The following is a 1,129,315-nucleotide window of genomic DNA, read 5'->3' on the forward strand; positions in this document are numbered from 1 at the left end:
GGGTTTAAGGTTTCTTTTGAAAATGATACTTGCACAATCTCCAAAGAAGGGAAGCAGCTTGTTAAAGTTGCAAAGGGGCAGAATGATCTCTTCATTCTTAAAACGCCTCTGGAGGGTGAGGGGAAGGTTAAGAGGGCACAAGCCCTGCGTGCTACAGTTCCCACTCATGTTTCATGTGCGTGTGCTTGGCACAGGAAGACAGCTCATAGTTCTCTTGAAGAACTTCAGGTGTTACAGGAGTGTACCAAAGGCTGTAAAATTCAGGAATGTGGGAGAGCCATAAGTTGTAAGGCTTGCAGAAAGGCAAAGATAAAAGGGTGCAGTTACCCCAGGGTGGAGAGGGTAACCACAAAACCTTTTGAACTTGTGCACATAGATCTGTTGGGTCCCATGAAGGAACCAAGTCTGGGAGGGGCCAGGTTTCTGCTGACGATGCAGGATAGTTTTTCGCAGAACTCCTGGACTCATGCTCTCAAATCCAAGGAAGATGCAGCACAGCTGATTAAAAGTTGGATTGAGGAGGTGGAACTAAGGTTCTCCACCAAAGTGCAAGCAGTCACTAGTGACAGAGGTGCAAAGTTTACTGGGTCTGCTTTGCAGAAGTTCTTTCACCAGAGAGGGATACGTCACAAGGTGACTTCTCCTCAAGAGAGGGGGGTGGCAGAGCTCAGGAGTGAGGCTCTGGTTAAGGCTGCACAGGTGATGCTGTCAGACTCTGGGTTACCTCCAAGTTTTTGGATGGAGGCAGTCAAGTATGTGAGCTTCACCTGGAATCGGATCTACAATTCAGTGGTAGGTGACACACCTTATTTCTTGTTGCACGGCAGGAAACCCCAGATTCACTTTCTGCGTTCTTTTGGGTCTGTTGCATCTGTGCCGGTGCCTGAGGCTTTGCGAGGGCCAGGTGAACCCAAGTTCCAGAAAATGATCGTCTGTGGGTATGAGCCGGTTTCTAAAGCATGGAGGTTTGCGTACCCATCAGGTGATCAGAGTAAGCTGCTGATCAGTAAACATGCTGAATTCTATGAGCAGGATGAAAGGTCAAAGACTCCTGCAAAGCGTGATGTTCTCAGAATGTCTTTCTGATTCAGAGCAGGAAGGTTCTGATGAGGAGGAAGGAGAGGCTGAGTCTGCTGATGACGATCAGCTCACTGACCAAAGTCAGGAACAGGATGGGGCATCTCCACAAGTTGTAAAAAGAGAGCCCAAGAGTGAGCCTAGTTCTCCTGTTAGTGTAATGCAAAGGATTCGAAGACGCTTTAAGTCAGAGGGGGAATCCCGTGATGCAGAGGACACACCTGCTGGCCGCAGTGAGTCAGAGGAAATACCTGAGTTTGTGCCCAGGCGGTCCAGTCGCACAACGAAGGGTATTCCACCTGAGAGGTATCAGGCCACAGGTGCGTGGGTAGGTTTCGCACAGTGCGAATCTGAGAGTTGTGAGGATGTTCCACAGATGCCTGACAGGAACGCCAGGAGAGGGCGCAAGGCATTGGGGAAGGGATTGATCTCACAGAGGTCTGTAAAGGTAAACACCCAGGTCACCTCAGGAATGGAGGGAAGAGGGGGTGTTAGTGTTTTCAGAACTCACAGGGTTAAAGAGTTCTGTGTGACGTCCCTCAATTCCTGTCGCGTGACTCTGAAAGAGGGAGGAGTTGTTCCTCACTGTTCCGTCTCTGCTTCCGAGAGAGACGGTGGCCATGGCTGAAAGCAGCCCAGGAGAATCTAAGAAATGCTGAGTTGTAAATATTCTGCTGCAATAAAGGACTGATAAATAAATAAACACACTAACGCTTCGTGTGTTTGCATGGATCTGAAGCAACAGCCTTTCCGCTGTGTTTTACTCTGCAAGGCGAAACCGGAGAGACGCAGATCGGCACAGCTTGGTGTGAGGAGCGTGCCGGACCGCTATAAACTGCAGCTAATTGGGGTCGTAAACCAATTAGTTAAGCTTAAACATCTAACAAAGATTAGGCCAAGAATTTATTTCCTTGGACAGAGTGAAGAAAAGAGGAGTGGTGATCTATGCAAAGGAGAGCCTGTCACCAAAATTTGTATTCAAAGATGAGCAAGGAAGAATTTTGGCAATTGAGATACAATATCAAGGAGAGAAGCTTTTAATACTAGGAATTTATGCACCGAATGAGGGGAAATCAGAATTTTACAAGAAGTTGCATGAGAGTATGCTGGATTATCTGGACTATGACAACATCATAATGATGGGCGATATGAATGGGGTGGTATCAACCAACATGGACAAGTCACAAAGCCAAAATGTTACAAAAGATGGCAGACTACCTAAGACTTTCTTTGAACTGACTGACAATATGGACTTGATTGACATTTGGAGGACAAAGAACCCCTTGGGAAGAGAGGGAACATTCTTTTCTGAAGCCCAACTGACATGGACAAGAATTGACCAAATATGGATATCTAGAGGTCTGGCACCTAAGATCAGAAAGGTGGAAATCTGCCCAAAGACCTGCTCCGACCATAATGCAGTAAAGATGGATATGAGACTACTACCAGCTGGCTCCTTCAGATGGAAGATGAATGACAATTTGTTTCAAGATTAGGAGATTACTAAGAAGGCCCAAAAAGCTTTGAAAGATTATTTCGAGATAAATTTGAACACGACGGTGGAAAAAAGAATTATCTGGGACGCAAGCAAGGCTGTGATGAGGGGGTTCTTGATACAACAGAATGCTGTTAAGAAAAGGACACAAAATGAGAAAAAAGACATTATTTTGGAGAAAATCAAAGAATGTGAGAAGAAATTAAGATCAAAACCGAAGTCACAGCCGATTCTGAGAGAAATTAAACTTTATCAAGCACAATATTCCAAATTGATAAACCAGGAAATAGAGTGGAAAGTTAAACTAATGAAACAAAGAACATTTGAATCGGCAAATAAATGTGGGAAACTGCTAGCATGGCAGTTGAAGAAGAGACAAAAAATGAACACAGTTACAAACTTAGAGATTGAAGGAAGAAACATACAGAACCCTACGGAGATTAGAAAGTGTATTTCAAACAACTGTATACTCAAGGGCCGCAAGATGAGGCTGAGATAGAACAATTTTTGATAAAGAATGGACTACCAAAATTGTCACAAGAAAACAGATCAATCCTGAACTGCAAAATAACACGACAAGAGATTGAACAAGCCATTCAGAACATGCAATTGGGCAAATCTCCAGGGCCAGATGGGCTTACCTCCAAGTATTATAAGACATTGAAAGACTATTTGATACAACCACTGATGGAGGTAGGCAACAAAATTTTGGAGGGGAAGAAGGCGCCGGAATCGTGGAAAGAGGCTTTCATCACATTGATACCCAAACTGGAAACGGAAAAGACACAACTCAAGAATTATCGTCCCATCTCCCTTTTAAATGTGGATTACAAAATATTTGCAGACATTTTAGCAAGTAGATTTAAAAAAGTTCTAAATGAAGTAATTCATAAGGACCAGGCAGGCTTTCTCTCAGGTAGACATTTGTTTGCTAATACTAGGAATATTATCGACATTTTGGAACTCTTGCAAACAAACATTAATACAAGAGCTGTGTTAATTTTTATAGATGCGGAGAAGGCCTTTGACAATATTTCCTGGAAATTCATGAAGAAAAACTTGGAAGGGATGGGAGTGGGACGGGGATTCGAAAATGGGATAGATGCAATCTATTCAGAACAAAAGGCCAAATTGATAGTCAACAATGTGGTTACAGAAGAGTTTAAAATTGAAAAAGGGACACGACAAGGCTGCCCTATTTCCCCATTGTTATTTATTTAGGTCCTGGAGGTGCTCTTGAATATGATTAGAGGAGACCAGTTGGTTGAAGGAATCTGGGTCGGAGCGAAACAGTACAAACTTAAAGCTTTTGCAGATGACTTGGTTTTGACTTTACAGGAGCCAGAATCTAGTACGAAAAGAGTATTACAATTGATTCAAGAGTTTGGTCGGGTGGCGGGATTTAAATTAAATAAACAAAAAACTAAGGTATTGGAAAAAAACTTGACAGCTACAGAGTCAGAAAGGTTTCAGAAAGAGACAGAGTTAAACGTGGTTAAAAAAGTAAAATACCTAGGGGTAAACATAACAGCAAAAAATTTGAGTCTATTTAAGGACAACTATGAGAAATGCTGGTCAGAAATGAAGAGAGACTTAGAAAGTTGGACAAGATTGAAACTTTCCTTGTTAGGCCGAATCGCTGCTATTAAGATGAATGTATTGCCAAAAATGCTGTTTTTGTTTCAAACTTTGCAGATTGTGGACAAAACAGAGTGCTTTCGGAAGTGGCAGAGAGATATTTCTAAATTTGTCTGGCAGGGCAAAAAGCCCAGAATTAAGTTTAAGATATTAACTGACGCGAAAGAAAGAGGGGGCTTTGCCCTGCCAGACTTAAGGTTGTACTATGAATCAGCAGCTTTCTGCTGGCTAAAAGATTGGCTGCTTCTCGAAAACACTGATGTATTAGATTTGGAAGGTTTTAATAATGCTTTTGGTTGGCATGCATATTTATGGTATGACAAGGTCAAGATTAATAAGACTTTCAAGAACCATATTGTCAGAAAAGCAGTGTTTAATGTCTGGACAAAATACAAAGACTTACTGGAAAATAAAACTCCAAGGTGGCTTTCACCATTGGAAGCTAAGGCCCGGAAAAGACTCAGTATGGAGGCCAAATGGCCGAAGTATTGGGAAATACTAGAAAAAGATGGTGATAACTGGAAATTGCAGAGTCAGGAGAAAATGAAAGACAAAGTGTGAGATTGGTTACACTACGCTCAGATAAAAGAAGTTTTTAAACTTGACAAAAAGTTAGGATTCCAGGTGGAAAAATCGAAGTTAGAAACGGAACTGTTAGAGCCTAAGACTAAGGTACTTTCAAGAATGTATAACTTGCTGTTAAAATGGAACACGCAAGATGAAACGGTCAAATCGGCCATGATAAAGTGGGCACAGGACATTGGATATAACATCATGTTTGAGGACTGGGAGAGGTTGTGGAATACTGGGCTGGATTTTACTGCATGTAATGCTTTGAAAGAAAATGTTATGAAAATGATATATAGATGGTATATGACCCCAGTCAAACTTGCAAAAATATACCACTTGTCTGATAATAAATGTTGGAAATGTAAAGAAAATGAAGGAACATTCTTTCACCTCTGGTGGACCTGCCCTAGAGTGAAGGCTTTCTGAGAAATGATATATAATGAGCTGAAAAAGGTATTTAAGTATACTGTGATGGGATAATGAGCTGCTTGTGCTTAAAAGGGTTGGTCCCTCAGAGTTTGCTCAGCGTAGCAAAGCTCTGCCTTGAGCGGAGCCCTTTGGCATGGCTCCGTCAGTCGCTGTTAGAATCCGACAGTGGGCGTCTGCGGAAACGTTTCCAACATAAAAGCTGTTTAACGGAAACGCGTCTCCTGGATTCTCTGCGTGACAGTTTCCGGCGAGGGGTGGGGGTCCCTAAAGGGGGCCTTGATATCTCCTCACTGTTCTCACTGGAAGTATCCCAGAGCCTCCCCTCCGACTCCCTTTCCCTTGGAGCTCCTGCTCCCCCCCTACTGGTTCCCTCTTCTGCTGCAGAGTCTCTCCTATTCTCCTGGAGCCTTTCCACCACCTGTTCTTCCGATGGCAGTTCCCTGACATCCACCTCCCCCCCAGGGCCCCCTTCACCCCCTCCCGCCTCCTCTCCTACTGGCGGTGAGGATGGAAAGCCCCGGAAGGAACTCTCCTCATCATCAGAGGATTCAAACACTTCTAGCCACGGCTTTCCGTCTCTTTCCCCGTCTTCCTCTTCTTCGTCGGAGTCTGCTTCCTCCTCCACCCCTGACTCTGGGAACCCTTCAAACTCCCCTTCCTCATCGGTGGTCCCAAAGTGTTCCCTCCTAAATCGTGCCACTGGCTGCGGTTTTCTTGGGAAACGCCGATGAAACGTTTCTATTAAAATCTCGTCATTGACTTCCTCTGCCGGTACCCATGTGTTTTCTGACTCTTCCTCCCCCTCCCATTCTACCAAGTATTCCACCTGATCCCCCTTCCACCTGGAATCAATTATTCCTGCCACGTCCATGTTGCGTTCTCTCTCTTCTATGACGGGTGTTTGGGTGACCTCCCTCTCATGTTCCCCCCACTCACGTCCCTCTCGGTACGGCGACAGTAATGACCTGTGAAATACTGGGTGCAATTTCATGTGACTGGGCAATCTGAGTTTGAATGCTACTGGGTTGACCTGTTGTATGACCTCAAAGGGTCCCAACCGTTTGGGTCTCAATTTCTTACACCCTCCCTTGAACGGCAGTCCTTGGGTGGATAGCCACACCCGGTTACCCACCCTTATGGTTTCACCTTCCCTCCTATTTCTGTCTGCTTTGCTCCTTTGGCTTTCTCTAAGTTGAGTTGGAGCTGACGGTGGATCGCTTCCATCTCTTCAACAAAATGTTCCGCCGCTGGTACACTCCACCTCTCCCCTCCTTCTCCTGGAAATGCCCGAGGATGACATCCATAATTTGCCAGAAAGGGACTCATCCCTGTGGACACGTTCTCCGCGTTGTTGTAGGCAAATTCTGCCAGAGGTAACTTATCTACCCAATCATTTTCTCTGTCCTTTACATAACACCTCAGGTATTGTTGCAAAACCCCGTTTGCCCTCTCTGCCTGCCCATTTGTTTCTGGGTGTCTGGCGGTGGAAAAACTTACCTCCACGTGCAGCAAGCTCATTAGCTTCCTCCAGAACCTGGAAGTAAATTGTTTCCCTCTGTCGCTGACCACCCTCAAGGGGGCGCCATGCAACCTGAAAATATGCTTTACAAACAACTTTGCGGTTTCTTCCGCTGTGACTGCATGTGAACAGGCTATAAAATGGCACATCTTAGTTAATAGATCCACCACCACCATGACAGCTGTTTTTCCTTTGGAGTTTGGCAGATCTGTCATAAAATCTATGGATACCATCTCCCATGGTCTTTCTGGTGTGGGTAAGGGTTCTAATAGCCCCGCTGGTGCCAGCCTCTCTCCTTTTGCTCTCTGGCACCTGTCGCATCCCCGGACATACTCCCGCACGTCTTCCCTCACCTTGGGCCACCAAAACTCCCTGGTAACCAACCACATGGTTTTGTGCTGCCCGAAGTGCCCCGCCGTGGTGCTGTCGTGTAACTGTCTGAGCACTCGGCCTCTTAGTTCCCCATCTGGTATGTAGAGTGCCCCTTTGTAATACAACTTTCCGTTCTTTTCCTCAAAACCCCCTGTGTTCTCCCCTGTTCCCCTGAGTTCCCTGAGCTTTTCTTGGGCGCATTCATCGTTCTCGGTACCCTCCACCAGTTCTCTTTGCCCCACCAATGCCGCCCCACAAACCCAGTGGTCCTCGGGGATGATATGTCTTTCCTCCGCCGCTCCCTCCCCCTCCAAGTACTCAGGTTTTCGGGAGAGAGCGTCCACCCTGATGTTCTCTGGCCCTGGCACGTAGCGAATTTCAAAATTGAACTTGGAGAACTCTTGCGCCCATCTTACTTGTCTCTGGTTCAGTACTCGGGCTGTTCTCCAGTATTCTAGATTTTTGTGGTCTGTCCGCACTTGAACCTTGTTGTCAGGGGCTCAGGAGCAGAGGCACAGGAGAGGGAGGAAATGGAGAGCGAGGGGGAGGAATCCGAGGGGAGCGTAGGCGGTGACAGTGGTCAGAGGGATTCCATGAGCCTCTCCAGCGAATCGGAAGATTCACAGAAGGGAGCGCCGATGGCCAGGGCAAGGGGGGTGCCAAGGGGGAAACCCCAGAAGGAAGGGGCCAGCGGGGACTCCCAAAGCAGCAGCTGGAAATCAGGACCAGCTTCCCCACCAGAGCGCAGTGGGGGGGAGGAGTCCCAGGCATCGGGAACAGTGTTCTCACCACCAGCGAGAGGAGATGAGTCAGGATTGACCACGCCTCCATCGGAGAGCGGGGAAACGGTCAAGAGGAAAGTTACCTGCTGGGCGCGCGCGCCAAGTTCAAATGTACAGGCGAGCGGCACAGCAGGTAGCCCGGATAGGGAGCCAGGTCCTAAAGCCCGCCGGAAGGAGGGGCAAGACTCAGGGGGGTCAGCGTCAGAAGAGTCCAGAAAGGAGGAAACCCCAGGGGGCAGAAGGACCCAGAGGAGGAAAGAACAACGGAAGAGGTGGAGTAAGGCTAGAGTCTTAAACTGGTGTCTAGGAGGCGGAGACTCAGATGGAGCTTCGCCGGTCTAAGTTCTAAGACGTAGAGTTGCACGCTGCGGTTTGGAAATGGAAACTAATCTTCAAGAAAGACTTTTATACGTTATTACTGACTAGCGTTGGTCCTCTGTGAGCTGGGACCTAGAGGCAACTCGGACACTTGTGCTGCGCCCCAATCAACAGGTGTCGCCATCTCCGGAACGCTTCATGGATGGCGAGTAATTCTCTGTCGTGCACTGTATAGTTCCTCTCGGATTTGTTCAACTTCCGCGAGAAGAAGGCACACGGTTTCCATTCTGACGTATCCTTTCCCGGCTGTAGGAGCACTGCACCCACCGCTCTGTCTGACGCGTCAGTCTCCACTCTCATTGGCTGCTGCAGATCCACGTGTAAGAGTTGTTCTTCTGAAGCAAACGCCTTCTTTAACCTTTCAAACGCTCGCTGCGCTTCTTCCGTCCAGACAAATTTCTTCTTACTGCTGAGACAATCCGTGATGGGGGCCGTTAAGTGGGAAAAGTTCTTGATGAACTTCCGATAGAAGTTTCCGAAACCCAAGAACCTTTGCACGTCTTTCTTAGTTTTCGGTGGTTTCCATTCCAGTACCGCTTGAACCTTGCTAGGATCCATGGCCAGCCCCTTGTCTGACAACCGGTACCCCAGGAATTCCACCTCTCTGGTGTGAAACTGACACTTCTCCAGTTTCACCCACAGCTGGTTTTCTTGCAGTTTGCTCAGTACCTCTCGTACATCTCAACATGCTGCTCATCATTCTCTGAGTACACTAGTACGTCATCTAAGAACGCTGCGCAGTTCTTGTAAAGCAATGGTCCTAGGACGTGATTCATGAACGATTGAAAAACGGCCGACCCCCCCTGGAGGCCGAAGGGCATAACGAGGTATTCAAAGGCCCCCAAAGGGGTGAACATAGTGGTTTTCCACTCGTCTCCCTTTCTCATACGTATCAGGTTGTACGCCCCCCTTAGGTCCAGCTTGGTAAAAATTTTCCCTTTCCTCACCCGGGTCAGAATGTCATCGATTCTGGGCATGGGGAAAGCCACTGGTTCGGACACGGCATTTAGGGCCCTGAAGTCTACGACCAATCTCGGTTTATCTGTATTTTTTTTGTCCACAAAAAACACTGGGCTACCCCCCACCGCTCGTGACTCCCTGATGAACCCTCGCTTGAGGTTCTTGTCTATAAACTCCCTTAACTCCTGCATCTCCCTGTCTGACATTGCATACAGCTTGCCCACTGGCAATTGTGCTCCTGGGAGTAAGTTGATTTGACAGTCAAAGGGTCTGTGCGGGGGTAGTTTATCTGCTTCCCTTTCGCTGAAGACATTAGCCAAGTCGGCGTATTGTCGTGGTACCCTCCCTTGGTCTGTTACTTCCATCCTTGCTAGCGTGGCTTGGGTGCCTACTTGGCTCTCCCTCTCCGTGCAATGTGCCAGGCAATGCGCTGACCCAAAGGAAACCACCCTCTGGTGCCATCCCACTAGCGGATCATGCAGCGCTAGCCAGCTCATTCCCAAAATAATGGGCGCTCCTCCCAAGGTGGCTATATTAAACCCTATCAGTTCTGTGTGCCTTGCCACCTTCATTATCATGGGGACAGTCTGCTGGTTAACTTCTCCTCCCAACAACGCCCTCCCATCAATCGTGGTCACCTGCAGAGGGTTATTTAAGGGGATAGTCTGTATCTGGTGTTCGGCTGCAAACTCCTTACTCATAAAGTTGCAGGAGCTGCCTGAGTCCAATAGCGCCTTCACCTTTAGTGGGTGTCCGTTTGCCAGCTCTAGCAACACCTCTATTACAAGAGCTGGTCTTGGTGGTTCCGGCGTGGGCACATTCACTGTTCCTTGGCCTGGCTGCTGTGCCCCGATGGTGGCAGCCAGGCGTTGGCTTTTACTTGCTCCTTAGCTCCCTCCGCCTCCTCCCCAACAGCTCCCGCCATCCCTTGCCATTCCTTTCTTTGCGGACAAACTCTGGCAAAGTGACCTGGCTGTTGGCAGAGAAAACATTTCTTGGCGCCTTTTCCCTCCTTCTTCCGCCCTTCACTGGGGTTTGAAACTGCGCGCGTGCGCTGTTCCAATTTCCATCGGCTCTGCTGGTGGGGAAGGCTGCTCTGGAATCTCTGGAATGCGGAAATCCCTCCAACGCTCCCCTTTCCCTTCCCGCTTCTCCAAGGCTCTGGCCTCCTGGCGTGCTCCTATGGCCAGCGCGGATTTAGTCAGCTGGTCCATAGACTCCGCCCTGGGCGCCCGGGAAAGTTCGTCTTTCACTGCCGATGATAGTCCTTCTTCGAACAGCATTTGTATCGGTTTCGCTGACAAATCCCAACTTAATTTATGGATCAACATGATGAACTCAGTCCAGTACTCACGGACAGATCGGTTCCCTTGTTTACACGCCATTAACTGTCTGCACGCCACTCCCTGCTCAATCTCGCTGGAGAACATCAAATCCATGGCGCGAAAAAACTTCCTTGTGTCCTTTAGGACCTCATTATTGGCTGCCATTAGGGGTCTCACCCAGTGTTTCGCCCCCCCTTCGAGATGGCCAATCACAAACGCTACCCTCGATTCCTCATCAGGAAAATCATCAAACTGCAGATTGAGGGCATATTGCATCTCTGTCCTAAAGGCTTGATAGTTCCTGGGATCACCCCCAAACTTCTGCACCAGTCCTGGCACCTTCCTCGAGAGTTGGGTGGCTTTTCCCTTTTCTGCATCGTGAGCCCTCCTCTCCTCAAGCCTAGCCGTTTGCAGAGCTAACTGGACCTCCAACATCCTGTACCTTTCTTCCAGGCTTGGACCGGCTGCAGCTGCTCCCCCTTCTCCGGCTCCGGCTGGGTTGCTCATGATGCCTCTCCTTGCACAAGCTGCTTTCAGAGACTGTCGGATTGCTGTGATGGGATAATGAGCTGCTTGTGCTTAAAAGGGTTGGTCCCTCAGAGTTTGCTCAGCGTAGCAAAGCTCTGCCTTGAGCGGAGCCCTTTGGCATGGCTCCGTCAGTCGCTGTTAGAATCCGACAGTGGGCGTCTGCGGAAACGTTTCCAACATAAAAGCTGTTTAACGGAAACGCGTCTCCTGGATTCTCTGCGTGACAGTTTCCGGCGAGGGGTGGGGGTCCCTAAAGGGGGCCTTGATATCTCCTCACTGTTCTCACTGGAAGTATCCCAGAGCCTCCCCTCCGACTCCCTTTCCCTTGGAGCTCCTGCTCCCCCCCTACTGGTTCCCTCTTCTGCTGCAGAGTCTCTCCTATTCTCCTGGAGCCTTTCCACCACCTGTTCTTCCGATGGCAGTTCCCTGACATATACCTTCCCTAAGAAACCAGAGGCCTTCCTTCTGGGTATTGTCGGCCAGAAGGTGTTAAAGAAGGACCGAACATTTTTTATGTATGCAACAACAGCAGCAAGGATACTTGTCGCTAAGCATTGGAAAACCCAAGATTTACCCACACTGGAAGAATGGCAGATGCAACTGATAGACTATATGGAACTGGCTGAGATGACTGGCAGAATCCGAGACCTGGGAGAAGAGACAGTGGAAGAAGATTGGAAGAAATTCAAGATTTATCTACAAAAGTATTGTAAATTGTATGAATGTTAAGAAGGATGCTAGAATATAAACAACTTGGCACCGATAAGCTAGATGAAGTGAAATATGAAGATAAGCTAAATTTAAGAAAAGACAAATTTTTGGATAATTTTCAGGTTATATTTGAACTTTTAAGATCTGAATAAAGGATATCTAAAACTAGAGATACAATATTGAAAATCAGATAATAAGAATAGAAACAAGGGGATAAATTTGCTGGATAAAAATTTATAGTCAGGTACGCAGGAGCGGGAGATGCGAGGGAGTCCAAAGAAGTTAAGAAAATTATGTTAAGAGATGTGTTATATTGTATTGTTTATTGGCATTGTAATTAAAAAAAAACCTGTTAATAAATATTATTTTTTAAAAAAAGAATCTCAGTAGGTTGGTAAGTTTAAAAGTAGAGAAGTTAAAAGGAAAAATTACTTCCCTGGGTGGCAGTCAACGCTAATTACAGTCCTGTTATCTGCGGAGCTCCGAAGCCTGCTTGCTAAGCCGTCGCCATCTTGGGTCTTATTTCGACCAAGATGGTAATATTTTAGTACACCAGTCACAGAAAATCGCTGATGTGTTAACCAAACTAAACCTGATGGATGCTATAATAATAATAATAATAATAATAATAATAATAATAATAATAATAATAATAATTTTTTATTCAAAATCCTTTATTAGGCATAGCACACCACACATTGACAAACAACATATACAAACTGTATAAAATACGGGTACAGCAAACACAATTTATCCTAGTCCTATTCTTAACTCCCAGAAATTAATCAATGTGCATGAATAATATAATACAATTTAATATAAATTAATAATACAACACAGCAACGTCACCTACCATTAAAAACCACTAAGTCTCTTTGTCATGGCCCATTCTTTCATCATGGACAGCTCTTAAAAATTCGGCCACTATTAAAGTAATTTGATCATCGCTGTCCGCCAGCATGTCCTGGATAGTTGGTTGAGTACAAATCTGTTTATTGAATTTTAGGGCCTCATATAATTGTATTCTGGCATAACTGCCAAAATCACAGGAGAAGAATATATGCTCTAGAGTATCGAGTTCCTTTTTCCTGCATTGGCAGAGACGCTCAGATTCTGGGATAGCTAAATATCTTCCTCTCACTACCACCGAGGGAAACATGTTAAATCTGGCCAACATAAACAGCCTACGCGATTCATGATTCTTCAGATTTGTCATGTATCCCTTTTGGAAATCTCTACACAAAGGGAGATTTAAGTGAATGGGAGAGCAGGTGCTGTGCTTTGCAACCTCAAGCATGGCGAGAACACTTTTTTCTGTGAGAGTCTTCCTAATAATTTCCCATGTATCTTTGGGATCAGAGATTTCAAAGTCAGTTAGAATGAGCCCTATAGAATCCAGTTTTCTCCTACATATCAGTGATAGATTGTAGATTGCACTATCACTTAAAAGATCGTAAAGTAGAGAATTAGGGGATAGGGCTCTATAATGGAGGAAGATCCAATATTTCAAGGTCCTCAGCCATGCTCTAACTGATAAAGGCAATATTCCCAGCTCACAACATATTGTTTCATATTTTACTGAGTTTGCAAGTCCTAATAATGACCTCAGAAGGGAAGTGTGAAATTTATCCAACCTCTTGAGGTCACCTGAAATCCACACTGGTGTGCCGTAAAGAAGTTGGGCACAAAGTTTCATATCAATCACTTGCAATACAGCTGGGATGAATCTGTTTCCTACTGGAGAAAAAAATATAGGATTTTATATGGTGGGCTGTCACTTTGGCCTTAGCTATAGCAGCACATATATGTGTATTCCAATTCATATTATTTTTGAATGTGATTCCCAGATAATTGAAGTGCTTAACTTCCTGTATTAGATGTCCATTAATTATACATCCTTTTGGGTTCCCTCTCTTTCTGAATTGCATAATCTTTGTCTTATCATAATTAATTTTGAGATTATTAAGAGAGCAGTAGTTTGAGAAACTCTTAAATAATTTTTTTTAAACCCAAAACAGAGAGTGAAATAATTACAGCATCATCTGCATAAAGTAGTAGAGAGAGTGGGCAATTGTTTAAATAAGGAGTATGAGTGGTTGCGTTTTGAAGGAATAATGGTAGGTCAGATAAAAAAAGATTAAATAGGGTAGGGGCCAAGATACAGCCTTGCCTAACTCCACGATTATTCAGAATAGGTCCTGCAAGTCTACCATCTTTTGATGCTTTAACATATATTTGGTTATTAGAATGTAAACTTTGAATCAGTGTAAGTAAATATGGGTCAATACCAAGGTGTTCTAGTTTAGTCCATAGTTTGTGGCGGTCGACCGAATCAAAGGCACTTTTTAAATCCACAAATGCCACAAAGAGTTTTCGTTTATTTCTCATGACATATTTATCCACAAGATGACTCAACACTAGACACTGGTCAAGAGTTGACGAGCCTGCCTTAAAACCAGCCTGCTCTTTACCAGGTAGACCTTTTGTCAGCATCCATTCTTCCAATTTAATAAGCAGAGATTTGGCATAGATTTTGCTTATACATGGTAGCAAACTTATAGGCCTGTAATTCTCTTGGCAATTCCTATCACCTTTTTTAAAGATCGGTACCACTATTGAGTTGTTCCATGACTTAGGTACAAGGGCTGATTGATAGATAGAATTAAAAAGCGGCACAAGTTTAATGGCCCACCATTCTATATCTAATCTCAACAGGTCTATTGGGATGCCATCCATACCCGGTGATTTCCCTTGCTTAAACAAAAAGATTATCCTTTTCATCTCCTCAACAGTAATTTGAAATTGTGTGGTTTTTGCCAAAGAAACTTTAACATTTTCCTTTTTACAAACTTGGTGATCATAAAAAACAGCAGTAAAATGTGAAATCCAAACCTCATCGCTTATATTAGGGAGCTCAGTGGTATCTTTTATTGAGAGGAGTGACCAAAAAGTTTTAGTATCTTTAATTTCTAATGCAGTAACAATTTTAGACCATTTGGCTAGTGCAAACTCAGATTTTTTTTCCAGGAGCATGTTCTTAAAAGCATTTTTCATTTCAAAATAAGTCTTCCAGAGACCTTGAAAGTTGGTAATATAGGCTTCTTTTAGACAAGTTCTAAGTTCTTTCTTATAGTTAATACAATCTTTATCGAACCAGTTATACTTATTTAAAGGTTTGTTGCTGGGCTGAGAGTCTAAAAAAGAAGAAAATAATTCCTGGATAGTCTTGTAGTAACAATCATTATCCTCCAAGGGCAACAAATTTTGGTTAGCCACAAGTTCCGGAAGAACTGGGTTATTTTCAAATACTGCTAATAGATCCTCCCTATTTTTATCACTTATATAAATTCTTTTGGCATAAATAGTCTTATCAATACTAATAGGAGGTCTAATATCATTATTTCTAGGATTCCTGTACATCTCTAAAACTATTGGGAAATGGTCACTCTCTGAGCGAGGTACAACTGTAAAAGAGGCAATTTCATTTAACATTTCAACGGAAACTAGAGAATAGTCGATTACGCTCCTACCCCTTTTGGAGCTAAAAGTAAAATTTCCTGGAATATCCGGCCACAATGAGCCATTCAAAAATGAGAGGTTCAATTCTAAAACCAATTGTAGAAGTTTTCCTCCCGCTTTATTAATAACGATGTCCTTAGAATTCCTCCCTATTCTCAATGGAAGAGGGGCATCTTCAGCTAGATTTGAGCCATAGCGTTTATAGAGAGCTGTATTGTCTGATCCAATTCGAGCATTGGTGTCTCCCATTACAATCAGGGGAATATTTGGAGATTTACTACGTATTAAATAGAACTCTTCAGAGACTAAATTCCAACCATAATCTGGTCTGATTTCCAACTCTATGGGAGGAAAATATATATTTAGAAGAAAAATTTCCCTGTATACAACGGTAAGTGATAACAGTTGTGCATACTGTCCAATATTTCTGGTATAATTAATTTTAAGGTTAGAAGACTGTTTAATACCACAGATCAAACCAGCTTTAGGGCGACCTTTTGTTGACATTTTAGTAGCAGGTAAATTATAGGTAATAAAATTAGGAATATTTAAAGGTTTAAGAGACCAGGTTTCCTGCAGAAGTATTATATCATAAGGTTGAAGAAAATTTATAAAATCAGGATCAGCTAGTTTACTTCAAAGTCCAGCTACATTCCAGGACATAATAGAAAGAGTTTGGAGAGAACTTTGATTTAAGGGTGCTAGTGAGGTATGCGTGGTGCATTCCGAATGTCACACCAAGTTCCTCTGGTTCTTACTATTATCCCTTTCAGCGGGATCATATAGTTCAGGTGGTAATTCAATGATATTTAAAGATGTATTCAGAATGCTCACATTTGAGGAGGGTGGAATGCTAGGGTTGCAACCTGGAGCACCCATGCTGGGCACTTTATTTGGGGAGCCCAATTCAGTCTCATTTAATTCTCTCATTTTATCCCAAGCTAATGTAGTGACCAGGTTTGCCTCTGGGATGGATTGCATGCGAGCTGGGTTATGGGAGGGGCGTTTCAGCTCCAGGATCTGAGAGGATGGATTCATCTCCGCAGCAACCACTAGACCTGGGGTAACGGAGGGTTTCTCGGCCCATAAGTCCAGCTCGTGACGATAGAGGCATGAAGCCTGATCTGAGACATACTCAGATATGTTTTGATTATGTAATCCCGATTGGTCCTTCGTCAGATTTGTCAAGCAAGAGCGAAGGTTATTCAGTCTATAAAGTATTTTGTTCTGAGTTTCTTGGGGTAGTGCGCAGTAGGAGTAAATTAAATTATTTTCAAAACTTTCGAACCCATTACCTTGGCTCGCCTCATAAAAAGTCCCGGGCGAGTCTGGTCTTTGAAGATCATTAATAAGTAACTCTGGGTGGTGATTAGGCGAGTCCTCAGTGTCTTTTATATCAATTAAAGTGTGGTGTTCAGCCATTTGATGAGGTGTTACAGTCGAGGTCGCAGGACTGGTGAATAGTGGGATAGGAGAGGCCTCATTTTTAAAGTACCTTGATATTTTTACACCACTTGTTTTCAGGTGTTCTCTCTGTTTATATATCAGTTTTGCCATTCTCCGATCATGGAATGTAACCACCGCCCTGGCAAGCAAGCCATCAAAATATAGATATTCCACTTGGTCCAGCTCCGAGGGATTACTCAAAGTACCTGGCATATATGCCTTAATGAAGTTCAGTAAATGGACTTTGCGATCCCCTTGAGATAAAAATCCTGGAGGCTTAGGATAGCTTGAGAAAACAAGCTTGTTTTGGAGCAACACCAGCTTCCAGTTCTTATTTGTTGGAATGCTCTCCTTATTTGATTTGGAGTTGTCTATAGTTAAAACGTAGGACCATGGATCTTGGGGCAACAAATCTTGCTTCGAGCTTGGGGGTGGAGTAAGCATTGAAGGTTTTAGACAATCCAGAGCTTTGTCATCACAACCGTTTGGGGGCAAGTCCTGTTTAACTGACTTCTTGGCTGAAGACTTCACCAGGTTCCCTCTAATCCCAGAGGCTGTTGTGCTCTCTAGTAGGTTAAAAAGCTTTTTAAAAACCATTTTTTTATAATGCACTATCTTAAAATTTTTTATGTTTTTACTTTTTTTAACATTTTTTACAACTATGGATCTCCTTTTACAAGCATTAGCTCTGCAGGCTTTCTTACCCTTCCTTAAAGGGCCACTCCTGCAGAGGGTGGAGGCGAGGCTATGATTACTTTCCGGTTCTGCAGGCATTCCGATGGGTTTTCTCCAAAGAGTTTTACAGGAGTCAGCCATGATGGTAAGAATTTTTGTGCAAATGTCCAAGTAGGACTTTATGGATTCAATGTCCTCAGTAAGGAGCACTAGCCATTTGATGATTGAGAGACCCTCTTCATATGTCTCCTGGGAATGAGGATAAGAGTCTTTCGAAGGCTTAATATTTCCCGAGGTCAGTTCCGAAATTTGTTTTAACATTAGTTCCTCCAATTTTTGATCTAACGATGGTTCGGGGGGAGCTTGGGATTTGGCTTTCAGTTTCGGGAATACTTCATCGGCTGTATTGAGGATATTTTGTGTTGGTTCCATTATATTCAGGCTTTTATCACTACTTTTGGTACACTCCTTTCTTTGCATAACCAGTCCTTCACTATTGCTGTAAGAGAGATTGGTAGGAGAGAGTTGACTTTCTCTTCCCTTCTGGTTCTCGTTCTCATTCATTTCAGTTGTTTCCTCATTTGTTCCACATTTTGCTCTGTTTGTATAGAAGCGCGTGATTTTTGTTTGTGCTTTCTTTGGAGTGGCTCTTTTAAAGGTGGGTCTTACAGCCTTCAAAGAAAAACCTGAGGTTTTGCAGCCACTCCTGGTCGTCACCATTGTTTCTTTAAAGTTGTAAATTATATCTTCATTGTTGTGGATTATTTTGATGTAATAAATACGCTACAAAGCATTGACTGAGTTAAATATACATGAGGTAGTTGTAAAAGAGGAGAAAGACAACGCGGTGGAGAAGCAGAGGTGAGTTTGCTTCTTCAACTGCTGCAAAATGAATACCGCAGAGGCTCTGGTACTCCCCCAGTAATAATCAGGAAGTTTAAAAGGATTTTAAAATATATATATATATATATCTTCTTTCAGGGTCTCAATACCTTAAAACTTGAGTTAAAAACTTAATTGAACTAAACTAATATCATTAGCTCCGTTGCAGGACTCTCCGCAAGGCAGTTTTGGGTAAAGGGAGAGGTTCCAAGGCCTTCTCAGGCCCTTATCAGGTAAGCGATTTTTTCTCTCCTCCCAAGGATTTCTCTCTCTAATAATAATAATAATAATAATAATAATAATAATAATAATAATAATTATTTATTGTTTGTACCCCGCCCATCTGGCTGGGCCTCCCCGGCCACTCTGGACGGCTTCCATAGAAACCAAAAATACACTAAAATATCACAGATTAGAAACGTCCCTGAACAGGGCTGCCTTAAGATGTCTTCTGAATGTCAGGTAGTTATTTATCGCTTTGACATCTGATGGGAGTGCGTTCCACAGGGCAGGCGCCACTACCGAGAAGGCCCTCTGCCTGGTTCCCTGTAGCTTTGCTTCTCGCAATGAGGGAACCGCCAGAAGGCCCTCGGCGCTGGACCTCAGCGTCCGGGCAGAACGATGGGGGTGGAGACGCTCCTTCAGGTATACTGGGCCGAGGCCGTTTAGGGCTTTAAAGGTCAGCACCAGCACTTTGAATTGTGCTCGGAAACGTACTGGGAGCCAATGTAGGTCTTTCAAGACCGGTGTTATGTGGTCTCGGCGGCCGCCCCCAGTCACCAGTCTAGCTGCCACATTCTGGATTAGTTGTAGTTTCCGAGTCGCCTTCAAAGGTAGCCCCACGTAGAGCGCATTGCAGTAGTCCAAGCGGGAGATAACTAGAGCATGCACCACTCTGGCGAGACAGTCTGCGGGCAGGTAGGGTCTCAGCCTGCGTACCAGGTGAAGTTGGTAGACAGCTGCCCTGGATACAGAATTGACCTGCGCCTCCATGGACAGCTGTGAGTCCAAAATGACTCCCAGGCTGCGCACCTGGTCCTTCAGGGGCACAGTTACCCTATTCAGGACCAGAGAGTCCTCCACACCAGCCTGCCCCCTGTCCCCCAAAAACAGTACTTCTGTCTTGTCAGGATTCAACTTCAATCCATTAGCCACCATCCATCCTCCAACCGCCTCCAGGCACTCACACAGGACCTTCACCGCCTACACTGGTTCTGATTTGAAAGAGAGGTAGAGCTGGGTATCATCTGCATATTGATGGACACCCAGTCCAAACCCCCTGATGATCTCTCCCAGCGGCTTCATATAGATGTTAAAAAGCATGGGGGAGAGGACGGAACCCTGAGGCACCCCACAAGTGAGGGCCCAGGGGTCTGAACACTCATCCCCCCCCACCACTTTATGAACACGGCCCAGGAGGAAGGAGCGGAACCACTGTATAACTGTGCCCCCAGCTCCCAGCCCCTCTAGACGGTCCAGAAGGATGTTATGGTTGATTGTATCAAAGGCCGCTGAGAGATCCAGCAGAACCAGGGAACAACTCTCACCTTTGTCCCTAGCTCGCCGGAGATCATCAACCAGCGCGACCAAGGCAGTTTCAGTCCCATGATGAGGCCTGAATCCCGATTGGAAGGGATCCAAATGGTCCGCATCCTCCAGGCGTGCCTGGAGTTGTTCAGCAACCACGCGCTCAATCACCTTGCCCAAGAATGGAAGATTTGAGACTGGGCGATAGTTGGCCATACTGGCCGGGTCTAAAGATGTTTTTTTAAGAAGCGGTTTAATGACTGCCTCTTTCAGCGGGTCTGGGAATGTTCCCTCACAGAGGGAAGCATTCACCACCCCGCAGAGCCCATCGCCCAGCCCTTCCCGGCTTGCTTTTATTAGCCAGGATGGGCAAGGATCAAGAAGACAGGTGGTTGGTTTCACGCGTCCAAGCAGCCTGTCCACATCCTCGGGGGTAACGCATTGAAATTGATTCCATGCAACTTGACCAGACAGGGCTCTAGCACTCTCCCGCCCCAGCCCTGCTCCCACAGTGGTGTCTAGCTCCTTCCGAATATGAGTGATTTTATCTGCAAAAAACTTTGCAAAATCGTTGCAGGAGATCTTGGGGTCTTTACAAGGCCCCGGTGGTACAGGTGGTTCCGTTAAATTGCGAACCACCTGAAAGAGTCTCCTGCTACTATTTTCTGCAGATGCAATAGAGGTGGTGAAGAAAGTCTTCTTCGCCGTCGCTATCGCCACTTGGTAGGCTCGACGTTGAGCTCTAACCTGTGTCCGGTCAGATTCGGAGTGAGTTTTCTGCCACCGACGCTCTAGCCGTCTCAGCGATTGTTTCATCGCCCTCAGCTCCGAAGAAAACCATGGGGCTGTCCGGGCTCCATGCAATTGATACCCCTGGTTACCTCCGCATTCCAGCAGGCCACCAGGGAATCAGCTGAAAGGCCATCAACATTGGATAAAGCATTCCCTACCACGCTCTGGAAACCATTTGGATCCATTAAGTGGCGGGGGCGGACCATCCGAGTTGGTCCCACCTCCCTGCAGAGAGGAAGGGTCGCGGAGAAGTCCAGTTGCACCAGGAAGTGAGCTGACCATGGCACTTCTTTTGTTTCACTTTTACTTAGTGTCAGATCACCCACATCACTAGAGGTGAACACCAGGTCGTAGGCATGTCCATGACTATGAGTTGGGCCAAACTTATTCAGGGACAGCCCCATGGAGGCCATGCTTTCCACGAAGTCCCGAGCGGCCCCTTGTAAGGTCGTGTCGGCATGGATATTAAAATCCCCTAGGACAACCAAACTAGGTGTCTCCAGGAGAAAATCCGCCACGACCTGAAGCAGCTCGGACAGGGAATCCTTGGTGCAGCGGGGAGGTCGGTACACCAAAAGGAATCCGGAGGCGGCGCGAACTTCCGGAGGCGGCGCGAACGGCAATGGCGGTCCCCTTCTTCTTGTGAAGGGGAAGCTCCGCAGAAACGGGTCGTCCGCTACGGCGAAGCGGAGACCCTTGCTGGAAAACCGCAGGCAGCGGAAGCCTGTGGCCGTGGGGCTCAGCGGGCACCATTAGCACACCCCAAAATCGTAAAGGGACCTCGTAAGGGGTACTGGAGCATGACAGGGGTTGGCGCGGTGCTGTGAGTCGATCGCTCTTTCTGCGGGGTGAAGCCGCAAAGCTGTTGTCGGTGAGCGCTGACCTTTTTCCTGGGACTATTGGGCTAAGAAAACAACTACCCGTGAGTAGGTGAAGCTTAATGAAACTGCGTTTAATTGGACTTAAAGTTTGAAATTTGGCACTGAAACGGGAGGCGCAACCAGGAAGTCCGTCTCCCGGCTCTGTTTAAGACTTCAAAGCAACGACGTTTAAGCCTAATGCCTTGGAGATCGTGTTTTAAAAGCCTAAATTTTAACATCCAAAAGAAGATCCCCCCTCAAGAAAATTGAGGGGGAAAGGGATAAATTTGACTCTTGCCTCTTTATTTGTGGATCTATACAAAGAACTGTTGAATCCCCAGTAATCGGGCTGCCAAGTCGTCAGAACTGACAGGCTGTTTTGAACTGTTATATTGTAACTCGCACTCTATGGGGACATTGTATCTTTATTAGGGTTACTCTGCAAAAGTTAAAGATTTTGGAAGGTCTACTGGAGATTTGTTACTGTATAAACTTTTAAGGGACACTTTGAAAACTAAGAAAGATTTTATAAACTGTGGCTTTAAGGACAAACATAGTGTCCCTCTAGTGGAGTATTGAAACTGCGCAACTACTGGGGGATTTTTCCATCTCTGGATTTGGGGATTTTCCATGAGAAGAACTGACCGTGGGATTGACCTTGACTCATAGACAGAAGTGGGATGAGTAGAATAACAAGATCAAATAAAGCCAAAACACAGCAGCCTAGCATAATTTCTCAGTTACGCAGATCATCTGTTCCCAGTCTTCCTGTGGCACAAGAGGAAGACATAGATCAAACTAGGCCTGAAGGAATGGCCTCAGGAGGGGACTTTACTTCTGTGCTAAATAAAATCTATGAAAAATTGGATGGCCTAAGTAAGCAAGTGACTGAACAATCAACTAAAATTGACCAAAATACAGCCAGTATTAATAATTTAACTCAGCAAGTGAGCTCAAACGCACAAACTATTGGGAAACTTTTGGAAGAAACTGCGTCGAATCGGAAGACAGCTGAGGAGGCCAAAGAGAATGTAGAGGCTGTGCAACAGGAAATAAAGCCGATGCGTAAACAAATTGGGGAACATCAGGACTTTCTGTCTATGATAGAACTGAAGAATAAGGAGAACAATTTGAGAATTAGGTCAGTCCCAGAACTTGAAAAAGAGAATTTAAGTGAGTATCTTACACAGGAATTTAAAGAATTTTGGGCCTTGGAAGAGGACAAGGACTTTAAGATAGTAAGTGCGTTTAGACTTGGTAAGGGAGGGAGGAAAATCAGGTCGAGAGACTGTTTGATCTCCCTCAGATCGAAGGAAGAGAGAGACAAGATATTGAGTGCGCACTTCTAGAAAACTTTGGAGATCCAAGATTCAAGAGTGGAAATTTATAAGGACATCCCCAAACATCTGCTTGAACTTAGAGCTAACTATGGAGATTTAGTGGCACTGCTGAGAAGCAATAAAGTTGTTTTTAGATGGGAATTCCCCCAGGGGGTATCTTTTTCATATAAAGGGAAAAAAGTTAAAATAAGATCAGTTGAAGACAAGAAAATTTTTTTGAGTGACCACGGAGGAGACCTTCAAAAAGAGGTTGAGGAAGAATTGAGAGCCTTAAGATCTGGAGTATTGGGCTCAATACTACCACCTTTGGGATCTGACCAACCAGGGAAAGCGATACCACCGTCAAAGGAGGAAGAACTTTTGGGAGCAGTAGGAGAGAAATAGAAGAACAGCATCATGTCTCTGCAACTATTAAGTTGGAATATTTGTGGTCTAAATTCCCCGGAGAAAAGGAGGAAAGTTTTTCATTTATTAAAAAAGGAACAATTGGACCTAATTTGCCTACAGGAAACACATGTGATTAGGCTTCATAGGAAAGTTTTGATTAATAAAAGATTGGGCCAGGAGTTTATCGCATCGGATAAGGTTAAAAAGAGAGGAGTGGTCATTTATGCAAAAGAAAGCCTATCACCAAAATTTATTTTTAAAGATGAACAAGGAAGAATCTTGGCAATTGAAATTCAAACTCAAGGAGAAAAAATTTTTATTTTAGGAATTTATGCACCAAACGAGGGGAAATCGGAGTTTTACAAGAAGTTGCATGAGACAGTGTTGGACTACATGGACTATAATAACATCATCATGATGGGAGATATGAATGGAGTGGTATCCACGAACATGGACAAGGCACAGAAACAGACTGTAACAAAAGAGGGCAGACTACCAAAAACTTTTTTCGAAGTGACTGACAATATGGACTTAATTGACATATGGAGAACCAAAAACCCCTTGGAAAGAGAAGGAACATTCTTTTCTGAAGCCAAATTGACATGGACTAGAATTGACCAGATATGGATAACTAGAGCACTGGCACCTAAGATAAAAAAGGTGGAAATCTGCCCAAGAACTTGCTCCGACCATAATGCTGTAAAGATGGAAATGAAACTAACACCAACCGGTTCCTTTAGATGGAAGATGAATGACACCTTATTATGGGACCAAGAGATTATCAAGAAGGCCCAAAAGACACTGGGAGACTATTTCGAAGTAAATTTGAGAACTATGGTGGAAAAAAGAGTAATCTGGGACACAAGTAAAGCGGTCATGAGAGGGTTTTTAATTCAACAGAATGCTATAAAAAAGAGGACTCAAAATGAAAAAAAGGATAAAATTTTGGAAAAAATAAAAGAAGGGGAGAAGAAATTAAGGTCGAAACCCAATTCTAAGGAGATTTTGAGGGAAATTAAACTATACCAAGTACAATATATGAAATTGATAAATCAAGAAGTAGAATGGAAAATAAAACAGATGAGGCAAAAGACATTTGAATCGGCAAATAAATGTGGGAAACTGCTAGCTTGGCAGTTGAAAAAAAGACAGAAGTTAAATACTATTACAAACCTCGAGATAGAAGGGAAAAACATTCAGAATCCTGTGGAGATTAGAAGGTGTTTCCAGAGATACTTTAAACAACTTTACACACAAGGGCCACAGAAAGAGACTGATATAGACCAATTTTTAAGATCCAACGGATTACAAAAAATATCTCAAGAAAAAAAGACAATTTTGAATTATACAATTACAGAACAGGAGATTGAGGGTGCCATTCAGAACATGCAGTTGGGCAAGTCTCCAGGGCCGGACGGGCTAACCTCCAAGTATTATAAAACCTTGAAAGACTATTTAATTCAACCATTAAAGGAGGTTTGTAACGAAATCATGGAGGGGAAGAAGGCGCCGGAGTCGTGGAAAGAAGCTTTTATTGCACTTATACCGAAATCTGAGTCTGAAAAGACACAACTTAAGAACTACCGCCCCATATCCCTTCTAAATGTGGATTACAAAATTTTTGCTGATATTTTAGCTAACAGACTAAAAAAAGTATTAGTAGAAGAGATTCATAAGGACCAGGCAGGCTTTCGCTCAGGTAGACACTTGCCTGATAATACAAGGAATATAATTGATATTTTGGAAATATTACAAGTGAATATCAACACAAAAGCTGCCTTAATTTTTATTGATGTGGAGAAGGCCTTTGATAATATTTCTTGGAACTTTATGAAGAAAAATCTTAAGGGAATGGGGGTGGGACAAGGGTTTGAAAATGGTATAAGTGCAATTTATTCAGAACAAAAAGCTAAATTGATTGTTAATAATGTGGTGACTGAAGAATTTAAGATAGAAAAAGGAACACGACAGGGTTGCCCTATCGCTCCATTACTATTTATTTCGGTCCTGGAGGTGCTGCTGAATATGATTAGAAGGGACCGTTTGATTAAACGAATTCAGGTCGGAGCCAAAGAATATAAATTGAAGGCTTTTGCAGATGACCTAGTTTTGACACTACAGGAGCCAGAATCTAGTACGAAAAGGGTATTAGAACTGATTCAAGAATTTGGTCAGGTGGCTGGATTTAAATTGAACAAGTCAAAAACCAAGGTTTTAGAGAAAAATTTAACACAGACTGAAAAAGAAAGGTTTCAGAATGAGACTGGTCTGACTTTAGTTAAGAAAGTGAAATATTTGGGGATTAATATGACAGCTAAAAATTTGAATTTATTTAAAGACAACTATGAGAAATGTTGGTCAGAAGTTAAAAAAGATTTAGAAATATGGTCCAAACTGAAGCTTTCCTTGTTGGGTCGAATTGCAGTTATAAAGATGAATGTATTGCCAAAAATGTTATTTTTGTTTCAAACTTTGCAGATTGTGGACAAGATGGATTGTTTCAAGAGGTGGCAGAGAGATATCTCTAGATTTGTCTGGCAGGGCAAAAAGCCCAGAATAAAATTTAAAATATTAACTGATGTGAAGGAAAGAGGGGGGTTTGCCCTGCCAGACTTTAAACTTTACTATGAATCAGCAGCTTTCTGCTGGTTGAAAGACTGGCTGCTTCTTGAGAACACTGACATTTTGGATTTGGAAGGTTTTAATAATGCTTTTGGATGGCATGCATATTTGTGGTACGACAAGGTTAAAGCACATAAAGCTTTCAAACACCATATTGTCAGGAAAGCATTATTTAATGTCTGGATAAGGTACAAAGATTTACTGGAAAGCAAGACCCCAAGGTGGTTGTCACCCATGGAGGCAAAGGCTCTGAAAAGACTCAATATGGAGGCCAAATGGCCGAAATATTGGGAGATATTAGAACAAGAAGGAGATAAATTGAAACTGCAGAGTTTTGAGAAATTAAAAGATAAAGTGTGAGATTGGCTTCATTACTATCAAATAAGAGAGGCCTATAATATGGATAAAAAACTGGGCTTCCAGGTGGAAAAATCGAAATTGGAAACAGAATTGTTAGAACCTAAAACTAAGATTCTTTCAAGAATGTATAACTTGCTGTTGAAATGGAATACTCAGGATGAAATAGTTAAATCAGCTATGATAAAATGGGCACAGGACATTGGTCATAACATTATGTTTGCTGACTGGGAAAAGTTGTGGACCACCGGTATGAAGTTTACGGCATGTAATGCCTTAAGAGAGAATATTATGAAAATGATTTATAGGTGGTACATGACCCCAGTCAAGCTTGCTAAAATTTATCACCTGCCTGATAACAAATGTTGGAAATGTAAAGAAACTGAGGGCACATTCTTTCACCTTTGGTGGACGTGCCCGAAGATTAAGGCTTTTTGGGAGATGATATATAATGAACTGAAAAAGGTATTTAAATATACCTTCCTTAAGAAACCAGAGGCCTTTCTCTTGGGCATAGTCGGCCAATTGGTGTTAAAGAAAGATAGAACGTTTTTTATGTATGCGACAACAGCAGCAAGAATACTCATCGCAAAGTACTGGAAGACACAAGATTTGCCCACCTTGGAAGAATGGCAGATGCCAGTATAGAATACATGGAATTGGCAGAAATGAGTGGCAGAATCCGAGACCTGGGAGAAGAAGTGATGGAAGAGGACTGGAAGAAGTTTAAGAACTATCTGCAGAAACACTGCAAAGCTTGTGAATGCTAAAATGATGTTGGATATTCTCAGAGCTGCCTCTAGGTCCCAGCTCACAGAGGACCAACGCCAGGCTGATGTTATGTACAAAAGTCTTTATTGAAGTTTAATTTCCATTTCAAAGCCAGAGCGTGCAGCCCTACGTCTAAGCTCTAGATCGGCGAAGTCCCGTCTGAGTCTCCGCCCCTTCCACACCAGTTTAAGATCCTAGCCCTGCTCCACCTCCTGCGCTGCTCTCTTCTCCTCTGGGTCCTCCTGCCCTCTGGGGCATTGCCCTTTCTGGACTCTTCTGACGCTGAGTCGCTTAGCTCCTCCCCCTGCCTCCGGCGTGCTTTAGGACCCGGTTCCCAATCCTCACTCTCTGCTGTCCCGCGCTCCTGTACATTTGAACTTGCTTCTCGCGCCAACCCAGTGACCTTTCTCCTAACCGTTACACTACTTCTATCACTGCTTCCCTCTTCCGTGACACTGGCTGGATCTGACCTCCCTTCCATTGTCCGACTCTCCGAGGGAGGCGTGGTAGGCTCTGCCTCGTCTCCTCTCCCTGGTGGGGAAAGCACTGGCCCCGATGCCTGGGACTCTTCCCCCCCACTCTGCTCTGGTGGGGAAGCTGGTCCTGATTTCCAACTACTGCTCTGGGAGTCCCTGCTGCCCCCTTGCTCCTGGGGCGTTCCCCTTGGGACCCCCCTGCCCCTGGCCACTGGCGCTCCCCTCTGTGAATCTTCCAATTCGCTGGAGAGGCTCATGGAATCCCTCGGACCACTGTCCCCTCCTACGCTCCCTTCGGATTCCTCCCCCTCGCTCTCCATCTCCCATCTTCCCTGTGCCTCAGCGCCTGAGCCCCTGACAGATATGAAAATAATATGGCATTAGTGATACAGTGTTAAAAAGTATGTAAAAACGTAATTGAAAAAGGGTGAAAGAATAAGGTTATATTATGTTAAAAGTAAACAATATGTTAAAGGTGTTTAATCATAAGAAGGAAAGATCAGAGACATAATAGAAGTGATTATAATAATTAGAAATGAGTTTTGAAGGAGGGTAAGGATTTGCTGTATCTGATTGGACAAAGAGGAACACAAAAAAGGGAGGCGTGAGGAAGTCAGGAAAGAAAGTTTTGTAAACATGAATTTAAAATTTGGAGATTTTATTTTTAAATTTCTTTTTTCTTTTTTTATGTATACTGGTAACTACTTTTGTTGTTTTGTATTGTTTTGATGTTTTTTCTTTTTCTGGAAATATATATATATATATATATATATATATATATGAATCCTGTACTGCCCCTATTGCCCAACTTCCAGAACATGCACTCAGAAAACTGGATCTTCCCAGTAGGACGCCCGGTGCAAGCTAGTGACTTCCGAAAAATCACTGCAACCCCCCCTCCCCGCCCACATGACCTGGGTTGCTGTGCGTAAGAGAAACCTGGTGGGCAAGCAGTGGCAAGGACAGGCCCATCTGCTTCCTCTAACCAGGTCTCTGTCACACATGCCAGGTCAAATCCTCCATTCACAATCAGGTCGTGGATGGCAGTGGTTTTATTCATCATTGACCTGGCATTACACAGCAACACCTTCAGGTCATGTGGGTTTCCCCTGTTGATTCCAGTATCCATCCGGTCAAGGCCAGACCCGGAGGCAGGGATAGTCTTCAAACAACGACTAAACCTGCCTCCTCAGTAATGACATGGTCTGTTCTTAGCGTAACTCCGCCTCCTGCCCATGATCACCGAGATCGGATGTCCCAGTGCTTCCCCCCCTGTGGAACTTGTCCCAGTCATCGTGTTGGCTGGGGCCCCACTCCCAGGCAGCCCTGATCCCGCCCCTTAAAAAAAACCCACAAACTATACAGAACCAATAAAACAACAAAAAAAGGAACAGAACAATTATACTAAAATTAATCCCCAACCAAATATCCATCCCACCCACCCACCCCCAACAAATGAAAAAAGGAAAAAAAGAAATAAAAATTTAAATTGCTACCGACTGCTTGAGGACATTTTAAAGCACATTAACCACCTGGAACAGGGAAGCAATGGCAGAGCACTTCCCACACTTCCCCAAAAGTTTGTTCCAAATAAGGGCCTGGGCCACACCCCCTGGGCCAGTTGGAAAAGGCCCTGGAAGGGAGCAGGCCCTACAGTCCTCCCCACAGCCGATGGTCCGAGGCCTCACCGCAGCAGGAGTCCCTTTATAGCTGGGAGAGAGGGCCTGGGCCACGCCCCCTGGGCCAGTTGGAAAAGGCCTTGGAAGGGAGCAGGCCCTGCAGTCCTCCCCACAGCCGATGGTCCGAGGCCTCACCACAGCAGGAGTCCCTTTATAGCTGGGAGAGAGGGCCTGGGCCACGCCCCCTGGGCCAGTTGGAAAAGGCCCTAGAAGGGAGCAGGCCCTGCATTCCTCCCCACAGCCGATGGCTAACCCTGTAGGCACACCAATGACAACAGGTTATCAGGTAGATGATACTGAAGAAGCATTTTCTGACACTACACTATACAGAAGTGTGCTAGGCAAACTAAACTTCATTGCCAGATTTTCAAGACCGGACATTACAGTTAGCATGAATTTGCTAAGCAGACACGTCAACAATCCTACTGTTAAGGATTGGAAAGCTCTCAAACGCATAGCAAGCTATTTGAAAGGCACTATGCGCTACAGACGGAGATTTAACAAACAGAAGTCTGGTGGTCTTGAGATATTTGCTGATGCGAGTTTTGGAAGTGACACTACAGACAGGAAAAGCATGTCTGGAGTTTGCTATATGTACAACCAGGGTCTATTTGATTGGTCGTGCAAGAAGCAAACAAGAGTAGGCACAGAGACAGGTAGTTACTAAGGATGGTAGACTACCAAAAACTTTTTTCGATATGACTGACAATATGGATTTAGTTGACATCTGGAGAATGAAGAACCCCTTGGGGAAAAAGGGAACTTTCTTCTCTGAGGCCAAAATGACATGGACAAGAATTGACCAAATTTGGGTAACTAGAGGGCTGGCTCCGAAGACTAGAAAGGTGGAAATTTGCCCTAAAACTTGCTCCGACCACAATGCTGTGAAGATGGAAATGAAACTAACACCAATTGGCTCCTTCAGATGGAGGATGAATGACACTTTGGTTAGGAACGAAGAAGTGACTAAGAAGGCCCTAAAAACCTTGAGAGACTATTTTGAGATAAATATGAATACCACTGTTGATAAAAGAGTAATTTGGGACGCAAGCAAAGCGGTTATGAGAGGATTTCTGATACAACAGAATGCAATTAAAAGAGAGCTCAAAATGAGAAAAAAGACAAGATTTTGGAGAAAATGAAGGAGAGAAGAAACTGAAAGAGATAAAGTTATATCAAGTACAATATATGAAGATGATGAATCAGGAAATAGAATGGAAAATTAAACAGATGAGACAAAAGACGTTTGAATCGGCAAATAAATGCGGAAAACTGCTGGCTTGGCAAATGAAAAAAAGACAAAAACTTAATACTATTACAAACTTGGAAGTGGAAGGAAAGAATATACAGAATCCAGTGGAGATCAGAAAGTGCTTCCAAAGGTACTTTAAACAATTATATACACAGGAGACGCAGAAAGAAATGGACATTGATCGATTTTTGAAAACAAAAGGATTACAAAAAATCTCTCAAGAAAATAAGCTAATGTTGAATTACAAAATAACGGAGCAGGAGGTAGAAGGGGCCATCCAAAACATGCAACTGGGCAAATCTCCAGGACCGGATGGTTTGACTTCAAGATATTATAGATCCTTGAAAGAATGGTTAGTACAACCCTTAAAGGAAGTCTGTAATGAAATATTGGAAGGGAAAAAGGCACCAGAGTCGTGGAAGGAAGCTTATATTACACTTATACTGAAAACAGAATCTGAGAAGACACAGCTTAAGAACTACCGCCCCATATTTTTGCTTAATGTGGATTATAAAATTTTTGCAGATATTTTGGCTAAAAGACTAAAAAAGGTATTACTAGAAGAAATACATAAAGATCAAGCGGGCTTTCTCCCGGGTAGACACTTGTCTGACAATACGAGGAACATAATTAACATTTTAGAAAAACTACAAGTGAACATTAATACCAAAGCAGTTTTGATATTTGTGGACGCGGAGAAAGCCTTTGACAATATTTCTTGGAGTTTCATGAAGAAGAATCTACAGGGGATGGGGGTTGGTCAAGGTTTTGGGAACGGTATAGGTGCAATTTACTCAGAACAAAAGGCTAAATTAATTGTGAATAATGTAGTGACGGAAGAATTTGAGATAGAGAAAGGAACACGACAAGGTTGCCCAATCTCTCCATTGCTTTTTATATCGGTCCTGGAGGTTCTTTTAAACATGATTAGAAGGGACCAATTGGTTAAAGGTATACAAGTCGGAGCTAAACAGTACAAATTGAAAGCATTTGCTGATGATTTGGTATTGACATTACAGGAGCCAGAATCTAGTACTAAAAGAGTATTGGAACTGATCAAAGAATTTGGACAAGTAGTGGGATTTAAGTTGAATAAGATGAAAACTAAGGTTTTAGAGAAAAATCTAACAGTGACTGAGAGAGAGAGGTTTCAGAAGGAGACAGGATTAACACTGGTTAAGAAAATGAAATACCTAGGGGTAAATATGACTGCCAAGAACGTGAATTTATTTAAGGATAATTATGAGAAATGTTGGATGGAAGTGAAAAAGGATCTAGAAATATGGTCAAATCTGAAGCTATCATTGCTAGGCCGAATTGCTGTGATAAAAATGAATGTATTGCCTAGGATGCTGTTTTTGTTTCAAACATTGCAAATTTTGGATAAAATGGATTGTTTCAAGAAGTGGCAGAGAGATATTTCTAGATTTGTCTGGCAGGGCAAGAAGCCCCGAATAAAATTTAAGATATTAACTGATGATAAAGAAAGAGGTGGATTTGCCCTGCCAGACTTAAAACTTTATTATGAATCAGTCGCTTTTTTGCTGGCTGAGAGAATGGCTACTTCTTGAAAACACTGACGTGCTGGATTTAGAAAGTTTTAACAACGTATTTGGGTGGTGTGATGGGATGATGAGCTGCTTGTGCGTAAAAGCTTAGTCCCTCAGAGCTTGGGCATGGTTCTCAAAACTCTGTCTTAAGCGGAGCCCCTTAAACATGACTCCCTTAATCGCTGGCAGAATCCGACAGTGGGCGTTTGCGGAATCTGCTCCAACATAAAAGTTCCTTAACGGAAACGCGTCTTCGGGATTCTCGGCGCGACAGTTTCCGGCGAGGAGTGGGTGTACCTATGGGAGGTCCTGAGACTTCTCCACTGTTTTCACTAGAAGTCTCTCAGAGCCCTCCCTCCGACTCACTTTCTCTCTGCGCTCCTTCCCTCCCCCTGCTGGTACCTTCCTCTGCTGCCGAGTCTCTCTTAGCGTCCGAGAGCCCTTCCACCGCCTGCCTTTCTGATGGCAGTTCCCTGACATCCACCTCCCCTCCAGGGCCCCCTTCACCCCCTCCCGCCCCCTCATCTACAGGCGGTGAGGACGGAAACCCCCGGAAAGAACCTCCCTCATCGTCAGAGGACTCGAACACTTCTCTCCACTGACTCCCGTCTCTTCTTCCCGAGTACTCCTCCTCATCGGAGTCTATTCCCTCTTCCAGCCCTGATTCTGGGAACCCTTCGAACTCCTCTTCCTCATCGGTGGTGCCGAAGTGTTCCCTCCCGAACCGTGTCACCGGCTGAGGTTTCCTTGGGAACCGTTGATGAAACGTTTCTATTAAAACCTCGTCATTGACCTCTTCTGCCGGTACCCATGTGTTCTCTGACTCCGGTTCTCCTTCCCATTCTACCAAATACTCCACCTGATTCCCCTTCCACCTGGAATCGATGATTTCTGCCACATGATGGTTGCGTTCCCTTTCTTCTATGACTGGTGTTTGAGTAACCTCCCTCTCACGTCCCCCCCACTCCCGCCCCTCTCGGTACGGCGACAGTAAGGACCTGTGAAATACTGGGTGCAGTTTCATATGGTTGGGGAACCTGAGTTTGAATGCCACTGGGTTGACCTGTTGTATCACCTCAAATGGTCCCAGCCGTTTGGGTTTCAATTTCTTACACCCGCCCTTGAACGGCAGCCCTTGGGTGGATAACCACACCCGGTCCCCCACCCTTATGGTTTCACCTTCCCTCCTATTTCTGTCTGCTTGCTTCTTGTATTCTTCTTTGGCCCTTTCTAAATTAAGTTGGAGCTGCCGGTGGATCGCTTCCATCTCTTCTACAAAGTGTTCCGCTGCCGGGACACTCCATCTTTCCCCTCCTTCTCCTGGAAATGCCCTGGGATGACACCCATAATTTGCCAGGAAGGGACTCATCCCTGTGGACACATGCTCCGCGTTGTTGTAGGCAAATTCTGCCAGAGCCAACTTATCTACCCAATCATTTTCTCTGTCATTAACATAACACCTCAGGTATTGTTGTAGAATACCGTTTGCCCTTTCCGCCTGCCCATTTGTTTCTGGGTGTCGGGCAGTCGAAAAATTGACCTCTACGTGCAGTAAGCTCATGAGCTTCCTCCAGAACCTGGAAGTAAATTGTTTCCCTCGGTCTGAGACCACCCTCAAGGGGGTGCCATGCAACCTAAAAATATGTTTTACAAACAACCTGGCGGTTTCTTCCGCTGTGACCGCACGCGAGCAGGCTATAAAGTGGCACATCTTGGTTAATAGGTCTACCACCACCATGACAGCTGTTTTCCCCTTGGATTTTGGCAGATCCGTCATAAAATCTATGGATACTGCCTCCCATGGCCTTTCTGGTGTGGGTAAGGGTTCCAGTAGCCCCGCCGGTGCCAGCCTCTCCCCTTTTGCCCGCTGGCAGCGGTCGCACCCCCTTACATATTCCCGTACGTCTTCCCTCACCTTGGGCCACCAAAACTCCCTGGTAACCAACCACATGGTTTTGTGTTGCCCGAAGTGCCCCGCTGTGGGGCTGTCGTGCAATTGTTTGAGTACCCGGCCCCTCAGTTCTCCTTCGGGTATGTACAGTGCCCCCTTGTAATACAACGCTCCGTTCCTTTCCTCAAAACCCCCTGTGTTCTCTCCACCTCCCCGGAGTCCTCTGAGCTTATCTTGGGCGTATTCATCGTTCTCGGTTCCCTCTACCAGTTCTCTCGGCCCCACCAATGCCGCCCCACACACCCAGTGGTCCTCGGGGATGATATGTCTCTCCTCTGGCGCTCCCTCCCCCTCTAAATACTCTGGTTTTCGAGAGAGAGCGTCCGCTCTGACATTCTCCGGCCCTGGCACGTAGCAAATTTCAAAATGGAATTTGGAGAACTCATGGGCCCATCTCACTTGTCTCTGGTTCAGTACTCGGGCAGTTCTCCAGTATTCTAGATTTTTGTGGTCGGTGCACACTTGGACCTTGTGCTGCGCTCCAATCAGCAAGTGTCGCCATCTCCGGAACGCCTCATGAATGGCGAGTAGTTCTCGTCATACACGGTGTAGTTCCTCTCGGACTTGTTCAGTTTCCGCGAGAAGAAGGCACACGGTCTCCATTCCGACGTATCCTTTCCCGGCGGAAGAAGCACCGCCCCCACTGCGCGGTCTGATGCATCTGTTTCTACTCTCATCGGTTGTTGCAGATCCACGTGCAAAAGTTGTTCTTCCGACGCGAACGCCTTCTTTAACCTTTCGAACGCTCGCTGCGCCTCTTCCGTCCAGACAAATTTCTTCTTGCTGCTGAGACAATCAGTGATGGGCGCCGTTAAGTGGGCGAAGTTCTTGATGAACTTCCGGTAAAAGTTCCCGAACCCCAGGAACCTTTGCACGTCCTTCTTTGTCCTCGGTGTCTTCCATTCCAGTACCGCTTGAACTTTGCTGGGATCCATGGCCAATCCCTTGTCTGACAAACGGTACCCCAGGAATTCCACCTCTCTGGTATGAAACTGACACTTCTCCAGTTTCACCCACAGCTGGTTTGCTTGCAGTCTGCTCAGTACCTCTCTTACGTCCCGCACATGATGCTCCTCATTCTCTGAGTACACCAATACGTCATCTAAAAATGCCACACAGTTTTTGTAAAGTAAAGGTCCCAGGACGTGATTCATGAATGATTGAAAACAGGCTGAGCCCCCCTGTAGACCAAAGGGCATAACGAGGTACTCAAAGGCCCCCAAGGGGGTGAACATGGTAGTTTTCCATTCGTCTCCCTTTCCCATTCGTATCAGGTTATACGCCCCCCTCAGGTCCAGTTTGGTAAAAATTTTCCCCTTCCTCACTCGGGTCAAAATGTCATCGATTCTGGGCATGGGGAAGGTCACGGGTTCTGACACTGCATTTACGGCCCGGTAATCCACTACCAATCTGGGTTTATCCGTGTCTTTTTTGTCCACAAAGAACACTGGACTACCCCCCACCGCTCGTGACTCCCTGATGAAACCTCGTTTGAGGTTCTTGTCAATGAACTCCCTTAACTCCTGCATCTCCCTGTCGGACATGGCGTACAGCTTGCCCACTGGCAGCTGGGCTCCTGGGAGTAGGTTAATTTAACAGTCAAAGGGCCTATGCGGGGGCAGTTTATCTGCTTCTCTTTCGCTGAAGACGTTACCCAGGTCGGCGTATTGTCGTGGTACCTTCCCTTTATCTGCTACTTCCATCCCTGCTAGGGTGGCCTTGGCTCCTCCCTGAGCCTCTCCTCCCTTGCAGTGTGCTAGGCAATGTGCTGACCCAAAGGAAACTACCCGCTGGTGCCATCCCACTAGCGGATCATGCAGCGCTAGCCAGCTCATTCCCAATATGATGGGCGCTCCTCCCAGGGTGGCCACATTAAACGCTATCACCTCCGTGTGTCTTGCCACCTTCATTATCATGGGGACAGTTTGTTGGTTAACTTCTCCACCCAACAGTTCCCTCCCATCAATCGTTGTCACCTGCAAAGGGTTACTTAAAGGGATAGTCTGTATCTGGTGTTCAGCTGCAAACTCCTTGCTCATAAAATTGCAGGAGCTGCCTGAGTCCAATAGCGCCTTTATCTTTAGCGGATGTCCGTTTGGTAGCTCTAGCACCACCTCTACTACAAGCGCTGGTCTTGGGGTTCAGGCTTGGGCACATTCACTGATCTTTGGCCTGGCTGCTGTGCCCCGATGCTGGCAACCAGGCGTTGGCTTTTACCTGCTCCTTAACCCCCTCTTCTTCACCCCCAACAGCTCCCGCCATTCCTTGCCATCCCTTCCTTTGAGGGCAGACTCTGGCAAAGTGACCTGGCTGTTGGCAGAGGAAACATTTCTTGGCGCTCTTTCCCTCCTTCTTCCGCCCTTCGTTGGTGTTTGAAACTCCGCGCGCGCGCGCTGTTCCAATCTCCATCGGTTCCACTGGCGGGGAATGCTGCTCTGGCATCTCTGGAATGCGGAACTCACTCCAACGTTCCCCTTTCCCTTCCCGCTTCTCCAAGCCTCTCGCCTCCTGGCGCGCTCCTATGGCAAGCGCGGATTTAGTCAGCTGGTCCATAGACTCCGCCCTGGGCGCGCGGGAAAGTTCATCCTTCACCGCCGAGGATAAACCTTCTTCGAACAGCATTTGTATCGGGTCCGCAGACAGGTCCCACCCCAATTTATGGATCAGCATGGTAAACTCTGTCCAGTACTCTCGGACGGATCGGTTCCCCTGTTTACACGCCATCAACTGTCTGCGCACCACCCCTTGCTCAATCTCGCTGGAAAACATCAGGTCCATGGCGCGAAAAAACTTTCTCGAGTCTTTTAGAGCGTCATTATTCACTGCCATCAGGGGCCTCACCCAGTCTTTCGCCCCCCCCTTCGAGATGCCCAATGACAAACGCCACTCTCGATTCCTCATCGGGAAAGTCATCAAACTGCAGATTGAGGGCGTATTGCATCTCTGTCCTAAAGGCTTGATAATTTCTGGGATCACCCCCAAACTTCTGCACCAACCCTGGCACCTTCCTTGCGAGTGGGGTGGTTTTTCCCTTGTGTGCATCCTGAGCCCGCCTCTCTTCGAGTCTCGCCGTTTGCAGCGCTAGCTGGAGCTCCAACACCCTGTACCTTTCTTCCAGGCTTGGACCCGCTCCAGCTCCTCCTGCATCTCCGGCTCCGGTTGGGTTGCTCATGATGCCTCTCTTTGCACAAGCGGCTTTCAGGGACTGTTGGATTGCTGTGATGGGATGATGAGCTGCTTGTGCGTAAAAGCTTAGTCCCTCAGAGCTTGGGCATGGTTCTCAAAACTCTGTCTTAAGCGGAGCCCCTTAAACATGACTCCCTTAATCGCTGGCAGAATCCGACAGTGGGCGTTTGCGGAATCTGCTCCAACATAAAAGTTCCTTAACGGAAATGCGTCTTCGGGATTCTCGGCGTGACAGTTTCCGGCGAGGAGTGGGTATACCTATGGGGGGTCCTGAGACTTCTCCACTGTTTTCACTAGAAGTCTCTCGGAGCCCTCCCTCCGACTCACTTTCTCTCTGCGCTCCTTCCCTCCCCCTGCTGGTACCTTCCTCTGCTGCCGAGTCTCTCTTAGCATCCGAGAGCCCTTCCACCGCCTGCCTTTCCGATGGCAGTTCCCTGACAGGTGGCATGCATATTTGTGGTATGATAAGGTCAAAGCACATAAAGCGTTTAAAAACCATATTGTCAGAAAAGCATTGTTTAATGTCTGGTCAAGATATAAGGACTTGCTTGAAAATAAAACCCCAAGGTGGTTGTCACCAATGGAAGCGAAGGCTCAGAAAAAGGTCAATATGGAGGCCAACTGGCCGAAATATTGGGAAATTTTGGAACGAGAGGGAGACAGATTAAAACTGCAGAGTTTTGAAAAGCTAAAAAATAGAGTGCGAGACTGGCTCCATTATTATCAGATAATGGAGGCATATAATTTGGACAAAAAAATTGGCTTCCAGGTGGAAAAATCAAAATTGGAAACAGAACTGCTAGATCCTAAAATTAAGAATTTGTCAAGAATGTATAACTTGCTGTTGAAATGGAACACTCAGGATGAAACGGTGAAATCAGCTATGATTAAATGGGCACAAGATGTTGGACATAATATTATGATGGCTGACTGGGAACAGTTATGGACCACAGGTATGAAGTTCACGGCATGTAATGCCTTAAGAGAAAATATAATGAAAATGATCTACAGGTGGTACATGACGCCAGTCAAGCTTGCAAAAATTTATCATTTGCCCGAAAATAAATGTTGGAAATGCAAAGAGACCGAAGGTACATTCTTTCACCTTTGGTGGATGTGCCCAAGGATTAAGACTTTCTGGGAGATGATCTATAATGAAATGAAAAAGGTATTTAAATATACCTTTCTGAAGAAAGCAGAGGCCTTTCTGCTGGGCATGGTCGGCCAATTGGTGTCAAAAAAGGATAGAACTTTCTTTATGTATGCTACAACAGCAGCAAGAATACTTATTGCAAAGTACTGGAAGACACAAGATCTACCCACCCGGGAAGAATGGAAGATGAAGGTGATGGACTACATGGAACTGGCGGAAATGACTGGCAGAATCCGAGACCAGGGAGAAGAGTCGGTGGAGGAGGTTGGAAGAAATTTAAAGACTATTTACAGAAACATTGTAAAATTAATGAATGTTAGAAGGATGTTGGAATGAAGTTATGTGGTTTTAGCAGAAATGTTATAAGGGTTTAGGAAAAAATAAACTGTTAATTGGTGAAAGGAGGGAAAGTAAAGTTACATCATATTGAGATAAATTACGGAACAAAAATTGGAAAAGATGGAAAGGATTTGCTGAAATAGTTAACCGAATTAGAATACAGTGGTGCCTCGCAAGACGAAATTAATTCGTTCCGCGAGTTTTTTTGTCTAGCGAATTTTTCGTCTTGCGAAGCACAAAATCCCATAGGAATGCATTGAAAATCAATTAATGTGTTCCTATGGTCAAGAAAAGTCCAAACAAAGCCAAATTTGGTACAAAAAGAGTTTATTAACTGCTCTTTAAAGTCACACATACTGTAAAGAGCATTTCAAAAATTGAAGGAACAATAAATTAAGTTTCTAAACATGACAGAAAAACATTTAAAAATCAACAAAGTGTACAGTACATTTTCTAAGACTCTGGGGGACCACTCGAAGAAGATTCCTCTTCCACTCTTTGCTTCTTGCTCAAGAACCTGTCCATGGTCTGCTGCTTCATCCGCCTTTTCAGCACCTCCCTGAAAGGCGACATGACCGTCGTATCAAAAGTGTTCGCAAGGTCATGTGCCACGTGCTTGTTAGGGTGGTGCCGCTCTGCAAAAGCCTGCACATCCTTCCACTTCAGGCAAATGTCCCTCAGTTCTTTGGAGGACAGCCGTTCCTCAGTTGCTTCCTCCTCTTCCAGCGAGGCTCGCTCCTGCGCAGCTTCTGCCCGCAGTTCGACCAGCTCCTGGGTGGTCGGCTCGTGGTTGTGCTCCTCCACCAGCTCGCAGACGTCCTCCTCTGTGACCTCCAGTCCCATGGTCCTCCCCAAGGCAACAATGTCCTGCACCACTGTTGACTCTGGTGCATCAGAGTCACTTTGTGCCACACAGTCCGGCCACAGGCTGCGCCAAGCGCAATTCAAATTTCTCTGGCTGATCCCGTTCCAGGCCGTGGTGATCATCTTCAAGTAGGTGACGATGTTGAAGTGGTCCTTCCAGAATTCCCGCAGGGTGATGGTGGTGCAATCAGTCACCTCGAAGCATCGCCTGAAAAACTCCTTGGTGTAGAGTTTTTTGAAATTGGTGATGACCTGCTAATCCATCGGCTGGAGAAGTGGCGTGGTGTTAGGCGGCAGGAACATGATGTTGATGAAGCTGAACTCCTCCAACAAGTCCACCTCAAGGCCTTTAGGATGAGCAGGGGCATTGTCCATCAGAAGCAAAGCCTTCAGCGGCAGGTCATTGTCCAGCAGGTACTGTTTGACAGCAGGGCCAAAAGCAAGATTGACCCAGTCCACAAACAGCACACGTGTGACCCAAGCCTTACTGTTGGATCGCCACATGACACTCAGCTGCTCCTTGTCGACCTTGTGTCTCTTGAAGGCCCGTGGGTTCTCCGAGTGGTACACCAGCAGGAGCTTGATCTTCAGGTCGCCGCTTGCGTTGGCACAGAAGAGCAGGATCAGACGGTCCTTCATGGGCTTGTGGCCAGGCAACTTGGCCTCCTGTGTGATGAAAGTCCTTTTGGGCATCCTCTTCCAAAACAGCCCGGTCTCGTCGCAGTTGAAGACCTGCTGTGGAACGTAGCCCTCCGTCTTCACAACCTCCAGGAACTCCGCTGCAAACTCTTCAGCCGCAGGAACATCAGAACTGGCAGCCTCTCCATGCCTGACCATGCTGTGGATTCCAGATCTTGTCTTGAACCGGTCAAACCAACCTCTGCTTGCCTTGAAGACTTCTGGCTCGCCTGAGGTTCCTGGCTGTTCCCGGACGAGGTCTGCGTGCAAGGCCTTGGCCTTCTCACAAATGACGGCCTCAGTCACTGTGTCCCCTGCACGCTGCTTCTCTTCTAACCAGATGAGCAGCAACTTCTCGACCTCCTCCAGAACAGCTGGGCGGTTCTTCATGATCCTGGTGACTCCCTTGGCTGCATCAGTCGCAAGGATCTTCTCCCTCATCTTCAGGATGGTCCCGATGGTCGATGGATTCCTCCCGTACTCCCTGGCGAGGTCTGTCACACGCATTCCGCTGTCGTGCTTCCGGATGATCTCCTTCTTCATTTCCAGCGTCACCTTCTCCTTCTTCCTCTCGCCGGCCTCTGCAGCAGCAGTCCTCTTGGGTCCCATGGCAGCACAGCTCCTACCTTCGTAAACTCACACACACACACAAAAAAAATCAGTGCTGTGCTTCAAATCCAAAAAATTCAAAAGCACCCAGCCACCCACCACACAGAAATTCAAACCCAGAACCAAGTCCTTGAATCCCAAACACCCCAACCCAAAATCCAAACCCCCCCCAAAAAAGTTTTAAAAGTTTAACTTACCAAATGGATGCAAAAGAAGTTCTGGAAAAGCTTCAACAATCAATCACCGAAGTCTTCAGAAACCTCAAATGGCTGCAAAAGAAGTTTTGGAAAAGCTTCAAAAATCACCAAAGTCTTCAAAAACCTCAACTGTTCCCCCAGCCACCCACCCACCACACAGAAATTGCAAACCCATCCCCAACTGTTGCAAACCCCTCCCCAACTGCTCCCCAGCCCCTCCCCAACTGCTGCAAACCCCTCCCCAACTGTTCCCTAAACCACCCAGCACACAGAAATTCAAACCCATTTTTTTAAAAAAAAAAACAGCAGAGTGGCCCAATGGTCACAGAAAATCATAAAAATTCAAAAAAAAAAAAAAAAACAACAACCCCACAAGCTCCCAGATTCCTGCAAACCCCTCCCCAACTGTTTCCCCAGCCACCCAGCACACAGAAATTCAAACTCAGAATTATTATTTTTTTAAAAAAAAAAAACATGGCCCAATGGTCACAGAAAAACAGAAAAATGCAGGAAAAAGCCCCCACAAGCTCCCAGATTCTTGCAAACCCCTCCCCAACTGTTCCCCCAGCCACCCAGCACACAGAAATTCAAACTCAGAATTTTTTTTTAAAAAAAACAACAACATGGCCCAATGGTCACAGAAAATCATAAAAATGCAGGAAAAAACCCCACAAGCTCCCAGATTCCTGCAAAAACCTCCCCAACTGTTCCCCCAGCCACCCAGCACACAGAAATTCAAACTCAGAAATTTTTTTAAGAAAAAACAACATGGCCCAATGGTCACAAAAAATCATAAAAGTGCAGAAAAAAACCCCACAAGCTCCCAGATTCTTGCAAAAAAAAACCCCAACACCAAGTCCTTGAATCCCAAACACCCCAACCCAAAATCCAAAAACCACAAAAAAAGTTTTAAAAGTTTAACTTACCAAATGGATGCAAAAGAAATTTTGGAAAAGCTTCAAAATCAGCAACGTCTGAAAAAAGGCTACCAAACTGCGTGCTAACAGTTGCTCCTCAAAGTCAAGTCGCAACTGCAGCTCTTCAAGCAAAGCACCCTTGGTTTTAACGGTTTTAAGACAAAGGAAACAAAGTCGCAAGACGTTTTCGTCTTGCGAAGCAAGCCCATAGGGAAATTCGTCTTGCGAAGCAACTCGAAAACGGAAAACTCTTTCGTCTAGCGAGTTTTCCGTCTTGTGAGGCGTTCGTCTTGCGGGGCACCACTGTACAAAAAAGGGAGGTGTGAGGAGGTCAAGGAAACAAGCAAATGAAAGATAAGTTATGGGAAGATTAGTTGTGGTTTTTTTCCCCTTTTTTCCTTATTGTGATGTGTTGTTTTGTTTTTGTTTAATATGGTGTTTTTACTTTTGCTTTTTGTAACCCTTAAAATTTTTAATAAATATTATTTTTTTAAAAAAAGAAGCAAACAAGAGTAAGCTTAAGTTCTTGTGAAGCTGAACTGAATGTACTGTCTTATTCACTTGTGGATTGTGAATGGTTGTTACAATTGTGTAAAGACATGAGAATTCCTGTCAAATGTCCAATCCAGGTTTATCAGGACAACAAAGCATGTTTGGCTTTGCTGACTTCTGAAGGTTGTAAGCAAAGCACGAAGCACTTGCAATTGAAGCTGCAACATGCTAGAGAATGTGTTCAGAAAGGACTCGTAATTGTGTCCTACATGCCAGGTAATGAAATTCCTGCTGATTTATTATCCAAGGTTGTTCCGAAGTATCAACACTGTACCTATGTACAGAAACTGGGTTTGTACTGAGATTGTACTGACACACTGCCCAGTGGTGTTCATAGAAAGGGGGAGGATGTTAGTTTCTGTTTGCCACTGAGCAGCTGCTTGGAGTCACAGGACTATGTTTACATTCCAGAGACCTTCCAGGCTGTTGGAAGTCTCATGGGAGACGGGATGTGATGTTAGTGGTTTCCTGTTTCCTTTGTTCCTTTGTTTTCTGTTGCTCTCTGCTCTCACAGGGAGAGGATGTATTTTTCTGTCTGCGTAGTAAGAAATAAAGCATAACGATGTAGCCATAAATCTCATCACTTCCGCATGCTGTTTTGGATTCTCTGCTGAATGGGGGAACATGCCTTGGAGCCTCATCAAAGGCTCAGGTCGTTATTCATCGGGAGGGCAATTCCGGAAGATGAGCTTTATCAGCTTGGCCGAGCAGAGATCCCGACAGGTAAGATGCCCCTGAGCATATGCAATGAGTTTTTTTCCCTTGGAGGGGAAATGACAACTTTCCATTGAGGGCACTGTGCCCTTTCACCAGCACTGAATTTGTGGCTCCCTGAGCCACCATTGGAGAAAGTGTTGGATGTGAGCTGAAGTCTTACTTCTCTCATAGACTCTAGCTTATGGCCTTGGTCATGTCATCCTAGTTTGGTTCCCCATCTATAAAATGGGAAGAGCAGTGTCCAACCTTGCAGTATCGTTGTGAGGGCAAGCCTGTGGCTAAATCAAAGTACCCCTTTCTATTGAACCCATGTCATCACTACACAGTGCTTTTTAACATCCATGCCGACACGACCTTACAAGGGGCCGCTCGGGACTTCGTGGAAAGCATGGCCTCCATGGGGCTGTTCCTGAATAAGTTTGGCCCAACTCATAGCCGCGGACATGCCTTAGACTTGGTGTTTACCTCTACGGATTTTGGTGATCTGACACTAACTAAAAGCGAAACAAAAGAAGTGCCATGGTCAGATCACTTCCTGGTGCAACTGGACTTCTCCGCAACCCTTCCCCTCTGCAGGGAGGTGGGACCGATTCGGATGGTCCGCCCCCGCCACTTAATGGATCCAATTGGCTTCCAGAGAGTGGTAGGGGATGTTTTATCCCAAGTTGATGGCCTTTCAGCTGATTCCCTGGTGGCACGCTGGAATGCGGAGTTAACCAGGGCTATTTACTGTCTGGCTCCGAAGCGCCCTCTCCGATTGCATGGAGCCTGGACAGCCCCGTGGTTTTCCCCGGAGCTGAGGGTGATGAAACAATTGTTGAGACGGCTAGAGTGCCAGTGGCAGAAAACTCATTCTGAATCAGACCGGACAGGGGCTAGAGCTCAGCGTCGAGCCTACCAAGTGGCAATGGCGACGGTGAAGAGGACCTTCTTTGCCGCCTCCATTGCATCTGCAGAAAACAGCAGCAGGAGACTTTTTCAGGTGGTTCGCAATCTATCGGAACCACCTGCACTACCGGGGCGTGGTAGGGACCCCAAGATCTCCTGCAATGCTTTTGCAAAGTTTTTTGCAGATAAAATCGCTCAGATTCAGAAGGAGGTAGACTCCACCGTGGGAGCAGGGTGAGGGCGGGAGAGTGCTAGAGTTCTGTCTAGTCCTGTTACATGGGATCAATTCCAATCTGTTACCTCTGAGGATGTGGACAGGCTGCTTGGATAAGTGAAACTGACCACCTGTCTCCTTGATCCTTGCCCATCCTGGCTGATAAAAGCGAGCCGGGAAGGGCTGGGCGATGGGCTCTGCGCGGTGGTGAATGCTTCCCTGTGTGAGGGAGCCTTCCCAGACCCGCTGAAAGAGGTGGTCATCAAACCGCTTCTTAAAAAAACATCTTTAGACCCGGCCAATTTGGCCAACTATCGCCCAGTCTCAAATCTACCATTCTTGGGCAAGGTGATTGAGCGGATGTTTGCCGAACAACTCCAAGCACGCCTGGAGGATGTGGACCATTTGGATCCCTTCCAATCGGGATTCATGCCTCACCATGGGACTGAAACTGCCTTGGTCGCGCTGGTTGATGATCTCCGGCGGGCTAGGGACAAAGGTGAGAGCTGTTTCCTAGTTCTGCTGGATCTCTCAGTGGCCTTTGACACCATCAACCATAACATCCTTCTGGACCGTCTAGAGGGGCTGGGAGCTGGGGGCACTGTTATACTGTGGTTCCGCTCCTTTCTCCTGGGCCGTGTCCAGAAAGTGGTGTTGGGTGATGAGTGTTCAGACCCCTGGGCTCACACTTGTGGGGTGCCTCAGGGTTCTGTCCTCTCCCCCATGCTTTTTAATATCTATATGAAGCTGCTGGGAGAGATCATCAGGAGGTTTGGACTGGGTATTCATCAGTATGCAGATGACACCCAGCTCTACCTCTCCTTTAAATCAGAACCAGTGAAGGCAGTGAAGGTCCTGTGTGAGTGCCTGGAGGCGGTTGGAGGATGGATGGCGGCTAACAGATTGAGGTTGAATCCTGACAAGACAGAAGTACTGTTTTTGGGGGACAGGGGGTGGGTGGGTGTGGGGGATTCCCTGCTCCTGAATGGGGTAACTGTGCCCCTGGAGGACCAGGTGCAGAGCCTGGGAGTCATTTTGGACTCACAGCTGTCCATGGAGGCGCAGGTTAACTCTGTGTCCAGAGCAGCTGCCTACCAGCTCCACCTGGTATGCAGGCTAAGACCCTACCTGCCCGCGGACTGTCTCGCCAGAGTGGTGCATGCTCTAGTTATCTCCCGCTTGGACTACTGCAACGTGCTCTACGTGGGGCTACCTTTGAACGTGACCCGGAAACTGCAATTAATCCAGAATGAGGCAGCTAGCAAATGGCCGAAATATTGGGAAATTTTGGAACAAGAGGGAGATAAATTGAAATTGCAGAGCTTTGAAAAACTAAAAGACAAAGTGCGAGATTGGCTTCACTATTATCAAATAATGGAGGCATACAAATTGGACAAGAAAATTGGCTTCCAGGTGGAAAAATCAAAATTGGAAACAGGACTGTTAGATCCCAAAACTAAGACTCTGTCAAGAATGTATAACTTGCTGTTGAAATGGAACACTCAGGACGAAATGGTGAAATCTGCTATGATAAAATGGGCACAAGGTGTGGGACACAACATTATGCTGGCTGACTGGGAACAGTTATGGACCACAGGTATGAAATTTACGGCATGTAATGCCTTAAGAGAGAATATAATGAAAATGATATACAGGTGGTACATGACACCAGTCAAGCTTGCAAAAATACAGTGGTGCCTCGCAAGACGAAATTAATTCGTTCTGCAAGTTTTTTCTTCTTGCGAGTTTTTCGTCTTGCGAAGCACGGTTTCCCATAGGAATGCATTGAAAATCAATTAATGCGTTCCTATGAAGACCGCTTGCCAGGCTGGCGGTGCGGAGAAGGGCTTTTCTCCCCACCGCAAGCCTTCAGAACAGGTACGGGAACAGAGGGGAAGGCGCGCAGCGCTTCTCTTCTGTTCCCGGGGCTTGCGGTGGGAGGAGGGTTTTTCCTCCCCACGCCAACATTCAGAACAGCATTCTGAAAGTTGGCGGTGGGAAGGAAAACCCTCCTCCCACCGCAAGTCTTCAGGACAGCCATCCGAAGGCTGGCGGCGGGAGGAGGTCTCTCCGCCCCACCTCCAGCCTTCGGAGCAGCCATCCCAAGGCTGGCGGCGGGAGGAGGTCTCTCCACCCCGCCGCCAGCCTTCGGAGCAGCCATCCGAAAGCTGGCGGCGGGAGGAGGTCTCTCCGCCCCACCGCCAGCCTTCGGAGCAGCCATCCCAAGGCTGGCGGCGGGAGGAGGTCTCTCCGCCCCACTGCCAGCCTTCGGAGCAGCCTTCCCAAGGCTGCCGGTGGGGCGGAGAGACCTCCTCCCGCCGCCAGCCTTCGGAGCAGCCTTCCCAAGGCTGGCGGCGGGAGGGGGTTTCTCCGCCCCACCGCCAGCCTTCGGAGCAGCCTTCCCAAGGCTGCCGGTGGGGCGGAGAGACCTCCTCCCGCCGCCAGCCTTCGGAGCAGCCTTCCCAAGGCTGGCGGCGGGAGGGGGTTTCTCCGCCCCACCGCCAGCCTTCGGAGGAGGTCCAAGGACAGTGGGGAAGACGCGCTGCGCTTCCCCGCTGTCCCGGAGATTTCCCTATGGGCTTTCGTCTTGCGAAGGAAGCCCATAGGGAAATTCGTTTTGCGAAGCGCCTCCAAAACGGAAAACCCTTTCGTCTAGCGGGTTTTCCGTCTTGCGAGGCGTTCGTCTTGCGGGGCACCACTGTATATCATTTGCCCGATAATAAATGATGGAAATGTAAAGAAACTGAAGGTACACCTTTGGTGGACGTGCCCAAGGATTAAGGCTTTCTGGGAGATGATCTATAATGAAATGAAAAAGGTATTTAAATATACCTTCCTGAAGAAACCAGAGGCCTTTCTCCTGGGCATGGTCGGCCAATTGGTGTCAAAAAAGGATAGAATTTTTTGTATGTATGCCACAACAGCAGCAAGAATACTCATCGCAAAGTATTGGAAGACACAAGATCTACCCACCCGGGAAGAATGGCAGATGAAGGTGATGGAGTACCTGGAGCTGGCGGAAATGACTGGCAGAATCCGAGACCTGGGAGAAGAGTCGGTAGAAGAAGATTGGAAGAAATGTAAAGACTATTTACAAAAATATTGTAAAATTAAGGAATGTTAGAAGGATATTGGAATGAGGTTATGTGGTTTTAGCAGTAATGTTATAAAGGAGTATTTAAAGATGGATTGTTAATAGGTGAGAATGTAAAGTTATAATATATTAAGATAAATTATTAAGATAAAAGCAAAAATGGAAAGGATTTGCTGAAACAACTAATTGAACTAGAATACAAAAAAGGGAGGTGCGAGGAGGTCAGGGAAACAAGTAAATTAAAGTCAAGACATGGAAAGGTTGATTTGTTTTTAATTGTTTTTACTTTTTTGTATTTTGAATTTTTTTGCTTCTTTTTTCTTTTTTTTCTTTTTTCTTCTTTTATTCTTGTAACTTTTTCGAAACTTTAATAAATATTATATATATAAAAAAAAAACCAGAATGCGGCAGCTAGACTGGTGACTGGGAGTGGCCGCCTGGACCACATAACACCGGTTCTGAGAGATCTGCATTGGCTCCCAGTATGTTTCCAAGCACGATTCAAAGTGCTGGTGCTGACCTTTAAAGCCCTAAACGGCCTCGGTCCTGTATACCTGAAGGAGCGTCTCCACCCCCATTGTTCAGCCCGGACACTGAGATCCAGCGCCAAGGGCCTTCTGGCGGTTCCCTCATTGCGAGAAGTGAGGCTACAGGGAACCAGACAGAGGGCCTTCTCGGTAGTGGCGCCCGCCCTGTGGAACGCCCTCCCACCAGATGTCAAATACATAAACAACTACCTGACATTCAGAAGATATCTTAAGGCAGCCCTGTTCAGGGAAGTTTTTAATATGTAACGCTGTATTGTTTTTAACACTTGATTGGGAGCCGCCCAGAGTGGCTGGGGAAACTCAGCCAGATGGGTGGGGTATTAATAATAATAATAATAATAATAATAATAATAATATAAAATAATAATTTAAAAGGTGCCAGTATTCACCATGAAGTTGTTACAGTAAGTGCTACACTTTTATCATTTTGTGGGAAAGGTGCCAGCACTGCATACCCTTGAGTACCCTCAGAAAAAAGCACTGCTGCTACACCTTAACAGTGATGCAGATCGGTGGTCTTTTTCAGCCTATTTGCTCAGTATCATATCTACTGAGCTCAGGACATGAAAAATTACCACAATCCAATACAACTGATCATAAATATTACATTACAATATGAATATTATATAGGCAGGTTACAAAAATTAAAATAAGTACGATTCATAATAAAACAGACGGAACAAGAAGCTAGACAAAAAAAGTAAAAAATTTAATGTATTACCGTATTTTTCCATGTATAAGATGAGGCAACGCCCCCTAAAAAAGGCTTAACAACTCTGGGCAATTTCCCTCCATTTCCTCATTTTTGAGTCCCCCAAAATAGGAGTCTTGGTAAGAATACTTGGTGGTGGTGGGTTGGTGTTATACATGGTATATGTTGTGTCCGGCACACTTTCCTGTGTTCCATTCAGCTTTCTGGACTTGTAGCAGAACGTGCACAGCGCTAGCCGTTTGGTGCGTAAGCTTGCAGAAAACAGAGTCCACACGCTGTTGTTCTAAACTAACAGCTTTATTGTATTTACAGCGTAACAGCAAAAATAAACAGACCATCCATGGGACTTCCGGGTTAGCGCGATCTGGAAATGGCGGATTCCCTCCGAGCTGCGGAGGGAATCGGCTTCATCGAGGACGGGTCTTGCCGCGCCGGCGACGCGGGGACCCTTAGAAACCGCAGGCGCTGAAGCCTGCGGACGGGAAGACTCGGTGGGCGCCTTAAGCACCCCCCCTGACCCTCGAAAAAGGGTACGGAGGGCGGTGTGGCGCTGAGAGTCGATCGACACCTCGGTGGAGCGGAGCCGCGAGCCACGACCGGAGAGCGCTGACTTTCTCCCTGGAAATTTGGACTGAAAGAATTAACCCGTGAGTAAATGGAATTTGGCTTTAAGAAATTTTTCCTTTGAATTGGAGACGATCGGAGGGTGTGCTAAAAGGGAGTCCGCACCCCCCCTAACTACGGACAATTTTAAAGCAAAGCTCAGAGAACTAAGGCGGAAAAGATACACTTATACATTATAAAAGAAACTTCTTCCACGATTTAACAAAGGAAGTGTTGTGCTGGAGAGTGAGGAGAAAACCTTTTTTTTTCTCTTTTTTTTCTTTTTTTTTTGCGAAACCCCCCCTCCCCCCGGGACCAGGGAGAATCCCGTGTTTAAGTCTGGTGCAGAAAAACAAGCTGTCAAAAGAACTGTTAAATGGACAGATTGAAAATTTGTTAACTGATATCTCTCTGAACTAAAAGTTAAATTGTAACAAAGTGGTTGGAGACTCGATAGAAAGAAATAAAAAAGATTTGGACTGTTGGAAAAAGTTTACAAAGTAACCAGAATCCCTCTAGGGGGATTCCAAAGCTACTACAATGGCGGCAGATGGAAAACTACAGGCAGAGATAAACAGGATGTTTTATCTTGTGGGAATACTGCAAGAGCAGAGTCTGAGTATGAACAAACAATTAATGACCTTGACTTCAGGAACAAGCAACTCTGCTGAAAGCATGAAGGATTTGACAGGAAAGGAATCTGCAGCCGAAACAGAAAAGATACATCAAGAATTGGAGGAAAGAGAGCAAGGAGAGGAGAAAGAACAATTGAAATATACCAACAAAAAGTCCATAATGGTGGAACGCAAGGGAAAAGACTATTGGATTATCTGGATTACAACACTGCAAAAGATGTTAAGGATGAAGGAGGGGGCCCCTGAAGTATCTGCAACACAGGAACTTGAAGGATATAAGAAATATGATTGGGGCTATCCTTTTGATTATGAAAGACTGGTTGACCTTTGGCAACAGTTCCTATCAAGCATCTATGAGGGAAGAAAAATTGGAGTGATGGAGAATGGATTCTTTCGAGATTCGAGGACCGATATAAGAGACTTCCAACAGAATCGACGGAGAGGAACTGAAAGGGACTTAAAGGCTCTCGACGTGAGGAATCCGGGCTGAAAATGATGGTTGATTTTTATTTGAAAAGGGATCAGAACCTGGGAAGGGGGGAGGGGGAAATATCTTTATTATTGCTATTTAGTTACAGAAGGGTAAGAACGATGATAAATTTTGGGTTGGGTGAATAGGGTCTATATTTAAAAATGGGAAATCGAGGGAAGGGAATCTACGCCGACCTTAGGGAAAAATTTAAATGTTTATAAGAACTGGGGACAAGAGAAATCGGGCTAATTATGAAGAGATATATTTAAAAATATCAATTATAGGTTAAGAAGAAGAAACTAAAATTTGCTGAACGAATTATGGGAATAGGGATGTATGAAGAGGGGGTGGGGGGGAGTCCGGGGAACAAGGTTAAGAAAATAAGGTGTTGTGATGATATTTGTTTTGTTTTTGTTGTAACTTTTGTGTCTGTGTTTTGTAACGTGTGTTTGTCTCTAAAAAATGTGAAAACCCAATAAAAATTATTATTAAAAATAAACAGACCATCCTTTTTTAAAAAAAATAATATTTATTACTTTTAAACCTTACAAACAAGAAGAAAAAGAAAAGGAGAAAAAAAGAAAAAAAAAACAAAAGAAAAAAAATACAATACAATATATAAACAATACACCACACAACATTAATGCATTAAACTAAACAAAACAGAACAAAAACAATTTAAAAACATACATCATACCATTTCAATGCCTTATCTTTCATTCCCTTGTTTCATCGACTTCCTCTCACCTCCCTTTTTGTATTCCACTTCTATTAATTGTTTCAGCAAATCCTTTCCATCTTTCACTATTTTCTGTCATATAAATATCTTAACTTATTTTAACCTTATTTTCCATTAAGACTATAATACTTATAAACTTTTTCCAATCTTCTTCCACCGTCTCTTCTCCCTGGTCTTTGATTCTGCCAGTCATTTCCGTCAATTCCATATAGTCCATCAACCTGGTGCTCTTCTGTCCGAGGCTCTTAACTCTTTTCCAGGTCCCTTCTGCAAGTCTTCTTCGCATTTATACATACACTTTACTTTGTCTTCTGCTGATCTTGTTCTTAATTTCCTTTCTTTAATGCTGAAGAGTAGGTCACGAGGGAGCTCCAACCTAACAATGTTTTTATTCCTTCTCGACATGTCATCCACATCTCTGTGGTTAAAACTAAAATCCAAAAGATATTTCAGGACGTGTTTCAAAGTCCCTCCAAATCTGCAGGTCCCCACAACTCCAATTTCCTCCTGACCCAGGTCCAGATCCCAAAGGTCAGCAAATCCCTGCATGAGGTGATCTATCCAACTTTCCTTCTCCACTCCAAGCAGGGTTCCAATCTGACTTTCTCTGAATTCAATCATAGAGGGCAACAACTTGTAATCATCAAGTTGCCTCTGCAAGGCTGGGGCTCTCTCCCTCTCCACTTGTATTACTTTAGGTTCAACAACCACAACTTTCTCCCTCGCTTTCTCCACCATTTGGCATGTCAAAGTAGATTCCTGTATCAGTTCCTGAATAGTTTCTGTGCAGATGTTCACTTTTTGTCCCAAATTAGTCGCTTTTTTGTCCCAAAATATCAATTTTAATATTCATCACGTCCATCTTTTTATGGAGCTGTTCCAATGACTCATTTATCTTGCATAGTGCAATCACTAAGGCTTCTTCTATCAACATTCTCAAGCAATCCAAGGTCAATCTCATGGTTTTCTCTTGCAGCTGGAGATTCCACCAGCCCAACTCTTGTAACAATTTCAAAGGCTCCCTCTAGAGGGAAACAATTTCTGTTTGTATCAATCCTTTTAAGCACAGTTCAAGCAGTAAAATTAGTTTCAATTTTCAGCTACTTTCGCTCCTTTTTAAACGCAGAAGGAGACAATGAAAACAATGTATTTCTCTTATTTAACTAACTGTCACAGTCAACGAACTTTCCCAAAAATGTCAGTCTTACTAGCAGTCCATTTCCAGGTTCAGAGCGGTGGTGATCCAACTTTCTTCACTCTCTCCTGCAGGCTTACGTGATCCAAAATTTCCCCCCTCTTCTCCTGCCTCCAAGGGGGGTTTAATGATTTTAGCCGTTGGAAGTTTAATCCTTTACATAGGACTTTCCAAGACTTTAGCTTGCAAATTCTTTGCTTCAATCTATTTACAAAAGGGGAAGGCGGACTTCCTGTTTAAAACCTCCCCGTTTCGGTGCCAAATTAAGACGTTTAAAAATCCAATTTTCCGTTCTACTCACGGGTAGTTGTTTAGAATCAAATTGTCCACAGGAAAAAGTCAGCGCTCTCCGGCAACAGCAATGCGGCTTCACTCCGTGAAAGAAGCAGTCAATTCGAAGCACCGTGCCGCTCACCCCACATCGCTCCGGATACCCGAAACCGGGTCTCCCCGCGAGTAGGGGAGGCGCAAAAGGTGCCAGCCGAATCCCACGTTCACAGGCTTCTCCCGCCTGCGATTTTTAATGGGTCTCCGCCTTCGCTGTGGCGACCAGACCCTAAATTCCACGGAGCAAGTTCCTCCCGATCAGAGGAACTCCGCCATTGCCGGAGGCGCTAACCCGGAAGTCCAATAAACAGACCATCCGACACAGCAGACATCGTGTCTTGCTTGCTCGGCAGCAAAGCGAAAGTCAGATAGACAAAGAAACATTTCCCCGGAAGTGGAGATAGTTCCACCCAGCAGGCAGGGCGATGGATTCTGAGCTGTTAACCCTGTAAGCTCTGATTCCCCATCACACCCCTGCACTGCTGGGGGCTCATAAGTTTCATCACTTACCCCAAACACAGACCTTTACAGAACTCACCATGACGCTGGAAGCTCAAAGGTTTCTTGAACCCATCTGCCATGTTCTTCTGGCTTGGACAGTACTGCAACTTCACCAAGCCTAACTGGATACTCTGACACACATTCTGGAAATGGATGTCTAGGTGTTTGGTTCTGGCCTTAAACTGCCCAGACTCTGCCAACTTCAGACAGGGTTGATTGTCCTCCCACCCCGTGACCGGCAAACAACAATCCCCGCAGATTTCCTGAACCAAACAAACATAGAACTCCAATTCCTGACAAAGCTCAGACAGCGCACTGAATTCAGCTTCAGTAGAGGAAAGAGCAACAAGACTTTGCTTCCAGGACTTCCACCCAACCAGAGAGTCCCCAAACTTAATTACCATCCCAGACACAGACTTCCTGTCATCCAGATTCGCCCAATCACTGCCTGTCCAGGACGTCAGGTTGATGTCACCCTTAGCTGACAGCTTGAGACAGAAATCCTTGGTATCCTATAGGTAACTCAGCACCCTCTTGATACCATTCCAGGCACTCACACTCGGGTTTGTAGCTTCCCTGCTGAGCAGATTGGTAGCAAAAGCTATGTCAGGTCTGCTCCACAGGGACAGATACAACAGACTACCCAGAGCTGATTGAAAGAGCTCCGCATTTTCGAACTTGTTCTACTTGCTGACTGTCTTTCACGTAGCTTGTCTCAATGGGTGTCCTGACCCGTGCACATTCAGACATTCTGAACTTCTCTTTTTTAAAAAAAATAATAATATTTATCGCTTTTTAAAAAGGAAAAAGAGAGAAAAGAGAAAAAAAAGAACAAGAACAAGAAAAAATAAAACAATACAATACAATATATAAACCATACAAAACACAACCTCAACACATCACCCAACACAATAAACAAAACAAAACAAAACAAAAACAATTTTAAAAACATACATCATACCTTTTCCATATTCTAATTTTCATTCCCTTATATCATCGACCTCCTCTCACCTCCCTCTTTGTATTCCACTTCCATTAATTGTTTTAGTAATAATAATAATAATAATAATAATAATAATAATAATAATAATAATTTATTATTTATACCCCGCCCATCTGGCTGGGCCTCCCCAGCCACTCTGGGCGGCTTCCATAGAAACCAAAAATACAGTAAAATCACACGTTAAAAACTTCCCTGAACAGGGCTGCCTTAAGATGTCTTCTGAATGTCAGGCAGTTGTTTATCGCTTTGACATCTGCTGGAAGGGCAGGCGCCACTACCGAGAAGGCCCTCTGCCTGGTTCCCTGCAGCTTTGCTTCTCGCAATGAGGGAACCGCCAGAAGGCCCTCGGCGCTGGACCTCAGCGTCCGGGCAGAATGATGGGGGTGGAGACGCTCTTTCAGGTATACTGGACCGAGGCCGTTTAGGGCTTTAAAGGTCAGCACCAACACTTTGAATTGTGCTCGGAAACGTACTGGGAGCCAATGTAGGTCTTTCAAGACCGGTGTTATATGGTCTCGGCCGCCCCCAGTCACCAGTCTAGCTGCCGCATTCTGGATTAGTTGTAGTTTCTAAGTCACCTTCAAAGGTAGCCCCACGTAGAGTGCATTGCAGTAGTCCAAGCAGGAGATAAACAGAGCATGCACCACTCTGGCGAGACAGTCCGCAGGCAGATAGGGTCTCAGCCTACGTACCAGATGGAGCTGGTAAACAGCTGCCCTGGACACAGATTTGACCTGTGCCTCCATGGACAGCTGTGAGTCCAAAATGACTCCCAGGCTGCGCACCTGGTACTTCAGGGGCACAGTTACCCCATTCAGGAGCAGGGAGTCCTCCACACCTGCCCGCCTCCTGTCCCCCAAAAACAGTACTTCTGTCTTGTCAGGATTCAACCTCAATCTGTTAGCCGCCATCCATCCTCCAACCGCTTCCAGACACTCACACAGGACCTTCACTGCCTTCACTGGTTCTGATTTAAAAGAGAGGTAGAGCTGGGTATCATCTGCATACTGATGAACACCCAGCCCAAACCTCCTGATGATCTCTCCCAGCGGCTGCATGTAAATGTTGAAAAGCATGGGGGAGAGGACAGAACCCTGAGGCACCCCACAAGTGAGAGCCCAGGGGTCTGAACACTCATCCCCCCCCACCACTTTCTGAACACAGCCCAGGAGGAAGGAGCGGAACCACTGTATGACAGTGCCCCCAGCTCCCAGCCCCTCAAGACGGTCCAGAAGGATGTTATGGTTGATGGTATCAAACGGCGCTGAGAGATCCAGCAGAACTAGGAAACAGCTCTCACCTTTGTCCCTAGCCCGCCGGAGATCATCAACCAGTGCGACCAAGGCAGTTTCAGTCCCATGATGAGGCCTGAATCCCGACTGGAAGGGATCCAAATGGTCCGCTTCTTCCAGGTGTGCCTGGAGTTGTTCGGCAACTGCTCGCTCAATCACCTTGCCCAAGAATGGAAGATTTGAGACTGGGCGATAGTTGGCCATCGTGGCCGCATCTAAAGATGGTTTTTTAAGAAGTGGTTTAATAACCACCTCTTTCAGCGGGTCTGGGAAGGCTCCCTCACGGAGGGAAGCACTCACCACCCCATGAAGCCCATCGTCCAGTCCTTCCCGGCTAGCTTTTATAAGCCAGGATGGGCAAGGATCCAGGAGACAGGTGGTTGGTTTCACTCGTCCAAGCAGCCTGTCCACATCCTCGGAGGTAACAGATTGGAATTGATCCCACTCTAGCACTCTCCCGCCCCAGCCCTGCTCCCACGGTGGAGTCTACTTCTTCCCGAATCTGAGCGATTTTATCTGCAAAAAACTTTGCAAAATCATTGCAGGAGAACATGTGGCCCATACTGGGCCCTGATGTTGCAGGTGGTTCCACTAAATTGTGAACCACCTGAAAAAGTCTCCTGCTGCTGTTTTCTGCAGATGCAATAGAGGCGGTGAAGAAATTCTTCTTCGCCGTCGCTATCACCACTTGGTAGGCTCGACGTTGAGTTCTAACCTGTGTCCGGTCAGATTCGGAATGAGTTATCCGCCACTGGCGCTCTAGCCGTCTCAACGATTGTTTCCTTGCCCTCAGATCCGGGGAAAACCACGGGGCTGTCCGGGCTCCATGCAATCGGAGAGGGTGCTTCGGAGCCAAACAGTCAATAGCCCTGGTTAGCTCCACATTCCAGCGAGCCACCAGGGAATCAGCTGAAAGGCCATCAACATGGGATAAAGCATCCCCTACCACTCTCTGGAAACCATTTGGATCCATTAAGTGGCAGGGGCGGACCATCCGAATTGGTCCCACCTCCCTGCAGAGGTGATGGGTCGCAGAGAAGTCCAGTTGCACCAGGAAGTGATCAGACCATGGCACTTCTTTCGTTTCGCTTTTACTTAGTGTCAGATCACCAACATCCATAGAGGTAAACACCAGGTCCAAGGCATGTGCGCGGCTATGGGTTGGGCCAGACTTATTCAGGGACAGCCCCATGTAGGCCATGCTTTCCACGAAGTCCTGAGCGGCCCCTTGTAAGGTCGTGTCGGCATGGATATTAAAATCCCCTAGGACAACCAAACTAGGTGTCTCCAGGAGAAAATCCGCCACGACCTGAAGCAGCTCGGACAGGGAATCCTTGGTGCAGCGGGGAGGTCGGTACACCAAAAGGAATCCTGTACTGCCCCCATTGCCCAACTTCCAGAACATGCACTCGGAAAACTGGGTCTTCCCAATAGGATGCCTGGTGCAAACTAATGACTTCCTAAAAATCACTGCAACCCCCCCTCCCCGCCCACATGACCTGGGTTGCTGTGCGTAAGAGAAACCTGGTGTGATGGCCTGGGATTCCGATTCAGAGGCTGAACCAGAGGAATCAGCACAGGAGTCCCCGCCTCCAGGGCCGGCTGAACTGGGGCAGGGCCTTGATTCTGAAGCGCCTGCACCTGTGCCGGATCCTCAGGAGCAGGCACCAGGTGATTCCACTCTGGCTCCAGAGGTGGTTGAGGACTCAGTGCCTGCAGGTGAGTCTCCCCTGGGCCCAGTAACCCTTTAGCCTCTCCTGAACTGCAGAGGCTCAGGGCAGAGAGGCGAAGGGAACTGGTTTCTCCCAGGAGGAGTGCTCGCCTAAAGGCCAAGAGAGGCGGGTCTCCTAGGGGCCGGGACCGCCCCTGGCCTCAGAACAGATAAAGGCCAGTCGGCCCGGTCCCAGGGTGTGGGAGCAACGTCGTTGTTGAGTACCTGTTCCAGACCTGATCCAGACCTGACTCTCCAGTGCTCCTGTCCCCGCCCGGCTCCCTGCTTCGGACCTCGCCCCGCTCCCTGTGGACTGATTCCAGGCTAGTGACCCAGGACCGGACTTTGACTACGCCAACGGTAACCTTCCCCCCGGGATCAGCACACCTGGTGGACAAGCAGCGGCAAGGACAGGCCCATCTTCTTCATCCAACCAAGTCTCTGTTACACATGCCAGGTCAAGTCCTCCATCCATGATCAAGTCATGGATGGCAGTGGTCTTATGAATCATTGACCTGGCATTGCACAGCAGCACCTTCAGGTCATGTGGGTATCCCTTGCTTATTCTAGTATCCATCCGGTCAGGACCAGACCCGGAGGCAGGAATAGTCCTCAGACAATGACTAAACCTGCCTCCTCTGTAATGACATGGTCTAGTCTTAGCGTAACTCCTCCTCCTACCCATGATCACTGAGATCGGTTGTCCCAGTGCATCCCCTCCACTGTGGAACATGCCCCAGCCATTTTGTGGGCTGGGGCCCACTCCCCGGCAGCCCTGACCCCTCCCCCTAAGAACAAAATAACACCTTAAACAAACAAACAAAACCAATAAAACAATACAAACAAAAAATTGTAAAAAATACAAAAACATCAAAATAAAAAAAATCCCCAAGCCCAACCATACATCCATCCCACCCCCACCCCCCACATACAAAAAATCCAAAAGATTTTTTTAAAAAACATTTTAAAAACACTCTGTGCCCCTCCGGCAGTAACAGCAACTGTCCTAGTGAGGCCTGTCAGGCCCTGCCCTGGGCCAGGTGGTAAGTGGCAAGAGCAGGGCCCTCAGGCACTCACTCAGGGGAGTCCTCCCGGGCAGCAGGCAGCAAGCAGTCCTTGTGAGGCTTCAGGCCCCGCCCCAGGCCAGATGGTAAGTGGCAGGAAGGAGCAGGGCCCTCAGGCACTCACTCAGGGGAGTCCTCCTGGGCAGCAGGCAGCAAACAGCAAGCAGTCCCTGTGAGGCTTCAGGCCCCGCCCCAGGCCAGATGGTAAGTGGCAAGAGCAGGGCCCTCAGGCACTCACTCAGGGGAGTCCTCCCGGGCAGCAGGCAGCAAGTAGCAAGCAGTCCTTGTGAGGCTTCAGGCCCCGCCCCAGGCCAGATGGTAAGTGGCAGGAAGGAGCAGGGCCCTCAAGCACTCACTCAGGGGAGTCCTCCCGGGCAGCAGGCAGCAAGCAGCAAGCAGTCCCTGTGAGGCTTCAGGCCCCGCCCCAGGCCAGATGGTTAGCAATTCCTTTCCATCTTTCTCCATTTTCTATGATATAAATGTCTTAACATATTTTTAATATTATTTCCATTAAAATTAGTATACTTATTTAAACTTAACTATTTATATCATTTCTACTAAGGCCATAAAAATTCATTCCAACATTTTCCTGTCACTCATTAATTTTACAATATTTCTATATATAGACTTTAAGTCTTCCAATCTTCTTCCACCATCTTCTCTCCCTGGTCTCGGGCTCTGACAGACACTTCCGTCCACTCCATACAGTCCATCAACCTGGAGATCTTATGTCTGAGGCTCTTAACTCTTTTCCACGTCCCTTCTGCAGTTCTTCTTCATATTATTTGATGCTAAAGAGCAGATCTCGAGGAAACTCCAATCCAACGACACCTCCACTCCCTCTCGACAGGTCAGCCAAATTTCCACAATTAAAGCTAGGATCCATAAAGTATTTCAGGGCATGTTTCAAAATTCCTCCAACTCTAAAGGCCCCCCGAGCTCCAATCTCCTCCTGACCCAAATCCATATTCCAAAAGTCAGTTAATCCCTGCATAGAGGGATCTTTCCAACTTTCCTTTTCCAGTCCAGGCCAGGCTCCGATCTTCAGAGTCTGACTTTTTCTAGTTTCAATCATAAAGGGCCTCAACTTATAGTCTTCGATTTGCCTCTGTAAGACTAAGGCTCCCCCTTGTATTGCTTTAGGTTTGACCACAGCAACTTTCTCCTTCTCCTTTTCAGCAATTTGTCCTGCTAAAATAGATTCCTGTGTCAAATCCTGAGTAATTTCTGTATTGGTGCTCACTTTTGGTCCCAAAATGTCAGTTTTAGTAATAACATCCATTTTTTAATGAAGCTGTTCCAGCAAATAGTTTATCTTGCAAAATGCAGTTACTAAGGCTTCTCCTGTCGACATTCTCGAATGTCCAAGGTCAATCTCTAGTTCCCACACTTCTTATCAAGCAGCTGGAGATTTCCCAGCTCCACTCTTGTAACAGTTTCAAAAGCTCCCTCTAGAGGGAAACAGTCTCCACTTGTATCAATCCTTTCAATGAAAGTTCAAAAAGTGAAGTTGGTTTCAATTTTCAGTTACTTTTCCTCCCTTTTAAACGCAGAAGCGGACAATGGAAACAATATATTTCTCTTATTCAACCGACTGTCAACATCCGTTCTTTTCGCTGTCAATGAACTCTCCCAAAACGTCAATCACTGTCAGTCTGTTCCCAGGTTCAGAGCAGTGGCAATTTAATTCTAATCACTCTCTCCTTCAGGATACACGGTCCAAAATTTCCCCCCTCTTCTCCTGCTTCCAAGGGGGGTCTAATAATTTCAATCGATGGAAGTTTAATCCTTTACATAAGGACTTCCGGTCCAGCGCGACACCGACTCAGGCGGGGATTTCTTCACTGCGGAGAATCCCGAGCTTCTCGGAGGAAAAAGGGGTTCCGCAGGGCGCAGCGGTCCCCTGAAAAGTATCTGGAGGGTGTGCAGATACACTGGTTCCCGTGGAGCCGAAATCGTGGACCCCCCGGACGTCAGGTAACTCCGTTTTATCGGAGCGAAGAGTACGACGGGGGGAGAAGCGGGCTGAGGGAAGCCATAGCTCCCTTCGAGAAAGCGAAGCCCCGAGCCTGAGGGGGAAGTGCCGGATTCTCAGAAAAAGCAAATTCGAGTCTAAACAAGGAGGATATAATTTCGGAGTGAATATTAAGAGATTTCGAAGAAAAAGGAGGCTAAAAAGAGAGCTCAACTTTTATCTGAAATCATGGCGGACGCAGAGATCTAGGCAAAGCAGTGGAAAACGTGAGTGTCGCTAGCGGTCGAACTCTTCTCCCCTTGGAAACTTTCCAGAGCGCTTGAAACAAAGTAACTGATAAAAGAGGAAAGTAGAGGGGAGCAATAAGTTACTATATTGCGATTAGCCTGTATATATGTTTCTGATTTCCCCAGCCCCCATACAACGGGAGGCAAAAAAAGGTCGATAGTTTCACTTTTAAAAGCTCTGCGCAACGAAAGAATCTATCGGGTCAGAGACTCCATTACTCTTTTTGGTTGCTACGTGCCAGGAGGAAGAAGGAGGAAGAAGGAGGAGAAAGGGACTTTCTGTTTGGCACGGCACTACTATTTAAACTAAACCCAAATAACTTTAAACTTTAAAACAACCTGGTCACCGGTTTAAAGAAGATCTCACTCTGTGAAGCGGGGAAGCTTCTATTTTGCTTAGTGTCTTCCCTACTTCTTTTTGCAGTTCTTTTTTCTTCCTTTTTTCTTTTTTCTTTTTGTGTGTGTGTGTGTCCTCTGGACTCTCCCTACCGACTGCAACCTCCTGGTGGTTGGAAGGAAAATTACAACTTGATTTCTCTTTTTTCTTTTCTTTTTCTATCTGATTTTGGCTGGTTTCTTTGAGCGGACTTGTCATTGAGGTGGGATCCCTGACTGCCGGGAAGAAATTTAATTGGGATTTAACCTATCGGTGTTTAACCTCCGGAACACCCCATTAGCCCGAACTCTTAAGGGAATTAGCCCAATTGAGGGCAGGAAGACCAAAAAGGATTAAAATCTTAAGAAGGTGGATATATGCAATACGATATGGATTAGCCTAAATGGTGGCAGGAAGATTTAAGACCGAGTATTGATTGGACTGGTACTCTGGATTTTGGATTTGGAACTCGATCATTAACAATTTTAACCAGTGGATTAGCCCAAGTGGGGGCAAGAAGAAGGAACATTGATTAGGGAGACTGGTTAATGGACATAACTATATTGGGGCAAAAATAGACTTAAAAGTATAACTGACTAAAGAACTTAAGGGGCACTGGGGATTGTTTCTGGGGAGATTAATTTGATTCTTTGGTTGAAAGGGGGATAAATAATCGGTATATATAGAAGAGGGTTATTGATATACAGAAGAGGGTTATTGATATACAGGGCTACTGATCAAATTGGATGAAATGTCACACACACAGAAAAAAAGTGGTGAAGGGGGGACTCCGGGAGATAGAAAGGGATCCAAACAAGAAACAGATTTTAGAGCGGAAATGAACACCGTGTGGGACGCAAGCAAGGCGGTGATGAGAGGCTTTTTTATACAGCAGAATTCGATCAAGAAGAAAAATCGAGAGAAGGAAAAGAAAGAAATTTTAAAACAAATTATGGAAAACGAACAAAACCTAATCAGGAAACCAAACAATGAAAGAATTAAGCAAAGTATCAAGGTTTTACAAACTCAATTTGCAATGATGATTAACAAGGAGGTGGAATGGAACATAAAAAAACTGAGACAAAAGAATTTCGAATTCGCAAACAAGTCAGGAAAATGGCTTGCCTGGCAGACTAAGAAAAGGAAGGAGCAAAATACAATAAATAAAATTGAAGTGGGAGGAATGGAGATAACTAACCCCAAAGATATTAGGAAAGGATTCTTGGAATATTACAGACAATTATATAAAAAGAAAGAAAAGAATAATATGAGGAAAATAGAAAGATATTTAAAAGAGAAAGAGGTGCGAAAGATCCCGACAGAAGCACAAGAAAGGCTGAACACCCCGATAGACATAGAGGAAATAAGAGTGACGATAAAAAAACTGAAAAATGGAAAGGCCCCAGGACCAGACGGCTTTACAGCAAGATATTACAAAGAATTGGGAATATCCCTGTTGATACCATTGAAAGAAGTAATGAATAACATATTAAAGGAGAAAGAAATTCCAGAGACATGGAAGGAAGCACTTATAACCTTTATTCCAAAAGAAGATGCGGACTTAACCCAAGTAAAGAATTATAGACCAATTTCATTATTAAATACGGACTACAAAATTTTCACAGGAATTATAGCAGAAAGATTAAAAAAGGTTTTACAAGGAATTATCCACGACGACCAAGCGGGTTTCCTCCCAAGCAGACAGATGAGAGACAATGTGAGAAATGTAATAAATATTTTAGAATATCTGTCTGCAAGAAATGAGAAACAAGCAATGCTGATGTTCGTGGACGCTGAAAAAGCATTTGACAATGTCGCATGGGATTTCATGTTGAAAAATATTGAACAGAGAGAAATGGGAAGTCACTTCTTCAATGGAATTAAAGCAATATATACGGAGCAAAAAGCGAAGCTGATAGTGAATAATGCGATAACAGAAGAAATAAAGATTTCTAAGGGTACCAGACAGGGATGCCCATTGTCACCACTACTATTCATTCTGGTCCTGGAGGTGCTATTGGACTCAATAAGGAAAAAGGAAAGTATAAAGGGGGTGTCAGTAGGCCAAAATCAATACAAAGTTAAAGCCTTTGCTGACGACCTAGTCTTGATGATAGAAGATCCGCTGGAGACGGTAGCTGAGATACTGAAGGAAATTGAAACATTTGGAGAGGTGGCAGGTTTCATAATAAACAGGAAAAAAACTAAAATTATAGTTAAAAACATGGAAAAAGCAACAATGGAGGCACTGCAGCAACAAATTGGTATTGAAATTGTCAAAAAGGTCAAATATCTGGGAATATGGCTAACTCCAAAAAATATTGATCTGTTCCAAAACAATTATATCCCGGTGTGGAATGGAATTAAGAAGGATCTGGAAGTATGGAATAGATTAAAACTATCCTTCTGGGGTAGAATCTCAATGATTAAGATGTTAGTGCTACCAAAGATGTTGTTTTTATTCCAGATGTTACCAATATTAAAAGGAGTGGCGATTTTTAAGGAATGGCAAAGGACGATTTCCAGATACATATGGCAGGGCAAAAAGCCGAGAATTAAGTATAAATTACTAACAGATGCAAAGGAAAGGGGAGGCTTTGCCCTGCCAGATCTGAAGTTATACTACGAAGCATCGTGTCTTTGCTGGTTAAAAGAATGGATTAAACTCAAAAATACAAAACTCCTAGACCTGGAAGGATTCGACAACAGATTTGGGTGGCACGCGTATCTTTGGAAAGAAAAGAAGAAGGGATATAAAACTTTTGAAAACCACATCTTCCGGAAATCGTTATGGGAAGTTTGGGACAGATACAAAAATATATTGGAAGGGGGGGTGCCACATTGGCTATCCCCGTTAGAGGTCATGGGGGTCAAAAAAGAAAATATGAGAAGCGATTGGATTACCTATGGAGATTTGGTGGAGAAAGAAGGAGGAAAGTGGAGATTAAAACCATACGAACAAGTCAAAGAATATGTCTTTGATTGGCTGCATTACCATCAAATAAATGAAATGTTTAAAAAGGATGTGAAAGAAAAGGGGTATAAAGAAAAAGATTCGAGATACCAAACAGAGATAGTGAATAACGACTCCAAAACAATTTCTAAAATGTATAAAATTTTGTTAGAATGGCACACAATAGATGAGGAGGTGAAAGTAGTTATGATTCAATGGGCCAAAGATTTAGGATACAACATAGACCTCGGTGATTGGCAGAAAATATGGAATGAAAACTTGAAATTTACGGCATGTGTCACATTAAAAGAAAACGTAATGAAGATGGTTTACAGGTGGTATATGACACCAGCAAAATTAGCAAAGATGTACAAAACCTGTAATAAATGTTGGAGGTGTAAGGAGAAGGAAGGTACATTTATGCACATGTGGTGGGACTGTAAAAAAGTAAGGGGGTTCTGGGAGATGATACACAATGAACTAAAGAAAATGCTAAAATATAGCTTTGTTAAGAAACCAGAACTCTTTCTGCTGGGAATAACAAGAACGGATATAAGTAGGAGAGACTGTAAACTGTTTCAATATGCTATCATCGCAGCAAGGATATTGTTGGCCCAGAGGTGGAAACAAGAAGAGGTTCCGACTTTGGAGGAATGGAGGTTAAAACTAACAGACTACGCAGAGTTAGACAAATTAACAGGGAAAATTAGATACCAAAAAGACCAGAAATTCATTGAGGACTGGGGGAAATTTACAGAGTATTTGAAAAACATATGTGAGGATAGCACAACGCTAGCGTGTTTCAAAGAAGCTTTGTGAAAATAGAAGGAGTATTGCCAAAAGGCAAGCAAGGATAGAAATATAACATTTAATGGCAATATTTAATGAAGGAATGTGAGGAGAGGATTTGAACTACGAAAGATTGTCAGAGAAGTTGAGGGAGGTCCAAACAAGGCAAAATATGTGATATATAAATGGATTGGTTTATTGTTTTTTATGGAAAAATTTCAATAAAAATTTATTTAAAAAAAAAAAATCCTTTACATAAGGCTTTCCAAGACCTTAACTTGTAAGCTCTTTGCTTCAGTCTATTTACAAAAGGGGAAGGCGGACTTCCTGTTTTGAACCTTCCCCGTTCGATGTCAAATTAAGGTATTTAAATGAAAGAAGCAGTCGATTCAAAGCACCGCACCGCTCACACCACGTTGCTCCGGATCCCCAAAACAGGGTTTCCCCGCGAGTAGGGGAGGTGCAAAGGGTGCCAGCCGAATCCCAAGTTCACAGGCTTCTTCCGCCTGTGATTTCAGTGGGTCTCCGCCTTCGCCATGGCGGTTCAGACCCTACTTTTCACGGAGCAAGTTCCTCCCGTTCGGAGGAGCTCCGCCATTGCCGGAGGCGCTAACCCGGAAGTCCTCAGACATTCTGAACTTCTCAAGCAACTGCTCAATCTTGCCTTTCTGACTGAGGAAGAAGCTCCCGTCTTCAGACCTCCCTATCTGCACCCCTAGGTAAACTTTCACTGAACCTAGGTTCTTGAATTGGAACCTTCTTCCAAGCTTTGTGGCAAAGCCTTGAACCTGCTTCTCTGTTCTTGCCATGTAAATTATATCGTCCACAAAAATCAAGACCAGTTCTTGTGACTCCCCTGACCCATTCAGGTACAGGCAGCTGTCAGCAAGACTCCTCTTGAAACCTAAACTCTCTAAGGCTTCATTCCAACACAAGTTCCAATTCCTGGCCGACTGTTTCAGACCATAAATGGGCTTGTGAAGTTCCCACACTGAATCTGGCCTATTGCCCTCAAACCCTGGAGGAGGAAGCATGTACAGATCCTCCTGGAGGTGTGAGTTTAAGTAGGCTACATCCACATCAAAGTGATGCACCAGCAAACCTCTTTGTGCAGCAATGGCTAAGAGCATGCACAGAGTTTCACTACGGGAAGTAGGAGCATACACCTCGGTGTAATGCAACCCTTTCCGCTGCATGAACCCTCTGGCTACTAGCCTAGCCTTGTACTGTGGTTCTCCAGTTGCTGTGGGTTTAAGACAATAAACTCAGCGGCTGCTCACGGCCTGCTTGCCAGCTGGCAGCATCATGATGGAGAACACACCTAGAGACTCCATTGCCTCTTCCTGGCTTCTGCTTCAGTCAGTTTCTGAACATCCTCAAAACTCTCAGGTTCACACTGAGCTACACCAACCCACACATTTGTGACCTCAAAACTGTCAGGTGGTATACCTTTAGAGGCATGAGTTGAATGCCTTAGCGCAACTTCAGGTACTCCCTCTGACCCACTAGGGCCAGCTAGATCATCCTTGGTGTCAGAGAGCTCCCCCTCTGATTTGCTGCACCTCCTGGACTTCTCAACTGGACTTGTGGGTGAGGACGGTGCACTTTTTTGCTCTTACTTGATAGCTTTAGGAGATGCCCTTGGCTGTTCCTGCTCTGGGTCTGGACTCTGTGCCTCAGCAGCAGGATAAGTTTCCAGCTCTCCCTCATCAGCAGAGTCAAGCAGACTCTCTGAAAGAACATCAGGGTTCCCATGTATGTGTGTCCACCCACTCTGCTCACAGAACTCAGCACTCCTGATGACTAGAACCCTGGACTGATTGCCTTCTGGATTGGCAAAGCTCTACCCCTTGGTTCCTGGTTCATACCCATAGAAGATCATCTTTCGGAACCTGGTTCCCCCCTTTCTGCGTTTGGCCTTTGGCACAAGGACCCAAGCCTCACAGCCAAATACAAGGAAGAAATGCACCTTGGGCTTCTTACTGTGCAGCAGAAAATAGGGTGTGTCCCCTATAACAGAACTGTACGAATGGTTCAGAGTGAACAAAGCGGCCCGCCATGCTTCCCCCCAAAACCTCTGGGGGAGCCCAGCATAAAAAAGCATCGCTTCCGTCATCTCCTGAAGCATTCTGTTCCTGCGTTCTGCAATTCCGTTCTCCTGGGGACTGTGTGCGACAGTCAGCCTGTGGCATATCCCTTTCTGGCAGAAGAAACTCTGCAGCGCAGAGTATATTGCACCTATACCATTTTCAAAGCCTTGGCCTACCCCCATCCCCTGTAGGTTCTTTTTCATTCAAAGCTAAATTAATTGTAAATAATGTGGTGACGGAAGAATTTAAGATAGAAAAAGGGACACGACAGGGGTGCCCAATCTCCCCATTGCTTTTTATATCGGCCCTGGAGGTTCTGCTGAATATGATTCGAAGGGACCGGTTGGTTGAAGGTATACAGGTTGGAGCTAAACAGTACAAATTGAGAGCGTTTGCAGATGACTTAGTATTGACGCTACAGGAGCCAGAATCTAGTACAAAATGGGTTTTAGAACTAATTCAAGAATTTGGTCAAGTGGCAGGATTTAAATTAAACAAGTTAAAAACTAAGGTTTTAGAGAAAAATTTGACATTAATTGAAATAGAGAGATTTCAGAATGAGACAGGTTTGACTGTGGTTAAGAAAGTGAAATATCTGGGGATTAATATGACAGCTAAAAATGGGAACTTATTTAAAGATAATTATGAAAAATGTTGGACGGAAGTGAAAAAAGATTTAGAAATTTGGTCAAATTTGAAGCTTTCCTTGTTGGGTCGAATTGGAGTTATAAAGATGAATGTATTGCCTAGAATGTTGTTTTTTTTCAAACATTGCAAATTGCGGACAAGATGGACTGTTTCAAGAAGTGGCAGAAAGATATTTCTAGATTTGTCTGGCAGGGCAAGAAGCCCAGAATAAAATTTAAGATATTTAATCCATCTTTTAGATTTAGGGGAGCTAGTCTCAAACGTTTGTTTGGGGAGAACTAGGGTTTTTTGGGGGGGAGTTATTTGTCCTGTCTGCACGCTTCTTATGATGGAGGACCGCTGTAGCCACCCCCAACGACACGTTCTCAAGATGGAGAGTGAGGGAACAGCTGCAGTCGCCTGCGGTTCCTGCGCAATGTTTGCCATCTTGCCAAAGGTTGCAGGCAGCTTTACCTGCAGCAATTGCATGTTGGTTGCCCTCTTAAAAGACAAAGTCCAACAACTGGAGGAACGTGTAGCTACGCTCCAAAGAATTAGAGAGCTGGAGCTCTTTTTGGAAGCAACAGAGCACACCGTCTCCACCAAAGAGGACTCCCCTGAGAAGGAGGCTAGTTCACCAACACAGGAGCCAGATATGGAGAAACGTGACTTAAAGAAGTAGGAGGCCCAGGGTTCGCTCTGATTGTTTAGAAATACACAATCGCTTTGAGGTTCTCTCCCCTAGCATGGAAGACGAAGAGCAGACTCCATTTGAGGATCTCTCCCTCATTACAGTCGATCAGGTATATGAAGACGAGCAGCAAAGTCAGTCCTCAGGGAATCTGCAGGCGACCTTGGAACGGACAGCTCACAGAAGAACCCCGACCAAACCTAAGAGGAGGCGTGTAGTGGTGATAGGGGATTCCCTACTGAGGGGAACAGAAGCAGTGATCTGTGGGCCTGACAAGATGTCTCGGGAAGTGTGCTGTCTCCCCGGGGCTAAGATCCAAGATGTAACTGAACGCCTGCAAGGAATCATAAAACCCACTGACAAATACCCCTTCCTCTTGGTTCATGTGGGAACCAATGACACTGCAAGCAATAGCCTCCAGAAGATCAAAAGAGACTATGAGGCTCTGGGCAGGAAATTGAAGCAATTAAATGCACAAATTGTCATCTCATCTGTCCTCCCAGTTGAACGACGTGGCCCAGGGAGAGAGGGAAAAATAGTGGAAGTGAACAGCTGGCTTTGCAAATGGTGTAAACAGGGACGGTTTGGATTCTTAGATCATGGACTGCAGTTTCTTGAAGATGGACTTCTGGCAAACGATGGGCTGCACCTCACAATGGTTGGGAGGAATGTTTTTGCCAAAAATCTCAGAAACCTCATCAGGAGGGCTTTAAACTGACTAATGTGGGGGAGGGAGACAGTGCTCCTGAAGGTAGGAGTCTATCAATTGATGAAGATGATCATCCAAATGTCATAGACCAAATGGAGCAAACAGCACGCAGACCTAGTGGTGGGAGGAAAAAATCCTTAAATAAGAGACACAGGGGAATGATTAATGGACTTCAATGTCTGTACACTAATGCGCAAAGCATGGGAAATAAACAAGATGAGCTTGAGCTCTTGGTACAGCAAACTAAATATGACATAATAGGCATCACTGAAACCTGGTGGGATAAGTCCCACGACTGGAATGTAATAATGGAGGGATACAATCTATTTCAGAGAAACAGACTAGACAAGAAAGGAGGAGGAGTGGCGTTATATGTCAGGGATGTGTATACCTGTGAAGAGATCCAAGATTTAGAACCTCAAAGCCAAAGTGAGAGCATTTGGGTCAAAATTAAGGGAGAGAAGAATAACAGTGACCTCATTGTGGGAGTTTACTATAGATCCCCAAGCCAAACGGAGGACATAGATGATGCCTTCCTGGAACAGATGGCCAAGCATGCAAAAGGAAGGGAGATAGTAGTAATGGGGGACTTCAATTACCCGGATATTTGCTGGATGTCAAACTCAGCCAAGAGCATAAGGTCAAACAGATTCCTCACTGGCCTTGCAGACAACTTCGTTGTCCAGAAAGTGGGAGAAGCAACAAGAGGAACAGCCATTTTAGATCTGGTCCTAACCAATGTTGATGACCTGGTTAGTGGGGTAGAAGTGGAAGGATCATTAGGCACGAGTGATCATGCTCTTCTGAAGTTTACTATACAGCGGAAAGGAGCAGCCAAGCATACTAGGACTCAATTTCTTGACTTTAAGAAAGCCGACTTCATAAAACTTAGGGAAGTGCTGGGTGAGATCCCATGGACAGTAATACTAAAAGGAAAGGGAGTTCATGATGGCTGGGAGTTTGTTAAGAGGGAGATAGTAAAAGCACAACTTCAGGCAATACCAATGAGACGGAAACATGGAAGGTGCCTAAAGAAGCCAGGGTGGCTATCTAAAGAACTTTTAACTGAGTTAAGATTAAAAACGGATGTGTACAAAAAATGGAAAAGGGGGGAAACCACCAAAGAGGAATTCAAACAAATAGCCAGCACGTGTAGACACAAAGTCAGAAAAGCTAAAGCACAGAATGAACTCAGGCTTGCTAGAGAGGTTAAAAGCAACAAAAAAGGCTTTTATGGGTATGTTTGTAGCAAAAGGAAGAACAAAGAAACAGTGGGGTCACTCAGAGGAGAAGATGGTGAAATGCAAACAGGGGACACAGAAAGGGCTGAACTCCTCAATGCCTTCTTTGCCTCAGCCTTCTCCGATAAAGAAAACAATGCCCGACCTGAAGAATTTGGAGCAAATGATTCAGCAGAGGAAACACAGCCCAGAATAACTAAGGAGATAGTACAAGAATACTTGGCTAGTTTAGATGTATTCAAGTCTCCAGGGCCAGATGAACTGCATCCAAGAGTATTAAAAGAACTGGCAGATGTGATCTCAGAGCCACTGGCAGTCATCTTTGAGAATTCCTGGAGAACAGGCGAAGTCCCGGCAGACTGGAGGAGGGCAAATGTTGTCCCTATTTTCAAAAAGGGGGAAAGAGAGGACCCAAATAATTACCGCCCAGTCAGTCTGACATCAATACCAGGGAAGATTCTGGAGCAGATCATTAAGCAAACAGTCTGTGAGCACCTAGAAAGGAATACTGTGAAAAACGGAGAAAAACGGAGAAAAACGGAGAAAAACGGAGAAACGGAGTTCAGAACCGAAATTTTAAAAATGTTTGCAGAAATAAAACAAAGTGAGAAAAATTTGGAGACAAAATTAGAAAAAGTTGATAGTAAAATTGGAAAAATGGATTAAAAGATTGATGAGACAGTCAGTGAATTGAAAGGACAGATGAAGGAGGTATCAAAAAGAGTAGATGAAGGGTTAAAAAGAACAAAGCAAGAAATGAAGGAGATGAAACGGGAGGAGGAAAAGATGAAGAATGAGATGGTAGATTTAAACAAAGCTCAAGAAGAAATAAAAGACTCTATCGCCATGAATGAACTACGACAGAGGGAAGTAAATCTGAGACTGAGACAAGTTCCGGAAATACAAAATGAAAACATAAGAGAGAAGTTAATAAAAGAACTTGCACAGTGGCTGGAACTAGCTGAAGAAGAAGTTGCAAAAACGGTACAGAATGCATTTAGAATGAAAATTAGGACAAGTAAAACAAAGAAATTTCCGGGTGATTGTTTGATCACATTCAGAGACAGAGAGATGAGAAATTTGATTCTACAAAGAAATAGAGAGAAGAGATTATACATAGATGGAAACTACATAATTATTTTTAAAGACATACCAATAAGACTGTTGAAACGAAGAGAAGCTTACAAACCACTGGTGCAAACTCTTAAGAAGAACAAGATCGATTTCAGATGGGAATTCCCGGAAGGAGTCTCGTTTTTCTACAAAGGTGTAAAAAGAAGATTGACAAGCCCCGAGGAAATAGGGAAATTTACGAGAAGATATAAAGAACTACAGGCAGGCGAGGAAGAGAGCAAGGGAGCAGAGGGAGGAGCGTCAGAATCAGGAGAAGAAGAGGAACAAAATGGGAAAAAATTGGAAGAAGAAGAAGACGAAGAAGAAGAAGAAGAAGAGGAAGAAGAAGTAGACAGATTGTAAAGTAATAAATTAAATTTATTCAATTTGGAAGAAGAATGGCGTTAAAACTATGGAATTGGAACATTAATGGGATGAATGATAAGAAGAAAAGGAATAAAATTGAACAATTTCTGAAAAAGAAAAAATTGGACATTATATGTTTACAGGAAACTCATGTGGCAAAGATACACAGGAAAATTCTGATTAACAAAAGATTAGGGAACGAATTTATATCTTCGGACAAAGAGAAAAAAAGAGGTGTTGTTTTATACATTAAAAACAAAATTGAATCCCATCAACTTTTCAAAGATGAAGAAGGGAGAATTATTGCTGCCCAAATCAATTGGCAAGGTGAAAAATTGATAATTGTCGGGATCTATGCACCAAATGGAAATAAGACTGATTTTTATAGATCACTGGAGGAAAAATTGTTCGAGTACATGGATCAAAAGATCATAATAATGGGAGATATGAATGGAGTTGTTTCATTGGAAATGGATAGACTAAGAGAAGTAAAAAACAATGAAGGGAAATTGCCTAAGACATTTTTCACGATGACGAAGAATTGTAATTTGATAGACATCTGGAGACTCAGACACCCATTGGAGAAGCAATTCACATATTACTCAGAACCGAATCAGTCAATGTCAAGAATAGATCAAATATGGTTATCGAATGAATTGACTCCAAGAATCCAAAAAATTGAAATCCAAACAAAAATGATTTCGGATCACAATCCGATAGAAATGGAATTAAAAGGATTTGAAGAAAAAACTTTTAGGTGGAGACTGAATGATAATTTGTGGGATGATCAGAAGATAGTTGAAAAATCACAAAAGAAATTATCTGAATATTTTATGGACAATGTCAATAAAGGTACGAAAATGAGCATTGTTTGGGACGCAAGCAAAGCAGTAATGAGAGGTTTTCTTATTCAGCAAAACTCATTGAAGAAAAACAATAAGGAAAAAAGGACAAAAGAGATCTTACGACAGATTATGGAGAATGAACAAAAACTGATTAAAAAACCTAATAATGTGAAGATAAAGCAGGAAATAAAGATTCTCCAAGCACAATTTGCAATTTGCAACAAAGAAGTGGAGTGGAACATCAAAAGACTAAGACAAAAAAACTTTGAGTTTGCAAATAAATCAGGAAAATGGCTTGCGTGGCAACTTAAAAAGAGAAAGGAACAGAGTACGATCAACAAAATTAAAATAAATGGAGAAGATACAGTCGATCCAAAAGAAATAAGGAAAGGATTCTTTGACTTTTATAAGCAACTATATAAAAACAAGGAAAGGAACAATAAAAAGAAAATAGAAAGATATCTGTCAGGGCTCCCTCTAGGTCCCAGCTCACAGAGGACCAACGCCAGGCTGATATTATGTACAAAAGTCTTTATTGAAGTATAATTTCCATTTTAAAGCCAGAGCGTGCAACCCTACGTCTAGACTCTAGACAGGCGAAGTCCCCTCTGAGTCACTGCCCCTTCCGCACCAGTTTAAGATCCTAGCCCGGCTCCACCTCCTGCGCTGTTCCTTCCTCCTCTGGGTCCTTCTGCCCCCTGGGGTTTCCTCCCTCCTGGACTGTTCTGATGCTGACCCCCCTGATTCTTGCCCTTCCTTCCGGCAGGCTTTGGGACCTGGCTCCCTATCCGGGCTACCTGCTGTGCCGCTCGCCTGTACATTTGAACTTGGCGCGCGCGCCCAGCCGGTGACTTTCCTCTTGACCGTTTCCCCGCTCTCCGATGGAGGCGTGGCCAATCCTGACTCATCTCCTCCCTCTGGTGGTGGGAAGACTGGTCCTGATGCCTGGGACTCCTCCCCCCCACTACGCTCTGGTGGGGACGCTGGTCCTGATTTCCAACTGCTGCTCAGGGAGTCCCCGCTGGCCCCTTCCTTCTGGGGTTTCCCCCTTGGCACCCCCCTTGCCCTGGCCATCGGCGCTCCTCTCTGTGAATCTTCCGATTCGCTGGAGAGACTCGTGGACTCTCTCTGACCACTGTCACTGCCTACACCCCCCTCGTATTCCTCCTCCTCACTCTCCATTTGCTCCTTCTCCTGTGTCTCTGCTCCTGAACCCCTGACAATATCTAAAAGACAAAATGGTGCAGAAGATCCCGACAGACCAAAAAGCCCAACTAAATGCCCCAATAGAGAAAGAAGAAGTAAAAGAAGTGATAAAGGAGTTGAAGTGAGGGAAAGCCCCAGGACCAGACGGGTTTACATCCAGTTACTATAAAGAGATGAAAGAGGTGCTGATGACCCCGCTGACTGAAGTCATGAATAACATTTTGAAAGGAAGAGACATTCCAGAAACATGGAAAGAAGCATATATCACACTAATCCCAAAAGAAGATTCGGATTTAACTCAAGTGAAAAACTACAGGCCTATCTCATTATTGAACACGGATTATAAGATTTTTGCTGGAGTTTTAGCGAAGAGACTGAAAAAGATATTAACAAGATTTATATACAAAGATCAAGTAGGCTTCCTACCAGGCAGACAAATGAGAGATAATATAAGAAATGTAATAAATGTCATAGAATATCTGTCTGATAGGTGCGATAAACAAGCAATCTTAATGTTTGTGGATGCAGAAAAGGCCTTTGATAATGTGATTTGGGAGTTTATGCTGAAAAATTTAGAATATATGGAAGTGGGACAAGAATTTTTCAATGGCATAAAGGCAATCTATACTGAGCAGAGAGCAAAATTGATTGTAAATAATGTGATTACCGAAGATATAAAAATATCTAAAGGAACAAGACAAGGCTGCCCACTATCGCCATTGTTATTTATAACGGTTCTGGAAGTCTTACTAAATGCAATTAGACTTAACAAGAAAATAAAAGGGGTAACAGTAGGGCTAAATGAGTATAAAGTTAAAGCCTTCGCTGATGATTTGGTAATGACTATGGAAGAGCCAATAGAAAGCATAAAGGAAGTATTAGAAGAGATGGAACAATTTGGAAAGGTGGCGGGATTCAGACTGAACAAGCAAAAGACGAAAGTGATTGCAAAAAACATGGAACAGAATATGATTGAACTAATGCAGCAACAAACTGAGATAGAGGTGGCAAAAAAAGTTAAATATTTGGGAATTTGGTTAACACCTAAGAATATAGATTTGTATCAAAATAATTATACCCCGGTTTGGAAGGGAATCAAGAAAGAGCTGGAGGTGTGGGCCAGAATGAAATTACCATTTTGGGGAAGAATATCCACGATAAAAATGATGGTGCTACCAAAGATGTTATTTTTGTTTCAGACTATACCCATATTAAAGGGTATAGGAATCTTTAAGGAATGGCAAAAAGTGATCTCAAGGTACATCTGGCAGGGAAAGAAGCCTAGAATAAAATTTAAGTTATTGACAGATGCTAAAGAAAGAGGAGGTTTCGCCCTGCCAGATATGAAACTGTATTATGAGGCAGCATGTTTATGCTGGATAAAAGAATGGATAAAATTAGAAAACAATGAACTACTCGATCTAGAAGGTTTTGATAACAGATTTGGATGGCATGCGTATCTTTGGTGTGATAAAAAGAGGGTTCACAAAGGATTTGGGAATCACATCTTCAGGGGTTCTTTAATAGAGGTATGGGAAAGATACAAAAATATATTGGAACCCAAAATTCTGCACTGGTTGTCTCCGTTAGAGGTAATGTGTGTTAAAAAAACTAACATGAGGAAAAAATGGGGTACGTATGGTGAATTGGTGATTAATGAAGGAGGGAAATGGAAATTGAAGCCATATGAACAAGTAAAAATGCTTATGTATGACTGGCTGCATTATCGTCAGGTAAATGAAATATTTAAAAAAGATTTGAAGGAAAAAGGCTATGTGGAAAAGGAATCAATTTTCCAAAAAGATATAATAAACAATGAGTATAAAACTCTGTCAAAAATGTATAGGATATTGCTGGAATGGCACACTAAAGATGAAGAGGTTAAATCGGTAATGATACAATGGGCAAAGGATTTTGGGTATAATATTCAATTCGATGAATGGGAAAAACTGTGGAAAGAGAATATGAAATTTACAGCATGTATGTTATTGAAAGAGAATGTAATGAAAATGTTTTATAGATGGTACATGACTCCTGTAAAATTAGCGAAGATGTATAAGGTTGATAACAAATGCTGGAAATGCAAAGATAAAGAAGGGACGTTCTTTCACCAGTGGTGGGAATGTAAGAAAGTTAAAAGCTTTTGGGAAATGATTTATAATGAGATGAAAAAAATATTAAGATATACTTTTGTGAAAAAACCAGAAGCTTTTCTTTTAGGTATTGTAGGAAAGGACATAAGAAGAAAGGACTATAAGCTTTTCCAATACGCAGCAACAGCAGCCAGAATCCTGTTGGCCCAAAAGTGGAAACAAGAGGAGATACCGATGATAGAAGAATGGAGATTAAAATTGATAGACTATGCCGAACTGGACAAATTAACTGGGAAAATTAGATATACTAAAGACCAAAAGTTCATCGAGGACTGGGGAAAATTGGTGGATTATCTGAAAAACATTTGTGGTATAAACACAACGTTAGTGGGATTTCAAGAGGCACTGTAAAAATACAAATAAGTATTGTTTATTAAAAAAAATGGGAATAAGGAGGAATAATGGCAATATGGAAAAAGGGAATGTGTACTAAAGGTATAAGTACGAATGATCTCAGAGGCGCTGAAGGAAGTTCAAAACAGGTATAATATGTTGTATTCGATATAAAATGTATAACTGGATGAAAACTAATAAATTTATTTACAAAAAAGAAAGAAAAAAAATAGAAAGGAATACTGTGATCACCAATAGTCAGCATGGATTTCTGAAAAATAAGTCATGTCAGACTAACCTGATCTCGTTTTTTGACAGAATTACAAGCCTGGTAGATGAAGGGAACGCAGTGGATGTAGCCTACCTTGATTTCAGCAAGGCATTTGACAAGGTGCCCCATGATATTCTTGTAAAGAAGCTGGTAAAATGCGGACTTGACTATGCTACCACTCAGTGGATTTGTAACTGGCTGACTGACCGAACCCAAAGGGTGCTCATCAATGGTTCCTCTTCATCCTGGAGAAGAGTGACTAGTGGGGTGCCACAGGGTTCTGTCTTGGGCCCGGTCTTATTCAACATCTTTATCAACGACTTGGATGATGGACTCAAGGGCATCCTGATCAAATTTGCAGATGACACCAAACTGGGAGGGGTGGCTAACACCCCAGAAGACAGGATCACACTTCAAAACGACCTTGACAGATTAGAGAACTGGGCCAAAACAAACAAGATGAATTTTAAAAGGGAGAAATGTAAAGTATTGCACTTGGGCAAAAAAAAATGAGAGGCACAAATACAAGATGGGTGACACCTGGCTTGAGAGCAGTACATGTGAAAAGGATCTAGGAGTCTTGGTTGACCACAAACTTGACATGAGCCAACAGTGTGACGCAGCAGCTTAAAAAGCCAATGCAATTCTGGGCTGCATCAATAGGAGTATAGCATCTAGATCAAGGGAAGTAATAGTGCCACTCTGGTCAGACCTCACCTGGAGTACTGTGTCCAGTTCTGGGCACCACAGTTCAAGAAGGACACTGAGAAACTGGAACGTGTCCAGAGGAGGGCAACCAAAATGGTCAAAGGCCTGGAAACGATGCCTTATGAGGAACGGCTAAGGGAGCTGGGCATGTTTAGCCTGGAGAAGAGGAGGTTAAGGGGTGATATGATAGCCATGTTCAAACATATAAAAGGATGTCACATAGAGGAGGGAGAAAGGTTGTTTTCTGCTGCTCCAGAGAAGCGGACACGGAGCAATGGTTCCAAACTACAAGAAAGAAGATTCCACCTAAACGTTAGGAAGTGCTTCCTGTCAGGGAACTGCCATCGGAGCTCAGGGTGGTGGAGAGGCTCTCGGATGCTGGGAGACCCTCGGATGCTGAGGAGGGAACCAGCCGGGGAAGAGGGAGGGCTTCCGCTGAAGAAGGAGGGGAGGAGGAGACAGCGTCGGAGGTAAGGCTCAGAGACGCTTCCAGCGAGACCAGCGGTGAGAGCTCAGGACCTCCCCTTGGAACGCCCACTCTGCGCAGAAAGCTGTCGCGCAGGGAATCAAGGAGGAGACTTTCTGTCAAAGAACTTTTATGTTGGAGGAAGTTCAGGAAACGCCCACTGACGGATTCTGCCAGTGATTAAGGCAGCCACGAACTTATGGCTGTCCGGTTAGGGAGAGTTTGAAACCAACTACGCAACTGGGAGCGTTTTGGCACTTACGCACAAGCAACCCCGTATCCCATTACAGCAATCCGTCAGTCTTTGACGTTGTTTGTGCGAAGAAAGGGCACCATGAGCAACGCCGAGGGAGCCGGGGAAGGTCCAACTCTGGAGGAGAGAAACAGAGATTTGGAACACCAGCTGGCTCTGTTAGCAGCGCGGCTCGATGAAAGGCGAGCTCAGGATGCACAGGGGAAACCCACCCCCATTGCAAGGAAGGTACCGGGACTGGTGCATAAATTCGGGGGTGAGCCAAGGGACTACCAGGCCTTTAAGACAGAGGTGCAGTATGCACTGAACCTGCAGTATGATGACTTTGTGGACGAGGGGGCGAGAGTAGCCTTTGTGATCGGACACCTGGGGGGGGGCAGAGAATGGGTTAGACCCCTGATGGCATCGGATAATGACGCCTTGAAAGACTTGAGGAAATTTTTTTTGGCCATGGACTTGATGTTTTCCAGCCAGATTGAGCAGGGCTTTGTACGCAGGCAGTTGATGGCATGCAAACAGGGGAATCAATCAGTCCGAGAGTACTGGGCGCGTTTTACCATGATCATACACTGGCTGGGGTGGGATCTGACTTTGGACCCGATTCAGATGCTATTCGAGGAAGGCCTAGCCCCTGCAGTGAAAGACGAACTTTCCCGCGCGCCCCGTCCGCAGTCGATGGATCAGCTGACCAAGGCGGTACTTGCGATTGGCGCGCGACAGGAAGCAAGGGCTCTAGAGAAGCGGGAAGGCAGAGGAGAGCGTTGGAATGATTTCCGCATTCCTGAGATGCCAGAACAGTCTTCCCAGCCAGTGGAGCCAATGGAGATCGGAGGCGTGCGCACGCGTGGGGCTTCAAATTCAAACGAAGGGCGGAAGAAGGAGGGGAAAGCCGCCAAAAAGTGTTTCCTCTGCCAACAGCCAGGACATTTTGCCAGGGTCTGCCCTCAAAGAAAGGCTTGGCAAGGAATGGTGGGGGCTGTTGGGAGTGAAGAGGAGGGGGTTAAGGAGCAGGTAAAAGCCAACGCCTGGCTGCCGACGACAAGGCACAGCAGCCAGGCCAATGACCAGTGAATGTGCCCAAGCCTGAGCCCCCCCCGAGCAGCCATCGCCATAGAGGTGGTGCTAGAGCTACCCAACGGACATCCACTTACGATAAAAGCTCTGTTAGACTCAGGCAGCTCTTGCAACTTCATGAGCAAGGAATTTGCGTCAGAGCACCAGCTGCAGACTTTACCCCTAAGTAGCCCTTTGCAAGTCACCACGAATGATGGGAGGGAACTCCTGGGGGGAGAAGTAACCCAACAGACGGTCCCCATGAGAATGAGGGTGGCCAGGCACACGGAAGTCATTGCCTTTCACGTAGCCACCCTGGCGGGACCACCCATCATACTGGGAATGAGCTGGCTGGTGCTACATGATCCGTTAGTGGGATGGCACCAGCGGACGGTCTCTTTCGGGTCAGCTCACTGCTTGGAACATTGTCATGGGGGGGGGGAACCCGAGGATGGCAATGACCAGTGTGGCAGGGCTGGCGGTGGGGGAAAAAGGGGAGATACCACCGCAATACGCCGACCTGCGTGACGTCTTCAGTGAGAAGGAAGCAGATAGACTGCCCCCTCATAGGCCCTTTGACTGTCAAATCAACCTACTCCTGGGAGCTCAGCTGCCAATGGGCAAACTGTACGCCATGTCGGACAGGGAGATGCAGGAGTTGAGGGAATTTATAGACAAGAACCTAAAGAGAGGTTTCATAAGGGAGTCGAGGGCGGTGGGGGGCAGTCCGGTGTTTTTCGTAGACAAAAAGGACACTAATAAGCCCAGGCTGGTAGTGGATTTCAGGGCCATTAACTCTGTGTCAGAACCAGTAGCCTTCCCCATGCCCAGGGTTGACGACATTTTGACCAGGGTTAGGAAGGGAAAGATTTTCACCAAGCTGGACCTAAGGGGGGCGTACAACCTAATCAGAATGAGGGAGGGGGATGAATGGAAAACCACCATGTTTACCCCCCTGGGGGCCTTCGAGTACCTCGTTATGCCTTTTGGATTACAAGGGGGTTCAGCGTGTTTCCAATCCTTCATGCATCACGTTCTAGGACCCTTGCTGTACAAGAACTGTGTAGCCTTCTTAGATGACGTGTTGATCTACTCAGAGGACGAGGAGCAGCATGTCAGAGATGTCCGGGAAGTGCTAAGCAGGCTACAGGCGAACCAGCTGTGGGTCAAACTGGAGAAGTGCCAGTTCCATACAAGAGAGGTGGAATTCCTGGGGTACCGGTTGTCCGACAAGGGATTATCCATGGATCCGGGCAAGGTACAAGCGGTACTGGAATGGAAGACACCCAAGACCAGGAAGGACGTGCAGAGATTCCTGGGGTTTGGAAATTTCTATCGGAAGTTCATCAAAAACTTTGCCCACTTAACTGCACCCATCACCGATTGCCTCAGTAGCAAGAAGAAGTTCGTATGGACGGAAGAGGCGCAGCAATCGTTTGACAGACTAAAGAAGGCGACGAGTACGCCCAAAACAAGCTCAGAGAGCTCAGGGGAGCAGGGGGAAACCCGGGGGGTTTTGAGGAAAAAAATGGGGCGCTGTATTACAGGGGGGCGTTGTATATACCAGAAGGGGAATTGAGGAGTAGAGTACTCAAACAATTACACGACAGCCTCACGGCGGGACATTTTGGTCAACACTGTTGTGTCATTACTGTTGTGTTACCTCAAAGGGTCCCAGTCGTTCCCTTGGGACTCTTGCAAGGCTTCCCACGCTTGGTCCCAGCCAATATCTGGTTGCTACAGGAGATGGCCTTGAAGCCTTCCAGAGCTTCCACTGGACAGTCCCTCACTAAGTGGGAACTAGAGCTGCATCTGTAACATTGTCTGGAGGAAAAAGCTTTCACTGTTTCTTCGCTTCTCCCTGCATCCCCATTCCTGGGTGCAGCACAGCCTGGGCCTGCTCGCCCTCCAGCTTTCTGCCTCCTCTGCTCCTCATCACAAAGTTGGCCCACAATATAGTCCCGATCAAGCTGCACCATCGGCATCGTTTCCAGGGTTAGAACTAAATTCTCATAGCTCTTGTCCAAAGAACTCAGCAGAATGTAGACCTTAAGCTCCTCAGAGAGAGGCACATTCAGCTGTTGGAGCCTATTGAAAGTGGCCAGCATCTGCGTGATGTGGTCTCTCACAGACCCCCCCCCCCTTAGCCAGCCTCATCTCAAAAAGACTCCGCATGACGTGAATTTTGGCTCCAGCCATTGTACATAGGTGCGCACGTTCCAGAGCCTCCCACACTGCTTTGGACATCGTCAATCCATCAACATGAGGCAATTGGGAAGAGTCTAGGGCAAGCACTATATGAGCCATTGCTCTCTGGTCCCTCCTTACTGCGGAAGCAGCCGCCACTCTTGCTGCCTGGTCTGCCCCTGCAGCTGCTGGCATGGGCTCATTATGCGTACAGTCCCAAAGCGCCTTGCCTATAAGCCAGTACTTTACTCTTCATGATCAGTCCTCCCAGTTGTGCCCATTAAGTCTCTCAAAAGGGACAGTGAAGTGAAGGAAAGTTTTGTTTCTGCAGATCACCCTAGAATGTTCAGTTCACCATGAGTTCATGAAAACATTGCATTCTGACTTGTTCTTAGTCTGACCTGTTCTTAGTGCTCGGTTGACCACATTTACGGATGAATGCTGTATATTAATCACCGAGTAATTGTTTAAGTCTTGCTATATCAATCACTAGTTATAATTTAATAAGGAGGCTTTCACGCCTGTCCAATTCTGTGTTCCCTTTCCCACCCTTTAATCTATTGATGATTAATGTCTATATGTAACCTTTGCTTTGTACTTGTGTTAACCAATCAGCAACAAGTACATATGTGGCAATGCTATAATATTCAATAAAAGAGACTCCCCAAGACGTGCTCGGGAGATGCCTCCCATATGACACCCACCACTCGTCTGTCGTTTATTTCAACCCAACAGTGAAGGTTTCCTGAGCCTCTGCCATCTTCCCTCGGGGCTAAGCCTTACTCACACTTTCTGCCAGCCGGTTCCTTTGAAGATGCCTCTTCCAGCAGGCTCTTTCCTTCACCAGCGAGTTCAGCCACCTCTGCTCTATGCACACAGCAGCAGGCAGGATCTCAAAGCTGGACTGCAACTCTGCAGCTCTTCACACACACAGTACAAACGTGGCTGCTTCCATAACCTGTTGTGTCCGGCACACTTCCCTGTGTTCCATTCAGCTTTCTGGACTTGTAGCAGAGCGTGCACAGCACTAGCCGTTTGGTGCGTAAGCTTGCAGAAAATAGAGTCCACACGCTGTTGTTCTAAACTAACAGCTTTATTGTATTTACAGCGAAACAGCAAAAATAAACAGACCATCCGACACTGCAAACATCGTGTCTTGCTTGCTCGGCAGCAAAGCGAAAGTCAGACAGACAAAGAAAGACATCTCCGGAAGTGGAGATAGCTCCACCCAGCAGGCAGGGCGATGGATTCTGAGCTGTTAACCCTGTAAGCTCTGATTCCCCATCACAGTATATACCATATTGACCTGAAAATAAGCCACACTTTCCCCCAAAATTTTGGCTGTGAAAAGTTAAAATGCGGCTAAAATTTGCGACCTTACAAAAATTGGCTTTTACTATATCACTGCTGAAACAGACATATGGTAAAATGGAACAAAAATGTTTTATTGCCAATTTGCGAGCTTGAGACTGTTGTGATGAAGTGAAGGCACGAGACAGGTGTTGATCATCAGGTGAGCTGTGCGGAAGCAAGCTGCCAGCTAAGCCCGCAGAGGCTCCTTTTATTGACACAATATGAAAAACCAGGCAGATACATTTTGGACTGTGACCCTTACACATCTTCCAGTCCCGAGATCGAGGGGTGGTACAGGTTATTTTGGCACCTGTTTCCACCACGTCACTTTCCCCTTGCGCAATGTTTACTCGAAGGTGACAAAGGTCACAGACAGGGCACGGCAGACTACTAAGACTGCAAAAGGTTAGACGTAGGGCAAAATGTTCAGACAGCTCTGGCTTTATCTGTGAGGGGGAGCGTGCTCCGCACCCCAAGGTCACACTTTCAGGCAGCTGAGGCTGCCCACGGGCGGGGAGTGTGCTACCCAACCCAGCGATCATTCCTACATCTCCCCTTTTCTATCTATCTGAGCGTAGGTCCCGAGTCTGCCCGTGCGCTGTGTGTCAAGCTGGGCATACTCCGAATTGGAGGAGTACATAATGCCAGGAGCAAGGCATCAAAGCCAAATGTGATTGGAAGCAGAGAGGGCTATGACACGGGGACCAGAGCGAATTTTGCAGAGTTGTAAAATGGAGGGAATGCATTGCATACAACAACAACAACAACAGCAGCAAATTAGGCAGGCTGTAAACATGATGGCATAGGCAAAGATCTGTTTGAGCCATACGAGGTTGGGAAGCCAACTGGTGAGCCAGTTCCACAGTCCATCAAAGCCTTTATCACGGGTAATATGCGCAGTGAGGTTTGCCAGTTCTCTTAGGTGTCTGCCAATGGAGTGGCTATTGTCAGTCAGATTGAAACAGCACATGTGTTGGATGGTTTCACAACCTAAGTTATGCTTTAACAGAAGGTAATCAATAGAGGCACGATTATCAAGAATAGCAGAATGCAGTTCCTGTTGTTGTTGTTTTTTATAGAATATTTATTAAAGTTTTCCAAAAATAATACAATGTGAAATAAAAAGAAGAAAAAAATAACATAAATACAAAAATATAAAAATACAAAAATAATTAAAAACAGATAGAATTTCCATTACTTATTTTCTTGTAACTTGTTTTCCAGACCTCCTCATACCTCCCTTTCTTGTATTCCAATTCAAATTGTTAGTTCAGCAAATCCTCACCATTTAGTTTTTACTTATTTCTAAACCTTATTTTTCATATCTCTTAAGCATTACAGCTTAATTTCTGTCCAACATCGTTCTAACATTCATTAATTTTGCAATATTTCTGTAAATAGTCTTTAAACTTCTTCCAGTCTTCTTCCGCCGACTCTTTTCCCTGGTCCGCAGTTCCTGTTGTTCAGCATTAAGTAAAGCAATAGCTCAAGAAGTGGCATTAATTGTCTTTGCAGCATAGCAGGCTAAGGCAGATAACATTTGCGCGTTGTACACTGAAAGACCGGGCACTCCTACCAAGGAGGCAGCAAGAGACATATATTCAGCTTTGTTCAACAGGTGTACATTAGCATCGCATTGCTCCATCAGACGGACGGCTCTGGGAAAACGCGAGCGTGGTGCTTTGGGTTAAAACAAGAGCAAGACGACTGAGGCAGCATCCAGTGCCATCGCTCATATTTGCTGCTATGTAATTAAAAGTACGGCTCCCACAAGAGAAGAACCAGCCTTGGGGCAGCATGATGTGAGCGTAATTGAAGGTAACATTCACTGTCTTCTTGCAATTCAGCTTTGGCCCTTGCTGGGCTAGGCAGCCATGAGGCACCTTATCAACTGAACAATTAACAAAGGTTACACAGGTGGCATTGCAGCACCGGCTGGATAAGGGGTGTAGAGAGAAAAAGCAGAAGCAGGAAGGGTCTTTGCAATTGCTCCCCAGTGTGCCATGGAGGGATAGGCGACTGTCAAATTCTCATAAATGTGTGGACTAGTATCTTTGCCTACCCTCTCTGGGTGATGACACACTGGGATAAGACAAGTTCCTAGAAGCTCTCCAGCCTTAACTGAATTACTGAGGCAGAAGTGAGAGACATTGACTTCCGGTTGGTCGCCCTGTAATGGCAGACGGGAGCTCTTTTGGCTGAAAGAGCCCCAGCACACTGAAGCAAGGGGAGGCCGCAAGAGCGACACGGTCCCTCGGGAAAAACCTCAGATCGAGCGTTCTGAGGACCTGGTGATCTGGTGGGTGCCTTTTGGTGACTCCCCCACTCCCCGGTAAGCTTGTAAAGAGCCCTGAGAGCAAGTGGGGTTGGAGACGCGGCACAGCGGAAACGATTGCTTCCTTCACAGTGCGAAGCTCCGAGTCTGGCAATCATGAGCGGCCAATTCCTAAAAAAAAAAAAAGGACTAAAAATTCGGAACTGTGAGTAAAGGACAAAGCTTAAATTTTACGCATATTGGGAGAGAAAGGGATTTAAAAACGGAGGTCGATCCCTTTCGCCGAACTAAAGGAGAGTCGGTAACCGAGGACCAAAGCCCTAAGAGAGAAAAGACTGTTTTAAAGTTTGCAAGTTAAGTTTAAAGCCCCCCTTCTGCAGGAGGAAGGGGGGGAATTATTTGAAGTTTTAAAAACCCTGCGAGACTGTGTATTAACACTAAGAAGCTCCTTCATTTTGTAGCGGACCTCCCGGTAGGGAAAGACTAGACCCCATTGTGATGTCACAATGGAAGAGAAAACATTCAACTTTTGTTTCCATTGACTATGTTATATTGTATCCTGCTGCTGTCTGGACTTGTTTTAAATTTTAATTTTAAATTTAAATTTATTTCTTCAGACAAAGTGAAAAAAAGAGGAATGGTTTTCTATGTTAAAGAAAAATGGAATCCAAAATTGATCTTTAAAGATGAGGAGGGAAGATACATTGCAGTGGAAATTACAGCACAAGGAGAAAAATATTTGTTATTGGGAATCTATGCACCCAATGATGGCAAAGCAGAAACAAGTCTTCTGGAACATTTGGATTATAAATTAATTTTAATTGTAGATTTGAATGGAGTAGAATCAAAACACTCGATTCAAAACACCGCGCCGCTCACCCCACGTCATTTCGAAGCCCCCCAAAAGGGGTTTCCCTGCGGGTAGGCCCTGGTGTCAGCCGAATCCCACGTTCCCAGGCTTCCTCTGCCTGGGATTTTTGAAGGGTCTCCGCCTTCGTCGCGGCGGCAAGACCCGATTTTCACGGAGCGGGTTCCTCTAAGTCAGAGGAACTCCGCCATTGCCGATGGCGCTAACCTGGAAGTCTCTTTTAACCCGGAAGTCTCTTTAACCCGGAAGTCTGTTGGAGAGAAAGACAGATTTCTGCAAAAGTACTCGGTGGAACTTGGATTGGAAAGCCCACAGGTGACAGGGGCAGGAGCAGCGACCCCCTAATTTATCATCATGGCTTTGAGAATTTATTCTTGGAATGTTAATAGCTTAAATTCTCCACAGAAAAGGAGGCAGGTTTACCATGTTTTGGCAAAGCAGAATTTGGAAGTAATTTGTTTACAAGAAACACATATTACAAGATTACATAGAAAATTTTTATCAAATAAGAAACTTGGTCAATAATTTATTTCTTCAGACAAAGTGAAAAAAAGAGGAATGGTTTTCTATGTTAAAGAAAAATGGAATCCAAAATTGATCTTTAAAGATGAGGAGGGAAGATACATTGCAGTGGAAATTACAGCACAAGGAGAAAAATATTTGTTACTGGGAATCTATGCACCCAATGATGGCAAAGCAGAAACAAGTCTTCTGGAACATTTGGATTATAAATTAATTTTAATTGTAGATTTGAATGGAGTAGAACTCAGAGACAAAAAATACTGAATGCTGGCAGATTACCTAAGACTTTCTTCGAAATAACTGATAAATTTGATCTGTCAGATATATGGAGAGTTAGAAATCCAACTGAAAAAGCCTTCACATTTTATTCAGATGCAAACCAATCATTTTCGATAATTGATTATTTATGGATATCCAGGGACTTGGTTACTAAAGTATTGAAAACGGAAATTTGTCCTAAAACTTGCTCAGATCATAACACAGTTTTTATGGAAATGAAAATATTTCTACAGGGATCCTTCAGATGGAGAATGAATGATGATTTATTGAGGAATGACCAAATTGTAAATAAAGCCCAAAAAGCCCTAAAGAACTATTTTGAAATTAATATGAACCAGGGAGTGGTAACAAGGGTTATTTGGGACGCCAGTAAAGCAGTAATGAGGGGATTCCACATTCAACAAAATTCAATCAGGAGAAAGATTCAGAATGAGAAAAAAGATAAAATTTTGGAACAACTAAAAGATAAAGAGAAGATCCTTAGAGGTAACCCAAAGAATTTGCAGAAACAAAAGGAAATCAAAGCTCTACAGATTCAATATTCACAGATTATTTATCAAGAAATAGAATGGAAAATAAGGAGGATGAGACAAGGGAACTTTGAATCTGCAAATAAACGTGGGAAACTTTTAGCTTGGCAATTAAAAAAGAGGCAAAAACAAAGCACTGTCACAAGTATCGTTGCAGAAGGAAAGTCTGTGGAGAACCCTGTGGACATAAGATGTTTTCAGAAATACTATAAACAACTGTATAAAAAGAATAAAGATGATTTTGCTAAAATTGAGCAATTTATTAGAACTAATGGTTTGCAGAAGATTCCCAATGGTAAAAGGATCCTACTAAATGGACTAATTACAAGACAGGAGGTGGAAAATGCAATAAACTTAATGCAACTTGGCAAGGCCCCAGGACCAGATGGTTTATCAGCAAAATATTACAAGACACTGAAGGACTGGCTTATTCAGCCACTGCTAGAAGTTTGCAACAAGATTATAGGAGGGGGTAGAGCACCTGAAACCTGGAAGGAAGCTTATATTACTCTGATTCCAAAACAAGACCAAGATAGATCTAATGTAAAAATTATAGACCAATCTCTCTACTTAATGTGGATTACAAAATTTTTGCTAATATATTGGCCAACAGGCTGAAGAAGGTTATGTCAGAATATATCCATAAGAACCAGGCAGGTTTTCTGCCTGGAAGACATATAAAAGATAATATTAGGAATATAGTAGATATTTTGGAAACGTTGGAAGCAAGAAAAAATTGTAAAGCAATGTTAATGTTTCTTGATGTGGAGAAGGCCTTTGACAATGTATCTTGGAGTTTTATGATACATAATTTAGAAAGTATTGGGGTGGATCAAGAATTTTTAAATGCGATCTATCATTTCCAGATCTATCATGAACAAAAAGCTAAAATTATAGTAAACAATGTGGTATTGGAGGAAATTAGAATTGAGAAGGGTACCAGGCAAGGGTGCCCACTTTCCCCTCTGCTGCTTATCTCGGTATTTGAGGTCTTGTTAAGTATGATAAGGAAAGATGAACAAATTAAAGGTATTGTAATAGGATCCAAACAGTACAAATTAAAAGCCTTTGCAAATGACTTGGTGTTGACACTACAAGACCCAGACTCCAGTGCAGTGAAAGTTTGGACAGGTAGCAGGATTTAAGCTAAATAAGAGCAAAACCGAAGTATTAGAGAAAAATGTGGATAACGAGGAAAGGAAATTATTACAAGAAAATATGGGCTTACTTTTTGTGAAAAAAGTTAAATACCTGGGGTTAACTTGTCGGTGAAAAAATTGAATTTATATAAAGATAATTATGAGAAATTACGGAGGAAGAAGAAGAAGAAGAAGAGTTTGGATTTGATATCCCGCTTTATCACTACCCTAAGGCGTCTCAAAGTGGCTAACATTCTCCTTTCCCTTCCTCCCCCACAACAAACACTCTGTGAGGTGAGTGGGGCTGAGAGACTTCAGAGAAGTGTGACTGGCCCAAGGTCACCCAGCAACTGCATGTGGAGGAGCGGAGACGCGAACCCGGTTCCCCAGATTGCAAGATTACCACTCTTAACCACTACACCACACTGGCTCTCATTTCATTCACTGGAATGAAATTAAGAGAGACTTAGAGAGTTGGTCAAATTTAAAATTATCATTAATGTGCTGGATTTCTGTGGTTAAGATGAATGTATTGCCAAAGATGTTGTTTTTGTTTTAAGCCCTTCCAATTATTGACAATGTGAAATGTTTTAAAGAATGGCAGAAAGTTCTATCTAGATTTATCTGGCAGGGGAAAAAACCCAGAATTAAGTATAAATTACTAATGGATTCAAAAGATAGAGGGGGATTCTCCTTGCCAGATTTGAAGATCTGTTTTGAAGCAGCAGCTCTCTGCTGGATTAAGGAATGGATACAACTAGAGGATGCCGATGTTTTAGATTTGGAGGGATTTGACAATGTGTTTGGATGGCATGCATATTTATGGTATGACAAGGTAAAGGCCCATAACGGTTTTAAAAACCATGTAATTAGGAAATCTCTATATAATGTTTGGATGAAATACAAAGAACTTTTAGATAGGAAAACACCCAGATGGCTTTCGCCAGTGGAGGCAAAGGCCCAGAAAAAATTAAATATGGAGACCAAGTGGTTGAGATATGCAGACCTGTTATTGGAAGATAAAGAAGGATTTAAATTAAAACCATTTGATCAAATTAAAGATAAAATAGATTGGCTACATTAACACCAGATTAATGAATTGTATAAATTAGATAAGAAAAATGGTTTTGCTTTGGAAAAAACTAAGTTGGAAACGGAGTTGTTGGACTCTAAAGTTAAAAATCTGTCTAAAATGTATAATTTATTGTTGGAATGGCATACAAAGGATGAGCAAGTTAAATCAGTGGTGATAGATTGGGCAAGAGATGTGGGACACAACATAATGTTTGAAGACTGGGAAAGGTTGTGGAGGAAGGGGGTCAAGTTCACTGCATGTACGGTGTTAAAGGAAAATATTATGAAAATGATGTATAGATGGTACTTAACACCAGTAAAATTGTCAAAGATATAATAACTTCCGCAGGAGCCTTTGCTCCTCTCAGCAAGTCAAACAGTGGCTGCAACTGTGCGGTGGATAATTTATAATATGGTCTGATCCAGTTAATGTGTCCTAGAATCTGCTGTAAGCTTGCCAGTGTTAGTGGCTGAGGAAATTCCAACTAAGGGCGAACAGGGGGAGAATAGGTAGAGAGGATTTTGTGTCCTAGATACAAATAAGGATACTGGTGTTGGACTTTTTCAGGTGCAATTAATAATCCACTGTGCCCTAGGATCTGGGAAAGACCCTCTATATGTGATTCTGCCCCAACCTTTCCCCCAATAAGCAAATCATCTGTGAAATGATAGACCAACAGCTCAGGGTATTTGTCCTGGAAAGGTTGCAGGGCTTGATCTACAAACTACTGGCACAAGGTTGGACTGTTAAACATACCCTGTGGCAGTACCTTCCACTGATATATTTTTGCTGGGCATTGTTTAGCACAGGAATGGTGAAAGCAAACTTTTCCCTGTCAGTGCTGGCTAGCAGTATGGTGAAAAAACAATCTTTTAAATCTACAATGCACAACTGATATGAGGAAGGGATCAAGTTGGGATTAGGCAAGCCAAATTGCAGAGGACCCATAGGTTGTATGCATTGATTGATGCTCCTAAGGTCGTGCAGAAGCCTCCAATGGCCAGAGCGTTTTTTAATGACGAAAACTGGAGAATTCCAAGCACTAACGGAGACCTCTATATGCTGGGAAGCAAGTTGCTCCACCACCAGGGCATGCAAAATTTCTAATTTCTCCACTGATAGCGGCCACTGCTCAGCCCAGACAGGTTCAGATGTTAGCCACCTTAAAGGCAGCACTGTGGGTGGGTGGGTGTGGGTGGGTGTCAGACATTAATTTCAAGTGTTGCGTCCAATTTTTGCAACAAATCTCTGCCCCAGATGTTCAAATGCACAGGGAGTACAAAAGGACGTATAGTTGCAATTTTGCAACCGTCTTGTGTACGTACTGTGACACAAGACAAGCTCTGTCACCCTGGCTGGCTTCCCCCCACGCCCCAAAGCTCCTTGTTAAGAGCGGTTGTTGGCCAGGTGGGTGGCCACTCTGCTGCAGAGATCACCGTAACATCTGCACCCGTATCCAAAAGCCCTGAAAAGCAATTCCATTCAGGGTCAGCTCTAGCTTGGGCTTTTCTTGCATGATAGGTATTGCCAGAGCAACCAAGGGAGAATCAGGGAGGATGGAGTTAATCTCTCCCTCAGCGCAGCATGTGTTTGCTGCGGCAGACGCAGCAACAGGAAGTAAAACTAGCTGTGCCACAGCCTGTCCTTTAGACAGAGACTGAGGAAGCCAAGTCCAGATTTGCACATTAAGAGCTTCTCTGCACTCAGCTTCAATCAGATCAGGAATCACAAAAAATCCCTGCTTCCCTGCCTGGGACTTTGGGAGAATTAAACCCACTGTCCCTGCAGGTAAGGGTCCTTTGACTTGAGTGGGGACATTATGGACTTCTCCTGGCAAATGGAACACTGTGTCTTTCTGCACAACCAGATCCAGCCCTGCCCTGTCTTTGGAGGCAGCTGGGGGACTGCCTGCACAGGAAACACCCCCTTTTTGTCCTGGGCTTGGCGACAGCCCAATTGGAAGTTTCCCGGGCTTCGGCACTGACTTGCCCAGTGGTACCCCTTGTTGCAAATGGGGCATTTCTTTGAAAGGCGCACAGCTGTGTGCTTTGAGGACCTACATTCTCTCTGGAAATGTCCAAATTTTCCACATTTGAAACAGGCTTTATTGGTCTTATCTGGGGGGCACAGGGCAGTGGCTAAAACAGTAGCCTTATGGGCCTGTGTGCCAATATATTGACAAGCTCTTAACATGTGTAGCAGGAGACCCCCCCCCCTTCATTACATCGTAATGCACAAGCACCACACACACACCTCCCACCTTCCCCAGCCTGGAGATGCCCCTTCTAGAGGGGCATCCCCTAAAAGAAGAAAAGAAAGCCTTCCGTAAATAAGGAAGCGCTAGCTTGACAGAACCCCTTATTTTCATGTATTTTCCCTTAACATTCCACCTCGCCCTATCTTTATTATGGGTAGACGGGCCACCTGAACTCCAGGTCAATTGGCTGCCGCTTCAGCCAATCAGCGTTACCGAACAGCGCCCCTTGTGGCAGCCACGCAGGTACTGCAGGCAGCGGGTGCTCGCTTCTCCGTCTTTGACAGCTCTCAATACAAAGTTTCCGAGTTCAATTGACCGTGACTGATTTAATCAAAATGTTGCAAGCCGCTTCCGGAAGGCAAAGGTGCTTTGAACCTCAAGGACAGTATTCTTCATAAATTCACCATAAATCAGCCGTACATCGGATTTTCACCGGACCACTTTTATTTTGCTTCATATTACAAGGACTATCAAAGGGGGGTGGCCTGATACTAGTCAGCCATAATCCCTTGACCGAGCAGTCACGTACTCTGCGACCCTTCCCAGTGGGCATGACAACCTTGATAGTCATCTTGATGGGCTCAGATGAAAGACTATCAAGGACACAACAACCTGCATACATTAGTGTATTCTGCACAGACTCTGACAAAAGGACCGTGACCGGATTCCCCTCAGGGGGCAGGAAACTGCGCCTTACCCTTTGTTTCCTGAAGATGACTCATGTGGGGGAAGAGAAGGGGCTCCGGCCAGGTGTCAGGGTACTCAGATTACCTGCGTAGCCACTCCTCGACCCCTCCTATTTTTAATGTAGTCATGATGTAAATATGATGTATTTCTAGGGGTGTAATTTAGGGGATTAGGAGCTAATAAAAGTTGGGGTCTTCTTTTGTTCGGGGCTTCCATCTTGCTTCACCTTGTGGGCGGTGGGAGTCCTGTCGCGACAGTCTTTTTCAATAAAGACCAAGCCTACAGGCTGCTGATTTGCTTCAAAGTTGCTCTGTTGGTGTCTTGATTTGTCCAAGGGAGCCCTCGGATTTTCTGGTAACAGTTTTGGCGACCGTGCTCAGGGACACTTGGTTCTCCTGTAAAGGTGAGAGGGGAGATAGAGGGGATCGGGCGCCACTGGGCAACCTTAGCCTGGGGATCCCTTTTTCCTCTCCCTGCCTCCTCTTTGCAGGCGGTAATCAACCGTCACCAAAAAGCCCAACCAGGGGAAGCAAAGGCGAGGTCAAGCCGGCTAAAGAGAAAGGATCCCGGGATCCACGAGGGACATCTACGAACGTGAGTATGGTTTGAAAATAAATACATTGGGAGGGGGGGTGGAAAGTAACGTTCCCACGACAGCTAGACCTTTTCTTCCTTCTATATCTGACGTTGCCTCTCGGAGTCGACCAGGAACGTCCTAAACTTTCTCTTTTCTCCCCCGTTTTCAGTCTCGGAGTTTGGCTGGGGAAAGCGCGGAACTTTGTTATTTCTCTGACGTCCTCCCTCGGAGTCGTCCGGAGGCGTCCCTACAAATCTCTCACTCTCTACCCCTACCCTGTTTATGCAAACGAAGCCGCCCCTCCTGCTCGGCGACCCTTGTTGGGGATGACCCGTGTACGTGAGAACGCAAGGTCGTTTGCTTCCTTTCAAAACCTTGTTTTCTCGGACCCCGATCTGGCACTGCACAGGCGTCCAGTAGGGAGCCCGAACTTAGTCTAAAGGCTAGGCAGGAGGCTGTCGTGGATGGTAGAGAGGGAGGTTCACATATTGGGGCCCCACACTAGGGTTAGTCTTATAAGCAGCGCTGAGGTAATTCCGGATCCGTGGGTTTTTTTCCGGGCAGAGAGACCCGTGGTTTGTTTTCTGGGCAGTGGGACCCGTGGTTTGCTTTCCGGGCAGAGGGACCCATGGTTTGTTTTCCGGGCAGAGGGTCCCGTGGTTTGTTTTCCAGGCTCGTGCCTGTGGTTTTCTGAAAGTAATTTGTGGTTTACTGATAGGTAGGAATTGTATTAGTCAAGGATATTCCGAGTACTGAAAGAATATTTTTTCCTGTCCCCTCTTTCTTTTCCTTCTGCCCCTTTCCCCTGTGTGTCTGTCCATTCTTTCTGTCTTTTAGCGTACTTCGTTAGCGAAAAACCCAATAACACATACGAGAGAAAATGGGAGCCCACGCTTCCAAACATTCAGATTGGACTCCTCCAGGCGACAAGGCTTCCGTGAAGCCTTTCCTCCCTAGAGAGGACTCTGATACCCCTCTTCAATTCGTTCTCTTAAACTGGAAAGAGCTGAGAGGGAGGAAGGGACTCTCAAAGTCTAAACTGAGGGATCTCTGCAACATCTCGTGGGTCACTTTCACCCACCATCTGGAGCCGGCCTCTCAATGGCCACCTCACGGTTCCTTTAATCTTGTGAGAATGCAAGCACTTAAATCTTATCTAGCCGATGAGAAGCCCCGACAACTGTACTATCTCAATGCCTTCGTTGAAGCCCGTGAATTGTTCCAGCGGCAACAAGCCCAAATTGTTCGGCAAATGGCTGTTTTAAAAACAACCAGACCTCCCCCATATGATGAAATTAGAGCCCAGGAGGAGCAATTGGATAGGACCCTCGTCCCTTTCTATTATCCCGAACCACGAGCCCCCCAACAGCCAGGATCTGGGGCAGGAGACAGAACAGGAGCCGGGGGGCGCGGGACCCGGGGAAGACGTAGCAAATCCAACCACCGCTGCCCCCTCCCAGAGCGCATCAATTGTATCGCCGCTCAACCCTTCCCCGAGTGCGTCCGACACAAGAGAAGACCAAGTAGATTTGGATATAGGACCCTTACTCAACGGGCAACTTCTTAATGGAGGAAGAGAGGGACCCGTCTCCAGTAGAACTCGGAATAGGGATAACCTACAAAACGGAGAGATAGAGGGCGCTTTTCCTCTAAGGGCATTACCTATACCCCCGGTCAGGGCAGGAGACCCACCCCGCATGGTCTTCACACACCAACACTTCCTTACTTCGGATTTAATGAACTGGTCCGACAAAATGGCCTCCCTTCGGGACGACCCTGACAAATGTCATCGCCAAGTAGCCACCATCTTCTCCACCCATAACCCCACGTGGGCGGATGTACATATGCTACTTGGGGCCCTCTTTAACGAGGCAGAAAAAAGGGAGATACTGGCAAAAGCAGGGGAAGCTTTAGCTCGGGAAGGCTATCAACCAAACCGACCCGCTTCAATGGCCCCACTGACCGCCCAGATGTTACTTAATGACCCTGACTGGGACTACAACACTGATAACGGCATATGGGGCTTAAAGATTTTTAAGAAAGCCATCCTAGATGGCATCAAAGCTGCGGGACAGTGAACCGTGAACTGGACCAAAGTCCAAGCCGTCCTTCAAGGACCTGATGAACACCCGTCTGACTACTATTCGAGGCTAGTCTCTGCTATCAAAACCTGGGGTGGGATAGATCCGGAGAGCCTGCAACACGAGGTGATAGTGTTGTTGATAAGCAGTAGTCCCGTGCACAGCGGAAGGATGAGGAGTACGTGCTACATACTGTATATTGCTTTATTTACACTTCAAAGCTGGTATGTTACAGAAAAAACATCTTGCCTCTGCCAGAGCAGAGAAAACATTCTCTCTCCTCTAAAGCACGCACTGAACTGCAAAGAACAGTGAAAAACAGGAAACCAGTGTACGTCACATCCAGTCTCCCTTTCCCATGGGAAAACCCAACAGTACGCTGACTGTGGAATGTAAACATTGTCTTGTGACAAGCATTTCGCTGCACAGTGAAGAGAGCAGAAACCAACATCCTCCCCCTTTCTGTGAACATCACTGGGCAGCGTGTTCGTACAATATCAGTACAAACCCAACTTCTGCACATAGGTACAGTGTTGATCCTTTGATACAATCTTGGACAATACATCAGCAGGAATTTCATTACCTGGCATATAGGACACCGTTACGAGTCCCTTTTGAATACGTTCCCTAGCATGTTGCAACTTCAATTGCAAGTGCTTCGTGCTTTGCTTACAACCTTCAGAATTCAGCAAAGCCAAACATGCTTTGTTGTCCTGGTAAACCTGGATTGGACATTTGACAGGAATTTTCATGTCTTTGCACAATTGTAACAACCATTCACAATCTTTAAGTGAATAAGACAGTGCATTCAGTTCAGCTTCACAAGTAATTTCATTCCTGGAACTACTGGAACTAGGTCCCATGTTTTGTTCCTTTCCAAGGAATCAAGCTCAGCCTTCATTGCATTTAACCATGGCTCAGCTTCCTTTGAATCCAAATCCTGGATTTCTTGGAAACTTGAAGGTTCAAATACCTTCTTGGAGCTTTTAACAGCTGTTACTGCTATCTTAGCAAACTCATCAGCAAATCTCTTTGGAGGTCTGCCTTTTGTGGCTCTTTGTGACCTGCGAATTAGCCGTAGGTCTTCAACACTTTCCTCTTCCTTCTTAGGAGAAAAGTGGCCTATTGTGAACAATGGTTCCTCCAGTTCTTGATCAGAGCTTTCAGAGGGTCGCATAGAGGCTTTCGCACTCTTGAAATCCTCTGAATCACCCGATTCAGTTTCAGACTCAGAATCAGAACCTTCATCAGTGGGTGTGGGTTGTTGTGGTTGCTTTTGACTATCCTCAGTCTCATCACTGTCATCAGGATAACATTGGAAAATTCCCACATTCTCCCCCCACTTGGCATTGTACTCAACACTTCTTGTGAGCTTAATTGCCTTTGAGTCAGTCATCATTATTCTGTAAGAACCTTTCTGATAACCTAGAAAGATACCATGCAATCCACGCTTGTCTAACTTGGAGTTTTGTGGTGAGTGAACCCACATGTCAGAACCAAAAATTTTCATGTGTTTGATGTATGGCTTCTTGCCAAACATCTTCTCATACGGGGTACAACCAATCGCTGAAGATAACCTGCGATTATAACTGTAAGTGAAACATGAGAGAGCTTCGGCCCAATAACTCTCTGGAAGATTAGCATCATGCAGCAAGGTTTTTAACCCTTGAAGCAATGTTTGATTTGCTCGTTCCGCAAGTCCATTCTGCCATGGCGAGCGAGGACTAGACAAATCGTGTTGAATTCCTTTCTCAGTCAGAAAAGCTTCAAACTGCTGAGAAGTGAATTCTCCCCCGCGATCACTGAAAAGAGTCTTTACCTTCTTACCATGCACATTTTCCAACCAAGCACAGAATTCCTTGAACCTAGGAAAAGCCTCTGATTTCTGCTTGAGATTGTACACATAAATATACCTGGAAAATGCATCAATGAGAACCATGAAGTACCTGTTTCCTCCCAAAGAGGGCGCTAGTGGTCCAACCAAATCAGCATGAACAATTTGGTATGGTTCTGTAGCTTGCCTACTAGACACCTTACCTTTCGCAGCCATTTTCACCTTGTTTGCTGCGCATGCCTTGCACTTCATGTGGTACCTGCAGGGTTTAATAGTCATACCTTCAACCAAGGCAGGCATCTTAGATACTGCCTCAAAATGCAAATGACCAAATTTTCGATGAAAATCGTGAATACATTCTGCATGCAAACTTTTGTTAGTACCTGCAATGCAACAAGTGTCATCCTGCACAATATCATCATAATACAAAACATACAAACGATCAACATATTCAGCATACAATACATAATCATTTTTCTTTGTGATGTTACACCTTTTGTTCTTAAAGGAAACATCAATATTCCGCTCATTCAGCTGTCCAACGCTGAGCAGATTATGTTTGGCATCCGGCACATAAAGCACATTCTGTATCGATAAGTCCAAACTGTGAAGAACAACAGTTCCGTAGCCTTTACTGGGGATTGTGTGGTCATCTGCCTGGTGAATCGCACCTTCCTGCGGTGTAAAAGACACAAACAGTCGCTTATCGTTGCACATGTGGTGCGTTGCCGCTGAATCAACCACGAAGAAAGATCTAGACGTCTTCTGGACCTCTGCATCTTTTGGAGTGAAGCGTGAGACCATTGCCTTGTGCTGCGTTGTCCTGGACACTGGACCTTTGCCTCTGCCTCGGCCTCTTCCACGTGATGAGCTTCCACTGCGCTGCTCTGTCTTGGCCCTGGGATATTTGCATTCCCTTTTCATATGGCCTAGACGTCCACACGAGTAGCATTTCACTGCCTTCAAAGCTTTGGCGCCATCTGGTGGTTCCACTGCACTATGGGATGACGTCTGTGAAGTCTCCCACTTGCCCATGCAGCTAGCACCCCGCCGATCTGCTTCATTCAGAATCACGGCAGTAACATAGTCCACTGTCAGCTGAGCAGTAGGCTGTACAGCAATCTGAGTCGCAACAGACTCCCAACCTGAACCCAAAGATTGTAGTATCATAAAGGAATACACAGCCTCTGGAAAGTTGAGTCCTCTCTGTTGCAGCTCATGTCTCAGATTCTGCATCTCCATCAGATGTATACGCACATCTCCACCTTCAGCAAGAGCCATATTATGCAGCTTGTTAAAGTAAAACATAGTGGATCCAGCTTCTGTCCTCAAGTGAGCCTCTCTCAAAGCGTCCCAAATTTGTCTGGCTGAGGTCTTATCACGCAATAGACAGAGCTCTTCTGGGGATACTATCAATGTAAGAGTTCCCCTTGCTTTGGAATCTTTAGCTTCCCATGCATCTGTAACTGGAGCTGGGGGGGTGTCTGTAATAACTTCAAACAGACCCTCTTTCCGCAGAATAGCCTCTGCATAGAGAACCCAGTCCGCATAGTTATTATTATTGAGCTTAGGAATTCCACAAGCATCCTGAAGGGCCATCATGACTCTGGCATTAGCCTTCTGTGTCATCTCTGCTGCTTTAAATCAGGCTGCTTTATACAAGCTGTGTCTGTGCTGCTTCATTCCAAAGGCAAGTTCAAAACAGCCCCTGCCTGTGAGCCTGTGCCACTCTGCTTAACTGCAGCTGCTTCAAACCTCATTCCAAAGGCAAGTTCAAAAGGAAAATTCTAAAGTGCTTTCTCTCTGCTGCCATAAATAGTGCTGCTTCACTATTTTCTGCAGCTGCTTTCCTCCAAGAGCACTTTTAAAAGTTACTTTCGATTTCCCCAGCCCGGCAAAACTGCCTTAAAAGTTCAAAGTCCAGCCATATAGCCATTAAATAGAAGCTGGCAGGCTGCCCGGAGCAGTAGCACATACCTCATCAATCATCTTGACGCGCAGAGCAGATTCCGTTCCGATCTGTCCCCCTGCATTCCGATCCTTTGCCGGCACTCCGATTCGACTTCTGGAGCCCATTCTTAAGATGACTGCGTTTTTCTGGGCCCGGAACCAAATGTTGTTTATAAGCAGTAGTCCCGTGCACAGCGGAAGGATGAGGAGTACGTGCTACATACTGTATATTGCTTTATTTACACTTCAAAGCTGGTATGTTACAGAAAAAACATCTTGCCTCTGCCAGAGCAGAGAAAACATCCTCTCTCCTCTGTTTCGCTGCACAGTGAAGAGAGCAGAAACCAACAGATAGTCAAAGGATTTTTCAAAGATCAAGCTACGGCCGACATACGGAAAGCATTAAATGCACACCTGGGGTACGATGGAAAAACCATAAATGAAATCCTTTCCATCGCAAAGTCCGTTTTCAACTCAAGGGACGAACGGAAAAGAAAAGACCAAAAGCCCGATCCCCCACGGGTGTTAGCCTATGCGGCTGGGGTTCCTAGCTTCAAAGAAAAATTCAAGTCCCTCTTGGTTATGGGGAACCGAATCAACATCTGTTGGACTCCTAAAGTCTGCAACCCCAGTAAAAGTAAACTATAGGAAAGACCTACCATTTCCTTGCACCAAGCAATACCCCTTACCCCTGGAAGCAATCGAAGGACTCACTCCTATGATCGATGAATTCCTGAAAATGGGAGTTCTAGTTCCCTGTGCTTCGCCATGTAACACCCCCTCCTTCCTGTCAAGAAGCCTAATACAAACCCTGTCAAATGGCGCTTGGTGCAAGACCTTCGACTTGTCAATTCCTTCGTTATCCCCAGACACGCTGTAGTCGCCAACCCCCACCACCTTTTGAGCACCATCCCGGAGGGAACTGTAGTTTACTCCGTCATAGACTTGTGTTCGGCCTTCTTTAGTATTCCTGTAGACCCAGAGAGCCAATTCCTTTTTGCTTTCACCTGGCAAACCGGTCAATTAACGTGGACTCGGTTACCCCAAGGATACGTGGAATCCCCGGCGATTTTCTCTTCCATATTACATCAAGACCTATTAGATGTGGACCTTCCGGGAGGTTCCGCTCTCAGACTTTACGTAGACGACATTTTACTTTGTGGGCGGGATTTGGAATCCTGCAAATCAGACACTATAGCCCTCCTGACGATACTGGCACATAAGGGACACAAAGTATCCCCCAAAAAGATACAGTACTGCCAAAAGGAAGTGAAATATCTTGGCCACATCCTGGGGGAAGGTACCCGTGCCCTCACCACAGATAGAATCGAGGCCATAACCAAGCTACCCCTTCCCAAAACAAAAAGGCAGCTCAGGGGTTTCATTGGGATGAGTGGATTTTGCCGGGCATGGATTCCCCGCTATGGAGAATTCACCCGCCCCCTTACCGCAATGACCCACGACAATGCCCCAGACCAACTACAATGGACTGCAGAAGCGCTTGAAGCCTTCGAATCAATCAAACGGGAGTTGAGGTCTTCACCCGCCCTCAGACTCCCGGACTATAGGCTACCTTTCTCTTTATTCGTTCATGAAAACAAGGGGGTAGCCTCTGGCGTCCTTACACAGCCTTTTCAGGGAAGGAACAGACCCATCGCTTACTACAGCCTTCAGCTGAACACCACTGTAATGGGGAATGTGGGGTGCCTTAGAGCGGTGGCCGCTGCAGCACTACTCCTAGAAAAGGCGCAAGAGACCGTTTTGGGACATGAACTAACTGTAAATGTTCCCCACGCCGTAGCCACCATTCTTAGTTTACAAGGGTGCCAACACTTCACAATACAGAGGCTGGATAGTCTTCCTGTTCCGGTATGATGGCGACCTGCACTCTACTAATGTGAGCCCGTTGATTTTATCTTTTTACTCTCTCTTACCCCTTTTAAAGACTATTTTAAAGACTATCTTACTCCTTTTAAAGACTCCTTTTAAAGACTATTTTAATGAACATTGAGCTCAGATAAATTTAAGCACCTCACCGCGAAGAGTTTACAGGAAGATTCATGGGCTGTTCCCACCACAAGTTTGGAGGCACAGACGGAGCATAATTTAGTGTTATGCCGATACCCTTTGGCACACTACTCTTCCTTGAATAGGATACTTTCAAGGAAAATACTCCCTCGACTCTTTGAAAAACCTAGGGAAGATAGAAGAGCGAGGTAAAGGGAGAGATGACTCAGCAATTCGACAGCCCTGCTGAAGCGAGGAGGGGGGTTGGAAAACGCTGCAGAGAATCTGAGGACTTAGAGGAAATGGCATGTTTGCCCCTCACCAAGCAAACCAAAATCAGCGAATTCTTTCATGGAAAAACAAAGGATACTTTTAATATTCCAACCTCGAATAGCTTCTCTCCATTAGCAGAGATAATAGATGAGGAAACTACACCGAAGGAACTTTCCGCTAAACAACCCACTAACCCCTTTAACAACACCATCACGAGACCAAAAGGTCCCAAAAAGGTTCCAACTATGCCCATTCAGGCGGAAGACTGCATCAGAGAACAAGAAAACCATCTCTCTGAATTACTACTTGAACACTCTACCACGTTAGATCTAGTGGCTAAAACCGTGGACTATATCTTCAAATACATAAGAGACATCAAAGGCTCCTTAGAGAAGATCATATCCTTTGTATCCCCAAAAGTTAATGTCAGCCCCATAGACGCTTCACCGGAGGATACGACCGAACCAACTCTCAGAGTACCTGCCCTACTGCACTCAACTTCGCAGACTGGCTGCAAATTTGAAAATGAACAAACTATGGAAGATCTACACACCACATCTTCCTACAATCTTTCACTACAAGCCACTAGACTCTGTTTAATTATCCTCCCCTTCAAAGGTCAGGTTGTTAACTGGTCGTCTATACATGTTGCAAGAAGGCATCTAGCTGAGCTTTTGGGCGTAAATCCCCTTTCCATCGATCTGAAATCCACTGTCCACATTTACAGCAAGCCACACAGGCAGAGGATACTGCTCACCTTCAAATCTAAAAAGTTTCCAACTTATATGATGTCTCTACGAAGCTCCCTGACTAATTTTGGAATTTTTATTACAAGAGTTTTTATCAACACTAAGATTTGCCCTCTTATACCCTACTTTCCAGCTAAAAGGAAAGCAATTAAAACTGAGGGCACCCCACCTACTATGAGCTCTACCTCTCCACCCTCAGACTTAATTAGTTGGACAGAGACCCCCATGCCCCTCCTGTCAAAGGCTACTCATCTAGAGAATTCGATGGAGCAGGAGTTACTTGTTTCCTTCTCCCATCTCCCAAAAGCCGAACAAACAGAGATAACGGAAAGACTAGATGAGTTATTACTCTATCTTCGCAACTCTGAAGACCTAGCGCCCACAAAAGAGGCAAATACTCCACCTAACTTGGAGCGAAAAATGGAATATGAATCTCCTCAGGTCACATCAGAACACACACCCCTAATCTGCCCAACTGAAATCCACGCCGAAATCTCTGTGGCGCCCCTAATCACATTACCGGAGACTTCACCACCCAATGGTTGCATCTTCCACGACTCCGGGAAAGTCCTAGATGCTATTGAAGAAACAAAATGACTCTCACCTCTATTACTATCCTGGAACGTTGCTGGGTGGCAATCGAAAACAATGGACAAAGACGTTCTAACCTACATATCACAGTTCAAGATCATCCTGCTCCAAGAAACCTGGATGCAAAATCCTTTTGATCTACACAATTATTTTGCTTTCCACTCCTGTGCCTCAATCGGCACAAAAGGCGGAAGACCGGTGGGTGGTCTGAGCACCTTCGTATCGACAGACCTAGGAACCCACCCTACCCAATTGAAAATCGATAAAAAATGGATTTTGGCTGTCAAAATATTCTCTTCCCACTTTAAGATCATATGCATCAATGTTTATATCCACCCACTTATGAAACAAACTGATCTTAAAAACATCTGGAACGAACTGGAAGACTGCATTCTCCTTGTCTCAAATAAGTTTCCCTCTGCCTCCTTAATTATTGGTGGGGACTTTAATGCAAGGTTAGGCCATTCAGACGAACAGCTAATCAACGAAAGTGGAATGGGTCCCCTAAATGCTAATGATGAACATTGGCCTCTATTTAGACGTCATTCACTTGACCCAGTCACCAACTTTGCTGGTACATGTCTTTTTCTAATGGCACTTAGATTAAACCTCGTCATTTTAAACGGCCTCTCCTCGGGAGACTGCCCTGGCCAATTTACTTATTGGTCAGGCTTAAGACATTCTGTTATTGACTACATTCTTGTCTCCCAAGAACTCTTTGATGAACATATTGAATTTACCGTAGATATAAGAACCGAAAGTGACCATTTACCCCTAAATCTTAAAAGGACTGAATTTTGGGAACCCTCTAGATGTGGGCTCGCCCCACAGACATCTGTTCCTAATGTTTTACAACAAATAGGCAGATCCAGAATTAAATGGTCCCCTTATGTTAATAACAACTTTAGCATTTGGACACAATCAATGGAAGGTCAACTCCTCTGGGCTGATCTGACCTCCAACGATATTGAAGAGACCTCCCCAATTGACCATTATAATACACTAATCCGAAAACTCCAACCGTTATTGTCAAGACTCAGGAGATCTAGCCACAATGAATTCCCTACCAACAAGAAATGGTTTGACCGCGAATGCACCCAGGCAAAACTTATACTCAGGGAATGCTTTAAGGTCTTCCAGCAAAATCCTAACCCTACTACTAAATTAGAGTTACAACTTAAAAAAAAGAACTACAAAGAGTTACTAAAAACCAAAAAAAGAACCGCAGACTCTCTCATCTGGCAGGCCCTCATAAAAGCATCAATAGAAAAAGACAATACCAGCTTCTGGAAAATTATCTCCAGTCAAACCAAAGCTCCTAACGAGGGCACAATAATCCCTGCAAATTTATGGGAAGAGCACTATAAAGTGCTGTTTAGGGAACATCGACCTCCTGCGCTACTTAACATCCCTTTAGATAATGATACCCCATGGCCCCCAACTTCTGAAACTGAAATCACTTCGTTAATTCTACAAATGAAATCTGGCAAAGCCCCAGGAAGTGATTTCATTGTTGCTGAACTTCTGAAAGCGCAAATAAACTGGTGGGCCCCGGTTCTTGCAAATCTATTCTCATATATAGATAAGACAACCGAAATCCCTAAAGATTGGGGACTGGCTATAATTGTTCCTATATTTAAAAAGGGCAACCCCTCTGATCCATCTAATTATAGACCAATTAGTCTTCTGAATGTGATCTGCAAACTTTATACAAAACACCTATGCCTAAAATTGTGTGAATGGTTAGACCATAATGATTTGCTAGAAATTGAACAAGCAGGATTTACATCTGGACGTTCCACCATTGATCACTGCTTAGTGTTAGATTATTTTGTTTATAAGTATGTGAAACATTGGAAAAAGTCATTGTATGCGGCCTTTGTTGACCTAAAGGCAGCATTTGATTCTGTATCCAGGGGTAGGCTCTGGGCCAAATTGGCCAATATGGGTATTAACAGAAGGTTATTACTTCTGATGATCAAGCTTCATGAGAACAATACCCTCCAGATAAGAGTCGCACAGGACGGCAGACTCTCTAGAGAAATCCCAGTCCATAGAGGAGTCAGACAAGGATGTCTATTAGCCCCATTTTTATTTAACATCTATGTTAACTCCCTGGTCACATGTTGCCGTGAAACCGAAACCCATCCCCCCGTGTTCTCTAACGGCAGAAAAGTACCAGTTTTAATGTATGCGGATGACGCTGTTCTTCTCTCTCAAACCAAAGTGGGCTTGAAACGTGCCTTAGGAAAGTTCAGTGACCAATGTAACACTGAGCTGTTAACAATTAACTTTGCCAAAACCAAAATTGTACATTTTAACCGCTCCTTCAGGAAAGATAATTGGAGCGTAAAGGGAAACGCCATTGAACAGACTAAGATCTTCCAATACCTAGGCATTACTTTCTCTTATAATGCCAAATTGTCAACACACCTGACCACATCAGCTATATCAGCAGGAAGAAGTGCAAATGCCATCCTTAGATTATTCAGAAGGAAAGGAGCTGGCTTCCTCCCGATGGCCCTTAAAGTTTTCCAGGCAAAATCGTTAGCCCAACTCCTGTATGGCTCTCAAATTAGCCCTTCTACCAACCTTAAGACCCTTGAAACAGTACAATCAAAATTCTTAAGATCATTATTTGCTACCCCAAAGTGTACACCTAATGCAGTCTTAAGGCAAGAGGCAGGACTGCCCAGAGTGGAATTAAAAGTCTGGGAGCAAGCAATATCCCTCTGGTTGAAAATCCATTACAACCCTAAGGGACTGTTACCTTACTTCCTGGCTGCAGTTCCCTATCCTCCTTGGCTTATGCAAATAACTAACAAGATCAAACAAATTGGCCTAAACCCTGAAAATCTTCTTATTGGAACTCTGAACAAGGCTAAAGTAATCATCACTCAGAGACTCTACGATGTTGAATTACAACAAGAAGACGCCCTACTCCCGGAGACGTATAGATCTTTAAAAGCTTGGTCTAATTTTTCAGCTGCCCCTTACTTAACTAACATCACTAACGAAGCTTATAGATGGGCTTTCTCCAGAGCCCGCTTTGAGACAATGCCCTCAGCAGTGCTGTACGGCAAATTTACGCGGGTACCAATGCATGCGCGTCTCTGCCCCTGTATGTCTAATAAGGTAGAATCTGTCACTCACATCCTTCTATTTTGCGAATTCTATAGTGAAGAACGAGCTCAACTTATTTTGCCGCTTTTATCAAAATTTATACCCCTTCAACATTATTTGGAATCCTCCCCCGAAATTCTACGAAAATACCTTCTGGAAGATTCCTCAAGCTCAATATCATATGAGGTGGCCAAATTTTGCACTTTAGCAATCAGGAAGCGTAAATCTCTTTTGTTGAACGGCACACTGCGAAGCTCCCTTGCGTAATAATTTTCTTTTTCTTTTCTTTTTTTTTTTCTTCTTGATGCTGTTGTTGATTTCCCTTTGTATGATCTTGTGGTGTTCTGTGTCACTGGCTTTTGCCGCAATAAAACTTGACTTGAATACAGAGGCTGAACAGGTACGAAGCAATCCTCCTCAGTCTGTCCAATGTCACCATCAAAAGAGTAAACTCTCTCAACCCTGCAACTCTCTTATCCCTTCCTGACAATGGCACCCCACATCACGACTGTTCCCAAGTGGTTCGCCACGCCGAAAAACCACGAGAGGACCTTGACTATCTCCCCTTAACCAACCCCGACCTTATATTGTACACTGACGGGAGCTCAAAGATTGTGGGAGGGGAACGGAAAAGTGGATATGCAGTTGTTAGCGACACCGACATCCTAGAAGCACGTCCTGTCCATGCTAAGTACAGCGCACAGGCTGCCAAACTTATTGCCTTGATCCGAGCCTGCGAATTAGGAGCAGGACAAAAAAATCACCATCTACACAGATTCAAAGTATTGCTTTGGGTTGGTTCATGCCACTGGACAGATCTGGCTGCAGAGAGGTTTTCTGACCGCTGCAGGCACTCAAATAGCCCACGCACCCCTAGTACAACGTCTTATGGATTCCATACATCTTCCCGAGGCAATAGCGGTAGTCCATTGTAAAGCCCATACCAAGGGGAAAGACCCAGTTTCAATAGGGAACCGCTGTGTCGATCGAGTAGCGCAAGAAGGAGCCCTCCAACCCCTGTCTGCAGACAATGAATTCCAGGGACCTCAGGTTCCTTCGGATGTGGACTTTGAACTAAAGTACAAAACCGCGACCCCAGAAGAGATAAAGGGATGGGAAGAGCAGGGAGCTCTCTCTAAAAATGGCATTTGGTACCTTCCTGACAAGAGACTCATAATGCCCAGACTCTGGGTACCCAAGCACATAAGGATCTTGCATCAGTGTACCCACTGGGGAAGGGACAAGCTCATAGACTCAGTACAACGCTGTTGGTATGCCCCAGGACTGGCTCTTGCCGCAAAAGCAGCAGTAAAGAATTGTCACACCTGTCAAACCTTTAATCCAAAACATAGCGCCAGATGTCCACCAGGAGCCAGGCCATGGGCTTTCGTCCCCTTCGAAAGTCTTCAAGTCGATTTTATAGACCTGCCCTCTTGCCAGGGCTACAAGCATGCCCTTGTCATTATTGATCAATTGACCGGATGGGTAGAGTGCCTCCCGACTCGCCGAACTACTGCCCAAATAGTTGCAAAAATTCTACTACATGAAATAATACCACGTTTTGGGGTTCCGAGACACATAGACAGCGACAGGTCACACTTCACCTCCGACATGGTCCAACAAATCGCCAAAGCTCTAGGGGTCAAATGGAAGTTACACACCCCATACCACCCCCCTTCCTCAGGGCAGGTTGAGAGAATGAACCAGCAGCTAAAGTCTCAGCTAGGAAAACTCTGCAGGGACTCTGGAATCAGGTGGGTCAATGCCCTCCCCTTGGTCTTACATAATCTCAGAGCATGCCCCCGTGGGAACCTGAATTTATCTCCTTATGAACTACTTTTTGGGAGACCCTCCCCCGTATATAACACACAATTTCCCCCATCAGAATTAGAAGTAGGCAAATCTGAATTGACCAAATATATAATGCAGCTCCAGAAGCAACTCATTGTTCTCCACAGATACGCGGCCGCGAGTCAAAACATACCTCTCGACGAGAACATCCATCCGTTCCAACCAGGAGACTGGGTACTGGCAAAAACTGACCAGAAGGTACCTCTACAGCCCACCTGGGAAGGACCCTACCAGGTACTTCTCACTACCCCCACCTCCGTCAAAGTAGCAGAGAAGTCGGCCTGGCTGCATCATACCCGCTGCAAACCCGCTTCTCCACCTGATTCTACCACCGACAACACACCCTACTCTACTCCTCCCCAACCGGCAGAAGACGACACCGACATAGAGGTAGCCCTACAGACAGGACCAGATCGGGGCGCGCATCGAGCCCTACAGACCGGACCAGATCGGGGCACAGACCGGGCCCAACAGACCGGACCTGCTTCAACATCACCGCCGATCCATTGGACCTCCGAAATCATCCCAACGACGGACAACCGGGAGCAACCACCGATCCGCCTCCGACTACGTAAGACATCACAACACGCCGTTTGACAGCTCGACTTTGACAGCTCAACTTTAACAGCTCGGCTTTTGACAGCTCGGCTCTTGACAGCTCGGCTTTTGACAGCTCGGCTGTCAAAATTAGCCTTAGGTCTTCAACACTCTCCTCTTCCTTCTTAGGAGAAAAGTGACCTATAGTGAACAATGGTTCGTCCAATTCTTGATCAGAGCTTTCAGAGGGTCGCATAGAGGCTTTCGCACTCTTGAAATCCTCTGAATCACCCGACTCAGTCTCGGACTCAGAATCAGGACCTTCATCAGTGGGTGTGGGTTGTTGCGGCAGCTGTGGCTGTTGCTGCTGCTTTTGCTGTTGCCTATCCTCAGTCTCATCACTGTCATCAGGATAACATTGGAAAATTCCCACATTCTCCCCCCACTTGGCATTGTACTCAACACTTCTTGTGAGCCTAATTGTCTTAGAGTCAGTCATCATTATTCTGTAAGAACCTTTCTGATAACCTAGAAAGATACCATGCAATCCACGCTTGCCTAACTTGGAGCTTTGTGGTGTGTGAACCCACATGTCAGAACCAAAAATTCTCATGTGTTTGATGTAAGGCTTCTTGCCAAACATCTTCTCATAGGGGGTACAACCAATCGCTGAAGATAACCTGCGATTATAACTGTAAACAAAACAAGAGAGAGATTCGGCCCAATAACTCTCTGGAAGATTTGCATCATGCAGCAAGGTTTTTAACCCTTGAAGCAATGTTTGGCTTGCCCTCTCGCAAAGTCCATTCTGCCATGGCGAGCGAGGACTAGACAAATCGTGTTGAATTCCTTTCTCAGTCAGAAAAGCTTCAAACTGCTGAGAAGTGAATTCCCCCCCGCGATCAGAGAAAAGAGTCTTTATCTTCTTACCATGCACATTTTCCAACCAAGCACAGAATTCCTTGAACTTTGGAAAAGCCTCTGATTTCTGCTTGAGATTGTACACATAAATATACCTGGAAAATGCATCAATGAGAACCATGAAGTACCTGTTTCCACCCAAAGAGGGCGATAGTGGACCAGCCAAATCAGCATGTACAACCTGGTATGGTTCTGTAGCTTGCCTACTAGACACCTTACCTTTCGCAGCCATTTTCGCCTTGTTTGCTGCGCATGCCTTGCACTTCATGTGGTACCTGCAGGGTTTAATAGTCATACCTTCAACCAAGGCAGGCATTTTAGATACTGCCTCAAAATGTAAATGACCAAATTTCCTGTGAAAATCATGAATACATCCTGCATGCAATCCTTTGTTAGAACCTGCAATGCAACAAGTTTCATCCTGCACAACATCATCATAATACAAAACAAACAAACGATCAACATATTCAGCATGCAATACATAATTGTTTTTCTTTGTGATGGTGCACTTCTTGTTCTTGAAGGAAACGTCAATTTTCCGTTCATTCAGCTGCGCAACACTGAGTAGATTGTGTGTGGCATCTGGAACGTAGAGCACATCTTGTATCGATAAGTCCAAACTGTGAAGAACAACAGTTCTGTAGCCTTGACTGGAGATCGTGTGGTCATCCGCCTGGTGAATCGCATCTTCCTGCGGTGTAAAAGACACGAACAGTCGCTTATCGTTGCATAAATGTCTCGTGGCTCCCGAATCCACGACGAAGAAAGATCTAGATGTCTTCTGGACCTTTGCAACCTTTGGAGTGAAGCGTGAGACCATTGCCTTGTGCTGCGTTGTCCTGGACACCGGACCTTTGCCTTTTCCACGCGATGAGCTTTCGGTGCGCTGCTCTGTCTTGGCCCTGGGAAATCTGCATTCCCTCTTCATATGGCCTAGACGTCCACACGAGTAGCATTTCACTGCCTTCAAAGCTTTGGCGCCATCTGTTGGTTCCACTGCATTCTGGGATGACGTCTGTGAAGACTCCCCCTTACCCATGCAGCTAGCACCCCTGCGGTCTGCTTCATTCAGAATCACGGCAGTAACATGGGCTACTGTGAGCTGAGCAGTTGGCTGAACAGCAATCTGAGTGGCAACAGACTCCCAACTTGAACCCAAAGAATGTAGTATCATGAAGGAATACACAGCCTCTGGAAAGGTGAGTCCTCTCTGTTGCAGCTCATGTCTCAGATTCTGCATCTCCATCAGATGTGTACGCACATCTGCACCTTCAGCAAGTGCCATATCATGCAGCTTGGCATAGTAGAACAAAGAAGCACCAGCTTCTGTCCTCAAATGAGCCTCTCTCAAAGTGTCCCAAATTTCTCTGGCTGAGGTCTTATCACGCAACAGACAGAGTTCTTCTGGGGAGACTATCAATGTAAGAGTTCCCCTTGCTTTGGAATCCTTAGCTGCCCATTCATCTGATATTGGAGCTGGGGGGTTGTCTGAAATAACTGTAAACAGACCTTCTTTTCGCAGAAGAGCCTCTGCGTAGAGCACCCAGTTCGCATAATTCTTCTTATTGAGCTTTGGAATCCCAAAAGCATCCCGAAGGGCCGCCATGACTCTGGCATTAGCCTTCTGCGTCATTAAATCAAGCTGCTTTAAATCAAGCTGCGTCTGTGTTTACTGCAGCTTCATTCCAAAAGCACTTTCAAAAGCACTTTTTTTCCAAGCCTCTGCCGAGCAGATGGCTTTAAAAGTTCAAAGTCCAGCCTTGAAGCCATTAATTAGGAGCTGGCAGGCTGCCCGGAGCATGAGCACATACCTCTCATCAATCTTCTTGACGCACAGATAACGTCCGATCCGTCCCTCTGCCTCTGCTGGCATTCCGATCCTCTGGTTCTTTGTTCCTTTGCCAGCAGCCATTCTTCAGTCTGATTGCGTTTTTCTGGGCCCGGAACCAAAAATGTGAGGTTTTGACCAGCTTCGGCCCATCTGAAGCTGAAGCTGATACAGGCTCGTCTTATCTGGAGCCCAAGCAGAGCGTCATCACACACACAGCGGAAGGATAAGCAGTATGTGCCACATTCTTAACTTTATTTACACTTCTATGCTGAGAGAATACAAACATGCATCTTGCCTCTGCGAGTGCAGAGAAGCAACTCCTCTCGGAAACAAAGAACACCAAGAAAACAGTGAAAAACAGGAAACCAGTGAACGTCACATCCAGTCTCCCATTCCCGTGGGAACCCAACAGTAACTCTGACTGTGGAATGCAAAACAAAGCCTTGTGACTGCATTTGCTGCTCAGTGAGGGAAATAGAAACCAACACTGATACTAGTCAGCCATAATCCCTTGACCGAGCAGTCACGTACTCTGCGACCCTTCCCAGTGGGCACGACAACCTTGATAGTCATCTTGATGGGCTCAGACGAAAGACTATCAAGGACACAACAACCTGCATACATTAGTGTATTCCACACAGACTCTGACAAAAGGACCGTGACCGGATTCCCCTCAGGGGGCAGGAAACTGCGCCTTACCCTTTGTTTCCTGAAGATGACTCATGTGGGGGAAGAGAAGGGGCTCCGGCCAGGTGTCAGGGTACTCAGATTACCTGCGTAGCCACTCCTCGACCCCTCCTATTTTTAATGTAGTCATGATGTAAATATGATGTATTTCTAGGGGTGTAACTTAGGGGATTAGGAGCTAATAAAAGTTGGGGTCTTCTTTTGTTCGGGGCTTCCATCTTGCTTCACCTTGTGGGCGGTGGGAGTCCTGTCACGACAGTCTTTTTCAATAAAGACCAAGCCTACAGGCTGCTGATTTGCTTCAAAGTTGCTCTGGTTGGTGTCTTGATTTGTCCAAGGGAGCCCTCAGATTTTCCGGTAACACATGTCAGACAGGTTTAAGTCATTGGACGCTTGGGCTGCCCACAGTGCTTGTTTGCAATCTGCGTTTGCATGCTCCACTGCCATCTTAAGTAAGATATCATTGGCAGCGTCAGGGTTGTCAATTTGCATTGAGATGGCCTCCTGTAATCTATTTGTGAAATCCAGAAAGGAGTCAGATGCGCCTTGTCTGATACTAGCAAAGCTCTTTGAGGGCCTGCCAGATTCAGGAACTTTCTTAAAGGCTTGGTATATGACTGTATGACTTGTTGGTGTTGGGAGGGAGAAGGCTGGGGAAAGGGAAACTGTAAGGAAGTTGGGAGGGGAAAATTCCTCACGGTGGGATAGAGCTGTTACTTGCAGGTGTGACCTTGAACAACTTGAACAGTACTGGGAACCAAATGATAAGACATGGAGGGAACAACAACGAGGAGGGGGGCAGTGGCTGCTGCTGCTGCGGCTGCTAGAAGGGATAGTGGACAAAAAGAGATGGGAGATAAGGTGTAGACAGATCTCATTGCTCTGCAACTTTCTGAATTCAGGAAAGAAAGGATTCAATCAATGCAAGATTTTACTCAACAGATTCGCAGTGATATGGAAAAATCTAATCAAACATTGATTGAACAAGTGCATAAGGACATTGAAAATTCTAATAGAGTTTTGAAAGAGCAATTTGGGATACTGGGAGACAAGGTTAACAAACTGGAAACTAAGGTAGATAAACTGGAAAAAGACAGAGAGGAGGTAGGAAAATTGAGAAAGGAACAAAAAGAGATGACGGAAACTGTGGAAGGGGTTCAAGGGAAACAGAATGAATTGGAGGATCAGATCCTCCTTCCGCAGTTGAGGGAAAGAGACAGGACACTACGCATAAGGGGATTTCCAGAATCTGACACACAGCCTAACCTGGAAACATATGTTTTACAGACAATCTCAGAGTGGATGGGAGAAAGCAAAGATTGGTTGGACGGGCTTTCTGAGAGCTGTTTTAGAATTAGGTCATGCAAAAATCAAGAACAAAGGCAGCCAGGAGATATTTTATTAATGTTAAAAAGGTAAAGGTACCCCTGCCCGTACGGGCCAGTCGTGTCCGACTCTGGGGTTGCGCACCCATCTCGCTTAAGAGGCCGGGGGCCAGCGCTGTCCGAAGACACTTCCGGGTCACGTGGCCAGTGTAACAAGCTGCATCTGGTGAGCCAGCGCAGCACACGGAAACGCCGTTTACCTTCCTGCTAGTAAGCGGTCCCTATTTATCTACTTGCACCCGGGGGTGCTTTCGAACTGTTGTAATCTTCAAGCCTAGTCAGAGGAATTTGCCATTCTCCAGGCACTCAGCTTAGATTACTTGTTGACCTCCCTGTCAGCGACTCCTGGCAGGAGACAGGCGGGGTCTCTATCGGCGATCCTCCTCAAACGTGAGAAGAACACACCACTCTTCCCTCCTCCCTGTCTTCCCCAGGAGGGGGAAAGAGACAGACAGAAATGTATTTACATGCCTTTATTTCTGTCTATGCAGCAGTACAGAGAAACATGTCTGCACTCTCCAAACACCAACAGCAGAGAGAGAAACTCCACCCCTGTACTTCCAGTACATGTCAGGTGACACTCTGAGCTAACATCCGGTGCTCAGTACAGTGAATAGACTGTCCCTTTGCTCCCACGGTACAGTCCCAAACATCAACATCCTGTTTGGCTTTCCTTTTTTTTTTTATATAAATATTTATTAGAGTTTTTGAATACAAATGCACCGATAATAAACAATCTTACTTCCATCACAACATAGTTTCATCAATTCTTTGGACTCCCTCGCGTCTCCCGCTCCCATTTACATCGTTAAAAGGTTTTTCCAAGCAAATTATCAACTTGTTTACGATCATATATCCACTCATTTAAGTATAATCTAGCAATTCTCCATAAAATGTATGTTTTCTTTAATCTCACTTATCAGCAAATTCAAAATCTAATTTAGTGGTGGCCAATTTTTTATAATCTAGCATCCTTCTTAACATTCAACCAAATTACAATGTTTTTGTAAATACAACTTAAATTTCTTCCAGTCTTCCTCAATCCTCTCTTCTCCCAGGTCTCGGATTCTGCCAGTCATCTCGGCCAGTTGCATATAGTCCATCAGCTGCATCTGCCACTCTTCCAGTGTGGGTAGATCTTGAGTTTTCCAGTTTTTTGCGATGAGTATCCTTGCTGCCGTTGTTGCATACATAAAAAATGTTCGTTCCTTCTTTAGCACCTTCTGGCCGACAATACCCAAAAGGAAGGCCTCTGGTTTCTTGGTGAAGGTATACTTAAATACCTTTTTCAGCTCATTATATATCATTTCCCAGAAGGCCTTCACCTTAGGGCATGTCCACCAGAGGTGAAAGAATGTTCCTTCATTTTCTTTACATTTCCAACATTTATTATCAGACGAATGGTATATTTTGGCAAGTTTAACTGGGGTCATGTACCATCTATATATCATTTTCATTACATTTTCCTTCAGAGCATTACATGCAGTGCAGTTCAGCCCAGTGGTCCATAACCTTTCCCAGTCCTCAAACATAATGTTATGCCCAATGTCCTGTGCCCACTTTATCATAGCCGATTTAACCATTTCGTCTTGTGTGTTCCATTTTAACAGCAAGTTATACATTCTAGATAGTACCTTAGTCTTTGGTTCTAACAATTCTGTTTCTAACTTCGATTTCTCCACCTGGAACCCTAACTTTTTGTCATTTTTAAAAACTTCTTTAATCTGAGCATAATGTAACCAGTCTCGCACTTTGTCCTTCATTTTCTCCAAACTCTGCAATTTCCAATTGTCTCCGTCTTTTTCTAATATTTCCCAATATTTTGGCCATTTGGCCTCCATATTGGGTCTTTTTCGGGCCTTAGCTTCCAGAGGTGAAAGCCACCTTGGAGTTTTATTTTCCAATAAGTCTTTGTATTTTGTCCAGACATTAAACACTGCTTTCCTGACAATATGGTTCTTAAAGGCCTTATTGATCTTAACCTTGTCATACCATAAGTATGCATGCCAACCAAAAGCATTGTTAAAACCTTCCAGGTCCAGTACGTCAGTGTCTTCGAGAAGTAGCCAGTCTTTTAGCCAACAGAAAGCTGCGGCTTCATAGTACAACTTTAAGTCTGGCAGGGCAAAGCCCCCTCTTTCTTTCGCGTCTGTTAATATCTTAAACTTAATTCTGGGCTTTTTGCCCTGCCAGACAAATTTAGATATATCTTTCTGCCACTTCCGGAAGCACTCCGTCTTGTCCACAATCTGTAGTGTTTGAAACAAAAACAACATTTTTGGCAATACATTCATCTTAATAGCAGCAATTCGGCCTAACAAAGAAAGCTTCAGTTTTGTCCAACTGTCCAAGTGTCTCTTAATTTCAGACCAACATTTTTCATAATTATCCTTAAATAGACTCAGATTTTTTGCTGTTATGTTTACCCCTAGGTACTTTACTTTTTTAACAACAGTTAGTTCTGTTTCTCTCTGAAACCGTTCTGACTCTGTATCTGTCAAATTTTTTCCCAACACCTTGGTTTTCTGTTTGTTTAATTTAAATCCCGCCACCCGACCAAAGTCCTGAATCAATTGTAATACTCTTTTCGTACTAGATTCTGGCTCCTGCAGGGTCAAAACTAGGTCATCTGCAAAAGCTTTAAGTTTGTATTGTTTTGCTCCGACCTGAATCCCTTCCACCAACCGGTCCCCTCTGATCATGTTCAAGAGCACCTCCAGAACCGAAATAAATAACAGAGGGGAAATCGGGCAGCCTTGTCGTGTTCCTTTTTCAATTTTGAACTCTTCTGTAACCACATTGTTAACTATCAATTTGGCCTTTTGTTCTGAATATATTGCATCAATCCCATTCTCAAACCCTCGTCCCACTCCCATTTCTTTTAAATTTCCCTTCATAAATTTCCAAGAAATATTATCAAAGGCCTTCTCCGCATCTATAAAAATTAGCACTGCTTTTGTGTTTATATCTGTTTGCAAAAGTTCCAGAATGTCAATAATGTTCCTTGTATTAGAAAACATGTGTCTACCTGGGAGAAAGCCTGCTTGGTCTTTATGGATTACCTCGTTTAAAACTCTTTTAAATCTGCTTGCCAAAACATCTGCAAATATTTTGTAATCCACATTTAAAAGGGAAATGGGACGATAGTTCTTGAGTTGTGTCTTTTCAGTTTCCAGTTTTGGTATCAATGTGATAAAAGCTTCCTTCCACGATTCCGGCGCCCTCTTCCCCTCCATAATTTCGTTGCAGACCTCCATCATTGGTTGGATCAGGTAGTCTTTTAATGTCTTATAATACTTGGAGGTCAGGCCGTCTGGCCCTGGAGATTTGCCCAATTGCATGTTCTGAATGGCTTGTTCAATCTCTTCTCGTGTTATTTTGTTGTTCAGGATTGACCTGTTTTTTTGTGACAATTTTGTTAGTCCATTTCTTTCCAAAAATTGTTTAATCTCAACCTCGTCTTGCGGCCCTTGAGTATATAATTTTTTGAAATATCTCTGGAAGCACTTTCTGATTTCCATGGGGTTCTGAATATTTCTTCCTTCGATTTCTAGATTTGTAACTGTATTTAATTTTTGTCTCTTCTTCAGCTGCCACACAAGCAGTTTCCCACATTTATTCGCCGATTCAAAAGTTTTTTGTTTCATTAATTTAATTTTCCACTCTATTTCCTGGTTTATCAGTTTAGAATATTGTGCTTGGTAGAGTTTAATTTCTCTCAGAATCGGCTGTGACTTCGGATTTGATCTTAACTTCTTCTCCAGTTCTTTGATTTTCTGCAGAATCTTGTCTTTCCTTTCATTTTGTATCCTTTTCTTTACAGCGTTCTGTTGTATCAAGAACCCCCTCATCACAGCTTTGCTTGCGTCCCAGATAGTTCTTTTTTCCACCGTAGTGCTCATGTTTATCTCAAAGTAATCCTTCAAAACTTTTTGGGCCTTCTTAATAATCTCCTGATCTCTAAACAAATTGTCATTCATCTTCCATCTAAAGGAACCGGTTGGCAGTAGTGTCATATCCATCTTCAGTGCATTATGGTCGGAGCAGGTCTTTGGGCAGATTTCCACTTTTCTAACCTTGGGTGCCAGACCTCTAGTTATCCATATTTGGTCGATTCTTGTCCAAGTCAGCTGGGCTTCAGAGAAGAATGTTCCCTCTCTTCCCAGGGGGTTCTTGGTTCTCCAAATGTCAATCCAGTCCATATTGTCTGTCATTTCAAAAAAAGTCTTTGGTAGTCTGCCGTCTTTTGTAACATTTTGGTTTTGTGACTTATCCATGTTAGTCGATACGACCCCATTCATATCTCCCATCATAATGATGTTGTTGTAGTCCAGATAATCCAACATAATCTCATGCAACTTCTTGTAAAATTCCGATTTCCCGTCATTTGGTGCATTAATTCCTAATATCAGAATCTTTTCTCCTTGATGTTGTATCTCAATTGCTAGAATTCTTCCATGTTCATCTTTGAATAAAAATTTAGGTGACAGGCTCTCTTTTGCATATATCACCACCCCTCGCTTCTTTACTCTGTCCGAAGATATAAATTCTTGGCCAAGTCTTTTGTTTATTAACACCTTTCTATGGAGCCTAGTCACATGTGTTTCTTGTAAGCAAATAATGTCCAGTTGTTCTTTTTTTAATATATGAAAAATTTTCCTCCTTTTTTCCGGGATGTTACAACCATTAATATTCCAACTCAAAAGTTGCAGAGACATCCTGAATAAATCTGGTTATTTTTCAGGGGGTGGTACCTTATTCACTGGATCTTCAGGATCCAAGGGTGCGGGTACCTCTGGTGTTTCAGGCCCTGGAAGTAGATCAATTCCCTTGTGAAGGTCCTCTCCGTGTGCGTTCAGAAATTTATCTCTATCTTCCAATGTTCTGATTTTAATCTTCTTCCCTCTAAAGGTAAAAGATAATCCTTGGGGGAATTCCCACCTAAAGACGATTGAATTGTTCCTTAACAATCTTGTCAGCTCCAAATAGTTAGATCTGAGATCCAACAGTTGTTTAGGAATGTCCTTGTAAATCTCAATTCTTTTGTCCAAGATGTCCAGTGACTTTCCGTAGTGTAGGCCCAGAATCTTGTCCCTTTCCTCCTTTGACCTCAATATTATCAAACAGTCTCTGGGCTTCTCTTTCTTTATAAGTCTTCCAAGTCTAAAAGCTGATACAATTTTAAAGTCCTTTTCCTCTAAGTTCCAAAATTTGGAAAATTCTTTAGTCAAAAACTCAGCTAGGTTGCCTTCTTCCACTTCTGGTATCGCCCTTATCCTTAAATTACTCTCACGGTTCCGCAGTTCTATCCTGTTTGGCTTTCCAGCCAGCTGCAGCTCGCTGCATTGCTCCTTTTTCGTAACACGAACTGCTAGGTTGGCAGGCGCTGGGACCGAGCAACGGGAGTGCACCCCGCCGCGGGGATTCGAACCACCAACCTGACAATCGGAAAGTCCTAGGTGCTGAGGTTTTACCCACAGCGCCACCCGCGTCCCTTTATTAACGTTAGTATCTAAAAAAATGAAGGGTGCAATTCTTCAAAACAGTTTTGAAAAAAATATTGTGGTTGCCGGACAGAAAGTGGATATTTTTAGAGAGATTCCATTGAAATTGAGACTTAGAAGGTCAAATTACAGGTTCTTAACAACAGCACTCAGGAGAGTTGACATCAGGTACATTCCAGAGGGAATCTCCTTCACATTCTTGAAAAAGAGGTTTAGGTTAACATCAGTATCCCAAGCAAGAGTTTTTTGACAAACACAGGGAGACTTAGAACCCAAACATGATGGGGGGGGGATCCCCTAGCGGAACAAAAAAAGGCTCTGGAGCAGTTAGCACTGGAAAGTGCAACACCAGAAAAAAACAGATATTGTAACTGACTGACAATGGCCAATCTTAAAATTTTGAGCTGGAACGGGAATGGTTTGAACTGTAAAGCTGAACGTAATCAGATTCAACATGTAATAGCCAAACAAAAGTTAGATATAATTTGCCTTCAAGAGACACATATTGCCAAAAAACATAATAGGGTCCTAATTAACAAAAAATTAGGTATGGACTTCATCTAATCAGATAAAACAAAAAAGAGAGGAGTAGTCTTTTACATTAATCCTGCACTTGAGCCCAAATTGATTCAAAAGGACGAGAAAGGTAGAATCTTAATAATACAGATTAAAATTCAGGGAGAGAAAGTGATTCTGGTTGATATTTATGCACCCAATGATAAAAAAGCAATTAAAAAAAAAATAGAAACAGAACTACTCCAATTTGCAGATCAGAAGTTGATACTGATGGGAGACTTAAATGGAGTTCTTTCTTTAGATAAAGACAGAACAGCTAGGAAAAAGGAGACGAAAGAAGACTTTTTTTTACATGACTCAAAATTTAAATATGATAGATATATGGAAAACAAAGCATATGTTTGATAAAGGGTTCACTTACTACAGTCATGTTCACGACAGCAGTACAAGAATAGATTCCCTATGGATCTCAAAAGAATTGGAGATAAGAGTTTAAAAAATTGAAATCAACCCCAGAACTTTCTCAGATAATAATTCCTTGATTATGGAATTACAAAAAGGAAGTCAAATTTCCTTCAGATGGAGACTAAATGATGACTTACTTGATCAAAAATTTATGGAAAAAACCAAAAAGGTCCTGACTGACTATTTTGAAATAAATAGTCAAGGACAGACAAAATTACAGATAATGTGGGATGCAAGTAAGGCAGTAATGAGAGGACTCTTTATACAACAAAACTCATATAAAAGGAATTTGAGAGAGAAAAAGAGAAAGGATATTCTAGCAGAAATTACAGGAAAGGAGAAACAGCTGCCAAACAAAGCAAATAAAGAGGCAGTGAAACAGGTAATTAAAACTTTACAAACTCAATACTCAATGATAGTCAATGAGGAAATCAGCTGGAAAATAAAAAGAGTGAAACAAAAATATTTTGAGCATGCAAACAAACCAGGGAAATTGCTAGCCTGGCAGTTAAAAAAAAGCGAACAAAGGAACTCCATAAACAAAATTAATCTAAATGGGAAGATCACAGACAAATTGAAAGAAATAAGAGTAGGATTTGTAAAATATTTTTCAGATCTGTATAGGCAAGGGAAAGAAAAAACTTTTAAGATAGAAGAGTGTGAGATATTGCTCAGGGTAAAGGTCCGGCAGGCTTCCAATGCTCATATCTCTGCTTCCTTCGGAACTCTGAGCACAGCAGAGTAAACACAGTGTATTTAGCCTTTTAGCCTTCTGCCCTCTGTGCTTGCCTTTAGTGTGCATAAATCAAGAGTCCAGTCAGCTTCTTTAATCTATAAGCATTTATTTACAGCAGTATAATCATCACCCAGTGTCCGGTAAAAAGCACATCTCCATTCCGTACAAAAACGAAACCAGAATAACAGAACAAAGAAAACAGATTCTGGATGTCTTACATAGGATCTCTCCACCCCCTCAGAAGGCAGGTTGTACAAACTGAGCTCTTTAACCCTGTAAGCTCAGGTTCACCTCACAAACAGTACATCAGAAACAGTAAGTTATCACATATAAAAGATGAACAAAGGAAGATACTTAATACTCAGATAAAGACTCTCCTCCCTGGAAGAGAGGGGAGTGGTTGTGGGCGGGAGCCCGAGCTCCACCTCCTGGCCGGGGGCCGTAGCCCCCGCCCCTCCTCACCTGGCTGGTGCCCACGCCCACCGGAGGCAGCCAACCAGGTGTCTCCGGGGGGCGTGTTTAGCAGCTTAATGCTGCGGGGCCAGCTCCGCCTCCTCCTCAGTCGTCGTCGTCCCGCAGCGAGTCAGGAGGGTCGTCACGTCCGTCTGCCCAGCTACGGAGACCACGTGGATCCAAACTTGAAGAGGACCTTTTGCAGAGAAGTCTACCCCTATCTTTCTGTTTGTCTGCTGCTTTCCTCTTTACTATTGTTTCATCTACGTGGGATAGGTGTTCCATTACAGCCTGTTGCGTTGCGTGAGTCTTTTATTTCCTGGGGGGTTCCTTTCTGACCCCTGCTGCTCCACTGCTAAGCACGGCGCTTGAAGCAGCCTGACTTTTAATACTTCACTGTCTGTCTTTTATGCATTTTACTTTCCCTGGTACTTATTTTGCCTTTGCCTTCATTGGAATCTATAAGCAAACGATTGGGTGTTTCTCCCTGCCTCCAATCCGGCACCGGTGCTAGCGAATTGATTTCCCTCCACTCCTCCGACATCAAGTCGGACACTCTGTGTGTTTGTGTGTGTGGTGTGAGTGGCTCCAGCAACGCTGCGCTGCTCAGGGGGAATTCCGGGGACTTACTGTGTGTTTTACGGGGGTGACTGCTAAGCCGTTCAACGTTAGTTCTGCTGGTGCGGTGCTGTTTGTGTGTGTGTTTATTGCTCACGTGGTCAGCAGAGGTACTTTGTAATTTCCTCATCCCTACCAAGCGTGTTGCTGTGTTTTAGTATTTTGACTGCTTTTAAACAGCTGATTGTGAACGGTCTCCGCTGCTCCCTCTGTTTGTGGACATTTATTTGCCTGCCCCCTTTGTTTCTCCCCCTCTCTCCCCCTCTTTGTTGACATTTTGCTTTCTGCCTCCTTTGTTTGTCTCCCTCTCTCCACGTGTTTCTCCCCCTCATTGTGGACATTTTGTTTGCCTGCCTCCTTTGTTTGTCTCCTTCTCTCCACGTATTTGTTTTTTAGAATTTAAAATTGTTCAAATCCAACTTTGCCCCGGGTTCTCATTTCCCCCTCCAGAAACAGTAAGTTATCACATATAAAAGATGGACAAAGGAAGATACTTAATACTCAGATAACAGCCAAGAATTGCTAGAGGCAATAAAAAATTCCAAAAGTGGCAAGTCAACAGGCCCGGATGGACTTATAGCAAAGTTAAATGAACAATTATTGAACCCATTGAAAGATGTCATGAATGAAATACTGAATACAGGCGAAATCCCGGAAACTTGGAAAGAGGCTTACATTACAGTAATTCCAAAACAAGATGCAGACTTACTGCAAATTAAAAACTATAGGTCTATCTCTCTTTTAAACAATTATTATAAATTGTTTGCAAACATACTAGCTAACAGATTAAAAAAATATACTGAATGAGTATATACACCAAGATCAGGCAGGATTCCTTTCAGGTAGACAAATGAAGGAGAATATAAGGAATATTTTGAATATAATAGAATACCTGGAGGTTAAAAACAAAAAGAAAGTGGCAATGATGTTTATAGATGCTGGAAAAGCCTTTGACAATGTCTCTTGGAAATTCATAACAAAGCTGTTAGACGTAATTAAATGTGGACCCAAATTTTTAAAAGGAATATCAGCAATTTATTCAGAGCAAAAAGCAAAATTAATTATAAATCAGGTAATAATGGACAAGTGTAAGATACAAAAGGGAACCAGACAAGGATGTCCATTCTCACCACTGTTGTTCATCCTGGTACTGGAAGTGCTTGCAAAAAACATAAGAGAAGATAAAGAGATTACAGGTGTAAAAACAGGGAAAGGTGAATTTAAATTAAAAGCATATGCTGATGATTTATTGATAACAGTGGAAGACCCAAAAATCTCACTCCCCAAAGTAATAGAAAAGTTTCAGAAATTTGGGGAAGTGGCAGGATTCAAGCTAAACAGGAATAAAACTAAATTATTAGTTAAAAATTTGAAGGAAGAGGAGAAAAAAATAATACAAGAAGATATTGAGATAGAAGCCCATAAAAAGGTAAAATAGGGATATGGCTAACATCAAAGAATATAAGTTTATATAAAAACAATGATGAGGAATGAGGCCAGGGAGAGGCTAGTGCTGCAGCAAAAGGCTGCTGAACACGCCCCCTCTGTGGCACCTGGTTGGATGGCCACAGGAGGGGGCGTGAGCACCAGCCAGGTGAGCTGGAGGCAGGGGGCAAATGCCCCCCTGCTGGGCGGTGCTCGGGCTCCCGCCCACAACCACTCCCCTCTCTTTCAGGGAGGAGAGTCTTTATTAGTTAAAAATTTGAAGGAAGAGGAGAAAAAAATAATACAAGAAGATATTGAGATAGAAGCCCATAAAAAGGTAAAATAGGGATATGGCTAACATCAAAGAATATAAGTTTATATAAAAACAATTATGAAAAAATTTGGCTTGAGGTTAAAAGGAATCTAGAAATTTGGAGTAGAATGAATCTCTCATTGTTAGGGAAAATAGCAGCGATTAAAATGAATGTGCTGCCAAAAATGTTATTCCTGTTCCAGTCAATTCCAGTAATCCTGAAGGATGAATGTTTAAAAAAATGGCAGAATGAGATTTCTAAATTCATCGGGGGGGGGGGGGCAAAAGGCCAAGGATAAAATACAAAATACTTACAGAAATAAAAGATAGAGGCGGGTTTGCCCTCCCAGACCTTAAACTATACTATGAAGCTGCTTGTTTGGTATGGATCAGGGAATAGATGAAACTGGAGAAACAGGAAGCATTAGAATTGGAAGGACATGATAATAGATGTGGGTGGCACGCATATTTATGGTATGAGAAAGGGAAGATACACAGAAGTTTTTATAATCATATAATTAGGAAATCATTAGTGAGAGTATGGGAGAGATATAAAGATCTATTAGAACAAAAGACCCCCTTGGTGGCTTTCACCACATGAAGCTTTACTGCTCAAACCACATGGAAAGAAAGGAAAGTGGCTCACATATGCTGATTTGTTAAAAGACCAAGATGGAAAATGGAAATTTAAGGGATTAATTTTCTATATTAACATTGATACTTTGATTGATATTTTTTTCTGTTTCTTTTCCCTTTTCTTTCTGCTCATATATATATATGCTGAAAGGTCTAAATTGTTCTCAAGGTTGATATTATTTTGTTATTAGTCTGCTTTAAATTGTGAAGTTTTAAGATTTTTCCCCCCTGTCTTTAATTTTTCTTACATGAGAGTTTAAAGATACCTGGTGCGTGCTCTGTTGGCTAGGTTCTTTTTTTCTTTTTGGGGGTTGGTTAAATTTAAAAAAGAGGTGAAAATATTTTGGAATTATAATTTGATTTTTATGTTGAATTTAAATTTATAAAATTTTGTGTTGAGTTTAAATTAGAAAGTTGACTCTCCCCTCTTTATATTTTATAATTGAGGGAAGAATTTTAAAAGTGGTTAAAAATGTCACATCTACAGAAGAAAAGCGAAGGGGCAACACCGGGGGAAAGAAGGGGTTCGAGACAGGAACCAGACTGGAAAATAGATATAGCTAAAATGCTTGCAGAATTGAGGACAGAGATAAAAACAGATATAAAGAGCAGTGAGAAAAATATTAAGAACAAAATAGGCCAAATTGAGACTAAATTAGTGCAAGTGGATAAAAAAATGGATGCTACGGTGAATGAATTAAAAGAGCAGATGAAAGGGATTTCTAAAAGAATGCAGAATCAGGAGGAAGGAATGAAGAGAATGAAATTAGAAATGAGAGAGTCACGAAAGGAGGAGGAAAAAATAAGAGCGGAAGTATCTGAGGTGAATAAGACGCAAGAGGAGTTGTGGGACGCGGTTTCGATGAATGAACTTCGACAAAGAGAAACGAATTTGAGGTTCAGGTCTGTGCCAGAGGTTCAAGGTGAGAAAATTAAAGAAAAGCTGACGACAGAGATTGCTCAATGGCTAGATATGAAAATTGAAGATGTGGAAAAAATGATTCAAAATGCCTTTAGGATTAAAACAAAGACAACCAGAGTGAAGAAATTCCCAGGAGACTGTTTAATTGTTTTCAAGGACAGAGAATTTAGAAATTTAATTTTGCAAAAAAATAGAGAAAAACATTTAATTATAGATGGGAGTTCCATAATCATTTTTAAAGATGTGCCTTTAAAACTTTTGAAAAAACAAGATCAATATAAAGAGATGGTACAAGTTTTGAGAAAGAATGATATGGAATTTAGATGGGAGTTTCCAGAAGGCGTCGCATTTACCTATAAAGGAAAGAGGCACAGACTGACAAAACCAGATGAAGTCGACAAATTTCTTAGAAGATACAAGGGGCTGACCAGAGAAGGATCAGAACTAGAAGCTGCAGGAGCAGATGGTGGTGAAGGAGAAGCCATGGACCAGGAGGAAGAAGAGCAAAGAAGTAGGAAAGATAAAAGAAAAGACAGGAGAGAAAAAAAGGAAGAAGAAGAAGAAGAAGAAGAAGAAGAAGAAGAAGAAGAAGAAGAAGAGGAAGAAGAAACAGAAGAAGAGCAAGAGGAAGAGGAGAAATAAAAAGTTAATAAAAAGAATATTTAATTGATTGACATCATGGCATTGAAATTATGGACTTGGAACGTTAATGGAATGAACGATATTTTTTAAAAAAAGGAATAAAGTGCAACAATATTTAAAGCAAAAGAATTTGGACATAATCTGTTTACAAGAGACTCACGTGAAAAAAGTACACAGGAAAATTTTGGTTAACAAAAAATTAGGAAACGAGTTTATTTCATCAGACAAAAGTAAGAAAAGAGGGGTGGTCTTATATGTTAAAAATAAATTAGAAGCACAACAATTGTTTAAGGATGAAGAGGGTCGAATCATCGCAGTTCAAATTAATTAGCAGGGTGGACCCCAAGGTGGCTATCACCTATGGAGGCTAAGGCTTTGAAAAAACTCAATATGGAGGCCAAGTGGCCGAAATATTGGGAGATACTAGAACAGGATTGAGACACATTGAGATTGCAGAGTTTTGAGAAATTAAAAGATAAAGTGTGAGATTGGTTACACTACCATCAAATTAGAGAGGCCTTTAACTTGGATAAAAAAATAGGCTTCCAGGTGGAAAAATCGAAATTAGAAACAGAATTGTTAGAACCTAAAACTAAGATACTTTCGAGAATGTACAACTTGCTGCTAAAATGGAATACTCAGGATGAAACAGTTAAATCAGCTATGATTAAATGGGCACAGGACATTGGTCATAACATTATGTTTGCTGACTGGGAAAAGTTGTGGACCATTGATATGAAGTTTACGGCATGTAATGCCTTAAGAGAAAATATTATGAAAATGATCTATAGATGGTACATGACCCCAGTCAAGCTTGCAAAAATTTATCACCTGCCTGACAACAAATGCTGGAAATGTAAAGAAACTGAGGGAACATTCTTTCACCTTTGGTGGACATGCCCAAAGGTTAAGGCCTTCTGGGAAATGATCTATAATGAACTAAAAAAGGTATTTAAGTTTACCTTTCCTAAGAAACCAGAGGCCTTCCTTTTGGGCATTGTCGGCCAATTGGTGCCAAAGAAAGACAGAACATTCTTTATGTATGCAACAACTGCAGCAAGAATACTCATCGCAAAGTATTGGAAGACACAAGATTTGCCCACCCTGGAAGAATGGCAGATGCAAATGATCGACTATATGGAACTGGCAGAAATGACTGGCAGAATCCAAGACCTGGGAGAAGAGTCGGTGGAAGAGGACTGGAAGAAGTTCAAAGAATATCTCCAAAAACACTGTAAAATGTTTGAATGTTAAAATGATGTTGGATATAAAGAGAATAGGGCATCAGTGACATGGTAAAAAGAAATATGTAAAAATGTTTTGAAGAAAAAAGGGGTAAGACCAGAGTATTATTATGTCGAGACTAAACAAATGATATAAAGGATTAAGTTATAAAGAACATGTGATAAATGGTTTTAAAAGGAAAGGAAACCAAAGGCATAATAGGTTGAAATGTATAATATTGAATAAGACTGGAAAGAGGGTAGGGAATTGCTGAATTTGATTGTGTAAAGGGGAACACAGAAAAGGGAGATGTGAGGAAGTCAGGAAAGAGGGTTATAAAGATAGTAAGTAAGAAATAATCTTTTCTTTGTTTTTTTGTTTTTTCTTTTTTTATTATCTCTCCTTTTTGACTTTATATTATTTTTAAACTGTGTTGTTTTTGATTGTCTTTTCTTTTTGTTTTTCCTGATTGTGATTTTTGTTTTTTTGTGCAAAACCTTAATAAATAATTCTAAAAAAAACCAAAACAAATTAATTAGCAGGGTGAAAAATTGATAATAGTTGGAATATATGCACCAAATGGAAGCAAAGCAGAATTCTTTAAGGACCTAGAAGAGAAACTATTTGAATATATGGATCAAAAAGTTATAATAATGGGTGACTTCAATGGAGTGGTGTCTATGGAAATGGACAGACTAAGAAACAAAGGTAAAACAAAAGAAGGGAAATTACCAAAATCTTTTTTTGACATGGTTGAGAATTGCAACTTGATAGACATCTGGAGATTGAGACACCCATTAGAGAAACAATTTACCTTTCATTCAGAAGTAAATCAATCAATGTCAAGAATTGACCAAATTTGGATATCTAATGAATTAATTTCAAGATTTACAAAAATTGAGATCCAACCTAAGGTTTTATCTGACCACAACGCCATCCAAGGTATTTTGAAAGGGCATGAAGAAAAATCATTCAGGTGGAGAATAAATGAGAATCTCTTTGATGACCAGAAGATTGTGGAAAGAGCACAGAAATGCTTAACTGACTATTTTGTGAACAATATAAATAAGGAAACAAAAATTAATATGGTTTGGGATGCTAGTAAAGCGGTCATGAGAGGTTTCTTCATTCAGCAAAATGCAATAAAAAACAGATTGAGAGAAAGAGGGAAAAAAGAAATCTTAAGACAAATAATGGAGAATGACCGCTCCCCACTTAAAACGGGGGGCGCCCTTTGCATGGATGCGTGCAGCCCCTAGATCTGGAGCGGCCCCAACAGCATAGGCTTGGCTTTGCCTCCCCCCAGGTGGGATACCTGGAGGTCTCCGCCTACCTCAGACAGTTCTCCAATCCCACCTGGGGGAAGTGTTGCCAAGGAGACCAGGCCAGGTAGGGGAGGGATTACCTGCCCACACAATAGAGGGAGGATCTTACCTGGGAATCCTCACTTGGCTCCAGAGCTTCTCCTACCCTACCCACCCTCAGTTAATGTCTTATTTTGCAGGTTAACTTTTCTTCACAGGTTTTGCAGGTTAATTTTCTTCACAGGTATGCGGGCGCTGCTACGTTAAGGTCGCTGTTAAAGGGCCGGAAAGGAATTTCCCTGCATTGGCAGGTTTCGCCTTTCCCGTAGCAAAACGTCACAACTTTGGCGGTATCAGGCCTTGGGCGGAATCCTTTAGTCCATCTTCCTCTTTGCGGCGGCGATACCAGGGTTCCCCGTTAAAGGGGTTTTTTGAAGGGAGGCTTTGGCCGTACGCCGAAAGGTCGTCATTGCTCTCCCCTGCAGCGGCCTAACGGGGGCGGCTATCTCTGCTTGAACATATGTTCTCCAGAGCCGGCCCATCCCCCCCCACACACACACTGGATAACCCTGATGCTCCCTAGGTCCCCGGCTGGGGACTGGGGAGGGAGAACGCCCAATGCCTGAGCCAAGGTCTACCCACATTTGAAATTTAATAAAGTTGTGGCCAATTTAATCCCATAGCACGTTGTCTTGAGTCGTTATTCCACATGAAAAAAAATTGATCAACAGACCTAAGGATGAAAAAGTTAAGCAAAGTATAAAATTACTTCAAACACAATTCACTATGATAATCAATAAAGAAGTAGAGTGGAATATAAAAAGAATGAAACAAAAGAATTTTGAATTTGCAAATAAATCCGGAAAATGGCTGGCGTGGCAACTTAAAAAAAGAAAAGAACAAAATATAATTAAAAAGATTAAAGTAGAAGACCAAGACATTGAGAATCGGAAAGGAATAAGGAAAGGATTTGTGGACTTCTATAGAGATCTATATAAAAGAAAAGAGAAATCTAAGATAAAGATGATAGAAGATTGTTTAAAGAAGAAAGGGGTGCAAAAGATCCCAGTGACAAATAAAAATAAATTGAATGAACCAGTTGGAATAGAAGAAGTTAAAACGGCTATAAAAGAATCAAAAAGTGGGAAGACTCCGGGACCGGATGAATTTGGTGCAAGATACTACAAAGAAATGAACGACATCTTACTTGTACCTTTGGTAGAAGTTATGAACAACATTTTGAAAGAAGGACAAATACCAGAGACATGGAAAGAAGCATATATAACATTAATTCCCAAGCAGGATTCAGATTTGACTCAAGTTAAGAATTATAGGCCAATTTCGCTATTGAATAATGACTATAAAATATTCGGTAACATCTTGGCAAATAGAATGAAAAAGGCATTAAAGGAATTGATACACAAGGACCAAACAGGATTCCTGCCAGGGAGGCAGATGAAAGACAATATAATAAATATAATAAATATAATAGAATATCTGACTAATAAGAAAGATAAGCAAGCGATGTTGATATTCGTTGATGCAGAAAAGGCATTTGATAATATTTCTTGGGAATTTATGTTAAAGAATCTGGAATTTATGGAGCTGGTTCATTCATTTGTAAATGGGGTAAAGGCAATATATTCTGAACAAAGAGCAAAACTAATTGTTAATAATGTACTGACAGATGATATTGCTATAACCAAGGGTACAAGACAAGGGTGTCCCTTATCACCATTAAAAAAATTCCTTCCAGTAGCACCTTAAAGACCAACTGAGTTAGTTCTAGGTATGAGCTTTCGTGTGCATGCACACTTCTTCAGATACCATATCTGTATCTGAAGAAGTGTGCATGCACACGAAAGCTCATACCTAGAACTAACTCAGTTGGTCTTTAAGGTGCTACTGGAAGGAATTTTTTTATTTTGTTTTGACCATGGCAGACCAACACGGCTACCTATCTGTAACCTTATCACCATTGTTATTCATATCGGTCCTGGAAGTCTTGTTGAGAGCGGTAAGAAGTAACGATTTGATAAAAGGTGTGACAGTTGGTTGCAAGGAATATAAGGTAAAAGCCTTTGCTGATGATTTGGTTATAACAATAGAAGACCCTATTAAAAGTATTAGCGAAGTGTTAGAAGAGATAGAGCAATTTGGACAAGTTGCCGGATTCAAATTAAATAAGAGTAAAACGAAAATAATGGTTAAAAATATGGACCAAGAGATAATAGAAAGAATTCAGCAACAAACAGATATGGAAGTGGTTAAGAAAGTTAAATACCTTGGGATTATATTAACTCCCAAGTGTATTGATCTTTTTCAAAATAATTAGGTACCAGTTTGGAATAAAATTAGGAAGGACCTGGAAGTGTGGGGAAGAATGAAATTGTCATTTTGGGGAAGAATGGCAACGGTAAAAATGAATGTGCTACCAAAAATGCTGTTTTTATTTCAATCAATACCAATAATTAAAGGTGTTACGATATTTAAAGAATGGCAAAGAGTATTATCAAGATATGTCTGGCAGGGTAAGAAGCCTAGAATAAAATTTAAGATTTTAACCGATGCAAAAGATAGAGGAGGCTTTGCCCTGCCAGACCTAAAGTTATATTTTGAGGCTGCATGTCTTTGCTGGGTGAAAGAATGGATAAAGTTGGAAAATTCAGAACTTTTGGATCTAGAAGGATATGATAATAGATTTGGTTGGCACGCATATTTATGGTATGAGAAAAAAAGAGTGCATAAAGGTTTTGAAAATCACATTTTCCGAGGTCCGCAGATTGAAGTATGGAATAGGTACAAAAATTTATTAGAGTTTAAAACTCCATATTGGCTGTCGCCATTGGAGGTAATGAGTGTTAAGAAGATCAATATGACGGGGAGCTGGATTACATATGAGAGTTTAATCATAAAAGAAGGAAATAAATGGAAATTGAAGCCATATGATGAAGTTAAAGAATATGTGTTTGATTGGTTACACTACTTCCAACTGAATGCGATGTTTAAAAAAGAGATGCTGGAAAGAGGTTTTCAAGATGAAAAATCTAGATTTCAAAAAGAAATTGTGAATAATGATGTTAAAATTTTATCAAAAATGTATAAATTACTACTTGAGTGGCATACTAAGGATGAAGAGGTTAAAGTTGCAATGATTCAGTGGGCCAAAGACTTTGGTTATAATATTCAATTTGATGATTGGATAAGATTGTGGAAAGAAGGAATGAAATTTACTGCATGTACTACAATAAAAGAAAATGTTATGAAAATGTTATATAGATGGTATGTTACACCAGTAAAACTTGGAAAGATGTATAAAATGAGTAATAAATGTTGGAAATGTCAGGAGAAAGAAGGAACATTCTATCATATGTGGTGGGAATGTAAAAAAATGAAAGGTTTCTGGGAAATGATTTATAATGAATTGAAAAAAATGTTGAAATATACTTTTGTTAAAAAACCAGAAACTTTTCTCTTAGGAATACTAGGAAATGACATAAAATAGAAGGATGAGAAGTTTTTCTTATATGCAGTAACAGCGGTAAGAATTTCGGTGGCACAAAAACGGAAACAGGAAGAAATCCCAACGAAAGAAGAATGGAGAATGAAGTTGATGGAATACGTAGAATTAGACAAGCTAACGGGAAGAATTCGGAACCAGCAAGACCAGAGATTTACCGAGGACTGGAATAAATTTACAGAGTATATTAAGAATATATGTGAAGGTCAATTAACATTTGTAGGTTTTCAAGAAGCTCTGTGATAATAATGAAAAGAAATATTGTTTTATAATAATTGTTAAGATTAATTTGGTTAAAAAAAACCAAAACAATATAGATGCAAGAAATGTGAATAATTGTGAAAACATGAAAATTTCCAAATAGACTGAAGGAAGTCTGAAAGTGGAAAGATTAGATTTGGATGTATAATTCAAATGGAATGTTTTGTTTTTTTCTTTATTATTTATTGTTAAATTTGAAAATTTTATAAATATTTTTTTTTTTAAAAGGAAAATGGAAATTAATAGAATATGAAGAAATAAAAGACCATTTTCAGAGTTGGTTACATTACTGACAACTACATGAAACATACAAAGAAGACAATAAGAAAGGATTTAGCTATACAACATCCAGATTCCAAAAAGTAGTAGAAGGGAAAGTAAAATTGCTGAAAGGTGCATACAGTATTTTGTTAGAATGGGAGGCAAAAGATGAAGAGGTGGAATCAGTTATGATTAAATGGGCACAAGATATAGGTCATAACATTATGTTGGAAGATTGGGAAAGGTTGTGGAAAACTGATCTGAAATTCACAGATTGTTCCTTATTGAAATAAAACTATATGAAAATGATGCATAGATGGTATATAACACCAGTACAATTAGGGAAAATGTACAAAACCAGTTCAAAACTGTGTTGGAAATGTAAAGAAAAAGAGGGGACTTTTAATCATATGTGGTGGGATTGTAGCAAAAAAATTTTTAAAAAGGGAAATGATATATAATGAGTTGAAGAGAATGTTCCATTTAACATTTGTGGGAAAGCCTGAAGCTTTCTTGTTAGGGATTGTGGGAAAAGACCTGCCAAAGAAACTAAAAAACATTTTCATGTATGCGACAATGGCGACAAGAGTCTTAATAGCACAAGAATGGAAGAATGAGGAAATCCCGACTAAAGAACCGTGGCAAGAAAAATTGATGGACTATGCAGAACTGGCAAAACTGACACACAAACTTCATGACAAGAATAACTGTGACTTTAAAGATGAGTGGGAACCATTTACGAAATACTTGAAGAAACAACAAAATGAACTGGACTCCTTGGCAGGTTTTGAATAAACATTCACAAACTCTTTATTGATAATATATAGATAGATAAATTGAGGATTTTTACAATTTTACAACATGCAGATAAAATTATGTGTTGAGAAATCAGAGAGAGGAGCTGAGGGAACTCTCGGGGGGTGGGGGGTGGGTTTTCTTTTTTCCTTTTAAGGGGGGAGGGGAGGGGGGAAATGGGGGGGGAATAATGTGGACGATGTATTTTTGTTAAAATTGTTATGTTGGAATTCTTAATAAAAACACTAAAAAGAAAAAGAAAAGAAGCCAGGCTCAGCGGAGCTGTTGCTGATACCCTTGGCAGGACGGAAGGAACAGATGGAGGGTTGATAAGAGAAAGTACAGGCTGAACTTCTGCGGGGGCGAAACACTGAATAGCGTCTCTGCAGAGGTGCCATGTATGAAGCACCTGCACCGAAGCTCGTGGCTCTGAATGCAGGGTCTGCCCTATTTTCTCCCAGTCCCTGAACCGGAGAGACCCACTCTCTGAGTACCAGGGACACTGTGCATCGATTTCTTGCAAGAGAGCATTAAGTGCCTTGCAGGAACAAGGATGCCGTGCTTTTAAAAGGAAATACTGAAGATCTTTATGATGTTGCAACTGTTAGGCAGAAAGGGAACTCTGTTAGGATATAGTTTCCATTCCACCTTAAATGGTCAGGCATGATTGTTGTGTGTCACATGCTTGTTTACTTCCTGCTCACTGGGAGTTTCCGTTTTGTATACAGCTGTTGTTCTGGCTGTTTTCCTGGACACGGATGCAAGCAGTCATGTTTTTCCTTTGTTCTGATCAACGTTGAATAAAGCTGTAAATATGCTCTTCTGTCTGAATCTTCCATTGCGGAGACTGCTGAAAAGGGCGTGCATGAGTCTTGGAATGTCTCTAAGGCTTGTGTCGCTAATTGATGCTGTTTCCATGGGAGACCGGTGATCGTCCGGAGATGACGATTGGGGCCTGCCTGATGGCCTCTGTCTCCCTGGCAGTATCCCAACAGGTTTCGGGCCCAGATTCACGGTGCTTACAGGAGAGTAAGACTGCTGAAGACTGCGAGAGGTATGTGGGGAAAAGCAAGACTTTTCTGTGCCGCAGCAGAGGCTTTGAAGTCCAGCAGACTAATTAGGCTGGCAGGGAAGAGCCAGCAGGCCTCGTAATTTATGACCTGCCGAAGATAAGGAGCTTTTGAAGAGGAAAAGGCTCAAGGCTGAAGTAAAGAGCTGAAATGGAGCTTTTACAAGCCTCAGATGGGGTTCCATACCCAAAGCTTAATGGCCACAACTATCAGACCTGGGCAAGGTACTGTGAGAGCCTGTTGAGACAGTTTGGAGTGTGGCACACTGTGTATGAAGCCCCTCCAGTTCCTCTGACAGATAGATGGAGGGCCGATGAGTCAAGGGCCATAGACGTGATCGTCTTGTCCGTCTCTCTGGAGGAAATTGTAACACTGGCTGGCAACACGAGCCTGCATTTGCTCTATAGGACGCACACACATTTCCCCTTAATTTTTGGAGGGGAAAAAGTGCGTCCTATAGAGTGAAAAATATGGTAGCTTTGACCTTCTGGGACCACGTACTGATCAAAAAGGTTCAGATACCAAAGCACACAGTGAAACAGACTTAGTCAAAGTAAAAAAAGAGACCAGCATCTTAGCAACATGTTCTTTTTATGATAGTGTCCTACGTGTTTGGAAATGGGAGACTAGCCAGACTGCCACTTTGTCCTGAACATTGTGTCAGTGCTAATTAAAGTTGTGGTATGCCTGCCTTTTTCAGTAGCAGGCCTTTTTAGTACTAGGGTTTGAAAGACAGATATAGATTTTTGGTAGGAAGGCCCTGATGGAGTTCCTATCACCTCTTCTATATCAGATTTCCAGCTTTATTCCTGGGAGTCTTTCATCGCTCTGAGAGCTTTGAAGACTCCTCAGACACTTCAGGGATGTGTTCTCTCCCTTCTCCATCCATTTTATTCCTTGCTGCAGAAATAAGATTATTATGTTGAAGCAAATGCTGTAAAAAAGAAGAACATGATAACATGGATAACATATAATGCTTTATTGTTGGAAGAGGACGGCCAAATTAAATTTAGAAAATATGAGGAGATAAAAGACAAGCTTTCTGGTTGGTTGGAATACCATCAAATATACGAAATATTTAAACAAGATAAAAAGATTGGATTTGATAATCAGCCCTCTAAACTCGAAACAGAATTAATAAATAATAAAATCAGGGTAATTTCAAGAATATATCGACTGCTCCTGGAATGGGAAGTTAAGGAGGAGGAGGTTAAGGCAACAATGATTAGATGGGCACAGGACATTGGACGTCCAATAATGATGTCCGAATGGGAAGAGCTTTGGAGAGCAAATATGAAATTTACGGCGTATTATAACATTAAAGAAAATATGTTAAAGATGCAGCACAGATGGTATCTCACCCCCTCAAGACTATCAAAGATGTATAAAAATTTAGCGAATATTTGTTGGAGGTGTGGTGGGAGTAATGGGGACATGTATCATATGTGGTGGACATGTAGGAAGATCAAAGTGTTCTGGGGCTTAATTTACAAGGAGTTGAAAAAAATGTTTGGAATAACTTTTTTTAAAAGACCAGAGGCATTTCTGTTAAGCATTGTTGGCAGGGACATCCCGAAGGCATTTAGGGAGGTATTCTTATATGCAACGGCCGCAGCTCGGACTTTGGTGGCAAAAGGGTGGAAGGAAAAAGAAGTCCTGACAATAATGGACTGGCATTACAAGCTACAAGAATTTGCTGAAATGGCACAGTTAACAAATACCCTGAGAGGCAATTCAAAACAAAAAATTATGAAAAAGTGGGATAGATGTAAAACATATGTTCAAAAATACAGTAAAGTTTCGCTATCTATGCTAGCATTTGATTGACGTTGGAATGAGACTGAGTTGAGAAATAAGACTAAGAGCACATATTGATATAGGAATGTATTAGATAATATGTAAAGAAATATACAATAATAAGAGTACATTCATTTGTAAAAAAACAATATACAATAGGAAAGACAGGAAGTCTAGTGTGTTGGTATATATATGATTTTTCAAAAAAAATGTTGTTGTTGTTGTTTTATTTGTTCTTTCTTCGTTTTTCATTTTCTTTCTAGGTATATAACATTTGTATATAATTTTTGTATACATGTTGGAAATTATATTATAGTAAGTCCTGTAATGTAATATGACAATGTTTACCGATGTAAGATAATAATGTTAATAAATAAAATGCAAAAAAAGGAAAAAAGATTATTACACTGATGAAGTTCTCTTATTCCACTGTATATTCTACAGACAGCAGTTCCTCTTAGTATGGGGTTAATGTAGGGTTTCCATATTTCAAAAAGTGAGAATCCACACAGAAAAGTTGTTGAGTTTTCTTTGGGCCAAAGTTGTTGAGCTATTTTTAAGGGAAATGACCAAAAACAACACTGCCAACCTGGGTTGCCATACGTCTGATTTTCCAGTGTGTTTAAGCGATTTCCACCTGGACACCGTTTCCGATGGCCAATTACTGTCTATGTCTAGGAAATTCCGCATGTATGGCAACCCTAGTTAAGGTCTCTCTCCCTATGTGATCAAGGAGATCTGAGGATGAGCAAAAAAAGTTATGCTACCAGCTATTCTCTCCTATTTTTCCAGTGAAGTAAACTTGCCTTGCTATCTATTATGCAGCAAGGAAAACTATTCCATACTACTTTGCCCCTCTTGGGGTAAACACATCCAGGCTACTTTTCTCTCGACACCAGCTGAAAATAAGTGGCAGCATGTGTGTGTCTCTTATTTTGCCTCATTGTTCAGTGTAGGAATGAAAATCACGACAGACGAGTAGTGGGTGTCACGAGAGGCGTCTGCCGGGAAAGTCCCGGGAACTCTCTTTTATTGAATATTACAAACATTGCCACAGGTGTGCTTGTGGCTGATTGGTTGATACAAACACAAAGAAACTTAATGCTGATTGGTTAACATACATACAAGGCGGGAATTACATGTGAGGGGTGGGAATTACATGTGAGCATTAATCACCGGTAGATTAAAGGCTGGGAAACGAGGTTGGGACTAGACAAGCATGAAACCTCCTAATTAATAATAACTAAAGATTAATATGGCATAAAACAATTACTAATGATTGATCATAACATGAAAGAATACAATAATCAAGTTCTATAGATATGGTCGACTATGCATGGAGAACAAGTCACCATGAACTTAAGGTGAACTGAGCGATGAGAGAATGTCTTGATGTTTGGAACAGGTTCGTACAGTGTGTGCAGAAACAGAGAGAAGATTATAAGCAAGACTTCCCAGAATGCAAGAGAAAAGAAGCAATGCTTCCCATAGCAAGACTTCCCATAAAGCCACAGTTATGTGTAGAAAGAGATGCAATGCTTCCCTATAATGCAACAGTTATGTGCAGAGGGAAAACATATGTGCAGAAGGAAAACTTCCCTTTATCTCCCCCTTTCTTTTCTTTTTTGCGAGGCGTTCTGGGTAAATAAGGCAAAAATATTTCGGGATTAGTGGTGTGCCAGCGAATGCCCAAAATAAGTTCGCCAGGGAGGATGGGACAAAAAATACTACGAGATACGTGGTTTGCCAACGCATGCTCGAAATAAATCTGCCCATTTCTCCCCTTTGGTTTACTGTTGGTGTTGCCATTTCGCAAGATAAGCAGCAAGGATTTTATTGGGTGGCTGAGGGGGAGAGAGAAGCCGAGAGAAAAGACTTATGAGGCCAGGAATGCATTGGAGGAAGCAGCAAAACAAAATTAATATACATATAATAACAATGGCATATTGAAAAAGACTACGAAGCCAAGTAAAGTTTGGCAGCCAAGCGGTAAGCCACTGGGTGAAAGAATCCCAGAGGCCGGAGAATTCAACATCTTGTTTAATGTGGTGTGTAAGATTTTGCAAATGGGAGATTTGTTTTTGGATGGCCTTAGAATTGTCTGTGATATTAAAGCAGCACATGTTTTCCACTTGTTCGCATCCGTAATGATGGAGCATCAACAGATAATCGACAGCAGCGCGATTCTGCAGGAGGCCATGCCGGAGTTCACTCTGCTCCTTATTCAAAAGATGAAGGGCTTGTGAAGTAAAATTCAAAGCTTTTGCTGCGGAGCAAGCTAAAGAGTTAATATTTCTGCTATTCCGGACAGCCAATCCAGGGACTCCTAAGAGAGAGACAGCTAAAGAAATATATTCAGATCTGCTAGGGAGAGAGACGGAATCATCGCAATCGTTATTCAATTCTATAGCGCGTCGATATCGAGATCGGGATAAATGATGCTTTTTGGGTAAAATGATGGACAAATGGCTTAAACAGCAGGGTGTACCATGGCTAATGTTTGCTGGAATATAATTAAACGTATAGCCAGGACACGACCAGAACCAGCCTTCAGGCAGCTCTGTGTATTTATATACATAGGAAATATTTACATAATTAGAGCAATTAAAATTATCCTTACCCATCTCCACACAGTTGGTTTTTGTGCAATTGACCATACGGGCACAAGTAACATTAAAAGAAGCCACGTACGGGGTTGACAGATCAATGGCCAAAGATGGGCGGCGCCGCACTTGGTTACCCCAGTTATGGTAACCGGAATAACCGAGGGTGCGGAGAGAATCATTTTGGGGTAGGGATGAATAAAACCAGGTGTCATTTTGTATATCAAAGGGATCGTGACAAACAGGGATAAGGCAAGAACCAAGGATTTCGCCGATGGATACTTGCTGGGTGAGGCAGAAAGAAGAAACATTAAGGGTTTTTGCAAAAGATTCCCACACATTTATTGGTGTGGAATCACCGCCGTTAGGAGCGGAGGCTGAGAGGGGCAAAAACAAAACACTAAAAATGAGCACTATCATGGAATTTATGTTAAGGCATGTTATGAGACACAAGAACAAATTAGCAGGGTTTGCTTCCAACTGCTGTTCCCTTCGGAACTGTTCAGCTTGAAGTGAGAGTGATTTTATTTGGCCCCACGTCACTGGTCCATTACGGTTTCCCCGCTTGCGAGTCCTGGGGGGAGCGGGCGTCGCATCCTGGGTGATCTGCAGCTGACCGTCGAACTGCGGTATTGGATTCTGCAGAGCCTGTTGCCAAGCCATGATGGAGGCGGACGCAGCGTGCGGGAACCCAGCGAGCACCCTGTGGAGTAGAAACTGCAGCATAACCCTTTCCCCACGTCGGGGTCACCAGATGTAGGAATGAAAATCACGACAGACGAGTAGTGGGTGTCACGAGAGGCGTCTGCCGGGAAAGTCCCGGGAACTCTCCTTTATTGAATATTACAAACATTGCCACAGGTGTGCTTGTGGCTGATTGGTTGATACAAACACAAAGAAACTTAATGCTGATTGGTTAACATACATACAAGGCGGGAATTACATGTGAGGGGTGGGAATTACATGTGAGCATTAATCACCGGTAGATTAAAGGCTGGGAAACGAGGTTGGGACTAGACAAGCATGAAACCTCCTAATTAATAATAACTAAAGATTAATATGGCATAAAACAATTACTAATGATTGATCATAACATGAAAGAATACAATAATCAAGTTCTATAGATATGGTCGACTATGCATGGAGAACAAGTCACCATGAACTTAAGGTGAACTGAGCGATGAGAGAATGTCTTGATGTTTGGAACAGGTTCGTACAGTGTGTGCAGAAACAGAGAGAAGATTATAAGCAAGACTTCCCAGAATGCAAGAGAAAAGAAGCAATGCTTCCCATAGCAAGACTTCCCATAAAGCCACATTTATGTGTAGAAAGAGATGCAATGCTTCCCTATAATGCAACAGTTATGTGCAGAGGGAAAACATATGTGCAGAAGGAAAACTTCCCTTTAGTTCAGTAGCCATCTAAATGGAGAACTCTTCTCAGTTAAGAACTTGAGGAGGAGGGAGGGGAAATTCTAAAATACAGAGCAGCACTTGTTTCATGCTTCTATTGTCTACCTCCCCCTCACAGGAAAGGCAAAGTATCACTCTGGCTTTATGCTTCATGTTTGGTTGAATATGTTACTGGGAACACATAAGCTAAGGGGAAAAGGGATGCAAGTTACTCATGCATTTCCATATCACAGAAGTGAACAACACCAGCAACAATCAGTGCTAAGAGTGGGGTACTTGCCTGAAACCCTGATATGGCCCTTGCAAGTTCCTCAATGCCGCATAAATTCATGCTGAAGGAGACTTATAATTTGAGACACTACAATGTAGGGTATTTATGTATAAATATGCACATCAGTATTGTAAACAAAATAAAAAATATTTTTGATCTTTTTAAAATAAAGTGTTATGTCTTTTGTTGGTTACAACCTTCCAATTGTTCATTGTTTTAGTCTTTGGGTGTAGGACCTAAGTTACTGTGAGTGTTGGGGATATGTTTGTATTGTTGCTTGCCACCACATGATGCCTTAAAAGGTAAAGGGACCCCTGACCATTAGGTCCAGTCGCGGACAGCTCTGGGGCTGTGGCGCTCATCTCGCTTTATTGGCAGAGGGAGCCGGCGTACAGCTTCTGGGTCATGTGGCCAGCATGACTAAGCCACTTCTGGCAAACCAGAGTCAAATTAATGCTATAATTTTTATTTTATACATTTACATATTGTCTTTATTCCATTATAAAACCCAAGGTGGCATACTTATTTCCACTCCTTCAGGCCCTCACCAAAGTCTTGTGTGCTTTCAGACAATGTCTCATGTGAGGCATTAGCCTGCAAACTAGTTCCTTGCTGCTGCAGAAGCAGACTGGCCCTTTCCTCCCTAATGGAGCATAACAGTAATAATGGACTCCCAAGAATTATTTTCAGGAACACTGCTTCTAGAGCAGGATTATCCCATTGTTAAGTAGATTGTGTCACTTCAATCAATTCAGTGGTCAGGAAGACATACCTTGAAGGGCTTTCCTGAATAGGCAGCTTACCTAGTTGAAAGTTTATTGCCTGCTATGCAGCAAAACAAAGGTTTAGAGCCTATACAGCCATTTTGTGCAGAGAAAGAGAATGAGCCTCCACATTTTATAAACTATTTAAACAAAAAGATGATCAGTGTTTCCTGCCTGCTTCCTCAGCCTCTTTAATATCTATCCATGATAGGAGGCCTAGATTCACAAGCTATACATGCCAACTTCCAAACAATCCAGTAAAATTGTTCCATTGAGTAGCATTTCCAAAAACATAACGAAAACGAAAACCACCAGCACTTGGGACTTGCATAAATTCTTCCTGCTCTGCTTACATGACTGCGTCCACAAGATTTGGTATGTGTGTTGTCAGGGATGATTGGTGAGTGCTAGCAGAGATAAGAGTCTGGGAATCCAGCCATATTTACAAGATTTATTGGTTTCTTCTTGCTATTACAAAGAGCTCTGAGAGTCAGCCTGCATCATGGTGAGTCAGTTGCAGAGTCTGAATCAGCTTTCGATTTCTTCCAGCATATCCACTTCCTGAACCCAACCCCCTTCCTTCCTCTGTTACGAGAGTGGCTGGGCCCCGGAAGTGGCTCCCCCCCTCTGATTCATTGCTTCCTGACAGCCCTTTGTCACCCTCCTCGTCCGAGGAAGTACAACTGCTAAGTAACGGAGGCTTAACTCTGTAAGTCCCCATTCTCTCCCCCTTCTCTGCCTCCAATTCCCTGACATCCACCCCCTCCCCAAAGGCCCCCCTCTCCTCCTCAGGATAGACAGCTGTTCCCGTTTCACCCATATCAGGAGTCGCAGGAGGGAAACCTAGGGAAATGTCATCCTCATCTTCTGTATCCTCAAAAACATCCCTCCAGGACTCCCACAAACCAACAGTTTCCCGGCGATCCTTGAGATGTCCTTTTTCTCGGGCCGTTTCCACCGACTTCCGATGGTGGGAAGTCCTCTTCATCATCCGTCGGCCCAAACACCTGTTTAAAGAACTTACCAGGGGTTTTTGGTTTGCCAGGAAATAAATCGTGGAACTCCTCCACCAGATACTCCTCAGTGATGCAACCTTCCGGAACCCATGTGTTTTCTGAACTGGGTGCCCCTTCCCAAGCCACTAGATATTCTAGTTGCTCCCCGTTCCAACGAGAGTCCAGTATTTCAGTCACCTCGTTGCATTGCTCCCTTTCCTCTATTTCGGGTGGTGGAACCTCCCCTTCCCCTCTACCCTGCCGGATGCCCCCTTCCCTGTAGGGTGACAGCAGTGACCTGTGGAAGATGGGATGAATCCTCATGCTCTCAGGCAGCCTTAACTTAAATGCCACTGGATTGATCTGCTGTAGGACCTCAAAAGGCCCCACCCGTCTGGGCTTGAGTTTCTTGCACCCCCCTTTCCAGGGCAACCCTTGCGTCGACAACCACACTCTGTCCCCAACCCGGATGACCTCCCCTGGTGTCCTATGCTGGTCTGCCTCCCTTTTGTATACTTCTTTGGCCCTTTCCAAGTTCAACTGGAGCTGTTGGTGAATCGCCTCCATTTCCTCCGCAAACTGTTCTGCGGCAGGCACACTCCACAACTCCTCCCCCCTTCCCGGGAAAGCCCTAGGGTGACACCTGTGATTGGCGAAGAAAGGAGTCATCCCTGTGGATACGTTCTCCGTGTTATTGTAAGCAAACTCCGCCAGTGCTAATTTGTCCACCCAGTCATTCTGTCTCTGACTGACATAACACCGCAAATACTGTTGCAAGACAGCATTTGCTCTCTCCGCCTGCCCATTGGTTTCGGGGTGCCTCGCTGTCATGAAGCTCACCTCTACTTGCAGCAAACTCATGAGCTTGCGCCAAAACCGTGAGGTGAATTGGGTCCCCCTGTCTGAAATCACCTTAGAAGGGACTCCATGCAACCTAAACACATGCTCTACAAACAGCTTGGCTGTTTCCTCCGCCGTCACTGCATGTGAGCATGCCACAAAATGACACATCTTGGTTAGGAGATCCACCACCACCATGACTGCTGTTTTCCCCTTAGACCTGGGCAGGTCAGTGATGAAATCTACCGATACCACCTCCCATGGCCTCCCTGGTGTGGGCAAAGGCTCCAATAACCCTGCTGGAGCAGCCCTCTCCCCTTTGGGCCTCTGGCAGGTGTCACACCCTCTTACATATTCCCTCACGTCCTCCCTCACTTTAGGCCACCAAAATTCCCTAGTAACCAACAACATGGTTTTGTGTTGCCCAAAATGACCTGCCGTGGAGCTGTCGTGAAGTTGCTTGAGGACTCTGGCCCTTAGGGATTCACCTGGAATATACAATGCCCCCCCGATAGAACAGAAGCCCCCCCCTTTTTCCTCAAAACCTCCCTCAGCTCCCCCTTATTCCTTAGCTCGTCCATCTTCCGCCGTGCAAAGGCATCATCTCTGATCAATTGCATCAGTTCATCGTCCTTCACCAATGCCCCCCCCACAAGTCCACCTTTTCTGGGGAAACATGAGCCTGGCTACAGGAGGTCCTTCTTCCGCCAGGTACTCTGGTTTGCGAGATAGCGCATCTGCCCTCACGTTCTACTCCCCTGGCACATACTGAATCCTAAAGTTGAAGTTGGCAAAAAACTCCGCCCAGCGTATCTGCCTTTGGCACAGCACACGTGCTGTGCGCCAGTACTCCAGGTTCTTGTGATCCGTGCACACCTGTATCTGGTGCCTCGCACCAATTAAGAAGTGTCTCCATTGCTTGAACGCAGCCACAATAGCAAGCAATTCTTTGTCGTAAATACTGTAGTTTGGCTCCGACTTCTTCAGCTTCCGGGAGAAAAAGGCACACAGCTGCCAATCCCCCTTGCCATCTTGCTGTATCAGTACCGCTCCGATGGCCCGGTCAGACACGTCATTTTCCACCCGCAGCGGCAGGTCGGGGTTGACGTGCAGTAGCTGCTCCTCGAATGCAATAACCTTCTTAAGCCTCTCAAATCCCTCTTGCACCGCTTCAGTCCACATAAACTTCTTCTTCCCACTAAGGCAGTCCGTTATGGGCACCGTCAACTGCGCAAAGTTTTTGATGAACTTCCTGTAGAAGTTGCTGAAACCCAGGAATCATTGAACATCCTTCCTGGTCTTTGGGCTTTTCCATTCCACCACAGCCTTCACCTTCTCAGGATCCATCACCAGACCCTTATCCGACAACCTGTAGCCCAGGAACTCGACATCCTTCGTGTGGAACTGGCACTTCTCCAGCTTCACCCACAGGCGATGCTCCTTTAGCTTGCTCAGGACTTCACACACATCCTTCACGTGCTGCCTTTCGTTGTCAGAAAATACCAGAATATCATCCAAAAAACCAACGCAGTTACGATACAGCAGCGGCCCCAGCACGTGGTGCATGAAAGCCTGGAAGCACGGGCTTCCACATTGAAAGCCGAAAGGCATGACAAGATATTTGAACGCCCCCAGCGGGGTAAACATGGTGGTTTTCCACTCGTTGCCCTCTCGCACCCTGATGAGATTCTACGTCCCCCGGAGGTCCAGCTTAGTAAAAAATTTCCCCTTCCGCACTCTCGCCAAAACGTCATCGATTCTCGGCATGGGGAAGGCCACGGGTTACGTCAAGGAGTTGAGAATTCTGAAATCCACTACAAGTCTCTTCTCCCTCGTAGCTTTCTTGTCCACAAAGAACACCAGGCTGCCACCCACAGCTTTGGATTCCCTGATGAATCCCCTTTTTAAGTTTTTGTCGATAAAGTCTTTCAACTCCCGCATCTCTTGATCAGACATGGAATACTGCTTCCCCACTGGCAGCTTGGCCCCCGGGGCCAGGTTAATCTGGCAATCGTATGGCCGGTGCGGCGGTAAAGTGTTGGCCTCCCTCTCATTGAACACTTCCTCCAAGTCTCCGTATTGCGGAGGGATTCCGCCTTTCCTTCCCATGTATGTTGCCGCCATCTTGGCCCCCCTGACTCAAGGTTCCCCTACTCCCAGGCAATTCTCCAAACAGTGTGCCGACCCGTAAGTCAGGGACCGCTGGTGCCAGGAAACCACCGGATCATGTAAGGCCAACCAACTCATACCCAGAATAATGGGCGGACCAGCCATCGTGGGTACGTGGAAAGCGATGGTCTTGGAGTGTGTGGAAATCTGCATCCTCATGGGAGGAGTCTGATGCGTCACTTCCCCTCCCAAAAGTTCCCTTCCATCAATAGTGGTCACTTGCAGAGGAAAATCCAAAGGCCGAAGGTGCAATTGGTGCTGCGCAGCAAAATCCCTGCTGAAGAAATTGGCAGTGGCTCCTGAGTCCACTAGAGCGTGGACCTCCATCGCGTGGCCATTTGGGAGCTCCAGCAACACCCTCACCACTATGCCCGGTTTGGAGTGCTCTGGTCAGGGCTCTTCGCTGCTGCTGCTGCCTGGCTGTTGCTCCGGTTCACCACCAGCCAGGCCCTCCCGTTTCCCTGCATCTGGGGCACTTCCTCTTCTCCCTGTGGCATAGCCCCCACCATTCCCTGCCAGTTACGACGCTCCGGACACACTCTGGCAAAGAGTCCTGGCTTCTGGCATAAAAAACATTTCTTGGCCGCCTGCCAGTCCTTTCCCTCCTTCTTGCTCGGCAGTTGGGCCTTTGAATGTTCCTGCGCGTGGGCTGAGCCAATTTCCATGGGCTCTGGCTGACTCTGACCTTCAGTAGCCTCTGCCGGCATCTCAAGAATGCAATCTCCATGGAAACGCCGCCCTCTGCTCTGCCTTCTCTCCAGCAAATGGGCTTCCTGTCTGAGACCCACTGCTAAAGCAGCCTTGGTTAGCGCGTCCATATCTTGGGGTTGAGGCCCTCTGGCAAGCTCATCTTTCACTTCAGAATTCAGCCCGGCCTTAAACAGAGCCTGCACTGGTTCTGAACTCAAATCCCACCCCAGCTTGTGGACCAGCATTGCGAACTGGGACCAGTAACTGCGCACAAATTGCCTTGCTTCAAAGCCAAGAGCTCCTGCTGAGTCATATCAACTTGACTCTCATGTGTAAACATGATGCCCATTGCCTCAAAGAACTTTGTCAAGTCCCAAAGAGCATCGTTATTAGCTGCTATCAGTGGCCTGACCCAATCTCTAGCCGGGCCCGATAAGTGGCTAATTAGAAAAGCAACTTTCTGCGCATCGTTAGCAAAATAAGCCCCCTGCAGTTCTAGGGCATATTTCTGTTGGTTTGCAAGCCCCCTGCACAGAGGCTGGCCCCTCTCACTGTCCTCGGAGTTTGCTTACCGGTAACCTCCTCTGGCTGACTTCCAGACAGACCAGGGAGATTTTGATAGGCGACATTTTCCCAAGAGTGGGTAAAATGCAGGGGAAAGAAAATAAGTCAGAAATCTATTTACATGATGTTTATTTCTGACATTACAGCACTAGAGAAAAACACATCCTTTCAGTTCAGTTCTTCCAGCAAGTCTGACAAACTTCCTGAACATGCGCAGTCAGAAGGTTTCAAGTTACACTCTTCACAAAGACTTATCCAGCCTGTGAACGTCCTGGGAAATTCTTCTTTCCCACAGATAGCCGCATCATGTGATGTCAACAATCTGGCTGTCTGCAGCAGTGATGTTTCCATATACTGACATCCTCCCCCATATGAATCATCGTTAGCTGCGGACAAAGCTTGATCCAGAGAAGAAAACAAACAGTTGTTATACATATAACAATCCCCTGTTGTTTCAGTTCCACCCTTGGAACTACCCGCCACTGGTTTCACCAATGTACCTCTCTGGTTGTCTGTTTTCCAAGGAATGAGTGCATCTGCATTACCTTGGTTAGGGAATGTTGTGTTATGCTTAGCAACTCCCTGTTGTGTCTTTGTCTCTGACTTAGACATACCCTTAACCTGGCTTGAGTTGTCAACAATAGTAATACATGCAACAGCTGAACTAGCAAACTCTTGAGAATACCTCTTTGGTGGTACGCCCTTTGTTATTCTCTCAGACCTGCGTATGAGGTGCTGATCCTCCTTGCTGACTGGTTCAGTCTCAGGATTTTTCGGAGAACCAGTTCCAATAGTAAACAGTGGTTCATCCTTAACTTGTGAAGATCTAGCTTTTGTGTGTGAACCTTTCTCAATGACTGTGTCAACAGAACTCTCTGAGCTTTCTGTGTCACTTTCAGTACCACTATAATCAGAATAATCAAATTCATCATCTGAATCATCAGCAGTGGGAAATGTGTGAAAAATTACTCTCTCCTGTCCAGGAGCACTCTCTAGAAATTTTGTGAGAATCACCTGACCAGATTCAGACAAAATTACTCTGTAGAGACCCTTTTCATAACCCACAAAAATGCCTCTGGCATTCTTCACCCCATCTGGAGTTTCAGTTCGGATTTGAGATCCAAAAACCTTAAAATGTGCTAGAGAAGGTTTTCTGTGGAACAGCCTCTCAAAAGGAGAACATTCCATACCTTTTGAAACCTTTCTCACCCAAGTGTAACAAAAACATGATAAAGATTCAGCCCAATACTCATGTGGCAAGTGTGAACTCAGCAATTGTGCCTTCATGCCATTTTGCAACTCTCTGTTCACTTTTACACAGACAGTTTTGTTCCATGCAGCCTCTGAAGCAACAACCTTGTGCTCTATCCCTTGCTTCTCCAGGAAATCCTGAAAATCCTGTGAAAGAAAAATTGGCTTTTCATCTGTGAAAAGAAAATCAATTTTAGCATCATGAACATTCTTAACCTTATCACAAAACTCCTTAAACCTTTCTAAGGTTTCTCTGGGACTCTGCAAAATGTAAATCCATACATAATGAGAAAAATGATCAACAAATACAAGATAGTATTTTGCATTGCCTCTAGATGGTACTAAAGGACCAATCACATCAGCATACACTCGCTGAAAAACACTGTTAATTTTTGTTGCCTTTCCTCTCGTGTCTTCTTTCGTTTTTTTTAATGATATTTATTAGAAGTTTCAAAAATTACAGAGAAAGAAAAAAGAAAAAAGCAACAACAACAAAAGAAAATTTTCAAAGCATATATAACAATACTTAAAAGAGGGAAAAAAGAAAAAAAAACATAAAAATCAATACAACAATAACAATAAAAACACAGTATTCCATATCTTTATCTTTCATTAACTTGTTTCATCGACCTCCTCACACCTCCCTTTTTGTATTCTAGTTTAGTTATTTATTTCAGCAAATTCTTTCCATCCTTCTCAATTTTTTTAAAATAGTTTGTCTTAACAGTCTAACCTATTAATTAACTCAGCAAATCCTTTCCATCTTTCACTATATTCTGTCATTCAGTTTACCTTAGTTTATTTTAACCTTATCTTCCCAAAAATACCTTAAGACTTAAAACTTAATATTTATTTATACATAATTCCTTATAACATTTCTGCTAAAGCCAAATATTTTCATTCCAACATTTTTCCTAATACTCATTAATTTTACACTAATTTGCAAAATAAATTTTTAAAAGTTTTCTTCCAATCTTCCTCCAGCGTCTCTTCTTCCTGGTCTCGGGTTATGTCAGCCCTTACTGTCCATTCCATCTAGTCCATCAACCTGGTAATCTTATATCCGAGGCTCTTAAGTCTTTTCCATGTCCCTTCTGCAGGTCTTCTTCTTGTTTGTACTTGCACTTTACCTTGTCTTTTGTAGATCTCTTTCTTAATTTCTTTCCTTTCTCATTGAGGAGTAGGTCTTGGGGATGTTCCAACTCAAAAATATCTCCATCTCTCCTCAGCAGATCGGCCCATTCCCCACAGTCCCATTCCCCACAGTCAACAGTGTAGTCCAGAAAATATTTAAAAGCATGTTTCAAAGTCCCTCCAAACTTAAGGGGCGCCACAACTCCAGACCCCCCCTGGCCCACTTCGAATTCAGCCTTCGACAACAATAGCTTATGCTCCTGTAGGGCCTCGGGCCTCTCCATTTGTGTTACTTGAGGTTCAACAGCAGCCTCCTCCATTATCTTCTGCGTTTGCACTTGCTCTATCAAAACAGATTCCTGAGTTGGCTCCTGGGTGGTTTCTGTATACATATTCACTGTTTGTCCAAAGTTTCTGACTGCAACAGTCATCAAATCCATCTTCTCATGCATCTCCTCCAACAAAGCGCTTGTCTTGCAAAAAGCAAGCACCAAAACTTCTTCCAAACACATTTTTGTTCAAGGTCACAGTCTGGTCCCACGATCCTAATCTCCACAGCTGTAAAATCCCCAGAACGACTCCAGCAAGAATTTAACAAGCTCCCTCTAGAGGAGGCAATTTCTATTTGTATCCATCTTTTAAAAGCAGATCCAACAAAGAAAAATTACTTTCATTTTTCGGATTTTTTGTTTCTTTTAAATGCAAAAGGCAACATTGGAATCAATTTGTTTCTCTTCTTCAACTAACTGTCAAAAGATGTTCCATTCACAGTCAATGAACTTCACCAAAAATCTCCGTCTCTGACACCCCGTTCCCAGGTTTGAGATGGTGGAAATTTATCTTTCTTTACTCTCTCTCCTGCAGGCTTGAACAGTCAAATTTCCCCTCTTTACTCCTGCTTCCAAGAGGGGTTTAGATGATCAAAACAGGAGGAATTTAAAACCTTTATGTACAACTTTCCAGACTTTGGCTTGCACGATTTTTGCTTCAGACTATTTACAAAAGCGGAAGGCGGACTTCCTGTTTAGGACCTTCCCGCTGAGTGCCAAATTAAAGTGTTTCTTAGCCCAATTTTCCGTTCTACTCACGGGTACTTGTTTAGAGTCCAATTGTCCCCAGGAAAAAGTCAGCGCTCTCCGGCAACGGCTGTGCGGCTTCACTCCGTAAAAATAGCGGTCGATTCAAAACACCACGCCGCTCACCCCACGTTGCTTCAGGTCCCCGAAAAAGGGGTTTCCTTGCGTGTAGGGGGGGCACTCCTGGTGTCAGCCAAATCTCACGTTCCCAGGCTTCCTCCGCCTGGGATTATTAAAGGGTCTCTGCCTTCGCCGCGGCGGCAAGACCCAATTTTCGCGGAGCGGGTTCCTCTGGATCAGAGGAATTCCGCCATTGCCGATGGCGCTAACCTGGAAGTCCTCTCCTCTCGTGTCTTCTTTCGAGATACCTGCAAGAGAAAGCATTTTAGATTCACATGCTGTACACATTTTATAATCACTTTCATCAAATGTCAACAGATATAGTCCGTCTTTCTCTCTTGCAGAAAGATACAGCTCTCCATCTTTGTAGATTTTGCAGCTTTCCTCATCATACGATAACACCAGTTTCTTCTTAGTGATTTGAGATACACTCAACAGATTGTACTTTAAATCAGGAACAAAATAAACATTGTTTATAGTCAAGTTCAGGCTTTCTAGATACACAGTTCCGATCCCGGTTGCTTCCATTTCCTGACCATTGGCCAGTTTCACAGTGAAGCGTTGCTTCTCAAACGTAGAAAACAGTTCTCGGCGTGACGTCATGTGTTGCGTGCATCCTGTGTCTACAATAAATGAGTTCTCCACGGATGATGTGGCCTTTAGTGACATCAAAGCCATATCTGGTTTTGCCTGGGACTGGGTACGACCTTTGCTTGACGCCTCAGGCTTTACAGAGCTCCCTCTAGCTCCTTTCTCCTGACGTGGTGTCTCCTGACGAACAGCATTCTGAGCTACAGCTTTCTCCTCTGTAGCAATTGTAGTGGGGGTGCTTGATTTCTGAGCTTCACTCCCCCCATCAGCAACAGCCATTGCAGCAATGCTAGGATCATCAACAGCAACAGCACCAGCAGCAACAGCAACAGTCCCTTCACTTCCCTGTTGTGGCTCAAAGCTCCTCCCAGCTTTCAATGAGCTCTCAAGAATTTGGCTAGCTTCATCTTGGCTCTCCCCCTTTGGCGCAACCAACTCTCGGTCCTTGCTTCCCACCCCAGCTTCACAAGCTTTGTGGAGTGACTCCCAAGCGACCCTTGGTTCTTGTGCACCCTTTAGGACTGGCGCAAGATGAGCGTCCACATTTTCCGCCAAAATTCTCAGGACACGCTGCTTCAATTCATTTTGAATTGCAGCCTTCTTCCCCTGTGCTTGCACAGCAACAGGCTGTGGAGTTTGGACTAAGTCCCATAATTGCTCTCCCACCAGCAAGAATTCTATTGCAAATGACCATTCTAGCCAGTTTTGGCTATTCAGTTTCTGAGAGAACAGAGCCATCTTTAATCCAAACTGCAGCTTCAGCTACAAGCTGGAAAATCCAAAAGTCTATTGGGCTGTTTACAAGCTGCTTGCACCTGGCAGTCAGCCCAGCTGCCTGGAATTTTCCCTTCCACAGAGTCTGTAAACAATAAGCCTTCACTGCAATCCAACAGCTATCAGCTTGGAAAGTCCCTTTTCCAACAGTTTGTTTACAACAAGCGTCGCTGAAAAACACCCAGCCTTGCTTTCGTTTCTGAAGCTTCTTTTCTCTCTTTTCTCTTTAAGCTAACCAGCTCATAAATTTAGCTCAAAAAGTACTCACGTCTTGTCGTTTAGCAACAGAACTTCTTATCAACTCTGGAATGCGAAGTATTTGGCTTCTCTCCGCTCTGTTTTATCCAAAACAGGAGCTTTTTTCTCAGGGAACCGAAGACTTTTCAATTCGCGTTCACCATCCAGCCATAATGTCCTCGGAGCTTGCTTACCGGTAACCTCCTCTGGCTGACATCCAGACAGACCAGGGAGATTTTGATAGGCGACGTTTTCCCAAGAGTGGGTAAAATGCACAACCCCTCTCTCCTGCTTTCGCAGGGGAAAGAAAATAAGTCAGAAATCTATTTACATGATGTTTATTTCTGACATTACAGCACTAGAGAAAAACACATCCTTTCAGTTCAGTTCTTCCAGCAAGTCTGACAAACTTCCTGAACATATGCAGTCGGAAGGTTTCAAGTTACACACTTCACAAAGACTTATCCAGCCTGGGAAATTCTTCTTTCCCACAGATAGCCGCATCATGTGATGTCAACAATCTGGCTGTCTGCAGCAGTGATGTTTCCATATACTGACATCTTCATCTCCGTTTTAAATCCCAAATATTCTTGAGGATCCCCGTTAAATTTACCCACCAGCGTAGGCATTTTTCTTCCCAGCAGGTCCCCTCTCGCTTCTCTTTGATGCGCTCGACTCTCCTCCAATCTGACACGCAGTTCCTCTGCCCGAGCCTCCAGACCGGCGTTGCGTTGCTGTAAATCAGCCAGTTGCTTCTCCATTGCTCTTATCTGCTCTCTCCTACTAGCACCCGGCATATGAGTCTCTGCAAGCTGTCAGGGATGACTGGTGAGTGCTAGCAGAGATAAGAGTCCGGGAATCCAACCATATTTACAAGATTTATTGGTTTCTTCTTGCTATTTACAAAGAGCTCTGAGAGTCAGCCTGCATCATGGTGAGTCAGTTGCAGAGACTGAATCAGCTTTCGATTTCTTCCAGCATATCCACTTCCTGAACCCAACCCCCTTCTTTCCTCTGTTACGAGAGTGGCTGGGCCCCGGAAGTGGCTCCCCCCTCTCTGATTCATTGCTTCCTGACAGCCGTTTGTCACCCTCCTCGTCCAAGGAAGTACAGCTGCTAAGTAACGGAGGCTTAACTCTGTAAGTCCCCATTCTCTCCCCCTTCTCTGTCTCCAATTCCCTGACATGTGTGATGTATCCCTTATAGTTTTACAACACAGCAGCTGGCAAAATTGTGGTGCTCCTCTGGCTTTCTACATTCCTTGCTTGCTCACCCAGCCCTCTGAGATGACTCAAGCATCAATGAAAAGAAAGCAGGAACTTCTTGAAGATACCCCAGAGTTTCTACTTAGTTCCAATCCTTTGGCGTCTTGCTCCTTTTAAGAGCTGAAAAGTTTTGCGAAGAGTGAATATTTCGTGTTTTTAAAAAACTTTTCTTAATTTTTTTGTTGCTTAATAAATGTGTGGAAGTCACACCAGCTTTCCTTCCACTTGCAACGCCACCCTAGCGCACAAAGTTCTTGGGAAAGAGCTGAAAGAGTTTGCCTTCCTGGGTCGGCTCGAAGCCATACTTCTCCAGCTGCTGCAGGCTGAAGGTACAGGCCTTGACGTCCTTCTCAATCTTGGAGGCGACCATCTGTTGGAAGAGGGCACGGGCCGTGAGGGGCTGCTCACTGCTGGCGGGGGCCCGGTAGGAAACGTAAGGCCTCAGCTTGAAGCCGCTCAGGTCCGGCACCACCAGGCATGGCACCTTCTCCGGCACCAGCTTAAACTTCTGGCTGCACGTTAGGTAGCCCAAGGGGTGTGCACCGCAGCTCTTGTAGAAACTGTGCGGGCCCCGCTTGCTCATCCAGGCGGCCGTGCGGTCTGTGCCATGCACCAGGCCCCGCGTCACTTCGCTCAACAGCCCCATGAATAGATAGGTGGGTGCTTGCTAAGGAGAAATGAAAGGACCTGAGCCTCGTTGATCTCTGACCTACTTTACCTCACAGCACTACTCCCCCTTCTCTCAGGCACACAGTGCCGCTTGTTCTCATTGGCTAATAAGCGCATAGCCAATCGCTGTCTTCCATATTTTCATTTCACTAATTAGAGGATTGGAGGGGAGGTCCAATTCTCTGACAGATTATTGGAGGGGAGGCTCGGGACCAATCAGAGTCATAATTTACTTAAAAGGGTCTCGGTCTGGAGGTTTCTAGGAGGGAGGGGACGCACAAGGATTATAACCTTAAGGATGATCGCCATTTTGATTGGCCAATGTGACTGCTCTACTTGGGCTGATGGGAAATGTAGTCCAAAAAAAGTCAGAGAGTGCACAAGCTTGGGAAAGGTAACTGTAGTATGAAACCTTCTAGACGGAAATGACGTTAAAACCACCAAACGGAAGTAACCCCTCCTGACCTCCCCTGTGAACTTTGCCCCTTGACACCACCCCCACCTGCAGGGTTCTCTCCTCAGGGAAAAGAACCGTTAGCACCTCTTCCCCTTACCCCCCACCTTTCCATTCTCCCCTCCCCGGAGGCTGCCTTGGCATCTGCTCCTCCCCTCCGCAGGTACGTGGCCTCCTCCCTCAGCGTGGCGCCCTTGTAAGGGCTTCGTTTCCCTTCTCGGGCTTCCTCCCACCCTCTGCACCTGCACAGCTTTAAAGGGCACCCTTGAGAGAGCGGAGAGGCCAGCCGTCATTGAGATTGTGGTAGTTGCTATTTAGGAGCATTGGACCAGGGAAAATCTGCGTTCAAATCCTCACTCAGCTGTAGCCGCTCAATTGGGTGTCCTTTGGCCAGTCGTTCTCTTTTAGCCTACCTCACAGTGTTGTTGTGGGGATAAAGTGTGCATGTGTTTGTTGGCTGAAAGGTGAGGGGAGATCACTAGTCATGGAAGTTATGTTTTTGTTGCTCCATTTATATCCTGCTTATTTCACAAGATTTGTTTGTAGTAAAATGAATGAGGCAATATTATTATCAGTTAAAACATTTAAAATGACTGTTTAAAAGCATTGAAAAGATAATTGAAAACCATGGTAAGTTAAAAGGCAGATATCATTCCCTTCCTTTCAAGGAGTCCATGGTGACAGACACATCAATTAAAAGTTATAAAAACAGTTAAAAATATTCTCTGAACTAGTGATGTTTGGGTTGCTATGAATAACATCATTCAGCCATAGGCATTTTTGCACATTTTTTAAACTCCTCCTGAAAGTTAGCTACAGTACAAGGGAGACAGAAGCACCTCACCAGAGAGGGCATTCCACAAATAGGGAACTGCCACAGAGAAGGCCCTGCTATGGATCAATGCCAACCAGGCAGTCCCCAGTGGCAGTATAGTATACCTACAACTTATGCACATTTAACTTGTGCACATTCAGCTTTACATGTGTGGCAAAAAATTTTTTTTAATAGGGCATGGTGTTCCGCGAAAAATGACTTTGGCAATCCTGCCTGCCATTGAACCCAATTTACAATTTTGGCTTTAGGCGAGATCGCTGGAACTAACTCCTATGTAAGATGCGGGCTTACTATACTACTGTATACAGTTTTCAGATTAAGAGACTTAATGCAAGTTACTGAATTGCTACTTAATGCAAGTTAATGAAGAGAAGCAGGAAAGGAAATTGCCTTCAGGTCCTGCTTTAAGATTTTCCTGGAGGCAAGCGCCCTAACTTAGTGCTATAAGAATAATAATATGCTGTTAAGAAATACAGATTTGTTGGATTTGGAAGGTTATGACAATAGATTTGGTTGGCACGCATATCTATGGTATAATAAAACAAAAATCCATAAAGGATTTGGTAATCACATATTTTGAAGATCTTTATATGAAGTATTGGACAGGTATAAAAACTTATTAGAACGTAAAAGACCATGGTGGTTATCTCCATTAGAAGCTATGAGTGTGAAAAAGATAAATATGAGTAAAAATTGGGTTACCTATGAGAAATTGTTGGGGGGGGAGGAAATAAATGGAAAATGAAATCATATGAAGAAGTTAAAGAATATGTAAATGATTGGTTGCACTATCACCAATTCAATGAAATATATAAAGAGGCTTTAAAGGAAAAAGGATTTGATGATAAAAAAAATCAAAATTTGAAATAGAAATATTAAACAATGAATGTAAAACAATGTCTAAAATGTATAAAATACTGTTGGAATGGCATTTGAAAGATGAGGAAGTGAAATCGGTAATGATACATTGGGCAAAAGACTTTGGATATAATATACAGCTTGAAGAATGGGAAAGGTTGTGGAATGAAAGGATAAAATTTACAGCCTGTAATGCTCTGAAAGAGAATATGATGAAAATGATGTATAGATGGTATATTACACCAGTAAAATTAGCTAAAATGTATAAGACAAATAATAAATGTTGGAAATGTAAAGAAAAAGAAGGAACATTTTATCATATGTGGTGGGAATGTAAAAAAGTAAAGAACTTCTGGGAAATGATATATAATGAGATGAAAAAGATGTTGAAATATACATTCTTAAAAAAACCAGAAGCATTTTTACTTGGTATTATAGGTCAGGACATTAATAGGCAAGATGTTAAATTGTTTTTATATGCAACAACTGCGGCAAGAGTATTGTTAGCCCAGAAATGTAAACAAGAAGAAATTCTGACGAAAGAAGAATGGCAGACGAAATTAATGGACTATGCAGAATTGGACAAAATGACAGGAAGGATTCGAAACCTGCGGGACCAGAGATTTACAGAAGATTGGAAGAAGTATATGAATTATTTGAAGAGCAACTGTAATCAACAAATTACGCTAGTAGGACTACAAGAAGTTTTGTAAGGAGAAATATACGAAGTGTTACAAAGTAGAAAATGATAGAGATATTGTTTATGAGTTTGAAATGTAATAAGGAAGATAAGAAATGCATACTGAGAGATTAGATTGGAAAATTTTCAGACAGGATTGATGGAAGTCAAAAATTTGATTAAGATGTAAAAGTATGTTTAATTACTGTTGAAAATTATATGTTTAAAAAACTAATAAAAATTATATATTAAAATATAATAATAATAATAATAATAATAATAATAATAATAATAATAATAATAATTATTTATATCCCACCCTCCCCAGCCAAAGCTGGGCTCAGAGAATGTGTGTTATATCCAATATTGCTTCTGTTCAGAATAGGTTCATTGAAATTGATGGGCATGACTAATGTAAGCATATTGATTTCAGTGGGTTCACTCTGAGTGGCTAGTTACAACCTTGTTGTTTGGTAGCAGAAGGTCTTAGGTTCAATCCTTGGAATTTCCAGTTAGACTGAGAAGGTCTTTGGTCTGAAACTCCAGAGATCTGTTGCCACTTAGTGTAGACACTACTGAGCTGGGTGGACAGATGGCCTGACCTGGTGTAAGGAAGTTTTTCATGTCTCTGTGGACTTTAGATCTTAGGTCCTTAAAGGGTGGCTCTATCAGCTGCCATTAGCCATGATTGCTAAATAAACCTCCATGTTTCATGATGGTCTAACATGGAGTAGTTCAACTCAGAGTACTTGATCCTGGGGGCATAAAACTGGGGAGAATATTGCATTCAATCCTTGCTTGTGAACGTCATTGAAAGCATTTGTATGGTCTCTGTTAGAAGAAAGCTGGTGCTCTAGTTGAAATTTGGATCTCATACAGCCAGAAAGTTGTCACTTCCCAGGAAGATCTTGTTTATTTCTATAACACTGCTTAATATACCAATTCCTTTGCAATTATATCACTTATCCTGAGGCACCCACACTTGGCTGCCCATTCACCATTGTGAGAGCATAGAGAGTAACCCCTGTCTTCCATTCTCACATTTGAATACTGTCCAGAGGCATTTCTGCTGTCTAGGTGTCTTAGAGCAGGGATAGGGAACCTGTGGCTCTCCAGATGTTGTTAAACTCTTAACTCCCACTAGCCCCTATCAGTATGGCCAGTGGTCAGGGATGATGTGGGCAATAGGCCCAACATCATTGGAGGGCCACAGCTTCCCCATCCCTTGCTTATTGGTTCCACTGTTGATATCCCTGTTTTGGTTCTTGTTCCCCTCTTGCTTCCACCCACCTTTCAGATGGTCCTATTTTTTTTGCTCTTGTATTTTAATATATCAAATGACCCGTGTTTCATCTGTTAGGGACTACTTTTGTTTACACTGAAAATGCTCCCCCTATGCTGTATGAGCCTACTTCTGATGTGTATCACATATGAACCTAAAACTGAAGATTGCTTTCTAACTGTCCTGGTGTGATGGCCACAATGTCTTGCCATCCAGGAAAGTGGAACTCATAACTTTGCTTACTGATGGTTTGCTTACTCATGTTACTCAAACAACTGTACTTGCCCCTTTAGCGCTCTTTGGAATTGTCTTTGAGAATGCCTCTGACTGACCAATCTCTTACCTTTTTCATATTCCTCCTCAAAACCCACTTCTGTGAAGAATTTGGTATTTACCTGCTAGTTCTCATACTATGCCTTATGCCTGCTAAACCTAAGTGCATGTAACTTCAATATTTGCTTATTCTTCCCTTGTACTGTATACATGCAACTGGAATAATTGCCTATTCTTCCCTGGTTCAACGCTGCTTCCATTTCCCCCTCCCCCCTGCCTCTGTTGTCTCCTTTGTGTGGCTTTACAGATTTGTAAGCCCTTTAATTTAATAAAGTGCCATGCAGAGAGGTGATATTGTATGATAATAAAACATACAAATGGTGTGAGTGTGTTTTCTGAGTGTTATCTTTTAGATCCAACTTACTGCTTGAGGAATATTTGATTTCTAAATAAACATCCTGATAAAATATTGAGGCTTTTCTCCCTCCCCCAACTACTTGCTGTTTGCCATCTTTTAGATGAACTTGAAGCTGTTCACTCTGTTCACTCTATACACATTGAGGGTTAGTGTGTGTATTTATCATGCTAATTTGTACCAAGTCTTTGGGTGGTTCTAAAATAGCTATTTAGATCTTGTCCCAGGTCTCCATGCTGGAAGGGAAGGAGAGAACATCTGAAACTCGCCAACCTCCTTGTTCCAGAATCCAATCACTTCCTCATTTTTGATGAGGCATCCTTGGTATAGAGCATAGCATAATAATAATACCACAGTGACTGTTCTAAACTCCAAGCCAGCTGAGTACCAGCCATCATTATTTTTTTTTCATCCTGGCTCCAGCATGAGAGGGGAACAACATCATTTAAGGCAGATGATTTCCTTCTCTCCCTCCCTAACACAACATTAAGGCAACTATGAAAGCATTAGCACAGGGTCTGATTTTCCAACTACAGTCACACCTCGTTACATCTGTTTCATGTTACGTTCTTTCAGGATACGTCCTGCGGCGACCCGGAAGTACCGGAAAGGGTTACTTCCGGGTTTCGCCACTTGTGCATGTGCAGACGCGCAAAATGATGTCATGCGCATGCGCATAAGCGGCGAATCACAGCCCTCATGTGCGCAGACACACCGCTGTGGGTTGCGCTCTTTTCATGTTGCGAACGGGCCTCCGGAACAGATCCCGTTCACTACCAGAGGTACCACTGTACTTGGATTCTTTTACTCTCAGGGAATGGCTCTAGTTCTCTTTAACTAGAGAGCTCAGCCAACATGTGCTTTGTAAACTCTCATTTAGACACATCTCTGGGGAATGGGGAGCTGATGCCTTCAATCTGTGTTATACCCTTGGTGTTCTTGTCCTTTAGGTCAACTCCTCAAGTTTAGACCTAAGAACACAAGTTCTTCATTTCGTACAAGATCAAATGCAGACTACTATGGTAACGTTTGAGCCTGTGTGTTTGTTTAATTTGGATTGAAGGAATGGGTTTCTGTTCAGTCAGTTTGAAACTGACCCAAAATCCCCATTTTTCCTAAAATGCATTAACTTGAGCTCTTGAGTCAATGCATAAACAGAAAGCCAGCTGTATAAACAAGTCCTCAAAGCCCTCTCCCTTATCAGTCCGTGACGGCAATGAGTGGCCATGCCAGTTCCAGTAGAGCAGGGATGGCGCGTCTGGGTCTTATCTTACATCCTGACCACAAAAGATGGACAGACCTTGTCAAGTCTGACAAGAGACCCGGGAACAGTGCCTTAGAACGTTCTTAGAGTTGGTGACCTCCTGCCCCAAGATAAGAGTATAGGAAGAGGAACAACGTTTTATGGTCAAGAGTGCCGGAACAGGAATAACTGTTTATGGTCATGGATGTCAACTTACGTGTATAAGCTGACGTGCTTGAATTCCTGGGGTGTCATTTGACCTCGGTGTCATTTGACTTCCTTCCTCCCTCCCGGGAGCAACGCAAACCCCAGCAGTCGGTAAAGTCTAATAAGGCTACAGGATGCTTCTGAAAGGCACCAAAGAGCTTAACTGGGTCTTGATCTGGCTTCAGGTTTCTTTTATGCACCAACACTTTGAATTGTGCTCGGAAACATACTGGAAGCCAATGCAGATCTCTCAGGACCAGTGTTATGTGGTCCCGGCGGCCACTCCCAGTCACAGTCTAGCTGCCGCATTCTGGATTAATTGCAGTTTCCGGGTCACTTTCAAAGGTAGCCCCACGTAGAGCGCATTGCAGTAGTCCAAGCGGGAGATAACTAGAGCATGCACCACTCTGGCGAGACAGTCTGCGGGCAGGTAGGGTCTTAGCCTGCGTACCAGGTGGAGCTGGTAGACAGCCGCCTTGGACACAGAATTAACCTGCGCCTCCATGGACAGCTGTGAGTCCAAAATGACTCCCAGGCTGCGCACCTGGTCCTTCAGGGGCATAGTTACCCCATTCAGGACCAGGGAATCCCCCACACCTGCCCGCCCCCTGTCCCCCCAAAACAGTACTTCTGTCTTGTCAGGATTCAACCTCAATCTGTTAGCCCCCATGCTTTCTTTTATGCAGTGTCTTGCACTCCCCATTTTTCGTGCCATCTTACGTGTGAAGGTAGCTATGTTGCTTTTGTGTCTCCTCAGTGATGTAGTGGTGGCTGGTGCCCATTGGTACTGGTAGAGCAGAAGGCAAGGAACCCAATAGTAGGTAGAACCAGAGCCAATGAGACACAGAGCCAACCAATTCTAGTTTTGTCCTCCTCCTCCTGAATCGGTTCTAAAAGGGCAACACTGAGACTTAGGAGGATGAGATAGCTGACAGGCAGTGCCATCCCCTGGACTGGTTGTAAGTAAGAAGGCAGGGCACGTGAGGGCTGTCTGGGCAGACTGAGGTTCATGAGGCTGTGCCTCATTTGTGTCGGAACCTGCGTTCAACCGAGCTCCTCCAGAATCGCCCTCCGACGTGATTAACGACCTGAGCCTCTGATAAGGCTCCAAGCACGTTCCCATTCAGCAGAGTTTCAAAGCAGCAGAAGTGATGAGATTTATGAGCTACATCGCAAGGTTTTATTTTCTAGCGACACAGACAGAAAAGAAACACATCCCCTCTCTGTGAAAGCAGAGAGCAACTGAACAACAAAGGAACAGGAAACCAGTAACATCACATCTGTCTCCCGTGAGACTTCCAACAGTATGGAATCTCTGGAATGTAAACAGAGTCTTGTGACTCCAAGCACTGCACAGTGGCAACACACAGAAACCAACAATTTGCTTTAATGGACCAGCCTTTACTATGGTGTATCCTATACAGGTGTATCAAGACAACAGGTCCTGTTTGGCTTTTCTAGCCTCAGAGAGTTGCAAGCAAAGAACCAAATACTTGCAGATTAAGTTACATCGTGCAAGGGAGTCCAGAAAGGACTCATTCAGGTGTCCTACATGCCAGGAAACAAAATTCCTGCAGATCTGTTGTCTAAGGTTGTTAACAGAGAACAACTTAAGGTTTATGTACAGCGGTTGCAGTTGGGTTGAAATACTGCGACACAGGTGACACAGGTTACACGGAAAGGGGGAGGATGTTAGAATATTCCTTTCTACCTTTAGGAACAGGCATAACTGTTGTGCGTCACATGCCTATTTACACTCCAGCACAGCTTGCTGGGAACTTCCGTTTGTGTATAGCTATGGCTTTTAGCTGTTCTTGCTTTGGAAGTGAAGGAGAGAAGATATGTTTCCTTTGTCCTAACATATTCTGAATAAACTGCTTGTAAATATGCTCACACAGCCTCTCCCTGCCCTTCTGTTGCAAAGCGTTTTACTCTGCTGGCTTGCGTGCTCAGATTCTGAAGGCATCTGAAGCTCGGGTCGCAGTTTCATGCTGATCCAAGGACTGGAGATTGCCTGGCACACCGGCTAGTGGGCTGGGGCCAGCTGGGGGCCTGCCAATTGCCCCCGGTTCCTTGGCTGCATCCCAACAGTGCCATCCCCTGGACTGGTTGTAAGAAGGCAGGACACGTGAGGGCTGTCTGGGCAGACTGAGGTTCATGAGGCTGTGTCTCATTTGCTCTAATGGACCAGCCTTTACTATGGTAACCTAATCAGATGTTCTTTTGTGGGAAAACTGAGGAGTGTTATAACTTACTCTTTTTTTGTGGCCCACATTGTAACTGGGCTTGGTGGCCAACTCAAAATGTTTAAGTCATGACATTCTACCAAGAGGAGGCTTATGTGTGGCCTTCAAGCTGGGGCTTTCAAAATGTAGCACAGGGTCAGGGACAGTCCCCTGAATCACATTCAGAACTAACCTAAGAAAATTGCTGGATCACACCAAAGGCCCATCTAGGTCAGGATTCTATTCTCATGGTGTTCAGATGCCTGTGGGAAGCCCGCAAGCAGCGTATGGGTAGCAGTGCCCTCCTGCTGCAGTGTACCCCAATCATAAATATTTAGAGGCATACTGCTTCTGATCATGGTGGTGACACACAACCATCATGGCTAGTAGCCATTTCTAGCCTTATTCTTCATAAATATGTGTAATCATAAGAACATTACATGAGTCTGCAGCCGAAATAGGCCATTGGTCTGTCTAGTCCAACATCCTGTTCTTCCAGTGGCCAGCCAGATGCCTGTGGGGAATCCCACAAGCAGGACCTGAGGAAAAGAGCAATCTCCCCTTCTGCAGTTTCTAGCAAGTAGTGTGCAGAAGCATACTGCCTCTTACTGTGGAGGCAAAACATACCCATCATGGCTAGTAGCCATTGATAGAATTATCCTCCATGAATTTGTCCAATCCTCTTTTAAAGACATCCAAGTTTGTGGCCTTTGCCACCTCCAGCAGGAGCACATTTCATAGTTTAATTATACATTGCACGAAGAAGTACTTTCTTGTATCTGCCCTGAATGTCCTAACATTCATCTTTATTGAATGTCCATGAGTTATAGTGTTATGAGAGGAGAAAAAAATTCTCTGTCCCCTCTTAAAGCTATCTCAAATTGGCATCTTGTGGTTATGAAGGCCATAATTTCACACTGTGTGAAGAAGTGCTTCTTATTTTCTGTCCTGAGTAAACCAACATCCCTGCCCTGCCCTCCAGTTCCAAAGCTGAGGAGGATGGCTGAAACTTGTCACACTCACCAAAGCACAACAGCACAGTCAATTCTGACAGTCAGTTATGATATGGTATTTAGAGGGGAACCACAAAATCCTAATAAAGTTACAATGTCTCCAAGAAGTGTGAGTTACAATATGACAGTTCAAAGCAGCCTGACAGTTCTAGCAACTTGGCAGCCCGATTGCCGGGGGTTCAGAAATTTTTGTAAATCCACAAATGAAGAGGCAAAAATCAGGTTTATCCCCTTTCCCCTCAATTTACTTGAGAGGGAATCTTCTGTTTGATGTTGAGATTTAAGTCTTTAAGTTCACAAACTCCAAAGCATTAGATTTGAACGTTGTTGCTTTGAAACCTTAAACAGAGCCGGGAGGCAGACTTCCTGGTTGCGCCTCCCGCTTCAGTGCCAAATTCAAGCTCTATTTTCCAATTAATCACAGGTTCGTTAAACTTCACCTACTCACGGGTAGTTGTTTTCTTAGCCGAATAGTCCCAGGAAAAAGGTCAGCGCTCACCGACAGCAGCTTCGCGGCTTCACCCCACAGAAAGAGCGATCGACTCACAGCACCGCGCCACCCCCGTCACGCTCCGGAACCCCTTACGAGGTCCCTTCGCAATTTGGGGGGGGGGCGCTGATGGTGCCCGCTGAGTCCCACGGCCACAGGCTTCCACTGCCTGCGGTTTTTCAACGAGGGTCTCCGCTTCGCCGTAGCGGACGACCCTGTTTCTGCGGAGCTTCCCCTTCACAGAAGGAAGGAGACCGCCATTGCCGTTCGTGCCGCCCCCGGAAGTCTGAAGAATTAATGCTTTTGAATTATGGTGCTGGAGGAGACACTTGAGAGTCCCATGGACTGCAAGAAGATCAAACCTATCCATTCTTAAGGAAATCAGCCCTGAGTGCTCACTGGAAGGACAGATCGTGAAGCTGAGGCTCCAATACTTTGGCCACCTCATGAGAAGAGAAGACTCCCTGGAAAAGACCCTGATGTTGGGAAAGATGGAGGGCACAAGGAGAAGGGGACGACAGAGGACAAGATGGTTGGATAGTGTTCTCGAAGCTACCAGCATGAGTTTGAGCAAACTGGGGGAGGCAGTGAAAGACAGAAGTGCCTGGCGTGCTCTGGTCCATGGGGTTACGAAGAGACGGACACGACTAAACGACTAAACAACAACAACAAAGGACCCTTTTTACGCCATTCCAGGCCACCACACTGGGTTTCGCAGCCTCTCTGCTCAGGAGATTAACAGCAAAGGCTATATCGGGTCTGCTCCATTGTGAGAGATATAGCAGACTCCCCAGAGCAGATTGAAACACCTCCCGGTTCTCGAACTGTGGCTTTACCTCAGACTGGCTGTCTTTCAGAAAACATGTTTCCATTGGTGTTCTGACACCTTTGCAGTCTGCCATCTTGAACTTTTGCAGTAATTGCTCTATCTTTGCTCTCTGTTTTAGCAAAAAACAGCCATCTTTGTCCCTGTGAATCTGCACCCCAAGGTACAAGCTCACAGGACCTAACTCCTTGAGCTTGAAGTGCTGCTTCAGCTTCCTTGCAAACTCCTGCACCTGTTTACCTGCCCTGGAAACAAATACAGTGTTGTCAACAAAGATAAGAGCCAGTTCCTGCTTCTGGCCTGACCCCTTCAGGTACAGGCAGCTGTCTGCAAGACTCTTCTGAAACCCTAGCTTCCCCAGAGCTTCATTGAGACATAAATTCCAATTTCTGGCTGATTGCTTCAAGCCATAAATGGAACAGTGCAGTCTCCATGCCAGACCTGGTTTGTCGCCCTCAAACCCTGGTGGAGGTAACATGTAGATCTCCTCCTGCAGCAGTGAGTTTAAATAGGCAACATCAATGTCAAAATGAGCGACTTCAGAACCTCTCTGCGCTGCTATCGCCAAAAGCAATCGCATGGTCTCATTTCTGGCTGTGGGCACGTACACCTGGGAATAGTGTAGCCCTGGTCGCTGGCTGAAGCCTCTTGCCACCAATCTACCTTTATATTGTGGCTCTCCACCTGCAGTGGGTTTCAACCTGTAGACCCAGCGACAACTCACTGCCTGCTGGACAGCTGGCAGAGTTGTGAGGGTGAAGACTCCTAGAGACGTCATGGCACTAAGCTCCTTTTCCATGGCTTGCTGCCACTTGCCGGATTCTGCCTGAGGTAACTTCTGAACCTCAGCAAAGCTTTCTGGTTCACACTGAGCAAAACCACCCCACACATTCTGTTGGGATTTCGGTTCCCACCAGCTGCCAAGCTGCCAGGAAACAGCAAGAGCTGTTTACATCAGATGTCTCACAGCATGAGAAAGGAAGTGTGAGTCAGTTCTCAGACTGTCTTCAGCGTAACCGGGGTGAAGTTACGTTCGTCCCTTCCACTCCTGGACTGGAGCAGTGTTGAGTCATAGTACTCACAAGCTGGGCTGATCGGGACGACCAGCCACGTGTGTTGTTCTGTATGCAGTTTAATAAAGTAGATGAATTCTACGAACTGCCTTTTCTTCTGATGTTTTACTCAGGAGAAATTAGTGTGCTTTTCTCATAAGAGAGAAGTCGCTTAATTATCGGTCTCTCTGGACTGAAGGAGGATTCCTGGACAGCAGCCAGAGGATGACCACCAGACTAATCACCCCGGAGTGCGTTGGGATGCTGGCAGTGCTCCCGGGCAGGCGATAACCCAACACATTCGTGACCGTGAAACGATCAGGTGGTTTACCCTTCATGGTCCGCTTAGACTGTCTTGGTCCCAGGCCGGACTCCCCCTCTGACCCAGATGTGCTGGACTCTGCCTGTGAGTCCCTGGCATCTGGTGAACCACTAAGTGACTTGCTGCACCTGCGTTGCGCTCCTGGACTGCGCCTGTCTGTGAGACACAAGGGAGAGCTTCCGCGCCTGCGCCAACTAGGCCAAGCCTGCGGAGATGAGGGTACACTCCTGGGTTCTGACTTCACCTCTCTCTTTGGAATTGCCCCATCTGGCACTGCCCCCTGGTGGTGGTTGGCAGCTCGGCCCGGACCACCAGCAGGTGCACCGCCATCAGCTCCACCAGCAGGTGCAATTGGTTGATCCCCTGAACCAAGACCTCTAAGCAAATCTGTGAGCACTTCAGGGTTTCCGTGAATCCTGTCCCAACCAGCCTGCTCACAAAATTCAGCGTTCCTGCTGATTACCACCCATGAGCAATCTCCACTTGGATACGCAAACCTCCAGGCTTTTGACCCTGGCTCGTATCCACAGAAAATCATTTTGCGCGATCTAGGGCCACCTTTCCTGCGCTGCTGTTTGGGAATTAATGCCCAAGCCTCCGTCCCAAAGGTACGAAAGTAGTGCACCCCAAAGGTACGAAAGTAGTAGGTTTCCTTCCATGGAGCATGAAATAGGGCGTGTTCCCAACCACTGAGTTATACGTCCTGTTCAACGTGAACGACACTGCCTTCACAGCCTCGGCCCAATAGCATTTGGGCAGCCCTGAATCGAACAGAAGAGCCTCCATGGCCTCTTGCAGGGTTCGATTCCTGCGATCTGCAACTCCATTTTGTTGGGGGGAATAAGGCGCAGACTTCCTGTGCTTAATACCCTTCGCACGGAAGAAGTTTTGCAGACTAAAGGCCATAAACTCCGACCCTCAGTCTGTCTGAAACGCTTTGACACAGGTGTCAAACTCCAGTTCTACTGCCACCACCCACTCTTTGATCTCCTTGGCTGCTTGCCCTTTATCTCGGAGTGTAATAATCCATCCCACCCTTGAGAAATCATCCGTCAGACACAGAATGTATCTGGAATTACCCAAGCTAGCCACTGGCATCAGACCACAAAGATCCGCATGCACGAGCTCAAAGGCTTTCTTGGTCACTCTTTCAGACCTCAGGTAATTGGTCGTGTGCACTTTGGCTTTTTTACAAGCTCTACATTCAAGAAACTTAGAGCACTCCTTCATTTTACAGCCCTCAGTGCACTCTACCTGTTTGCGCACGTATCTCCAGTTTGCATGCGAAAATCTTCTATGCCATAAGTGCATATACTGGTCATGAGTGGGGACGTTGGCACACTTTGTCTGTGCTTCCTCAGAAGCGTCATCACCTGTTTCAAGTATGTACAGCCCACCGTGGCCTCGTACCTGTACTAACTGCTCTCCATCTTTGGAAATGGTGCATACCTGGTTCCCAAACTGCACCTGAAAACCAGCATTGTCAAGAGCATAAACAGAAAGTAACCCACATTTCATACCATCAAGTACATACACATCAATATCAGCTTTCAAACAAGGCATAAACACAACACCAGCTTTTGAAATAGCTCTCTTGGTTGTATCAGCCAATGTGACTGTTTTCCCATCTGGAATCTGCCAGCAGTTTCATAACTAGCCACCAGGTGGAGCTAGATGCCTGCTGGCCCCACTGTCAATGATCCAATGCTGTTTGCCATTGGCTGCAGCCTGGCCAACGAAAGCATACGTAGCAGCCTTTTGATGTGTTGCTGGCTCTCCACCTCTGTCCCCTCTCACCAGGCCTCTCCTCCCACGACGTGTTCTGCCTTTGATCTCTCGGTTGCTATTGGAGATGACCCTGAGGCAATTTCTCTGCAGATGTTGGTCTGAGTTGCAAATGTAGCACCTCCTCGCTGCAAAAGCTTGCACCGAGCTCTCAGCGTCTTCTGCACTCCCACTCCTGGGCACAAAGCAACCCCCTTCGCAGCCCTTCCTTTCTCTCTCAGCCTTTTATCTTGCTCATCCTGCAGCCTACCCAACACGTATTCCAGGTCAAGCTCCTGAGCTGGAATAGCTTCCAACGTGAGAGAAAGAGTCTGATAGCTAGAGTCTAAAGAACTCAGCAATATGAAGACTTTTTGCTGCTCAGTAAAGGGAATTTGTAGTTGCCTCAAACGGTTGAACAACGCCAGCATCTGTGAAATATGCTCTCTGACACAGCCTCTGGGTTGCAACCGTAAATCAAATAGCGGTCTGGTGACGTGAATCCGGGCCCCAGCCGTGTCCTGCTGATGCACACGCTGCAGGGCACCCCAGACCTCGTGAGCGTAGGTGGCATGGTCAATGTAAACCATCTGGGCTTCATCTATGGCCATGACTAAGTGAGTAACGGCTCTCTGGTGGATATGTTGCAGCAGCAGATTGGTATAGAAGCAGTCAAAAAAGTTAAATATTTAGGAATATGGTTAACATCAAAGAATATAGATTTATTTCAAAATAATTATACACTGGTGTGGAATGGAATTAAGAGAGATCTGGAAGTATGGGGAAGGATGAAACTATCCCTTTGGGGTAGGATTTCTGTTATTAAAATGAATGTGCTATCAAATATGTTATTTCAATCAATTCCAATAATCAAGGGGGCAGCAATTTTTAAGGAATGGCAGAAAATAATTTCAAGATATATCTGGCAGGGGTAGAAACCAAGAATTCAATTTAAATTGTTAACAGATGTTAAAGAAAGAGGGGGCTTCGCCTTGCCAGACTTGAAATAGTACTACGAAGCGTCTTGCCTCTGTTGGTTGAAGGAATGGGTGTTGTTAGAAAATACAGATTTGTTGGGTTTAGAAGGTTTTGATAATAGGTTTGGTTGGCATGCATATTTATGGTATAACAAAAGTCCATAAAGGATTTGGTAACCATATATTCTGAAGATCTCTGTTTGAAATATGGGATAGGTATAAAAACCTATTAGAACGTAAAACACCATGGTGGTTGTCCCCTTTAGAAGCAATGAGTGTGAAAAAGAGAAATATGAGTAAAAACTGGGTTACATATGAAAAATTAGTACAAGAGGAAGGAAATAAATGGAAAATGAAACCTTATGAAGAGGTAAAAGAATATGTAAATGATTGGCTGCACTATCGCCAAGTCAATGAAATGTTTAAACAAGATTTAAAGGAAAATGGATTTGATCATAACAAATCAAAATTTGAAATTGAGGTATTGAATAATAATTGTAAAAGATTGTCTAAAATGTATAAATTGCTGTTGGAATGGCATTTGAAAGATGAAGAAGTAAAGTAGGTTATGATACATTGGGCCAAGGATTTTGGGTATAATATACAGTTAAAAGATTGGGAAAAACTATGGAAAGAAGGATTAAAATTTACAGCATGCAATGCCTTGAAAGAAAATGTGATGAAAATGATGTACAGATGGTATATTACACCAGTGAAATTAGCTAAAATGTATAAAACAAGTAATAAATGTTGGAAATGTAAAGAAAAAGAAGGATCTTTTTATCACATGTGGTGGGAATGTAAGAAAGTGAAATGATATATAATGAGATGAAAAAGATGTTGAAATATACATCTATTTAAAAACCAGAAGCATTTTTACTTGGCATTATAGGGGAGGATATTAACAGATAGGATAGTAAATTGTTTTTATATGCAACAACGGCAGCAAGAGTATTATTGGCACAGAAATGGAAACAAGAAGAACTACTGACAAAAGAAGAATGGCAGATGAAATTAATGGACTATGCAGAATTAGATGACAGGAAGGATTTGAAACCTGCAGGACCAGAGATTCTCAGAGGACTGGAGTAAATATTTGAACTATTTGAAAAGCAATTGTAATAAACAGATTACGCTAGTAGGACTGCAAGAAGTTTTGTAAGGAGGACTATGCAAAATATTGCAGACAAGATTATGAAGAGAATTGTTAGTTAAGGATTATTAAAAGTAATAAGGAAATTAATGAAATGTACCGTATTTTTCCCTCTATAACACGCAGATTTTTTCTCCTAAAAAGGAAGGGGAAATGTCTGTGCGTGTTATAGAGCGAATGTGTGGTCCCTGGAGCCGAAAAATCAGGCAAAAATCAGGCAAAAAATCAAATCGCGGCGCTGCACGGAGAAGCGAAACCTGAAAAGAGGAAGTGGCTGCTTTCCTGCATTCTGCCTCAGGGTCTTACTGCCCACCCTCCTCTGTTTCGTTGCTGTGTTTGCTGAAACGGAACAAAGAGCAGGGAAAGCCCCTCCCCTCCAGGCAAGCAGAGGGGAATTCCTCTCTGTGCTGCTGGGGGAGAGGGAGAGAGAGGGGGGAAGGGAGAGAGAGGGGGGAGGGGGAGGGAGAGAGAGGGGGGAGGGAGAGAGAGAGGGGGAGGGAGGGAGGGAGGGAGGGAGGGAGGGAGAGAGGGGGAGGGAGGGAGGGAGGGAGGGAGGGAGGGAGGGAGAGAGAGAGAGAGAGAGAGAGAGAGAGAGAGAGAGAGATGGCTGGCTTGGGTGGGGGGAAACTTTTGCCTTTCTTTCCTCCCTCCCGTTAAATCCCTCTCCTGCATTCTTAGCCAGCTGCTTCTCTGCACACCCCTCTCATGTCCCTTCTTTGTTTTTCCTTCGCTCCCCACTTAAAATGTGGTTACAAAGCATGGATCCAAAGGGATCCTCAGGATCTTTGCATTGGGTCACCCCAAATTCACCATCAGATCACATAGCATGTCCATGGCTACAGCCTGCACCAAAAAAATCACGCACCCACTGTTGCCTGGGGCTGCAATGGTGCAAAAATGTGGTTACAAAGCATGGATCCACAGGGATTCTCAGGATCTTTGCATTGGGTCACCCCAAATTCACCATCAGATCACATAGCATGTCCATGGCTACAGCCTGCAACAAAAAAATCACGCACCCACTGTTGCCTGGGGCTGCAATGGTGCAAAAATGTGGTTACAAAGCATGGATCCACAGGGATTCTCAGGATCTTTGCATTGGGTCACCCCAAATTCACCATCAGATCACATAGCATGTCCATGGCTACAGCCTGCACCAAAAAAATCACGCACCCACTGTTGCCTGGGGCTGCAGTGGTGCAAAAACGTGGTTACAAAGCATGGATCCAAAGGGATCCTCAGGATCTTTGCATTGGGTCACCCCAAATTCACCATCAGATCACATAGCATGTCCATGGCTACAGCCTGCACCCAAAAAATCACGCACCCACTGTTGCCTGGGGCTGCAGTGGTGCAAAAACGTGGTTACAAAGCATGGATCCAAAGGGATCCTCAGGATCTTTGCATTGGGTCACCCCAAATTCACCATCAGATCACATAGCATGTCCATGGCTACAGCCTGAACCAAAAAAATCACGCACCCACTGTTGCCTGGGGCTGCAATGGTGCAAAAACGTGGTTACAAAGCATGGATCCACAGGAATTCTCAGGATTTTTGCATTGGGTCACCCCAAATTCACCATCAGATCACATGTCTGTGGCCATAGCATGAAGCCCAAAAATGATACATCCACTGTTTCATTCAGAATGTTTTTTTCCTTGTTTTCCTCCTCTAAAAACGATGTGCGTGTTATGGTCAGGTGCGTGTTATAGAGCGAAAAATACGGTAGATTAAGTGATAAAGATTGAAAAACCTTCAGATGCGGTTGATGGACGTCCAAAACATTGTATAAGATAAGAAAATATGTTATATGATTTTTGGGAATGATATGTAAAAATCAATAATAATAATAATAATAATAATAATAATAATAATAATAAAGAAAGAAATAAAGAAATTCCGCATCTCGCCCAGTGGCTTGAAGTTTGGATAGGCAGGCCTCAAATTGTGTTGAATGGTCTCTTTAAATTTGAAGGTTCATTATTGTTCCACAAGATGTGTATGTCTTTAAGGGCCAGAGAAAATAACGAGACCCAGTTTTACAGCTGTGAAACAGTATAGAAGGTGCTGCTAAGTTGCATTAATTAAGCTGTGTCAGCAATTGGGTATAGTATATAAAGAGCAGCACCTAGCTCTCTTAGTACCCTGGGGAATGGGTCGTGCTTGTTGATATATTTAGTGTAAAAGAAGTTTTTGTTTTTGTTATTAAAACCTTGATAAAGTTATTTTTGAGTTCCTTGTAATGCGTGGTCTCCCCAGCAAGCTTTCTGCAGTGCAACTAAACTGCAAATAGCCAACAAATTGTTGTACCTTCTCTTCTAGCTGTACCTTCTATTCCAGACAGGCAACCAGCTCGCACTTGTTGCAGGTATAGTTTTTCACATTCTCAGGCAGGAAGACACAGGTATTGCAGGTGACTGCAGCAGCTCCCTCACCCTCTGTGTCTCTTGGTCCTACATGCATCGTGAGACAGCACTCTAGACCATGGGTAGTCAAACTAAGGCCCGGGGGCCGGATCCGGTCCAATCGCCTTCTAAATCAGCATGTTTTTACAGTTGGGATATGAGTGGGTGAGGCCACTGATAGTAGCCGGTAACGATGCACTCCGGGACTTGGCAAAGTTCTATCAGGCGATGGACGCCATGTTTACAAATGAGAGTCAAGTTGATATGACTCAGCAGGAACTCTTGGCTTTGAAGCAAGGCAATTTGACTGTGTGCAGTTACTGGTCTCAGTTCGCAATGCTGGTCCACAAGCTGGGTTGGGATTTGAGTTCCGAACCAGTGCAGGCCCTGTTTAAGGCCGGGCTAAATTCTGACGTGAAAGATGAGCTTGCCAGAGGGCCCCGGCCCAAAGATATGGACGCATTAACTAAGGCTGCCTTAGCGGTGGGCCTCAGGCAGGAAGCCCGTTTGCTGGAGAGGAGGCAGAGCATAGGGGAGCGTTTCCATGGCAATCACATTCTTGAGATGCCGGCAGGGGCTACTCAAGGTCAGAGTCAGCAAGAGCCCATGGAGATCGACTCAGCCTGCGCGCGGGAACATTCAAAAGCCCAACTGCAGAGCAGAAAGGAGGGAAAGGACTGGCAGGTGGCCAAGAGGTGTTTTTTGTGCCAGAAACCAGGACACTTTGCCAGAGTGTGTCCGGAGTGTCGTAACTGGCAGGGAATGGTGGGGGCCACTCCACAGGGAGAAGAGGAAGTGCCCCAGGTGCAGGGAAATGGGAAGGCCTGGCTGGTGGTGAACTGGGGTAGCAGCCAGGCGGCAGCAGCAGCGAAGAGACCCGACCAGGCCACCCCAAACCAGGCATAGTGGTGAGGGTGCTGCTGGAGCTCCCAAATGGCCACGCAATGGAGGTCCACACCCTAGTGGACTCAGGGGCCAGTGTGAACTTCTTCAGCAGGGACTTTGCTGCGCAGCACCAGTTGCATCTTCGGCCTCTGGATTTTCCTCTGCAAGTGACCACTATTGATGGAAGGGAACTTTTGGGAGGGGAAGTGACGCATCAGACTCCTCCCATGAGGATGAGGATTTCCACGCACTCTGAGACCATCGCCTTTCACGTAGCCACCTTGGTGGGGCCACCGATTATTCTGGGAATTAGTTGGTTGGCCTTGCACAACCCGGTGGTTTCATGGCACCAGTGGTCCCTGACTTTCGGGTCCGCGCACTGTTTGGAGAACTGCCTGGGAGTAGGGGAACCTCGGGAAAGGAGGGCCAACGTGTCTGGGAAAGAAAGCTGGAATCCCTCCACAATACCGAGACTTGGAGGAAGTGTTCGGACTTCCGGGTTAGCGCCTCTGGCAATGGCGGAATTCCTCTGATCAGGAGGAATTTACTCCGTGGAAACAGGGTCTGGCCGCCACGGCGAAGGTGGAGACCCACTAAAAATCACAGGCGGGAGAAGCCTGTGAACCTGGGATTTGGCTGGCACCTTTTGCGCCTCCCCTACTCGTGGGGAGATCCAGTTTCGGGGAGCCGGAGCGACGTGGGGTGAGCAGCGCGGTGCTTCGAATTGATTGCTTCTTTCACGGAGTGAAGCCGCATTGCTGTTGCTGGAGAGCGCTGACTTTTTCCTGTGGACAATTCGATTTTAAACAACTACCCGTGAGTAGAACAGAAAATTGGATCTATAAATGTCTTAATTTGGCACCGAAACGGGAAGGTTTCAAACAGGAAGTCCGCCTTCCCCTTTTGTAAATAGATTGAAGCAAAGACATTGCAGGCTAAGGTCTTGGAAAGTCTTCTGCAAAGGATTAAACTTCCATCGATTAAAACTATTAAACCCCCCTTGGAAGTAGGAGAAGAGGGGGGAAATTTTGGATCGCGCAAGCCTGCAGGAGAGAGTGATGAAAATTAAATCACCACTGCTCTGAACCTGGAAAGGGGCTGCCAGTAAGATTGACGTTTTGAAGTTCATTGGCTGTGAATAGAACGTATCTTGACAGTTAGCTAAATAAGAGAAATATATTGTTTCCATTGTCCTCTTCTGCCTTTAAAAAGGAGGAAAAGTAACTGAAAATTGAAACTATATTTACTGTTTGAACTGTGCTTAAAAGGATTGACACAAATAGAAACTGTTTCCCTCTAGAGGGAGCCTTTGAAACTGTTATAAGAGCTGAGCTAGGGGAACCAGCTGCAAGATAAGAGACTGTGAGAATCAGGGATTGACCTTGGACTATTTGAGAATGTCGACAGAAGAAGCTTTAGTGATTGCATTATGCAAGATAAGTCACTCGTTGGAACAACTCCACAAGAAGACAGATGTTATGACTACTAAAATTGATAACTTGGGACAAAAAGTGACTAATTTGGGACAAAAAGTGAACATCAATACAGAAATTATTCAGGATCTGATACAGGAATCTACTTTGACAGGGCAAATTGTCGAGAAGGTGAAGGAGAAAGTTGTTGTTCTTGAACCTAAAGTAATACAAGTGGGAGCCCCAGCCTTACAGAGGCAAATTGAGGACTATAAGTTGAGGCCTTTTATGATTGAATTTAGAAAAAGTCAGATTTTGAGGATCGGAGCCCTGCCTGGACTGGAGAAGGAAAGCTGGATAGATCCCTTCATGCAGGGATTTACTGACCTTTGGGATTTGGACTTGGGTCGTGAGGAGATTGGAGCTGTGGGGACCTTTGGATTTGGAGGAATTTTGAAACATGTCCTGAAATACCTTATGGATTTTAGATTTAACCATGGAGATTTGGCTGACCTGTCGAGAAGGAATAAAAGCATTGCTAGGTTGGAGCTTCCCCGAGATCTGCTCTTCAGCATCAAAGGAAGGAAAATAAGAACAAGATCAGTAGAAGACAAAGTAAAGTGCATGTATAAATATGAAGAAGACCTGCAGAAGGGACTTGGAAAAGAGTTAAGAGCTTCGGACAGAAGATCACCAGGTTGATGGACTATATGGAATTGACGAATGACTGGCAGTATCCGAGACCAGGGAGAAGAAATGGTGGAAGAAGATTGGAAAAAGTTTAAAGTTTATTTTTAGAAATAGAAATATTGTAAAATTACTGAGTGTTAGAAAAATGTTGGAATGAAATCTTATGGCTTTAGTAGAAATGTTATAAGGAGTTAAGCATAAATAAGCATTATAGTATTAATGGAAAATAAGGGTAAAAATAAGTTAAGATATTTATATGACAGAAAATAGAGAAAATAGAGAAAGATGGAAATCATAGAATCATAGAGTTGGAAGAGACCACAAGGGCCATCGAGTCCAACCCAAGGAATTGCTGAAACAATTAATAGAAGTGGAATACAAAAAGGGAGGTGAGAGGAGGTCGATGAAACAAGGGTATGAAAGATAGAGTACTGAAATGGTATGATGTATGTTTTTAAATTGTTATTGTTTTGTTTTGTTTAGGTCAATGTGTCAGTGTTGTGTTTTGTATTGTTTATATATTGCATTGTATTTTTTCCCCTTTCTTGTTTTTTTAAAAAGTAATAAATATTATTTAAAAAAAAACAACAGGAGGAAGTGTTCAGTGAGAGAGAAGCCAACACGTTACCACTGTACCGGCCTTACGATTGCCAGATTACCGTAACTTGGTCCCAAATGATGCAGATGTGTTCTGAGAGCTCTGTGTAAATAGGAGAATGGAACTAATAAATCCTGTAAATCTGGCTGATTTCCCGGACTCTTATCTCTTCTAGCACCCACCAATCATCCCCTGACATGGGTGGTTCCCTAGATCAGATGGATGGGAGGTTACCTGCTCTTGATGGAGTGGGTACGTAGCTTAGGGGTAGTTCTGTGTCATTTGTTGTCACTTGAGGCTCAGGTTGAGGCATCTAATCATAAGCCTGCATTTTTATCAAAGCTTCTATATGTTTAATCAGGGCTTGCATTTTAAAATAAGCTTAAAGATTTTCAAATGTTTCATGCCAGGCAAAAGACCAGCTGCCTAAAAGGCCTTGGCAATGTTTTTCCTCCTAGGAAAGGGGCCCCCTGATTTATAGCAGAAAACAATTCTCAAAGTCGTAAAAAAAAAGGAAATTACAGGCTGAGAGCGAGGACACTGATCCTACATGTTACAGAAGATAAAAAAAGCAGAGATAAACACAATTAGGAATGGGTAAAATAACACCATGGGCCTCCCATTAAAACTTGAGCCGTATTTTCCTAAGGCCAGGAGCAATGGAGAAGCATCTAGCTGGCTGTGAAAGGAGGGGTGTAAACTGAAGAGGCTTCTTTTGAAGCTGTTTTTTTACTGAGTTCCTTTTTTACTTTACAAAGGCCTTATTCCTTTTAAAAGGCTACCTATGATAATGTATGAAATATATTAGCTTAAATATATTGGCTTAAATGTAATTATGCAAAGGATTTAAGAAATGCTAGATTCTTATTTCATAGAGTCATATTGCAATAGGAGACCAGAGGGGCAAATGAGCCCAGCCTCCTGCCAGACAGGAGACGCCATCGAGCACTCCTGATATATAGTTGTCAGGCCTTTTTGTTTAGAAACCATCAAATGAAGGAGATCTTTCAATGTTGATGTGAACTCAAGATCCTTGACATCTGTTGAAGATAAAAATTTAAGATTAACCATTTGTTTTGGAAGGCAATAGGGCAAGGAGGGCAAGAGGTGAGCTGGTAATTAAGATTCCATGTTGAGACACATGTAAGATATATTACTACTTATTTGTCATTTATAGATGTAACAATATATAGCTCTTTGTGTTCCATAAAAGGGCGAGGAAATGGGTGTATCTCTTGTGATTGGTTCTAGCAAACAGCCAATAGGAATTTCAACCAGGCTGATTGGACAGAGGCAGCCACAGGAGGAGCAAGGGGGCTGGATTAAGGAAATATAAGTGCTGGCCAGAATGGCAGGAGGCCAGGCCAGAGCTTGGTAACCATATACCACTGAGTCTCTCATTTATTTGTCTGACAAATAAATTATTATTTTAATTTCTCTATTGCTGCGTTGAATATTTCATTCCAGCTAAGCGTTAACCACAAGCAGGGCGCTACATTTTATGGTGCCCCCGTGACTCGGATAAGTGGTCTGCTGGAACGCAGCCCCTTCGCCCTACTGGGCAGGGTACAAGAGAGAGGATCTCTAAACTGCTTACCCAAGCGCGCACTGGTAAATTTTTCCAGGGGAACGCAGAAGTCTCGTCTGTCTCATACCCTGCTCACTGGCGGCGACGGACCGGGGGGAAACAGGGAACCAACCAAGGGTAAGTGCACAAAGGGATTTTTGGCCCTCCAATTAATTGGGAGGAAGAGAAGTCTTGATCAAACTTCTGCGTCTCAGTAAAGGGGAACTGAGTACGCTAGGTGGTTGGGTACATCAGATGTTGGTCTGGTGGAGGAAAAGGGAAAAATTGGGAGGTAGAGTGTGGTGAAGTATCCAGCGCATTGTATGTGTGAGAAAGTACAGAGCAATCTGTAGCTGACCTGAGTGTGGAGTGGGTAGTACTTCGGTTCCCAGTGAGGCGACTCCATCTGGGCAAGAAACCCCACAAAGCGCGTCTGTGAGTGACTGAGTGGATACTTCACAGGGCCATACAATGGGAGTTGGGGGTTCAAAGGGGGGAAATACACCTCTTGATTGTATGTTAAATAATTTTAAGAAAGCCTTCTCAGGGGCATATGGAGTCAAAATGACACCAGAGCGCTTGAGAACGTTATGTGAACTAGAATGGCAAAAACAAAATACTGGATGGCCATCTCAGGGAACCTTTGATATAAATTTAGTAAACAAACTTTGGACTGATATCGCCAAAGAAACTGGAGGGTGCCCAGAACAATTTTCATATATAGATTCCTGGCTGAGCACATTAAATAAAAATCCTTCATGGATAAGGAAATGCAAAGTCAAACGATGTAAATTATTGGCTGTAAAAGCCGAAGCTAGGAAAGGAATCTTGCCAAATAAACTCAAACCCATTTTTGAAGGGCCAGAGGAAGAGGTGCTTCCACCTCCACCCTATGCTCCACATCGAAGGGAGCCTAATCCAAACACTCCACCAGTTGTAACCCCAAGGCAAGAAAGTGGAATGAATAATGGGGGTGGAGTCACAGAGCTTGATTCCTTGATAGATTATGATAAATATCTTCAGGAGGCATTGGAGTCCTATAATAAAGCCCAAGCAGAAGTGGTTATTCCACCTGTGACTCCTAATAGACCTCCATCTACAGTCTCCTTTAGTGGAACAACTGATTGCCCACCCCAAACCCCTGTACATCCAAGTCCTAGAGAAATATTACAGAAGTTACAGGGAGACCTTGATCGGTCAGCAAGCAATACAGCCAGGCGTATAAAGCTGCTAAAAGAACGCCTTGGGACAAATACCATCCCCTATGATTTGAGGCCCCTAGAGCAAAGTGAAGAGAAAGGTCACGTAGTAGCCCCTCTTAGAAGAGTATTTGATGCACTTGAGGAGCCTGCGCTGGTTAATGGGCAACCCGGACCACGGCCACCTCGAACTTCGACCCTGCAATATATTCCATTCACGACTACGGATCTGATGAATTGGAAAACACACACCCCATCTTTCGCAGAAAAACCTCAGGCTATGATGGACTTGGTGACTTCAATAGTAAATACTCATAGTCCTACTTGGACAGATTGTCGCCAGCTCCTAAATACTCTTTTCACCACTGAGGAAAGGAGAGACATAATTGAAAAGGCACAGATATATTTGCGTGAGCAGGCCAGAGTGGGAAATATTTTTAATATTGATCGTCATCTTCAGGACAACTTTCCCTTGGAAGATCCTAATTGGGATCCAAACAATGCAATTCACCTGGCCAGACTTACCACCTACCGCCAGACACTTGTGCAAGGTATCCGCAGGGCATGCCAGAAGCCCACTAATATGTCTAAAGTCTCAGAAGTAGAACAGAAACCAAATGAGAGTCCGGGAGACTTTTTAGAGAGGCTGCAGGAAGCCTATCGTATATGGACTCCTTTTGACCCTGAAGCCCCTGAAAACAGCAGAATGATTACTGCTACATTTGTGGCCCAGTGCGCTTCTGACATTCGTAAGAAAATTCAGAAATCAGAAGGATGGGAAGGGATGCTGATGAGCCAAATTATGGCCATTGCACACCGAGTTTATCGGAATAGGGATGAGGCTGAGAAACAAGAGAAGAAGAAGTGGCAGAAGGAAAAGATGGTGATGCTAGCCACAGCAGTGAAGCAAGACTACCGCCCCTTAAATGGAGGGAGAGGGCGAGGAAGGAATCCACCACTGGGAAGGAATCAATGTGCGAATTGCAAGAAGGAGGGTCACTGGAAGCGGGAGTGTCCTGAACCCTTGAGGTTGGAAGAAGTACGCCCAGGCCCAGGCCCAGGCCCAGGCTCCGGCCCAAGAAACCAGGGACGGGGACGGGGAATGATCCGAGATGGAAGATATCAGAGACCTGGACAGGGACGGAGTAGAGACAATTTCATTGGACTGGCAGAAGAGGATTTTACTCAAGACTAGGAACGACCGGACTCCATAAAGTTAGGCTTCCAGGAGCCCACGGTCACGATTCAATTAGGGAGCCATTTAATAGACTTTATGATTGATACTGGGGCTGAATACTCAGTACTCCCAGAACTATTGCAGAAAAAGGCATCCAAAAGTGTAGTCATTAAAAGTGCCACTGGACAGTCAGCCAAGAGGTCTTTCCTCCAACCTTTGGAATGCCAGATTGGGGGACATCGTTTAACCCATCAGTTTTTGTATATACCTGAGTGTCCAATACCTCTATTAGGCAGAGATATGCTGTCCAAATTGCAGGCCCAAATCACCTTCACTCCTCGAGGTCCAGAAATGAAACTGCCATCAAAAGCAGCAGGAATAATTACCCTCTCAGTACCTAAGGAACAATCATGGCGCCTAATGTCAGCCTTGCAAGTCCAACCCACATTGGATACAGAATTAAACAAGCTCCTCCGAACTCTACAGGTGCCACCAGGAGTATGGGCCGAAAATAGCCCACCAGGAATGGCTAAGAATATAGCTCCAATTGTAGTAACCCTAAAACCTATGGCTACCCCTGTATCTGTAAAGCAATATCCCTTACCCCGGCGAGCAGCGGAGGGCATCCAGAAACATTTGGACCGCCTATTAAAATATGGTCTGCTTAAGCCCTGCCAATCAGAATGGAATACACCCCTTTTGCCTGTTCGGAAACCTGGGACAGATGAATACAGGCCAGTACAGGACTTGAGGCTCGTAAACCAGGCTATCGAGACCTTGCACCCAAATGTACCAAACCCATATACCTTGCTGAGTTTGATCCCACCAGAAGCAACATTTTTTACGGTATTGGACTTGAAAGATGCATTCTTCTGTTGACGGCTGGCACCACAGAGCCAACCTATATTTGCCTTCCAGTGGGAAGACCCTTTGACAGGAACAAAAGGCCAGCTAACCTGGACAAGATTGCCCCAGGGATTTAAAAATTCCCCAACTTTATTTGGCACTGCCTTGGCGAAGGATCTAACAAGTTACCCCTCAATACCGGGAGAAAAGGTGGTTCTGCAATATGTGGATGATCTTATACTAGCGGCAAAGGATTTTGATACCTGTAAAGAAGGGACAGAAGAACTGCTCCACTTGCTCTGGGAAGCTGGCTACCGAGTTTCCCAGAAAAAGGCACAGATATGTTTAGAAAAGGTCAAATATTTGGGCTTTGACATCTCACACCAACAACGAGCATTGAGACCAGAGAGGAAAGAAGCTATTTGCCTTATCAAGGAACCTACCACAAGAAAACAACTTAGAGGATTCCTGGGAACAGCAGGGTTTTGTAGACTATGGATACCTGATTTCAGCAGTCTGGCCAAGCCCTTACATGAAAGCACTCGAGGTGCAGAAAAGGACCCATTTGTATGGGGACCTGAGCAGAAACAAGCCTTTTTAGTTATCAAACAACGACTTATGGAGGCCCCAGCCCTTGGATTGCCTAATTCGGAAAAACCCTTTCAGCTGTATGTACATGAACAGAATGGGATTGCAGCGGCAGTCCTGACCCAGAGATTAGGAAGTTGGAACCGTCCAGTAGCTTATTTGTCTAAACAATTGGACTCAGTAGCAAAAGGATGGCCTCCATGCCTAAGGGCAGTAGCGGCCACTGCAAGCCTTGTCAAAGAAGCTGATAAATTTACCTTCGGCCAGACGATGTATGTGAATGTACCTCATGCTGTTCTGACACTCATGGAATATAAGGGTAGTTATTGGCTAACGAACCCAAGGATGGCTAGATACCAAGGCCTATTGTGTGAAAATCCCAGGATTCATCTACGAGTAGTGAATATGCTCAGTCCAGCGACTTTGCTGCCCCTACCAGAGGTAGATGATGAAGAATCACATGATTGTCTCCAAATAATGGATGAAGTTTATTCCAGTAGACCTGATCTGAAAGATGAACCATTGAAAAATCCAGATGTTGTATATTATACTGATGGTAGCAGTTACCTGCATGAAGGTGCCAGACGAGCAGGATATGCTGTGGTCACCAATGAGGAAGTTGTGGAAGCTGAAGCTTTGCCTGCTGGCACCTCAGCACAAAAAGCTGAACTTATAGGTTTAACTAGAGCTCTGCAATTGGCAGCCGGATGTAAGGCAAACATTTATACTGATTCTAAATATGCCTTCTTAACCCTGCATGCACATGGAGCTCTATGGAAAGAAAGAGGTCTAATCGGAGCCCACGGGAAGGCCTTGAAATATGGACCTGAAGTAGAAATCCTGTTGGAAGCAGTATGGGCTCCAGAACAGATTGCTGTAATGCACTGCAAAGGTCATGGACGAGGAAGGGATCCAATAACCAGAGGAAATCGTGCTGCTGACAAAGCAGCCCGAGAGGCAGCCCAAAAGCCTGTGGGAGGATTTATAGCAGCCCTCATACCAGAGGTAGTTCCAGAAGAAGTTAAACCTCACTATACCCCAGAAGAGAGGAAGTGGGCTGAACAGGAAGGAGCGGTTGTGAAGGACGGTTGGATGATCCTGCCGGACAATAGGATTTATGTACCTCATCATCTAGCAGGCACAATTGTAAGAAATTATCATGAATCTACTCACCTTGGCGGTACTGCAACCAGAGAGAGTCTCAGTCGGAAGTTGTATATTATTAATCTATCACAATTAGCAACTTGTATTTCACAGAAATGTGTTCTTTGTGCTAAAAACAATCCCAGGCAGGGACCGGTACAACCTCCTGGAATTCAGCATGTGGGATATGTCCCCATGGAAAGCCTAATTGTGGACTTCACAGAGCTGGTCCCTTCTAAGGGATTCAAGTATCTCCTTGTGTTTGTAGATGGGTTGAAGCTTTTCCCACCCGAACTGAAAAGGCATGAGAGGTAACTAAGAGACTCCTCACTGAATTGATCCCGAGGTTTGGATTACCTAGATGCATTGGAAGTGATAATGGGCCAGCGTTCATTGATCAAGTAGTACAAGAAGTATGTCGAGTTCTACAAGTGAAATGGAGACTGCATGCAGCATATAGGCCTCAGAGTTCAGGGAAAACTGAAAGAATGAATCGGACTCTGAAAACCCAATTGGCAAAATTAACCCAGGAAACGGGATTGGGATGGGTAGATGTGTTACCCATAACACTGTTTCGTGTTCGGTGTGCACCCACAAAAAGACTTAAGTTGTCACCTTTTGAGCTCCTGTATGGGAGGGCAGATATGTGGGCAAACCCTATGCTGAACGAGTCTGCCCATGTGGTCTGAAAGAGGTGGAAACGGCTTCACATGTGTTGCTACACTGCGACCTCTATGGGGATATCAGGTCACTGTTTATTTCCCCTATCGTTCAGAAATTTCCAGGTCGATCTGAATCTCAGCGGCTGAAAATCCTACTAGGAGACAAAAACCCAGAAGTAACACTGAAAGTGGCCAAATTTTCTGCGGCTGCGATCAAGCGGAGGGCATTAGCTGTAAAAAAGTAAAAGACTTGACCCCCGGACAAGCCCACTCTTTTTTAAGTTTACACATATATTGCAGCGCGTGTGTGCGTGTGTGTGTGTGTGTGTGCATATGTGCATTGCTTTTATGTATAATTTTTAAATTGACACCATTACTCCCCTTGTAAACTACCGTTGTATTTTGTTTTTCTTCTGGTCTATGACCGTAATAAATTACTTTCAACTTTCAACTTTCAACTTTCAACTCCTGTATGGGAGGCCGCCCTCCTTTGTTCAGGATATTCCAGCTGACCTTAAACAAATAGGAGACCATGTGACACAGGAACAAGTGCAATCTCTCTCCCGTGTTTTTGTTTCTCTTAACAGGTGGGCCCTCGAGCGCACGCCGTGCAGCATTGCCGAGCCGATTCATCAGTTCCAGGCTGGCGATAGCGTATGGGTGAAAGAGTGGAAACGCGATCCACTTGCACCTAAGTGGCGTGGACCTTACACCGTCTTGCTCTCTACTCCAACAGCGGTGAAGGTAGCTGAGGTGACCCCCTAGATTCATCACTCTCGTTTGAAGAAGTCTGAAGGCAGTTGGACGTGCAAAGGTGACCCCTCTAATCCTTTAAAACTGACTCTCTCCAAAAACCCCTGTATCTAGCCCTACCGGGAACGGGCTAGGTCACGGGCAACATTTAGACGACCGGCCTGCTTCAGCCACAACCTGGAAGCTGGCTGACCTGCGCACGCCTGAAGCTTGAGGAGCGTCTGAACCAGCGACTGTGAACGGGAAGATTCTCTTATACAATTGATTGACTGCCCCCTTGTGGAACAATTATAAGGGATATTACTCATTGGGGATCCTCGGGATATATGTTTTGGTCTTGGTGGTTCCCCATTTCTGTCACTGGGGGAATTATATTGGGGCTAATATTTATTTGCTATCACAATAAGGTAATCTTTTGTGGAAGGAATGCATATGCTAGGCATCAACATGATTTTATTATTAATCCTGATCCCTTGGGAAGGGTCCTTGAATCTGACCAAATTTGCTAAATATGGATTCCGCCATGACCACAATATGTGGGTAGGCTTAGCTGAGATGGTAGCCAATGTTGCAAATAGGACTAATTGCCTTGTTTGCTCTCTTGGGCCAGGTGATTCAGAGGGAGGTATGCCCTTATTACCAATACCATTAAGTGCCATTGGTATGGTAAGCGAAATGCCACACCAAACAGAAGTACAGAATTTCCCCGGATGGAACTCAACTAAACCAATACGAGTTATACCTGTGCAAGGGGAAATCTGTGTGCATAAATCATCAGATGCAGCTGATCCTACCATGATAGGCTCCTCCCATTGCCACTATACTTGGGATTATATTAAGAATAGTCAAACCTGGGCAAACGGTACTACCTATCGAACTCGGAATACCTTGCCCTGTGCACCTCCTTTTATTCATGCATGGAAAGTGGTATGGAACATAACTGTGACAGAAAAAGGCAATCTAACATACTGCACTGTGAACTCTCTACCCCTTTTGATATTTCGCCTTTTGCACTCCACGTACCAAAAACCTCAGACCCGATGGTTGTGGTGGATATGTGGAGAATGGGCATACAAGAAACTCCCTTCCAAATGGAGTGGGACTTGTTTCTTGGGATGGGTATTACCACCAATGTGGATTATGCCCACTAGTTCGGCCAAGCGTACACGAAGAAACGCTGATATTTCTCATATAGCAGGAGGAAGTACTCAAAGTTGGAGCGATACTGATGATTGGCCACCAGAGCGCATTATAGCCTATTATGATCCTGCCTCCTGGAATCCTGGTGAGCTCATACAAGGGGCACGGGATCCTATTTATAATCTAAACAGAATAATTCGATTGCAAGCAGTAGTGGAACTTGTAACCAATGCAACGGCCCAGAGTTTGAGACTTATTGCACAACAGTTGGATGAAAGTAGAGCCGCCATTTTGCAGCTGAAAATGGGAATGGATTATGTACTCGCCAGGCAGGGAGGCCTATGTGGAGTCTTGAACTTGACAGGGAATGCCTGTTGCTTTAACATTTCTGATAATGGTGAGGCAATCCGTGTGTTGGCCACAAAGATGGAGAATATAGCACATGTCCCAGTACAAACATGGGAAGGATGGGATATGGGATGGCTCACCAATTGGTTACCTAATGTTTCAGGACTCAAAGGGATACTATTGTCTTGCTTGTTTTTCTTGACAGTAGTAGTAATGGTTTTATGTATGATGCCATGTATCATTTCGTGTTTTAGAAGTACAATTAGCAAGATGGTTTCAAATGAAACTTTACCTCATATCATGGCCCTATACAGAGCTTTACCTCAGGAATATGATGAAGGTCAAGCTATCAAGGACACTTGGGATGAAGGTCCTTGAGCTTGAAAGGGGGAATGAGGCATCTAATCATAAGCCTGCATTTTTATCAAAGCTTCTATATGTTTAATCAGGGCTTGCATTTTAAAATAAGCTTAAAGATTTTCAAATGTTTCATGCCAGGCAAAAGACCAGCTGCCTAAAAGGCCTTGGCAATGTTTTTCCTCCTAGGAAAGGGGCCCCCTGATTTATAGCAGAAAACAATTCTCAAAGTCGTAAAAAAAAAGGAAATTACAGGCTGAGAGCGAGGACACTGATCCTACATGTTACAGAAGATAAAAAAAGCAGAGATAAACACAATTAGGAATGGGTAAAATAACACCATGGGCCTCCCATTAAAACTTGAGCCGTATTTTCCTAAGGCCAGGAGCAATGGAGAAGCATCTAGCTGGCTGTGAAAGGAGGGGTGTAAACTGAAGAGGCTTCTTTTGAAGCTGTTTTTTTACTGAGTTCCTTTTTTACTTTACAAAGGCCTTATTCCTTTTAAAAGGCTACCTATGATAATGTATGAAATATATTAGCTTAAATATATTGGCTTAAATGTAATTATGCAAAGGATTTAAGAAATGCTAGATTCTTATTTCATAGAGTCATATTGCAATAGGAGACCAGAGGGGCAAATGAGCCCAGCCTCCTGCCAGACAGGAGACGCCATCGAGCACTCCTGATATATAGTTGTCAGGCCTTTTTGTTTAGAAACCATCAAATGAAGGAGATCTTTCAATGTTGATGTGAACTCAAGATCCTTGACATCTGTTGAAGATAAAAATTTAAGATTAACCATTTGTTTTGGAAGGCAATAGGGCAAGGAGGGCAAGAGGTGAGCTGGTAATTAAGATTCCATGTTGAGACACATGTAAGATATATTACTACTTATTTGTCATTTATAGATGTAACAATATATAGCTCTTTGTGTTCCATAAAAGGGCGAGGAAATGGGTGTATCTCTTGTGATTGGTTCTAGCAAACAGCCAATAGGAATTTCAACCAGGCTGATTGGACAGAGGCAGCCACAGGAGGAGCAAGGGGGCTGGATTAAGGAAATATAAGTGCTGGCCAGAATGGCAGGAGGCCAGGCCAGAGCTTGGTAACCATATACCACTGAGTCTCTCATTTATTTGTCTGACAAATAAATTATTATTTTAATTTCTCTATTGCTGCGTTGAATATTTCATTCCAGCTAAGCGTTAACCACAAGCAGGGCGCTACAAGGTGGCCTCAGTGGTGTGGAGTGCCTTCCATCAACTTCAACTGGTGGTCCAGCTGCACCACAATCTGGACAGGGATAGCCTAACTATCATATATGCTCTGGTAACTCCTAGGTTAGATTACTGCAGTATGTTATACTTAAGTCTACCTCTGAAGACAGTTTGGAAACTTCAGCTACTGCAGAATTTGGTGCACAGGTTGCTCACTGGGGCAAGACAGTTTGAGCATATTACACTGATTCTGGTCCAGCTGCACCGGCTGCCAATTAGTTTCCAGTCCCTATTAAAACTACAGTGGCACCTCAGGTTACAAATGCTTTGGGTTACAAACACTTTGGGTTACAAACTCCTCTAACCCAGAAGTAGTACCTTGGGTTGAGAACTTTGCCCCAGGATCAGAATGGAAATTGTGCGCCGGTGGTGTGGTGGCAGCGGTAGGCCCCATTAGTGAAAGGCACGTCAGGTTAAGAATGGTTTCAGGTTAAAATGTTAGAAGGATGTTGGAATGAAGTTATGTGGTTTTAGCAGAAATGATATAAAAGATTAAGTAAAAATGGATAGTTAATTGGTGAAAGAAGAGAGTGTAAAATTACAGTATGTTAAGATAAATTATTGGGATAAAAACAAAGATGGAAAGGATTTGCTGAAATATCTAATTGAACTAGAATACAAAAAAGGGAGGTGTGAGGAGGTCAAGGAAATAAGCAAATGGAAAATAAGTTATGGGAAGGTTTGATTTGTTTTTTTTCCTTTTCTTTTTTCTTTTTTTTCTTAATTGTTTGTATTTTTCTGGGTTTTTTTTGTTTTTTTGTTTTTTTTGCTTGTCTGTATACATGGTCTTGTTTTTTTCTTGCTTAATCTAGTGGGGGTTTTTTGTAATTTTTAAAACTGGAATAAATATTATTTTATTTAAAAAAAAGAATGGTTTCAGGTTAAGAACGGACCTCCGGAACGAATTAAGTTTGTAATCCGAGGTACCACTGTACTGGTTTTGACCCATAACGCCCAAAGCGGCTTGTGACTGCAGTACTTCAAGGACTGCTTTTCCCCCATATAAACTGTCCCAGACCCTGCAATCACCACCAGTGGCCCTTCTTTGTGTGCTTCTTCCACAAGAGTTCTAGGGGGTGGCAACATGAGAATGGGCCTTTTCTGCTGTGTCTCCCCGTTTGTGGGATGCTCTCCCCAGGGAAGCTCGCCTGGCACCTTCATTGCATATATTTAGGTGCCAGGCAAAAATGTTTCTCTTTGGCTAATTAGCAGTCTGTGACTTAAAAAATGTGTTTCTGGGAGCGGGTTTACGGTTTTGTTTTGTTATGTTATGTATTTTGTAATCTTATTTTGTGTTTTTCTGTTGTGAACCGCCCTGAGATCTTCAGATGAAGTATACAAATTATTAATGTTAATTGATGATGATGATACCAGTTGCTGAAAATTGCAGGAGGGGAGAGTGCTCTTGTGCTCAAATCCTGCTTGCCGGTTTTTGCACAGGCATTTGGTTGGCCTCTGTGAGAGCAGGATGCTGGACTCAATGAACCATTGGCCAGATCAAGCAGGCTGGGCTTATGTTCTTATGCATCAATAAGGAGGAGGGCAGCCAAGACGAAGCCTACAGGTACTACAGAAGAGGCTTATACACAGGATGGTTTCTCCCTCCCCTTCATAGCTGTCAACTTTTCCCTTTTCTTGCGAGGAATCCTATTCGGAATAAGGGAATTCCCCTTTAAAAAAAGGGAAACGTTGACAGCTATGCTCCCCTTTTCCATTGGTATCGTCCAGAATCTTTCGGTGTACGTCACTGCCCACTCTTAAGTGTGATCACTTTCAGCTTCTCTCTAGTGGTATTGCCCTGATCTGGCTCAATCTAGCGCAGCCTCTTGTCTATTACCAAAGACCCCTCCCTCGCAACGGCAGTGGTGCGGTCTGGAACTGCCCAGCAGCCTCCACCATTGTTAAGACGCGTTGTTTGATCGCCCTGCCGTCAGCCCCGCGCCTTTGTTGAAGTGTTAGAAGGTGTTACAGCTCAGGGAGCCTCTCGGAACCTGCCACTGCCTTTTGTGCCCCGCGCCCCACCTTCCCTGGGGGCCGGTGTGCATGAGTGTTTTAACATCGCGAGCTCGCGATGTCCACGCCCGCCCGGAGGCGCCTCATGCGGGACTTCAAAAGGTAAGCGCTGAGTCGGGACCCCCCTTCCCAGAGGCTAACGAGGAAAGCAAGTAAGGAAGAGGTGAGGTGATCCAACATGGCGCTAATAAAGGTAGCGTAGTGACAGAGTTGTGTTACTTGCACAAGGCAGGCAGTGGCGCCCATGCATGGAGAGTTACGTCGTTTGCCCTGATTGGGTGGACGGTGATACTCTCTCCCGCCACTGAATTGGGTGTCTCTTTTTTCCCGTCCCTCCCTCCCAAAACAGGCTTCAGGAGGACCCTCCAGCCGGAGTCAGTGGGGCTCCCTCGGAGAACAACATAATGGTGTGGAACGCGGTCATATTTGGGTGAGTAGGCAGGCCTGGATCGCCTGTTCTTCCTTTTCCAAATAAATCCGAAAAAGAGGTTTAAAACTCTATGTAATCTCATTGTCCAGATCTCCGTTTCTCTCAGAATAATAATCAGCAATCCTTATCGCGCATCTTGGGGGGGGGGGGGTGTCTGCCAGTGTGTGCTCTTCTTACTATTATTATTCTTATTTCACTTATATCATGCTGTTCCTTCTAGGAGCACAAAATGAAAATGCCTGTTCCCATTCAGTGTTTTTCATAAAGTTAGGTATATATGTATCTTTCTATGCTTTCCAGGAGTGCAGAATGATATGTCTTTGATACATGTATTTATTATAGTAATATTATTACAGTAGAAAACTGCTTGTATTTTGGGAAGAAAAAGAAAGACACAAGTGTAATAATTATAATTGTAGCTGCATCTCGCTCCTCTCCTGTTTCTAAGATGTTCATAGTAGGGTCTATGTGCTATTAAAATTATTGCTTTAATGATTATAATTAGTTTTGCTCATCCTCTGAGGTCATGTAGTTTTGTAGGGATGACTGTTTGTAACAGCTATTGTTCTTAATTGTATTTTCCTCTTTGTCCAGTGATGGCAGAAGGTGTTTTTTTTAAATAAATAAAAAATCTCAACAGTGTTATAAAGTCATATATCCAGGCAGAGAGGGTTGTGTTTCTGTGTGAGTTTACAAAAACTAGAGCTGGTGCTGGACAAAATTTATTTTAATTCCAATAAGCAGCCTCTGGTGTGTTGTACATTTTTTAAAAAATCTCTTGCTGTAAGGCAGGAATCGCCAACCTTTTTGGGCCTATGGACACATGTGCAAACAGGTGAAACTGCTGTGGGCACCACACACCCATCATGACCTATTCTGTTTAGTACAACAGAATGCTTTTTTCCAAGTCTAATTTCAGCTGGAAAGAGAGGACCATGTGGGCTCCAGGAAAGGCTTCTGCAGGCATATACTGTATTTTTTGCACCATAGGACGCACCAGACAATAGGATGCACCTTGTTTTAGAGGGGGGAGAACAAGAAAAAAAAAATTCTCCCCCTCTCTGCCCAGCGCCCCTTCAGCGAAGCGGCAGGAGGCGCTGCGCAGAGAGGGGGAGAATTCCCCCCTCTTGTTTTCCCCCTCAGGCGGCTTACCTTGGATGCCTGGAGAGCGAGAGGGGTCGGTGCGCACCGACCCCTCTCGCTCTCCAGGCTTCAGGTTCCTTTTGACTTGCTCTTTGGGGCTGGCGGGGGGAAGCCCACCACCAGCCCCAAAGAGCAGGTCGGGGAGCAGCGGAAAGGCGCGCAGAGGCTGCTGCCATAGTCACGCGTCACCTCTCCAGCTGGGAGAGGGTAAGCGGGGCTTCTTTAGCCCCGCGCGCGCTCTACCGGCTGGACAGGTGGGGCGCGGCTAAAGAGGCTCCTGCCATAGCCGCGCGTCACCTCTCCAGCCGGGAGAGGGTCGTGGGGCTATGGCGTCTTCGCTCCATAGGACGCACACACATTTCACCTTCATTTTTGAAGGGGAAAAAGTGCGTCCTATAGAGCGAAAAATACGGTATGTGTGCTTGTTGTGGGCACCATGTTGCAACCCCTGGTGTAAGGAGTTTGAGAAGGTACATATGGCAGTCATTCCACTTCTCCCCCGATTATCCTTGCAACAGACATGTAGGTAGATTAGCCAGTGAAGGTGTGCAAACATTGTTACTGGTGGTGACCAGGATTTTTAATTTTGTTGACCAGTAAAAAAAACCATCCAGTATACTCCATTAGGAGTAACAGACTTCTTTAAAAAAGCTGATAGCAATGCAGGGGCACATTACTCCAGGCTTCATCTGTACATTGGAGCATTGGTTTTCAACCAGTGTGCCGTGACACCCTGGGGTGACTTGAGGAACATCCTTTCATTAACTTGCAGCCCATATCTTCCTGCATATTCTCTCTCTCTCTCTCTCTCTCTCTCTGAGGAACATTGAAGGGAGCCGGCAGCTTTAAGTTGCAGCACGTTATCTTCCCAAAATAAAACAACAGCAAAAAAAGTGAGGAAGCACTTCTTAAAATCTTCCTTCCCACAAAAAAATAAATCCTTCCCAGCTTCAGTAACTAACAATGCCTTAGTTTTACACAGAGGGCATGAGAAATGCAAGAGACTAGCAAAATAGCTTGATGGTGTGTGTGCCTGGATGTATGTGTGCTCTATAAGGAGGGGTATAAAAACAACCCTGAAAATGAGTGTATTCTGTGTTTCTCTCTCCTCCTACCCCCAGCATCCCTTTCCCCTCTTCTGCTCTACTTTGTTCCCCAGGCAACCTCCCTCCTCCTTATCAGTCACCCAGCTTTATGGGGTGACTGATCTTTTGCTGCAGTGGTGGCTGTCAGACCAGCAGACTGCAGTCAGTCAGGGGTAGATGCTAGGCACAAATGGTGCCCCTGGACATCTCCATCCACTTGCAAAAGGCTGCTTGGCAGTCACATTTTGCGACTAGCTCAACGATAATTTTGAACCCTGATCAAGCATTAGCTTCAGAGTGGTCTGCAAATGTGGCGAAAAACCAGAATCCACTGAATATTATGTCCTGTTAGACAGGGGAGGAAGTTTATTTATATATATATCATTTTTTATTTGATTTTCCAAAATAGAGGAAAGAAGAAAAAGAGAAAGAAAGAAAAGGAATAAGCTTACATCAAAAGATCATACAAATTCCACATATCAAGATTACTCTGAATCTCCTGACTTCCCCCCATCCCATCCATGGGTCCTCTTCTATTTTCAACTGCATATCAATACTTCTCCATTTTTTTATCTTCCTAGGTTATCTGTACTTTCTATTACATTACAAGTGTATTTAGAATCTTGTCTTCTTGGTTTCTGAGCTTCCCAGTTAATTTTGCCATTTCGGCATAGTCCATCAACTTGATTTGCCATTCTTCTTTGGTCAGGGTTGTCTCTTCCTTCCATCTCTGGGCTAGCAAGATCTGAGCTAGCAAGATCTAGCAAGATGTTGTAGCATACATGAACAGTTTCCTCTGATCTTTGGGGATCTCGGTACCTATAATTCCTAGTAAAAAAGCTTCTGGCTTTTTAGGGAAAGTTATTTTAAACATTTTTTCATTTCATTATATATCATTTCCCAGAATTTTTTGATTACATTACAGTTCCACCACATATGATAAAAGTTACCTTCTATTTCTTTACATTTCCAGCACATATTGGTACTTGTTCTATACATTTTTGCTAATTTTACTGGGGTTAAGTACCACCAATACATCATTTTCATATAGTTTTTTTTCAATGAGGAACACGCCATAAATTCAGATGTGTTTTCCACAGCCTCTCCCAATCTGTCATTTTTATATTATGTCCCACATCCTTCGCCCATTGTATCATCACAGATTTGACCTGTTCATCCTTTGTGTTCCCTTCCAGGAGCAAATTATACATTTTTGACAATAATTTAAAGTTATTTTCTAAGATCTCTCTTTGAAATCTTGATCATTCATAACTAAAACCATTCTTTTTATCCATTAAAAAAACATTTAATTGTTGGTATTGTAACCAGTCTATTACCAGTTCTCTCACCTCATCAAAATCTTTTAATTTTACCTGGTAGGTTTTCTACCTCGGTTAACAGCTCTCTGTATGTTGGCTAGTTAGTCCTCATATTCACTTTCTTCACAGATATTGCTTCTAACGGGGAAAGCCACCACAGTGTTTTTTGTTCTAATAGATCTTTATACTTCTTTATACTTTATACTTTTTATACTACTTTATACTTTGTATACTTCTTTATACTTTATACTTTAAAAATTTATTTTCTTAGTATATGATTCTGAAATCCTTTATGTACTTTTACTTTATCATACCATAAATATGCATGCCATCCAAATCTATTATGTCCTTCTAGATCTAACATATATCTGTTTTTCAATATTATCCATTCCCGGATCCAGCAGATGCAAGATGCCTCATAGTATAATCTCAAATCTGGCAGGGCAAAACCTTCTCTCTCATATCTGATAATAATTTATATTTTATTCTTGGTTTCTTCCCTTGCCAGATGAATCTAGAAATATATATTTGCCATTCTTTGAAGCATCCAGTACTGCTTATCACCGGGATTGATTGAAATAACATTCTTGACAATACATTCATTTTAATCATTGAAATTCTCCCCCATAACGATAAATTCATTCTCCCCAAATTCTAAATTCTAAATTCTAAATTTCTAAATACACAAATAATAAACAATCTTACTTCCAACACAACGTAATTTCATCAATTCTTTGGACTCCCTCACGTCTCCCGCTCCCATTTACATTGTTAAAAGGTTATTCCAAGCAAATTATCAACTTGTTTACGGTCTTATATCCACTCATTTAAATATAATCTAGCAATTCTCCAAAAAATTTATGTTTTCTTTAATCTCACTTATCATCGAGTTCAAATCTAGTTTAGTGGTGGCCAATTTTTTATAATCTAGCATCCTTCTTAACATTCAACCAAGTTACAATGTTTTTGTAAATACATCTTAAATTTCTTCCAATCTTCATCAATCCTCTCTTCTCCCAGGTCTCGGATTCTGCCAGTCATCTCGGCCAGTTGCATATAGTCCATCAGTTGCACCTGCCACTCTTCCAGTGTGGGTAGATCTTGAGTTTTCCAGTTTTTAGCAATGAGTATCCTTGCTGCCGTTGTTGCATACATAAAAAATGTTCGATCCTTCTTTAGCACCTTCTGGCCGACAATACCCAGGAGGAAGGCCTCTGGTTTCTTAGTAAAGGTATACTTAAATACCTTTTTCAGTTCATTATATATCATTTCCCAGAAGGCCTTCACCCTAGGGCATGTCCACCAGAGGTGAAAGAATGTTCCTTCATTTTCTTTACATTTCCAACATTTATTATCAGACGAATGGTATATTTTGGCAAGTTTAACTGGGGTCATGTACCATCTATATATCATTTTCATTACATTTTCCTTCAGAGCATTACATGCGGTGAAGTTCAACCCAGTGGTCCATAACCTTTCCCAGTCCTCAAACATGATGTTGTGCCCAATGTCCTGTGCCCACTTTATCATAGCCGATTTAACCATTTCGTCTTGTGTGTTCCATTTTAACAGCAAGTTATACATTCTAGATAGTACCTTAGTCTTTGGTTCTAACAATTCTGTTTCTAATTTCGATTTCTCCACCTGGAACCCTAACTTTTTGTCATTTTTAAAAACTTCTTTAATCTGAGCGTAATGTAACCAGTCTCGCACTTTATCCTTCATTTTCTCCAAACTCTGCAATTTCCAATTGTCTCCACAGATATTTTACTTTTTAATGTATATTTAAATCCATTATCTGTTGTAACTCCTTTTTGTATTGCTCCATCACATTTTTCAATAAAACCTTAGTCTTATTTTATTCAGTTTGAAACCTGACACCTGTCCAAAGTCCTGAATTTTTTCCAATACCTTTGGTAATGAGTTTTTTGGGTCCTCTACCGTAATCACAAAGTCATCAGCAAATGCTTTTAATTCATATGCTTTATTTCCTACAGTTATTCCTCTAATTGTTTCATCTGTGCTTATCTTCCTCACCAGGACCTCTAGCACTAAAATAAACAATAATAGTGACAGGGAACAGCCTTGTCTTGTCCCCTTTAATATCTTACATTTTTCTGTTGTAACATTATTCACAATTAACGTTGCTTGTTGATCGGAGTATATTGCATCAATACCTCTCTCAAAGGTCTCCTCAAAATTCATCTTTTATATTACCATCTCATTTCTAACTTCCAGGTGTGCTCTATAACATCAATTATATTCCTTATATTATCCTTCATCTGGTGTCCTGGTAGGAAACCAGCTTGATCATGATGGATTATTTCTGTCAAGACTCCTTTCAATCTATTGGCCAAGATGTTTGCAAATAATTTATAATCATCGTTTAATAGAGAGATCGGTCTATAGCTTTTAACCAAAAGTAAGTCTGCGTCTTAGGACGCGGGTGGCACCGTGGGTAAAACCTCAGTGCCTAGGATTTGCCGATCGTATGGTCGGCGGTTCGAATCCCCGCGGCGGGGTGAGCTCCCGTCTTTCGGTCCCAGCTCCTGCCCACCTAGCAGTTCGAAAGCACCCCTAAGTGCAAGTAGATACAGTGGTGCCTCGCAAGACAAAAAGAATCCGTTCCACGATTCTCTTCGTATAGCGGTTTTTTCATCTTGCAAAGCAAGCCCATTGACAGCTTAGCGGATTAGCGCTATTAGCGGTCTAGCGGCTTTTAGCGATCAGCTGTTAAGCGGCTTATCAGCGGAACAGCTGATAAGCGGCTTAGCGGCTTAGGAAAGGGGGGGGAGCGGAAAAACCCCGCGGGAACTCGCAAGATTTTTTCGTCTTGCGAAGCAACCCCATAGAGAAATTCGTTTAGCGAAGCGCCTCCAAAACGGAAAACCCTTTCGTCTAGCGGGTTTTCCGTCTTGCGGGGCACCACTGTAAATAGGTACCGCTTTATAGCGGGAAGGTAAACGGCATTTCCGTGTGCTGCGCTGGTGCTGGCTCGCCAGAGCAGCTTCGTCACGCTGGCCACGTGACCTGGACAGCGCTGGCCCCCGGCCTCTTAAGTGAGATGGGCGCACAATGCTAGAGTCGGACACGACTGGCCCGTACGGGCAGGGGTACCTACCTTTAAGTCTGCGTCTTGCTTTGGGATTAAGGTAATGAATGCCTCTGTCCAGGCCTCTGGTACTTTACTGTTCTTTAAAGTTTCATTCATAACATCTTTCAGTGGCTGCACCAGAGAGTTCTGGAGTTGTTTTTTTAATATTTAGCTGTCAGGCCATTGGGTCCTGGTGTTTCAGGGGAGGAAGTTTCTTAGTTGAGTATATGTCCAGTCACCTGTGAACAATAATGGCTGTCTTCAAATATCTCAAGGGGTGTCACATTGAAGAGGGAGCAAGCTCGTTTTCTGCCGCTTCAGAGGCTAGGACCCAAACCAATGCATTAAAATGCAAAGAAATGAGATTCTGACTAAACATCATGAAGAACTTTCTGGTGGTAAGAGCTGTTTGACAGTGAAACGGTCTCCCTCAGAAGGTGGTGAACTCTCCTTCACTAGAAATTTTAAAGCAGAGGTTGGATAGCCGTATGTCAGGGATGCTTTAGTTGAGATTCCTGTGTTGCCGGGGGTTGGATTAAATGACCCTTGGGAGTACCTTTCTGTGTGACAAATTGGTTGTCATCAGACCAGAGCCATGCAGCACCATCATGCTGCTGCCTTTATTTTTAAAATAACAGCAAAACTGGGGCAGTGAGCAGTGTGCAGTTTGCTTAGCACTGCTGTTTTAATTACACAATGCTATGGAGTATTTGGGGGTGGTATCCCCACCATTTGACCCAGATGGCATCTGGGTTGAGAGCAGGATTAGAGGTGGCAGCAGCACAGGAGCAGGTGACTGCTTGGTAGAAGTTATTTACATAAGTAAAACTACCCACATGTAGAAATTGTGAAATTTCTAAAACTTTTGGTTTTTTTCTCCCGAAACTCTTAAAGCTTGCTCACTCTGACCCCCATTTCTGTGTTGGGCATGGGTCAAAATTCAACTATACAGTGGAACCTTGCCTGTCAAATGCTTTGGAAGTAAAATGTTTCGGCTTTCGAATGCCAACAACCCGGAAATGAATGCTTCCATTTTCGAACGTGCCTCGGAAATCGAACAGCTTCTGAGGCACGTTTCTCCATTTTCCCCCCATGGATTTTGCTGACCACCCATTGCGCCTCGATTGTTGAACGTTTTGGAAGTAGAACGGTCTTTCAGAATGGATTACGTTTGGCAACTGAGGTACCACTGTATGTCATTCTGTAAAGGCTGACTGCCAGTTCAACAGTAAACTAACTTTGGCAAACAACATGTGAGGTGCTGATATGCTTTCTCTTCTTTCAGGCCTGAGGGAACCCCATTTGAAGATGGTAAGTATTAAAACAAAACTAAAAAATGTTTTCAGTGAACAGAAGGTGGATGTAATCCATATATTAACGACTCCCAGGATTCCATGGATCAGCTGTCCTTGCTCTCTCTTGGCTAAAACACAGCCAGCTGCAGTTAAGCATTTTGCCTTGTAAGTGGTGACTAGGCTTACTGTGTAAATAGTGCCCTTTACTTAAGAACCTATTTGAATTTCTTCTTATAAACGAAGTCTGCTTAAGGTAACAGTGTATCATACGTGTTCAGAGGCAATATATCTTTGATCACCGGTTATCAAGGATGGCTATCTCCATAAATAGAGAGTGTTTCAAATACATGGTCCCTTTTCTCTTTCCTTTGGATAAAAACACTGGTTCATTCCCTCCCATTTTGACAATTGTAGTCTTCTCCTCAATCCCCTTTCTAGCACTTTGCTGTCAACTTCATTCACCTCCCTGGTTGTTCTGATCATGTGGTCTATCTATACATTGTTCAAAACCAGTTTGAAGCCCACATCGCAATAACAGTTTCATTATATTTGACCCAGCAATATATTGTGAACAGCCTTCAAAACTCCAGGTAGCAGTACAATTGCAAGCAATTTGAGAAGTCCTGTCCCTGTGTATGGTGATTACTGGTTGCTGCTTTCCAAATACTGTTTTGCCTCCCCCAAGTGAGATGGGCTGGCTGCTTCCTTCCAAGCAGCAGGAAGGTCAGGTGTAGGACTGGGTGATAACTAGTTTTCAATATTGTGGTATATCACTGGCAACTGCTACTACTTAAGGTTCTGAAACGGATAAATGATGATTTTATCAATCACCTAATGGTCACTTTCAGCAGCAGGCAAGCCAAAATGCATCCAAATGAGACACTTGGGTTTGGGCTTCACTACCAAACGGTGGTATTCAGGACAATCCAAAGTACGGTGATGAGTCATAGTGAATACAAATAATCTGGGACTGCCAGCAGGCCTGCTAGGCAGCAGAAGCGGCAGCCACCTGGCAGCAGTGGCGCAATAATCAGCAGCCTATGAAGCCTTGCCACGGCAGTGGGCGGTGGTAGCAGAAGCCTGCGAGGCCTTGTGGTGGCCTGCAAGGCCTTGCGGCAGTGGCAAAAGCAATGATGGGCTGCAAGGCCTTGTAATTGTGGTGGCAGTGGCAGCGGCCTGTGAGCTTCCTAGAGGCATCTGGCTGGCCCACTGTTGTCAGTGGAATAGCAGACTATGTAATAATTGAATCTCCTATACCTAGGGAATTCCGTGAAACTGCTGGAGCATCTGCACAACAGGTACAGGGGAAGTTTCAATCTGTGAACAAGATAATTAGGCCTTGCCTCTTTCAATTGCAGGAACTTTCAAGCTTACCATAGAATTCACAGAAGAATATCCAAACAAGCCACCTACTGTTAGATTTGTTTCTAAGATGTTTCATCCAAATGGTATGTACCATCTAAAATGGAGTGGTTTGTGTCTTTAACTACAGCAATAGTCATGGAAATGGACTGGATACTGATGATTTAAGGGAATTGCAGTCATATAAATATATGCTAAATGTTGCTGAGAATCCATTCTACATGGCCTTTTAAATTTCTAGCAGAATAGGGTGATTTCCCCAGTGACTCCCCTGATCACTGAGGTGTAGAATCCTTTAATTTTAAAGGCAAGAGGAAAACTTCTAAATGAAACCAAATCTACTTAGTAGCAGTACTAGTTCGTTGTTTGGGTTCTTATAATCCTAGATCTCGTCTGCTTCTGATATTTTGGTTGTATGACTTCTGATGGAACCCTATAGTAAACAAACTTTTCTTGTCACTAGCCAAGTGTAACCAATTAGATTTCTAGTACTCCTATAGATGCTAATGCTTTTGTATATGAGTTTTTAATAGCTTTATTTTCAGTGGATTTTCTCATCCTACATTTATATCCTCTCCTCTCCCCACTTTATGAAGAATTCTAAAGCCTATATTGCAAAGTTCACATTAGACTTGCATTAGACTTGCATAGATCTTAGAAAGGAAATGTGTTCCTGGTGCTTAATCCTTGCTTGAAATACCATGCTGTGAACATCTTCATAAACATAGTTGTGAGGTCAGAAAGGAGGATGTGTTGGTGGAGCAAGGTGCAGTTTACAGATTCAGTTCACCAGGGGCCTGTTTCATAACTTGTGGAAATCAGATGAGGAACAAGCTTCAGACACTTACTCTGTGTGTGACTTTAGTTAGTTATTCAATAAATGCTGACAATGAACTGTGAGTGACAACCTGGCAAGAGAAACTTGCAGGGCACTGGCTCTTGTTATGAAACCCATTAATTTCCTTTTGTAGTCTATGCAGATGGTAGTATATGTCTGGATATTCTTCAGAACCGTTGGAGTCCTACCTATGATGTATCATCCATCTTAACATCCATACAGGTAACATCAGGGATTTAGTTTCTGTAATAACCATGAAAGCAGAAACACAACTATCTGGTGAACTATCTACCATGTGATTCCATCATCATTATTTAAGACCCATCCTTTTATTTCTGTTAATTATAAAATGCAATAGTATAACTACAGGGGGTTGGACTAGATGATCCTCATGGTCCCTTCCAACTCTACAATTCTATGATTGTGATTCTATAAATGTACATACAATGTGGGTAAAATACAAAATAACTGAAACACTACTGACTAAACAACTGGGAAGGGCCTAAAGTGTTAAAAGCACTTCAAAGAAGACTCCCCCCCAATTGAATTAGTGATACATTGCATCCCCACTCTGTGACTTGCCCAAAAAGATTAACAAAATGGCTTCACAAACTGAAGCAGCTATACATTTCAGAAGCACTGCATCACTACATTTTTCTAGTGGTGATGATTACCTTTTGCGTATTTGGTGTAGCAGAAGCATATTCTTACAGTCTTGGGAGTGTGCTTTCTCCTCCCCTTCCTTTTTGCACTTTTGAAAATGTTCAGAAGTCATCCACCTTCAAACTGTCGCTTGAAGCCCATGCAAGATGTCTGCTGGTAGGGTGTTCACAAGGCCAAAAGCCTTGGACGGTTCTCTAATGGACTGTTCTCCCATCAGAACTGATTCTGAGCATAGTTATGTAGGCTTAAAGGAGTGGCTCATTGCACACATTAAGCTTTGCTGTTGGAACAAAGATAATTGTTAATTGTGTAACTTGTACATGTGGAGAGTGCATGTCATTGTGTTAAAAACAATGGGATAGGTGCAGGCTAAGCAGGGGACCTGAAATATCCAAAAAACGTTCCTAATATACATGGTACATCTGTCAAGTTTTGATATGTTGAATTAACCATTTTGCTTGCTTTGTTTGAAACCTCATTATGAAGCCTGATCCATCTTTTTCTTCTCAAAACAGTCTTTACTGGATGAGCCTAATCCAAACAGTCCTGCAAACAGCCAGGCAGCTCAGCTATACCAAGAGAATAAGCGGGAATATGAAAAACGGGTTTCTGCAATAGTAGAGCAGAGTTGGTGTGACTGTTGACCCTGGATGATGCGTATGTATGAAGTGTCTGAGTTGTTCTCCTGCATTTACTCATCACTGCATTTACTTTAAAAAGCAAAATAGCTGTTGTGCTGTTGCCACTCAACCTTACTGAAGCTTCTTTCTCCTTGGACAACAGAAAGCAACCCCTCCCCCATGAGGTCAAATGTACTGTACTTGGGTTACTTGTAAAAGACTTAATAAGGCTGAATTCCACTTTCTGTGATCTACCACCTCATATTAGGGCAGTATTGTGCATTTCTCTAGTGCAGGACATCCAACTCCCAATAGACTGCAATCTGCTCACATTATAAAAAAATCTGTCAGTGATCTACTCATTGTCGTAAAAAGACTAGCAGTTATCTACCCATAATTGTTGAACTTTTTTCAGGAAGCCAAAGTTGTGGTTGGGGTTGTTGTTTTTTTGCTTTTTTTGCTTCTTTTTAAGGAGATCGCTGAGGGGCCAGAGATCTGCCAGGAACACCCCACGATCTACCTGTTGGACATGCCTGCTCTATTCTACACTAATATTTTAATTGTAATTGTGTTATACACAATGTAGCTAGATTTTTTAAAAAGAATGTTTATCTACAATATACATTTTTAACTGTGACTCAAGTGCTGATCTGTCTAGGCTGGTCATTTAACTGCTTGTATCAACTTCAATGCATCTGTAAGTACTGTGTGAAGAACTAACTTTTCCCTACTGTTTTCTCATTCTTCCTTTTTTCTGTTCAGCAATGTGATGAAAGCATTTCAAATTGCAAAATGGGCTATTATTTTAAGCTCATCAGAGGTGAGGGAAGGAGGTGACAGTTTGCTCTGTGGGTCATGTGCAAAGTGATTTATCATTGTAGTGTGGCAACATATCTAAGGAAGTGCTAGGTATCCTTTCTTTTAAGAATATCCGAACTGCTTAGTAGTTTTCAAGGCTTTTTGAAGATTGCTAGGGACGCGGGTGGCGCTGTGGGTAAAACCTCAGCGCCTAGGACCTGCCGATCGTCAGGTTGGCGGTTCAAATCCCCACGGTGGGGTGCGCTCCCGTTGCTCGGTCCCAGCGCCTGCCAACCTAGCAGTTCGAAAGCACCCCCGGGTGCAAGTAGATAAATAGAGACCGCTTACTAGCGGGAAGGTAAACGGCGTTTCCATGTGCTGCGCTGGCTCGCCAGATGCAGCATGTCACGCTGGCCACGTGACCCGGAAGTGTCTTCGGACAGCGCTGGCCTCCGGCCTCTTAAGCGAGATGGGCGCGCAACCCCAGAGTCGGACATGACTGGCCTGTACGGGCAGGGGTACCTTTACCTTTACCTATGGGACAGGGGTTGACAATAACTTTGTGGCGCGCAAAGAATGAGAGAAAAATCAAAGTGCTTGTTTCCCTTTCTACAGGTGAAACTCGGAAAATTATAATATCGTGGAAAAGTTCATTTATTTCAGTAATTCAACTTAAAAGGTGAAACTAATACAGTGGTACCTCGGGTTACATACGCTTCAGGTTACAGACTCTGCTAACCCTGAAATAGTACCTCAGGTTAAGAACTTTGCTTCAGGATGAGAACAGAAATCGTGCGATGGCAGCAGTGGGAGGCCCCATTAGCTAAAGTGATGCTTCAGGTTAAGAACAGGTTCAGGTTAAGAACAGACCTCCAGAATGAATGTAACCAGTATGTAACCAGTATTAAGTATGTAACCAGAGGTACCACAGAGGAAGATGAGAGACATGAGACTGAGCAATGTAGAAGAGCTGAAGGCTGCTACTGAAGCATCCTGGTCTTCCATAACACCTCAGCAGTGCCACAGGCTGATAGCATCCATGCCACGCCGCATTGAGGCAGTAATTGATGCAAAAGGGGCCCAAACCAAGTACTGAGTACATATGCATGCTTCTACTTCTCAGAGGTCCAATATTGCTCTATTTGCAATCCTTGTTTTGCTGATTTCATTTAATAATCTAATTTTCTGAGATGGTTAATTTGAGGTTTTCATCAGCTGTACGCCATAATGTCACAATTATAACAAATAAAGGCTTGACAGATCTCACTTTGCATGTCATGAGTCTATCTCATATATTAGTTTCACCTTTTAAGTTGAATTACTGAAATAAAAGAACTTTTCCAAGATATTATAATTTTCCGAGTTTCACCTGTATAACTAATCCTTCTGTCTCTTACTAGAGAAAATAAGATGCTACTGCTTTGCTTTCTGTTTTAAAAAAACAGTAAGGAGGTCACAAGTGCTATTACTGCATTTTTCAATCTCTCACCTCCCTTATCAAGTTGTTCAACCTTTGGAAAAGCAGTTTTGTAAGCTCAGTTTCTACATTTTAGATACTTTAAGCAGCAGTGTCAGAGGAGACTGATCAATGTGTTTGTCTGCTCTTCCAGTGTCTTCTGTGTATATATTAATTCAACTTCACACAATTAACCCACATACAAAACATTTTACAATTACTTGTAAATAAATGTATAATCTTAAAGTGCTTATTGTCGAAGGCGGCAAAATACCTATCACTATTTTTATTCTGGTAAATGTTCTGGAAATAATAATGCTGCTGCTAGTTGCCCTTCTTCAAGCTGGCTTCACCTGCTTGGGGAGCTTATATTATAGAAACAGTCTGAAGCAGCTTACCTTCCATATGCAATTGAAATTATTCAACCCCCATTGCAAATCAGGTTTATTTGCAAACAGCTGAAAGTCTGTAAATTTTGATATGAGCAAATAGCTCAACACAACGGATGCTTCAAGTGGTTTCCCCAAATTCAGCTGAAATTGCAACTTATATGGCAGGCATAGGCAAACTCGGCTCTCCAGATGTTTAGGGACTACAACTCCCATCATCCCTAGCTAACAGGACCAGTGGTCAGGGATGATGAGAATTGTAGTCCCAAAACGTCTGGAGGGCCGAGTTTGCCTATGCCTGTTATATGGGCTTCTCCAGCCTCACTATTATTGAATCCCCTAAATAGAATCCCTCACAACAGCATGAATACAACAGGTGTTGTCTCAAGCACACCTGATGCAACTAATTAAGGGCTTTATTAGTTGCACCAGGTGTGCTTGAGCTGCAACACATGAAATACCAGAGCTGGCCTAGGGGGTTGTGGAGTGTCAAATTTGGCTGCAAGTTAGAAATATGGCCATAGCTGTCAACTTTTCCCTTTTCTTGTGAGGAATTCTATTCGGAATAAGGGAATTTCCCTTTAAAAAAGGGAAACGTTGCCAGCTATGAATATGGTTAAGTCAAGAGAATGGTCCAAGAAGGTCAGAGAAGAGATCATTGGCCTTCACAAACAAAGAGCAGGATACAAAACAATAGTGAAGGTGCTGAATGTTCCTAGAGACACTGTTGGAAGCATAGTTTGGAGGTTCAAAGTTAAAGGAACAGTGGTCACACTACTTAGATGGGGCAGAAAAAGGAAGCTATCTGCGACAGCAACCAGATTTCTGAGATGGTAGGCTGGGAAAAACCCTCAGTGACTACAAAAGAGCTGCAGCAAGACTTGGTGGCAGCAGGCACTGAGGTTTCAGTGAGCACAGTAAAGCTCATAGTAAATGCAGGGGGTTTCCATGCCAGAACTCCCAAGATGTACACAATACTGACCCAAAAGCACAAGAAAGGTTGGCTCCAATATGTTCAAAATCATATACATAAGCCACAAAAGTTTTGGGATTCTGTTCTGTGGAGCAATGAAACAAAATTGGAACTTTTTGGCCCCATGGATCAGCACTATGTCTGGAGGAAGAGGAATGAAACATACGCTGAAAAGAACACACTGCCTACAGTGAAGCATGGTGGTGACTCGATGACGCTCTGGGGCTGCTTTCCATCCTCTGGCACTGGAAACTTGCAGCGTGTGGAAGACAGGATGGATTCACTGAAGTATTGGAATAGCCTAGGAGGAAACGGGTGTGTGTGTGATCCATTGGAGCAGGCAAATACAACATTCCTTGTTTCCCTAGAGTGGACACAGACAGGGGGTGTTATTCCAGCCAAGGTAGAATTTCTTGTTACACCTGGTCTGGAATATCCTTCCACCTGCATGTGACCAGGTAGGTGGATGTGACCCTTGCAGACTCTACAAAGGGGCCAGTCATGCAGCCATCCCTCCTCTCTTTTGCCACTCTCTTCCATTTTGGCCACTGCTCCTGATGCTGTCTGCTGGCTCTGTGCCAGCAGCACATCGGCCCATCCTTACAAGGATGTAAGCCACACTGTATCTGTAACTACAAGCTAAAGGCTGCCTTCAGGGATCATACTGTGAACTGAACGTGAGTAAACTACATTACTCATAAGGAAAAGATTTGTGTCTTTTATTTCTTTTTAAGAGGGAACAAAGGGGTCTTACCAGGAATATACTCCAATCTGGGCATGCCAAATTGGATTGCTTAACTAGATTCAAATGAATCTGCAAACTAGCTTTCTGCCGTGTGAAGGTGAATGAGCTCTGAGATATCTATCTATCTATCTATCTATCTATCTATCTATCTATCTATCTATATCACTCACTAGCATGAGTGAGGAAGGATAATATTTAATCAATATATCCTCTCCTACTGTCCACAACATTCCCACAGAAATGTCATGCCATCTGTGAGTAAGCTGAAGTTTAGGCGTCTTTGGATTTTCCAACAAGACAGTGATCCCAAGCATACCTCAAATTTCACCAAGGGTGGGTTGCAGAAGTAGTCCTGGAAGGTTCTATAGCGGCCATCACAGTCACCTGACTTGAACCCCATAGAAAAAATCTGGTGGGATCTGAAGAAGGTGGTTGCAGCACACAAACCCAAGAATATTAGAGTCCAACAGGATCTCTGCCTTACATGGTATCTTACGAGCGAAATTCATGACACTCCTCTCACAAGTGGTGCCCTGCATGCTACTGAGCAAACAAAAGTGAAAAATCCAATGAGCTCTATAAGGCTTTAGTAAGTGTCTCTTGCTTCTTAACCAGATACAAGGTTAAGTAGGGTGGTTGTCCCCTGTTGCAGTTCATTAATGGTCACTGGAGTACTCCTTCCATGCATCTGGTTCTTAATTGCTGAACGCATTCTATGCCACCTTCAGCAGTTCCTTAGGGCTGTACATTTCCCAGCTTCCTCTGTAAATGCTGCAGTAACTTTTTACATTGGCAACTGACAAGCAAAACTGTGTATGCATGTGTGCAGCGGGAACTAGATTTTGGACTAGATGACCCAGGGGGTCCCTTCGAACTCTACAATTCTATGATTGAAATGGTTCTTCTGACTAAATTGGGCAGTAGATTTAATCTCTTGGTACAAATATCAGAATAGGCATTCCACTTTCCCTCAACTATCATTGGGGGTGGGATGGATGCCTCTTCTTGGATAGCACCTGCAATGATCTTTGTGCATAAGCTAAAATTATTTTTATGCATATACAAAAGTTATGCAGGCTTATTAGTAAACCAGCTTATTGTTCTTGGCTATGGAAGTTAGTAGGACCAGTAGTCTGGGATGACAGGAATTGTAGTCCAAAAGCAGCTGGAGACCCAAGTTTGGGAAACCCTGGGAATAGAGGGTTGGAAGAGGTAGTAGTTTCTTAGATCCTTAACAAGCCTACATGTTCCTTAAGGGCTCGTGCTGCTGAAGGGAAGGGCCTTTTCCACAAAGCCTAGTTTTGGAGTGAGAAAAAAGGGAAATTAAAATTTCTCACACACACATACACACCACATGCTACTGTAGCAAGGCAGAACCTTTTACTTGTTGCTCTCCACATGATATACAAGCACATGTACACAAAAGATGCAGAAGAAGAAAATGAGTATTGGGAGGCTACATATAGAAACAAGCGAATCAGCCCCCAGAGTTGTTTTTTTTTAGTACTTCACTGATCAATAGCAGTAGAAGAAAACCACTCCTCCGGATTTCATGTTAGTGTCAAAAGGTGATGGAAAATGCCTTAATTTATTCAATGACTTCATCAGTTTTGGAAAGCAGAAGCCTAACCACTTCAAGGTAAAACCCCAAATCCTGCAAGTTCTGCAACACACACACACTAAAAAATAAATTCCATGCCAAAGAATTACAGATCCTAGATCTTCTTATGACAGGGTAGAGAACCTGTGGCTTTGCACCTGATGTTGCAGGTCTACAACTCTCATCACCTGTTAAACATGCTGGCTAGAACTCATGGGAACTGAAGTTCAACAACATCTGGAGGACACTGGGCTTCCTGTCCTCTATAATATGAAATACAAAAATTAAAACAAGCTTGTCTATCTTTGCATAATCCTGATAATACAGAGGTGTGACATACTCCCTCAACCCCCTCCCACAAAAATGTGGCATCAGAGCTATCTTTATAGACTTGTAGGTTAAAAATCACAGCTGTTGTGGCACAGTTGAACATATTTAAGGCCCACTGATTTCAGTGGGAGCATTATGTCAGTGCTATAGCTCTTTTAAAATTAACAGGACTCTGGCACACTCCTCCACCCCTGCCCAAGTGGAGAACTTTGGATTATGCCTTTGAATATATTTTTTAAAGAAAAATCTGACTCTGGCTTTGCTGATTTCACCTCCCATTCCAGCTTCTTCAGGGCTTATATCAGGGATGGAGAACCTGTGGGCCTCCAAATGATGATGGACTTCCAATTCCCATCAGCCCAATATGACCAATGGCCAGGGGACTACATCTGGAGGATCACAGCTTCTTCATCTCTGGCTTTTAGGGCACAAATGCAGAACACACAACCTTAGGTAAACCAATCACCAAACACTAGTTACTTTGACAATGATCTGAAAAGGTCCCCCACCCTGTTCTTTCCACAATATAACCCAACATTTTAAATACAAAACATGCCATTCTGTACATGTCCACAAATAAATAAATGTATTATTAATAGCAACTTTACATATAGGTTTCTTCATATTGCCACCTTTCAGTTTTTCAACTTTATTTTTTTTAAGGCAAAATAAAGAGGGGAATCATGCTTTTGTTTTTTTTGTTTTTTATTCACTTTACCACACCAACCAAAAGACAAATATCCATATACATCAACACAAAGCAAAAAGAAAAAGAAATATATATATATATATATATATATATATATCTCAAATAATAGTCTCAAAACAGTAAAATAAAAATGGTCTTTTTCTACAGTCCACTCCTTACTTCAGTTACTCACCATTGGCTTGCTGCCGAAACAGAACAAGATATTATTAAAATTTATTAAATTTTAATCTATCTTAGGTCATACATCATACTTGAAACTGCTACTGATATTATTCAAATGCTGTGACAGAGTTTAAACTACAATAATTATTTTTCAAATAGATTTTAAAGACTTCCTATTTTGAAACAAATACCTTGTTTGGTTTGGTTTGTATTTTATCAAACAAGCTATCTAATTCCACAAATTCAGCCAGTTTCTAAATCCATTCAAACCTTGAAGGAAATTTATCACTCTTCCAGTTTGCCTCAATAAGAACTCTTGATGTGACCGTGGCATATAGAAAAGCCCTCTTACCTTTTTGGGAATGTCCAAATCTGTAATTCCCAAAAGGCTGGCTTCTGGTTTTTTATTAAAGGATATTTTAAACATTTTTTTCCAATTCTAAATGGATATCCTCCCAAAACACCTTAATTTCCTTGCACTGCCACCACATATGAAACAGAGTACCTGGCTTTTCTTTACACCTCCAGCAGTTGCTTGGGACACTTTTATACATTTTGGAATGTTTCCAAGGGGTTAAATACCATCGGTGTTTCATTTTTAGGAAATTCTCTCTCAAAGAGTAGTAAGCTGTGAATTTCCAATTTGTTTTCCACAATTTTTCCCATTGCGTCATGATTATTGTGTACCCAAAGTCTTGCGATAACCATAGCCAGTGTGACCTCCTCCTCGACTTCCCAGTCAAGGAGGAGTTGGTATACTTTCCAAAGTGTTTTAATTTTGGAATTCACCAAATCAGATTCAAATCTGGAAATCTCTGTGGCAAAACCCTTCAGTTTACCGGTTTTAAATGTCTCAAATAATTGGTGGTATTGAAACCAATCAGATATGTATTCCCTTATTTCCTCGAAATTTTTTAGCTTCAATTGGTTATCTTCTTCCTTTATGAGTACTTTATATGTTGGCTAAGCTCCCTGGGTATTTTTTCTCTTCACTGCACACACCTCTATTAGTGAGATCCACCAGGGGACTTTGGGCTCTAACAAGTTCTTATATTTCTCCCAGACAGTACATAACGATTTCCTGTCAATATGATTCGATTTTTTTTAAAAATGAACTTTAGCTTTCCCATACGCCAAGTATGCCATCCCCATCAATTATCAAAACCCTCCAGGTCTAAGAGGTCCAGGTCTTGCAACGTACACCACTCTTTTAAGCAGGTAAAGCAGGCTGCTACATAATATAATTTCAGGTCGAGCAGGGAGAAGCCTCCTCTGTCTTTTATATCAATTAGAATTAAATGTTTAATTCTGGGTCTTTTCCCTTGCCATAAAAATTTAGAAATCTGTTTTTGCCAATTCTTGAGACAGTCTGCTCCACCCAGTATCGGAATCATTTGGAATAAAAATATTAGTTTGGGGTGCACATTCATCTTTATAACGGAAATCCTACCCAGAAATGAAAGTTTCAACCTGCTCCAAATCTCAAGATTCCTTTTGATCTCTGACCAAGTTTTCATATAATTGTCCTGGAATAAATTTATATTTTGGGGGGCAATCCAAATACCTAAATACTTTGCTTTATTGCATATCTTCAGGCCCAATGTTTTTTCTAAGTCTTCCTTTTCCTGTGTTTGTACATTTTTAACCAACAGTTTTGTTTTAATGGTATTCAATTTAAATCCTGCCACTTGTCCGAAATTCTTAATCAGTTCTAACACACTTGTCAAACTTTCTTTAGGATTTTCAGTCATAATAAGTAGGTTGTCGGCAAAAGCCTTTAGTTTGTATGCTTTATTCCCCAGTGTAATACCTTTAACAAGCTGCTCTTCTCGTATCGGAATATTCAGAACCTCCATCACTAGGATAAATATCAGTGGTGACAATGGACATCCTTGCCAAGTTCCCTTACTTATTTTACACTCATCCGTGATTTTACCATTGATCATTATTTTAGCCAATGGTTCCGAATAAATGACATTTATAAATGACATTTATTCCTTTGCAAAGATTTTTGCCAAGTTCGTTTGCCAAGTTCGATTTCTTGTATTAAATTTTTCATAAACTGCCAAGAAACATGGTCAAATGCCTTTTTGGCATCGACCAGCATAATAGCAGCAGGTTTATCAATTTTATAAACAAGGTACTGTATTCTAAAGCATTGATCACACATCTGAGATTGGTTTGCATATAACGTCCTGGGAGGAACCCAGTTTGATCTTTGTGGATTATTTCTTTCAGAACTGTTTTTAGCCTGTTTGCAATGGTGTCAGCAAAAATCTTATAATCATTATTTAACAAGGCATTAGGTCTATAATTTGAGGGATCAGTTCCTTGTTTGTGGATGAGGATGATAAAACTTTCTTTCCACGAGTTCGGTAGCCTTCCGTTTATGAAAATATCATTCATTATGTCTTTCATAGGTAAGAATAGTGATTCCTCTAATTTTTTAAATAATAGATAGTTGATCTTTGGATTGCTTGCTGCACCTCCAGAGCAGTTATTGGGGAATTCAATGTAGAGATTTTCTCCTTGGGGATTATGAGTAATTTGCTTTTATTCAAATAATAGGTCATTTTTTCAATTTTCTCCAGTCCTTCTTTATATAACTTTTTTTATAAAAATTGGCAAAGTGCCTACTAATTTCCTTCGGGTCTTGGATCCACATTTCATCAATTTTAATTTTATTAATAATTCTTTCGTCCTGTTTCTTTTTTAATTGCCAGGCCAGAAGTCTGCCTGGATTATTCGCAAATTCGAAATTTCTTTTTTCCTTTTAATCATTTTTATTAAGTTTCCATTTTATATAAATATAACATACTCAAACCTATCCATTCTGAAGGAAATCAGCCCTGAGTGCTCACTGGAAGGACAGATCATGAAGCTGAGGCTCCAATACTTTGGCCACCTCATGAGAAGAGAAGACTCCCTGGAAAAGACCCTGATGTTGGGAAAGATGGAGGGCACAAGGAGAAGGGGACATCAGAGGATGAGATGGTTAGACACTGTTCTCGAAGCTACCAGCATGAATTTGACCAAACTGCGGGAGGCAGCGAAAGACAGGAGTGCCTGGCGTGCTCTGGTCCATGGGGTCGTGAAGAGTCGGACACGACTAAACGATGACGATGAACATACTCAAATTTTTCACATTATATTCTGCTCTCACTAACACACGACTCCCCTCCCTCCCAGTCCATGATTACCTTAAATTATCTTTTTTAATTGCTGTAGTGGAAAAGCGGAAAACAATTGTATTTTGAGGAGCTAGGTGGCATGTCCCTTTCCCTTTAACACATGCAGTCCGGACTAGATACCCTGCTGCAATGGACTGGGAGGAACAGATGCCCCCATGGCAAACAATTGATGAAGCAGTAGAGCAGTTGCGAGGGATGGTTATGCAGACTGGACTTTACTTGCAAGGGTTTGCAGGGCCGGATGTTCAGCGTTTTACCGCAGGAATGAGAGCACGTGTAATGAAGGGTGCCGCTCCCCACATGCGAGGTCCCGTTAGTACTGCTTGGACCGGCACAGGGGGTAGCAGTGGGGGAGGTAGTTGTGTTGTTAAGTCAACTAGGAGAGATCCACAGGGAAAGTGTCACCAAGCCCCAGGCACATGCGGCAAGAGAGGGGGAGAAGTTTCAACAAGTCAAGAGTAGGCAAGACAAGAAGCCGGCTAGTAAGATAACATGGGGGCAAATGTTCATGGAGCTTCTCAAGGCAGGAGTGCCTAAAGTAGACATTGATGGTATTGCAACAACGAAGATATATAAGATGTGGAAGCAGAGGTGTGCTGATGGTCACAGGGAGATAGACAGCAATCCTCAAGTAAGGGGAGCCGTCCCACCAGAGGAGACATTTTATCCCTCTTGGAAGGAGGCCCAGGGGTGGGAGATACCACAGCCCATGGATTAGGGGGGTGGCAAAACTCTGGAGGTAAGGCTAATAAAGACAGCCATCCTTGGAGATCAGCGCCCTCATATACCTCTGACCATATATTGGTCTTGAACAAATGTGCAGAATGTAATGGCCCTCATGGATACTGGGGCCAAGGTAACCCTGATACATGGCAACCCCGATAAGCATCAGGGGGCCACAGTTTATATCAATGCTTATGGGGATGGGTAAGAGCGTACCACTCAGGTGGCAGTATGTCTAGCTTTGGGAAAGTCTAGACCCTTTGGGGCAAATGTGTTAGTCTCTCATGTACCTGAATATATCATTGGAATAGATTTATTGAACGGGAGAGAATTTCAAACCCCATGGGGTCAGTTCTCTTTTGGGATTCGGGCCATAATGCTGGGAAGGGCAAAGTGGACCCTATTAAAAGTACCACCACCTTGAAAAGTGGTATATGTAAAGCAATATCGACTTCGGGGGGAGGCATAAAGAGATATCGCAAACCATTCAGGGATTGCTGGAAGTGGGAGTTCTAAGACCAGTGGTCTCCCCTTTTAATTCTCCAGTACGGCCACTGAAGAAGCCAGATGGCACGTGGAGAATGACAGTTGATTATCGGCAATTGAATAAGCATGCCCCGCCACTGGCTGTAGCTGTGCCAGACATAGTGACCTTATTGGAACAAATAGAGAAAAATGCTGGTGCTTTGAGCCAGGGGGCCACCAGGTGGCGCATTGGAAGATGGCCGACAATAACATCTCTCCGACCCACACGAGGTAATTAAGAGGCTGCTATGGGAAGTATGCAGTCTTCCCAACCCCCCAAGGAGATGGGGGGGACTGCCTTGCCAGCGGTGTCCATAATGCACCCCCGGAATCGAAAGAAGGCACGAGCCCTCGGTGAAGTCGGCTCTTCCTGACGCTGTCTCCAATTAGCACGTGCTGGTTCGCTTTAGCTCGGAAATATAATTGGAAACATAATTGGAAAGAAGCTAAAGCACATACATCAAGCAAAGTTCGGGAGATAAGACTGCTGATTAATGGATCTCTGTGATCGGAGAGACGGATGGGACAAATAAATCAAGTGATGAACCACCATTAAGAGATTGGTATGTTTGGAGTGAAACGGAGGGGGGTGGAGGAAAAAACTTTTATTTTCTTTGCCTTATGTGAGTATTAATAACCCTCCACCCCAGAAAGAAGATTGTTGCATGTTATTAATCACAAGCAGGAATTTAAGAACTGTGTGGAGTGAATTATTGATTAAAAGAGAGGATCGGTAAACATCGGAGTACGGAGGAAAATTTTATGACGCAGCTCTAAATGGCGTCTCGCTAAAACAGGCTTGTCTAAGAAAGATGGGGGGAGGAGGACCAGGATCATCGGAATGCGAATGATGATTGGAATGTGATCTAACCTGGCAGAGCCCTCTGTGATATATTTAGCAAGCCTGGGAAAATTAAAGGACAGACCGAGGATAAATTCTTTACGGAAGTGTGGAATGGCATCTGTCCCTATGTGATATGATTTTTGGAAGTGTAAAGCCCACACAGAGGATGTTTGTTTCCAACCCGCTTGTGAAGATTATCAGAGATCGCAAAGAAAGGAATATATGATAACAACAACAAGATGAAGAAAGTAATAAAGAGACTATCTGGACAGAACTGGATAGAACTGTCTAATTAAAGCAGCAATATAAGAGATGCTTGGACCCGTTCAGAGCTTGAAGTATGGGTACCCCCAACAAAATTTAAAAATCTGGCTGCATAATTTGGAATTAATGTGATTTGGAAATAATGTGATTTGATTGACCTGTTAATAAAAATTATTTAAGATAGAAAAATGCTGGCACCTGGTATGCCGTAATTGATCTGGCTAATGCATTCTTCTCAATAGCAATTGCCCCTGAGTCCTAGGATCAATTTGCATTCACCTGGGAAGGCAGGCAGTACACCTTCCAGGTTTTACCACAAGGGTACATGCACAGTCCCACCCTATGCCATGGGGTGGTGCCTAGGGACTTAAAGGAAGTTATACTGAACTCTACCTTGTTTATGGCCCATTACATTGATGATATTATGCTATCAGGACCTACAGAAGAGGAGGTTCAGCAGGGCCTAGCCATTTTAAGTGACCACATGAAAGCCCGAGGGTGGGAAATTAACCCCGGAAAGATCCAGGGACCAGCACGACAGGTGCAGTTCATAGGAGTGATCTGGGCAGGACCTATGCAGCATATTCCTGAGAAAACCCTCAATGTAATTGCCACTTTGCAGGCTCCACGCTCCAAATAGGAGGCTCAATGGCTGGTGGGGTTTTTGGAGGCAGCATATCCCCCATTTGGCACAGATATTGGGGCCAATTTACAATGTGACAAGGAAAAAGGCCCAGTTTGAATGGGGGGAGCTGCAAGGGAAAGCCTTAGCTGAAGCCAAAGCCGCAGTAGCGACTGCCATGCCATTCAGACCCTATGAAAAAGGGCAACCTTTTGAATTGCAAGTGTCAACAGATAAGGAAATTGCTGTCTGGAGTTTATGGCAAAGGGGGCCAGAAAGGGAAGCAGATTCCTCTAGGGTTCTGGTCAAGGAAATTGCCCACTGCATCATACACTCCATTTGAAAAACAGCTTCTTGCCTGTTACTGGGCCTTGGTAGACACTGAGCGCTTAACTGGGCAAGACCCAGTAATGTTAAGACCTGCCATTCCAATCATGGCATGGGTTCAGGATGAATCTGTTAGTCCGAGAGTAGGACGGGCTCAGCAGTCCTCAATTGTTAAGTGGAAATGGTACATTGCCAACAGAGCAAGGGTAGGGCCTCAGGGAGTCAGTGCACTGCAGGAGCAGGTGCTAGCACTGACACCTACAGGGGAGGAGGTGCAAGAGAATTCTGTGGTCAAATTGGATAAAGTCCATTTCCTGGATACCAAGGAAATGAGAGAGTGTGGTGCGCTGCAGCCATCAATCCTAAGAGAATCCCCAGCAATGGAGGCGCCCCCATAAAAATTAAGCAGCTAACACCTACCCACACGTTAAAGGGGTGGGGGAAGGTATTTGAGCAAGCTGAATTTGAACAGTCATCCTCTGTGTGCTGGACTTTGCAGCGAATGAGCTCACAAGGAGAATTCTTACCAGTAACCCACCTCAAGGTATGGAAGGTTCAGCCATACGGTAAGCTACCCCTCCGGGCAATGCCTGATAGTGCAGGAGCAGATCTCATCACGCCTGAGGAAGTAGTGGTACCAGCTGGAGGGCAGGTAACAGTATCCTTAGGCATAGGGATTGCAGTGCCTCCTGGTATGTATGGGCGAATTGCACCGCGGTTGGAGCTGGCCCTCAAGGGCATCCAGATACTAGGAGGGGTGGTGGATACTGGTTACCAAGATGAAATAAAAGTACTACTGCATAATATTGGTGTGCAAGATGTGATTCTCCCCACAGGACAGAAAATAGCTCAACTTATCTGTGAAAAATAAGGATACCAACTATCCAGGGAGTAGCCGGTCCAAACCAGCCTACAAACAAAGGTAGCAAAGAGTCTGAATCAACAGATTCAGATTTCATGGCAGGACAAAAAGTATGGGTGGTGTATCCCAACCGGTCTGACCAACCAGGGGAAATAATTGGTAGGGGCCCAAGGGCCACCTATTGGGTGCTGCTATCCCAAGCCAGCGCTCCAATTTGTTTGGATTATGCTAAACTGAAGCAAAGAGAATGATAAAACTCATTTTCAGAGTTACCTTAAATGTTTATTAGTTAGTATTAATTTTGTTTCTTTCATTTAGGATCTCTTAAGTATCCCACACGAACATGCACAAGCCTGCCTTTAATGATGAGCAACTGATCTTCTCCCAAAGACAATGGCTCCCAGGCACCCAGGACAAGCGCATGAACAGAACGGGGCAAGGGATAAGAACGATGTCCAGAAGAAGTGGAACACTGTCACCCAAATGAAACCAAGGATGTAAAGGAAATGGAACATGCCATGGGGTGGAATGTAGTGGAAATGTGGAAGACAACTGTATTTTGAGGGGTTAGGTGGCATGTCCCTTTCCCTTTAACATCCCCAGTTGGATTCTTGTGTTTCACACACCTGTCAGGAGTTTATTGGGTTCTTCTGTGTTGCAAGTGCTGGCTGGATGCCGGCTGCAGGTAGTGGGAGACTCTCAGCCGCTCTGTATTAATGCCAGGTGCACTTGATTACATCAAGGCAGACTATAAAAGCCATAGGTGGTGGTGGTGGGGGCAGTGAGCTTCTGCCCAGATCAAAGGACCTGATGCTGGGAGACCGACGGTCGGGGTCTTTCTCTTGCTGCTCTACCTGGGGGCTCCGGGAAGCTGAAGAGGAGATTGGGTGGCCCCTGTCGGGTATGTTTTATGTTTTGCTTTGTATGTTTGTTTGTTTGTTAATAAAACTGTTTTGGTTCCCCTTCCACCTCCTCATTCCTTTTGTCCTGATATTCTTTGAAAGAACTGCTGCATTTGGCAGCACAATTGCTTTTCATATTTCCCCTCTTTACTCTCTATTCAATTCTGATAATCACAAAATGTTTATTGTAAATCGGTGCTTTCTATAAACTATAGTCCTATCAGTGTTGTTAGATGTTCACAGTTATCTTTCCAATACTCTACGAACTTATTGCAGTCTTTGTGAAACGTTTTGTCCCACTGGTTTTGGATTTTCCCAGTCAATTTCGCCAACTCAGCATATTCCAACATCTTTGTCTACCAGTCCTGGATCGTTGGTAAGTCCTGTTGTTTCCATATTTTTAAATCTGGCAGTAAAAATCCACCTCTCTCCTTAAGATCTGTAAGTAATTTATATTTAATTCTAGGCTTTTTCCCTTGCCAGATAAACTTTGAAAGCACTTTCTGTCAATCTTTAAATTGTCTCAGTCCGCTGGTCACTGGGATTGTTTGAAACAAAAATAGCATCTTGGGTACAACATTCATCTTCATTGCGGATATTCTGCCCCAAAGGGACAGTTTCATCCTTGCCCACACCTCTAAGTCTCTTTTAATCTCATTCCATGTCGGTATGTAATTATCCTTATATAAATTAATAGCTTCTGCTGACATCCAAATTCCTAAATACTTCACCTTCTTTACAATTGTTATTCCTGTCTTACTTTGCAGTTCTACAGTCTTTTCTTTATCCAAATTCTTAACTATCATTTTCGTTTTGGCTTTATTCAATTTGAAGCCTGCTAACTGTCCAAATTCACCAATCATTTCTAAAACTTCTAGTGGTTCCTCTACTGTCAGTACCAAGTCATCTGCAAAGGCTTTAAGTTTGTATTCCTTAGTTCCAACTCTTATACCTGTTATTTTTCCACACATTTTTATCCTCCTTGTTAGGATCTCTAGGACTGTAGTAAACAATAAAGGTGACAACGGACACCCCTGCCTAGTTCCATTGGTTGTGTAAATATTATCTGTCAAGACATTATTCACTATTAGTCTTGCTCTTTGCTCAGTGTAAATAGCTTGTATGCCTTTAAGGAAGGAGTCGCCCATATTCATCGATTCCAAATTTTTTATCATAAATATCCAAGAAATATTATCAAATGCTTTTTTCTGCATCAGTAAATACTAACCCAGCTTGTTCATCATTCCTGGCCTCAAGATATTCCAGAATATCTATTATATTTCTTACATTGTCCTTCATCTGCCGGCCAGGAAGAAAACCAGCCTGGTCTTCATAAATCACATCCATCAAAATATATTTTAATCTATTTGCAAGGTTACTAGTAAAAAGTTTGTAATCATTGTTTAATAAGGATATAGGTCTGTAATTTTTGACTTGTCAATGATCTGTGTCTTGTTTTGGAATCAGTATGATATATGCCTCCTTCCAGGATTCAGGAACTTTACCATTTATCAATATATTATTCATTACTTCCTTTAAAGGGGTTGTCAATAGTTCTGTTAAAGCTTTATAATATTTTGCTGTAAATCTGTCAGGTCCCAGAGCTTTTCCAATTTTCAGTTGCTTTATAGCCATCTGTACTTCTGCATTGGTTACCAAGCAATTCAACTGTTCTTTCTTTTCTTTCAGAATCTTCTGCAGTCCATTTCTCCCAAGGTACTCTATTTTCTCTTTACTAAATTTCTCTGCTTTATATAAATTTTTATATTTTTTTGGAAATTCTTCCTGATCTCTCTGATTTTCTATTAATTTCTCCTCAATTTAGTTATTGTATTTTGCTTTACTCTTTTTTTAATTGCCACGCTAGTAGTTTACCAGGTTTATTGGCAAATTCAAAATTCCTTTGTTTTAGAAATTTTATCTTCCATTCAACTTCTTGATTTATCATTATTGAAAATTGGGCTTGCAACATTTTTATATTCTGCTTAACTTTATTCCCAGTTCTTTTTTGCTAACTACTTTCCACTTTCCATAATTTGTTTTAAAATCTCCTTTCTTCTTCTCTCTTATATTCCTTTTAAAAACATTTTGTTGTATTAGGAAGCTTCTCATAGCCTCTTTACACAGTATTCAAGTCCGTACCTTTACTTAAATTTATCTCAAAGTAATCTGCAAGTGCTTTCAGGGCCTTCTTTGTAACCTCCTGATCTAGGAAGCCGTCATTCATTCTGCACCTGAAGGAAGTTTCCTCAATACCTTTCAACTCCCAAATTATTGAATTATGAGCTGAGAGAGTTCTTGGAAGAACTTCAACTTTCATAACTCTTGGTGTCAAGTCCTTGGAAGTCCACATATAATCAATTCTTCCTGAACTTTAATTTGGTTCTGTAAAGTGAGTGAATTGCTTTTCTAATGGGTGCTTCAACCTCCATATATCAATCAAATCATAATTTTCTGCTAACATAAAGAATGAGTTGGGTAATCTCCCTTGATTTGTATCCCTTTTCATTTCCGTCCTGTCCATTTCCATTGAGACCACCCCGTTAAAATCACCCATCAATATAATTTTTTGGTCCATATGTTCAAATAAATTCTCCTCTAATGATTTATAAAATTCTGATTTCCCTTCATTAGGTGCATAGATTCCTACTACAATCAACTTCTCATCCTGCAATGTGACCTGTACCGCAATTATCCTCCCGTCCTCATTCTTGAAGATTTGCTGCGGATCATAATTATCCCTTATATACAAAACTACACCTCTACTTTTATTAACATCTGATGAAATAAATTCTTTACCCAATCTCTTATTTGTCAGAATTCTTCTGTTTCCTTGCAACATGAGTTTCCTGTAAACAAATTATATCTAAATTTTGCTTTAATACATGTTCAGTTTTATTTCTTTTCACTTTATTATTTAGTCCATTCACATTCCATGTTAAAATTTTCAGCCCCATTGTGATGTTGCTTAAATTTAAAATAATTTTTAATTTTTATGATTCTTCTTTTTCTTCATCCAAATCTTTTTCTTCTTCCTCTCCCAGTGCTAGTGTTTCGTTCTGCTTTTCCCCAAGCTCCTTTGCATACTTCCTCCAAAATTTTGCAATGTCCTGTGGGTTTTTCATTTTGAATTTCTTGTCTTTATAAAAGGAGATCCCCTCCTTTTGTTCTTCCTTAGAACATCAACCAAGTCCTTGTAAGCTTGGTGTTTATTCCTAAATCTTTGGGGGACTTCTTTATAAATTATGATAATCCTTTAATCTATGCAGAGTTTTTTCTCTTGATTTGTCCTTAGAATTAAATCTTCCATTTGTCTAGAATTGGAAAAAAAATAGACAGTCTCCTGAGATTTCTCCCCCCCCCCTTTAGTCGATTTCATTTTAATTCTAAATATTTTATCAATTGTAAATGCCACAATTTCATTTCATTTTTTACCATTTTGCAATTTCAATGATTAATCTGCTTTTACTATCTTCCCCCTCCTGTTCCGGCACGCCTCTGAATCTCAAATTCAATTCCTTTTGCTTCATTTCAAGCATAGCAAGAGTGTCCAAGATCTCTTCATGCAGTTTTGTCAACTCTGCTACTTCTTGTTTGGTTTTGTCCTTATCTCTCCTTGATTTCTTTCTGAACTTTTAAAACTGAGTCATCCAAAGACTGTGTCTTGGTCCTCACTTCATTTACTTGTCCTTTTAATTCTGCAATAAAAAGGTAAAGGGACCCCTGACCATTAGGTCCAGTTGTGACCGACTCTGGGGTTTCGGCGCTCATCTTGCTTTATTGGACGAAGAAGCCGGCGTACAGCTTCCGGGTCATGTGGCCAGCATGACTAAGCCGCTTCTGGCGAACCAGAGCAGCGCACAGAAACGCTGTTTACCTTCCCGCTGGAGCGGTACCTATTTATCTACTTGCACTTTGACATGCCTTCAAATTGATAATACGACTGGACCTAATGGTCAGGGCTACCTTTACCTTTAAGCACTTTGTTGGATAAAAAAACCTATTAAGACCGCTTTACTCACATCCCTAACCGTTTTTATATCCGTTCCTTGATTTAAATTAAATTTAAAATATTCTTCTAAAGTTTGCTTAGCCTTCTGTACTATCTTTTCATCGTTCAGCATGCTCTCATTAAGTCACCATCTTTTAGTTCTTTCCTCCTCTTCTTTAAACTTAGCCCATACTGGGTTGTGATCTGAGATTGTTCTTGGGTGGATTTCAACTTTTATAATATTACACAATAATTCTTTAGAAGCCCAGATTGCGTTTATTCTTCTATCTGATTTCTGGGAATCCGAGTAATGAGTAAACTCTTTCTCTATTGGATGTTTAAACCTCCAGGTATCTTTCAAATTCAGGAGGTCTATTAAATGAAAGAAGGAGGCTTGGAGTTTATCTTGTCTCAATGGTTTTTTCCTTTGCTGTTCTGTCCATGCCCGGATTGACTACTCCATTGAAGTCACCTAGTAAAATGATTTTGTCCCAAAGGTATTCTACTGCTTTTTCTTCCAGAGAGTGATCAAATTCCGCTTTCCTTTCTTTTGGTGCATATATTCTAATAACAGTTATTTTTTCAGTTTTGATCTTTACCTCAACAATCACTATTCTACCTTCTTCATCGTTATAAAGCAGTTTAGGTTCCAACTGCAGTCTTACATAGATCACCACCCCTCTTCCTTATTTGATGAAATAAAATCTAGTCCTAATCTTTTATTGATTAATACTCTTTTATGTTTTTTCGCAACATGAGTCTCTTGGAGGCACATAAAATCATATGTTTGCTTTACCAAAATATGTTCTACCTTATTCCTGTTTGATTTTTCATTTAGGACATTCACGTTCCAAGTAATAATTTTAAGATCCATACTTTATTTCCAACCAATAATACAGCAATTTAAAAAGAAAATATCAACGCAACCAAAATTTCTCAATATACACCAGAAACTTTTACTTAATTTCTGAGCTGGATTCCCAGATTAGCTTCTGTTTGCTGTGGCCATTGACTCCGATTCCTCTGGCTCCCCCCCCCCCCCAAGTTGTCTCTTTCCTCCAAGCTCTCTCTTCTAGTGCTGACATGCACTTTCTTCATTTACCTTTGAAGAAAAAGGAGATGCCTTCGGGGTACTACCATCTATAGTCCACTGCCTTTGCTTTCAAGGCCTCAGCTAGAGGTTTATAATTGTCTCTTTTTATCAATCAATTTGGGATAATTTTGTGAATAATAATGTTGTTTCCTTCAATATTTAGTTTCATCTTGTTACTAGTTTGAAGAACTTTATTTCTAAAGTCCATAGAATTAAAGGAAACTAAATAATCTGGCGGCCAGTTGTTCACTTTGGCTACACTTGACTTGACTCTAAAGGTTTTTTCTATTTTTGGTATTACTTCTGATTCCTCCAGTTCTAACCATGCTGCTAGTTCTTTAGGAAATTTTTGTTCAATTATTTCCTCTGCATTCTCCGGTAAACCTCTAAATCTCAGTGTATTCTCTCTCTGCATCTGCAGCATTGCTATGGAATCCAAAGTTGTTTCCTGGATTGCCCTCAAGTCTGCTGGTTCTTTCTTTATTTTATCACATTCCCTTTTTATCTCAGTTTTCATTCTGTATTTTTTTTTTGTGAGCTTCATCTAAATTTTGTGTTTTTCCCTTAAGGTCCTGCACTGTTTTGGTTAATTCAGAGTTTTTTTGAATCAAATTTTTCACCTGGGTTGATAGTTTTGTGATTTTCATCAATTTTGACCCCCCCCCCCATCGAGACAAGGTTTCTTCTGTCATTGTTGCATTCTCATTTACATTGTTTTTTAAATCTTGGCTTCAATATTACCAGATCAATGAACTATTTAAGTTGGACAAGAAAAATGGTTTTGCAAAGGAAAAAAACAAACTGGAAACGCAGTTGTTAGATACTAATGTTAAAAATCTGTCTAAAATGTATAATTTATTGTTGGAGTGGCATACAAAGGATGAACAAGTGAAATCTGTGATGACAGATTGGGCAAGGGTTTTTGGCCATAATATAATGATGGAAGATTAGGAAAAGTTGTGGAAGAAGGGGGTCAAGTTCACTGCATGTACCGTGTTCAAAGAAAATATTATGATGCATAGATGGTAACCCCAGGAAAATTAGCAAAGATTTATCAAATGAATGATAATTTATGTTGGAAATGTAAAGAAAAAGAAGGTACCTTTTACCATATGTGGTGGACGTGCCCAAAGGTGAAAGACTTCTGGGGAAAGATATATAATGAATTGAAAAAAATGTTGAAATATACATTTATTAAGAAACCAGAAGCCTTTCTACTTGGGATAATAGGAATGGAAATGCCAAAAAAAGATGTTATATTGTTTTTCTATGCCACAACTGCAGCGAGAATTTTAGTAGCCGAAAACTGGAAATCACAAGAAATACCTACGGTGGAAGATTGGCAGATGAAAATGTTGGACTTTCTGGAGCTGGCAGACCTTACTGGAAGAATCCGCGATCAGAGGGAGGAGAAATATCAAGAAGATTGGAAGAAATTTAAGGATTATTTAGCTAAATATAATTTTATAAGTAGACATATTTGCAAGTATTAAATTGTCTTAGGATTAAGAGATATGGAATTGTATAATATTACGGTTTGAGTGATGTATGGAAGTGAGAGCTGGACCATAAAGAAGGCTGATCGCCGAAGAATTGATGCTTTTGAATTATGGTGCTGGAGGAGACACTTGAGAGTCCCATGGACTGCAAGAAGATCAAACCTATCCATTCTTAAGGAAATTAGCCCTGAGTGCTCACTGGAAGGACTGATCGTGAAGCTGAGGCTCCAATACTTTGGCCACCTCATGAGAAGAGAAGACTCCCTGGAAAAGACCCTGATGTTTGGAAAGATGGAGGGCACAAGGAGAAGGGGACGACAGAGGACGAGATGGTTGGATAGTGTCTTCGAAGCTACAAACATGAGTCTGACCAAACTGCGGGAGGCAGTGGAAGACAGAAGTGCCTGGCGTGCTCTGGTCCATGGGGTCACGAAGAGTCGGACACGACTAAACGACTAGACAACAACATGGTTTGAGAACATGATGAAAAGTAAGGAAGTTAGTAATCTGAACTAGTTAATTATATTAGAAAATGTATATTGGAAAATTGCTAAAATGAGTCTTAATGAAAATCAGTCAGGAAGGCTCTGAGGAAGTCACCTAACAATGGATATTAGGTTAGATTTGGACTGGAAGACATTTTCTATGTTTGTTTGTTTTCTATATGTTTTGCCCTTTTGTGTTATGTTGTATTTGTCAAAAATTGGGAAAATTAATTTAAAAAATTGAAAAAACACCATTGTTTTTTAAATCTTGAATATCTTAAGCCTAAAATTAATTCTAATATCTAGCGTCGAGTCCAGATCATTGGCAGAACGTCTCCTAATTTGAGATGCTGAAACTACTGAAGGGCCAGGATGTGAAGGCTTTTTATTATTCATTACTATTAATTTCCCCTAATGATTCAAAATAGATTACCCCGATTCACTAATTAACCTTAAAAATTGATTACACCCTGGGTTTCAATTGATTTCCACCATTTTTCAATAAAAAACACACCATCAACCCTCTCTAATAATTCAAATTAATACCAATCTTACAATCACTGATTCTGTCTTAATTTAAACATTAGTACCAATTCTAGGCTTCGATTAAATACATTTTAGTAACTCCATAAGATGACTTTCATTCAAATATATAGAATAACACGCACTCAGTAGGAAACACACCCTCTCTCTCTCTCTCTCTCTCACACACACACACACACACACACACACACGAATAGAAGGAGGAAGAAGAAAGAAAGAAAGAAAGAAAGAAAGAAAGAAAGAAAGAAAGAAAGAAGAGAAGGAGGAGGGGAAAGGGGAATTATAATAAATAGAATAAGCTGAGTGGAGGCAAGTGGGGAATGTGGTTGAGAGTGAGGAGTATGTAAGGGTAAAAGAGTAATAGACAGCAGAGGAGCACGTTCAGTTTGAAAAAGCACAGTGTAGTACTCTTGAGCAGCCACTGGGTGTCACTCTTCCAATAAGCTCAGTCTTAGATGTCGGTGAGGTGCAGATTTTTGTTCGATAGATGTCGCCCTTGGAAAATCACTCACTTGTCTACGTTTTCAATTTAAGCTTTCAGTGTCTCTTGATCCAGTTCATTTCCGTTTCGCGATGCAAAAAAGATGTCGGACTGCATGAGTCAGCAAATACACAATCAGTCCAGCCTAAACTTCACAGTGACCAACAAGAGGAAACTGGGAATAGGGACTGCCTTGCACAGTAACTCTTGAGAAGGGTGGATAGATGTTTGGCAAATTCCGGCTTTATAAGCCACTCCACCACTCAGCCGTCAGTGTATCTTTGTGCAACCACCACAGGCTGCAAACAACTTCTTATTTTTTGTTGCCTGGTGGATGGAATCCTGACCTTACCTCTTCTTAGTTGCTTTGTCCCCTTTTTTCCTAGTCAGCTACCAAGGATATATAAAAATGAAACAAAATTATATATGTTCTGCGGAGTCTCTCTGCTTCTTGCTGGTCTCTTTTTTCCCCTTGTTGGGAATGTCTCTTTCTTTATCTCTTTTTGTTTCAGTTTGTTCCTCTCTGCATCTCTGTCGCACCGCTAATATTTATATAAATTCATAAAGTGTTCATAGCATCAGTATAATAAGGCACAAATAATTTGGGTTTTTTAATGGAGTAGACGTCCTTCATCTCAAATCATTCCGTTGTAGCTCATTGTCAAATAAAAAAAAAATTCCGGAAAGCCTTCATTTCTTCTAAGCACATTGTACTGCATAAATTCCTTTATTAATCACTAGGTAGCAAATTCATTGATTGTGTAGGCTAATCAGTTAGGTGTGCTTCAGTCTGTCGGAAGTAAAGCCTCTTACATACCCGCGTACTTGGGCTTTTCGGCAGCAGAGGATCACTGGATCTAGTGCCCGAGAAGTTCTCCCTCTCCCTGCCATTCAAGGGTCCTCTTCTCTGCACCACAGCAATTCCATTTCATCTCGGGATCCCCTTCCAAGACTTTGGGGTTCCCGTAGCCTTGGTCCCCCCCTTCTTAGCTCCGCTACCAAATGTGTTCTCCCCCAGTGCGGGAGAGTGGAGGAGATGCATCGGTTCGTGAGTAGCGATCAACCGGAAGTTCTCATGCTTTTGTTTTTAAATGGTGTATGAACTTTCCTTCTGACTTGATTTTCTGCCATTACCACAAGCCATTTCCAATAAATTGCATAAAACAGGTAAACTGTACTAAAGTTATCCAGATTGCACTACATATATTTGGAAAGAACTATGATTTTAAAAGTTAAAGTATTTAAAATAAAGCTTAAAAACTAAATGAGCAAGTAAAATAGTTTATAATCATTTTTCACATAATATGCAGCCTTTGCTGTGTTTAATGGAGAATTCAGCCTCAGTTTGGACATCCTCAGAAGAAACGGATGGCCCTTAGGGCTTATTTCTCCTGTGGCATAATGAGTTCATAATGTCCAACTTGGCCATCTTGCTTTAGCTGGTCTAGCAATTCTTCTTTGCGCCTCTTTCGGCTAACCACCAGGTATCTATCACGACCCTGGCCATGGGATTTGCTCTTAAGACCATATTTTTGGGCGATCTGATGTATCTGTTTGCGTTCATCATTGGTCAATTCTGTCGAGAAAGTCAGATCAATTTTACTGTCTGAGAAGGCATAATTCTGGATGATCTGTTCAATATCTTTCTTTGTGATTTTCAACTCCCTTTCAATGTCCAGCCCAAGCCCTTCCCTTTTGAACTGTTCCTTCACAGCAATCGGCTCCCGGATCCCTTCTCCACTTTTGCCCAAGCCGCCACCCGTCCAGCCCATTTTCCTTAAAATCTGATTCCCAATGTTATCTTCCTTGATCTGCTGCTTCAATGCTTCTTCTGCTGATCGCCCACAGATCTCATTCCTTGAGATTACATCTTCAATAGTGCCTTTTTTCAGGTTGTTGACAACTGTTGGCTGGGTTTTCTTCAGGATTTTGACAGCCTCTTCAGCTGCAACATGCTTGACAGTCTTCTTGACTCCAATTGATTCAGCTATTAATTCATTTTCCAGCAATACCTTGCACTTCCACCGCATCCCTGTCATCCTTTCAAAGACGTACTCCACAGTCATCTTGTTGAACTGAGCTGTGTCATTCAGCGTGCACACAGGGTTCATGGAGTTCTCATATACAACAAGGTCCTTCAGATCCTTCTTCTTGGCAGAATCTCGGGCAGCCTCACCAACTTTCTGAACATGGACTGCTTTGGTGACCCCAGCATTGGACTGGGTCTTCTGGAGAATTTTCAGTGCCTCGTCTGCCGCAGCATGCTTGCTGGTTTTCTTTGTGCCATACCCTTCAGCTAAAAAGTGGTCCTGTAGATAGACACTGCAGTGCCACAAGCGGTTTGGCATCAGGACATATTTGTATTCAATGGTCATTTTGTTAAAGGAAGCTGAATTGTTCAGAATCCCAATGGCATCACTGGCGTTTTCTGTGAGAACAAAGTTAGTCCAATGTTTGGCTGAACTGGGACCCTGCTGTATGTTGGTGGTTGGCTGCCCAGGTGTGCATTCTTTCATGGCAGCAATAAAGTCATCTAGCTGCTTGAGAGCTGGCGGGAATTCAAGGGGAGATGTGCCACTCTCACACAGCACTAAATCCTCCTGGGTGGTGTTCTTGAACTTCCGCTGGGCAACTTTAACCTCCACGGGCTTTTGCAGCAGCATCACTGCTAGTTCCGTTGCTCGGTCCCTGGATCCGTTTTTGCTGCCAGCATACCCTGTGGTCAGATACACATTCTGGCACCTCACCTCACAAGCAAAGCCATCTTTTAGGAGCTTCTTGTTTTTGGGAAAATCCCCAGGGGAAAGATCTTTCAAGGGAGAATAAGTATACTCAGGGTTTGTCTTGCAAGCCTGTATGGACCGTGTCAAGAGGTAAGTGTAGTTAATTTTGTCTGTCCCACTGCTAACATCAAAGCTAGCAAGACTCTTGTGGACTGCCATTACAAGTTTGTTAATGAAACACTGCTTGGCTGTTAGAACTGACTTGGGAAACATTTCAGAGGTGGCCTGGAGAAGAGAAGCCCCCACCGAAACCGCTGCAACACCACTACCAGAAGAGTCTTTGCTTTTAGAAACTACTTTGGCTTGTGTCTGGCTAGCCTGGCTACTTCCATAACCTAAACTCATTGAACTGGAACAATGAGTGCCCCCATCCAGCATGTTGAAGCTGCTGAAAACCCGATCGGCATAGTTTTGTATTTGCTGGGTTGTGATGTTCTCACTGGCCACCTGCACTTGGTTCTCTGAAGGTGGCTCCATTCCTCCATCTTGAGTGTTGCTAGCTACAAAGTGTATGGGTTCAAAACGAGGCCTGACCCAGAATTTCGGAGGCTGCTTTCTCAGAGGTTCAACACCTATGCAATGCAAGAAGTTAAAAGATAATTTTTAATAGAAAAAAATTTAAAAACATTGGTGAAATATAGCTTTTCTCTGCAGGCATGAGGACTTGTAACTTTGTTTTCCCCCCCAATGTTCGTTTCCCCCTTAATAATACTTGTACAATTTAAAGTTGACAGAAGCACATCTTGTTTGTTACTCAAAAGAAAGTGAAGTCAGACACACCATTTATTGATGAGAGGTGGAATAATGTCACCAACGTGACTGGCATCCAAACATCCCACCACTTTCAACCCTACGATGAAAATCATATACAGTGGTGCCTCGCAAGACGAAATTAATCCGTTCGTCGAGTCTCTTCGTCTAGCGGTTTTTTCGTCTTGCGAAGCAAGCCCATTGACGGCTTAGCGGCTTAGCGCTATTAGCGGCTTTTAGCGGCTTAGAAAAAGGGGGGGAGGGGAAAAAACCCGCAGGAACTCGTAAGACATTTTCGTCTTGCGAAGCAAGCCCATAGGGAAATTCGTTTTGCGAAGCGCCTCCAAAACGGAAAACCCTTTCGTCTAGCGGGTTTTCCGTCTTGCGGGGCACCACTGTACTGGTTAGAAAAACAGCAAATGCTGAAGTGCCACAAATTAGCATCACACTTAACGAGACATCTAGGACTAATGAACATATGTACAGTGACCCTTCTGAAGATGGTAGTTCATCAAATGATGATCCAAGGCCACCAGAATAACTGCTTCCATTCACACTAAGTTTAAAATAAATGTAATAATAAAAAAATTCCTCACTCGTTAGCTTACATCAGACAATATTTTATGGTTCATATTTTTGTCAGTGTTTAATGCAACTTTTACTCAGTTTTTGTTTAATTATAACTTATCTCTTGTTTTACAATGAATATTGATTGCTTGAGTAATAATAAAAGGTGAAAACTGGTATATTGCTTGTCATATCCGTTACGTAACAGTGCCACATCTGTTATAGAAAACTCAAGCATTTTTTAAATTATTAGAAATCATTTCCTTTGCAAACAGTTCACATTGAAATTTTTATCTGCTGTATGAAAAAAATTACACTTACCTGTACTTACCTGAGATTTTTAATAAAGCATCAACAAAACACATAAGTTCAAATCATGTCACATCCATTACAAGCATGACTGCAGATAGAAAACTTGTTCATAAAATTGAATAAAAATTTGCAGAAGTGTAAATGAGATACTAAACTCATTTCCTCTAAACAGCCTTGGCCCAGTATACCTGAAGGAGTGCCTCCACCCCCATTGTTCAGCCTGGACACTGAGGTCCTCCTCCATGTGTCTTCTGCTGGTTCCCTCACTGCAAGAAGCAAAGTAACAGGGAACAGGGAACCAGGCAGAGGGCCTTCTCGATAGTGGCACCCTCCCTGTGGAACACCCTCTCTTCAGATGTCAAATAAGTAAAGAACTACATTAACTTTTAGAAGACATCTGAAGGCAGCCCTGTATTAGGAAGTTTTTAATGTTTGATGTTTTAGTATGTTTTTATATATGCTGTAATGTATATGTATGTTCCCACCCATTGTGGAGAAGGCACACGAAGAAAAGCCTCAGATTGCAGGGTCCGGGTAGGTTCATATGGGGAGAGGCAGTCCTTGAGATATTGACGTCCTGAACCTTTTAAGACTTTATAAGTCAAAACCAGCACTTTAAATGGGTTTGACTGCAGTGTAATGCTTGGTTACACACTGGCTAGGCAGCCAGGCAGCCATTCTGTTTGCTCAGGGCTGCTTGCTGCCTGCCCATAACACTTACTCAGAAGTAAGATCCATTAATGTGAATAGGACTTACTCCAAATTAAGTGGGCTTAGGACAGCAGCAAACAATTGCTGCCTATATTAAGTTCTGAAGGTAGTAAAAAGTTTTCAGATTTATTTTCTGTACATTTGATTTCTTTTTAAATTTTTTTATTGTTAAAATAGTTCATTAATACACATATATTACAGATATACAAGCATACAAACATACATTTCATACAATCCTTAAAAGTGTTCAAACATACTTACACTCAATCCCACCAATAATTCCTTTTCCCACCACCATCCCTTACCCCTCACCCCACCTTTGTGTTAGACTTCCAATCTACTCAATTGCAATTTCTTTCCACTTCTATTACTTTCTTTCACACACCTTTAGCCTAATTTCATACTTCTTTTTCTATTACACATTGCTATCCATCTTATTCAGTATTTCAAACAGAACTTGTTTATTCTAATAGGAGTTCTGATTTTTCGATATGGTTTTGCAAGTATCTTTTAAACACCTTCCAGTCCCTATCTATCTTCTCTTTTGAGAACCTTCCAATTTCTCCCATTGTTTTGGATATATTGTAGTACTCCAATAATTTGGCAAGCCACTCTATTTTTGTCCGTACAATACCACTTTTCCAGTTTTTCGCAATCAATAGCCTTGCGGCTACTGTTGCATATAAATATAAGGTCTTGTCTTCTTCCTTTAGGCTTCCTGGTACTATTCCCAATAGAAAACCTTCTGGTGTTTTCCTAAATGAATATCTAAACATTTTTTTCATTTCGTTATATATTATTTCCCAAAATTGTTTGATGTTTAAACAATTCCACCATATATGTATCATAGTTCCTTTTCCAGTGTTGCATCGCCAGCAGACATCGCTACAATTTTTATTCATTTTTGTTATTCTTTCAGGTGTTAAATACCATCTATGTTGTATTTTGAGGTAATTTTCTTTCAGTATATAACACATAGTGAATTTCATATCTTCTTTCCACAATTTTTCCCATTGTTCAAACATAATATTTTTCCCAATATCTTGCGCCCATTTAATCATTGATGCTTTAACCAATTCATCCTTTGTTTCCCACTCTAAGATCAGATTATACAATTTAGATATATTTTTTTATTTTTCTTGTATTAAATATTTATCGAATTTTGATATTTCTTTTTCAAATCCTAACTTTTTATCTTTTGCTAATCTATACTTAATTTGAATATATTGGAACCAATCACTAATATGAGCTTTAATTTCTGTATAATCCTTTAATTCCAATTCTCCGTTTTCTTCCTTTAATACAGTTTTATAGGTAACCCAATTTTCTTTCATATTTAATTTTTTCACCGCGACAATTTCTGCTGGCGATGCCCACCAGGGAGTTTTCGGTTCTAGGAGTCTTTTATGTTTCTCCCATATTTTATATATAGACTTTCTGACTATATGCCCTAGGAAGCCTTTATGTACTTTGACTTTTTCATCTATTAGATAGGCATTGCATCCAAATCTCGTCTCTACTCCCTCTAAATCCAATACATCCGAGTCATCTAATTTGATCCATTCTTTTAGCCAGGTCAGACCCACCGCATCATGATATAACTCCATGTCTGGGAGACCAAATCCTCCTCTCTCCTTCTTATCTATCATTATTTTGTGTTTTATTCTTGGCTTTTTCCCTGACCATACGAATTTAGCCAATCTCTTTTCCAGTTATTAAAACATTTATCTCCTCCTAGTATTGGGATACTTTGAAATAAAAACATCATCCTTGGTAATATGTTCATCTTTATTACCGATATTTTCCCTAGTAAGGAAAGATTTAATTTTCCTCATACTTGCAAGTCATTTTTTATTTCATTCCATGTTGTAATGGGGTTTGGGGTTGCTTGTGCGTAAGGCGCAAACTGCTCCAAGCTGAGTAGTTTGGTTAAAACTTTCCCCTGGCTGGACAGTCAGCACTCCGTGACTGTCTCAATCACTGGCAGAATCCGTCAGTGGGCGTTTCCTGAATTTCTTCCAACATAAAAGTTCTTTGACACCAAGTCGCCGCCTAGCTTCTCTGCGCGGAAGCTTTCTGCGCAGAGTGGGCGTCCCAAGAGGAGGTCCTGTGCTCTCCCCGCTGGCTTCACTGGAAGAGGCCTGGAGCCTTCTCTCCGAAGCTCCCTCAGCCTCCCCTTTCTCCCTGGCATCACGTCTATTTCCTTCCCCAGCGGACGCTCCCTCTCTCTCCTTGCTGGTTCCCTCTCCAGCGTCATTAAAGAGCCTTACCACCACCCTTGGCTCCGATGGCAGTTCCCTGACACATGTTTTCCCATAGTTCTCATTACTTAAATCTAGTGTTTGTTGTTAAATTTATTCCAAGATACCTTATTTTCTTTTTAATTTCCAATCCTGTAATTTCTTGTAATTTCACTTTATCTTTTTCTTCCATATTTTTCACTAGTATTTTGGTTTTCCCATAGTTTAATTTGAATCCTGCTAATCTGCCATATTCGTTTATGCATTCCAATATTCTAGGTGTACATTGTAGGGGATTTTCTATTGTGATCATAACATCATCTTAACTTGTATCTTTTTTCACCAACCGCTATTCCTCTTATTTGGTTGTCCTGCCTTATTTTCTTTAATAGAACCTCTAATACTATTATAAATAACATTGGGGATAGGGGGCATCCTTGTCTTGTACCTTTAAAGATGTTGATTTCTTCTCCAAACTCTCCATTAATTATAATTTTTGCTTTCTGTTGGTCATATATTGCATTTATACCTTTTTGGAATTTTTCACCTAGACACAATTCTTTTAATAGTTTTTTCATAAATTCCCATGAGATTTTATCGAAAGCCTTCTCCGCATCAATTGAAATCAGGGCTGCTTGTTTATCTCTTCTTACTTGTAGATTTCCATTATGTCTATTATATTTCTAATATTATCCTTTATCTGTCTACCTTCCACAAATCCAGCCTGATTTTTATGTACTATTTTTCCTATAATTTTTTTCAACCTGTTAGCCAATAATCCTGCGTAAATTTTATAATCCGAATTTAACAATGAAATGGGTCTATAATTTGAGACAGATTCCAAATCCGTGCCTTGTTTTGGCAGGAGCGTTATATACGCTTGAGTCCAAGAGTCTGGAATATTCCCCTTCTCTACTGCTTCCTCTATTACTTCTTTTAGTGGGTCGATTAATTCATTTAACATTTCTTTGTAGTATTCTGCTGGTATGCCATCTGGACCTGGGGATTACCCTATTTTTAATTTTTGAATTGATTCCTTAATTTCTACGGTTGATATTGGTTCATTTAATAATTTATGGTCTTCTTCTGCTATCTCTATTAATTTATTTTTCTTTATATATTCCTCTATTTCTTCTATTGGCACTTCATCTTTTTGATATAATTTTTTGTAATATTTTTCAAATTCTTTTTTAATTTCTGTCATATCCCTTATTGTCCTCTCTTCTACTTTTATTTTATTTATTAATTTTTCATTTCTTTGTTTCTTTAATTGCCAGGCAAGGATCTTGCCTGGTTTATTTGCCCATTCAAAATTTTTATATTTCCAAAATTTGATTTGTTGTTCTACCTCCTGTTCTATAATATTATTATATTCTACTCTCAGTAATTTAATTTCTTGATTTAATCTCTATTTTTGCTTGCATAGGCCAATTTTTCCTTCCTTTTAATTTCTTCTAAAAGCTCCCTTTTCTTTTTTTTCTTTATTCTTATATGTTATTGAGTTTTGTTGTATGAAATATCCCCTAACAACTGCCTTCCCAGCATCCCACACTGTTTTAACATCTGTCCCTTTCCTCCAATTGTTTTCAAAATATTCTTTCATCAACTTTCTGGCTCCTTGTATTACTTTTTCATTTTTTAATAAGAAAACATTCATTCTCCACCTTTTCCCCCTTTCTCCTCTTTTCCTTTAAGAGTTAATGATACTGGATTGTGATCTGTAAGTGTTTTTGGTAATATTTTGGCATTCTCTGCTTCAATTGTCATATCCTTAGTAATCCATATACTGTCGATTCGACTATACAAATTGTTTGGTTTTGAGAAATATGTGAACTCCTTTTCGACAGGATATTTATATCTCCATATATCCACTAAATCAAAAATCTTTACCATTTCCATAAAGCTTTTTGGCAACTTCCCTTCATTCCCCCCCCCCTTCTTCTGCGATCTATCCAATTCTGGTTCCATTACTCCATTTAAATCCCCTAACACAATAATTCTCATATCTATATATTCCATTAATAATGATCTTACTTTAACATAGAATTCTGATTTTCTTTTATTTGATCCATAGATTCCCGCTACCACAATTGGTTCCCCCTCTAGTGATATTTTGACTATTACAATCCTCCCCTCTTTATCTTCATATAACAATTCTGGTTCATATTTGCTTTTAACATACATTCCAACCCCCCCTCTTTTTTCTTACATCAGATGCGATGAATTCTTCCCCTAACTTTGGTTTAACCAATAGTCTTTTATGCTTAGTATTGATGTGGGTTTCTTGTAAACAAACAAGGTCCCACTTCTGCCTCTCCAAGATAACAATTTAAATTTCATTCTATATTAGTTAAAAAATTATAAAGTTAGTGGAAAGAGTTTAAATTATCTGCAGTGGTAAAGGAGAAGGGTTTTGTAATAGTTATTGGTCTGATTCTTTACCACTGGCGTAGTTCTTTATCCTTCCACCCTTTGCTGAGCTCTTTCTTCTTCTTCCGCCTCATCCGATAGCTCTCCCTTTCTTCCTTCCTCATTTCTTCCTTCGCTTTTCCCGCCTCCTAATTCTCCTCGATACTTCCTCCAAAACATATCTGCTTCCTCAAATGTCTCAAATCGTCTTCTTTTTCCTTTGAAGTTGAAGGAAATCCCCACTGGGTATTCCCATCTGAAGGATATTGATTTGGCCCTTAGTGCTTTTGTTAGAAATTGGAATTGCTGTCTCTTTTTTAACAGCCTAGGTGGGACTTCTTGTAAAATTATTATTTCCTTTCCATCTATGGTTAATTTGTTCTTACTCTTTACTTGGAGGATCTTATCTTTCATCCAATTCGATGTGAATACAATGATGCAGTCTGCCAGCCATTTGTTCATTTTTGCTTTTCTTGAGTTCACTCTGAAGATTTTCTCTGTTTGTTCTATTATGTCTTTTTCCTGTAGATGTATACACTTTGCTAAAGTTTCAGTCATCTTCTTCCAAATATCCTCCTTCTCCTCTTCTGGAACATTTCTGAATCTCAAGGTCTTCTCTTTAATCTGCATCTGTATCATTGCTAGCGCATCACCAGTAGCTTCCTGGACTGCTTTTTGTTCCTCCATCTCCTTTTTCAATTTGTCCATTTCTCTTCTTTGTTCCCTTTGTTCTTTGCTAATTTTCTTCACCATCTCATCCATTTGTTGATTCTTATTCTTAATTTCTTGTACTTTCTTATCTGTCTCCTTCTAAGACTTCTGTTAATTTTTCCTTTATTTCTTCATTTTCTTTTTCATTTTTTTCCATTGTGTTTTCTAATTTTTCTAATTTCCCATCAATTGTATTGATTTTTTTCTTCCAGCTCTTTTTTCAATCCTCCCACGTCCAATTTCAAACTAATAATAAGCTCCCTCAAATCCATTTCTTCAAGGCCTGAGTTTCTTCTTAATTGTTGCTGTTGACTTCCAGTTCCAGTCTGTTTTTTAATTGCATGAGGCATTTTGCGTTCTCATTTTCAACCACCAGATGTCCTTCTATTGCTCCAATTTTCCTTTATTACTGCTTTTCCTACTTTGTCCACTGGGTGTCACTGTGTTCTTATTTACTCAACTTGCCAGCTTCTGCCCTCCTTTAAGCCTCTCTTTCACTATTTTGTCTTCGTCACTTCCTCCTTCTTGATGATTACTCAGCGTCTTCAGACCTTCGACGCCATCTTATCTTATCTGTGAAATTCCCCTCCTTTCCCCCACAGCGTTCCTTATTCCTTTGTCCTTATCTTTCCTTCAAGGACATTCAGTTTCAAAGCAGCTGCTCTACTCCACCCAGCTCCAACAACAGGCAGCCTGCACCACTTTGCACTTTGTAGTAAGTCCGTTTCAGATAGTGTGCTTTTCAAATAGTTTAATTGCAATCTGAGTGATTTCTTTACACTCTCTCCATATTTTTTTCCGTTCTTCTGTCTTCCCTTTACTTTTGTGGTAGCATTACTTCTCCTCCGCTATTTTTACTCTTTATCTTGTTTTGGGTTGTTTTGGCTTTACTCACTCCGTGAGGGATTTCCCCCCCTGAGTTCCCTTTTCCCCCCTTGTCTTATTTCCTTTTAGGTTTTGTTACTGCTGCTACCATTTTACGTTTATTTTAATAGAGATTTTACCATCTTGTCGCTGCTTCAGTGATGTGAGGCTCTTCACTGGTCTGTTTGACGTTCTTCTCTGTGCCTGGATTCCCCCCCCCCCACCTCAGCCGTTTTTTCTTCAGCGAGGGGTGCCGGGACTCCAAAGAGACACTGCCGAAGTTCCTTTGACTTGAGCTTCCTTCCAAGCCTTTTCAGGGGCCGTAGCCAAACGTTGCCCCTCACAGTACCGGTGTATGCTCCGACCTGCTTACTGCAGTCAGAGCTCACACTGTTGCAGCTGTGGTAAAAGCGGAAGTCCCCTCCTGTACATTTGATTTCAAGTAAGTTAACACAATGAGAGGGCAGAAAAAGGAAAACAACTAGGAAAGGGAGAGTAGACTTAGCTTCCCAGCGATGGAGACCCTTAATTAATTTCAATTAAATGAATACTCAGATCCTATGGATGACTACTCAGAAGGTCCATTTATTTTAATGGGACTTACGCTCACGTAAGCACACACAGGACTGCAACTTTAACATTTCTGTGTTGATTTGGAATGAAAATCAGTTTTATTTAGTTTCTTTTTTTAAAAGATTTGTAACGTGGCAAGACTTTGTAAACGAAAATAAAAAAATAGCACTTTTTGTTTTGGAACTACAACTACTGCATATTGCAAACCACCCTGTGAATCTCTGATGAAGGGCAGTATAGAAATTTAATTAACAACAACTACTACTACAACAACTGCAAGACAGGTGATGGAGGACAAAAAGTGCAAGAAGGTAGACATAGAAAAAGGCACCAGCAGGTGACAGAGAAAGGAAGGATGTGATAAAAATTATGGAAAACAAGAAAGTGGCAAAGTCTTTTTTGGTAACAAAGTACAAACATAATTGGTGATGAAGACTTGCTGTCTTGGTCAGTATCAACCACAGGCTTCACTGAAGAGAGAAAAGCCAGAAATCAGAGAGAGGATATAAGGTTCAAAAGTTTGTGCGTTGCGTGGTGAGATGCTAGCATGATTAAGTGAAAATCTGAGAGTGGGTCCCAGGTTCCTGGTTGGGAGTCAGAGGTGGGTCTTGGGTCTGGACTGGTTGAAGATCACTGTGCTAGTGCAACTGTTGCATTGGATTCCTATGTTGCATAGCATTAAAACTCACCTGTCTGCTAGCACAAGAGGATGCAGAACATTAGATACAACCCTTTATATTTTCATACATGACATTGCCTATTACTGTGACATACAATAATCATCATTAAAGAACCAACTCTGCTGCAAATGAGGGGAAATGGAAGTACTCACTGTAAGATGGAGAGTTGTCCAGCAGGGAATATGGCCTTTTGGTAGCCTTGGCATCAGGCACTAATTCAAATGATGGCATCTTGCCAATGTCAATCCCTTCGGCCATATGGAGAATTTTCTCCATAACTTTGGGGCCATACCTGCATTTAAGTGAAGGAAGGTTCGAGTAATAAATCATCATTACAAAACTCTCCTTACTGCTCTACTCCGACCTCTAGCTACTTAAGTGGGTGCCCTGTCATACCAAGAGTTGTGTGGGTACAACACCTTCCCACACCTTTTCCCAGTTGGAATGAAATATAATGTGAAATCCAAAAACACAGGAAACTGCCTTATTCAGAGTCAGCCCACAGGTCCACCTAGCTCAGTACTGTCCATACTTGGGATAGTCAATGTGGTGCCCTCCAGATGCTGTTGGACTCCAGCTGGCTGGGACTCCTTGGAATTGTAGTCCAGCAACATCTGAAGGTTGACCGGCTGGGAAAGTCTGCCCTTGGCAAAAGAAGGGGAGCCATTACACTAAGAAGGGGAACCTTACACTAAATGCAAACAACATCCAGAATATCCAGATATGCTGGCATAGGTCCTGCCTTTGGCGCACATGTGTGCCGAAGAAACATGTGTCTGCACTGTCATTAATGCTTTACAGAACAATCCAAACTACAGGAAGCCAACCAGAGTAAATTATGCTGGTGCAAATTTTGGTGGAAATCCAAACTCCATACAGAAGCAGGGCTACTGCCAGCTGAGCTCACTCAAGTCTAGCAGCGGGCAAATGACCCTTTAAAATAATTTGATTGAAGGGGAAAACTTGCTCAGAGTTCCCTAGGACCCAAATCTCCCTATCACAAGGCAGGGTCAGTCTGGAGAGAGTGGGGTGGCCCCTTTCCTAGGGAGGATCTGTGATTTGGACCTTCCTTGACCAGCCAGTGGGAGGGACAATCCAAGTCTAAGTGACTGCCCTCCAGGATCCCCAGGGAAGTTTGATTCACCACTACCCTTTTTGCTAGTGTAAGTACCACTGGGTTGTGAGGTCACATAACTGAGCTGAATGGGATTTGGAATAATAATAATAATAATTTATTATTTATACCCCGCCCATCTGGCTGGGCCTCCCCAGCCACTCTGGGCGGCTTCCATAGAAACCAAAAATACACTAAAATATCACACGTTAAAAACTTCCCTGAACAGGGCTGCCTTAAGATGTCTTCTGAATGTCAGGTAGTTGTTTATCGCTTTGACATCTCGTGGGAGGGCATTCCACAGGGCGGGCGCCACTACCGAGAAGGCCCTCTGCCTGGTTCCCTGTAGCTTTGCTTCTCACAATGAGGGAACCGCCAGAAGGCCCTCGGCGCTGGACCTCAGCGTCCGGGCAGAACGATGGGGGTGGAGACGCTCCTTCAGGTATACTGGACCGAGGCCGTTTAGGGCTTTAAAGGTCAGCACCAACACTTTAAATTGTGCTCGGAAACGTACTGGGAGCCAATGTAGGTCTTTCAAGACCGGTGTTATATGGTCTCGGCGGCCACCCCCAGTCACCAGTCTAGCTGCCGCATTCTGGATTAGTTGTAGTTTCCGAGTCACCTTCAAAGGTAACCCCACGTAGAGTGCATTGCAGTAGTCCAAGCGGGAGATAACCAGAGCATGCACCACTCTGGCAAGACAGTCCGCAGGCAGATAGGGTCTCAGCCTACGTACCAGATGGAGCTGGTAAACAGCTGCCCTGGACACAGATTTGACCTGCGCCTCCATGGACAGCTGTGAGTCCAAAATGACTCCCAGGCTGCGCACCTGGTCCTTCAGGGACACAGTTACCCCATTCAGGACCAGGGAATCCTCCACACCTGCCCACCTCCTGTCCCCCCAAAACAGTGCTTCTGTCTTGTCAGGATTCAGCCTCAATCTGTTAGCCGCCATCCATCCTCCAACCACCTCCAGACACTCACACAGGACCTTCACCGCCTTCACTGGTTCTGATTTAAAAGAGAGGTAGAGCTGGGTATCATCCGCATACTGATGAACACCCAGCCCAAACCTCCTGATGATCTCTCCCAGCGGCTGCATGTAAATGTTGAAAAGCATGGGGGAGAGGACAGAACCCTGAGGCACCCCACAAGTGAGAGCCCAGGGGTCTGAACACTCATCCCCCACCACCACTTTCTGAACACGGCCCAGGAGGAAGGAGCAGAACCACTGTATGACAGTGCCCCCAGCTCCCAGCCCCTCAAGACGGTCCAGAAGGATGTTATGGTCGATGGTATCAAACGCCGCTGAGAGATCCAGCAGAACCAGGGAACAACTCTCACCTTTGTCCCTAGCTCGCCGGAGATCATCAACCAGCGCAACCAAGGCAGTTTCAGTCCCATGATGAGGCCTGAATCCCGACTGGAAGGGATCCAAATGGTCCGCTTCTTCCAGGCGTGCCTGAGTTGTTCAGCAACCACTCGCTCAATCACCTTGCCCAAGAATGGAATATTTGAGACTGGGCGATAGTTGGCCATCGTGGCCGCGTCTAAAGATGGTTTTTTAAGAAGTGGTTTAATAACCGCCTCTTTCAGCGGGTCTGGGAAGGCTCCCTCATGGAGGGAAGCTTTCACGACCCCATGAAGCCCATCGCCCAGTCCTTCCCGGCTAGCTTTTATAAGCCAGGATGGGCAAGGATCCAGGAGACAGGTGGTTGGCTTCACTCATCCAAGCAGCCTGTCCAAATCCTCGGAGGTAACAGATTGGAATTGATCCCACGCAACTTGACTAGACAGGTCTCTAGCACTCTCCCACCCCGGCCCTGCTCCCACGGTGGAGTCTACTTCTTCCCGAATCTGAGCGATTTTATCTGCAAAAAACTTTGCAAAATCATTGCAGGAGAACATGTGGCCCGTACTGGGCCCCGACGTTGCAGGTGGTTCCGCTAAATTGTGAACCACCTGAAAAAGTCTCCTGCTGCTGTTTTCTGCAGATGCAATAGAGGCGGTGAAGAAATTCTTCTTCGCTGTCGCTATTGCCACTTGGTAGGCTCGACGTTGAGCTCTAACCTGTGTCCGGTCAGATTCGGAATGAGTTATCCACCACCGGCGCTCTAGCCGTCTCAACGATTGTTTCATTGCCCTCAGATCCGTGGAAAACCACGGGGCTGTCCGGGCTCCATGCAATCGGAGAGGGCGCTTCGGAGCCAAACAGTCAATAGCCCTGGTTAACTCCACATTCCAGCGGGCCACCAGGGAATCAACTGAAAGGCCATCAACATGGGATAAAGCATCCCCTACCACTCTCTGGAAACCATTTGGATCCATTAAGTGGCGGGGGCGCTGCGCAGAGAGAGAGAGAAGGCGCAGCGCCCCTTAAGCAACGCGTCTGTCCTGGCTTCTGCTTTAGCCCTGCGCAGCCTCTTTGGGCAGGGGGAGCCTTCATCCCGCTGCCCTGAAGAGGCTTGGCGCGGTTACCCCAGAAGCCAGAACAGCCACACGGTATCCCGGAAGCCAGATCCCTCTTGCTGTTCTGGCTTCTGGGGTTCAGAATAATTTTTTCTTGTTTTCCGTCTCCCAAAACTAGGTGCGCCCTATGGTCCGGTGCGCCCTATGGTGCGAAAAATACGGTATTTTGGGGAAACATCTATAATGAGTTTTAAAAAATGTTTTAGTATACTTTCCCCAAAAAAACCCAGAAGCGTTCTTGTTGGGTATAATAGGAAGGGAAATACCAAAAATAGACCAGAGGCTATTTATGTATGACATTACGGCAGCCAGAACTTTATTAGCCCAAAAGTGGAAACAGCAAGAACTACCAGCGGTAGAGGAATGGCAGACAAAGATGATGGACTATGCAGAATTAGCAAAGCTGAAGGGGAAAATCCGAAACCAGAGCGACTAAACGTTCCAGAGAGAATGAAGTAAATTCATTCAATACATAAAAACACTAGCAGGACTGCAATAAATCTTGCAATGTTTATTAGAAGAATTTTTTTACATTTGATTAAAGTTTAAAAATATATTAAACTTTAATCAAATGTAAAAAAAAATGGAAAACATGGCGACGAAGGTAGCAGCCTAGTTAACCTTGTCTGCTTTTAGATAAAGTTTTAAGTAGTTTTAAGTAGTTTTTCAAACCCTTTGGGGGTTTATCTTTTAATTCTAATGAGTTAGTGGCTGCGTTATCTCCTCAACACTGCCTTCGCTTTTCTTAGCATTAGCATTAGCGTTTTATTGTTTTATTGTTTTATCACCGGACTCGAGCTTTAGCCTTGCTGCCTTGCCGCACCCCCTGCTGTACTTTGGTGCTGTGGAGCTGAGTAATCTCTTGAAACGAGTGAGAGGGGAAGGAAAAGAGGCCTGGCCTGACTCCCCTGTCGTGAAGGGACTCCGTCACTGAGAAAGGAAAAACTCAAGCGGCGCCAGTCCTCCTGCCTCCCCGGGGAGAGAGAGAGAGAGAGAGAGGGGGGAAGACCCCCGCCTCTCCACCCTCACCGCCTCGGGCCGCGGCTTCACGGAACACCCCCCCCCCCCGCACTGAAATAATTAAAGAAAAGAAGAAGAAGAAGAAGAAGAAGAAACCCAGCGAGGAAGAAGAGCCTTGACGCCGGAGCTGTGCGATCTTTGCGGGAGCGGACACCATTTTGTGGCTAGCGGCTGCCTGACTTGCTGCATGCGGAGGAGAGGTGGGCAGCCAAAAGGGGAACCTGTTGGGCACCGCGATCGGGAAGTCGCCCAGCTGCGGCACTTCTTCGCCCTGGAATTGGGGGTTGCAGCAGCGTCCCTGGGAATCGGATCGTGCGCGGCAGCGGCAGCCTTGGGAAGAGGAGGAGGAGGAGGGAATTCGGAGGTTTTGCAGCAACAGCAGCAGCAACCGCAGCGTCGGCAACAGCAGCAGGCGCCGAAGGGAAATTGGTAAAGACTAAGCTAGGGCCCGAAATACAAGGTTATCATAGCTGCGCACGCGCTATAGCCAAACTCCACTATTATCCTTTTCCAACGGCACATAAATTGCCTAAAAAAGGCAATTTTAATTTTAATGTACTTTTTAGCCGTTTTATTACTGCTGTCCCTTTGGCAGCATTGTTTTATTATTATATTCTGACTAGGTTGCAGCATTTGTGAAACAGCGCTGGTCGCATGATTGAGGTGAAAACTATAGGCTTAGGACAATCGCCAAGACCTAAAAGTAGAGAACTCAAATTAGAGAAATATACTGAGGCTGTTGATGAGCACATCAGGAAGCTGCTGTAGAGAGCAGGTGGGAATATAGATTGATACCCCCACTTGCCCCCCAATCTAAGGCAGTTGCACCTGGGGTAAACTGCCCCCTCTCTATATCAAGACAACTTTTACCATGGTTTTTACTAGAAGAACATATAAGGAGTTGGGTATACTGCCTGACTCGGCAATCAGCCCCCCGGGCCCTGGTAAAAGACAAAGCAAAATCACAAATTACTTCCCTAAGATGGAGGAGGGTAAGAGTCCACAAAAAGAGTTAATTCTTGATGAAGTAATACCCCCCTCTCTAACTGTTCTTGATTGGACGTCTTACTTTAAAGAGACATATCAAGATACTGGAAATATTAACTCTCCATGCAGCCTAGCGCAAGAACTAGCTTTAGCCGAGGAACTTCAGGAGGGAAATACCTCTATTACTAAGGAACAGTGGCCCACGGAAGAAATTACATCTACCCATCAAAAAATACTTATTCCAAAATACTCTCAAACAGAACTGAGTGATGGCTGCCCTTTGGATTATTCCCTAGCAATAAGTACTGATCTAGCTAACATAAAAAATTATCTAATAATAACAAATGGGCTATTGCTGACGTTAGTAGAAAACTTCACACCTCAATTAAAAGAGATAAAACTAAATGATATGCCCCAAGAGCATAAAACAGTTGAGCTAGTGGGGACGAACAAACCAGTAATAAATAAGAGTCTGCAAAGACATAACTCAAGGGTAAAAGTGAAGAAAAGTAAAAATATCAAAGCAACAAGGAAAGCCAAGTATACCTGCAGTAATCGAAATATACATTGGCAGAAATTGTTTAAACTTCTTCCCTCGGCTCCAAATAAATCGACCACACGGGGCAGTAAAAAGAAGGGTAAAAAGAGAGAAACAAAGATAGTTACACAGCAACCGGCTAAGGAGGACTCGCCAAGGCTGACTCCAGTAGCAAGAGAGAAGGCAGAAGTAACAATTCAGTCCCTGGATAACCAACTCTTTATCAAACCTGATGCTGCGGAAGTAGAGGCCTCTACCTATGAAGGCAATAAAACACTTAGCAAATTGAACAGCGGGGAAGAGGAAGCGTTTAGTAGAGATGATACCCCCCTTCAGACCTGGCAAGCCTCCAGTCAGGAAAGAGATTGGAATTTGATTCTAAATCCCCAAAAATTGGTATTCACGAACTTCCCGAAGCCTAAGGGCTTCCTTACAGGGAAACAGCGAATAATGAACTTTGTATCTAGTCTAAATGATATACTACCAGGAATGGTTAATTCTAATGATATCACTTCGGTGGAATATCTACATTATGATGGTCACTCAGTGAGAGCACTGACCACTTTTGGGGACCAGAACCTGGCCAAGTTTATTTTTAGGTCAAGACCTGCCTTTTTAAAAGCACGGATGACAATACTTAGGCTCTTTGAAAATAAGGCTCCTTTGAGCCCCCTTTTGAAAACTAAGCAGGCAAACCTTAGAAAGGGGAAACAACTCCCAAAATCCTGGCCTGACAAACAGAACCCGCAATGCCTTGTGAGCAGAGGTGAGGATTTCTTTACTATGGAAGAAAATATCCTAATTGACCAGTTCTGGACGTTCCCACCATTAATACAAACTGACATCTTGGGAAGACTAGACAAGCTAAGAGATAAGCTGACCGAGAGAGCCTCAGGCAACGAGGTTATTAAGGGGGACCAAAAAAAGACCACAGCACGTAACCTTCAGATTAAAGCGGAGATTAACTTTCCACCAAGAGAGAATGTGCCACCCTCCAAAGAGAGCACTCCATCACCCCCCCGGAGGAGAAATATCCCTAAGATGACCCCACCAGACGTATGGGACAAAATGAGATACCTAGATGAAACAGAATTGGGCCAAAATCAGGCCGCAACAGAATATCCACAGAAGGAATATATGCATAATAAAGATCTGGTGATCACAAACGTGAGCACTTTGCATCCACCTATTGAAATCATGGAGCGGCTGGATAGCCCGCCATACAAAGACGATAGGCGACCGATACATAAAGCGACAAACCCTAAAAGTACGTTAGCTAATAATTGACAAAGACTCGACTGCGATAAAGCCAATCTTAAATTTTTATCATGGAACATTGCTGGTTGGCCCAACAAGGCGACTGACCAATCATTTGTCAATTTCATTCAAGATCATGATATAGTCTTCCTGCAAGAGACATGGCTAACAGGGGATTTAGATGTAAATGGTTTTGCCTCATTCTCGCTCGCAGGTTCACCAAGCAACAAAGGGGGACGAGTTAAGGGTGGGCTAGGCATTCTAATATCCACAAGGCTGAGAGCATCTTTCGTCGAGATGGAGCCTTTGAGCAGTGTGGCCATAGCATTATTAATGAAATGCAGATATTGCACACTTCTATTGATTAATATATACGCCCCTCCCCAAAGAGGCAAGCAGCTTATCAAAAATATCTGGCATAGGCTAGAATCATATGTCGATGAGCTAATGAATCAAACTCCTGCAGCGGCAGTGCTGCTGGCTGGGGATTTAAATGCCAGAATTGGCCAATCAGACGAAGTGTTATATGCTCATTTCCATGACGTACCTCCCATTTCTGAAGAAGCCCATTTTATTCCCCCAAGGCTCTCAAAAGACAAGGGCTGCAACTACGCAGGCCTATGCCTTCTACGTTTTTCCAACAATTTGGATCTGACCGTATTAAATGGTCGTGTCGACAGAGAACCCAGTGGGGAATTCACATTTATATCCAACATGGGAGCCTCCACTATCGATTACGTCCTAGTGTCATCTAACCTTTTGAGCAGAGCACGGGAATACAAAGTGGTGGAGAGGGTTGACAGCGACCACCTACCGCTCTGTTTAATATTGGACGTAAGAAAAGATTTATTTTGCTCTGATAAACTTGAAGCCCCATGTTACGAAAACATGGAGCTAAGATACTCGCGTATTAAATGGTCCAGCAAACTGAGTGATGAAATATCGGAAAGACTTCACTCAGATACTTTTCTTGCTAGAAAGGAGAACCTCGTTAATTCCCCAACTCCTGAGGCTAGATTAGACATGTTCCGGGAACGGATTTCGTCCCTACAACCTTATCTGACTAACAAAAAAATGCCATGGCAATCTCTACACTCTAATAAATCCAAACCCTGGTTTGACCAAGAATGCATGGCTATGAAACGCCTCCTGCTGGATAAGTACAGGAACTATAGAGCAGCGAACCTACCTTCGCTTCCATTAGACTGGTTTGAGTTAAAACGCAGTTATAAAGCTTTGATTAACAAAAAAAAGCTCCAGGCACAAAGGGAGGAATGGCAGTGCCTAGTGGAGGCCTCCCGAAGGAAAGATTCTGCCACGTTCTGGAAAACAATCGCAAAAAGCTGGAGAGACTCCCCGATCGAAATCGAATACTCTATACCTGCTGGAGCATGGGAGGCCTTTTTCCTCTCATTATATTCATCAAATCAACTGGTCCCAGCTCTGCTTCCCGCTTCAAGTGAATTTGGCAAGGAATGGCCCCCTGTAACCACAGAAGAAATTACTGGCCTTATTCAATCTCTTAAATCAGGGAAAGCCCCGGGTGCTGACAATATCCCACCAGAAATTCTTAAGGCAAATGTTGAATGGTGGGCCCCTGTGCTAGCCGCCTTATTCACTAGTATAAATCAAACAGCTATTATCCCTGAGGACTGGGGTTTAGCCATCATCATTCCAATATTCAAGAAAGGAAACAGATCTGAGCCAGCTAACTATAGACCAATCAGTCTATTAAGTATTATCAGCAAACTATACGCTGCTCATTTATGTGACAAATTAGTGGAGTGGATGCCACTATCTATCTAGAATGTATAACTTGCTGTTAAAATGGAATACACAAGACGAAATGGTTAAATCGGCTATGATAAAGTGGGCGCAGGACATTGGGCATAACATTATGTTTGAGGATTGGGAATGGTTGTGGACCACTGGGTTGAACTTCACCGCATGTAATGCTCTGAAGGAAAATGTAATGAAAATGATATATAGATGGTACATGACCCCAGTTAAACTTGCCAAAATATACCATTCGTCTGATAATAAATGTTGGAAATGTAAAGAAAATGAAGGAACATTCTTTCACCTCTGGTGGACATGCCCTAGGGTGAAGGCCTTCTGGGAAATGATATATAATGAGCTGAAAAAGGTATTTAAGTATACCTTCACTAAGAAACCAGAGGCCTTCCTTCTGGGTATTGCCGGCCAGAAGGTGTTAAAGAAGGACCAAACATTCTTTATGTATGCAACAACGGCAGCAAGGATACTCATCGCAAAAAACTGGAAAACTCAAGATCTACCCACACTGGAAGAGTGGCAGATGCAGCTGATGGACTATATGCAACTGGCCGAGATGACTGGCAGAATCCGAGACCTGGGAGAAGAGAAAATGGAGGAAGACTGGAAGAAATTTAAGATGTATCTACAAAAACATTGTAATTTGGTTGAATGTTAAGAAGGATGCTAGATTATAAAAAATTGGCCACCACTAAATTAGATTTAAATTTGATGATAAGTGAGATTAAAGAAAATATAAATTTTTTTTTGGAAGAATTGCTAGATTATATTCGAATGAGTGGATATGATATTGTAAACTAGTTGATAATTTGTTTGGAAAAAAACTTTTAATGATGTAAATGGGAACGGGAGACGTGAGGGAGTCCAAAGAAGTGATGAAACTATGTTTGTGACAGAAGTAAGATTGTTTATTATTTGTGCATTTATATTTAAAAACTTTAATAAATATTTATATATAAATAAAAAAAAAATAGTGGAGTGGATGGAAAGAGAGCATATTCTATCAGAAGCTCAAGCTGGTTTTAGAGCAAAGCGTTCAACTATAGACCAGGCCCTTATCCTTCAACACCTGGCAGACAAATACTCTAGAAAAGGGGGGTCTTTATATGCAGCTTTTGTGGATTTCAAATCGGCCTTTGATCTAATACCAAGGGATAGACTCTGGGAAAAGCTTGGCGCTACAAACATAGATAAACGCTCATTACGCCTTATCCGTGGTCTATACGAAAACACCAGGGTGAGGGTAAGATGCGATCGGTCAGGCCATCTAACTAAAGAAATTAAAACACACTATGGGGTTAAACAAGGATGTGTCCTCGCGCCAATGCTATTTAATTTTTATATTAACTCTCTAGCAGTAAATATGGCGAAAGAAAATGCCCACCCTCCCAAACTGGCAGGTATGCCCCTCCTGGTGCTTCTGTATGCGGACGACGCAGTCCTACTCTCCTTTTCCTGCGTTGGCTTGAGGAAGCTTTTGAGATCACTTGCTGATTATTGTCAAGCGGAACAACTATTAATAAATTACAGCAAATCTAAAATTATGGTGTTTTCAAAAAAAAGAAGGAAACACAAATGGAGAATTAATGGTCAACCTATTGACCAGGTAGCAACTTTCAAATACCTGGGAATAACTTTTCAGGAAAGGGTCTCGTGGCACCAACAGATGAAAAACACCATTGCCAACGCAGGAAGGGCCAACAAAGCCCTTACAAGATTCTTTCACGGGAAAGGGGGAAAATACGTTCCAGCGGCCTCCCAGGTTTTTGCTGCAAAAATACTCCCACAACTCACTTATGGATCCCAGGTTTGCAGTTTTAAAAATTTTGCGCCTATGGAGGCATTTCAAGCAAAATTCTATCGGTGTTTATTGGGGATCCCTCCCTGTGTATCTAATATAGCTGTCCGCTTAGAAGTTGGACAACTACCCGTTAACGCGCGTTTGTGGATTCTAAAGATACACTACTGGTTAAAACTTATTTTTTTCCCGGCCGGTTTGGCGCCCTTAACACTCTTAGACACCTTTCATTCTACCTGGAAAGCTTCCCTGTTTGAAAAGATAAGAAGCTTGGGATTCTCCCCGCAGATCTTGATAGCGGCAGGATATGAGAGAGCCAGAAGTCAAGTGCTCCAGCGCATTAGGGACATAGAGCTGCAATGTCATATGGGCAAAATGGATAAACACGCCACAATTAGAGACTTTGGGAGAGGGTTCTCACCCGCAAACTATCTGGCTGATTTACAAATACCTAAGTACAGACATTCCTTTACCCTGGCCAGATTAAACGTTCTGCCCTCTGTCCTGCTGTTAGGCAGATATGAGGGCAAACCATATGAGTCACGTGTTTGCCCATGTGGCTCATCGGAAGTGGAAACAAGTTTGCATGTATTGCTGCACTGTAGCTATTACAAGGATCTACGCCTGACCTTTATTGCCCCAGTTCTACAAAAGCTTAAAAATGAATCAGAACTTCAATGTATGAGAGCCTTGGTAGAAGATAAGGTTCCTGTAATTACGATCAATGTTGCTAAATTCTGTGCAGCCGCTATCAGGCGCAGAAAACAAGAGCTTTCCAATGTCAACATGCAGGCGAAGGCAAATACTTAATCTTATTCATGCTGTCCAATCTTAAATTGTTGTTATGGCCTAATCTGTATTGAAATTGTCCTTTGTTTTTTCCGGTGTTATGTTTCGCTGACTAGCTGTATGAACCAATCTGGTCTGTGACCGTTTAATAAAATTTGATTTGATTTGATTTGAAAAATATATTGGAATAAATGTAGAATTGTGACGATATATCATATTTTTCGCTCTATAAGACGCACCAGACCATAAGACGCACCTAGTTTTTGGAGGAGGAAAACAAGAAAAAAATATTCTGAATCTCAGAAGCCAGAACAACAAGAGGGATCGCTGCACAGTGAAAGCAGCAATCCCTCTTGCTGTTCTGGCTTCTGGGATAGCTGCGCAGCCTGCATTCACTCCATAAGACGCACACACATTTCCCCTTACTTTTTAGGAGGGAAAAAGTGAGTCTTATAGAGCAAAAAATACGGTAAATGTGCAGAAATACGATGTAAGCATGTGAAAACCAGATGACAAGATGGAGTGAAGTCAAGTGGCTCTGCAGAGCCAAAAGTTATGTAAAAGGGAATAAGATGTTATGTGAATGTTAAAAATGTAAAATCAATAAAATATATATTAAAAAAAGAAAAGAAAAAGAATTTCTGCAAAGCAAAGGGGGTGGGAAAGCAATTGAAATAGATCAACACATTTTATTGCAAAACACTCACATCTTAGATCTGGAAGGTCATGATTTTAAATTTGGCTGGCATGCATGTCTTTAGTACGGGAAACCTAAAATATATGAGTTTTTTGAATCATGTTATCAGGAAGAATTTGTATAGAGTCTGGAAGAAATTGTCAGTACGCCTTTCAATCGATGTCAGCGACTGGGCTCAATAACTGGTTCTGTCCCAACTGGGCTAGGCGACTGGAGCACTTTCAGAGACCTTCCAATCCTGGAAAACAGGTCCCAGTGTACTGGACCCACAACTGTGCATTGTGAGCACCAGACTCAGCAGAGTATAAATAATGCAGAAGCTAGCTGTGAAGCATAGCTCCTTTTATTTCTAACAGCTACTGCAAACTAAAGAACTACTGGTTTGCATGAGTGTTACATCTCCCACTCAGCCATCTGGTCACTACATAGATAAGACTCTCTCCACACACAGAGTCAGGCAGTCAGTCAGGAGCGGAAGACGAGAAGAGCAGTTTCCACCCCCTCCTTTCTCAAAACATCAGATCAGGATATTCTTGCAATGGGTGGGGGTGAAAATATAAACAATCTCCCCCTTTTTATACCAACCATTGCAGAATCTAAGACATTTGCAATTTATGTACATATACAGCGAGTTGTTCCCTGTTAACAACTTTGGTTAGTGCATCGGCAAGTATTTCTTTCCCTGGCATATAGGACACTTTCACAATTCCTTTCTGGATGCATTCTCTAGCTCGTTGAAGCTTAATTTGTAGATACTTTGTTCTCTGTTTACAGCCTTCAGAGTGGAGCAAAGCTATACAAGCTTTATTGTCCTGATAGACCTGAATAGGACAAGTAACTTTCACTTTTACATCCTCATACAGTTGTAATAACCACTCTATGTCCATGAGGGAAAGAGTTAAAGCATTAAGTTCTGCTTCCCAAGAACTCATGCTTACTGTCGCCTGCTTCCTACAAGATAAATCAAAAAGGCATTGATTATACAAGTAGCACACACCTGAAGTGCTTTTGCCATCAATTGCATCACTGCCAAAACTGGCGTCGGCATAAATTTCAAGACCTCCAGATTTTTGGCTAGTAAGCTTCAACCTGTAATGCACAATGCCTTTTAAGTATCTCGCTATGCGTTTCAGCGCCTTCCAGTCTTAAACTGTGGGTTGGTTTGCATGTCTGCTGAGCAGATTTACACTTACAGCAATATCTGGTCTTGTGCACCTTGCTATAAAACTGAGTGAAAATATCAACAGAAATATAAGAACCTGCTGGAAAGGGAAACACCCCTATGGTTATCGCCAATGGAAGCTATTGCAATCAAGAGAATCAACATGGACAGACAGCGGACAACCTATACAGACTTACTGGACCTCTCAGGGAGGGAATCCAGATTGAAACCAAAGGAAGGAATAAGGAGCCAAGTAACAGACTATTTACAGTACCATCAATTGTATGATATGTTTAAACTAGGTAAGAAAAATGGATTTCTGGACCAAAGCTCACAAGAGATTTATTAGAAAATAATGAAAAACTATTGTCTAAATGTATAAGCTACTATTGGAGTGGGAAACAAAAGATGAGCTGGTAAAAGCTTCAATGACTCACTGGGCAACTGATATAGGGCATAATACAGAATTTGACCTCTGGGAGAAATTGTGGAAGAAAGATTTGAAATATGCCACAAGGTACACTTTGAAGGGAAATTATATGAAAATGATTCATAGATAATATTTAACACAGAGTAGATTACGTAGTTAAGATGTATAAACCTGAATCTGATTTCTGTTGGAAATGTAAGGAAACAGAATGAACTTTTTTCATATGTGGTGGGTATGCAAAAAAGTTAAAGAATATTAGGAAATGACATGATGAAATGGAAAAAAATGTTTTAAAACAACATTCCCAAAAAAGCCAGAGGCATTCCTGTTAGGAATGGTTCTAAAGGACTTCCGGAGGCGGCGCGAACGGCAATGGCGGTCCCCTTCATCTTGTGAAGAGGAAGCTCTGCAGAAACGGGTCGTCCGCTACGGCGAAGCGGAGACCCTTGCTGAAAAACCACAGGCGGCAGAAGCCTGTGGCCGTGGGGCTCAGCGGGCACCATCAGCGCACCCCGAAACCGCAAAGGGACCTCACAAGGGGTTCCGGAGCGTGACGGGGGTTGGCGCGGTGCTGTGAGCCGATCGCTCTTTCTGTGGGGTGAAGCCGCTAAGCTGTTGTCGGTGAGCGCTGACCTTTTTCCTGGGACTATTCGGCTAAGAAAACAACTACCCGTGAGTAGGTGAAGCTTAATGAAACTGCATTTAATTGGATTTAAAATCTGAAATTTGGCACTGAAACGGGAGACGCAACCAGGAAGTCCGTCTCCCGGCTTTGTTTAAGACTTCAAAGCAACGACGTTTAAGCCTAATGCCTTTGAGATCGTGATTTTAAAAGTCTAAACTTCAACATCAAAAAGAAGATCCCCCCTTAAGAAAATTGAGGGGGAAAGGGATAAATTTGACTTTTGCCTCTTCCTCTTTCTTGTGGATTTATACAAAGAACTGTTGAATCCCCGGTAATCGGGCTGCCAAGTCGTCAGAATTGACAGGCTGTTTTGAACTGCTATATTGTAACTCGCACTCTATGGGGACATTGTATCTTTATTAGGATTACTCTGCAAAAGTTAAATCTTAGAAGGTCTGCTGGAGATTTGTTACTGTATAAACTTTTAAGGGACACTTTGAAAATTAAGAAAGACTTTTTAAACTGTGGCTGTAAGGATAAACATAGTGTCCCTCTAGTGGAGTTTTGAAACTGTGCAACTACTGGGGGATTTTTCCATCTCTGGACTTGGGGATTTTCCATGAGAAGAACTGACCGTGGGACTGACCTTGACTCATAGACAGAAGTGGGATGAGTAGAATAACAAGATCAAATAAAACCAAAACACAGCAGCCTAGCATAATTTCTCAGCTATGTAGATCATCTGTTCCCAGCCTCCCTGTCGCACAAGAGGAAGATTTAGATCAAAGCAGGCCTGAAGGAATGGCCTCAGGAGGGGACTTTACTTCTGTGCTAAATAAAATTTATGAAAAATTGGATGGCTTAAGTAAGCAAGTGACTGAACAATCAACTAAAATTGACCAAAATACAGCCAGTATAAATAACTTAACTCAGCAAGTTAGTTCAAACGCACAAACTATTGGTAAACTTTTGGAAGAAACTGCGTCGAATCGGAAGACAGCTGAGGAGGCCAAAGAGAAAGTAGAGGCTGTGCAACAGGAAATAAAGCCTATGCGTAAACAAATTGGGGAACATCAGGACTTTCTGTCTATGATAGAATTGAAGAGTAAGGAGAACAATTTGAGAATTAGGTCAGTCCCAGAACTTGAGAAAGAGAATTTAAGTGAGTATCTTACACAGGAATTCAAAGAATTTTGGGCCTTGGAAGAGGACAAGGACTTTAAGATAGTAAGTGCGTTCAGGCTCGGCAAGGGAGGGAGGAAAATCAGGTCGAGAGACTGTTTGATCTCCCTCAGATCGAAGGAGGAGAGAGACAAGATATTGAGTGTGCACTTCCAGAAAACTTTGGAGATCCAGGATTCAAGAGTGGAAATTTACAAGGACATCCCCAAACATCTGCTTGAACTTAGAGCTAACTATGGAGACTTAGTGGCACTGCTGAGAAGTAACAAAGTTGTTTTCAGATGGGAATTCCCCCAGGGGGTATCTTTTTCATATAAAGGGAAAAAAGTGAAAATAAGATCAGTTGAAGATAAGGAAAAAATTTTGAGTGAACACGGAGGAGACCTTCAAAAAGAGGTGGAGGAAGAACTGAGAGCCTTAAGATCTGGAGAATTGGGCTCAATACTACCACCTTTGGGATCTGACCTACCAGGGAAAGTGACACCACTGTCAAAGGAGGAAGAACTTTTGGGAGCAGTAGGAGGGAAATAGAAGAACAGCATCATGTCTCTGCAACTATTAAGTTGGAATATTTGCGGTCTAAATTCCCCGGAGAAAAGGAGGAAAGTTTTTCATTTATTAAAAAAGGAACAATTGGACCTAATTTGCCTACAGGAAACACATGTGATTAGGCTTCATAGGAAAGTCTTGATTAATAAAAGATTGGGCCAGGAGTTTATTGCATCGGACAAGGTTAAAAAGAGAGGAGTGGTCATTTATGCAAAGGAAAGCCTATTACCAAAATTTATTTTTAAAGATGAACAAGGAAGAATCTTGGCAATTGAAATTCAAACTCAAGGAGAAAATTTTTTGATTTTAGGAATTTATGCACCAAACGAGGGGAAATCGGAGTTTTACAAGAAGTTGCATGAGACAATGTTGGACTACATGGACTATAATAACATCATTATGATGGGAGATATGAATGGAGTGGTATCCACGAATATGGACAAAGAACAGAAACAGACTGTAACAAAAGAGGGCAGACTTCCAAAAACTTTTTTTGAACTGACTGACAATATGGATTTAATTGACATATGGAGAACCAAAAACCCCTTGGAAAGAGAAGGAACATTCTTTTCTGAAGCCAAATTGACATGGACTAGAATTGACCAGATATGGACAACTAGAGCACTGGCACCTAAGATAAAAAAGGTGGAAATCTGCCCAAGAACTTGCTCCGACCATAATGCCGTAAAGATGGAAATGAAACTAACACCAACCGGTTCCTTTAGATGGAAGATGAATGACACCTTATTACGAGACCAAGAGATTATCAAGAAGCCCCAAAAGACACTGAGAGACTATTTCGAAGTAAATCTGAGAACTATGGTGGAAAAAAGAGTAATCTGGGACGCAAGTAAAGCGGTCATGAGAGGGTTCTTAATTCAACAGAATGCTATAAAAAAGAGGACTCAAAATGAAAAAAAGGAAAAATTTTGGAAAAAATAAAAGAAGGGGAGAAGAAATTAAGGTCGAAACCCAACTCTAAGGAGATTTTGAGGGAAATTAAATTATATCAAGTACAATATATGAAATTGATAAATCAAGAAGTAGAATGGAAAATAAAACAGATGAGACAAAAGACATTTGAATCGGCAAATAAATGTGGGAAGCTGCTAGCTTGGCAGTTGAAAAAGAGACAGAAGTTAAATACTATTACAAACCTTGAGATAGAAGGAAAAAACATTCAGAATCCTGCAGAGATTAGAAGGTGCTTCCAGAGATACTTTAAACAACTTTACACACAAGGGCCACAGAAAGAGACTGATATAGACCAATTTTTAAGATCTAACGGATTACAAAAAATATCTCAAGAAAAAAAGACAATTTTGAATTGTACAATTACGGAACAGGAGATTGAGGGTGCCATCCAGAACATGCAGTTGGGCAAGTCTCCAGGGCCGGACGGGCTAACCTCCAAATATTATAAAACTTTGAAAGACTATCTAATTCAACCATTAAAGGAGGTTTGTAACGAAATCATGGAGGGGAAGAAGGCGCCGGAGTCGTGGAAAGATGCTTTTATTACACTTATACCAAAATCTGAGTCTGAAAAGACACAACTTAAGAACTACCGCCCCATATCCCTTCTAAATGTGGATTACAAAATTTTTGCTGATATTTTAGCTAACAGACTAAAAAAAGTACTAGCAGAAGAGATCCACAAAGACCAGGCAGGCTTTCTCCCAGGTAGACATTTGTCTGATAATACAAGGAATATAATTGATATTTTGGAAATATTACAAGTGAATATCAATACAAAAGCAGCCTTAATTTTTATTGATGCGGAGAAGGCCTTTGATAATATTTCTTGGGATTTTATGAAGGAAAATCTTAAGGGAATGGGGGTGGGACAAGGGTTTGAAAATGGTATAAGTGCAATTTATTCAGAACAAAAAGCTAAATTGATTGTTAACAATGTGGTGACTGAAGAATTTAAGATAGAAAAAGGAACACGACAGGGTTGCCCTATCTCTCCATTGTTATTTATTTCGGTCCTGGAGGTGCTGCTGAATATGATTAGAAGGGACCATTTGATTAAAGGAATTCAGGTCGGAGCTAAAGAATATAAATTGAAGGCTTTTGCAGATGACCTAGTCTTGACATTACAGGAGCCAAAATCTAGTATGAAAAGGGTATTAGAACTGATTCAAGAATTTGGTCAGGTGGCTGGATTTAAACTGAACAAGTTAAAAACGAAGGTTTTAGAGAAAAATTTAACACAGACTGAAAAACAAAGGTTTCAGAATGAGACTGGTTTGACTTTAGTTAAGAAAGTGAAATACCTGGGGATAAATATGACAGCTAAAAATTTGAATTTATTTAAAGACAACTATGAGAAATGCTGGTCAGAATTTAAAAAAGACTTAGAAATATGGTCCAAATTGAAGCTTTCCTTGTTGGGTCGAATTGCAGTTATAAAGATGAATGTATTGCCAAAAATGTTATTTTTGTTTCAAACTTTGCAGATTGTGGACAAGATGGATTGTTTCAAGAAGTGGCAGAGAGACATCTCTAAATTTGTCTGGCAGGGCAAAAAGCCCAGAATAAATGTGAAGGAAAGAGGGAGGTTTGCCCTGCCAGACTTTAAACTTTACTATGAATCAGCAGCTTTCTGCTGGTTGAAAGACTGGCTGCTTCTTGAGAACACTGATATCTTGGATTTGGAAGGTTTAAATAATGCTTTTGGATGGCATGCATATTTGTGGTACGACAAGGTTAAAGCGCACAAAGCTTTCAAACACCATATTGTCAGGAAAGCATTATTTAATGTCTGGATAAGGTACAAAGATTTACTGGAAAGCAAGACCCCAAGGTGGTTGTCACCTATGGAGGCAAAGGCTCTGAAAAGACTCAATATGGAGGCCAAGTGGCCGAAATATTGGGAGATATTAGAACAAGAAGGAGATAAATTGAAATTGCAGAGCTTTGAGAAACTAAAAGATAAAGTGCGAGATTGGCTTCATTACTATCAAATAAGAGAGGCCTATAATATGGACAAAAAATTGGGCTTCCAGGTGGAAAAATCGAAATTGGAAACAGAATTGTTAGAACCTAAAACTAAGATTCTTTCAAGAATGTATAACTTGCTGTTGAAATGGAACACTGAGGATGAAACAGTTAAATCAGCTATGATTAAATGGGCACAGGACATTGGTCATAACATTATGTTTGCTGACTGGGAAAAGTTGTGGACCACCGGTATGAAGTTTACGGCATGTAATGCCTTATGAAAATGATTTATAGGTGGTACATGACCCCAGTCAAGCTTGCTAAAATTTATCACTTGCCTGATAACAAATGTTGGAAATGTAAAGAAACTGAGGGTACATTCTTTCACCTTTGGTGGACGTGCCCAAAGATTAAGGCTTTCTGGGAGATGATATATAATGAACTGAAAAAGGTATTTAAATATACCTTCCCTAAGAAACCAGAGGCCTTTCTCTTGGGCATAGTCGGCCAATTGGTGTTAAAGAAAGATAGAACGTTTTTTATGTATGCGACAACAGCAGCAAGAATACTCATCGCAAAGTACTGGAAGACACAAGATTTGCCCACCTTGGAAGAATGGCAGATGCAAGTAATAGACTACATGGAATTGGCAGAAATGACTGGCAGAATCCGAGACCTGGGAGAAGAAGCAGTGGAAGAGGACTGGAAGAAGTTTAAGAACTATCTGCAGAAATACTGCAAAGTGTACAAATGTTAAAATGATGTTGGATATAAAAATAATATGGCATTAGGGATACAGTTAAGAAGTATGTAAAAACGTAATAGAAAAAGGGCGAAAGATTAAAGCTATATTATGTCAAAAGTAAATAATATGTTAAAGGTGTTTAAACATAAGGAGGAAAGATTGGAGACATAATAGAAGTGATTTTAATAATTAGAAACTAGTTTTGAAAGAGGGTAAGGATTTGCTGTACCTGATTGGACAAAGAGGAACACAAAAAAGGGAGGTGTGAGGAAGTCAAGAAAGAAAGTTATGTAAACATGAACGTAAAAATTGAAGTTTTTATTTTTAATTCTTTCTTCTTTTCTGATCCATGTCTGTGATTGTTTTTGCTGTTTTGTACTTTTCTGATGTTTTTTTTCCTTTCTGTTAAAATAAATATTTTTTTTTTTTTAAAAAAGGAATGGTTCTGAAGGAGGTACCCAGGTGTCAGTAAAAAATATGTATGCGACAACAGCAACTTGGATCTTGTTAGCACCAAAAGGGATGGTCCCTAGTTAAGAGAATTGGCAACTTAAGATGATAGAATATGCAGAGGTAGCAGGTCTTACAAGTAGAATAAGAGAAGAACAGGCATTTAAAGAGGAGAGGAAAATTTTTGTTGAGTATGTGGGAAATAATTGTACACAGTTGCAAAAGCAGGCAGTACTAAGGTAAATTCAACCGTATAACATATTTAAAAGGGATGTAAAATGGGGAAAACTGAAATAGATGAATATACAAGAATATGCAGGAATTATGGGTAAATTAAAAGAACCTTGGAAGGGGAAGGAGGGAAGTTGCTGAATGTATGGGTATAGTGAAAGATGTTAATGTGGTAATGTAAAATCTGAAAACTTTAATAAAAATTATTATTATTTTTTAAAAATATGAAATAACTAACCACAACGGATGCTTCAAATGGTTTCCCCAAATTCAGCTGAAATTGCAACTGATACAGGCTTTTCCAGTCTCACTATTATTCAACCCCCTGAATAGAATCCCTCACAACAGCATAAATACAACAGGTGTTGTCTCAAGCACACCTGGTGCACCAGCTGTAACACATGAAATACCTGAGCTGACTAGGGGGTCACGGAGTGTCAAATTTGGCTGTATGTTAGAAATATGGCTAAGTCAAGAGAATGGTCCAAGAAGGTAAGAGATTGTTGGCCTTCACAAACAAGGAGCAGGATACAAAAAGATAGTGAAGGCACTGAATGTTCCTAGAGACACTATTGGAAGCATAGTTTGCAAGTTCAAAGTTAAAGGAACAGTGGTCACACTACTTGGATGGGGCAGAAAAAGGAAGCTATCTGTGGCAGCAACCAGATATCTGAGAAGGCAGGCTGGGAAAAACCCTTGAGTGACTGCAAAAGAGCTGCAGCAAGACTTGATGGCAAGCAGGCACTGAGGTTTCAGTGAGCAAAGTAAAGCACGTAGTAAATGCAGGTGGTTTCCATGCCAGAACTCCAAGACGTACACCACTACTGACCCAAAAACACAAGAAAAGTTGGTTCCAATATGCTCAAAATCATATACACAAGCCACAAAAGTTTTAGGATTCCTGTTTCCAGCGGTGAGAAATGGCTGACTCCCATATGCTTGGATCCCAGCCGTGACGGTAATTCAGAAGAAGAAGAGTTTGGATTTGATATCCCGCCTTTCACTCCCTTTAAGGAGTCTCAAAGCGGCTAACATTCTCCTTTCCCTTCCTCCCCCACAACAAACACTCTGTGAGGTGAGTGGGGCTGAGAGACTTCAAAGAAGTGTGACTGGCCCAAGGTCACCCAGCAGTTGCATGTGGAGAGGGGAGACTCGAACCCGGTTCCCCAGATTACAAGACTACCGCTCTTAACCACTACACCACACTGGCTCTCAGGGCTGATAAGGGGGTAATTAGCCCTGGCAGACTCCCCAGGGTGGGGGAGGACTGTCTCGTAGACCCGCAGATTGTCTGAGATTGTCAGCTTGCATCAAGGTGCAAGCGGCAGGACACTGGGTCCCAGAGCACGACACGGCTGGCACTCTCCGATGCCATTCTCATAGCCGGAAATATTTGCTTGATAAAATGATTGGATTTGGAGAATAAACATAGTCTGGACTGAAGAAGACTAAGAAAAAACCTGCAGAACTGTACAGTCCCTGGTGTTTAAGCTTGGATTTCAAAGAGATTCTCATCATGGCGTTTGGATTACGGAGGTGTTTGGTATGTCCTTTTTTTCTTCTTAATATCTACAATTGGTTTTCTATGCCAAGCCTCATCAAGAAACTTTTTTTAAAAAAAAGAGTACAGATGGACTTCTATTTATAATTAAGTATTCAACTGTGCAGCTTTACTCAGACTTGAAAGACTTGATAAAGATAAAAGAAGAAACAAGATGGCGCTTGTTAATATGACGCAGCACGGAAAAATGAGAATTCCTCCCTTTTTCGAGGGAAGCAGGACATATTTGCTAGCTGACTTTGTAATGACTTGAGATAACAATTTTGGACAACATATAGTGCAGCTGTTTGCAGAAGTTTTTCATTATGAGCGAGAGAGAAGGCTGAATGGATGTCTAGCAGCCCCCCTTGTAGGGCCCGAAGGGTGGGATTGTGTGGTCTCCGAGAGGCTGATCGATCGCCAAATGACTTATATCTGTGGAATACAGTTCATTTACATTGCAATATTGCAAACAGTATGCTCAACAATTTACAGTAACAACTTAACAACGTGGAAGCTACTATGTTATTAAATCTCAAACGAAAAGTTTGGACAACAGCCCGGATTGGAATGATTTAACAATTTGGGAGTTGCTGCGTCATTAAACTTCAGACAATAGACTTGGACAACAGCCCGGATTGGAAGATTGGAATGGAGTCAGGGAAAGCTGCGCTGGCAAATAGACAGTTGAAAATATATATATACACAAATAAAGCTGTATTCGATGGATGAAAGGATATATGATTTCTGACATGACTGAGAATCGCAGAGCCAGGGACAGAGAACTTTAAAGCGTTAAGATTGGGATGTGGAAAACATGAAAACAACAAAAAGAGGCAGGATTGAAGATATTGGAGATACACTTCAAAGGTCCAGACTATGGGGAGCCCCCCCCCCAAAAAAAATTATTATTAATAATTCGGATGGTAATTTGGTCATTTTTATGTTAGTTTATTGTTTTTAATTGGCTTATGATATGGATATGTTGATTGGCTGTTTTTATTGGAAAATCAATAAAAATGATTTAAAAATAATAATAATACAACATTCCTTGTTTCCCTAGAGTGGAAACAGACAGGGGGGGGGGTTATTCCAGCCGCCATCCCTCCTCTCTTTTGCCACTCTCTTGCATTTTGGCCACTGCTCCTGATGCTGTCTGCTGGCTCTGTGCCAGCAGCACATCGGCCCATCCTTACAAGGATGTAAGCCACACTGTATCTGTAACTACAAGCTAAAGGCTGCCTTCAGGGATCATACTGTGAACTGAATGTGAGTAAACTTCATTACTTATAAGGAAAAAAGAAATAAAAGACACAAGTCTTTAAGGGTTCTTACCAGGAATATACTCCAATCTGGGCATGCCAGATTGGATTGCTTAACTAAAGAGATTCAAATGAATCTGCAAACTAGCTTTCTGCTGTGTGAAGGGGAATGAGCTCTGAGATCTGTATCTATATTTATATCACTCACTAGCATGAGTGAGGAAGGATAATAATTAATCAATATATCCTCTCCTACTGTCCACAACATTCCCACAGAAATGTCATGCCATCTGTGAGTAAGCTGAAGCTTGGGCATCTTTGGATTTTCCAACAAGACAGTGATCCAAAGCATACCTCAAATTCCACCAAGGCTTGGTTGCAGAAGAAGTCCTGGAAGGTTCTATAGCGGCCATCACAGTCACCTAACTTGAACCCCATAGAAAATCTCTAGTGGGATCTGAAGAAGGCGGTTGCAGCACACAAACCCAAGAATATTACTGAACTGGAGGCCATGAGGAATGGGCTGAGATTCCTCAGGAATGCTGCTAGAAGCTGCTGTCTGGCTATGCATCTCATTTGCAGCACATCATAGCAGCAAAAGGCTGCTCTACTAAGTACTAAAGATTCTTGTCATGAAGGGGTTGAATAATAGTGAGACTGGGGAAGCCCATATAAGTTGCAATTTCAGCTGAATTTGGGAAAACCACTTGAAGCATCCGTTGTGTTGAGCTATTTCAATCGCTTTTGTTTGATTTGCTTATTGCAAACAGCTGAAAGTCTGTAATTTTGACAATAAACCTGATTCGCAATGAGGGTTGAATAATTTTGATTGCAACTGTATGCTATGCTGACTATGTCCAAATCCAGAATATACATTTAAAGCACTATGATACCCCTATTCCCCTCACAGAGCTGCTATTCTCAAAGTGGTTAAATAATCACAGGGAACTCTGGGAATTGTAGCTCTGAGTTAAACAGGATTGAAGCAATGACTTTTTAAAGTGGTATAACAATGATTTAAATGTTTGCTGCAGATGTGGCCCCAGTAGCCGATAAAAACCAGGGGCTCCATTCTAAATAGCTCAGTCAGTAGATCATGAGCCCATTTGGGCAAAAGGATTCCTGCATTGCAGGGGGTTGGACTAGATGGCCCTTGTGGTCCCTTCTAACCCTACAATTCTATGATTCTAAGACAACCTGCTCATCCTGCCCTCTGACCTGGAAGCACTGGCTTCTAGCTTCCTTGTTTGTGGGACGAGGAGTGAATAATGGAGGATGAATTATTCTGGAGAGAAGAAATTGGGCCCCAAATGATGCAAAGTTAAGGAAACGTGGGCTGCCTGCAGGTGCAAACCAAAGGCCCATCCATGCCACAACAGTGGACATGGCAGACTATTAAAGAGGTCCACAAGATTTATTGAACCACACAAATATTCAATACCTTAACATAGTCGGGAAAATATTACTTGTGAAGTAGAAGATGATCCAAGGATTGGTTTTGACCAATGACGGTGATACCAATATTCCCCTGAAGAAGACCTGTAGGGTCTCAAAGGTGTTGGGAACTTGGAATCGCTTTGTGGTTCAATGAAGATGGTAAACAGAACATTTAATATTCTGCCTTTCACTGGCAGAATATCAGGCTTTGTCGCTGCTCTATAATGGCAATCAGACAGGTGCTAATGGGGTGCTCACAAGAATAGAAACTGTGGAATATTCTTCCTGCAGAGATTTGCCCAGCTTCCTCTTTGCTGCCTTTTGAACCCAAAGCAAAAGTGTTTTTATTTAAGCAGTCTTTTCACGGTTAGTTCTGCTACTGTTTTTCCCAAAAGGTTTTTCTTTACTATGCTCTTGGTGTTTTTAAATGACTGCTTGCTTCAAGTGGATGGTTTTATCACAGGGTGCTCTTGTTTATTGCATTGTTACTGGTTTTCTGTCTGTAACCTATTCTTAGTATTTATTGCTACAGCATGATATAAATATTAAATACTAACACTGAAAATCAATGAATGGAAAGGAAAATGAGTTGTGAACAAAGAATAAAGAGAAGAGGAGGAAAAGGGAGCTAAGGTCAGTAGCAGAGCATCTGCTTTGTACGGAGGGCCCAGGTTCAATCCTTGGCACCTCCAGGTAAGGCTGGGAGAGATCCCTGTCAGAAATCCTTGAGAACTACAGGGATGGGAAACCTGTAGCCCTTCAGACCTAACTGGACTCCAACAACTCCTATCATACCTGACCAATAACAATAATACTGGCCAAGACGAGTGGGGCTGGTGGAATTTGGCCTCCAACAACATTGGAGGGACACAGGTTCCCTGGCACTGTTGCAGACAATACTGAGCTAGAAAGAACAATGGCTGACTCAGTAAAAGGCAGCATTCTATGTCAAAATTATTGAACAGAAAGGGATATAGCTCAGTGATAAAGCATCTGCCTTGTTTACATGAGACCCCAGGTTCAATCTTTGACTCTTTTCCCCAGCCCTCCCAGGAGATGCCTTAGAAATCCAAAGTTGGAAGGGAGCCTGAGGGTCATCTAGTCCAACCCCATGTGATGCAGGAATCACATCTAAAGAATCACTAACAGAGGGCCAGCCAACCTCTGTTCAAAAACCTCCAGTGCAGAAGAGTCCACCACCTCCAGTGGTAGTCTGTTCCACTGTCAAACAGCTCCTACCATCCTAAAATTCTTCTTAATGTTCAGTTGGAATCTTCCTTCTTGTAACTCCAGAGCAGGAGAAAACAAGCTTGCTCCATTTTCCATGTGGCAACCCTTCAGATATTTGAAGATGGCTATCACATCACCTCTCAGTCTTCTCTTCTCCAGGCTAAATATACCCAACTCGCTCAATCATCCATCATAAGGTCTGGTTTCCAGACCCTGTCAAAAATCCTGGCGAGCCCCTACCCCTCAGCACAGACAATATTGAACTACACGGACCTGTATAAGACAGCTTCCTGTGTTCCTAAACAAACAACAGGAAATGCACTGAATGGATGGATGAACGATATGCGTGCGTGCGTGTGTGTGTGTGTGTGTGTGTGTTTCCCCCCACCCCCACCCCCACCCCCACCTCCCTATTAACAATCCGAGCCTCTTCTTTGTTAACAAGGGTCTTTGGCTATATATCACAGTTATTACTTGCGCGACTGAGGACTTCATGTGTGCAGAGATGGGATGGGGAAGTGCATAATAAACGAAAAACGTTCCTCATCTCACCTGCATCCCATGAAGACGTGGTTGGTCCAAGCATGAGACAGTGCCAGAAGCTTCTGGAAGGCGGCAGCGTCCGAGTAGCCCCGCAGGTTGCGGAGGAGGAACTGCCTGCGCAGAACCCAGTATCTGTCGTTCTCCTGCTTCTCGCGCCACTGCTCTAGATCGTGCTCTGCAGCATCGGCAGTAGGCTGAGGCGGCGGTGGCTGCTTCGTTTGGGAAGGAGGAGGCGGCGGCTGCGAGGATGGGAAATCCTCACCGGGTAGCGTCCACCCTCCGCTGGCCATGGGCTGGCCTTGTCGGGAGTAATGCCAAACGGACCCGGCTTGTGTGAGTGCCGAAGCTTAGCGGAGGGTCGTGGTAGGTAGGTAGAGGCAGGAAGGGGCTGCCTGGCAGCCAGATCCGGATTTCCCTTGATCCGGATCCAGAAAGGAGGAAGAGCGGCAGCAGCTACACAAGGGCACAAATTTATCTGTTCACACGTGCAAGCGACTGCTTCCTTTTCTCCCTCAAGCCCCCCCCCCTCTCTCTCTCTCGTTTCTTTCTCGTGTACGCGCGCACCTAGTGCTCTTCTTTCATTGCTACAATGTAACTCCCGTCGCGCACACCCCCCCCCTCGCTTGTTACACTCGGCTCACGTGGGTGGAATAGAACGTCCAAGGCCCGCGAGATCTCCGGAGAGACAAAAAGAAAACGCGCGAGAGGGTCAACTGGGCGGCCCAATAAGTAGTAAAGCAGTTCAGCGGGTTAAAAAGGATGCTTCGCTCCTCACAGCGACACCTGGAGTCGTGGAGGGCCCCAGGATCGGAGCTCTCGGATTATGTGAAGGTGGGAAGAGTGCAGATAGTGAGTGGCAGCCATAAGACTCTAGGGCACAGGTCCAGAGACTCACTGAGCAGAATGAGCCCGAGGGCCCCCCAATCCAGCACAGCTGGCTTGCCACATTTTGAAGTAAAGTTGGCACCTAAAAGGGTTGGAGGAAAGACCATGAAGTCCAGAAACTAAAATTGCTTATCCCACCTTTCAAAATTTCTATCCCACCTTTCAAGGTGGCATACATGGGTCTCTCCCCTCTCCGTTTTACCTTCACATTGGTATAAGAAAAAATGGGCTTGACTTTTAAAGTCCAACTTCCCATCAAGGGACCCAGTATCTCAGATCCTCCAAGTGTCCCTATTTCCTAGGGACAGTTCCAGATTTACAGAAGCCATCCTGGTTTCTGATTTGATCCTGGAATGTCAGGCTTTTCCTTAGGATGTCCCTGTTTTCCTTGGAGAAATGTTAGAGGGTATAGAGTTATGCAACCCCCAAGCATAGGCAGCCCTATATGGCAGTCACCCCCCAAACTCGGCCCTCCAGCTATTTTTGGGACTACAACTCCTATAATCCCTTGCTAACAGGACCAGTGGTGAGGGATGATGGGAATTGTAGTCCCAAAACAACTGGAGGACCAAGTTTGGGGAAGCCAGCTATATGGGGAAGTTTTTTAATGTTTAATGTTTTATTATATTTTTATATATGTTGGAAGCCATCCAGCATGGCTGGGGCAACCCAGTCAGATATGTTACCAGAAAATGGGGGGGTGCCTTTTAACACCCCCCAAGTTCGTTATCTGTCAGAGAATAATGAGCTGAGGCAGGATCCAGCAAAAGCAAGGTACAGTATTGCACTGGCCCGAATATAAACCACACTCCCCCCCCCATTCCAATTGTGAAAAGTTAAAGTGCAGCTTATATTCGTGACCTTACGGTATCGCTGCTGAAACAGCTGCCTGTGAGGGCCTTCAGGGTGTGTGAAATATACTCAGAGTCGCAAAGTGATTTCATGCTCTTTATTCAGCTCATAGTGGTGAGGAGGAATGAATGAATGTCCCCTCAAAGTATCTGCTTTATATACATTATTTACACAATGGGCTGCACATGATTGGCTAATTCCAGGATTCTACTGTAGGCCAATCAGGTTGTGGATTCACTTCTATCTGGAGCATGATTGGGTGGTTCCTGCTAACCAATCATACTGCTGCATTGTTCTAGGACCAATCAGACTGCTGCATTCTGAATCCTATTGTTCTAGGACCAATCAGACTGCTGCCTTTTGGAGCCTATTGTTCTAGGACCAATCAGACTGCTGCAGTTTGGATCCTATTCAACTCAGTACATAACACCCCTCCCCTCTAAGTTCCAGTCCTGCCCGGAAGGTCGCATTCATAGTCCTCAAGGTACGCCGGTGGCCTACGTGTGCGTTGCGGCCTGGGGTGTTCCCTGGTCCGGGGTTCAGGTTCTGGCTCGTGTTCCAAGGATGGGGCTGTTTGGTCTGGCGCAACCGGCTCGCTCAGTCGTGGTTCTGGTTCCGGTGTCCTTTCGGCCTCGCGGGTCCTCTCTGTATTTACTGATTCTGCCTCTCCTGCTTGCCCCTGCTGCTCTATGGGCCTCACTGCCCCACTGTTCCCTTGGGACTCCTCTGACCTGTCCTCCTCCTCCTGGTTTTCTCCCGGGAATCGTCGCCGTATCTGGTCGCAGTGGCGGCGCCAGCATTGCCCCCCATCTGTTAGCACCTCGTACGACACGGGGCCCGTGACCCTGGTGACTGTGGCAGGTACCCATGCAGGGCCTGCCCCAAAATTCTTTGCGTACACTGGGTCCTGGGCCTCGAAGGTCCGGGGGTTCCTGCCTTCCCCCACCACTACCTCATCCTGAGCTCTATCGGGGTGAAGGCGGTCCAATCTGATTGCAAGGCGCCGACCCATTAGTAGTTCAGCGGGGCTCCGGCCAGTCGTTGAGCTGGGGGTGCTGTGCTGTGCTAGAAGGAATGTGGCAAGGCGGTACTCCCAATCCCCTTGCGTCATGCGGCGAAGGGTGTCCTTGGTGGTCCGCACCATGCGTTCTGCTTGGCCATTGGTGGCAGGGTGGAATGGCGCCGAACGGATGTGGCGGATGGCGTTCTGCACTGTGAAGGTTTGAAATTCTCCTGATGTAAATGCAGTCCCGTTGTCTGAGACGAGAGTGTCAGGGAGCCCGTGGGTTGCAAACAGCCTGCGTAGTACCCGGATGGCTGCGGACGTAGAAGTGGACGGTACCAGTGCGACTTCCTGCCATTTGGTGTAGGAGTCCACCACTATGAAGAATGTTTTCCCCTGAAAGGGGCCAGCGAAGTCCACATGCAGGCGTGACCATGGTGCTCGGGCGGACTCCCAGGACTGGACTGGGGCCCTTGGGGGATCTGGGCGGGATTCCTGGCAGGCCTGGCAGTGTTTGACCCAGGCCTCTATCTCTCCGTCGATCCCCGGCCACCACACATAACTCCTGGCAAGGGCCTTCATTCTTACTACCCCTGGGTGTGTCTCGTGTAGGGCTGTGAGGACCCTTTTGCGGAGGGGCTGGGGAACAACGACCCTGCTTCCCCATAACAGGCACCCCTTGTGGGCTGACAGTTCATGTTTGCGGGTTGTGTAGCCGGCGAATTCTGGCCCGGGGCTGCGGCTGGGCCATCCCCTCCACACCCAGTCCAGGACCCGGGAGATGACCCTATCTTTCTTGGAATGGTGTGCAACTTCTTGTGCCTGAATGGGGCGGTCAGGAAGCAGCTCCAGGCTCATAACCTCTTGTGCAGGTGCTGGGTCGGGGCCTGTTTCCGGTAGTGGTAGCCTGCTGAGGGCGTCTGCATGGCCCATCGCCTTTCCAGGGCGGTGAATCAGTGCATACTGGTAGCTGGCAAGGAAAATTGACCACCTGAGGACGCGAGGAGACAGCACTTGGGGGGTCTGCTTTTCGGGGGCAAACAAGCCAAGCAACGGCTTGTGGTCAGTCACCACGGTGAAGGGCCGCCCGTACAAGAAATCATGGAATTTTTTTACTCCCTTCACGATTGCCAGACCCTCCTTGTCGATTTGCGAGTAGTTCCGCTCGGTTTCGTTGAGTGTCTGGGAAAAGTATGCTACCGGTACCTCTCTTCCATCCGGGAGTTGGTGTCCCAGGACAGCGCCGATGCCATAGGGCGAGGCGTCGCATGCTAGCACCACCGGCAGCCTCTCGTCGAAGTGTGCCAAGACCGAGTTTGAGACAAGCAAGTCCTTGACTGCCTGGAATGCGGCCTCCTGGCGCTGGCCCCACACCCAAGGGGCCCGCTTGTCCAGGAGTCTGTGTAGGGGCTCCGCTACCGCCGCCTTGTGGGGAAGGAAGGAATGGTAAAAGTTCAATAATCCCAAGAAGGCCTGAAGTTCAGTCTTGTTCTTGGGCGCTGGGGCATCACAAATGGCCCGTACCTTGTCCCCAGTCGGGTGAACCCCTTCTGCATCCACCATAAATCCCAGAAAGTCCACTTGAGGCACTCCTAGTAGACATTTTTCCCGCTTCACCTTGAGACCCGCCATCTGGAAACGGTGCAGAACAGTGCGGAGGCGGTCCTCAAACTCCTCTGGTGTGGGCCCGGCAATCAACACATCATCAAAGAAGGGGGTGACACCAGGAATCCCTTTAAGGAGAGAGTCCATTAGATTCTGGAATATGCCTGGTGCCACGCTGACCCCGAATTGCAGCCGCTTTACCCTGAACGCTCCTCTGTGCGTCACAATCGTCTGTGCCTCTGCTGTGGCCTCATCTACTGGCAGCTGTTGATATGCTTGGGCCAAGTCCAGCTTGCCAAAAATTTTCGACCCAGCCAGGGTGGCAAGGACATGGCTGACCACTGGCACTGGGTATGCATGGGCCATGAGGGCCTTGTTTATGGTACATTTGTAGTCTGCGCAGATGCGGACCGAACCATTAGGCTTGACGGGTGTGACGATTGGGGTTTCCCAGGGGGCATTAGGCACCGGCTCCAGCACTCCTTGCTCCACGAGTCGGTCCAATTCCTCGTCTATACGGGGTTTCAGGGCGAATGGGACCCGGCGGGCCTTGAGCCTGACTGGTCGTACTGCGGGGTCAAGCTGTAGAGCAATGGGGGGGCCCGTATACTGTCCCAATTTCCCATCGAAAACCCCCGGAAACTCCTTGCATATGGCGTCCACGTCCACTTGTAAGCTCATGTGGTTCACCCCGGTGATGGCTAGTCCCAGTGGTCCAAACCATGCCAACCCCAGTAAGCTAATGTAGGGGCCCTTGACCACAAGCAAGTCCAGTTGCCGCGTCCGCCCTCGGTATTGCACCCTGAAGGTCCCCACCCCCATTGTGGGGACCTTACGTTTCTGGAAGTCCCGGAGGGTGAATGGGGCCGGCCTGAGTTTGGGACCCCCAGTAGGACACAGTTTCCTTAAGGTCCTTGCCGAGATTATGGATAGAGTTGAACCCGTGTCAAGCTCCATGCGGCATGGGGCCCCCTCTATCTGTACCTCTACATAAATTTTCTCTACGTTGGGGTGGGGCAACTGGTATACCTGGAAGTCTGTGAGCTCCGTCGAGTTGCCTTGGTGCGTTGGGCCCCGGGACCTGGGGCTCTTGGATTGGTCATCTGATGCCTGGCTTCGGGTGGGCCGAGCCCGACACACCCGGGCGATGTGTCCCAATTTTCTGCACTGCCTGCACTCTGCGTTGCGGAAACGGCAGGTCCTCCTCTCGTGACTTTCTCCACAGCTTGCGCAGTTCCCTCCTTCTCGTCGAGGCAGCTGTGGTATGTGGGCTGCTTGAGTGCGCTGCTGTACTCGGTGCACCTCCTCCCTGTCGGATCCCGAGTCGTTGGTGAGGTCTTCGTGGTGGACCCTCGGTTGGGACGGCTGGCTCAGCCGTGCCTCTTGCATCGACCTCTCAGCAGCTTCCGTTGCCAGGGCCTCCTCCAGAGCGACCTGGAACGTTAGGTTCTTCTTAGCGTAGAGGCGTCGTTGCAGCTTCTCATCCTTCAGGCCACCGACGAGGCGGTCACGAAGCATGTTCTCCAGCTCTGAGAAGTTGCAGAACCGGGCAGCTTGGCGGAGAGAGGTCACAAACCCAGTTATGGTTTCCCCAGGGGCTTGCCGCTTTGCGTAGAAGGCATTTCGACGAGCCACCACTGAGGGCTGTGGCGAAAAGTGCCCCTTCAGCTGTTCCATTATTGTTTTGTATGGAACAGTAGCGACGTCTTCAGGCGCAAGGAGAGCCCGGGCGATTTCAAATGTCTCCTCTCCGCAGACGCTGAAGAATATTGCCCTCTTCTTGGCGTCTTCTTCATCGGTGACCCCTTTGGCTTCTAGGAGGAAGGTGAAACGGGAGGCGTACGCTTCCCAGTCTCCAGATGCTGGGTTGAATGGCGAGAAGCTGCTGTCAGTTGCCATTCTGAGTTCCTTGTGTCCCGGAGCTGAAGCCTGGATACACGGTGCGAGGCAGCGGTGCGGCAGGTGGCGGTGCTGCGGTGCTGTGTGTGGCAGTCAGCTCAGCGGGATCCCATCCTCGTCGCCAGTGAAATATACTCAGAGTCGCAAAGTGATTTCATGCTCTTTATTCAGCTCATAGTGGTGAGGAGGAATGAATGAATGTCCCCTCAAAGTATCTGCTTTATATACATTATTTACACAATGGGCTGCACATGATTGGCTAATTCCAGGATTCTACTGTAGGCCAATCAGGTTGTGGATTCACTTCTATCTGGAGCATGATTGGGTGGTTCCTGCTAACCAATCATACTGCTGCATTGTTCTAGGACCAATCAGACTGCTGCATTCTGAATCCTATTGTTCTAGGACCAATCAGACTGCTGCCTTTTGGAGCCTATTGTTCTAGGACCAATCAGACTGCTGCAGTTTGGATCCTATTCAACTCAGTACATAACAGTGTGTGAGACAACTGCACCCATCCTGACTGCGTCTCCCAAGCTACCGTAAGGAAGGGGGAAGGGGGAAGGGGGAGAGGCCTCTGGCAAAGCGACGCGGCTCACCCCCCCCCACCGGAAGCAGCCGGGGAGTGTGGGGCAACGGTGCGCAGCCCACCTGCCCGCTGCTCCCCAGCCTCCCCCGGTGTCGGCTTGGGGAGGGAGTACTGGGAGACAGTAGTGTCAGGAGGCGGGCACACAGCACGTTTGAAACAAGTGCTGGCTTGGGAAACTGGGCGCCGAGTGCCAGCCACCCCCTGCCCCCTGTTCAGGGCGGTAGTGTCGAGAGGCGGGCCGCACCCACAAATAAACCTTGAATTTTAAAGGTGCAGCTTATTTGCGGGTGCATCTTCTATTCGGGCCAATATGTATATCTTTATTTCCTGTTGCAACAGAGACCCCCCCCTTCCCATTTGCAAGGAGGTCAGGAACCCAGGACAAAGGAGTGCAGACCCTTTAAAAAACTTTTGACTTTGCCCAACCACTTAGCCAAAGACTACCCAAAAAGCATCATACGTATGTCACAGAAGGAGGCGATTTCCCACAAAAATATGAGTCTGTGGCACCATCCATCCTCCAACAGCCTCCAGATACTCGCACAGAACATTCACTGGCTTCACTGGTTCCGATTTAAAGGAGAGGTAGAGCTGGGTATCATATGCATACTGGTGAACACACAGCCCAAACCTCCTGATGACCTCTACCAGTGGCTTCATGTAAAAGAACATGGGGGAGAGGATGGAGCCCTGAGGCACCCACAAGTGATATCCCAGGGGTGTGAACACTCATCCCCCAACACCAGAAGGAAGAAGCGGAACTACTGCAAACAGTATCTCCAGCTCCCAACTCCTCTAGACAGACCAAAAGAATACCATGGTCAATGGTATCAAAAGCAGCTGAGAGATCCAGCAGAACCAGGAAACAGCTTTGACCTTTGTCCCTAGCCCTCCGGAGATCATCAACCAGCGCAACCAAGGCAGTTTCAGTCCCATAATGGGGTCTGAATTGTGAATGGAAGGGATCCAAATGGTCCACATGGGGGTGGGGGGCTGAGGTAAGCGCGCTATTCCTGTCAGCCCTGGAGAGCGTGTGTGCATGTGTGGATGAAGGGAAAAGCCGTTGGCCACACTGTCAGGTGGGCGCCGCTCAAGCAAAAACGTTCTTTTCCCCGCGTGAGGGAAGACGAGGTGGCAATGGCTATTTACCTTTCCATGGCTCGCACTGTGTAGCTAACGAGCGGCCTCCCCAGCAGAGCACAGAACTGCTTCGGAGTGCAGCCACCCAGGCACTCCTCGCTTCCTCTGGAGGGGAGCACTGCCAATACAGACACGGGTGGGCGTCGCTCCCGAGGCACCTCCAAGCCCCTGCCGCTGCAACTGCCCTTCCTGAGGTTAGTCACCGGCAGCTTCATGATGGAAATCCAAACTGTGGCTCCTTTTCCCTCTTCCCCACCCCGGAAGAAAAGATTGCTGCACGTGCAACAGACAGAGAAGGGATCCAGTTATTTTGAAGCCATCTGTTGGAGCACTTTGTACTCCTGGTTTATAGTTCATAGCTTCTGAGTCTTTATTGTCTCAGGTGGTGTCAAAAAGAGGGGGAAATGTCCTTACAATTTGCCCCCTCCCTTTCCCCACCCCTCCGGTTCTTGATGGCAAGAAATTGTTGCAGTTTTTGGTGTCCCCTGGATGACAACAGCATTGCAGGACATGTGGGTTGTGTGTCAAGTGATGTGATTGGGGTGGGCTGTAGATCTTCTCCATCCTTTATGGCCTGCAGAAGGAAAACTGCTTTGGGGTCTAGAAAGCACAAATAAGTGAGGGAGTAAAATCTAGGGAACTTTACAAATGTGTGTGAAGAGGAGGATATCTTTAATTTTTTCTTCTTGGCAAGCTGCCAACAATATGAAACTCAAGAATTTAGAGAATGTGGGAGTGGAAAGGAGGAGAAGAAGAGAAAAAGGACAGACAAAATGGAGATCCACAGGGCATGAGTCAGCTTCTTGATTGACATCAACAGAGGAAGCAGGAAGAGGAAACAAAGAGAACTGAGCTGGAATTGAACAGGAGAGGGCTGAGATTGTCAGGAAAGGGGAGTAACTGCATCGAGAGCCATCTGGTGGAGATAAGCAAAACTGCACTTTACAAGATCTCTCTCTGCCTACTTTAACCTTCAGAACTCCTCTATCTTACATTGATAAATCTTTCATGAATTGATTTTGTGCACAGACAAGTAATATTAATTTGTGACAGAGTTAATTGTGGGTAATATATTGAATATAATTGAAGCTCACAAATTAAAAATTTGGTACTAGGGTTAAAAATTGAAGCAAAGAAAGCAGGAAGAAGGTAAAGGAAAACAAGAAGGGAACAGAATAGGAATTGGAGGTTTTGGAAAAATAAGGAAATTATAGTAACAGAAATGAGAAAGGAAATAGGTGGGGCATGATAAAAATTAGTGTGAAATATTAAAAAACCAATTACTCTCAGGGAATAACCAATCGAAGGAAAATTCTAGATAATACAATAAAGACAAAAACAAGGTATAAAAATAAGTTCTTGGAAAGCTTGAACATATGTGGCAAAGATAAAAAGAATCAATAAGGAACTCAAAATGACTACAAAAAAAAATTTACAAGCCACAATAGGACTGACATCTGCCTCTAGAACACAAGTTAGAAGAAAATCAATAGCAGAGGTAGACCCAAATGCTGACATTAAAGAATTGATATTAGGAATGAGAAAAGACTTAAGCGACAACATTAAAGCTCTGGATGAAAAATTAGACGCAATGGGGAAGAAAATAGAACAAAACTCCAAACTACTAATAGATCTCTCAGGTCAAATTAAAGACCTGACTGTTAAAAGTAAAGAGTTGGACAAATCTGTGCAGGAGCTTGGAAATGCACCACCGTGAGATGACATTGCATTTTAGGGGTCGACCAGAACACCAGGAGGAAAATATTGAAGAGAAGATTGTAAAAGATCTGGCAAACTGGTTAGGGCTTCAAGAAGATGACATTGCGCTGGACATAGACAAAGCATTGAGGGTTAAATCAAATCGTGCTAAGGCCAATAAGTGGCCGGGGGACTGTCTGGTATTTTAAAATTCCAGATTACTTAAAGACAAGATTCTGCAAAAAAGCAAAAAACAACAACAACCTGAGAATCGAAGAAAAGAATATTATCATACTGAAAGAAATACCAGCAAGATTGTTGAAGTAAAGAAACAACTATAAAGTACTAGCAGATGCGCTGAGAAACAATTCTATTGTGTATAGATGGGAATGGATGGCAGCTAACAGATTTAGGTTGAATCCTGACAAGACAGAAGTACTGTTTTTGGGGGACAGGAGGCGGGCAGGTGTGGAGGACTCCCTGGTCCTCAATGGGGTAACTGTGCCCCTGAAGGACCAGATATGCAGCCTGGGAGTCATTCTGGACTCACAGCTTTCGATAGAGGAGCAGGTCAATTCAGTGTCCAGGACAGCTGTTTACCAGCACCATCTGGTACGCAGGCTGAGACCCTCTCTGCCCACCAAAATGGTGCATGCTCTGGTTCTCTCTCGCTTTGACTACTGCAATGCACTCTGTGTGGGGCTAACTTTGAAGGTGACCTGGAAACTACAACTAATCCAGAATGCGATAGCTAGACTGGTGACTGGGAGCGGCCGCCGAGACCACATAACACCGGTCTTGAAAACCTATATTGGCTCCCAGTATGTTTCTGAGCACAATTCAAAGTGTTAGTGCTGACCTTTAAAGCCCTAAACGGCCTTGGTCCAGTATACCTGAAGGAGTGTCTCCACCTCCATCGTTCTGTCCAGACACTGGGGTCCAACGCCGAGGGCCTTCTGGCAGTTCCCTCACTGCGAGAAGCCAAGTTACAGGGAACCAGGCAGAGGGCCTTCTCAGTAGTGGCACCCACCCTGTGGAATGCCCTCCCACCAGATGTCAAAGAGAACAACAACTACCAGACTTTTAGAAGACATTTGAAGGCAGCCCTGTTTAGGGAAGCTTTTAATGTTTGATGGACTACTGTATTTTAATATTTTGTTGGAAGCTGCCCAAAGTGGCTGGGGAAACCTAGCCAGATGGGTGGGGTATAAATAATAATAATAATAATAATAATAATAATAATAATAATAATAATAATATATAATTCCCTGAGGGGATATCATTCACATTTAAGGAGAGAAGAAAGCGATTTAGGTCAGTGGAGAAGGCGAATAAGTTCTGGAAGGCGCTGGGAGGGGAAAGTGTGCAGGAAATAGGGAAATAAAAAGAAGATCCTAGAAGGGATTAGGAAGAAATAGAAAGGAGAAATATAGAAGTAGAATAGAAAGAGATTTTTTTATTGGCGTATTTACATTGTTGTGTATATGAAGAGTTTATAGAAAAAAATAATTATGGATTTAAGACATTTCATGGAATGTAAATGGTTTGAATAATAAGTCAAAAAGAAATAGAATAGAGTACATACTAAGAGAAAAGAAGAAGAAGAGTTTGGATTTGATATCCCGCTTTATCACTACCCTAAGGAGTCTCAAAGCAGCTAACATTCTCCTTTACCTCCCTCCCCCACAACAAACACTCTGTGAGGTGAGTGGGGCTGAGAGACTTCAAAGAAAAAGAAATGGAACATTACCTGTTTAGAAGAAACTCATGTTGCCAGGAAACATAAAAGGGTTCTGATCAATAAAAAATTAGGTACAAACTTTTGTTGGCTATTTGCAGTATGGTAGCGCTGCAGAGAGCTTGCTGGGGAGACCATGCATTAAAAAGGGACTCAAAAATAACTTAAACAAGGTTTTAATAAGAAAAACAGAAACTCCTTATACACTAAATGCATCAACAACAAACCAGACCCAACCACCAACCCATCCCCCAGGGTAATGGGAGAGCTAGGTGCTGCTCCTTATATACTACACCCAATTGCTGACAGAGCTTAATCAATACAACTCAGCAGCACCTGCTATATTTCACAGCTGTAAAGCTGGGTCTCGTTAGTTTGCTCTGGCCCTTGCTCTGGCCCCTTAAAGACATACACATCAAGTGGAACAATGATGAACCTTTACATTTAAAGAAACCATTCAACATTTCCCCTGCGGTTCATTATTGTGGAACATAAAGCATATTTTGTACATGTCTTTCATGTGTAACCTTTGGAAGTGCTTTTGTAAAAATGTCCGCAATTTGACTGTCACCTGGAACATATTCAAATACAACCATTTCGTCAGCAATTAGTTTCTTTACAAACTGCAAACGTAATCTTAAGACTCTAGTGCGCTGCGTATTGGTTTCTGAACATAGGATGGCGAGTCCACTCTGGGAATCAAGGTAAACTTTTACTGGTAGTGTTACTTGCATCTGTAGGTCTGCAAATACTTGCAGATACCATTCCACATCACGAGTGGCCTGAACACATGCACATAATTCACTCTGTTGTGGAGAGACAAATAATGATTTGTGTCTGGGACTTCCATTCAAAAGGACAACCGTTATAACAAAACACCATGCCAGACACACCCCTGCAATTATTTTGTTCCACTGCATGAGATGCATCGCAGAAAATTTCAAAACCTTTGTCAATACATGTTGTAAATTGCAACCTATAATGTTTGGTATGTTTAAGGTACATTACCACTCTCAAGAGCAGAGAAACATTGTGTAGTAGGCTTTTCCACAAATTTTGCCAGAAAGTGAAAAGCATAAGTTATATCTGGTCTTGAGATTCTTTGAATGAAATTTAGCTTGCCTATAGCAGAACGATACAAAGTTTTGTTAGGAAATGGCTTCTCTTCACCTGTAAAGGTGAAACCACACACCATAGGCGTTTCCTTCTCATTTGCATTTTCTAAACATAGCATTTCTACTAGATCAATTTTTGCAGTTTGATGAACCAGAAAAGATCCATTTTTGCCTTTCTCAATTTGCATGGATAAGTAATTTTTAGCTATGCCTAATTCCACCACATCAAATTTCTTCTGTAACTGTGATACTACCTCTTCATATTCCTGTTTAGTTTTTGTAGAAATTAACACGTCATCTATATACACACATATTTTTGTTACAGAGTTTGCCCTTTCCTTTATAAACACACAATTGTCTGCCTTTCCTTGCAAAAAACCAATATCCAGCAATTCTTTTGCTAAGGTTTGGTGCCAATTCCTTCCACTTTGGTGGAGACCATAAAGGGATTTATTTAATTTGCATACCAAACCTTCAGCGGCGTCTATGCCTTAACGGACACGCATAAAAATTTGTTCTTTTAAATCTGCAAACAAATATGCAGTTTTTATATCTAGGTGATAAACAGAATGTCCTCGTTGTGATGCATCTTTTAACAAAAGCTTAACTGTTTCATATTTTACACTTGGTGAATAACACAAATCATAATCTTCGCCTGGAATTTGTTGAAAACCCCTAGCAACTATTCTCGCCTTGTACCTTACATCATCATTTTTGTCATTCATTTTAACTCTATAAACCCATTTTGAATCAATAAGTCTCATATCTGGGGTTTGTGGTACAAGAGACCAAGTGTTATGCTCTTTTAAAGAAGCTATCTCAGAGTTCATAGCTTTATACCAATTTGCAGCTTGGTGCTTAGGTAAATTCTGAACATCATTGTAGCTTTTTGGTTCAAAAACCACCTTATTGGCATACACAGTAGTGAAATGTTCATCTGCAAAACGTTGTGGCGTCTGTCTCTATCTGAACTGTTAGTGTTTTCAGAACTCACAGGGTTAAAGAGTTCTGTGTGACGTCCCTCAATTCCTGTCGCGTGACTCTGAAAGAGGGAGGAGTTGTTCCTCACTGTTCCGTCTCTGCTTCCGAGGGAGACGGTAGCCATGGCTGCTAGCAGCCCAGGAGAATCTGAGAAATGCTGAGCTGTAAATATTCTGCTGTAATAAAAGGCTAATAAATAGACACACAAATGCTTAGTGTCTTTGCAGAAGCAACAGTTTTCTCCGCTGTGTTTACTCTGCAAGGCGTGACGGTACGCAGATCGGCGCAGGGGAAATGTGCCGGACCCGAAGATTGCCCTACAGCTGGGGGGCTAATTGGGATCGTAAACCAATTAGTCACGCTTAATTATTCTAAGAGGTTATGGGACTAATTACCGCTATAAAACTGTTGCTGAGTCTGATGGAATGCTTTGAAGTCAGCTGGGTCAGCTGGGAGGTCGCTACCGAAAGCGGAGGTCTGCGTTCTGAGGCAGAGCAGCTGGCTGAAAGATGCTGATTTCTGCCTGATGCTGAGAGGCAGAGGAGCTTGCTGAGGGAATCGCTTCTCCAGAGACAGGTGCCGGAGAGCTGTTGATACGTGAGTACAGCTTGGGGCCCTTGGGAGAACATGGCAGACAGCCACGAGTCATACGTAGTCCTATTTGAAAAATTGGACGGCAAAAATTGGCAAGAATGGAGCAGAAGGCTGAAGGCATGGCTGGTAGCGAAGGGGCTGTGGGAGGCTGTTCAGGGACCTCCACTACCCACACCAGCGGCAGGAGCTTCAGCGGCAGATATTGCAGATGCCCGCGCTTCACAGAGAAAAAATCACAAAGCCCTGGGAGCTATTGTGCTTAGTTTGGATGGCTCACAGCTGCCTTTGGTAGAGGGGCTGGAGAATGCTTGTGAGGCTTATCAAGCATTGGAAAGGGTGCATCACAGAACCACGGCTGGGGCAAAGATTCACACCACCAGACGCTTGTTTGAGATGAAGTTACGTCCTGGGGATAGCATCAGAAAGCATGCAACTGAGATGCTGTCTGTATTTAACCAGCTAAGACTGTTGCAAGTCAACTTTACTGAGGAGCTGAAAGTGTACATTTTGCTCAGCTCCCTGGACAAGAGTTATGACAATTTGTGTCTAACTCTGGAATCGATGGTTCCCCAAACGTTGACGCTTAATTACGTCACAGGACGCTTATCTGATGAAGAACGACGCCTCAGAGAGGGCAGAGCTGGCACCGGGAGCTCTGGTTGTAAGGGCGGAGCCAAGCCAGCGGAATGCACGGTTCAGGCTTTTTCCACTGGAGTTCGTCGTTATTTTATTTGTAATTCAACTGAACATCTGCGTCGCTTTTGCCCCCACCGGAGCAGAGAGACGAGGCAGGATGTTGTCAAGGTCGCTTCTCATGGGAACCAGCCAGGTTTCCATGGCAACCAGCCCGGCAAGGGAGCCAGGCGTGGGAATGCCCAAGGCGGACGTGCTAGAGACAATGAGGAACCTTATCAGCTGACAGCCAGTCTTGCAATGTTTGAGAACAGCTCTGAGAGAGACACCGAACTCTGCTTTGTAATCGATTCAGGAGCGAATCGCAACCTGGTTCCAGAGACCCCTGCTGTCGAGATGTGGAATTGCAAGGCAATTCCAGCTGGGAAAACTGTTCTGTTTGCAGATGGGAAAAAAAGAAATGTAACTAATGTTGCAAAAATCTTTCTTTCTGTTTTGCAGGAGCAGTTGGAGGTTTACACTGTACCAGGGATGCATCACTGTATCTTATCTGTACCTTATTTGTTAAAAAAGGGGTTTAAGGTTTGTTTTGAAAATGATGCATGTACAATCTTCAAGGGAGAGAAACAACTGGTCAGAGTTGAAAAGGGGCAGAATGATCTCTTCATTCTTAAAACGCCTCTGGAGGGTGAGGGGAAGGTTGAGAGAGCACAAGCCCTGCGTGCTACAGTTCCCACTCATGTTTCATGTGCATGTGTTTGGCACAAGAAGACAGCTCATAGTTCTCTTGAAGAAATCCAGGTGTTATCAGAGTACACCAAAGGCTGTAAAATTAGGGAATGTGGAAGGACCCTACGTTGTAAGGCTTGCGAAAAGGCAAAGGTAAAAGGGTGCAGTTATCCCAGGGTGGAGAGGGTAACCACAAAACCTTTTGATCTTGTTCACATAGATCTGTTGGGTCCCATGAAGGAACCAAGTCTGGGAGGGGCCAGGTTTCTGCTAACGCTGCAGGATGATTTTTCGCAGAACTCCTGGACTCATGCTCTCAAATCCAAGGAAGATGCAGCACAGCTGATTAAAAGTTGGGTTGAGGAGGTGGAACTAAGGTTCTCCACCAAAGTGCAAGCAGTCACTAGTGACAGGGGTGCAAAGTTTACTGGGTCTGCTTTGCAGAAGTTCTTTCAGCAGAAAGGGATATGTCACAAGGTGACTTCTCCTCAACAGAGGGGGGTGGCAGAGCTCAGAAGTGAAGCTCTGGTTATGGCTGCACAGGTGATGCTGTCAGATTCTGGATTACCTCCAAGTTTTTGGATGGAGGCAATTAAGTATGAGTTTTACCTGGAATCGGTCCTACAATTCAATGGTAGGGGACACACGTTTTTTCATGCTGCACGGCAGGAAACCCCAGATTCACTTTCTGCGTTCTTTTGGGGCAGTCGCATCTGTGCCGGTGCCTAAGGCTTTGCAAGGGCCAGGTGGACCCAAGTTCCAGAAAATGATTTTCTGTGGGTATGAGCCGGTTTCTAAAGCATGGAGGTTTGCGTACCCAGCAGGTGATCAGAGTAAGCTGCTGATCAGTAAACATGCTGAGTTCTATGAGCAGGATGAAAGGTCAAAGACTCCTGCCAGGCGTGATTTTCTCTCAGAATGTCTTTCTGATTCAGAGCAGGAAGGTTCTGATGAGGAGGAAGGAGAGCCAGAGGCTGAGTCTGCTGATGACGGTCAGCTCACTGACCAAAGTCAAGAACAGGATGGGGCATCTCCACAAGTTGTTAAAAGAGAGCCCAAGAGTGAACCTAGTTCTCCTGTTAGTGTAATGCAAAGGATTCGAAGACGCCTTAAGTCAGAGGGGGAATCCCGTGATGCAGAGGGGGAATCCTGTGATGCAGAGGACACACCTACTGGCCGCAGTGAGTCAGAGGAAATACCTGAGTTTGTGCCCAGGCGGTCCAGTCGCACAACGAAGGGTATTCCACCTGAGAGGTATCAGGCCACAGGGGTGTGGGTTGGTTTCACACAGTACGAACCTGAGAGTTGTGAGGATGTTCCACAGGTGCCTGACAGAAACGCCAGGAAAAGGCGCAAGGCATTGGGGAAGGGATTGATCTCACAGAGGTCTGTAAAGGTAAACACCCAGGTCACCTCAGGAATGGAGGGAAGAGGGGGTGTTAGTGTTTTCAGAACTCACAGGGTTAAAGAGTTCTGTGTGACGTCCCTCAATTCCTGTCGCGTGACTCTGAAAGAGGGAGGAGTTGTTCCTCACTGTTCCGTCTCTGCTTCCGAGGGAGACTGTAGCCATGGCTGCTAGCAGCCCAGGAGAATCTGAGAAATGCTGAGCTGTAAACATTCTGCTGTAATAAAAGGCTAATAAATAGACACACAAATGCTTAGTGTCTTTGCAGAAGCAACAGTTTTCTCCGCTGTGTTTACTCTGCAAGGCGTGACGGTACGCAGATCGGCGCAGGGGAAACGTGCCGGACCCGAAGATTGCCCTACAGCTGGGGGGCTAATTGGGATCGTAAACCAATTAGTCACGCTTAATTATTCTAAGATGAACGTCTTAGTCCGGAAGGAGAGTCAGACTTAATGGGACTATGTAAACTACTAGTTTCAGGTTGTAAATCACTGTCAGATTGAAGAGATGCCTGTTGGCTAAGCTCACGGTCAGAAAACTCAAGAGAATCTAACCTCCCCTTGGGTGCCTGTGGCTTTAAATCATCAAACAAATTATTAGATTCAACAGGCTTTTCGTCTTTTTCCATTAATTCAGAAGCACTATTTCCTGCTGCTGCTGCTTCTTCCTCAGTATTATCTATACCGTTAATATCTTGGAAAACAACTCCATTCCAATTTACAGTTTGTATCATGCTTCTGGTAATATGAAATTTGCCAGTTGCTGGTATGTAAATTCTGTATGCCCCCTGCTGGTAGCCCATTAATTTTCCCTGAACACTACGCTCACCCAATTTCTGCTTAGCGGGATAATGCATAATTACATCTGAACCCCAAATGCGTAGGTATTTCAGATTAGGGCGTTTTTTAAACAGCTTCTCATAGGGGGTGACATCTAAACCAGAATGATAACTGCAATTTCTCACATAACAAAAGGCATTCAGCGCTTCAGCCCAAAAGACTTTGGGCAGATTAGCATCATGCAGATAAGTTTTAACCCCTGCCTGCAGGTCACGCTGCACAACTTCAACAAGCCCATTTTGCCAGGGACTTCGGGGGCAAGATAACTCATGAGTAGTCCCCTGCGCTTCCAGGAAATTCTCAAAATCCTCAGAAACAAATTCCCCGCCCCGGTCAGAAAACAGGTTCTTAATAGGTTTGTTAAAGTGCGTTTTTACCCAGTTGCAAAAAACTTTGTACTTCTCAAATGCTTGGGACTTCTCAGCTATTGCATAAGTCCAACAATATCTACTATACTGGTCTATCAGAGTGAGCCAGTACTTAGAACCTCCTAATGATGGTGGGAGTGGCCCAACTAAATCACAATGTACACGCTCAAATGGCTCAGTTACTTTCCTATCTGAGCACCTACCCTTGCGTGCAACCTTAATCTTATTCTTGCAACAGGATAGACATTGCATAAAGAATTTACATGGTTTTAAGTTGAGGCCATTAACAATATTCTTTGTCTTAATTACATCAGCAAAATTCAGGTGTCCTAGAACTCTGTGCGCCTCATGGACACATCCAGAATGTGGCCTAACATTCCTCAACCCCTGGCTTGACTGTGCTGCTCTGCAATTTATAGACGATTGTGAGTAGGTGTGAAAATACAGTCTATATAAACCATCAGAGTCCCGGGCATACAATAGACGTTTGTTCCCATCGAAAAACTCACACATTGACTTTAAGAAACGCAGTGTTATGCCTTGACGAGCAAAGCACCTTACTGACAATAAATTGTCCACTGACGGGCAGTAAATGCAGTTCGCTATCGTAATGTTTAAAGTCAAGTTTAACAGCACCCCTGCCAAGCGACTGCAATACTTGCGAATTGGCTAAATGTACATTACCAATTTCCTCTTCGAAAGAAATAAACAAGCTTCGATCATTGCAAATATGCTGAGATGCGCCTGAGTCCACAATAAAAGAATTCCACTTGGCACCTTTAATTCTTTTACGATCTGTAGTCCGAGCGTGAAAAGCTCACGGCTCGTTTCTGTCTTTACGATACGATGTTGGCTGCTGGGCCGACGACCGTGACTGACGAACAGAAACAGACTTGGGAGTACTTTGCTTTCTTTTGGCTCTGCAGTCCTTTGCAAAATGTCCTTGCTTATTGCAGAACCAACAACGCTTTGCAGCTTTAAATGCAGTTGTATCACCACAAGTTTGCATATGGCATTTCTCATTACTTCTGGAAATAGGAGAGCTTATGGCACAAGCTTCCCTTCTGTCCAACTCGCCCATTAATCTTGCTGTTACCCCTTCCACAGTTAATTGTGCTGGTGGAACGGCAGATATCTGGCTAGCTATACCATCAAAGTCCTCATTAAGGGAACAAAGAATGACAAAAACATACTGAATATCAGGTATCTCCATGTCCCTTTGAATTAATTCGCAGTGTATTGCCTCCAGACGTCTCAAGTGTGCTGCCAAATCACCACCAGGCTGCAACTTTGTCTGGTACAGCTGCTTGAAAAACGTCAATGCAGACGCTGACTCTTTTCTAATATGCACTACTGCAAGACTATCCCACATTTCTTTGGCAGTATTCTTATTTCTTATATAAACTACTTGCTGGTCGCTGACTGCCAAATTAATTATTGCCCTGGCTTTTGCATCTCCTTTCGACCAAGCATTAGTCACAGGGTCAGGAGGGTCATCAGTTACATAGGTCCATACTTCTCTAGAGGTCAAAGGCGCCTCCACCCAAAAAGACCATAAACTATAGTTCTCATCTGTTAGCTGTGGGAAGACCAGAGCCTTCTCAGCTTCTGGAACCCGGTCAACCATTCTGGAACTCTTCCAGACCCACAGAACTACGCCAACAGGAGAAGGAGTTTTCAAACCTTTCTCAGAGTCCAAAAATATGCAATCATCCACTCAGCAGCTGGGCCCATAACCAAAGATGTTGGCTATTTGCAGTATGGTAGCGCTGCAGAGAGCTTGCTGGGGAGACCATGCATTAAAAAGGGACTCAAAAATAACTTAAACAAGGTTTTAATAAGAAAAACACCTTATACACTAAATACATCAACAACAAACCAGACCCAACCACCAACCCATCCCCCAGGGTAATGGGAGAGCTAGGTGCTGCTCCTTATATACTACACCCAATTGCTGACAGAGCTTAATCAATACAACTCAGCAGCACCTGCTATATTTCACAGCTGTAAAGCTGGGTCTCGTTAGTTTGCTCTGGCCCTTGCTCTGGCCCCTTAAAGACATACACATCAAGTGGAACAATGATGAACCTTTACATTTAAAGAAACCATTCAACAACTTTATCTCGTCAGACATATCCAAAAAAAGAGGAATGGTAATCTATGCCGATCCAAAATTAGATCCGAAATTATTATTTAAGGATGAAGAAGGTAGAATTATAGGAGTTCAGATAACATATGAAAGAGAGAAAATGATTATAATAGGAATCTACGCTCCAAATGAAAGAAAGAATGCTGAACTATAGCAATGAAAAGATAGTACTATTAGGCGACTTTAATGGGGTAACCTCATTAGAATTAAATAGAACAGTTAGAGAGAAAGAATCAAAAGAAATAAGACTACCACTGACCTTCTTTCAACTGGTGGAGAACCTTAACTTACAGGATGTCTGGAGATCTAAACACGCAAATGAGAAAGAATTCATGCACTTCTCAGATACAAAACAATCATCAGGGAGAATAGATGCAGTATGGATGTCAAGTAATTTAATATTGAAAACAAAAAAATAGAAATACAACCAAGACTAATCTTGTACCATAATTTTCAGGAACTTGCCTTCTCCAAGTGCCAGCATGCATTCTCCAAGTGCCAGCGAAACCTCAGAGGGAGAAGGGGGGCAGGCTTTCTTTCCACAGGGAGAGTGATGATAGCCCCTCTTGCTTAGGAATGCTAGCTGCAGATTCCCGAGATAACACAAGGCAGACAGAGTCTGAGTCGGCTCAAAAGGAGGAAGAAGGGGCGAGGGAAGCCCTCCCAGAATCCCCTCTCAGCCGACGCATGAGCAGACTCCAGGATTGACGCCAGCCCTGCAGGAGGTGGGGTCAGGGTTGGAAGATATCCTGTTGGAGAAGGAGGGGCCAGCCACTGGGTCTATCTGACTCTTCTGGGGAGGATTGACCGTGGGGACTCGGACTGAGCTACTGTGTAATTACCCAATAAATCCAAGAAGCTATAAACCTGCTGGCTTGCTGTGTTTTGGTGTGAGAGAGGCATCATAAATCCTAATCCAGTTACCTTAGAATTGAGAAACAACAGAACAAGATGGAGATGGAGAATGAAGGAAGACATTTTGAATGATGAAAAAGTATTTCAAAAAGCACAAGAGACCTTAAAAGATTTTTCTGAAATAAACACAAATCAGGAAACCTTCATCAAGGTGATCTGGGATGCCAGCAAGGCTTTTATGCGAGGCTTCTGTATTCAACAAAATGCCATTCAGAAGAAAATTAGAGAAAATAAAATGGAACAAATTAGGAAAGAGGTAAGTATAAATGAAAAAGAACTATCAAAAACCCCAAAGAAGAAGACTGCAAAGCAAAATATTAAAATGTTGCAAACCCAATTTTCCACATTCTTAAATTATGAAATCGAAAATAAAATAAAATGGTTAAAACAAAAGAGTTTTCAATTTGCTAATAAACTGGGTAGAATGCTGGCTTGGCAACTAAAGAAGAAACAAAAAGAAAAGATAATAGAAAAACTTATAGAAGGGGGGAAAACAATTGACGAATCCGAGGAAAAAAATAAAAGTTTTACAAAATACTTTAAAGAGCTCTACCAATCAGGAAAGGAAGACAATGAGAAAATAGAAAGATATCGAAATCAAAGTAAATTCTCAAAAAACACAAATGATAAAATTGAACATTTAAATTCACCTATAACAATGATGGAGATTCATCAAGCAATAGCAAAGGCGAAGTTAGGAAAATCTCCAGGACTGGATGGACTGTCAGCAATCTACTATAAGGGAACAGACTTAACATCAGTCAAAAATTACAGATCAGTATCACTCCTGAACAATGATTACAAACTATTTGCAGATGTGATGGCAAATAGATTTAAAAAATATTGACTTTATCAATGAAGACCAAGCAGGGTTTTTACCAGGAAGACAGATGAGTAACAACATGAGAATAGTGATCAATATTATAGAATATTTAGAGATGAGACCAGATAAGCAAGCGGCTTTGATGTTCATAGATGCTGAAAAAGTGCTTGATAATGTTTCATGGTAATTTATGGAAAGAACTATAGAAGCAATGGGAGCAGGGGAAATATTTGGAAGGGGAATAAAAGCAATCTATAAGAACAAAGAAGACAGGAGTGCCTGGCGTGCTCTGGTCCATGGGGTCACGAAGAGTCAGACACGACTAAATGACTAAACAACAACAATAAGAACAAAAAGCCAAATTAATCATAAATAATGAGTTAGAAATCCCCCATCTCTTCCTGATTCATGAGTAGTGACAGATGCAATTTTAGGACACCCTGCGAGGTGGGGTGGTCTCTGGCTCACAAGCAGCTCTGTCTTTGCAGAGGAAGTAAAGATGTTTTTTTTTTTTTAATGAAAAAGATGCCATTCACCAGGGAACAGCCCAAGTGCATCCCTGCTCATTTCCCTGGGACCGGGTGTCCTTGTTGGGTCTCCTTAAACATGCATAAATCTGTGTTGAGTACAGTTGTGAGTGTCTAATGATGGCTCCAGAACAGGGACTACCAAGCTTTCCCAAAAGGAGATGCTTCAGTTGTTGCTGGCTTCAGGTTTCTTGCTCTTCTTATGCAACACTAGTTAAAGGCAAGTGACTGAAGGAAGCCAAGTTGGACACTCAAAATAATAATAATAATAATAATAATAATAATAATAATAATAATATTATTTGTACACCGCCCATCTGGGTGGGTTTCCCCAGCCACTCTGGGCGGCTTCCAACAAAGATTTAAAATACATCAAAGTGTCACACATTAAAAACTTCCCTGAATAAGGCTGCCTTCAGATGTCTTCTAAATGTTAGGTAGTTGTTTATCTCTTTGACATTTGATGGGAGGGCGTTCCACAGGGCGGGAGCCACTACCGAGAAGGCCTTCTGCCTGTTTCCCTGTAACTTGGCTTCTTGCAGTGAGGGAAAAGCAAAAGCAAGGGACTTACTCTGCTTTCACAGAAGCTGAAGAAGATAAACACTTTTTACTACCTGCTATTCACTTAGTGGTGTGCACAGGTTGGGGCAATCAAAGAGATGGGGGCAGGGGGTACCTGGCTTTGCTGCAATCAAAAAAACTGGAGCTACATTCTGTGAAGCAGTTAAGAGCCTGCCAAGTTCCAATCTAACAAGCAAGATTGTCTCTTGAATAGTTGTTTTTTAAAAATGGATTTTAATGAATTTTATCAGATTTTGTTTGTGTGTGTATAGGAATTATAGGAACAGCATTATAGGAACAGCATTCCTGACAGATTTTCACAGGAAATAATTTTCCCTTTCAAATGTGATACGTGAACCTCTAAGAGAATTCAGACCCACATAAGTAAAATGTTTAATAACTTGCCAATTGTGTCCAAATTAACAAAAAAATTGTCCCTTCGTTTCTTCCACAGCCAAACTAAGTGAAGGAAATTAAACAGACTGAGAAGAAAATAACAGTAGTAATTATATGGAAAAGTGATAATAATATTGAAATTTAAAAAAAAAACCATTCAAGATTTTGTATTGTTTACAGCTTCCCAAGAAGAAATTTCTAGGATATTCTCCTCTTTCTTGGCTATTTATAATCTTACTCCTTCCCTTATCTAACTGACTGTGTCTTCAGACTGAGGGAACGAGACGAAATGAGAGCTGAGGATGCAGGTGGGCTGTGCGGGAAAAAGCTGCTTCTACGATCCCCGCAGAGCCCTTTTATTAGCAATATGCAAAACATTCAGAGACATAAAGAACTTCGTGCTTCAGTACTTTTTCATCATGAACTGTCTACATGACCCAGGTGTTACCTTGTTTATTCAGACAAAGCCACCCGTTCCACCACGTCATGTTCCTATCAAAGGGGGTTTTTAGCCATGCTTCTTCCAAGGATTCAAAGGTTAGAGATAGAGCAATGCTCTTGCCAAGGAGGCAAAAGGGTCAGATATAGAGTGTGGCGTACTGGACAAGCTGTGGCGTGTCTGTATCAGGCGAGCTGTGCCTCGCACCATGCGAATGCCATCCCTACATCTCCCCTTTCTGATTTGTTGTTGTTGTTGTTGTTTAGTCGTTTAGTCATGTCCGACTCTTCGTGACTCCATGGACCAGAGCACGCCAGGCACTCCTGTCTTCCACTGCCTCCCACAGTTTGGTCAAACTCATGCTGGTAGCTTCAAAAACACTGTCCAACCATCTCGTCCTCTGTCACCCCCTTCTCCTTGTGCCCTCAATCTTTCCCAACATCAGGGTCTTTTCCAGGGAATCTTCTCTTCTCATGAGGTGGCCAAAGTACTGGAGCCTCAGCTTCAGGATTTACAGCTTCTGATTTACATTTCCATAATTCTCATGATAGCTCATGAGCCGTACTTCGAGACAGGCATAATCTGGATTGGAGAGGGTCATGACATGGGGATCAGGGCGAGCCTTGCAAAGTTGAAATAATGAGGGGACACATTGGATAAAACAGAAGCTGCAGACAAGGGAGGAAACCATCAGAACTGCATAACCAAAGGCTTGCCTGAGTCTGGAAAGATTGGGTAGCCAACTGGTCAGCTAGTTCCAAAATCCCTCAAAGCTTACATCACGAGTGATATGTGCAGTGAGATTGGCTAAGTCACTTGAACGTTTCTCGATGGACCAGCTATTATCAGTCAGATTAAAACAGCACATATGCAATAGGGTTGCGCAGCCGTGGTGAAGTTTCAAGAGGAGGCAGTCTATGGCTGCACAATTATCAATAATCGCGTCCCGAAGCTTGTGTTGTTCAGCATTAAGTAAGGGAATAATAATAATAATAATAATAATAATAATAATAATAATATCTGGGCAGCTTCCAACAAAATAATAAAATACAGTAGTCCATCAAATATTAAAAGCTTCCCTAAACAGGGCTGCCTTCAAATGTCTTCTAAAAGTCTGGTAGTTGTTCTCTTTGACATCTGATGGGAGGGCATTCCACAGGGCGGGTGCCACTACCGAGAAGGCCTTATGCCTGGTTCCCTGTAACTTGGCTTCTTGCAGTGAGGGAACCACCAGAAGGCCCTCGGCGCTGGACCTCAGTGTCTGGATAGAAAGATGGGGGTGGAGATGCTTCTTCAGGTATACTGGACCGAGGCCGTTTAGGGTTTTAAAGGTCAGCATCAACACTTTGAATTGTGCTCAGAAACGTACTGGGAGCCAATATAGGTATTTCAAGACCGGTGTTATGTGGTCTCGGTGGCTGCTCCCAGTCACCAGTCTAGCTGTCGCATTCTCCCCCCCCCCCCAATTTTTTTATTGGTTTTCCAAATTTGTAATAAACACAAAAGAAAAACAATACAATAGACAAACAAACATAACTGTTAAAATCCCAATTTAGATAACATTGTTAAGTGACTTCCTCAGATCCCCCCTGTGTTTCCATAAAAATCATTTTAGCAGTTTTCCAATATCCACTTTCAAATAAAATTAACTTATTCCATTAACATCTTTCTTTCTTTTCATAATGTTCTCAATCCATAGTGTTATACAATCAATCTATTTTACTCCTAGGCCAATTTGGTACTTACACGTAGTTCTACTTAAATTATGTTAGAATATATAGCCAAATAGTACTTAAATTTCTTCCATTCTTCTTGTTCCTCCTCCTCCTTCTGATCGCGGATTCTTCCAGTCAGGTCAGCCAGCTCCAAAAAGTCCATCATCTTAATCTGCCATTCCTCCACAGTTGGTATTTCTTGTAGCTTCCAGTTTTTGAATAACAAAATTATTGCTGCAGTTGTGGCATACAAAAAATAATCTATCATCTTTTGGGGGCAATTCCAAACCTATTGTCAGGGAACTGCCATTGGAGCTTAAGGTGGTGGAGGGGCTCCAGGATGCTAGGAGACTCTCGGATGCTGAAGAGGGAACCAGCAGGGGGAGAGGGAGAGTTTCGGAGGAAACAGAGTCGGAGGTACAGCTCTGAGACGCTTCCAGTGAGACCAGCGGGGAGAGCTCAGGACCTCCCCTTCGGACGCCTACTCTGCGCAGAAAGCTGTCACGTAGAGAATCAAGGCGTAGCCTTTCGGTCAAAGAACTTTTATGCTGGAAGAAATTCCGGAAACGCCCACTGACGGATTCTGCCAGCGATTAAGGCAGCCATGCACCGATGGCTCCGCGGAGAGGGAGAGTTTTGAAACTGACTACAAAACTCTTGAGAGTCTAAGCGCTCATGCACAAGCAGCCCCATATCCCATTACAGCAATCCGTCAGTCCTTGACGCTGCCTGTGCGAAGGAAAGGCATCATGAGCAACCCAACCGGAGCCGGAGGAGCGGGGGGAGCTGGAGGAGGACCAACTCTGGAGGAGAGAAACAGAGATTTGGAACACCAGCTGGCTCTGCTAACGGCGCGGCTCGATGAAAGGAGAGCTCAGGATGCACAGGGGAAACCCACCCCCATTGCAAGGAAGGTACCGGGACTGGTGCAAAAATTCGGGGGTGATCCAAGGAACTACCAAGCCTTTAAGACAGAGATGCAGTATGCCCTGAACCTGCAGTACGATGACTTTGCTGACGAGGAGGCGAGAGTGGCCTTTGTGATTGGACACCTAGAGGGAGGGGCTAGAGAATGGGTTAGACCCCTGATGGCATCGAATAATGACGCCTTGAAAGACTTGAGGAAATTTTTTATAGCGATGGACTTGATGTTTTCCAGCCAGATTGAACAGGGCGTGGTACGCAGGCAGTTGATGGCGTGCAAACAGGGAAATCAATCAGTCCGAGAGTATTGGGCGCAATTTGCCATGCTCATACACAAACTGGGTTGGGATCTGGCTTCGGACCCGATACAAATGTTATTTGAAGAAGGCCTAGCCCCAGCGGTGAAAGATGAGCTTTCCCGCGTGCCCCGTCCAGAGTCCATGGATCAGCTGACCAAGGCTGCGCTTGCGATTGGTGCGCGCCAGGAGGCGAGGGCTCTGGAGAAGCGGGAAGGGAGAGGAGAGCGTTGGAATGATTTCCGCATTCCTGAGATGCCAGAGCAACCTTCCCAGCCAGTGGAACCGATGGAAATTGGAGGCGCGCGCGAGGGACTTCAAATTTCAACGAAGGGCGGAAGAAGGAGGGGAAAGGCGCCAAAAAGTGTTTCCTCTGCCAACAGCCAGGACATTTTGCCAGGGTCTGCCCTCAAAGAAAGGCATGGCAAGGAATGGTGGGGGCTGTTGGGAGTGAGGAGGAGGGGGTTAAGGAGCAAGTAAAAGCCAATGCCTGGCTGCCAGCGACAGGGCACAGCAGCCAGGCCAAGGATCAGTGAACGTGCCCAAGCCTGAACCCCCCCCCCGAGCAGCCCTCGCCGTAGAGGTGGTGCTAGAGCTACCCAACGGACATCCACTCACGATAAAAGCCTTGTTAGACTCAGGCAGCTCTTGCAATTTCATGAGTAAGGAATTTGCATCAGAGCATCAGATACAGACGCTGCCCTTAAGTCGCCCTTTGCAAGTCACTACGATTGATGGGAGGGAACTTCTGGGAGGAGAAGTAACCCAACAGACGGTCCCCATGACAATGAGGGTGGCAAGGCACGTGGAAGTCATTGCATTTCATGTCGCCACCCTGGCGGGACCACCCATCATATTGGGAATGAGCTGGCTGGCGCTACATGACCCGTTAGTGGGATGGCACCAGCGGACGGTATCTTTCGGGTCAGCTCATTGCTTGGAACACTGCAAGGGAAGAGGAAACCCGGGGGTGGCCATGGCAAGTTTGGCAGGGATGGCGGTGGGGGAAAAGGGAGAAATACCATGGCAATACGCCAACCTGAGTGACGTCTTCAGTGAGAAGGAGGCAGATAGACTACCCCCTCATAGACCCTTTGACTGTCAAATCAACCTACTCCCGGGAGCTCAGCTACCAGTGGGCAAACTGAACGCCATGTCGGACAGAGAGATGCAGGAGTTAAGGGAATTCATAGACAAGAACCTAAAGAGAGGTTTCATAAGGGAGTCGAGAGCGGTGGGGGGGGGGCAGTCCAGTGTTTTTTGTGGACAAAAAAGACACGAATAAGCCCAGGTTGGTAGTGGACTTCAGGGCCGTCAACTCGGTGTCGGAACCAGTAGCCTTCCCCATGCCCAGAATTGACGACATTTTGACCAGGGTTAGGAAGGGAAAGATCTTGACCAAGCTGGACCTAAGGGGGGCGTACAACCTGATCCGAATGAGGGAAGGGGATGAATGGAAAACCACCATGTTTACCCCCCTGGGGGCCTTCGAGTATCTCGTTATGCCCTTTGGATTACAGGCGGGCTCAGCATGTTTTCAATCTTTCATGCATCACGTTCTAGGACCTTTGCTGTACAAGAACTGTGTAGCCTTCTTAGACGACGTGCTGGTCTACTCAGAGGACGAGGAGCAGCATGTCAGAGATGTCCGGGAAGTACTAAGCAGGTTACAAGCGAACCAGCTGTGGGTCAAACTGGAGAAGTGCCAGTTCCATACCAGAGAGGTGGAATTCCTGGGGTACAGTTTGTCCGACAAGGGATTATCGATGGATCCGAGCAAGGTACAGGCGGTACTGGAATGGAAGACACCTAGAACCAGGAAGGACGTGCAGAGATTCCTGGGGTTTGGAAATTTCTATCGGAAGTTCATCAAAAACTTTGCCCATTTAACGGCACCCATCACCGATTGCCTAAGTAGTAAGAAGAAATTTGTATGGACGGAAGAGGCGCAGCAAGCGTTTGACCGACTAAAGAAGGCGTTCGCTTCGGAAGAGCAGCTATTGCACGTGGATCTGCAGAAACCAATGAGGGTGGAAACCGATGCATCAGACCGAGCGGTAGGGGCGGTACTGCTCCAGCTGGGGAGGGATGCATCCGACTGGAGGCCGTGTGCCTTCTTCTCGCGGAAGTTGAATAAGTCCGAAAGGAATTACACAGTGTACGACAGGGAACTGCTGGCCATTTATGAAGCTTTTTGACGCTGGAGACATCTACTAATAGGGGCGCAACACAAGATCCAGGTGTGCACAGACCATAAGAACCTGGAATATTGGAGAACGGCCAGGGTACTGAACCAGAGACAAGTGCGATGGGCACAGGAGTTTTCCAAGTTCCATTTTGAAATTCGCTACGTACCGGGGGAAGAAAACGTAAGGGCGGACGCTCTCTCCCGGAAACCAGAATATATGGAGGGGGAGGGAGCACCAGAAGAAAGACATGTGATACCCGAGGACCACTGGGTGTGTGGGGCAGCATTGGTGGGACAACGAGAACTGGTAGAGGGGACCGAGGGCGATGAATACGCCCAAAATAAGCTCAGAGAGCTCAGAGGAGCAGGGGAGAACCCCGGGGGGTTTGAGGAAAGAAACGGAGCACTGTACTACAGGGGGGCTTTGTATATACCAGAGGGGGAATTGAGGAGTAGGGTACTCAAACAACTGCACGACAGCCCCACGGCTGGGCACTTTGGGCAACACAAGACCATGTTGTTAGTCACCAGGCAGTTCTGGTGGCCAAAGGTGAGGGAAGATGTACGAGAATATATAAGGGGGTGCGACCGCTGCCAGAGAGCCAAAGGGGAGAGGGCGGCATTGGCGGGGTTGCTGGAACCATTACCCACACCAGAACGGCCATGGGAGGCAGTGTCCATCGATTTTATGACAGATTTGCCCAAATCCAAGGGGAAAATGGCGGTCATGGTAGTAGTAGACTTGTTAACCAAGATGTGTCACTTTATAGCTTGCTCACATGCAGTAACGGTGGAAGAAACCGCCAGGTTGTTTGTAAAACACATTTTTAGGTTGCATGGCGCCCCCTTGAGGGTGGTCTCTGACAGAGGAAAACAATTCACGTCCAGGTTCTGGAGGAAGCTCATGAGCCTACTGCACGTGGAGGTCAATTTCTCGACCGCCAGGCACCCAGAAACCAATGGGCAGGCGGAGAGGGCAAACAGTATTTTGCAACAATATTTGAGATGCTATGTAAAGGACAGAGAAAATGACTGGGTAGAGAAATTAGCCCTGGCCGAATTCGCCTACAATAACGCGGAAAATGTGTCCACGGGCATGAGTCCATTTATGGCCAATTATGGGTGTCACCCCAGGGCCTTCCCAGGGGGAGGGGAGGAAAGATGGAGCGTACCGGCGGCGGAACATTTTGTGGAAGAAATGGAAGCAATACATCAACAGCTTAAGTTGAATTTAGATAGGGCCAAGGAAGCATACAAAAGGCAGGCAGATAGGAGCAGAAGGGAAGGAGAGACTATAAGGGTTGGGGACCGGGTGTGGTTGTCAACACAAGGGTTACCGTTCAAGGGAGGTTGCAAGAAATTGAGACTGAGACGACTGGGACCCTTTGAGGTTACACAACAGGTCAATCCAGTGGCCTTCAGGCTCAGGCTGCCAGACAACATGAAACTACATCCAGTATTTCATAGGTCATTACTGTCACCATACAGGGAAGGGCGGGAATTTCGGGGACGAGAGGGTGAGGTTTCCGCGGCACCACAAGTAGAAGAGAGGGAACGCAGCAGTCATGTAGCAGAAATACTCGACTCTCGGTGGAAGGGTAAACAGGTGGAGTACTTAGTGGCATGGGAAGGGGAACCGGAGTCCGAAAATGCTTGGGTACCAGCAGAAACCGTCAAGGATGAGTTTATCGTAGGAGAGTTTCACCGCAGGTTCCCAAGGAGGCCCCAGCCCTTAGCTAGGTTCTGGGAGGAGCAATTCGGTACCACCGACGAGGAAGAGGAGTTTGAGGGATTCCCGGAAACAGGACAGGAAGAGGAAGAAGAATCAGATGGGGAAGATTATTCGGGAAGACGGGATAGTAGTAGGTGGAGAGCAGTTTTCGAGTCATCCGAAGATGGGGAGGATTCTTTCCGGGGTTTCCCAGCTTCACCACCCAGAGAAAGGGGGAGAACGGGGGGTGAGGGGGGTCCTGGAGGGGAGGTGGATGTCAGGGAACTGCCATCGGAGCTTAAGGTGGTGGAGGGGCTCCAGGATGCTAGGAGACTCTCGGATGCTGAGGAGGGAACCAGCAGGGGGAGAGGGAGAGTTTCGGAGGAAACAGAGTCGGAGGTAAAGCTCCGAGACGCTTCCAGTGAGACCAGCGGGGAGAGCTCAGGACCTCCCCTTGGGACGCCTACTCTGCGCAGAAAGCTGTCACGTAGAGAATCAAGGTGTAGACTTTCGGTCAAAGAACTTTTATGCTGGAAGAAATTCCGGAAACGCCCACTGACGGATTCTGCCAGCGATTAAGGCAGCCATGCACCGATGGCTCTGCGGAGAGGGAGAGTTTTGAAACTGACTACAAAACTCTGAGAGTCTAAGCGCTCACGCACAAGCAGCCCCATATCCCATTACACCTATTATTCCAAGTAACATCTTTTTTTGGCATTTCCATTCCTATTATCCCAAGTAGAAAGGCTTCTGGTTTCTTAATAAATGTATATTTCAACATTTTTTTCAGCTCATTATATATCTTTTCCCAGAAGTCTTTCACCTTTGGACACGTCCACCACATATGGTAAAAGGTACCTTCTTTTTCTTTACATTTCCAACATAAATTATCAATCGTATGGTAGATCTTTGCTAGTTTTACAGGGGCTAAGTACCATCTATACATCATTTTCATAATATTTTCCTTCAGCATCGTACACTTAACCCCTTTCTTCCACAACTTTTCCCAACCCCTTTATTCCACAACCTTTCCCAATCTTCAAACATTATATTGTGTCCAACATTTCTTGCCCAATATATCATGACAGATTTAACTTATTAATCCTTTGTATGCCACTCCAACAGTAGATTGCACATTTTAGATAAGTTTTTGACATTAGTATCTAACAACTCCATTTTCAATTTGTTTTTCCCCGATGCAAAACCATTTTTCTTATCAAGCTTGTACAATTCATTGATCTGGTAATATTGTAACCAATCTAATTTATCTTTGATTTGGTGAAATGGTCTTAATTTAAATCCTTCATTATCTTCCAACAATAAATCAGAGTGTCTCAACCATTTGCTCTCCATATTTAACTTTTTCTGGGACTTTGCTTCCATTGGCGAAAGCCATCTGGGTGTTTTCCTTTCTAATAAATCTTTATATTTTATCCAGACATTATATAGAGATTTTCTAATTACATGATGTTTAAAACTTTTATGGGCTTTTATTTTATCATACCATAAATAAGTGTGCCAGCCAAATACTTTGTCAAACCCCTCCAAATCAAGAACATCAGCACTGTCTAGTTGGATCTATTCCTTAACCCAACAAAGGGCTGCGGCTTCAAAATATATCTTCAAATCCGGCAGGGAAAATCCCCTTTTTTCTTTTGAGTCTGTTAATAATTTATATTTTATTCTGTGTGTTGTTTTTTTTAAATATTTATTAAAGTTTTGAAAGTTACAGAAAGGAAAAAGAAAAAGAATTAAACATAACAAAACCATACAATACAATACCAAAACAAAAATATTACATATACATAACAAAAATAAAACAAAATCAATTAAAAAAGAAAGAAAGAAAGAAAGAAAACACAACCTTTCATTTCAATGTTATTAACTTTCTTTTACTTGTTTCAGCGACCTCCTCACACCTCCCTTTTTTTTGTATTCCACTTCAATTAATTGTTTCAGCAAATCCTTTCCATCTTCCTCAAACTTCTGTCCTATCATTTAACTTAACAAATTCTAACATTATTTTTTCCTTTAATCCAATTACAATCTATTATACTTAATTCTTTATAACATTTCTGCTAAAGCCATGTAACTTCATTCCAACATCTTTCTAACATTCCTTAATTTTACAATATTTCTGTAGATAATCTTTAAATTTCTTCCAATCTTCTTCCACCGACTCTTCTCCCTGGTCTCGGATTCTGCCAGTCATTTCCGCCAGTTCCATGTAGTCCATCACCTTCATCTGCCATTCTTCCCGGGTGGGTAGATCTTGTGTCTTCCAATACTTTGCAATAAGTATTCTTGCTGCTGTTGTGGCATACATAAAGAAAGTTCTATCCTTCTTTGGCACCAAGTGGCCGACCATGCCCAGGAGAAAGGCCTCTGGTTTCTTAAAAAAAGTATATTTAAATACCTTTTTCATTTCATTATAAATCATTTCCCAGAAAGTCTTAATCCTTGGGCATGTCCACCAAAGGTGAAAGAAAGTGCCTTCGGTCTCTTTACATTTCCAACATTTATTATCGGGCAAATGGTAAATTTTTGCAAGCTTGACTGGTGTCATGTACCACCTGTAAATCATTTTCATTATATTCTCTCTTAAGGCATTACATGCCGTAAATTTCATACCTGTGGTCCATAACTGTTCCCAGTCAGCCATCATAATATTATGTCCAACATCTTGTGCCCATTTAATCATAGCTGATTTTACCGTTTCATCCTGAGTGTTCCATTTCAACAGCAAGTTATACATTCTTGACAAGTTCTTACTTTTAGGATCTAACAGCTCTATTTCCAATTTTGATTTTTCCACCTGGAAGCCATTTTTTTTGTCCAGATTATATGCCTCCATTATTTGATAATAATGGAGCCAATCCCGCACTCTATTTTTTAGTTTTTCAAAACTCTGTAATTTTAATCTGTCTCCCTCTTGTTCCAGAATTTCCCAATATTTCAGCCATTTGGCTTCCATATTGAGCTTTTTCTGAGCCTTCGCTTCCATTGGTGACAACCACCTTGGGGTTTTATTTTCAAGCAAGTCCTTATATCTTATCCAGACATTAAACAGTGCTTTTCTGACAATATGATTTTTAAACGCTTTATGTGCTTTGACCTTATCATACCACAAATATGCATGCCAGCCAAATACGTTGTTAAAACCTTCTAGATCCAACACGTCAGTGTTTTCAAGAAGCAACCATTCTCTCAGCCAGCAAAAAGTGGCTGATTCATAATAAAGTTTAAGGTCTGGCAGGGCAAATCCACCTCTTTCTTTAACATCAGTTAGTATCTTAAATTTTATTCGTGGTTTCTTGCCCTGCCAGACAAATCTAGAAATATCTCTCTGCCACTTCTTGAAACAATCCATTTTATCCAAAATTTGCAATGTTTGAAACAAAAACAGCATCCTAGGCAATACATTCATTTTTATAGCAGCAATTTGGCCTAGCAATGATAGCTTCAGATTGGACCATATTTCTAAGTCCTTTTTCACTTCCATCCAACATTTTTCATAGTTATCCTTAAATAAGTTCACATTCTTGGCAGTCATATTAACCCCTAGGTATTTCACTTTCTTAACCAGTGTTAATCCTGTCTCCTTCTGAAACCTCTCTCTCTCAATCACAGTTAGATTTTTCTCTAACACCTTAGTTTTTATTTTGTTCAGCTTAAAACCCGCTACCTGACCAAATTCTTGAATTAGTTCCAGTACTCTTTTAGTACTAGACTCTGGCTCCTGTAATGTCAATACCAAATCATCAGCAAATGCTTTCAATTTGTACTGTTTAGCTCCGACTTGTATACCTTTAACCAATTGGTCCCTTCTAATCATGTTTAAAAGAACCTCCAGGACTGATATAAAAAGTAATGGAGAGATTGGGCAACCTTGTCGTGTTCCTTTCTCTATCTTAAATTCTTCCGTCGCTACATTATTCACAATTAATTTAGCCTTTTGTTCTGAGCAAATTGCACCTATACCATTTCCAAACCCTTGACCAACCCCCATCCCTTGTAAGTTTTTCTTCATAAAACTCCAAGAAATATTGTCGAAGGCTTTCTCCGCGTCCACAAATATCAGAACTGCTTTGGTATTAATATTCACTTGTAATTTCTCTAAGATATTAATTATGTTCCTCGTATTGTCAGACAAATGTCTGCCCGGGAGAAAGCCTGCTTGATCTTTATGAATTTCTTCTACTAACACCTTTTTTAGTCTTTTAGCCAAAATATCTGCACAGATTTTATAATCCACATTAAGCAAAGATATGGGGCGGTAATTCTTAATTTTATTCTGTGTTTTTTTCCCCCTGCCAGATAAATTTAGACAAAGCTGTCTGCCACTCTTCAATAATTGGTAGGGCTTGGAACAAAAAAACCATCTTTGGCAATACATTCATCTTGACCACAGATATTCGGCCCATTAATGACAATTTTAAATTTGACCAACTCTCAAGATCTCTCTTGGTTGCATTCCATAATTTCACATAGTTGTCCTTATATAAATTCAAATTTTTCACCAACAAATTTAGCCCCAGATATTTAACTTTTTTCACAAAAACTAGGCCCGTTTTTTCTTGAAGAGTTTTCCTCTCTTCGTTATCCAGATTTTTCTCCAATACTTTGGTTTTGCTCTTGTTTAACTTAAATCCTGCTACCTGCCCGAACTCCTGTATCAATTCCAGTGCTTTTACTGCACTGGAGTCTGGGTCTTGAAGTGTTAACACCAAATCCTCAGCAAAGGCTTTTAATTTATATTGTTTAGATCCTACTGTTATACCTTTAACTTGATCCTCCTTCCTTAGCATACTTAACAAAACCTCCTGAACCGATATAAATAGCACAGGGGAAAGTGGGCACCCTTGTCTGGTACCCTTCTCAATTCTAATTTCCTCTGACACCACATTATTAATTATGATTTTTGCTTTTTGTTTGTGATAGATCGCATTAATACCATTTAAAAAGTCCTGTCCAACCCCAATACTTTCTAAATTTTGTATCATAAATCTCCAAGACACATTATCAAAGGCCTTCTCCACATCAATAAACATTAACATTGTTTTACAGTTTATTTTAACTTCCAACCTTTCCAAAATGTCGATTATATTCCTAATGTTATCTTTCATATGTCTTCCAGGCAGAAATCCTGCCTGGTCCTTGTGGATATAATCTGACAATACCTTTTTCAACCTATTGGCCAAAATGTTAGCAAAAAAATTGTAATCCACATTAAGTAATGAGATTGGTCTATAGTTTTTTACATTGGATCTATCTTGATCTTGTTTTAGTATCAGGGTTATAAAGGCTTCCTTCCAGGTTTCGGGTGCTTTGTCCCCTCTTATTATCTTGTTGCAAACTTCTACCAGTGGCTGAATAAACCAATCTTTCATAGTCTTATAGTACTTTGCTGATAATCCATCTGGTCCCGGGGCTTTGCCAAGTTGCATCTGGTTTATTGCATTATCAGCCTCCTGTCATGTAATTAATCCATTTAGTAGGATCCTTTTATTTTTGGGATTTTTTTGCAGTTCATTAGTTTTAATAAATTGCTCGATTTTATCCTTATCTTCTTTGCCATTTTTATACAGTTGTTTATAATATTTCTGAAAGCATCTTCTTATCTCCGTAGGGTTCTCCACAGGCTTTCCTTCTGATACAATGTTTGTGATGGTGCTTTGTTTCTGCCTCTTTTTAAGCTGCCAAGCTAGGAGTTTTCCACATTTGTTTGCAGATTCAAAATTCCTTTGTCCCATCATTCTTAATTTCCATTCTAGTTCTTGGTTTATGATCTGTGAAGACTGCGAGATCCAGAGGTATGTGGAGAAAAGTGAGGATTTTCTGTGCCGCGGCAGAGTCTTTGAAGTCCAAGCCAAGTAATTTAATTAGGAAGGCAGAGACAAGCAAGCTATGTCTGATTTACGACCTGCCAAAGATAAGAAGCCTTTGAAGGGAATAAGGCTCACGGCTGAAGTAAAGAGCTGAAATGGAGCTTTTACAAGCCTCAGATGGGGTTCTGTGCCCAAAGCTTAATGGCCACAACTATCAGACTTGGGCAAGGTACTGCGAGGGCCAGATGAGACAGTTTGGAGTGTGGCACAGTGTTTCTGAAGCCCCTCCTGTTCCTCTGAGAGATAGATGGAGGGCCGATGATTCAAGGGCCATAGACGTGATCGTCTTGTCCGTCTCTCTGGAGGAAATTGTAACATTGGCTGGCAACATGACAGCAAGTCAGATGTGGAATGCTTTGAAAGTAGCCCATCTGGCAGCCTTTCCAGCACAGAGTTTGACTGCGTCAGAGGCTCTGTTTCCCAGATTGTGCGTGATCGCAGGGATGCTGAGGGCGCCAGTTGCAAGCTGGAGGGGGAGCTGACTGTGACATCATCCCAGACAGCATTCCAGCCATCAGGGGGAGCTGCAGAGTCAGCTGAGAGCTCTGTTTCCTGTGAGAATCAAGGTCATCTTCGCAGAGGCCGGAAGGCGAAAGGTAAAAAGAGACAGAAGCCTGCAGATGGCCAGGAGCAGGGGGGCAAGCAGAAACCCAGGCCAGTGAAAAACAAGGCTTTGTTTGCTGGCACTGCTTCTCCAAAGGACAAAGGCAGATTTACAGTGGTACCTCGGGTTACATATGCTTCAGGTTACAGACTCCGCTAACCCAGAAATAGTGCTTCAGGTTAAGAACTTTGCTTCAGGATGAGAACAGAAATCGTGCTCCGGCAGTGCGGCAGCAGCAGGAGGCCCCATTAGCTAAAGTGGTGCTTCAGGTTAAGAACAGTTTCAGGTTAAGTACGGACCTCCGGAACGAATTAAGTACTTAACCCAAGGTACCACTGTATTGTTGATTATGGAACCACGAGGCACATTACGAAGGATCGGCACTTGTTTGTTTCCTTCATGCCTCAAGATGGAGAGCTCCAACAGGCTGATGGAAAGACGTTGAGAATTGCAGGAGTCGGGACAGTGAAACTGGTAAGTCTGCACACAACCATCAGCGAAGTACTTTTTGTTCCAGATTCTGCAGACAATTTGCTCAGCGTCCCACAGCTGACTGGGCGAGGCTTTGAGATTTCCTTCAAGAAGAGCGTCTGTGTCATCAGGAAGGGCAAAGAGGATATTTTGCATGCAAAGTTTATAGATGGCTTGTTCTTGATAACTTATGATGACAATGCTGTTGATGTGTCTATTGTTAAATCTTGTTGTGTTGCACAAACTAACAAAGTTCTTCATGCAGGCTGTATTCACGAGGCGCACCAAAAATTTGGTCACATGTCTTTGCAGGCACTGGCCAAGATGCCTGGGCTGGTTCAGGGTTTGAGCATCAAGCCCTGTAAGTTTCACATGAAATGTGTATCTTGTGCCGAGAACAAGGTGAAGGTTGCTCCAAAAGGCAAGGTGTCTAGCAGACAGGCTTCCAAATCCTATCAGCTACTCCATGCACACCTGGTTGGTCCACTTGCGCCCTCTTTGGGTGGAGCAAGGTACTTCATGGTTTTAATTGATTCTTTTTTCCAGGTACATTCATGTGTTTATGCTCCAGCAGAAGTCAGAAGCGTTTCCTAAGTTCAAGGCGTTCTGTGCTTGGTTGGAGAATGCTCACAACAAACGCATTGGCTGTTTGTTTTCTGATCGAGGTGGTGAATTCACTTCTCAGCAGTTTGTTTGTTTGTTTTCAAAAAAATTTATTGGTTTTCCAACATATTTTAAACAAACAAACAAACAAACATACATAAATCCTAACCTTAATTAAACCAATTTTATTGACATTCTTAAGTGACTTCCTCGTATCCCCCTGGTTGAATTTCAGTGTATATTGTTTTAACGGTTTCCAAAACCAATATTCTCATAAAGTTAACTTAATCACTTAACATCATTCTTTCATTCCCATATGGCATTTCAACATATTAATTTATCACATTGCATATTTAATTCCTAAGCCTATCTGGTATTTGCAAGCTTTTTCAATTAGTTTATCTTAACATATTTAGCTAAATAGTCTTTAAATTTTCTCCATTCTTCCTGGTGGTCCTCCTCCTTCTGGTCACGGACTCTTCCAGTCAAGTCGGGTAGCTCCGAAAAATCCATCATCTTCATCTGTCAATCTTCCACAGTTGGTATTTCTTGTGTTTTCCAATTCTTCGCTAACAAAATTCTTGCTGCAGTTGTGGCATACAAAAACAATTTAACATCTTTTTTGGGCAATTCCAAACCTGTTATCCCAAGCAGAAAGGCCTCTGGTTTCTTAATAAATGTATATTTCAACATTTTTTTAATTCACTATAAATCTTCTCCCAGAAGTCTTTCACCTTGGGCAGGTCCACCACATGTGATACAAAGTACCCTCTTTTTCTTTACATTTCCAACATAGATTATCACTGTTATGATAAATCTGCTAATTTTACAGGAGTCAAATACCATCTATACATCAGTTTAGTTTAGTTTGATTTATTACGGCCATTGGCCCATATCTAAAACAATACATCCAAATTTATCCATAAACAATACAATTTAAACAGTTCCAAGTTAAAACACCCATATAAAACCAATTTTACTTCAGTTAAGTAAACACTATACACAGTAAGCTCCCTCTATGTAAACCGCAATTCAAATCCATCAGATTTTGGGTGGGTATGCGTCTTAGTTCTGGCACTTATTAATGGTTCTTAAGTTTAGCTAAGCTGTCAGAGTCATACAGTGATCCATTTCTCCTCTTTTGAAATAAGACATTAATCAGGTATCTAGTGACTGCAAGGGATCTACTTGTGTCTTCGTCGTTTAATAAATATATTATTTGGGCTTCCTGAAGTTTGTCAGCAATTCTCGATAAATATGGGGCCAGAAACTTGGACCGTGAAGCCGAATGTAATGGACAACAGAAGATTATATGATATAACGATTCTATAGATCCACTTTTACAGTCACAGAGGAGTGAGATCTGTCCATTGGAGAGTCTGTTACACAACACGTTTGATGGGAAAACATTGAATCTAGCCTTTATAAAGGCATACCTGTGTGTCACCACAGATAAGGTAGTTAAATAAGATGGAAGTTTCGTTGGTGGTGTTAAGCCAAGGTTTATCGGCGAACAAGTGCAACCACCTGTCGCAATATTAAATTGTAAATCCATCTCCTCTAATTTATGAGTTATAATTCTCTTGGCAGAGATTTTTTTTTTAAGATATATTTATTTAATTTTACAAAAAAAAAGAAAGAATTTCAAAACCACAAAGCCAATCACAAACATACATCAGAATACAAAAGACAAATTAAAAATAAAAACTCCAATTTTTAAATTCATGTTTACATAGCAATCTTTCTTGACTTCCTCCCGCCTCCCTTTTCTGTGTTCCTCTTTGTCCAATCAGGTACAGCAAATCCTTACCCTCTTTCAAAACTCATTTCTAATTATTAAAATCACATCTATGATGTCTCCGATCTTTCCTCCTTATGTTTGAACACCTTTAACATATTGTTTACTTTTGACATAATATAACTTTAATCTTTCACCCTTTTTCTATTACATTTTTGCATACTTTTTAACACTGTATCCCTGATGCCATATTATTTTTATATCCAACATCATTTTAACATTCGTAAACTTTGCAGTGTTTCTGCAGATAGTTCTTAAACTTCTTCCAGTCCTCTTCCACCGCTTCTTCTCCCAGGTCTCGAATTCTGCCAGTCATTTCTGCCAATTCCATGTAGTCTATTACTTGGATCTGCCATTCTTCCAAGGTGGGCAAATCTTGTGTCTCTTGGCAGAGATTAAATCCAATTTTAATAGTTCAGATGGAGATAGTCCAAGGGACACAAGTTTCCCATGTATTATTTTTGCCCAGGGGCTAGGGAAGTCATCTCTCCAAAAACACTGTATCAAGTGGAGATTTGGAAGTTTATGCCATAATGCCAACCAGTAACAGAGGATGCATTTCCATAATGTGGTTTCTAAAGATGTAACATTTAGTTCCAGTCGTATAGTAGTATTGCTTACACACCTGGGTAATTTTAGCAGCCTTCTTAGAAGCTGGTTTTGAATTACCTCCAAATGGGTTAGATTAACAAAGGACCCCCATATTGGGATTGCATATGCTATTGTTGCAATCACCTTTGCCTTGAAAACTTTTAACACTGATGGAATATGGAAAGCCCCATCTGAAAAGAAAAAACGCAGTAGCGCAAAGGAAAGGGCTTTAGCTCTGTTTAATACATATGCAAGATGGACCTTCCAGCCCATGTTGTGTTGGAGAAGGACTCCCAAGTACTCAAATTTAAGGACTTGGTCAATAGCTTTTCCGTCTATTCTCCAATTATAGATTTTTCGACTGTTGGTGAAAATTAGGACTTTGGACTTGACATGGTTAATTGTAAGAAAATTTGATTTGCAGTAAACATTGAAATTTTTTAATGCCCTCCTAAGGCCAACTCTTGAGAAGGATAGGATCACTGCGTTGTCTGCATAGAGTAGCAGGGGGCAACGGTATTGGGCAAGACGGGGTGTGTGGATCGTTTCTTGAGAATCTATCAGAGGCGCCCTCATATCACTTATAAATAGATTAAAAAGGGTCGGAGCAAGGATACATCCTTGACGAACACCTCTATTGATGGTTACTGAATTTGAGAGGTCGCCGGCCGGAGTGATTCTCACCCTAGCGGCCGATCCGTCATGCAATTTAGTTATTAGCCGCAAAAGTCTTTTGTCTATTCCCCATCGTGCTAATTTTCCCCAAAGTAATCCTCTGGGGATGCTGTCAAAAGCGGCTTTTAAATCAATAAAGGCCGCACAAAGTTGGCCTCTATTCGGGGCGGAATATTTCCGGGCAAGGTGGTATAAAACTAAGACATGATCAACCGCTGACTGATTCGGTCTAAAACCAGCCTGTTCAGGCCCAATCAGGTTGTTCTCTTCGGCCCACTTAGTAAGCTTAGTTAACAAGAACCGTGCATATATTTTCCCAATTAATGACAATAAACTGATATTCCTGTAATTTCCCGGCTCATCTGTCGAGCCCTTTTTATGAATTGGAACAATAATCGCATCCTTCCATATTCTTGGAACCTTCCCACTGTTGTTTACGGCATCAAAAGTAGCGGCCAGGATTTTCGCCCACCAGTCTGCATGAAGTTTTATAGCTTCCGCCGGGACTAGGTCAGGACCGGGGGCTTTTCCAACTTTGAGATTAGAAATGAGTCCGTGGATTTCTTCCGGGTCAGTGGGTGGCCAAAGAGGGAGCTGCTCATAGAATCCATCTATTGTATTAATATTAAGGTCTGGTAAGGCAAAATAGTTCCTTAGAAAGGATTCCCAAACTGGGGCAGGAATAACTGTTAGGGGGGTATCTTTTAGATTTTCTGTTAACCAACAGCCAGAATTTTCGGGAATTACGGGTATTTGAGGCAGCTATAAGTGCATGCCAGCGGTTCAGTTGCCATTCCTGTTTGGCCTTTTTTTGCACATATTTGTAAGCTGATTTTGCCTGATAGTACTCCTTGAGAAGCATAGTCGCCCCTGAGGATTTGTAATCGTTATAAATAGCACAAAGATGTTGTTTGGCTTGTTTGCAATTACGGTTAAACCACAGTGCACCTGTCTTGGAGTGGGCCCGATTTGCCTGGTGGGTTGGGACAGTAAAGAATGACGTGAGGTCATTCAATAGATTGGCAAATAGATTAATAGTTTGATTGTGTTCATATGAAGTTATGTCAAGGGCTGAATAGGTTTGTATGATCTGCTGAAAAAATTCAGAATATTTTTGAGCCTGCGTTACAGACCACTTTATACCCTTTACTCGTAATGCCGTATTAATACCCTCTACCGGGTTTTCTGTGTTAGTATCTAATTGAGTTGGATGACTGTATTCGTCCCGGTGCCAGTCTAGGTCAAACGTAGCAGCAAGTGGAAGGTGGTCACTGAACTGAATATTGTCAATCTTAAAAGAGAGAGCTTTTGGCATCAGATCACTCGAGGCTAAAAGGTAATCTAGTACACTGTTTGATTTTATGCCTAGGTGGGTATACTCCCCCGGTATATCGGGAGGGCAGCAACCATTCAGGGGTACTAGGTTTAAGCGAATAGCCATTTGGTAAAGAAGTACTCCAGCCTCGTTTACTTTAGAGTCTTTTGAGGTTCTCCTCAAGGCATGTCTCAAATCATAATTGTCGAGGCATGGAGCAGACCACCATTTAGCTTTAGTTAAATCGACCCAATTTGCTGCTATGCATGCGTTAAAGTCACCCCCAATTAAGGATTGGCTATTGGAATGTTTGACTCGGCATGATACTAAATGATCTTCTAATATTTCCCATCTATCATGCAGTTCAAGGGACGAACCCCCTGGCGGGAGGTAGACATTGGAGATTAGCAGTGATACTTTCCCCCCCGACATCAACCCGGATAAAGCATAGGGGGGAGCAGTCAAAACTAATGAAAATTTGAAATGCAGCTTCAGTGAGATACCAATTACTAGACCACCTTTCGGCCGTCCTCCTTTCTGGGAGGGGCAAGCTGGAAGAGATAGAAGGTCGAATCCATTTATGACAATTTCACCCTCCTCCCAAGTTTCTTGCAATAGAATGATATGAAACGAATTGATATACGACTGGAATTCTGGGTCACATTTTTTCCTACGCCAGCCAGCGATGTTCCAACAGAGGATCGATATTGGTGGTTTTTTGGGTTGTCCGGCTAACCGTCATTTAAATTCTTGTGGGGAGCTCTTATGCAGCAAGGACGCTCCCTTAAAGAAGTCCGTTATTTTCCTTTGCTGAAGGTTGACGTCCTGGTGTGGTGAGTCTTTTGCTCTGGTGCGCGCCGGTTGTGGTGAGTCTTTTGCTCTGGTGCGAGCCGGTTGTGGCACGATCAAATCACAAGGGCCAGAATTTTTGGGGGGCAGAAAAGAGTTAGCATCCTGGTGAGTAGAGATAATATTTGGCGTTTTTAGCTGTCGGGCCCAACTAGGCTCTGAAGAGGCTCCTGCCAAGTCCGCTGGAGCCGACCTCTTTGGGGATCTAACTGATACACTTGTGATCATTTGATTTATATGTCCTGCTGGGTCTTCAGTCCACTCTGTGTTGACTCTCGACACTATAGTGTCTTCCTCACGTAATTGTTGGATTTTTGGTGGAGAAGCCTGACTTGAAGTGGCCACTACCGTCTCAGGTCGTGGATGGTCTTCGATGTATGTTGATTCCAAGTCCGGCATGGAGGGATGCAGGGGCGATGATTTATCCAGGGGAGTGTTATCCTGAGATTCATTCTTTGATTGGTTAATCTCAGGGGGAACAGATAAGTCTATTAAAAGCAGGGATGAGTTACCAGCGTGAAGGGGAGGAGAATAGTCTGCCTCCAGCAGTGAGACCTTCCCATCCAATGCAGATGGCACCTTATATGCTGGATATTGGGGGATTGTTGTTTCCACCTCCATGGGGCATGGCACTGCTAAGTTAGAGTGGGTATTATTCATAGGAACTCCGTTGCAGGCGATACTTAGGAGCTGAAGTTTAAGTGAGTCCAGCCTATTTATAATTTCTTGTTGTTCCATCGCTGGTAACTCTCCAAAGGAGGCGATAAGCTCTCTTTCCTCCTGGGGTGTCAAAGAGTTACTGGCACAATCATAGTGTTTAGTTGTAGGAGTGAGGGTACTATGGGACTGGCCCAGACATGAGGTGTACAGCCCAGCCCTCTTTTGTGGTTCAGGACGGGAAGGTTGTACCGTCTCCTTGATTAATCCCTCCGATAGGAGGGGTCTAATTATGGAGTCCATGAAAACTCTCGTTGGAAAAATGCCAAGACTATTCAAAAACACTTTTTGCTGAATAATAAGAGAGGGGATTTTTGCAGAGTGGAAAGCCAGCATTATTCTCTGATATCTGTTCTGGCGGACTAAGGGAAGCACAGCACAAAGATCTATTTGTGATGTCTCAAGTTTTAGAAGCCGTCTGAGGTGCTCTTTAGTCCCATGTAGCGTTGCCCAACTTGGGTCCCTTTCCCGGAAGGTTAGGGAAATCTTCCTTGGATGTAGAGTCAGGGATTGGCGATTCAGTGAGGGGTTGAGATTGTATTTGCAGTTCTTCATACGATCAGTGTTTGGTGGAGCTTTCTGCCGGCACAATGGAACATCTACTGCCCCGTCTTGGGTTGTCTGAACCGGCTGGTCATCCAGTTTTTGCTGAAGGCTATGCAGCTGAGAGGATAGGCCGTCAATTCTCTTAAATATACAGTTTAGAGTTCTAATGACTAGATGGAGTTGCTCGCATCCTGAGCAGTCCGCAGATTCGGCTACCAACACCTCCTTCGTATAGGGACCATCCCCATTTGTGTTACCATTAGCGTTTCCAATTTGTAGTGTCTCAGGGGCCTCATCTTTTGATGTTATTTAAAGGGCAATTAGGGGATCGAAACGATTTTGAGTTGCTATTGAGTAGGTACATTCCTCGGGGCCTCTCCCTCCTTTAAGTGAGCCCTTCCTTGATTGCTTAGGCCTCGGAGAGGATAATGCCTCGTCCGAGTTTCTTTGGCGTTTTCCATGGCCCATACATCAATTTTGCAGGGGAACCGTCGTGGGCACTGTGCTGGGGAGCTCCTTAAATCCTTTAGTCTTCCTCACAAGAATACTGCCTTTCACTTATCTCTCCCAGTTAGGGAGGCGGCGGCAGCCGTGGCGGTAATAAGAGAGATAATAAAAGACAGCCAGCACAGCCAACAGATCATTAAAACTCTCGGATAAAAGCCAGCACAGCCAGCAGATCATTAAAACTCTCGGATAAAAACAGGGGAGGATAAAACCGCTTAAAACCACTTAAAACTTTGATAAGGGTAAGCGAAATTACTTGGTAACTACCTTCGTCGCCAACCATCTATACATCATTTTCATTATATTTTCCTTTAACACCGTACATGCAGTGAACTTGACCCTTTCCCCCCACAATCTTTCCCAGTCTTCAAACATTATTGTAATGGTTCTAGGGGTTGCTCGTGCGTAAATCAGCGCCACACCTGGCTGGGTTGCCTGAGTGAACCCTTTCTGTCCGGACAGCCACTCACCTGTGGCTGTCTCAATCGCTGTCAGAATCTGTCAGTGGGCGTTTCTTGAACTTCTTCCAGCAAAGAAGCTCTTTGACGCCTAGTCCCCGCCTACTCTCCCTGTGCAGAAGCCTTCTGCGCAGGGAGGGTGTGGGCAGCGGAGGACCCGTGCTCTCCCCGCTGGTCTCCGGTGAGGAGTCATGGAGCCACCTCGCTGATTCCCCCATCTGCCCCCCTTCTCCACTGGTGCTACGCTGATTTCCTTCCCCAGAAGATGGGCTGCTTCTCTCCCTCCCGGGACACTCTCCGTAATCCCTCTGGAGCCCTCCCTCTCCCTCTGGCTCCGATGGCAGTTCCCTGACATCCACCTCCTCCCCAGGACCCCCTCCACCCCCGGCGCGATTTTCCGATTCAACCTCGTCTCTTTCCTTGGCCGACGATGCGGGGAATCCCCTGAAGGAACTGTCACCATCCTCTGAGGATTCAAAACTAGCTTTCCACCTGCTCAGATCTCTTCCCGCAGGGTGGACCTCCCAGTCTGATTCTTCTCCCTCTGACACCTCCCCTCCCTCCTCTTCGGAGGCAGGAAAACCCACAAAGTCCCCTTCGTCGTCTGTGGTTCCAAATTCTTCCTCCCAGAATCTCGCTAGTGGTTTTGGTTTATCCGGGAACAAACTGTGGAATTCTTCCACCAGATAGCCGTCATTGATTGATTCAGCGGGGACCCACGTGTTTTCTGACCTGGGTTCTCCCTCCCAAGCTACCAAGTACTCCACCTGGCGACCTCGCCACCTGGAATCGAGTATTTCTGTGGCTTGGTTGCGGTGTTCCCTCTCCTCTACCCATGGGTGGGTGGTGACTCCTCCCTCCCGCCCTGGAAATTCCCGCCCCTCCCTGTATGGTGAAAGTAGGGACCTATGGAACACCGGATGTATCTTCATGCTGTCAGGCAACTTGAGTTTGAATGCCACTGGGTTCACCTGCTGTGTTACCTCAAAAGGCCCCAGCCGCCTCGGCTGCAACTTCTTGCACCCTCCCTTTAGGGGTAACCCTTGGGTTGACAACCACACCCGGTCTCCCACCCGTATGGCCTCCCCCTCCCGACGGTGCTTGGCAGCCTGCCTCTTGTAAACTTCCTTGGCCCGCTCCAAGTTCATCTTGAGTTGCTGGTGCAAGGCCTCCATTTCTTCTACAAACTGCTCAGCCGCGGGTACACTCCATGCTTCCTCCCCCCTCCCCGGGAAGGCCCTGGGGTGACACCCATAATTGCCCATGAACGGGCTCATTCCCGTGGACACATGTTCAGCATTATTGTACGCAAATTCAGCCAAAGCTAGATTCTCTACCCAATTGTTCTGTCTCTCGCTGACGTAGCAGCGTAGGTATTGCTGGAGTATACTGTTCGCTCTTTCTGCTTGTCCATTGGTTTCGGGGTGCCTCGCCGTCGAGAAGCCCACCTCGACCTGTAGCAAGCTCATGAGCTTCCTCCAGAACCTGGAAGTAAATTGTTTCCCGCGATCCGAGATTACTCTCGAGGGAGCCCCATGCAGCCTGAAAATGTGATCCACAAACAACCTGGCTGTCTCCTCTGCCGTCACCGCGTGTGAGCAAGCTATGAAATGGCACATTTTTGTCAGTAGATCGACTACTACCATGACTGCTGTCTTCCCCCTTGATTTGGGCAAATCTGTCATAAAATCAATGGACATCACCTCCCAGGGCCTTCCCGGTGTAGGTAAGGGTTCCAGTAACCCTGCAGGGGCAGCCCTCTCCCCCTTTGCCCTCTGGCATCGGTCATACCCCCGTACATATTCCCGTAAGTCTTCCCTCACCTTTGGCCACCAGAACTGCCTGGTGACGAGCAGCATGGTCTTGTTTTAGTGTATTTCTGGTTTTTATGGAAGCCGCCCAGAGTGGATGGGGAAACCCAGCCAGATGGGCGGGGTACAAATAATAAATTATTATTATTATTATTATTATTGTGTTGTCCAAAGTGCCCAGCTGTTGGGTTGTCATGGAGTTGTTTAAGTACCTTGTCCCTCAAGGTCTCACCCAGTACATACAGTGCCCCCTTACAGTACAGTAGCCCTTCCTTTTCCTCAAACCCTCCATGGTCTTCCCTTCCGTCCCGGAGTTCCCTGATTTTCGCTTGAGCGAACGCGTCTGTCAGGGGCTCAGGAGCTGAGGCACAGGGAAGATGGGAGATGGAGAGCGAGGGGGAGGGGGAAGAATCCGAAGGGAGCGTAGGAGGGGACAGTGGTCCGAGGGATTCCATGAGCCTCTCCAACGAATCGGAAGATTCACAGAAGGGAGCGCCAGTGGCCAGGGGCAGGGGGGTCCCAAGGGGAACGCCCCAGGAGCAAGGGGGCAGCAGGGACTCCCAGAGCAGTAGTTGGAAATCAGGACCAGCTTCCCCACCAGAGCAGAGTGGGGGGGAAGAGTCCCAGGCATCGGGGCCAGTGCTTTCCTCACCAAGGAGAGGAGACGAGGCAGAGTCTACCACGCCTCCCTCGGAGAGTCGGACAACGGAAGGGAGGTCAGATCCGGCCAGTGTCACGGAAGAGGGAAGCAGTGATAGAAGTAGTGTAACGGTTAGGAGAAAGGTCACTGGGTTGGCGCGAGAAGCAAGTTCAAATGTACAGGAGCGCGGGACAGCAGAGAGTGAGGATTGGGAACCGGGTCCTAAAGCACGCCGGAGGCAGGGGGAGGAGCTAAGCGACTCAGCGTCGGAAGAGTCCAGAAAGGGCAATGCCCCAGAGGGCAGGAGGACCCAGAGGAGAAGAGAGCAGCGCAGGAGGTGGAGCAGGGCTAGGATCTTAAACTGGTGTGGAAGGGGCGGAGACTCAGACGGGACTTCGCCGATCTAGAGTCTAGACGTAGGGCTGCACGCTCTGGCTTTGAAATGGAAATTAAACTTCAATAAAGACTTTTGTACATAACATCAGCCTGGCGTTGGTCCTCTGTGAGCTGGGACCTAGAGGCAGCTCTGACAGTAAATCCCGTCTCCATAAAAACCTCGCAGCGTGAGTGGACGCAGCGAGGGGCGAAGATTGGTGCTTCGCGAGCTCACGAAAGCAAGACAAGATGACTACCGAAGAACACATAACAGCCCTGCAAAACGCAGTGGCACAACTTAACGCGGAAATTCTAGCATCTAGGAAGAGGGAAGACGAAGCCGCTGCTGCCTGCAAGGATCTGCAAATCAGGTTGGAAATGTTGACTCAACAGGGGGCGCCGGGAACCAGACCAGAGGGGATTGGGCTGGGAAAGAGAGGAGGCAGCCTCGTGTCTCATTTCGATGGGAATCTGCAGCAGTATCCAAACTTCAGAGCAGACGTGATGTACGCGCTAGAGTTGCTGGAGAAGGACTTTAGAGATGAGCAGGAGAAAGTGGGTTTCATACTAACTCATCTCCACGGAGACGCTAAAGCGTGGCTGCGTAATCTGTGGCGAGATAAGGACCCAGCTCTCCAAGATGCAAAAGCCTTCCTTAAGGCGATGGACGCTTGTTTTTTATCAGCGATAGATGTGGATGTTGCCAGGAAAGAGATACATGGATTAAAACAAGGCAGAGCCACTGTGAGGCAATATCACTCCCGCTATTTTGCATTGGTCAACGCGCTGGGATGGGAGAAAGATTCAGCTGCCGTCAGAGACCTTTTTTGGGAGGGGTTGAATGGGGCTGTGAAAGACGAAATTGCAAGGGGGGAGAGACCCCAGAGCACTCAAGAAGTGGTCCAGAGGGCGCTGACGATTGGGGTGTGTCTGGAAGAACGTTCCTGGAGCAAAGACGAATGACGTTGGGGACGCACGCCAGCAAGAGCACCTCCTCTTTTTCCCAGGGACACAGCGCGCGCTCAATCCACGCCTCCACTGGGAGGGGGAGAGGAGCCGATGGAGATAGGTGGTGCCAAGGCTCAGTCAGCAGCCAGAGCCCTAACGCCGGGAGCAGTCAAAACGAAGCCTCCTAGAGGGAACAGGAAGTGTTACATCTGCGACAGTGCTCAGCACATGGCGAAAGAGTGTCCCCAGAGGTTGCACAAGCACACTGCAGCCTCAGTGACAATTACAGAAGCAGTTCAGCAGCATGTACCACAGCAGGGAAACAACGGAGTCTGGCTGGAATCATAGGCACTGGGGCCCAGCCAGACGAGTCAGTGAAGCAGTCCCCAGAGATCTTACAGCCCACAGACCCCCTCCCACCCAAACCAGTGGTGCAGCTCACCGCAGCGCTCCAGCTTCCCAATGGCCTCACCATGGAAGTGCCTATTACCATTGACTCTGGCAGCAATGCAGACTTTATAGGAGTGGATTTCATCACGCAACATGGCATAGCGCTCCTGTCTGCCACGATGCCCCTCAAAGTAGTGACAGTCAACGGCAGAGAGCTACTGGGGGGACAAGTGCTACAGCAAACGCCGCCAATGGTGATGCAAATTGGAAACCACCGCGAAGTCATCAGCTTCAATGTTACCCACCTGTCAGACACGCCCATAGTGTTGGGCATGAGTTGGCTGGACCGGCACAGTCCGGCATTGGCATGGTACCAGCACCAATTGACTTTCAGCTCCTCCTACTGCGCAGCACACTGCATACTGCCCACCCAGGAAGATGAAGGGCCGGAAGATGGAACGCAGTTACACTTGGGCATGCTGCAAGCGGTACCCGACAAATACAGAGAATTCTTGGAAGTCTTCTGCGAGAAGGAGGCGGACAAACTACCCCCCCACAGACCATACGATTGCAAGATTGACCTCCTGCCGGGGGCGACGCTGCCGACTGGAAAACTGTATTCCATGTCTGAAGATGAACTGCAGGAACTCAGGGAGTTCATAGAACTCAACTTGAAGCGGGGATTCATCTGAGAAGCCAAAGCGGTGGGGGGCAGCCCCGTGTTTTTTGTGAAGAAAAAAGACACGCCCCAAAAGAGGCTTGTAGTTGATTACCGGGTCATAAACTCGAGGACGAAGCCCATGGCGTTCCCCATGCCCAAGATCGACGACCTGCTGGCGACGGTGCGGAAGGGTCGCATCTTCACCAAGTTGGATCTGCGAGGGGCGTACAACCTTATACGCATGAGGGAGGGCGACGAGTGGAAGACGGCCATGTTTACGCCTTTGGGCACCTACGAATACAGAGTTATGCCGTTTGGCTTGCAAAATGGCTCCCACTGTTTCCAAGCCTTCATGCATCACGTGTTGGCGGGGCTCCTCTACAAGAAGTGCGTCTGCTTCCTGGACGACATTCTGATCTTCTCGGAATCGCAGGAGGCTCACGAGAGAGATGTCAAGGAAGTCCTGCAGAGGCTACGGGAGCACAGACTTTACGCCAAACTGGAGAAGTGCCAGTTCGACATGACGGAGGTGGATTTCCTGGGCTACAAGCTGTCCGACAGGGGTCTCGCCATGGACAGCGCCAAGGTCCGCTCGGTGCTGGACTGGAAGAGCCCGCGCAATCGGAAGGTGGTCCAGAAGTTTGTCGGCTTCGCCAACTTTTATCGCAAGTTTATCAAGGGTTTCGCGATGCAAACGGCGGCCATCACAGACACCCTCAGCTCCAAGAAGAAGAAGTTCATCTGGACGGAGCAGGCGGAGAAGTCCTTTCAGGAGCTCAAGCGAGTCTTCGCATCCAAAGAACAACTGCTACATGTGAACCCCAGCAAACCCATGAGGGTTGAAACGGACGCCTCCGACAGAGCCGTGGGGGCAGTCCTGTTGCAGCAAGATCCGCAAGGAAACTGGAGGCCGTGCGCTTTCTACTCCAGGAAACTCAGCAAGTCGGAGCAGAACTACACCATCTGGGACAGGGAACTGCTGGCCATTCATGCAGCCTTCAAGGCGTGGCGGCACTTCCTCATCGGAGCCAAACACACAGTGCAAGTTCACACGGACCACAAGAACCTGGAGTACTGGCGTACGACGCGGTTCCTGAACCAGAGACACATCCGATGGGCGGAGTTCTTTGCAGATTTCGATTTCAGAATAGAATACATCCCAGGAGACAGCAACATCATGGCGGATGCGCTATCCAGGAAGCCGCAGTATCTCGAAGCAGAGGCACCGGCGGCAGCCAAGCACATTTTCGCACCGAAAGCGTGGGCATGCGACGCAGCCACGGTGGACCTGGACGCAGTACGTCGCGCGCTGCAGACAGACTCCTTCGCACGATCCAAGATGGAGGAGGTGCGAAGCGGCACAGCGAAGGACGACCAGTTTCAGATACGCGACGGACTGCTCATCCGCAAAGGGGCCCTCTACGTGCCGGGAGACGACCTCCGCGCGAAGGTACTGCAGCAGTTACACGACGCACCCAGCGCTGGGCACTTCGGCAAAGAGAAGACGGTGGAATTAGTAGCCAGAGACTTTTGGTGGCCCAAGATGAGGGGAGAAGTCGAGGATTACGTCAAGAGGCGCGACACATGCCAAAGAGCCAAACCAGTACACAGGCCGCCGGCGGGATTGCTGGAACCGCTACAGACGCCCCTTGAGCCGTGGGAGAAAGTGGCCCTGGACTTTGTCACAGATCTGCCCAGCTCGCGAGGCAAGACAGCGGTACTCGTGGTAGTGGACTTGTTCACCAAGATGGCCCACTTCATTCCTTGCGCGAAGGTGGCCACAGCGGAACAGACAGCCAAGATGTTCATAGACCACGTGTTCAAGGTGCACGGCCTACCACGGTCTATCCTGTCCGACCGGGGGCGCCACTTCATCTCGAGTTTCTGGCAGAAGCTGATGGGCATCCTGAACGTCAAGGTCAACCTATCGTCGGCGAGACACCCGCAGACCAACGGACAAGCGGAGAGGGTCAACGCCATCATGCAGCAGTACCTGAGATGCTACACGAACCAGCAGCCCTCGACCTGGGTGGACTATCTACCGCTGGCCGAGTTTGCCTACAACAACACGAAGCACGTGTCCACGGGGGTGACACCGTTTTTCGCCAACAATGGGCGGCATCCCAGAACCTTCCCGGGGTTAGAGAAAGTGGGGGAGGGGGAGCCGCAGGGAGCTGAGGACTGGGCGGCGGAGTTACAGGAGGTCCACGAACAGCTCCGAAGGCAGTTGGAGCTAGCTAAACACGCTTACAAAATGCAGGCAGACCGACACAGGAGAGTTGGTGAGGACATACGGGTGGGGGACTGGGTCTGGTTAGCAGCCCAGGCAGTGCCGGCCAGATCGTTAGCTAAGAAGAAGCTCGGACACAAGCAGCTAGGGCCTTACCAAGTCGAGGCACAGATCAACCCAGTGGCCTTCCGGTTGACACTCCCGGAAGGATCCAGAATGCACCCGGTCTTTCATAGATCGGTGCTCACGCCTTATAAGGCACCTCACAGGTTCCAAGCACCAGGGACAGCTCCTAGCCCGCTCAGAGGCGCACCCACAAGGGGGGGGGCGCCGAGGGAGGAGCCGCTCAACGAGGTCACGGAGATCTTGGACTCGAGATGGGGGGAAGAGGGGGTTGAATATCTACTAGCCAGGGAAGGTACCCCGGCCAGCGCCAACAACTGGGTACCGTACTATGCGGTGGAGGAGCACTACCTCAAAGACGAGTTCCACGCACTGTACCCACACAGGCCCATGCCGGCGGATTATTTCTACGAATATCTTTTCACACCCACACTCTCAACCAGCGCATTCCAGGGTTTCTCTTCAGCTGAAGAGGCGTCACAGGAGACCAGCTCCCCAGAGGGATCCCTCTCAGGGTTTGGTACAGGCGGATCTTATTGGTGGGAGGATCAACCTGAGGTGGGCTGGCGCAGAGAACTGCCGAGGGGACCATGGCACGCAGTGTCACCCCAGACAACAGAGGAAGGGGGGGCACCGGGCGAGTTGGGGGTAGATCCAGGTTTCGAACACACCTCCCAAGAGATGGAAGCAGAGGAGATCGCCGTCGACAGGACCATGGAGGACTCCCCGGACTTATCCGGCTGGCTGCACGCCACGGGGGAAGAACTGTACCCTGCACTCACCCCCACAACACTGGAGCACCCAGAACCCACACCGGAAGAAGGGGAGGGGGGAAGGGGGGGCTTCGAGGGGGGGATGGATGTCAGGGGCTCAGGAGCTGAGGCACAGGGAAGATGGGAGATGGAGAGCGAGGGGGAGGAATCCGAAGGGAGCGTAGGAGGGGACAGTGGTCCGAGGGATTCCATGAGCCTCTCCAGCGAATCGGAAGATTCACAGAAGGGAGCGCCAGTGGCCAGGGGCAGGGGGGTCCCAAGGGGAACGCCCCAGGAGCAAGGGGGCAGCAGGGACTCCCAGAGCAGTAGTTGGAAATCAGGACCAGCTTCCCCACCAGAGCAGAGTGGGGGGGAAGAGTCCCAGGCATCGGGGCCAGTGCTTTCCCCACCAGGGAGAGGAGACGAGGCAGAGTCTACCACGCCTCCCTCGGAGAGTCGGACAACGGAAGGGAGGTCAGATCCGGCCAGTGTCACGGAAGAGGGAAGCAGTGATAGAAGTAGTGTAACGGTTAGGAGAAAGGTCACTGGGTTGGCGCGAGAAGCAAGTTCAAATGTACAGGAGCGCGGGACAGCAGAGAGTGAGGATTGGGAACCGAGTCCTAAAGCACGCCGGAGGCAGGGGGAGGAGCTAAGCGACTCAGCGTCGGAAGAGTCCAGAAAGGGCAATGCCCCAGAGGGCAGGAGGACCCAGAGGAGAAGAGAGCAGCGCAGGAGGTGGAGCAGGGCTAGGATCTTAAACTGGTGTGGAAGGGGCGGAGACTCAGACGGGACTTCGCCGATCTAGAGTCTAGACGTAGGGCTGCACGCTCTGGCTTTGAAATGGAAATTAAACTTCAATAAAGACTTTTGTACATAACATCAGCCTGGCGTTGGTCCTCTGTGAGCTGGGACCTAGAGGCAGCGTCGTTTCTAGTAAGCCCTGCCAGTTCTCGTTTCCCAACCAGCGCTCCCCCACACACCCATCGGTCCTCGGGAAACACGTGTCGGATCTCCGGTGGTCCCTCTCCTTCCATGTACTCCCGTTTCCAGGAGAGAGCCTCTGCTCTTACGTTTTCCTCTCCCGGAACATATCTGATCTCGAAGGAAAACTTGGAGAACTCCTGGGCCCATCGAATCTGTCTCTGGTTAAGCACTCGCGTGGTCCGCAAGTATTCCAAGTTCTTGTGGTTAGTACAAACCTGGATCTTGTGCCGTGCCCCTATCAACAGATGTCTCCATTGCCGAAACGCCACATAGATCGCAAGCAGTTCTCGGTCATATACTGTATAGTTTTGCTCTGACTTGCTCAGCTTCCTTGAGAAAAAGGCACACGGCCTCCAGCCCTGCTTGGCCCCGGGCTGCAAAAGGACCGCTCCAATGGCTCGGTCGGACGCGTCCATCTCCAGTCTCATGGGATTCTCCAGATCAACGTGCAGGAGCTGCTCTTCCGAAGCGAACGCCTTCTTCAGCCTTTAAAAGGATTGCTGGCCGTGAAATTGGCATTTTTCCAGCTTGACCCACAACTGATGCTTCTGCAGTCTCTGTAGCACTTCCCTGATGTCCTTGACGTGTTGCTTCTCATTGTCCGAATAGATTAAGATGTCATCCAAAAAGGCTACGCAATTCTTTTACAGCAGGGGCCCCAACACGTGGTGCATGAATGCTTGAAAGCAGGCGGAGCCCGATTGTAATCCAAATGGCATAACTAAGTACTCAAAAGCCCCCAGGGGGGTGAACATGGTTGTTTTCCATTCGTCCCCTCCCTTATCCTAATCAAATTGTATGCTCCCCTGAGGTGTTAAAATGTTGTCAATCCTGGGCATTGGGAAGGTCACGGGTTCTGACACTAGGTTTAAGGACCGGTAATCCACGACTAATCTGGTTTAAGGACCGGTAATCCACGACTAATCTCTTTTTTGTCCACAAAGAACACCGGACTGCCCCCCACCGCCTTTGATTCCCTTATGAACCCCCTCTTCAGGTTTTTGTCAATAAACTGCCGCAACTCCTGTATCTCCCGGTCGGACATGGCATACAGCTTACCCACCGGCAACTGGGCCCCTGGGAGTAAGTTGATTTGGCAGTCAAAGGGCATGTGGGGGGGTAGCCTATCTACCTCCCTCTCACTGAAGACCTCCTTCAGGTCAGCATATTGTGGTGGCACCTCCCCTTTTTGTTCCAAGGCCAGCCCAGCCACCCTGGCCACCGTCATTCTTGGGTTCTCCCCTACCAGACAGTGTCCTAAGCAGTAAGCTGACCCAAAGGTGACTGACCGCTGATGCCATGGCACTACTGGATCATGCAGTGCCAGCCAGCTTATCCCCAGTATTATTGGGGGTCTTGCCAGTGTGGCCACGTGAAAGGCAATGGTCTCCATGTGCCTGGAAACCCTCATTCGCATTGGCGGGGTCTGATGTGTCACTCCCCCCTCCGAAGTTCTCTGCCATCGATGGTGGTCACCTGCAAGGGAAAATCTAGAGGCAACAGGTGGAGTTGGTGCTCCAGAGCGAAGTCTCTGCTAATTACACGAGCTGCCCGAATCCAGCAGTCCCTTAACTTTGACGGGGTGCCCATTTGGGAGTTCTAGCACCACTTCTATGGCTATAGCTGCCTTGGGGGGGGGTCAGGCTGGGGCACTTCTATTGGTTGCTGGCCTGGCTGCTGCCCCTGCTGGTTGGCAGCCAGGCGTTGTCGTTTCCCTGCGCCTGCCCTTCCTCCCCCTTCTCGTCGTGGCCTGCACCCCCCCACCATCCCTTGCCAGGCTTTTCGTTGAGGGCAGACCTTAGCAAAATGTCCTGATCGTTGACAGAGGAAACACTTCTTGGTAGCTTTCCACTCCTTTCCCTCCCTTTTACGACCTTCACCAGAGTTTGAAACCTCATGCACGCACACGCCATCAATTTCCATTGGCTCCGCTGCCTGGGAAGGCTCCCTCGGTATCTCAGGAATGCGGTAGTCATGGCAACGTTCCCCTCTCATTTTCCGCTTCTCCTGAGCCCGCGCTTCCTGGCGTACACCGATCGCCAGCACAGCCTTTGTGAGCTCATCCATCGACCGTGGCCGGGGCGCTCGGGACAACTCGTCTTTCACTTCGGGGGACAGACCCTCCTCAAACAACATTTGTATCGGTTCAGAGTCCAGATCCCACCCGAGCCGGTGGACTAACATCGCAAAATGCGACCAGTAGTTTCTGACGGACTGGCCCCCCTGCTTGCACCCCATCAGTTCCCGCTGAGTCAGACATTGCTTCACCTCGCTGGAGAACATCGCGTCCATCCCCTGGAAGAATTTCTTAAGGTCCTTTAAGGCATCATTTTGCGTCGCCATTAGGGGCCTGATCCATTCGCGCGCCCCATCCTGCAGATGCCCCACAATGTAAGCCACCCTCTCCCCGTCATCAGCAAAGTCATCTTTCTGCAGTTCCAAAGCGTACTGCACTTACGTTCGGAAAGCATTGTAGTCCTGGGGCTTCCCACCAAACTTGTGTACTAGCCCCGGTACCTTCCTTGCGATGGGGGTGGGTCTGACCTGTGCATCCTGAGCCCGTCTTTCATCCAGCCGCGCCGTCAGGATAGCTACATGCTGCTCCAAGTCTCGGTTCCTCTCGACCAGACTTCGCACTGCAACTGGTTGCTCCGGCTCTCTGGCTGTCCCTGTTTGGCTCATCGTGCTGCCTCTCCGGGGCTGCTCACAAGCAACATCAGGGACTGACGGATTGCTGTAATGGTTCTAGGGGTTGCTCGTGCGTAAATCGGCGCCACACCTGGCTGGGTTGCCTGAGTGAACCCTTTCTGTCCGGACAGCCACTCACTCGTGGCTGACAAATACCCCTTCCTCTTGGTTCATGTGGGAACCAATGACACTGCAAGCAATAGCCTCCAGAAGATCAAAAGAGACTATGAGGCTCTGGGCAGGAAATTGAAGCAATTAAATGCACAAATTGTCATCTCATCTGTCCTCCCAGTTGAACGACGTGGCCCAGGGAGAGAGAGAAAAATAGTGGAAGTGAACAGCTGGCTTCGCAAATGGTGTAAACAGCAGCGGTTTGGATTCTTCGATCACGGACTGCAGTTTCTTGAAGATGGACTTCTGGCAAGCGATGGGCTGCACCTCACAACGGTTGGGAGGAATGTTTTTGCCAAAAATCTCAGAAACCTCATCAGGAGGGCTTTAAACTGACTAATGTGGGGGAGGGAGACAGTGCTCCTGAAGGTAGGAGTCTATCAATTGATGAAGATGATCATCCAAATGTCATAGACCAAATGGAGCAAACAGCACGCAGACCTAGTGGTGGGAGGAAAAAATCCTTAAATAAGAGACACGGGGGAATGATTAATGGACTTCAATGTCTGTACACTAATGCGCAAAGCATGGGAAATAAACAAGATGAGCTTGAGCTCTTGGTACAGCAAACTAAATATGACATAATAGGCATCACTGAAACCTGGTGGGATAAGTCCCATGACTGGAATGTAATAATGGAGGGATACAATCTATTTCAGAGAAACAGACCAGACAAGAAAGGAGGAGGAGTGGCGTTATATGTCAAGGATACCAGGGATACTTGGCTAGTTTAGATGTATTCAAGTCTCCAGGGCCAGATGAACTGCATCCAAGAGTATTAAAAGAACTGGCAGATGTGATCTCATAACCACTGGCAGTCATCTTTGAGAATTCCTGGAGAACAGGCGAAGTCCCGGCAGACTGGAGGAGGGCAAATGTTGTCCCTATTTTCAAAAAGGGGAAAAGGGAGGACCCAAATAATTACCGCCCAGTCAGTCTGACATCAATACCAGGGAAGATTCTGGAGCAGATCATTAAGCAAACAGTCTGTGAGCACCTAGAAAGGAATACTGTGATCACCAATAGTCAGCATGGATTTCTGAAAAATAAGTCATGTCAGACTAACCTGATCTCGTTTTTTTGACAGAATTACAAGCCTGGTAGATGAAGAGAACGCAGTGGATGTAGCCTACCTTGATTTCAGCAAGGCATTTGACAAGGTGCCCCATGATATTCTTGTAAAGAAGCTGGTAAAATGTGGACTTGACTATGCTACCACTCAGTGGATTTGTAACTGGCTGACTGACCGAACCCAAAGGGTGCTCATCAATGGTTCCTCTTCATCCTGGAGAAGAGTGACTAGTGGGGTGCCACAGGGTTCTGTCTTGGGCCCGGTCTTATTCAACATCTCTATCAACGACTTGGATGATGGACTCAAGGGCATCCTGATCAAATTTGCAGATGACACCAAACTGGGAGGGGTGGCTAACACCCCAGAGGACAGGATCACACTTCAAAACGACCTTGACAGATTAGAGAACTGGGCCAAAACAAACAAGATGAATTTTAACAGGAAGAAATGTAAAGTATTGCACTTGGGCAAAAAAAATGAGAGGCACAAATACAAGATGGGTGACACCTGGCTTGAGAGCAGTACATTGGAATCCTGCCTCGGTCAGAGGAATGTGCCACGCTCCAGGCACCGGCTGAATTCCTTGTTGACCTCCCCCTGCGACTCCCGGCAGGAAAACAGGCAAGGTCTGTAATCGGCGATCCTTCTCAGATGTGAGAAGAACACACCACTTCTTCACTCTCCTCCTTGCTATCCCCAGGGAGGGGAAAGAAACAGACAGAAATGTATCTACATGCTTTTATTTCTGTCTTTTGCAGCCATACAGATAAACATGTCTGCACACTCTTTACAACAACAGCAGAGAGAATAAACTCCACCCATGTACTTCCAGTACAGGTCAGATGACACACACTGAGCTAACATCCGGTGCTCAGTACGGTGAATGGACTGCCCCTTTCTTGCCATGGTAACAGTCACAAACATCAACATCCTGTCTGGCTTTCCAGCCACCTGCAGCTGACGAAGCTGCTGCTCGCTGCTGCATTGCTCCTTTTTGGTAACAGTGAAAAGGATTTAGGAGTCTTGGTTGACCACAAACTTGACATGAGCCAACAGTGTGACGCGGCAGCTAAAAAAGCCAATGCAATTCTGGGCTGCATCAATAGGAGTATTGCATCTAGATCAAGGGAAGTAATAGTGCCACTGTATTCTGCTCTGGTCAGACCCCACCTGGAGTACTGTGTCCAGTTCTGGGCACCACAGTTCAAGAAGGACACTGACAAACTGGAACGTGTCCAGAGGAGGGCAACCAAAATGGTCAAAGGCCTGGAAACGATGCCTTATGAGGAACGGCTAAGGGAGCTGGGCATGTTTAGCCTGGAGAAGAGGAGGTTAAGGGGTGATATGATAGCCATGTTCAAATATATAAAAGGATGTCACATAGAGGAGGGAGAAAGGTTGTTTTTTGCTGCTCCAGAGAAGCGGACACGGAGCAATGGTTCCAATCTACAAGAAAGAAGATTCCACCTAAACATTAGGAAGAACTTCCTGACAGTAAGACCTGTTCGACAGTGGAATTTGCTGCCAAGGAGTGTGGTGGAGTCTCCTTCTTTGGAGGTCTTTAAGCAGAGGCTTGACAACCATATGTCAGGAGTGCTCTGATGGTGTTTCCTGCTTGGCAGGGGGTTGGACTTGATGGCCCTTGTGGTCTCTTCCAACTCTATGATTCTATGATTCTATGATTCAATCGCTGGCAGAATCCGTCAGTGGGCGTTTCTTGAACTTCTTCCAGCAAAGAAGCTCTTTGACGCCTAGTCTCCGCCTACTCCCCCTGCGCGGAAGCCTTCTGCGCAGGGAGGGTGTGGGCAGCGGAGGACCCGTGCTCTCCCCGCTGGTCTCCGGCGAGGAGTCATGGAGCCACCTCGCCGATTCCCCCATCTGCCCCCCTTCTCCACTGGTGCTACGCTGATTTCCTTCCCCAGAAGATGGGCTGCTTCTCTCCCTCCCGGGACGCTCTCCATAATCCCTCTGGAGCCCTCCCTCTCCCTCTGGCTCCGATGGCAGTTCCCTGACAATTATGTTATGTCCCACATCTCTTGCCCAATCTATCATCACTGATTTAACTTGTTCATCCTTTGTATGCCATTCCGACAATAAATTATACATTTTAGACAATTTTTTTACTTTAGAATCCAACAGATCCATTTCCAACTTACATTTTTCTGAAGCAAAACCATTTTTCTTATCCAGTTTATACAATTCATTAATCTAGTGTTAATGTAACCAATTTATCTTATCTTTAATCTGATCAAATGTTTTTAATTTATAACTTTCTTTGTCCTCCAATAACAAATCTTAGTATCTCAACCACTTGATATCCATATTTAACCTTTTCTGGGCCTTCATCTCCATTGGGGAGAGCCATCTGGGTGTCTTTCTTTCTAAGAGATCTTTATATTTCATCCATACATTATACAGAGATTTCCTTATTACATGGTTTTTGAAAGCATTATGGGCCTTTACTTTGTCATAACATAAATATCCAAACACATTGTCAAATCCCTCCAAATCTAGAAAATTGGTATCTTCTAGTTGTATCCATTCCTTAATCCAACAAAGCGCAGCCACTTCAAAATAGATTTTTAAGTCTGGCAGGGAAAATCCCCCTCTTTCTTTAGAATCCATAAGTAGTTTATATTTAATTCTAGGTTTCCCCCCCTGCCAGATAAATCTAGATAAAGCTTTCTGCCATTCTTTAAAACATTTCACATTATCTATAATTGGGAGGGCTTGAAACAGAAATAACATCTTTGGCAGCACATTCATCTTAACCACCGAAATCCGGCCCATTAATGACAATTTTAAGTTTGACCATATCTCTAGATAATTTAATTTCATTCCATAGTTTCTCATAGTTATCTTTATATAAATTCAGATTTTTCCCAGATAGGTTCACTCCCAAATACTTAACTTTTTTCACAAAATCTAGGCCCGTCTTTTCTTGTAATAATTTTCTTTCATCATTGTCCAGATTTTTCTCTAATACTTTGGGTTTTGCTCTTATTAACTTAAATCCCGCTATCTGTCTGAATTCCTGTATCAACTCCAGTGCTTTTACTGCACTGGAGTCTGGATCTTGTAATGTCAGTACTAAATCATCCGCAAAGGCTTTTAATTTATATTGTTTGGATCCTACTGTAATACCTTTAATTTGTTCATTTTTTCTTATCATACTTAGCAAGACCGCAAGAACCAAAATAAACAGCAGAGGGGAAAGTGGGCACCCTTGCCTGGTTCCCTTTTCAATTCCAATTTCCTCCGATACCACATTATTTACAATAATTTTAGCTTTTTGTTCATAATAGATCGCCTTAATACCATTTAAGAAATCTTGACCAACCCCCATACTCCCTAAATTGTATAACATAAAACTCCAAGATACATTGTCAAAGGCTTTCTCTGCATCAATAAACATTAACATTGCTTTACAGTTCTTTCTTTTCCAAAATATCCACAACATTCCTGATATTATCTTTCATATGTCTTCCAGGCAGAAATCCTGCCTGGTCCTTATTCAGACAGATCCTTCTTTAGCCTGTTAGCCAGTATATTCGCAAAAAAATTGTCCACATTAAGTAGGGAGATTGGTCTGTAGTTCTTGACATTGGATCTATCTTGATCTTGTTTGGGAATCAGAGTAATATAAGCTTCCTTCCAGGTTTCAGGTGCTCTGCCCCCTCCTAGAATCAAACTGCATACTTCTACCAATGGTTGAATAAGCCAATCTTTCAATGTCTTATAATAATTTGCTGATAAACCATCTGGTCCTGGGGCCTTGCCAAGTTGCATTGCGTTTATTGCATATTCCACTTCTTGTCTTGTAATTAGACCCTTTAGTAGGATCTTTTTATCCTCTGGAACTTCTCAGCAGTTTGAGGCTTTCCTGACTGAGAAGGGAATCCAGCATGGCCTCTCAAGTCCCAGATCGCCATGGGAGAATGGACTTTGTGAGCAAGCAAACGAAACTTTGCTGCAAGGCCTAAAAACCTTGTTGCATGATGCCAATCTCCCTGAGAAGTATTGGGCTGAAGCTTTATTGTGTTTCCTTTATTCCTATAACAGGAGACTGTCATCACCTATTGGTTGTACTCCCTATGAGAAGATGTTTGGTAAGAAACCTTATGTCAAGCACATGAGAATCTTTGGTTCTGACATGTGGGTCCACACACCACAGAGCAGCAAGCTTGGGAAGCGTGGGGCACATGGTTTATTCATGGGGTACGAAAAAGATGCATACAGGGTATTCATGACTGACTCCATTAGGTTCACAAAGAGTGTTGAATAGAGGACTTCCGGGTTGGCGCCTCTGGTAATGGCGGAATTCCTCTGATTGGGAGGAATTTGCCCCGTGGGAATCTGGGTCTGGCCGCCACGGCGAAGGCGGAGACCCGTAAAAAATCACAGGCGGGAGAAGCCTGTGAACGTGGGATTCGGCGGGCACCTTTTGCGCCTCCCCTACTCGCAGGGAAACCCGGTTTCAGGGGTCCGGAGCGACGTGGGGTGAGTGGCGCGGTGCTTCGAATCGTCTGCTTCTTCCACGGAGCGAAGCCGCATAGCTTTTGCCGGAGAGCGCTGACTTTTTCCTGTGGACAATTTGATTCTATTTTTTTTTTAAAAAAAATAATTTTTATTAATTTTACAACATAAACAAAAAACAGACAAACATAACACGACTTCCCCAAACCTCCCCTTCGCTGCATCCTTATTTTAAAATTTTTTAGCAATCCTTCATCCCTTTTTATATTTAATTCTCTTTAAAGCTTTTTTTAAATTTCAATTTTTACAGCTGTAATTCTTTATATCCAATCCCTTGACATCTTAACATTCCGAAATTTTACAACAATTTTTAAGATAGATTTTGAATTTTTTCCAGTCTTCTTCCACTGTCTCTCTCCTCTGGTCACGGATTCTGCTGGTCATCTCTGCCAGTCCCATAAATTCAGTCTCCTTGGTCTGCCATTCTTCCAGAGTAGGTAATTCTTTAGTCTTCCAATATTTCGCCAAGAGAATTCTTGCTACTGTTGTTGCGTACATAAAGAATGTTCTATCTTTCTTTGGAACCATTTGGCCTACCATGCCCAAGAGAAAAGCCTCTGGTTTCTTTACAAATGTCCACTTAAGGATTTTCTTAATTTCATTATAGATCATTTCCCAGTAGGCCTTAATCTTCGGGCAGGTCCACCAAAGATGATAAAAAGTTCCTTCACATTCATTACACTTCCAGCAATTGTTATTGGGCAGATGATATATCTTTGCAAGCTTGACTGGGGTCATGTACCACCTATAGATCATTTTCATTATATTCTCTTTCAAGGCACTACATGCCGTAAATTTAATACCTGTGGTCCATAACTGCTCCCAGTCAGCAAACATAATATCATGACCAATATCTTGTGCCCACTTAATCATAGCTGATTTAACCGTTTCATCCTGTGTGTTCCATTTTAGCAGCAGATTATACATTCTAGACAAATTCTTAGTATTGGGTTCTAGCAATTCTGTTTCTAACTTTGACCTCTCCTTCTGAAATCCTAGTTTCCTGTCCTGCTTAAAGGTTTCATTAATCTGGTAATAATGTAACCAGTCTCGGACTTTAGGTTTCAATTTCTCAAAACTCTGTAGTTTCAGGTTTTCACCATCATATTCTATAATTTCACAATATTTTGGCCAATCTGAGTCCATGTTCAATCTTTTTACCGCCTTGGCTTCCATTGGTGACAGCCACCTGGGGGTTTTACTCTCTAACAAATCTTTATATCGATTCCATACATTGTACAGTGCTTTCCTGACAATATGGTTTTTAAAGTTTCTATGTACCTTTACCTTGTCATACCATAAATATGCATGCCAACCAAAGTTATTATCATAACCTTCCAGATCCAGAATATCTGTATTCTCAAGAAGTAGCCATGGTTTCAGCCAGCAAAAAGCTGCTGCTTCATAGTAAAGTTTTAAGTCCGGCAGGGCAAAGCCCCCTCTATCCTTTGCATCGGTCAGAATCTTAAATTTTATTCTGGGTTTTTTGCCCTGCCAGACAAATTTAGATATATCTTTCTGCCACTTCTTGAAACAATCCATCTTGTCTAGAATTTGCAATGTCTGGAACAGAAATAACAATCTCGGCAATACATTCATCTTGATGACAGCAATTCGGCCTGGACAATTTGATTCTAAAGTAACTACCCGTGAGTAGAGCTGAAGCGGGAGAATTGGATTTCTAAACGTTTAATTTGGTATCGTAACGGGGAGGTTCAATACAGGAAGTCCGCCTTCCCCTTTTGTAAATAGACTGAAGCAACGAGGCTGCAAGCTGAAGTCTTGGAAAGCCTATTGTAAAGGACTAAATTTCCATCGGTAAAGAACATTAAACCCCCCCTTGGAGGCAGGAGAAGAGGGGGGAAGTTGTGAACAGAATATGCCTGCGGGAGAGAGCGAAGAGAGTTAAAATACCGCCACTCAGACCCTGGAAACGGGCTGCTAGCAGGACTGACATTTTTTTGGAATGGTCACTGACAGCGATTGTTCGTTGACAGCTAGCTAATAAGAGAAATACATTGTTTCTACTGTCTCCGTCTGCTTTTAAAAAGGAGTAAAAGTAACTGAAAATTGAAACTAACTTCACTGTTTGAGCTGTGTTTAAAAAAGGATATTACTGACTAACTTAAATAGAAACTGTTTCCCTCTAGAGGACGCCTTTGAAACTGTTACAAGAGCTGGGCTGGGGCAATTTCCAGCTGCAAGATAAAAAGCTGTGAGACTTTGGGACTGACCTTGAATTGGTTAAGTGTTATGGCAAATGGAAAGGAAAAAACGGACCAGTCAATTCTTGAAAAAACATTAAGGTTTGGGAGGACTTGGCAGCAATCTAGGAGGGCTTTAACATCAGGCCCCCCTGCTTCTTCTATTACTGCTTTTGTACCAGCATATTCAAAATCAAAAGGAATGTCGATAGAAGAGGTCTTAGCGGTTGCATTAAATAAGATAAATAATTCACTGGAACAGCTTAACAAGAAAGTAGACGTGACAAATGCGAAAGTGGAAGCTGCAACTACTAACATCGATTTAAATACAGAAAGTATAAATAATTTGGGACAAAAGGTGAATATCAATACAGAAACCATCCAGAAATTGATACAGGAATCTACTTTGACATGGCAGACTGTGGAGGAAGCTAGGGAGAAAGTCGTTGCTGCTGAATGTGATGTAACACAATTGGAGAGAGAGAGAGTCCCAGCCTTACAGAGGCAACTGGATGACCATAAGTCGACGCTTGCTGATTGAACTTAAAGAAAAGCAAACAAATTTGAGGATCAGAGCCCTACCTGAATTGGAGAAGGAAAGTTTGATAGACTTCCTCACACAGGAATTTGTTGATTTTTAGGACTTGGACTTGGGTCAAGAAGAGATTAAAACTGTGAGGGCCTTCAGACTTGGAAGAGGAGGGAAAAAAGAGAAGAACAGAATAAGAGACTGTTGGCACTACCAGAAGAGCCTAGAAGTACATCAGTCAAGAGTGGAAATTTTTAAAGACGTCCCGAAATACCTTTCGGATCTTAGGTCTAACTACGGAGATTTGGCTGCCTTGCTGAGAAGGAATAAAACCATCTTTAGGTGGGAGTTTCCCCAAGGTCTATTCTTCAGCTTCAAAGGAAGGAAAATAAAAATAAGATCAGTAGAAGACAAAGTAAAGTTTTTGTATAAATACGAAGAAGATCTGCAGAAGGGACTTGGAAAAGAGCTAAGAGCATCGGACAGAAGATCACCAGGTTGATGGACTATATGGAACTGGCGGAAATGACTGGCAGAATCCGAGACCAGGGAGAAGAGTCGGTGGAAGAAGACTGGAAAAAGTTTAAAGATTATTTATAGAAATATTGTAAAATTAATGAATGTTAGAAAAATGTTGGAATGAAGTTATATGGCTTTAGTAGAAATGTTATAAGGGATTAAGTATAAATAGATTATTAGAGTATTAGGAAAAATAAGGTTAGAATATGTTAAGATAATTATAGGACAGAAAACAGAGGAAGATGGAAAGGAATTGCTGAAACAATTAACAGAAGTGGAATACAAAAAGGGAGGTGTGAGGAGGTCGTTGAAACAAGGGAATGAAAGATATGACATTGAAATTGTATGATGTGTGTTAAACTGCTTTTGTTTTGTTTTGTTTAATTTATTGTGTTAGTGCTGTGTAATGTTTTTATATTGTATTGTATTGTCTTTTTTTCTTTGTTTTTTCTTTTTTCTTTCCTTTTTTGTAGTGTTTAAAAGTAATAAACATTATTTTTTTAAAAAAACAAAGAGTGTTGAATAGAATCATAAGTGGGGGGGAAATGTGGGAATTTTCCAGAGTCACTCAGAGAAGGATGAAGATGATGATGATGATGATGATGATGAGGTAGAAGAGGAAGCTGAGGATGATGATCAGAGTTCAGATTCCAGCTCAGTGGGCAGCGCTGCTGCTGTTGTCAGCGACAGTGATGACACAGCAGACTACAAGAGCGCAAAGGCCTCATTCAGACCATCTGATGCGTCTGACACTGAACTGGAAGAACCACTGTTCTGTTACCATAAAGAAGCAATGCAGAAGCAAGAAGCAGCTAAGTCAGCTGCTGGTGGCTGGAAAGCCAGACAGAATGTTTGTGACTGTTGCCATGGCAAGAAAGGGGCAGTCCATTCTCCGTATTGAGCTCCGGATGTTAGCTCAGTGTGTGTTATATGACCTGTACAGGATGTACATGGGTGGAGTCAGTTTACTCTCTCTGCTGTTTGTTTGCGAAGAGTGCAGACATCTTTGTATGTATGGCTGCTAAAGACAGAAATAAAGACATGTAAATACATTTCTGTCTGAGTCTGATTCCCCTCCCTGGGGAGCAGGGAGGAGGAGAGAAGCAGTGGTGTGTTTTTCTCACAGTCTGGGAAAAATCGCCGATACAGACCTCGCCTGTTTGCTGCCGGGAGTCGCAGGGGGAGGTCAAAAGGAATTCAGCCGGTGCCTGGAGAAGTAGGCACATTCCTCTGACCGAGGCAGAATTCCAACATGTTCACCATTGGCCAGTTTTCTCCTAAGAAGGAGGAGATGAGTCCAGAAGACTTGCGTCTAGTACGCAGATCTGAAAAGGCCACAAAAGGCAAACCTCCAAAGAGATTTGCTGATGAGTTTGCTAAGACAGCAACTGCTGTTCTTAGTAGCTCAGAGAAGGTGTGGGAACCTTCAAGCTTCAAAAAGTTTCAGGAGTTGACCTCTAAAGATGCTGAGCCATGGCTTAATGCCATGAAGGCCGAAGTTGATTCCTTGAATAGGAACCAAACCTGGGAGCTAGTCCCAGTAGTCCCAGGAATGAGACTGGTTGGCAGCAAATGGGTCTTCAAGGCCAAGACAGACGAGACTGGCAAGGTTGTCAGGCACAAAGCCAGATTGGTCGCCAGAGGTTTTTCACAGGTACCAGGACAGGATTACTATGAGACCTACTCACCCACCGTCAAGTATGAGAGCATTAGGCTAATGCTCAAGATTGCTGCAGAGGAGAAACTGCACGTTTCTCATCACGATGTGAACACAGCTTTTTTGTACGGGGTTTTGGGGGAGGAGCTGTATATGCTTCCACCTGATGGAGTGCAGATACAGAAGGGAATGGTCTGCAGTCTATGGAAATCCCTATATGGTCTCAAGCAGAGTGCCAGGTGTTGGAACACAAAACTCACTGAGACATTGCTTTCTCTAGGTTTTCACCAAGGCAAAGCTGATCCATGTGTGTTTGTCAAGGGGGGGCGGGGCAAAACAATCTCTTTTGTTTATGTTTTGTTGATGATCTTCTTCTGTTTTGGAATAATCAGGCTTTGTACCAAGCACCCTAGCTCAGCTGAAGGAACACTTTGACATGAAGGATCTTGGTGAGGTGTCCAACTATCTTTCTGTGCAGGTGGAGAAGGACCAAGCAGGTAATTTTCTGGTACACCAAACACAGAAAATTGCTGATGTGTTAACCAGGCTGAATTTGGTTGATGCAAACCCAGCAGACACACCAATGGTGACAGGTTACCAGGTAGATAGTACTGCTGAAGCATTTTCTGACACCACACTGTACAGATGCATTCTAGGCAAGCTAAATTTCATTGCTAGATGTTCAAGACCTGACATAGCTGTAAGCACTAACCTGCTTAGCAGACATGCCAACAATCTTACTGTTCAGGATTGGAAAGCTCTGAAGTGCATAGCCTGCTATCTGAAGGAGACTTTGCACTACAGGCTGAGGTTCACCCGTCAGAAGACTGGAGGTCTTGAAATCTTTGCAGATGCTAGTTTTGGAAGTGACACCACGGATGGTACAAGCACTACATGTACAACCACTGTCTGTTTGGTTGTGCAAAAAGCAGACTACAGTAAGCCTAAGTTCCTGTGAAGCAGAACTCAATGCCCTGTCATTTTCACTCATGGATTGTGAATGGTTGATGCAGCTGTTTCAGGACATCAGAGTATTTGTGAAATGTCCTATACAGGTGTATCAAGACAATAGATCCTGTTTGGCTTTGCTGAACTCAGAGTTGCAAGCAAAGAACCAAATACTTGCATACAAAGCTGCTGTTGGGGTATGTGGAGTTTGCAACACTGCTAAACGTAAGGGTCTCATGTAATTGGGTAAGTCCACAAAATTGCTTTGCCAGGGAGGCATTAAGACCAGCAAGACATGTGCGGTGGCCTTCAGTTATAGGAATGACATCTGAGGGGGCTTTAGCTCCTTTCAACAACTCAAATAGGGGCTGTGACTGCACTGTGGGCAACTTATAATACAGCTGGATCCAGTTAATGTGTCCTAAAATCTGTTGTAAAACTACCAGAGTTAATGACTGGGGAAACTCTAGCTGGGGGCGAATGGGAGCAGCATAGGTGGAGAGAACTTTATGTCCCAGATAGGAATAGGGATGCTGGTGCTGAATCTTTTCAGGGGCTATTAACAATCCTTGCCAACCTAGGATTTGGGAGAGTTCATCTATCTGGGATTCCATTAGCGCTTTGATGCTATAAGTGTGAAGAGAACCTGAGCTTACAGGGTTAAACAGAACTGAGGATAGTAGCTTCTTCCTCAGTCAGAAAGGCAAGATTGAGCAGTTGCTTGAGAAGTTCAGAGTGTCCGATTGTGCAGGAGTTCGGACACCCATGGAGACGAACTTTGTGAAAGATAGCCAGCAAGCAGAAAGTGCCGAGTTTGAGAATGCTGAGCTCTTTCAGTCAGCTCTAGGTAGTCTGTTGTATCTGTCCCAATGGAGCAGACCAGACATTGCCTTTGCTACCAACCTGCTAAGTAGGGAAGCGCCAAAGCCCAGTGTGAGTGCTTGGCATGGTATCAAGCGGGTACTGCGCTACCTGCAGCATACCAAAGACTTCTGTCTTAAGCTGCCAGCTGAAGGTGAGGCGAAGTTCACATGCTATGCGGACAGTGACTGGGCGAATTCGCAGGACTGCAAGTCTGTGTCTGGGTTGGTGGTAAAGTTTGGGAAGTCACTAGTTGGGTGGAAGTCCCGGAAGCAAAGTCTCATTGCGCTGTCTTCTACTGAGGCTGAATTCAGTGCACTGTCTGATTTGTGCCGGGAACTAGAGTTCTATAGATGCTTGGTGCAAGAGATCTATGGGGATTGTAGCTTGCCCATCACGGTTTGGGAAGACAATCAACCTTGTTTGAAATTGGCTGAATCTGCGCAATTTAAGGCCAGAACCAAGCATCTGGACATACGTTTCCAAAATGTGAGACAGAGTGTTCAGTCAGGTTTGATTCGGCTGAAGTATTGTGCCAGTCACATTAACTTGGCCGATGGATTTACCAAACCTTTAAGCTTCCAGTGTCATGGGGAGTTTTGTGGTGGTTTGGAGTTGGGGGTAAGTTCTGTACTTACTTTCCCCACAGTAGTGCAGGGCGAGAGGGGGTGTGAAGAGAACCTGAGCTTACAGGGTTAAACAGCTCAGAGTGTATGCCCTGCCTACCAGTGGGAAGGGGGAGATTCTGCGTCATTTCCGAGAGTCTCCAGCCTTTGTTCTTTTTCTCTACTTTCGCTTTTGAGGAGAGAGGACGTGTTTTTCACGATGCTGTTCGCTGTGATAGATAATGGATAGTCTGCTGTAAATAAAACTGCTTTTAGCTGCTAAGATCCTGAGTGGACTTTGTTTGGGCACACTGAAGAAAGCACTGAAGAAGTTTTTGCAGCTTTCTCTTGCCGCTGCTGAACTCTGCTGTTGCTCAGAGCCTTTGGAATGTGGCTTTTGAAGTCCGGAGGCCGGCCTGGTAGCTGCACAGCCGAAGCGGGCTGGACGCCAAGGCTTACCTGAGCAATAAATTTTCTTCAGAATAAGGATATCATCTACGTAATGATAAACCTTAAATTCTGGATATCGTTCCGGAAAAGGTTCCAGGGCTTTATCTAAAAAATATTGACATAAGGTTGGACTATTCAGCATCCCTTGCAGCAACACCTTCCACTGATACTGCTTCACAGGGTGTTCATTATTAAGTACCGGTACCATAAAGGCAAATTTTCCCCTATCAGGGCTGGCTAAAGGTATGGTGAAGAAGCAATCCTTTAGATCTATAATTGTCACAGTCTGGGTTACGGACAGTCGGAGACCCGGCTTGGTACGTCGGGACCAGGGTAGAGGTTGGGAAGCAGGAATCAGCAGTCCAGGAATCAGGAAACCGAGAGTCCAAGGGTCAGGAAACCAGGCGTCAGGAAGCCAAGAGTCTGAAGGTCAGGAAACCAGGAGTCAGGAAGCCGAAGCACAGCTAGGTGGGTAGCGTGTCGCTGTGGCAAAGAGCTGGTCTCATATACCCCTCCCGGCCCTTGCCACAAGGTGCTACGAGTCTTCTGTCAAGCCTCACCTGTGCGGCCACGCCTTGCCCTTCCAGGCCAAACTCAGGAAGGCCCCAGTCCTGCAAGGCCCTACCAGTCACAGGCCCTGGCTCCTGCACACACTCCTGACAGTACTCCCCCCATAGGAAAACGAGGTTCCACCCCCGGTCAAGGCTCAGGTTTGTCTGGGACCCTCCGGTGAAAGGCCTGAACCTTGACAGGCGCATGCACGAAGTCGGCCAGTTCCCATGATCTTTCCTCGGGCCCATAGCCCATAGCCCACCCAGTCAATTAGATAGTCGAATTTGCCACCAGGGCTGCTTTGAGTCCAGGACCTGGGCAGCCTGGAACTCCTCATGGCCATCAACCTGGCCCAGGGCTGGGGGCGGGGCGATGCGACCCAGAAAATAGTCCACATGGCAGGGCTTGAGCTGGGATATGTGAAACACCAGGTGGATCTTCAGACAGGGTGGAAGCTCCAACTTGTAGGCGACTGGATTGATCTGCTGCAGGATGGGGAAAGGTCCCTGGAACTTGTAGTCCAGCTTAGCCGAGGGAGATCTGGTGCGGTAGTGCTCCAAGGACAGCCAGACCTTGTCCCCGACCTGGAACGCAGGCCCTTGTTGACGCCGTCGGTCAGCTTATGCCTTATAATTGGCCTCGGCTTTCTATAGGTGCCGTACCAGGTCAGCTTGTGTCTCCTGAATGTGGGAGACCCGGTCATTGGCGGAAGGCACGAGAGATGCCGCTGGTGTGCAGGGGTGGTGGTGTGGGTGGTACCCGATGTTGGCATAGAAAAGGCTCTGTCCCATGGAAGCATGGCAGGCATTGTTGTAGGCAAACTCGGCCAATGGCAGCAGATCCGACCAGTCGTCCTGATGGTAGCTCAGGAATCAGTGGAGATATTGTTCCAGAACTTGATTAACCCTTTCTGTCTGGCCATCTGTTTGTGGGTGACACACGGAGGAAAATCGCCCTTTGATACAAAGTCCCTTGAGAAAGGCCACCCAGAACCGGGACATGAACTGGGGGCCCCTATCTGAGATCACTGCGCCAGGAGCCCATGTAGCCAGAATCTGGGTTCCAGAAACAGACGGGCCATCTGTTGCATTGTGGGGAGGCTTTGGACTGGGATAAAGTGTGCCATCTTGGTGAGTGAATCCACCACCACCAGAATGACCAACTGTCCCTTGGACACCGGCAGGTCCACAATGAAGTCCATAGAAAGTGTTGACCATGGCCTGTGGGGGGTGGGTAATGGCTGGAGGAGCCCCAGGGGTCTCTGTCACTGCACCTTGGTCCGAGAGCAAATCTCACAGGACCGCACGTATTTCTTAATGTCCGACCAAACCCCTGGCTACCAGAAGGCCCGGGACAGTAGCTGCAGTGTTTTCACATACCCCCCATGTCCAGCGGTTCACGGCCGCTCCAGAATGTAGAGCCAGTTGCGATGGTACACACACCCATCCCGGACATCAAGCGGCGCACCCCCCGGTCCCGAAGGAACTGGGATGGTATCTAACCGGTCCTTGGCAAACGGATCCTGGTGCACCGCTAGGCAAACCTGTGCCTGAAAGTCCTGCTCCCAGGTTCCCTGGAGGAAATTGGTCGGGGTCAACATGGGTGCGGGCTCCGAACCGTCATCCTCGGAGCCCGAATCCCTCCAGGAGAGAGCGTCGGCCTTCCCGTTCTGGGCACCAGGACGATAGGTGACCTGGAAGTTAAAGTGCTTGAAGAACAGGGCCCAGCGTGCTTGGCGTGGCTTGAGGCATTTCATGGCTTGGAAATGTTTGATGTTCCAATGATCCATGAGGACCTGAACTGGGTGCTGGGCAAGTGACGCCATTCCTCAAATGCCACTTTAATGGCGAGGAGTTCACGGTCCCAAATATCATAATTCTGCTCTGCAGAAGTAAGCTGGTAGGAGAAGAAAGCACAGGGGTGAAGCAACTGCTGTGGGCCCTGTCTTTGAGACAGCATGGCCCCTATCGCCCAGTCCGAGGCATCTACCTCAAGCACAAAGGGGAGCTGTGAGTCTGGATGGGCCAGGATGGGGGCAGAGGTAAAAGCCTCCTTCAGGAGCTTGAAGGCCTCTTGTGCTGCCGGTGTCCACTGGAAAACGGCATCCTTCCGGACCAGGGTGTAGATGGGGGCAACCACATGTGAAAACCCCTGGATGAAGCAGAGGTAGAAGTTGGCAAACCCGATGAACTGTTGCACCCCTTTTACATCCCTGGGGGGGGGGGAGGGACTCTAGTCCTGCACCTTTCAGGGGTCCATCTGGAGGCCTGCAGGAGAGATGATTTAACCCAGGAACTCCATGCACTCCTGGTGGAACGCACACTTTTCCAGCTTGGCATACAACCGGTGCTGCCTAAGACACTGCAGGACCAGACAGACATGCTGGTGATGCTCCTCTGGGGACATTGAAAATATCAGTATGTCATCCAAGTACGTGACCACAAACTGGTCCAGTAAGTCATTAAAATCACCGTTTACGAAGTGCTGGAATGTGGCCGGCGCATTGCACAGTCCAAAGGGCATGACCCGGTACTCAAAATGGCTGTACCAGGTTTGGAATGCTGTTTTCCATTCGTCCCCCTCCCGGATCCGAACCAGGTTGTACGCCCCACATGGATCCAACTTGGTAAAAACCTTCGCACCCTGCAGCCTCTCAAACAATTCAGGAATTAACAGCAGGGGGTAGCGATTCTTGATGGTAACCTGGTTCAGGTTTCGGTAGTCCATACATTGACGTAGCCTGCCTTCTTTTTAACAAAGAAGATGGGGGCCCCAGCAGGGGACGTGGAGGGGCGAATGAACCCCCTGGCAAGGTTGTTGTCTAGATACTCTCGAAAGGCCTCTAGCTCAGGAGCTGACAAGGCATAAATGCGGCTGAAGGGAATCTCTGTTCCCGGCTGCAAGTCAATAGGGCAATTGTAAGTGCGATGGGATGGCAACACCTCAGCCCCTTTCTTCTCAAATACGTCTGCCAAATCCTGGTATTGCTCCGGGATTAGGCCGGCGTCCGGTGGCCCTGTCATGTCTGGGGCAGTCCCATGCAAAGTGGAAGAACTGGGGGCCGGTCGGTGGGACTGCGTGGGTTCCAGCTGCAATGGAGGCAACATGGGAGGCTGGGCACAGACGTCATGGCAAAAAGACGACGAAAAACAGCATCCATTGCGCCCAGGAAATGGCGGGGTCATGCCGGACCAACCAGAGGCTCCCGAGGACCACCAGAAAATGTGGGGTCTGGACCAGCTCAAATGTTAATAGTTCCTGGTGCCGGGGTGCCACCAACATGGCCAGCGGGCAGGTTTCATGGGTAATGGGTCCCAATGCAAGGGGGTCCTGTCCAGGCCCACCAGTGGAACAGGTGCTGCTTTTACCACAGATGGTACCTGGTAGTTCTCAATGAAACTGATGCCCATGAAGACCCCAGAGGCTCCGGAGTCAATCATTGCCTCCAGGAACAGGATAGGCAAGGGTCCAAGAGTCAGGATACCATGAGTCAGGAAGCCGAAGCACAGCTAGGTGGGTAGCATGTTGCTGTGGCAAAGAGCCAAAGGGAACTGCTGGTCTTATATACCCCTCCCGGCCCTTGCCACCAGGTGCTATGAGTCTTCTGTCAAGCCACACCTTGCCCTTCCAAGCCAAACTCAGGAAGGCCCCAGTCCTGCAAAGCCTACCAGTCACAGGGCCTGGCTCCTGCATGCACTCCTGACAATAATGCACAAGTGGTAGGAACAGGGGATTGAATTTGGATTGGGTAATCCAAATTGCAAAGGGCCCATGGGTTGTATATGTTTATTCACTTCCTGGAGGTCGCGTAATAGCCTCCATTTTCCTGATTTATTTTTTATGACAGAATCCGGGGTATTCCATGGGCTGGTAGAGGGTTCTACATGTTGGGAGGCAAGTTGCTCATCAACCAGGGAATGTAACGCCTTTAACTTCTCCAATGGTAGCGGCCACTGCTCCACCCAGACAGGCCCGAGTGTTAACCATTTTAAAGGCAGTGTTGTGGGAAATTCAGACATTGATTTCAAGGGTAGTGTTCCGTTTCTGCAACAAATCTCTAGCCCAAATATTCAAATGCACTGTGACCAACTGTGCGGCCGTCCTGTGTACACATTGTGACCAACGACAAGCTTTGGCGGCCAGATTGTCGTCCTCCTATGCCACACAGCTCTTTAAGAGTTGCTGTTGGCCAGGTGGAAGGCCACTCCTCTTGGTGTATGACAGTGACGTCTGCACTTGTGACCACCAGTCCTGTGAAAACAAGGCCATTTATGGTCAATTTTAACTGTGGTTTCTTCTGCATGATGGGAACTGTGATGCAACTAGTGGTGAATCAGGGAGGGTAGAGTCAAACCCTCCCTCTCTGTGGTGGGCATTTGCCACGGCTGGAACAGGATACGGGAGTAGAATCAACTGCACTACAGACTGTCCCTTGGGCAGAGACTGCGGGAGATGAGTCCAAACCTGGACCTTGAGAATGCCTTCATAGCCAGCATCGATCATGCCAGGGATTATAAAAAATCCCTGCTTTCTGGCTTGGGATCTAGGGAAAATCAACCCCACTGTTCCACAGGTAAGGGGCCCTTTAACTTGAGTGGGTATGACATGAACCTTTCCTGGCAGATGGAAAGTGGTATCCCCCTGTATGACTAAATCCAGTCCTGCACTACCTGGGGCAGCAGGTTTTAAGGTTGTCGGCCGTTCTCCTGCATCGACTGTGGCCCTGTTTGAATAGGGAATACCCTCTGTTGGTCCTGGGTCAGAGGGTGACCCGACTGGGGGTTTCCCGAACTCCTGCTTTGATTGGCCCAATGATACCCTTTTTGGCAACGAGAGCACTTTTTGGAGGGGCATGTGTCTGTTCTTTGCAGAGTGGCATTCCCATTGGAAATGTCCAGTTTTGCCACATTTAAAACAAACCTTACTGGTCTTATCTGACTGTTGCAGAGCAGCTGCAAGCACACCCACTTTATGAACTTGGGTACCTATATTTTGACAGGCGCGTAACATATCTGATAGTTTCAAGATGTTAGAGGCTTGTATGGCCTGCAAAGCTTATTTGCAATCTTAATTTGCATTCTCTACGGCCATTTTCAACAAGATTTCATTCGCAACATCAGGATTATCTATCTGCTGCATTATGGCTTCTTGCAAGCGGTTTGTGAAATCGAAGGAAGAGGGGAAGGAAGAGGCTTGAACTGGCTGCCTTACTGTGAGTAATTTTATGGCACCACTCTCCTGGAGGTGGTAGTATTCTTGTGAGGAAGACTAAAGGATTTAAGGAGCTCCCCAGCACAGTGCCCACGACGGTTCTCCTGCAAAATTGATTTATGGGTCATGGAAAACGCCCAAGAGACTCTGACGAGGCATTATCCTCTCCGAGGCCTAAGCAATTAAGGAAGGGTTCACCTAAAGGAGGGAGAGGCCCCGAGGAATGTACCTACTCAATAGCAACTCAAAATCGTTTCGATCCTCTAACTGCCCTTGAAACAGCATCAGAAGATGAGGCCCCTGAGACGTTACAAATTGAAAACGCTATTGGTAACACAAATGGGGATGGTCCCTATCTGAAGGAGGTGTTGGTAGCCAAATCGGACTGTATAGGATGCGAGCAACTCCATCTAATAATTAGAACTCTAAACTGTATATTTAAGAGAATTGACGGCCTATCATCTCAGCTGCATAGCCTTCAGCAAAAACTGGATGACCAGCCGGCACAGACAGCCCAAGATGGGGCAGTAGATGTTCCATTGCGCCGGCAGAAAGCTCCACCAAACAGTGATCGTATGAAGAACTGCAAATACAATCTCAACCCCTCACTGAATCGCCAATCCCTGATTCTACATCCAAGGAAGATTTCCCTGACCTTCCGGGAAAGGGACCCAAGTTGGACAACGCTACATGGGACTAAAGAGACCTCAGATGGCTTCTAAAACTCGAGACATCACAAATAGATCTTTGTGCTGTGTTGCCCTTAGTCCGCCAGAACAGATATCAGAGAATGATGCTGGCTTTCCACCCTGCAAAAATCCCCTCTCTTATTATTAAGCAAAAAGTTTTTTTGAATAGTCTTGGTATTTTTCCAACGAGAGTTTTCATGGATTCCATAATTAGACCCCTCCTATCAGAGGGATTAATCAAGGAGACGGTACAACCTTCCCGTCCTGAACCACAAAAGAGGGCTGAGCTGTACACCCCATGTCTGGGCCAGTCTCATAGTACCTCCACTCCTACAACTAAACACTACGAGTGTGCCAGTAACTCTTTGACACCCCAGGAGGAAAGAGAGCTTATTGCCTCCTTTGGAGTGTTACCAGCGATGGAACAACAAGAAATTATAAATAGGCTGGATTTTCTTTTTTTTTTTTTAAATAATTTTTATTGGGTTTTTACATTTTATAACAACAGACACACACACAAAGACAAAAACAAACAAATACAATTTCATGCCCTAATTTTCTTTACCCACTTTCATTGACTTCCCCCCACCCCCTCCTCTTACATCCCAGTTCCAATAATTAATTCAGCAAGTTCTTACCTAACCTCTTAAACATATTAATATTACTTTTAAAAATTTAAATCTTTTTGTTTATCTATATTCAACTTATCCAATTCTCTTATAATCATTAATTTCTTTTTTTTTTAAGGTCGATCTAACTTCCCTTCCACAAATTTTTCCCTTTGTTATATTAATTATAGGTCACATTGACCAAATAAACAAATCATAACATTTTATAGTTCTATTCTCTCTCCCCCCCCTGCCCCGGTTTCTGTCCCTTCCCAAACAAATGTCCAAAAAACAAACAAAAAATAGTTCTTAGCCCGGATTCCTCACGTCCGAGGCCTCTGATTCTCTGTCAGTCCCTCTCTGCCAACTATATTGGTAGTCCTCTTTGTTGGTCCTAAGACCCCGAAGGAGTTCAGTCAGAGTCACATCATATTTTCTTTCATCCAAGATGTTTAAAAGTGGTTGCTGCGAAGGATCATCTACTTTTCCATACTCAAGAGGAAAGTCCCAATCATGTTGCTTTATTCTTTTTAGTTTTAATATTCCAAGTACTCCAGGGACTTCCCTCTTCTTCTTTCTCATCTTTCGCAGGTTTGTAATCCAAAGGTCTTCTTGCTCATACTCTAACAGTGTAGATTCCTGATTGATATTTTCCACTTGTAGTGTCTGCACTCCTTCTTTCCTCTCTGTCAATTCCAAGAACATCTCTTCCTGCTCAGCTGCAGAGTTTTTGTCAGACATCTCCTTTGTGCATTCAGCAGAGTTGTTTGTTTTAGAATTCAAGGTCATAAATACTTTGCTCAAAGCCATACTCTGCTCTTGCAAGATTCCCACGAGAAAGAACATTTTTTCTATCTCCGCCAGTAATTTTCCCTCTGCAGCCATTGTAATGTCACTAATTCCCCCTAGGGGGCTTTCAGTTACTTGGTAGTCCTTTTCCAATAATCTGTTACTTTGTTATTATCACTACTTTGTTTCCAATCACCTCAGCTCAAATGTATCACCTTTAATTCAGAGAGTTGTTAAATAACAAAATTCTTTACTTTGTCCACCCGTTTGACAGCTCCTTTGACAGCTGTCAAACTCCTTTCACTTTTTCCTCCGGCACACAAACAGGACACTCCCGGGTTTTGGGGGGGGATTACACACAAAGTTCCAAAGTTCCTCCCTTTCTCTCCAGCACAAAAACTTCTTCTATCAAATTTGTGAAAAACTTTTAAATCATCAAAGCAGTATTCATTCCGCCTTAATTCTCCGTTCCTTGCTTTAAATCGTCTGTAAATAGAGGGGGTGCGGACTTCCCTTTAACACATCCCCCGATCATGCCAAATTCAGAAGGTAAAAATTTTTTAAAGTCCAAATTCCACTACTCACGGGTCCTTTGTTATCCAATCCAAATTTTGGGAAGAAAGTCAGCGCTCTCCGGCCATGGCTCGCGGCTTCGCTCCACTGAAGTAGCGGTCTACTCTCAGCACCACGCCACTCTCCGTACCCTCTCCGTAGCCTTTAAAAAGGCTCTTCGTGGGTCGGGGAGGGCGCTTAAGGTGCCCACCGAGTCACCAAGTCCGCAGGCTTCCGCGCCTGCGGTTTCTGAGGGTCCCCGTGTCGCCGGCACGGCAAGACCCGTCTTCAGCGGAGCCGATTCCCTCCGGAGCTCGGAGGGAATCCGCCATTAGCCGTTCGCGCTAACCCGGAAGTTTCATTCTATTGCAAGAAACTTGGGAGGAGGGTGAAATTGTCATAAACGGATTCGACCTGCTATCCCTTCCAGCTTGCCCCTCCCAGAAAGGAGGATGGCCAAAAGGTGGTCTAGTAATTGGTATCTCACTGAAGCTGCATTTCAAATTTTCATTAGTTTTGACTGCTCCCCCCTATGCTTTATCCGGGTTGATGTCGGGGGGGAAAGTATCACTGCTAATCTCCAATGTCTACCTCCCGCCAGGGGGTTCGTCCCTTGAACTGCATGATAGATGGGAAATATTAGAAGATCATTTAGTATCATGCCGAGTCAAATATTCCAATAGCCAATCCTTAATTGGGGGTGACTTTAACGCACGTATAGCAGCAAATTGGGTCGATTTAACTAAAGCTAAATGGTGGACTACTCCATGCCTCGACAATTATGATTTAAGACATGCATTAGGGAGAGCCGCAAAAGACTCTAAAGTAAACGAGGCTGGAGTACTTCTTTACCAAATGGCTATTCGCTTAAACTTAGTACCCCTGAATGGTTGCTGCCCTCCTGATATACCGGGGGAGTATACCCACCTAGGCATAAAATCAAACAGCGTACTAGACTACCTTTTAGCCTCGAGTGATCTGATTTCGAAAGCTCTCTCTTTTAAGATTGGCAATATTCAGTTCAGTGACCACCTTCCACTTGCTGCTACGTTTGACCTAGACTGGCACGGGGACGAGCACAGTCATCCAACTCAATTAGATACTAACGCAGAAAACCTGGTAGAGGGTACTAATACGGCATTACGAGTGAAGGGTATAAAGTGTCAGTTACAGATAGGTAGCCGTGTTGGTCTGCCATAGTCAAAACAAAACAAATTCCTTCCAGTAGCACCTTAAAGACCAACTAAGTCAGTTCTTGGTATGAGCTTTCGTGTGCATGCACACTTCTTCAGATACACTGCAAGCACAAGATTTGTCCACCTTGGAAGAATGGCAGATCCAAGTAATAGACTACATGGAATTGGCAGAAATGACTGGCAGAATTCGAGACCTGGGAGAAGAAGCGGTGGAAGAGGACTGGAAGAAGTTTAAGAACTATCTGCAGAAACACTGCAAAGTTTACGAATGTTAAAATGATGTTGGATATAAAAATAATATGGCATCAGGGATACAGTGTTAAAAAGTATGCAAAAATGTAATAGAAAAAGGGTGAAAGATTAAAGTTATATTATGTCAAAAGTAAACAATATGTTAAAGGTGTTCAAACATAAGGAGGAAAGATCGGAGACATCATAGATGTGATTTTAATAATTAGAAATGAGTTTTGAAAGAGGGTAAGGATTTGCTGTACCTGATTGGACAAAGAGGAACACAGAAAAGGGAGGCGGGAGGAAGTCAAGAAAGATTGCTATGTAAACATGAATTTAAAAATTGGAGTTTTTATTTTTAATTTGTCTTTTGTATTCTGATGTATGTTTGTGATTGGCTTTGTGGTTTTGAAATTCTTTCTTTTTTTTTTGTAAAATTAAATAAATATATCTTAAAAAAAAAATCTCTGCCAAGAGAATTATAACTCATAAATTAGAGGAGATGGATTTACAATTTAATATTGCGACAGGTGGTTGCACTTGTTCGCCGATAAACCTTGGCTTAACACCACCAACGAAACTTCCATCTTATTTAACTACCTTATCTGTGGTGACGCACAGGTATGCCTTTATAAAGGCTAGATTCAATGTTTTCCCATCAAACGTGTTGTGTAACAGACTCTCCAATGGACAGATCTCACTCCTCTGTGACTGTAAAAGTGGATCTATAGAATCGTTATATCATATAATCTTCTGTTGTCCATTACATTCGGCTTCACGGTCCAAGTTTCTGGCCCCATATTTATCGAGAATTGCTGACAAACTTCAGGAAGCCCAAATAATATACTTATTAAACGAGGAAGACACAAGTAGATCCCTTGCAGTCGCAAGATACCTGATTAATGTCTTATTTCAAAAGAGGAGAAATGGATCACTGTATGACTCTGACAGCTTAGCTAAACTTAAGAACCATTAATAAGTGCCAGAACTAAGACGCATACCCACCCAAAATCTGATGGATTTGAATTGCGGTTTACATAGAGGGAGCTTACTGTGTATAGTGTTTACTTAACTGAAGTAAAATTGGTTTTATATGGGTGTTTTAACTTGGAACTGTTTAAATTGTATTGTTTATGGATAAATTTGGATGTATTGTATTCGTTATGGGCCAATGGCCGTAATAAATCTAAATCAAATCAAAAATTTGGTTTGTGAAATCCAAAAAGGACTCAGATGTTCCCTGTCTAATACCGGCAAAACTTTTGGTGGCTTTTCCGGGACCTTTTAAAAGGCATGTAAGGCACATGCAGAAATTATAGGAAAATATTCCCAAGGCAATTGACTCTGCATGTCCACGGTGGCAAAATTTCCTTCACCGGCCAAATGGTCAAAAATTACTCCTCCTGCTGCATGTAAGTTTGCCTTGTTAGAGGGGGATTTTCCACTGGTGGCAGATGACAGACTGTGACACCATGAGACCAGTGTAAAACCAAATTAAATAAAGGTCTTATTACAAAACAACAAAGCTTGTGGGTGTTTTCCCTGCAGGCAGATTCAAACTGCAGCTTTTCTCCTTTTGTAGTCATGGCCAGCTGTACCCAATTTACCCAGAGCTTACAGAAACTGGTCTTAAAGGTACAAACATCTTTACTGTTTCTGTGCAGAATGTTTCTTTCCCAACATGCCTGGTGTTCTGCAGCCTGCCAGTATTCACTGTACCAAATTACATATTGGCCAGGATTTAGGATCATTTTCATCAGGAATCATAAGGAAAAAGGGCATAACCTGATGATACACCTTCTACGAGTTCTCGTACGTAGGTACTCGTCAACCCAAACTCATTATGGCCTTTTTTTACTTCCCTAATTACTGAATATGGCATACTTTCCCAACGACCAACTTGATTTCCCTGGTCATCTTGTGCCCTTGTGACTGGACAAACCGCAGTGAACTCGGCAAGTTCCTTCGCAGTTAAGTCTGGCGATACTTTTGCCTCTTTTATCATTCTCTGAACTGTAGAGAGGGCTTCTTTTTCCTTATTTTTTGACTCAGGGAGTATCGAAGACTGAAAGGGATTAATGGTAGAAACATTTGGATGGTATAAGGTATCTGGGGCTATAATTTTTACTAAAAAAAAATGCCCCACAAATAATAACCTGGTATGTGGCATCCATTTACAACATACCAGGGTATTATTTGTGGGGCATTTTTTTTTTTAGTAAAAATTATAGCCCCAGAGGGGGGATTGCTATGAGAATTATAAGGTCTAAGATAGGTCCAGTCGTGGACGATTCTGGGGTTGCGGCGCTCATCTCGCTTTATTGGCTGAGGGAGCCGGCGTACAGCTTCTGGGTCATGTGGCCAGCATGACTAAGACGCTTCCGGCGAACCAGAGCAGCGCACGGAAATGTTGTTTACCTTCCTGCTGGAGCGGTACCTATTTATCTACTTGCACTTCGACGTGCTTTTGAACTGCTAGGTTGGCAACGGGAGCTCACCCCATCGCGGGGATTCAAACCGCTGACCTTCTGATCAGCAAGCCCTAGGCTCTGTGGTTCAGACCACAGCACCACCTGCGTCCCAAGATATAAAATAAATGTTCATAAATGTACCAGTCAAACAAATACATAAATATATAAACCACATGTCTGAACAGTACAGGAAAATAGACCTGAATCCATTTTGACTCTCCCAAATTGACCTCAAATGTTCCTCTGCAAGGAGGAAGGAAATGGGAAAACCTCCCCATTGTCTCTTTGCTCACAAATCCTGTCTTAAGGGCATATCTGTATATGAATAGGGTGAGTCTGTGACCTGGATTCAGGAACTGAGTATTTACCATCACAAAAGAATGCTGTAGACCGCCTCCTCTGCTGTTGACCGCCTCCTTCTGTGATGTATATATGATGTTTCAGGAGGTGGTCTTGGGCCACAGGGTGGGCAATTTCAAAAGTCTATATAACAGCTTGCACACCAATGTTCGGGATCCCTCCTGCCTCCTGTGTGTGGTTGTGAGCACCCTGTTGCAACAGTTAATAAAGATCAGGCTTACTAGCTGCTTTGCTTCTCAATATTCTCTGGTTGGCCTCCGTTATTTTCTCTGTCCGATAGGGAACCTACATAAGGACTCATACAACATTCCTAGAGTGGACATGAAAGGGGGTGTTTGCTCCAGTCAGTAGAAAACTTCCTGTTTCCTCTTGAGCTGGGACACACTTCCTCTGCATGTGACTAGAGGTGGGCGTGACCTTACCTGTCCAGGTGACAAAAGGACCAGGCACGCAGCCCCCCCCCCGACTCCATTCGTCTTAGAAGCAACATATTTTTAGCTAGAGATGCTCTGTTGGCTTTCTGCTTTCAGCCAACAGAGGACAAAGAGACTACAGTGGTGCCAGAATCTAGTACGAAAAGAGTATTACAATTGATTCAGGACTTTGGTCGGGTGGCGGGATTTAAATTAAACAAACAGAAAACCAAGGTGCTGGGAAAAAATTTGACAGATATAGAGTCAGAACGGTTTCAGAGAGAAACAGAATTAACTATGGTTAAAAAGGTAAAGTACCTAGGGGTAAACATAACAGCAAAAAACCTGAGTCTATTCAAGGACAACTATGAAAAATGTTGGTCTGAAATTAAGAGAGACTTGGATAGTTGGACAAAATTGAAGCTTTCTTTGTTAGGCCAAATTGCTGCTATTAAGATGAATGTATTGCCAAAAATGTTGTTTTTGTTTCAAACATTACAGATTGTGGATAAAACGGAGTGCTTCCGGAAGTGGCAGAAAGATATATCTAAATTTGTCTGGCAGGGCAAAAAGCCCAGAATTAAGTTTAAGATATTAACAGATGCGAAAGAAAGAGGGGGCTTTGCCCTGCCAGACTTAAAGTTGTACTATGAAGCCGCAGCTTTCTGCTGGCTAAAAGATTGGCTACTTCTCGAAGACACTGACGTACTGGACCTGGAAGGTTTTAACAATGCTTTTGGTTGGCATGCATACTTATGGTATGACAAAGTTAAGATCAATAAGGCCTTTAAGAACCATATTGTCAGGAAAGCAGTGTTTAATGTCTGGACAAAATATAAAGACTTATTGGAAAATAAAACTCCAAGGTGGCTTTCACCTCTGGAGGCTAAGGCCCGAAAAAGACCCAATATGGAGGCCAAATGGCCAAAATATTGGGAAATATTAGAAAAAGATGGAGACAATTGGAAATTGCAGAGTTTGGAGAAAATGAAGGATAAGGTGCGAGACTGGTTACATTATGCTCAGATTAAAGAAGTTTTTAAAAATGACAAAAAGTTAGGGTTCCAGGTGGAGAAATCGAAGTTAGAAACAGAATTGTTAGAACCAAAGACCAAGGTACAATCTAGAATGTATAACTTGCTGCTAAAATGGAATACACAAGACGAAATGGTTAAATCGGCTATGATAAAATGGGCACAGGACATTGGGCATAACATTATGTTTGAGGACTGGGAAAGGTTGTGGACCACTGGGCTGAACTTCACCGCATGTAATGCTCTGAAGGAAAATGTAATGAAAATGATATATAGATGGTACATGACCCCAGTTAAACTTGCCAAAATATACCATTCATCTGATAATAAATGTTGGAAATGCAGAGAAAATGAAGGAACATTCTTTCACCTCTGGTGGACATGCCCTAAGGTGAAGGCCTTCTGGGAAATGATATATAATGAGCTGAAAAAGGTATTTAAGTATACCTTCACAAAGAAACCAGAGGCCTTCCTTCTGGGTATTGTCGGCCAGAAGGTGCTAAAGAAGGATCGAACATTTTTTATGTATGCAACAACGGCAGCAAGGATTCTCATTGCAAAAAACTGGAAAACTCAAGATCTACCCACACTGGAAGAGTGGCAGATGCAGCTGATGGACTATATGCAACTGGCCGAGATGACCGGCAGAATCCGTGATCTGGGAGAAGAGAAGATGGAGGAAGACTGGGAGAAATTTAAGATGTATCTACAAAAACATTGTAATTTGGTTGAATGTTAAGAAGGATGCTAGATTATAAAAAATTGGCCACCACTAAACTAGATTTAAATTTGATGATAAGTGAGACTAAAGAAAATATAAAAAAATTTTTGGAAGAAGTGCTAGATTATATTTGAATGAGTGGACATGAGATTGTAAACAAGTTGATAATTTGTTTGGAAAAAATTTTTAACGATGTAAATGGGAGAGGGAGATGTGAGGGAGTCCAAAGAAGTGTTGAAATTGTTGTAAAAGAAGTAAGATTGTTTATTATGTGTGCATTTATATTTAAAAACCTTAATAAATATTTATTAAAAAAAATAAAAATACAGTGGTGCCTCGCAAGATGAAATTAATCCATTCCGTGAGGCTCTTCATATAGCGGTTTTTTCGTCTTGCGAAGCAAGCCCATTGACAGCTTAGCGGATTAGCGCTATTAGCGGTTTAGCGGCTTTTAGCGGATCAGCTGATAAGCGACTTATCAGCGGATCAGCTGATAAGTGGCTTAGGGCTTAGGAAAAGGGGGGGAGGGGAAAAACCCCACAGGAACTCGCAAGACAAGCGGGTTTTCCGTCTTGCGAGGCGTTCGTCTTGCGGGGCACCACTGTATCTCTATATGGGATAGACTCAGATGTATATACTTTGTAACTAAGTCTGCCTTCAGGGATCCATCTGTGAACTGAATGTGTGAGTAAACTTCTTTTATATACTTTTCACAAGATTGTGTCATGTCTATTCTTTTTAAGGGGGAGAAAAGGGGATTACCAGGAATTCTAATATTGAGAAGCTTAAACAAACTTGCAACAAGCTAGCCGCTGTGTGTTTAAAAGGGGAATGCACTCTGCTAAGTAAAGGGACTTGCTAACGCAAGTTAGGAAGGATATTATTAAACAATATATCCTCTCCTGCCTCCCTGAACATTCCCACAACAATTCTATGATTTTATCAGTAGGTGAGGAGGAGGTCTGTGTGGACTGGTCTGTGCTGCAGTGAATTTAAAGACTAAACAACCAGTGTCTAGTTAAGGGCAACTTTTACTAAATTGCAAAATAGAATATACTAGAGTGTAAGTAATTATTATTTTTTAAATCACATAACAACAACAACAACATTAATGCATAAACAGCATAATAAAAATAAAGATTGATGGCTAAGACATAGTCAATGCTTTGGGTATTTCTCAAGCTCCCCCCCCCCCTTTAAACTGTAGTCTGCTGTAAATAAACCAGAGAAAGTAAATTCCCCACCAACAACAACATGTCTAACCCCCTCCCCTCCCTTCAGCCCCCCTCAAGCTTATACATGGCATTCATTACAGGTATTTTGAATCAATTCCTCTTCAAAACATAGACAGAATCCCAAGATCCCTCAGGGGGCCCATTGCACAGGTCAGCAGACGTTGCCCTGTAGTCTTCAATGCTAGCCAATGTACACTTCTGCAAAGCAAGTCTTGCACAAATTGAGTTATAGCAACAAAAGAATCAGAGGGGAACAGAAAGTTCACTGTGCCCACTTCTGTAGGTGAGAGGCTACCACACCTGGTGTCTGAAATTGTCCACCATATACCTCTGAGATATATCCATTTCCACTTCCCACAACCTGGGGGACTCTCAGCCACCTTTGAAGGAAATGGAGCTGTTCTCTGGCATGTAATCTTGCTCTACACATCTGGATGCCCAGAAGACCGTTCCAAAAGACTTGAACCCACAGAAGGAGAAAAGTACTGCAAAGCTTAAAATAGTTACTTATGGTACTACAGTATAGCTACTTATGTGTTCTTAATGTGCATGATTTCAACCAAAGCTGGCTTGCTGAAATTGCCTTGCACGTGTTTAATTTGCACAAAGAGCTCAAAAGCTATTTTTGTGCAGGATTTTCATGGCAAAGAGGTTTTAAGCTCTCAGGCTTGCTTACTGGACTTTGAGAGGCTCTTGCACAGTGTGGTAAGAATTCAATTCTACACCCCCTATTTTGTTACCCAGGTGAGGGACCACCTTTTAAATAAACTGTGGGACCAAGGAAACCAATTTCAAGTCTAGTATCCAGGAGGGGCCCAACGTTTATTTCTACTGCAATAGGACAGAGCTCAACTCCGAGTGCCAGTTAAGAAGGTCTGCCCCGAGGCACTTCAGAACAAAAGCTTATATAGTAGTTGAAACACAGCAAACCAAGAATCATAAAACATCTAAACATACATCAAGAAAGGTTACAGGTTACGGGATACAAAGCTACATGACTCCACACTGGCATCAACCACCTTGGGGTGTCCCAAAACATTTTGTCTCAACTTATAACTTATCGGATAGTTGTCTAGGCAATCAGATCTTCAGTGAGAAGGGAAGGGCATCATACATTCCTCTCCCATCTCCTCTTCCTGAGTTTTAGATAGCTTCATGGATAGCTGTTTAACACATACCTCTTTGGGCAAAACATTTGCCTCGCTAAGTTCAGATAAGGCAGGAAGTGGTGTGCACAGTGTAGGAGGGTTGGCATGAGGGTTACAAACTGCAGGCACACAAAAATCAAGCCTAATGCATTCTAAAAGGTTAAATGCAATTAAAGTGAAACATTGAAACATTATTAACATCAAAAATATACACCTTTGGTCTCTAATTCTTATATCAACAGGGACTGGAATGCTCTCTCTAGAGATCTTGCATAGCCGGACTGAGACTGAGGTACTGAAACTGGTTCACATGTAGAAATGTGGCCCTGTCAAATCTGAGTCCGTGTGATGGCACCCACCCACCTTTTTTTTAGCTGTTCTGTTACAAAGGAATTTCAGAAATAGACTGGAAAGAGAAGCTGCTGAATTGCAACTTATTACCAAACTTAAAACCATGGAGAGACCTGGTCTGAACAAAGACATTGGATTCTTATCTCATTATATATGACAAAGCCATTTTTCACCTTTTCACCCCTTGCTTTTTCCTGTAAGACCTATTGCAGTCGTTAAGAGTCGTCAACAGGCTCATCACAGCTATCTGCCAATCACCCATTCCCACCACCCTTCTGAGTAATACCCCTCCCCACCTTCTCACTATATAGAAGGGTCTGGTGACTTCTGTTTCAGTGTATCTGAAGATGTGTGCATGCACACGAAAGCTCATACCAAGAACTAACTTAGTTGGTCTTTAAGGTGCTACTGGAAGGAATTTTTTAATTTTGTTTTGACTATGGCAGACCAACACGGCTACCTACCTGTAACTGGAACTCTGGTGTTGAGGGAGCGCTATTGGCAGGCAAAAGCAAGCATTGCATCTGCAAAAGAACTTAGCCCCATTCTGCAAACTAAGCTCAGGACCCCTGCTGGGTCAAAAAAGGAAGTAGGGAAAGTGCCTAGTGTACAATATTGTCTGATATTGCTCTAATGTTATCCTATGGAGATACTTTAGAAATTCATTAAAAATCAACTGTCTTGGTTCCAATGGGATTTTGGAGCTTGTGGAAGGACAAAGGGAAGTGGTAGGGAGACATCACTGGGATGGTCAGCCATAATCCCTGAGATGTACCATCATATCCATAGGAATCCCTCACAGGAGCCATCCCCAGTTATTCCTGTTCCTACTGAGAGCCAGACAGAGAGCCATCAGTATCACAATGCCCATCCTACTCATAGTGGAATGGAACTTCAACTAGACAATGGACTGCGTCTGCCATTCCTGATAACTGGGAAAATGCAAATGCTTCCCTTTGAAGTGTGATAGAGTGAGTGTGAAAAACGGATTTTTTTTCTTACCATGAATTTCAGTTTATGACTCCCCCTACTGGAGACAGGCAGGGCCTTCAACTTGCAACATCCTCTCCAGAGGGGAGGAGTCATCCTGTCTCTCCAGACTGAGTAGCACCTCAACCCTTAAATAATAATAATATAATAATTTATTATTTGTACCCCGCCCATCTGGCTGGGTTTCCCCAGCCACTCTGGGCGGCTTCCATAGAAACCAACTAAAACACTAAAATATCACACATTAAAAACTTCCCTGAACAGGGCTGCCTTAAGATGTCTTCTGAATGTCAGGTAGTTGTTTATCGCTTTGACATCTGATGGGAGGGCGTTCCACAGGGCGGGCACCACTACCGAGAAGGCCCTCTGCCTGGCTCCCTGTAGCTTTGCTTCTCGCAATGAGGGAACCGCCAGAAGGCCCTCGGCGCTGGACCTCAGCGTCCGGGCAGAACGATGGGGGTGGAGAAGCTCCTTCAGGTATACTGGGCCGAGGCCGTTTAGGGCTTTAAAGGTCAACACCAGCACTTTGAATTGTGCTGGGAAACAGGTGCCTGTATGCCAGCCAAATCACGGGGGCAGAGTCCTAGAAAAAAAGGACACTCATACACAAAGCATGTTGTTAGACAGCAATGCACATCAATCTATAAACTGTTAGATTTCTGTTATGCCACTGTGCAGTTTTTGGAGTCACAAGACTCTTTTGACATTCCAGACATTCCAGACTGCTGGAAGTCTCACAGGAGACGGATGTTGATGTTACTGGTTTCCTGTTTCTTTGTTCCTGTTGTTTCTCTGACTCTCACAGAGAGCAGATGTATATTCTTTTCTCTCCTGCGTAGTTAGAAATAAACATAGCAATGTAGTACATATTTCTGTCTCTTCTGCTGTTTGGATACTCTGCGTAATGGAGGAGCGTGCCTGAAGCCTCATCAAAGGCTTAGGTCATTAATCATCGTCGGAGGAGAGCCTAGATGGATTCCGAAGATACGACGAGGAGGAGAGCCATTTCAGCTCGGTCGTATGGAACTTCCAACATTTTTGGTTATGGGCGCCAGACTGGAATGCAGCTTATCTTCCCTGCGTGTCAAGAAGATTAATGAGAGGTATGTGCTCGTTGCCCCGGGAAGCCAGCCAGTCCCTAATTAAGTGGCAATAAGGGTGGACTTTTAACTTCTAGCCAAAAGCACTGATCGGCCAGCGGCAGAAGGTCAGAAGCAGCAAAAGTCTCATGCAGTGTGCTTTTTTTGAAACGCAGCTCCTTGTAAACAGACTCAGTCTGCTTTATAGACACAAAATGGCTAATGCTAAAGTAATGGAAGCCCTTCAAACCACAATGGGTGTACCGAAGCTCTCAAAGGGGAACTACCAGGAATGGGTGCAGTATGCAGAAGCCCTGCTACGCAAAGAGGGTCAGTTTAATGTGATAACAGATGGCCCCCCCAGCTCCGATGACCCCCGAGTGGGAGGCTAAGGATTCCAAAGCAAGGGGAACTCTGATGCTTATTGTGTCCCCTGAAGAGCTATGTCTTTTGCGCCATAAGGCCTCAGCCAAACAGATGTGGGACAGTCTTAAAGATTCACATTTAAGAATGGAGGTAGGAGCCTCTTTGTTCTTTTATGCCAAGTTGCATGATATGGCACTTGCTGAAGGAGCAGATGTCCGTGCTCACCTCATGGAAATGCAGAATCTCAGGCATGAGTTGCAACAGCGTGGAATCACCTTTCCAGAGGCTGTGTATTCCTTCATGATGCTAAATTCTTTGGGTTCGAGTTGGGAAGTGATTGCCAGCCAGCTTGCTGTTTTGCCTACTGCTCAGCTAATGGTAGCACATGTTACTGCTGTGGTATTGAATGAAGTGGATCGGCGTAGTGCTAGCTGCATCACTAAGGGGGAGTCCTCACAGACGTCATCCCAGAATGCAGTGCAACCACTAGATGGCGCCAAAGCTTTGAAGGCAGTGAAATGCTACTCGTGTGGACGTCTAGGCCACATGAAGAAGAAGAAGAAGAAGAAGAGTTTGGATTTGATATCCCGTCTTTCACTCCCTTTAAGGAGTCTCAAAGCGGCTAACATTCTCCTTTCCCTTCCTCCCCCACAACAAACACTCTGTGAGGTGAGTGGGGCTGAGAGACTTCAAAGAAGTGTGACTAGCCCAAGGTCACCCAGCAGCTGCATGTGGAGGAGCGGAGACGCGAACCCGGTTCCCCAGATTACGAGACTACCACTCTTAACCACTACACCACACTGGCTCTGAAAAGGGATTGTAAACATCCCAAGGCAACAGAGCAGTGCAGCGAAAGCTCAATGAATGGAAAAGGCAAAGGTCAGAAGTCCAGGACAACGCAACACACAGCTATGGTCTCATGCTACACTCCAAAGGTCCAGAAGACGTCTAGATCTTTCTTCATCATTGACTCGGAAGCCACTTGGCATGTCTGCAAACACCTGTTCGTGTCCTTTACTCCACAGGAAGGTGCGATTCACCAAGCGGATGACCACACAATCTCCAGTCAAGGCTATGGAACAGTTGTGCTTCACAGCTTGGATGCATCAACACACAATGTTCTTTTTGTTCCAGATGCTGCACACAACCTATTGAGCATCTCACAGCTGACTGAACAGGACATAGACGTTTCCTTCAAGAAGAGGAAGTGCACCATCACCAAGAAAGATGACTTTGTATTGCATGCTGATTATATTGATCATTTATTTGTATTGCATTATGATGATTCTGTTGATGTTGTGCAGGAGGAAACTTGTTGTATTGCAGAAACTAACAATGGTTTGCATGCAGGATGTATTCATGATTATTACAGGAAATTTGGTCATTTAAACTTTGAGGCAGTTTCCAAAATGCCTGCCTTAGTTGAAGGTATGACTATTAAACCCTGCAGGTACCACATGAAGTGTAAGGCATGCGCAGCAAACAAGGTCAAAATGGCTGCTAAAGGTAAGGTATCTAGTAGACAAGCTACAGAACCATATCAGGTAGTGCATGCTGATCTCGTTGGTCCACTAGCACCCTCTTTGGGTGGAGTCAGGTACTTTATGGTTCTCATTGATTCATTTTCCAGGTATATTCATGTGTTCAGTCTCAAGCAGAAATCAGAAGTGTTTCCTAGGTTCAAGGAATTCTATGCTTGGTTGAAAAATGTGCACGATAGAAAAGTGAGATGTTTATTTACAGATTGCGGGGGAGAATTCACTTCTCAGCAGTTTGAAGCTTTTCTGACTGAGAAAGGAATTCAACATGATTTGTCAAGTCCACGGTCTCCTTGGATGAATGGACTTTGTGAAAGGGCAAGCCAAACATTGCTTCAAGGCTTGAAAACCTTGCTGCATTATGACAATCTTCCAGAGAGTTATTGGGCAGAAGCGCTCGGCTGTTTTGTTTATTCTTTTAATTGCAGATTGTCATCACCGATTGGTTGTACCCCCTATGAAAAGATGTTTGGCAAGAAACCATACATCAAGCACATGAGAATTTTTGGTTCTGACATGTGGGTTCACACACCACAAAGCTCAAAGTTAGGCAAACGTGGTTTGCATGGTATCTTTCTAGGATATCAGAAAGGTTCTTACAGAGTAATGATGACTGACACTAATACAGTTAGGCTCACTAGAAGTGTTAAGTACAATGCCAAGTGGGGGTAGAATGTGGGAATTTTCCAATGTTATCCTGATGACAGTGAAGAGTCTGAGGATAAACAGCAGTAAAACCCCACACCCACTGATGAAGGTTCTGATTCTGATTCTGAATCAGATGATTCAGAGGATTTCAAGAGTGCTAAAGCCTCTATGCGACCCTCTGAAGGCTCTGATCGAGAATTGGAGGAACCACTGTTCACTATAGGCCACTTTTCTCCTAAGAAAGAAGAGGAAAGCGCTGAAGACTTACGTCTGATTCGCAGGTCTGAAAGAACCACAAAAGGAAGACCTCCAAAGAGATTTGCTGATGAATTTGCTAAAGCAGCCAAAGCTGTAACTGCTGTTAATAGCTCCAGGAAGGTATTTGAACCTTCAAACTTCCAAGAGATCCAGGCTTTGGACTCAAAGGATGCTGAGCCATGGTTAACTGCCATGATGGCTGAGCTTGATTCCTTAGAGAGGAACAAAACATGGGAGCTAGTTCCAACAGTTCCAGGGATGAAACTGCTTGACAGCAAATGGGTATTCAAAGTAAAGACAGACCAAAATGGCAAGGTAGTCAGACACAAAGCTAGACTGGTAGCCAGAGGTTTTTCACAGGTACCAGGAGAAGACTATCACGAGACCTACTCACCCACCGTGAGATATGACAGCATTAGGCTTATGCTCAAACTTGCTGCAGAAGAGAATCTACACGTTTCTCATCATGATGTGAATACAGCATTTTTGTACGGAACCTTAGGTGAATCACTTTATATGCTTCCACCTGATGGCGTACAGGTAAAACAGGGATTTGTTTGTTCTCTGAAGAAGTCCCTATACAGTCTCAAGCAAAGTGCACGATACTGGCACTCCAAACTCACTGAAGTGTTGTTTTCTCTAGGTTTTCAGGAATTTAAAGCTGATCCATGTGTATTTGTCAAAGAGGAAGGGCAAAATAAGCTGTATTGGTTATTTTATGGTGATGGTATTCTTTTCTTTCGGAAGGATGTCAAAATGTACAACTGAAGGAGCACTTTGACATGAAAGATCTTGGTGAGGTATCCAACTACCTATCTCTGGAAATAGAGAGAGATCAAGTTGGTAATATTTTAGTACACCAGTCACAGAAAATTGCTGATGTGTTAAGCAAACTAAACCTGATGGATGCTAACCCTGTAGACACACCAATGACAACAGGTTATCAGGTAGATGGTGTTTTAATAAAATAAATTCCCAGCCACCATCTGCCAGAACCTGAAGGATCAGCAGCAACATGCAACAACCAAGAACAACACAATAATAGAAAGGGAGATGAGGAAGAAAGCGTGTGGGTGTTAAAAATGGTTTTTTAATGGGGGGGGGAATCCACCCTTCTGCCTGGGGTTGTCTTTTTTTATTATAAAAAAGCCATACTTTTCTTCTCTCCCCCCCCCAAGCTGCTAGGAACTGGCAAATTGAATGGCTGGGGAATGAACTTCCTTGGGAGGCTGTGGACTCTCCTTGACTGAAGGTTTTAAGGCATGTGCCAGGGGTGCTTGAGTGGAGATTCCTGCCTTGCAGGCTATTGGACTAGATGACCCTTGGTGTTCCCAACTCTACATACAGCCCTAACTATTCCCCTACGAAAAATTTCACCGCACACCACTAAATCACTGGACGTTTGAGGTGATTCCTAAACTTATCTGGAAAGATACAATATAATGTTTCTTTCCCCATTTGCAAGGAGCCTAAGCTCTTTTGGGGGTTCCCCATTCCACATCGCAAGGTTCCTCAAAGGCCATGGGGAAGGAAACAGAGGCAGGTTTGCCATCGCAGCAGGAAGAGCTTTGGTTGTTTTCAAGGGCCCTGCAGGAGAATCAGGAGGGGCTGTCTCTTCCTCTGGCAATTGCAGCACCCAAGAATCCTTTTTAATAAAGGCAGAAAAACCTCAGAAGAAAACACCCTGGGTTGGGTCTTAACCTCAGTCACTCTCTCTTCTGAGAGCTCCCTCTCTTTCTTGTCTGGGTTGGACTGGGAGGACCCCAATTCAGCCAGCTCCCCAGAGGCCACCCCACAAGCTCCTGCCCCTATCACCTCTGTGGGCTCCTCCTATGCCTGCCCAGCAGTCAGGGCAGAATCCAGCTGCCACCTATACTCTTCCCTTCCCCAGACAATAGTGGGGAGGGGAGAAACAGGAAGAGAATGAAATAGAAATGAAGAAGCTGGGGGGAGGGAGCCAACAGGAAAACTCAGTGAAAAAGCTCACTCAGAAAGATGATCTAGCAAACTGTATGGAGAGGACTAGACAAAGGGAAAATCCACACAAAACAAGCACTCAAGCAAGTGTTTCTCTCTCACACAGAGAGAGACACAAAGACCCAACCATCCCTTGCAGCAGGCGGGTTCAGACTGGAGAGACAGGATAACGGGAGAAGGGGGAGAGAGCACTTTAACGAGTCAGCAGTGGGCTGGGTAAACTGCTCAGCTGAGGGGAGTGGCAACTGCGCACCCCTCAGGAGCATTTTCACGGAGTCCCCACCCCGCTGCTGGCTTGTGCGAGCTGTTGGTGGAGCGGGGGCTCTGTAAAACTGGTTAGCTGAGGCAAGGGCAGCCATGCGCTCCTCAGCCAAGCAGTTTTAAAAAGTGGAGGGAGGAAGAAGCTGTATAAGCGCCTCACCGATGCAGCTTGTTTCTCCCTCTGCGCTGGTACAGAGTGGTATGGCGGCTTCACTCAGGAGTGTTTTTCTGGTGAAACTGCTGCCACTCCTGAGTCCCCCTGCTACCAGCACCAGCTGGAGGAAGTCAAGGGTGACAGCGATTTCACTCACAATATAACAACAACAACAACAACAACAACAACAACAACAAATTTTATTTATGCCCCACCCTCCCTGGCCAGAGCTGGGCTAAGGGCGGCTAACACCAATAAAATTGCAGTAAAAACATAATAGGGGGAAGGAAAAAAAACAATTTAAAATACTGGTTAAAATGCTGCCAAGTGAAGCCACCATCACGGTCTGCCCCTCATACCAGTCCTGGGCAATGTATCAATACATCGCCCAGACCTATTTAGTGCAAAAGGCAGCCTGTGTGAATTTTTTCTTTCTTGTTTTCTGTGGGAAGCTATGTGGCTACATTGTGGGGTGGGAGGAAACAGATGTACAGTAGAATCCCAATAAATTCAAAAGTTGGTTGTTCCTATTGGGTAATCAGCAAGAATAAAAACCTCACTCCATTCAGAACACTTGCATATAGAGCACTTGCAAGTTAGGGACGCAATTGCTTTTTTTATTCAGTTGTAGTGGAGCAATGGAGAGAAGCTTTTCCTACTGTCTGGGGATAGGCAATTTGTGGTAATATCACAAATTTTATGGTCTGGTTTTTTAGTATACCCAAAATTCTTTGCTTATTAGGGGCCACCCCACATTTTCTTCAAAAAATTGCTTTGCACAGGTAACTACCATAGAGTTATCAAAATTTTCAAAAGTAGGGGGTTCGTGGCTTGGCTTTTGAAAAATAGGGGGTCCTCAATTGAGGGAGTTTGGTATGTTTAGCCTGGAAAAGAGGAGACTGAGAAAAGAAAGGATAGCCACCTTCAAATATCTCAAGGGCTGTCACATGGATGGTGCAGCAAGCTGGGTTTCTGCTGCTGCAGAGGGGAGAACCCAAACCAATGGGTTCAAGTTAGAACAAAGGAGATTCCGACCAAACATCAGGAAGAACTTTCTGACAGTAAGAGCAGTTCAACAGTGGAATGGACTCCCCAGAAAAGTGGTGGACTCTCCTCCCTTGGAGATTTTTAAGCAGAGTGGAGGAGACTGTAAGTCAGGGATTCTTCAGATGACCCCTGGGGGACCCTTCCAACTCTACAATTCTATGATTCTTGGTTCTCTGAACTCTTATTTCTCCTGCCTTTTTCTAACCTGTGGCAGTCAACAAATACTTCAATGGCATTGGCAGTCTTGGGGTTAAGGAATGTTTCCCTGAAGGCATCCTGGATCCGAAAGCCTCCCAGCCTCCCACAAGCATTCATCTCTCTGACAGCACAGTTCCCTCTTGGAGGAAAGGGCTGTGATGTCACAGTGATCTGCTTCCAGCGCTCATTTTTACAAGTTTTCTGGTGTTCATTCCCCCTCCCCCCTCCCAAGTTCAGTATAGTCAAACTTCTACTTATGTCCGCCTCCGCTTGCGTCCATTTTGCCGAACGTCCGTGGCAAACCCAGAAGTAACCGGCGGGTTTGCCGTGGTCTGCACATGCGCAGGAGCAGCGATCGCCATTCACGCATGCACAGAAGCGGGTGATAGCTGCCTGCGCAGAAGCGGCACCACTACATGCGACCAGCTTCAGGGTAGGGACGGACCTCCGGAACGGATTAAGTTCGTTCCGAGAGGTTCCACTGTAGCAGATTCTGTAGAGTTTAGGTGAAAAGATTAACAACCCTCTTGCCATGTGTGTGGCCAACCCTCTTTCTCTTCCCTTCTCCTCCTCTTACTTACAGGCTGCACAGAGTCTAGGAGCTTGGTGAGCTGGTAGAAACGCCGGGAGCAGGAGGTAGGGTTCTTCCTCTTGCAAGCAATGATGCGATCAAGTTCCTTGATGTAGCTCATCCGAAGTTCATCAAAAAACTTCTGATTCTTCAACCCATCCACTGGAACTGGTGCATGGAGAAAGAGAGGAATAACAACCAGTGTACAGTGTGACCGTGTCTTGTGTGTTGGTCACTTTCCAGGATGGCGCCTATATGCAAAAACATGTCCACTTGAAACACCCTCTTGGAACTGCCCCAGTGAGAACATCCTTACCTTTCTGGAGTTGTGCACCAAGTGTGCCTTGTGACCCACCCACCCCAGCAAGGTGGAGAGCTTTTAAGTTCTCCACCTTGCTTACAGAGTTCTGGGAGGCTCTCGTAAAATCTCTCAGGGCTGTCCAAATTCCAGCAAGATCTTGTGAGAGCATCCCAGAGCCCAGTAAGTAAGTCTTGAGAGCTTAAAATCGCTTTTCGTGCTGGGAAAACCTGATGCAAAAGGAGCTTTTAAGCTCTCTAAGTTCTCCACCTTGTGTGCATTTAATTTGCGAGATTTCAACCACCCAGTTTTCAAAACTGCACAAGGTTGAAATTGTGTAAGTTAATCATGTGCAAGATGGGATGCAACTGTAGGTGCAAAGGAGGAAAACAGAGAGAAAGCAAGAAGAGAAAAAGTGAACAGATGCACATGAACACACACACACACATGTACCATAGCCCTCTCCCTTCAGTGGGAGCATCATCTTCAGACTCCTATGCTAAGGTCAGACATGATTCTTGTGACTGCAGAGCTCCTCACTTTGGGATGATCATAATGGTGGTGGCAATAACAGTAGTGGTAGCAGTAGTTAGAGCAAGGGTAATGTGGTGGCTAGAGTCCCAGACTAGGAGCTGGGAGAAAGTTTAAATCCCTGCTTGTCCATGAAGCTCACTGGGTGGTGTTGGGGGCCGGTAACTACCTCTCAGCATAGCCTACCTCACTGGGTTGTTGTGGGGATTAAATGAGGAGGAGAGCCACATACACCACCATGAACTCCTTGGAGAAGAATATGGGGAATAATTGAAATATATAAATATCAATTAATATAATAATAATTTCTAAAATACTCTGTGCATGTCTAAGATGCAGTTCTTTAAGAAAGGCAAGCCATGCCCAACCATCAGTACAGCAAACTTCTGCTATGTATCTCTGGCCATCTGTCAGGGATTCTTTAGTTATGATTCCTGCACTGCAAGGGGTAGGACTAGATGACCCTTGGGAGGTACCTACAACTCTATGATTCTTTTTTGAAAGAAAGAGAGAAGGAAATAAAAAGGCACCTATGAAAAAATGTGTCTTACTAATACTGAAGAGGAGCAGAACTTTCATGCAGAGGAATTCTTGGAGAGTGATTTGAAGCCGTCCAAACTCTTGGGAGAGATGCCGCATCTTGACGCACTGGCTGTACATTCTGGATTTGTGCATCCGGTACCTGGGAGGAAGAGGAGATAATTAGCAAATGCCAGCAGGAAAGTGAAAAGAGAATCTCTTGTTTTAAGCTTCAGGATGGATAAAAGAAAGGACTTCTTCACGTAGCACATAGTTAAACTGTGGAACTTGCTCCCACATTAGGCAGTGATAGCCACCAGCTTGGATGGCTTCAAAAGAGGATTAGGGAAATTCATGGAGGAGGAGAGGGCTATCAATGGCTACTAGCCAGAATGGCTGCACTCTGCCTTTACACAGGCAGTACTGCTTCTGAATCCCAGTTGCTGGAAACCGCAGGAGGGGAGAGGGCTTTTGTGCTTGAATCCTGCTTGGTAGTTTCCCACAATGGGCATCTGGTTGTCCACTGTAAGAACAGGGTGCTGGACTAGACTGGCCACTGGCCTGATCCAGCAGGATCTTCTTAAAATAAATATCTGCTGCAATCTTAAGGTCAACCTGTCCTGCAATCAAGGAAGGAGAACGCTGCAAAACAGGAGGATGGAGGGAAGTTATTCTAAAGTGCTCATTACCTTCTTGATGTGAGGCATCTAATCATAAGCCTGCATTTTTATCAAAGCTTCTATATTTTGATCAGGGCCTGTATATTAAAAAGAGCTTAAAGATTTTCAAATGTTTCATGCCAGGCAGAAGACCAGCTGCTTAGAGAACCTTGGCAATGTTTATTCTCCTAGACAAGGGGGCCCCCTGATTTATAGCAGAAAACAATTCTCAAAGTCGTAAAAAGGGAATTACAGGCTGAGAGCCAAGGTTAACTGACCCTACAAATTAAGGGTTGGTAAATAGTAAAATGAGCCATATCTTCTTCCTAAGGTTAAAAAGGCCAAGAGCAGTGAAAAAGGCAACTGGCTTGGCTGGAGAAGAAGAAGCTTCTTTCTATTTTTATTTTGAGGCTGGAAACTGTTCCTTCCTTTTCACTTTGAGAAGGTTTAATTCTTTTAAAAGGCTACCTATGATAATGTATGAAATATATTGGCTTAAATGTAATTATGCAAAGGATCTAGAAAGAAAGAAATGTTAAATTCTTATTTCATAGAGTCATATTGCAATAGGAGACCAGAGGGGCAAATGAGCCCAGCCTCCTGCCAGACAGGAGACGCCATCGAGCACTCCTGATATATAGTTGTCAGGCCTTTTTGTTTAGAAACCTCCAAATGAAGGAGATCTTTCAATGTTGATGTGAACTCAAGATCCTTGAAGATAAAAATTCAAGATTAACCATCTGTTTTGGAAGGCAATAGGGCAAGGAGGGCAAGAGGTGAGCTGGTAATTAAGATTCCTTGTTGAGACACATGTAAGATATATTACTACTTATTTGTCATTTATAGATAGAAGAATATATAGCTTTTATTTTCCATAAAAGGACAGAAGGAAATGGGTGTATCTTTTGTGATTGGTTCTAGCAAACAGCCAATAGGAATTTCAACCAGGCTGATTGGACAGAGGCAGCCACAGGAGGAGCAAGGGGGCTGGATTAAGGAAATATAAGTGCTGGCCAGAATGGCAGGAGGCCAGGCCAGAGCTTGGTAACCATATACCACTGTGCCTCTCATTTATTTGTCTGACAAATAAATTACTATTTTAATTTCTCTATTGCTGCGTTGAATATTTCATTCCAGCTAAGCGTTAAGCACAAGCAGGGTGCTACAGATGCCTTGGAGAAAACATCACTCCCAAGAATATGCAATTATTAAAAAATGCAATACAATTATTTGGTGTGCAAGACAGGACACATTTCTAGATTACTTCCATCAGCACAAACCCATGATCCCTACTGAATGACCCCAGAAGACCTGCAAAGCCCTGTCTGGGTCTGCCTTTTGTTTGTTGCCTTCATGGGTTTCTACTTGTGCTGATGGAACAATCAGAGGACCAGGGTGTCCAATTCCTCCCACATTGTTTCAATTATTATTATTAATTTATAAAAGCATTTATGAACCGTTGTATCATAAAAATATATAACTGCAGTTTACAACAATGTAAAAGCATAAAATCATACAGTAAAATAATAAAAAGCTAAAAATAAGTTAAAACCAAAACAAGTCTCAACAATCCATTGTGGGAGATGTACTTTTAATTGCCTGCTTAGGCCTGGCAGGATAGTTTTTTTTTCAGCAGGGATTTAAAAGTTGAAAACAGAAGGTGTCTGGTGAATCTTTAACAGCAGAGTATAACACTTGGAAACGACCAAAGATGCTCCTGCAATGATCTCACTGATTGAGCTGGGATATTGCAAGGATTCATGTGGTCCCTAAGGTTCCCTGGACCTAAGTTGTTCAGAGCTTTGTAAATCAACACAAGGACCTTGAACCTGGCTTGGTAGCAGATGGGCAACCAGTGCACCTGTTTTAAAAATGGTGTCATGTGCTTTCAGCCAGAAGCTCCTGTCAGCAATCTGGCTGCAGCATTCTTTCCCAGCTGGGGCTTCCAATCCAGGTCCAAGGGAAGCCCCACATAGAATGTATTGCAGTAGTCCAGCCTCAGGGTTACCAACGCATGTACTACAGTGGTCAGACTGTCCCTGTGCACAAGAAGCTATAGTTTGTAAACCAGCTGAAGCTGGTAAAAGGCCCTCCCAGTCATAATAATAATAATAATAATAATAATAATAATAATAATAATAATAATAATAAAATGTTATTTATATCCCACCCTCCCCAGCTGAAGCCGGGCTCAGAGCAGTAAAAGTAACACAATTTACATAAAATCACAATCAATTAATTGAAATACATTCTAAAATTAATTCATTCTAAAATCAATTCAGAATCAAATTAATGGCAACCATTGGGCTACAGTTCTATGAGGATTACCGAAGGAGGGGGGGTCAGACTGTGCCTTGGCCAAAGGCCTGGTAGAACAGCTCTGTCTTGCAGGCCCTGTGGAAAGATGTCAAGTCCCATAGGGCCCTTGTCTCTTGTGACAGAGCCTTCCACCAGATCGGGGCCACAGCCAAAAAAGCCCTGGCTCTGGTTGAGGCCAGCCTAACCTCCCTGTGGCCCGGGATCTCCAAGATGTTTTTATTTGAAGAGCGTAAGGTCCTCCATGGGACATACCAGGAGAGGCAGTCCCATAGGTACGAGGGTCCTTGGCCATATAGGGCTTTAAAGGTTAAAACCAGCACCTTAAACCTGATCCTGTACTCCACCGGGAGCCAGTGCAGCTGGTATAGCACTGGGTGAATGTGATACCGCGGCGAGGACCCCGTAAGGAGTCTCGCCGCGGCATTCTGCACCCACTGGAGTTCCTGGGTCAGTCTAAAGGGCAGCCCCACGTAGAGTGAGTTACAATAATCAAGTCTGGAGGTGACCGTCGCGTGGGTCACAGTGGCTAGGTCAGGGCAAGAGAGGTAAGGAGGACATAGAGGACACAGGGGCTCTAGTGACTGAGATGTATGCAGGAGTACCCCCAAACTTGCTCCTTCAGAGGGAGGGGAACCCCACACTTAGAAGTCTACTGGGATGGGGTATTGTTTAGGGGATGTTGTTGGGGGAGGGGTTTGCCTTTATTGATTTTTTGGTACCGTATTTTTCGCCCTATAGGACACACTTTTTCCCCTCCAAAAATGAAGGGGAAATCTGTGTGTGTCCTATGGGGCGAATGCAGGCTTTCGCTGAAGCTTGGAGAGCGAGAGGGGTCGGTGCGCACCGACCCCTCTCGCTCTCCAGGCTTCAGGAAGCTATCAGCAAGCCTGGGGAGCCCGTGGGAGTTCCCGCAGGGCTCCCTAGGCTGCAGATAGCAGCCTGCTGCCCGGAGCGCGGGGTGTGCTGAAGCCGCGGCTGGGGGGGGGGATAAAATTTTTTTTCTTTATTCCCCCCCCCAAAAAAAACTAGGTGCGTCCTATGGGCCAGTGCATCCTATAGGGTGAAAAATACGGTATCTTTATTTCAGATGTTATGGTTTATGTGGGAATTGTTTCAATTTGTATTCTTTTTTACTTTGTTATTATTTATGACTACTTTTGTTACGCTCGTAATTATGTGTTTTTCATGTTGTAAGCTGCACCGAGCAAGGTTTTAATTGTGGAAAGGTGGCATACAAATAAAATTATGTATGCAGGTATGTATCACTAATCCAAATAGAGAATCTTGGATTTCAGAGAAGGCAGCAGAAGCCAACTTCTGGGAAAAGCACCCACCACTCTCAGTGTTTGGTTGCAGGGAGAGGCAAGATTTACAGCCTTCCAAATCAATTGCTCGGGCTGGTGCCACAGTCAACTGCACTGTTTATATGATGCAACCCACTTTTATGAGTGACTTTGCACAAGTCTCACTCTCTTTCTCTCTCAAAAGATTCTATGCCCTGCTTTGTTTTGAACTCCAAGGCCAAACTTTCCAGTTGTTCCTTTTATGTCTTGACTCCCTACTTTAGCATTCCAATCCCCTATAATAAGAAGAACATCCTTCTTTGGTGTCATTTCTAGAAGGTGTTGTAAGTCTTCATAGAATTGGTCAATTTCAGTTTCTTCAGAAACAAGAGGGCCTTCTTAAACGGGCAATGCAAAGAAATAGAGGAAAACAATAGAATGGGAAAAACCAGAGATCTGTTCAAGAAAATTGGAGATGTGAAAAGAACATTTGGTACAAAGATTACCATAATAAAGGACAAAAGAGGTAAGGACCTAACAGAAGCAGAAGACATCAAGAAGAGGTGGCAAGAATACACAGAGGAATTATACCAGAAAGATATGGATGTCTCGTACACCCCAGGCAGTGTGGTTGCTGACCTTGGGCCAGACATCCTGGAGAGTGAAGTCAAATGGGCCTTAGAAAGCACTGCTAATAACAAGGCCAGTGGAAGTGATGATATTCCAGCTGAACTATTTAAAATTTTAAAAGATAATGCTGTTAAGGTGCTACACTCAATATGCCAGCAAGTTTGGAAAACTCAGCAGTGGCCAGAGGATTGGAGAAGATCAGTCTACATCCCAGTCCCAAAGAAGGGCAGTGCCAAAGAATGCTCCAACTACCACACAATTGCACTCATTTCACACGCTAGCAAGGTTATGCTTAAAATTCTACAAGGCAGGCTTAAGCAGTATGGGGACCAAGAAGTCCCAGAAGTACAAGCTGAATTTCAAAGGGGCAGAGGAACCAGAGACCAAATTGCAAACATGCGCTGGATTATGGAGAAAGCTAGAGAGTTCCAGAAAAACATCTACTTCTGCTTCATGGACTATGCAAAAGCCTTTGACTGTGTCGACCACAGCAAACTATGACAAGTTCTTAAAGAAATGGGAGTGCCTGATCTATCTCCTGAGAAATCTCTATGTAGGACAAGAAGCTACAGTTAGAACTGGATATGGAACAACTGATTGGTTCAAAATTGGGAAAGGAGTACGATAAGGCTGTTTATTGTTTCCCTGTTTATTTAACTTATATGCAGAATTCATCATGCGAAAGGCTGAGCTGGATGAATCCCAAGCCGAAATTAAGATTGCCGGAAGAAATATCAACAACCTCAGATATGCAGATGACATGACCTTGATGGCAGAAAGTGAGGAGGAATTAAAGAATCTTTTAATGAGGGTGAAAGAGGAGAGCGCAAAATATGGTCTGAAGCTCAACATCAAAAAAATGAAGATCATGGCCACTGGTCCCATCACCTCCTGGCAAATAGAAGGGGAAGAAATGGAGGCAGTGAGAGATTTTACTTTCTTGGGCTCCATGATCACTGCAGATGGTGACAGCAGTCACGAAATTAAAAGACGCCTGCTTCTTGGGAGAAAAGCAATGAGAAACCTAGACAGCATCTTAAAAAGCAGAGGCATCACCTTGCCGACAAAGGTACGTATAGTTAAAGCTATGGTTTTCCCAGTAGTGATGTACGGAAGTGAGAGCTGGACCATAAAGAAGGCTGGTTGCCAAAGAATTGATGCTTTTGAATTATGGTGCTGGAGGAGACTCTTGAGAGTCCCATGGACTGCAAGAAGATCAAACCTATCCATTCTTAAGGAAATCAGCCCTGAGTGCTCACTGGAAGGATAGATCCTGAAGCTGAGGCTCCAGTACTTTGGCCACCTCATGAGAAGAGAAGACTCCCTGGAAAAGACCCTGATGTTGGGAAAGATTGAGGGGCACAAGAAGAAGGGGACGACAGAGGACGAGATGGTTGGACAGTGTTCTCGAAGCTACGAACATAAGTTTGACCAAGCTGTGGGAGGCAGTGGAAAACAGGAGTGCCTGGCGTGCTCTGGTCCATGGGGTCACGAAGAGTCGGACACGACTAAACAACTAAACAACAACAGCAGGTTAGATCTGGTGATATTGAACGGTTGTGCTGAAGGTGATAAGGATGGGCAATTTACTTTTATATCAAGCTTAGGAGAATCAACTATTGACTATATTGTAGTGTCATAATCTTTTGAATAGGGTGCTAGAGTGTAAAGTGGAGGATCACATAGAAGTGAGAACTTACCATGATGTCTATTCCTCGATGTAGAAAATGATATAATTTGCAACGCTGAACACGAATTTCCCTTAACTACTGACACAGAACTGGGATTTTCTAGTGGTCTGGACAATTGGATGAAGAAATTTCCAGGAAGGTGCACTCAGACAAATGCTTATCCATGTGAGACACCCTATTAAATACCTCCTCTCCTGAAACAAGAATAGTTTTGTTCCAGGATATGGTCTCTTACCTCCAGATACGTCTGAGTCAAAAAAAGGTATTACGATGGTCTTCACAACCCAGTAAATCTAAATCCTGGTTTGATCAGGAATGTATTGCTATGAAATACACTCTGTTGGAAAAATACAAGATTTACTAATCTGCCTACACGTCTGACAGAGTGGTTCAAACTTAAGAAAAAATACAAATCTCTGATTAAAAAGAAGAAGAAGAATCAGGCCCAAAAGGAAGCATGGCAATGCTTAATAAAACCCCATTGAGGTTTTATTAATATCCAGCCACCTTTTGGAGAGTAGTTGCAAAAGGCTGGCAAAGCACCCCATCTGAAGCGGAATATGCCATCCCAGCTGGGATCTGAGAAACACATTTTCAAACTCTATATGCAAGCAAACAACCATCCCGGTCACCTTTTCTGCCCTTGAGCAGAGCTAGCCCAGAATGGCCCAGTTACTATAGAGGACATGCATTGGTTTATTTTAAATCTCAAACAAATTAAAGCCCATGGGGTAGATAATATTCCTCCTGAGCTACGTAAAGCCAACATTGAATGGTGGGCCCCAGTGCTAGCAGCCTTGTTTACTAGCATTGATCAATTGGCAATTATCCCTGAAGATTGGGGATTAGCAATTATCATACCATTATATAAGAAAGGGAATAGATCTGAACCATCAAATTATAGATCGATTAGTCTTTTAAGTATAATTAGTAAACTATACACTGCCCATCTCCGTAATAAATTAGAGGATTGGATGGATCAGGAACACATTTTGACAGAAGTACAAGCAGGATTTAGGGTGGAACGGTCAGCCATAGATCAAGGACTTGTGCTCCAACATCTTGTGGAAATGTATGTCTCATAAAAGAAAGATCTCTTTATGCGGCTTTTATAGATTTTAAGTCCACCTCCGATCTTATACCCCAAGGCTATGGGAAAAACTAAGCTGCACAAACATAGACAGACACCTTTTTATTCTTATTCGTAGGTTGTATGAAAACACAAGGCTCTGGATTAGATGTGATTGGCAGGGACACTTAACTAAGAAGATCCAGACCCATAAAGGAGTAATAATAATAATAATAATAATAATGATAATAATAATTTATTATTTATACCCCGCCCATCTGGCTGAGTTTCCCCAGCCATGGGGAGCAAGGATGTGACCATCTGCCAAAATTGGCAAATATGTCCCTTCTGGTCCTTCTATATGCTGATGATGCAGTTCTACTTTCTCTCTCCTGTGTGAGATTAAGACGACTATTAAGAACCTTAGCAGCCTATTGCAAAACTGAGCAAGTAATAATTAATTATACTAAGTCTAAAGTAATGGTGTTTTCCAAGAAAAGAAGAGGGACATAGATGACAGATTGACAGCTAACCCATTGAACAGGTAACGTTCTTTAAATATCTGGGCATAATCTTTCATGAAAGTAGCCCATGGCACAATCAAATTAAAAATGCAACTGTAAATGCCCCAAAGACTATCAAAGCAATCACAAGGTTATTTTATGGGAAATGAGGTCAATTATGTGAGAGACCATGCTGAGGAGGGCTGCACTGAGGAGAAATGGTGAGAGCTTCCCCCTCCCCCTGCTCCTGTTCAGGATCCTGAATCTTCCCAGGAGCAGGAGGACAGTATAGATTTGGAACAGTGGTCTACAGAGGGACATAGTTCAGAAGGCAGAAGCTGGGAAGTACTAGGTGGGGAACAGCTAGGAGGAGAAGAACTGCGCGCGAGAGAGAGAGAGAGTTAACAAACCCACTGTTGCTGGAAAGCGTTAATCCGCTCAGCCAAAGGTCAAGGACAGCAGATAAGGAAAGCAGCACAGAAAGCACAGTGGTTGCGAGATCAGGTTGCAGGACACGGTAGTGACGTGGGTGATTAGGGAGGAAGTGAGTGGAACCCTTAATTGGGAGCACCTTCATTACTAGGAATGGATTCTTTGTTCTCTCGCTGTGATCATTAAATTTCTAACTGGTAAGAGACTCCTTTCTCTTTCTTCTGCTTATCTACTGCCAAAGGGGTGGGTGGGAAGCCGAGTCCCTGAAGCCTGACAATATATCCCCACAGCCACCCAGGTTTTTTCTGCAAATGTTATATCACAACTGATTTATGGCTCCCAGGTGTCCAAAGATAAAAACACTGCTCCTATTGAAATTCTACAAACTAACTGCTGGGTGTTCCATCCTTTGTGCCCAATGTAGCAGTTTGCCTGGAGATTGAATCCCAGATATGGATTTTGAAAATCTATTATTGGTTAAAATTGATTTCCTTCCCAGTAGGTTTGGCATCCCTAACTTTAATAGATACATGTCAAACAAAATGGAAATCCTTACTGCAAGAGAAACTGAGAAGCTTAGGGTTCAAACCTCAGGCTCTGATAACCTGCGGATATGAGAAAGCCAAATCCACAATTAAGCACCGAATCTGGGATGTTGAGCTGCAATGCCATGTGAGTGAAATGACGAGGTACCTAGAAATTAAAGATAATGGGAGTAAGAGCACAATCTGGGCTCCGTAACCCATCACAGGACGTTCTTCAGCTGTAGTCCTGTGAAACACGGTGACCCACATCCGTAGATGAGAGCACACTTAGCAGAGTTCAGCAAAACACGTGGTTATGTCGGAAATGTAGCATCAGAGTCTTTATTTACAGCAAAATAAACAAAAGCATCATGATGAGCTGTAAGCGGTGTCTTCTCACACAGTCTTTCAGAAGAGAGTGAGAGAACAAAGAGTGGAAGTTCTCACAGACTTACTTCTGTTCCCATACTCACAACAGTACAGAAAAGTAAACACAGGATCGTATGATCCAGCAGTAGAGAATGAAATTACTAACATCCTCCCCCATTTCATGACATCATTGCTGCAGACTGAGCACATTTGCAGCTTATGTACGAATACATCCAGTTGTTCTTTGTTAACAACCTTTGACAACAAATCAGCAGAAATTTCTTTTCCTGGCATATAGGACACATTTATGAGTCCTCTCAGGATACAATCCCTTGCATGACACAACTTGATCTGCAAGTATTTGGTTCTTTGCTTACACCCTTCAGAATTAAGCAAAGCTATGCATGATTTGTTGTCTTGATAAACCTGTATAGAACACGATACAATCACCCTCATGTCCTTACACAATTGCAATAACCATTCAACATCCATGAGTGCATATATCAGAGCATTAAGTTCAGCTTCACATGAACTTAAACTCACAGTAGTTTGCTTCTTGCATGACCAGTCAAACAAACAGTTGTTATACATATAACACACACCAGAAGTGCTTTTACCATCTATGGGGTCACTTCCGAAACTAGCATCAGCATATATTTCTTTTCTTTTTTGAAAATATTTTTATTAAACAATTTCAACATAACATATCAGTCCAAATAATTAATTACATTATTTTCCCCCTTTCCCCCCCATCCCTCCCTCTCCCCCCCACCAAGGACTTCCCTCAGCTCTCCTCTTTGATTTCTTTGCACATATTGTTCTCTGCATGTTATAAAATTGTACATATCTGTTATGTACTGAGTTGAATAGGATCCAAAATGCAGCAGTCTGATTGGTCCTAGAACAATAGGATTCAGAATGCAGCAGTCTGATTGGTCCTAGAACAATGCAGCAGTATGATTGGTCCGCAGGAGCCACCCAATCCAGCTCCAGGTGGAAGTGAATCCGATTGGCCTACAGGAGAATCCCGGAATTAGCCAATCACGTGCGGCCCATTGTGCAAATTATGTATATAAAGCAGATATTTTGGGGGAACTTTCATTCCTCCTCACCACTATGGGCTGAATAAAGAGCATGAAATCCACTCTCGACTCAGAGTATATTTCAATATCCTTGCCTTATCTATCATGTGTTCAACTAATAAATTTGTGGATGTTTATTCAAAACCTGCCAAGGAGTCCAAGTCATTTTGTTGTCTTTTTAAATAATTTGTAAAAAGTTTCCATTCTTGAAGTCACAATTGTCCTTATTACGTAGTTTGTATGTCAATTTGGCCAATTTCGTATAGCTCATCAATTTTTCTTGCCACTGTTCTTTTGTTGGGATTTCCTCATTCTTCCATCCTTGTGCTAACAGGACTCTTGCCACTGTTGTAGCATACATCAATAAGTTCTTTATTTTTCTTGGCAGGTCTTGTCCTACAATCCCTAACAAAAATGCTTCTGGGTTTTTTTTTACAAATGTCATTTTAAACATTTTTTTCCAATTCATTATATATCATTTCCCCCCTTTTTTTTAACTTCTCTACATTCCCACCACATATGATAAAAAGTACCTTCTTTTTCTTTACATTTCCAACGTATGTTTGACCCAGTTTTGTACATTTTTGCTATTTATACTGGTGTGATATACCATCTGTACATCATTTTCATATAGTTTTCTTTCAAAAGAGAACATTCTGTAAATTTCAAATCCACTTTCCACAACTTTTTCCAATCCTCAAATTGTATATTATGTCCTATATCTTGTGCCCATTTGATCATGACTGATTTGACCTCCTCATCTTGTATTTCCCATTCTAGCAGAATAATATATGCTTTCTTCAGCAGCTTCACTTCTTCTATAACTTCCTTTTGAAATCTGGAAGTTGTATAACCGAACCCTTTCTTAATATCTTCCTTATACATCTCATGTAATTGTCTGTAGCGTAACCAACTCTGAAAATGATCTTTAATTTCCTCATAATCTTTTAATTTCCATTTCCCTCCTTGATCCCTCAGCAAATCTCTATATGTAGGCCACTTCCCCTTTTTGCCAAGCGGTTTGAGTAACGAAGCTTCAATTGGTGATAACCACCAGGATGTTTTTTGTTCTATTAAATCTTTATACCTCTCCCACACCCTCATTAATGATCTCCTGATTATATGATTATAAAATCCTTTGTGCACTTTCCCTTTCCCATACCATAAGTATGCATGCCATCCAAATCTGTTGTCGTAACCTTCCAAATCTAACGCTTCTTCCTTTTCCAGTTTTATCCAGTCCCTAATCCACACCAAACATGCAGCCTCATAGTACAATTTAAGATCTGGGAGAGCAAAGCCGCCTCTTTCTTTTGTATCTGTAAGTATCTTATGTTTAATCCTTGGCCTTTTGCCCCCCGCCCAACAAACTTGGAAATATCCTTTTGCCATCTCCCCCCTCCCAATAATCTTTATTAGTTTTTCAATTAGATACTCCACATACACATATTGTATTACATTTTACATTTATACTTGCTCTTCAGAGCTGACTTCCCTCCTTCCTCCTTCTGGTTTTTTATGTCACATATAATCTTATCGCATTATTTTCTTCCATTTTGTATATTGTTATTCATTTTCCATATTTGTCCATAGCGTATCCATAAATAAATCCTCATGTTTATACAATTCTTGTTGTCTGTCTGTATTCATTTACAACTACTGCTAGTTATATTAGTTTCTTATACATTTGCTTCTTATTATTTTCATTATCCATCACTTTTCTTAATCTTTCCCATTATGAGGTTTATTTCCAACTCTACTGGTTACACTATTTCATCTTATCTTTCCTATATACAACATAAAATTTTCCCATTCTTTTTGAAATGTTTCCTCGCCCTGTTGTCGAATTTTCCCTGTTAATTTGGCTATTTCTGAATATTCCATTACCTTCTGTCGCCATTCTTCTACTGTTGGTAATTGATGCTGTTTCTAAACCTGGGCTAGCAGTAACCTCACCGCAGTTTCTGGTAGTTCTTAACTATATCTTCTGCTACCATTCCTAACAAGAATGCCTCTGGCTTTTTCAAAAACGTTTATCTAAGGGACTTCCGGAGGCGGCGCCAGCGGCAATGGCGGATTCCCTCTAACCTAGAGGGAGAAAGCCCTGCAGAAATCGGGTCCTACCGCTACAGCGAAGCGGGGACCCTTCCGAAAACCACAGGTGGGTGAAGCCTGCGACCGTGGGACTTGGTGGGCACCTTTCGCACCACCCAACTTGCAAGGGAAGCCTGTAAAGGGCTCTGGAGCGGGACGGGGTGTCTGGCGCGGTGCTGAGAGTCAATCGCTACTTCTGCGGAGCGAAGCTGCACAGCTGATGCCGGAGAGCGCTGTCCTCTTTCCTGTGAAAATTCGACTTTTAAACAACAACCCGTGAGTAGGATATTTGAAAGATCGGGAGATTAAAGGAATCGCTCCTTTGATCAATGCAACAAACTTGAATTTGGCACCGAAGCGGGAAGGTGTAAACAGGAAGTCCGCCTTCCGCTTTTTGTAAATAGACTAAAAGCAAAGACTTTTTAAACTAAGAACTGGAAAAACTGTGTTAAAAGGAGTTAAATTTTAACGGCAAACAAAAGGACTCCCTCCCTGAATTGCAGGAGACGGGAGGGACAGGAAGAAAGATACTTTTGCCTGCAAAAAAAGAAAAAGGAGAGGAAAAAAGACCACCACTTAATCCTTGATATCGGACTGCCAAGGGACAATAGAATTGCCGTGTTAAGTGATGCACTGTTTATGGACATTGTAACTTTATGTAGATACTCTGCAAGTATTTTGAAAGTTTTGAAGGTTCCCCCTAAATTTGAAACTGTTGCCTACTATTGAAAGGGGATCTGAAAAGTTGGGAAAGATACTCTTTTGAAACAAGTACTGTTGAAACTTGTTGCCATTGTGATCCCCTAGAGGAACTTTGAAAGTGTTACAACTGGGGATTTTCCATTTCAGCTGGCCAGGGAATTCTCCATTATAAAAACAAGTCTGGGCCGTGGGAGTGACCTTGATTCTCAGACACAAGGCAATGGATCAGCCTCAGGAAAAATCAACAAGGGTCAAAACTAGGCTGCAGCAACGTAGACAATCAGCATCTGGCCCTCCTGCCCCAGAAAGGGAAGATCCTGTGCAGACTGGATCAAAAGGAACGGCATCTGAAGAGATATTATCTTCAGCACTAGATAGAATATTTGAATCTTTGGAAAAATTATCAACTAAAATTGATCTAAACACTACAAGTATTAACAACTTGGGGCAGAAGGTGAACTCCAATACAGAAGCTATTGATAGGTTGCTGCAAGAATCTAAATTAAATAAAAAAATAGCTGAAGAAGCGAAAGAGAAGGCATTGGCGGTAGAGGAAAAGATACCGCCAATAAGTAAACAGCTAGAGGACCATAGATCGCAATTGTCTATGATTGAACTTAGGGATAAACAGACCAATCTGAGGATCAGGGCTGTACCAGAACTTGAGAAAGGTAACCTAAGTGGTTATCTTACACAGGAATTTGAAGAATTTTGGGGCCTTGACTCAGATAAACAAGATTTTAAGATAGTGAATGCTTTTAGACTTGGAAAAGGGGGGGAGAAAGAACAGGGTGAGAGACTGTTTGATTACTCTTTGAACAAAAGAAGAGAGAGATAAAATACTGAGTCTCCACTATCAGAAATCACTGGAAATAGAGGACTCAAGAATAGAAATTTTTAAAGACATTCCAAAATACCTACTGGATCTCAGGGCTAACTACGGAGACCTAGTGGCCCTGTTAAGAAGCAACAGAATTATATTTAGGTGGGAGTTCCCTCAAGGCCTTTCGTTTACCTACAAAGGTGAAAAAGTCAAAATAAGATCAGTGGAGGATAAAGTGAGATTTTTGAGAGATCACGAAGAAAATCTACAAAAAGAGGCCGAGAAAGAAGAAGAGCCGAAGGCACCAAAACCAGGAATACTAGCCCTAGCAAGGCCCCCCTTGGGATTGGATAAACCAGAGAAAGTGACACCACCGACAGAACAAGAACAATTACTAGGAGCAGTCGGAGGAAAAGCAAAATAACTACACCATGTCTCTGTAGATATTAACTTGGAACATTCGTGGCCTAAATTCCCCAGATAAGAGGAAAAAAGTTTTTCACCTGTTGAGAAAGGAACAATTGGACTTGATCTGCCTACAAGAAACCCATGTCACTAGACTACACAGGAAAGTATTGATTAATAAAAGATTAGGTCAAGAATTTATCTCATCAGACAAGGTTAAAAAGAGAGGAGTTGTGATCTATGCAAAAGAGAGTTTATTACCAAAATTTTTACTTAAAGACGACCAAGGAAGATTTGTGGCAATTGAAATTCAAATTCAAGGAGAGAAACTCTTGATAGTAGGAGTTTACGCACCAAATGAGGGGAAATCGGAATTCTTTAAGAAACTGCATGAGACATTGTTGGACTATATGGACTGTACTATTATTTTGATGGGAGATATGAATGGAGTGGTGTCGACAAATATGGATAAGTCACAAAGACAGGTAGTCACGAAAGACGGAAGACTACCAAAAACTTTTTTTGAGATGACAGACAATATGGACTTAATTGATACTTGGAGAACTAAAAACCCCCTAGGTAGAGAGGGGACCTTTTTTTCTGAAGCCAAAATGACATGGACAAGAATTGACCAAATCTGGATAACCAGAGGAATGGCTCCTAATATTCGAAAAGTGGAAATTTGCCCAAAAACTTGCTCCGACCATAATCCTGTGAGAATGGAAATGAAACTAATATCGACTGGTTCCTTCAGATGGAGGATGAATGACACCTTGTTTAGAGATCCAGAAATTACCAAGAAGGCCCAAAAAACTATGAAAGACTATTTTGAGATAAATTTGAAAACCACCGTTGAAAAAAGAGTAATCTGGGACGCAAGCAAAGCCATAATGAGAGGGTTTCTGATCCAACAGAATGCAATAAAAAGGAGAACCCAAAATGAGAAAAAAGAAAAGATTTTGGAGAAAATAAGAGAAGGTGAGAAGAAACTTAGAGTGAAACCAAAGTCGCAGGAGATTCTGAGAGAAATAAAGCTATATCAAGTACAATACATGAAAATGATAAATCAGGACATAGAATGGAAAATTAAACAGATGAGACAAAAGACTTTCGAATCGGCTAATAAATGTGGGAAACTGCTAGCGTGGCAGTTGAAGAAAAGACAAAAGTTAAACACTGTTACAAACTTGGAAGTGGAAGGTAAGAACATACAGAATCCACAGGAGATTAGAAATTGCTTCCAGAGATACTTCAAACAATTGTATACACAAGGGCCACAGAAAGAGACTGAAATAGACCAATTTTTGAAAACCAATGGATTACAAAAAAATTCTCAAGAAAATAAGTTATTGTTGAACTGTAAAATATCTGAACAGGAGGTGGAGGGTGCCATTCAGAATATGCAGCTGGGTAAATCTCCAGGGCCGGACGGTTTAACCTCTAAGTATTATAGATCACTGAAAGATTGGTTAATTCAACCACTAAAGGAGGTTTGTAATGAAATTTTGGAGGGGAAAAAAGCGCCAGAGTCGTGGAAAGAAGCTTATATTACACTTATACCGAAAACTGAGTCTGAAAAGACACAACTTAAGAACTACCGCCCCATATCCCTGCTTAATGTGGATTACAAAATTTTTGCAGATATTTTGGCTAAAAGACTGAAAAAAGTATTAGCGGAGATGATACACAAAGACCAAGCTGGCTTTCTCCCTGGTAGACACTTGTCTGATAACACGAGGAATATAATTAACATTCTAGAAAAGTTACAAGTGAATATCAATACAAAAGCAGTTTTGATATTTGTAGACGCGGAGAAAGCCTTCGACAACATTTCTTGGAGTTTTATGAAGAAAAATCTTCAGGGGACGGGGGTTGGTCAAAGTTTTGAAAATGGTATAGGTGCAATTTATTCAGAACAAAAGGCTAAATTGATAGTTAACAACATGGTGACAGAAGAATTTAAGATGGAGAAAGGGACACGACAAGGCTGCCCAATTTCCCCACTGTTGTTTATTTCGGTCCTGGAGGTCCTGTTAAATATGATTAGAAGGGACCATCTGATCCAAGGTATTCAGGTCGGAGCTAAACAGAACAAACTTAAAGCTTTTGCAGATGACTTAGTATTGACATTACAGGAGCCAGAATCTAGCACTAAAAGGGTTTTGGAATTAATCCAGGAATTTGGTCAGGTGGCAGGTTTCAAGCTGAACAAGTTAAAAACCTAGGTTTTGGAGAAAAATTTAACACCGATTGCGAGAGAGAGGTTTCAGAAGGAGACAGGTTTAACATTGGTAAAGAAAGTAAAATACCTGGGGGTGAACATGACTGCTAAGAATGTGAATTTGTTTAAAGATAACTACGAGAAATGCTGGTCAGAAGTGAAAAAAGATATTGAAATATGGTCAAATCTGAAGCTTTCCTTGCTTGGCCGAATTGCTGTTATTAAGATGAATGTATTGCCAAGAATGCTGTTTTTGTTTCAATCATTGCAAATTATAGACAAGATGGACTGTTTCAAGAAGTGGCAAAGAGATATTTCTAGATTTGTCTGGCAGGGCAAGAAGCCTAGAATAAAATTTAAGATACTGACTGACGTAAAAGATAGAGGTGGATTTGCCCTGCCGGACCTTAAACTCTATTATGAATCAGCAGCATTTTGCTGGCTGAAAGAATGGCTGCTTCTTGAGAACACAGACATTTTGGATTTAGAAGGTTTTGATCATGTTTTTGGGTGGCATGCATATTTGTGGTATGGCAAGGTTTAAGCACATAAGGCATTTAAAAACCATATTGTCAGAAAAGCACTGTTCAATGTCTGGATAAAATACAAAGACTTATTTGAAAACAAGACCCCAAGGTGGCTATCACCTATGGAAGCGAAGGCTCTGAAAAAACTGAATATGGAGGCCAATTGGCCAAAATATTGGGAAATTCTGGAACAGGAGGGTGACAAACTGAAATTGCAGAGTTATGAGAAGCTTAAAGATAGGGTGCGAGACTGGCTTCATTATTTTCAAATAAGGGAGGCCTATAATTTCGATAAAAAAATTGGTTTCCAGGTGGAAAAATCAAAACTAGAAACAGAACTGTTAGAACCCAATGCTAAGACACTATCAAGAATGTATAACTTGCTGTTGAAATGGAACACTGAGGATGAAACGGTAAAATCTGCTATGATAAAATGGGCACAAGATATTGGAGATAACATTTTGTTTGCTGACTGGGAGCAGTTGTGGACCACAGGTATGAAATTTACGGCATGCAATGCCTTAAGAGAGAATATTATGAAAATGATGTACAGGTGGTACATGACCCCAGTCAAGCTTGCAAAAATTTATCATTTGCCCGATAATAAATGTTGGAAATGTAAAGAAACTGAAGGTACATTCTTTCACCTTTGGTGGACGTGCCCAAGGATTAAGGCTTTCTGGGAAATGATCTATAATGAAATGAAAAAGGTATTTAAATATACTTTCCTGAAGAAACCAGAGGCCTTTCTCCTGGGCATGGTCAGCCAAATGGTGCCAAAGAAGGATAAAACTTTCTTTATGTATGCTACTGCAGCAGCAAGAATACTCATCGCAAAGCATTGGAAAACACAAGATCTACCCACCCGGGAAGAATGGCAGATGCAAGTAATGGACTATATGGAAATGGCGGAAATGACTGGCAGAATCCGAGACCAGGGAGAAGAGTTGGTGGAAGAAGACTGGAAGAAATTTAAAATTTATTTACAGAAACATTGCAAAATTTTTGAATGTTGATGATGCTGAAATGAAATGAAGGGGTTCTAGTAATAAGGCAAAATAAGAATATGTAAGAATGAATTGATACTAGATTAAAATTTGAAGCTATAATATGTGGGGGGGGGAATTAAGGATAAATTAACAGGGTATGAATTTGCTGAACCAAATTTTAAATGGAATACAAAAAAGGGAGGTGTGAGGAAGTCAGTAAAATAAGTTAATGAACGGTGAGAAATTAAAAAGAGGGATTTATATTTTCCTTTTTTCTTTTTTTTTCTATGTTAAATGTTTGTATTTTTGTATTTTTGTTTTGTTGTATTTCTTTTGTGTGTTTTTTCTATTAATTGTTTTATAACTTTTTCCTTGTTAAAACTTAATAAAATATCATATAAAAAAAATAAAAATAAAAGGTAGAAAGCCCCAGTGGGAAAAAAAACAACAAACCAAAAACGTTTATCTAAAGATCTTCTTTAGCTCATTGTATATATTTTCCCAGTACCTTTTTACCTTATCACATGACCACCACATGTGAAAGAAATTGCCTTCTTTCACCTCACATTTCCAGCAATTCTTGTTTCCTGTTTTGTACATTCTTAACAGTTTAGTTGGAGTGAGGTACCATCTGTACATCATTTTAAACAGATTTTCTTTTAACAAAGTACATGCTGTGAATTGTAGCCCAGTGTTCCATAGTTTTATCCACTTCTCATATTCAATGTTATGGCCGACATACATTGCCCATTTAATCATGACGCTCTTGATTTCTTCGTCTTTTGTGTGCCATTCTAATAAAAACTCATAGACCTTTGACAAAATTTTTGTGTTGTTTTGTAATACTGCAGTTTCTAATATTGATTTGGTTTGTTCGAAACCTCTTGCTTTTTTATCTTTTGAGAAAATGTCATTCATTTGGCGATACTCCATCCAACTTGATAATTTATCTTTTAGTTCCTCGTAAGGCCTGATCTTTATTACATTATTTTCTTCTATCAATATGTCTCTGTACATTAGCCATTCTCCTTTCACATTTAATTTTTTCACTGAGAAGGCTTCTTGGGGTGACAGCCACCATGGTGTTTTCCTTTCAAACCACTCTTTATATCTCTTCCAAACTTCATACAATGATCTTTTTATAATATGATTTAGAAAGACTCTGTGTACTCTAACCTTGTCATACCAAAGGTACGCGTGCCACCTGTATCTATTTCCAAACCCCTCTAGATCTAATATGCCTGTGTTCTTCAAACTAAGCCATTCTTTTAACCATGTTATACAAGCGGCTTCATAATATATTTTAAGATCCGGTAAGAAGAAGCCTCCTCTTTCCTTTTTATCCATCAGAAGTTTAAACTTTATTCTAGGTTTCTTCCCCTGCCATACAAACCTAGAAATCGTTTTTTGCCACTTATTGAATTGACCTAATCCAGTAACAATAGGGATAGTTTGGAATAAAAAAAGTATCTTAGGTAAGACACTCATCTTGATAGCTGCTATCCTTCCCCAGAAGGACAGTTTCAATCTGTCCCATATTTCCAAATTTGTCTTTATTTCTTTCCATGTTGTTTTATAATTGTCCTTGAATAGGTTTGTGTTTTCCGGGGAGAGCCAGACCCCCAAATATTTTATTTTCTTTACCACTGTTATTTCCGTTTTACTTTGCAGCTGATCTGTTTGTTCCACATTCATATTTTTTACCATCATTTTTGTTTTACCCTTATTAATTTTCAATCCTGCCAACATTCCAAATTCTTCAATTACTTTTAATGCTTCTGCTGTAAAAGTTAAAGGTTCCTGTACTGTAAAGACTATATTGTTGGCGAAGGCTTTAACCTTATATTCGTTTTCGCCACACTTTATCCCTGTAATTCTTTCTGTCTCTCTTATATTTTTAAGTAATGCTTCCAGTATTGATATAAATAACAGAGGTGACAAAGGGCAACCCTGTCTTGTACCCTTTGTGATTTGAAAGCTCTCTGTTAATCCACTGTTTATTATAAGTTTCACAGTTTGTTCTTTGTAAATTGCCTCTATACTCTTTAGAAAATTTGTGTCCAGGCCCATTATTTCTAGATTCTTTTTCATAAAGGACCAAGACACGTTGTCGAACGCCTTTTCTGCATCTATAAAAATTAATGCAGCTTGTTTATTTATTTTAGTTTCTAAATATTCAATTATATTTACTATATTTCGTATGTTATCTTTTAAGTGCCGTCCTGGTAAAAAAACCCGCCTGGCCTGGATGTATTTGTGACTCCATGATCTTTTTTAGCCTTTGCGTTAATATGTTTGCATACAATTTATAGTTGTTATTAAGCAGTGATATTGGTTTAAAATTTTTTACATTTGTGAGATCTGTTCCTTGTTTAGGTATTAACGTAATGAACGGTTCTTCCCATGACTTTGAGATCTGCCCTTTTTTCGTTATATTATTCATTACTTCCTTTAATATAGGAGCTATTTGTTGGCTTAGTTTCTTATAGTATTTAATTGGTATGCCATCAGGCCCTGGAGCCTTTCCATTTTTTCCTTGTGTAATTGCATCTAAAATTTCTTCCTCTGAAATAGGTTTTTCTAATTGTTCTCTTTTTTCTTGCGAAATTTCCTTTAGTTTATGTTCCTCTAAATAAGTTCTTATTTTCTCCTCATTTTCCTTGGGTGCTTTATATAATTCTTTCTAAAATTTGTAAAAAAACTTTCCTTATTTCTTTGGGGTTATCTAGTATTTCGTTGTCAGGGAACTGCCATCGGAGCCAGAGGGAGAGGGAGGGCTCCAGAGGAATTCCGGAGGGCGTCCCGGGAGGGAGAAAAGCAGCCCATCTTCTGGGGAAGGAAATCAGCGTAGCACCAGTGGAGAAGGGGGGCAGATGGGGGAATCGGCGAGGTGCCTCCATGACTCCTCGCCGGAGACCAGCGGGGAGAGCACGGGTCCTCCGCTGCCCACACCCTCCCTGCGCAGAAGGCTTCCGCACAGGGAGAGTAGGAGGAGACTAGGCGTCAAAGAGCTTCTTTGCTGGAAGAAGTTCAAGAAACGCCCACTGACAGATTCTGCCAGCGATTGAGACAGCCACGGGTGAGTGGCTGTCCGGACAGAAAGGGTTCACTCAGGCAACCCAGCCAGGTGTGGCGCCGATTTACGCACGAGCAACCCCTAGAACCATTACAGCAATCCGTCAGTCACTGACGTTGCTTGTGCGCAGCGCAGGAGACGCAGCACGATGAGCCAAACAGGGACAGCCAGAGAGATGGAGCAACCAGCTGCAGTGCGGAGTCTGGTCGAGAGGAACTGAGACTTGGAGAAGCATGTAGCTATCCTGATGGCGCGGCTGGACGAAAGACGGGCTCAGGATGCACAGGTCAGACCCACCTCCATCGCAAGGAAGGTACCGGGGCTGGTACACAAGTTTGGTGGAAAGCCCCAAGACTACAATGCTTTCCGAACGGAAGTGCAGTACGTTTTGGAACTGCAGAAAGATGACTTTGCTGATGACAGGGAGAGGGTGGCTTACATTGATGGGGCGCGCAAATGGATCAGGCCCCTAATGGCGACGCAAAATGATGCCCTGAAGGACCTTAAGAAATTATTTCAGAGAATGGACGCGATGTTCTCCAGCGAGGTGGAACAAAGTGTGACACGGCGCGAACTGATGGGGTGCAAGCAGGGGGGCCAATCCGTCAGAAACTACTGGTCGCGTTTTGCGATGTTACTCCACCGGCTCGGGTGGGATCTGGACTCTGAACCGATACAAATGTTGTTTGAGGAGGGTCTGTCCCCCAAAGTGAAAGACGAGTTGTCCCGAGCGCCCCGGCCACGGTCGAAGGCTGTGCTGGCGATCGGCGTACGCCAGGAAGCGCGGGCTCAGGAGAAGCGGGAAATGAGAGGGGAACGTTGCCATGACTACCGCATTCCTGAGATACCGAGGGAGCCTTCCCAGGCGGCGGAGCCAATGGAAATTGATGGCGCGTGCGTGCGCGAGGTTTCAAACTCCGGTGAAGGTCGTAAAAGGGAGGGTAAGGTGTTTCCTCTGTCAACGACCAGGACATTTTGCTAAGGTCTGCCCTCAACGAACAGCCTGGCAAGGGATGGTGGGGGCTGCAGGCCACGATGAGAAGGGGGAGGAAGAGCAGGCGCAAGGAAATGACAACACCTGGCTGCCAACCAGCAGGGGCAGCAGCCAGGCCAGCAACCAATAGAAGTGCCCCAGCCTGACCCCCCCCCAAGGCAGCTATAGCCATAGAAGTGGTGCTAGAACTCCCCGAATGGGAGTCAAAGTTAAGGGACTGCTGGATTCGGGCAGCTCATGTAATTTCTTCAGCAGAGACTTCGCTCTGGAGCACCAACTCCACCTGTTGCCTCTAGATTTTCCCTTGCAGGTGACCACCATCGATGGCAGGGAACCTCTGGGGGGGGGAGTGACACATCAGACCCCGCCAATGCGAATGAGGGTTTCCAGGCACACGGAGACCATTGCCTTTCACATGGCCACACTGGCAGGACCCCCAATAATACTGGGGATGAGCTGGCTGGCACTGCATGATCCAGTAGTGTCATGGCATCAGCAGTCAGTCACCTTTGGGTCAGCTTACTGCTTAGGACACTGTCTGGGAGGGGAGAACCCAAGAATGATGGTGGCCAGGGTGGCTGGGCTGGCCGTGGAACAAAAAGGGGAGGTGCCACCAAAATATGCTGACCTGAAGGAGGTCTTCAGCGAGAGGGAGGCAGATAGACTACCCCCCCACAGGCCCTTTGACTGCCAAATCAACTTACTCCCAGGGGCTCAGTTGCCGGTGGGTAAGCTGTATGCCATGTCCGACTGGGAGATGCAGGAGTTGCGGCAGTTTATTTTTATTTTATTTTTTTAATAATATTTTTATTAAGTTTATGAAATACAGAAAAAAAGAATAAAAGATAGATATAGAAAATAAAGTAGAGAAGTTACAAATTTCCATAATCCTTTTTTTCAGCAAATCCAATGGACTTCCCCGCATCTTCCTAACCCTGCGTTCTCTGTGATACAAAACATCAGCAATTTGTTAACTTATTTCAAAACTTATTGTATCTTTCATTTTATCATGTTATCTAATTTCCAAAGTGTTGTAACCGACATCTTATACGTTTTAGCTTGAACATAATAAAGTTATTTCATTATTCCACCTCTGACTTCTTGTACCTTAATTTTCATTTCATTGGTTTACAATTGCTGAAGCTAGAATTTCCTCAAAAGTGCATTTTTTAACATTCATACAACTTATAATGTTTTTTCAAATAGTCTTTAAATTTTTCCCAGTCTTCCTCGATTGTTTCTTCTCCCGAGTCTCGGATTCTGCCAGTCATTTCGGCCAGTTCCATGTAGTCCATCAACTGCGTCTGCCATTCCTCCAGCGTGGGTAAATCTTGTGTCTTCCAATGCTTAGCAATCAAGATCCTTGCTGCTGTGGTAGCATACATAAAAAAAGTTCTATCTTTCTTAAGTACTCTCTGGTCCACGATGCCCAGAAGAAAGGCCTCCGGTTTCTTAGGTAAGGTAAATCTAAGTACCTTTTTTAGTTCATTATGAATCATCTCCCAAAAGGCCTTCACTTTCGGGCAAGTCCACCAGAGGTGAAAGAATGTCCCTTCCGCCTCTTTACATTTCCAACATTTGTTGTCAGACAGGTGATATATCTTAGCAAGTTTGACTGGGGTCATGTACCACCGGTATATCATTTTCATAATATTTTCCTTCAAGGCACTACATGCCGTAAATTTCATTCCGGTGTTCCATAACCTTTCCCAGTCTTCAAACATAATGTTGTGCCCCAAGTCCTGCGCCCATTTTATCATGGCGGATTTGACTGTCTCGTCCTGTGTATTCCATTTAAGCAGCAAGTTGTACATTCTCGAAAGTAGTTTATTTTTTGGCTCTAACAGTTCTGTCTCTAATTTCGATTTTTCCACCTGGAATCCAACCTTTTTATCCACTTTAAAAACCTCCTGAATTTGAGCATAGTGCAACCAATCTCGCACCTTGTTTTTTAATTTTTCCAAGCTCAGCAACCTCCAATTGTCTCCAATTTTTTCAATTATTTCCCAATATTTAGGCCAATAGGCTTCCATGTTAAGTCTCTTACGTGCTTTGGCCTCCACCGGTGAGAGCCACCTCGGAGTCTTACTCTCCAATAAGTCCTTATATTTTGTCCAGACCATCAAAATTGCTCTTCTGACAATATGGTTTTTAAACAATTTGTGAACTTTAACCTTGTCATACCACAAATATGCATGCCACCCAAAAGCATTATCAAACCCTTCCAGATCTAGGACATCAGTGTTTTCCAATAAAATCCAATCTTTCAACCAGCAGAAGGCTGCAGATTCATAATATAACCTCAAGTCTGGCAGGGCAAATCCCCCTCTTTCTTTCGCGTCAGTTAGTATTTTAAACTTTATTCGGGGCTTTTTGCCCTGCCAAACAAACTTAGAAATATCCTTCTGCCACTTTCCAAAACATTCCACTTTGTCCACGATCTGTAGGGCCTGGAACAGAAATAACATTTTCGGCAATACATTCATCTTTATAGCTGCTATTCGGCCCAACAAGGAAAGTTTCAATCTTGACCATATTTCCAAATCTCTTTTGATTTCTGACCAGCATTTCTCATAATTATCTTTAAACAAATTCAAATTTTTGGAGGTCAGATACACCCCTAGGTATTTTACTTTTTTAACCACGTTTAATTCTGTTTCTTTCAGGAACTCATCTGTTTCTGTAGTTGTCAAATTTTTTTGCTAAAACCTTAGTTTTTTGCTTATTCAGCTTAAATCCCGCCACCCGACCAAAGTCAGAAATTAATTCTAACACTCTTTTAGTACTAGAGACTGGCTCCTGTAATGTTAATACCAAGTCATCTGCAAAAGCTTTCAGTTTGTATTGTTTCACTCCGACCTCAATTCCTTGTACAGACCGGTCCTTTCAAATCATGTTCAATAGCACCTCCAGAACTGAAATGAACAATAGGGGGGATAGGGGGCACCCCTGTCGTGTCCCTTTTTCAATTTTAAACCCCTCTGTCACCACATTGTTTACTATCAGCTTAGCTTTTTGTTCTGAGTAAATTGCCTCTATTCCATTTTCAAACCCCCGCCCCACTCCCATCCCTTCCAAATTTTTCTTCATGAACATCCAAGAAATGTTGTCAAAGGCTTTCTCCGCATCAATAAAAATTAAGACCGCTCTAGTATTAAGATTTGTTTGTAGAAGTTCCAAAATGTCAATAATGTTGCTTGTATTATCAAACAAATGCCTACCGGGGAGAAAGCCAGCCTGGTCCTTATGGATCACTTCATTGAGTACTTTTTTGAATCTACTTGCCAAAATATCCGCAAAAAATTTGTAATCCACATTTAGGAGTGAGATGGGGCGGTGGTTCTTAAGCTGGGTCTTTTCAGATTCTTGTTTGGGTATCAATGTGATGAAAGCTTCTTTCCACGTCTCCGGCGCCTTCCTCCCCTCCATAATCTGATTGCAGACCACCAACAGAGGTTGTATCAAATAGTCCCTCAAAACCTTATAGTATTTGGAGGTAAGTCCATCAGGGCCTGGAGATTTGCCTAATTGAAGGTTCTGAATGGCACTTTCAATTTCTTGCGGAGTAATATTACTATTCAGGGTAGTTCTCATTTCCTGGGTTATTTTTTGTAATCCATTAGTTTTAAGGAATTGATCCACCTCAAAGTCTTTCTGCGGCCCTTGTGAATAAAGTTCTTTGAAATATCTCTGGAAACACTTTCTAATTTCCTCGGGTTTCTGAATCATTCTCCCTTCAATCTCTAGATTTGTAACTGTATTAAGTTTTTGTCTCTTTTTCAACTGCCATGCTAGCAGTTTCCCACACTTGTTTGCTGATTCAAAGGATCTTTGTTTCATTTGTTTAATTTTCCATTCCACCTCTTGATTTATCAATTTCAAATATTGTGCCTGGAAAAATTTCACTTCTCTCAGCACTTCCTTCGACTTGGGCCTAGATCTTAATTTTTTCTCTCCTTCTCTTATTTTCTCCAATATCTTCTCCTTCTTTTCATTCCAGAACTTTTTCTTGATCGTATTTTGTTGTATAAGAAACCCTCTCATAACTGCTTTACTTGCGTCCCAGATTGTTCTTTTTTCCACAGTGGTGTTTAAATTTATCTCAAAATAGTCCTTTAAAGTTTTTTGGGCCTTCTTAACAATCTCCTGATCCCTTAATAGGGTGTCATTCATTTTCCATCTATAGGATCCGGTTATGTTTAATCTCAGTTCCACTTTCAATGCGTTATGGTCGGAGCAGGTTTTTGGGCAGATTTCCACTTTTCTAGTCTTAGGTGCCAGTCCTCTAGTTACCCATATTTGGTCGATTCATGTCCATGTCAGATGAGCTTCAGAAAAGAAAGTTCCTTCTTTTCCTAGGGGGTTCTTAACCCTCCATATGTCAATTAAGTCCATGTTGCCAGTCATTTCAAAAAAAGTTTTAGGTAGTCTGCCATCTTTCGTTATGTTAGCACTTTGCGACTTATCCATGTTTACAGATACGACCCCATTCATATCACCCAACATAATGATGTTGTTATAGTCTAAATAGTCCAGCATAATCTCGTGCAGCTTCCTAAAGAATTCCGATTTTCCTTCATTTGGAGCATATATTCCTAATATCAAAAATTTTTCTCCTTGTGTCTGAATTTCAATCGCCAAAATTCTGCCATGTTCATCTTTAAATAAGAATTTCGGTGACAGGCTCTCCTTTGCATATATCACCACTCCTCTTTTCTTAACTTTGTCCGAAGAAATAAATTCTTGGCCTAATCTTTAATTAATTAACACTTTTCTGTGGAGCCTTGTCACATGTGTTTCTTGCAAGCAAATAATGTCCAATTGTTCTTTTTTCAAAATATGAAATACTTTTTTTCTTTTTTCCGGAGAGTTTCCGCCATTTATATTCCAGCTGAGAAGCTGCAGAGACATCCTGGTTTAGTTGGTGGGTCCTACAATGGGGTGTCTAGGTTTTCCTCCGATCCCGGAGGTGGTGGTGCTGGTCCAGATCCAGACGGTGTAGGTTTTGGTGGTGGTCCCGATGGTGGAGGTGGCCAAGAAGCTGCAGCTCCTTTTTGTAGGTCCTCCTCGTGGTCGTGTAGGAACTTCTGTTGATCCTCAGGTGTTTTGATTCTTACCTTCCTTCCTTTATAGGTAAATGATAGTCCTTGTGGAAACTCCCACCTATAAGGAATTGCGTTGTGTCTTAACAATTTGGTCAGGTCTGTGTAAGTGGTCCTAAGATCCAATAGATGTTTGGGTATATCTCTGTAGATTTCAGCCTTTTTACCTTCTATCTCCAAAGATTTTTTAAAATGTAGGCCTAATATCTTATCTCTTTCCTCTCTTGATCTCAAAATAACCAAACAGTCTCTGGCCTTATCTTTCTTTACCGATCTTCCCAGTCTAAAGGCCGTCACGATTTTGAAATCTTTGTCTTCCTCAATTCCCCAGAATTTGGAAAACAAAAGTGTCAGAAATCCCTCTAAATTACCTACCTCCAATTCTGGGATGGCCCTTAACCTGAGATTATTTTCCTTACTTTTCAATTCAACCAGTGACAGGTAGGCTTGTTGTTCCCCTACCTGTCTTTTCAGAGGCCTTACTTCCCCCTTGATCTCATCAACTTTTTTGTTTGCCTGTTCTGCTTTTTGATTGGCTTCCACAGCTAGTTTATAATTTTCAGCCGTAGCTCCTTGCAAATTCTCTATTGCCTGAGTATGCTGGGAAACCTGATCAGATAATTTACTAATAGAGGATGTAGCTTGGTCAATTTTTAATGATTGATTGTCCACCTTTTGGTTTAAAATTGCCAGTTGCTCCAAAATTTGTTTCAGGACTGTTTCAGATCCTCCAGTTGCCATATCTTCTGTAACAGGCTGCTCAGTTTCCACCTCCTGTGCTGTTAGCACAGCTGGGACAGATGATCTGCGTTGATGAGTTAAAGTTGTTTGAACAAGTTGCACAGATTTCTTTTCTTTTTCTTTTTCTTTAGCTTTGGCTGCTCTTGTTTTCCCTGAGCCGCTCATTCCACACCTGCCTCAGTTCAAGGTCAAATTGTCTTTTATTCCATAAGAGAGAGAAGTCCAAAATATAAACAATTAAACCACAAGAAGTCTCAATAAAGTACAGTTCCCAGGCCACTATGTCTCCACAATCCTCTAGGGGGGGTATTTCAAAGTTTCAAGGAAGGAGAGAACTCTTTTCCGCCATTAAAGTTCCTATATTCCCCATATTAAGTCTTTGTAATTCCAGAGTACAAAAGGAAGGTTCCCAAGGCTTTCTATTTCTTGAATAAAAGCCACAAGGTGTCAAGAATGGTCCCAGCAACAATGTTTAAACGTTAGTATCTCAGTCTATGTAGCAGTTTAAACTTCAGCAACAGTATCAGCAGTTTGACAGTTCTCTATTGCGCTCTGGCAGCCCGACGACTAGGTTGTCCCTTTTAACTCCGTATAACTCAAAGATAGGAAGAAAGTTCCGAAAATAGAATCCACAGGTTTAACAAAGATTTCCCTTTTGACTTCTAAAAACAGAGTCTATCAATGCGCCTTTGTTCTGCTTTTACGATCCTTTTTGAACGCTACAGCGCTCTTCAGAGCCCTTGCTTTGATCTAGTTAGCAGGATCGGAAGATGGACTTCCTGTTACTCGCCTCCCGTTTTCAGTCAAAATCCTCAAATTTAGTCCAAATTTAGTCCAAAATTTAGTACCCCTTACTCACGGGTATGTAGCTGTCAAATTCAGTGTTTTCAAGAAGAAAGGTCAGCGCTCATCGGCAGCAGCAGCGCGGCTTTGCATCCACGAAAAGAGCGATGAACTCACAGCGCCGCTCCCCCTTTCACGTTCCGGAGCCCCTTACGAGGTTCCTTCTTCGTTTCTGGGGGGGCTTTTGGCGCCCGCCGAGTCCCACGGCCACAGGCTCGCTCTGCCTGTGGTTTTTCTTAGTGGGTCTCCGCTTTGCCGCAGCGGACGACCCTTTTTCGCGGAGCCCCTCTTCACAGAGTAAAGAGGACCGCCATTGCCGTTTTGCGCCGCCTCCGGAAGGATGGGAGTTGCGGCAGTTTATTGACAAGAACCTGAAGAGGGGGTTCATAAGGGAATCAAAGGCGGTGGGGGGCAGTCCGGTGTTCTTTGTGGACAAAAAAGAGACTAAATACTTGCAGCTTTACACAATTTGACAGTTAAAATTGACTTAAATACTACAACTATTAATGATTTGGGGCAGAAGGTAAATTCTAATACTCAGGCTATCAATAGGCTGCTGCAGGAATCTAAAGAGACAAAAAAAACTGCAGAGGAAGCAAAGGAGAGGGTATTGGCGGTAGAAGAAAGGATACCGCCAATTAACAAACAGCTTGAGGACTATAGGGCACAATTTTCTATGATTGAACTTAAGGATAAACAGGCTAATTTGAGAGTCAGGGCAGTGCCAGAATTGGAAGAAGGGGACTTGAGTGAATTTCTCACACGGGAGTTTGAGGACTGCTGGAACCTTGATCCAGGAAAACAAGAATTCAAGATAGTGAGTGCTTTCCAACTTGGAAGAGTCAGAAGGAAAAACAGAGTGAGAGACTGTTTGATTGCTTTTAGGTCAAAAGAAGAGAGAGACAAAATATTGAGTCTCCATTACCAGAAAGCACTGGAAATAGAGGGTTCAAGAATTGAAATTTTTAAAGATATCCCAAAATACTTACTGGATCTTAGGGCAAACTACGGAGATCTAGTGGGCCTGCTAAGAAGAAACAGCATTTTATTCAGGTGGGAATTTCCTCAGGGCCTGTCCTTTACATTTAGAGGGCAAAAAGTAGAGATAAGATCAGAGGAAGATAAAGTGAGATTCCTGAGAGACCACGAGGAAGAACTACAAAAGGAGGTCGAAACAAAAGAGCTGAAAACACCGAGATTGGGAGCACCAGACCCAGGAAGATACCCCTTGGGATTGGATAAACCAGAGAAAGAGACACTGCCGTCAGAACAAGAACAGCTTCAGGGAGCAGTTGGAGGAATAGCAAAATAATCACAACATGTCTCTGCAGATATTAACTTGGAATATTAGGGGTCTTAATTCCCCGGACAAGAGAAAAAGAGTCTTTCAATTATTGAAAAAGGAACAATTGGATTTGATTTGTTTGCAAGAAACCCATGTAACCAGACTTCATAGGAAAGTATTGATAAACAAAAGGTTAGGCCAATAATTTATTTCATCAGACAAAGTTAAAAAGAGAGGGGTTGTGATCTATGCAAAAGAAAAATTATCACCAAAATTTATCTTTAAAGATGAACAGGGAAGATTTGTGGCAATTGAAATACAATTTCAAGGAGAGAGACTCTTGATAGTAGCAGTTTATGCGCCAAATGAGGGGAAATCGGAATTTTATAAGAAACTGCATGAGACGTTGTTGGACTTCATGGACTACAACATCATTTTGATGGGAGATATGAACGGCGTAGTGTCGACAAACATGGAGAAATCTGAAAGACAGGTAGTGACCAAAGACGGAAGACTACCGAAGACATTTTTTGAAATGACAGACAATATGGACTTAATTGATACTTGGAGAACTAAGAACCCCCTAGGCAGAGAGGGGACTTTCTTCTCTGAAGCTAAAATGACTTGGACAAGAATTAACCAAATCTGGATAACCAGAGGAATGACTCCTAAGATTCGAAAAGTGGAAATTTGCCCAAAAACTTGCTCCGACCATAACCCTGTGAAAATGGAAATGAAACTAACACCGACTGGTTCCTTCAGATGGAGGATGAACGACACCTTGTTTAGAGATCCAGAAATTACCAAGAAGGCCCAAAAAATTATGAAAGACTACTTTGAAATAAACTTGAAGACTACAGTGGAAAAAAGAGTAATCTGGGATGCAAGTAAAGCTGTAATGAGAGGTTTTTTGATTCAACAGAATGCAATAAAAAGGAGAATTCAAGACGAGAAAAAAGAAAAGATTTTGGAGAAAATTAGAGAAGGAGAGAAGAAGCTTAGAACTAAACCAAAGTCACAGGATATTCTGAGAGAAATTAAGTTATATCTGTGGAGTTTGGAACAAACAGGGTTAAAACTCCGTGGTGCCCTGCATCTGGGAGGGGCCGGAAGCAGGGCCCTACGTCACAGGCTTTGTCTGTGAGAGTTACTTTCAGTTCTCACTGAGAGACGGAGAGAGACGCAGCTCAACTGACAGGCTGTGTCTGTGTGCTTTTGGAAAGCACGGAGGAATGCCTTTGGAATGGCGGAGGTTTCCGATGGACTGATTTATGGCTTGTAAATAAACGCTTCTAGAGATAAGAACCGATCTGTTTTTTGGACTTGATTTATCCCTTTCTCACATGGACTCAGGACCGCTGCATTACTCTGCTAGGCCAGCTCAGAGCTTCCAGGGATACGGAGCTGAACTGGGAAGCTTGCTGGACCCAATATCCGCAAAGGTTATGGATGGTTACGTGTTTCCTGACAAGTGTGAGAAGGGAGGAGAACGCCAGCTTTGAGTTGCTGTGATCTCCTGCCAGGAAGGGCAGTGGGAGATGCTGGGGAGCGGAGCCAAGAGCCAAGAGAGACGGCTGCTTCGGACGCCCAGCTTGCTGGCAGAGTGAGTACGCTGAAAGCCCCGGGGGGAGGAGAATGGCTGCTGCTCAGGCACAGCAGGGCCAAGACAGCTACCCCGGTGAAAGGCTCAATGGCACCAACTGGGAGGCCTGGAGTGAGCACATGTACCACTGGCTGAAGGGAAAGGAGCTGTGGGAATGCACGCAAGCTGATCCAGGCCAGGCCCAGCCCAAAGCAGACGTGGCTGATGCTCTAGAGAGAGAGCAGAGGGTGCTAGCCATTTTAAAGGGCAGTGTTCATGCATGGCTGTTGCCAGAGCTCCAAGGGAAGAAGCCCTGGGTCGCGTGGCAGGCACTGAAGACAGCATGTCAGAAAGCAGTGGGAGCCACACCAGAGGGGGCTAGAAGATGCCCAAAGGGAGCAGCAAGCCCAGGAGGGTCTGAGCAACGCCCAGAAAGCCCAGAGGTGGCTAAGAGAAGCCCAGAAGAAGCTGGGGCTGTTTTGGGGAGCTGTTTTTATGCTTCAACACATCTGAGTGATGGACTGTGTCCTGGGGAAAGGCTGGGAGCTGGAAAGAGGAAAGCAGTGGCAAGCTGTTCCTTAGGCGACGTGGCACCCAGGAGTGGGGGTGCAGGCCGATCCAAGAGCTCTGAGAAAGCCAAAGTCTCCCAGAGTTGTTTGTGCTTTGAGGCGAAGTCCAACAGCAAAGGGCATTGTTCTGCTGAGGCTCTGGAATGCAAGGTCAGCCACCTGCAAGGAAGGCAGATAAGCAGAGTTTCACAGACAACAGAGCCTGGGAACAGCAGTAGCAGCCGTGCAGTAACCATGGCAACCAGGATGGACACTGACTTTGACACTTGCAGAGGCCCCGGTGGGGGTGCAAGCGTTGCCATGGCAGCTTTGGAAGACAGTCAGAGAGACACTTTATCTCTAATTATAGACACGGGAGCGACTCACTGTCTTGTGCCATCTGGTGGGCTCCTGAGGAACTGCAAGACAGTTCAAATTGGACGTTATGTCAAAATGGCGGATGGATCTAAGAGACCACTGACTGAATCTGGGTCTTTATATTGTTCTTTCTTGGATTGTTGGGTGCAAGCTTATGTTGTCCCAGAGCTTGCGCACTCTCTTTTAAGTGTAACAGCCTTAAATGATGCTGGGTTCGATGTTCACTTTTCTAACACTTGTTGCTCTTTCTACAGGGATGGAAAGAAGATCTACAGCGTTGAGAGAACAGACAGGCTCTTTCTGGTGCAGATGCCTGTTGAAAATGGGGCTGGTGGAAAAATGGGACTAGTGGAAAATGGGACTGGTGGAGAAATGGGGCTGGTGGAAAATGGGGCTAGTGGAGAGTCCATTGAAGATGCCCATGTGCAGTGTGCAAATGTCCCACCACACGATGGTTGTATTCACTTGTGGCACCGAAAATTCGGACATGCCGGGTGGTCGCTTGTGAAAAAAGCCGCAGAGAACACCATTGGTTGTAGGTTCAAGGCTTGTGACAAATACCTAGATTGTCAAGCCTGTAAGCAGTCGAAGGTCACAACATGCTCATACCCCAGATCAGAGAGGAGAACTAGCAAACCCTTTGAACTTGTGCATGCAGATTTGTCAGGACCCATGCAAACACCTTCTTTAGCTGGGTCTAAGTGGGTTCTAGTTCTGATTGATGATTTCTCGAAATTTAGTTGGGTTTTTGCGCTTAAATGCAAGTCAGAAGCGGCTGCATTGATCAGGGATTGGATCACAGCGATTGAACTACAGTTCTCTACCAGGGTGATTTCCTTTCAATCTGATCACGGGGGGGAGTTCACAGGTTCTGCGCTGCAATCGTTTTTCAGGCAGAAGGGTATCAATCATCGATTGACGGCCCCCTACTCTCCGCAACAGAACGGGGTTGCAGAGAGAAAGTTTCGCACATTACAGCAATCTGCGAATTCTATGTTGGCAGACTCGGGTTTGCCACAGCGCTTTTGGGCAGAGAGATATCGGACAGCATGTTTTGTACAGAACAGGGTGTACAATTCCAGTGTAGGCAACACACCGTATTACTTGTTGCATCAGAAGAAGCCGAAGGTGGGGTTTCTTCATGTTTTTGGGTCTGAGGCTTTTGTTCTCATTCCAAAAGCCATGCGCAAAAAGGGTGAGCCAAGGTCTAGGAAGATGATCTTTGTGGGCTATGAGCCGGGTTCAAAGGCGTGGCGTTTCGCATACCCTACTGGCAACCAGTCTAAGCTGCTTATTAGCGGCAGTGCTGAGTTTTGCGAGCAGAGTGGGTGGAAGCGTCTTCATGGGAACCCAGATGTTCTGTCAGACTCAGATGAGGAAGAGGAGGAAGGCGAGGCTGAACCTGTTGCTGATGCGCGCAGTCCACAGCAACAGGGTCCAGCGCCAGTTTCTCCGAAAGGGAGTCCCAGGACCCCTCCACAGGTCACCATCAAGTCTGAGCTAAGGAGTGCACCATCCTCACCAGCAGAACCAGCTGTGCGCCCGAAACGGCGCAGCAGGTCAGAGGGGGATGTGTCTGACACAGAGGATAGTAGGGTTGATCCAGGTGAATCAGGCGCAGTTCCAGAATTCACGCTGAGGAGGTCAGCAAGATCAACGAAGGGCAAGCCACCTGAAAGGTATGAAGCCACTAGTGTCTGGGTTGGTGTGGCTAGATGTGAACCTGAATCCTTTGAGGATGTTCAGAAGTTGCCTCAGGAAGAAGCTAGCAAATGGCATGAGGCGATGCAGAAGGAGATGAACTCAATGGAGTCTCTAGGTGTGTTTTCTCTCACGAAGTTGCCAATGGGCGGAAAAGCTGTTAGCTGCAGATGGATTTACCGTTTGAAACCCACAGAAGCAGGAGAACCACAGTATAAAGCGAGATTAGTAGCCCGAGGATTCACACAGAGGAAGGGTGTTCATTTCACAGAGGTATATTCGCCAACCTCGAGAGCGGAGACTCTGAGAATGCTTTTGGCGATAGCAGCACAGAGAGGTTGGAAGGTGAACCATTTTGATGTAGATGTCGCCTACCTGAACTCAGATCTCAAGGAGGAGTTGTACATGCTTCCTCCTCCAAGGTTTGAAGTCAGTGAGCCAGGCGTTGTGTGGCGATTGCACAAATCCATCTATGGATTACGCCAATCTGCCAGGAATTGGAATATGTGCCTACATGAAGCCTTAGAGGAGCTAGGCTTTAAGAAATCTCTTGCAGACAGTTGTCTTTACATTAAAGAGTCAGGCTTGAAACAGGAAGTGATCCTTGTGTTTGTTGATGATATCTTAGTGATGGCGCAGACGGGTAAACAGGTAGAAAAGTTTGCTAGAGAGCTTGGAAAGCGGTTCAAGCTGAAGCAGCTTGGAGATGTCAAATCCTATCTGGGCGTGCAAATCACAAAAGCAAGTGATGGAAGCTTCTTGCTTTGCCAGAAAGGTAAGATTGAACAGTTGCTTGAGAAGTTCAGGATGTCTGAGTGTGCAGGTGCCAGATCACCCATGGAGGCTGGTTTTGTAAAGGAGTGTCAGCAAGTAGAACGTGTGGTGTTCGAAAACACTGAGCTCTTTCAGTCAGCTCTGGGTAGTCTGTTATATCTGTCACAGTGGAGCAGACCAGATATAGCGTTTGCTGTCAATCTGCTCAGTAGAGAGGCCTCAAGTCCTAGTGTGCAGGCCTGGAATGGTATAAAGCGGGTGCTGCGTTACCTGCAAGATACCAAAGACTTTTGTCTTAGGTTGTCAGCTCAAGGAGAAGTCAAACTGACTTGCTTTGTGGACGCAGATTGGGGTAACCTTGAAGATCGCAAATCAGTGTCAGGTCTAGTGGTGAAGTTTGGGAACTCAGTGATAGGGTGGAGGTCCCGGAAGCAAAGTCTCATAGCGCTTTCATCTACTGAAGCTGAGTTCAGTGCGCTATCAGATGCTTGCAGAGAGTTGGAGTTCTATGTGTGTTTGGTTGAGGAAATCTGTGGAGAGGTTTGTCTGCCCGTTGTGGTGCATGAAGACAATCAACCGTGCCTAAAACTGGCTGAGACAGGGCAGTTCAAGGCGAGAACCAAACATTTGGACATACGTTTTCAAAATGTGTGTCAGAGCGTTCGTGAGGGGCTAGTTGCTCTGAAATACTGTCCCTCAACCAAGAACCTCGCTGATGGTTTCACAAAACCATTAACCTTCCAGAAGCACGAGGAGTTCTGTGAGGGTTTGTGTATGGGGAAAGCATTGTTGGCTATTGTCCCCAGATGCAGGACAAGAGGGGGTGTGGAGTTTGGAACAAACAGGGTCAAAACTCCGTGGTGCCCTGCATCTGGGAGGGGCCGGAAGCAGGGCCCTACGTCACAGGCTTTGTCTGTGAGAGTTACTTTCAGTTCTCACTGAGAGATGGAGAGAGACGCAGCTCAACTGACAGGCTGTGTCTGTGTGCTTTTGGAAAGCACGGAGGAATGCCTTTGGAATGGCGGAGGTTTCCGATGGACTGATTTATGGCTTGTAAATAAACGCTTCTAGAGATAAGAACCGATCTGTTTTTTGGACTTGATTTATCCCTTTCTCACATGGACTCAGGACCGCTGCATTACTCTGCTAGGCCAGCTCAGAGCTTCCAGGGATACGGAGCTGAACTGGGAAGCTTGCTGGACCCAATATCCGCAAAATATCAAGTACAATATATGAAAATGATAAATCAGGATATAGAATGGAAGATCAAACAGATGAGACAAAAAACTTTCGAATCAGCTAATAAATGTGGAAAGCTGCTAGCATGGCAGATGAAGAAGAGACAAAATTTAAACACTGTTACAAACCTTGAAATGGATGGTAAGAACATACAAAATCCACAGGAAATTAAAAGTTGCTTCCAGAGATACTTCAAACAATTGTATGCACACAGAATGAGACCAAAATTGACCAATTTTTGGAAACTAATGGATTACAAAAAATCTCTCAAGAAAATAAATTATTGTTGAACTATAAAATATCTGAACAAGAGGTGGAAGGTGCCATTCAGAACATGCAATTGGGCAAGTCTCCAGGGCCGGATGGATTAACCTCCAAATATTACAGAACTATGAAAGATTATCTAATTCAACCGTTAGAGGAGGTTTGTAACGAAATTATGGAGGGGAAAAAAGTGCCGGAGTCGTGGAAAGAAGCTTATATCACACTTATACCGAAAACTGAGTCTGAAAAGACACAACTTAAGAACTACCGCCCCATATCCCTGCTTAATGTGGATTATAAAATTTTTGCAGATATTTTGGCTAAAAGATTGAAAAATGTATTAGCAGAGATGATACATAAGGACCAAGCTGGCTTTCTCCCCGGTAGACATCTATCAGACAATATGAGGAATATAATTAATATTCTGGAAAAGCTACAAGTGAATATTAATTCAAAAGCAGTTTTGATATTTATAGATGCAGAGAAAGCCTTTGACAATATTTCTTGGAGTTTTATGAAGAAGAATCTTCAGGGGATGGGAGTGGGGGAAAAAATTGAAAATGGTATAGGTGCGATTTATTCAGAACAAAAGGCCAAATTAATAGTTAATAATGTGGTGACAGAAGAGGTTAAAATTGAGAAAGGGACACGACAAGGCTGCCCAATTTCCCCATTGCTCTTTATTTCGGTCCTGGAGGTTTTGCTGAACATGATCAGAAGGGACCAACAGATCCAAGGTATTCAGGTCGGAGATAAACAATATAAACTTAAAGCTTTTGCAGATGATCTAGTTTTGACATTGCAGGAGCCAGTTTCTAGCACTAAAAGGGCCTTGGAACTAATCCAGGAATTTGGTCAGGAGGCAGGCTTTAAACTGAATAAGCTAAAAACCAAGGTTTTGGAGAAAAATTTAACGCCAATTGAGAAAGAGAAGTTTTTTTTTTTTTTTCTTCTATCTGATTTTGGCTGGTTTCTTTGAGCGGACTTGTCATTGAGGTGGGATCCCTGACTGCCGGGAAGAAATTTAATTGGGATTTAACCCATCGGTGTTTAACCTCCGGAACACCCCACTAGCCCGAACTCTTAAGGGAATTAGCCCAATTGAGGGCAGGAAGACCAAAAAGGATTAAAATCTTAAGAAGGTGGATATATGCAACACGATATGGATTAGCCTAAATGGTGGCAGGAAGATTCAAGACCGAGTATTGACTGGACTGGTACTCTGGATTTTGGATTTGGAACTCGATCATTAACAATTTTAACCAGTGGATTAGCCCAAGTGGGGGCAAGAAGAAGGAACATTGATTAGGGAGACTGGTTAATGGACATAACTATATTGGGGCAAAAATAGATTTAAAAGTATAACTGACTAAAGAACTTAAGGGGCACTGGGGATTGTTTCTGGGGAGATTAATTTGATTCTTTGGTTGAAAGGGGGATAAATAATTGGTATATATAGAAGAGGGTTATTGATATACAGAAGAGGGTTACTGATATATAGGGCTACTGATCAAATTGGATGAAATGTCACACACACAGAAAAAAAGTGGTGAAGGGGGGACTCCGGGAGATAGAAAGGGATCCAAACAAGAAACAGATTTTAGAGCGGAAATATTGAAAATGTTTGGTGAAATTAGGCAGAGCGAAAAGAATTTAGAAACAAAAATTGAACAATTAGACGCAAAGATTGGGAAAATGGATAAGAAAATAGACGAGACAGTAAATGAATTGAAAGGACAAATTAAAGAAGTATCTAAGAGAACTCACGTGCTAGAGGAGGGAATGAAAAAGACAAAATTGGAAATGAGGGAACTGAAACGGGAAGAGGATAAAATCAGGGCGGGTCTCATGGAATCCAACAAAACACAAGAAGAAATGTGGGATGCCATCTCCATGAATGAACTTCGACAACGGGAAGTTAATCTGAGGATGAGAGGGATACCAGAAACTCATAACGAGAATATTAAACAAAGATTAACAAGAGAAATGGCACAATGGTTGGAGCTTCAGGAGGTGGAGGTGGCAAACTCCATTCAGAATGCCTTCAGGATGAAGGTAAGAACGACCAAAGCGAAGAAATATCCCGGAGACTGCTTGATAACATTTAAGGATAGAGATATGAGAAATTTGGTTCTCCAAAAAAATAGGGAAAAAAGATTGTCCATAGACGGCTTTTACATAATTATTTTTAAAGACATCCCAATCAAACTGCTGAAGCGGAGAGACCCTTACAAATCACTGGTTCAAATCCTCAAAAAGAACAACATAGAATTCAGATGGGAGTTCCCGGAGGGGATCTCCTTTACCTACAAGAATAAAAGACACCGGCTGAACAGCCCAGCGGAGATAGGCAAGTTCCAAAGAAAATACAGAGAATTAACGGCAGAAGAAGAAGAAGAAATGAAAGGAGCAACCGGAGGTACCGCTGTGAAGGTGAAGAATGGAGAACAAAGGGATGAGGAAGGGGAGGAAGAGGAAGAGGAGGAAGAAGAGGAGGAAAGATTATAAAACCTAGGAAAATATATTATTCAAATTAATTTAATCTGAAAAATATGGCTTTAAACATATGGAATTGGAATGTGAATGGATTGAACGAAAAAAAGAAACGCAACAAGGTGGAACAACTCTTAAAGAAGAAAAATTTAGACATAATTTGTTTGCAGGAGACGCATGTAGCAAAGAGACACAGGAAAATCCTGATCAACAAGAGACTTGGAAACGAATTTATATCATCAGATAAGGAGAAGAAGAGGGGAGTGATATTGTATGTAAGGAGTAAAATCGAAGCCCAACAAATTTTCAAAGATGAGGAAGGAAGAGTTATTGCAATTCAAATTAATTGGCAAGGCGAGAAATTAGTGATTGTCGGGATCTACGCACCTAATGGAAATAAAACTGATTTTTACAAGAATTTGGAAGAAAAACTGTTGGAATACGCAGATCAGAAGATAATTGTGATGGGAGATATGAACGGAGTGGTATCAGCAGAGATGGACAGATTGAGAAATAATGGATCAAAAGAAGGAAAATTACCTAAAACTTTTTTTGAAATGGTCAAAAATTGCAATTTAATAGACATCTGGAGGCTACGACACCCAATGGAGAAACAGTTTACTTTTTATTCGGAACCAAACCAGTCAATGTCTAGAATCGATCAAATTTGGATATCAAATGAATTAACGCCAAGAATCCTTCAAGTAGAAATTCAACCGAGAGTTATCTCAGATCATAGTCCCATTAAACTAGAAATCAAAGGATTTGAAGAAAGAACTTTCAGATGGAAACTGAATGATTATTTATTGGATGATCGGAAAATTGTGCAAGACGCACAGAAGAAATTGAAAGAATATTTTGAAGACAACTGCAATAAAGGAACGAGGATGAACACCGTGTGGGACGCAAGCAAGGCGGTGATGAGAGGCTTTTTTATACAGCAGAATTCGATCAAGAAGAAAAATCGAGAGAAGGAAAAGAAAGAAATTTTAAAACAAATTATGGAAAACGAACAAAAACTAATCAGGAAACCAAACAATGAAAGAATTAAGCAAAGTATCAAGGTTTTACAAGCTCAATTTGCAATGATGATTAACAAGGAGGTGGAATGGAATATAAAAAAGCTGAGACAAAAGAATTTCGAATTCGCAAACAAGTCAGGAAAATGGCTTGCCTGGCAGACTAAGAAAAGGAAGGAGCAAAATACAATAAATAAAATTGAAGTGGGAGGAATGGAGATAACTAACCCCAAAGATATTAGGAAAGGATTCTTGGAATATTACAGACAATTATATAAAAAGAAAGAAAAGAATAATATGAGGAAAATAGAAAGATATTTAAAAGAGAAAGAGGTGCGAAAGATCCCGACAGAAGCACAAGAAAGGCTGAACACCCCGATAGACATAGAGGAAATAAGAGTGACGATAAAAAAACTGAAAAATGGAAAGGCCCCAGGACCAGACGGCTTTACAGCAAGATATTACAAAGAATTGGGAATATCCCTGTTGATACCACTGAAAGAAGTAATGAATAACATATTAAAGGAGAAAGAAATTCCAGAGACATGGAAGGAAGCACTTATAACCTTTATTCCAAAAGAAGATGCGGACTTAACCCAAGTAAAGAATTATAGACCAATTTCATTATTAAATACGGACTACAAAATTTTCACAGGAATTATAGCAGAAAGATTAAAAAAGGTTTTACAAGGAATTATCCACGACGACCAAGCGGGTTTCCTCCCAAGCAGACAGATGAGAGACAATGTGAGAAATGTAATAAATATTTTAGAATATCTGTCTGCAAGAAATGAGAAACAAGCAATGCTGATGTTCGTGGACGCTGAAAAAGCATTCGACAATGTCGCATGGGATTTCATGTTGAAAAATATTGAACAGAGAGAAATGGGAAATCACTTCTTCAATGGAATTAAAGCAATATATACGGAGCAAAAAGCGAAGCTGATAGTGAATAATGTGATAACAGAAGAAATAAAGATTTCTAAGGGTACCAGACAGGGATGCCCATTGTCACCACTACTATTCATTCTGGTCCTGGAGGTGCTATTGGACTCAATAAGGAAAAAGGAAAGTATAAAGGGGGTGTCAGTAGGCCAAAATCAATACAAAGTTAAAGCCTTTGCTGACGACCTAGTCTTGATGATAGAAGATCCGTTGGAGACGGCAGCTGAGATACTGAAGGAAATTGAAACATTTGGAGAGGTGGCAGGTTTCATAATAAACAGGAAAAAAACCAAAATTATAGTTAAAAACATGGAAAAAGCAACAATGGAGGCACTGCAGCAACAAATTGGTATTGAAATTGCCAAAAAGGTCAAATATCTGGGAATATGGCTAACCCCCAAAAATATCGATCTGTTCCAAAACAATTATATCCCGGTGTGGAATGGAATTAAGAAGGATCTGGAAGTATGGAATAGATTAAAACTATCCTTCTGGGGTAGAATCTCAATGATTAAGATGTTAGTGCTACCAAAGATGCTGTTTTTATTTCAGATGTTACCAATATTAAAAGGAGTGGCGATTTTTAAGGAATGGCAAAGGACGATTTCCAGATACATATGGCAGGGCAAAAAGCCGAGAATTAAGTATAAATTACTAACAGATGCAAAAGAAAGGGGAGGCTTTGCCCTGCCAGATCTGAAGCTATACTACGAAGCATCGTGTCTTTGCTGGTTAAAAGAATGGATTAAACTCAAAAATACAAAACTCCTAGACCTGGAAGGATTCGACAACAGATTTGGGTGGCACGCGTATCTTTGGAAAGAAAAGAAGAAGGGATATAAAACTTTTGAAAACCACATCTTCCGGAAATCGTTATGGGAAGTTTGGGACAGATACAAAAATATATTGGAAGGGGGGGTGCCACATTGGCTATCCCCGTTAGAGGTCATGGGGGTCAAAAAAGAAAATATGAGAAGCGATTGGATTACCTATGGAGATTTGGTGGAGAAAGAAGGAGGAAAGTGGAGATTAAAACCATACAAACAAGTTAAAGAATATGTCTTTGATTGGCTGCATTACCATCAAATAAATGAAATGTTTAAAAAGGATGTGAAAGAAAAGGGGTATAAAGAAAAAGATTCGAGATACCAAACAGAGATAGTGAATAACGACTCCAAAACAATTTCTAAAATGTATAAAATTTTGTTAGAATGGCACACAATAGATGAGGAGGTGAAAGTAGTTATGATCCAATGGGCCAAAGATTTAGGATACAACATAGACCTTGATGATTGGCAGAAAATATGGAATGAAAACTTGAAATTTACGGCATGTGTTACATTAAAAGAAAACGTAATGAAGATGGTTTACAGGTGGTATATGACACCAGCAAAATTAGCAAAGATGTACAAAACCTGTAATAAATGTTGGAGGTGTAAGGAGAAGGAAGGTACATTTATGCACATGTGGTGGGACTGTAAAAAAGTAAGGGGGTTCTGGGAGATGATACACAATGAACTAAAGAAAATGCTAAAATATAGCTTTGTTAAGAAACCAGAACTCTTCCTGCTGGGAATAACAAGAACGGATATAAGTAGGAGAGACTGTAAACTGTTTCAATATGCTATCGTCGCAGCAAGGACATTGTTGGCCCAGAGGTGGAAACAAGAAGAGGTTCCGACTTTGGAGGAATGGAGGTTAAAACTAACAGACTACGCAGAGTTAGACAAATTAACAGGGAAAATTAGATACCAAAAAGACCAGAAATTCATTGAGGACTGGGGGAAATTTACAGAGTATTTGAAAAACATATGTGAGGCTAGCACAACGCTAGCGTGTTTCAAAGAAGCTTTGTGAAAATAGAAGGAGTATTGCCAAAAGGCAAGCAAGGATAGAAATAAAATATTTAATGGCAATATTTAATGAAGGAATGTGAGGAGAGGATTTGAACTACGAAAGATTGTCAGAGAAGTTGAGGGAGGTCCAAACAAGGCGAAATATGTGATATATAAATGGATTGGTTTATTGTTTTTTATGGAAAAATTTCAATAAAAATTTATTATAAAAAAAAAGAGAAAGAGAAGTTTCAGAAGGAGACAGATTTATTACTAGTAAAGAAAGTAAAATGCCTGGGGGTGAATATGACTTCTAAAAATGTTAACTTGTTTAAAGATAACTATGAGAAGTGTTGGTCAGAAGTGAAAAAAAGATCTTGAAATTTGGTCAAATTTGAAGCTTTCCTTACTGGGTCGAATTGCAGTTATCAAGATGAATGTATTGCCGAGAATGTTGTTTTTGTTTCAATCGTTGCAAATCATAGATAAGTTGGACTGTTTCAAGAGGTGGCAAAGAGATATTTCTAGATTTGTCTGGCAGGGCAAAAAGCCCAGAATAAAATTTAAGATACTTATGGATACAAAAGATAGAGGGGGATTTGCCCTGCCGGACCTCAAGTTGTACTATGAAGCAGCAGCTTTTTGCTGGCTGAAGGAATGGCTACTTCTTGAGAACACGGATATCCTAGATTTGGAAGGGTACGACAACGCATTTGGGTGGCATGCATACTTGTGGTATGGTAAGGTTAAAGCACATAAGGCATTTAAAAACCATATTGTCAGAAAAGCATTATTTAATGTCTGGATTAAATACAAAGATTTATTGGAGAATAAAACTCCAAGGTGGTTATCGCCTATGGAAGCAAAGGCCTTGAAAAGACTTAACATGGAGACTAATTGGCCAAAATATTGGGAAATCTTGGAGCAGGAGGGTGATAAATTGAAACTGCAGAGTTACGAGAAACTTAAAGATAAGGTGCGAGATTGGTTACATTATTTCCAAGTAAGAGAGGCCTATAACTTGGACAAAAAAATTGGCTTCCAGGTGGAAAAATCAAAGATAGAAACAGAACTGTTAGAACCCAATGCTAAGATATTGTCAAGAATGTATAACTTGCTGTTGAAATGGAACACTGAGGACGAAACGGTAAAATCTGCTATGATAAAATGGGCACAAGATGTCGGACATAATATTATGTTTGCTGACTGGGAACAGTTATGGACCACTGGAATTAAATTTACGGCATGCAATGCCTTAAGAGAGAATATTATGAAAATGATGTACAGATGGTACATGACCCCAGTCAAGCTTGCTAAAATCTACCAATCGCCCGATAATAAATGCTGGAAATGTAAAGAAACTGAAGGTACATTCTTTCACCTCTGGTGGACATGCCCAAAGATTAAGGCTTTCTGGGAGATGATCTATAATGAAATGAAAAAGGTATTTAAGTATACCTTCCTGAAGAAACCAGAGGCCTTTCTCCTGGGCATGGTCGGCCAATAAGTGCCAAAGAAGGATAGGACTTTTTTAATGTACGCTACAGCAGCAGCAAGAATACTTATTGCAAAGCATTGGAAGACACAAGAACTACCCACCTTGGAAGAATGGCAGGTGCAAGTAATGGACTACATGGAAATGGCAGAAATGACCGGCAGAATACGAGATCAAGGAGAAGAGCGGGTGGAAGAAGATTGGAAGAAGTTTAAAACCTACGTACAAAAACATTGTAAAATTTTTGAATATTGATGACATTGAAATGAAATGAAGGGGTTCTAGTAAACAAGGTAAATAAGAGTATGAAAGAAGGGATAGATATTGGATGGAAATCTGGAAAGTACAATACGTGAGGGAAATTATTTAAGGATAAAATTAATAAGAATGAATTTGCTAATCAATTTTAAAGTGGAATACAAGAAAGGGAGGTGGGTGGAAGTCAGGAAAATAAGTTCATGAAGGATAAGAATTTGAAAAGAGGTTCTTTTTCTTTTCTTTTTTTTGTTAAATCTTTAATCTTTTTGCTTCTGTTATATTTTCTCTTTTTTGTTGTGTTTTAATTGTCTGTATTTGTTGATGTTTGGATGTCTGTTGTATGTTTGATATGTATTGTTTTTGTTTTTTTGTATTGTTTTTTCATTTGTAAAATTTAATAAAATATTATTATTTTTTTTAAAAAAGAGACTAATCAGCCCAGATTAGTCGTGGATTACCGGGCCTTAAACCTGGTGTCAGAACCCGTGACCTTCCCAATGCCCAGGATTGATGACATTTTAACACGGGTGAGGCAGGGGAAGATTTTTACCAAGCTGGACCTCAGGGGACCATACAATTTGATTAGGATAAGGGAGGGGGACGAATGGAAAACTACCATGTTCACCCCCCTGGGGGCTTTTGAGTACTTAGTCATGCCATTTGGATTACAATTGGGGTCCACCTGCTTTCAAGCATTCATGCACCACGTGTTGGGGCCCCTGCTGTACAAGAATTGCGTAGCCTTTTTGGATGACGTCTTAATCTATTCGGACAATGAGAAGCAACACGTCAGAGACGTCAGGGAAGTGCTACAGAGACTGCAGAAGCACCAGTTGTGGGTGAAGCTGGAAAAATACCAATTTCATGCCAGAGAGGTCGAGTTTCTGGGGTACAAGTTGTCAGACAAGGGCCTAGCTATGGACCCAGGCAAGGTGAAGGCAGTGCTGGAATGGAAAGCCCCCCAAACCCGGAAGGATGTGCAGAGGTTCTTAGGGTTCAGCAACTTCTATAGGAAGTTCATAAAGAACTTCGCTCACTTGACAGCGCCCATCACAGATTGTCTCAGTAGCAAAAAGAAGTTCGCGTGGACAGAAAGTGCCCAGCAATCCTTTTAAAGGCTGAAGAAGGCGTTCGCTTCGGAAGAGCAGCTCCTGCACGTTGATCTGGAGAAGCCCATGAGACTGGAGACGGACGCGTCCGACCGAGCCGTTGGAGCGGTCCTTTTGCAGCCCAGGGCCAAGCAGGGCTGGAGGCCGTGTGCTTTCTTTTCAAGGAAGCTGAGCAAGTCAGAGCAAAGCTACACAGTATATGACCGAGAACTGCTTGCGATCTATGCGGCGTTTCGGCAATGGAGACATCTGTTGATAGGGGCGCGGAACAAGATCCAGGTTTGTACTGACCACAAGAACTTGGAATACTGGCGGACCGCGCGAGTGCTCAACCAGAGACAGACTCGATGGGCCCAGGAGTTCTCCATGTTTTCCTTCGAGATCAGATACGTTCCGGGAGAGGAAAACGTAAGAGCAGATGCTCTCTCCCGGAAACTGGAGTACATGGAAGGAGAGGGACCACCAGAGATCCGACACGTGTTTCCCGAGGACCGGTGGGTGTGTGGGGGAGCGTTGGTTGGGAAACAAGAACTGGCAGGGCTTACTAGAGACGACGCGTTCACTCAAGTAAAAATCAGGGAACTCCGGGACGGAAGGGAAGACCATGGAGGGTTTGAGGAAAAGGAAAGGCTACTGTACTATAAGGGGGCACTGTGTGTACCAGGGGAGACCTTGAGGGGCAAGGTACTTAAACAACTCCATGACAACCCAACAGCTGGGCACTTTGGACAGCACAAGACCATGCTGCTCATCACCAGGCAGTTCTGGTGGCCAAAGGTGAGGGAAGACGTACAGGAATATGTACGGGGGTGCGACCGATGCCAGAGGGCAAAGGGGGAGAGGGCTGCCCCTGCAGGGTTACTGGAACCCTTACCTACACCGGGAAGGCCCTGGGAGGTGGTGTCCATTGATTTTATGACAGATTTGCCCAAGTGAAGGGGGAAGACAGCAGTCATGGTAGTAGTCGAAAATGTGCCATTTCATAGCTTGCTCACACGCGGTGACGGCAAAGGAGACAGCCAGGTTGTTTGTGGATCACATTTTCAGGCTGCATGGGGCTCCCTCGAGGGTAATCTCAGATCGCGTGAAACAATTTACTTCCAGGTTCTGGAGGAAGCTCATGAGCTTGCTACAGGTCGAGGTGGGCTTCTCGACGGCGAGGCACCCCGAAACCAACGGACAAGCAGAAAGAGCGAACAGTATACTCCAGCAATACCTGCGCTGCTACGTCAGCGAGAGACAGAACGATTGGGTAGAGAATCTAGCTTTGGCTGAATTTGCGTACAATAACGCTGAACATGTGTCCACGGGAATGAGCCCGTTCATGGCCAATTATGGGTGTCACCCCAGGGCCTTCCCGGGGAGGGGGGAGGAAGGATGGAGTGTACCCGCGGCTGAGCAGTTTGTAGAAGAAATGGAGGCCTTGCACCAGCAACTCAAGATGAACTTGGAGCGGGCCAAGGAAGTTTACAAGAGGCAGGCGGACAAGCACCGTCGGGAGGGGGAGGCCATACGGGTGGGAGACCGGGTGTGGTTGTCAACCCAAGGGTTACCCCTAAAGGGAGGGTGCAAGAAGTTGCAGCCAAGGCGGCTGGGTCCTTTTGAGGTAACACAGCAGGTGAACCCAGTGGCATTCAAGCTCAAGTTGCCTGACAGCATGAAGATACATCCGGTGTTCCATAGGTCCCTACTTTCACCGTACAGGGAGGGGCGGGAATTTCCAGGGCGATAGGGAGGGAACACCGCAACCAAGCCACGGAACTACTCGATTCAAGGTGGCGAGGTCGCCAGGTGGAGTACTTGGTAGCTTGGGAGGGAGAACCCAGATCAGAAAACACGTGGGTCCCCGCCGAATCAATCAATGACGGCTATCTGGTGGAAGAATTCCACAGTTTGTTCCCGGATAAGCCAAAACCACTAGCGAGATTCTGGGAGGAAGAATTTGGAACCACAGACGACGAAGGGGACTTTGTGGGTTTTCCTGCCTCCGAAGAGGAGGGAGGGGAGGTGTCAGAGGGAGAAGAATCAGACTGGGAAGTCCACCCTGTGGGAAGAGATCTGAGCAGGTGGGAAGCTGGTTTTGAATCCTCAGAGGATGGTGACAGTTCCTTCAGGGGATTCCCCGCATCGTCGGCCGAGGAAAGAGACGAGGTTGAATCGGCTCCAGAGGGATTCCGGAGGGCATCCCGGGAGGGAGAGAAGCAGCCCATCTTCTGGGGAAGGAAATCAGCGTAGCACCAGTGGAGAAGGGGGGCAGATGGGGGAATCGGCGAGGTGGCTCCATGACTCCTCACCGGAGACCAGCGGGGAGAGCACGGGTCCTCCGCTGCCCACACCCTCCCTGTGCAGAAGGCTTCCGCGCAGGGAGAGTAGGCGGAGACTAGGCGTCAAAGAGCTTCTTTGCTGGAAGAAGTTCAAGAAACGCCCACTGACGGATTCTGCCAGCGACTGAGACAGCCACGGGTGAGTGGCTGTCCGGACAGAAAGGGTTCACTCAGGCAACCCAGCCAGGTGTGGCGCCGATTTACGCACGAGCAACCCCTAGAACCATTACATTTGTTATTGTATTTCATTGTATTTATAATGTTCTGTCTTTGTTTTGTTTTTTTTGTTTTTTAGTTGCCAGGCCAACCACTTTCCTGTTTTATTTGCTGATTCAAAATTTTGTTGCTTTAGTAATTTAATTTTCCATTCCACTTCCTGGTTTATAATCATTAATAATTGCATTTGCAACAATTTAAGTACTTGTTTTGATTTTAAGTCCTCTGGCTTCCTGACCAACTGTTTTTCTATATCTTTCATTTTATTTAGTATTTCTTCTTTATTCTTTTCCTTTTCCCTTTTAAGAATACAGTTCTGTTACAGGAAGAATCTTCGCACAACAGCCTTGCTTGCGTCCCACACCACATTGATGTCAGTACTTTTATTTAAGTTTAATTCAAAATATGAATTTATATGTTTTTTAGTTCTTTCTAATATCTCTGTATTGTCTAGCAGGCTGTCATTCATTCTCCACCTTCCTATTGTTAAATCTTTACTCCATTCCATTACAGTGGCATTATGGTCAGACAGCGTCTTTGGTAATATTTCTGCTTTTACCACTCTTGTGGCTAGTTCTTTTGATATCCAGATTTGGTCTATCCAACTCCAACTTTGGTTTGGTTCTGAATAGTATGTGAATTGTTTTGTTACTGGATTTTTCAGCCTCAATATATCTACTAATTCATTGTTCTCTGTTAATGATAAGAAAGAGTTCGGTAGTTTTCCCTGATCTGTTTTAATTTTGCTTATTGATCTATCAATCTCTATGGAGATTACCCCATTGAGGTCCCCCATCAATATGATTTTATAATCCATATAATCTATCAATATTTCCTCTAATTTTTTGTAAAAATCTGCTTTCCTTTTGTTTGGTGCATATACCCCCATCATAATTATTTTTTCTCCTTCTATTTGTACTTGTACTCCTATTATTCTTCCTTCATTGTCTGGGGCCATTGTCTGGGACCATCAGCTATGGTGAGGACTGCAGGGCCTGCTCCCTTCCAAGGCCTTTTCCAACTGGCCCAGATCCTCACACTCCCAGTTACAAAAGGAGTCCTGTGGCAGTGCCTAGAGAGTGGGGCTGGACTCATTTGGAACAAACTCTTGGGGAAGTGTGGGGTTGTTCTGCTATTGCCTCCCTGTTCCTGGTGTCTATTGTGTTTTAAAATGTCCTTAAGCAGCTGGTGGCATTTTAAGTTTTTCTTTTTTTCCCCTTTTTGCTTTGTTGGGGGGTGGGTGGGTGGGATGGATATCTGGTTGGGGATTAATTTTAGTATAACTATTCTGTTTTTGTTTTTTGTTGTTTTATTGTATAGTTTGCGTTTTGTTTTTAAGGGGCGGGATCAGGGCTGCCTGGGAGTGGGCGCCAGCTAATAGAATGGCTGGGGCAAGTTCCACGAGGGGTGTGTGCACGGGACATCCGATCTCAGTGATCATAGGCAGGAGGAGGAGTTATGCTAAGACCAGACCATGTCATTATCGAGGAAGCAGGCTTAGTCGTTGTTTGAAGACTATCCCTGCCTCCAAGTCTGGTCTTGATCGGATGGATACTGGAATCAACAAGGGAAACCCACATGACCGGAAGGAGTTGCTGTGTAATGCTAGGTCAATGATGAATAAAACCACTGCCATCCACGACCTGATTGTGGATGGAGGATTTGACCTGGCATGTGTGACAGAGACTTGGTTGGATGAAGCAGATGGGCCTGTCGTTGCCACTGCTTGTCCACCAGGTTTCTCTTACGCACAGCAACCCAGGTCATGTGGGTGGGGAGGGGGGTTGCAGTGATTTTTAGGAAGTCACTAGCTTGCATCAGGCATCCTACTGGGAAGACCCAGTTCTCTGACTGCATGTTCTGGAAGCTGGGCAATAGGGGCAGTACAGAATTCCTTTTGCTGTACCAACCTCCCTGCTACACCAAGGATTCCCTGCCCGAGCTGCTTCAGGTCATGGCACATGTTCTCCTGGAGACACCTAGTTTGGTTGTCCTAGGGGATTTTAACATCCATGCTGACACGACCTTACAAGTCACGGACATATCTTAGACCTGGTGTTCACCGCTAGTGATGTGGGTGATCTGACACTAAGTAAAAGTGAAACAAAAGAAGTGCCATGGTCAGATCACTTCCTGGTGCAACTGGACTTCTCCGCAACCCTTCCCTTCTGCAGGGAGGTGGGACCAATTCGGATGGTCCGCCCCCACCACTTAATGGATCCAAATGGTTTCCAGAGAATGGTAGGGGATGCTTTATCCCATGTTGATGGCATTTCAGCTGATTCCCTGGTGGCCCGCTGGAATACGGAGTTAACCAGGGCTATCGACTGTCTGGCTCCGAAGCGCCCTCTCCGATTGCATGGAGCCCAGACAGCCCCATGGTTTTCTTCGGAGCTGAGGGCAAGGAAACAATCACTGAGACGGCTAGAGCATCGGTGGCAGAAAACTCATTCTGAATCGGACCGGAGATGGGTTAGAGCTCAACATCGAGCCTACCCAGCGGTGATAGCCTCTACTGACCGCCTCTATTGCATCTGCAGAAAAAAGTAGCAGGAGACTTTTCAGGTGGTTCGCAATTTAACGGAACCTTATAAAGACCCCAAGATCTCCTGCAACGATTTTGCAAAGTTTTTTGCAGATAAAAGCGCTCATATTCGGAAGGAGGTAGACAACACTGTGAGAGCAGGGCCGGTCCAGGAGAGTGCTGGAGCCCTGTCTGGTCAAGTTGCATGGAATCAATTTCAATTCGTTACCCCTGAGGATGTGGACAGGCTGCTTGGACGCGTGAAACCAACCACCTGTCTCCTTGATCCTTTCCCATCCAGGCTAATAAAAGCAAGCCGGGAAGGGCTGGGCGATGGGTGATGGGCTCTGCGGGGTGATGAATGCTTCCCTCTGTGAGGGAGCCTTCCCAGACCCGCTAAAAGAGGCGGTGTTATGTACTGAGTTGAATAGGATCCAAACTGCAGCAGTCTGATTGGTCCTAGAACAATAGGATCCAAAAGGCAGCAGTCTGATTGGTCCTAGAACAATAGGATTCAGAATGCAGCAGTATGATTGGTCCTAGAACAATGCAGCAGTATGATTGGTTGGCAGGAACTACCCAATCATGCTCCAGATAGAAGTGAATCCACAACCTGATTGGCTTACAGTAGAATTCCGGAATTAGCCAATCATGTGCAGCCCATTGTGTAAATAATGTATATGAAGCAGATACCTTGAGGGGACATTCATTCATTCCTCCTCACCACTATGAGCTGAATAAAGAGCATGAAATCACTTTGCGACTCTGAGTATATTTCACTGGCGACTAAGGTGGGATCCCGCTGAGCTGACTGCCACACACAGCACCGCAGCACCGCCACCTGCCGCACCGCTGCCTCGCACCGTGTATCCAGGCTTCAGCTCCGGGACACAAGGAACTCAGAATGGCAACCAACAGCAGCTTCTCGCCGTTCAACCCAGCATCTGGAGACTGGGAAGCGTACGCCTCCCGTTTCACCTTCCTCCTAGAAGCCAAAGGGGTCACCGATGAAGAAGACACCAAGAAGAGGGCAATATTCTTCAGCGTCTGCGGAGAGGAGACGTTTGAAATCGCCCGGGCTCTCCTTGCACCTGAAGACGTCGCTACTGTTCCATACAAAACAATAATGGAACAGCTGAAGGGGCACTTTTCTCCACAGCCCTCAGTGGTGGCTGGTCGAAATGCCTTCTACGCAAAGCGGCAAGCCCCTGGGGAAACCATAACTGGGTTTGTGACCTCTCTCCGCCAAGCCGCCCGGTTCTGCAACTTCTCAGAGCTGGAGAACATGCTTCGTGACCGCCTCGTCGGTGGCCTGAAGGATGAGAAGCTGCAATGACGCCTCTACGCTAAGAAGAACCTAACGTTGCAGGTCGCTCTGGAGGAGGCCCTGGCAACGGAAGCTGCCGAGAGGTCGACGCAAGAGGCACGGCCGAGCCAGCCGTCCCAACCGAGGGTCCACCACGAAGACCTCACTGACGACTCAGGATCCAACAGGGAGGAGGTGCACCGAGTACAGCAGCGCACTCAAGCAGCCCACATACCACAGCTGCCTCGACGAGAAGGAGGGAACTGCGCAAGCTGCGGGGAAAGTCACGAGAGGAGGACCTGCCGTTTCCGCAACGCAGAGTCAGGCAGTGCAGAAAATCGGGACACATCGCCCGGGTGTGTCGAGCTCAGCCCACCCGAAGCCAGGCATCAGATGACCAATCCAAGAGCCCCAGGTCCCGGGGCCCAACGCACCAAGGCAACTCGACGGAGCTCACGGACTTCCAGGTATACCAGTTGCCCCACCCCAACGTAGAGAAAATTTATATAGAGGTACAGATAGAGGGGGCCCCATGCCGCATGGAGCTTGACACGGGTTCAACTCTATCCATAATCTCGGCAAGGACCTTAAGGAAACTGTGTCCTACTGGGGGTCCCAAACTCAGGCCGGCCCCATTCACCCTCCGGGACTTCCAGAAACGTAAGGTCCCCACAATGGGGGTGGGGACCTTCAGGGTGCAATACCGAGGGCGGACGCGGCAACTGGAATTGCTGGTGGTCAAGGGCCCCTACAATAGCTTACTGGGATTGGCATGGTTTGGACCACTGGGGCTAGCCGTCACCAGGGTGAACCACACTAGCTTACAAGTGGACGTGGACGCCTTATGCAAGGAATTTCCGGGGGTTTTCGATGGGAAATTGGGACAGTATACGGCCCCCCCATTGCTCTACAGCTTGACCCTGCAGTACGACCGGTCAGGCTCAAGGCCCGCCGGGTCCCGTTCGCCCTGAAACCCCGTATAGACGAGGAATTGGACCGGCTCGTGGAGCAAGGAGTGCTGGAGCCGGTGCCTAATGCCCCCTGGGAAACCCCAATCGTCACACCCGTCAAGCCTAATGGTTCGGTCCGCATCTGCGCAGACTACAAATGTACCATAAACAAGGCCCTTACGGCCCATGCATACCCAGTGCCAGTGGTCAGCCATGTTCTTGCCACCCTGGCTGGGTCGAAATTTTTTGGCAAGCTGGACTTGGCCCAAGCATATCAACAGCTGCCAGTAGATGAGGCCACAGCAGAGGCACAGACGATTGTGACGCACAGAGGAGCATTCAGGGTAAAGCGGCTGCAATTCGATATCAGCGTGGCACCAGGCATATTCCAGAATCTAATGGACTCTCTCCTTAAAGGGATTCCTGGCATCACCCCCTTCTTCGATGATGTGTTGATTGCCGGGCCCACACCAGAGGAGTTTGAGGACCGCCTCCGCACCGTTCTGCACCGTTTCCAGACGGCGGGTCTCAAGGTGAAGCGGGAAAAATGTCTACTAGGAGTGCCTCAGGTGGACTTTCTGGGATTTATGGTGGACGCAGAAGGGGTCCACCCGACTGGGGACAAGGTACGGGCCATTTGTGATGCCCCAGCACCCAAGAACAAGACTGAACTTCAGGCCTTCTTGGGACTATTGAACTTTTACCATTCCTTCCTTCCCCACAAGGCGGCGGTAGCGGAGCCCCTACACAGACTCCTGGACAAGCGGGCCCCTTGGGTGTGGGGCCAGTGCCAGGAGGCCGCATTCCAGGCAGTCATGGACTTGCTTGTCTCAAACTCGGTCTTGGCACACTTCGACGAGAGACTGCTGGTGGTGCTAGCATGCGATGCCTCGCCCTATGGAATTGGCGCTGTCCTGGGACACCAACTCCCGGATGGAAGAGAGGTACCAGTGGCATACTTTTCCCAGACACTCAACGCAACCGAGCGGAACTACTCACAAATTGACAAGGAGGGTCTGGCAATCGTGAAGGGAGTAAAAAAATTCCATGATTTCTTGTACGGGCGGCCCTTCACCGTGGTGACTGACCACAAGCCGTTGCTTGGCTTGTTTGCCCCTGAAAAGCAGACCCCCCAAGTGCTGTCTCCTCGCGTCCTCAGGTGGTCAATTTTCCTTGCCAGCTACCAGTATGCACTGATTCACCGTCCGGGGAAGGCGATGGGCCATGCAGACGCCCTCAGCAGGCTACCGCTACCGGAAACAGGCCCCGACCCAGCACCTGCACAAGAGGATATGAGCCTGGAGCTGCTTCCTGACCGCCCCATTCAGGCACAAGAAGTTGCACACCATTCCAAGAAAGATAGGGTCATCTCCCGGGTCCTGGACTGGGTGTGGAGGGGATGGCCCAGCAGCAGCCCCGGGCCAGAATTCGCCGGCTACACAACCCGCAAACATGAACTGTCGGCCCACAAGGGGTGCCTGTTATGGGGAAGCAGGGTCGTTGTTCCCCAGCCCCTCCGCAAAAGGGTCCTCACAGCCCTACACGAGACACACCCAGGGGTAGTAAGAATGAAGGCCCTTGCCAGGAGTTATGTGTGGTGGCCGGGGATCGACGGAGAGATAGAGGCCTGGGTCAAACACTGCCAGGCCTGCCAAGAATCCCGCCCAGATCCCCCAAGGGCCCCAGTCCAGTCCTGGGAGTCCGCCCGAGCACCATGGTCACGCCTGCATGTGGACTTCGCTGGCCCCTTTCAGTGGAAAACATTCTTCATAGTGGTGGACTCCTACACCAAATGGCTGGAAGTCACACTGGTACCGTCCACTTCTACGTCCGCAGCCATCCGGGTACTACGCAGGCTGTTTGCAACCCACGGGCTCCCTGACACTCTCGTCTCAGACAACGGGACTGCATTTACGTCAGGAGAATTCCAAACCTTCACAGCGCAGAACGCCATCCGCCACATCCGTTCGGCGCCATTCCACCCTGCCACCAATGGCCAAGCAGAACGCATGGTGCGGACCACCAAGGACACCCTTCGCCGCATGACGCAAGGGGATTGGGAGTACCGCCTTGCCACATTCCTTCTAGCACAGCACCCCCAGCTCAACGACTGGCCGGAGCCCCGCTGCACTACTTTTTTTTTTTTTTTAAAAAAAATAATTTTTATTAATTTTACAACATAAACAAAAAACAAACAAACATAACACGACTTCCCCATACCTCCCCTTCACTGCATCCTTGTTTTAAAATTTTTTAGCAATCCTTCATCCATTTTTATATTTAATTCTCTTTAAAATTTTCTTAAGCTTAAATTTTTACAGCTGTAATTCTTTATATCAAATCCCTTGACATCTTAACATTCCGAAATTTTACAACAATTTTTAAGATAAATTTTAAATTTTTTCCAGTCCTCTTCCACTGTCTCTCTCCTCTGGTCACGAATTCTGCCGGTCATCTCTGCCAGTCCCATAAATTCAGTCACCTTGGTCTGCCATTCTTCCAGAGTAGGTAGTTCTTTAGTCTTCCAATACTTTGCCAAAAGAATTCTTGCTGACCCCGCTGCACTACTAATGGGTCGGCGCCTTGCAATCAGATTGGACCGCCTTCACCCCGATAGAGCTCAGGATAAGGCAGTGGTGGGGGAAGGCAAGAACCCCCGGACCTTCGAGGCTCAGGACCCAGTGTACGCAAAGAATTTTGGGGCAGGCCCAGCATGGGTACCCGCCACAGTCACCAGGGTCACTGGCCCCGTGTCGTATGAGGTGCTAACGGATGGGGGGCAATGTTGGCGCCGCCACTGCAACCAGATACGGTGACGATTCCCAGGAGAAAACCAGGAGGAGGAAAGGGCAGAGGAGTCCCAAGGGAACAGAGGGGCAGTGAGGCCCATAGAGCACGAGGGGCCAGCAGGAGAGGCAGAATCAGTAAATACAGAGAGGACCTGCGAGGCCGAAAGGACACCGGAACCAGAACCACGACTGAGCGAGCCGGTTGCGCCAGACCAAACAGCCCCATCACAGCCAGCATCCTTGGAACACGAGCCAGAACCTGAACCCCGGACCAGGGAACACCCCAGGCAGCAACGCACACGTAGGCCGCCGGCGTACCTCGAGGACTATGAATGCGACCTCCCGGGCAGGACTGGAACTTAGAGGGGAGGGGTGTTATATACTGAGTTGAATAGGATCCAAACTGCAGCAGTCTGATTGGTCCTAGAACAATAGGATCCAAAAGGCAGCAGTCTGATTGGTCCTAGAACAATAGGATTCAGAATGCAGCAGTATGATTGGTCCTAGAACAATGCAGCAGTATGATTGGTTGGCAGGAACTACCCAATCATGCTCCAGATAGAAGTGAATCCACAACCTGATTGGCTTACAGTAGAATTCCGGAATTAGCCAATCATGTGCAGCCCATTGTGTAAATAATGTATATAAAGCAGATACCTTGAGGGGACTTGCATTCATTCCTCCTCACCACTATGAGCTGAATAAAGAGCATGAAATCACTTTGCGACTCTGAGTATATTTCAGGCGGTCATTAAACCGCTTCTTTAAAAGACACCTTTAGACCCGGCCAGTATGACCAACTATCGCCCATTCTCAAATCTTCCATTCTTGGGCAAGGTGATTGAGCGCGTGGTTGCTGAACAACTCCAGGAACGCCTGGTGGATGCGGACCATTTGGATCCCTAATCATGGGACTGAAACTGCCTTGGTCGCGTTGGTTGATGATCTCCGGCGGGCTAGGGACAAAGATGAGAGCTGTTTGTGGGGCCAGTGTGGTGTAGTGGTTAAGAGCGGTAGTCTCGTAATCTGGGGAACCGGGTTCGCATCTCCGCTCCTCCACATGCAGCTGCTGGGTGACCTTGGGCCAGTCACACTTCTTTGAAGTCTCTCAGCCCCACTCACCTCACAGAGTGTTTGTTGTGGGGGAGGAAGGGAAAGGAGAATGTTAATCAATCCACAATCTCACAATCCCATCAACCCCTCACGCTCCCCCTGTTTCCCCACCTATACCCGCCAAAGCAGTTTTTCTTCTCCTTTTTTGCTTATTTGAAGTAAGTTGTTAAAAGTCTCTTCCTCTGTGTTCTTTTTGTTTCCTCAATTCTCCCCCTCTTATTCAGTTCTCAGCAGAACCCATCATTATCACAGCAGACAATAGAGAGAAGGGTGTGACCTCTGAGGTTCTTCAGCGTGGAGAGTAGCATAGAGGAGTGTTGAAATAATTCAATTTTATGTTACTTTGCAGACACTAACAAGAGAGTGAGAGGAAAGAAAGCAGCACTAACAATATCTTAAAAGACTTCCTCTCTGCCCTCTATCTTGTCCATAGTTCAAAGCCTTCTTGATAGCTCAAAGCCTTCATTAGCGTCTTTGTAGTGTTTTCAACAGTCATATAGATACAAAAAGTCCTTCCACTTGATACTGTTTCCCAAATGGTATTCCAAAGGTGTCTCAGTAATATATACAAAGTTCTGACTTTCTCTTGAGTGTACTAAATTCCACGGGCATTTGAAACATTGTCTTATCTCACACATATAAGTTTGTTTTTTCTACCTTTTATATACCGTATTTTTCGCACCATAGGACGCACTTTTTCCCCTCCAAAAATGAAGGGGAAATGTGTGTGCGTCCTATGGTGCCAATGCAGGCTTTCGCTGAAGCCTGGATAGTGAGAGGGGTCGGTGCGCACCGACCCCTCACGCTCTCCAGGCTTGGCACACCTCTCCGCAAGCAGCGGGAGGCCAGCGCTGGGCTCCCGATGCTTGCGGAGAGTTGCCAGCATGCCGAAGCCTGCGCTCGCTGAGATCAGCATGCCCAGGCTTCGCGGACCTCTCCGCAAGCAGCAGGAGCGCTCCCGCTGCTTGCGGAGACTTGCCTGCATGTTGAAGCCTGCGCGCCCTGAGCTCAGCGCGCCCAGGCTTCGCGGACCTCTCCGCAAGCAGCGGGAGCGCTCCCAGGGCTTGCAGAGAGCTGCCTGTTTGGGGGCTGGGGTCGGGGGAAGCTCGAGCTTCCCCCGCCCCAGCCCCGCGCCTGGGGGGAAAATAATTTTTTCCCCTTTATTTCCCCCCCAAAAAACTGGGTGCGCCCTATGGTCCGGTGCGCCCTATGGTGCGAAAAATACGGTATGTCTCTTTTGAGGAGCAGAGACTTCTTCCCGTTCTTATTTACTCAGTAGATTATCTAATATGCTGATTCACTCCTAACGCTTTTATCCTGCACCATTTTCTCCACCAGCGGCAGGTAGGATTTCCTTAACTTCTGCCAGGTGTGGGACATATAGCACGTTCTTTATGGTCGTATTGAGGCTTTTAAGGAAAATCGTTCCTTGTCCCTTGCTCTTCAAAAGACCACCATCAGCTTGATGAATCGTGCCCTCTTGATCCTTGAGCTCAATAAACAGGCTTCTATCTTTGGACAGGTTCCGGGTGGCTCCTGAATCGATGACAAAAGATGACTGCACACGCTGACTTGAACAACATGTGATCAAAGCCTTGGGTTGGGGGGTCCCTGGGACTTGCCTCCCCCTCCTCCTCTGGAGCTGCGCTTGGCCTTAGGGCGCTTTTTGCAAAACTTCTGCAAATGTCCCACTTCTCTGGCCACCACAGAGCCAGTGTGGTGTAGTGGTTAAGAGCGGTAGTCTTGTAATCTGGGGAACTGGGTTCGCGTCTCCGCTCCTCCACATGCAGCTGCTGGGTGACCTTGGGCCAGTCACACTTCTTTGAAGTCTCTCAGCCCCACTCACCTCACAGAGTGTTTGTTGTGGGGGAGGAAGGGAAAGGAGAATGTTAGCCGCTTTGAGACTCCTTAAAAGGGAGTGAAAGGCGGGATATCAAATCCAAACTCTTCTTCTTCTCTGCAGTTGAAGAAGCGCTGTGGCTTTAAGGCTGTAGCGGCCTCTAAACTCTGGGCTGGAGCTGGAGGCTTGGGAGTGTTGCCAGCCATTCCTTGGCTGTGATTAACAGCCATTCGCTGATCCATCTCATTAAGCAAAACTCCCCCCACATGATCAATGTCAGCTGGGCTGCAGGGAGAATGGACAGCTGCACTGAGATGGAATCAAAGCTTTCATCTAAGCTATTGATCACCAGATAACAGAAAGCGGCTTCAGAGAGATCCACTCCCCATTTTCTAAGCTCCTCCCTCAGGAATTTCAGCTGTGTCAAATGGGCCTGCAAGTCTCCACCGGGCTTTAACTGCATCCGGCATAACTTCTTGAAGAAGATTACTGAAGATTACTGAAGAGCAGGCAGCGGTATGGAGATGAATATCTCTCAGGGTGAAATATACTCAGAGTCGCAAAGTGATTTCATGCTCTTTATTCAGCTCATAGTGGTGAGGAGGAATGAATGCAAGTCCCCTCAAGGTATCTGCTTTATATACATTATTTACACAATGGGCTGCACATGATTGGCTAATTCCGGAATTCTACTGTAAGCCAATCAGATTGTGGATTCACTTCAATCTGGAGCATGATTGGGTGGTTCCTGCCAACCAATCATACTGCTGCATTGTTCTAGGACCAATCAGACTGCTGCATTCTGAATCCTATTGTTCTAGGACCAATCAGACTGCTGCCTTTTGGATCCTATTGTTCTAGGACCAATCAGACTGCTGCAGTTTGGATCCTATTTGACTCAGTACATAACACCGGACATCCCACACGTCCCTTGCAGACTGCTTACCTTGAAGGTTGATTAATTGGGCATCAGAGACTCCCAACGTGATCGTGCCTCTAGCCCTCTGATCTGCGGCAGTCCAGGCATCCACTGGCTGTTGTGGCACAGCATTGGATATTACATGCCAAAGCCTCTCCCTCTGTAATAAGGCTTCCATCCTTACACTCCATGCTGCGTAATTAGTAGCATCAAGGAGAAGAAATGCAAAAATGCTTCTCTGCCTCTGTGCACCTTCCATTTCGGCTTTTCACTCCAGCCAGCAAATGGACTTCCAGTGCAGCAGATTTACGGCCTGCAAACTCCTCTGGAGCAGCCTAATTAGCAAAGCTTGGCAATAAAATAAACAGATTTGCCTCTGAAGTAGCTGGACTCGAGCCACATTCAGACATGTTGCCATCAATCACTGGAACTGAAAGCACAACATTCCTGGCGCTCATGAGCCAATAGCACAACAATCTGGGCCCAGGACCGATAAGAGCACATTCTTGTCTCCGTAACCCATCACAGGACATTCTTCAGCCGTAGTCCTGCGAAACTTTGTGACCCACATCCATAGATGAGAGCACACTTAGCAGAGTTCAGCGAAACACACGGTTGTGTCGGAAATGTAGCATTAGAGTCTCTATTTACAGCAAAATAAACAAAAACATCATGACGAGCTGTAAGCTGTGTCTTCTCGCACAGACAGTCTCTTAGAAGAGAGTGAGAGAACAAAGAGCGGAAGTTCTTACAGACTTGCTTCTGTTGCCATACTCACAACAGTACAGAAAAGTAAACACAGGATCATATGATCCAGCAGGGGAGAATGAAATTACTAACAGGAAGGGGGTTTACTCCAGTGAGGTATTTATCCAAGCTAGAAATACCCAAATTTAGAAGATATTTTACCCTTGCCAGATGCAATGTCCTACCATCTGCAATTTTGCAGGGAAGATTTGAAGGTAAACCATATTCAGAGCGAATATGCCCATGTGCTTTGAAGGAAGTTGAAACTATTACTCATGTCCTAATATACTGTCTTTATTATAGGGTCATACATTCCATATTTATCACTCCATTATGCAGTGAACTCCAAGTAGATCTGATGACGACTACCTAAAATATATAATAGAGGACAGGGAACCAAAGATTACCTTAAAAGTGGCTAAATTTTGTGCTACTGCTATAAAAATAAGGAGACAAGCTCTGAATGAATCCAGTGGCCAATGTCTTAACATGCACATTTTAAATTAGTGGTTAAGGTTTTAACCTATTTATTAATTGTTTTATATCTACATTACTTACTGTGTTTTAGCTTATGGATTTTAATTTTTACCTATTTATATTTATGTGTTTTTTATTGTTGTATATGTCCGTATTTGTGGTCTGTGACCATAATAAATCAATTCAAATTCAAATTTTGGCCAGGGAGTTGTTGATATCCTGCCTTGCCCCAAGGCAGCGGCAGGCAGCCCCTCCCCAGCAGCACCCTGGCAGCCTCTCCAAGTGTCCCTATTTTCCAGGGATAGTCCTGGATTTACAGAAGCCGTCCCAGTGGGAGGGATCTAAGGAAACCGATGTGGTTGCATAAGGAGCTTAAAGATGAGCTGAGAGTTTAGAAGGGAATGTATAAGAAATGGAAGAAAGGGGAAATCACAAAGGAGGAGTATACAAGAGTAGCCAACAGTTTCAGGGGGAAAGTCAGGCTGGCAAAAGCTCAGAATGAGCTCAGGCTTTCAAGAGAGATTAAAAATAGTAACAAATGTTTCTTTGGCTATGTCCAAAGTAAGAGGAAGAACATGCAAGTGGTAGGTCTTCTGCATGGAGAAGAAGAACTGCTACTGGGTGACAGAGAGAAGGCGGAATTACTCAACACCTACAGTACTTTGCCTCCGTCGTCACCCAAAAGGAAAGTGATGCCCAGCCTGGGGATAACAGAATAAATGTTGTAAGGAGGGAGCTGCAGCCCAAGATAGGAAACAAACAAACAAACAAACAAACAAACAAACAAATAAATTATTTATACCTCGCTCATCTGGCTGGGTTTCCCCAGCCACTCTGGACGGCTCCCAACAGAATATTAAAAACACAATAAAACCTCAAACATAAAAAACTTCCCTAAAGAGAGCTGCCTTCAGATGTCTTCTAAAAGTCAGATAGTTGTTTATTTCTTCAACATCTGATGGGAGGGCATTACACAGGGCGGGCGCCACTACCGAGAAGGCCCTCTGCCTGGTTCCTTGTAACCTCACTTCTAGCAGTGAGGGAACCACCAGAAGGCCTTCGGAGTTGGAACTCAGTGTCCTGGCTGAACGATATGGGTGGAGACGCTCCTTCAGTTATAATGAGCAGAGGCCATTTAGGGCTTTAAAGGTCAACACCAACATTTTGAATTGTGCTCGGAAATGTACTGGAGGCCAATGTAGGTCTTTCAGGACCAATGTTATATGGTCTCAGCGGCCACTCCCAGTCACCAGTCTAGCTGCCTATCAGGCAGCAGAGGAACCAACCCCCAGAGCAGGTTGCCAGGAACAGATAAGACAAGGACATGTTTCTTACCGTCTGCTTTTTATTCAATATTCACAGAGAGAGGCTTGGGAATTCAGCCTCTTGGAATAATGGTGTTGTCCTGAGTGACTCTCCACCCCCTTTTCTCCCACTTCCTCATTCATCACCTTCTCCCCTACGTGTGGTGCTGAGGGCCCTTTGCTCTACTACTTTCAAGGCTCGCTGGGTTCTGGGAGAGGTGGGGTCTGGAATGCTTTCTAAAGACACTGTCAGTCAGGTGTTGCCCTCCTGGTGCTTCCTCTTTCTGTTCCTCCTCTCCCATTATTTCCCAGCTTTTCCCCTCATCTGCCTCTGAGCTGTGATCTCCCACAAACCCCTGTTGTAATTTTGAACTGTCTTCTTCTTCTCTCTGGGCAGGGCGGGTGGCGCTGTGGGTAAAACCTCAGCGCCTAGGACTTGCCGATCGCATGGTCGGCGGTTCGAATCCCCGCGGCGGGGTGCGCTCCCGTCGTTCGGTCCCAGCGCCTGCCAACCTAGCAGTTCGATAGCACCTCCGGGTGCAAGTAGATAAATAGGGACTGCTTACCAGCGGGAAGGTAAACGGCGTTCCGTGTGCTGCGCTGGCTCGCCAGATGCAGCTTGTCACGCTGGCCACGTGACCCAGAAGTGTCTGTGGACAGCGCTGGCTCCCGGCCTATAGAGTGAGATGAGCGCACAACCCTAGAGTCTGGCAAGACTGGCCCGAACGGGCAGGGGTACCTTTACCTTTACTTCAGGGTATGAACACACTGACCTTCTCTTCAACCTTTTAAGGCACTGTTTTAATTATGGTTCATGCTCAGAGGTCGCATTATTGTTATTATGATTATGGAATAGGACGTCCCTATTTTCATTGGAGAAATGTTGGAGGGTATGCTATGGCTTGCTTGTGGTCGAAGCCAAGTTTTCAGCAAGGAACTTGACACCCCTCCCCCCCCCTCCCCGGCTACGTTTGCACATTTATGAAAGTATCAAGGAACGAGAATTTATTTTGAGGTGCGACACAGCCTCAAACCCTTCCTGCAACTAGCAGCGCTTCAAAGTTTTCATTGACTTCTCCTCAGTCTTTGATTTAATAGACAGGGAACAGCTGTGGAACAAACTGGCCCGATCAAACATCAACAAAAGGATTATCTGGCTTATCCAACAATTACACCGTGATAGCTACTGTACATGCAAGTGAGACTGGGCCTACAAAGGCACCCTCTTACGGGCAATTCTGATTAAAAGAGGTCTTAAGCAAGGTTGCATAGTGGCAGCTTTCCTATTTAACTTTTGTATCAACAACCTCATCCCTGAGATGGCACCCCCTTCCTTCTTCTATCCCTCTCTTGGCAATCGTAAAGTGTCCATTTTGCTTTGTGCTGATGACCTAGTTATAATAATAATAATAATAATTTCCCCAGCCACTCTGGGCGGCTTCCAACTGAATATTAAAAACAGTACAGCATCAGACATTAAAAACTTCCCTAAAGAGAGCTGCCTTCAGTTGTCTTTTAAAAGTAAAATAGTTGTTTATTGCCTTGACATCTGCTGGGAGGGCGTTCCACAGGGCAGGCACCACTACCGAGAAGGCCCTCTGTCTGGTTCCCTGTAACCTTGCTTCTCGCAATGAGGGAACCGCCAGAAGGCCCTCGGTGCTGGATCTCAGTGTCCGGGCTGAACGATGGGGGTGGAGACGCTCCTTCAGGTATACAGGACTGAGGCCGTTTAGGGCTTTAACGCTCAGCACCAACACTTTGTATTGTGCTCGGAAACGTACTGGGAGCCAATGCAGATCTCTCAGAACTGGTGTTATGTGGTCCCGGCGGCCACTCCCAGTCACCAGTCTAGGTGCCGCATTCTGGATTAATTGCAGTTTCCGGGTCACCTTCAAAGGTAGCCCCACGTAGAGTGTGTTGCAGTAATCCAAGTGGGAGATAACTAGAGCATGCACCACTCTGGCAAGACAGTCTGCGGGCAGGTAGGGTCTCAGCCTGCGTACCAGGTGGAGCTGGTAGACAGCTGCCCTGGACACAGAATTAACCTGTGACTCCATGGACAGCTGTGAGTCCAAAATGACTCCCAGGCTGCGCACCTGGTCCTTCAGGGGCACAGTTACCCCATTGAGGACCAGGGAGTCCCCCCCAACCGCCCGCCCCCTGTCCCCCAAAAACAGTACTTCTGTCTTGTCAGGATTCAACCTCAATCCGTTAACCGCCATCCGTCCTCCAACCGCCTCCAGGCACTCACATAGGACCTTCACCGCCTTCACTGGTTCTGATTTAAAGAAGAGGTAGAGCTGGGTGTCATCTGCATACTGATGAACACCCAGTCCAAACCCCCTGATGGTCTCTCCCAGCGGCTTCATATAGATGTTAAAAAGCATGGGGGAGAGGACGGAACCCTGAGGCACCCCACAAGTGTGAGAGCCCAGGGGTCTGAACACTCATCCCCCAACACCACTTTCTGGACACGGCCCAGGAGAAAGGAGCGGAACCACAGTATAAGAGTGCCCGCAGCTCCCAGCCCCTCTAGACGGTCCAGAAGGATGTTATGGTCGATGGTGTCAAAGGCCGCTGAGACATCCAGCAGAACTAGGAAACAGCTCTCACCTTTGTCCCTAGCCCGCCGGAGATCATCAACCAGCGCGACCAAGGCAGTTTCAGTCCCATGGTGAGGCCTGAATCCCAATTGGAAGGGATCCAAATGGTCAGCATCCTCCAGGCGTGCTTGGAGTTGTTTGGCAACCACCCGCTCAATCACCTTGCTCTCCCTGAACAAAACTGCACTTAGAAGGATGCTGGTCAAATTTGGCCAACTGTGTAAAAAATAACAGCTAAAAGTTAATTATGCCAAAACTAAGGTTGCCGTATTCAGTAAGAGGGTTACCAAGTCCAAGTGGACATTAGATGGTCAACCCTCAAGCAAGTACATAGATTTAAATACCTAGGATTACTTATGGATGTAAAGCTTTCATGGAAACCCCATCTGGATGCAACCAAGTTATTATCTGCCCCCTCTACTGGACAGCTATACAGGTTCTTCCATTCAAAGGGAAGGAAGTTAATCAATCCAGCTATCAAGATCTATATTGTGTCAAAGTTCATTGCACAAATGCTTTATGGGGTTCAGATCTGGGGAAGTGGAATCAAATCTGAAATAGATGTCCAACAAAACAAATTCGTGAGGCAGATATTGGGGCTTCCACCGGGGACAGCAGCAGCTCACCTCAGAGCCAAGTTGGGTCTCCCCTCAATTACAGCCAGAATTGATCTAGCCTATCTCAGATACTGGTGCAGACTAAATGCCATTGAGGACCATATCCTTACCAAGCTCTTTCGATTAGAGCAACTAAGGACAGGTGGCTGGGTGCAAAAGTGTCAGGATAAGATTAGGGCTTACAATCTGCAAATGGAGAAATATTTGGCCCTTAGTTCACGTGACCTCAGAAATTGGATCTTTGACCAGCATGCCAACCAAGACAGAGCATCCATTATAGCTGCCTCTGAGACTAGAGACAGGTTTCATAAAAGTGGAGGGTAGATTGTGGGTGACCATACTCAACTACTGGCTCAGACTATCTTTATTTCCCATTGGCCTTGCCCCATTAACTATGAATGATGATTTTCAATCCACATTGTCGTCTTCTTCTTCTTCTTTGGTAATCAAAGATTGTCTTCCATAAACACTGTTTTAACAATGAGTCCGTAAGCGACTGTGGAGGCCAATTCTGGATCCACACGTCCTTCTTCAGTGGGGACATTGGTTTCTGGGTGTGGATTTTCCAAGTGTGTCTTCCTCTTAGCACGTTTCTCCACTGCATCCTGAGTTCAAGTGTCTTCAACGTCCATGACACCTTTGGTAAAGGCTGTTCTCCAATTGGAGCGCTCGCAGCCAAGTATTTCCCAATTGTAGGTGTTTATACTACATTTTTAAAAAATTGCCTTGAGACAGTCTTTATATCTCTTTTGTTGACCACTAGCATTACACTTTCCAAAATCTGGGAGAGAGAAGAGATCCCAGCAGACTTTAGAGATGCCAAAATTATCAATCTCTTTTAAAAAGTTGCCAGAACTGATTGCGGAAATTATCGAGGCAACTCTCTATTAGCTGTGGCTGGCAAAATTATTGCAATTCACATGGAAACAGGCAGTGGCAACTAAAATCTCATCCCTGGGTTTCTCTCCAGGTCTTCTACTCAGCATGGGATATGAACAGGCCAAAGCTCCCATAAAACAACATGTTGCAGAAACTGAGCACCAATTGGGACTAGCCAGGACCCCAACTTTCATTGCCAATGAATCCATCAGGTACTCTGCCTCCACCATGGCATATCTAACTAATCTCAGTGTCTCTAAGCATCAGAGGGCCTTTACCCTGGCACAATGTCACGTCCTCCCCTCGGCTGTCATTGAAGGTTGATATAGGAAGATTGCTTACTCAGAGAGACAATGCCCCTGTGATTCTGGACAAATAGAAACAATAGAGCATGTGATTCTCCAGTACCTATACCAGTGGTGGCGAACCTTGGCACTCCAGATGTTTTGGAACTACAACTCCCATCATCCCTAGCTAACAGGACCAGTGGTCAGGGATGATGGGAGTTGTAGTTCCAAAACATCTGGAGTGCCAAGGTTCACAACCTATATTATAGAGACATTCATATTAGCCTCATCTCCCTCCTACTCCATAAGTACCCAGGGCGCACAGGACAATTTTTTTTTTAATTATTATTATTATTTATTAAATATTTTCTTGTTTTACAGAAGTAAGTGTAATGTCTCTCATATTTTTTCCATGTAACATTTTTACAAATCCGTTTCATTTGTTGAGACATTAGGGGGAGAAGGAAAAAAAAAAGAAGGGGTGGAGGGAGGGAAGATGGGTGGGGGTGGGGTCGGGTGGCGATGTTTCTGTTATGTATGTAGGGTTTGGTGTTGTAGGGTTTGGTGTCAGAGTTGCTTGTGCTGTTCACTTGTGTTCCTTTGGTGGTGAGAGAGCTTGGGGTTGGCCTAGGGTGTGGTTGTTTGTTTGTGATTGGCTGTGGTGATCTTTGTTTTCGCGCGTGAGTGGGGTGGGTGGGTGTTTTGGATCAGGTTAGCCATATTGATTTATATGCTGTTGGTGGATTATTGTCGTTGTCTTGTTGGGTTGTGTATGTGATAAAGGGGAGCCATACCGGGGTAAAGGCGTCTTCTTCTGTTTGTCCCCGTGTCAGTTTCAGTTTATTGGTTAATTTTTCTAGTAGGGCTGTTTCCCATACTATTTGGTACTATTGGTGGCTGTTTTCCAGAATAGTTGGATTTTGGGGCACTCCCACCACATGTGGAGGTATGTGCCTGTGGAGGTGCACCCTCTCCAGCATTTTGGTGAGGTTCCTGGGTGTATTAGTGCTAGTTTTCTTGGTGTTAGGTACCACCTGTAGGTGAGTTTCAAAGTGAGTTCTTTTCTTTTCGTTGATATGGATTTAAAGGGGGGTTTAGACCACATTCTGGTCCATTGAGTGGGGTTAATCTCATAGCCTATGTCATTCTCCCATTGTTTTTTTATTGCGTCTAGGGGGTTTGTGGGATTTTGGAGTAGTATTTTGTATATTGTGGATACCGTCCCTTTACCGTTTCCCTTTGTTGTTAGGAGGAGGTTTTCAAAGGTTGTCGGGGGCCTAGTTGCTGCTGATTTTACTGTTGGGTTGTTTAAGAGGGCATGTAGTTGATGTTGTGTTAACCAGGGCATTTGGGTGTCTTCTAGTTTGTCTTGTATTTCTTGTGTTGACAAAGGTTTGTTATTTTTATAAAAGTCTATTAGGCGATATAAGCCTTTGGTTCGCCAGGTTTTTATCTGGAGGTTTTGTGCTGCATGGTGGAATAATGGGTGGTACGCCAGGAGGATTAGTGGGGATGGGGTTGGGGATAGTTTGCCTATTTCTGTTTTCCATGCTTTGAGCATGGTCTGTGTGTACCTGTTAAGTGTTGTGGGAATTTTCTTTAGTTTGTTTGGGAGGAGTGGGTATGCTGTAGTGCAGGTGTGTCCCTCTCTAGGTGTACCCATCGTTTTGTCTCATCTTCGAGTATATATGGTGTCAGGGGTTCAGGGAGAGAGACGCAGATGAGGGAGGAGACAGAGAGTGAGGGGGAAGGATTCCAGAGTGACGAGGAAGAGGATGACAATGACCCAAGATTGTCCATGAGTCCGTCCAGTGAATCGGAGGACTCCCAAAAGGGAGCCCCTCTGGTCAAGCCAAGGGGAGCTAGAGGGGGAAGCAGTCAGGAGCAGGGAAACGAAGGGGGAACCCCCAGTGGGAGTTGGAGAGCGAGACCGGCTGCTCCGCTGGAACGGAGTGAGGGGGGAGGAGTGACCAGTGTGTCAGAAGGAGCAGAACAGGAAGCAGAGAGGGGAAGGAGATCAGGGCAAAACGTCCTGCCGGAAGGGGAGGAAAGTAGTATCGAGGGCAGTGTAACTGTCGAAGGGAAGGTCAGGAGCAACGTACGCGCGCCAAGTTCAAAATGGGAGGCGCGCGGAAATGAAGAGAGTCCTGGGGAGGAGCCTGGTCCCAAAGCCCGAAGGAGGGGGGAGGAGGCGGCAGAGGATTCAGCCTCTGGAGAGTCCCGAAGGGAGAGAACACAGGGGGGCAGAAAGACCCTGCGGAAAAGGAAAGAGAGAAAGAGGTGGACCAGTACAAGCCTCTTAAACTGGTGTAGAGGCGGTACTGACTCAGAGGGGACTTCAGCGGTCTAAGCGTAACAGACGTAGAGTCACGGACCTCGGATGTAAAGCTAATAATGTTCTTCAATAAAAGCTTTTGTACATAAGCTGGAGAGGACTTTGGTCTCTTGTGAGCTGGGACCACGGGTGACTCTGACATATGGGATTATATGGCGTATTTGGTTGGCAATGTAATATGCTTCTATGTTGGGGATTCCCCATCCTCCTTCTGAGGTGGGGAGGTGCAGGTATTTGGAGCTTATTCTTGGTTTTTTATGTGAGAAGATAAAAGAGTGTAGTTTTCTCTGCCAACTGTGGAGTTGGGTTGAGGGGATCCAGATTGGGAGGGTTTGGAATAGGTAGGTTAGTTTTAGGAGGGTGATCATTTTGATCATGGCTATTTTGTCTGAGAGAGTGAAATTCATGTTATTCCATCTCTTTAGGTCTTTGTTAATTTGTCGCCACAGGGGCTTGTAGTTGTGGAGGTACAATTTATTGAGGTTTCTGGTTATTTGTACCCCTAGGTATCTGAGCTTGGTGTGGCAAAGTTTTATTTTGGTGACCTTAGTGAGTTCTTTTTGGATGTGAGGAGGGGTGTTGAAGCACATAGCTTCTGACTTTGTAAAATTGACCTGTAGGTCCGACACCTTTGCAAATATGTTGAGTTCTCTGATTAGGGAGGCTGCTGTGCTTATGGGGTCTGGTGTTGTGACCATTAGGTCGTCTGCAAAGAGCCCTAATTTATAGGTTCTGCCTTTTATTTCCACTCCCTTGATGTCTGTGGCTGCTCGGATTCGGATTGCTAAGGGTTCCAGAGCCAGGATAAATAAGAAGGGAGACAGTGGGCACCCTTGTTTCGTGCCTCTTTCGATAGCTATAGTATTAGAATCCATATTGTTAGTTCTGCATTTTGCTGGGACTTGGGAGTATATTTGTTTGAGGATTTGTAGGAAGTTGGAGCCAAATTTCATGTTAGTTAGTACTGCTAATATGTATTTCCACTCTAAGCAATCAAAGGCTTTGAGGATGTCTAGGGACATAATTGTCAATGGGAGTTTAGTTGCCTTGCTGTGTTCAATCAGGTTCAGTAGTTTCCTGATGGGGTCTGTTATATAGCGGCCAGGGACAAAGCCAGTCTGGTCTGGGGCTATTAACTTGTGTAGGAAGATTTTTAGGCGGTTGGCCAAGATTGATGTAAATATCTTGTAGTCTTGGTTTATTAATGAGATTGGGCGGTATGATTCTACTTTGAGGCTGTCTTTTAGTGGTTTGGGGATGGAGACTATTTTGGAGTGGGTCCAGGTTTTGGGGATGGGCCCCCCTTTTATGATGTCGTTGAATAGGCAGGTCATGTAGGGCATCAAGGGTTCTTTGAATTTCCTATAGAATTCTGCTGTGAAACCGTCTGGGCCTGGGGCTTTGTGTGATTTCAGGTTTTTGAGGACCGTATCTATTTCCTCTGGGGTGATGGGACTGTCCATGAATTCCTGTTCCTCATCAGTTAGGGTAGGCATGGTCAGTCCTGCTAGAAATTTTCTGATTTCCTTCTCTGGTGGGTTATGGGAGGTGTATAGGTTGGAGCAGAATTCTGCAAATTCTGAGGTTATTTCTTTGGGGGAGAATGTTATGTTGCCATCTTTTTTGGTGATGCAGTGTATTCTTGTTTTGAGTGCTTTCTTCCTACATCTATTTGCTAGTAATCTGGAGTTTTTCCTTCCATATTCATGCTAGTTTCTGTTTCTCACTGAGCAGCTGCTTGCAAGTCACAGGACTGTGCTTACATTCCACAGTCCAGATACTATTGGAGTTCTCACGGGAAAGGGAGACGGGATGTGACGTTACTGGTTTCCTGTTTCCTTTGTTCTGTCGTTTCCTTAGTTCAGTTGCTCTTTGCTTCTCACAGAGAGGAGATGTGTTTTTCTTTGCACTCTGTATAGCTTAGTAATAAAGTATAGCAATGTAGCATCAGCATCATACCTATCTCATCCTTCCGTTGTGGACTTTGTTGTTTTAATGCTCTGCTGGGCTCAAAGGAAGATGAGCCATATCAGCTCGGACGACCGGAGCTGAAATTTCTAATATTTTTGGTTATGGACTCCAGAAGGACGGAATCCAGAATGACGGACGACAGAGGAAGGAATGAAGTTTATCTTCTCTGCGTGTCAAGAGGATGGATGAGGGGTATGTGCTCTTGCCCCGGGAAGCCTGCCAGTCCCTAATTAATGGCAATAAGGGGTGGACTTTGAACTCTTTGCCAAGCACTAACCATCAGCGGCAGAAAGAGAAGGCCTTAAGAAGTGTGCTCTTTGGAATGCAGCTCTTGGTAAACAGACAGAGCTTGCTTTAAAGACACAAGATGGCCAGTCCAAGAGTATCAGAGGCTCTTGAGAATGCTTTTGGAATTCCAAAGCTCAATAAATCTAATTATCAAAACTGGGTTCAATATGCAGAGGCTCTGCTAAGAAAAGAGGGTCTGTTTAATGTGATAACAGACACCCCCCCCCCAGCTCCTGTAACTGATGAATGGAAAGCTAAGGATTCGAAAGCAAGGGGAACTCTGATGCTGATTGTGTCCCCTGAAGAGCGATGTCTTTTGCGTGACAAGGCCTCAGCCAAAGAAATGTGGGACAGTTTGCAAGAGTCACATTTAAGAACAGAGGCTGGTGCTTCTTTGTTCTTTTATGCCAAGTTGCATGATATGGCACTTGTTGAAGGAGCAGATGTCCGTGCTCACCTCATGGAAATGCAGAATCTCAGGCATGAGTTGCAACAGCGTGGAATCACCTTTCCAGAGGCTGTGTATTCCTTCATAATGCTAGATTCTTTGGGTTCGAGTTGGGAAATGATTGCCAGCCAGCTTGCTGTTTTGCCTACTGCTCAGCTAACGGTAGCGCATGTTACTGCTGTGGTGTTGAATGAAGCGGATCGCCGTAGTGCTAGCTGCATCACTAAGGGGGAGTCCTCACAGACGTCATCCCAGAATGCAGTGGAACCACTAGGTGGCGCCAAAGCTTTGATGGCAGTGAAATGCTACTCGTGTGGACGTCTAGGCCACGTGAAAAGGGAATGCAAACATCCAAAGGCCAAGGCAACAGAGCAGCTCAGCGAAAGCTCAACGCGCAGAAAAGGCAAAGGCAAAAGTCCGAAGTCTAGGACAACGCAAAACAAGGCAACGGTCTCACGCTTCACTCCAAAGGTCCAGAAGACGTCTAGATCTTTCTTCATCGTTGACTCGGGAGCGACCAGACACATTTGTTGGGAGAAACATCTCTTCGTGTCCTTTACTCCGCAGGAAGGTGCAATTCACCAGGTGGATGACCACACGATCTCCAGTCAAGGCTAATGAACGGTTGTTCTTCACAGCTTGGATGCATCGATACGCAACATTCTTTTTGTTCCAGATGCTGCACACAATCTACTGAGTGTTTCGCAGCTGACTGAACAGGACATAGACGTTTCCTTCAAGAAGAGGAAGTGCACCATCACCAAGAAAGTTGGCTTTGTACTGCATGCTGATTATATTGATCGTTTGTTTGTATTGCATTATGATGATTCTGTTGATGTTGTGCAGGATGAAACTTGTTGTATTGCAGGTACTAACAAGGTTTTGCATGCAGGATGTATTCATGATTATCACCGGAAATTTGGTCATTTACACTTTGAGGCAGTTTCCAAAATGCCTGCCTTAGTTGAAGGTATGACTATTAAACCCTGCAGGTACCACATGAAGTGTAAGGCATGCACAGCAAACAAGGTCAAAATGGCTGCAAAAGGTAAGGTGTCTAGTAGACAAGCTACAGAACTACACCAGGTAGTGCATGCTGATCTCGTTGGTCCATTATCACCCTCTTTGGGTGGAGCCAGGTACTTCATGGTCCTCATTGATTCATTTTCCAGGTATATTCATGTGTTCAATCTCAAGCAGAAATCAGAAGTGCTTCCGAGGTTCAAGGAATTCTGTGCTTGGTTGGAAAATGTGCATAGTAAACAGGTGAAGTGTCTTTTTACAGATTGCGGGGGAGAATTCACTTCTCAGCAGTTTGAAGCTTTTCTGACTGAGAAAGGAATTCAACATGATTTGTCTAGTCCTCGTTCTCCATGGATGAATGGACTTTGTGAGAGGGCAAGCCAAACATTGCTTCAAGGCTTGAAAACCTTGCTGCATGATGCCAATCTTCCAGAGAGTTATTGGGCAGAAGTGCTCGGCTGTTTTGTTTACACTTATAATGGCAGATTATCATCACTGATTGGTTGTACCCCCTATGAAAAGATGTTTGGCAAGAAACCATACATTAAGCACATGAGAATTTTTGGTTCTGTCATGTGGGTTCACACACCACAAAGCTCCAAGTTAGGCAAACGTGGTTTGCATGGTATCTTTCTAGGGTATCAGAAAGGTTCTTACAGAGTAATGATGACTGACTCTAAGTCAATTAGGCTTACTAGAAGTGTTGAGTACAATGCCAAGTGGGGGGAGAATGTGGGAATTTTCCAGTGTTATCCTGATGACAGTGAAGAGTCTGATGATAAACAGCAGCAAACCCCACACCCACTGATGAAGGTTCTGATTCTGAATCTGAAACTGAATCGGATGATTCAGAGGATTTCAAGAGTGCAAAAGCCTCTATGCGACCCTCTGAAGGCTTTGATCGAGAATTGGAGAAACCATTGTTCACTATAGGCCACTTTTCTCCTAAGAAGGAAGAGGAAAGCGTTGAAGACTTACGTCTGATTCGCAGGTCTGAAAGAGCCACAAAAGGTAGACCTCCAAAGAGATTTGCTGATGAATTTGCTAAGACAGCCAAAGCTGTAACTGCTGTTAATAGCTCCAAGAGGGTATTTGAACCTTCAAGCTTCCAAGAGATCCAGGCTTTGGATTCAAAGGATGCTGAGCCATGGTTAACTGTCATGAAGGCTGAGCTTGATTCCTTAGAGAGGAACAAAACATGGGAGCTAGTTCCAGCAGTTCCAGGGATGAAACTGCTTGACAGCAAATGGGTCTTCAAAGCGAAGACCGATCAAAATGGCAAGATAGTCAGACACAAAGCCAGATTGGTAGCCAGAGGTTTTTCACAGGTACCAGGAGAAGACTATCACGAGACCTACTCACCCACCATGAGATATGAGAGCATTAGGCTTATGTACGGGACCTTAGGTGAATCACTTTATATGCTTCCACCTGATGGCGTACAGGTAAAACAGGGATTTGTTTGTTCTCTGAAGAAGTCCCTATATGGTCTCAAGCAAAGTGCACAGTGCTGGCACTCTAAACTCACCGAAGTGTTGTTTTCTCTACGTTTTCAGCAAGGTAAAGCTGATCCATGTGTATTTGTCAAAGAGGAAGGGCAAAAGAAGCTGTATTGCTTGTTTTATGTTGATATTCTTTTCTTTTGGTGGGATGTCAAAATGTACAATAGGGCCCTAGCTCAACTGAAAGAGCACTTTGACACGAAAGATCTTGGTGAGGTATCCAACTACCTATCTCTGGAAATAGAGAGAGACCAAGATGGTAATATTCTAGTACACCAGTCACGGAAAATTGCTGATGTGTTAAGCAAACTAAACCTGATGGATGCTAACCCTGTAGACACACCAATGACAACAGGTTATCAGGTAGATGACACTGAAGAAGCATTTTCTGACACTACACTGTACAGAGGTGTGCTAGGCAAACTAAACTTCATTGCCAGGTGTAATGGGATAAGGGGCTGCTTGTGCGTGAGCGCTAAGACTCTCACTTCTCTACCCAGTCACTCTCTCTCTCATTTACATAGCATCTCAAGTATTGTTGCAAAATACTGTTTGCCCTTTCCGCTTGCCCGTTGGTTTCTGGGTGTCTGGCTGTCGAGAAATTGACCTCCACGTGCAGTAGGCTCATGAGCTTCCTCCAGAACCTGGACGTGAATTGTTTTCCTCTGTCAGAGACCACCCTCAAGGGGGCGCCATGCAACCTAAAAATGTGTTTTACAAACAACCTGGCGGTTTCCTCCGCCGTTACAGCATGTGAGCAAGCTATAAAATGACACATCTTGGTTAACAAGTCTACTACCACCATGACCACCGTTTTCCCTTTGGATTTGGGCAAATCTGTCATAAAATCGATGGACACTGCCTCCCATGGCCGTTCTGGTGTAGGTAATGGTTCCAGCAACCCCGCCGGTGCCGCCCTCTCCCCTTTGGCTCTCTGGCAGTGGTCGCACCCCCTTATATATTCTCGTACGTCTTCCCTCACCTTTGGCCACCAGAACTGCCTGGTGACTAACAACATGGTTTTGTGTTGCCCAAAGTGCCCCGCCGTGGGGCTGTCGTGCAGTTGTTTGAATACTCTACTCCTCAATTGCCCCTCTGGTATATACAACGCCCCCCTGCAGTACAGCGCCCCATTTCTTTCCTCAACCCCCCGGGTTTTCCCCTGCTCCTCTGAGCTCTCTGAGCTTGTTTTGGGCATACTCGTCGCCCTCGGTCCCCTCTACCAGTTCTCGTTGTCCCACCAATGCTGCCCCACACACCCAGTGGTCCTCTGGTATCACATGTCTTTCTTCCGGCGCTCCCTCCCCCTCCATATATTCTGGTTTCCAGGAGAGAGCGTCCGCCCTTACGTTTTCTTCCCCCGGTACGTAGCGAATTTCAAAATGGAACTTGGAGAACTCCTGTGCCCATCGCACTTGTCTCTGGTTGAGTACCCTTGCCGTTCTCCAGTATTCCAGGTTCTTATGGTCTGTGCACACCTGGATCTTGTGTTGTGCACCTATTAGTAGATGTCGCCAGCGTCGAAATGCTTCATAAATGGCCAGCAGCGATTAAGGCAATATCGGCGTATTGCGGTGGTATCTCTCCCTTTTCCCCCACCGCCAGCCCTGCCAAACTTGCCATTGCCATCCCCGGGCTTCCCCTCCCATTGCAGTGTTCCAAGCAATGAGCTGACCCGAAAGAGACCGTCCGCTGGTGCCATCCCACTAACGGGTCATGTAGCGCCAGCCAGCTCATTCCCAATATGATGGGTGGTCCCGCCAGGGTGGCTACATGAAAGGCAATGACTTCCGCGTGCCTTGCCACCCTCATTGTCATGGGGACCGTCTGTTGGGTTACTTCTCCTCCCAGAAGTTCCCTCCCATCAATCGTGGTGACTTGCAAAGGACTACTTAAGGGCAGAGTCTGTATCTGATGCTCTGATGCAAATTCCTTACTCATGAAATTGCAAGAGCTGCCTGAGTCTAACAGAGCTTTTATCGTGAGTGGATGTCCGTTGGGTAGCTCTAGCACCACCCCTACGGCGATGGCTGCTTGGGGGGGTTCAGGCTTGGGCACGTTCACTGATCCTTGGCCTGGCTGCTGTGCCCTGTCGCTGGCAGCCAGGCGTTGGCTTTTACTTGCTCCTTAACCCCCTCCTCCTCACTCCCAACAGCTCCCACCATTCCTTGCCATGCCTTTCTTTGAGGGCAGACCCTGGCAAAATGTCCTGGCTGTTGGCAGAGGAAACACTTTTTGGCGCCTTTCCCCTCCTTCTTCCGCCCTTCGTTGGCATTTGAAGTCCCCCGCGCGCGCGCCTCCAATTTCCATTGGCTCCACTGGCTGGGAAGGTTGTTCTGGCATCTCAGGAATGCGGAAATCATTCCAACGCTCTCCTCTGCCTTCCCGCTTCTCCAGAGCCCTCGCCTCCTGGCGCGCCCCAATCGCAAGTGCAGCCTTGGTCAGCTGATCCATGGACTCTGGACGGGGTGCGCGGGAAAGTTCATCTTTCACCGCTGGGGCTAGGCCTTCTTCAAATAACATTTGTATCGGGTCCGAAGCCAGATCCCAACCCAGTTTGTGTATGAGCATGGCAAATTGCGCCCAATACTCTCGAACTGATTGATTTCCCTGTTTGCATGCCATCAACTGCCTGCGTACCATGCCCTTTTCAATCTGGCTGGAAAACATCAAGTCCATAGCTATAAAAAATTTCCTCAAGTCTTTCAAGGCGTCATTATTCGATGCCATCAGGGGTCTAACCCATTCTCTAGCCCCTCCCTCTAGGTGTCCGATTACAAAGGCTACTCTCGCCTCCTCGTCTGCAAAGTCATCGTATTGCAGGTTCAGGGCATACTGCATCTCTGTCTTAAAGGCTTGGTAGTTCCTTGGATCACCCCCGAATTTTTGCACCAGCCCCGGTACCTTCCTTGCAATGGGGGTGGGTTTCCCCTGTGCATCCTGAGCTCTCCTTTCATCGAGCCGCGCCGTTAGCAGAGCCAGCTGGTGTTCCAAATCTCTGTTTCTCTCCTCCAGAGTTGGTCCTCCTCCAGCTCCTCCCGCTCCTCCGACTCCGGTTGGGTTGCTCATGATGCCCTTCCTTCGCACAGGCAGCGTCAAGGACTGACGGATTGCTGTAATGGGATAAGGGGCTGCTTGTGCGTGAGCGCTAAGACTCTCACAGCTTGGTAGTTAGTTTTAAAACTTTCCCTCTCCGCGGAGCCATCAGTGCATGGCTGCCTTAATCGCTGGCAGAATCCGTCAGTGGGCGTTTCCTGAATTTCTTCCAGCATAAAAGTTCTTTGACAGAAAGTCTCCTCCTTGATTCCCTACGTGACAGCTTTCTGCGCAGAGTAGGCGTTCCAAGGGGAGGTCCTGAGCTCTCCCCACTGGTCTCGCTGGAAGCGTCTCTCAGCCTCACCTCCGACTCTGTCTCCTCCGCCTCCCCTCCTACTTCCGCGGAAGCTCTCCCTCTCCCCCTGCTGGTTCCTTCCTCAGCATCAGAGGGTCTCCCAGCATCCGAGAGCCTCTCCACCACCTTAAGCTCCGATGGCAGTTCCCTGACACCAGGTGTTCAAGACCTGACATTGCAGTTAGCTGTAATTTGCTAAGAAGACAAGTCAACAATCCTACTGTTAAGGATTGGAAAGCTCTGAAATGCATAGCACACTATTTGAAAGGCACTATGCATTACAGACTGAAATTTAACAATCAGAAGTCTTGTGGTCTTGAAATATTTGCAGATGCAAGTTTTGGAAGTGACACTACAGACAGGAAAAGCATGTCTGGAGTTTGCTACATGTACAACCAGGGTCTATTTGATTGGTCGTGCAAGAAGCAAACTACAGGAAGCTTAAGTTCTTGTGAAGCTGAACTGAATGCACTGTCTTATTCACTTGTGGATTGTGAATGGTTGTTACAGTTGTGCAAAGACATGAGAATTCCTGTCAAATGTCCAATCCAGGTTTATCAGGACAACAAAGCATGTCTGGCTTTGCTGACTTCTGAAGGTTGTAAGCAAAGCACGAAGCACTTGCAATTGAAGCTGCAACATGCTAGAGAATGTGTTCAGAAAGGACTTGTAACGGTGTTCTACATGCCAGGTAATGAAATTCCTGCTGATTTATTGTCCAAGGTTGTTCCAAGGGATCAACACTGTACCTATGTACAGAAATTGGGTTTGTACTGAGATTGTACTGACATGCTGCCCAGTGGTGTTCACAGAAAGGGGGAGGATGTTAGTTTCTGTTTCTCACTGAGCAGCTGCTTGCAAGTCACAGGACTGTGTTTACATTCCACAGTCCAGATACTATTGGAGTTCTCATGGGAAAGGGAGACGGGATGTGACGTTACTGGTTTCCTGTTTCCTTTGTTTTGTCGTTTCCTTAGTTCAGTTGCTCTCTGCTTCTCACAGAGAGGAGATGTGTTTTTCTTTGCTCTCTGTATAGCTTAGTAATAAAGTATAGCAATGTAGCATCATACCTATCTCATCCTTCCGTTGTGGACTTTGTTGTTTTAATGCTCTGCTGGGCTCAAAGGAAGTTGAGCCATATCAGCTCGGACGACCGAAGCTGAAATTTCTAATAATTCATAGAAACATTGTTTAGAGTATAGAATGCTGATCATTTTTTTGTTGATTTCTAGGGAGTCTAGTTCTCTCCTTTTTTTGTTCTATAAGTTTGAGGAGTTTTTTAGATCCTCTTTGTTTGTAGTGTGATGAGAGGGCTGTGATGTCTTCCTCTATTTTGCTAATTTTTGAGGAGGTTTGTTTTTTAAGGAATGCTTTCTCTTTTATGCAAGCTCCTCTGGTGACCGCTTTCATTGCGTCCCTTAGGAGAGGAGTTGTTATATTGTGTACATCGTTTTCCCTGAAGTAGTTTTGGAGAGTTTTTGTGAGACTCTCTCTAATTTGTTTGTTTGTAGTTAGGATGGGACTGAAGGACCATGATGGGGTGGTTTGTGTTCCTTCTCCTATTTTAACGGTGACTTCTACTGGGGCATGATCTCGCACAGGACAATTCTATACCTCCCTGCTGCTTTCAGATACCAACCCTGCTACAACATTAAACGTTGCCAGGTTCTGCATAGCAGCGTTCAAAATTCATTGGATGATGACCTGTGCCACAAACTAGATTTAATGAACACTCATAGCAGAGTGCTTTGTAAATTGATAGCCATAGCCTTTTATATACTAACCTTTCATGCTCATTCACATCTGTTTAATGCTCCTAACCCTTCTTTTTTATTCTTTTAGCTTCTTATACAGTAGTCTTTTATACATACCTTCTGTTTTAATAATCTTAGCTTTCCAAAACGTTTTAGATTTTAAATGATTGTTCTCCATCCTACTTATACTGGTCTATGACCATAATAAAGATTTGACTGATTATGGGGGGCCACTAGGGGCGCATTGGAAGATGGCCGACAATACCATCTCTCTGACCCACACGGGGTAATTAAGAGGCTGTTATGGGAGTAGGCAGCCTCCCTTGTTGCCCCAAGGAAATGGGGAACACTGCCCTTGCCTGCTGTGCCCATAAATCACCCCCTAATTTGAAAGAAGGGGGTGAGGGCCCTAGGCAGAATGCCCCCGTGTGGACCTCGGCTCTCCTGGACGCTGTCTCTGATTGCGCACTAGCTGCAGCAATTTGGAATAATTAATTACAAAAGAAGCAAATGCACATATTTCAAGTGAAGAAGTGGAGTGAAGTCTGCTAATTTAAGTGACCTCTGCGAAAGAAGACGACGGGTTGGAGAAACAGGAATATTTTACGATGAAGATACACCAAAGGCTGGGTATGTTGACAACGGGACTGAATGGGGGGGGGGGGGACCTTTTTTACTTTTCTTCTATGTGATTTACAAGAACCCTTCCTCATTAGAATCGTTGGTTGAACTGACCCAAGCAGGATGATTAAGGTCTGTGTGGAGATAAACTTTAACCAAAAGTATGCTTTATGGAGATTGAGAAGCAATAAGAGCTTTTGGAATGGCGCAGCAATTAATTCAGAGTCACCATCTTGCCAAAGGATTTATAGCCAGGAGGAGGAACGGACCTGTTTTCAGACTGCATTCCTGGTGAATCTCCTCAGAGGTTTTGAGAAAGGAGGCAGATTGGTGAAGATGAATGACGCTAAGACTGTTTTGATGTATGGAAGTGATGTTATATGGAAAATGTCTGGATATGGCTACTGGATAAAAAATAATAATATCCACGCAGGATTGCAAACTGTTCTAACCAGCTTGTGGAGACTATCAGAGGTCACAAAGAGAAAGGAAAAATATAGGAAAATAACAACAAGAGATGTGGAAAAACAATAAGAAAGGACTGGATAGTATTGTGAACATCATAAGGTTAGATTTGTGGACATTAAAACAGCAGTAAGAAGCAAGAAGTTGATTGGATCCCCTTCAGAACTTGAAATATGGGTACCCCCAACAAAAATTTAAAATTCGGCTGTGTAATTTGGAATTTATGTAATTTGGTTTGATTTGATGTGATTGGCCGGTTAATAAAAAATTATTCTTAAAAAAAAAGATTTGACTGATTATAGCTGCCCGTTACTCTACTTGGTACCCCCAAATTAAGATCAACCATTCAAGACACCATGACCTTGAGACACAGACTTTCCCACAACTGCGTAGGGCACTTGTTGAACTAAGGTTCCAACAGATGCCCTCAGAGTATTTGGAGGGGGAGATACCTGGGAATTCCCCATATGGAAAGCAAATGCATTTATGGATGCAATCAGGTCGAGGATATCATACAGTATTTGCTGATTTGCCTCCTATATTCAGTGCCCAGATATTATTATTTTTTATCATCTATTCTTGACTGTCTCTCAGGCCAATCCTCCCAGAAGGTGACAGTCGAGCTCCTAGCTGATAAACCTCTCCAGATTACACATCTGGTAGCCAAGTTTGTTCCGGCAGCTAACAAGCTCCATTCTAGAAATGTTAATGCTTCCTAATTTTAAAACCTCGTGCTGTAGATTTTTATGTTTTAACTTTCATAAGTCATGTTGTGTGATTTCAGCCTTGTTTTAATCCCCTGTTGCACATTGTAAATGCCTTTGGCTATATACAATAAGTTGATTGACTCATTTGTTGGAGCATGAAATTATGCATGACTTGATGAAAGTGGCTAGAGAAAAGTTTTTCTCATTGTCTCATAGCACTTACTCATTGAAGACCAAGTCTGGAGCGAAGTAGAGCATCTGAGAGTTCACATTGGTGAATGATCTCCATCCCATTGCAAAAATCATCAGGCCCATCCAGGAGTACTGAATGATTGACATTTGGTCATCAACATTAAAGTTGCGGAACCCTGTGGAAGAAAAGAGGCACACCCGAGAAATGCAAAGTCAGGCTGGATGCAAAGCTTGCTGCTATTCTTTCCTAAGAAAGCACCGTCAGCATCTCCCAATGGGAACAACTTGTCAATACTGCCAATAATTTAAACTTCAGCAGCCTTTTTGTAAGGGCTAACTCATGACATTTTGGCACCTGAGGAAAACCACAAAATGGTGCCCCTCCCTGCCAGGGAAAAAAGGGGTCAGTGAAGATGTGCAGAGTGCCCACCCCAATGTCAGCGGAGTGTGCAAAAGACCAGTGAAATGCCAAACACTTCTAAGTGTGTATCTGAAGAAGTGTGCATGCACACGAAAGCTCATACCTAGAACTAACTCAGTTGGTCTTTAAGGTGCTACTGGAAGGAATTTTTTTATTTTGTTTTGACCATGGCAGACCAACACGGCTACCTATCTGTAACTTCTAAGAAGAGTCAGTTGCTTTACTGGCAGTAATGCAGATCTATGTATGTACATACATACACCATACAGACTAAACTCCAGTCAAGGGCAAACTTGCCATAAACACAGCAGCATTTATACTGTAGATTGTGTTGAGTCATTATCACGATTGCTGACTCATTTTCACATGTTTAACTAGCTACAGGTGCAGACAAACACACCCACATTATACAGCACTCCAAAAGTAACCCTTTCTTGCCCTTTTTCTCTGCATGCATAAACATACATTAACACTACATTGGGAACACAGGGGTGGGGATCAAATCAACCATACTCAATGGTTGAAGTGGTAATCAAAGTGCAGAGCCAAAAAGACCTTAGAGGGCAGCCCCCACCATTTCTTCTTTAGGGTGGGAGGAGACTAGCAGTGCCTCCTATTCACCAAGAGGCAGCTGTAGAGGCAGCATGGGGGGGGGTGTCCTTGAATTACAGCGGTAACAGCTCTTCCTCTCCTGTTAGCGATCGCAATACTTCCACCCCCCAGCAGCTGCCACTATTGGGCCCTCAATACCTAGGCAATGAAGGTGGCAATAAGCTGAGGCAAAAGTTATGGACTGCTGCCTCCACGCTATCACTGGATTGGATAACCACGTCATCCCCAACACAAGAGGATAGGTGGTTAGTTTTGTGATGTGGAATGTGATTTGTTCCTTGTGGCCAGGCAGTTCCAAAATCAGTGGTACAGTTGCATGTGAAACTCTCCCTGATACGAGAGGCCTCCCATCTATGGTTTGCACCTCAAGTGGAGCTGCCAGTCTCTGTGTGGGCAGGCCATATTCCTTCACAAAGTCCTGACCCACAAAAAATGTAGAAGCCCCTGAATCTATGAGGGCTCTTAACTGTGTCCGGCCTCCATCTGGAAACTGTAGCACAGGAAGCAAGGTGAGTCCTGGAATCACTGGACCTTGGTGAGGCCTTTCAGATTACCTTACTCCCAGTCCTGGGCCTCCTAGTGGGACTGGGACCTTTCATTTCCCACTGACTTCTCATTCAGGTCGGGCCTCTCCCCCACGCTTGCCCCTGAAAGCGAACCCACTGCTCCTTTGCTAGGGTATTGCCTCACGATGTGATTTGCTTTTCCACAGATGAAGCACAGTCTCTCCTCCTCCTTTCTCTTTCTGCCGGAGCTATCTGAGACCTGTCGCCCACTGAGTCAAGCTGCATCACTTCCTCCCCCTCCGTGTTCTCCCTTGGCGTACTGCCAAGCCTTCATACAGGAATGTCAGGAATGTTGGCCATCTTTAATGCCTGCCTGCCCAGCCCCCTCTTCTCTGCTCTGCGTTCAATTGTGTGTTGATCCAGTTGCAGTGATGTCTGCACCAAACCCTCCAAGGAAGAGAGGGGAGCATTCTGGCTAGCTCATCCAGTTCACCCTGTTCAACCTAGCCCGATACAACGCTGTGAGGGCCTTCTTCCCCCATCCTAGCTGTTGAGCCAACATATTAAATTCCATTGTGTATTGCACCACTGTTTTACTCCCCTGCTTTAAGCTCAGTAATTGTCGGGAAGCGGCTGCCTCCCGCTGGGGGTCCTGGAACATTGTATCCATTAGTTTCAGGAAAGAGTCGAGATCTGACAAGTCCCGACGTCCATTAACAAGGAGGGGAGTTACCCACCGCTTGGCTTCCCCTTCCAGCAAGCTGACCACGAAAAACACCCTCTCACTTTTGCTCCAGAAATCTCGCTCTTCAGTTCAAAAACCCACACTCGCTCTGTCTGTGACTGCATTCCCTCACCTCCAGAGTCAGACTCTGGTTCCCTCTGTAACAGCATTCTTTCATCCCCAGAGTCAGACTCTTCCCAGGCATTTGATCCAGCTACGTCCTTGACAATACACTAGTTCCACATGAATTAAATTCAACATTAAAGTTCGCAGGATTCATGAAATTACATGCAGCTGTGTTTGTGGACTTTCCACTGCCATGTCTTTAAATTTGTGAGCCCTACCCATGTTTCCTAAGGAGGTTTAACAAACTGAAGGACATTGTCCTCTTTTATGCTCCTCCTGATGGAAACATGCAGATAGGGACAGGTAAGTTTCTATAGAGATTCTTTGTATTAATGGGAATGGGGGCATTAACTATGTATGTGCGAATTGACTAGTTATTGTCTCACCTTTATTCTTTCAGATATACACCTGCTTTAAGTTGTTTACATACTGTCTTCTCTTGTATATTATTTACTACGAAGGTATGTCTTCTCCGCGACCCTTCCCTTCTGCAGGGAGGTGGGACCAATTCGGATGGTCCCCCCCCCCCCCGCCACTTAATGGATCCAAATGGTTTCCAGAGAGTGGTAGGGGATGTTTTATCCCATGTTGATGGCCTTTATTTTGATATTTATCAAATTCATGTTGATATTTATTAAAATTTTCAAGGGTTACAAAAAGCAAAAGTAAAAACAATAACACCAAACAAAAACAAAACAACACATAGAATCATAGAATCATAGAGTTGGAAGAGACCACAAGGGCCATCGAGTCCAACCCCCTGCCAAGCAGGAAACACCATCAGAGCACTCCTGACATATGGTTGTCAAGCCTCTGCTTAAGACCTCCAAAGAAGGAGACTCCACCACACTCCTTGGCAGCAAATTCCACTGTCGAACAGCTCTTACTGTCAGGAAGTTCTTCCTAATGCTTAGGTGGAATCTTCTTTCTTGTAGTTTGGAGCCATTGCTCCGTGTCCGCTTCTCTGGAGCAGCAAAAAACAACCTTTCTCCCTCCTCTATGTGACATCCTTTTATATATTTGAACATGGCTATCATATCACCCCTTAACCTCCTCTTCTCCAGGCTAAACATGCCCAGCTCCCTTAGCCGTTCCTCATAAGGCATCGTTTCCAGGCCTTTGACCATTTTGGTTGCCCTCCTCTGGACACGTTCCAGTTTGTCCGTGTCCTTCTTGAACTGTGGTGCCCAGAACTGGACACAGTACTCCAGGTGAGGTCTGACCAGAGCAGAATACAGTGGCACTATTACTTCCCTTGATCTAGATGCAATACTCCTATTGATGCAGCCCAGAATTGCATTGGCTTTTTTAGCTGTCACGTCACACTGTTGGCTCATGTCAAGTTTGTGGTCAACCAAGACTCCTAGATCCTTTTCACATGTACTGCTCTCAAGCCAGGTGTCACCCATCTTGTATTTGTGCCTCTCATTTTTTTTGCCCAAGTGCAATACTTTACATTTCTTCCTGTTAAAATTCATCTTGTTTGTTTTGGCCCAATTCTCTAATCTGTCAAGGTCGTTTTGAAGTGTGATCCTGTCCTCTGGGGTGTTAGCCACCCCTCCCAGTTTGGTGTCATCTGCAAATTTGATCAGGATGCCCTTGAGTCCATCATCCAAGTCGTTGATAAAGATGTTGAATAAGACCGGCCCCAAAACAGAACCCTGTGGCACCCCACTAGTCACTCTTCTCCAGGATGAAGAGGAACCATTGATGAGCACCCTTTGGGTTCGGTCAGTCAGCCAGTTACAAATCCACTGAGTGGTAGCATAGTCAAGTCCGCATTTTACCAGCTTCTTTACGAGAATATCATGGGGCACCTTGTCAAATGCCTTGCTGAAATCAAGGTAGACTACATCCACTGCGTTCCCTTCATCTACCAGGCTTGTAATTCTGTCAAAAAACGAGATCAGGTTAGTCTGACATGACTTATTTTTCAGAAATCCATGCTGACTATTGGTGATCACGGTATTCCTATCTAGGTGCTCACAGACTGCTTGCTTAATGATCTGCTCCAGAATCTTCCCTGGTATTGATGTCAGACTGACTGGGCGGTAATTATTTGGGTCCTCTCTTTTCCCCTTTTTGAAAATAGGGACAACATTTGCCCTCCTCCAGTCTGCCGGGACTTCGTCTGTTCTCCAGGAATTCTCAAAGATGACTGCCAGTGGTTCTGAGATCACATCTGCCAGTTCTTTTAATACTCTTGGATGCAGTTCATCTGGCCCTGGAGACTTGAATACATCTAAACTAGCCAAGTATTCTTGTACTATCTCCTTAGTTATTCTGGGCTGTGTTTCCTCTGCTGAATCATTTGCTCCAAATTCTTCAGGTCGGGCATTGTTTTCTTTATCGGAGAAGACTGAGGCAAAGAAGGCATTGAGGAGTTCAGCCCTTTCTGTGTCCCCTGTTTGCATTTCACCATCTTCTCCTCTGAGTGACCCCACTGTTTCTTTCTTCTTCCTTTTGCTACGAACATACCCATAAAAGCCTTTTTTGTTGCTTTTAACCTCTCTAGCAAGCCTGAGTTCATTCTGTGCTTTAGCTTTTCTGACTTTGTGTCTACACGTGCTGGCTATTTGTTTGAATTCCTCTTTGGTGGTTTCCCCCCTTTTCCATTTTTTGTACTGAGGCAAGGAAGAAGGGCTACCCCTATGCTATTCATATAATCAGTTATCAGAAATCAATATATTCATATATGCTCACACATAATCAAGGCTTACAGTATTTTATAATCCATTTAGAATCAAAGGGAAGCTGTGCCTTAGCTAACTGCATACTGCTTGGAACAGCAAAATTAGGAGCCGGCCTTTCCCCTACAAACATCCGTGTACCCTGGACAAGGGGAAGACGTGAATCAGAGATTCTGGTACAAAATCCCCTCAGATACAGGTTAAAATTAATCCACAGAACAGGAAGAGCAAAACCACAAAATCTCCAAACTCCCTGTCCTGTCATAACTAGGGGAGAGGTTAGACAGAGCGTCACTGCAAGCATCGGAAAGCAGAACTAGAACTCGGTGCTTGACCAGTGCTTGACCAGGAGCTGGAAGCATGGCAAGAAGCTTGCTAATTGGCTAATTTTCGCTGACAATATCGTGACTGTCTCATGATTGTCTCATGATCAATGATTTGCTGTGATCTACTCAGGTATAGGACCTCTGGATTTCTGTCAATCGGGGTCCCAGTTCCTTTTGGAAGAGATTCCAAACTGGGTCCTTATTGCCTGGCAATAAACTTCACCTTCTTATTCTCCATTGCTGAGTCTGCCTGATCCTTTTTTAACAACGAGCAAGTACCTGCTTACGTTCACGTGCTTCATTTGGTGCCGTGCTCGCATCATACAGGCCAGTAGGGGTTTTTTTACCCCAAAAGAGCCTTGCTTAGCTCTGGGCGGGGGGACACGTCGGGGGACCTTGTTTCGACTCCTGGCGCCAATCGGACATCATTTCCGAAGGAGGGAGGCAACCGCCTTCGGCATGGGCTCCCGTCAGGGCGAAGGCAATGACCGAGGGAGAATCTGAACGTGAGCCAACAGGAAAGGCGCGCCATGAAAGAAACTCACGGTGAGTAAAGATAAAAATGAGTGCTTGATCGCCACTCTGAGCGATCCACCAGTAACCTCCCGTTAAAGGGGAAAGGATCCCAAAAGGGAAGGGAGGAGAAGCTGGGTCTGCCAAGGGATAGGAAAACAGGTTCTGCAGAAAAAGGTTTGGGGAAAAAAAACAGCTGTGGGGGGTGTGATAGAGAAAAAGCACTGTGTGAGTTCTTTGCCAAGTGTTTTCGCTGCAAGCAAAGGGGGGCGAAAAGGGCTGTGTATGTATGACCGAATGAAAGAGTGAGGGAGAAGTGTGCTGTGGGTTTTCCTTGTCCTATTTTTGAAAGCTGCCTGGCTGAAAGTGTTTTGCCTGGTGAAAAGGAAAAGCTTTTTGCAAGAAATGGGGGGGGGAATGTTCAAAAAACGTTCAAGCCTGTACACCCCTAGAATGTATGTTAGAGAATTTTAAAAGAGTCTTTCCAGAAGAACCAGGAGAGGTCAGACCGAGTAAGGAGATTTTAAAGAAATATTATCAACAGGATTGGCCCGGCCAGGTTAAAAATTGGCCGCGTGAAGGAACATTTAAAATAGAATTATGTCGAGCAGTTATGGACTCAATAATGCAAAAACCGGATTTATATAAGGAGCAGTATTATTATATCAATAAATGGATTACAATATGTTTGAGAAATCCAGACTGGCTCAAAATAAAGAAAGGAAGTGGTAGCAGCTGTGAGATTTTTGCTGTAAGGCAGGGAGCCAGGACAACCACAAATTCTTCTGCAACTGACAGGAAAATTTATGTTGCTCCGCCGGAGGAAGAGGGAATCCTCCCCCCTCCATATAACTATAGCAACAGAAATCAAGCGATATTGCCGCCTTCAGAGCAAGTATTGGCACCTCAAAATATACCGGCAGAAGAAACCCAACAGATCCCTATGCCCAGCCAATCTCAGCTAGCTATAAATAACTCTTTGCAAGCCACAAATAGCGTCTTACAGGCTGCCCCACCTTCTCAAGCATCGCTGGATGTGCCTAGCCTTCCAGATTTGCCTTCCCAGCCAAAACAAGCTACAGCTTTTGATCAAAGCATGTTACCCTCCCCTCCCGAGGAAAAATTCAACCAGGACATGTCAGCCTGGCAGACACAGACAGAGGGAGCGGAAGGAGGAACCAGCACATTTCAAATGTCTGGAGCTTGGGGAGAACAAATTAATTCATTGAAAACCCCAGAAAGCCGTGACAGCTCAAATTTATGGAAATTGATGGATGCTATTACAGATTCTGGACAGAAATTGGTCCTAAAAATGAGAGAAACTGATTTGCCTAGCACATCTCAAAACCCGGCCTCGCCTAGTTTTCCTAAGGGAGGTTATTACTTACGAAATAACAAGGGGGCACCAGCGCCGATGCTTCCCCTGAGGGCAATCTTAGGGCCCCAAAATTCTCGTCCTGTGGATGGGCAGGGCAGACCAACTGGTCCTTGGCCTGCAAGAACTATCACATTCCAATATGTCCCCTTTACAACAACAGATTTATTGAATTGGAAAACACATACAGTACCCTTTTCAGAGAAACCACAGGCCATGCTGGATTTAGTTGCTTCCATTATGGTAACCCATCTGCCTACATGGCAGGACTGCAGACATCTTTTGATGACTCTTTTCACCTCTGAGGAAAGGAGAAGAATAGATTCCACTGCAGATAATAATCTCAAAGCCCAGGTGCCCAATTCTGAAAATAATCCGGATGCTTGGGTTCGTGCCAGATATCCACTTTCAGATCCAGGGTGGGACCCTGATAGGGATAAGGACGCCTTGGACAATTATCGGCAGGAAGTTTTAAAGGCTATAAAGGGTGCTGCCAGAAAGCCTACAAATATTTCAAAAATTTCTGAAATTGTTCAACTTGGTGATGAATCTCCTTCCAACTTTTTGGAACGCTTAATGGAGGCATATAGAATCTATACTCCTTTTGATCCAGAAGCCCCAGAAAGTAAGCAAATGGTAAATGCGGCATTTGTGGCTCAGAGTGCTTTGGACATAAGGAGGAAATTACAAAAGTTAGATGCCTTTGAAACATTGCAAATGGAACAGCTCCTAGCAATCGCTCAAAAGGTTTTCTTGAACAGGGAAAATGAGGTTAAGAAGGACAAAGTTCGGGAATTGAAGCAAAAGGCAGTGTTTTTGGCTGCAGCCATCAGTCAAGGCTCAGCATTTGATGCAGGTGCCCAAGGGAGAGGTTCAAATAGGGCACGTGGAAGAGGAAAAGGAAGGGGACTGCCATTGGGAAGAAATCAGTGTGCAATTTGCAGGAAGGAAGGTCACTGGAAACAGGAGTGTCCCGATGCAAGGGAAACAGAGGGAGAAGGTGGATTCAGGGAACAGAGGGAACGTGGACGTGGATGGGGATCGCAGCATGGAAGAATGCAAGCAGGAAGATATGTGAGGAACAGAGGAAGTAGCAGAGATTTTGTTGGATTAGCGCAATTGGAGGAATATGAGAATGAGAATGCATAGGACAGACCGGGCTCAACTCTTTCATTAGGCTCCCAAGAGCCCATGGTCTCGGTCAAACTGGGGAGCCGCTTAGTAAATTTTATGATAGACACAGGAGCCCAATTTTCGGTGCTCACGAAGCCGTTAAAAGCAAAAAGCAACCAAGCAGTGACAATTGTGGGGGCCACGGGCAACAGGGTCCTTAAACCGTTTCTGCAACCTCAAGAATGCCAGATTGGAGGGGAAACCCTTACACATCAATTTCTGTATGTGCCTGAATGCCCCATTCCCTTGCTGGGACGTGACTTTCTGTCAAAGGTTCAAGCCCAAATTACCTTCACACCAAAAGGGGCAGAAATGAAATTACCCCAGGCTGCTACAGGGATTGTTACAGTAGGAGTCCCTAGAGAACAGGCCTGGAAAATGATGGTGGCTTTATCAAATAAGGACTCCCAAAGGGAAAAATCACAGATTCCTAAAAATCTGAGAGCCCCACCTGGAGTATGGGCAGAGGACAACCCACCAGGCATGGCAAAGAACATAGCACCATTCATAATAAACCTAAAGCCAGGGGCAAAGCCAATAGCAACTCGGCAATACCCTATCCCAAGACAAGCAGCAGAGGGAATGCAGATGCACATAGACAAGTTTTTGCAATATGGACTTTTAGTGAAGTGCCAGTCCAGCTTGAATTCTCCACTTTTTCCAGTACGTAAGCCTAATTCGGATCAGTTTCGCCCAGTCCAAGATCTGAAAAGGATTAATAATTTAATATAGACATTGCATCCCTGTTTGCCCAATCCTTATAATCTCCTAGGATTGATTCCATCAGAGGCAACTGTGTTTACAGTGTTGGACTTAAAAGATGCATTTTTCTGTTGCCGCATTGCATCTCAGAACCAGCCAATATTTGCATTTCAATGGGAGGATCCTTACAAGGGGACAAAAACTCAGTTAACGTGGACCAGGTTGCCTCAGGGATTCAAGAATTCGCCAACACTTTTTGGAACAGCTTTAGCCCAGGATTTGTCTAAATTCCCTTCAGTACCTGGGAAAACAATTCTTCTTCAATTCCTAGATGATTTATTGCTTGGATGTGATAGCTATGAGACTTGTAAAAAGGCCACAGAGGATTTGCTTTATCTCCTTTGGGAGGCAGGATACAAGGTGTCTTGGAAAAAGGCTCAAATTTGCCAAGAGACAGTGAAATATTTGGGTTTTCACATTTCTCACCAGCAGAGGGCGTTGGGATCTGAAAGGAAGGAAGCCATATGTATCATTAAGGAACCCACAAGCCGCAGGCAATTGCAAGGTTTTTGGGGGGCAGCAAGCTTTTGCCGCATTTGGATCCCTGATTTTAGCACCCTAGCAAAGCCTCTTTATGAAAGCACAAAGGGCAGAGAGAATGCTCATTTTGAGTGGCATGCAGAGCAAAGGAAAGCTTTCAATAAGTTAAAGTCTAAACTGATGCAGGCACCAGCCTTAGCCTTGACAAATCCAGAAAAAGCCTTCTATCTTTATGTTCATGAGAAATCTGGAGTTGCAGCAGGAGTCTTGACGCAAGTATTGGGAAGTTGGAAAAGACCTGTAGCTTATTTGTCAGAGCAGCTGGATGCAGTGGCAAAAGGATGGCCACCTTGTATGAGATCAGTAGCTGCAACAGCTTTATTGGTCAAAAAGGCATTTAAATTCACCTTTGGACAGGAAATTTATGTGAATGTGCCTCATGCTGTTTTGACATTAATGGAATACAAAGGAAGTTATTGGCTATCTAACGAGTGCATGGCAAAATACCAAGGGCTTTTATGTGGTAACCCACAAGTACATTTGCAAGTTGTAAACACCTTGAACCCCACTTCCTTGTTGCCCCTTCCCGAGTCAGTGGACGATGAGCCTCATGATTGCATTCAAGTAATGGACGCAATTTACTCTAGCCGTCCAGATTTGCAGGATGAGCCTTTAAAAGACCCAGATGTGGAATATTTCACAGATGGAAGCAGCTTCATAAAGGAGGGGCAAAGGAGGGCTGCATATTCTGTGGTTACTCAAACTTATGTCATTGAAGCACGGCCTCTGCCAATTTCATCCTCAGCGCAGAAAGCAGAACTTGTGGCTTTAACCAGAGCTCTTCAGCTAGCAGCTGGCTGTAGCGTAAACATTTACACAGACTCGAAGTTTGCTTTTTTAACTTTACATGCCCACGGAGCCTTGTGGAAGGAAAGGGGGCTCATTGGGGCAGAAGGAAAAGCGCTGAAATATGGCGCGGAATTAGAAGCGCTTTTGGAAGCTGTATGAGCTCCAAGGAAGGTGGCGGTCATACATTGCCGAGGCCACAGCAAGGAAACCACAAAAACAGCAAAGGGAAATCAATTTGCAGATCTAGCTGCAAAACGGGCTGCTCTATTACCACCGCCACCTGCCTCTATAACCGCTTCTCTTTTTCCTACAGCAGTTGATGTAGAACAAATAAAACCCATTTACACGGAAGCAGAAGCAAAATGGGCCCAACAAGAGGGGGGGGGGTACAGAATGCCACCACAGGATGGATGGTTTATCCTACCAGACCAGCGAGTATTTGTCCCGGAAGCCTTAGGCAGGGACATAGTGAAACAATATCATGAGTCCACTCACTATGGGTCCACAGCATTGTGGGAAAGCCTGAATAGGCAATTTTACATAACTAGGATATCCCAGCTGGCAGAAGCAGTATCACGCGCATGCCTTCTGTGTGCTAAAAACAACCCCAAGCAAGGACCAGTACCTCCACCAGGAATACAGCAAACAGGCTTAATGCCAATGGAGAATTTAATAGTGGATTTCACGGAAATGCCCAAGGCAAAAGGGTATAAAGCGCTTTTGGTCTTCACATGCTCTCTTACGGGCTGGCCTGAAATTTATCCTGCTAGAACAGAAAAGGCCCAGGAAGTAGTAAAGCGCCTCCTAACAGAAATCATTCCAAGGTTTGGTCTACCAATATGTATAGGCAGTGACAATGGTCCAGCTTTCGTTGCATCAATAGTGGATGGTGTATGCAAGGCCTTGCAAATACAATGGAAACTACATGCGGCCTATAGACCTCAAAGCTCAGGGAAAACAGAAAGGATGAATCGGACTCTCAAAACACAGTTAGCAAAATTGTGCCAGGAAACTCATTGTAAATGGGTAGACTTGTTGCCTATAGCTTTGTTTAGGATCAGATGTTCACCAACAAAGAGACTGAAACTTTCTCCTTTCGAACTTTTGTATGGGAGACCCCCTCCAATAACCACGGGAATTACAGCAGACTTAACTCAGGTGGGGGGACAGATAACAGCAGAGCAAATCCAGGCTCTTTGTCGTATTTCTCTTGATTTAAACAGGTGGTGTCTCGAACGCACTCCCATCAGCTTAGCTGATCCAGTCCATCCTTTCCGTCCGGGAGACCAGGTTTGGGTGCGAGAGTGGAAAAGCGAACCACTGATGGCTCGGTGGAGAGGTCCCTACACAGTTCTGCTGGCCACGCCTACAGCGGTAAAGGTAGCGGAAGTAACCCCGTGGATTCATCATTCTCGTCTGAAGTGGTCTGAGGGACATTGGAACTGTGAGCTGAACCCATCTGACCCTCTGAAGTTGAAGTTCACCAGGAACCCCTGCACCTAGCCCCTCCGGAAGCGGGCAGGAGCACGGGCAACGGGACTACAGGTCTGCTCTCACTGCACCTGGAAGCCAGTGAGTCTACGCACACCGGGAGATTTGGGAGCTGCACCAGCGTATGGGAGGACCCCTACCAGTTAAAATATCAGTTAATCCCAGATTTCAGCCAGACTTTGCATATAAACCCTTAGTACAAATAACAATAACAAGGGCAGATAAAAGGTGGGACATTCGTGATAAGTGGGTGGATTGGGTAACTGCATACGGTTGTTACATTCCTTTCTTTTTTTGGGAATTCTACATACCAGATTGGGCACAAGCAGGTCCAAGACAATAGGTTCACATACAGGGGAAAGAGTACATACAGGGGAACCAAGGAGAGCCGTACGCAGCTTCTCCAACCCACCTCCCCAAGGAGCATTTCCCTGTGCTGTACTGGTCACTGTAGCTTTTTTCCCTCCACCACCCACAGGTCCCTTCAAGGTAGCAGTTGCAGAGTGTATACAGAGTGAGTTGACCGCACCAGCTCGACCAGAGCCCGGGGACCACTAATAAGTCCACTGGGTGCGGCCGAGCGGGAGGCTATATCTCGCCAAAAGGTATTTTCTGGTACCTGCTACCTTATATAATTGTTTCAACTTCACTCCTTTTGATTCTGATCATTCTATTCTGCATATATAAGGAGGAACACAGTAGTGACACCAACCCAGAGCCGGAACTGATAAGGTTCAACCCTGAAGGCCTACAGGGAGAAAATGAAAATGAAGCTTCTGTTCATATTGATGTGCTTGTGGCTCCAGAGAGGCCCAATGGTAGTGGGTAATGCCTTTATAAAGCATGCTGAACACATGTTCCAAATATATGGGGAGAATGCTACCTTGTATTATGAACACCCAAGGAAGGTTGCAGACATGTCCCTTATACCAGGATTAATCAAGGATCCTGATGTTGTTTTGGCAGGCCTGCTTTACAATCAGAGTGGCCTCTTTGCAGCCCCACCTTCTGAAATGAATGACATTCCCTACCGATACATTCGATACACCAGAACCACAAAAGGCCTATGTTTTTGTTGTCATTCCACTGGAGTATGGAATTCCAAATGGAAGTATTGGCCCCAAGTTAAGTACCACATTGACAAAGGTTGGCTGGGAAACTATACCCAATGCACTGATAAATTTTGGCTTTGGGGTTCCCACAATGCCTCCTACCAGGGCAATACTACCTCTTCAGATTTGTACCCATACTTTCCTCAGTATTCGGTTAATTTCACTGGACAAGGGTCCATTTGTTCTGGCTGGATGATTAAAGATCCTAACCTTTGGTTTCTATATGATGGGTTGGCGACAAATTTCCACCCAGGAAATTTCCAGTGTGTCGGCGTGGGCGCATTTACCTTTCCGGTTACAGTGGAGGTCAGTCTCCAGGTACCCCACCTTGGAAGCAGACGGAAAAGGGCAGCCCTAGGCGAACACTGTGCAGATGAAATTTTTCTGTCAAATTCTGTAGGGAGCGTTGGGGGAGGATTTATAGGATTCCTCTCAATGGGCGTTTACCCAGGAATAGTTTCTGAGCAGAATAGAGAGGCGCTGTTTGCTCTTACATGCAGGCTGGAGAAAACTATCAATGCCACCACCCGTGTTTTGCGCTCGCTGCAGGCAGAGGTTGAGGATTTGAACCAATTGACGATGACCCATAGATTGGTTTTGGACTACTTCCTTGCACGTTCAGGCGTTTTGCAAAATTGTCCCAAAAGGTCAATGCCAGGTTAAATTCCATGATCTTAACAAAACAATCGAAGACGAACTGCAAAAACTGCAGTCTCTGGTAGCTGACAACACACCCACTCAGAATCCCTGGGAAAAGATGTGGTCGTGGATCCCAGGAGAGGGGTGGGTGCATAGCCTTCTGACTGCCTTAGCCATAGGAGGATTTATTTTTCTATTGCTTCTTTCTGTAATCCCTTGCTGTCTGTCCTTACTTAGGGGAATGATAGCCCGCAATGTTAAGCATCTCACTGACCCTCAGATTCTGGCAATATACCGAGCTTTGCCCCCAGTGCCAGATGAGCCAGAGGAAGACGATGGTTACGAGCGAATGCATAGGGAACCGGTTCCAGTGCAGGAACAGGCCCCTTTGCAGGAAACAGTGGTTTATTCTGATGTCCAGAGTGGTGTTCAAGCTCAGGAATCAGATGAATCTTCTTTCTGAGCTTGAAAAGGGGGGAATGAGGCAAGGAAGAAGGGCTACCCCTATGCTATTCATATAATCAGTTATCAGAAATCAATATATTCATATATGCTCACACATAATCAAGGCTTACAGTATTTTATAATCCATTTAGAATCAAAGGGAAGCTGTGCCTTAGCTAACTGCATACTGCTTGGAACAGCAAAATTAGGAGCCGACCTTTCCCCTACAAACATCCGTGTACCCTGGACAAGGGGAAGACGTGAATCAGAGATTCTGGTACAAAATCCCCTCAGATACAGGCTAAATTAATCCACAGAACAGGAAGAGCAAAACCACAAAATCTCCAAACTCTCTGTCCTGTCATAACTAGGGGAGAGGTTAGACAGAGCGTCACTGCAAGCATCGGAAAGCAGAACTAGAACTCGGTGCTTGACCAGTGCTTGACCAGGAGCTGGAAGCATGGCAAGAAGCTTGCTAATTGGCTAATTTTCGCTGACAATATCATGACTGTCTCATGGTTGTCTCATGATCAATGATTTGCTGTGATCTACTCAGGTATAGGACCTCTGGATTTCTGTCAATCGGGGTCCCAGTTCCTTTTGGAAGAGATTCCAAACTGGGTCCTTATTGCCTGGCAATAAACTTCACCTTCTTATTCTCCATTGCTGAGTCTGCCTGATCCTTTTTTAACAACGAGCAAGTACCTGCTTACGTTCACGTGCTTCAGTACACATCCTTTTTTAATCTTAACCCAGTTAAAAGTTCTTTAGATAGCCACCCTGGCTTCTTTAGGCACCTTCCATGTTTCCGTCTCATTGGTATTGCCTGAAGTTGTGCTTTTACTATCTCCCTCTTAACAAACTCCCAGCCATCATGAACTTTCCTTTTAGTATTACTGTCCATGGGATCTCACCCAGCACTTCCCTAAGTTTTATGAAGTCGGCTTTCTTAAAGTCAAGAAATTGAGTCCTAGTATGCTTGGCTGCTCCTTTCCGCTGTATAGTAAACTTCAGAAGAGCATGATCACTCCCGCCTAATGATCCTTCCACTTCTACATCACAAGAGGGGAAAAAAAGAGGAAAAAAGGGACAAAAAACAAAAAACACAACTAATCTTCCCAACTTATTTTTCATTCGCTTATTTCCTTGACCTCCTCACACCTCCCTTTTTTGTATTCTAATTCGATTATCTATTTCAGGAAATCCTTTCCATCTTTTCCAATTTTTGTTCTGTAATTTATCTCAATATAATGTAACTTTACTTTCCCTCCTTTCACCATTTTTTTCCTTTTTTTTCTTTTTAACCTTATTTTAACATTAAAACTAAAATGCTCGTATGTGTTTAACTCCTTATAACATTTCTGCTAAATCCATAAAATATCAATCCATCATTTTTCTATCACTCATTAATTTTGCGATATTGCTATATATAAACTTTAAGTTTTCCAATCTTCTTCCATCAACTCCTCTCCCTGGTTTCGGATTCTGCCAGTCCTTTCCGTCAATTCCATATAGTCCATCAACCTGGAGATCTTATGTCCGAGGCTCTTAACTCTTTTCCATGTCCCTTCTGCAGATCATATTCTTTAATGCTTGAGAGCAAGTCTTGAGAGAACTCCATCCTAACATTACTTTTATTCCTTCTGGACAGTTCAGCCAAATTTCCATAGTTGAAGCTAGGGTCTATACAGTGTTTCAGGACGTGTTTCAAGATTCCTCCAAATCCAAAGGCCCCCAAAACTTCAGTCTCCTTCAAATCCAAGTCCAAGTCCCAAAAGTCAATTAATTCCTGGATAGAAAGATCTTTCCAACTTTCCTTCTTCAGTCCAAGCCGGGATCCAATCCTCAAAATCTGGCTTTTTCTAGATTCAATCATAAAAGGCCTCAATTTATAGTCCTCAATTTGCTTCTGTAGAACTAAGGGTCCCGCTTGTGTTATTTTAGGTTCAAAAACAATGACTTTCTCCTTTTCCTCCACCGTTTGTTCTGCCAAGGTAGGTTCCTGTGCCAGGTCCTGGATTATTTCTGTGTTGGTGCTCGCTTTTTGTCTCATATTAGTCACTTTCTGTTCCAAATTAAAGTCTTTCAAAGACTTTAGCTTGTAACGTCTTTGCTTCAGTCTATTTACAAAAGCGGAAGGCGGACTTCCTGTTTATGACCTTCCCGCTTCGGCGCCAAATTAAGGTACTTAAAAATCCAATTTTCCGTTCTACTCACGGGTAGTTGTTTAAAATCCAATTGTCCACAGGAAAAAGTCAGCGCTCTCCAGCAACAGCAATGCGGTTTCACTCCGTGAAAGAAGCAGTCGATTCAGAGCACCGCGCCGCTCACCCCATGTTACTCCGGATCCCCTAAACAGGGTTTCCCCGTGAGTAGGGGAGGTGCAAAAGGTGCCAGCCGAATCCCAGGTTCACAGGCTTCTTCCACCTGTGATTTCAGTGGGTCTCCGCCTTCGCCGTGGCGGTCAGACCCTGTTTTTCACGGAGTAAGTTCCTCCCGATCGGAGGAGCTCAGCCATTGCCGGAGGCGCCAACCCAGAAGTCCCCATGTTGATGGCCTTTCAGCTGATTCCCTGGTGGCCCGCTGGAATGCGGAGTTAACCAGGGCTATTGAGTGTCTGGCTCCGAAGCGCCCTCTCCGATTGCATGGAGCCCGGACAGCCCCGTGCTTTTCTTCAAAGCTGAGGGCGATGAAACAATCGCTGAGACGGCTAGAGCGTCGGTGGCAGAAAACTCACTCCGAATCTGACCGGACACAGGTTAGAGCTCAACGTCGAGCCTACCAAGTGGCGATAGCGACGGCGAAGAAGACTTTATTCACCGCCTCTATTGCATCTGCAGAAAATAGTAACAGGAGACTCTTTCAGGTGGTCCGCAATTTAACCTTCACCACCGGGGCCTTGTAAAGACTCCAAGATCTCCTGCAACGATTTTGCAAAGTTTTTTGCAGAAAAAATCACTCATATTCGGAAGGAGCTAGACACCACCGTGGGAGCAGGGATGGGGCAGGAGAGTGCTAGAGCCCTGTCTGGTCAAGTTGCATGGAATCAATTTCAATCCGTTACCCCCGAGGATGTGGACAGGCTGCTTGGACGCGTGAAACCAACCACCTGTCTCCTTGATCCTTGCCCATCCTGGCTAATAAAAGCAAGCCGGGAAGGGCTGGGCGATGGGCTCTGCGGGGTGGTGAATGCTTCCCTCTGTGAGGGAACATTCCCAGATCCGCTGAAAGAGGCGGTCATTAAACTGCTTCTTTAAAAAACATCTTTAGACCAGGCCAGTATGGCCAACTATTGCCCAGTCTCAAATCTTCCATTCTTGGGCAAGGTGATTGAGCGCGTGGTTGCTGAACAACTCCAGGCACGCCTGGAGGATGCGGACCATTTGGATCCCTTCCAATCGGGATTCGGGGCTCATCATGGGACTGAAACTGCCTTGGTCGCGCTGGTGATGATCTCTGGCGAGCTAGGGACAAAGGTGAGAGTTGTTTCCTAGTTCTGCTGGATCTCTCAGCGGCCTTTGATACAATCGACCATAACATCCTTCTGGACCATCTAGAGGGGTTGGGAGCTGGGGGCACTGTTATACAGTGGTTTCACTCCTTCCTCCTGGGCAGTGTTCAGAAAGTGGTGGTGGGGGATGAGTGTTCAGACCCTTGGGCCCTCACTTGTGGGGTGCCTCAGGGTTCCGTCCTCTCCCCCATGCTTTTTAACATCTATATGAAGCCGCTGGGAGAGATCATCAGGGGGTTTGGGCTGGGTGTTCATCAGTATGTGGATGATACCCAGCTCTAACTCTCTTTCAAATCAGAACCAGTGAAGGCAGTGAAGGTCCTGTGTGAGTGCCTGGAGGCGGTTGGAGGATGGATGGCGGCTAATGGATTGAAGTTGAATCCTGACAAGACAGAAGTACTGTTTTTGGGGGACAGGGGGCGGGCTGGTGTGGAGGACTCCCTGGTCCTGAATAGGGTAACTGTGCCCCTGAAGGACCAGGTGCGCAGCCTGGGAGTCATTTTGGACTCACAGCTGTCCATGGAGGTGCAGGTCAATTCTGTATCCAGGGCAGCTGTCTACCAACTCCACCTGGTACGCAGGCTGAGACCCTACCTGCCCGCGGACTGTCTCGCCAGAGTGGTGCATGCTCTAGTTATCTCCCGCTTGGACTACTGCAATGCGCTCTACATGGGGCTACCTTTGAAGGTGACCCGGAAACTACAACTAATCCAGAATGCAGCAGCTAGACTGGTGACTGGGGGCGGCCGCCGAGACCACATAACACCGGTCTTGAAAGACCTACATTGGCTCCCAGTACGTTTCCGAGCACAATTCAAAGTGTTGGTGCTGACCTTTAAAGCCCTAAACGGCCTCGGCCCAGTATACCTGAAGGAGCGTCTCCACCCCAATCGTTCTGCCCAGACGCTGAGGTCCAGCACCGAGGGCCTTCTGGCGGTTCCCTCATCGCGAGAAGCAAAGCTACAGGGAACCAGGCAAAGGGCCTTCTCGGTAGTGGCGCCTGCCCTGTGGAATGCCCTCCCATCAGATGTCAAAATGATAAACAACTACCTGACATTCAGAAGACATCTTAAGGCAGCCCTGTTCAGGGAAGTTTTTAATGTATGATATTTTAGTGTTTTTTGGTTTCTATGGAAGCCGCCCAGAGTGGCTGGGGAAACCCAGCCAGATGGGCGGGGTACAAATAATAAATAATAATAATAATTATTATTATTATATGCATTCTCAACATATTTGTAATTTTCCTTATTCTATTTGTTAATTCAGTGCAATTCTGTTACAATTGATTTTGAAAGGTTGATGACTAAGCTCTTTAGTGACGAAACGCTGGATTACTGGAACGAACTCCAAGCACTGAATCACTGATATATTACAAGTGAACTCTTTATTTACTGTGTTTGCTATTGTTGAAGATAAAAACCCATTTGGGAAAGAAACTACTTTTGCTGTTTTTATGAACGTTTAGTGTTTGTTTGCAGATAGTTGCCTTGGTGATATTATCTTGTGTTGATTGCAGTAGTCAATGTATCACCACCCTGTCTGTTTTATTTAATGAGTTAATGGCAGAAGTGAAATTTGCACTGGAGACTTCCAGGTTAGTCCCTTAGCCTCTATGCCAGCTCCATATATCAAAGAGCATGTTAATTTACACATTAATGCACCAAATCCATCTGTATTAATTGGTGGTCTACTGGACAGATCACCAATTAATAGGTTCAACGATGGCTATCAAAATTATACCTCAATGCAGGCTTGAAGGACCATCTGCACTCGGCATTCCCTGATAACACTGAGGAACACTGAACCAAGCTAAAAACATCCATTATTGCAGCCTGCAAACAAACTATTGGATGCCAAACCAAGAAACACCAGGACTGGTTTGATGAGAATGACAATGAGATCGAATGCATTATCGACAAGAAAAGGAAGGCCTTTCAGATCTGACAAAGAGATAGAAACAGCGCCACTAAAATTAATTGTTATTGTTATAATTTGGCTATTATTGGGTGTATATTGGAAAACCATTGCTATTCATAATAATAATAATAATAATAATAATAATAATAATAATAATAATTTATTTATATCCCGCCCATCTGGCTGAGTTTCCCCAGCCACTCTGGGCGGCTCCCAATCAAATGTTAAAAACAGTACAGCGTTAAATATTAAAAACTTCCCTGAACAGGGCTGCCTTAAGATGTCTTCTGAATGTCAGGTAGTTATTTATCTCTTTGACATCTGATGGGAGGGCGTTCCACAGGGCAGGCGCCACTACCGAGAAGGCCCTCTGTCTGGTTCCCTGTAGCCTCACTTCTTGCAATGAGGGAACCGCATTGAATAGCAATGGTGATAAACGACACTCTTGTCTTGTGCCTTTAGTAATTTTAATATTTTCTGTTACTTACTTACTGTTATTCTTCCTTGTTCTCAGCCACAGCAAGGGTGAATGGTCAGTACATAAGATAAAAGTTCGGCCCCAGATGTACAGCTTCAGTTTCTGTAATGCCCACATGATGGCAAGGCATTCCTTCTCGATGGTCGAAAAATGTCTTTCCCTTAGAAGTAAATTCTTGCTTATGAAGGTGGTGGGATGCAGGTCGTCCTTCTATCCCTGTTGGCACAGCACAGCCCCGATCCTGGCATTGGATGCAGTGGTGAAGACGGTGAACTCACAATCATAATTAGGAGCAACAAGGACTGGATCTGATGTCAAGGCGCTTTTTAAGGCATCAAAGGCCTGCTGACACGCTGCTGTCCATTTGACCTTATCTGGCTCCTTCTTCCGAGTTAGGTCAGATAAAGGCGCTGCTAACTCACTAAATTTGGGAATAAATTTTCGATAATAACTGGCTAGTCCTAGGAAAGCTCTGACTTTCTTCTTGGAGGTAGGGGTAGGCCAGTTTGAAATGGCTTCTACCTTTGTCTCTAAAAGTTTCATCACTCCTCCCCCCACCATGTGTCCCAGGTATTGAATAGTCGAGCCCCCTATCTGGCATTTGCTAGCTTTGATGGTTAAACCCGCCTCTTTAATTCGCTGTAGCACTATCCCTAAGTGCTCTTTGTGTTTATCCCAAGTTGGACTGTACACAGCAATATTGTCTAAATAAGCAACTGTGAACTCTCTTAATCCGTTCAGGATTTTGTCCACCAGTCGCTGAAAAGTGGCTGGCGCATTCTTTAAGCCAAAGGGCATTACTTTAAACTCAAACAGCCCTAAGGGACTTCTGAACGCAGTTTTCTCCTGGTCCTTAGGGTCCATTTTTACTTGATAGTACCCCTTTGTTAAGTCTAGGCAGGTGATGTAATGACACTGGCCTATAGCTTCGATCAGGTCATCTAAACGCGGCATTGGATATGCATCTGCTTTAGTGACATGGTTCAGCTTCCTATAATCCAGGCAAAATCTGATAGATCCACCAGGTTTGTCTAATAACACTATGGGTGCTGCCCAGGGGCTTTCAGAAGGGGTTATGATCCCTGCCTTCAACATCTCCCTGTAAACTTGTGGGATTACTAACTGCCTTCTGATTTTGTTCCCCCCTCTGGATGGTATGGCAAGGACTTCTCTATATAATAGTCCATTGCTTAGACAGAATCGCTCAAAACTTTCAGGGATTAAAGGCACGTCAGATTTGGCTGCCTCAAAACAATTAACTAAATCAGCATCTTCTTTCTGTTCTTGGGCAAAACTATGTTTTTGGTTTTTATAAAAGTAACCAGCAGGGCTTCATTTCTCCCCTCAGCTCTGTTCCTCAGCTCTGTCTCCTTTGGCAACAGTAGTATTCCCCTCAGCATCGGGTGACTGTTGACCCCCCTTGGAGCGAGTAACTACAAAAGAACTCTGTACATGCTCTAAGAAATCCCATCTGATCAGCACAGCAGTGGGAATCTCCTCAGAAATAGCAACCTGCCACTTTCCTGACCAATCTTGGAACTTAACATGGATTTCTGCAACTGGTAATGTAGCACCCTGCTTGTGGTTAACGCTTAGCTGGAATGAAATATTCAACGCAGCAATAGAGAAATTAAAATAGTAATTTATTTGTCAGACAAATAAATAAGAGGCACAGTGGTACATGGTTACCAAGCTCTGGCCTGGCCTCCTGCCATTCTGGCCAGCACTTATATTCCCTTAATCCAGCCCCCTTTGCTCCTCCTGTGGCTGCCTCTGTTCAATCAGCCTGGTTGAAATTCCTATTGGCTGTTTGGTAGAACCAATCACAAAAGATACACCCACAAAAGATACACCCACTTCCTTGCCCTTATAAGGGAGACAAAGAGCTATATATATGACATATAAGTAATAATATATCTTACATGGAATCTTAATTACCAGCTCACCTCTTGCCCTCCTTGCCCTATTGCCTTCTAAAACAAATGGTTAATCTTACATTTTTATGTTCAACAGATGTCAAGGATCTTGAGTTTCACATCAACATTGAAAGATTTCCTTCATTTAAGGTTTCTAAACAAATGCCTGACAACTATATATCAAGACTGCTTGGATGGCGTCTTCTGTCTGGCAGGGGGGCTAGGCTCATTTGCCCCTCTGGTCTCCTATTGCAATATGACTCTATGAAATAAGAATCTAGCATTTCTTAAATCCTTTGCATAATTACATTTAAGCCAATATATTTAAGCTAATATATTTCATACATTTATCATAGGTAGCCTCTTAAAAGAATAAAGCTTTTCAAAGTAAAAAGGAAGGAACTCAGTAAAACAGCTTTTAAAAGAAACCTCTTCAGTGTACACCTCCCCCTTTCCCCCTCCTTTCCCAGCCAGCTAGATGCTTCTCCCATTAGCTCTTGGCCTTTCAACCTTAGGAAGAAGATATGGCTCATTTTACTGGGAGGCAAATGGTATTATTTTCCCCATTCCTAATGGTGTTTTCTCAGCCTTTTTTATCTTCTGTATCATGTAGGATCAGTGTCCTCGCTCTCAGCCTTTAATTTCCTCATTTTATGACTTTGAGAATTGTTTTTCTACTATAAATCAATGGGGCCCCCTTGTCTTAGGAGAATGGCCAAGGTTTTCTCTGCCTGGCATGAAACATTTGAAAATCTAAGCCCATTTAATTTAGGAACCTGATCAAGATATAAGCCAATATAAGTCTTGATTAAAAATGCAGTCTATATTCAGATGCCACATTCCCCCCTTTCAAGCTCAAGGACCTTCATCCCAAGTGTCCTTGATAGCTTGACCTTCATCATATTCCTGAGGTAAAGCTCTGTATAGGGCCATGATATGAGGTAGAGTTTCATTTGAAACCATCTTGCTAATTGTACTTCTAAAACATGAAATGATACATGGCATCATACATAAAACCAATACTACTACTGTCAAGAAAAACAAGCAAGACAATAGTATCCCTTTGAGTCCTGTGACATTAGGTAACCAATTGGTGAGCCATCCCATATCCCATCCTTCCCATGTTTGTACTGGGACATGTGCTATATTCTCCATCTTTGTGGCCAACACACGGATTGCCTCACCATTATCAGAAATGTTAAAGCAACAGGCATTCCCTGTCAAGTTCAAGACTCCACATAGGCCTCCCTGCCTGGCAAGTACATAATCCATTCCCATTTTCAGCTGCAAAATGGCGGCTCTACTTTCATCCAACTGTTGTGCAATAAGTCTCAAACTCTGGGCCGTTGCATTAGTTACAAGTTCCACTACTGCTTGCAATCGAATTATTCTGTTTAGATTATAAATAGGATCCCGTGCCCCTTGTATGAGCTCACCAGGATTCCAGGAGGCAGGATCATAATAGGCTATAATGCGCTCTGGCGGCCAATCATCAGTACCGCTCCAACTTTGGGTACTTCCTCCTGCTATATGAGAAATATCAGCATTCCTTCGTGTTCGCCTGGCCGAACTAGTGGGCATAATCCACATTGGTGGTAATACCCAACCCAAGAAACAAGTCCCACTCCATTTGGAAGGGAGTTTCTTGTATGCCCATTCTCCACATATCCACCACAACCATCGGGTCTGAGGTTTTTGGTACGTGGAATACAGAAGGCGAAATACCAAAAGGGGTAGAGAGTTCACAGTGCAGTATGTTAGATTGCCTTTTTCTGTCACAGTTATGTTCCACACCACTTTCCATGCATGAATAAAAGGAGGTGCACAGGGCAAGGTATTCCGAGTTCGATAGGTAGTACCGTGTGCCCAGGTATGACTATTCTTAATATAATCCCAAGTATAGTGACAATGAGAAGAGCCTATCATGGGAGAATCAGCTGCATCTGATGATTTATGTACACAGAATTCCCCTTGTACAGGTATAACTCGTAATGGTTTAGTTGAGTTCCATCCGGGGAAATTCTGTATTTCAGTTTGGTGTGGCATTTCGCTTACCATACCAATGGCATCTAATGGTATCGGTAATAAGGGCATACCTCCCTCTGAATCATCTGGCCCAAGAGAGCAAACAAGGCAATTGGTCCTATTTGCAACATTAGCTACCATTTCAGCTAAACCTACCCACATATTGTGGTCATGGCTGAATCCATATTTAGCCAATTTGGTCAGATTCAAGGACCCTTCCCCTTCCCAAGGGATCAGGATTAATAATAAAATCATGTTGATGTCTAGTATATGCATTCCTTCCACAAAAGATTACCTTATTGTGATAGCAAATAATTATTAGCCCCAATATAATTCCCCCAGTGACAGAAATGGGGAACCACCAAGACCAAAACATATATCCCGAGGATCCCCAATGAGTAATATCTCTGATAATTGTTCCACAAGGGGGGCAGTCAATCAATTGTATTAGAGAATCTTTCCGTTCACAGTCGCTGGTTCAGACGCTCCTCAAGCTTCAGGCGTGCGCAGGTCAGCCAGCTTCCAGGTTGTGGCTGCAGCAGGCCGGTCGTCAAATGTTGCCCGTGACCTAGCCCGTTCCCGGTAGGGCTAGATACAGGGGTTTTTGGAGAGAGTCAGTTTTAAAGGATTAGAGGGGTCACCTTTGCACGTCCAACTGCCTTCGGACTTCTTCAAACGAGAGTGATGAATCTAGGGGGTCACCTCAGCTACCTTCACCGCTGTTGGAGTAGAGAGCAAGACGGTGTAAGGTCCACGCCACTTAGGTGCAAGTGGATCACGTTTCCACTCTTTCACCCATACGCTATCGCCAGCCTGGAACTGATGAATCGGCTCGGCAATGCTGCACGGCGTGCGCTCGAGGGCCCACCTGTTAAGAGAAACAAAAACACGGGAGAGAGATTGCACTTGTCCCTGTGTCACATGATCTCCTATTTGTTTAAGGTCAGCTGGAATATCCTGAACAAAGGAGGGCGGTCTCCCATACAGGAGCTCAAAAGGTGACAACTTAAGTCTTTTTGTGGGTGCACACCGAACACGAAACAGTGTTATGGGTAACACATCTACCCATCCCAATCCCGTTTCCTGGGTTAATTTTGCCAATTGGGTTTTCAGAGTCCGATTCATTCTTTCAGTTTTCCCTGAACTCTGAGGCCTATATGCTGTATGCAGTCTCCATTTTACTTGTAGGACTCGACATACATCTTGCACTACTTGATCAATGAACGCTGGCCCATTATCACTTCCAATGCATCTAGGTAATCCAAACCTTGGGATCAATTCAGTGAGGAGTCTTTTAGTTACCTCTCGTGCCTTTTCAGTTCGGGTGGGAAAAGCTTCAACCCATCCGGTAAGAGTATCTACAAACACAAGGAGATACTTGAATCCCTTAGAAGGGACCAGCTCTGTGAAGTCCACAATTAGGCTTTCCATGGGGACGTATCCCACATGCTGAATTCCAGGAGGTTGTACCGGTCCCTGCCTGGGATTGTTTTTAGCACAAAGAACACATTTCTGTGAAATGCAAGTTGCTAATTGTGATAGATTAATAATATACAACTTCCGACTGAGACTCTCTCTAGTTGCAGTACCGCCAAGGTGAGTAGATTCATGATAATTTCTTACAATTGTGCCTGCTAGATGATGAGGTACATAAATCCTATTGTCCGGCAGGATCATCCAACCGTCCTTCATAACCGCTCCTTCCTGTTCAGCCCACTTCCTCTCTTCTGGGGTATAGTGAGGTTTAACTTCTTCTGGAACTACCTCTGGTATGAGGGCTGCTATAAATCCTCCCACAGGCTTTTGGGCTGCCTCTCGAGCTGCTTTGTCAGCAGCATGATTTCCTCTGGTTATTGGATCCCTTCCTCGTCCATGACCTTTGCAGTGCATTACAGCAATCTGTTCTGGAGCCCATACTGCTTCTAACAGGATTTCTACTTCAGGTCCATATTTCAAAGCCTTCCCGTGGGCTCCGATTAGACCTCTTTCTTTCCATAGAGCTCCATGTGCATGCAGGGTTAAGAAGGCATATTTTGAATCAGTATAGATGTTTGCCTTACATCCGGCTGCCAATTGCAGAGCCCTAGTTAAGCCTATAAGTTCAGCTTTTTGTGCTGAGGTGCCAGCAGGCAAAGCTTCAGCTTCCACAACTTCCTCATTGGTGACCACAGCATATCCTGCTCGTCTGGCACCTTCATGCAGGTAACTGCTACCATCCGTATAATATACAACATCTGGATTTTTCAATGGCTCATCTTTCAGATCAGGTCTACTGGAATAAACTTCATCCATTACTTGGAGACAATCATGTGATTCCTCATCATCTACCTCTGGTAGGGGCAGCAAAGTCGCTGGATTGAGCATATTCACTACTCGTAGATGAATCCTGGGATTTTCACACAATAGGCCTTGGTATCTAGCCATCCTTGGGTTCGTTAGCCAATAACTACCCTTATATTCCATGAGTGTCAGAACAGCATGAGGTACATTCACATACATCGTCTGGCCAAAGGTAAATTTATCAGCTTCTTTGACAAGGCTCGCAGTGGCTGCTACTGCCCTTAGGCATGGAGGCCATCCTTTTGCTACTGAGTCCAAATGTTTAGACAAATAAGCTACTGGACGGTTCCAACTTCCTAATCTCTGGGTCAGGACTGCCGCTGCAATCCCATTCTGTTCATGTACATACAGCTGAAAGGGTTTTTCCGAATTAGGCAATCCAAGGGCTGGTGCCTCCATAAGTCGTTGTTTGATAACTAAAAAGGCTTGTTTCTGTTCAGGTCCCCATACGAATGGGTCCTTTTCTGCACCTCGAGTGCTTTCATGTAAGGGCTTGGCCAGACTACTGAAATCAGGTATCCATAGTCTACAAAACCCTGCTGTTCCCAGGAATCCCCTAAGTTGTTTTCTTGTGGTAGGTTCCTTGATAAGGCAAATAGCTTCTTTCCTCTCTGGTCTCAATGCTCGTTGTTGGTGTGAGATGTCAAAGCCCAAATATTTGACCTTTTCTAAACATAACTGTGCCTTTTTCTGGGAAACTCGGTAGCCAGCTTCCCAGAGCAAGTGGAGCAGTTCCTCTGTCCCTTCTTTACAGGTATCAAAATCCTTTGCCGCTAGTATAAGGTCATCTACATATTGCAGAACCACCTTTTCTCCCGGTATTGAGGGGTAACTTGTTAGATCCCTCGCCAAGGCAGTGCCAAATAAAGTTGGGGAATTTTTGAATCCTTGGGGCAATCTTGTCCAGGTTAGCTGGCCTTTTGTTCCTGTCAAAGGGTCTTCCCACTGGAAGGCAAATATAGGTTGGCTCTGTGGTGCCAGCCGGCAACAGAAGAATGCATCTTTCAAGTCCAATACAGTAAAAAATGTTGCTTCTGGTGGGATCAAACTCAGCAAGGTATATGGGTTTGGTACATTTGGGTGCAAGGTCTCGATAGCCTGGTTTACGAGCCTCAAGTCCTGCACTGGCCTGTATTCATCTGTCCCAGGTTTTCGAACAGGCAAAAGGGGTGTGTTCCATTCTGATTGGCAAGACTTAAGCAGACCATATTTTAATAGGCGGTCCAAATGTTTCTGGATGCCCTCTGCTGCTCGCCGGGGTAAGGGATATTGCTTTACAGATACAGGGGTAGCCATAGGTTTTAGGGTTACTACAATTGGAGCTATATTCTTAGCCATTCCTGGTGGGCTATTTTCGGCCCATACTCCTGGTGGCACCTGTAGAGTTCGGAGGAGCTTGTTTAATTCTGTATCCAATGTTGGTTGGACTTGCAAGGCTGACATTAGGCGCCATGATTGTTCCTTAGGTACTGAGAGGGTAATTATTCCTGCTGCTTTTGATGGCAGTTTCATTTCTGGACCTCGAGGAGTGAAGGTGATTTGGGCCTGCAATTTGGACAGCATATCTCTGCCTAAGAGAGGTATTGGACACTCAGGTATATACAAAAACTGATGGGTTAAACGATGTCCCCCAATCTGGCATTCCAAAGGTTGGAGGAAAGACCTCTTAGCTGACTGTCCAGTGGCACTTTTAATGATTACACTTTTGGATGCCTTTTTCTGCAATAGTTCTGGGAGTACTGAGTATTCAGCCCCAGTATCAATCATAAAATCTATTAAATGGCTTCCTAATTGAATCGTGACCGTGGGCTCCTGGAAGCCTAACTTTATGGAGTCCGGTCGTTCCTAGTCTTGAGTAAAATCCTCTTCTGCCAGTCCAATGAAATTGTCTCTACTCCGTCCCTGTCCTGGTCTCTGATATCTTCCATCTCGGATCATTCCCCGTCCCCGTCCCTGGTTTCTTGGGCCGGAGCCTGGGCCTGGGCCTGGGCCTGGGCCTGGGCCTGGGCGTACTTCTTCCAACCTCAGGGGTTCAGGACACTCCCGCTTCCAATGACCCTCCTTCTTGCAATTTGCACATTGATTCCTTCCCAGTGGTGGATTCCTTCCTCGCCCTCGCCCTCCATTTAAGGGGCGGTGGTCTTGCTTCACTGCTGTGGCTAGCATTACCATCTTTTCCTTCTGCCACTTCTTCTTCTCTTGCTTCTCAGCCTCATCCCTATTCCGATAAACTCGGCGTGCAATGGCCATAATTTGGCTCATCAGCATCCCTTCCCATCCTTCTGATTTCTGAATTTTCTTACGAATGTCAGAAGCGCACTGGGCCACAAATGTAGCAGTAATCATTCTGCTGTTTTCAGGGGCTTCAGGGTCAAAAGGAGTCCATATACGATAGGCTTCCTGCAGCCTCTCTAAAAAGTCTCCCGGACTCTCATTTGGTTTTTGTTCTACTTCTGAGACTTTAGACATATTAGTGGGCTTCTGGCATGCCCTGCGGATACCTTGCACAAGTGTCTGGCGGTAGGTGGTGAGTCTGGCCAGGTGAATTGCATTGTTTGGATCCCAATTAGGATCTTCCAAGGGAAAGTTATCTTGGAGATGACGGTCAATATTAAAAATATTTCCCACTCTGGCCTGCTCACGCAAATATATCTGTGCCTTTTCAATTATGTCTCTCCTTTCCTCAGTGGTGAACAGAGTATTTAGGAGCTGGCGACAATCTGTCCAAGTAGGACTATGAGTATTTACTATTGAAGTCACCAAGTCCATCATAGCCTGAGGTTTTTCTGCGAAAGAAGGGGTGTGTGTTTTCCAATTCATCAGATCTGTAGTTGTGAATGGAATATATTGCAGGGCCGAAGTTCGAGGTGGCCGTGGTCCGGGTTGCCCATTAACCAGCGCAGGCTCCTCAAGTGCATCAAATACTCTTCTAAGAGGGGCTACTACGTGACCTTTCTCTTCACTTTGCTCTAGGGGCCTCAAATCATAGGGGATGGCATCTGTCGCAAGGCGTTCTTTTAGCAGCTTTATACGCCTGGCTGTATTGCTTGCTGACCGAGCAAGGTCTCCCTGTAACTTCTGTAACATTTCTCTGGGACTTGGATGTACAGGGGTTTGGGGTGGGCAATCAGTTGTTCCACTAAAGGAGACTGTAGATGGAGGTCTATTAGGAGTCACAGGTGGAATAACCACTTCTGCTTGGGCTTTATTATAGGACTCCAATGCCTCCTGAAGATATTTATCATAATCTATCAAGGAATCAAGCTCTGTGACTCCACTCCCATTATTCATTCCAGTTTCTTGCCTTGGGGTTACAACTGGTGGAGTGTTTGGATTAAGCTCCCTTCGATGTGGAGCATAGGGTGGAGGTGGAAGCACCTCTTCCTCTGGCCCCTCAAAAATGGGTTTGAGTTTATTTGGCAAGATTCCTTTCCTAGCTTCGGCTTTTACAGCCAATAATTTGCATCGTTTGACTTTGCATTCCCTTATCCATGGAGGATTTTTATTTAATGTGCTCAGCCAGGAATCTATATATGGAAATTGTTCTGGGCACCCTCCAGTTTCTTTGGCGATATCAGTCCAAAGTTTGCTTACTAAATTTATATCAAAAGTTCCCTGAGATGGCCATCCAGTAATTTGTTTTGGCCATTCTAGTTCACATAACGTTCTCAAGCGCTCTGGCGTCATTTTGACTCCATATGCCCCTGAGAAGGCTTTCTTAAAATTATTTAACATACATTCAAGAGGTGTATTTTCCCCCTTTGAACCCCCAACTCCCATTGTATGGCCCTGTGAAGTATCCACTCAGTCACTCACAGACGCGCTTTGTGGGTTTCCTTGCCTAGTGAAGTCGGCCTTACTAGGAACCGAAGTACTGCCCACTCCACACTCAGGTCAGCTACAGATTGCTCTGTACTTTCTCACACATACAATGCGCTGGATACTTCACCACACTCTACCTCCCAATCCTTCCCTTTCCCTACACCAGATCACCATCTGATGTACCCAACCACCTAGCGTACTCAGTTTCCCCTTACTGAGACGCAGAAGTTTGATCAAGACTTCTCTTCCTCCTAATTAATTGGAGGGCCAAAAATCCCTTTGTGCACTTACCCTTGGTTGGTTCCCTGTTTCCCCCGGTCCGTCGCCGCCAGTGAGCAGGGTATCAGACAGACGAGTCTTCTGTGTTCCCCCTGGAAAAATTTACCAGTGCGCGCTTTGGGTAAGCAGTTGTCCTCTCTCTTGTACCCTGCCCAGTAGGGCGAAGGGGCTGCGTTCCAGCAGACCACTTATCCGAGTCACAGGGCACCATAAAATGTAGCACCCTGCTTGTGGTTAACGCTTAGCTGGAATGAAATATTCAACGCAGCAATAGAGAAATTAAAATAGTAATTTATTTGTCAGACAAATAAATAAGAGGCACAGTGGTACATGGTTACCAAGCTCTGGCCTGGCCTCCTGCCATTCTGGCCAGCACTTATATTCCCTTAATCCAGCCCCCTTTGCTCCTCCTGTGGCTGCCTCTGTTCAATCAGCCTGGTTGAAATTCCTATTGGCTGTTTGGTAGAACCAATCACAAAAGATACACCCACAAAAGATACACCCACTTCCTTGCCCTTATAAGGGAGACAAAGAGCTATATATATGACATATAAGTAATAATATATCTTACATGGAATCTTAATTACCAGCTCACCTCTTGCCCTCCTTGCCCTATTGCCTTCTAAAACAAATGGTTAATCTTACATTTTTATGTTCAACAGATGTCAAGGATCTTGAGTTTCACATCAACATTGAAAGATTTCCTTCATTTAAGGTTTCTAAACAAATGCCTGACAACTATATATCAAGACTGCTTGGATGGCGTCTTCTGTCTGGCAGGGGGGCTAGGCTCATTTGCCCCTCTGGTCTCCTATTGCAATATGACTCTATGAAATAAGAATCTAGCATTTCTTAAATCCTTTGCATAATTACATTTAAGCCAATATATTTAAGCTAATATATTTCATACATTTATCATAGGTAGCCTCTTAAAAGAATAAAGCTTTTCAAAGTAAAAAGGAAGGAACTCAGTAAAACAGCTTTTAAAAGAAACCTCTTCAGTGTACACCTCCCCCTTTCCCCCTCCTTTCCCAGCCAGCTAGATGCTTCTCCCATTAGCTCTTGGCCTTTCAACCTTAGGAAGAAGATATGGCTCATTTTACTGGGAGGCAAATGGTATTATTTTCCCCATTCCTAATGGTGTTTTCTCAGCCTTTTTTATCTTCTGTATCATGTAGGATCAGTGTCCTCGCTCTCAGCCTTTAATTTCCTCATTTTATGACTTTGAGAATTGTTTTTCTACTATAAATCAATGGGGCCCCCTTGTCTTAGGAGAATGGCCAAGGTTTTCTCTGCCTGGCATGAAACATTTGAAAATCTAAGCCCATTTAATTTAGGAACCTGATCAAGATATAAGCCAATATAAGTCTTGATTAAAAATGCAGTCTATATTCAGATGCCACAGTAATACCTCAGGGTGTTTTGAAATTCCTTTTAATCGCATAACTTTTCCTGGAATTATTTTGGTGGGACAGATTATCTCTGGGTGGACAATAGTGACTTGCGAATCTGTATCTTTTAACCCTAGAAATCTCCTCCCTTCAATCCAAATAATTTCCCCAGCATTTTTCAAAAGAAGATTGTCTTGTTTTATAGCATAGCAATGTGCCACTTTAGCCTCCACCGCTTCAGCAGGCTTCGGCCTATCCTGACTAGCTTGGCTCTCCTCAGCTGCTTTGATACAATATGTTTTTTTCAGAGGGCTAATATTGACAGACTTTTCCCCTCCAGCTCTACAATTAAAACTTTTGTGGCCAAATTTTCCACATCCCCAGCATTTCAGTTCTTAGGGATTTGTATAATTTGTTTTCCACCCTTTCTCCTCAGTGAGACTGGTGTTTGCTTGGGCTTTGTAATTTTGCCCTTTTGACAACAGCCTATTTCCCTTGTCTGTCTCTGAAGATGGGTTTCCCTTTGCCTGTTGGAATCTATTTCTGGTAGTCCCCCACACTTTCCTGCCAAAACTTGGTTCATCAAACCTATGGTCCCTTATTTCATTTATTTGGTCAGCTAAGTTAGTGGCTTCTTGAACTGATTGAGGGTGTCTTTCCTTTATAAGATATTTTAATTGGCTGTTTATCGTTTCATAAAATTGTTCCAGAGCAAACACTTCTCTGATTTTTGGAACAGAGTCTGCCCTCTCCTGTTCTAACCATTTTGTGAGGTAGTTTGAAATTTTAGCCTCAAGCTGAGCATATGTTTCCTCCCTCACTTTAGTCACACTTCTAAATTTCTTTCTCAGTTGTTCTGAGGTAATCCCAAACCTGGTGTATATTAGTTGCTTAAACATATCAAAATTTTTGGATTGGTCCTCTGACATTTGAGCATAAATTTCAGCTAATGCACCACTCATTTTGGCTCTAAGTATCTTCATCTTATCTTCATCTTTCACTTGAAAATCTTGACAAGCTCTTTCAAATGATATAATAAAAGCCTCAGGGCTATCTTTTTCCTTAAACTCAGGAAAACGCTTTAAATCTACCTTCACTTGAGTTTGACTACTGGTATTATTACTATTATTTTGATTCTCCATAGCTGCTAATACCAGTTTCCTCATCTTCAGCTGAAATTGCATTCTTTCACTCTCACTTTCCCCCTCATGTTCAGCCCTAATTCTTTCGCTCTCACTTTCCTTCTCAGCTCTAATTCTTTCACTCTCCTGCTCAGCCCTAATTCCTTTGCTCTCACTTTCAGCTTTAATTCTTTCTATTTCTTGTGCAGATCTAATCTTTTCTAATTCCAATTTCTATTCTTGTTCTAACTTCCACTTTACAAATTCTTCAGAGAATTTTGGATCTCCTGCCTCAGGTTGAATATTAGTTACATTTTCTAAACTCTGCTCTTCCCTCTGAGGATTTCCATTCTCCTCTCCTTCAGAACTTTCATAAGTTGTTTCCCTCACAGGGTTTCTTATCTTTTTGTGTGGCATAATGTGTGAGTGAGAATTGTCAGTAAATTAACAAAATAAGAGAAATTTCCTCTCAGTACTGTTCCCTCTGGCTAGGCTTCTCTCAAGACTCTGGTCCCAAAGTTCTGCTATGAGTTTTCTCTCTAACCCTTCAAGATTTACTTCCTCCGACCACAAGCCTAAAACCTCTGCCAGAACAGATTTTGAGCTCTCTTTCTCCTTGTTATTTTGGCTTTGCCGCTTATCTTGGGTATTTTACAACTACACACTCGGGCTAGGTAATTACTTCACAGATTTACCCTTCCCCCTCCAGGTGTATTGTTTTCCCCAACACAGGTGTATCTATCTGATCCCGCCTCAATCGTATTGATTTGGATCCCGCTGCTGCCGTCGCTTTTGTGATGCCTAGGTGCAGCAATCTAAATATCCCACCACAGGGTATTGATTGGATCCCACCGGTGTATAGATGTTATCCCAACACTTGCATACCACTTTTGTGGTGGCGGGTATTGTTGTTATCCCACCGCTGCCGACACTTTTGTGGCGATCACACAGAGTCCCCGAACGTTTGACGGTCTATTGATCCCTGTGCCACCACTGTGATTGCTTCCCTGCTGCCACCAACCCGTTTCTCTTGGGTACACACGGAGTCCAGACAGTTGTTAACATTAAATCAAATAAACAAGTTTATTTTATAAGCATTAATAAGGTTATGGTTTCAGATAATTTTTCTTGTCAGTTTCTTAATCTTAGTTTCTTTACCGACCTATACCTTCCTAATAACTTCTAACTGATTATCCCAACTGTCTATCTGACTCCTCCTAACAGTTCCTCTCACTCTCTCACATCAAAACTAGACCAACCCACAGACTTATCCTCCCTCTTCCTTCTCCAACTCCCAACTGACTTCCCAACAACTCCAACTCTTAACTCTAACTCCTCCCCTTGGGTTCCCACTGGCCAATCACTTCACACTCATTTAACCCTTTCCTTATGACCCACCTAGGAGGGCAAACGCCGCCACCCCTTTTAATATTTTAATGTATTATCTTAGTGAAAAAGGCAAACTTCCTATCAAACTATCATTCTGACTGAAGATGAAAAGTGTCCCCTGATTCATTGAAAAAAATCTGGTAACCTTAGCTTATACCATAGTTTATTGGCCCATAGATGGTCTTTGCGGCTTTAAAGAAGCCCTGGCTAAGTGCTGGATCTCTTGAGCTTTTATTTTTTTTAAAAAAATAATAATATTTATTAAGATTTTTAAGGGTTACAAAAAACAAAAGTAAAAGTAATAACACCATGTTAAACAAAAACAGAACAACACATCACAATAAGAAAAAAAGAAAAGAAAAGAAAAATAAAAAAGAACACACACAAAAACAAAAAACACAACTAATCTTCCCAACTTATCTTTCATTTGCTTGTTTCCTTGACCTCCTCCCACCTCCCTTTTTTGTATTCTAATTCGATTAACTATTTCAGCAAATCCTTTCCATCTTTTCCAATTTTTGTTCTGTATTTTATCTCAATATAATGTAACTTTACTTTCCCTCCTTTCACCAATTTTTTTTAACCTTATTTTAACATTAAAACTAAAATGCTTGTATGTGTTTAACTCCTTATAACATTTCTGCTAAATCCATAAAATATCAATCCATCATTTTTCTATCACTCATTAATTTTGTGGTATTTCTATATATAAACTTTAAATTTTCCAATCTTCTTCCATCAACTCCTCTCCCTGGTTTCGGATTCATAAAAGGCCTCAATTTATAGTCCTCAATTTGCTTCTGTAGAACTAAGGGTCCCGCTTGTGTTATTTTAGGTTCAAAAACAATGACTTTCTCCTTTTCCTCCATCATTTGTTCTGCCACGGTAGGTTCCTGTGCCAGGTCCTGAATTATTTCTGTATTGGTGCTCGCTTTTTGTCTCATATTAGTCACTTTCTGTTCCAAATTATCAGTTTTAAAAGTCATGTCATCCATCTTTTTATGAATCTCTTCCAGCAAATAGTTTGTCTTACATAATGCAGTCAAAATAACTTGTCCTATCAACATTTTGAATAGTCCAAGGTCAATCTCTGGTTCTCAGAATCCTTATCTTGCAGCTGGAGACCTCCCAGTTACACTCCTATAACAATTTCAAAGGCTCCCTCTAGAGGGAAACAGTCTCCACTTGTATCAGTTCTTTCAAGCACAACTCAAGCATTAAACATAGTTTCGATTTTCAGTTACTTTTCCCTCCATCTTACATGCAGAAGAGGACAATGGAAACAGTATCTTGCTCTTATTTTAGCTAGCTGTCAAATCCGTTCTGTCAATAAACTTTCCCCAAGCGTCATCTGGCAGCCTGTTCCCAAGTTCAGAGCTGAGGTAATTTGATCTTCCCCTCATTCCTGCAGGCTTACTAAATTCAAAATTCCAAATTTCCCCCCTCTTCACCTGCTTCCAAGGGGTTTTTTGTATTTTTAACCAATGGAGATTTAATCCTTTGTCAAAAAACTTTCAAAGACTTTAGCTTGTAACGTCTTTGCTTCAGTCTATTTACAAAAGCGGAAGGCGGACTTCCTGTTTAAGCCTCCCCGCTTCGGTGTCAAATTGAGTCTTTTTTTTCTTTCTCCTTTTTTCCGATTTATCCTACTCACGGGTAGTTGCTTTTGAACTTGCTCTCCGGTAACGGCTGTGCGGCTTCGCTCCGTGGAAAAAGCAGTCGATTCACAGCACCGCGCCGCTCACCCTGCTTTGTTCCGGAGCCCGTATTCGGGTTCCCCCGTGAGTTGGGGGGGGCGCAAAGGGTGCCCGCCGAATCCCACGTTCACAGGTTTCACCCACCTGTGATTTTTAAAGGGTCTCTGCCTTCGCCGTGGCGGACAGACCCGATTCCCACGAAGCAAATCCCTCCTAGTCAGAGGGATTCCGCCATTACCGATGGCACTGACCCGGAAGTCGCCGATCTCTTGAGCCGATCTCTTGAGCTTTTAAATCCACCAGGTGGCATAGGTTTCTTTCTTAATGGCACAGTTTTATATCTATATCATCTATATCTATATCTATATCTATATCTCTATATCAAGCCATTGGGAGAGATCATCAGGGGGTTTGGGCTGGGTGTTCATCAGTATGCAGATGACACCCAGCTCTACCTCTTCTTTAAATCAGAACCAGTGAAGGTGGTGAAGGTCCTGTGTGAGTGCCTGGAGGCGGTTGGAGGATGGATGGCGGCTAACAGATTGATGTTGAATCCTGACAAGACAGAAGTACTGTTTTGGGGGGACAGGGAGCGGGCGGGTGTGGGGGATTCCCTGGTCCTGAATGGGGTAATCTTGTCAGGATTCAACCTCAATCTGTTAGCCACCATCCATCCTCCAACCGCCTCCAGGCACTCACACAGGACCTTTACCGCCTTCACTGGTTCTGATTTAAAGAAGAGCTGGGTGTCATCTGCATACTGATGAACACCCAGCCCAAACCACCTGATGATCTCTCCCAGAGGCTTCATGTAGATATTAAAAAGCATGGGGGAGAGGACGGAACCCTGAGGCACCCCACATGTGAGAGCCCAGGGGTCTGAGCACTCATCCCCCAACACCACTTTCTGGACATGGCACAGGAGAAAGGAGCGGAACCACTGTATAACAGTGCCCTCAGCTCCCGGCCCCTCTAGACGGTCCAGAAGGATGTTATGGTCGATGGTGTCAAAGGCCGCTGAGAGATCCAGCAAAACTAGGAAACAGCTCTCACCTTTGTCCCTAGCCCGCCGGAGATCATCGATCAGCGCGACCAAGGCAGTTTCAGTCCCATGGTGAGGCCTGAATCCTGATTGGAAGGGATCCAAATTGTCCGCATCCTCCAGGCGTGCTTGGAGTTGTTCGGCAACCACCTGCTCAATCACCTTGCCCAAGAATGGTAAATTTGAGACTGGGCGATAGTTGGCCAAATTGGCTGGGTCTAAAGATGTTTTTTTATTTTATTTTTTTAAAAAAATTTATTAACCGGCCAATCAAATCAAATCAAATCAAATCAAATCACATAAATTCCGAATTACAAAGCCGAATTTTAAATTTTGTTGAGGGGACCCATATTTCAAGATCCGAAGGGGGATTCTGATCATCTTCTTGCTACTGCATTAATGTCCAAATCAGTCCAAACAAAGTTCATAATTCTATCCAGTCTTATCTTGCTGTTTCCACATCACATCTTGTTCATATATTTTCTCTTTTTTCTTTATGATCTCTTCTGATAGTCTCCTTAAGTCGATAAACACCAATAATAATCCTGTGTGAATTTTTCCATTCTTCCAATCCTCAAATCGAGATGGTTTCCATATATCATCGCCTTCATAGATAACATCGCTCTTTCCATCATTAATTACAGAACTGTCGCTCTTAAGTCCCTCTGAGGAGTTTCACCCACAATATAAAAACAGCTCTATTTCTCTATTTCTCCTCCCAGACTTAAGTCCTCCGACAGAACTTCCCAATATGGCGACGGCACTTTTAACTGCGTCATTCCAAAGCCCTTATACATTCCACGCTCTTCTTAAAACATGCTTTGGTTCGAAAGTTTATCTCCACACAGCCTTAAATCCACAGCTTAAGTCCTTAAAACGACATTTCTGACTTGTGGGGGGGGGGGATTCTTGTTTAATCACATAAAGGAAAGAAAGGAAAGTTTTTTCCCCCTCCCCCATCAGTCCCTTTGCCATACCAAGTCTTGGTGTATCTTCTCATGATTTATACTTGTTCCTCCGACTCGTCTTGTTTTATCAGAGATCTCTTCTGTTAGCAGTCTTTACTCCCCCTCCTTCCTTGAAATATGTGCATTCGCTTCATCCAAATTGTTTCTTTTGAAGTTCTTGCAGCTAGTGGCGCGGATCAGAGACGGCATCCAGGAGCGCCGAAATTCCACAGGAGGGCATTGTGCCTAGTGCCCCCATCCCCACAAATTCGGGGGTGGTATAGGGCACAGCAGGCAAGGGCAGTCCTCCCCCACAATCCTGGGGGGGGGGGGTAGGGAGGCTATTTACTCCCATCACAGCCTCCAAATTACCTCGTGTGGGTCGGAGAGGTGTTATTGTCAGCCATCTTCTGATGCGCCCCTAGTGGCCCCCCCTAAAGATGCTTTTTTAAGAAGCGGTTTAATGACCGCCTCTTTCAGCGGGTCTGGGAAGGCTCCTTCACAGAGGGAAGCATTCACCACCCCACAGAGCCCATCACCCAGCCCTTCCCGACTCGCTTTTATCAGCCAGGATGGGCAGGGATCAAGGAGACAGGTCGTCAGTTTCACTTGTCCAAGCAGCCTGTCCACATCCTCAGAGGTAACAGATTGGAATTGATCCCATGTAACAGTACTAGACAGAACTCTAGCACTCTCCCGCCCTGGCCCTGCTCCCATGGTGGAGTCTACCTCCTTCTGAATCTGAGCGACTTTATCTGCAAAAAACTTTGCAAAAGCATTGCAGGAGATCTTGGGGTCCCTACCAGGCCCTGGTGGTGCAGGTGGTTCCGATAGATCGCGAACCACCTGAAAAAGTCTCCTGCTGCTGTTTTCTGCAGATGCAATGGAGGCAGCGAAGAAGGCCCTCTTTGCCATCGCCATTGCCACTTGGTAGGCTCGATGTTGAGCTCTAGTCCGTGTCCGGTCTGATTCAGAGTGAGTTTTCCACCACGGGCGCTCTAGCTGTCTCAATTATTGTTTCATCGCCCTCAGCTCCAGGGAAAACCACGGGGCTGTCCGGGCTCCATGCAATTGAAGAGGGCGCTTCAGAGCCAGACAGTCGATAGCCCTGGTTAACTCCGCATTCCAGCGGGCCACCAGGGAATCAGCTGAAAGGCCATCAACATGGGATAAAGCATCCCCTACCACTCTCTGGAAACCAGTTGGATCCATTAAGTAGCGGGGGCGGACCATCCGAATCGGTCCCACCTCCCTGCAGAGGGGAAGGGTCACAGAGAAGTCCAGTCACACCAGGAAGTGATCTGACCATGGCACTTCTTTTGTTTCGCTTTTAGTTAGTGTCAGATCACCAACATCCGTAGAGGTAAACACCAAGTCTAAGGCATGTCCGCGGCTATGAGTTGGGCCAAACTTATTCAGGGAGAGCCCCATGGAGGCCATGCTTTCCACTAAGTCCCGAGGTGCCCCTTGTAAGGTCGTGTCGGCATGGATGTTAAAATCCCCCAGGACAACCAAGCTAGGTGTCTCCAGGAGCATATCCGCCACGACCTGAAGCAGCTCGGGCAGGGAATCCTTGGTGCTGCGGGGAGGTCGGTACACCAATAGGAATCCTGTACTGCCCCTATTGCCCAACTTCCAGAACATGCACTCGGAAAACTGGGTTTTCCCAATAGGACGCCTGGTGCAGACTAATGACTTCCTAAAAATCACTGTGACCCCCCCTCCCCGCCCACATGACCTGGGTTGCTGTGCATAAGTGCAACCTGGTGGGCAAGCAGCAGCAAGGACATCCAACCAGGTCTCTGTCACACATGCCAGGTAAAATCCTCCATCCACAATCAGGTTGTGGGTGGCAGTGGTTTTATTCATCGTTGACCTGGCATTGCACAGCAACACTTTCAGGTCATGTGGGTTTCCCTTGCTGATTCCAGTATCCTTCCGGTCAGGACCAGACCTGGAGGCAGGGATAGTCCTCAAACAACGACTAACCCTGTCTCCTCGGTAATGACATATTCATATCGGTATTGGAAGTCTTCTTAAGATCAATAAAGAAGAATGAGTTAATAAAGGGAATTTCAGTTGGTCGAAATGAGTACAAAGTGAAAGCCTTTGCCGATGACTTGGTATTAACAGTTGAAGAGCCAATCACAAGTGTTAAAGAAGTATTAGAGGAGATAGAACAGTTTTGGCAGGTGGCAGTTTTTAAATTGAACAAAAAGAAAACTAAGATACTAGTTAAAAACATGAAACAGGACCTGGCAGAAATATTGCAGCAACAAATAGGTATAGAAGTTGTTAAAAGAGTTAAGTATTTGCGAATTTGGTTAACTCCTAAAAATATTGATCTTTTCCAAAATAATTATACACCGGTGTGGAATAGGGTTAAAAGAGATCTAGAAATATGGGGAAGGATGAAGTTATCATTTTGGGGAAGGATTTCAGCTATAAAGATGAATGTGCTACCAAAGATGTTATTTTTGTTTCAGACAATTCCAATAATCAAAGGGGCAGTAATATTTAAAGAGTGGCAAAAAACAATTTCAAGGTATATCTGTCAGGGAAAGAAGCCGAGAATTCAGTTTAAGTTATTAACAGACGCTAAAGAAAGAGGAGGCTTCGCCCAGCCAGATTTGAAATTGTATTATGAAGCATCGTGCCTCTGTTGGTTGAAGGAATGGATGAAAATAGAAAATACGGAATTGCTGGATTTAGAAGGTTATGATAATAGATTTGGGTGGCACACATATTTATGGTATAATAAGACAAATGTCCACAAAGGATTTGGAAGCCATATATTTCGAAGATCTCTAATAGAAATTTGGGATAGGTATAAAAACCTATTGGAACGAAAAAACACCACATTGGTTATTCCCATTAGATGCGATGAGTGTGAAAAAGGTCAATATGAGTGGGAAATGGATAACATATGGGAAATTAATATATATGGAAGGAAGTAAATGGAAAAAGAAACCATATGAAGAAATTAAAGAATATGTTAATGATTGGTTACATTATCGCCAGGTCAATGAAATGTTTAAACAGGACTCTAAAGAAAAAGGATTTGATGAAAGTGGATCAAAGTTTGAATTAGACGACTTCCTGTTTCCGGCGGTGGAAAATGGCGGATCCCACACGATCGGACTTCAGCTGTTCCAATAATTCAGGGCTGATATGGGGGTAATTAGCCCTGGCAGCCTCCCCAGGGCAGGGGAGGACTGTCTCGATGACTCACAGTTTGCCCCAGATTGCCGATGTGGCAGACGGCAGGGGCACTGGGTCACGGAGCAAGGGATGGACTGACACTCCTGCGACGCCACCCCATAGCCGGACGCATCTGTTTGGGAAAATATAAAGATTTGAAAAACAAACAGATACGCTCTGAACTGATGAAGCTGGGGAAAAACCTGCAGAACGTACAGTCTCTGGTGCAAAGGATCGAACTTCAAAGAGATCCTCATCATGATGTTTGGAATCTGGAGGGGCTTGGTATGTTTTTTCTTTTCCCTCTAACATTAACAATCTGTATGGTATGCCAAGCCTCATTAAGAACCTAAATTGCTCTTCAAAAAGTGAGTACAGATGGACTTTCATATATAATTGGGACCTATCCGCAGCCACTTTTCTTCTAAGATTTGAAATGCCTGTTAAAGACGAGAACAAAGAACAAAGAACAAAAATGGCGTCTACCCACCGCGCACTTACTTCCCTGATTAAGAGAAACAGGAGCTAACTGATGGTTGGTTATAAGGACTGGAAACAATATTATATATACAACTGTTTGCAAAAAGAAGTTTTTTACTATGAGCGAGAGAGAGGGCTAAATGGATGTCTGGCAGCCCCCCTCTAGGGCCCGAAGGGGGGATTGGGTGGATTCCAAAGGCCAAATGATTGTTAACTGTCTGATATATGGCTACATTGCAAACAGTCTGCTTAAGAATAAATCAACAAGGAGTTTCAAAAGGAGGTTTCTCTCTGTTTCTTTGATAACACCTGGACGGGAAAGATTAACGATTTGGGAGCTGCCAAAATAACAATTCTCAAAGAGCCAGACAGAACTCTGAATTTGGATGCAATTAAATGAAGCGGTGCGATGAAAAAACTAAAACAGCTGAAAAAGTACAATATACAGACAAATCTGCACTCCATAGGGGGGGAGGAAGTATCTGTTTTCTGACATGAATGAGGATCACATAACCAGAGTCAAAACGTGGAGGAAAAAATCGGATATGGAATTATGAAAAACATTGATGATGATGAGAGGCAGGACTATGATGTTGAAAGCGCTTCGGAATTCAGACCGTGGGAAGTAAAAAAAAAAAAAAACCTATTACAATTTGGAAGACAATTGGACTTTTTTATTTTAGTTTTTTATTTTTATTGGATTTGATATGTTAATTAGATGTTTTTATTGGAAAATTAATAAACACTTTAAAAAAAACAACAAAGTTTGAATTAGAGATATTAAGTAATGATTCTAAAATTTTGTCTAAAATGTATAAATTGCTGCTTGAATGGCATTTGAAGGACGAGGAGGTTAAGTCGGTTATGATTCACTGGGCCAAAGATTTTGGGTATAATATACAGCTGAGTGACTGGGTAAAATTATGGAAAGAAGGTTTAAAATTTACTGCATGCAATGCCCTAAAAGAAAATGTGATGAAAATGATGTATAGATGGTATATTACACCTGTTAAGTTAGCGAAAATGTATAAAGTCAGTAATAAATGTTGGAAATGTAAAGAAAAAGAGGGAACATTTTATCACATGTGGTGGGAATGCAAAAAGGTGAAATGCTTCTGGGAGATGATATATAATGAGTTGAAAAAAATGTTGAAATATACATTTATAAAGAAACGAGAAGCATTTTTACTGGGTATTGTTGGGAGTGATATAAATAGAAAAGAATGTAAGCTCTTTTTATATGCAGTAACAGCAGTAAGAATATTATTAGCCCAAAAATGGAAGCAAGAAGAACTACCGACGATTGAAGAATGGAGGATGAAGTTAATGGACTATGCAGAATTAGATAAATTAACAGGAAGAATTTGAAACCGGCGGGACCAGAAATTCACGGAAGACTGGAGTAAATTTACGGACTATTTGAAAAGTATTTGTGAAGACCAGACGACGTTTGTAGGTTTGCAAGAAGTTCTGTGAGGAGTAATATTGGAAATATTGCAAAAATAGATAAGGGAAAGGATAATTTGTTAAGAGACTTAAAGGCAATATAAAGTTAAGAAATCAAGTTCAAGTTAGTTTTATTGCGGCAAAAGCCAGTGACAAAAGTTAAGAAATGTATAAGAAGTGGACAAAACGGTGGATTATCAGAGGTGCTGATGGAAGTCTAAAAAGATTGTATAAGTGATAAGTTTTGTGGTGCATTTTATAATTTATATGTTAAAATCAGTAAAAATTATTATAAAAAAGGAAATTATTGAAGCATCTTTTTATTAGCTGCAGCTGGCAAAATTCTTGCAAGGATCTTAGCAAACCATCTCCTAACTATATCAGAGGATACTCTTCCTGAATCCCAAAATTGTTTTCAACCTTCTAGAGCAGCCATGACCAAACTTGGCCCTCCATATGTTTTGAGACTACAATTCCCATCATCCCTGACCACTGATCCTGTTAGCTAGGGATGATGGGTGTTGTAGTCCCAAAACAGCTGGAGGGCCAAGTTTGGCCATGCCTGTTCTAGAGGGACAGTGGATATGATTTTCACTGCTCAACAGCTTCAAGAAAAATGCAGAGAACAAAACCAACCCCTGTACATGCCATTTATTGACCAGACGAAGGTCTTTGACACTCTAAATTGCCCTGACTGTCCTTTTGAAAATTGGCTGCCAAGATAAATTTGTGAACATCCTTTGGCTCCTCCATGATAATATGATGGGAACAATCATGGATAACAATGACTCTCAAAGTGAACCATTCACATTGGGATCAGGTGTTAAACAGGGTTGTGTTATTGTCCCATCTCTATTTATTATCTTCATTGCCATGATCCTACACATTGTCGAAGGGAAACTCCCCACTGGGGTAGAAATCATATATCAAACAGATGGAAAGCTCTTTAATCTGAGTAGGCTGAAAGCAAAGAGTAAGGTTACCATAACTTCCATCACAGAGCTTCAATATGCTGATGACAACATATAGTGTGTGCACACACAGAGGATGACCTCCAGACCATCCTAAATATCTTCACAGAAGCTTACAAAAAGCTTGGCCTATCGCTCAATATCCAAAAAACCAAAGTGCTGCACCAACAAGCACAAAACAACCCTTCCACAGCGCCACCAATCCAACTTAATGGTGTAACGTTGGAAAATGTCACTTTTCCTACCTGGAGAGGACATTGATGCTGAAATCCAGCATTGCCTGAGCTCTGCGAGCGCAGCTTTCTCCTGATTGAAGCACAGAGGGTTTGAGGACCGAGACATTCACAGGGAAATCAAAATACTCATTTACAAAACTACCAACTTTCCTGTATGCTTGTGAAACATGGACCACTTAAAAATGTCATCTCCAACTCCTTGAAAGATTTCATAAACAGTGTCTCTGAAAAAATGTACATATCATTTGATAAGACTGGCAAACTAATGCCAGTGTATTGGAAGAAGCAAAGATCACCAGAGTCAAAGCAATCAACATCAACTTTGTTGGACTGGTCATGTTGTTCAGATGCCTGATTATCGTCTTCCAAAACAACTACTCTATTCCCAATTTAAGAATGGAAAGTGAAATACCAGTGGACAACAGAAGAGGTTTGAAGATGCTCTCAATGCAAATCTTAAAAAAATGTAGTAGAAGCACTGATAACTGGGAAACACTGGCCTGTGAGTACTCCAACTGGAGAACAGCCTTTACCAAAGGTGTTGTGGACTTTGAAGAAGCACAAACTCAGGACAAAATGGAGAAATGAGCTAAGAGGAAGGCATGTTTGGCAAACCCTCACCGTGATCAACTCCTGCCTGCTTGTGGGGTTTCCCATTTGGTCATCTGGTCAGCGACCATGAGAAGAGGATGTTTGACTAGATGGGCCATTGGCCTGATCCAGCAGGTTCTTCTTATGTTCCTAAACTGTCGTTTTAGTTGTTATTCCCAAACTGCAGATTTTGGACTTCTCTTTCCCCTAGTAACGTATGGAACCAAATATATGTTTCTGGAATCTGAAGGTCTGTGGACTATTAGCATTTTTGTTTATTTACAAAGTTCATTACTTGCTCTTCACTGTGACAACAATACCACAGTGGGTTATGTAAAAAAGACCTGAACTGCAATGCATATAACAGAACAGTAGGAATATATCATATCACTCTCAACAACCAGAAAATCTAAAACAGGTACAAGAAACATCCAGAAACAAATCATCCAGCTCAGAACTGACTCCAAACACCTGTTCAGGGCTTCCCAAGCTACACCTGGATAATGCAAGAAATAGAGCAGATGTCATGGCCTGGCTGGAGGCCAAGGAGTGGTGGGAAGCAGCAGCTGGGGAACCCTCAAGGGAAGAAGGCTCAGAGCTCAGGGAGTGGTGGTGGGACAACAATGTGTGGTCAGAGGGAGAAGAGGGAGAAGACTGGGAGGAGGAGGTGTTGGAAACTGAAGAGGTAACAGGGTTTAGTGAGTAGGAGGAGGCTGCTGCAGAGAGCAGTCCAGAATCAGAGGCAGAAGTGGAGCCAGGAGCAGACGGGGGCCAAGAGGCAGAGATCAGGCAAGGCTGCTGAAGAAGCCAGGAAGTCTCTCCCTCCTGCTGTGACCAACTCCCCACCCCCCATTCTCCCAGAACATGCAGAGAAGTGAAAAAAGCAGAGGAGAGATTGGTTGCAAACAGACAAAGGCTCAAATTGCCTGAAAAAAAAAACCCCTAGAGAGGAGGGGACTTAGGCAGCTGTGGGAAGGTGGGGACCTTCAGACCTCGCAACTACCTTGTTGGGGCAAGACCTAGTGGGAAGAGTTGATGTGATCACTAGGCCTGCACTGTTTTGGTTTCTTTGAATAAAGTTAACTTCACTGACACCAGGTGTTTTATTACTGACGTACTGACTCGGGCTCATGACATCAGGATGCCCCTCCACAACCTTCACAACTCCAGATCCCTGGATTATCTCTTCCAGAAGTTTTGTGCAGATAGAAAATATTGTGGAGGATAGAACAAAACCTCATGCTGTGGAGCTGGCCGCTATTTTCCTAACAGCACCTTCTGAAATCTGCCAGTCAGATAGGAGTGGCTTCACTAAAATGTGTTTTCTGTAACTGCCCGCCCGGACAGGTGACCCAGAAGGGTACCACGGCTGGTTGGGGTCACCAGGGTAGCCGAAACACCTAATGAAGGCTTACCTTGGCCCATTCAGCTTATGTTGCTACAGTAGATCCAGGGCCAGCCCAATATTATGTCTGTGTACAGTAGAGAAAAAATGGCCCAGCTTGGATGTGATGCTCAGCATGAATGACCAAGCATGAATGAATGAACTTGCTGCACAAATGAACAAATGTGCCAGTACTCAAGAGCAAAAATCATGCCCACTTCACTCTTCCTCTGTTATTGCTGCTTACAAGCTGCCCAGGCCTAAGGCATGGTCTGGCTTGTCATTGTTTATGAATCGGCTCATGGTTTGTCTCCCCTCCAGACGAACAAATAAAATAACATGTTATTTTTATATTAAACATGCCTTCAAAAGGCATTTGACACATTGCCTCACCAAAGGTTCCTGAGCAACATTAGATGGTTGTTGTCAGGGAAAGGGAGGCAGCTAGAGAGGGGAGGGGGCATGGAAGCACTTACCGAGAGCCTAAAAAGCCTTTTTCTAGTTTGTCTTCCGACTCGGAGGGAGAAATAGGGAGGGGCCAGTCAGTCCCCGGAACAAAGGAAGTAAGAGGCGTGCCCTGCCTCGATGGGCATGCTGGTCGAAAAAATGTCACAAAGATTCAGAAGAGTCAACTGACTGAGAAAACAAGGACGCGTTTGTTTGAATTCCTGTATTTGCTTTTGAACTTCTAGTAATAAATCTACCAGACAGAAATGGCTTGGTGCCTGGAACTTTATCTTTAACTAGCTTGGCAGCAAACACATCCATCACAGCTTGACACTTCTCAACTGCTGCGGGAAGCTAGTGACGGAAAGCAGATAGCCCACTGTCAGGGAACTGCCATCGGAGAGTCAGGTGGTGGAAGGGCTCACAGAGGCTAAGAGACCCTCGGATGCGGAGGAAGGAACCAGCAGGGGGAGAGGGAGAGTTCCTGCAGAAACTCAATCGGAGGGATGGCTCCAAGATGCTTCCAGTGAGAACAGCGCGGAAGGCTCAGGACCTCCGCTGGGGACACCTACTCCGCGCAGGAAACTGTCACGCCGAGAATCCCGAAGGAGAGTTTCCGTCAAAGAACTCTTATGTTGGCGCAAATTCCGGAAACGCCCACTGACGGATCCTGCCAGCGATTGAGGTAGCCATGCACCCATGGCTCCGCTGACTGGGAGAGTTTAGAAACTGATTGCATGAGTTTAGAGCTCAACCATTTACGCACAAGCAGCCCCCTTAACCCATAACAGCAATCCGTCAGTCTTCGACGCTGCCTGTGCGAAAGAGAGGCATAATGAGCAACCCAACTGGAGACGGAGCAGCGGGAGGAGCTGGAGCGGGACCAACTCTGGAGGAGAGAAACAGAGCGTTGGAACACCAGCTGGCACTGCTAACGGCGCGTCTCGAGGAGAGGAGAGCTCAGGATGCACAGGGGAAGCCCATCCCCATCGCAAGGAAGGTACCGGGGTTGGTACAGAAATTCGGGGGTGACCCAAGAAGCTACCAAGCCTTTAAGACAGAAATGCAGTACGCACTTGTCAGAGCCGCCCCTAGGTCCCCGCTCACAAAGGACCAACGCCCGGCTGTAGTTATGTACAAAAGTCTTTATTGAAGTTCAGTTTCCATTTCAAAGCCGCAGCGTGCAACTGTACGTCTTAAAGCCTAGACCGGCGAAGTTCCGTCTGACTCTCCTCCCCTTCCACACCAGTTTAAGACTCTAGCCTTGCTCCACCTCTTCCTTAGCTCCTTCCTCCTCTGGGCCCTCCTGCCCGCTGGGGTTTCATCCTTTCTGGACTCTTCTGACGCTGACCCCCCTGATTCTTGCCCCTCCTTCCGGCGGGCTTTAGGACCTGGTTCCCTATCCGGGCTACCTGCTGTGCCGCTCGCCTGTACATTTGAACTTGGCGCGCGTGCCCAGCCGGCAACCTTCCTCTTGACCGTTCCCTCGCTCTCCGATGGAGGCGTGGCCAACCCTGACTCATCTTCTCTCGCTGGTGGTGAATACACTGGCCCTGATACCTGGGACTCCTCCCCCCCACTACGCTCTGGTGGGGAAGCTGGTCCTGATTTCCAACTGCTGCTCTGGGAGTCCCCGCTGGCCCCTTGCTTCTGGGGTGTCCCCCTTGGGACCCCCTTGCCCTGGCCATCGGCGCCCCCTTCTGTGAATCTTCCGATTCGCTGGAGAGGCTCATGGAATCTCTCAGGCTACTGTCATCTTCTCCTACGCTGCCCTCGGATTGCTCCCCCTCGCTCTCCATCTCCTCCCCTCCCTGCGCTCTCGCTGCGTCCCTGACAGCACTGAACCTGCAGTTTGATGACTTTGCCGATGAGGAATCGAGAGTGGCTTTTGTGATTGGGCACCTCGAGGGGGGAGCTAGAGAATGGGTGAGGCCCCTAATGGCATCGAATAATGATGCCTTAAAAGACTTGAGGAAATTCTTTATCGCAATGGACTTGATGTTTTCCAGCCAGATTGAACAGAGAGTGGTACGCAGACAGTTAATGGCGTGCAAACAGGGGAATCAGTCCGTCAGAGAGTATTGGACACAGTTTACCATGCTTATACATAAATTGGGGTGGGACCTGTCTTCAGACCCGATACAAATGCTGTTTGAAGAAAGGCTAGCCCCAGCGGTGAAAGATGAACTTTCCCGCGCACCCCGTCCGGAGTCCATGGATCAGCTGACCAAGGCGGCGCTTGCGATTGGAGCACGCCAGGAGGCAAGGGCTCTGGAGAAGCGGGAAGGGAGAGGAGAGCGTTGGAGTGATTTCCGCATTCCTGAGATGCCGGAGCAACCTTCCCCGCCAGTGGAACCGATGGAGATTGGGACTGCGCGCGCGGGGGGGATTTCAAACGTCCACGAAGGGCGGAAGAAGGAGGGGAAGAGCGCCAAAAAATGCTTCCTCTGTCAACAGCCAGGACATTTTGCCAGGGTCTGCCCACAAAGGAAGGGATGGCAAGGAATGGTGGGGGCTGTTGGGAGTGAGGAGGAAGGGGTTAAGGAGCAGGTAAAAGCCAACGCCTGGCTGCCAGCGACAGGGCACAGCAGCCAGGCCAAGGATCAGTGAACGTGCCCAAGCCTGAACCCCCAAGAGCGGCTCTAGTCGTAGAGGTGCTGCTAGAGCTACCCAATGGACATTCACTCACGATAAAAGCCCTGTTAGACTCAGGCAGCTCCTGCAATTTCATGAGTAAGGAGTTTGCATCAGAGCACCAGATACAGACGCTGCCCTTAAGTAATTCCTTGCAGGTGACAACGATTGAAGGGAGGGAACTTCTGGGAGGGGAAGTGAACCAACAAACGGTCCCCATGACAATGAGGGTGGCAAGGCACACGGAAGTCATTGCATTTCATGTAGCCACCCTGGCGGGGCCGCCCATCATATTAGGAATGAGCTGGCTGGCGCTACATGACCCGCTAGTGGGATGGCACCAGCGGACAGTCTCTTTTGGGTCAGCTCATTGCCTAGAACACTGCAAGGGAAGAGAAACTCAGGGGTTGGCCAGGGCAAGTCTGGCAGGGATGGTGGTGGGGGAAAAGGGAGAAATACCACCACAATACGCCGACCTGAGTGACGTCTTCAGCAAAAAGGAAGCAGATAGACTGCCCCCGCATAGACCCTTTGACTGTCAAATTAACCTACTCCCAGGAGCCCAGCTACCAGTGGGCAAACTGTACGCCATGTTGGACAGGGAGATGCAGGAGTTAAGGGAGTTCATAGACAAGAACCTGAAACGAGGTTTCATCAGGGAGTCAAGAGCGGTGGGGGGTAGCCCAGTGTTTTTTGTGGACAAAAAGGACACTACTAAACCCAGGCTGGTCGTGGACTTCCGGGCCGTAAATTCGGTGTCAGAACCAGTGGCCTTTCCCATGCCCAGAATTGATGACATTTTGACCAGGGTGAGGAAGGGAAAGATTTTTACCAAACTGGACCTGAGGGGGGCGTATAACCTGATACGGATGAGGAAAGGGGATGAATGGAAAACCACCATGTTCACCCCCTTGGGGGCCTTTGAGTATCTCGTTATGCCCTTCGGTTTACAGGGGGGCTCAGCATGCTTCCAATCCTTCATGAATCACGTCCTGGGACCTTTGCTTTATAAGAACTGTGTGGCCTTCTTAGATGACGTGTTGGTCTACTCAGAGGACGAGGAGCAGCATGTCCGAGATGTCCGGGAGGTCCTAAGCAGGCTGCAAGCAAACCAGCTGTGGGTAAAACTGGAGAAATGCCAGTTCCATACCAGAGAGGTGGAATTCCTGGGGTACCGTTTGTCAGACAAGGGATTGGCCATGGATCCCAGCAAAGTCCAAGCGGTACTGGAATGGAAGACACCCAGAACCAGGAAGGACGTGCAGAGATTCCTGGGGTTTGGAAACTTCTATCGGAAGTTCATCAAAAACTTTGCCCATTTAACGGCTCCCATCAGCGATTGCCTCAGTAAGAGGCGCAGCGAGCGTTTGAACAGCTAAAGAAAGCGTTCGCGTTGGAGGAACAGCTCTTGCATGTAGATCTACAAAAACCGATGAGGGTAGAAACGGACGCATCGGATCGAGCGGTAGGGGCGGTGCTTCTCCAACCGGGAAAGGATGCGTCGGACTGGAGACCGTGTGCCTTCTTCTCGCGGAAGTTGAATAAATCCGAAAGGAACTACACAGTGTACGACCGGGAGCTGCTCGCCATTCATGAAGCGTTTCGGCGGTGGCGACACCTGCTGATTGGAGCGCAGCACAAGGTCCAGGTGTGCACGGACCACAAAAACCTGGAATATTGGAGAACGGCCCGAGTACTGAACCAGAGACAAGTGAGATGGGCACAGGAGTTCTCCAAATTCCATTTTGAGATTCGCTACGTACCGGGGGCAGAGAACGTAAGGGCGCACGCCCTCTCTCGTAAGCCAGAGTATATGGAGGGGGAGGGAGCGCCCGAAGAAAGACATGTCATACCCGAGGACCACTGGGTGTGCGGGGCAGCATTGGTGGGGCAACGAGAACTATTGGAAGGGACAGAGAACGATGAATACGCCCAAGATAAGCTCAGAGGGCTCAGGAGGGCCGGGGAGAACACCGGGGGGTTCGAGGAAAAGAACGGGGCGTTGTATTACAAAGGGGCCTTGTACATACCAGAAGGGGAGTTGAGGGGTAGAGTACTCAAACAACTGCACGACAGCCCCACCGCGGGGCACTTTGGGCAACACAAAACAATGTGGTTAGTTACCAGACAGTTCTGGTGGCCCAAGGTGAGGGAAGATGTACGAGAGTATGTAAGGGGGTGCGACCGCTGCCAACGAGCAAAGGGGGAGAGGGCGGCACCGGCGGGGTTACTGGAACCATTACCCACACCCGAACGGCCATGGGAGGCAGTGTCCATAGATTTTATGACGGATTTACCAAGATCCAAGGGGAAAACTGCGGTAATGGTAGTGGTAGACCTGTTAACCAAGATGTGCCACTTTATAGCTTGCTCACATGCGGTAACGGCCGAAGAAACCACCAGGTTGTTCATAAAACACATCTTTAGGTTGCATGGCGCCCCCTTGAGGGTGGTCTCAGACAGAGGGAAACAATTTACTTCCAGGTTCTGGAGAAAGCTCATGAGCTTACTGCACGTGGAGGTCAATTTCTCGACCGCCAGACACCCAGAAACCAATGGGCAGGCGGAAAGAGCAAACAGTATTCTGCAGCAATATCTGAGGTGTTATGTGAATGACAAAGAGAATGATTGGGTAGAGAAACTAGCCCTGGCCGAATTCGCCTACAATAACGCGGAGAATGTGTCCACGGGCATGAGTCCATTTATGGCCAATTATAGGTGCCACCCCAGGGCCTTCCCAGGGGAATGAGGGGAAAGATGGAGCGTACCGGCAGCGGAACATTTTGTGGAAGAAATGGAAGCTATACATCAACAGCTCAAAATGAATTTGGATAGGGCCAAGGAAGAATACAAGAAGCAGGCAGATAGGAGCAGAAGGGAAGGAGAAACCATAAGGGTGGGGGACCGGGTGTGGTTGTCAACCCAAGGGTTACCATTCAAGGGAGGGTGCAAGAAATTGAGACCGAAACGATTGGGACCCTTCGAGGTTACACAACAGGTCAATCCGGTGGCCTTTAAACTCAGGCTGCCAGACAACATGAAACTGCACCCTGTATTCCATAGGTCATTCCTATCACCATACCGGGAGGGGCAGGAATTTTGGGGACGTGAAGGTGAGGTTCCCGCGGCACCGCAAGTAGAAGAGAGGGAGCGCAGCAGTCATGTAGCAGAAATACTCGACTCTCGGTGGAAGGGCAAACAGGTGGAGTATTTAGTGGCATGGGAAGGAGAACCGGAGTCCGAAAATACCTGGGTACCAGCAGAAACAGTCAGAGATGAGGTTTTAGTGGGAACGTTTCATCGCAGGTTCCCACGGAAGCCTCAGCCCATGGCTAGGTTCTGGGAAGAACAATTCGGCACCACTGACGAGGAAGAGGAGTTCGAGGGGTTTCCAGAATCAGTACAGGAAGAGGACGAAGACTCAGATGGGGAAGAGTATTCGGGAAGAAGGGACAATAGTAGGTGGGGAGCAGTTTTCTAGTCATCCGAAGATGAGGAGGATTCTTTCCGGGGTTTCCCAGTCTCACCACCCAGATATGAGGGGGAAACGGGGGGTGAGGGGGGTCCTGGAGGGGAGGTGGATGTCAGGGAATTGCCATCAGAGAGTCAGGTGGTGGAAGGGCTCACAGAGGCTAAGAGACCCTCGGATGCGGAGGAAGGAACCAGCAGGGGGAGAGGGAGAGTTCCTGCAGAAACTCAATCGGAGGGATGGCTCCAAGATGCTTCCAGTGAGAACAGCGCGGAAGGCTCAGGACCTCCGCTGGGGACACCTACTCTGCGCAGGAAACTGCCACGCCGAGAATCCCGAAGGAGAGTTTCCGTCAAAGAACTCTTATGTTGGCGCAAATTCCGGAAACGCCCACTGACGGATCCTGCCAGCGATTGAGGTAGCCATGCACCCATGGCTCCGCTGACTGGGAGAGTTTAGAAACTGATTGCATGAGTTTAGAGCTCAACCATTTACGCACAAGCAGCCCCCTTAACCCATAACACCCACAATGGAGAAGGAACTTTCTGAACTGAGAAAAAAAAATGCGGGGCTTGAGGCTCGTGCTTAGGACTTGCAATCTCGTCTTCTGGAAGCCAGGGCTGCGCAGCAAGGAGCCGCAGGTGGGCAACTGGCAGGGGGCAGGTCTGCGTGGGTGGAAAAATTTTGTGGAGATCCTGGGGCTTATTTGGATTTCAAAACTGAGATGCGTTATTTTTTGGAGCTGTAAGGGACTCAGTTTGCCGATGATGCCCAGAAAGTTGCTCACATAATTAGTCACCTGTCGGGCTGGGTCAGGCCGTTAATTGCCTCTGGTAATGAAGCGCTCCGAAGTCTGCCCAAGTTTTGGCAAGCTATGGATTTTATCTACTCAGATGAAAGTTTAATAGACAAGACGCAGGAGGAGCTTTTGGCTTTAGAGCAAGGCAAATCCACGGTGCATGATTACTGGTCCGAGTTCGCTATGCTTGTACACAAACTGGGATGGGACTTGGAGTCAGAGCCTGTGCAAGCTTTATTTAAGGCGGGACTGAACTCTGAAGTTAAGGATGAACTTGCCAGAGCCCCCCGTCCCAAGGATATGGATGGGTTAACGAAGGCTGCGCTTGCGGTGGGTTTGAGGCAGGAAGCCAGACAGCGGGAAAGGAGACAAGGCAAGGAAAAGGGTTACCATGGTAACCGCATTCCTGAAATGCCGGCAGCTGCCTCAGAGAGTCAACAAATGCCAGAGCCGATGGAAATAGACGCTGCCCGTGCGCGGGGAAGTTTGAAGACTCAACGGCCGGGCGGGAAAGAGAAAAAAGACTGGCAAGCTGCCAAGAGATGTTTTGTCTGTCAGAAAACAGGGCACTTTGCCAGAGTGTGTCCGGAGTGTCATAACTGGCAGGGAATGGTTGGGGCCACTCAACAGACTGAGGCAGAGGCACCTAAGATTTCGGGAAACGAGGAGGCCTGGCTGGTGGTGAACCGGGGCAACAGCCAGGCGGAAGCGACAGCGAAAGTCCCCGGCTTGGACACCCCAAAGCAAGCATAGTGTTGAATGTGGTCCTAGAGCTTCCCAATGGCCAGACGGTGGAGGAATTAGCTTTAGTGGATTCAGGTGCTTCTGCGTCGGTTTTTAGCAAGGAGTTTGCAGCCCGGCACCAACTGAACCTGAGGCCTTTGGATTTTCCGTTGCAAGTCACCACCATTGATGGGAGAGAACTGTTGGGAGGTGAAGTGACTCATCGAACGCCTCCCATGAGGATGCGGGTGTCTACCCATTCTGAGGTCATCGCCTTTCACGTGGCCACTTTGGCGGGTCCGCCTATCATATTGGGCATGAGTTGATTGGCCTTGCACGATCCGGTGGTTTCCTGGCACCAACGGTCCCTTACCTTTGGTTAGACGCACTGCATGGAGAACTGCCTGGGCCTAGAGCAACACCGGCTGACAGAGGCCAGGATGGCAGCAGCATGCAGAGCAGGAACGACTGAAATCCCTTCGTGCTACAGGGACCTACAGGAGGTGATCAGTGAAAAGGAGGCTGACACGTTGCCACCTCATCGACCATATGATTGTCAGATCAACCTGAAGCCGGGGACCAAGCTGCCTGTGGGAAGGACCTACGCCATGTTGGAAGGAGAGATCAAGGACCTAAAGGACTTTATTGAGAAAAATATGAGAAGGGGATTCATCAGAGAATCCAAGGCGGCTGGTGGGAGCCCCGTATTCTTCGTGGACAAGAAATCATCGAACGAGCAGAGATTGGTCGTAGATTTTAGAATTCTAAACAGCCTGACGGAACCTGTGGCCTTCCCAATGCCCCGGATTGACGACGTTCTAGCCAGGGTGCGAAAAGGGAAAATTTTCACCAAGTTGGACCTCCGGGGGGGCGTACAATCTCATCAGCGTGCGGGAGGGCGATGAGTGGAAAACCACCATGTTCACCCCACTGTGGGCGTTTGAGTATCTCGTCATGCCTTTCGGTTTACAATGCGGGAGCCCCTGTTTCCAAGCCTTCATGCATCACGTGCTAGGGTCTTTGATGTACCGGAACTGCGTTTGTTTATTGGACAGCGTGTTAGTGTACTCGGACAACGTGGAACAGCATGTAAAGGACGTACGTCAGGTCCTGAGCAAACTTAAGGAGCATCGACTGTGGGTGAAGCTGGAGAAGTGTCAGTTCCACGCGAAAGAGGTCAAGTTTCTGGGCTACAGACTGTCGGACAAGGGTTTGGGCATGGATCCGGAGAAGGTGAAGGCGGTGGTGGAATGGGAGAGCCCTAAGACCAGGAAGGATGTTCAGCGTTTCCTGGGCTTCAGCAATTTTTACAGGAAATTCATCAAGGGTTTCGCGAAACTGACGGCGCCCATAACGGACTGTCTCAGTGCTAAGAAAAAGTTTCGTTGGACGGAGCCGGTACAAGAGGGGTTTGAGAAGCTTAAGAGGGTCTTCGCATCGGAGGAGCAACTACTCCACGTCAACCCCGATCAGCCACTGCGAGTTGAGACGGATGCCTCTGATCGGGCGATTGGGGCGGTGTTGCTGCAGCCAGATCAAGAAGGGGAGTGGCGGCTGTGCGTTCTTTTCGTGGAAACTGAATAAATTGGAGCAGAACTACACTATCTACGATAAGGAATTGCTCGCGATCGTCGCTGCGTTCAAACAATGGCGACATTTTCTGATTGGTGCGAGGCACCAAATTTTGGTGTGCACCGACCACAAGAACTTGGAGTACTGGCGGACGGCGAGGGTGTTGTGCCAGAGACAGATAAGATGGGCGGAGTTCTTTGCCAACTTTAACTTTAAGATCCAGTATGTGCCAGGAGAGCAGAACGTGAGGGCGGATGCACTGTCACGGAAACCGGAGTATATGGCGGAAGAAGGGCCTCCGGTGGCTCGACTGATGTTCCCTGAGAGCAAGTGGATGTGTGTGGGGGCGTTGGTCAAAGATGAGGAACTGATGGGGCTGCTCAGAGAGGATGACTTTGCCAGGCAAAAGATGGGGGAGTTAAGGCAAAGGGGAGGTGCTGAGGGTGGTTTCGAGATGAAAGGGGGGCTCCTATATTACAGGGTGGCGTTGTATGTCCCAGGTGAGAACCTTAGGAACAGGGTGCTCAAGCAGCTCCACGATAGTTGCACGGCGGGGCATTTGGGGCAGCACAAAACCATGTTACTTGTCACCAGGGAATTTTGGTGGCCCAAAGTGAGGGAAGATGTAAAAGAATATGTGAGGGGATGTGACACTTGCCAGAGGGCCAAAGGGGAAAGGGCGGCGCCCGCAGGTTTACTGGAACCTCTACCCACACCGGGAAGGCCATGGGAGGTGGTGGCGGTGGACTTCATCACTGATCTGCCCAGGTCCAAGGGAAAGACAGCGATCATGGTGGTGGTGGACCTCCTAACCAAAATGTGCCATTTTGTGGCTTGCTCGCATGCTGTGACGGCAGAAGTAACAGCCAAGCTGTTCGTTGAGCACGTGTTTAGGTTACATGGGGTTCCCACGTGGGTGGTCTCAGATAGGGGGACTCAGTTCACCTCGCGTTTCTGGCGCAGACTCATGAGTTTGTTGCAGGTGGAGGTGAGTTTTACCACAGCAAGGCATCCTGAGACAAATGGGCGGGCGGAGAGAGCAAATGCTGTTTTGCAACAGTATTTGCGGTGTTATGTTAGTCAGAGACCAAGCGATTGGGTGGACAAACTTGCTCTGGCCGAGTTTGCCTACAACAACGCGGAGAACGTTTCCACGGGAATGACTCTGTTTTTTTGCTAACCACGGGCGTCACCCAAGGGCATTCCCGGGAAGGGGGGAGGAGACGTGGAGTGTGCCGGCAGCAGAACATTTTGCGGAGGAAATGGAGGCGCTCCACCTACAACTTCAGTTGAACGTGGAAAGGGCCAAGGAGATTTACAAGAGGGAGGCTGACAAGCGTCGACGACCAGGGGAAGTGATCTGGGTTGGGGACAAGGTGTGGTTGTCCACGCAAGGGCTGCCCTGGAAGGGAGGGTGCAGAAAGCTCAAACCTAGGAGGGCGGGACCATTTGAGGTAATCCAACAAATCAACCCGGTGGCTTTTAAACTAAGGTTGCCAGAGATCATGAGAATCCATCCGGTGTTTCACAGGTCACTGCTGTCCCCCTACAGGGAAGGGGGTAGGAGGCAGGGTAGTGGGGATGGGGAACTCCCACGACCTGAAATGGAGGAACGGGAGCAGTGCAATGAGGTGACGGAAATACTGGATTCTCGCTGGCATGGGGAACAGTTACAGTATCTGGTGGCGTGGGAAGGGGCCCCAAGCTCAGAGAACACCTGGGTCCCGGAAAGCTGTATCACCGAAGAGGGCCTAGTGGAGGAGTTCCACAATTTTTTCCCTGACAAGCCCAAACCCCGAGGTAGGTTTTTTCAACAGGTGTTCGAGACAACGGACGATGAAGATGAGTTCGAGGGATTCCCACCATCTGATGAGGAGGAAGAAGAAGAAGAAGAAGGCATCTATTGGGGAACACAAGGAACTGGGGGTTTGAGGGAGGTTTTTGAAGAGACGGATGAGGAGGAGGGTAGTTTTCCAGGTTTTCCATCCGCCACCCCGGAAAAAGGAGAAATGGAGACAGTCGAGCCTCCAGAAGGGGAGGGGGCCTTTGAGGAGGGGGTGGATGTCAGGGAAAGGGAGGCAGCTAGAGAGGGGAGGGGGCATGGAAGCACTTACCGAGAGCCTAAAAAACCTTTTTCTACTTTGTCTTCCGACTCGGAGGGAGAAATAGGGAGGGGCCAGTCAGTCCCCGGAACTAGCTATTCACAGAACAAAGGAAGTAAGAGGCGTGCCCTGCCTCGATGGGCATGCTGGTCGAAAAAATGTCACAAAGATTCAGAAGAGTCAACTGACTGAGAAAGCACGGACCCGTTTGTTTCAATTCCTGTATTTGCTTTTGAACTTCTAGTAATAAATCTACCAGACAGAAATGGCTCGGTGCCTGGAACTTTATCTTTAACTAGCTTGGCAGCAAACACATTCATCACAGTTGTGGGCAGAGGTTTTCAACCTTTTTAGTTCACAGTTCCTTTGACCAACTATATTCTTTCTGTGGCACCAATGTGGGGCTCAGGGACCCAGTTATGTCACCCCTTGCTTGCAGAGCTGGCAGCCTCTCACCCTTTTCCAAACACCCTCCCTTGTGGAGTGTTCCCTCAGCCTCTTCTCTTCTCCCCTCTCCTTGACAGTCTTCTGGGCAGCTGCAGCTGCCGCCCCGGGCTCTGAGCTGCCCCCTCCCAAGAGAGGTGCCTCCGCATGCTGCCCCACAGGGCACCATTCACCTGTAGAGCTTGTAGTCAGGGCTGCTGCAACAAACAGTTGTGTGAGCCTTTGGGAGGCAGAGACACAAGAGGGCATCAGAGGAGGGAGGGAAGGAAAGAGGGACAGAGGTCAGTGTTGCCCATGGCACCCCTGACTATCATTCAGGCCACCCCAGGGTGCCATGGCACACTGGTTGAGGGGGATAAACGACAGGAAGCAGAGAGTAGAATTAAATGAGGCAGTTTTCATAAAAGAGGGATATAAGAATTAGGGTCTCCCATTCTTCCTAATTGGGACTGGCATACTTTAATGTTTTCACAAATAATCTACAGCAGCCTTTCCAAACCCAATGCCTTCCAGTTTTGCCTCAGGGCTAAACTCCCAGCATCCCTGACCATTGGTCATGCTAGATGGAGTTGATGGGAATTGTGTGGGGAAGGTTCCAACTGACTGCAAAGAGGTCCAAAAGCCTCTCTCACTGACATTAGAAATAAAAGGAGAAGAGAGGAAAAGTAGAAGATGGAGAATAAATGAAGCAATTCTGAATGATAACAAAGTTCTGGAAAAGGCCAAATCAACGTTAAAAGAATATTTCGATAATAACTTAAATAAAGAGACAGATATAAATATAGTATGGGACGCTAGTAAGGTGGTAAAAAGAGGCTTTTTCTTTTTTTTTTTTCCATATAATTTTTATTATTAAACATAAAACAAGACAAACGACAACAACAACGAAAAATAATATATATATATACAATAGTTTCACATCATTTTCATCACTGCTTTTTCTTTTGTACTTCCCTCAGCTGTCCCGTAAATCATCCGTATTCGTCACTTTCATTACGCATTCCTCAAACTTGTATTGACATTATTTATCTCTTTTCCTCTTATTCCCTTTAATCAATACTTATTACTTTTTTACAGTGCTTCTTTGAATCCCTTAAGCGTCATCTTGCCTTTACTTAAACATTCCAGATACTCTACATATTTCTCCCAGTCCCCGATGAATTTTTGGTCTCTTAAGTATCTAATCTTTCCTGTCAATTTATCTAACTCTGCGTATTCTAACAATTTTGTTCTCCAATCCTCTATGGTCGGTATTTCCTGCTGTCTCCATCTCTGGGCCAATACCACTCTTGCGGCTGTGATTGCATATCTAAAGAATTTGCAGTCTTCCCTTTTTATTTCCTTTCCTATTAGTCCTAATAAAAAGACTTCTGGCTCCTTTCTGAACGTATACTTTAAGATCTTCTTTAACTCATTGTATATTTTCTCCCAGAAGTCTTTCACCTTCCCACAGCCCCACCACATGTGATAGAAAGTGCCCTCCTTATCCTTACACTTCCAGCATCTATTGCATGTCTTATACATCTTCGCCAATTTCACCGGTGTCATATACCATCTATAGAACATCTTCATCGTATTCTCTTTTAACGTCATACATGCAGTGAATTTTAAGCCCTCCTTCCATAATTTTTCCCATTCCTCAAATTGTATATTGTGGCCCACATCCTTTGCCCAACTGATCATTACCGACTTAACTTCTTCATCTACCAGATTCCAATCCAATAACAGTTTATACATTTTTGATAAATTTTTCGTATCATTGCCTATAACCTCGCTTTGAAATAACGATTCCTTATCCATGAAACCTCGCTCTTTATTGTCTTTCTTAAACACCTCATTCATTTGGAAATAGTGCATCCAGTCATAAACATATTCCTTCACCTGCTCATACGGTTTTATTTTCCACTTTTCCCCTTCTTTATATAACAGTTGGTCATATGTTATCCATTTACTTCCCATATTTAATCTCTTTATACTCTTTGCTTCTAAAGGTGAAAACCAGCGTGGTGTTCTAGGTTCTAATAGATTTTTATATCTATCCCAAACCTCAATTAAGGGACCTCGGAATATGTGGTTCTCAAAGCCCTTATGGACTCTCTTTTTTTCATGCCATAAATAGGCATGTTGAATCCCTCCAAATCCAACAGTTCGTTATTCTTCAATTTGATCCACTCTTTCGTCCAGCAAAGACATGAAGCCTCGTAATACAGTTTCAGATCTGGCAGGGCAAAACCTCCTCTTTCTTTTGAATCTGTTAGCAATTTAAATTTGATTCTCGGTTTTTTGCCCTGCCAGATGTATTTTGAGATCACTCTTCGCCACTCCTTAAAGATCTTACTTCCCTTAATTATGGGGATAGTCTGAAATAGGAACAGTATCTTTGGGAGCACGTTCATTTTGATTGTAGAGATCCTTCCCCAAAATGACAACTTCAATTTTCCCCACACCTCCAAGTCCTTTTTGATTCCCTTCCAAGCTGGTTCATAGTTGTTTTTATATAAATCTATATTTTTGGGAGTTATCCAAATACCCAGATATTTTACCTTTTTGACCACCTCTATTTGGGTTAATTGTTGCATTGCTTCTATTTGGTCTTGATCCATATTTTTTACTATTATTTTTGTTTTTTTCTTGTTGAGTTTGAAGCCTGCCAGATTTCCAAACTGTTCCATTTCCTCCAAAACTGCTTTTGTCATACTTATTGGTTCCTCAATCATTATAACCAAGTCATCTGCGAATGCTTTGGTCTTATACTCGTTCTGGCCGATTGTCACTCCCTTTATAACCTTATTTTGTCTGATCGAATTCAGAAGAACCTCTAATACCGTTATGAAAAGTAACGGCGAGAGAGGGCATCCCTGCCTCGTTCCCTTTTGTATCCTTATTCCTTCTGTAACCACATTATTTATAATCAGTTTAGCTTTCTGATCTGTGTAGATAGCTCTAACTCCATTAAGAAAGTCTTCGCCTATCTCCATGTATTCTAGGTTTCTCAACATAAAGTCCCATATTATATTGTCGAATGCCTTCTCGGCATCGACAAAAATCATTGTGGCTCTTTTATCAATCCTATCAGACAGATATTCCATCACGTTAACTATATATCTTATGTTGTCTTTCATCTGTCTGTTTGGTAAGAAGCCGGCCTGGTCTTTGTGTATGATTTCTGACAAAATCTTTTTCAGTCTCTTTGCAAGAATTGCAGCAAAAATCTTGTAGTCTAGATTTAGGAGTGAAATTGGCCTATAGTTTTTGACTTGGGTTAGGTCTGAGTCCTGTTTTGGGATGAATGTAATGTACGCCTCCTTCCATGTTTCCGGGATTTCTCCTTCTTTTAGAATATTGTTCATCACTTCCTTCAATGGTGTTATCAAAATTGGTTCCATTTCTTTGTAGTAACAGGCAGTGAATCCGTCCGGCCCTGGAGCTTTCCCCCTTTTTAACTCTTTAATCACCTCTTTTATCTCTGCTATATCAATTGGGGTATTCAGTTGCTCTCTTTTTCCAATCGGGATCTTTTGTACCTTTTTCTCTTTCAAGTATCTCTCTATTTTCCTCGAGTTGTTTCTTTCTGTATTTTTATATAATCTTTTATAATAATCCAAGAATCCCTTTCTAATTTCCTTCGGGTTGGTAACCTCTTCTCCTTCTATTGTGATCTTATTTATTGTATTCTGTTCTTTCCTTTTTTTTAATTGCCATGCGAGCCATTTTCCTGATTTATTCGCAAATTCAAAATTTCTTTGTCTCAACTTCTTTATATTCCACTCTACTTCTCTATTTATTATAATGGCAAACTGTGATTGTAGAATTTTAATCTTTTCTTTTATCTCCAAATTGTTTGGTTTCTTAATTAATTTTTGTTCATTATCCATAATTTGCTTCAAAATTTCTTTTTTCCCTTTTTCTCTATTTTTGTTTTTAATTGAATTTTGCTGAATGAAGAAGCCTCTCATTACTGCCTTGCTGGCATCCCATACTACTTTATCCTTTGTACCTTTGTTACAATTAGCTATAAAATATTCTGATAATTCCTTTTGCGCTTTTTCCACTATTTTCTGGTCATCTAGGAGATAATCTTTCAATCTCCATCTAAAAGTTCTTTCTTCGAGGCTTCTTAATTCAAGTTCTATCGGATTGTGATCAGAGATTACTTTCGGTTGAATTTCTATCCGTTGGGTTCTTGGTGTCAGTTCACTCGAGATCCAAATCTGGTCAATCCTTGACATTGACTTATTCGGTTCAGAATAGAATGTAAATTGTTTGTCTAATGGATGCTTGAGGCGCCAAATATCTATCAGATTGCAACTCTCAATCATCGAAAAAAAGGATTTTGGTAGTTTTCCTTCTTTACTTATTCCTTCTCTGCATCTATCCATTTCTAATGAGGTCACCCCATTCATGTCACCCATTAAAATGATTTTTTGATCCATGTATTCGGATAGATTCTCTTCTAGCACTTTATAGAATTCTGTTTTATTTCCGTTCGGTGCGTAGATCCCTACAATAATCAGATTTTCTCCATGCCAGTTGATTCGAACCGCAATTATCCTTCCCTCTTCGTCCTTAAAAATTTGTTTCGCTTCAATTTGTTTTCTAATATATAAGACCACTCCTCTTTTTTTCTCCTTATCTGACGATACAAATTCGTTTCCCAGTCTTTTATTGATTAATATTTTTTTGTGTCTTCTTGCTACGTGTGTCTCTTGTAAACATATGATGTCTAAATTTTTCCTTTTTAGAAACTGTTCAATACTATTCCTTTTCTTTTTTTCGTTCATCCCATTTATGTTCCAATTCCAAATTTTTAACGCCATGATATCTTAATTTAAATAAAGTCTAGCTATTTGCCTATAATTTGTCTGCCTCTTCTTCTTCCTTGTCTTCTTCTTCGTCCGTTTCCTTTCTATTCTCTCCTTCCGCCACCTTTGGTTTTAGTTGCTCTGGTGTTCTTCCCTCTGCTCCTTTACTTTCCTCCGGATCAGCTTTGAGTTCTTTATATTTCCTCAAAAATTTCCCAGTTTCTTCTGGGTTTGTCAGTCTGTGCCTCTTACTTCTATACATAAATGAAATTCCTTCTGGGAATTCCCACCTGAACTCAATATTGTTTCTCTTTAATGTCTGGGCCAGCAATTTGTAGGGGTCTCTTCGTTTAAGCAGTCTAATTGGTATATCTTTAAAAATGATTATGAAATTCCCGTCTATATTCAGTCTTTTTTCTCTGTTCCTCTGCAGGATCCAATTTCTCATCTCTCTATCCTTGAAAGTAATCAGGCAATCCCCTGTGAATCTTTTTGCTTTATTTGTCTTCACTTTCATTCTAAATGCACTTTGGACCGCCTTTGCCATCTCTCCTGTAGGTAGTTCCATCCAATTTGCCAGTTCTGTTATTAATTTGTCTTTAATATTCTCTCCTTGAGTCTCCGGCACAGCTCTAAGTCTCAGATTCACCTCCCTCATCCGAAGTTCATTCATCGCTATAACATCCTTCATCTCTTCCTGCGCTTTGTTTAGTTCCATCATTTCTACTTTTAATCTCTCTTCTTCCCGTTTAACCTCTTTCATTTCTAATCTTGTCTTCTTTAATCCCTCCTCTACCGATTGAGTCCTTCTAAATACTTCTTTCATTTGCCCTTTCAATTCATTTACTGTTTCGTCAATTTTTTTATCCATTTTTCCAATTTTATTATCTACTTGTTCTAATTTAGACTCTAGATTCTTTTCGCTCTGCTTGATTTCCGCAAACATTCTTAGAATATCTGCTTTAAAGTCTATCTCTTGTTTAGATCCTTTCCTCTCTACCGGTGTCCCCCCCTCAGCCCCTTTCTTTGTTGGATTTGACATTATGACCCAGTAAATCTCCCCTCACACCAACAACTTCTTGCCTAACCCTCAGCCACACACTCCTCCCAACAAAGTTTGTCAAATTAGCCCAATTCTGTCCTTTCACAGTTATTTCACAGTTATAAACAATTTAACAATTATTTAAATTTAAGTAGTCTTTATAACTTATACAACTTATATATATACCACCAGAAGTTCATATAAAGGTCCACTGTGTTGTCTTCTTGCCTCCACTCAGGCTAATCCTTTTATAATGATGTTCTTTTGGTAAGGTTCTGCCGAACACGAAGAGGGGAGATATGATATTTAAGATAACAGTTTAGTAGCTAGTTCATCAGATTCAGTTGGAGGGGAATGGAAGAAGGGTATTTCAGAGCCCTCTTCCCCTTTGAAGTAAGGTAGTCCTATTATGTATTCAAGAGCAATCGCTTAAATGACTGCTAATCGACGATCAAAGTCTATCAATTAAGTGAAAAATAAAGAACAAATTGTGCTGCCTCTCTTTATCCACTAGAGGTCTTGGTCTATATAGCGTTACTCCAACTGAGGAGAAGAAAAGGCAAGCAACGGAAAGTATCCGTCGCCGTCAGTCTCCGCACCCCAGATTCATAAAAATAAACTCCACAAGTAGTAAAAGAAGAAAAACCCAAAATAGAAGAAAAAAGAAGGAAAGAAAAAATAAGCAGGACGATTTGCACCAACCAACTGATGTTGCTCAATCTTGCTCAAAGATATTCCGCTGAGGTGTCCGTACGTGACGCATAAAATGTCTGTAATGGCGTCGGAACCTTCTCTTCCGTTTCGCTGCTTTTTGTTGCTGAGTACAAGTAGAGAAGCGTCCCTCTTATCACTAACACCCTCCGATTCACCCAGAACTTCAGTTAGAGACAGTTAAACTTCTGTTCCCCCCTTTGCTATAACAGTATCTTTGAAATAAGTTACTTTTTAACAGAGTTCAGACAAGGGGGAAAAACGGTATCCGCTGGGGCAACTCACTTTCACTTTTCTCAGCTCTGCAAGAAGTGCTGCGTCGGAGTTGATTTCGGCTGTCAGCTGAGCTCCGCAACTTCTCCTTTTTGCTCCGGGACTTCCTTGTTTTATGACTTCAAATTTCAGCTATTCGGTACCGGATTTCTTTAGTTTGAGAGCGTAGCGCTTCCTCGGCAAGCTCGGGGCTTCGCTATTCTGGAGGCAGATAATGGCTTCCCTCGACCCGCGAGTCCGCTCCGCCGTTCTCTTCACTCCTTTCGAAGCTACCTGACGGCCGGGCTGACCGCTCCTGGTCCGCTGGGATCCTGACCCTCTGGACACCCACCAGTGGTATTTTGGGGGGCCACCGCGCCCTGTAGCACCCCTTTTTCCTCCAAAATAGCCCGGGATTTCCCTCACGGAAAAATCCCCGCTTGCGACGAGATCGCGCTGCACCGGAAGTCCAATGCTCGATGGGCATGCTGGTCGAAAAAAATGTCACAAAGATTCAGAAGAGTCAACTGACTGAGAAAGCACGGACCCGTTTGTTTCAATTCCTGTATTTGCTTTTGAACTTCTAGTAATAAATCTACCAGACAGAAATGGCTCGGTGCCTGGAACTTTATCTTTAACTAGCTTGGCAGCAAACACATTCATCACAGTTGTGGGCAGAGGTTTTCAACCTTTTTAGTTCACAGTTCCTTTGACCAACTATATTCTTTCTGTGGCACCAATGTGGGGCTCAGGGACCCAGTTATGTCACCCCTTGCTTGCAGAGCTGGCAGCCTCTCACCCTTTTCCAAACACCCTCCCTTGTGGAGTGTTCCCTCAGCCTCTTCTCTTCTCCCCTCTCCTTGACAGTCCTCTGGGCAGCTGCAGCTGCCGCCCCGGGCTCTGAGCTGCCCCCTCCCAAGAGAGGTGCCTCCGCATGCTGCCCCACAGGGCACCATTCACCTGTAGAGCTTGTAGTCAGGGCTGCTGCAACAAACAGTTGTGTGAGCCTTTGGGAGGCAGAGACACAAGAGGGCATCAGAGGAGGGAGGGAAGGAAAGAGGGACAGAGGTCAGTGTTGCCCATGGCACCCCTGACTATCATTCAGGCCACCCCAGGGTGCCATGGCACACTGGTTGAGGGGGATAAACGACAGGAAGCAGAGAGTAGAATTAAATGAGGCAGTTTTCATAAAAGAGGGATATAAGAATTAGGGTCTCCCATTCTTCCTAATTGGGACTGGCATACTTTAATGTTTTCACAAATAATCTACAGCAGCCTTTCCAAACCCAATGCCTTCCAGTTTTGCCTCAGGGCTAAACTCCCAGCATCCCTGACCATTGGTCATGCTAGATGGAGTTGATGGGAATTGTGTGGGGAAGGTTCCAACTGACTGCAAAGAGGTCCAAAAGCCTCTCTCACTGACATTAGAAATAAAAGGAGAAGAGAGGAAAAGTAGAAGATGGAGAATAAATGAAGCAATTCTGAATGATAACAAAGTTCTGGAAAAGGCCAAATCAACGTTAAAAGAATATTTCGATAATAACTTAAATAAAGAGACAGATATAAATATAGTATGGGACGCTAGTAAGGTGGTAAAAAGAGGCTTTTTCATTCAGCAAAATATAATTCAAAGGAAAGAAAAGCAAAAAAACTTAGAGAAACTTTTAACGGAAAAAAGGGAAAATGAGAAAGATTTGGCCAAAAACCCAAGAAATGAAGCACCAAAAAACAACATCAAGACACTGCAGACGCAACTCTCCATGATCCTGAATTACGAAGTGGAACAAAGAATTAAGAGGATAAGACAAAATTCTTTTGAATTTGCCAATAAACCAGGTAGGCTGCTAGCATGGAAGCTGAAGAAGAGACAGAAGGAAAGAATAATATAAAAAATAATGGAGGACGGGAAAATAATAGAAGACCTGAAGGAAATCAAAGCAAAATTTATAAAGTACTATAGTACTATAAAGTACTATAGTAACTTATATAAAGAAATGAAAGGGAATCAAGAGGATATGGAAGAATACCCAATAAAATCCAGACAATAGGAGCAGATAAAAGGAAACAATTAAATCAGCCAATTACAACACTGGAGGTGCACCAAGCAATTATGAAAGCAAAAGTAGGAAAAGCACCTGGAACAGATGGTTTGACAGCAGCATATTATAAAAAATTAGAGGAATTCTTAACACCAATGAAATTGGTAATGAACAGAATTTTAAAATGTGGAATAATACCAGGATCATGGGAAGATGCTTTTTTCGTGTTGATATCAAAACAAGGACAAGACTAGATGCTAATTAAAAACTATAGGCCCATATCACTGCTGAACAGTGATTACAAAATATTCGCTGACAACAGTTTGAAAAAATTATTAAACAAAACTATACACAAAAATCAAACTGGGTTTCTGCCAGGTAGATACATACACAGCAACATGAGGAATGTAATAGATTTACTAGAATACCTAGAGGAAAGATCAGACAAAAAGGCTGCTTTAATATCAATAGATGCGGAAAAGGCATTTGACCAGGTGTCGTGGGACTTCAGGAAAAGGGTCATAAAGGAAATGAAACTGGGGGAAGATTATATTAAAGCTATAGAGGCAATATACAGGAAACGAAAAGCCAAACTTATTCTTAATAATGAAATAACAGAAGAATTTTGTATAGAGAGGGGGACAAGACAAGGTTGCCCCTTGTCACCACTACTATTTATTATGGTACTGGAATTATTGATGAATGCCATAAGAAATGATAATAAAATAAAAGGTATCTCATTAGGGAAAAAGAAATATAAGATCAAAGCATTTGAGGATGACCTAATTCTGACTGTTGAAAACCCCAAAGAAAGTATAATACAGATAACTGAAAAAATATTAGAATTTGGGAAAGTAGCTGGATTTAAGATAAACAAGAATAAAACTAACATAGTAAAAAATATGACCAAGCAAGAAAAGGAAGAACTACAGGAGATATCAGGATTAACAATTGTAAATAAGACCAAGTATTTAGGAATTTGGCTGACCAATAATAATAGTAATCTATTCAAAGATAATTACACAAAAACCTGGAAATGAATCAAAAGAGAAATCTGGAATAAGTTAAGATTATCACTTGTTGGCAGAATATCGGTGGTTAAAATGAATGTATTGTTGAAAATGATGTATCAATTCCAAATGATAATTGGAAGGTGTGGGAAGTCTTAGTTTATGGCAAAGAGAGATATCCAAATTCATATGGCAGTATAAAAAAACCAAGAATTAAACACAAACTTCCAATAGATAAAAAACATTGAGGTGGACTGGCGCTACCTGACCTAGATTTATATTACAACGCTGTCTGTTTAAATTGGATAAAAAAGTGGGTTGTATTAAAAAATAGTGATTTCTGAGATCTAGAAGGATTTAACAAGCGTTATGGTTGGCATGCGTATTTAGCTTATGAAAAAGGGAAAGTACACAGGGGGTTTATGAACCATGTCATTAGGAAATCATTATATAAAACATGGACAAAATATAAGGATCTCCTAGAACCGAAAACACCATGGTGGGCATCACCTCTAGAAGCAATTACAATAAAAAAGAAAAATATGGAATTAGAATGGGCCACATATAAAGATCTGATTAAGGAAAAAGATAATAAATTGGTAATTAAAGATTATGAGGAAATTAAACAACACCTTACGGGTTGGATCCAATACCATCAATTGCATGAAGTGTTCAGGACAGATAAGAAAAAAGGTTTCTCAAATGAACCTTCATTATTAGAAAAAGTGTTATTATAAAACACAACTAAGGTAATATCAAAATTGTATGATACATTATTGGAGTGGGAGGTCAAAGATGAACAGGTCAAGGAGGTAATGATCAAGTGGGCTTTAGATATTGGGAAAACCATTAACTTAACAGCATGGGAAGAACTATGGAGAAAGAACTGGAAATTTACAACCTGTGAAGTATTGAGGGAAAATCTAATCAAGATGTTTTATAGACGGTACTTGTTGTTGTTGTTGTTTAGTCGTTTAGTCGTGTCCGACTCTTCGTGACCCCATGAACCAGAGCACGCCAGGCACTCCTGTCTTCCACTGCCTCCCGCAGTTTGGTCAGACTCATGTTTGTAGCTTCGAGAACACTGTCCAACCATCTCGTCCTCTGTCATCCCCTTCTCCTTGTGTCCTCCATCTTTCCCAACATCAGGGTCTTTTCCAGGGAGTCTTCTCTTCTCATTAGGTGGCTAAAGTATTGGAGCCTCAGCTTCACGATCTGTCCTTCCAGTGAGCACTCAAGGCTGATTTCCTTAAGAATGGATACGTTTGATCTTCTTGCAGTCCATGGGACTCTCAAGAGTCTCCTCCAGCACCATAATTCAAAAGCATCAATTCTTCGGTGATCAGCCTTCCTTATGGTCCAGCTCTCACTTCCATACATCACTACTGGGAAAACCATGGCTTTAACTATACGGACCTTTGTTGGCAAGGTGATGTCTCTGCTTTTTAAGACGCTGTCTAGGTTTGCCATCGCCTTTCTCCCAAGGAGCAGGCGTCTTTTAATTTCGTGACTGCTGTCACCATCTGCAGTGATCGTGGAGCCCAAGAAAGTAAAATCTCTCACTGCCTCCATTTCTTCCCCTTCTATTTGCCAGGAGGTGATGGGCCCAGTGGCCATGATCTTCGTTTTTTTGATGTTGAGCTTCAGACCATATTTTGCGCTCTCCTCTTTCACCCTCATTAAAAGGTTCTTTAATTCCTCCTCACTTTCTGCCATCAAGGTTGTGTCATCTGCATATCTGAGGTTGTTGATATTTCTTCCGGCAATCTTAATTCCGGCTTGGGATTCATCCAGCCCAGCCTTTCGCATGATGAATTCTGCATATAAGTTAAATAAGCAGGGAGACAGTATGCAGCCTTGCCGTACTCCTTTCCCAATTTTGAACCAATCAGTTGTTCCATATCCAGTTCTAACTGTAGCTTCTTGTCCCACATAGAGATTTCTCAGGAGACAGATGAGGTGATCAGGCACTCCCATTTCTTTAAGAACTTGCCATAGTTTGCTGTGGTCGACACAGTCAAAGGCTTTTGCATAGTTGTAATGGGATAAAGGGTTGCTTGTGCGTAAGCGCCACACCGCTCCAAGCTGAGTAGTTGGCTAAAACTTTCCCTGCCCGGATAGCCCTTACTTAGTGGCTGTCTTAATCGCTGGCAGAATCCGTCAGTGGGCGTTTCCTGAATTTCTTCCAACATAAAAGCTCCTTAACCGAGAGTCTCCGCCTAGCTTCCCTGCGCGACAGCTTTCTGCGCAGAGTGGGCGTCCCAATGGGAGGTCCTGAGCTCTCTCCGCTGCCCTCGCTGGAAGCGTCTCTGAGCCTTCCCTCCGATGCTTCCCCCTCCTCTACTTCCTCAGCGGACGTTCTCCCCCTGCTGGTTCCCTCCCCAGCATCTGGGAGCCGCGCCACCGCCCTGGGCTCCGATGGCAGTTCCCTGACATCCACCTCCCCTCCAGGGCCCCCCTCACCCCCGGTTCATCCCCTTTCCTTGGCCGGTGATGCCGGGAACCCCCGGAAGGAACCTTCCCCATCTTCTGATGACTCGAACACCGCTCTCCACCTACTACTATCTCTTCCCACTGGAGAATCTTCCCAATCCGATTCCATATCCTCCGATACTTCTCCTCCCTCCCCCTCAGAGGCCGGAAATCCCTCAAAATCCTCTTCGTCATCTGTGGTGCCAAATTGCTCCTCCCAGAACCTCACTAAAGGTCTGGGCTTCCTTGGGAACCTGCGGTGAAACTCCTCCAGGAGAAACTCATCCTTGATGGTTTCCGCTGGCACCCATGCATTTTCCGGCTCAGGTTCCCCCTCCCAAGCCACCAGATACTCCACCTGTCTTCCCCTCCACCTTGAATCTAGTATCTCCGCTGCGTGACTACTGCTCTCCCTCTCTTCTACCTGTGTGTGTTCGGGAATCTCTCCCTCTTGTCCCTGAAATTCCCGCCCTTCCCTGTATGGTGAGAGTAACGACCTATGGAACACCGGGTGTAGTTTCATGTTGTCAGGCAATTTGAGCCTAAAGGCCACTGGGTTCACCTGCTGTGTTACTTCGAAGGGTCCCAGTCGCCTTGGCCTTAATTTCTTGCAACCTCCCTTGAACGGTAACCCTTGGGTTGACAACCACACCCGGTCCCCAACCCTTATGGTCTCCCCTTCCCGACGGTGCTTGTCTGCCTGCCTTTTGTACACTTCCTTGGCCCTCTCCAAGTTCATCTTAAGCTGTTGGTGCAGGGCTTCCATTTCCTCCACAAACTGTTCCGCCGCTGGTACACTCCATCTCTCCTCCCCCCCCCCGGAAGGCCCTGGGGTGACACCCATAATTGGCCATGAACGGGCTCATTCCCGTGGACACATGCTCCGCGTTATTGTAGGCAAATTCGGCCAAAGCTAATTTCTCTACCCAGTCATTCTCCCTCTCGCTGACATAGCATCGTAAGTATTGTTGGAGTATACTGTTCGCTCTTTCCGCCTGCCCGTTGGTCTCCGGGTGCCTGGCCGTCGAGAAATTGACCTCGACGTGTAGTAGGCTCATGAGCTTCCTCCAGAACCTGGAAGTAAATTGTTTTCCTCGGTCTGATAAAACCCTCAAGGGGGCGCCATGCAGCCTGAAAATGTGTTCCACAAACAGCTTGGCGGTTTCCTCCGCCGTCACTGCATGTGAGCAGGCGATGAAATGGCACATCTTAGTTAACAAGTCGACTACTACCATGACGGCCGTTTTGCCCCTTGACTTGGGCAAATCGGTCATAAAATCTATGGACACTGCCTCCCATGGTCTTTCTGGTGTGTGTAATGGTTCCAGTAACCCTGCGGGTGCCGCCCTCTCCCCTTTGGCTCTCTGGCAGCGGTCGCACCCCCTTATGTATTCTCGTACATCTTCCCTCACCTTTGGCCACCAGAACTGCCTGGTGACTAGCAACATGGTTTTGTGTTGACCAAAATGTCCCGCTGTGGGGCTGTCGTGTAATTGTTTGAGTACTCTACTCCTCAAGTCCCTCTCTGGTATATACAATGCCCCCCGGTAATACAGTGCCCCATCCCTTTCCTCAAACCCCCCCGGGTTTCCTCCTGTCCCCCTGAGCTCCCTGATCTTGTTTTGGGCGTACTCGTCGTCTGCCGTCCCCTCTGCAAGCTCCCGTCGCCCTACCAACACTCCCCCACACACCCATCGGTCCTCGGGTATCACATGTCGTTCTTCCGGCGCTCCCTCTCCTTCCAGATACTCCGGCTTCCGGGAGAGGGCATCTGCTCTGACGTTTTCCTCCCCCGGTACGTAACGAATCTCAAAATGGAACTTGGAAAACTCCTGAGCCCACCACACCTGTCTCTGGTTGAGTACCCTTGCCGTCCTCCAGTATTCCAGGTTCTTATGATCCGTACACACCTGGATCTTGTGCTGCGCCCCTATTAGCAAATGTCTCCAGCGTCAAAACGCTTCATAAATAGCCAGCAGCTCCCGGTCATACACCGTGTAGTTCTGCTCCAATTTGTTCAACTTCCTGGAGAAAAAGGCACACGGTCTCCAGTCGGACTGGTTCCCTCCCGGTTGAAGCAGTACGGCCCCCACCGCTCTGTCCGATGCGTCGGTCTCCAGCCTCATTGGCTTCTGCAGATCCACATGCAAGAGCTGCTCTTCCGAAGCGAACACCTTCTTTAGCCTTTCAAAAGATTGCTGCGCCTCTTCCGTCCAGACAAACTTCTTCTTCTTCTTCTTCTTTTTTTTTCAGGAATACATTTTTATTAAAGTTATACACAAGACAGACATATAAAAAAGAAAAAAAAATACAGAAAAGATTACAAAACAAGGATCAGTACAACAAAGATATATAAGTCAATTTTTTTCCTTTCTCCAACTATACAAAAAAAAAATAGTTTGGCTACATCATACAAAAAAAAAAAAAAAAAAAAAGAGACACAGCCTGAACTCCCTTCCATCCTTTTGGTAAGTATCGAATATCTACTTCCATTACGTATTTGATTTTTAATCTATAATCCTAGATTCACTCGCTGGTAGTATTGTTCTAACCCCGCCAGTTCACATTAAACATTTATTCCAATATAGTTCCAGTATTTACTCCAATTTTTCAGAAATTTCTGTTCATCTTGATCTCTTATTTTACCTGTTAGTTTATCAAGCTCAGCATAATTTACCATTTTAATCTGCCAGTCATTCATGCTGGGGATGGTTTCCACTTTCCAGTATTGTGCCAACATAATTCTCGCTGCTGTGGTGGCATAGAGGACAGACAAACTTCTTCTTGCTACTGAGGCAATCTGTGATGGGCGCGGTTAAGTGGGCAAAGTTTTTGATGAACTTTCGATAGAAGTTTCCAAACCCCAGGAACCTCTGCACGTCCTTCCGGGTCTTGGGTGTTTTCCATTCCAGTATCGCTTGTACCTTGCCCGGATCCATAGCTAGTCCCTTGTCTGACAACTGGTACCCCAGGAACTCGACCTCTCGGGTGTGGAACTGGCACTTCTCCAGTTTGACCCACAGCTGGTGCGCCTGTAACCTCTTTAGCACTTCCCGGACATCTCTGACGTGTTGTTCCTCGTCCTCCGAATAAATCAACACGTCATCTAAAAAGGCTACGCAGTTCTTGTACAGCAAGGGTCCCAAAACGTGATGCATGAAAGATTGAAAACACACCGAACCCGCTTGTAATCCAAAGGGCATAACGAGGTACTCGAAGGCCCCCAGAGGGGTGAACATGGTGGTTTTCCATTCATCTCCCTCCCTCATCCTGATCAGATTGTACGCTCCCCTTAGGTTCAGCTTGGTGAAAATCTTTCCCTTCCTCACCCTGGTCAAAATGTCGTCTATCCTGGGCATGGGGAAGGTCACGGGTTCCGACACAGAATTCACGGCCCGAAAGTCCACTACAAGCCTGGGCTTAGTGTCCTTCTTGTCCATAAAGAACACTGGACTGCCTCCCACCGCCCTTGATTCCCTTATGAAACCTCTCTTTAGGTTCTTGTCTATAAATTCCCTCAACTCCTGCATCTCCTTGTCCGACATGGCGTACAGTTTGCACACTGGCAGCTGGGCTCCTGGGAGTAGGTTGATTTGACAGTCAAAGGGCCTATGAGGGGGCAGTCTATCCGCTTCTTTCTCACTGAAGACATCTTGCAAGTCAGCGTACTGCGGTGGTACCTGCCCCTCCTTCCCCACTGCCATCCCTGCCACTCTGGCTATTGCCATCCTCGGGGTTTCCCCCCCGTGGCAGTGTTCTAAGCAGTGAGCTGACCCGAATGAGACCGTCCGCTGGTGCCATCCCACTAACGGATCATGTAGCGCCAGCCAGCTCATTCCCAGTATGATTGGCGGTCCCGCTAGGGTGGCTACGTGAAAGGCAATAATCTCAGTGTGCCTGGCGATCCTCATTCTCATGGGGGGCATCTGGTGTGTTACCTCTCCTCCCAGGAGTTCCCTCCCATCTATGGTCGTGACTTGCAAAGGGCTCCCTAGAGGCAGAGTCTGCAGCTGATGCTCTGACGCAAATTCCTTGCTAAGAAAATTACAAGAACTCCGAGTCCAACAGCGCCTTTATCTTGAGTGGGTGGCCGTTGGTGAGCTCTAGTACCACTTCTATGGCGATGGCTGCTCGGGGGGGCTCTGGCTTGGGCACATTTGCTGGTTGTTTGCCTGGCTGCTGTGCCCAGTCGTTGGCAGCCAAGCGTTGGCTTTTCCCTGCTCCTTAAGCCCCTCCTCCTCACTCCCAGCCGCCCCCACCATTCCTTGCCATGCCTTTCTTTGAGGGCAGACCCTGGCAAAATGCCCTGGCTGCTGGCAGAGGAAACACTTCTTGGTTGTTTTCCCCTCCTTCTTTCGAACTTCGCCAGAGTTTGAAACCCCGCGCGCGCGCGCGCCTCCGATCTCCATTGGCTCCACTGGCGGGGAAGGTTGCTCTGGTATTTCAGGAATGCGGAAGTCATTCCAACGCTCTCCTCTGCCTTCCCGCTTCTCTAGAGCCCTTGCTTCCTGCCGCGCTCCAATAGCAAGCACCGCCTTGGTCAGCTGATCCATCGACTGCGTGCGGGGCGTGCGGGAAAGTTCGTCCTTCACTGCGGGGGCCAGACCTTCCTCAAATAACATCTGAATCGGTTCCGAAGTCAGATCCCACCCCAGTCGGTGTATGAGCATGGCAAATCACGACCAGTACTCTCTGACCGATTGGTTCCCTTGTTTGCACGCCATCAACTGCCTGCGCACAACGCTCTGCTCAATTTGGCTGGAAAACATCAGATCCATGGCTGCAAAAAACTTCCTCAAGTCTTTTAAGGCATCATTATCGGAGGCCATCAGTGGTCTAACCCACTCTCTGGCTCCAGCCTCCAGGTGTCCGATCACGAAGGCTACTCTCGCCCCCTCGTCTACAAAGTCATCATATTGCAGGTCCAGTGCATACTGCACCTCTGTCTTAAATGCCTGGTAGTCCCTCGGATCGCCCCCGAACTTATGCACCAGTCCCGGTACCTTCCTTGCAATGGGGGTGGGTTTCCCCTGTGCATCCTGAACCCTCCTCTCATCGAGCCGCGCCGCTAGTAGAGCCAGCTGTTGTTCCAAATCTCTGTTTCTCTCCTCCAGAGTTGGTCCTCCCCTGGCTCCCTCTAAACCGCCGGCTCCTTCTGTTTTGCTCATGATGCCTCCTCCGCACAAACAACGTCGAGGACTGACGGATTGCTGTAATGGGATAAGGGGTTGCTTGTGCGTAAGCGCCACACTGCTCCAAGCTGAGTAGTTGGCTAAAACTTTCCCTGCCCGGACAGCCCTTACTTCGTGGCTGTCTTAATCGCTGGCAGAATCTGTCAGTGGGCGTTTCCTGAATTTCTTCCAACATAAAAGCTCCTTAACCGAGAGTCTCCGCCTAGCTTCTCTGCGCGACAGCTTTCTGCGCAGAGTGGGCGTCCCAATGGGAGGTCCTGAGCTCTCTCCGCTGCCCTCGCTGGAAGCGTCTCTGAGCCTTCCCTCCAACGCTTCCCCCTCCTCTACTTCCTCAGCGGAAGTTCTCCCCCTGCTGGTTCCCTCCCCAGCGTCTGGGAGCCTCGCCACCACCCTGGGCTCCGATGGCAGTTCCCTGACAATAGTCAATGAAGCAGAAGTAGATGTCTTTCTGGAACTCTCTAGCTTTCTCCATAATCCAGCGCATGTTTGCAATTTGGTCTCTGGTTCCTCTGCCCCTTTGAAATCCAGCTTGCACTTCTGGGAGTTCTCGGTCCACATACTGCTTAAGTCTGCCTTGTAGAATTTTAAGCATAACCTTGCTAGCATGTGAAATGAGTGCAATTGTGCGGTAGTTGGAGCATTCTTTGGCACTGCGCTTCTTTGGGATTGGGATGTAGACTGATCTTCTCCAATCCTCTGGCCACTGCTGAGTTTTCCAAATTTGCTGGCATATTGAGTGTAGCACCTTAACAGCATCATCTTTTAAAATTTTAAATAGTTCAGCTGGAATATCATCACTTCCACTGGCCTTGTTATTTGCAGTGCTTACTTAACACCTACCAAAATAGCTAAAATGTATAAGACGAAAACAAATCTGTGCTGGAGGTGTGATAAAACAGAGGGGACACTTATACATGTTTGGTGGACCTGTGAAAAAATCAAAAGCTTCTGGAACATAGTATATGATGAGCTTAAAAAAATGTTTAAATATTACTTTATAAAAAATACAGAAGCTTTTCTACTAGGAATAACAGACACAGGTATAGCAAGAGAAGATCAGACAATATTCCTCTACGCCACAGGGGAAGCAAGGATCCTAACTGCTAAAAACTGGAAAAAAGAAATTGTGCCAACAAAAAAGGAATGGCAAGACAAACTGTTACAGTCTATTGAACTGGCTAGATTAACAGAGGCAATTAGAGATCACACTAGACAAGAGTTTCAAAAAGCATAGGGAAAATGCAGAGAATACTTCACAAAACAGTGCCCTAAAATGCATACCTGGACTTGTTTCAATTAATGTCTGCAGGAGACTTTGTGGATATTTAAGTTATAATTAGAAAAATCTTAATAATTATTCATAAAGGAAACAGTTTATAAGAAGTAAATAAGGAGGCCAGATACAGGATAAAGGAAGTCTTTTATTTGGTTGTTTGTATTGTTGTATGTTATGCTCACTGTATGTTATGTTCACGTTTAATGAGGGTGGATTGTGTATTGGGGGGTGGGGGGTTATGTTATGTTGTAAATAAAATTCCAATAAAATTATTTAAAAATAAATAGTAAAATACAATGTGTGAATGTTAATTTACTAAATTACACAAAAACAAATCAGGGTAACAGAAGGCTGTGCATTAAACAATACAAGTACAATGAGAAGAATTGGAAGTATTTTATTTAGAAATTCAATGAATGATTGTATAATAATGCAAATTCTTTTTTTGTATGTTTTCTTTCTTCCTTTTTCTTTTTTTGTCTTAATCTTTTCTTTTTTATCTCAATGTATGTATATATATTTGTATTTTAATTCAATAAAGATGATTTTTTTAAAAAGGAATTTGTAACATCATACAAATCTAAGAAAAGAGGAGTAGTATTATATATAAAACCCAAACTGGAATCGAAAAAATTATTTAAGGATGAGAAGGGAAGAATGATTGCAGTACAAATATCATCACAAGGTGAAAAAATAATTGGAATTGGAATTTATGCACCGAATGATAAAAAGTCAGAATTTTAAAAAAATGTTTTAAGATAAAATGTTGGAATATATTGACCAGAATATAATTTTAATGGGAGATGCAAATGGGGTTGTCTCCCTAGAGATGGATAGAACAATAAGAAAAAGAGATAAAAAGGAAGGGAGACAAACCACAACTTTCTTTAAACTGGTCAAGAATTTTGATTTGATATTTGGAGATTTAAACACCCATTGGATAGGGAATTCACCCATTGGATAGGGAATTTATCAGAACCTTATCAATTCAGTGGAAGAATCGACTTGGTATGCATCTCAAGATAATTATCTATACAGGCCAAAAAGGTAGAGATAGAACCAAGAACACTTTCGGATCATAATTCAATAATATTAGAACTAAAAGGAGAAAGAAATACCTCATTTAGGTGGAGATTAAATGAGGAACTTTTAGATAATCTGAATATCTTAGAAAAAGCAGAAAAAGTCCTACGGGGGAGAGAGAAGAGGAGTTGGAAACCACAGAGGGAGAGTAAAAGAAACTTACATCAAGCAGCTTAATAAGACATAAACTGTGAGGAGAATCAGAGCTTACAGGGTTAATAGTTCTGTCTGTCGTCCTGTCCTCTGGGGGCGTGTTCACATACGGGGAATGTTCTTTTTGTGTGAGCCAAGTTACCGTATTTTTCGCTCCATAGGACACACTTTTTGTTGGGATACTGCCAGGGAGATAAAGCCCATCATGGCCCCCATGTCGCCTCTGGACGATCCATCGATCTCCCGTAGATACAGTATCAGCAATTAGCGACACGAGCTCCAGAAAATAGCTTGCCACATTCCAGAGCTGATGCACGCTCTATCAGCAGAATTCGCACAGCGAAAGATGCACGCAGGAGAGCATTATTTAGAAGTTTATTCAGCGTTGGTCAGAACAAAGGAAAAAGCATGACTGCCTGTTTGCGTGTTCAGGCACAGAGAGAAAACGAAAGCATAGACACAACGGAAACATCATGTGAACAGGAAATACGCAGGCTGTGACACAAACATCCTGCTCCCTTTTAAGGTGGAACGGAAATATCCTAACACTTTTCCCCTCCTAAACTGTAAGGGAAAATGTCTGTGCGTCTTATGGAGTGAATGTGTGGTCCCTGGAGCCAAATCGCTGTTGTCCTGCGCTCCTGGGCTGCTCTTTGTGGGTGGGGGGAGGAGCCACGCGGCTCTGCTGGCAGCCTCTGCTTTCCCCTGAAGCCCCAACAAGGTTTGCAAGCAGAGGGAAGGCTGTGTGCTCCTGGAGTGCTCTTTGGGGGTGGGGGGGGAGGAGCCACACTGCTCTGCCTACAGCCTTTGCTTTCCCCTGAAGCTCCGACAAGGTTTGCAAGCAGAAGGAAGGCTGTGTGCTCCTGGGATGCTTGGTGGGGGTGGGGGTGGGGAGCAGCAAATTGCTGTCTCTCAGTGCCTCCTAATTCAACTGCAAAGGATTGCCTAACTGGATTCTGAGCTCCATTTGAAGTTTAAAAATATTAAGTTTGGGGATTTCTTCAAGTAGCAGTTTTGTGGAAATAGTCATAAATACATGCAAAGCATCCCCACAAACCAGTAATAGTGAGCTCAGCTAAAACCGAGCAGGCATCTGGCTCAGGAACAGTTTAAACTGCACAATTATAACCAGACATCCTGTGAGTTTGTGTGTGGACCATGTTCCTAGCAGCTAATCTTTATTGCTGAAAAGAGGCACTGATATTCCACTCCAAATCTATAATTCATTATACAAATTCTTACAAGTACAGTCCACCTATACCAAACCAAAAGCATTGTGTTCTCTTGTCATTGAATGGAAGCTATTTATATGCCCTCTTTTCCTTCTCTGTTCTTTGCTCAGTCACTCCATTTTGAATCTTCCTTTCAAAACAACCATGCCTGTTTTGAGAAAACTTCAGAGATTTAGGAACTGGAGCGCAATCATTTGATCTCTTTGCTGTTCCTCCATACTCCAAGCACTTCTCATTTGCACAGCCCTGGTTTCTCTCCCTGACTATTAATATTCTTGATTAATAACAGTAAAATGCTCAAATTTTAGTTTTTGTGACTGCTGTCAATACTGACTTCCCAGTGATAATGAAAACAGCTACATTATAATGGAATGTCTGTCCTTTTCCCATTCTCTTCATTATATACCGTGGCTCGCTTTAAAGCAGCAAAGTGGACAGGAGCCACCCACTTTGCTGTTTTAAATAGTTTAGTAAAACATTTGAGTCAGATTTTTTTCCCTCTTGTTTTTCTGCTCTAAAAACTTGGTGTGTGTTTTGGTCAGGTGCGTCCTATGGAGCAAAAAATACGGCACTTTCGGTTTTGGCTGACGAAAGGGAGGTAACAGTGCCTGCTCGTTCTCCTGGAATGCTGATTTATTTGCTCTGCTGTAAATAAAGCTTCTTAGATTTAGGAAGAAGCTGTGTACGGACTGTTATTTCTGCACCCACACAGGGCACACACCACTGTGCGCGTTACTCTGCTAGCAGCTAGAAGAAGTCCAGAGGCACAAGGAAGCATCCCGGACGCCCAGTTTATTTCACATAAACTTCTAGACTAAATTTAATTTATTTTCTTTATCCATCACCGAATTTGTAATTTACATTGAAAATCGACATTAATAAAGTTTAATGAATTTGATTATCATTTCATGGAAAATCAATGGACTAAATAATAAAATTAAAAGGAATAAAACTAAACATATTCTAAAAAAGAAGAAATGGGATGTCATCTGCCTTCAGGAGATGCACATATCCAAGAAGCAGAAGAAAATGTTGATAAACAAGAGGCTAGGGGTAGAATTTATCGCCTCAGATACACATTAAAAAAGAGGGATTGTCATTTATATAAACCAAAAGATAGAATCCAAATTAATTTTTAAAGATGAAGAGGGTCGGATATTGGGAGTGCAGCTAACAAGAGGCAAAGAAAAATTAATATTGGTGTGTATGCTCCAAACGGAAATGAAACAAAATATTTCAAAACATTAGAGGAAAAACTATGGCCTGGGTCACCCCAAATTCACCATCAAATCACATATCATGGCCATGGGCACAGCCTACACCACAAAAATCATGGATCCATGGCTTCCTTGAGACACCGTGGCCCAAAACATGGTTCCGAACCATGGATCCTCATGCAACCTCAGTGTTTTTGCATTGGGTAACCCCAAATTCACCCTTTGTACTCAACAAAATATAATACAAAAAAGAGTTAGAGAAACAAAATTAAATCAAATTAGGCAGGAAATAGCAATAAATGAGAAAATATATTGGCTAAAAATCCAAAAAATAAAATCGCATCTCAAACCATTAAAATATTACAATCCCAATTATCAACACTCCTCAACCATGAAATAGAGAATAACATTAAGTGGCTGAAACAGAAAAAAAATGAATTTGCCAACAAACCAGGTAAACTGCTTGCATAGCAGTTAAAAAAAGAAACAAAGAGAAAAGCAAATCGATAAAATAACACAAGATGGGACGGTAATTGACAATCAAGAATAAATAACCAAGTGCTTTTTAAGCTATTTCCGAAAACTGTATAAGGCAGGCACAGAAGAACAGGACATAATAAAATATCTACAAGGGAAAGAAATTCCCAAAATAGCAGAAGATAAAATTGAACAACTAAACTCTCCAATTACTATGATGGAGCTACATCAGGTTATATCGAAATTAACATTCGGTAAATCCCCTGGTCCATATGGGCTCCCTGCATTTCACTACAAAAAATTGGAGGAGTCAATAGCCTTACCCTTGAAAATACTTATGAACAAAATAATGCATGATGGAAAAATCCTGTAAGTCTATCAACAATTATCAGTCTATCTCACTCCTAAATAATGATTACAAAGTGTACACAGGAATTCTAGCTAATAGACTGAAACTTTAAAATATATTATCAAAGAAGATTAGGCCGGATTACTCCCGAATCATCATATGAAAACTAATATGAGGGTGGTGTAAGAGGTGTGTGCTGCCAAGCCGGCATAGATAAAAACTCCGGGCTCGCTGCCAGTTACAATCTCTATGATTTATTTACAAAGTTCATTTTTTTAAAAATAAAATATTTATTAAAAGTTTTCTTAATACAATAAAGAAGAACAAACAAACAAAGTAACATAATCATACTTTCTTCACTTCATTGGACTTCCTCACGTCCCTCGTTCCTGCGTTCCAAGTTTATCAAACTTTATCCAGCAATTTATCACCTTATTTCAATTCTTATTTTATAACTTTCAAATATTGTATCCCTAATTTTAGATAATTTAACCCAAACCTTAAAAGCTTAATCTTGACATAATATTTATCCAAAATTTAACTTTTTCTTATATTTTTACTTATCTTCATATTCCTTTCGACTATTTTAATGGTGCCATATTATTTGTAATCTTGCATCTTTCTTAACACTCATTCAATTTACAATATTTTTGTAAATAGTCCTTGAATTTCTTCCAGTCCTCCTCCACTGCGTCTTCTCCCAGGTCTCGAATCCTGCCGGTCATTTCTGCTAGCTCCATATAGTCTATCAGTTGCATCTGCCATTCTTCCAGTGTGGGTAAATCTTGGGTTTTCCAATGCTTGGCAACTAGTATCCTTGCTGCTGTTGTTGCATACATAAAAAATGTTCGGTCCTTCTTTAACACCCTCTGGTCGACGATGCCTAAAAGAAAGGCCTCTGGTTTCTTAAGGAAGGTATACTTAAATACCTTTTTCAGCTTGTTATATATCATTTCCCAGAAAGCCTTAACTCTAGGGCAGGTCCACCAGAGGTGAAAGAACGTTCCTTCAGTTTCTTTACATTTCCAACACTTATTATCAGACAAATGGTATATTTTTGCAAGCTTGACTGGGGTCATGTACCACCTATATATCATTTTCATAGTATTTTCTTTCAAGGCATTACATGCCGTGTATTTCAAACCGGTGGTCCATAACCTTTCCCAGTCAGCAAACATAATATTGTACCCAATGTCCTGTGCCCATTTTATCATAACCGATTTGACCGTTTCATCTTGTGTATTCCATTTTAACAGCAAATTGTACATTCTGGAAAGTACCTTAGTCTTAGGTTCTAACAGCTCCGTTTCCAACTTTGATTTTTCCACCTGGAATCCTATCTTTTTATCCAATTTAAAAACCTCTTTAATCTGAGCGTAATGTAGCCAATCTCGCACTTTGTCTTTTAATTTCTCCATACTCTGCAACCTCCAATTATCTCCATCTTTTTCTAGTAATTCCCAATACTTCGGCCATTTGGCCTCCATATTGGGTCTTTTCAGAGCCTTAGCTTCCATAGGCGACAACCACCTTGGGGTCTTGTTTTCTAACAAGTCTTTATATTTTGTCCAGACATTAAACACTGCTTTCCTAACAATATGGTTCTTGAAAGTCTTATGAATTTTAACCTTGTCATACCACAGATATGCATGCCATCCAAACATGTTATTAAATCCTTCCAAATCTAAAACATCAGTGTTTTCGAGAAGCAGCCAATCTTTCAACCAGCAGAATGCTGCTGATTCATAATACAACCTTAAGTCCGGCAGGGCAAACCCCCCTCTTTCTTTTGCATCAGTTAAAATTTTAAACTTAATTCTAGGCTTTTTGCCCTGCCAGACAAATTTAGAAATATCTCTTTGCCACCTCCCAAAACACTCCATTTTGTCCACAATCTGTAAAGTTTGAAACAAAAACAGCATTTTTGGCAATACATTCATCTTTATCGCAGCAATTCGGCCCGACAAGGAAAGTTTCAATCTTGACCAACCTTCTAAATCCCTTTTGATTTCTAACCAACACTTTTCATAGTTATCCTTAAATAGACTCAAATTCTTAGCTGTTATATTTACCCCTAGGTATCTTACTTTTTTAACCACGTTTAACTCTGTCTCTTTCTGAAACCTTTCTGATTCTAAAGGTGTCAAATTTTTTCCCCAATACCTTAGTTTTCTGCTTGTTAAGTTTGAATCCCGCCACCCGACCAAACTCCTGAATCAATTGTAATACCCTTTTCGTACTAGATTCTGGCTCCTGTAAGGTCAAAACTAGGTCATCTGCAAAAGCTTTAAGTTTATACTGTTTCGCTCCGACCTGAATTCCTTCAACCAACCGGTCCCCTCTAATCATATTCAAGAGCACCTCCAGGACCGAAATAAATAACAAAGGGGAAATAGGGCAACCTTGTCGTGTTCCTTTTTCAATTTTAAACTCTTCCGTCACCACATTGTTAACTATCAATTTAGCCTTTTGTTCTGAATAGATTGCATCTATCCCATTTTCAAATCCCCGTCCCACTCCCATCCCTTCCAGGTTTTTCTTCATGAACTTCCATGAAATGTTGTCAAAGGCCTTCTCCGCATCTATAAATATTAACACTGCTCTTGCATTAATGTTTGTTTGCAAAAGTTCCAAAATATCAATAATGTTCCTTGTGTTGGCAAACAAATATCTACCTGGGAGAAAGCCTGCCTGGTCCTTATGAATTACCTCATTTAAAACTTTTTAAAACCTGCTTGCTAAAATGTCAGCAAGTATTTTGTAATCCACATTCAGGAGGGACATGGGGCGGTAGTTCTTGAGTTGTGTCTTTTCAGTTTCTAGTTTAGGTATCAATGTGATGAAAGCTTCTTTCCACGATTCCGGTGCCTTCTTCCCCTCCATAATTTCATTGCAAACCTCCATTAATGGATGTATCAAGTAGTCTTTCAATGTCTTATAATATTTGGAGGTAAGCCCATCTGTCCCTGGAGATTTGCCCAGTTGCATATTCTGAATGGCTTCTTCAATCTCTTGTTGTGTTATTTTATAATTCAGGATTGTTCTATTTTCTTGAGACAACCTTGGTAGACCATTCTTTATCAAAAATTGTTCTATCTCCGCCTCATTTTGTGGCCCTTGTGTATATAATTGTTTGAAATATCTCTGGAAACACTTTCTAATCTCCACTGGGTTCTGAATATTTTTTCCTTCAATCTCTAGATTTCTAACCGTATTTAGTTTTTGTCTCTTTTTCAACTGCCAAGCTAACAGTTTTCCACATTTATTTGCCGATTCAAATGATCTTTGTTTCATTAACCTAACTTTCCACTCCACTTCCTGGTTTATCAATTTAGAGTATTGTGCTTGGTAAAGTTTAATTTCTCTCAAAATCTCCTTTGACTTCGGTCTCGATCTTAACTTCTTCTCACATTCTTTAATTTTCTCCAGAATCTTATCTTTTTTCTCATTCTGTGCTCTTTTCTTTATGGTGTTCTGTTGTATCAGAAACCCCCTCATAACCGCTTTACTTGCATCCCAGACGGTTCTTTTTTCCACCGTGGTGTTCAAATTTATCTCAAAATAGTCCTTCAAAGCTTTTTGGGCCTTTTTAATAATCTCCTGATCTCTAAACAAATTGTCATTCATCTTCCATCTGAAGGAGCCGGTTGGAGTTAGTCTCATGTCCATCTTTACGGCATTATGGTCGGAGCAGGTCTTTGGGCAGATTTCCACTTTTCTTGTCTTAGGTGCCAGACCTCTAGTTATCCATATTTGGTCGATTCTTGTCCATGTCAGTTGGGCTTCAAAAAAGAATGTTCCTTCTCTTCCCAGGGGGTTCTTTGTCCTCCAAATATCAATCAAGTCCATATTGTCAGTCAGCTCAAAAAATGTTTTAGGTAGTCTGCCTTCTTTTGTCACATTTTGGCTGTGTGACTTGTCCATGTTGGTTGATGGCACCCCATTCATGTCTCCCATCATAATGATGTTGTCATAGTTCAGATAGTCCAGCATTATCTCATGCAGCTTCTTATAAAATTCCGATTTCCCCTCATTTGGTGCATAAATTCCTAATATCAAAAACTTTTCTCCTTGGTTTTGTATCTCAATTGCCAGAATTCTTCCTTGCTCATCTTTAAATAAAAATTTTGGTGACAGGCTCTCCTTTGCATATATCACCACTCCTCTTTTTTTAACTCGGTCCGAAGAGATAAATTCTTGGCCTAATCTTTTATTTATTAACACTTTTCTGTGGAGCCTAGTCACATGTGTTTCTTGCAAGCAAATAATGTCCAATTGTTCTTTTTTCAATACGTGAAATATTCTTCTCCTTTTTTCCGGGGAATTAGCACCATTGATATTCCAGCTTAGAAGTTGCAGAGACATCCTGGACAAATCTGTTATTCCTCTGCTGGTGGTGTCTTTTTGTCCTGGTCTTCAGACCCCGATGGTGTAAGTGTAGGTGCAGGCGCTGGTCCAGACCCTGAAGGTCTATCGATCCCTTTCTGAAGATCCTCTCCGTAGGCACTCAAAAAAATTTCTTTATCCTCAGCTGTTTTGATTTTCACCTTCTTCCCTCTGAATGTAAAGGATAATCCTTGAGGAAATTCCCACCTAAAGACAATTGAGTTGCTCCTCAGCAGTTTTACTAACTCAGTATAGGTGGATCTGAGGTCCAAAAGTTGTTTAGGGATATCTTTATAAATCTCCACTCTTCTGTCCAAAATTTCAAGTGACTTTTCGTAATGTAGGCCTAGTATTTTGTCTCTTTCCTCCTTAGATCTCAAGGTAATCAAACAATCTCTGGGCCTGTCTTTCCTTGTTAATTTTCCAAGTCTAAAAGCAGTCACAATTTTAAAGTCTTTTTCTTCCACCAAAGGCCAAAACTTGGAAAATTCTTTTGTTAGGAACTCAATTAAATTCCCTTGTTCAAGTTCTAATATTGACCTCAATCTCAAATTATTTTCCCGAGCCCGTAATTCTATCATAGACAGATAGGCCTGCTGTTCTCCAATTTGTTTATGCAATGGTTTTACCTCCTGCTTTAATTCTTCAGCTATTTGATTGGCTTCCTCTGCCAATTTTCGATTATCTGCGGTGGCTTCAAATAATTTGCCAATTGATTGTGCATTCAAAGTAACTTGTTCAGTTAATTTATTAACACTGGCTGTATTTTGGTCAATCTTAGCTGTTTGCTCATCCGCTTTTTTATCCAAAGCTTCCAATTTTTCAAAGATTTTATCTAGTACTGAAGTAGATCCTCCTGCTGCCATATCTTCCAGCAAAGGTTGCTCAATTTCTTCTTTCCCTACCAAAACAGCAGGGACAGATGATCTACGCGGCTGTGAGATTAAAGTCAAAGTTGTTTGTTTAGCTTTCGCTTTAGCCGCTCTTGTTTTCCCAGTGCCACTCATTCCAATTCTGTCAACTAGTCAAGGTCAAACTAAGTGTGTTCCCATGGGAAACCACCAGCTCAGAGAGTAAACAACCGAATAGGAGGAAAGGAAAGAGAAAGCAAAGTCACATACAATTGTAAATCCAGAATCCTCTAGAGGGAGTTCGAATATATTTTGAGGGAAGAGGCCAAATTGTTAAAATCAATTGTTCAAAACTCCAGTCCTTTCAAAATTCCACAACTTTAAAAACAATGTCCAAACAGCCCTTAATTTCCAGAGAGCCTTCAGTTTTCCTGTGTTTAGCAGAGTTGGTCTTAAAAGCACAACAATGTCTCTATCAAGTGCCAGAAAAGATGATTCAATATAACAGTTCCAATAACACTCAGCTTGTTGCAAACCAAAGTAACAAAGTGTCAGAATTTGCAGTCTGACAGTTCTGTTAAACAGGCAGTCCGCCTGCCTGGGTTTCTCTGTAGAATTGTAATTCCAAAAGAAGAAGTGAAGCACAGTCCATAATAGAAGTTAAGTCACTTAAAAAACTAAGTCCTGAATCTCCATAAGAACAGCTGCAGCAGATGCAGATTGATTGCTTTTAGCGCCTCATCAAAGGCTCCAAGCTTCAAAGTCCTTTGCTTTAAATCTTAAGCAGAGGCGGGAGACGGACTTCCTGGTTGCGTCTCCCACTTTTAGCTGAATTTAACAATAATTTATCCTCCAGTTATTTCTAACTTTTTGTTACTCACGGGTTGCTGCTTTTCGAATCAAATGTTCCCAGGAAAAAAGGTCAGCGCTCACCGACAGCAGCTATGCGGCTTCACTCCACAGAAAGAGCGATCGACTCACAGCACCGCGCCAAACAAAAGAATTTTGTTTGATCTTAGAATAAGGATCTAATGTATATAAGCAAAGGATTATTGAATTGGGCCTAACAAAAAGAATCAAATTTAAACATAATAAGAACAGGATTGGGGAAGGAAACAAGAACTTGCTGAATTTAATATGGAAATTGGGATGTATGGGGGGGGGAAGTCAGGGAAAGAGGGTTATGAAAGCAAGGATATGAAAGCATTCATATGTGTGTTGTGTGTGTGTGTGTGTTGTTATAAAATGTGAAAATCCAATAAAAATTTCTTAAAAAAAAAAAAGGAATTGAAATAACAATGAAAAATATTAATCTCTTTGATGACAACTACAATAAAAACTGGAGGGAAATTTAAAAGAAATTAATAAATTTGGTCCAGACTAAAACTGTCACTTTGGGGAAGAATCTCGATAATTAAAATGAATGTTCTCCCCAAAATGCTTTTCCTTTTTCAAATGATCCTGATTATAGGGAAAACAGAATGCTTTGACGAGTGGAGGAGAGACCTGACCAGGTTCATATGGCAGGGTAAGAAACCCTGCATAAAATACAAATTATTGACAGATAAAAAAGAAAGAGGGGGGTTTCACTCCCAGATTTAAGAACATATTTTGAAGCTTCGTGCTTATGTTGGATTAAAGATTGGATTTTATTAGAGAAAACAGTTATACTTGATCTGGAGAGTTGTAACAACAGGTATGGATGGCATGCCTACCTTGACTACAATAAGGTCAAAGTTCACAAAGGGTTCACCAATCACATAGTCAGAAATGCTCTTTACAAAGTGTGGACAAGACATCAACCATTATTAGAACCCCAAACGCCATGGTGGCTGTCCCCATTAGAGGCATTTGCAGTCAAAAAAATTAAATATGGAAAGAAATCGGGCAACCTATAGTCAATTACCAAAAGAAGATCAGGGTCATTTGAAATTGAAAACATCACCAATTGAATGATGTATTCAATTCAGATAAAAAAATTGGCTTTGGGAAAGAGGAGTCTAAATTACAAAAAGTATTATTACAAAATGACAAGAAATTATTATCTAAAACTTATGATCTGCTATTGGAATGGGATCTGAAAGACAAGAAGTAAAGGACGTAATGATTAAATGGGCCCAGAACATCGGTCATACAATACAAATGGATCAGTGGGAGAGACTTTGGATTTACTGCCTGTTATACTATTAAGGAAAACTTAATGAAAATGTTATACAGGTGGTATATGACACCTTCCAAATTAGTCGAGATATACAAACTTAAATCCAACCAGTGTTGGAAATGCAATGCGCCACTAGGTCACCAACTTTTGAAGAGTCTGTGATGCAATTGCTCCAGGAAATCAAAGAAGAAGTAAGAGGAAATCAAAATTCCATACAGGACCTAAAAAATGACTTTGCTGAATTAAAGCAAAATCTGAAAGAGGTTAAGACAGATGTATCTGCACATGAAGCAAGAATGGAAGCCCAGAATTCAATCGCATTTCTTCAATTGAAAGAGAGGGAGACCCATTTGAGATTGAGGAGTACCCCAGAAGGAGCAGGATAATTTAAAGGACTGGCTTATTGATGAATTTGCAGCTCACTGGGATCTCTCAAAAGAAGAATTAAATTCCTGGATTGACAAGGCCTATAGATTTGGACCAAAAAAAGGATACTAAGATCACACACGATTGTATGGTGATTTTTAAAACAAAAGAACAAAGAGCTATTCTTCTAGGCCATCACTATAAAAAAAAGCTTAAAGATAGAAGGGAAAGGGATAATTTTATTTAAAGAGATCCCGAGACACTTCTTGGCCCTGATAAATAATTATATAGATTTGGCGACTGCTTTAAGAAGAAAGAGCATTTTTTTCAGGTGGGAGTTCCCAGAAGGTCTCTCTTTCAAATTCCAAGGGAGAAAACAAAGAATTATAAATGTGGGGGAGAAAGAGAGATTTCTGGAGAAACACGCAAAAGAGCTTGGCTTGGAAAGTCCTTCTTGACTGGGGGCTAGGGCAGTGGGCCCCTAAAAAATTAGGATGTCCCTAAAAATTTACTCCTGGAACGTGAATGGTTTGAACTCACGTCGAAAAAGGAACCAAGTTTACCATGTCTTGGCAAGACAGAATCTGGATATAATTTGTTTACAAGAAACACATGTTATTAGACTTCACAGAAAGATTTTACAGAATAAGAAACTTGGACAGGAATTTATTTCATCGGACAAAGTTAAAAAGTTCCTTTCCTTTATTTGACTGTTTGCTCTCTGGGCTGCCGTATTCCCATGGGAACAACTTGGTCTGACCTTGATTGCTAGATAAAATTGGCATGAGTGGCGCAAGAAAAAAAGAGGCCAGAGTTAGAACCAGACAAACAACTTTAGCTTTAGCCTCACAGGCACGTAGATCTTCTGTTCCTACTCTGCCGGTGGCAGGGGAAGAAGAAACTGAGCAATTACAAGAGGAAGATATGGCTGCAGGAGCATTAGGCCCAACCTTAGAGAAAATCCTGGAAAAATTGGAAACTTTGGATAAGAAAGTTGATGAACAAACGGCTAAGATCGACCAAAACGCAGCCAGCTTAAACAAAATAAATGATCAAGTGGCTCAGAACGTACAAGCAATTGGACAGTTATCAGATGTCACTGCAGAAAACCGTAAACTGGCTGAGGCAACTAACCAAAAAGTTGAAGATTTAGAACAAGAGGTCAAGCCACTGTCCAAACAAGTTGGGGAGCAGCAGATGTACTTGTCTATGATTGAACTGCGGAACCGGGAGAATAATTTGAGATTGAGGGCGATACCAGAACTTGAACAAGGAAACTTAATTGAGTTCCTGACTAAATAATTTTCTAAATTTTGGGCTTTGGAAGAGGGAAAGGACTTTAAAATTGTGTCAGCCTTCAGACTTGGAAAGTTTGCGAGTAAAGGTAAGCCCAGAGACTGCTTGATAACTCTGAGATCGAAGGAGGAAAGAGATAAAATTCTAGGCCTACACTACGGAAAGTCACTGGACATTTCGGATAGGAGAGCTGAAATTTACAAAGATATCCCGAAACAGCTTTTGGACCTTAGATCCTCCTACCTTGAACTGGTCAAACTGTTGAGGAGCAACTCAATTATTTTCAGGTGGGAATTTCCTCAGGGACTATCCTTTACTTTCAGAGGGAAGAAGGTCAAAATTAAATCATTGGAAGATAGAGACAAATTTTTGATTGCCCACGGAGAAGACCTTCAAAAAGGGACTGAAATACCTCCGAGGCCTGGACCATTAGTTGTAACTCCACCTTCGGAACCTGAAGACCCAGAGAAAAAGATACCACCACCAGAACAATAACAGATTTATTCAGGATGTCTCTGCAACTTTTGAGTTGGAATATTAATGGCGCCAATTCTCCGGAAAAAAGGAGAAGAATATTTCACATATTGAAAAAAGAGCAATTGGACATTATTTGCTTGCAAGAAACACATGTGACTAGGCTCCACAGAAAAGTGTTAATAAACAAAAGATTAGGCCAAGAATTTATCTCTTCACACATGTTTGCTAATACAAGGAACATTATTGACATTTTGGAACTTCTGCAAACAGACATAAATACAAAAGCAGTGTTAATTTTTATAGATGCGGAGAAGGCCTTTGATAATATCTCTTGGAAATTTATGAAGGGAAATCTAAAAGAAATGGGAGTGGGACGGGGTTTTGAGAATGGGATTGATGCAATATATTCAGAACAAAAGGCTAAATTGATAGTTAACAATGTGGTTACGGAAGAGTTTAAAATTGAAAAAGGAACACTACAAGGCTGCCCGATTTCCCCTCTGCTATTTATTTCGGTTCTGGAGGTGCTCTTGAATATGATCAGAGGGGACCGGTTGGTGGAAGGGATCCAGGTCGGAGCGAAACAATATAAACTTAAAGCCTTTGCAGATGACCTAGTTTTGACTTTGCAGGAGCCGGAATCTAGTACGAAAAGAGTATTGCAACTGATACAAGACTTTGGTCGGGTAGCGGGATTTAAACTAAATAAACAGAAAACCAAGGTGCTGGGGAAAAATTTGACAGATACAGAGTCAGAACGGTTTCAGAGGGAAACAGAACTAACTGTGGTTAAAAAAGTAAAATACCTAGGGGTGAATATAACAGCAAAAAATCTGAGTCTATTTAAGGATAATTATGAAAAATGTTGGACTGAAATTAAGAGAGACTTGGACAGTTGGACAAAACTGAAGCTTTCTTTGTTAGGCCGAATTGCTGCTATTAAGATGAATGTATTGCCAAAAATGTTGTTTTTGTTTCAAACATTACAGATTGTGGACAAGACGGAGTGCTTCCGGAAGTGGCAGAAAGATATCTCTAAATTTGTCTGGCAGGGCAAAAAGCCCAGAATTAAGTTTAAGATATTAACTGACGCGAAAGAAAGAGGGGGCTTTGCCCTGCCAGACTTAAAGTTGTACTATGAAGCCGCAGCTTTCTGCTGGCTAAAAGACTGGCTACTTCTCGAAGACACTGACGTACTGGATTTGGAAGGTTTTAACAATGCTTTTGGTTGGCATGCATACTTATGGTACGACAAGGTTAAGATCAATAAGGCCTTTAAGAACCATATTGTTAGGAAAGCAGTATTTAATGTCTGGACAAAATACAAAGACTTATTGGAAAACAAGACTCCGAGGTGGCTTTCGCCTCTGGAAGCTAAGGCCCGAAAAAGACCCAATATGGAGGCCAAATGGCCAAAATATTGGGAAATATTAGAAAAAGATGGAGACAATTGGAAATTGCAGAGTTTGGAGAAAATGAAGGATAAAGTGCGAGACTGGTTACATTACGCTCAGATTAAAGAAGTCTTTAAAAATGACAAAAAGTTAGGGTTCCAGGTGGAGAAATCGAAGTTGGAAACAGAATTGTTAGAACCAAAGACTAAGGTACTATCTAGAATGTATAACTTGCTGTTAAAATGGAATACACAAGACGAAATGGTTAAATCGGCTATGATAAAGTGGGCACAGGACATTGGGCATAACATTATGTTTGAGGACTGGGAAAGGTTGTGGACCACTGGGCTGAACTTCACTGCATGTAATGCTCTGAAGGAAAATGTAATGAAAATGATATATAGATGGTACATGACCCCAGTTAAACTTGCCAAAATATACCATTCGTCTGATAATAAATGTTGGAAATGTAAAGAAAATGAAGGAACATTCTTTCACCTCTGGTGGACATGCCCTAAAGTGAAGGCTTTCTGGGAAATGATATATAATGAGTTGAAAAAGGTATTTAAGTATACCTTCACTAAGAAACCAGAGGCCTTCCTTCTGGGTATTGTCGGCCAGAAGGTGCTAAAGAAGGACCGAACATTTTTTATGTATGCAACAACGGCAGCAAGGATACTCATCGCTAAGAACTGGAAAACTCAAGATCTACCCACACTGGAAGAGTGGCAGATGCAGCTGATGGACTATATGCAACTGGCCGAGATGACTGGCAGAATCCGAGACCTGGGAGAAGAGAGGATTGAGGAAGACTGGAAGAAATTTAAGACGTATTTACAAAAACATTGTAATTTGGTTGAATGTTAAGAAGGATGCTAGATTATAAAAAATTGGCCACCACTAAACTAGATTTGAATTTGATGATAAGTGAGATTAAAGAAAACATAAACCTTTCGGAGAATTGCTAGATTATATTTAAATGAGTGGATATAAGATCGTAAACAAGTTGATAATTTGCTTGGAAAAACCTTTTAACGATGTAAATGGGAGCGGGAGACGTGAGGGAGTCCAAAGAAGTGATGAAACCACGTTATGATATAAGTAAGGTTGTTTATTATTTGTGCATTTGTATCCAAAAATTTTTAATAAATATTTATATATATATATAAAAAAAGAAAAACCCTGCGGGATTATTTTGAATTAAATTTAAATCAAGAAACAGGTAAAAAAGTGGTTTGGGATGCCAGTAAAGTGGTAATGAGAGGGTTTTTTTATTCAGCAAAATGCTTATCAGAAGAAAATTATGAGAAGGAAAAAAGAAAGAAGTGATGGAAGAATTGATTAAAAAAGAAAAAGAGTTGGTTAAAAAACTGGGGAATGAGATAATAAAACAAACAATAAAGATGTTACAAACACAATATTCAATTATAATAAATCAGGAAATAGAATGAAAAATAAAAAGGATGAAACAGAAAAACTTTGGATATGCTAATAAACCAGGTAAATTGCTGGCATGGCAGTTAAGGAGAAAACAGGGCATAAATTGAATAAATAAGCTAAATGTTGTCAGAGACATGGCTGAGTCAGATGCCTGGGAAGAGTCTGACTCGGGAAATGAGAGAATGCAGTCACAGTCAGAGCAAGAATGGGTTAGTTTGGCCCCCTTCCTCCAGAGTTCCCAGCCACAGATAGAGAAGTAACCTCAGAAGGCTCGCAGTCGGGAGGGGAGGGAACATATGGACTTGAGGAGGTTGCTATGAAACCAGACGGCCTTTAGAAGACTCCTCGTTTGAGAGTGGAGGGCAATTCCATCTCCCCTCCCCTCACTCCAGGAGGGCTGAATGGGTTAAAATGCAACGGAAGTACAAAGGAGGGAGGACGGGACATTGGCGTGCTCTGTGTTGCAGAAGGGGTGGAGATTCAGACTGAGCAACTCGTAACCATGGGCGGATGGCTCGGTGCCACACTCTGTGTGTATATTGTAAATAAATGTACCATAAACCTGCCAGAGGCTCATTAGTTCTTATCGTAGCTTGCTTGTGTCTGCCTGAGATCCTGACAAATGTAGAGGTGAAAGTAACAGATAATCCGAAAGATATATAAAGCCAATTTGTAAGATATTATACAGAACTGTACTGAGCGGGTTCTGAAAACAAAGAGAAAATTGAAGAATATTTAAAACAAAATTAACTACCAAAAATTCCAAAAGAAAAAAATGGTTTTGCTAAATGCACCAATATTGATGCAGGAGGTGCAAAAGGCAATTAAACAAGCTAAAATAGGTAAATGCCAGGGCCAGATGGATTATCAGCAAAGTCTTATAAAAAATTACAGTACGTTCTGGTACAACCACTTAAAGAGCTAATGTATGAGATACTAGTGAATGGGGAAGTACCAGAGTCCGGGAAAGAGGCCTATTTTACATTGATTCTGAAGCAGAATGCCGACCCACTTTTAGTTAAAAATCACAGACCAATTTCTTTATTAAATACTTTGCCGGTATACTTGCTAACCGAATGAAGAGGGTTTTAGTCGATCTAATTCATCAAGATCAGGCAAGTTTCTTGTCAGGCCGCCAGATGAAGGATAATATAAGAAATATAATTGACATTATTGAATATCTGGAGGTCAGGAATGAGAAACAAGCAGCTTTAATGTTTATAGATGCAGAAAAGGCCTTTGATAATATTTCATGGGCCTTCATGAAAAAGATGATTGAAATGATGAACTTCGGGGAGGCTTTTGGTAGAGGTATTGAGGCAATTTATTCAGATCAAAAAGCTATGCTGATTGTGAATAATGGAATTATGGGAAAATGTAAAATAATGAAGGGGACAAGACAGGGGTGCCCCCTGTCACCGTTATTATTTATTTTGGTATTAGAGACCCTGGCGAGAAAAATTCATGCAATTAAAGGAGTAACAGTAGAAAATAAAGCATATAAAATGAAAGCTTTTGCAGATGACCTTGTGTTTACTGTAGAGAAGATCCTAAGAACAGTTTACCAAAGGTTCTGGAGAGGATCCAAGAATTTGGACAGGTAGCAGGTTTAAAATTAAATAAAAATAAAACTAAGACCATGGTGAATAATATGACAGAACAATATTAAAAGGACTTACAACAACATACAGATTTAAGTATACATAATAAAGTTAAATACCTGGGGGTATGGTGGTTGAAATTAAGTTTCATCCCCTAAAATGACATGTCCTAGTATGGTGGACCAAGAACTCCCAGAAGTGCAAGCTGGATTTCGAAGGGGCAGAGGAACCAGAGACCAAATTGCAAACATGCGCTGGATTATGGAGAAAGCTAGAGAGTTCCAGAAAGACATCTACTTCTGCTTCATTGACTATGCAAAAGCCTTTGACTGTGTCGACCACAGCAAACTATGGCAAGTTCTTAAAGAAATGGGAGTGCCTGATCACCTCATCTGTCTCCTGAGAAATCTCTATGTGGGACAGGAAGCTACAGTTAGAACTGGATAAGGAACAACTGACTGGTTCAAAATTGGGAAAGGAGTACGGCAAGGCTGTATATTGTCTCCCTGCTTATTTAACTTATATGCAGAATTCATAATGTGAAAGGCTGGGGTGGATGAATCCCAAGCTGGAATTAAGATCGCCGGAAGAAATATCAACAACCTCAGATATGCAGATGACACAACCTTGATGGCAGAAAGTGAGGAGGAATTAAAGAACCTTTTAATGAGGGTGAAAGAGGAGAGCACAAAATATGGTCTGAAGCTCAACATAAAAAAAAAAAACGAAGATCATCACCTGGGCCCATCACCTCCTGGCAAAGAGAAGGGGAAGAAATGGAGGCAGTGAGAGATTTTACTTTCTTGGGCTCCATGATCACTGCAGATGGTGACAGCAGTCACGAAATTAAAAGACGCCTGCTCCTTGGGAGAAAGGCGATGGCAAACCTAGACAGCATCTTAAAAAGCAGAGACATCACCTTGCCAACAAAGGTCTGTACAGTTAAAGCCATGGTTTTCCCAGTAGTGATGTATGGAAGTGAGAGCTGGACCATAAGGAAGGCTGATCGCCGAAGAATTGATGCTTTTGAATTATGGTGCTGGAGGAGACTCTTGAGAGTCCCATGGACTGCAAGAAGATCAAACGCATCCATTCTTAAGGAAATTAGCCCTGAGTGCTCACTGGAAGGACAGATTGTGAAGCTGAGGCTCCAATACTTTGGCCACCTCATGAGAAGAGAAGACTCCCTGGAAAAGACCCTGATGTTGGGAAAGATTGAGGGCACAAGGAGAAGGGGACGACAGAGGACGAGATGGTTGGACAGTGTTCTCGAAGCTACAAACATGAGTCTGACCAAACTGCGGGAGGCAGTGGAACACAGGAGTGCCTGGCGTGCCCTGGTCCATGGGGACACGAAGAGTCGGACACGACTAAACAACTAAACAACAACAACAAAGTATGGTGGTCAAGTTGCTAAGAGTGAGCTTGGATAAAACCTATAACTCCAAAAGCAAGATAATGCACACGGGAAGCAGCAGTGAGGGTTTCAAGTTGTGTGTGTAAGGCTGTGCCTTTGAGCCCAAAGACTGACAGCAAATTGCTAACTTACTGGCTTGCTTGTCTGCTGCAGCCCTAAGATGCTGTCAGTGTCTCTGGAGAGAGGGAGGGTGAGTGAGTGGGAACAGATGGCAGGAGTGGCATTCCTGCATTGCATGGAATTGGAAGAGATGACCCTTTGGATTCCTTCCCAGTCTGCAATTCCATGAGATGAGGCTCCAGGCAAGTGGCTGTAGCAGTTGCTGGAAATGCCACCTGCTACAATCCCCTGGACACTTTATCACATGGAAAGTCAATCACAGTCTTCATTTTTTTTTTAATAATATTTTTATTAAGTTTATGAAATACAGAAAAAAAGAATAAAAGACAGATATAAAAAATAAAGTAGAGAAGTTACAAATTTCCATAATCCTTTTTTTCAGCAAATCCAATGGACTTCCCCGCATCTTCCTAACCCTGCGTTCTCTGTGATACAAAACATCAGCAATTTGTTAACTTATTTCAAAACTTATTGTATCTTTCATTTTATCATGTTATCTAATTTCCAAAGTGTTGTAACCGACATCTTATACGTTTTAGCTTAAACATAATAAAGTTATTTCATTATTCCACCTCTGACTTCTTGTACCTTAATTTTCATTTCATTAGTTTACAATTGCTGAAGCTAGAATTTCCTCAAAAGTGCATTTTTTAACATTCATACAACTTATAGTGTTTTTTCAAATAGTCTTTAAATTTTTCCCAGTCTTCCTCGATTGTTTCTTCTCCCGAGTCTCGGATTCTGCCAGTCATTTCGGCCAGTTCCATGTAGTCCATCAACTGCGTCTGCCATTCCTCCAGCGTGGGTAAATCTTGTGTCTTCCAATGCTTAGCAATCAGGATCCTTGCTGCTGTGGTAGCATACATAAAAAAAGTTCTATCTTTCTTAAGTACTCTCTGGTCCACAATGCCCAGAAGAAAGGCCTCCGGTTTCTTAGGTAAGGTAAATCTAAGTACCTTTTTTAGTTCATTATGAATCATCTCCCAAAAGGCCTTCACTTTCGGGCAAGTCCACCAGAGGTGAAAGAATGTCCCTTCCGCCTCTTTACATTTCCAACATTTGTTGTCAGACAGGTGATATATCTTAGCAAGTTTGACTGGGGTCATGTACCACCGGTATATCATTTTCATAATATTTTCCTTCAAGGCACTACATGCCGTAAATTTCATTCCGGTGTTCCATAACCTTTCCCAGTCTTCAAACATAATGTTGTGCCCCAAGTCCTGCGCCCATTTTATCATGGCGGATTTGACTGTCTCGTCCTGTGTATTCCATTTAAGCAGCAAGTTGTACATTCTCGAAAGTAGTTTATTTTTTGGCTCTAACAGTTCTGTCTCTAATTTCGATTTTTCCACCTGGAATCCAACCTTTTTATCCACTTTAAAAACCTCCTGAATTTGAGCATAGTGCAACCAATCTCGCACCTTGTTTTTTAATTTTTCCAAGCTCAGCAACCTCCAATTGTCTCCAATTTTTTCAATTATTTCCCAATATTTAGGCCAATAGGCTTCCATGTTAAGTCTCTTACGTGCCTTGGCCTCCACCGGTGAGAGCCACCTCGGAGTCTTACTCTCCAATAAGTCCTTATATTTTGTCCAGACCATCAAAATTGCTCTTCTGACAATATGGTTTTTAAACAATTTGTGAACTTTAACCTTGTCATACCACAAATATGCATGCCACCCAAAAGCATTATCAAACCCTTCCAGATCTAGGACATCAGTGTTTTCCAATAAAATCCAATCTTTCAACCAGCAGAAGGCTGCAGATTCATAATATAACCTCAAGTCTGGCAGGGCAAATCCCCCTCTTTCTTTCGCGTCAGTTAGTATTTTAAACTTTATTCGGGGCTTTTTGCCCTGCCAAACAAACTTAGAAATATCCTTCTGCCACTTTCCAAAACATTCCACTTTGTCCACGATCTGTAGGGCCTGGAACAGAAATAACATTTTCGGCAATACATTCATCTTTATAGCTGCTATTCGGCCCAACAAGGAAAGTTTCAATCTTGACCATATTTCCAAATCTCTTTTGATTTCTGACCAGCATTTCTCATAATTATCTTTAAACAAATTCAAATTTTTGGAGGTCAGATACACCCCTAGGTATTTTACTTTTTTAACCACATTTAATTCTGTTTCTTTCAGGATCTCATCTGTTTCTGTAGTTGTCAAATTTTTTGCTAAAACCTTAGTTTTTTGCTTATTCAGCTTAAATCCTGCCACCCGACCAAAGTCAGAAATTAATTCTAACACTCTTTTAGTACTAGAGACTGGCTCCTGTAATGTTAATACCAAGTCATCTGCAAAAGCTTTCAGTTTGTATTGTTTCACTCCGACCTCAATTCCTTGTACAGACCGGTCCTTTCTAATCATGTTCAATAGCACCTCCAGAACTGAAATGAACAATAGGGGGGATAGGGGGCACCCCTGTCGTGTCCCTTTTTCAATTTTAAACCCCTCTGTCACCACATTGTTTACTATCAGCTTAGCTTTTTGTTCTGAATAAATTGCCTCTATTCCATTTTCAAACCCCCGCCCCACTCCCATCCCTTCCAAATTTTTCTTCATGAACATCCAAGAAATGTTGTCAAAGGCTTTCTCCGCATCAATAAAAATTAAAACCGCTCTAGTATTAAGATTTGTTTGTAGAAGTTCCAAAATGTCAATAATGTTTCTTGTATTATCAAACAAATGCCTACCGGGGAGAAAGCCAGCCTGGTCCTTATGGATCACTTCATTGAGTACTTTTTTGAACCTACTTGCCAAAATATCCGCAAAAATTTTGTAATCCACGTTTAGGAGTGAGATGGGGCGGTAGTTCTTAAGCTGGGTCTTTTCAGATTCTTGTTTGGGTATCAATGTGATGAAAGCTTCTTTCCACGTCTCCGGTGCCTTCCTCCCCTCCATAATCTGATTGCAGACCTCCAACAGAGGTTGTATCAAATAGTCCTTCAAAACCTTATAGTATTTGGAGGTAAGTCCATCAGGGCCGGGAGATTTGCCTAATTGAAGGTTCTGAATGGCACTTTCAATTTCTTGCGGAGTAATATTACTATTCAGGGTAGTTCTCATTTCCTGGGTTATTTTTTGTAATCCATTAGTTTTAAGGAATTGATCCACCTCAAAGTCTTTCTGTGGCCCTTGTGAATAAAGTTCTTTGAAATATCTCTGGAAACACTTTCTAATTTCCTCGGGTTTCTGAATCATTCTCCCTTCAATCTCTAGATTTGTAACTGTATTAAGTTTTTGTCTCTTTTTCAACTGCCATGCTGGCAGTTTCCCACACTTGTTTGCTGATTCAAAGGATCTTTGTTTCATTTGTTTAATTTTCCATTCCACCTCTTGGTTTATCAATTTCGAATATTGTGCCTGGAAAAATTTCACTTCTCTCAGCACTTCCTTCGACTTGGGCCTAGATCTTAATTTTTTCTCTCCTTCTCTTATTTTCTCCAATATCTTCTCCTTCTTTTCATTCCAGAACTTTTTCTTGATCGTATTTTGTTGTATAAGAAACCCTCTCATAACTGCTTTACTTGCGTCCCAGATTGTTCTTTTTTCCACAGTGGTGTTTAAATTTATCTCAAAATAGTCCTTTAAAGTTTTTTGGGCCTTCTTAACAATCTCCTGATCCCTTAATAGGGTGTCATTCATTTTCCATCTATAGGATCCGGTTATGTTTAATCTCAGTTCCACTTTCAATGCGTTATGGTCGGAGCAGGTTTTTGGGCAGATTTCCACTTTTCTAGTCTTAGGTGCCAGTCCTCTAGTTACCCATATTTGGTCGATTCGTGTCCATGTCAGATGAGCTTCAGAAAAGAAAGTTCCTTCTTTTTCTAGGGGGTTCTTAACCCTCCATATGTCAATTAAATCCATGTTGTCAGTCATTTCAAAAAAAGTTTTAGGTAGTCTGCCATCTTTCGTTATGTTAGCACTTTGCGACTTATCCATGTTTACACATACGACCCCATTCATATCACCCAACATAATGATGTTGTTATAGTCTAAATAGTCCAGCATAATCTCGTGCAGCTTCCTAAAGAATTCCGATTTTCCTTCATTTGGAGCATATATTCCTAATATCAAAAATTTTTCTCCTTGTGTCTGAATTTCAATCGCCAAAATTCTGCCATGTTCATCTTTAAATAAGAATTTCGGTGACAGGCTCTCCTTTGCATATATCACCACTCCTCTTTTCTTAACTTTGTCCGAAGAAATAAATTCTTGGCCTAATCTTTTATTAATTAACACTTTTCTGTGGAGCCTTGTCACATGTGTTTCTTGCAAGCAAATAATGTCCAATTGTTCTTTTTTCAAAATATGAAATACTTTTTTTCTTTTTTCCGGAGAGTTTCCGCCATTTATATTCCAACTGAGAAGTTGCAGAGACATCCTGGTTTAGTTGGTGGGTCCTACAATGGGGTGTCTAGGTTTTCCTCCGATCCCGGAGGTGGTGGTGCTGGTCCAGATCCAGACGGTGTAGGTTTTGGTGGTGGTCCCGATGGTGGTGGTGGCCAAGAAGCTGCAGCTCCTTTTTGTAGGTCCTCCTCGTGGTCGTGTAGAAACTTCTGTTGATCCTCAGGTGTTTTGATTCTTACCTTCCTTCCTTTATAGGTAAATGATAGTCCTTGTGGAAACTCCCACCTATAAGGAATTGCGTTGTGTCTTAACAATTTGGTCAGGTCTGTGTAAGTGGTCCTAAGATCCAATAGATGTTTGGGTATATCTCTGTAGATTTCAGCCTTTTTACCTTCTATCTCCAAAGATTTTTTAAAATGTAGGCCTAATATCTTATCTCTTTCCTCTCTTGATCTCAAAATAACCAAACAGTCTCTGGCCTTATCTTTCTTTACCGATCTTCCCAGTCTAAAGGCCGTCACGATTTTGAAATCTTTGTCTTCCTCAATTCCCCAGAATTTGGAAAATAAAAGTGTCAGAAATCCCTCTAAATTACCTACCTCCAATTCTGGGATGGCCCTTAACCTGAGATTATTTTCCTTACTTTTCAATTCAACCAGTGACAGGTAGGCTTGTTGTTCCCCTACCTGTCTTTTCAGAGGCCTTACTTCCCCCTTAATCTCATCAACTTTTTTGTTTGCCTGTTCTGCTTTTTGATTGGCTTCCACAGCTAGTTTATAATTTTCAGCCGTAGCTCCTTGCAAATTCTCTATTGCCTGAGTATGCTGGGAAACCTGATCAGATAATTTACTAATAGAGGATGTAGCTTGGTCAATTTTTAATGATTGATTGTCCACCTTTTGGTTTAAAATTGCCAGTTGCTCCAAAATTTGTTTCAGGACTGTTTCAGATCCTCCAGTTGCCATATCTTCTGTAACAGGCTGCTCAGTTTCCACCTCCTGTGCTGTTAGCACAGTTGGGACAGATGATCTGCGTTGATGAGTTAAAGTTGTTTGAACAAGTTGCACAGATTTCTTTTCTTTTTCTTTTTCTTTAGCTTTGGCTGCTCTTGTTTTCCCTGAGCCGCTCAGTCCACACCTGCCTCAGTTCAAGGTCAAATTGTCTTTTATTCCATAAGAGAGACAAGTCCAAAATATAAACAATTAAACCACAAGAAGTCTCAATAAAGTACAGTTCCCAGGCCACTATGTCTCCACAATCCTCTAGGGGGGGTATTTCAAAGTTTCAAGGAAGGAGAGAACTCTTTTCCGCCATTAAAGTTCCTATATTCCCCGTATTAAGTCTTTGTAATTCCAGAGTACAAAAGGAAGGTTCCCAAGGCTTTCTATTTCTTGAATAAAAGCCACAAGGTGTCAAGAATGGTCCCAGCAACAATGTTTAAACGTTAGTATCTCAGTCTATGTAACAGTTTAAACTTCAGCAACAGTATCAGCAGTTTGACAGTTCTCTATTACGCTCTGGCAGCCCGATGACTAGGTTGTCCCTTTTAACTCCGTATAACTCAAAGATAGGAAGAAAGTTCCGAAAATAAAATCCACAGGTTTAACAAAGATTTCCCTTTTGACTTCTAAAAACAGAGTCTATCAATGCGCCTTTGTTCTGCTTTTACGATCCTTTTTGAACGCTACAGCGCTCTTCAGAGCCCTTGCTTTGATCTAGTTAGCAGGATCGGAAGACGGACTTCCTGTTACTCGCCTCCCATTTTCAATCAAAATCCTCAAATTTAGTCCAAAATTTAGTACCCCTTACTCACGGGTATGTAGCTGTCAAATTCAATGTTTTCAAGAAGAAAGGTCAGCGCTCATCGGCAGCAGCAGCGCGGCTTTGCATCCACGAAAAGAGCGATGAACTCACAGCGCCGCTCCCCCTTTCACGTTCCGGAGCCCCTTACGAGGTTCCTTCTTCGTTTCTGGGGGGGCTTTTGGCGCCCGCCGAGTCCCACGGCCACAGGCTCGCTCTGCCTGTGGTTTTTCTTAGTGGGTCTCCGCTTTGCCGCAGCGGACGACCCTTTTTCGCGGAGCCCCTCTTCACAGAGTAAAGAGGACCGCCATTGCCGTTTTGCGCCGCCTCTGGAAGTCGTCAATCACAGTCTTCAAAAAGCTAAAATGCAGGGTGTTTTGTTAAAACAATCTTCCAAGTCCCATCAGCATAGGAACTTGCTTCATACTTAGTGACTGGCAGCAGCGGCTCTCCAGAATTTCAGGCCAGGAGTCTCTCCCAATCCTACCTGGAGATGCTGTCAGGGATTGAACCTGGGACCTTCTGCTTGCAAAACAGATGCTCTACTCACTGAGCTATGGCCCTGCCATTGCTATTTTTAAAAAAGAAAGAAAAAGTAACACATCAAGCTCTGCATTGAACACAAGCCATGGTTTAACACCTGAGAAAGGAAGAATTTCCTCTCATCAGATCTGAGGGATATCTCCCACCCCTCCCCGCCCACCCGCCAGTGGAACTGCTTGGCCTCCTGATTCAGGACAACAAAAATGGAAGGCTTCACACAATGAATAATGGATGCACGGGAATTTGCAGCGCAAGTGGTTGTGATGGCTTTGGAAAGGGATTAACCAAAATCAGGGAGAGGAGGAGGAAGTGCTGTTCCTCATGGTAGCTAAATACACCCAAGTTTAGGGGTGTCATCCCTCTGGAAACCAGTTCTTAGGGAACAAAAGCAGATTGTTGACCTTCACATCCCTGCCTGTTGCTGGTCACCATGGTAAACAGGGTTCTTGGCTGGATGGGCTCTTCTTAGGTTCTTATAGCTTGACAAGTTCCTCTGCAAGAGAGAGTCCTACAGCTGGGAGGCAACCACCAAGAGTTTGTTTCCAAGTGCCCTTGCTGTCTAGACATGGAGTGCCGGTGGATATCCTGGCCAATCATGATTGGATAAGAACAGGCATAGGCAAACTTGGCCCTCCAGATGTTTTGAGACTACAATTCCCATCATCCCTGACCACTGGTCCTGTTAGCTAGGGATGATGGGAGTTGCAGTTCCAAAACATCTGGAGGGCCGGGTTTGCCTATGCCTGGATAAGATAAGATACAATGGTTTCTCAGGAATATGGTGATCAATTGCTAAGGGTGCATCAGAGCAAAACCCTTCAAAAAACAAGATGATGTACGTGGAAAGCAGTGGTGGGTGTTGCAAATGTGGGTGTGGGTGTCTGAGCCCAAAGGCTCTGGAGGCAGACTGCCAACTTACTGGCATCCAAGACGTCATCAGTGCTTCTGGAGAGGGTGAGTTGGTGTGCACAGGTGGTATCAGTGGGATTCCTACTTTGCATGGGGTAGAACAAGATGACCCTTTGTGTCCCTTCCAACTCTACAATTCTGTGTTTCTGTTCAATTCAATTCTGATTCTATGAGATGGGGCCCTAAACAGGTGCCTATAACAGTTTCTGGAAACAATACCTACTACAGTCACTTGGAGGCTTTCCCCCGCATTGAATTTCAATATTCAAAAATGCAGTGTGATCTATTGAGGTGATTTAAATGATCAGTTTAAACCATGATTTAAATAACAAAGAAAAGGCAAATTTAAATCATAGATTTGGATCAGTTTTCCCATTTTGAAAAAAACATATTTCCTGAGCAACCATGCAACCTAAGTGCTTGCTCTAATAATGAGAACATATTGGTTTGCAGCTAAATTGAGCCTTTCAGTAACCAAATGGTGTAATTCACAGCCTTTGTCCATGCAGACCATGTGACTTTTGCACTGCAGAATTATGTCTAATTCTACATGTACACATGCAAGGATATGAAGCAAGATCAAGAGGCCCACTTCTTTGCGGTCATTGCATCCTCAAATGTGTTTATAAAATTATGCATGGCATGGAGAAAGTGGATACAGAAAAGTTTTTCTCCCTTACCCATAACACAGGAACTTAGAATTTTGGACGATTCAGGACAGATAAAATGAAGAACTTCATGCAGTGCTTAGACATACTGTGGAACTTGCTACCACAGGAGACAATGATGCCTACCAACTTGGATGGCTCTAAGAGGATTGGATGAATGAACAATAGATAAGGCTATCTACTAACCATGATGGATGTACTCTGCCTCCACGGCCGGAGGAGGAAGCACTGTTGTGCTTAGGTTCTGCTTGCGGGTTTCCCACAGTCATCTGGTTGGCTACAGCAGTGGTGTAGCATGGTGGGGCCAGAGGGGTGGTGTCCTCAGGAACAAGATTCTGACAGGCCCCCTCAACCCTTTCCTCCACCATGAAGCTCCTCCTGTTGCTGCTCTTGCTTCTGCTGCTGGAGGCAAAACCCAGACCAGACTTCAGGCACAGCGCCCTGGCAGCTTTCTGTTTTGCTGCTTCTCACCATCCTCCTCCTCCTCTGCTTTCCCTGAAGGTTGCACTCTTGCTGGCTTGTCTCTGGGGATTCCCTCTGCCTTCCCAAAGTCAGAAACCGAGGGAGTCATTTGGATCGGCCCATGTGTCTCTCCCAATGTATCTGCCTGGCAGAAACAAACCACTGTTGCTGTGCCGCCAGGTCCAACCCAATCTTGGCACCTCCTCGCCAGTTTGTGTTTGGGTAAGAACAGGATGCTGGACTATGTGGGCCACTGGCTTGATCCAGCAGACTCTTCTTAAGTTCTTCTGTCCAGGGTCTGTTGACATCTGCTCCAGGCCAGGGGTGCCAACTTGAATAAAATAATGGAGGGGGGTGGATAGGTAAGCCCCACCCCGCATAACTGATCACGTGACATGGTCACACACACCATTTGACTGTCAATGCCCATCAACTTTTTTGGGGGGGCAGCCCCATCAAATATTTTATTGGGGGGGGGCAAAGGGACCTTGGGCCCTAGGAGTTGACTCCTATGCCCCAGGCAATGGAGTTTTAGACCTTTCAGAATATTATTGTGACTTGTTTCCAAGGCACTTTGAGGGTAAAGTTGATCCATTTCAGTTGATGCATCTTGATGGCATTGGACAAATTGCTTGTAATGGTGTGGCCATCCATGTGTTCTCTCAATACCTTCCCCTCTTGGATGATTAAAGTCTGCTGAGGGGATATGACGGGGTGGACCCAGGATGTGGCAGTGAATCCTTGAGGGAAGGAGTGGTCCCAACTTTCTGGAAGGAAGGAGTGACTCAACTACACCTGAAGAAGCTCACCCTGGTGGATGCATCAGTTTCTGACAACTGCTGTCTGGTCTGGTCACCAAGACCCCCTTTTGTGGGAAAATGATGCAGAGGGTTGTCATGCGGCTGTTGCAAAAACGCTTGGATGAAACATCAATTATCCTGATCCATTTAGGACAACCATGACTGAATTGGCTTTGGATGACCTTTATTGAGAGAAAGACAAGGGGAGGGTGGCCTTGTGATTCTTACTTGATCTCTCAGCAGCTTTTATTTTATTTATTTATTTACGCCTATTAGCCCATAAAATATGTACAAACATAAAAGCACAGAAGCATAAAAACCAATACATCTAACAACAGAAGGGGAACACCACGATGCAAGGGTGGGTCATTGAACAGTGACAGTAACGGCTTGGGGCCCGGAAAGATCCAAGGTACGGTTCACAGAAAAAGGAGAACTGGAGACGAGATCCGTCATGCACTCTCATCATGACTGTCCGATTAGTTTTTGTTGTTGTTGTTGTTGTTTTTTGGTGGTTTTTGTGTGTGAGATAACCGCATTCAGGAATCTCGCCACCTGCAGAGTTACAGAAGGATCTGTATCCTGCAAGAGCAGTGCGGCATGTGACTCAACAGGCCTGCCAACCAAGCGCAGTAAAGCAGGACCCAGGAATTTAGTCCTAGCTATGCTATGTAAGGGACAGTTGAACATTATATGAGGAAGAGATTCAACTGTTTTCCCGTCACACTCACATAGCGGAGACACCAAACCCTTGGAAAATCTGTAGCTCAACAGGTTCGATGGAAAAACATTGAACCTTGCACGAGTAAATGCAAGTCGGTGTGGTGCAGATGAAAGAGATGACATGTATGATGGAAGGCCAAGTGGTGGGGTTATTCCGTGATACCTGGGGGAGCAGACACCCCCACCCCTGGAGAGGTTGTGTTGATTTTCAATGTCTGCTAATCTTTGCTCGATAAGGCTTTTGGCTGAGCGTAGGTTCATCTTTAAGGAGTCCGCTGGGGAAATTCCGATGCTCAAAAGTTTGGCATGGATTTTTCCTACCCACGGGTTAACAAAGTCATCCCGCCAGAGGCACTGAAAGAGGTAATGGTCGGGAAGCCTATGCCAGCTGGACAGCCAATAGCCAAAGACTCGCTTCCAGATGACCGTCTCCAATGATGCAATCCTTAACTCCAGATGTATGGCTGCATTGCTCACACACATGGGGAGTTTCAGGAGGCGACGGAGAAACTGATTCTGCAATGTCCCCAGCGATGTTAAATTGGACCCTGGGGCCCAGAGCGGGGCAGCATAACAGAGGGTGGAAACCACTTTTGCGTGGTACACCTTCAATGCAGAAGGGATGTGGGAGGCTCCGTCGGCTGCAAAAAATTGGAGTAGAGTGTAAAGTATTGTTTTCCCTTTGTTCAGTAAATACTGTATCTGTGGCTTCCAGCTTAGGTTATAGTGAAAAAAGACTCCCAGGTATTTAAATTTGAAAACCTGTTCTAATTGGACTCCATCTAACTTTCAGCTGTAAGTTTTCCGAGACCTGGTAAAGACCAGTACTTTGGATTTTCCATGATTAATTGTCAGGTGGTTGAGTTTGCAGTAAGCCGCAAAAATCTTTAGAGCTCTGCATAAACCGACTCTAGAGTAGGAAAGGATCGCTGCATCGTCAGCATATAAGAGCAGAGGGCAGCGAAAATCAGCTAGGTGGGGGGCATGAATGTTGGCTTGAGACTCACTCAGAAAGAGCTTCATGTCGCTAATAAACAAGTTGAAGAGGAGTGGGGCCAAAATGCAGCCTTGGCGCACTCCTCTATTTATTGGGACCTCATTGGATAGGTTTCCCACCGGTGTAAGTCTCACTCTAGCCGACGACCCGTGGTGTAATTGGGTTATAAGCCATAACAGCCTTCTATCTATGCCCCATCTCTCTAATTTCTTCCATAGACAGTTTCTTGGGATACTGTCGAAGGCGGCCTTTAAGTCTATGAAAGCAACACATAGGCGCCCCCGACTCGGGGCAGAATATTTTCTGGCAAGATGATACATAATTACCATATGGTCAGTGGTCGAATAATTGTTCCTAAAGCCCGCTTGCTCATGGCCAATCAAGTTTGAGTCGTATGCCCAATGGGACAGCTTAGACAGCAAAAAATTTGCATAGATTTTCCCGATGATAGACAAAAGGCTGATGTTCCGATAATTCTCTGGGTCAGCAGGAGGACCCTTTTTATGGACTGGTACGATCACGGCCTCCTTCCATGACCTAGGGATAAGCCCCGTAGAATTAATTGCATCAAAGACTTTGGCCAGAATTTCAGCCCACCACTTCGGTTGCGCAACAATAGCCTCAGCAGGGACTAGATCCAGCCCAGGGGTTTTGCCCATTTTCAGATCTAGTATCAAGTCCATTATCAGTTCTGGGTCGGTAGAGGGCCACAAAGGTAGATGGTCGGCTCGGAATTCCGTGAGTGAGTTGGATTCCTCTGCCAAAGAGAAATATTTACTCAAGAATTGTTCCCATGTGGGCGCAGGGATAATCGCCAGTGGGTACTTCCTTCCTCTTTTGTTTATCAGAGCCCAAAATTCCTGTGGTCTGCGGGATCTAGAGGCCGCAATCAAGGCTCGCCAACGCTTTTGGTACCACTCGCGTTTGGCCAGCTTTAAAATCTGTTTGTATGCTCTTTTGGCTTGTAAATAGGAGGGTGGTAGAGCCTGGGCATTAGAGTTTTTGTATTCATTATAGATAGAATGAAGAAGGGATCTTGCTTGTTTGCAAGAGGTGTTAAACCAAGGGGCCCCAGTATTGCAATGCGCCACTTTCGCCTTTTGAGGAGGTGATGTAAAAAAAGTGGTAAGGTTTGTTATAAGAAGGTTAAAAAGTTTCAAAACCGAATTGAAATCTTGTAAATCAGTAGTTATTTGAGGTAGATAGGCAATGATTTCCCTATGAAAAAATTCCTGGTATTTTTGGGCCACAGCCTCCGACCATTTGATCCCTCTTATTTTGGTCGATGATGAGGTTTCCAGAAGGACTGAGTGTTTATAGTCCTTCTGGCACCGGAACAATGACAAAGTGGTCACTATTGGAAGGTGATCACTGAAATGTTGGTTTTCAACTTGGAAGGAAAGTACATTAACGGCCAAATTTGCAGAGATCAAGAAGTAATCGATAACACTGTTAGATGCTAGTCCCAGGTGAGTAAACTCCCCCGGTATGTCGGGGGGGAAGGTGCCGTTCAAGAAGACTAGATTCAGGCGAATGGCCATTTGGTAAAGAGTCACTCCTGCTTTGTTTACTCTGTTGTCCTTTGAAGTTCTAATTCTGGCATGTTCCAAGTCAAAGTTGTCCAAGCATGGGGGAGTCCACCATTTGGACTTGGTTAGTGGGTCCCAATTTGTGGCAATACGAGCATTAAAGTCTCCCCCAATTAAGGAGTACGAGTTAGGGCATTTAGTATGACATGACAATAGGTGATTTTCAAATGATTCCCATCTCCAATCAAGATCAGGTGCAGAGCCTTCAGGGGGGAGATAGACATTAGTAATTAATAATGAGGACTTCTCTTCTGCGATCAGTCCAGATAGAGCAAAAGGCGGGGAAGCCCGTACCAGAGTGAATTTGGCGTGAAGTTGGAGTGAGATCCCAATCAAAAGACCCCCTTTGGGGTGACCACCTTTCAAGGAAGGGGAGGCCGGAAGTGTTAGAAGATTGAAGCCGTCTATGGTAATCTCTTCCTCATCCCATGTTTCTTGGAATAGGATGATATTAAATGAATTTATGTACTTCCTGAATTCGGGATCTGATTTTTTGGTTCTCCAACCAGCAATGTTCCAGCTAAGTATTGATAATGTCAGATCCTTGTGCTGTCCCGGTAATTGTCACTTTGAGTTGTTTAATAGGTTCTTGGAGGTAGAAGGAGGACCCATAAAGAAATCAGTAATTTTAGTTTGTGCAGATAAGGTCTTCTTCTGTGTTGATCGAATCCATGATTTGGTAACATTAACAGGCAGGGAGGGCTTTGCCGGGGAGGAAGAATTAGGCAAAGTTAGTGAGGTCGGATGCTGTTCATTGAGGTGAGTAGTAGTAGGTCGTTGATGGGCTATACTAGTAGATCCGTCAGAGTTGTCAGTCTTAACCAGGGTAGCGCTAAGAGGTGTTCCAGCCATCACTTGTAGTTGCTGCGCAGATGGAGGAGAATTATCACGCAGATGTATAGAAGGACGTGAACGTGGGGATGGTGCATGCATAATCATTTCCTGGTGATCTTCAGACAGGGTAGATTCTAGCTCTGGCATTGAAGCAAAGGATTCATCAACTTCCATATTTTGATTGGACATAAGGTCTGAGACGGGAGTGTTGAGTTCATCGACTTCCTCCACGGTAGAATGGTGCTGTTGGTCAACAGGTGACTGCTGATTCAGATCAGTAGAGGGTAACAAAGTAGCAGGTTGAAAGCTTGTCAAGGCATTTGATGGAGATGCCTTGTGGGACGTGGAGCGCCTGCTCTCCTCTCTCGTCGGCATAGAGGGGTCCCCTTGCGATAGGAATCTTTGTTTGAGTAGATCCAATCTGTCGAGAATAGCCTGCTGTTCTTCTGAAGGGAGTTTTCCATAAGAGGAGATAAGATTTCTCTCTTCAGGGATATTCCAATCTCCGCTTGCAATTGGATCATTCCTCAGCGTAACTAGATGGACACTTGGGATCGCAGGTGGAACAGGGGGTACCCGGCTAGGTGTTTTTTCCTTTATTATAGGAACAGAAGGAGGTAACGGGGATTCATTGCCGGTTAAGATGTTGGCAAAAAGAGGTTTGACACTTGCGTCCTTAAAGACTCTTGTTGTTACAATCTCCCAGGCTGCCAGCTGGTCTTTTTGTCTTGCAAGAAGATGTGGGATCCTTGCAGACTGGAAGGAGAGCATAAATTTCCTTGGCCAGGGCGTGGCATTTAGGGGTACTACAGATATAAGATCTATCTGGAAAAAAGGGATATTTAGCAAATCATGTAGGTACCCTTTAGCCATCCTCAGGTTATTCCACCTAAGTCTGGGGGCGTCACAGGAAAAAAATGGATAGACATATTTTATTAGGTTGAAAAATCAAGGATTGCTTGTTCCTTTGGGGCAGTGGCAGCCTGCTTCTAGAACCCTTAAGGTGAGATTTCTGGTCATGTTGTCTCTTTAAGGCACTTACAAGCTGAACAGGAGATTGATGCAAATTAGATAGCTCAGTTGAGGAAGATGGATGAGTCAGAAGGGCTTGTGAAAGTTTATTCAAAGATAAAGAAATCCCTTCCAATTTCTTGAAAATGAAGCTTAAAGTCCTGATTACTAGTTGTATTTGATCAGGTACTGATTCATGGGCAGTTTGCCCTGATGCGTCCTGTTTTAGTGACGGCGAAGGTGTAATTAAGGTGTCAGGGAGGAGGGCTTCCCTATGGCTTCCATCCCCCCCTGGATCAACTGGCTTTTCCAGCTCTCCTTGATCATACAGAGGCCAAAAGCGGTTGTATGTTTCGACAGCAGAAACAATTACTTGCTCTGTTTGGCTGTTATTGTTAGTAGGTGGTGAGGGAGATTCAAGCTTTGACTGCTTTACTCTTGGAGGTGAACAACCATTCTCAGCAGATCTTGGTCGCTTGCCATGACCCATTTGTCACTGTCTCACTGACTACCGAGGTTAAAAGTAGAGATAAACAGAGATAAAAAGAGAACTTATCTTTTGTGGACACAACTCCTCTGCTACTCCTCCTCCACTGCTCAACATAACCCAGTCTTCAAGGCGGCGTTTCTAATCAGCAGCAGGCTTTCTCAGCAGAAGGTTTGAGTATCCTTGTTAATACGTATATTGGCCACGACTGGCCAACAGTAGAGATAAAACGGTTAAAACTTCTAACAGAGGTAAAATAATTAAAAGTCTAATAAAAACAGCTATAAAAACGGCTATAAAAGGCTGTAAAAGGCTATTAAAGGTTTGTAATCCAGGGGGGTTCACGGAGGAGAAGTTGTTACAGCCGCCATCTTGAGGGAGCTTTCAGCAGCTTTTGATAGAGACAGTAGAACCTCATCCAGAGCACCTGATCAAATTTGCTGATGACCTCATCCAGAGCACCTGATCAAATTTGCAGATGACACCAAACTGGGAGGGGTGGCTAACACCCCAGAGGACAGGATCACACTTCAAAACGACCTTGACAGATTAGAGAACTGGGCCAAAACAAACAAGATGAATTTTAACAGGGAGAAATGTAAAGTATTGCACTTGGGGGAAAAAATGAGAGGCACAAATACAAGATGGGTGACATCTGGCTTGAGAGCAGTACATGTGAAAAGGATCTAGGAGTCTTGGTTGACCACAAACTTGACATGAGCCAACAGTGTGACGCGGCAGCTAAAAAAGCCAATGCAATTCTGGGCTGCATCAATAGGAGTATAGCATCTAGATCAAGGGAAGTAATAGTGCCACTGTATTCTGCTCTGGTCAGACCTCACCTGGAGTACTGTGTCCAGTTCTGGGCACCACAGTTCAAGAAGGACACGGACAAACTGGAACGTGTCCAGAGGAGGGCAACCAAAATGGTCAAAGGCCTGGAAACGATGCCTTATGAGGAACGGCTAAGGGAGCTGGGCATGTTTAGCCTGGAGAAGAGGAGGTTAAGGGGTGATATGATAGCCATGTTCAAATATATAAAAGGATGTCACATAGAGGAGGGAGAAAGGTTGTTTTTTGCTGCTCCAGAGAAGCGGACACGGAGCAATGGATCCAAACTACAAGAAAGAAGATTCCGCCTAAGCATTAGGAAGAACTTCCTGACAGTAAGAGCTGTTCGACAGTGGAATTTGCTGCCAAGGAGTGTGGTGGAGTCTCCTTCTTTGGAGGTCTTTAAGCAGAGGCTTGACAACCATATGTCAGGAGTGCTCTGATGGTGTTTCCTGCTTGGCAGGGGGTTGGACTTGATGGCCCTTGTGGTCCCTTCCAACTCTATGATTCTACCTACCCTTCTGGTGTAGCCATCAGAGTATCAGACTAAGACACATACTTTCTGACTTTTCTCCCTTCCTCAGTTTTCCAGTCTTGAGTTTAGATTTCCCCATTCTTTGGTCAGCATGCAAAAAGTCTGCATGGTGACGTGCACACATTTTGTATTCACTTTTTGTATAACAGACTTGTTTTTATACAATTTTGTCTAATACAGTACAATAGTGTATTGCGCAGCGGCTACAATCCGAGGGTGGCATGCCTATGCAAAAATGTGTATACTTTAACCATCCTCTTGGAACTGCCCCCAAGTGACCATCCTTACCTTTCTGGAGTTGGTTGTGAGCCAAGGAGAGCTTTTCAACTCTCTGACATGCTTACTGGACTCTGCGAGACTCTCATGAGATCTTGTGGGGCTGCCCAAGTTTCCACAAGAGCACCCCAGAGCCCGATAAGCAAGGCAGAGAGCTTAAAAGCTCTTTCCACCCCATGAAAACGCTACACAAAAGAGCTTTTAAGCTCTCTGCCTCCTGTTTGTTTAATTCGTGTGATTTCAACCGGTCAGCCTTCAACCACGTAATGCTGAAATCACACAATTAAATGCATGTAAGATGTCATCGTACTGTATACACATTTTTACAAGAAATTCTTCCCTATATAACACATTTAAGTACCGTATTTTTCGCTCTATAACACGCACCTGACCATAACACGCACATTGTTTTTAGAGGAAGAAAAAAAGGGAAAAAACATTCTGAATGAAACAGTGGATGTATCATTTTTGGGCTTCATGCTGTGGCCACAGACATGTGATCTGATGGTGAATTTGGGGTGACCCAATGCAAAGTTCCTGAGAATCCCTGTGGATCCATGCTTTGTAACCACGTTTTTGCACCATTGCAGCCCCAGGCAACAGTGGGTGCGTGATTTTTTTGGTGCAGGCTGTAGCCATGGACATGCTATGTGATCTGATGGTGAATTTGGGGTGACCCAATGCAAAGATCCTGAGGATCCATGTGGATCCATGCTTTTTAACCACGTTTTTGCACCATTGCAGCCCCAGGCAACAGTGGGTGCGTGATTTTGGGGGGGCAGGCTGTAGCCATGGACATGCTATGTGATCTGATGGTGAATTTGGGGTGACCCAATGCAAAGATCCTGAGGATCCATGTGGATCTATGCTTTGTAACCACATTTTAAGTGGGGAGCGAAGGAAAAACAAAGAAGGGACATTAGAGGGGTGTGCAGAGAAGCAGCTGGCTAAGAATGCAGGAGAGGGATTTAACAGGTTGGAGGAAAGAAAGGCAAAAGTTTTCCCCCACCCAAGCCAGCCAGCCATCTCTCTCTCTCCCTCCCTCTCTCTCTCTCTCTCCCTCCCTCTCTCTCTCTCCCTCCCTCCCTCCCCCCCTCTCTCTCTCTCCCTCCCTCCCCCCCTCTCTCTCTCTCCCTTCCCCCCTCTCTCTCCCTCTCCCCCAGCAGCACCGGAGCTTGCCTGGAGGGGAGGGGCTTTCCCTGCTCTTTGTTCTGCTTCAGCAAACACAGCAACGAAACAGAGGAGGGGGGGCAGTAAGACCCTGAGGCAGAATGCAGGAAAGCAGCCGCTTCCTCTTTTCAGTTTTCCCTTCTCCGTGAAGCGCTGCGATTTGATTTTTGCCTGGCGATTTGATTTTTGCCTGATTTTTCGGCTCCAGGGACCACACATTCGCTCTATAACACGCACAGACATTTCCCCTTCCTTTTTAGGAGAAAAAAACTGCGTGTTATAGAGGGAAAAATACGGTATGTGGTTTTCATTTGTGAATGCATTTTGTGTGTGCGTTTTCCTTATTTTTGAGGAGTATATCACAATGTATGGAGAAGTGCAAATGTTGAAGGGTAGGTGTGTTTCAGTTTAGGAAAGAATTAGGCTCACATCAAAATGTGGACAGAATGAATCCCCCCCACCCCCTGTAGTGGAAATGCGGAAGACAACTGTATTTCGAGGAGTTAGGTGGCATGTCCCTTTCCCTTTAACATCCCCAGTTGGATTCTTGTGTTTTACACACCTGTCGGGAGTTTCTTCTGTGTTGCAAGTGCTGGCTGGATGCTGGCTGCAGGTAGTGGGAGACACTCAGCTGCTCTGTATTAATCATGAGTAATGCCAGGTGCACTTGATTACATCAAGGCAGGCTATAAAAGCCATAGGTGGGAGGGGCCGGGCGAGCTTCTGCCCAGATCAAAGGACCTGATGCTGGGAGACTGGTGGTTGGGGTCTTTCTCCTGCTGCTCTACCTGGGCCTCTGGGCAGCGGAAGGGGAGATTGGGTGGCCCCTGTCGGGTATGTTTTGTGTTGTGCTTTGTATGTATGTTTGTTAATAAAACTGTGTTGGTTCCCCTTCCACCTCCTCATTCCTTTTGTCCTGATATTCTTTGAAAGAACTGCATTTGGCAGCACACCCTCCATCCCTAACAGTGGCCAATTTGAATAAAATATGGGGGGCAGGTAAGCCTCGCGCCACATAATTGATCACATGATGTGCTGCATGCACATCATTTGAATGGCAATGCCTATCAACTGGGGGGGGGACAGCCCCATCAAATATTATATTGGGGGGTGAAGACCCCACAGCCCCTAGGAGTTTGCTCCTATGCAGTGGTTAATTTCATCCCCATAACTGTCTATGCTTGGAGAGTGTTGCTTTCTTCCTGCTATAGGACAAAAGCTATTCTCCAAAATTCTTTTTTTTTTTTCTCGCATAATTTTTATTGTTTTTAAATCCTAACAAACAAGAAAATAAAACAGTTTACACCTTGTTGTCACAGATTTCTTTCTATAAGACTTCCTTCAGCTTCCCCTGAAATCATCCATACCCTAATTTAACAAATTCACACAAATCCTAGCTTATATTGACATTTTCTCTTTCCTTCTTTTTCTCTTTAGACAATATTCCAACCTTTTCACAGAGCTTTTTTAAACCCGACTAGCGTTATCTGACCTTCACTTATATTTTCCAGATATTCCACAAATTTTCCCCAGTCCTCAATGAACCTTTGGTCTTTTAAATATCTAATTTTCCCCGTCAATCTGTCCATCTCCGCATATTCTAGTAGTTTTGCTCTCCATTCCTCAAGCGTCGGTATGTTCTGTTGTTTCCAATTTTGAGCCAATAAGACCCTTGCAGCCGTTGTTGCATATTGGAAGAATTTACTGTCATTGTTCTTTATATCACTTCCTGCTAGGCCTAACAGAAAAGCCTCCGGCTTTTTCCCAAAGTTATATCTTAATATACTTTTCATTTCATTATATACACTTTCCCAAAAGCCTTTGACCTTTCTGCAGTCCCACCACATATGGAAGAAGGATCCCTCTTTTTCCCTGCATTTCCAGCATTTATTGCAAGTTTTATATATTTTTGCTAATTTTGCAGGTGTTATATACCAACGGTAGAACATCTTCATGAGGTTCTCTTTTAACGTTATGCAAGCTGTAAATTTAAGGTTTTTTTTTCAGAGTTTCTCCCATTCTTCATAATATATATTATGGCCGATGTCCCTTGCCCAATGAATCATCACAGACTTCACTTCCTCATCTATCAGGTTATACTCTAATAGCATATTATACGTTTTAGAAAGAATTTTGTAGTCATTGTTTATTATTTCAGTCTGGAATTTAGATTCTTTATCCGCGTATCCTCTCTCTTTAACGTCTTGTCTAAACATTTCGTTTATTTGGAAATAGTGTAACCAATCATAGACTTTTCCTTTAACCTGGTCATATGGTTTCAATTTCTATGTCCCCCCTACTTTTGTTAACAATTGTTCATAAGTTATCCAATCACCTCTCATGTTTACTTTTTTCACGCTCATAACTTCCAATGGGGATAGCCAGTGTGGTACTTTAGGTTCAAATCAAATCAAATCAAAACTTTATTAGCAAAGCCAACAGGCCACAGCTATACAAGAATTAAAAATAGAAATAAGGATAAAAGGGAGAAAAGAACAAGCAAAAGGAGGTCCGTCAGATGAACAAGTCTGTCACTCAGATGGTGGCCCTCAATTTCATAGCTCTCTCGATGTACCTCGCGACCTTCTCTGTTATCTGACTATCCGTATCAGATAAGAGGAAATACAGTGTGATGTCTGGTGAACGGCCGGGGTTGGCGAGAATGAGTGGAGTAATAATCTCATTCCTTAGGTCTTTGTAAAGGGGGCAGGATAGGAGGACGTGGGACATTGTTTCCGTGTTACCATCTCCACATGGGCAGAGTCGTTTTTCAAATGGAGTCTTTTGGTAGCGACCTTCGAGTACGGCAGAAGGGAGAACATCCCATCTAGCCAATGTAAAGGCACGTCTGTATTTTGGGATGGTTAATTTAAACAAATATGAAGCTGGAGAATCAAAATGAGAAGGGGGAAAGTAGGTATACCATGGGCACAGTTTCTTTAAGATAGTCAGGTTGTTTTGCCGTTCAATGTCTTTCAGGCGCTGGCCTATTAGACTCTTTGCTTTAATGAGGTCCATTGATAGTAGGGACTGTGAATGCAGACCGCATGTAAGAAGTTTTTGATGCACAGTTTTGAACCACTTGCTTTTGTAAGGGTCTTGCATTACTAGAGGCAGTAGACCAGGTGGATTTAGATTAAGACGAAGCCAATAGTTAAATGTTCTTTGCCAGGTCTGAGTTTCTACAGATGGAAGGCAGGCCTCGAGTCGTAATGCTGCGTTCGGAACACAGGAGGGGACGCCGAATATCTGCCTTAGGAATTTAGACTGAACAGTTTCAAGACTGGAGCAGTGGTTCCCCGTCCAGATTTGTGCCCCATACAGTAACTGCGCCAGAGGTTTTGCTTGAAAAACTTCAAAGGCTGCTGGGATGTATCTGCCCCCCTTCGTATAAAAGAAGCGGGACAGCATCTTAATACTTTGAGCTGCTTTTTCTTTGGCACATTTTTGATGGACATCCCAGGACCCGGTCGACTGGAAAACGATACCCAGATATTTGAAGGCTTTAACCTGTTCAATTGTCTGGTTATCCATCCTCCAGCTGTACTGTCTGTGTTTCCTTGCAAAAACCATAATTTTGGTTTTCTGATAGTTTATTACCAGTTGCTCTCTCCTGCAGTATGCTGAAAATTCACCTATGAGCCTATTTAAGCCTATTCTTGTTCGAGATAGGAGTATCGCATCATCAGCATACAAAAGTACTGATATTGATTTGTCAGCCAGTTTGGGGGCGTGGAAGTCCGGAGATGACAAACAATTAACCATATCATTGATGTAAAAGTTGAATAAAACTGGGGCCAAGATACAACCTTGCTTGACCCCCTTGCAGACAGGAACTGGTCCTATAAGATGGCCATTTGACGAAGTTCTTACATGCAGCACCGTGTCTTTATATAAACAGCTGATCAGAAATAATAGTCTTTTGTCTATACTTGATGTGCTCAATTTATCCCAGAGTCTTGCACGTGGAATTGAATCGAAAGCAGCCTTTAGATCGATAAAGGCTGCATATAGCACCCCACGGGATTTTTTGGCATATTTGTCAATAAAGTAGGCTAGGGTGAAGCAATGGTCTATGGTGGACCTGCCTTGCCTGAAACCCGCTTGCTCTTCCGCTAGAATAGCTTCAGTTTCCAGCCAGCTAGTTAGCTTAATATAAAGATGTTTGGCATATAGTTTGCTGGGTATAGGCAGAAGACTGATTGGTCTATAACTCGCCGGGTCTGGCATAGGTCCTTTTTTGTAGATTGGAATAACTATTGCCTCAGTCCAACCATCTGGGAGTAAACCCGTTGAGTCGATCCAAGAAAATAAAGACGCCAGCAGGGGGGCCCACCAGCCAATGTTGGACTTCAGAAGTTCGGCAGGGATGTAGTCATTCCCTGGGGCCTTGTTGTTCTTTAATTGTGCGATTAAGTTCTCAACTTCCTTTACAGTTACTGGTGGCCAATGAGGTAGGTCCTCCAATTGAATACATAATTTGTAGTGTTGGACTTCCTGGTCATAGAACAAAGATTGAAAATGGCGCAACCACTCCATTGGTTCCACTGTACAGATGGAATTAGTACGCTCCTGGCCCAGTAGACCAGATATGGTTCGCCAAAAGCAAGTAGTATCTTTCTCGTGCGATGCCTTAACCAGACTGTGCCATGCGGCTCTTTCAGCTTCCAGTTTCTTTCTCCTTAGTAATTGTTTGTAAGACCTTCTCAGATAAATATAAGCATTAAGTAGGAGGGCAGTCCCTGATTTCCTATATCTCTGGTAGGCTGTTCTCATTTGACTCCTTGTTTGCCTGCACTCCAGGTCAAACCAACTAGCTCCGTCCTTTGCCCTCTTTGTAGCGGCGCTATGTATCACTGTTGTTAAATGGGATTTCAATCTTTCCAAAAGTAATTTAAAGCGTTCCATAATCGCATCTACTGAATTGCCTGACACAATAGCGGAGCGAATAAGCTTTAACTCCGCTGACTGAAGAAGGAGGGTTAGATTTTCATTCAGTATTGGGGACCATTTGAGTCTTTTGGGAGCAGGTATACCCAAATTTACAGAAGGTATATATTGTGGCTCGGCGACAGACTTCCGGTGGAGCGCGGAACCGACCGCAGGCGAGGGTTCTTTCTGCGGAGGAAACCCTAGCTGTTTCGCCTAAAATAGGAGGTTTTTAGGGCGCCAAAACCTCCCGTTCAAACCTCTGGTGGGTGTCCAGAGGTCCAGGTGCTCGGCAGTGCCAAGCAGCCGTTCGTCCGGTCGTCAGGTAACCTTTGGAAAAAGGTGAAGAGTGCGACGGAACGAGCGGTAGGCAGTTGAGCGGCCATTACAGCGGCGATTTCAACGGCGACTCAGCGAAGCCCCGAGCCTGCGAGGGATAGCGCTCCGCTCTCGATACAAAGAAACTCGGACTCGTAAAATAGATATTTATATTAATAACGAGTGGGTCAACAAGGAAGTTTCCGAGTGACAGGAGGGAAATTCGAGTTCGGCGGTGGTTTTGACTTCATTTAAAAAGACGCAGCGCGGCGAGCAGAGCCTAAAGAGAAAGAGAAAGTAAGTTGCCGCTAGCGGCTACTGTTTCCGTCTCCCTCAGGACTTATAAGTTAAAAGTTTAAAAAGAAACCCTTTCTTTCTAAAGGAAAGGGGGGAGTTAAGAGGGAGCAGAGAAGAGGCGTGATAGAGGGGAACTCAGTCTCTAGAGTAGAGGAGACCCCGGAAAATTTAGAGAAGATCGACGTTTAGAACTCTGTGGAAAAGTTAAACAGTGAGAAGACTCTCCGACGCCATATTAATTGCGGAGGAAAGGAAGGCAGAAAAGGAACGGAGCTGCGGACGCCATATTTAAGTGGCTTAAAAAAAAAGGAAAACGTCTAACTTTGGGGGTATAAAACATCATAAAATAACCCCTAGCGTTGGGGGGCTACCTCACCCTACTATCGTATGTTTGCTGTGTGGCCATTCTTCTTCCAACTTTTTTTTCTCTTTTCTTTTCTTTTTTTTTGGAAAGCTAAATAAGAAACCCTCTCGGGGGCGAAAACAGACTATCTATTACGAAGATAGGTGTTTAACACTGCACTGCCTTATTTGATAACTGAGGAAATTTCTAGCTGAGTCTCTCCTGGACTTTCTTTTTCTTTTTTTTTGGACTACCGGTAAAGCGATAGCTTTGCAGAAATCCCACTTTACTTGCTGGATTAATATCTCTGAATACGAATTTTATCAGTAAAGAATAGGTAATTTGAAAACAGTTAATATATTAAAATTGATATCTAAATTTGGACTATATATGAAGCTTTAAGTACTGCTGTCATATTGCTCTTTATCATTATTATTGGGACTGGCACGGACTCATAAATTCATAAAGAAGGTCCACGGTCATTAAGACCCCGGTTGGATTAGCCCGAATAGGGGCAAGAAGATCCTGGTTGGATTAGCCCGAATAGGGGCAAGAAGACTACAAATTGACTATCTTTGAGAATCAGTGACCATACAACTTGCCTTAACATTGGGGGGGGCTAGAGATAACAGACCAAATACTATAAATAGAGGGGAACTGGAGGCACTATCCCGTGCTTTTTTTTGATTTGGTTGTCTTTTTGACTTTTACTATTAGTAGTTATGTTTTTCTATTATTGGTATATGATGGCAGGTGTCTGAGACTCGATATATGCTCATTGGAGGTCAAATATAGTATTTGTAATAAGTAAGGATAAGAATATTAGACAGGTATAGTTTAGAGGAATATTTGTTATTCAGAGACCAGTGATAATGTCATACAATCAAAAAAAAGGGACGGAGGGGGGAACCCCAACAGATAGGAGAGCATCAAAACAAGAAACAGAATTTAGAACAGAAATATTGAGGATGTTTGCAGAAATAAAGCAAAGTGAGAAAAATTTAGAGACAAAACTAGAACAGGTAGACAACAAAATTGGAAAAATGGACAAGAAAATCGAGGAGACAGTAAGCGAGCTTAAAGGACAGATTAAAGAAGTTGCGAAAAGAGTAGACGAGGGATTTAAAAAGACTAAACAGGAAATGAAAGAAATGAAAAGAGAAGAAGAAAAAATGAAAAATGAAATAGCAGATTTAAGTAAGACACAGGAAGAATTAAAAGACTCTATTGCGATGAATGAATTAAAACAAAGAGAAGTGAACTTAAGATTTAGACAGATCCCGGAACTACAAAATGAAAATATAAAGGAAAGATTAATAAAAGAGATAGCACAATGGATGGAGTTAGAGGAAGAGGAGGTGGCAAAGACAATACAAAATGCCTACAGGATGAAAATTAAGTCAAGTAAAGTAAAGAGATTTCCTGGGGATTGCCTAATCACATTTAAAGATAGGGAGATGAGAAATTTGATCCTACAGAGGAACAGAGAGAAGAGACTGTACATTGACGGGAACTACGTAATTATTTTCAAAGATATACCTATAAGACTCTTGAAACGGAGAGAATCTTATAAACCACTGGTGCAACTCCTTAAAAAAAACAGGATAGACTTCCGCTGGGAATTTCCGGAGGGCGTCTCTTTTTTCTATAAAGGAGTCAAAAGAAGATTAACAAGCCCAGAGGAAATAGGAAAGTTTACCAGAAGATATAAAGAACTTCAACAAGGAGAGGAGGAACTGAAAGGAGCTGAAGGTGGAACAAGACAGAGGGAGGACTCAGAGCTGGGAGAAGAGGAAGAACAGATTAGAAGAAAGTTGGAGGAAGACGAAGAAGAGGAAGAAGAAGAAGAAACAGAAAGGCTTTAGCGAAAAAATTAAACTTAAACCCAAATCTAATTAGTGGTTAACTCTTTTTAAAAAAAAAAAAAAAAAATGACACTAAAATTATGGAGTTGGAACATCAATGGGATGAACGATAAGAAGAAACGGAATGGTATCGAGCATATATTAAAAAAGAAAAATCTAGATGTCATATGCCTTCAAGAGACACATGTGGCTAAGAAACACAGGAAAATTTTGATCAACAGGAGGCTAGGGAATGAATTTATCTCCTCAGATAAAGAGAAAAAAAGGGGAGTAGTTCTCTATATTAAAAATAAAATCGAAGCTCACCAACTATTTAAGGATGAGGAAGGGAGAATAATTGCGGTGTGCATTCGCTGGCAAGGTGAGACAATGATAATAGTAGGGATTTATGCACCTAACGGAAATAAGACACAATTCTTTAGCTCATTGGAAGAAAAGTTATTTGAATATGCGGACCAGAAAATTATTATAATGGGAGATATGAATGATGTGACCTCTATTGAAATGGACAGATTAAGAAAATCAAAGAACAATGAAGGAAAACTTCCCAAGACCTTTTTTACGTTGATTAAAAACTACAACTTAATAGATATATGGAGGTTGAAACACCCCCTAGAGAAACAATTCACTTATCATTCGGAACCGAATCAGTCGTTTTCAAGACTTGACCAAATATGGATATCGAGTGAGCTGACACCAAGAATAAAGAAAATTGAAATTCAGGCCAAAGTTATATCAGACCATAACCCAATAGAAATGGAGATGAAGGGAGTAGAAGAACGGACTTTTAGATGGAGACTAAATGATAATCTATGGGATGATCAAAAATTTACGGAAAGAATGCGGAAGAAATTAGCGGAATACTTTGTGGATAACTTAGATAAAGGGGTGAAAACAAGTACGGTGTGGGATGCAAGTAAAGCTGTAATGAGGGGCCTCTTCATCCAACAAAACGCACTGAAAAACAAGATTAAGGAAAAGAGGTCAAAAGAGATTTTGGGACAGATTATGGACTATGAACAAAAACTGATTAAAAAACCAAACAACGAAAAGATAGTGCAGGAAATAAAATCCCTTCAAACGCAATTCGCCATGATAATTAATAAGGAGGTTGAGTGGAATATCAAAAGATTAAGACAAAAAAACTTTGAATATGCAAATAAGTCAGGAAAATGGCTTGCGTGGCAAGTCAAAAAAAGGAAAGAGCAAAATACAATTAGTAAAATAATAATAAATGGAAAAGAAACAACTGATTCGAAAGAAATTAGAAAAGGATTTCAGGATTTCTATGAGCAACTGTATAGGTACAAGGAAAGGAACAATAAGAGAAAAATAGAAAGATACCTAAAAGAAAAGATAGTGAAGAAGATGTCATCAAATCAAAGAGAACAGCTAAATGTCCCAATTTGTAGAGAAGAGGTGGAAGAAGTGATAAAAGAATTAAAAAGAGGAAAGGCCCCGGGCCCAGATGGGTTTACTTCAAGTTACTATAAAGAAATGAAAGACACGCTAATGACGCCGCTAACTGATGTAATGAATAACATCTTGACAGGAAAAGACATCCCTGGCTCCTGGAAAGAGGCCCTTATCACAATCATCCCAAAACAAGACTCGGACCTAACTCAAATCAAGAACTATAGACCCATCTCCCTATTAAATACGGACTATAAAATATTCGCTGGAGTTTTGGCTAAAAGATTAAAAAAGATACTAATAAAGCTGATACATGAAGACCAAGCGGGCTTTCTTCCTGGAAGGTTTATAAGAAACAATACGAGAAATATAGTTTAACATCATTGAATACCTTTCTGATAGATGTGATAAACCAGCAAGTTTAATTTTCTTAGACGCGGAGAAAGCCTTCGATAATGTAATTTGGGAATTTATGTTAAAGAATTTGGAAGCTATGGAGGTGGGACAAAAGTTCTTAAATGGGATAAAGGCAATTTACACAGAGCAGAAGGCGAGATTGATAATTAACAATGTGATTACTGAGGATATAAAAATATGTAAAGGAACGAGGCAGGGCTGCCCGCTCTCGCCTCTGCTCTTCATAACGGTTTTGGAGGTGTTACTGAATGCAATCAGACAAAACAAACAAATTAAAGGGGTAACTTTAGGCCTTAATGAGTATAAGGTTAAAGCCTATGCAGATGATGTGGTCTTAACGGTGGAAGAACCTATAGAAAGTATAAGGGCATTTCTGGATGAGGTCGAACAATTTGGGAATCTTGCAGGTTTCAAATTGAATAAGAGTAAGACCAAGATGATTATTAAAAATATGGAGCAAGATGAGGTTACAAGACTGCAACAACAAACCGAAATTGAGGTTGTCAGAAAGATAAAATATTTAGGTATCTGGATTACTAACAAAAACATCGACCTATACCAAAATAACTATGTACCGGTGTGGAATAAAATTAAAAAAGATCTGACGCTCTGGACCAGGATGAAATTATCATTCTGGGGAAGAATCTCCATGGTGAAGATGATGCTGCTACCCAGGTTGTTGTTCCTGTTCCAAACACTGCCCATTTTAAAAGGAACAAAGGACTTCAAAGAATGGCAAAAAGCGATTTCCAGATATGTCTGGGAGGGGAAGAAACCAAGAATTAAATTTAAGTTGTTAACAGACGCAATAGAAAGAGGGGGCTTCGCCTTACCAGACATGAGACTTTATTACGAAGCAGCATGTCTGTGTTGGTTAAAAGATTGGGTAAAGTTAGAGAATAAAGAGTTATTAGATCTGGAGGGGTACAACAACAGGTTTGGGTGGCACGCGTATTTATGGAAGGATAAAAAGAGAGTGCATAGGGGATTCGGTAGCCACATTTTTAAAGGACCATTAATAGAGGTTTGGGACAGATATAAAAATATATTAGAACCAAGAACACCACACTGGTTGTCCCCACAGGAGATGATAGGTGTAAAGAAAGTTAACATGAAGGAAAAATGGGGGAAGTATGAAGATATGGTTCTTTATGAAGGAGGGAAGTGGAAAGTTAAACCATACGACCAGGTCAAAATGCTCACACAAGGTTGGCTGCATTATTTCCAGATAAATGAGCTGTTTAAAACAGAGGTGAAGGAAAGAGGATACGTAGAAAAAGAATCAATATTCCAAAAAGAGATAATAAATAGTGATTACAAAAACCTTTCCAAAATGTATAAATTACTGCTGGAGTGGAATACGAAGGATGAGGAAGTGAAGTCAGTGATGGTACAATGGGCAAGGGATTTAAGGTATAACATTCAAATGGAAGATTGGGAAAAGTTGTGGAGAGTGAATATAAAGTTTACAGCCTGTACATTATTAAAAGAAAATGTAATGAAGATGCAATACAGGTGGTATATGACTCCTGTAAAATTAGCTAAGATGTATAAGATAGACAATAAGTGTTGGAAGTGTAAACTTATGGAGGGGACGTTTTATCATCAATGGTGGGAGTGCAAGAAAGTTAAAAGCTTCTGGGAGGATGTATATAATGAATTGAAAAAGATGCTAGGTTACACTTTTGTTAAAAAGCCAGAAGCTTTTCTATTATGTATTATGGGAAAGGACATCAGGAGAAAGGATTGTAAACTATTCCAGTACGCGGTTACAGCAGCTAGAATTGTGATAGCTCAGAGGTGGAAGCAGGAAGAAATGCCAACAGTTGCAGAGTGGAGAGCAAAATTGACAGAGTATGCTGAGTTGGATAAATTGACAGGGAAATTAAGATACCTAAAAGATCAAAAGTTTATTGAAGATTGGGGGAAATTTGTGGGTTATCTGGAGAATAAATGTTTTCTAAACACAACGCTAGTGGGTTTTAAAGAGGCACTGTAAAGAATTAACAAGTATTGTTCAAATCGAAATAATGTATAAAGGGAGATATGTATGGCAATATGTAAGGATGGAATGTGTTTCAAAGACTCAAATTCGAAGGAATGTCAACGTCGCTGAAGGAAGTCAAAAATGAATGGAAAGTTCTGTATTTCGGATATATTGTATTTAGAATGAAATTAATAAAAAATTTTAAAATGCAAAAAAAAAAAATATATATATATATTGTGGCTCGGCAATAGAATGGTCAAAAGGCCGACCTGCAAGCTCTAAAATTAGAGGTAGGTGATCACTCAGAGTATTGTGGCCCACTTGGAACTTCCTTACAAAGCTGTGAGCAAATCTTGAGATTAGAATATAATCTATGACGCTTCCCCCAGCCTTAGAAAAATGGGTATATACCCCGGGGCGATCCCCCTCTATGTTGCCGTTTAATATCAGCAGTTCCCTCCGTCTGGCAGCCTGCACTAAGCAAAGACCTGAAAAATTACTTCTTCTATCTTTGGACAGTCGTGTCGCACCAATATCCGTCTGTTCTTCAGGGTCCATAAATAGGTTGAAGTGAGTGTATAGACTGTTGTCATCTGTTCCTATACTAGCGTTAAAGTCTCCACACACAATAGTCAGGGCAGACGGGTAAGTAGAGTCGAAAGGCTCTAAAAACGCCTCTAGCTCAGCCCATATAGCCTTGACCGCGGGGTTTTTTTGGCCTGGGGGAATATAGACATTGACCAGTAGAAGAGTAGTTCTCTTAAAGCTAAGTAGAGCGGCTGTTGCTAGAGAATTGCAGCTGGGTAGGGCTGTTAGAGAATGCGCCAGCTCCGTGGAAATGAAGCAAGCTAGGCCACCACTAGATCTGCCGCCCCTTAAAGATGGAGAGGCAGGCAGGTAGTGGCAGTTATACCCATTGAGAAATATAGGGTCATTCTGCCATGTCTCCTGAAAGAAGATGATGTCAAATTGCTTAAGGTAGCACAAAATTTGTTGGTTGTTTTTCTTGGCGTGCCAACCCGCGATATTCCAAGACAGCACTTTTAGGCCCCGGGCCCTTCGGGGAGCTGGATCTATGTCACCACCACGTCCAGCAATTCTTTGGTGTCTAAAAAAACACACCCATTGGCTCTTTTCGAGGATGACTGCTTGGAGAGAGTGTAGTGATCCTCTCTTCTTGGTGATTTGGGGCTAGATTTTGGAGTTGGGGGGGAAGCTAATTCATTCGGAGACAATTTAAGATAGCTGTGCCAGGCGCTTTGAGATTTCACACCTTGATTTGGTCTTACTTTATTGTACATCACAGGGGGCTCAGATTGTAATTCCACGTCTACACATTTAAAGGTGCCTCCCACCGTCCTCCTATCCACTAGACATTTGGGAGATATGGGCTGCACATAAGGGTCCTTCATTGTCTCACCTTGGTCATCCTTTTTTTCTAGTCTGCTTCGAAGTAAATCAAGTCTTTTCAGGATCTCAGTTTGAGCTGGAGAATGCAGTGACCAGAATCGCTTTATCAGTGAGAGTTCTTCCTCCAAAACGGAGTCCTCACTATCACACGTGAGAGGCCAGACGCCAGTTGGATGTGGAGCTTCCTTTTTTTCATTTGGCACTGTTTGATGGAGATGATCCTGCTGGAACTTATGCTTTCTATTTTGATGGTTTTGGTGGTTGGTTTTTTCCCTTTTGTGAGCTTCCATTCCTATGCCCTTGGGCCCCATCAGAGAGGTTAAAGGTGCTCTATTTTCAAATATTCTTAATAAGACTATTCTTTCTTTTTTGAATAGGTTTTTAGCTCTAAAAATAAAGCTGGCCAGACTATGATCTAAAAAAGTAATCAATGCTTGTACCGAGCAATCATCTTGATGTAGATACTCTATAGCGGCTATGTCAATTGCTTTTACTACCCCCGGTAAAATGCCACTTATGATGGACAAAAAGTGGTCTATACGGTCCGACCCTGCATAAAATCTAGGCGGTTTAGGGTAATTAGCAAAGACAAGCTTTTGTGGGATTAGGACTAAGCTCCATACTCTTTTAGGACACAACGTCTGTCGAGCTTGAGAGGAGTGGTTCCCCTCAATAGCTTGGGTCGCCAGCTCACCTCTGTCTACAGATTCTGTGCTGGCCATAAGAGGACTCTGGGGCGGTATAACTGTAGATGGATTAGTTCCTTTGTCCCAGCTCGGTGTTGGTTCTTCAAAGCTTGGTTTAGATTCTTTTGTGAGTGTATCTACTTTACGTGTCTCTTTGATGGCACTCGAGTTGGATTTGTTTGTTCCATTTGTAGAAAGGGGTGGAAGAAGGTTAAAGAGCTTCTGCCAATATTTTTTACAGGTACGGTGAGTTGTCTTAAGCCGCCTTAGGTTTTTCATATTTTTGCTTTTCTTCATCTTAGGCTCGGCTTTTTTCCTCCGGGGTTTGCTAGGGAGAGGTAGATCCGGGCTGACTAGGGGATTTGTATTCTGGACTGAAGCGCTCACATGTTGTTTGAAATTGTCCACTAGGGTCAGGAGAAGCCCGTTTGTTATCGATAAGAAATTTTTGACGTTAAGGAGATCCGTAGAAATCTGGTATATCTGCTCCTGAAGATAATCACCCCGCATTTCTGTTCCGCTGTCATTGGCTTTCAACCAGTGGGTTGAAAGGTTGCTTCCAAGTTCCAGCGGTGACAAATGAGGATTAGCATCAGGTGTGTTGGCTGTATTAGCCTTTGTAGCATTCTCTGCTATGGCAAGTTCTTGGGCCAAATTTGTTGGATGGTTTGTCCTCTTGTTGTTTGTTTGCAAGTCCTTTAGCTGTGTTGACCAATCCAACACTGTGAGTGGCAAAGGCATAGCTACCTCTAGAATACTCTCATTCTGAGTTCTCTTACTCGAGTCTTTTTGAGGAAAGTAGCTGGTAATTTTACTTTGTCTCCTTCGGCTCTCCATCGGGCTCTGTGGTGAATTAGGCAAGATTCCTTGGTCCTTGTATTTTTTCCTGGTGAGGACCATAGTGGGTATATAGGTATATAGGTATATATGGATATATGGTAGGAGGTGCTTGCTTAACGGCGACTTATCTTTTGTTCTAAGCTGAAGTAAACAATAGCAAAAATGCCGGTTTGTGGAAGTTGCCTCTAGACCTCTCCAACCTCTTCAACTTGTTAGTTTCTCCAGCAATTTACATCGGGGCTTGTGAGGTATCAATCATTTAAAATGTTGGAAAATATTACTGGTCCTAGGCTTTCATACTATAACTTGTTTCTTTTAAAATTCAACTAGGTCTTTCTCCCTCATTCAGCAGCCTCACGGCGTAACCAGTAAAGTAGCTAGACAGTATAGCAAAAAAAAAAAAAAACAAAAGTCCCTTGGAATAATTATCGAGTTGAACTTGCCTTGTGTTTCTTGGGGTTGTAGCTGCTTCAGTTCTTTCCTTTTTGTTTAGGTTCTAGTAGAAATCTATTCCTCTCCCAAACTTCCAATAGTGGGCCTTTAAAAATATGTGTTGCGAAACCCTTGTGCTTCCTCTTCCCCTGCCATAAGTACGCATGCCATCCTGCTCTATTGTCGAACCCCTCCAGGTCTAATAGTTCCTTATTTTCCAATTTTATCCATGTTTTCACCCAGCAGAGGCACGCTGCCTCATAGTATAACTTCAGATCTGGCAGAGCGAATCCCCCTCTTTCTTTAGCTTCTGTTAACAATTTAAACTTAATCCTTGGTTTTTTGCCCTGCCAGACATATTTTGAGATTCCTCTTTGCCACTCTTTGAATATCTTAGTGCCCTTGATTATCGGTAAGTTCTGGAACAGAAATAACATTCTCGGGAGAACGTTCATCTTAATTAAAGCTATCCTACCCCAGAATGACAATCTCAGCTTCCCCCACCTCTCCAAGTCCTTTTTTATCTCTTTCCATACGTGCTCATAGTTATTCTTAAATAGGTCTATATTTTTCGGGGTTATCCATATTCCTAAATATTTTACCTTTTTGGCCACTTCTATTTCTGTTTGTTGTTGTAATTCCTCGATTGCCTTCGAATCTAAATTCTTCACCATTATTTTAGTCTTCCTTTTGTTTAACTTAAAACCAGCCACCTTACCAAATTGTTCCAGTTCTTCCAGTATCTCTTTTATTGAGTTCAGCGGGTCTTCTGTTGTTATTACTAAATCGTCTGCGAATGCTTTAACTTTATATTCATTTTGACCGATTCTAATCCCTTTTATTTTCTTATTTTGTCTTATTGAGTTCAGGAGTACTTCCAGTACTATTATAAATAGCAACGGGGAGAGTGGGCAGCCTTGTCTTGTACCCTTCTCTACCGTTATTTCTTCTGACACCACGTTGTTTATAATTAATTTGGCCTTTTGCTCCGTATAGATTGCCTTTATTCCGTTGAAGAAGTTCATACCAACCTCCATATATTCTAGCTGTTTTAGTAAAAAGTCCCAAACTATATTATCGAATGCTTTCTCTGCATCCACGAACATCATTATGGCTTGCTTATCATACCTGGCAGACAAGTATTCTATGGAATTTATCATATTTCTAATATTATCTCTCATTTGCCTGCCAGGCAGAAAGCCCGCCTGGTCTCCATGGATATATTCTAACCATATGTTTTTAACTCTACTTGCCAATATTCCTGCGAAAATTTTATAATCGACGTTTAACAGCGAGATCGGCCTGTAGTTCTTAACTTGCGACAGATCTGAGTCTTGTTTTGGGATTAAAGTAATGAAGGCATCCTTCCAAGTATCTGGTATTTCTTTTTCTTTCAAAATATTATTCATTACTTCTCTCAGTGGTGCCAGTACAGTATTTTCCATTTCTTTATAGTAACTTGCCGTGAAGCCATCTGGGCCCGGAGCTTTCCCTCTTTTTAAATCTTTAATTGCTGATTTTATTTCTTCTGTCTCTATTGGGGTGTTTAATTGCTCTTTTTTCTCTATTGGAATCTTCTGAACCTGTTTATCTTTCAAGAATCTTTCTATTTTTCTCTGGTTAAATCTCTCTCTATTTTTGTATAATCCTCTATAATAATCCAGAAAACCTTTCCTTATTTCCTTGGGGTTAGCTATTTCTTCTCCGTTCGCTACAATTTTATTTATTGTGCTTTGTTCCTTTCTTTTCTTGGTTTGCCATGCCAAAAGCTTCCCTGACTTATTCGCAAACTCAAACGTTCTTTGTCTTAGTTTTTTTATGTTCCATTCTACTTCCCTATTTATTATTGTTGCGTACTGGGCTTGCAGTACTTTAATATTTTCTTTTATTCTCTTATTGTTAGGTTTTTTAACTAATTTCCCCTCCAGGTCCATTATCTGTCTCAGAATATCCTTTTTCCCTTTATCTCTTCCTTTATTTTTAATGGCATTCTGCTGAATAAAAAAGCCCCGCATCACTGCCTTACCCGCGTCCCACACCACCTTAGTTTTGGTGCCTTTATTCATATTATCCTTAAAGAATTCTTTCATCCTTTTCTGCGCTTTTTCAACTATATCTTGGTCATCTAAGAGATAATCCTTCAGTCTCCATCTAAAAGTACCTTCTTCCAGACCTTTCAGTTCCATCTTTATTGGGTTGTGATCAGATATTGTTTTGGCCTGAATCTCTACTCGTATAATTCTTGGTGTTAATTCGTTCGAGACCCAGATCTGATCTATTCGGGACAGTGATTGGTTAGGCTCAGAGTGGTACGTAAATTGCTTTTCCAGCGGATGTCTAAGTCTCCAGGCATCTATTAAATTACAGTTTTTAACCAATGAGAAAAAGGTTCTGGGCAGCTTCCCTTCCTTACCCCCCCATCTCTGAGTCTGTCCATTTCTAGTGAGACCACCCCATTCATATCCCCGAGTATAATCATTTTTTGATCTACATATTCCGCTAGCTTTTCTTCCAAGGTTTTATAAAACTCGGATTTATTATCGTTTGGAGCGTATAGTCCTACTATAATTAAGTTTTGTCCCTGCCATTTAATTTGTACCGTCATTCTCCTTCCGTTTTCATCTTTAAAGATTTGCTGGGCCTCCATTTGTTTTTTAACATAAATAACCACACCTCTTTTTTTTACTTTATCAGATGATATGAACTCATTTCCCAGTGTTTTATTTATCAGAATTCTTTTATGTCTTCTTGCTATATGGGTCTCCTGTAAACAAATAATGTCTATACTTTCTTTTTTCAAGATTTGTTGGATTTTGTTCCTTTTTTTCCTCTCGTTTATCCCATTAATGTTCCAACTCCAAATCTTTAATGCCATGGTGGTTGAACCTACCTATATTACTTCCTTTCTTATGTTTCAGCTAATTCTTCTTCCTCCTGTTCTTCTTCTTCTCTTCTTGACCCTTCTGCTACCTCCTCTATCTCTTCCTCAGCACCCCCTGCTGCCTCTCCTATTTTGTCTTCCTCTTTTTCTAGTCTCAGTTCTTTATATTTTCTTAGGAATTTGCTAGTTTCTTCTGGTTTAACCAATCTATGCCTCTTGTTTCTATACATGAATGAGATGCCCTCCGGATACTCCCATTTAAATTCTATATTATTTTTCTTCAACATCTGTGCCAATGCTTTATACGGCTCTCTACGTTTCAGAATTCTAATTGGTAAATCTTTGAAAATTATTATATAATTCCCATTAATGCACAGTCTTTTTTCTCTATTTCTTTGCAAAATCATATTTCTCATTTCCTTTTCTTTGAATATAATCAGGCAATCTCCTACAAATTTTTTAGCTCTGGTTGTTTTTATTTTTAATCTGAATGCCGTTTGGACTGATTTTGCCATCTCTTCTATTGGTATTTCCATCCATTGGGCTAATTCTACAATCAAATTCTCTTTAATGTTTTCTCCTTGTCTTTCTGGCACTGCTCTAAGTCTTAAATTAGTCTCCCTTAATCTTAATTCATTCATGGCAATTATGTCTTTCAAGTCCTCTTGCGCTTTACTTAGTTCTAATAGCTCTGCTTTGGTCCTCTCCTCCTCACGTCTTACCTCCCTCAATTCTATTCTCGTCTTTTTCAACCCCTCTTCTGTTGCCTGAGTTCTCCTAAATACTTCTTTTATTTGACCTTTTAATTCATTAACTGTTTCATCCATCTTTTTATCCAATTTCCCTATCTGATTGTCTACTTGTTCTAGTTTTACTTCTAAATTTTTTTCACTTTGTTTGATTTCCACAAACAATCTTAGTATGTCTGCTTTGAAATCTTGTTCTTGCTTCGATCCCTTTCTTTCAGAAGGCGTCCCCCCCTCCCCCCTCTTTGCTGTGCTCGACATTCTCACCAGGGTACAATTACAAAATCCACACACTGCACACTATCCAATATCCTGACAGGAAACACACACCCTAAATTTACACCGACCCCAAATAATAACACTATAACCAATATAGTCCAGTAGTATTTCCAGTAGGTCAACAGCCTTCTTGCACCTCTTCTTGCCTCTATTCAGGCTATTCCAGGTATTAGTCCAGTCTTCTTCCTCCTCCCAATCCAGAAAGGAGAAAAAGAGACTTAAAGTAGTCATAAAAAACACTAGTATCAAAGTAAGGTCTATCTATTAAATATTAGGTGTGATCCTGTTAGTTGAACATCATATGAGGGTGCAGGTGGGTCACCATAGCCTCAAAAGTCACACAAATAGATAAGGTCTGTAAAGGGGAAGGAAAGAGGAACAAAAGGTGAAACCAGTTGCAGTGTTGTATTCACTCCACTAGATGTCGTCTGATCTAATAACAGGTTTTGTAAAGTTTGTAAAAGAGAGGGGGGGTTTCCGACGGGAGTATCCAAGTTTCCACACTGTCTCCGTCAAACATCACTGAAGCCCCATTTCAGAGAGATCCCTCATATGCTGGTGAGTAGGAATAATTTACTTTAGTACAGGTTATCAGAGTACATTAATTATTAGGAGCTGTTAGTCACCACGCTTCAGTTTCTATAATGGCGTCGGAGCCTTCTCTTCCGCTTTCATTGGCTTTGTTCTTTGCGCATTAATTGCCTAGAGAGGGAGTTTCCTTTCTTTACCTCCCTCAGTTCATTGAGTGTTTCCCGTTTATAAATTATACTTTCTGTCCCCTGTTTAAGTCAAACAGTCTCTTAATACTGATATTGATATTGAGTGTCCTTCCCTTTGGTTACTTTGTAAATTATAAGTTAGAGTCCTTCAGGGAAACAAAGAAACATCGCTAGGGCATTTTCTCTCCTTTTACTCCGCTCCGTGAATTACCTTGCGTCCATGCTGATTCCGGGCAAAGACTGAACTCCTCAGTTCTCTTGTTTCTCCCCCCGGATTTTCTTATTCTTAAATTGTTCGTATTCTTAATTTAATCCGAAGATTCTTTTGTTGGAAAGCGGTGCGCTTCTCTCGGCAGGGTCGGGGCTTCGCTACTCGGGGGGTAGGAAATGGCTTCCCGTGACCTGCTGCTCAGCTCCGCCGTACTCTTCGCTTCTTTTTGAAGTTACCTGACGGCCGGGCGAGCCGCTGTTGGTCTTGCTGGGATCCTCGCCTTCTGGACACCCTCCAGAGGTAGTTTGGGGAGCCTCTGCGCCCTTAGGCACCCCTTCTCTCCCCCGAAATAGCTCGGGATTTTCCCCTCACGGCAAATCCCCTCCTGCTACGAGCTTGCTTCCGCCGGAAGTCCCTATTCTCCAAAATTCTTGTACTGTAAGGTTACCAGATTTTTTTCAGTGAATCCGGGGACACTTATTGTTTGCTATGTACATGTGAATGCTGAGAAAGCTGTAAATCCGGGGACGTCTGGTAACCTTATTGTACTGCCAGAAAGCTCACGATTCTATTGGAAGTGACTGTCTAGCCAAACTAACCAGACCGTGTAGAACACTAAAACCCTTCATTAGCTTAATTGTGCCCAGTAATTATGAATTACATCAGCACTGGGTTGTGCTTCAGGACCCAAGTCCTCCCCTGTGTCTTCATTCAACAAAGAAAAGACAGAGGCGTTTCCAATTGTCACTCTCTGCTAAGCTCTGGGAAGCTGACATTCCACCTCTTTGATGTGCTAAAAATGAGAAGCGGCCAAACAGGGCAGCTGTGGTAACATGAGCGTTGTATCTCCAGATATGGCCAGTAGGTGGAGCTTCCGGTTTCAATGTTTATTGTAGCTTTAAATCTTTATATATTTATCTGTATAATGAGGGCCTCGTTATATAGCCAATTTATAATGAGGAAGTGGCGCTAGATGTCTCTGTCAATATAATTATTGAGGGAAATGCGCAGGAGTGAGACAGGAGGAGGCATCTTCTGAGGGTCAAGAAATGCTCATCGCCCCACCCGAGGAAGTCAGCTGGCAAGCCAGGAGAAAGATGGTACCCTTGCCCATCTGAGTTATCCAAGGATGGGGGGGGGGAGCAGCCCCACCTTCCACGGCACAGGGGTGGCAGATTCAGTGGCGGAGGAAGGGCTGCCCCAGGCAGTGGAGTAGCGTGGGTTGTCAGCACCCGGGGCAAGGCAAGTTATTTGCGCCCCCTAACCCGTGGATTTTAGTAGGGGCAGAGAGCTGCTAGTGCGAGCGCCCCCCCCATGTTGTGCGGCCGGCCCCCCCTGCACCCCCCACGCTACGCCACTGGCCCCAGGTGTCATCACTGGGGGGGGGGGTTGACAAAACGACAACAATGAGTTTAAAAATATATTTTTTTTAAATTGGGCTCACGAAACTTTTTAGTTCATTCAACAAACGTATCGAAATGCGGCTGGCACTGGGCGCTAAACCGCGGGGGCCAGCACTTACCATGGGGCCTGCAGCGTGCCGGAGCCACTCCTCTCTCCTGGGAGTGACATGGTGGCTTGAGCGCCTGCAGGCTCCGCACTGCCTGAAACAGCAGCATGGTGCTTGCGCCTGCCCTCCGCCTCTCCCTCAGGCGCCCTATAGCTGAGGGGGAGGTGGCAGAGAGGCTCCATGCAGCACGCCCCGCCCCCATGGGTGGCTCGCCCTGCCCCGCCCCTGCCTGCAGGACATCCACGCCGCACCAGACACCCGTGGGACTAGCTACGCCGCTGGGCAGATTCTCGGAAGGAGTGAAGCGGGGAACTGTTGCCAGGGATTGCTGCCTTCGATGTCCCGTGCTTGCTTAATCAGTGCATTTGTTTATACTATCCTGTCAGTCTGCTGGCTTTGGGCAGGCTGGGGGAAGTGCTAAGTTAATTTAGGATGCATTTTAAAATGTAAGGAATTCCTGAGGGATGTGTGTAATTGAAGCTTCAATGTGTGTAAGTTGTTTATTGGTGAGAATACAAGGTGTGGTAGGTACTTTATTTAATTGCTGCTAGCGTGAATGTGTGAGTGGTTGTAAGTCTTAAAGTATGAGTCTATAACCAACATCTAAGAAAATTCTTCTTTCACTTCTATCCCACCGTGGCACAGAGAAGTGAAATGCTGTTGTCTTCCCAGCTTTTAGGCTGGAAAGAGGGCTATGAAGACCAATGAATTTATGGTTTAGCTATTTAATAACTACCTGCCTTTGAACTTATGTTGTTTAAAGGTTAAAACTGTTAAAAGTTTCATCTCATCTCATTCCCCCTCCCCTTTTGGGGAAGGGGGGGGATGACCTGGCACTTTAAATTCCAATTGGCTGGAAAGATTCACTATCAATCACAGAGAAAGCCCCTGGTAGCTTAAGGGGGAAAAGTTAAAGAAAACAAACTCTCCTTCCCCACTGCAGGAGATAGAAAAAAGATAGAAGTGACTGTCTCACAGTCTCTGTGGATGTGAAGAGCACTAGGCTACTTGCAAAGTAAAATGCAGATTTTAAAGAGACAGGAATCGCCTTTTGTCTTTCCCTTCCCTTTTACAGCGGAGAGAGGAAATGCTATACTCCAGGCATAGGCAAACGTGGCCCTCCAGATGTTTTGAGACTACAATTCCCATCATCCCTGACCACTGGTCCTGTTAGCTAGGGATGATGGGAGTTGTAATCCCAAAATATCCAGAGGGCAGAGTTTGCCTATACAGTGGTACCTCAGGTTACATATGCTTCGGGTTACAGACTCCGCTAACCCAGAAATAGTGCTTCAGGATGAGAACAGAAATCGTGTTACGGCGGCAGCAGGAGGCCCTATTAGCTAAAGTGGTGCTTCAGGTTAAGAACGGACCTCCGGAACGAATTAAGTACTTAACCTGAGGTACCACTGTACCTGCTATACTCCCTCTCTTTGATCTCCAGATTCGCTCAAAAGGAGGTGGAAGCCGAGCCTCACTTTAACAGGCTGCTGAGAACTTTTAAATGCTGATTATTTAAAGAAGTTTACTTACAGACATGAGTGGCGCTGTGGGTTAAACCACAGAGCCTAGGACTTGCCGATCAGAAGGTCAGCGGTTCAAATCCCCGTGACGGGATGAGCTCCTGTTGCTTGGTCCCTGCTCCTGCCAACCTAGCAGTTCGAAAGCACATCAAAGTGCAAGTAGATAAATAGCTCCGGTAAATGGCATTTCCATGCACTGTTCTGGTTTGCCAGAAGCGGCTTAGTCATGCTGGCCACATGACCCAGAAGCTGTACGCCAACTCCCTTGGCCAATAAAGCGAGATGAGCGCTGCAACCCCAGAGTCGGCCTCGACTGGACCTAACGGTCAGGGGTCCCTTTACCTTTACCTTTACCTTACTTACAGAAAGGACTGCCTTTTGCTTCTTCCCCTGGCCAGGGGAAGGAGGAGGGGTAGTGTTTTGTGCTCAGTTCCCATCCCATCCATGGAAAAGAGCTAATACTGCTTTGTTCTACTGCAAGAAGCTGAAATCTGATGCTCTTGCAGCCCAGGCTGTTTGCAGACTGCTCTTGAAGACAGCAGAGTGAAAATCAGCCTGTGTCTATAAGGGCTGAAAAGCCCAGAAACAGAATTGTGATTGGTAAAACCTGGAACTATAAATGTTTTGATCAAGGGGAAAGGAAGGAGGTATCCAGCTTTCAGTTTAGCAAAACCTCCTCCATTTGTTTGGATTAATTTTAAACAAAGGAAGAGATTTCAAGGGTCCAATGCCTTATTACATTTCCTTTCCAATTGCAAAATATAACAAATTAGTTATTGTCAACTTAAATTATTGTTTAAATTGATGTCTATGTATTTAATACAACTGATAAGCTGTGTGCCAACAAGCTGCTGATTGCTTTACTTAAATGTGAAGTGTAACTTTTAAAAGTAGATATTTAAAGGGCAAACAGCAACAACCATTGCCATCACCTGTGGTTTATATTTGGAATTGGAGTACGGTAAATAAATTTCAGGAAGTATTAAAAAGTGGGTGAACCGATTGTATTGATCCTTCACCAGAAATTAATAAGTGATGGTCCTTGCAGGGCCGTCTTAAGCATATCCGGCGCCATGGTGCAAAGATCCTTCCGGCTCCCTCTGGGAGTTGTTGACCTTTTTTGGGGGGGAACCCCAAAGTTGTTGACTTTTTTTTTAGGGTGCTAACACCTCATTATCTCTAACAAGCCCTTAGAACAAAATAAAATGAAAATGCAGAAAAAATCTAATGAAGTCCTCAATTCCAAAGCAAGACTCAGCAGTTCTTCTAATTCATCATGATTCAAATCACCACATATCAAAAAGTTAAAGCATTCCCCAGTTTGTTGTTCTTTAAATAAATTGATAAAGACACAGAGAATGAAGTTCCCAGCCAATTTGCGTTTAAGTACAAAGCTGATGTTTTCAAATATTGTGGGGGGTGGGGTGGGGGTGACTGTAAAGCAGTGACATTCTGAACCTAAAAAGGACCCAAAACCTGGGTCACAAAGGCTGCAGCCCTAACTGCCCTTACCTGAGAGTAAGCCCCGCTGAATCTAATAGGACCTTAAAACCTGCCCCTGTCTTTAAAGGAGTTTTTGTTGGTGTTTGTTTTTAACCACTAACTGCATGGAGAGCAGGGAGGCTTGCTGCACGGAACAGGATTTCCGCGGAACAGGAGTGCACATGCAAGCTGACAGGGGTGCACAAGCTGCCAGGCGGGTGAGTACCACAGCGCAGAACCACCCGGTGGGGATCTTGACACCAACCCTGAGGCATGATACCAGGGCCGCCCACCTTGCCCCTGTCTTTTAATACATTTACCATTGCTCTAAGGAGCTCAGGGTGGCATGCATAGTTTACCCCTTCCCCATTTATCCGCACAACAACACTGTGAGGTAGGTTAGGCTTGCAGACAGTGAGTGGCCCAAGGTCACCCAATGGGCTTCCCAGATTGCACTTGGATAGAATGGCCTTACAAACAGTGGACACCTCCAAATGGATCAGAGGACGGCAAAACAGAACGCACACACACAACTCGCCTGCCAAAAAGGGGTTGGGTGGGTCAACCTAACATGGGTCACACCAGGGCAGAAGCAGTGTTTTCTTTTGGATTTAGCTCTTTGTATTAAAAAAAGGTACTCTGGGAAGGGGAGCAAGAGAGTCCTATTTGAATAAAGAGTCCCACACCTCTCTCACACACAGCTTGAGTGCATTTACAGGGTGGGGTGGCAGATGCAACAGCGCCCTCCAAATACCCAGTGTTTTATTTTTGTGTGTGTGTGTTTATTTTAAAGACAGAAAAAGCAAAAAGTTTCAGGGCGAGGAAATAGAAAAGCGGAAGGAGAAGGAGAGAGCAATGCAGAAAGAGGAAAGTACGATGTCCAGCAAACACAGTATAGCATAACTTTAGAAGAGGATACAGTGGGTGAAATATACTCAGAGTCGCAAAATGATTTCATGCTCTTTATTCAGCTCATAGTGGTGAGGAGGAATGAATGAAAGTCCCCTCAAAGTATCTGCTTTATATACATTATTTACACAATGGGCTGCACATGATTGGCTAATTCTGGAATTCTACTGTAAGCCAATCAGGTTGTGGATTCACTTATATCTGGAGCATGATTGGGTGGTTCCTGCCAACCAATCATACTGCTGCATTGTTCTAGGACCAATCAGACTGCTGCATTCTGAATCCTATTGTTCTAGGACCAATCAGACTGCTGCAGTTTGTATCCTATTCAACTCAGTACATAACACCCCTCCCCCTCTAAGTTCCAGTACTGCCCGGGAGGTCGCATTCATAGTCCTCGAGGTACGCCAGTGGCCTATGTGTGCGTTGCGGCCTGTGGTGTTCCCTGGTCCGGGGTTCAGGTTCTGGCTTGTGTTCCAAGGATGCTGGCTGTGATGGGCCTGTTTGGTCTGGCGCAACCGGCTCGCTCTGTCGTGGTTCTGGTTGCGGTGTCCTTTCGGCCTTGCGGGTCCTCTCTGTATTTACTGATTCTGCCTCTCCTGCTGGCCCCTCCTGCTCTATGGGCCTCACTGCCCCTCTGTTCCCTTGGGACTCCTCTGACCTTTCCTTCTCCTGGTTTTCTCCCGGGAATCGTCGCCGTATCTGGTCGCAGTGGCGGCGCCAGCATTGCCCCCCATCCGTTAGCACCTCGTATGACACGGGGCCAGTGACCCTGGTGACTGTGGCGGGTACCCATGCTGGGCCTGCCCCAAAATTCTTTGTGTACACTTGGTCCTGGGCCTCGAAGGTCCGGGGGTTCCTGCCTTCCCCCACCACTACCTCATCCTGAGCTCTATCGGGGTGAAGGCGGTCCAATCTGATTGCAAGGCGCCTACCCATTAGTAGTTCAGCGGGGCTCCGGCCAGTCGTTGAGCTGGGGGTGCTCTGCTGTGCTAGGAGGAATGTGGTAAGGTGGTATTCCCAATCCCCTTGCGTCATGCGGCGAAGGGTGTCCTTGGTGGTCTGCACCATGCGTTCTGCTTGGCCATTGGTGGCAGGGTGGAATGGCGCCAAACGGATGTGGCAGATGGCGTTCTGCGCTGTGAAGGTTTGGAATTCTCCTGACGTAAATGCAGTCCCGTTGTCTGAGACGAGAGTGTCAGGGAGCCCGTGGGTTGCAAACAGCCTGCGTAAGTACCCGGATGGCTGCGGACGTAGAAGTGGACGGTACCAGTGCGACTTCCAGCCAATTGGTGTAGGAGTCCACCACTATGAAGAATGTTTTCCCCTGAAAGGGGCCAGCGAAGTCCACATGCAGGCGTGACCATGGTGCTCGGGCGGACTCCCAGGACTGGACTGGGGCCCTTGGGGGATCTGGGCGGGATTCTTGGCAGGCCTGGCAGTGTTTGACCCAGGCCTCTATCTCTCCGTCGATCCCCGGCCACCACACATAGCTCCTGGCAAGGGCCTTCATTCTTACTACCCCTGGGTGTGTCTCGTGTAGGGCTGTGAGGACCCTTTTGCGGAGGGGCTGGGGAACAACGACCCTGCTTCCCCATAACAGGCACCCCTTGTGGGGCGACAGTTCATGTTTGCGGGTTCTGTAGCCAGCGAATTCTGGCCCAGGGCTGCTGCTGGGCTATCCCCTCCACACCCAGTCCAGGACCCGGGAGATGACCCTATCTTTCTTGGAATGGTGTGCAACTTCTTGTGCCTGAATGGGGCAGTCGGGAAGCAGCTCCAGGCTCATATCCTCTTGTGCAGGTGCTGGGTCGGGGCCTGTTTCCAGTAGTGGTAGCCTGCTGAGGGCGTCCGCATGGCCCATCGCCTTCCCCGGGCGGTGAATCAGTGCATACTGGTAGCTGGCAAGGAAAATTGACCACCTGAGGACGTGAGGAGACAGCACTTGGGGGGTCTGCTTTTCGGGGGCAAACAAGCCAAGCAACGGCTTGTGGTCAGTCACCACGGTGAAGGGCCGCCCGTACAAGAAATCATGGATTTTTTTTACTCCCTTCACGATTGCCTGCCCCTCCTTGTCTATTTGCGAGTAGTTCCGCTCGGTTGCGTTGAGTGTCTGGAAAAAGTATGCTACCGGTACCTCTCTTCCATCCGGGAGTTGGTGTCCCAGGACAGCGCCAATGCCATAGGGCGAGGCGTTGCATGCTAGCACCACCGGCAGCCTCTCGTCGAAGTGTGCCAAGACCGAGTTGGAGACAAGCAAGTCCTTGACTGCCTGGAATGCAGCCTCCTGGCGCTGGCCCCACACCCAAGGGGCCCGCTTGTCCAGGAGTCTGTGTAGGGGCTCCGCTACCGCCGCCTTGTGGGGAAGGAAGGAATGGTAAAACAACGGTGCAGAACGGTGCGGAGGCGGTCCTCATAGAATCATAGAATCATAGAGTTGGAAGAGACCACAAGGGCCATCGAGTCCAACCCCCTGCCAAGCAGGAAACACCATCAGAGCACTCCTGACATATGGTTGTCAAGCCTCTGCTTAAAGACCTCCAAAGAAGGAGACTCCACCACACTCCTTGGCAGCAAATTCCACTGTCGAACAGCTCTTACTGTCAGGAAGTTCTTCCTAACGCTTAGGTGGAATCTTCTTTCTTGTAGTTTGGATCCATTGCTCCGTGTCCGCTTCTCTGGAGCAGCAAAAAACAACCTTTCTCCCTCCTCTATGTGACATCCTTTTATATATTTGAACATGGCTATCATATCACCCCTTAACCTCCTCTTCTCCAGGCTAAACATGCCCAGCTCCCTTAGCCGTTCCTCATAAGGCATCGTTTCCAGGCCTTTGACCATTTTGGTTGCCCTCCTCTGGACACGTTCCAGTTTGTCCGTGTCCTTCTTGAACTGTGGTGCCCAGAACTGGACACAGTACTCCAGGTGAGGTCTGACCAGAGCAGAATACAGTGGCACTATTACTTCCCTTGATCTAGATGCTATACTCCTATTGATGCAGCCCAGAATTGCATTGGCTTTTTTAGCTGCCGCGTCACTCTGTTGGCTCATGTCAAGTTTGTGGTCAACCAAGACTCCTAGATCCTTTTCACATGTACTGCTCTCAAGCCAGATGTCACCCATCTTGTATTTGTGCCTCTCATTTTTTTTTCCAAGTGCAATACTTTACATTTCTCCCTGTTAAAATTTATCTTGTTTGTTTTGGCCCAGTTCTCTAATCTGTCAAGGTCGTTTTGAAGTGTGATCCTGTCCTCTGGGGTGTTAGCCACCCCTCCCAGTTTGGTGTCATCTGCAAATTTGATCAGGATGCCCTTGAGTCCATCATCCAAGTCGTTGATAAAGATGTTGAATAAGACCGGGCCCAAGACAGAACCCTGTGGCACCCCACTAGTCACTCTTCTCCAGGATGAAGAGGAACCATTGATGAGCACCCTTTGGGTTCGGTCAGTCAGCCAGTTACAAATCCACTGAGTGGTAGCATAGTCAAGTCCGCATTTTACCAGCTTCTTTACAAGAATATCATGGGGCACCTTATCAAATGCCTTGCTGAAATCAAGGTAGGCTACATCCACTGCGTTCCCTTCATCTACCAGGCTTCTAATTCTGTCAAAAAATGAGATCAGGTTAGTCTGACATGACTTATTTTTCAGAAATCCATGCTGACTATTGGTGATCACAGCATTCCTTTCTAGGTGCTCACAGACTGTTTGCTTAATGATCTGCTCCAGAATCTTCCCTGGTATTGATGTCAGACTGACTGGGCGGTAGTTATTTGGGTCCTCTCTTTTCCCCTTTTTGAAAATAGGGACAACATTTGCCCTCCTCCAGTCTGCCGGGACTTCGCCTGTTCTCCAGGAATTCTCAAAGATGACTGCCAGTGGTTCTGAGATCACATCTGCCAGTTCTTTTAATACTCTTGGATGCAGTTCATCTGGCCCTGGAGACTTGAATACATCTAAACTAGCCAAGTATTCTTGTACTGTCTCCTTAGTTATTCTGGGCTGTGTTTCCTCTGCTGAATCATTTGCTCCAAATTCTTCAGGTCGGGCATTGTTTTCTTTATCGGAGTAGACTGAGGCAAAGAAGGCATTGAGGAGTTCAGCCCTTTCTGTGTCCCCTGTTTGCATTTCACCATCTTCTCCTCTGAGTGACCCCACTGTTTCTTTGTTCTTCCTTTTGCTACGATCATACCCATAAAAGCCTTTTTTGTTGCTTTTAACCTCTCTAGCAAGCCTGAGTTCATTCTGTGCTTTAGCTTTTCTGACTTTGTGTCTACACGTGCTGGCTATTTGTTTGAATTCCTCTTTGGTGGTTTCCCCCGTTTTCCATTTTTTGTACACATCCTTTTTTAATCTTAACTCAGTTAAAAGTTCTTTAGATAGCCACCCTGGCTTCTTTAGGCACCTTCCACGTTTCCATCTCATTGGTATTGCCTGAAGTTGTGCTTTTACTATCTCCCTCTTAACAAACTCCCAGCCATCATGAACTCCCTTTCCTTTTAGTATTACTGTCCATGGGATCTCAGCCAGCACTTCCCTAAGTTTTATGAAGTCGGCTTTCTTAAAGTCAAGAAATTGAGTCCTAGTATGCTTGGCTGCTCCTTTCCGCTGTATAGTAAACTTCAGAAGAGCATGATCACTCGCGCCTAATGATCCTTCCACTTCTACCCCACTAACCAGGTCATCAACATTGGTTAGGACCAGATCTATTTATTTTTTTAAATAATATTTATTAAAGATTTTCAAATATAACAGAAAAAGAAAAACGTCCAAATTTAAAACCTTATTTTCATTGGCATCTTTCCAGGACTTCCCCTCCCCTCCCCCTCTTGTATTCCAATTCTTTCAAATAAATTCAACAAATTCTTACCCCAAGTTTTAAAATTATTATCATTGACCCAATTTAAAAATATTTTCCCATCCCCTAAAATCGACCTGTTCCCTTCCACGAGTTCCCCTCTTTAGTATGCAATACAGATTAGAATAAAAAAAAATAGAAAAAAGAATAAAATGTAATTTAACACCCTTTGGATTCCAAATTTCCCTCCCCTCTTTCCCGGTTGCGTTCCCAATGTCCATCAATGTCTACTGTCATCCTGGAGCTCCCACATCTAAGCCATAGTCCTTCACCAGTCCGCTTTGCCGTCTTTTTAATAGTCTTTGCCGTCTTTTGGTCGTCTTTAGTTTCGAATGTCCAATCTTGGAAGGAGTCTGTCTCAAAAAGGTCCATTTTTTCCATCCAGATCTTTGTATTTAAGAGTAAAAACTCCAATTTTATTTCTTTAGACCTTTCAAATCTGGATGTCCCAAATGTTCCCACTTCCAACTTTGTCCAGTTCTTGTTATTCTTATTGTTCTTGTTGATCTCTCTCCTCCTTTTTTCCCCCTGCTCTCCTGCACAAATGTTCTAATTCCAAAAGCTTCTAATTCCTCTGCAGACCTGCCCAGGAGGACTCCCCTGAGTGAGTGCTTGAGGGCCCTGCTCTTGCCACTTACCATCTGGCCTGGGGCGGGGCCTGACAGGCCTCACTAGGACTGCTTGCTGCTTGCTGCCTGCTGCCCAGGAGGACTCCCCTGAGTGAGTGCCTGAGGGCCCTGCTCCTTCCTGCCACTTACCACCTGGCCCAGGGCGGGGCCTGACAGGCCTCATAAGGACTGTGTGCTGCTTGCTGCCTGCTGCCCAGGAGGACTCCCCTGAGTGAGTGCTTGAGGGCCCTGCTCTTGCCACTTACCATCTGGCCCGGGGCGGGGCCTGAAGCCTCATAAGGACTGCATGCGGCTTGCTGCCTGCTGCCCAGGAGGACTCCCCTGTGTGAGTGCTTGAGGGCCCTGCTCTTGCCACTTACCATCTGGCCTGGGGCGGGGCCTGAAGCCTCACAAGGACTGCGTGCTGCTTGCTGCCTGCTGCCCAGGAGGACTCCCCTGAGTGAGTGCTTGAGGGCCCTGCTCTTGCCACTTACCATCTGGCCTGGGGCGGGGCCTGAAGCCTCACAAGGACTGCGTGCTGCTTGCTGCCTGCTGCCCAGGAGGACTCCCCTGAGTGAGTGCTTGAGGGCCCTGCTCTTGCCACTTACCATCTGGCCTGGGGCGGGGCCTGAAGCCTCACAAGGACTGCGTGCTGCTTGCTGCCTGCTGCCCAGGAGGACTCCCCTGAGTGAGTGCTTGAGGGCCCTGCTCTTGCCACTTACCATCTGGCCTGGGGCGGGGCCTGACAGGCCTCACTAGGACTGCTTGCTGCTTGCTGCCTGCTGCCCAGGAGGACTCCCCTGAGTGAGTGCTTGAGGGCCCTGCTCTTGCCACTTACCATCTGGCCTGGGGCGGGGCCTGACAGGCCTCACTAGGACTGCTTGCTGCTTGCTGCCTGCTGCCCAGGAGGACTCCCCTGAGTGAGTGCCTGAGGGCCCTGCTCCTTCCTGCCACTTACCATCTGGCCCAGGGCGGGGCCTGACAGGCCTCACTAGGACAGTGTTACTGCAGGAGGGGCACAGAGTGTTTTTAAAATGTTTTAAAAAAATTTCTTTTGGATTTTTTGTATGTGGGGGGTGGGGGTGGGATGGAAGTTTGGTTGGGTTTGGGGAATTATTTTTTTATTTTGATGTTCTTGTAATTTTTACATTTTTTTGTTTGTATTGTTTTATTGGTTTTGTTTGTTTGTATAAGTTGTTATTTTGTTCTTAGGGGGAGGGGTCAGGGCTGCCGGGGAGTGGGCCCCAGCCCACAAAATGGCTGGGGCATGTTCCACGGGGGGAATGCACTGGGACAACCGATCTCAGTGATCACGGGTAGGAGGAGGAGTTACGCTAAGACCAGACCATGTCATTACAGAGGAGGCAGGTTTAGTCGTTGTCTGAGGACTATTCCTGCCTCCGGGTCTGGTCCTGACTGGATGGATACTAGAATCAGCAAGGGATACCCACATGACCTGAAAGTGTTGCTGTGCAATGCCAGGTCAATGATTCATAAGACCATTGCCATCCATGACTTGATCATGGATGGAGGATTTGATCTGGCATGTGTAACAGAGACTTGGTTGGATGAAGCAGATGGGCCTGTCCTTGCCGCTGCTTGCCCACCAGGTTTCTCTTACACACAGCAACCCAGGTCATGTGGGCGGGGAGGGGGGGTTGCAGTGATTTTTAGGAAGTCATTAGTCTGCACCAGGCGTCCTATTGGGAAGACCCAGTTTTCTGAGTGCATGTTCTGGAAGTTGGGCAATAGGGGCAGTACAGGATTCCTATTGGTGTACTGACCTCCCCGCTGCACCAAGGATTCCCTGCCCGAGCTGCTTCAGGTCGTGGCGGATATGCTCCTGGAGACACCTAGCTTGGTTGTCCTGGGGGATTTTAACATCCATGCCGACACGACCTTACAAGGGGCCGCTCGGGACTTCGTGGAAAGCATGGCCTCCATGGGGCTGTCCCTGAATAAGTCTGGCCCAACTCATAGCCACGGACATGCCTTAGACTTGGTGTTTACCTCTACGGATGCTGGTGATCTGACATTAACTAAAAGCGAAACAAAAGAAGTGCCATGGTCAGATCACTTCCTGGTGCAACTGGACTTCTCTGCAACCCTTCCCCTCCGCAGGGAGGTGGGACCGATTCGGATGGTCCGCCCCCGCCACTTAATGGATCCAATCGGCTTCCAGAGAGTGGTAGGGGATGCTTTATCCCAAGTTGATGGCCTTTCAGCTGATTCCCTGGTGGCCCGCTGGAATGCGGAGTTAACCAGGGCTATTGACTGTCTGGCTCCGAAGCGCCCTCTCCGATTGCATGGAGCCCGGACAGCCCCGTGGTTTTCCCCGGAGCTGAGGGTGATGAAACAATCGTTGAGACGGCTAGAGCGCCGGTGGCGGAAAACTCATTCTGAATCAGACCGGACACGGGTTAGAGCTCAACGTCGAGCCTACCAAGTGGCAATGGCGACGGCGAAGAGGGCCTTCTTCACCGCCTCCATTGCATCTGCAGAAAACAGCAGCAGGAGACTTTTTCAGGTGGTTCGCAATCTATCAGAACCACCTGTACCACCGGGGCCTGGTAGGGACCCCAAGATCTCCTGCAATGCTTTTGCAAAGTTTTTTGCAGATAAAATCGCTCAGATTCAGAAGGAGGTAGACTCCACCGTGGGAGCAGGGCCAGGGCGGGAGAGTGCTAGAGTTCTGTCTGGTCCTGTTACATGGGATCAATTCCAATCTGTTACCTCCGAGGATGTGGACAGGCTGCTTGGACGAGTGAAACCGACCACCTGTCTCTTTGATCCTTGCCCATCCTGGCTGATAAAAGCGAGCCGGGAAGGGCTGGGCGATGGGATCTGCGGGGTGGTGAATGCTTCCCTCTGTGAGGGAGCCTTCCCAGACCCGCTGAAAGAGGCGGTCATTAAACCGCTTCTTAAAAAAACATCTTTAGACCCGGCCAATTTGGCCAACTATCGCCCAGTCTCAAATCTGCCATTCTTGGGCAAGGTGATTGAGCGGGTGGTTGCTGAACAACTCCAGGCACGCCTGGAGGAAACGGACCATTTGGATCCCTTCCAATCGGGATTCAGGCCTCACCATGGGACTGAAACTGCCTTGGTCGCGCTGGTTGATGATCTCCGGCGGGCTAGGGACAAAGGTGAGAGCTGTTTCCTAGTTCTGCTGGATCTCTCAGCGGCCTTTGACACCATCGACCATAACATCCTTCTGGACCGTCTAGAGGGGCTGGGAGCTGGGGGCACTGTTATACAGTGGTTCCGCTCCTTCCTCCTGGGCCGTGTCCAGAAGGTGGTGGTGGGGGGTGAGTGTTCAGACCCCTGGGCTCTCACTTGTGGGGTGCCTCAGGGTTCTGTCCTCTCCCCCATGCTTTTTAATATCTATATGAAGCCGCTGGGAGAGATCATCAGGGGGTTTGGACTGGGTGTTCATCAGTATGCAGATGACACCCAGCTCTACCTCTCCTTTAAATCAGAACCAGTGAAGGCGGTGAAGGTCCTGTGTGAGTGCCTGGAGGCGGTTGGAGGTTGGATGGCGGCTAACAGATTGAAGTTGAATCCTGACAAGACAGAAGTACTGTTTTGGGGGGACAGGAGGCGGGCAGGTGTGGAGGATTCCCTGGTCCTGAATGGGGTAACTGTGCCCCTGAAGGACCAGGTGCGCAGCCTGGGAGTCATTTTGGACTCACAGCTGTCCATGGAGGCGCAGATTAACTCTGTGTCCAGGGCAGCTGTCTACCAGCTCCACCTGGTACGCAGGCTAAGACCCTACCTCCCCGCGGACTGTCTCGCCAGAGTGGTGCATGCTCTGGTTATCTCACGCTTGGACTACTGCAATGCGCTCTACGTGGGGCTACCTTTGAAGGTGACCCGAAAACTGCAATTAATCCAGAATGCGGCAGCTAGACTGGTGACTGGGAGTGGCCGCCGGGACTACATAACACCGGTTCTGAGAGATCTGCATTGGCTCCCAGTACGTTTCCGAGCACGATTCAAAGTGTTGGTGCTGACCTTTAAAGCCCTAAACGGCCTCGGTCCTGTATACCTGAAGGAGCGTCTCCACCCCCATCGTTCAGCCCGGACACTGAGATCCAGCGCCGAGGGCCTTCTGGCGGTTCCCTCATTGCGAGAAGTGAGGCTACAGGGAACCAGACTTCTCGGTAGTGGTGCCCGCCCTGTGGAACGCCCTCCCATCAGATGTCAAAGAGATAAAGAATTACCTGACGTTCAGAAGACATCTTAAGGCAGCCCTGTTCAGGGATGTTTTTAATATGTAATGCTGTATTGTTTTTAATACTGATTGGGAGCCGCCCAGAGTGGCTGGGGAAACTCAGCCAGATGGGTGGGGTATAAATAATAAATTATTATTATTATTATTTGTTATTCAGGAACACAACATTACGTCAAGTCCCTTCCATTCTTCAACAGATAAATCTATTGTCTCCTTTAGTGTATAGACCTCTGTAGACAAAATAGTGTTCCATTTCTGCAGTTTCCCAGGAGATAAAAAGTCCTATTCAAATTCCATGCCAGCAATACTTGTAGTGTCCCACAGCTCCTCTAGAGGGATTATAGTAACTCAGTTTCCTTCCAGATCACACCCAACAGTCAAAGTAACTTATTATTCCTTGTTTTGAACAATTTATATCCAATTTTTAATAAATGTAACCAGCAAAGTCCTCGTAACAAAGTTCTCTTTTTGTTCTTCCGCTTTGACAGCTCCTTTGACAGCTGTCAAAACCTCTATTTCTCCTCTCCCGGCGCTCTCACGGATTGCTCCCGGGGTTTCCGGGGGGGGGGGGTTGCATTTTAATTCACATTCCACTTTTCTCCTCCAGCCCAGTCTTGTAATTTTCCATCGCGAAATTAATGACTTTATCAAAATAAGGTTGCACTCGATCTTAGTTGTCAAATCCTTTGCTTTAACTCCTCTACAACAGGGGGGAGGCTGACTTCCTTTTTGCACCTCCCCCGCTCGCTCCGAATTTTTTTTTAAATTTTCCCCCCCCCTTTTTAATCCAAGTTCCAATTACTCACGGGTTATTCTTTTAAGTCCAAATTTTCAATGGAAGAAGTCAGCGCTCTCTGCCAAATGGCATGCGGCTTCGCTCGGCAGGGGAAGCGGAGGACTCATAGCACCACCCCCCCGTCACCCGCTCCGTAGCCTTTAAAAAGGCTCCTTCGCGGGTCGGGGGGGCGCAAACGGTGCCTGCCGAGTCACCATGCCCATGGGTTTCAGCGCCCATGGTTTTTGAGGGTCCCCGCGTCGCCGGCGCGGTAGAACCCAGCCCCTGCCGAGCAGGCTCCCTCCAGAGCTCGGAGGGAGTCCGTCATTCGGCGATGGCGCCAACCCGGAAGTGGTTAGGACCAGATCTAAAATGGCTGTTGTTGCTTCTTGTTGCTTCTCCCACTTTCTGGACAATGAAGTTGTCTGCAAGGCCAGTGAGGAATCTGTTTGACCTTATGCTCTTGGCTGAGTTTGACATCCAGCAAATATCCGGGTAATTGAAGTCCTCCATTACTACTATCTCCCTTCCTTTTGCATGCTTGGCCATCTGTTCCAGGAAGGCATCATCTATGTCCTCCGTTTGGCTTGGGGATCTATAGTAAACTCCCACAATGAGGTCCCTGTTATTCATCTCTCCCTTAATTTTGACCCAAATGCTCTCACTTTGGCTTTCAGGTTCTAAATCTTGGATCTCTTCACAGGTATACACATCCTTGACATATAACGCCACTCCTCCTCCATTCTTGTCTGGTCTGTTTCTCTGAAATAGATTGTATCCCTCCATTATTACATTCCAGTCGTGGGACTTATCCCACCAGGTTTCAGTGATGCCTATTATGTCATATTTAGTTTGCTGTACCAAGAGCTCAAGCTCATCTTGTTTATTTCCCATGCTTTGTGCATTAGTGTACAGACATTGAAGTCCATTAATCATTCCCCCGTGTCTCTTATTTAAGGATTTTTTCCTCCCACCACTAGGTCTGCGTGCTGTTTGCTCCATTTGGTCTATGACATTTGGATGATCATCTTCATCAATTGATAGACTCCTACCTTCAGGAGCACTGTCTCCCTCCCCCACATTAGTCAGTTTAAAGCCCTCCTGATGAGGTTTCTGAGATTTTTGGCAAAAACATTCCTCCCAACCGTTGTGAGGTGCAGCCCATCGCTTGCCAGAAATCCATCTTCAAGAAACTGCAGTCCGTGATCTAAGAATCCAAACCGTTCCTGTTTACACCATTTGCGAAGCCAGCTGTTCACTTCCACTATTTTTCCCTCTCTCCCTGGGCCACGTCGTTCAACTGGGAGGACAGATGAGATGACAATTTGTGCATTTAATTGCTTCAATTTCCTGCCCAGAGCCTCATAGTCTCTTTTAATCTCCTGGAGGCTATTGCTTGCAGTGTCATTGGTTCCCACATGAACCAAGAGGAAGGGGTATTTGTCAGTGGGTTTTATGATTCCTTGCAGTCGTTCAGTTACATCTTGGATCTTAGCCCCGGGGAGACAGCACACTTCCCGAGACATCTTGTCAGGCCCACAGATCACTGCTTCTGTTCTGCTTCTGCTTCTGCTTCTGTTCCCCTCAGTAGGGAATCCCCTATCACCACTACACGCCTCCTCTTAGGTTTGGTCGGGGTTCTTCCGTGAGCTGTCCATTCCTGCACATTCGCCTGCACATTCCCTGAGGACTGACTTTGCTGCTCATCTTCATATACCTGATCGACTGTAATGAGGGAGAGATCCTCAAATGGAGTCTGCTCTTCGTCTTCCATGCTAGGGGAGAGGACCTCAAAGCAATTGTGTATTTCTAGGGGAGAGGACCTCTGCTAGGGGAGAGGACCTCAAAGCAATTGTGTATTTCTAAACAATCAGAGCGAACCCTGGGCTTCCTACTTCTTTGAGTCACGTTTCTCCGTATATCTGGCTCCTGTGTTGGTGAACTAGCCTCCTTCTCAGGGGAGTCCCCTGTCTCCTCCTTGGTGGAGACGGTGTGCTCTGTTGCTTCCAAGAAGAGCTCTAGCTCTCTAATTCTTTGGAGCATAGCTACATGTTCCTCCAGTTGCTGGACTTTGTCTTTTAAGAGGACAATCAACATGCAATTGCTGCAGGTAAAGCTGCCTGCAACCTTTGGCAAGATGGCAAACATTGCGCAGGAACCGCAGGCGACTGCAGCTGTTCCCTCACTCTCCATCTTGAGAACGTGTCGTTGGGGGTGGCTACAGCGGTCCTCCATCATAAAAAGCATGAAGACAGGACAAATAACTCCCCGCCCCCCAAAAAAACCTAGGTCTCCCCCAACAAATGTTTGAGACTAGCTCCCCTAAATCTAAAAGATGGATCAAACTGCCCTGCAAGCTCTGATAAGCTCCTCCCACAGCTAATCACCTGCCTCAAACTCCTCTGGTGTGGGCCCGGCAATCAACACAGCATTGAAGAAGGGGGTGACGCCAGGAATCCCTTTAAGGAGCGAGTCCATTAGATTCTGGAATATGCCTGGTGCCACACTGACACCGAATTGCAGCCGCTTTACCCTGAACGCTCCTCTGTGCGTCACAATCGTCTGTGCCTCTGGTGTGGCCTCATCTACCAGCAGCTGTTGATATGCCTGGGCCAAGTCCAGCTTGCCAAAAATTTTCGACCCAGCCAGGGTGGCAAGGACATGGCTGACCACTGGCACTGAGTATGCATGGGCCGTGAGGGCCTTGTTTATGGTACATTTGTAGTCTGCGCAGATGCGGACCGAACCATTAGGCTTGACGGGTGTGACAATTGGGGTTTCCCAGGGGGCATTAGGCACCGGCTCCAGCACTCCTTGCTCCACGAGCCGGTCCAATTCCTTGTCTATACAGGGTTTCAGGGCGAACGGGACCCGGCGGGCCTGCGGGGTCAAGCTGTAGAGCAATGGGGGGGGGCGCTCTGTATACTGTCTCAATTTCCAATCGAAAACCCCTGGAAATTCCTTGCATATGGCGTCCACGTCCACTTGTAAGGTAGTGTGGTTCACCCCGGTGACGGCTAGCCCCAGGGGTCCAAACCATGCCAATCCCAGTAAGCTAATGTAGGGGCCCTTGACCACAAGCAAGTCCAGTTGCCGCGTCCGCCCTCAGTATTGCTCCCTGAAGGTCCCCACCCCCATTGTGGGGACCTTACGTTTCTGGAAGTCCCGGAGGGTGAATGGGGCCGGCCTGAGTTTGGGTCCCCCACTAGGACACAGTTTCCTTAACGTCCTTGCCGAGATTATGGATAGAGTTGAACCCGTGTCAAGCTCCATGCGGCATGGGGCCCCCTCTATCTGTACCTCTACATAAATTTTCTCTACGTTGGGGTGGGGCAACTGGTATACCTGGAAGTCCGTGAGCTCTGTTGAGTTGCCTTGGTGCGTTGGGCCCCGGGACCTGGGGTTCTTGGATTGGTCATCTGATGCCTGGCGTCGGGTGGGCCGAGCTCGACACACCCGGGCGATGTGTCCCGATTTTCTGCACTGCCTGCACTCTGCGTTGCGGAAACGGCAGGTCCTCCTCTCGTGACTTTCCCCGCAGCTTGCGCAGTTCCCTCCTTCTCGTCGAGGCAGCTGTGGTATGTGGGCTGCTTGAGTGCACTGCTGTACCTCCTCCCTGTCAGATCCTGAGTCGTCGGTGAGGTCTTCGTGGTGGACCCTTGGTTGGGATGGCAGGCTCAGCTGTGCCTCTTGCGTTGACCTCTTGGCAGCTTCCGTTGCCAGGGCCTCCTCCAGAGGCCAGGGCCTCCTTCTTAGCGTAGAGGCGTCGTTGCAGCTTCTCATCCTTCAGGCCACCGACAAGGCGGTCACGAAGCATGTTCTCCAGCTCTGAGAAGTTGCAGAACCGGGTGGCTTGGCGGAGAGAGGTCACAAACCCAGTTATGGTTTCCCCAGGGGCTTGGCGCTTTGCGTAGAAGGCATTTCGATGAGCCACCACTGAGGGCTGCGGCGAAAAGTGCCCCTTCAGCTGTTCCATTATTGTTTTGTATGGAACAGTAGCGATGACTTCAGGTGCAAGGAGAGCCCGGGCGATTTCAAACGTCTCCTCTCCGCAGATGCTGAAGAATATCACCCTCTTCTTGGCGTCTTCTTCATCGGTGACCCCTTTGGCTTCTAGGAGGAAGGTGAAACGGGAGGCGTACGCTTCCCAGTCTCCAGATGCTGGGTTGAACAGCGAGAAGCTGCTGTTGGTTGCCATTCTGAGTTCCTTGTGTCCCGGAGCTGAAGCCTGGATACACGGTGCGAGGCAGCGGTGCGGCAGGTGGCGGTGCTGCAGTGCTGTGTGTGGCAGTCAGCTCAGCGGGATCCCACCTTCGTCGCCAGTGGATCCTATTGTTCTAGGACCAATCAGACTGCTGCAGTTTGGATCCTATTCAACTCAGTACATAACAGTGGGAAAGTACATTTGGGGTTGAAGCCCTGTCCAAAGCACCATGCACATCTCTACTGCTGCCACCAAGAGTCCCGGGAACTGTAGTTTACCGCGCACAAAGCTGTTACCACCATCAGCATCCTGATCTAACTACAGTTCCCATGATTCTCATTCCACCTGTGTGTGTGAATGTGCTCTATGTATATGCACCAATGGATACCATCCAAGAGGCTGGTGGCTGGGTCAGGCCCTGCCGGAGATCTGAAGGCTGGAGGAAGTGACTGCTGGCAAGGCGTAGTAGGCGATTCGTGTACAGCAGCTTGGATTTCACTGTGTGATCTTCCTGCTGGGTTTGCACCCACGGGTGCATAGCGTGCAATGTGCATGTCCAAATGGTGAGAAGGGGTGTGTGTGCGGGGGGGGGGAGGGGAAGAATACTTCTGGAGCCGTTCCTCTCCTGGCCTCCCTGCAACTCTCACGGAACCCTCCAAGCTCCTCCCCGCCTTGCCTGTCGCTTCCCAGTTGCAGCGGCAGCGGAGAGGAGAGATGGATTTTTCCCCCTGGTTGCTGGCCAAAGGCTCAGCCTGACTGCCTGGCCACAGTGCCCGGGTGAGGGAGGTAGGCTGCCAAGGCAGCCAGCGACAGAGGCGCTGCTCTCGTTTGCTCTCTCCGGCCAGTCAGCCGAGCCCGACACGCAAGCACAAGGGAGGCGCAGCAGAGTGTGCAATCGAAATCCCAGAAGGTTATGGATTTGCCGGGTCCTGTGCCTCCTCATATACATAACCAAGATCCCGATTGCACGCTTTGCTGCACCACCCTTGTGTTTGTGCACCAGGTTCAGCTGGCTGGCTGCATGGGGGCGTGGCGCACGTCCCGGGAGGGCGCGGGGCACGCCGGGGGGGGGGGGCAGCCACAATGGCACCCTTTCCCAAAATTCTGCCCGGGGTGGTGCGCCGCCATCGCATCCCCGTTGCTACGCCCCTGAGTCCCGGACTCCCACTGCTGGACGCCCCGATGGGCGTGCGCCGTGGTGCAGGGCGCCACTAACCCTAATGGCTAAGATGCCCCTGCGTCCTTGCTATTCACTTGCACATTCACTGTCCCAAAGTTAAGATTGAAAGGTCTAACTCTCCTCTGCAGACACTATGCTGGAAGCCACCTTGCTGGAGCAAGGGATAGGTATGAGGAGTATTGCAACCAGACTAGTGGTGAGCTGGGACCAAATGGCCCCAGGCTGGAGGGGTGGAGAGACACCTTTGCCAAGCTGGAATCCATCTGTGTACCTAGCCCTGGCAGAGGAAACTCCTCCATCTGAGTCTATGAAATATCTGAAGGTCCAGAGGGCAAAGCCGTATTACCCTGAACAGTGTAGTTGCCAGAACCTGTCACTATTGAGACCTGCGGCATAGCTGGATGACTCCATGTGAATGGAAGCACTTTGGTTAATGCATTGAAGATGCAGACTGTGGGAAGTTTTCATTGTTTAATTTTCTAAGCTATCATAGTAGTATTTCTCCTGAATGTGCTTATAGAGTGTTTGGTGTGTATCGCTGTATCTCTGTATCTGTCATTTACCTATATTGCTGCTAGAAATGCAAGGAACATCAAAATACAAGGACTTATTGGAAAACAAGACCCCAAGGTGGTTATCACCAATGGAGGCTAAGGCCCCGAAAAGACTCAATATGGAGGCCAAATGGCCGAAATATTGGGAAATAATAGAAAAAGATGGAGACAATTGGAGGTTGCAGAGTATGGAGAAACTAAAGGGGAAAGTGCGAGATAGGCTACATTATGCTCAGATTAAAGAAGCCTTTAAGTCAGATAAAAAATTAGGATTCCAGGTGGAAAAATCAAAGTTAGAAACAGAATTGTTAGAACCCAGCTCTAAGACACTTTCGAAAATGTATAACTTGCTGCTAAAATGGAATACACAGGATGAAACGGTCAAATCAGCTATGATAAAATGGGCACAGGACATTGGGTACAACATTATGTTTGCTGACTGGGAAAAGTTATGGACCACCGGTATGAAGTTCACGGCATGTAATGCCTTGAAAGAAAACATTATGAAAATGATATATAGGTGGTACATGACTCCAGTCAAGCTCGCAAAGATATACCATTTGTCTGACAATAAATGTTGGAAGTGTAAAGAAGCTGAAGGAACATTCTTTCACCTCTGGTGGACTTGCCCTAGAGTGAAGGCTTTCTGGGAAATGATATACAATGAGTTGAAAAAGGTATTTAAGTATACCTTCCCTAAGAAACCAGAGGCCTTTCTTTTAGGCATTGTCGGCCAGAGTGTGCAAAAGAAGGATCGAACTTTTTTTTATGTATGCTACAACAGCAGCAAGGATACTCATTGCTAAATGCTGGAAAACTCAAGATCTACCCACACTGGAAGAGTGGCAGATGCAGCTGATGGATTATATGGAACTGGCTGAGATGACTGGCAGAATCCGAGACCTGGGAGAGGAACTGGTGGAGGAGGACTGGAAGAAATTTAAGGATTATTTACAAAAATATTGTAATCTGTATGAATGTTAAGAAAGATGTAAGATTTGTAACAACACGGCTCCAACAAATTAGTAATAAGGAATATAAATTTGAAAGTAATTGAAAGAAAAGACAAATTTTGGATAAACAATATTTCAAATTAAGATCTCAAAAGTGTGATTTAAATTCTAAAATTTGAAATTTAATATTGGATAATTATATGATATGAATGGAAACAAGTAAATAATTTGCTAGCAAAATTTGTGAGTTCAGAATGCAGGAACAAGAGATGTGAGGAAGTCCAAAGAGGAGAATGAAATGTGGAAATTTGAAAAGATTATGTTATTATGTATTTTTTTTTGTTTATTGTTTAAAAAACTTTAATAAATATTATTTAAAAAAATAGAAATGCAAGGAACAGTTAATGTATATCAATTATTTTAATGTGATATCAATGTATTTGTACTCCAAAATGTAAAGCCCACCTAACTTGAGAAGTTTATGTAAACAATAATTTTCTGATTAATGTGTTGTGATCTAAGCCATGAAATCATTTGTAGTTTAAATTGGCTATACAACATATTTGTAAGGACAATAAATATTCTATGCCTGTTATGTTATGTTTCTGTGCCTATTGCTTGTTTATATGAAATGTAACCAATTATAATGTCAACGTTTGTTGTAGCTTTAAATCTTTATATATTTATCCATATAATGAGGGCCTCGCCATAGAGCCAACTTATGAGGAATTGGAGGAATTAAAACTATATATCTATATGATAAGAGCTTGGAGCTCACTTCGTTACTTAATGAGAATTTGGCCAACTGCCAGACACTGCCCTAGTTTGACAAGTTACCATGCCCAAGACATGAACTGTACTTGACTCAACCCGAAGGACAGCTGATGTCATGCACCCTAATTGACCAGAGATAAGGCTGGCTGTGCATCCACTCCCAGACCACATCAAAGAATGGGAATGGAATTATCTCATGGGAACGCCTACTGATCCTGGCACGACTATAGCCTTAGAAAAGTATAAAAGAACTGTGTTTGGTGCAGACCAACGGGATCTCGTCTTGGGAGAAGATGGCAGTACTCTGGACCTGATTTCTGGACCCATTTCGTCCAGTTACCAGCTTGTTACTTTAGAGATCCCCAGCAGCGGTGGGATGTGTTGTGCCTTATCAGGGAGCTGCATCGGCCAGCTGTTCATTAAAAGCCGAAGGGGTGAACTACTGAGCTTCGTTCCATAAATTCTAACTATTTTGTTTATTTTAACTGTTATTCTGCTGATTACATGTTACTTAGTATTAAGTCTTTGCTTATTTATTATTATTTACTTATTGTAAGTCTTTTATATTGCAGAGCTTTATAATGTATTAATACTTCTCAATTAATAAACTGCTTTCCTCTTTACCTGGTGACTTGTTGGTTCTCCATCTGCCGTGATCCAAAAAAACCTGTTCTCTGCCCCTGGCTCTAACCAGTAGACAGGCTGGCAATACAAGTGTTCCTAGTCCTCAGATGTGATCAGGATTCAACTTCTTTTCCCTCTATTTCCCTGCTATACCTCCCAAAAAGCCCATTGACTGTCACTGGAAATCAAACTTGTTTCAAGTTGGGGTGGGGGGAGAGCAGGCTAGATCAGGGTGGCCCAAATTTTCATACCAAGAGGGTTGTAAGAGTACTTTGACACAGAACCCACAGGCTGCACACTGCCTTGTTATGTGGGGGAGGGGGAGAGTGAGGCCATAATTTGACACATGCCCTCCCGCCACCGTCTCAAAACCAGCTAAGCGAGATGCTAGGCTTTGGGAAGGAGGCACAAGGCTCTGACAATGTCTTACAGCCCTCCCACCTTCTTCCCCAAGCTGGGAAAAACACTAACTAGGCTTGGGGAATGACCTTGCCAGAGCCCTCATGTCTCCTTTCCAAAGTCTTGGCGCCTCAGTTACCCACCTTTGGGAAGGTAGCACAAGGGCCTGGGGGTGGGGTTGCATCAAATGTTGCTGAGGGCCGCCAAAAAAAACGGCATTGAGGGCTGCATGTTGGACCACCCTAGTCTGGCGCGGGGGGGGGGGGGCGGGGAGAGGGAGAGGGAGGAGGAGGGGGGTATGTGAGCTAAGCTGGAAGTGGAGAGACAAAGATCTGCTTGCTCTGTGCTGGATCCAAAGCTGTGACTAATGGGGATGTTAATGGGGATTTGCTGAGGTGTCAAAGCTGTGAGAAAACTGTTGCTACTAAAGGGTTAAGAGGTAACAATTCGCTCTAATCACTGAGCAGCTGGAAGTCATTAAGCATCCAGGAATGTGAGTTAGTTTGTATAAATAGTCAGTTCACACGTGTTTCTCTCTCTCTTCCCCCCTTGCTGATATGAGTTAAGTTTGGAGTAAAGTTTTTCTTTATACCGGAGATAAAAGCATGTGTGCTTTATCGCCAGGGTTTTTGCTTTTGTAAATCTGCAGTTGGGCAGATGCTGGACCAGATAGAAAATCAGTGTCAGGAATGGTGATAAAATTTGGAAATGCACTAATTGGTTGGAGATCAAGAAAGCAATCACTTATAGCTTTAAGTTCAACTGAATCTGAGTTCAATGCATTATCAGATGTATGTAGAGAACTGGAATTTTATAAGCAACTGGTGCAAGAATTGTTTGGAGAATGTTCCCTACCTATCAGAGTGTGGGAAGACAATCAACCTTGTATTAAACTAGCTAAATCAGGTCAATTCAAGGCACACACAAAACACTTGGATATCCGTTATCAAAATGTATGCCAAAGTGTAAAACCAGGTTTAATTGAACTAAAGTATTGTCCAAGCAAAGAAAATCTCGCAGACGGTTTTACAAAAGCTTTGAGTCCGCAATCTCATAAATATTTCTGTTCAGGTTTAAATTTGAATTAAGGTTGGTACAGCTCAGTGTTACGAGCGAGAGGGGGTGTTGGTACTAAAGGGTTAAGAGGTAACAAGTCGCTCTAATCACTGAGCAGCTGGAAGTCATTAAGCATCCAGGAATGTGAGTTAGTTTGTATAAATAGTCAGTTCACACGTGTTTCTCTCTCTCTTCCCCCCTTGCTGATATGAGTTAAGTTTGGAGTAAAGTTTTTCTTTATACCGGAGATAAAAGCATGTGTGCTTTATCGCCAGGGTTTTTGCTTTTGTAAATAAAGTTTTTTCCTGAGTTCCAAAGTGCTTGCTCCAGGATTCTTCATTGAAAGGTACTGACTCTCCTGCCTCCTTCAGCCGCTGCACGAAATTCTCTGCTGAGATAAGTCTTATGGCGTTGGAAGCGCACTGGACATTTACTTAACATTAAACTAATTAAAGTTTAATGGACAGGTTATGGCTGTTTGTACGTCAAGAAGGAGATAAGGAGTGCAGTTCAGAGCAATTTATGAAAGGACTGGAGCGAAGACAGAAGCGGTTGCCGACAACGAAAGCCTTCAAAGCAGCTTGAGTCCTGCAACGTGCCTAGAAAAAGTTTTAAACAGGCACTGTGCAGTTTGTACTCGCTGGAAGACGTCTTATTCCTCAAGGAGCCACCTCAGCAGCTGGGAGACGGTCTACAGGTGTGTGAGTATCGTTCCTAAGCCCCAGGGAGGATGGCAGAGTCCCAGGAAAGTTTTGCTGTCCCGTTTACGCGACTCAATGGGAAAAATTGGCAAGATTGGAAGGCTAGAGTAAGGGTTTGGTTACAAGCAAAAGAGTTGTGGAGTTGTACTGAAGCACCGCCTTTACAGGCAGCTGCAGACGCGTCTGCAGAAGACAAAGCAGCAGCAGCAGCTTCACAGAGACGCGACAGGAAAGCCCAGGGTCTATTAGTTTTGGCAGTGGGACCAGAGCAAATGCCTTACGTTTCTGAGTTAAAGAAAACGCATGAGGTCTGGACGGTTCTGCAGCGGCTAAATTCTAGAAACACTGCTGGGGCCAAGATCCATGCTACAAGATGTTTGTTTGATTTACGTCTCCAACCGGGAGCGTGTGTGAAAGAACATATTGCCAAAATGGTGTCTGCCTTTAATCAACTAAGACAGCTGGGCATTCCTTTCTCTATGGAACAGCAGTCATACATATTGTTGTCTTCTCTTGATAAAAGCTATGAGACTCTAGCTTTAACTTTGGAAGCTATGCCTTCAGCTGAATTAACCCTTGAGTACATTTCTTCTCGGCTTGCAGATGAACAGGCAGATAACAGGCAAAGAGAAAGAGGTTTGTCTTTCATTATCTGCAGTTAAAATATATTAAGAAATATATACATATATTAAGAAATGCATCAGTATTTTAAAAATGAGCGAAAATGCTCCTAGATGCTCGGGGAAGCTTGCCTGAACTTTTTAGATAAGAGTGGGAGAACGTTTAATAAGAATTCTGAAATTGAACCATCTAGAAAAACATCCACTTTCCAGAATCTATTCCAAAAGAAGCGAGGGGCACCTACTTTCAGGAGCACCTCTCTTCAAATTTGGTGTAGAAAGTTGATGCTGCTTGATCTACAGGCACTTTTCACCAGCACTTCTGCTCTCTGCCTCCAGCACACTGTGTGAGTTGCCTTCTGGCTGCCTTCTTAGGGGACTAGCAACAGGAACTCGGTTGTCCAGGGATGTCACACCTCTGCCATTCTTTGCTCAAGTTCAGTAAGCTGTGTGTGGTTGTGTTCTCATAGTATGTCTGTAAGAACGTGGGTCACACTTGGAGGGAGCGGGCACACTGAAGTGGCCAAGCATCTGTTTCCTATACTGGGCAGGGATAGATTGCTGAGAGACATGGGTTGACTACATTGGCAGCTAACGTTAAGTGGAAGCAAGGCTGAGTTTGTCTTCAAGTGTCTGTTTGACAGGGGGAGCCGGTACGGTGTACTGGTTAGATTAGATTAGGCCAACCATATGGCTGATGGGCGCACACAGTGGCGTAGCATGGGTTGTCAGCACCCGGGGCAAGGCAAGTAATTTGCGCCCCCTAACCCGTGGATTTGCGCCCCCTAACCCTAACCCCCAGATGTTGCGCCCGGTGCGGCCGGCCCCCCCCCTGCACCCCCCACGCTACGCCACTGGGCGCACAGCTTCCCTCCCAAGCGCTCTCCTCTCTCTTTTTTTTTTTTTTTTTAAAAAATAATATTTATTAGAATTTCAAAAAATACATAAACCGAAAAAAAGAAAAAAGAAAAAGAAAAGAAAATTTCAACATTTACAATCCATATTTTAAACACCTTCTTTCCAGAACTTCCCCTCGCCTCCCCTTCTTGTATTCCTTGTCCAAAAATTTGTTCAACAAGTTGTTCTTCTTAAATTGTTAACCTTAGATTGTTATTATATTAAATTCACTTTATATATCAACTTTTAGCATTTATACATCAATCATTATACTTAAAAACTTTTTCTAAGATCGGCCCAGTTCTCCTTCCACGAATTCCCCATATCAATACTAGTAACAACATAGAAAGAAAAAAAAGATATAATAAATCAGAATATTTTAGTACACCTTTTGGATTTCCAGACCCCACCCTCCCTTCCCCGGTTTCGATCCCCAAGCCATTGTCCATTAGTCCATCTGTTATCAGCCTGGCAGTCTCACATCTGAGGCCCTTAAATCTCTCTCAGTCCCTCTCTGCCGGTTTCTTTGAAAGTCTTTTATATTAAACATCAAGTCTCGGAGGGGCACTATCCCTATAATGTCCATGTTCCTTCCAGCCGGATCTCCATATTTAAAATCTTGATTCTCAATCCTTCTAAGTCCAAATAGCCAGAAAGTTCCATCTTCCACCTTGATCAAATTTGTAAAACATAGGTCTTCAGATCCCCACAAAAGGAGATCCTTCCATTCCTCATTTTCCAATTCAAACCCAGTTTTTATCATCCAATTCTTACTTTCTTTTATGTCCATCTTGACAGACTTCCGGCTCTCCTTTACCTTCTGCAACATTACAGCCCCTCCTTCCTGCTCCTCCTGCTCAAATTTTTTTCCTTGTTCAGCTGCCTGGGTTTTGTAGATCAAATCCTTTTCCAGCTCAGTAGATTCCTTTGCTGTTGGCTTCAAAGTTGAGGCACTTGTAGACAAAACAAAGTTGTGTAAGTTCTTGTAACTTACACAACCTTCTCACGAGAAACCTAACCTCATCCAGGCCAGCTAGTATTTTTTGACCTATTTCCATTTTTGTAATGTCCCTGAACCCCCACTAGAGGGATTCTGATTATTTCAGTATTCCTTTCACTTCCAACCCAAAAGCCAAGTTAGTTTGTTTCAATTCTTCTTTATTTTCAACAGTTAACTATATTGTATCAAATGTAACCAGCAAAGACAATGGAAACAAAGTTCTCTATTTTTCCCGACTTTGACAGCTAGTTTGACAGCTGTCAAAATCTTCTATGTCTCCTCCGCAGGCTCCTCTCGCAGATCGCTCCCGGGATGAGTGGCACTTTAATTCAAAAAATAGCTCTTCTCCTCCAGCACAATTACTTATATTGTCAATCCGTGGAATTAATAACTTTTGTGAAATAGAAAAAAGACTCTTCTTTCGACCTTAGTAGTTAAGATCCTTGCTTTATATTGTATACAATAGGGGGGAGACGGACTTCCTCTTTGCACCTCCCCCGCTCGTGCCAAATCCAAAAAAAAGAGTTTTTAGTCCAATTTCCAAATTACTCATGGGTTGTTGTTTTTAGATTTAGTCCCAATTTTCCAAAGAAGAAGTTAGCGCTCTCCGTCGAATGGCATGCGGCTTCGCTCGGCAGGGGAAGCAGAAGACTCTCAGCACCGCGCCGCTCCCCGTCCTCCACTCCGTAGCCTTTAAAAAGGCTCCTTCGCAGTCGGGGAGGGCGCAAACGGTGCCTGCCGAGTCACCAGGTCCATGGGCTCCCACGCCCGTGGTTTTTGAGGGTCCCCGCGTCGCCGGCACGGCAGGACCCAACCCCTGTCGAGCAGATTCCCTCCGGAGCTCGGAGGGAATCCGCCATTCGGCTATGACGCCAACCCGGAAGTCTCCCAAGCGCTCTCCTCTCAAGGAGGCTTGGGAGGAAAGCTGCGTACCTGCTTCCGTGCCTGGCTGGATCTCCCCGCGCTCCCCGCCGATATATATATACACCTCGCCTGCCCACACAGGAGCATGTTCAGATAACAAGCAATGCCATTTAAAGGTGGTGAGACTGCTTCCCTTCCGCCTGACGATGACGTATACGAGCGCTCCCACCGCCCCTCTCCCTCGCCGTGGGGTGATCGCTCTTCCAAGGAATGGCGGAAAGCCCCACCAGCACCCACCGCAGAAACGGCCGGGAGAGGGAGCGAGGGAACCCGGAAGGCGAGGCGGAGGTGGGGGGGGAGAGAGAGAGGAGGACGAGGGACGCGCCAAAACACGTTGCCTCCACCTGCTGGGGGAGGGAGGGTTCCTGGAGAATAAGTGGCCCCTTTCTCGCAGTGGGAGGAGGCGAAGGCAGCCGGGAAAGCAGACCGGAATAGGCGCGATGGGATCTCCCGACTTTAATTCTTTTTTTTAACTTTGAAGCAGCAGCAGAGGAAGCATAGAATCATAGAAGTCCGACTTCGATCATAGAATTGTAGAGTTGGAAGGGGTCCCAAGGTTTATCTAGTCCAACCCACTGCAATGCTAGGGGATTCTATTAGCAGCGTTTACAGGGGGATTTCTCTTTTTTAAGCGTGTGAGTGCGGATTTAAATTCCGCTTCCCACATGGTCCGTTTCCTTCCTCTTTACAGTCCCAGGCACCTGTTTCCTGTTTTCTTTTCCTTAGCAGAGATAAACGTGGCGTCAGCTCCTTAAAAAAGGTCAACAACTCTGGGCAACTCGGGGGGGGGGGCGCTGGGCGGATCTTTGCACCCCGGCGCTGCATATGCTTAGGACAGCCCTGTCAGGTGCTCTGCCTCAAGCAGCAAGAAGTTGCCCACGTTTGGCTTCCTTTGTAATTTGTTTTGCAAATCTCCAAATATAGTGTTGGGTGTGCTTCACCCAGGCAACGGATAGGTACCCTCACATCAGATCTCTAGAGAGAAATGCCCAGCACCCCGTGATGAGGTGGCTCATCAGCCAACTCTCTCCCCCCCCCTCCTCTCTCTGTCTTCTTGTCTGTCCACAAACTGTTTCTTTTGTCCTTTCACAAATATGTAAGAAGCCCTACTGGATCAAAGACCCACCTAGCCCAGCATCCCATCCTCACAGTGGTCCAACTGGGGAAACCCACAAGCAGGATTCAATCATAAGAGCCCTTTCCCCTCCTGCAGTGTCCAACACCTGGCATTCAGAATCATTACTCCTTCTGACAGCAGAGGCAGAGCATAGCCATTGTGGCTAGTAGCTACTAATAGCCCTTTCCTCCATGCATTTGTCTAATCTCTTTTCAAGGCCATCCAGGTTGGTGGCCATCACTGCCTCCTGCAAGAGAGAGAGTTCCACGGTTTAACAGTGCACTGTGTGAAGAAGGAATTCCTTTTATCTGTCCTGAACCTTCCAACATTCAGCAGTTTCACTGGATGTCTATGGCTTCCAGTGTTAGGGAAAAGCTTTTCTGTGTCCACTTCTTCTAGGCCAGGGGTGGCCAACTCCAAAGAGACTGTGATCTACTCACAGAATTAAAAACTGGCAGTGAACAAGTCAAAGTGAACTGGTTCAGGTCAAAGTTGTTGAGCTTTTTTTCTGTTTGTTCTGCAGATAGTGCAACAATGGAGGGTGGGGCAAGGGGGCGGGGCAGATTCTATTTTACCAACAGTAAGAAAAGGGACCCAGCAATCGACAGTGATCTACCAAAACCTCCCGGGGGTCTACCAGTAGGGCACGATCGACCTGTTGAACATCCCTGCTCTAGGCCATGCATAATTTTATAAACACCTATTATGTCCTTCTTACTCAACTTTTCTCTCTCTTTTTTTTTTTTTTAAAAAAATATTAAATTATAAGAAATGAAAAGAAAAAATACTGCAGCTGTCAAAACATTATTATACACTTTAAAGGAACAAACTGACTTTGCAAAAGGTTGGCAGCTGATAAACGGGTTAAAGAAGGGGTCAATGTAAAACAAAAGTAAGTTGTTGTTGTTGTTGTTATTGTTATTATTATTATTATTACTATTATATTTTATAAAACAAATGAAACTCCACAGTGTATACCGTGCCAAAATATTATCCACTGGTCAGGTAAGTTTGTTACTCACTTCTCTCAGAATGGGTGATTTCAAAATAAATTTAAAAATTCAAACATAACAATTCAAGCATCATTTGTTATATATCATGTGAAAAGGAAAGCCTACGTCAACCAAACCTTATTTTATACCAATATTAATATTAGTAAATATAAAATCAGACCACACCGCAGTAAAGTTCTCTTTCTTCGTCTGAGCTCAGCTTGTTTGTTAATTTGTTTTTTCTAGTACTGTAACACTGTATCCCATACCACTTGATGCCAATTTGACACTGGAGAGATCTTTCCAATGCCTAACTCTAACAGCCCTTACAGCTTGTAACAAATGTTCAACTTTTTTTCTAAGCTACCCCCCCCCCAATGTTGTAATTGTTCCTCATAGGGGAGTCATTCCACCCCATGTTCATTTTGGTTGCCTTTTTCTGAACCTTTTCCAGCTCTACAATGTCCTTTATGAGGTGTGGTGACCAGAACTGCACACAGTATTCCTAATGTCCCTCCCTTTACATCAGCTTCATAGAATCGTACAATTGTAGAGGTGGAATGGATCCAAAGTGTCACCTAGTCCAACCTCATTCTCCCTTTAGTTGGTGGGACTGCGGGGGGAGGGGTTACCTTGTCAAACCTCTGATGTCTAACACTGAAGAGAAATCACCAAAGATTTCCCAGCTAGTTAGCTACCATTCAGAAAACAGTAAAAATATAAAAATAAAATACTGACCCATTAAGAAGCAATTTCATTTTCCGGGGTACAGTTAAAGCACCTTAAAAATGTACTGTGTGACCTTCAACAGTCTCTCAAGCAGACTGCAAAGATCTCTCAAGTCCATCTGAGGAACAATGATATTGTTATATGCCATCCCAATCTCTGAGAAGTGAGAAACTCCAGGGGTTCCTGTGCTTACCCAGGGTTTAGTTTCCTTGGACTGGAGGTCAGTGCAGACTGTGGTATCTTTAGGATGTGTGGTTTTATTTGTGTGTTTAGTCGTTTAGTCGTGTCCGACTCTTCGTGACCCCATGGAGCAGAGCACGCCAGGCACTCCTGTCTTCTACTGCCTCCTGCAGTTTGGTCCTTCATGGATCACTGCCTTGTTGTGGCAAAGGGGCTTGAATAACTCAGAGATGCTATGAGCTACGCCGTGCAGGGCCACCCAAGACGGACAGGTCATAGTGGAGAGTTTTGACTAAATGTAATCCACCTGGAGCAGGAACCGGCAAGCCATTCCAGTATCCCTGCCAAGAAAACTCCATGGACAAAAACAACAGTGGTTTTTGTCCATTAAACTTTAATTAGTTTAATGTTAAGTAAATGTCCAGTGCGCTTCCAACGCCATAAGACTTACCTCAGCAGAGAATTTCGTGCAGCGGCTGAAGGAGGCAGGAGAGTCAGTACCTTTCAATGAAGAATCCTGGAGCAAGCACTTTGGAACTCAGGAAAAAACTTTATTTACAAAAGCAAAAACCCTGGCGATAAAGCACACATGCTTTTATCTCCGGTATAAAGAAAAACTTTACTCCAAACTTAACTCATATCAGCAAGGGGGGAAGAGAGAGAGAAACACGTGTGAACTGACTATTTATACAAACTAACTCACATTCCTGGATGCTTAATGACTTCCAGCTGCTCAGTGATTAGAGCGACTTGTTACCTCTTAACCCTTTAGTACCAACACCCCCTCTCGCTCGTAACACTGAGCTGTACCAACCTTAATTCAAATTTAAACCTGAACAGAAATATTTATGAGATTGCGGACTCAAAGCTTTTGTAAAACCGTCTGCGAGATTTTCTTTGCTTGGACAATACTTTAGTTCAATTAAACCTGGTTTTACACTTTGGCATACATTTTGATAACGGATATCCAAGTGTTTTGTGTGTGCCTTGAATTGACCTGATTTAGCTAGTTTAATACAAGGTTGATTGTCTTCCCACACTCTGATAGGTAGGGAACATTCTCCAAACAATTCTTGCACCAGTTGCTTATAAAATTCCAGTTCTCTACATACATCTGATAATGCATTGAACTCAGATTCAGTTGAACTTAAAGCTATAAGTGATTGCTTTCTTGATCTCCAACCAATTAGTGCATTTCCAAATTTTATCACCATTCCTGACACTGATTTTCTATCTGGTCCAGCATCTGCCCAACTGCTGTCGGCCCAACATTCAAGTTGTGTGTTGCCCTCTGCTGATAGTTTTAAGCGAAACCTTTTGGTAGTTTGGAGATACCTTAAAACTTTTTTTACTCCTTGCCAAGCATGCATTGATGGTTTTTCAGCTTGTCTGCACAGCATGTTGACAGCATATGTTATATCGGGCCGAGTCCACTGTGCAATGTGGAGTAGACTGCCTATCGCTGACTGGTAAACCCCGGGATTACTGAACTCTGCCTGTTGCTCGGCTTGAGCATCCTTTGTGTAACTTAACTCCATTGGGGTTTTAACACCAGCACAGTTGTCCATTTTAAACCTTTCCAGCAACTGCTGGATCTTAGCTTCTTGGCTAAGCCAATAGTTCCCATTTTCATCTTGTTGAATTTTAACTCCTAGATAAACAGATACAGTGCCTAGTGATTTTATCTGAAACTTTTCTCCAAGCTTTGTGGCAAATTGTTGTGCAAGTTTATCATCCTTTCCACTGTATAATAAATCGTCAACAAATATCAAAACTGCTTCTTGTTCATATCCCGAGCCTTTTAGATAGACACGCATCTGCTGCGCTCTTTCTGAACCCCATGCTCTCTAGAGCATCATTTAAGCAGGAATTCCAATTACGGGCGGACTGTTTCTTTTTTTTTTTTATAAATATTTATTAAAGTTTTTTGAATACCGATACATAAATAATAAACAACATTACTTATATCATAACATAATTTCATCACTTCTTTGGACTCCCTCACGTCTCCCGCTCCCACTTACATCGTTAAAAAATTTTTTTTTTCAAGCAAATTACCATCTTGTTTACAATCTTATATCCACTCATTTAAATATAATCTAGCAGTTCTCCAAAAGGTTTATATTTTCCTTAATCTCACTTATCGTCAGATTCAAATCTAATTTAGTGGTGGACAATTATTTATGATCTAGCATCCTTCTTAACATTCAACCAAATTACAATATTTTTGTAAATAAATCTTAAATTTCTTCCAGTCTTCTTCAACCCTCTCTTCTCCCAGGTCTCGGATTCTGCCAGTCATCTCGGCCAGTTGCATATAGTCCATCAGCTGCATCTGCCACTCTTCCAGTGTGGGTAGATCTTGAGTTTTCCAGTTCTTAGCGATGAGTATCCTTGCTGCCGTTGTTGCATACATAAAAAATGTTCGGTCCTTCTTTAGCACCTTCTGGCCGACAATACCCAGAAGGAAGGCCTCTGGTTTCTTAGTGAAGGTATACTTAAATACCTTTTTCAACTCATTATATATCATTTCCCAGAAGGCCTTCACTTTAGGGCAAGTCCACCAGAGGTGAAAGAATGTTCCTTCATTTTCTTTACATTTCCAACATTTATTATCAGACGAATGGTATATTTTGGCAAGTTTAACTGGGGTCATGTACCATCTATATATCATTTTCATTACATTTTCCTTCAGAGCATTACATGCAGTGAAGTTCAGCCCAGTGGTCCACAACCTTTCCCAGTCCTCAAACATAATGTTATGCCCAATGTCCTGTGCCCACTTTATCATAGCCGATTTAACCATTTCGTCTTGTGTGTTCCATTTCAACAGCAAGTTATACATTCTTGAAAGTACCTTAGTCTTAGGTTCTAACAGTTCTGTTTCCAACTTCGATTTCTCCACCTGGAACCCTAACTTTTTATCATTTTTAAAAACTTCTTTAATCTGAGCGTAATGTAACCAGTCTCGCACTTTATCCTTCATTTTCTCCAAACTCTGCAATTTCCAATTGTCTCCATCTTTTTCTAGTATTTCCCAATACTTTGGCCATTTGGCCTCCATATTGGGTCTTTTTCGGGCCTTAGCTTCCAGAGGTGAGAGCCACCTTGGAGTTTTGTTTTCCAATAAGTCTTTATATTTTATCCAGACATTAAACACTGCTTTCCTGACAATATGGTTCTTAAAGGCCTTATTGATCTTAACCTTATCATACCATAAGTATGCATGCCAACCAAAAGCATTGTTAAAACCTTCCAGGTCCAGTACATCAGTGTCTTCGAGAAGTAGCCAGTCTTTTAGCCAGCAGAAAGCTGCGGCTTCATAATACAGCTTTAGGTCTGGCAGGGCAAAGCCCCCTCTTTCTTTCGCATCAGTTAATATCTTAAACTTAATTCTGGGCTTTTTGCCCTGCCAGACAAATTTAGAAATATCTCTCTGCCAACCGGTCCCCTCTAATCATATTTAAGAGCACCTCCAGAACCGAGATAAATAACAAAGGGGAAATCGGGCAGCCTTGTCGTGTTCCTTTTTCAATTTTGAACTCTTCTGTAACCACATTGTTAACTATCAATTTAGCCTTTTGTTCTGAATATATTGCCTCAATCCCATTCTCAAAACCTCGTCCCACTCCCATTTCTTTTAAATTTCCCTTCATAAATTTCCAAGAGATATTATCAAAGGCCTTCTCCGCATCTATGAAGATTAGCACTGCTTTTGTGTTTATGTCTGTTTGCAAAAGTTCCAAGATGTCAATAATGTTCCTTGTGTTAGCAAACATGTGTCTACCTGGGAGAAAGCCTGCCTGGTCTTTATGAATTACTTCATTTAGAACTTTTTAAAATCTACTTGCCAAAACATCTGCAAATATTTTGTAATCCACATTTAAAAGGGAGATGGGACGGTAGTTCTTGAGTTGTGTCTTTTCAGATTCCGATTTGGGTATCAATGTGATGAAAGCTTCCTTCCACGATTCCGGCGCCCTCTTCCCCTCTAAAATTTCATTGCTGACCTCCATCAGTGGTTGTATCAAGTAGTCTTTTAATGTCTTATAATACTTGGAGGTCAGCCCATCTGGCCCTGGAGATTTGCCCAGTTGCATGTTCACGGGCGGACTGTTTCAACCCATAAACGGATTTGTGTAGGCGCCAGACCTGGTTTGGCTTGTCTCCTTCAAAACCTGATGGTGGTGTCATATAGACTTCCTCCTGTAAGTCTGCATTTAAATAAGCCACATTGACATCAAAATGAAATAGCTTATTTCCCTTCTTAGCTGAAGAGGCTAGAAGCATTCTTAATGACTCCGATCTTGAAGTAGGGGCATAGATTTGAGAATAGTGAACACCTTTGCGCTGCAAAATCCTTTTGCAACTAGTCGGGCTTTATATTGCAACTCCTCAGTAGTTGTGGGCTTAAAACGATATACCCATCGACAACCTACAGCTTGTTGCCCTTTCGGAAGTTCTGTACTTGTAAACACACCGAGAGACTTCATTGAAGCCATCTCCTTTTCCATTGCTTCCTGCCACTTTACGGCTTCTGAGCTTGGAAGCTGTTGTACCTCTATATAGCTATCTGGCTCACACTGTGCCATATTTATGTATACACTTGTCACCTTAAACCGCTCTGGTGGTTTGCCCTTTGTGGCACGGTTTGACCTGCGCAATTGTTCCTCTTGTGCCCCCTCTGACCGTTGGCTGTCAGAATCTGTCTCAGACTTTATATCTGGATGCGCCTCTAGATACCTCCCTTGGGCTTGGTGTTGCAGGCAACCTGCTTCGCTTTTGCTGTCTGCTAGGCCTACTGACTGGCGATGTTGGAACACTCCTAGATTCTGGCTTTTCTACCTTAGGAGAAGAACCTTGTGCCTGGTCAGAATCTGCATCTGAACCACGTGCACCATCCCCTTCTGGCTCACCACCCTCTGGTCTTTCATTCTCAGCATAAATGCCTATATCATCTCTCAAAATGTCAGGGTTAGCATGTAAGTGAGTCCATCCGGATTGCTCACAAAATTCAGCGCTCCTACTGAGGACCACTCTTGTAGTATCCCCATTTGGGTTCACAAACCTCCAAGATTTGGCGTGTGGTTCGTACCCACAAAAGATGAGTTTCCTAGCCCTTGGACTTCCATTTTTCCTTAATGCTTTTGGGATAAGTACATAGGCTTGAGATCCAAACACCCGAAAGTAATTAACTTTAGGCTTCTTCCCATATAAAGCAAAATATGGCGTAGTGTCAATTACCGAATTATATACTCGGTTCAGAATATGAGTAGCTGTCTGCCAGGCTTCCGCCCAGTAACTTTGAGGGAGTTTAGAATCAAACAACATAGAGTTTGCCAACTCTTGTAGAACCCTGTTTTTACGTTCAGCCATGCCTCCTTCTTGGGGGGAATAAGGCGTAGACAGACGATGCTTAATTCCCTTTCTCTTAAAGAAATTCTGCAACACAGACCCGGTAAATTCTGACCCTCTGTCTGTCTGAAAAGCAAGTACTCTAGTACCGAATTCAAGTTCTACTGCACGAACCCAATTTTTAACTGTTTCTGCAGTATCTGCTTTTGTTTTGCGAGGAAAAAACCATGTGACTTTTGTTTTGTCATCCGAGAGACACAGTGCATACCTCGAACCTCCCATGCTAGCAACAGGCATTGGGCCACATAGGTCCATATGCACAAGTTGGAATACTTTGTCAGATTTCCTATCTGAACTGGGATAGCTGCATCTATGAACCTTCGCCCTTTTGCATGCAGTACAATCTAAATATTTAGTACATTTGTTCATTTTGCACCCTTCTGATAATTCAGGTTGCCTTTTAACATACTGAAAATTAATATGTCCCAAACGACGGTGCCATAAATGAACACAAGAATTATGGGTAGAATTATGGGTAGGCAAGTTTACACAACCAGCATGAACCTGTTCAACTTCATCTGGACTTGTCTCAAAATAATATAACCCATTTCTGCATTCCACCTGCAAAAGAGATACGTTATTCTTTGAAATAGTGCAAACCCCATTTTCAAACACAGTTTTAAACCCATCTCTATCAAGTTCTGACACAGACAAAATACACCCCTTCATTCCCTTTAGCACATAGGCATCAATTTCTGTATGCAAACAATTCAAGAACACTGTGCCTACGGTCTCTAAGGAACACTTAGTTGAATCTGCCATTGTCACAACTTTAGGGGTTTGCAAATGCCTGCAATTCTGCAAACGGACACTAGATGGCGCCACCAGGTGGTGAGATGCACCACTGTCGATCAACCAGCGTAGATTGCTGCCTTGGCCACGCCCTTGCATCAACGCCATTGCTGAAGCCATGTGCTGTGTGCTGTGGGAGTAGCCACGACCACCTCCTCTTCTCCGACGTCCCCTGGAACTCCTTGTCTGGTAACTAGGGGTAACGGCCTTGGTGCTGTCTTGACCAGGTTCACGTGTACAGTTTCTGATTAAATGGGAAGAGGAACCACAGCGAAAACAGTGTCTAGCTGCAAAAGCATTTACTGTGTTCTCAAACTCAGCATCCCCACTCTTAGGCACAGCACAACTCCCCTTTGATGACAAACCTCTTTCTCTTTGCCTTTTGTCTTTGCCTTTTGTCTCTTTAATTGCCAATAATGTAATGCAGATCTCGAAAGAGGTGCAAATTGCATGCTATGAAAATATTTGCCATCTACTTATTCTGAATAATCAATAGTACAGTGGTACCTCGGGTTACATACGCTTCAGGTTACAGACTCCACTAACCCAGAAATATTACCTCGGGTTAAGAACTTTGCTTCAGGATGAGAACAGAAATCGTGCAGTGGCGGCGCAGCGGCAGCAGGAGGCCCCATTAGCTAAAGTGGTGCTTCAGGTTAAGAACAGTTTCAGGTTAACAGACCTCCAGAACGAATTAAGTTCTTAACCCGAGGTACCACTGTAGTCAACTTCATTGTTGTTTTGAGAGAAAGAGGTTCAGAACAAAACCTGTCCCATTTGTAAGCCTTAAATAAGAGACCCCAGCAGGAAGGACCTTGCATGGAAGAAGCCAGACAACCCCAATTTTCTCTGGCTGAGAGTGATGCAAGTCAGCAGAAGGAGATCCATAGTTGATGCAGTATGAATACACTGACAATCACCGTATCATGCTTGAGAGGCCCAACCCAAATAAGCAAGGGCAACCGCAGCAGAAAACAGATTTGCACCATAACATGAAAGGAGATGGGGGTTTTTGCACTGTTTTCTGTGATGTCTGATCCTTCAGATAAGGAGTAAAATGTGTGAGAGAGAGGGGGAATGCAAGAACTGTTCCTTACCTGGCAAGGCTTTTGCCCATTTCACGACATGCACCAGCTGCCTCTCACCTAGCTCATTCAAGCTGGTCAAGAGGGCAGCAAAGGAGTCAGGCTGGGTGTTGTCATGGCCAGCGCACACCACCCCTGGCTCGATAGCCTCCAGGACATAAAGGAAGATGGGCTGGCACTCCAGGCTCTCAATGAGCATCATGGACATCTTTGGGGCTTGCTCCTCCATGGGGCTGGAGGAGCCAGCTGCCTCCTCTTCCTCTTGCATCTTCAGGTTTCCCAGCTTCTTCAACTTGTGGGCTGCAGCAAGTAACAAGAACATAAGAACATGAAAACAGAAGAACAGCCTGGTTGGATCAGACCAGTGACCCATCTAGTCCAGAATCCTGTTCTCACAATGGTGAAATACCCCAAAGAACCTAGGAATCTAGATATACTGCTCCTGGACCTGGAGGTTCCATAAGAATGTCAAAAAAGCCTCGCTGCTGGAAGAGTGCCCGCCCTGAGCAGCGTTTCCATATGCTCCACCACTGTTGCCTAGTGGCCATCAATAGCCCTCTCCTCCTCCTCCATTAAAGCCATCTTAGTTGGTGGCTATCACTGCCTCCTGTGGGAGCGAGTTCCATAGTTCAACTATGTACTTTGTAAAGAAGTTTAGTCAGAAAACATTGCACTGTGGGTTAGGGTTAGGGTTACGATACAATATCTTTATTGTCATTGTCCCATACAGAACAACGAAATTGAAAATCTACACAAAACATTCAAAACCCAACAAGCCTCCTATCCCAGCTATCCCAACCTGGTTAGCACCCTAAAAACTCTGATACCCATTTTAAATACAATATACTCCAATACAGACTCCTTACAATGCGTTTAAACCGTTAGGGTTAGGGTTATGGAATGCCATTAATTCCCAGATTCATTTATATCCTGAGAGGACTTCCAGTTTTTATATCTAGATCATATTTTCAAAAGATAAACTCATTGTTTAGGAAATGCCTTTGGGGCTCAGCGACACCAAGAATATACTTGCAGAGAATGCAGCTACAAATTAAAGAAGGCGGTTTCAGAATCCCAAATTTTGAATTATATCACTATGCTTACCTACTGTCAAGTACTAAATATTGGAATCCCACTGTTGGCCCTAATTTTCCAATGTGGGCAATCCTAGAATATATGTACATAACACCTTTGGTTGGTTGAACAATACTAGGATCAAAATATTTGAAATCTCAGGTGACACTGTAAACAATTAACTCACTTAGAAGAATATGGAATATATTGACTAATAAACACAAATTTGATCCATTTTCACATGCTAAACTTATTCTGTGGGGGAGCCCCACACTAAGAATTGCAAAAAAGATGGTGATCTGGAAAAATTGGATGGAAGTAGGTATATTGACATTGGACCAATTGATAGATGAAGAAGATTTATTTTATACTTTTGCTGTTTTAAGACAAAAGTCTCATCTATCAGATGCAGCCCAATGGCAATATCTTCAACTACAACATCTCCTAACATGTGTGTTTGGGCAGTCAGCCCTTTCAGCTTCTGAGATACCTGAGATACTAGACTAGAGCAATTGGACAACATATTCAAAAATTAAAAAGCCAGCAATTACTTTTTATAGATATCTATTAACAACACACACAAAATTAATATGTAGACTGTAAGAAATGATTGGAATAAAGAATTGGAACTTTCAATATTACCCAGACAGTGGGAAAATGTATTAGAGGCAGCAATGTCTCATCAACAAGCAATCTCTCCTTCATCCAGTGTTATCAGTGGTGAGACTCATAACTCTAAGAAAATTGAGTCTGACTTTGATCCTGACTTGGACACTGACTCTCCTGTATTTAGACAAATAGAAGGAGGTGGGGGTAGTCTACGTAGCAGATAAGGTGACGGCAAGTGAGGCGTGGAATGCACTGAGGGCTGTCCATGTACGAGAGACAGCTGGCTTGCTGATAACACTGACCAGGAGAATGTACTGGTGTCGGATAAAACTGGGTGACTCCCTGGTAAACCACCTAAAGTTCCTAACAGGCTGTTTCCAGGAGCTAGCCTTAGGAGGGAGGCCTGTGGAGGAAGAGGACAAAGTCTTTATAGTCCTGAGTTCTCTTGATGACAGCTATGATATGTTGGTGAATTCCCTCGAGTCGGTAGAGACTGATAAGCTGACTCTGGAATACGTTACCGGACGGTTGTATGCAGAGGAGGACAGGCATGCAAAGCGAAAGACGACCTCAGCCCAGCTGTCGGAGCATTCCAGAGGGAACAACAGCCGGGATGAGCAGAGGTGTCGGGAACCAGAGAAACAGCCAGGAGGAGCTGCTGCAGACCAGCTGGTGGTCAACAAAGTAAAAAAGTGGTTTTGCTGCAAGTCCAGTGGACATCTGCTTCGAGACTGCTTGAGAAAACAACAAAAACAGCAGAAGTGCAGAGGCAGCAGAGAGAGTCTACCACCTGGGTGTCTGCAGATGGTCAAGAAAATGAAGAGCTGTGGGTTCTGGACAGCGGAGCTTCTCAAACTTTTTGTAAAAGAAAAGCATTGCTGACTGATGCTAGGGCTTCAAACAAAAAGCATGTAAGTCTTGCTACAGGCCAGAAAGCTAATGTGATCTGTGAGGGGGAGATTGTGTTCCCACAGCTGGGACACACATTCAGGAATGTGTTGTGTGTGCCTAGTTTGCAAAACAATCTCCTGAGTATTCCTGACTTGGCAACAGCAGGCTTTGATATAAACCGTACGAGATCAGTGCCAGATAAAGCAAAATGGGGCAGTGTTGGCAAATGCTAACCTTAGAACCTTAGGTACAGCAAACTAAATATGACATAATAGGCATCACTGAAACCTGGTGGGATAAGTCCCACGACTGGAATGTAATAATGGAGGGATACAATCTATTTCAGAGAAACAGACAAGACAAGAATGGAGGAGGAGTGGCGTTATATGTCAGGGATGTGTATACCTGTGAAGAGATCCAAGATTTAGAACCTCAAAGCCAAAGTGAGAGCATTTGGGTCAAAATTAAGGGAGAGAAGAATAACAGGGACCTCATTGTGGGAGTTTACTATAGATCCCCAAGCCAAACGGAGGACATAGATGATGCCTTCCTGGAACAGATGGCCAAGCATGCAAAAGGAAGGGAGATAGTAGTAACGGGGGACTTCAATTACCCGGATATTTGCTGGATGTCAAACTCAGCCAAGAGCATAAGGTCAAACAGATTCCTCACTGGCCTTGCAGACAACTTCATTGTCCAGAAAGTGGGAGAAGCAACAAGAGGAACAGCCATTTTAGACCTGGTCGGGGAGACTGCTGGAACATGGCGCCGAGGTAAGACGCGCTTACCGGTGCTCTTCGGATTTCTTTTAATCTTCTTTTAATCTTTTATATTTTATCTTAACTGACCCAGTCAGTTTTTGAAGTATTTGATAATTGCTGCAGCCGCATGCTATGGAAACTCTCTGAGAGATTTGGCCCTGCTCCAGACTGCTCCAGGCTGCTCGTTGTTTCTCTCTTATCAGCGGGCCGGCCTCGGCTGCTAAAAGAGATGAGAACGCCATTATCTTAATTGTGTGTCAAGTGTTATGTTATTTTAAGAATCGTATAATCCCTGGCCTGAGGAAAGTATGGGTCAGAAAAAACGCTTGAGAGACTTTGACGAGCCCCTATCATCCCCCAAACCAAAACTATCAAGGTTGGTGCCACACCGGAATAGAGGAGGGAGTGACCATGCCGAGCATTGCTTTGCAGTGGAAACCCAAAATCGCTTCCTACCTCTAATTGATTTAGAAGCTACTCCAATTCCGATGACTCAAAATTTTTCAAAAGTAAAGCCTGTAAAGGAGAATACGAAAGAAAAACTCTCATCACAGGAAGATGGTTTAACATCTGATATGGGGGAGTTCCCCAGTTGTGAGCAGTTACACTTAGTAATTAAGACCCTTCACTGTATTTTTAAAAGGCTGGACGAGGTATCTTCACAATTATCCAATATCCTGCTGAAAATCGAAAAACTTGAATCAACAACACAATCTTCAGTTTGTGAGGTCAAAAACTTATTGCCTCACCCCAATTCAGATAAATTTAATAAAGGACACTAAAATTAAATATATCTTAAATTCCCAAATGAATAATCAGATATTAACTCTGCAACCCAAGAAAAGTTGCCTGTCTGTCAGGTCGGAAATAGGAAGATGGTCAACGCTAGAAGGGGCTAAAGACTGTTTAAGCAAACTTTTAAAAATTAAGAAACACCAGATTGACCTATATGCTGTGATGCCCCTTCTCCGGCAGAACAACTTCTTGAAGGTGATACTTGCGTTCCACTCTGAAAAGATACCATCTATTATTGTTAGGAGGAAAACGCTTTTGTCCATGGCCGACATCGTAGCAACGAGGGTTTTTGCAGATAGCAAGATCAAACCCCTTCTAAATAGGTGCCCTGGCGGTGAGGACATTAGGACAAGAGACTCTGCCTTACCTCAAAATACTGTCAGGCCCCACTGCGATGACTCTGCAGCGTGCCATCCTCGACCAAACTCGATACCCTCTCAAACAGCCATATATGAGGACGAAAATCTGCAGACTGCCCTTGACGAAAGGGAACTTATTGATTCGTTCAGAGCCCTCCCTCTGAAAGAACAGTCGGTGATGATGCAAAGATTTGACACGCTTAAATCTCAGCTTTAGCAAGTCCAACACAGAGGGGAAGATACTAACGATGTTCCAAATAACCCCACTTGGGCTCACCGGACAGAAGTGGTTGACCTTCTTCAGCTCAGCCCCACTCTGAAAACAAAAACCATCCGGCAAGACTCAAATCTTCAAGTTGTTTCTGCCCCGTGCGCTATATCACGAGACGACCAGGCTCGGCCATCCTCACTGAACCTTCATCTACATTCATCGACCAACATACCTAAGGACGAAATTCTGATTTCCCTGCTTGACTCAAATCCCTCTTTAACTCACTCATCTATGTCAGAGCTAGAATCTTCTCCAGTTTCGACCAGATATAGAAGTAGTCCACAAGTGATGCCCCTGAGAGAGCCTTCCGCAATTCCCGCCCCCGTGATGCCCCCTCAATTACCTTCTTCAAAGGAAAATGCGAATGTTACACCTCGGGACCCGCCTTCAGAAACGATTGAAGACCCGATGGGACGCATCAATAAAATCATCCTAATGTCTGATGATAAATCTGCGAGAGGGTTTCCTCCGACGGACTTAATTTCTCCCTCCCTGGGTATTTCTCTGTCAAGTTGTACCAAGAATTTCGAAATGAAGAGACTTCCTGTTCAGGGATCTACTTTCAGTGGATCATCCACGGTGTGCCAACAGTCGAACCAAATTGTTAAAAATTTTAATTTGGAGGGCTCCTCACAGTTACCATCTTCCCAAAGTAAAATAACTGATTTTTTTGTTACATCTTCTGTCTTTAACAGAGAGTCTGCCCCCTCTCCGTTTTGACTGTTAAAAGAACAACACAGAAGTCCCCAGCTAGCAGTCCTAAGTTGGAACATTGCTGGCTGGAAAAGGAAAAGATTAGATCCCGAATTTCTGTCCTATATAAACTCTTTTCAGATAATCCTTTTGCAAGAAACTTGGGAAGAAGATAAAATAGATATAAATGGCTTTGAACTGATATCACTTCCAGCTAGCCCCTCCCAGAAAGGTGGTCGGTCCAGAGGTGGTCTTGCAATCGCCATATCGCTTAAAATGAGAGCTAAACTCTCGCTAGTTCAGACTTTTCCTCCTTTTGCTTTTACAGGTCTGATTTCAAGCGTAAAATTCTCACTATTAATCACCAATGTTTATCTTCCTCCAGGTGGTCTTATATCAGACCTCCATTATAGATGGGATTCTCTGGAAGATCATTTATTGGCATGCTATGTTATGTACCCTAATATTCCATCGATAATGGGTGGTGACTTTAATGCACATACAGCCGCCAACTGGGATGGGATAATTAAGGCCAAGTGGTGGGTATCTCCCTCCTACCCAAAATCTGATTTAATCTCTTTTACATCAAGAAGATCTAAGGACAACAGAGTGAATGAGGCGGGTGTCCGTCTTTATCAGTTGGCCATTCGTATGAATTTGAACATTTTAAATGGCAACTGCCCTCCAGACGTGCCAGGTGAATTCACTCACTTTGGCACAACATCAAATAGTGTCCTAGACTACCTTCTAGTTTCAGAAGACCTATTTTCAAACTTCTTTTATTTCAAAGTAGACAATGTACAATCCAGTGACCACCTACCTCTAGCGGCCAAGCTAATGCTTGACTGGCACCCGGTTAGCAGTACACACCCAATTCATGTAGGTTTAAATGCTGCAGCTCAAGTAAGAGGCATTAAATGGTCTATGAAACAGGCCCAAAAATATGCAGAATTCTTCCAGAGGAATATCTCCGAATCCCTTATTGTTTCAATGGCGGAGTTGTCGGAACCAAATAGGATACTGGAGTGGTTCTCCCACTTCTCTGCAGATTTAACTAGCTTCTTTACGATGCCGGCTCACCTGGTTAACCGAGATCAACCCAGGTTTGGTGCACCTTGGTTTGATTCCAAATGTAATCAAGCTAGACTCTCTCTCTGTTGTATCTACAACAGATACAAATCTTCTGGAGCTGAAACTCTTCCCCCAGAGTACTTGCAGGCCAAAATTGCTTACAAACAGGCACAGAAGTCAGCCAGGCATGAGTGGCAGCTAAGACGTTGGCAAGCGCTGATTGCTGCCTCTAAGCTTCACAGCTCTCGCGGTTTTTGGAATTTAATCAACAAAAGATCGAGGAAATACCCATTGACGGTTATCCCAGCCCCGACATGGGAACAATTTCTAAGAAAATATTTCTCCCAGACAGATATCTCTAACATTCATTCTGATACTCTTTCAAGTCACTTGCCCATATGGCCAGATACTGACCCGGAGGAAATAGTAGATTTAATTGCTAAACTGAAAACTGATAAAGCCCCAGGGCCCAATCTGATCCCGGCGGAAGCTATTAAACAACACCCAGCATGGTGGGCCAAAATTCTTGCAAAAATCTTTGATGCAATCAATGCCACGGGCCAGATACCTAGATCATGGAAGGAGTCCATCATAATTCCTATATATAAAAAAGGACCACCAGAGGACCCAGGAAACTATCATAACATCAGTTTATTATCAATCATCGGGAAAATCTATACTCGCTTCCTGCTAACCAGACTAACCCAATGGGCCGAAGATTCCAATCTGATAGGCCATGAACAGGTCGGGTTTAGACCAAATCGCGCTTCTATTGACCATACAATAATTCTATATCACTTGGCGCGGAAGTATTCTTCCCCCACTCATGGTCTTCTATGTGCCGCTTTTATAGACCTGAAGGCGGCTTTTGACAGTATCTCTAGAGAGCTGTTATGGGAAAAACTGGCAAAGTGGGGCATAGATAAAAGGCTGTTGTGGCTTATGATCAAATTACATGAAGGGACGGCCGCTAGGGTGAGGTTAACACCTGAGGGCGATCTCACAAACTCGGTACCAATAAATAAGGGGGTACGACAAGGGTGCATCCTTGCCCCCTATCTTTTTAACCTCTATATTAGTGACATGAGAACCCCCCTAGCTGAGGCCCAAACCACCATTCATGCACCCAGGCTTGCAGACTATCGCTGCCCCTTATTATTGTACGCTGACGATGCGGTGATCCTCTCATATTCTCGAATCGGTTTGAGGAGGGCCCTTAAGATCTTTGCGTTATATTGCCAAACAAATTTACTTACTATTAACCATTCCAAATCTAAAGTCCTAATTTTTTCCAGGAGTCGTAAACTGTATAGATGGGAACTCGAGGGGAAGCCAATTGAACAATTTTATAAATTTCAATATCTAGGAATTTACTTCCAGTATAATATGGGATGGAAAGCGCATATCACATATTTACAAAATAAGGTTAAAGCCCTTATCTACGCTCTATTACGCTTCTTCTTTATTGAGGGGGCTATGCATGTTCCATCTGCCTTAAAAGTTTACAGTGCAAAAGTGGTTGCAACTATGGCCTATGGGGGCGCCTTTGTAAACCTCATGCCTCTGGTGACATTGCAAAATATTTTTCTAAGACGCCTTTTGAAACTACCCTCCTGTGTAAGCAACTCTGCCATTCGCTTAGAACTTAAGACCCCCTCCTTAGAGATTCTGATGTGGAGACATGCCTTTAATTATTGGCTGTCCCTTTGGCATAAATTGCCAAATTACCATCTTATTCAGTGCCTTTGGAGAGATGAATTCACCAGCCCATGGGCAACAAAAATCCATTCCAAACTGTTGTCTTATGGAATCTCTCCTTCCGATATACTTAATTTAGATCTAATTACAGCTAAAAAGGTCATCAAACAAAGATTGGAGGAGGTTGATTTGCAACAAAATCTTACTACAGGTGGAGGTACATGTTCCCTGATAAATCAGGGCATTACATCTATGTCCCAGATACCTCGATATCTGTCTACCTTATCGGCTGCGTCGCATAGATTCGCATTTGTTAGAGCCAGATTTAATGTGTTCCCCTCAAATGTGCTGAGCAATAGATTTTCTAACGGTAAAACCTCTGTTTTATGCGCATGTGACAACAAATCAATAGAATCCCTTTATCATATCTTGTTTAATTGCCCCTTATACATTGTTCCCCGATCAAGGATTCTGAGTTCAATCATTCTGGAAATTGTTGCTAAACCACCTGAATTACATCTAGCTTATCTACTCCAGGACACTGACTCTTATGGAACATTACAGGTTGCCAGATTCCTGATTTCAGTTCTTTCATATAAAAGACTTCATGGAATGCTGCATGACTACTAAAAATCTAGTAAACTCTATGCACCATCTTTATCTTCAAGGCCATAATACGGTACATCTAGAGATTGTAAGTAGTGTGATGGAGATTATGCGTTGAAATATTTTAGTTGATATTTTAGATTGTAAAATGCTATTTTTATCTATTGATTTGTTTTACCTTGTGGGCTTATAGCCGAATAAAGTATTATCTGGAGGACCTGGTCCTAACCAATGTTGATGACCTGGTTAGTGGGGTAGAAGTGGAAGGATCATTAGGCGCGAGTGATCATGCTCTTCTGAAGTTTACTATACAGCGGAAAGGAGCAGCCAAGCATACTAGGACTCAATTTCTTGACTTTAAGAAAGCCGACTTCATAAAACTTAGGGAAGTGCTGGGTGAGATCCCATGGACAGTAATACTAAAAGGAAAGGGAGTTCATGATGGCTGGGAGTTTGTTAAGAGGGAGATAGTAAAAGCACAACTTCAGGCAATACCAATGAGACGGAAACATGGAAGGTGCCTAAAGAAGCCAGGGTGGCTATCTAAAGAACTTTTAACTGAGTTAAGATTAAAAAAGGATGTGTACAAAAAATGGAAAAGGGGGGAAACCACCAAAGAGGAATTCAAACAAATAGCCAGCACGTGTAGACACAAAGTCAGAAAAGCTAAAGCACAGAATGAACTCAGGCTTGCTAGAGAGGTTAAAAGCAACAAAAAAGGCTTTTATGGGTATGTTCGTAGCAAAAGGAAGAACAAAGAAACAGTGGGGTCACTCAGAGGAGAAGATGGTGAAATGCAAACGGGACACAGAAAGGGCTGAACTCCTCAATGCCTTCTTTGCCTCAGTCTTCTCCGATAAAGAAAACAATGCCCGACCTGAAGAATTTGGAGCAAATGATTCAGCAGAGGAAACACAGCCCAGAATAACTAAGGAGATAGTACAAGAATACTTGGCTAGTTTAGATGTATTCAAGTCTCCAGGGCCAGATGAACTGCATCCAAGAGTATTAAAAGAACTGGCAGATGTGATCTCAGAACCATTGGCAGTCATCTTTGAGAATTCCTGGAGAACAGGCGAAGTCCCGGCAGACTGGAGGAGGGCAAATGTTGTCCCTATTTTCAAAAAGGGGAAAAGAGAGGACCCAAATAATTACCGCCCAGTCAGTCTGACATCAATACCAGGGAAGATTCTGGAGCAGATCATTAAGCAAACAGTCTGTGAGCACCTAGAAAGGAATGCTGTGATCACCAATAGTCAGCATGGATTTCTGAAAAATAAGTCATGTCAGACTAACCTGATCTCGTTTTTTGACAGAATTACAAGCTTGGTAGATGATGGGAACGCAGTGGATGTAGCCTACCTTGATTTCAGCAAGGCATTTGACAAGGTGCCCCATGATATTCTTGTAAAGAAGCTGGTAAAATGTGCACTTGACTATGCTACCACTCAGTGGATTTGTAACTGGCTGACTGACCGAACCCAAAGGGTGCTCATCAATGGTTCCTCTTCATCCTGGAGAAGAGTGACTAGTGGGGTGCCACAGGGTTCTGTCTTATTCAACATCTTTATCAACGACTTGGATGATGGACTCAAGGGCATCCTGATCAAATTTGCAGATGACACCAAACTGGGAGGGGTGGCTAACACCCCAGAGGACAGGATCACACTTCAAAACAACCTTGACAGATTAGAGAACTGGGCCAAAACAAACAAGATGAATTTTAACAGGGAGAAATGTAAAGTATTGCACTTGGGCAAAAAAAATGAGAGGCACAAATACAAGATGGGTGACACCTGGCTTGAGAGCAGTACATGTGAAAAGGATCTAGGAGTCTTGGTTGACCACAAACTTGACATGAGCCAACAGTGTGACGCGGCAACTAAAAAAGCCAATGCAATTCTGGGCTGCATCAATAGGAGTATTGCATCTAGATCAAGGGAAGTAATAGTGCCGCTGTATTCTGCTCTGGTCAGACCCCACCTGGAGTACTGTGTCCAGTTCTGGGCACCACAGTTCAAGAAGGACACTGACAAACTGGAACGTGTCCAGAGGAGGGCAACCAAAATGGTCAAAGGCCTGGAAACGATGCCTTATGAGGAACGGCTAAGGGAGCTGGGCATGTTTAGCCTGGAGAAGAGGAGGTTAAGGGGTGATATGATAGCCATGTTCAAATATATAAAAGGATGTCACATAGAGGAGGGAGAAAGGTTGTTTTCTGCTGCTCCAGAGAAGCGGACACGGAGCAATGGTTCCAAACTACAAGAAAAAAGATTCCACCTAAACATTCCTGACAGTAAGAGCTGTTCGACAGTGGAATTTGCTTCCAAGGAGTGTGGTGGAGTCTCCTTCTTTGGAGGTCTTTAAGCAGAGGCTTGACAACCATATGTCAGGAGTGCTCTGATGGTGTTTCCTGCTTGGCAGGGGGTTGGACTCGATGGCCCTTGTGGTCTCTTCCAACTCTATGATTCTATGATTCTATTCCATGATTCTAACTAATATGTATGTACTACAGTGTGAGTCTAAGGTTGTGAATGTGCAAAATGTCCCAACCCACGATATGTGTATTCATTTCCTGCACAGGCGTCTGACTCATGCTAGCTTTAAGGTGCTGAACAAAACCTTGGAGTTGTGTGTGGGGCTGAAAAACATTAAAAGTTGTGATAATTACTTAGATTACAATATTTGCAAGGAGGTTAAAAGCAGGGCTTTCCCAGTAGCAAGAACAAGCCAGAGAGAAACCAAAAAACCACTGGAGTTGATTCATGCTGATGTAACTGGTCCTTTTCCACCAAGTGTCTCCCATAACAAGTATTGTTTAATCCTAGTGGATGACTATTCTAGGTTCAGCTGGGTCTACCCACTAAAGCAAAAGTCTGAAGTTGCCCAAACTTTGAAGTTCTGCATACGAAGGGTAGAAAGGCAGCTTGGCCAAAAGGTGTGCTCTATTCAGACAGACAGGGGAGGAGAATTTATGGCAAGCTCCCTAAGAAACTGGTTGCGATCCCAAGGGATTAAACATAGGACTACCAACGTGGCAACTCCTCAGGAGAATGGAGTAGCAGAGCGTAGGGGAGGTGTCTTGCAGACACAAATGAAAGCATTGTTAGCAGATGCAAATCTTCCAAAATATTGGGCTGAGAGTATTAAGACAGCCAATTATATTGGAAATCATTTGTGGTCAAGGGTATTAGACAACATACCATACAAGATTCTCTATAACAAAAGTCCCAGTTTGCAACATTTAAGAATTTTTGGGACAAAGGCATGGGTTGACATACCTGTAAAAAAACGAAGAAAAGGTGGGAAAAGGGCACAGCAGTTGCTATTTCTTGGATATGAAAGTGGAACGAAATCTTACAAGTTTGAAGACGATAAAAATCTTTTGAGTTATAGTCAGTCAGCCAGCTTTAATGAACAAAGAAATTGGCCCAAGATACATGCAAACCAGCTGCCAGAAAAGGCTTTACTGCTGAGCGTACCTGATAAGGCAGTTGAAACAAAGCTAAGAATTGGCAGCACTCCCAGGGAAATTGAAAGGGAGGGGGTAAAGACTGAGCAATTTTCTCCAGCTGCTTGCATGGAGCCGGGGGGGGGGGGGAGAAAGTGCAACTGGGACAGGAGGAGGTAAATCTCCAGAGTCACTCCACCCCAAAAGCAGTCCTGAAGGTAGCCCAGGGGGTGAGATTAATGAACCAAGGAGGTCTGAAAGAAGTAATAAAGGTCAACCTCCAGTCCATTATGGGTTCCCAGTCACCATAAACCAGGTTTGTGTAACTGAGCCAGAAAACTTTGAAGAAGTGCAAGAGTTATCTACTCTAGAGAAAGAGGCGTGGTTAAAGGCAATGCAGGCAGAGTATAACTCTCTGCTAAACAACATGTTTGTACCTACCGAATTGCCTGAAGGTAAAAAGCCCATAAGCTGTAAGTGAAAAAGCTGGCTGATGGTGGTTGTCAAAGGAAAACAGTCCTCCAACGGCTGTGCTCGTTCCTCTCTGGTGAGGGACAGAGGGTGGCACTGGGGGGGGGGGAGTTGTCGTTGTGCTACTCCTTTGTGTGTGGAGTGTTAGGATATTGATGTTCCGTTCCACCTTAAGAACAGGCGTGTGGAGTTGTTGTATGTCACGTCTGTTTACTTTCAGTACAGCCTGCAGGGAACTTCCATTGTGTATAGCTTTTGCTGATGCTTCCTGCTCCCTTGGACACATCCCAATATGGAGTACCGCTGGGCACAATTCTCTCCCTGATGCTTTTTAACATCTATATGTGCCCCCTCGACCAGCTTGTCCGGAATTTTGGTTTGGGCTGTCATCAGTATGCTGATGACACCCAGCTGTATCTGTTGATGGACAGCCACCCTGACTCGGCCCCAGACACAATGTTCAGATGTTCGGAAGCTGTGGCTGGAAGCTACATGGGAGCCGGATGAAGTTAAATCCTTTGAAGACAGAGGTCCTTTGGCTGGGTTGAGATTATATGGGGTTGGGGGGCCAACTCCCATCCCTTGTGGGGGCACAACTAGTGCCAGCGCCTTCCGTCAAGAGTCTGGGTATAAACTTCGACGCCTCCCTTTCTATGGAGGTGCAGGTTACAGTTATAACAAAGGTGGCATTTTTCATCTCCGCCAGGCTAAGCAGTTGGTCCCTTACCTCTCTCGCCTTGACCTCGCCACTGTGATCCATGCGACGGTCACCTCCAGGCTTGATTATTGTAACTCTCTACATGGGGTTGCCCTTGAAACTGACCCAGAAACTCCAGCAGGTGCAAAATGCCGTGGTGAGACTCTTTATGGGGTCTTCACCATGGGATCACATTCACCCAGTGCTATACCTGCTGCACTGGCTCCCGATGGAGTACAGGATCAGGTTTAAGATGCTGGTTTTAACTTTAAAGCTGTGCTGGTCCCAGGGGGGATGAGGTACTATTACCGTAGGCCAAGATCAACAGGGAGCCGGGCGGGGTAGCAGGAACGATGGTAGGGCAGAAGCAGGAAGCCAGGCGAGGAACCGGAACACTGGTAGGGTAGAAGCAGGAGTCCAGGCGGGGAACAGGAACACTGGTAAGGCAAAGCAGGAGTCCAGGCGGGGAACAGGAACACTGGTAAGGCAAAGCAGGAGTCCAGGCGGGGAACAGGAACACTGGTAAGGCAGAAGCAGGAAGCCGGGCGAGGAACAGGCACACTGGGAGTGCCGAACAAGGACTGGGTAAAGCAGATACTTCACAACGACGTTGCTCCCGCAACCTGGGACCGGGCTGCCTGACCTTTATCTTCTTCTAAGGCCGGGGGCGGTCCCGGCCCCCAGAAGCCCCGCCTCTCTTGGCCTTAAGGCGAGCACTCCTCCTGGGAGACACCAGTTCCCTTCGCCTCTCTGCCCTAAGCCTCTGCAGATCAGGAGAGGCCGAAGGGTTACTGGGCCCCGGGGGAGGCTCACCTGTAGCCACTGAGTCTTCCAGCACCTCTGGGGCCTGAATGATTTCACCTGGTGCCTGCTCTTGAGTTTCCTCAGCAACTAGGCCTTGCCCCAGTTCAGCCGGCCCTGGAGGCGGGGACTCCTGCGCCGGCTGGGATTCCTCCGGATCACTCTCAGACTCGGAATCCCAGGCCATCACAAAAGCCCTATATGGCCTAGGACCCTTGTACCTACGGGACCGCCTCTCTTGGTATGTCCCACGGAGGACCTTATGGTCTGCAACTAACACCCTGAAGATTCCGGGCCCCAGGGAGATTAGACTGGCCTCGACCAGAGCCAGGGCCTTTTCGGCTGTGGCCCCAGCCTGGTGGAACGCTCTCTCACAAGAAACCAGGGCCCTGTGAGATTTGACATCCTTCCGCAGGGCCTGCAAGATGGAGTTGTTCCGCCAGGCTTTTGGTCAGGGTTCAGTCTGACTCATTTTCTCTTTGTATATAACAAGCACGAAGGAGGTTTCCCAGCCCGCTCACAGGTCCTTACAATATCAGTGGAAACAGTTGGTCCTGGCAAGTATTAACCCTTTCAATTTTAACCTGAGGATTGTCATTTGTCCAGTTTTAATTTTAATTTTAATTTATTTTAATTAATTTGGGGATGCATTTCAATTGATTGATTGATTGATTGATTGTTTTTATGCATATTGTATTATTTATATGATGTTAACTGCTCTGAGCCCAGCTCTGGCCAGGGAGGGTGAGGTACAAATAAAATATTATTTATTTATTATTATTATTATTATTATTATTATTATTATTATTATTATCATCATCATCATCATCATCATCATCCAAGGTGTCATTAGATTTAAAGTTAAGACTAATACTTGGAGTTTATTGGACTCCTTTAAAAAGGTAAAGGTAAAGGGTCCCCTGACCATTAGGTCAAGTCGTGACCGACTCTGGGGTTGTGGCGCTCATCTCGCTTTACTGGCCGAGGGAGCCGGCGTACAGCTTCTGGGTCATGTGGCCAGCATGACTAAGCCGCTTCTGGTGAACCAGAGCAGCACACGGAAACGCCGTTTACCTTTCCGCTGGGGATTCGAACTGCCGACCTTCTGATCGGCAAGTCCTAGGCTCTGTGGTTTAACCCACAGCGCCACCCGCGTCCCTATTGGACTCCTTTACGGTTGTATAAAAAAGGGTTAGCTAAGATAGCTCAGCGTTGGAGATGTGGCAAGGACAATGCCTCCCTGAAACATATGTTTGTACAGTGTTCCATACTTAACAAGTTTTCGGAGAAAGTGTTGGACTGTGTAACTAAGATTGTGCAGAAAAAGTTAAATCTTTCAGCAGAGAATATTTTATTGAACTATATACCTGCAGTATGGAAATTATCAACGGGACAATGGAAATGGAATTTCCGTGCCCTAATGGTGTCCAAGAGATTGACATTGAGGAATTGGAAAAATAAAGGTACGATACCCTTCAATCAATCGACTGACAATATGATATCACTCACAATTTATGAACAGACTGCTTACAGGCATGAGTTTATAGAAAATGTACTAGGCTATTAACATTTACATAAGCACTAGGACAATAACACTATACCAACGTATTGTCAGACTTCGGGGAATTGGCTTCCTCCTCCATGGCAATAAACAAAAGATCAAACGAAAGGAGCATCTTATCAATTAGAATCTTTAATAATCACAGTGAGAGAACAAAGAACACGTCTCCTAGAAATGGTGGCATTCCCAATTAAGGATCACTCTCTCCCCCCCCCCCCCCCGTCCCTATTAATCTACGTCACTCTTACGTCTTGTAAACTGAGTTTGTAGCCTCTGTGCTTTCTGTTCTGACACTTTCTGAGCGTTTCATGTCCTTGGAGAAGTGGGGTGAACGCTGTCCAGAGACTGTGAATCTGTTAACTCTCTCCCAGTTCTTCTCCTCTTAGCTGTTCCCCACCCAGTACTTCCCAGCTTCTGCCTTCTGAGCTATGTCCCTCTGTAAACCACTGTTCCAAATCTATACTGTCCTCCTGCTCATGGGAAGATTCAAGATCCTGATCAGGAGCAGGAGGAGAGGGTGGTTCCCACCATTCCTCCTCAGTGTAGCCCTCCTCAGCACAGTCCCTGACATGTATACAATAATGTATGGGAATATTGTATATTGCGCTCTCTCTCTCTCTCTCTCTCTCTCTCTCTCTCTCTCTCTCGTTTTGCATATTTTCGCTTTTATATGTATCTTTGTTGTTGTTTTTCTCCCTCTCCCTTTTCCTTCTTTTTTCTGTATCACTTTATTTCTTTCAACTGAAATCCCCTTAATAAAATGTAAGTATTACCCTGGGGGGGGGGGGAGCACACATGACAGCCCCCCCCCATGTTGGGCTCAACTCGGCACATCTGAACTAGACAAATTCATGAAGGAGAGGGCTATCAATGGCTACTAGGCACAATGGCTATGCTCTGCCCCCACAGTTGGAGGCAGCCATGCTTCCGAATACCAGTGGTTGGAAGCCACAGGAGGGGAGAGGGCTCTTGCACTCAGGTCCTGCTTGTGGGTTTTCCACTGAAGCATTTTGTTGGCCACTGTGAGAACAGGATGTTGGACCAGATGGGCCAATGCCCTGATCCAGCAGGCTCTTATGTTCTTAAGCCCAGTTGGTGGGGGAAAATGAAGAATTTTTACATGACTGAGGGCATCTCCAAAGAAGACAGAACTAGTGGAGGAAGCACCATGAAGCACTTCCTCCAACCCGCTGAGTCTCCACTGAAACCTGCCCTGCATATTTCCTAATGATCCCCATCCTGTGTCTTCTGCATCATGCGGGGGGCGGGGGCATTTTCAGGGGAGAATCAGCAGGTGAATGCTGATTGACGTTACTGACCCATGTTTAACATTTTAATGTATATTGTCTATGATTCAAACTCCAAAAATCCACAGGTGGGCAGTACCTTTGTTAGGACCAACCAACCAGTCACAAAAATGAAGCAAGCTTGTGAGTTCACTAGAACTCTTCATCACAACACTTCATGGTGTTACACAAAATGGGGCGGTTGGGAAGAGGTGGGTTAGAAAGTACAAAAATTAAGCTGGATGCTATAATGTCAGGATTAAGGAAGCCTCTGAGCCCAAGCAGCTGCCAGTGTTGGAAGACTGCCCAGAGCAGGGGGGCGGGGTTGTCATGGAAACACTCTCTGAGAATGTAGGGGAAAGGCCACATTCTACAGATAGTCTCTCTCAGACATGGCGTGCCAGCCTTTGAGCATTCAAGAGCGGAGGAAAGGAGGGGTGCAGGAAAGGGGACGCGATATGTCCCAGCTTATGAAGAGAAGGTTGCTCCCACGTTGCTTCTGTAGAAGGAAACACGACACTGAGAACTTAGTTGAGTCATCATCGTAATGGCGACCAGCTCGTGGGAGAGGAGCTCCCGGTAATCTGTTCTTTTCTTGGAATAAACACAACCTTATAAATGAACTGCACTCGTATGTGTCTCACTGCTGTTCACATAAAACAAGCCATGAGGTCAGCTTGAAGATTCAGTACTGAGCTCAGGATTGCAGGAAGAATGAGGGTACATTCAGATGTGTGGAATATTGTGTTAGTTTTCCTGATTAAAATGCTAGTATTTATCTTCTGTCCCATTTTCTTTCTTTTTAAAAAATATAAGCTTAACTATAAAAGAAAAAAGAAAATATGGTACCAAGTGCTCAAGTGGTTGTCAGTCATCCCAGTACCTTTGCACTCATTGGTCAGAAGAATGGAAAGTGAGATAAAGTTTACTAGGTACAGGGGCCACTAGGGGCGCATTGGAAGATGGCTGACAATACCATCTCTCCAACCCACACGGGGTAATTAAGAGGCTGTTATGGGAGTAGGCAGCCTCCCTTGTTGCCCCAAGGGAATGGGGAACACTGCCCTTGCCTGCTGTGCCCATAAATCACCCCCAAATTCGAAAGAAGGGGGTAAGGGCACTAGGCAGAATGCCCCCGTGTGGACCTCGGCTCTCCTGGACGCTGTCTCTGATCGCGCACTAGCTGCAGCAATTTGGAATAATTAATTACAAAAGAAGCAAATGCACATATTTCAAGTGATGAAGGGGAGTGAAGACTGCTAATTTAAGGGACCTCTGCGAAAGAAGACGACGGGTTGGAGCAACAGGAATATTTTACGATGAAGATACACCAAAGGCTGGGTATGTCGGCAACGGGACTGAATGGGGGGACGGACCTTTTTTACTTTCCTTCTATGTGATTTACTAACAACCCCTCCTCATTAGAACCGTTGGTTTAACTGACCCAAGCAGGATGATTAAGGTCTGTGTGGAGATAAACTTTAACCAAAAGTATGCTTTATGGAGATCAAGAAGCAATAAGAGCTTTTGGAATGGCGCAGCAATTAATTCAGAGTCGCCATCTTGCCAAAGGATTTATAGCCGGGAGGAGAAACGGACTTGTTTTCAGACTGCATTCCTGGTGAATCTCCTCAGAGGTTTGAGAAAGGAGGCAGATTGGTGAAGATTAATGACGCTAAGACTGTTTTGATGTATGGAAGTGATGTTATATGGAAAACGTCTGGATATGGCTACTGGATAAAAAAAATAATATCCATGCAGGATTGCAAACTGTTTTAACCAGCTTGTGGAGACTATCAGAGGTCACAAAGAGAAAGGAAAAATATATGAAAATAACAGCAAGAGATGTGGAAAAACAATAAGAAAGGACTGGATAGTACTGTGAACATCATATGGTTAGATTTGTGGACATTAAAACAGCAGCAAGAAGCAAGAAGTTGATTGGATCCCCTTCGGAACTTGAAAGATGGGTACTCCCAACAAAAATTTAAAATTTGGCTGTGTAATTTGGAATTTATGTAATTTGGTTTGATTTGATGTGATTGGTCGGTTAATAAAAAAAATTCTTAAAAAAAAAGTTTACTAGGTACTGGGCAACTGGCACACTTTCACTTATAAATACTTATGGAAATTTTCAATTTTATTTCAATTTTATTTCTTAAAAATGGAAGCAGAAAATTCAGGGGATGTGCTTTGTGTAAGAGCTAGTTCTGATATTACTGGTATGTACACACTAGAGAGCTCCACAGATCTTAATTGACTTTTAATTTATTTTAACTTGTTTTAAACCAAGTATTTTATCAACTGTTCTTTTAACTTGGAAGCTGGAGAGCAGAAGAATGCAGAGCTGTGAGATAAGCAATAATTAACAAGCCGGAGCTTGTCTTGTCTTGTCAGCATCTCTTTTATTGAGTGGAAGTGTGGAAGGCAGTTGAATCTGACACTGTAACGACTGAGATTTTAACTTGGGCCCTTCTTACTCAGGCCCTTTAACCTAAAATGTCATCCAGAGGCAAGAAAAGAATCTGGACCAGGGGACTTCCGGGTTAGCGCCAACATCTAATGGCGGATTCCCTCCAATCTCCGGAGGGAATCGGCTCAGTAGGGATCGGGTTCTGCCGTGCCGGCGACGCGGGGACCCTTAAAAACCACAGGTGCGAATGCCTGTGGACGTGGCGACTCGGCGGGCACCATTAGCGCCCCCCCCGACCCGCAAAGTAGCCTTTTTAAAGACTGCGGAACGGGGGCGGGGAGCGGCAAGGTGCTGAGAATCCTCTGCTTCCCCTGCTGAGCGAAGCCGCATGCCATGGATGGAGAGTGCTGACTTTTTCCTTCAATATTCGGACTAAAAGTAACAACCCGTGAGTAATACGGAAATTGGACTTAAAAGGGAAATTCTTTTTTAAAATTCGGCACGATCGGGGGAAGCGCAAAAAGGAAGTCCGCCCCCCCCCCCGCCTTGTAGATAATCTAAAGCAAGGACCAGCCAACTAAAGTTGGGAGAAAAAGTTGCCTTTTTGGAAGAAAAATTACTATCTTCGCGATTGGACAGTATAATTGATTTGCTGGAGGATAAGAATTGGTTTAAATTAAAGTGCAACCCCCTGGGACCCGGGTGCGGTCTGTGAAAGAGCCTGCTGGAAAGATATGGACTTTGACAGCTGTCAAACTAGCTGTCAAAGTTGGGAAATAAAAGGAAACGTTGCTTTTGGTGATTCTGCTGCCTAGATTTTCTTAGATTTGGATATAAATTGTCGGGAGCAAAGGAAAATAAGTTACATTTTGGTCTATTGGATTGAAATTTTAAGGACACTAAGTAAATAGAATCCCCCTAGAGGGGAGTTTTGGAATATTGCAAGAAATGGCTGTAAGTGGAAAAATACTCGCTGAGCTGAACAGGACTTTTTATCTCCTGGGAAAGTTCCAGGAGCAGAGCAACATCTTAACAACAAGGGCAACAGCACTGAATGATACAGTAAATAATCTTGTGGGAACAGGAAGAGACTTGATACAAGTTTTCGTTTCTGAACCAATAGCCCTTGAAGTCGAAACAGAAACTGCTGCAGCTGGGGAAACGAAGTTTGAAAAATCCCAAGAGACATATGAGGACTTGCTGGAAATTAAAGATGAAGCCACAATGTTGCAGAAGACAAAGCTGGACCAGAGGCCTGGTAGCATAAATTTGATGGAGATGGAAATTGGAGCTTTTGGGACATATAGATTTAAAAGATTTAAGAAACAAAATTTGAGCTCCATTCTTAAATATAGAGGCCTGCTGGGAAGAAAAATGGACATTATTGGGACAGAGCTTCTTCGAGAGTTGGTGTTGAAAACAAAGGACTGTCAAAAAGACAGAGAGAAACTGAGGTTTAAAAGCCTCAGGTGTTTGGGATCCAGGCTGAGAAATGGACGCATTTATGGACACTGGTTTGGGGATCAAAACCGGGAAAGGGAGGGTGAGATTTGGGAATCCGAAGGGTGATATAATTTCCTTAGATTTTGTTTATATGTTTATTTCTTTTGTGTAATTTTTATGGAATGTGGAAAAATCGTGGAAGGGAAATTTGGGCCGACTTTAGGAAAAAGGTTTAAGATTAAGTTAGAATTGGGTTGTTTTTTTAAAAATTAAATATATATAAGGTTTTAAAAATAAATTGAGGAATGAAAGAAAGAAGAAGAGGAAAATAATAGTATGGCTTAACAAAACTATTAAGTTAAGGTTGAGAAATAAGATAAGAACTTGTTGAGTGGATAGTAATGAAATTATAATACAGAAGGGGGAGGTGTGAGGAGGTCATAGAGTCATAGAATCATAGAATCATAGAGTTGGAAGAGACCACAAGGGCCATCGAGTCCAACCCCCTGCCAAGCAGGAAACACCATCAGAGCACTCCTGACATATGGTTGTCAAGCCTCTGCTTAAAGACCTCCAAAGAAGGAGACTCCACCACACTCCTTGGCAGCAAATTCCACTGTCGAACAGCTGTTACTGTCAGGAAGTTCTTCCTAATGTTTAGGTGGAATCTTCTTTCTTGTAGTTTGGAACCATTGCTCCGTGTCCGCTTCTCTGGAGCAGCAGAAAACAACCTTTCTCCCTCCTCTATGTGACATCCTTTTATATATTTGAACATGGCTATCATATCACCCCTTAACCTCCTCTTCTCCAGGCTAAACATGCCCAGCTCCCTTAGCCGTTCCTCATAAGGCATCGTTTCCAGGCCTTTGACCATTTTGGTTGCCCTCCTCTGGACACGTTCCAGTTTGTCAGTGTCCTTCTTGAACTGTGGTGCCCAGAACTGGACACAGTACTCCAGGTGAGGTCTGACCAGAGCAGAATACAGTGGCACTATTACTTCCCTTGATCTAGATGCTATACTCCTATTGATGCAGCCCAGAATTGCATTGGCTTTTTTAGCTGCCGCGTCACACTGTTGGCTCATGTCAAGTTTGTGGTCAACCAAGACTCCTAGATCCTTTTCACATGTACTGCTCTCAAGCCAGGTGTCACCCATCTTGTATTTGTGCCTCTCATTTTTTTTGCCCAAGTGCAATACTTTACATTTCTCCCTGTTAAAATTCATCTTGTTTGTTTTGGCCCAGTTCTCTAATCTGTCAAGGTCGTTTTGAAGTGTGATCCTGTCCTCTGGGGTGTTAGCCACCCCTCCCAGTTTGGTGTCATCTGCAAATTTGATCAGGATGCCCTTGAGTCCATCATCCAAGTCGTTGATAAAGATGTTGAATAAGACCGGCCCCAAGACAGAACCCTGTGGCACCCCACTAGTCACTCTTCTCCAGGATGAAGAGGAACCATTGATGAGCACCCTTTGGGTTCGGTCAGTCAGCCAGTTACAAATCCACTGAGTGGTAGCATAGTCAAGACCGCATTTTACCAGCTTCTTTACAAGAATATCATGGGGCACCTTGTCAAATACCATGCTGAAATCAAGGTAGGCTACATCCACTGCGTTCCCTTCATCTACCAGGCTTGTAATTCTGTCAAAAAACGAGATCAGGTTAGTCTGACATGACTTATTTTTCAGAAATCCATGCTGACTATTGGTGATCACAGCATTCCTTTCTAGGTGCTCACAGACTGTTTGCTTAATGATCTGCTCCAGAATCTTCCCTGGTATTGATGTCAGACTGACTGGGCGGTAATTATTTGGGTCCTCTCTTTTCCCCTTTTTGAAAATAGGGACAACATTTGCCCTCCTCCAGTCTGCCGGGACTTCGCCTGTTCTCCAGGAATTCTCAGAGATGACTGCCAGTGGTTCTGAGATCACATCTGCCAGTTCTTTTAATACTCTTGGATGCAGTTCATCTGGCCCTGGAGACTTGAATACATCTAAACTAGCCAAGTATTCTTGTACTATCTCCTTAGTTATTCTGGGCTGTGTTTCCTCTGCTGAATCATTTGCTCCAAATTCTTCAGGTCGGGCATTGTTTTCTTTATCGGAGAAGACTGAGGCAAAGAAGGCATTGAGGAGTTCAGCCCTTTCTGTGTCCCCTGTTTGCATTTCACCATCTTCTCCTCTGAGTGACCCCACTGTTTCTTTCTTCTTCCTTTTGCTACGAACATACCCATAAAAGCCTTTTTTGTTGCTTTTAACCTCTCTAGCAAGCCTGAGTTCATTCTGTGCTTTAGCTTTTCTGACTTTGTGTCTACACGTGCTGGCTATTTGTTTGAATTCCTCTTTGGTGGTTTCCCCCCTTTTCCATTTTTTGTACACATCCTTTTTTAATCTTAACTCAGTTAAAAGTTCTTTAGATAGCCACCCTGGCTTCTTTAGGCACCTTCCATGTTTCCGTCTCATTGGTATTGCCTGAAGTTGTGCTTTTACCATCTCCCTCTTAACAAACTCCCAGCCATCATGAACTCCCTTTCCCTTTAGTATTACTGTCCACGGGATCTCACCCAGCACTTCCCTAAGTTTTATGAAGTCGGCTTTCTTAAAGTCAAGAAATTGAGTCCTAGTATGCTTGGCTGCTCCTTTCCGCTGTATAGTAAAATTCAGAAGAGCATGATCACTCGCGCCTAATGATACTTCCACTTCTACCCCACTAACCAGGTCATCAACATTGGTTAGGACCAGATCTAAAATGGCTGTTCCTCTTGTTGCTTCTCCCACTTTCTGGACAACGAAGTTGTCTGCAAGGCCAGTGAGGAATCTATTTGACCTTATGCTCTTGGCTGAGTTTGACATCCAGCAAATATCCGGGTAATTGAAGTCCCCCATTACTACTATCTCCCTTCCTTTTGCATGCTTGGCCATCTGTTCCAGGAAGGCATCATCTATGTCCTCCGTTTGGCTTGGGGATCTATAGTAAACTCCCATAATGAGGTCCCTGTTATTCTTCTCTCCCTTAATTTTGACCCAAATGCTCTCACTTTGGCTTTGAGGTTCTAAATCTTGGATCTCTTCACAGGTATACACATCCCTGACATATAACGCCACTCCTCCTCCTTTCTTGTCTGGTCTGTTTCTCTGAAATAGATTGTATCCCTCCATTATTACATTCCAGTCATGGGACTTATCCCACCAGGTTTCAGTGATGCCTATTATGTCATATTTAGTTTGCTGTACCAAGAGCTCAAGCTCATCTTGTTTATTTCCCATGCTTTGCGCATTAGTGTACAGATATTGAAGTCCATTAATCATTCCCCCGTGTCTCTTATTTAAGGATTTTTTCCTCCCACCACTAGGTCTGCGTGCTGTTTGCTCCATTTGGTCTATGACATTTGGATGATCATCTTCATCAATTGATAGACTCCTACCTTCAGGAGCACTGTCGCCCTCCCTCACATTAGTCAGTTTAAAGCCCTCCTGATGAGGTTTCTGAGATTTTTGGCAAAAACATTCCTCCCAACCGTTGTGACTGCAGTCCGTGATCTAAGAATCCAAACCGTTCCTGTTTACACCATTTGCGAAGCCAGCTGTTCACTTCCACTATTTTTCCCTCTCTCCCTGGGCCACATCGTTCAACTGGGAGGACAGATGGGAGGACAATTTGTGCATTTAATTGCTTCAATTTCCTGCCCAGAGCCTCATAGTCTCTTTTGATCTTCTGGAGGCTATTGCTTGCAGTGTCATTGGTTCCCACATGAACCAAGAGGAAGGGGTATTTGTCAGTGGGTTTTATGATTCCTTGCAGTCGTTCAGTTACATCTTGGATCTTAGCCCCGGGGAGACAGCACACTTCCCGAGACATCTTGTCAGGCCCACAGATCACTGCTTCTGTTCCCCTCAGTAGGGAATCCCCTATCACCACTACACGCCTCCTCTTAGGTTTGGTTGGGGTTCTTCCGTGAGCTGTCCGTTCCAAGGTCGCCTGCACATTCCCTGAGGACTGACTTTGCTGCTCGTCTTCATATACCTGATCGACTGTAATGAAGGAGAGATCCTCAAATGGAGTCTGCTCTTCGTCTTCCATGCTAGGGGAGAGGACCTCAAAGCGATTGTGTATTTCTAAACAATCAGAGCGAACCCTGGGCTTCCTACTTCTTTGTGTCACGTTTCTCCATATATCTGGCTCCTGTGTTGGTGAACTAGCCTCCTTCTCAGGGGAGTCCCCTGTCTCCTCCTTGGTGGAGACGGTGTGCTCTGTTGCTTCCAAGAAGAGCTCCAGCTCTCTAATTCTTTGGAGCGTAGCTACACGTTCCTCCAGTTGCTGGACTTTGTCTTTTAAGAGGGCAATCAACATGCAATTGCTGCAGGTAAAGCTGCCTGCAACCTTTGGCAAGATGGCAAACATTGTGCAGGAACCGCAGGCGACTGCAGCTGTTCCCTCACTCTCCATCTTGAGAATGTGTCGTTGGGGGTGGCTACAGCGGTCCTCCATCATAAGAAGCGTGCAGACAGGACATATAACTCTCCCCCCCAAAAAACCCTAGGTCTCCCCCAACAAACGTTTGAGACTAGCTCCCCTAAATCTACGATATGGATCAAACTGCTCCTTCTTCAGCCGCTGCCCTGCAAGCTCTGATAAGCTCCTCCCACAGCTAATCACCTACCTCAACAGAAACCCTGCCCCCTGACCTTTGCACAGGGAAAGCAGCTAATCAGCCACAAGAAACACACACACAAGAAAACCCTTTTTGCTCCTTCTTCAGCCGCTGCCCTGCAAGCTCTGATAAGCTCCTCCCACAGCTAATCACCTACCTCAACAGAAACCCTGCCCCCTGACCTTTGCACAGGGAAAGCAGCTAATCAGCCACAAGAAACACACACACAAGAAAACCCTTTTTGCTCCTTCTTCAGCCGCTGCCCTGCAAGCTCTGATAAGCTCCTCCCACAGCTAATCACCTACCTCAGCAGAAACCCTGCCCCCTCTGACCTTTGCACAGGGAAAGCAGCTAATCAGCCACAAGAAACACACACACAAGAAAACCCTTTTTGCTCCTTCTTCAGCCGCTGCCCTGCAAGCTCGAGGAAATAAGGTTTAAGAGAAAAAAAGGATTGAAATTATACTTGTATTTTGTTCGTGTATGTTTGTGCATTTTTGTGTTTTAATAGAAACTTCAATAAATATTATTTTTTTTTAAAAAAAGAAAAGAATCTGGACCAGTCCCAGTAATGATACTGGGGCTCATAAACCCAGTAAAGAAGAAACAGCTGAGGATGGACTCCTATCTCCCCACTGTAAAAACAGCGCCAAGTGTGAGTAATGGATTAATAGCTTCAGGATCCCCTTTAACCTCAAAGAATATGATTCTACAGAAGGCAGCTACAAGTCAAGCTTCTTCTCCGACCCTACAAAGTTTTAGCCCAATTCACTCTCCAGAGGAGGAGGGTTGCAGAGATAATCTCCCGGACCAAGTCTCCTGCACCCCCTGCAACTATATCACCCAACCTCTCCATGAGGTTTGCTTTTTGTCTGCAGAAACTTTGACCCTCACACTGCAACAGCTAAATAACATTGCAAATAAAGTGAACTATTTCCAACAAAGCCTTGACCGGCAAAGCCTGTATGGCAATCAGGGGGTTAAAGCTGCAGTAGAGCAGCCGGCACTTCTAACTACCACTATGTGCTACAGAAAAAACAACAACTCTTAGAAATTCATCAGAATGCCCATAGATGGAACAGCCATAAGGCTATTGTGACGTCCCTATCTCAGCTCCTAAATTGTCAAAATAAAACAATTGATCTGGAAGATTTTCACTACTTACCTAGCATAAGATATGCTAAACGCATCCTGCTGACTTTCAATCAACCATCTCTCCCTGAAAGACTCACACAAATGAGAAAAATCCTATGGCAATCTCATTACATTCAAACTGTTAAAGTCTTTAGGGAAGCGTCAGTCCATGACCTCATCACTGGAAAAGTGACAATTGGTCGTGACCCTACAGATAAGAACCAAAAAACCTTACATTCCAAATGTTGTAAATCTGCCAGCCATGCCTGGAACCAAGAGCCAAAGCATGCTCCTAGGGAGGAAACTACAAACACAGAACTCGTTAATCGGAGGGGGAAATTAGCTAACATCAAAGTAACAACTCTGACACGCCATCCTGGTACTAGTAGTGACATAGATGTCTAAAGACAACCCATCCCATTGAGCTGCCCACCTATTAAACCACCCTTTGACTCGGACATGTAGGAAGATGTCAGCACACCATTCTGACTTCTTTACTAATAATAGTGGAAGTGATGCAGAGAGTAACTCTTCTGGAAGCTCCGTACCAGTAGTATATAAGGAATCTTTACAACCTCAAGTAACTGATTCCCAAAAGAATCTGCCCTGCAAGCAAAAGAAACCTCTGACAAGCACTGCAGAAGCCCAACCTGAAGATATATCCTCATGTGCTTCCCCATTTCAGAAGCCCCGCCTGGCCCTGAGGGAACCTGATTCACAGGAGAAACAGTTCCCCTCTCCTCTCCTTGGACAAGTTAAAGGATGTCTCCCCTGCTAAAGAGATGACATCCCTGCTTGCCTGGGATCCACATTTTGCTGCCCATGCTGCGAATTGGTAGAGCACCTTCCCCCTCGTCACAGAGTGTGATGGCCTGGGACTTGGGCTCAGACTCAGAACCAGAGGAGTCTCAGTCTGCACCGGATCCTTTGCCTCAGGCATCATCTGAACCAAGTCTGGGACCTGATCCTGAAGAGTCCCAGTCTGCACAGGTTCCCCTGCAACAAGCACCAGCTGTGCCAAGTCAGAGGCCTGAGCCTGCCCTGGCTCCAGATGTGGGGATTACATCGTTGCCTTCAGCTGGGCCATCACTTACAGCTGCTCCACTACCAGTTTGGTCAGGGAAGGCTGAGGCGGCCCCTGGGTCTAGTAACCCACCGATATTTCCCGAGCTGCAGAGACTAAGGTCTGAGAGAAGGAGAGACCTGACTACTCACAGGAGGAGTGCTCGCCTCCAGGAGAAACAGGGAGGTGAGTCGCCGGGGGATCAGGACCGGCCATTACCTGACAAAGATAAAAGGCTGTCGGACCCCGCCCCAGGTTGCAGGAGCAATATTGCTGTATGCCAGATTCTACCATAGATCCTGTACCTGTCCTTGCCTGGTTTCCTGCCTCGTGTCCTGCCTTGGCCCCGTTGGACTGACTCCTAGCAGAACCTTCGGATTCTGGACCGGTCCTGGACCGCGTTTCTCGGGTTACCCCCGGGCCAACACACAGAGGGAGACACAGTGTAGTGGAAATGGGGAAGACAGTATTTTGAGGAGTTATGTGGCTTGTCCCTTTCCCTTTAACATCCCCAGTTTGAGGGCTGCTGGATTCTTGTGTTTCACATACCTGTCGGGAGTTTATTGGGTTCTTCTGTGTTGCAGGTGCTGGCTGGATGCCGGCTGCAGGTAGTGGGAGACTCTCAGCCGCTCTGTATTAATCATGAGTAATGCCAGGTGCACTTGATTACATCAAGGCAGGCTATAAAAACCATAGGTGGAAGGGGCCCAGTAAGCTTCTGCCCAGATCAAAGGACCTGATGCTGGGAGACCAACGGTCGGGGTCTTTCTCCTGCTGCTCTACCTGGGGCTCCAGGCAGCTGAAGAGGAGATTGGGTGGCCCCTGTCGGGTATGTTTTGTGTTGTGCTTTGTTTGTTTGTTTGTTTGTTTGTTTGTTTGTTTGTTAAAAAAATGTTTTGGTTCCCCTTCCTCCACCTCCTTCCTTTTGTCCTGATATTCTTGGAAAGAACTGTTGCATTTGGCAGCACACACAGTTACAACTATCTCAACCATCACCCAATGTGCAGCTATTGCTCCTGCAAAAATTACCCACCCAGCCTCTGGTTCACAATGCAACTGCTTGACAATCAAGTGACCAGCATAAGGTCACCCTTTTATCCTGGAATGTGGCCGGGTGATTTGCTTCCACCAGAGATCCTTGTTTTAAAGACTTTCTCTCCCATCATTACATCATAATGATCCAGGAAACATGGACAGCGGATGAACTGTTACTCAATGGATTTCATTCATTCTCAGTTGGGGCAGATCTATTTTTTTTAAAAAAATAATATTTATTAACATTTTAAAGACTACAAAAGAAAGAAAAAGAGTTAAACAAAACAATACAATACAATACAAAAACAAAAACACCGCACAACACCAACACCATAATATTAAATTAACAAAACAAAATAAACACAATTTAAAACACAGCCAATAATTTCAGTATCTTGTCTTTCATTCCCTTGTTTCAACGACCTCCTCACACCTCCCTTTTTGTATTCCACTTTAATTAATTGTTTCAGCAATTCCTTTCCATCTTCCTCTGTTTTCTGTCCTGTAATTTATCTTAACATATTCTAACCTTATTTTTCCCCTTTAATATATAATTGTCTTAACATATTTTAACCTGATTTTCCCTTTAATACTCTAATAATCTATTTGTACTTAATTCCTTATAACATCTCTACTAAAGCCATATAACTCCTTTCCAACATTTTTCTAACACTCATTAATTTTACAATATTTTTATAAATAGTCTTTAAACTTTTTTCCAATCTTCTTCCACCGACTCTTCTCCCTGGTCTCGGATTCTGCCAGTCATATCCGCCAATTCCATATAGTCCATCAACCTGGTGATCTTCTGTCCGATGCTCTTAACTCTTTTCCAAGTCCCTTCTGCGAGTCTTCTTCATATTTATACATGAACTTTACCTTGTCTTCCACTGATCTTATTTTTATTTTCCTTCCTTTGAAGCTGAAGAGTAAATCTCGGGGAAACTCCCACCTAAATATGATTTTATTCCTTCTCGACAGGGCAACCAAATCTCCGTAGTTAAATCTAAAATCCAAAAGGTATTTCAGGACGTCTTTCAAAATTTCCACTCTTGACTGTTGTTCTTCTAAGTTCTTCTGGTAGTTCCAACAGTCTCTTATTTTGTTCTTCTCTTTTTTCCCTCCTCTTCCAAGTCCAAAGGCCCTCATAGTTTTAATCTCTTCTTGACCCAAGTCCCGGTCCCAAAAATCATCAAATTCCTGTGTGGGGAAAACTATCAAACTTTCCTTCTCGAGTTCAGGTAGGGCTCTGATCCTCAAAATCTGATTTTCTTTAGATTCAATCATAGCAGGCATCAACTTATGGTCATCAAATTGCATCTGTAAGGCTGGGACTCTCTCTCTCTCCAATTGTGTTACTTTAGGTTCAACGGCAGTAACTTTCTCCCTACCCTTCTCTGCAGTTTGCCATGTCAAAGTAGATTCCTGTATCAATTTCTGAATAGTGTCTGTATTGGTGTTCACTTTTTGTCCCAAATTATCGATTTTGGTAGTTACCACATCCACCTTTTTGTGAAGCTGTTCCAGTGAGTCACTTATCTTACATAATAAAACCACTAAGGCCTCTTCTGTCGACATTCTCAACCGATTCAAGGTCCCCAGAATCTCACAGCTTTTTATCTTGCAGCTGGAAATTCCCCCAGCTCAACTCTTGTAACAGTTTCAAGGGCTTCCTCTAGAGGGAAACAGTTTCTATTTGTATTAGTCCTTTTAAACTCAATTCAAACAATAAAGTTAGTTTCAATTTTCTGTTACTTTTACTCCTTTTTAAACACAGACGGAGACAGTGGAAACAATGTATTTCTTATTTAACTGTCAGTGAACATTCTAATCACGATCAATAAGCATTCCAGAACACGTCAGTCCTGTTGGCAGCCCATTTCCAGGATCGGAGCAGTGGTATTTTAACTCTGTTCGCTCTCTCCTGCAGGTATACTCAGTCCAAAACTTTCCCCCCTCTTCTCCTGCCACCAAGGGGGGTTTAGTATTTTTTACCGATGGAAATTTAGTCCTTTACAATAGGCTTTCCGAGGCTTCAGCTTGCATCCTCATTGCTTCAATCTATTTACAAAAGGGGAAGGTGGACTTCCTGTTTTAGACCTCCCCGTTTCGACACTAAATTAAGACGTTTAAAAATCCAATTCTCCGCTCTACTCACGGGTAGTTGCTTTAAGATCAAATTGTCCACAGGAAAAAGTCAGCACTCTCTGGCAACAGCTATACGGCTTCGCTCTGTGGAAGAAGCAGTCAATTCAAAGCACCGCGCCGCTCACCCCACGTTGCTTCGGATCCCTGAAACTGGGTTTCCCCGCGAGTAGGGGAGGCGCAAAAGGTGCCAGCCGAATCCCACATTCACAGGCTTCACCCGCCTGTGATTTTTGGTGGGTCTCCGCCTTCGCCGTGGCAGCCAGACCCAGATTTCCACGAGGCAAATTCCTCCCGATCAGAGGAATTCAGCCATTGCCGGAGGCGCCAACCCGGAAGTCCTCAGTTGGGGCAGATCTAGGGGTAAAGCGTGGAAGAGCAAAAGCGGGCCTGGGGGTCCTAGTCTTCACTACTCTATGTGCCATATCAAGCCCTCTCTCCTCATTCAAGTCATATGTCATGGCAGTAATAAACGCTTATTTGCTCCCAATGAGGCAGAAATCTCAGATCAGAACCTTGTGGTTTGAACTGGAAATTTATACCACTGACCTTATTTTGTTTAACCCAAAAGCATCTGTAGTTTTGGGAGGGGATCTCCATGCCAGATTGGGCCCTAATGATAATGCCCTTTATGCACAGCGCAAATGTCCTCCTCCCAACCTTGAAGCAGATGGAATCCTCCTCGCCCGTTGCTCAAAAGATCAGAAATTAAATTTCGCAGGCCTCTGTTTGGCATTTTAAATGGTGCCCTTGAAAGCGACCACCCAGCTGAATTCACCTACCTATCTGGCTCTAGAACGAGTGCTATAGATTATATAACTGTCTCTAGGGACCTCCTCCCTTATGCTATGACCCTAGAAGTCATGCCTAAATTTGACAGTGATCACTTCCCAATCCAGCTACAGTTAAGCCTTCACCCAAGAGACACATACTGAGGACTGTTACCAACCCTTCCTAATGTGGAGTTTGGAACTGACAGGGTTAAAACTCCGTGGTGTCCTGTATCTGGGAGGAGTTTAAGGCAGAGAAGTGCGTCACAGTCTATGCCACTGAGCAGACTTGCTTTCGTTTCTGTCTGAGACGCAGCTCAGGCTGCAGGCTGCGTTGTGTGCTTTTGGAGCACGGAACATGTCGGAGGTTTCTGATGGATTTACTGCTTTGTAAATAAACGCTTCTAGAGATAAGAACCGAACTGTCTTTGGACTTGATTTATCCCTTATCTCACATGGACGCAGGACCTCTGCTACTCTGCTCTCCTGCCAGGTCGGCTCCCCAGCAGAGCCAACGCAGGGAAGCTTGACTGGACGCAGGATTTGTTTACACAAATACCTAATGCCAGAAGGAAGAACTTACCACAGAGCGAAGTGGAGCCCTAACTTAAACCAAATGTTAACTGATCTATTGGCCTCAGATCACCTACAGTACCTTCGGTCTGCTCTGATATCTGTAAGAAAAGGGAAGCCATGAAGAATACCTGGACACGACTTAGTCAGGCAATCAAATCCAATGATTCGGCCACATTCTGGCATATCACATCTAGCCCACAAGGCAATGGCCCAACCATGGTGGACTGTCACATCCCCCCAGTGACCTGGGAGGCACATTTTCAGGAACTTTACTCGGATACCTCTGCTGAAAATGGAAGATATAGCCAAACTATAGAAAATCTGCCTATGTGGGCTCCAGTGACAGTGAAAGAGATTAAGAATTTGGTAGCTCAGCTAAGATTGGGGAAGGCCCCAGGAGAAGACCTAATCCCACCAGAGGTCATTAAAAACCATTTGGACTTCTGGGCCCCCACTCTGGCTTCACTCTTCACCTGCATTGACATCCATGGTCATGTCCCTAAGGACTGGGGGCTTGCAATCATTGCCCCTTTATATAAAAAGGGGGGAAAGGATGAGCCTGCTAACTACAGACCGATTAGTCTCCTCAACGTAATTAGTAAACTCTACACAAGACACCTACTGTACAATGGAAACTTCTTGACTGGATGGAACAAGAAAATATACTTGCAGAGGAGCAAGTTGACTTTTGGGATGGTCTACTACTGATCAGTGCCTAGTACTTCAGCATCTTATTGAAAAGTACTCCTCCAGCAGCACAGTCTCCCTTTATGCTGCTTTCATAGACTTCAAAGCAACATTTGATTCCATATCCAGAGTTAAACTCTGGGAGAAACTGGATGTCGCCTCAATAGACTGATGACTGCTTCATCTAATATGTATGTTACATGAAGGGACCTCACTCAAAGTAAGATGTAACCCCCGGGGCCATCTTACTAATGTCATTGAAACTGAGAAAAGTGTCAAGCCAGGCTGCATACTGGCCCCACTCTTATTTAATTTTTACATTAATTCCATTGTGGGCCATCTCCACAACATAAACTCCCCCCCCCCAAGCATGCTGGAAGACGCATCTCTGTCCTGCTCTATGCAGACGATGCAGCAATACTTTCAAGAACACCTATTGGCCTCAAAAGAACACTGAGAGCATTAACACAATACTGCAAGGAGGACCAGCTAGAACTCAACTATCAAAAAACTAAGATCATGGCATTTGCCAAAAGGCCTATGAGCCGCTCTTGGAGCATAGATGGCCACAAGATTGAACAGGCCTCTTGTTTCAAATACCTGGGGGTAGTTTTTCACTCTACTGGCAGTAGAAAAGCCCATGGGGAACATGTTGCTGAAACCGCACAGAGAAGCTCATCTGCAATCCTTAAATTTCTTAAAACAAGAGGTGGCCACTATATACCTGCAGCACTCAAATTATTTGAAGCCAAACCAATAGCACAACTTCTCTATGGTGCCCAGCCGGACCCCTTCTCTAATTTTGCACCCCGAGAACTTGTACAATCCAAATTTCTAAGATCAGCCCTTCAAGTCCCAAAATGTTTCTCTAATGCCACCCTGAGACTAGAGACAGGTTTCATAAAAGTGGAGGGTAGATTGTGGGTGACCATACTCAACTACTGGCTCAGACTATCTTTATTTCCCCTTGGCCTTGCCTCACTAACTATGAACGATGATTTTCAATCCACATGGAAACAGGCTGTGGCAACAAAGGTCTCAACCCTAGGCTTCTCTCCAGGTCTTCTACTCAGCATGGGATACGATCAGGCAAAGCACTCATTAAACAACATGTAGCAGACACAGAGCACCAATTGGATCTAGCCAGGACCCCAACTTTTATTGCCAATGAATCTTCCAGGTACTTTTCATAACCAAAGATTTTACCAAATTCATACTTCAAACACTTCAATATATGGATCTTATTTAAAATATTAATAAAAGACTTCCACTGCATTCACCGCACATCCTTTAATTATCATGATTGAAATTACATCTGTCATTCAATAATTTTCCTACCTCAAGTTCTTTCATAGACAATCAAATCTTTATGTTCTCTGTGCTCTTCATTAGGTTAATCTAAACACAACCAAACATTTGCAGCCGAGCCCTGTTTACATAGATAATCATTTAGACATTCCCATTGTTTTTGGATTATAATCTTTGGTTTTTACCTTATTAAATCAGTCAATTTTGCTAACTCCAGGTACTCGCATAGTTTACTCAAACATTCCCCCTTTGTTGGGATATGATTTCCTTTCCAATGACTGGCTACTAACATTCTCACTGCCGTTGTTGTATACAGAAAGATGTTGATTTTGTGTCTGGGGATATCATTATTCAAAATTCCTAATAGATATGCTTCTGCCCTTTTAGTATATGATATTCTTGTCTATTTTTTAATCTCTTCGTGAATCATGTCCCAGAATTTTTTAATCTCTGGGCATGTCCACCACACATGATACTGAGTACCAATCATTCTATTACATCTCCAGCTATTATTGCTACTTGATTTATTCATTTTTGCCAATCTGTCTGGTGCCAGGTACCATCTGTGATGCATCTTCATATAATTCTCTCTCAATGAGTAGCAGGCAGTGAAATTTATATTTTTTTGTCCAATTTCCCCCCCCCCCCATCTTTATATTCAATTATATAGCCTAAGTCTCATTCCCACTTTTGCATATTCTTTCCTTTGGTTTCTTGATCTAGATTAATGTCATCTAATAATCTATACCTTTTGGCGGGTATTTTTTGGTTATTCTGTAAAACCTCTTTTTCTAATTTTGATATTTTATTCCCAAATCCTCTGGTCTTTATATCTTTCTCATATGTAGCCTTAAATTGGAAATATTCCAGCCAATTTATTCCCAATTTTTTAAGTTCTTCATATTCCTTTAATTTGGTATTTTCATTCATTCCTTCTACCAGATATTTATAAATTGGCCAATAATTTTTTGTATTATTTTTTAATGTTGAGGTTGCCTCTATTGGAGAGGTCCATAATGGGGTTCTTTCTATAATTCTCTCTTTCGTTCTCTCCCATACCTTGAATAGGGCCTCTCTCACTAAATGATTTGTGAATCCTTTATGCATTTGTATTTCCCCATAGATTAAATAGCCATGCCAACCATAAATTTTATCCCAACCCTCTAATTCCAAGACTTCAGTATTTTTTAATAGCATCCACTCTTTCAACCAGCTCCAGCATGCAGCTTCAAAATGTCTTCTTAAATCTGGAACTGCAAATTCCCCAAATTCTTTTAGTCCCGTCATTATTTCTGATTTTATTCTGGCTTTCCCCCCTTGCTAAATAAAATTGGCAAGGTCTTTTTGCCAGTTTTTAAAATGTTTAGTCCCGATGATAATTGGAATGGTTTGGAATAAAAATAGGATTTTCGGTGATATCACCATTTTAATCATTGACACTTTCCCCCATCGTGATAGTTTTAGTCTGTTCCATTTTTCTAAACTTCCTGTAATTTCTTTCCATTTTTTAATATAGTTGTCTTTAAATAAATTTGTATTTTTATTTGCAATCCAGACACCTAAATAATTTACTTTATTCTCTATTTTTAATCCTGTTATTCTTTCTAATTCTTTTCTATCTTTCTCTCCCATATTTTTTGTTAGCAATTTCGACTTATCTTTGCTCAATTTAAATCCTGAAACTTCACCAAATTCTTTCATTTTTGTTAATGCTTTCTGGATACTTTCTGCTGGTGTTTCGGTTGCTATAATTACGTCATCCACAAATGCTTTTACTTTGTAGCATTGTGTTCCCAAATTTATGCCCCTTATTTCCTTGTCTTTTCTTAGTGTTATTAGTAATGTTTCTAATACTGGATTAAAAAAGAACGGTGACAAGGGGCAACCTTGTTTTGTCTCTCTTTCAATGTTGAATTCTTCTGTGATTTCGTTATTTATAATTAATTTAGCATTTTGTTTTTTATAAATTGCTTGGATTCCATTCATAATTTTATTTCCTATTCTCAAACTTTCACATTGATTAAAAAGTTCCACGAAACACTGTCAAATGCCTTTTCGGCATCACCTTCAGCTGGCAGCTTAAGACAGAAGTCTTTGGTATGCTGCAGGTAGCGCAATACCGTGCCAAGCACTCACACTGGGCTTTGACGCTTCCCTACTTAGCAGATTGGTAGCAAAGGCAATGTCTGGTCTGCTCCATTGGGACAGATACAACAGACTACCTAGAGCTGACTGAAAGAGCTCAGCATTCTCAAACTTGGCACTTTCTGCTTGCTGGCTATCTTTCACGAAGTTCGTCTCCATGGGTGTCTGAACTCCTGCACAATCGGACATTCTGAACTTCTCAAGCAACTGTTCAATCTTGCCTTTCTGACTGAGCAAGAAGCTACCATCCTCAGTTCTCGCTATCTGCACGCCTAGGTAGATCTTTACTGCACCCAGGTTCTTGAGCTGAAAGCGCTTCCCAAGCTCTTTGGCAAACCTCTGCACCTGTTTGTCTGCCTTTCCAATATGGATGATGTCATCAACAAAAAATAACACCAGTTTCTGTGAGTCTCCTGATCCTCTAAGGAACAAGCAACTGTCAGCAAAACTCTTCCTGAAACCTAGCTTCTCCAAAGCTTCGTTCAGGCACAAGTTCCAATTCCTGGCCGACTGCTTCAGGCCGTAAATTGACTTGTGAAGTTTCCACACAGTACCTCGCTCATTGCCCTCAAACCCTGGAGGAGGAAGCATGTACAAATCCTCCTGGAGGTCTGAGTTCAAGTAAGCAACGTCCACATCAAAATGATGCACCAGCAACCCTCTTTGTGCAGCTATGGCCAAAAGCAAACGTAGAGATTCACTCCTACAGGTGGGAGCATAAGTTTCCATATAATGCAACCTCCTGCGCTGCGTGAATCCTCTCGCCAATAATCTGGCCTTATACTGCGGTTCTCCTGTCGCTGTAGGCTTAAGACGGTAAACCCAGCGGCTACCCACGGCTTTTTCGCCCATCGGCAACTTCGTGAGGGAGAACACACCTAGAGACTCCAGTGAGTTCATCTCCTTCTGCATCGCCTCATGCCATTTTCTGGCTTCTTCCTGAGGCAATTTCTGAACATCTTCAAAACTCTCGGGTTCACACTGTGCCATTCCGACCCACACGCTAGTGACAGCAAACCTTTCAGGAGGTTTCCCCTTGGTCGTCCGAGCTGAACGGCGCAGCACCACTTCAGGAACCCCCTCTGACCCACTGGGGCCAGCCAGAACGTCCTTGGCATCAGAGAGCTCCCCCTCTGACTTACTGCGCCTTCTGGACTTCTCAGCCGAACCTGTGGGGGAAGATGGAGCACTGCGTTGCTCAATCTTCACAGCTTTGGGAGTTCTCCCCTCTGCCTGCACTGGGTCTGAACTCTGAGCCTCAGTTGCAGGTTCAACCTCTTCCTCACCTTCATCGGCAGAGTCAAACAGACTCTCTGACAGGATGTCAGGGTTCCCATGTATCCTAGCCCAACCACTCTGCTCACAGAATTCAGCACTGTTGCTGAGCAGAATCCTGGACTGATTCCCTGATGGATAAGCAAACCTCCACCCCTTGGTCCCTGGCTCATACCCACAGAAAATCATCTTTTGGGACTTGGGTTCACCTTTCTTGCCTTTGACCTTTGGTATGAGGACCCAAGCCTCACAGCCAAAAACGCGGAAGTAGTGCACTTTCGGTTTCTTTCCGTGCAACAAGAAGTACGGGGTGTCACCTACCACTGAATTGAACGACCTGTTCAGAATAAAGTTGGCCGTTCGCCAAGCCTCCCCCCAAAAGCGCTGTGGGAGTCTGGCATCAAACAAAAGAGCTGCGGACATCTCCCCTAGAGTCCTGTTCCGTCTTTCCGCAATCCCATTCTGTTGGGGAGAGTGCGGAGAGGACAATCTGTGCTGAATCCCCTTTTTGCGGAAGAAACTTTGCAGTGCAGACCCGGTGAACTCCCCACCGCAATCGCTCTGAAAGCTTTGCACCCGTGTGGAAAACTGCAGTTCCACAGCCGCAATCCAGTCTTTGATTAGCGGTGCAGCCTCACTTTTGTGTCGGATCGTGACGGTCCAAGAATTCCGAGTATGGTCATCAATCAGAACCAGCGCAAATTTGGCTCCGCCCATACTGGTCACAGACATGGGACCTGACAAATCTGCATGAATTAATTGAAAAGCCCTAGTGGTCACCCTCTCAGACCTTGGGTATGTGCACGTTTTTTACCTTTGCAGACTTGCACGCTCTGCAATCTAGAAACTTAGCACAAGGTTTCATTTTGCACCCTTGCGTACACTCTGGGATCTTCTTCACTGACCCCCAGGACACGTGAGCCATGCGTCGGTGCCATAAGTGAGCACACGCATCATGAACTGGAACGTTGGCACACTGTGCTTGAGCCACCTCCGTGTCACCTGTACCTGCAAAAGAAGCATTTATCACAAACAACCTGTCTTTACATTCAACACTGACTAGGTGCTGTCCATTCTTAGAAATAGAACACTTATTGTTCTCAAAACACACTTTGTAGTTTTCAGCAAGAAGGGCGCTGACAGACAGCAACGCACAAGATAGTCCTGGAACAACAAAAGCCTGGATCGAATCCTGTAAGAAAGAACAAAACAGTGAGCCAGTCTGCGTGAGAGCATGCTTAGTCCCATCTGCTAAACACACAGTCTTTCCAGAAGTTACAGAGGTGCAGTTCTCCAGGAATCCTGCAGATGGCACTAAGTGATGAGACGCTCCTGAGTCGATGACAAAAGCCAGCACAGCATCCTGTTGACAACTCTTGACTGCAGCCATAGAGGCTGCCAAATGTTTACATTCAGTGTCTCTGCCAGCTGCCTTCGGCTTGCCTTTCCCACGCTTTGAAGCAGAGCTCTTTATCTGGTTGCTACGGGAGACGGCCTTCGGCTGTTCCTGTGCCTCGACTGGACAGTCTCTCACCAGATGGGAGGGGGAGCCACAGCGATAACAGCGGCGACGCGTAGCAACAGCTCTCACAGCTCCCTCTTCAGCCATTCCTTTGTTCCCAGCACCCCCACCTTTGGGTGCACAGCCTGGGCCTGCACGCTCCCCAGCACTCTGGTTGTAGGCCTCAACATCACACGGCCCCTCGGAGACAAAGCAGCTACTCCCAGCTGTAACTTCAGGAACATGGTCAGCAGCCCCCTCTGGGCTCTCGACTTCCTCCCTGTTCTCGGCTTTCTTAGGGCCCTGGTCTCTTGCTGAGCTTGCACACAGACTCCTCTGCAACTGCCAAGCAGCCTGAGCCGACTCAACGCCCTCCAAGTGGGGCAACAGCAAAGCGTTCACACTTGCTTTCAACATGCAGAGCTCCCGTTGCATTCTCTGCTCCCTCTCCTCCAGCAAAGCAGCCTCATCTTCAGAAGCAAGTGGCATGGGTGGGGCCAGCTCCTTCTGGGCTATACTCCAGAGCCCTGTGGCCAAAAACCACCCCCTTACTCTTCTAACCCAGATATCCCAGGACTGGGTTGTGAGCTTTTCAAACGGGACATCATAAAAATCCTGGAGCTCAGCCATCTCCTCCCCCAATGCTCCCATGGGGCTTGAAGTACTCACGCGTTCCAGCCAGCTTCAAAGGAGAGGCATCCAGTGACTCTTTGCAGCACACAGCTTGCAGCCAGCCTCCCTGCTTTCTCCCAGGCAGAGCAGGTCTTTTTCTTCCGGCAGCAAAAACAGCAGCGTCTCACCTTTTACAGCCTTTGTAAGCACACAGCATTTCAAACAGGCTCTCCACCGGACATCAAAGCAGCTTCCTCTAATTGCAATTACCGTCCATAACCTGTCAGATAGTAGATTTATTGCTCAGATAAATCCTGGCGTCCAGCCCGCTTCGGCTGTGCAGATACGCTGGACTTCAAAGGCCACATTCCAAAGGCTCTGAGCAAAAACGCAGAGTTTACGCAGCAGCAAGAGAAAGCTGCATAAGTCCCTTGCTTTCTTCAGTGTGCTAAAATAAAGTCCACTCAGGATATTAGCAGCTAGAAGCAGTTTATTTACAGCAGACTATCCATTATCTATCACAGCGAACAGCATCGTGAAAAACACGTCCTCTCTCCTCAAAAGCGAAAGTAGAGAGAAAGAACAAAGGCTGGAGACTCTCGGACATGACGTAGAATCTCCCCCCTCCCAACAGTGGGCAGTGCGTACATTCTGAGCTGTTTAACCCTGTAAGCTCAGGTTCTCCTCACACTATCTCATTGTGTTCTATCCATTTCTATGGATGTTACCCTGTTTAAATCCCCCATAATTACTATGTTTTCACCAACATAGTTCCATAATTTCTCTTCTAAATTCCTGTAAAATTCATCCTTTCTGTTATTCGGGGTGTGGATACCCACCACAATTATTTTTCCCTCTTTTGTTTCTATTTCTTTTGTTTCTATTTCTACACCTAAAATTCTACCTTCGTCGTCTTGAAATAACAGTTGGGGCTTCAAGAATGAATTTACATAAAGAATCACTCCCCTATTATTTTCTGCTCCTGAAGATATAAAATTTTTCTATCTTCTATTGATCTAATTGATCTTCTCCTTTCCTTGCATGTAAAAGATAGTCCTTCTGGGAATTCCCATTTGAACATTATTTTATTTTTCTTTAAAGCCGAGGTCATAAATCTGTAATTATCTCTCTTTCTGCACAGACATGTTGGGATTTCTTTCATTATCTCAATGTGGTTCCCTTCTATGTAAAGTGAGTCTGTCCTGCCTTTCAACAAAAGTTTGTCTCTGAGCAGTCTCGAGTTCAGAAAAATCAGTCACCAAGGCCTTTTCTAGTCTTTGATTTATTCACTCGTATTCTAGAGAATCTATACTTTCGAGTAGTTGATCAAGTTTCCCCCAATATGATCTCAGTTCCCCACAAGACTTTACTGGAGGTATGTACACGCAGATACAGTAAGTATTTCTCAGGAGACTATCAGAAAGGGACAACACTAAAAAATTAGGGGTGGTCAACGAGGGACACTGTTGAATTGATACATTAAGAGAGGTTGACACCAGCACTGCCAGCCGCCTGCTAGGCCTTACATACTTTACAGTTTTAAGAGCTGGTTGAGTGTAACTTGTAAAACCCTGTAATTCAACCATAGTGCCCTCTTTTGCCCAGGTTTCTTGAAGAAAGATGATATCATGTGTTTGTAGATAAGAACAGAAATCACTGTCTTGGATCTTGTTAGTCCACCCTGTTACATTCCATGAGAGAAGTTTAATTGTTTTACAGTGATTTACTCTTAGTCCATTGTTGGCCAATGTACTCTCGGAGTTTACCAATTTTTGAGGCAACAGAGTATTGCTAATGCTAGTGGAATAATCCAGATGTTCGATTATTTCAGTCGTCGTACATAAAGTACTCACATTTGTAATCACTGGGCCTTTTCTTTGCAAATTGCTCACCAGCAGGGTTTCCTTGGGCGTAGTTCCTGACTCCTCCTCATCTAAGTTTCTCATCTTTGTCCAGTACTCCGGTGGTTCTATAGTTATCATTCTGTTGTGGTCATTGGGTCTATTGTCAGTCTCTACCTCCGATTCTTTAATCTCTTTCAATGTCTGGCTCATAAGATCAAGCCTCTTGATAACTGTTTGTTGCTCTTCCTGAGGGAGATTCCTAAAGGAGCTGAGAAAATCCTCTTCCAAAGAATTTACAGAGTGCTCAGATTCCTGAAGATAACTGTCTAGAGGAATCGGCTGTTCCTTTTGGCTCACCTGGTTATTTTGATGTTGGCCATGATTCTGCGAATTCCACTCAGGCATGTCTGTTTCCTCCCTACCTGTCAAGTATTTTTGCGATGCCATTATTTCCATTGGGGATCCAGGCTTTGGTTTTGTGGGCCCCTCTGAAGCACCAGTCCTCATCTTACATAAGGGTGCAACAACAGAATTGCAAAATACCCAGGTTGGAAAAACTCCTCTGCTTGACAATCTGAACTTCAGCTTGTGAATCAGTGAGGGCAGTCTAGTAGAGGAAAAAAGTTAACATAATTTTTTGGATTTGGTTTGTGGTATTCAAGGGGTCAGTCCCAACTAAGTCGATCTCTGTAAGTCCAATGCCAAGGAAGTCTGATAAATGTTGTTTGGAACGCTGGGCACCTTTCCAATTAGGAGTTTGATCTGGCCTTCCACAAATTGCCATGCAGATCTTTTTTGGTTGGAAGATTAAATAAGAAGAGTTTGTTTTAAGAGCCTCTGTGCGTTCTATGTCGAGTTTAGGGGTCTGCTCTTGTCACCATTTCACTTCAGTACTTTGGTGTTCTGTTAGTGCCTGCTTGTTATTAGCTGATGAACTGTGGACCTCTTTGGATAATTGGGATAATCTCCCCCAGAGGATTTACTAGCACCATAGATTATATCCTAACATCTAATAATGTGCCAATTAACCGAGATACCTTCAGGATAATTCCCAGAGATGAAAGTGACCACTTTCCACTTGAGCTATCTCTGACATCATTCGTTTCTTCTGCCTTTCCTAAATTATTGGATGAAATGGAATATCTGATACATGGAAAGAGAAGGTTAAAATGGGAATGCACAGGTCCAAGAAAAAATGATTCAGATCTTGGATTCCCATGAATTTGCTTTATTAAAGGGGAAAATGTTGTTGGAAACAGGAAATGTAATTGGACTTGATGAGAACATAATCAACCGAATGCGCCCACTGATGACCACAACTAGTGTGATAAAAAAAAGAAGTTTAAAAGACAGACTTGGTTTGATCAGGAATGTCAGAATAGCAAAAAATGCCTATCTAGGAAATTAGAAAATTGAAGTTAAAACATGATAAGCACAATCTTGCTCTACAAGCTGAGGTAGCCCAATTATAATACAATTATAAATTATTACTTAAAAGCAAGAAACAAATATATTATGAGCAACAGTGGAAAGCGCATTGGGAGACGCAGCACTTCAAAAGGACTCACGAAAATTTTGGCATCTGGTTGCCCAAGGTACAAATAGGCTGGGCTACTTGTTAGAAGCATCTGTCTAAGGAAAAGATTGGGTGACATATTTTAAAGGAATAGATGGCCCCCGTTCTGACTCACCCTCACAAGTTTACTACACTCAGTTATTAGAACTGCCAGAATGGCCAGATGTCACGCCCAATCAGATTAAGAGGCTAATCGTAAGCCAACTAGCCAATAAAGCTCCAGGAGAAGACATGATCCCAATGGAGATTTATAAGATAAGACCTGATTTCTGGTCACCCATTTTTGCAAAACTGTTTTCATACATTAACAGCTCAGGTCACATACCAGAAGGGTGGAAGCTGAGTATAATTGCCCCAATATATAAAAAGGGTGATAAGAAAAATCCTGCCAATTATAAACCCATTAGTTTGTTAGATGTAGCCTCTAAACTATATGCCAGGCTCCTTCTTGGGAGACGAAGAATGGGCAGGTACAAATAAGGTGATATCTGAACTCCAGGCAAGTTTCCAAAGAGGGAAACCCATACTGGACCAGTGCTTTGTGATGAACTTTCTGCTATGTAAATACATCCATAATTTGAAGAAAAAACTATGTCACTTTTATCGATCTAAAGTCAGCTTTCGATACGGTCCCAAGACACGCATTGTGGCAAAAATTGGAAAAGACAAATATAGATCACTGTCTATTACTTCTCATCAAAACATTATATACTGACACATTGATACAAGTAAAGGTGGATCTGGCTGGCCATCTTACTACTAGATTTTTAAATTATTTTTTATTTTTTTAAAATTCAAAATTATAACAAGACATATTATCCAAAAACATATCATCCTTGTTTGTTCCCCCATTTTCCCCCTCCCCACTCCCACACAAAACCCACCCAACCCCCTGACTTCCCTCAGTTCCAGTCTTTGGTTTCTCTAAGAATGCTGTTTTCTGCATGTTACAAAGTTGTATAGATCCTCAAACTATTTAACTCATTATTATCAATAAAAAGTTTGTGAATGTTTATTCAAAACCTGCCAAGGAGTCCAGTTTGCTTTGTTGCGTCTTCAGATACTTTGTAAAGGGTTCCCATTCATCCTTAGTCACAGTTATCCTTGTTCCGTAGCTTATATTTCAGTTTTGCCAGTTCTGCATAGTCCATCAATTTTTCTTGCCATGATTCTTTAGTTGGGGTTTCTTCAGTCTTCCATCCTTGTGCTACCAGACCTCTCACGGCCGTTGTCGCATACATGAAGATGTTTTTCAACTTTTTTTTTTGCAGGTCTTTCCCTACAATCCCCAACAAAAATGCCTCGGGTTTTTTAACAAATGATAAATGGAACATTTTCTTCAATTCGTTGTATATCATTTCCCATTTTTTAAAAAGCATTTATTAATTTTCCAATAAGAACATCTAATTAACATATCAAATCAAATCCAATAAAAATAAACTAAAAAAAAATAAATCCAATTGTCTTCCAAATTGTAATAATTTTTGTTTTGGCTTCCCATGGTCTGAATTCCGAAGCGCTTTCAACATCATAGTCCTGCCTCTCATCATCATCAATGTTTTTCATAATTCCATATCGCGATTTTTTCCTCCACGTTTTGACTCTGGTGCTGTGATCCTCATTCATGTCAGAAAACAGATACTTTTTTTTCTATGGAGTGCAGATTTGTCCGTATATTGTACTCTTTCAGCTGTTTTTGTTTTTCATCGCACCGCTTCATTTAATTGCATCCAATTCCAGAGTTCTGTCCAGCTCTTTGAGAATTGTTATTTTGGCAGCTCCCAAATCGTTAATCTTTCCCGTCCAGGTGTTATCAAAGAAACAGAGAGAAACCTTCTAAAACTCCTTGTTGACTTATTCTTAAGCAGACTGTTTGCAATGTAGCCATATATCAGACAGTTAACAATCATTTGGCCTTTGGAATCCACCCAATCCCCCCTCCGGGCCCTAGAGGGGGGCTGCCAGACATCCATTTAGCCCTCTCTCTCACTCATAATAAAAAACTTCTTTTTGCAAACAGTTGTATATATAATATTGTTTCCAGTCTTTATGACCAACCATCAGTTAGCTCCTGTTTCTCTTAATCAGGGAAGTATTTCAGATATTCCATAAGTGCGTGGTGGGTAGACGCCATTTTTGTTCTTTGTTCTTTGTTCTCGTCTTTAACAGGCATTTCAAAACTTAGAAGAAAAGCGGCTGAGAATAGGTCCCAATTATATATGAAAGTCCATCTGTACTCACTTTTTGAAGAGCAATTTAGGTTCTTAATGAGGCTTGGCATGCAATACAGATTGTTAATGTTAGAGGAAGAAGAAAAAACATACCAAGCCCCTCCAGATTCCAAACATCATGATGAGGATCTCTTTGAAGTTCAATCCTTTGCACCAGAGACTGTACATTCTGCAGGTTTTTCCCCAGCTTCGTCAGTTCAGAGCGTGTCTGTTTGTTTTTCAAATCTTTATATTTTCCCAAACAGATGCGTCCGGCTATGGAGTGGCATCGCAGGAGTGTCGGTCCGTCCCTTGCTCCATGACCCAGTGCCCCTGCCGTCTGCCACATCTGCAGTCTGGGGCAAAACGGGGGTCGTCAAGACAGTCCTCCCCTGCCCTGGGGAGGCTGCCAGGGCTAATTACCCCCATATCAGCCCTGAATTATCGGAACGGCTGAAGTCCGATCGTGTGGGATCCGCCATTTTCCACCGCCGGAAACAGGAAGGGCATTTCCCAAATTTTTAAAATTACCTTACAATCCCACCACATATGATAAAATGTCCCCTCTTTTTCCTTACACTTCCAACATATATTTGAACTAGTTTTGTACATTTTCCCTAACTGCACTGGTGTTGTGTACCATCTGTACATCATCTTCATGTAATTCTCCTTCAATAGGGAACAATCTGTAAATTTTAAGTCAGTTTTCCATAATTTTTCCCAATCTTCCATCATAATGTTGTGACCTACATCTTGTGCCCATTTAATCATAACTGATTTTACCTCTTCATCTTTCATCTCCCATTCTAATAGTATGCTGTATGCGGCCTTCAGTAGTTTCACTTTCCCTTCAATCACTTCCGTTTGAAACCTAGATCTAGTATAACTAATTCCTTTCTTGCTGTCTTCTTTATGTGTTTCATATAGTTGCCGATAATGCAACCAACTCTGAAAGTGGTCTTTGATCTCATCATAATCTCTTAATTTCCATTTTCCATCATATGAGCCATTTTCCTTTCTTTCCAAGTGGTTTGAGCAGTAATGCTTCATGTGGTGAAAGCCACCATGGGGTCTTTTGTTCCAATAACTCTTTGTATCTCTCCCATACTCTCATTAGTGATTTCCTGATTATATGGTTGTAAAAACTTCTATGAACCTTTCCTTTCCCGTACCATAAGTATGCGTGCCCTACTTACTACTAGAATTAAGACCATTACTGGAGTCAAACAGGGATGCATTTTGGCGCCTTTCCTGTTTAATGTTTATATTAATGACATGGTTAAAGAACTGGAGGACCTACAGTTTGCCCCTGTCACAATTCTCAACCAAAAACTCTCAGTCTTAATGTATGCTGATGACCTAGTACTTGTATCTAGAACCCAGGTGGGCCTGAGACGACTGCTTGTGAAATTAAGTTCATATTGCACGAGGAATGCTTTATCTATAAACTACAATAAGACTCAGGTCATTGTATTTGGGAAGCGCCCTAAAAAGCATGTTTGGCACCTGGATGAACACATCATAAACCAAGTAAATATGTTTAAATATTTGGGATTGGTTTATTCAGAAACGGCATCCTGGAATATATAGCTATCCAATTTTAAATTGCAAGCCTTTAAATCAGCAAAAGCTATTTTGAAATTCACTGCTTGTAAAGGTGGAAATCTGGTTAACCCAGCTCTGTCTGTGTATAAAGCAAAAACAATGGCCCAGATTTTATATGGTGCAGAGGTTTGGGGTACCTCAAAGGTCTCTGGTTTGGAACCCTCACAGAATTATTTTTTAAGAGTCCTTTTAGGTTTACCCAAAGACGTGCAATCTGCCATGCTCAGGTTGGAAACTCCCATGTTGAGCATTGTTGTTGTTGTTTAGTCGTGTCCGACTCTTCATGACCCCATGGACCAGAGCACGCCAGTCACTCCTGTTTTCCACTGCCTCCCGCAGTTTGGTCAAACTCATGCTGGTAGCTTCGAGAACACTGTCCAACCATCTCATCCACTGTCGCCCCCTTCTCCTTGTGCCCTCATCTTCCCCAACATCAGGGTCTTTCCCAAGGAGTCTTCTCTTCTCAAGAGGTGGCCAAAGTATTAAAGCCTCAGCTTCAGGATCTGTCCTTCCAGTGAGCACTCAGGGCTGATTTCCTTAAGAATGGAGAGGTTTGATCTTCTTGTAGTCCATGAGACTCTCAAGAGTCTCCTCCAGCACCATAATTCAAAAGCATCAATTCTTTGGCGATCAGCCTTCTTTATGGTCCAGCTCTCACTTCCATACATCACTACTGGAAAAACCATAGCTTTAACTATACTGACCTTTGTTGGCAAGGTAATGTCTATGTTGAGCATAGAGAGCCAAATAGATAAAAGAATCCTCTGCTACTGGTTTAGAATTCAACAGATGGACAACACTAGGCTACCCCAAAAAAATGCCTGATTGAGCTCTCGAATGGATTACTGCTTAAAAACTGGGTACATCACGCTGCCCAACTGATGGGCAAATATGACCTCTCAGTGACCGAGATCAAAGAACTTCCCTTATATTCCCAGAAAAATATTTTTAAATGAACCATAAGAGCAGTGGCAACTAAAAATGACCTAAACTCTATGTACACATCCACATGCGCCCTATTATATTTTAAACTTAGAGAGGCCTATGAACATACACCTGATTTCAATGAATTGACTTTTGTACAACTTCGGAAAGCTTTTACAGAGTTACGATTAAACACAATAAACTCTACTTATAGAGATGGGAGACACAGAGGCATAGCAACAAATGAACGTGTTTGCATTAAGGGGTGTCCTGAAGCGGAGGACCTTATGCAATATATCTTGCACTGCCCCTTATATAAAGAAGCAAGAGAACGATTTTTAGCACCTATAATGACAAGGTCCCCTGGCCAGAACCCCTCTGACATTATTTTATATCTCCTCGCAGACACAGATAAGTATGTGACCTGGCGTGTAGCACTCTTTGCAACTGCCGCTAGGAAAATTAGAACAAATTATATAGCCAAGGTAGCCACCAACTGTAAAGAAGATGAATTTATTTGACCCTATCTACATCAAGCTATATTCTATCTTTATCATCAAACTCTGAATATAACTGCACATTGTGTTAACATTATTTTTTAATATATTAGTGGCCATGTGGTGATTTTAGCCTATAAATTTTATTGTTTAATGTCTTAACCTGTATATTAAGGTACTTTTATAGCTCTGTTTAGAGTAGGTAATGACTTGACAATATAAATGTTTTAAGTTTTTTGTATTAATCCAGCATATTTTCTTTTAATTGTTGAATGATTCTGTGTACATTGTGGCAGCCTTTGGCTATGTGCAATAAAACTGACTTGACACTCTTATTCTAAATATTTTTTCAATGTCCAGTATCAAGTCCTGTTCTCGTACTCCTAGCCAATCTGCTATGGCTTTTGTCAGTTTCGTAGTTATTTCTTCATCTTGACTCTCTTTGATACAGCGCAGGCGGAGAATCGTCTCTCTTTGTTTCATCTCCAAGACAGTCAAAGCATCCCAGGTGTCTTCTTGTGTTTTCCTCAATTCATCAATTTCCTCTTTGTTCTTTTCTTGATACCTTTCTTGATACCTTTTCATTTCTTTTTGATCTGATTTATTTTTTTTCAGTTTCCTCTTGTTTCTGCACCTTTACTTTGACCTCCTGGACTGTTGTATCTAGATCTATATGTTTGGCTGTCAACTGATTTACTTGGTTAGAGAAATCCATTATTAAACTATAATTTTTTTTCAATTTTGGATCCCATACTTTCCATATTACCGTCTAGTATTATGTTCCCGTCTAGTATTGTTATCTTTTCACCTAATTTTTTCCCCATTCTTTCCATCGCCGCTAAGAGAATTTTCATGTCCATGTTGTTCTCACTTTCTACAACTGATACTCTGTGAGTGATTGTGAGATGAAGTAAGGCCACTCACTGCTGAGGCTTTCTTTGATCCCATCAGGCTATTACACCGTCTGCTCTTCCTTTTTATTTCCTTTTTATTTTTTGTATATATATTTTATTAATTTTCCAATAAAAACAAATTTATAACACAATTAAACATTAGGAATTCGTCACACGTCTTTTTTCTTTTAGACTTCCATCAACATGTCTGATAATTTTCCGCAGTTATTACATAACTTCACATTTCTTCATTTATATTGCACTATGTATATCTTATCTTACCATGTTATTTAAACAATATTTCTACCAAACCTTCTTACAGAGCTTCTTGGAAACTTACAAATGTTATATCATTATCACAAATATTTTTAATATAGTCTGTAAATTTATTCCAGTCCTCAGTGAATCTTTGGTCCCGTCGGTTGCGAATCCTCCCTGTTAATCTGTCCAGTTCTGCATAATCCATTAATTTCGTTCTCCATTCTTCAATCGTGGGCATTTCTTCTTGTTTCCATTTCTGGGCCACAAGAGTTCTAGCTGCTGTTACTGCATACAAAAATATTTTCTGATCCTTCCTTTTTATCTCACCACCTAAAATTCCTAATAGGAATGCTTCTGGTTTTTTAACAAATGTATATTTCAATATTTTCTTTATCTCATTATATATCATTTCCCAGAAGCACTTCATTTTTTTACATTCCCACCACATATGATAAAATGTCCCTTCTTTCTCCTTACATTTCCAACATTTATTACTCACCTTATACATCTTACTTAATTTGACTGGTGTTATATACCATCGATATATCATTTTCATAACATTTTCTTTAATTGTGGTGCATGCTGTAAATCTCATCCCTTCCTTCCATAATTTTATGCAATCATCAAATTGAATGTTATGTCCAAAATCTTTGGCCCATTGAATCATAACTGATTTAACCTCTTCATCCTTCAAATGCCATTCTAATAGTAATTTATACACCATAGATAAATTTTTAACTTCATTATTCAATACTTCTCGTTGAAACCTAGATTCTTTTTCAAAATAGCCTCTTTCTGCAACCTCTTTTCTAAACATTTCATTAATCTGAAAGTAATGCAGCCAATCATTTACATGTTCTTTCACTTCTTCATATGGTTTCATTTTCCACTTACTTCCTTCTTTCTCGATTAAACTCCCATATGTTATCCACCTCCTAGTCATATTGATCTTTTTAACACTCATCACCTCTAATGGTGATAGCCAATGTGGGATTTTTGGTTCCAGTAGGTTTTTATACCTACCCCATACCTCAATCAGAGATCCTCTAATAATATGATTTTCAAAACCTTTATACACTCGTTTCTTTTCGTCCTTTAATTATTGGAATTGCTTGGAACAGAAACAACATTTTCGGTAACACACTCATCTTTATTGTTGCAATTCTTCCCCAAAATGATAATTTCATTCTACCCCACACCTCTAAATCTCGTTTAACTTTATTCCATACTGGTACATAGTTATTTTGAAACAAATCAATATTCCTGGAAGTCAATACAATCCCTAAATATTTCACTTTCTTTACCACCTCAATCTCTGTCTGTTGCTGTATTATTTCACTAATTTCTTGGTCTATGTTTCTCACCATTATTTTGGTTTTTTTTTCCTTATTCAATTTAAACCCTGCCACCTGTCCAAATTCTTCCATTTCTTTTAGTACTTCTTTAGTACTCTTTATAGGATCTTCTATCATTATAACAAGGGACGCGGGTGGCGCTGTGCGTAAAACCTCAGTGCCTAGGACTTGCCAATCGTATGGTCGGCGGTTCGAATCCCCGTGGCGGGGTGAGCTCCCGTCGTTCGGTCCCAGCTCCTGCCCACCTAGCAGTTCGAAAGCACTCTTAAGTGCAAATAGATAAATAGGTACCGCTTTATAGCGGGAAGGTAAACGGCGTTTCCGTGTGCTGTGCTGGTGCAGGCTCGCCAGAGCAGCTTTGTCACGCTGGCCACGTGACCCAGAAGTGTCTCCGGACAGCGCTGGCCCCAGCCTCTTAAGTGAGATGGGCGCTGTCAGGTCTGCCTCTAGATCCCAGCTCACAGAGGACCAACGCCCGGTGGATATAATATACAAAGTCTTTATTGAAGTTTAGTTTCCATTTCAAAGCTCTGGGCGCGCAGACCCACGTCTCGGCGCTAGACCGGCTAAGTCCCCTCTGACTCACTGCTCCTCCCACACCAGTTTAAGATCCTCGCCCGGCTCCACCTCCTACGCTGTTCTTTCCTTCGCTGGGTCCTTCTGCCCTCTGGGGTCTCCTCCTTCCTGGACTCCTCTGACGCTGACCCCCCTTGGTCTTCCCCTTCCTTCCGGCGGGCTTTAGGACCTGGCTCCCTACCCGGGCTCCCTGCTGTGCCGCTCGCCTGTACATTTGAACTTGGCGCGCGCGCCCAGCCGGTAACCTTCCTCCTGACCGTTTCCCCGCTTCCTGATGTGGGCGTGACCAAACCTGACTCCTCTCCTCCCGCTGGTGGTGAGAGCACTGGTCCCGATTCCTGGGACTCCCCCTCCCCACTGCGCTCTGGTGGGGAAGCTGGTCCTGATTTCCAACTGCTGCTCAGGGACTCCCCACTGGCCCCTTCCTCCTGGGGCTTCCCCCCTGGAACCCCCCTCGCCCTGGCCATCGGCGCTCCCTTCTGTGAGTCCTCCGATTCGCTGGAGAGGCTTGTGGAATAACTCTTTCCACTGTCACTGCCTGCTCCCCCCTCGTACTCCTCCTCCTCACTCTCCATTTGCTCCCCCTCCTGTGTCTCTCCTTCTGAACCCCTGACAGGCGCGCAACCCCAGAGTCAGTCACGACTGGCCCGTACGGGCAGAGGTACCTTTACCTTTACCTATCATTATAACCAAGTCATCAGCATACGCCTTTACTTTATATTGATTACGGCCAACTGATACCCCTTTTATCTGTTCATTGTTTCTTATTGAACTTAATAAGACTTCCAGGACCGATATGAATAGCAACGGTGATCTTGTACCCTTGGTTATTGCAATATTTTCCGTTATTATATTATTGACAATTAGTTTTGCTCTTTGTTCGGAGTATATTGCTTTTATACCATTTAGAAAAGATTGGCCCATATCCATCGCTTCTAAGTTTTTTAACATAAATTCCCAAGAAATATTATCAAAGGCTTTCTCCGCATCCACAAAAATTAACATTGCTTGTTTATCCTTCCTGTTAGTCAGATATTCCATTATATCAATTATATTTCTTATGTTGTCTTTCATCTGTCTACCAGGAAGGAAACCTGCTTGATCCTTCTGTATCATTTCCTTTAAAATTCTTTTCATCCTATTTGCCAAAATGTTTGCGAACATTTTGTAATCATTATTTAATAATGAGATCGGCCTGTAATTCTTCACTTGGGTCAGATCTGAGTCCTGTTTGGGAATAAAAGTTATATAGGCTTCTTTCCAAGTTTCTGGCATTTCCTCCTTTTTTAAAATGTTATTCATCACTTCTTTTAATGGTACAGACAGGGTGTGTTTCATTTCTTTATAGTATCTTGCACTAAATCCATCCGGTCCTGGTGTCTTCCCACTTTTCAGTTCTCTTATTGCATTTTTAATTTCATCCATTTTGATTGGCTCATTCAGTTTATTTTTATTGCAATTCGATATTTTCTGCACCTCTTTCTTCTTTAAATAGTCTTCTATTTCTTTTGTATTACCTCTCCCCTTTCTTTTATACAATTCTCTATAAAAATCTACAAATCCTTTCCTAATTCCTTTCAGATTTTCAATATCTTGATCTTCCACTTTTATTTTGTTTATTGTATTTTGCTCTTTCCTTTTTTTAATTTGCCAAGCCAGCCATTTTCCAGACTTATTTGCAAATTCAAAATTCCTCTGCTTCATTTTTTTAATATTCCATTCCACTTCCTTATTAATTATCATCGCAAATTGAGTTTGAAGCACTTTTATATTTTTTCCCACTTTTTCATCCTTGGGCCTAGTAGTTAATTTTTTCTCGTTTTCCATAATTTGTTTTAGGATTTCCTTTTTCCCTTTTTCTCTCATTTTGTTTTTAATTGCATTTTGCTGGATAAAGAAACCCCTCATCACCGCTTTACTAGCGTCCCACACCGTACACATTCTTGTGCCTTTATTCAAATTATTTACAAAGTAGTCTGTTAGGCATTTCTGTGCCCTTTCTGATCGTCCAGCAGGTTTTCATTTATTCTCCATCTGAAAGATTTTTCTTCATATCCTTTTAGAATACATTTAATTGCATTATGATCTGAGAAGACTTTTGGTTGTATTTCAATCTTTAAGGTTCTCGATGTTAGATCATTGGATATCCATATCTGATCAATTCTTGACATTGATTGATTTGCATCTGAAATAAATGTGAATTGTTTTTCTAATGGGTGTCTTAGTCTCCAAATGTCCGTCAAGTTACAGGTCTCTGCCATTTCAAAGAATGATTTTGGAAGTTTCCCTTCTTTTGTTTTCCCAGATGCTCGTAGTCTATCCATTTCCATCGAAACTACACCATTCATATCACCCATTATTATGATCTTTTGATCCAAATATTCAAATAATCTTTCCTCCAAATCCTTAAAGAATTCCATTTTATTTCCATTTGGTGCATAAACTCCAATGATTATCAGTTTTTCACCTTGCCAATTGACTTGGACTGCTATAATTCTCCCTTCTTCATCCTTAAATAATTGTTGCGCCTCCAGTTTATTTTTTATGTACAATACCACTCCTCTCTTTTTACTTTTATCAGATGAAACAAACTCATTTCCTAATTTTTTATTTATCAGAATTTTTCTGTGCGTCTTTTTAACATGCATCTCTTGTAGGCATATAATATCCAAATTCTTTTGTTTTAAATATTGTTCAATTTTATTTCATTTTTTAATCGTTCAGTCCATTAACATTCCATGTCCACAATTTTAATGCCATATTGTATTCCAATTAATATTTCAATATTACAAAAGTTTTTACTTTTATAATTTCTTTTCTTCTTCTTCCCCTTCTTCCTCTTTTCTTGTGTGTGTGTTTCTTGTGGCTGATTAGCTGCTTTCCCTGTGCAAAGGTCAGAGGGGGCAGGGTTTCTGTTGAGGCAGGTGATTAGCTGTGGGAGGAGCTTATCAGAGCTTGCAGGGCAGCGGCTGAAGAAGGAGCAAAAAAGGTTTTCTTGTGTGTGTTTCTTGTGGCTGATTAGCTGCTCTCCCTGTGCAACGGTCAGAGGGGGCAGGGTTTCTGTTGAGGCAGGTGATTAGCTGTGGGAGGAGCTTATCAGAGCTTGTAGGGCAGCGGCTGAAGAAGGAGCAAAAAAGGTTTTCTTGTGTGTGTTTCTTGTGGCTGATTAGCTGCTCTCCCTGTGCAACGGTCAGAGGGGGCAGGGTTTCTGTTGAGGCAGGTGATTAGCTGTGGGAGGAGCTTATCAGAGCTTGCAGGTCAGCGGCTGAAGAAGGAGCAAAAAGGGTTTTCTTGTGTGTGTGTTTCTTGTGGCTGATTAGCTGCTCTCCCTGTGCAAAGGTCAGAGGGGGCAGGGTTTCTGTTGAGGTAGGTGATTAGCTGTGGGAGGAGCTTATCAGAGCTTGCAGGTCAGCGGCTGAAGAAGGAGCAAAAAGGGTTTTCTTGTGTGTGTGTTTCTTGTGGCTGATTAGCTGCTGTCCCTGTGCAAAGGTCAGAGGGGGCAGGGTTTCTGTTGAGGCAGGTGATTAGCTGTGGGAGGAGCTTATCAGAGCTTGCAGGTCAGCGGCTGAAGAAGGAGCAAAAAGGGTTTTCTTGTGTGTGTGTTTCTTGTGGCTGATTAGCTGCTCTCCCTGTGCAAAGGTCAGAGGGGGCAGGGTTTCTGTTGAGGCAGGTGATTAGCTGTGGGAGGAGCTTATCAGAGCTTGCAGGGCAGCGGCTGAAGAAGGAGCAAAAAAGGTTTTCTTGTGTGTGTTTCTTGTGGCTGATTAGCTGCTCTCCCTGTGCAAAGGTCAGAGGGGGCAGGGTTTCTGTTGAGGCAGGTGATTAGCTGTGGGAGGAGCTTATCAGAGCTTGCAGGGCAGCGGCTGAAGAAGGAGCATCCATCTCTTAGTTTGATCCATCTCTTAGTTTGATCCATCTCCCCAATCGTTTGTTGGGGGAGACCTAGGGTTTTTTTTGGGGGGGAGTTATTTGTCCTGTCTGCACGCTTCTTATGATGGAGGACCGCTATAGCCACCCCCAACGACACGTTCTCAAGATGGAGAGTGAGGGAACAGCAGCAGTCGCCTGCGGTTCCTGCACAATGTTTGCCATCTTGCCAAAGGTTGCAGGCAGCTTTACCTGCAGCAATTGCATGCTGATTGCCCTCTTAAAAGACAAAGTCCAGCAACTGGAGGAACGTGTAGCTACGCTCCAAAGAATTAGAGAGCTGGAGCTCTTCTTGGAAGCAACAGAGCACACCATCCCCACCAAGGAGGAGACAGGGGACTCCCCTGAGAAGGAGGCTAGTTCACCAACACAGGAGCCAGATATATGGAGAAACGTGACTCAAAGAAGTAGGAGGCCCAGGGTTCGCTCTGATTGTTTAGAAATACACAATCGCTTTGAGGTCCTCTCCCCTAGCATGGAAGACGAAGAGCAGACTCCATTTGAGGATCTCTCCTTCATTACAGTCGATCAGGTATATGAAGACGAGCAGCAAAGTCAGTCCTCAGGGAATGTGCAGGCGACCTTGGAACGGACAGCTCACGGAAGAACCCCGACCAAACCTAAGAGGAGGCGTGTAGTGGTGATAGGGGATTCCCTACTGAGGGGAACAGAAGCAGTGATCTGTGGGCCTGACAAGATGTCTCGGGAAGTGTGCTGTCTCCCCGGGGCTAAGATCCAAGATGTAACTGAACGACTGCAAGGTATCATAAAACCCACTGACAAATACCCCTTCCTCTTGGTTCATGTGGGAACCAATGACACTGCAAGCCATAGCCTCCAGAGGATCAAAAGAGACTATGAAGCTCTGGGCAGGAAATTGAAGCAATTAAATGCACAAATTGTCATCTCATCTGTCCTCCCAGTTGAACGATGTGGCCCAGGGAGAGAGAGAAAAATAGTGGAAGTGAACAGCTGGCTTCGCAAATGGTGTAAACAGGAACGGTTTGGATTCTTAGATCACGGACTGCAGTTTCTTGAAGATGGACTTCTGGCAAGCGATGGGCTGCACCTCACAACGGTTGGGAGGAATGTTTTTGCCAAAAATCTCAGAAACCTCATCAGGAGGGCTTTAAACTGACTAATGTGGGGGAGGGAGACAGTGCTCCTGAAGGTAGGAGTCTATCAATTGATGAAGATGATCATCCAAATGTCATAGACCAAATGGAGCAAACAGCACGCAGACCTAGTGGTGGGAGGAAAAAATTCTTAAATAAGAGACACAGGGGAATGATTAATGGACTTCAATGTCTGTACACTAATGCGCAAAGCATGGGAAATAAACAAGATGAGCTTGAGCTCTTGGTACAGCAAACTAAATATGACATAATAGGCATCACTGAAACCTGGTGGGATAAGTCCCATGACTGGAATGTAATAATGGAGGGATACAATCTATTTCAGAGAAACAGACCAGACAAGAAAGGAGGAGGAGTGGCGTTATATGTCAGGGATGTGTATACCTGTGAAGAGATCCAAGATTTAGAACCTCAAAGCCAAAGTGAGAGCATTTGGGTCAAAATTAAGGGAGAGAAGAATAACAGGGACCTCATTATGGGAGTTTACTATAGATCCCCAAGCCAAACAGAGGACATAGATGATGCCTTCCTGGAACAAATGGCCAAGCATGCAAAAGGAAGGGAGATAGTAGTAATGGGGGACTTCAATTACCCGGATATTTGCTGGATGTCAAACTCAGCCAAGAGCATAAGGTCAAACAGATTCCTCACTGGCCTTGCAGACAACTTCGTTGTCCAGAAAGTGGGAGAAGCAACAAGAGGAACAGCCATTTTAGATCTGGTCCTAACCAATGTTGATGACCTGGTTAGTGGGGTAGAAGTGGAAGGATCATTAGGCGCGAGTGATCATGCTCTTCTGAAGTTTACTATACAGCGGAAAGGAGCAGCCAAGCATACTAGGACTCAATTTCTTGACTTTAAGAAAGCCGACTTCATAAAACTTAGGGAAGTGCTGGGTGAGATCCCATGGACAGTAATACTAAAGGGAAAAGGAGTTCATGATGGCTGGGAGTTTGTTAAGAGGGAGATAGTAAAGGCACAACTTCAGGCAATACCAATGAGACGGAAACATGGAAGGTGCCTAAAGAAGCCAGGGTGGCTATCTAAAGAACTTTTAACTGAGTTAAGATTAAAAAAGGATGTGTACAAAAAATGGAAAAGGGGGGAAACCACCAAAGAGGAATTCAAACAAATAGCCAGCACGTGTAGACACAAAGTCAGAAAAGCTAAAGCACAGAATGAACTCAGGCTTGCTAGAGAGGTTAAAAGCAACAAAAAAGGCTTTTATGGGTATGTTCGTAGCAAAAGGAAGAAGAAAGAAACAGTGGGGTCACTCAGAGGAGAAGATGGTGAAATGCAAACAGGGGACACAGAAAGGGCTGAACTCCTCAATGCCTTCTTTGCCTCAGTCTTCTCCGATAAAGAAAACAATGCCCGACCTGAAGAATTTGGAGCAAATGATTCAGCAGAGGAAACACAGCCCAGAATAACTAAGGAGATAGTACAAGAATACTTGGCTAGTTTAGATGTATTCAAGTCTCCAGGGCCAGATGAACTGCATCCAAGAGTATTAAAAGAACTGGCAGATGTGATCTCAGAACCACTGGCAGTCATCTTTGAGAATTCCTGGAGAACAGGTGAAGTCCGGGCAGACTGGAGGAGGGCAAATGTTGTCCCTATTTTCAAAAAGGGGAAAAGAGAGGACCCAAATAATTACCGCCCAGTCAGTCTGACATCAATACCAGGGAAGATTCTGGAGCAGATCATTAAGCAAACAGTCTGTGAGCACCTAGAAAGGAATGCTGTGATCACCAATAGGCAGCATGGATTTCTGAAAAATAAGTCATGTCAGGCTAACCTGATCTCATTTTTTGACAGAATTACAAGCCTGGTAGATGAAGGGAACGCAGTGGATGTAGCCTACCTTGATTTCAGCAAGGCATTTGACAAGGTGCCCCATGATATTCTTGTAAAGAAGCTGGTAAAATGTGGACTTGACTATGCTACCACTCAGTGGATTTGTAACTGGCTGACTGACCGAACCCAAAGGGTGCTCATCAATGGTTCCTCTTCATCCTGGAGAAGAGTGACTAGTGGGGTGCCACAGGGTTCTGTCTTGGGCCCGGTCTTATTCAACATCTTTATCAACGACTTGGATGATGGACTCAAGGGCATCCTGATCAAATTTGCAGATGACACCAAACTGGGAGGGGTGGCTAACACCCCAGAGGACAGGATCACACTTCAAAACGACCTTGACAGATTAGAGAACTGGGCCAAAACAAACAAGATGAATTTTAACAGGGAGAAATGTAAAGTATTGCACTTGGGGGAAAAAAATGAGAGGCACAAATACAACATGGGTGACACCTGGCTTGAGAGCAGTACATGTGAAAAGGATCTAGGAGTCTTGGTTGACCACAAACTTGACATGAGCCAACAGTGTGACGCGGCAGCTAAAAAAGCCAATGCAATTCTGGGCTGCATCAATAGGAGTATAGCATCTAGATCAAGGGAAGTAATAGTGCCACTGTATTCTGCTCTGGTCAGACCTCACCTGGAGTACTGTGTCCAGTTCTGGGCACCACAGTTCAAGAAGGACACTGACAAACTGGAACGTGTCCAGAGGAGGGCAACCAAAATGGTCAAAGGCCTGGAAACGATGCCTTATGAGGAACGGCTAAGGGAGCTGGGCATGTTTAGCCTGGAGAAGAGGAGGTTAAGGGGTGATATGATAACCATGTTCAAATATATAAAAGGATGTCACATAGAGGAGGGAGAAAGGTTGTTTTCTGCTGCTCCAGAGAAGCGGACACGGAGCAATGGTTCCAAACTACAAGAAAGAAGATTCCACCTAAACATTAGGAAGAACTTCCTGACAGTAAGAGCTGTTCGACAGTGGAATTTGCTGCCAAGGAGTGTGGTGGAGTCTCCTTCTTTGGAGGTTTTTAAGCAGAGGCTTGACAACCATATGTCAGGAGTGCTCTGATGGTGTTTCCTGCTTGGCAGGGGGTTGTGGTCTCTTCCAACTCTATGATTCTATGATTCTATGATTCTTCCTCCTGTTCATCTTCTCCTTTTCCTCTTTTATCCTTTTTGTCTCTCCCTTCTTCCACTAATCCCAGAAATTCTGCTCCACTGGCACCTGCTCCCATCCTTTCTACTTCTTCTTCTTCTTCTGTCATCAGCTCCTTGTATCTTCTAAAAAATTTGTCTACTTCATCTGGTCTTGTAAGTCTGTGCCTTTTCCCTTTGTATGTAAATGCCACTCCTTCTGGAAATTCCCATTTAAACTCAACTTGATTTTTCTTCAGAGACTGTACCAAATGTCTATAACGATCTCGTTTTTTCAAAAGACGAAGTGGTACGTCTTTAAAAATAATTATATAATTCCCATCAATATTTAATCTTCTTTCTCTATTTTTTTGTAAAATTAAATTTCTCCTCTCTATATCTTTGAAAATAATCAAACAATCTCCTGGGAATTTCTTCGCTCTAGTTGTCCTTGTCCTTATTCGAAAGGCATTTTGTATTGTTTTAGCCACATCATCCACTTGCAGGTCTAACCATTGGGCAATCTCTGCCGTCAATTTTCCTTTAATCTGCTCTCCCTGCACTTCAGGCACAGACCTCAGTCTCAGATTTGTCTGTCTTTGTCTTGGTTCATTCATTGCAACCGCATCCCACAACTCTTCCTGTGTCTTGTTAACTTCAGATACTTCTGCTCTAGGTTTTCCTCTTCTGTTTTCATGTCTTTCAATTCTAATTTAGTCCCTTTCAATCCTTCTTCATTTGTCCTTTTAGTTCATTGACAGTTACATCTATTTTTTTTGTCCACTTTCCGTAATTTATTCTCCATCTGCCCTAATTTAGACTCTATGTTCTTCTCACTGTTTTTAATGTCCATCTTTAATTCTGCAAACATCTTTACTATCTCTCCTTTCCATTCTGGTTCTTGCCTCAACGTTCTCCTCTCTCCCGGGGTTGCACCTTCACTCTTTTTTTGCGCATGCGTCATTCTCCAAAATTATTTCTTACCCCCTGTGCAGATTTCCAATTCAATTAGAGAGGAATTTATTTAATATAGTAGTCCACTGTTTCCATTTCCCTTTATTTATTATTTCCAAATCCAATAGCAAATTTTAGAAGTTTTAAAATTTTAAAATTGAAACATATAATTCAAACACCCAAACTTCACCACTTCTTTGTATTTTAAATCCAAGGGGGATAGAAAGATGCAGCGCCTCTAAATCAAAATCAAAATCAGGCAGAACACACTCTACAACTGATATAATCCATCAACCAAAGTATCCAAAGAGAAGAGAAATAAAAACAAAAAGTAGAACAAAATCAGGATCAATCTTCTTGCCACTGGTATGGCTAATTCCAATTAGCAGAATACAAAGTCAATATCTTCTTGCCACATACCTGGCTATCTCCACTTTGCCGGTTGCAAATTCAAAAAAATAAATCCAACAGCCACGGAGCCTCCTAAAACATTACAGCAGTGGCAACGTTGAAAACAAGTCCAATCCAGAGCAGAAAACCTTTTTATTTTCTTGACGTTTTATATCTTTCAGGGAATTCCTTTAGTTAAAATATTTATATGTCCATTTCTTTCTAGGTTGTATGATATTTTCCTTCCAAATTACTGATTAAAAAGAAAAAGAAAACAGAATTTTTGACAAAAAGAGCAATAGAGTCCTTCTTTCAGAGTTACCTATTCTTCACTTAATCTTTTTTAAATTATTTTATTTATTTCTGTATTTTTATTTTTGTCCAGTAGGTGGCACTGTTACCTCAGCGTGTATTTTTTCTGGTCTGTGTCTATTCCTATATTGGCCACATGTATCGCTGTTTTCCCCTTTGATTCTTTTTCCTCCTCTGCTCCTCTCTCTTGCTTTCAAAGTTTGCTTTTTGGCGTCTTTTCCTGTTTGTGCTCTTTATGGCTTCCGTCAATGGTGGTGCCTCCACGCTGTCTCATCTGCTCCCCACTTGGACACAGGTATGCTAGTTTTATTCACAGTTGTGTATTAAATTAAGCAGTCTTATTTTAATCGTTTTTACTTTAAAGTGATTCCAGTCCTCCTTTAACTTTTGGGTTTGCCTTTACTTTTTCAACTGTAATGTCTTAATTTCTCAAGACTTTGGTGCGTTAAATCACACTCTTTTAAGACTCCTTGTGAAGTATTTTAACAGGGGTTGTCTGTACCGTGTTGCGGTCCCCTTCTCTGCTTCAAATCGTGCTCTGTGTTTGTTTTTTTAAAAACTGACCTCTCGTCTCTCCCTTTCCTCCCCACTTTCGCTTGTGAGGGTTATTGGTAAAATTAGTTTTACCCGATTTTTAGGGGAGAGACATCCTGTTTTTAACAGTCTCCTCTTAAAGGAGAGTTCAGCGCTACCTTGTCGGGGTTTGGGGGCATTTGCGCCGGAGAGTGGATTGGCCCGTTTGCGCAGAGATCCTCCCTGCGTCCTTTTTATACACTTTTGTCTTTAGTTTTGGGAGACCCCTTTTTGCGCTGCCTTAGGTTCAACCCTCAGGATCCCCCCCCCCCCGAGGTCAGGGTGACTTACACCTCGTCCCTGTTTCTCTCTCCGTCGGGTCTGCCTCGAGATGGCAGGAGCGCAGATCCCCACCCGTTCCGTCGGTGCGCTGTTCCGGAAGTCAACGAAAGCACTTGTCATTTACCAATAGGCTCATCAGAAAACTGAGACTGGCTACAGCTCCCTGCAGATTGTCTGCACAATAGTAACTTGGGTTTCTTGTTGTGTAATGTGTGAAAATGACCAGAGAATTTTAAGTTGTGTCTGCATTGTGTGGCTGTGCAGCCTTTTATATCTGTGCAACAGACATGGACCTTCAGCAACTGTCTCTGTTCCTGTTTAAGGCTAATTGTGTACTATACTTTTTGGTTAATAGCTCCTGTTATTCCTATGTCTCAGTTCAGGGGCAGGAAAGCTATCCTGTAGAGAAAAGCATGCATTTGATTTGAGGGTTGCTCTTGATATGATGTTAGAAGGGGAGAATGTTTCCTTCACATTCCTGAAGCACCTGTAGCATTATAATCTTGCTGGCATGTGGTGCAAAATTTCAGTCACACCAGTTGGGCATGGTGTGGCACAATAAAGAATGTCATTGGACAACATCACTTCTCTCCCCCCTTTCTGTGCATGCATGCTTCTATTCCCACATGAAAACGACAGGGAAGAGCTATATTCCAGTGTATCTCCCTGAGTCTTGTCACTTTTCTCCCACATTTTTTCCTGAAAGCAATTAACACAGAACTAGTTGCTGCATTTCCATTGTATTCCACTAGATATACTGCCCCAAATCTTGTCACTTTTCTCCCACAATTTTCTGAGTCAGTGGAGTACCAAATGGATTTTTCTTGGAAGCAATTAATACAAAAATGAGTGCTGAACTGCCACCATATTTCACTAGATTTCTGGAAGTGGTCTGAAAGCTCAAGCATAATGGAGATATTAACAGCTAGGGAAATAGTGAGGAAATGGAATGAACTGCCATGTTAATGCACTCAGATGGCTTATCCACACCTTCTTTTTCTCTGCTCTTTCCAAGCAAGGTCTGTGCTTTAAAGTTCTGAACTGCTAAGCTGGGGGGGGGGGAGCCTCCCGCCCTCTCCCCTAGCTGAGTGAACCCCACTGCTTCCACTGAGCAGTTTAAAGAAGCTGCCCCCAGCTTCGGGTCATGTGAACTAAAGGTGGGGTGGGGGCTTTGTTAAACTGCTCCTGAGGGAAGAATAAGCTGCATTGGCCCCAGGCCTCGCCAATGCAGCTTGTTCCTTCCACTGCAGTTTGAGGGCCAGAGTGCGATGGCACCTTCACCCAGTGGTATATCATGTGTTTGTAACCCAGTCCAATCCCACACCTTAAACTACACACCAGCTTTGCTCACAACAGCCAAATGTGGATACAATAAATGAATGTACAGGAAAATGGTATCAGAAGGATAAATGACAAGCTGGAAGGTGTGCAGAGGAAGGTGGCCAAGATTATGAAGGGTCTGGAAGCCAAGCCTTATGAGGAACGGTTGAGGGAGTTGGGCCTGTTTAGCCTGGAAAAGAGGAGACTGAGAGGAGATATGACAGTCATCTTCAAATATCTCAAGGGCTATCACATGGAAGAGGAAGCAAGCTTATTTTCTCCTGCTCTGGAGGGTAGGACCTGAAGCAATGAATTCAAATGACAAGAAGGGAGATTCCGACTCAATATCAGGAAGAGCTGTTTGACGGTAAGAGCTGTTTGATAGTGGAATGGAATCCCTGGGAAGGTGGTGGACTCTCCTTTATTGGAGGCTTTTAAGCAGAGGCTGGAGGGCCATATGTCAGGGATTCTTTAGCTGCAATTCCTTCAATGCAGGGGGTTAGACAAGATGACTCATGGTTCCCTTCCAACTCTATAATTCTGTGGTACGAAGAAGAAGGGGAAGGAGAATATATTTTTTGCTTTATGTTCTCAAGAGTGAGAGCATTAAAAACTGATAGTGGAACAACGTTGCCTCCTAGCCAAACTCCTGTCAGCATTCTAAAGAGCAGCTCTTGGATTTATTATAACGTAACAAGTTAAAGCATTAATTGCTTTTAAAAGCAGCCTTTGGGATTTCTTTCTGGATGAGGAAGGAGTTGGAGGGGTCCTTAGGCTGGCTTAGTCAAGAAGGCACAGTTCAAAGGATGCCTAACATCTGCTTGGCTTCCTGGCTGGGAAAACTACAACCTCTGTAGGAAAGGGGAGGTTTTTGAGAGAAAGAGTTCAGACCCCCACCATTCACTTAAAACACCCTTAAACCACTTTTAACAGCCTGCGAGGATGGCACCCATAGCAAACTGCAGTTCCAGGATTCTTTGGGGGAAGCCATGTGACTGCTAAAGTGGCACCACAGTGCTTTAAATGCCTGGTGTGGTTGTGACCAGAGGGGGTGTGTGTCTGGTTTGCTAACGATGGGAAGAAGAAAGGGGCTGAACCCTGAAGTTTTGGGCTCTGTCTTTAGGGACAAACGAAGACCCATGAAAAGGGTCAGCCTGCAGGGCAAGCAAATGAGTTGCATGACTTCCATACCAGTCCCCAACATCACCCTCCCTCCAGGGTCGCTCCGATGGCATAGGCAGCTTCCCTACTCGGTGCCAGCAACTCACGCTACGCCACTGGAGCTATCAGCGGTTACTAACCACAATGGCTATGCTCTGCCCCTCCACATTTGGAGACAGTATTGCTTCTGAATATCAGTTGCTGGAAACTATAAGAGAGAAGAGGTCTTTTGTGCTTTTATCCTGCTTGCTGATTTCCCACAGGCAACTGTTAGGCAACTGTGAGAAGAGGATACTGGACTAAATGTGCCATTGGCCTGATCCAGCAGGTTCATCTTATGTTCCTCTGTGCTGGGCACCAGACAGGACAGATTGTGAGCCCCTGCTCTGAGAACTCTTTTAAGGTGGTCATGAAAATGCCAGCAACAACAACTTTCATACCACAAATCTGCTGCCCAGGGCACTGCCTAGGACCGTCTTTCTCTCTGATGTCTCACAGACAGCACCTTCTGCTAATAACCTTCATTGCCTCTTCTGCTCTCAGCTTGTGAGAAGTAGATGCCTGCCATATTGTTCCAACCTCCTAATTGACACTTTTTATTTTTGATTAGGGTAACCTAATTTTAGGTAATAAATAAATGATTATGCATTTATTGGTGGTAGCCAGAATGACTCTTGTGGATTTCTGGAAAGATTTATATTATAGATTTGGCATGGTGTCCTCCTAGAAAAAAATAACATACAAATTGAGAATTGCCAGGGGTTATATTTTGAAAAAAGAACAATTGGACATTATTTGCCTGCAAGAAACTCATGTGACAAGGCTCCATAGAAAAGTGTTAATTAATAAAAGATTAGGCCAAGAATTTATTTCTTCGGATAAAGTCAAGAAAAGAGGAGTGGTGATTTATGCAAAGGAGAGCCTGTCACCGAAATTCCTATTTAAAGATGAACACGGCAGAATTTTGGTGATTGAAATTCAGACGCAAGGAGAAAAATTTTTGATATTAGGAATATATGCTCCAAATGAAGGAAAATCGGAATTTTTCAGGAAGCTGCATGAGATTATGCTGGACTACTTAGACTACAACAACATTATTATGTTGGGCGATATGAATGGGGTCGTATCTGTAAACATGGATAAGTCGCAAAGTGCCAACATAACGAAAGATGGCAGATTACCTAAAACTTTTTTTGAAATGACTGACAATATGGACTTAATTGACATATGGAGGGTTAAGAACCCCTTAGGAAAAGAAGGAACTTTCTTTTCTGAAGCTCATCTGACATGGACACGAATCGACCAAATATGGACAACTAGAGGACTGGTACCTAAGACTAGAAAAGTGGAAATCTGCCCAAAAACTTGCTCCGACCATAATGCTTTGAAAGTGGAATTGAGACTTAACATAACCGGATCCTTTAGATGGAAAATGAATGACACCTTATTAAGGGATCAGGAGATTGTTAAGAAGGCCCAAAAAACTTTAAAGGACTATTTTGAAATAAATCTAAACACCACTGTGGAAAAAAGAACAATCTGGGACGCAAGTAAAGCAGTTATGAGAGGGTTTCTAATACAACAAAATACGATTAAGAAAAAGTTCTGGAATGAAAAGAAGGAGAAGATATTGGAGAAAATAAGAGAAGGAGAGAAAAAATTAAGATCTAGGCCCAAGTCGAAGGAAATGCTGAGAGAGGTGAAATTTTTCCAGGCACAATATTCGAAATTGATAAATCAAGAGGTGGAATGGAAAATTAAACAAATGAAACAAAGATCCTTTGAATCAGCAAACAAGTGTGGGAAACTGCTAGCATGGCAGTTGAAAAAGAGACAAAAACTTAACACAGTTACAAATCTAGAGATTGAAGGGAGAATGGTTCAGAAACCCGAGGAAATTAGAAAGTGTTTCCAGAGATATCAAAAAATAACTCAGGAAATGAGAACTACCCTGAATAGTAATATCACCCAGCAAGAAATTGAAAGTGCCATTCAGAACCTTCAACTAGGCAAATCTCCAGGCCCTGATGGACTTACCTCCAAATATTACAAGGTTTTGAAGGACTATTTGATACAACCTCTGTTGGAGGTCTGCAATCAGATTATGGAGGGGAGGAAGGCACCGGAGACGTGGAAAGAAGCTTTCATCACATTGATACCTAAACAAGAAACTGAAAAGACCCAGCTTAAGAACTACCGCCCCATCTCACTCCTAAACGTGGATTACAAATTTTTTGCGGATATTTTAGCAAGTAGGTTTAAAAAAGTACTTAATGAAGTGATCCATAAGGACCAGGCTGGCTTTCTCCCCGGTAGGCATTTGTTTGATAATACAAGAAACATTATTGACATTTTGGAACTTCTACAAACAAATCTTAATACTAGAGCGGTTTTAATCTTTATTGATGCGGAGAAAGCCTTTGACAACATTTCTTGGATGTTTATGAAGAAAAATTTGGAAGGGATGGGAGTCGGGCGGGGGTTTGAAAATGGAATAGAAGCAATTTACTCAGAGCAAAAAGCTAAATTGATTGTTAACAATGTGGTGACAGAGGAGTTCAAAATAGAAAAAGGGACACGACAGGGGTGCCCCCTATCCCCCCTATTGTTTATTTCAGTCCTGGAGGTGCTATTGAACATGATTAGAAAGGACCGGTCTGTACAAGGAATTGAGGTCGGAGTGAAACAATATAAACTGAAAGCTTTTGCAGATGACTTGGTATTAACATTACAGGAGCCAGTCTCTAGCACTAAAAGAGTGTTAGAATTAATTTCTGATTTTGGTCGGGTGGCGGGATTTAAGCTGAACAAGCAAAAAACTAAGGTTCTAGCAAAAAATTTGACAACTACAGAAACAGATGAGTTCCTGAAAGAAACAGAATTAAATGTGGTTAAAAAAGTAAAATATCTAGGGGTGTACTTGACCTCCAAAAATTTGAATTTGTTTAAAGATAATTATGAGAAATGTTGGTCAGAAATCAAAAGAGACTTGGAAATATGGTCAAGATTGAAACTTTCCTTGTTGGGCCGGATAGCAGCTATAAAGATGAATGTATTGCCGAAAATGTTATTTCTGTTTCAGGCCCTACAGATCGTGGACAAAGTGGAATGTTTTGGAAAGTGGCAGAAGGATATTTCTAAGTTTGTTTGGCAGGGCAAAAAGCCCCGAATAAAGTTTAAAATACTAACTGATGCGAAAGAAAGAGGGGGATTTGCCCTGCCAGACTTGAGGTTATATTATGAATCTGCAGCCTTCTGCTGGTTGAAAGATTGGATCTTATTGGAAAACACTGATGTCCTAGATCTGGAAGGGTTTGACAATGCTTTTGGGTGGCATGCATATTTGTGGTATGACAAGGTTAAAGTTCACAAATTGTTTAAAAACCATATTGTCAGAAGAGCAATTTTGATGGTCTGGACAAAATATAAGGACTTATTGGAGAGTAAGACTCCGAGGTGGCTCTCACCGGTGGAGGCCAAGGCACGTAAGAGACTTAACATGGAAGCCTACTGGCCTAAATATTGGGAAATAATTGAAAAAATTGGAGACAATTGGAGGCTGCTGAGCTTGGAAAAATTGAAAAATAAGGTGCGAGATTGGTTGCATTATGCACAAATTCAGGAGGTTTTTAAAGTGGATAAAAAGGTTGGATTCCAGGTGGAAAAATCGAAACTAGAGACAGAATTGTTAGAGCCAAAAAATAAATTACTTTCGAGAATGTATAATTTGCTGCTTAAATGGAATACACAGGACGAGACAGTCAAATCCGCCATGATAAAATGGGCACAGGACTTGGGGCACAACATTATGTTTGAAGACTGGGAAAGGTTATGGAACACCGGAATGAAATTTACGGCATGTAGTGCCTTGAAGGAAAATATTATGAAAATGATATACCGGTGGTACATGACCCCAGTCAAACTTGCTAAGATATATCACCTGTCTGATAACAAATGTTGGAAATGTAAAGAGGCGGAAAGGACATTCTTTCACCTCTGGTGGACTTGCCCGAAAGTGAAGGCCTTTTGGGAGATGATTCATAATGAACTAAAAAAGGTACTTAGATATACCTTACCTAAGAAACCGGAGGCCTTTCTTCTGGGCATTGTGGACCAGAGAGTACTTAAGAAAGACAGAACTTTTTTTATGTATGCTACCACAGCAGCAAGGATTTTGATTGCTAAGCATTGGAAGACACAAGATTTACCCACGCTGGAGGAATGGCAGACGCAGTTGATGGACTATATGGAACTGGCTGAAATGACTGGCAGAATCCGAGACTTGGGAGAAGAAACAATCGAGGAGGATTGGAAAAAATTCAAAGACTATTTGAAAAAACATTACAAGTTGTATGAATGTTAAAAAATGCTCTTTTTAGAAATTCTTGCTTCAGCATTGGTAAATTAATGAAATGGAAATTAAGGTACAAGAAGTTAAAGGTGGAATAATGAAATAACTTTATTATGTTTAAGTTAAAACATATAAGATTTGGATTACAACAGCTTTGAAATTAGGAAACATGATAAAATGAAAGATACAATAAGTCTGGAAATAAGTTAACAAATTGCTGATATTTTGTATTACAGAGAATGCAGGGTTTGGAGGATGTGGGGAAGTCCAATAGATGGAAAAAAGGATTATGGAAAATTTGTAATCTCTCTATTGTATTTTTCTTCCTATGTCTTTATTTCTTTTTTCTGTACTTTATAAACTTAATAAAAATATTATAAAAAAAAAAGAAAATTAAACCCCCCCCCCAAAAAAGAGAATTGTCAGGGGCCTAAGTAAATAGAAGAACTTTGTACCACATTTAGTCTGACTTTATCTCCTTTGTAGGTAAAGAGGAACATGGCCAAGAACCTCCTCCAGGTTATGAACAAATTTGCTTAATACATTAAGTTAGAATGTAAGATGAATGTTGTGATATTTTTTTTATTGACATGGTAGAGTATCTGATTTGGTTACAGTGGTACCTCGGGTAAAGAACTTAATTTGTTCTGGAGGTCTGTTCTTAACCTGAAACTGTTCTTAACCTGAAGCACCACTTTAGCTAATGGGGCCTCCTGCTGCTGCCGCGCCGCCGGAGCACGATTTCTGTTCTCATCCCGAAGCAAAGTTCTTAACCTGAGGTAATATTTCTGGGTTAGCAGAGTCTGTAACCTGAAGCGTATGTAACCCGAGGTACCACTGTATTATTTATGATTATTGAATTCAGAGTACGTGCCCATTTTAGAGCTCTAAGCACAATTTCTCAATATATCCTACTGCTCTGGTTTGTTTAACATGTGGTATTTGAAGATTTCATTATTATATGTGTTGCAGTTTGGTTTGTTAATGCAATGACTCCTTGCTTGCTTGTAACTAAACTTTTTGTAGATTTGAAAACTAATAAACATTTAATTAAAAAAATAAATAAATCCCTGCCTTGATTGTGGGAATCACAGAGGTTAATCTCTTGAGGATCTGACCTCAGAGCACAGGTTGGGGTTTTGTTTTGGCTGGAGGCCCCTGCCTGACTCAGCAAGGAATGGGGTGCTTGCCAAAACCTCAGTGAAGAAGGGCACTAATCTAATCTATCAGTGCCAGGCTGCGTATCTCCCTCCAGCCTCATTTAGATACATGACACAAAGCAAGCAAATCAGGTATGCTAAAATTAATGATGATGATGATTATAATAATAATTTATACCCCACCCATCTGGCTGGGTTTCCCCCGCCACTCTGGGTGGCTATTATACTACTCCACCCATCTGGGCGCCTTACAGCATATATAAAACATAGTAAAATGCAAAGAATCAAAGGTTCATAAACAGAAGTTGGATTACCTCCAAGAGTCATCCCAGCCTCATAACATTTCCGAAGGCGGCAGGAAGGGCAGTTTTTTCTCCGGAACCTGTTGATGGTGCAGTCATTTCGGCTGGCACAGAGGTACTTCTGTTTACCTAAAAGCAGCAAGAGGGCATATCTTGAACACAAAATGGCAATTCTCCCCTTGGTAGAGAGAAGGAGCATCAAATGCTCAAAGTGACAAGCTGGAATCATAGTATTGCAGGGTTTCAGAGGTCCCCCACGGTCCATCTAGTCCAACCACCTGCAATGCAGGAATCACAGCTAAAGAATCCCTGAGTGGTGGCCACCCAAGCTTTGGCAAAATGTTCTTTTGCCAGGGCAAAATATTAACTATTATTTATGCAAGGCCAGCTCAAAAGCTTAGAATGCTGAAGCAAAACTATAAATGTAGTGTAATAAAATAACAACACAAACCAATGTTCATTCTACACATTTCCAGCTGATGACTAAAATAAATACATTTTTAAAAACTTAACACACAAAAACCAGCAGTGGTTTATGTTTAAAACAATAAAATCACGTTATTAATTTGTAAAGGCCTGTGGGTATTTAATACAGTCTTCAGCCTGTGCCAGATATGACTATAAAGGAAAAAGGGATAGGGAGGGTGAAGGAGAAAAGCAAGTTCAGACATGAGTTCTTGCAAGGTAACTGTTCCTATTAGCACCAGCTGGGATAGAAACGGTTCATGTAGCAACCAGGCCAAGTTCAAGGTGTTACTTTTAGTATATAAAGACCTAAACGATTTGGGACCAGTTTGCTGCTGAGTTTCTTACTCCATATGCACCCACTTCCACCTGCAGAACTGGCACTGTTACAGGTGCCACATAAAACCTTTTCCACATTTGCAAGAACTCAGTCGTTTGATGTGGCAGCACCTACACTTTGGAACTCCTTGCCTCTTGACTGATATAAAGCATGCACCTTTGCTGTACTCTTTTTGGTTATGCGCTAAAAACATTCTTGTTTGGACAAGGCTGTCCAGACATAGAAAGTTGGTGTGTGTGTGTATTTTTTATTAAATTTTCTGTTTAACACTTTAAACTACTGTGTTATCACGGTGGAAAATCTAATAAAAATTTATTAAAAAAACAACACTTTAAACTACTCATTTTACATCCTTAAGATATCAATGACTTCCCTTCTTCTCTTTCCATGGTTCATTTTACATATCATAAATCCCTGCATATTTTACAAAAACTATACCACTCAGTATTCCATTATTGTCGGGAGTCCAGTCCCCGGCTTGATAACACAGTGAGCGTAGTTAATTAAAAAGGATGATTTATTGTAAAAACAAACCGATAACTCCAGACGGCATTAACACAGCCTCCACCATCATGAATTAAGATGACCCTTCTAAGGATCCCTCCCGTTTACTAAAACAGAAAGTGAACTTATGAAGCTTACGTCTTTTTTGCTTCCTGTCTAGCAAGCCCCCCATACGCCGGCTCCGGCAAGAGATTGGTTCAGCTCCAACATCTTCCGAGTCACTACCTCTGTCTCTGTTCCCACCTCATGAACTGCTTCTGTCTCTATTCGCGGTATTTTGCACTTCTCGAGAGCGTTGGCAGGGCTCCGAGCGTTGGCAGGGCTCCAGCTCACCCTCGTCATTCTCTTATCAACTGGCATTCCTAAGGGTGGGGGAGTTGGCACTAGGCTATGCTCATCTTGGCTGGCAGTTAACCCTCTCTCTTCCTGGTTACTTCTTTCACTGGGAGCTGGCTGGGCTGGCTCATTCGTGACACCACACACCCCTAAGGTCCTCCTCCACCTCTCCCAGCTCCCCCTCCTCACGAGGGGCACTGCTGAAACCTCCCCACCATTCATCCTCACTCTCTTCCCAGTAACCTCCCCCTTGCAGGTTTTCCTCTACTTCCAATCCCCAATCTGCCTCACTCTCTTCATCTTCTTCCCACGTCTCACATTCCTCCTGCCACCCTCTTAGTTTGGGTTTGTTGGGGTACCTACGGTGAAACTCCACCTGCAACCTAGGGGAGTGTACAATCCCAGAGTCCTCCCATGAATTTTCCTCATGCCCGTACGCCTTCCAAGACGCTAGATACGGTAATCTCCTACCCCTCCAGGGAGAGTCCCGCAGTTGCAACACCTCATATTAAGGTTCCCCCTCTACCATTATAGAAGGGGGTGGCGACTCTTTTGGCAGTTGATACTGGTGCGCAGGCATCACCGGAGACAACAAGGACCTATGAAAGACAGAGTGTATCTTCATGGACGCAGGTAGTCGAAGCTTGAACAACACAGGGTTAATTGGCTCTACCACTTCAAACGGCCCCACCCTCTGAGGGTCCAGCACCCTGAGGGTTACAACACCGCCCCTTACTCGGCAAGTCTTTGGTAGACAACCACACCTGATCTCCCACCTTTACTCCCTGCCTAACTGTCTGTGCTTATCCACCTCCCTCTTATATTGCTCCTTCACTCTCTCTAGGTGATTCTGAAGTAAGCTATGCATAGTTGCCAGTTCCTCTGCAAACTGTACCGCGGCTGGCACCGCCAGGTTGTCTTCCTCCCCTGGAAAGATACATGGGTGTTGTCCCAGGCAGGCGAAGAAGGGAGTCTGTTGCATAGACGAATACACCGTGTTGTATGCAAACTCAGCAAGGGCCAACTTATCGATCCAATCATCTTGTTGGTAACTCACGTAGCAACGCAGGTACTGTTGCAAAGTGGCATTCATCCTCTCCGTCTCTCCATTTGTCTAGCTGATGAGAAGCAGACTTCTACCTTCAGCAGTTGCATCAGTTTCCTCCAAAACTGGGAGGTAAATTGCATCCCTCTGTTTGATATGATCCTCTGAGGCAATCCATGCAGTTTAAACACATGTTCCACAAATAGTTATGCTGTCTCCTGCACCAATGGCAACTTTCTACAGGGTATAAAATGTGCCATCTTGGATAACAGATCCACCCCACCCTCTATATAACCAACTGTTTCTGCGACTCCGGCAGGTCAGTGATAAAGTCCATTGCTATCGCCTCCCATGGCCCTTGGGGGGGTAGGGAACAGTTGGAGCAGTGTGGTGTAGTGGTTAAGAGCGGTGGACTCGTAATCTGGTGAACCAGGTTCGCATCCCCACTCCTCCACATGCAGCTGCTGGGTGACCTTGGGCTAATCACACTTCTCTGAAGTCTCTCAGCCTCACTCACCTCACAGAGTGTTTGTTGTGGGGGAGGAAGGGAAAGGAGAATGTTAGCCGCTTTGAGACTGTTAGGATATTTCCGTTCCACCTTAAGGAGGGAGCAGGTTGTTGTGTCACAGCCTGTGTATTTCCTGTTCACAGAAAGTTTATGTTTTGTACATTGCTTTCGTTTCCTCTCTGTGCCTGGACACTGAAAGCAGGCAGTCATGTTTTTTCTTTGTTCTGATCAACGCTGAATAAAGTTGTAAATAATGCTCTCCTGAGTGCATCTTTCGCTGTACGAACTCTGCTGATAGAGCGTGCACCAAGGCTTGGAATGTGGAAAGCTATTTCCGAGGCTTTGTGTCGCTAATTGACTGATACTGTGTTTCTACCAGAGATCGATGGATCGCACCGGAGGCGACGTGGGGGCATGATGGCTTTTGTCTCCCTGGCAGTATCCCAACAACAGGTTTTGGGCCCAGATTCACGGCACTTACAGGAGAGTAAGACTGCAAAAGACTGCTGTGAGGTATGTGTGGGAAAAGCGAAAGTAAGGCTTTTCTGTTGCCGCGGCAGAGAGCCTTTGATGTCCAGCAGGCTAATTAGCCTTGGAGTCGAGCCAAACAGGCTTCAAGATTTATGGGTGCCAAGATAAGGAGTCTCTGAAGTGAAAAAGACTCATGGCTCAAGTAAAGAGCTGGAATGGAGTTTTTACAAGCCTCAGATGATGGCACTGAGTGCCCAAAGTTGAATGCCCACAATTATGAGACTTGGGCAAGTTGCTGTGAGAGCTTACTGCGACAGTTTGGAGTGTGGCATACTGTGTGTGAAGCCCCTCCAGTTCCTCTGACAGATAGATGGAGGGCCCAAGATTCAAGGGTCATAGACGTAATAGTCTTATCCGTCTCTCTGGAGGAAATATCAACACTGGCTGGCAATGTGACAGCACGTCAGATGTGGAATGCTTTGAAAGTAGCCCATCTGCCAGTCATCCCAGCCCAGAGTTTGACTGCATTGGAGGTCCTGGCTGTTTCCCAGAATGCGAGTGAATGCAGGGATGCCGAGGGCACCGGTTGCAAGCTGCAGGGGGAGCTGACTGTGATGTCATCCCAGGCAGCATTCCAGCCTCCAGGGGGAGCCAAGGAGTTGGCGGCTGAGAGCTCTGTGTCCTGTGAGAACCAAGGTCATCCTCACAGATACCGGAAGGCCAGAAGTAAACAGAGACAGAAGCCAGCAGATGGCCAGAAGCAGAAGGGGGGAGGAAAGCCCACGCCAGGGAAAAACAAGGCTTTGTTTGCTGGCACAGCTTCACCAAAGGCTAAAGGCAAGTCTGATGGCCAGGAGCAGGGGGGCAAGCAGCAAAAGCCCACGCCGGTGGAAGACAAGGTTTTGCTTGCTGGAAAAGCTGCTCCAAAGGCCAAAGCCAGATTTGCTGTAGATGCGGGAGCCACACGGCATTTGGCCAAAGATAAACATCTTTTTATCTCCTTCACGCCTCAAGATGGTGAGATCCACCAGGCTGATGGAAAGACGTTGCGAATTGCAAGAGTTGGGAATGTGAGACTGGCAAGTCTGCACACAACCATCAGAGATGTACTTTATGTTCCAGATTTTGCAGACAATTTGCTCAGTGTCCCACAGCTGACTGGGCGTGGCTTTGAGATTTCCTTCAAGAGGAGCGTCTGTGTCATCAGGAAAGGCAAAGAGGACATTTTGCATGCAAAGTTTATAGATGGTTTGTTCTGTATAACTTATGATGACAATGGTGCTGCTGTGTCTAATGTTGATTCTTGTTGTGTTGCACAAACTAACAAAGTTCTTCATGCAGGATGCATTCACGAGGCACACAGAAGGTTTGCTCACATGTCTTGGCAGGCACTGGCCAAGATGCCTGAGTTGGTTCAGGGTTTGAACATCAAGCCCTGTAAGTTTCACATGAAATGTGTATCTTGTGCAGAGAACAAGGTGAAGGTTGCTCCAAAAGGCAAGGAGTCTAGCAGGCAGGCTTCCAAACCCTACCAGATAGTCCACGCAGACCTGGTTGGTCCACTTGCGCCCTCTTTGGGTGGAGCAAGGTACTTCATGGTTCTAATTGATTCTTTTTCCAGGTACATTCATGTGTTTATGCTCGAGCAGAAATCGCAAGCATTTCCTAGGTTCAAGGCATTCTGTGCTTGGTTGGAGAATGCTCACAGTAAACGTATCGGTTGTTTCTTTACTGCTCGAGGCAGGGAATTCACTTCTCAGCAGTTTGAAGCTTTCCTGACTGAGAAGGGAATCCAACATGACCTCTCAACGCCTAGATCGCCATGGATGAATGGACTTGCTGAGCGAGCAAACCAGACTTTGCTTCAAGGCCTAAAAACCTTGTTGCATGATGCCAATCTCCCTGAGAAGTTTTGGGGGGAGGCTCTGTCCACGTTTGTTTATTCCTATAACAGTAGACTGTCATCCCTTATTGGTTGCACTCCCTATGAGAAGATGTTTGGTAAGAAACCTTACGTCAAGCACATGAGAATCTTTGGTTCTGACATGTGGGTACACACCCCACAGAGCAACAAGCTTGGGAAGCGTGGGGCACATGGTTTGTTCATGGGGTACGAAAAAGGTGCATACAGAGTATGGATGACTGACTCTAAGTCCATTAAGTTCACAAAGAGTGTTGAGTACAATCCTAAGTGGGGGGAAAATGTGGGAATTTTCCAGAGTTACCCAGAGGAAGATGAAGATGATGTGAAAAAAGCAGATGGTGTTGAGACAGAAGAGGAAGCTGAGGATGATGATGATGATATGATGATCAGAGTTCGGATTCCAGCTCAGTGGGCAGCGCTGCTGCTGGTGTCAGCGACAGTGATGACACAGCAGACTTGAATAGGAACCAAACTTGGGAGCTGGTACCAGTAGTCCCAGGAATGAGACTGGTTGGCAGCAAATGGGTCTTCAAAGCCAAGACAGACCAGAATGGCAAGGTTGTCAGACACAAAGCCAGATTGGTTGCCAGAGGTTTTTCACAGGTACCAGGACAGAATTACCATGAGACCTACTCACCCACCGTCAAATATGAGAGCATTCAGCTAATGCTCAAGATTGCTGCAGAGGAGAAACTGCATGTTTCCCATCACCAGCGGCGTAGCGTGGGTTATCAGCACCCGGGGCAAGGCAAGTAATTTGCGCCCCCTAACCCGGGGCAAGGCAAGTACAGTAATTTACTCTCCCAAGCAGCAGCAGCAGCGAGGCTTCTCTTTCCCCTGCGCTCTCCCGGAGCTGCCTCTTTTCTTTCCTTTTTTCCCTTTCTCCAAGGCTTTTCGCTTTCTCTCCTTAATTGATTCCCCCTCCACACCGCGGCGTTTCCTGGCTGCTTCCCCCCCCTTCCCCTCTCTCTCCTCCTCGCTCTGCTTGCCCTGCCCTGCCCTGCCTGAGGGCGCCCTGAGGAGACTCCGCTCTCCTTTTTGACCAGGCGAGGTGGAAAAAGGGGGGGAAAGTCTCTTCCTGCCCCCTCGCCAGACTCCCTGCTCGGCTCGGCTCACTACCCAGGCGGCCAGTGGAGAGAGAGCCGCAATTACCATAAAGCTCCTCTCCCTCCGCTTCGCCAAGCTGTCAAAGCCCGGCAGCAGCGGCAACGGCAGCAGCAGGCGCAGCCAGACCCCCGCCAGCCCGCCCGCCCACCCGGCTTCCTCTCCTTTTTTTGCCCGCGGCAGAAGGCTTCGCTCTCCCCCTTCCGCGACCTCCTCGCCAAGCCAAGCGAGCGCGGGCTCCCTAACCCGTGGATTTTAGTAGGGGCAGAGAGCTGCTAGTGCGAGTGCGCCCCCCGCCCATGTTGCGCCCGGTGCGGCCGGCACCCCTGGCACCCCCCACGCTACGCCACTGCCCATCACGACATTAATACAGCTTTTTTGTAGGGGATTTTGGGGGAGGAGCTGTTTATGCTTCCACCTGATGGAATGCAGATACAGAAGGGAATGGTCTGTAAACTTCGGAAATCCTTATATAGTCTCAAGCAGAGTGCCAGGTGTTGGAACACAAAACTCACTGAGACATTGCTTTCTCTAGGTTTTCACCAGGGAAAAGCTGATCCATGTGTGTTTGTCAAGGAGGAGGGGCAAAACAAACTGTATTGTTTATGTTTTGTTGATGATCTTCTGATGTTTTGGAAGAATCAGGCTTTGTACCAAAGCACCCTAGCTCAGCTGAAGGAGCACTTTGACATGAAGGATCTTGGTGAGGTATCCAACTATCTTTCTCTGCAGGTGGAGAGGGACCAAGCAGGTAATTTTCTGGTACACCAAACACAGAAAATTGCTGATGTATTAACCAGGTTGAATTTGGTTGATGCAAACCCAGCAGACACACCGATGGTGACAGGTTACCAGGTAGATAGTACTGCTGAAGCGTTTTCTGACACTACGCTGTACAGATGCATTCTAGGCAAGTTGAATTTCATTGCTAGATGTTCAAGACCTGACATAGCTGTAAGCACTAACCTGCTTAGCAGACATGCTAACAATCCTACTGTTCAGGATTGGAAAGCTCTGAAGCGCATAGCCCGCTATTTGAAAGGGACTTTGCACTACAGACTGAGGTTCACCAGTCAGAAGACTGGAGGTCTTGAAATCTTTGCAGATGCTAGTTTTGGAAGTGACACCACGGATGGTACAAGCACTTCTGGAGTATGTTACGTGTACAACCACTGTCTGTTTGACTGGTTGTGCAAGAAGCAGACGACAGTAAGCCTAAGTTCCTGTGAAGCAGAACTCAATGCTCTGTCATTTTCACTCATGGATTGTGAATGGTTGATACAACTGTTTCAGGACATCAGAGTTTCTGTGAAATGTCCTATACAAGTGTATCAAGACAATAGATCCTGTTTGGCTTTGCTGAACTCAGAGAGTTGCAAGCAAAGAACCAAGTACTTGCAGATTAAGCTACATCGTGCAAGAGAGTGTATTCAGAAAGGACTCATTCAGGTGTCCTACATGCCAGGAAATTAAATTCTTGCTGATCTGTTGTCTAAGGTTGTTAACAGAGAACAACTTAAGGTTTGTGTAGAGAGGTTGCAGTTGGGTTGAACCACAGGTACTACAGGTTACACGGAAAGGGGGAGGATGTTAGGATATTTCCGTTCCACCTTAAGAAGGGAGCAGGTTGTTGTGTCACAGCCTGTGTATTTCCTGTTCACAGGAAGTTTATGTTTTGTACATTGCTTTCGTTTTCTCTCTGTGCCTGGACACTCGAAGCAGGCAGTCATGTTTTTTCTTTGTTCTGATCAACGCTGAATGAAGTTGTAAATAATGCTCTCCTGAGTGCATCTTTCGCTGTACGAACTCTGCTGATAGAGCGTGCACCAAGGCTTGGAATGTGGAAAACTATTTCCGAGGCTTTGTGTCGCTAATTGACTGATACTGTGTTTCTACCAGAGATCGATGGATCGCACCGGAGGCGACGTGGGGGCATGATGGCTTTTGTCTCCCTGGCAGTATCCCAACAGAGACGCCTTCGGGTAGTGATAAAGCAGGATATCAAATCCAAACTCTTCTCTTCTTCTGCTGGCACTTCACGGGGCCTCTTGGCCTGCTGACAAATCTCTCTTTTAAAAAAAAAAAAAAATTATTAAATTTTTCAATAGAAACATACAAATACAAACAACCATAAGAACAAATACAAACAAAAAACAACAAGTATAATTTCAAACCTTATTTTCACAACCTAGTTTCCCCGACTTCCTCATACCTCACCGTTTTGTATTCTAGTTTCATTATCCCATCAGCAAATCCATTCCCTTGTTTCCCAAAAGTTTTTTACTAATTCCATTCCTTTTCTTACTCGGCATCTCTGAAAACCACATTATTTTTAAACCCATGTCAATCTAACATTCATCAAACTTGTAGTATTTATTAAGATAGTCCTTAAATTTCTTCCAATCTTCTTCCACTGTCTCTTTCTCCTGGTCTCGGATTCTGCCCGTCATCTCTGCGAGTCCCATGTAGTCTTGTCATTTTCATCTGCCATTCTTCCAGAGTGGGTAAATCTGATGTCTTCCAATACTTTGCAATAAGGATCCTTGCTGCTGTTGTGGCATACAAAAATAAAGTTCTATCCTTCTTTAACACCACATGGCTGACCATACCCAGGAGAAAGGCCTCTGGTTTCTTCAAAAAAGTGTACTTAAACATCTTTTTCATTTCATTATATATCATTTCCCAGAAAGCCTTAATCCTTGGGCACGTCCACCAGAGGTGAAAGAATGAGCCTTCATTTTCTTTACACTTCCAACATTTATTATCTGGCAAGTGGTAAATTTTTGCAAGCTTGACTGGGGTCATGTACCACCTATAGATCATTTTCATAATATTTTCTCTCAGGGCATTACATGCCATAAATTTCATACCGGTGGTCCACAACCTTTCCCAGTCAGCAAACATAATGTTATGACCAATATCTTGCGCCCACTTGATCATAGCTGATTTAACTATTTCATCCTGTGTGTTCCATTTCAGTAGCAAGTTATACATTTTTGATAAATTCTTAGTATTGGGTTCTAACAGTTCTGTTTCCAATTTGGATTTCTCCACCTGGAAGCCAATTTTCTTATCCATCTTGTAAACCTCCAGTATTTGGTAATAGTGAAGCCAATCTCGCACTTTATCCTTTAATTTCTCAAAACTCTGCAGTTTTAAATTACTACCCTCCTGTTCTAAAATTTCCCAATATTTCGGCCATGTTGTTGTTTAGTCGTTTAGTCGTGTCCGACTCTTCGTGACCCCATGGACCAGAGCACGCCAGGCACTCCTGTCTTCCACTGCCTCCTGCAGTTTGGTCAGACTCATGTTTGTAGCTTCGAGAACACTGTCCTCTGTCGTCCCCTTCTCCTTGTGCCCTCCATCTTTCCCAACATCAGGGTCTTTTCCAGGGAGTCTTCTCTTCTCATGAGGTGGCCAAAGGTGGCCAAAGTAACAGTTCTCCCTCACCGCTCCTGCCCGCTGAGTGAGGGGTTAATTCTTGCTTTTGAACAATGGATTTGTTATTCAAATGCAATCTTCAAAGGTTTCAGCTTAATAATCTCTTTGCTTTCTTCTAACTACAATGCGGTAAGGCAGACTTCCTTTTTGTACCTTTCCCGTGGTGGTAAAATCTTTTAAAATTTAAAGTCCAATTTAAGCCTTTATTCCTACTCATGAGTAGATGCTTTCAGATCCAATTTGCCAGAAGAAATCAGCGCTCTCCGATAATGGCGATGCGGCTTCGCTCCACGGACTGGGTAACGGCTCTCAGCACCGCGCTCCCCCCGACACCGTTCCGGAGCCTTTAAAAAGGCTCTTTTGCAGTTCGGAGGGGTCGTAATGGTACCCGCCGAGCCTCCTTGTTTACAGGCTTCTCCACCTGTAATTTTTGAGGTTCCCCGCTTCGCCGTAGCGGCAGGACCCGAACCCGCGGAGCAGGCTTTTCCCGGAGCTCCGGGAAAAGTCCGCCATTAATCGCTGGCGCCGACCGGAAGTCCGACAAATCTCACACACCTTTACATACTCCTTGGTTTCCTCCTTCACCTTCGGCAACCAAAACTGTCGTGTCACTTGGCATAAAGTTTTGTATTGTCCAAAATGTCCCACCGTGGGGCTGTCATGGCACTGCCTCAGAACCTTGGCATGGACATACATGGGACATACATACATACATACAGTGTACAATGTACACAGGTTGTACATTGACTATAAAGGTATTATTATTATTATTCTACAGCAATCCTCCTCACTCCACAAAACTTTTAGCATCGCTATCCCCTTGCTGTATTGCCTCTTTCTTCTTTTTGGCAAAGTCATCCTCTGCAGTTTGCTTCAGGAATTCAGGCATCTCAGCTACGGAAACCGCTGCTAGTTGTATCTATTCCGGCCTGAGGATGTGCCTCTGTACCAGAACGGCTTCCTCTCCTTGATACTCCTGCTTCTGCTCTTTGGTTCTGTGAGCCTGACACATACTGAACTCTAAAGTTAAATCTGGCGAAGAATTGCACCCACCTTATCTGCCTCTGGTTAAGGTGTCTAGCCATCTGCCAGTATTCAAGGTTCTTGTGGTCAGTTCACACTTCCACCTGGTGCTGTGCCCCCTCTAGGAAGTGTCACCACATCTGCAGAGCATCCTGAATAGCAAGCAATTCTCGTTCCCAAATAGTGTAGTTCTGCTCCGACGGGTTTACCTTGCGCGAATGGAATGCACACGGTCTCAGTTCCCCATTCACATCCTCTTGCAACAACACCACTCCCAGAGCCCTATCAGACGCGTAGGTTTCTACTGTCATTGGCTTGTGCGGGTCAGGGTGTGCTAAATACTCCTTTGAAGCAAACATGGCCTTGAGCCTTTTGAAAGCTCTCTGAGCCTCCTCTGTCCACTGGAAAGGTCTTTTACCCCTCAAAAAATCTGTGAGCGGGGCCGTTAGCCCCGAGTATCTGGATATAAACTTATGGTAATACAGTGGTACCTCGGGTTAAGAACTTAATTCGTTCCAGAGGTCCGTTCTTAACCTGAAACTGTTCTTAACCTGACGTAGCACTTTAGCTAATGGGGCCTCCCACTGCCACCATGCCGCCGCTGCACGATTTCTGTTCTCATCCTGTTGGGATTCGCAGGATACTGGATAAGTCTGCAGGCTTCAACAGGATGATGCAATACTCTGTGAAGTGCTGGGTCAGAGTGACTCAGCAGGAGTGTGTGATTAATGTGATTGGCTATCACCTGTTTTAAAAAGGAAAGCCTGTTTAACAGTGGTTGTAGTGGTGGTTGTGCTGTAGTGTGGTGGTGCTGTGGTGGAGAGTATTCGTTTGTAAGTACTCTGTATGGACTGTTTCTTTTGTAAATGCCTGTATATAACTCACATTAAAAAGACTGCACTGGAAAAACCTGGAACTCTTAGCGTCTCTGCTGAAAGCGCCGCGTGGAATACGCGACAGGGTTATGGGCCCAGCACGCTTCCGCTGCGCAAGAGTACAGGTGGCAGTTATCTAGCCGTGGGTGCTGGAGGTGAGCTGCAGGGATGGAGCAGTCCAGAACTGGCGTGTTGCTGGAGAAGCTGACGGCCACAAACTACAGCACCTGGTCGGTCCGCATGCAACACTTCCTCAAGCGTGAGGGCCTGTGGAAGGTGGTGGAAACTCCACCGCAGCCCCCTGAGGAGGATGAGGACGACGATGAAAAGCTGGCACTAGCAGAGGCCCAGCTTGAAAAGGATGAGAAAGCTTTGGCTACGATCATCCTTGGAGTGGACGACAGCCAGCTAGTCTACGTAGCTGATAAGGTGACGGCAAGTGAGGCGTGGAATGCGCTCAAGGCTGTCCATGTGCGAGAGACAGCTGGCTCACTGATAACACTGACCAGGAGACTGTACCGGTGTCGGAAGAAACCGGGGGACTCCCTGGTAAACCACCTAAAATTCCTAACAGGCTGTTTCCAGGAGCTAGCCTTAAGAGGGAGGCCTGTGGGGGAAGAGGACAAAGTCTTTATAGTCCTGAGTTCCCTTGATGACAGCTATGATATGCTGGTCAACTCCCTCGAGTCTGTAGAGACTGATAAGCTGACTCTGGAATGCGTTACCGGACGGTTGTATGCAGAGGAGGACAGGCGTGCAGAGCGAAAGATGACCTCAGCCCAGCTGTTGGAGCATCCAAGAGGGAACAACAGCCGGGAAGACCAGAGGTGTCAGAAGCCGGAGAAACAGCCAGGAGGAGCTGCTGCAGACCAGCCGGTGGTCAACAAAGTAAAAAGGTGTTTTTGCTGCAAGTCCAGTGGACATCTGCTGCGGGACTGCCCGAGAAAACAACAAAAACAGCAGAAGCACAGGAGGCAGCAGAGAGAGTCTACCGCTTGGGTGTCTGCAGATGGTCAAGAAAATGAAGAGCTGTGGGTTCTGGACAGTGGAGCTTCTCAAACCTTTTGTAAAAGAAAAGCATTGCTAACTGATGCCAGGGCTTCAAACAAAAAACATGTAAGTCTTGCTACGGGCCAGAAAGCTAATGTGGTTTGTGAGGGGGAGGTTGTGTTCCCACAGCTGGGACACACATTCAGGAATGTGTTGTGTGTGCCTAGTTTGCAAAACAATCTCCTGAGCATTCCTGACTTGGCAAAAGCAGGCTTTGAAGTAAACTTTGTGGGAGATCAGTGCCAGATAAAGCAAAATGGGGCAGTGTTGGCAAATGCTAACCTTAGAACTAATATGTATGTACTGCAGTGTGAGTCTAAGGTTGCTAATGTGCAAAATGTCCCAACCCATGATATGTGTATTCATCTCCTGCACAGGCATCTGGCTCATGCTAGCTATAAGGTGCTAAACAAAACATTGGAGTTGTGTGGGGGGGTGAAAAACATTAAAAGTTGTGATAATTACCTAGACTGTAATATCTGCAAGGAGGTTAAAAGCAGGGCTTGCCCAGTAGCAAGAGCAAGCCAGAGAGAAACCAAAAAACCACTGGAGTTGATTCATGCTGATGTAACTGGTCCTTTTCCACCAAGTGTCTCCCATAACAAGTACTGTTTGATTCTAGTGGATGACTATTCTAGATTTGGCTGGGTCTATCCATTAAAGCAAAAGTCTGACGTTGCCCAAACTTTGAAGTTCTGGGTAAGAAGGGTAGAAAGGCAACTTGGTGAAAAGGTGTGGTCTATTCAGACAGACAGGGGAGGAGAGTTTATGGCAAGCTCCCTAAGAAACTGGTTGCGTTCCCAAGGGATTAAACATAGACTTACCAATGTGGCAACGCCTCAGGAGAACGGAGTAGCAGAGCGTAGGGGAGGTGTCTTGCAGACACAAATGAAAGCATTGTTAGCAGATGCAAATCTTCCAATTAAGTACTGGGCTGAGAGTATTAAGACCGCAAATTATATTGGGAATCGCTTGTGGTCAAGGGTACTAGATGACATACCCTATAAGATTCTCTATAACAAAAGTCCCAGTTTGCAACATTTGAGAATCTTTGGGACAAAGGCATGGGTTGACATACCTGTAAAGAACCGAAGAAAAGGTGGAAAAAGGGCACAGCAGTTGCTATTTCTTGGGTATGAAAGTGGTACGAAAGCCTATAGGTTTGAAGATGATAAAAATCTTTTGAGTTATAGTCGATCAGCCAGCTTTAATGAGCAAAGAAATTGGCCCAAGATACATGCAAACCTGCTGCCAGAAAAAGTTTTACTGCCGAGCATACCTGATAAGGCAGTTGAAACAAAGCTGAGAATTGGCAGCTCTCCCAGAGAAACTGAAAGGGAGGAGGTAAAGGTTGAGCATTTTTCTCCAGCTGCTAGCATGGAGCAAGTGGGAAGAGAGAGTGCAACAGGGACAGGAGGAGGTAAATCTCCAGAATCAATCCACCCCAAAAGCAGTCCTGAAGGAAGCCCAGAGGGTAAGGTTAATCAACCAAGGAGGTCTGCAAGAAGTAATAAAGGTCAACCTCCAGACCGTTATGGGTTCCCAGCCACCATAAACCAGGTTTGTGTAACTGAGCCAGAAAACTTTGAAGAAGTGCAAGAGTTACCTACTCTAGAGAAAGAGGCGTGGTTAAAGGCAATGCAGGCAGAGTATAACTCTCTGCTAAACAACAAGGTGTTTGTACCTACAGAATTGCCTGAAGGTAAAAGGCCCATAAGCTGTAAGTGGGTTTTTAAAGTGAAAAAGCTGGCTGATGGTAGTTGTCAGAGGAAAGCCAGGTTGGTTGCAAGGGGCTTTACACAAAGAAAAATGATACATTATGATGAAGTGTTTGCCCCAACAGCAAAGGCTGAAACAGTAAAATCAGTTTTAGCAATGGCAAGTCTGAGAGGGTTAAAAGTTAATCATTTTGATGTTGCCTCAGCATATTTAAATGCTCCTATTGACGCCGAGGTGTATTTACAGCAAATACCAGGTTATGAGCTGGAAAAAGACAGCATGGTGTTAAAACTGCAAAGGGCACTATACGGTTTGCACCAAAGTGCACGTCTATGGCATGAATGCATAGACACAACTTTGAAAAAGATGGGATTCAAACAAAGCCTGGCTGATTCCTGTTTATATTCAGCAATGGTGCAAGGAAGTGTTTGTTATTTACTTTTGTATGTTGATGATATCTGTCTAATAACAACTGCACAAAAGCAAGTGCCTTGGTTTATAAACAGCCTAGGTAACAAATACAAACTGAAGTATTTGGGAGAGATTCAGAATTACTTAGGAGTAGAGGTTCAGAGAAATGAAAAGGGTGTCTACTCTCTGAGTCAGAAGGAAAAAATTGAAAAGACATATGGAATGGAGAGAGCAAATGAGGTTGACACTCCCATAACTACCCAGTACAAAAATGAACCAGAAGGGCAAAAATGTGAGAATGCAACAGCGTTTCATTCTCTGTTGGGTTCTCTGTTATATTTAAGTTGTTGGACAAGACCCGACATAACATTGGCAGTGCACATGTTAAGCCAAAGAAGTGCAGACCCGGCTCAGAGAGATTGGGTAGCACTTAAAAGAATCCTAAGGTATCTGAAAGGCACAATAGATTACAAACTGGTGCTGGATACAGGATATGATCAGCAAGTGTATGCATACGCTGATGCCAGCTGGGGGGACAGAGAAAATGGAAAGTCTACCACTGGCTATGCCATATATATTGGAAATGCCCTGGTTCAGTGGAAATCCCAGAAACAAACATTTGTTGCCACAAGTACTTGTGAAGCAGAGTACTCAGCCATAAGCGAATGTGTGTCACAAATAGAGTGGTTTGCTTGTCTAACAAAAGAATTTGGAATACCTTCTGAAATGCCAATCACTGTGCTAAGTGACAACATGGCTGCACAACAGCTTGCCAACCAACAGAACTTTAAAAGCAAGAGTAAACATATTGCTATAAGATACGGAAATGTGAAAAATGCTTTGGAAAGAAATGTGTTAAAGGTACAGCACTGTAACACAAAATGTAATGTGGCAGATTTGTATACAAAATGTTTGGATGCTCCTAAATTTCGAGACTTAAGAGAATTACTAGGTCTCAAGCCTTTGACTTAAGGAGGAGTGTTGGGATTCGCAGGATACTGGATAAGTCTGCAGGCTTCAACAGGATGATGCAATACTCTGTGAAGTGCTGGGTCAGAGTGACTCAGCAGGAGTGTGTGATTAATGTGATTGGCTATCACCTGTTTTAAAAAGGAAAGCCTGTTTAACAGTGGTTGTAGTGGTGGTTGTGCTGTAGCGTGGTGGTGCTGTGGTGGAGAGTATTCGTTTGTAAGTACTCTGTATGGACTGTTTCTTTTGTAAATGCCTGTATATAACTCACATTAAAAAGACTGCACTGGAAAAACCTGGAACTCTTAGCGTCTCTGCTGAAAGCGCCGCGTGGAATACGCGACAGTTCTTACCCCGAGGTACTATTTCTGGGTTAGCGGAGTCTGTAACCTGAAGCTTCTGTAACCTGAAGCATCTGTAACCCGAGGTACCACTGTAGTTTGCGAAGCCCAGGAACCTTTGCAACCTTTCTTGGTCCTGCACCTTGGCGGGATCCATGTGTACTCCCTCAGGGGTGATGTGGTAGCCCAAGAACTCCACCTCAGTCATGTGAAACTGACACTTCTCCAACTTGGCATACAACTGATTCTCCGTAAGCCGCTGCAACACTTCCTTCACGTTTTACGTGTTCTTCCGGGGTGTCTGAGTATATCAAAAGATCATCAAGATAACACAACACTGTAGAGTCCAGCAGACCCCCCCCCCCCATCACATGATTGGTGAAGGCCTGGAATGTCGCGGTGCCAGGATTGTAGCTCAAACAGCAATCACTAGGTACTCGAAACTGCCGTATCTGGTACAAAAGGTGGTCTTCCACTCATCCCCCTCTATCACCCGTATCAGGTTGTATGCCCCCCTCAAGTCGAGCTTAGTGAAGATCTTTGCCAACCTCAACCTCTCCAGCAGATCCCCGATGCGTGGCAGGGGATAGCGGTTAGGCACTGTCATCTTGTTCAGGAGCCTGTAATCATTACAGCGTCTCAACTCTGAGGAGTCACGCTTCTTCACAAATAGCACAGGGGCGCCCCCTGGAGCCTTAGACAAGCAGATGAAGCCAAGGGCCAGATTTTTTTCCAGAAATTCCCTTAGCGCAGCTAACTCTACCTCAGACAGGGAGTACTGCTGGCTGGTGGTAGCTGGGCCTCCAGCAGCAAGTCAATTTTGCAGTCATACAGTCTATGGGGGGGGGGGGGGCAACCTGTCTGGTTCCTTCTCGCAAAACACATCTCTGTAGGCCTTATACTGTGGGGGTAATTGTCTCTCTGTGGCCCTGCAACTCTAGGCCTAAGGGCATTGTGGCCTCTGCGACGTACCCAGACAACAAGGGCAGTCCATTGATGGTTCGCATTTCTTGGGGGGGGGGGTTCCTAACGTCTGTGTGGCTAACCCCAGCCTCTCCACTAAGTTCACATCCATAAAGTCTGTCAATGCTCCAGAGTCTATGAGTGCCCACACTTGCTCGCTGCTCCCCCCGGGAGTCGTAGCATGGCCCACACTGTAATTCCCAGAATTCTCAGGATCTTGCACTCAGCGGAAGCCACGTGACATGTTCAACATCCGAGGCATGTTTGAAAACCGAAGCATTTACTTCCAGGTTTTACGGTGTTCAGAAACAAAAATGTTCAACAATAGAGACGTTCGAAAACCGAGCTACCACTGTATATATGAAGCTACACAGTCTGAGCAGACAAGACCCTTTCAGTCAGCAGCGGGCACCAAGCTGGAACAATATTTATATACTTAAATATGCCTCCAGTCCGGGGGGGGGGGCAGGGAATCAGGGGTTGCTGATAAAAAGTTGATGTGAGTTTTAACCTGTTAAAGCATTTGAATTTTTTTGTATATTTAAGACCAGTGGTTCTTAAAGGGTGTGACATGCCACATTGGTGTGGCAGGAGAAGATGGCAAGTAGGGCGGGACGATTCAGGGACATTATTATATTTTGGGAATGATTCATGTTCTTATTGTGAGGGAAGTGCGCCTGGATCTCTGCACACAGAAGTCTTGACAATCCGACAGTTTTATAACCTTTAGTTTATTACTATTTGCACAAGCCTTCCAAGAACCCACGTAAATCAGTCCTCCCCGGAACTTTCAGTTGGCACTACTGATCGTCACTTCCATCGAAAACACAGAAATCAAGGTGCTTTTACGACCTTCTTATGACGTTCCATTAATCTCTCGAGACGTCTTGCGCTCGGAGACTCATGTGTCCGCTCCACCTCCGAGCCTGAACATAACCCTTTCAGTTGTTTTGACTATGCCTGTTCTGCTGCCTGTCCTCCCTCCTCCTGCACTCTTTCCCAGACAAGGTCCTCTCCCCCCTCTGTGGGCTGGGTATGCAAACCTCTCCTTTCCTCTTCCTTTCCTCCTTCCTCTGCAGAGCCTTTGTCTTCACTCTCAGCCTCCAGCCTTTTCTCCAGCTCCGCATTGCTGGTGGGGCTCATGGCAGGGAGCTGAGAGTACTCCAAGGGCTCCCTGACACTTATGTAGCTGCATTGTTTTATACTTTCTGGATGTCCCATGATCATATAAAGTAGCTGTGTTCTGTGTTATAAATCAAACACTGCTAGAAGTTGTTTCTCTTTTCAGTAAGTGATGTTCAACCTTGGAAGGCAGTGGTGGTAGACTCCTTTCTTGGAGGTTTTTAAGCAAAGGTTGGATGGCCCTTTGTCAGGAATTCTTGTGCTGTGATTCCTGCACTGCAGGGGATTGAGCAAGATAACCCTGAGGGGGTCCCTTCCAACTCTATAAATGTATGATTCTTTGGGAGGGGGGGCAAAGATGACATGCCATTCTCCCTGAATGTCATGATGCTAAACCCCACCTGTCAGGTGTAGGTCAGCAATAAAAAACACTGGTGTCAGTGAAGTTAACTCTTTCTTCAAAGGAACCAAAACAGTGCAGACCTAGTGATCACAGCAACTCTTCCCAGTAGGTCTTGCACAAGGTAGTTGTGAGGTCTGAAGCTACAAATATATCGTCAGGGTTTTGAGGGAAAATGATATAAAGTACGGATGGGAATTCCCAGAAGGGATCTCCTTCTATAAGGACAAAAAAATTAAGATAAAGAGTCCTCAGGAAAAGCAAAATTTTTGGAGAAAATATGCAAAAGAATTAGGGAAGGGAGAAGAGGAAGCACCAGAACTTGGGGGTGAGGAAGAAGAAAAAATGGAAGAAGATGGACAGACTTAAAGGGGTTAAAATAATAATATTTTAATTTAAAACCAAAATGGGGCTGAAATTACTGACATGGAATGTAAATGGACTAAACAATAAAGTTAAACGAAATAAAATTGAACATATACTAATTAAGCAAAATTTGGATATAATTTGCTTACAGGAGACTCATGTTGCAAGGAAACACAAAATAATTTTGATAAACAAAAGACTGGGTAAATAATTTATATCATCGGATGTAAATCAAAAGAGAGGAGTGGTTTTGTATATAAAGGAAAAACACGAATCACAGATCTTCAAGGAGGGGAGGATCATAGCAGTACAAGTACAAAAGTAATTGTGGTAGGAATCTACGCTCCAAATGAAAGGAAATCAGATTTTTACAAAGAAATTGAGGAGAAACTATTTGAGTATACGGATCAAAGAGTTATTGTGATGGGGGACTTTAATGGAGTGGTCTCACTAGACATGGACAGGACAATAAGGAAAAAAGACGCCAATGAAGGGAGACTTCCAAAAACTCTTTTCACACTAGTAGAAAATCATGACTTAATTGATATTTGGAGACTTAAGCACCGATTAAAAAGACAATTCACGTTCTTCTCAGAACGAAATCAAAGTGCCAGAAGAATAGATCACATTTGGATTTCCAAGGATCTGGCTCCAAGGACGGTAAAAACAGATTCTTCCAAGGACTCTCTCAGATCATACTTCAATAATAATGGAATTGAAAGGAAAAGAGGAACCACCATTCAGATGGAGAATGAATGATGGCTTATTAGATTATCAGAATACAGAGGAACCTCGGGTTGCGAACGTGTTCCGTGCAGGAGGCACGTTCGCAACCCGCAGCATTCGCAACCCACAGCGTCGCGTCTGCGCATGTGTGGGTAACGATTTGGTACTTCTGCGCATGTGCAAAGCGCAATTTAGCGCTTCTGCACGAGCACCGAAATCCAGAAGTAACCAGTTCCGGTACTTCCAGGTTCAGCGCGGTGCACAACCCGAATCGCATAACCTGAAGCGTCTGTAACCCGAGGTACCACTGTATGGTAAAAAGGCACAAAAGACTGTAATAGAATATTTTGATTTGAACTTGAATAAAGGAACAGAAATAGATGTGGTGTGGGATGCAAGCAAAGCAGTAATGAGCAGTTTCCTAATACAACAGAATACCTTACAGAAAAGATTAAGAGAAAAGAAAAAGGAGGAAATCCTAAAACATATTATAGAAAACGAAAAACAGTTGAGAAGGAAACCATGAAATAATTAAGTAAAACAAAATATTAAGATGCTGCAGACCCAATTTTCAATGTTAATAAATCAAGAAGTGGAATGGAAAATAAAATGGTTAAAACAGAGGAATTTTTAATTTGCAAATAAACCTGGAAAACTGTTAGCATGGCAATTAAAAAAGAGACAAAGACACACTTCCGGGTTTAGCGCCATCGGTAATGGCGGATTCCCTCTGAGCTGGAGGGACCCGCTCCGTGGAAATCGGGTCAAACCGCTGCGGCGAAGCGGAGACCCTTTTTAAATCACAGGCAGGGTGAAGCCTGTGAACGTGGGGCTCGGCGGGCACTTTTTGCGCCCCCCAACTTGCAAAGGGACCCGACTACGAGCAAAGCGGGCGAGTGGCGCGGTGCTGAGAGCAGACTGCTACCTCCACGGAGCGAAGCCGCATAGCTGTTACCGGAGAGCGCTGACTTCTTCCTCAGACAATTCGACTTCAAAAGCGACTACCCGTGAGTAGGACTAATTGGAAAAAGCCAAGGAAAAAATGGGTTTTAAATTTGGCCCGAAGCGGGAAGGTATAAACAGGAAGTCTGCCTTCCGCTTTTGTAAATAGACTAAAGCAAAGAAGTTGCAAGCTAAAGCCTGTAAAATTGACTTGAAAGGACTAAAACCCCAACACCCAAGTAAGCGATACCCCCCTTTGATGCAGGAGAAGAGGGGGAGAGAGATTTGAATTACGTTTACGTTTACCTGCAAGAGAGAAGGAAGGAAATAAAGATCTACTGCTCAAAACCTGCTCAAAAACCTGGGAACGGGCTGCCAATGGACAATAAGATTGCCGTCTTTGAAAGCGCACTGTTTGTGAATAGAGCAACTTTTGACAGCTAGCTCTGCAAGGGGGATACATTGTTTTTGGATGTCTTCTGTTTCTAGAAAGAAAGGATGTAACTGAAAAGTATTAGAAATTGAAACTGACTTTTATTTTGTTTCTTTCCTGCTTGAAGTGGGGTTCTTAAAGTGCTACTTTGGAACATAACAACTATAGACTGATACTGTGTCCCCCTAGAGGAAGTTTCTGAAACTGTTAACAATTAGGCCAGGGGAATTTTCCACTTTGAAATAAGTTGCCGTGGGGACTTCCGGGTTGGCGCCATCGCCGAATGGCGGACTCCCTCCGAGCTCCGGAGGGAGCCTGCTCGGCAGGGGCTGGGTCCTACCGCGCCGGCGACGCGGGGACCCTCAAAAACCATGGGCGCTGAAACCCATGGACATGGTGACTCGGCTGGCACCTTTTGCGCCCCCCCGACCCGCGAAGGAGCCTTTTTAAAGGCTGCGGAACGGGTGACGGGGGGGTGCTTTGAGTCCTCCACTTCCCCTGCCGAGCGAAGCCGCATGCCATTCGACGGAGAGCGCTGACTTCTTCTATTGAAAATTTGGACTTAAAAGAATAACCCGTGAGTAATTGGAACCTGGACTAAAAAGGGGGATAATTTTTTTTAAAAAAAATTCGGAGCGAGCGGGGGAGGCGCAAAAAGGAAGTCAGCCCCCCCCCCCCTGTCGTAGAGGAGTTAAAGTAAAGGATTTGACAACTAAGATTGAGCGCAACAAAGTTACTAACTTCGCGATGGAAAATTATAAGACTGAGCTGGAGGAGAAAAGTGGAATTGAATTAAAAAGCACCCCCCCCCCCGGAATCCTGGGAGCGATTTGTAAGAGCGCCGGGAGAAGAGAAAGAGAGGTTTTGACAGCTGTCAAAGAGCTGTCAAAGCGGAAGAACAAAAATGAGAACTTTGTTACGAGGACTTTGCCGGTTACATTTGTTATAAATTGGATATAAATTGTTTAAAACAAGGAATAACAAGTTATTTTGACTGGTGGGCGTGATCTGGAAGGGAATTGAGTTATTGCAATCCATCTAGAGGAGCTGAGGGATATTACAAGTATTGTTGGCTTGGAATTTGAATAGAACTTTTTATCTCCTGGGAAACTGCAGAAATGGAAAACTATTTTGTCTACAGAGGTCTACACACTAAAGGAGACAATAGATTTATCTATTGAAGAATGGAAGGGACTTGGCATAATATTTTGTTCCTGAATAACAGAGCCTCTGCAGAGGAATTAGAAGTTTTTGGAATTAGAACATTTGTGCAGGAGAGCAGGAAAAAAAAAAAGGAGGAGAGAGATCAACAAGAACAACAAGAACAACAAGAATTGGATAAAGTTGGAAGTGGGAACATTTGGGACATCCAGATTTGAAAGGTCTAAAGAAATAAAATTGGAGTTTTTACTCCTAAATATAAAAATCTGGATGGAAGAAATGGGCCTTTTTGAGATAGACTCCTTCCAAGATTGGACATTCGAAATTAAAGATGACTGGTAAAGGACTATGGCCTAGATAGATGTGGGAGCTCCAGGAAGACATCAGACGTTGATGAACATTGGGAACGCAACCGGGAAAGGGGGGAGGGAAATTTGGAATCCAAAGGGCGTAAAATTATATTTGATTATCTTAATTATATTTTATAATTTTATCTTAATTAATTATATTTGATTATTTTAATTTGTATTGTATATTAAAGGGGGGAACGCGTGGAAGGGAACAGGTCGATTTTAGGGGATGGGAAAATATTTTTAAAATTGGGCTAATGATAATAAGTTCAAAATCTGGGATAAGAACTTGCTGAATTTATTTGTAAGAATTGGAATACAAGAGGGGGAGGGGAGGGGAAGTCCTGGAAAGATGTTATTGAAAATAAGATTTTAAATTGGGATGTTTTGTTCTTTTTATTTTGTTGTAATTGGAAATTTCTAATAAATATTATTTTTAAAAAAAATGAAATAAGTTGCCGTGGGACTGACCTTGGGTTTTTTAACTGAAGTGTTATGGCAGATGGGAAAGAAAAAGCAGACTATCCTTTAGACAAAACAACGAGGTCTGGGAAATCTTGGCAGCGAAGACCGTTAACATCGGGTCCTTCTGCCCAATTTGTGGCTGCATCTACACAATCTAAGCCAAAAGGTATGTCATCTGAAGAAGCTCTTGCAGCCGCATTAGGCAAAATAAATCAATCATTGGAAAAATTAAGTAAACAGGCGGCTGAAGCATCAACTAAAATTGATCAAAATACTATAAGTATCAACAATTTGGGACAAAAGGTGAATTCTAATACTGAAACTATTGAGAAACTGTTACAGGAATCTACTCTGACTCGACAGACAGCTGAAGAAGCTAAGGAAAAAGCAGCTGCAATAGAGGAGAAGATTCCAGGAATACAGAGGCAACTCGAGGACCATAGGTCGACTTTCTCTATGATTGAACTCAAGGAGAAACAAACTAATTTGAGGATCAGAGCAGTGCCTGAATTAGAGAAGGACAACTTGACAGACTTTCTTATGCAGGAATTTGCAGACTTCTGGGGACTAGATCCGGGAAAAGAAGAATTTAAGATCGTGAGTGCTTTTAGACTTGGAAGAGGGGGGAAGAAGAACAGGGTGAGAGACTGTTTGATTACCCTCCGATCAAAAGAGGAGAGAGACAAAATTTTGGGTCTGCACTTCCAGAAGAGCTTAGAAATACATCAGTCAAGAGTTGAGATATTTAAAGATATCCCTAAACATCTTTTAGACCTTAGGTCTAACTACGGAGATTTGGTTGCCTTGTTGAGAAGGAATAGATTCATCTTTAGGTGGGAATTTCCCCAAGGCCTATCTTTTAGGTTTAAAGGAAGAAAGATAAAAATAAGGTCTGTGGAAGATAAAGAAAAATTCTTGAAAGATTATGGAGAGGACCTACAGAAAGAATCTGGAGAAGAGCCAGGAGTGCTGGACAGAGAATCATTTGACAGAGGCCTAGAGCAAAGAGCATTGGTCAGAGGATCACCAAAAAGAGGAATACTAGACATATTAAGACTTTCTTTCGGATTGGACTGTCCAGAGAAAGAAACAGCAATACTGCCGACTGAACAAGAGCAAGCACTTGGTGCAGTTGGAGGAAAAGTAGTATAACTACATCATGGCCCTGCAACTATTGAGTTGGAATACTAATGGTTTGAACTCCCCTCAAAAAAGGAAAAAAAATCTTTCACCTATTAAAAAAGGAACAATTGGACTTGATTTGCCTACAGGAAACACATGTGATAAGGCTCCACAGAAAAGTATTGATTAATAAAAGATTGGGACAAGAATTTATCTCTTCAGACAAAGTCAAAAAAAGAGGAGTAGTAATTTATGCAAAGGAGAGCCTATCACTGAAATCTATATTTAAAGATGATCAAGGAAGATTTGTGGCAATTGAAATTCAACTACAAGGAGAGAAATTTTTGATAGTAGGCGTTTATGCTCCGAATGAGGGAAAATCAGAATTTTTTAAAAAATTGTATGACATTTTGTTGGACTATTTGGATTACAATGTCATTATGATGGGGGACATGAATGGAGTGGTATCTACAAATATGGACAAGTCACAGAGACAGGTAGTTGCTAAGGATGGCAGACTACCAAAAACCTTTTTTGAAATGACGGGCAATATGGATTTAGTTGATATTTGGAGAACAAAGAATCCCTTGGGTAGAGAGGGAACTTACTTCTCTGAAGCCAAAATGACATGGACAAGAATTGACCAAATTTGGATAACTAGAGGAATGGCTCCAAAGATTAGAAAAGTGGAAATTTGCCCTAAAACCTGCTCCGACCATAATGCTGTGAAAATGGAGATGAAATTAACACCAATTGGCTCCTTCAGATGGAGGATGAATGACACCCTATTTAGAGATGAAGAAGTGACCAAGAAGGCCCAAAAAACCTTGAGAGACTACTTTGAGATAAATATGAATACTACTGTTGAAAAAAGAGTAATCTGGGACGCAAGCAAAGCGGTTATGAGAGGGTTTCTGATACAACAGAATGCAATAAAGAAGAGAACTCAAAATGAGAAAAAAGATAAAAATTTTGGAGAAAATAAAAGAAGGTGAGAAGAAATTAAGAGCGAAACCAAAGTCGCAAGAGATTCTGAGAGAAATAAAGCTATGTCAAATACAATATATGAAAATGATAAATCAGGAAATAGAATGGAAAATCAAACAGATGAGACAAAAGACATTTGAATCGGCTAATAAATGGGGGAAACTGCTAGCCTGGCAAATGAAAAGAAGACAAAAACTTAACACCATTACAAATTTGGAAGTGGAAGGAAAAAATATAAAGAATCCAGTGGAGATTAGAAAATGCTTCCAGAGATATTTTAAACAATTATATACACAAGGGTCACAGAAAGAGATTGATATAGATCAATTTTTGAAAACAAATGGACTACAAAAAATCTCTCAAGAAAATAAGCTAATGTTGAACTACAGAATAACGGAACAGGAGGTAGAAGGTGCCATACAGAATATGTAACTGGGTAAATCTCCAGGGCCGGACGGCTTAACTTCAAAATATTATAGATCCTTGAAAGACTGGATAATTCAACCACTAAAGGAAGTTTTCAATGGAATTTTGGAGGGGGGAAAAGCACCAGAGTCGTGGAAGGCAGCTTATATTACACTTATACCGAAAACTGAGTCCGAGAAGACACAACTTAAGAATTACCGCCCCATATCTCTGCTTAATGTGGATTACAAAATTTTTGCAGACATTTTGGCTAAAAGATTAAAAAAAGTATTAGTGGAAGAGATACATAAAGACCAAGCAGGCTTTTTCCCGGGCAGACATTTGTCTGATAATACGAGAAATATAATTAATATCTTAGAAAAATTACAAGTGAACATTAATACTAAAGCAGTTTTGATATTTGTAGACGCGGAGAAAGCTTTTGACAACATTTCTTGGAGTTTTATGAAGAAAAATCTTCAGGGGATGGGGGTTGGTCAAGGTTTTGGAAATGGTATAGGTGCAATTTATTCAGAACGAAAAGCTAAATTAATTGTTAACAATGTGGTGATGGAGGAATTTAAGATAGAGAAAGGGACACGACAAGGTTGCCCAATTTCCCCATTGCTTTTTATTTCGGTCCTGGAGGTTCTCCTAAATATGATTAGAAGGGACCAATTGGTTAAAGGTATACAACTCGGAGCCAAACAGTACAAATTGAAAGCATTTGCAGATGATCTAGTATTGACATTACAGGAGCCAGAATCTAGTACCAAAAGAGTACTTGAACTGATTCAAGAATTTGGTCAGGTTGCAGGATTTAAGCTGAACAAGTTTAAAACCAAGGTTTTAGAGAAAAATCTAACCGCGATTGAGAAAGAGAGGTTTCAGAAGGAGACAGGCTTAACGCTGGTTAAAAAAGTAAAATACCTAGGGGTTAACATGACTGCTAAGAATGTGAATTTATTAAAAGATAACTATGAAAAATGCTGGTCAGAAGTGAAAAAGGATTTAGAAATATGGTCAAACTTGAAGCTTTCCTTGCTAGGCCGTATTGCTGCTATAAAGATGAATGTATTGCCAAGAATGTTGTTTTTGTTTCAATCATTGCAAATTTTGGACAAAATGGATTGTTTCAAGAAGTGGCAGAGAGATATTTCTAGATTTGTCTGGCAGGGCAAGAAGCCAAGAATAAAATTTAAAATACTATCTGATGCAAAGGAAAGAGGTGGATTTGCCCTGCCAGAGCTTAAACTTTACTATGAATCAGCCGCATTTTGCTGGCTGAAAGAATGACTGCTTCTTGAGAACACAGACATTTTGGATTTAGAAGGCTTTAATAATGTATTTGGGTGGCATGCATATTTGTGGTATGATAAGGTCAAAGCACATAAAGCATTTAAAAACCATATTGTCAGGAAAGCATTGTTTAATGTTTGGATAAGATATAAAGATCTACTTGAATGTAAAACCCCAAGGTGGTTGTCACCAATGGAAGCGAAGGCTCTGAAAAAGCTCAATATGGAGGCCAAATGGCCAATATGGAGGCCAAATTAGGCTCTGAAAAAGCTCAATATGGAGGCCAAATGGCCGAAATATTGGGAGATTTTGGCACAAGAAGGAGATAAATTGAAATTGCAGAGTTTTGAGAAATTAAAAGATAAAGTGCGAGATTGGCTTCACTATTATCAAATAAGGGAGGCTTATAATTTGGACAAGAAAATTGGCTTCCAGGTGGAAAAATCAAAATTAGAAACAGAATTGTTAGACTCCAATACTAAGACACTATCAAGAATGTATAACTTGCTGTTGAAATGGAATACTCAGGATGAAATGGTGAAATCTGCTATGATAAAATGGGCACAAGATGTTGGACACAACATTATGTTTGCTGACTGGGAACAGTTATGGACCACAGGTATGAAATTTACGGCATGTAATGCCTTAAGAGAGAATATTATGAAAATGATATACAGGTGGTACATGACACCAGTCAAGCTTGTAAAAATATATCATTTGCCCGATAATAAATGTTGGAAATGTAAAGAAAATGAAGGTACATTCTTCCACCTTTGGTGGACGTGCCCAAGGATTAAGGCTTTCTGGGAGATGATTTGTAACGAAATGAAAAAGGTACTTAAATATACTTTCTTGAAAAAACCAGAGGCCCTTCTCCTGGGCATTGTCAGCCAATTGGTGCCAAAGAAGGATAGAACTTTATGTATGCAACAACAGCAGCAAGAATACTCATCGCGAAGTATTGGAAGACACAAGATCTACCCACCCGGGAAGAATGGCAGATGAAGGTGATGGAGTACATGGAACTGGCGGAAATGACTGGCAGAATCCGAGACCAGGGAGAAGAGTCGGTAGAAGAAGATTGGAAGAAATTTAAAGTCTATTTACAGAAACACTGTAAAATTAAGGAATGTTAGAGGGAGGTTGGAACGAAGCTAAGTGGTTTTAGCAATAAGGTGGTTAAGGGGTATGTAAAAATGGATTGTTAACATGTAAAAATGTAAAGCTATAATATATTACGATAAAGTATCAAGATAAATGCAAAAAGGGTAAGGATTTGCTGAAACAACAACTGAACTAGAATACAAAAGAGGGAGGTGTGAGGAGGTCAGGGAAATAAGTAAAAGAAAGATAAGATATGGAAAGATTGAAATGTTTTTAATTGCTTTTTTTACTTTTTCTGTATTTTGTATTTTTTGTTTTCTTTTTCTTCTTTCATTTTTGTAATTCTTTTGAAACTTTAATAAATATTATTATTAAAAAAAAGAGACAAAGACAGAATACTATATGTAAGTTAAAAATAGAGGGGGAAATAATTGAAAATGTGAGAGAGATCAGGAAGAATTTTCAAAATTTTATAAAAATTTAAATAAGGCAGAGAAGGAAAATAAAGAAAGAATAGAGGATTACCTGGAACAGAATAAATTTCACAAGATTCCAAAAGATTAAAAGGACCAAGTGAATTCCTCAATTTCGATTATGGAAGTACAAACAGCAATAAAACAATTGAAGATTGGAAAAGCACCAGGCCCAAATGGACTTAGGGCAAAATACTATAAAAACTGTGTGAACAACTGACAGTACCTTTAAGAGAGGTAATGAACAATATCTTGGCAAAAGGAAAGATTCTGATGACATGGAAAGATGCATATGTTACTTTGATTCCAAAGCAAGACACAGACTTACTGCAAGTAAAAAAATTATAGACCAATATCATTGTTAAATAATGACTATAAGTTATTTGCCAGTATTTTTGCGAATAGGTTAAAAGAAATTTTGAAGGAGGTGATTCATGAAGATCAAGCTGGCTTTCTACCAGGTTGACAGATGAAAGATAATGAGAGAAATATAATTGATATAACAGAATATCTTGAGACCAGGAATGATAAGCCAGCTGCATTGTTTATTGATGCAGCGAAGGCATTTGATAATATTTCTTGGTATTTTATGAAGAAAAAATTGGAATTAATGGATATGGGGCAATCTTTCCTTAATGGTGTTGAAGCTATATATTCAGAACAGAAAGCAAGATTGATAGTCAATAATGTTTTAAGTGAAAAATTTGAAATAACTAAAGGAACAAGACAGGGATGTCCGTTGTCACCTTTATTATTTATACCGGTCCTAGAGGTCTGTAAGGGATATTGCAGAAGATTATTGTAATCTCGAGGAGATAACGATCTGACATGGTCAACATGGTCAAGTTTGTTCTGGGTGTAAGCTTTTGTGTGCATGCACACTTCTTCAGATACCATGCACGTGAAAGCTTATACCCAGAACAAACTTAGTTGGTCACTAAGGTGATACTGGACAATTTTTTATTTATTTTGACTGCGTCAGACTGACATGGCTACCTACCTGAAAGCAGTATTGATGGTTACTGAACATGATGTGGAACAGAAATCAAACGCTGTGTACATATACACTGATTCTCAGGCAGTTTATAAGGGTCTAACAGTGTTGCTTTCCCGATGGAAGCAAAATGATTTTTGTATACACAACTGCCCTTTGTGGGGGCAGGAGTTATGGATGCAACTGGAGAAACTGCTCTGACAGATACAAGTCCACATCGGACATGTGGATGCACATTCCTCAGGGTCACCTGAGGCACTGTATAATGAAGCAGCTGACCAGTTAGCCAAGGTGAGAACTACTCTCCCCAGTCAGGAGGGGGAAGAGTTGCTGATTTTAGCCCAGTGGGCTCATAAGAAATCTGGACATCTGGTTGCCAAGGCCACTAGGTAGTGGGCAATTCACAGAGGTATCCTGTGCATTTTGGATGCAGCAGCCACAGCTGCTACCAATTGTAAATTGTGCTTGCAGCCCAAGCATTTGCCCCTAAGACTCCCATGGGGCAATTGCACAGAGCAGCAGGACCCTGGCAAGTGTGGCAGAGAGACTATGTGCTTCAATTGGGAAGGTGGCAATGTGTGCCTCCTGCTGCAGGCCAAACACCTTTGCAACGTATGACAGAAATAAAAGCTCTTGAACCCATAAACTTTAAGGTATGGAAAGCTCAGCCATATGGTAAAATACCCCTCCAAGAAACACCAAAAAGTGCAGGAGCTGACCTCCTAGCACCAGAGGGGGTGTTGCTGCCTGCTGGAGGGCGGGTGGCAATATCTCTGGGTGTGGGAGTTGCAGTTCCTCAAGATCCAGCCTGGCCATGAAAGGTATTCAGGTGTTAGGAGGGGCCACAGATGCCGATTTCCAGGGTGAAGTAAAGGTGCTACTGCATAACACCAGTACAGAAAATGTTATGCTTCCAGCTGGCCACTGCATAGCCCAGCTGATCTGTGAGAAACTGTGTATACCTGTCATCCAAGAGAGGGCAGGTCCTGGTAAGCATACAACCAGAGGCGACAAAGGTTTTGTGTCCTCAGATTGTGAGTTAATTCCTGGACAAAAGTGTCTGGAGGCGGTTGGAGGATGGATGGCGGCTAACAGATTGAGGTTGAATCCTGACAAGACAGAAGTACTGTTTTTGGGGGACAGGATGCAGGCAAGTGTGGAGGACTCCCTGGTCCTCAATAGGGTAACTGTGCCCCTGAAGGACCAGGTGCGCAGCCTGGGAGTCATTTTGGACTCGCAGCTGTCCATGGAGGCACAGGTCCATTCTGTGTCCAGGGCAGCTGTTTATCAGCTCCATCTGGTACGCAGGCTGAGACCCTATCTGCCCGCAGACTGCCTTACCAGAGTAGTGCATGCTCTGGTTGTCTCCCGCTTGGACTACTGCAATGCACTCTACGTGGCGCTACCTTTGAAGGTGACCCCGAAACTACAACTAATCCAAAATGCAGCAGCTAGACTGGTGACTGGGAGCGGCCGCTGAGAGCACATAACACTGGTTTTGAAAGACCTACATTGGCTCCCAGTATGTTTCCGAGCACAGTTCAAAGTGTTGGTGCTGGACTTCCGGAGGCGGCGCGAACGGCAATGGCGGTCCTCCTTGCGCTGTGAGGAGGAAGCTCTGCAGAAACGGGTCGTCCGCTACGGCAAAGCGGAGACCCGCACCGAAAAACCGCAGGCAGTAAGAGCCTGGGGACGTGGGACTCGGCGGGTGCCAGAAGCGGCCCTTGAAACGGAGAAGAGACCCCGTAAGGAGCCTCTGATCGTGGAGGGGGTCGCGGCGCTGTGAGTCGATCGCTATTCTGTGGAGTGAAGCCGCGCAGCTGCTGTCGGTGAGCGCTGACCTTTTTTCCTGAAAATATTCGAAACGGAAAAGCAACAATCCGTGAGTAAGGAAGGACTTTTACAATTTGAGCTTAAATTAGTGGAAATTTGGCTAAAAGCGGAGAGATGTAAACAGGAAGTCCGTCTTCCGCTGCTACTTAAACTTCAAAGCAAAAAGAGCTGGAGGTGTGGAGCCGTTGAAGAGGCTTCTAAACTAACTGATTTGAGCATTCACTGAAGCTGCTTCTGGGTAAAGTAAGAACTTAACTCATTTATATGATTCATCTTCTACTTGGACTGTTAATCTTCTTCTTTGGAACTACAAATTTTGACTGAGAACCCCAGGTACTTGGGTTGCCTGAATAATAGAACTGTCAGTTTGCAGATTTGGCTATTTTGTATCTGGACTTGTAACAACCTGAGGGTTTCTGGACTTGATACTTTGAAACATCATTTGGCACTTGTCAGAGACAATGTAATGCTGTCAATACCAACTCTGCTAAATACTAGCCACTGAAGGTCTCCGGACATTAAATTTGATTTTATTGATTTTCCTTGATTTGGCTTCTTCCCTCAAGACATTTTAAGCTCCCTCTAGAGGATTTTGGACTTACAGCAGTGACATTATTTTACTTTCTCTTTCCTTTCCTCCTATTTGACTGTTTTGCTCTCGGGCTGCTGCACTCCCATGGGAACAACTCAGTTTGACCTTGACTTCTAGATAAAATTGGAATGAGCGGCACAAGAAAAAGGGAGCTTAGAGCAAGAACTAGAGAAACAACTTTAACCTCAGCCCTTCAGACACGTAGATCATCTGTACCTACTCTGCCGTTGGCAGGGGAAGAAGAAATTGTGCCTACTCCGCTGTTGGCAGGGGAAGAAGAAACTGAGCATCCACAGCTGGAAGATATGGCCGCAGGAGCAACTGCTTCAATTTTAGAGAAAATCTATGAAAAATTGGAATCTTTGGATAAGAGAGTGGAATCTTTGGATAAGAAAGCGGATGAACAAACAGCCAAAATTGACCAAAATACAGCCTGTCTAAATAAAATAACTGGGCAGGTGGCACAGAACGTACAAGCAATTGGGCAGTTAACTGAGGCCACTGCAGAAAATCGTAAATTGGCTGAGGCAACTAGCCAAAAAGTTGAAAATCTAGAACAAGAGGTAAAACCATTCTATAAACAAGTTGGAGAGCAACAGATGTATTTGTCCATGATAGAACTGCGGAATCGGGAAAATAACCTAAGGTTAAGGTCAATACCAGAAGTTGAAGAAGGAAATTTAGTTGAGTTCCTGACTAAAGAATTTTCCAAGTTCTGGCCTATACAGGAGGTAAAGGACTTTAAAATTGTGTCGGCTTTCAGACTTGGAAAATTTGCAAAGAAAGACAAGCCCAGAGACTGTTTGATAACTTTGAGATCGAAGGAGGAAAGGGACAGGATATTGGGCCTACACTACGAAAAGTCACTGGACATTTTGGACAGAAGAGCTGAAATTTACAAAGATATCCCGAAACAACTGCTGGACCTTAGATCCGCCTATCTTGAATTGGTCAGACTGTTAAGGAACAACTCAATCATCTTTAGGTGGGAATTCCCTCAGGGATTATCCTTCACCTTCAGAGGGAAGAAGGTTAAAATTAAAACACTTGAAGACAGAGATAAATTTCTGATTGTCTACGGAGAGGACCTTCAGAAAGGAATTGAAACACCTTTGGGGCCTGGACCATCAGCTGTACCTCTACCCTTGGAACCTGAAGATCCAGAGAAAAAGATACCACCCGCAGAGAAATAACAGAATTGTTCAGGATGTCTCTGCAACTGCTGAGCTGGAATATTAATGGGTGCAACTCCCCGGAAAAAAGGAGGAAGATATTTCACATATTGAAAAAAGAACAATTGGACATTATTTGTTTGCAAGAAACACACGTGACTAGGCTCCATAAAAAAGTGCTAATAAATAAAAGATTAGGCCAAGAATTTATTTCTTCGGATCGAGTGAAGAAGAGAGGAGTGGTGATTTATGCAAAGGAGAGCCTGTCACCTAAATTTTTATTTAAAGATGAGCAAGGAAGAATTTTGGCAATTGAGATACAACATCAAGGAGAGAAGGTTTTGATATTAGGAATTTACGCACCAAATGAGGGGAAATCGGAATTTTATAAGAAGTTGCATGAGAGCGTCCTGGACTATCTGGACTATGACAACATCATTATGATGGGAGATATGAACGGTGTGGTATCAACCAACATGGATAAGTCACAAAATCAAAATGTGACAAAAGATGGCAGACTACCTAAGACTTTTTTTGAACTGACTGACAATATGGACTTGATTGACATTTGGAGGACAAAGAACCCCTTGGGAAGAGAAGGAACATTCTTTTCTGAAGCCCAACTGACATGGACGAGAATCGACCAAATATGGATATCTAGAGGTCTGGCACCTAAGACCAGAAAGGTGGAAATCTGCCCAAAGACCTGCTCCGACCATAATGCAGTAAAGATGGATATGACACTACTACCAACCGGCTCCTTTTGATGGAAGATGAATGACAATTTGTTTAGAGATCAGGAGATCACCAAGAAGGCCCAAAAAGTTTTGAAGGATTATTTTGAGATAAATTTGAACACCACGGTGGAAAAAAGAATCATTTGGGACGCAAGTAAGGCCGTGATGAGGGGGTTCTTGATACAACAGAATGCTGTAAAGAAAAGGACACAAAATGAGAAAAAAGATAAGATTCTGGAGAAAATTAAAGAATTTGAGAAGAAGTTAAGATCAAACCCGAAGTCACAGCCGATTCTGAGAGAAATTAAACTCTATCAAGCACAATATTCCAAATTGATAAACCAGGAAATAGAGTGGAAAGTTAAACTAATGAAACAAAGAACATTTGAATCGGCGAATAAATGTGGGAAACTGCTAGCATGGCAGTTGAAGAAGAGACAAAAACTAAATACAGTTACAAATTTAGAGATTGAAGGAAGAAACATCCAGAACCCTGTAGATATTAGAAAGTGCTTCCAGAGATATTTTAAAAAACTATATACTCAAGGGCCGCAAGATGAGGCTGAGATAAAACAATTTTTGAAAAAGAATGGACTACCAAAATTGTCACAAGAAAACAGAGTAATCCTGAACTGTAAAATAACACGACAAGAGATTGAACAAGCCATTCAGAACATGCAATTGGGCAAATCTCCAGGGCCAGATGGGCTTACCTCCAAGTATTATAAGACATTGAAAGACTATCTGATACAACCACTGATGGAGGTTAGCAATGAAATTTTGGAGGGGAAGAAGGCGCCGGAATCGTGGAAAGAAGCGTTTATCACATTGATACCAAAATTGGAAACTGAAAAGACACAACTCAAGAACTATCGTGCCATCTCTCTTCTAAATGTGGATTATAAAATATTTGCAGCTATTTTAGCAAGCAGATTTTAAAAAGTTTTAAATGAAGTAATTCATAAGGACCAGGCAGGCTTTCTCCCAGGTAGACATTTGTTTGCTAATACAAGGAACATTATTGATATTTTGGAACTCTTGAAAACAAATATCAATACAAAAGCAGTGTTAATTTTCATAGATGCAGAGAAGGCCTTTGATAATATTTCTTGGAAATTTATGAAGGAAAATTTGGAAGGGATGGGAGTGGGACGGGGTTTCGAAAATGGGATAGACGCAATTTACTCAGAACAAAAGGCTAAATTGATAGTTAACAATGTGATTACAGAAGAGTTTAAAATTGAAAAAGGAACACGACAAGGCTGTCCTATTTTCCCATTGCTATTTATTTCGGTCCTGGAGGTGCTCTTGAACATGATTAGAGGGGACCGGTTGGTTGAAGGAATTCAGGTCGGAGCGAAACAATATAAACTTAAAGCGTTTGCAGATGACCTAGTTTTGACTCTACAGGAGCCAGAATCTAGTACGAAAAAAGTATTACAACTGATTCAAGAGTTTGGTCGGGTGGCGGGATTTAAATTAAACAAGCAGAAAACTAAGGTACTGGGAAAAAATTTGACAGTTACAGAGTCAGAACGGTTTCAGAAAGAGACAGAGTTAAATGTGGTTAAAAAAGTCAAATACCTAGGGGTAAACATAACAGCAAAAAATCTGAGTCTATTTAAGGATAATTATGAGAAATGCTGGTCAGAAATTAAGAGAGACTTAGAAAGTTGGACAAGACTGAAACTTTCCTTGTTAGGCCGAATCGCTGCTGTAAAGATGAATGTATTGCCAAAAATGCTGTTTTTGGTTCAAACATTACAGATTGTGGACAAAACAGAGTGCTTCCGGAAGTGGCAGAGAGACATTTCCAAATTTGTCTGGCAGGGCAAAAAGCCCAGAATTAAGTTTAAGATACTAACTGATGCGAAAGAAAGAGGGGGCTTTGCCCTGCCAGACTTAAGGCTGTATTATGAATCAGCAGCTTTCTGCTGGTTAAAAGACTGGCTGCTTCTCGAGGACACTGACGTATTAGATTTGGAAGGTTTTGACAATGCGTTTGGTTGGCATGCATATTTATGGTATGACAAGGTTAAGATTCATAAGGCTTTCAAGAATCATATTGTCAGAAAAGCAGTGTTTAATGTCTGGACAAAATATAAAGACTTATTGGAAAATAAAACTCCAAGGTGGCTTTCACCATTGGAAGCTAAGGCCCGGAAAAGGCTCAATATGGAGGCCAAATGGCCAAAGTATTGGGAAATATTAGAAAAAGATGGGGACAATTGGAAATTGCAGAGTCAGGAGAAAATGAAAGACAAAGTCCGAGATTGGTTACATTACGCTCAGATTAAAGAAGTCTTCAAACTTGATAAAAAGTTAGGATTCCAGGTGGAAAAATCGAAGTTAGAAACGGAATTGTTAGAGCCTAAGACTAAGGTACTTTCAAGAATGTATAACTTGCTGTTAAAATGGAACACACAAGATGAAACGGTTAAATCGGCTATGATAAAGTGGGCACAGGACATTGGGTATAATATTATGTTTGAGGACTGGGAAAGGTTGTGGACTACTGGGCTGAATTTCACTGCATGTAATGCTTTGAAAGAAAATGTAATGAAAATGATATATAGATGGTACATGACCCCAGTCAAACTTGCAAAAATATACCACTTGTCTGATAACAAATGTTGGAAATGTAAGGAAAATGAAGGAACGTTTTTTCACCTTTGGTGGACTTGCCCTAGAGTGAAGGCTTTCTGGGAAATGATATATAATGAGCTGAAAAAGGTATTTAAGTATACCTTCCCTAAGAAACCAGAGGCCTTCCTTTTGGGTATTGTCGGCCAAGGGGTGTTAAAGAAGGACCGAACATTTTTTATGTATGCAACAACAGCAGCAAGGATACTTGTCGCTAAGCATTGGAAAACCCAAGATCTACCCACACTGGAAGAATGGCAGATGCAACTGATAGACTACATGGAACTGGCCGAGATGACTGGCAGAATCCGAGACCTGGGAGAGGAGACGGTAGAAGAAGACTGGAAAAAATTTAAGATTTACTTGCAAAAATATTGTAAAATGTATGAATGTTAAGCAGGATGCTTGATTATAAACAATTTGGCACCATTGAAACAGACGAAGTGAACTATGAAGATAAGTCAAATTTAAGAAAAAACAAATTTTTAGATAATTATTAGGCTAAGTTTAATTTTTTAAGGAGTGAAATAAACGTATCTAAAATTTGAGATATAACATTGGAAAATTAGATAGTAAGGATGGAGATAAGGTGATAAATTGCTGGTTTAATTTTTATAATTTGGAACGCAGGAGCGGGAGATGTGAGGAAGTCCAAAGGAGATAAGAAAATATGTTATGATATGTAATATTTTTGTTTGCTTTTTTATATTGTAATCAAAAAACCCTTAATAAACATTATAAAAAAACAACAACAAAGTGTTGGTGCTGACCTTTAAAGCCCTAAATGGCCTCAGTCCAGTATATCTAAAGGAGCATCTCCACCCCCATTATTCTACCCGGACACTGAGGTCCAGCGCCGAGGGCCTTCTGGCGGTTCCCTCACTGCAAGAAGCAAAGTTACAGGGAACCAGGCAGAAGGCCTTCTTGGTAGTGGCGCCCACTTTGTGGAACGCCCTCCCACCAGATGTCAAAGAGAACAACAACTACCAAACTTTTAGAAGACATCTGAAGGCAGCCCTGTTTAGGGAAGTTTTTAATGTTTGATGTATTACTGTATTTTAATATTTTGTTGGAAGCCGCCCAGAGTGGCTGGGGAAGCCCAGCCATATGGGCGGGGTATAAATAATAAATTATCATCATCATCATCATCCTGACAGGCCTGGTGAGGTGGTGAGCAGAGAACCAGTTACTGGGTGATTAATAGCTAACACAGACTCCCCAGTCTGTTTAGGTGCAGCCAAAATACAGAGAAGAGAAAACTGAACTATGGTATTGCGCTTGTATTTGATATCTCTTATTTGTTCTGTTTCATGTCAGCCTAAGAAGGGGGGAAACATGGACCAGTGGATGCTGATGTCAATGTTGCTGCTGATGACGTTATGGGCGCCCTGCCAACCAGCTGTCGACGAACACAACACAACAACTTTGTATCTGTGTGAACAGCCAGTTCTGTCTCAAAAACAGTGGCTCCCAAGTCTGATGGGGAGTGTGCAGGGCAATTGTATGAATATAACGGGGGTGGGGGAATGGATCCTGTCTGGGAAAAGACTGTATTTCTCTATTCCCTGGCATCAGCAGAATTTTATGCTAAACTGGTCTGAAGCATGGAATGTTACTTTCCAATATTTGTCTAATCAAAGGTGGATATCAAATATCATGAGACACGCTATCACGGAATGGAATCAGTCTCCTGAGGGACAACTGAAGGGTCAACATATAGACAATGATACATACAGTTTATTTTATATTAATCTGATGAGGGCTCACCGCCCATTATATGTACCTCCTTCGACTATTATTTTGCTAAGAGACCAGCCACATTCAGTGATGGAGGCTTCACAGAGGCGTTTGTCATGTTACAATAAACACGGCTGCTTACAGTATCTCACTCAGTGAACCCCAATGTGTCCCCTGGGCTGTTTCCATGTACAATTAATGGATACGCACACGCCACACAAAGTCCTTCACTGAGACCCTCTTGGGAGGAATAGGGGCAGGAGCTGGAGTTATCAATGCTATGGATTTAGAAGCTTTGGATAACAAATTGGCATTTTTAGGTAATCATATTAGTATTATGAATCGAATTACTGAAAAACAAATATTGCAGGAAGCTGATGTGCTTCATCAAGATGCAGACATAACTAGACAAGAGCAGCAGATATTAATGACCAGATGTACCTTATTGCAAATAGGTACTCTACTGAGATTGGAACATGATTTAAATTGGGAATGGCTCAAAGTATTTGGTATTGTGTTTTTGCTTATATTTGTGTGTAGGGTTTTTTTATTACTCAGAGTGGGAAGGAGGACCAAATTATTAAAAAGACCTGGAAGTAGTGAGACCATGTAGATCAAGGGGTGGAGTGTATGGGATATTGTGGAAGAATATTGTAATCTCGAGGAGATAATGATCTGACATGGTCAACCCTTCCGTCTCTGGTCTCTTCCTAATTCTCCTATCTGTATTTTATTACTTTCAATAACCCTTGTGAAAAGGTCCTTGGTGTGTTGATGGCACTGGTCAGCAAAGCCTTTGATGTATTGCCTGGCATTTTTGTCTTCTGATGTAGAATAGCTCTGGTTGAGCCTGTATAGGACACAGGTTTATAAAATATCTGGTTTTGGGGCATGTCAGGCAGAAGCTCCGCATCGATTGTGGCCACAGTGCTATGAATCAAGACTATCTGGGGGTTCGCTTCGCCACTTCTCCTGGGCTTCTCAGTGGCAGATTGAAGTGCTGCTTGGTAATGTATATTTTGATTGCTGCTCAGAATAAATCTTTAACCTTCTCACCCACTTGCATTTGTAATTGCTTCTGAATCTAATTTTAAAAGAACCATCTTGCATTTGGCAGGACAAGGTCCTGATGAAAAAATTAAAATCAACAGAAAGTGTCAAAGGAATTGGAGTTGGTTCTAAAGAATATAAGTTAAAAGCCTTTGCTGAGGACTTAGTCTTAACACTAGAGGAACCCTTATCCAGTGCATCTGAAGCGCTGGAAAGGATGGAAGAATTTGGGCAATTAGCTGGTTTAAAACTTCGTTGTTGTTGTTTGTTGTTGTTTAGACATTTAGTCGTGTCCGACTCTTCGTGACCCTATGGACCAGAGCACATCAGGCACTCCTGTCTTCCACTGCCTCCCACAGCTTGGTCAAACTCATGTTCGATGACACTTTGAGAACGCTGTCCAACCATCTCGTCCTCTGTCGTCCCCTTCTCCTTGTGCCCTCAATCTTTCCCAGCATCAGGGTCTTTTCCAGGGAGTCTTCTCTTCTCATGAGGTGGCCAAAGTATTGGAGCCTCAGCTTCACGATCTGTCCTTCCAGTGAGCACTCAGGGCTGATTTACTTAAGAATTGATAGATTTGATCTTCTTGCAGTCCATGGGACTCTCAAGAGTCTCCTCCAGCACCATAATTCAAAAGCATCCATTCTTTGGTGATCAGCCTTGTTTATGGTCCAGCTTTCACTTCCATACATCACTACTGGGAAAACCATAGCTTTAACTGTATGGACCTTGTCGGCAAGGTGATGCCTCTGCTTTTTAAGATGCTGTCTAGGTTTCTCATTGCTTTTCTCCCAAGAAACAGGCGTCTTTTAATTTCTTGACTGCTGTCACCATCTGCAGTGATCATGGAGCCCAAGAAAGTAAAATCTCTCACTGCCTCCATTTCTTCCCCCTCTATTTGCCAGGAAGTGATGGGACCAGTGGCCATGATATTCGTTTTTTTGATGTTGAGCTTCAGACCATATTTTGCGCTCTCCTCTTTCACCCTCATTAAAATATTGTTTAATTCCTCCTCACTTTCTGCCATCAAGGTTGTGTCATCTGCATATCTGAGGTTGTTGATATTTCTTCCGGCAATCTTAATTCATTTAGCTTGGGATTCATTCAGCCCAGCCTTTCGCATGATGAATTCTGCATATATGGTAAGTTAAATAAACAGGGAGACAATAAACAGCCTTGTCGTACTCCTTTCCCAATTTTGAACCAGTTGTTCCATATCCAGTTCTAACTGTAGCTTCTTGTCCCACATAGAGATTTCTCAGGAGACAGATGAGGTGATCAGGCACTCCCATTTCTTTAAGAACTTGCCATAGTTTGCTGTGGTCGACACAGTCAAAGGCTTTTGCATAGTCAATGAAGCAGAAGTAGATGTTCTTCTGGAACTCTCTAGCTTTCTCCATAATCCAGCGCATGTTTGCAATTTGGTCTCTGGTTCCTCTGCCCCTTCGAAATCCAGCTTGCACTTCTGGGAGTTCTCGGTCAACATACTGCTTAAGCCTGCCTTGTAGAATTTTAAGCATAACCTTGCTAGCATGTGAAATGAGTGTGTCAGGGAACTGCCATCGGAGCTCAGGGTGGTGGAGAGTCTCTCGGATGCTGGGAGACCCTCGGATGCTGAGGAGGGAACCAGCCGGGGAAGAGGGAGGGCTTCCGCTGAAGAAGGAGGGGAGGAGGAAACAGCCTCGGAGGTAAGGCTCAGAGACGCTTCCAGCGAGACCAGCGGTGAGAGCTCAGGACCTCCCCTTGGAACGCCCACTCTGCGCAGAAAGCTGTCGCGCAGGGAATCAAGGAGGAGACTTTCTGTCAAAGAACTTTTATGTTGGAAGAAGTTCAGGAAACGCCCACTGACGGATTCTGCCAGCGATTAAGGCAGCCACGAACTTATGGCTGTCCGGTTAGGGAGAGTTTGAAACCAACTACGCAACTGGGAGCGTTTTTGGCGCTTACGCACAAGCAACCCCTTATCCCATTACAGAGTGCAATAGTGAGGTAGTTGGAGCATATTCTTTGGCACTGCCCTTCTTTGGGATTGGGATGTAGACTGATCTTCTAAAATCCTCTGACAACTGCTGAGTTTTCCAAACTTGCTGGCATATTGAGTGTAGCACCTTAACAGCATCATCTTTTAAAATTTGAAATAGTTCAGCTGGAATGTCATCACTTCCACTGGCCTTGTTATTAGCAGTGCTTTCTAAGGCCCATTTGACTTCACTCTCCAGGATGTCTGGCCCAAGGTCAGCAACCACACTGCCTGGGGTGTACAAGACATCCATATCTTTCTGGTACAATTCCTCTGTGTATTCTTGCCACCTCTTCTTGATGTCTTCTGCTTCTGTTAGGTCCTTTCCACTTTTGTCGTTTATTATGGTAATCTTTGTACAAAATGTTCCTTTCATATTTCCAATTTTCTTGAACAGATCTCTGGTTTTTCCCATTCTATTGTTTTCCTCTATTTCTTTGCATTGCTCGTTTAAGAAGGCCCTCTTGTCTCTCCTTGCTTTTTTTTGGAAATCTGCATTCAATTTCCTGTATCTTTTACTATCTCCCTCGCATTTTGCTTGCCTTCTCTCTCCCACTATTTGTAAGGCCTCATTGGACAGCCACTTTGCTTTCTTGCATTTCCTTTTCATTGGGATGGTTTTCATTGCTGCCTCCTGTATGTTACGAGCCTCCATCCATAGCTCTTCAGGCACTCTGTCCACCAAATCTAAATCCTTAAACCTGTTCCTCACTTCCACTGTGTATTCATAAGAGATTTGATTTAGATTGTATCTTACTGGCCCAGTGGTTTTTCCTACTTTCTTCAGTTTAAACTTGAATTTTGCTATAAGAAGCTGGTGATCTGAGCCACAGTCAGCTCCAGGTCTTGTTTTTGCTGTCTGTATAGAGCTTCTCCATCTTTGGCTGCAGAGAATATAATCAATCTGATTTCGATGCTGCCCATCTGGTGATGTCCATGTATAGAGTCGTCTCTTGTGTTGATGGAAAAGATTGTTTGTGATGACCAGCTTGTTCTCTTGACAGAACTCTATTAGCCTTTGCCCTGCTTTGTTTTGAACTCCAAGGCCAAACTTGCCAGTTGTTCCTTTTATCTCTTGACTCCCTACTTTAGCATTCCAATCCCCTATAATGAGAGAAACATCCTTCTTTGGTGTCATTTCTTGGTGTCAATTTCAGTTTCTTCAGCACTGGTAGTTGGTGCATAAACTTGGATTACTGTGATGTTAAAAGGTCTGCCTTGGATTCATATCGAGATCATTCTAGCATTTTTGAGATTGCATCCCAGTACAGCTTTCACCACTCTTTTGTTGACTATGAGGGCCACGCCATTTCTTTTACGGGATTCTTGGCCACAGTAGTAGATATGATGGTCATCCGAACTGAATTCGCCCATTCCCGTCCATTTTAGTTCACTGATGCCCAGGATGTCAATATTTATTCTTGCCATCTCATTTTTGATCACATCCAGCTTATCAAGGTTCATGGTTCTTACATTCCATGTTATTCAGAGGCACATACCTCTGACCGAGCCTGAATTCTAACAGTGGTAGCAGAGGATGGTTTCTACGATCCATGGAAGTCTGCAGAAATAGTAGCAGTGCTGCTGTTTTCATCCCTCTCCATGGAAGCCTGAAATGGAGGCTATTTCTCTGCAGCCAGAAGCTCACCAGAAGAAGCTGAAAGCCAAGCTACGGAGCCCAGGTATGAGATTTTCGGGCTTAAGAGTGTAAATGCAGATGGATTCATTCTCTGCTTCAGGGGAGCAACGTTTGGGAAAAACAGCTCCGAGAGAGGAGAGCTCTGCATTCCAGACATTCCTGTGGTTTTTCCTGTCCAAGGAAAGGAATGCTGTTGCTTAGCAACGCAGGCCAGTTTCGAGATAAGGGCTGTACAGTCAGGCTATGCCTCAGAGAGGCAAAAACAAAGTTTTTGTTTTGACTTAGGCCCAAAGGAACTCTTGAAAGGGACTTTGCAAGCGGCCAGTGTTAGAGCTGCCAGGTGCACTCTTTGGGGTGATTGAGAACCCCATCCCTGCAGCACCAACGCGTGCTTGGGAGTCACAGGACGTGAAGGCCAGAACTGCTATAATTCTGTGCGTGTCAGACTCTCAGCTTATCCATATACAAGATTTACAGCACGCGAAAGAAGTTTGGGACACGCTGAGAAGGACACATCAGAGAGATGCAGGTTCTTCAGCGTTGCTGTATTTTGAAAAGCTGACCAACCTGAGGCTTGCGCCTGATGGAGATGTTCAAGCGCACCTGACGGAAATGAAATTTCTGCGTCAACAGATGGTGGAACGCAATTTCCGTCTGCAGGAGGAAGTGTTTTGCTTCATGGTGATCAACAGTCTGAATCGGACTTACAAAACGGTTGCCAGTCAGCTGGGGTCTCTCCCAGCGCAAGATCTAACGTCGGAGAGGGTCTTTGCCGTGGTTCTTTGTGAACATGACAGACTCGCCGCCCTGGAAGTCAAGGACAGGGGGAGACGAGAACGGAGTTCTGACACCCCCACTGCTGTAGCTACTGGAGGAGACGCTGTAGCTTTGAATGTTGTCCGATGCTTCAATTGTGGACAGACTGGGCATCTTCAGCGGTACTGCAAGAAGCCACGTCAGAACAAAGGAGCCAAGGGAAGCTCCACGAAGTCTGAGGCGTCAGGCAGAAGTCATGCCAAGTCACAGACAAAGCCTGCAAAGGCTTTGATGTCGAAAGGAACCAAGCCAGAAGTGGAGAACGCTTTTGTCATAGACACTGGGTGCACATTTCACATGACCCATCGTAGGGATTTGTTTTCGTCGTTTAAGAAGCAAAGCTTCATTGTACAACAAGCCAACGGTCAAGAGCTGGAAGCCACCGGAATTGGGACTGTGTATCTTAAAAGTCTGAACTTGACTATAAACAATGTTTATTTGGTTCCAGAGTTGAAGTACAATCTGCTCAGCGTTTCGCAGATTGCCAAGAAGGGACTAAAACTGTCCTATGATGATCAACACTGCGAGATCTACAAAGATGGAGAGTTGTATCTTTCTGCCGAAGAGAAAGATGGACTGTATTTGTTGACTTTTGATCAAAGTGATTACATGAAATGTAATTCTAACACGATCTCTTTTGCAGGTGTAGCCAAGAAGAACGCCAACCAGGTCACCTCGAGGGTCGACATGGCATTTCAGCGGGTGTATGCTGATGTGATTGGTCCTCTAGCACCTTCTAGAGGCAATGCAAAGTATTACCTAATATGTGTTGATTCTTCCACAGGTTTTGTCTGGATTTATCTTTTGGAAAGACCGAAAGAAGCCTTAGAAAGGTTTAAAGAGTTTTGTGACAAGGTTAAAAATATGCATGATGCTGACATAAATTGTCTTTGCACAGATGAGAAGCCAATTTTTCTTTTACAGGATTTCCAGAGGTTCCTGAAGAAGAAAGGGATTAGACACAAAATTGCAGCTTCCGAAGAAGCTTGGAACAGATGTGTCTGTGTTAGAGTGAACAAAGAATTGCAAAAGGGAATGGAAGCGCAATTGCTTAGTTCACATTTGCCACATGAGTACTGGGCTGAGTCGCTAACGTCATTTTGTTATACGTGGTTGAGAAAGTTTTCAAAAGAGTTGGGAAGTTCTCCTTTTGAGAAACTGTTCCACAGAAAACCTTCTGTTGCCCATTTCAAGGTTTTTGGGTCTCATGTGAGGACAGAAGCTCTGGGTGGAGTAAAGAATGCCAGAGGCATTTTTGTGGGTTATGAAAAGGGTCTCTACAGAGTAATTTTGTCTGAATCTGGTAAGGTGATTCTCACAAAAATTCTAGAGAGTGCTCCTGAACAGGAGAGAGTGATTGTTCACACATTTCCCACAGGAGATGATGATGATGATTTTGATGATGATGATGTTGATTTTATTGAGTTCAGTAGTACTGATGATGACAGCGATAGCTCAGACAGCTCAGTTGTCACAGTCATTGAGAGAAAATCTCACACAATGACTAGACCCTCAGAAGAGGAGGACGAACCACTGTTTACAATTGGTACTGGTTCTCCAGAGAGTCCAAAGGCTGAACCAGAAAGCAAAGAAGAGCAGCACCTCTTACGTAGGTCTGAGAGAGCCAACCTAGCTATTGCATGTGTTGCTGTTGTAAACGACCAAGGTCAAATTGAAGCTGTGTCTGAGTCAGAGACAAAGGCACAACAGAGAGTTGTTAACCAAGGTAATGCAGATGTACTCATTCCTTGGAAGTCACACAACCAGAGAGGTACATTGGTAAAACCAGTGGCGGGTAGTTCCAAGGGTGGAACTGAAACAACAGGGGAGTGTTATACATATAACAACTGTTTGTTTTCTTCTCTGGATGACGCTTTGCTCGCAGCACGCATTGATACTTTAGGGGGAGTATGTTATTCTAAAGCAGCAATGCTGCAGCAAGCAAAGGCTCTAGCAGCTCAGTCAGCTGATTGTGGCTGCAAAGCCAGACAGGATGTATGTGACTGTTGCCATGGAAACAAAGGGGCAGTCCATTCTCCTTATTGAGCACAGGATGTGAGCTCAGTGTGTGTCATATGACCTGTACAGGATGTACATGGGTGGAGTTAGGAGTTTCTCTCTGTTTGTTGAAGAGAGCAGACATCTTTACTGTATGGCTGCTAAAGACAGGAATAAAAGAATGTAGATACATTTCTGTCTGAGTCTGATTCCCCTCCCTGGGGATATGCTGGGGAGCAGGGAGGAGGAGAAGCAGTTGGTGTGTTTTTCTCACAGCCTGAGGAAAATCGCCGGAACGGACCTCGTGTGTTTTTCCTGCCGGGAGTCGCCGGAGGGAGGTCGAAAGAATTCAGCCGGTGCCTGGAGAGATAGGCACATACCTCTGACCGAGCCTGAATTCTAACATTCCAGGTTCCTATGCAATATTTTTCTTTACAGCATTGGACTTTCCTTTCGCTTCCAGGCATATCCGCAACTGAGCGACCTTTCAGCTTTGTCCCAGCCACTTCATTTTTTTTTTTAAAAAAAATAATTTTTATTCAATTTTTAAAACACATGATTAAAAGACAAACACATCACAAAACACAAACAAACATACACAAATCAAACATAAATAAATTCATAATCTTCTTTTCTTGTAACTTCTTTCAATCGACTTCCCCATACCTCCCTTTCGCTGCATCCTTATTTTAAAAAGATTTTTTTTTTTTTTTAGCAACCCTTTAGTCAATTTATCCATTTAGTTCCCTTCATTAAATTCCCATAAATTTGTTGGTTACAGCTGTAATTCTCTGCTTCTTACCCCTTGACATCTTAAGACTCATCAATTTTACAACAGTTTTTAAGATATATTTTAAATTTCTTCCAGTCTTCTTCCACTGCCTCTTTCCCCTGGTCACGAATTCTGCCGGTCATCTCTGCCAATCCCATGAAGTCAATCACCTTTGTCTGCCATTCTTCCAGAGTAGGTAGTTCTTGCATCTTCCAATACTTTGCCAGAATAATTCTTGCTGCAGTAGTAGCATACATAAAGAAAATCCTATCCTTCTTTGGCACCAATTGGCCAACCATACCCAGGAGAAAAGCCTCTGGTTTCTTAGTAAATGTCCATTTAAGGACTTTCTTAATTTCATTATAGATCATTTCCCAGAATGCTTTCACCCTCGGGCAGGTCCACCATAGGTGATAAAAGGTACCTTCATTCTCATTACATTTCCAACATTTATTACTGGGCAAATGATAAATTTTTGCAAGCTTGACTGGGGTCATGTACCACCTGTAGATCATTTTCATTATATTTTCTTTTAAGGCATTACATGCCGTGAACTTAACACCAGTGGTCCATAACTGTTCCCAGTCAGCAAACATAATGTCATAACCAATATCCTGTGCCCATTTAATCATAGCTGATTTCACCGTTTCCTCCTGTGTATTCCATTTAAGCAGCAAATTATACATTCTTGACAGGTTCTTAGTATTGGGTTCTAACAGTTCCGTTTCTAACTTTGACCTCTCCTTCTGAAATCCTATTTTCCTGTCCTCTTTAAATGTCTCATTTATCTGGTGGTAATGCAGCCAATCTTGAACTTTGGACTTTAGTTTTCATAACTCTGAAGCTTAACCCTTTCACCTTCATATTCTAAGATTTCACAATATTTTGGCCATTTAGAATCCATATTAAGTTTTTTCAGCCCCTTGGCTTCCATTGGTGACAACCACCTGGGAGTTTTAGTTTCCAATAGATCTTTGTATCTGCTCCAAACATTATATAATGCTTTTCTAACAATATGGTTTTTAAAACCTTTGTACACCATTGCCTTGTTATACCATAAGTATGCATGCCAACCAAAACAATTATCATATCCTTCCAAATCTAAGATGTCTGTGTTCTCAAGAAGTAGCCAGTCTCTCAGCCAGCAGAAAGCTGCTGCTTCGTAGTATAATCTTAAGTCCGGCAGGGCAAACCCCCCTCTATCTTTTGCATCAGTTAAAATCTTAAACTTAATTCTGGGTTTTTTGCCCTGCCAGACAAATTTTGATATGTCTTTCTGCCACCTCTTGAAACAATCCATCTTGTCCAGAATTTGTAAGGTCTGAAACAAAAATAGCATTCTAGGCAATACATTCATCTTAATAGTAGCAATTCGACCTAACAAGGACAGTTTCAACCTTGACCATGTTTCTAAATCTTTCTTTACTTCTGACCAACATTTTTCATAATTGTCTTTAAATAAATTCACATTCTTAGATGTTAAGTTTACCCCCAGGTATTTCACTTTTTTCGTTATTTCCAAACCTGTTTCACTCTGAAACCTCTCTCTTTCTTCCATTGTTAAATTTTTCTCCAAAACCTTTGTTTTCTGTTTATTCAATTTAAATCCTGCTTGTCCCAGCCACTTCATCAGCTCTGAATCTACTTGTCGTTGTCCTCCGCTCTTCCTCAGTAGCATGTTGGACGCCTTCCGACCTGAGGGGCTCATCTTCCAGCGTCATAACTTTTATATGCCTCTTGTCTTTGTCCATGGAGTTTTCTTGGCAGGGATACTGGAGTGGCTTGCCGGTTCCTGCTCCAGGTGGATCACATTTGGTTAAAACTCTCCACTATGACCTGTCCATCTTGGGTGGCCCTGCACGGCATAGCTCATAGCTACTCTGAGTTATTCAAGGCCCTTCGGAACGGCAAGGCAGTGGTCCATGAAGGAGTTTTAAACATATCAAAGTTTTAAACTTAACAAAGCCAAAACAAAAATGTTAGTTAAAGATATGGACAGAGACAAGATAGAACAGTTGCAGCACAAGACAGGAATAATGATTGTCAAAAAGACAAAATATCTGGGAATTTGGATAACGGCAAAAAATATTAATTTATTTAAAGATAATTACATACCTGTATGGAATAAGGTGAAGAGAGACTTAGAAGTGTGGAGAAGGATGAAACTATCTTTCTGGGGAAGAATATCTGCTGTAAAGAAGAATGTGCTACCTAAAATGCTATTTTTATTTCAAACAATCCCAGTGATCAGCAGGGTGGGACAATTTGGAGAGTGGCAAAAAGTAATATCAAAGTTTATCTGGTTACAGATAGGTAGCCGTGTTGGTCTGCCATGGTCAAAACAAAATAAAAAAATTCCTTCCAGTAGCACCTTAAAGACCAACTGAGTTAGTTCTAGGTATGAGCTTTCGTGTGCATGCACACTTCTTCAGATACACTGAAACAGAAGTCACCGGACCTTTCTATATAGTGAGAAGGTGGGGAGGGGTATTACTCAGAAGGGTGGTGGGAATGGGTGATTGGCAGATAGCTGCGATGAGCCTGTTGACGACTCTTAACGACTGCAATAGGTCTAACAGGAAAAAGCAAGGGGTGAGAAGGTGAAAAATGGCTTTGTCATGTATAATGAGATAAGAATCCAATGTCTTTATTCAAACCAGGTCTCTCCATAGTTTTAAGTTTGGTGATAAGTTGCAATTCAGCAGCTTCTCTTTCCAGTCTATTTCTGAAATTCCTTTGTAATAGAACAGCTACTTTGAGATCTTGTATAGAATGTCCTGGGAGATTGAAGTGTTCTCCTACTGGTTTTTCTGTCTTGTGGTTCCTGATGTCGGATTTATGTCCATTTATTCTTTGGCGTAAGGTCTGGCCTGTTTGTCCAATATAGAGAGCTGAAGGACACTGTTGGCATTTTATGGCATACACAATGTTAGACGATGAGCAATTAAATAGTCCCGAGATGGTATGTGTGATGTTGTTGGGGCCAGTAATGGTGTTGTCCGGGTGTATGTGGCAGCAAAGTTGGCATCTGGGTTTATTGCAGGCTCTGGTGCCAGTGTCCGTGTTAAGTCTGGTTATAGTATTATTGTGGGTTAGGAGTTGTTTAAGATTGGGGGGCTGTCTGGAGGCAATGAAAGGTCTTCCTCCCAGAGCTTGAGAAAGAGAACTGTCATTGTCCAGGAGAGGTTGTAGATCTCTGATGATGCGTTGTACTGTTTTAACTTGGGAGCTGTATGTGATGACTAGAGGTGTTCTGTTATTTTCTTTTTTGGGTCTGTCTTGCAGCAAGTTCTCTCTGGGTATCAGTCTGGCTCTGTTGATCTGTTGTCTAACTTCATCTGCTGGGTATTTTAGTTCTAAAAAGGTTTGCTGTAGATCTCTTAGGTGAGAGTCTCTGTCTGTAGAATTGGAGCAGATGCGGCTGTAACGTAGTGCCTGGCTATATACAATGGACTGTTTGGTATGTTTGGGATGGTAGCTAGAGGCATGTAGATATGTTTGTCGGTCAGTTGGTTTACGGTATAAGGTGGTGTCTATGCGCCCATCCTCCACAGTATGCCAACATCTTCATGGCGGATTTAGAACAACGTTTCCTAAACTCCTACCCACTCAAACCTCTCTTGTACCTGCGATACATTGATGATATTTTTATCATCTGGACACATGGTCAACAGACCCTGGACACCTTCCACCAGAAATTCAATGATTTTCACCCCACCATCAACCTAACAATGAATCAATCTATGCAAGAAATACATTTTTTGGACACTACTATAAAAATACAGGATGGGCGCATAGACACCACCTTATACCGTAAACCAACTGACCGACAAACATATCTACATGCCTCTAGCTACCATCCCAAACATACCAAACAGTCCATTGTATATAGCCAGGCACTACGTTACAGCCGCATCTGCTCCAATTCTACAGACAGAGACTCTCACCTAAGAGATCTACAGCAAACCTTTTTAGAACTAAAATACCCAGCAGATGAAGTTAGACAACAGATCAACAGAGCCAGACTGATACCCAGAGAGAACTTGCTGCAAGACAGACCCAAAAAAGAAAATAACAGAACACCTCTAGTCATCACATACAGCTCCCAAGTTAAAACAGTACAACGCATCATCAGAGATCTACAACCTCTCCTGGACAATGACAGTTCTCTTTCTCAAGCTCTGGGAGGAAGACCTTTCATTGCCTCCAGACAGCCCCCCAATCTTAAACAACTCCTAACCCACAATAATACTATAACCAGACTTAACACGGACACTGGCACCAGAGCCTGCAATAAACCCAGATGCCAACTTTGCTGCCACATACACCCGGACAACACCATTACTGGCCCCAACAACATCACACATACCATCTCGGGACTATTTAATTGCTCATCGTCTAACATTGTGTATGCCATAAAATGCCAACAGTGTCCTTCAGCTCTCTATATCGGACAAACAGGCCAGACCTTACGCCAAAGAATAAATGGACATAAATCCGACATCAGGAACCACAAGACAGAAAAACCAGTAGGAGAACACTTCAATCTCCCAGGACATTCTATACAAGATCTCAAAGTAGCTGTTCTATTACAAAGGAATTTCAGAAATAGACTGGAAAGAGAAGCTGCTGAATTGCAACTTATCACCAAACTTAAAACTATGGAGAGACCTGGTTTGAATAAAGACATTGGATTCTTATCTCATTATACATGACAAAGCCATTTTTCACCTTCTCACCCCTTGCTTTTTCCTGTTAGACCTATTGCAGTCGTTAAGAGTCGTCAACAGGCTCATCGCAGCTATCTGCCAATCACCCATTCCCACCACCCTTCTGAGTAATACCCCTCCCCACCTTCTCACTATATAGAAAGGTCCGGTGACTTCTGTTTCAAAGTTTATCTGGTAAGGGAAAAAACCAAGAATTAAATATAAACTTCTTACAGACACAAAAGAAAGAGGTGGATTCTCGTTGCCAGATTTGAAAAATTATCATGAAGCGTCCTGCCTTTCCTCGTTACAAAATTGGATTTTACTAGAGAATACGGACTTGTTAGATTTAGAAGGTTATGATAACAGATTTGGTTGGCATGCGTATTTATGGTATGATAAAGGTAAAGTTCATAGAGGATTCCTGAACCACACAATAAGGAAATCAATTTATGAGGTATGGAATAGATATAAAAGCTTGCTAGAATGGAAAACTCCCTGGTGGCTCTCTCCATTAGAAGCAATAGTTGTTAAAAGATTAAATATGAAAGGAAAGTGGGTCACATATAGAGAATTATTGATGGAAGTAGATAACAAGCTTAAACTAAAAACATTTGATGAAATAAGAGAAATAATGATGGATTGGTTGCAATATTACCAGTTAAGTGATGTATTTAACAAATAAAGGCTTTGAAACTACAAGATCCAAATTGGAGACAGAGCTGTTAGATGATAAGATTTTTTTAAAAAATCAAAAACGTATAAGTTACTGTTAGAATGGCAGACTAAGGATGAAGAGGTTAAAGTGGTTATAATATTCAGCTAGAAGCATGAGAAAGGTTATGAAGGACTCATAAGGACTGTTTGCTGCCCAGGAGGACTCCCCTGCATGAGTGACTGAGGGCCCCGCTCCTGCCACTCACCACCTGGCCCAGGGTGGGGCCTGACAGGCCTCATAAGGACAGTTGCTGCTGCTGCTGTTGCTGGCCAGGAGGACTCGGAGTGGCGCAGTGTTCTTTTAAAAATGTTTTTAAATTCTCTTTTTTCCTTTTTGAATTTTTTTTGGGGGGGTGGGATGGATGTTTGGTTGGGAATTTGTTTTGATTTTGATGTGTTTGTAATTTTTACAGTTTTTTGTTTGTATTTTTTTATTGTGGTTTTTTTTTTTTTAAAAAAAGGGTTTATTTTGTTCTTAAGGGGAGGGGTCAGGGCTGCTGGGGAGTGGGCCCCAGCCCACAAAATGGCTGGGGCAGGTTCCACTGGGGGGGAAGCACTGGGACAACCGATCTCAGTGATCACGGGTAGGAGGAGGAGTTACGCTAAGACCAGACCATGTCATTATGGAGGAGGCAAGTTTAGTCGTTGTTTGAGGACTATCTCTGCCTCCAGGTCTGGTCCTGACCAGACGGATACTAGAATCAGCAAGGGATACCCATGTGACCTGAAGGTGCTGCTGTGCAATGCCAGGTCGATGATTCATAAGACCACTGCCATCCATGACTTGATCATGGATGGAGGACTTGACCTGGCATGTGTGACAGAGACTTGGTTGGATGAAGCAGATGGGCCTGTCCTTGCCGCTGCTTGTCCACCAGGTTTCTCTTACACACAGCAACCCAGGCCTTGTGGGCAGGAAGGGGGGGGGGGTTGCAGTGATTTTTAGGAAGTCACTAGTTTGCACCAGGCGTACTATTGGGAAGACCCAGTTCTCTGAGTGCATGGTCTGGAAGCTGGGCAATAGGGGCAGTACAGGATTCCTTTTGGTGTACCGACCTCTCCGCTGCACCAAGGATTCCCTGCCCGAGCTGCTTCAGGTCGTGGCGGATGTTCTCCTGGAGACACCTAGTTTGGTTGTCCTAGGGGATTTTAACATCCATGCCGACATGACCTTACAAGGGGCTGCTCAGGACTTCGTGGAAAGCATGGGGCTGTCCCTGAATAAGTTTGGCCATAGCCGCGGACATGCCTTGGACCTGGTGTTCACCTCTATGGATGTTGGTGATCTGACACTAAGTAAAAGCGAAACGAAGGAAGTGCCATGGTCAGATCACTTCCTGGTACAACTGGACTTCTCCGCGACCCTTCCCCTCTGCAATGAGGTGGGACCGATTTGGATGGTCCGCCCCCGCCACTTAATGGATCCAAATGGTTTCCAGAGAATGGTAGGGGATGCTTTATCCCATGTTGATGGCCTTTCAGCTGATTCCCTGGTGGTCCGCTGGAATGTGGAGTTAACCAGGGCTATTTACTGTTTGGCTCTGAAGTGCCCTCTCTGATTGCATGGAGCCCAGACAGCCCTGTGGTTTTCCACGGATCTGAGGGCAATGAAACAATCGCTGAGACAGCTAGAGCGCCGGTGGCGGATAACTCATTCTGAAGCTGACTGGACAGGGGTTAGAGCTCAATGTCGAGCCTACCAAGTGGCAGTAGCGACAGCGAAGAAGATTTTCTTCACCGCCTCTATTGCATCTGCAGAAAACAGCAGCAGGAGACTTTTTCAGGTGGTTCGCAATTTAGCGGAACCACCTGCTACATCGGGGCCCAGTACGGGCCACATGATCTACTGTAATGATTTTGCTGTGAGAAGCCAAGTTACAGGGAACCAGGCAGAGGGCCTTCTCGGTAGTGGCACCCGCCCTGTGGAACACCCTCCCACCAGATGTCAAAGAGAAAAATAAGTACCAAACCTTTAGAAGACATCTGAAGGCAGCCCTGTTCAGGGAAGCTTTTAATGTTTAATAGGTTATTGTATTTTAGTCTTTTATTGAAAGCCGCCCAGAGTGGCTGGGGAAACCCAGCCAGATGGGCGGGGTATAAATAATAAATTATTATTATTATTATTATTATTATTATTATTATTATGGAATGGAGGAATTAAATTTATCGCCTGTAGTGCATTAAAAGAAAACATTATGAAAATGATGTATAGATGGTATTTAACACCAACTAAACTTGCTAAAATGTATAAAACAAAAAATAAGGAATCTTGGAAATATAAAGAAAAGGAGGAAAATTTCTATTATATGTGGTGGACTTGAAGTAAAGTGAAAGCTTACTGAGAAATGATATATAATGAGTTAAAAAAAATTGTACAAGAGTACATTTGTCAAAAAACCAGAAGTGTTCCTATTGGTTATAGTTGGTGAAGAAATCCCAAAGAGAGATCAAATACTGTTTATGTATGCAACTACGGCAACAAGGACTCTTTTAGCCCAAAAATGGAAACAACAGGAATTAGCAACGATTGAAGAGTGGCAGATGAAGATGATGGAATATGCAAAATTGGCGAAGCTGACCGAGAAAATCCAAAACCAGCGTGATCAAGCTTTCCAAAAGGACTAGGGTAAATTTGTACAATATTTGAAGGACAATTGCAAACAATTAACAACACTAGCAGGACTGATCTAAAAGACTTGTAATTATTATGATTCACACCTTCTTATATTTATTTAAAAATGTGACAATTGAAATGATGAAAGATAAGTAGGAAAAAATACAAATGCTATGACATAGAAAGGAAATTTTCAGGGAGTCTTGGAGAAAACGAGCGTGGTTAATTAGAAAAAGATTTATTGCAAAAAAAAAAACCAAAAAAAAAAAAACCCAACCAAGTTCACACAACGGTGAAACTGCCTTCCGTCCATCAGCAATGATGTTCCCACTAAGGAGGCTTCTTCTGTCAAAACCAAATGCAGCCCAGCCGCCTCTTGTTACGTGCTCTATCCTGAAGAAAGTATAGGTTTTCAACAGGGGTTTGAGGGAGGTTGCAGCTCAGAGGCAGATGAGGGGAAAAGTTGGGAAATCATAGTAGAGCCAGAACAACACCTGGCTGACACGTTATCATTAGAAAGCATTCCAGACACCCCTCTCCCAGAACCTGGCAAGCCTTGAAAGTAGGAGAGCAAAGAGTTCAAAGACAGAGGGCACGTAGCAGCACCCATAGAAGTGACGAATGAGGAAATAGGATAGACGGGGGTGGAGATTCATTCAGGACTATGCCATTATCCAAGAGGCTGGGTTTTATAGCCTCTCTCTGAAAATACTAATAAAAAAAGGATCGTAGGAAATCTTCACTTGTCTTTATACTTTTCTGGGCAACTGCCAGGAGTCGCTAACAACATCCTGACACTTACTAGCCAGCCATATCCCAGGCAACTGTGTAGCCCCCAGCAAGAACTCTTGCCCACCCTCCTCTGTGCATTACACAACTGCATACTCCTGTCTGACACGGTTGACCTCCATGGGCAAAAAGCACATCAACAACCCTGTAATCAAGGCCCCTGCATAAGAAGTAATTTTAAAAATTCAGAAAAATTCCCTAATGGTCTGAGAAAGAAAATAAAAATAAAAATCTTAGCTCTCGTTTAAAAATATATATATTAATTTTTCATTAATAACATTCTAATTAATAGCAAATCAAATCTTGCCACATCATAACACAAATAATAAAACCAATTATGCATTCCAAATTAATTTAAAGGGACTTTCCATGTTCTGGCTAGTAGGAGAAGATCTTTTATTCTTGTTCCTGCATTTTTCTCTGTTGTTTATTCCCAATATCATAGTTCCGATCTTAACCCTTTATCATCATCACAGTCACTGGTATGCAACTTTCAATCATATTTAACAAATCCCTATGTATGTTAGCATGCAAGAGAAATTTTATTCTTTCTGTTGTTATTCGTCAATTGTTTTCAGCACTGTCCCCCCTCAGAGGGCCCCTTTTTCATTCCACGCTCTTATCTCTAAGACTCTGGGCTGTCTTCCAGCTTTCCTTTGCTTAATGAAATTTAAAGTGCAGCTCTCGGATCTCGGATCTTCTCCGAGACCTGGGAGAAGAAAGGATTGAAGAAGATTGGAAGAAATTTAAGACTTATTTACAAAAATATTGTAATTTGGTTGAATGTTAAGAAGGATGCTTGATCATAAATAACTGGCCACCACTGTTAGAGTTCAGAACTTAACTGGTTAAGTGTTCTGAGGTGTGCGTCACTTTCTGACGTCAGCGATTCGAAGCTGGGAGGAGCTTGTTCTCTGTTCTTTCTCTTTCCTCTGTGTCTTTGAGGAAGACGGACATGTTTGTCATGGCTGAGAGGAGTCCTGGACTATTTTTCTGAGAAATGTCGCAATAAAGAACTGTAAATAGACAAACCTGTACTGTGTATGTTTGTCTGGAGCAAGTGACAGCTTTACCGCTGTGTCTACTCTGCTAGGCGTGACTGAAGAGACAGCAGGAGTTACTGCGCAGAGGAAACGTGCCGGACGCTGTAAAGAGCTAATTTGGATCGTAAAGAAATTAGCAGGTCACGCCCTAATCAATAAATCGCACAGGTTATGGAGACTAATTAACCACTCGTAAAGCTGTCGCTGGAGCTGCCGGAATGCTTTGAAGTCTGCGTTCTGAGGCAGAGAAGCTGGCAGGAGGCGGAGGCTGCGTGCTGCGAGTGTTTGCCTGCTTCTGAGGGGCAAGAGAGAGCAGCTGAGAGCAGCTGGAAATCGTTTCTCCACGGAAGGGAGAGCCGGAGGAGCTGGTGCTGAGTGAGTACAGCTTTGGGACCTCTCGGGAGAACGGGAGAAGATGGCAGAGAGCCAGGTCCTTGAGGACATTCCGCTTGAAAAGCTCACTTTAAAAAGTTGGGCAACTTGGAGCAGAAGAGTGAGAGGTTGGTTCTTGGTTACTGGGCTTTGGGATGTAAGCCAGAAAGAGCCACTACCCCTGACAGACGTTGCAGGCTTTGAGGCTGCGGTGCCTGAAGATGGCCAGCAGAGAATGCAAAGAGAGCTTGATATGCTGAAAGCATGCGTAGATGCATCGCTGAAAACCCACTTGGAGGGCGTAAAGTCAGCGAGGGCTGCCTGGGATTTGCTGTTAAGTTTGTGTGAAACTTCAGCAGGAGGCCAGGGCCCTGGAGAAGCGATGGAAAGCCCCAAGAAGGCAGCAGCCCCGGTTCCAGCCTCAAGGAGCGCTGGTGAGCAGATCGGAGGGGCGGAGAATTCCAAAGGCAAGTTTAAAAAACTTTCCACTGGGAGTGCTGGAGCGGAGAGGAGCTTCAGAGGGGGCGAGGCTGGCAAGAGGAGCTGTTCCGGAAGACGGAAGGCCAGGCCGGCAGAAAGGAGCCCCGGGCAGTGTTTTTCCACTGGAGTTCAACATCTGCATGGCAGTTGCCCCCACCGGAGCAGAGAGTCGAGGCAGGATGGTGGCAAGGTCACTTCCCATGGGAACCAGGCGGGTTTCCATGGCAACCAGCCTGCAAAGGCAGGCAGGCGTGGGATTGAGTCCGGCGGACGTGGTAAACAACAGGAAGAGTCTTATCAAGTAACTGCTAGCATGGCTTTGTTTGAAAACAGCTGTGTGCAAAACTCGGAGCTATGCTTTGTTATAGACTCAGCAGCTAACCGCAACATGGTTCCAGAGACCCCTGCAGTCGAGATGTGGAATTGCAAGGCAGTTCCAGAGGGACAGACTGTTAAGTTCGCAAATGGACAAAAGGGAAAAATAACCAATGTTGCTAATGCCTATATTTCTGTTTTGCAGGAACAGATGGAGTTTTGCGTCGTCCCAGGGGTGCATCACTGTTTGTTATCTGTGCCTTATTTGTTAAAAAAGGGGTTTCAGGTTTGTTTCCAGGATGATGTCTGCACAATCTCCAGAGAAGGGAGACGCCTTGTTGAAGTGAAAAAGGGACAGAATGATCTTTTCATTCTTAAAACGTCTCTGGGGGGTGAGGGGAAGGTTGAGAAAGCACAGGCTCTGCGTGCTACAGTTCCCACTCATGTTCAATGTGCTTGTGTATGGCATAAAAGGACAATTCATAGTCCTATAGAGGATTTGCAGACGTTACCCGAGATTGCCAAAGGATGTAAGATTAAAAATTGTGGACGTGCCATTAATTGTGACACGTGCAGACAGGTAAAGAAAAAAGGGTGCAGTTACCCACAAGTGGAGAGGGTAACCACAAAACCTTTTGATCTGGTACACATAGATCTGTTGGGTCCCATCAAGGAACCAAGTCTGGGAGGGGCCAGGTTTCTGCTGACAATCCAAGATGATTTTACGCAGAACACCTGGACCCACGGTCTCAAATCCCAGGAAGATGCAGCACAGCTGATCAGAAGCTGGATTGAGGGGGTGGAACTAAGGTTCTCCACCAGGGTGCAAGCGGTCACCAGTGACAGAAATGCTAAGTACACTGGGTCTGCTTTGCAGAAGTTCTTTCACAAGAAAGGGATACGTCACACAGTTACTTCACCCAGTCAGAGGGGGGTGGCAGAGCTGAGGAGTGGAGCTCTGGTCAAGGCTGCACAGGTGATGCTTGCAGACTCGGGGTTACCTCCAAGGTTTTGGTTGGAGGCGGTAAGGTATGTAAGCTTCACCTGGAATCGTACCTACAATTCACTGATAGGTGACACACCGTATTGTTTGTTGCATGGCAGGAAACACCAGATCCATTTTCTGAGGCAGTTTGGTGTAATGTCATCTGTGCCGGTGCCTAAGGCTTTGCAAGGGCCAGATGGAGCCAAGTTCCGGAAAATGATCTTCTGTGGGTATGAGCCAGAAGCTTGTGCATGGAGGTTTGCATATCCTTCAGGTGATCAGAGTAAGGTGCTGATCAGTAAACACGCTGAGTTCTATGAGCAGGATAAAAGGTCAAAGACTCCTGTTAAGCGTGATGTTCTTTCAGAATGTCTTTCTGATTCAGAACAGGAAGGTTCTGATGAGGAGGAAGGAGAGGCTGAGTCTGCTGATGACGATCAGCTCACTGACCAGAGTCAGGAGCTGGACAGGGCATCTCCACAAGTTGTTAAAAGAGAGCCCAAAAGTGAGCCTAGTTCTCCTGTTAGTGTAATGGAAAGGATTCGAAGACGCTTTAAGTCAGAGGGGGAATCCTGTGATGCTGAGGACACACCTGCTGGTGACGGTGAGTCAGAGGAAACACCTGAGTTTGTGCCCAGGCGGTCCAGTCGCACAACGAAGGGTATTCCACCTGAGAGGTATCAGGCCACAGGTGCGTGGGTAAGTTTTGCACAGTGCGAATCTGAGAGTTGTGAGGTTGTTCCACAGATGCCTGACAGGAACGCCAAGGGAGGGCGCAAGGCATTGGGGAAGGCATTGCTCTCACAGGGTGTTGCTGAAGATGTTTCACCGGTCTTGTCAGAAAGCAATGCAAGAGGGGGTGTTAGAGTTCAGAACTTAACTGGTTAAGTGTTCTGAGGTGTGCGTCACTTTCTGACGTCAGCGATTCGAAGCTGGGAGGAGCTTGTTCTCTGTTCTTTCTCTTTCCTCTGTGTCTTTGAGGAAGACGGACATGTTTGTCATGGCTGAGAGGAGTCCTGGACTATTTTTCTGAGAAATGTCGCAATAAAGAACTGTAAATAGACAAACCTGTACTGTGTATGTTTGTCTGGAGCAAGTGACAGCTTTACCGCTGTGTCTACTCTGCTAGGCGTGACTGAAGAGACAGCAGGAGTTACTGCGCAGAGGAAACGTGCCGGACGCTGTAAAGAGCTAATTTGGATCATAAAGAAATTAGCAGGTCACGCCCTAATCAATAAATCGCACAAATTAGACTGGAATTTGATGATAAGTCAGATTAAGGAAAACATAAACCTTTTGGAGAATTGTTAGATTATATTTAAATGATTGGATATAAGATTGCAAACAAGTTGATAATTTGCTTGAAAAACTTTCCAACGATATAAGTGGGAGCAGAAGACGTGAGGAAGTCCAAAGAAGTTATGAAATTATGTTACGATATAACCAATGTTGTTTATTATCTATGCATTTCTTTTATAAAAAAAACCTTAATAAATATTTATATATATATAAAAAAAGAAATTTAAAGTGCAGCAGTCTTTCAAGTCCCTTAATGAGCTGATGCTTCCCGAGTCCAAATAAAGGTCTTCCCTAGAAGGCAATGCCATTGAGTATATTCCACAGTTAATAATTGTTTGGTTCCTCTAGAATCCAAGCTTGCTCCCCCGGGCCCTAGGGGAAGCTTGCAAAGTTCAAAGATTCACCTTCACTTTAATATTAATCCATATACGACAAAAATCCATGCGAGCAGATACAGTTTTTTGTGTGAAATATTCCCCAGTTGTAATCTATCGGCTGTCTTCCGCCCCCTTAGGAAGGCTCCTTTCTTTTTTGGCTACACCACAGTTTACGCCATTTTATCATCCCAAGCTGAAAGCACTCTGATCTTCTTTTTGCCAGGACAGGGACTGCTGTTCTCTGCTGCCCAGGAGGACTCTCCTGTGTGGGTGTCTGAGGGCCCTGCTCCTTCCTGCCACTCACCATCTGGCCCGGGGCGGGGCCTGAAGCCCCATAAGGACTGCTGTGCTCTGCTGCCCAGGAGGACTCTCCTGTGTGGGTGTCTGAGGGCCCTGCTCCTTCCTGCCACTCACCATCTGGCCCGGGGCGGGGCCTGAAGCACCATAAGGACTGCTGTGCTCTGCTGCCCAGGAGGACTCTCCTGTGTGGGTGTCTGAGGGCCCTGCTCCTTCCTGCCACTCACCATCTGGCCCGGGGCGGGGCCTGAAGCCCCATAAGGACTGCTGTGCTCTGCTGCCCAGGAGGACTCTCCTGTGTGGGTGTCTGAGGGCCCTGCTCCTTCCTGCCACTTACCATCTGGCCCGGGGCGGGGCCTGACAGGCCTCACAGGGACTGCTGTTCTCTGCTGCCCAGGAGGACTCTCCTCTGTGTGAGTGTCTGAGGGCCCTGCTCCTTCCTGCCACTCACCATCTGGCCCAGGGCAGGGCCTGACAGGCCTCACAGGGACGATTGCTGTCACTGCTGCTGCGGCCCAGGGGGATCCGGAGGGGTGCAGACTTCTTTTTAAAATGTTTTAAAATTTTCCTTTTCCTTTTTATTTCTTTATTATTATTATTATTGTCATTATTATTATTGTATATGCAGGGATGGGGTGGGGGTGGGATGGATGTTTAGTTGGGAATTTGTTTGATGTTGATGGATTTGTAATTTTTACAGTTTTTTATTTGTTTTTTTTTTGTTTTTTGGGGTTTATTTTTTGTTTTGTTTTCATTGTTTTAAGGCCTTATTTTGTTCTTAAGGGGAGGGGTCAGGGCTGCCAGGGAGTGGGTCCCAGCCAACAAAATGGCTGCGGCATGTTCCACAGGGGGGGATGCGTTGGGACAACCGATCTCAGTGATCTCGGGTAGGAGGAGGAGTTACGCTAAGACCAGACCATGTCATTACAGAGGAGGCAGGTTTAGTCGTTGTCTGAGGACTATCCCTGCCTCCAGGTCTGGTCCTGACCAGATGGATACTAGAATCAGCAAGGGATACCCACATGACCTGAAGGTGCTGCTGTGCAATGCCAGGTCAATGATTCATAAGACCACTGCCATCCATGACCTTATCATGGATGGAGGATTTGACCTGGCATGTGTAACAGAGACTTGGTTGAATGAAGCAGATGGGCCTGTCCTTGCCGCTGCTTGTCCACCAGGTTTCTCTTACGCACAGCAACCCAGGCCTTGTGGGCGGGGAGGGGGGGGTTGCAGTGATTTTTAGGAAGTCATTAGTTTGCACCAGGCGTCCTATTGGGAAGACCCAGTTTTCTGAGTGCATGTTCTGGAAGTTGGGCAATAGGGGCAGTACAGGATTCCTTTTGGTGTACCGACCTCCCCGCTGCACCAAGGATTCCCTGCCCGAGCTGCTTCAGGTCGTGGCGGATGTTCTCCTGGAGACACCTAGTTTGGTTGTCCTAGGGGATTTTAATATCCATGCCGACACGACCTTACAAGGGGCCGCTCGGAACTTCGTGTAAAGCATGGCCTCCATGGGGCTGTCCCTGAATAAGTTTGGCCCAACCCATAGCCGTGGACATGCCTTGGACCTGGTGTTTACCTCTACGGATGTTGGTGACCTGACACTAACTAAAAGTGAAACAAAAGAAGTGCCATGGTCAGATCACTTCCTGGTGCAACTGGACTTCTCCGCGACCCATCCCCTCTGCAGGGAGGTGGGACCGATTCGGATGGTCCGCCCCCGCCACTTAATGGATCCAAATGGTTTCCAGAGAGTGGTAGGGGATGCTTTATCCCATGTTGATGGCCTTTCAGCTGATTCCCTGGTGGCCCGCTGGAATGTGGAGTTAACCAGGGCTATTGACTGTTTGGCTCCGAAGCGCCCTCTCCGATTGCATGGAGCCCGGAGAGCCCCGTGGTTTTCCACGGATCTGAGGGCAATGAAACAATCGTTGAGACGGCTAGAGCACCGGTGGCAGATAACTCATTCTGAAGCTGACCGGACACAGGTTAGAGCTCAATGTCGAGCCTACCAAGTGGCGGTAGCGACGGCGAAGAAGACTTTCTTCACCGCCTCTATTGCATCTGCAGAAAACAGCAGCAGGAGACTTTTTCAGGTGGTCCGCAATTTAGCGGAACCACCTGCAACATCGGGGCCCAGTACGGGCCACATGATCTCCTGCAATGATTTTGCAAAGATTTTGGAAATAAAGTCGCTCAGATTCGGGAAGAGGTAGACGCCACCGTGGGAGCAGGGCCGGGGCGGGAGAGTGCTAGAGTCCTGTCTAGTCAAATTGCATGGGATCAATTCCAATCTGTTACCTCCAAGGGTGTGGACAGGCTGCTTGGACGAGTGAAACCAACCACCTGTCTCCTTGATCCTTGCCCATCCTGGCTTATAAAAGCTAGCCGGGTAGGACTGGGCGATGGGCTTCGTGGGGTGGTGAATGCTTCCCTCCGTGAGGGAGCCTTCCCAGACCCGCTGAAAGAGGCGGTTATCAAACCACTTCTTAAAAAACCATCTTTAGATGCGGCCACGATGGCCAACTATCGCCCAGTCTCAAATCTTCCATTCTTGGGCAAGGTGATTGAGCGAGTGGTTGCTGAACAACTCCAGGCACGCCTGGAAGAAGCGGACCATTTGGATCCCTTCCACTCGGGATTCAGGCCTCATCATGGGACTGAAACTGCCTTGGTCGCGCTGGTTGATGATCTCCGGCGGGCTAGGGACAAAGGTGAGAGCTGTTTCCTAGTTCTGCTGGATCTCTCAGCGGCGTTTGATACCATCGACCATAACATCCTTCTGGACCGTCTTGAGGGGCTGGGAGCTGGGGGCACTGTCATACAGTGGTTCCGCTCCTTCCTCCTGGGCCGTGTTCAGAAAGTGGTGGTGGGGGATAAGTGTTCAGACCCCTGGGCTCTCACTTGTGGAGTGCCTCAGGGTTCTGTCCTCTCCCCCATGCTTTTCAACATCTACATGCAGCTGCTGGGAGAGATCATAAGGGGGTTTGGGCTGGGTGTTCATCAGTATGCGGATGATACCCAGGTCTACCTCTCTTTCAAATCAGAACCAGTGAAGGCGGTGACGGTCCTGTGTGAGTGTCTGGAGGCGGTTGGAGGATGGATGGCGGCTAACAGATTGAGATTGAATCCTGACAAGACAGAAGTACTGTTTCTGGGGGACAGGAGGCGGGCAGGTGTGGAGGACTCCCTGGTCCTGAATGGGGTACCTGTGCCCCTGAAGGACCAGGTGCGCAGCCTGGGAGTCATTTTGGACTCACAGCTGTCCATGGAGGCACAGGTTAAATCCGTGTCCAGGGCAGCTGTGTACCAGCTCCATCTGGTACGCAGGCTGAGACCCTATCTGCCTGTGGACTGCCTCGCCAGAGTGGTGCATGCTCTGGTTATCTCCCGCTTGGACTACTGCAATGCACTCTACGTGGGGCTACCTTTGTTTTTTTATATATATAAATATTTATTAAGGTTTTTTTATGAAAGAAATGCACAGATAATAAACAGCATTGGTTATATCGTAACATAATTTCATAACTTCTTTGGACTTCCTCACGTTTTCTGCTCCCACTTACATCGTTGAAAAGTTTTTCAAGCAAATTATCAACTTGTTTGCAATCTTATATCCAATCATTTAAATATAATCTAACAATTCTCCAAAAGGTTTATGTTTTCCTTAATCTGACTTATCATCAAATTCCAGTCTAATTTAGTGGTGGCCAGTTATTTATGATCAAGCATCCTTCTTAACATTCAACCAAATTACAATATTTTTGTAAATAAGTCTTAAATTTCTTCCAATCTTCTTCAATCCTTTCTTCTCCCAGGTCTCGGATTCTGCCAGTCATCTCCGCCAGTTGCATATAGTCTATCAGCTGCATCTGCCACTCTTCCAGTGTGGGTAGATCTTGAGTTTTCCAGTTCTTGGCGATGAGTATCCTTGCTGCCGTTGTTGCATACATAAAAAATGTTCGGTCCTTCTTTAACACCTTCTGGCCGACAATACCCAGGAGGAAGGCCTCTGGTTTCTTAGTGAAGGTATACTTAAATACCTTTTTCAACTCATTATATATCATTTCCCAGAAGGCCTTCACTTTAGGGCAAGTCCACCAGAGGTGAAAGAATGCTCCTTCATTTCCTTTACATTTCCAACATTTGTTATCAGACGAATGGTATATTTTGGCAAGTTTAACTGGGGTCATGTACCATCTGTATATCATTTTCATTACATTTTCCTTCAAAGCATTACATGCAGTGAAGTTCAGCCCAGTGGTCCACAACCTTTCCCAGTCCTCAAACATAATGTTATGCCCAATGTCCTGTGCCCACTTTATCATAACCGATTTAACCGTTTCGTCTTGTGTGTTCCATTTTAACAGCAAGTTATACATTCTTGATAATACCTTAGTCTTTGGTTCTAACAATTCTGTTTCCAACTTCGATTTCTCCACCTGGAACCCTAATTTTTTGTCATTTTTAAAAACTTCTTTAATCTGGGCGTAATGTAACCAGTCTCGCACTTTATCCTTCATTTTCTCCAAACTCTGAAATTTCCAATTGTCTCCATCTTTTTCTAATATTTCCCAATATTTTGGCCATTTGGCCTCCATATTGGGTCTTTTTCGGGCCTTAGCTTCCAGAGGGGAAAGCCACCTCGGAGTTTTGTTTTCCAATAAGTCTTTGTATTTTGTCCAGACATTAAATACTGCTTTCCTGACATTATGGTTCTTAAAGGTACGTGGGGCTACCTTTGAAGGTGACCCGGAAACTACAACTAATCCAGAACGCAGCAGCCAGACTGGTGACAGGGAGCGGCCGCCGAGACCATATATCACCGGTCTTGAAAGACCTACATTGGCTCCCAGTACGTTTCCGAGCACAATTCAAAGTGTTGGTGCTGACCTTTAAAGCCCTAAACGGCCTCGGTCCAGTATACCTGAAGGAGCGTCTCCACCCCCATCGTTCTACCCGGACACTGAGGTCCAGCACCAAGGGCCTTCTGGCGGTTCCCTCACTGCGAGAAGCCAAGTTACAGGGAACCAGGCAGAGGGCCTTCTCGGTAGTGGCGCCCTCCCTGTGGAATGCCCTCCCACCAGATGTCAAAGAGAACAACAACTACCAGACTTTTAGAAGACATCTGAAGGCAGCCCTGTTTAGGGATGCTTTTAATGTTTGATGTATCATAGTATTTTAATATTCTTTTGGAAGCCGCCCAGAGTGGCTGGGGAGGCCCAGCCAGATGGGCGGGGTATAAATAATAAATTATTATTATTATTATTATAGTTCTAATTAGAGCCCACCACAGAGGACCGTGCCATAAAGCATCACATTCTTAAGTTTTTATATGGTTCCTCCTGCATTCCGTTTAGTTAATTAACTCTTTCTTAGTGAGGCTTGCCAAATCATGGAGTTGCAAGTATAGAAAAGGAACAGTTGCTCACCTCACATAAACCGTAGCAAAACGCCAAAAGTCCTTTTCAGATCAAAACTTTGGCACTCAGTGACTAAATTATTTAGCAGGTCCTTTTTTATCTCCTTTCCAGAACATGCCTGTATCCAAGTCCAAATTCAAATATCTTTTGAAGAACAAGGATCCTCCTGCTCATGGCGATGGCTTTGGAGCATTTCCAATTCATGCAATGCTCAGCACCCAGCGTCCCTACCCCCACATTCTGTAGCAAGCGGGGGGTTGGCAGGGATAATTACCCCCATATTATCCCTGATTAATTGCACGATTGGAGTCCGGTGCCATGGGAAAGCAGCCAAACGCCATGATGATCAGACCAGATCTTAGCTCTCAAATTAGCACAAAACAGAACACATTTAAAAGCAAAGACAGTTTAGACACATTTTATTCATTTATTCTTTATTTCTGAGCTATATACTTCTAAAAATCAAGACGACCAAAGAACTGAGGCATGTGTCACAGAACATGAAGTTAAAAAAGTAAATTTGGGTCACTTTAACTACTTAACTAGGGCAATTGCTTCTGAGGAAATTGTTCATGCAATTAAAAAACTAAAACCCTGTTAAGCCACCAGGTGTGAAGTCATTCGGTTGCTTTTTATAAACAAAAAATATAAAGATCTACTTGCCTATTTTAAAGAAACTTACTAATTCTATACAATTTTACACATCTTATTAGAGATTTTTTTAAAAAAATCCTTTGATACAAGATGCCCACAAACAAGTTCTTGGCTTGACAATGAGAGAATGGAGCCTTTAGTACAAAAATCAAAAGGTATCCCTTATGTTATCTGCCTATATAAAACTTTGGAATCAATAACCAACCCTTTTCTCATAAATGATTCATTGGCTTGGGATTCCTGGTGCAAGAAATTTTTCGCTCCATAAGACGCACCTGAGCACAAGACGCACCTAGTTTTTAGAGGAGGGAAACAACAACAAAAAATTCTGAACGAAACAGTGGGTGCATGGTTTTTTGGGTGCAGGCTGTAGCCATGGACATGCTATGTGGTCTGATGGTGAATTTGGGGTGACCCAGTGCAAAAACCCTGAGGATCCATGTGGATCCGTGCTTTGTAACCACGTTTTTGTGCCATTGCAGCCCCACAAAACAGTGGGTGCATGGTTTTTTTTGGTGCAGGCTGTAGCCATGGACATGCTATGTGATCTGATGGTGAATTTGGGGTGACCCAGTGCAAAAATCCTGAGGATCCATGTGCTTTTACCTCCCCCCCTCCCAGGCAGCCTCCTTTATTGCTAGAGTCCCTTATCTCCCCTCCCAATCACTTGCTGATCAGCTGCTCAGCGGCTTTGTTTCAACACCCCCTTCCCTCTTTCTAAAAAAAAAGCATGATCTGCTTTTTGCCCCTGGGCAAATCGGCTCCAGGGACCACGCATTCACTCCATAAGACGCACAGACATTTCCCCTTACTTTTTAGGAGGAAAAAAGTGTGTCTTACGGAGCGAAAAATACGGTAATTCCTCCTATGTCTCCACTTACATCATTACTTTGTCATCCATTATTCTGCTAACCTAACAAATTTTCACAATTCACAGATTGGGAAGTTCCTGGCTTGTGTCATGTTAAAGACTATTGGGGATTTGACATTATTGGGGCTCCTCCCAAAATATCTATAAAATTGAAATCACAATTCAAAGATTTCAGTTTCCTGGTTTCAACTTCATCAAGTGTTACATGCCACAGTGATTCCAGTGACAACATGCCAAGTTACCCTTACAACCTTTAAAACCTGTTAACTGGACTGGAAGCAGTGGTCTGGGGTGTGGGAGCATTTCAACTTTGCATAATATTTTGCTGGCTGAAACTCCGGGATCCCATGTTAGTAGTAAAATTCAATGGGAACATGACCTTGAACTAAAAATAAACTGGGATTCTTGGTATGCCATATGGAACCAGCCTCAGTTCAAATCCATCTCTGACATGCTAAGGAGAGACACTACAAAAATAATTTCTCACTGGTACTTTTCTCCCCATACCCTTGTCAGGATTTTTTTAAAAAATCTTTTAAAAAAAGATTACTCTCCCCGATGTTCTGGAGAGGTTATTTTGTTTTCATATGTAGTGATTGTGCTCATATATTGCTACATTTTGGAATGTTGTATTGCAAGAAATGAATACCATTACAATTTCAGAAGGATATTGACAAGGTGTGCAGAGGTGGGCAACCAAGATGATCAAGAGTCAGGCAATCAAGCCTTATGAGGAATGATTTGGATAAATTACGAAACTTGCTCCCACATAAGGTAGTTCTGTCATGACTCAACTGCATGCCATTGGTCCTGAGGGTGGGCTGATGCAATTTGACACAATATGTCACAATCAGGAGTTTGAAATACAGCACTGCAAATTACGTACTCAATGCAGACTGGGTCGTTTATACATGACCATCTTTGTATCTCCTAAACAGAAGTCAATTGACAAATTTTACTGTCATTTTCATGGTCAGCACCTCAAAATTAGTAAAGTTTGGCTATTTTCATTTCAGATGCATCTTGTGCATTGTGCGGTAAGATGGTTTGGTAACTTTAGCTGGTGCATAATTTAGCGGCCAGGGACGCGGGTGGCGCTGTGGGTTAAACCACAGAGCCTAGGACTTGCCGATCAGAAGGTCGGCGGTTCGAATCCCCGCGATGGAGTGAGCTCCCGTTGCTTGGTCCCAGCTCCTGCCAACTTAGCAGTTCGAAAGCACGTCAAAGTGCAAGTAGATAAATAGGTACCGCTCCGGCGGGAAGGTAAACGGTGTTTCCGTGCGCTGCTCTGGTTTGCCAGAAGCGGCTTAGTCATGCTGGCCACATGACCCGGAAGTTGTACACCAGCTCCCTTGACCAATAAAGCGAAATGAGCACCGCAAACCCAGAGTTGGTCATGACTGGACCTAATGGTCAGGGGTCCCTTTACCTTTACCTTTAATTTAGCAGCCAGATTGCTCATTGGGGAAGGATGGTCTGAGCATAAAATGCCAATCCTGGCCTGACTGTACTGGCTGCTAATTAGGCCCAATTTAAAGTGCTGGTTTGGAACTGTGAAGCCTTAAATGGCTCAGGACAACAATGCCTCAAGGACCACCTCTCTCCAAATGAACCTACCAGGACCCTGAGATAATCATCTGGGCACTTTTTTGTGTGGTTTCTCCACGAGAGGTTTGGAGGGTGGCAACACGAGAACGGGTCTTTTCTGTGGTGGCTCCCCATTTGTGGGATGCTCTCCCAAAGGGAGGCTCACCTGGTGTCTTCATTGCATATCTTTAGGCATCAAGCAGCTGAAACCACCAAGTGTGTTTCATAGAATAGAATCAAAGAATTGTAGAGTTAGAAGGGACCCAAGGGTCATCTAGTCCAACTCCCTGCCATGCTAAAGCATCCATGACAGATGGCCATCCAACCACTGCTTTAAAATCTCAAAGGAAGGATAGTCCACAACCACCTGAGGGAGACTGTTCCACTTTCAAACAGCTCTTGTGGTCAGAAAGGTTTGCCACATGTTTAGTCGGAATCTCCTTTCTTGTAACTTGAAGCCATTGCCTCGAGTCCTACCCTCCAGAGCAGGAGAAAACAAGTTTTTTCTCCCTCTTACATGGGACAGCCCATGAGATACAGTGGTGCCTCGCAAGACGAAAATAATCCGTTCCGCAAGTCTCTTCATCTAGCGGTTTTTTCGGATTGCGAAGCATCCCTATTAGCGGCTTAGCGGATTAGCGCTATTAGCGGCTTAGCGGCTATTAGCGGCTTAGAAAAAGGGGGGAAAGGGAAAAAACTCGCAAGACTCGCAAGACGTTTTCGTCTTGCGAAGCAAGCCCATAGGGAAATTCGTCTTGCGAAGCGCCTCGAAAAACAGAAAACCCTTTCGTCTAGTGGGTTTTTCGTCTTGCGAGGCATTCGTCTTGCGGGGCACCACTGTATTTGAAGATGGCTATCATTTCTCCTCTCAGTCTCCTCTTTCCCAGGCTAAACATACCCAGCTCCTTCAAGCACTCCTTGTAAGGCTTGGTTTCCAGACCCTTGATCATCTTGGTTGCCCTCCTCTGTGTACGTTCCAGCTTGTCTACATCCTTCTTAAATTGTGGTGCCCAGAACTGGACACAGTATTCTATGTTGTGTCTGACTAAGACAGAACAGAGTGGTACTATTACTTCCCTTGATCTGGACTCTGTACTTCTGTTGATGCAGCCTAGAATAGCATTAGCTTTTTTGCTGCTGCATCACACGGTTGATTCATGTTAAGCTTGTAGGCCACCAAGACCCCTAGATCCTTTTCACGTTTACTGCTAGTAAGCCAGGTCATCCCACTTCTTGTATTTGTGAAGCTGGTTCCTCCTGCCTAAGATCCTTTTTGCATGTACTGCTTGTAAGCCAGGGGTTCCCCATCACGTATTTGTGCATCTGGTTCTTCCTGCCTAAGTGCAAAACCTTACATTTGTTTTTTTTTTAATATAATATTTATTGAAGTTTCAAATAAAACAAATACACAAAAAGACAGAAAAAACACAAAACAAGTATACTTTCAGTCCTTATTTTCTTATACCTTATTTCCCACGACTTCCTCTTGCCTCCCCTTCTTGTATTCCAATTCCAAATGTTGGTTCAACAAGTTCTTAAGTTTTTACCTTATTTCATTGTTATATCAGTCCTTCTACTTAAACCCTTTTTTCCAAGGTCGACCCAGATTCCCTTCCACGAATTTCCCAATTTTATATCAATAGCAAACCAAAAATACAAAATAAGAAATATCAAAAAAAGTATTTATACAACCTTTGGATTGATCAAACCCCACCCTCCCTTTCCCGGTTCCGATCCCCAACCCAATGTCCAACAGTCCATATTCTATCAGCCTGGCGATCTCACATCAGAGGCTTTTAAGTCTCTCTCAGTTCCTCTTTGCCGGTTCTTTGGATAGTCCTTCATATTGAGGCCCGAGTCTCGGAGGAGCACAATCCCAAAAAAGTCCATATTTCTTCCGGCCAGGCCTCCATGTTTGAAAAAATTCATGAATTTAAATGTCCCAAGCGCTCAAACATCCATCTTAATCAAATTTGTAATCCACAAGTCTTCAGGTCTCCATCTAAATAAGTCTCTCCATTCTTCCTTCTCCAATTCAAGCCAAATCTTCATCATCCAGTTCTTATTTTCCTTTGTGACCTTCCTGCCAGGCCTCTGGCCTTCCTTAGCCTTCTGCAACATTATAACTCCTCCTTCCTTTCCCTCCAGATCCTCATATTTCTCTTCCACTAGTTCCACTTTCTCAGATTTGTCAAGTTTCTTTCCCTGCTCAGCTGCAAAGTCTTTTATTTCCGCTACAGAGGCTTTTGGTTCATAGACAAAGACTTGAGTCAAGTCCCTTCCATTTCCAGTAAATTTGTTTACTGTTTCATTCAGTCCCAGGACCCCTGTAGCCAAAATATTACTTTGTTCTTGAAGCTTTCCCAAGAGATAAAAAGTCTTGTTCAACTCAGTGAGTATTTTTCCACTTCCAGCCATTCTTGCAGTGTCCCAGAACTCCCTCTAGAGGGATTGTGGATATTTACTGTCCTTCTAATTCCAGTCCCAAAAACAAAATAGCTTATTTTTCGACAATTTGTAACCAAAATGTAACAAATCCAACTGGCAAAGGCAGCAAAAACAATGTTACTTTGTATTCCTCAACTTTGACAGCTAATTTTGACAGCTGTCAAAGTCTTCTGTATCTTTCCAACAGGCTCTCTCGCTGATCACTCCCGGGTCCCGGGGGGTTACGCAGCTCTCAAAATCCACTCTTATCCTCCAGCAAAATTACTTATACTGTTCAATCGTGAAATTAATAACTTTGTTCAGTTACAATAAAAGATATTCTCTCGACCTTAGTTATTTAGTCCTTGCTTTAAGTTGTCTACAAGACGGGGAGACGGACTTCCTTTTTGTATCTTCCCCGGTCGTACCAAATTCCAAGAAAAAATTTCCTTTTTAAGTCCAATTTCTATATTACTCACGGGTTGTTGCTTTTTAGTCCGAATGTTCTCAGGAAAAAGTCAGCGCTCTCCGTCCATGGCATGCGGCTTCACTCAGCAGGGGAAGCAGAGGACTCTCAGCACCGCGCCGCTCCCGTCCCCCGTTCCGAAGCCTTTAAAAAGGCTCCTTCGCAGGTCGGGGGGCGCAAATGGTGCCCGCACGAGTCACCAAGTCCACAGGCTTCTGCGCCTGTGGTTTCTAAGGGTCCCCGCGTCGCCGGTGCGGCAGAACCCGGTCCCTGCAGAGCCGGTTCCCTCCGGAGCTCGGAGGGAATCCGCCATTAGACGTTGGCGCTAACCCGGAAGTCCAAAACCTTACATTTGTCCCTGTTGAAATTCATTTTGTTAGCTTGGGCCCAGGTCTCCAATCTATAAAGCTCATTTTGAATTCTGATTTTGTCTTCTACAGCAGTGGTTTTCAATTAACTAATTACTGAGGACCGCCTATTTTTCAAAAGCCAAGCTACAAACCCCCTACTTTTGAAAATGTTGATAACTCTATGGCAGTTACCTGTGCAAATCAATTTTTTAAATAAAATGTGGGGTAGCCTGTAATAAGCAAAGGATTTTAGGTATACTGTACTAAAAAACAGACCATAAAATTCATTATATTACCATGCAAAAATTTAGTTGGGAGGGAGACAAATTTAATGTTATTAACGTATAGTACAAGTGAACAAATTATGACGTCTAGCAGCTACTAAACCTTGATAACACATATTATTTTGTTGGGTGGCTCCCAACAAAATGTTAAAAACATTAAGCCTAAATGTTATGGGAGAAATCATGCTTGTTTTTGTTGGGATATGAGTACAACGCAGCTGCAAACGATGTTTGCATCACATGGTGAATTCACAGGGCTTTGTTCTTTGTGTAATATGAGACCTTCCTATTGTTCTTGTGAAGGAAGTCTTTTGCAGTTGCTCCGAGAGAAGTCTGAGTGAACGAACATGTTTTGTACAGTTGTACAGTCAGAAATAAACGATAGATGAAACAGACTTTCTGACCTTCTTCTTTCTCCTGCTGGTATGCAGGAGGAAGGGGGTGTGCATCTTCCACGCAGGGAGATGTCGCCTATCAAGATCTCCCTGGACTGCGGGGAGCCAGCCAGGGTAGATCACCGGCAAACAAGCCCCGGGAGCCGGGGAGAGGGGCCAGCCTCTCCCGAGGGGGCAAGTTTTCCAACAAGTGGTAGCAACGCGGATGGCAGAGGCTACAAGGCAATACTAAGGACGGCTGGAGCACCCGGTGGAGGCATTTTTTTGCTGTTTGCAACGTTCCACGGACCTCTGATTTATGGCTGCATGGTGAACGCGGATTGAACGGTTCTCCGGTTCACTGAAGAGCTGCTGTTTTTTGGATTAAAAACAGACAGAGCCACATTCCAAGCATTCTGGGGGAGCTGATAAAACTGCCGTCGCCTGCCAAGAAATAGTGAGTACTTTGGGGCTGATTTATGGGCTCATAAAGCATCTGTGATGGCCTGGGAATCCTATTAAGAGGCTGAACCGGAGGAATCCCAGCCTGCACAGGAGTCCCCGCCTCCAGGGCCGGCTGAACTGGGGCAGGGCCTTGATTCTGAAGCGCCTGCACCTGTGCTGGATCCTCGGGAGCAGGCACCAGGTGAATCCACTCTGGCTCCGGAGGCGATTGAGGACGCATTGCCTACAGGTGCGCCTCTCCCAACCCTGTCAGGGGAAAGTGAGTCTCCCCCTGGGTCCAGTAACCCACCGGCCTCTCCTGAGCTGCAGAGGCTCAGGGCAGAGAGGCGGAGGGAACTGGTTTCTCCCAGGAGGAGTGCTCGCCTTAAGGCCAGGAGAGATGGGTCACCTGGGGGCCGGGGCTGCCCCTGGCCTCAGAGAAGATAAAGGCCAGTCAGCCCAGTCCCAGGTTGCAGGAGCAACGTTGTTGAAGAGCTGTTTCGGCCAGCACCCAGTCCTGTTCCCCCAGAGTTCCTGTCCTTGCCCGGCTCCTCGCTGTGGACCCCGCTTCGCCCGTGGAGGACTGTCTGCCGACCCTCGACTCAGGTCCTGGACCTCGCCCCACGGTAACCTCTCCCCTGGACCAGCACAGCATCACAGGCAAGAGGGAGGCAAGCCGGAGCTGAACAGAGGATCAGAGGTTGAGAATAGCTGTTGGAATTCTCAGCGTAGCTTGCTGCTCACAGGCTGTTGGAAGGAATTTTCCAAGAGGAAGCTTGCTGCCAAGGGCTTGCAGCTTGTAAACAGCTGACAGATTGTTGGATTTTTCAGCTTGTAGCTGAAAACTGAAACTTGGAATCAAGATGGATGCCAAGCAAGGGGCGGGTTTGCCTTATCCACCCCCCTAACTAATGACAATTATTCCTCATGGTCTTTGAAAATGAAAGCCCTACTTCAGAGACAGAGAATATTTGGGGTGATTGAAAATCCCATCCCAGCAGCACCCACAAGGGCTTGGAATGAACAGAATGTGAAAGCCAGATCGGCTATCATCTTATGTGTTTCTGATGATCAACTTGTGCATATTGCGGATTTGGACTTCGCACGTGAGATTTGGCTTACGCTACAGCGAATTCATCAGAGAGATGCCGCAGGCACAGCGCTGCTGCATTTTGAGAAACTCACAAATATGAGACTGAAGCCTGATGGGGATGTGCGGGTGCATCTGACAGAGATGAAATTTCTACGCCAGCAGATGGCGCAAAGAAATTTTCCTCTTCAGGAAGAAATACTCTGTTTTATGATTATTAACAGCTTGAACCAGACTTACAAAACGGTTGCGAGTCAACTTGGTTCTCTACCTGCCGCGCATCTGACGGTGGAGAGAATTTGTTCCGTCGTTCTGAATGAGAGAGACCGACTTGCTGCAATAGCTGTTGCTGATGGGGGGAGTGTAGCTCGGAGTTCAAGCACCCCCACTGTTGTGGCTATGGAGGAGCAAGCTGTAGCTTTGAACGTTGTTCGTTGTTTCAATTGTGGCCAGCCTGGGCATGTTCAGAAGAACTGTAAAAATCCACGTCAGTCAAAAGGAGCCAAGGGGGGCTCTGCAAAGCCCAGAGGCTTCAGGCAAGGGTCGTGCCAAGTCGCAGGCAAGACCAGCAAAGGCTCTGATGTCACCAATAGCCTCATCATCGATTGAGAATGCATTTATTTTAGACACTGGGGCCACACAGCATTTATCCTTATGCAAGGAGTTGTTTTCTACGTTTGAGAAGGAACGCTTCACTGTGATATGGTTAAGACTGTTCATAATGCTAATATTGATTATCTTTTCACAGATGAAAAGCCAATTTTTCTTTCACAGGATTTTCAAGATTTCCTGGAGAAACAAGGGATAGAGCATAAGATTGCTGTATCTGAAGCTTCATGGAACAAGAGTGTGTGTGTTAAGGTGAACAAAGAGTTGCAAAATGGCATGAAAGCATAATTGCTGAGTTCACATTTACTACATGAGTTCTGGGCTGAATCTTTATCCTCTTTTTGTTACACTTGGGTGAGAAAGGTTCCAAAAGGTATGGAAAGTTCTCCTTTTGAGAAGCTGTTCCACAGGAAACCTTCGGTAAAACACTTTAAGGATTTTGGATCTCACATCAATACGGAAACTCCACAAGGGGTTCAGAATGCCAAAGGCATTTTTGTGGGTTATGAAAAGGGGTTCTACAAATTGGTTTTGTCTGAATCTGGTCAGGTGATTCTCACAAAGTTTCTAGAGAGCACTCCTAAAGAGGAGAGAGAGGTTCTCCACATATTTCCCACTGATGACAATGCAGATGAATATTCTGATACTGAGAGTGACACAGAGAGCTCAGAGAGTTCTGCTGACACAGTTATTGAGAGGGGTTCACACGCAATGTCTAGTCCTCCACAGGTTAAGGCTGAACTAGAATTGACTGAACCACTGTTTACTGTAGGGCGTGGTTATCCCAAAAGTCCAGAGGACGAACCAGTCAGCAAGGATGATCTGCACCTCATTCGCAGGTCTGAGAGAGTCACAAAGGGCATACCACCCAAAAGGTACTCTCAAGAGTTTGCTTCCTCAGCTGTTGCATGTGTTACTATTGTTAACAACTCAAACTAAGTTAAAGGTGTGTCTAAGTCAGAGACAAAGACACAACTAGGAGTTGCTAAGCGTAAGACTAACTTCCCTAGCTGAAGTAATGCAGAAGCACTCATTCCTTGGAAAACAGACAACCAGAGAGTTACACTGGTGGAACTGGTGGTGGGTAGTTCCAAAGGTGGAACTGAAACAACAGGGAATTGTTACGTGTATAACAACTGTTTGTTTTCTTCTCTGGATAAAGCTTTGTTCGCAGCTAACGTCAAATCATATGGGGGAGTATGTTGGGATATGAGTACAACGCAGCTGCAAACTAGCAGCACAGTCTTTACATCACATGGTGAATTCACAGGGCTTTGTTCTTTGTGTAATATGAGACCTTCCTGTTGTTCTTGTGAAGCAAGTCTTTTGCAGTTGCTCCAAGAGAAGTCTGAGTGAACGGACATGTTTTGTACAGTTGTACAGTCAGAAATAAACGATAGATGAAACAGACTTTCTGACCTTCTTCTTTCTCCTGCTGGTATGCAGGAGGAAGGGGATGTGCATCTTCCACGCAGGGAGATTTCGCCTATCAAGATCTTCCTGGACTGCGGGGAAGCCAGCCAGGGTAGATCACTGGCAAACAATCCCCAGGAGCTGGGGAGAGGGGCCAGCCTCTCCCGAGGGGGCAAGTTTTCCAACAGTTTTTGTCCTGAACAATCCCTTCCATATCCGGTTCAATATTTCCTACTTTTATTCTCAAATCTGGTTCAACATCAAGCCATTTTCTATGCTTGTTCTTCATATAACAAAATGCTGAAAATGTTCAACATTCAAAAGGATTCCTTATCCATGAGTTTTCAGGATTTGGTGCAGGGCAGAAATCTCTGAAGCTAGTTGCTTAGCAATGTAATGTTTTACTTCTGGTATCAATTCTTCGTCCATAACCATAATTTAATCACTGCCTCAATCTTATTTTCAACGTAAAAAATAATGACATCACTACCTTGAAGGTTTGTGCTGAGGGTGTTCAAGTATTTGAAAACGTCTGCTAAGTAGGCTACAGTACACAACCACGCATAGTTCAACTGATTACATGGAAATTTTGAATCTGTCAGATAAAGTCCTACTTCATCAGGTAATTCAAAGAATCATTTCAGTATTTACCCCCTTGACAGACAACACACATTGTATGTAAAAGAAACTACATTTCTTCCCATAATTTTGAGAAGACCCCACCATTCAAAGCTCGAGATTTGATAAAATTAATAATCTGGACAACTTCATCAAGTACCTTTTTTAATGAGTCTGGCATCTTCTTTGTGGCCAAAGCTTCTCAGTGAATGCAGCAGTGGGGCCATTTCATTAAAGGTGCTACAGTCTTCACCCGAGCAACCACTCCACTGATTTTCTCTGACATAGCACAAGCGCCATCTGGCAGTAGCTCTCCAGGATTTCAGATAAGGATTTCTGCCAGTCCTACCTGGAGGTGCCAGGGGTTGAACCAAGAACTTCCTGCGTGCAAAGCAGATGCTCTACCACTGAGCTGTTGCCTATCCCCAGACAGTAGGAAAAGCCTCTCTCCATTGCTCCACTACAACTGATTTTTTTTTAAAAAAAGCAATTGTGTCCCTAGCTGGTAAGTGTTCTATATGCAGAAGGCTTTTTATATGAGAGAGTATTCAAACATACTGCCAGGGAACTGCCATTGGCTCAGGGGCAAGAGGGGAAAAGGCGGATGGATTACAGAGAGCCTCCAAGGCCCGTGGGAAGCAGCACCTCCTCAGCGGAGGAGAGTAGCCACGACTCTAGTGGAGAGGAGCTGTAGGGCTCTGAGGAGGCGAGGCGGTGCCAGGACACTTTGCCTGAGCAAAGCGGGGAGGAGAGAGGTCCCCCGTTACCCAAACCTTCCTTGCGCAGTAGGCTTTCGTGCAGAGAGGGGAGGCACAGACTGGGGGTCAAGAAACTACTCTGCTGGGGAAGATTTAAGGACCGCCCACTCTCAGATTCTGCCAGTGAATGAGCAAGACATGGAATAGAGGCGCTCTGCATTCTAAATGTTTTCTTAGCACCAATAAGAAAGCTTTAGAACAGACTAGTGAGGCATAATGTCTGATGGCTCTCCAGCAACCACCCAATACCCTTAACAGCAATCTGAGAGTCCCTGACGTTGCTTGAGGGTAGCCTCTTGAAGGCAGCATGATGAGCCAGACCGGAGCAGCCGTGGAGACGGAGCAGGAAGCGATGGTGCAAGGGTTAATGGAACGGAACCAAGACCTCGAGGTGTACGTTGCTACGCTGTCAGCACAGCTGGAGGAGAGGTGAGCACAGGATGGTCAGGTCAGAGCCACCCTGATCGGAAGAAAGGTCCCAGGGCTAGTGAATAAGTTTGGAGGAAAGCCCCAAGATTACAACGTGTTTGAAACAGAGATACAATACGCGTTGGAATTGCAAGAAGGGGAGTTTGCTAGCGACCGGGATAAAGTTGCTTTCGTAATCGGACACCTTGAAGGGTGTGCTCAGGAATGGATTAGACCACTCATAGCAGCGGGGAACGATGCCTTGAAAGACCTGAAATTTTTTTATCAGGCGATGGATACTATGTTCTCCAGTGAGGCGGAAGGGAGTGTAACCCAAAGGGAGCTGCTGAATTTCAAACAGGGGTCTCTGAGCGTCAGGCGCTACTGGTCACGTTTTGAGATGCTAGTGCACAAGCTAGGCTGGGACTTAGACTCTGAACCCCTGCAAGCTCTGTTTGAGGCAGGTTTGAATCCAGAGGTAAAGGATGAATTACCAGAGCCCCCCGCCCGTGGTCCATGGATGAGTTAACTAAGATGGCGTTAGCCATTGGGGTGCGACAGGAGGCGAGGGCTCAGGAAAGGCAAGAAGCCAGAGGCGAGCGTTTCCAGGGCAACTGCATTCCTGAGATGCCAACAGGAACTTCCCACAGTCTGCCACCAGCCGAGCCAATGGAAATCGATGGAGCCCGTGCACACAAGTTTTCAAACACCGGTGAGCTCAGGAAGAAAGAGGGGAGGGACTGGAAGGCAGCCAAAAAATGTTTTATCTGTCAGCGTCCAGGTCATTTTGTGAAAGCCTGTCCCCAGAAGAAAGCCTGGCAAGGCATGATGGGGGCAGCAGGCAATGAGGAGGAGGGAGAGAAGGCTCAGGTGCAGTGAAACGAAGAAGCCTGGCTGCAGACCAACAGGGGCAGCAGCCAGGCAGGCGACCAGTAGAAGGGCCCCTGCCAGAGCCTCCCAAGGCGGGCATAGCTGTTGAAGTGGTGTGGAGCTTCCTAATGGGTACCCCATAGAAATCCAAGCCTTGTTGGACTCTGGGTCTTCTTGCGACTTTTTAAGCAGAGACTTCGCTCTAGCCCAACAGCTACACATGTTGCCACTAGACTTCCCTTTGCAAGTGACCACCATTGATGGGAGAGAGCTACTGGGGGGGGGGGAGTAACGCACCAGACACCCCCGATGAGGATGAGGGTGTCCAGGCTCGTGGAAACAATTGCCTTTCATGTGACCACACTGGAGGGACACCCCCCCCCGTTATATTGGGAATGAGCTGGTTGGCACTGCATGACCCAGTGGTGTCGTGGCATCAACGATCCCTCACCTTTGGGTCGGCTCACTGCTTGGAACATTGCCTGGGAGGGAAGAAACCAAGAATGACTATGGCCACTGTTACGGGGGTGACTCTGGAGGAGAAGGGTCGTGTTCCACCTCAATATGCGGATTTGAAGGAGCTGTTCAGCGAGAGAGAGGCTGACAAGTTGCCCCCCCCCCACAGGCCCTACGACTGCCAAATCAACCTGGTCCCGGGGGCCAAGTTGTCGGTGGGCAAGCTGTATTCGTTGTCCGACCAAGAGATGCAAGAGTTGAGGCAGTTTATTGACAAGAACTTAAAGAGGGGTTTTATAAGGGAATCGAAGGCCGTAGGGGGGAGCCCAGTATATTTTGTGGACAAGAAGGCGACTAACCAGCATCGTTTGGTAGTGGATTACCACCTCCTAAACAGTGTAACGGAACCCGTAGCCTTCCCCATGCCCAGAATTGACGATGTTTTGACGCGTGTGAGGCAGGGGAAAATTTTCACCAAGCTGGACCTCAGGGGAGCGTACAATCTGATTAGAGTGAGAGAGGGAGATGAGTGGAAGACGACCATGTTCACCCCCTGGGGGCGTTTGAGTATCTCGGCATGCCATTTGGACTACAATCGGGCTCCGCTTGCTTTCAAGCCTTTATGCACCACGTGTTGGGCCCCCTGCTGTACAAGAATTGTGTGGCCTTTTTGGATGACGTTTTAATCTTCTCTGAAAATGAAGCACAGCACGTAAAAGACGTCAGGCAGGTGCTAGAAAGATTGAAGAAGCATCAGTTGTGGGTCAAGCTGGAGAAATGCCAGTTCCATGCGTGGGAGGTCGAGTTCCTGGGGTACCGACTGTCAGACAAGGGGCTGGCCATGGACCCGGAGAATGTGAAAGCAGTGCTGGAATGGAAGAGCCCCAAGACAAAGAAGGATGTGCAGCGGTTCCTGGGTTTCAGCAACTTCTACCGGAAGTTCATCAAGAACTTTGCACACTTGACAGCGCCCATGTTGGTTTCTGCTCTCTTCACTGTGCAGCGAAGTGCTTGTCACAAGACAGGTGTTTACATTCCACAGTCAGCGTACTGTTGGGTTTTCCCACGGGAAAGGGAGACTGGATGTGACGTACACTGGTTTCCTGTTTTTCACTGTTCTTTGCAGTTCAGTGTGTGTGTTTTTTTCCTCTCTGTGCTTTAGAGGAGAGAGGATGCTTTTCTCTGCTCCGGCAGAGGCAAGATGTTTTTCTGTAACATACCAGCTTTGAAGTGTAAATAAAGCAATATAGAGTATGTGGCACGTACTCCTCATCCTTCCGCTGTGCACGGGACACTGCAAACAACAACATTTGGTTCCGGGCCCAGAAAAACGCAGTCATCTTAAGAATGGGCTCCAGAAGTCGAATCGGAGTGCCGGCAAAGGATCGGAATGCAGGGGGACAGATCGGAACGGAATCTGCTCTGCGCGTCAAGATGATTGATGAGGTATGTGCTACTGCTCCGGGCAGCCTGCCAGCTTTTAATTAATGGCTTTATGGCTGGACTTTGAACTTTTAAGGCCGTTTGCCGGGCAAAGTTACTATGCGGGGATATCGAAAGTAACTTTTAAAAGTGCTCTTGGAGTAAAGCAGCTGCAGAAGTGACGCAGCATGGATTTAAGGCAGCATAGAGAAAGCACTTTAGAACTTTCACTTTTGCACTTGCCTTTGGAATAAGGTTTGAAGCAGCTGCAGATAAGCAGAGTGGCACAGGCTCACAGGCAGAGGCTGTTTTGAACTTGCCTTTGGAATGAAGCAGCACAGACGCAGCTTGTATAAAGCAGCATGATTTAAAGCAGCAGAGATGACGCAGAAGGCTAATGCCAGAGTCATGATGGCTAGCTGCAGAAGGCTGGCTGAGGCAAGTGGGGAATTTGATACCACTGGTCAGCCAAATGCTCAACTCACAGTAGCCTGTGAAACTGCCATGATTCAGAATCAAGCAGATCGCCGGGGTGCTGGCTGCATGGGTAAGGGAGAGACTTCACAGTCGTCATCCCATAGTGCAGCGGAACCACCAGATGGCGCCAAAGCTTTGAAGGCAGTGAAATGCTACTCGTGTGGACGTCTAGGCCATATGAAGAGGGAATGCAAATATCCCAGGGCCAAGACAGAGCAGCGCAGCGAAAGCTCATCGCGTGGAAGAGGCCAGAGCAAAGGCAAAGGTCCGGTGTCCAGGACAACGCAGCACAAGGCAATGGTCTCACGCTTCACTCCAAAAGTTGCAGAGGTCCAGAAGACGTCTAGATCTTTCTTCGTTGTTGATTCAGCGGCAACGCATCACATGTGCAACGATAAGCGACTGTTCGTGTCTTTTACACCGCAGGAAGGTGCGATTCACCAGGCGGATGACCACACAATCCCCAGTAAAGGCTACGGAACTGTTGTTCTTCACAGTTTGGACTTATCGATACAGAATGTGCTTTATGTGCCGGATGCCAAACATAATCTGCTCAGCGTTGGACAGCTGAATGAGCGGAAAATTGACGTTTCCTTTAAGAACAAAAGGTGCATCATCACAAAGAAAAATGATTATGTATTGTATGCTGAATATGTTGATTGTTTATATGTTTTGTATTATGATGATGTTGTGCAGGATGACACTTGTTGCATTGCAGGTACTAACGAAAGTTTGCATGCAGAATGTATTCATGATTTTCATCGAAAATTTGGTCATTTGCATTTTGAGGCAGTATCTAAAATGCCTGCCTTGGTTGAAGGTATGACTATTAAACCCTGCAGGTACCACATGAAGTGCAAGGCATGCGCAGCAAACAAGGTGAAAATGGCTGCGAAAGGTAAGGTGTCTAGTAGGCAAGCTACAGAACCATACCAAATTGTTCATGCTGATTTGGTTGGACCACTAGCGCCCTCTTTGGGAGGAAACAGGTACTTCATGGTTCTCATTGATGCATTTTCCAGGTATATTTATGTGTACAATCTCAAGCAGAAATCAGAGGCTTTTCCTAGGTTCAAGGAATTCTGTGCTTGGTTGGAAAATGTGCATGGTAAGAAGGTAAAGACTCTTTTCAGTGATCGCGGGGGAGAATTCACTTCTCAGCAGTTTGAAGCTTTTCTGACTGAGAAAGGAATTCAACACGATTTGTCTAGTCCTCGCTCGCCATGGCAGAATGGACTTGCGGAACGAGCAAATCAGACATTGCTTCAAGGGTTAAAAACCTTGCTGCATGATGCAAATCTACCAGAGAGTTATTGGGCCGAAGCTCTCTCATGTTTCACTTACAGTTATAATCGCAGGTTATCTTCAGCGATTGGTTGTACCCCGTATGAGAAGATGTTTGGCAAGAAGCCATACATCAAACACATGAAAATTTTTGGTTCTGACATGTGGGTTCACTCACCACAAAACTCTAAGTTAGACAAGCGTGGATTGCATGGTATCTTTCTAGGTTATCAGAAAGGGTCTTACAGAATAATGATGACTGACTCAAAGGCAATTAAGCTCACAAGAAGTGTTGAGTACAATGCCAAGTGGGGGGAGAATGTGGGAATTTTCCAATGTTATCCAGATGACAGTGATGAGACTGAGGATAGTCAACAACAAAAGCAACCGCAACAACCCACACCCACTGATGAAGGTTCTGATTCTGAGTCTGAAACTGAATTGGGTGATTCAGAGGATTTCAAGAGTGCGAAAGCCTCTATGCGACCCTCTGAAAGCTCTGATCAGGAACTGGAAGAACCATTGTTCACAATAGGTCACTTTTCTCCCAAGAAGGAAGAGGAAAGTGTTGAAGACCTATGGCTAATTCGCAGGTCACAGAGAGCCACAAAAGGCAGACCTCCAAAGAGATTTGCTGATGAGTTTGCTAAGATAGCAGTAACAGCTGTTAAAAGCTCCAAGAAGGTATTTGAACCTTCAAGTTTCCAAGAAATCCAGGATTTGGATTCAAAGGAAGCTGAGCCATGGTTAAATGCAATGAAGGCTGAGCTTGATTCCTTGGAAAGGAACAAAACATGGGACCTAGTTCCAGTAGTTCCAGGAATGAAATTGCTTGGAAGCAAATGGGTCTTCAAAGCGAAGACTGATCAAAATGGCAAGATAGTCAGACACAAAGCCAGATTGGTAGCCAGAGGTTTTGCACAGGTACCAGGTGAAGACTATCACGAGACCTACTCACCCACAGTGAGGTATGAGAGCATTAGGCTTATGCTCAAGCTAGCTGCAGAGGAGAATCTACACATTAGTCACCACGATGTGAATACAGCTTTTCTGTACGGATCTCTAGATGAATCACTTTATATGCTTCCACCTGATGGCGTACAGGTAAAACAGGGATTTGTTTGTGCTCTGAAGAAGTCCCTTTATGGTCTCAAACAAAGTGCACGGTGTTGGCACACAAAACTCACTGAAGTATTGTTTTCTCTAGGTTTTAAACAAGGGAAAGCTGATCCATGTGTATTTGTCAAAGAGGAGGGGCAAAAGAAACTGTATTGTTTGTTTTATGTTGATGATCTTTTATTCTTTTGGAAAGATGTCACAATGTACAATAACGCCCTAGCTCAACTGAAAGAGCACTTTGACATGAAAGATCTTGGTGAGGTAAACAACTACCTATCTCTGGAAATAGAGAGAGATCAAGATGGTAACATTCTAGTACACCAGTCACGGAAAATTGCTGATGTGTTAAGCAAACTGAACCTGATGGATGCTAACCCTGTAGACACACCGATGACAACAGGTTATCAGGTAGATGACACTGAAGAAGCATTTTCTGACACTACACTGTACAGAAGTGTGCTAGGCAAGCTAAACTTCATTGCCAGATGTTCAAGACCAGACATTGCTGTTAGCTGTAATTTGCTAAGCAGACAAGTCAACAATCCTACTGTTAAGGATTGGAAAGCTCTGAAACGCATAGCGCGGTATTTGAAAGGCACTATGCATTACAGACTGAGATTTAACAATCAGAAGTCTGGTGGTCTTGAGATATTTGCAGATGCAAGTTTTGGAAGTGACACTACAGACAGGAAAAGTACGTCTGGAGTTTGCTATATGTACAATCAGGGTCTATTTGATTGGTCATGCAAGAAGCAAACAACAGTTAGCTTAAGTACTTGTGAAGCTGAACTGAATGCACTGTCTTATTCACTTAAAGATTGTGAATGGTTGTTACAATTGTGCAAAGACATGAAAATTCCTGTCAAATGTCCAATCCAGGTTTACCAGGACAACAAAGCATGTTTGGCTTTGCTGAATTCTGAAGGTTGTAAGCAAAGCACGAAGCACTTGCAATTGAAGTTGCAACATGCTAGGGAACGTATTCAGAAGGGACTCGTAACGGTGTCCTATATGCCAGGTAATGAAATTCCTGCTGATGTATTGTCCAAGATTGTATCAAGGGATCAACACTGTACCTATGTGCAGAAGTTGGGTTTGTACTGATATTGTACGAACACGCTGCCCAGTGATGTTCACAGAAAGGGGGAGGATGTTGGTTTCTGCTCTCTTCACTGTGCAGCGAAGTGCTTGTCACAAGACAGGTGTTTACATTCCACAGTCAGCGTACTGTTGGGTTTTCCCACGGGAAAGGGAGACTGGATGTGACGTACACTGGTTTCCTGTTTTTCACTGTTCTTTGCAGTTCAGTGTGTGTTTTTTTTTTCTCTCTGTGCTTTAGAGGAGAGAGGATGCTTTTCTCTGCTCCGGCAGAGGCAAGATGTTTTTCTGTAACATACCAGCTTTGAAGTGTAAATAAAGCAATATAGAGTATGTGGCACGTACTCCTCATCCTTCCGCTGTGCACGGGACACTGCAAATCAACAACAAACTGATTGTCTCAGGGGCAAGAAGTTTGCGTGGACTAAGGAAGCGCAGCAGTCCTTTGAAAGGCTGAAAAAGGCTTTCGCATCTGAGGAGCAGCTCCTGCACGTGGATCCTGGGAAGCCTCTGAGGGTGGAGACGGATGCTTCAGACCGAGCCATCGGAGCAGTACTGTTGCAACAAGGGCCAGGGGAGGACTGGAGGCCTTGTGCGTTTTTCTCCAGGAAACTGAGCAAGTCAGAGCAAAATTATACTGTTTATGACAAAGAATTGCTGGCCATTTATGCGACCTTTAGGCAGTGGAGACACTTTTTGATTGGGTTGCAGCACCAGATCCAGGTCCGAACAGACCACAAGAACCTGGAATACTGGTGGACAGTGCGCATGCTCAACCAGAGACAGGTCCGGTGGTCACAGACGTTCTCACAGTATCACTTTGAGATATGTACCTGGGGGGGTGGGAATGTGAGGGCGGACGCACTTTCCAGAAAACCTGAGTACATGGAAGGGGAAGGGCCTCCTGTGGGCAGGCACGTGTTCCCAGAGGACCGATGGTCATGTGGGGGAGCACTGGTAGGGGAGGAAGAACTGGTTGGGCTCACCAGACACGATGAGTTTGCTCAGACTAAAATCAGGGAGCTCAGAGATGGAAAGGGGGGAAATGGGGGGTTTGAGGAAAAAGGAGGGCTCTTCTACTACAAAGGGGCACTGTATGCGCCGGGAGAGACATTGAGGGCCAAAATACTTAGGCAGCTCCATGACAACCCCACAGCTGGGCATTTTGGGCAGCATAAGACCATGCTACTAGTCACCAGACAGTTCTGGTAGCCCAATGTCAGGGAACTGCCATCGGAGCCCAGGGCGGTGGCGAGGCTCCCAGACGCTGGAGAGGGAACCAGCAGGGGGAGAGGGAGAGCTTCCGCTGAGGAAGTAGAGGAGGAGGAAGCGTCGGAGGGAAGGCTCAGAGACGCTTCCAGCGAGACCAGCGGAGAGAGCTCAGGACCTCCCATTGGGACGCCCACTCTGCGCAGAAAGCTGTCGCACAGGGAAGCTAGGCGAAGACTCTCGGTCAAGGAGCTTTTATGTTGGAAGAAATTCAGGAAACGCCCACTGACGGATTCTGCCAGTGATTAAGACAGCCACGAAGTAAGGGCTGTCCGGTCAGGGAAAGTTTTAGCCAACTACTCAGCTTGGAGCGGTGTGGCGCTTACGCACAAGCAACCCCTTATCCCATAACACCCAAGGTAAGGGAGGATGTGCGAGAATATGTCCGAGGGTGCAACAGGTGCCAGAGGGCCAAATGGGAAAGAACTGCACCAGCGGGGTTACTGGAACCCTTACCAACACCGGGGAGGCCCTGGGAGGTGGTGTCCATTGATTTTATGACAGATCTGTCCAAGTCAAGGGGAAAGACAGCGGTGATGGTGGTGGTCAGTCTCCTGACAAAAATGTGTCACTTTGTGGCCTGCTCCCATGCGGTGTCAGCAGAGGAGACAGCCAGGCTGTTCGTGGATCACATTTTTAGGCTGCATGGGACGTCACTGAGAGTTGTATCCGATAGAGAAAGACAATTTACCTCGCAGTTCTGGCGGAAATTCATGAGCCTGCTACAGGTAGAGGTGAGCTTCTCAACGGCAAAGCACCCAGAAACCAACGACAGGCCGAAAGAGCGAATGGAATATTGCATCAGTACCTACGCTGTTATGTCAGTGAGAGGCAGAATGATTGGGCGGAGAAATTGGCGCTAGCTGAGTTTGTGTACAACAACGCTGAGCACGTGTCCACAGGAATGAGCCCCTTCATGGCTAACTACAGGTGTCACCCCAGGGTCTTCACAGGGCGCGGAGAGGAGGAATGGAGTGTGCCAGCTGTGGAGCAATTTGTAAAAGAGATGGAGGCTTTGCACCAACAACTTCGGCTAAATTTGGAAAGGGCTAAAGTCTACAAAAGGCAAGCAGACAGGCACCGCAGGCCAGGGGAGGTCATACGGGTGGGGGACAGGGTGTGGTTGTCGTCCCAGGGATTGCCCTTAAAAGGGGGTTGCAAAAAATTGCAGCCTAGACGGTTGGGGCCCTTTGAGGTAATCCAGCAGGTCAACCCAGTGACCTTCAGGCTGAAATTGCCGGACAGCATGAGGATACATGCTGGTACCAGGGCACCAGGTAGAGTACTTGGAGACCTGGGAGGGGGAACCCAGCTCCGAAAACACGTGGGTCCCCGCAGAATCCATCACAGAGAATTATCTGGTGGAAGAGTTCCATGGTTTGTTCCCATATAAGCCTAAACCCCCAGCGAGGTTCTTGGAGGAGGTGTTCGGACCCACGGACGATGAAGGGGACTTCATAGATTTCCCTTCCTCAGGGGAGGAGGAAGGCCGCAGGGACGAGGTTGGGAAAGTGTCAGAGGGAGAAGAATCAGACTGGGACGTCCGACCAGCGGGGAGGGACCCGAGAGGATGGGAAGCAGCTTTTGAATCCACGGAGGATGATGACTGTTTTTTCTGGGGTTTTCCTCCATCGCCTGCCGAAGCTCAAGAGAAGGAGACGGTTAAAGACCTCGCCAATGGGGAGGGGGGTCTTGAGGAGGGGGTGGATGTCAGGGAACTGCCATTGGCTCAGGGGCGAGAGGGGAAAAGGCGGATGGATTACAGAGAGCCCCCAAAGATCATGGGAAGCAGCACTTCCTCAGCGGAGGAAGGAAGCCACGCCTCTAGTGGGGAGGAGATGCAGGGCTCGGAGGATGCAAGGCGGTGCCAGGACACCTTGCCTGAGCAAAGGGGGGAGGGGGGAGGTCCCCCGTTACCCAAACCTTCCTTGCGCAGTAGGCTTTCATGCAGAGAGGGGAGGCACAGACTGGGGGTCAAGAAACTACTCTGCTGGGGAAGATTTAAGGACCACCCACTCTCAGATTCTGCCAGTGAATAAGCAAGACATGGAATAGAGGCGCCAATAAGAAAGCTTAGCACCAATAAGAAAGCTTTAGAACAGACTAGTGAGGCATACTGCCTAATTGCTCTCGAGCTACCACCCGATACCCTTAACACATACTATTCCTTACTTGTCATTTGAGGTGGTACAATTAACAAGATTAGTGAGTCCCCCAACAAGGGATGGTGTACAGATCCCTTGGGTGCATTTCACGGGCCCCCAGGGGTCCCCGGACCCCTAATTGGGAACCACTGTTCTACGGCATTAGCTACTTGTCCCACTTTCATGTCATCTACAGATTTGATGAGCATCCCCTCAATTCCTTCATCCAAGTTGTTTATACAGACGTTGAAGAACAATGGGCTCAGGACACAACCCTGCGGCACCCCACTTGTCACTTTTTTCCAGGAAGACGAGGAACCATTAATGAGTACTCTTTGGGTTAGGCCAGTGAGTCAGCTACAAATCCACCTAACAGTTATCTCGTTCAACCCACATTTTACCAGCTTCCTCACAAGAATATCATGGGGGATTTTGGACTCAGCTACATTCAGGCAATTATATCGTTATAACTGTGTTATAAACATGTGACATCAGATGGCGCTGTACAGTTTAATCCTTCGGCAATGTGATTTTCCATTATGAGCTTAGAACGCATTTTCCTGTAACACTTTTTTGGTTCGTCTAGATCCAGCCTCTGTTAAAAGTCTTACTGAAATCAATATACACAATGTCCACAGCATTCCCCTGATCCACCAAGCTTGTTACTCCATAAAAAAATAAATGAGGTCCGTCTGACATGACTTATTTTTGAGAAACCCATGCTGGGTCTTAGTAATCACAGCATCCTTTTCTAAATGCTCACAGACCGACTGTTGAATTATCTGTTCTAGGATGTCAAGCTCACCGGTTGGTAGTTTCCTGGGTATTCCTTTTTGAAGATGGGGAGAACATTAGCCCTTCTCCAGTCTGTAGGGACCTCACCTGTTCTCCAAGAATTCTCAACGATCATAGACAAAGGCTCTGAAATTACATCCACAAGCTCCTTTAGTATATTTGGATGCAGCTCATCAGGCCCTGGAGATTTGAATTCATTTAAAGTAGCTAGGTGTTCCCTTACTACATTTCCCCCTATCTTGTCCCTCCTTACATCATTTATTCTGTTATCACCAAGTTGGGCATCACTTTACTTTTGGGTGAAGACAGAGGCAAAGTAGGTGTTGAGTAGCTTGCTATTGCGTGATGGAATTAACAGTTTGAAAGAATTCTTGTTAGCACTTCATTTCATGAACATTACAACAAAATGCATACCAAACAAAATGGGGGGGGGGGCGACGACATCAAATGGGTCTGAAAACATTTATTCTTCCATTATTCATACTTTACACCAAACGCTTTTCATTATTTTTTTGTTAATAATTTTTATTCATTTTCCAATTAAAAAACATTCATATTAATAACAAATCAAACCCAATCTTTCCACATTCAAAAACAAAAAAGTAGCCAATTCTATAATCCAAATTAATTAATTTCAATGGGACTTCCCATGTTCTGGATTTCAAAAGCCAAATACAGTGGTACCTCGGGTTACATATGCTTCAGGTTACATACGCTTCAAGTTACAGACTCTGCTAACCCAGTAATAGTGCTTCAGGTTAAGAACTTTGCTTCAGGATAAGAACAGAAATCGTGCTCCGTCAGCGCAGCGGCAGCAGGAGGCCCCGTTAGCTAAAGTGGTGCTTCAGGTTAAGAACAGTTTCAGGTTAAGAACAGACCTTCGGAACGAATTAAGTACTTAACCTGAGGTACCACTGTATTCATCCTTTATCTTTCTGCTATCTTCTCTATTACTTCACAATTTTCCAGTCCTGATATTAACAATCTCCTCTCTATCAGTTAGTCGCTGGTATAACTCTCTATCTTGTTTTATTTGACCATTCGTTATTTCTATAATCACGCAGGGAGCTTTTTCCACATTGTTCTTAGTTTTAATATTTTGAAGCACAGTCCTCCTTGATTACTCCTCCTTTTTCTGCTGATGGTTGTTCTAATAGGCTCTGGGCTTCCAGCCAAGGTTGAAATTAATTAGCGACTTCTCACTGTCTTTGATCTTTTATGTTTCAAATGTACTGTAGAGGTGTACTTGGCAATCAGCAAGTCACACAAAGATTGTTTCAGTTTCCTCATAAAAACCCACGCCAGCTCTCCGGGGCCCTCGGACAGTTGGCAGGCACCCAGAGTTCACCGCCACTCTTTTCTCAAACTGTAATATTCCATGCAAGTAAATGCATCCTCTGTAAAGTACACCCCTTTTGCAATTCCAATAAAAAAAGTATCTCCAATCTCCCTCCATTGAAGGAGGCTTTTTCTGATCGTATCCTTTCTCTTACTGTGTCAGAGCTTTTACCATCGCCATCTTCCTCCTTAGCCTGAGCTGTTCTGATCATATCTGATCTTGCTCTGCCAATTTTGATCAGGGCTCTCCGCCAAGGACTGTGATGAGTCAATAAGTCAAATTATTTTACTCCTCCTGGGTTTCCTTTGGGTAATTAATTCTTTCTTGGTGGGGTTTGCCAAATCATGAAATAGCAAAGATAACAAATACAAAAGTACGGCAGCCGCTCACCTCATTCAGCAAAACAACAAGAAAGGAGTCTTTCTGAAGTCCGAAATGTGGGCTCCAACAACTGTGTAGTTTAGCAGATTTTTCTTTTAACTCTTTCCATACAGAACATGCCTGGGTTTTTTTTGCCAAATCTCTTAATTTTAGGAAACAGGGACTCCCAGCTGACGAGACTGACTTTGGAGAGTTGCCAAATTCATGCCTTGGACATCACCCAGCACCCCTGCCTCCGCATCTTGTTGCAGAGCGCAGATAACAGACGGTCTGCGGGTGGCACAGCCCCCCCTTCCCTGGGGGGGGGGGTCAGGGTTAATTACCCTCATTTAACCCTGAATTACTGGCACAACTGGCTGTCCGATCTCTTGGGAGGCCGCCATATCTCATTGCTGGAAGCCGGAAGTACACCAAATGCTTTTCTTTTTTTTCTTTTTTTCAGATGATCTTTATTGAATTTTTAGTTACATACTGCACATACAGATACATTATATTTCACATTTGTTCTTGCTCTCCCGAGCTGACTTCCTTCCTTCCTTCTTCTGGCTTTTTTGTGTCCTCTTTGACTTTTTGCATTGTCTTTGTCCATTTTCCACAAGATTGTTCTTCTTCATTTTTTCCATTAAATGTCCGTAAACAAAGAAATCTTTCTATATATACAAATTCTTGCTGTCTGTCTATATTCATTTACAAATATTGTTCAATAATAATCCTAATATACATTTTTAATTCATTTTGAAATTATTCACTGGGCTACAATTTTTTACTTTTTGAATGTTGTCTAGATTTCTACAACTGATTTAGGGTATTTTTGCACTGCTGAATCAGGAAATGGCATCCATTTCTCTCCATCAGGTCAGGTTTACTGTAAACTGAATGGTGGGCATTGATAAAGGTAAGTACACGTAAATTGCATGTTGCTTCACCATTTTTCAAACTTCAGGGCTTGAACTTCCGTTTCTTGGAACTCCTGGAATGCTCAGCAGCAGGGAGGTCTCTCTTCAGAGTCCAACAGTAGTCAGCCATCATGACTGCATCCCAGCGACCCTGATACCTGGTCTCCATCTCTTTCATGTCCTGATGGAATCTCTCCCCCTGCTCGTCACTCATTGAACCCAGGTTCTCAGGAAACTGGTCCAGATGTGAAAATAGGTAATGCATCTTGACGCTCATGTTGCAGCCCAGGTTTCTGAAAGCAGTCAGCATGTTGTTGACAAGTTCTGCGTAGTTTCTGGCCTTATTGTTGCCAAGAAAGTTCTTCACTACCAGAACAAATGTCTTCCACGCTTCCAGTTCCACTTCGTTCATTGAGTTTCCAAACTCTGGATCTCTGATGAGCTGACGGATCTGAGGACCGTCAAAGATGCCAGCTTTCAACTAATCCATGGTCAATCCTGGAAAAGCCTGGCACAAGTGAAGCAGTCACCATCCTTGTCCAGAGCCTTGGTGAACTGCTTGATTAAGCCGAGCTTGATGTGCAGCGGTGGGAAGAGTATTCTGTCTCTGTCCACCAGAGGGTCGTTGATGATGTTCCTTTCTTTGCAAGGCACCAATTCCTCCCGCACAGGCCAGTCCTTCTTCGTGTAATGCTGAGCACGGTCCCTACTATCCCACATGCACAGAAAACATGGGTACTTGGTGAAGCCAGACTGTTGTCCCAACAAAAAGTTCACCATCTTCAGGTCAACACAAATAAACCACTTATGCTGATCATAACCAATTTTCTCCAGCACATACTTCACTGCTTCATAGTTCTCCTTCAGTGTACTTGAGTGAGCCAGGGGTATAGAGGCAAACTGGTTGCCGTTGTGTAGCAGAACACATTTCAGTGATCGCTTGCTGCTGTCAATGAACAGTCTCCAATCTTTGGGTTCGTACTGTGGCACTCCAAGCTTGAGCCGAAGCTGCGCAATATCTGCACGGTACACCAAGTCCTTCTCTTCCAAGAAAAAACAGAGGTACTCTTGATGCCTGTTGCAGAAGAAGCACTGTCAGAGAGGAGGTTTTTTTCCTTCAATCTGGATGCCAACAGTTCAGCAGACTCCTTTGACAAGCTGAGGTCGTGAACTAGATCATTCAACTTCTTTTGGGAAAATGGATGTGGAGCATCATCTTCAAGAACCACTTCTTCTTCTTCATGTCCTTCAACACTGGAGGCATCTTCGTCACTAATGTCAGGAAGTTCTCCGAAGATAGGCACTGGAATTTCATCACAATGAGCTACAGGACGACGTGCTGATTGAAGATCAGGATACTTGAGGCTGCTCCGGTTCTTTCTGTTGATCCCAGCCGCACCAATTTATGGAAGATTTCGAGGTTTTATGACTTCAAACTGATCCCTTTTTGACATAATCACCCAGAACTATCGGACCTGAATACTTCTTGTCATTAAAATAATCATTTCCAATCAAAACAATTATTCGACATGGCATTTTCACTCATAACGCTTTTATCCTGCGCCATTTCCTCCGCCAGCGTCTGGTAGGATTTCCTTAACCCCAAAATCCTTAAAACGTTTCCGGAACCTCCTTGTTCTTCTGCTTCTATTCCAATTTCCTTTTTTTTTTTTTTTTTTTTTTTTTTGAAGTCCAGGATTAACCTTATGCCTCAGAATGCTTCACCGCTTCGCCTTTCGGAGCCTGTGGCATTGCTTTGCGGGTCTAGAATGGATCCTAGCGTTCGCATCTTCAATCCTGCTTCTTCCCCGAGTCCTGACAGGTCTGGTATGCACACAGGAGAGTCGCCTGAAATGCAGCCAGATCCCCCAGCCCCGAGGATTTACCTCCTCAGGTTTCGAGGTTCACGGAGCCCTAGCATAACCTCTTTTTGCCTCGCAAAGCTCAGGACCTCTCTGGAGAGTTGATCCTGCGCTCCTTCAAATGGCAGCGATAAAACCGGAAGTGACATAGTACAAATGTAAGTCAGGCAAGGGGAATCCACCTCTTTCTTTAACATCTATCAAAATTTTATATTTAATCCTCAGCTTCTTCCCCTACTATACAAATCTCGAAATGTCTTTTTGTCATTCTTTAAAGCAGTGCACATTGTTGATCAATGGAGTGGTTTGAAATAGAAATAATACATTAGTTAGGATATTCATTTTGATAACGGACATTCCTCCCATCAGCGATTACAGCCAAACTTCCAAGATAAACCACCGGCAAACACGGACTTACTCTCACAGCAAAATCTGTACAACAAGCCTGATTGGGACTATAATACCGCAAAAGGGGCTTGGTACATCAAAATCTTCAAAAAGGTAATCCTAGAAAGAGTAAAAGCTGCTGGGCAACGCACCATAAATTGCACTAAAGTCCAGACCATCCTACAAGGACCGAATGAACACCCATCAGACTACTACACCAGACTTACATCAGCCATAAAAACTGGGGGAGGGGGAGGGAGATAGATCCAGAAAATCCCCAGCATGAAGTAATCATAAAGGGATTCTTTAAAGACCACGCCACCCCAGATATCAGAAAGGCTTTGAACCTACATATCGGCTATGATGGAAAAAGCATAAGCGAAATCCTGTCAATAGCCAAGCTCCCGCTTTGACAGCTGCTTCAGTTGCCAGCTCACTCACTACCATGGAACTCTCTGTCCACCTTGATCTCCTTCTTGCCCTTTATATGCGACCAGTGGACCATCAGCTGTGGTGAGGACTGCAGGGCCTGCTCCCCTCCAAGGCCTTTTCCAACTGGCCCAGGCCCTCACAATCCCAGTTACAAAAGGACTCCTGTGGCAGTGCCTAGAGAATGGGGCTGGACTCATTTGGAACAAACTCTTGGGGAAGTGCGGGGCTGTTCTGCTATTGCCTCCCTGTCCCTGGTGTGGGCAAGTTCCATGGGGGGGGGGATGCACTGGGACATCCAATCTCAGTGATCACGGGTAGGAGGAGGAGTTACGCTAAGACCAGACCATGTCATTACCGAGGAGGCAGGTTTAGTCATTGTTTGAAGACTATCCCTGCCTCCAAGTCTGGTCTTGACCGGGTGGATACTGGAATCAACAAGGGAAACCCACATGACCGGAAGGTGTTGCTGTGTAATGCTAGGTCAATGATTAATAAGACCACTGCCATCCATGACTTGATTGTGGATGGAGGACTTGACCTGGCATGTGTAACAGAGACTTGGTTGGATGAAGCAGATGGGCCTGTCTTAGCTGCTGCTTGTCCACCAGGTTTCTCTTACACACAGCAACCCAGGTCTTACAAGGGGCTGCTCGGGACTTCGGGGAAAGCATGGCCTTCATGCGGCTGTCCCTGAGTAAGTTTGGCCCAACTCATAGTCACGGACATGCCTTAGACCTGGTGTTCACCTCTAGTGACGTGGGTGATCTGACACTAAGTAAAAGTGAAACAAAAGAAGTACCATGGTCAGATCACTTCCTGGTGCAACTGGACTTCTCTGCGCCCCTTCCCCTCTGCAGGGAGGTGGGACCAATTTGGATGGTCCGCCCCCACCACTTAATGGATCCAAATGGTTTCCAGAGAATGGTAGGGGATGCTTTATCCCATGTTGATGGCATTTCAGCTGATTCCCTGGTGGCCCGCTGGAATGCGGAGTTAACCAGGGCTATCGACTGTCTGGCTCCAAAGCGCCCTCTCCGATTGCATGGAGCCTGGACAGCCCCATGGTTTTCTTCAGAGCTGAGGGCAAGGAAACAATCGCTGAGACGGCTAGAGCGTCGGTGGCAGAAAACTCATTCTGAATCAGACTGGACACGGGTTAGATCTCAACATCGAGCCTACCAAGTGGCGATAGCGATGGCGAAGAAGACTTTCTTCACCGCCTCTATTGCATCTGCAGAAAATAGTAGCAGGAGACTTTTTCAGGTGGCTTGCAATTTAACGGAACCACCTTTACCACCGGGGCCTTGTAAAGACCCCAAGATCTCCTGCAACGATTTTGCAAAGTTCTTTGCAGATAAAGTCACTCATATTTAGAAGGAGGTAGACACCACCATGGGAGCAGGGCTGGGGCAGGAGAGTGCGGGAGCCCTGTCTGGTCAAGTTGCATGGAATCAATTTCAATCCGTTACCCCCAAGGATGTGGACAGGCTGCTTGGACACATGAAACCAACCACCTGTCTCCTTGATCCTTGCCCATCCTGGCTAATAAAAGCAAGCCAGGAAGGGCTGGGTGATGGGCTCTGCGGGGTGGTGAATGCTTCCATCTGTGAGGGAGCATTCCCAGACCCACTGAAAGAGGCGGTCATTAAACCGCTTCTTAAAAAACCATCTTTAGACCCGGCCAGTATGACCAACTATTGCCCAGTCTCAAATCTTCCATTTGGTGATTGAGCGGGTGGTTGCTGAACAACTCAAGGCACACCTGGAGGATGCGGACCATTTGGATCCCTTCCAATTGGGATTCAGGCTTCATCATGGGACTGAAACTGCCTTGGTCGCACTGCTTGATGAACTCTGGCGGGCTAGGGACAAAGGTGAGAGCTGTTTCCTAGTTCTGCTGGATCTCTCAGCGGCCTTTGATACAATCAACCATAACATCCTTCTGGACCGTCTAGAGGGGCTGGGAGCTGGGGGCACTGTTATACAGTGGTTCCGCTCCTTCCTCCTGGGCCGTGTTCAGAAAGTGGTGGTGGGGGATGAGTGTTCAGACCCCTGGGCCCTCACTTGTGGGGTGCCTCAGGGTTCCGTCCTCTCCCCCATGCTTTTTAACAGCTACATGCAGCTGCTGGGAGAGATCATCAGGGGGTTTGGACTGGGTGTCCATCAATATGCAGATGATACCCAGCTCTACCTCTCTTTCAAATCAGAACCAGTGAAGGCGGTGAACATCCTGTGTGAGTGCCTGGAGGTGGGTGGAGGATGGATGGCGGCTAATGGATTGAGGTTGAATCCTGACAAAACAGAAGTACTGTTCTTGGGGGACAGGGGGCGGGTGTGTGTGGAGGACTCGCTGGTCCTCAATGGGGTAACTGTGTCCCTGAAGGACCAGGTGTGCAGCCTGGGAGTCATTTTGGATTCACAGCTGTCCATGGAGGCACAGGTCAATTCTGTATCCAGGGCAGCTGTCTACCAGCTCCACCTGGTACACAGGCTGAAACCCTACCTGCCCACAGACTGTCTCGCCAGAGTGGTGCATGCTCTAGTTATCTCCCGCTTGGACTACTGCAATGCGCTCTACATGGGGCTACCTTTGAAGGTGACCCGGAAACTACAACTAATCCAGAATGCGGCAGCTAGACTGTTGACTGGGAGCGGCCGCCGAGACCATATAACACCGGTCTTGAAAGAACTACACTAGCTCCCAGTACGTTTCTGAGCACAATTCAAAGTGTTTGTGTTGACCTTCAAAGCCCTAAACGGCCTCGGCCCAGTATACCTGAAGAAGCGTCTCCACCCCCATCGTTCTGCCCGGACACTGAGGTCCAGCGCCAAGGGCCTTCTGGCGGTTCCCTCATTGCAAGAAGCAAAGCTACAGGGAACCAGGCAAAGGGCCTTCTCGGTAGTGGCGCCCGCCCTGTGGAACGCCCTCCCATCAGATGTCAAAGAGATAAACAACTACCTAACATTTAGAATACATCTGAAGGCAGCCCTGTTCAGGGAAGTTTTTAACGTGTGACATTTTAATGTATTTTTAATCTTTGTTGGAACCCGCCCAGAGTGGCTGGGGAAACCCAGTGGACTGGGCTGGGGTTTCAGAGTAACCTCAACCCCTGGTTATTTCTCTCACATTCCCCTTCCCTGGTTCCTTTAATTTTCCCACCATTTCTGCAAATTCTTGTATATCCATTTAGATCACTTTCTCCCCTTATTCTTTCTTTATTATATATTATACTGTTGACTTTACCTTAATGCTACTAGCATTTTCACTTGTTTACAATTATCTTCCAGATACTCCACAAAGTTTTTCCACTCCTCTTTATATACACGATCTTCTTGCTCTCTTATCTTACTTGTTAGACCTGCTAACTCTGCATATTCTATCATTTTTAATTGCCAATCCTCCTTTTTAGGAACCTCACTCACCCGCCATTTGGGAGCTAAGAAGATCCGAGCTGCTGTAGCGGCATACATAAATATTTTTTCCTGACCCTTGGGTACTTCAGTCTGTACCATAGCTGTCAACTTTCCCCTTTTCTTGCAAGGAATCCTATTCAGAATAAGGGAATTTCCCTTTAAAAAAAGGGAAACGTTGACAGCTATGGTCTGTACCATTCCCAGAAGGAATGCCTCTGGTTTTTTTTGGAATTTTAAGAAATCATTTACAGCCCTTATCTTTTGACGGTCTAATCGGTATAGCGTGGGCCTCGTCTTGTTCAGGTGGGTTTTCGTGAAAATGAGAGTACAGTGCAAGATCCATCTGCCCTATTCTGGCATTAAAATTTCCTGCCAGAATTATGCAAGATTCAGGGTGCAGAGACGTACAGCTGTATAAAGCTGTATAGATTCAGGGTGCAGAGCTGTACAGCTGTATAGAGAGTACAGAGATGTACTCTTCTAGCTTTGACCAGTTGCTCTTGAACAGTTGCTTATGATGCATAAGGGGAAGGTAGACATTCGGACCTAAAGTCGATTATCAAGGCTGTCACTAAAGGTAGTATGGAGGTTGGTTGCTTTGATGCTGGTCGAGATCAGCACAGCCAGATCTTCTTTAGGTCACCCCCCCCCCAAAAAAAAGATAAAAAATCAGACAGAACAGCATGGCTGAATCCTCAAAAGCAAGTACTTTGGTTGGAGGACCAAGACGTGCCTCTTTGCTAAATGATATCATAAAAACATGGCAGATGCCTTACTACTGCCAGCAAACAGTACACTTAGTGGATGTTCACATTAGGATAAAATAGCACGATGGGCATTAGGTAGGTTTCCTCTGAACACCCCAGCCGGGCACCTCTGATTTACAGAGGTGCTTATGTTTCCAAATATATGGGCTCTGAACTGTGCAGGGAAGCAGCAAGCTTCACATCCTGGTCTTTGAGGTGACAGCTGGTTCTTGCTTGGAGTGCAATCAATTTGTTTTCCAGAATGAAATAGGATGGGAGGTAGATAGTATAGGAAGTTGCCTTATACTGAGTCAGACCACTGGTCCATCTAGCTCAGTGTTGCCTACTCTGACTAGCAGCAGCTCTCCAGGCTTTCAGGCAGGGGTGATTCCCAGCCCTACCTGGTGATGCCATAAGGGATTTTACCTCAGACTGTCTGCTTGCAAAGCAGGTAAGTGTTCTACCACTGAGATGCAGTCCTTGTGGGAAAACGTCTCTCTCCACCTATCGTTCTTTCCCTGCAAACTCCCCAAGTCTGTTTTCTGTTGTTGTTGTTGTTGCTGTTATTAGTAATTTATTATTTATTGCATTTATACGCCACATTTTCCTCCAAGGAGCTCAATGGCATCTCATTTAATCCTTACAAAAACCCTGTGAGGTAGTTCAGGCTGAGAGGCAGCATCTCCGAGGGAACTTCATGGCCAACTGGGGTTTTGAGCCCTGTGTCCCACACCCTAGTCTAACCACTATACGAGGGACGTCCAACTCCCAAGAGACTGCGATCTACTCCCATTATAAAAAAACTGGCAGAGGAAGATTGCCCAGAGTTGTTGAGCTTTTTGGGGGGAGGATTTACCAGATTTGGAGGGTGGCAATTTGAAGGTGGAAATCTGACAGAGAATGAAATTGCCGCTATCCTTCCTAACGCAGCACCGTTTTGGGGGGCTGGGTGGGTGGAATCAAGGGAAAACTCTCTTTAGAGACAAGATGAGAAGTCCTTACCCTGAGCAGGCAAAAACTAAGATTGCAATCTTCTAAAGTAATTTGTGCTGGCAAAGACAATTTTTGAAAATGTAATCTGGGCTGTTTGACCCAATGAAATCATAGAGTCAAAGAATGGTAAAGTTGAAAGGGACCTCAGTCCAGTGCAACTCCTGCAATGTATTAACCACAGCTCAGGAATCCCTGGCAGATGGCCATCCAGGCTCTGTTTCAAAACCCCAAATGAAGGAGAGTCCACCACCTTCTGAGGGAATCTGTTTCACTGTTGAACAGCTCTTACTGTAAGAAAGCTCTTCCTGATGTTTAGTTGAAATCTCCTTTCTTGGAATTTGAATGCATTTGTTCAGGACTTTCTGGATCAAGAAAAAACAAGCTTGATCCATCTCACCTGTGATAGCCCTTCAGATGGCTCTCATGTCAGCTCTCTACCTTCTCTTCTCCAGGATAAACATTCCTAACTCCCTTGACTGTTCCTCTTTGGGCTTGGTTTCCAGGTCCTTGATCATACTGATCACCCTCCTCTGCACACATCCTAGCTTGCCAATATACTGTACTTCTTAAACTGTGCTGATGATTGTTGGTTTTGCAAGCCCCCCTCCATAGAGGCTGGCCCCTCTCACCGTCCTCGGAGCTTGCTAACCGGTAACCTCCTCTGGCTGATATCCAGACAGACCAGGGAGATTTTGATAGGCGACATTTTCCCAAGCATGGGCAAAATGCACAACCCCTCCTGCTTCCGCAGGGGAAATAAAATAAGTCAGAAATCTATTTACATGATGTTTATTTCTGACATTACAGCACTAGAGAAAAACACGTCCTTTCAGTTCAGTTCCTCCAGCAAGTCTGACAAACTTCCAGTACATGCGCACTCGGAGGGTTTTAAGTTACACTCTTCACAAAGACTTATCCAGCCTGTGAACGTCCTGGGAAATTCTTTCCCACGATTAAGGGCATCATGTTGTATCAACAATCTGGCTGTCTGCAGCGGTGATGCTTCCATATACTGACAATGATAACTGAATTCAGGACTCCCAGCAGGGTCTGACTAAGGCAGAATAGGGTGGGACCATTATTTCCCTTGATTTCTGCTGATGCAGCAGAGAATAGCATTAGCTTTTTTGCTGCTTCATCACACCATTGGCTCATGTTGTTGTTCTGCTTTCAAGCCAGGGGTACACCATTCTATATTTGTGCATTGGGAATGAAATCTACAGTCATCTTCTGATTTGCATTCAATCACACACACCACAAACACACAAAAAGATGATTTACCTTCAGCTGCCCTCTTGAAAAAGACTTTGCAGCTCCCGCAGGTGAGTGCTCCATAATGGCACCCAGAAGCTTTGTCCCCACAGATCAAGCATGTCTTCTGTGGTGGGAAGTAATAGGCAATGGGCAGAACATGGTCTCTTGCAGACTGCAACCTTTGGAAGCAAACGAGAGAGAAGGGCAAAGCATCAGATGTTGGCAAATGCATAAGAACTACTGGATATTAAAGAATATTCCAAAAAAATGTTTATTAGCGTGAACCTGAAAGAGAAATATCTTAAGACAATATTCTACTGGTACTTAACTCCATGTAGAATTAGTAACACTTTTGGCCAAAACATACATTGTTGGAGGTGTAACAGAATTAAGGCAGGGGGTGGACTAGATGAGTCTAGGGATTTATTTATTTTTTAAATAATGCCTTTCTGGACAGAAGTACTGAATTTTATGTACAGGCTATGATCTCCCAAGAAACCCTAAAATAGCTCTCCTTTCGATACTTCATTCTGAAGTCATTGATACCGATTACTGTACTGCTAACAACAGGAAACAGTGCATTGCACAAAAAAATGGGGAAATAAAGGACCCTGCCCCAATAAATGATTGGTTAGGAAAACCTCTGCAAACTGTCTTAATGAGAAAGCTTACATATGAGAGAAACACAGTACTTAATAATCAAGAAAATAAATGTATTGAGAGGCTGGCCTTATTTTTACCTTTGTGGAATGGCAGCGTAAATGACAATATTTTTCATATTGATCACTCTCCTCTGCACACATTCCAGCTTGTCAATATCCTCCTTGAACTTTGGCACTCAGAACTGGACACAGGACTCCAGGTGGGGCCTGACCAAGGCAGAATAAAAGTGATACTATGACTTCCCTTGATCTGGACACTTGACTTCTGTTGATGCAGCCTTAAATTGCATCAGCTTTTATTCCTGCTGCGTCGCCCGACTGGCTCACATTAAGCTTCTGGACCCTCAGTTTATCATTTCCTTTTTGGTATTTATTAACTTTTGGAATGGACTAATACAGTGGTTCTCAAAGTGGGTGGTACTACCCAGAGGGGCAGTGGTGTCAGCAGAGGGATGCTGGAAGTGTCCAGAGTGGCTGGGGCAACCCAGTCAGATGGGTTGCATATAAATAATAAAATTATTATTATTATTATTAACCATCAGACTATACACTTCCTGGTCAACCGCGAACATGAAAGCAGCTTCACCAAGACAAGGAAGATTCGAATGGAGTAAAAAGGGGAGTAGCGAAGGCAATGCAGCCCCCTGTAACTCCCAGATTGCAAGGGATGATGAAGATAACCCATGCACTGTGAGGTTTGGAGCTTACAGGTTTAACAGCTCTGTGTGTGTCCTGCATCTGGGGAGGAGCTTTTGGAGAAAGCTGAGTTCTTTGTCTGTGAGTTACTTTTTCTGCCAAGAGGCAGAGACACCATGCCTGCCATCTCGGATGGTCTGTTTGTTATTTTATCATTCTGATGTAAATAAAGCTGTTAGAGGAACAACAGTGTGTGGACTCTCTCTCTTCTGCAAGCTCACTCACACAAGAAGCATGCGCTGTGCCGCTCTGCTGCAAGTCCAGGAATTCTGTTGCTGTGGAAACGTACCGAACCCGAACATGCACGTTGTACTCTGCTGCTCCCTGCCTCTGACAGAGTCAGAGGATCCCATTTTAGACAGGTCCAAGTGGCACAGTGCAGGCAGACATCACAGCTGACTCCATATTGAGAAGCCTCGGACAGCAGAAACGTAAGCAGCTGACCTCCTATTGTTGTTGTTGTTGTTTAGTCGTTTAGTTGTGTCCAACTCTTCGTGACCCCATGGACCAGAGCACGCCAGGCACTCCTGTCTTCCACCGCCTTCCGCAGTTTGGTCAGGCTCATGTTTGTAGCTTCGAGAACACTGTCCAACCATCTTGTCCTCTGTCGTCCCCTTCTCCTTGTGCCCTCCATCTTTCCCAACATCAGGGTCTTTTCCAGGGAGTCTTCTCTTCTCATGAGGTGGCCAAAGTATTGGAGCCTCAACTTCACAATCTGTCCTTCCAGTGAGCACTCAGGGCTGATTTCCTTCAGAATGGGGAGGTTTGATCTTCTTGCAGTCCATGGGACTCTCAAGAGTCTCCTCCAGCACCATAATTCAAAAGTATCAATTCTTCGGCGATCAGCCTTCCTTATGGTCCAGCTCTCACTTCCATACATCACTACTGGGAAAACCATGGGTTTAACTATACGGACCTTTGTTGGCAAGGTGATGTCTCTGCTTTTTAAGATGCTGTCTAGGTTTCTCATTGCTTTTCTCCCAAGAAGCAGGCCTCTTTTAATTTCATGACTGCTGTCACCATCTGCAGTGATCATGGAGCCCAAGAAAGTAAAATCTCTCACTGCCTCCAATTCTTCCCCTTCTATTTGCCAGGAGGTGATGGGACCAGTGGCCATGATCTTCGTTTTTTTGATGTTGAGCTTCAGACCATATTGTGCGCTCTCCTCTTTCACCCTCATTAAAAGGTTCTTTAATCATAGAATCATAGAGTTGGAAGAGACCACAAGGGCCACCGAGTCCAACCTCACTTTCTCGAAGTGTCCTCCTCACTTTCTGCCATCAAGGTTGTGTCATCTGCATATCTGAGGTTGTTGATATTTCTTCCGGCGATCTTAATTCCAGCTTGGGATTCATCCAGTCCAGCCTTTCGCATGATGAATTCTGCATATAAGTTAAATAACCAGGGAGACAATATACAGCCTTGTCGTACTCCTTTCCCAATTTTGAACCAATCAGTTGTTCCATATCCAGTTCTAACTGTAGCTTCTTGTCCCACATAGAGATTTCTCAGGAGATAGATGAGGTGATCAGGCACTCCCATTTCTTTAAGAACTTGCCATAGTTTGCTGTGGTCGACACAGTCAAAGGCTTTTGCATAGTCAATGAAGCAGAAGTAGATGTCTTTCTGGAACTCTCTAGCTTTCTCCATAATCCAGCGCATGTTTGCAATTTGGTCTCTGGTTCCTCTGCCCCTTCGAAATCCAGCTTGCACTGCTGGGAGTTTTCGGTCCACATACTGCTTAAGCCTGCCTTGTAGAATTTTAAGCATAACCTTGCTAGCATGTGAAATGAGTGCAATTGTGCGGTAGTTGGAGCATTCTTTGGCACTGCCCTTCTTTAGGATTGGGATGTAGACTCATCTTCTCCAATCCTCTGGCCACTGCTGAGTTTTCCAAATTTGCTGGCATATTGAGTGTAGCACCTTGACAGCATCATCGTTTAAAATTTTAAATAGTTCAGCTGGAATATCATCACTTCCACTGGCCTTGTTATTAGCAGTGCTTTCTAAGGCCCATTTGACTTCACTCTCCAGGATGTCTGGCTCAAGGTCAGCAACCACACTGCCTGGGGTGTACGAGACATCCATTTCTTTCTGGTATAATTCCTCTGTGTATTCTTGCCACCTCTTCTTGATGTCTTCTGCTTCTGTTAGGTCCTTTCCACTTTTGTCGTTTATTATGGTAATCTTTGTACGAAATGTTCCTTTCATATCTCCAATTTTCTTGAACAGATCTCTGGTTTTTCCCATTCTATTGCTTTCCTCTATTTCTTTGCATTGCTCGTTTAAGAAGGCCTTCTTGTCTCTCTTTGCTATTTTTTGGAAATCTGCATTCAATTTCCTGTATCTTTCACTATCTCCCTCGCATTTTGCTTGCCTTCTCTCCCCCGCTATTTGTAAGGCCTCATTGGACAGCCACTTTGCTTTCTTGCATTTCCTTTTCATTGGGATGGTTTTAGTTGCTGCCTCCTGTATAATGTTACGAGCCTCCATCCAGAGTTCTTCAGGCACTCTGTCCACCAAATCTAAATCCTTAAACCTGTTCCTCACTTCTACTGTGTATTCATAAGGGATTTGACTTAAATTGTATCTTACCAGCCCAGTGGTTTTTCCTACTTTCTTCAGTTTAAGCTTGAATTTTGCTATAAGAAGCTGATGATCTGAGCCACAGAAAAAAGGGAGCAAGTGCATAAAGAGCAGCTGGCAGACCAGATGCCCATGCTGGAAATGAGACAGAAGGAATCCTTTTTGAGATTTTGTGGAGTTGTGGAACAAGGATGAAAATATTAAAGAGAGACTGCCTATAGGATTAGTGGAACTCTTGAGGAAGAAAAAAGAAGAGATGCTGGAGGCTATTGACAGAGCTTTTGAGTTAGATCTGCATTTGCCAGAATGAAGAAGCTACCAGGGGATTGCCTGGTGGAATTTTCCTCCAGAGGAATCAGAGACAAAATTCTCAAAAGACAATGTGGTAAGAATTCACCTCTACACCACCTCCGTTTGTTACTGTACTTGGGTTAGGGACCACCTTTTCAATAAACCACAGAACCAAGGAAACAATTTCAAGTCCAGCATCCAGATTAAGGGACCCAGCATTTTTATTTATTTTATCTATTGCAATAGGACAGCCCTCAACCCAACGTGCCAGTTGAGAAGGTCTGCCCCAAGGCACTTTGGTACTAAAGCTTATGTGGTAGTTCAAACACAGCAAAAAAAGAGCCATAAAACATCTCCACATACGTCAGGAAAGGTTACAGGTCATAGAAAACATGTATGGTGTCTTCCTGCTCTCTATTTCCCCGGCTATCACCTTGGTGTAGGGCTGGGCGATATCTGGTTTTCAATAGCATGATATATCACCAGCTAAACATCATGATATCTCGATATATCACTGGTCCTGAAAGACCTACATTGGCTCCCAGTACGTTTCTGGGCACAATTCAAAGTGTTGGTGCTGACCTTTAAAGCCCTAAACGGCTTCGGTCCAGTATACCTGAAGGAGCGTCTCCACTCCCATCGTTCTGCCCAGACACTGAGGTCCAGCGCCGAGGGCCTTCCGGCGGTTCCCTCACTACGAGAAGCCAAGTTACAGGGAAGTAGGCAGAGGGCCTTCTCGGTATTGGCACCCGCCCTATGGAATGCCCTCCCACCAGATGTCAAAGAGAAAAGTAACTACCAAACTTTTAGAAGACATCTGAAGGCAGCCCTGTTTAAGGAATCTTTTAATATTTGACAAATTATTGTATTTTAGTATTTTACTGGAAACCATCCAGAGTGGCTGGGGAAACCCAGCCAGATGGGTGGGGTATAAATAAAAAATTAAAAATAATAATAATAATATATCCACGGTGGTGGAGGGCCCTACCGGGCTTCCCTGCAACAATGAAGGGCCTCCCCACAAAAGCAGAAGGCTTCACCAGGCATCCCTGCGGGAGGAGGAGTGCCTCACCACGCCTATCCGCGATGGAGGGCCTAGCCGGGAACCCTCGTGGAGGAGAAGGCCACCACCGTGCCTCCCCACAGTGGTGGAGGGCCTCACCGCACCTCTCTGCAACAGCTAATGCCCTTACCACACCTATCCACTACAGCAAAGGGCCTCGTTGGTTCTCCCCACGGCAGAGGAGGTCCTTGCCGTGCAGCCCCGTGACGGAGTAGGGCCACACCACGACTATCCCTGGCAGCAGAGGGCCTGGCCACGCCTTTCTACAGTGACGGAGGGTGCGCTTCCCTGGGGCGGCAGAGAGCTTTGCCGCACCTCCCCACGATGGTAGAGGGCCTTGCTGCGCCTTCCCATGGCAGTTGAGGGATTTAAAATGTAAAGTAGTAGATTTCATAAAACATATTAAATAAACTTCCATATAATATATTTAACATATTTTCAACTAATTTAAGAATAGTTCAAGTGATTTACTAGTCAAGTTGCATCTGCTTCCCCACTTAGAGGTCTAAGTACAATCTATGCATGCATAAACCCCACTGAGTTCAACTAAACTTACTTCTCCTTTCCTGGGAGTAAGCCCCATTGAATTCAGTAGGGTTTGCTTGTGAGTAGACACGTGTTTGCTTGTACCCTCCCTATCATTCTTTTTTTAATTTTATTTTTATTTCATTTTAATACACCACATACAAAAAAGAAATATGAAAATAAACACATATCCATCATCTCCTAGCAACTAAGAAAAAGAAAGAAAAATAAAACACTCATCCTCCCCATCATTATCACACAGTACCCAACCTCCCATTTCAGCAGAAGGCAGCCAGTTAAATCTTCTCCCATTTCCCCCTGACACAGAAGCCACCCCCCCAAAAAAAAACTCACCCCACCAATCTCTCCCTTTTTATCAAAAGGGGGGGGGGAGAAAGCAAAGACTTAATCTCATTTAAAGAAATAAATAAATAACCTTCCTTTTTAATATGGAGGAAAGCTATTTAGGAAGAAAATAAAAATAAAAGCACTTGCTCCCTTTTTTTCAATCCAATCCAATCAATCCTTTATTAGGCACAGCAAACCACACATTATAAAACAAACACCGTATACAGATTGTGGAAAATACGAATTCGGCATAACAATTTGCATAAATAATACAGTATAACACTACCACATCACCGACCAATCAAGAACCACTAAATCTCTCTATAATGGCCCAGCCTTTCCTCATGGACAGCACTCAAAAATTTAGCCACTATTAGAGTAATTTAATCATTCCTGTCCAAGTGCAGGTCCTGAACCGTTGGCGGCATAGAACCGAGCCTGTTAAGTTGTAAGGCCTCTAACAATTGTCTTCTGGAATAAATGCCAAACTCACAAGAAAAGAAAATATGCTCCAACGTATCAGGTTCCTGCCTACCACATTTGCAGAGACGCTCTGCTTCTGGGAGAACTAAATATCTTCCTCTTACTATCATCGAGGGAAACATATTAAATCTGGCTGACATAAACAGCCTGCACAGTTCATAATTCTTCAGATTTGTCATGTATCCCTTTTGAAAATCTCTACACAAAGGGAGATTTAAATACAGAGGAGAGCAAGTGCTGTGCTTTGCAACCTCGAGAGTGGAGAGAACACTTTTTCCTGTAAAACTCTTCCCGATAATTTCCCAAGTATCTTTGGGGTCAGAATTTTCAAAGTCAACTAGATGAAGCCCTATTGAGTTCAATTTTCTCCTACAAATTAATGATAAATTGTAAATTGTATTATCACTTAAGAGGTCGTAAAGGAGAGAGTTAGGAGTTAGGGCTCTGTAATACAGGAAGATCCAATATTTCAAGGTTCTCAGACATACTCTTACTGATAAAGGAAGTATTCCCAACTCACAACATATTGATTCATATTTTACAGAATTTGCAAGTCCTAATAATGACCTCAGAAGGGATGCGTGAAATTTATCCAACCACTTAAGGTCACCTGAAATCCACACTGGGGTGCCATATAAACGTTGGGCACAAAGTTTCATATCAGTCACATGCAATACAGCTGGAATATATCTATTTCCTACAGGAGAGGGGGGGAAAAGATTTAATATGGTGAGCTGTCACTTTAGCCTTAGCTATTGCAGCACAGATATGTGTGTTCCAATTCATGTTATTTTTAAATACAATTCCCAGATAATTGAAATGCTTAACTTCTTGTATTAGATGTCCATTGATTATCCAAGTTTTTGGGTTCCCTCTCTTTGTAAATTGCAATTTTTTTGTCTTATCATAGTTAATTTTGAGGTTATAAAGTAATAAAAAACTGAGATATTATTTAAATAAGGAATATGAGTGGTTACATTTTGAAGAAATAATGAAAGGTTAGATAAAGAGAGATTAAATAGGGTAGGGGCCAAGATACTGTGAGATTTTGACCAGCTTCGGCCCATCTGAAGCTGATACAGGCTCGTCTTATCTTGAGCCCAAGCAGAGCGTCGTCACACAGCAGAAGGATAAGCAGTATGTGCTACATTCTTAATTTTTATTTACACCCTATGCTGAGAGAATCCAAGCATGCATCTTGCCTCTGTGAGAGCAGAGAAGCAACACCTCTCGGAAACAAAGAACACCGAGAGAACAGTGAAAAACAGGAAACCAGTGAACGTCACATCCAGTCTCCCATTCCCGTGGGAATCCAACAGTAACTCTTGACTGTGGAATGCAAAACAATGTCTTGTGACTGCAGTTGCTGCTCAGTGAGGGAAATAGAAACCAACATCCTCCCCCTTTCTGTGAACATCACTGGGCAGCATGTTTGTACAATATCAGTACAAACCCAACTTCTGCACATAGGTACAGTGTTGATCCCTTGATACAATCTTGGACAATACATCAGCAGGAATTTCATTACCTGGCATATAGGACACCGTTACGAGCCCCTTCTGAACACGTTCCTTAGCATGTTGCAGTTTCAATTGCAAATGCTTCGTGCTTTGCTTACAACCTTCAGAATTCAGCAAAGCCAAACATGCTTTGTTGTCCTGGTAAACTTGGATTGGACATTTGACAGGAATTTTCATGTCTTTGCACAACTGTAACAACCATTCACAATCTTTAAGTGAATAAGACAGTGCATTCAGTTCAGCTTCACAATTACTTAAGCTAACTGTTGTTTGCTTCTTGCATGACCAATCAAATAGACCCTGATTGTACATGTAGCAAATTCCAGACGTACTTTTCCTGTCTGTAGTGTCACTTCCAAAACTTGCATCTGCAAATATTTCAAGACCACCAGACTTCTGATTGTTAAATCTCAGTCTGTAATGCATAGTGCCTTTCAAATAGCGTGCTATGCGTTTCAGAGCTTTCCAATCCTTAACAGTAGGATTGTTGACTTTTCTGCTTAGCAAATTACAGCTAACAGCAATGTCAGGTCTTGAACATCTGGCCTAGCACACTTCTGTACAGTGTAGTGTCAGAAAATGCTTCTTCAGTGTCATCTACCTGATAACCTGTTGTCATTGGTGTGTCTACAGGGTTAGCATCCATCAGGTTTAGTTTGCTTAACACATCAGCAATTTTCCGTGACTGGTGTACTAGAATGTTACCGTCTTGATCTCTTTCTGTTTCCAGAGATAGGTAGTTGTTTACCTCACCAAGATCTTTCATGTCAAAGTGCTCTTTCAGTTGAGCTAGGGCGTTATTGTACATTGTGACATCTTTCCAAAAGAACAAAATATCATCAACATAAAACAAGCAATACAGCTTCTTTTGCCCCTCCTCTTTGACAAATACACATGGATCAGCTTTCCCTTGCTTAAAACCTAGAGAAAACAATACTTCAGTGAGTTTTGTGTGCCAACACCGTGCACTTTGTTTGAGACCATAAAGGGATTTCTTCAGAGCACAAACAAATCCCTGTTTTACCTGTACGCCATCAGGTGGATGCATATAAAGAGATTCACCTAGAGATCCGTACAAAAATGCTGTATTCACATCGTGGTGACTAACGTGTAGATTCTCCTCTGCAGCAAGCTTGAGCACAAGCCTAATGCTCTCATACCTCACGGTGGGTGAGTAGGTCTCGTGATAGTCTTCACCTGGTACCTGTGAAAAACCTCTAGCTACCAATCTGGCTTTGTGTCTGACTATCTTGCCATTTTGATCAGTTTTCGCTTTGAAGACCCATTTGCTTCCAAGTAGTTTCATTCCTGGAACTACTGGAACTAGCTCCCATGTTTTGTTCCTCTCTAAGGAATCAAGCTCAGCCTTCATGTCATTTAACCATGGCTCAGCATCCTTTGAATCCAAATCCTGGATTTCTTGGAAACTTGAAGGTTCAAATACCTTCTTGGAGCTTTTAACAGCTGCTACTGCTGTCTTAGCAAACTCATCAGCAAATCTCTTTGGAGGTCTACCTTTTGTGGCTCTCTGAGACCTGCGAATTAGCCTTAAGTCTTCAACACTCTCCTCTTCCTTCTTAGGAGAAAAGTGACCTATTGTGAACAATGGTTCCTCCAATTCTTGATCAGAGCTTTCAGAGGGTCGCATAGAGGCTTTCGCACTCTTGAAATCCTCTGAATCACTCAATTCAGTCTCAGACTCAGAATCAGGACCTTCATCAGTGGGTGTGGGTTGTTGCGGCAGCTGTGGCTGTTGCTGCTGCTGTTGCTGTTGCCTATCCTCAGTCTCATCACTGTCATCAGGATAACATTGGAAAATTCCCACATTCTCCCCCCACTTGGCATTGTACTCAACACTTCTTGTGAGCCTAATTGTCTTAGAGTCAGTCATCATTATTCTGTAAGAACCTTTCTGATAACCTAGAAAGATACCATGCAATCCACGCTTGCCTAACTTGGAGCTTTGTGGTGTGTGAACCCACATGTCAGAACCAAAAATTCTCATGTGTTTGATGTAAGGCTTCTTGCCAAACATCTTCTCATAGGGGGTACAACCAATCGCTGAAGATAACCTGCGATTATAACTGTAAACAAAACAAGAGAGAGATTCGGCCCAATAACTCTCTGGAAGATTGGCATCATGCAGCAAGGTTTTCAACCCTTGAAGCAATGTTTGGCTTGCCCTCTCGCAAAGTCCATTCTGCCATGGCGAGCAAGGACTAGACAAATCGTGTTGAATTCCTTTCTCAGTCAGAAAAGCTTCAAACTGCTGAGAAGTGAATTCCCCCCCGCGATCAGAGAAAAGAGTCTTTATCTTCTTACCATGCACATTTTCCAACCAAGCACAGAATTCATTGAACCTTGGAAAAGCCTCTGATTTCTGCTTGAGACTGTACACATAAATATACCTGGAAAATGCATCAATGAGAACCATGAAGTACCTGTTTCCACCCAAAGAGGGCGATAGTGGACCAACCAAATCAGCATGAACAACCTGGTATGGTTCTGTAGCTTGCCTACTAGACACCTTACCTTTCGCAGCCATTTTCACCTTGTTTGCTGCGCATGCCTTACACTTCATGTGGTACCTGCAGGGTTTAATAGTCATACCTTCAACCAAGGCAGACATTTTAGACACTGCCTCAAAATGCAAATGACCAAATTTCCTGTGAAAATCATTGTCAGGGGTTCAGAAGGAGAGACACAGGAGGGGGAGCAAATGGAGAGTGAGGAGGAGGAGTACGAGGGGGGAGCAGGCAGTGACAGTGGAAAGAGTTATTCCACAAGCCTCTCCAGCGAATCGGAGGACTCACAGAAGGGAGCGCCGATGGCCAGGGCGAGGGGGGTTCCAGGGGGGAAGCCCCAGGAGGAAGGGGCCAGCGGGGAGTCCCTGAGCAGCAGTTGGAAATCAGGACCAGCTTCCCCACCAAAGCGCAGTGGGGAGGGGGAGTCCCAGGAATCGGGACCAGTGCTCTCACCACCAGCGGGAGGAGAGGAGTCAGGTTTGGTCACGCCCACATCAGGAAGCGGGGAAACGGTCAGGAGGAAGGTTACCGGCTGGGCGCGCGTGCCAAGTTCAAATGTACAGGCGAGCGGCACAGCAGGGAGCCCGGGTAGGGAGCCAGGTCCTAAAGCCCGCCGGAAGGAAGGGGAAGACCAAGGGGGGTCAGCGTCAGAAGAGTCCAGGAAGGAGGAGACCCCAGAGGGCAGAAAGACCCAGCGAAGGAAAGAACAGCGTAGGAGGTGGAGCCGGGCGAGGATCTTAAACTGGTGTGGGAGGAGCAGTGAGTCAGAGGGGACTTAGCCGGTCTAGCGTCGAGACGTGGGTCTGCGCGCCCAGAGCCTAGAAATGGAAACTAAACTTCAATAAAGACTTTGTATATTATATCCACCGGGCGTTGGTCCTCTGTGAGCTGGGATCTAGAGGCAGACCTGACAATCATGAATACATCCTGCATGCAAACTTTTGTTAGAACCTGCAATGCAACAAGTTTCATCCTGCACATCATCATCAAAATACAAAACAAACAAACGATCAACATATTCAGCATGCAATACATAATCGTTTTTCTTTGTGATGGTGCACTTCTTGTTCTTGAAGGAAATGTCAATTTTCCGTTCATTTAGCTGCGCAACGCTGAGTAGATTGTGTGCAGCATCTGGAACGTAGAGCACATTGTGTATCGACAAGTCCAAATTGTGAAGAACAACAGTTCCGTAGCCTTGACTGGGGATCCTGTGGTCATCCGCCTGGTGAATCGCACCTTCCTGCGGTGTAAAAGACACGAACAGTCGCTTGTTGTTGCATAAGTGGTGTGTTGCGCCCGTATCCACCACGAAGAAAGATCTAGACGTCTTCTGGACCTTTGCAACCTTTGGAGTGAAGCGTGAGACCATTGCCTTGTGCTGCGTTGTCCTGGACACCGGACCTTTGCTTTTGCCTTTGCCTTTTCCACGCGATGAGCTTTCGCTGCTCTGTTCTGTCTTGGCCCTGGGAAATCTGCATTCCCTCTTCATATGGCCTAGACGTCCACACGAGTAGCATTTCACTGCCTTCAAAGCTTTGGCGCCATCTGGTGGTTCCACTGCATTCTGGGATGACGTCTGTGAAGACTCCCCCTTACCCATGCAGCTAGCACCTCGGCGGTCTGCTTCGTTCAGAATCATGGCAGTAACATGGGCTACCGTGAGCTGAGCAGTTGGCTGAACAGCAATCTGAGTGGCAACGGACTCCCACAAGCATCAGCCAGCCTTGCATTAGCCATCTCTGCTGCTTTAAACAAGCTGCGTCTGTGTTTACTGCAGCTTCATTCCAAAAGCACTTTTAAAAGCACTTTTTTCCCAAGCCTCTGCCGAGCAGACGGCTTAAAAGTTCAAAGTCCAGCCTTGAAGCCATTAATTAGGAGTTGGCAGGCTGCCCAGAGCATGAGCACATACCTCTCATCAATCTTCTTGACGCGCAGAGCAGATAACGTCAGATCCGTCCCTCTGTCTCTGCCGGCATTCCGATCCTCTGTTTCTTTGTTCCTCTGCCAGCAGCCATTAGTTCAATCCGATTCAGTTTTCCTGGGCCCGGAACCAAAAATGTGAGATTTTGACCAGCTTCGGCCCATCTGAAGCTGATACAGGCTCGTCTTATCTTGAGCCCAAGCAGAGCGTCGTCACACAGCAGAAGGATAAGCAGTATGTGCTACATTCTTAATTTTTATTTACACCCTATGCTGAGAGAATCCAAACATGCATCTTGCCTCTGTGAGAGCAGAGAAGCAACACCTCTCGGAAACAAAGAACACCGAGAGAACAGTGAAAAACAGGAAACCAGTGAACGTCACATCCAGTCTCCCATTCCCGTGGGAATCCAACAGTAACTCTTGACTGTGGAATGCAAAACAATCTCTTGTGACTGCAGTTGCTGCTCAGTGAGGGAAATAGAAACCAACATATACAGCCTTGCCTAACTCCTCGGTTATTCAGAATTGGGCCTACAAATCTACCATCTTTTGAAACTTTAACATATATTTGGTTATTGGAGTGTAAACTTTGAATCAATGTAAGCAGGTATGGGTCAATATCGAGGTGTTCTAATTTGGTCCACAATTTATTACGATCGACCGAATCAAAGGCACTTTTTAAATCTACAAATGCAACCAAAAGTCTTCGTTTGTTTCACAAGACATACTTGTCCACAAGATGACTTAACACTAGACACTGGTCAAGAGTTGAAGAACCTGCCTTGAAACCAGCTTGTTCCTTACCAGGTAGACCTTTTGTAAGCATCCATTCTTCCAGTTTAATAAGCAGGAATTTGGCATAGATTTTACTTATGCATGGTAACAAACTAACAGGCGTGTAATTCTCTTGGCAATTCCTATCACCTTTTTTAAAAATCAGCACCACTATTGAGTTATTCCACGATTTAGGTACAAGGCCTAAGTGATTAATAGAGTTAAAGAGCGGGACAAGATTAATGGCCCACCATTCCACATTTAATCTCAGTAGATCTACTGAGATGCCGTCCATACCAGGGGATTTTCCTTGCTTAAACGAAAGAATTATCTTTTTCATCTCCTCAACAGTAATTTGAAATTGTGTGGTTATTGCTGAAGAAGGTTTAAAATTTTCCATCTTAAAAACCTGGGAATCATAAAAAACAGCGGTAAAATGTGTAATTCAAGCTTCATCACTTATATTAGGAAAATTAGTGGTAGCTTTTATTGAAAGGAGTGACCAAAAGGTTTTAGTATCTTTAATTTCTAATGCTGTAACAATTTTGGACCATTTGGCTTGTGAAAACACGGGGTTTTTTCCCAGGAGCATGTTCTTAAAAGCGTTTTTCATTTCAAAATAGGTCTTCCAGAGACCTTGGGAGTTAGTGATAGAGGCTTCTTTTAGACAGGTTCTGAGTTCTTTCTTGTAGTTGATACATTCTTTATCAAACCAATTATACTTATTTGAAGGTTTGTTGCTGAACTGGAGATTTAGAAAGGAAGAAAATAATTCGTGAATAGTATTATAATAATAATAATCAATGTCTGCTAAAGGCATCAGATTTTGGTTAGCCAAAGGTTCAAGAATAACTGGGTTATTTTCAAATACTGCTAATAGATCCTCCCTATTTTTATCACTTATATACATTCTTTTGGCATAACTAGTCTTATCGGTACTAATAGGAGGACAGGGGTCATTATTTCTAGAGCTCCTGTACAACTCTAAAACAATTGGAAAGTGGTCACTCTCAGAGCGGGGTACCACTGTAAAAGAGGCAACTTCATCTATCATAAGGAAACTAAGGAATACTCAATTACACTCCTGCCCCTTTTGGAGCAGTAGGTAAAATCTCCTGGAATATCAGGCCGCATTGAGCCATTCAAAAATGCAAGATTAAATTTTATTTTTTTAAAAAAATTATTAACAGGCCAATCAAATCACATTAATTCCAAATCACATTAATTCCAAATTATACAGCCAATTTTTTAAATTTTTTGTTGGGGGTACCCATACTTCAAGCTCCGAAAGGGGTCCAAACATCACTGTTGCTGCTGCTTTGATTAAACATTTCTATCCAGTTCTGTCCAGATAGTCTTTTTGTTATTTTCTTCATCTTCTTGTTATTATCATATATTCCTTTCTTTGTGATCTCTGATAATCTTCACAAGCGGGTGAAAGACAAACATCTCCTGTGAGGGTTTTACACTCTCCAAAAATCATATCACATAAAGGACAGACGCCATTTCCACACCTCCGTTAAAAACATTTGAACAGTCCATCCACTGATTTACAGGCTTGCCAATCTATATCTCAGAGGGCCCTGCCAGGTCAAGATAACGTTCCGAAAACCATACATTCACATTCCAATGACCCTGGTCCTCCTCCCCCTCGTCCTCCTTAGGCAAGCCTGTCTTCACGAAATTCCATTTTTAGCTGCGTCATAAAACTTTCCTTCCATTCCCCGCTGTTTCCACCAGTTCTCTCTTTAATCAGTAATCCATTCCCACACAGTTCTTAGTCTCTGCTTGTGATTAATAATCGCAACGATTCTTCTCTCTGGAGGGGAGGGTTATTGGTACTCACATAAGGCAAAAAAAGAAAAGTTTTTTCCTCCCCCCCTTTCCGTTTCACTCTGACATACCAGTCTTTTAATGATGATTCTTCACTTGATTTATTTATCCAGCCCTTCGCTCCGCTCCCAGAGATCCCATTAATCAGCAGTCTTTACTCCCGATCTTCACTTGATGTATGTGCATTAGCTTCTTTCCAATTATATATTTCCAATTATATATTTCGAGCTAATGCGAACCATTGCGCTGATTGGAGACAGCGTCAGGGAGAGCCGATCTCACACGAGGGCTTTGTGCCAAGTGTCCGCACCCCCTTCTTTCGAATCCGGGGGTGAATTATGGACACAGCTGGCAAGGCAGTCCCCCGTATCCGCTTGGGAGAGCAAGGGAGGCTGCGTACTCCCATCACAGCCTCTTAATTACCTCGTGTGGGTCGGAGAGATGTTATTGTCAGCCATCTTCCAATGCGCCCCCTGGTGGCCCCCGCAAGATTAAATTCTAAAACCAATTGTAAGAGTTTTCCTTCCGCTTTATTAATAGTAATGTCCCTTGAATTCCTCCCTATTCTCAACGGAAGTGGAGCATCTTCAGCTAGAGTTGATACATAGCGTTTATAGAGAACTGTATAATCTGATCCAATTCGCGCATTGGTGTCCCACATTACAATCAGGGGGATATTTGGAAATTTACTGCGTATTAAATACAGCTCTTCACCCAGGTGGTTGTCACCAATGGAAGCCAAGGCGGTTAAAAAGCTTAATATGGAGTCAGATTGGCCAAAATATTGTGAAATTATAGAGTATGATGGTGAAAAGTTGAAGCTACAGAGTTTTGAGAAATTAAAGCCTAAAGTCCGTGACTGGTTACATTATTACCAGATCAACGAAACTTTCAAGCAGGACAAGAAACTAGGTTTCCAGAAGGAGAGGTCAAAATTAGAAACAGAATTGCTAGAGCCCAATACTAAGAACTTGTCTAGAATGTATAATTTGCTGCTAAAATGGAATACACAGGATGAAACGGTTAAATCAGCAATGATTAAGTGGGCACAAGACATTGGACATGATATTATGTTTGCTGATTGGGAGCAGTTATGGACCACAGGCATTAAGTTTACGGCATGTACTGCCCTAAAAGAGAATATAATGAAAATGATCTATAGGTGGTACATGACCCCAGTCAAGCTTGCAAAGATATATCATTTGCCCAACAACAAGTGCTGGAAATGTAATGAATGTGAAGGAACTTTTTATCATCTTTGGTGGACCTGCCCTAAGATTAAGGCTTACTGGGAAATGATCTATAATGAAATTAAGAAAATCCTTAAATGGACTTTTGTAAAGAAACCGGAGGCCTTTCTCTTGGGCATGGTTGGCCAAACAATTCCAAAGAAAGATAGAACCTTTTTTATGTATGCAACTACAGCAGCAAGAATCCTCCTGGCAAAGTATTGGAAGACGCAAGAACTACCTACTCTGGAAGAATGGCAGACCAAGGTGACTGAATTTATGGGGTTGGCGGAGATGACCGGCAGAATTCGAGACCAGAGGAGAAAGTCGGTGGAAGAGGACTGGGAAAAATTTAAAATTTATCTTAAGGACGTTTGTAATATTATGGAATGCTAAGATGTCAAGGGATTAGACACAAGGAATTACAGTTGTAAAATTTGAGTTTGATAAACTTTAATAAGAATTATATTTAAGAATTGGATGAAAGAATGCTAAAAAAATTGATAAAATAAGGATGCAGCGAAGGGGAGGTTTGGGGAAGTCAGGTTATATTTTTTGTTTGTTGAAAATTAATAAAAATTATTTTTTTAAAAAAAAATTAAATACAGCTCTTCAGAGACTATATTCCAACAATAATCTGGTCTGGCTTCCGACTCTATGGGAGGGAAATATATATTTAAAAGAAGAATTTCCTTGTGAACATTGGAAAATGATAACAAATGTGCATACTGTCCAATATTTCTAATGTAATTAATTTTAAGGTTAGAAGACTGTTTAATACCACAGATCAAACCGGCTTTGGGACGTCCTTTTCTTGACATTTTAGTGGCAGGTAAATTATAAGTAGTAATATCTAAAAGTTTAAGAGACCAAGTTTCCTGCAAAAGGAAATTTATAAATTTATAAAATCTGGGTCAGCTAATTTAAAAGTCCAGCAACATTCCAGGACATAATAGAGTTTGCAGAGATTTATGATTTACGGATACTAATGGTCAATCCGATAGGGGGAGCATACTTCCACTAAATTTATTTACATTACCAGAAGGATTAATATCAGGAGAGCATTCCAGTTCAGGCAAAGAAGACCATGTCATTACAAGACGTTCATCAACCTTCTGGGTCTTTAACAGCTGGGGATTGTCATCTGTTTTTGGCAACTTGATGTTATCGTCAGCTGATGTCCCTTTAGTCATTTGCATTAGAGAAGAATGAAAATCAATCAGAGAGCCAGGGTTGGAATGCTGGGCTGGAAAGTCTCTCCGTGTATTATCTGTTGGCAATCGTTCTGGCAGAACATGCTCCTGTGCTGCACTCTCCAACTCAAGTCTAGAAGCCTCGGCACTCTTTACGGGAGTAATAAGAGGTCTGATGTTACTGTCTTTAAAATGTCTTTTAAAAGTGATATTCCAGCTTCTCATATAAAAGCTCTTTTGAATTAAAAGCAAAGGAAGAGTAGGGGAGCTGAAGGTAAGAATTATCCTTTTCAAAAAGATGCCCCTTGATAACCAGGTGATTTCTGCCAGTTCAGAGGGTGAAATATTGTGTTGCAGAATTTGTGATAGTGCATGGATTATTTTCCATTTACTATCCCACCTGTTAACATTGTCCATATTATTTCCAACTAAAACTACCACTTTTCGGTCCTGAAATAAACACAAAATTTTCTTAACAAACAATAAAACATAAGTTGGTCTTAACACTATTAGTATTAGATGATCTTTCAGGGGAAAAAAAGAATAAACCAAAACAGGAATTTGTTTCAAAATGGGAGGTTTTCAAAGAATATTTGAAATATAATTACAGTAGTTTGAACTCTGTTGCAGCATTTGAGGAACTTCAGTAATAGTTGCAAGTTAGACATAAGAGTTAAGATATATTAAGAAGAAGTTAAATTATAAGTAATATGAAATTGAAATAAGGAATAGATGGGAGGTCGGGTCTATAGTGTTAAGAAGGGCATTCATTGATCATCAGCAACCTCCCAACTGGTACAGATGTTTTTGTTTTGTTTTTTAAATACATTTTTATTCGAGCTTTGAAAAATACACATGTCTATATAAATATACATTGTACAAATCATCATATCACTGAACGTATAAACATACATATAAATAAATTATTGTTCGTTTTTTCTTTTTTACAAAAGAGGGGGAAAAAAGGATCGAAAAAACAAAAATTTCTTATCATAAAAAAAAAAAAACCTTGGACTTTATTTAGTCCTGGACTTCCCTCCACCCTATTGGTAAGTATCAAATAATCCTACATTCACGTATTTTCTCTTAATCTTAAATATTAGACATTCTCTGTTAGAGTTAATCCCGGCCCACCAGTGTCTTCTACTATTTATTTTCAATATATTTCCAGTATTTACTCCAATTTTTATGAAATTTTTGCTCATCTTGGTCTCGTATTCTACCCGTTAATCTAGCAAGTTCGGCGTATTCCACCATTTTAACCTGCCAATCACTTATACTAGGTATGGTTTCCAATTTCCAGTTTTGTGCCAGCATAGTTCTTGCGGCTGTAGTGGCATAGAGGAATATATTCTTGTCTTCTTTTTTAATCTCTTTACCCAACATTCCTAGCAGAAAGGCTTCAGGTTTTTTGGGAAAAGTATATTTAAGAATTTTTTTAAGTTCATTATATATTAGTTCCCAAATTTTTTTTCACTTTATTACATAACCACCACATGTGGTAAAAATCGCCTTCTGCTTCCCCACATTTCCAGCATCTTTTGTTCTTTAACCTGTAGATTTTAGCTAGTTTCACCGGTGTAAGATGCCACCTATATATCATCTTCCACATATTTTCCCTCAGTGCCATACACGCCGTAAACTTTGTGTTATTATTCCATAATTCTAACCACCTTTCAAAATCAATGTTATAACCCACGTCTATCGCCCACTTTGTCATTGCCTCCTTCACCTCCTCGTCTTTAGTGTACCACTCCAGTAATATGTCGTAAATCCTAGACAGTGTTTTACTCTTTCCCTCTATTACCTCCACATTAAACCTAGATTTTTTATCTTCAAATCCTGAATTCTTTTTGTCTTCAATTAACAAACCATTCACCTGGTGGTATTGTAGCCAACTTGTGAAAAAAGGTTTTATCTGCCCGTATGGTCTAAGTTTCAAACCTTGTTCTGATTTGGTTATAAGTTCTTCATAAGTGGCATTCTTCTCTTCCATATTAGTTTTCTTAACAGTCAACACCTCTATTGGTGAAATCCACCAGGGAGTCTTCCTTTCCAAAAGATTTTTATTCCTCTCCCATACCTGGAGTATTGGACCCCTAAAAATATGGTTTAGGAAGCCCCTGACGAGTGCCACCCGAACCTGTTGTCGAAGCCCTCCAGATCTAATAATTCTCTGTTTTCCAATCTTATCCAATCTTTTAACCACAATAAACATGCCGCTTCATAATATAGACTCAGGTCCGGTAGGGAAAAGCCCCCTCTTTCCTTTTTATCTACTAATATTTTCATTTTAATTCGCGGTCTTTTTCCCTGCCAGATGTATCTCGCCAAGGTTCTCTGCCATTCTTGGCATTGCTTTGGACCTTTGAGTACCGGGATAGTTTGAAATAAAAACAGCATTCTGGGTAGAGCATTCATTTTTACAACTGCTATCCTTCCTAAGAAGGATAGTCTCATTCTGTCCCAAATTTCCAAATCTTTCTTAATGTTTTTCCAGGTGGTCTCATAATTATCTTTAAACAGGTTAATATTCTTAGCCGTAATCCATACCCCAAGGTATTTTACCTTTTTTTACCGTCATTATTCCCACCCTTTGCTCTAGATCTACCGTTTCTTCCTTAGTTAAATTTTTAACCAACATCTTAGTTTTGTTCTTATTAACCTTGAGTCCTGACACAATGCCAAATTCTTCAAATTTTTGTAGAGCTTCTTTTACGCTATGCTTTGGGTCTTGAAGGGTTAGTACAATATCATCGGCAAAGGCTTTGATTTTATATTCATTCAATCCTACCTTGATTCCTTTAACTTCTGTTGTTTCCCTCAATCTTTTAATGAATATTTCCAGTACTGTTATAAATAGTAGGGGAGATAAAGGGCAGCCTTGTCTAGTACCTTTATGTATATTAAAGAATTCTGAAGTTGTATTATTTATTACAAGTTTTGCTTTTTGTTCATGATAGATAGCTTCTATGCCTTTTCTAAATCTTTCACCCATCCCCAACACTGTCAGACTTTTCTTCAGGAAGTCCCATGAAATATTATCAAATGTCTTTTCGGCATCTATGAATACCAGGGCGGCCTGCACGTCTATTCTAGTATCTAGGTATTCAATTATGTCTATTACATTTCTTACGTTATCCCTCAGTTGTCTCCCTGGGAGGAAGCCCGTTTGATCTTTGTGAATTCTGTTATTCAAGACCTTTTTTAATCTTTCTGCCATCACATCTGCAAACAGCTTATAATCGTTGTTTAATAACGAAGTCGGTCTGTAATTTTTCACCTCTAAAGCATCTACATCTTTTTTAGGAATTAATGTAATATATGCTTCCTTCCAGGAGTTGGGGATTTTCCCCTCTTTTAGAGTATTATTCATCACTTCACACAGGATTGGGGATATTTGTTCGCCAACTGGTACAGATGTTGACACATCTTGCGAAAAAATGTCTTCACCCTTTGCCATCCTCTGGGAGTTTTTATCTTCCCTTGATCTGCACTCGGGGGTAAATCAGGCACCCCTAAACTCAGCCCTCCAGATATTTTTAGGACTACAACTCCCATCATCCTTGACCACTGGTCCTGTTACCTAGGGATGATGGGAGCTGTAGTCCCAAAACCTCTGGAGGGCCGAGTTTGGGGATGCCTGGGGTAAATCGTTTTCTCACCTTCCAAAGAGACAAAAAAAGGCTAATTGCACCTTGGAGTTTGAAGTAGAGCAAATTTTGGATTCCAGATGGTGTAGGAGAAGGTTGCAGTATTTAGTGGCCTGGAAAGGTAACGATTCATTCCGAGAATTCTTAGGAATTGGTGAGCAATATTCATGCTCCAGAGTTTCATAAACAGTACTGAAACTAAGAGGGTGGTCAGAAGGGGTAGTAAGCAGTGAGAGGAGAATCAGTTTGAAAGAATCAGCACCCCCCCCCCGGTGGCTAGCGAGGAAGAAGAGGAGTGGGAGGGGCTTAGAGAGGAGGGTGATGTCAGAGCGCATTTGGATATTTCTGCATCTCCTGACATGCAGCAACAGAGTAGGGAAGATAACATCTGGTAGGAGCCAGACGGGGTTGAGAATAGCAGGTTCAGTGACGAAGATGAAGCAGGGACCAGTAGGGAAGGGTTAATTCCTCCACAGGTAGAGGAGCAGAAGACTGAAACAGGAGAGCTGACTGACCTCCAAACTCCAAAAGAGTTAAGCTCTGACTCGGAGGGAGGGGAGGGAATTATGTCAGCACGTTTCAGGCACACAGAGAAACAGCTGAGGAGTAAGAGGAGGGTCATAAACTATAATGAACTGAAAAAGGTATTTAAATATACCTTCCTTAAGAAACCAGAGGCCTTTCTCCTGGGCATTGTCGGCCAATTGGTGCCAAAGAAAGATAGAACATTCTTTATGTACGCAACAACAGCAGCAGCAAGAATACTCATCGCAAAATATTGGAAGACACAAGATTTGCCCACCCTGGAAGAATGGCAGATGCAAGTGATAGACTATATGGAGATGGCAGAAATGACCGGCAGAATCCGAGACCTGGCATGCATACTTATGGTATGACAAAGTTAAGATCAATAAGGCCTTTAAGAACCATATTGTCAGGAAAGCACTGTTCAATGTCTGGACGAAATATAAAGACTTATTGGAAAACAAAACTCCAAGGTGGCTCTCACCTCTGGAGGCTAAGGCCCGAAAAAGACCCAATATGGAGGCCAAATGGCCAAAATATTGGGAATTATTAGAAAAAGATGGAGACAATTGGAAATTGCAGAGTTTGGAGAAAATGAAGGATAAGGTGCGAGACTGGTTACATTATGCTCAGATTAAAGAAGTTTTTAAAAATGACAAAAAGTTAGGGTTCCAGGTGGAGAAATCGAAGTTAGAAACAGAATTGTTAGAACCCAAAACCAAGGTACTATCCAGAATGTATAACTTGCTGCTAAAATGGAACACACAAGACGAAATGGTTAAATCGGCTATGATAAAATGGGCACAGGATATTGGGCATAACATTATGTTTGAGGACTGGGAAAGGTTGTGGACCACTGGGTTGAACTTCACTGCATGTAATGCTCTGAAGGAAAATGTTATGAAAATGATATATAGATGGTACATGACCCCAGTTAAACTTGCCAAAATATACCATTCGTCTGACAATAAATGTTGGAAATGTAAAGAAAATGAAGGAACATTCTTCCACCTCTGGTGGACATGCCCTAAGGTGAAGGCCTTCTGGGAAATGATATACAATGAGCTGAAAAAGGTATTTAAGTATACCTTCACTAAGAAACCAGAGGCCTTCCTTCTGGGTATTGTCGGCCAGAAGGTGTTAAAGAAGGATCGAACATTTTTCATGTATGCAACAACGGCAGCAAGGATTCTCATCGCAAAAAATTGGAAAACTCAAGATTTACCCACACTGGAAGAGTGGCAGATGCAGCTGATGGACTATATGCAACTGGCCGAGATGACTGGCAGAATCCGAGATCTGGGAGAAGAAAAGATGGAGGAAGACTGGGAGAAATTCAAGATGTATCTACAAAAACATTGTAATTTGTTTGAATGTTAAGAAGGATGCTAGATTATAAAAAACTGGCCACCACTAAACTAGATTTAAATTTGATGATAAGTGAGACTAAAGAAAATATAAAAATTTTATTGGAAAAAGTGTTAAATCATATTGGAATGTGTGGACATGAGATTGTAAACAAGTTGATAATTTGTTTGGAAAAATTTTTTTTTAATGATGTAAATGGGAGAGGGGGACGTGAGGGAGTCCAAAGAAGTGAAGAATTTGTTGTTATAAAAGTAAGATTGTTTTATGTGTGCATTTATATTTTAAAAAAAACCTTAATAAATATTTATTAAAAAAAAAAAAGAATCCAAGACCTGGGAGAAGAGTCAGTGGAAGAGGACTGGAAGAAGTTTAAAGATTACTTACAGAAGCATTGTAAAATGTTTGAATGTTAAAATGATGTTGGATACAAAGATAATATGGCATTAGTGACATGGTTAAAAGGAGTATGCAAAAATGATTAAAAAGAAAAGGGGGGAAAGACCAGAGTAATATTATGTCAAATGTATATAAAGTGGTATAAGGGATCAAGTTATAAAGAATAGGTAAAAATTGATGCAAAAAGAGAAGAAAAATTGGAGACATAATAGGCTGAAACATATAATTATAAATGAGGTTTGAAAGAGGGTAAGGATTTGCTGAACCCGATTGTGTAAAGGGGAACACAAAAAAGGGAGATGCGAGGAAGTCAAGAAAGAGGGTTATAGAATTATGAAGTTAAAAAATGGATTTTTCTTTCTTTCTAATGTTTCTATTGTTTTTCCTTCTTTTTTTCTCTTTAGCTGTATTTTTTGTTGTTGTATGTTTGCTTTATTTTTCTATTACCTATGTTTCTTTTTTTGTAAAACCTTAATAAATATCTTTTTTTAAAAAAAAGAGGAGGGTCATAAAACTCCCACAATTTAGGTGTTGGAAAAGAAGCCGTAAATAATTGACGGCAACTGACTGAGACAATTCAGACTGATTTACTGTGAGCTCTTGTTGACTTGTACATAATGTAAAATAAAGACCATAAAAATCATTGAGCCGTGGTCGCTTCTGCTTGCAGAGGAGAGAGCACGTACTGACCTGACATATGGGGTGGAAGGTTTGCAGGCTATGAAGGACTTACTCACAAATTTATTGACAGCTGCACGTATTATTATGCTAGGAAGTGGAAGGGGCAAGCAGAATATAAAATGGAAGAACGGTATAAAGAGGTGTGGGATATAGCTATTAACAATAAATTGACGTGTGCCGTTAAGATAAGACGGGGAATATGAAGGAAATGATTTTGAGGAAATATAGAGGGTGTTTGTATAATTTGTGCTGTTGAAAGGGAAAGGGGTCAAACCATCACAAGAGGTGTTGAAAGTTTGGGAGGTTGGATAGTAACAATGGAATGGTCTCGGTGGTGGGGTGCACTTTTTTATTCTTATTTATTTATGATTATGACTTTTTTAAAAAGAGATGCTGTTTGAAAAATATGATGGGAGACTTCTGGGTCTGCCACGGGCAGTGGTGGATGGCAGATGCACCTTCTCTATAAAAGCCTGAAGGATTATTTCGGGTCCCAGAGGGTCTAGCGGTGTCAGTGGACACTCTCACAGCGTTCCCAAAGATCCCGAGGGAGCTGTGGTAGCGCCGCGATTGAGCACAGAGACACGCCGCAATTGAGACCCCACAGCAAGAGGCCTCAAGAACCATCACCAAAGCGGCAACCTCTCTGAAATAAATGGATTTGGAACCAATTTGGAGAAGGTAAAAGGACTTAAATTATTGATCAGGAACTAACTGGATCCACACCAGGGAGGAAAAAAGGAGGTGCTCCCCTGTACATGGGTATCAAACTGCATGGAGAAAATCTGCAGGGGTAAATAAAAGTAAAGATACGAGGGTCGCTCATTAAAAAATTCTCCTGACCCACTTCCGGTTATTGTAGGAGGATGAAATTGCACACGTATAATGATACATCTCTCCATAGGTAACGTGGTAATTTGTAGCTCTGAACTCCTAAAAGTTTATTTGCTACCGGTGCTAACGTGGAGTAACGTCTGATAATGGAACCAGTTGAATGCAGAGCAGTCATAAGGCTCCTGTACTTGAAAGGGCGCACACCACGGGAGACATTTGATGAGATGAAAGGGACTTATGGAGAGGATGCCCCATAGTATGATGTAGTCAAGCACTGGCATCGTCAGTTCAAATGTGGTCAGACTTCGGTGGAAATGGCTCCCATTCCTGGGCAACCACAGTCCACCTTTGATTAAGACACCATCCGGCAAGTGGAGGCAGCCATTTTGGAGGATCGCCGCATAACCGTTTGCTAACTAGCTGCAGACGTCAAGATCAGTGTGGGCTCTGTTGAAAAAATCATTCATGACCATTTGCACATGGGAAAGGTGTCCACACAGTGGGTTCCCCGGCTGCTGACACCTTTCCAGAAGCAAGAATGAGTCCCATGCTCACAGGCTCTTTTGACCATGTGTCACGAAAACCATGATGACTTCTTCGCCAGACTAATTACTCAGGACAAAACATGGGTCCATCATTATGACCCAGAGACTAAATCCCAGTCCAAACAATAGAAGCACTCTGCCTCACCACCTCCAAAGTAGGCACGTGTCCAACCGTCAGTGGACAAGTCACGCTCACTGTCTTTTGGAACCAGCATGGAGTAGTGATGATGGATTTCCTGGCAAAGGGTACCACAATTACCAGGACATACTACGCTACACTGCTGCAGAAATTACAGAAAGCCATCAAAATCGAGAGGTGTGGTATGCTGCTCAAAGGTGTCTGTCTCCTGCAGGATAACACCCCGGTTCACAACTCGCATGTTGCTCAGATGGAAGCATGGTCCTATGGCTATGAAATCCTTCCTCACCCCCTTATTCTCCTGACTTCATACCAACAGACTTCCACCTCTTTCCAACCATGAAGTTATTTTTGAAGGGCAAGCTTTTTCCAGATGATGAAATGCTGATTTCTGAGGTCAAGTTGTGGCTTCTGATGCAACCTGACAACTTCTACAGATGAGGTCTCCATAGCTGCATAAAGCGATGGAAGAAGTGTGTGACTCTTGAGGGTAGCTATGTAGAGGAGGACTAATAACTTGCCCAGTTTCGTTTGTCTCAGTCTATGGGAAGTACATCAGGGGAAAACTTTAATAAGCGCCCCTCATATCTACCCACTAATGAATTTATTGTAATGGTTCTAGGGGGTTGCTCATGCGTAAGTTGCCGCCACTCTTGGCTTGGTTGCCTGGTTGAACCCTTTCTGTCTGGACAACCCTTCACTTCGTGGCTGTCTCAGTTGCTGGCAGAATCCGTCAGTGGGCGTTTCTTAAACTTCTTCCGTCAAAAAAGTTCTTTGACGCCAAGTCTCCTCCTACTCTCCCTGCGCGGAAGTCTTCTGCTCAGGGAGGGTGTGGGCAGCGGAGTACCCGTGCTCTCCCCACTAGTCTCCGTTGAAGAGTCCTAGAGCCTTTTCTCTGATTCCCCCATCTGCCCCCTTCTCTCCTGGTGTTATGTTGAATTTTATTGCGTTATTATCTTCTTTAGTGAGTCACGCAAACCACTATTGTGAATGATGCTTTTAAAAGGTAGGGGGCACTTAGGATGAATTTATGAATCCAACAGGGCAGTGGCCCCAAAAAGTTTAGGAATCACTGGGCTGACACTTCCTTTACTTAATGCAGCCTCTGCTAACTGGGCACTCCCCAGATGTTTTGGACAACTCCCATCAGCCCCAGGAGATGTGGGCCAAAACATCTGGAGGGCATCAGGTTGGCATATGATGTTAAATGGTTCTCCAAGTGGTAGTGGTGGGGCTTTCGCCTTTCCCACAAACTCTTAACTCACAGTCAATGCTAGCAATCCAATCTCAACCAATTTAATTCCTTACAATTACAGTGCAGGTAGACCTTCAAAAGGCAGCAATTCTTGGCACTCGGGAGAACTTAGACGAAGCTGCCTTATTCTGAGTCAGACCACTGACTGACCTTGCCCATTACAGCCATCTCTGGATATTGCAACAGCTCTCTGTGGTCTCCAACATGTCCCTCCCCCCTTATATGTTGCCACCTGAAGCGTTCAACTGCAGGAGTAAGGGTTGAACCTGCTGCCTTCTGCTCAACTCCTAAGCTATAGCTCCTCATCACAGTCACTGGTCACCATGCATGAGCAAAACAGAGATGGAAAAGAACAGAGAACATAAGAGCCTGCTGGATCAGGCCAATGGCCCATCTAGTTCAGCATCCTGCTCTCACAGTGGCCAGACAACTACCTGTGGGAAACCCCCAAGCAGGATTCCAGCACAAGAGCACTTTCCCTTCCTGGGGTCACCAGCAACTGATATCTAGAAGTACTGCTGTCTCCAGCCATGGAAGCAGAGCATAGCTATAATGGCTAAAAGGTAAAGGGACCCCTGACCATTAGGTCCAGTCACAGACGACTCTGGGATTGCGGCACTCATTTCGCTCTATAGGTCGAAGGAGCCAGCGTTTGTCTGCAGACAGCTTCCGGGTCATGTGGCCAGCATGACTAAGCCGCTTCTGGCGAACCAGAGCAGCGCACGGAAACGCCGTTTATCTACTTATTTATCTACTTGCACTTTGAAGTGCTTTCGAACTGCTAGGTGGGCAGGAGCAGGGACCAAACAATGGGAGCTCACCCCGTTGCGGGGATTCAAACCGCCGACCTTCTGATCGGCAAGCCCTATGCTCTGTGGTTTAGACCACAGCGCCGCCTGTGTCCCTAGCTATAATGGCTAGTAGCCATCAATCTCCATGAATTTGTCTGATCCTCTTTTAAAGCCAAATAATTCCATCACTGCCTCCAGTAGTGTGCTGTGCCTTTGTACCATAGTCGCCAGGTGTGTGTGGGGGGGGGGCTGTGGGTGTTCCAGCTCCCACAACAAGGGGCGCGTGGTCTGGCCAGGCACTTAGGCAAGATTGAACATACTGCCTTCAGCTGTACTTGAGGGTCGATTCCAAAAAATTCCACTGGAAAACTGTTTATGTCCATGTGGAGATGGCAGTATTGAATCAGTACCTCACGTACTGCTACTGTAGATTGTACTCTTTATAAAGATTTGAGGAGTGAGGTTATTACCCCTCTACTACTATCTATACCAGGTCGTTCAACCATTGCTACTGTGTCTTTTCTTCTGGCAGATCAAGATAACCAAGTGACAGCAAAAACTGCAAAAAAATTAGCAGGAGCAATTAGAATAAGATTTATTAGTTGATTAACTTTCTAACATTGCTCAGTTTTTAAAAATTGAAATCAAAAGAAAGCCTATTGGCTCACATGTTTTATCTGTGGCTAAAGGATCATGCATCAATTCTGTCATTTGTATTGATGTAAACCTCCAGAACGTATTTTGTATAGCTAACTATTTAGCTCTATCCCCAGTATCTTTTATCTTATTGCTATGGCTAGTGGCTAATGCAAATAAAGTTTCTATCGATCTATCCTGGCTAGTAGCCCTCAATAGTCTCCTCCTCCTTCAGGAATTTATCTAATCCTCTTTTCAAGCCGTCCAGGTTGGGGGCCATCTCTGCCTCCTTTATAATAATAATAATAATAATAATAATAATAATAATAATAATAATAATAATAATAATAATTTATTATTTATACCCCGCCCATCTGGCTGGGCCTCCCCAGCCACTCTGGGCGGCTTCCATAAAAACCAAAAATACAGTAAAATATCACATGTTAAAAACTTCCCTGAACAGGGCTGCCTTAAGATGTCTTCTGAATGTCAGGTAGTTGTTTATTGCTTTGACATCTGCTGGAAGGGCGTTCCACAGGGCGGGGGCCACTACCGAGAAGGCCCTCTGCCTGGTTCCCTGTAGCTTTGCTTCTCGCAATGAGGGAACCACCAGAAGGCCCTCGGAGCTGGACCTCAGTGTCCGGGCAGAATGATGGGGGTGGAGACGCTCCTTCAGGTATACTGGACCGAGGCCGTTTAGGGCTTTAAAGGTCAGCACCAACACTTTGAATTGTGCTCAGAAACATACTGGGAGCCAATGTAGGTCTTTCTTTTTTTTCTTTTTTTCTTTTCTTTTTTTTTAATTCTCTTTATTAAGTTTCATTCTTCACATACTCACAAAAAAGTAAAACACAGAACATTAAACAAAAGGTAAAAGGGCACCATCACAAAAAGAAAAAAAGGGACAGGTCAAAAATAAATAAATAAAATACAAAAGAAACATTAGACCAATACATATCACACACTATCTGACTTCCTTCCCTACTGATTTCGGATTTCTAATTTTTAAAATATCACTTTTATCGCTGATATTGGTTATTAGTTTGTACATCGGAAGTTTTATATTAAACCTGCTATAGTTGGTAGGTTTTTAAAATTATTTTCTATATATGCCATGAATTTAGTCCAGTCGTTATTCAACTTTGTATTCTTTTGATTTCTGATTCTCTGCGTCATTTTTGCCAATTCGACAAAATCATATAGTTTTGTTTGCCACTCCCTCACGGTTGGTATATGCGTACTTTTCCAATTTTGAGTGATTAACATTCTGGCCGCTGCTGTTGAATATTGGAATAAAGTTTTATCTTCTTTCCTAATTTCCTCCCCAATCATACCTAATAAGAAGGCCTCTGGCTTTTTAGGGAACGTGTATCTAAATATTTTTTTTAACTCATTATATATCATGTCCCAAAATTTTTTTATTTCCCCACATGTCCACCACATGTGTATAAATTTACCTTCTTTTATTTTGCATTTCCAGCAGGCCTTATTACCAGTCTTGTACATCTTATTTAGTTTCTCTGGTGTTATATACCATCTATATATCATCTTCTCTAAGTTTTCTCTGATTGCAACACTCGCCGTAAATTTTATTCCCTCATTCCACAGCTTTGACCATTTTTCATATTCTATATTGTGCCCCAGGTCTATCGCCCACTTCACCATAACTTCCTTAATTTCTTCGTCTTTTGTATCCCAATCTAATAATATATTATACATTTTGGATAGTAACTTAGATTTGCTTTCTATTATTTCTGTCTGAAATTTCGATTTCTTGTCATTCATTCCAATTTTTTTGTCTTCTGTCCATATTGCGTTGATTTGATGATACTGTAGCCAGCTTGTCAACTTCCCCTTCAGCTCCTCATATGGTCTTAGTTTCCAACTGTCTTCCGATCTTATCAATAGATCTTCATATGTTAGTTTCGGCTCCTCCATGTTAATTTTTTTAATTATTAGGATGTTTGTTGGGGACAGCCACCAAGGTGTTCTCCATTCCAACAGCTTTTTGTTTTTTTCCCAGGCTTCATATAATGGACCCCTGATAATATGGTTTGAGAACCCCTTGTGAGCTTTCTCCTTATTTAACCATAGGTAGGCATGCCAGCCAAACCTATTGTCTGCCCCTTCCAAGTCCAATAGGTCAGAATCTTCCAAAGTTATCCAATTCTTAACCCAACATAGGCAGGCGGCTTCATAATATAATTTTAGGTTAGGGACTGCGAGCCCTCCTCTCTCCTTTCGATCCGTAAGTAATTTAAATCTGACCCTTGGCCTCCTTCCCTGCCATATGAATCTTGAAAGGGTTTTCTGCCAGTCTTTGAATAATTTAGACCCCCTAATTACAGGAATGTTTTGGAATAAAAACAGCATTTTTGGAAGAACATTCATCTTTATTGCCTCCATCCTACCCATCCATGAGAGATTGACTCTATTCCAGACATCCATATCTTTTTTGATTTCTTTCCATGTTGTCGAATAATTGTCTTCAATTAAATTTATATTTTTTGATGTAAGCCATATTCCTAAATATTTTTTTTTTTTTTTGCTACCAATATACTGTGAGAGTTCAGAACTTAACTGGTTAAGTGTTCTGAGGTGTGCGTCACTTTCTGACGTCAGCTTTAGAAGCTAAGGAGGAGCTTGTTTCCTGTACTTCCTGTTCTCTCTGTGTGTTTGAGAGAGAGAGACATATTTGCTATGGCTGCAAGCAGCGATGGACAGTTTTTCTGAGAAATGTACCAATAAAGAGCTGTAAATAGACAGACCTGTCTTTGTATGATTGTCTGAAGAAACTGACAGCTTTACACCGCTGTATGCTACTCTGCTAAGGCGTGACTGGGCGAAGCAGAATTTATTGCGCAGCTAAGAAGGAAGTGTGCTGGACGCTGTAAATGGCTGATTGAGATCGTAAACTAATCAGTGGTCACGCCTAATAGATCGAGTTGGAAGATCGATATCTCACATATACCATATTTTCTCTCTAATTTTTCTTTTTCCACCTTTCCTAAGTTCTTTATTAACATCTTTGTCTTTAGTTTATTCAATATAAAACCTGATGATTTACCGTATTCTTCTAAAGTCTCCAGCGCTTTACCAATGCTTCTTTGCGGCTCTTCCAGGGATAACATCAGATCGTCCGCATAGGCTTTTAACTTGTATTCCTTCAGTCCTATTTTAATTCCTTGTATTTCTGGTATCGATCTTAATTTGTTCACCAGAACTTCTAGCACCATGATGAATAAGAGCGGGGAGAGAGGGCACCCCTGCCTTGTTCCCTTCTCTATTTTAAATGTATTTGTAAGATTATTATTTATTACCAATTTTGCCAATTGGGTTGAATATATTGCCTGTATTCCTTTTAGGAATTCTCCCTCTATCCCTGCCTTTTCCATAGATTTTATTAAAAACGCCCAAGAGACATTATCGAACGCCTTTTCGGCGTCTATGAAAATCAGTGCCGCTGGTATCTCGTTGTTGATCTCCAAATATTCAATTATGTTTATAACGTGTCTTACATTGTCTTTTAGAAACCTATTCGGGAGGAAACCCGCCTGGTCTTTATGGATTAAATTTGCTAAACACTTTTTCAGTCTGTTTGCCATGATGTCTGCGTATATTTTATAGTCGTTGTTTAATAAAGATATTGGCCTGTAGTTTTTGATGTTCAATTTATCTGTGTCCGGTTTTGGAATTAACGTTATAAATGCCTCCCTCCAAGACTCAGGTATTTTTCCTCCTTTCAGGATATTATTATTCAATGTCTTACAAAGCGCTGGTGTCAATTGATTTTCCAAAACTTTATAGTATTTTGCCGATAAGCCATCCGGTCCCGGTGCTTTCCCTAACTTCATTTTTTTAATCGCCTCCTGAATCTCTTCTATTCTTATGGGTCTGTTTAGTTGAGATCTCTCTTCTTCTGTTACAGTCTTTCCTTCACAGTTTTTGAGGTACTCTTCTATCTGGGTTAAGTCTTCTTCTCCTTTTTTATATAACTTCTCATAAAATTTAAGAAAATTTTCCTGTATCTTTTTTGGGTCTTCTATCAATTCTTCCCCTACTTTTATTTTATTTATCACATTTTGTTTTTGTCTTTTCCTCAGTTGCCAGGCTAATAATTTCCCAGTTTTGTTTGCCGATTCAAAATATCTCTGCCTCATTAACTTGACTTTCCATTCAATTTCTTGGTTCATTAGCATCGAATATTGTGTTTGTAATATTTTTATTGTTTGTATACTTTGTTCATCTTTCGGGTTGTCTGTTAATTTTTTCTCAGATTCTCTAAGCTGTTTGAGAATTTCTTCCTTCTTTTGCTGTCTTATTTTCTTCTTGTAACTATTTTGTTGGATGAAGAAACCTCTTAGAACCGCCTTACTGGCATCCCATACTACTTCTGAATTTATTCCCACATTAAGATTCAAATCAAAATATTCTTTTAGGGTGGCTTTGGCTTTTCCAATAACTTCATCATTGTCTAAAAGATATTCATTTAACCTCCACCTGAAACCTCCTTGTATTGGACCTTTTATTTCCAGTGTTATTGGATTATGATCAGAGAGGGTTCTCGGTTGAATTTCACATTTAGTAGCTCTTAATGTGAGTTCCCTCGAGGTCCATATTTGATCTATTCTACCCCAACTTTTATGTACCTCTGAAAAGAAAGTAAACTGCTTTTCTGTTGGGTGCTTATGTCTCCAAATGTCTATAAGATCCATATTCTCTTCCAAGTCTTGGAATGATTTTGGAAGCTTTCCTTGGTTTCGTTTTTTCTTTTCTGTTTGTCTATCAATCTCTGGTGTAGATACTGCATTAAAGTCACCCAATAATATCATCCTATTATTTTCTAATTTTATTTAGACTTGTTCCAGTTTCTTAAAAAATTCTGGTCTGTTTGAATTTGGGGCATATATATTTACAATATTAATTTTTTTTCCCCTGGAAGCTAATTTGTACTCCCAAAATCCTTCCTTCTTCATCTTTATAGATCAGTTTAGGTTCCCATCTTTCATTAACATATGTTACTACTCCTTTTTTTTTCTCTGACGTAGAGCTTATAAATTCTGTTCCTAGGTTCTTGTTTGACAAGACATGTTTGTGCTTTTTGGCTACATGAGTCTCTTGCATACAGATTACATCCAATCTTTTCTTTTTCAAAACATTTGCAATTTTATTCCTTTTAGTTTTGTCATTCAAACCATTTACATTCCATGTTAAAATTTTAAGATTCATTATTACTCTTATCTAGTACTAAAGTCAGTGATTTACCAATTTGGGTTTTGCCGAATTAAATTCGAGTGGTTTGGCTTTCTGTTTCTTCCTCTTCTTCACCCCCTTCTTCATCCCCTGTCTCTCCCCCCTCCCCCTCCCCTTCATCCTCTCCTTCCAATCCCCTCTCAGTCCCCCCTCCTCCTGATCCTGCATCACCTGTCTCCTCCCTCCCTCCACCCCTCCCCCCGCCTCTGTCCTCCATCTTCCCAAGGTCTTTCTCGTATCTACGTAGAAATTTACTGACTTCCTGACTTTCTGCAATCTTGAATCTTTTTTCTTTATAAAAAAAGGAAATCCCTTCTGGGAATTCCCATCTGTAATATATTCCATTTTTTCTTAGAATGTTAACTAATTGTTTGTAACCTTCTCTCTTGCGCAGAAGCCTGATCGGTATTTCTTTGAAGATGATGATTGGTCTTCCATCGATTACTAGTTTTTTTTTGTAGTTCTCTCTCAAAATTATGTTTCTCATCTCTATTGATTTAAAAATCACCAAGCAGTCTCCTGGAACCTTTTTCAGTTTGTTTTGTTTGGGTCTTATCTTTATTCTGAAGGCATTTTCTATTGCTTGAGCTACTTCTTCTTCTTTCATGGTTAGCCACTTCGCCAGTTCTTTAATCATTTTTCCTTTAATATCTTCGTTTATTTCTTCCCCCACTCCCCTAAATTTTAGGTTTAACTGTTTTTGTTTCATTTCCATCAATGCTAGATTGTCCAAGACTTGATCCTGGGTCTTACTTAATTCTCCAAAGTTCTCCTTTGTTTTCTCCGCTTCCTTTCTCTGATCTCTCATTTCTTTTTGTACTTTTTTATTTGATTCTTCTAAGGATTTTGTTTGGGTCGTTAATTCTTTTATCTTGTTTGACAGTTCTCCTACCACCCCCTCTATTTTTTTATCAATCAATTCCTGCATCTCTCCTAATTTTTTCTCTATGTGAATTTCATTCTGTTTAAATTCTTCTTTTATTTTCATCCATAGTACATTTAAATCTTTAATTTCTTCCTGTCGTGTAGGTCTTTCAAGACCGGTGTTATATGGTCTCGGCGGCCGCTCCCAGTCACCAGTCTAGCTGCCGCATTCTGGATTAGTTGTAGTTTCCGAGTCACCTTCAAAGGTAGCCCCACGTAGAGCGCATTGCAGTAGTCCAAGCGGGAGATAACCAGAGCATGCACCACTCTGGCTTGACAGTCCGCAGGCAGATAGGGTCTCAGCCTACGTACCAGATGGAGCTGGTAAACAGCTGCCCTGGACACAGATTTGACCTGTGCTTCCATGGACAGCTGTGAGTCCAAAATGACTCCCAGGCTGCGCACCTGGTCCTTCAGGGGTACAGTTACCCCATTCAGGACCAGGGAATCCTCCACACCTGCCCGCCTCCTGTCCCCCAAAAACAGTACTTCTGTCTTGTCAGGATTCAACCTCAATCCGTTAGCCGCCATCCATCCTCCAACCGCCTCCAGGCACTCACACAGGACCTTCACTGCCTTCACTGGTTCTGATTTAAAAGAGAGGTAGAGCTGGGTATCATCCGCATACTGATGAACACCCAGCCCAAACCTCCTGATGATCTCTCCCAGCGGCTGCATGTAAATGTTGAAAAGCATGGGGGAGAGGACAGAACCCTGAGGCACCCCACAAGTGAGAGCCCAGGGGTCTGAACACTCATTCCCCCACCACCACTTTCTGAACACGGCCCAGGAGGAAGGAGCGGAACCACTGTATGACAGTGCCCCCAGCTTGCAGCCCCTCAAGACGGTCCAGAAGGATGTTATGGTCGATGGTATCAAACGCCGCTGAGAGATCCAGCAGAACTAGGGCCCAGGAGGACTCCCCTGAGTGAGTGCTTGAGGGTCCTGCTCTTGCCACTTACCATCTGGCCTGGGGCGGGGCCTGAAGCCTCATAAGGACTGCATGCGGCTTGCTGCCTGCTGCCCAGGAGGACTCCACTGAGTGAGTGCCTGAGGGTCCTGCTCCTTCCTGCCACTTACCACCTGGCCCAGGGCGGGGCCTGACAGGCCTCACTAGGACAGCTGTTACTGCAAGAGGGGCACAGAGTGGTTTTAAAATGTTTTTTTAAATTTTCTTTTGGGTTTTTTGTATGTGGGGGGTGGGGGTGGGATGGATGTTTGGTTGGGTTTGGGGAATTATCTTTTTTATTTTGATGTTTTTGTAATTTTTACATTTTTGTTGTTGTATTGTTTTATTGGTTTTGTTTGTTTGTTTAAGGTGTTATTTTGTTCTTAGGGGGAGGGGTCAGGGCTGCCGGGGAGTGGGCCCCAGCCCACAAAATGGCTGGGGCATGTTCCACAGGGGGGGATGCACTGGGACAACTGATCTCAGTGATCACGGGTAGGAGGAGGAGTTACGATAAGACTAGACCATGTCGTTACAGAGGGGGCAGGCTTAGTCGTTATCTGAGGACTATTCCTGCCTCCGGGTCTGGTCCTGACCGGATGGATACTAGAATCAGCAAGGGATACCCACATGACCTGAAGGTGCTGCTGTGCAATGCCAGGTCAATGATTCATAAGACCACTGCCATCCATGACTTGATCATGGATGGAGGACTTGACCTGGCATGTGTAACAGAGACTTGGTTGGATGAAGCAGATGGGCCTGTCCTTGCCGCTGCTTGTCCACCAGGTTTCTCTTACGCACAGCAACCCAGGTCATGTGGGCGGGGAGGGGGGGGTTGCAGTGATTTTTAGAAAGTCATTAGTTTGCACCAGGCGTCCTATTGGGAAGACCCAGTTCTCTGAGTGCATGTTCTGGAAGTTGGGCAATAGGGGCAGTACAGGATTCCTTTTGGTGTACCGACCTCCCCGCTGCACCAAGGATTCCCTGCCCGAGCTGCTTCAGGTCGTGGCGGATGTTCACCTGGAGACACCCAGCTTGGTTGTCCTAGGGGATTTTAACATCCATGCCGACACGACCTTACAAGGGGCCGCTCAGGACTTCGTGGAAAGCATGGCCTCCATGGGGCTGTCCCTGAATAAGTCTGGCCCAACCCATAGCCGCGGACATGCCTTGGACCTGGTGTTTACCTCTATGGATGTTGGTGATCTGACACTAACTAAAAGCGAAACGAAAGAAGTGCCATGGTCAGATCACTTCCTGGTGCAACTGGACTTCTCTGCGACCCATCCCCTCTGCAGGGAGGTGGGACCAATTCGGATGGTCCGCCCCCGCCACTTAATGGATCCAAATGGTTTCCAGAGAGTGGTAGGGGATGCTTTATCCCATGTTGATGGCCTTTCAGCTGATTCCCTGGTGGCCCGCTGGAATGTGGAGTTAACCAGGGCTATTGACTGTTTGGCTCCGAAGCGCCCTCTCCGATTGCATGGAGCCCGGACAGCCCCGTGGTTTTCCACGGATCTGAGGGCAATGAAACAATCGTTGAGACGGCTAGAGCGCCGGTGGCGGATAACTCATTCCGAATCTGACCGGACACAGGTTAGAGCTCAACGTCGAGCCTACCAAGTGGCGATAGCGACGGCGAAGAAGAATTTCTTCACCGCCTCTATTGCATCTGCAGAAAACAGCAGCAGGAGACTTTTTCAGGTGGTTCACAATTTAGCGGAACCACCTGCAACATCGGGGCCCAGTACGGGCCACATGTTCTCCTGCAATGATTTTGCAAAGTTTTTTGCAGATAAAATCGCTCAGATTCGGGAAGAAGTAGACTCCACCGTGGGAGCAGGACAGGGGCGGGAGAGTGCTAGAGTTCTGTCTGGTCAAGTTGAGTGGGATCAATTCCAATCTGTTACCTCCGAGGATGTGGACAGGCTGCTTGGACGAGTGAAACCAACCACCTGTCTCCTGGATCCTTGCCCATCCTGGCTTATAAAAGCTAGCCGGGAAGGACTGGGCTTTGTGGGGTGGTGAACGCTTCCCTCCGTGAGGGAGCCTTTCCAGACCCGCTGAAAGAGGCGGTTATTAAACCGCTTCTTAAAAAACCATCTTTAGATGCGGCCACGATGGCCAACTATCGCCCAGTCTCAAATCTTCCATTCTTGGGCAAGGTGATTGAGCGAGCGGTTGCCGAACAACTCCAGGCACGCCTGGAAGAAGCGGACCATTTGGATCCCTTCCAGTCGGGATTCAGGCCTCATCATGGGACTGAAACTGCCTTGGTCGCACTGGTTGATGATCTCCGTCCTGAAACTACTAACACTCTGCTACGTTGGCTGCCAATGAATTTGATTTTGGTATGAAAATCTGTTCCTAGATGTTCAGGCTCTACGTATCTCCTTTTATTCTCCTTTTATTTCACTTTATTTGGCATCTGTTATTATGTTTTGTTGTGCTATATTAGGTAGAGAGAGAGACAGACAGACAGAAAAAACCCCAGTGGAAATGGAATGAATGGCACCCTCCAGTGAGGCTGTAGCCACATCAGAGCCTCTGTTATTATTATCCTTGGAGACTGAAAAGTTACCTGGACTCTCCAAGGTGAAGACCTTGGGCCTGCCTCCACTGCTCTGACAACCGTAACCAGTTCCCAAGGAAACTGGATGTCCTACGTCATATGTTCTAATTTCATTTAACTTCAAGCTCCAATTCTATAAACTCCGCTGCTGGCAATGAACAGGGAAAGTGTGTCTCAGAGATCACAAGTAATGAGGGAGCTTTGAATCCCGTCTTTCAGTGCCCCAAAGAGGCCCTGCCAGAATGACAGGAGGAGCATTTGCTAAAGATCATTTATCAGGGTGTTACTCTATTTGACGTGAAGCAAAAAAGGATTCTGTTGCTGATGAACAGTACTCTATTATTACAGGAGAGAACAAAGTTACTCCCGGCCCCCCATGAAACCATTATGTCTAGCAATATTTACTGAATAAGCCTAGCAGGGGGTTAAAAGGAGCTGTACACAAAAGGCATAGAATCATAGAATTGTAGAGTTGGAAGGGAAACTGAGGGGCATCTAGTCTCTGCAATGCAGGCATCTCAACAAAAGAAACCATGACAGATGACAATCCAGCCTCTGCTTAAACACCTTCAAAGAAGGAGGACAGTCCACAACCTCCCAAGGGATTCCATTCTTCTGTCAAACAGCTCTCACTGGTAGAAAGTTCTTCCTGATGTTTAGTCAGAATCTCCTTTCTTGGAATTTGAATCTGTTGGTCTCCAGAGCAGGCCAAAACAAGTTTGCGCCATCCTCTATGTGACAGCCCTTTAGTTATTTGAAATTGGCTGTCATATCTCCTCTCTGTCTCCTCTTTTCCAGGCTAAACATACCCAACTCCCTCAACAGTTCCTTATAAGACTTGGTTTCCAGACCCTTGATCATCTTGGTTGTCCTCCTCTGCACACATTCCAGCTTGTCAAGATCCTTCTTTAATTGTGGTGTCCAGAACTGGACACAGTATTCCAGGTGTGACCAAGGCAGAAGAGAGTGGCACTATTACTTCCCTTGATCTGCACACTAGACTTCTGTTGATGCAGCCTAGAATAGCATTAGCCTTTTTTGCTGCTGCATCACACGGTTGATTCATGTTAAGCTTGTAGGCCACCAAGACCCCTAGATCCTTTTCACGTGTACTGCTAGTAAGCCAGGTCATCCCACTTCTTGTATTTGTGAAGCTGGTTCCTCCTGCCTAAGTGTAGAACCTTACATATGTCCCTATTGGAATTCATGTTGTTAGCTTGCACCCTGTTCTCCAATCTGTTACGGTCATTTTGAATTCTGATTCTGTTTTCTGTAGTGACTCCTCCCAGTTTGGTGTCATCTGTAAATCTGATGAGCATCCCCTCAACTCCTTCATACAAGTCATTTATAAAGACGTTGAACATCAATGGGCCCAGGACAGAACCCTGTGGCACCCCTCAGCTGTTCTCTAAGAATTCTCAAAGATTATAGACAGAGGCTCTGAGATTACATCCGCAAACTCCTTTAGAACCCTTGGGTGCAACTCATCGGGCCCTGGAGATTTGATTTCATTTAAAGTAGCTAGGTGTTCCCTGACCACCTCTTTTCCAATACCTGCCCTTCATTCTAAATTAAAACACAATGTTTAAAACATGCCAGATGCATCTCTGTGGTGAGGGAGGTCTACAGCTTAGGGGGTCACCATGGAGAAGGCCCTCTCCCCCTGGGCCATGACAAACCCCTAGCCTCTGAGGGTGGAGGAACTACCCAGAGTGCCCCCTTTCCTGATCAGGGTCTGTAGGGAAGTAGGCAGTCTTTCAGTTATTTTTGGCCTGAGTCTTAAATACACCACACTGCCTCTTGCACTGGGTGACAATTCTCATCAACCCCAGCTAGGATGGCCATATGATGCTGGGGATGATGGGAGTTACAGTCCACCTATCCAGAGGGCAAAATGTTGGGAGACACCTGAGCTGTTGCCCTACATCTGCTGGTGCACTTAAATCACAGCAGTGGGAATAAAAGCTTAGCAAATATTTCTGTTATGTACTAAGCTTGGATCCTAGAACAATAGGCAAGTAGGATCCTAGAATGCAACAACTGATTGGCTTGCAGGAAAAGACCAATCAGGCTCCAGGAGGGAAGCTGAATCAGCCAATCAGACGGGACTCATTGTGTAAATAATGTATATAAAAGCCTGGGGTTTGGGGGGCAATTCAATCACTGTTTTACAAGCTGCAATAAAAAGCATGAAATCAGTATAGGACTCGATGAGTATATTTCAATTTCAGTTTATGCACAAACATAATCCAACCCCCTGATAATCCAACCCCCTGATAATCCATAATCAATGTTTGAAAGGTCCCTACAAATATCGACAGAAGTTAAAATACATGCAAACAAACAAGATTTAGCATTTGGGTGTGGGAGGGTCAAAGTGAATTCTTCTCACCAAGTGGCCTCTTTTCAAGCTAAGAGCATTTCAAAAGGGCTCTAAACTGCTTGTGTCTTTTTATGCTCCTTATGACTCCAAAGGGGGGGGGGTCCATTCAGCCATGGATTATGCTAGATAGCTTTGTTGCAGAAAATGGTGCGTGATCAGGAGTGGCCTATGAAGCTCAAAAACTGAGCTAATCCAGCCTTCAAATGGGGAAATTACAGAGAAAACACACACAAAATTGGTGGAGGTGTAAGAATTCTAAGGTCTCATGTAAAGAATAAGTATTCATAAATGCACACATATATAAGTATATATAAGTATCTGAAGAAGTGTGCATGCACACCAAAGCTCATACCAATGAGAAACTTAGTTGGTCTCTAAGGTGCTACTGGAAGGAATTTTTTTATTTTGTTTCGACTACGGCAGACCAACACGGCTACCTACCTGTATATAAACCACGTATCTGAAATAGTACAGGAGAGCAATCCTGAAGCCATTTTGACTCTCCCAATGACGTCAAATATTCCTCTTACATTACACCACCAGCAGGCTAAACAACTTACACACTGTTCAATTCCCTAATTACTGTGCATTTAATAAACACCATTTGTTTAGTCATGTCCATGTGGGTGAAAAAGTCAGCCACTGACAGGGGTGCCAACTGGAATAAAATATTGGGGGCAGGGGCAAGTTGTCATGAATCTGCCCCATATCGATCCAGAGCAGACCTCAACGTATAGTTAGCAGAGTAAAAACTTAAAACACGTTGCAGAGTTCCCCAAAAATAAACCAGAGGCAATTAACTTCACCCAGTAGAGTTTTCACTACTGAAGGCAAATGAGCTTAGCGGTCACAAATTCAATTCTTCAGGATCGGCACAATCCATAGGAAATCCAGTTGTAGTAAAAAACTTTAACTTAGCTTAAACTTACAGTAAGACTAAAACCTTAACACTCAGCATACTGTGTACTCACCACACCAGAAGGAAAGAGAGACAGAAAGTGAAACCCAGGCTCTTTCTGGCCTATTATGATAGGGCACCATGACATTGAGAGAAAGAAATAACAGAACCAGTTTGAACCAGCTGTTCAGCTTCTCTGAAGGAATAACCCAAACACCAGGAACATTCTGTCTGTTTCTAGGCACAACAGAAAACTCACTTGTTAGCTAGAAACTTCCAGCTTGTATCACACAGGGCTCCCCGTTACTGCCACTGTAGTTAACAGCACTCAAATTCCCACATTGCAATATTTGCATGAATAAACAACAAAGTGTCTGTGAGAGTTTAACAACCGTTTTTGTTATGGCATGAACTTTTGCGCGTGCACACACACACACACACACACACACACAATACATATAATAGAAATGAGTTTTAAGTAACTGATTTTACAACAATTATAAACCATCATCTTATTGGTATTCTTTTTAGTCTAACTGGAGTCCTGTACTATCCTGATATTATTTGAAGTTAAGCTCTTGTGTTTCTGAGGTTTATGACTTTAAGATCTGTAACTGAATGCCCAAGAATTTGAGTTTCCTATGGCTGCATTCACACATGGGTTTTATTCCATTATTTTCACTGATTATAAAGTTAGCACTTTGGTTGCATTTTCTAATAATTTTTTCTTGCACTTTCAAATTGAATTCAACCTCTTATCCCACATGAACACACATTTCAAGAAATAATTTAAGAGAAGATGATGGGAGTTTGCATGGATGCCTAAAAAACAATAGCTCTGGAGGCAACCACACAACGTTGGATTTGAAGAGACCAGAAAAGCCACATGCTGAGTAAGTCACAGTTTTCAGGATGCTGCAAAACCATTGCAGAATTTTAGCACTGGTCTGAAGTGAATCAGACAATGTTGGGTTTTTGAGTGTATCCCCTGGTTTGAGTATCAATTACAGTGGTACCTTGGTTTACTTAATCCGTTCCGGAAGTGTGTTCTTAAACCAAAGCGTTCTTAAACCAAGGCATGCTTTCCCATAGAGTGGGGGACTCAATTTACAAATGTAACACACTCGACAGGAAGCGGAACATGTTCTGCTTCCAAGGCAAAGTTCACAAACCAAAACACCTACTTCCGGGTTTGCAGTGTTCTTAATGCAAGTTGTCCATAAACTACCGGTAAGCTGTTCTTAAACCAAGCTGCCATTGTACTCCGTTTGTGGGGGTGCTGTAAAATGCTGGGTTCACACTGCAAAACAATTGCAAAACTTTGGTACTGGTTTGGAGGGAATCCCAGATTTCAGGGTTTGTAGTTAATGAAGCTAAAGTCAATCTTACAACATGGCATTGTGAGTAACAGTGGATCATTATCTGCACTTGGTCATTTTCATGGCACCTTTGACAGGAGCATGGTGTTTAAGAAGCCTGCAAACTCACCTCCCCAACCTCTCTCTAGCCTGTCAAGGATTGTGAGATTTATGGGTGCAGAACTTTCTCAATATTTCTCAAATGTTCCTGAATGTTCTGAAAACAACTCGCAGCTGTCATGTATCAAGTTAGTCATGTGAGACTCAAGGTCACTACCCAGTGGAAGATAATGTATCTTCCTGCCTGCTGGGCAGTTTATCAGTCAATCTTTTCTTTCTTTCTGTTTTTCTGTCTGGTTTTTGCTTCTGTAACTGCACACGCTCCTAGGAGTAGATGATTTTGTACCTTACTAGGGATCCAGTAAGTCCTGTATGCTTTTGAACCTCAGTAAACTATTACTGAAGAATTCTGTTACCTGTGTGTGTTTTACTCTTCTCCTACTCTGCCTTTTCCCTTTCACTGGAGTTGAGGCATGGAAACTGGAGGGGCGTTTGATTTTGCACCAGCCCTGTCAAAGCTCACACAACTCACAGAGCAACTTGTCTAGACAACCAAGAGAAGCCTTGACCCCAGCTGCCCCCTCTGTGGTTGCCCTATGGCCAGTAGGGTCAACGGTCACAAAGGATGGGAGTTGTTGCCCAGCAAAGGAAGGCTGTACACAAGCATATCTGTGGTGTAATGCATCACCATCGATTAAACTTTTGAGTTGCTTGTTACCTAAAAGGTACCCAAGCAACTCAAATTTATAAGCAATTTCTTACAGAATCATAAGAGCCTGCTGGATCAGGCCAAAGGCCCCTCTAGTCCAACATCTTGCCATCACAGTGGCCACCCAGATGCCCCAATGGGCAGTGTGCAGGCAGGATTCAAGCACAAGAGCACTTTCCCCTCCAGTAGTTTCCAGCAACTGTCATTGCTTCAGAAGCATTACTGCCTCTGACAATGACAGCACAGCATAGCCTTCATCATTGACTAGTAGTCTTCCTCCTCCATGAATTTGTTCAATTCTCTTTCAAAGCCTCCAAGTTGGTGGCCATCACTGCCTTCTGTGGGAGTGAGTTCCACAATTTAACTGTGCACCTCATGCACAGTGCACCTCATGCACCTCATGAAGGACTTTTTTTCTCCCTGTCCTGAATCTCCCAATTCAGCTTTGTTGGATGTTGAGGAGTTCCAGGGTTATGAGAGAGAGGGAGGGAGGGAAACTTCTCTATCCACTTTCTCTATCCAGGGTGGCGTTGTGGCTTTCGGTTTTTAATTGGTTTTAATGTAAGTTGCTTTGAGTTTACCCTGTAAGAAGAGTGATTAACAAATTCAGTAAATGATGATTTACTGGGGGGCAAGAGGATGAGGCAGCCAAGAAGCACTAGTGGGCACTGGGGTGGCACTGACCCAGCCACTTCCTTTGAAAGCTACAGCCAGTTGAAACAAAGAGCAAGAGTCATGCCACCTCTTTGCCTGAAAGGTGGAGGAGGAGGTACTCTTATTTTTTTTAAAAAAATAAATATTTATTTTGGTTTTATGTAATAAAACAGATATTACAATCGAACAAAACAACAGAGAAATACAGTAAAAAACAACATAAAAAACACAGTATAAAAACATATGACAAAAAAGTAAAAAAGAACAAAAATTAAAGAAAAATTAGTTTTTTAATTCTTATCTTTATAACCCTCTTTCCTGACTTCCTCACATCTCCCTTTCCTGCGTTCCCCTTTACTCAATCAAATTTAGCAGCTCCTTACCCTTTTTCAAATCTTAGTCAATATTATACATTCCAACCTATTATGTCTTCTATTTCCCCTTTTTAAATACATTCTTACATATTCTTTATAACTTAATCCCTTATCTCCTTTGTTTAGTTTCGACATAATTTTACTCTGGTCTTACCCTTTTTTCTTAAAACATTTTTACATATTTCTTTTTACTATGTCACTGATGCCATATTATCTTTATATCCAAAATCATTTTAATATTCAAACATTTTACAATGTTTTTGGAGATATTCTTTGAACTTCTTCCAGTCCTCTTCCACCGACTCTTCTCCCAGGTCTCGGATTCTGCCAGTCATTTCTGCCAATTCCATATAGTCTATCACTTGCATCTGCCATTCTTCCAGAGTGGGCAAATCTTGTGTCTTCCAATACTTTGCGATAAGTATTCTTGATGCGGTTGTTACATACATAAAAAGTGTTCTATCTTTCTTTCGCACCATTTGGCCGACAATGCCCAGAAGGAAGGCCTCTGGTTTCTTAGGAAAGGTATATTTAAATACCTTTTTTAGTTCATTATAAATCATTTCCCAGAAAGCCTTAACCTTTGGGCATGTCCACCAAAGGTGAAAGAATGTTCCCTCAGTTTCCTTACATTTCCAACACTTGTTATCAGGCAGGTGATAAATTTTTGCAAGCTTGACTGGGGTCATGTACCACCTATAAATCATTTTCATAATATTTTCTCTTAAGGCATTACATGCCGTAAACTTCATATCGGTGGTCCACAACTTTTCCCAGTTAGCAAACATAATGTTATGTCCTGTGCCCATTTAATCATAGCTGATTTAACTGTTTCATCCTGAGTATTCCATTTCAACAGCAAGTTGTACATTCTCGAAAGTATCTTAGTTTTAGGTTCTAACAATTCTGTTTCTAATTTCGATTTTTCCACCTGGAAGCCTTTTTTTTTTAAAAAAAAGGAGGAGGAGGTACTCTTAGGGCTTTACACGAAAGGGGGAGTTTTTAGCATTTTATGCACAGCTGCACACTTGCCATATGTGTAAAGGCACAGCAACACAACTACGTTTCTCAGCTCTGAAATGCAGAGCACAGAGGTCCCACACCCCCTCAAAGATGGATTCGCATGGGAGAAAGACCTGCACATATAAACACAGGCAACTCCCAATTTACGCTGAAGGAGCATCTCCACTCCCATCATTCAGCCCGGACACAGTGCCGAGGACCTTCTGGCGGTTCCCTCATTGCGAGAAGTGAGGTTACAGGGAACCAGACAGAGGGCCTTCTCGGTAGTGGTGTCCACCCTGTGGAATACCCTCCCTTCAGATGTGAAGGAAATAAGCAGCTATCCTATCTTTAAAAGACATCTGAAGGCAGCCCTGTCTAGGGAAGTTTTGAATATTTAATGCTGTATTGTTGTTAACACTCAATTGGGAGCCGCCCAGAGTGGCTGGGGAAACTCAGCCAGAAGGGCGGGGTATAAATATATTATTATTATTATTATTATTATTATTATTATTATTATTATTATTATTATTATATTACATGGGCGTCACATTCCAAGGCACCATGCATTTAAGTGTACAGTGGTACCTTGGGTTACATACACTTCAGGTTACATACGCTTCAGGTTACAGACTCCGCTAACCCAGAAATAGTACCTTGGGTTAAGAACTTTGCTTCAGGATGAGAACAGAAATTCTGCTCCGGCAGCGCGGCAGCAGCAGGAGGCCCCATTAGCTAAAGTGGTGCTTCAGGTTAAGAACAGTTTCAGGTTAAGAACGGACCTCTGGAATGAATTAAGTACTTAACCCGAGGTATCACTGTATATTTAAAACACCATTTAATATAAAAAAATCCTGAAGCGTTTCTGTTAGGGATTATTGGGGCAGAAATCCCCCCCCCAAAAAAAATATTAAGTTGTTTATGTATGTGAGGAACTGTCAGCTTCTAACCTGCCTCCTATTATTCTCATTTGTGATTTCCCTATTTGCCTTTGATATATGTTTTCAGAGCAATCTTACAACTTATAAACTTTCTCTGCTGCTCTGCAGTATTTGCTTTGATCCACCCTCATTAGCATGCTCTAGCCAGTAACTGTCCAGTTCTTATCTTACTAGTCTGTTCACTGCGACCTTGAATGTGCTTTTTGTATTCCTATGTGCACAGCACGAGGGATTGGATATGGCAAGAAATTAGAATTCCCTATTACAGCAGTCTTCTATTAGACAGGCTGTCCACCTTTTCAGGTGCCTTTTGAGGTCCCCAGACAAGTCTTTTAAATGATTTTAATTGTCCTTTTAAAATCATTCTCCAGCTCGCGCTGTTTGTATTCATAAAGCACCTTTAAAATTACAGGCTTTTCATCTGTGGTGATGTCATTCTTTAAACACTTCAGCTTAAGAGGAGCATCTGGAATTCGTTTCATAGCACTAATGAGCTGTCTTGTCCTTAACTGGGACTTCAAAGAGCATTTGCTAGTCATTTGAACTGGTGTTCAGCACAGAGAACGCCTTTTACATGCAAGCACTTTTAGTGTTGGTATTTTTAAGCTGCCTTTCTCATTTCTCTAAACAAACTTCTTTCTATTAAACTTGCTAGGTTTTTATTTAATCCAAATGATTCTGAGCAATGAATATACTTTATTTTATTTTATTTCCTAATGTGCTTGGGAGAAACTCAGCTGGTCAGTCACTTACTTTAAAAGGCTGTTTTCGTCTTCAAGCCTAAGAAATCTTCTTAATTAGCGGAGCTTTGACAAGTCCTGGGTTCTTATCTCTTCTCACTTCCCTACTACATTTCCTACTACATTTCCCTACTACATGTAAGATTCTCTTACATGCTTCTCTCACATGTGTTCCCAAGGTAACCTGGCTATATCAGTTTGGAGGTCAAGTTTACCTCTGAGTGAACTCGGCTAGCAGCAGAGAAACAGGTTTTATTTGCTTTGCATTTGGGGCCTTTGAAACAGGCTCTCTTTGCTTTGCATTTTGGGCCTTTGCAACCAAATACTTGATTGTTTCCTCTCTAAATTGGTGATTAAAATAAATGCCTTTTAATTGACTACTTCATTGGAATGGTGGGAGCCCCCCTCCCTCTGCTCAAGGCCAGGATCCTGAAACTCCACAGGAGCAGGAGGATAGTATCAACCTAGAGCAATGGTTTGCAGAGGGACACAGTTCAGAGACTGATAGTTGGGCCGAACTGGGAGAACAACAAGGGGAAGAAGAACAGGAGGAGAGAGAGCTGGTTGACTCCCCCTCACTGGAACATAGTTGTCAACGTTTCCCTTTTTTAAAGGGAAATTCCCTTATTCTGAATAGGATTCCTCGCAAGAAAAGGGAAAAGTTGACAGCTATGCTTACTTTATCAAACCTTTATTAGGCGTTATGGAAATAAAACCTTAAAAGAGAAAATAACATATAAAAGCCTTGAAATATATATAAAAAGGCAGCAGTTTGCTAAATGCATATATATATATACATATAGAGTCAGTGGTTTTCCTTGTTAACCTGCTCCTTGGAGGACTGCTACCAAAAACTCGGCTACCCCCGCCGTTACCCTTTGGTCAACGTCGGATAGGTAGAATCCCACACATTCACCTTGCTGCGGTTCCAGACCACCCAAAAGAGGGGACAGCACGCGTTGACGGAGCGTACTGTACAATGGGCAATGAAGGAGAATATGCTCTACAGTGTCCGGGACATTCATAGAGCATCTGCAGAGTCTCTTGTTTCTAGGAATGTTTTGATATCTTCCCCTGACAAATGCTGAGGGAAAAACATTCAAACGGGCCAGCATAAAAGCCCTACGTTGGGCTGGGATTATTAGTTTAGTGACGTAATTGGCTCTGCTATCTAAGATATTTAATTCATAGAATATGGGGGAGCAAATTTTGTTTACAGCTGCCATAATATTTTGTCTCTCGACATCCTTTAGTCTAGTTAGGATATTATGGGAAATATATTGCTCATTAGAATTGTACAGGGGCTCCAGCTCGATGCCTAAAGATTCAATCTTTTTTTCGAGGTGCTGATACCATCTTGATTTATAGGAGTCTTTGAGCAAATCAGCGAGCAGACTTGATGGAGGGCAGCGAAAGTGGCAGCGTAACCAATACTTTATTGAGGTGGACCATGCCCAATATTCCATTGTGTGTATGCCTATTTCTGCACACATTGTTTCATATTTGATCGTAGCTGGGAGTCCAAGAATACGTCTCAGAAAGCTAGAGTGAATCTTTTTTAAATCATTGTTATATGCTTGGACCCATAGCGGGATTCCATAAAATATCTGGGATTGCACTTTTGTTTGAAATATCTGATTTGCCGCAGGAATAAATTGATTACCTTTCTGATAATGAAAACGGGCAACTGCTGATGAGATGCACTTTGCCTGTTTTATGGCATTTGTGCGATGGGTTGCCCACCCTAAATTGCTCTGGAATAAGATTCCCAGATACCTATAGATTTTCACTTGTTGGATTTCTTGCCCTCTTATTTTCCATTTCTCTAATTTCCAACCATTCGAGAAGACCAAAATTTTTGTCTTCTCATAGTTTATAGAGAGTTTGTTACATTCGCAATAGAGGATCAGTGAAGATATAAGACGTTTCAGACCCAAGCTCGTTAAGGATAGTAGGACAGCATCGTCTGCATATAGTAAGAGAGGAACTGGTTTCTGATTAAGTTTAGGGGCATGACAGCTATGCACTAGAAAGCATGCAGCCTATCAGCCCTAGAGCTAGACAATTGGATAGGGTAGCCTCTCAGAAGGCTCAATGTGTCGGGATCTCCGCTCGGCCAAGCTGATAAAACTCATTTTCCGGCCGAGCCTTTGGAATCGCCCTCCCAACGAATAATTAACGACCTGAGCCTCTGATAAGGCCTCAGGCACATTCCATTCAGCAGAGAATCCAAAAATTGCACACGGAACTGATGAGATTTATGGCTACATCGCTATGCTTTATTTCTTACTACGCAGACAGCAAAGAAAAATATACATCCTCTTCTCTATGAAAAGCAGAGAGCAACTGAAACAAAGGAACAAAGGAACAGGAAACCACTAACGTCACATCCCGTCTCCTCTCCTATGAGACTTCCAACAGCCTGGAATGCCTCTGGAATGTAAACAGAGTCCTGTGACTCTATGCAGCTGCTCAGTGGCAAACAGAAACTAACACAATGGTGGAGGGATCACGTGGTTAGGAGACGGGAGGACAGAAATAGCTAGAGGGAAGTGGGAGGAACTCAATTGGGAGCACCTGCATGGTGAGAATGGACGCTGGATTTTGTGCTGTGTTTAATAAACCTTTCTGTTGCTGTAAAAGACTGCTTTTGCTTTGTGCTGTTATCTACAGAGATGGGGGTGGGATAAGCCTTGCCTCGCAGCCTGACATAAGCCCTGATAAGGACACCTGTTGATGGGGAAAATTTTCATTGCCTAGCAACTTGTTCAAGGCCATTTACAAGTTTCTTCTAGAATATTCCGACAATCACAATCTTCTCAGAACTGTTGGGAAAAGAGGCACCTTTCTCCACCTATGGTGGGGCTGCCCACAGGGTTTTTGTGGGGATTAAATGAAGAGGGGAAGAACCATGTATGAAACCGTGACCTTCCTGGAGCAAAAATGTGGGCTATAAATGCAAATTAATAACAATACATCTTAAGGTCTTAATAAGTAGACAAATTGTTCTCACGCCCACAGTTTCCCCACACACCCCTAGTTAGTTAAAATACTTTTTAACCCTACCACGGCAGCTAACATGAAAATAGAAAACGGTTATCAAACAGCTCAGCGATAAAATCTAGAGGGGGAAAAACAGGACGAATAAGACATTTCAGTGACATTTAGTTCTACTCTGAGTTTCAAGGTTGATCCAAGATGTCGTCCTGGGTTTCCCACATCTTCCCATTTAAACTAATGTGATAATAAATCCAAATTATTTATTGGGTTCCCAGTGTTACTGAACATGGTTACTTGATCCTAGAAGTGGAACAGGGAAGTTCAAAACTCAGCAAGTGTTTCAAGAAGCATAAATAACTGTCCTCCCAGATTGAGTATTTTACCTCAACGAAGGTAACCTCCGGTTGCGGGCAGGATCCGTTCCAGAGCTCTGGTCGGATCCCGATGTCTCCGCAACCGGAGGGACCACTTCTGTGCATGCGCACGCAGCAAAACACTTCTGGGTTTGCCGCTTTCGCAACCCGAAATCTACGTTACCCAAGGGTAGCGTGAGCACAGGTGCCACTGTATTATTATTATTATTATTATTATTATTATTATTATTATTATGTTAATGGGGGTGAGGGAAAGGTCTGCAAGGGTCTTTCACTTGTGTTTGCTGAAACGTAAGTGGGAGCCCTGATTGCACAGCGGATCCGACTAGGGTTCAAGCAAATTTGAGCAGGAAACCTTGCAGTGCAGCCTTGCTCAATGCAAGAAGGTCAAGAACTAAGCTGTTGGAGCTGATGCAGGTGGGGATGTCGCTGCTGTGATCCCACCCATGGTTTGAATGTTCATGGGTTCAGCTGAAAGTGTGCACCTGCCTCACGGAGTGTGGCAACCTGGTATACTGGCACTATGTACTACAATCCTGCTTCATGCATTCCGTGTGTGTGTGTGAAAGAGAGAGAGAGAGAGAGAAAGAGAACATGTGAACCTAAGAAAAGCCCTGCTGGATCAGGCCAATGGCCCATCCAGTTCAGCATCCTGTGTTCACAGTGGCCAACCAGATGATCCAAAGGGAACCAGCAAGCAGGATTTGAGCACAAAAGCTCTTCTCCATCCACCTTCTCCAGGCCATGGATAATTTCATAAACATCTATCATACTGTGTCTTATTCATCTTTCCTCTAAACTAAAAAGTCCCAAATGCTGCAGCCTTTCTTCATAGGGGAATTGCTCCATCCCCTTGATAATTTTGGTTGCCCTTTTCTGAACCTTTTCCAGCTCCACAATATCATTTTGGGGGTGAGGTAATCAATTGTTTCTACAAGGGTCTCCTGCAGATGCCACTATATCAGGAAGTCCATTTCATATGTTGTAGGAATCAGGGCTTGAATGTGAAGGCACATACCTTTGGATCTCCCTTCCAGTGGCATAGTGGGGGGGGGGCAGAGAGGCGGTGGCCCTGGGCACAAAATTCTGAGAGGCTGTACCCCACAACAGGCTCCCTTGTGTGGCTGAGCTCCTGCTGCCTTCCGGAACCACAGGGAGGCAAGCTGCACCTGGGCAGGGGCCTTTGAGACAGGAGTGGTGCCTCCTTCTCCTTGTGGCCAGCAAAGGGATGTCTGACCATGCCATGCCCCTGGGCTGGCTGAGCTGGGAGGTGGCAAAACCACCAAGCCAAAAAGGCATGCAGCTGCCACCACCACTAGCAGCAGTGCCGGCAGCCATGTGCCTCGTGGGCTCTGCACATGCCCCCACCCCGGTTGCCCAATACACCAAGGGGGCGCAACATTTGCCCCACCCTGAACACCGGCAACCCACATTATGGCATTGCTCCCTCCTGTTACATATCAGGCCTGTGTCATGTTCATTATCCAGTTGTTGCCTGCTGAATCCTTGTTTTCAACAGGCTCTTAAAGTGGATTTTTAAAAAATCCAGTCTGTGTCTGTTTCGGATTCGAAATCGTTTTCATACGTATATTGAAGTGTTTTTTAGATTTTTTTGCTATTAAATTTCTCTGAGATGTTTCAGAGGAAATGAGTCACAAATGTATTCATGTAATTAATATATTGTGACTAAGGATACTGTGAGCTACGGTAATTATGTCCTGCCTGGAAAAGATGGACTTAGAAAGCTTTTCTGCTTAGTCTGAAGACCACCTCCCTCTAAAATACAAAATCAGCTGATAAACAAGATAAAAGCCCTTGAGGCTGGAGAAGGGGGTGGGGGAGACACACAAATAACTAAGGACTAAGGTAAAGGACCCCTGGACGGTTAAGTCCAGTCAAAGGTGACTATGGGGTTGCGGCGCTCATCTCGCTTTCAGGCCGAGGGAAACGGCGCTTGTCCACAGACAGCTTTCCGGGTCATGTGGCCAGCAGGACTAAACCACTTCTGGCGCAACGGAACACTGTACAGTGGTACCTCGGGTTACATACGCTTCAGGTTACAGACTCCGCTAACCCAGAAATAGTCTTCAGGTTAAGAACTTTGCTTCAGGATGAGAACAGAAATCATGCTCCGGCAGCGCGGCAGCAGCAGGAGGCTCCATTAGCTAAAGTGGTGCTTCAGGTTAAGAACAGTTTCAGGTTAAGTACGGACCTCCGGAACAAATTAAGTACTTAACCCGAGGTACCACTGTAACAGAAACCAGAGCGCATGGAAACGCCGTTTATCTTCCGGCCCAAGCAGTACCTATTTATCTACTTGAACTGGAGTGCTTTTGAACTGCTAGGGCAGAAGCTGGGACAGAGCAACGGGAGCTCACTCCATCGCAGGGATTCAAACCACCAACCTTCTGATTGACCCTCCTCCATGAAAATAGCTGTTTACTTGGCCGTTTTCCTATGTCGTGAAGGATGAAATTTCAATTCAGTGGAGCAGGGTCAAGATATTAACTGGTATGCATGAAATTTCAGATATAGCTATATAATCCCTAGTGTAGTAAGATAAGACCTTTGGAGCAGGCATTTAAAAAAAAAATATTATGAACCACCCTACAGTCAGGCTCTTGTGCTTCTCCCTAAACTATAAAGCCCCAAACACTTTTGCTTTTCCTCCCATAGGAGCTTCTTCAAATGCTTGGGTGGTTTTGGTTGTCATCTTCTGCACACTTCGCAGTTCTGGTTGGGATTCATCTGTCTCACGAAAAAATGGATGAAAGATGAAGAGAGCAGATTAGAGTTACTGGAGGGGGGAAAGGGGAGCAAGGAGGCAAAAGGGAAAGCAGCAAGCAAGCAGAGGGAGGGAGGGAGACAAATGGACCAACGGAGGAAGAGGGATGGAGATGGAGGAGAGCAGACCCAACCCAATGGCCATGGAGGAAGTCACTAGGGGAGCACAAAAGGCAGTGAAAAGCAAACCTTTTGAGTTTCTGGCCCATGGTCTCTCTGGCCTTCAGAAGCGCCAATGCAGCTCCTTACAAAGACTCAAGGGATTGGAGGGGGTGTATGTGCCAATACAGCTCCTTGCCAAGGGCACAAGGGAGTCTAGGTACCCCTATGTTTCCACTGACTTGCAATTACTACTTGTGCTGCCAAGATCATATATGAGACCAGTTCTTTGGACAATATATCTGTTAGTATGTGAGCGCCAACTCTTGGGGTTCCTTTTCTTTGTCTCAGCAGAGTTCCTCAGGCAGCCACGCTGACTCACACAGACACTGACGGCCTCACCACACTGCATGCCCTGATAAGGACACCTGTTGCTGGGGAGAATTATTGTTGCTAAGCAACTGTTCAAGGCTGTGCTTTGCGGCTCGTTACAAGTTCCTTTTGGCAATACACCAACAACAGCTACATTTGTATCATCAAAAATATTCAATAACATTACGGTAGTTTTGGACAACAAACAATAGTTTCTTCAGTAATACAGTATTTATCATTTCTGCCAAAATTAAATACCAATAATCTTGCACCAATTTACATTCCTACCAGAAAACCACCAATCCTTTCTGATATCCATGTTTCAGCTGCTGTGTTTAAAGATGCAGGAGGATGAGACTTGCAGAGGGAGGTCCAGCACCCCACTTGTCACTTTCCCCCCAGGATAACAAGGAACCATTAATGAGCACTCTCTCGGTTCAGTCAGTCAGCCAGCTACAAATCCACCTAACAGTTACTTCGTCTAGCCCACATTTTGTTAACAATTTTAACAATTTCTCTGCAAGAATGTCATGGAGGACAAGCTACACTATGTCCACAGCTTTCCCGATACACCAAGCCTGTAACTCTACCAAAAAAAGAAATGTGATTTGTCTGGCATGACTTGTTTTTGAGACTCCCATGGCGAATCTTAGTAATCACAGCATCCTTTTCTAAGCACTCACAGACAAACTGTTTAACGATCTGTTCTAGATGTCAAGCTGATCGGTTGGTACTAGGTACCTGTCAAATGAGCCTCATCAACTCAGAGAATGACCTGCAATGCTCCTGCAAATGATCTCAAGCTGGGGTGTGAGGGTTCAGTTGAACCCTGAGGTACCCTGGGCCTAAGATGCTCAGGTCTTTGTAACTTAATACAAGGACCTTGAGCCTGTATCGGTAGGAGACGGGAAGCCAGTGCAGCTGTTCTAAAAATGGTGTCCCCAGCCAGAAGTTCCCATCAGCAATCTGGCCACAGCATTCTTACCCCAGCTGGAACTTCCAAACCAGGCCCAAGGGCAGCCCCACATAAAGCTCATTGCAGTAATCCAGCTTTAATGTTACCAACACATGGACTACAGTGGCCAGGCTGTCCCTGCTCGGGAACTGGCCAACCAGTCAAATATGTTAAGTGTTAAATCACTTTTGGAATTGCAGCCCTGGGAGAGGAATGGGGGGGGGTGTTTCCTAACACCTCTCAGGACCCTTAACAAACTACAATCCCCTGGATGTTTTGGAGTAAGCCATGGCTGGTTACAATGGCATGATGACACTTTAAATATATAGTTTAGTTGGGCCACACACACCCAAACCTTCCTGGCCCTGGAAATAAAGTGAGGTTGGAGAGCTCTCAAACACACCACAATCAAAGAGATTTGCAACCAAGCTAAATAGCCCCAGGGTCTCATAGCATAGCATTACTGAGCTGGAAGGGACCCAAGGGTCATCTAGTCCAATCCCCTGCAATGCAGGAATCATAGCTAACAAATAATAGACCCATCATGGAATTGTAGGGTCTGCTAAGAGACTACAATTAAACACTTTTAAATTACATTTTGTTTTAATGGGAAATAATTTCAGCACTTTCTTGATTCACCCATTGAAATGAATGGGACTAAAAAATGGTGGAAAGGTGACTCTAGTCTGTTTTTTATGATAAGTAGGGAGGGGACAAGCTGACAGTCTTCTATCAAATTGCTCAGTAAAAAATAAGCCTGTTCCCAATTTGCAGCATTACAGGAAAAGACACAAGGATCATGAATAGCTTATTGAGCAGCTGTCACATAATTTTTAAAAACCTCATTAATGTTGTTTTAAAAATACAGTAACTTCTTATTGTAGTTGCATTTAGTTATTTTGCTTTATTGGGTAGATCTATGTCACTCACCACCACCAAAGTTCTGACTGCAGGCCTTATGACTGGGGTGGAGAGGGAGAGGAGACATCACCATCTGTCCAATGGAGCTGCAGTCCAGTTTCCCGTAAAATGAAAACAAGCTTTTCTATACTTGCCCGTAAGCAATCCATTAGGCCAGCCATCTGCACAAGCAAGATTCAGCTGTTCCGTTTTGAGGCAAGTGGGTTTTACCATCCAACAATAATGTGAGAAATAAATATTATTTAACAGCTCAGACTGTAATGCTTTAAAATTGCAACGGGGCCACGAGTTGCAAATGTAAAGGTCTAATCCAGCTCCGTTGACGTCAATGGGAAGCCTTTCCATTAGATTCCACAGAGGGTTGGATATGGCCCCAAAAAAGTATTAGGAAGGGAAAGGGTAGTCAACTACTGTGCTTAGAAAGTATATTATTTAAAATAAAAAATAAAAAATACTTGGGAAGCCTAGCTTAATTCTCATCCCCAATCTATGAAATTTCTATATCTGAAGCACCCAAAATGTTTCCCATGGGTGTGGGTGTGTGCAAAATTGATACGTTGAATTCAAGGATGAGACTCCGATGGGAATTTAAATACTTTGCTCCCTAAAAGTCCAACCCAAGTCAAAAACAATTTCTTGGGAAGCAACTGAAATGTTACAGTCACAGTTCCAGGTATTAGGCATGCAAAATCTTCCATTCTGACCTATTTCCACTTTGTCCTGGACGGAACCGATTCTTGCTGTGTGTACAAAATGGCCCAAATAGAAGGGTGGTTTAGGCATAATACAGTTGGATTCACACATGAATCAACTTTTGATCCGGGAGACCCAACCCCTTTTCCCCTGACTCTAAAGTTTCTATGGGTCAACATCAATGCATCGCCTAAGATGCTTGCAAGCACCACACAGGTACCATTTGCATTACTCACCAATAGTTTAAGGCTACTTATGGACAGTGACCCTTCCATGAAAATGAGGACTGGGGCAAGGGAGAGGGAGTTGCAGGCCAGAGCACAGGGCAGCATGACAGCTGTGCTTTTATCACTGAGCTGCATTTCTAGAAGGCAGGACAAAATGGCGGGCAGCTGAAGTCTTCAAACCAAAAGCAGCCCAATATGAGATTCATGCCTACACACAAAGGGGTTCTCTCTGTGCCAACATTTCAAAGTCCTAGGTAGGTTCAGAGTATGGAAATTCTGGCACAAGCACCTTCCCAAACGAGTCATGAGAGAAGCAACGGCAGTGAACTCTACCAGAATCTCACTCAAAACAACAAAACAATGCTACGTTCAGGCAGAGGAATCCAACTGTATTAGGAATCCAAAAAGTCACTATAGCCAATGAAATCAACACTTCAAAAAGTTCCCCCGAAATCCTGATGTTCAGAGTCAGTCTAACGAAAGATGCATCATCATCAGGACTGAACAAACTGACAATTTACCCCAATAAAACTGATGTGGGTTTTTTTAAATGTGGTTTTTCTACACCCGACTGACAAGCTCAGCAGGTAGGCTGCAAACCTGATGGTCTATACCTGTCAATAGCTCCAAAGCAGGGTGGGCCTTGAACCAGCTACCCTTAGATTGAAGCCTTCCTTTGGACCCCTGGCCTGCACCAATTCACACCCAAGCAAATTGCAGGAGATGTGCTCAAGAGTTCATGCAATCCACACACACCCAACCAACCTAAAATAAAACTCAGGCTAAAAATACTGGTTGCAAGCCTCCCCCTTCTTTTTGAAAACCTGGGATCTTTCCCCTCCAACTCACCTACAAGAGTTTTGCAAAACCCTACCAGCCTTTGGTGAGGACGGTCTTTGCATGTTAGCCCTTTACCTCATGTCTCCGTAGGCCCCTGTGTAGCTCTCCATCCACGGAGGGAGCTCCGTCTTGATGCAGTCAGCGGCAGGGGCAAAGGGCATCCTGCCCAGCATGCCCCCGGGGTACAACACATTGGATGGTTGGAGCGTGGCACCCTCTTGTTCCAATGGGCCCTGGCTCCTGGCATAGCCAAAATAGGCGGGGGGGCCCACCTTCATAGAGTTGCCCTTCCTCGGTGAAGAAGTGGTGCCGTCTCTGGCCGGGAGGGCCAGCATAGTGGGGCGCCAAGGCAGCAGGCACGTCTCCAGCACGCCGGCACTGCGGCTCCCAAGCAGCCCTGCCGGGTGCGTACTCCAAGGGGCTCTCTAGCTTGATGCACCCCCCATGGGAGGCTAGGGCCAGCTGAAAGTTGTAGTAGTCGCGGTTCGGGAAGGTCCCCAACGGCTCCTCCAGCTCCAGAGAGCACTTGTAGAGGCTTGGGTGGCCCGGCATGTCCATGGCCAGCACGCCCTCGCCACCACCAGCGCCTCCCTTCTTGGCTTCCACGATCTTGCAGCCGTCCAGTGTCAGGGGCCGAGGGTGCGCGCCAGCGAACATGCTGTCGCCGTGGGTCGCCGCCATTTCGCCGACGCCGGGCGCATCGAGCGCTTCCACCGCCAAGCCCATGGAGGTGGAGACGGCTTTGCGCAGCTCCTTGGCACTCACGCCCAGGTAGTCAATTTTGTCGGAAGGGGCTTCCTCACCTCCTCCGCAAGGCTCGCCTCCTTCTGTTTTTTGCTGAAGACTGCTGTTGCCAGGAATGTCTTTGAAGTCCCCGGGACGACTGTGGAAAGAGAAGCCTCCCAGCAGGGCCAGAGAATACGGAGCGGACGACGAGGGCGAGGACAAGGACGCCTCCCCCCCCCCCCCATCGGGGGACTGTAGCGTTTTGCTCACCTGGGACTGCTCTTCCAGCAGCAGGTAAGAGGGCGAACCCGAGTCTTGCTGGTAGGCGCTGGGCTCTTGCAAGCGGGACCCCGAGGAAGACGACCCTTCTGTCGCGGACGCCGACGCCTGGTGGCTGGGGCCAGCCTCCTCTCGCAAGGATCCGGGGCTCTGAAACACTTCGCGGACATTCTTAAACAGGTTCTGGAAGGCGCTCCGAAAAGCCTTCGCTGGCGGCCGAGGATTGACCCTGCCCAGACTGACGGGCACGTCCATGATCTCTCCTGGATGCTGATGTCGCTGGAGGGCAGGGTGGTGGGGGTCAGCCTGCTGTGCTACTTCTCTTTGGCCCGGGGCAGGTCCTGGAGACTCCTCGACTGGGCGGGGTGTCAGCTGAGAGAACCAGGCTCTTCTACTAGCTTCCGACGGAGACCAGTAGCCGCAGGGCCACCCTTGGGCCGTGGGGCGCACGCGAGGCGCTCCTAAGTTGGAGCAGGTGCAGTGTCAATGGTGTGCGAGAGAAGAGCCGGTAGACCCTGGCCTATCGGATCCGACGTCCCCTGCCTCTGGAAAAGTAGAAGTCAATGCTCTACTCCGCTGGGGGTGGAGGGTTCTTTTTTTGTTTTTTCAACCTTCCCAGCCAGAGCAAAGACGCAGTCGTTGGCAGTTGCTGCTGCTGCTGTTGCAAACTGACGCCTCTTGCAGGGGTGAGCTGAAGTTACAATCGGGAGAGAGAGAACGGACGGACTGACGCTTTGGAGGCAAGGCAGACGAACCACCCGAAGAAAATGAACTCGAGCGCGCAGGGAGGGCGAAGACAGAGGCGGACGTTGGCGAACCGGAGGGAGGCTTGTGAGTCAGAAGGCCGGGGAGGAGAAGCTAGACTGGCCGCCCAATCGGCTCAGCGGCCGAGGAGATCCCCTGGATCCGGGGCGGAGAGATCGGCAACAAGTCGCGGTTGGTGGGATATGAACAGGAGAAGTGGCTTCCCTGGGCTGGCCACGCCGCGCTCGCTCGCGCTCGGCTCCGCTGCAGAGCCATAGCTACGGGCGCCGGTAAGCGGCGGAAGCCAGCGGGTTTGTTTTGCCCTGGGTTGTTGCAAAAATGTGTCCTTTGTTCGTTCCCTGGATAGGCAGAGCCCAATTTCCTATCAAGGAATATAGTCAGGAGCAACGAGAGTAGGTAAAACCAGGCTTTATTTCTAAAACATTATCTCAAAAGAATTAAATCTATCTTTTCCCCTTTGTCCATGTCAAGTGGACACAACTTTTGTGTCAGAATCCAGTTCATTAAATTTGTGCTTGCTGTTCCAAAAACAAAACAAAAACTTTCATTAGTGAAGTCAAGATTTTGAAGATGTGGCTTCTATTTTCACCTTGCACCTGTGATTTTCCACTTAACAAAATCTTCTGAGCAGCGGCGTAGCGTGGGTTGTCAGCACCCGGGGCAAGGCAAGTAATTTGTGCCCCCTAACCCGGGGCAAGGCAAGTAATTTGCGCCCCCTAACCCCTAACCTGCCGCTGCTGCCAGCTTCTTCTTGCTGCTGCCTAGGCTGGGGTATTTACGGTAAGGTAGCCACGGCGGCGGCAGGTCCGTGTCAGGTGATCTGAGGCGAGTTGCCGCTGGCGCTGCCGCCCAAACGACGCCGCTTGCCCGGAGGAGGGCAGAGAGGCGAGGAAAATGCAACATGGCCCAGCAGCTGCAGCAGCAGCAGCGCTGTGAGGAGGGGCTGCCTGGCGCGCCCTCCGCGGCCCTGACGCGTAGGGACCACGGCGAGTGCTGAGAGCCGCTGCCTGCCGGACGCCTTCAGCCCGGACGCGCGCACAGCTCGTCGGTTCCGTGAGACATGGGGCTCTGCTACAGCCTGCGCCCGAGGCTCTTCGGCGACTCCGGAGGCGGCGAGCGCGCCCCCCCCCAGATGTTGTGTCCGGTGCAGCCGGCCCCCCCGTACCCCCCACGCTACGCCACTGCTTCTGAGTTGCCACTTAACAAATATCAGGCTTTTACTGGTAAACCCCCAAAATTACTTGCTCTTTGAATACAAGGGAGTCAAAAACTGCATGAAAACGCAAGCCATTTCTTTTTGTCCTGGCATAAACTTTGCAGTGTCTTTAACAAGGAGAGCATTAACTGTTGCTCTCAAGCCTTGTGGCCAATCCTTTCAGCTACACAGATCCAACCTTTTCAGTTTCTGGGTCAGAACTCCAGTTGTCTGCCCTTTTCCCTTTTCATGCACAAACACACACACACACAGAGAGAGAGAGAGAGAGAGAGAGAGAGAGATACAGTTCAAACATCTTCAGGGGATGCCTTCAGTGGGAGTACACCTCATGAGCCTTCTAAACACAATCCGTGGCTCCAGAGCCCTACACAAAATGACCCCCCCCCTTGATGCTTCTCATGAAGAGAAACCTAAGGGTACCATAGTCAAAATCCAGATGTGGCAACAAAAAGAGCTAAGCATTTCCAAAATCTCACACAGCTGTCTTCCACTGGCTCTTTAATCAAACAGATAGCTTGCTTTCTTCTGTCTGGCATCATAAACCCAGGACTGTAGAGCAGGAAAAGGGACTCCTAAGGGTCATCCAGTCCAAGCCTCTGCAATGCAGAGGATGTCGACCAAAGCATACATAACAAATGTCCATTTCTTGCTCAAAAGCCTTTGCTGAGACCCTCTTATGAAAAAACCCTCCAATGAAGGAGAGTCCACACTCTTGCTAAGTGTTTCAAGCAAAAGTGGCGAATCCCTTGCTCAGCCTGGTGGTTCCGGCCCATACCATTGATGTTCACTGCCTTTTCAAACTGTAGGATAGAGACTTCAGAGTAACATAAGAGTAACATAAGGAATATAATAGACATAATAGAATATATGGAGGCCAGGAATGACAAGCAAACAGCTCTGATGTTTATTGAGGCGGAGAAGGCCTTTGATAACAACTCATGGATTTAACTCATGTTTAAATTGAAGAATGACAATGGGAGAGTGTGGTAGATCACTGCCAGTTTTTGATATTGAATGGTAGATCTCAGACTACTTTTGATTGAACAAGCCTTCTCTACATCACAAAAATCTGCTGAGGAACCTGAATCAATGAGGGCTCACAACTGCATCTTGTGCCCATCTGGGAACTGTAGCACCCCAAGCACTGTGAATCCAGGAATAGCCAGTGGCAACTTGCCCCTTTTCCAGTCCTAGGGCCCTCACAGGAACTGGGGGTGGGCATTTCCCACCTGCTGCTTCGCTGGGCCTGCCCTTCTCTCAGCACTGGCTCCAGAAAGAGTTCACGGGTGTCTTGGCTGGACAATGTCTGGCAAAGTGATTCGGCTTCCCACAGTACAAGCAAAGTCTCTCTCTCCTCTTTTTGTCTTTTTCTCCTCTTGAGACACACGATGGCGCCGATCTGCATAGCCTCGCAGGTTCATTCCTCATTTTGCTCCCAGGCCTTCTCCCTGGAATGCGTGGAATTCCAAACAGCTTCACCTGCGGCCTGATAACAGCTCCTCTCCTGCTTTCTCTCTTGCAAGCACTGGTCAATTCTCAAGGCTGCTGGCATCAACGCCTCCAGGGAACTGGGGGGGGGGGGGATCCATTATTACCAACTCATTCAGCAGGGTTTCACTCAGCCCTGCATGGTAAATAGCCATCAAGGCTTCCTGATACCACGCTAGCTCCTGCGACAGCAAACTGAACTGTGTAATGTACTCCATTACTGAGTTAGACCCCTGCTTCAGCTTCATTAGCTTTTGTGTATTTGCAGGTTTCCACTGTGGGTCCTGGAACATGGACTCGAGATGAGTCATAAAACTGTCTGATCTCAATAAACAAGGGTGTTGATTAATTAGTAAAGGAGTCACTCAGCGTCTGGCGGCTCCTTCCAGAAGATTAATTACAATAAACGCACATTCTTTGTCTGACATCTTGCCTCACCTTCAAAAACATTTCTACTTTCACTTTAAACACAAGCAACTCAGAGGTCTGTCCACTGAACTTTGATGGGGGAATTGGGGGTGGGGGTGGGGGTGGGTCTTACTGACTGTCTCTGCATTTCTGCCATCATTCTGACCATTTCCGCATTTTGAGATTGAACGGCACTCATCAAATGTTCTACATGTCCTCTCAGCATTAAATTCTGTTGTAAAAGCCATTGAAATGGCTCCTTTCAGTTATCAGTGTTGGCAGGCTGCCCGCCGGCAACTCCTGCACCGTCTGTCATGATTTATGACTTAACCAGCAATTTAAGAGGACTTGGGACAATCTGTCAGGATGTTGTCAGCGGCTACTGGTTGGTTGCCCAGGAAATTATAAAGAGAAGGAAAAGTTTATTACAGTTCTTTTTTATTTCAAACTTTACAAAGAGAGACTATAGAACTTAGCCTCTTGGATAATGACATTGTCCTGAGTGAATCTCCACCCCGTCACTCCCACTTCCTCATTCGTCATCATCATCACCTCCTGTACAGGTGCTGCTAAGTGCCCTCTGTCTTCAAGCTCTTTGCTCTCCTACTTTTAAGGCTCGCCAGATTCTAGGAGATGGTGTGTCTGGAATGCTTTCTAGTGACAACTTGTCTTTTTTTTTTAAAAAAAAGATTTTTATTAAAATTTTAAAGGTTACATAAGTAACAACAAAAAAACACCCAATTAAACAAACAAACAAACAAACAAACAAACAAAAAAGCAATACATAAAAACAAGTCACAGCAAAAGAAAAAGATAAAGAATGGAAAACAGACAAAAAACAAGCAAAAAAATACATAGAATCAAGAGAAAAAGAAAAAAAAGAGAAAAAAAGAACAAATCCAACCTTTACATAACTTTCCTTCTTTAACTTATTTCCTTGACCTCCTCACACCTCCCCTCTTTGTATTCTGATTCAGTTAGATATTCCAGCAAATCCTTCATCCTTGTTTTTATCCTAATAATTTATCTTAATATACTGTAGTTTAACATTCTCTTCTTTTACCAATTAATCCTCCATTTTTACTTTATTTAATCTTATTTCTCATTAAAACTAATATATTGAACTTAATCTCTTAAGACATTTCCCCTAGGGTCATAAAAGTTTCATTCCACGATTTTTCCATTTCTCATTATTTTTTTTATTTTTTTTAAGAAAAAAATTCCTTATATACACTTTAAATTCCCAATTTCTTTCCTCCGTCTCCCCTCCCCGGTCCCCCCCCCTCAGTTCCATCAACCTCCCAGCGTCCATCAACCTGGAGATCTGATATCCGAGGCTCTTAACACTTCTTCATTTCCCTTCTGCCGATCTTCTTGATAAACTTTGATGCTAAAAAGCAGATCTCGGGGGAGCTCCAACCCAGCGATGCTTATATTCCTTCTTGACAAGTCTGCCAGGTTTCCATAATTAGAGCTAGGGCCCATAAAGTATTCCAAACCTTGTTTCACAGTTCTTCCAAGTCCAAAGGCCCCCGAAGCTCCAATCTCCTCCTGGCTCAAATTCATATTCCAAAAGTCATTTGATCCCTCCATAAAGGGATCTCTCCACTTTTCCTTTTCCGGATCAGGCCAGGCACCCATCTTCAAAAACTGGCTTCTCCTAATTACAGTCATATAAGGCCTCAAGTTGTAATCCTCCATTTGCCTCTTTAGGGTTAAAGCTCCCCCATATTTTGCCTTATGTTCAACAACAGCAACTTTCTCCTTCTCTAATTCATCAATTTGTTCAGTTAAGAAAGATTCTTGTGCCGGGTTCTTGTCAACTTCTATGCTGATGCCCACTTTTGTTCCCAAGATATCAATATTAGGAGCCATGACATCTATCTGTTTATGCAGCTTTCCCAGCAGATAAATTGTCCTATTCAGAGCAGACGCTACTTCTTCCTTTACCGACATTCTTAAGAAATTCAAGGTCAAAACTAGTTTCTCAGAATCCTTATCTTCAGAGTAATTTCGCAGCTGCACACTTGTAACAATGTCCCAAAACTCCCTCTAGAGGGAAGCAGTCTCAATTTGTATCAATCCTTTCCAGCACAATTCCAAAAGTAAATTAATAACAGTTCCCAGTTACTTTTTCTTCTTTTTAAGTGCAGAACCAGACAATAGAAACAATGTCTTTCTTTTAAAGCTAGCTGTCAAATTAATACCAACTGTCAAATTAAAGTTACAGATAGGTAGCCGTGTTGGTCTGCCATGGTCAAAACAAAATAAAAAAATTTCTTCCAGTAGCACCTTAAAGACCAACTGAGTTAGTTCTAGGTATGAGCTTTCGTGTGCATGCACACTTCTTCAGATACACTGAAACAGAAGTCACCGGACCTTTCTATATAGTGAGAAGGTGGGGAGGGGTATTACTCAGAAGGATGGTGGGAATGGGTGATTGGCAGATAGCTGCGATGAGCCTGTTGACGACTCTTAACGACTGCAATAGGTCTGACAGGAAAAAGCAAGGGGTGAGAAGGTGAAAAATGGCTTTGTCATGTATAATGAGATAAGAATCCAATGTCTTTGTTCAAACCAGGTCTCTCCATAGTTTTAAGTTTGGTGATAAGTTGCAATTCAGCAGCTTCTCTTTCCAGTCTATTTCTGAAATTCCTTTGTAATAGAACAGCTACTTTGAGATCTTGTATAGAATGTCCTGGGAGATTGAAGTGTTCTCCTACTGGTTTTTCTGTCTTGTGGTTCCTGATGTCGGATTTATGTCCGTTTATTCTTTGGCGTAAGGTCTGGCCTGTTTGTCCAATATAGAGAGCTGAAGGACACTGTTGGCATTTTATGGCATACACAATGTTAGACGATGAGCAATTAAATAGTCCCGAGATGGTATGTGTGATGTTGTTGGGGCCAGTAATGGTGTTGTCCGGGTGTATGTGGCAGCAAAGTTGGCATCTGGGTTTATTGCAGGCTCTGGTGCCAGTGTCTGTGTTAAGTCTGGTTATAGTATTATTGTGGGTTAGGAGTTGTTTAAGATTGGGGGGCTGTCTGGAGGCAATGAAAGGTCTTCCTCCCAGAGCTTGAGAAAGAGAACTGTCATTGTCCAGGAGAATGACAGGAGAAAGAGAACTGTCATTGTCCAGGAGAATGACAGTTCTCTTTCTCAAGCTCTGGGAGGAAGACCTTTCATTGCCTCCAGACAGCCCCCCAATCTTAAACAACTCCTAACCCACAATAATACTATAACCAGACTTAACACAGACACTGGCACCAGAGCCTGCAATAAACCCAGATGCCAACTTTGCTGCCACATACACCCGGACAACACCATTACTGGCCCCAACAACATCACACATACCATCTCGGGACTATGTAATTGCTCATCGTCTAACATTGTGTATGCCATAAAATGCCAACAGTGTCCTTCAGCTCTCTATATTGGACAAACAGGCCAGACCTTACGCCAAAGAATAAACGGACATAAATCCGACATCAGGAACCACAAGACAGAAAAACCAGTAGGAGAACACTTCAATCTCCCAGGACATTCTATACAAGATCTCAAAGTAGCTGTTCTATTACAAAGGAATTTCAGAAATAGACTGGAAAGAGAAGCTGCTGAATTGCAACTTATCACCAAACTTAAAACTATGGAGAGACCTGGTTTGAACAAAGACATTGGATTCTTATCTCATTATACATGACAAAGCCATTTTTCACCTTCTCACCCCTTGCTTTTTCCTGTCAGACCTATGGCAGTCGTTAAGAGTCGTCAACAGGCTCATCGCAGCTATCTGCCAATCACCCATTCCCACCACCCTTCTGAGTAATACCCCTCCCCACCTTCTCACTATATAGAAAGGTCCGGTGACTTCTGTTTCAGTGTATCTGAAGAAGTGTGCATGCACACGAAAGCTCATACCTAGAACTAACTCAGTTGGTCTTTAAGGTGCTACTGGAAGAAATTTTTTTATTTTGTTTTGTCAAATTAAAGCTAGCTGTCAAGTTAAAGCTAGCTGTCAAATTTGTCCTGTTTACCGTCGATGGACTTTTTGCAAACCGTTCCCAGGTTCAGAGACATGATGCTTCAATCTTTAATTTTCCAGCTTCTCCTGCAAGTTCACTTGGTCAGAATTGATGGTTTCAATCAGTGGAGTTTTAATCCTTTACGTGAGACTTTCCAAAACCTTAGTTAGTAACTACTTTGCTTCAGTCTATTTACAAAAAGGGAAGGTGGACTTCCTGTTTAGACCTTCCCCGTTCGGTGCCAAATTAAATTATTTAAAAGCTCAATTTCCCGTTCTACTCATGGGTTGTTGTTTAGAATCCAATTGTCCACAGGAAAAAAGTCAGCGCTCTCCGACAGCGGCAATGCGGCTTCGCTCCGTGAAATAAGCGGTCGATTCAAAGCACCGCGCCTCTCACCCCATGTCGCTCCGGATTCCCGATACCGGGTCTCCCCGTGAGTAGGTGGGCGCTGAAGGTGCCAGCCGAATCCCAGGTTCACAGACTTCTCCCGTCTGTGATTTCTAAGGGTCTCCGCCGTCGCCGTGGCGGTCAGACCCTGTTTTTCACGGAGCCGGTTCCTCCTGATCGGAGGAGCTCCACCATCGCCGGAGGCGCTAACCCGGAAGTCCTCTAGTGACAACTTGTCAGCCAGCTGCTGCTCCAGCTCTGCCTGCTCCTACTCACCCATTATTTCCCAACTTTCCCCCTCATCTTCCTCTGAGCTGTGACCTCCCGCAAACCACTGTTTCAAATCTTTACTGTTTTCCTCTTCCTCCTCCCTGGAAGGGTCAGGATGAGGAGGCGGTCTCCACCACTCCTTCTCCTCTGCCCAGCCCTTGACAGTGTGAAACATGGCGGTTTTTGCCACCAAACGTTGCAAAGGGCCTTTTGCTGGTGTTTGGTGCCACTTTGGAGTGAATCGGACAACATCGGTTTTTCAGCAGAATTGTGACCAATTGTGCCAAAGGCTCACTTTATGGAACACAGTGAAACATGGGATTTTCACCACCAAGTATTACAGGGGGCATTTTGCTAGTCTTTGGCGCTGCTTCTGAATGAATCTGATGATGTCAGGTTTTTGGCGAAATCATGACCACAGGCGTTAGGACCTCAGAGGGTACATTTTGTGGGGTGCAGTGAAACGTGGGGTTTTCATTGCCAATCATTGTAGGGGGGCTGTTTTTAGTGTTTGGCACCGCTTTAGAGTGAATCGGTCAACATTAGGTTTTCGGTGAAACTGAGACTCTGTGTCCTGGCCAGGCCTGCATCTGTTGAACTTTTCTGGCTTTGCTTGGAGATAGAAGGTCTTGTTTGTGGAGATATCGATCTTCCAGCTCGATCGATTAGCCGTGACCGCTGATTGTTTTACGATCTCAATCAGCCGTTTACAGCGTCCAGCCGCTTCCTTCTAGCTGCGCAATTCTGCTGTCTCTTCAGTCACGGCTCAGCAGAGTAGCATACAGCGGTGCAAAGCTGTCATTTGCTTCGGGCAAATATACAAAGACAGGTTTGTCTATTTACAACTCTTTATTGCAACATTTCTCAGCAAAACAGTCCAGGGCTTCTTTCAGCCATGGCAAACATGTCTGTCTCTCAAGACACACAGAGAGAACTGAAAGTACAGGAACAAGCTCCTCCTAGCTTCGAAAACTGACGTCAGCAGGTGACGCACTCCTCAGAACATTTAACCAGTTAAGTTCTGAACTATCACACCCCCCCTTGCGTCCCTGTCTGACACTTGTGGAACATCTTCGGTAACACCTTGTGAGATCAATTCCTTCCCCAATGCCTCGTGCCCTCCCTTGGAGTACCTGTTAGGCATCTGTGGAATCACCTCACAACTCTCAGAATCGCACTGTGCGAAACTTACCCACGCACCCGTGGCCTGGTACCTCTCAGGTGGAATACCCTTGGTTGTGCGACTGGATCGCCTAGGCACAAACTCTGGTGTTTCCTCTGGCTCACTGTCACCAGCAGGTGGGTCCTCTGCATCACGGGATTCCCCCTCTGACTTAAAGCGTCTTCGAATCCTCTCCATTACACTCACAGGAGAACTAGGCTCACTCTTGGGCTGTCCTTTTCTAACAACTTGTGGAGATGCCCCATCCTGCTCCTGACCTTGGTCAGTGACCTGATCGTCATCAGCAGACTCAGCCTCTCCTTCCTCCTCATCAGAACCTTCCTGCTCTGAATCAGAAAGACATTCTGAAAGAACATCACGCTGTGCAGAAATCTTTGGTCTTTCATCCTGCTCAAAGAACTCAGCATGTTTACTGATCAGCACCTTACTCTGATCACCTGACGGGTAAGCAAACCTCCATGCACAAGCTTCTGGCTCATACCCACAGAAGATCATTTTCTGGAACTTGGCTCCATCTGGCCCTCGCAAAGCTTTGGGCACTGGCACAAATGCAGGAGATCCAAACTTGCGCAGAAAGTGAACCTGGGGTTTTCTGCCATGCATCAAAGAGTAAGGTGTGTCACCTACCAGTGAATTGTAGACACGATTCCAGGTGAAACACACACACCTAGTTGCCTCCAGCCAAAACTTTGGAGGTAACCTAGCTTCTGTCAGCATCACCTGTGCAGCCTTAACCAGAGCTTCACTTCTAAGCTCTGCTACCCCCCCCCCCCCCGCTGGGGAGAAGTAACTGTGTGACGTATCCCTTTCTTGTGAAAGAACTTCTGCAAAGCAGAACCAGTGTACCTAGCATTTCTCTCACTGACGATTGCTTTCACCCTGGTGGAGAACCTTAGTTCCACCCCCTCAATCCAGCTTCTGATCAGCTGTGCTGCATCCTCCTTGGACTTGAGACCATGAGTCCAGGTGTTCTGCGAAAAATCTTCTTGAATTGTTAGCAGAAACCTGCCCCCCCCCCCAGACTCTGTTCCTTCACAGGATTGAGCAGATCTATGTGAACCAGCTCAAAAGGCTTAGTGGTTACCCGTTCCACCTTTGGATAACTGCATCTTCTTACCTTTGCCTGTCTGCAAGTGTCGCAACTAATGGCACGTCCACAATCTTTAATCTTACACCCTTTGGTAACCTCAGGAAGTACCTGCAGTTCTTCTAGAGAACCATGAATTGTCCTCTGATGCCATACACAAGCACAAGTAACATGAGCGGGAATTGTAGCACGCAGGGCCTGTGCTTTCTCAACCTTCCCCTCACCCCCTAGAGACGTTTTAAGAATGAAAAGATCATTCTGTCCCTTTTTCACTTCAACAAGCCGTCTCCCTTCTCTGGAGATTGTGCAGACATCATCCTGAAAACAAACCTGAAACCCCTTTTTTAGCAAATAAGGCACAGATAACAAACAGTGATGCACCCCTGGGACGACACAAAACTCCATCTGTTCCTGCAAAACAGAAATATAGGCATTAGCAAACTTAGAAACATTTGTTCTTTGACCATTTGCGAATAAAATAGTCTGTCCCTTTGGAACTGCCTTGCAATTCCACATCTCGACTGCAGGGGTCTCTGGAACCATGTTGCGGTTAGCAGCTGAGTCAATGACAAAGCTCAGCTCAGAGTTTCTCACGCAGCTGTTCTCAAACAAAGCCATGCTCGCAGTTACTTGATAAGACTCTTCCTGTTGTTTACCACGTCCACCTCCACGCCTGCCTGCCTGGCCAGGCTGGTTGCCATGGAAACCCGCCTGGTTCCCATGGGAAGTGACCTTGCCACCATCCTGCCTCGGCTCTCTGCTCCGGTGGGGGCAATTGCGACGTAAATGCTCCGTCGAATTGCAGATGTAGCAACGATGAACAGAGAAAGCCTGAACAGTGCATTCCGCTGGCTTGGCTCCACCCTTACAGCCAGAGCTCCCGGTGCCAGCTCTGCCCTCTTTCTGGCGTTTCTCCTCCTCATCCTGTAAACGTCCCGCCACGTAATTCAAAGTCAAATTTTGGGGATCCATCGATTCCAGAGTTAGACACAGATTGTCATAACTCTTGTCCAGAGAGCTGAGCAAAATGTACACCTTCAGCTCCTCTGAAAAGTTGTAACAGTCTCAGCTGGTTAAATACAGCTAGCATATCAGTTACGTGCTTCCTGATGCTATCCCCAGGGCGTAACTTCATCTCAAACAAGCGTCTGGTGGTGTGTATCTTTGCCCCAGCAGTTGTTCTGTGGTGCACCCTTTCCAACGCTTGATAGGCCTCACATGCATTCTCCAGCCCCTCTACCAAAGGTAGCTGTGAGCCATCCAAGCTAAGCACAATAGCTCCCAGGGCTCTTTGATTTCTCCGCTGAGAATTGCGGGCATCTGTTATCTCAGCCGCTGTGGCTCCAGCCCCTGGTGTGGGAAGTGGAGGCGCCTGTACAGCCTCCCACAGCCCCTTAGCCACCAGCCATGCTTTCAGCCTTCGGCTATATTCTTGCCAGTTCTTCCCGTCGAGTTTTTCGAACGGGACAGAATATGAATCGTGGCCTTCCGCCATGTTCTCCCGTTCTCCCAAGGGGCCCCTTTAAGCTGTACTCACTCTGTACCAGCGGCTTCGGCTGTCCCTTCAGTGGAGAAACGATTCCAACTGCTCTTAGCTCAGCTCTGTGTCTCAGCAGCTCTCTTGCCTCTCAGAAGCAGGCAAAAACTCCCTCTGCTTTCCGGCATCAGGCTAGACTCACGGAACGCAGCTTCCAACCTCCGGCCAGCTTCAAAGCATTCCAGTGGCTCAAAGCCGACAGCTTTACGAGCGTTGACTGACCTCCCATAACCTGTGGAGATATCGATCTTCCAGCTCGATCAATTAGCCGTGACCGCTGATTGTTTTACAATCTCAACCAGCCGTTTACAGCGTCCAGCCGCTTCCTTCTAGCTGCGCAATTCTGCTGTCTCTTCAGTCACGGCTCAGCAGAGTAGCATACAGCGGTGCAAAGCTGTCATTTGCTTCGGGCAAATATACAAAGACAGGTTTGTCTATTTACAACTCTTTATTGCAACATTTCTCAGCAAAACAGTCCAGGGCTTCTTTCAGCCATGGCAAACATGTCTGTCTCTCAAGACACACAGAGAGAACTGAAAGTACAGGAACAAGCTCCTCCTAGCTTCGAAAACTGACGTCAGCAGGTGACGCACTCCTCAGAACATTTAACCAGTTAAGTTCTGAACTATCACATTGTTTCCTTCCCTAACAAACAACTTTCACATATTTCACTATTCAGGTCAACTTTACAAAGTTCAATTTCCATTCCTCTCACCAAACCTTTATTTGACAGGTCTGCTATAATCCTGAAGTCTCTATGTCCAAGCCTTTTTTGCCACAGATGAACACAGGTTGCACTTGAATTCTTCTTGACCATATTCACTCTCTCTTGACCAGTATCTAGCACAAAGACTCCATTGTTTTCAAAACCTTATGCATACAAAACTCCATTTTTGGTAACTGCACATTTGTTGCAATTAAAATTTACATTAAAACCATACATGGTCAGGGTTGGCACACTCAGCAAACTGTCTGTTAATTCTGGCAAGTAAACCGCATCACTCACTTCATTACAAACAGTTTTTCTACCTGCAACACACTTGAGCAAACCTGCTCCTTTTCCTTGCACATATATGTTGTTACCATTTGCAACTATAACTGTAACTGATGAATTTTCACTTAACTCTCTGAAAAAGATTAACATCACACGTCATGTGCATGGAAGCTGCCAAATCAATTTACCAACTAGAAGAGTTACTGTTAATAGGATCAGTTTTCCTATAACTTGATATTGCTAGATAGTTCTGATGAACTGCAAAAGCATTTTTATTTTTATAATAATATTTTATTAGATTTTAACAATAAAGAAATTATAAAACAACAAATAGAAGAAACACAAGAAAAATACAAAAACACAAAAATACAAAAGTACAAACATGCAAACATTTAACATAGAGAAAAAAGAAAAAACAAAAAAACAAAAATCTTTTTTTTTAAATTTCTCATCTTTAGTTAACTTATTTTCCTGACTTCCTCACGCCTCCCTTTTTTGTGTTCCATTTAAAAATTGGTTCAGCAAATTCATATCCTGTTAGTTTATCCTTAATTATTTTTCCTCACATATTATAACTTCAAATTTTTATCTAATATCACTCCAATCTTACATTTTATCTTATTACTAGAACCCCTTCGTTTCATTTCAATGTCATCAACATTCAAAAATTTTACAATATTTCTGTAAGTAGATTTTAAATTTCTTCCAGTCTTCTTCCACCAACTCTTCTCCCTGATCTCGGATTCTGCCCGTCAATTCCGCCATTTCCATGTAGTCCATTACTTGCATCTGCCATTCTTCCAGGGTGGGTAGGTCTTGTGTCTTCCAATGCTTTGCAATGAGTATTCTTGCTGCTGCTGTAGCGTACATAAAGAAAGTTCTGTCCTTCTTTGGCACCAATTGGCCGACTATGCCTAGGAGAAAGGCCTCTGGTTTCTTCAGGAAAGTATATTTAAATACCTTTTTCATTTCATTATAGATCATCTCCCAGAAAGCCTTAATCCTTGGGCACGTCCACCAAAGGTGAAAGAATGTACCTTCAGTTTCTTTACATTTCCAACATTTATTATCGGGCAAATGATAGATTTTTGCAAGCTTGACTGGGGTCATGTACCACCTGTACATCATTTTCATAATATTCTCTCTTAAGGCATTACATGCCGTGAATTTCATACCTGTGGTCCACAACTGCTCCCAGTCAGCAAACATAATGTTATGTCCAATATCTTGCGCCCATTTTATCATAGCAGATTTTACCGTTTCATCCTCAGTATTCCATTTCAACAGCAAGTTATACATTCTTGATAGTGTCTTAGCTTTGGGTTCTAGAAGTTCTGTTTCTAATTTTGACTTTTCCACCTGGAAGCCAATTTTTTTATCCAAATTATAAGCCTCCCTTATTTGAAAATAATGAAGCCAGTCTCGCACCTTATCTTTAAGTTTCTCATAACTCTGCAATTTCAATTTATCACCCTCCTGTTCCAAGATTTCCCAATATTTTGGCCAATTGGCCTCCATGTTAAGTTTTTTCAAAGCCTTCGCTTCCATAGGTGATAGCCACCTTGGGGGTTTGTTTTCAAGTAAATCTTTGTATTTTATCCAGACGTTAAACAGTGCTTTTCTGACAATATGGTTTTTGAAAGCCCTATGCACTTTAACCTTGCCATACCACAAATATGCATGCCACCCAAAAGCATTATCATATCCTTCTAAGTCCAAGATGTCTGTGTTCTCAAGAAGCAGCCATTCTTTCAGCCAGCAAAATGCTGCTGATTCATAGTACAGTTTAAAGTCTGGCAGGGCAAATCCACCTCTATCCTTTGCATCAGTAAGTATCTTAAATTTTATTCTGGGCTTCTTGCCCTGCCAGATGAATCTAGAAATATCTCTTTGCCACTTCTTGAAACAGTCCATCTTGTCTATAATTTGCAATGATTGAAATAAAAACAACATTCTTGGCAATACATTCATCTTAATGACAGCAATTCGGCCGAGCAAGGAAAGCTTCAGGTTTGACCATATTTCAAGATCTTTTTTCACTTCTGACCAGCATTTCTCATAGTTATCTTTAAACAAATTCACATTCTTAGCAGTCATGTTCACCCCCAGGTATTTTACTTTCTTTACTAAAGTTAAGCCTGTCTCCTTCTGAAACCTCTCTCTCTCAATTGGTGTTAAGTTTTTCTCCAAAACCTTAGTTTTTAGCTTATTCAACTTAAAACCTGCCACCTGACCAAATTCCTGGATTAATTCCAAAACCCTTTTAGTACTAGGCTCTGGCTTCTGTAATGTCAAAACTAAGTCGTCTGCGAAAGCTTTAAGTTTGTACTGTTTAGCTCCGACCTGAATACCTTGGATCAGATGGTCCCTTCTTATCATATTTAACAGGACCTCCAGGACCGAAATAAACAACAGAGGGGAAATTGGGCAGCCTTGTCGTGTCCCTTTCTCCATCCTAAATTCTTCTGTCACCACATTATTAACTATCAATTTGGCCTTTTGTTCTGAGTAAATTGCACCTATACCATTTTCAAAACCTTGGCCAACCCCCATCCCCTGAAGATTTTTCTTCATAAAGCTCCAGGAAATGTTGTCAAAGGCTTTCTCCGTGTCTACCAATATCAAAACTGCTTTTGTGTTGATGTTCACTTGTAGCTTTTCTAAAATGTTAATTATATTCCTCGTGTTATCAGATAAATGTCTTCCCAGGAGAAAGCCAGCTTGGTCTTTGTGTATCACTTCTGCTAATACTTTTTTCAGTCTTTTAGCCAAAATGTCTGCAAAAATTTTGTAATCCACATTAAGCAGGGATATGGGGCGGTAGTTCTTAAGTTGTGTCTTTTCAGACTCAGTTTTCGGTATAAGTGTAGTATAAGCTTCTTTCCACGACTCTGGCGCTTTTTCCCCCTCCAAAATTTCATTGCAAACCTCCTTTAGTGGTTGAATTAGGTAATCTTTCAAAGATCTATAGTACTTGGAGGTTAAACCGTCCGGCCCTGGAGATTTACCTAGTTGCATGTTCTGAATGGCACCTTCCACCTCTTGTTCAGATATTTTATAGTTCAACAATAACTTATTTTCTTGAGAATTTTTTTGTAATCCATTGGTTTTCAAAAATTGATCGATTTCAATTTCTTTCTGTGGCCCTTGTGTATACAGTTGTTTGAAATATCTCTGGAAGCAATTTCTAATTTCCTGCGGATTCTGTATATTCTTTCCATCCACTTCGAGGTTTGTTACGGTGTTTAACTTTTGTCTTTTCTTCAACTGCCACGCTAGCAGCTTCCCATATTTATTAGCCGAATCAAAAGTCTTTTGTCTCATCTGTTTAATTTTCCATTCTATGTCCTGATTTATCATTTTCATATATTGTACTTGATGTAACTTTATTTCTCTCAGAATCTCCTGCGACTTTGGTTTCACTCTAAGTCTCTTCTCTCCTTCTCTTATTTTCTCCAAAATCTTTTCTTTTTTCTCATTTTGGGTTCTCTTTTTTATTGCGTTCTGTTGAATCAGAAACCCTCTCATTACGGCTTTACTTGCGTCCCAGATTGCTCTTTTTTCCACAGTAGTTTTCAAATTAATCTCAAAATAGTCTTTCATTATTTTTTGGGCCTTTTTGGTAATTTCTGGATCTCTAAACAAGGTGTCATTCATCCTCCATCTGAAGGAACCAGTCGGTGTTAGTTTCATTTCCATTCTCACAGGGTTATGGTCGGAGCAGATTTTTGGGCAGATTTCCACTTTTCGAATCTTGGGAGCCATTCCGCTGGTTATCCAGATTTGGTCAATTCTTGTCCATGTCATTTTGGCTTCAGAATAGAAGGTCCCCTCTCTACCTAGGGGGTTTTTAGTTCTCCAAATATCAATTAAGTCCATATTGTCTGTCATTTCAAAAAAGGTTTTTGGTAGTCTTCCATCTTTTGTGACTACCTGTCTTTCTGATTTGTCCATATTTGTCAACACCACTCCGTTCATATCTCCCATCAAAATAATATTACAGTCCATATAGTCCAACAGCGTCTCATGCAGTTTCTTGAAAAATTCCGATTTCCCTTCATTTGGTGCATATACTCCTACAATCAAAAGTTTCTCTCCTTGAGATTGAATTTCAATTGCCACAAATCTTCCTTGGTCATCTTTAAACACGAATTTTGGTAATAGACTCTCTTTTGCATAAATCACAACTCCTCTCTTTTTAACCTTGTCTGATGAAATAAATTCTTGGCCTAATCTTTTGTTAATCAATACTTTCCTATGTAGTCTAGTTACATGGGTTTCTTGTAGGCAGATCAAGTCCAATTGTTCCTTTTTCAACAGGTGAAAAACCTTTTTCCTCTTGTCCGGGGAATTGAGGCCACGAATGTTCCAACTTAATACCTGCAGAGACATGGTGTAGTTATTTTACTTCTCCTCCAACTGCTCCTTGTAGTTGTTCTTGTTCTGTCAGTATTGTCACTTCTGGTTTATCCAGTCCCAAGGGGAGCCTTGCTGGGTCTAGTATCCCTGGTCTTGGTGCCTTCGGCTCTTCTTCCTCAGCCTCTTTTTGTAGATTTTCTTCATGATCGCTCAGAAATCTCACTTTGTCCTCCTCTGATCTTATTTTAACTTTTTTCCCTTTGTAAGTGAATGAAAGGCCTTGAGGGAACTCCCACCTAAAAATAATTCTGTTTCTTCTTAACAGGGCCACTAAGTCTCCGTAATTAGCCCTAAGGTCCAATAAGTGTTTTGGGATGTCTTTAAAAATTTCTATTCTTGAGTCCTCTATTTCCAGTGATTTCTGATAATGGAGACTCAGAATTTTATCTCTCTCTTCTTTTGTTCGAAGAGTGATCAGGCAGTCTCTTGCCCTGTTCTTTCTTCCCCCTTTTCCAAGTCTGAAGGCGCTCACTATCTTAAAGTCTTGTTCGTCTGGGTCAAGGCCCCAAAATTCTTCAAATTCCTGTGTAAGATAACCACTCAGGTCACCCTTCTCAAGTTCTGGTACTGCCCTGATCCTCAGATTAGTCTGTTTATCCCGAAGTTCAATCATAGACAATTGCGATCTGTGGTCCTCTAGCTGTTTGTTTATTGGCGGTATCTTTTCCTCTACCACCAGTGCCTTCTCTTTCGCTTCTTCTGCTATTTTTTTTATTTAATTTAGATTCTTGCAGCAACCTATCGATGGCCTCTGTTTTGGAATTCACCTTCTGCCCCAAATTGTTGATGCTTGTAGTATTTAAATCAATTTTAGTTGATAATTTTTCCAAAGCTCCAAAAATTCTGTCTAATCCTGAAGATAGTATCTCTTCAGATGCTATTCCCTTCGGTCCAGTCTGTGCTGGATCTTCCTTTTCTGGGGCAGAAGGACCAGATGCTGATTGTCTACGTTGCTGCAGCCTAGTTTTGACCCTTGTTGATTTTTCCTGATGTTTTTCCTGAAGCTGAGGCTGATCCATTGCCTTGTGTCTGAGAATCAAGGTCACTTTCACAGCTCAGACTTGTTTTTTATGGTGGGAAGATTCTCTGGCCAGCTGTAGTGGAAAATCCCCAATTGTAACACTTTCAAAGTTCCTCTAGGGGAGCACAGTAGCAACAGTGTTTGTTTCAACAGTACTTGTTTCAACAAAGTATCTTTCACAACTTTTTAAATCTTTCAATAATAGGCAACAGTTGCAAGTTTAAGGGAATCCTCCAAATCTTTCAATACACTAGCAGAGTATCTACATAAAGTTACAGTGTCCATAAACAGTGCGTCGTTTAGCTCAGCAGTTCTATTGTCCCTTGGCAGACCAATATCAAGGACTAAGCGGTGGTCTTTTTCTCTCCTTTTTTTTTCCTTGCAGGCAAAGGTATTTTTTCTTCCCTCCCTCCCCTCTCCTGCAACTCGGAGAGGGAGATCTTTTACTTGGCATTAAAATTTCACTCCTTTTAAGATGATTTTCCCAGTTCTTAGTTTAAAAAGTCTTTGCTTTTAGTCTATTTACAAAAAGCGGAAGGCGGACTTCCTGTTTACACCTTCCCGCTTCAGTGCCAAATTCAAGTTTGTTGCGCCGATCAAAGGAATGATTCCTTTGAACTCCCCGATCTTTCAGATATCCTACTCACGGGTTGTTGTTTAAAAACCGAAATTTCACAGGAAAAAGGACAGCGCTCTCAGGCATCAGCTGTGCAGCTTCGCTCCGCAGAAGTAGCGATTGACTCTCAGCACCGCGCCAGTCACCCGTCCCGCTCCGGAGCCCTTTGCAGGGTTCCCTTGCAAGTCGGGGAGGCGCAGAAGGTGCCCGCGAGTCCCATGGTCGCAGGCTTCACCCGCCTGCGGTTTTTGAAGGGGTCCCCGCTTCGCTGCAGCGGCAGGACCCGATTTCTGCGGGGCTTCTCCCTCTAAGTCAGAGGGAATCCGCCATTGCCGATGGCGCCGCCTCCGGAAGTCCTGCAAAAGCATTTTTAGTTTGCAGCACCCTCAGGTGTGCCTTCTTTCATGTCCCCATCTCTGCCAGAGAAACGGTGCCAGTATAGGTGCTGATTTCCTGCAAGATCTTGCGAGATCTCGTTAAGATGTTAAGGAGAGCAAAATATCTCATGAGATTTGGATGAGATCTTGCAAGCTCTTACAGGGAATCGGCTCCAAAGCCAGCACTGCAGTGCTGGTACAGCAGCCCCTCCAAGTGTCCCTATTTTCCAGGGACGTCCGTGATTTAGAGAAGATGTCCCAGTTTCTGATTTCATTCCGGAATGTTCTACTTTTCCTTAGGATGTCCCTATTTTCATTGGATAAATGTTGGAGGGTATGAAGTTATCAGATCCCCGGAGCCGTCTGAAGGCAATTTTGTATAGGGAAGTTTTTTAATGTTTAATGTTTAATTATGTTTTATATATGTTGGAAGCTGTTCAGAGTGTTGGGGCAACCCAATAGGATGTGTGGGTATAAATAGCAAAATTATAATTATGGAATGGGACTTCCCTATTTTCATCAGAGAAATGTTGGAGGATATGGTACAGCTGCAGTGCCACTGGCAGATGGCGCAGTGGTGGTGAGCATCCCATGGATGGTGGTGGTGTGGCAGAGCAGGGTGGCACTTCCTGATTTGCCTCAAATGGCAAAATGGGACATATCACCCCTGACCTCAGGATTCCAGAATTTACAGCTGTCAGTTTTGAGGGAAGGTAGGTAAGGACCCACAGCCCAGTAAAGAATTCAATTAGCCTAATAAAAGATAAAATGGGTAATATTCACAATTTGATAAAAGATAAGTTGAGAGTATTTCATGAGTTTTACCAAGAGTTATATTCAGCAGGTAACAATTCTATGGGGAAGATGAAAGAATATATCAAGACACTGGAAGATAAAGCTAGAAAGTAGGGATAAAGAGGTTATGGAACAACCAATTTCAGGGGGAAAAAATAGAGGAGGTTATAGGGAAACTAAAAGGGGGGAAAGCCCCAGGAGCAGATGGATCGGGAATGGAATATTATAAAGTATTTTAAAATATATTGGCTCCTAAATTAAAAGTATTATATAATTCAGTAATCAAGGGTGAGAGGATCCCTTCCATCATGGGAACAATAAATAATTATCTTAATTCCAAAACCAGGAAAAGATTTGAAGGACCCAGGATCGTACAGGCCGATTTCCCTAATAAAGCAAGATGCTAAAATATTGACCGGAATAATGGCAGAAAGGATGAATAATTTCATATATAAATAAAAACCAATGTGTCTTTGTAGCAGGAAGACAGATGTCTAGTTTAATAGGAAGAGTGTTGAATAAAATAGATATAATAAGAAGAAATAAATTGAAAGCTGGTATAGTAGCATTGGATATTTTCAAGGCTTTTGACTGTGTAGAATGGCTGGCTTTAAAAATGATTATACAAATCTTAGGATTTGAAGAACGATTTAAGGGATTAATAGATTCAATTATATTTGAGGAACAAGGCATATGTTGTAGTGAACGATGGTATAACAGGAAAAAAAACACTAGCCTGGGGCACAAGACAAGAATGCCCCCTTTCCCCAATTTTATTTGTATTGGTCATTGAAACTCAGGCCAATGTAATTAGAGAAGATGGAAACATAAGAGGAATAAGCAATAACAGAAAAGAGAAAATAAGCTTATTTGCAGATGACAGCTTGTTAACAATCAAAAATACGTTGGAAAGTATGCAGGTAATAGGGGCACATTTGAAAAAAAATTAGAGAAATAATAGGGTTGCAAATTGGTCCAAATCAGAGATTATGATATTTAACTATGATGAAGATGAAAAATGAATTTTTTGAAGGATATAAAAATAAATATAAAATTAAGAAAGTTAATAAATTACTTGGGAATAAATATAACAAGAAATTTAGAAAAATTTAGAACAAGTGAATTTAAATAAATTTAAGAAAGAAATTAAGGAAAATATGACAATCCCCTGGCAGCGAGCCATCTGGCAAGCAGTAAGAAGTCTATGTCAGTTCAAGATAGCCGGAGCCGGAGCCAGAGCTCCTGGTGTTTTATGAAAAAACAAATTGAAATAATGGGACTTGGAGAAAGATTTGAAAAGGGGATAGAGGCGATTTATCATAATCAAAACGCAAGGTTGATAATAAACAGAAATCTCACAGAAAACATCAAGATTGCTAAGGGTATGAGACAGGGGTGTCTCTTATCTCCATTGCTGTTCATTGTGGTTTTGGAAACGCTCATGCAAATTTTGAGAAAAGGGGAAAAAATAAAAGGAGTTGTAATACGTGAAAAATCATACAAAGTAAGATCCTATGTGGACGATCTAATAGTAACAACAGAGAACCCAAAACAAAGTATTCCAGCTGCTATAGACGTGATTAACAAATATGGAAGACTGGCAGGTTTTAAGATGAACTACCAAAAAACTAAATTACTAACTAAAAATATGAGGGCTGAGGAAGGATTTGCAGAAAACTACGGGTCTGGAGATCAAAAGTAAAGTAAAATACCTGGGAATTTGGATATCGACAAAATGTATTAATTTATATGAGGATAACTATGTCAAAACGTGGAAGGGTATAAAGAAGAACATGGAAATTTGGAACAGACTCCACCTCTCTCTCTGGGGCAGAATCTCAGTAGTTAAAATGAATATCCTTCCAAAAATGATTTTCCTATTTCAAACAATTCCAATTCTGGGAGGAATGAAATGCTTCCAGGAATGGAGGAGAGATTTATATGGAATGGAAAAAAGCCGATAATTAAACATCAGCTACTTATAGACCAGAGGGAGAGAGAAGGCTTTGGACTTCCTGATTTAGAACTCTATCATGCAGCTGCTGGGCTGGTATGGATCAAGGACTGGGTAACATTAAAGGATATGGATGTGCTAGATCTTGTGGGATTGGATAATCAATACGGCTGGCACACGTATCTGATTTATGAAAAGGTGAAGGTGCAGTGATGGGAAGAGCGGCGATATCGAGAGCGGGACAAATGATGTTTTTTGGGTAAAATGATGGACAAACGGCTTAAGCAGCAGGGTGTGCCATGGCTGATGTTTGCTGGAATATAATTGAATGTATAGCCTGGGCACGACCAGAACCAGCCTTCAGGCAGCTCTGTATATTTATATACATAGGAAATATTTACATAATTAGAGCAGTTAAAATTATCCTTGCCCATTTTCACACAGTTGGTTTTTGTGCAATTGACCATACGGGCGCAAGTGACATTAATGGAAGCCACGTATGGGGTCAACAAATCAATGGCCAGAGGTGGGCATTGGCGCACTTGGGTACCCCAGTTATGGTAACCGGAATAACCAAGGGTGCGGAGAGAATCATTTTGGGGTAGGGATGAGTAAAACCAGGTATCATTTTGCATATCAAAAGGGTCATGGCAAACAGGGATAAGGCAAGAGCCAAGGATTTCACCTATGGATACCTGCTGGGTTAGGCAAAAGGAAGAAACATTGAGGGTTTTAGCACATTTGGTGTGGAACCACCACTATTAGGAGCGGAAGCAGAGAGGGGCAAAAACAAAACGCTGAAAATGAGCACTATCATGGAATTTATATTAAGGCAGGAAATGAGACACAGAAGCAAATTATCAGGGGTTGCTTCTAGCTGCTTTTCCTTTCTAAGCTGTTCAGCTTGAAATGAGAGTGATTTTATTTGGCCCCACGTCACTGGTCCATTACGATGTCCCCGCTTGCGAGTCCTGGGGGGGCTGGGCGCCGCATCCTGGGCGATCTGGAGTTGACAGTCGAACTGCGGTATCGGATTCTGCAGGGCCTGTTGCCATGCCATGGTAGAGGCGGACGCAGCGTGCGGGAACCCAGCGAGCACCCTGTGGAGTAGAAACTGCAGCATAACCCTTTCCCCAGGTAATCAGTTTTTCTGGTTCACTCCATTCGTTGGAGGGTAATATTTTATAACGGACCAGCGGGGCTGGAAATATCTGGAAAGGTTTTTGCACAATACGCTCGGGCATTGTCAGTTTTTAAGGAAGGAGGCTTGCCCATGACTGACATGGTACGAACAAGATGATTGCAAACATGTTTAACCTTTCAATGCAAACATGTTTAAATTTTCAATGCTGAATTCCCCTACCATGTGTCAATATTATGTGAATCAAGCCCTCCAGCCTTTCCGTCTTCAGTATCCACACCTCTTGGTCTATCATTACATGGATAATATCTTGATTACTGGCCCCCACCTTCCCCCTCAATGGAAACATGATATGGTAGCCTGTTTGTCAATTTATGGTTTGCAAATTGCTCCCGAAAAGGTGCAGGAATCCTCTCCTTTTCATTACCTGGGACACAAAATGATAGCTAGCTATTCCATTCCCATAGTCCCTGAGCTTCATGCTCCAAAAACAATGAAATATGTCCAGCTACAACAATTGCTGGACAATATCAATTGGATAAGACCATATTTTAAAATCCCTCTTGAAGTTTTACGGCTGCTTTTTTCAGCCATAAAAGGCCATCAATCTCCTGGTGAGCAAATTACCTTGACCTCCTCTCAAAAGAAAACCATTGCCCAGTTAAAGGAAATTATGCATCTCCACTGGGTTGACCGAGCAATTCTTAATGTTTTGCCAGATGTAGTCATAATGACAGATTCTGTCCAACCTTTTGCGGCCCTTATTCAGTCAGTCCCATCAAAAGTTCATATTATTGAATGGTTGTATTTACATCATACACCAAAAAACACGGTGACTCCTTTAGTGAATCTCCTTGCTCAGCTCATCAGCAAGGCTCGCCGTCGATGCAAAAGTCTCTTTGGTATCGATTGCCGCCAAATTATTGTGCCCATGCCCCTGGAGCAATGGGAGACTGTTCTTTACACTAGCATGGATTTGCAGTGCGCTTTAGTCGATTTTGTCGGCTTGGTGGACTGCCATGTCCCCGCCGACCCTCGCCTGCAAATGGGTAGACAATTTTCCCTATCTTTCTCTTCCATATTGTCTCCTGTCCCTTTGGATGCCCCTACTGTTTTTACTGATGGAGCCCCCTCCAGGGGGGTGGTTGTATGGCAACAAAATGAGGAATGGCACAGCCTCTATACTCTCCCACAAAAATCAGCTCAGCGTTCTGAGTTGGCAGCTGCCGTTAAAGCTCTGCATCATTTCTCCTTACAGCCAATTAACTTGGTAGTGGACAGCCTTTATGTTGCCAATGTTATAACTCGTTTACAGGGCAGTTATGTAAGTCCCTTATTGGATGATAATCTATTGAGCCTTTTCCTGTCCTTACAATTGCTTCTCTCCAATCGCTCCCACCCACTATTTGTGGTGCACATTCGCTCTCACCAACCCTTCCCAGGTTTTCTCACTGATGGTAATGCGAAAGCAGACTCTTTGCTTAGGGCTTTGCCTGTCTCCCCCATTGAAAGTCATGCTTTCCACCATCAGAATGCAAAAGCTCTTAGCCGCCAATTCCAAATTCCGTTGGAAGCGGCTCGTGCAATTATCCAACAATGCCCTCAATGCTCTAATCAGATTGGCCACCCCAGCCCTGGTGTCAATCCCCGTGGGCTGGAGGCCAACCAGTTGTGGCAAATGGATGTGACTCACTTCTCCCCTTTCTCACCTTGGAAGTTCATACATGTCTGCTTTGATACGTTTTCTGGCTTTATTTGGGCCACCCCTCAAAGGGGAGAACTGGTTAAACATGTTTGTAATCATCTTGTTCGTACCATGTCAGTCATGGGCAAGCCTCATCCCTTAAAAACTGACAATGCCCCAGCGTATTGTGCAAAAACCTTTGCTCAGTTTTGTGAAACTAGGAATATTCACCATTTATTTGGCATCCCTTACAATTCTCAAGGCCAAGCTATTGTTGAACGTGCCAACCGCACCCTAAAAACTGCCTTAATTCGACAGGAAAAAAAGGCCGGAGTCCGAGCCTCACTTTCAGAAAAGGAAGGCTCGTTGGCTAGTGTTCTCTTTACTCTCAATCATTTGAATGTCTCCATACAGGATCATCAACACTATACTCACCTCCAAAAACATTTCCAGCAAAAAGAGATACTTCCAGCCCCGCTGGTCCGTTATAAAATATCCTCCAACGAATGGAGTGAACCAGTAAAACTGATTACCTGGGGAAAGGGTTATGCTGCAGTTTCTACTCCACAGGGTGCTCGCTGGGTTCCCGCACGCTGCATCCGCCTCTACCAAGGCATGGCAACAGGCCCTGCAGAATCTGATACTGCAGTTCGACTGTCAACTCCAGATCGCCCAGGATGCGGCGCCCAGCCCCCCCAGGACTCGCAAGCGGGGACATCGTAATGGACCAGTGACGTGGGGCCAAATAAAATCACTCTCCTGAAGATAATTGAGGATAATTGAGTAATCAGATCAACTAACATGGATAATTATCTTCAGGTGGGAATTTCCCCAAGGATTATCTTTTACTTTTAGAGGGAAGAAGGTTAAAATTAGAACATTGGAAGACAGAGATAAATTTCTGACTACATACGGAGAGGACCTTCAAAAAAGAATTGAACTACCTTTTGGGCCTGGAGCACCAGGGGTACCGGCACCCTTGGACCCTGAAGACCCAGCGAATAAGGTACCACCCCCAGAAAATTAACCAGATTTATTCAGGATGTCTCTGCAACTTTTGAGTTGGAATATAAATGGCTGTAACATTCCGGAAAAAAGAAGGAAAATTTTTCACATATTAAAAAAAGAACAATTGGACATTATTTGCTTACAAGAAACACACGTGACTAGGCTCCACAGAAAAGTGCTAATAAACAAAAGACTTGGCCAGGAATTCATATCCTCGGACAGAGTAAAGAAGAGAGGCGTGGTGATATATGCAAAAGAGAGCCTGTCACCTAAATTTTTATTCAAAGATGAACATGGAAGAATTTTAGCAATTGAGATACAACATCAAGGAGAGAAGATTTTGATATTAGGAATCTATGCACCAAACGAGGGGAAATCAGAATTTTATAAGAAGTTGCATGAGACTATGCTGGACTATCTGGACTATAACAACATCATTATGATGGGAGATATGAATGGGGTCGTATCAACTAACATGGATAAGTCACAAAGCCAAAACGTTACGAAAGATGGCAGACTACCAAAGACTTTTTTCGAAATGACAGACAATATGGACTGGATTGATATTTGGAGAACAAAGAACCCCTTGGGAAGAGAAGGAACATTTTTCTCTGAGGCCCAGCTGACTTGGACAAGAATCGACCAAATATGGATAACTAGAGGTCTGGCACCCAAGGTCAGAAAGGTGGAAATCTGCCCAAAGACCTGCTCCGACCATAATGCACTGAAGATGGACATGACATTACTACCAACTGGTTCCTTTAGATGGAAGATGAATGACAATTTGTTTAGAGATCAGGAGATTACCAAGAAAGCCCAAAAAGCTTTGAAGGATTATTTTGAGATAAACATGAACACTACGGTGGAAAAAAGAATTATCTGGGATGCAAGCAAGGCTGTGATGAGGGGGTTCTTGATACAACAGAATACTATAAAGAAAAGGATACAAAATGAGAGGAAAGATAAGATTTTGGAGAAAATTAAAGAATTAGAGAAGTTAAGATCAAATCCGAAATCACAGCCGACTCTGAGAGAAATTAAACTTCACCAAGCACAATATTCTAAACTGATAAACCAGGAAATAGAGTGGAAGATCAAACTAATGAAACAAAAAACTTTTGAATCGGCAAATAAATGTGGGAAACTGCTAGCGTGGCAGTTGAAGAAGAGACAAAAATTAAACACAGTTACAAATCTAGAAATTGAAGGAAGAAACATTCAGAACCCCGCGGAGATTAGAAAGTGCTTCCAGAGATATTTCAAAAAATTATATACTCAAGGGCCGCAAGATGAGGTTGAGATTAAACAATTTTTGGAAAAAAATGGACTAACAAAATTGTCACAAGAAAACAGATCAATCCTGAATAATAAAAAAACACGACAAGAGATTGAACAAGCCATTCAGAACATGCAATTGGGCAAATCTCCAGGGCCAGATGGCCTGACCTCCAAGTATTATAAGACATTAAAAGACTATTTGATTCAACCACTGATGGAGGTCAGCAACGAAATTATGGAGGGGAAGAGGGTGCCGGAATCGTGGAAGGAAGCTTTTATCACATTGATACCAAAATCGGAAGCTGAAAAGACACAACTCAAGAACTATCGTCCCATTTCCCTTTTAAATGTGGATTAAAAAATATTTGCAGACATTTTGGCAAGTAGACTTAAAAGAGTTTTAAATGAAGTAATTCATAAAGACCAGGCAGGCTTTCTCCCAGGTAGACATATGTTTGCTAACACAAGGAACATTATTGACATTTTGGAACTTTTGCAAACAGACATAAACACAAAAGCAGTGTTAATCTTTATAGATGCGGAGAAGGCCTTTGATAATATCTCTTGGAAATTTATGAAGGGAAATTTAAAAGAAATGGGAGTGGGACGGGGTTTTGAGAATGGGATTGATGCAATATACTCAGAACAAAAGGCCAAATTGATAGTTAACAATGTGGTTACAGAAGAGTTCAAAATTGAAAAAGGAATGCGACAAGGCTGCCCGATTTCCGCTCTGTTATTCATTTCGGTTCTGTAGGTGCTCTTGAATATGATTAGAGGGGACCGGTTGGTGGAAGGGATTCAGGTCGGAGCGAAACAATATAAACTTAAAGCCTTTGCAGATGACCTAGTTTTGACATTGCAGGAGCCAGAATCTAGTACAAAAAGAGTATTGCAACTGATACAAGACTTTGGTCGGGTGGCGGGATTTAAACTAAATAAACAGAAAACTAAGGTGTTGGGAAAAAATTTGACAGATACAGAGTCAGAACGGTTTCAGAGAGAAACAGAACTAACTGTGGTTAAAAAAGTAAAGTACCTAGGGATAAATATAACAGCAAAAAATCTGAGTCTATTTAAGGATAACTATGAAAAATGTTGGTCTGAAATTAAGAGAGACTTGGACAGTTGGACAAAATTGAAGCTTTCTTTGTTAGGCCGAATTGCTGCTATTAAGATGAATGTATTGCCAAAAATGTTGTTTTTGTTTCAAACATTACAGATTGTGGACAAGACGGAGTGCTTCCGGAAGTGGCAGAGAGATATCTCTAAATTTGTCTGGCAGGGCAAAAAGCCCAGAATTAAGTTTAAGATATTAACTGATGCGAAAGAAAGAGGGGGCTTTGCCCTGCCAGACTTAAAGCTGTACTATGAAGCCGCAGCTTTCTGCTGGCTAAAAGACTGGCTACTTCTCGAAGACACTGATGTACTGGATCTGGAAGGTTTTAACAATGCTTTTGGCTGGCATGCATATCTATGGTATGACAAGATTAAGATCAATAAGGCCTTTAAGAATCATATTGTCAGGAAAGCAGTATTTAATGTCTGGACAAAATACAAAGACTTATTGGAAAATAAAACTCCGAGGTGGCTTTCACCTCTGGAAGCTAAGGCCCGAAAAAGACCCAATATGGAGGCCAAATGGCCAAAATATTGGGAAATACTAGAAAAAGATGGAGACAATTGGAAATTGCAGAGTTTGGAGAAAATGAAGGATAAAGTGCGAGACTGGTTACATTATGCTCAGATTAAAGAAGTCTTTAAAAATGACAAAAAGTTAGGGTTCCAGGTGGAGAAATCGAAGCTGGAAACAGAATTGTTAGAACCAAAGACTAAGGTACTTTCAAGAATGTATAACTTGCTGTTAAAATGGAATACACAAGACGAAATGGTTAAATCAGCTATGATAAAGTGGGCACAGGACATTGGGTATAATATCATGTTTGAGGACTGGGAAAGGTTGTGGACCACTGGGTTGAACTTCACTGCATGTAATGCTTTGAAGGAAAATGTAATGAAGATGATATATAGATGGTACATGACCCCAGTTAAACTTGCTAAGATATACCATTTGTCTGATAATAAATGTTGGAAATGTAAAGAAAATGAAGGAACATTCTTTCACCTCTGGTGGACCTGCCCTAGGGTGAAGGCCTTCTGGGAAATGATATATAATGAGCTGAAAAAGGTATTTAAGTATACCTTCACCAAGAAACCAGAGGCCTTCCTTCTGGGCATTGTCGGCCAGAAGGTGTTAAAGAAGGACCGAACATTTTTCATGTCTGCAACAACGGCAGCAAGGATACTCATCGCTAAGAATTGGAAAACTCAAGAACTACCCACACTGGAAGAGTGGCAGATGCAACTGATGGACTATATGGAACTAGCCGAGATGACTGGCAGAATCCGAGACCTGGGAGAGGAGAGGGTTGAAGAAGATTGGAAGAAATTCAAGATTTATTTAAAAAAACACTGTAATTTGGTTGAATGTTAAGAAAGGACGCCAGATCATAAATAATTGTGCACCACTAAATTAGAAGGAATTAAGATGATAAGTAAATTTGAGGAAAAATTATAAACCTATTGGAGAATTCATAGATTATATTTAAATGAATTTGACACAAGAGTGTAAACAAGATGATAAATTGCTGGCAAGAATTGACAATGATGTAAATGGGAGCGGGAGGCGTGAGGGAGTCCAAAGATGTTAAGAAAAGATGTTATGATATATGTTATACTGTTCTTTATTTTTGCATTTATGCCCAGGATGCGGCGCCCAGCCCCCCCAGGACTCGCAAGCGGGGACATCGTAATGGACCAGTGACGTGGGGCCAAATAAAATCACTCTCATTTCAAGCTGAACAGCTTAGAAAGGAAAAGCAGCTAGAAGCAACCCCTGATAATTTGCTTCTGTGTCTCATTTCCTGCCTTAATATAAATTCCATGATAGTGCTCATTTTCAGCGTTTTGTTTTTGCCCCTCTCTGCTTCCGCTCCTAATAGTGGTGGTTCCACACCAAATGTGCTAAAACCCTCAATGTTTCTTCCTTTTGCCTAACCCAGCAGGTATCCATAGGTGAAATCCTTGGCTCTTGCCTTATCCCTGTTTGCCATGACCCTTTTGATATGCAAAATGATACCTGGTTTTACTCATCCCTACCCCAAAATGATTCTCTCCGCACCCTTGGTTATTCCGGTTACCATAACTGGGGTACCCAAGTGCGCCAACGCCCACCTCTGGCCCTTGATTTGTTGACCCCATACGTGGCTTCCTTTAATGTCACTTGCGCCCGTATGGTCAATTGCACAAAAACCAACTGTGTGAAAATGGGCAAGGATAATTTTAACTGCTCTAATTATGTAAATATTTCCTATGTATATAAATATACAGAGCTGCCTGAAGGCTGGTTCTGGTCGTGCCCAGGCTATACATTCAATTATATTCCAGCAAACATCAGCCATGGCACACCCTGCTGCTTAAGCCGTTTGTCCATCATTTTACCCAAAAAGCATCATTTGTCCCGCTCTCGATATTGCCGCTCTGTGGAATTGACTAATGATTGTGACGATTCTGTCTCTCTTCCCAATAGATCTGAATATATCTCCTTAGCTGTTTCTCTCTTAGGAGTCCCTGGATTGGCTGTACGGATTAGTATGAATATTAACTCTTTAGCTTGCTCCGCAGCAAAAGCTCTGAATTTTACTTCACAAGCTCTTCACCTTTTGAATAAAGAACAGAGTGAACTTCATCATGGACTTCTACAAAATCGTGCTGCCATTGACTATTTGCTCATGCTTCATCATTATGGCTGTGAACAGGTGAATGACATGTGTTGTTTCAATATTACTGATAATTCCAAAGCTATTCAAAAGCAAATCTCTCATTTGCAAAATCTTACACACCACATTAAACAGGACGTTGGATTTTCTGGCCTCTGGGATTCGTTTGCCCAATGGCTCACTGGTTGGTTGCCAAATCTGAATTGGCTTCGTAATCTTTTTCAATATGTTATTGTCATAATATGTATATTAATTTTGCTATGTTGTTTCATCCAATGCATTCCTGGTCTCATGCGTCTTTGGTCTCAGTTTTTTTCTCCTCCTCAGCCACCTAATAAAATCATTGCTGCCTACTTTGCGAAGTGGCAGCACCAACAGTAAATAATAGGGGAGGTGTGGGCAGACTTACTTCGGGCATGCGCTGGCAAACCACGTATCCTGAATTATTTTTGTCCCATTCACCCTGAAATTACAAAAAAAAAAAGGAAAGGGGGAGATGATGGGAAGTTTTGCTTCTGCACATGACTCTGGCAAACTGCTCTAAGCTGAAGTGTTCCTTCCTCACCCACCCTAGAATGTTTAGTTCACATCTGAAGAAGTGTGCATGCACACGAAAGCTCATACCAAGAACTGACTTAGTTGGTCTTTAAGGTGCTACTGGAAGGAATTTGTTTAGTTCACATTGAGTTCATGAAACATCATACCCTGACCTGTTCTCAATGCATAGTTAACCACATCTACGGAATGCGATAGTTATGTTCTTTTAAGTCTTGTTATATCAATCACTAGTAATAGTTTAATAAGGAGGTTTTCATACCTGTCCAATTCTGTGTTCCCTTTCCCAACCTTTAATCTATTGATGATTAATGCCTATATGCAACCCTTGCATTGTATTTGTGTTAACCAATCAGCAACAAGCACATATGTGGCAATGCTGTAATATTCAATAAAAGGGACTCCCCGAGACATGCTCAAGAGATGCCTCCCATATGACACTTGTCATTCGTCTGTCGTTTATTTCAACCCAACAGTGCACAAGGTTTTTTTAAATCATATTATAAGAAAATTGCTTTATAAGATTTGGGATAAATATAAAGGATTAGTGGAACCAAAGAGCCCCTTGTGGACCTCTCCAACTGAAGCCTTGGCTGTTAAAAGAAAAAATATGAATGGAGATTGGGTCACATACAGATTATTGTTAGAAGAAGATTATGATAAACCAAATTTAAATAAATTAGAAGAAATTAAAAAACATGACGGATTGGCTGCAATATTTTCAAGTAAATGAAAGACTAAGTCTGGACAGAAAGGAAGGTCTTGCAAAGGAAACGTCTAAATTCGAAAAAGAATTCAGTATGAAGGAAAAGACATCTCACAAATGTACAATGTGCTACTAGAATGGGAGGTGAAGGAAGAACAAGTGAAGGCAGTGATGGTGAGATGGGCACGAGATATTGGTTATAACATATACATGGATCAATGGGGAAAGCTATGGAGGGAGGATATTAAGTTTATGTTATGCTATAATCTTAGAGAAAACATTATGAAAATGCAATATAGATGGCACCCCACCCTACCAAAGCTTGCTAAGATGTACAAAAATAGACCACCAATTTGCTAGCAGTGCAAAAAAAGGCATAGGGTCCTATTTGCATATGTGGTGGAAATGCACAACCATTTGAGAACAACATTTATAATGAATTTGAAAAATTATTTAAAATTTTTTAAAATTATTTAAAATTTAAAATTATTTAAATTCTTGTTTAAGAAAAAACAATGGCATCAGAAAGCAGAAACAATGTTTGACCTCTTTTCATGTATGCGACAACTGCAGCCAGAATTTTGGTGGCAAGGAATTGGAAAAGCAAAATCATTCCTACAATAACTGAATGGCAGGTCCAAATGATAGAGTATTTACAGTTGGTTACAATGACAGGGAGAGTCAGAGGTTATTCAAAACAGAAGGTACATAAAGAATGGAAAATATTTAAAGAATATTTGAAAATTTATTGTAATAACAAAAATCTCTTCGCAGAACTTGAATGATTCTTGTAAAATAAATATTGCAAATAATAATTTTCCTTTCATAAGAATTAAGAGAATATTACATAAGATGATACTGTGTGTTAAACAACACAATAAGCAATAGTACAAAGAGAGTATTCGGAAGTCATTCTCAATCTTTTTTTCTTTTTTTTTCTTGTTTCTTGTTTTCTTTTCTTTTCTTTTTCTTTTTGTGTGTGGTGTTTTTTTAATAGCTTTTTATCATGTAAAGTATATATGGATAAATGTTCCAAATGGTAAAATATGTGTTGCAATGTTGTGAAGCATATTATAAGATTAAGGAGAGCAAATTGTAATATATGGCGGTATGTTGTGGATGTTATTGTTGTTTGTCAAATACAGTTTATTATAAAGAAAAGAAAATAAAGCAAAAGCAAAAGCACTTGAGGCTGTGTCGGAGCCTGTAACAGAGAAACAGCTGAAAACAGCCAAAGCCTGAGACACAGGCAGAGCCTAAAACAAGGCCAGGGCCAGAGCCTGAAACAGGACCGGAGCCTGAAACATAGGCAGAGGCAGAGCCTGAAACAGGGCTTGATACAGTGTTGGAGCCTGAAACAGAGAAACAGCGTAAAACAGAGCCAAAGCCTGAGACACAGGCAGAGCCTGAAATAGAGCCAGAACCAGTGCCAGAGCCAAAGGCTGAAATAGAGCCTGAAACAGAGCCTAAAAAAGAGCCGAAGGCAGAGCCTGGAACATAGCCAGAATCTGAAACAGTGCTTGATACAGGGCCGGAGCCTGAAACAGAGACACAGCCTGAAACAGAGACACAGTCTGAGGCAGATCCTGAGCCCAAGCCCAAGCCCAAGCCTGAAACAGAGCCGGAGCCAAAGTCAGAGCTGGAGCTAGAGCCAGAGTCTGAAACAGTGCTTGATACACGGCTGGAGCCTGAATCAGAGAAACAGTTGGAAACAGCCAAAACCTGAAACACAGGCAGAGGCAGAGCCTGAAACAGAGCCAGAGCCAGACCTTGAATCAGAGCCTGAGCTACTAATGGCATCAATTAGAGGCTGCTCTAATCAAAAAACTTACAAAGAATGGGAATTCATACAGGAATATATGATAAGATTTTGGTTCAGAGCTTAAATTTAACATGCAATAGCCTGAAGTATGCAAGGATACAAGAGAATATTACAATACAAATGGAAAAAAACAACTTTAATAGCTGTCAACAAAACAATAAATAACAGTATGAAGAGAAGATCGCACATGGGTGAAGGGAAGTAATTGGTAAAGGGGGAGGGAGGCATAAGGCAGTAACTGGAAAATTGTAGAGCACAAATATGCGATTTAGGAGGTTAAGAACAAGGAATTAAAAGAAGAAGATTCAAGTTAAAGAATAGTAAAATAAGGAAATCTGAGAAGAATTTAGTACAAATGAAAACATGTGAGTTATGTTATTGCTTCTATCTTGGTTTATTTTGGTTTTAAAGTCTTCTGTTGTAAAGGTTTGTTTTGGTTGTAAAGTTCTCTGTTGTAAAGATTGTACATAAAATCAATAAAACAATATTTAAATAACAACAACAACAACAATTTATTATTTGTACCCCGCCCATCTGGCTGCACTTCCCCAGCCATTCTGCTCGGCTTCCAACAGAGATTAAAAATACATTAAAACAAAAAGCTTCCCTATACAAGGATGCTTTCAGATGTTTCCTAAATGTTATATAATTACTCATCTCTTTAACATCAGATGGGAGGGTGTTCCACAGGGTGGGCACCACTACTGAGAAGTCCCTCTGACTGGTTCCCTGTAACCTCACATCTCGCAGTGAGGGAACCACTAGAAGGCCCTCGGTGCTGGATCTCAGTGTCCGAATAGAATGATGGGGGTGAATTTCACACTCTGAATTGTGCTCGGAAACGTACACAATTCTGTGTTCTGTGAAGTGGGACTATTGTCCTTTGTTTTTTTTCTTTGCTGTCTGATGCTAGAGAGGGAGGGAGCCATGTTGCAGTGCTCCGTGTGTGTTTATATGGAAATAAAGTAGATTAGCCAAAATGCTAAGTTGCTGAGTTCTTTTATGCAAACTGCGAAGACTCTGTGGATCGCTAAGTGTGCCGGTGTCTGTTGGCATCGGTCACTGTGATGTTCGGGCTGAAGACAGCTTTTGAAGCTCCCGAACGATCGACCAGGAGGGAGAGAACTTGCCAGTCGGGCATGTGTCTCTACCAGGGTCCTACTCGAGTGTAGGATGAGCTCCTGACAACAGTCATGGGCCCAGGGATCGGGGGCCACAGACCCAGTGCCAGCAGAGGAAGAACCAGGGGCTGTTTTGTCCTGGTTGGAGTCTCCTGGAACCGGCAGCATGAGGCAAGCCTCTTCAGAGACGGAAGGAAAAAATCTGTGAGGAGACAGACACTGTGAGTAAGAAGCTGCCTAAAAGAAAGTAAACAAAGGCAGGCTGGACTGTTTTGTGCCAAAGCCAGTGAGTCATGCACAGAAGAAGGCTTGATTCATAGCCGTCTGATAAGGACACTAAAAGGTTGTTCCAGCTTGCACTAAGCTGCGGAATGGACCTTTTGAAGGGGTAGGATCCCAAGTCCCTGAGTTACATAGAGGGAATGCTTGATGTGGCAGGTCTTTGCCAAGAATGTAGCCTTGATTTATGTGCTACAGAAGGGAGGACATACTCTGATGCTTATGAAGCTGGATTTGCACAGCAGCAAGCTTTGCCAGGACAATAGCTGGATGTGAAACATCAGCTATGGGGGAGGGAGCAATTTCCCCCGATGCTGAGTTGAAGTAGCAGGCATGAACTTTAAGAAGATAGGAATCTTCTGATTCATTCCCTGTGAGTTTGGGAATGTGAGGGAGCAGTGATTTTGTTCCTGAAACTGCAAAAGGCAGTTTGAGACACAGTCTATGCCTGATATTAGACAGAGTGTGTGTTTGGCAGGAATTTCATCTGTGACACACTTGGACATTCCAAGATGGCGACGAGCTATCTAGGATGCCAGAGAAGTTTGGAGGGCTGGACTTTGCTGTCTCCGACGCCCACATGCAGTGGGAGGCAATGTCTCAGCAGACTGCCAAAAGTCACACCCCGGGGGAAAGATGATACAGTATCCCAGGTGATCGTGCAGAGCTCTGGTGGTGTCATGGATGAGAAGACGCAGAGCTGTTTTCCAGAGTGCACAAGAGGGGTGTTTCCTGTTGAGGGGGAGAAATCTCCAAAGCAGGAGGAAGAAGGGGTACTGACTGTGACATCATCCCAACCATCACTGCAACCAGCAGGTGGCGCTGCTGAGGTTGAAGCAGTGGAAAGTTTGTCCTGTGAGAAGTTTGGACAGGATCCAAATGTCAGGAAGGTTTGCAGCATTTCCAACAGGCAACATGAAGCAAGGCCAGAGATGCAGAGCTTCAGTGCAGATTTGGTGACCAGCTGTTTCAGGACAGAGGTGCAAGAATCTTTTGTACTAGATTCTGATGTGAAGGCACACCTTTGTGGAAGATGGAACTGGTTCACCACGTGTACGCCACAGAAGGATTCGATCCACCAGTCGAGTGGAGATTCCTTGGGGGTGCATAGCACCTGGACTGTGGAACTAAAAAGCTGTAACGTTGTGATGTCTAACGTGTTTTTCATTCCAGGTCGAGAAGCCCAGCTGATGCAGCATGGCTATACTATTTGTGGCAACAAACAGAACGCAACCATCCAGAAGAACCAAAGCGATATTTTACATTGTGATGTTTATTGTGTAAATGGCTTGTTCTTGCTATGTTATAATGTAAACATAGGGGATGGTGGAATGGTTCAAGAGACATGTAATGTTTTGTCTGTTAACCATGTTTTTCATGCAGGTTGTAAGCATGAAGCTCCCAGATTGCTGGTATCTAACATGAAGATGGGCAGGTGTTCCTGTCAGGAGCTCATCCTACATTTGAGTAGGACCCTGGTAGAGACACATGCGTAACTGGCATGTTCTCTTCCTCCTGGTCGATCGTTCGGGAGCTTCAAAAGCTTTCTTTAGCCCGAACATCACAGCGACTGATGTCGACAGACTCTGGCACACTTACGGATCCGCAGAGTCTTCGCAGCTTGCGTAACAGAACTCAGCAACTCAGCTGTCAGGTGCTGGTGTGGTTGCTCAACAGTAAACAGCCAAGACTCCGACCTGTCTTTCCAAGCTTTATTCTTGGTGCAAACTATTTACAGTGAAGAGCGTCGTAAGTTCATGTCTGGCTCAATCGCTAGCAGAATCTGGGAGTGGTCGGTCTTTGTACCTCCCCCAGCATAAAAATTGTGTCACCCCCAGCCTTTTCAGCCCCTCCCTGCGCCGAAGCCTACTGCGCAGAATGGGCGCTGGCAAAGGGGGACTTCCCTCCTCTCCGGTTTGCTCAGGCTTGGTGTTGAGGCTCTCCCTAACATCCCCTGGTCCCTGCACTTCTTCTCCACTGGAGGTGGGGCTTTCCTCCTCGCCGGAGGAGGAACTGCTTCGCAAGATTTTGGGAGGCTCCCTATAACACAACTGCCCTTTCACCTCTCGCCTCCGAGCTGATGGCAGTTCCACCATCCACCCCCCCCCTCAAGACTGCCCTCGCCGATGTTGGAGTCTCTAGCAGCATCCCCCTCCTGGGCATTGGTAGGAGGGGGGGGGGCGGAAAGAATAGTCGTCTTCCTCTGTGGATTCAAAAACTGCTTCTCATTCCCCCGTCTTCCCCCTCTCCGGTGGGAAGCCCCAGTCAGGTTCTCCCCCATGAGACAGCTCAGCGACTTCGTCCCGGAGTCCCTCCCCCCCCCCCCAAGGATGTAAATCCTACGAAGTCCCCCTCGTCCTCCATGGGTCCAAACACTTCCTGCAACAACCTCCCCTGGGGTTTTGGCTTGCGTGGGAAAAGAGCATGGAACACCTCCACAAGATTCTCCTCCGTGACAGATTCTGCGGGAGGAACTCATGCATTTTCTGAACTGGGCTCCCCCTCCCAGGAAACCAAGTACTCTAGCTGATGCCCTTTCCACCTGGAGTCAAGTATTTCCGTCACTTCATTACAGAGTTCCCTCTCCTCTATGCTGGGATGGGGGGACATCCCTTCCTCCCTTCCTGGGATGCTGTGCCCCTCCCTGTAAGGTGAAAGCAAGGATCTATGAAACACGGGATGAATTCTCATGCTGTCTGGCAATTTTAGCCTGAATGGCACTGGGTTGATTTGATGGATCACCTCAAAGGGCCCCAGTCGTCTGGGCTGCAGTTTCTTGCACCCCCCTCTTAAGGGCAACCCCTGACATGACAATCACACTTTGTCCCCCACCCATATGACCTCCCCTGGCATGCGATGCTTGTCTGCCTCCCTTTTATACATCTCTTTGGCCCTCTCCAGGTTCAATTGGAGCTGCTAGTGCAAAGCCTCCATCTCTTCTGCAAACTGCTCTGCAGCCGGAACACTCCATTCCTCCGCCCCCCGTCCTGGGAAGGCCCTGGGGTGACACCCGTAGTTGGCCATAAAGGGACTCATCCCCGTGGAAACATGTTCAGCATTATTGTATGCAAACTCAGCCAGCGCTAAGTTCTCCACCCAATCATTCTGCCTCTGACTGACGTAGCAGCGTAAGTATTGCTGTAATATGGCGTTAGCTCTCTCGGCCTGCCCGTTGGTTTCTGGGTGTCTTGCTGTCGAGAAGCTCACCTCTACCTGTAACAAACACATGGGTTTGCGCCAGAACCGCGAGGTGAACTGCCTTCCATGGTCCGAGATCACCCTTAATGGTATCCCATGCAGCCGAAAAACGTGATCCACAAACAGCTTGGCAGTCTCCTTGACTGTCACTGCATGGAAGCATGCCACGAAGTGACACATTTTGGTCAGCAGATCGACCACCACCATCACCGCCGTCTTACCTCGTGACCTGGGCAGATCAGTCATGAAGTCTATGGACACCACCTCCCAGGGTCTCCCCAGTGTTGGTAAGGGTTCCAGTAACCCTGCCGGTGCTGCTCTTTCTCCTTTGACCCTCTGACACCTGTCACACCCTCGGACATATTCCCGTACATCTTCCCTTACCTTGGGCCACCAGAACTGCCTGGTGACTAGCAACATGGTCTTATGTTGCCCAAAATGCCCAGCTGTGGGGTTGTCATGGAGCTGTTTGAGGATTTTGGCTCTCAATGGCTCTCCCGGTACATATAGTGCCCCTTTGTAGAACAATAGCCCCCCTTTCTCCTCAAAACCCCCATTTGCTCCCTGACCATCCTTAAGTTCCCTAATTTTAGTTTGAGCAAATTCATTGTGTCTGGTGAGCCCAACCAGTTCCGCCTCCCCTGTCAGTGCTCCCCCACATGACCACTTGTCCTCTTGGAACATTTGTCTCACCACGGGTGGCCCTTCCTCTTCCATGTACTCTGGATTCCTGGAAAGTGCGTCCGCCCTCATGTTTTGCCCCCCAGGGGCGTATTGTATCTTAAAGATAAACTGAGCAAAATGCTCCGCCCATCTGATCTGTCTCTGGTTGAGCACGCGTGCTGTTCACCAATATTCCAGGTTCTTGTGGTCTGTTCGCACCTGGATCTGGTGCTGCGCCCCGATCAAAAAGTGTCTCCACTGCTTTAAAGCCGCATAAATGGGACTTCCGGGTCGGCACCCCTGGCAATGGCGGAGCTCCTCCGATCGGGAGGAACTTGCTCCGTGGAAAGTTGGGTCTGTACCGCCACGGCGAAGGTGGAGACCCATTGAAATCACAGGCGGAAGAAGCTTGTGAACCTGGGATTCGGCTGGCACCTTTTGCGCCTCCCCTACTCGCAGGGAAACCCTGTTTTGGGGATCCGGAGCAACGTGGGGTGAGCGTCGCGGTGCTTTGAATCGACCGCTTCTTTCACGGAGTGAAGCCGCATTGCTGTTGCCGGAGAGCGCTGACTTTTTCTTGTGGACAATTGGATTTTAAACAACCCGTGAGTAAAACGGAAAATTGGATCTTTAAATATCTTAATTTGGCATCGAACGGGGAAGGTTCAAAACAGGAAGTCCGCCTTCCCCTTTTGTAAATAGACTGAAGCAAAGAGCTTACAAGTTAAGGTCTCGGAAAGCCTTATGTAAAGGATTAAACTTCCATCGATTGAAATTATTAGACCCCCCTTGGAAGCAGGAGAAGAGGGGGAAAATTTTGGACTGTGTATCCTGCAGGAGAGAGTGATTAAAATTAAATTACCACTGCTCTGAACCTGAGAACGGGCTCCCAGTGATTGACGTTTCGGGAGAGTTCATTGACAGCAAAGAGAACGGATGTTGACAGTCAGTTAAATAAGAGAAATATATTGTTTCCATTGTCCGCTTCTGCGTTTAAAAGGGAGGAAAAGTATTTGAAAATTGAAACTATATTTACTTTTTGATCTGTGTTGGAAAAGATTGATACAAGTGGAGACTGTTCCCCTCTAGAGGGAGCTTTTGAAACTGTTACAAGAATGGAGCTGGGAAATCTCCAGCTGCTTGATAAGAACTGTGAGAACTAGAGATTGACCTTGGATATTCAAGAATGTCGACAGGAGAAGCCTTATGGACTGCATTTTCTAAGATAAGCCACTTGTTTGAACAGCTTCATAAAAAGATGGATGCTATGACTACTAAAATTGACATTTTGGAACCAAAAGTGAGCACCAATACAGGAATTATTCAGGATTTGGCACAGGAATTTATTTCAACAGGACAAATTGCTGAAAAGGAGAAGGAGAAAGTTGCTGTTGTCGAACCTAAAGTAATACAAGGGGGAGCCTTAGCCTTACAGAGGCAAATTGAGGACTACAATTTGAGGCCCTTTATGATTGAGACTAGAAAAAGTCAGATTTTGAAGATCGGAGCCTGGCCTGGACTAGAAAAGGAAAGTTGGAAAGATCCCTCTATGCAGGGATTAACTGACTTTTGGAATATGGACTTGGGTCAGGAGGAGATTGGAGTTCGGGGGGCCTTTGGATTTGGAGGAATTTTGAAACATGCCCAGAAATACTTTATGGATCCTAGTTTTAATTATGGAAATCTGGCTGACCTGTCGAGAAGGAATAAAAGTATCGTTGGATTGGAGTTTCCCCGAGATCTGCTCTTTAGCATCAAAGAATATGAAGAAGACTGGCAGAAGGGACGTGGAAAAGAGTTAAGAGCCTCGGACATAAGATCTCCAGGTTGATGGACTGTATGGAGTTGACGGAAGTGGCTGGTAGAGTCCGAGACTGGGGAGAGGAGATGGTGGAAGAAGATTGGAAATTTAAAGTCTATATATAGAAATATTGTAAAATTAATGAGTGATAGAAAAATGTTGGAAGGAAATTTTATGGCTTTAGCTGAAATGCTATAAGGAGTTAAGCTTAAATAAGTATACTAATTTTAATGGAAATAAGATTAAAAATATGTTAAGACATTTATATGATAGAAAATAGAGAAAGTTGGAAAGGAATTGCTGAAACAATTAATGGAAGTGGAATACAAAGAGGGAGGTGAGAGGAGGTCAATGATACAAGGGAATGAAAGATAGAATATGGAAAAGGTATGATGTATGTTTTTAAATTGTTTTTGTTTGGTTTGGTTTAGTTTATTGTGTTAGTTTAATTTGTTAAGGTTGTGTTTTGTATTGCTTATGTATTGTATTGTTTTTTCTCTTTTTTGTTCTTTTTGTTCTTTTGTCTTCTTTCTTCCTTTTCTTTTTTGTAAGCTTTAAAAGTAATAAATATTATAATTATTATTATTTTAAAAAGCCGCATAAATGGCTAGCAATTCCTTGTCATAAATAGTGTAATTTTGCTCCGATTTGTTCAGTTTCCTGGAGAAAAAGGCACAAGGCCTCCAATCCTCCCTTGGACCTTGCTGCAACAGCACTGCTCCTATGGCTCAGTCTGAAGCGTCCGTTTCCACCCTCGAAGGCTTCCCTGGATCAATGTGCAGGAGCTGCTCCTCTGATGCAAAGACCTTCTTTAAACTTCCAAAGGCCTGCTGCGCTTCCCTTGTTCACGAAAACTTCTTCCCACTGAGACAATCAGTTATAGGCGCTGTCAAGTGTGCAAAGTTCTTGATAAACTTTCTGTAGAAGTTGCTGAATCCTAGGAACTGCTGCACATCTTTTTTTGTCTTGCGGCTCTTCCAGTCCAGCACTGTCTTCACCTTCTCTGGATCCATGGCTAGCCCTTTATCCAATAACCGGTACCCCAGGAACTCGACCTCCCAAGCATGGAATTGGCATTTTTCCAGCTTGACCCACAACTGATGCTCCTTCAGTCTCTCCAACACTTGCCTGCCGTCTCTCACGTGCTGTGCCTCGTTCTCCGAAAAGATGAAGACGTCATCCAAAAAGGCAACGCAATTCCTGTACAGCAGGGAGCCCTACACATGGTGCATGAACGCCTGGAAGCAGGCGCTGCCCCCTTGTAATCCAGATGGTGAGCGGTGCGCACCAAAACTGTGTCAACTGTTGGCACCATGATCAAGGGGCAGGAGAAGGGCTGGAAGGATACCAGGAAGTGTTTCATATGCAACCAGCCTGGGCACATTGCCAAGTGATGCCCACGACGTAGAACATGGGAGTCGCTGTCAGGAACAGAGGTGAAAGAAAGCGACGGAGCCCAAGGACAGGAGCAGGGAAACAGGAATGCCTGGCTGTAAGTGGGGGCCAACAGCCAGGGACAGAAGAAGTGAGAGGGCCCCAAGCTGACACACTGGTCCCAGGGATCACGCTGACAGTGAAACTACAACTCCCAAGTGGGTGCTACCGGGAAGTTCATGCCTTGGTTGACTCAGGTGCCTCAGCGAATTTCCTGGACCTGCCGCTTGAACAACAGCTGGCGCTACTCCCTCTAGGTTTTCCCTTACAGGTCAAGGCAATTGATGGAAGACCGCTGATGGCAGAAGAGGTATCACACCCGACCCCACCCATCTTGTTGAGATAACGATCTTTGGACCCCGATCTTTGAGCCGTGGCCTCTGATAGCTTTACGATCCCAATCAGTCATTTACTGCGTCCGGCACGCTTCCTTCCGTGCTGCGCAACAAATTCTGCTGTCTCTTTAGCCACGGCTTAGCAGAGTAGCATACAGCGGTGTAAAGCAGTCTTTTTCTCCCTTTTCTCCATGCAAGCATACACAGACAGGTTCGTCTATTTACAGCTCTTTATTGGAACATTTGTCCATCACTGCTTGCAGTCATGGTAAAAACATGTCCGTCTCTCTCAAGACACACAGAGAGAACAACAAGAAAGTACAGTCTCCTCCCAGACTCCTCCCAGCTTCCAAGCTGACGTCAGAAAGTGACGCACATCTCAGAACACTTAACCAGTTAAGTTCTGAACTCTCACACACCCCCTTGTGTTGCTTTCTGACAAGACCTGTGTAACATCTTCAGCAACACCCTGTGAGATCAATCCCTTCCCCAATGCCTTGCGCCCTACCTTGGCGTACCTGTTTGGCATCTGTGGAATCACCTCACAACTCTCAGAAACGCACTGTGCGAAACTTACCCACGCACCTGTGGCCTGGTACCTCTCAGGTGGAATACCCTTGGTTGTGCGACTGGATCGCCTGGGCACAAACTCTGGTGTTTCCTCTGGCTCACTGTCACCAGCAGGTGTGTCCTCTGCATCACAGGATTCCCCCTCTGACTTAAAGCGTCTTCGAATCCTCTCCATTACACCCACAGGAGAACTAGGCTCACTCTTGGGCTGTCCTTTTCTAACAACTTGTGGAGACGCCCCATCCTGCTCCTGACTCTGGTCAGTGACCTGATCGTCATCAGCAGACTCAGCCTCTTCTTCCTCCTCAACAGAACTGTCCTCTGGATCAGAGAGACATTCTGAAAGAACATCACGCTGTGCAGAAATTTTTGGCCTTTCATCCTGCTCAAAGAACTCAGCGTTTTTACTGATCAGCACCTTACTCTGATCACCTGACGGGTAAGCAAATCTCCAAGCACGAGCGTCTGGCTCATACCCACAGAAGATCATTTTCTGGACTTTGGCTCCATCTGGCCCTTGCAAAGCCTTAGGCACAGGGACAACCGCAGGAGATCCAAACTTGCGCAGAAAGTGAACCTGGGGTTTTCTGCCATTCAACAAAGAGTACGGTGTGTCACCTACCAGTGAGTTGTAGACACGATTCCAGGTGAAAGACACACAACGGATTGCCTCCAGCCAAAACTTTGGAGGTAACCTAGCGTCCGTTAGCATTACCTGTGCAGCCTTAACCAGAGCTTCACTTCTCAGCTCTGCCACCCCCCTCTTACTGGGTGAAGTAACTGTGTAACTTATCCCTCTTTTGTGAAAGAACTGCTGCAAAGCAGAACCAGTGTACCTAGCATTTCTGTCACTGACGATTGCTTTCACCTTGGTGGAGAACCTTAGTTCCACCCCCTCAATCCAGCTCTTGATCAGCTGTGCTGCATCCTCCCTGGATTTGAGACCGTGGGTCCAGGTGATCTGCGAAAAATCATCCTGAAACGTTAGCAGATACCTGGCCCCCCCCTAGACTCTGTTCCCTGACAGGACTGAACAGATCTATGTGTACCAGCTGAAAAGGTTTAGTGGTTACCCGTTCCACCTTTGGGTAACTGCACCCTTGCACCTTTGCTTGTCTGCAAGTGGCGCAACTAATGGCACGTCCACAATCTCTAATTTTACACCCTCTGGTAACCTCAGGAAGCACTTGCAGTTCTTCTAGAGAACCATGATTGGTCCTCTGATGCCATGCACAAGCACATTGAACATGAGTGGGAACTGTAGCACGCTGCGCCTGTGCTCTCTCAACCTTCCCCTCACCCCCAAGAGACGTTTTAAGAATGAAAAGATCATTCTGCCCCTTCTTAACCTTGGCAAGTACCCTCTCCCCTTTGGAGATTGTGCAGACATCATCCTGGAAACAAACCTGAAACCCTTTTTTCAACAAATAAGGCACAGATAACAAACAGTGATGCACCTCTGGAACAATACAAAACTCCATCCTTTCCTGCAAAACAGAAAAATAGGCATTAGCAAATTTAACAGTCTGTCCCTGTCCTTTTGGAACTGCCGTGCAATTCCACATCTCGACTGCAGGGGTCTCTGGAACCATGTTGCGGTTAGCTGCAGAGTCGATGACAAGATTCAGCTCCACACGGCTGTTCTCCAACAAGGCCATGCTAGCAGTGACTTGATAAGACTCTTCCTGTTGTTCACCACGTCGCCCGGACTCAATCCCACGCCTGCCTGCCTGGCCAGGCTTGTTGCCATGGAAACCCGCCTGGTTCCCATGAGAAGTGTCCTTCACAACATCCTGCCTCGGCTCTGTGCTCCGGTGGGGGCAACTGCGACGCAGACGTTGAACTCCAGTGGAAAAACACTGCCCGGGGCTCCTCCCAGCTGGCCTGGCCTTCCTTCTCCTGGAACGGCGCCTCCCACCAGCCTGGCCCCCCCTGAAGCTGCTCTCCGCTCCAGCACTTCCTGTGGAAAGTTTCTTAAACTTGCCTTTGGAACTCTTCGCCCCCCCGATCTGCTCACCAGCGCTCCTTGAGGCCGATACATCGGGAAATGGGCCTGCCAGTCCAGCGTCTCCAGGGCTCTGGCCTCCCGCTGAAGCTTCACACAAGCCCTTCAGCACATCCCAGGCAGCCCTTGCTGACTTTACACCCTCTAAATGGGGTTTCAGCGATGCATGAACGCATGCTCTGAGCATATCCAGCTCTCTCTGAAGCATTTTCTGCTGGCTGTCTTCCCAGCTAAGGGGTGGTGCTTTTGGCTCCCTCTGGCTTGCTTCCCAAAGCCCAGAAACTAGGAACCAGCCCCTTACTCTTCTGCTCCAGGTTGCCCAACTTTTTAAAGTGAGCTTTTCCACCGGAATGTCCTGGCTCTCAGCCATATTCTCCCGTTCTCCCAAGGTGCCCCACAAGCTGTACTTACTCAGTACCAGCTGATTCCGGCTCCTGTACGTGGAGAAACGGCCCAGCTGCTCCGGCTCTCCCTTCCGTGGAGGAACGATTTCAGCTGCTCCCAGCGTTTAGCTCTGTCTCTCAGCAGCTCTCTTGCCTCTCAGAAGCAGGCAAAAACTCCCTCTGCTTTCTGGCATCAGGCTAGACTCACGGAATGCAGCTTCCAACCTCCGGCTAGCTTCCGTGCCGACTTCAAAGCATTCCAGTGGCTCATAGCCGACTGTTTTACGAGCGTTTACTGACCTCCATAACCTGTTGAGATAACGATCTTTGGACCCCGATCTTTGAGCCGTGGCCTCTGATAGCTTTACGATCCCAATCAGTCATTTACTGCGTCCGGCACGCTTCCTTCCGTGCTGCGCAACAAATTCTGCTGTCTCTTTAGCCACGGCTTAGCAGAGTAGCATACGGCGGTGTAAAGCAGTCTTTTTCTCCCTTTTCTCCATGCAAGCATACACAGACAGGTTCGTCTATTTACAGCTCTTTATTGGAACATTTGTCCATCACTGCTTGCAGTCATGGTAAAAACATGTCCGTCTCTCTCAAGACACACAGAGAGAACAACAAGAAAGTACAGTCTCCTCCCAGACTCCTCCCAGCTTCCAAGCTGACGTCAGAAAGTGACGCACATCTCAGAACACTTAACCAGTTAAGTTCTGAACTCTCACAGGATGGAGGTGTCTCGTCACGCAGAGACGCTGGCTTTCCATGTAACCAAGCTGTGCGGACACCCAGTGGTGCTAGGAATGAGTTGGTTGGCGAAACATGACCCAGTGATAGCTTGGCACCAGAAATCACTCACATTTGCTTCTGCACATTGCGTCCAACATTGTTTGGGAGGAGGGTGGGGCAAACAGGTGGGAGTTAGGGGGGCAGACGTGGAAAGAGAAGGGGGAACCAAAGCGGAGGTGAGCATCCCCCACCAAACAGTGACGTTTTTAGTGAACAGGAGGCCAATAAGCTGCCCACCCCCACAGATCTTATGACTGCAAAATAGATCTAGTCCCGGGGGCCAAATTGCCCCCAGGAAAGCTCTATTCCATGTCTGAGGCAGAGACACAAGCGCTGAAGGAGTTAATTGACAAGAACTTTAAAAAAGGTTTTATTAGGGAATCCATTGCAGCAGGGGGTTCCCCAGTTTTCTTTGTAGATAAGAAAAACAAGGAACAGAAGAGGCTTATTTGTGATTACAGGCGACTCAACTCAATGACTGTACCAATAGCCTATCCTTTACCAAGGACAGATGATTTGCTGGAAAGGGTGAAGACTGGTAAGATTTTCACCAAATTGGATTTAACGGGGGCTTATAATCTGATTAGAATTCGGGAGGGAGATGAATGGAAAACAACTTTTTTTAACCTTTTTGGATCATACGAATTCCTAGTTATACCATTTGGCTTGCAAGGGGGCAGCGTGACTTTCCAATCATTTATACAGCACATGTTTGGGCCAGTCTTATACAAAAATTGTGTGTGCTTTTTTTGGATGACATGCTGATTTACTCAGAAACAGAAGCAGAGCATGTAAAGCACATGAAGGAGGTCCTGGAGAGGTTGAGAAAGCATAAGTTGTATGCCAAGTTAGAGAAATGTCAATTCCATGTCAAGTAGATAGAATTTCTGGGTTACTGCCTCTCAGCGCAAGGTATGCACATGGAAAAGGGGGAAGTCAAAAGCGTGCTAGAGTGGCAGCAACCCAAGACTAAGAAAGATGTGCAAAGGTTCTTGTGCTTCAGTAATTATTACAGGAAATTTATACACAATTACTCACAAATCACTACACCCATAACAGATTGCTTGAGGGGAAAGAAGGCTTTCTTTTGGACATCAGAGGCACAGGCAGCCTTCAAAGAGTTAAAGAGAGTCTTTGCATCAGAAGAATACCTGATACATGTAGAGCCACAAAACCCCATGAGAATAGAAACAGATGCATCGGACAGAGCCATAGGGGCGGTTTTGCTGCAACAGAATAGGCAGGGGAACTGGCAGCCCTGTGCCTTCCATTCCAGGAAGTTAAACTGCTCTGAACAGAATTACACAATTTGGGATAAATAACTTTTGGCAATTTATGATGCCTTCAAAGTTTGGAAGCATTTCTTAGCAGGGGCGCAGCACCAGGTGAAGGTATATACCAACCACAAAAACCTAGAATATTGGAGGACAGCTAGGTATCTTAATCAGAGACAGATACGGTGGGCGCAATTCTTTGCAGGATTTAATTTCAAGATAGAGTATGTGCCAGGGGTGCAAAATGCTAGGGCAGACGCGCTGTCTAGAAAGCCGGAATATATGGAGGAACAACCGACTTCAGCGGCGCAGTACGTGTTTGAGCCCGATCAGTGGCAATGTGCAGCCACCTTAGTAAGTGACCAGGAGCTGCACGCATTAACAGAAGATGATTTGTATGCACAAAGAAGACTGGCAGAAGTAAGGCGAGGAGAGAACAGAGAGAGGTTTTGAGGAAAGAGAGGGTTTGCTCTATTACAAGGGGGCACTGTATGTGCCAGGGGTGGAACTGAGGGCCAGAATTCTCAGGCAACATCATGACAACCCGACGGCGGGGCACTTTGGATGGAACAAAACCATGTACTTAGTTACCAAGGAATTCTGGTGGCCCAAAATTAAGGAGGGGGTAGCAGAGTACATCAGGGGTTGTGCAGTTTGCCAAAGGGCAAATGGGGAAAGGACAGCACCTGCCGGGTTGCTACAACCCTTACCCACCCCGAGCAAACCATGGGAAGCGATATCCATGGACTTTATCACCGACCTACCAGTATCACAGAGGAGAACAGTAATTTTAGTGGTAGTGGACATGCTGACCAAAATGGCTCATTTCATACCCTGCACCAAAATACCTTCGGCGCAGGAAACAGCTAAGCTGTTTGTGGACAACATGTTCAGGTTGCACAGCATGCCTTCTAGGATGGTCACAGATTGTGGAAGTCAATTTACTTCCTGTAATGGGGTATGGGGGTTGCTTGTGCGTAAAGCGCAAACTGCTCCGAGCTGAGTAGTTTGGACAAAACTTTCCCCCCAGGCTGGACAGTCAGTACACCATGACTGTCTCAATCACTGGAAGAATCCGTCAGTGGGCGTTTCCTGAATTTCTTCCAACATAAGAGTTCTTTCACACCCAATTGTCGTCTCCCTTCTCTGCGCGAAAGCTGTCTGCGCAAAGTGGGCGTCCCCAGAGGAGGTCCTGTGCTCTCCCCGCTGGTTTCACTGGAAGAGTCCTGGAGCCTTCTCTCCGCAGCTCCCTCGGACTCCCCTTTCTCCCTGGTGTCACCTCTATCTCCTTCCCCAGTGGAAGCGTCCTCTCTCCCTCTGCTGGTTCCCTCTCCAGCATCATCATTAGGGAGCCTCAGCGCCACCCTTGGCTCCGATGGCAGTTCCCTGACATCCACCTCCCTCCCAGGGCCCTCCTCACCCCCGCCCCGGTTCCTGGGTGGTGAAGCGGGAAACCCCTGGAACGAACTATCCCCTTCCTCTGATGATTCAAACATCGTTTTCCACCTGCTGCTGTTCCTGTCCTCTGCCCAATCTCCCCAATCTGACTCCTCTTCCTCTGATACCTCCCTTCCCTCTCCCTCTGAAGGAGGATACCCCACAAATTCTTCTTCATCATCCGTGGTTCCAAATTGCTCTTCCCAAAATCTTGCCAACGGTTTCGGCTTCCTTGGAAACCGGCGATGAAACTCCCCCAGCAGACACTCATCCCTTATCTCTCCTGCAGGCACCCACGTGTTTTCTGACTCAGGCTCTCCCTCCCAAGCTACCAAATATTCCACCTGCTTCCCCTTCCACCTTGAGTCAAGTATTTCCGCTGCTTGACTACTGAGTTCCCTCTCCTCCACCTCTGGGTGACTGGGGATTTCTCTCTCTCGCCCCGGAAACTCCCTCCCTTCTCGGTATGGTGAAAGTAAAGACCGGTGGAACACCGGATGCAATTTCATGTTGGTTGGCAGTTTTAGCCGGAAAGCCACAGGATTCACCTGCTGCGTGACCTCAAAAGGTCCCAGCCGCCTTGGCCGTAATTTTTTACAACCTCCCTTGAACGGTAGCCCTTTGGTTGAAAACCACACCCGGTCTCCCCTTCTCTGCGGTGCTTGTCTGCCTGCCTCTTGTACTCTTCCTTGGCCCTCTCCAGGTTCATTTTAAGCTGCTGGTGTAAGGCCTCCATTTCTTCCATAAACTGCTCCATCGCAGGCACACTCCCCCTCCCCTCCCCCTCCCCTGGGAAGGCTCTGGGGTGACACCCGTAATTGGCCATGAAAGGACTCATCCCTGTGGACACATGCTCTGCGTTGTTGTAAGCAAATTCAGCCAGCGCCAGCTTTTCCACCCAGTCGTTCTCTCTCTCGCTGACGTAACATCGTAGGTACTGTTGTAGTATGCTATTGGCCCTTTCCGCTTGCCCGTTGGTTTCTGGGTGACGAGCCGTCGAGAAACTCACCTCAACTTGAAGCAAGCTCATGAGCTTCCTCCAGAACCTGGAAGTAAATTGCCTTCCTCTGTCGGACAAAACCCTCAAGGGGGCGCCATGCAACCGAAAAACGTGATCCACAAACAGCCTAGCTGTTTCTTCTGCCGATACTGCATGCGAGCAAGCAATGAAATGGCACATCTTGGTCAACAGGTCCACTACCACCATGACCGCTGTTTTCCCCATGGACCTGGGCAAATCGGTCATAAAATCTATGGCTACTACCTCCCATGGTTTCCCCGGAGTGGGCAAGGGTTCTAGTAACCCTGCGGGTGCTGCCTTCTCCCCCTTAGCCCGCTGGCATTGGTCGCACCCCCTTACGTATTCCCGCACGTCTTCCCTTACTCTTGGCCACCAGAACTCCCTGGTAACAAGCAACATGGTCTTGTGCTGACCAAAGTGCCCTGCCGTGGGGTTGTCATGCGATTGCTTCAGCACACTTAGGGATCATCAGCACACTTAGGGATCCGCAGAGTCTTCACAGTTTGCGTAACAAACTCAGTAGCACAGCATTTTGGCTAATCTACGTTTATTTACATATAATATATTTGGAACATTCTGACTTAGCTCCTGCCTCTTTCTCATCAGACAGCAAAGAGAGAAAAGAACAAAGGACAATAGTCCCACTTCAAGGAACACAGTAGCACAAAACATCCTGTCTCCGTCACTTCCCACACTGTGGAATGAAAACATACACCGTCATGTGATAGACAACAATCCCATGACTGCAGACACGGGGAATGAATCTCCAACAAGACACAGCCAGAGCCAGAGCGAGACCCTGAATCAAAGTCAGAGCGAGACCCTGTGTGATGGCCTGGGAATCTGATTCAGAGGCTGAACCGGAGGAATCCCAGCCTGCACAGGAGTCCCCGCCTCCAGGGCCGGCTGAGCCGGGGCAGGGCCTTGAATCTGAAGCGCCTGCACCTGTGCCGGATCCTCAGGAGCAGACACCAGATGAATCCACTCTGGCTCCGGAGGTTGTTGAGTACCCATTGCCTGCAGGTGCACCTCTCCCAGCCCTGTCAGGGGAAGGTGAAGCTGCCCCTGGGTTCAGTAACCCTCCAGCCTCTCCTGAGCTGCAGAGGCTCAGGGCAGAGAGGCGGAGGGAACTACGTTCTCTCAGGAGGAGTGCTCGCCTTAAGGCCAGGAGAGGCAGGTCACCTGTGGGCTGGGACCGCCCCTGGCCTCAGAGAAGGTAAAGGCCTGTCAGCCCGGTCCCAGGTTGCGGGAGCAACGTCATTGGAAACCTGTTTCTGCCAGCACCCAGACCTGTTCTTCCGGAGTTCCTGACCACGCCCGGCTTCCTGCTTTGGACCCCGCTTTGCCCTTGGTGGACAGTCTCCAGACCCTCGACCCAGGACCGGACTCTGACCACGTCTCTTGGTAAACCCCCCCCCCCGGGTCTAGCACAGTTTGCTCCCGCCACACCCGCACTCCCCCTTCGTTGGGGTGCATTCGGGAAGAGCCAGAAGCCATGTCTGACCAGGCAGCTGCGTTGGTGGCACTGGCCCAGGAGAACCAGGCCTTGACTCACACCATTCAGCAGCTCAGCAATGCGGTTACAGCGCTTCAGCAGCGGTTGGACGCCTTACCGGCTCCTGGGGCCAACACCCCAGTTTCTGGCAAGTACCCAGTGGCCCTGCCAGAGAAATTTGATGGGTCCCTGGCCAGCTTTCCCATGTTCCTCAGACAGGCCAAGCTGTATATTCAGGGGCGAGCCCGGAATTTTCCTGACGATTGCACCAAGGTGCACTTCTTGATCAGCTTGCTGAAGGACCAGGCGGCCAAGTGGGCTTTGCCATTGCTCCGGCAAGACTCTCCTTTGCTGACAGACTATGTGGGGTTTTGTAACCACTTGGAGACTGTGTTTGGCAACCCTCTGAAGGGGAGCCAAGCCAATTGGGCGATTTGTCAGTTGAGACAGGACAAGTCCACAGCCGCCGCCTACGCCACAGAATTTCAGCTGTTGGCGCAGGACTTGTCCTGGAATGACTCTGCACTGCGGTACCAGTATCTTGAGGGGCTTTCGGATGAGATATTGGACCAGCTGGCCACGATGGATCATCCCACCACGCTGGACGCCCTCATTCAGCGGAGCCTGCAGATAGACGATCGGTTGGAGGACCGTCGCCAGGCCAGGGACCACCAGCCGGAGCCAGAGAGCCAGAGAGCCAGAGAGCCAGAGAGCCAGAGAGCCAGAGAGCCAGAGAGCCAGAGAGCCAGAGAGCCAGAGAGCCAGAGAGCCAGAGAGCCAGAGAGCCAGAGAGCCAGAGCCAGAATATTTACTTCTTATAAACTGTTTCCTTTATGAATGGGAGGTCAAAGGCGAACAGGTCAAGGAGGTAATGATCAAGTGGGCTTTAGATATTAGGAAAACCATTAACTTAACAGCATGGGAAGAACTATGGAGAAAGAACTGGAAATTTACAGCCTGTGAAGTATTGAGGGAAAATCTAATCAATTTTGATATTACCTTAGTTTTGTTTTATAATAACACTTTTTCTAATAATGAAGGTTCGTTTGAGAAACCTTTTTTCTTATCTGTCCTGAACACTTCATGCAATTGATGGTATTGGATCCAACCCGTAAGGTGTTGTTTAATTTCCTCATAATCTTTAATTACCAATTTATTATATTTTTCCTTAATCAGATCTTTATATGTGGCCCATTCTAATTCCATATTTTTCTTTTTTACTGTAATTGCTTCTAGAGGTGATGCCCACCATGGTGTTTTCGGTTCTAGGAGATCCTTATATTTTGTCCATGTTTTATATAATGATTTCCTAATGACATGGTTCATAAATCCCCTGTGTACTTTCCCTTTTTCATAAGCTAAATACGCATGCCAATCATAATGTTTGTTAAATCCTTCTGGATCTAAGAAATCACTATTTTTTAATACAATCCACTCTTTTAGCCAATTTAAACAGACAGCGTCGTAATATAAATTTAGGTCAGGTAGCGCCAGTCCACTTCTATGTTTTTTATCTATTTGAAGTTTGTGTTTAATTCTTGGTTTTTTATACTGCCATATGAATTTGGATACCTCTTTTTGCCATAATCTAAGACTTCCCACTCCTCCAATTATCGGTATCATTTGGAATGGATACATTATTTTCGGCAATACGTTCATTTTAACCACCAATATTCTGCCAACAAGTGATAATCTTAACTTCTTCCAGATTTCTAAATTTCTTTTGATTCCTTACCAGGTTTTTGTGTAATTATCTTTGAATAGATTACTATTATTATTGGTTAGCCAAATTCCTAAATACTTGGTCTTATTTACAATTGTTAATCCTGATATCTCCTGTAGTTCTTCCTTTTCTTGCTTGGTCATATTTTTTACTATGTTAGTTTTATTCTTCTTTAACTTAAAGCCGGCTACTTTCCCAAATTCTAATATTTTGTCAGTTATCTGTATTATACTTCCTTTGGGGTTTTCAACAGTCAGAATCAGATCATCCGCAAATGCTTTGATCTTATATTCTTTTTTCCCTAATGGAATACCTTTTATTTTATTATCATTTCTTATGGCATTCATCAATAATTCCAGTACCATAATAAATAGTAGTAGTGACAAGGGGCAACCTTGTCTTCTCCCCCTCTCTGTACAAAATTCTTCTGTTATTTCATTATTAAGAATAAGTTTGGCTTTTTGTTTCCTATATATTGCCTCTATAGCTTTAATATAATCTTCCCCCAGTTTCATTTCCTTTATGACCCTTTTCCTGAAGTCCCATGACACCTGGTCAAATGCCTTTTCCGCATCTATTGATATTAAAGCAGCCTTTTTGTCTGATCTTTCCTCTAGGTATTCTAGTAAATCTATTACATTCCTCATGTTGCTGTGTATGTATCTACCTGGCAGAAAGCCAGCTTGATCTTTGTGTATAGTTTCGTTTAATAATTTTTTCAATCTGTTGGCTAGAATGTCAGCGAATATTTTGTAATCACTGTTCAGCAGTGATATGGGCCTATAATTTTAAATTAGCGTCTGGTCTTGTCCTTGTTTTGGTATCAGCACGACAAAAGCATCTTCCCATGATCCCGGTATTATTCCACATTTTAAAATTCTGTTCATTACCAATTTCATTGGTGTTATTAAGAATTCCTCTAATTTTTTATAATATGCTGCCTTCAAACCATCTGTTCCAGGTGCTTTTCCTACTTTTGCTTTCATAATTGCTTGGTGCACCTCCAGTGTTGTAATTGGCTGATTTAATTGTTCCCTTTTCTCTGCTCCTATTGTCTGGATTTTATTCTCTATTAGGTATTCTTCCATATCCTCCTGATTCCCTTTCATTTCTTTATATAAGTTACTATAGTACTTTATAAATTTTGCTTTGATTTCCTTCGGGTCTTCTATTATTTTCCCATCCTCCATTATTTTTTCTATTATTCTTTCCTTCTGTCTCTTCTTCAGCTTCCATGCTGGCAGCCTACCTGGTTTATTGGCAAATTCAAAAGAATTTTGTCTTATCCTCTTAATTTTTTGTTCCACTTCGTAATTCAGGATCATGGAGAGTTGCATCTGCAGTGTCTTGATGTTGTTTTTTGGTGCTTCGTTTCTTGGGTTTTGTCAGGGGATGATTGGTGAGTGCTAGAAGAGATAAGAGTCCAGGAATCCAGCCATATTTACAAGATTTATTGGTTTCTTGCTGCTATTTACACGGAGCTCTGAGAGTACATCTGCATCATGGAGTGTCAGTTGCAGAGACTGACGATGCTTTCGCTTTCTTCCAGCATAACCACTTCCGGAGCCCTCCCCCTTTCCTTCCTCTGTTACGAGAGTGGCTGGGCCCCAGAAGCTGCTCCCCCCCCCCCGATTCATTACTTCCTGACAACCCTTCGTCACCCTCCTCCTCTGAGGAAGTACAACTGCTAAGTATCGGAGGCTTATCTCTGTAGGTCCCCATTCTCTCCCCCTTCTCTGCCTCCAATTCCCTGACAGGTTTGGGGCCAAATCTTTCTCATTTCCCTTAAAAGTTTCTCTAAGTTGTTTTTTTCCTTTTCTTTCCTTTGAATTATATTTTGCTGGATGAAAAAGCCTCTTTTTACTGCCTTACTAGCATCCCATACTATATTTATATCTGTTTTGTTATTTAAGTTATTATCGAAATGTTCTTTTAACATCGATTTGGCCTTTTCTAGAACTTTGTTATCATTCAGAATAGCTTCATTTATTCTCCATCTTCTAATTTTCCTCTCTTCTCCCTTTATTTCTAATGTCGTTGGATTATGGTCAGATATTGTTTTTACTTGTATTTCTGCTTTCTTTATCTTAGTTAATAATATTATTGAAATCCATATTGCATCTTTTCTTCCAGAGGAGTTTTTGGTTTCAGAGTGGTATGTGTATTGCTTCTCACTTAGATGTTTAAATCTCCATGCATCATGTAGGTCTAGGTTTTCTATTAGATTCATGAAGCTTATTGGTAATTTCCCTTCCTTACTTTTTTTCTCCCGTGTTGTTCTGTCCATTTCTGTTGATATAACTCAGTTCAGGTCACCCATGATTTTTAGTTTTTCATCACTATGATCTAGCAATTTATGTTCAATTTTTTAAATATAAAATTCAGCTTTCTTATTATTTCGTGCATATATTCCTACCATTAATATCTTTCCTTGTTGGGTTTTAATCCTAATTGCTATCATCCTCCCTTTTTCATCTTTAAATACAAATTCTGGATATAGTTTGGGATTCGCATAAATAATAACCCCCTTTTTTTAACTACATCTGAGAATATAAATTCTTCGCCTAATTTTCTATTAATTAACACCCTTCTATGTTTTCTTATAACATGTGTCTCTTGTAGACAGATTATATCCCATTTGTTTCTTTGGAGTAGGTGTTCAACTTTATTTCTTTTAAGTTTGCTGTTTAATCCATTGAAGTTCCATGAAATAATTTTGGGATCCATAACTCATCAGATTCCGATTCCTTTATTTCAATTATAAATCGTATGATGTTATGTAGTATATGGTTTAAAAGTTCTTATTTCTACTCTGTCATTAACATCTTGTATCTTCCTCTCTTTCTCACTTGTCACTCTCTTGTTCCTCTCTCGTATCTCTCCTGTCCCATCCATTTCCCCCTCCTAATGCTTTATGATATCTCCTCCAATTTTTTTTTGCTTCCTCTGAGTTCAGCCTCTTCCTGCTCTGTTTATAAGTGAATGAGATTCCTTCTGGGAATTCCCAGCGGAAGGGGATGTTATTCTTTTTGAGTGCATCTGTTAAGTGTTTATATTTTCCTCTTTTCTTCCTCAACCTAGCTGGTATTTCACACATGATTATAATTTCTTGTTCTTCAATTCTGAGTTTTTTCTTTTCATTTGCTTGCATTATTTTATCTTTTAAAATTTGTGAGTTAAGAAAGACTAGGCAGCCTCCAGGCCACCTATTGGGTCCTGCAGTTCTTGACCTAATTCGGAATGCTCTGTCCATGCAGATGGAGATGTCTTCTTCTCGGATTTCCAACCAAGATGCTAGGGCTTTTATTATCGCTTATTTGATAGTCTCATTGTGATTTTCTTTTATTCCTCGAAATCTCAATAATAAATATTTTTGGTTTAGTTCTTGGACTGCAACCGCGTCCAAAATACTTTCCTGTCCCATCTTTAAATCCAAAATTTCCTCTCTCGTTCTTTCCTGATATTTCTTAAGTTCCTTACTTTCTGTTATGTTTTTTCAGTGCCTCTTCTTGTTTGTTATTTTTTAATTTAAGTTACTGTACCTCTTTCTCTAACTCTTTATTTTTCCCTGCTAGGTTATTCACTAGTGCTGTTAGATCTAAAATAATATTTGCATTCTGGTCCATTCTCGCACCCATCGTGTCTATTTTCCCACAGAGAGTCTCCATTTTATCATTCAATTCTTTCTTCATTCCTAAAATAAGTTCTTTCAAGTCTGCTCCCTGGTGTCTCTCTCTACCGCTGAGGCTCTTCTTCCTTGTGTCCCTCATGATATAGGAGTCACCCCTGGGTGAGCCTGTATTTTCTTAATTTTGTCCATTTCTTTGTTTTCCTTAAGGGAGCTCATAAAGTTGTTTAACAGGTTGACTCTCAGATTTGAGGCAAAAATTCTATTGAGGGGAAATTTAGTGAGTTCTTTCCTCACTCTTCCATACCTTGTAAAGTTATACAATTTCAATCATAAACACAATTATACAGTTTCAATCACAGTTGCAATACATTCACCATAAAAACAAGGGCAAGAAACATAGAGAGGGATATGATGTAGGGGAAGAAAGCAGGAGGATGAAAGAACTGCAGATACGTATTTTATCAAAGCATGAACTTATTTTTTTTTTTATAAAAGAAATGCACAAATAATAAACAACATTAGTTATATCATAACAAAATCTCATAACTTCTTTGGACTTCCTCACATCTCCTGCTCCCACTTACATCGTTGAAAAATTTTTTCAAGCAAATTATCATCTTATTTACAATCTTATTTCCACTCATTTAAATATAATCTAACAATTCTCCAAAAGGTTTATGTTTCCCTTAATCTCACTTATCATCAAATTCCAGTCTAATTTAGTGGTGGTCAATTATTTTATGATCAAGCATCCTTCTTAACATTCAACCAAATTACAATATTTTTGTAAATAAATCTTAAATTTCTTCCAATCTTCTTCAATCCTTTCTTCTCCCAGGTCTCGGATTCTGCCAGTCATCTCCGCCAATTGCATATAGTCCATCAGCTGCATCTGCCACTCTTCCAGTGTGGGTAGATCTTGAGTTTTCCAGTTCTTGGCGATGAGTATCCTTGCTGCCGTTGTTGCATACATAAAAAATGTTCGGTCCTTCTTTAACACCTTCTGGCCGACAATACCCAGGAGGAAGGCTTCTGGTTTCTTAGTGAAGGTATACTTAAATACCTTTTTCAACTCATTATATATCATTTCCCAGAAGGCCTTCACTTTAGGGCAAGTCCACCAGAGGTGAAAGAATGTTCCTTCATTTTCTTTACATTTCCAACATTTATTATCAGACAAATGGTATATTTTGGCAAGTTTAACTGGGGTCATGTACCATCTGTATATCATTTTCATTACATTTTCCTTCAGGGCATTACATGCGGTGAAGTTCAGCCCAATGGTCCATAACCTTTCCCAGTCCTCAAACATAATGTTATGCCCAATGTCCTGTGCCCACTTTATCATAGCCGATTTAACCATTTCGTCTTGTGTGTTCCATTTTAACAGCAAGTTATACATTCTTGATAATACCTTAGTCTTTGGTTCTAACAATTCTGTTTCCAACTTCGATTTCTCCACCTGGAACCCTAACTTTTTATCATTTTTAAAAACTTCTTTAATCTGAGCGTAATGTAACCAGTCTCGCACTTTATCCTTCATTTTCTCCAAACTCTGCAATTTCCAATTGTCTCCATCTTTTTCTAATATTTCCCAATATTTTGGCCATTTGGCCTCCATATTGGGTCTTTTTCGGGCCTTAGCTTCCAGGGGGGAAAGCCACCTCGGAGTTTTATTTTCCAATAAGTCTTTGTATTTTGTCCAGACGTTGAATACTGCTTTCCTGACAATATGATTTTTAAAGGCCTTATTGATCTTAACTTTGTCATACCATAGGTATGCATGCCAACCAAAAGCATTGTTAAAACCTTCCAGATCCAATACATCAGTGTCTTCAAGAAGTAGCCAGTCTTTTAGCCAGCAGAAAGCTGCGGCTTCATAGTACAGCTTTAAGTCTGGCAGGGCAAAGCCCCCTCTTTCTTTCGCATCAGTTAATATCTTAAACTTAATTCTGGGCTTTTTGCCCTGCCAGACAAATTTAGAAATATCTCTCTGCCACTTCTGGAAGCACTCCGTCTTGTCCACAATTTGCAATGTTTGAAACAAAAACAACATCTTTGGCAATACATTCATCTTAATAGCAGCAATTCGGCCTAACAAAGAAAGCTTCAATTTTGTCCAACTGTCCAAGTCTCTCTTAATTTCAGACCAACATTTTTCATAATTATCCTTAAATAGACTCAGATTTTTTGCTGTTATGTTTAGCCCTAGGTACTTTACTTTTTTTACCATAGTTAATTCTGTTTCTCTCTGAAACCGTTCTGACTCTATGTCTGTCAAATTTTTTCCCAGCACCTTAGTTTTCTGTTTATTTAGTTTAAATCCCGCCACCCGACCAAAGTCTTGAATCAATTGCAATACTCTTTTCGTACTAGGTTCTGGCTCCTGCAGAGTCAAAACTAGGTCATCTGCAAAAGCTTTAAGTTTATATTGTTTCGCTCCGACCTGAATCCCTTGCACCAACCGGTCCCCTCTGATCATATTCAAGAGCACCTCCGGAACCGAAATAAATAACAGAGGGGAAATCGGGCAGCCTTGTCGTGTTCCTTTTTCAATTTTAAACTCTTCTGTAACCACATTGTTAACTATCAGTTTTGCCTTTTGATCTGAATATATTGCATCAATTCCATTCTCAAAACCCCGTCCCACTCCCATTTCTTTTAGATTTCCCTTCATAAATTTCCAAGAGATATTATCAAAGGCCTTCTCCGCATCTATAAAAATTAACACTGCTTTTGTATTTATGTCTGTTTGCAAAAGTTCTAAAATGTCAATAATGTTCCTTGTGTTAGCAAACATGTGTCTACCTGGGAGAAAGCCTGCCTGATCTTTATGAATTACTTCATTTAAAACTCTTTTAAGTCTGCTTGCCAAAACATCAGCAAATATTTTGTAATCCACATTTAAAAGGGAGATGGGACGATAGTTCTTGAGTTGTGTCTTTTCAGTTTCTGATTTTGGTATCAATGTGATAAAAGCTTCCTTCCACGATTCCGGTGCCTTCTTTCCCTCCATAATTTCATTGCTGACCTCCATCAATGGTTGTATCAAATAGTCTCTTAATGTCTTATAATACTTGGAGGTCAGGCCATCTGGCCCTGGAGATTTGCCCAGTTTCATGTTCTGAATGGCTTGTTCGATCTCTTGTCGTGTTATTTTGCTGTTCAGGAGTGATCTATTTTCTTGTGACAGTTTTTTAAGTCCATTTTTTCCCAAAAATTGTTTAATCTCAACCTCATCCTGCGGCCCTTGAGTGTATAATTTTTTGAAATATTTCTGAAAACACTTTCTAATCTCCACGGGGTTCTGGATGTTTCTTCCTTCAATTTCCAGGTTTGTGACTATATTTAACTTTTGTCTCTTCTTCAACTGCCAAGCCAGCAGTTTCCCACATTTGTTTGCCGATTCAAAAGTTTTTTGTTTCATTAGTTTAATCTTCCACTCTATTTCCTGGTTTATCAGTTTAGAATATTGTGCCTGATGGAGTTTAATTTCTCTCAGAATCGGCTGTGACTTCGGATTTGATCTTAACTTCTTCTCTAACTCTTTAATTTTCTCCAAGATCTTATCTTTCCTCTCATTTTGTGTTCTTTTCTTTACAACATTCTGTTGTATCAAGAACCCCCTCATCACGGCTTTGCTTGCGTCCCAAATAATTCTTTTTTCCACCGTAGTGTTCATGTTTATCTCAAAGTAGTCCTTCAAAACTTTTTGGGCCTTCTTAATAATCTCCTGATCTCTAAACAAATTGTCATTCATCTTCCATCTAAAGGAACCGGTTGGTAATAATGTCATGTTCATTTTTATGTTCCTGCAGTTATTTCTATGTTCCTGCAGTTACTTCCTTCTCCAGCTGGTGTCGCTGTCTTCTGTTGGCAGCTTGCTTCGTTTATTATACTTGCTTCAATCCTCCCCCTCCTTCTTGGGTGTCGTTTCTCAAACAGTCATTCAAGCAGCATGAGACAGCAGTTTTTCCCTCACCATTTTCCTCTTTAGGGCCTTCCGTCACTCACCACCCCTCCTTCCAAGCTCCACCGTTTGTCCCTCTTTTCTTCTTTCAGTCCTCAAAATTATCTTAATGAGCTGTGGTTCTCCCTCTCACGCCACTGTTTTTTGGCAACTCATCCGTAGCTTGGGGAAACCCCTTAGAATGTGGCTTGACACATTTGAGATTATATTTGCAATGGGGGGTGGGAGAATGGGGAAGGGGGGTTAAATATTAGTAAAGTCTTCCTCTCGTCTATTCCTTTCTGACCCAGAGTAACAAAGCAACAATGTCTCAGTTTGTCTCCCCCCTCTCTCTTGACTTTCCTTTTACGATACTTTATTACTTTATTGTTAACGTCTGCTCAAGCATCGCTTCCTCTCTGCCCATTTCTCAAGATGTCTCCTGTCTTTACTCTGTTGAACAGTCTACTGTCCTGTAAACTTAATAAATAAACAAACAAACAAACAAACAGAGCCAGAGGCAGAGCCTGAAACACTGCTTGATACTGTGTCAGAGCCTGAAACAGAGCCACAGCCACAGCCTGAGTCTGAAACACTACTTAATGCAGTGCCGGAGCCTGAAACAGAGACACAGCCTGAAAGAGAGCCTGAGCCTGAAAAATAGCCAGAGGGAGAGCCAGAGCCAGAGCCAGAAACACTGCTTGATACAGCGTCAGAGCCTGAAACAGATACACAGCCAGAGCCAGAGTGAGACCATGAATCAGAGCCAGAGGCAGAGCCAGACGCTCATTCAGAGCCAGAGCCACAGCCACAGCCACAGCCTAGAGCCACAGCCTGAGTCTGAAACAGTGCTTGATACAGTTCCAGAGCCTGAAACAGAACCAGAGCCACAGCTACAGCAACAGGCACAGCATAGTGCCACAGCCTGAGTCTGCAACAGTGCATGATACAGCGTTGGAGCCTGAAGCAGAGATACAGCCAAAGCCAGAGCGAGACCCTGAATCAGAGTCAGAACCAGAGCCTGAAAGAGAGCAAGAGCCAGAACCAGAGCAACAGCAACAGCCACAGCACAGAGGCACAGCCTGAGTCTGCAACAGTACTTGATACAGTCCCAGAGCCTGAAACAGAGCCAGAGCCTGAAACAGAGCCAGAGCCTGAAACAGAGCCAGAGCCAGAGCCAGAGCCAGAGCCAGAGCCAGAGCCAGAGCCACAGCCACAGCCACAGCCACAGCCACAGCCACAGCCACAGCCACAACTGAAAACAGAGCCAAAGCCTGAGACAAGGCCAAACCCAGAGCCAGAGCCTGAAACAGTACCTGAGAAAGCTTCAGACCGTAAAACAGAGAAACAGTTGGAAACATTGCCAAAACCTAAAACACAGGCAGAGCCAGAGCCTGAAACAGAGCCAGAACTAGACCTTGAATCAGAATCAGAGCCAGATACAGCGTTGGAGCCTGAAACAGAGACACAGCCAGAGCCAAAAACAGTGCTTGAGACAGTGTCGGAGCTTGAAACAGAGAAATAGGTGAAAACAGAGCCAAAGCCAGATACACAGCCAGAGCCTGAAACAGAGGCATAGGTAGAGCCTGATACAGTGCTTGATACAGGGCCAGAGCCAGAGCCAGAGCCAGAGCCAATTACATGGCTGGAGACTGAAATAGAGAAACCATTGGAAACGGAGCAAAAACCTGAAAAACGGGCAAAGCCAGAGGATGAAAAAGAGCAGAGCCTTAGCCTGAGACAGTGCTTGAGACACCGTTGGAAGCTAAAACAGAGAAACAGTTGGAAACAGAGCCAAAACCTGAACCACAGGGAAAGCGAGAGCCAGAGCCAGAACCTGAAACTGAGTCAGAGCCTGAAAAAGGGCGACCTTGAGCCAGAGCCAGAGCAAGAAACAGAGCCCAGAGCCAGAGCCTGGAGCCTAGATCGCGTTGCAGTAGTCCAAGTGGGAGAAAACTAGTGCATGCACCACTCTGGCAAGACAGTCTGTGGGCAGGTAGGGTCTCAGCCTGCATACCAGATGGAGCTGGTAGACAGCTGCCCTGGACACAGAATTCACCTGCACCTCCATGGACAGCTGTGAGTCCAAAGTGACTCCCAGGCTGCACACCTGGTCCTTCAGGGGCACAGTTGCTCCATTCAGGACCAGAGCCAAGGGGTCTGAACACTCATCCCCCGCAAGCACGTTCTAGAAATGGCCCAGGAAGAAGGAGCGGAACCATTGTATAAGAGTGCCCCCAGTTCCTCTAGACGGTGCAGAAGGATGTTATGGTCGATGGTGTCAAAGGCCGCTGAGAGATCCAGCAGAACTATGAAACAGCTTTCACTTTTGTCCCTAGCCCGCCGGAGATCATCAACCAACACGACCAAGGCAATTTCAGTCCCATGGTGAGGCCTGAATCCTGATTGGAAGGGATCCAAACGCTCCGCATCCTCCAGGCGTGCTTGGAGTTGTTCAGCAACCACCCGCTCAATCACCTTGCCCAAGAATGGAAGATTTGAGACTGGGCAATAGTTACAAAGTGCTCCTGTTGCTTCCATAGGTCTGGCACCTTGGCAAATGCCCAAACACTTTCCCTTCAGCCAGGCATTTGATAAATGATAATCTTCACACACTTGAACTCAGTAGGTCTGACATCTGAGGAGATGCACAGAGAAACATTCCTGGCTGAGGTTTGCTTTTACTGGTATAATTTTATTTGTTTATTCATTCATTTCATAAAATTTATATACCGTATGATTGAAAGAAATACTCCAAAGGGGTTTAATATGAAGTTTCTGGATGGGGTAACTGTGAGGTGGATTTGTAGATGGCTGACTGAATGAGCCCAAAGAGGGCTTATAAATGGTTCCTCATCATCCTGGAAAAAAGTGACAAGTGGGCTGATGTAGCATTCTCTCCTGGGTTCGTTGTTGTTCAACGTCTTTATAAATGACTTGGATGGAGGAATTGATGAGATGCTCGTCAAATTTGCAGGTGGCACCAAATTGGGAAGGGTAGCAGAAAACAGAATCGGGATTCAATATGACCTTAAGGCAGGCATAGGCAAACTCGGCCCTCCAGATGTTTTGAGACTACAATTCCCATCATCCCTGACCACTGGTGCTGTTAGCTAGGGATGATGGGAGTGGTAGTCCCAAAACAGCTGGAGGGCCGAGTTTGCCTATGCCTGCCTTAAAGGATCAGAGAACTGGGCCCAAATTAGCAAAGTGACTTTCAATAGGGACAAACATCAGATTCTATGCTTAGGCAGGAATAACCAGCTGCAAAAATATAGCATGGGGGACACCAGGCTTGCCGGTAGGACATGTGAAAAGGATCTAGGGGTCTTAGTAGACCACACATTTAACATGAGTCAACAGTGAGATGCAGCAGCATGAAAACCCTAATGCTATTCTAGGCTGCATCCACAGAAGTCTAGTGTCCAGGTCGAGGGAAGTAATAGTCTATTCTGCATTGATGAGACCACACCTGGAGTCCTGTGTCCAGTTCTGGGCACCACAATTTAAGAAGGATGTTGGCAAGCTGAAAGGTGTGCAGAGGAGGGAGACCAAGATGAAAAAGAAGAAGAGTTTGGATTTGATATCCCACCTTTCACTCCCTTTAAGGAGTCTCAAAGCGGCTAACATTCTCCTTTCCCTTCCTCCCCCACAACACACACTTTGTGAGGTGAGTGGGGCTGAGAGACTTCAAAGAAGTGTGACTGGCCCAAGGTCACCCAGCAGCTGCATGTGGAGGAGTGGAGACGCGAACTCGGTTCCCCAGATTACGAGACTACCGCTCTTAACCACTACACCACACTGGCTCTCAATGATCAAGGATCTGGAAACCAAGCCTTATGAGGAACGGTTGAAGGAGCTGCATCTGTTTAGCCTGGAAAAGAGGAGACTGAGAGAAGATATGATAGACATATTCCTATAATAAATTAAACTTCTGCAACTCAGGCCCTTAATGAGGTTGTGAGGTGTTTTTTTTGGGGGGGGGGGGGAGTCAGTCTGGATGATGCCTTGGTCTCTTCCAATTCATTATTATAGATAGTCTATAGATAATTTTTTTACGGCCGGAGACCAGCTTGGGGGTACAATCCCAGAAGGAAAGCAAACATTTAAAACAATGTACAACAATAAATTTAACATTTATAAATCCAATAAGCGTATAGACACTTAAAACTAAGATAAGCTACCACAAAGGGATTTACCCAGAGTCACCCATGGAACCGAGTTTGGGGATTTTCTTAACGAACTAGTTTGGGTTGGGGGAAGGTCTGCGCCTACAGATCTGTACACAGAATCTGGCGATCATCCAGGTCGTCTTATGATCTTTGCCTAACAGGAGAAGGTCAAATTTTTGCTTTTCCGGGAGGTCAGCAAGCCTCACCAGCAGGGGATCAATGGTCTCACTACGTGCCTCTTCATAAAAGGGACATCTAAAGAACAGGTGCTCTGGGCTTCCTATCTCCCCCAATGAACAGTCGCAAAGTCTCTGAGCATATGGGACTTTTTAAAAGGATTCTTCCAGGACCGGTGAGGGCAGAGCCGAGCTTCTGGTGATTCATTATTATGTACCACCCTAGATGACCTTCCTGGTCTCTTCCAACTCTGATTCTCTGATTCTGTGAAAGGAGATTCTAAATGGAAGAACTATCTGATGGCAAGAGCTGTTTGAGAGTAGAACAGACTCTCTCAGAAGGTGCTGGACTCTCTGTCCTTGGAGGTTTCTAAGCAGTGGTTGGGTGGCCATCTGCAAAGGATTCCTTAGCTGTGATTCCTACATTGCAGAGGGTTGACCTTCAGGATCACTTCTACCTCTGTAAGTCTATGATTCCAGGAAGTGGTGCAATTTTTGTAGCTTGGTATAAAGTTTGGTCATTTATCAACAAGTCATGCATCCACAGTTCTAAGCAGGCGTTGTCCACAGACTTCCATTAAGGTGAGAAACTTTTAAGTCTGAATTTCTTAGGAAACCGCAAAATTGACCTGCAACATGGCCCTTCTAGCAGAGGAAATTTGCAGAAATAAGCTATATTACAGGTCAACATGTGGAATGGACCCCAAGTTCATGATTGTTAACTATTTTTAAAGAAGGGCAATCTGACCTATGTTATAAAGTGTGATGGTTCAGAACATAGATGGTTAAAAGTTCTGAGAAGTGCGTCACCTACTGACGTCAGCTTTAGAAGCTAAGGAGGAGCTTGTTTCCTGTACTTTCTGTTCTCTCTGTGTGTTTGAGAGAGAGAGATGGCTGAAAGAAGCCCCGGTCTTTGTTGCTGAAATGTTTCAATAAAGAGCTGTAAATAGACGAACCTGTCTGTGTATGCTTGCATGGAGAAAAGGAGAAAAAGACTGCTTTACACCGCTGTATGCTACTCTGCTAAGCCGTGGCTAAAGAGACAGCAGAATTTGTTGCGCAGCTAGAAGGAAGCGGCTGGACGCCGGAAGCTGTAAACGGATGATTGGGATCGTAAAGCTATCAGAGGCCACGGCTCATCGATCGAGCTCCAAAGATCGATATCTCACATAAAGAACTAATTACTTTTCTTTTAGTAGTGACATGCCAACTAGTGACACAGAATTGAAAGATTGGAAAAGGTGTGTATCTCTCGTTGGAAGCAGAATGTATGGTCTGTTGCTGTATCAGAAAAATTAACAAAGATATTGCATACATTTTGCTGAATTATGGCATCCTTTTATAAAATACTTCACTGATAATCTTGAAAACCACAGATTTGACTTCTGCAAACTTAACTAGATTGATCCGTCCTGGAGGGGGAAAGAGTTGGGATTTTGTTTTTGTATTTTTTCTCTTTTTTGTAATTGTTATATATTGGAAATTAATAACACTATATTAAAAAACGAAAACATGTATTTTTGTTTCCGGCCTGTTCTTCCAGCAACCTGAATTGGATCTGGTTTGCCTATCTGGTCAGAGGTGTAGTATGGGGGGGGGCTGGGGGGCTGTGGCTCTGGGTGCATTTTTTATGGGGTGCTTAGGTTCACAGCATCAACACCCCAAATAGGTCTTGTTTCTCCCATAGCCGCAGCCTTGGGCCCCAGCAGAAATCAGCTATGGCTCTCTCTCTCTCTCTGCCTTCCCAGCCTGCTGCTTCTGCCTCCAGCTTCTAGTACAAATAACTCCTCCCAAATTCTGGCTTTTGTCCTTCTCACTATTTGCAAGTTTAGTTGCGATTCCTGCATTGCAGGTTAGACTAGGTGACTCTTGGGGTCCCTTCCAACTCTATGATCTGCCATATTGCACAGAAGCCTCTTTCCTTTGATCTCTTAATGGCCCATCAGGGAGGTAAAGGTAAAGGTAAAGGTAAAGGTAAAGGTAAAGGTAGCCCTGACTGTTAAGTCCAGTCACGGACAACTCTGGGGTTGCGGCACTCATCTCGCTTTACTGGCCAAGGGAGCCGGCATTTGTCCACAGACAGCTTCTGGGTCATATGGTCAGCATGACTAAGCCGCTTCTGGCAACCCAGAGCAGCGCATAGAAATGCAGTTTACCTTCCTGCTGGAGCAGTACCTATTTATCTACTTGCACTTTGACAGGGGATTTGAACTGCCGACCTTCCAATCAGCAAGCCCAGAGGCTCAGTGGTTTACACCACAGCACCACCCACGTCCCTATCAGTGAGGTTTGTATTTTAACACATGCTGGATCCAGGGATTAAAGAGGTCTGTCACCTACAAACTCATAACAATAGATAGATAGATAGATAGATAGATAGATAGATAGATAGATAGATAGATAGATAGATGATAGATGACAGACAGACAGACAGACAGATGCATGTCACCCCAATCTCTGAGCAGTGAGATATTTCAGTGGTCTCTGGTGCTTACCCAGTTTTGGTTTCCTTGGAATGAGGGACAGTGGAGAGCCAGATGCTGCATCAGTTTCACAGCAGTGGGACAGTCCCTCTTCATCTAGCCAGCCTCCGCTGTCACACAGATCATGAAGAGTCTTGCACGTTGCTGAGCAGCAGGCCAGAGAAGCCCAGAGGGGGTTCCCTCCATCTCACCATAGTTTACATCTGCTTGGGAGGAGTCCAGAGGCAGGGGGCTAGGGGGGCCAGATGCCAGTCCCAGCAACGTCTTCAACTAGGGCCGTTGAGCCTAGGTGAACTCTGCTGTGTTTTCCCTTTTCTGAATAAAAAGCTGACTTCACATTGAGTCTTGTGTCTTCCTTCTGACCTGTGGAGGAACCAGCCTTCCTGACAGCCCCCTGACACAGCCTTGGAATCTAGCAGAAGTCAAGCTTGGCTCTGTTTCTCTAGCTTCTGCCTGCAGCCTGCTTCCAGTTCACCTCTCACACAACTGCCCCAGCTTTTGTCCTTCTAAGTACCAGTTTCGGGGAGGGGGGGGCAAGGCCCATCTATTTGCCCAGAGGGCACCATCAAAGTGGTCCTTAGGTGGCAACTATGACCATTAACAAGAACCTTGCCTGGCTAGTTCAACGATGGAAATCTGTTAGATTTTCACTTTGCTGAGGGGACTCGGGCATCATGCCGACTAAATCCTCTCACCAAATAAATATATATATATATATATATATATATATATATACAGTGGTACCTCGGTTTACAAACTTACGGTAATCCTTTCCGGAAGTCCGTTCTTAAACCGCAACTGTTCTTAAACTGAGGTGCACTTTCCTTAATGAGGCCTCCCGCTGCCGGTGCCCTTCCACCGTTTGGATTCCGTTCTTAGACAAAGGTAAAGTTCTCAAACCGGGACACTATTTCCAGTTTTGCGGAGTTCGTAAACCGAATTTTTCGTAAACAGGACTGTTCTTAAACCGAGGTAACACTGTACACATGACTATTCATGCTGCTGGCATGCAAATCAGCCTGGCAGATACTGGCTGCAAATTATTGCAAAGATGCTCTGGGGGCCTGACCTGCTCTGCTCCCCTCTCCCCAAGGTCTCTGGTCTGGGCCCTGAAATCCCTGCACCATTGCAGGGCTGGGTGGGGGCACCTCCTGGGCAAGATGGGCTTTCCAAATGCAGATCACCACTCGCCAGTTCTCAATTATTGTCCAGAGGCTTTGGCTTCAAACCTCATCCCTTCAAATACCTGACGATGGGACTTCCGGTCGGATCGCGAGGTGGAAGCAAGCGGGTTTACCCTCCAGAGAGGGAGACCAGCTTCTAGGAGGCAAATGGGGGTGCTACAAGGGCGCCGTAGCCCCCCAACAATCCCCTGAAAGGAGATTCAGGGGCCAGGATCCCGGTGCTCCCGACGAGCGGTTCCCCCGGTCGCCAGGTATCCTCTTTTTTAGAGGAGAGAAGAGCAACGGGGTAGAAAGGCTGGCAGCGGGACGCCATTGCTAGCCTCCAGAAGCGAAGTCCCGAGCTTGTGCACCGGAGCGATCGGCTCTCCAAAAAAAAAAAGAAAAAGAAATCGAATTGGAAACTTTTAAATGGACTAAAATATTATTAATTTGGACCTAATTCGATACAGATAAGGTGAAAATAGGAGGTCAGCCTTGTCTGGATTCCCAAGACTACACAGGGACTATTCTCAGAACGGAACGGAACAGTGAGTAAAGACAAACGGGGGTTGTTTTGGCAATAGAAATAAAAATCCACGAGAGAGAGAAATCCTAACTTTGAACAGGCTCCAAGTAAGGAGTAAAACAGACGGAGGGGAGAGATGAGATAAATGTTTTTTGTTTGTGTGGATGGATTAAACGTCGGGAAAGGATCTTTGGATGGTTATTTACTTTCGATTTTAAAAGGAACTACGCAACAAGTAAGACTGATTAAAACTCTTGGAACTGTATTCACCCCCTCCACCTTGTATTACCAGAGAGAAGAAGATATAATTTGTTATTTTTCTTTCCTTTCTTTTGTGTTGGAGTCTAAGAATTTAAGGGACATAGTCAAAGTGCTTTTTAAGCGGATTGGATTTACTGGAGACTGCACCCCCACTCTTTTCTTGGGAATCGCCATTTTGATTTCCGGAATAGATGAAGCGCGGTCTCTCCCCTTTATAAGACTGTGGACTGTGGACTTAATTTTTTCCCTCTCAGTTGAACTCTGCTCTTCTTATTTGGTGTATACGGATTATATTTTTGTCTTTCTTCTGCTTTATCTGAGGGATTTGGTTGAAGTTTTTTAAAGGACTTGGCTTTGGAAAGTTTTACATTTATTTTACATCGGTGGCTTTTTGGAATACAATCATAAATATTGGATGTGGCCATTCAAATGGCATGAAGGAAGTGAAATAATTTTTGGGACTTTTATTGAACTCAATTTTTGATCTTGTGGCCGGGAACTATTGTTTTAATTTGGCTCCCCCCGGTGGATATCTTTATTGGAGTTATTTTGGAACAGCTTATTAGAATGTCTCACACACAGAAGAAAGGGGAAGGAGGGACACCTGCAGAAAGAAAGGGTTCTAGGCAAGAATCTGAAATTAAAGGAGACTTAATAAAGATGTTTACAGAACAAATCAGATTTGAAAGCAGAAATAAGGAAAAGTGAGAAAAATATTGGACCAAAATTGGAACAAATGGATAAAAAAATAGATGTGACTGTAAAAAAAATGATGAATCAGTTAATGAGATAAAAGGACAGATGAAGGAAATGACAAAAAGGACACAAAATTTGGAAGAAGGGATGAAGAAGACTAAATTAGATCTTAGGGAAATTAAGAAGGAAGACAAAAAAATTAAAACAGAGGTGTCAGAGGAGAATAGAGCTCAAGAAGAAATGTGGGACGCTATTGCTATGAATGAACTGAGACAAAGAGAAAATAATTTGAGATTTAGATTGGTACCAGAGGTTCAAGGAGAAGAAATAAAGGAGAAACTCATTAAAGAGATTGCCCAATGGTTAGAGACGCAGGAAGAAGATGTTGCAAAGACAATACAAAACGCGTTCAGAATTAAAGTCAGGACAACCAAAGCAAAGAAATTTCCTGGAGATTGCTTAGTTATTTTCAAAGATAGAGAAATAAGAAATCTAATCTTGCAAAAGAATAGAGAAAAAAGATTAAATATTGATGGAAATTATATAATTATTTTTAAAGACGTCCCACTTCGCTTATTGAAGAAACGTGACCATTACCAACAGCTGGTGCAAATACTGAGGAAAAACAAAATTGAATTCAGGTGGGAATTTCCAGAGGGGCTATCATTTGCTTCTAAAGGAAAAAGACACAGGTTTACAAGACCAGATGAAATGGATAAATTCCTGAGAAGATATAGAGAGTTAGAAAGAGAAGCAGCAGCAGCAGAGGCAATGGGAGCAAGGGCGGAAGGTGGAGGATCACAAGAATCTGAAGAAGAGAAAGAAGAGAAAGAAGAGGAAGAGGAGAAATAGAATCAAAATTTATTATTAAAATTAATTCGGAATCATCATGGCGTTGAAATTATGGACTTGGAATGTCAATGGGATGAACGATAGAAAAAAAAAGAAATAAAATTCAACAATATTTTAAAAAAAGAATTTGGACATTATTTGTTTACAGGAGACACATGTGATGAGAAGACACAGAAACATTTTAATGAACAAAAAATTAGGAAATGAATTCATTTCATCTGACAAAAGCAAAAAGAGAGGGGTGGTATTATATACTAAAAATAAATTAGAGGCTCAACAGATTTTTAAAGATGAAGAAGGTAGAATAGTGGCAGTCCAAGTCGAATGGCAAGGTGAAAAATTAATAATAGTCGGAGTATATGCACCCAATGAAAACAAAATTGACTTTTTCAAAGAATTGGAAGATAATTTTTTTGAATATTTGATCCAAATATCATCTTTAAAAATCTGTTGAGCCTCTAATTTATTTTTAGTATATAATACCACCCCTCTCTTTTTGCTTTTGTCAGATGAAATGAATTCATTTCCTATTTTTTTGTTCATTAAAATGTTCATTTTTTTGTTCATTAAAAAGGGAAAAAAGAAATCTTAAAACAAATAATGGAGAATGAGAAAAAGCTAATTACCAGACCCCAGGATAAGAAATTGAAATTGAACATCAAAACATTACAATCGCAATTTTCTATGATAATAAGTAAGGAAGTAGAATGGAACATCAAAAAAATGAAGCAGAGGAACTTTGAGTATGCAAATAAATCAGGAAAACTTCTGGCCTGGCAGATTAAAAAGAGGAAAGAGCAAAATACTATACAAAAAATTATAGTAGAAGATCAAGAGTTTGAAGATCCGAAAGGAATTAGAAAAGGATTTGTGGATTTCTATAGACAATTGTATAAAAGAAAAGAAAAAGTAAATAAGAAAAAAAATTGAAGATTTTTAAAAGAAAAGGGTGCAGAAAATTCCGATGGAAAAAAAGAATAAATTAAACGAGATGATTGAGATAGAGGAAATAAATTGTGCAATTAAAGAATTGAAAAGTGGAAAAACACCAGGACCAGATGGCTTTAGCATGAGATTTTATAAAGAAATGAAGGACACCCTACTTGCACCATTGAAAGAAGTAATGAACAACATACTAATAAGAAAGGAAATACCAGAAACGTGGAAGGAAGCTTATATAACTTTTATTCCTAAACAAGATTCCGATTTGTCCCAAGTTAAAAATTATAGGCCTATTTCGCTTTTAAACAATGATTATAAACTATTTGCAAGTATACTAGCAAATAGAATGAAAAAGGTTTTAAAAGAATTAATACATAAGGATCAAGCAGGGTTTCTTCCAGGCAGATAGATGAAAGATAACATAAGAAACATAATCAATATAATTGAATATCTGACTGCCAGGAGTGATAAACAAGCAATGTTAATATTTGTGGATGCGGAAAAGGCTTTTGATAATATTTCATGGGAATTTATGTTAAAGAATCTAGAAATGATGGACATGGGACAAAAGTTTTTAAATGGTATTAAGGCAATATATACGGAGCAAAGAGCAAAATTAATAGTTAACAATGTGACAACTGAAAATATTGCAATAACGAAAGGTACAAGACAGGGGTGTCCTCTTTCACCATTGTTATTCATCGTGGTGCTGGAGGTTTTACTTAAGACGATAAGAAATAATGAACAAATAAAAGGTGTGTCAGTGGGATGTAAGGAATATAAAGTCAAGGCTTTTGCCGATGACTTGGTTATTACTGTGGAGGATCCCATAAATTCAGTAATAGAAGTGTTGAAAGAGATACCATATTTTTTTGCACCATAACACTCACTTTTTTCCTCCTAGAAAGTAAGGGGAAATGTCTGTGAGTGTTATGGAGGGAATGCCTACGGGTGGCATGCCTACGGATTTTCCTCCTCTAAAAACTACGTGCGTGTTATGGTTGGGTGCGTGTTATAGAGCGAAAAATATGGTAGATCAGTTTGGTCAAGTGGCAGGATTCAAACTGAATAAGAAAAAAACCAAAATAATTGTCAAAAATATGGACCAAGAAATAACGGATAAAATGCAGCAACAAGTAGAGATGGAAGTTTAAAAAGTGAAATATTTAGGAGTGTGGTTGACCCCCAAGAGTATTGACTTATTTCAGAATGATTATACCCTAATTTGGAACAAGATTAAAAGAGACCTTGAGGTGTGGGGAAGAATGAAACTGTCATCTTGGGGAAGAATTGCAAAAATTAAGATGAATGTGCTACCGAAATTACTATTTCTGTTTCAAACAATTCCAATAATCAAAGGGGCAGCAATTTTTAAAGAATGGCAAAGAGTAATTTCAAGGTATATCTGGCAGGGTAAGAAGCCGAGAATAAAGTTTAAGTTATTGACAGATGCAAAAGAAAGAGGAGGCTGCGCCCTGCCAGACTTGAAATTATATTATGAAGCGTCATGCCTCTGTTGGTTGAAGGAATGGATGAAATTAGAAAATACAGAATTGTTAGATTTGGAAGGTTTTGATAATAGATTTGGGTGGCATGCATATTTGTGGTATGACAAGAAACGTGTATGTCAGGGTTTCTGGGAGAAGTGAGGAGATGGCAGAGGAGACGGAAAGCGAGTGGGAGGAGGGAGAGAGAGACGAGGAAGAAGATGACGGAATTCGAAGGGAATCTATGAGCCTAAGCAGTGAGTCAGAGGATTCCCAAAAGGGAGCTAGCATGATCAGGCGAAAAGCAGGAGAAGAGAGAAGCTGTGAAAAGTCAGGAAAGGAGGGGAGAAAGCCCAGTGAAGCACAGACGCTGTCAGAGGGGTCTCAGCCGGAACGGAGTAAAGGGGGTGGAGTTGTCAGCCTCTCGGAGGGAGGAGGAACAGGAGAAAACAGAGAGAGGGGGTTGGAGCAAGGTGTTCAGCCGGAAAGGGTAGAGAGTGGAACAGGGGGCAGTATAGAGGACGAAGGAAAGGTCAAAAGCAACGTACGCGCGCCAAGTTCAAACATAGAGGCGCGCGGAAGTGGGGAAAGCTCAGAGGAGGAGCCCGGCCCCAAAGCCAGAAGGAGGGGGCAGGAGGCGGCAGAGGATTCAGCCTCAGACGAATCCCGGAAAGAGAGAACCCAGGGGGGCAGAAAGACCCTGCGGAAAAGAAAGGAGAGGAAGAGGTGGTCTAGAGCCAGGCTATTAAGTTGGTGTGGAGGAGGGGAGGAGTCAGAGGGGGACTTCGGCGGTCTAACGTGACAGACGTACAGCCACAATGCTGAACTGTGAAAGAAGCAATTATCTTCAATAAACTTTTCCTGTAAGTAAACTATAACGGAGTAAGGTCTCTCGTGAGCTGGGACCCACCTGGGTGGCTGTGACAGAAAGTCCCCCTCCCTCTGAAAGCAAAAATTTTTTTTTGCGAAGCTCACGAACGGGGCAGCCATGAGTGCTGAGGAACAGCTGGCTGCACTCCGGGATCAGATTACCACTCTCACAACGGCAGTCATTGCTTCGCAGAAGAAGAATGCTGACTTGGAGAAAGCGTGCCAGGATTTGCAAGCAAGGTGGGAAAATGCGGACAAGGCGGGGACCCCGGGCTCCAGAGCGGAGGGCATTGCGCTTGGAAGGAGGGGGGGTGCCCTAGTTTCGCATTTTAATGGCAACTTGCAAGACTATCCCAACTTCAGGGCAGATGTCGTGTATGCACTGCATTTACTCCGTCATGATTTTAGAGATGAGGAGGAGAGAGTGGGATTTATTGTTTCGCACCTGCATGGGGAGGCCAGGGCTTGGCTACGCAATCTGTGGCGCGAAGATGGACCAGCCCGTCGCAATGCAGATGCGTTTATCAAGGCAATGGATGCTTGTTTTCAATCCTCTGTGGATAAGGACATTGCGCGCCGGCAGATGCACGGGCTGAGGCAGGGGAGAGCCACTGTACGCCAATATCATTCTAAATTTTTTGCATTGCTCACCGCCTTAGATTGGCCGAAGGACAGTCTACCGGTCAGGGATCTTTTTTGGGAGGGATTGAGCCCCTCCGTCAAGGATGAGATCGCAAGGGGGGACAGACCCCAGACCCTGGAAGACGTGGTGCAACGGGCTTTGGCTATAGGAATTCGACATGAGGGACGTCCGTGGCACGAGGAGGGGGGGCCCCAAGCGCGCGCGCAAGCAAAAGCTCTCCCTTTTGTGCACAGGGATTTCAGCCGTGCGCACCCCTCACCAATGGGGAAGGAAGGCGAGGAGCCAATGGAGATTGGTGGTGCTAGGGCTCAAAAGCCATCCCAGAGCCCCATCCCTGCTGCAGCCAAAGCGAAGCCTCCTAGAGGGACCAGGAAGTGTTACATCTGCTACAGTGCACACCATATGGCGAAAGAGTGCCCCCAGAGGCTCCAGAAGCACACTGCAGCACTAGCAACTGTGACAGCAGAGGTGCAATCAGAGGAGCAGCTTCAGGGAAACTGCAGTGCCTGGCTGGAAGCAGAGCTACTGGGGCTCAGCCAGGCGGATCTGTAGAGAAGTCCCCAGCATCCTTGCAGCGCATGGACCCTTTACCTCCCAAACCAGCAGTTTTACTCACAGCAACACTCCAGCTGCCTGATGGGCGACTTCTCGAGGTTCCAACAACCATCGATTCGGGAAGCAACGCCGATTTCGTGGGATTACAGTTCGTCAAGCAGCATAACATAGCGCTCCTGCCTGCAACGACGCCTCTGAACGTGGTCACGGTAGACGGCAGGAAGTTGCTGGGGGGGCAAGTGGTGCAGCAAACCCCTCCCATGATGATGCAAATTGGAGACCATCGAGAGCTTATTAGTTTCAATGTCACCCACTTATCGGACACGCCCATCGTGTTGGGCATGAGTTGGCTGGACAGGCACAGTCCCGCGGTTGCTTGGTACCAGAGGCAGATCACCTTTTGTTCATCGTATTGCGCCCAGAATTGCATCCAAACCGATCAAGGAGGAGAAGCCGAACAGCAGCTGCATCTGAGTATGGTGCAAGCGGTTCCTCACAAGTACGCGGAGTTCTTGGAGGTTTTCTGCGAAAAGGAAGCTGACAAATTGCCGCCTCACAGACCTTACGACTGCGCGATTGACTTAGTGCCAGGCGCGCAGTTGCCAACTGCCAAGCTGTACTCCATGTCGGAAGACGAGCTGCAAGAGCTTCGGGAGTTCATAGAACACAACCTCAAGCGCGGATTCATCCAGGAATCTAAAGCAGCGGGAGGCAGTCCTGTTTTCTTTGTGAAAAAGAAAGACACGCCCCAAAAGAGGCTCATTGTGGACTACCGGTTCATAAACAGACTAACTAAGCCCAAGGCCTTCCCCATGCCCAAAATTGACGACCTTTTGGCTACAGTCAGGAGGGGGAAGATTTTTACCAAGCTGGATTTACGTGGAGCTTACAACCTCATCCGCATCAGGAAGGGCGACGAGTGGAAGACGGCCATGTTCACTCCTTTGGGCACGTACGAATACAGAGTTATGCCCTTCGGTCTACAAAATGGCAGCCATGTTTTCCAAGCATTCATGCATCACGTCCTGGCAGGTCTCCTCTACAAGAAGTGTGTCTGTTTTCTCGACGATATCCTGATTTTCTCGGAATCGCCAGAGGATCACGATAAGGACGTGAAGGAAGTTCTGCAGAGGCTGAAGGAACACAGGCTGTACGCCAAGTTGGAGAAGTGCCAGTTTGATGTGAGAGAGGTAGATTTCCTTGGCTACAAGCTGTCCGACGAGGGACTGGCCATGGACAAGACTAAAGTCCAAGCGCTGTTGGACTGGAAGAGCCCTCGAAATCGGAAGGAGGTCCAGAGGTTCATCGGCTTTGCCAATTTTTATCGCAAGTTTATTAAAGGTTTTGCAAACGCGACGGCGGCAATCACTGACACCCTCAGTTCCAAGAAGAAGAAGTTCGTCTGGACCGAACAAGCAGAGCGATCCTTTCGGAAGCTTAAAAGCCTTTTCGCCTCCGAGGAGCAGCTGCTGCACGTGAATCCTGGCAGGCCCATGCGGGTAGAGACAGATGCATCAGACAGAGCAGTTGGGGCCGTCCTCTTGCAAGAGGATTCGCAAGGCAACTGGAGACCGGGTGCATTCTACTCCCGGAAGCTCAGCAAGACGGAGCGCAACTACACCATATGGGACAGGGAGTTGTTGGCCATTCATGCAGCTTTCAAAGCGTGGCGACACTTCTTGATAGGAGCCAAGCACACGGTGCAGGTCCGCACGGATCACAAGAACTTGGAGTATTGGCGGACGGCTAAATTGCAAACCCAACGACACATGCGCTGGGCGGAATTCTTTGCGGATTTCGATTTCAAAATAGAATACATCCCTGGAGACTCCAATGTTATAGCAGACGCGCTGTCCCGAAAGCCTCAATACCTGGAGGAAGTAGCTCCAATCGCAGCAAAGTACATTTTCGCACCGCAGGCGTGGACGTGCGCTACCATCGCAGTCGACCTGGACGCGGTGCGACGCGCGCTGCAAGAGGATCAGTTTGCACAATCCAAGATGGAGGAGCTCCGCAGAGGGTCGCCTGACAACAATGAGTTTCAGTTGCAGGATGGACTTTTGACTCGCAAGGGCGCCCTTTACGTGCCCACCGACGAGCTTCGCGCCACGGTTTTGCAACAATTGCACGATGCCCCGAGTGCGGGCCATTTCGGCAAAGAGAAGACGATGGAGTTGGTGGCAAGGGACTTTTGGTGGCCCCAGATGAGAGGAGAGGTGGCGGACTACGTAGCCAGGTGCGATATCTGCCAGAGGTCCAAACCAGTGCATCAGAAGCAGGCGGGATTGTTAGAACCGCTGGAGACACCGCAGCAACCGTGGGAGAGGGTAGCGTTGGACTTTGTTACAGACCTGCCCAGCTCCAGAGGTAAGACGGCGGTGTTAGTGGTTGTGGACTTGTTCACCAAGATGGCGCACTTCATTCCTTGTGCCAAGGTGGCGACGGCAGAACAGACCGCAAAGCTCTTCATCGATCACGTCTTCAGAGTGCATGGACTACCGCAGTCCGTCTTGTCCGACAGGGGGCGCCAATTTGTTTCCACTTTCTGGCGGAAGCTTCTGGGCATCTTGCACGTCAAGATCAACCTGACGTCGGCGAGGCATCCACAGACCAACGGTCAAGCGGAGAGGGTCAACGCGATCATGCAGCAGTACCTACGGTGTTACGCCAACCAGCGACCCGCGGCGTGGGTGGACTACCTGCCGATGGCTGAGTTCGCCTACAACAACACGAAGCACGCATCCACCGGGGTGACGCCTTTCTTCGCGAACTATGGACGTCATCCCAGAACCTTCCCGAGCTTTACAGCACCTGAAGGGGGGGGGACCTCAAAATGCCGACCAGTTTGCAGCAGAGTTGCAAGAGGTGCACGAGGAGCTGCGGAGACATTTGGAGCTGGCAAAGCAGGCGTATAAGGTGCAAGCCGATAAACACAGAAGGGCGGGGGAAGACATTCAGGTTGGGGACTGGGTATGGTTAGCAGCCCACGCGATGCCGGCCAGGTCGTTGGCCAAAAAGAAGTTAGAACACAGGCAGCTAGGACCATATCAAGTTGAGGCTAAGATCAATCCGGTGGCTTTTCGCCTAGCCCTTCCGGAGGGCTCCAGGGTGCACCCGGTCTTTCATAGGTCGGTGCTCACTCCCTACAAAGCCCCACACAGGTTTCAAGAGTCAGGAGCACCTCCAGAGCCACGTAGAAGGGCGCCTGAGGGAGGGGAGTCGCCAAGACCAGAACCTCTTAATGAGGTCACAGAGATACTGGATTCACGATGGGGGGAGGAGGGAGTTGAATATTTTCTCGCCAGGGAAGGCACTCCAGTCTCTGCAAATAGCTGGGTGCCGGGTTACGCTTTGGACGAACCCCTGTTGAAGGAGGAGTTTCATGCAATTTTTCCGCACAAACCCATGCCCGAGGAGTATTTTGATGATTGGCTTTTCACGCCCACTTTGTCGGGCAGCACGTTCGGGGGTTTCTCCTCGCCCGAGGGCTCTACGCCCAAAACAAGCCCGACCAGGGATCCCCGCCTGGGGGGGGGAGAGACAAACCCTTATTGGTGGGTGGATCAGCCAAGGGAGGTATGGAGTCAGAGGTGGATGATAGGTCCTTGGCAGGCAGCGCCAGGAGAAGCAGTGAGGGAGGAAGAGACTGTGATGCCTTCAGGGGGGGAACCCGAGTTCGAACACACGTATACGGAGCTGCCAGAGGAGAAGATTGACGTGGACACCCGGTATCCTGAACCGACCCAGGAAGAACCACATTTCCCTCAACCTGCACCCAGCGACCGGGAGGGGGGAAGGGGGGGCTTCGAGGGGGGGATGGATGTCAGGGTTTCTGGGAGAAGTGAGGAGATGGCAGAGGAGACGGAAAGCGAGTGGGAGGAGGGAGAGAGAGACGAGGAAGAAGATGACGGAATTCGAAGGGAATCTATGAGCCTAAGCAGTGAGTCAGAGGATTCCCAAAAGGGAGCTAGCATGATCAGGCGAAAAGCAGGAGAAGAGAGAAGCTGTGAAAAGTCAGGAAAGGAGGGGAGAAAGCCCAGTGAAGCACAGACGCTGTCAGAGGGGTCTCAGCCGGAACGGAGTAAAGGGGGTGGAGTTGTCAGCCTCTCGGAGGGAGGAGGAACAGGAGAAAACAGAGAGAGGGGGTTGGAGCAAGGTGTTCAGCCGGAAAGGGTAGAGAGTGGAACAGGGGGCAGTATAGAGGACGAAGGAAAGGTCAAAAGCAACGTACGCGCGCCAAGTTCAAACATAGAGGCGCGCGGAAGTGGGGAAAGCTCAGAGGAGGAGCCCGGCCCCAAAGCCAGAAGGAGGGGGCAGGAGGCGGCAGAGGATTCAGCCTCAGACGAATCCCGGAAAGAGAGAACCCAGGGGGGCAGAAAGACCCTGCGGAAAAGAAAGGAGAGGAAGAGGTGGTCTAGAGCCAGGCTATTAAGTTGGTGTGGAGGAGGGGAGGAGTCAGAGGGGGACTTCGGCGGTCTAACGTGACAGACGTACAGCCACAATGCTGAACTGTGAAAGAAGCAATTATCTTCAATAAACTTTTCCTGTAAGTAAACTATAACGGAGTAAGGTCTCTCGTGAGCTGGGACCCACCTGGGTGGCTGTGACAGTGTACATAAAGGTTTTGAAAACCATGTAATATGAAGGTCTCTTATAGAAGTCTGGGAGACGTATAAAAATTTATTGGAGTCAAAAACTCCATATTGGTTATCGCCATTGGAGGCAATGAGTGTAAAGAAAATTAATATGGGGGTGGGGTGGGCAACATATGAGAAGTTAATTGAAAGAGAAGGAAGTAAATGGAAAATAAGACCATATGAAGAGGTTAAAGAATATGTTAATGATTGGCTGTATTATTTTCAAATTAATGAAATGTTTAAGAAAGATATGCTACAAAGAGGTTTTGCTGATAAAGAGTCTAAATTTCAGAAAGAAATATTGAATAATGAATTCAAAAGTTTAGCAAGAATGTATAAATTATTGTTGGAATGGTATACAAAGGATGAAGAGGTGAAATCGGTTATGATTGACTGGGCCAAAGATTTTGGATATAATATACAAATAGATGATTGGTTAAAATTGTGGAAAGATGGAATAAGATTTACAGCGTGCACTGCTATAAAAGAAAATGTAATGAAGATGATGTATCGATGGTATATGACACCTGTAAAACTGGCAAAGATGTATAAGATAAGTAATAAATGTTGGAAATGTAGAGAAAAGAAGGAACGTTTTACCATATGTGGTGGGACTGTAAAAAAGTTAAAAACTTTTGGGAAATGATTTATAATGAATTGAAGAAAGTATTGAAATATACATTTGTAAAGAAACCAGAAGCGTTCTTACTAGGAATAATAAGTAATGAGATAGATAAGAAAGATAGGAAGATATTTTTATATGCAGTGTCAGCAGCAAGAACTTTGATGGCCCAGAAGTGGAAACAAGAAGAGTTACCTACGATTGAAGAATGGAGAATGAAAATGATGGATTATGCGGAACTCGATAGACTAACAGGAAGGATCCGGAACCAACGTGATCAAAGATTTACAGAAGATTGGATGAAATTTACTGAATATATGCAAAAATTAAGTGATAATCAGATAACGTTTGTAAGTTTTAAGGAAGCTCTGTGAAGAGAAAAGGTAGGAATATTGTTAAATTGTAAAAAATTAATTAATAATATGGTGAATTTAAATTTAAGAAATGTGGAGAAAGTAAGTACTAGGAAGGTTTTTCAGGCGGGAGGGGGGAAGTCAATAAGGAGGAATTTGGATGTAAAAAAAGATGTTTTGGATGTATAATTTGTTATGGAAAAGAATAAAAAAATATATTAAAAAAAACACAAATACCTGACGATGGTGCTGTTTGCCCATCTCTTCCAGACAAAGGCATGTCTGCAGTTTCAACAGTCCCTCTGATCTTGCTGGTGCTCCTGGGAACATCTGCCAGTGCACTGGATTGGTCCCTGGAAGGAGAATGGAAAGGATGGAAGGAAGTTCACGCCAAGCAGTACCTCAAGGTGCGTTTGCCGTGACAAGATGTCAATTTCCCCAAAGTACTAGCACTGTTGATTATTGCAGAGAGAAATTTCCCTTGGGAAATTCAACTTTTCTTCAAGGGACCTAAAGGCAAAGACACTCTGTGCACATGCAAAGTACCTGGTTCCTTATAAAAACGTATTTGCTTTGTTGGATTAGACAAAGGTTCCCTCTAATTCAGCATTGCGTTCTAGTGAGGGAAGTTTTCTTGGACATATGGGCCACAGCCCTTCTGTGCCCCCAGCAGCTGGTATTCAGAGGTAGACTGCTCCTGGGCATGGAGATTCTTATAATGAGCAGCTGGAAAAGGAACATTTCAGAGGCAGGCAGCACCAAATGGGCTCCTTTGGAGGAAGGTGAGAGGTATAAATAAATATAATGGTGGTGGCCTTTTAGTAGAATAAAAATAGCATTATTTTTTTCCCCTTGCTTTTTATTTTTGTCCTAAATTTATTTGCCTTCTCACACGAGATAAAGAAAATACAGTTATAAAAGGGGAAACCAGTGAAATTTATAAAATATTAGTAGAAATGGAGGATCAAGAAGATCAATTAAGGAGTTCATTTTACATAAATATTTACTAGATAAATGAACTGGAATTCCTCTCAAAATGTAGACCATTCTGGGAATAATGTCCTGAGAGTGCGTTCTATGTTACAAATCAAGCATTGCTAGGAGGTTTTTCTTTTTGTTTTCTAATGTATTTCTTGTCGGGAGCTCCGTTTGAACGAGCCTTTGAAACTGCCTCTGACAAACAATTAATGACCTCGAGCCTTTGATAAGGCTCCAAGCACATTCTTCAATCAGCAGAGTTCCCGGCAGGGAAGGATGAGATTGTATGAGCTACATTTTTAAAGAGTTTTATTTCTAAACTACGCAGAACAGAAAAGACATCCTCTCTCTATGAAAGCAGAGAGCAACTGAACAAAGGAACAAAGGAAACAGGAAACCATTAACGTCACATCCCATCTCCCTTCCCGTGAGACTGCCAACAGTCTGGAAGCCCTGGAATGTAAACACAGTCCTGTGACTCCAAGCAGCTGCACAGTGAGAAACAGAAACTAACATCCTCCCCTTTTCTGTGAACACCACTGGGCAGCGTGTCAGTACAATCTCAGTACAAACCCAATTTCTGTACATAGGTACAGTGTTGATCCTTCGGAACAACCTTGGACAATAAATCAGCAGGAATTTCATTACCTGGCATGTAGGACACCGTTACGAGTCCTTTCTGCACACATTCTCTAGCATGTTGCAGCTTCAATTGCAAGTGCTTTGTGCTTTGCTTACAACCTTCAGAAGTCAGCAAAGCCAAAAATGCTTTGTTGTCCTGATAAACCTGGATTGGACATTTGACAGGAATTCTCATGTCTTTGCACAACTGTAACAACCATTCACAATCCACAAGTGAATAAGACAGTGCATTCAGTTCAGCTTCACAAGTACTTAAGCTAACTGTTGTTTGTTTCTTGCACGACCAATCAAATAGACCCTGGTTGTACATGTAGCAAACTCCAGACATGCTTTTCCTGTCTGTAGTGTCACTTCCAAAAGTCGCATCAGCAAATATCTCAAGACCTGCATGTTGCCTATTTGCAGTATAGTAGCGCTGCAGAGAGCTTGCTGGGGAGACCATGCATTAAAAAGGGACTCAAAAATAACTTAAACAAGGTTTTAATAAGAAAAACTAAAACTCCTTATACACTAAATACATCAAACATGACCCAACCACCAACCCATCCCCCAGGGTAATGGGAGAGCTAGGTGCTGCTCCTTATATACTACACCCAATTGCTGACAGAGCTTAATCAATACAACTCAGCAGCACCTGCTATGTTTCACAGCTGTAAAGCTGGGTCTCGTTATTTAGCTCTGGCCCTTGCTCTGGCCCCTTAAAGACATACACATCGAGTGGAACAATGATGAACCTTTACATTTAAAGAAACCACTCAACATTTCCCCTGCGGTTCATTATTGTGGAACATAGAGCATATTTTGTACACGTCTTTCATGTGTAACCTTTGGAAGTGTTTTTGTAAAAATGTCCGCAATTTGATTGTCACCTGGAACATATTCAAATACAACCATTTCGTCAGCAATTAGTTTCTTTACAAATTGTAAGCGTAATCTTAAGACTCTAGTGCGCTGCGTATTGGTCTCTGAACACAGGATAGCGAGTCCACTCTGGGAATCAAGGTAAACTCTTACTGGTAGTGTTACTTGCATCTGTAGGTCTGCAAATACTTGCAGATACCATTCTACATCACGAGTGGCCTGAACGCATGCACATAATTCACTCTCTGTGGTGGAGAGACAAATAATGGTTTGTGTCTGGGACTTCCATTCAAATGGACAACCGTTATAACAAAACACCATGCCAGACACACCCCTGCAATTATTTTGTTCCACTGCATGAGATTCATTGCAGAAAATTTCAAAACCTTTGTCAATACTTGATGTAAACTGCAACCTATAATGTTTGGTATGTTTAAGATACATTACCACTCTCTTAAGAGCAGAGAAACATTGCTTAGTGGGCTTTTCCACATTGTGATGCATCTTTTAACAAAAGCTTAACTGTTTCATATTTAACACTTAGTGAATAACACAAATCATAATCTTCGCCTGGAATTTGTTGAAAACCTCTAGCAACTAATCTAGCCTTGTACCTTACAACTTCATTTTTGTCATTCATTTTAACTCTATAAACCCATTTTGAATCTAAGTCTCATATTTGGGGTTTGTGGTACAAGAGACCAAGTGTTGTGCTCTTTTAAAGAAGCTATCTCGGAGTTCATAGCTTTATACCAATTTACAGCTTGGTGCTTGGGTAAATTCTGAACATCATTGTAGCTTTTTGGCTCAAAAACCGCCTTATTGGCATACACAGTATTAAAATGTTCATCTGCAAAACGTTGTGGCTTCTGCCTCTTTCTATCTGAACGTCTCAGTCCGGAAGGAGAGTCAGACTCCTCAGACTTAATGGGACTAAGTGAACTACTAGTTTCAGGTTGTGAATCATCATTGTCAGACTGAAGAGATGCCTGTAGGCTAAGCTCACGGTCAGAAATCTCAAGAGAATCTAACCTCCCCTCGGGTGCCTGTGACTTTAAATCATCAAACAATTTGAGGCTAAGGCCCGAAAAAGACCCAATATGGAGGCCAAATGGCCAAAATATTGGGAAATATTAGAAAAAGATGGAGACAATTGGAAATTGCAGAGTTTGGAGAAAATGAAGGATAAGGTGCGAGACTGGTTACATTATGCTCAGATTAAAGAAGTTTTTAAAAATGACAAAAAGTTAGGGTTCCAGGTGGAGAAATCGAAGTTAGAAACAGAATTGTTAGAACCAAAGACCAAGGTACTATCTAGAATGTATAACTTGCTGTTAAAATGGAATACACAAGACGAAATGGTTAAATCGGCTATGATAAAATGGGCACAGGACATTGGGCATAACATTATGTTTGAGGACTGGGAAAGGTTGTGGACCACTGGGCTGAACTTCACCGCATGTAATGCTCTGAAGGAAAATGTAATGAAAATGATATATAGATGGTACATGACCCCAGTTAAACTTGCCAAAATATACCATTCGTCTGATAATAAATGTTGGAAATGTAAAGAAAATGAAGGAACATTCTTTCACCTCTGGTGGACATGCCCTAAGGTGAAGGTCTTCTGGGAAATGATATATAATGAGCTGAAAAAGGTATTTAAGTATACCTTCACTAAGAAACCAGAGGCCTTCCTTCTGGGTATTGTCGGCCAGAAGGTGTTAAAGAAGGACCGAACATTCTTTATGTATGCAACAACGGCAGCAAGGATTCTCATCGCAAAAAACTGGAAAACTCAAGATTTACCCACACTGGAAGAGTGGCAGATGCAGCTGATGGACTATATGCAACTGGCCGAGATGACTGGCAGAATCCGTGATCTGGGAGAAGAGAAGATGGAGGAAGACTGGGAGAAATTCAAGATGTATCTACAAAAACATTGTAATTTGGTTGAATGTTAAGAAGGATGCTAGATTATAAAAAATTGGCCACCACTAAATTAGATTTAAATTTGATGATAAGTGAGATTAAAGAAAATATAAAATTTTTTTTGGGAGAAGTGCTAGATTATATTTGAATGAGTGGACATGAGATTGTAAACAAGTTGATAATTTGTTTGGAAAAAAACTTTTAACGATGTAAATGGGAGCGGGAGACGCGAGGGAGTCCAAAGAAGTGATGAAATTGTTGTGATAGAAGTAAGATTGTTTATTATTTGTGCATTTATATTTAAAAACTTTAATAAATATTTATATATATATAAAAAATAAATCATCAATTTATCAGAGTCAACAGGCTTTTTGTCTTTTCCCATTAATTCAGAAGCACCATTTCCTCCTCCTGCTGCTGCTGCTTCCTCTTCTTCCTCAGTATTATCTATACCATTAGTATCTTAGAAAACAGCAACTCCATTCCAATTTACAGTTTGTATCATGCTTCTGGTAATATGAAATTTGCGAGTTGCTGGTATGTAAATTCTGTACGCCCCCTGCTGGTAGCCCATTAATTTTCCCTGAACACTACGCTCACCCAATTTCTGCTTAGTGGGATAATGCATAATTACATCTGAACCCCAAATACGTAAGTATTTCAGATTAGGGCATTTTTTAAACAGCTTCTTATAGGGGGTGACATCTAAACCAGAATGATAACTGTGATTTCTAACATAGCAAAACGCATTAAGCGCTTCAGCCCAAAAATCTTTGGGCAGATTAGCATCATGCAGATAAGTTTTAACCCCTGCCTGCAGGTCACGCTGCACAACCTCAACAAGCCCATTTTGCCAGGGACTTTGGGGCAGGATAACTCATGAGTAGTCCCCTGCGCTTCCAGGAAATTCTCAAAATCCTCAGAAACAAATTCCCCGCCCCGGTCAGAAAACAGGTTTTTAATTGGTTTGTTAAAGTGCGTTTTTACCCAGTTGCAAAAAGCTTTGTACCTCTCAAATGCTTGGGACTTCTCAGCTATTGCATAAGTCCAACAATATCTACTATACTGGTCTATCAGGGTAAGCCAGTACTTACAACCTCCTAATGATGGTGGGAGTGGCCCAACCAAATCACAGTGTACACGCTCAAATGGCTCAGTTACTTTCCTATCTGAGCACCTACCCTTGTGTGCAACCTTAATCTTATTCTTGCAACAGGATAGACATTGCATAAAGAATTTACATGGTTTTAAGTTGAGGCCATGAACAATATTCTTTGTCTTAATTACATCAGCAAAATTCAGATGTCCCAGAATTCTGTGTGCTTCATGAACACACCCGGAATGTGGCCTTACATTCCTCAACCCCTGGCTTGACTGTGCTGCACTGCAATTTATAGGCGATTGGGAGTAGGTGCGAAAATACAGTCTATATAAACCATCACGAGTCCCGGGCATACAATAGACGTTTGTTCCCATCGAAAAACTCACACATTGACTTTAGGAAACGCACAGTTATGCCTTGATGAGCAAAGCACCTTACTGACAATAAATTGTCCACTGACGGGCAGTAAATGCAGTTCGCTATTGTAATGTTTAAAGAGTCAAGTTTAACAATACCCCTGCTAAGTGACTGCAAGACTTGTGAATTGGCTAAATGTACATTACCAATTTCCTCTTTGAAAGAAATAAACAAGCTTCGATCGTTGCAAATGTGCTGGGATGCACCTGAGTCCACAATAAAAGACTTCCACTTGGCACCTTTAATTCTTTTACGATCTGTTGTCCGAGCGTGAAAAGCTCGCGGCTCGTTTCTGTCTTTACAATACAATGTCGGCTGCTGGTCTGATGACCATGACTGACGAACAGAAACAGGCTTGGGAGTACTTTGCTTTCTTTTGGATCTGCAGTCCTTTGCAAAATGTCCTTGCTTATTGCAGAACCAACAACGCTTGGTGGCTTTAAATGCATTTGTGTCACCACAAGTTTGCATATGGCGTTCCTCATTACTACTGGAAATAGGAGTGCTTATGGCACAAGCCTCCCTCCTATCCAACTCACCCATTAATCTTGCCGTTACCCCTTCCACAGTTAATTGTGCTGGTGGAGCGGCAGATATCTGGCTAGCTATACCATCAAAGTCCTCATTAAGGGAACATAAAAGGATGAAAACATACTGAATATCAGGTATCTCCATGTCCCTTTGAATTAATTCACTGCGTATTGCCTCCAGACGTCTCAAGTGTGCTGCCAAATCACCACCAGGCTGCAACTTCGTCTGGTACAGCTGCTTGAAAAACGTCAATGCAGACGCTGACTCTTTTCTAACATGCACTGCTGCAAGACTGTCCCACATTTCTTTGGCAGTTTTCTTATTTCTTATATAGACTACTTGCTGGTCGCTGACTGCCAAATTAATTATTGCCCTGGCTTTTGCATCTCCTTTTGACCAAGCAGGAGGGTCATCAGTTACATAGGCCCATACTTCTCTAGAGGTCAAAAGCGCCTCCACCCGCAAAGACCATAAACTATAGTTCTCATCTGTCAGCTGTGGGAAGACCAGAGCCTTCTCAGCTTCTGGAACCCGGTCAACCATTCTGGAACTCTTCCAGACCCACAGAACTACACTAACAGGAGAAGGAGTTTTCAAACCTTTCTCAGAGTCCAAAAATATGCAGTCATCCACTCAGCAGCTGGGCCCATAACCAAAGATGTTGGCTATTTGCAGTATAGTAGCGCTGCAGAGAGCTTGCTGGGGAGACCATGCATTAAAAAGAAAGGGACTCAAAAATAACTTAAACAAGGTTTTAATTACAAAAACAAAAACTCCTTATACACTAAATACATCAAACATGACCCAACCACCACCCCATTCCCCAGGGTAATGGGAGAGCTAGGTGCTGCTCCTTATATACTACACCCAATTGCTGACAGAGCTTAATCAATACAACTCAGCAGCACCTGCTATGTTTCACAGCTGTAAAGCTGGGTCTCGTTATTTAGCTCTGGCCCTTGCTCTGGCCCCTTAAAGATATACACATCAGGTGGAACAATGATGAACCTTTACATTTAAAGAAACCATTCAACACTCCAGACTTCTGATTGTTAAATCTCAGTCTGTAATGCATAGTGCCTTTCAAATAGTGCGCTATGAGTTTCAGAGCTTTCCAATCCTTAACCGTAGGATTGTTGACTTGTCTGCTTAGCAAATTACAGCTAACTGCAATGTCAGGTCTTGAACATCTGGCAATGAAGTTTAGTTTGCCTAGCACACTTCTGTACAGTGTAGTGTCAGAAAATGCTCCTTCAGTGTCATCTAGCCGATAACCTGTTGTCATCGGTGTGTCTACAGGGTTAGCATCCATCAGGTTTAGTTTGCTTAACACATCAGCAATTTTCTGTGACTGGTGTACTAGAATATTACCATCTTGGTCTCTCTTTATTTCCAGAGATAGGTAGTTGGTTACCTCACCAAGATCTTTCATGTCAAAGTACTCCTTCAGTTGAGCTAGGGCACTATTGTACATTTTGACATCCTTCCAAAAGAAAAGAATATCATCAACATAAAACAAGCAATACAGCTTATTTTGCCCTTCCTCTTTGACAACTACATAAGGATCAGCTTTACCTTGCTGAAAACCTAGAGAAAATAACACTTCAGTGAGTTTAGAGTGCCAGCATCGTGCACTTTGTTTGAGACCATATAGGGACTTCTTCAGAGAACAAACAAATCCCTGTTTTACCTGTATGCCATCAGGTGGAAGCATATAAAGTAATTCACCTAAGGTTCCGTACAAAAATGCTGTATTCACATTGTGATGAGAAACGTGTAGATTCTCTTCTGCAGCAAATTTGAGCATAAGCCTAATGCTCTCATACCTCACGGTGGGTGAGTAGGTTTCGTGATAGTCTTCTCCTGGTACCTGTGAAAAACCTCTGGCTACCACTCTGGCTTTGTGTCTGACTATCTTGCCATTTTGGTCTGTCTTTGCTTTGAATACCCATTTGCTGCTAAACCTGGGACTACTGGAACTAGCTCCCATGTTTTGTTCCTCTCTAAGGAATCAAGCTCAGCCTTCATGGCATTTAACCATGGCTCTGTTGGAATTCAGGCTCGGTCAGAGGTATGTGCCTATCTGCAGGCACCGGCTGAATTCCTTTGACCTCCCTCCGGCGACTCCCGGCAGGAAAAACACACGAGGTCCGTTCCGGCGATTTTCCTCAGGCTGTGAGAAAAACACACCAACTGCTTCTCCTCCTCCTCCTCCCTGCATATCCCCAGGGAGGGGAATGAGACTCAGACAGAAATTTAACTACATGCTTTTATTCCTGTCTTTAGCAGTCATACAGTCAAAGATGTCTGCTCTCTTCAACAAACAGAGAGAAACTCCAAACTCCACCCATGTACATCCTGTACAGGTCATATGACACACACTGAGCTCATATCCTGTGCTCAATAAGGAGAATGGACTGCCCCTTTGTTTCCATGGCAGCAGTCACACACATCCTGTCTGGCTTTGCAGCTACTAGCAGCTGTCTGAGCTGCTAGAGCCTTTGCTTGCTGCAGCATTGCTGCTTTAGAATAACAGGCTCAGCATCCTTCGAGTCCAAAGCCTGGATCTCTTGGAAACTTGAAGGTTCAAATACCTTCTTGGAGCTATTAACAGCAGTTACAGCTTTTGCTGCTTTAGCAAATTCATCAGCAAATCTCTTTGCAGGTCTGCCTTTTGTGGCTCTTTCAGACCTGCGAATCAGACGTAGGTCTTCAACACTCTCCTCTTCTTTCTTAGGAGAAAAGTGGCCTATAGTGAACAGTGGTTCCTCCAATTCTCGATCAGAGCCTTCAGAGGGTCGCATAGAGGCCTTAGCATTCTTGAAATCCTCTGAACCATCTGTTTCAGTTTCAGAATCAGAATCAGAACCTTCATCAGTGGGTGTGGAGTTTTGCTGCTGTTTATCCTCAGATTCTTCACTGTCATCAGGATAACACTGAAAAATTCCCACATTCTCCCCCCACTTGGCATTGTACTCAACACTTCTAGTAAGCCTAATTGACTTAGAGTCAGTCATCATTACTCTGTAAGAACCTTTCTGATACCCTAGAAAGATACCATGCAAACCACGTTTGCCTAACTTGGAGCTTTGTGGTGTGTGAACCCACATGACAGAACCAAAAATTCTCATGTGCTTGATGAATGGTTTCTTGCCAAACATCTTTTCATAGGGGGTACAACCAATCGGTGATGATAATCTGCGATTATAAGTGTAAACAAAACAGCTGAGCGATTCTGCCCAATAACTCTCTGGAAGATTGGCATCATGCAGCAAGGTTTTAAAGCCTTGAAGCAATGTTTGGCTTGCCCTTTCACAAAGTCCATTCATCCAAGGAGACCATGGACTTGACAAATCATGTTGAATTTCTTTCCCAGTCAGAAAAGCTTCAAACTGCTGAGAAGTGAATTCTCCCCCTCGATCTGTAAACAAACATTTCACCTGTTTGTCATGCACATTTTTCAACCAAGCACAGAATTCCTTGAACCTAGGAAACACTTCTGATTTCTGCTTGAGATTGAACACATGAATATACCTGGAAAATAAATCAGTGAGGACCATGAAGTACCTGGCTCCACCCAAAGAGGGTGTTAGAGGACCAACGAGATCAGCATGCACTACCTGGTATGTTTCTGTACCTTGTCTACTAGACACCTTACCTTTTGCAGTCATTTTGACCTTGTTTGCTGCACATGCCTTACACTTCATGTGGTACCTGCAGGGTTCAACTAAGGCAGGCATTTTGGAAACTGCCTCGAAGTTTAAATGACCAAATTTCCTGTGATAATCATGAATACATCCTGCATGCAAAACCTTGTTAGTATCTGCAATACAACAAGTTTCATCCTGCACAACATCAACAGAATCATCATAATGCAATACAAACAAACAATCAATATAATCAGCATGCAATACAAAGTCATCTTTCTTGGTGATGGTGCACTTCCTCTTCTTGAAGGAAACGTCTATGTCCTGTTCAGTCAGCTGCGAGACACTCAGTAGGTTATGTGCAGCATCTGGAACAAAAAGAACGTTGCGTATCTGTAGAGTTTGGTGATTATAGGGTTAACTTATAGAGTTTGGTGCTTCGTGTCTGAGGGAGGGTTTTTTCTATAAGAAGTCAGCCAAGATGTCATGTCCCAGTTTCTTTGTTCTGTGATTCTAGTTTCGTTTTCAGTCAGAGCTGAGTCGGAGTGTGTTTGAACTATGAGAAGAAAGATGTGTGAAAGCTCGGACGGAACAATTTACTGCTTGTAAATAATAAAGCTTCTACATTAGAAGATTCTGTCTCTGGACTGTTTCACTCCCTATTCTCCCACAACAGCAACGCCGCTGCATCTCTGCTACTACTTCTGCCTCAGCTGAAGTGTTTTCCCAGAAGATTGCACTGAGAGGGAAAGCAGTGTTTTTTGGCGCAGGGAAGCGTACTGGACAGGCAGAAGTCCAAAAGGTTATGGAAAGTTGACATTTTGGTTGCTAAGCGATGAGAAGGGAGTGCAGAGAGACGTCTGCCAGCTGGATCTCCTGCCGGGAAGCAAAGACAGTTTCTGAGGTCGCTGGTGAAGAGAGGGGAGCAGAGCCTTCTTCGGAAACCCAGTTGGCAGACTGAGTAAGTACTCAAGTCACAGAAGGGAGGGAAGATATGGCTCAGCCCCAGATGTGTCATGTTCCCTTTGAGAGCCTAAGTGGGACTAATTGGAGTGAGTGGTCTGTTCGCATGAAGTTCTTCTTGCTGGGGGAACAGCTGTGGCAGTGTGTGCACCCCCCAACGCCTGAAGCTGGTGGGAAGGCTGAGGCAAAGATGGCTGCAGCTCAAGAGGAGGAGAAGCGTGTGCTGGGCATTTTCAAAGCAAGTGTTGAGGCTTGTCTTTTGCCACTTGTGGAGCGTGTCAAAGAGCCAAGAGCTGCTTGGGAATCCCTCCGAAAGGCATGTGAGGCCAGAGTGGAAGGCAAGGGCCAAGAGAGGGCTGAAGTGACACCAGAGGGGGCAAACCCGTGCCCTGAGAGTCCAGTGAGTTCAGTGAGCCTAGTGGGGGCTGGAAAGAGCCCACAGAGGGCAGTGAGCCTGGAGAGCCCATTGAGCCCAGTGAGGGCAGAAGGGACTGTGTCTGTGCTTGTTCCTGATGGAAGCTGTGGCAATACTTCAACGCATCTGTGTGATGTACTGGGAGAGAGGCCAAGAGTTGTGAGGAAAGCAGTGGCAGGCTGTTTCTCTGGAAGCCCTGCACTCAGCAGAGTGGGTGCAGGCAGATGTTCTGCTCCCAGCAGTGGGGGGGGGGGGGCAGTCAGCAGTGAAAGCTCTGGAAAGCCTTTGTCTCCAAAAGTCTCCGAGAGTTGTTTTTGCAGAGTCGAAGGCAGACCGTGGGAAGCCTTGTTCTGCAAAAAGGTCCAAGGTCGCACAGCTGCAGAAAGAGCTGATAAGAGACGGTTCTCAGCAGCAGAGACGTGGGAAAGCTTCAAAAGGCACAGGAGGTGCAGAGAACAAAGACAAGTCATCGTTCTTTCATCTTGCTGCAGCTACGGTAGCTGTGAAGGACATTGGCAGAGCCCCCAGTCGGGGGGAGAGTGTTGTTGTGGCAACCGTGCAGGACACCTGCAAAGGCCCCAGCCAGGGGGACAATTGAGGGGAGAGCGTTGCTATGGCAATTCTTGAGGAAGCTCAGCGATAAGACACTCTCTCCAGTGGACAGTGACAGTGGAGTGACGCATTGCCTCGTTCCCTTTTCTGGCCTTCTTCGAAACTGCAAGGAAGTAAAAACTGGTCGCTATGTCTCCCTAGCAGATGGGAGTAAACGGCCGCTCACACAGACTGGAATGCTTTATTGTTCTTTTCTTGATCATGAAGTTCAGGCCTATGTTGTTCCTGAGATAGCAAATTGCCTGTTAAGTGTATCTGCTTTAGTAGCAGATGGCTTCTGTATATCTTTTGCAAATAACGTGTGTTCTTTTTCCAGGGATGGCAAGGAGCTGTATACTGTGGAATGCAGGGACAGATTATTTACTGTACAGATGCCAGTTGTTACTGATGATGCCACTGAGGAAGCAAGGGTGCAATGTGTGAATGTAGCACCACATAGTGGTTGTGCTCATCTCTGGCACAGAAGATTTGGTCATCTGGGTTGGAGTTATGTTAAAAAAGCTCCTGAATTAACAGAAGGGTGTAAATTTAAGGCTTGTGATAAATTCCTGGATTGTAGAGCCTGCAAACAATTGAAGGTTGTCACATGCTCTTATCCCAAGTCAGAAAGGAAGACCACTAGTCCTTTTGAATTGGTTCATGCAGATTTGTGTGGTCCAATGTCTGTAGAGTCCCTGGGGGGTTCAAAGTTTGTTCTTCTGGTCGATGACTTCTTGAGATCGGCTTGGGTTTTTTCTTTAAAAAACAAGGGAGAGGCTGCTGGGTTGATCAAAGATTGGATCACAGCAGTAGAGGTAACCTTCTCCACCAAGGTGAAAAGTTTTCAAAGTGACAGGGGGCGGAGTTCACTGGGTCTGCGTTGCAGAATTTCTTCCGACAGAAGGGAATCAGCCATAGGTTGACCGTGCCCCATAGTCCACACAGAATGGGATTGCGGAAAGGAGAAATAGGACTTTGCAGGAAGCAGTGTCCACCATTATTTTTGATGCAGGGCTATCGCAGCGTTTTTGGGCCGAAGCCTGGCGTTTTTCTGTTTTTACACAGAACAGAGTGTACAATTCAAGTGTAGGGAACACACCCTATTTCCTGCTGCACGGTAGGAAGCCCAAGGTGCATTACCTCCGTGTGTTTGGTTGTGAGGCCTGGGTTCTCATTCCAAAGGCTCTGCACAGGAAGGGTGAGCCTGTTGGTTTCTATTTCCTCACTGAGCAGCAAATGCTTGTCACAAGACAAATGTTTACATTCCACAGTCAGAGTTACTGTTGGGTTCCCACGGGAATGGGAGACTGGATATGACGTACACTGGTTTCCTGTTTTTCAGTGTTTCTCTCGGCTTTCTTTGTGTCGAGAGGGAGTTGCTTCTCTGCTCTCACAGAGGCAGGATGCATGTTTGTATTCTCTCAGCATAGAGTGTAAATAAACTTTAGCAATGTAGCACATTTAACTGCTTATCCTTTTGCTGCTGGACTACTCTGCTTGGGCTCAATATAAGACGAGCCTGTACCAGTTCCAGATGGGCCGGAGCTGGTCAAACTGACAGAGCCATGGTCTAAGAAAATGATCTTTGTGGGGTATGAGCTGTCAGTTTGCAAGCCCCCTCCACAGAGGCTGGCCCCTCTCACAGTTCTCAGAGCTTGCTTACCGGTAACCTCCTCTGGCTGATATCCAGACAGACCAGGGAGATTTTGATAGGCGACATTTTCCCAAGCGTGGGTAAAATGCACACCCCTCCTCCTGCTTCCGCAGGGGAAAGAAAAGTAGTCAGAAATCTATTTACATGATGTTTATTTCTGACATTACAGCACTACAGAAAAACATGTCCTTTCAGTTCAGTTCTTCCAGCACGTCTGACAAACTTCCTGTACACAAGCAAACGGAAGGCTTCAAATTACACTCTTCACAGAGACTTTTCCAGCCTGTGAACTTCCTGGGAAATTCTTCTTTCCCACAGATAGGCGCATCATGTGATGTCAACAATCTGGCTGTTTGCAGCTGCGATGTTTCCATATACTGACATCCTCCCCCATATGAATCATCGTTAGCTGCGGACAAAGCTTGACCAGGGAGATTTTGATAGGCGACATTTTCCCAGCGTGGGTAAATGCACCCCCCCTCCTGCTTCCCTAGCAGGGAAAGGAGACAGTCAGAAACGCCTATTTACATTCTTTTATTTCTGACTTAACAGCACTACAGAAAAACATGTCCGATCAATTCAGTTCTTCTAGCAATTCTGACAAACTTCCTGTACATACGCAAACGGAAGGTTTCAAATTACACTCTTCACAGAGCTCTGAGAAGCCTGTGAACTTCCGAGAATCTTCTTTCCCACAGCTAGCCGCATCATGTGATGTCAACAAGCTGGCTGTCTGCAGTTGCGATGTTCTCATATGCTGACATCCTCCCCCATATGAATCAACATTAGCTGCGAACAAAGCATGATCCAGAGAAGAAAACAAACAGTTGTTATACATATAACAATCCCCTGTTGTTTCAGTTCCACCCTTGGAACTACCCGCCACTGGTTTCACCAATCTGGTTGTCTGTTTTCCAAGGAATGAGTGCACCTGCATTACCTTGGTTAGGAAATGTAGTGTTATGCTTAGCAACTGCCTGTTGTGTCTTTGTCTCTGACTTAGACATACCCTTAACCTGGCCTGAGTTGTCAACAATAGCAATACATGCAACAGCTGAACTAGCAAACTCTTGAGAATACCTCTTGGGTGGTACGCCCTTTGTGATTCTCTCAGACCTGCGTATGAGGTGCTGATCCTCCTTGCTGACTGGTTCAGTCTCAGGACTCTTTGGAGAACCAGTTCCAATAGTAAACAGTGGTTCATCTTTCACTTGTGAAGGTCTAGCTTTTGTGTGTGAATCTTTCTCAATGACTGTGTCAACAGAACTCTCTGAGCTTTCTGTGTCACTTTCAGTACCACTATAATCAGAAAAATCAAAATCATCATCTGAATCGACAGCAGTGGGAAATGTGTGAAAAATTACTCTCTCCTGTCCAGGAGCACTTTCTAGAAATTTTGTGAGAATCACCTGACCAGATTCAGACAAAATTACTCTGTAGAGACCCTTTTCATCACCCACAAAAATGCCTCTGGCATTCTCCACCCCATCTGGAGTTTCAGTTCTGATTTGAGACCCAAAAACCTTAAAATGTGTGACAGAAGGTTTTCTTTGGAACAACCTCTCAAAAGGAGAACATTCCATACCCTTTGAAACCTTTCTCACCCAAGTGTAACAAAAACAAGATAAAGATTCAGCCCAAAACTCATGTGGCAAGTGTGAACTCAGCAATTGTGCCTTCATGCCATTCTGCAACTGTTTGTTCACTTTTACACAAACAGTTTTGTTCCATGCAGCTTCAGAAACAGCAACCTTGTGCTCTATCCCTTGCTTCTCAAGGAAATCCTGAAAATCCTGTGAAAAAAAAATTGGCTTCTCATCTGTGAAAAGAAAATCAATATTAGCATTATGAACACTCTTAACCTTATCACAAAACTCCTTAAACCTTTCTAAGGTTTCTCTGGGACTCTGCAACATGTAAATCCATACATATTGAGAAAAATGATCAACAAATACAAGATAGTATTTTGCATTGCCTCTAGATGGTGCTAGAGGACCAATTACATCAGCATACACTCGCTGAAAAACTCTGTTAATCTTTGTTGCCTTTCCTCTAGAGTCTTCTTTCGAGATACCTGCAAGAGAAAGCATTTTAGATCATTAAAAGTCCTCTAAGCCACCCAAGGTTCGAAAGCCACTCAGTCAACCAAGACATGTCCCATCCGTTCCAGGTTGGGACAGGAACATGGGCCACCTTTTCTATTTCTGCTGCCAGGTGTTGAATAGCTTCACCATGGTCAGAGATGTTAAAGCAACAGGCTCCTCCCATCAATTTTTAACACGGCACAAAATCCGGCGGAACCCAAAATTGGGTCCGTAACTGAGGACTCATTCCAAGGCACAGGGAGGAGGGGTATTCCTCCCAAAGCATTTGTAGGTCCCAGAGTGCAGACTGTGCAATTGGTTTGGTTTGCAGAATAGGCTACCATTTCTGCCATTTGCAGCCACTTTACTATCTCTCCACTTTACTATCTGGTGGGGAGGCAGTTACATTTGAGAAATTCCATGAAAATGTCAACCAACAAACACATTTTTCATTTTCATATTCAGTTAAGATGTTCTACATCACTTCAAGTATAATTGTTGATCACCAACACCACAAAGACAAAATTCTGCTGCACCAAATTCAGATACCTAGGGGTACAAATAACCAGAAACCTCAACAAACTATACCTCCACAATTACAACCCCCTGTGGCAACAAATTAACATAAACCTGAGGAAATGGAACACAAACTTCACCCTCTTGAACAAAATAGCCATGATAAAAAAGATTACCCTCCCCAAATTAACCTAAAACTACATTCATTTATTTTCTCACACAAAAAGCCAATAATAAGCCCCAAATACCTGCACCCCCCCCCAGAAGGAGGATGAGGAATTCCCAACATAGAACTAATCCCATGCAACCTAGAAGATGAGTTAAATCAATGGGTATAATTGGAAATGCACACAGTTGAAAACACCCCCACCACAGCATGCCTATTCCTCCAAAACAAACTAAGGAAAATTCCCACAATGCTAAACAGGTTCACACAGGAAGGGAAAAGTAGTCAAACTGTCCCCAACCCCAGTTAACCCTCTGACTCATCACCCACTATTCCACCATGCAGCCCAATGCTTCCAAATAAAAACTTGGCAAACCAAAGGCCTATCCCGCCCAACATTCTACAAAAATAACAAACCCATATGGACACAAGAAATACAAGACAAACTAGGGGACACCCAAATACCTTGGCTAACATACCACACCTTCTTAAACAATCCAGCAGTAAAATCAGTAGCCACTAGGCCTGTGATGGCCTGGGAATCTGATTCAGAGGCTGAACCAGAGGAATCCCAGCCTGCACAGGAGTCCCCGCCTCCAGGGCCGGCTGAGCCGGGGCAGGGCCTTGAATCTGAAGCGCCTGCACCTGTGCCGGATCCTGAGGAGCAGACACCAGATGAATCCACTCTGGCTCCGGAGGTTGTTGAGGACCCATTGCCTGCAGGTGCGCCTCTCCCAGCCCTGTCAGGGGAAGGGGAGCCTCCCCCTGGGTCCAGTAACCCTCCAGCCTCTCCTGAGCTGCAGAGGCTCAGGGCAGAGAGGCGGAGGGAACTACGTTCTATCAGGAGGAGTGCTCGCCTTAAGGCCAGGAGAGGCGGGTCACCTGTGGGCCAGGACCGCCCCTGGCCTCAGAGAAGGTAAAGGCCAGTCAGCCCAGTCCCAGGTTGCGGGAGCAACCTCGGAAACCTGTTTCTGCCAGCACCCAGACCTGTTCTTCCGGAGTTCCTGACCACGCCCGGCTTCCTGCTTTGGACCCCGCTTTGCCCTTGGTGGACAGTCTCCAGACCCTCGACCCCGGACCGGACTCTGACCACGCCTCTCGGTAACCCCCCCCCCAGGTCCAGCACAGTTTGCTCCCGCCACACCCGCACTCCCCCTTCGTTGGGGTGTGTTCGGGAAGAGCCAGAAGCCATGTCTGACCAGGCAGCTGCGTTGGTGGCATTGACCCAGGAGAACCAGGCCTTGACTCACACCGTTCAGCAGCTAAGCAATGTGGTTATGGCGCTTCAGCAGCGGTTGGACGCCTTACCGGCTCCTGGGGCCGGCGCCCCAGCTTCTGGCAAGTACCCAGTGGCACTGCCAGAGAAATTTGATGGGTCCCCGGCCAGCTTTCCCATGTTCCTCACCCAGGCCAAGCTGTATATTCAGGGGCGAGCCCGGAATTTTTCCGACGATCGCACCAAGGTGCACTTCTTGATCAGTTTGTTAAAGGACCAGGCGGCCAAGTGGGCGTTGCCACTGCTCCGGCAAGACTCTCCTTTGTTAACAGACTATGTGGGGTTTTGTAACCACTTGGAGACTGCGTTTGGCAACCCTCTGAAGGGGAGCCAAGCCAATCGGACGATTTGTCGGTTGAGACAGGACAAGTCCACAGTCGCCGCCTACGCCACAGAATTTCAGCTGTTGGCGCAGGACTTGTCTTGGAATGACTCGGCACTTCGGGACCAGTATCTCGAGGGACTATCGGATGAGATACTGGACCAGCTGGCCACGATGGATCGTCCCACCATGCTGGACGCCCTCATTCAGCGGAGCCTGCAGATAGACGATCGGCTGGAGGACCGTCGCCAGGCCCGGGACCACCAGCACTCCCGGCTTCTGGCTCCAGTCCTTACCAGCAGGTCCACGGCCACAGCCGAGTTGCCGGACGAGCCAACGCAGCTCGGGGCAGCGCGACCTCGCCTCTCCCCCTCGGAGAAGACGGGAGGGGAACCTGTGTCTTTACTGCAGTGGGAGTGGACATTACGCCCGATCCTGTCCCGAGAATATGGGGGCCGCAGGGAAACCGCCAACCCTGGTAGTCGAAGGCCCTGGGTACCCGGGGTCCCAAACCATGCAAGAGGGGCCCTCACCGGTGGAATTGCAACACCTCATGGTCCCGGTGCGCCTATACCCCCCTGGTGGGCCCTGGATCCTCACCTATGCTCTGGTGGATTCAGGGGCAACCCGCTCGTATATGGACTCTGCCTTTGCCACCCATCATCAGATGCCACTCCAGGATAAGTCAGAACCGGTACAGGTGGAGGCCATCGACAGGCGGCTCCTGCGCTCGGGCGCCGTTACTCAGGAGACACAGCCCTTGGTTCTGTGTCACCAGCAGTACCGGGAGGTGCGAACTCTGGACATTGCTACCATGCCCCGGTTTCCCCTGGTGCTCGGGATGGACTGGTTGGAATCTCACAATGTTCAGATTAACTGGGTCAATCAGACTGTGCACTTCCCAGACCCATGTCCCCATGCTCGGTCCGAGATGCTAGCAGCCGCGCCCACTGAGGAGGCTGCATCAATGCTCCCCGCTGAGTACTGGGACTACGAAGACGTGTTCAAGGAACGGGGGGCAGACCAGCTGCCGCCGCATCGGTCTTTTGACTGCGGCATAGACCTCCAGCCTGGAGCGCCCCTGCCGGTGAGTCGCTTATACTCTCTTACAGAACCAGAGCGCGAAGCTTTGCAGGACTTCCTGCGCAAGAACCTGGAGCGTGATTTCATTCGGCCTTCTACCTCGCTTCGCCTTTGCCATGATTACCGGCCCCTGAACAAAATCACCATCCCAGACCGGTACCCCTTGCCACTTATTTCGGAGTTGCTGGAGCGGGTGCAAGGGGCGCAGGTGTTCACCAAGCTAGACCTCCGGGGGGGCGTACAATTTAATTCGGATCTGAGCCGGGGATGAGTGGAAGACAGCATTCGGGACCCGGTATGGGCAGTTCAAATACCTGGTTATGCCCTTTGGATTGTGCAACGCGCCCGCTGTGTTCCAACGGTACATCAACCACGTGTTCCAGGACTTGCTGGACAAGTACGTGGTGTACTTGGATGACATTCTGGTTTTCTCCCGTGACCCGGCTCGCCACGAGGGTCATGTCCGGACTGTGCTGCAGCGCTTGCGGGAGCACCGCTTGTATGCGAAGCTCAGCAAGTGTGAGTTCCATCAGCGGTCAGTGGACTTCCTTGGTCACCGACTCTCTCCAGATGGGGTGCAGATGGATCCTGGGAAGGTGGCAGCGGTTCGGGAATGGGCGGCACCTCAGAACCGCAAGGACCTACAGCAATTCCTGGGGTTCGCCAGCTATTACCGGACCTTCATTGCAGATTACGCTCATCACACCACCCCATTGACCCGGCTACTACACCCCAAGACGCCATTTTCCTGGAACAAGGAGGCAGAGGAGGCATTTCTGGGGTTGAAAGCCTGTTTCCAGAGAGCGCCGATCTTGCAACATCCTGATCCCTCTCGACCTTTTGTGGTAGAGACTGACGCCTCCAGCATGGCTCTCGGTGCTGTCTTGTCCCAGCAGCACGGACCTGATGCGCCACTGTTACCCTGCGCCTTCTATTCCTGCCAGCTCCTTCCAGCGGAGCATAACTATACCGTGTGGGAGCGGGAAGTACTGGCCATCAAGGTGGCCTTTCAGGTCTGGCGCCGCCATCTTTTTTTTTTACAATAATTTTTATTAAGTTTCCATTTGCCAGATTAAACATAACATACCAATTAGTCCAAATTATATCAATACACCTCATAAAGTCCAAATGTATTCCAGATTAAAAAAATTTTGTGGGGGGTACCCATGCTTCTCAATCATCAGGAATCCAAACATCCAAATTTGTGCTGCTTTCCTATTTGCAATGATGTTTCCAGTCCCATCTTCTCATCTTTGTCATTACTCATTTTTCTTTTCAGTCACCTCCGAGTTTCCTCACACAAGTGGATTGAAAGGAACAGTCTTATTTTGTCTCTGTGTGGGCTTTGTAATGCTCTCTCGTATATCTCTCACAAAAATCCAACAATCTAAGTTTTCGCTCGAGCAGACACGCCATCTTGTCCTTCCGATGAAATAGGATCTAAATGTCCGCTCATTTACTTTCTAGACCCGCTGCCTCATAATTAGTCTTCCAGGAGGATAACAGCCCTTGATTTACGATTCCAGCCTGATATCCAAGCGGCTCTTCCTCCCTAGACCATCCATCTTGCAGCCGAGGTCTGCCTGCGCATCGAAACATTTCTTGCTGCGTCACCGAGAGAGGCTCACTTCTTTCCAAATATTTCACAAACATATTATTTTCCCCACACAGTTCATTTTCTCTCCCACTTGCAGTTGGTCGCTGAGACGGTTTTTAAGGGGGAGGGTTATTAGGTACTCACATAAAAATAAAATAAAAAAGTCTGCCCCCTTTCATACCATTCCACATACCAACATGTTGGCAGTTCTGTGATGTTATCTCTGTTCCTTCCATCCTTCCGTCCTGATCTTCTGCTCTCAGTGGTGACATTATTAGCAGATAAGAGCATTCCTGACTTCTCTTGAAGCATGTGCGTTTATTTATCCAATTCTTTTCTTCTTTTTAAACATCGCAGCCAGGCTCGCTCCTGAAAGTAGCTGGCAGGGAGCTCCGAACTTGCACAAGGGCTTTCCGCCTAGTGCCTCTCACCCCCTCCTTCATCCGAACTCGGAGGTGATTTATGGCAACAGCAGGCGAGGCAGCGTCTTTTCAATTCCCTGAAAAGATGAGGGAGACTGATTTACTCCCCATAATCAGCCTCTAATTACCTCGTATAAGCTGGACAATATGTTATTAGCAGCCATCTTTCAAGGCGCCCCTAGCGGGCCCCCCTTGGCGTCACCATCTTGAGGGGGCACAACACCTGCTGGAGGTGAGAACCGACCACTGGAACCTGGAGTACCTTCAGACCACCCGCAAGCTGAACCAAAGGCAGATCCGGTGGGCGCTGTTCTTCTCCCGGTTCCAGTTCTGGATCTGCTACATCCCTAGCTCCCAAAACCAGAAGGCGGATGCCCTGTCCTGGAAACCCGAAGACATCGCAGACACGGTACAGCAAGCAGTACCAACAACGATCCTACTGTTGGTTTACAAGCCCCCTTTAGAGAGGCTGGCCCCTCTCACTGTCCTCGGAGCTTGTTAACCGGTAACCTCCTCTGGCTGACATCCCGGACAGACCAGGGAGATTTTGATAGGCGACATTTTCCCAGCGTGGGTAAATGCACCCCCCTCCTGCTTCCCTAGCAGGGAAAGGAGACAGTCAGAAACGCCTATTTACATTCTTTTATTTCTGACTTAACAGCACTACAGAAAAACATGTCCGATCAATTCAGTTCTTCTAGCAATTCTGACAAACTTCCTGTACATATGCAAACGGAAGGTTTCAAATTACACTCTTCACAGAGCTCTGAGAAGCCTGTGAACTTCCGAGAATCTTCTTTCCCACAGCTAGCCGCATCATGTGATGTCAACAAGCTGGCTGTCTGCAGTTGCGATGTTCTCATATACTGACATCCTCCCCCATATGAATCAACATTAGCTGCGAACAAAGCATGATCCAGAGAAGAAAACAAACAGTTGTTATACATATAACAATCCCCTGTTGTTTCAGTTCCACCCTTGGAACTACCCGCCACTGGTTTCACCAATCTGGTTGTCTGTTTTCCAAGGAATGAGTGCACCTGCATTACCTTGGCTAGGGAATGTAGTGTTATGCTTAGCAACTGCCTGTTGTGTCTTTGTCTCTGACTTAGACATACCCTTAACCTGGCCTGAGTTGTCAACAATAGCAATACATGCAACAGCTGAACTAGCAAACTCTTGAGAATACCTCTTGGGTGGTACGCCCTTTGTGATTCTCTCAGACCTGCGTATGAGGTGCTGATCCTCCTTGCTGACTGGTTCAGTCTCAGGACTCTTTGGAGAACCAGTTCCAATAGTAAACAGTGGTTCATCCTTCACTTGTGAAGGTCTAGCTTTTGTGTGTGAACCTTTCTCAATGACTATGTCAACAGAACTTCCTGAGCTTTCTGTGTCACTTTCAGTACCACTATAATCAGAACAATCAAAATCATCATCTGAATCGTCAGCAGTGGAAAATGTGTGAAAAATTACTCTCTCCTGTCCAGGAGCACTTTCTAGAAGTTTTGTTAGAATCACCTGACCAGATTCAGACAAAATTACTCTGTAGAGACCCTTTTCATCACCCACAAAAATGCCTCTGGCATTCTTCACCCCATCTGGAGTTTCCATCCTGATTTGAGATCCAAAAACCTTAAAATGTGTGACAGAAGGTTTTCTGTGGAACAGCTTCTCAAAAGGAAAACATTTCATACCTTTTGAAACCTTTCTCGTATTTTCTTCCCCCTCTTTATTTCTTTACAAATTATAAATTGCATTATTATTATTACTTCTTTTGCTTTATTTTTATCTTACCCTCCCATCCTTTCTTTGTTTCTTTTGTAATTTCTTTTGTGTTTTTGTTTTGTTTTGTTTCTCTGTTTGTTTCATTTTCGTTGTTTTTCTGGTTGTTTTTGTGTGGTTTTCAACTTGTGTGGTTTTGTCTTGTGTGTTTTTTTCTGTTTTTGTTTGCTTTGCCTTTCGCTATCTATTGGTAGCTAATGCAGCTGATATTAGCATCAGATGTCATTAACTTTGTTGCAAGGTGCTGATTAACTGAACCGCTAACCTGTTTAAATATTTATATATATGATCTATTACCCTGAATGATTAAGTGAACGCAAGGATTGCAATCATTTATTATAGTTATTTGATCTGATGAATTTGTGATATTGCTGTATTGATGCTTGGCTGTAACTAATTAGATAATTGTTCATAATCAATTTAAAATATATTTAGTGAAACTGGGAATATAAAAAATTAGTGGATACATAGGCCGGAGATTACTATCAGACTGGTAAAATTATCGTAATTGTATTAAGAAAGATTGAACTTAATTGACATTCATTAATTATCACATTGGAAATATTGACACGATTGTATTAAGAAAGATTGAACTTAATTGATAGCCAATCTGTAAGACAGAAGGAAAGAGAACAAATTACCTAGTGAGCTAATTGAATTTCTTAGTGATGTCTGGAAAAAAAACAACTGTGTCAGGTTCTGTGGCAGTTTCAGCCTCACAAATCAGGAGAACTTCTGTAATTGACATGGATCAACCACTAGATATGAGAGAATTAATTTTAAGTTTGAAGAAAGATATCCAAGATTTAAAAAATAATGTAAATGAAAAGGCAAAAGCAACAGAAGAAAGACTTATTTCAATGGGAGTTAAAATAGATGAAAATGTGAAAATAGCAGCTGAGTTATCAACTCAGGTCAACAATTTAGTACAAAAAAATTCAGAACTGACGAAAATAGTGCTAGACCTTAAAGGTAAAACACAGAACCTAGAGGAAGCTCAGAAAAAATTACAAAATGAAAATAGAGAGTTGAAAAGGGAATGCGATAAGATAAGGAAAGAAACAGCAGATCTGAAAGCACAGCAGGATTCAACTTTGGACTCTATTGCGATGTTGCAAATGCAGAGAAGGGAGAATACCCTAAGATTCAGAGGACTAACAGATGACGCAGAGGCAATAATTGAGAAAAAAATCTCAAAGGAGCTAGCAGCTTGGTTAGACCTAGAAGAAGCAGAAGTAGCACAAAAAATAGAAAAAGCATTTAGAGTCAAATCTTATGTAGCAAAAGCAAACCACTGGCCGGCTGATTGTTTAGTTTCTTTTAACTCTATGGATTTCAGAAAGAGAATTTTAAAAGCTAGTAACAAGAAGAAATTTCAATCGGAAGGAAATGATATTATCGTCCACAAGATCATTCCAAATCGGTTGATAAAAAAGAGAGAAGCTTATAGACCTCTGGCCGAGGCACTAAAGGCAAAGGCAGTGGGAGTACCCGGAAGGCATCTCTTTTTTCTTTAAAGGGAAACGTAGAAAGTGCTTGTCGGCATTAGATGCAGACAAGTTCTGGAGAAAGTACCGGAAAGACCTCGGAGGAAAAAGGCAATTGTTGGGAGAATCAGAGGATATTGAACAAACAGTTGAGAGTTAGGAGACAGATCTAAGAAGGGAATTTATTAAATGTATACTGAGACCTTGAATGTGTAATTTTTTTATTTTTATTTTTTTATTTTTAAACCCATTGACGTATCATAAGAAATAAAGTATGGATTATAAATTTATTACTTGGAACGTAAATGGTTTAAATGAAAAAGCAAAAAGGAACAAGGTGGAACATATTCTGGTTAAGCAAAAATATGATCTAATCTGTCTGCAAGAAACTCATGTAGCGGAAAAACATAAAAGAGTATTAATAAATAAGAGATTGGGGCTTGAGTTTATTGCATCAAGTAAAGAAAAAAAGAGAGGGGTGGTAATTTATGTAAAACCTCAGCTGGAGCCAAAACTGCTTTACAATGATGAAAAAGGTCGAACAGTGATTATAGAGGTTAAGATCAATAATGAAAAAGTGATAGTTATTGGAATTTATGCACCAAATGAAAGAAAATCTGAATTCTATCAATTCCTGGAAGAAAAAGTCATAGAATATTTAGGGGGGGGATTATATTATTAGGAGATTTTAATGGAGTAGTCAATCCAAACATGGACAGGACAATAAAGAAGAAAGAAAAGAGGCAGAACAAACTCACAACTACATTTTTCCAATTAATAGAACTCCTGAATTTGTTCGACGCTTGGAGGTTTAAGAATCCAACAGAGAAAGAATTTACACATTACTCAGAGCCACATAAATCGGTGGGACGAATTGACGCGATCTGGACAACAAAGGATTTATTAAATAATATTACAAAAGCAGAAATCCATCCAAGGACAATTTCTGATCACAGCGCGGTCTGGGTTAACTTTAAAGGAAAAGAAGAAAAGGTTAAAAGGTGGCAACTTAATGAGAGTATGCTAAACGATGAAAAAATTTTACAGAAGGCCAAGCAAATCTTAGAAGAATATTTTAAGTTTAATTTAAATCAAGGAGTAGATAATTTAAATCAAGGAGTAGGGACGCGGGTAAAGCCATCATAAGAGGCTTCTTTATACAACAAAACGCATTCCAAAGGAAAATAAAGGAAAAGAAGAAAATGGAGATCTGGGAGGAAATTAGAAAAAAGGAAAGGATCCTTTTCCAAAAACCAGATGATGAACTAATTAAGCAAAGTATAAAAATTTTACAGACGCAATTCTCCATGATAATAAATGAAGAGATAGAATGGAAGATAAAATGGTTGAGACATAGAAATTTTGAGTTTGCAAATAAACCTGGTAAACTTCTGGCCTGGCAATTAAAGAAGAAAAAGGAAGATAGAATTATCAATAAAATTAAAATTGAAGACAAATGGATTCAAGAACCGAAGGAAATTAGTAAAAACTTTGCTAGTTTTTTCGGAAAACTATATAAAGAAGGTCCAGAGACTCTAGAAAAAATAATTGATTATTTGGGCAAAAATAAACTACCAACAATACCTAAGGAAAAAACTGAAATCTTGAACTCACCAATAACAGCTATGGAGGTGCAACAAGCTATACAGAGTTCAAAATTAGGAAAGACACCGGGCCCAGATGGTCTTCCAGCTAATTACTATAAAAAGTTAGAACAAGCATTATTTCTTCCCATGAAAGACCTAATAATATTCTGGCAAATGGAAAACTTCCGAAAAACTGGAAGGACAGCTTTATTACTCTTATCCATAAACAGGGAACAGATGCCTCAAACATGGCCAATTACAGACCCATTGCACTGCTAAATAACGATTACAAGATATTCGCAGACATTCTTGCAAATAGATTAAAAATGGTGCTGAAAGAGATAATTCATAAAGATCAAACCGGATTTCTTCCCGGACGATTTATGCAATCCAATATTAGATGTGTGATTAATGTATTATAATATTTGGATATTAAAATTGATAAACCAGCAGTTATTATGTTGGTAGACTCTGAAAAAGCTTTTGATAACGTGTCCTTGAAGTTTATGAAAAAATTAATGGAAGAAATCGGACTGGGAGAAAATATTTGTAAAGGAATAAATGCCATCTATTTGGAACAATATGCAAAATTGATCATCAACGGAAGAATTACTGAGGAGTGCAAAATAAACAAGGGAACCAGACAGGGCTGCCCACTGTCTCCACTGATATTTATCTTGGTGATGGAAGTCTTGAACAATCAGATAAGAAGGGATCAGCTTGTTAAAGGCATCACTCTGGGAAACAAAACATATAAAATTAAAGCTTTCGCGGACGATCTACTTGTTATGACTGAAAACCCTAAAAAAAGTCTGAAAAGAGTGCTGGAACAGATTAAAGAATTTGGAGAAGTGGCAGGCTTTAAGCTGAATATAACAAAAACAAAAATGCTTGTCAAAAATGTAACCACAGAAGAAAAGGACGACTTAGAAAAAATATTGGGCCTGAAAATCTCTTCAAAAACGAAATACTTGGGTATTTGGATCACCCCCAAGAACATAAACTTATTTCAGGATAATTACACCAAAACTTGGCTAGAGATTAGAAAAAACTTGGTAACCTGGAGTAAACTAAAATTAACATTTCTGGGTAGGATTCCCATTATAAATATGAATGTGCTTCCAAAATTAATCTTTTTATTTCAAATGATTCCGATACTGGGTGAAACAGGTTGTCTCAAGATATGGCAAAGAGAAATTTCCAAATTTCTGTGGGAAGGGAAAAAACCTAGGATTAAACACCTGATCTTAATAGACATAAAAGAGAGAGGAGGCTTTTCCCTACCCGATCTAAAACTTTACTACGAGGCAGCCTGTTTCACCTGTCTAAAAGATTGGTGCACGTTGCAGGATCCGGACCTCCTGGACCTGGAAGGTTTTGACAACCGTTGGGGATGGCACGCCTACCTAATATATGGAAAAGCAAAAATTCATAAAATTTTTACCAACCATATAATAAGAAAGTCACTCTTTGCTGTATGGGAAAAATATAAAGACCTGATGGAGCCTAAAGTCCCGTGGTGGACTTCTCCAGTAGAAGCCATAGCAGTAAAACGGAAAAATACTCAGGAAAGCTGGCCAGCATATAAAATACTTCTAAAAAATGAAGATAACCAAATAAAATTTAAAAAATTTGAGGAAATAAGAGAACACATTTCAGACTGGTTCCAATACCATCAGTTATTTGAAAAATTTAAATCTGACAAACAAAAGGGGTTCTCAGTAGATATTTCCCGATTCGAATCCGATCTTGTAAATTCTAAAAGAAAAACTCTTTCCAAAACTTACCGATTCCTCCTTGACTGGATAGTCAAGGAGGAGGAGGTAACAGTGGCAATGGTGAGGTGGTCCCAGGATTTTGGCCATTCAATAACCATGGCCCAATGGGAAAATTTATGGAAGACCAATTGGAAATTCACAAACTGTTACACGATTAGAGAGAACTTTCAAAAAATGCAACATCGATGGTATCTAACACCATGGAAACTTTCAAAAATGTATAAAAATGTGTCAAGTAATTGTTGGAGATGCGGGGACTCAGGAACATTCTACCATATGTGGTGGACATGTAGGAAAATACAGGTATTCTGGGAGAGTATACATGCAGAACTGCAAAAAATGCTAAAGATCTCTTTCAATAAAAAACCAGAGGCCTACCTCCTGGGAATAACAGATTTGGATATTCCACAAAAGAGGAAGGGTATCTTTTTATATGCGACGGCGGCAGCAAGAGTTTTGATCGCAGCAAAATGGAAGAGTAATGAAATCCCCTCTATACAAGATTGGATCCAAAAGCTGACAGAATATGCCGAATTAGATGGTTTATCAGAAAAATAAAGAATAAATCAAAACAGGAATTTGTTTCTAAATGGGAGGTTTTCAAAGAATATCTGAAAAATAAATATAGTAGTTTAAATTCTGTTGCTGCATTCAAGGAACTTCAGTAATAGTTGCTAGGTAGATAGAAGAAATTAGATTTATTGAGAATAAGTTTAATTATAAAAAAATGTGTATTGGCAATAAGTAATATGAATTTGAAATATGGAATAGACGGGAAGTTGGGTCTTTAGTGTTAAGACCAATAGATGTTTTATTGTTTGCCAAGAAAATTATGTGTCTATGGTTATTTTTGTAATTTGTGTGTAATTTGGTATTTGTGTTTTTTTTGTGGTTTTTTTTCTTGTTGTATAAATAAATATTATTGGGGGGGGGGGAGAAACCTTTCTCACCCAAGTGTAACAAAAACAAGATAAAGATTCAGCCCAAAACTCATGTGGCAAGTGTGAACTCAGCAATTGTGCATTCATGCCATTTTGCAACTCTTTGTTCACTTTTACACACACAGTTTTGTTCCATGCAGGTTCAGAAACAGCAACCTTGTGCTCTATCCCTTGCTTCTCAAGGAAATCCTGAAAATCCTGTGAAAAAAAAATTGGCTTCTCATCTGTGAAAAGAAAATCAATATTAGTATCATGAATATTCTTAACCTTATCACAAAACTCCTTAAACCTTGCTAAGGTTTCTCTGGGACTCTGCAAAATGTAAATCCATACATAATGAGAGAAATGATCAACAAATACAAGGTAGTACTTTGCATTGCCTCTAGATGGTGCTAGAGGACCTATTACATCAGCATACACTCGCTGAAAAACACTGTTAATCTTGGTTGCCTTTCCTCCCGTGTCTTCTTTCGAGATTCCTGCAAGAGAAAGCATTTTAGATTCACATGCTGTGCACATTTTATAATCACTTTCATCAAAAGTTAACAGATACAGTCCGTCTTTCTCTCTTGCAGAAAGATACAGCTCTCCATCTTTGTAGATTTTGCAACTTTCCTCATCATATGACAACACCAGTTTCTTTTTGGTTATTTGAGAAACACTCAGCAAATTGTACTTTAAATGAGGAACAAAATAAACATTGTGTCAGGGAACTGCCATCAGAGCCAGAGGCGGAGGGAAGGCTCCAGAGCGATGCCGGAGAGGGTCCCAGCAGGGGGAGAGGCAGCCCACCTGCTGGGGAAGGAAATCAACGTAACACCAAGAGAGAAGGGGGCAGATGGGGGAATTGGAGAAAAGGCTCCAGGACTCTTCAACGGAGACTAGTGGGGAGAGCACGGGTACTCCGCTGCCCACACCCTCCCTGCGCAGAAGACTTCCGCACAGGGACAGTAGGAGGAGACTTGGCGTCAAAGAACTTTTTTGCTGGAAGAAGTTTAAGAAACGCCCACTGACGGATTCTGCCAGTGACTGAGACAGCCACGAAGTGAAGGGCTGTCCAGACAGAAAGGGTTCAACCAGGCAACCAAGCCAAGAGTGGTGGCAACTTACGCATGAGCAACCCCCTAGAACCACTACAGCAATCCGTCAGTCACCGAAGTTGCTTGTGCGCAGCTACAGAGAGGCAGCACAATGAGCCAACCCAAGGAAACCAGAGAGACAGGGCAAGCAGCTGGAGTGCAAAATCTGGTAGAGAGGAACCGAGATTTGGAACAGCATGTGGCCCTCCTGACGGCGCGGCTGGACGAAAGACAGACTCAGGATGCACAGGTTAGACCCACCCCCATCGCAAGGAAGGTACCGGGGTTGGTACACAAGTTTGGTGGAAAGCCCCAGGACTACAATGTGTTTCGAACGGAAATAGAGTACGCTTTGGAACTGCAGCATAATGACTTTGCTGATGATGGGGAGAGGGTAGCCTACATTGTGGGGCATCTGGAGGATGGGGCACGCGAATGGATCAGGCCCCTAATGGCCACGCAAAATGCTGCCTTGAAGGAAATTTTTTCAAGCAATGAATGCGATGTATTCCAGTGAAGTGGAGCAAAGTGTGACACGTCGGGAACTGATGGGGTGCAAGCAGGGGAACCAGTCAGTTAGAGACTATTGGTCGCGCTTTGCAATGTTGATCCACCGGCTTGGGTGAGATCTGGACCCTGAACCTATTCAAATGTTGTTTGAGTAGGGGTTGTCCCCAACGGTGAAGGATGAGCTGTCCCGCGCGCCCCGTCCACAGTCGATGGATCAGCTGACCAAGGCTGTGCTTGCGATTGGAGTGCGCCAGGAAGCGCGGACTCAAGAGAAACGCGAAGTGAGAGGGGAACGTTGCCATGACTACCACATTCCTGAAATACCGAGACAGCCTTCCCAGGCGGCTGAGCCAATGGAAATAGATGGCGTGCGCGTGCGCGTGAGGTTTCAAACCTCAGTGAAGGTCGGAAGAGGGAGGGGAAGGACGGGAAGACCGCCCAAAAGTGTTTCCTCTGCCAACGACCAGGACATTTTGCCAGGGTCTGCCCTCAAAGAAAGGCCTGGCAAGGGATGGTGGGGGCTGCTGGCTGCGAGGAGAAGGGGGAGGAAGGGCAGGCGCAGGGAAACGGCAACGCCTGGCTGCCAACCAGCGGGGGCAGCAGCCAGGCCAGCAACTAATAGAAGTGCCCCAGCCTGACTCTCCCAGGGCAGCTATAGCCATAGAAGTGGTGCTAGAACTCCCGAATGGGCACCCAGTCAAAGTTGAGGGGCTGCTGGATTCGGGGAGCTTCTGCAATTTCTTCAGCAGGGACTTTGCTCTGGAGCACCAACTCTACCTACTGCCCCTGGATTTTCCCTTGCAGGTGACCACCATAGACAGCAGAGAACTTCTGGGGGGGGGGGAGTGACACACCAGACCCCGCCAATGCGAATGAGGGTTTCCAGGGACACGGAAACCATTGCCTTTCACATGGCCACACTGGCAGGGCCCCCAATAATACTGGGAATGAGCTGGCTGGCGCTGCGTGATCCAGTAGTGTCATGGCATCAGCGGTCAGTCAACTTTGCGTCAGCCTACTGCTTGGAACACTGTCTGGGGGGAGAGAACCCAAGGATGACAGTGGCCAGGGTGGCTGGTCTGGCAGTGGAAACAAAAGGGGAGGTGCCATCACAATATGCTGACCTGAAGGAAGTCTTCAGCGAGAAGGAGGCTGATAGACTACCCCCCATAGATCCTTTGACTGCCAAATCAACTTACTCCCAGGGGCTCAGCTGCCGGTGGGCAAGCTGTATGCCATGTCTGACCGGGAGATGCAGGAGTTGCGGCAGTTTATTGACAAGAACCTGAAGAGGGGTTTCATAAGGGAATCAAAGGCGGTGGGGGGCAGTCCGGTGTTCTTTGTGGACAAAAAGGACACTAATCAGCCCAGATTAATAGTAGATTATAGGGCCTTGAACCTGGTATCAGAACCCGTGACCTTCCCAATGCCTAGGATTGATGACATTTTAACGCGGGTGAGGCAGGGGAAATTTTTTACCAAGCTGGACCTCAGGGGAGCGTACAATTTGATTAGAATAAGGGAGGGGGACGAATGGAAAACCACCATGTTCACCCCCCTGGGGGCCTTTGAGTACTTAGTCATGCCATTTGGATTACAATCGGGCTCTGCCTGTTCTCAAGCTTTCATGCACCACGTGTTGGGGCCCCTGCTGTACAAGAACTGCGTAGCCTTTTTGGACGACGTCTTAATCTATTCGGACTATGAGAAGCAACACGTCAAGGACGTCAGGGAAGTGCTACAGAGACTGCAACGGCACCAGTTGTGGGTCAAGCTGGAAAAATGCCAATTTCACGCCAGAGAGGTGGAGTTTCTGGGGTACAAGTTGTCAGACAAGGGCCTAGCTATGGATCCAAGCAAGGTGAAGGCAGTGCTGGAATGGAAGGCCCCCAAAACCCAGAAGGATGTGCAGAGGTTCTTAGGGTTCAGCAACTTCTACAGGAAGTTCATAAAGAACTTCGCTCACCTGACCGCGCCCATCACAGATTGTCTGAGTAGCAAAAAGAAGTTCGCGTGAACCGAAAGTGCCCAGCAATCCTTTGAAAGACTGAAGAAGGTGTTTGCTTCGGAGGAACAGCTCCTGCACATGGATCTGGAGAAGCCCATGAGGCTGGAGACAGACGCGTCCGACCGAGCCGTTGGGGCGGTCCTTTTGCAGCCGGGGGCTAAGCAGGGCTGGAGACCGTGTGCCTTTTTCTCAAGGAAGCTGAGCAAGTCGGAGCAAAACTATACCGTGTATGACCGTGAACTGCTGGCAATCTATGCGGCTTTTCGACAATGGAGACATCTGTTGATAGGGGCGCGGCACAAGATCCAGGTCTGTACTGACCACAAGAACTTGGAATACTGGCGGACCACGCGAGTACTCAACCAGAGGCAGATTCGATGGGTTCAGGAGTTCTCCAAGTTTTCCTTCGAGATACGATGCGTGCCGGGAGAGGAAAACGTAAGAGTGGATGCTCTCTCCAGGAAGCCGGAGTACATGGAAGGAGAGGGACCGCCGGAGATCCGACACGTGTTTCCCGAGGACAGATGGGTGTGTGGGGGAGCGTTGGTTGGGAAACGAGAGCTGGCAGGGCTTACCAGAGATGACGCGTTCGCTCAAGCCAAAATCAGAGAACTCCGGGATGGAAGGGGAGAAAATGGAGGGTTTGAGGAAAGAGAAGGGCTACTGTAGTATAAGGGGGCACTGTATGTACCGGGGGAGACCTTGAGGCAGAAGGTACTCAAACAGCTCCACGACAATCCAAGCTGGACACTTCGGGCAGCACAAGACCATAATGCTCGTCACCAGGCAGTTCTGGTGGCCAAAGGTGAGGGAGGATGTACGGGAATATGTACGGGGGTGTTACAGATGCCAGAGAGCAAAAGGGGGGAGGGCTGCCCCCGCAGGGTTACTGGAACCTTTACCCACACCGGGGAGACCCTGGGAGGTGGTGTCCATTGATTTCATGACCGATTTGCCCAAGTCGAGGGGGAAGACAGCAGTCATGGTAGTAGTCGATCTACTAACCAAGATGTGCCATTTCATAGCTTGCTCACATGCGGTGATGGCAGAGGAGACAGCCAGGTTGTTTGTAGATCACATCTTCAGGATGCATGGGGCTCCCTCGAGAGTAATCTCGGATCGTGGGAAACAATTTACTTCCAGGTTCTGGAGGAAGTTCATGAGCTTGCTACAGGTCGAGGTGGGCTTCTCAACGGCTAGGCACCCGGAAACCAACGGGCAAGCAGAAAGAGCGAACAGTATACTCCAGCAATACCTGCGCTGTTACATCAGCGAGAGACAGAATGATTGGGTAGAGAAGCTAGCGTTGGCTGAATTTGCATACAATAACGCTGAACATGTGTCCACGGGAATGAGCCCGTTCATGGCCAATTATGGATGTCACCCCAGAGCCTTCCTGGGGAGGGGGGAGGAAGCATGGAGTGTGCCCGCTGCAGAGCAGTTTGTAGAAGAAATGGAGGCCTTGCACCAGCAACTCAAAATGAATTTGGAGCGGGCCAAGGAGGTCTACAAAAGGAAGGCGGACAAGCACCGTCGGGAGGGGGAGGCCATACGGGTGGGAGACCGGGTGTGGTTGTCAACCCAAGGGTTACCCCTAAAGGGAGGGTGCAAAAAGTTGCAGCCAAGATGGCTGGGGCCTTTTGAAGTAACACAACAGGTGAACCCAGTGGCATTCAATCTCAAGTTTCCGGACAGCATGAAGATACATCCGGTGTTCCACAGGTCCTTACTCTCACCGTACCGGGAGGGGCGGGAATTTCCGGGGCGGGAGGGAGGAGTCACCACCCACCCACAGGTAGAGGAGAGGGAACACTGCAACCAAGCCACGGAAATACTCGATTCAAGGTGGCGAGGTCACCAAGTGGAGTACTTGGTAGCTTGGGAAGGAGAACCCAGGTCAGAAAACATGTGGGTCCCCGCTGAGGCGATCAATGAGGGGTATCTGGTGGAAGAATTCCACAGCCTGTTCCCGGATAAACCAAAACCACTAGCGAGATTCTGGGAGGAAGAATTTGGAACCACAGACGACGAAGAGGACTTTGTGGGTTTTCCCGCCTCCGAAGAGGAGGGAGGGGAGGAGTCCGAGGGAGAAGAATCAGACTGGGAGGCCCGCCCCACGGGAAGAGATTGCAGCGGGTGGGAAGTGGGTTTTGAATCCTCAGAGGATGGCGACAGCTCCTTCAGGGGATTCCCCGCATCGTCGGCCGAGGAAAGGGACAAAGTTGGATCAGAAGGTCGGGCCGGGGGTGGAGGGGGTCCTGGGGGGGAGGTGGATGTCAGGGAACTGCCATCAGAGCCAGAGGCAGAGGGAAGGTTCCAGAGCGATGCCGGAGAGGGTCCCAGCAGGGGGAGAGGCAGCCCAGCTGCTGGGGAAGGAAATCAACGTAACACCAGGAGAGAAGGGGGGCAGATGGGGGAATCGGAGAAAAGGCTCCAGGACTCTTCAACAGAGACTAGTGGGGAGAGCATGGGTACTCCGCTGCCCACACCCTCCTTGCGCAGAAGACTTCCGCGCAGTGAGAGTAGGAGGAGACTTGGCGTCAAAGAACTTTTTTGCTGGAAGAAGTTTAAGAAACGCCCACTGACGGATTCTGCCAGCGACTGAGACAGCCACGAAGTGAAGGGCTGTCCAGACAGAAAGGGTTCAACCAGGCAACCAAGCCAAGAGTGGCGGCAACTTACGCATGAGCAACCCCCTAGAATCATTACACATTGTTTATAGTCAAGTTCAGGCTTTCTAGGTAAACAGTTCCGATCAAGGTTGCTTCCATTTCCTGACCGTTGGCCAGTTTCACAGTGAAGCGTTGCTTCTCAAACATAGAAAACAATTCCCGGCATGATGCCATGTGTTGCGTGCAACCTGTGTCTACAATAAATGCGTTCTCCACGAATGATGTGGCTTTTAGCGACATCAAAGCCATATCTGGTTTTGCCTGGGACTGGGTACGACCTTTGTTTGAAGCCTCAGGTTTTACAGAGCTCCCTCTAGCTCCTTTCTCCTGACGTGGTGTTTCCTGACAAACAGCGTTCTGAGCTACAGCTTTTTCCTCTGTAGCAATAGTAGTGGGGGTGCTTGATTTCGGAGCTTCACTCCCCCCATCAGCAACAGCCATTGCAGCAGTAACAGGACCATCAACAGCAGCAGCAGCAACAGTCCCTTCACTTCCCTTTTGTTGCTCAAAGCTCCTCACAGCTTTCGATGAGCTTTCAAGAATCTGGCCAGCTTCATCTTGGCTCTCCCCCTTTGGTGCAGCCAACTCTCAGTCCTTGCTTCCCACCCCAGCTTCACAAGCTTTCCGGAGGGATTCCCAAGCGACCCTTGGTTCCTCGGCACCCTGTAGGACTGGCACAAGATAAGCTTCCACATTTTCAGCCAAAATTCTGAGCACACACTGCTTCAATTCACTTTGAACTGCAGCCTTCTCTGCCTTTGCTTGTACAGCAACAGGCTGTGGGGGTTGGACTAAATCCCATAACTGCTCTCCCACCAGCAGGAATTCCATTGCAAAACACCATTCTAGCCAATTTTGGCTATTCAGTTTCTGAGAGAACAGAGCCATCTTGATTCCAAGCTTCAGCTTTCAGCAACAAGCTGGAAAATCCAAAAGTCTATTGGGCTGTTTACGGCTGTATCCTACAAGCTGCAAGTTCCTTTTTTTAAAAAAAGATTTTTATTAAAATTTTAAAGGTTACATAAGTAATAAAAAAAGTAACAACAGAAAAACACCCAATTAAACCAAAAAAGAAAGCAATACATAAAAACAAGTCACATCAAAGAAAAAAGATAAAAAATGGAAAACAGACAAAAAACAAAAAAAATGCATAAAATCAAGAGAGAAAAAAAAGAAAAAAGAAAAGAACAAATCAAACCTTTACATGACTTTACTTGACCTCCTCACACCTCCCCTCTTTGTATTCTGGTTCAGTTAGATATTTCAGCAAATCCTTCATCTTTGTTTTTATCCTAATAATTTATCTTAATATACTGTAATTTAACATTCTCTTTCACCAATTAATCATCCATTTTTACTTTATTTAATCTTGTTTCTCATTAAAACTAATATATTGAACTTAATCTCTTAAGACATTTCCCCTAGGGTCATAAAAATTTCATTCCACGATTTTTCCATTTCTCATTAATTATTATTATTATTTTTTTTTTAAAAAAATCTCCTTATATACACTTTAAATTCCCAATTTCTTTCCTCCGTCTCCCCTCCCCGGTCCTGGCCCCTGCCGTCAGTTCCATCAACCTCCCAGCGTCCATCAACCTGGAGATCTGATATCCGAGGCTCTTAACTCTTCATTTCCCTTCTGCCGATCTTCTTGATAATCTTTGGTGCTAAAAAGCAGATCTCGGGGGAGCTCCAACCCAACGATGCTTATATTCCTTCTTGACAAGTCTGCCAGGTTTCCATAATTAGAGCTAGGGCCCATAAAGTATTCCAAACCTTGTTTCACCATTCTTCCAAGTCCAAAGGCCCCCGAAGCTCCAATCTCCTCCTGGCTCAAATTCATATTCCAAAAGTCATTTGATCCCTGCATAAAGGGATCTCTCCACTTTTCCTTTTCTGGATCAGGCCAGGCACCCATCTTCAAAAACTGGCTTCTCCTAATTACAGTCATATAAGGCCTCAAGTTGTAATCCTCCATTTGCCTCTTTAGGGTTAAGGCTCCCCCATGTTTTGCTTTATATTCAACAACAGCAACTTTCTCCTTCTCTAATTCATCAATTTGTTCAGTTAAGAAAGATTCTTGTGCCGGGTTCTTGTCGACTTCTATGCTGATGCCCACTTTTGTTCCCAAGATATCAATATTAGTAGCCATGACATCTATCTGTTTATGCAGCTTTCCCAGCAGAGAAATTGTCCTATTCAGAACAGACGCTACTTCTTCCTTTACCAACATTCTTAAGATATTCAAGGTCAAAACTAGTTTCTCACAGTCCTTACCTTCAGACCAATTTCGCAGCTGCACACTTGTAACAATGTCCCAAAACTCCCTCTAGAGGGAAACAGTCTCAATTTGTATCAATCCTTTCCAGCACAATTCCAAAAGTAAATTAGTAACAGTTCCCAGTTACTTTTTCTTCTTTTTAAGTGCAGAAGCAGACAATAGAAACAATGTCTTTCTGTTAAAGCTAGCTGTCAAATTAATGCCAGCTGTCAAATTAAAGCTAGCTGTCAAGTTAAAGCTAGCTGTCAAATTTGTCCTGTTTACCGTCGATGGACTTTTTGCAAACCGTTCCCAGGTTCAGAGACATGATGCTTCAATTTTTAATTTTCCACCTTCTCCTGCAAGTTCACTTGGTCAGAATTGATGGTTTCAATCAGTGGAGTTTTAATCCTTTACGTGAGACTTTCCAAAACCTTAGTTAATAACTACTTTGCTTCAGTCTATTTACAGAAAGGGAAGGTGGACTTCCTGTTTAGACCTTCCCCGTTCGGTGCCAAATTAGATTATTTAAAAGCTCAATTTCCCGTTCTACTCACGGGTTGTCGTTTAGAATCCAATTGTCCACAGGAAAAAAGTCAGCGCTCTCCGACAGCAGCAATGCGGCTTCGCTCCGTGAAATAAGCGGTCGATTCAAAGCACCGCGCCTCTCACCCCACGTCGCTCCGGATTCCCGATACCGGGTCTCTCCGCGAGTAGGTGGGTGCTGAAGGTGCCAGCCGAATCCCAGGTTCACAGACTTCTCCCGTCTGTGATTTCTAAGGGTCTCCGCCGTCGCCGTGGCGGTCAGACCCTGTTTTTCACGGAGCCGGTTCCTCCTGATCGGAGGAGCTCCTCCATTGCCGGAGTCGCTAACCCGGATGTCCTCCAAGCTGCAAGTTCCTTATCAGCAAGCTGCGCTCTGCTTGGAAAGTCCCTTCCAACAGTTTGTTTACAACAAGCGTCGCTGAAAAACCCAGCCTTGCTTTCTCTTCGGCTTGCTTTTTTTTCTTTTTTCTTTTTAAAGCTAACCAGCTCATAAATTAGCTCAAAAGTACTCACGTCTTGTTGCTTAGCAACGGAACTTGGCAGGCGACGGCAGAACTTTATCAGCTCTTCTGGAATGCGAAGTATGTGGCTTCTTCTCCGCTCTGTTTTATCCAAAACAGGAGCTTTTCTCAGTGAACCGAAGATTTCTATTCGCGTTCACCATCCAGCCATAAATCAGCAATCGCAGAGGTCCGTGGATCGTTGCTTATCAGCAAAAAATCTCCCACCTGGTGCTTCAGCCGTCATTAGCAGTGCTTCACAGTCTCAGCCATCCGCCGTGCTATCACTTGTTGTAGCAACCATCCTGCTCTGCTACCACTTGTTGGTTTACAAGCCCCCTTTAGAGAGGTTGGCCCCTCTCACTGTCCTCGGAGCTTGTTAACCGGTAACCACCTCTGGCTGACATCCCGGACAGACCAGGGAGATTTTGATAGGCGACATTTTCCCAGCGTGGGTAAATGCACACCCCCCTCCTGCTTCCCTAGCAGGGAAAGGAGACAGTCAGAAACACCTATTTACATTCTTTTATTTCTGACTTTACAGCACTACAGAAAAACATGTCCGATCAATTCAATTCTTCTAGCAAGTCTGACAAACTTCCTGTACATACGCAAACGGAAGGTTTCAAATTACACTCTTCACAGAGCTCTGAGAAGCCTGTGATCTTCCGGGAATCTTTCCCACAGCTAGCCGCATCATGTGATGTTAACAAGCTGGCTGTCTGCAGCTGTGATGTTCTCATATACTGACACCTACCACCGGCTGCGTTCCTGGCCACTCAGGAGGCTGAGCCACTGCAAGCTCGGGTGCGGGAACAGCAGCGGGTCGACGCTTGGGCTCAAGAACGACTCCGGGAACTGGCAGAAGGGTCATGCCCTCAGTATCCGGGGCTGGTATTGCACCAGGGCCTACTGCTGCACCACGATCGCCTGTACATTCCACCAGGGCCACTGCGGGCTGAGGTCCTCTGGATGACCCACGATGCCCCAGCGGCAGGACACTTCAGGCGGTATCGGACGACCCATCTGGTAAGCCGCGAGTTTTGGTGGCCCTGCCTGAAGGCTGACGTGGCTCGCTATGTCGCTGGTTGTGATGTCTGCCGGCGGGCCAAGGGCCCTGCCGGGTGACGCCCCCGGCCTACTTCAGCCGTTGCCAGTCCCACCACGTCCTTGGCACACGGTTTCGCTGGACTTTGTGGTGGACTTACCCCCGTCTCGTGGCTGTACCTGCCTCCTGGTTTTCTCCGACCATTTCACTAAGATGGTGCCCTGTGCCCCCTGCCCATACGTACCCACAGCTAAGGAAACCGCTCAGCTATACCTTCAGCATGTCTTCCGCCTGCATGGCCTACCTGAGCGTGTGGTGTCCAACCAGGGTGTTCAGTTCACATCCCGTTTCTGGCGAGCGTTGCACCAGACCCTCGGGACAGAGGTCTGTCTATCGTCAGCCTACCACCCACAGACCGATGGCCAGACGGAACGGGCAAACGTGGTGCTGGAGCAGTACCTCCGGTGTTACTGCAGCTACCAGTAGGATGACTGGGTCGACCACCTACCGTTGGTGGAGTTCACTTACAACAACGCGGTGAATGCGTCCACCCAGCAGACCCCGTTCCAGGCCAGTTACGGTTACCATCCGTGGTTGTCCCCGGATGTGCTGCCGGCATCCGCAGTCCCTGTGGTGACAGAGTGGCTTCAGGGGCTCCAGTCTCAGCAACAACTATTGATGGAGCGACTGCGCCAGGCCAAGGAGGCATACAAGGCCCAGGCCGACTGCCTCCGCCATGTGGGGCCGGAACTCCACGTCGGTGACCTGGTATGGCTCTCCACTCGTCACCTCCAACCCTCTCGACCTTTGCGGAAGCTGGATGCCCGCTTCACCGGCCTGTTTCCCATCGTGGACCAGGTCTCGCAGTTCTTCACAGTTTGGACTTGTCGATACACAATGTTCTCTACGTTCCAGATGCTGCACACAATTACTCAGCGTTGCGCAGCTGAATGAACAGAACATTGACGTTTCCTTCAAGAACAAGAAGTGCACCATCACAAAGAAAAACTATTATGTATTGCATGCTGAATATGTTGATCGTTTGTATTGTATTTTGATGATGTTGTGCAGGATGAAACTTGTTGCATTGCAGGTTCTAACAAGGTTTTGCACGCAGGATGTATTCATGATTTTCACAGGAAATTTGGTCATTTACATTTTGAGGCAGTATCAAAAATTCCTGCCTTGGTTGAAGGTATGACTATTAAACCCTGCAGGTACCAACATGAAGTGTAAGGCATGCACAGCAAACAAGGTGAAAATGGCTGCGAAAGGTAAGGTGTCTAGTAGGCAAGCTACAGAACCATACCAGGTTGTTCATGCTGATTTAGTTGGTCCACTATCGCTCTCTTTGGGTGAAAACAGGTACTTCATGGTCCTCATTGATGCATTTTCCAGGTATATTTATGTGTACAATCTCAAGCAGAAATCAGAGGCATTTCAAAGGTTCAAGGAATTCTGTGCTTGGTTGGAAAATGTGCATGGTAAGAGAATAAAAACTATTTTCACTGATCGCGGGGGGGGGGGGATTCACTTCTCAGCAGTTTGAAACTTTTCTGACTGAGAAAGGAATTCAACACGATTTGTCAAGTCCTCTCTCGCCATGGAAGAACGGACTTTGTGAGAGAGCAAATCAGACATTGCTTCAAGGGTTGAAAACCTTGCTGCATGATGCCAATCTTCCAGAGAGTTATTGGGCTGAGTCTCTCTCCTGTTTTGTTTACAGTTACAATCGCAGGTTATCTTCAGCGATTGGTTGTACCCCCTATGAAAAGATGTTTGGCAAGAAGCCATACATCAAACACATGAGAATTTTGGTTCTGACATGTGGATTCACACACCACAAAGCTCCAAGTTAGGCAAGCGTGGATTGCATGGTATCTTTCTAGGTTATCAGAAAGGTTCTTACAGAATAATGATGACTGACTGTAAGTCAATTAGGCTCACAAGAAGTGTTGAGTACAATGCCAAGTGGGGGGAGAATGTGGGAATTTTCCAATGTTATCCTGATGACAGTGATGAGGCTGAGGATAGGCAACAGCCACAGCAATCTGCATTCAGTTTCCTGTATCTTTCACTATCTCCCTCACATTTTGCTTGCCTTCTCTCCCCCGCTATTTGTAAGGCTTCTTTGGACAGCCACTTTGCTTTCTTGCATTTCCTTTTCTTCTTTTTTTAAAACTTTTATTTTGCTTTAAACGGGTACATATAAATATAGACAATCAACATTACAAAGAAAATTCCTTAATAGAATGTTGGAATGAAGTTAGATGGCTTTAGTAGAAATGTTATAAGGAATTAAGGATAAATAGATTAATAGAGTATTAAAGGAAAAATAAGATTAGAATGTGTTAAGATAATTATAGGATTGAAAGCAGAGGAAGATGGAAAGGAATTGCCTAAAAAAATAACAGAAGTGGAATACAAAAAGGGAAGTGGTGAGGAGGTCGCGGAAATAAGTGAATGAAAGATAAGATATTGAAATAATTTGATGTGTTTTAAATTGTGTTTGTTTTGTTTTGTTAGTTTAATGTGTTAGTGTTATGTAGTGTTTTTGTATTGTATTGTATTGTATTGTTTTTCTTTTTTGTAGTGTTTAAATTGTTGGAAAAGTAATAAATATTATTTATTAAAAAAAAGAAAATTCCTTAATAGTAATGAGGAAAAAAAACTTTAATAACTACAAAAAATATAGAAGTACATGACACAGAACATAAGCAACTATGGGAAAGATAAAAGAAAAGAAAAAAGAAAAAGAAAAAGGAAGATGAGCCAAAGCAGGAAAGCTCATCTATTGTACACTTCCGTCAAGCTCACAACAGATCATTATTCTTATCAATTATCTCTATCTGCATTCCAAAGGAATCCCTCATCTTGGTATCAGGGAACATTTCTCTATGCGGTATCATTCTAAACATAACCAGATCTTTCTTGTTTAGCCCTTGTCCCCTAAATAATTATTTAAACATTCCCATTCTTCTTTCACCATTTTTTTAGGTTTATCTCTTATTGCATCTGTCAGTTTTGCGAGCTCCAAGTACCCATTCCTCTTTAGTGGGTGTATTTTTATCTTTCCAGTGTTTTGCCACTATAACCCTTGCTGCTGACGTTGCATACATAAATAGCCTAGTTTTGTTTTTGGGAATATTATCTGAAACCATTCCTAGCAAAAATTCTTCCAGTTTCTTGCTAAATGTAGTTTTTATCAATCTCTTTATCTCTTCATAAATCATGTTCCAAAATCTTTGTATCTCTAGCCAGGACCACCACATATGGTAGTATGTTCCTATCTGTTCCTTACATCGCCAGCACTTGTTATTGTTTGATTTATTTATTTTTGCAAGTTTTACAGGGGTCAGGTACCACCTATAGTACATTTTCATAAGCTTTTCCCTTATAAGGAAACAAGCCGTGAATTTTATATTTTTAGTCCATAATTCATTCTAAATATTGGGTTTGATCGTATGTCCCAGGTCCCTCTCCCATTTTATTGTAATTTCTTTGATATCTTCCTCCTTTCTTTGCCAATTCAAAAGTAGTTTGTAGATTTTCGAAAGTGTCTTTTGATTAATATATAAAATATCCTTCTCCAGATAGGATATTTTTTTGTCAAATCCTTTGGTTCTTTTATCCTTTTCAAGGGCGGCTTTTAATTGATAGTACTCCAGCCAGGTTATTCCCTTCTGTTTCAATTCGCTTAAGTCCTTTATTTTCGGATCACTACTTGTTTCCTCTACTAAATCCTTATATGTTAGCCAATTGCTGTTCATATTTATCCTGTGAACCGACATAGATTCCATTGGTGACAGCCACCATGGTGTTTTGGTTACTACTGATGTTTTACTCCTCTCCCATACTTCATATAATGCCCTTCTCACAATATGATTTAAAAATCCTTTGTGGGATTTCACCTTGTCATAGCCTATGTAGCCATGCCACCCATACACAATATCCCACCCCTCCAGATCTAGGACTTCCGTGTTTTTAATTAATATCCAGTCCTTAATCCATGTCCAGCACGTTGCCTCAAAGTACAGTTTAAGGTCAGGGACCGCGAAGCCTCCTTTTTCCTTCAACTCTGTTAGTAGCTTAAATTTTATGTGTGGTTTTTTTTCCTTGCCAAATAAACTTGGCAAGGTCTTTCTGCCATTCCTTAAAACACTTTACGCCTCTAATTATAGGTATTGTTTGGAACATAAAAATCATCTTTGGCAATACCATCATTTTAACTGTGGATATTCTCCCCCACAGGGACAAATTCAATTTTCCCCAAGTCTCTAATTCTTTTTTTATTTCCTTCCACTTCTTCTCATAATTGTCCTTATATAAGTTTATATTCTTATTGGTGATCCAAACCCCCAAATAATTTACCTTATTGGCTACCTTTAAACCTGTTGTATTTTCCAGTTCCTTTTATTCTGACTTACGTAAATTTTTCGTTAATAATTTAGATTTCCCTTTATTCAGTTTGAACCCAGAGACCTTCCCAAATTCTTCCAGTTGTGCAAGCGTTTTTTGGATACTTTCCACTGGGTTTTCAGTGGTTACGATTACATCATCTGCAAAGGCTTTAATTTTGAAGTATCGAGTTCCTAGGTTAATTCCTCTTATGTTTTTATCCTATCTTATTGCTATTAAAAGTGGTTCCAAGGTGGCAATAAAAAGAAGTGGGGAGAGAGGGCACCCCTGTCTTGTCCCCCTTTTGATGCTGAACTCTTTGGTGATCTCGTTATTTATTAGCAATTTTGCTTTTTGGTTATATTGCCCTAATTCTATTAATTATTTTCTCCCCTATGTCCAGACCTTTGAAAGTTTCCAGTAGGAAATTCCATGATACTCTATCAAAAGCTTTTTCAGCATCAACCAATAACATGGCCATCTTTTTACTTGGTTTCATTTCCACATACTCCAACAGGTCAATTATTGTTCTTGTATTGTCTTTTATATGTCTATCCGGTAAGAAGCCCACCTGGTCTCTGCTGATTATTTTGTTTAGAGTCTTTTTTAATCTATTAGCCATCACCCCAGCATAGATTTTATAGTCTGTATTCAACAGGGAGATTGGTCTATAATTTTTCATGTCTGTCAACTCCACTCCCTGTTTCGGGATTAGAGTGATCAGTGCTTCTTTCCATGATTGTGGTATATCTTTCCCTCCCAGTATATTATTCATTATTCTTTGTAATATAGGGAGGATTACTTCTTCCAGGTTCTTATAGTACATTAATGTGATTCCGTCAAGACCTGGCAATTTGCCACTCTTCATTTTTTTATTACTTGTGCTATTTCATCTATTTCTATATTGGAGTTTAGGACCTCAACGTCTTCTTTTTCAATTCTTGGTAATTTATTTTGTTGTAAATACTCTTCCATTTTATTAACCTCTAATTGTTCTTGTTTATACAAATCTTTATAAAAGTTTAAGATTTTTTTTTCCTTTTTACTGGGTCTGTTATTTCCTCCCCTTGGTCCAAAATTTTATTTATAACTTTTTTTGTTTGCTTTTCCTTTATCATCCATGATAACAACTTACCGGGCTTATTGGCGGACTCAAAATACCTTTGTTTTGCCCATTTAATTTAATTTTCTACTTCCTTATTTAATATACTAGAGATATGGGATTGCACTATCTTTATTTTTTGTAATATTTCATGACTTTTTGGATTTTTGATCAACTCTTTTTCATTAATTCTTATCTGTTTAGTTAGCTCTTGGATATTATTGTCTTTTATCTTCTTCAGCCTAGCCATTTGTTGTATTCCAAGACCCCTCATGTACGCTTTACTTGCGTCCCAAACTACATTTATATCTGTATTTTGTTTCCCATTTATCTCAAAAAATTCCGCTAACTTGATTTTTGCTTGCGTCACCCATTGGTCGTCTCTCCATATCTCATTGTTCATCCTCCACCTTCCCTTTGTTTGCTTTTTAATTTCCATATGTATTGTTACTGGATTATGGTCTGATATAGTCCTTCCCAGAATTTCTGCTTTTTCTAAGAGGGTCAGCCCTTTAGAAATCCAAATAGCATCTAACCTCCCCCCTGATTTTTTAGCTTCCGAGAAGTGTGTAATATCTTTCCCATTAGGGTGTTTAATTCTCCATGAGTCATACAGGTCAAAATTGTCCACCATCTGGAAAAAGGAGAGCGGTAATTTACCTTCATTGGTAAGTTTCCCTCTAAAAGTTCTATCACATTCGACCGAGACCACTCCATTCCAATCTCCCATAAGAACAATATTCTCCCCAATATAATTCCATAGCTTCTTTTCCAGCTCCTTAAAAAACTCATGATTTATTATTGTTCGGAGCATAAATGCCCACTATAATTATTTTTCCACTTCTATAGTAATCTGCACTCCTACAGTTCTACCTTCTTCATCCACAAAAAGTAATTGGGGGTCTAGGCTTACTTTAACATAAATCACAACACCCCTCTTTCTCTCTGTTCCTGATGCAATAAACTCTAGACTCAGGTTTTTATTCTGTAAGACCCTTGTATGACTTTTAGAGATATGGGTCTCTTGTAGGCATATGATATCCCATTTTTTCCTCTTTAATACATGATTTATTTTATTCCTTTTAAGTTTACTGTTTAACCCATTTACGTTCCAAGAAATGCACTTTAGTGCCATAAAGTCTTAATGATCATACGTCACCTTTTCAAAATTAAAATTTAGAAATAAAGTCCTATTTTCCAGTTCTGTTACAATCTTGCTTCTTCGGCTTCTTGTGGTTTCTCTCCCCCCCCCCCCCCGTCCTTCCAGTTTTTTTTACGAAAAGAGTCTGCTTCTTCTGCCGATCTGAAGGTCTTGCGTCTTCCTTTATAGGTAAAAGTTAACCCTTCAGGGAATTCCCATCTAAATAAAATTTTGTTTTTCTTTAGAGCAGTTGTCAGGGGTTTGTAGTTTTCCCTTTTCTTCAGGAGGCGATTTGGGACCTCTTTCATTATTTCTATGACTTTATCATCTATACATAAGGCATTACTTCTACTTTTCAGTAATATTTTTTCTTTAAGAAGTCTTGAGTTCAAGAAGACCAGGCAGTCTCCTGGTCCTTTTTTGGTTTTAGGTTTATGCAGTTTTATCCTGAAGATTTTGTCAATATCAAGTGATAAGTCCTCCTCCTGAACCCCCAACCAGTCCACCAGGACTTTTAATAATTTTGTCGAAATGTCCTCATCCTGGCTCTCTGGTATTCCTCTCAAGCGGAGAATCATTTCCTTTTGTCTTGACTCAAGGACTGCCAATTCATCCCAAATCTCCTCCTGCATCTTCCTTATGTCCTCTATTTCCCCCTTGTTTTTGTCTTGGGTATTTTTCAGTTCTTTTTGCTCAGCCCCCATCCTTTTGGTTATTTCCTCTTGCTTCAATGTCTTTGCCTTCACTTCTTGCACTGTCTTATCAAGTTCTTTATTCTTCATTGTCAATTGGTTCATTTGATGTGTAAGGTCCATTATAAGAGCTGAATTTTTTTCAATTTTATTGCCCATAGTTACTACTTTCTCTTCCAGTGATTTTATATTTCCGCCTACTGAGTTTATTCTGTCCCCTAAGTCTTTCTGCATGGCAATAATAAAATCCTTTACATCCATACTTGCTTCACCTTCTGCCACCGAAGTTCTCCTTGCTTGGCTGGCCATTAAAGTTTGGCCAATTGTTGATTGTGTTTTCTTTGAACCCATTTCCTTTTCATTGGGATGGTTTTCGTTGCTGCCTCCTGTATAATGTTGCGAGCCTCCATCCATAGTTCTTCAGGCACTCTGTCCACCAAATCTAAATCCTTAAACCTGTTCCTCTCTTCCACTGTGTATTCATAAGGGATTTGATTTAGATTGTATCTTACCGGCCCAGTGGTTTTTCCTACTTTCTTCAGTTTAAGCTTGAATTTCGCTATAAGAAGCTGATGATCTGAGCCACAGTCAGCTCCAGGTCTTGTTTTTGCTGACTGTATAGAGCTTCTCCATCTTTGGCTGCAGAGAATATAATCAGTCTGATTTTGATGCTGCCCATCTGGTGATGTCCATGTGTAGAGTCATCTCTTGTGTTGTTGGAAAAGCGTGTTTGTGATGACCAGCTTGTTCTCTTGACAGAATTCTATTAGCCTTTGCCCTGCTTCGTTTTGATCTCCAAGGCCAAACTTGCCAGTTGTTCCTTTTATCTCTTGACTCCCTACTTTAGCATTCCAATCCCCTATAATGAGAAGAACATCCTTCTTTGGTGTCACTTCTAGAAGGTGTTGTAAATCTTCATAGAATTGGTCAATTTCAGTTTCTTCAGCACTGGTAGTTGGTGCATAAACTTGGATTACTGTGATGTTAAAAGGTCTGCCTTCAGATACCTTAGCATTCTCTTAAGTGCTACTGAATCTCTCTGAGCCGGGTCTGCACTTCTTTGGCTTAACATGTGCACTGCCAATGTTATGTCAGGTCTTGTTCAACAACTTAAATATAACAGAGAACCTAACAGAGAATGAAACACTGTTGCATTCTCACATTTTTGTCCTTCTGTTTCATTTTTGTACTGGGTAGTTATGGGAGTGTCAACCTCATTTCCCCTCTCCATTCCATATGTCTTCAGTAACTTTTTTTCCTTCTGACTTTGAGAGTAGACGCCCTCTTCATTTCTCTGAACCTCTACTCCTAAGTAATTTTGAATCTCTCCCAAATACTTCAGTTTGTATTTGTTACCTAGGTTGTTTATAAACCAAGACACTTGCTTTTGTGCAGTTGTTATTAGACAGATATCATCAACATACAAAAGTAAATAACAAACGCTTCCTTGCACCATTGCCGAATATAAACAGGAATCAGCCAGGCTTTGTTCGAATCCCATCTTTTTCAAAGTTGTGTCTATGCATTCATGCCATAGACGTGCACTTTGGTGTAAACCATATAGTGCCCTTTGCAGCTTTAACACGATGCTGTCTTTTCCCAGCTCATAACCTGGTATTTGCTGTAAATACACCTCGGCGTCAATAGGAGCATTTAAATATGCTGAGGCAACATCAAAATGATTAACTTTTAACCCCCTCAGACTTGCCATTGCTAAAACTGATTTTACTGCTTTAGCCTTTGCTGTTGGGGCAAACACTTCATCATAATGTATCATTTCCCTTTGTGTAAAGCCCCTTGCGACCAGCCTGGCTTTCCTCTGACAACTACCATCAGCCAGCTTTTTCACTTTAAAAACCCACTTACAGCTTATGGGCTTTTTACCTTCAGGCAATTCGGTAGGTACAAACACATTGTTGTTTAGCAGAGAGTTATACTCTGCCTGCATTGCCTTTAACCATGCCTCTTTCTCTAGAGTAGGTAACTCTTGCACTTCTTCAAAGTTTTCTGGCTCATTTACACAAACCTGGTTTATGGTGGCTGGGAACCCATAACGGGCTGGAGGTTGACCTTTATTACTTCTTTCAGACCTCCTTGGTTCATTAATCTCACCCCCTGGGCTACCTTCAGGACTGCTTTTGGGGTGGAGTGACTCTGGAGATTTACCTCCTCCTGTCCCTGTTGCACTTTCTCCCCCCCCCCCCGCTCCATGCTAGCAGCTGGAGAAAAATGCTCAGTCTTTACCTCCTCCCTTTCATTTTTTCTGGGAGAGCTGCCAATTCTTAGCTTTGTTTCAACTGCTTTATCAGGTACACTCGTCAGTAAAACCTTTTCTGGCAGCAGGTTTGCATGTATCTTGGGCCAATTTCTTTGCTCATTAAAGCCGGCTGACCGACTATAACTCAAAATATTTTTATCATCTTCAAACCTGTAGGCTTTTGTACCGCTTTCATACCCAAGAAATAGCAACTGCTGTGCCCTTTCCCCACATTTTTTTCGGTTCTTTACAAGTATGTCAACCCATGCCTTTGTCCCAAAGATTCTCAAATGTTGCAAACTGGGACTTTTGTTATAGAGAATCTTATAGGGTATGTCATCTAGTACCCTTGACCACAAACAATTTCCAATATAATTCGCTGTCTTAATACTCTCAGCCCAGTATTTAATTGGAAGATTTGCATCTGCTAACAATGCTTTCATTTGTGTCTGCAAGACACCTCCCCTACACTCTGCTACTCCGTTCTCCTGAGGAGTTGCCACGTTGGTAAGCCTATGTTTAATCCCTTGGGATCACAACCAGTTTCTTAGGGAGCTTGCCATAAATTCTCCTCCCCTATCTGTCTGAATAGAGCACACCTTTTGGCCAAGTTGCCTTTCTACCCTTCTTACCCAGAACTTCAAAGTTTGGGCAACATCAGATTTTTGCTTTAATGGATAGACCCAGCCAAATCTAGAATAGTCATCCACTAGGATCAAACAATATTTGTTACTGGAGACACTTGGTTGAAAAGGACCAGTTACATCAGCATGAATCAACTCCAGTGGTTTTTTTGTTTCTCTCTGGCTTGCTCTTGCTACTGGGCAAGCCCTGCTTTTAACCTCCTTGCAGATATTGCAGTCTAAGATTTTTTTTTTTTTTTTTAAAAATAATTTTTATTAACAGGCCAATCACATCACATTATCCAAATCACATTAGTTCCAAATTATACAGCCAAATTTTAAATTTTGTTGAGGGTACCCATACATCAAGCTCCACACGAGTCCAAAACTCCGAACAAGTCCAAACATCACTTATATTACTGCTTTAATTAGACAGTTCTATCCAGTTCAATCCAGATAGTCCTTTATTACTTTCTTTCTCTTCTTGTTGTTATCGTATATTCCTTTCTTTGCGATCTCTGATAATTTTCACAAGCAGATTGAAAACAGGCATCCTCTGTGTGGGTTTTGTACTCTTCAAAGATCATATCGCTCAGGGACAGCCTCTGTTCAACGCTTCCATAAAAAAAAATTAATCTTCGGTCTGTCCTTTACTTTTCTCAGGCTTGCCAAATAAATCAAATGAATCAGAAGGCTCTGTCAGGTCAAGCTTGCATTCCAACATTCCTTCTCTTTCGAACGATCCTGATTCTCCTCCCCCTGTCCTTCTTTCTCCGGCAAGCCTGTCTTGGCAAGACGCCATTTTTTAACTGCGTCATAAAAATTGTCCTCTTTCTCACCGTTCACCAATCCTCTCTCCTGTTATAATCCGTCCCACACAGTTCTTGAATTCCTGCTTGTGATTAATAAAAACGCAACAATCTTATTTCTATCTGGGGTGAAGGGTTATTAATATCAGATCGTGCAAAGAAAAAAAAAGTTTTTTCCTCCACCCCCCCTTCATTCCAAACATACAGTCTCCTAGTGGTGATTCATCAGAAGATTTACTTATCCATCCATCACTCCCGGTCACAGAGATCCATTAATCAGCAGTCTTATCTCTCAAACATTACTTGATGTATGTGCTTCAGCTTCATTCCAATCATATGTTTCCAATTATAATTCCGACCTGAAGCAACCAGCACGCGCTAATTGGAATCGGCGTCAGGAAGATCTGACTTCACCGAGGGCTCATGCCAAGTGTTCGGCACCCCCATCTCTCGGATCAGGGGGTGCATTGTGAACACCGCTGGCAAGGCAGCGCCCCCCGTCTCCTGGGGGGGGGGGGTAGGAAGACTGCATACTTCCCATAGCAGCCCCTTAATTACCTCGTATGGATCAGAGAGATATTATTGTCGGCCATCTTCCAACGCACCACCTGGTGGCCCCACGCAGGCGGAAGATTTCATACAAAATTAGAAAAATGTACAGAATGTTGGGGTGGTCATTTGCATGGGCAACAATGAGGCAAAACTGAATGAGTTGTGTGTGGAGCAGCATTGTGGGCCATGGCACGTGCTTCAGGTGCCCAACCTGGCCCAGGCTCCAATGGAGCCATAATCACAAATCAGGGCACCTCTGCCTCCTGATGCCCAGCAGGGGTCTGGAAGAAAACAGAGGAAGCGAGAGAGGGTAGGAAAGGGCGTTGAAAGGCAGAGTCAAGAGGGTGAAATCACTCCAAAATGCTTGGGAGACGCTTAAAAGCACAATATTAGGAAGTCAAGAGGACACCAGCGTGGCTGATAAGCAGCCTCAAATAAGCTATGGAAGGCAAGAAGGCTTTCTTCAAAAAACCCAAAGTCTTGCCCAAATGAAGAGAAGAGAACAAAAAGGAACACAAACTTCGTTTTTGTGTTTTTTAAAGCAAGCAGACCTCCAAGAATCCCTTCCAGCATATTGATTCTATGAAATCCAGCTCTGAGCTGAAGTTTTTGCATGTTTGTGTGTGTAATTTTGAGTGGGGAAACAAGAGCTTCTGCTGAGAAGCAAAACACACACTCTCTACCACCCCCACGAGACAGCAGTCTTGATTCCATGTCACCTCTTGTGACATATAGCGGATGCTCATAACAGGAGAAAGTGGCAAATGGTGATTTATGAAGAGACATCAGTGCCTGAAGCAAGGTGTCCCCAGCTAAGCAAAGGGGGGAAAGTGAGACAGGGGGGTACCGTTAAAGCAACAACACCCCTCATTTTCCAAGCGGATGTTTCCTATTCCGTGGAGTGACGAAAGCAAATCTTCTGCAAATAAAGCCTGAAAGTCTGGGTGCTTTCCCATTTGTATAAATAGCGACCAAACGGGAGGGCTGGCAGAGATCTATAAAATAAAAATTTAATAAATGCTGCAGAGAGAAAGCAAGGAAAGAAGCCACTAGTTTCTTCCCAGTATATCCTGCAAATGGGCAAAAGGAAGCGCCTTCATTGTGGTACACAGGATTAAACTATAGAACTAACTGCCACAGTGTTTTGTGATGGGCAGCTCACATATTTATGTATTCTTTAAAAATAAATATCAGTATAGGTAGGTTTTTTAAAAACCCACTGCATTGTAATGACAGCCTTACAATTTTATGTATGTAGGAAGATAAGTATAGGGTTGGGTTTTTAAATCAGGGCTTGATACCTGGGAATGGAATTTCCCAGCTCAGGGTCACTATCCATCACCTGGGGCACATCATCTGGAACATTGCCCGTGCAAGTTTCATTTCAATTGGGTTTTTGGCAGTCTAGGGCACCCCAAAATCCTTTCCTGGAAGCAGTGAGCAATCGGGGTGCAATAGCTTTCAATTCAGGTTGAAAACCAGAACCTCATGGATAAAGAGGGGAGGAGGAAACAGCTTCTAAAACCCTTGTGTGTGTTTTGGGTAATGTGCTCTTTGACAAGGGTGAAATCTTTGACATTATGGGATGCTTCCCCACCTACCTCCCCAGATGATCAAGGAATTGTTTTTAAACACACACAGTGATGTTGCATTTTGGGATATTCCAGCTTTGGACTTTCTGTATGTTGTAAATGCAAATGGAATAAAAAATGTTCCCATTCCTATCTGGAAGCATCCCGATGCAATATGATGTTTCCTTTTTCCCACTGCACCCAGTGTCTTGAACTGCATTACTCCCTTTCTTTGTCAAGGATGTACTTTTATTTTATTTTTTACTAATCAAATAAAGCTTTGTTCGTTTAGCATCCACAAAACAAAACCTTCCACCAGGCACATTTTTCACCAAACAACAACAATTAAATTGAAACAAGAGATGCTGGCTTCATTCAGTGTTTCCAAACTGAATAAATCTTGATTTCCCCGTCCTTCTGGGGCCTTCTCTTCTAAAGTAGAGGTTTCATCTTCCTAAAAAATTCACAAACTGAAATATACTCAGAGTCGCAAAGTGATTTCATGCTCTTTATTCAGCTCATAGTTGTGAGGAGGAATGAATGAAAGTCCCCTCAAAGTATCTGCTTTATATACATTATTTACACAATGGGCTGCACATGATTGGCTAATTCCGGAATTCTCCTGTAGGCCAATCAGGTTGTGGATTCACTTCAATCTGGAGCATGATTGGGTGGTTCCTGCCAACCAATCATACTGCTGCATTGTTCTAGGACCAATCAGACTGCTGCATTCTGAATCCTATTGTTCTAGGACCAATCAGACTGCTGCAATTTGGATCCTATTGTTCTAGGACCAATCAGACTGCTGCAGTTTGGATCCTATTCGACTCAGTATATAACACCCCTCCCCTCTAAGTTCCAGTCCTGCCCGGGAGGTCGCATTCATAGTCCTCAAGGTACGCTGGCGGCCTACATGTGCGTTGCGGCCTGGGGTGTTCCCTGGTCCGGGGTTCAGGTTCTGGCTCGTGTTCCAAGGATGCTGGCTGTGATGGGGCTGTTTGGTCTGGTGCAACCGGCTCGCTCAGTCGTGCTTCTGGTTTCGGTGTTCTTTCGGCCTCACGGGTCCTCTCTGTATTTACTGATTCTGCCTCTCCTGCTGGCCCCTGCTGCTCTATGGGCCTCACTGCCCCACTGTTCCCTTGGGACTCCTCTGACCTGTCCTCCTCCTCCTGGTTTTCTCCCGGGAATCGTCGCCGTATCTGGTCGCAGTGGCGGCGCCAGCATTGCCCCCCATCCGTTAGCACCTCGTACGACACGGGGCCAGTGACCCTGGTGACTGTGGCAGGTACCCATGCTGGGCCTGCCCCAAAATTCTTTGCGTACACTGGGTCCTGGGCCTCGAAGGTCCCGGGGTTCCTGCCTTCCCCCACCACTACCTCCTCCTGAGCTCTATCGGGGTGAAGGCGGTCCAATCTGATTGCAAGGCGCCGACCCATTAGTAGTTCAGCGGGGCTCCGGCCAGTCGTTGAGCTGGGGGTGCTGTGCTGTGCTAGGAGGAATGTGGCAAGGCGGTACTCCCAATCCCCTTGCGTCATGCGGCGAAGGGTGTCCTTGGTGGTCCGCACCATGCGTTCTGCTTGGCCATTGGTGGCAGGGTGGAATGGCGCCGAACGGATGTGGCGGATGGCGTTCTGCGCTGTGAAGGTTTGGAATTCTCCTGACGTAAATGCAGTCCCGTTGTCTGAAACGAGAGTGTCAGGGAGCCCGTGGGTTGCAAACAGCCTGCGTAGTACCTGGATGGCTGCGGATGTAGAAGTGGACGGTACCAGTGCGACTTCCAGCCATTTGGTGTAGGAGTCCACCACTATGAAGAATGTTTTTCCCTGAAAGGGGCCAGCGAAGTCCACATGCAGGCGTGACCATGGTGCTCGGGCGGACTCCCAGGACTGGACTGGGGCCCTTGGGGGATCTGGGCAGGATTCTTGGCAGGCCTGGCAGTGTTTGACCCAGGCCTCTATCTCTCCGTCGATCCCTGGCCACCACACATAACTCCTGGCCAGGGCCTTCATTCTTACTACCCCTGGGTGTGTCTCGTGTAGGGCTGTGAGGACCCTTTTGCGGAGGGGCTGGGGAACCACGACCCTGCTTCCCCATAACAGGCACCCCTTGTGGGCCGGCAGTTCATGTTTGCGGGTTGTGTAGCCAGCGAATTCTGGCCCAGGGCTGCTGCTGGGCCATCCCCTCCACACCCAGTCCAGGACCCGGGAGATGACCCTATCTTTCTTGGAATGGTGTGCAACTTCTTGTGCCTGAATGGGGCGGTCGGGAAGCAGCTCCAGGCTCATAACCTCTTGTGCAGGTGCTGGGTCGGGGCCTGTTTCCGGTAGTGGTAGCCTGCTGAGGGCGTCCGCATGGCCCATTGCCTTCCCCGGGCGGTGAATCAGCGCATACTGGTAGCTGGCAAGGAATATTGACCACCTGAGGACGCGAGGAGACAGCACTTGGGGGGGTCTGCTTTTCGGGGGGCAAACAAGCCAAGCAACGGTTTGTGGTCAGTCACCACGGTGAAGGGCCGCCCGTACAAGAAATCATGGAATTTTTTTACTCCCTTCACGATTGCCAGACCCTCCTTGTCGATTTGTGAGTAGTTCCGCTCGGTTGCGTTGAGTGTCTGGGAAAAGTATGCTACCGGTACCTCTCTTCCATCCGGGAGTTGGTGTCCCAGGACAGCGCCAATGCCATAGGGTGAGGCGTCGCATGCTAGCACCACCGGCAGCCTCTCGTCGAAGTGTGCCAAGACCGAGTTTGAGACAAGCAAGTCCTTGACTGCCTGGAATGCAGCCTCCTGGCGCTGGCCCCACACCCAAGGGGCCCGCTTGTCCAGGAGTCTGTGTAGGGGCTCCGCTACCGCCGCCTTGTGGGGAAGGAAGGAATGGTAAAAGTTCAATAGTCCCAAGAAGGCCTGAAGTTCAGTCTTGCTCTTGGACGCTGGGGCATCACAAATGGCCCGTACCTTGTCCCCAGTCGGGTGGACCCCTTCTGCGTCCACCATAAATCCCAGGAAGTCCACCTGAGGCACTCCTAGTAGACATTTTTCCCGCTTCACCTTGAGACCCGCTGTCTGGAAACGGTGCAGAACGGTGCGGAGGCGGTCCTCAAACTCCTCTGGTGTGGGCCCGGCAATCAACACATCGAAGAAGGGGGTGACACCAGGAATCCCTTTAAGGAGCGAGTCCATTAGATTCTGGAATATGCCTGGTGCCACGCTGACACCGAATTGCAGCCGCTTTACCCTGAACGCTCCTCTGTGCGTCACAATCGTCTGTGCCTCTGCTGTGGCCTCATCTACTGGCAGCTGTTGATATGCTTGGGCCAAGTCCAGCTTGCCAAAAATTTTCGACCCAGCCAGGGTGGCAAGGACATGGCTGACCACTGGCACTGGGTATGCATGGGCTGTGAGGGCCTTGTTTATGGTACATTTGTAGTCTGCGCAGATGCGGACCGAACCATTAGGCTTGACGGGTGTGACGATTGGGGTTTCCCAGGGGGCATTAGGCACCGGCTCCAGCACTCCTTGCTCCACGAGCCGGTCCAATTCCTCGTCTATACGGGGTTTCAGGGTGAACGGGACCCGGCGGGCCTTGAGCCTGACCGGTCGTACTGCGGGGTCAAGCTGTAGAGCAATGGGGGGCCCCGTATACTGTCCCAATTTCCCATCGAAAACCCCTGGAAATTCCTTGCATATGGCGTCCACGTCCACTTGTAAGGTAGTGTGGTTCACTCCGGTGATGGCTAGCCCCAGTGGTCCAAACCATGCCAATCCCAGTAAGCTAATGTAGGGGCCCTTGACCACAAGCAAGTCCAGTTGCCGCGTCCGCCCTCGGTATTGCACCCTGAAGGTCCCCACCCCCATTGTGGGGACCTTACGTTTCTGGAAGTCCCGGAGGGTGAATGGGGCCGGCCTGAGTTTGGGACCCCCAGTAGGACACAGTTTCCTTAAGGTCCTTGCCGAGATTATGGATAGAGTTGAACCCGTGTCAAGCTCCATGCGGCATGGGGCCCCCTCTATCTGTACCTCTACATAAATTTTCTCTACGTTGGGGTGGGGCAACTGGTATACCTGGAAGTCCGTGAGCTCCATCGAGTTGCCTTGGTGCGTTGGGCCCCGGGACCTGGGGCTCTTGGATTGGTCATCTGATGCCTGGCGTCGGATGGGCCGAGCTCGACACACCCGGACGATGTGTCCCGATTTTCTGCACTGCCTGCACTCTGCGTTGCAGAAACGGCAGGTCCTCCTCTCGTGACTTTCCCCGCAGCTTGCGCAGTTCCCTCCTTCTCGTCGAGGCAGCTGTGGTATGTGGGCTGCTTGAGTGCGCTGCTGTACTCGGTGCACCTCCTTCCTGTCAGATCCTGAGTTGTCGGTGAGGTCTTCGTGGTGGACCCTCGGTTGGGACGGCTGGCTCGGCCGTGCCTCTTGCGTCGACCTCTCGGCAGCTTCCGTTGCCAGGGCCTCCTCCAGAGCGACCTGGAACGTTAGGTCCTTCTTAGCGTAGAGGCGTCGTTGCAGCTTCTCATCCCTCAGGCCACCGACGAGGCGGTCACGAAGCATGTTCTCTAGCTCTGAGAAGTTGCAGAACCGGGCGGCTTGGCGGAGAGAGGTCACAAACCCAGTTATGGTTTCCCCAGGGGCTTGCCGCTTTGCGTAGAAGGCATTTCGACGAGCCACCACTGAGGGCTGTGGCGAAAAGTGCCCCTTCAACTGTTCCATTATTGTTTTGTATGGAACAGTAGCAACGTCTTCAGGCGCAAGGAGAGCCCGGGCGATTTCAAATGTCTCCTCTCCGCAGACGCTGAAGAATATTGCCCTCTTCTTGGCGTCTTCATCATCGGTGACCCCTTTGGCTTCTAGGAGGAAGGTGAAACGGGAGGCGTACGCTTCCCAGTCTCCAGATGCTGGGTTGAACGGCGTGAAGCTGCTGTCAGTTGCCATTCTGAGTTCCTTGTGTCCCGGAGCTGAAGCCTGGATACACGGTGCGAGGCAGCGGTGCGGCAGGTGGCGGTGCTGCGGTGCTGTGTGTGGTAGTCAGCTCAGCGGGATCCCACCTTCGTCGCCAGTGAAATATACTCAGAGTCGCAAAGTGATTTCATGCTCTTTATTCAGCTCATAGTGGTGAGGAGGAATGAATGAATGTCCCCTCAAAGTATCTGCTTTATATACATTATTTACACAATGGGCTGCACATGATTGGCTAATTCCGGAATTCTACTGTAAGCCAATCAGGTTGTGGATTCACTTCAATCTGGAGCATGATTGGGTGGTTCCTGCCAACCAATCATACTGCTGCATTGTTCTAGGACCAATCAGACTGCTGCATTCTGAATCCTATTGTTCTAGGACCAATCAGACTGCTGCCTTTTGGATCCTATTGTTCTAGGACCAATCAGACTGCTGCAGTTTGGATCCTATTCAACTCAGTACATAACACAAACCTTTTGTTGTTATTCTTAATCCAGAATATTTCCCAACCCCCTCCAGATTCCCCTTGAGCTGTCTCGGATGCTGTTTGCCTCAGCCATGACCCCTATGTCTGTCGCCTTTGTACTTCACATTCATAAAAGAATCCTGTTGCCTGTCATACAGCCGCCCCCAGGAACGTAATATATTCCTTTCCCCCCTTCTTTTTTTAGAAGCTGTGAACAAAGAATTGCACAGCCTCTTCTCACCCAGTGCCACAGCTCTAACCACCTTTCTGAAGGGAATAACCATAAAAGCAGCTAATTGTTCTATTTATGAGCACTGCTGGAAAGACATGAAGTGGGGTTTGGGGACAGAGAGAGAACAGAAGGATGATGGGGAGGGAAAAGGACCATCCACACCCTTGTTGACAGTACTCATCGAATAGAAATGCCAGGTCTCTCTGCAAATACCCACCAACTTCCAACGCAGCAATTTTTGAAGAGGGCTCTAATTACAATTTGTACGCAGAGAATGTTAATCGCTCGGCTAACAGGAAAATCAAGAAGCATCTTTTCATCTCCCTTAAACATGAGAGGTTAACATCTCCGCAGTTGCATCCCTGCCGCCTCTGTTCCTCTTAAGTTAACAAGAGCTCCTGTTTACAGAGGGTTTTTTAAAAAAAACAACAACACTGAAGGTTAATTAGTGTGGAGTTTTTTTATTATTTCTGCATTTAGGAGAAAACTCAACTTGTTAATTAGAGGTCTGGAGCCTTGCCTTGGGAGAGCAGGACCCAATTCCTCATAAATACCTCCCCGCTGTGTCAATGCACCACAGCTCAATAGGATTGACTCTGGGTCGATGCAGCGTGCAAATCCAGCCCAGCTATTGAGCAGGTGGGATATGATATTGGAGGTTGCCAGCAAAGTGCCTTCCATCGCAAGGGCAGGTGGCCAAAGGCTTCTGGCAGCCTGGTAAGGGGAAGCTGACTGCTTTTCTTGACAAGGAGGTTGCCACCTGGGCCTGAGTACCTCTGCAGACCCTCCATTTTCCAGGGACAGTCCTGGAATTACAGAAGCCATCCCGGTTTCTGATTTGATCCCAGAATGTCGTCCTTTTCCTTTTCCTTCCACATATTGAAGAGCAATTAAAAGTAGTGTGTATAGGTGTAAAAACAGAGTCTTGTTTGTACTGAAAATAAAATAACTGCACCAAATGAAGAAAATGGTGAAGCTGGTAAGCAAATTCCTTCCTATAATTTCGAAGGAAAAGGTCAGCAATCTGCTTTAAATTATTTCACTGCAATGCTTCATCAAGTAGCATTTTTTTTTAGGAAACACATGGAGTATTTATTCCTTTGTTGTAAATTGTACTTCTATTTACTCAGAAGTAAGTCCCACTATATTCAGTGGAGGCTACTCCAGGTAAAGACTGGGCAGCCTTACACTGCAATCAACCCTAAGCATTCTTACTCAGAACTAAGTCCCACTGAGTTCAGCAGAATTTTGTCTCTGGTATGTTCCTGATCATTTTCACGGTTTCAATTATAATTATAATGATAGCTCACCTTTTTCCCTGACAGGGACTCAGGGCAGCTTGCAGCTAAAATTTTATGTTTTTTATTTATCTGTTGAAGGTGTTGATTCCCCCCCCCCCCACATTTTTTCTTTACAACAATCTTGTGAATTGGGCGAGGCAGAGAGGTTGTCATTAGCTCAAGGTGACCGATACTGATGAGTCTATGATGTTCGTGTCTGCAGTGAGATCAAACGCAGGAGAAGCTTCCTGATGTAGAATAGGATGTTGGAGGCTATGCCTCTGAGCATGCCTAGAGTTCCCCCCCAAAATATTTATGGGGTGGCCATATTTCAAAGGTGTAACATTCACCCCACCTGCCACCAGCCGGCCAAAGTGCAGCTGATGGGAAGAAAAGGAGGGAAGGAACCCAGGAAGCTGACTTATGCAGAATCAGGCCTATTGGTCCATCTAGCTTTATAATGTCTACACTGACTAACAGCAGCTCTTTGGGATTTCAGGCAGGGGAAAAATCCCAGCCCAACCTGAGATGCCTGGGATTCGAATCTGGGACCTTCTGCATGCAAAGCAGCTGCTCCACCAGTGAGCTCCGGCCCTCTCCTAAAAGCAAAGTAAGTTTTGATTCCTCATGGTTCTGAACAAAGATCCAATTCATACCGCATCAGGCCCTTAGTCCATCTATCTTAGCAATGTCTACTCCAGGGGTAGGCAACCTAAGGCCTGTGGGCCGGATGCAGCCCAATCACCTCAATCTGGCCCGCAGTCGGTCCAGGAATCAGCGTGTTTTTACATGAGTAGAATGTGTGCTTTTATTTAAAATGCATCTCTGTGTTATTTGTGGGACCTGCCTGGTGTTTTTACATGAGTAGAATGTGTGCTTTTATTTAAAAGGCATCTCTGGGTTATTTGTAGGGCTTGCCTGGTGTTTTTATATGAGTAGAATGTGTGCTTTTATTTAACTGCATCTCTGGGTTATTTATGGGGCATAGGAATTCATTCATTCCCCCCCCCCAAATATAGTCCGGCCCACCACATGGTCTGAGGGAGGGTGGACCAGCCCACGGCTGAAAAAGGTTGCTGACCCCTGGTCTACTTTGACTGGTAGCTGCTCTCTAGGGTTTTGGGCAGGGGACAACTTGAGAGGCCAGGGATTGAACCTGCAACATCAATTGTTTGTTTGTTTGTTTGTTTGTTTGTTTGTTTGTTTGTTTGTTTGTTTGCCTCCCACCTTTCTCCCAGAACAGAGAGTAAAAACGGCACAGCACTGTTGGAAGGCCTTTCCTTAAAATACGGTCAGTTCCCAAAAGCCTGTTGGAAGAAGCCTTGGGTCCCTTCCAGCTCTACCATTCTTTGTTTCTATGATTTCATGCACAGTGCCACATTCTTATAGAGCAGTGTGGAAACAAACAATCTGCCAGAGGATGCACAGAACCATCCCCTCCACACCCTTGAGGGCAGCGAACATGCGGCTGGCGTAACCTGCAAGCAACCTTGAGGTGCTGCTATTATGATGTACATTTTCAATAAGTCAGAAGAGGAAGCGAGAGGAAGTTGGGAAGGCATCTAGCTGAGAGCCGGCAGACCTCCAGGTCTGGTGTGGGGGGTCCCCAGGTGTGCCTGAGCCCCTTCAGCCGACAGGGAGAGGTCCTGAATCTCCAGGTGGGTGAGAGTCTGCTTTTGTTTTCAGGGCACCGGTGACTTCCCCAGACACCTGGTTGGCCACTGTGAGAACAGGATGTTGGACAAAAGATTCCTGCATTGCAGGGGGTTGGACTAGATGACCCTTGTGGCAGAGCTGGGATTTTGCCCTGGGTGAAGCCTGTTTGTGTACACAAATGCGCGTGGAGGAGTGTGCCAAACTTGAGTATTTGACCCGGGTGAAAATGAGCCTAGTTTTGTCCCTGCTTGTGGCCCCTTCCAACTCTGCAATTCTTTGATTCTATGACAGGATGGGCCTTTGGCCTGATTCAGGAGACTCTTCATATGTCCTTCTTCTACCTCAAAATCCCAGCTGCTAGGGGACAGGAGGAGGAGGAGGAGAGGGGATTCATAGAATTTCATAATGGTAGAGCTGGAAGGGACTGCAAGGGTCATCTGGTCCAACCCCTGCAATGCAGGCATCTTTTGCCCAGCGAGGGGGTCGAACCCACAAGCCTGAGATTAAGATTCTCATACTCTGCTAACTGAGCTATCCCACAGGCTTCTCAAAAGGCACCAGGAAGTAAGCACCCCATTGCAAGGCACTGCATGATGGATGAGACAGGCCTATGGCCATTTCCAGAGGTAAAACTAGTACCACTGTATGAAACTGAGAAAGGAAGGTTGATTTTGGAAAGAACGGGCAAAGCAGAGTAGAAAACTGTGCCGTGCCCAAGAAGAATGCATTAATTTAGAAAGCAGAAAATACCTTTAAACAGGAACAATGGAAATCTGTCATGGCTAATGCGAGTATTATCTTAATTGCATTCTGCATCTTGCCAGCACCCACGCCCCCTGCTGTTTTAATTTTGCTTTTGCAATTGAATACAAAATATTTAATAAAAGCGTATTACAACTATTCCCCATGGGGCAACCTGAGGACGAGGATCACCAGCGCTTGTGACTTAACAACACTGAACAGCAGACACAGAAAGAAATATATTTTCAAAATGGTGGAAGCAGGCACTTAAAATTTTGGGATGTTGCTGCTGGAGAAAAGGTGGGATATGAATGCAATAGGTAAATAAAATGAATGAGTGAGTGAATCCCTGGTAATAGAGAAGTAAGCTTTCCATCGCATCCCTATTTAGACTTTAAGTCCTGCTGGATCCCCGGTTGAGTAGTGACAGAGTGACAGCTTCAGTCAAGGTCTCCTTGACCCCCAGTGGAAGTTGAGTGAAATGCCTTTTGCAAGCTTAAAATCCTGCAGGCGATTTTTTTGTTAATGCCAAGTGCTACTGTGCCAAGTGGAATATTCCCTCCTCTTGATTTCTGGTCGTCTTTTAAAAGGAGACCCAAATCAAACAGTGTCTGTAACAGGGAACAGAAAGAGAAACTAATGAGAATAATATGCATTTGAATATTCTTGCAAACAAAATCCACCCGGGGTTCTGATTTCAAATGCACACGTGTCAGTGTGTGCGTCAAGTGCTCCTTGGCTGCCCATTTCCTTTGCTCCACTTGGTCCCCATCTCAAGCCCCTGTTGACACAACCAACCGCCTTGCTACCATTTGTTGGAAACTGGCCCCCTTGGGAAAGGCTGGCTCCTCTTCCCAGGCTTGTCGGGGCCTATTGCTGGTGATCTACCCTGGCTGGCATCCTGGCAGACCAGGGAGATCTAGAATAGGCGACACCTCCCTGGTGAAAGGTGCACCACCCCCTTTGCCCTTGCATGCAGCAGGAGAAAGAAAACAGTCAGAAAGTAGTCTATTTCATTTCTACTTTATTCCTGACTGTACACTGTACAAAAGCATGTCTGCTCATTCAGAATCCTCTGAGCAACTGACTCAGACTTCCCGGACACAAACAACAGGAAGGTCTCATGTTACACAGAGAACATAACCTTGAGAATCGCCTGGAACATCCTGTCCCACGCTTAGACCCATCATGTGATGTAAACATCGAACTGCTTGTTCGCAGCTGCGTAGTACTCATATCATAACAACCCCCCCATCCCTGAAAGCATCACAGGCCCTCCTGCTCGCTGCTCTCCTTCCCACTGATGGTGACTGGGGAGAGATAAATTACCACTCAAGGTAATGAAAGGAGATGAAGAAGCAAAAGGAAAATAAAGGAGAAGAAGAAAATGGAGATCTGGGAGGAAATTAGAAAAAAAGAAAGGATCCTTTTCCAAAAACCAGATGATGAACTAATCAAGCAAAATATAAAAATTTTACAGACACAATTCTCCATGATAATAAACGAAGAGATAGAATGAAAGATAAAATGGTTGAGACATAGTAATTTTGAGTTTGCAAATAAACCTGGCAAACTTCTGGCCTGGCAATTAAAGAAGAAAAAGGAAGATAGAATTATCAATAAAATTAAAATTGAAGACAAATGGATTCAAGAATCGAAGGAAATTAGTAAAAACTTTGTTATTTTTTTCGGAAAACTATATAAAGAAGGTCCAGAGACTCTAGAAAAAATAATTGATTATTTGGGCAAAAATAAACTACCAACAATACCTAAGGAAAAAAACTGAAATCTTGAACTCACCAATAACAGCTATGGAGGTGCAACAAGCTATACAGAGATCAAAATTAGGAAAGACACCGGGCCCAGATGGTCTCCCAGCTAATTACTATAAAAAGTTAGAACAAGCATTATTTCTTCCCATGAAAGACCTAATGAATAATATTCTGGCAAATGGAAAGCTACCGAGAACCTGGAAGGACAGCTTTATTACTCTTATCCACAAACAGGGAACAGATGCCTCAAACATGGCCAATTACAGACCCATTGCACTGCTAAATAACGATTACAAGATATTCACAGACATTCTTGCAAATAGATTAAAAATGGTGCTGAAAGAGATAATTCATAAAGATCAAACCGGATTTCTTCCCGGACGATTTATGCAATCCAATATTAGATGTGTGATTAATGTATTAGAATATTTGGATATTAAAATTGATAAACCAGCAGCTATTATGTTGGTGGACGCTGAAAAAGCTTTTGACAACGTGTCCTGGAAGTTTATGAAAAAATTAATGGAAGAAATCAGACTGGGAGAAAATATTTGTAAAGGAATAAATGCCATCTATTTGGAACAATATGCAAAATTGATCATCAACGGAAGAATTACTGAGGAGTGCATAATAAACAAGGGAACCAGACAGGGCTGCCCACTGTCACCACTGATATTTATCTTGGTGATGGAAGTCTTGAACAATCAGATAAGAAAGGATCAGCTCGTTAAAGGCATCACTCTGGGAAACAAAACATATAAAATTAAAGCTTTTGCGGACGATTTACTTGTTATGACTGAAAACCCTAAAGAAAGTCTGAAAAGAGTGCTGAAATTGATTAAAGAAATTGGAGAAGTGGCAGGCTTTAAGCTGAATATAACAAAAACAAAAATGCTTGTTAAAATGTGACCACAGAAGAAAAGGACGACTTAGGACAATTGGAAATTGCAGAGTTTGGAGAAAATGAAGGACAAAGTGCGAGACTGGTTACATTATGCTCAGATTAAAGAAGTTTTTAAAAATGACAAAAAGTTAGGGTTCCAGGTGGAGAAATCGAAGTTAGAAACAGAATTGTTAGAACCAAAGACTAAGGTACTATCTAGAATGTATAACTTGCTGTTAAAATGGAACACACAAGACGAAATGGTTAAATCGGCTATGATAAAGTGGGCACAGAACATTGGGCATAACATTATGTTTGAGGACTGGGAAAGGTTATGGACCACTGGGCTGAACTGCACTGCATGTAATGCTCTGAAGGAAAATGTAATGAAAATGATATATAGATGGTACATGACCCCAGTTAAACTTGCCAAAATATACCATTCGTCTGATAATAAATGTTGGAAATGTAAAGAAAATGAAGGAACATTCTTTCACCTCTGGTGGACATGCCCTAAGGTGAAGGCCTTCTGGGAAATGATATATAATGAGCTGAAAAAGGTACTTAAGTATACCTTCACCAAGAAACCAGAGGCCTTCCTTTTGGGTATTGTCGGCCAGAAGGTGCTAAAGAAGGACCAAACATTTTTTATGTATGCAACAACGGCAGCAAGGATACTCATCGCAAAAAACTGGAAAACTCAAGATCTACCCACACTGGAAGAGTGGCAGATGCAGCTGATGGACTATATGCAACTGGCCGAGATGACTGGCAGAATCCGAGACCTGGGAGAAGAGAGGATTGAGGAAGACTGGAAGAAATTTAAGATGTATTTACAAAAACATTGTAATTTGGTTGAATGTTAAGAAGGATGCTAGATTATAAAAAATTGGCCACCACTAAATTAGATTTTGAATTTGATGAGAAGTGAGATTAAAGAAAACATAAATTTTATGGAGAATTGCTAGATTATACTTAAATGAGTGGATATAAGATTGTAAACAAGTTGATAATTTGCTTGGAAAAACCTTTTAACGATGTAAATGGGAGCGGGAGACGTGAGGGAGTCCAAAGAAGTGATGAAACTACGTTGTGATGGAAGTAAGATTGTTTATTATCGGTGCATTTGTATTCAAAAATTCTAATAAATATTTATAAAAAAAAGAAAAAAGAAAAGGACGATTTAGAAAAAATATTGGGCCTGAAAATCTTCTCAAAAGTGAAATACTTGGGTATTTGGATCACCCCCAAGAACATAAACTTATTTCATCATAATTACACCAAAACTTGGTTAGAGATTAGAAAAAACTTTGTAACCTGGAGTAAACTAAAATAAACATTTCTGGGTAGGATTTCCATTATAAAGATGAATGTGCTTCCAAAATTAATCTTTTTATTTCATTTTTAAAAAAAAGATATTTATTAAGATTTTGTATAATAAAATAAGCATCACAATCAAACGAAAAAGAGTAAGACAATAAAAAACAGCACAATCAAACAAAACAGAAAAATACAATAAAAGACATAGAAAAAGTAAAGAAAAACAAAAAAAAAGAAAATCTAGTTTTTTACTTATTATCTTTATAACCCTCTTTCCTGACTTCCTCACATCTCCCTTTTCTGTGTTCCCCTTTACACAATCAAATTCAGCAATTCCTTACCCTCTTTCAAATCTTATTCAATATTATACATTTCAACCTATTATGTCTCCGGTTTTTCCTTTCTTTTTAAATCCATTTTTACATGTTCTTTATAACTTAATCCCTTGTATCATTTTATTTAAATTTGACATAATATTACTCTGGTCTTTTCACCCTTTTCTTTTAAAACATTTTTGCATATTCCTTTTAACTATGTCACTGATGCCATATTATCTTTATATCCAACATCATTTTAACATTCAAACATTTTACAATGTTTTTGGAGATAGTCTTTGAACTTCTTCCAGTCCTCTTCCACCGACTCTTCTCCCAGGTCTCGGATTCTGCCGGTCATTTCTGCCAACTCCATATAGTCTATCACTTGCATCTGCCATTCTTCCAAGGTGGGCAAATCTTGTGTCTTCCAATACTTTGCGATGAGTATTCTTGCTGCTGTTGTTGCATACATAAAGAATGTTCTGTCCTTCTTTAGCACCAATTGGCCGACAATGCCCAGAAGAAAGGCCTCTGGTTTCTTAGGAAAGGTATATTTAAATACCTTTTTCAGTTCATTATAGATCATTTCCCAGAAAGCCTTGACTTTTGGGCACGTCCACCAAAGGTGAAAGAATGTTCCCTCAGTTTCTTTACATTTCCAGCATTTGTTATCAGGCAAATGATATACTTTTGCAAGCTTGACTGGGGTCATGTACCACCTGTACATCATTTTCATAATATTTTCTTTTAAGGCATTACATGCCGTAAATTTCACACCAGTGGTCCATAACTGTTCCCAGTCAGCAAACATAATGTTATGACCAATATCTTGCGCCCACTTAATCATAGCTGATTTGACCGTTTCATCCTGAGTGTTCCATTTTAACAGCAAGTCATACATTCTTGAAAGTATCTTAGTTTTAGGTTCTAACAATTCTGTTTCTAATTTCGATTTTTCCACCTGGAAGCCTATTTTTTTATCCAAATTAAAGGCCTCTCTAATTTGATAATAATGTAACCAATCTCGCACTTTATCTTTTAGTTTCTCAAAACTCTGCAATCTCAATGTGTCTCCATTTTGTTCTAATATCTCCCAATATTTCGGCCACTTGGCCTCCATACTGAGTCTTTTCAGAGCCTTAGCTTCCATAGGTGATAACCACCTTGGGGTCTTGCTTTCTAATAAGTCTTTATATCTTGTCCAGACATTAAATACGGCTTTCCTGACAATATGGTTTTTGAATGCTCTATGAGCTTTAACCTTGTCGTACCACAGATATGCATGCCAACCAAAAGCATTGTTAAACCCTTCCAAGTCCAAAATGTCAGTGTTCTCAAGAAGTAGCCAGTCTTTCAACCAGCAGAATGCTGCTGATTCATAGTACAATTTCATGTCTGGCAGGGCAAACCCCCCTCTTTCTTTAGCATAAGTCAATAATTAAAATTTTATTCTGGGCTTTTTGCCCTGCCAGACAAATTTAGAAATATCTCTCTGCCACCTCTTGAAACAATCCATCTTGTCCACAATCTGCAAAGTTTGAAATAAAAACAACATTTTTGGCAATACATTCATCTTTATAACAGCAATTCGACCCAACAAGGAAAGCTTCAATTTTGACCAAATTTCTAAATCTTTTTAAACTTCTAACCAACATTTCTCATAATTGTCTTTAAATAAATTCAAATTTTTAGCCGTCATATTAATCCCTAGGTATTTCACTTTCTTGACCACAATTAAATCTGTCTCCTTCTGAAACCTTTCTTTTTCCATTGTTGTCAAATTTTTCTCTAAAACCTTAGTTTTTTGCTTGTTTAATTTAAATCCTGCCACATGACCAAATTCTTGAATCAATTCTAAAACCCTTTTCGTACTAGATTCTGGCTCCTGTAATGTCAAAACCAGGTCATCTGCAAAAGCCTTAAGTTTATATTGTTTAGCTCCGACCTGAATTCCTTTAATCAACCGGTCCCTTCTGATCATATTCAAGAGCACCTCCAGAACCGAAATAAATAGCAATGGAGAGATAGGGCAGCCCTGTCGTGTTCCTTTTTCTATTCTAAACTCTTCTGACACCACATTATTGACTATCAATTTTGCTTTTTGTTCTGAATAAATTGCATCTATACCATTTTCAAACCCCCGTCCCACTCCCATTCCCTTAAGATTTTTCTTCATAAAATTCCAAGAAATATTATCAAAGGCCTTCTCCGCATCAATAAAAATTAGAACTGCTTTTGTATTGATGTTCATTTGCAATAACTCCAAAATGTCAATTATGTTCCTTGTATTATCAGACAGATTTCTGCCTGGGAGAAAGCCTGCCTGATCTTTGTGTATCACTTCATTTAACACTCTTTTTAATCTGTTAGCTAAAATGTCTGCAAAAATTTTGTAATCCACATTTAAAAGGGATATGGGACGGTAGTTCTTGAGTTGTGTCTTTTCAGCTTCAGATTTTGGTATAAGTGTGATGAAAGCTTCTTTCACGACTCCGGTGCCTTCTTCCCCTCCATAATCTCATTGCACACCTCCTTTAATGGTTGAATTAAATAGTCTTTTAAAGTCTTATAGTACTTGGAGGTTAACCTGTCCGGCCCTGGAGACTTGCCCAATTGCATGTTCTGAATGGCACCTTCAATCTCCTGTTCTGTTATTTTATAGTTCAATATTGTCTTATTTTCTTGAGATATTTTTTGTAGTCCATTAGTTCTTAAAAATTGGTCTATATCAGTCTCTTTCTGTGGCCCCTGGGTGTAAAGTTGTTTGAAGTATCTCTGGAAGCATTTTCTAATCTCCACAGGATTCTGAATATTTTTCCCTTCAATCTCAAGATTTGTAACCGTATTCAACTTCTGTCTTTTTTTCAACTGCCACGCTAGCAGTTTTCCACATTTATTAGCCGATTCAAAAGTCTTTTGTCTCATTTGTTTAATTTTCCACTCAACTTCCTGATTTATCAATTTCATAAATTGTACTTGATATAGTTTAATTTCTCTCAGAATCTCCTGTGACTTTGGTTTCGATCTTAATTTTTTCTCTCCTTTTATTTTCTCCAAAATTTTATCTTTTTTCTCATTTTGAGTTCTCTTTTTTATTGCATTCTGTTGTATCAGAAACCCCCTCATCACCGCTTTACTTGCGTCCCAGATTACTCTTTTTTCAACTGTAGTTTTCAAATTTACTTCAAAATAGTCTCTCAAAGTCTTTTGGGCCTTCTTAACAATCTCTTGATCTCTTAATAAGGTGTCATTCATCTTCCAACTGAAGGAACCAGTTGATGTTAATTTCATTTCCATCTTTACAGCATTATGGTCGGAGCAGGTTTTTGGGCAGATTTCCACCTTTCTAGTCTTAGGTGGCAGTCCTCTAGTTATCCATATTTGGTCAATTCTAGTCCATGTCATTTTGGCTTCAGAGAAGAATGTCCCTTCTCTTCCTAAGGGGTTTTTTGTTCTCCAGATGTCAATCAAATCCATATTGTCAGTTAGTTCAAAAAAAGTTTTTGGTAGCCTGCCCTCTTTTGTTATGCTTTGTCTTTGTGCTTTGTCCATATTCGTAGATACCACCCCATTCATGTCGCCCATCATAATGATGTTGTTATAATCCATATAGTCCAACATTGTCTCATGCAACTTCTTGTAAAATTCCGACTTCCCCTCATTTGGTGCATAAATTCCTAAAATCAGAAATTTTTCTCCTTGTATTTGGATTTCAATTGCCAAAATTCTTCCTTGCTCATCTTTAAAAAGGAATTTTGGTGATAGGCTTTCTTTTGCGTAGATGACAACTCCTCTCTTCTTCACTCTGTCAGATGAGATAAATTCTTGGCCTAGTCTCTTATTAATTAAAACTTTCCTATGAAGCCTAATCACATGCGTTTCCTGTAGGCAAATTAAGTCTAATTGTTCCTTTTTTAATAAATGAAAGATCTTCTTCCTCTTCTCAGGGGAGTTAAAACCATGAATGTTCCAACTTAATAGTTGCAGAGACATGTTGAGATAGTTCTACTTTCCTCCTACAGCTCCCAAAAGATCTTCTCCCTTTGACGGTGGTATCACTTTCTCAGGTTCGTCAAGACCCAAGGGTGTACGTACAGAACTTAGTGGTCCAAATCCTAAGGCTCTTAATTCTTCTTCAGTCCCTTTCTGAAGGTCTTCTCCGTAGTCACTCAAAATTTTTTCCTTATCTTCAACTGTTTTGATTTTAACTTTTTTCCCTTTAAAAGTAAAAGATAGTCCCTGGGGGAACTCCCATCTAAAGATGATTCTGTTACTTCTCAGTAATGTCACCAAATCTCTGTAGTTGGATCTAAGTTCCAATAGATGTTTCGGGATGTCCTTGTAAATTTCCACTCTAGAATCCTGAATCTCAAGGGTCTTTTGAAAGTGCGCACTCAGTATCTTATCTCTTTCTTCCTTCATTCTGAGGGAGATCAGGCAGTCTCTTGACTTAACCTTCCTCCCTCCCTTTCCAAGTCTGAATGCACTTACAATTTTAAAGTCCTTATCCTCTTCCAAGGGCCAAAATTCCACAAATTCTTTTGTCAAATATTCAATTAAATCTTCCTTCTCCAATTCTGGTACCGCCCTAATTCTTAAATTATTCTCCTTATTTTTTAATTCTATCATAGACAGAAGTGCCTGGTGTTCACCAATCTGTTTACGCATAGGTTTTATTTCTTCTTGCACAGCCTCTACTTTTTGTTTAGCCTCCTCAGCCGTTTTACGATTTACTGTAGTGTCTTCCAGTAATTTTCCAATAGTTTCAGCATTTGATCTAACTTGCTGAGTCAAATTGTTAATACTAACTGTATTCTGGTCAATTTTAGTTGATTGTTCAGTCACTTGTTTGCTTACAGCGTCCAATTTTTCATAAATTTTATTCAAAACTGTAGTAAAGTCCCCACCTGTGGCCATTCCTTCAGGTCTATATTGTTCTAAGTCTTTCTCTTGTTCCACTGGAACAGTGGGAACAGATGATCTGCGTTGCTGTGAGATTATACTGGACTGTTTGGCTTTAGCTGATCTTGTCTTCCCACTCATCCCACTTCTGTCTATGCTCCAAGGCCAATCCCACGGTCTGCTTTTCACATGGAAAATCCCCAAGTCCAAAGATGGAAAAAAAACCCCAGTAGTTGCGCAGCTTCAATACTCCACTAGAGGGACACAATGTTTATCTTAAAAAGTCACAATTTATAAAGTCTTTTCCCAAATTACAAAGTGTCCCTTCAAATTTACAACAGTTGCAAATCTCCAGAAAACCTTGCAGATCCTTTTACTTTGCAGTTAATCATAAAAAGTTACAATGTCTCCCAAAAGTGTGAGTTACAATATGACAGTTCATGGAGCCTGACAGCTCTAGTAGCTTGGCAGCCCAATCGCCAGGAGTTCAGTATGTTTTTATAAATCCACACGTGGAGAGGGAAAGCCAAATTCTTCCTCTTCCACCTTAAAATAAGGTGAAATCTTCTGTCTGATGTTCAGATAACAGTCTTTTTAAAGCGCAGTTTCTTAGGCAAGAGCAAATTAAACGTCGTTACTTTAAATCTTTAAACAAAGCCAGGAGACGGACTTCCTGGTTGCACCTCCCGCTTCAGTGTCAAATTAAAGCTTCTTTTTTCAAAAGGCACGAATTCTTTAAACTTCACCTACTCACGGGTAGTTGTTTCTTAACTAAATAGTCCCAGGAAAAAGGTCAGCGCTCACCGACAACAGCTTCACGGCTTCACTCCACGGAAAGAGCGATCGACTCACAGCACCGCGCCAGCCCCGTCACTCTCCGGAGCCCCTTGCGGGGTTCCTTTACAGTTCCGGGGGGCGCTGATGGTGCCCGCTGAGTCCCACGACCACAGGCTTCTGCTGCCTGTGGGTTTTCGACGGGGGGCTCCGCTTCGCCGTAGTGGACGACCCGTTTCCGCAGAGCTCCCCCTTCACAGCTAGAAGGGGGCCGCCATTGCCGTTCGCGCCGCCTCCGGAAGTGTTAATCTTTTTATTTCAAATGATTCCAATACTTGGCGAAGCAGGTTGTCTCAAAATATGGCAAAGATAAATTTCCAAATTCCTGTGGGAAGGGAAGAAACCTAGGATTAAACACCTAATCTTAATAGACATAAAAGAGAGAGGAGGCTTTTCCCTACCCGATCTAAAACTTTACTACGAGGCAGCCTGTTTCACCTGGCTAAAAGATTGGTGCACGTTGCAGGATCCGGACCTCCTGGACCTGGAAGGTTTTGACAACCGTTGGGGATGGCACGCCTACCTGATATATGGAAAAGCGAAAATTCATTAAAATTTTACCAACCATATAATAAGAAAATCACTCTTTGCTGTATGGGAAAAATATAAAGACCTGATGGAGCCTAAAGTCCCGTGGTGGACTTCTCCAATAGAAGCCATAGCAGTAAAACGGAAAAATACTCAGGAAAGCGGGCCAACATATAAAACACTTCTAAAAAATGAAGATAACCAAATAAAATTAAAAAACTTTGAGGAAATAAGAGAACACATCTCAGACTGGTTTCAATACCATCAGTTATTTGAAAAATTTAAATCTGACAAACAAAAGGGGTTCTCAACAGAAATTTCCCGATTCCAATCTGATCTTGTAAATTCTAAAAGAAAAACTATTTCCAAAACTTATTGACTCCTCCTTGACTCGACAGTCAAGGAGGAGGAGGTAACAGTGGCAATGGTGAGGTGGTCCCAGGATTTTGGCCATTGGCAAACCATGACCCAATGGGAAAATTTATGGAAGATCAATTGGAAATTCACAAATTGTTACATGATTAGAGAGAACTTTCAAAAAATGCAACATCGATGGTATCTAACACCATGGAAACTTTCAAAAATGTATAAAAATGTGTCAAGTAATTGTTGGAGATGCGGTGAATCAGGAACATTCTACCATATGTAGGAAAATACAGGTATTCTGGGAGAGTATCCATGTAGAACTGCAAAAAATGCTAAAGATCTCTTTCAATAAAAAACCAGAGGCCTACCTCCTGGGAATAACAGATTTCGATATTCCACAAAAGAGGAAGGGTATCTGTCAGAGCTGCCTCTAGGTCCCAGCTCACAGAGGACCAACGCCAGGCTGATGTTATGTACAAAAGTCTTTATTGAAGTTTAATTTCCATTTCAAAACCAGAGCGTGCAGCCCTACGTCTAAACTCTAGATCGGCGAAGTCCCGTCTGAGTCTCCGCCCCTTCCACACCAGTTTAAGATCCTAGCCCTGCTCCACCTCCTGCGCTGCTCTCTTCTCCTCTGGGTCCTCCTGCCCTCTGGGGCATTGCCCTTTCTGGACTCTTCCGACGCTGAGTCGCTTAGCTCCTCCCCCTGCCTCCGGCGTGCTTTAGGACCCGGTTCCCAATCCTCACTCTCTGCTGTCCCGCGCTCCTGTACATTTGAACTTGCTTCTCGCGCCAACCCAGTGACCTTTCTCCTAACCGTTACACTACTTCTATCACTGCTTCCCTCTTCCGTGACACTGGCCAGATCTGACCTCCCTTCCGTTGTCCGACTCTCCGAGGGAGGCGTGGTAGGCTCTGCCTCGTCTCCTCTCCCTGGTGGGGAAAGCACTGGCCCCGATGCCTGGGACTCTTCCCCCCCACTCTGCTCTGGTGGGGAAGCTGGTCCTGATTTCCAACTACTGCTCTGGGAGTCCCTGCTGCCCCCTTGCTCCTGGGGCGTTCCCCTTGGGACCCCCCTGCCCCTGGCCACTGGCGCTCCCCTCTGTGAATCTTCCGATTCGCTGGAGAGGCTCATGGAATCCCTCGGACCACTGTCCCCTCCTACGCTCCCTTCGGATTCCTCCCCCTCGCTCTCCATCTCCCATCTTCCCTGTGCCTCAGCGCCTGAGCCCCTGACAGTATCTTTTTATATGCGACGGCAGCAGCAAGTTTTGATCGCAGCAAAATGGAAGAGTAATGAAATCCCCTCTATACCAGTGTGGTGTAGTGGTTATGAGTGGTAGTCTCGTAATCTGGGGAACTGGGTTCGCGTCTCCGCTCCTCCACATGCAGCTGCTGGGTGACCTTGTGCCAGTCACACTTCTTTGAAGTCTCTCAGCCCCACTCACCTCACAGAGTGTTTGTTGTGGGGGAGGAAGGGAAAAGGAGATTGTTAGCCGCTTTGAGACTCCTGAAGGGGAGTGAAAGGCAAGATATCAAATCCAAACTCTTCTTCTTCTTCTTCTATACAAGATTGGATCCAAAAGCTGACAGAATATGCCAAATTAGATGGTTTATCAGAAAATATAAAGAATAAATCAAAACAGGAATTTGTTTCAAAATGGGAGGTTTTCAAAGATTATCTGAAAAATAAATATAGTAGTTTAAATTCTGTTGCAGCATTCGAGGAACTTCAGTAATAGTTGCTAGGTAGATATAAGAAATTAGATTTATTGACAATAAGTTTAATTATGATAAAAGTGTGTATTGGCAAAAAGTAATATGAATTTGAAATATGGAATATGGAATAGAAGGGAGGTTGGGTCTTTAGTGTTAAAACCAATAGATGTTTTATTGTTTGCTAAGAAAATTATGTGTCTATGGTTATTTTTGTAATTTGTGTGTAATTTGGTATTTGTGTTTTTTTCTTTTTTCTTGTATAAATAAAAAACTTTATTAAAAAAAGAAAAGAAAAAAAAGAAAAAAAGGGGCAAGATTCGATGCAGATGCACAAAGCATTTTGAAAAAAATCAAGACTCCTTGCTCTCCACTCCCCCTTTCTTCCCACCCACTCAGGCTGGCCCTGCCCTCTGCCTGCCCCCCAGAGTCAGCAGTTCACCCAGGGCTCAATGGTATCTCAGGGGTGGCAGCCCCTTCTCCTCGCCTGCTCTCCAGCAGCCACTACAAGCTGCCAAGGGAGGAGCTTGAAAATCAGAAGCCGGGATGGCTTTCGTAATTCTGGGACTGCCCACTTGGAGGGTATGCAGAAAGGCCCTGGGAGCTGCTTGGTGAGGCTTGGTGCCACTGCCAGCCAAACCTTCCTCTTGCCAGTTTGCGTGAGAGAGCTTTGTCAAAAGGCACTAGAACATCAGGAGAGCCTGGTGGCTGGATCAGACCAAAGGGGGCACATCCAGCCTAGTGCCCTGTCCCAAAGGAGGCCTGGTTGCTTGTCCCGGCATCCCACAAGCAGGACCTCACAGCCAGATGAAACTCTGCTAAAAGGTGAAGCTGCAGGGGAGACTCCCTCTCTGAATGCAGCTGGAACAAAGTAACTTAATAAGCCTGTGTCGCCTCTTATTTCTAATCACATAAATCTTTTGCGCACGACAGCTCCCCGGATGCTCTCTCCCGGCAGAACCATGGAAGCAACTTCCACGTGGCGAGAAATGTTTCTCCTTCTGAGGGAGACTGTGGCGCCTTTGGGGTGGTGCTTTAAGACCTCAGTCACCTAAAGGCTGTCACTGGGTGAAGGCCTTAGACTGGGGTTACGTTTTTCTGCTAGAGGCCTAAGGGCAAGCCTACTGGATCAGGCCAGTGACCCATTCAGTCCAGCATCCTGTTCCCACGGTGGCCCCTAAGAACCTTAGACAGATAGACTGCCTCTGGACCTGGAGTCCGCAGAGTCAGGCCATGGGACCATCTAGTCCAGGTGCCCCCGTGGGAAACCCGCAAGCATTGCTCTCCCCTCTTGTGGTTTCTGCCCTCTGCCGGGAGGCAGAGTGTGGCCATGGTGGCGAGCAGCCATTGATAGCCTTCTCTTCCATGAATCTGACTAATCCAAGTTGGTGGCCATCACCTGTGGGAGCAAATCCAATACAGCATAACGTGCTGTGTGAAGATCTGTCCTGAATCTTCCAACATTGAAATAAGAACATCAGAAGAGCCTGGCCGCTGGATCAGGCCAACAGCCCACCTAGTCCAGCCTCCTGTTCTCACAGGGGCCACCCAGACGCCTGGGGGGAAACAGCAAGCAGGAACTGAACACAAAGCAACACTCTCCCCTCCTGTGTCTTCCAGCAACAGGGATTTGGTTCCATCACTGCCTCTGACGGTGGAAGCAAAGCCATTGCGGCTAGGAGCTGTTAAACCCAACTGTAATGCTCAAATCAGTATGTTACCAATGCAAGGTGAGGATTGCAGGTATGGCAGATGCAAGCTCTCTGTGGGGCTACCTTTAAAGGTGATTCGGAAACTACAACTAACCCAGAATGCAGCTGCCAGACTGGTGACTGGTGGCAGCTGCCAAGACCATATGACACTGGTCCTGCAAGACCTCTATTGGCTCACATTATGTTTCTGAGCACAATCCAAAGTGTTGGTGCTGACCTTGAAAGCCCTAAATGGCCTCAGCCCAGGAGACCTGAAGGAGCATCTCCACCCCCATCGCCTTCTGGCACTGTGAGAGGTGAAGCTACAAGGAAGCAGGCAGAGGGCCTTCTCAGTGGTGGCACCCTCCCTGTGGAACAGCTTCCCTTCAGATGTCAAGGAGATAAGTAACTACATAACCTTTAGAAGACATCTGAAGGCCGCCTTGTATAGCAAAATGTTTTAATGTGTAATGTTTTATTATGCTTTTATATATGTTGGAAGCCACCCAAAGTGGCTGGGGCAACCCAGTCAGATGGGTGGGGTACAAATAATAACAACAACAACAACAACAACAACAACAACAACAACAACAACAATTATCTGATGTGCTGATTCAACAAGCAACATGCCCTCTGGGCTCCCGTTGGGGCCAGTAATCTTCCCTGAAAGAGGGACTGGCTGTTAAACCACTCTGAGAATTTTAGCTCTGGGAGAGGAAATAGGTCATCTCCTAACTACTCTCAGTACCTTTAACAAACTACAGTTCCCAGAATCAATCCTTTGTGGGAAGCCATGCCTGTTTAAAGAGGCATCATAGTGGTTTAAATACAAGGCGTGAATGTGGCCGACCCCTTTTCTTCACACATGTGAATCTCCATCATATACCTCTCCCTTTGCCATTTCCCCTGACCACCACCAAACTAAAAAAACCCCCCAACATTCAGATTTTAAAAATGCCCCCCAGAATTCGAACCCGAGAACCCTCCTCCACCAGACATAACGAAGGGGAGTGCAATTGTTATGGCAGAAGGAATCCCAGATAAAGTTTGACAAAGCTCAGCGGAAGAAGAGGATAAGAATCACGAGCGACAGCGGGTGACAGATGGAGCTGTCGGGGACCCAGCCAGGCAGAGAGAGGGATGCAGAGGAGAGGGGCAGGATAAGGGCTAAGAGAGGGGGCAATACAAGGGAGTCAGGCAATCTCAGTGGCAGAAGAGGAAAACACGGCTGTCACATCAAGAGAGGATAAGGGAAAATCAGAGTCTTAATTTCAGCCCAGACTGATGGCATGTTTGTATTAGAAATTGAAGCCAGGAAGCTTTGCTGACTGCTGATCTGACAGGCAGACGCTCCTTGTGGACTCAGGCAGGCAGCCTTCACACCACCCGTTTCCTGATCTTCTTTTAACTGGATTGAACCTGGGACAAAGCCTAAGAACTGAAGCAGAGCCCTGCTGGATGAGGCCCACAGCCCACCTAGTCCAGCCTCTTCCTCTCACAGCGGCCAGCCACATGTCCCAATGGGAAGCCTGGAAGCATGACCCAAGCTCAGCAGCATCGCTCTTCCCACCACTTGTGGTTCACAGCCACTGGGATTCAGAAGTAGTGGGTTTTTAACAGTGGAGGGAGAACGTAGCCATTGTAGCTAGTAGTAGCCATTGATCAATAGCCTCCTGCTCCTCAATGAATTAGTCAAATCCTCTCTTGAAGCAGTCCAATGTGGTGGCCGCCACTGTCTCCCACAGGAGCAGGTGCAAAGCTACCCATCTGCCTTCAAGGCCCCCCTGTCTCATGGAGAGGAGGCTAAGCAAATCTGTAGGCTCCAGATCAGCCCTGGGGGTCTGGCGGGCGACATAGGGCCACCAAGCCCAGAGTCTTAAATTATCTAAGTGCCACATGGGGAAATGTGCAGAAAACCAGCTCTAGTTTCTGGAAAAGAGTCTTATTGTCTCTCTTTTGCAAATCAGGCTCCTGGAACAATCCTTGCGACAGCCCAACCGTTGCTGCTTAATATGTGCGAGAGGGAGGAGTCCCCCATCATCATTAGGGAGCAGCATGAAAGGAATCACATTTAACAGAAGCTGAGCAATTACATTGATCACCAGCGGGCAGGGAGGTGGGTGAGAGAGAATGGCCAAGCATCAACAGATGGATGGGTGGCTGCTTCGCTCAGCAAGCCTTGCGGAGAGTGGTCCTCTGTGCTCTGGGGATCCAGGGAGAGGATTGGTGGCCTTCAAGCCATTGCACCTTGTACACATCAACGTTGGGTGGGGGGTGGTCGTGGCAGAAGCAATGTGGTGGGAAACTCAGAAGTGGATGTCCCACCATGAGAGTCACAGCTATGCGCCCGCTTCCGAGCTTACACAATAACCTTATGCAATTGGTAATAATAAAGGATGCATTATCAAACATGATCTGGTGACAAAATACACAGTGGATATACAATTACAGATCACTGCCAAACTAATACAGACGTAAAATAAAAGCAAAATAAATGAAACCCAAGGCATGTGAATGTGCAGAAGGCAGCAACTTGAACTATTTATAACAGAGACATAGTGGCTAAACAAGGCAAGACTGCAAAGCGTGAGCCCTATTACACCAAGGGAAAGTAATTAAAGTATTATTAAATATACTGTTATTTCTTATATAAGTATTATGTAAGCAATATGGGTGGCTTCTAGAAGCTGTCAGCAGGCAACAGCAGCCACACCAGGTGAGGGAAGCCAAGGGGTCTCAAACCCTCAGGGAGTTGGGGGCTGGCCTTGCATCAAAGACTCCGGTGGATGGAGTGGACGGCTGGGTCCAACTGGCAAGAAGGCGGTTTCTGCCTGTGCTGTAGAGGGAAGTGAGGGGCAAATGGGGCTCATCATCAACCTGGGAAGGGAGCCTGTCTAGAAGGAAAACTAAGATCCTAAACCTCTGCTGCCTTGTGGGATATCTTTGGGGGAAGAAAAGGCTTAGGAGTAAACTCTACAGAAATCTGGAGAGGAGTTGGGATGGCTCCTTGTATGCCTCCTTCCGGCAAATCCTGCAGCCCAGCTGGTGCCCAATGTCTTGCTCTGCTTTCCTTTGGTCCCCTCCAGCGAAGCCAAGAGGTGGGGTCTTGTCGTCTGGGCAGCCCAGGACCCCCAGACACATGGCCCAGGCTTGCACCCCGGGCAGGTTACATCATTGCCACTAATGCAGCAAAAACAACACAAGAGGTATAGTGGGGGAGGGGAGCTGGAAAGAAATCACATCTGGCAACCAAGATACCTTTTTGGCTTCAGGTTGATGAGTCTAAAAAGCCTGGGCCACAAATTTTCTCCATTGTCTAGCTGCTATCGTGGCTCATTTACCAGAACGTAAGGTATTTAGCATTAATTCTGGAAGTATTTACTCGATTCTGACCAAACTAAGCCTCCTGATCTCTAGTTAATGCTACTTCTGGTAAATGAGCCGCCATAGCTGCTAAAGGGCCATGAAAAATTGTGTCCTGGCCTTTTTAGACTCGCCTTCCCATGTACTATCTGAAACCAAAGGGACGCATTTGGTTGCCAGGTGTGAAATATCTTGCCATTATTTTCAGCTCTCCTACCCTACTATTAGCAGTTAGAAACTCCCAGTCTCTGCAGCCACAGCAGGTGCTGTGATTCTTCAGTGGTTTGACTTCAGCCCTGAAGATACTCTCTGCTGTTCCTCAGGATAGATGGCTGCCCTCACTAGGGACCGAGGCTCTAGAGCAGCAGGCCCCACCTACTCTGCAGAACTCCCTGCCAGTTGAGTTTCACCAGGAACTGCCCCTGCCTTCTTTCAGATGTCTTTCATAAAATCATAGAATTGTACAGTTGGAAGGTACCTCAAGGGCCATCTAGTCCAACCCCCTGCAACGCAGGAATCACAGCTAAAGAACCCCGGAGACCTTGGGATCATAACAGATAGGTCAATGAAGACATCAACCTAGTGTGCGGCCGCTGTGAAAAAGGCAAATGCCATGCTAGGGATTGTTAGGAAAGGAATTAAGAATAAAACTGCCAGTTTCAAAAACTATCCTGTTCAGACAGGCCTTTTCAACGTGAATTTCCTTTCCCTTTCCCCTTTTTAATCAGGGAAAATCAATACCAATCAAATATCAATCAGTATTTTATCAATGTTTTAGATGGATAATGCTGCTGGATTTTATTCTCGTCGATTGCGTTTCACCTTTAAATGCTTGACTTTTTTAAAAAAGATAAAAGTGCAGATTAGAAACGAGAGAGAAAGAAAGAAAGAAAATATAATTCAAGGTGCAGGAGTGTTAGGAAAACATTCTTTAAGAAACGGATAAAAGTTCCTGGAAGCTTTAAAGAGGGTTCCAGAATTTTCTTTAGTGTGTAGGAGTGGCGCTCTAGGCTTGATTGGTGTCAGCTGGAGATGCAAATAAAGGGAGGAAGTTGCAGGCTGCAATTTCTGCATGAGGAAGCACACACACACATGTTGTCAGCACGCTCACTGACAACAAGGACAATGTGTGCTGCTGATACTGTGAATTTTGCTGTGTCAGGATTGTTAATTACTGGACAGAGTATACCGTGCTGGAGAGATAAAGAAGGAATGTAAATAGCTTGTATATAATAGTAACAGAAATGCTTGTGCAACCAGTCAAGCGATAAAGAAGCTCTTGACTCTGAATTTGAGTATGACTCCTGTTCTTGTCTTCTGCCTCCGGGGAAAACTCTGCTACAGTCAGAAGTGGTTTTACCGAGGTGCCACCGCAGAAGCAGAAAAGCGCAGCAGAAGTGTGTGTGTGCGGTAACCTCTAATAAGGGGGGAAGAGAACACACTTTCACCTGTATCTTTTATTAAGTTACACTGATAGCAGCTTGACTGATGCAGGCAGACAAGGGTGGATATTCTACTAAACAAGCCCCAGGACTTGGGAGATGAGGACAAAACAATCCACCTGAGGTTAAGCACATAACTTGGTTTTCAGGAAAGGGGAAAAAAGAGAAGACCTTGTAGGGAGACCAACTACCAGGGAAGTATTGTGTGAATCTTGGGGGTTGTCACTCTACTGTGGCGCTCAGTCGCTCTTGCTGTCCTCACTGTCAGAATAGGCTCCCAGAAGGCTGATGGAGGAACCTCTTGCTTTGGGGACAGAAGCCAGAGAGGCACCCCCAGAGGTGCTGCTTGTACTCCCAGCACCTGGAAACAGCCAAAACAGAAGCAGAGGTTTGACGTTTTGAACAAGCTGGGGAGGCAGAGACCTCAAAGTATATTCTAGATCAGGGATGGGGATCCTCCAGATGCTGCTGGAACTCCAACTTCCAGCAGCTGCAACAGCCAGCATGCTCAACAGTCAGGGATGGTGGGAGCTGCAGTTCAGCAACAGGAAACAAGAACTGCCAGCATCATGATGCCATTATCAAATCTAGGGTGCAACCACCTTGGGAATACTGTGTACAGTTCCAGTATCCTCAGAAAGGAGGTTGTAGAATTTGAAAAGCTTCCAAATAGGGCCACCAAATATATAAAGGAGATGGAGTTGTTAGGATATTTCCATTCCACCTTAAAAGGGAGCAGGCTTTGTGAGTCACAGAGTCTGCGTACTTCCGGCTCACAGGAAGTTTCTCTTTTGCATATAGCTGGGATTTTTTTCCCCTCTCTGTGCCTGGACACGCAGGCAGGCAGTCATGTTTTCTTTGTTCTGACCAATGCTGAATAAAGTTGTAAATAATGCTCTCCTGAGTGCATCTTTCATTGTGGGAACTCTGCAAAGGGCGTGCACAGTCCTTGGAATGTGGACAGATGTTTCTGAGGCTTGTGTCGCTAATTGACTGATACTGCGTTTCTACGGGAGGTTGATGGATCGTCCGGAGACGGCGTGGGGGCACGATGGCCTTTGTCTCCCTGGCAGTATCCCAACAACAGGTTTCAGGCCCAGATTCACGGCACTTACAGGAGAGCAAGACTGCGAAAGACTGCTGTGAGGTATGTGGAGAAAAGTAAGACTTTTCGTTGCCGCGGAAGAGTCTTTGAACTCCCGCTGGCTAATTAGCCTGGGAGACGAGCCAAGCAGGCCTTAAGATTTATGGGTACCAAGATAAGGAGTCTCTGAAGTGAAAAAGACTCACGGCTCAAGTAAAGAGCTGGAATGGAGTTTTTCCAAGCCTCTGAAGGCACTCAGTGCCCTAAGTTAAATGGCCAAAATTATGAGACCTGAGCAGTGTGGTGTGAGAGCTTACTGCGACAGTTTGGAGTGTGGCATACTGTGTGTGAAGCCCCTCCAGTTCCTCTGACAGATAGATGGAAGGCCCAAGATTCACGGGCCATAGACATAATTGTCTTGTCCGTCTCTCTGGAGGAAATAGCAACACTGGCTGGCAACACCACAGCAAGTCAGATGTGGAATGCTTTGAAAGTAGCCCATCTGCCAGTCATCCCAGCCAGAGATTGACTGCGTCAGAGGTCCTGGCTGTTTCCCAGAATGCGAGTGAATGCAGGGATGCTGAGGGCACCGGTTGCAAGCTGCAGGGGGAGCTGACTGTGATGTCATCTCAGGCAGCATTCCAGCCTCCAGGGGGAGCCAAGGAGTCGGCAGCTGAGAGCTCTGATTCCCATGAGAGCCAAGGTCATCTTTGCAGAGGCCGGAAGGCCAGAAGTAAACAGAGACAGAAGCCAGCAGATGGCCCAAAGCAGAAGGGGGGTGGAAAGCCCACGCCGGTGGAAAACAAGGTTTTGTTTGCTGGCACAGCTTCACCAAAAGCTAAAGGCAAGTTTGATGGCCAGGAGCAGGGGGGCAAGAAGCAAGAGCCCAAGCCAGTGGAAAACAAGTTTCTGTTAGCTGGCACTGCTGCTCCAAAGGCCAAAGCCAGATTTATTGTTGACTCTGGAGCTACCCACCATTTATCAAAGGATCGGCACCTTTTTATCTCCTTCACACCTCAAGATGGAGAGATCCACCAGGCTGATGGAAAGACATTGCGAATCGCAGGAGTTGGGACTGTGAGACTGGCAAGTCTGCACACAACCATCAGAGATGTACTTTATGTTCCAGGTTCTGCAGACAATTTGCTCAGTGTCCCACAGCTGACTGGGCGTGGCTTTGAGATTTCCTTCAAGAGGAGCGTCTGTGTCATCAGGAAAGGCAAAGAGGACATTTTGCATGCAAAGTTTATAGATGGCTTGTTCTGTATAACTTGTGATGACAATGCTGTTGCTGTGTCTAATGTTGATTCTTGTTGTGTTGCACAAACTAACAAAGTTCTTCATGCAGGATGTATTCACGAGGCGCACCGAAGATTTGGTCACATGTCTTGGCAGGCACTGGCCAAGATGCCTGGGTTGGTTCAGGGTTTAAACATCAAGCCCTGTAAGTATCACATGAAATGTGTATCTTGTGCAGAGAACAAGGTGAAGGTTGCTCCAAAAGGCAAGGAGTCTAGCAGGCAGGCTTCGAAACCCTACCAGCTAGTCCATGCAGACCTGGTTGGTCCACTTGCGCCCTCTGTCGGTGGAGCAAGGTACTTCATGGTTCTAATTGATTCTTTTTCCAGGTACATTCATGTGTTTATGCTCCAGCAGAAATCGGAAGCGTTTTCTAGGTTCAAGGCATTCTGTGCTTGGTTGGAGAATGTTCACAGTAAACACATTGGCTGTTTGTTTACTAATCGAGAGGCTGAATTCACTTCTCGGCAGTTTGAAGCTTTTCTAACTGAGAAGGGAATCCAGCATAGCCTCTCAAGTCCTGGATCTCCATGGGAGATTTGTGAGCAAGCAAAGCAAACATTGCTTCAAGGCATGAAAACCTTGTTGCATGATGCCAATCTCCCTGAGAAGTTTTGGGGGGAGTCTTTGAACTCGTTTGTTTATACCTTTAACAGGAGACTGTCATCACCTATTGGTTGTACTCCCTGTGAAAAGATGTTTGGTAAGAAACCTTACATCAAGCACATGAGAATCTTTGGTTCTGACATGTGGGTACACACCCCACAGAGCAACAAGCTTGGGAAGCATGGGGTACATGGTTTGTTCATGTGGTACGAAAAAGGTGCATACAGGGTATGGATGACTGACTCTAAGTCCATTAAGTTCACAAAGAGTGTTGAGTACAATCCTAAATGGGGGGGGGGGGGGAATGTGGGAATTTTTCAGAGTCACTCAGAGGAAGATGAAGGTGATGTGAAAAAAGCAGCTGATGTTGAGGTAGAAGAGGAAGCTGAGGAAGCTGAGGATGATGATGATGATGATGAGAGTTCGGATTCCAGTTCAGTGGGCAGCGCTGCTGCTGGTGTCAGCGACAGTGATGACACAGCAGACTACAAGAGCGCAAAGGCCTCAGTCAGACCATCTGATGCATCTGACAATGAACTGGAAGAACCACTGTTCACCATTGGTCACTTTTCTCCTAAGAAGGAGGAGATGAGTCCAGAAGACTTGCGTCTAGTACGCAGATCTGAAAGGGCCACAAAAGGCAAACCTCCAAAGAGATTTGCTGATGAGTTTGCTAAGACAGCAACTGCTGTTCTTAGTAGCTCAGAGAAGGTGTGGGAACCTTCAAGCTCCAAAGAGGTTCAGGAGTTAACCTCTAAAGATGCTGAGCCTTGGCTTAATGCCATGAAGGCTGAAGTTGATTCCTTGAATAGGAACCAAACTTGGGAGCTGGTACCGGTAGTCCCAGGAATGAGACTGGTTGGCAGCAAGATTGGTTGCCAGAGGTTTTTCACAGGTACCAGGACAGGATTACGACGAGACCTACTCACCCACCGTCAAGTATGAGAGCATTCGGCTGATGCTCAAGATTGCTGTAGAGGAGAAACTGCACGTTTCCCATCATGACATTAATACAGCTTTTTTGTACGGGGTTTTGGGGGAGGAGCTGTATATGCTTCCACCTGATGGAATGCAGATACAGAAGGGAATGGTCTGTAAACTGCAGAAATCCTTATATGGTCTCAAGCAGAGTGCCAGGTGTTGGAACACAAAACTCACTGAGACATTGCTTTCTCTAGGTTTTCACCAGGGCAAAGCTGAACCATGTGTGTTTGTCAAGGAGGAGGGGCAAAACAAACTGTATTGTTTATGTTTTGTTGATGATCTTCTGATGTTTTGGAAGAATCAGGCTTTGTACCAAAGCACCCTAGCTCAGCTGAAAGAGCACTTTGACATGAAGGATCTTGGTGAGGTATCCAACTATCTTTCTCTGCAGGTGGAGAGGGACCAAGCAGGTAATTTTCTGGTACACCAAACACAGAAAATTGCTGATGTATTTTTTTTTTAAATGATATTTATTCAGATTTTCAAAAATACCAAAAAATATAAACATACAAAAACCAAGAAAATAACAACAGAACAAAAGAAAAAATGAAAAAATATAGATAACAGGAAAAAAAATACAAATTCAAATTACATCCTTTCATTAACTTGTTTCTTGGACCTCCTCACACCTCCCTTTTTGTATTCTAACTTCAATCATTATTTCAGCAAATTCTTCACATACTTCTCAATTTTTATTTAAATAATTTATCTTAACAATCTGTCTCAATTTACTGTTAATCTCTTTAACCTTATCTTACCTTCAAAACCATAGAATTTCAAAATTTCAACCATATTTATACTTAACTCCTTGAAACCTTTCTACTAAAGCCAATTAATTCCTTTCCAGCACATTCTAAAATTTCATTAGTGTTACACTAATTCCAAAAATAAAAAGATATATAAAAAGAAGTTCTCTTCTAATTTTATCCAACGTCCCTTCTTCCTGGTTTCGGGTTATGTCAGTCCTCTCTATCCATTACACCCTGTCCATCAATCTGGTGTTCTAATGTCCGAGGCTCTCAGGTCTCTTCTATGCCCCCCTGCAGATTTTCTTGTTCTTGTTTATACTTGCACACTTCCTTGTTCCTTGTTGGATTCTTTCGTAGCTTCTTCCCTTTCTCCTTGGGGAGTGGGTCTCCGGGGAATTCCATGCAGTAATAGACTCCATTTTCTTTCATCAGATAGTCCCTTTCCCCACAGTCCCACTCCCCTATGTTAGTTTTGTAATCCAAAAGAAAGTTGTTCCAGAAATAATTATCAACTTGTTTCACAGTCCCACCAGGGCTAAGAACTTCCTTAACTCCAGAGACTTGCAGACACTCTCCAAATTCAATCTTCCAATGTTGCAGCTTTTGGTCATGAAAAGCTTTGAATCTCTCCTTTTGTATCTTTTGAGGTACAGTCATGACCTCTTCCTTCTTCATCTGCCCTTGGACTTGCCTTATTGAACCAGTTTCCTGAATTGGTTGTTGTGAGATTTCTTTGTCTTCGTTTCCTGTTGGTTCATATTTGCTGGCTACAGCAGTCATAAAATCCAACTTTTCATTCATCACGTTCATTTTATCATGCAACTGCTGCAGCATAGCATTTACTTTGCCAAGGGCAGAGGATAAAACTTCCTCCCTGCTCATTTCTATTCAAGGTCAAGTAGCTGGTCCCACGGTCTGATTTTCACAGCTGTTTGTGAACTGCAGCGAAAAAACTGACAAGCTCCCTCTAGGGGACACAGTTTCTATTTAACGTCCATCTTTAAAATGTATCCAACAAAGGGAAATTTACTTTCGATTTTCAGATACTTTGTTTCCTTACAATACAGAAAAGCAGACAGCAGCATTGAAGTTAATTTGTTTCTCTTTTGTTTCTATCTGTCAAAAATGTTCCGTTTTCAATTAATGGACATCTCCAACAATTTCTGTCCTGACGTCCCGTCCCCAGGTTTGGGGCGATGGAGACTTATATACCTTTACTCTCTCTCTGCAGGATTAGACGGTCAAAGTCCCCCCCCCCTTTTCTCCTGCTGTCAAGAGGGTTTCGATGGTTATAAATGCAGGAAATTTCAATCTTAGAATCAATTTTCCAGGCTATTTAGCTTGCAAGATCTTTGCTTCAGTCTATTTACAAAAAGTGGAAGGTGGACTTCCTGTTTAGACCTTCCCGCTTCGTTGCCTAATTCATAAATTTTCTTAATCAAATCTTCCGTTTTTACTCACGGGTACTTGTTTAGAGTCCAATTGTCATCAGGAAAAAGTCAGCGCTCTCCGACGATGGCTGTGCGGCTTCCCTCCGTGAAAGTAGCAATCGGTTCGCTGCACCGCGCTGCTCACCCCACTTCGCTCCGGAGCCCCAAAATGGGGTTTCCCTGCGAGTAGGGGAGGCGCTCTTGGTGCTCTGCCGAACCCCACGTTCCCAGGCTTCTCCACCTGGGATTTCTAGCGGGTCCCCACCTTCGCCGCGGTGGGAAGACCCAGTTTCCACGGAGCCCATTCCTCCGATCGGAGGAACTCCGCCATTCGCCAATGGCGCTAACCCGGAAGTCCCAGAAAATTGCTGATGTATTAACCAGGTTGAATTTGGTTGATGCAAACCCAGCAGACACACCGATGGTGACAGGTTACCAGGTAGATAGTACTGCTGAAGCGTTTTCTGACACTATGCTGTACAGATGCATTCTAGGCAAGCTGAATTTCATTGCTAGATGTTCAAGACCTGACATAGCTGTAAGCACTAACCTGCTTAGCAGACATGCTAACAATCCTACTGTTCAGGATTGGAAAGCTCTGAAGCGCATAGCCCGGTATTTGAAATGGACTTTGCACTACAGGCTGAGGTTCACCAGTCAGAAGACTGGAGGTCTTGAAATCTTTGCAGATGCTAGTTTTGGAAGTGACACCACGGATGGTACAAGCACTTCTGGAGTATGCTACATGTACAACCACTGTCTGTTTGACTGGCTGTGGAAAAAGCAGACAACAGTAAGCCTAAGTTCCTGTGAAGCAGAACTCAATGCTCTGTCATTTTCACTCATGGATTGTGAATGGTTGATGCAACTGTTTCAGGACCTCAGAGTTTCTGTGAAATGTCCTATACAAGTGTATCAAGACAATAGATCCTGTTTGGCTTTGCTGAACTCAGAGAGTTGCAAGCAAAGAACCAAGTACTTGCAGATTAAGCTACATCGTGCAAGAGAGTGTATTCAGAAAGGACTCATTCAGGTGTCCTGCATGCCAGGAAATGAAATTCCTGCTGATCTGTTGTCTAAGGTTGTTAACAGAGAACAACTTAAGGTTTATGTAGAGAGGTTGCAATTGGGTTGAACCACAGGTACTACAGGTTACACGGAAAGGGGGAGGATGTTAGGATATTTCCGTTCCACCTTAAAAGGGAGCAGGCTTTGCGAGTCACAGAGTCTGCGTATTTCCTGTTCACAGGAATTTTCTCTTTTGTATATAGCTGTTTTTTTCCCCTCTCTGTGCCTGGACACGCAGGCAGGCAGTCATGTTTTCTTTGTTCTGACCAACGCTGAATAAAGTTGTAAATAATGCTCTCCTGAGTGCATCTTTCGTTGTGGGAACTCTGCAAAGGGCGTGCACAGTCCTTGGAATGTGGACAGATGTTTCTGAGGCTTGTGTCGCTAATTGACTGATACTGCGTTTCTACAGGAGGTTGATGGATCGTCCGGAGACGGCGTGGGGGCACGATGGCCTTTGTCTCCCTGGCAGTATCCCAACAGGAGTAACTCTCCTGGAAGGAAAGGTTGCAGCATTTGGGACTTTGTAGGTTCACAAAAAAGGCAGATACAAATTTCCCCTCTTTCTCGTAATACTGGAACTCATGGACATCCAATGAAGCTGAATATTGGAAGATTCAGGACAGCTAAAGGAAGGGCTTCTTCGCACAGCACAGAGCTAGATGGCACAAGATGGCAGTGAGGGCTACCAAGTTGGGTAGCTTTAAAAGAGGCTTAGACTAATTTATGACTATCAGCGGCTACTAGCCACACAGACTATCCTCCACTTCCATAAACAGAGGCAGCAATGCTTCTGAATACCAGTTGCTGGAAACCACAGCTGGGGACAGGACACTTAAACTCAAATCCTACTTGCGGATTTCCCTTTGGGAATCTGGGGGGGGGGGGCACTGTGAGAACATGAGGCTGGACTAGATGGGCCATTGGCCTGATCTAGCAGGCTCTTGCATTCTTACCTGGAAAGCTATGTAAGACTACTGCCACGCACTCTACGTGGGGCTACCTTGGAAGGCAACTCGGGAACTACAACTAATCCAGAAAGCAGCTGCCAGACTAGTGACTGGGAGCGACTGATGGGACCGTTTAACACCAGTCCTAAAGGACCTATATTGATCCCAGTACATTTCCAAGCACAATTCAAAGTGTTGGTGCTGACCTTTAAAGCCCTAAATGGCTTCAGCCCTGTATACCTGAAGGAGCATCTCCACCCCCATTGTTTAGCCTCTGAGGGTCTTCTGGGGGTTCCCTTCCCTGTGAGAAAAGAAGTTACAGGGAACCAGGCAGAGGGCCATGTTGGTAGTGGCGCCCGCCCTGTGGGACATCCTACCATCAGATGTCAAGGAGACAAACAACTAAATGACTTTTAGAAGACAACTGAAGGCAACTCTGTATTGGGAAGTTTTTAATGTTTGATGTTTTGTTATGCTTTTATATTTGTTGGAAGCTGCCTTGAGTGGCTGGGGCAATCCAGCCAGGTGGGTGGGGTACAAATAATAAAGTTACTACTACTACTACTACTATTATTATTATTATTATTATTATTATTATTATTATTATCCCATTAGTCCTTGGGGCAATGTAAAACCTGCGAAGAAGCTAACAGAAGCTTATCTTAGCTTCTGCAGCTTTCACCCACAACTGTGATGAAATGCAGGGTCTTAGGGTTTTGACACCAGTCAATTATTCCCACTCTACTCCCTAGAACCTGACTTAGTTTACCATCAAATCTGATGGAAGAGAACCCAAAAACCTTGCCCACTATTTTGTTTTTTGTTTTAAATATTTTATTAAGGATTTTCTTGTTTTACAGAAGTAAGTGTAGTGCTTCATATTTTTTTTCCCATGTAACATTTTTACAAATCCGTTTCATTTGTTGAGGCATTAGGGGGAGAAGAAAAAAAAGAACAAAGAAAAGGGGGGGTGGAGAGAGGGAAGATGGATGGGGGTGGGGTCGGGTGGCGGTGTTTCTATTATGTTTAATGTATGTAGAGTTTGGTGTCAGTGTTGCTTGTGTTGTTCACTTGTGTTCCTTTGGTGGTGAGAGAGGTTGGGGTTGGCCTAGGGTGTGATTGTTTGCTTGCGATTGGCTCTTGCCCACTATTTTGTAACACTTTGGTCAGCCTAATAAAGGAACTAGTTGACATGGCTATTTGTGTGTGTTTATGTGAAAGAGAGAGAGAAAAATACTTTTAAACTCTCCACCCCCTCCATTACCTGCGCCCGGCAGTGCATCTCCACTGTCTGCTCCATTGGCAGCACTACTAACTGGCTCCCTCTTGGCAGTCACCAGCCCAGACAGTTTGACCTTGCTTGAGTTTTTCCCGATGCTCCTCTCCCAGCTTTCCACCTTCAGTTTCTTTGCTTGAGGCTCAGAGTCCTAAGATGAGGCTGGGGGTGGGATGGGACAGGGGAGCACAATAAGATTTTGTGTTGCATGCTGGGGGTTAAAAGGCTAACAACTCCAGCAACCTAACTGCTCAACTCTGCAATTGTGGTTTGCACAAACATAAACTTTAAAATTATGCATGTATAGTAAGTCATCTTTGTTTTCTTCCACCCAGAGGATCACTGAATGCACCAGGTGCAGGGGACCCTCTACTCTGCCAGGTATTGCTGAACTACAACTCCCAACACCCGCAGCAAGCACAGCCAATGATGGGAATTCATTTATTTATTTTGACAATTCAATACTGTTTTGTCACAGCTGCCTCTAAGCACTGTACCAGATGCCCAATGCAATAAGATTAAAAATGAAAACTATAAAATCTGAATGTGACTGTGAGGCATCTAATCATAAGCCTGCATTTTTATCAAAGCTTCTATATGTTTAATCAGGGCTTGCATTTTAAAATAAGCTTAAAGATTTTCAAATGTTTCATGCCAGGCAAAAGACCAGCTGCCTAAAAGGCCTTGGCAATGTTTTTCCTCCTAGGAAAGGGGCCCCCTGATTTATAGCAGAAAACAATTCTCAAAGTCATAAAAAAAGGGAGTTACAGACCTGACCTTGCATGTTGCAAAGTACTAAATTAAGGGTGGATAAATGGGTAAAATAACACCATTTGCCTCCCAGTAAAATGAGCCATATCTTCTTCCTAAGGTTGAAAGGCCAAGAGCAATGGAGAAGCATCTAGCTGGCTGTGAAAGGAGGGGTGTAAACTGAAGAGGCTTCTTTTAAAGCTGTTTTTTACTGAGTTCCTTTTTTACTTTACAAAGGCCTTATTCCTTTTAAAAGGCTACCTATGATAATGTATGAAATATATTAGCTTAAATATATTGGCTTAAATGTAATTATGCAAAGGATTTAAGAAATGCTAGATTCTTATTTCATAGAGTCATATTGCAATAGGAGACCAGAGGGGCAAATGAGCCCAGCCTCCTGCCAGACAGGAGACGCCATCGAGCACTCCTGATATATAGTTGTCAGGCCTTTTTGTTTAGAAACCATCAAATGAAGGAGATCTTTCAATGTTGATGTGAACTCAAGATCCTTGACATCTGTTGAAGATAAAAATTTAAGATTAACCATCTGTTTTAGAAGGCAATAGGGCAAGGAGGGCAAGAGGTGAGCTGGTAATTAAGATTCCTTGTTGAGACATATGTAAGATATATTACTACTTATTTGTCATTTATAGATGTAACAATATATAGCTCTTTGTGTTCCATAAAAGGGCGAGGAAATGGGTGTATCTCTTGTGATTGCTTCTAGCAAACAGCCAATAGGAATTTCAACCAGGCTGATTGGACAGAGGCAGCCACAGGAGGAGCAAGGGGGCTGGATTAAGGAAATATAAGTGCTGGCCAGAATGGCAGGAGGCCAGGCCAGAGCTTGGTAACCATGTACCACTGAGCCTCTCATTTATTTGTCTGACAAATAAATTACTATTTTAATTTCTCTATTGCTGCGTTGAATATTTCATTCCAGCTAAGCATTAACCACAAGCAGGGTGCTACATTTTATGGTGCCCCTGTGACTCGGATAAGTGGTCTGCTGGAACGCAGCCCCTTCGCCCTACTGGGCAGGGTACAAGAGAGAGGATCTCTAAACTGCTTACCCAAGCGCGCACTGGTAATTTTTTCCAGGGGAACGCAGAAGTCTCGTCTGTCTCATACCCTGCTCACTGGCGGCGACGGACCGGGGGGAAACAGGGAACCAACCAAGGGTAAGTGCACAAAGGGATTTTTGGCCCTCCAATTAATTGGGAGGAAGAGAAGTCTTGATCAAACTTCTGCGTCTCAGTAAAGGGGAACTGAGTACGCTAGGTGGTTGGGTACATCAGATGTTGGTCTGGTGGAGGAAAAGGGAAAAATTGGGAGGTAGAGTGTGGTGAAGTATCCAGCGCATTGTATGTGTGAGAAAGTACAGAGCAATCTGTAGCTGACCTGAGTGTGGAGTGGGCAGTACTTCGGTTCCTAGTGAGGCGACTCCATCTAGGCAAGGAAACCCACAAAGCGCGTCTGTGAGTGACTGAGTGGATACTTCACAGGGCCATACAATGGGAGTTGGGGGTTCAAAGGGGGGAAATACACCTCTTGATTGTATGTTAAATAATTTTAAGAAAGCCTTCTCAGGGGCATATGGAGTCAAAATGACGCCAGAGCGCTTGAGAACGTTATGTGAACTAGAATGGCCAAAACAAAATACTGGATGGCCATCTCAGGGAACCTTTGATATAAATTTAGTAAGCAAACTTTGGACTGATATCGCCAAAGAAACTGGAGGGTGCCCAGAACAATTTTCATATATAGATTCCTGGCTGAGCACATTAAATAAAAATCCTCCATGGATAAGGAAATGCAAAGTCAAACGATGCAAATTATTGGCTGTAAAAGCCGAAGCTAGGAAAGGAATCTTGCCAAATAAACTCAAACCCATTTTTGAGGGGCCAGAGGAAGAGGTGCTTTCACCTCCACCCTATGCGCCACGTCGAGGGGAGCCTAATCCAAACACTCCACCAGTTGTAACCCCAAGGCAAGAAAGTGGAATGAATAATGGGGGTGGAGTCACAGAGCTTGATTCCTTGATAGATTATGATAAATATCTTCAGGAGGCATTGGAGTCCTATAATAAAGCCCAAGCAGAAGTGGTTATTCCACCTGTGACTCCTAATAGACCTCCATCTACAGTCTCCTTTAGTGGAACAACTGATTGCCCACCCCAAACCCCTGTGCATCCAAGTCCCAGAGAAATATTACAGAAGTTACAGGGAGACCTTGATCGGTCAGCAAGCAATACAGCCAGGCGTATAAAGCTGCTAAAAGAACGCCTTAGAACAGATACCATCCCCTATGATTTGAGGCCCCTAGAGCAAAGTGAAGAGAAAGGTCACGTAGTAGCCCCTCTTAGAAGAGTATTTGATGCACTTGAGGAGCCTGTGCTGGTTAATGGGCAACCCGGACCACGGCCACCTCGAACTTCGACCCTGCAATATATTCCATTCACGACTACGGATCTGATGAATTGGAAAACACACACCCCATCTTTCGCAGAAAAACCTCAGGCTATGATGGACTTGGTGACTTCAATAGTAAATACTCATAGTCCTACTTGGACAGATTGTCGCCAGCTCCTAAATACTCTTTTCACCACTGAGGAAAGGAGAGACATAATTGAAAAGGCACAGATATATTTGCGTGAGCAGGCCAGAGTGGGAAATATTTTTAATATTGATCGTCATCTTCAGGACAACTTTCCCTTGGAAGATCCTAATTGGGATCCAAACAATGCAATTCACCTGGCCAGACTTACCACCTACCGCCAGACACTTGTGCAAGGTATCTGCAGGGCATGCCAGAAGCCCACTAATATGTCTAAAGTCTCAGAAGGGTAGATGTGTTACCCGTAACACTGTTTCGTGTTCGGTGTGCACCCACAAAAAGACTTAAGTTGTCACCTTTTGAGCTCCTGTATGGGAGGCCGCCCTCCTTTGTTCAGGATATTCCAGCTGACCTTAAACAAATAGGAGACCATGTGACACAGGAACAAGTGCAATCTCTCTCCCGTGTTTTTGTTTCTCAACAGGTGGGCCCTCGAGCGCACGCCGTGCAGCATTGCCGAGCCGATTCATCAGTTCCAGGCTGGCGATAGCGTATGGGTGAAAGAGTGGAAACGCGATCCACTTGCACCTAAGTGGCGTGGACCTTACACCGTCTTGCTCTCTACTCCAACAGCGGTGAAGGTAGCTGAGGTGACCTCCTGGATTCATCACTCTCGTTTGAAGAAGTCTGAAGGCAGTTGGACGTGCAAAGGTGACCCCTCTAATCCTTTAAAACTGACTCTCTCCAAAAACCCCTGTATCTAGCCCTACCGGGAACGGGCTAGGTCACGGGCAACATTTAGACGACCGGCCTGCTGCAGCCACAACCTGGAAGCTGGCTGACCTGCGCACGCCTGAAGCTTGAGGAGCGTCTGAACCAGCGACTGTGAACGGGAAGATTCTCTTATACAATTGATTGACTGCCCCCTTGTGGAACAATTATAAGGGATATTACTCATTGGGGATCCTCGGGATATATGTTTTGGTCTTGGTGGTTCCCCATTTCTGTCACTGGGGGAATCATATTGGGACTAATATTTATTTGCTATCACAATAAGGTAATCTTTTGTGGAAGGAATGCATATGCTAGACATCAACATGATTTTATTATTAATCCTGATCCCTTGGGAAGGGGAAGGGTCCTTGAATCTGACCAAATTTGCTAAATATGGATTCCGCCATGACCACAATATGTGGGTAGGCTTAGCTGAGATGGTAGCCAATGTTGCAAATAGGACTAATTGCCTTGTTTGCTCTCTTGGGCCAGGTGATTCAGAGGGAGGTATGCCCTTATTACCAATACCATTAAGTGCCATTGGTATGGTAAGCGAAATGCCACACCAAACAGAAGTACAGAATTTCCCCGGATGGAACTCAACTAAACCAATACGAGTTATACCTGTGCAAGGGGAAATCTGTGTGCATAAATCATCAGATGCAGCTGATCCTACCATGATAGGCTCCTCCCATTGCCACTATACTTGGGATTATATTAAGAATAGTCAAACCTGGGCAAACGGTACTACCTATCGAACTCGGAATACCTTGCCCTGTGCACCTCCTTTTATTCATGCATGGAAAGTGGTATGGAACATAACTGTGACAGAAAAAGGCAATCTAACATACTGCACTGTGAACTCTCTACCCCTTTTGATATTTCGCCTTTTGCACTCCACGTACCAAAAACCTCAGACCCGATGGTTGTGGTGGATATGTGGAGAATGGGCATACAAGAAACTCCCTTCCAAATGGAGTGGGACTTGTTTCTTGGGATGGGTATTACCACCAATGTGGATTATGCCCACTAGTTCGGCCAAGCGTACACGAAGAAACGCTGATATTTCTCATATAGCAGGAGGAAGTACCCAAAGTTGGAGCGATACTGATGATTGGCCACCAGAGCGCATTATAGCCTATTATGATCCTGCCTCCTGGAATCCTGGTGAGCTCATACAAGGGGCACGGGATCCTATTTATAATCTAAACAGAATAATTCGATTGCAAGCAGTAGTGGAACTTGTAACCAATGCAACGGCCCAGAGTTTGAGACTTATTGCACAACAGTTGGATGAAAGTAGAGCCGCCATTTTGCAGCTGAAAATGGGAATGGATTATGTACTTGCCAGGCAGGGAGGCCTATGTGGAGTCTTGAACTTGACAGGGAATGCCTGTTGCTTTAACATTTCTGATAATGGTGAGGCAATCCGTGTGTTGGCTACAAAGATGGAGAATATAGCACATGTCCCAGTACAAACATGGGAAGGATGGGATATGGGATGGCTCACCAATTGGTTACCTAATGTCGCAGGACTCAAAGGGATACTATTGTCTTGCTTGTTTTTCTTGACAGTAGTAGTAATGGTTTTATGTATGATGCCATGTATCATTTCGTGTTTTAGAAGTACAATTAGCAAGATGATTTCAAATGAAACTCTACCTCATATCATGGCCCTATACAGAGCTTTACCTCAGGAATATGATGAAGGTCAAGCTATCAAGGACACTTGGGATGAAGGTCCTTGAGCTTGAAAGGGGGGAATGAGGCATCTAATCATAAGCCTGCATTTTTATCAAAGCTTCTATATGTTTAATCAGGGCTTGCATTTTAAAATAAGCTTAAAGATTTTCAAATGTTTCATGCCAGGCAAAAGACCAGCTGCCTAAAAGGCCTTGGCAATGTTTTTCCTCCTAGGAAAGGGGCCCCCTGATTTATAGCAGAAAACAATTCTCAAAGTCATAAAAAAAGGGAGTTACAGACCTGACCTTGCATGTTGCAAAGTACTAAATTAAGGGTGGATAAATGGGTAAAATAACACCATTTGCCTCCCAGTAAAATGAGCCATATCTTCTTCCTAAGGTTGAAAGGCCAAGAGCAATGGAGAAGCATCTAGCTGGCTGTGAAAGGAGGGGTGTAAACTGAAGAGGCTTCTTTTAAAGCTGTTTTTTACTGAGTTCCTTTTTTACTTTACAAAGGCCTTATTCCTTTTAAAAGGCTACCTATGATAATGTATGAAATATATTAGCTTAAATATATTGGCTTAAATGTAATTATGCAAAGGATTTAAGAAATGCTAGATTCTTATTTCATAGAGTCATATTGCAATAGGAGACCAGAGGGGCAAATGAGCCCAGCCTCCTGCCAGACAGGAGACGCCATCGAGCACTCCTGATATATAGTTGTCAGGCCTTTTTGTTTAGAAACCATCAAATGAAGGAGATCTTTCAATGTTGATGTGAACTCAAGATCCTTGACATCTGTTGAAGATAAAAATTTAAGATTAACCATCTGTTTTAGAAGGCAATAGGGCAAGGAGGGCAAGAGGTGAGCTGGTAATTAAGATTCCTTGTTGAGACATATGTAAGATATATTACTACTTATTTGTCATTTATAGATGTAACAATATATAGCTCTTTGTGTTCCATAAAAGGGCGAGGAAATGGGTGTATCTCTTGTGATTGGTTTTAGCAAACAGCCAATAGGAATTTCAACCAGGCTGATTGGACAGAGGCAGCCACAGGAGGAGCAAGGGGGCTGGATTAAGGAAATATAAGTGCTGGCCAGAATGGCAGGAGGCCAGGCCAGAGCTTGGTAACCATGTACCACTGAGCCTCTCATTTATTTGTCTGACAAATAAATTACTATTTTAATTTCTCTATTGCTGCGTTGAATATTTCATTCCAGCTAAGCGTTAACCACAAGCAGGGTGCTACAACTGAAGTTCCTGATGGAATGAAAAAGCCTTCAGACTGCAGGGCCTGCTCCCTTCCAGGGCCTTTTCCAACTGGCCCAGGGGGCGTGGCCCAGGCCCTCTCTCCCAGCTATAAAGGGACTCCTGCTGCGGTGAGGCCTCGGACCATCGGCTGTGGGGAGGACTGCAGGGCCTGCTCCCTTCCAGGGCCTTTTCCAGCTGCCCCAGGGGGCATGGCCCAGGCCCTTATATGGAACAAACTTTTGGGGAAGTTGGGAAGTGTTTTGCGATTGCTTCCCTGTTCCAAGTGGTTAATGTGTTTTAAAATGTCCTCAAGCAGTCAGTGGCAATTTAAATTTGTATTTTTCCCCCTTTTCTCCTTTGTTGGGGGTGGGTGGGTGGGATGGATATTGGTTGGGGATTAATTTTAGTATAATTGTTCTGTTTTTGTTTTTTGTTGTTTTATTGGTTCTGTATAGTTTGTGTTTTGTTTTTAAGGGACGGGATCAGGGCTGCCTGGGAGTGGGGACAAGTTCCACAGGGGAGGAAGCACTGGGACATCCAATCTCGGTGATCATGGGCAGGAGGCGGAGTTACGCTAAGAGCAGACCATGTCATTACTGAGGAGGCAGGTTTAATCATTGTTTGAGGACTATCCCTGCCTCCGGGTCTGGTCTTGACCGGATGGATACTGGAATCAACAGGGGAAACCCACATTACCTGAAGGTGTTGCTGTGTAATGCCAGGTCAATTATTAATAAAACCACTGCCATCCACGACCTGATTGTGGATGGAGGATTTGACCTGGCATGTGTGACAGAGACCTGGTTGGAGGAAGGAGATGGGCCTGTCCTTGCCGCTGCTTGCCCACCAGGTTTCTCTTACGCACAGCAACCCAGGTCATGTGGGCAGGGAGGGGGAGGTTGCAGTGATTTTTAGGAAGTCATTAGCTTGCATCAGGCGTCCTACTGGGAAGACCCAGTTTTCTGAGTGCATGTTCTGGAAGTTGGGCAATAGGGGCAGTACAGGATTTCTACTGGTGTACCGACCTCCCCGCTGCACCAAGGATTCCCTGTCCGAGCTGCTTCAGGTCGTGGCGGATGTTCTCCTGGAGATACCTAGCTTGGTTGTCCTGGGGGATTTTAACATCCATGCCGACACGACCTTACAAGGGGCCGCTCGGGACTTCGTGGAAAGCATGGCCTCCATGGGGCTGCCCCTGAATAAGTTGGGCCCAACTCATAGTCATGGACATGCCTTAGACCTGGTATTCACCTCTAGTGGTGTGGGTGATCTGACACTAAGTAAAAGTGAAACAAAAGAAGTGCCATGGTCAGATCACTTCCTGGTGCAACTGGACTTCTCTGTGACCCTTCCCCTCTGCAGGGAGGTGGGACCAATTCGGATGGTCCGCCCCCGCCACTTAATGGATCCAAATGGTTTCCAGAGAGTGGTAGGGGATGCTTTATCCCATATTGATGGCCTTTCAGCTGATTCCCTGGTGGCCCGCTGGAATGCAGAGTTAACCAGGGCTATCGACTGTCTGGCTCCGAAGCACCCTCTCCGATTGCATGGAGCCCGGACAGCCCCGTGGTTTTCTTCGGAGCTGAGGGCGATGAAACAATCACTGAGACGGCTAGAGCATCGGTGGCAGAAAACTCACTCCAAATCTGACCGGACACAGGTTAGAGCTCAACGTCGAGCCTACCAAGTGGCGATAGCGACGGCGAAGATGACTTTCTTCACTGCCTCTATTGCATCTGCAGAAAATAGTAGCAGAAGACTCTTTCAGTTGGTCCGCAATTTAACGGAACCACCTTTACCACCGGGGCCTTGTAAAGACTCCAAGATCTCCTGCAACGATTTTGCAAAGTTTTTTTGCAGATAAAATCACTCATATTCGGAAGGAGCTAGACACCACCGTGGGAGCAGGGCTGGGGCGGGAGAGTGCTAAAGCCCTGTCTGGTCAAGTTGCATGGAATCAATTTCAATCCGTTACCCCCGAGGATGTGGACAGGCTGCTTGGACGCGTGAAACCAACCACCTGTCTCCTGGATCCTTGCCCATCCTGGCTAATAAAAGCAAGCCGGGACGGGCTGGGCGATGGGCTCTGCAGGGTGGTGAATGCTTCCCTCTGTGAGGGAACATTCCCAGATCCGCTGAAAGAGGCGGTCATTAAACCGCTTCTTAAAAAACCATCTTTAGACCCGGCCAGTATGGCCAACTATCGCCCAGTCTCAAATCTTCCAGTCTTGGGCAAGGTGATTGAGCGCGTGGTTGCTGAACAACTCCAGGCGTGCCTGGAGGATGCGGACCATTTGGATCCCTTCCAATCGGGGTTCAGGCCTCATCATGGGACTGAAACTGCCTTGGTCGCACTGGTTGATGATCTCGGGCGAGCTAGGGACAAAGGTGAGAGTTGTTTCAGACTTCTGGGTTAGCGCCATCGGTAATGGCGGAATTCCTCTGAATAGGAGGAATTTGCTCTGTGGAAACCGGGTCTGGCCACCACGGCGAAGGTGGAGACCCCTCAAAAATCACAGGCGGGTGAAGCCTGTGAACGTGGGATTCAGCGGGCACCTTTTGCGCCTCCCCTACTCGCGGGGAAACCCAATTTTGGGGCTCCAGAACGAAGTGGGGTGAGTGGCGCGGTGCTGTGAATCCACGGAGTGAATCCACGGAGTGAAGCCGCACAGCCGTTGCCGGAGAGCGCTGACTTTTTCCTGTGGACAATTTGATTTTAAAAGCAACTACCCGTGAGTAGAATAATGGAAGCTTTCAAAGAAAAAAAGACTTAATTTGGTATTGAAGCGGGGAGGCTCAAACAGGAAGTCCACCTTCCGCTTTTCTAAATAGATCAAAGCAAAGAGGCTGCAAGCTAAAGTCTCGGAAAGCCGATCGGAAAGGACTAATTTTTCCAGCTCTTTAAAAAATAGTGAACCCCCCCCCCCTTGGAAGCAGGAGAAGAGGGGGAGAAGTTCAGACTATATATACCTGCAAGAGACAGGGGAGGAAGTTAAAATTCCACTGCTCAGAACCTGGGAACGGGTTGCAAATAGGACAATAAGACTGTTGTGCCTTGGAACGTGCTTTGACTGTGAATAGAGATACTACTACTACTACTACTACTAATAATAATAATAATAATTTATTATTTGTACCCCGCCCATCTGGCTGGGTTTCCCCAGCCACTCTGGGCGGCTTCCAACAAAGATGAAAGATACACTAAAATGTCACATATTAAAAACTTCCCTGAACAGGGCTGCCTTCAGATGTCTTCTGAATGTCAGGTAGATGTTTATCGCTTTGACATCTGATGGGAGGGCGTTCCACAGGGCGGGTGCCACTACCGAGAAGGCCCTCTGCCTGGTTCCCTGTAACTTGGCCTCTCGCAGTGAGGGAACCGCCAGAAGGCCCTCGGAGCTGGACCTCAGTGTCCGGGCAGAACAGTGGGGGAGGAGACGCTCCTTCAGATATACTGGACCGAGGCCGTTTAGGGCTTTAAAGGTCAGCACCAACACTTTGAATTGTGCTCGGAAACGTACTGGGAGCCAATGTAGCTAAAAACATTGTTTTTAGCTGTCCTCTTCTGATCTTAAAAAGGAGGAAAAGTAACTGAAAATTGAAACTAACTTTCTTCCTTGAGCTGTGTTTCAAAAGACGTTATTTTGGATTAACACGAGTACAGATAGCAACTATTTCCCCCAGAGGAAGTTTCTGAAACTGTTACAAGAGTTGGATCTGGGGAATTTTCCACTGTGTGACTGTGGGACTGTGGGATTGACCTAGGAATTTTTAAGTGTTATGGCAGATGGGAAAGAAAAAGTAGCTTTGCCACTCCAAGACAAAACAACAAGGTCTGGGAAGTCTTGGCAGCGAAGAGCGTCAGCATCCGGCCCTTCTGCCTCTTCTGCGGCTGTTCCAACACAATCTAAACCAAGAGGAATGTCATCAGAAGAAGCTTTAGCGCTTGCATTAAGTAAGATAAATGCCTCACTGGAACAACTTAATAAGAAAGTCGATGACGCAACTACTACAATTAAGCTAAACACAGAAAGCTTAAATAACTTGGGACAAAAGGTGAATACAAATACAGAAACCATCGAGAAATTGATACAGGAATCTACTACGATACGACAGACTGCAGAGGAAGCCAGGGAAAAAGTTGCTGCCGTGGAAGTTAAGGTAACACAACTTGAAACAGAGAGAGTCCCAGACCTGCAGAGGCAACTTGAAGACCACAAGTCGAAATTTTCTATGATTGAGCTTAAGGGAAAACAGACGAATTTGAGGATCAGAGCTGTACCTGAAGTGGAGAAGGACAATCTGATAGATTTTCTCACGCAGGAATTCGCAAACTTTTGGGATTTGGATTTGGAACAGGATGAATTTAAAATCGTGACTGCCTTTAGACTTGGAAGAGGAGGGAAGAAAGAGAAGAATAGAATAAGAGACTGTTTGATTACCCTCCAAACTAAAGAAGAGAGAGATAAAATTTTGGGTTGGCACTATAAGAATCCTTTGGAAGTACTACAGTCAAGAGTGGAGATTTTTAAAGACATCCCAAAATACCTTTTGGATCTTAGGTCAAATTACAGTGATTTGATTGCCCTGCTGAGAAAGAATAAAATCAACTTTAGGTGGGAATTTCCCCAAGGTCTATCCTTCAGTTTCAAAGGAAGGAAAATAAAAATAAAATCAGTAAAAGATAAAGTTAATTTTTTGAATAATTACGAAGAAGATCTGCAGAAGGAGCTTGGAAAAGAGTCAAGAGCACCGGACAGAAGATCACCTGATAGAGGACCAGAACAAAAAGCATTGGACAGAAGATCACCAAAAAAAGGAATACTGGACATAGCAAAACTACGCTTCGGACTGGACAATTCAGTGATAGCAACAGAAGAGCAAGCATTGGGTGCAGTTGGAGGAAAATTAGAGTAATCACATCATGGCATTGCAAATATTAAGTTGGAATATTAATGGACTGAATTCCCCCGAAAAAAGGTGCAGAGTCTTTCATTTATTGAAAAAGGAACAATTGGACTTGATTTGTCTACAAGAAACACATGTGACAAGGCTACATAGGAAAATACTGAGTAATAAAAGATTGGGCCATGAATTTATTTCATCAGACAAAGTTAAAAAAAGAGGAGTAGTACTTTATGCAAAGGAGAGCCTATCACTGAAATTTATATTTAAAGATGATCAAGGAAGATTTATTGCAATTGAAATCCAATCACAAGGAGAGAAATTTTTGATAGTAGGCATCTATGCACCAAATGAGGGGAAATCGGAATTTTTTAAGAAGTTACACGAGACTCTGTTGGATTACATGGACTACAATATGATTTTGATGGAGGACATGAATGGAGTGGTATCTACAAATATGGATAAGGCACAGAGACAGGTAGTTACTAAGGATGGTAGACTACCAAAAACTTTTTTTGATATGACTGACAATATGGATTTAGTTGACACTTGGAGAATGAAGAACCCTCTGGGAAGAGAGGGAACTTTCTTCTCTGAGGCCAAAATGACATGGACAAGAATTGACCAAATTTGGGCAACTAGAGGGCTGGCTCCGAAGATCAGAAAAGTGGAAATTTGCCCTAAAACTTGCTCCGACCATAATGCTGTGAAGATGGAAATGAAACTAACACCAATTGGTTCCTTTAGAAGGAGAATGAATGAGACTTTGTTTAGGAATGAAGAAGTGACTAAGAAGGCCCCAAAAACCTTGAGAGATTATTTCGAGATAAATATGAACACCACTGTTGAAAAAAGAGTAATCTGGGACGCAAGCAAAGCGGTTATGAGAGGATTTCTGATACAACAGAATGCAATTAAGAAGAGAGTCCAAAATGAGAAAAAAGATAAAATTTTGGAGAAAATAAAGGAAGGAGAAAAGAAATTGAGAGTGAAACCAAAGTCGCAGGAGATCCTGAAAGAGATAAAGTTATATCAAGTACAATATATGAAAATGATGAATCAGGAAATAGAATGGAAAATTAAACAGATGAGACAAAAGACGTTTGAATCAGCAAATAAATGTGGGAAACTGCTGGCTTGGCAAATGAAAAAAAGACAAAAACTTAATATTATTACAACTTGGAAGTGGAAGGAAAGAATATACAGAATCCAGCGGAGATCAGAAAGTGCTTCCAGAGGTACTTCAAACAACTATATACACAGGAGACGCAGAAAGAAATTGACATTGACCGTTTTTTGAAAATAAATGGACTACAAAAAATCTCTCAAGAAAATAAGTTAATGTTGAATTACAAAATAACGGACCAGGAGGTAGAAGGGGCCATTCAGAACATGCAATTAGGTAAATCCCCAGGACCGGATGGTTTGACTTCAAGATATTATAGATCCTTGAAAGAATGGTTAGTACAACCTTTAAAGGAAGTCTGTAATGAAATATTGGAAGGGAAAAGGGCACGAGAGTCGTGGAAGGAAGCTTATATTACACTTATACTGAAAAAAGAGTCTGAGAAGACACAGCTTAAGAATTACCGCCCCATATCTTTGCTTAATGTGGATTATAAAATTTTTGCAGATATTTTGGCTAAAAGACTAAAAAACGTGTTAGTAGAAGAAATTCATAAAGATCAAGCGGGCTTTCTCCCGGGCAGACACTTGTCTGACAATACGAGGAACATAATTAATATCTTAGAGAAATTACAAGTGAATATTAATACTAAAGCAGTTCTGATATTTGTGGAAGTGGGGAAAGCCTTCAACAATATTTCTTGGAGTTTCATGAAGAAAAACTTACAAGGGATGGGGGTTGGTCAAGGGTTTGGAAATGGTATAGGTGCAATTTACTCAGAACAAAAGGCTAAATTAATTGTGAATAATGTAGTGATGGAAGAATTTAAGATAGAGAAAGGAACACGACAAGGCTGCCCAATCTCTCCATTGCTTTTTATATCGGTCCTGGAGGTTCTTTTAAACATGATTAGAAGAGACCAATTGGTTAAAGGTATACAAGTCGGAGCTAAACAGTACAAATTGAAAGCATTTGCTAATGATTTGGTATTGACATTACAGGAGCCAGAGTCTAGTACTAAAAGAGTACTTGAACTAATTCAAGAATTTGGACAGGTAGCGGGTTTTAAGTTGAACAAAATGAAAACTAAGGTGTTAGAGAAAAATCTAACTGTGATTGAGAGAGAGAGGTTTCAGAAGGAGACAGGATTAACACTGGTTAAGAAAGTGAAATACCTAGGGGTCAATATGACTGCCAAGAATGTGAACTTATTTAAGGATAACTATGAAAAATGTTGGATGGAAGTGAAAAAGGACTTAGAAATATGGTCAAATCTGAAGCTATCATTGCTAGGCTGAATTGCTGCGATAAAAATGAATGTACTGCCTAGGATGCTGTTTTTGTTTCAAACATTGCAAATTCTGGATAAAATGGAGTGTTTCAAGAAGTGGCAGAGAGATATTTCTAGATTTGTCTGGCAGGGCAAGAAACCTCGAATAAAATTTAAGATACTAACTGATGCTAAAGAAAGAGGGGGATTTGCCCTGCCAGACCTTAAACTTTATTATGAATCAGCCACTTTTTGCTGGCTGAGAGAATGGTTGCTTCTTGAAAACACTGACATGCTGGATCTAGAAGGTTTTAACAACGTATTTGGGTGGCATGCATATTTGTGGTATGATAAGGTCAAAGCACATAAAGCGTTTAAAAATCATATTGTCAGAAAAGCACTGTTTAATGTCTGGATAAGATATAAGGACTTGCTCGAAAATAAAACCCCAAGGTGGTTGTCACCAATGGAAGCGAAGGCTCAGAAAAAACTCGATATGGAGGCCAAATGGCCAAAATATTGGGAAATTCTGGAACAAGAGGGAGATAGGTTAAAACTACAGAGTTTTGAAAAACTAAAAAATAGAGTGCGAGATTGGCTCCATTATTATCAAATAATGGAGGCATATAATCTGGACAAAAAAATTGGCTTCCAGGTGGAAAAATCAAAATTGGAAATAGAGCTGTTAGATCCCAAAAGTAAGAACTTGTCAAGAATGTATAACTTGCTGTTGAAATGGAACACTCAGGATGAAACGGTGAAATCAGCTATGATTAAATGGGCACAAGATGTTGGACATAATATTATGATGGCTGACTGGGAACAGTTATGGACCACAGGTATGAAATTTACGGCATGTAATGCCTTAAGAGAGAATATAATGAAAATGATTTACAGGTGGTACATGACACCAGTCAAGCTTGCAAAAATTTACCATTTGCCCGATAATAAATGTTGGAAATGTAAAGAGACTGAAGGCACATTCTTTCACCTTTGGTGGACATGCCCAAGGATTAAGACTTTCTGGGAAATGATCTACAATGAAATGAAAAAGGTATTTAAATATACTTTTCTGAAGAAACCAGAGGCCTTTCTCCTGGGCATGGTCGGCCAATTGGTGTCAAAGAAGGATAGAACTTTCTTTATGTATGCTACAACAGCAGCAAGAATACTTATTGCAAAGTACTGGAAGACACAAGATCTACCCACCCGGGAAGAATGGCAAATGAAGGTGATGGACTTCATGGAACTGGCGGAAATGACTGGCAGAATCCGAGACCAGGGAGAAGAGTCGGTGGAAGAAGATTGGAAGAAATTTAAAGTTTATTTACAGAAACATTGTAAAATTAAGGAATGTTAGAAGGAGGCGGGAATGAGGTTATGTGGCTTTAGCGGAAATATTATAAAGGATTAAGTAAAAATAGATTGTTAATGGATGAAAGGAGGAAAGGTAAAGTTACATTATATTAAGATAAATTACAGGATAAAAATTGGCAAAGATGGAAAGGATTTGCTGAAATAGCTAACCGAACTAGAATACAAAAAAAGGGAGGTGTGAGGAGGTCAAGGAAACAAGTAAATGAAAGATAAGTTATGGGAAGGTTTGTTGTGTTTTTTAATTGTTTCTATTTTTCTGTTTCTCTGTTTGTTTGTTTTTTCTATTCCCTTCCTTTTTTATTGTGATGTGTTGTTATGTTTTTGTTTAACTTGGAATTATCTCTTTCTCTTTTTGTAACATTTAAAACTTTAATAAATATTATTTAAAGAGTTGTTTGCAAGGTGATGTGGGGCTACATCACCTTGCCAACAAAGGTCAGTATTGTTAAAGCTATGGTTTTCCCAGTAGTGATGTATGGAAGTGAGAGCTGGACCATAAAGAAGGCTGATCGCCGAAGAATTGATGCTTTTGAACTATGATGCTGGAGGAGACTCTTGAGAGTCCCATGGACTGCCAGAAGATCAAACGTATCCATTCTGAAGGAAATCAGCCCTGAGTGCTCACTGGAAGGACAGATCGTGAAGCTGAGGCTCCAGTACTTTGGCCACCTCATGAGAAGAGAAGACTCCCTGGAAAAGACCCTGATGTTGGGAAAGATTGAGGGCACAAGAAGAAGGGGATGACAGAGGACGAGATGGTTGGACAGTGTTCTCGAAGCTACAAACGTGAGTCTGACCAAACTGCGGGAGGCAGTGGAAGACAGAAGTGCCTGGCGTGCTCTGGTCCATGGGGTCACGAAGAGTCGGACACGACTAAACGACCAAACAACAACAACAACAAAGAGTTGTTTCCTAGTTCTGCTGGATCTCTCAGCGGCCTTTGATACAATCAACCATAACATCCTTCTAGAGGGGTTGGGAGCTGGAGGCGCTGTTATACAGTGGTTTCGCTCCTTCCTCCTGTGCCGTGTTCAGAAAGTGGTGGTGGGGGATGAGTGTTCAGACCCTTGGGCCCTCACTTGTGGGGTGCCTCAGGGTTCCGTCCTCTCCCCCATGCTTTTTAACATCTATATGAAGCCGCTGGGAGAGATCATCAGGGGGTTTGGACTGGGTGTCCATCAATATGCAGATGATACCCAGCTCTAACTCTCTTTCAAATCAGAACCAGTGAAGGCGGTGAAGGTCCTGTGTGAGTGCCTGGAGGCGGTTGGAGGATGGATGGCGGCTAATGGATTGAGGTTGAATCCTGACAAGACAGAAGTACTGTTTTTGGGGGACAGGGGGCGGGCGGGTGTGGAGGACTCCCTGGTCCTGAATAGGGTAACTGTGCCCCTGAAGGACCAGGTGCGCAGCCTGGGAGTCATTTTGGACTCACAGCTGTCCATGGAGGCGCAGGTCAATTCTGTATCCAGGGCAGCTGTCTACCAACTCCACTTGGTACGCAGGCTGAGACCCTACCTGCCTGCAGACTGTCTCACCAGAGTGGTGCATGCTCTAGTTATCTCCCGCTTGGACTACTGCAATGCGCTCTACGTGGGGCTACCTTTGAAGGTGACTCGGAAACTACAACTAATCCAGAATGCGGCAGCTAGACTGGTGACTGGGGGCGGCCGCCAAGACCACATAACACCGGTCTTGAAAGACCTACATTGGCTCCCAGTACGTTTCCGAGCACAATTCAAAGTGCTGGTGTTGACCTTTAAAGCCCTAAACGGCCTCGGTCCAGTATACCTGAAGGAGCGTCTCCACCCCCATCGTTCTGCCCGGACGCTAAGGTCCAGTGCTGAGGGCCTTCTGGCGGTTCCCTCACTGCGAGAAGCAAAGCTACAGGGAACCAGGCAGAGGGCCTTCTCAGTGGTGGCACCCGCCTTGTGGAACGCCCTCCCATCAGATGTCAAAACGATAAATAACTACCTGACATTCAGAAGACATCTTAAGGCAGCCCTGTTCAGGAAAGTTTTTAATGTATGATATTTTAGTGTTTTTTGGTTTCTATGGAAGCCGCCCAGAGTGGCTGGGGAAACCCAGCCAGATGGGCGGGGTACAAATAATAAATTATTATTATTATTATTCAGTAAGTGCTGGAAGTTCAAAAACCTCAACTGGAAGTTCCCGTAAGATTAGGCCCCAAATACAGAACCCATTGCTGGAAACAGCAACGGAGGAGAGTGCTATTGAGCTCGGATCCTACTTGTGGGTTTCTTTTCATGTGCTTATGGGTGCCTGGGCTCCTGGTGGATCCAAGCCAAGCATCTGTGTCAAGGGAGACCACTAACACAGTCTTCCCAAAAGACTTCAGTGATCAAGCAGGGATGCAAGAGATGAGGTGCACCTGGAGGCACTGGGAAACCCCAGGACGTTTCCGAGCACAATTCCAAGTGTTGGTGCTGACATTGAAAGCCGTAAACGGCCTTGGTCCAGTATATGTGAAGGTGTGTCTCCACCCCCATCGTCCAGCCCGGACACTGAGGTCCAGCGCCGAGGGCCTTCTGGCGGTTCCCTCGCTGCGAGAAGTGAGGTTACAGGAAACCAGGCAGAGGGCCTTCTCGGTAGTGGCGCTATTATTATTATTAGACCCAAATTGCAAAAGGCTGTGTAAATTAATACAAGAACCTTCCACCTGGCCTGGTAGCGAAGCGGCAGCCAGTGCAAGCTTTTGAGCACCTGAGTCTGTCCCCATCAACACTCCAACTGCAGTGTTTTCCACCAGATGGAGCCTCCAGACCACGCATAAAGTTGTAGCTATTGTTCAGGAATCCACACTATTCTGGTTGCATCTGCCTCAACAGTCATGATCTAGCCGTTTTCCTCCTGCTGCTGTAAACACACCCTAAAATCAAGGTGATGCCTGAGGTTGAGAAGGGATTCCCCAATGTTTCAATGGAATTCCCTTTTGCATGTTGTGGGAAGGCAGAGGGTGCCAAGTTTGAACTCATCACTAGCAATGCAATTGAGACATGGCCTGGGGAGGACTTCCAGTTTGGATCGCAAGCAGCAGGGAGCGTGGAGAAGCCGCTGAAGGGCTTTTCCGAGCCTCACAGGGGCTTGGGGGCAACGCAAAGGCACTGCGACCCCCAAAATCTCAAGGGGGACACCCTTGAGGGACAAGCTGTCCAGCAGTGTTGGAGTAGTTCCGACGTTTTTTCGGTTGTTTTTTTTTTTAAAAAAAAGACTCGAGAGCGACGGGACTGAGAAACGCGAATGGTAAGCTCTGTGGACCCCGTGTTGTGATGCCTCTAGCTCCCACTGGAAAAGCGACAAACCTCCGTAACTTTAAGAACAGAACCCTTAGTGTTTTTGGAATAATTCTTGGCTAAAAATTTGGATTATACACTAAGTGAACTCTGGATGTAAAAGGATTTAATTGAGGAGCCCGACTCGTTTTTCGGAGTGAAAATGGCGCAGGATATATAGCCGTAAGAGTAAAGAAAGGAAGTGATTAGTCACCTGCTGTAGAAACAGAAAAGTGAAAGTCCTCAGCAACTTTTAAGCGAGGCAGAGGAAACTAAATAATATAAAAGCAACGAAGAAGACCTTTAGAGACTTTGTATTCTTTCTGGGGAGAGCTTTGAAAGATAAGAGAAAGAACTGAACAGATTGGTTACAAAGAGTGAAATACTTTGAAGCCTTAATCCTTAATACGGAAACATAAGGGGGAAGGAGGGGAGAAGAGAGAAGACGAAATAAAACACAAAGGCTTTAAAATAGACATTAAATAATAATCTCCACTTATTATTATTTTTTGTTTTAAGTCCTGAACCCCCTATATTACAGCTTGGTAACTGATAAAGCAAGAGTGTAAATTTTTGCTTCTTTTTTTTTCAAACCTCAACTCTGGACTTTAACCTCCCCCCCCCCCCCCTAAAGAACTTAGATTTTTGACTTCTTCTTCACTTACTTTTTCTGAGTTACCTGGAACCCTATATGAATTGAATTTATAGGGCTATATACATATCTTTATTTGGATACTTATCTTTTCTCTTTGACTGATTGGATTAAACTCTGAATACCCCGGACTCTCAAAGGTTGGAGCTTTTTGGAATGGAATTATATACGAACTAAGTCATAGAGGGGTATATTTAAGATTACTGGGGTATATACTCCCCTCCATTTGATAGACTGATTTTGGATCTCTGCGTCTCTTCTCAACATAACTCAATATTGGATTAAGCCAGCAAGTGGCTGAAGAGCATAGAACTTAGAACTTAAAATAAACAACCCTCTCTTCTCTACCTTTTCCTTTTTTTGGAGGCCTAACTGTTTGGAACCTACCAGACCGCACATTAGAGACTGCGCTTATTTTTTATTTTTATTTTTCATCCATCCATATATTTTTTTCTCTACGGACTGTGTTGGCGCTTTTTGTCCCTTTCTGGATACAGAAGAAATTTATTTAGACCGATTTCCAAATACTGATTCCCTCTCTTGATAAAATATTTGAATTGGATTAAGCTAACCAAGTGGCTGAAGATCAAGTAAAAGAAAGAACAGGGAGCCATTATCTAAAACAAAAGTCAGATATATGTTAAATTTATGATTTTTCTAATGGTTACTTTGCATAAAGACTTTTTTGCAAGATTAATATTTTATTAACGATCTTCATATAAGGCCCTTATCATTGCATAAATAATAATTTCTTAATAAGATTACTACTGAATCAATTCGAATTAACCTGTATTAATTGTGAATTTACCTTGGACTTTACCTAAATTCGGAGTTTACAGATTGTAAGTTTATAAACTGGGATTTTGATTTGGGAAACTAATTGATATTTGGGACTTTAGATTTGGAGTCGGAAATTCTACAAGCTAATTTTGAATGAATAACATCTTTGTGTATTTATAAGAACCTAAAGGGACTGAGAACAACCTGATTTGTCATATTCACAGAACTATCTTACACGTTTCTTTTTTGATCTCTATTGGTATTTTTTTTTTTTTTGAATTAGATTGTTTAAGAAAATGCTGTTGAATATATTGTCTGATAATTAATTAAAACTGGTTAAGATTGTGCGCCCTCTAGGGGAGAGAACAAATATTACAAGAAACTCAATTTAAAAAGTCGAGAAGGAGAAAATGTCTGGGAAAAACGGGAAAAAGATAGGAGGAACACCATTAGATAGGAAAGCATCCCGACAAGAAGAAATCAAGGACTTAGATATCCTATGACTAAAAATAAAGGAAGAATTCAAACAGAGTGAAATACATATGGAGAAAAAGCTAGGAGAGATGCATGAGTTGATAGATAAGAAAATAGAGGGAGTAGTAGGAGAATTGTCAAATAAAATTAAAGACTTGACAGTTCAGTCAAAGACTATGGAAGAAACAAACAAAAAAATACAAAAAGATATGAAAGAACAAAGGAAGGAGACAGATAGGATAAAAGATGAAATAGGAGAACTGAATAGAAATCAAGACCAAGTTTTGGATAATTTAGCAATGATTGAAATGAAACAGAAGCAGCTAAATTTAAAATTTAGAGGAGTAGGAGAAGAAACAAATGAGAATATTAAAGAAAAAATGACTAAAGAGCTAGCGAAATGGTTAGAACTGAAAGAAGAGGAGGTTGCCTATACGATGGAAAACGCTTTTAGAATAAAAATAAGGTCTAAACAAGTAAAATAAAAAAAACTTCCAGGAGATTGCCTAGTTATATTTAATTCGATGGAGATGAAAAATATGATATTAAGAGCAAGTTATCTAAAGAAATTATAAGTTATCGAAGGCAGACCAATCATCATCTTTAAAGAGATACCAACTAGATTCCTACGCAAAAGAGAAGGTTACAAACAGCTAGTAAGTGTGTAAAAAAACAATGGTATACAACATAGATGGGAGTTCCCTGAGGGGATCTCCTTTTTCTATAAAGAAAAAAGATTCAGAATTACTGAGACCCAAGAAGTGAGGAAATTTCTGCGTAGATATGAGAAAGATCTTGGAAAAGTAGAGGAGAGATATGGAGGAAGAAACGGAGACCCAGAGAAGAGAAGAAAAAAGGAGAAAGGAAAAGAACAGGAAGATAAAGGAAGGGAAGAAGAAGTAGAGGAAGAGGAAGAGGAAGAGGGAGCAGCGGAAGAAGAAGAAGAAGCAGAGGAAGAGGATACAGAAAACAAAACCACTCAAATCTAAATTATTCGTTATTTGTAGATTGGAAAGTAAACACAATAATGAATCTGAAAATTTTGTCATGGAATGTGAACGGTTTGAATGAAAAAACCAAAAGGAATAAAATCGTGAATGTTTTGAAAAGAAAGAATCTTGATTTAATCTGTATACAGGAGACACACGTGACTAAAAAACATAAACATATTCTGATAAACAAAAAATTAGGGGTTGAGTTTATAAATTCTATTGCGTAAAAAAAAAAGAGGGGTAGCGATATATGTCAAAGAAAAATGGGAACCCAAATTGATCTGCAAAGACGATGAAGGAAGGATTTTGGGGGTACAAATTAACTTCCAGGGTGAAAAACTTAATGTGATAAACATATATGCCCCGAACCTGAATAAATTGGAGTTCTTTAAGAAACTGGAACTAATATTACTGGAGCTAGAGTGTAACAAGATGATATTATTGGGAGATTTCAATGGAGTGCCAGCACCAGAAATAGATAGATAATCAGAAAAGAAAAAATGTAATCAAGGGAAACTGCCAAGATCCTTTAACAATCTGGAGGAAAATTTAGATTTAGTAGACATCTGGAGATACAAACACCCAATAGAGAAGCAATTCACCTTCTTTTCAGAGCCACATAAGAGCTGGGGCAGAATTGATCAAATCTGGGTCTCAAGAGAACTTACATTAAGAACTTCAAAGTGCGAAATCCAACCTAGAACCCTCTCTGATCATAATTCAATAACAGATAGGTAGCCGTGTTGGTATGCCATAGTCAAAACAAAACAAATTCTTTCCAGTAGCACCTTAAAGACCAACTAAGTCAGTTCTTGGTATGAGCTTTCGTGTGCATGCACACTTCTTCAGATACACAGATACACATAATTCAATAGTTTTCGAAATAAAAGGTGTATCACAGGGCGGGTTCAGATGGAGAATGAATGAATATTTATCAGAGAGTGAAGGTGTTATTGAAAAGGTCAAAGCCACCTTAAAAGACTATTTCAGCCTGAATCTCAATAAAGAAACAAGTATAGATGTAGTCTGGGATGCCAGCAATGCGGTCTTAAGAGGGTTTCTTATTCAGCAAAATAGCTATAAGAGGAAAGTAAGAGAAGAAAAGAAAGAGGAAATCCTTAGTCAGCTAAGAGAATGTGAGAAAAAATTAATAACAAACCCGAAAGATGAACAAAACATACAAATAATAAAAATGTTACAAACACAGTATTCAATGCTAACAAGTCAAGAAATTGAATGGAAAATTAAGTTAATGAAACAAAAATATTTTGAATCAGCTAACAAAACAGGTAAACTATTAGCTTGGCAACTGCGAAAAAGGCAAAAACAAAATGTAATAAATAAGATAAAAAGAGAGGAACAATTGATAGAAGATCCAAAAGAAATAAAGGAAAATTTCCTCAAATTTTATGAGAAATTGTACAAAAAGGAAGACGAAGAGATAACCCGGATAGAAGAATATTTAGAAGACTACAGTGGGAAGACCATAACAGAGGAAGAAAGAACTCAATTAAATAAACCTATAAAAGCAGAAGAGATCCAGGATGCGATTAGGAAGATGAAACCAGGGAAAGCCCCGGGACCGGATGGACTGTCAGCTAAATATTATAAAGTATTAGAAAACCAACTAACGCCAGTGCTATGTGACATCATGAACAATATATTAAGAGGAGGTAGGATACCAGAGACATGGAAAGAGGCCCACATTACGATGATCCCTAAACCGGACACGGATAAATTAAATATCAAAAACTATAGACCTATATCACTATTAAACAACGATTATAAAATCTTCGCAGAGGTGATGGCAAACAAAAATGCCTAGTAAATTTAATATATAAAGATCAAGCAGGATTCCTCCCAAATAGGTTACTCAAAGACAATGTAAGGCATATCATAAACATCATTGAATATCTGGAGTGTAAGAATGAGGTACCTGCGGCACTGATTTTCATCGATGCAGAGAAGGCATTCGACAATGTCTCATGACTGTTCTTATTAAAAAGTATGGAGAAAGCAGGGCTAGAGGGCGAATTTATGGAAGGAATAAAATCGATTTATTCGAACCAATCTGCTAAACTGATTATAAACAATAATCTAACAAATTCATTCAAAATTGAAAAAGGAACAAGACAGGGATGCCCTCTATCCCCGCTTTTATTCATTATGGTATTAGAGGTAATTACGAACAAAATAAGAGCAACACCAGAGATTCGAGGGATCAAAGTTGGAACGAAGGAATACAAACTAAAAGCGTACGCAGATGATCTGATGCTATCCCTAGAAGAACCGCAGAAAAGTGTTAGTAAGGCCTTGGAGATATTAGAAGAATATGGCAAACTATCCGGTTTTAAATTAAACAAATTAAAGACAAAAATGTTGACTAAAAATTTGGGAAAAGATGAAAGAGAAAAACTGGAGATACAGAATGGAATCAAGGTGGCTAAAAAAATAAAATATTTGGGAATTTGGCTAACCACAAAAAACATAAATTTAATTCAGTATAATTATTCCACAACATGGAAGGAGATTAAAAAAAGATCTAGATACGTGGAACAGAGTAAAACTTTCGTGGGCGGGAAGGATGGCGGCAATAAAAATGAACATATTCCCAAGAATGATATTTTTGTTCCAAAACATCCCAGTGATTAGAGGTTCCTCAATGTTTAAAGATTGGCAAAAAAACTCTTTCGAAATTTATATGGCAAGGGAAAAGACCGAGAATTAGATTTAAATTACTTACAGATCGGAAAGAAAGAGGGGAATTCTCTCTCTCCTTTTTTTTAAAATAAATTTTTATTAAAGTTTTAAAGATGAAATAACAATCCAAATAAAAAGAAAAAAGAAAAAGAAAAAAAAGAAAAAAGAAAAAACAATACACCATCAAAAAACAGAAAAAAGAAAAAAGGATAAAGAACAAGTCAAACCTATACATCACTTACTTACATTCACTTATTTCCTTGACCTCCTCACACCTCCCATTTTTGTATTCTAATTCAATTTGTTATTTCAGCAAATCCTTCCAACCTTATTTTTATCTTAATAATTTGTCTTAATATACTATAATTTTGCATTCTCTCTTTCACCAATTCATTTTTACTTAATCCTTTATGTCATTTCTACTAAAACCACATAATTTTCTTTTCCCAACATCTTTCTAGCAATCCTTAATTTTGCAATATTTTTGAAGATAAACTTTAATTTTTTTCCAGTCTTCTTCCACCGACTCTTCTCCTTGGTCCCGGATTCTGCCAGTCATCTCAGCCAGTTCCATGTACTCCATCACCTTCATCTGCCATTCTTCCCGGGTGGGTAGATCTTGTGTTTTCCAATACTTTGCGATGAGTATTCTTGCTGCTGTGGTGGCGTACATAAAAAAAGTTCTATCCTCCTTTCGCACCAATTGGCCGACCATGCCCAGGAGAAAGGCCTCTGGTTTCTTCAGAAAGGTATATTTAAATACCTTTTTCATTTCATTATATATCATCTCCCAAAAGGTCTTAATCTTTGGGCATGTCCACCAAAGGTGAAAGAATGTACCTTCAATCTCTTTACATTTCCAATATTTATTATCGGGCAAATGATAAATTTTTGCAAGCTTGACTGGTGTCAAGTACCACCTGTAAATCATTTTCATTATATTCTCTCTTAAGGCATTACATGCCGTAAACTTCATACCTGTGGTCCATAACTTTTCCCAGTCAGCCATCATAATGTTATGTCCCACATCTTGTGCCCATTTGATCATAACAGATTTAACCATTTCATCCTGTGTATTCCATTTCAACAGTAAGTTATACATTCTTGACAAATTCTTAGTTTTAGGATCTAACAATTCTGTTTCCAATTTTGATTTTTCCACCTGAAAGCCAATTTTCTTGTCCAGGCTATAAGCCTCTGTAATGGTTATAAGGGGTTACTTGTGCGTAAGTTGCCGTTACTTTTGGCTAGATTGCCTGGCTAACCATGCCTTGGCTGACAGCCCTTACTCCGTGGCTGTTCAGTCGCTTGCAGAATCCGTCAGTGGGCGTTGCTTGAACCTCTTCCAGCATAGAAGTTGTTTGACGCCAAGTCTCCGCCTACTCTCCCTGCGCGGGACTCTTCTGCCCAAGAAATGAGTGGGCAGAGGCGTGCCAGTGCTCTCTCCACTAGTCTCGGGCGAAGAGTCTTGGAGACCCCTCTCCGAATCCTCCATCTCCCTCCCTTCTCTACTGGTGTTGTGCTGAATTCCTTCTCCCCTGCTGGTCCCCTCTCCTGCATCGCTTGGGAGCCTTGCCTCCGCCTCTCGCTCCGATGTCAGTTCCCTGACATCCACCTCCCTCCCAGGACCCCCTCCACCCCTGGCCCGACCCTGTGACGTAACTTCGTTTCTCTCTTCGGCCGACGATGCAGGGAATCCCCGGAAGGAGCTGCCGTCATCCTCCGAGGACTCAAACCCCGCTTCCCACCCGCTCCGATTTCTTCGCGCGGGACGGGCTTCCCAGTCCAATTCCTCCTCCTCTGACGTTTCTCCTCCTTCCTCTTCGGAAGCAGGAAAACCCACAAAATCCTCTTCCTCGCCTGTGGTCCCAAATTGCTCCTCCCAGAATCTCCCTATTGGTTTGGGCTTACCCGGATACCTGTCGAACTCCTCCACAAGATATCCATCATCTATCTCCCCCGCGGGAACCCACGTGTTTTCTGACTCGGGTTCTCCTTCCCAAGCTACCAGGTACTCCACCTGCCGCCCCCGCCACCGCGAATCTAGGATTTCCATCGCCTGGTTGTGGTGTTCCCTCTCCTCTACTTGCGGGTGTGTGATGCCTTCTCCCTCTCCCCCCCGGAACTCCCGTTCCCCCCTGTACGGTGAGAGTAGGGACCTATGAAACACCGGGTGGATTTTCATGCTGTCTGGCAACTTGAGCCTGAATGCCACAGGGTTCACTTGCTGCGTTACCTCAAAGGGTCCCAGCCGTTTTGGCCGTAGCTTCTTGCACCCTCCCTTAAAGGGTAGCCCTTGGGTGGACAACCACACCCGGTCCCCCACCCTTATAGTCTCCCCTTCCCGGCGACGCTTGTCTGCTCGCCTCTTGTAAACTTCCTTGGCCCTTTCCAAGTTCATCTTAAGTTGCTGGTGCAGGGCCTCCATTTCTTCCACAAACTGTTCTGCCGCAGGCACGCTCCCCCCTTCCTCCCCCCTCCCGGGAAAGGCCCTGGGGTGACACCCATAATTAGCCATGAACGGGCTCATCCTCGTGGACACATGCTCAGCGTTATTGTATGCAAATTCAGCCAGCGCTAGCTTCTCTACCCAATCGTTCTGTCTCTCGTTGACGTAGCAGCGTAGGTATTGCTGTAAAATACTGTTCGCTCTCTCTGCTTGCCCGTTGGTCTCCGGGTGTCTCGCCGTCGAGAATCCCACCTCCACCTGCAATAAGTTCATGAGCCTCCTCCAGAACCTCGAGGTAAATTGTTTCCCGCGATCCGAGATGACCCTCGAAGGAGCTCCATGCAGCCTGAAGATGTGATCAACAAACAACCTGGCCGTTTCCTCTGCCGTTACTGTATGTGAGCAAGCTATGAAGTGGCACATTTTGGTTAGCAGATCCACTACTACCATGACTGCTGTCTTCCCTCTAGACTTGGGCAAATCCGTCATAAAATCGATAGACACCACCTCCCAGGGTCTTCCCGGTGTGGGTAAGGGTTCCAGCAACCCTGCTGGGGCAGCCCTCTCCCCTTTAGCCCGTTGGCAGCAGTCACACCCACGTACATACTCTCGTACATCTTCCCTCACCCTTGGCCACCAGAACTGCCTGGTAACCAGCAACATGGTTTTGTGTTGACCAAAGTGCCCCGCTGTTGGGTTGTCGTGAAGCTGTTTGAGCACCCTTTCCCTCAAGGTCTCCCCTGGTACGTACATCGCCCCCTTGTAGTACAGCAGTCCTTCCCTTTCCTCAAAACCTCCCTGGTCTCCCCTCGCTTCCCTGAGTTCCCTGATTCTCGTTTGAGCGAATTCGTCGTGGCGAATCAGCTCGGTTAGTTCTCGTTTCTCAACCAACACTCCCCCCCCCCACCCATCGTTCCTCTGGGAACACGTGTCTCACTTCCGGCGGTCCCTCTCCTTCCGTGTACTCCAGCTTCCTGGACAGCGCGTCTGCCCTCACGTTCTCTTCTCCCGGCACGTACCGGATCTCGAAGAAGAACTTGGAGAACTCCTGTGCCCATCGAATCTGTCTCTGGTTGAGAACTCGAGCCGTTCTCCAGTATTCCAAGTTCTTGTGGTCCGTGCACACCTGGATCTTGTGCTGGGCTCCTATTAGCAGATGTCTCCACTGCCGAAAGGCTGCGTAAATTGCAAGCAGTTCGCGATCATACACCGTGTAGTTTTGTTCCTACTTGCTCAGCTTCCGCGAGAAAAAGGCGCACGGTCTCCAGGCGTGCTGCCCCCCGCCCGGCTGCAGCAATACCGCTCCGATTGCCCGATCCGATGCGTCTGTCTCCAGCCTCTTTTTAAAAAAATATATATATTTATTTGGTTTTCCAAATACAAAAAAAAAATACACCAAAAACAGTACACTAAATAAAATCAGAAAATCCAATTTTCAGACTCATGTTTACAGAACCTTCTTTCTTGACCTCCTCACGCCTCCCTTTTTTGTGTTCCTCTTTGTCCAATCAGATACAGCAAATCCTTACCCTTCTTCAAAACTCATTTCTAATTATTATAATTACTTATATTATGTCTCCAATCTTTCCTCCTTATAATTGAACACCTTTATCATATTATTTACTTTGACATAATATAACCTTATTTTTTTCACCCTTTTTCTATTACTTTTTTTGCATATTTTTTAACACTGTACCACTGATGCCATATTATTTCATATCCAACATCATTTTAGCATTCATACACTTTACAATGTTTCTGCAGATAATTCTTGAACTTCTTCCAGTCCTCTTCCACCGATTCTTCTCCCAGGTCTCGGATTCTGCCAGTCATTTCTGCCAATTCCATATAGTCTATTACTTGCATCTGCCATTCTTCCAAGGTGGGCAAATCTTGTGTCTTCCAGTACTTTGCGATGAGTATTCTTGCTGCTGTTGTTGCATACATAAAAAACGTTCTATCTTTCTTTAACACCAATTGGCCGACTATGCCCAAGAGAAAGGCCTCTGGTTTCTTAGGGAAGGTATATTTAAATACCTTTTTCAGTTCATTATATATCATCTCCCAGAAAGCCTTAATCTTCGGGCACGTCCACCAAAGATGATAAAATGTACCCTCAGTTTCTTTACATTTCCAACACTTGTTATCAGGCACGTGATAAATTTTAGCAAGCTTGACTGGGGTCATGTACCACCTATAAATCATTTTCATAATATTCTCTCTTAAGGCATTACATGCCGTAAACTTCATATCGGTGGTCCACAACTTTTCCCAGTGAGCAAACATAATGTTATGACCAATGTCCTGTGCCCATTTAATCATAGCTGATTTAACTGTTTCATCCTGAGTATTCCATTTCAACAGCAAGTTATACATTCTTGACAAATTCTTAGTTTTAGGTTCTAACAATTCTATTTCCAATTTCGATTTTTCCACCTGGAAGCCCAATTTTCTGTCCGCATTATAGGCCTCTCTTATTTGATAATAATGAAGCCAATCTCGCACTTTGTCTTTTAATTTCTCAAAACTCTGCAATTTCAATTTATCTCCTTCTTGTTCTAATATCTCCCAATATTTCGGCCATTTGGCCTCCATATTGAGTCTTTTCAGAGCCTTTGCCTCCATAGGTGACAACCACCTTGGGGTCTTACTTTCCAGTAAATCTTTATACCTTATCCAGACATTAAATAATGCTTTCCTGACAATATGATGCTTAAAGGCTTTGTGTGCTTTAACCTTGTCGTACCACAAATATGCATGCCATCCAAAAGCATTGTTAAAACCTTCCAAATCCAAAATGTCAGTATTCTCAAGAAGCAGCCAATCCTTCAACCAGCAGAAACCCGCTGATTCATAGTACAGTCTAAAGTCTGGCAGGGCAAACCCCCCTCTTTCCTTCACATCGGTTAATATTTTAAATTTTATTCTGGGCTTTTTGCCCTGCCAGACAAATTTAGAGATGTCTCTCTGCCACCTCTTGAAACAATCCATCTTGTCCACAATCTGCAAGGTCTGAAACAAAAATAACATTTTTGGCAATACATTCATCTTTATAACTGCGATTCGACCCAACAAGGAAAGCTTCAATTTTGACCAAATTTCTAAATCTTTTTGAACTTCTGACCAGCATTTTTCATAGTTATCTTTAAATAAATTCAAAATTTTTGCAGTCATGTTATTCCCTAGGTATTTCACCTTCTTAACCACAGTTAAACCTGTCTCATTCTGAAACCCTTCTTTTTCCATTGATGTTAAATTTTTCTCTAAAACCTTAGTCTTTAGCTTGTTTAATTTAAATCCTGCCACATGACCAAACTCTTGAATCAATTCTAAAACCCTTTTCGTACTAGATTCTGGCTCCTGTAGTGTCAAAACCAGGTCATCTGCAAAGGCCTTCAATTTATATTGTTTAGCTCCGACCTGAATTCCTTTAATCAACTGATCCCTTCTAATCATGTTCAACAGCACCTCCAGGACCGAAATAAATAATAATGGAGAGATAGGGCAGCCCTGTGGAGTTTGGAACAGACAGGGTTAAAACTCCGTGGTGCCCTGCATCTGGGAGGGGCCGGAAGCAGGGCCTTACGTCACAGGCTTTGTCTGTGAGAGTTACTTTCAGTTCTACCGAGAGACGCTGAGAGACACAGCTCAACAGACAGGCTGTGTCTGTGTGCTTTTGGGAAGCACGGAAAGAAGAATGCCTTTGGAATGGCGGAGGTTTCCGATGGAGAGACTGATTTATGGCTTGTAAATAAACTCTTCTAAAGATAAGAACCGATCTGTCTTTTGGACTTGATTTATCCCTTTCTCACATGGACTCAGGACCGCTGCATTACTCTGCTGGGCCAGCTCAGAGCTTCCAGGGATACAGAGCTGCGATGAGAAGCTTACTGGACCCAATAATTATATTCAATATCCGCAAAGGTTATGGATGTTACGTGTTTCCTGACAAGTGTGAGAAGGGAGGAGAACGCCAGCTTTGAGTTGCTGTGATCTCCTGCCAGCGGAGCCAAGAGCCAAGAGAGACGGCTGCTTCGGATGTCCAGCTTGCTGGCAGAGTGAGTACGCTGAAAGCCCCGGGGGGAGGAGAATGGCTGCTGCCAAGGCACAGCAGGGCCAAGACAGCTACCCCAGTGAAAGGCTGAGTGGGGCCAACTGGAAGGCCTGGAGTACGCACATGTACCACTGGCTAGAGGGAAAGGAGCTGTGGGAATGCACGCAAGCCGATCCAGGCCAGGCCCAGCCCAAAGCAGACGTGGCTGATGCTCTAGAGAGAGAGCAGAGGGTGCTAGCCATTTTAAAGGGCAGCGTTCAGGCATGGCTGTTGCCAGAGCTCCAAGGGAAGAAGCCCTGGGTTGCGTGGCAGGCACTGAAGACTGCATGTCAGAAAGCAGTGGGAGCCACACCAGAGGGGGCTAGAGGATGCCCAAAGGGAGTAGCAAGCCCAGGAGGGGCTGAGCAACGCCCAGGAAGCCCAGATGAAGCTGGGGCTGTTTTGGGGAGCTGTTTTTATGCTTCAACACATCTGAGTGATGGACTGTGTGCTGGGGAAAGGCTGAGAGCTGGAGAGAGGAAAGCAGTGGCAAGCTGTTCCTTAGGCGACGTGGCACCCAGGAGTGGGGGTGCAGGCCGATCCAAGAGCTCTGAGAAAGCCAAAGTCTCCAAGAGTTGTTTGTGCTTTGAGGCGAAGTCCAACAGCAAAGGGCATTGTTCTGCTGAGGCTCTGGAATGCAAGGTCAGCCACCTGCAAGGAAGGCAGATAAGCAGCGTTTCACAGACAACAGAGCCTGGGAACAGCAGTAGCAGCCGTGCAGTAACCATGGCAACCAGGATGGACACTGGCATTGACACAGACCCCGGTGGGGGTGCGAGCGTTGCCATGGCAGCTTTGGAAGACAGCCAGAGAGACACTTTATCTCTAATTATCGATACGGGAGCCACTCACTGTCTTGTGCCATCTGGTGGGCTCCTGAGGAACTGCAATACAGTTAAAACTGGACGTTATGTCAAAATGGCAGATGGATCTAAGAGACCACTGACTGAATCTGGGTCTTTATATTGTTCTTTCTTGGATTGTTGGGTGCAAGCTTATGTTGTCCCAGAGCTTGCGCACTCTCTTTTAAGTGTAACAGCCTTAAATGATGCTGGGTTCGATGTTCATTTTTCTAACACTTGTTGTTCCTTTTACAGGGATGGAAAGAAGATCTACAGTGTTGAGAGAACAGACAGGCTCTTTCTGGTGCAGATGCCTGTTGAAAATGGGGCTGGTGGAAAAATGGGACTAGTGGAAAATGGGACTGGTGGAAAAATGGGGCTAGTGGAGAGTCCATTCAAGATGCCCAGGTGCAGTGTGCAAACATTCCACCACACGATGGTTGTATTCATTTGTGGCATAGAAAATTCGGGCACGCTGGGTGGTCACTTGTGCGAAAAGCCGCAGAGAACACCATTGGTTGTAGGTTCAAGGCTTGTGACAAATACCTAGATTGTCAAGCCTGTAAGCAGTCGAAAGTCACAACTTGCCCATATCCCAGATCAGAGAGGAGAGCTAGCAAGCCCTTTGAACTTGTGCATGCAGATTTGTCAGGTCCCATGCCGACACCTTCTTTAGCTGGATCTAAGTGGGTTCTGGTTCTGATTGATGATTTTTCGAAATTTAGTTGGATTTTTGCGCTTAAATGCAAGTCAGAAGCGGCTGCATTGATCAGGGATTGGATCACAGCGATAGAGCTACAGTTCTCTACCAGGGTGATTTCCTTTCAATCTGATCGCGGGGGGGGGGGGGAGTTCACAGGTTCTGCGCTGCAATCGTTTTTCAGGCAGAAGGGTATCAATCATCGATTGACGGCCCCCTACTCTCCGCAACAGAACGGGGTTGCAGAGAGAAAGTTTCGCACATTACAGGAATCTGCGAATGCTATGTTGGCAGACTCAGGTTTGCCACAGCGCTTTTGGGCTGAGAGTTATAGGACAGCATGTTTTGTGCAGAATCGAGTGTACAATTCCAGTGTAGGCAACACACCGTATTACTTGTTGCATCAGAAGAAACCGAAGGTGGGGTTTCTCCATGTTTTTGGGTCTGAGTCTTGGGTTCTCATTCCAAAAGCCATGCACAGAAAGGGTGAGCCAAGGTCTAGGAAGATGATCTTTGTGGGCTATGAGCCGGGTTCAAAGGCGTGGCGTTTCACATACCCTACTGTTAACCAGTCTAAGCTGCTTATTAGCGGCAGTGCTGAGTTTTGCGAGCAGAGTGGGTGGAAGCGTCTTCACGGGGACCCAGATGTTCTGTCAGACTCAGATGAGGAAGGGGAGGAAGGCGAAGCTGAACCTGTTGCTGAGGCGCGCGGTCCACAGCAACAGGGTCCAGCGCCAGTTTCTCCAAAAGGGAGTCCTAGGTCACTGTCAAGTCTGAGCTAAGGAGTGCGCCATCCTCACCAGCAGAACCAGCTGTGCGCCCGAAACGGCGCAGCAGGTCAGAGGGGGATGTGTCTGACACAGAAGATAGTAGGGTTGATCCAGGTGAATCAGGCGCAGTTCCAGAATTCACGCTGAGGAGGTCAGCAAGATCAACGAAGGGAAAGCCACCTGAAAGGTATGAAGCCACTAGTGTCTGGGTTGGTGTGGCTAGATGTGAGCCTGAATCCTTTGAGGATGTTCAGAAGTTGCCTCAGGAAGAAGCTAGCAAATGGCATGAGGCGATGCAGAAGGAGATGAACTCAATGGAGTCTCTAGGTGTGTTCTCTCTCACGAAGTTGCCGATGGGCGAAAAAGCTGTTAGCTGCAGATGGATTTACCGTTTGAAACCCACAGAAGCAGGAGAACCACAGTATAATGCGAGATTAGTAGCCCGAGGATTCACACAGAGGAAGGGTGTCCATTTCACAGAGGTATATTCGCCAACCTCGAGAGCGGAAACCCTGAGAACGCTTTTGGCGATAGCAGCACAGAGAGGTTGGAAGGTGAACCATTTTGATGTAGATGTCGCCTACCTGAACTCAGATCTCAAGGAGGAGTTTTACATGCTTCCTCCTCCAGGGTTTGAAGTCAGTGAGCCAGGCGTTGTGTGGCGATTGCACAAATCCATCTATGGATTACGTCAATCTGCCAGGAATTGGAATATGTGCCTACATGAAGCCTTAGAAGAGCTAGGTTTTAAGAGATCCCTTGCAGACAGTTGCCTTTACATTAAAGAATCTGGTTTGAAACAGCAGGTGGCGCTGGTCTTTGTTGATGATATCTTAGTCATGGCACAGACAGGTAAACAGGTGGAAACGTTTGCTAGAGAGCTTGGAAAGCGGTTCAAGCTGAAGCAGCTTGGAGATGTCAAATCCTATTTGGGCGTGCAGATCACAAAAGCAAGTGATGGAAGCTTCTTGCTTTGCCAGAAAGGTAAGATTGAACAGTTGCTTGAGAAGTTCAGGATGTCTGAGTGTGCAGGTGCCAGATCACCCATGGAGGCTGGTTTTGTAAAGGAGTGACAGCATGTAGAACGTGTGGTGTCCGAAAACACTGAGCTCTTTCAGTCAGCTCTGGGTAGTCTGTTGTATCTGTCACAGTGGAGCAGACCAGATATAGTGTTTGCTGTCAATCTGCTCAGTAGAGAGGCCTCAAGTCCTAGTGTGCAGGCCTGGAATGGTATAAAGCGGGTGCTGCGTTACCTGCAAGATACCAAAGACTTTTGTCTTAAGTTGTCAGCTCAAGGAGATGTCAAGCTGACTGCTTGGGTGGACTCGGATTGGGCTAACCTTGAGGATCGCAAATCAGTGTCAGGTCTAGTGGTGAAGTTTGGGGACTCAGTAGTTGGGTGGAGGTCCCGGAAGCAAAGTCTCATAGCGCTTTCGTCTACTGAAGCTGAGTTCAGTGCGCTATCAGATGCTTGCAGAGAGTTGGAGTTCTATGTGTGTTTGGTCGAGGAAATCTGTGGAGAAAATTGTCTGCCCGTTGTGGTGCATGAAGACAATCAACCGTGTCTTAAACTGGCTGAGACAGGGCAGTTCAAGGCGAGGACCAAACATTTGGACATACGTTTTCAGAATGTGTGTCAGAGCGTTCGTGAGGGGCTAGTTGCTCTGAAATACTGTCCCTCAACCAAGAACCTTGCTGATGGTTTCACAAAACCATTAACCTTCCAGAAGCACGAAGAGTTCTGTGAGGGTCTGTGTATGGGGAGAGCATTGTTGGCTATTGCTGCCAGATGCAGGACAAGAGGGGTGTGGAGTTTGGAACAGACAGGGTTAAAACTCCGTGGTGCCCTGCATCTGGGAGGGGCCGGAAGCAGGGCCTTACGTCACAGGCTTTGTCTGTGAGAGTTACTTTCAGTTCTACCGAGAGACGCTGAGAGACACAGCTCAACAGACAGGCTGTGTCTGTGTGCTTTTGGGAAGCACAGAAAGAAGAATGCCTTTGGAATGGCGGAGGTTTCCGATGGAGAGACTGATTTATGGCTTGTAAATAAACTCTTCTAAAGATAAGAACCGATCTGTCTTTTGGACTTGATTTATCCCTTTCTCACATGGACTCAGGACCGCTGCATTACTCTGCTGGGCCAGCTCAGAGCTTCCAGGGATACAGAGCTGCGCTGGGAAGCTTACTGGACCCAATAATTATATTCAATATCCGCAAAAGCCCTGGCGTGTTCCTTTTTCTATCTTAAATTCTTCAGTCACCACATTATTTACAATCAATTTTGCTTTTTGTTCTGAATAGATTGCATCTATACCATTTTCAAACCCCTGTCCCACTCCCATTCCCTTAAGATTTTTCTTCATAAAATTCCAGGAAATATTATCAAAGGCCTTCTCCGCATCAATGAAAATTAAAACTGCTTTTGTATTAATATTCGTTTGCAGCAACTCCAAAATATCAATTATGTTCCTTGTATTGTCAGACAAATGTCTGCCTGGTAGAAAGCCTGCCTGATCCTTATGTATCACTTCAGTTAACACTCTTTTTAATCTGTTGGCTAAAATATCTGCAAATATTTTGTAATCCACATTTAAAAGGGAGATGGGACGGTAGTTCTTAAGTTGTGTCTTTTCAGATTCTGTTTTCGGTATAAGTGTGATGAAAGCTTCTTTCCACGTCTCCGGCGCCTTCTTCCTCTCCATAATTTCTTCTTTTTAAAAAAATAATTTTTATTAACTGGCCAATCACATCAAATTAAATCACATCATATAAATTCCGAATTACAAAGCCAAATTTTTAAATTTTGTTGGGGGAACCCATACTTCAAGATCCAAAGGGTAATTCAGATCATCTTCTTATTGCTACGTTAATGTCCAAATCAGTCCCAATCAGTCCAAACAAAGTTCATAATTCTATCCAGTCTTATCTTGGTGTTGCCACATCATATCTTGTTTGTATAATTTCTCTTTTTCCTTTATGATCTTTTCTGTTAGTCTCCTTAAGCCGATAGCAAGTGTAATAATCCTTTGTGGATTTCCCGTTCCTCCACTAAGTCCAGATGGTTTCCATATATCTCCTTCATAGATAACATCACTTTTTCCATCATAAATTTTGGCATTTGTCGCTCTTAAGTCCCACCGAGGAGTTGATTCACGATATGTAAACAACTCTATTTCTCTCTTTCTCCTCCCAGACCCAAGAGCTCCCACAATGCCTCACAAAATGGCGACAGTATTTTTCCTGAGTGCGACACTCCAAAACTCTTAGCTTTCCAGCTTCATCATGAAACATTGCTTTGGATCGAAGGTTTATCTCCACACAGCCTTAAATCCACAGCTTAAGTCCTTAATTTCTGACTCATTAGGGGAGGGGATTCTTGTTAAATCACATAAAAAGGTAGAGGCAGGTTTCCCCCCCCTCCCCCCTCAGTCATTTGTCATACCGTATCTTGACGTTCTTCTCGTATTTTATTGTTGTCTTGTTATCAGAGATCTCTTCTGTCAGCAGTATTTACTCCCCTTTTTCCTTGATGTATGTGCAATTAATCACGTCCAAATTGTTTCTTTTTAAAGATCATTGCAACCAGCGGCACGAATCGGGGACGGCGTCGAGGAGTGCCGAAAATCCCACAGGAGGGCTTTGTGCCTAGTGCCCCACCCCCACAAATTCGGGGGTGGTATAGGGCACAGCAGGCAAGGGCCGTCCCCCCCATAATCCTGGGGGGGTTAAGGAGGCTAATTACCCCCATCATAGCCTCCAAATTACCTCATGTGGGTCGGAGAGATGTTATTGTCAGCCATCTTCCGATGCGCCACCTAGTGCCCCCCCCCCCATAATTTCATTACAAACCTCCTTTAGTGGTTGAATTAGTCTTTCAAAGTCCTATAGTACTTGGAGGTTAGCCCATCCGGCCCTGGAGATTTGCCCAATTGCATGTTCTGAATGGCACCTTCAATCTCCTGTTCTGTAATTTTATAGTTCAGCATTATCTTATTTTCTTGAGATATTTTTTGTAATCCATTGGATCTTAAAAATTGGTCTATATCAGTCTCTTTCTGTGGCCCTTGAGTATAGAGTTGTTTGAAATATCTCTGGAAACACTTTCTAATCTCCACCGGATTCTGAATATTTTTCCCTTCAATCTCAAGATTTGTAATCGTATTTAGCTTCTGTCTTTTTTTCAACTGCCATGCTAATAATTTTCCACATTTATTGGCTGACTCGAAAGTCTTTTGTCTCATTTGTTTAATTTTCCACTCTACTTCCTGATTTATCAATTTCATATATTGTACTTGATATAACTTAATTTCTCTCAGGATCTCTTGTGACTTTGGTTTCGATCTTAATTTCTTCTCTCCTTCTTTTATTTTCTCCAAAATTTTATCTTTTTTCTCATTTTGAGATCTCTTTTTTATTGCATTCTGTTGTATCAAGAATCCTCTCATGACCGCTTTGCTTGCGTCCCAGATTACTCTTTTTTCAACCGTAGTTTTCAAATTTACTTCAAAATAGTCTCTCAGTGTCTTTTGGGCCTTCTTGACAATCTCTTGATCTCTTAATAAGGTGTCATTCATCTTCCATCTGAAGGAACCGATCGGCGTCAGTTTCATTTCCATCTTTACAGCATTATGGTCGGAGCAGGTTTTTGGGCAGATTTCCACCTTTTTTATCTTAGGTGCCAGTCCTCTAGTTATCCATATTTGGTCAATTCTAGTCCATGTCATTTTGGCTTCAGAAAAAAACGTCCCTCCTCTACCTAGGGGGTTTTTAGTTCTCCAAATATCAATCAAATCCATATTGTCAGTCAGCTCAAAAAAAGTTTTCGGTAGTCTGCCCTCTTTTGTTACAATCTGTTTTTGTGCTTTATCCATGTTCATAGATACCACTCCATTCATGTCTCCCATCATAATGATGTTATTGTAATCCATATAGTCCAACATTGTCTCATGCAACTTCTTGTAAAATTCCGATTTCCCCTCATTTGGCGCGTAGATTCCTAGGATCAAAAATTTTTCTCCTTGAGTTTGAATTTCAATTGCCAAAATTCTTCCTTGCTCATCTTTAAAAAGAAATTTTGGTGACAGGCTTTCTTTTGCATATATAACAACTCCTCTCTTCTTCACTTTGTCCGATGAGATAAATTCTTGGCCTAATTTTTTATTAATTAAAACTTTCCTATGAAGCCTAATCACATGTGTTTCCTGTAAACAAATTAAGTCCAATTGCTCCTTTTTTAATAAATGAAAAACTTTCCTCCTCTTTTCGGGGGAGTTCAAACCATGAATGTTCCAACTTAATAGTTGCAGGGACATGTTGGTGTAGATCTATTTTCCTCCTACTGCTCCCAAAAGTTCTTCCTCCTTTGACGGTGGTATCACTTTCTCAGGTTCGTCAAGCCCCAAGGCCTCAATCCCTTTCTGGAGGTCTTCTTCGTAGGCACTCAAAAATTTTTCCTTATCTTCCAGAGATTTAATTTTAACTTTTTTTCCCTTTAAAAGTGAAGGATAGCCCCTGAGGGAACTCCCATCTGAAGACAATTCTGTTACTTCTCAATAGTGTCACCAAGTCTCCGTAATTAGATCTGAGTTCTAGTAAGTGTTTCGGGATGTCCTTGTAGAGCTCAATCCTTGAGTCTTTGATCTCTAGAGTCTTCTGGTAATGCGCACTCAGTATCTTATCTCTTTCTTCCTTTGTTCTGAGGGAGATCAGACAGTCTCTCGACTTGATCTTCCTCCCTCCCTTTCCAAGTCTGAATGCCCTTACAATCTTAAAATCTTTATCCTCTTCCAGTGACCAGAATTCTGCGAATTCCTGTGTCAAATAGTCAATTAAATCCTCCTTTTCAAGTTCTGGTACCGACCTAATCCTGATATTATTTTCCTTGTTTTTTAATTCTATCATAGACAGAAGTGCCTGATGTTCACCAATCTGTTTACGCATAGGTTTAATTTCTTCTTGCACAGCCTCTACTTTCTGTTTAGCCTCCTCAGCCGTTTTACGATTTAATGTGGTGTCTTCCAATAATTTCCCAATAGATTGAGAATTTAAACTGACTTGCTGGGTCAAATTATTAATACTAACTGTATTTTGGTCAATTTTGGTTGATTGATCAGTCAGTTGCTTACTTACTCCATCCAATTTTTCAAGAATTTTATTCAGCACTGAATTAAAGTCCCCTCCTGTGGCCATTTCTTCAAGCCTGGTTTGTTCTAAATCTTCCTCTTGTGCCACAGGTACCGTGGGAACAGATGATCTGCGTAACTGTGAAATTATACTGGGCTGCTGCTGTGTTTTGGCTTTAGCTGATCTTGTCTTCCCACTCATCCCACTTCTGTCTATGAGCCAAGGTCGGTCCCACGGTCTGCCTTTCTCATGGAAAATCCCCAAGTCCAGAGATGGAAAAATCCCCCAGTAGTTGTATAGCTTCAATAGTCCACTAGAGGGACACTTTGTTTATCTTCAAAAGTTACAATTTATAAAGTCTTTCCCAAAATTACAAAGTGTCTCTTGCAAATTTACAAAAGTAGCTGTAAACTTTCCAAATCTTTAAGCTTCTGCAGAGTTAGTCATAAAAAGTTACAAAGTCTCCAAAGGTGCGAGTTACAATATAACAGTTCAAAGCAGCTACAGATAGGTAGCCGTGTTGGTCTGCCATAGTCAAAACAAAATAAAAAAATTCCTTCCAGTAGCACCTTAAAGACCAACTAAGTTAGTTCTTGGTATGAGCTTTCGTGTGCATGCACACTTATCTGAAGAATATATCTGAATCTGAAGAATATATCTGAATCTGAAGAATATATCTGTATCTGAAGAAGTGTGCATGCACACGAAAGCTCATACCAAGAACTAACTTAGTTGGTCTTTTTTTTAAAAAAAAAAAAATTATTCAATTTTTAAAACACATAATTAAAAGACAAACACATCACAAAACACAAACAAACATAAACAAATCAAACATAAATAAATTCATAATCTTATTTTCTTGTAACTTCTTTCAATCGACTTCCCCATACCTCCCTTTCGCTGCATCCTTATTTTAGAAAGAATTTTTTTTTTAGCAACCCTTTAATCAATTTATCCATTTAGTTCCCTTCATTAAATTCCCATAAATTTGTTGGTTACAGCTGTAATTCTCTGCTTCTTACCCCTTGACATCTTAAGACTCATCAATTTTACAACAATTTTTAAGATATATTTTAAATTTCTTCCAGTCTTCTTCCACTGCCTCTTTCCCCTGGTCACGAATTCTGCCGGTCATCTCTGCCAATCCCATGAAGTCAATCACCTTTGTCTGCCATTCTTCCAGAGTAGGTAGTTCTTGCATCTTCCAATACTTTGCCAGAAGAATTCTTGCTGCAGTAGTAGCATACATAAAGAAAATCCTATCCTTCTTTGGCACCAATTGGCCAACCATGCCCAGGAGAAAAGCCTCTGGTTTCTTAGTAAATGTCCATTTAAGGACTTTCTTAATTTCATTATAGATCATTTCCCAGAATGCTTTCACCCTCGGGCAGGTCCACCATAGGTGATAAAAGGTACCTTCATTCTCATTACATTTCCAACATTTATTACTGGGCAAATGATAAATTTTTGCAAGCTTGACTGGGGTCATGTACCACCTGTAGATCATTTTCATTATATTTTCTTTTAAGGCATTACATGCCGTGAACTTAACACCAGTGGTCCATAACTGTTCCCAGTCAGCAAACATAATGTCATGACCGATATCCTGTGCCCATTTAATCATAGCTGATTTCACCGTTTCCTCCTGTGTATTCCATTTAAGCAGCAAATTATACATTCTTGACAGGTTCTTAGTATTGGGTTCTAACAATTCCGTTTCTAACTTTGACCTCTCCTTCTGAAATCCTATTTTCCTGTCCTCTTTAAATGTCTCATTTATCTGGTGGTAATGCAGCCAATCTTGAACTTTGGACTTTAGTTTTTCATAACTCTGAAGCTTAACCCTTTCACCTTCATATTCTAAGATTTCACAATATTTTGGCCATTTAGAATCCATATTAAGTTTTTTCACCCCCTTGGCTTCCATTGGTGACAACCACCTGGGAGTTTTAGTTTCCAATAGATCTTTGTATCTGCTCCAAACATTATATAATGCTTTTCTAACAATATGGTTTTTAAAACCTTTGTACACCATTGCCTTGTTATACCATAAGTATGCATGCCAACCAAAACAATTATCATATCCTTCCAAATCTAAGATGTCTGTGTTCTCAAGAAGTAGCCAGTCTTTCAGCCAGCAGAAAGCTGCTGCTTCGTAATATAATCTTAAGTCCGGCAGGGCAAACCCCCCTCTATCTTTTGCATCAGTTAAAATCTTAAACTTAATTCTGGGCTTTTTGCCCTGCCAGACAAATTTTGATATATCTTTCTGCCACCTCTTGAAACAATCCATCTTGTCCAGAATTTGTAAGGTCTGAAACAAAAATAGCATTCTAGGCAATACATTCATCTTAATAGTAGCAATTCGACCTAACAAGGACAGTTTCAACCTTGACCATGTTTCTAAATCTTTCTTTACTTCTGACCAACATTTTTCATAATTGTCTTTAAATAAATTCACATTCTTAGATGTTAAGTTTACCCCCAGGTATTTCACTTTTTTCGTTATTTCCAAACCTGTTTCACTCTGAAACCTCTCTCTTTCTTCCATTGTTAAATTTTTCTCCAAAACCTTTGTTTTCTGTTTATTCAATTTAAATCCTGCTACTTGACCAAATATTTCAATTAGTTCTAACACTCTTTTAGTAGTAGTGTCTGGCTGTTGCAAAGTCAAAACTAGGTCATCTGCAAATGCTCTTAATTTATAATGTCTGGCTCCGACCTGAACTCCTTTAACCAACTGGTCCCTTCTAATCATATTTAACAAAACCTCCAGGACTGATATAAAAAGTAGAGGAGATATTGGGCAACCCTGTCGTGTACCTTTTTCTATAGGTATTTCTTCCGTTACCACATTGTTTACAATTAACTTTGCTTTTTGTTCCGAATATATTGCACCTATACCGTTTTCAAAACCTTGGCCTACCCCCATCCCTTGGAGATTCTTTTTCATAAAGCTCCAACAAATGTTGTCAAAGGCTTTCTCCGCATCCACGAAAATTAAAACAGCCTTTCTATTAATGTCAACTTCTAACAGCTCCAAAATATCGATAATGTTCCTCACATTGTCTGACATATGTCTCCCTGGGAGAAAGCCAGTTTGGTCCTTATGAATCTCCCCTAATAACACTCTCTTCAATCTTTTTGCCAAAATGTCTGCAAAAATTTTATAATCCACATTGAGTAAAGATATAGGGCGGTAGTTTTTAACCTGGTTTTTTTCAGTCTCTGATTTCGGTATAAGTGAGATGAAAGCCTCTTTCCACGATTCAGGTGCCTTTTCCCCCTCCATAATTTCATTGCAAACTTCCTTTAATGGTTGTATTAACCAATCCTTCAGCATTTTGTAGTAACTGGCAGTCAAGCCATCTGGTCCTGGTGATTTTCCCAGTTGCATATTCTGGATGGCACCCTCTATCTCTTGTTCTGTTATTTTCTCATTCAGGATCCTTTTATTTTGTTCTGATATTTTTGGTAATCCGTAATTTCTAAACAAAACAAATTCCTTCCAGTAGCACCTTAAAGACCAACTAAGTCAGTTCTTGGTATGAGCTTTCGTGTGCATGCACATTTCTTCAGATACACATGTGTGCATGCACACGAAAGCTCATACCAAGAACTGACCAAGTTGGTCTTTAAGGTGCTACTGGAAGGAATTTGTTTTGTTTTGACTATGGCAGACCAACACGTCTACCTATCTGTAACCGTAATTTCTAAGGAATTCTTCAATCTCTTGTTCGTTTACTGGCCCTTGTGTATATAATTTCCTAAAAAAACTTTGAAAACAATTACTTATCTCGTTGGGTTTGTAGATAGTCTTTCCCTCCATCTCTAAACTCGTCACTGTATTCAGTTTCTGCCTCTTTTTTAGTTGCCATGACAAAAGTTTCCCACATTTATCTGCAGATTCAAATGTTTTTTGTCTCATTTGCTTTATTTTCCATTCTATTTCTTGATTCATCAATTCCATATATTGCGTCTGATAATACTTTATCTCTCTCAAGATCTCTTGGGACTTTGGTTTGGACCTCAATTTCTTTTCTCCTTCTTTCATTTTTCCTAAAAATTTTTCTTTCCTCTCATTTTGTCTTTTCCTCTTTATAGAGTTCTGTTGAATTAGGAAACCTCGCATCACGGCTTTGCTAGCGTCCCAGATTGTTCTTTTCTCCACGTCTGTTCTCAAATTTATCTCAAAATAATCTTTCAATGTTTTTTGGGCCTTTTTATAAATCTCTTCATCTTTAAATAGGGTGTCATTCATTCTCCATCTAAAGGATCCAGTTGTTGTTAATTTCATCTCCATCTTTACAGCGTTATGGTCAGAGCAGGTTTTTGGGCAGATTTCTATTTTTTTGGTTCTTGGCGCCAGGCTGCTAGTAATCCAGATTTGGTCAATTCTTGTCCATGTCATTTTTGCTTCAGAAAAGAAGGTTCCCTCTCTTTCAAGAGGGTTCCTTATTCTCCAGATATCAATCAAGTCCATAGTTTCAGTCATTTCAAAAAAAGTCTTTGGTAGTCTCCCCTCCTTTGAAATCACTTGTCTCTGTGCTTTATCCATGTTTGTGGAGACGACTCCATTCATATCTCCCATCAATACGATTTTATAATCCAGAAAGTCCATTAAAGTCTCATGCAACTTCTTAAAAAATTCAGCCTTCCCTTCATTTGGTGCATAAACTCCGACTATCAGAATTTTTTCTCCTTGAATTTGTATTTCAATTGCCAGGTATCTTCCTTGTTCGTCTTTAAATATCATTTTTGGAGCCAGTTTTTCTTTTGCATAGATCACCACTCCTCTTTTCTTCACTTTGTCTGATGAGATAAATTCCTGTCCCAGTCTCTTATTTATCAATAATTTCCTAACTGCTCTCTCTTCAAAATATGAAAAACTTGGCGTCTTTTTCGGGGAAGGTTCAAACCGTTACAATTCCAACTAAGAAGTTGCAGAGACATTTTGTTACTAAGTACCTGTTCCTCCAACTGCTCCAAGTTTCTGTTCTTCTGATGGTGGTAACAAAAGTCCAAATGACAGGTTAGCAATATCAGTTGGTTCTTCCTCGTCTACAGTTCCTTTCTGCAAGTCTTCCCGGTGTCTCCCCAAAAACTGTTCTTTATCTTGGATTGTTCTTATTTTGATCTTCTTTCCTTTGAAGTTAAAGGACAAGCCCTGTGGAAATTCCCATCTAAAAGGAATGGCGTTTTTCTTCAGCAGGTCAACCAATTCTTTAAAGAGGGTTCTCACCTCCAAAATGTATTTAGGGATATCTTTAAAAATCTGTACCTGAGAATTCTGGATCACCAAGGCTTTTTGATAGTGTAGGTTCAATATTTTATCTCTCTGTTCCTTGGATCCCAATGTGATTAAGCAATCCCTTGGTTTCTTTGTCAGCCTCCTGCCTAGCCGAAAGGCTGTTGTTATTTCAATCTCAACTCCTTCTCCTTCTCCCCATTCCTCATGGCAAAATTCTGCAAAGTTGTTTTTAAGGAATCCCACAAGGTTGTCACCCTCACTCTCAGGAACCAGTCTAAGTTTCAAATTCTTCTCCTTTCTCTGTAGTTCCCATAAAGAGAGGGTTGCATCATGTTCATTTACTTTTTTTTCAATCGGCTCAAATCTTCCCCTTGTTTCCTCTGCAGTATTTTTTGCACTTTCAGCAATCCTTCGTGTTTCAGAACTTTCTTGAATTAATTTATTTATAGAATCTGTATTAGATGACACGCTTGCCGTGTTCAAGTCCAATCTTGCTGTCAATTCTGTCAATTTTTTAGAATTTTCTGTGGACTGCTTTGTCAGTTCTATGGATTGCTTTGTCAGAGCTTCCAAAGATTGATTTATTTTGACCAGTGCCTGAGTCATAGATTCCATAGAAGCTGTTACTGTCTTTTCCTGTGCAGCTGGTGTTGTATCTGATATTGAGCTCCTTTTCTTCTGTGCTTGTGCTTGCGCTTGTTTTGATTTATGTCTAGTTACTATCTCATCCACAGGGCCACTCATGGCCTCAAGGTCGTTCTCACGGAGTAGACTTGCAAGTGGAAAATCCCACTGTTTCTTTTTTCAATGTAAAAGTTTCTCTTTAAACCCTCTAGAGGGAGCTTTCAATTGTGTCCAAAAGAAAATGGGTAACAAAGAAGCAAGGGAAACATAGAGCAATGAGCCAAAAGTTCAAGAGTCGATACTGTAAATCCACAAATGTTTCAGTTTAACCAAAAGTTCAACAGATTTATTAAAATCCAACAGCTTAGTTTCCAACAAAACCTTACTTTGTATCCAATTTAGGCTGACAGTTCTCCTTTCCCGGTGCCTTGCTCAGGCAGCCCGATCTGGGGGAGTTTGGCAGTGAAAGGTCTTTTTTTACTATTATTTCCACGCAGGAACAATATCCAATTTTATCTTCCCCCCTTCTCCTGCCAATTGGGGGGAATATTTAAGTCCGATGTCAGGTTGGACAGTTTGCAAAAGGTTTTTCCTTCAAATACAGCTTGCTATTTTCGTTGCTTCGCTAATCATGCAGTTCGGGGGGGCAGACTTCCTTGTTTAGTGCCTTCCCCGTTTTCAGCCAATTTTCAAATTTAGTGTCCCGTTAAGTCCCTCAATCTTACTCACGGGTGTTGCAGTCAATTCTTTATTTCAGGAAGGAATCGGCGCTCTCCGTTCATGGCGACGCGGCTTCACTCCACAAGCTGGGTAGCGACTCTCAGCACCGCGCTCACCCCGATGCCGCTCCGGAGCCTTTAAAAAGGCTCCTTTACAGTACCAGGGGGCGCAAAAGGTGCCCGCCGAGTCTCCTTGTTTACAGGCTTCCGCGCCTGTAATTTTAGGGGTCCCCCGCTCGCCGTAGCGGGTCGGACCCGAACTTGCGGAGCAGTCCTGCCTCGGAGCTCGAGGCTAGAACCGCCATTAAACGATGGCGCCGACCGGAAGTCCTAACTTATACTCTGGTTTCACCTCAGATCGTATAAATCTTTCGCCTTTTAACTTAGTTGGTCTTTAAGGTGCTACTGGAAGGAATTTTTTTATTTTGTTTTGAGTTCAAAGCAGCCTGACAGTTCTCGTAGTTTGGCAGCCCGATCGCCAGGAGCTCTAAAACTTTTAATAAATCCACAACTGGAGAGATAAAAGCCCAATTTCCCTTCTTCCACCCCAATTTAGTTGAGGTGGGATCTTCTGTTTGATGCTCAGATAAGTCCTTTTAAAATCCCAGTTTCCATGGCGTAAGTAAATTAAACGTCGTTGCTTTAAGTCTTTAAACAAAGCCGGGAGACGGACTTCCTGGTTGCGCCTCCCGCTTCAGTGCCAAATTAAATTTATATTTTAATCCTCGGTTTGATTTATTTCACCTACTCACGGGTAGTTGTTTCTTAGCCGAATAGTCCCAGGAAAAAGGTCAGCGCTCACCGACAGCAGCTTTGCGGCTTCACCCCGCAGAAAGAGCGGTTGACTCACAGCACCGCTACCCCCATCACGTTCCGGAGCCCCTTACGGGGTCCCTTCGCAGTTTCGGGGGGCGCTGATGGTGCCCGCTGAGTCCCACAGCCACAGGCTATCACCGCCTGTGGTTTTCTGGCAAGGGTCTCCGCTTCGCCGTAGCGGACGACCCGTTTCTGCGGAGCTTCCCCTTCACAAGCAGAAGAGGACCACCATTGTCGTTCGCGCCGCCTCCGGAAGTGCGTCTGTCTCCAGCCTCATTGGTTTCTGCAGATCCACGTGCAGGAGTTGCTCCTCCGAAGCGAACGCCTTCTTCAGTCTTTTGAAGGATTGTTGGGCACTTTCGGTCCAGACGAACTTCCTTTTGCTACTGAGACAATCCGTGATGGGTGCGGTCAAGTGGGCGAAGTTTTTGATGAACTTCCGGTAGAAGTTGCTGAACCCGAGGAACCTCTGCACATCCTTTCGTGTTTTGGGGGTCTTCCAGTCCAGCACCGCCTGCACCTTGCTGGGGTCCATAGCCAGGCCCCTGTCCGACAACTTGTACCCCAGAAATTCCACTTCCCTGGCGTGAAATTGGCACTTCTCCAGCTTGACCCACAACTGGTGCTTCTGCAGTCTCTTTAGCACTTCCCTGACGTCCTTGACATGCTGTTTCTCATTTTCCGAATAGATTAGGACGTCGTCCAGAAATGCTACGCAGTTCTTGTACAGCAGGGAACCCAACACGTGGTGCATGAAGGCTTGAAAACAGGCAGAGCCTGACTGTAATCCAAATGGCATGACTAAGTACTCAAAGGACCCTAGGGGGGTGAACATGGTGGTTTTCCATTCGTCCCCCTCCCTCATCCTAATCAAATTGTACGCTCCCCTGAGGTCCAGCTTGGTGAAGATCTTCCCCTTCCTCACCCGTGTTAAAATGTCATCAATTCTGGGCATTGGGAAGGTCACGGGTTCTGATACAAGGTTTAACGCCCTATAGTCTACGACCAATCTGGGCTGATTCGTGTTTTTTTTGTCCACAAAGAACACAGGACTGCCCCCCACTGCCTTAGATTCTCTTATGAAACCTCTTTTCAGGTTCTTGTCAATAAAGTCCCGCAACTCCTGCATCTCCCGGTCCGACATGGCATACAGATTACCCACTGGCAGCTGAGCCCCTGGGAGTAAGTTGATTTGGCAGTCAAAGGGCCTATGTGGTGGTAGCCTGTCCGCCTCCCTCTCGCTGAAGACCTCTTACAGGTCAGCATACTGTGGTGGCACCTCTCCTCTCGGCTCCACCGTCATTCCCGCCACTCTGGCCACCCTCAACCTTGGCTTTTCCTCCCCTAGACAGTGTTCCAAACAGTGAGCTGACCCAAAGGTGACTGTCCGTTGATGCCAAGCCACTACTGGATCATGTAGTGCTAGCCAGCTCCTGCCTAATATTATTGGGGGTCCCGCCAGTGTGGCCACGTGAAAGGCAATGGTTTCCGTGTGCCTGAAAACCCTCATTCTCATTGGTGGGGTTTGATGCGTCACCTCCCCTCCCAGCAGTTCCCTGCCATCTATCGTTGTGACTTGGAGGGGGAAATCCAGTGGCAGTAGGTGGAGTTGGTGCTCTAGTGCGAAGTCCTTGCTGAAGAAATTGCAGGAGCTGCCTGAATCCAGCAGTCCCTTCACCTTGACTGGATGTCCATTTGGGAGTTCTAGCACCACCTCTATGGCTATTGATGCCTTGGGGGGGGGGTCTGGTTGGGGCACTTCCATTAGTTGCTGGCCTGGCTGCTGTGCCCGCTGATTGGCAGCTCTTGATCTGTTATTTTATAATTTAACATTAACTTATTCTCTTGAGAGATTTTTTTGTAATCCATTTATTTTCAAAAATCGGTCAATATCAATTTCTTTCTGGGTCTCCTGTGTATATAACTGTTTAAAATACTTTTGAAAGCACTTCCTAATCTCCACAGGATTCTGTATATTCTTTCCCTCCACTACCAAATTGGTAATGGTGTTGAGTTTTTGTCTTTTTTTCATTTGCCAAGCCAGCAGTTTCCCGCATTTGTTAGCCGATTCAAATGTCTTTTGTCTCATCTGTTTAATCTTCCATTCTATTTCCTGATTCATCAATTTCATATATTGTACTTGATATAGCTTTATCTCTTTCAGGATCTCCTGTGATTTTGGTTTTGCCCTCAGTCTCTTTTCTCCTTCCTTTATTTTCTCCAAGATTTTTTCCTTTTTTTCATTTTGAGCTCTCTTCTTAATTGCATTCTGTTGTATCAAAAACCCTCTCATAACTGCTTTGCTTGCGTCCCAAATTACTCTTTTTTCAGTAGTGGTATTCATATTTATCTCAAAGTAGTCTCTCAAGTTGTTTTTTTTTTTTTTAATTAATATTTATTCAAAGTTTAAAAGTTACAAAAAGAAAAGAAAAACAATACCAAATACAAAAAAGGAATACAACAACAACAAAGAAAAAATAAGAAATAAAAATACATTCTCTTAAAAAAGAAAAAAACAAATTAGACCTTTATATAACTTTCTCCCTTTACTTCTTTCCTTGACCTCCTCACACCTCCCAGTTTTGTATTCTAGTTCAAATCATTGTTTCAGCAAATCCTTCCAACCTAATTTTCCTTTAAGTAATTAAATTTAATATGTTATGTTTTAACGTCTTCTCTTTCGTCAATTTCATCAATCATTTTTACTTAATCCTTTATATCATTTCTACCCAAACCACCTAACTTTCTTTTTCCAACAAAGTTTTTTTGGGCCTTTTTAGTCACTTCCTCATTCCTAAACAAAGAGTCATCCTCCATCTAAAGGAACCAATTGGTATTAATGTCATTTCCATATTCACGGCATTATGGTCAGAGCAAGTTTTAGGGCAAATTTCCACTTTTTTAATCTTCGGGGCCAGCCCCCTAGTTACCCAAATTTGGTCAATTCTTGTCCATGTCATTTTGGCTTCAGAGAAGAAAGTTCCTTCTCTTCCCAAGGGGTTCTTAGTTCTCCAAATATCAACAAGGTCCATATTGTCAGCCATATCAAAGAACGTCTTTGGTAATCTGCCATCTTTTGTAACCACCTGCCTCTGGGCTTTATCCATATTTGTGGACACCACTCCATTCATATCTCCCATCAAGATCATATTATAGTCCAGGTAATCCATCAAAGTTTCATGCAACTTCTTGAAAAATTCCGATTTCCCCTCATTCGGTGCATAAATACCTACTATCAGGAACTTCTCTCCTTGTGATTGAATTTCAATTGCAACAAATCTTCCTTGATCATCTTTAAATAAAAATTTCGGTGACAGGCTCTCCTTTGCATAAAGTACTACTCCTCTTTTCTTAACTTTATCTGATGAAATAAATTCCTCTCCTAATCTTTTGTTACTCAGAATCTTCCGATGCAGCCTTGTCACATGTGTTTCTTGTAAGCAAATCAAGTCCAGTTGTTCTTTTTTTAATATATGAAAAACTCTCCTCCTCTTTTCCGGGGAATTCAGTCCATTCACATTCCAACTTAATGCTTGCAGTGTCATGATGTAATTACTCTGCTTTTCCTCCAACAGCACCCAGTAGTTTGTCTATATCAGTCGGTGGCGTTGGTTTCCCTTTTTTTGGTGAACTCTTGTCCAGAGCTTCTGGCTCTTTTCCAAGTCCTTTCCGCAGGTCTTCTTCGTGATTTCCCAAAAACTTGTCTTTTTCCTCCACTGATCTTATTTTTATCTTTCTTCCTTTGTAGCTAAAAGATAGGCCTTGGGGGAATTCCCACCTGAAAATAATTTTATTCTTTCTCAGAAGGGCAACCAGGTCTCCAAAGTTGGATCTAAGATCCAAAAGATGTTTCGGTATGTCTTTGAAAATTTCCACTCTTGATTGCAGAATTATCAAAGGATTCTGGAAATGCAAACCTAAAATTTTGTCTCTTTCTTCTTTAGATCGGAGGGTAATCAGACAATCCCTTATTTTGATCTTCTTTCCTCCTTTTCCTAGTCTGAAAGCCCTCACAATTTTAAATTCTTCTTGTTTCAATTCCGACTTCCAAAACTCTGCAAATTCTTGTGTCAAAAAATCTATCAGGGTGCCCTTCTCCAATTCAGGTACAGCTCTAATCCTTAGGTTCGTCTGTTTTTCCTTCAATTCAATCACTTTTCCTTCAATTCAATCAATTCAATTCAACCTTCTCTGTTTCCAATTGCGTTACCTTAAATTCCACAGCAGCAGCTTTTTCCTGGGTCAAGGTGGATTCCTGCAACAATTTCTCAATAGATTCTGTATTACTGTTAACATTTTGTCCCAGACTGTTTAACGTTTCTGTGTTTAAGTCAATTTTTTTAGTTGCAGTATCGACCTTCTTATTTGTCTCCTCGACCCTCTTATTAGTCTCTTCAACCCTCGTACTGAGTTGCAACAAAGTTTCATTAATCTTAGTTAATGCGTTCACTAAAGCATCTTCTGAAGACATTCCACTAGACTTAGGTTGTGTTGGTACAGTCACAAATAAAGTAGGAAGGCCAGCAGTTGATTGCCTTTGCTGCCCCAAGGTCTTCCCAGACCTCGTTGTTCTGTCTGGAAATGACAAGTCTACTTTCTCTTTCCCATCTGCCATAACACTAAAACAATAGAAGAGCCAAGGTCAGTCTCAGATACACAGTTCCTGTTTACCAGTGGAAAATTCCCCTTGTAGCAATTTCTAAGGGTCCCTCTAGGTGGAAACAGTTGCAATAGTCCAAAAAAGAAGTAACTTTTTTTAAAAAACAACAACCTCCAACCGAGAAAAATAAACAGTTCCGATTTTTGTTACCTTCCAATTGCTTTCTCTCCCTTTAGCAGACAAAGTATAAAAGCTGGTCACAATGTAACTCTCTTGCTGTCAAAAAGCCTTCTATTGACAGCTAGCACGCAGTTTAAAAAGCAACAGTCTTTTTCAGTGGCAGACCGTTCCCAAGTTTGAGCAGTGGATTTTAAGCTCTTTCCCTCTCTCTTGCAGGTTTGTACAGTCCAAAAACAGCCCCCTTCCTTCCCTGCTTCCCAGGAAGGGGATTCAGAAATTTATCGAGTTAGAAAACAGTCCTTTTCAAGCGTAATTCCAAAGCTTTAGCTTAAAGTCTCTTTGCTTTAATCTATCTACAAAGCGGAAGGCAGACTTCCTGTTTAGACCTCCCTGCTTCGGTATCCAATTGAGTCTATTTTTTTCCCCTTCTTTTTAAATAAATCCAATTTCCCCTACTCACGGGTAGTTGCTTTTTGTGATCAAATTGTCCCAGGAAAAAGTCAGCGCTCTCCAGCAACGGCTATGCGGCTTTCCGTTAAAGAAGCAATTGACTCACAGCACCGTGCCACTCACCCCGCTGTGCTCCGAAGCCCGTAAATGGGTTTCCTTGCGAGTTGGGGGGGGGGCGCAAAGGGTGCCCAAGTCCCACGTTCACAGGCTTCACCCGTCTGTGATTCCTGTAGGGTCCCCGCTTCGCCGTAGTGGTGCAGACCCGATTTCCACGGAGCCGGTCCCCTCCAAATCAGAGGAAATCCGCCATTAGCTGATGGCGCCAACCCGGAAGTCGAAAGAGGGGGATTCTCGGTACCCAATCTGAAATTATACTTTGAGGCCTCCTGCCTCTGCTGGATCAGAGATTGGATTAATTTGGAAGACACCAATCTGTTAGACTTAGAAGGCTTCAACAACAGATTCGGTTGGCATGCCTATTTGTGGCTAAATAAAGAAAAGGTACATAAAGGTTTTTCAAACCACATTATTAGAGGGCCACTATATGAAGTTTGGGAGAAAAATAAACTTCTGGAATGGAAAACACCCTGGTGGTTATCACCAATTGATATTTTAACAACCAAAAAAGCAAATATGGAAGGAGAAAGACTGACATAAGTTCTGTATCGAAGCACATTAATGGAAAGTTATGCAGAATGGAAAAGTGTGGAAGAAAAAGGTGCACAAGCAGCAGGGATGACCACAGCCTGGAGAGGATTGTCAGGAAAAGACCATTCAAACGTGTTGGGGGCTTTCACAAGGAGTGGACTGAGGCTGGAGTTAGTGCATCAAGAGCCACCACACACAGATGGATCCTGGAGATGGGCTTCAAATGTCGTATTCCTCTTGTCAAGCCGCTCCTGAACAAGAAACAGCATCAGAAGCATCTTGCCTGGGCTAAAGAAAAAAAAGAACTGGTCTGTTGCTCAGTGGTTCCAAGTCCTCTTTTCTGATGAGAGCAACTTTTGCATCTCATTTGGAAACCAAGGACCCAGAGTCTGGAGGAAGAATGGGGAGGCACACAATGCCAGATGCTTGAAGTCCAGTGTGAAGTGTTGATTTGGGGATCCATGCCATCAGCTGGTGTTGGTCCACTGTGCTTCATTAAGTCCAGGGTCAACGCAGCCATCTACCAGGAGATTTTGGAGCACTTCATGCTTCCTTCTGCAGGCGAGCTTTATGGGGATGCTGACTTCATTTTCCAGCAGGACTTGGCACCTGCCCACACTGCCAAAAGTACCAAAACCTGGTTCAATGCCCATGCGATTACTGTGCTTGATTGGCCAGCAAACTTGCCTGACCTGAACCCCATATCTATGGGGCATTGCCAAGAGAAAGATGAGAGGATGTTGGGTTGAAATAAACGACAGACGAATGACAAGTGTCATATGGGAGGCATCTCTCGAGCATGTCTCAGGGAGTCCCTTTTATTGAATATTACAGCATTGCCACATACGTGCTTGTTGCTGATTGGTTAACACAAATACAATGCAAGGGTTGCATATAGGCATTAATCATCAATAGATTAAAGGTTGGGAAAGGGAACACAGAATTGGACAGGTATGAAAACCTCCTTATTAAACTATTACTAGTGATTGATATAGCATAACTATCGCATTCCGTAGATGTGGTTAACCATGCATTGAGAACAGGTCAGGGTACGATGTTTCATGAACTCAATGTGAATTAAACATTTTAGGGTGGGTGAGGAAGGAACGCTTCAGCTTAGAGCGGTTTGCCAGAGTCATGTGCAGAAGCAAAACTTCCCATCAAGAGACATGAGACCTAGCAATGCAGAAGAGCTGAAGGCTGCTATTGAAGCATCCTGGTCTTCTATAACACCTCAGCAGTGCCACAGGCTGATAGCATCCATGCCATGCCGCATTGTGCGTCCTATAGGGCGAAAAATACAGTAAGTCTAGCATATTGTAAATATGGTTAAACATACAAGTATGGTAAAAGTAAGGGAAAGAAGAGAGCCTGGCAATGTTTTCACTGAAAAATGCAGTACTGTATATGTATTGATGTAATAAGGTACAAGAAAACGTAAATCCACACAGATTGCTGTGAGTATTATAACCCTATATTACTTCCCTGTTTAGGGAAGTTTTTAATGTCTGATGTTTTATTGTGTTTGTAATATCCTGTTGGAAGCCGCCCAGAGTGGCTGGGGATGTAACCTTACTGGGGTTCACTGATTGGGTCTGTGTTGCTCCCGGACAGGAAGAAGGAAGTCAAATGACATCGAGGGCTGATTCAGAGAAAGAGTTCTTTATTTCTGCTCTCTGGAACAGCAGAAAGGCACCTGCGTGGTGTGTCCACAGCAAGTCCAAAGAAATGAGAAATTTCATGCAGTATATACCATATTTTTCGCTCTATAAGACGCACCAGACCACAAGACACACCTAGTTTTTGGAGGAGGAAAACAAGGAAAAAAATATTCTGAATCTCAGAAGCCAGAACAGCAAGAGGGATTGCTGCGCAGTGAAAGCAGCAATCCCTCTTTCTGTTCTGGCTTCTGGGATAGCTGCACAGCCTGCATTCGCTCCATAACACACACACACACACACACACATTTCCCCTTACTTTTTAGGAGGGAAAAAGTGAGTCTTATAGAGCAAAAAATACGGTATATCCTCCAGGCACCCTCTCCCCGTTCCCCAGGAATCCAGCTACGTCAGCTTGTACACACAGGTTGACATCACAGATGTTCCTGCTCCGGCCCTCTTAACCATAAAAGGGTATTCCTTCCTATACTTCTGACCATAAAAGGATATTCCTGTTCCTACTCTTATCTTGGTGCAAGAGGTCACCATCTCCAAGAACACCCTCTGGCGCTGTTCCCAGACTGGGTCTGTGCGTCTTTTGTGGTCAGGATATAAGATAAGGCACAGGCGCATCATCCCTGCTCTACTGGAACTCGGCAAGGTCACTCATTGCCGCCACGGACTGATAAGGGAGAGAACTTTGAGCACAGCCGGGTTTTTGTTTATACATTGACTCAGAGCTCAAGTTAATGGATTTTAGCTAAGGAAAAATAGGGATTTTGGTGCAGTTTCAAACTGCCTGCACAGACAGTTTTGGGTTTGGGAAACCCATTCCTTCAGGGAGGCCCGGCCAGATGGGTGGGGTATAAGTAATTATTATTATTATTATTATTATTATTATTATTATTATTATTATTATTATTATTTACCACCACCATTATTATTATTATTATTATTATTATTATTATTATTATTATTATTATCATTAGACCAGAAACTGTAATCTCAATTATCATGTTCACATCTGGTTCTTTCTTCTTATTATATCTCGAATGGAATCTTTTTAGGTTTTGAACTTTTTGGGTTTATTATTGTAAATAATAAAGCATTTTAATTTTTTTGTTTAAGGATGCATAGCTTAGTTCCACCTTGCTGCGACAGCACTTTAAGAGACATGGCTTCATCCCAAATCATCTTGGGGGCTGTAGTCTGTGAAGGGTGCTCAGGAGACTCCTATTGAAGGAATGGGTTTCCAAAACCTAAAACCTGACTGGGCAGTCAGTCTGAAACGGGCCCCAAAATCCGCATTTTTCCTTCTCCAAGGGAGCATTTCTAAAATGCTTTAACTTGAGCTCTTGAGCCAAAACCCAGCTGTATAAACAAGTGCTCAAAGCTCTCTCCTTTATCAGTCTGTGATGCCTAATGAATGGCCTTGTCCATTCCAAAGTGGAGCAGGGATGACGCATCTGGGTCTTATCTTACACTGAGGCACAAACCTTGTCAGCCACCCGGGAACGGCGCCAGGAGTTGGTGACCTCTTGCTCCAAGATAAGAGTATAGGAACAGAAACAGGAAACCCTTTTATGGTTAAGAGTACTGGAGCAGGAACATCTGTGATGTCAGCCTGCGTGTATAAGCTGACGTGGCTGGATTCCTGGGGAAGGGGGGGAGAGGGTGCCTGGAGGATATATATACTGCATGAAATTTCTCATTTCTTTGGACTTGCTGTGGACTGACCATGCAAGTTCCTTCTGCTATCCGGAGAGCAGAATAAACTCTTTCTCTGAATCAATTTCGGTGTCATTTGACTTCCTTTCTCCCTCCCGGGAGCAACGCAGACCCCACCAGTCGGTAAAGTCTAATAAGGCTACACTATTTCCCTCTTTTACAATGACTGAGAAAAGAGTATAACAAGAACTAGTAACTTACTTTTCCATACATGTTTTCTTCCCCTTGTTCTGAGGCCTCAAGATGGGGACTAGCTGCTTAAAACAGCTGTTAAATTTTTAATCAAATAGTTGGATACAAGGAAAGGTGAAATATAAGGCAAGCCAACCAAGAACCTTTACAAAGGGTCAAGAGCTGAGAATGGGTTTAAATCCCTAGAAAACATCACCAACAAATTCCTGAGGATCCAAGTGCCTTTCACCTTTCTCAACCCTGCAGATAAAACAAGATTAAAATCCTAACACACACCTTCCACACAACTAAATCATTTCACACAGAAAGCTCTGGCGATGTAACTGAGCCAATAAGGCCCAAAAATTCTCAGGGGGGGGAAAAGGGTCTCGCACAACATTCTTCCTTACCGCATGTTGAAAGGTGCCATCAGTCGGACCACATACTGCCTGTCCTTTCGAAGTTTAAGCTTGGGGATCTTAGATGGATCAAAGTCTGGAGGGTAGTATTTCTAGGACACAAGGAAAAAAGATGGGTCAGCTGAAAGAGCAGATCATTCTCATGCAGGCTTTTGCAGCACCCACTACAAACTTTGGCAGTGCCCAGGAGCTGGTGGTCACAAAATCACACCTGTTTTCCAGTAGCTCAAAAAAACCTACTAAGCAACTTAGCACTACCTCCATCCCAAATGGGACAGGGCCAGCCACTTCTCTATTCCGCAAGCTTCTCCGGTCAATTTGCTTTTCAAGCTCCTTATTTATTTCTCACAATGTCTATCCCAATTTCCCAGCCCTGGAGAGACTGGCTGAAATTTGCTCCTCTGACATGAAGCTGGCACAGTGAACTTGGGCTCTTTGTTCTCTCTTGCAGCAAGAAGTGGTGAACCTTTTAGGTTCTGCTTGAGAAATCTGCTCACCAGTTGACCACACGGTGTCTTCAAAAGCACCATGCTTAACACTGGTGTTGGCTGAGCAAGGGAGTTGAGGAAGCCAGATTTCCCTTGCCAACTGGGAGTGCACTTCAAGGCTCCTGGTTGTATATTGAAAACCATCTCTCTACCTGCCTTGCACCTGATGTCACATGTGTTGACATCTGTCTGTCTTGAGAGATCATAGATTGTGCCTTCAGGGGTGAAGTCAAACTGCTGGAGAATCACAGCGGCTGCTATGGCTGAAGAGTCTGCTAACTTGTAACTGCTACCTCCTGCATTGCTTTTGCTGCGTTAGCAGCATGCAAGTGATCTCCCCAGGGCACAAGCCTGGGCTGTGTGTCTGGAGGTCCTGGGCGGCCCAGATGACAAGACCCCCTCTCAGCCTCGCTGATGTGTCTCAAAGGAAAGCAGAGCAAGACATTTGGCACCAGCTGGGCTGCAGGAATTGCTGGAAGGGAGCCCATCTGGGAGAAGGAAAACCCTGGTTCTAAACCTCTACTGCCTTGTGGGACATCTTCAGGAGAAGAAAAGGCTCAGGAGTAATCCCTACACAAATTCACAAGTCCCTAAGGCACTTGGATTGTGCCTTGTACTCCTCCTTCCAGCAACTCCTGCAGCCAAGCGTCTTGCTCTGCTTTCCTTTGGACCCAGCCCAGGACCTCCAGACTCACATCCTACGCTTTTTGCTTGGAGAGGTCATTTCTGTGCTGGTAACACAGTGCTGATGCCAACAGCTTAATCTTATTCAGGGGAGGGAGGGGGCAAATCAGTATGCCATCTTGAGCTCCTTGGAGGAAAGGAGTGATGTAAAAGCAGTAATAAATGATATAAAATGGGGGTGGGAAGAACCAGGTCTCTTAGGGAAACGAGATGTAAATGCTATAAGCACATACAGAAAGTGGAGGTTATCTGAATCTGTTTGAGTATTTTAATTTTACACATTTTAAAGTAGGGTTGTGGTTTTTTCTGTCAGTTTTACTGCTTTGTTGTTTGTAAACCGCTTTGAGGTTTGGTTGTTCTTACAGTCAAGTGGTATATATTTTATTTTAAAAATAAAATAAAATACAAATGAATAACCTAGCATTGTCTGGATGGTTCATCGGGGTCTCAAGGAGGGTCCTTCCTAAGATTTGAACTTGGGTTTATGAGCACAGAAAAGCCAGTGAAGTAGCAACCCAGATTCAAATCAATCAATCAAAGTGCCCTAGTCCTGCGAGGTAGGCTTCTCTCCCCCACCCCAACCAGAGGCTCCCTATTAACTGATTGCCAGCCCCACTGTTTCCTAGTGCCCACCTTGACAGACCTCTCCTCTTCATCCCTCCAACCACACATGTCTCTCTATCCAATAACACAGAACTATATACAGTGTTACCTTGGTTCTCAAATGCCTTGGGAAGTGTTCTGGTTTTTGAATGTTTTTTGGAAGCCGAACATCTGATGTGGCTGTCGGCTATTGTTTCCGGGGCACCTGTGCCAATCAGAAGCCGTGCCTTGGTTTTCGAACATTTTGGAAGTCAAACGGACTTCTTTTTTTAAAATAAATAAATTAATTAATTATTAGTTTTTCACAAAAATTTAAACAAATACACACAAATAAACAAACAAACATAGATCATAGCCTTTTTAAACCTTGATCTAATTAACATTGTTTAGTGACTTCCTTGTACCCCCCTGGTGGGATTTCAATATATATCATTTTAATGGTTTTCCTAATCAGTGTTCTTATAAAATTAATGTGCTGGTCCTGGGGGAAAGGTTACCGTTGGCGTGGTCAAAGTCTGGTCCTGGGTCACGAGTCTGGAAACAGTTCATAAAGAGCGAGGCGGGGTCCGAAGCAGGAAGCCGGGCGGGGACGGGAACTCTGGAAGGACAGGTCTGGGTCCGGGCAGAAGCAGGTATTCAACGACGTTGCTCCCACAACCTGGGCTGACTGGCCTTTATCTTCTCTGAGGCCAGGGGTGGTCCCGGCCCCCAGGAGACCCGCCTCTCCTGGCCTTAAGGCGAGCACTCCTCCTGGGAGAAACCAGTTCCCTCCGCCTCTCTGCCCTGAGCCTCTGCAGCTCAGGAGAGGCTGGAGGATTACTGGACCCAGGGGGAGACTCACCTTCCCCTGACAGGGCTGGGAGAGGCGCACCTGTAGGCACTGTGTCCTCAATCACCTCCGGAGCCAGAGTGGAATCACCTGGTGCCTGCTCCTGAGGATCCGGCACAGGTGCAGGCGCTTCAGATTCAAGGCCCTGCCCCAGCTCAGCCGGCCCTGGAGGTGGGGACTCCTTAGCAGGCTGGGGTTCCTCCGGTTCAGCCTCTGAATCGGATTCCCAGGCCATCACAATTAACTTTATCTCTTGACATCTTTCTTTCTTCCCAATTCAGTATTAAACATATTGATTCATCACATAATACATATTGTAGTCCTAAGCCTGTCCGGTATTTGCAAGGTTTTTCCAACTAATTTAACTTAACATATTTAGCTAAATAATCATTAAATTTCTTCCATTCTTCCTGGTACTCGTCCTCCTCCTGGTCGCGGACTCTTCCAGTCATGTCGGCTAGCTCCAAAAACTCCATCATTTTCATCTGCCATTCTTCCACTGTTGGTATTTCCTGGGTCTTCCAATTCTTTGCTAGTAAAATTCGAGCAGCAGTTGTGGCATACAAAAATAATTTACCATCTTCCTTGGGCAATTCTAAATCTGTTATTCCAAGAAGAAAGGCATCTGGTTTCTTAATAAATGTATATTTCAACATTTTTTTAATTCATTATAAATCTTCTCCCAGAAGCCTTTCACCTTAGGGCAGGTCCACCACATATGAAAAAAGGTACCTTCTTAGTAAAATGGACTTCTGGAATGGATTAAGTTTGGGGCTTTTGTTTGTGCTATTTATTTTTGAGGCTTTATTGGTTAATTTGTTTTTGTGACTGTGTGGAACCCAGTTCAGCTCCTGATTGATTGATTTTGTGACTGCAGAAATGGATAAAAGCCCCCCATCCAAACAATGACCATCATCAGTGCAGGTAAGAATTTTTTCTTCTTCATTTTTATCATATACAATACTGTCTTATTTATTTTATAGTACAGTATATTGGTTATTGCTTTCATTTTATGGATCAGTGGGAGAAGGGAAACAGGGGCAGGGAAAGTGTGCCTTGGTTCTGGAACCCTTTTTTTTTTTGGAACGGACTTCTGGAAAGGATTAAGTTTGAGAATCAAGGGACCACTGTAATCCTAGAGTTGGAAGGGACCCCCCAGGTCCAGTTTCCAGGGCCCCCTTCTTCCCCAGGGACTCCCAGGAGACAAGGCCCCGATTCTGTCCTCCCTCTCTCTCTCTCCTGGGGGGCAGACCTCGACCCACATCCCTCCGGGGGGAGGCCTTTCTTCCCCTCCCCCACCAGGAGGAGCTTCCCCTTCCCTCCTTCCCAGCCCCACATCCCTTTTGGGGGCCCTGGATCAACCCCACAGATCTCTCCCCCCCCACTAACCCCCTCAAGCCAACCCTCACTTATCAGGGCTGGTTTGGGGGGACCCTCATTTTTTCATCTTAACAACCACCTTGTGAGGTAGACCCCAAAACTGACCGCTGACGCCACAGCCCCCCCCCATTCCACTAACATTTAACACTTTCCTCTCCGACATCTCGCCGCTTCAGCTGTCGCTGGGATCTCTCCACTCCGCCCCGCCTCTTCCCGCCTGCAATTGGCTGCAAGCGTGCCCTCTCCAGCCGGAGCTCCTGGCGCTTTCTGATTGGCTCCCGGTGTCGGTCCGTCAGAAAGCCCGAAGCCTCCGATCACCGAATCTCTTCCTCCTAGAGCGTACAGTGTGCGTGCGATGCGTTGTCCTTCGCTTACAGGCAACGATACCCCGCACGTTTTGGTTCCGGGGCGACGGGGAAAAGCGCGGTTCTGCGAACATTTGTAGGTTCACTGCCGAACGAGGAGCGAGTCTTTCAAGCGGGATTGCTGTGCGCAATCTGGTTTTCTTGCTTTCTCAAGGAGTTCTGAGGCGACACCACAAACGGGTTCCGGATCTGACCTTTGGTGGAGAGTTTGTCCATTTCCCCTGAGAGTGATGGCTGAAAAACATGACCCCAGAGAAGACGAAGAAGAAAAGCGGAGAACAATATGCACAGAATTTTGGACATGTTTGCTTATAGGTTGTTGGCATCTGCCGGAAAAGGGTAAAAGGCGGATCCAGCTGATTTAAAATGGATCCTCATGAATTCATATGATTTTTTTTCATTCAAATTAAATAAAACCACCATGTTACTGTAGACCATGTCTTACTCTGTAGGCAGCATCAAAAAAATCATGCACTGTTTCGTGGGGCCGCAGTGGAGCAAAAACATGGTTTAAAAACATGGATCCTCATAATTTTTGCACTAGATCAGCCCAAAGTCACCATCAGATCAAACATTATGGCCATGGGCACAGTATGCACCACAAAAATCACGGAACCACAGCTTCCTGGTGACACTGTGGCCCAAAAACGTGGTTTCGAAGCATGGATCCTCATGGATCCTCACACTTTTTGCATTGGGCCAACCCAAACCCACCGTCAAATCACACATCATAGCCAGGGGCAAAACCTTATATAACAAAATGGATGCAAAAATTTTAAGAGCAGTTTACAGTGGAACATGAGAACAATTATCAATAAAGGAATAAAATTTACTGCAAGTTAAGCCCTAAAACAAAATTGGTACAGTGGAACCTCGGGTTGCAGACATAACCCATGATGGAGGCACGTCCGCAACTCACAGCGTCCGCATCCTGAAGCGCCGCGTCTGCACAGGCGCCGGCACAATTTGGCGCTTCTGCGCATGCACAAGCAGTGAAACCCGGAAGTAACCTGTTCCGGTACTTACAGGTTTCCCGCAGTCCGCAACCCAAAAACACGTAACCTGAAGCGGCCGTAACATGAGGTATGACTGTACAAAAATGTTCTTTCAATGGTATATAACTTTGAAAGATATACAGAAGATGAATAATGAAATGAATGGACATTGCTGGAAATGTCATAGACCTTAAGGAATCTTCTTCCATTTATGGTGGACCTGTGAAAAGACCAAAAAGTTTTGGAGGAAAGTTCATTTTGAAATGAAAAAAAATGTAAAAAGACCCCTAGATTTGCATTGGACCCCAAAACTATGCGGTTGAGAATGACTCCTTCAGCTACTGTATTGTGAAATTGTCAGTGGAACTATTTAGTTATATGACCACAGCAGTCAGAGTGGTGTTGGCTAACATATGGAAATCTGACATGCATGGAAAGAGAAACTATCAGAATGCAGTGGTACCTCGGGTTAAGTACTTACCGTATTTTTCACTCCATAAGGCGCACCTGAACTTAAGGCGCACCTAGTTTTCAGAGGAGGAAAACAGGGGGAAAATATTCTGAATCAAATGTTGTACTAAACTACTGGTATATCAGAGTGAGACTGAGGGGAGCAGGAGCTGTATGTTTGTTTAGTGTGCACGCTCAAGGAGCCAGCGGATCAGCTGAGACGCTGAGGGATTTGCATAATTTTTCTCTCTCCTCCATCCCCTGTCCTCCAGTCCCCAGCAGCCTTCCTATTTTTCCTCCTGATTTTCACTGCGCTTGTGGCTCAGAGCTCAAGGTTGGGTTTCTTTGCTGTGTAAAAGTGCTCCTCCTTGCAGCCTTCTACTTTGTTTGCACACGTAGCTACTGGTATCAGGTTCAGTTTGAGTGATAAGCAGCCACTGGCAGCAATAGAATGGAACACAAAAAAGGGGTAGGGGCATTAGGACCCAGACAATGCTCAAATCTATCCTGCCTCAAAACAAGCTGCAGAAGTAAAAGGCAGGCTCCCTTCCCCAGCGGATCAGCTTGAGGGGGGGGGATTTGCATAATTTCCCCCTTACTTCCTGGTTTTCACCTCATTGCTTGAGGACCTTTGCTAGCTGAGGCTGCTGAAGCTGTTGCTGGCTATGCATCGCTTTTAAAAGCACCTGCTGGCTTTGAATTGCCTGCCTCCTCCCGGCTCGCTGTAAAGCAAGCAAAGGGAGAGCCGCACAAAGTGGGACAGAAGCCCTGTAAGCGGCTCCCGCTTTGCTTGACTGACGGGAGCCATGGCTTCAGTCCAGTGCATTTGCTCCAGAAGACGCAAAGGCATTTTCTGTCAGTGTTTGTAAAAAGCAAAAAAAAAGAAGGAAAGGGTTCTGACCTCCCTTTGTCTATTCAGCCTGGTCCTCGGACCCTTGTCTGCATAAAAGAGTCCACGAGAATATCCTTGCAGAGTTTTATTCTTAAAAGTCTTTGTGCAAAACACGACTGAATAACTATACACACCAGCACTAACCAACCAACCCAAACACCAGCCTCAGTACAAACTAACATTTCTCACTTATATATACAACTTGGCGCAGACCGCTGAGTCATGCTGACCCAGCTTTATTCGCATTAAAGAAACGGCGGCCATTTTAGCTGTGACACCCCTTCTGTTTCTTAAATGTGAAAAACCCCAACAGAAACAATACATACATGCATTATATACATAAACCCAGTTTTGTCATCAATTCATTATGGCATGTTGCTGGCAAAGGCTTGGTAAACAAATCAGCAATATTATCTTGTGACTGACAATACTCCAGTTTGATCACCCCATTCTGTACACAATCTCTCACATTCGCATGACGGATAGCAATATGTTTTGATGCAGATTTCATTATTTCTGAGCCCACTAATGCAATGCATGATTGGGTATCTTCATACACTTGGATAGGCAAATCTACTTTACAATTTAGATCTTTTAGTATCTGTATAAACCACATGATTTCATTGCATGCTAGCGATAGGCTCCCATATTCTGCCTCACAGGATGAGGTCGCAACAAATCCTTGTTTCTTTGACCTCCATCCAATTATGGAATTGGCAAACATCATGACCATTCCACTTGTAGATTTTCTGGTAGCTACACAGCTTCCCCAGTCTGCATCAACAAATACTTCTAGTTTTTCGTCTTGTGTACTAGATATCTTCAAACATACATTTAATGTCCCCTTTAGATATCTGATAAGCCTTTTCAAAGCACACCAATCGGCAGTACTGGGTTTAGATACACGTTGGCTCAGAACATTTGTAGCACATGCAGTGTCTGGCCTTGACCACTGGCTTAAATACAACAGTGATCCTATTTTTGAGTGATACAACTCAGGCTGATCAAATTCATCATCACACACTGTCTTTGGGAAATCTGGTGTCATGGGAGTCTGGACTGGCTTGCAGTTTTCCATGCCAAACTGCTCTATCAAATGAAGAATTTTCTCTTTCTGGCTCAATAGGAAGCTTCCATCTGCTTCCTGCCTTACTTCTACTCCCAAGTAATTGCTTACAGGCCCTAAGGCTTTAAGCTTAAACCTCTTTTCCAGTTGGCTTGTGAGCTTCTGGATCTCATCTGTGGAACTCCCTGCCACAAGCAAATCATCAACAAAGACTAAGAGCATTAGATATTTGTTGCCTGTCCCCTTGGTGTACAGGCATGGATCAGCCACACTCCTTTTAAAACCAATTTTTACAAGGGCTTCATTTAAACACTGGTTCCAACACCTTCCACTTTGTTTGAGACCGTAAACAGCTTTTTTCAAACGCCAGACTGCACCATTCCCCTCTTCAAACCCAGGGGGTTGTCTCATTAACACTTCATGGTCTAAATTTGCATGCAGATATGCAGCATCAACATCAAAATGGTGCACTGCTAGTTGTCTTACAGCAGCAATGGAAAGCATTAAGCGAAAAGTTTCACTCTTTACAGTGGGAGAAAACACTTCATCATAACTCTCCCCTTTAATTTGAGTGAACCCTCTGGCTACTAATCTGGCTCGAAAACGTGGTTCCCCAGATGCAAGGGTTTTCCTTTTGTAAACCCACTTGCATGACACCACTCTGCCACCAGGTGGCGGCATTATGACCTCAAACACTTTGTTACATTTAAAAGAGTCCATTTCTTCTTTCATGGCTTGTTGCCACAAAGCACGTTCTCCAGGGGGTAAGTCTAAGACTTCATTATAACTTTGTGGTTCCACACAACTCACATTGCATACTCTCACTCCTCCTAGGGTCAAACGCTGAGGAGGTACACCCTTGTTTGAATGCTGGGAGCGCCTAGGCACAACTACTTCTTCTCCCCCCCTTATCTCTGGCTCTTCTTCCTCTTCCTCTAGAGAAGTATTATCTATTGCCACATCTTTTGGGGAAATCTGTGCCTCCTCCTCATCCTGCTCCTGCGTTGCCAATGGCTGAGAAGAAGCCTCTTCTCTTACTTGCAGGGGCAGTAGGCAATCTGGGTTGGCATGGATCGCAGTCCATCTGTCCTGGTCAGCGAAGTCTGCACTTCATGACAGAATCATGCGTCCTGGGCATAAATTGAAACGCCACCCTTTGCCATAGGACTGATATCCCACAAACCGCAGCTTCTGCGCTCTAGCGCCCCCTTTCTGGCGCTGAGCTTTGGGGATATTTACATGTGCCCAAGCACCCCAGTTATGGAGCATTGTCCACTCTGGTTCTTTCCCAAACAATACACGATAAGGTATATCTTTTATAGAGCTTGACCAGGTTCTATTAATCAAAAAAATTGCGGTAAGAAGAGCCTCGCCCCACAGCCTATGGTTGTGGCCCAATCCTGCATCCACTAGCAGGCAGTCCTTTACTGACTGTATTACAGCCCCACGTCTTTCACACAGACCATTTTCAGCAGGGCTATAAGGGTTAGTCAAGCGATGAGTGATCCCCTTACGTCGCAACCATGTCCCATGTTTGTTCAGAAATTCTCCACCCCTATCTGTTTGCAAGGACTCTCCTCCCTGCAAGAGAGGGGAGTGGTTGTGGGCGGGAGCCCGAGCGCCGCCCCTAGCAGGGGGCGTCAGCCCCCTGCCTCTGCCTCACCTGGCTGGCGCCCACGCCCCTTGGCAGGCATCCAACCAGGTGCCTGGGAGGGGGCGTGTTCGGCAGCCTTTTGCTGTGGCGCCAGCCTCTCCCCAGTCTCATTCTTCCTCGTCGTCTCGTCTTGTAAATACCCGCATGAATGCGACAGATGCGCCGGGGCTCACCCTGTTACATCTTGCTTTGGGGGGGGGGGAAACAGCCCTTTCGTGGAGGCTGGGGGTTCCATCACTCCAGTTCCAGGGGAGCCCCCGCGGCAGGGAACAGAAGATGAGGTAGTTCTCGAGTTGGCGTTTTCCCCTATTAAGCTCGCCCCCCCTTTGCGATCTTCTGTCCTTTTATCCAACTAAAAATGCAGCGTCCTACCTCCGGGAAGGATTTTCCAGCGGGTTTAGAATCCCTATAGCAGGTTCTTTGATAGCAAAAGATTCCCCCAATCAGAAATCCGTTAGAGAGAGACCTGAAGTCGCCGAGAGAAAGATAGCCAAGGAAGTTAGCGCAGGCAGGGTAGCAGGCCCGTTTGACAGACCCCCCATCCCAAATTTACACGTATCACCATTAGGCATTGTTCCCAAGAAGACCCCTGGGGAATTTAGGCTCATTCACAATCTTTCTTATCCGAAAGGCGGCTCGGTTAATGACGCCATCCCACAAGAGTTATGCACGGTAAAATACGCCTCCTTTGACCAGGCAGTTAAACTAATTCGGAGTTTTGGTCGCGGGGCACTTTTGGCTAAGTGCGATATTGAATCGGCCTTCCGCCTTTTGCCAGTGCACCCCAGTGACTTCTGGTTGCTGGGCTTCAAATTTCAAGGAAAATACTACGTTGACAGGGCCATGCCAATGGGCTGCACAGTAGCCTGTTTGGCATTCGAAACTTTCAGCACATTCTTGGACTGGGCCTTGTGTTTTAGGACCAATTCCACTGGGGTCACGCACTACCTCGATGATTTTCTTTTTGTGGGAAAGTCCAACACAGGGGAATGCGCCTCCTTGCTTGGGGCCTTCTCAGCTCTGGCCCAGGACTTGGGTGTTCCCCTCGCAGCCGAAAAAACGGAGGGACCGGCCACGCGCCTCACATACCTGGGCATCGAGTTGGATACAATGGCCCAGTCATCCCGCCTACCTGAGGAAAAGATTGACGCCCTTAAAGAAATAATCCTAGACACCCTTGCGCTAAGGAAGATCACCTTTAGACAAATTCAATCCCTATTAGGTCATTTTAACTTCGCTTGAAGGGTAGTTTCCCCTGGTCGCCCCTTCTGCGCTTGCCTAGCCAGGCTGTCAGTTGGTCTCAGACACCCACACCACAGGGTCCGTCTTCCCAAATCGGTTAAGGCCGACCTGGAGGTGTGGATGACATTTTTGGAAAACTATAATGGGGTATCTCTGTGGCAGGATGTTTTAAATTTGTCATCAGACTTCCAGGTCCAATCAGACGCGGCTGGGTCTCTAGGCTTTGGCTTGTACTTCAGGGGACGTTGGTGCGCACAACGATGGCCAACGGCATGGCAGGGTCAGGCCATCACGCGGGATCTCACCTTTCTTGAGTTCTTTCCTATAGTGGTGGCCGTTCACATCTGGACGGAGGAGTTTCGAAATCGCTGCGTATGCTTCAGGACCGACAACCTGGCAGTGGTGAACATACTAGTCAGGCAGTCATCTCGGTCTGTGATGGTCTCCTCCCTTCTGCGGGCGTTCGTTCTCCGGTGCCTTGAGTACAACATAATATTTTCAGCCAAATTTATTCCTGGGACCAGTAATGATATAGCCGATGCCTTGTCTCGCTTTAAGATGTCTCGCTTCCGGTCACTAGCTCCTGGTGCACAACTGTTGCCCGAACCCTTTCCAGAGCACCTGTGGAACGTTGGAGACGCAAAGTGATTCAGGGAGTATTAGCGTCTGTTGCACCCTCCACTCTCAGGTCTTACAAGAAGGCCTGGTGCGATTTCCTCGGTTTCAGGTCTGGGTCATCTGGGCTGTCGTATAACGTTCCACCCACCTCTGACGATGTTCTTCAGTACCTGTCCCATCTTGACGATTTGGGGCGTGCTCCCAAAACCTTAAAGATACACGTAGCAGCCATCAGCGACTTTCTGATCCGCAGAGCTATTGAAGGTTGGGGCAGGTCACAACCCCCCAGGGCCGAGGGCCATAAGCCAATATCTTATGGGTTGCTATCTCAAATACGCACAAAGCTCAGGTCAATTTGCTGGAGCAAGTTTGAGGCCCGCCTCTTTTCTGCGGCGTACTCCATCGCCTTTTTTGGCGCTCTGAGAGTTGGCGAAGTTGTGTTTGAGGCTAGCGCAAGGGGTTCAACGCGCGGCCTCCTTATGGAGGACGTGCAGTTGTCTGAATCAACTTTGACGGTCAGGATACGCCAGTCCAAAACTGATCAGGCTGGTAGGGGGGTTCTAGTTAAGCTGACAGCGTCGGCGCAACAGGGCCCTTGCCCAGTAAAGGACACTAGGCGGTACCTCTACCTTAGACCACCCGGCCCTGGTCCGCTCTTGGTTCACGAAGATGGGTCACCCTTGTTGAGACACCAATTCACCAGGGTACTCCGCAAAGCTATTGAGGCGTGTGGTTTATCTTCTCTCGAGTATGCTGCGCACTCATTCAGAATCGGCACCGCTACCACAGCCACCCACTTGGGTCTGCCTGCGGATAAGATCAAAGAAATGGGCCGGTGGAAATCCAACGCTTATAAAAGTTATATCCGCTAGAATGCCCCCTGCTTTATCACCCTACTTACCGTTTTTTTTCTCTGTCCTTTCATCCTCAGCTGTGCTCAGGAGATGTGTGTGGATTTGCGGCCACAGTATAGTCCATTGGGCCCGCGTTCGGGCGGTCAGCTGCGGCCTCGCGCCTAATCTTGGTTTACCACCTGGAGTTCGAGTTTCCTGGTTTTCGAGAAGAGGCATGCGCTGGGAAGAGCTTATGCCATTGCTGTGGGAGAAAGTAGCCGCGTTCGGGCCCCCCGATATCCTGGTCATCCAGTTAGGGGACCTTGCTAACAGAAGGAGTGTGGACTTGTTATGGAACATAAAAAGAGACTTGGATGCGTTTGCTGCCTTATGTCCCAGAACGACGGTGTTCTGGTCCTCCTCCTTGAAGAGAGCTTTTTGGCGCGGTGCGCAGAGCTGTATGGCCATTGAAAAAACCAGGAAACTCGTGAATTGGGCAGTGGCCCGTTGGGTGCACTTCATGTATGGCTGAGTCATTTATCATGACCGTATCTGGATTGGCGACCAAGCCTTATACCGGAATGACGGGGTGCATCTATCAGACCTGGGGAACGACATATGGTTAGATAGTGTCATCAATAGCATCTGGGATTGGTTGCAGCCGTGAGTGTATTGGCTCGGGTGGCGGTTAGGCATTGGAATAATGTGTTGTGGTGTGTCGAAGAGCTAGGTGTGGCCATCGCCTATGCCTTCAATTTTTGGGTATTCCGTTAAAGGAATCTGGCGGTTGTGTATTCTGTCCGATGCCTGCTTGGCGGGAGGCCATGGCACGACCCTCGGTGACATCAGGGGTGAGCCTATAGTTGGATTAGCATCAACTGGCTCCACCTACTGGTGAATAAGCCCACTTGTTTTAGTGATCCAATGCCTAAGCCAATACCTTTTCACTGCTGTAATCAATAAAGTTGTGGCCTTTTCTTGCCCATTAACCTTATATCATGTGTCCTTGTGTATTCATTTCACATTGCGGGGGTCGGGTCCTCGAACCACAACTGCACAACAGGGCGAGCGAGGAGCTTTTCAGCTTGGGCAACCCATTCTCTGAATGTGGGGAAACACTCAGATTTCTGCTTTAACAAAAACAACCAACTGAAACGTGATTTATCATCTATTACCAGAAAAGCATATCTGGCGCCCCCTTCAGTCTTCTGTGGAAAAGGGCCTATCACGTCACAATGGACAAGTTCTAAAACCTCTTTAGATACTCTGTCGCTTTTAGAAGCCACAGGCTTCCTCTTAGATTTGGCCATTTTACATACATTGCAATTTAGGAAACAGTTACAGCTATTTACTTTTAGATTCTTGCACACCTTTTGCATCTCTGAAAGCACACAGAAATTGGCGTGACCCAGTTTTCTGTGCAGTTCATGTACACACCCCTTATGAACTGGCAAATTATCCTGAACCACCTGGGCTTCTTTAACAGGCTTGTCCTGCATTACATATAACCCATTTTCCATCTTTGCATGGCCACATACCTGAGTTCCATTCTTTATCAGACAACCATCCTGCGTGAACTTAACACTATACCCTGCATTAATCAAACAGCTTACAGACAATAAACAATAGTCCAAACTGCTGACAAACAGAGTCTCTGGTAGAGTAGTGTTCAAGCACTGCAGGAAACATGTTCCCTGGCCATCAATCTTGCTTCTACGACCATCAGCAAGATAGATTGAGTCTTTTCCATCAGCTGGCTTCCCCAGGGTCTTAAAGTCCTCCCGACGGTTGCAGATAATCCTGCTGCTCCCAGAGTCCAGCAACCATGTTCCTCGAGGTATCTTCCTCTCCTCCCGAGAAAATGCAGACACAAACTGAGCAGAACGCGTGTTCTTCTTCCCTGAAGAGAACCCCTTCTGCTTACGTTTCTGTGTCGATTGCTGTCTCTGCTCCATGTCGTCTCCTGGAAGCCTAGCCCTGCATTGATGTTGGAGATGCCCGGGTTGGTTGCATTTATAGCACCTCCTCACCGCCATGGCCAAGTCCAAACCTTGGCATTGCTCCATTGGCAGATTCTGCTGCTGGCCCCCTTTGCTGTAACTCCTCCGCTCTTGGAGTTCAGCCTGTCTATCTGACCTTCTTTGTGCTTCTTCGGTCAATCTTCCAACCACATACTCAAGGGTCAGATCTCGGGGACGCATACTCTCCATGCTGTTAATTATGGGCAACCAGCTTTCAGGCAAACTTGAAAGGATAATGTATGTTTGGTCAGTCTCATCATAACGCTTACCTCTCTGCTGTAGTTGAAGAAACAGAGATTTCAGCGTTTGAAGATGAGTTGCCAAATTGTCACCTTCTTTCATAACAGTCCTGAACAGCCTTCTGGTCAGAGAAATTATAGTTCCAGCAGTTTCTCTGACATGCATTGCCCTTAATAAATTCCAGCACTCAAACGCTGTGCTGGCATTTGCTACATGCAATAACTGAGAGTTGCTCAAACACAGCATAATTTGGGCACGAGCCCTTTCATCCAGCCGTTTTTTCTCAGCAGAGTCCCGTCTCAAAACCTCAGTTTCAACACAGTCCCATAGTCCATCTCTCCTTAACAACTGCTGCATTTTAATTGACCAACTCAGCCAGTTGCTTTCTGAGAGAAGTTCAAAAGGGATGCCTCCCCCAATATTTACAACTTGGGAAGACTGGCAATCTGCCATCTCTGCTGGTGCTTGCTGAGCCCCTTCTGTGGGGTCTCCAGCAAGCTCTCCGGACTCTCCCTTTAGAGTCCCACTGGATGGCCCTGGCTGGCACTCACCGGCTTCTAGCAGCTCCCTCTGTTGACCCTCAGGTCCCGCCTGGCTCTGCAACTGGTGTAGCCACTCTGTGAGTAGCCTACTGTGGTCCTCTAGCAGTTCAAACTGTTCCAGTAGCTGACGCTGAGTGCTTTCCTGATCCTCAGATCCTAGCCGCTCCAGCGTCACTGCAGACAGTTACAGCTTGCCACCAACTGCTCCAACGCACAGCCACTGGCTCCATACACCACCAGGACTCACCAGCTCCCTGCTGAGATGCTGTCAGTCGTTCTGCACTCTGCACATGCTCAGAAAAACTGGGCCCATAACCTGTCAGTGTTTGTAAAAAGCAAAAAAAAGAAGGAAAGGGTTCTGACCTCCCTTTGTCTCTTCAGCCTGGTCCTCGGACCCTTGTCTGCATAAAAGAGTCCACGAGAATATCCTTGCAGAGTTTTATTCTTAAAAGTCTTTGTGCAAAACACGACTGAATAACTATACACACCAGCACTAACCAACCAACCAACCCAAACACCAGCCTCAGTACAAACTAACATTTCTCACTTTATATATACAACCTGCTGCAGGCCGCTGAGTCATGCTGACCCAGCTTTATTCGCATTAAAGAAACAGCGGCCATTTTGGCCGTGACATTTTCCCTTTCTTTTTAGAAGGAAAAAAGTGCGTCTTATGGAGCAAAAAATACGGTAGTAAATAATTGACCCATCTTTATAATTTGTATACAACTTAACAGAACTGTAACAAAATAAACATCTGTATGAAATTGTATAATAGACCTTAGGTTACAAAAATATTTCCTGTTAAAAATAGCAGCTTTGTGTGTATATGATAAAGAAAGAAATATATAGAAGAAATCTTGTCTGTCTGATCTAGAAATGAAATCATATTTTAAAATAATTATTGCTTTAGATTTTTATAATCATATATGGTATTTCTCCAATAGCAAACTACCTAGAATTGGAAATAATATTTAGTACACTAACCTTTGTTTAACTCTTCACCTTTGTGATTCAATGTTATATTTGCGCTCAACAAGGGAAATCCACATGACCTGAAGGTGTTGCTGTGCAATGCTAGGTCAATGATTCATAAGACCACTCCCATCCATGACTTGATTGTGGATGGAGGACTTGACCTGGTATGTGTAACAGAGACTTGGTTGGATGCAGCAGATGGGCCTGTCATTGCCACTGCTTGTCCACCAGGTTTCTCTTATGCACAGCAACCCAGGTCATGTGGGCGGGGAGGGGGGGTTGCAGTGATTTTTAGGAAGTCACTAGCTTGCATCAGCCCCTTCATGGATCACTGCCATGCCGTGGCGAAGGGGCTTGAATAACTCAGAGAAGCTATGAACTATGCCGAGCAGGGCACCCAAGATGAACAGGTCATAGTGAAGAGCTTTGACCAAACGTGATCCACCTGGAGGAGGAACTGGCAAGCCACTCCAGTATCCCTGCCAAGAAAACTCCATGGACAAAGACAACAGGCATATAAAAGTTATGACGCTGGAAGATGAGCCCCTCAGGTCGGAAGGTGTCCAACATGCTACTGAGGAAGAGCAGAGGACAAGTCCAACTAGATTCAGAGCTGATGAAGTGGCTGGGCCAAAGCCGAAAGGACGCTCAGTTGCGGATATGGCTGGAAGCGAAAGGAAAGTCCAATGCTGTAAAGAAAAATATTGCATAGGAACCTGGAATGTAAGAACCATGAACCTGGATAAGTTGGATGTGGTCAAAAATGAGATGGCAAGAATAAATATTAACATCCTGGGCATCAGTGAACTAAAATGGACAGGAATGGGCGAATTCAGTTCGGATGACCATCATATCTACTACTGTGGGCAAGAAACCTGTAAAAGAAATGGAGTGGCCCTCATAGTCAACAAAAGAGTGGCGAAAGCTGTACTGGGATGCAATCTCAAAAATGATAGAATGATCTCGATACGAATCCAAGGCAGACCTTTTAACATCACAGTAATCACAGTTTATGCACCAACTACTGGTGCTGAAGAAACTGAAATTGACCAATTCTATGAAGACTTACAACACCTTCTAGAAGTGATACCAAAGAAGGATGTTCTTCTCATTATAGGGGATTGGAATGCTAAAGTAGGGAATCAAGAGATAAAAGGAACAACTGGCAAGTTTGGCCTTGGAGATCAAAACGAAGCAGGGCAAAGGCTAATAGAGTTCTGTCAAGAGAACAAGCTGGTCATTACAAACACGCTTTTCCATCAACACAAGAGACGGCTCTACACATGGACCTCAACAGATGGGCAGCATCAAAATCAGATTGATTATATACTCTGCAGCCGAATATGGAGAAGCTCTATACAGTCAGCAAAAACAAGACCTGGAGCTGACTGTAGCTCAGATCATCAGCTTCTTATAGCAAAATTCAAGCTTAAACCGAAGAAAGTAGGAAAAACCACTGGGCCGGTAGGATACAATCTAAATCAAATCCCTTATGAATACACAGTGGAAGTGAGGAACAGGTTTAAGGATTTAGATTTGGTGGACAGAGTGCCTGAAGAACTATGGATGGAGACTCGCAACATTATACAGGAGGCAGCAACAAAAACCATCCCAATGAAAAGAAAATGCAAGAAAGCAAAGTGGCTCTCCAACGAGGCCTTACAAATAGTGGGGGAGAGAGAGAACTGTGCATGCGTCGGCGTGGGTAGAAGCACACCCGTCTCGCTCTTGGAACTTCACTAATTAAAACCCTGAAAAGCAAATAACTCTCTGCAAACTGATAGCTGAGAGAACTCAACGAAAACTGGGCTCAGGTCCAAGTCCTGGATTGGGGTGAGTTAGTGTTTAAAATGGTGGTTTATCTATTTATTTGGGAAAGACTTGAGAAGGACTTAACAAGATGGCCAAGTCTTTGAAGGAGCTGGGTGAAATGATTCAGCGTTCGGAAGCAAATGTCCACACTGATATGCAAGACGTGAAAGGAGAGTTGAGAAGAATGACTGCTACAGTAGAAAAAGTTACGAAAATAGCAGAACATGCAAAAGAGGTAGCTGATGCAAACGTAAACAAAATAGAATCTCTGACAAAAGGAATTTCACAAATGAACGACAGACATCGCAGAAGGAATTTAATATTCTCTGGTATTTCTGAAGATATTGGGAATAAGGACCTGGAAAAGGAGATGTTAGAATGGCTCAAAGAACAAGGAATTGAAATTGAGCAGAATGACATTGAGAGAGTGCACCGGGTATTCACACCATGAGGAGGCTCTGGACTTCCCAGGGATGTAATCATGGCATTCACAAGAGAAAAGTTAAGAGATCAAATTTATAAATCACTCCGGCAGAAAGCAGACCTGCAGTTTAAACAGCGAAAGGTCATAGTGAGACAAGACTTTTCTCAGGAAACGCTTCAAGACAGGAAACGTATGCAGCAGTTTGCACAAGCTCTCTATAATCATAAAATCCTCTTTACTTGGGCCTACCCTGTTACACTGCTAGTTTTTAGAGATGGCAGGAAATATTCCGCTAAGAACCCTGGTGAAGAAAAAAAAAATGCTAGCTGATTTAGGAGTTGGAATACAAGGACAGACTGAGCAAGAACTTTCAAGTTCGGAAGAATTACAGGTAGACCAACAGGGAGAGTCGAGTGAAGAATCTCAAGAATCTGCAGCGCACCCCGCCGCGGGGATTCGAATCGCCGACCATACGATCGGCAAGTCCTAGGCACTGAGGTTTTACCCACAGCGCCACCCGCGTCCATTGCCACCCACAAGGACTTTATGATTTAATAAAAACGGAAAGAGTAGAGGAAACGATGAGGACAGAAATGAAAATAGATATGGTGCTGAACAAAAGACAAATAACGGAGAAAGGGATAGCAGGGATGTTATATAAACTGATGATAAGCGAAAAAGAAAGAATGATAAGGATAAATGGGAGCAGGAAGGTATGATCCATCCAAATACGGCTCAAGAACTGATGAAGACTATAAACAATATTAAAATAGAAAAGTATAAAGAATTAAGTAGAAAATTTTTATTAAAATGGTATAGAACTCCGGCACAAATGGCGTATATAGTGAAAGGGTTTAGTCCCAAATGCTGGCATTGTGGTCAGGAAAAAGGACTATATTCACACGTGCTGGGAATGTAATCTGGTTAAGGAATATTGGCAAAAGATTATAAAGGGAATTTCTGGATTCTTTCAAATAAACATAGAAGTTAATAGGGATTTGTTATTTTTGGGAATACTAGGAAATAACAAAGTAAACAGTAATAAGCAAGAGTTGTACGAGATTATGATTCTAGCTGGAATGGCAGTTACTGCTTTGGGATGGAAAGAAAAGGCCAAATGGAATATGGAAAAATTGAATGATTACCGTATTTTTCGCTCTATAACACGCACCTGACCATAACACGCACGTAGTTTTTAGAGGAGGAAAACAAGAAAAAAATATTCTAAACGAAACAGTGGATGTATGATTTTTGTGGTTCATGCTGTGGCCACAGACATGTGATCTGACGGTGAGTTTGGTGTAGCCCAATGCAAAAATCCTGAGGATCCATGTGGATCCATGCTTTGTAACCACGTTTTTGCGCCATTGCAGCCCCATGAAACAGTGGGTGCATGTGTTTTTTGGTGCAGGCTGTAGCCATGGACATGCTATGTGATCTGATGGTGAATTTGGGGTGACCCAGTGCAAAAATCCTGAGGATCCATGTGGATGCGTGCTTTGTAACCACGTTTTAAGTGGGGAGGGAAGGAAAAGCACTCAAGGGACAAGGAGCACGCATGGGGGGGGGGTGTGGAGAAGGATGCTGCTAATAGTGCAGGAGAGGCTCCTCTCCGGCTTTGCTCCTTTAAAACAAGCAGGCTCTGCTTCTCTCCTTCCTCCCCGGCAAGGAAACCACGATAGTAACCACTCTGAGACAAATCAAGAAAAATTGCGACCAACATTCTCCCCCAACAAGCGCAGTGAGGTCAAAACACACACACACACACACACACACACACAAAGAGAGAGAGAGAGAGAGAGAGAGAGAGAGAGAGAGAGAGAGAACTGGCCCTAAAGTCGCAGGGCACTGGAAGTCGCAGGGGCGCTGGGGGAGTGAACGGGAAGCAAGAGAAGGAGAACGATCCCTCACACACACACACAGACACACAGAGTGTCAATTCTAAAGTCGCAGGGGCGCAGGGAGAGTGAACGGGAAGCAAGAGAAGGAGAAGGAGCCCTCACACAGACACAGACACACAGAGTGTCAATTCTAAAGTCGCAGGGAGAGTGAACGGGAAGCAAGAGAAGGAGAAGGAGCCCTCACACAGACACAGACACACAGAGTGTCAATTCTAAAGTCGCAGGGAGAGTGAACGGAAGCAAGAGAAGGAGAAGGAGCCCTCACACACACACACACACACACACACACACACAGACAGACACACAGAGTGTCAATTCTAAAGTCGCAGGGAGAGTGAACGGGAAGCAAGAGAAGGAGAAGGAGCCCTCACACAGACACAGACACACACACACACACACAGACACACAGAGTGTCAATTCTAAAGTCGCAGGGGTGCTGGGAGAGTGAAGGGGAAGCAGGAGGAGGAGAACGATAGCTCAAGCACACACACACACAGCCCCTACAGTGGCTAATCCAAAATCGGACAGCAAAAAACTGCAGGCAGGGACAGAGAGCAGGGGTTGTTTTAAAGCAGCCAACTCCCGCTCTGCTTCTCTCCCTCCTCCCCGGCTCCGCTAGCTGACAGGAGCCGCTTACACCCGCTTTGCTGTTTCAAAGCGAGCCACGGACTGCTCACGACTGCAGCAGATTCCCCCGCCATCTGTAGGCATTCGCTCCATAACACGTACAGACATTTCCCCTTACTTTCTAGGAGGAAAAAACTGCCTGTTATGGAGCGAAATTTACGGTATGTTTTTGAATATGCACAATCAGAAATATTCGCACAGATAGTGGCAGAGGATAGGTGGGAAAATAAATGCCAAAGAATCACAAATAAATGGGCATTTTACAGGAAGTGGATAGAAAGAGGGGAAGCCAACCCTAACATACAAGCTTGAATGAACAGACTGTGTACATGGATAAAGATATGAAGAAGGAAGGCCTGACCGGGGGGGGGGGGGAGGGCTGGAGTGGGGAGGGAGGGGGAAAAAAAGAAGGTAAACCAGATGGTATTTTGAATTGATTTTTTTTTCAGAAACTATATATATTAATGTTATGTACTTAGACATTATAGTGTAGTATGAATGAATTTTGTTCTGTATTCTTTGTTGTATAGAATATATATAATAATGTTATGTTGTGAGAAGGGCATTATATGAAGTATGGGAGAGGAGTAAAAAATCAGTAGTAACCAAAACACCATGGTGGCTGTCACCAATGGAATCTATGTCGGTTCACAGGATAAATATATATATATTTTAAATAATATTTATTACTTTTAAACCTTACAAAAAAGAAGAAAAAGAAAAGAAAAAAAGAAGCAAAAGAAAGAAAAAACAATACAATACAATATATAAACAGTACACAACGCAACATTAACACATTAGACTAAACAAAACAGAGCAAAAACAATTTAAAAACATACATCATACCATTTCAATGCCTTATCTTTCATTCCCTTGTTTTATTGACCTCCTCTCACCTCCCTTTTTGTATTCCACTTCTATTAATTGTTTCAGCAATTCCTTTCTTAACTTATTTTAACCTTATTTTCCATTAATACTATAATACTTATTTATGCTTAACTCCTTATAACATTTCTACTAAAGCCATATAATTTCATTCCAACATTTTTCTAACACTCATTAATTTTACAGTATTTCTATAAATAAACTTTAAACTTTTTCCAATCTTCTTCCACCGTCTCTTCTTTTTCTTTTTTTTAAAAAAATATTTATTAAGATTTTCAAAAGAAGGGAAAAAAAAAAAATCCAGAAAAGAAAAAAAAGAAAAAAACAGAATTAAAAAACACTCAACGTTTACAATCCTTATTTTCAATAACCTATTTCCGCGACTTCCCCTCACCTCCCCTTCTTGTATTCCATTTCCAAATGTTAGTTCAACAAGTTCTTATCCCCAATTTTTAACCTTAATTCATTATTATATCTAATTCATTTTATATATGAAATTTTAACTTATATACATCAATCCTTATACTTAAAACCTTTTTCTAAGGTCGACCCAATTTCCCTTCCACGAATTCCCCATTTTTATCCTAATAGCAAAACAAAAATAAAAAGAGTCATAATATATTTATACACCCTTTGGATTCCCAAACCCCACCCTCCCTTTCCTGGTTTCGATCCCCAAACCAATGTCCATCAGTCCATCTGCTATCAGCCTGGAGACCTCACGTCCGAGGCTCTTAAATCTCTCTCAATTCCTCTCTGCTGGTTTTTTTGATAGTCCTTTGTATTAAACACCAAATCTCGGAGGAGCTCTGTCCCAATAATGTCCATATTTCTTCCAACCAGACCTCCATATTCAAAAGTGGAGCTCAGATCTTGTTTCTTAATCCTTTTAAGTCCAAATGTCCCAAAAGCTCCAACTTCCACCTTAGTCAAATTTATAATCCATAGATCTTCAGATCTCCACAAAAGGAGATCTTTCCATTCCTCATTCTTCAATTCAAACCAAATTTTCGTCATCCAGTCCTTATTTTCCTTTGTATCCATCTTGACAGGCCTCTGGCTCTCCTTTGCCATCTGCAGCATTACAGCCCCTCCTTCCTGCTCATCCTGATCAGCATATATCTCTTTCTCCACTTCCTCAAATTTCTCAGATTTCTTTTCTTGTTCAGCTGCCTGGACTTTTTGAATCAAGTCCTTATCCACCTCAGTAAGTTTATTTACTGTTGACTTCAAAGTTGTAACACTTGTAGCCAAAACATCACTTTGCTCTTGCAACTTTCCCAAGAGAAAAAAAGCCTTGTCCAGTTCAGCTTGTATTTTTCCACCTGTAGCCATTCTTGTAATGTCCCTGAACCCCCTCTAGAGGGATTCTGGTTATTTAGTATTCCTTCCACTTCCAGCCCAAAAGTCCAGTTAACTTGTTTCAGTTCTTCTTTGTTTTCAACAATTTATAACTATATTGTAACGCATATAACCAGCAAAGACAACGGAAACAAAGTTCTCTATTTTTTTCCAACTTTGACAGCTAGTTTGACAGCTGTCAAAATCTTCTATGTCTCCTCAACAGGCTCCTCTCGTGGATCACTCCCGGGTCCCGGGGGGGGGGTGGCACTTCAGCTCTCAAGATTAACTCTTATCCTCCAGCAAGATTACTTATACTATCGAATCGTGCAATTAATAACTTTATCCAATAAAAAGGAGATGTTCTCTCGACCTTAGTTATTTAGTCCTTGCTTCAAATTGTTTACAAGGCGGGGAGACGGACTTCCTCTTTGCGCCTTCCCCGATCGTGCCGAATTCAAACAAAAATTTTTCTTTTATAAATCCGATTTCCGTATTACTCACGGACTTTTACTTTTGGTCCAAATGTTCAAAGGAAGAAGTCAGCGCTCTCCGACCATGGCATGCGGCTTCACTCAGTAGGAATAGCAATCGACTCTCAGCACCACGCCTCTCCCCGTCCCCCGTTCCAAAGCCTTTAAAAAGGCTCCTTCTCGGGTCGGGGAGGGCGCAAATGGTGCCCGCCGAGTCACCAGGTCCACAGGCTTCAGCGCCTGTGGTTTCTGAGGGTCCCCGCGTCGTCGCCGCGGCAGGACCCGTCTCCAATTGAGCCAATTCCCTCCGGAGCTCGGAGGGAATCCGCCATTAGACGATGGCGCTAACCCGGAAGTCCTTCCCCCGTCTCTTCTCCCTGGTCTCGGATTCTGCCAGTCATTTCCGTCAATTCCATACAGTCCATCAACCTGGTGATCTTCTGTCCGAGGCTCTTAACTCTTTTCCAAGTCCTTTCTGCAGGTCTTCTTCATATTTATACATGCACTTTACTTTGTCTTCTGCTGATCTTGTTCTTAATTTCCTTCCTTTGATGCTGAAGAGTAGATCTCGGGGAAGCTCCGACCTAGCAATGTTTTTATTCCTTCTCGACAGGTCAGTCAAATCTCCGTAGTTAAAACTAAAATCCAAAAAATATTTCAGGACGTGTTTCAAAATCCCTCCAAATCTGAAAGTCCCCACAACTCCAATCTCCTCCTGACCCAGGTCCAGGTCCCAAAGGTCAGTAAATCCCTGCATGAGGTGATCTATCCAACTTCCCTTCTCCAGTCCAAGCAGGGCTCCAATCCTCAAAATCTGACTTTCTCTGAATTCAATCATAGAAGGCAACAACTTATAGTCATCAAATTGCCTCTGTAAGGCTGGGGCTCTCTCCCTCTCCACTTGTATTACTTCAGGTTCAACAACAACAACTTTCTCCCTCACCTTCTCCACAGTTTGCCATGTCAAAGTAGATTCCTGTATTGATTCCTGAATAGTTTCTGTATAGATGTTCACTTTTTGTCCCAAATTAGTCACTTTTTGTCCCAAGTTATCAATTTTGATAGTCATCAGTTCCGTCTTCTTGTGGAGCTGTTCCAATGAATCACTTATCTTACATAATGCAATCACTAAGGCTTATTCTGTCAACATTCTTAACCTATCCAAGGTCAATCCCTGGTTCTCATGGTTTTTTATCTTGCAGCTGGAGATTCCACCAACTCAACTCTTATAACAGTTTCAAAGGCTCCCTCTAGAGGGAAACAATTTCTATTTGTATCAATCCTTTTAAGCACAGTTCAAGCAATAAAATTAGTTTCAATTATCAGTTACTTTTACTCCTTTTTAAACGCAGAAGGAGACAATGGAAACAATGTATTTCTCTTATTTAACTAGCTGTCAAGATACATTTTATTCACAGTCAATGAACTTTCCCAAAACGTCAGTCTTACTAGCAGCCCGTTTCCAGGTTCAGAGCAGTGGTAATTTAACTTTCTTCACTCTCTCCTGCAGGCTTACGCGATCCCAAATTCCCCCCCCCCTTCTCCTGCTTCCAAGGGGGGTTTAATGATTTTAGCCAATGGAAGTTTAATCCTTTACAGAGGACTTTCCAAGACTTTAGCTTGCAAGCTCTTTGCTTCAATCTATTTACAAAAGGGGAAGGCAGACTTCCTGTTTGAAACCTCCCCGTTTCGGTGCCAAATTAAGATGTTTAAAAAATCCAATTTTCCGTTCTACTCACGGGTAGTTGTTTAGGATCAAATTGTCCACAGGAAAAAGTCAGCGCTCTCCGGCAACAGCAGTGTGGCTTCACTCCGTGAAAGAAGCAGTCAATTCGAAGCACCGCGCCGCTCACCCCACGTCGCTCTGGATCCCCGAAACCGGGTCTCCCCACGAGTAGGGGAGGTGCAAAAGGTGCCAGCTGAATCCCACGTTCACAGGCTTCTCCCGCCTGTGATTTTTAGTGGGTCTCTGCCTTGGACTTCAATCTCAATGTTTTGTTCTAACTCGGTTCTTTCTTCTTCCTTCATGTTTTTAACTAATAATTTAGTTTTATTCCTATTTAGTTTAAATCCTGATGGATTTAAGCTAAATAGGAATGGATGATGGAAAATTAAGAGATTATGATGAGATCAAAGACCACTTTCAGAGTTGGTTGCATTATCGACAACTATATGAAACATATAAAGAAGACAGCAAGAAATGATTCATTTATACAAGATCTAGGTTTCAAACGGAAGTGATTGAAGGGAAACAGCATACTATTAGAATGGGAGATGAAAGATGAAGAGGTAAAATCAGTTATGATTAAATGGACACAAGATGTAGGTCACAACATTATGATGGAAGATTGGGAACAATTATGGAAAACTGATTTAAAATTTACAGATTGTTCCCTATTGAAGGAGAATTACATGAAGATGATGTATAGATGGTACACAACAGCAGTGCAGTTAGGGAAAATGTACAAAACTAGTTCAAATATATGTTGGAAGTGTAAGGAAAAGGAGGGGACATTTTACCATATGTGGTGGGATTGTAATGTAATTTAAAAATTTTGGGAAATGATATACAATGAATTGAAGAAAATGTTCCATTTAACATTTATTAAAAAACCTGAAGCATTTTTGTTAGGGATTGTAGGGAAAGATCTGCCAAAAAAGCTGAAAAACATCTTCATGTATGTGACAACGGCCGCGAGAGTTCTAATAGCACAAGGATGGAAGACTGAAGAAACCCCAACTAAAGAATCATGGCAAGAAAAATTGATAGACTATGCAGAACTGGCAAAACTGGCATATAAGCTATGGGACAAGGATAACTATGACTTTAAAGATGAATGGGAACCCTTTACAAAGTATTTGAAGACGCAACAAAGTGAACTGGACTCCTTGGCTGGCTTTGAATAAACATTCACAAACTTTTTATTGATAATAATAAGCTAAATAGTTTGAGGATCTATACAACTTTGTAACATGCAGAAAACAGCATTTTCAGAGAAACCAAAGACTGGAACTGAGGGGAGCTGGTGGGTGCGTGGGTTTTGTGTGGGAGGGTGGGGGGAGGGGGGAGGGAGGAAAAATGGGGGGGGAATAAGGGTGATATGTTTTTGGATAATATGTTTTGTTTTAATTTTGAATATTTTTTTTTAAAGAAACTTCTCTTTCTTATAGACCTTTCCTATCGCAGAGGCCAATGTTTTTGCTAAGGGGTGTAGCTCAGTACTTGAGCACTTACTTTGCATGCAGTAACCCTCAAATTCAATCCCTGGCATCTCCAGTTATGGCTGGGAGAGATTCCCTAGCCTGGAACCTTCAGAGAGCCACTGCAAGTCAGTGTAGGCAATACTGAGCCAAATGATTGTTAGAACCAAAGACTAAGGTACTATCTAGAATGTATAACTTGCTGTTAAAATGGAACACACAAGACGAAATGGTTAAATCGGCTATGATAAAGTGGGCACAGGACATTGGGCATAACATTATGTTTGAGGACTGGGAAAGGTTATGGACCACTGGGCTGAACTTCACTGCATGTAATGCTCTGAAGGAAAATGTAATGAAAATGATATATAGATGGTACATGACCCCAGTTAAACTTGCCAAAATATACCATTCGCCTGATAATAAATGTTGGAAATGTAAAGAAAATGAAGGAACATTCTTTCACCTCTGGTGGACATGCCCTAAGGTGAAGACCTTCTGGGAAATGACATATAATGAGCTGAAAAAGGTATTTAAGTATACCTTCACCAAGAAACCAGAGGCCTTCCTTTTGGGTATTGTCGGCCAGAAGGTGCTAAAGAAGGACCGAACATTTTTTATGTATGCAACAATGGCAGCAAGGATACTCATCGCAAAAAACTGGAAAACTCAAGATCTACCCACACTGGAAGAGTGGCAGATGCAGCTGATGGACTATATGCAACTGGCCGAGATGACTGGCAGAATCCGAGACCTGGGAGAAGAGAGGAAGACTGGAAGAAATTTAAGATGTATTTACAAAAACATTGTAATTTGGTTGAATGTTAAGAAGGATGCTAGATTATAAAAAATTGACCACCACTAAATTAGATTTTGAATTTGATGATAAGTGAGATTAAAGAAAACATAAATTTTATGGAGAATTGCTAGATTATACTTAAATGAGTGGATATAAGATTGTAAACAAGTTGATAATTTGCTTGGAAAAACCTTTTAATGATGTAAATGGGAGCGGGAGACGTGAGGGAGTCCAAAGAAGTGATGAAACTACGTTGTGATAGAAGTAAGATTGTTTATTATTGGTGCATTTGTATTCAAAAACTCTAATAAATATTTATATATATAAAAAAAAATACTGAGCCAAATGGACCCAAACGTCTGACTTGGTACATAAGTTTAGCTTCTTATGTCCTATCCCATATGACACCACTGTTGAAACATTAGCACTAGCTGTCCTTCTACTACCAAGCCAGGTTCAAGGTCCATGTATTCATTTACAAAGCCCTGAACTGCATAGATCCAAGATACTGCCTAATAATCCTTTATATCCCAGCTTGATCACTGAGACCATCTGCAGGAGTGTGTCTGGTCCATACCCCAAGCTGGTGAGGCTTATTTGATGACAACAAGAAACCAAGCCTTTAGTGTCATCGGCCCAGTCCTGTGGAACACTCTGCCACTGGAGATTCAGTGGACATCTTCTGTGCCAACTTTTAAATGTCTGCTGAAAACTATTCAGACTTCCTGCATGGTGCACTCTGAGATCGGGTCGGGGAAATTGCTCTGCCTGGGTCAGGCATTTCCTATCACAGTGAATAAAAGAGAGGGGGGAAGCAAGGGTGACATGAACCCCCCTGGGACTTCCGGGTTGGCGACCCCAGCAATGGCGGAGCTCCTCCGATCGGGAGGAACTTGCTCCGTGGAAAGTTGGGTCTGAACCGCCACGGCGAAGGCGGAGACCCATTGAAATCACAGGCGGAAGAAGCCTGTGAACCTGGGATTCGGCTGGCACCTTTTGCGCCTCCCCTACTCGCGGGGAAACCCTGTTTTGGGGATCCGGAGTGACGTGGGGTGAGCGGCGCGGTGCTTTGAATCGACCACTTCTTTCATGGAGTGAAGCCGCATTGCTGCTGCCGGAGAGCGCTGACTTTTTCTTGTGGACAATTGGATTTTAAACAACAACCCGTGAGTAAAAAGGAAAATTGGATCTTTAAATATCTTAATTTGGCATCGAACGGGGAAGGTTCAATACAGGAAGTCCGCCTTCCCCTTTTGTAAATAGACTGAAGTTAAGGTCTTGGAAAGCCTTATGTAAAGGATTAAACTTCCATCGATTGAAATTATTAGACCCCCCTTGGAAGCAGGAGAAGAGGGGGGAAATTTTGGACTGTGTATCCTGCAGGAGAGAGTGATTAAAATTAAATTACCACTGCTCTGAACCTGGGAATGGGCTCCCAGTGATTGACGTTTCGGGAGAGTTCATTGACAGCGAAGAGAACGGACGTTGACAGTTAGTTAAATAAGAGAAATATATTGTTTCCATTGTCCGCTTCTGCATTTAAAAGGGAGGGAAAGTATCTGAAAATTGAAACTATCTTTACTTTTTGATCTGTGTTGGAAAAGATTGATACAAGTGGAGACTGTTCCCCTCTAGAGGGAGCTTTTGAAGCTGTTACAAGAGTGGAGCTGGGAAATCTCCAGCTGCTTGATAAGAACTGTGGGAACTAGAGACTGACCTTGGATATTCAAAAATGTCGACAGGAGAAGCCTTATGGACTGCATTTTCTAAGATAAGCCACCTGTTGGAACAGCTTCATAAAAAGATGGATGCTATGACTACTAAAATTGACATTTTGGAACCAAAAGTGAGCACCAATACAGAAATTATTCAGGATTTGGCACAGGAATCTATTTCAACAGGACAAATTGCTGAAAAGGAGGAGGAGAAAGTTGCTGTTGTCAAACCCAAAGTAACACAAGGGGGAGCCTTAGCCTTACAGAGGTAAATTGAGGACTACAAGTGGAGGCCCTTTATGATTGAGATTAGAAAAAGTCAGATTTTGAAGATCGGAGCCTGGCCTGGACTAGAAAAGGAAAGTTGGAAAGATCCCTCTATGCAGGGATTAACTGACTTTTGGAATATGGACTTGGGTCAGGAGGAGATTGGAGTTCTGGGGGCCTTTGGATTTGGAGGAATTTTGAAACATGCCCTGAAATACTTTATGGATCCTAGCTTTAATTATGGAAATCTGGCTGACCGGTCGAGAAGGAATAAAAGTATCGTTGGATTGGAGTTTCCACGAGATCTGCTCTTTAGCATCAAAGAATATGAAGAAGATTGGCAGAAGGGACGTGGAAAAGAGTTAAGAGCCTCAGACATAAGATCTCCAGCTTGATGGACTGTATGGAGTTGACGGAAGTGGCTGGTAGAGCCCGAGACTGGGGAGAGGAGATGGTGGAAGAAGATTGGAAATTTAAAGTCTATATATAGAAATATTGTAAAATTAATGAGTGATAGAAAAATGTTGGAAGGAAATTTTATGGCTTTAGCTGAAATGCTATAAGGAGTTAAGCTTAAATAAGTATATTAATTTTAATGGAAATAAGATTAAAAATATGTTAAGACATTTATATGATAGAAAATAGAGAAAGATGGAAAGGAATTACTGAGACAATTAATGGAAGTGGAATGCAAAGAGGGAGGTGAGAGGAAGTCAATGATACAAGGGAATGAAAGATAGAATATGGAAAAGGTATGATGTATGTTTTTAAATTGTTTTTGTTTTGTTTTGTTTGGTTTATTGCGTTAGTTTAATGTGTTAAGGTTGTGTTTTGTATTGTTTGTGTATTGTGTTGTTTTTTCTCTTTTTTGTTCTTTTTTTTCTTTTGTCTTCTTCCTTTTCTTTTTTCTTTTTTCTTTTTTCTTTTTTGAAAGTAATAAATATTATTATTATTATTTTAAAAAAAGGGCGACGTGAACCCCTAATAAAATTGAAGAGGAGGTCTTCAAACTAAAGCATCGAGCTGCGCATTAAAGGCATTCCTGCTGCTCCAGCACAAAGTTGATACAGGAATCTTTATTTTGTGTGGAAGAGAGCAGGAATAGGCCGGGCCCAAATTGAACGCAAGACGCCTCAGGACCCAACAGAGCAAGCACCAGGTTTCTCAAGATAGAACAACTGACAATACAAACAGTTACCATAAATAAGTATTACAAGTCAAGATGGCTGCCGTGTAAGGTTTCTCCTTCCAGCTCTCTCCGATCTCTTCTTCTGAATTAGATTTTACAACTGCTGGAGTAAGTTATTTACTTTAGTTTTGCATTCTGCTAGACAAGTAATTGCTGGACTTCCTACTGGTGTGATACCAGATTTTAATTAAGTTTGACGAAGGAGGATTGCTTTGGATTGAGGGCTAAGAAAAAAAAGCTGCAGCGGCAGTGAGAGCCCTCCGAGCCAAGTCGTTTAACCAGATCAAAAACAAAATCTAAACAATTAAGCCTGACAGACTTTTCAGACTGGGCAAATGCCGAAATTGAACAAGAGGTGCCTGATGGGCTAGAAACAAGGACATGGGAGCAGGTGGAGGAGGGGGGCAATGGACATGATGCCGACTCACAGTCTCCCCACAGTTCTAAACAGCAGCTAACTAGCTGTTTCGAAGACACACACCCCCCAGCAGCCAAAAAGCCCAAGGCCAAAAAGCTCAAAGAACAACGAGACCACAGGAAAGAGTTCAGAGATTAAAGCAACCCAATCGTCCCATGCCACTGCCCAGACAACTCCTCAAAAGCTACCTTCACTGTACGGAGCTAACAAGATTACAGCTGGGAAATTGCTAAATTTGTTAGGAGAACAAAGCTTACTTACCGGAAGGTCATTGGTACTGATTCTTCGAAAGTTGGAGAGCATTGAGAACCTTGCGGTCGGTGGTCAGGGAGCAGAGAGCCCAGAGTGGCCCCGGGAGAGGAATGCTGAGTGGGTACCACCAGGCAGGCTGGAGCCCCCTAATCCTGCCAGGGAGAGCCCCCAAGCTGCACAGTCCATATAATCCCAGGAAGGAGCGCAAGGGTCCCCCCCCCATACTAAGAGGTGTTTGCAGCTGGATCAGATAGTCCTGATTATTCAAAACAACTAGGAGAACAAAGGGCGTTGGATCTCCAATGAGAGTCTGCCTCTCCTTATCTGAACTTCTGAGATTGGATATAGGCTCTCTGGACTTAAAAACACTGGAAAAACTGCCGAGCCATCCAAGAGTAACAAAGCTACTTCTCAAATTTCAAAGTCATGCCACCCCGCTGCTTCTCCCCAAAATGGGTGGCTTCCTGAGTCATTTCCACATTACAGTTAAAAGGGTGTTTGCAGACTTGGACGCTGCACCTCTACTTCCAGCTATACAGAGGCCAACAAGTTGGTTATCTCCTGAGCACCCCCCTGACTCAAGCTCTGCTCCACCTTTAAGATTAACCCAACGTGGAAATCTTCCATTTCCTCTGATTGATACTAACACAGCTGCAGTTAATACAGGAGGGCCTCAAAGAGTGACTTTAGAGAAATCTCTGCTCCTTAGGAATATTGAGGAAAGAACAACGATAAACACAACCCCAATTAACTCCATACTAGAGGAAATTGAAGAAATAACAAACAGTATTCAAGATTCGATGCGTGACCTCAATAGCCTAGGACAAACCCCCATGAACCTGCTAACGTGGGCAGCAGGAATACGAACAATGATAGGTCTGAGAAAGAGGAGATACTGGCCTTTTTACATGAGGAATCCCTGGTAAGAGACTCACCCAACCAAGACCAAAGGACTGGATCCAAATATATGCCGAATCAACATGTATGACACTATAGACAATACATCCTCACCTCTATCCATAGAACAGACTTTGTCCACAGTTATGGAGGAGGAGCAAGCAAGATCAGAAACTACACAAATGTATGGGGGACTGTTTGAACTCAATCAGAAGATGCACAGTGGGAAGCTGGTCATCCCCAGTGCTGAGCTCCGATTGCCCCCAGCCGAGGACCAACCAGAAACCTTCCCGATAGATAACATAATGCCAAACCTACCAGATGTATCACAAACTGTTAAGCAACCTATTCTCCCACCTGTGTTCCAGGACTGCTCCAAAGCCCATCTGCAAGAAGTTAACATTTTAATCCATCAACCTTCATCATGCTGACTTCGATATGCCGGCACCAGAGGACAGCCCAACAGAAGAAGAACTCCCGGGAACAACTTCTGGAACGCACATTCCCGTTGATGCTCTCAGACCTAGTGATCCCGCCCCTCTAATTGGCTACTTGACTTCGAAGAAGGAGCTGACAGCAGACAGTATAAGAAGCACCGACAATAGGGACCATGGGTTTTCTTTGCCTGAACTGGAATGCTCTTCTGATATTAATCCTTCTGGTGATGTAAACAAATTAAGTGGAAATGTGCTTCCTTTTATTGGATTGACCATCAGTATCCGTAAATCATCGATCTTTGCAAACTCTTTCTATTATGTCCTGGAATGTAGCCGGACTTTTATGTAAATTAGCTCACCCAGATTTTATAAATTTTCTTGATTCTTGATTCTCATGATATAATCCTTTTGCAGGAAACTTGGTCTCTTAAACCTCTAGATATTCCTAATTTTATTATTTATAATTTACCCGCCACTAAAATGTCAAGAAAAGGATGCCCCAAAGCTGGTTTGATCTGTGGTATTAAACAGTCTTCTAACCTTAAAATTAATTACATTAGAAATATTGGACAGTATGCACAATTGTTATCATTTTCCAATGTTCACAAGGAAATTCTTCTTTTAAATATATATTTTCCTCCCATGGAGTCGGAAGACAGACCAGATTATTGTTGGAAATATAGTCTTTGAAGAGCTGTACTTAATACACAGTAAATTTCCAAATATCCCCCTGATTGTAATGGGGGACACCAATGCACGAATTGGATCAGATAACACAGCTCTCGATAAACACTATGTCTCAACTCTAGCCGAAGGTGCTCCACTTCCTTTGAGAATAGGGAGAATTTCAAAGGACATTACTATTAATAAAGCGGGAGGAAAACTCTTAGAATTGGTTTTAGAATTTAATCTTTCATTTTTGAATGGCTCAATATGGCCTGATACTCCAGGAGATTTTACCTTCTGCTCCAAAAGGGGCAGAAGTGTAATCGACTATTCCTTAGTCTCCTTAGAAATGTTTGATGAAGTTGCCTCTTTTACAGTTGTACCACGCTCTGAGAGTGACCACTTTCCAATTGTTTTAGAGATATATAAAAACTCCAGAATTAATCACCCTTGTCCTCTTATTAGTACTGATAAGACTAGTTATGCCAAAAGAATGTATATAAGTGATAAAAATAGGGACGGTCTATGTCAGGGAACTGACATCAGAGCGAAAAGCGGAGGCAGGGCTCCAGAGCGATGCCGGAGAGGGAACCAGTCGGGGGGAAGGATTTCAGCGTGACACCAATAGAGAGGAGAGGGAGATGGAGGAATCAGTGTCAGGGCTCCAAGACCCTTCAACCGAAACCAGCGGAGAGAGCGCTGGCACGCCCTTGCCGTCCCCTTACTTGCGCAGACGTGTTCCGCGCAGGGAACATAGGAGGAGACTTGGGGTCAAACAGCTTTTATGCTGGAAGAGGTTCAAGAAACGCCCACTGACGGATTCTGCAAGTGACTAACAGGTCACGGAGGGCGAGCTCTAACCCTAAACATGGTTGAGCAAACGTTCTAACTGAACTGGGGGCAATTTACGCACGAGTAACCCACCCATAACCATTACAGCAATCCGTCATTCCCTTGCTGTTACTCGTGAGTAAGCAGTGGAAACATGAGCCAGACTGGAGGCGCCGGGGCAGTGGAGCCAGCTGCGGGGGCGCAGGACCTGGTGAAGAGGAACCAGGAGCTGGAACGGCATGTAGCACTGCTGATGGCGCGGCTGGACGAGAGGCGCACCCAGGACGCGCAGGTGAGACCCACCCCAGTGGCAAAGAAGGTGCCCGGACTAGTACACAAATTTGGGGGGAAGCCCCAGGAATATCATGGATTCCGAACAGAAATAGAGTACGCCTTGCAGCTGCAGCATGATGACTTTGCTGACGAGGCAGCGCAGGTGGCGTATATCGTGGGGCACCTTGAGGGCAGCGCGAGGGAATGGGTTAGACCCCTGATGGCCGCGCAGAACCCCGCCATGAAGAACGTTCGGAAGTTTCTTCAGGCAATGGACGCTATGTATTCTAGCCAATTGGGGGAGAGTGTGAACCAAAGGGAGCTGATGAGATGCAAGCAGGGGGACCTTTCCGTTAGAGACTACTGGTCCCGCTTTGCAATGCTAATACACCGGCTCGAATGGGATCTGGATAGCCCTCCCATACGGATGCTGTTTGAGGAGGGGTTGTCCCCGACCGTTAAAGATGAGCTCTCCCGCGCGCCCCGCCCGGAGACTATGGATCAGCTGACGAAAGCTGCACTGGCGATAGGCGCTCGCCAGGAAGCGCGCGCTTTGGAAAGGCGGGAAGGGAGAGGAGAGCGTTGCCCTGACTACCGCATTCCTGAGATGCCAAAGCAGCCTCCCAATGACGTGGTGCCAATGGAAATTGATGGGGCGCGCACACGCGAGGCTCCGAGCGCCCACCAAGGAGTCAAAAGGGAGGGAAAGGCTGGGAGAAACACCAAAAAATGTTTCCTCTGCCAACGGCCAGGACACTTTGCCAGGGTCTGTCCACAAAGAAAGGCTTGGCAAGGGATGGTGGGAGCCGCTGGAAGCGAGGAGGAGGGGGCAGAGGAAAAGGTGCAGAGAAACGCCAGCGCTTGACTGCCCACAGGGGGGCGCAGCAGCCAAGCGAACAAATAACAGAAGTGCCCCAACCGGACCCACCCAAGGTTTCTATAGCGATAGAGGTGGTGCTAGAACTCCCAAATGGACACCCAGTCAAGGTGAAGGCAATGCTGGACTCAGGCAGCTCCTGTAAATTTTTTAGTAAGGAGTTTGCACTGGAGCACCAGATCCACCTGCTGCCACTTGATTTCCCGCTCCAAGTGACCACGATAGATGGCAGGGAGCTGCTGGGGGGGGAGTGACACATCAAACCCCGCCTATGAGAATGAGTGCATCCAGGCACACAGAGACCATTGCCTTTCACGTGGCCACACTGGCGGGACCCCCGATAATACTGGGCATGAGCTGGCTAGTGCTACATGATCCAGTGGTGGCTTGGCACCAACGGACGGTCACCTTCGGGTCAGCACACTGTTTGGAACACTGTCTGGGGGGGAGAAGCCCAGGGAGAGGGTGGCCAGAGTGGCAGCAACTACACTGAAGCAGAGAGCGGATGTGCCACCACAGTACGCGGACTTACAAGAGGTCTTCAGCGAGAGGGAAGCGGACAGGCTGCCGCCACATAGGCCCTTCGACTGCCAAATCAACCTACTCCCTGGGGCGCAGCTGCCGGTGGGTAAGCTGTATGCCATGTCAGACCGAGAGATGCAGGAGTTGCAAGACTTTATAGACAAGAACCTGAAAAGAGGATTTATAAGAGAATCGAAGGCAGTGGGGGGCAGCCCTGTGTTTTTTGTGGATAAAAAAAACACGAATCAGCCGAGGTTGGTCGTGGACTATCGAAAATTAAACCTCGTATCGGAGCCCGTGACCTTCCCAATGTCCAGAATTGATGATATTCTAACTAGGGTACGGAAGGGTAAGATTTTTACCAAGCTGGACCTTAGGGGAGCATACAATTTGATTAGAATGAGAGAGGGGGATGAATGGAAAACCACCATGTTCACCCCCCTAGGGGCCTTTGAGTACTTAGTCATGCCATTTGGATTACAGTCGGGCTCCGCCTGTTTTCAAAGCTTCATGCACCACGTGCTGGGTCCCCTGCTGTACAAGAACTGCGTAGCATTTCTGGACAACGTCCTGATCTATTCGGACAATGAAAAACAGCATGTCCAGGACGTCAGGGAAGTGCTGAAGAGGCTACAAGAGCACCAATTGTGGGTCAAGCTGGAAAAGTGCCAGTTTCACGCCAAGGAAGTGGAATTTCTGGGCTACAGGTTGTCAGACAGAGGCCTAGCCATGGACCCCGGCAAGGTGCAGGCGGTGCTGGAATGGAAGGCCCCCAAAACCCGGAAGGATGTGCAGAGGTTCCTTGGGTTCAGCAACTTCTACCGGAAGTTCATCAAGAACTTCACCCACTTAACCGCACCCATCACGGATTGTCTCAGTAGCAAAAAGAAGTTCGTCTGGACGGAAGGTGCCCAACGAGCCTTCGAGAGGCTAAAGCAGGCGTTCGCCTCGGAGGAACAGCTCCTGCACGTGGATCTGCAGAAACCGATGAGGCTAGAGACTGACGCGTCGGACAGAGCGATAGGAGCGGTGTTACTCCAGCCGGGACCGGCCCAACACACATGGAGGCTGTGCGCCTTCTTCTCAAGGAAGCTGAACGAATCGGAACAGAACTACACGGTGTATGATCGCGAACTGTTAGCTATTTATGCCGCATTTCACCAGTGGAGACATCTCCTGATAGGGGCTCAGCACAAGATCCAGGTTTGCACTGACCACAAGAACTTGGAATACTGGAGGACAGCGCGAGTACTCAACCAGCGACAGATTCGGTGGGCACAGGAGTTCTCCAAGTTCTTCTTTGAGATCAAGTACGTGCCAGGACAAGAGAACGTGAGAGCAGACGCGCTTTCACGGAAACCGGAGTACACGGAAGGAGAAGGACCACCGGAAGCTCGACATGTGTTCCCTGAGGAACGATGGGTTTGTGGGGGGGCGTTGGTTGGGAAACGAGAACTAACCGAGCTGATTCGCCAGGACGAATTTACCCAAACCAGAATCAGGGAACTAAGGGAAAATGGGAGAGATCGGGGAGACTTTGAGGTAAGGGAAGGGCTACTGTATTACAAGGGAGCAATGTATGTGCCCGGGGGGGCCCTACGGGAAAGGGTGCTCAGACAGCTTCACAACAACCCTACAGCGGGGCACTTTGGGCAACACAAGACTATGTTACTGGTCACTAGGGAGTTTTGGTGGCCGAAGGTGAGGGAAGATGTACGAGAGTATGTACGGGGGTGTGACCGCTGCCAAAGAGCCAAGGGAGAGCGGGCAGCCCCGGCAGGGCTACTAGAACCCTTGCCCACGCCGGGGAGACCCTGGGAGGTGGTGTCGATAGATTTCATGACAGATTTGCCCAAATCCAGAGGTAAGACAGCAGTCATGGTGGTAGTAGATCTGCTAACCAAGATGTGCCATTTTATAGCATGCTCTCATGCAGTGACAGCCAAGGAAACCGCACAACTGTTTGTTACTCACATCTTCAGGTTGCATGGTGCTCCTTCAAGGGTTATCTCTGATCGAGGGAAACAATTTACCTCGAGGTTCTGGAGGAGGCTTATGAACTTACTGGAGGTGGAGGTGGGATTCTCGACGGCAAGGCACCCGGAAACTAACGGGCAAGCAGAGAGGGCGAACAGCATATTGCAGCAATATCTCCGCTGTTACGTCAACGAGAGGCAGAACGACTGGGTAGATAAGCTAGCACTGGCCGAGTTTGCGTATAACAATGCGGAGCATGTGTCCACGGGGATGAGCCCGTTCTTGGCTAATTATGGGTGTCACCCCAGGGCCTTTCCCGGGAGGGGGGAGGAGGGGTGGAGCGTGCCCGCTGCAGAGCAGTTCGTGGAAGAAATGGAAGCACTGCACCAGCAGCTCAAGATGAATCTGGAAAGGGCCAAGGAGGAGTACAAGAGGCAAGCAGATAAACGTCGCCGGGAAGGGGAGACCATTAGGGTGGGGGACTGGGTGTGGTTATCCACTCAATGATTGCCCTTCAAGGGTGGGTGTAAGAAGCTCAGGCCGAAGCGGCTGGGACCATTTGAGGTGACACACCAAGTCAACCCGGTGGCATTCAGGCTCAAGTTGCCAGACAACATGAAAATCGACCCGGTATTTCATAGGTCACTGCTCTCGCCGTACAGAGGGGAGAGGAGGTCCCGGGAGGTAGGAGGAGAAGGGCTCAGACACCCACCACTGGAAGAGAGGGAACACCACCAACAGATAATGGAGATCCTGGATTCACGATGGTGGGGGCGGCAGGTGGAATACCTAGTAGCTTGGGAGGGGGAACCCGAGTCAGAAAATACGTGGGTTCCATAAGGGGAAATAGATGATGGATATCTAGTGGAAGTGTTCCACAACAGGTATCCGAGGAAGCCCAAACCCCTGGAGAGATTCTGGGAGGAGCAATTTGCCACCACCGATGAGGAGGAGGAGGATTTTGCGGGTTTTCCAGCGTCCCCAGAGGAAGGAGGAGAATCGTCAGGAGAGGAGGAATCAGATTGGGAAGCCCCTCCCATCAGGAACAGGAGCGGGTGGGAAGCAGGGTTTGAGTCCTCGGACGATGACGGCAGCTCCTTTCGAGGGTTCCCTGCATCGTCGGCTGAAGATGGGGACAAGGTCTCGTCACCGAGTCAGGCCGGGGGTGGAGGGGGTCCTGGGGGGGCGGTGGATGTCAGGGAACTGACATCAGAGCAAAAAGCGGAGGCAGGGCTCCAGAGCGATGCCGGAGAGGGAACCAGTCGGGGGGAAGGATTTCAGCGTGACACCAATAGAGAGGAGAGGGAGATGGAGGAATCGGTGTCAGGGCTCCAAGAACCTTCAACCGAAACCAGCGGAGAGAGCGCTGGCACGCCCTTGCCGTCCCCTTACTTGCGCAGACGTGTTCCGCGCAGGGAACATAGGAGGAGACTTGGGGTCAAACAGCTTTTATGCTGGAAGAGGTTCAAGAAACGCCCACTGACGGATTCTGCAAGTGACTAACAGGTCACGGAGGGCGAGCTCTAACCCTAAACATGGTTGAGCAAACGTTCTAACTGAACTGGGGGCAATTTACGCACGAGTAACCCACCCATAACCATTACAGTCTATTAGCAGTATTTGATAATAACCCAGTTATTCTCGAACCTTTGGCTAACCAAAATTTGATACCTTTGGCAGACATTGATTATTATTACAATACTATTCAGGAATTATTTTCTTCTTTTTTAAATTTCCAGTCCAGCACAAACCTTTAAATAAAAATAACTGGTTTGATAAAGAATGTATTAACCATAAGAAAGAACTTAGAACTTGTCTAAAAGAAGCCTCTGTCACTAACTCCCAAGATCTCTGGAAGACCTATTTTGAAATGAAAAACGCTTTTAAGAACGTGCTCCTGGGAAAAAAATCTGTGTTTTCACAAGCCAAATGGTCCAAAATTGTTACTGCATTAGAAATTAAAGATACCAAAACTTTTTTGTCACTCTTTTCAATAAAAGATACCACTGATTTCCCTAATATAAGTGATGACGCTTGGATTACGCATTTTACTGCTGTTTTCTACGATTCCCAAGTTTTTAAGAAGGAAAATTTTAACTCTTCTTCGGCAATAACCACACAATTTCAAATTACTGTTGAGATGGAAAGGATAATTCTTTCGTTTAAGCAAGGAAAATCTCCAGGTATGGATGGCATCTCAATAGACCTGCTGAGATTAAATGTGGAATGGTGGGCCACTAATCTTGTCCCGCTCTTTAACTCTATCTATCACTCAGGCTTGGTACCTAAATCGTGGAATAACTCAATAGTGGTGCTGATTTTTTAAAAAAGGTGATAGGAATTGCCAAGAGAATTACAGGCCTATTAGTTTGTTACCATGCATAAGCAAAATCTATGCCAAATCCCTGCTTATTAAACTGGAAGACTGGATGCTTGCAAAAGGTCTACCTGGTAAGGAACAAGCTGGTTTCAAGGCAGGCTCTTCAACTCTTGACCAGTGTCTAGTGTTAAGTCATCTTGTGGACAAATATGTCTTGAGAAACAAACAAAGACTCTTGGTGGCATTTGTAGATTTAAAAAGTGCCTTTGATTTTGTTGATCGTAATAAATTGTGGACCAAATTGGAATACCTTGGTATTGACCCATACCTGCTTACATTGATTAAAAGTCTACACTCTGGTAACCAAATATAAGTTAAAGTTTCAAAAGGTGGTAGACCTATAGGTCCAATTCTGAATAACCGAGGAGTTAGGCAAGGCTGTATCTTGGCCCCTACCCTATTTAATCTCTTTTTATCTGACCTCCCATTATTTCTTCAAAATGCAACCACTCATATTCCTTATTTAAACAATATCCCAGTTTTTTTATTACTTTATGCAGATGATGCGGTAATTATCTCTCTTCTTTGGGTTTAAAAAAATTAAGTGTTTCTCAAATTTTTTGCTCTCTTAATAACCTCAACATTAACTATGATAAGACAAAAATTATGCAATTTACAAAGAGAGGAAACCAAAAAAATTGGATTATCAATGGACATCTAATACAAGAAGTTAAGCATTTTAATTATCTGGGAATAGTATTTAAAAATAACATGAATTAGAACACACATATCTGTGCTGCAATAGCTAAGGCTAAAGTGACAGCTCACCATATTAAATCTTTTTTTTCCCCCCTGTAGGAAATAGATATATTCCAGCTGTATGGCAAGTGATTGATATGAAACTTTGTGCCCAACTTTTATATGGCACCCCAGTGTGGATTTCAGGTGACCTCAAGAGGTTGGATAAATTTCATGCATCCCTTCTGAGGTCATTATTAGGACTTGCAAATTCTGTAAAATATGAATCAATATGTTGTGAGTTGGGAATACCTCCTTTATCAGTAAGAGTATGGCTAAGAACCTTGAAATATTGGATCGTCTTGCATTATAGAGACCTATCTCCTAATTCTCTCCTTTACGACCTCTTAAGTGATAATGTAATTTACAATTTATCATTGATTTGTAGGAGAAAATTGAATTTGATAGGGCTTAATCTAACTGACTTTGAAAATTCTGACCCCAAAGATGCTTGGGAAATTATCAGGAAGAAACTTACAAAAAAAAGTGTTCTCTCCACTCTCGAGGTTGTAAAGCACAGCACTTGCTCTCCTCTGTATTTAAATCTCCCTTTGTGTAGAGATTTTCAAAAGGGATACATGACAAATCTGAAGAATCATGAATTGTGCAGGCTGTTTATGTCAGCCAGATTTAATATGTTTCCCTCAATGATAGTGAGAGGAAGATATTTATCTCTCCCAGAAGCAGAGCATCCCTGCAAATGTAGTAAACAGGAACCTGATACTTTGGAGCATATTTTCTTTTCTTGTGATTTTGGCATTTTTGCCAGAAGACAATTATTAGAGGCCTTACAACTCAATAGGCTGATTTCTATGCTACCAACGGTTCAGGACCTGCTTTCAGACAGGAATGAACAAATTACTTTAATAGTGGCTGAATTTTTGAGTGCTGTCCATGTAGAAAGACTGGGTCATTATAAAGAGAATCAGTAGTTCTTAACTTATCGGGGATTCGGTAGTTCTGTATTGTATTATTTATGCAAATCGATTTTTTCTTGAGTTAAAGATCTGACCGGGACAAACCTTGTTATGTTGAGCTCGTATGTTGCACAATTTGTATACGGTGTCTGTTTGATAATGTGTGGTCTGCTATGCCTAATAAAGGATCTTGATGAATATATATGGAAATAAGTATTACAAAACAGCAATTAAGGTAACTGGAGAGGTACTTTATTATAAGAACAGACAGAGAAGAATAACAGAGGAGGTTCACCGTGTGAAGATTTATACAAGTTGTGCTGAGAGACCTTACAGCGGGAGTAGTGAAGAGGTTTGAAACGTATTAGCGAGACCAAACCACCACGTTGAAAACGTAAAGAGCAGAAGGGAGAGACCGAGAGACAATAAACAACAGCAAGAACGTGGCAGAGAAGCGGGTGAGAAAGGGACGTTCGAGAAGGGAATTGGGAGGTGGAAAGGAACGGAACTTATAGAGGAAAGGACAGAAGGGATAGAAAATGCAGATGGAGGGAGGATAAGGAGTGAGACAAAGGAAAGACGACGTGGGAGGAGGCAGGACATTGTGGGATCGTGCAGAAGGCAGGAGACAATTAAAAGGGAAACTTTCGGAAGCAGGAAATTAGAAGGGGGAACAACAGAGGAGAAGCGGAGGAACAGAGGAGGGAAGAAAATGGTGGAGCGGTGCTGAATCACTGTCTTCAGGAAAGAATAACAGGAAGGAGTATAAGGACTACAACCATAGAGAAAACACACAGGAACTTAGAAACCCCAAGAGGAGTCAAGTGAAACAGGAACAACAGTGCCACCTGGGGGTGGGGTGGGGAATAATAATATAACTTTAAACTGATTCTCTTTATACCATTGTCATTACCCACTCTATATCACATAGCACTTTCTACAATAATCTAAAACTTAAGAGCAGTAAACTTAGAACTCCATTAAGTCTAATAGGGGCATAAAGGGGACAAATAAATTAAAACTTGTGTGTCTTCAATTAAGGAAAAAATATTAAGGAAGGGGAAAATTATAAAAATAAGACCAGTTTATTCTCAGACAGGAATAAAAGAGAACAGTAAATAGCATTTTCATAATAAAATAAATTTAAAAAGAATGGAATAATAATTAATTGGCACCCTTTCGGGGAAGACTCACCAATTAACCAACATCACATGTAGAAGAATTTATAGGAAGAATTTAGCAGAAACAATGGATCAAGAGGAAGCCAGAACCTTACAAAGCTCTGGTTCTGCTTCTCAATCTCCCCTCTTGTCTTGTTTTCTCGAATAGCAATTTTGGGTAGAACAATGATTCCAGGATGAGTGTGAGAAACAAGCAAGCAACAATTACATCAACTCTTGGCTCACAATTAAGAAGACAATCGCTAGTTGAATCAGATCCAAACGTGAACATTAAAGATGTGTTAGTAAAAATGGATAAGAATCTAAATGATAAACTGGATGCAATGGATTTAAAGATCGAACAAATGGACATTAAAATTGAAAAAAATGCAAAGATAACTAAAGAATTATCATATCAAATAAAGGACCTGGCGAAAAAATATAAGGATATGGACAAAATGGTACATGATCTCAAGACAAGAGTTAACAAACAAGAAAAAACAATTAAGAAATTATCATCAAATAATATGAAAACAAAAGAAATCCAAGAGACAATGAAGGTAGAAACACAGGAATTAAGGATATTTCATGAAGAGGTCCTGGACCAGATTGTGATGCTTGAAATGCATCAGAGAGAATTGATTCTCCGTCTGAGAGGTGTCCTGGAGGTACAGGAGGAAGAGATTGAGCAGGAACTGATCCAGGAAATTGCAAAATGGCTGGAAGTACAAGAAGATGAGCTGTTGATGGACATTGATAAGATTTTTAGAATCAAATCAGATAACACAAAGTCCTACAAGGGACCAGGCAACTGCTTGATCTTTTTGAATTCAAGGCTCTTGAAAGATAAGATATTATTGAAAACAAGACAGAGGAAATTAATAGAAGACAAAAGCATTAAAATATTTAAAGAATTGCCCAAGAGAATTTTGAAGAAAAGACAGAATTACAAACCGCTGACTGAAGCACTGAATAGGAATGTGATTCGATTCAGGTGGGAATTCCCTGTGGGGTTAATCTTTACCTTTAAAGACAGGAAGAAATCTATCAGATCTGTAGACTATCTGTCAAAGTTCTGGGAAAAACACAGGAATTAGGAGGTCTCCCCGAGAAGAGGTCAACAGGGGGCAACCCTATAAAAAAATCAAAAATCAAAAGTAATTGTGATTATTTTAGATATATCCAATAAATTTGTATAGTAGCTTAATCTCACATTAACATCCTCCTTTTCTTCTTCTTTTTCTTCTTGCTTATTTTGTCTTTTTTAGACAACCTATTAAGGATTGCTTATAAATGAATTTGAAAATAATATATTGGAATGTGAATGGGTTAAATGATAAAGGAAAGGGATAAGATTGAACATATTTTGAGGGGGGGAATGGGACGTGATCTATTTACAAGAAACGCACGTAGCGAGAAAAAAGGAAAAATTTGATTAATAAACGATTGGGACAGGAATTTATAACTTCAGCTGTGAAGAAAAACAGAGGAGTGGTAATGTATGTGAATACTAAATTCCAAGCAAGACAAATATTTAAGAATGAAGAGGGAAGATTATTGGGGTAAAATTAACAAAGGGTAAAGAGCAATTAGTTTTAGTGGGATTATACGCCCCCAGTGGAAATAAAACAAACTATTTCAAACAGGTAGAGGAGAAGCTATTAGAATATAATAATGAAGAGTTTGTATTGATGGGTGACTTCAATGGAGTCACCTCATTGGAATTTGATAGAACAAAAAAGGAAAGAATAATTAAAAAGGGGAGATTGCAGCATTCTTTTTTCCAGTTGGTGGAGAATTTTAATTTTCAGAATGCCTGGAGGTATAAAAATCCATTGGAAAGACAATGCACACATTTTTCAGAATCTCACAAATTGGCAGGCAGAATAGATGCCATTTGGATTACTAATAATCTGATCCCAACAATCAAGAAAATAGAAATCCAGTCTAAGACAATAAGAGATCACAACCCAGTAATTATGGAATCAGAAAGTAAAAAGAGATGGAAGAGAAGATGGAGATTAAATGAAACATTACTGAATGACAAAAGTATAGTAAAGCAAGCACAGGAATTATTAAAATAATTTTTTGAATTAAATAAAAAACAAGATACCAATATTAGAAATACTTGGGATGCCAGTAAAGCTTATATCAGAGGTTATTATATACAACAGAACGCAGAGACAGAAGGATATATTAATAGATAAAATAAAACTGGATGAGAAAAACATAGATGAGCCAGAAGAGATAAATAAATGTTTTGTAAGATATTTCCAAAAGTTGTATAAGGAGGGGAACGAAACAGAAAAAGAGGTATCAGAATATTTGCAAGAAAAATGGTCACCAAAAATCGTAAAGGACAAATTAGCATATTTGAATGCCCCAGTATATCCAATGGAGGTGCATGAAGCCATTTTAAAAGCAAAACCAGGAAAATCACCAGGCCCGGACGGTCTCACGGCATTACATTACAAAAAATTGGAGAAGGTGATAGAAACTCCCATGAAGCAATTGATAAACAGCGTATTGAAGGAAGGGAAAACCCCAGAATCGTGGAAATTGGCACATATCATAGTAATCCCCAAACAAGAGAAAAATAAAGAAAATTATAATTATAGACCAATATCTCTGCTAAACAATGATTTAAAATGATAAAAATGATAAAATTTATGCAGATATATTAGCCTAGAGATTGAGAATAGTGTTGAATGAATATATTCACCAAGATCAGACAAGATTCCTCCCTGGGAGGAGGATGCGGGATAATATGAGATTAGTGATGCCATAGAATATCTAGACATGAACCCAGGGAAAGCGGCAGCCTTCATCTTAATTGATGCCGAAAAGGCTTTTGATAATGTCTCATGGAGATTTCTGGGGAAATTACTGGAAAAATTGGAATTGGGAATATCAATTTTAAATGGAATAAGAGCAATATACCAAGATCAGAAGGCAAATGTATCTGGGGGTGAACTTAACATCTAAGAATGTGAATTTATTTAAAGATAATTATGAGAAATGCTGGGCTGAAGTGAAGAAAGATTTCGATATATGGTCAAGACTGAGACTTTCCTTGTTAGGCCGAATTGCTGTAATTAAGATGAATGTATTGCCGAGATTGTTGTTTTTGTTCCAGACATTGCAAATCTTAGATAAGATGGACTGTTTCAAGAAGTGGCAGAAAGATATATCTAAATTTGTCTGGCAGGGCAAAAAACCCAGAATTAAATTTAAGATTTTGACTGATGCAAAGGATAGAGGGGGCTTTGCCCTGCCGGACTTAAAACTTTATTATGAAGCAGCAGCTTTTTGCTGGCTGAAACCATGGCTACTTCTTGAGAATACAGACATTCTGGACTTGGAAGGTTATGATAATAGTTTTGGTTGGCATGCATATTTATGGTATGACAAGGTAAAGGTACATAGAAATTTTAAAAATCATATTATTAGGAAAGCATTGTATAATGTATGGAATCGATATAAAGATTTGTTTGAAAGTAAAACCCCCAGGTGGCTGTCACCAATGGAAGCCAAGGCGGTAAAAAGATTGAACATGGATACAGACTGGCCAAAATATTGTGAAATTGTAGAATATGATGGTGAAAAGCTGAAACTACAGAGTTTTGAGAAATTGAAACCTAAAGTCCGAGACTGGTTACATTATTACCAGATTAATGAAACTTTTAAGCAGGACAGAAAACTAGGATTTCAGAAGGAGAGGTCAAAGTTAGAAACAGAATTGCTAGAACCCAATACTAAGAATTTGTCTAGAATGTATAATCTGCTGCTAAAATGGAACACACAAGATGAAACGGTTAAATCAGCCATGATTAAGTGGGCACAAGATATTGGTCATGATATCATGTTTGCTGACTGGGAGCAGTTATGGACCACAGGTATTAAATTTACGGCATGTAGTGCCCTGAAAGAGAACATAATGAAAATGATCTATAGGTGGTACATGACCCCAGTCAAGCTTGCAAAGATATATCATTTGCCCAATAACAATTGCTGGAAGTGTAATGAATGTGAAGGAACTTTTTATCACCTTTGGTGGACCTGCCCAAAGATTAAGGCCTACTGGGAAATGATCTATAATGAAATTAAGAAAATCCTTAAGTGGACATTTGTAAAGAAACCGGAGGCTTTTCTCTTGGGCATGGTCGGCCAATTGGTACCAAAGAAAGATAGGACCTTTTTTATGTATGCAACAACAGCAGCAAGAATCCTTTTGGCGAAGTATTGGAAGACTAAAGAACTACCTACTCTGGAAGAATGGCAGACCAAGGTGACTGAATTTATGGGACTGGCAGAGATGACCGGCAGAATCCGTGACCAGAAGAAAGAGACAGTGGAGGAGGACTGGAAAAAATTTAAAATCTATCTTAAAAACTGTTGTAAAATTTCGGAATGTTAAGATGTCAGGGGATTGGACACTAAGAATTACAGCTATAAATCGAAATTTATAAAGCAGAAACTCTTTTTAAAGAGAATTAAATATAAAAATGGGATGAAGAATTGCTAAAAATTTTGAAATTTGGATGCAGTGAAGGGGAGGTTTGGGGAAGTCGCATTATGTTTGTTTTGTTTTTTCTTTATGTTGTAAAATCAATAAAAATTATTATAAAAAAAAAACAAGATCAGAAGGCAAATGTTATAATAAATGGCAATATGATGAAATATTTCTCAATACAGAAAGGAACGAGACGGGGTGCCCGCTTTCCCCGTTATTATTTATATTAACATTGGAAGTGCTTAACGAGATTATCAGAAAAGAGAAGGAAATAAAAGGCATAACATTAAGGGAAAATGTTTATAAAATTAGGGCATTTGCAGATGATATGATTGTGATGGTGGAAAATCCAATTAATAGTATAAAGAAACTTTAAGACAAAATGGAAGAATTTGGAAAAGTGGCAGGATTTAGATTAAATAAAGAAAAAACGAAAATGATGGTTAAAACTATGGGTAATCAGAGCAAAAGGGATTTAGAAGAAGCAACCGGATTGCAAATAGTGAAAAAAGCAAAATATTTGGGGATTTACTTAACAATGAAAAATATAAATTTGTTTGATCAAAATGATGTTAAAACGTGGAAAGAAATAAAACAGCACTTAGAGAATTGGTAACGATTAAAATTATCATTATGGGGCAGGATTTCGGTAATAAAAATGAATAGTTTACCAAAATCATTGTTTTTGTTCCAAATGATACCGATAATTAGTAAATTGGATATTTTTGAAAAATGGAGGAAAGATATATCCCAATTTATATGGTTAGGGAAGAAGCCACGTATGAAATTCAAACTATTATCAGACATGAAAGAAAGGGGAGGGTTTGGTTTACCAGATTTTAAGTTGTATTACCAAGCAGTTTGCTTTGAATGGATTAAGGACTGGGTTACACTAATGAATATGGATATATTAGATTTGGAAGGGTGGAATAATCACTATGGATGACACGCCTATCTAATTTATGATCTGTAACAGTTCATAGGGACTTCCTGAATCACATAATCAGGAAGTCACTATATAAGGTTTGGAAAAGTTACCAATGGCTTGTGGAACCCAAGATTCCATTTGTGGGCATAAATCATTCGAGCAGTTGTGGTAGCATACATAAACATTTTTTCCCCTGTTTGCTGGGTCCTTATCCATCAGTTATACCTAAAATAAAAGCTGCTGTTTTTTTCATAAAAGTTATAGTCATCATTTTTTAAAACTCATTATAAATCATTTCCCAAAAAGTTTCTTTCTTTCTTTCTTTCTTTCTTTCTTTTTAAAGTTATTTATTGACATAAACATAAACAAAAATACATACCAATTGCAAAGTATCTTTTTATAATATACTAAAACAGCTACTTAGTCTAAAAAAAGAACAAAGTTAGAAAGAAGAAAAGAGAAGAGGACAGACTTAAAGAGAGAGAAAGTAAGAGAAAAGGGAAAGAGAGAAAAAACTAAAGAAATGTAGAAAAGAGTATAATAACTTCCGGTTCTTTGTCCTGCAGCTTCATATGATATTCATGTGTTAAAATCCAACCATTCTGTGTTCTGCAAACCAGTACTTTTTCTATCTTCAAATCCTGATATTACAAGTTAGTTTTCTTTAAGGTTGCCATATTTCAAAAAGTAAAAACCAGGACACCCCGAAAGTTGTGTTGCTTTTTTTAAAAAAGGAAACCCCCAAAATTGTTGAGCTTCTCTCCCCTCCCCCGACAAACTACAAAGCACCACATTTCAGAAATCCCACCCCACCCCCCGACATCAATTCCACCTTTGAAATTCTGGTAATGTCCAGGAAAATCCAGATATATGGCAGCCCTAATTTTCTTATCATGCAAATTTCTGACAAATGTCATAAATATTTTTCTCTCTCTAATTAAGCATGTTAACTTGGCTATCTCAGCCAGATCCAATAATTTTATCAGCCATTCTTCTATAGTGGGTAGTGCTGTAACTTCCCATCTTTATTCGTAAAGCACACTTGCTGCTGTAATCATATACTGGAGTAATCTTCCATAATCCTGTTCTAATTGTGTATCCATTAGCTCTAAGAGAGAAAGTTCTGGCTTAAATTGAATATTAGCCTTTTAAAATCTTCTGTATATATTTATGTATGCATGTATGTATATATGTATTTGCAACCAATTTTTTTAAGCTTTTTTACATGTCCACTGGCATGATAAAAATGTCCCTTCATGTTCTTGGCATTTCCAGCAAACGTTTGAAACATCTGTCTTTTACAGGATTTATTTTGGTGCAAAACTATTTACAGTCCAGAACCCCAAAGTTCATGTCTGCCTCAATCGCTAGCAGAATCCGGGAGTGCTTCTTTCCTGGACCTTCCCCAACATAACAGTCTCGTTACTCCCAGCCGTTTCCTTCCCTCTTTGTGCTTTAGACTTCTGCACAGGGTGGGCGAGGGAAGGGGCGTGCTTCCCTCCTGGCCAGCTTTGCCAGACGTGGTGCTGAGGCTCCCTGCAGCATCCTCTGGTCCCTTCCTCTCTTCCCCACTGGAGGTGGGGCTTTCCTCATCACCGGAAGAGGAAGTGCTTCGCAAGATTTTCGGAGGCTCCCTGTAACACAACTGCCCCTCTGTTTCCCACCCCTGTTCCGATGGCAGTCCCCTGACAATCTTTATGCATTCTGAATAGTTTCTCAGGAGTTAAATACCAGATATTATTTTATAAAAATTCTCTTTAAGATTGTAACACAATGTAATTTTTAAACCCCTTAGTTCACATATGTTCCCACTTTTCAAAGTGTTTTTATTTTAAAAAGTACATACATTTTCTCAATCTTCAGATCTTGAAGTCCTTTCTACAGATCCATCATATCTGATGTTAGGTGGGGAGAGAGTAGGCGGTGGTAGACTTTCATTCTTTTACATAGTGTGTGTGCAAGATTTCTGTGTCTGTGTCACTTGGGTAGGTTCTCTTTTTATTCACTTACTAGTTTTCATTGGAATTGAGAGAGGTTGTGGGGCCTAGGGCATGGTTGGTTGCCTCCAGTTGGCTGCAGTGAGTTTTGCTGGCATCTGTATGAGAGGGAGGGGTTGTTGGGTCAAGTTAGCCATATTGATTCTTATGCTATCAGTGCGTTCTTGTTGGTGTCTCCTTGGGCTGTGTGTGTAATAAAGGGGAGTCACACCAGGGTGAAGGCATCGTCTTTTATTTGTCCCCGTGTTATTTTTGGTTTGTTGGTTAGCTTTTCTAGTAAGGGTGTTTCCCATACACTTTGGTGCTGGTGGTCCATGTTCACTTGAGGCAGGTCCCTCCAGTGTCTAGCTATGATGCTCATAGCTGCTGAGAGTAGGTGGGTTATAAGCTCTTTATAGTGTGAGTGTGTGTTGTTATCCTGGAAAATGTCCAATAGGGCTCGTTTTGGGGTGGCTTCTAATACCTGTTTAGTTTTGTTGTTGTTTAGTCGTGTCCGACTCTTCGTGACCCCATGGACCAGAGCACGCCAGACACTCCTGTCTTCCACTGCCTCCCACAGTTTGGTCAAACTCATGCTGGTAGCTTCGAGAACACTGTCCAACCATCTCGCCCTCTGTTGTCCCCTTCTCCTTGTGCCCTCAATCTTTCCCAACATCAGGGTCTTTTCCAGGGAGTCTTCTCTTCTCATGAGGTGGCCAAAGTATTGGAGTCTCAGCTTCAGGATCTGTCCTTCCAGTGAGCACTCAGGGCTGATTTCCTTCAGAATGGATAGATTTGATCTTCTGGCAGTCCATGGGACTCTCTAGAGTCTCCTCCATCACCATAATTCAAAAGCATCAATTCTTCTGTTATCAGGCTTCTTTATGGTCCAGCTCTCACTTCCATACAACACTACTGGGAAAACCATAGCTTGAACTAAACGGGCCTTTGTAGGCAATGTGATGTCTCTGCTTTTTAAGATGCTGTCTAGGTTTGTCATTGCTTTTCTTCCAAGAAGCAGGCGTCTTTTAATTTCGTGACTGCTGTCACCATCTGCAGTGATCATGGAGCCCAAGAAAGTAAAATCTCTCACTGCCTCCATTTCTTCCCCTTCTATTTGCTAGGAGGTGATGGGCCCAGTGGCCATGATCTTCGTTTTTTTGATGTTGAGCTTCAGACCATATTTTGTGCTCTCCTCTTTCACCCTCATTATAAGGTTAATGCTTAATTCCTTCTCACTTTCTGCCATCAAGGTTGTGTCATCTGCATATCTGAGGTTGTTGATATTTCTTCTGGCAATCTTAATTCCGGCTTGGGATTCATCCAGTCCAGCCTTTCGCATGATGAATTCTGCATATAAGTTAAATAAGCAGGGAGACAATATACAGCCTTGTCGTACTCCTTTCCCAATTTTGAACCAATCAGTTGTTCCATATCTAGTTCTAACTGTAGCTTCTTGTCCCACATAGAGATTTCTCAGGAGACAGATGAGGTGATCAGGCACTCCCATTTCAGCTGGAATGTACCAGTTCAGCTGGAATGTCATCACTTCCACTGGCCTTGTTATTAGCAGCGCTTTCTAAGGCCCATTTGACTTCACTCTCCAGGATGTCTGACTCAAGGTCAGCAACCACACTACCTGGGGTGTACAAGACATCCATATCTTTCTGGTATAATTCCTCTGTGTATTCTTGTCACCTCTTCTTGAAGT

At 44.0% G+C, this 1,129,315-nt stretch overlaps 4 protein-coding genes, 4 long non-coding RNA genes and 2 pseudogenes across 11 annotated transcripts; 4 read left to right on the top strand and 6 right to left on the bottom strand.

Annotated features, from left to right (window-relative positions):
- The first annotated feature begins 291 nt into the window (after positions 1–291).
- On the top strand, positions 292–332,654 carry LOC309333278. Its single transcript, XR_014152441.1, has 2 exons — positions 292–522; positions 332,004–332,654. It is a non-coding gene; the product is annotated as an uncharacterized lncRNA (long non-coding RNA).
- On the bottom strand, positions 39,355–41,728 carry LOC309333141 (tigger transposable element-derived protein 1 pseudogene; annotated as a pseudogene). Its single transcript, XR_014161637.1, has 3 exons — positions 41,593–41,728; positions 40,897–41,090; positions 39,355–40,725 (listed from the first exon to the last, which is right to left on the bottom strand). The product of XR_014161637.1 is annotated as a tigger transposable element-derived protein 1 pseudogene (transcript).
- LOC309333289 lies at positions 145,037–150,355 on the bottom strand. The gene is made up of 2 exons (XR_014152451.1): positions 150,302–150,355; positions 145,037–145,322 (listed from the first exon to the last, which is right to left on the bottom strand). It is a non-coding gene; the product is annotated as an uncharacterized lncRNA (long non-coding RNA).
- LOC309333147 (large ribosomal subunit protein mL41 pseudogene) lies at positions 151,510–152,103 on the bottom strand (annotated as a pseudogene). Its single transcript has one exon. The product of its transcript is annotated as a large ribosomal subunit protein mL41 pseudogene (transcript).
- On the bottom strand, positions 176,614–180,884 carry LOC309333265. Its single transcript, XR_014152429.1, has 2 exons — positions 177,221–180,884; positions 176,614–177,177 (listed from the first exon to the last, which is right to left on the bottom strand). It is a non-coding gene; the product is annotated as an uncharacterized lncRNA (long non-coding RNA).
- Positions 186,657–199,656, top strand: LOC309333241 (ubiquitin-conjugating enzyme E2 A-like). Of its 2 annotated transcripts, none has more exons than XM_081846662.1 (6): positions 186,657–186,721; positions 187,520–187,600; positions 195,527–195,552; positions 196,895–196,984; positions 197,870–197,958; positions 198,915–199,656. In XM_081846662.1, exons 1-6 carry the CDS (start codon positions 186,672–186,674, stop codon positions 199,041–199,043), a joined length of 465 nt encoding a protein of 154 aa, XP_081702788.1. In that variant the 5' UTR covers positions 186,657–186,671; the 3' UTR covers positions 199,044–199,656. The 2 variants fall into 2 exon arrangements, with proteins under 2 accessions (XP_081702788.1, XP_081702789.1); XM_081846663.1 differs by lacking the exon at positions 186,657–186,721 and adding an exon at positions 187,012–187,272.
- On the bottom strand, positions 222,324–262,552 carry LOC309333201 (NF-kappa-B-repressing factor-like). The gene is made up of 3 exons (XM_081846604.1): positions 261,938–262,552; positions 235,286–235,425; positions 222,324–225,888 (listed from the first exon to the last, which is right to left on the bottom strand). The coding sequence occupies exons 1-3, from the start codon at positions 262,216–262,218 to the stop codon at positions 223,916–223,918; spliced, it is 2,394 nt and encodes a 797-aa protein (XP_081702730.1). The 5' UTR covers positions 262,219–262,552; the 3' UTR covers positions 222,324–223,915.
- Positions 332,655–358,596: 25,942 nt separating the features above from the next.
- LOC309333191 (androgen receptor-like) lies at positions 358,597–848,696 on the bottom strand (the record flags this gene model as incomplete). The annotated part of the gene is given in 9 exon segments (XM_081846590.1): positions 358,597–358,631; positions 359,476–359,637; positions 360,850–360,980; positions 442,444–442,588; positions 617,718–618,005; positions 688,170–688,286; positions 789,446–789,597; positions 847,053–847,249; positions 847,251–848,696. Coding segments are annotated over 9 exon segments (2,214 nt in total). The 5' UTR covers positions 848,238–848,696.
- A 31,226-nt stretch (positions 848,697–879,922) lies between these two features.
- LOC309333133 lies at positions 879,923–880,378 on the top strand. The gene is made up of 2 exons (XR_014152404.1): positions 879,923–879,994; positions 880,089–880,378. It is a non-coding gene; the product is annotated as an uncharacterized lncRNA (long non-coding RNA).
- Positions 880,379–1,082,755: 202,377 nt separating this feature from the next.
- On the top strand, positions 1,082,756–1,088,830 carry LOC309333165 (uncharacterized protein; the record flags this gene model as incomplete). The annotated part of the gene is made up of 3 exons (XM_081846565.1): positions 1,082,756–1,082,760; positions 1,087,049–1,088,437; positions 1,088,535–1,088,830. The coding sequence occupies 2 exons, from the start codon at positions 1,082,756–1,082,758 to the stop codon at positions 1,087,974–1,087,976; spliced, it is 933 nt and encodes a 310-aa protein (XP_081702691.1). The 3' UTR covers positions 1,087,977–1,088,437; positions 1,088,535–1,088,830.
- Between the last annotated feature and the right edge of the window lie 40,485 nt (positions 1,088,831–1,129,315).

Source organism: Podarcis erhardii (assembly GCF_964252035.2).
Source record: "Podarcis erhardii genome assembly, chromosome: W".
NCBI lineage: Eukaryota > Metazoa > Chordata > Lepidosauria > Squamata > Lacertidae > Podarcis > Podarcis erhardii.

Excerpts from the sequence above, each read along its gene's own strand:
- LOC309333241 (XM_081846662.1), top strand. The coding sequence starts at position 186,672 with ATGTTCTTATGCATCAATAAGGAGGAGGGCAGCCAAGACGAAGCCTAC. Across the intron at positions 187,601-195,526 it reads TGGAACGCGGTCATATTTGG|GCCTGAGGGAACCCCATTTG; the intron begins GTGAGTAGGCAG and ends CTCTTCTTTCAG. Across the intron at positions 197,959-198,914 it reads CCATCTTAACATCCATACAG|TCTTTACTGGATGAGCCTAA; the intron begins GTAACATCAGGG and ends TTCTCAAAACAG.
- LOC309333201 (XM_081846604.1), bottom strand. The coding sequence starts at position 262,218 with ATGGCCAGCGGAGGGTGGACGCTACCCGGTGAGGATTTCCCATCCTCG. Across the intron at positions 235,426-261,937 it reads CACGTCTTCATGGGATGCAG|GTATGGCCCCAAAGTTATGG; the intron begins GTGAGATGAGGA and ends ACTTAAATGCAG. Across the intron at positions 225,889-235,285 it reads GGACAACTCTCCATCTTACA|GTGTTGAACCTCTGAGAAAG; the intron begins GTGAGTACTTCC and ends TGCATTGCATAG.